Source organism: Lissotriton vulgaris, chromosome 2_1, assembly GCF_964263255.1.
Source record: "Lissotriton vulgaris chromosome 2_1, aLisVul1.2, whole genome shotgun sequence".
NCBI lineage: Eukaryota > Metazoa > Chordata > Amphibia > Caudata > Salamandridae > Lissotriton > Lissotriton vulgaris.
Genome location: NC_141687.1, coordinates 1,278,264,260 through 1,279,296,923, shown reverse-complemented (window position 1 = coordinate 1,279,296,923; position 1,032,664 = coordinate 1,278,264,260). Strand labels below are relative to the sequence as shown.

The following is a 1,032,664-nucleotide window of genomic DNA, read 5'->3' as shown; positions in this document are numbered from 1 at the left end:
GGGTTGCGTCGCCAATTTACAACTGGGTGACTGCACTCCTTCCTTGGTATCGGAGTCCTACATGATGAGGCTCCGCCATCTGGTGGGCTGATAGGACTTAATCAGCCATTGTTGCTAGTCGTTCTCTTGATTCACTTTTTATACAACATCACCAGTGTTAACCATCATACCTCAGCACAATTGACTTACAGGCTTTGTTGTTATATGAGTGGCAGGTGTGACCATGATCTCAACAACTTTTTACTCTCTCTGTGGATTCTATCCAAGTTGGTTTGGCCAATATTGCACACATCCTGGGTGACTCGTGTTCCAAGGTACAGCATGGAGGATGAAATGTTTATTCCCAAATGTTGTTCTGGGATATTCCATGTCATTATTTCAGTTTTGCTCGAGTTGATGTCGTACCCCGAAATAAGCCCACATTATTTTGCTTGCTGTATGACTACAGGAAGTGTTGTTGTTGGATCAGATGTGAAAATCAAAATGTCATCGGCGTATAGTGCTACCCGCCTCTCCCACTCCCTGAAACTAAATGACGGAATGTTGGCCTCTACCCGCAGAAACTGGGCGAATGGCTCGATATATAAGTTGAAGTGGAGTGGGGAGAGCGGACAGCCCTGTCTTGTACCTCTGGTGATATGAAATGCCTCCGTCAAGACACCGTTAACCAGTAGCCTAGCCGAAGGGGCACTATATAGTTGGAATATCGCTCTACAGAATCTACTTCCAAAATTAAATTTTTTAAGGACATCCTCGAGGTAGGGCCAATTGACCCTGTCAAACGCCTTGGTTGCATCTAGAGTGAGTGTGGCCAGAGGTAGGGAAAAGGCTGATGCGATGTCTATGGCTCCTATCAGATCATGTGTTAGTTCTGATAATTGTCGGCCTTTGATGAAGCCTTTCTGATCTTGATGTATTATATTGCCTATTACGCCACTCAGTCTTGTTGACATTATAGTTGTAAAGATTTTTATAATCGTTATTGAGCAGCGATTTGGGTCGATATGACCCGCATTCCCGGGGAGATTTGCCTGGTTTCGGAATAAGCACAATTGTAGCCTCCCCCCATGTTTTTGGTGGTGGATTTTCTTCTATCAAAATGTTGTTAAATAAAGCCATCAACACGGGGGTGATAACATCTTCCAGGGCTCTATATATCTCTCCTGGGAGACCATCTGGGCCAGCCGCTTTCCCTTTTTTGGATTGACGTATTGCTTTCCTCACCTCTTCCTCTGTTATCTCACTCTCCAGGGCTTTATTCTGTGCCGTTGAAAGGGCAGGGAGCAGGATTTCTTTGAGCCATCTATCCCTAGCCTGTTGATCGTTGTGAAGGTCTTCTTTATATATTACCTCAAAGAAATCATGGAAGGCTTTACCTATATCTAAATTAGAAGATCTTACTGTTACCTCCCCCTCTATCTGGATTTCTTTGATATATTTGAGAGCTTGATCAGATTTTATTTTCCAGGCCAAAACTTTCCCGGCGGCTTCTCCAAATTCAAATTGAGAGATCTTACTTGCTTCCCACCTTTTGTTAATCCTTTCTTGTAGAATATTTTCCAGTTGTACCTTCTTTTCTGCTAGTGTTATCGGCTCTTGTGAGGTTGCCTGGGGTGTATCAATTTTTTGTTCTAATAATCTCATTTCCTGCTCCAGGTTGGCTACTCTATCTCTATATGTTTTACGCCTATAAGAGGCCCTGTTAGTAATCTGACCTCTCAGAAAGGCTTTAAATGTTTCCCAGACTACCGCCAAAATTGAGGAGCCTAAATTTAGATCAAAAAATATTGAGGACTCTACTGCCAAAAACTTGACCTCTTCGTCCTCAAGCAAGAGTGTCCGATCAAATGATCAAATGACCAAGTTGTTGATTTAGTCTTGCTGTCTGGTCTCATTGTGAATGTTAATGCGGAGTGATCCGAAAGATGTGAAGGGAGGTAATCTATTGTTATCAGAGTGTCTTTCAAAGAATAGCTAAAGAAGGCATAGTCAATTCTAGTCAATTCTAGACTTGTGCTTAAACCGGCCATTTCGAAAGGACACCCCCATTTTGTTGCCAGCTTTCTCTCTCCACAAGTCTGCCAGGCCAAGATGTTTCATTATTGTAATAAGGGTTTGCCTTGATTTTGTGGAACTGCAGGTTTTAGAGCTTGTGGATTTATCTAGCTTGGGGTTGAGTACGATGTTAAAATCTCCCATCCAGATCACTGGATCCTGAACTGAGGTCAGATGATTCCTGACTGCATCTAAATGTGATGGATCGTCCGCGTTGGGGCCATAATAGCCCACCAGGGTACGAATGTGGCCTTCCAGCGATACTCTCACTATTAACCATCTCCCTGTATAGTCCTCTTTGTAATCTAGGATTTGAGCATTTACCGATTTCTTAAAGATAAAAATTATCCCCCTAATGTTTGCATTGTGATCTGTAGAGCAAAATTTATTTATCCATTTATATTTCTTCAGTATCAATTCGGCCTCTGATTTAAGTAGGTGTGACTCTTGGAGGACAATGATCTGTGCCTGAGAGTCTCTCAGGTATTGTAGAATGCGCTCTCTTCTACCCCTCACCCGCAGACCATTGAAGTTCCAAGATATGTATTGGACAGATGTCATTTTATTATATCTACCTCTACCTCCTTCATGTTAATTTTCTTCCACTGGTAACATCTGTATTTTGCTTTATTGTTGGTCAAATTTAGAAAAATAGGGCACGCTAGGATACAGTTATGGTTAGGCCTACTTGAAAATGTATCCCACTCATTTCCCAGAGCTCCGCCTATTCCTCCCAATCAACATAATTAGCATAATTTAACGCCACCTACTTATCATAGTGCAGATTATTGGGCCTACTCTATAAAGAGAGAATTGCAGGGAATTGAGACAGGAATTTCAAACTTAAGGCCAAAGTAGCTGAGTTGGAAAAATTCTCCCATTCAGCTGCATTGGAGAATTTTTCGAACTCGGCTACTTTGGCCTAAAGTTTGAAATTCCCATTGAAGTTCCATGCAATTCTCTCTTTATTGAGAAGGCCCGTGACTTGGCAGGGCTGGAAGTGCAATTGCTGGGACTGTCCCGGGATAGTGAATTACCCTGGACACTCTCCAATTTGCTGGGACTGTCCTGGCAAAAACGGGACGATTGGCAGCTATCGTTTCTCCTTCAATGCACCTCAGTTCTGACCCGAAATACTTGCTGGTATTCAATTATAGGTCCGTACTGCCAATTCCCCTTGATTCTTACTAGCAGACATCCTTTACCCTAGTTATTCCAGTATTGAGGCACAAGCACAGCTCTGCCGAAGTACCTCAGTCCTGCCATGCAGACCCTCTACTGTTCCATTGTTGGGACCCTGCACACAGCTCTGCCAAGGCAACTTGTTTCTCCCATGCAGCACCCCCTGCTGTTCCAGTACTAATTCCTACACACAGCCCTGGTGATGTGCCTCAATCCTGTCATATAGCATTTCTATTTCGTGGTATTTGTGCTCACACGTATCGCTCTGCCAATGCACCTTAATCCTGACACATTGAGACCCTTGATATTCCATCAGTGGGCCGCACATACAGCTCTGCCAAAGCAACGCGGCCCTTCCATGCAAGCCCCCTCTGCCGTTCCAGTATTGGGACCTTCACACAGCTCTGCTGATGCACCTCAATGCAGCCCTGGGTAGCACCTCTGATATCAGTTGACGTTGGCCTCCCCCACTCTCACACACACAAACTGCTCTACCAATGGACTGTATTCCTGAGATGCAACCATCCCTGCTTGTCATTGGCCGAGAACAACGCATAGCTCCCCAAATGAGCCTGATTCTCACTTGCCAATCAGCTTGCTTATCCACACACCTACCTCTCTCTCCCACTCCCCCAACTAATTATCTTGTACTGGATTCCCGGATGGACTCCATAGCAGAAATAGAAAAAACATTGACAGGTTTGGATTACAACAGTTTAGGGCAATGACCTAACAAGATCACTTTGCCAGTTCCTTGTACTTCGAAGCTGTGGGCTAGTTTTATGATAATTTTTGTAGGCACAAGTTGAGTGGCAATCTGCGTGTTTCTGTGATAGTCGAGCTAACCACTGCATGGCAGAGACAGAACTTAACAGCGGTGTTCTCGAAAATTCTTGCGTCACATCTATTCGGTTGGAACTACCGAGGAAATAACCAAGCGGAAGTTAAGCGCCACAAATGGCGACTTCCCCTTTTTGCGTCTACAAAATGTATGTGTTTAAAAAACACAAGAATAACGTCTTTGTAATTATTACATTTGTTCAGCAGTCTATAAAATAAGATCCTCATTTTGAGAGGAACGTGACGCAGGGGATCAGGTAAGGGGAATCTGAAACTTGAACTGGGGCTCACTTTGGACAATTTTGGTAACGGAAACAGCTGGATAAAAGAAGTGCTTTATCAGTTAAAGCAAGAAAAAAATAGTGGCATATTTATGCGTCACCTTGCAGCACTGCATGAGACAGAAAGGGCAGGAATGCACCGTATTTAAAAGAATATGTTGCATTCCTGCCTTTTTCCCTTGCGCAGGAGCCTTTTTGGCTGCCTAGCGCCAACGCAGGCACCCTTGCACCATGGTGCAAAGGTGCCTTTGTTACATGCAGGATTGTTTTTTGAGCCGGAAGGGGCACCTTCCTGCAGAGATGTTTTAAGGCATGGGCAAAAGGGGGGACTCTGGCCCGGGGCCTCAGCTTTTCAGGGGGCCCACTGATAGAGCCAGCTCTGTTCTGCAATGAGTATTCCCCTGATGAGCCTGAATAATTCTTCAACAGATTCTTGAAAACACCATTTTGATTTAACTTATTTTTAATGTAGATGATGTGTGAGAGTCTATTACAGACATTTTGCAGATAAATGTTCTGTTTGTTTCATGCAACATCCACAAAAAGTTTCTTTTAGAACAAAATAGGACCTCGCATATGAGAAATGGGTGTCACAGTGATTATTTGAGTTAATAGTAGCGAGCTGCTACTGTGTTACAAAATTGAAAACACATGCTATCCCTGAATATTCGATGTAAACACATTTAGAATCTGGAAGAGTATGCCTGTGCACTGACAATTACCTGGCCAAAGAGGGCATGAAAGAGTTGAAACTGGATCATAAATTCAAAGCTGCTAGGAACCAAGGCCCCCAAAATATGTTTGTCCCAAAATCGGTGAGATGTCCCTGCCTTCCTGCATGAAAACAATCCTGAGAGGCATGTTCCTCCTTCTATGTGTACTGCAGAAGGCAGCACACATAGAATGAAAAAGTAACTAGGAGAAAAACATTATTTCTCCTCATTACATCTCTCCTTTGAAAGCTTATCTTTTTGGCTCATTCCCAGGTTTACCAGTCTTGGTAAATCTAGTAATGCATACAAAATCATGGGAGTTGTTTGAGAACACCCACGCAATGCCCATGGAATGCCTTCCTAGTGCAGAGTAAGGCAATACAGTGATATGCAAGGCACAGCTTTATTAGAGATGTATGAAGGCATTCAGGGCCGCGCAAGGTGGCCGTGCATGGCTTCATAAATCTCATATCTAAGTTGCACTGTGCATGTACTATGTTGCGTGGTATAAGCACGACGCAACTGGGATCATAAATATGGCCCTACAAGTTTGTGCTTGCACTCACATGATGTAAAGTGATGCAAACTGCAATGACGAACAACTTTCATGCACATAAGATATTTTACACCAAAATGTGACCCTCACTGAGTGCCAGAGTTGCTTTAAGCCAATCCCATTAACTTATGCAAAAGGTGTATGTTTGGTACAGAACAACACAAAAACTGTAGGTTTTGTTGCAAAGCCAGGTCTAATAAAGTATCACGTTGTGACATTGCACCAAATCCTTCTTCCAGGTGAGACCAGGCGCAATCAAGAGGTGAAGTGATCACTTGAAATACATAGGTGTAACGTGCTTTACACTAAAACACTCATCTTGCATGTTTAATACTTCCATGGTGCCCACATGAAGGGATTCATCCCTTGCTAGACTCTGCTGCTCCCTTTTCGCTATAAAGCAAGACGGAGTCAGGTAGCACCACCCCTTTTTAGCATGAACACCAACATTTACATCATCAGTCGGGTTGTGCTCTATTTTTGTCCTTTGTGCAACACCTCACGTTTCACACAGCACTTCACTACAAGAAGGATGGCGCTTCTGGGCTTTTGTTACACACGTTTGTGGCGATTCTTCTCCTCATATAGGGTGGGGGACCACATCCACTTTAGATTCCTCAGAGGACCTTGATTCATCTGGCTGCTTTACATCCAGTTATAACTTCTCTTTGGCAGAAGGCATTACAAACTAACGGGCAGATTTACAAGCCCCCTGCGTCACTGTTGCGCCTTCGTTGCGTCACTTTTGTGATGCAGCAGCAGCGTAAAAGTTTTGGCTCATTTACAACGTGACGCATCTAGGGAGATTCTCAACGTAGCAATTGCGGGGGTGGTCAAGTCTCCCTTAGAGGTGATGTGGGTAGTAAATTCAGGACTCACTTACCCTTCTTAAGAACGCTCAATTAACTAATGCCCACTCAACGCTTTTACTTTTAAAAAAGAAAAGTATGTTAAGGTACACAAAGCTTCATATAGCACAGTCATCTACAAATATGTATACACAATTAACCTCTGGCAAGAATACATCAAATAATGCACCTGTTTTTGGCAGGGAATGCCCTTCTCAACTGGGGCCTCTCAGAATAGCCTGGCATGATCCACCTGCACTAAAGATTTATCACAGAAGGATTGTTCGAAATTGGGTTTCTAGTTGGCTAGGGCATGCACCTAAGCCAGGCAGAACCTACCACTGTAGTCCGGCGAAGGGAGTTAGTTACACACCCAAGATAACCCCTGCTCACCCCTTGTAGCTTGGCAGAGCAATCAGGCTTATCCAGAGTCAAGGGGGCATATGGACATGCCCCTATTGCCACCACAACATCACCTATATTGGCATTGTGGTGGCGATAGGGGCTGCGCCTTATGTACAAGGAAGCATTAAACGCTGCCTTGTACATAAGACCCCTTTTCACGCTATGGTTAGCGTGAAAGGGGTGGGCAGTGGGTGATGCGGTGGGAGTTCCACCACAACACCCATTAATTTTGTTGCTGCCCCCTATGTACAAGGATGGCATACATAGGAGGCAGGGCCAAGATTAAGACCAGGTCAATTCTGGTCTTAAGATGGTGAATCGAGGGGAAATGCATCATTTTATCCTCGCTTTTGCTTTTCCATGTGTGCTGCCTTGTGCCTTTATCACTACTATTCTAACCATACCAAACATGGCCAGGTTACCACTCTCAGATCAGAAATTACCACTGAAGCACATATCAGGGAATTCTCAATGCAACCCTATGAGAGGGCAGCCTCACAGCAGTGAGAAACCAAATAGGCTGTTTGTCACTACCAGAATATACCACGCAGTTAAGGCTCATGTCCTAACTTTTACCTACACCGCACCCTGGTCATAGGGTTAGCTAGGGCCTACCTTAAGGGTGACGTATATGTAGTAAAATGGGAGTTTCAGATGTGGCAAGCACTTTACATGCCACGTTGCTGCAGCAGTAAACTGCGCACACATGCCCTGCATCGGCAAAGGCCTGAGACTGGTTTGGGAGGCTACTTTAGTGGGTGGCGCAAGCTGCGCTGCAAGCCCAAAAGTAGCATTTAATTTGTAGGCCCTGGGTATATAGGATACTACTGTCTAAGGGACTTACATATAAATAAAATCTGCCAAACAGATGAAGTCCAATCTTACCACGTTTACAAGAGAGAGTACATGCAGTTTAGCACTGATCAGCAGTGGTAAAGTGACCAGAGACCAAAACCAACAAAAATAGGTAAAAAAAAAAATACAGGAGGAAGGCAAAAAGTTCTGGGATGACCCTGCAAAAGAGCCAAGTCCAACAAGGATCTCAACTCATAAATCCAGACACATGGCATGTCATATGGCACACATAATTGGTGCGCAGTCTCGCACCAAACTCAAGGCGTACAGCCATGCAGGTGGTAGGCAAACAATCAGAAACAAGAACTCAATGCAATCCATGAAATCCATACTAATCAACTTTATTTCAATTTCTTCAGTAATTTCGGATTTTGAACACAGGCAACATGGCTCCAATCTTTCGAAGCCGAAGAGATCCTCATCCAGGCTTATTTCTAAAACATGACGGAATTAATTTTGCATCCAAGTAAATCATATTATTGTTACCCAATGCATTTCCTTAGGAAGTGTTTTACGTATTTCTTTTCCTTTCTTTTCTTTTCTTGGATGCTATCAGGCAGTTCACAGTCATGTAGTTTGCTTTGAATTACACAGCATGTTTGGAATGAAGGGATCTCGCCTGTGGTACTTTACAGAGCATGTTGATGTTTGCACTCCCAAATTACTGAGGAGATTGGAATAAGGTTGATTATAATGGATTACATGGTTTAGATTGGATTCTTGTTTCTGATTGGCTGGCTACCACCTGCATCGCTGTGTGCCGTGGGTTTGGTGCGCAACGGCGGACAAATAGGTTTGGAATTATTCAATGTGCTGTTGGGAGAGAGCACAGGCCAATCTGCACACCAAGACTTTGTTTTTGAGCTTTCAAAAAACCTTGTTTATTTGGATTAAAATTGGTGTACAATCTATCATAGCCAGATGTTATTTGTCATGTTGCATGTCACATGACATGTGTCTGATGTAGTGGGGGTTGTAAGAGTTCATTCGAAGGCGATTAGGAGATCACCTGGGCTGAAGCCAGAGCGAGATAGAATCATGTCTTCTTGGGGTTATAGGGCGGGCATTATCTGCCTGATGTTTTACGTACACATGGATTTGCGAATAAATTGAATAATTGTAACTTTGAGCCCCCTACTTTCTTTCAAGTGTGTGACCGCTCTTTTTACCTCCATGGAACTGTGATTGGAATTGCAATTATATACCTGTCTCTGTTGTAGGTGCATCAACCGACTAAGTGACCTTACGAATATCAGAATTTGGAATTTGAAATTCCACGTTGATTTGTGCTCTAGGTGCATTAACCCACTGAGGTATTTTCCCAGATGCATCAAAGTACTGTTTTGCGATTCCTAATTTGCGAAAATTACCGAATCGCAAATTAGGAATCTCAAAATGGTATGCATCATTTTTTTCGCATTTTTTTTGTGATTCGGTAAAAATCGCAATTTTTACCGAATCGCATAAAAAATTTGATTTTCAAATTGCGAATTCGCAATTCCCATTCATTCCTATGGGCTGAAATGCCCATAGGAATGAATGGGAATTGCGAATTCGCAATTTGAAATCGGAATTCAACAAAGCATTTCAAGGGTGGAGAGGGGGGTCCAAAGGACCCCCCCCTGCACCCATGAAATGCACTTTTACATGTAAGTTACATACACACATGTCCTAAGGACATGTGTGTCTGTAACTTAACAGTTTAAAAAATGCATTTTTGTGCATTTTTAAACAATTTTGTAAATTACCACGAGGTTCAACTTCGTGGTAATTTGCACTTGCAATTTGTAAAATCGCAAATGTTTTGACAATGATGCATTGCATTTAAGGAATCGCAAATTTGCGATTCCTTAAAGCAATCGCATTTTTGGAATTCGCTAAAAATAGCGATTTTCCAAAAATGCTTGATGCATCCCAAAAACCAATTTAGGAAGTGCAAACGGCCGATTTCTGCAATTCGCACCGTTTGCACTTCCTAAAAAGGTTGATGCATCTAGGCAATAGTGTTGATTGGTATCGGAGACTGTGACTTATGTTTACTTCTCCGCAGCAGGTGCATAAGTGATCGCACTGGTTGGTATCAGACCCTGGAACATGCAGCCAGCATTGTACTCTCCTGAGATGTCTTATAAGTAAGGGGATCATTTGCACTCTTGTTTCGCAATGATAATAAACCAAGTAAGCGGGTTTCACTGGTTCCTCTTTCTTGTTACTTTAGTTTTCCCATCTTTCTCGCTCTAATTTTAGTCTCTCTTTCGGTGTTTTCACTTTTCTTGTCTTATTTGTCTTCCTTCCCCTTTCCATCTCTTCTAACTAGCCAGTACGTGAATTCCTGTCCTTGTGGTTTTGTGGCTGTGGGCGATCCGAGTGTCAATTTCCTTATGACATGACATGGCAGTGCTGCGTCATGATACGAGATCCCTCCCATGATGCACTCAACGAGAAGTGAGTCACAGGCTTTTCCAGTTACTCTATTTGTCAGGAAAAAAAATCCAACATGAACCAAAAAAGCCCACAGTTCCCTCGAAGGAGGAAGTTTCTACTGGGGACAGGCGTGAAACTAACTCTTTTCTGAAGCGTTCAGAAATGTTCAGCTGGTGTGGAATCCCCGCGGTTTCTGTGTTCTAGAGTCGGGACCCGGCAGAGGCAGGGAGCCCCCCGCCGCCGTGTGGCAGTGTCTTCACTGCGGCGCGGCCACACTAGTTGGACGCTGCTTCTTGAGCACTGTTGAATATGATTCACGGGAGTTTCTCTGTTTCATCCATTTTATCGTTTGAATGTCAAAAGTGTACACTGACTGACCTTCGCGGAACCCAGCTGATTGTCACTGGCACGTTCTTGCCATGGAGACCCTTGTCGGCCCCTCCCCGGAAGCTCCAGCTCTCTCGTGTCAGGGTGAGTGGCTCCCCCCGTCCGGCCCTGCCCCCAGTCCAGTGAACCCTTGGCGTTCCATGTCAATTTAGAAGCCCTGTTAGCAGTTTATCCATCTGGAGCTGCACCCACCCGATGTGAATAGCTCACCCAGCCCAGTGAGCTCCAACTGGCCGGCATCCAGTGCTGGCAGTTCACCTAGTACAGGAAGCTCAAGTTTCCATAGTGCCAATATAGCCAACCTCCCCCCCACTCCCCGCAAGAAGACTATAGCATGCACAGCAATACAAAAAACACACGACATGTTTGTTGAATAGCATTTTGCTGCAAATTTATTTCATACAAGAAATGTATGCCGTTGTGGTGGGTTAACTTACGGGCGATGCAAGGGCAGGCAGCGGTGACTAACCTAAGCTTCCATGCCCGACTGATGAGCAAACTGCACCGTTGCCAACTCAATCGGTGCCACCATTTTGTAGGGATTATCTCCCTTAAATACTGTGAACCACCAGTCTATTTTACTCACGCTTTTTTAGGGGTGGAGCATGTCAAGGTAAGTCCCCGGTGCTCAGGCTTACAACTGCCTGAAGGACTAGCAGGGCGCCGTTCTTTTCCTCCAAGGTCCTGCTGTAAAGACTCCTGGGGTTGTTTGGCATATGCACCCCTATTGTGCTTCTGAAGAGGGTACCGCTATGTACCATTAAGCTTAAGGATCGCCCTGTAGCTCCGCCACAGCTCTGGATTTGGCAGCCGTCACATCCAGGTCCCCCCAATTAAGGCAGGTGACTTTCTTCACTTACAACCCGTTGTTACCTGAGCTTCACCGAGGTCTAACAAGAATAAGTCCATGCCCACCTTTGGCAGGTGACCCTGTCCTCCTCCAAGTGCCCTAGGGCGTTGGCATGTATTAGTCCATGTCTGATGCCAACATGGGCCTTCAGATAAGGGGTTGGCTAAGCCCTGTATTTACCCCTGACCCCCGAGGCCTCGATTTATAGGATTAGCTGTTAAGCATAGTGGAGTTCACCACCAAGGCCATCAATATATGTGTTAACTTGTTATATCAGTATATTTGTTAACTCGTTATTGTTTGTGGCCCACATAGTACCCACAGCTCTACCCGCTGACCTCCAATTGTATGAGAGTACAGGGCTGGCAAGAAATAATACCCCATTGCGAATTTAAAACTGCTGCTCTCTTCGTAACCACATTTCTGGATGATAAAATCCATGTGCACTGTGTGCAATTATGTGCAGTTACATTTGGGGGTTGACTAAGCCCTTGTTTACTCCCCCTACTTAGCGAGTCCTAAATTCAAGGGTTCAAACTGATGTCCACGCTGAACCAGCAAGTGAAATATGGACCCCCTGGGGCGGGTCATTGGGTGGGGGCTGGGTGGAGACTGATGACCGATGGCACCCCTCCTACCAGAGCTAGCACCTTAGGCATGGTCCTCTCCTCCACAGGACTCCTATGACATGTATCGAGTTTAGGCTGTTTCATGTCCTTATGAGGACACCAGGTGAGCCTCCTCACCTACACCTAGGCCAAGGTCGGTCTAACCACAGAGGGTGAGGCCTAAGGGCCTCTAAGGGTACTCCTAATCTTCTGCTACATACAAGACCTTATTGCCTGCCAAACCCATCAGTCTGACTGTGCTCTTCTGGTTCTGTGTCACCGTGGTGTTGCCCCCACCCCAGCATATAAAACCCATAGACATCTTTTGCTAAGTGTATACCAGAGCTGTAAAAGGTTTGCACATGTGTTTGGATTTGAGGACATGAAGTTGAGCTTTTACCACAAAACGGCCGTTCTCCTGATGGCACAATATTAAGTCCGCCTTTACGCATGTGGCGTTTCTAATACAATAACGGGACCATAATAGCATGCCAGTGTACTCATGTGCCAGAGACAAAACATCAGTTCAAAGGATAAACTACAAAGAATTCAGCCCCTTGTCCCACCTAACTGAAACAAGCTGGGCATGACCGAGTATCAAACTCAAAAGGGGTACTAAAAGGGGGCGTATCAGATACTAGGCAACTTGTCTCTTCTATCTGAAATAATACCCCATTGCGAATTTAAAACTACTGCTCTCTTCGTAACCACATTTCTGGATGATATAATCCATGTGTACTGTGTGCAATTATGTGCAGTTACATTTGGGGTTGACTAAGCCCTTGTTTACTCCCCCTACTTGGCGAGTCCCAAATTCAAGGGTTCAAACTGATGTCTACTCATTAACAGAACACCAAGCCAAGGGACTTAAAAGAGCGGTATCAACTATTAGCACTATTGTCCCTTCTCACTGAGGCAAGATACAAATTCAAGAATGGTAACACGCACCATTCCCATAGTCCTCCTGCCCATTTACCGTAATGCCGCAATGCGGTGCAAAGGCACTTGTTTAAAGGAGCAACATCAAATAAGGCACTTTCTTTACATGGCCTTGCATAATCTGCAGCCATGACACCCTCGCAGAAAGATGAGCTGACTGCCACTGCCAAGACTTGAAGCCTCGCTATATTAACTGCCCAAGTTGTTTGTAGTACCCCTGAAGCTCCTTGTTACCACAAAGCCACTTAACCACTTGGCTGCTAGGCGTTTTCCCGTCCTGCGCTGAGTTTTATTGTTTTCCTTTATTTCATGACGAGCTGGCCTTGTCATCCGCGCACGGCAGGTAAGCGCCATGACGAGGCCAGCTCGTCATTAGCCTCGAAGGGGTTAAAGACACAAGGGCCCCAGGTACTGAATCGAAAAATGGGGCTACAATATCCCAGGACCCCCTTGGGCATGCAGCCACCTGCACCCCCTGCAAGTCTCACCCACATTGGTTCCATAATAAACTTCATGCACTTGTACCCACTAACCTGCACCTGGTTTGAATCCACTACCAATTAAAAACATTGACAAAATGAGCTACGGGAAGATGGTTGAGAGCTATACATGAGCACCAGTTAAATTGCATATTCAACGCAATGAGATTAAGTACTTGCCCAGAAACACGGTCCTGAGTGATAAACAATTAAAAGTTCCTGCAATCTGCCACTCCCTGCCCTTCTGCGGCCGTGGCTCAAGGATGGGAAACAAAGGAAATGATGAACATAAACGGAAAACAAAACCCATAAAACTGTAGCAATGAAGGCTATTGAAGTGAAAGACCACTGAACTGAGGCAACTCCTCAATAAAGTTTATCGCTCTTAAAGACTGCAGTCATGGAGACAATCTACGCCTTTTAGGGGTACCAGAGTATGTTGGAAAAAGGACCACATGCTAGCCTTCCTGAATGCCTTTATGCCTATGATGCATAAGGTTGCTTTGACCACCCTTGCAATTGCACACATTGTGAATGGTCCCATCTTGCCTACTGTACTGCCCGGCCCAGACACATTCTGGTTGTTTGTGTTAGTCACCAGCAGGCTAGACAAATCATTACAAAATTCAAGAGGCTACTCAAAGACCTCTTCCTCCACCGTACTCGAAAGATCTGACAGACCCTGGACTGCCCACAATATCACTTCAGCTTTACCTAAATTCCGAGTCTGACAACAGGGTCGCAGCTCAAGATATCTTCTGGATACATACATTCTGTTGACAGTCTCTGTTTGATTGATTTTCAGTCTGCTCACGATTTTATTTGTTGTATATGTTGTGAAGCGCTCTGATGACCCTTGGTCAAGCTAGCGCTATACAAAACTACTAAAATAAATAAATAAATTGTGTTTGCAAAGAAACACAGCCGAATATCAGTTTGGCGACAGCCAAGTACAAGTTTCTTTTTATTCTTTTCTACCTGTAAAGTAAAACTAACAGCAATACATGGCATCCTACAGTTAGCCTATAACATGCAAGTAAATACAGTGATAGTGTGTGAATCAGGGTCTAACCCGGCACTGAGCGAGTCCATTCCCTAGCTAGGCTCAACGAGGGCAACTAAGTATTCTTATAGTGTACTTTCCAGGAGGCCCTAACACCAAAAGGAAAGGTTCCTTGGCACATTACAATGCCGGGTACATCAGGGGTCCTACCTAAGCCCCACACTTTTCAATGTGTACATGTCCCCTTTGGAGGATATTGTAGCCCCATTTGGCATCAACCTGGTTACGTACACACATGACACCCAACTAGTGGTCGCTCTAAACCAGACGGACCTTTGCCAGGAAAACCTATGCTCCTGCCTCACAGAAATCTCCAGTTGGATGAGCAAATCTCTCCTCAAACTAAACGAAGATAAATCAGAGATCCTAGTGCTAGGCAATCAATCCAAACTCACCGCCAAGCTCTTATGGCCACCATGCATGGGACCAGTCCCTGCCCTAAAAAAAGAAATAAAAAGCCTGGGTGTCTGGCTCGATCAGGACCTCAATTTTCAAACACAAGCTAGGAAAACCGCGGGAACATGCTTTGGCCTCCTACGCACCACACACAACATCCTCCCACTTTTACCTCCCCATTCCAGAAAACTACTCATGCAAGGCCTCATCCTGTCCAGACTGGATTACGGAAATACCCTATTCCCTGGCGCCGCGAAATCGGTCATAAACAATCTTCAACTGGTCCAGAATTCAGCAGCCAGGCTGCTCACAGGCACAAAAAAACGATCTTCCGCTAAGCCTGCCCTAAGCTCCCTACGTTGGCTCCCAATACAGGAGAGAATCAACTTCAAAACCCTCTGTATCACACATAAAATTCTACAAGGCAAGGGCCCCCCAATTCTGCAATCTCTGATCAAACCATACAAACCAACAGGAATCTCAGATCTGACCACCTCTTACTAGCAAACGTCCCCAAAATCAAGAAGGCGCGGTCAGGAGGACGCTCATTCTCATACAACGCCTCCAAACTCTGTAATTCCCTTCCCCTTAACATTCGAAGGAAACCGACCTACTAAAATTCCATAAGCTCCTGAAAACATGGATGTTCCCTTAGGTCCCCTCTGCTCCCAAGCCAATTCCATGAGTCCAGCGCTGGGACGCCCCCGGGTAGCTATGCGCTCTACAAATCCACTTCCAATTCCAATTCCACTCGACCCAAAGTTTGGACTGACAGATCAGGCGACAATGAATCTTACAGTCAACAGCTACATGCTAGAATACAATGAGCCAGAGGAATTGGGTTTTTTGTGGGGATGATCTTTATGGTATTCAGATGAATGCTGTGCCACCCTGTTGACCGCAATAGACCCTGGTGCAAAACCTCTCAAAGCAGGGCCCACGTAGGGAGCGAAACAGACATCAGTGAGCCCTCCACACGCACACACAGAACCGATATGCGCCACGCCCGTTCTCTGCCCAGTGCACGCCCCAGACTCTGGAACGGCGCGGTGCATGCAAGCAACCAGACAACCAACATTGTATGCGACGCTGAAACACACCCAAGCAGGAGGCGCCCGACACCCAAACTCCAACCAACCTGCTGCTAGCTCCGAAGAACGAACCAATGCTCTTGCTGCACTGGGCTCAATCACTCAGCAATGCCTGTTCCCGCATCTGAAATCATTGCTGCTTCACAGAGCCACTAGAGCACAGCTCTACTGTTCCACCCAAAACAAACTAGACCATCGGCCTACCGGACCTGAAGCTCCTCTTGAGCCGGGCCAGCAGTGCAGCACAAAGCACCTCTCTCCCAGCCGTGAATGAGCTCAGGATGCCATGGCTACTGCCAGAATTTTGCCACCCACCAAACACCACCGAGGGGCTGTGTCCCTGGCCGTGCACCAAAACACGGCCCGAAAATAAACAAGAGCCCGACAATTTATTGTGCACGTCCGGAAGTGTGTCCTGGGCTAGATGCTGAAACCCTGCCCTCAGCAGCATTCGCACTGTTCTGCCCAAACGCCTGGGACATGACAAGACACAAGGCGGCTCACAAACTGCCCTCAAAACACGCAGCACACCACCAAGCCTCAGCAAGACCCGCAATTGGTGGGGGGGTCGCCCACATGCACAACCGGGTCGCAGGCCTCATCAAACTGTTGCTCATAAGCCTCCCCCGCCCTCAGCCCAAAGAACAGACACTAACCCGGCAGCCGCAGCTTCCACCTCAGCCTCATCTCGATGTGATGTCCAGCCAGCACTAGACAAATACCGCATACACACCCCATTCAGAACACAAGTCGGGACCCAGGACGGCCGAGCCCCCGGATCTGGCCACAACCAGGAGGGACCGACGATGGCCCAACACTCACCGCAGCACTGTGACCAGGAGAAACTAAAAGGACGGACAGATGGGCGGGGCAGGTATAAGTACCTTGCCCTAATCCTCTGATGCGCCGGAACTTACGCGGAATTGGCGCCGTACTTTGGGGACTCCCCAGGGGTACCCATAACTAGAGATGGGGATGTGCCTTATGTGACACTAAGGTGGCCTCCCTTTTGAGTGGGCCCACTGCGTATGCTACGGGCAACCTCAGATGTGCTGTTTCAGTACTACACTCAGTCCTAAGAACTTAAGTTTCCCAGCGTGAACAGTTTAGGCTGTCCTGAGATCTCCTGCACCAGGTGTGAGTAGCTCTCCCGGCCTGAAGACCTTCAGCTGCCCTGGGTCAAGTTTTAGCTGTTCACCTCAGCCACGGCCAGTGTAGGTAAGAGCAGTGGGGCGGTGGGGCCGGGTGGGGGGATTTCGCAGACGTCGATGAGGTAAAAATAATTATGTATTTAATTTTCCCTCGCGGTCGTCTGTCGAACCCCCGCACCCCCCCCCCCCTACCCGGCTCCACCGCTCTTACCTGCAGAGGACATTTCTGGCCAGAAGCCAGCGGCTCACCCAATCGATGGTGATTGAACTGCAAAGGGGCACACCACTTGATGTGAACTCTAAGAAATATCAAACCTTTCCTTCCCCCAAATGATTTCAAGCAAGTGGTTCAAACGCTTGTCTTGCCGAGGTTAGACTACGGCAGTGCTACCCTCTGTGGCCTTCCCAAATACGTTCTGGCTCCACTAAGGGCTGCACTCAACTCAGCTGCTAGACTGGTTACGGATTCCAAGCAAAAAGATCATATATCACCGGTCTTAAAATCCCTCAACTGGCTGCCCTTCAAAGCAGGAATTCAATTAAAGATTGGTGTTCTTACACACAAAGCCCTTCACCTAAATACTCCTACGTACCTTGCGAAAAAACGTACCTTATCCTGTGGAGTAAGAGCCTCAAGAAGTGCCTCTTCCCTCCTCCTGAAACCACGAATCCTTAAGAAAAAGAGAAGTTGCCACCGAGCTTTCTCCTAAGCCGCCCCTAAGATTTGGAATCTCTCCCACCGGAAGTTCGCAGAATCTCCTCTTTGAAAGCGTTCAGAGTTGAAGCCAAAAGATTCCTAATGAACAAATTCATACCCTAATAGGGTTAGTTGCACAGGCGCGTTGACATTGCACCTGATGACTTTGTTCTTATTTTGTTACAGCTCCCCCTTGAACATTGTGTTTCACTCTTGTTACCCGCCTACACTTGTTTTATTGTATTACCCTCCTAGTTGTATTCTGTAATGTATTCTCTTTCTCTCCCTTACTCTTTTAGATATTGCCTACAGATATTGTTTTTGTCTTCCTCCCATCATGTTGTAAAGCGCTCTGTTATCCCTCGGGACCTTGTTCGCGCTATAAAAAACCTTATAAATAAAATAAAATAAATAAATAAGTTTGAGCATCTAACCTAGTTCTGAGATCTTAAGCTCTCAGGCTTTATTAGCTTGTCAAGTCTTAAGATTTCAGAGCGCTGCACACTAGGTGTGTGCACCTCATCCAGCTCAGAGAGCCCCAGCGGCCCCACATCCTGAGTTCTCACCTTGTTGATTTTCCTTTCACTGTTTCTGGTCCTTGCCAGAATGTAAATAAGGAAGGAGGGGTTGTTTAAGCTAATCCACACCTAGCTTTGGGCAGTTTCCAATCTCTTTTAGGCTGCAGCCAGGGGAAACGGCCCTGGTGGGAAGCAGAGGGTACAGTCTAGTGGCATTCTGTGGGACAGCTGAGTGCAGTGCTTGGGACTCCATTTTAGTGAGTTTAAAGGGGCTATCCATGGTAGAGTAAACAACTGTTTTCTCGGAGTCCTGCTTCTCAAACATTCACCAACAATAGATATTCTAAAAGTTTGCTTTATTTGATGACATCTTCAAGGGTTCTGAGATGTACTGTGACATCATTCACTGGGTGGCCCCTTTCACAGTCAGGCTATGTTCAATAGTGAGACACAAGAAACGTGGTATCGAAAGCTTGGTGAGGAAACTGTTTTGGGAGATCACAGATGGAGCATCTACGATAAAAGTGGGAAAACCATTAAAGGCTCCACCAGATAACTGACTCTGGTTCAGCTTTGGGACTCTTGGACCCTCAAGCCCAAAAGAGCTGAGTGTACTGGTTGCTTCGGTCTGCAACCCATGCTGTAAAGTTGGTTAGGTGACGGAACCAGGTATGCGATTACCACGCATGCCATTTGCACGCCGTGTTAACCATACAAGTCTTAACCACACATATGTCTTTACCACACATGCCTTTTCAACGAAATATGTGTTATTAAAACATGTATGGCAAAGATATATGCATGGTTAAGACGTATCAGGTAAGTGTAACCCCCAACCTCTGCCCCCGCCCTAAGCCCTAAGCCCTAAAAAGTACCTCGATCCCTGCCCCCCGGGTCGAGCCCTAAAATGTCTCTCCAAGCCCCTGCCCTGAGACCTAAAACTACACCCTCCCTCCTGAAAACCAACCCCTGCCCACAGCACTACAATGTTTTCTGCCACCCATAAGCCTTAAAAACGAACCTACCCTCCTCTACTCCCTAAAAACTACCCCAACCCCCCTGAGCCCTAAAAACTTCCCAACACCCCATATGAGCTCTAAAAACGTCTCTGACCACGCTAAGCCCTAAAATCTACGATGACCCCAAAAAACTTTCCTGACCCCAGCCCTGAAAACAACCCCAACATCACCAGCCCTGAAAACTACCCTCCAACCAATAAAAACCCAGCCCCACTTACCTCGCCCCGTTCCACCCGATCCTTCCTCTTCCTTCTTCAGGCCACTCATTCGAGCATCTAGACACTGCCTTAACCAGAATATGCGTGGTGGGCAAGCATGGTTGCGCTTGCATGGTTCGGACACACGTGGCTCTGCTCACGTTGTTCAGACTTTTTCCCCGTAATCTCAGGCACCAGAGGTTTAGGTCAGACCATTAACCTTTTATGTAAATAATCAGAGAGGAAATATATCCACCTAGTGGTGAATTGTACAAAGTGAAATCAGAAAATCTGGGATCCTTCCAGGTTTGCCTGCTTGACCAAATTGGACAGTACAATGTGAATATCTCTATAGGGCCCGATTCACAAAAGTAATCTGAGACAAAATCCTAACTTTACGAGTTTCGGTATTCACAGAAGGTATTTAGGAATACTAAAGTTAGGATTTTGTCTCAGTTAATCTTAGGTTTTGGTTTTAAATTTAATTTAAGACCAAAATTTAAGATTAACTGAGATAAAATCCTAACTTTAGTACTCCTAAATGCCTTCTGTGAATAAAGAAAGTCGTAAAGTTAGGATTTTGTCTCAGATTACTTTTGTGAATCGGGCCCATTGTGTTTAATAGAGTATTATGTTGCTACATATATAATAAGAACCTGGGCCATATGTAGGGTCGCATGACAACTGGTTTGAATCAGTTTTGGAATGGCATTGCCATCAGGAGGGGTATGAATATTTCTAAATTCAAAGGATCATTTATAATAAACGTCTCTCAATGCAATAATGTAATCTGATGTACTCAGGTACAATGTTTCTGCATGTTAAAGAAATTCATTTTTTAGTTGAAGAGACTTTAGCATATATTTAAATTATGTCTGTTGCCTGATTTACATAAAGATTTTTATGGTTCAACTCACACATGGGCTCGTAGATCCAAGCTAGACACTTCGGCCGGCTCTTACTCGACTCTCCCTGTTAATTCGCCCACTTCTTATACACAAGATCCATAAATACCATTGTATTGCAGGGCAGTGACCCCACAGGAGCTTCCTCTTAAAGCTCAGTTTCAAGCCCCTTCAAAGTCCCGCCCCTGTCTGACCTCCTCCCACAGGCATAAAATATGTCAGTGGTCTCTGTAATCATCCACCAAAATATATATTTTTCCCTCCCCTAATCTGCCATTTTATCCCTGGAAATGCCCGAGGGATTCCTTGAAAACACCATGAAGTAATCAATACCATCCACCGTGCCACAGGTATACCAGAAAGACTCAATTTCCACGCTTTTTAAAACCTAAAGGGGGAGGTTTACAAGGAAGGTACTCAGTGGGTGCCACAAGCCATTTGAATGCTCAGCACTGAGTCACGTTCAAAGCACAGGGATGCAACATATCTACAACAATATTTAGCATCTCTGTGCTTCCCCCTGTGCTGGCGTACAAACTGCTGCCATGCGCTGGCACAGGCACGCTTTCACCATGGTGCAAGGATGCCTGCGTTGTCGGGAGATTGTTTATGTTCAGGAAGGGTTCCCTTCCTACACATAAACAATCAGAAATGGCGGTTTTCAACTTCTTTGTGTGCTGCATCAGCACACATAGAACTTGTGAAACGTCATTGTTTTATTGATTGTTTACATGCAGGAAGGGACATCTTTCTGTACATAAGCAATCACCAGAGATGAATTCCTCTTTCTATGCGTGCTGCAAAATGCAGCAAGCATAGAAAGAGGGAAAAAACAAGGAGAAATTAATACATTTCTCCTCGTTGTGCCTACCTACGCTTCCTGTGGGGATGCGCAGCATTCAGACGCTTTGCCAGACTTACGATTTCTCATAAATCTGGAAATGTGTCTGGTTCCATGGGTGTTGCGTGGGAACACCCACAGCAACACTCATGGAACACAAAGTGCTGCGTGCAAAAGGGCCCTATTTACAAGAACAAGAAAAGTCACACAGGGTGGCTTTTCCTGTCCTTGTAAATATGGGGCACTAAAATGCGTGTCCAGTGCATCACAAAAAGTGACGCACCTATGGCTTTTAAATCTTCCCCAGAACTTTCCTTTTACAAGTGGCTGTTTTCAGGTGTGTTGGTCAGATAATTCAAATGAAGTGTACTCCCAGAGTCTATTAATGTGTTAATGTATACCCCAAAACTGACAATGAGACGTCCTGTTGACTTGAAGTCTTGTGTTACCCCTACATTAGAGAGTATATCTTTTCATGGCAGACAGATGGGAAAGAGCTTTGGATTAGGGGCCCACATTCCACAGAGAGGAGCCCATTTTATCCGTGCACGCAATTTCGACTCATCAGACTGTAGGTATTCTGCACTCCCTCACACGTGGTTAGGCCAGCTGGTTTTGTTTCCACAGCCGGGTCTACCGGAAGGATGTGTGGGTTGGCTGCAGACTTGGATGCCAGCTGCAGTATGACGGCAGGAAGCAGCTCTGCGGCCTATCTCCAAAACTCGCGCAGTTTCATCCACTGCACTGTGAATCAGCCGCTTGTTTACATGACAGTGACAGCACAATAGTTGTAGTGCACAACTCGGTTTTCAAATTTATTTATCACCATTTAAAAAATGAGATTATGCTTTGGAGTTGTGCCAAAAAAGTGACACAATCTCCGATGCAAAATCTGGGCCTCAGTTTATACATGTATGTGTTTTTAGGTCTCAGACCTAAAGGCTGCGCTTGCGCAGTCTGGGGTCGGAGATTTAATGACCCTTAGTAGCGCTTTGGAACCCACCTTCCTGCCCTGTCTCTCCTCCATTGGCTGGCTTCCTAAACGGAGGCCAGCCATTGGAGGAGAGAGCCGTCACTACGATTTAGCCCCATCTCTTTCGGATTCGGGGGCGTAAGTTTTGCTGTTCTTTAGCTCGTGACGTAGTCCGTCACTCAGGACAGCAAAACACACCCCCGAATCCAAAAAATTTCTGAAGCTTGAGGCCGCCATATTTTCTGATGGTAAGGTTGAGGTAGGCTGCTCTCGCTCTCGTTCCCGTTGTCTTTTTTCCCGCCCCCTCCAGCTGTCCGTGTCTTTGTTCCCCTCCCGCTGATGACATCGTTCCGAGAACCTCTTGGGATCTGGATTGAGGAAGAGGGGCACAAAACCAACTAAGGGGGGCTTTCAGAGCACAGGTACAATACTGGTGACCCCTCGGGCGCTGGAAAGGACGACGAATATAGTGCTGTGCCAGGAGTGTTGAGGGCAGAGTGTAGGCAGAGGGCAGAGGATTGAGGGCAGAGTGCAGAGTGTTGAGGGCAGAGTGTTGAGTGCAGAGTGTTGAGGGCAGAGTGTTGAGGGCAGAGGGCAGAGGGCAGAGTGTTGAGGGCAGAGGGCAGAGTGTTGAGGGCAGAGTGTTGTGAGCAGAGTGTTGTGGGCAGAGTGTTGAGGGCAGAGTGTTGAGGGCAGAGTGTTGAGGGCAGAGTGTTGAGGGTAGAGTGTTGAGGGCAGAGTGTTGAGGGCTGAGTGTTGAGGGCAGAGTGCTGAGGGCAGAGTGTTGAGGGCAGAGTGTTGAGGGCAGAGTGTTGAGGGCAGAGTGCAGAGTGTTGAGGGCAGGGGGAGAGGGCAGCGTGTTGAGGGCAGAGTGTTGAGGGCAGAGGGCAGAGTGTTGAGGGCAGAGTGTTGAGGGCAGAGTGTTGAGGGCAGAGTGTTGAGGGCAGAGTGTTGAGGGCAGAGTGCAGAGTGTTGAGGGCAGACTGCAGAGTGTTGAGGGCAGAGTGTTGAGGGCCCAGTGTTGAGGGCAGAGTGTTGAGGGCAGAGTGTTGAGGGCAGAGTGTTGAGGGCAGAGGAGACAGAGTGCAGAGTATTGAGGGCAGAGTGCAGAGGGCAGAGTGTTGAGGGCAGAGTGTTGAGGGCAGAGTATTGAGGGCAGAGTGTTGAGGGCAGAGTGTTGAGGGCAGAGTGTTTGGCAGAGTGTTGAGGGCAGAGAGCAGAGTGTTGAGGGCAGAGAGCAGAGTGTTGAGGGCCCAGTGTTGAGGGCAGAGTGTTGAGGGCAGAGTGTTGAGGGCAGAGGACAGAGGGCAGAGTGTTGAGGGCAGAGTGTTGAGGGCAGAGTGCAGAGTATTGAGGGCAGAGGGCAGAGGGCAGAGGGCAGAGTGTTGAGGGCAGAGTGTTGAGGGTAGAGTGTTGAGGGCAGAGTGTTGAGGGAGAGTGTTGAGGGCAGAGTGTTGAGGGCCGAGTGTTGAGGGCAGAGGACCGAATGTTGAGGGCAGAGTGTTGAGGGCAGAGGGCAGAGTGTTGAGGGCAGAGGGCAGAGTGTTGAGGGCCCAGTGTTGAGGGCAGAGTTTTGAGGGCAGAGTGTTGAGGGCCGAGTGTTGAGAGCCGAGTGTTGAGGGCCGAGTGTTGAGGGCTGAGTGTTGAGGGCAGAGTGTTGAGGGCAGAGAGCAGAGTGTTGAGGGCAGAGTGCAGGGTGTTGAGGGCGGAGTGCAGAGTGTTGAGGGCAGAGTGCAGAGTGTTGAGGGCAGAGAGCAGAGTGTTGAGGGCAGAGTGCAGAGTGTTTGAGGCAGAGTGCAGAGTGTTGAGGGCAGAGTGCAGAGTGTTGAGGGCAGAGTGCAGAGTGCTGAGGGCAGAGTGCAGAGTGTTGAGGGCAGAGTGCAGAGTGATGAGGGCAGATTGTTGAGGGCAGAGTGTTGAGGGCAGAGGGCAGAGTGTTGAGGGCAGAGTGTTGAGGGCAGAGGGCAGAGTGTTGAGGGCAGAGTTTTGAGGGCAGAGTGTTGAGGGCAGAGTGTTGAGGGCAGAGTGTTGAGGGCAGAGGGTTGAGGGCAAAGGGCAGAGTGTTGAGGGCAGAGTGTTGAGGGCAGAGGAGACAGAGTGCAGAGTATTGAGGGCAGAGTGCAGAGGGCAGAGTGTTGAGGGCAGAGTGTTGAGGGCAGAGTGTTGAGGGCAGAGTGTTGAGGGCAGAGTGTTGAGGGCAGAGTGTTTGGCAGAGTGTTGAGGGCAGAGAGCAGAGTGTTGAGGGCAGAGAGCAGAGTGTTGAGGGCCCAGTGTTGAGGGCAGAGTGTTGAGGGCAGAGTATTGAGGGCAGAGTGCAGAGGGCAGAGTGTTGAGGGCAGAGTGTTGAGGGCAGAGTATTGAGGGCAGAGTGTTGAGGGCAGAGTGTTGAGGGCAGAGTGTTTGGCAGAGTGTTGAGGGCAGAGAGCAGAGTGTTGAGGGCAGAGAGCAGAGTGATGAGGGCCCAGTGTTGAGGGCAGAGTGTTGAGGGCAGAGTGTTGAGGGCAGAGGACAGAGGGCAGAGTGTTGAGGGCAGAGTGTTGAGGGCAGAGTGCAGAGTATTGAGGGCAGAGGGCAGAGGGCAGAGTGTTGAGGGCAGAGTGTTGAGGGCAGAGGGCAGAGTGTTGAGGGCAGAGGGCAGAGTGTTGAGGGCAGAGTGCAGAGTGTTGAGGGTAGAGTGTTGAGGGCAGAGTGTTGAGGGAGAGTGTTGAGGGCAGAGTGTTGAGGGCCGAGTGTTGAGGGCAGAGGACCGAATGTTGAGGGCAGAGTGTTGAGGGCAGAGGGCAGAGTGTTGAGGGCAGAGGGCAGAGTGTTGAGGGCCCAGTGTTGAGGGCAGAGTTTTGAGGGCAGAGTGTTGAGGGCCGAGTGTTGAGAGCCGAGTGTTGAGGGCCGAGTGTTGAGGGCTGAGTGTTGAGGGCAGAGTGTTGAGGGCAGAGAGCAGAGTGTTGAGGGCAGAGTGCAGGGTGTTGAGGGCGGAGTGCAGAGTGTTGAGGGCAGAGTGCAGAGTGTTGAGGGCAGAGAGCAGAGTGTTGAGGGCAGAGTGCAGAGTGTTTGAGGCAGAGTGCAGAGTGTTGAGGGCAGAGTGCAGAGTGTTGAGGGCAGAGTGCAGAGTGCTGAGGGCAGAGTGCAGAGTGTTGAGGGCAGAGTGCAGAGTGATGAGGGCAGATTGTTGAGGGCAGAGTGTTGAGGGCAGAGGGCAGAGTGTTGAGGGCAGAGTGTTGAGGGCAGAGGGCAGAGTGTTGAGGGCAGAGTTTTGAGGGCAGAGTGTTGAGGGCAGAGTGTTGAGGGCAGAGTGTTGAGGGCAGAGGGTTGAGGGCAAAGGGCAGAGTGTTGAGGGCAGAGTGTTGAGGGCAGAGGAGACAGAGTGCAGAGTATTGAGGGCAGAGTGCAGAGGGCAGAGTGTTGAGGGCAGAGTGTTGAGGGCAGAGTGTTGAGGGCAGAGTGTTGAGGGCAGAGTGTTGAGGGCAGAGTGTTTGGCAGAGTGTTGAGGGCAGAGAGCAGAGTGTTGAGGGCAGAGAGCAGAGTGTTGAGGGCCCAGTGTTGAGGGCAGAGTGTTGAGGGCAGAGTGTTGAGGGCAGAGGACAGAGGGCAGAGTGTTGAGGGCAGAGTGTTGAGGGCAGAGTGCAGAGTATTGAGGGCAGAGGGCAGAGGGCAGAGTGTTGAGGGCAGAGTGTTGAGGGCAGAGGGCAGAGTGTTGAGGGCAGAGGGCAGAGTGTTGAGGGCAGAGTGCAGAGTGTTGAGGGTAGAGTGTTGAGGGCAGAGTGTTGAGGGGAGAGTGTTGAGGGCAGAGTGTTGAGGGCCGAGTGTTGAGGGCAGAGTGTTGAGGGCAGAGTGTTGAGGGCAGAGGACCGAATGTTGAGGGCAGAGTTTTGAGGGCAGAGTTTTGAGGGCAGAGTGTTGAGGGCCGAGTGTTGAGAGCCGAGTGTTGAGGGCCGAGTGTTGAGGGCCGAGTGTTGAGGGCAGAGTGTTGAGGGCAGAGAGCAGAGTGTTGAGGGCAGAGTGCAGGGTGTTGAGGGCAGAGTGCAGAGTGTTGAGGGCAGAGTGCAGAGTGTTGAGGGCAGAGAGCAGAGTGTTGAGGGCAGAGTGCAGAGGGTTTGAGGCAGAGTACAGAGTGTTGAGGGCAGAGTGCAGAGTGTTGAGGGCAGAGTGCAGAGTGCTGAGGGCAGAGTGCAGAGTGTTGAGGGCAGAGTGCAGAGTGTTGAGGGCAGATTGTTGAGGGCAGAGTGTTGAGGGCAGAGGGCAGAGTGTTGAGGGCAGAGTGTTGAGGGCAGAGGGCAGAGTGTTGAGGGCAGAGTTTTGAGGGCAGAGTGTTGAGGGCAGAGTGTTGAGGGCAGAGTGTTGAGGGCAGAGGGTTGAGGGCAAAGGGCAGAGTGTTGAGGGCAGAGTGTTGAGGGCAGAGTGTTGAGGGCAGAGTGTTGAGGGCAGAGTGTAAAGGGCAGAGTGTTGAGGGCAGAGTTTTTGGCAGAGTGTTGAGGGCAGAGAGCATAGTGTTGAGGGCAGAGAGCAGAGTGTTGAGGGCAGAGTGTTGAGGGCAGAGAGCAGAGTGTTGAGGGTAGAGTTTTGAGGGCAGAGGGCAGAGTGTTGAGGGCAGAGGGCAGAGTGTTGAGGGCAAAGGGCAGAAAGTTGAGGGCAGAGGGCAGAGTGTTGAGGGCAGAGGGCAGAGTGTTGAGGGCAGATTGTTGAGGGCAGAGGGCAGAGTGTTGAGGGCAGAGTGTTGAGGGCAGAGGGCAGAGTGTTGAGGGCAGAGTGTTTAGGGCAGAGGGCAGAGTGTTGAGGGCCGAGGGTGAGTGTTGAGGGCAGAGTGATGAGGGCAGAGTGTTGAGGGCAGAGGGCAGAGTGTTGAGGGCAGAGGGCAGAGTGGTGAGGGCAGAGTGTTGAGGGGAGAGTTTTGAGGGCAGAGTGTTGAGGGCAGAGGGCAGAGTGTTGAGGGTAGAGGGCAGAGTGTTGAGGGCAGAGTGTTGAGGGCAGAGTGGTGAGGGCAGAGGGCAGAGTGTTGAGGGCAGAGGGCAGAGTGTTGAGGGCAGAGTGTTGAGGGCAGAGAGCAGAGTGTTGAGGGAAGAAGGCAGAGTGTTGAGGGCAGAGGGCAGAGTGTTGAGGGCAGAGGGCAGCGTGTTGAGGGCAGAGTGTTGAGGACAGAGGGCAGAGTGTTGAGGGCAGAGGGCAGCATGTTGAGGGCAGAGTGTTGAGGGCAGAGTGTTGAGGGCAGGGGGCAGAGGGCAGAAGGCAGAGGGCAGAGTGATGAGGGCAGAGGGCAGGGTGTTGAGGGCAGAGTGGTGAGGGCAGAGTGTTGAGGGCAGTAAGCTCGTCAGTTTGTGAACATATATATTTTGAATATTTTACAGTATCCGGTTTCCACCAAATTTGTCAGGGCCAAAGTGCAGGAATAAACAAATCTGTACATTTCCATTCAGGTGATGTTTGCTAATGCCTGGCACTCATTTTAGGTTTCACCTGTACAGCACTTGCACTGTGCTTGAGAAAAGAATTGTGTTTAATATAAACCTACAAGGGACTTATATCCTGCCTCACTCTCTCACTATATAATACTCACTCTTTCACTTTTTACTATTCGCTCTCTATTACTCTCTTTACTAATAACTCTCTCCTACTCACTATCAACTACTCACTCTACTACTTACTCTGTGTGTGCTAATGCAATAGGTCTTGCATATGCAAATGAGTAAGCTATTGGCAATGTAAATGACAATGCCATTTATTTATGATTTTTAAAAAAAATCAGGAGCAATGCCAATAGCTCTACCTTTAATAATGCCGAGACCATTGCATTGTAAATGCTTGTTTAACTATGCCACAAAGAAATTGGCAACAAGGACAAACGTGACAGTAGATCTGTTCTGCTTAGTTGGTTGCAACCTCTGCATTTTAAAATGTCTTATGGGGTTAAGGCACCTGTTGCATAGATGTTTATGTGCACAGTAAATCTTAGGGAATAATAATAATGGTGAGATAACTCTAGAGATTAATGCACTTGCTGGAGAGATCTGTGTTTTGTCTAGTCCCAGTGTTGAATCAAAGTAGCATAGAGGGTTAATTTGTCTACCGCAAAGCACATCATGTGACACGCAGATGACATAAATGTATTTATGTAGCTGCATAAGTGGGTTGCTGCTTTTAACACAGAGATTCTTTTGTTACTTGAAGTTCATACATTGTAAATATTCTAATATAGTACAGTGACCTATGAAGAACAAGTGACTCCTATACCTTGTAACCCTCACTGTCTAATGTAACACATCCTTGTTGGAAATGGCACTTTCTGGTTGGCTGAGGCAATACCCCAGCAAGGCAAAACCTACCACTCCTGTCAGGGGCCGGTGATTACACACACACTGTATAACCTGCGCTCACCCTTGGGTAGCTTGGCACTGAGCAGTCACACTTAATACAGTGGCAATGTGTAAAGCATTACACAGTTCCCACTCATGATAAATACCTTGAGCATCACAAAAGAGACTTTACACGTGATGTATGTAACTAACGTTAGTATTCAACACATGTAATAATCCGTACAACATGACCATCATATATTTCCGGGCATAAATCACATTTGGAATTATTACTAGCAGTACTGGGCCCAACAGTGTTCAAATGACATCAGTAATATGTACCTTTGGGAAAGATCTTAATCTACATCTCCCAGCACCGTTATGTGGAGCAACATGTTCTCTAGGGTTGTGAATAACGGGCGGTTCCCTACTGAGACAGACAGACAGACAGACAGACAGACTGACAGCCTGACAGACAGACACACACACGCTGTGCAGTGCAACAGATATCAGACAATTCTGTTATAATATGCACTCAGCACCTTAATGCAGTGCCCTGATAACCAGCAGGTTAATTTGTTACACACTGCAGACCCCATGGCCCCAAGTCTCCTTCCACCCTCAAAGTCACCTCGACTGTCCTACATTCACGGCCTGGAGACACATCTTCTCCCCCGGGAACGGGGCTGCACGCGGCTGAAGTCAGTCTTAGGGCCCAATTCTGATCTCGTTCGGAAAACATACGAACAACTCTGGTCCGGAATGCTTTCCGTACGACTTGGATTGGGGGAGTCTGACTGAACGAGTGTGATGCATTTGAATGCATCTAGATACGATTCAGTCAGACTCCCATTGACTTCATTGAGAGCCTATGTACCAAACACGTACACAGGCTCGCATTGACAAAAGGGGTGGTTGGGGATAATAGTGCACCCTGTGGTGGGCACCCTTTGGTGTCTGTCACACTGTGCATGGTTGGAAAGAGGGGACCCATGGGTACCCCCACAGGCCCGATTCAGATGTCCCTGAGTGAAGGGGGGCCAGTTACGGGCCCCCAAAGATCGATTTCAACAGCCTTTTCGCTACAGGGCAAACCGAATAGGAAAGGCTGTTCAAATCCTTCATTGTACTTGCTCGCTCGAAAAACATAGTTCGTAGAGCTGTACAAATCAGTTCTGGAAGGCTCTATCTCTCCGAATGCCTTCTGGAACCAATTCAGTCAGCGCTAAGGGTTTCCAAGCATCTTACTTGGTTGTTCGGAACTGTGAACGATTCGGTCGGAAACAATGGCTCCGGATCAGTATAGGCAATTCTGATTCAGAGCCCTTCCGAACGAGATCAGAATCAGGCTCTTAAACCGGGTCCCCGGAAAGCAGGGGGGTAGGCAGCAAGGTCAATTAGGAGGCAGTGGCAAAAGGGGTTTGGCAGCCACTCGAAAAGTTCACACACAGAATGCAGATCCGTCACGGGGTGAGGGCAATACACAGTCAGACAACAGGCAACATCCCAGTTCTGCAAAGCACAGGGGGTACCACAGTCTCTTGAACTGCTTCCGATCATTCGCACAAGGGTTCCTCCAGCACAGTCAGTCACTTTCAAAACCCAGGCCCAAGCCTGGCAATACTACCTGGCAGCACAGTGTTGTCGTGGAAGGCCGGGTGAGGAGAGGGCAGTTGGTCCATCGCACTGAGGGCAAAGTAAGGGAACAGTTGAAGAATGGAGAATGAAGCGGGGGCGTCTTGGAAGTAGGAGGCATGCCATCAGGTACAGGTTGATCAGAGTCGCACTTAGGCAATTCGTGCACAACATCTGGTACGCAAAGATGAGGATCGCACCACACACTTCCTGTCACACACATGAAGATTTTTCAAAATCTGTACCTCCTTGGAAATGAGGCACAACTTCTGGTGCACACCAATCTTGGCCACACCAGACAGCTCCGGTAACACACACAATGAAGAGTTGCAAATTCTGTGCCTTCTTGGAAATGAGGCACAACGTCTGGTGCACGTCGATATTCCTCGCACTGCACAGTTCTGGTCATTCACACAGGTGAAAGTTCAGCAATGTCTCACGTAGTAGAATGGAGCAACACACCGGTTACACCCTCCATTTCCAAGGATCTCAACCTGTGAATTGGACATTGCACCCAATGAGCATGCTGTCTGTGTTGCACAAGAGAAAGGGGGCACAATTAATGAAGCAGGCCACACTGGGTCCCACAACTGATGAATCTGCTCACCACCAACGAGATGCTTATGCGTGTCAACGACCCCATGATGCAGAGGCCATACACCCTAGATATGGGTCAGAGTTTGGGGTGCCGCACAGGCCAATACGGTCTCCAAGCACAATTCTTAGTTCTACACTGCTCTACTATTGGAATCTAGCAGACAGACACTTGAGAGGGCACCGCGCTTCAGGTGTTACCCGATAGAAGGCGGGGGCCCTCTTATGAGATCTTTGATGTTCCTGCGACCTCCGAAAGTGTGGGGGGCAAGTTCAACAAGCCTTTGGAGAGCACAATTCAGGGTGCCACACAGCAGCCCAGGCCAGCCACTATTCAGGAAGATTCAGAAAAGGGGGTGGTGATGGACAGAGTATCTGAATTAAGCAGAACACTCGTACCCAGTCAACAGATCAGGGCTTGATCCATCACCGTTTTTTAACTCACTGCACCATCCCAGCTCAGAACCTGGCTACATGCAAATTAGTCTGTCGCTGGCCCAGTGCATCATGGGAACAGGGCAGACCAAACTACCAAGCCAATTCTTTTACTGGAAAGGAAACAAGCTTCCGGGGACCGGTTTCTGGCACTACAGCCGTCTTCGGCCCGGCTTGCTTGAATCCTGATGGTGCAGTGAGCAAGGGACTCATGTCTGAGCATACCCTTCCACACTTATGGTGGACACTCAGATGTGAGTCCCTTGCTCCCTGCACCATCAGGATTCAAGCATGTCGGGCCGAAGACGGCTGTAATGCCAGAAACCGGTCCCCGGAAGCTTGTTTCCTTTCCAGTATAAGAATTGGCTTGGTAGTTTGGTCTGCCCTGTTCCCATGATGCACTGGGCCAGGGACAGACTAATTTGCATGTAGCCAGGTTCTGAGCTGGGATGGTGCAGTGAGCTAAAAAACGGTGATGTATCAAGCCCTGATCTGTTGACTGGGTATGAATGTTCTGTTTAATTCAGATGCTCTGCCCATCACCACCCCCTTTTCTGAATCGTTTTGTCCACCATAAGCGTGGAAGGGTATACTCAGATGTGAGTCCCTTGCTCACTGCACCATCAGGATTCAAGCAAGCCGGGCCGAAGACAGCTGTAATGCCAGAAACCGGTCCCCGGAAGCTTGTTTCCTTTCCAGTATAAGAATTGGCTTGGTAGTTTGGTCTGCCCTATTCCCATGATGCACTGGGCCAGGGACAGACTAATTTGCATGTAGCCAGGTTCTGAGCTGGGATGGTGCAATGAGCTAAAAAACGGTGATGGATCAAGCCCTGATCTGTTGACTGGGTACGAATGTTCTGTTTAATTCAGATACTCTGTCCATCAACACCCCCTTTTCTGAATCGTTTTGTCCACCATAAGCGTTGAAGGGTATACTCAGATGTGAGTCCCTTGCTCACTGCACCATCATGATTCAAGCAAGCCGGGCCGAAGACGGCTGTAATGCCAGAAACCGGTCCCCGGAAGCTTGTTTCCTTTCCAGTATAAGAATTGGCTTGGTAGTTTGGTCTGCCCTGTTCCCATGATGCACTGGGCCAGGGACAGACTAATTTGCATGTAGCCAGGTTCTGAGCTGGGATGGTGCAGTGAGATAAAAAATGGTGATGGATCAAGCCCTGATCTGTTGACTGGGTACGAGTGTTCTGTTTAATTCAGATACTCTGTCCATCACCACCCCAATTTCTGAATCATTTTGTCCACCATAAGCGTGGAAGGGTATACTCAGATGTGAGTCCCTTGCTCACTGCACCATCAGGATTCAAGCAAGCCGAGCCGAAGACGGCTGTAATGCCAGAAACAGGTCCCCGGAAGCTTGTTTCCTTTCCAGTATAAGAATTGGCTTGGTAGTTTGGTCTGCCCTGTTCCCATGATGCACTGGGCCAGGGACAGACTAATTTGCATGTAGCCAGGTTCTGAGCTGGGATGGTGCAGTGAGCTAAAAAACGGTGATGGATCAAGCCCTGATCTGTTGACTGGGTACGAGTGTTCTGTTTAATTCAGATACTCTGTCCATCACCACCCCCTTTTCTGAACCGTTTTGTCCACAATAAGCGTGGAAGGGTATACTCGGATGAGAGTCCCTTGCTCACTGCACCATCAGGATTCAAGCAAGCCGGGCCGAAGACGGCTGTAATGCCAGAAACCATTCCCCGGAAGCTTGTTTCCTTTCCAGTATAAGAATTGGCTTGGTAGTTTGGTCTGCCCTGTTCCCATGATGCACTAGGCCAGGGACAGACTAATTTGCATGTAGCCAGGTTCTGAGCTGGGATGGTGCAGTGAGCTAAAAAACGGTGATGGATCAAGCCCTGATCTGTTGACTGGGTACGAGTGTTCTGTTTAATTCAGATACTCTGTCCATCACCACCCCCTTTTCTGAATCGTTTTGTCCACCATAAGCGTGGAAGGGTATACTCAGATGTGAGTCCCTTGCTCACTGCACCATCAGGATTCAAGCAAGCCGGGCCGAAGACGGCTGTAATGCCAGAAACCGGTCCCCGGAAGCTCGTTTCCTTTCCAGTATAAGAATTGGCTTGGTAGTTTGGTCTGCACTGTTCCCATGATGCACTGGGCCAGGGACAGACTAATTTGCATGTAGGCAGGTTCTGAGCTGGGATGGTGCAGTGAGTTAAAAAAACGGTGATGGATCAAGCCCTGATCTGTTGACTGGGTACGAGTGTTCTGTTTAATTCAGATACTCTGTCCATCACCACCCCGTTTTCTGAATCGTTTTGTCCACCATAAGCGTGGAAGGGTATACTCAGATGTGAGTCCCTTGCTCACTGCACCATCAGGATTCAAGCAAGCCGGGCCGAAGACGGCTGTAATGCCAGAAACCGGTCCCCGGAAGCTTGTTTCCTTTCCAGTATAAGAATTGGCTTGGTAGTTTGGTCTGCCCTGTTCCCATGATGCACCGGGCCAGGGACAGACTAATTTGCATGTAGCCAGGTTCTGAGCTGGGATGGTGCAGTGAGCTAAAAAACGGTGATGGATCAAGCTGTGATCTGTTGACTGGGTACGAGTGTTCTGTTTAATTCAGATACTCTGTCCATCACCACCCCCTTTTCTGAATCGTTTTGTCCACCATAAGCGTGGAAGGGTATACTCAGATGTGAGTCCCTTGCTCACTGCACCATCAGGATTCAAGCAAGCCGGGCCGAAGACGGCTGTAATGCCAGAAACCGGTCCCCGGAAGCTCGTTTCCTTTCCAGTATAAGAATTGGCTTGGTAGTTTGGTCTGCCCTGTTCCCATGATGCACTGGGCCAGGGACAGACTAATTTGCATGTAGCCAGGTTCTGAGCTGGGATGGTGCAGTGAGATAAAAAACGGTGATGGATCACGCCCTGATCTGTTGACTGGGTACGAGTGTTCTGTTTAATTCAGATACTCTGTCCATCACCACCCCGTTTTCTGAATCATTTTGTCCACCATAAGCGTGGAAGGGTATACTCAGATGTGAGTCCCTTGCTCACTGCACCATCAGGATTCAAGCAAGCCGGGCCGAAGACGGCTGTAATGCCAGAAACAGGTCCCTGGATGCTTGTTTCCTTTCCAGTATAAGAATTGGCTTGGTAGTTTGGTCTGCCCTGTTCCCATGATGCACTGGGCCAGGGACAGACTAATTTGCATGTAGCCATGTTCTGAGCTGGGATGGTGCAGTGAGCTAAAAAACGGTGATGGATCAAGCCCTGATCTGTTGACTGGGTACGAGTGTTCTGTTTAATTCAGATACTCTGTCCATCACCACCCCCTTTTCTGAATCGTTTTGTCCACCATAAGCGTGGAAGGGTATACTCAGATGTGAGTCCCTTGCTCACTGCACCATCAGGATTCAAGCAAGCCGGGCCGAAGACGGCTGTAATGCCAGAAACCGGTCCCCGGAAGCTCGTTTCCTTTCCAGTATAAGAATTGGCTTGGTAGTTTGGTCTGCCCTGTTCCCATGATGCACTGGGCCAGGGACAGACTAATTTGCATGTAGGCAGGTTCTGAGCTGGGATGGTGCAGTGAGTTAAAAAAACGGTGATGGATCAAGCCCTGCTCTGTTGACTGGGTACGAGTGTTCTGTTTAATTCAGATACTCTGTCCATCACCACCCCGTTTTCTGAATCGTTTTGTCCACCATAAGCGTGGAAGGGTATACTCAGATGTGAGTCCCTTGCTCACTGCACCATCAGGATTCAAGCAAGCCGGGCCGAAGACGGCTGTAATGCCAGAAACCGGTCCCCGGAAGCTTGTTTCCTTTCCAGTATAAGAATTGGCTTGGTAGTTTGGTCTGCCCTGTTCCCATGATGCACTGGGCCAGGGACAGACTAATTTGCATGTATCCAGGTTCTGAGCTGGGATGGTGCAGTGAGCTAAAAAACTGTGATGGATCAAGCCGTGATCTGTTGACTGGGTACGAGTGTTCTGTTTAATTCAGATACTCTGTCCATCACCACCCCCTTTTCTGAATCGTTTTGTCCACCATAAGCGTGGAAGGGTATACTCAGATGTGAGTCCCTTGCTCACTGCACCATCAGGATTCAAGCAAGCCGGGTCGAAGACGGCTGTAATGCCAGAAACCGGTCCCCAAAAGCTTGTTTCCTTTCCAGTATAAGAATTGGCTTGGTAGTTTGGTCTGCCCTGTTCCCATGATGCACTGGGCCAGGGACAGACTAATTTGCATATAGCCAGGTTCTGAGCTGGGATGGTGCAGTGAGCTAAAAAACGGTGATGGATCAAGCCCTGATCTGTTGACTGGGTACGAGTGTTCTGTTTAATTCAGATACTCTGTCCATCACCACCCCCTTTTCTGAATCGTTTTGTCCACCACAAGCGTGGAAGGGTATACTCAGATGTGAGTCCCTTGCTCACTGCACCATCAGGATTCAAGCAAGCCGGGCCGAAGACGGCTGTAATGCCAGAAACCGGTCCCCGGAAGCTTGTTTCCTTTCCAGTATAAGAATTGGCTTGGTAATTTGGTCTGCCCTGTTCCCATGATGCACTGGGCCAGGGACAGACTAATTTGCATGTAGCCAGGTTCTGAGCTGGGATGGTGCAGTGAGCTAAAAAACGGTGATGGATCAAGCCCTGATCTGTTGACTGGGTACGAGTGTTCTGTTTAATTCAGATACTCTGTCCATCACCACCCCCTTTTCTGAATCGTTTTGTCCACCATAAGCGTGGAAGGGTATACTCAGATGTGAGTCCCTTGCTCACTGCACCATCAGGATTCAAGCAAGCCGGGCCGAAGACGGCTGTAATGCCAGAAAACGGTCCCCGGAAGCTTGTTACCTTTCCAGTATAAGATTTGCCTTGGTAGTTTGGTCTGCCCTGTTCCCATGATGCACTGGGCCAGGGACAGACTAATTTGCATGTAGCCAGGTTCTGAGCTGGGATGGTGCAGTGAGCTAAAAAACGGTGATGGATCAAGCCCTGATCTGTTGACTGGGTACGAGTGTTCTGTTTAATTCAGATACTCTGTCCATCACCACCCGTTTTCTGAATCGCTTTGTCCACCATAAGCGTGGAAGGGTATACTCAGATGTGAGTCCCTTGCTCACTGCACCATCAGGATTCAAGCAAGCCGGGCCGAAGACGGCTGTAATGCCAGAAACCGGTCCCCGGAAGCTTGTTTCCTTTCCAGTATAAGAATTGGCTTGGTAGTTTGGTCTGCCCTGTTCCCATGATGCACTGGGCCAGGGACAGACTAATTTGCATGTAGCCAGGTTCTGAGCTGGGATGGTGCAGTGAGCTAAAAAACGGTGATGGATTAAGCCCTGATCTGTTGACTGGGTACGAGTGTTCTGTTTAATTCAGATACTCTGTCCATCACCACCCCCTTTTCTGAATCGTTTTGTCCACCATAAGCGTGGAAGGGTATACTCAGATGTGAGTCCCTTGCTCACTGCACCATCAGGATTCAAGCAAGCCGGGCCGAAGACAGCTGTAATGCCAGAAACCGGTCCCCGGAAGCTTGTTTCCTTTCCAGTATAAGAATTGGCTTGGTAGTTTGGTCTGCCCTGTTCCCATGATGCACTGGGCCAGGGACAGACTAATTTGCATGTAGCCAGGTTCTGAGCTGGGATGGTGCAGTGAGCTAAAAAACGGTGACGGATCAAGCCCTGATCTGTTGACTGGGTACGAGTGTTCTGTTTAATTCAGATACTCTGTCCATCACCACCCCCTTTTCTGAATCGTTATGTCCACCATAAGCGTGGAAGGGTATACTCAGATGTGAGTCCCTTGCTCACTGCACCATCAGGATTCAAGCAAGCCGGGCCGAAGACGGCTGTAATGCTAGAAACCGGTCCCCGGAAGCTTGTTTCCTTTCCAGCATAAGAATTGGCTTGGTAGTTTGGTCTGCCCTGTTCCCATGATGCACTGGGCCAGGGACAGACTAATTTTCATGTAGCCAGGTTCTGAGCTGGGATGGTGCAGTGAGCTAAAAAACGGTGATGGATCAAGCCCTGATCTGTTGACTGGGTACGAGTGTTCTGTTTAATTCAGATACTCTGTCCATCACCACCCCCTTTTCTGAATCGTTTTGTCCACCATAAACGTGGGAGGGTATACTCAGATGTGAGTCCCTTGCTCACTGCACCATCAGGATTCAAGCAAGCCGGGCCGAAGACGGCTGTAATGCCAGAAACCGGTCCCCGGAAGCTTGTTTCCTTTCCAGTATAATAATTGGCTTGGTAGTTTGGTCTGCCCTGTTCCCATGATGCACTGGGCCAGGGACAGACTAATTTGCATGTAGCCAGGTTCTGAGCTGGGATGGTGCAGTGAGCTAAAAAACGGTGATGGATCAAGCCCTGATCTGTTGACTGGGTACAAGTGTTCTGTTTAATTCAGATACTCTGTCCATCACCACCCCCTTTTCTGAACTATTCAGGAAGGGCATGCATCCCTTTCAATGGCAGTAATCCTCCTTGTGCACAACAGATTCCTCTGGCAATGTGCACCATGTAGTTCCAGGTTCTCCGGTCACATGTACCCACACGCGTAAATCATTCTGTGCTGAAGCCGTTCCACTGGAGTGAGCCTTTGAGATTGGATGTGGTTCAAAGGATCTCCCTTTGAGCCACAGATGTCTCTCCTAAGTTTCAGTCCTGTCTGCCATATGGCTGTGGAATGCATATGTTTATTTTTAGTGGACCCATGATCTGGCTCCAGAGGCCAAGTGTCAAAACCTCTTCCTCCAATCTCTTCAGCCAGCCCGCAAATTACAGATACCTTTCATTCCAATTGCATGCCAAGTGCTTTATAACTGTCACTGGAAAATGCTCAGACGTGCTTCCCTAACCTCAAGTGTAGACTGGAGCCCAGTAACAAGGCATAGAAATGCCCACTTTCTAGTAGCAGCATTTCTACACAAATTACGACGAAGCCACCATTACCAGTGACAAGGGGTTGTTGCTGTGAATGTAATGATAGGAAACATCATGAGGCGTCTCAACTGCAATCCACTATTGCAGCCTGAAAGGATTTAAACCATTTCCCCATGTTAGGCTATGGGAAGAACAAACCTCATTCGTAGTGAAAACACGCATGGGTATTCCTCACTACCTGGGCAGGGGACACACATGTGTACTTGCCATGCCCTTCAGCTGCCACTTGCTTCACACCTCAAGACACACCCTCTGGGTTCTCGGTGGAAGTCAAAGGTCTTCTCAAGCTGGCTAGTGACTCATACAGGCCAGTCTGAGTAAACACTCAATCGCGCGTATAAGCTTCCACTGGCAGGCTGGACAAGTTTTTTAGAGCACCATTGGTGCAAAGCACACAATCCAGCCTGTAATGGCAGGTTGGAAACATATTTAAGAGCACCATCCGTGCGAAGTGCACACCAGCCTGCAATGGCGTGATGGACACTTATTTAGGAGCACCATTGGTGTGAATGCACCCACCAACCTGCAATGGCAGGCTGGATACGTATTTGGGAGCACCATTGGTGTGAATACACCCACCAACCTGCAATGGCAGGCTGGATACATATTTGGGAGCACCATTGGTGCAAGTGCGCCCACCACCCTGCAATGGCAGGCTGGACACATGCTTAGCACACCCTCTTTGCTGTGCGCACACCAGCTGCAATGTCAGGCTGGACCAGTTCTTAAAACATAATAGCTGCAAGTGCGCACCCACCTGCTGGCCATGGCAGACCTGACTGTTGCTTTAGAAACCTAAAGTGAGCACCCCTTTCTAACGTCTGTAGGAAGCGAGTGTGCACTTTCACATTGCACTTACAGTGGGAAAGTGTCCCAGCCCTTATGCACCCTAAAAAGAGAGTCAGCCACACCCAGGAAGTGTCCCATGTGGAGACCCCATAGGTAGGAAAAACCCACATGGGTGTTCATACCTACCCAGGCAGTGCCCATGCAGATGTACCTAATTGGCCGCTCACCTGCCCCAGTTTGGTGGTAGTGAACGGCCCTCTCAGTGTTGGCTATGGAGTGAGACTGAGCAACCTTAGTTTGAGACATTTTCATTAGGCTATATTGGTGGGTGGCACCATTGGTGCAGCGTCCCCCTATCACCCAATGTTGCACTCGCCCTGGGTATGTGGTGTTCCTTTTTACATGGCACTCAAAGGTACGGCGCCTACACCAATCAAGTAAGCACCCTATCCTGACATGTGGAGGAAGTGCATGTGCACTTTCTGCTGCAATACAGTGGGAAAGTGCGCAGAGCCCTAAGGTCAGTAAAAAAGAGTGGCAATACTATGGCAAAGCTTTGGGGAAATTCCCCTACGAAGGGCCATGTCCAACATGACCCCCCTCCCAGCCTAAAGCCAGGGTAGTTTATTCATCCTTTTGATAGTGGTATTTAAATTGTTATTTGTGTACTACAGGGACAGACCAACACATCTGACATTCTTATAGAGCATGCATATGTCTTATATACAGGGAGTGAACAAAGTCAAAAGCCTTTCTCTCTTAAGTACCTGTGAAGTAATAACAAGCTGTGAGCCTGTGTTTCCGTCAATTGCATTTGCAGCTAGGTGTGAGGTTCCAGATAGCTTCCAGCCAGGATTCTCATTCAAAAGGAGGCCTGATGGCCCCTTGACTCTGGCTTTTGTTTATGGCTCATCTGGAATAAAAAAAAAAAGAAACACCCCTCCCGCCTGCACATTGCTCTGAATGAAGAATGAAAGCAGACAACGTGCAGGTGCTGCTGAATGTGTCCCATGGCCTGCAAATTACACTGGATGTATTCAGGGGGGATGGTGCCGTTTACCCGTGTTTACTCTCGACTTGTGCCCGGGTCCCTTTTTCAAAGTCATTATGTCCCCTTGTAAGAATCACACCGGGTAGACAGGGGACAAGACGAAAATGGCAAAGCACTTTAAATGTGATGTCCATAGTGACATGTGAATTAGAGAAGAATAACTCTCCAAATGATAAGACGGGTGGACGAGCTTCTTCATTTCTTGCTCCAAAATATTGGAACCAGCTCCCCTCAAACCCTACGAGAAATCCCCAGTTATGGTATTTTTAGGAAACAACTGAAAGCCTTTTTGTTTTAAATCACTTTCATCCCCTGTGCTCCTCTCTTAGAATCCTATTTATCTAGTTAGCGCCGAGATGTCCCAGGGCGAGTTGAGCGCTTTACAAACCACTTAACATAACATAACATAACATAACATAACATAACATAACATAACATAACATAACATAACATAGCATAACATAACATAACATAACATAACATAACATAACATAACATAACATAACATGAATGGACTAAAAATTCGATAGCACTGCAGCTTCCAGTGAAGAGATGTCCCAGCGCATTAGCAAGATACAGACATCTGACTGGAATGAATTGCTGAAAAGGTAGGTTTTCAGCGCTTTGTTTTAAAATACTCCCATCCAGTAAATGATATCAGAGTAGGTTTTACAATCCAACCACCCGTCAGTCAGTGGTCCCTTTATTAAACCTTACTTAAGAGTCACCATCAAGACCCCCTGTAAGGAAGGTAGAGGATTAATGTAAACACCCAAAGCAGTTGAAAGAATAAAGGCTGGTAAGGGCGAACCAAGATAATAAGAAGTATTCTTTTCGAACATATTCGCTATACACTACAAAAGGTTGGGGAAATCAAGGGTATGTTTAGTGTTATTCTCGGTGACTGAATTTCCTGATTACCTCAACCAGCATTTGCAAGTTCCACCATTTTTTGTTTGGTGGCTTGATGTTTGTTATTGCAGACATTGCAAATTTCACTTTGTCCGGCGCACCTGGGATTGCTTGGGAAAGAATCAGATGTTTCTGTCATAGTCACTTTGAGGTATTTGCTCTTACCGGTTTCGCCAGTATTTTAGTTCCTTTCTTCTGTTTTAGAGCTGGTGACAGAAGTTCTCTACAGCTTTGAGCAGTTTTTTTCACGTGATTTTGGCTTGTTATTGACTTGTTTTTATACATAAGAGTCCCTTTCTGATTTAAACGAACAGGACTGACTCGACCTACAAGCCAAGGAATCACTCACCATTTCTTTGACAGGTGAGGGCGAAATTCTAACTTAAAATTCTGATTTCTTTCAAAGGAAGACTGTTGTGCACCTAGGGGTGAAGGACTATACAGATATGTGCCAGGGGGTGCCTGAAACAACTAAACACAGGATAGGGCTATAGCTAAGGTGCAGTATGTGTGGGAGGGGGATTCCCTCTCCAAGCATTAGCTATCGTTTTGCTGCGAATGCCCCAAGGAAAAAATCTGGCAGAGGTGTTGACCGGCTCTGGCGGTCAAGACCTGCTGGAAACCTGTAGTTCCGTCACGGACCTCCGAAGGTCAACACCTCTGCTGGATTTCTCCCTTGGGGCATTTGCAGCAAAACGCTAGCAAATGCTTGGAGAGGGAATCCCCCTCCCACATATATAGCACCTTAGCGAGTGCTTCACATAGTTACAATCAAATACTCACCTAAGTGTAGATTGCGCCATCACTTATTTAATGGTTCTGAGGAAAGCCAGTTTTACTACAAAGGCCTGGCTGAAACATGTAGACCCCACCTGGATGTAGGAGGTCCTAATATATACTTCACTCACATCCACTTGCCTTTTTTAATGCTAACAGATGCCCAGATATTAAAGATTAATTATCCCCTCGGGTACGGGGACCACTGTATAGCCTTTTAAATTTCACTTTCACATCACCCACACTGCACACTCAGCAACCTACCAGCTCCGCTGTATTCAGGCGTAGTAGCACACCCGGGACACACTCGGTGTCACCGGGTGGGCCCGATGATGAAGCATGCCACCAACCAGGTTGGTGGGTGAGGGCTTCATGAAGAAACCTAATGGTTTCCCCTTTGTCATACAGTCCTGAGTCCAGTATTGTTCACAAATAGGCTAGTCCTTTCTGATTAACAGATATTGATACATGCCAGTATCCTAAAGGATAGTAAACTATTCTGGGGGTAATTAACAATAGCTATTTTAAGGCCCAGAACGAGCCATCTGTTGAGGGCTACCCCGAGAAGAGGCTTGGGTAAACTATTTTTTGGGTATATATGAAGCCCAATTGCCAAATGGAGAAGACTCGGGGTACCTGATAGCATCCTAATATAGAATCGCAAAATAGTTTGATTCCATACCATCCTCTTTAACCTGTGACCCTGTACGAGGTGGAAAGAGCCGTGGTGGAGAGTAATGAAGGGAAGGCTCTCGGACCTGACAATACCTCCCTGGACTCATATAAAGAGTAGCTTGATCTATGGGCCCCCCTCCTTACAAATGGTTATAACACCACCATAGCTCTAGGACCACTTAGTTCTTGGAAAACTTCAATTGCAGTCCCGATTTACAAGAAGGGCGACAAATCCTTTCCACAAAATTATCACACAATATCGTTATTGGACACTACTGCCAAAGTCATGGGACACATCTTCCACAAAAGATTGGAAGAATGGGCAGAAGAACATAATTCCCTGGTAGATATACAATGGGATTGAGTACTGTCCACCAATGTTTACATTTAACACCATCATCGGTAAATACACTGTGGCGAAGAAGGGGACACTGTACTTCTCTTTCATGGATCTTTCTGCAGCTTTCGACTGTGTTTATCACTCAAAGCTGTGGAAAACCATGGAGGAGATGGGGATTGAGTTAGGGATCATTCATTTTATAAGGCAACTTTATGTAGACACAAAGGCCAAGGTCCGTTTTGACAGGAGGGGTGAGTGCTCAGGTAGTTTGAACATCACTAGGGGGGTCAGGCAGGGTTGTGTCCTAGCGCCGTTTTTATTTTCTCTCTATGTAAACCGGGTAGAATCCTGCCTAAGTCTATCCACTAAAGATACAGCAATGATGGGCTCTCATCCCCTCCCGGTTCTTTTATATGCAGACGACGCTGTACTAATTGCTGGAACCGGGTGGGGTTTGCAAGCTCTTATACATGATTATATAATTTTCATGGCGATTTGGACTTGAGAGCGAATGGCTCCAAAACTTATATTATGCTAACTGGGACTAAATCTAAGACAAAAAAAACCACTTTTTATACAGAAGGGCAAAAGTTGACAGAAACTCCTATGGTTTGCTACTAGAGGATACATTTGATAACAAGACATTGTGGGCCACAATGACAGTCAACAGATACGCACAAATGGAGAAAGGCTATCAATTGGTTTACGCTTATTTACTAAGAAATTAGGTTTTAATGCAATGAGGGAGCTTCTTAATAAATACAGGTGTAAGGTAGTGGTGGTGGCCTCATACGGTGCAGGGGTATGGGGAATGACCTGTACACAAAGCATGCAAAGAGTTGAGGACTCATTTTTTAAGTCTATTCTCCCTCTTTCCCCCAACATGTCAAACTACGTAGCCCATGCGGAACTGAGCATGCCGTTTATTTCCGACAGATTTTAGATAGCCCCCATAATGGTCTGGCACTCAATCTGGTCACAAGAGGACATGGGCCTCAACAAATTGATATTTAGTGACGCCATGAATCTACATTACACACTGAAAATTCCATGGCTGGGATGTATTAAATCTGCATGTGAGCTGATCAGTCTACCAAAACTCTTTCTCAACCCAGATTCCAGCAAATTGATCGGGACAGATCAGCTGAAACAATGTTTACAGCATAAGTTATTAGAAAAGAGAGAACTGGTAGAGGGAATAAAACCATCTGTATCAATTTATAAAACCCTGATTCCCCAAGAGGGCTTGAAATCATATTTAACAGTAGTTTGTAATAATCAGCAGAGATTCCTTTTAACACGATTTAGGGTAAATAAGCTCCCGTTGATGATGGGCTTCCCGGACAATTGTCACTCTATGTCTGAGCTATCAATATGCCTGTGCGATAATACGGCCTCAATAACCAATTTGCACTTTTTTGTAAATTTTATGTAATACCAACGAAGACATATATTTTATCGATATTTTAAACTTTACATTTTAGACAATGTAGGTCAGCTCTCTTATTCTTATTACAATTACACACCCCGTTTGTATGCTGTACATTATCTTCCTATTTGTGGAAAGTTTTGAATATCAGGAAAAGTATGCAGGTGTCGGAAAATTCATTGTAAAGATTAATTCTGGCCGATATAATTTATTTTACATATTTATGTATATGCATTGTGTTTTAATCTGTTTGATAATCTGCTTTTTATTGCGTACTGTACTTTTATGTTACCGGAAAGTAACGAATAAAGCTAATTGACTGACTTACTGACTGACTTGTTTACCGAAGCTTTACAGAGGAAAATCAGCGAGGCTGAAATAAGTCTTCCAAGCCACCCTCACATTTAAAATTATTCAAATGTTATTCTTTTGTGACAAACCAGTTCCTCTTTTTGTCCTGCCTGGGTAATCATGCTTTGAGATTGTTTTATGCTTTGAAAAGAGATCATGTCCTTCTAATACAAATCGAATTACTTATTTTTCCCCAATTTTAGAAGAGGCTTTCTCCTCACTGGTCACAACTGTTTGGCTTATTTTGGGCATATTTAAATCCATCCATTTAAGCTGTTTAGCACCAATTGTAAGAAATGAACGCAGGGAAGGTCTTTAGTTTCTTTCTTAATTGCCCAAAAACGCCAGCTCCTCCTCCCACTACTCACAGTGCTACCATGTACAGTAAAATACACAGAAAAGATGTTATGTGTCTCTATTATAGGGTAGCAGGTCGGAAGAAAAAGCAACAGCGTTGGAAATTCGAGATTGACAATGACAGAAGATTTAAAAGATGATCAGCAAGGCAGCAAAACTACCTTGAACCATGGTTGAGAAAGACTACAGCAGGCTTCCAGAAACTAGGACATCCAGAAGGGGTCCTGCTGAAAAAAACGTATAGCAAAAATCAGGGCCAACATTTTTTTTTTGTATGGGAAATGACAACAATAAAAAATAAAGGAACAAATGCAATATGACGATTCCGCCTCAAGCCAGTGTCTTCTTTTATATACTCTAAGCAAGAAATTATATCACGGGAAACATGTTAATTACATGTTGCTTTGGAAACGCCAAGCAATATTTCAATAAGGTATTTCTAGAAGGGTTAGAAATCCCAAAAATATGTTTTTTAGAAGATGGCATTAAGGGAAAATGCCAACCCAATGTGTATAAAGTTTGCAAATATATGTCACTCTAAAGCTGATGTTAAAGAAAGTGTTAAATCGATGGTGCGGATTGGGTAAAACCGGGTTGACTGAAGCAACAAAATGTCTGGTGTCTTTGGTCCATGTGCACAAACCTAATGGTAAGTGTTGCATGCATGGGCTGTGTGCAACCTAAACGGGTGTAATTAGGGGATCTTCATTGATTGCCCAACATAATGTGTATACATTTAGGAGCTCATAGACTATTTAGCACAATTCATAGACTCTTTGCGTAAAACTAAACTATCTTTCATGGGGCCATGGCATTTACCATCATTCAAAATGTTAAAACAGGACCACTCAATTCTTGGAGAAGGTGTTTGGCTAGGACTTTCCATCTTTTGTGTTTCAACAAGTGACTGTTATGCTTGCAAGACGCCATATTGGAGCTGGTCTTTGCTATCAAGAACCACAATAACATATAATAGAAGGCATTTTGAGAGATGCTGGATTGACACTACTGAATTAAAATGTCAATTTGTCGTAGATGATGTAGAGCATTTAGGATGCACACCTTCGCACAGCTTCGCCAGAGATAGTAACGTTTATACTTAAGCTGGTATGGGCAATAAGGTCTGCCCTCAGCCCCAAGAATAAGGAACGACTTAGTTCACTCTTTGGACCGGAAATATATTATCCAAAATTGGATCCCCATTTTTACCAGCAAAACCAGAAAGTTGGAGCAATTAATATAGAAGGGTCAGAACCTATAGGAAAGTGTTTGCAAGGATCACTTAGGGGATTTTAACCACAGCAGGGTTGAAGTGTGTTTGACACCAAGGATAAATGAAGGATTGTAGCAGTCATGGCCCGTGTAGGTAAGGGTGGTGGGGTGGGGAGAGGGAAGTGACAAATGACGTAATAAGGAAAATAAATAAACAAATATAACCACTTACCTTGCGCATGCTGCATCGTCGAGCACATGGTAAGTGGTTTTATTTATTTTATTTTCCCTATTCTGTCGTTTATCACTTCCACCACCCCCACCCCTCCCCACCGCCCCACTGCGCTTATTTGCACGGGCGGCAACTTGATCGTAGTAGATTGAGGTCATTCTAATTAGGGTGAAAGGTAAAGACAAATGGATGGTTATTTCCACACCAGTCATGTTCAGGAATGAGAATGTGATTACCACCGAAAAGATAGTTTGATGGTGGGAGAGTGCAGCATTTCCCTATGTATGTGAAGTGCACACTTGCCATAAATCCCACCTCATCTTAAGCCTGCAATTGTCATTTCACCAGCAAGGATCCTGATAGTGCCACATTTCCATTGGTAATACCAAACATTTGATGTGGATACAACATTTTGCAGTGGATGGTTGTTAATTCAGCTTGACTGTAGTGAGTCGGAAAATTGAAGAATTTGGTAATGAATTTATGATGATGAATGTTTTCCAAATTTTAAATGGAGCAAAAATGGAGGTGAAGTTGTTCCATGAAGTGCATATGATGAGAAGCACTGGAAAGTGACGGTGTATGTGGTTAATAGATGACCAAGAATGGTAAATTTGAGAGAAGGAATGTATCTTGTAAAGGTGGTGGCCAGTCATTGTGGTCGTTGCAGTTTAGTTTATTCAGCACTAGGTTGGTGAAAACTGTTCATGAAGGCCGGTGTGCGTGTATAAGTTAAGAAGGGATTTATAGTGGCCAGGGCCGGCCCTAGGCATGTGCAAACTGTGCACCTGCACAGGGCCACCACGATGAGGATCCGTTCGTGGCACTGGCGGCCCCCTGGCAGGATTTGGCAGCCTCCCGGCTTCTATTATTTTTTAGGATATCTCGCGCTTCCCCTGTCTCTCTCTCCATCTCTCAGCACGTGTTGTTGTTTTCGGAGGGGGGGGGGGAGGGGGGGAGGCCCAGTCTCTAGTAGATGAAGGGGGGCCCTCAGCTGAGCCCTCTGGTAGAGAGCTGTGTCTCTCTCTCTAAAGCACCTGCTGCTGTCTGCAGCCTGCTCCTCGCCTCGCGCTGCTGACCTTTGACTGAAGAGAAACAAAGTATCAACTTCCATTGTTTCTCTTCAGTCAAAGCCACGAGCCAGGCCCGTAAAGAGGAGGGGTGGGGGCCCTGAGATAGTGCATTCTCCTCAGGACACTATTCCTTTGAGAAGGGAGGGGGCCAGGGCTGTGAGGGTTGGGGGAGTGGGGGTTGTCAGGGTTTGGGGGCCTACATGGGCTGGGGACCTTTTAATGTGATTGTGGCACCCTTAAAAAAACTGCTTCCCTGCCTCCCCTACAAGTTATTTAAAGACACAATTACATTGTTGAAGCTGGCTCTGTGTTTCCACATCAGCATTTTAAAAGCATGTTTACCTTTTCCGGATGATTTTAGCCGCTCGACTACGCATGTCTAACATGCGAAAGTGAAAGCGATTTGCACACCCCTCTTGAGTGGGCCTCGGTAAATGTGGAGAGATGGCATGCTGGCATGTGGCGAAGACGCAGTGTTCTGCTATGTGCTTGTGGACAGGTTGGCCAATGGTGAATTATAATTATTAGAAAGAACGCTCCAGATGCAGAAGCACTTCCTCAGCCACCAAGTTTGGGACAAGGAACGAGACAGTAAGTACGTTTATTTTTATTGTTGAAAGGTGAAACAGAGGTCTCGGTTGAATGGGATAACGGGCCTGCAAGTAAGGGAAGATTATCTGATCTCTGTTCAGACAGCCTGTAGGTCCTTTCTCCAACATACGTGCCTGTGTAATATAGTTTGTAATCACTGTGACAGTTTTAGGAACTTGTATACATAATAGAAATTGTGTTTTCCGACAAGTCATGGTTCATTTAAACAAAATACAATTTGAATTGCTTGCTTTATCGTAGTCCGTTTCACGCTCACCCTGACATCTGTTTAAGTCCTCCGAGTAATTTGTTATTCTCTCGGTGTACCAAGTAAACGTTTCCTCTGAGTTCGCTAAGCTGAGTTACAGTGACAATCGTTATGTACAGCACATAGAGGTGTCAAAATGGCATTTGTACAAACATTAATTTTATTGTGAGAGAAAAGCATCCTCATTAAAACATGAATGCATGTGAGGGTGATGTGCTCCACCCTTGTTTGGGCGATATATTGTTGGTAGTTCTTAGTATTTAGTGTGTATCCTTGGCTTGGGATGGTGGCACTTTCCTTGTATAGCCAGAGTACATATGTTATGTTATGTTATGTTATGTTATGTTATTTATTACTTGTTAAGCGCGCATACGCCCTGGGGCTTCTTGGCGCTGGTGAGAGAATCAAACATAACAGTGCATAAAAGAAAAACAATTATTTTTTACAGTAGGCCTGGGAAAAAAGAAGAGTTTTAAATGCCTTCCTAAAAGCAAGGATACATATGGATACTGGATGAAAACTGCAAACTGATAGTAGAGCACCTGCCATGCATTTACTAAAAATAAAAAGCTTGTCCATTAGGTCAAAATGATTTTGTTTGAAGAAAGTGATCAGCTTACGTTTTGGAGTCCAGGCGGAGGGGGAGAAGGGTGCAAGGCAGAGGGGAGAAGGGTGCAATGCAGAGGGGAGAAGGGCGGAAGGCAGAGAGGAGAAGGGCGCAAGGCAGAGAAGAGAAGGGCGCAAGGCAGAGAGGAGAAGGGTGCACGGCAGAGAGGAGAAGGGTGCAAGGCAGAGGGCAGAAAGGTGGAAGGCAGAGAGGAGAAGGGTGCAAGGTAGGCGTGGGCGGAAAATCCGTTCCGCTCGCGGATTTTGCGGATTTTCGGGAAATCCGCAATCCGCGAGATTTGCGAATCTCCCGCAAAATCCGCAAATCCGCGAGCAGCGGATTTTGCTCGCACTGCTCGCGCTGTTCGCGTGAGTTTGCGTGAGTTCGCGCCCCGCGAATAAGTGCAAAATTGCAGAAATACGATTTTAGCAAAACTGAAAGTAACTACTTACCAGGTTCAAAAGTTCAGGCTCATCATTAGTAGCCATTTCCTGTAGTGCTTCCTGAGGGGCCCCTCCAGAGTTCAGTTGCCAGTTGAAACTATTATGTGACCCTGCTCTGAACCTCAGAATAGTTACACATATGCCACAAAGGTCCTGAATTACAGCTAAGGGAGACAAGCAGGAGCCAGGCTGGAAGTTAAAATCCATTAATCAGCCCCTAATTCATTATTGTCAGTTGGGGCAGGGCAGGTGTTGTAACTAATTTTGCAACAATGAAAGCACTTAGCAAGTGCAAAAGATCACTAATCAGGGCGCACTAAGGAAGCAGGTGCCAGCTAAAAAAATATTCTGTGACACATTAATCAGCCCCAAATTAATTCAGGTCACTTGAGGCAGGGAAGGTGTGCTTTGCTTTGCCGAAAATAATGTACACTGGACAACCAGAGGGTGTGGTGATGAAACAGAGGGTGGCATGGGTGGGCCAGAGGGTGGCATGAGTAGTCAGAGAGTGGCAGTGGTGACAGAGAGTGGCAGTGATGAAGAAGAGTGTCCCAAACAGGCTGGACACGTAAAAACAAGAAGTTCGCGAAACTTGCGACCCGACAGGTAAGTTCGCAATTTGCAAAAGTGTACAAAACCCTCGCGAACTGGCAGAAACACGGGCGAACACAAAAAAAAAAATCCGCAAATTCGCGGGAATTCGCGGATTTTGCGGATTGCGAATCCGCAAATCCGCAAAATTCGCGAACGCGAGATCCGCAAAATTCGCTCATGCTTAGTGCAAGGTAGAGAAGGGTGCAAAATAGAGAAGGGAGCAAGGCGGAGGGGAGAAGGGTGCAAGGCAGAGGGGAGAAGGGTGCAAGGCAGAGAGTTGAAAGGGTGCACGGTAGAGAAGGGTGCAAGGCAGAGGGGAGAAGGTTGCAAGGCAGAGGGTAGAAGGTTGCAAGGCAGAGAGGAGAAGGGTGCAAGGCAGAGAGGAGAAGGGTGCCAGGCAGAGGGGAGTAGGATGCAAGGCAGAGAGGAGAAGGTTGCAAGGCGGAGGGGAGAAGGGTGCAAGGCAGAGGGGAGAATGGTGCAAGGCAGAGAGGAGAAGGGTGCAAGGCAGAGGGGAGAAGGTGCAAGGCAGAGGGGAGAAGGGTGCAAGGCAGAGAGGAGAAGGGTGCAAGGCAGAGGGGAGAAGGGTGCAAGGAAGAGGGGAGAATGGTGCAACGGGGAGGGGGAGAAGGGTGCAAGGCGGAGGGGAGAAGTGTGCAAGGTGGAGGGGAGAAGGGTGCAAGGTGGAGGGGAGAAGGGTGGAAGGCAGAGGGGAGAAGGGTGCAAGGCAGAGAGGAGAAGGGTGCAAGGCAGAGGGGAGAAGGGTGCAAGGCAGAGGGGAGAAGGGTGCAAGGCAGAGGGGAGAAGGGTGCAAGGCAGAGAGGAGAAGGGTGCAAGGCAGAGGGGAGAAGGGTGCAAGGCAGAGGGGAGCAGGGTGCAAGGCAGAGAGGAGAAGGGTGCAAGGAAGAGGGGAGAATGGTGGGAGGGGGAGAAGGGTGCAAGGCGGAGGGGAGAAGGGTGCAAGGTGGAGAGGAGAAGGGTGCCACAGGGAGGGGAGAAGGGTGCAAGGCAGAGAGGAGAAGGGTGCAAGGCAGAGAGGAGAAGGGTGCACGGTAGAGCAGGCTGCAAGGCAGAGAGGAGAAGGGTGCAAGGCAGAGGGGAGAAGGGTGCAAGGCAGAGGGGAGAAGGGTGCAAGGCAGAGTGGAGAAGGGTGCAAGGCAGAGGGGAGAAGGGTGCAAGGCAGAGGGGAGAAGGGTGCAAGGCAGATGGGAGAAGGGTGCAAGGCAGAGGGGAGAAGGGTGCAAGGCAGAGAGAAGAAGGGTGCAAGGCAGAGGGGAGAAGGGTGCAAGGCAGAGGGGAGAATGGTGCAAGGTAGAAAAGGGTGCAAGGTGGAGGTGGAGAAGGGTGCAAGGGGGAGGGGGAGAAGGGTGCAAGGGGAGGGCGAGAAGGGTGCTGCAAGGCAGAGGGGAGAAGGGTGCAAGGCAGAGGGGAGAAGGGTGCAAGGCAGAGAGGAGAAGGGTGCAAGGCAGAGGGGAGAAGGGTGCAAGGCAGAGGGGAGAATGGTGCAAGGTAGAAAAGGGTGCAAGGCGGAGGTGGAGAAGGGTGCAAGGGGGAGGGGGAGAAGAGTGCAAGGGGGAGGGCGAGAAGGGTGCTGCAAGGCAGAGGGGAGAAGGGTGCAAGGGGGATAGAGATGAAGTTAAAAATGTGCCCCCCCCCCCCCGGAAACATTTCTGCGGATGCCCATGGAACGCACACTACTTTGTGAGAGAGAGTGGGAGAGAGTGGAGTGAGAGAGAGTGGGAGAGAGTGGAGAGAGAGAGAATGGAGAGAGAGTGTGGAGAGAGAGAGTAGAGAGCGAGAGTAGAGAGCGAGAGTTGAGAGAGAGTGAGGGTGGAGAGAGAGGGTGGAGAGAGAGAGTGGAGAGAGAGTGGAGAAAGAGTGGAGTGAGGCAGTGGAGAGAGAGTATAGAGAGAGTGGAGAGAGAGAGTAGCGAGAGAGTAGAGAGAGAGAGTCAGTGGAGAGAGAGTGGAGAGAGGTAGAGAGAGTGGAAGAGAAAGACTGTAGAGAGAGAGTAGAGAGAGAGTGGAGAGAGAGAGTGGAGAGAGAGAGTGGAGAGAGAGTAGAGAGAGAGAGTGGAGGGAGAGAGGGTGGAGAGAGAGAGTGGAGAGAGAGCGTGGAGAGAGAGTAGAGAGAGAGAGTGGAGAGAGAGTAGAGAGAGAGAGAGAGTGGAGAGAGAGTGGAGCTAGACAGTGGAGAGAGAGTGGAGAGAGCATGGAGACAGTGGATAGAGTGAGCAAGAGAGTGGAGAGAGAGAGAGTGGAGGGAGACAGTGGAGAGAGTGGAGAGAAAGACAGTGGAGAGAGAGTAGAGAGAGAGTGGAGAGAGAGTAGGAGAGAGAGAGAGTGGAGGGAGAGAGAGTGGAGGGAGAGAGAGTGGAGGGAGAGAGAGTGGAGAGAGAGAGTGGAGAGAGAGTAGAGAGAGAGTGAGAAAGAGTAGAGAGAGAGAGTGGAGGAGAAAGTGGAGCTAGACAGTGGATAGAGAGTGGAGAGAGAGAGAGAGAAAGTGGTGAGAGAGACAGTGAAGAGAGAGAGAGTGGAGAGAGAGAGAGAGAGAGAGAGAGAGAGAGAGAGAGGAGAGAGAGAGAGAGAGAGAGAGAGAGAGAGAGAGAGAGAGAGAGAGAGAGAGATGAGAGAGAGAGAGAGAGAGAGAGAGAGAGAGAGAGAGTGGAGGGAGTGGAGCTAGACAGTGGAGAGAGAGAGAGAAAGTGGAGAGAGAGACAGTGGAGAGAGAGAGTGGAGAGAGAGAGTGGAGAGAGAGAGTGGAGAGAGAGAGTGGAGAGAGAGAGAGAGTGGAGAGAGAGAGAGAGAGAGAGAGAGAGAGTGAAGAGAGAGAGAGGAGAGAGAGAGAGGAGATAGAGAGTGGAGAGAGAGTGGAGAGACAGTGGAGCGAGAGTGGAGGGAGACAGTGGAGGAGACAGTGGAGAGAGAGATAGAAGAGAGAGAGAGTGGAGAGAGAGAGTGGAGAGTGGAGAGAGAGAGAAGAGAGAGAGGAGAGAGAGTGCATAGAGAGTGGAGAGAGATTGGAGGGAGAGTGGAGGGAGAGAGTGGAGGGAGACAGTGGAGGAGACAGTGCAGAGAGAGAGTGTGGAGAGAGTGGAGAGAGAGTGGAGAGGGAGTGGAGAGAGAGTAGAAAGAGGGTGGAGAGAGTAGATAGAGGGTGGAAAGAGAGTGAGACAGAGAGTGAGAGAGAGAGTGAGAGAGAGAGCGAGAGAGTGGAGTGAGAGAGTGGAGAGAGAGAGGGAGAGAGAGCGGAGATAAAGAGAGAGTGGAGAGAAAGTAGAGAGAGAGTGTGAAGGGAGAGAGGGTGGAGAGAGTGGAGAGAGAGAGTGGGGAGAGAGTGGGGGGAGAGTGGAGAGAGAGTAGAGAGAGTGGAGGGAGACAGTGGAGGGAGATAGTGGAGAGAGAGTGGAGAGAGAGTAGAGAGAGAGAAAGTGGAGAGAAAGACATTGGAGAGAGAGTGGAGAGACAGTGGAGATGGAGTGGACAGAGTTGAGAGAGAGAATGGAGAGAGAGAGAGAGTTGAGAGAGAGAGAGACTGACTGACTGACTCAGAGACTGAATACTGACTGACTGAGAGACTGACTGGCTAGGAAACTGACAGAGAGAGGGAGCAAGATTGGCTGACTAAGAGAGTGACTGACTGACTAACAGAGAGAGAGAGAGACTGATTGAGAGTGAGACTGACTGGCAGAGAGAGAGACTGACTGAGGTAGAGAGATACTGGCTGACTGAGGTAGAGAGATACTGACTGACAGAGAGAGAGACAGAGAGAGAGGCAGAGACTGACTGACAGAGAGAGATAGACTGATTGACTGCGAGAGAGACTGACTGACTGAGAGAGACTGACTGACTGAGAGAGACTGACAGAGAGAGAGAGAGACTGACTGAGAGGGGGACTGACAGGGAGAGAGAGAGAGACTGACTGAGGTAGAGAGAGAATGACTGACTGAGAGAGACTGACTGACTGGGAGAGAGAGAGACTGACTGGGAGAGAGCGAGACTGGCTGACAGAGAGAGAGACTAAGAGAGAGAGAGAGAGAGACTGGGAGACTTACTGGCTGAGAGAGAGATTGTCAGAGAGAGATAGACTGACAGAGAGAGAGACTGACAGAGAGAGAGACTGACTGAGAGAGAGATTGACTGACAGAGACTGACAGAGAGAGAGACTGACTGACAGAGAGAACAGAAACTAAAGAGAGCCCATGGAGCTTTGTTTACTTTTCTGTTGTCTCCATTTCTTGCTCTTTCCATAACACCTCAAGCAGTAAATAAGAGGCCGTCGAAAGTCCAAGGTTAGACACGCCTGTGATGTCACTGGGTGTGAAAGGGAGTGACATGTCGCTTTTGTCACCCATAACATTTTGGCAAATCGATGTCCATGAGGGTCCGGACCCCCTCTTCCGGGGCCCCCACCTACGCTCCCTGCACAGGGCCACCATGAGCCTAGAGCCGGCCCTGTAGTGGCCACAGATGATAAAAAGGCTAACACAACTGTAACATGAATGATAAGATCCAGACAGGTGGATAGATGCTTTGAAGCCAGTGGAATATCTGTAGCGACTCCGGATGAAGATTTCATTGCATGCAATATGGCCCTACATCATGTTAGTCTATACTCCCAAATACACACTGGTGATGATGCACTTTTATTAAAGGGACCAGAGTTTTGATTCGTGAATATTATCAGGACCAGGGTTTTAAGATATTTTTTAATGGATGTGTTCCGCAGGAAAGATTCTCTAAAGAGGTGTTAATTGATAATGAGATACAACTTATCTCACACAAAATGTATACTTTTTTAAGAGGGATGATATGAAAATGAATGGACTGTGTTATACCACCCAAAGACCAATGGTTTAGTAAAGTGATTTAAAAGAGCGCTTAAGGAGCATACGTAGTTGACCAAAGATCACTGGGACTGGAGGATACACAAAAGGTCTATGTTGAGACCTTATATAATAACTACACTTTCACGTACAGATGTTTCGCCCTTTGTGATGGTTGAAACAGTTTTCCTTTCTATCCTTTCTATCCACAATAGATGGGCATGAAAGGAGCAGAGATGATACCCAGAAAGATGTAGCAGAACGAGTGAAGAAAGTCCAAGGAGTGCAAAACAAGAGGCATGATTGTAGATAATATGTGGGACCCAGATTGTGATTGTGAGGTGTACCTACACATTAAGCATGCAGATACAGCTGAAGAGGATTGGTCGCCATTTTATGAAGTCATGAAACTGATCAGAGTGGTACCCAGTTTGGTCGAAGTGAAAGAAAAACTGTAACGAATCTAAATTATCCAAACTTGGAAAAGCAAACTGGCATTAGGATATGGGAAGAATACAAAATGGCTGCTCTGTGAAGGTGGTAAGGTGTGTGGAAGATTGATCAGTTGGTGAGTGAACATGTCAATGAACTGCCCTTCAAAGTGTAAAGGTTACCCATAGGAGTAAGGCACTGATTTTAAGTTATTTAGATATGTATTTTCTTGGCACTTACGGGTTTTGGCTTGTTTCAATTTTCTTTTGTTTCTTTAGTGGTGAAGATGTCTAATATTGGTGTAATGTAGTGATGTATGCCATGTAACGACTTTAGCAGTTTCTCCGGTGTTTCTCTTATGGTACACATAATACAGAGGGGAATATTATCAAGAAAAGGCGAAAATTATCGCTAACCGCAGTTAGCACACCTGTTCTTATCACGTTTACCAAGGAAAACTATCTCAGTGTTAGCGCCGTATTACCAACACGCCGCTAACAGGTGATAGCTTCCCTCACCAGCTAAAATGTCCAGCGATAAAATTAACGGGACAGCGATAAGAAAAGGTGCGCTAAATGCGGTTCGAGATAATTATCGCAGTTTCCTGATAATATCCCCTGGAGTTTGAAGCTTGCAGTGCCCATGCTTACTGACTGTGCCCACCATGTGGTGGTAAAGAAGACAGCTGTGGAGTGTGCAACGGGTGTGGGAGAGGGTGGTTGATCTTCTATTCTCACCCAATGCCTGCTCGGGTTGTGATAATATTACCCCTCCCACATTGGGGCAATGGATGGGCTGTTTACAAGTTTTCCAATGCCATCTCTAACCGCAGACCCCGTCCGGCAGATGTGGTAATGTCCACTTTATCTGGGTTTAGGTCTTGGCAGAGAGTGTGGCTTGCCTCTGCCCAGTTGTCTCAAAAAAACGTTCCCCCCATGTTTTGAGTTTGGTAAAGGGCAGTGCGTGGGCTCACTCGTGCCATCCTTGGTTGTTGTTCAGCGCACACGAGGCTTACCTTTCCCCTCTCCATTAAAGCCTGGTTTATCTGTGGTTGGTGGGCAGTGGTTTGGCTTTTCCGGGTATAGAGACTTTGGAGAGAGTTTTTGCCTGGGGTGGCATGGGGCGCTTTAGATGGTCGACTTTGTAAGAGAGGCAGGTTTCATATTCAGGTATCTCCCCGCAATCCCCCACCCTCTCGCTTCGACCCTGGTTTCTTATGCTGGTGGAATGTAACTGTTCCCTCTTTGGCTATTTTGGGTGCGGGCGCATACGTGCCACCATCTCCATAATGGAGCCTCATTCTCAGCAATGGCTGGTTGCGGTTGGCACTTCTTTTTACAGGTTATTAATGCCGCCGTAATGTCTGCCACCTGGCTGAAATATATTTGCTCACACTGGGCACTGTGTATGCAGATTCCCTGCGCCTCCAAATGAAAAAATACCTTTTCTGAGTGCCCTAGAGACGTGAGTGGTCACCAACACGTGACTGTTGCAGTTTCGTTTCTGGTCTAGAAGTTATTTTATGTCACAGGCATGGGTAAAGCGTCTTTAAGTAGTCGTATACCGTCATAGCGCTTTCCAGCGCTTGATCTAACTATAGACATACCCACATTTACTTAAACCTCTCAAGTACACAGAATTCCATTACACCTCCCTAGATCACCCTACACTCAGGTCACCAACACGCATGATCTCCCAACCCCACCCTACAACTTCACACCACAGAAGTTCAAACAACAAGGATTAAAGTCAAACTAACACCAACACTCACCCCTACCCTGCAACTTACCTCAGTTCATGAACTAGATTCATCCCACCACCAAACTCCACCCAATCATTCAACTTCACCAAACTACACACCACTGAAGATAACCTACTGCAACCACCAACCCCTACCCTACCATCCAACTCCAACCTACCACCAAACTCCATCCTACCACCCGACTCCAGCCTGTCACCCAGCTTCACCCCATCACTTAGCTTCACCGCACCCCTTAAGGTCACCCCGACCGAACTCCACCCAACGTAACCTAACTTCACCTACCTCCACCCACCACACAACTCAGGCAAATTTATCACCATTACTCAGCTGTTCCAAAGTCCATTGATCCTAAATCACCTCCACCCAGCTTCAGGACACCACCAAACTTGTGCAGCCACTTGTTTCTCCACTTCATCAGCACCCCCAGATAGTCTCCAAGATCAGGATATGGGGGTCGAGTTGATGTCACACTTGAACAGCAGACGAACCCCAAGGCTCATGTTTTTAAAATGAAAGGATTTAAAGTCCCATGGCCAGTTCTGAGTATGTCCTCGGCAAATGTGAAAGTGGGGGCACCATCCAAGAACAAAAAACATGTGGATCATTCAAAATATAATGCCCCCCACCAGCCCCCACCCCACAGTTTCCCAGGTATGTGGCTGGTGTTTATGTACCACGCGACTGTAAATATTGAAAGACATTTGGCTAATGAGAATCTCTACCTCAAAATACGCTTTTCTTAGTAGACAGACAGTGTATTTTTGGTTTTTTCCATTTGTTTTGTTCTGTATAAACTAATCTAACAGGCAAAAACATATCTAGGCAGTGTTCTTGATTCCTGTCTTTGTTTTTTTTGTATAATAATACCTAAGCATGTGCAAATAACTCAGTGGAGTCAGTTGATATCTGGACATGTCAAGACGGAAAAGGGACCCTCCCCAAGTATCAGCTAATTGAGCAACTGGCCCTCATCACTTTGAAGACCCCACACACGCACACTCCATTTTTCATATTTTACCCAAAAGCACACCCTATTTTTCATATTTTACCCCAAAGCACACCCATTTATTATATTTTACCCCACAGAACACCCCATTTGCTATATTTTAACACACCCCAATTTTTATTTTTTACATCCGAAACCCATACCCACCCGAAAAACCTTAAATTACCCCATTCCTGACCTCACAATGCGTTGTATTCAAATGCGATGTTAAGGCTCCTGTGTTGTCAGAGTTGCGTTTTTTCCAGTGTACTGCCTGCATTGTAATGGTCATCTCAATGGCAATGCCAAAGGCAACCATAGGCTACGCCGTTTGCGTCCATCTGCCCCTGGACCACGCTCGTCACCAAGGAGCATTCCTCTTGGACACTCCACCGATACGACGCCAGCAGCCTCCTCGCCATCAATCCTGTACACCACTTCGCCTGCCAGGACCAGACTCTGCTCCGGACCGGACATCGCCATCGCCATCACTGATGGCTGCAGTATCACCCGCAAGAAGCACCCCAACACTCAGGGAGGAGGCATTGCCATCACCTACAGAAGCACACTCCGTCCGACCACGCACTCTAATGACCCAAGAGTGATCATGGACTACGTCTACTCTAAGATCCAGACCAGGCCCAAGAACATCCTCTGCGGCACCCTCATGTGCAGACCACCGGGCCATGGCCCCCCCATTCTCCAATACCATTGTAGACCTCATTGCATCCCAGGGTCTTACATCCACCGAGGACCTCCTACTCAGTGAACTCAAGTTCCACCTGGCCAACCGAGGTGACCAGAACGCCACCCATAGGATTAGGCTGGCCCCATGCATTGCTGGAGTTGCATCATGGTTGTGAAAACGACTGCAGCACAGACAGATAAGTCAGGATTCCTGACGTATCTGTCATTACTTGCATCATGGAGCACTGTTCAGTGAGTACAGAGCATCCATGCTGTTGCAAGGAGGGCATAATGAGAAGTGTTGCAACGCTGTCTTGTCGCAGCGCAGCAGCACTTTTCATGACTGGGACCCAGGAATGTGCACTATATTATTGATGGTGCGCATTCCTGAACTGTATTTTTGTCGCAGGACAGCGCTGCAACATTGCTTGCCGCGCTGTCCAGCACCAAAATCATGCATAGATGTGGGCCCAAGACTTATACCCATTTTTGAGACCAGCTATTTTCTGGTCTTAAGTTGCTGCAGCTAACGGGCCTTAGCGCAACTTTTTTTAATGGCTTCGCGGGTCCAGGACGTCCTTGCTAATTGGGCGAAGTGCGATTAGCCGGAGTTTTTGAGAGATTTAGAGAAGGAACGCCTACCTTGCATATCATTAGCGATAAATATTGCTGGCATGCAAGGTGATAGAAAACCCGTCTGCTATCGCTGGAAAGCTGTCGCTAACGCCGGTTAGCGACAGCTTGATAATAGGGCGATAACAAAAAAACGTGTTAGTGGCAGGAAAGTGCTGCTAACGCGGCGATAAAAGGCTTGATAATATGCCCTAAAGTGTTCTGAAGGTGGAGATGAGGCCTGTTTCCAATGTGATGAAATCCACTGGTTCATGCTTGTGAATAATTTTTGTACTTGAAGATCTGCTGTGGTGACGGACTCTTTCTCCGCCTCACGTACCTCGCATGAGAGCGCAATACAAAAGAAGCCAACAATATATTATGCATGGGGCAATTCATAAAGCCATGTGTTGTTTGGCTCCAGAGACAGACTAAAATAGAACCCAAAAGCAATGATAGAAAGTTAAAATCAAACAAGAAGCAAAAATGCCTATCATATTATGAAACGACCCAAGGACACTGAGCAGCAGCTCCAATCTCTCCACTCTCGTGCACAGCTCCAGTCCTCGTTCCTGGATGCTTCTGGGGAAAGCATGGGGTTGCAGAATTGATCTTTCGGTTTCAGTCCAGTCTTTCTGCCTGACAACTTCTCCGTCAATGAAAACAGGGGGGCAGATTTACAAGAAAGTGACGCATTTATAGAGATGCATCACTTTCTTTGCGGCACCCTAAAAAATGCTTGCGCCACCATGGATGCGCCGTATTTGTAATACGGCGCACCATGGCGGAAGGATTAACAGATCTGTTGGGGCAAAAGTCATGCATTGCTGGAGTTGTGTCGCAAGCACAACGCAACTCCTGCAATGCATTTTGTGTCCTATTCCCACCACAATGCGTCACTCCTTGCGCCTGCTTCAAGCAGGCGTAAGGTTTTGACGCAGTGGCATCCTAAAAGTGATGCAGTGAAATCTTGTAGACTTTCACTGTGCCACTTTTAGGAGGCTTTCCTGCATAGGAATGCCACCCTGCATACATTATACCTGACGCAGGTATAAAGTGACGCAGGGCTTTACAACTTGACGCATCTCCCTAGATGTGTCACGTTGTAAATAGGGTGCACTGTTTGCGCCGCCTTTGCGCCACAAAAAGTAATGCAATGGCAGCGCAAAGAGGCGCAAGGGGCTTGTAAATCTGCCCCATGGTCTTTAAAGGGGAATCGTTCCTATATTTTCGGGTGCTAAGGCTTTTTCATTGGTTCTAAACACTAGAGCAGAGCATGAACAGATCATAACAGCTAGGCATGCTTGTAGCCCGGCTCCTCTTTCAATCAATGTTTTACCCAATGAACTCTGCTTTCTAAGTTCTTCTTTCTGTCACCTCGTCCATGACGTAAATGTGTGAGGCCACTCTGTCAATTTGGATGAACGGCAGCTACAAAATGGCGATTTTCTGGACAACATTAAAGAAAGTCTAGACTTTATTAAAGACACAGGTGTAAGTACTGGGCTCTCTCCAGACTTTACCACTCACTACTCATCAGCAGCAAAGAAATAACAACTGTAATATTTCTTTAGCAAAACTACAAGTCCCAGGAGTCTTATTATAATAAAGGCTGGAGACAGAATAATAGGGGTCTTCCTCTCTTGCCACAGAATCTTCATGGAATAATCCACCTGGAGAGGCATTAGATGATGCCTTTGTGCTGTATTCTGCATAGCGGGGCAGCATCATGGACAACTATAAACAATAACTCAGTCTATAAATAGTATATACCTGGAAAACCACATTACCCAATATTAGCCTGGCACTATTACTTTCCTGGCCAAGTTGAAAGGCCAGAGGCCTGCTCATGAATAAAAACAAGTCCTGTTACACTACAAAGAATCGGGACATGCAAGGCTGAGGTGTGACTCCCAGTCAGTTACAAATGCTTATTGCAAGGGCCAGCCATGATCAGTGTACCAACCAGGGCTGGACTGGGAAACCAAAACAGCCCTGGGAATATTGTCCGAACGGATCTGAAGCGGGGAGTGGGAGGGGGGGGGGGGGGGCTGTGCAAGTGTGAAGCATTGCAGCTTTTGTTACTGGGGGTCGATATTGCAACACTGCAGCAAAACAGGCCCCCAGTAACAAAACCGGCCCGCACTGTTGGAAAACGGGCTCCCACCCTTCCAGCAGTTCTTAATTTGAGCTAGTGCTTTCTGGTGCTCAGCACCGGCACTTAATTGTTAGCACCTGTGCTTGCGACAGCCTGCCACAAAGTGGCGCTGTCTAGCTCATTTCGAGATGACCACAACAACAGTTAATTATGAATGCTATATTCATTAAAAATTATTATTTCCTGCCGTCCAAGCCATTCATATAGCTTAGGGGGCTTGAAATAGTCAGAATTGTCACACTTATAGGAGTGTGATTGTTAGTAGTTGTGTTGTTACTATCACTGGCTGTATAGCACGGGCAAAGTGTGGTTGAAGGTGCAGTGGCCTCTTGACCTGAGCCCTGGCACTGATTTTGCTACAAATTAAGCTCTGCCTTCCAGCCTGCCGGGGAAACGCCTGATGCCCACTATGGGCATTCCGGCTCTGGTCCAAACCTCCCTCTGTTTGTATGTTTCAGAGACTGCAGTTAGGGCAAGAGACAAGAGTGCTCTGACAGCGCTTTTATTTGCTGTTATTCACAACAGCGGCAAGTAACAGTGACGTTGAGCCCAGAATGAACGTTGGAAAAACATCAGAATTTTTAAAAAACGAAATCAAAATTATCCAAAAATCTACACCACTCAAAAGGAAACCACTACATGGCTTCAAGACATGACTAGTGAAAAAACGGAAGCAGTTGCCAGAGTTGGGTTTATTTCTCAAATCATTAAGCATCCTCAAAAGCTTTGGAGGGAGTTACTTTGTACTCTAAGGATCCATTAGCTGACTTTGTCCACTTTCGTGCTCAGAACACCGGACAGACTCACACGGCAAAGTATCACACAAACACATTTTTCAAGGTTTTGCTAATGCCCAACTAGTTCAGCAATTATGAACTGTATAGGACATGTTTTTGCCTTAAAGTAATTCGACTTTTTGTCACTATGGACCTGATTACAAGTTGTGGCATTATTTATTGCCCCTGATAAACTACAATACCATGGGATACATTTATCAGGTGCAATAAATTATACCTATTATGAGTTTATGGGGAATAACTTGCAGATTTTGGTGTTTGACGCACCAAAAACCACATGACATGATAAATACCGTATGTATTACCCCTGTTAAATTTCAGCAAGCTTTGGCCTGCCAAAGTTTAACTAATGTTTGGTTATTTAACACATCCCATATTTGTGGGCTGGGTTAAATAAAACAAAATTCGTAATTCCGTCACATGTGCAAATGGGTGGGGGGGTATCCCAATCAATTGTAATAAGGCCTTCGTTTCGTATGATTTACACATCTGCATTACTGGACCAACCTTATCTGTAACATCAGAATTATTGCAAGCAGATTGGTAGAAATTGAAGAATAACTGTAGGGAAACTAACCCTGGGCGTAGTTTGAGTAGTAGCGCTATGCGTAGCTACGTGAAGTGCACTTCGCACTACGCAGGCTATGCGTAGATACGCGAACTGCGTAGTGCGGTAGGGAAATGCTGTTCGCACTGATTGCACAATGCCGGATGCTTGTCTGCACTGTGCAATCATTGCAAATGGCATCTTGCACAGTGCAAGCGGCCGTTTTCTGCCGCTCGAGTAGATTTGTACTCGAGCAGCAGCTTTCTCAACGTGGACTGGTAGTTTCTCATCTCGAGCATACGCGACCACTCGCAATGAGAAACCTTACCTTCCCGCATTGAGAATCTCGCTGGGAGGTTTATTTTCAACGCTCGCGATTGGCAACTTGATGTTACTGATCGCGAACAAGGAAAAAGTCTCACCGGGATGTTGATTTTGCTTGCTCGTGGTCGCAAACTTGACGTTGAGGACCGTGAGCAAAGAAAAAATGCTCGCTATGCATTTTGGCACTGTGCTGCGTGCAATTCACATAGTGCGTAGTACCGCAAACTACGCACGCTTCACAAGCGTAGCGTAGTACTGAGCCCAGGGTTAAGGAAAACATAAAGACAAAACTGTCATTAGGAAAATGGTCACTGATACGCATCATTAACATCTCAGGTGTGAGATCCCATCTTGTTAAACACACTGCAGAATCAGTTCATTTTACATTTCCATCAGTTCTTGCTCAGTTACTTTGCATGGTGAGTGTGGTTCTCTTTTTTTCGGAGTTACCAAGGCTGCTTTCCATTCCTGTTTGCTCAGCACCATATTACTTCTACTTGTTATCTCCTGTGTCTTCCTTTATCCAGTTGTCTCTTATTGGTTGTAATATCTGGTCCATAATTTTTTGTGTGCCCTTTTTGGTTCCGGGGACGGCAGATAGCACCTGGGTTGCGTGTTCAGCTGCGTCACAGTTTGTTATTTCTGGGAGGTCTTGCTGCAGAATGCAGAGAAGCCATTGTCAAGAAAACTAAGTAGTTCAAGGGCAAGGGATCAACCTCCCTAGAGGAAAGTCTGGGTCTCCTACACCATGGCAATGGAGACTCTACTACAGAGGGAACAAGTGTCTTGTGTCGGAAAAGGCAGTTAGTAGCAGTATGTAGAGTGGACTCTTTTATAAGTGAGACAGGTCCACAGATTAGCTTCAGTATAATTTCTTTTCGATTTGATACACTGAAGAGATGTTGAGTGCCTCCTCCTGGATTGAGTAGCATAGTTCCTCCACGTCCACGGAGATCAACTTATTTCGACATGCGCTGGAGGACACCATTAGAAAAAAGCAGAAGGTGCTCTTCTTTACTGTGCTTCACATGAGGTTTCTGTCAGAGCCAAGATCAGACACAAAGATTACTGGGTGGCTTAGAAGGGCAATAGTACAGACAGTGAAAACAATCAGCATAGTCAAGAGATGTTTCATTGACAAGGTTTTTCTCATGTCCGCTGTGCTCAACGCACATATATGAAGTTGACAAATTCAGGAATGGAAGATCCCATCCCCAACCACCTTCTAGTTGCTGAAAAGCTGTGGCTGTCTGACCCAAATACAGTGAGTACTGAAGAATGTAAGAAGGGTGGGATAATCCAAAATCCAAATAGTGTTGGTAACCTTTTTAACCGCATCGCTGCTGCGGCGATTTTTGCGCTGTGCGGCAATTTTAAAATTACTGCGATACATGACGAGCTCAGCTCGTCATCAGCACACGCCACCCGTGGGTGATGACGAGCTCAGCTCGTCATCAGCATCGAAGGGGTTAAAAATAGCATTTGCTATCACAGTTTGAAAGCTTTGCAATTTAACCCTGTCACCAGCAGCAAATTCTTGAACCTAATGATATGTTATGCCAACTTTGTGGGTCAATTTTCTGAAAATATGGATTTTTCATCCTTATAATGAACACCTGTATTAATTGCTGAGTGGGGGAACACCTAACACTCATATACCTTGATCTCATACAGACTATGCTGTGTTCAGGATTTCCTGGGTTGTTGACTTGGTAATGGGTCAAGTTGACATTAGTTTATACCCCCACCTTCAATATGCCCCCATCTTCCAATATAATACAAAGTACAGATAAGGTGGAAAGAGCTCCCCTGATAGACCCTAACTCTCTGGGGAACGCAGTAGCCCCTGAAAGCTTCCTTTTTCCAATGGAAGATGGGAAGGAGTGGCTGCGGTACTGATGGTAAACGTGCAGGCCTGGGCAACAAGACCCTGTAGACCTAAATTTCAAAGGCTAAGCCAGAGGTTTTCAAACTTTTTTGTGCCAAGTCCCCCTTAAATAAAATACATTTTCAAGTATCTATTACCTCCCAAACCTTAGGATGGAGAAGGGGGACAGAAGTCACAGGGCAGGAGGACCCGGGGCTTACTAAATCAATTCAGAAATATGCAATGTTCCATCCAGAAGCAGATCTTAGAGCTGCTTTAGAAAGTTAAGGGATAGTTGTCAAGCAATCCCAACATAAATATCGTTCCATAAATCGTGGACCATAGGAAACACTCAGGTTCTCAAAGTCAACGAGGGTGGAAAGTGATGGAGGAATGATTGTCAGCGTGACAGCCAGAGGTGTAGCAGGTGCTGGAGGGAGTGGATATCCTACAGGCGGATATGAAGCAGTCTCAAAGGTGCTGGAGGAAGACCCGTCATCACCATTGAAGACGATGACGCCGGTGATGGTGCAGGAGCTCGAACATTCAGTCCAGTATTTGGAATATCCGATGCTCACAGGTCCTGCATCTTGTGTAAAAAGAAAAGCCATAGTAAGCAAGTACATTTTTACTATTCAATTATATCAATGGCTAAAACATTTACAGATCTTTCCCTTTTTGGAGAAAAACTTGAGACGTAGACCCACCAAACTGACATCCGTTAGAAACTGGTGCCACATCAGTTTGTCTGAACTGGGTACGTACCTGATGAATAAGCCTGTCATATCTTGTATCGAAGGATCCCTAATCCTTCTGAAGTCTGGGCTCAATCCGAGATTTAATGCTGTTGGGTGCAGTTCCCTCACTATTTTTAGACAGCGGACAGCTTAACCAAAGTGAGCAGTAGCCATGTTTGAATTCACCACTAAAATTGAGCATAGGCAGTCACAGAAACATGCATTTCCATACATTTTCATTGATGCTTAATGATGGTATTTAATCCCTTCTGTCAATGTTCAATGCGCTGTTTATCTTTAAGAAGGGCACAGGAGATTTTGTTGTAGACAGCTCTTAATTGCATAGGCAACTACGCTCCTGTCTGAACTGGTTCCAGGCTCCTGGGGCACACAGGGGCTACTAGGTCTAAATTGACAACGTCCTGCCATGTTCCTTCTGGGACACTGATAACTGAGCACCAATTACATCCCTTTAGCAATAGACCTTCATGGTAGTAAGGTGATGAGTTAAACTTTTAATCAGGGAGGTTAAGAGGGGGTTAAGAGTCATATGATGAAGTCCCATGATCAGGGCTTTAAGCCAGGCAACGTTTGTGCCTGCCCCTATCAGGATTTTTTTTCATGTCTTAACATTACTGGCAAAAACACAGATGGATTTCACATTAATGACTGTAAAACATTGTAAGGTAATTAGGGGCTTTTATGACCGCCTTGCAACACAATTGCACTGCCGTTGCATCACATTTCGTGATGCAGTGGCAGCATGAACAATGTGCCACGTTGCTGCATATTTACAAGGTGACGCATCTAGGCAGATGCGTCACCTTGTAAAGCCATTCGTCACGTTATGCCTGCACCAGGTATAATGTATGCAGGGTGAGCGTTCCGAGGCAACAAATCCTAGTAGGAGTGTCGCAGTGAAATCTATGAGATTTCTCTGCGACACTTCTAGGACGCCATTGCGTCAAAAACGTACGCCTGGCAGGCGTAAGAGTGACGCAGTGCATTAAAGATGGGCTTCCACCACGCATTGCTGGAGTTACGTCACGCTTCTGACCCAACTCCAGCAATGTGTCGGTTTTGTACAGATAGATAGGTCAGAAATACGACGTATCCGTCATTCCCTGCAACATGATGAGCCGTACAATAAATACCCCACATCCATCATGTCACAAGGAGGGTGCAGTGAAAACTGTTGCATTGCTGTTTTCACGCAGCGATGCAACAGTTTCTATAAATAACTAAAACTATGTGAAAACAGTGATGCAACAGTTTTCACTTCGCCCTCCTTGCGACATGATGTATGTGTTGTACTTAATGTATGGCGCATCATGTCGCAAGGAATGACACATATGTCATATTTCTGACATATCTGCCGGCGCAAAACTGACGCATTGCTGGAGTTGTGTCAGAAACGTGACACAACTCCAGCAATGCATAGTGGAGGCCTATCTTTAATGCACTGCGTCACTCTTACACCTGCCATGAGGCAGGCGTAAGATTTTGAAGCAATGGCGTATTAGAAGTGTTGCAGTGAAATCTTGTCCTACAGGACTTTGTTTCATGGGAACACCCAGCCGGCATACATTATACCTGACGCAGGGATAATGTGACGCAGGACTTTACAAGGTGACGCATCTGCCTAGACACATTGCCTTGTAAATATGCCACAATGTGGTGCATTGTTTACGCCACCCCTGCATCACTGAAAGAGACACAACAATGGTGCAAAATTGTCGCAAGTGGCTCATAAATAAGCCTCTAAGGGCCACATGTAGGAGCCTTAATACCGTTCGGAAACGGCCGATTTCGTCCGTATCTGACCGGTATTTGGCTTTTGAGATGTAGGGGGCATTTTATTTACAGAATCGGTATATTTACCGATTCAGTAAATATACAGAATCGGTAAAATACCGAATCGGTAAATTTACCAATTCTGTAAATCAAGATGTAGGTGGCACTGTAATCAGTGCCACGGGCCCTTACCGAATCGTTATTTACCATGGAATACTATTCCATGGTAAATAACGAATTCCAGTGTACATGCACATCTGTGCATGTACACCTGTGCCATGTGGCACACAGACATGCCCTAAGGGCATGTCTGTGTGTCAAATGGCACACAAGCCAGAAACAGGGGTGCAACAGGGTGTCAAAGTGACACCCTGTCACCCTTGCAAAATCGGTAATTTTACCGATTCTGTAATTACAGAATCGGTATTTGCTATTGATTCCTATGGGCTTCAAGGCCCATATGAATCAATGGCAAATACCGATTCTGTAATTACAGAATCGGTAATTACCGAATCATACAGATTCAGTATTTTTACCGATTATTTTACCTACATAGCAATTACCGAATAGTGAATACCGAATCTGTAAAATTCGGTATTTACCATTCGGTAAATTGCTATTACCTACATCTAGGCCTAAATGTTTTACTACAACTTGCATTCCTTAATCCACATTTTACTACATCTTGCACTTCCTTAGAACATTTCCTTTTTTCATGATGTGTTTCTATAGTTTTTCTTCATGTAACATACTCTTGTGTAGTGAGTGCACATGGTGTCTCTGTGAGGAGTTTGAGTGAGCTCAGGTTGCAGGGGGGTGTTTATGATGGTTGTGAGAAGTTGGCCTGATATGTGATGTTTCCAATTCTGGCACCACCTTGTATCAGTCCAAACAATCCCTTATTGAAAGATTGCTTCTCACTCGGACAAAGAGGGTCAGAGCGGGTGCTCCTTTTCAGAGGAGCAGGTGCAAGTCTGGAGCAACCAGAATCACAAGTCGTATTTCAAGTTTCGTCGGCACAGGGGCCACAAGCCAGCTGGCAAGTGACCAGGCCAACGCGTTGAGCAAAAGAAAGCAGAAGGGCCCCACGCAGCACTCGTCGAGTGTAGAGGGGTGAGCTTCGGTGCAAAAGTGACTCAGGGCTGGGGCTTCTCAAACTCCGGTGTACAGCTTCGAGGGTCACTCGTGGGCTGCACGGTCAGCGTCTCGTGGTCTTTTCAAGATGGCGTGTGTGAGAAGTTGGCCTGATATATGATGTTTCCAATTCTGGAACCACCTTGTATCAGTCCAAACAATCCCTTATGGTGTCTGGTTGTAAGTCAACCTTATTAGACAAGCTATCCTAGTGGTAGCATGGACTAAGCAGCCTTAAAGGCTAAACTCAAGAGGTCGTGTTAAGCGAGCTGTTTTACCAATCACAATACTGTAATATCAAATGAAAGGACACCACACAAGTATATATTATAAAAATATATGTATTTATTACTAGAATAATCCCCAGTACTCTTTATGAGCAAAGGGGCACAAGCGTTAAATCAAAAGCACAGTATAACATATGAAAGTTGCACAATTATGGATGAGGGCGGGTGGCAACTCAAACCATATATTAAGAAAGTTGTATAAGAGATACCAATCGAACAGTGGTTAGGCCTAGGGCCTAGGGAATCGCGAGGAGCAGTCGGGACAAGCAATGCTGAAGTCGGGAAAAGCCCGCGGGATTCGGTTGCAGCGCTTAAAGCACACGCATGCACCAATGCAAAGTCAATGGTGCGTAAAAGTTACACAAATAGAGTTTAAGGATACTTCCGCTGAACCTAGAAGGACAAAACTTTAGACACAGACCCTAGAGGTGTGTACCAGTGTGAGAACACCGGCGTTGCTGAGTTACCTCACCCACAGGAAGTGGGTGCATAGGGTCGAAGTGGCGTCGGGTTTTGTCACGCAGGTTGATGGTGCTTGAAGCTGAAGATGCTGCAGGCGATGTGAAGGAGAAGTGTCCGGTGTGATCCAAGGGTGGATCAGAGTAGTAAAGTACCTGAAAGCAGAGAGGACAGAGTCTGGGTCACTCAGCAGTGACCAGGGTGGAACCAGGACGGAACCAGGCAATGTCGGGCGCAATCAGGTGGTTTTTGAGAAGCTTCTCTCCACTGCCACGTGGGCTCTGGGGCATCTGCAATGTCCAGGAGTGGGTCACGAGCTGTCCCACGCAGGTTCTCCCCGCCGGCGCTGTCGGCTTCAAGATCGGAGTAAACAACACTTGGCAAGAGCAATCCACGCGGGATTGGAAGATTGCTTCTCACTCGGACCAGGAGGGTCAGAGCGGGTGCTCCTTTTCAGAGGAGCAGGTGCAAGTCTGGAGCAACCAGAATCACAAGTCGTATTTTGGTTTTCGTCGGCACAGGGGCCACAAGCCAGCTGGCAAGTGACCAGGCCAACGTGTTGAGCCAAAGGAAGCAGAAGGGCCCCAAGCAGCACTCGTCGAGTGTAAAGGGTTGAGCTTCGGTGCAAAAGTGGCTTAGGGCTGGGGCTTCTCAAACCCCGGTGTACAGCTTCGACGGTCAGGGCCGGTCCTAGGCATGGGCGGTATGGGCAGCTGCCCAGGGCCTCGCGCTCAGGGGGGCCCCCGCAGACCGCAGTGAAAAGTCACAGGGCCGCCGGCCGCCCACATGAACAGGGGCGTAACAAAGGCCCCCGCAGCCCCCTCAGTGCGGGGGGCCTAGCTCTCCTGGGGGCCCCTCACGCTCCCCTGGCAAGCCTCTTCACGAATTAAATGGCCGACTGGCGGCCTCTTAACATAATGGTGCGCACGCACTCCTCGAGGGGCGGGGGGGCGCCAGGGGCCCCTTCACACTCGGCAAGCCTCATGAATTAAATGGCCTCTTAATATAATGGTGCGCATGCACTCCTCGGGGGCCCCGCACCAGGTCTCCCTCGCTCAAGGGGCCCCCCTCACACTACTCTGCAAGCCACAGAGGGCTACAGCTCTTAATTAATTAAATGGTCGCAGTTGCACACGCAAGCAGTGGGAGGGGAGGGGAGGGGGGGGGTCGGTGCGGCCGGGCCTCTGAATCTTTAGGGCCATAATGACTTATCCAGTGACTACGGGTGGCAACAAGACAACCTGCAATATATCTGTGTCTTTGTTTTAATAATATTATTTATATTGAAAAACGTGTTTGTGTTACACGCCAACTCTTCACGCGTTATCCTGCGTGATGTGTAAATAGTGTACTGGTGGGGGCGGGCGGGCAATGAAGTGATTTGCTCAAGCAAGGTCCACACATACACGAAATGGTGCACGGGCCCCGGCCAGGCCGCTGACTGAGGCTCTTTATTAATTAATTTTACACTGTGGTGGGTGGGGGCGCCCATTTGTCTGCTCAGTCTTCAGGGTGGGGCAGGGGCTGATGACCGATGTCATTTGAATTTGTCAGACATGCGCATTGCAATTAAAAGTGCGCTTCGACTTATGAGCCTGAGGTGAGGGAGGCATCCAGGACCCAGCCACGCCTACCACCAGAGACTAAAAAGGACCATCACCGGCCCGGGAATTAATTTAAATTCTTACTAGCCCCTGCTGCCCTGCTAGCTTCTTTGCCCTGCCTCTTGTGCTGCCTCTCAGTCTGAAGCTGCTGGCCAGCCCTCAGGTCAGGTGAGTGAGACTGTCCGAGGCAGGAGAGGGGCCCCCGCGCTCCAGGGCCCCCTCACTTAGCAAGCCTCTTTTACTGTTCATTATGAATTCAATTGTGTGCACGCCCGCCACTCTGCCCCTTACAATAAATTAAATGGTGCGCATGCACGCCTGGGCCCCGGCTGGGCCTCAGAGGCACTTCATAAATTAAATGGTGCGCACGCATGGAAGAGGCTGTTCGAGGACGACCCAGGTTGTAAGCACCTCTCAGCACTGCAACTGTGCCCCTGTGTATGTCGTGCGGTCTAACGCGTTGGTAAATATATAGAAATACATATTCCTGAAAAGCAATCGCCATATGTTTGTTTGCAGATCTGTTTAAAACGTCGTTTGTTGGAATTAATTGGGACATAAATGTGAAAACAAATGCAGTTGTTTTCAATGACTTAAGAAAGGAGGCAGTTTATTTTACACATTTCTCACCACCTGCATGCAGGTGGTAAACAACTATTGCATTAAATCAGTCACTAGTGTGGAGAGACTACTGTGCATGTAACTCCTTGCCTGCTGAAGCGTCGCCTGTTTGCATTTCTGCTATTTTTTCAAGTGACAGAGACCGAGTCAGTGGAGTGAAATCACGTGTTGTGAAGACCCTATGTAACACTTCGGCCTTGTGTTGTGCCTCTAAAAGACCAATACTAAAAGACTGGGAGGGACAGTCATCTGTTCAGCCTGGCAATTAGATTCTCTGCGCCCAACCCCACATCTGGCTATAGAAAACAAACTAAGACAGCTTGTCTGCAGTCACAGTGCAGAGAATAATTCTGACAAATGGGTGCTAACATTTGACTTTGAAAAATAGGGTTTGCAGAGCCACTACACTTTGTTATTAAGATAATGCTGAAGCGTAGTCCATTTGCATTTCTGCCATTTTTTTCATGGCTCGAGCACATTATGTGTTAATTTACTCTCCATATGGCAGGCCCGTGATCGGCAGCTGCCTGCAGCCAGTGGGGTGCCAGTCCGATCATGACTCAGAAGTTCTGCATTGGCATGGCTGCAGGCGTGGCTCCTGGTAGAGGCCCAGGCTGTGACAAGCGTGTGTGTTTACATTCTGGCCACCTTAAGTTTCTGTCTCAAAACTACATGAGGGTAATTTTAACAGGTTCTGACAATTTTGGCTATGTTGTATGGGTGATTATTGAGCCGGCATCAGCCTGTGAGGATAATGGAAAATGGTGCTCAGCCTGTCTGCCTGCGAGTCAGCTGACTGACACTGTGTGACAGGCAGCTGAGATACCTGGATCCCTGTGTAACTTGTCTTCTTCATGTTGAAGCCTCACACATCCTTCCTGTTAGGCCGGGGGTCCCACGTTACATGGATAGAGAGAGGCCCTGGAGTCCTGATGTTCTCCTGATTGATTGCTGGCAGATAGGGGGCCATAGGCTGGCAATGATTTCTGGTGCTTTGCTGTAGTTTTACCATTTTGTTGGAGTTTCTTGTTGCTCAAATCTGTATAATTTCAGATATTTTTGTTTCTCTGTCTTCATTGCTTCATTCTGCTCGCGAGAAACTGTCACTCATAGTCATTGAAATGTCACTCATAATTATACTGAAATTATGAAAATGTCACACATAGCAATTTTAAATCTTGGCAACTATGCGTAAGACATCACTTTGCGTGCATGTCACAGAAGAGGTACGCAGTAGGCAGTTGTGTGTCCGATGGGTGCTATTGTTCTTTGAGTTGAAAGGCACAAGTTTCGCTATGGGGGCTCCGATAGATAGGGAGCTGAAAAAGGTAACATGCAATTATATAACTCTATATTTTAGTTTCAGGTTCAAATGGCCGAAAGTACATTCAATCCTAAGTACCAAGACTGTAGCTTGATCCAGGCACAATATCACTTGTATGTACCTTTATACCCGAACCAAGAAGATATGCCTGCATATTATAACCAAAACTCCAGTGTGCCATACGTAAAACCCAGTGACAAAGGACACAGGCCATATTATTTGCTAAGCCCTCCCCATCATTCAATCAAAAAGCATCTCCTTGTGCCCCACATGTCTGTATGTATATCCACCCCATGCCCCTCTATTCCCTGTTGTGCCTGAATGAAAGGCACATGACCTAACACTGATGAAGCCATTCATCAGTGACAGCTCTCAGCTACTCACACTCACGCATGTTGGACAGTGTGTAACTGCGAAGGTTACGGCAGCTATGCCCCTCTGCCTTATAATTGTGCTGTAATGCTTAAAGGATAGACATGCCTATGTTCCTTGCATCTTGTTGTAAATAGAATTAAGTAAGCAGGCAGGACACGTCTTCTTGCAGTTAGGTTGTATTTATTAAGTTACTAAGAATAAGTTAAGAAGTTAAGACACAGAGCAGTAGTTCCCCACAGCTGACCAGACCAACTGCCAGGGCTAGAATACGAACACTCCAGATGGAACACAGCTAGGTAAGAAGATAGGAACACAGAGAAAGGACTAAGGAAGAAGAAGCCATAGAAAGCTAAGTATGAATTTACAACACATCTTCCCCCCGACAAATAACACATATGAAAACCTCAAACACGTAAGAAGATAAAGCATGGAAAACAGAGAAGAAAACGCATAACACTAAGGAGGTCAAAGACCTCAAGAACTTCCAGAACAGGGAGAGAAGAATCAGGATCAAAAAGTGAAATAAGATGAAGATCACTATAACCACCTTCCCCCCTTCAACAGACAAAAATGAAGAGTCAGATCACACTCTACTTTCTATCAATGTGGCCACCAAAGACAGAAAAAGAAAGTTCACTTTCCCAAACAAAAATTGTCCATCGCAGATATTCGCTGCAAAGAAGATACAACAGTTCTGGAAGGATACCCCCGAAGAAAATATGGATCTTGACTTCTTTCAGACCAAAAAGTTGGTTCAGAACCAGGTGTGCAGGTTCTGGGTCTATCCTTCGGGTTAAGAGCCTCAGATTGTTTTTAGGCTTCCAAAATCCTTAAATTTCATTACACAGACTCTAGACTTTCATTTACCACGGTCATGAACCCTGCCGGAGTTGAACCTCACTTCATTCTCTCCTGGTACAGGTTGTGGGAGTCTTGTCCACCACCGGTCCTCGGACGACGTCTGTCCACTCCCGGTACTCCTACCCCGGTCCTGGGACATCCTATGTCCTCTCCCGGTACTTTCCAGTACAGAGACTCTCCTGTCCCCACCCATCTCTTGGTTTAACGGGTCCTGGAATTTTATTTGTCCTCTACCAGTCTAGGGACATCTTCTTGTCCCCACCCAACTCTTGGTTTGGCGGGTCCTGGAATTTGCTTCACTCTCGTCTAGGGACATCTTCTTGTCCCCACCCAACTCTTGGTTTGGCGGGTCCTGGAATTTGCTTCACTCTCTACCAGTACAGGGACATTTCTCTGTCCCCACCCATTCCTAAGTTAAATGGGTCCTGGAAATCACTTTTTTCGTCTCTCCTTTGCTCTTTTTAGAACCTTCTCATGGTTCAGCGGGTACTGAAAATCACTTTTCCTCTTTCAGTCCACTGTGTTTTAAAGAACAATTGCCTCCTTAGACAACACCTTGAATCCACAGTTTTTAACTGTTGGACAGAAACATCCCTTCTTATCGAATCAGGACTGATTCTCTTTTTTCCCTTGTACAAGAAACTCTTCCAGGTCTGTCTTTGAGCTCCTCTCTGTGAAACGCTGGAATCAAAATAGATACTGTTGTGATACTGAGCTAAACGCACAAATCATGAAGGCTTTCCTACAGTATTGTACTTCTTTGTTACACTTCACTTGTACTGCATAAGATTCTTGAACCTTCCCACATTTCAACATTTCAAGTCGAATTGTTCATTACTGAAGACAAGCCATCCAAATTACCTAAAAAGTCCACAAGGTGGCAGTGTTAACAAAGGATTAAGAAGCTTACTTTTCTCTCGTTCGTGCTTCCCTGTGACACTTCAAGATTTGACAGGTCTCTTTGTTCAAAATGAATTACTGTGCTCAGTGCGGCAGAAACTGCAGATACTTGAGATATCTTTGCCTGTCAACGGGCGTGTGAAATTTCCTTTCACACGTTCAGTTCAAACTGTCACATGCGTGTAAATGAGGAAAACAAAGCGAAATGACCAAAAAAACAAACGTGCAGCTGATTAGAAGCGCTTGCGATTCTCTCACCAGATAATGTCCGGTAACACAAATGCGCTCGTTCTCTTCGTAGACCTGGCGCTGGCAGAGCAGGCTTGTAATGGCGCTTATAATGGCAAAGGGAAAGTTATACGCCATGCGCTTGGCGTCATGCGTGAAGACGCGCTGAAACGTAAACACGGGCCAAAAGCTAGTGACAAGGCAGACTCCGGCAGCTAGGCAACGAGAAGAACAGAGGAAAGCGTGTGACGTAGGACACGCAGCTTGTCCACCATGAGCTCGGGGAATTCTGATGCGTCATCAGACCAGAGGCAATTTCCCAGTGGAAAGATCTCTCCGAGTAGAAGAACACAGCAGTTGACAGTTGAAGTAAAGTAAGATCGCCCACCAAAGTCTAAGTATGCGCTGTTGCAAAACGACTGTATTTCACTTCAAATTCACTCGTTTTTAATTTTTGTTCCTCACACCATATTTTCTTTGAGAGTCACTCGTATTTAACTTCGTTCCCCACACAGTATTTTCCTTGTAAATCACAGGTCCTTTTAAACTTCCACCCAAGCGTTTTCAATGAGAATCCTCCTTTTTCCAACAAGAATAATAAATGTCTTTTACAAACTTGGTTTCATTTCAACACGTTTCTGATATCAAATACTTGAAGGCTAATGCAAAGCTTGTAGCAAATGGGGAATACTTCTGGATTGTCACAATTTCCTAGTCTTAAGGATGTCTTCTAGAATAGTTAAAATTACTTTTAAATAATTGCTGCAGGGGCACAGTCTCTTATCACATTTTCACGTTACTCACAGTTGCTAATAGTAATTTTCACGCGTTACTCAAGATTGACTTGCAGCTTGACTTGATGATTTTCTTGTAACTTGTGCTTGCTTTTTCCACGCGTTTTACAGTACTAACATGCGACTTCTTAGTTGATTTTCCTTGAAATTTGCGTTTAGACCTCTCCTCTTGTTTCTTGTCGCAGTTAGATGGGTTCTTTTTGGTGAGGTACTGCTCTGGTCTTCCTGGTCTTTTCCTTCGGTCTGCCTCTGGTCTGGTCAGCTTCAAGCGTCGCCAAATGTTGTAAATAGAATTAAGTAAGCAGGCAGGACACGTCTTCTTGTAGTTAGGTTGTATTTATTAAGTTACTAAGAATAAGTTAAGAAGTTAAGACACAGAGCAGTAGTTCCCCACAGCTGACCAGACCAACTGCCAGGGCTAGAATACGAACACTCCAGATGGAACACAGCTAGGTAAGAAGATAGGAACACAGAGAAAGGACTAAGGAAGAAGAAGCCATAGAAAGCTAAGTATGAATTTACAACACATCTCTGTTCCGAAGCAGAGAGTCGGTTGCAATCTGGCGTGCAGGTATCCCAGACAAACTTTACTTTATCTTTGCCCGAAGAGCAGCCCTCTGGGCCAAACGTGTTTCTGTTCCTATTCTTGAACAGGACCCCTATTTGGTAGAGTAATTTAACTGAGAAGGAGACCATGTTCCTTGGCTTACAAACAGAACATAATGGGGACTTATATGCAGGGCTTTCAGTGGACCAGGTCTTGCCAGTGCATAGCAATGGCAGTTCTTATATGCAGGTGCCAAGTCGGGTCTCCCTTTTTGCACTCACCATGAAAAAAATACATCTTACCTCTGCAGCAGTACCACCCATTATTGCCTTTGATGTAACTTCACAGAGACTCATTATAGTTCTTTCCCAGCCCTACTATTTCATAACTGAAACATTTTTTAGTAACTTTTGATCCGTTTGAGCTATAAACAATTTATTAGTAAAAATAATCAGATTATGCAGCAGATGATGTATTATGTGGCAAATATGCATACTGGGAGTTGTAGTTTCACACTGTCCAATAAAGGTTGGGCTTTGCAAGAGCTAAAAGGAGGGGGAAAAAAGCCACTGTTCAACTCTGGTCCATTTGTGTTAGCAAGCGGCTAATTTCTTGAACAAGTTTATAAATGGTGGACGTATGATCATATGGGCAACTGCTGTTTTCCACGATCAGCCCCTTACCATAACTAACTTTCCATTCCATCTAACTAACAACACTGCCATGAGCAAGCTAAGTATGTCTGTTTGTAATGCACACTTGTATATGGCTAGAAATACAATTGTTAAGTGTGGAACCTTATGATATTTTGGACTATTAAACCATATATACTTGGTGGGAGTGATGCCATTTAATAGTACCGCACTCGAGAGGCCAGTGGGGTGGGAATGGTGACAGGTGAACCAGGCCCTAAAGGCTAGCCCGACAGTGCATTGGTTGTTTTTTTTTTGGCTGTTTGTAGGCCGATTTTATTTGCTGGTGGGCTGTGCCAATACTTGTCTGTGGTTTTTTGGCTATTTGCGGACTGATTTTATTGGCTGGTGAGCTGGTTTTTATTGTTAATTTATCTGATATTACTACAAACATTGCTGCAAGTCCAACTAATCATTAAAGCAGCAGGCAAGTGTTACACTCATGGATATTTGCTCACCTGTTTTCCATCCCCTCTACTTTTTGTCCAGGTTACTGATATCCACATTAGTTTGCTTCAGTGATGCCAAATAAGATCAATAGTGCTGCGAAGTCACTTTCTGTCATGTCACTTCTTGTGACGCAATATGCAATTAGAGGGGCCTCACATCTTCCCTTTCGCCCAGGGCCTCAGAAGGCCTAGGACCGGCACTGTCGACGGTCATTCGTGGGCTGCACGGTCAGCGTCTCGTGGTCTTTTCAAGATGGCGTGTCCCACGCTTCCGGTCGCCTCCACGGTTCTCAACTCTGCAGGGACTGTGGATTGGGCTGTAAGAAGGCAGGCAAGCTTGGTCTTGTTGATCTCTGTTGCTCGAGTTCCAGCGGAACGGCAACAAAGCAGACGTTGAGGTGCTGGATGGTACCTGTTTGCACAGGGTGGTCACTCCTTAACCACAAGGGAGATTCTTCAGTCTTCTACGTCGAGTAGGATGTCGAAGGGTCCAGAGTTTCATTTCAAATGTTTCATCAGGATAATCTGAGTGCGTTGGCACTGCTCTCCTTCTTATACCAATCTAGGGGGCTGGATTACCTGCTAGGTCCCCTCCTATGGGTGGGACTCAGGAAGGGGGTAAATACACCCCTTTCCCTTTGATCCAGGCCGCGCTGGGACTGGGGCTGGTGTGCCCCAGAACCGGTTTGGCCGGATTATGCAAGGGGCAGCCTTGTGCTCCCCAGGCAGTGTCTGGTTTCTTTCAAACCTCCCTGCTACAATCCACTATCTCCTGTCTGGGGTGGTGTGACACCTCCCCGCGACAGGAAAGCCTTTGTCCAGGCCTCCTCGGCTGAGTTTCGGTCAGCAGCAGGAGGCCAGACTTGTGTCTGTGGCAGAAGCATCCATTTTGCGGATCTGAGGCTCTTTTAAAAATCAACCGCGTTTCAGTAAAGTAACATGTCGTCTCCCTCTAGAGGGGTGGAATGCTACCCCCGTCGCCAGGACTGGCGAGGGGGTAGTATTCCAAATCGTATGACATCTTACACGACATGTTTTGATAAAGCCAAACCAAAGTTAACATATAACCGCGAGGATTATAATGCACTTAATAGTATATGGTATGGCATTATCCCGGAACCGCTTAGGGAGTTGGTCCCGACAGCTGCAGACAGGCTCAGCTCATGCTAGAGCACCATCTCACATAAAACCAAGCACTCTGCCTCAAGGATTGTTAAGGCCTGCCATAGGAGTCACTGATAAGTATATATGTGTCCAGATAGGTTTAGATATAGGCATACTATATCTAAGCAAGGGTAATTACACCACCTTGCCACAGCTGAGTGATCAGCCAGTTGTGTCAATTTTGGATAGCCAGCCAGGGGTGGCAAAAGATATGCTGCAGCCCCTGGTAGGCCTTGGATGCACCTATGCCCTGGGCACATATAGTGCTCTGTACAGGGGCTGATAAGGTGACCCAAGCCAATTTAGTTATGCACCTGGGGTACATGGAATCCATTTTACAGAGAGAGCAGATAGAATGGGGCCCTGAATAGCAAGGAACCAGGCCAACTAAGTCGAAAACCAGCTAAACACAAGGCAAACAAATCTGGGGTAACCATAGTCAGGTAGCTACCTTCCTACAGCGTGCCCCACACTGCTGGTCACCTCCAGGGGTCTCAGCTCTGCAGGGACTGTAGATAGGGCTGTAGGAAGGCAGGAAAGCTTGATCTCGTCGATCTCTGTCACTCGAGTTCCGACGGAACTGCAACAAAGCAGACGTCGAGGTGCTGGATGGTGTCTGTTTGCACAGGGTGGTCACTCCTTGACCACAAGGGAGATTCTTCAGTCTTCTACGTCGAGTAGGATGTCGAAGGGTCCAGAGTTTCGTTTCAAATGTTTCATCAGGATAATCTGAGTGCGTTGACACTGCTCCCATTCTTATACCAATCTAGGGGGCTGGATTACCTGCTAGGTCCCCTCCTATGGGTGGGACCTAGGAAGGGGGTGGATACACCCCTTTCCCTTTGATCCAGGCTGCGCTGGGACTGGGGCTGGTGTGCCCCAGAACCGGTTTGGCCGGATTATGCAAGGGGAAGCCTTGTGCTCCCCAGGCAGTGTCTGGTTTCTTTCAAACCTCCCTGCTACAATCCACTATCTCCAGTCTGGGGTGGTGTAACACCTCCCTGCGACAGGAAAGCCTTTGTCCAGGCCTCCTCGGCTGACTTTCGGTCAGCAGCAGGAGGTCAGACTTGTGTCTGTGGCAGAAGCATCCATTTTGTGGATCTGAGGCTCTTTTAAAAATCAACCACGTTTCAGTAAAGTAACATGTCTTCTCCCTCTAGAAGGGTGGAATGCTATCCCCGTCGACAGGACTGTCGAGGGGATAGTATTCCAAATCGTATGACACCTTACACAACATGTTTTGATAAAGCCAAACCAAAGTTGCTATATAACCGCGAGAATTATAATGCACTTAATAGTATATGGTATGGCATTATCCTGGATCAGCTTAGGGAGTTGTTCCTGACAGCTGCAGACAGGCTCAGCTCATGCCAGAGCACCGTCTCACATTAAACCACGCACTCTGCCTCCAGGATTGATAAGGCCTTCCATAGGAGTGGCTCACAGGTTTATATCTGTCCAGATATAGGTTTAGATTTAGGTATACTATATCTAAGCAAGGGGTGATTACACCCACTTGCCCCAGCTGAGTGATCAGCCAGTTGTGTCAATTTAAGAACCAGCCAGGGGTGGCAAAAGCTATGCTTCAGCCCCTGGTAGGCCTTGGTGGCACCTATGCCCTGAGCACCTATAGTTCATGGTACAGGGGCGGACAAGGAGTCCACTTCCAATTGGGTTATGTACCTATAGTACATGTATGTGAATTTAGAGAGAGAACAGCAGGCTGGGGGTCTGATTAGCAGGCCCACAGCCTCAGTAGGTCGAAAACCAGTGAAGCATAAAGCAAAAATTGGGGTGACCATAGGATAGCAGATCCTACTCTCCTACACAACCCCCCCCAAACACAGGGACATTAAACTTAACCTTGACCAGATAAGTCTTCATGTTCTAAGTGGAAGTACCTGGAGAGACCATCTGCATTACCATGGTCAGTCCCTGGGCGGTGCTCCACTGTAAAGTTCATCCCCTGTAGGGAAATGGACCACCTGAGTAGTTTGGGGTTTTCACCCTTCATCTGATTTAGCCACAAGAGGGGCTTATGGTCTGTCTGAATTAGGAAGTGAGTACCAAACAAGTATGGCCTCAACTTCTTCAGGGCCCAAACCATAGCAAAGGCCTCCCTCTCATTAGCTGACCAACGTTTCTCCCTGGGGGCTAGCCTTCTGCTAATAAAAGCAATGGGCTGGTCTTGACCATCTGTATTCAGTTGTGAAAGACAGCTCCCACCCCCAGCTCAGAAGCATCTGTCTGTACAATGAACTGTTTGGAGTAGTCAGGACTCTTCAGGATAGGTGCAGAGCACATGGCCTTCTTCAGGTCATCAAATGCCTTTTGACAGCTAACTGTCCACTGAACCTTTTTGGGCATCTTCTTGGATGTCAAGTCATTCAATGGTGTCACAATGGACCCAAAGTTCTTTACAAATTTTCTGTAATACCTAGTCAGGCCCAAGAAGGCCCTGGCTTGTGTCTGGGTAGTTGGAGGAGCCCAGTCCTGTATGGTCTGGATTTTGCTCTCCAATGGTTGAACCTGACCCCCACCTACTTGGTGGCCCAGGTACACAACCTTTTTCTGCCCTGTCTGGCACTTAGTAGCCTTGATAGTCAGGCCTGCCTTTTGCAGGGCCTCCAGAACCTTCTTCAGGTGGATCAGGTGATCCTCCCAGGTGGAGCCATCTAGATATGCTGCACAAAAGTCATCCAACCCAGCAAGGACTTGATTCACCAACCTTTGGAAGGTGGCAGGTGCATTCTTCAAACCAAAGGGCATTACCACAAACTGATAATGTCCACTAGGGGTAGAGAATGCTGTCTTGGCTTTTGACTCTTCAGCTAACCTGATCTGCCAGTAGCCAGCTGTCAAATCAAATGTGCTCAGAAACTTGGCAGAAGCCAATTTATCAATGAGCTCATCTGCTCTTGGAATTGGATGTGCATCTGTCCTAGTGACAGCATTGAGACCTCTGTAGTCCACACAAAACCTAATTTCTCTCTTTCTATCTTTGGTATGAGGTTTTGGCACCAGGACCACTGGGCTAGCCCATGGGCTCTCTGATGGCTCAATCACTCCAAGCTCCAACATCTTTTGCACCTCAGCCTTTATACAATCCCTGACATGGTCAGGTTGCCTGTAGATTTTATTCTTCACAGGCAGACTGTCACCAGTGTCCACCTCATGGGTGTACCAGTTAGTTTGACTGGGTGTGAGTGAAAACATATGTCTGTGGGCCTGCAACGCCTGTCTGCAGTCCACCTGTTGCTGCTCAGTGAGGCTGCCTGCCAAGGCTTCTCCATCAACTGAACCATCATCAGGGTTCTGGGAAAGCAGGTCTGGGAGAGGGTCACTCTCTTCCTCCTGATCCCCATCTGTGGCCATGAGGAGACTCATGTCCTCCCTGTCAACAAATGCTTTCAAACGATTTACATGGAGCACCCTGTGGGGGCTCCTAGGGGTTCCAAAGTCAACCACATAGGTGACTTCTCCCTTCTTTTCAACAATTGGGTAGGGTCCAGTCCATTTGTCCTGGAGTGCTGCTGGGGCCACTGGCTCCAACACCCACACAATCTGCCCTGGTTTGTACTCCACCAGAACAGCCTTTTGGTCATGCCAAGCTTTCTGTAATTATTGACTGGCCTCCAGGTTTTTGGATGCTCTCTCCATATACTCAGCCATCCTGGAGCGGAGACCAAGTACATAGTCCACAACATCTAGCTTAGGCTTTTTGAGAGGTAACTCCCATCCTTCCTTCACCAAACATAGTGGACCCCTCACAGGGTGGCCAAACAAAAGTTCAAAAGGGCTGTAGCCAACCCCCTTCTGTGGGACCTCTCTGTAAGCAAAGAGCAAGCAGGGTAAAAGGGTGTCCAATTTCCGCCTAAACTTCTCTGGTAATCCTTTTATCATTCCCTTGAGGGTCTTGTTGAATCTCTCCACAAGCCCATTGCACTGTGGGTGATAGGGTATGGTAAACTTGTAGTTTACTCCACACTCCTTCCACATTGCCTTTAAGTATCCAGACATGAAGTTGCTACCTCTGTCTGAAAGAACCTCCTTTGGAAAACCCACTCTTGAGAAAACTGCAAGAAGGGCCTTTGCCACAACAGGTGCTGTTGTGGTCCTCAGGGGAATTGCCTCTGGATACCTGGTGGCATAATCCACTTCCACCAGTATAAATCTGTGCCCAGATGCTGTTTAAGGATCCACGGGACCACCAATGTACATTTCAACTCTTTCAAAGGGTACCCCCACTACATGTAGTGGTATCAGGGGGGCCTTTGTTGTGCCACCTGACTTACCACTGGCTTGGCAAGTGACACAGGAGCGACAAAACTCCTTGACATTTTCTGACATATGAGGCCAGTAAAAGTGAGGGACAAGCCTGTCCCAAGTCTTGTTCTGGCCTAAGTGTCCTGCAAGGGGAAAATCATGGGCCAAGGTAAGAAGGAAGTCCCTAAACCTCAAAGGTATAACCAACCTCCTGGTGGAACCAGGCCTGGGGTCTCTAGCCTCTGAGTAAAGGAGCCCATCATCCCAATAAACTTTATGGGTACCTTGAGCATTCCCTGCAGCCTCAGCAGCAGCTTGCTATCTGAGGGGTTCAAGTGAAGGGCAATCTAATTGGGCCTGCCCCAGGTCTGCCCTTGAGCGTCCCCCTGTCCCCAGAAACTCAACCTGATCAGGCTCAAGTTCCTCAGAGACAGTCTCCTCTTGGACTGCAGAATCAGCTTCCTGTGAAGTCTGATCATCAACCTGGGGCAAGTGGGAAGGCACAGCCTTAACCCTCTTGCTCCTCCTCTTGGGTTGTGGTTGGTCTATTGTTCCAAGATCCACCACTGGTTCAGGAAGGCACTTCTTAGCCTGAGTCCTTGTCACTGCAAGGACATGTGCTGAAATCCCTAGCATTTCTGCATGAGTCCTGTACTCCACTTCTGACCAAACTGAGCTTTCAAGATCATTGCCTAACAGACAGTCTAAAGGGAGGTCTGCACTTACCGCAACTTTCTTTAGGCCATTTACCCCTCCCCAGGAGAAGTTCACAACAGCCACGCTATGTGTAGTAGTGGTGTTGCTTGCATTGGCCACTAGGTAATTCTCACCTAGTACAATCTGACCAGGGTCCACAAAGTCAGGTGTCACCATAGTGACACTGGCACAAGTGTCCCTGTAGGCCTGAGCCAGTTTCTCATTTATCAAAGGTGTCTGCCTATACTTGCCCAGGTTACTGGGACTCACAGTAGTGGTCAAAGATAAGTCCACATCATAAAGCAGAACTGCCTGAGTAGGGACTCTGACTAGGCCAGATTCCATCTCAGTACCCAGGGTTAACCCTACTATCCCCTTAGGTTGTGCACTACCACTGCTGACTGTACTAGGGGGTGCAGGTGCTTTAGGAGCTGCAGTGGTAGGAACTGGAATTTTCTTGGTGCATTTACTGCCCCAGTGTGAAACTGATTTGCAGGTATTACACCAAGGTTTCTTTGGGCCATCATTCTTCTTCTTTTTGTTACCATTTTGGGAACCACCCTCCTTATTAGAATTTTGTGGGCCTGAAGAAGACTTCTGGTCTTTTTCTTTATCTTTCTTATCCCCACCCTTCTGGTCTGTTTTCTTCTGGTCACCACCATGGTTCTGGGGTTTCTGCTTAATCCTTGTTCTGACCCACTTGTTCGCCTTCTTTCCCAATTCTTGGGGAGAGGCCAGATCAGAGTCAATAAGGTATTGATGCAACAGCTGGTTCTGACAGTTATTAAGGATCTGCTCTCTCATAATAAGATTGTACAATCCAGTATAGTCTGAGACTTTACTTCCCTGCAGCCAACCCTCCAGAGCCTTAGTGGCACAATCAACAAAATCAGTCCAGTCCTGAGTCTGTGCTTTTTGGGTGTCTCTGAACAACAACCTGTATTGCTCAGTGGTTAGGCCAACCCCTTCAATAAGAGCACTCTTCAGGACAGAGTAGTTTTTGGCATCCTCAGGTCTAACTTTGAGGAGTCTATCCCTCCCTTTCTCAGAAAAGGAGTACCATAAAATTGCAGCCCACTGATCCTGAGGAACCTGCTGTACCATGCAGGCTCTCTCAGAGCAGTCATCCATTTGTGGATGTCATCCCCTTCCTTGTAGGGGGGCACAATTTTTGTCAGGTTTCTATTGTCATAGCCCAGTCTTTCTCTCTAGGAATATTGCTGCCACCAGTGGCATCTAAGCCACACAACTTCTGTTCTCTTGCTAAAGCAAGTTTAGCTTGAGCTAAGGCTATCTCTTCCCTCTCTATCTGGAGTTGGACATCCCTCATCCTGGCCCTATGCTCTGTCCTCTGGGGGGAAGTCATTCCCCTTTGAGATTCTCTTGAGACACTAGAAATATGAGAGTCCCCTGATGGAGATCTCACCCTTCTGTTGCCTGTGGGAATTATGTTATAGGATCTGGGGAGGTGCTGGCCCTCTCCATTCCCATGTAGGTCTAAGTTGGTCTGGTTAAGCCTGCCAACTATATCCTGGTCAACCCTCTGATCCTGATCAGGCTCATCTACTTCTGAGCCATCCTCCTCCTCTTCCTCCTCTTCTTCTTCCTCATCTGGAGTTTTCTCATTCTCAGGGGTGTTCACTCCATCTCCTGCATCTAAGGGAGCTGCACTTGCCTTATCTAAGTCATCTTTTTCCAGGATAGCTATTAGGGAAGCAATGGTGGGGTTGCGACCCCTTTTTAGCCCTCTTACAATGCATAAGGCACCCAAGTCATCATTTTTTAAAGCTTTATTCGACATTTGTCATAAAAGCATTCACCTAACCCTAATACAATAAATACTACATGTAAAAATACTTCTAAAAATACATATTAAACATTAAATGTCGAATAATACATGATAAAAAATACATCAATATTACAACAAATTATCACACTATAAAAAATAGAATTTCTGTAGGATAAAAAACAATAATCCATATGGCAAAGTGCAAAATTGTGGATATACATAATTTCATTATGATGCAATTGCCATTAATGATCGGGTACGAATTAGCCATGACCAAGCCAGAAATTTTGCTACCCCAACCACAAGCAGTGTGGAACAATCTGTTTCAAGTATCCTAAGGGCTTCAGATTGGCTTCGGGTTCCCAACTTTGAGCATGCAGGTTTTAACCATTTACGTCTGGGGGACAAATACAGTGGACAACAGAACAAGAAATGGGAAATGTGTTCAATTTCTTCATTACAATGGTGACAATGTTCATCCCATGCCGGGGACCAATGCTTCTTAAACGCATTCAACGGAAGTGTACCTATGCGAAATTGAAAATAAAGTTTTCTATCGTAAGATTTTTCAATAAGATCCCAAAAAGATTCGCAAGAAGGGTACATTTTTATATTTAAGAAGCGAGAAGTTAAATTTGAGCTAGTACTATCGCTAAACATTGTGAGATATACCATTTCCCAATATAGATCTTTTAACTTTGCCTTCGTAGGGAAGCAGGTCACATCTTTGTTATCCCATAAATAGTCCAATTTCAATTTTATGAGGAGTCCCCGCAACTCCCTTAACCATGGAATACTATGGAAGCGGTCGAATTTAATGACGTCCATCAATGCCGCTGCATAGTGGCTTAATTCTGGGGTCACCATAATTCGTCTCCAATATAGAAGGGGCCGTAGCCTCGCTATGTCCTCTACACATTTTCTTCCCAGATCCAATTTTAACGGGATTGTCGGTGTACTTTGGGGGACCATCACAATCCCTCGTAAAAACCTGTTTTCAGCTCGGCCCAATTCTCTCAAATTTGAGAACCCCCATAGTTCAGAGCCATATAAACAAGCCCCCAGGACTTTCATAGAATAAATTTCCAACACGCAGTTTACAGGCTTTGTCAGTGAGGTGCAGTGTTTTAGGGAAATAGCGCCTGCTAGCTGTCTAAACTTTAATAGGGTTGTGGTTATGTGTTGTTTCCAGCTCATGTTTTCTTGTAGGGTGATGCCTAGGTATGAAAAGGAGTCCACTCTTTCTAGGGGTGTACCTTTGTATTTTATTACACCTTTGAAAGTGGACTGCTGGTTGAGGCACATGAATTTTGTTTTGGTGGTGTTCAATTCCAGGCCCCTCCCATCACAATATACACCAAAGGCATCAACCAAGTCTTTATGGCTAAGTTTGTCATAACTGGAAGTTGCCTTGATAAGGTCAACTGTCACAGGGGCAGAGCCTGAAGCTCCTCCTGTGCCAGACATGACTGCTAGTGAGGTGCAAGTGGTGCACTTACCTACACTAAGTGTTTTCCTACTGTACCTTGCTAGTGAGTTGTAGTCAGGGTGTGCTAATCCCTTTAATCTACAACTACTAAGTTCAGTAGAACTCAAATATGCTAAGCTTTTGATTTATATGTACCTAAGGTACTTGATGTGATCTTTCAATTTGCTAAATAGATTACAATGGTAAAACAACAGCAAGCTCAAATCCGCACCGCTGCACACCAATGTGAGAAGTTGGCCTGATATATGATGTTTCCAATTCTGGAACCACCTTGTATCAGTCCAAACAATCCCTTATGGTGTCTGGTTGTAAGTCAACCTTATTAGACAAGCTATCCTAGTGGTAGCATGGACTAAGCAGCCTTAAAGGCAAAACTCAAGAGGTCGTGTTAAGCGAGCTGTTTTACCAATCACAATACTTCAATATCAAATGAAAGGACACCACACAAGTATATATTATAAAAATATATGTATTTATTCACTAAAATAATCCCCAGTACTCTTTATGAGCAAAGGGGCACAAGCGTTAAACAAAAGCACAGTTAAACACATAAAAGTTGCACAATTATGGAGGAGGGCGGGTGGCAACTCAAACCATATATTAAGAAAGTGGTATAAGAGATACCAAACGAACAGTTGTTAGGCCTAGGGCCTAGGTAATCGCTGGGAGCAGTCGGGACAAGCAATGCTGAAGTCGGGAAAAGCCTGCGGGATTCGGGTGCCGCGCTTAAAGCACACGCATGCACCAATGCAAAGTCAATGGTGCGTAACAGTTACACAAATAGAGTTTAAGGATACTTCCGCTGAACCTAGAAGGACAAAACTTTAGACACAGACCCTAGAGGTGTGTAGCAGTGTGGGAACACCGGCGTTGCTGAGTTACCTCACCCACAGGAAGCAGGTGCATAGGGTCGAAGTGGCGTCAGGTTTCGTCATGCAGGTTGTTGGTGCTTGAAGCTGAAGATGCTGCAGGCGATGTGAAGGAGAAGTGTCCGGTGTGATCCAAGGGTGGATCAGAGTCGTAAATTACCTGAAAGCAGAGGGGACAGAGTCTGGGTCACTCAGCAGTGACCAGGGTGGAACCAGGACGGAACCAGGCAATGTCAGGCGCAATCAGGTGGTTGTCGAGGAGCTTCTCTCCGCTGCCACGTGGCTTCTGGGGCATCTGCGATGTCCAGGAGCCGGTGACGAGCTGTCCTATGCAGGCTCTCACCGTCGGTGCTGTCAGCTTCAAGATCGGAGCAAACAACACTTGGCAAGAGCAATCCACGCAGGACTGGAAGATTGCTTCTCACTCGGACAAGGAGGGGCAGAGCGGCTGCTCCTTTTCAGAGGAGCGGGTGCAAGTCTGGAGCAACCAGAATCATAAGTTGTATCTCAAGTTTCACTGGCACAGGGGCCTCAAGCCAGCTGGCAAGTGACCGGGCCAACGCGTTAAGCAAAAGAAAGCAGAAGGGCCCCACGCAGCACTCGTCAAGTGTAGAGGTGTGAGCTTCGGTGCAAAAGTGGCTCAGGGCTGGGGCTTCTCAAACCTCGGTGTACAGCTTCAAGGGTCACTTGTGGGCTGCACGGTCAGCGTCTCATGGTCTTTTCAAGATGGCATGCCCCACGCTTCCGGTCGCCTCCACGGGTCTCAGCTCTGCAGGGACTGTGGATCGGCCTGTAAAAAGGCAGGCAAGTTTGATCTTGTCGATCTCTGTCACTCGAGTTCTAGCGGGAACTGCAACAAAGCAGACGTTGAGGTGCTGGATGGTGCCTGTTTGCACAGGGTGGTCACTCCTTGACCACAAGGGAGATTCTTCAGTCTTCTACGTCGAGTAGGATGTCGAAGGGTCCAGAGTTTCGTTTCAAATGTTTCATCAGGATAATCTGAGTGCGTTGGCACTGCTCCCATTCTTATACCAATCTAGGGGGCTGGACTACCTGCTAGGTCCCCTCCTATGGGTGGGACCTAGGAAGGGGGTGGATACACCCCTTTCCCTTTGATCCAGGGCGCACTGGGACTGGGGTTGGTGTGCCCCAGAACCGGTTTGGCCGGATTATGCAAGGGGAAGCCTTGTGCTCCCCAGGCAGTGTCTGGTTTCTTTCAAACCTCCCTGCTACAATCCACTATCTCCTGTCTGGGGTGGTGTAACACCTCCCTGCGACAGGAAAGCCTTTGTCCAGGCCTCCTCGGCTGAGTTTCGGTCAGCAGCAGGAGGTCAGACTTGTGTCTGTGGCAGAAGCATCCATTTTGTGGATCTGAGGCTCTTTTAAAAATCAACCGCGTTTCAGTAAAGTAACATGTCTTCTCCCTCTAGAAGGGTGGAATGCTATCCCTGCCGACAGGACTGTCGAGGGGATAGTATTCCAAATCGTATGACACCTTACACAACATGTTTTGATAAAGCCAAACCAAAGTTGCTATATAACCGCGAGGATTACAATGCACTTAATAGTATATGGTATGGCATTATCCTGGATCAGCTTAGGGAGTTGTTCCCGACAGCTGCAGACAGGCTCAGCTCATGCCAGAGCACCATCTCACATTAAACCACGCACACTGCCTCCAGGATTGATAAGGCCTTCCATAGGAGTGGCTCACAGGTTTATATGTGTCCAGATATAGGTTTAGATATAGGTATACTATATCTAAGCAAGGGGTGATTACACCCACTTGCCCCAGCTGAGTGATCAGCCAGTTGTGTCAATTTAAGAACCAGCCAGGGGTGGCAAAAGTTATGCTTCAGCCACTGGTAGGCCTTGGTGGCACCTATGCCCTGAGCACCTATAGTGCATGGTACAGGGGCTGACAAGGAGTCCAGTTCAATTGGGATATGTACCTATAGTACATGTATGTGAATTTAGAGAGAGAACAGCAGGCTGGGGGTCTGATTAGCAGGCCCACAGCCTCAGTAAGTCGAAAACCAGTGAAGCAAAAAGCAAAAATTGGGGTGACCATAGGATAGCAGACCCTACTCTCCTACAATGCTGCACAATGGAGAGCTCTCAGTACCTGTGAATGGGTCATAAAGGTGTGCAGACCACATATACTACACGCCCTTTGCATCTCTACAGAGTGCACAGAGCGATGATCACAAATGTTGAATTCAGAAGCTCATATTTTCATAATTGAAACAGTTTCAATTCCATTTACTCTAAACAAAATCATTGTTGTTATTCATTTAGCTGATACAATATTTATTTATATATTTTATTTTGATAGTTTTATATAGCGCGAACATGACCGGTGCGAGTATCAGTGCGCTTTGCAAGTGTACAAAGAGCAGAGCAATAATAACAATATCATAGTCGAGAAAAATACAGGATAAAGTAGTACCTGGAAAGGAAGGGTATGCTTTACAAAGTTCGAAGAGCAGAGGAGATAAACCAATAAAAGCAAAAGTATCATAGTCAAGAAAACTGAAGGATCATGCAGTGTCGAGAAAAGTAGTCGGTATGCCGTAGTCATGAAGGAAATTGAGTAATCGGGATGGGTATCTTAGGATCTAGGGAAGACATTTGTTCATAAAGAGTACTGTGATTTCTTTCATTGGTAAAGTCAATAGGCCTAGCTTGTTTTAGGTATATGAGTTGACTACTGTGTGGCATGTTTAGATGCATAACAGAAAAGTCATGCGGATGCACCCAAATACTTATCAGGGGTCATGATGGAGGAAGCACAGAATTTTAGTTGACATTTTCAGCAACACCTTCAATTACATGAGACTCACCTCTTGGACAGACTTCCTTTTTACACTTCTTTGAACACGCCCCTTTTAACTCACCGCTTTTTAACTCTACTTACTGAAATGAACATGATACCATTCTAAAAATATTGTTCAACCAGTGCTTTTATTTTACAAGAAGAAAGTACTTTATTCTACCTGTAGGCAATACGACACAAATGTAGCCTGCAGAATTCAAGAGTTCAACTGCCACAGTAATTATAATAACTACTGAAATAATCGCAGGGATACAGGAACTCTAGATAGGTGCTGACTCACTGCGGCTTAGTGAACGGCTTCAAATCCGGTCAGTGACTCTGACACCTGACTCCAAATGTTTAAGCAGGGGCTGCACCTCCGTTTGAGCGGAGCAGCGTCGCCCCACTGAAATGCCACTAAGGCGAAATATAAAATGGTAATGAACGGAGCATCAGGATGGGGGGGGTGGAGGGGGGGGCTGCTGCTGATGGGCAGCAGCAGAGCACTTTCACTTTGAGTGCTCATGTCTTTTTGGTCAGCTGTCTTGCGACAGCCAGCCACACTTACACACTTTAAACCTCTCTAACCCAGCTGTTAGAGGATATAAAAGCCTCCAGTGCTCTTGTGAGCACTGATGGAGGCTGCTCCAGCAATTACTGGTGCTGCTTTCATGCTGGTGAAACCAGCACCACGATTGGCTTGGGAGTTTGGAGCCTGCCTGCTCGAGGATTGAAGACTTTCGAGGAGGTAATCAAGCTTGAAGGTAAGTACTCTTAATTTCCTTTCTTTTTTTAGGTCGAGGTAATATCCGGTCTTTCGGCAGACCGGAAGTCCGAGAATTAATGTCTCTTAGTGGGACTATTAGTCCCGCCTCCGTTTTTGGCTCTCTCCCATTGGCTGGCTTCCTAAACAGAGGCCAGCCATTGGAGGAGAGAGCCGTCCCTCCGAATAGGCTCCGTCTTTTTCGGATTTGGGGGCGTCATTTTTGCTGTTCTTTAGCTCATGACGTAGTCCTTCACTCAGGACAGCAAAACCACGCCCCCAAATCTGAAAAATATCGGAAGCTGTTGGGTGCCATTTTTTCTCGTCTGCGGACCCTGCCGCCGCCTCTTCTACCCAGTCCCTCACCCTCTGGGCGCCCGGGGATCACTGCTGCAGCCGTTTGAAGGTCGCTGACGCCGCTGACGTCACTGGGATTGGCCCCGCTGTCCTCCCCGCCGTGTCTTTTTCCCGCCCCCCTCCCGGCACTCAATAGAGCTCTTGTTCCCCATCTGTCCCGCAAGCTCTGCTGTCTCTGTGCTTCGGAGCCTCCTGAAGTCCTACTTCTGTCGACAATGGGGATGGGGATGGGATGGGGGGGGCTGCATCACCGAGGCCGGCGGCTCAGGGTAACCAGAAGCCCCGCTCTACCGACCAGGAAGCCCCCGTGTTGTAAACCCTTGCTGGAGAACTGCGAACATCAATTCCGCAAAAAAGAACACTCCCCAGAGACCGCCGGCTGCTTCCACTCACGGCTCAGTTGGATGGCACCTCACTTGTGGCGCTACAAGACAGCTTCTCAGAGAACTGGAAGAGATAACACCGGAGCCCGAATGGCCCTTAACCTGAAACTGGATTGCAGCCCAGTCTGTCCCGTTTCCTCTGAAGCCCGAAACAGAGAGATAACTTCGGCCCGATTGGCTGTGTGGGCCGTTGGAGCTGGGGGGGGGGGGGGGGGGGGGCTAATTGCGGTCCGGTCGCGAGTTAGATCGGGAGCCTGTCCCCCTCGTGCCAATGCCGTGCCTGGCATGGCTCGCCGGGAGGAGCAGGCCGGGTTGCCTTGTGGCCTAAGGGTATCGAGATCGGGGTCAGGTCTCCTGCTGATGGTTGCGGCAGGGCCCGCGGATGTCCCTTTTATTCCGCTTGCTAAACGTACATGCACACATAACTTTGTGAATAAGGTCTTTGGTTTTATGTAGGTAAAATATTTACCCTCAAGCCTCCCTGTAAAACGTCTGTCCTGCAGTGCTTGATTCCTAGCCCCCCGCTTATGCGGAGCATTGCTTGCCTGGTGGCCTTTGCAGAAGAGCAGTGTCTTTTGTCGGGGTTTGCGCTCTTAAGGCAGCTGGTGCGCCAGCAGCACAAAGCCTCTGCCCGCGGCGGCGTTCAGTGCCCAAAGCAAATGTGAAAGCACTTCCCGCCCGACCTGTCCACACAGGGCGGCACGAGGCAGCGGCCTGACCTGATAGCAGGGGCAGCATACAGATGGAAACAGGGCCGGCATGCAGTGATTCAGAGAGCGTGAGGCTCGCTGCTGATAGGGAAAGGCCGGGCGCAGTCCTAGAAACCGAGGAACTCTGCAGATCTGGTGACTAAGTTGGCCGCTGTCTCTGAAATCGGAGGTCTCTGGTACTACCTGAGCACACGTGTCTGCCAATATTTTCGGAGAGCAAAGTAAAAGATTAAATAAAATAAAAAAAATCGGAAGAATGTATTTTCCAAGTTGACTTCTATTGAAACCGAGGTAGTTCCAGGCAGGGAGGCGGACAAAATAAAGTCATTGTTGGCTTTAAAAATCGGGAGTACCAGGCCTCAATCTGGTCTCTTGGCGGGTATGCCTGAGTTTTAACAATCCAGCACACACGTGAGCCTCATTCTTTCAGCTGTGACGAGTGACCGTCCAAAACCATGATCAAGTATTTCAATAGAAATCAACCAGAGTCCTAGGAATTCCCGAGGGCATTGATCTGTCAATAATCCTCCCTGCATCGGAGTCGGCCTGCCCACCTCTTGCCGTTAGGATCTTTTGTGTGTTAAGAAATTACACTCCTTAAAATGTTGCTGATGCATGCCGAGAAGTCTGTGGCATTTGAGGGTGAGTAATCGGGTGATACAGGCATACCTAGGATATGAAACAAGTGCTGGAATGAGCCCGAGCCATCGCCGGGAGGAGCAGGCCGGGTTGCCTTGTGGCGTGAGGGTGTCGAGATCGGGGTCAGGTCTGCTGATGATTGCGGCAGGGCCCGCGGATGTCCCCTTTATCCCCATAGCTCGGAGGCAGCCTGCATAGAATGCTTAATTTTAACACGCATTCTCTCATTCAATGCCTTTGTGGCTTTGACATCGGTATCTCAAAGCTCAACATCCGGTCTGCATTTTTTATGAGCGTGTTCGCTGGTGATGGCATTTATCAGCAATTAAGGTGTTCACCATATGGGAATTACTTTATCTTCTGTGACGGGGAGGCCTTGCACCTGCATTCTTTGTCCAAACATTACCGGACGATTTACCAAGGCCCCCTCCAGCAGATGCAGCAACGTAATTATGAACTATTCTTGGCGCGCAGAACGCGGAGCCACGTTCTTAAGGGGCATTTGGCGCAATGATTTTAGGGGCTTATTTAGCCGGGTTGTTAAAATAGGAAAATAAAAAGTACGGTAGTTCGCTAGCGGAACGTGCCATCCGAGCAATTATGCTTTTTTCTCACACCATAATCCATTCCAGCCTGCCCTCCCTCGCGTCTGATTGGTGGATTTGTATCTTAAATATGTTGTACATTAGCTGAAAAAGACAGTCTTCAAAACGTTTTTTTCTTTTTTCTCCTTCAGTTCCAGCATCGCCCCCCATTGAATACGCCCAGTTTCCCTTCTACCTCAACGGACTGCGCGAAACGTCAGACTTCGTGGAAGCGATTGAGAAAGTGCGGGTAATCTGCAACAACTTCTCCAGCCTGGGGGTGGCCAGTTACCCTAACGGCTACCCTAACGGCTACCCCTTCCTCTTCTGGGAGCAGTACATCGGCCTCCGGCACTGGCTCCTGCTGTCCATCAGCGTGGTGTTGGCATGCACGTTCCTGAAGTGTACCCTGTTCCTGCTGAACCCCTGGACAGCTGGAATCATTGTAAGTTTATAATGGCCTCTGTGGCAGTCGAATTCCTTTCAGCATGGCTCTTGCTATAGTCGGCGAGAGTCTGTTTATGTCTGGGCCTCTGCTGCAGTGTGGCTCTTACCAGGCGCACAACACTCATCCCCCACCCCCCCCCCCCTCGCAGCCGCACCCGAGTATTTAACAGGTCTTTTAAAGACCATCCATTGTAAATGAGGTTTTTGTTGCGTGTTCACCCCTTCTTAGAGCCACTCTGTCTGTGGTTGGAAGAATTAGCCCCCCCCCCCCCCGAAATATTTTTCGCCCCCCCCCCCCGAAATTTGGCTCTAGTTGCCCGCCTGGCTGTTAAATCATTCATGAAATGTTTATTCGACCTTGGACGAGGCAGGGAGGGGCCAGTAAAAGAGATGGGGTGAACTTCAGCGCTGAAGCAACTGGGCCCTGAGCGGGGTACTCCTGCCGTGGGCGCCATATGAGCAGCACTTTTCTAAAAGGAGCCTTTTAGCAACTTTATTTTATGTTGCCTTGCATAGTTAACTTCACATTGATTTGAAGATCAGTTTTTTAACACTAGGTGTACTTGTCTAAATGGGGAAGAGTTTAATTGTTGTGTTCTCGGTAATGCACGTAGGATAGTGAAAGAACAAACGCTTATTTGTTGGTTAGTTGTACCCTGTCAATCATAAAATGCCTAACCTGATGCGGGGATTGATCGCAAGTGCCATTAGAAATTGGACTTAAATCCCACATGTACTTAATATATGTGTAGTCATAAAATGTCAGAATGGCGGAAGGAAATTGACTTTTCACATTGTCTTTACCACTAATAGTTCTATATGCTTATAAAAGAGAATGGTAAATGTAAAACTATCAAATGAATGAATCTGTGCTTGGTGCCAGGGTTGTCCAGCTGCTTATTTCCCAGAATCTCTCTAGCAATAAGATTTTTCTTCCTTGCTTTACAGATGTGTTTTCATACCAACTCATTCACCATAAGTCTAGCGTTAATGTTCACTTTGGGCCTTGACTGGATAGCTAAGCTGCTCCAGGGGAAATCAGCTTGTGAGACTGAGCAGTCAGATCAGCAGAAACCCCAGCACCCTTTTTGGACTGGTTTGGTCAAGGGGTGACCTGTGTGTGTTGTGGATTTTACGTCTTTTGCAGTAGGCATAAATTGAGCATAAAATGTTTGTTCGGCATGCAGAGTGTTTCAATGAGCAGAATCTGCCTGCCCTGCATTCTGTCACGCTCTCACCTGTTCCTGATAGTAACTTGTGTTAGGATGTCGCTTTTTCAGAGCAACTTTGTTCTTTTTAACTGTGATATACCACGTCCATGTTAAACTGTACTTCATTGTTTGGGGAGGCAATGAAAAGCACCGCTGTATGATCTGTTCCACGCAATAAAAGGTGCGGTCCCCATTCCTGTGTGCGAATTTAGCGTTTTTATTCAAAGCACTGGTCACATTAGAAAGTGTTTAAATTCATGCTTGCACTTGTTAGCTGGCTATTCTGGTAGCATGCACAGGCTAACTTGAGCAGAACATCGGATCACTGTTATCTACTTAAAATAAAACATTGGTGCTCTCTTGCGCCTCATTATATTGCACTTAAAGTACTGATGGCAAATCTTGACGTAATTCCTAGACGGAGCTGGCACAGTAAGCACGGGCTATCAATGTCTGCCACAAGCAAAATGTTGTGCGCTCATCTGAGATTACTTATTTCGTTATTTTAACTTGTTGGACCATTCATTGGTTCTTGGTGGTCTGACCAAAGAGTTTACAGTGTTTTTTGCATCCTTTCAGGTGATAGTGCTTGCTCTGATGACAGTGGAGCTCTTTGGAATGATGGGGCTGATCGGGATAAAGCTGAGTGCTGTGCCTGTCGTCATCCTTATTGCATCCATCGGTATTGGAGTGGAGTTCACTGTCCACGTTGCTTTGGTAGGTACTTTCCAATACTTTTGCACGTGAATGTGAATTTGCCAACACAGGGTGCAAAATCTTTTTAAGACCTTGGGAGGAGTGCTGTAGGAACATTGGAGCCCGAGTCTTTTTTTTTTTTTGGGGGGGGGGGCAGTGCAGTTTGCAAATATTATTACTCATTTTTGGGAGCTAGGTTCAATCCTCTGTCACCTAAACTTGGATGTTAACTGCAGCTGTACTCTTTTGTAACACTGTCTGAATACTATACATAATGTGTATATTTTGTTTACTGGTGGTCAGTTCAAGAGTAAAATATTCTGTAAAACGCTTGGCTTCGTGCTTAGCATAGTGTGCCACCCAACTTGTATTTTGCTGTTTCTGTCACTGCATCCATATATATGATACACCAAGTAACTTAATACCTACACCAAGTCAGGACTATTGGCTTTGTCAATGGTTGTTAGTTGCATAAGATAAATAGGCAGCAACTATGGCTTGTATATTATTGAAAACGCTTCCACTTAGAGCCATGGTGTGTGTGGGTGACTCTGTGTGAATAACTCTGTGTGGGTGGCTCTGTATGTGTGTGGGGGTGGATTTGTGTGTGTGGCTCTGTGTGGGTGTAAATGCAATAGGTCATACATTTGCGAGCGATTAAGCTATTGGCATTGTAAATGACAATGCCATTTATTTAACGATTACGCTATTGGCAATGTAAATGACAATGCCATTTATTTATGATTTAAAAAAAAAAACACCAACAAAAAAGTCATGAGCAATGCCAATAGCTCTACCTTTAATAATGCCGAGACCATTGCATTGTAAATGCTTGATTACTGTCTTACCCACCCCACTACCCTTGGGACATGCCAGATGCCACTGTGTTTATGTGCTTTTACTAGCCTTTCGAAGTAGACTAGTTCAACAGCTGCACTGTACGGTGCTCTCACTCAGCGAAACAGGTTTACCGGGGCCGGGTGCAGTGGATATAACGTTCTGGAGCCACCAACCTTGAGTGATGTTGCAGTCCCTCAGTCCTCAGCTCCGACCTTCTCCTGGCAGATTCTAATGGGTGCTAATAGGACCTCAATTGGGCTTGTGGTTGTTGCAGTTATTGCAGTTATTGTCTTCCATACAAACAAACCCTCTGCCCAAATAAGGTGTAGGCCATCCCCAGGCTCATGGAGAAAGTTGAAGCTGGAGAATTTAGGGACAGTAGAGATATCCCTAGTGTCTGTTGTCTAGGATCCCAGGGGACACATTGATGATTTTGAAAGGTCCTGGGGCACACTTGTTAGTGCTGGGGGCATAGTCCATGCCACAGTGGCAACTGTGGATTTGCAGTTCAGTTTTAAGTGCAGCACACCTTGAGGGCACTCAGAGATCCAGTCAGATCAGAAGTGAGTCCATGAGATCGGGGACTTGCTTCAGTGCATGCTGGCTGCCCTGCCAAACCCTACCAGGCTAGAGAGAAGGGAATGAGTTAGGGACGACCGAGGATATAGGATAGGATAGGATAGGATAGGATGTTGATTTGTAAAGCGCGAATTGTTGCCCGAGGGCGTCCAAGCGCTGAAAACACCAAAACCGACCAGAGAAAAAAGCACAACAGAGGGAGGAGGAAATTAGACTGGATGAAATAGGAAGGTTTTTAGTTGTTTGCACCAAGAAACAGGGGCTCACCAGAGTCTACTTTCAGGGCCTCTATACATCCTCACTCATTATGCTGTTCTCGCTCTAGTGGCTAAGGTCACTCCACTTCTCGGGGAAACTCCTTTACAAGGCCGGCATAGTTGGACTTCTCCTTAGAGCAGACTCCTCCTGCATGCATGCCTCTAGCACCGCTCTCTCAGCAGTAAAGGAAGACTCCTTTTTAGTGGCGGCTGCTTTCATTGCTTGGTTGGGGGGCGTGGGTGGAGGGAAGACAAAAAAAAATGCACTTACCTGCCGCTCTGATGGTCGCCGCCTTGCTCCTCTCTCCTGATCCTCGACTCCAGCTGTACACTGCGCAGGCTCCCAGATGCTCTCAGATACCAATCCAGGTGCTTCTCTAATGCTAGGAATACTATTCCCAGCATGAGAGAAGTGCTGGGATTGGTCTGAGCAGCTTGCTTTGCCGCTCCGACTGTGCCTGGGAGCCTGTGGCGTTTCTCCAACCCAGATGTGTAACACAGCTGGGTTGGAGAAACCTAAGTGCGCATGAACGTTTGGCCAGCCTAATGCAGCAGGTCAAACGGACATGCGCACTTAAATGTGCCCACCACCTCCTCCTCCTCCTGCCATGCATGTCACGAGAGGATTGCCTGGCCCCGCCTCGCTGAACACATGTGTTGACAGCTGACGACGCTAGGGAAAAATAAAATGATAATAAAATGCCTTCATTTTCATTTTATTTTTCATCTTTTAACAGGGGGGTGGTGCTCCTCTGTCATTACGGAAGTGCCACCCCTGCTCCTTTGCAAGATACACTCACAAGAGATGGTTGAAGACTTCTTCAGCTGATGTTGCTTCCTTGACTGAGGATCTAGCTGTCAAAAACACCAGCTTGTGAACTCCGAAGATTTCCAACACCCTGTGTAGTGTCAACTACACTTGTCACTGAGGAGTCCTGGAACGATAATATTGGAGTGTCAGTCCGTCACTTACACTAGCCTTGCGCATAGGTGTAACCCTGGAACTGGGTGAAGGCAGCTCTGCAATTTGTGTTTCCATTCTCAGAAAGATCAGTTTTGCTCATTGTCCTCAGGTGGTGGTGGTCAGGGTGGGACTTTTTCTGGGAGACTTTACTGAAAGAAACCCAAAATACATGTGCAATAGAAGAGGAAGCCCGAGATCTCATTCCTATCAACCTCTAAGGATCAGCAATTCCAAATGCTATGTTACGGGTATTTGCAGAGCACACAACTCACCCGAAAGGGTATCCTGGCACTGAAAAATCAAGATAAACAAAAGAGGAGGCCCTGACAAATGGCTAACATTTCACTTCTAAGAAAAACCCCTGCCTAAGGACTCCCCACACTTTCCACCAATCTAATGGGGTCAACACTAGCAAGGAAAAAAGAGTATTCAACAAAAGGGCTGTCGCTGTACGTCTAGGGAGATCGCGGTCTCCATTGCTGCCACAACTCAGAGTCTGATTCTTCACAAAGGCTTCAGGAATGCTGGCAATAGACAATGCAAGTCTGACAGGCTACATTCAATCGCCATTTTGCGTAGCATGTTTTTGGTGGAAATCCACTGAGTGCTTAGTCAATTGGAGCCAAGACCCTCCTTCCTAGTTCTTCTACGATAAACACCATTTCTGCCTGCATGCTCCCCATCCCTACAACGGAATGTATCAAAGGGCTCGGTTACAAAAAACTTAGCTGAACTTTTGTAGTAGCGAGCGAAGGGATGTATGTCGTTAATATGCATGCTTTTACAACGCATGCCTTTACCACACAGGTTTTACAACGCAAGTCATTACAACGACTTGCGTTAGCGGGCGCTGGATAGTGAATAGTTTAATTTACTATTCCAGCTCCAGTCCCCGTGGATAGTAGGGAAGGTTTTGGATAGTAAATTAAACTATTCCCTATCCTACAGCGCCCCCAGCGCAAGTCGTTGTAACGACTTGCGTTGCAAAAGATGCGTGGTAAAGGTACTGCGTGGTAAAAGTTGCGTTGTACACGCTGTTCCCCGAGTGAAGTAGGCCCGTTGCCCTAACAAAGTCAACAGCTAAAGAAGGCATGGACTGTCAGTATCAATAAACAAGCTGCTGTCACTGTCTGTGTTGTGTAGTCCAACAAGCTGAAGGTAGTCAGTTTCTCTAGAACAGGTATGCATGGTGCACCAGTCCAGATCAGAGAGCGCATTGCGTCGAAAGGTTATAACTTAGGTGGTCTTCAGCATACACCCCCCAAAGTCTAGTGCGTTGAGTCCAAAAAAAGGTAAAAAACTGCCAAATACTCAATGTTGGATGAATCAGGGCAGGGGCATTTGCTCGCAAGATCGTAGAGCTTTCCATTCCAACCCCACCATTTACTTACATAAGTGTGTGTGTTATGGGTGATACAATGCACACAACAAACGTAATAACTGAGACCATGAGTCATGTCACATGAGTGCTGATAGTGAGACTCTGTGATGTCTCTTGAGTGCTGAGTCTAAGTTCAGTCACACTCCTGGAATACAGGATGTTCTTCTGTAGACTTGACTCTCACAGGACACACCTCGCTCTCCTTCTAAAAGTTGAAGTAAGCCACCCACTGACAGTCTGCCCATAAATGTGTGACCATAGTCCACACCAACTCACCTGTTGCTGCCGTCCTCCTTCAAGACCTCACACGCCGGGCTCCTGAAAGCGTGTGTAGGCAACACCCCCTCCGCCACTCAGGAAACCGCTCACTGTGAATGGAGGCGCAAACTCCAGCTCTGTGGACTTCAACTTCCTGTGTGGAGACAGACAGGTGATCAACCACAGGGTTGTACTCTGATACAGCCCGAAAAAACACATAGACAAACACTGGAAAAACGGGTACAGATAGGAAAGCACAGACAGACAGACCTTGATAAATAGAGACAATAACAAGGGCCTAAGACATAAACTCAAGGAATGACTCAAGCAAGCAAATAAATACATGGCAAACCACAAGCAAACAGAAGAAAATACGCACATTCACTGAAAAAACACACAGGCATAGGCAGAAAAGCACAAATATATGTAAATAAATAGAGAAAAACAAAAGGAAGTACAGGCACAAAAACACAAGTCCACTCAATGTTTTTTTGTTCAAATCTGATTTTATTGATTTTAATCTTTTTGCATAGGTATAATAGGCAACATATACTTAGATGTACAGAACACAGGTCCACTCAATGAGGCAAAGGAATCCTTAGAACAACGCAGGTAGACATGTAAAAGCATGGACATTCATAGACAGCCATGATAACACAAGGAAGCATACGCGTACATATAGGAAAAACAGACATAGGTATAAACATGAAAAGGTATTCCATCTGACTATTGTTACTTCTAACAGCTCTACTCCCTGGAACCTGAGCTCAAGTGTATTTTGCGACACAAGTGCACACTTTGAATGAGTTGAGGTAGAGATGCGTCCTTGCTTCCTCCCCTGGTTTTTAGGTCTCGCTGACCCAGCGCATGCGCTGATCTGCGAGACATTCAGTTAGTGGTGGCTTTTTAAAGTGCTACCACAATCTTTTCCTGGCCTCAAGCTTGCGGTCACGCGTGCAGCCGCCATGTGGCTTTCATGGCTCATTAAGCCTTGCTCTCCCAAGCGCCTTGCTCTGCCCCTCCCCCACCACAGAGAGCAACCCTGCCATCACTTTGCTTTCACAGCCCCGCGGCCGCGCGGCCAATGGTTGTCTCTCACTGACAGCGAACGCGCGGGCTGCTGAAGGAATACAGATCACATCTGGAATCGGCGCATGCAAAACCTCAAGAATTACGTTAGTAAATACTAACTGCTGCCATCACTTTTGCTTTCATGGCCGCGTTACTTTCACGGCCGCGCGGCCAATGCTTGTCTCTCACTGACAGCTAGTGCGCGGGCTGCTGAAGGAATACAGATTAAATCTGGAATCGGCGCATGCAAAATCTCAAGAATCACGTTAGTAAATACTAACTGCGAAAAAGTACTATAACCCAATAACGAAGATAGTTTAAAAAATATTTTCTACAAATACCTCAGATATTTTGCCCTAAATAATTAAATACTGTAGTGTCCTCGTGCTGCACCTATGGTATCTGTTAACTTTCAAACAATAAAGGTGCATGACTTCTAGATCGACACGTATGTTGTTATGTTATGTTACATTTTCTTGTATAGCGCGGCGGCTGCCCCAGCGAAGGGGCGTCCCGGCGCTGGACTAGAAAGGAGAAGGCACAACATACAGATAGACTAACAAGTCAACTTAGCAGAACAGGTGGGTTTTCAGTGCCTTTCTAAAGGCCAGAAGATCATTTATATTTCGGATCCACAGAGGTAGTGCGTTCCATAGTTTGGCAGCCATGTATTGAAAGGAACGTCCTCCAATGCGGGCGAGTCTGACACGAGGAATCGTGACTCGATTTTTTCCTTCTGATCTAAGGGCTCTATTGGGAGTATACCGTGTTATCAAATGGCATTGCATGGGGGGAGAAGATTTTTTCAGAATCTTAAAGGCCAGACACAGGGCCTTGAAGCTAATTCTCTTTTCCACTGGTAACCAGTGCAGTTTCACCAGGGTCTTGGTTACAGACTCGAACCAGGGAAGTCCTGTAATGGCCCGTGCTGCTGCATTTTGAACATGCTGTAGACGTTTTTTTTCTGCTTGATTGGCTCCCAAAAGTAGGGAGTTAGCATAGTCTAAGCGGGAGAGGATTGTGGCTTGGATAATTACCCGACGTGTGGAGGGGTCAAAGAATTTTAATATTGGTCATAAGTTACGTAGGATACCAAAGCTTGTGGCAGCTACTTTTTTTGTGTGGTCAACAAAACTCAAGGTTGAGTCGAACCACACCCCCAGGTTTTTTACCTCTGCTTTGGGGTTGGGGGGGGGGGGCCAAGAATATCGGGCCACCAATCTTTCCCCCACGCTTCGGCCTTTTTTCCTACAATTAACACCTCCGTTTTGTCAGCGTTAAGTTGTAAATAATTGGCCGTCAGCCACTCAGTTACTGCAGTAAGGCCATGCTTGAAATTCAGAGCTCCTACTTCGTTGTCATCACTCAATGTTACCACCAACTGAGTATCGTCGGCGTATGAGACGATTGACAGGTCCCACTCCTTGGCGACCACAGTTAGTGGTTGAACATATAAATTAAAGAGTGTCGGGCTAAGGGCTGAGCCCTGAGGTACTCCGTGCATTATGTTGCATTTTTTTTAGACAAATGGAGGGGTAGCTACCTGAAAGGATCTGTCCGACAGAAAAGCTTTAAACCAGGCCAGAGCTGCATTCTTCACCCCTGCTGCCTCCAGTCTATACAGAAGCACCTCATGGGAGACCGTATCGAAAGCAGCGCTGAGGTCGAGCAGAATCAGCGCTGCTGTTTGACCGGAGTCTCTGATGGATCTGAGATGTTCTGCAACACTAAGACGTGCGGTCTCCGTGCTGTGATCTGCACGGAAACCATGCTGGGAGGTGTCCAAGATGTTATTGGTATAGAGGTGTGCCGTAAGAATAGTATTTACGTAGGACTCAGTGATCTTAGCAGGCCATGGTAGCAACGATATAGGTCTGTAATTTTCCGGCTTCGTTGGATCTAATTTGGGTTTTTTGATTATGGGATTTACCCATGCCTGCTTCCATTTCCTGGGAATTTCTGATGTGGTTAATGATGTATTGATTATGCCTCTTAGTGGTTCCAGTACTATGGCATCTACTTTCCTGAATTGCTCAGGTTTTAAAGGGTCGAGAGGACCCTTTAAATTTAATTGTATTAAATGGATACATGGAAACTTCACAGCGTAGCCAATTCTTTTTCGTGCAATTCCCTCGGTTACTTTCGGAAAACAGCTTTGTTTAAAGAAAGCACATGCTATGTTGTCCTATTTCCACCTTCATATCTATGAATAAGAACAGGGGCATGACGTAGCATTCCAACACAGAAAGTGACGCAGCCTCCCGTTACAGACAGTGACACAGCAATAGATCACAGAAAGTGACGCTGCATTCCATTACAGGAAGTGACCCAGCATTCCATTGAATATACTCTATACAAAAACACATATCCGAAACCCGCCCATGCTCAAACACACAGATATAGTAATGGTGAACCTCTTCTATGCTGAACATTTCTAGTACTGAGAGTTATTGCATGGTGGCAGGAGAAACTGTCTCTACCTGAAAATAGAGGTTGGCAGAACTTCTTCACATGTAGTTGTGCTAAAAAAACTATTCAAATGAGGAAGTTGGCTATAACTGTCACCACGCTAAACTCACAGGGACTGTAAATAATCCAGGTGCTGCTTGAATAAAGCACACCCATTCAGAAGAGGGATTGGAAGGAACCATCTGGGAGGGGGCTTAATTAGTATATTTTTACATGTTCGAGGGTATTGCCACCTATATAGAGCTAAATCACCACAGAAATCAACCATTTGCGCAAATAAATCAAAAGGAAAAAACACTAAACAGAAGTTTTATTTGAGACAACAAAGGTCTTAATGGATTTCCACAACATGCAATGGTCTGATTTAAAGGCCATCTTGAGACTCTGGTTTCTCAATAAGGATTGTAACGGTGTGAGCCTCCTATAATGCTCTATCCCGTAAGAGAAATTATATTTGTCAAAACTTTCAGGAAGGAACTGATAACTCTTCGATCCAGACTCCAATTCTCAAATGCCTCCTGACAACACCCCCCCTACATGTTGTTGCTCCTGTATAAAACGTAGGGCCATATTACCAAGATGTGCATTAAAAAACGCACATCGCACATTTCCCTATCGCCGGATTTTATCACCATGTTAGCGCGTCATTATCAACGCGCAACACATAGGCGATATTAAATCCGGCGATAGCCGGCGATAGGGAACATTAGCGCATGAAAACAAGCGTTGTTGTCACACGCCAATGTGTGCCTTGATAATGTGGGGGGTGGATTCAGCTTTATGATCCACACCCCCATGTTATCAATGCCTAAAACACCCTCCTTTTTTGTAAATCGTTTTTGGCCACTATAGGTGTGGCAGGGTATACTCAGACATGAGTCCCTTTCTCACTGCTCCATCAGGATTAAAGCAAGCCGGGCCGAAGAAGGCTGAAATGCCAGAAACCGGTCCCCGGTAGCTTGTCTCCTTTCTGGTGAAGAATTGGCTTGGTAGTTTAGTCTGCCCTGTTCCCATGATGCACTGGGCCAGGGACAGACTGATTTGCATATAGCCAGGTTCTGAGCTGGGATGGGGCAGTGAGATAAATAACGGTGATGGATCAAGCCCTGATCTTTGGACTGGGTAAGAGTGGTCTGTTTAAATCAGACACTCTGTTCATCACCACCCCCCTTTTTTGTAAATCGTAAAACCTGATCAGAGCAGGCATTGGGAGACCTGCGATAAACGAGTTTATCGCAGGTCTCCTTCTCCCAACGCCTGCCTTGGTAAAGTAGTGTAAAGTAAAGTAACTGAGCTTATAAAGCACCTGGTTACACTTAGCAGTGTGTCCCCGCGCTGTACTGCTGAGGAACCCATCCTGGCCTGTTCCTGTGAGGCGCCCACTCCTGCGCACCCCGAGGTGAAGCCAGGCATCCTTAGCGATTAGGGCCGGTGTGGAGATTAAGCAAGCTATTGCCCAGAGTTGCAGAGTGGGACCCATGATTAGAGTAGGCACCGTGGCGAGAATTTTCGGGTCCGCGGACATTGAGCCCAAGACCCTGCCACAACGGGAATTGAACCCTGGTCCCAGGTCAGACCTCTGCATCAGGGTCTGCCACTCTAACCAGTGAGCCACACTTCTCCACAATAGGTAATAGGGTGTTACCACCTCCAACCACATTTTACATGTGGTTGGATGTGGGAACGCCCACTTTGCATGTCATTCGCGATGTTTCTCGCTGACATGCAAAGTGGGCTTGCGGCAGGCGTTAGCATGCCCTTGTTAATAGGGCGCTAGAATATCGCTGCTTTCTCTGCACAATTCGCCGAAAAAGCGGCGATACTTCACCTTGGTAATATGGCCCCTAGACTTTCATATACATACGCCCTCTGTCCAGCATATATGAAATGTTCCTTTCCTCTGACTACAAGGTATAGCAGAAGTAGCAGAAATGAGAGGCGGGGGTGGGGGGGAGGGGTCACTTGGTATTGTTCCAATGATTGTGGAGAAACATTTGAACAATCCTTTGAGGGAGGTGTAATAGTTCCAAGTTCTAAAATGAGAACACTTGTGTGACTTTACTACTTGTTCATTTGCAATTTTTTCTGTTGGTATCTTTTATGTAACGCCTGTAATCCTAAGTCATTATGTATCGCAACTGGTTCTTATGTAAAGCGCCCTGACACCTTCGGCTAAAGTTTGCGCTATAGAAAATGGCATTAAATGAAAATAAAAATAAACAAAAATATAAAGAAATCAGTTAATGCTGCACATTTTCCAACAGTAACTAAGGTAATTTTACATTCTCTGCAGCTCCGAAACTTTTGAGTTCTAATGAAAAACTGTTTGTATCCACTTTGTATAATTTCAGAAGTTATTTCATTATGAAACAATCAGAAAGAGCAGAAATAATGTTTACCCCAACAATGATGCCAAGAAAAGCAGTTGCCATGAAGAATAGTCTCTGAACGATAAAAGTACAAGCCGTATTTCCCACATACATGCTACCATCATACATATTATGGATCTAAAAGTAATTACACACAGGGCTGCTCTAAAATGAAAGCATACCAGTCAATAATGTACCTTGAAGCTGTGCCTCTCAGAATATTGGTCCAAGGAAGAACATCAAACTATTATGCCAGAGGCCAGTTTCAAGGCAGCAGAGTTTAATGACCTAACGTCACGCATGCTCTCTAGTGAGAGGGCTTTAACACTTCATGATGACATGACGGGAGAGGGACTGCCAAATATAATGTCATCTTGTGAAAAAAATATTGAGTGGAGGTTGCCACCTGCTTAATGTCCTACATTGCGATTTAAAGTTTTCCATTTCAAAGCGAAAACATTACAACTATAGATCACATTGATAAACATGGGCTCAAGTTTTCAGTTCTTGACTTTTGCAAACAATTTGTACAATTGTTTTTATTCGTGAAGAAAACTGAATGCAGTTATTTTTAGATGAACGCCAAGGACTCAACATATAGTTGTCTGTCTATATTCGCAACCCTAACATTTCCAATTATGTGCAAAGCAGTAGCTGCTCAGAGGCTCTGAAGTACATTGCCTATGCTAAGCAGTACAACTGCTTAATTGCACCGACTGCCATTTAATCATAGTTGGTACCTGAATATGTCAGGGTGAGTGTATTGTCTGTGCATGGCACTTAATCTACGTGTAAAAGCAAATAGGTTTGGGGCATCAGATTGGTTGGCAATCGTCTACATATGTGGAATACCTGCAAACCGGACCCAGTGCATACAAAAAACGATATAGGCCATGAGTGCTACTCAAACAATATATGATGAAAGACTGTATAAATCCATGTACTAGCTAAACATTTTCTGTATATCTGAATGTGATGAATCATGTAATAGTTGAATTTTTGTGAACGTGTTAGAGGTAGACACTATTTTATAACAAAAATAAAATGCAAACAAAAACCAGATCTGCAGCTATCTTGAGTAGTTTTTAACATAACATTTTGAAATCACATGCAAAGTTTTTTTTAGATTCCAACAGTAATTAAGAAACTGTTGTTGATTACTCAGGACTTATAATCTATCACTTGTGGGCCACTGCTCTTTTTGTGTATATTAGTTTACCCAGTGCTTAAATGGCTACTTCGACCCCCCTTGTTGCATATAGTATGAGATTTAACTTTTGTAAAGGCAGTCATTAGCTAATCACGTAAGGCCTTTTCATCGCTATGTACCATGGCACATCCATGAAATACTGTGAACATTCGTGAAAGTACTGCCACAACAGATATCACTAAGTTAAAAAGCCTCTTAACTTAAAAAGTACCTGTAGTACCTTAAAGGATCATCTTCACACCATATTGCATAATTGTGACAAATTTGATGAAAATCTGCCTAGGCATTTGGCCACTACACATGAGTACACAAAGTCCATGTAAACTTTCATTGGTGACCAAATGCATTTTAGGACCTCCCTTTTAATCTGTGCTCCACCTTGGCCAATCACAGCAAAACTTTTGTTCTCCCGCCAATGTTGATCAAGCATTGGCATAGCCAATAGGTTTCGCCTTTGGTAACTTATAAGAATTTAGCCATGCAACAGTTGATGTTGTTGCACCAAGGATATTGTGCTGTATAACTAAACACTTATAGGGTCCCAGAGGCGAGACCTATTGGCTATGCCAATGCTTGTTTTCTCTTGTTGAATGTGACCTTCCTGAAGCCATAAGTGCAGTGAAAGGGTGCCTACAAAAAGAAAATAAAGGTATATTTACATACATCTTTCGGGCTTTAGAGGCAGCTAGATACCTTAAGTGTGTAATCGTCTGTAAACAGAATAATTGGATCATTAATGTTGATAAAAACCCATGTGCTATGCATGGAACATGATGAATGAAACTTTTAGTGCAGATATAGAATGCCAAGTTTAAAAGACTTTCCTTCTATAAACACTTAGGGACTTATTTATGAGCCCTTGTGACACTTTTGCGCTGCTGTTGCGTCACTAGACAGGTGTGAACCCTTACATCACATTTTACCAGCATCAGGTATAATGTATGCAGGGTGGGCATTCACCAGCAAGAAAGCCTTGTAGAAGTGGCACATTGAAATCTATAAGATTTCAGTGTGCCACTTCTAGGACGCCTTTGCGTCAAAACCTTACGCCTGCCTCATGGCAGGTGAAAGGGTGATGCAGTGCGTTAAGGATAACCCTCCTCTATGCATTGCTGGAGTTGCGTCATGCTTGTGACACAACTCCAGCAATGCGTGACTTTTGCGCCAACAGATACATCAGGATTCTTGATATATCTGCCTTTTCATTGCGACATGGAAAGGCGTACATTAAATACGGCACATCTATCGTGTCAAAAGGAGGGCGCCGTGAATACTGTTGCATCGCTGTTTTGTCGAAGCAAAGCAACAGTTTTCATAAATGAGGCCCTTAAGGTTGATTTCTAATGAAAGCTTTTAAAGAACATGAAAAACTGGTATTTTCAAAGTGTATAGGAATAATGAAGCTATTAGGTCCTTTAAACTAGAAGCATGGAGGATGTTTGGTGGTCCAAGTGCTGAAAGCCTATTTGGCTAAAGTCGACCTGATAATTTCTAACCCTGGACACTAAACTCTGCTCCGCTGGTGGAGTTTGCAGAATTTTACATACTCCGCGTTCCGCGGAGAACGTAAAGTTTCTGGAAAACTTCTGACTCCGCAGCGGAGAGGAGTTCAGCCCCGGACCCTCCCACCTCCCACCCCCCACCATAAATATTTTCTAAATTCAATCTTCAAACAATGTTAAATAAAACTGCACTTACCTTATCGCGGCGTCCCGGGCTGCCCTCCTCCTCCTTGCCGTAATCTCCTACGTTGGTCATACGTAGGACTGCGCATGCGCGTGCATTTGCAGTCCTACCATGGATTATGGGGAGGAGGAGGAGGGCTGCCTTGGACGCCGCGATAAGTTAAGTGCGGTTTTATTTTACATTATTTGAAGATTGAATTTAGAAAATATTTATTGCGGGGGTGGGAGGCACGTAGCGGAGCTCCACTGAGTTTTCAGCCAACTCCGTGGTGCTCCACGTAGAGCAACTCTGCCTACTATGCCCAGGCTTAATAATTTCAGATGGTTAACAATAGTTGAGTCTGGCCCTCCCTCCTCTTTGCGCTTACCATTGAGGCACTGGCTGCTCGGATTCAGCACAACACGGCCATCAGAGGCTTTAGAATGAGGGAGACGGACTCTGCACAGGAGAAAATTTCCCTGTACGCGGATGATATCTTGTTGTATATTACACACCCGGAGGCAACCATACCGGCGCTGTTCCAAGAACTTGAACAATACTGTAGGCATGCGGGTTACCGAATTAATTGGCACAAATCGCTCCTTTATGACCCCGGGGGACGGGGAGTCTGGGTGGCACTTCCGGAACAATTATCGACTACGACGGTGGGCTTCCAATATCTCGGAGTCTATGAAACTCTGGACAGGTCCCTGTCATTCCAACGAAACTTGGAGCGCATTATCTTGAATTCCGTTGCGGATATGGACCGATGGAGGCAGCTCCCCCTCACACTTTTAGGCTGAGCGGCACTGTATCAGATGATTATCCTATCCAAGTACCTCTATGCCCTGCAGAACGAATACTACCCACTCCCAGCCAATGTACTCTCCAGGATACACGCGGATTTGAGGGCCTTCCTTTGGTTGGGTAAACAACCTAGAGTGGCACTAACTACCCTCCAGAGACACCAATACAGCCGGGGGATCTCGCTTCCGAACTTGGAAGCCTATTATTGGGCAGAACATCTTGCCCCGATCAATGACTGGCTGCACGCCCCGGCAGATCACCCTACCTATGCCCTTGAAAGGTACAAAATGTCAACCCGAAACTTACTGTACTATCTCTATGGGGGCAACCGACGGGAGCCGCTTCTTCCGGCTACGGTCATTACCCTACATTCATGGAATAAAGCTACAAAGCGCACGGGATGGGAGAAGACTCCCACACGGCAGACGCCGCTGTGGCATTGCAGGTGGTTAACGGAACTGAGCAAACTGAAAGGCTTTCAAAGATGGGACGACATAGGTATCTCCACCATAGGCGATGTGATCGCCAAAGGGGCACTGAAATCCTTTATGGGATTGAAAACGGAATTTGGTTTACACCACTCACAGTTCTTCAAATATGCGCAGCTGCAGCACGCCTGGTGGGCCCAAAAAATCCAAATAACCGAGCTCCCAGAATATGCGCCACTGGAGGGACGACTGTTGCAAGAACAAATTCAAGGGAAAACAGTCTCACTCACATATAAAACCCTAACAAATAACATGCTGGGCGACCTGGCGAAGCTTAGGCAGACGTGGGAATCGGAGGTGGGAGAAATGGACGACCTTGACTGGGACGTAGTGTTAATGCACCCAAGGGATGTAGCGATTAAATCCAGGCTGCGCCTTATCCAATTTAATATGCTCCATAGAACATACTATGACAGGGTGCAGCTCTATAAGATGGGGAAAGCGACGGACAAGAGCTGCCTCAGATGTCAACTAGAGGACGGGGACTTCTACCACCTTGTGTGGACGTGCAATTCGATACAACGCTACTGGACCGACATCTTTAGGGAATTGAGTGAGGTTCTGGGGACATCCCTTCACCCGGAACCCAGGTTGGCCCTACTGGGGATGACGAATGACGTGGACCTGTCTAGACCCCTACTGATCTTCCTAGTGCTGGCCCTAGTTGTAGCAAAGAGAGACATAGCAAAACACTGGGGGTCACCGGCCACCCCAGAACTAGAGGAATGGAGGAGAGGACTGGACATGTACATGGCGGCGGAGAGAGTGACTTACAAGGCTAGGGGGTGCCCGAAGAAGTTCCGGAGGGTCTGGTCCAGTTGGCGCTCTTATCATGGATTGGATGGGGGGCTGTGAGGGTGGAGACCTCAGTACTGGCCTGCGTACTTACAAGTGCACAAACGGGACGAGTTTGAATAGGATCTCATTAGATCACAATACAATGCTGAAATTGATCTCGGGAATGATTGGGGTTAATTTTGTTAGAAATATGTGAATCGGGGGCGGGTGGAGGGGGCCGTGGGTGTGTGCATCCTTGATTACATGATTGTGTTGTTATGTACTTATAAAATGCAAATAAAAATATTTCTAAAAAAAAAAAAACAATAGTTGAGTCTCTGTTTAATTTCAATTTGAAATGGTTTGAAGGCAAAGCAATTTGAAAAGCATTTGGAATACAAGAAGCTGGAATTAAGGCTGCACACCTTGCAATCGGGCTAAGTTCTATGAGAATTGCAACAGAAATGTTAACACATTTTTCCAAGCCTTAATAATCAAACAGTTTCATCTGTATCTGAGGAATAGCTCGATGGTCTATAGTGTGGTGAATCCCAATTTGAGTAAATACTAAGCATATATCAGCACTTTGGAGGTCATTATGATGTTGGTTGGACCGACCGTCTGACCGCCATCCTCGTGAGCCCTTTCCAACTGCTGAGGCCGGAAAGATTCCCCCCACCGTGTTAGGATGCTACCGCTGCTACCACGGTGGTTGCAGCTACTGCGGAGCACGTATCCCACAAATAGGTCACTGCAAATGCATACAAAACTCATATTAAACATGTGAATTGTACGTACATGCTTGACATACATGGGGATATGCCTTGTGCATCGTGTACCCCATTGCCAGAGTGTAGCGGAATGTGCACTGTCCAGTCAATGGGGATACATACAGCAGACTTCCCTGGATTGCGTTGCCCGCAGGATCGGAGTCATCGGAGTTCAGCTGCCCAGGTATACGGGGGGACTTGGAGGAAGGGAATCACAGCAAAGACTGCTGGAGAGTAGTGAATTTGGGAGACTATTCACCCCAAACCCTTTGTTTCCGATGACTCAAGGCAGCCTGTCTGACCGCCAAGGTCAGGTTGTCGGAAACCCACATCCTAATCCGGATGGGGGTCGGAGATCCCTGTACTGCCCTATGGAATCTGTTTTGCTCAGAACACCATCTCGGCCGTTGGAGGAAGGCTGTCAGCGGTAGTGGTCTTTCTGCAGTCGCTCGAAGTACATCGCAATCCGGAGGTCGGATTAACCGCTTCCTAAAACACCGCGGGCGTCCAACCGCCTTATGATCTTGGGTTTGCAATCACTAATGGCGAGCAATATTTCTTTTAAAAAAATCTGTTTGAAAGACATTTTACGGGCATTTATGTAAAGCCTTTCAAAGATTTATTAGAAAGAATTCATCATTGCAGCCCATTAATAAAATAAGAGAATGCTATGGTATTGCACATTAATATTTGACTATACAACGGACTTATTTGCATAGGAATTTTTTGCTCTTTTGCTTTTCTGCTGGGATTTTAAGCAAGAGTTGAGAATTTTGGGTTTGACACAAAGTTGCTGATTTGTACGTTTTTATATAGAATAAATTATACTGTAATAAAAAATATTCTATTTCTATGTTTGCCAGCACTAATAGAGAAAAAAAGATACTTAAAGTCTTTTACTCTGAGGCTGGTTTACTAATGATAAAAAATGCTTTTGATTATTTGTTTGCTTAAGGTACCAAAAAGGTCGCATTTATTGTTGCTTTAGTCTTCAGGGATGTAATGTATTAAAAGAGTTGGATTATGGGGGTTTCTGTAAAAAGAGAGTGTATTGTTTGGTGTTAATTGATTCAAGTATTTTATTTCTTGTTATTTAATGCTGTTGGAATTATTCAATTGCACCAATAAATACCATCATGTTTATTCTATATGGATATTAATGTGTAACTGAACGTATTTAAAAAAAATACATAGAAATACTTTAATACACAAGGAAGCACAGAAAATCACAGGCATACACAAGGCGGCACAAAAGCAAACACTGACTTACAGGGCACAAGTCCTAAAAAAAGACGTGCGGGGAGTAACCAAGTTAGGCAGCTTGCAAGTGACAGCACAGCACGTGACATCATATAATGTGACATCACATGAAATGACATGACAACCCATGACTTCACAAAAAGTAACATCGCAAGAAGTGGCATCAGATCTTAAGACCTCACACATATGTTTAGCAGGTCTGTCATAAGTACATTTAAACGTATTACAATACTTAACAAATGAGATTTTTCATCAGAGTTATGCCACAAAAGTGACGCGACCCAGATGCAAAATCTAGGCGTCCCCATATACATTTATGTTTTTTAATCTCTGCCCAAAAAAAACTGGCAACAAGGAGAAACATGGCAGGAAATCTGTTCTGCCTAATAGATTGCAAAGTCTGCATTTTAAAATATCTTATGGGGTTAAGGCGCCTGCTGCATTGATCTTTGTGCCCCCAGTAAATCTCAGGGAATAATAATAATAATGCTGAGATAAATGTGGTGGTTACTGCACTTGTTGGAGAGATTTGTGTTTTGTCTAGTCCCAGGTTTGAATTAAGGTAGCAGAGAGGTTTAATAGGTCTCCTGCGGAGCACATCATGTGACATGCCGTTGACAGGTTTTTATTTTCTGGAGCTAGGTAAGTGGGTTACTGCTTTTAACACAGAGATCCTTTTGTTACTTGCAGTTCATAAATTGTAATTCGTCTAATATAGCACAGTGAGCTATGAAGCACATATGACTCCTTCACCTTGTAACCTTCACTGTCTATGTAACACATCCTTTACATTGATTAACACACATATGATTTATTGTCAATGTATAATGTGTACATGTAATGTAAAGCCCTCCAATACTCTGGACTGGGATGAGTAGTGCTCTAAAAGAAAAAAAGAAAATAGTGGTATTTAAGTTGTCATTTGAGTAAAAACTGGGACAGGGCAACACATCTGACATTCTTAGTGTGCGTGCATATGTCTTATATAAAGGGAATATCCAAAGTTGAAAGCATAACTCTCTTAAGGACCTGTAAAGTAATAACAAGCTGTGAGCCTTTGTTTCCCCTCCACCGCATTTGCAGATAGGCCAGAGGTTCCAGGTTGCTCCCAGCCAGGATGCTCAATCAAAAGGAGACCTGATGACCCATTAGCTTTTGCTTTTATTTTTAGGATCAGATGGAATTTATGGATGTATGATCATACATCGCGCACCATGACATCGCAGGCTTTACCCCGTGGTGAATACATCGCAATGTCCAACACTTCGCCATCTTTTACATCGCACGTATTTACAACGGCAATGCATTGACTCCTATTGGCAAGCATGAAACATCGCAGGCGCTTAAATTGCACGTCATGACAACGCATGCTTTGCTTCTGGCAGAGGTGAGGGGTCAGAGTTCAGGCGCCAGGACCTGGCCTAATGGCAGGCAGGTCGGCAAGGACGCTCAACATCCAGTGATTGTGAGCAAATCACTCGATTTCCCCGTGCCTAAAAAAAAACACTGCTGTAAGAAAATAACCACATTCCTGCCCCGTGAAAGTCTGGATAGCAAGAGGGACTTCCACAGGAAACATCCCCCAGAACTCCCCACATGACAGCACTTCTTTAACACTGTCAATAGACTTCTCACCTGTGGAATTAGTGGGTTATGGAAGATTGCTGTTGTATATCGGCCACTGTTACATCTGAGTAGTTGCACGTTCGGCAGATGATGGAACTGGAGAACTGTGTGATGGCGTCCTTTGCCCAAGATCACACATTTTGGACACATTTAACCCTAAGCTCCTGGTCACTGATTCTGCAGTTGCCACCTCTGAGGGCCGCTTCTCCCGATGTTATAACATAGTTATCAAGGTCCAGTCGTTTGCATAGTGCCCACACCGCCATTCGCTCCCGCCTGCTTGTACCATCCACAATTACAACTCCCACCCAAAGGAAACTCAGGAGACATTTGAGGGAAAGAACTGCTGCAGGTTTATTTCATACAACACAGGTATGACGTTATGATGGGTCATCTTACGGGCGATCCAAAGCAGGCAGCCCCTCGCTGTCCCGCATGCCTAAGGAGCCATCTTGCACGGTGCAGCACATTACCATCTTCGTTATACTCTCGCCCCCCCCTGTCAGGGCGGAGAGGTGTGGCACACCCCGATCGGTTCAGGCCCCCCGACCGCCCGAAGGACTAACGGGGCGCCGTCCCGATTTCCCGGAACCTCCTTCGGCTCCTGGTCCTTGGCTCAGGCACCCTTACTGTGCCAGGCAGAGGTACCCTTACTGTACCCTTCTGCGGCAGAGGTACCCTTACTGTACCCGTCTGCTTCCAGATCGCCCTGTAAGTCTGCCTGCAACACAAAGAAGACCATTACAACATTCTAAAACTTAGCTCCGCCGCTCTAGCCGCTGGGTCAGGGTTCAGGGTGGGAACAGCGCAGAGCCGCGGGTGAAACAGGAAGGAGAGAGGCCGAGCTACGGCCGCCGAGGTATAAGTAGCGGGGTCGCCCCTCCCACAGGTAAGCCCTCCCCATGGCCGGTGCGAGGTGGATGCGGGGAGGGGCGCCCCATAGGTTGACTCGAGCTAGCCGGGTGGGACTAAAGCGCTGCCCCGCCCATGTTCCCCTGCGGGTCACGCGGTCAGCGGCATAGTGCCCACACCGCCATTCGCTCCCGCCTGCTTGTACCATACACAATTACAACTCCCACCCAAAGGAAACTCAGGAGACATTTGTGGGAAAGAACTGCTGCAGGTTTATTTCATACAACACAGGTATGACGTTATGGTGGGTCATCTTACGGGCGATCCAAAGCAGGCAACCCCTCGCTGTCCCGCATGCCTAAGGAGCCATCTTGCACGGCGAGTTGATGCTCTGACGGTGCAGCACATTACCATCTTTGTTATACTCCCGCCCCCCCTGTCAGGGCGGAGCGGTGTGGCACACCCCCGCTCGGTTCAGGCCCCCCGACCGCCCGAAGGACTAACGGGGCGCCGTCGCGATTTCCCGGAACCTCCTTCGGCTCCTGGTCCTTGGCGCAGGCATCCTTACTGTGCCAGGCAGAGGTACCCTTACTGTACCCTTCTGCGGCAGAGGTACCCTTACTGTTCCCGTCTGCTTCCAGATCGCCCTGTACTCCGCCACAGCTCTGGAGGAGGCCCCCGTCGATGACAGAGCCCCCCACCTACTTAGCTACTTACATCCTGCCGCTGTTAGTGCCACTTGTACGTCCAGGAGGAACATATCCATTCCCAATCTAGACAAGTGTACCCCGTCTTTATCGTAGTACCCTTCGGTTTTTTCCTGTATGAGTGCATGCCTAATGAACCCCAGGCCTCTCCTTTGACACCTTACCCTGACTTTGTGAAGGGGTTTGGGGCCCAGCTCCCACCAGTCTATGTTTCTATCCTTTATCTCCCTTACTGGCTCCCGCTGCTGTGGGCGGCGGACTCTACCCTGGCTCCAGCTGATGTGGGCGGCTGTCTCTACCCTGGCGAGGCACAACAATGGCCATATCCCACCTTGGGGACTATCCTACCATGGGGTAAGTGACTTAGGAACGGAGTGTCCTTGTGTCCTTGTCATATAAAAAGGGGGGAAGCACCTGAACGTAAAACTTCGTCCCCCATTGGGCAGTCGGAACACCAAACAACCTTCTTCAATCCGTAGCCAAGTTATGTTGACCCCACGTTCTCCACAGGTTATCGCACAAAAACCCAAAATTAACTGGCCTCTACCACCACTGCCTAGCTCCTGGCTCTATGACACTTTATTGCTTGGCGCTAAACAATGGGGATGAGGGAGACCCATTCCAGTAATTACTCCCATTTGACCATCAATGACTCTAAGGAGACCATGGTTTGGGGCAGCCCTTGTGAAATTATCCCGATCATGGAGTGTGTATGCGTGGCGCAGAAATATATCCAACATTTTGGGAAACAACCTACCCTTGTGGTTACTCCCCTGTCACCTATGAGCAGATGTCAGCAGCTGCCTACAGTACTTGGGCACACTTGGGGCAAATGTCATGGCCATGTGCCCAACCGCGGTTGTGACCCACCCCCTGGAGCCCCTAACCAGGAACAGTATTCGGGCCCCCAGCCTGGAGAACGCCCTGGCTATTCCTGCTTACGTTACCACCTGACCCTCTCAGATTGGTGCATGTGTATTTGATCCACTTGTCCTGCAATTTAGAAAAGGTTAAAATCCAATCCTGGACGTTCTGACTCAGCCCCAACGCACAGGTCCCAGTGTGTCCTTCCTGTGTACCAGCTCCCGACCATGGCATGCCAGCCAACTGTGAAAGTTGAAGAAATTGATGTACATAGACAGCATTCATTCCCCTTCTTCTCCCACTCCTCTCTCTCTGTGCGCACCATGAATACCGTAGACCATTGACCATATCACTCTGCCAGTAAGAGCCCATACCCCTATACATATGTACAGCCATTCTAGGCACCATGGCCTATTTACCCATTGGAACCCCCGGCTTCCCTCCTGCGCATATCCTAAACCCCCTCCCTTATGCGTAAGCCATGAAACCCTCTCCCCCTGTGCGACCCCGCTGCGAAAGGCGACTCTCCTGCTTGACCCGCACAAAACCCCCCATTCCCCCTTGAAGAAGCATCCTTCGCCTTGGCTGACGTAGCCCTCCCCAGCTGCACCTGGCTGCCCCCGCTCTCTCATGTACTGGTCATCAGATCTCTCTCTCTCTCTCTCTCTCTGTGTGACTCTGTCCCTGTGTCCACCCTGGCTACCCCTCCCTTCTCCTCACATGGGCAAGTCATAAACCCTTTTCTTCTGCAAGGCCCTGTCCTTGAGAGTCACGGCCGCGCCTGACCAACACCTCCTTCCCTTCCATGAATGCCCCTCTGTTGACAAGCCTTCCCTCCGCGCTCGATTGTCCACGCGGCATGAATACCACTCCTTTGATGACCCCTTCCCCCGAGTCCGGCTGACCACACATGTCCGAGGCCATCGCCTGAGCCAGGAGATACCATTTACTGCCCTTATTGTATGAAGTCACTCCTCTTCAAAGGATCCTCTATTGGTCTTAGCCACCCCACCCCCTGGGCTATGATCAGGCGTACACATCCTACGAAACACTCAGCTGCGTGATTGCCCTCCCCTCTTATCATCAGGTCAAGGGTCCCCATTGTGAATGTATGTGGGGTAGGATCACCACGAGGATTATAGGGATGTCTTTCTTTTGCGTCATACTGACCTGATTGTACTATCAAGTGTTTTGTAAGATATAAAAGCAAGAGTCTCAGCTCACTTGTTAGAGCACCTCCCGAAAGACACTGTGTTTCGTGTCCGAAATGACTGGCTCTCCTCATGAGAATTAAACTCTGTTCTTGATTCCTGCTTCCAGCGCCCGTCTCTTTATTTGGTAATTATTCAACATGGGAACTAAGAGGCGGTTTGCGCCAGCGGCCTGGGCATCGATAGGATTATGGGCTCATGTTCCACAATTGGCGTCCCAACGCGGGGTCCATCAGTGACATAGGGTCCGATAGGAGAGATCCAGACGAAGAAGTGAACATCTAAATGATCGGGGTATGCCTGCCTTGAGAGGGCCCTCGCCCGGCTGCCGATCGACAGAACTTCACCAATTCTGAACTGACCTCTCTTGAGTGACCTATTGTCCTGACTGGAATCCCATAGGAATGCTACATGGAGTAAGAGAACGATCGGGCGCTGGAGGAGGGAGTCGAAGAACTATCCGTATGGTCCGGTCCGGGTAAGATTAAGTAGGGTGTTTTTACGCCTGATTGGTAGGGTGGCTCTATCCACCTGATTGATTGATTGTTTGTATTGGAATCGGTATTTGTATACTGATATTGTTGGTATTGGTTCATTTAGCTTTGAAGGCTACTTGACATATTGGTTCTCTTCTGAGAACGAGACATTCTCTGTTTGCAAACAGCGGCGAATAGGAACGTCGTCCCTCTTTGCAGATAGAGAAGGGTAGGTAATGCAGACTTTTTGTCCCCGTTGTAATTCGTCATGCCTACTTTTCTCCCCACTGGATTGTTTGAAGTCGATTAATAATCGATTGTTGTTCTTTGAGATCTTCCCTGTCTACAAACTGAGACGAGTAGAAATATTCTGTCTTCCTTTTTGGATAGCGAAGGGCAGGTAATGCAGACATTTGTCCCCGTTGTAATCCGTCATGCCTGTTTTTCTCCCCACTGATTGGTTGGTTGCCTGGACATTGTTGTTCCAGGAATTGTTTCGTTTGAGGTATTTTCTGCCTGCAAACAACGTGGAGTAGAAATATTCTATCTAGTCTTTGCAAGTAGTAAAGGGTAGGTTATGCCCCTTTGTGAATTCGTCAGTCCTACCCACTCCCCACTGTTTGGTTATTTGGGGGGTAGCTCGCATGGTCCGCCCAGGAGACTACCCTTATGGAGGACATATGCTCCCCGCTCATGGGCCATTTAGTGGAAGTAGACCATCTGGTCCGTCCAGGAGGCTACCCTAGTAAATGGAAGTACATCGCTCGGTCTGTCCAGGATGATACCCTAATGAAGGAATATATGTTCCCCTTTTGATCGATAATCTCGTTCCACCCCGGACCATTTATTGGAGGGAACTCGTCTGGTCCGTCCAGAAGTACCCCCTAGTGAAAAGGACACATAAAAAATATGAAGTGATCACCGTTCCCTACTAACAGAAAGCTTTAGCTCGAAACACGCTAAGGAAGAGAAAGAAAAATAGAAATCAGGCTAAGTCAGTAACCCCCTGATGAGCTTTTGACTTCACTAAAAATAAGAAACATTAGAAATAGTTCATAATAAGAAATATAAAATGGCGAAAAGTTTGGCAGCAAAAATAGCCACGAGGTAGCTAGGCTTCACTGCCTGTCCCTGCTCCCAACATGCCTGCCTCATTGCCCGCCACGCCCAAATAACGGTCACATGAAATAGAAACAATCCAATAGGCACCTACCCCCATTCCGGAAGCTCCCGAAGTGCAACAGGCTTGCGGTTACGCCCATCCGGAAGGCGAGGCCTCGAGGCACGAGGGGCTCGCCTGGCCACGGTCAGGAGGAGATGATGTTGGGCAGGCGGTCCAAAGAATGACAGAGACCTCTCCTTCTCTCCTCTTCTGCTGCCCTGCAGGCCACGGGGGGGGGCTGTCTTGCCTCAGCCACCGACCACCCCCCCCCTTCTGTCTCTCGCCTGGTCCGACCCACGAAGAAGGCCGAAGCCAAAAGCGAGAATGGCGGCGCTTCCAAGTAGTCCCGCCACATGTCAAATTCCTGGATAGTTACAGGTAGTGCCGCCACATGTCGACGCCTGGACAGTTCCAGGTAGTCCCGCCACATGTCAAGAGAAAAGGGGGGGCTGTCTTGCCTCAGCCGCCGACCACCCCCCCCCATCTTCAATAGCCAGCACGGCCAATATCGAAGCGACGGAGCCGAGGAACGGCGCGGGGTCGCTGGAAGGGGGAGGTGACGCGAACGAGCCTCCCCCACCTCCCTCCAGGTGGAGGCTTCCAGCGACACCCCAATGCTCTTACTTAAAGAGGGTCAACATCAAAAAGCGGTCTTCTGCCCAGGACGGGCACACGCTCCATGCCTTCTCTCCTCGACCTTGAAGATTCTATGAGAGCCGGGGGGGGGCCCCCGCCCCCATCACTGGGAACCACGACATCGGTGCAACTCCTGCCGGCACCAGCCTTGGATTGGAAATGGCTAAAATGCAGCCACGGCACAGACTTGTTCAGTTCCGGAGGAACACCAGGATGACCCGGTAGGAAAATTGTTGCCGCCCTTCCCACTCTTTGACTCATGGTCCATATTGTTAGACTGTTAACCACATAGCACAAAACTTTTTGAACTGCCAACGGAAGGTTCTGGGCCAACCATGCGAGACTAGAGACATTCTGACTATGCTGGAACTCGCCTGACCCCTCCCAAAATGGCGCCGACACAAAATGAGACGTTTTGAATAAACTTTGTTGCACCCTGATTGCGCAGCTTGTTGTCCCGAGATCTATATGCAGTTTTTGGATAATGAAAGTAGATATGAAGGATGTTGAGTATGTGCTTGGATAATGAACTGACTTAGGGTGGGTACTGATTATGATTTGGAAAATGAATTGGTGTAATTTAGATAAAGAATGAGTATTGGATAATGAATTTATGAATTAATTAAAACTGAATTCTTGACATGCATCATGCTTGCTCTGTAAGAAAATTTTAATACGATTTTATTGCACTGCTGCACTTTATGCAATGAACTGCCACCAATTTCGTTTATTAAAAGTATTTTGAAAAAGAAAGCATGGTTGTAGCAGTTGCCTTAATGAGTTTTGGATGTCTTACTACTGTGAGCGAAGAATAAGTATGATGAAGGATGTAGATCAAAAGGGATCAGATATTTAGCAGCTACATTATGTATCGCAGGCAGCCAGGAAAAGTGTTTTAGACACCCTTAAAACGACACCACAGAAATGCCACCTGGCCGTCACCCTTGCACCCGACAGAGAGGGTTACGACCGAGTAACTCATGTAGATATGTAGATCGTCAATGATCATCTATCTGACATTACTGGTCCCTCTAGGCTTAAACGCCGAGATGGTAAAGAAATGCAGTACGCGGAGATAGGTCGAGTAGGTGGTAGGTAAAAACATTTTTGGACTACTACATGCTGATGTACTTTGAATGCTGCCCCCCCCACCCCTTCTTTTCCCTCCCTTCTGCAGGTCACGTCAGAACGTCGGCTGAAGTGTGGAAGAGCGACGGTCGGACCACCGACGAAAAAGGGAAAGAGGGAATATGTGTGTAGTCGTTATAACGATAAATTTTTAAAAAGACGTAGGCTTAACATGACTGTTCCTCCTTAGGACATAGCGACTGAGAGGATGGACTGACATAGAAACTGGACAGGTACTGAATGACGAAAAATTGACTAGAAATGACGTGTTAAATAATGTAACTGGACGTTTGACTAGGTAGGGAAAGGACAAAGAAAAATTATACGGGTAAGGGTTGCCACGGCACCACCCGTCTAGGAAGTTAGAAATGTTGCTGATGTTCAAAATGCACTACCCCTTTTCTCACACTCTTATAGATATAGCCAAGCTGTCGGACTGTTCTCCCGATCAATACTTGCCGTCGCCTCAGCCTGGAGAACTTCCCACCAAAGGAGGGAACTGAAAATGGTTTAAGATCCAACCATGGGTAACTAGCACGACCAGGTTAATTTCTGATCGACCAACCGAGGTGTGAGTATTGGTAATTGGGAACGCTCGCAGACGTAACAAGCGAGAAGGAAAAGAAGGGAAGGGTAGAAAGAACTAAGCGCGTAGATAAATAGGATAGTAAAGATACGTAGGATATATATAAAAACAGATCTTGTAGGCTAACAATTGTTTCCTGTCTTGTCGTGAATGTCTTGTATATGTGTAATACATGTGCCGTCTTCCCTGTCTGAGTTTGTGTGTGTGTAATGTACGAATTTATGTCTTCCCTCTGTCTGTATCTGCGTGTTACCTGACCTTTGCTGTTCCGTGTTGTGAGCGCACTAAATGACCTATTTTCGTACACGTCTCTCTCTCTGTCTCTCTCTCTCTCCACCCCCTTATCTCTCTCTCTACATGTCATACGTGTACCGAATGGCTCGTTTAGATTGCGGACGACTCTCACTCTCTATGAGAGTCTCCCTATTTTCTCTCCCTCTTTTTGGTAAAACTGTACCCCACCGGTACCAGTCTGATTTGATACATATTGAACGCGAAGGTGTTCAGCGAAATTGACCGAAAACTAAAATGATTGTATCTCGCCATATTACTGCCTCTCCTTTCTGCAAAATGAATGAACTTGAATTGGCTGAGAAGGAAAGGACAGGTAAGACGACTAAAGTCCCCCAAATCTGGCCATTTATAGGGGAACTGTATGTCAATGGCACCTTATGTCTGTTCTTCAGAGACGAACGCCAACGTCTAGATTGACCCCCAATGCCCAGATTGCCCCACCCCCCTTTTGCACCGAAGCGTAAGCGCCCGAAGCATCCCCGCCCCATTTTGATAGAACCCAGTTGCTGTCCCGGATATAAACATGATGACCATGAGTAGCTGTTGACCCTCGAGAAAATCTTGTTTTACCTGACTGTCGATGATGGCACCCCCGCCCTGTCTGAAAATGTTAGCCAGTCCTGAAGGGAAATGCTCCGTAATGTTGAATATGATGTAACGCACAGTTGATGGGAATCTCATTTATCCTCACTTGAGTTATAAACAGGACAATGAATAAACCTGCCATAAACTCAGTAGGAATGCTGACACATGCACTGCTTGGTAATAGGACCTCTGACTGTGACCAATGAGCGTATCTCCCAAATGCGTAGAATTGAGGGAGGAATTCACATGCGTAGACATCTTCTTCTGCCATTTCTCTAAAACCTTGTCTTGTACCTATTCAAAGATTCACGATCACCGAAGGAGATGGGTCAGATGTGACGTACAGCCTGACTGCGGATCTTGGGACTCGTGTGACCTCGACCAAAGGTGGAGCCGCAGAGCAACAGGATACGGGACGAGACCGCAATTTCAACGTGGAAAATGAAAAACGATGGGCCGCCTCGAAGCCCCCCGCCTGCTAACCCACGTGTGCCTGGAGTCTCCGTCCCCCTTCTTTGGGCCCGATGGATGGGCCTGCCTGCTTGTTATCCTTTGCTCCCTTGGTCCCTTTTGCGTGTCCCAGGAACTCTGACCCAACTCCGCCCTCTCACCTATCGACTATTTGAACCACACTCACCCTCTTTTCCACGTGACTTTTTGCCAAGGGAAAGAACCGCATTCCACTGGGAATAGGGTGCTGCCATAGAACTATGGGTGCCGAGCATAAGGCGCCACCAACCGGATTGTTTAGGGAACAGGACTGTGGTCTAACAGCAGAGGACTGACCGCACCCTGCAACGCGAAAGGATAGGACTGAGCTGGACCTATAGCTCCACCGCCGGTGCTCAACAGCGCCAACGAAAGTACACGGACTAGAGCCTACCAGTGATGGCTCAATAATAAAAAGACACTGTGACGAAGAGATCTTGTGTATTGAACTGAATTCCGCTCTCAACTACCTGGTCGAAACTGTTCATTGGTCACATTTTTAAGCTAGAAAGATTTATGCTATGTAGTGCGTTTATTGTCAGGAACACAACGAAAATGCAATTTCCTATGTGCTGCATTCTGCCCATCACCTCGACTGTCTATGATTGTACGCCGAATGCTAGTATCGACAAAATGCTAATTCATCAACGATGCCTGTCTACCTGTAAACTCATCAATTGCAAAAATGACTGCTGTTATGTAAAAAGGGGCGACTGTGAAAGTTGAAGAAATTGATGTACATAGACAGCATTCATTCCCCTTCTTCTCCCACTCCTCTCTCTCTGTGCGCACCATGAATACCGTAGACCATTGACCATATCACTCTGCCAGTAAGAGCCCATACCCCTATACATATGTACAGCCATTCTAGGCACCATGGCCTATTTACCCATTGGAACCCCCGGCTTCCCTCCTGCGCATATCCTAAACCCCCTCCCTTATGCGTAAGCCATGAAACCCTCTCCCCCTGTGCGACCCCGCTGCGAAAGGCGACTCTCCTGCTTGACCCGCACAAAACCCCCCATTCCCCCTTGAAGAAGCATCCTTCGCCTTGGCTGACGTAGCCCTCCCCAGCTGCACCTGGCTGCCCCCGCTCTCTCATGTACTGGTCATCAGATCTCTCTCTCTCTCTCTCTCTCTCTCTCTGTGTGACTCTGTCCCTGTGTCCACCCTGGCTACCCCTCCCTTCTCCTCACATGGGCAAGTCATAAACCCTTTTCTTCTGCAAGGCCCTGTCCTTGAGAGTCACGGCCGCGCCTGACCAACACCTCCTTCCCTTCCATGAATGCCCCTCTGTTGACAAGCCTTCCCTCCGCGCTCGATTGTCCACGCGGCATGAATACCACTCCTTTGATGACCCCTTCCCCCGAGTCCGGCTGACCACACATGTCCGAGGCCATCGCCTGAGCCAGGAGATACCATTTACTGCCCTTATTGTATGAAGTCACTCCTCTTCAAAGGATCCTCTATTGGTCTTAGCCACCCCACCCCCTGGGCTATGATCAGGCGTACACATCCTACGAAACACTCAGCTGCGTGATTGCCCTCCCCTCTTATCAGCAGGTCAAGGGTCCCCATTGTGAATGTATGTGGGGTAGGATCACCACGAGGATTATAGGGATGTCTTTCTTTTGCGTCATACTGACTTGATTGTACTATCAAGTGTTTTGTAAGATATAAAAGCAAGAGTCTCAGCTCACTTGTTAGAGCACCTCCCGAAAGACACTGTGTTTCGTGTCCGAAATGACTGGCTCTCCTCATGAGAATTAAACTCTGTTCTTGATTCCTGCTTCCAGCGCCCGTCTCTTTATTTGGTAATTATTCAACATGGGAACTAAGAGGCGGTTTGCGCCAGCGGCCTGGGCATCGATAGGATTATGGGCTCATTTTCCACACAACAAGGCGTGATTTGCCTATTCTAGAGTGAACCCATGCGTTTCTGGAAGAAAGAACAAATCCATGAAAACATCCCCCAACTTGTGATGAGAGGTAGGCCTATCACTCACTCGATCGCCAGGATCAGAGCCCCTTATTTGCGCCCCAGTTGCTGGCCCACACAACGCATTCTACACTGCACATGGGATGCATAATATGCCCAGATCCACCATTTATATACAAGTAAGCGCATTTCCAATTATTATGAAGGGTATGCATATCCGTTATTGTTCAGCGATGATACAAATCTGATTTTAATTACTGTAATTCTTTTTCTGTTTCTATAGTATGTACCGTGCTCTAAAACCCAAACTATTTAAAACTGTTTAAATAAATAAACTTGTACACCAGGCACTGTATTAGGTGTTGAAGGTATAGAAGGCACACTTATTTATACATGACGTGTCAGTGACCAGGAGTATTTGTCATGCCTTCTGTACCAGCCGGAATGTACTCGCTAATCAACATCTGGAATGGACAGCTGAGCATTGACTGCTAGGCCTGTTCTCTAGAATGAGGACTTTTGGAAATTCACACAAAACACACTTCGATTAGGAAAAAGATGGATAGATTTACTGTGATTGGCTGCTTGCAAGATATTCCACACTTCATATACAGGGAAAGAATCGAGATGGAATGTGCAGCTCTATGGGAATGCATGCAGAGAAATTAACTGGAGATTATGTTTGGCAAATGGATATCTGTCTGCGGACTCATGCCTCTAATGATACTACTGTAGGATCAACGATGTTCACGAGTAACCAAGTTAGGTTGTATGACAGAAGACCAGGGCTTCTCGTGATACATTTTGCTGATTGTATGGCGTTTTGAAGTGAAGTAAAGTTTCTTATGTTAATTTGTTTAGTGGAGTAGTCTATTTGATATTTCTCATTAGGAAAGAAACTTTTCAATGAATAAAATTACCTGGCATCCATAATAGGGTTTACAATTGTCTACTAAAGACGTTCAGTTGCACTTTCCCGCCCTTGGTCTAAATAGAGAATCAGTGAGCCAAATGTACGAAAACAAATTGTAGTCGCAAACGTACAATGTTTGCATCCACTAAATCGTATTTTAAAAGCATTACATCCCATTTTGGATTCTTACAATTATTTCCAATTCACAAAAGGGGTTGTGAAACTCGTTCCACTTCGCAATTAGGATGGGTCATGTAAGGGACTTGCTCTCCTAATTGTGATTTGCAAGGAGATGTATTTGTGACTTCGAATAGTTGCCAACACCTCAAACAGGCTTGTAACTCATTCACAAAGGGAAAGCTGTACCCATTAGACAAGTGCCGACGGCATGTTGCAAAATTTCAAACGGGTCTCAAAATGTTGGTGGCATAATGCAACTACTGTATTCGATCTTTCTTCCAGTGGATATGCCACCAGGTTCCGATTGATGCCTCACCCAAACCAACATATAGAATAGTTGGAAACACACATTAAATGTGTATCTGCTGCTTTACAGTTACTCAATTCCTTTGGACAGCGAGGGAAGAATGTCGCTGTTGAGGTGTACTGGTGGGAACTTGTAACCTTTATGGACATCAGTAGCATGGGCATCCGAGAACGATTACTTGGCTGCAAGTGAGTACGTCCTCGCAGATTAACAAAGGAATCCTTCCAGTAGCATTGTTCACTTTAGAAGGCATTTCATTTTCAAAAGCAAAACCTGAACGCAGTGTGAACTTTGTTACAGAAACGAGGTCACCCTGACACTCTCTTCTGCCTTGCAAGGGTGTCTGATTAGTGCAAAACTCTATATTTATGGCTCTTACTGAAGTTGTAGACAAAGTAAAATTCTTCAAAAATGCATAGGTTTCCTTGGTTTCTTTCGATCACAGTTAACTAGAGCCAGAGAAAACATGTTGCATACCTTTTCTGGACAATGGTAAAACAAAACCGGATTTGGAACCTAGATCAGACAGCAAAGTCTGATCCAGGTGGTGCCAGAAACGGTGCACACTTAAATTAGCTGAATTTAGGAAGGACTGACACGTTGTTTGTTTTCAGGTGTTCATGCAAGATTGATTGCGAATTTGTCACATTTGGCTAATGATAAGCGAGTGATGGCACCCTGAAATATCATCAGATGTCTTACTCATAGCTAGCACGGTGTGGCACTCCCAGTGCAATATTGATCAGAACTGTTTTTTGTTTGTCGTGGCAGGGCCCTCTGACCTAATTTGCAGTCACCACTGTCCGTCCATAAAGTGTGGTGGGACTGGGACTGCAAATCACAGGCAGTGGAGGAGGGAGGAAATACCTCTTCCCCAGTCGATTTTAACAGTAGTGCTAAGGGGATAAAAGGGAAATGCTGCTGAGGGAAGGGTGGCACTGGCAGTCTTTCGCTTGCAAATCTTAGAAGAGGAACACAAGCGAACCTTCAGGAACTGTAATGGTCCCCTGCTAATACACTGAGATTGGTGTGAATAGAATCATCCATTTCTGTACCCTGCCCCAATGCTAGGGAAGATTTGAGCGCGACATCGAGTGATTACTTTTTAACTTGTATCTGCGTAGTGATGGTTCGGACAACGCTTCCATTTAAAAGTTTTTTTTTTTTTTTCATGGACGGATTTGTGGTAAATTTATAATTTACACGGGACCCCTGGTCGAGCAGAGATTCCAAGCTGTCTTAATACTTCTATCTGTGTTCGTTCCAACACCCCCTACCCCACGCCGTCCCCCTCCTTCCTCAAGCACTTGTGTGCCGTATTTATTGTGCTTGCGACGACGGGTAATCGGATGACACTGGCTTCGGATTCAAGCATGCAGGGTCGCAAGGCGGGTAAAGGGGGCATAGGGCTGCTATGGGAAATCCTGGAAACACAAACAAGCAAGCATGATTCGGAGAAAAAACCTGCATAATGCACAGGGATGGATGGCCGGACGTCACCGACATCATGCCATTCCCCATCACGATCATGGTTACGGGTGTTATGCGATGAATAAAGGAAACCTCTTGGGACTGCAAGGGGCGACCTTGTGGGGCTGGCGGGGGTCGGCCGGGCGGCAGCTACTACACGCGGGGGATGGGCAAGGGCGAGGCAACCGTAGCCACTAATCCGCCCTCGCCGTGCCACTAACACCCAAAGCGCGGTGGGGGGGGCGAGCACGAGGTGAGACCCAACATCGCGCACCTCTCGATAGCCCAAAACAGCACTCCCTGCCAGGCCGCAAGTTAAGGTATCCGGGTGTGTACCGGGTGGCAGTGTGAGGGTAGCTGGCACTGGTAACCAGTGTGAGGAGTTGAAACTGTGGGGCGCTTTCTCTGGTGGGCAGAATACGTACATTCTAGTTGGCATTGTGAGGCCCTGGCACAAAGGGGTAGTGTGGATATGTGTTCCCAGCTTGGAATCACTCCTTGCGTCTAATCAGCGTCGAGGTCGACCACTCCAAATGTGAGGCCACATCAAATTGCTCGGCCTTCCGCCACGCGGTCGCTGGGGACAGGCACAAAGGGGGGGGGGGGTACATTTGCGGGCTCGCGACCGGGCTGTATGCAACCCCCAAGCATAACCCAGCTTTCACCCGCCCGGCCCGACGACGACTCCCGGCAGGGGAGAGCGGGCACTAGGGGTATTCAGCTGTGAGCTCTGCGAGCATCGAGCCTGTCTGTCCCCATCTACGGCGCCTGGACACTGGTAGCCGCTGAGTGCGGGGAGATGGTGACGACTGGGGAGGACCTAACACTTATGGATAATGTAGCCGTCGGAGAAATCAACGTGGCACTCGGAAATTTACATTCATGGGGGCACACCTACCGTCCGCAGTACATAACGACAAATGAATGAAATGTGGCCGCCGGCATTTAAACGTTATTGTAGCACACACGCCTAACGACTGCCTTGAAATTCGATAATGTGGCCACGGAGCTTAATTGAACTGGGGCACACATACATACAACTATAAGGCACCTCAACCACTCGCGGCTGCCAACCCTAGGACCGCCGCACTCTTGGGCACAAACACCTGTCAGCCGGGCAGCACACTATGCTAACAACAAATGTTGTGTTGTTTTAAGCCACGGCCTTGCGCGTGTAGGGTCCTTTTATGCTTTGCACCCTTAGTGCGGGCCACGTTCAAGGACGCCAGCTCCTGGTCTCCAGGGAGTGAGTCTTCTTCGGGGTCCCCCATGGCCGACCAGTGTGAGGGTCTCACTGTTCACAAGCTCCGCGGCCGCTCTCGGTTATGCATGCGTATGCAGCTGCGCTGTCAGGCAACGCGATGCAATCTTTTCCCTGGGTGAAATGCGGAGTCAGATCTGTGCCGGACCCTCTGGGGTAAAAACTCTCGTGGGGGGCAGAGTGCTGCAACCATGGAACATTTTTAAGTGTGCACAAATCTGCATCCAAATTAAAATGGGCTGTTCCTTCCACCCACACTGCTGCTGCAAGCCTGCGAGTACGAAATACGCGGAGGAGTCCGCAGTCCCTCCCCCTCCCGAGTGCACCGCGTCCAGTGCAGGCTGCAATTGCAAACCTAAACTCGGCTGCGATGCCTTATAAACTGTCCTGCAGTCCACGCCCTCACTCCACGTCCTCCAATGCACTTGAACACGGGGCAGGGGAGTAGTACCTATCACATCACTCTCTGGTGATATCGCTCGTTCGCACGGACTGAAACTAAAGACAAATGCTCGCTTATTTTTATTTTAACTGAGAACGATGGCAACGCCAGGATAAAACGAATGCATTCCCCAGCAGAGCCCTCCCAGCCCTGCACGGTCCCTGACCACGTGAGGATTCAGGCTATAGAGCCCCGCACATGCATGAACGCGTGGCGCTTCCACAATCGCCAAACATGTACCCACTCGTCGTCTCGGGACGCTCAAAAGGCCCGCTGGAGGGCATCGCGCGATAACCACTCCACGCATCAGTTTGCGTAAAAGGCCATTTATTAGGACAGGCATGACAGCTTACAAAACATAACATTATCAACTTTAACAATCCCCCCAACATCCTGCCTTTCAACCGTCATCCACTCACGTGCTCCACCATCCATTCTCAAATCACACCACAACCTCTTTGCATCCCATTCACTTCCCCTTTCCACTTTCCGACTCCTCGGTCATTTCCATCCATCGCACTCCCGTCTACCACTCTCTCCCATCCTGCGCCTGCAAACCCCTCCCTGTAAGGGTGATTCTGCCCGTCATGGACTCCCCACCCCTCCCAGTTCCCGGAACGTATCCCCCCTTGCCATCCTGTCCTAAACTGGCATGTTGCCCAACATGGCAACCACAACAACACCGCACCAAAACCCCTTTTCATGTAGGGTGGGCGGGTGGCAAAACCTAACTCTTCCCTGAGGCACCAGGGACAGGAAAAGGAAGTTGTTCCTCTCCTGTTCCCCCATAAGTAGCCTCCTACCTAACCCCTCCCACCCCTGACCTAACTTCCGCCTGCCGTGTCCTCGCGCGAACACCCCGGGGGAAGACTAGTCTGCCGACCTGCATTCCCCCGGGGGCCGCATCGCGCAATAACCACTCCACGCATCAGTTTGCGTAAAAGGCCATTTATTAGGACAGGCATGACAGCTTACAAAACATAACATTATCAACTTTAACAATCCCCCCAACATCCTGCCTTTCAACCGTCATCCACTCACGTGCTCCACCATCCATTCCCAAATCACACCACAACCTCTTTGCATCCCATTCACTTCCCCTTTCCACTTTCCGACTCCTCGGTCATTTCCATCCATCGCACTCCCGTCTACCACTCTCTCCCATCCTGCGCCTGTAACCCCCTCCCTGTAAGGGTGATTCTGCCCGTCATGGACTCCCCACCCCTCCCAGTTCCCGCCACCCAGGGAACCCCCGGAGGGCGGTTACCTGCCCCACCAAGCGTGCACCTTTCGAACTCAGACTCGCCTACACCAAATTGACTCGTTCCACAGACAACTAATCAAGTCCCGCAGCTCCATGAGGTAAAATGCATTTCCCATGTGAGAAAGGTGCACGCCGTCGTCCCTGAAAAGAAGAGGTTGTTCCAGCTGGAGCCCGACGTGAGCCAGCACTTTAATCCCCCGATCCGCGCAAAAGAGTCTCATAGCCCTATTCAGTTTCCTGTGGGCCCTTTCCACGGCCGCAGGCTTAAGTGCACCCCTCCAAATCCTCCTCGGTACAAACTCAGTCCACACAATGCAGGCGCCAGCCAGATTGTTCTTCATGACCTCCAAGTCCCTCTGCATCAAGTGCAATAGTGACACCCCCGATTGCTTCACTAAGTCATTTTCCCCCAGGTGGATGATGATCATATCCGGGCAGCCCAGCTGCGACACTTTCTTTGTCAGCCATGGTAACAGTTCACCCCATCTCATTCCGCTCTTACCCCACCATTGCACTTCATGATGGCTGCTCCTCAGGCCCAGGCTACGACCGTACACCTGCCTGTCAGCATACTTCGAAGCCCAATGCACAAAAGAGTGCCCCACGACCCAAGTGACCGTCTTGGCCCCCGGTCCACGAACACAACCTACGAAGAAAAAGATATTAGTACCAAGGCATGACAAGAAAATACGCCAAGCAGTGCCGCCGTCCAAGCGTTGCGCCCCCACCCTCACTTGCGCACATAGCGCTCACAGCACCGCGACCTCCAGCGACCAATCTTTCTGATCTCCTCCCATGACCAACCCAAACCCGCCGCCGCCATAGCCGCCCCAATCCGGAAGGAATGCGTGCCAAACCGAGCCGGGTCCCTACCCAGCCTCTTCAAAGCCAACCGTAGCACTGCCAACAACTGACCCGACGTCAAACGTTTCCGTGACGCATGCACAAAGATCTCCCCTTCCGTCCGCCGCACATTCTGCCCAAAGCTCAGCCACTCTCGCACCGGACACACACCTGCACACCCACTCACCGACAACCACATCCATTTACCCCGACCCACCTGGTCAGTCTTAGACCGCCCCAACCAAATGCCCAAACGGAGCCCGTCCACCCGCACATCCGCAAACAGCCTACCCAGCGCCCCTCGCGCCCCAAGCAGCTCCGACACCCGAAACGCTCCAAAAAACATCCAGATCATGCATTAGCGAAAAAGCGCCACCTCCCCCGTCATAGCAATAAAAAAACAATTCCTGCAAAACCAACTTCAATAAGTCAAACGTGACCGCCTCTCTGGGCAACTCCCCGCCCCCCAACTCAGCCCGCACCCTCCCCCACCCCTTCAACATTCGGCTCAGCAGATCCGAACTAGCCGGATCAAAACCCAAATACACCCTGCAGTAGAAAGGCACACCTGCCAACTTGCCAGCAATCGTTGTCTGCGACAGCCCCTTATCCATGCAATCCAACACAAACTGCACAACACGCCTTTCGCACTCGTCCTTCGGCAAACACAGCACCCCAGTCCTCAGGCCCACAAACGTCCCAAACTCATTCCAAGCCAATCTGTACGCCCGCCTTGTAGACTCCGCCAGCGACCTTTCCACCAGACCCACCACTGGCCCCTGTGCCAACGAACCTTGAAACCTAACTTGTGATTCTGGTTTCTCCAGACTTGCACTCGCTCCTCTGAAAAGGAGCATCCGCTCTGACTCTCCTGGTCTGAGTGTAACACCTTCTTCCAATCCTGCATGGGTTGCCCTTGCCAAGGGTTGTTTGCTCCAATCCGGAAGCCGACACCGCCGACAGCGAGAACCTGCGAGGTACAGCTCGTGATGTACTCCTGAACATCCTCGGTGCCCCAGAGTCCACGTGGCAGCGGAGAGAAGCAACCCATCAGCGACCTGAAAGCGCCCGACATTGCCTGGTTCCTTCTGGTTCCACCCTGGTCACTGCTCAGTGACCCAGACTCTGTCCCCTCTGCTTTCAGATCATCTTTAACTTCGATCCACCCTTGGATCACACCGGACACTTCTCGTCTCGACGCCTGCAGCATCTTCAGCTCCAAGCACCAGCAACCTGCGTGACAAAACCCGACACTACTTCGCACCTGTGCACCCGCTTCCTGTGGGTGAGGTAACTCAGCAACGCCAGTGTTCCCACACTGGTACCCACCTCTAGTGTATGTGTCTTGAGTTTCGTCCTTCTAGGTTGAGCGGAAGTATTCTTAAACTGTAACTTTATAACTTTTACGCACCATTGACTTTACATTGGTGCATGCCTGTGCTTTAAGCGCTGCACCCGAATCCCGCGGGCTTTTCCCGACTTCAGCATTGCTAGTCCCGACTGCTCCCAGCGATTCCCTAGGCCCTAGGCCTAACCACTGTTTGATTGGTATCTCTTATACCACTTTCTTAATATATGGTTTGAGTGGCCACCCGCCCTCATCCATAATTGTGCAACTTTTATATGTTTAACTGTGCTTTTGTTTAAACGCTTGTGCCTCTGCACTCATAAAGAGTACAGAGGATTTTTCTAGTAATAAATACATATATTTTTATAATATATACTTGTGTGGTATCCTTTCACTTGATATTACAGGATTGTGATTGGTAAAACATCTTGCTTAACACAACCTCTAGAGTTAAGCCTTTAAGGCTGCTTAGTCCATGCTACCATTAGGATAGCTTGTCTATAAGGTTGACTTACAACCAGACACCATAAGGGATTGTTTGGACTTATACAAGGTGGTTCCAAAATTGGAAACATCATATATCAGGCCAGCTTCTCACAGTAACTCTCAAAAGTAATTGTGAGTTACTGTTACACGCTGTAAGCTCTTCCATTACACCTGCATGTCTGTTACTGTATGATGTCCAGCAAGATCTCTAGACCAAGCCTGAAACACAAATAAAACAACTGCACAAGTGTTTGAACCTTGAGCTTTTCAAGGAATTTCAGGGGTCAAATAGCTAAACAAATATATTATAGTTTGTAACAACTACATACATATGGAACTCTAACATACACTGTATGTGACTGACAGCATGACAATGACAGTCTGTTATACTAAACTAAAGAGGGTCACTTAGACCCTGGTGGAATGTCTGTCTGACTGGACAAAATCTCTGAGCTGTACTAGTAACTTGAGGCGCCTCCCTTCACAGCACTGAAGGCGTTCCCACTAGGTGCCATGTTTGAAGCGCCCACTCACTAAGGGCCCGATTCACAGGACTAACTTAAGACAAAATCCTAAACTTACTACCATTTTGGTATTTACAAAAGGCACTTATTCATTCCGGTATTCACAGAAGTTAGGAGTCCCAACTTTAGGACTCCTAAATGCCTTCTGTGAATACAGAAAGTCTTACATTTAGGATTTTTCTCAGTTTAGGAGTAGTAAAGTTGGGAGTCCTAACTTTACTACTCCTAAATTGAGAGAAATCCTAACTTTAAGTCTTTTGGTATTCACAGAAGGCATTTAGGAGTCCTAAAGTTAGGACTCCTAACTTTACTACTCCTAAACTGAGAAAAAGCCTAACTTTAAGACTTTTGGTATTCACAGACGGCATTTAGGAGTCCTAAAGTTAGGACTCCTAACTTATGTGAATACCGAAATGAGTAAGTGCCTTCCGTGAATACCAAAATGAGTAAGTGCCTTCTGTGAATACCAAAATGAGTAGTGCCTTCTGTGAATACCAAAATGGTAGTAAGTTTAGGAATTTGTTTTAAATTAGTTCTGTGAATCGGCCCCTAAACGTTTTGCCTTAGAGCAAACAAACTCTTGGAAAAAGGTGCGTTTGTTTTCTCCCAAAAACAAAAAAACAAATGGCCCAGCAGGCAGGATGGTTTCTCCCTATGCATCGGGGCGGCCTGCATTTTCCCTGCATGTATCCTCTATGCCTTGCATGGCGGACAGAGGCACGGAAAGTGACTGATAGTTTACCCAACCACAACAGGGCGTGGTGACCGTTGCTACGACCTAGCAGCACTATGATAAAGGGGTCACCGGGTCAGAGGTTACCACTGCTAGAGCCAGTGGAGGCTGCACTGGTATGGGGCAACACTGCTTCTCCGAGGCCGGAAGACTGGCGGGGCAGAAGCAATGCCAATCTATAGTGGAGCTCCTGCTCTGTCGAACTCTAAATGAGACCCTAAGTATCAATAGTGTCGGGCATCCCATATAATCCATAATAGCATGGCAATTTGTCTGATGACTGGCACAATGTGCATTACAACTGCATGAAAGAGCATAACTAACTGTTAACAAAAGGCATGAGTAAGGCATTAGTGCTGTTGGCTCGCATGGAGTAGTGTGCTACCCATCCGCAAAAAGCTTCACTCACTCAGCAACTGTAGTGAGCCCTAAACAATACTCCTACCATATCCTACCCTAATCTAAGGTGTGTAAAAGTAAAAGCTTGAAAGGAAACCTGCTACTAGATGCCAATGGTTTGCAGAAGTTATCCTGGGAGCCAAAGAGAAGGAAGTAGCCAGAAAAATAAAATTGTCACCTTAAAAAAACGACATCCACAATGGCACTGACTGGGGTAAGTGAGAAAAACGAGCCTTGCACTAGTACTTTTTTTTGGTGGATTCCACATGAAAATTCTGAAAATAATGCGGACAAATGGTCCATTTAAAACCTTAATTCTTAATGAATTCCACCATCCTTCCTTCGTTCTTTTCTTCCATCCTTCCTTTTTCATCCTCTCACCCATCCATTCATTCTTCAAACCCAACTCTGAATCCATCCTTCCATTCACCACCCAACCTACTCTCATCCACCTTTCTCCATCTGTCTGGCCATCCTTCTGCCTGTCCATCCTTCTCTCCTTCCATCCTTCTTTCATCCATTCTTCCATCTATCGTTTCCCCATCCATCGCGCCACCCTGTTCTGCCTGCCTTTTCTCATCTCTCCATCCATCTCTCAATTCACACAACCATCTATCTGTTCATGCATCCATCTCCCCATTCTTCCCTCCACCCCTTCTCTTTTGTGTTGTGTGCTCTTGCTACATTTGTGGCCCCACTTCAAAGCTATATCATGCTATTCTTTTGCAGTGTTTTTACAGGTTTTTGTTTAGAGGTCATTGTCGATGATCGAATTCAAAAGCGCAGTAAGTGTCTTTTTTCATGGTTTTATGCTATATACCCTGCACAGTGGCACCAATATCCCTCCCCCATCCAAGCTGCTAAAGTGGGGGTTGCTGGCTCACCTGCCTAAAGATGAATGTATGGCATTACTACAACATACATTACCATGCAGTAGGTAAAAACGCAGATGTTACATCGTCCGCATTACCACGCATGGCTTTACATCGCAAGTCGTTTCTACGACTTGCACTAGATGGCGCGCTGGACTTAGGAATAGTATAAATGACTATTTCCACTCCAGTTAGCACAACAGTAGGGAATGTGTTGGTTTTAAAATCCAACACATTCCTTGGTGTTGCGCGTCATCTAGTGCAAGTCGTAGAAACGACTTGCGATGTAATGCCATGCGTGGTAACAACGCGGACGATGTAACGTCTGCGTTGTTACCTACCCGCGTGGTATTGACAGCATTATAAATGCCATTTCTCCCCCAAAGACATGCTGCCCAATGGCCATGCAAGTAAAGACAATCAAAACGCCTGGGAAAATCTCAGTGTGGGCAGGAAATATTATGGGCAAAACCTTTGCTTGCCATTTAATATCAAAGAACAATTTGGATGTCATTCAACATACTAAACAGAAGAACTGAAAACGATACTTTTTTATTGAAACTGTTAACATTGTACAATGCCATGAACTTCTCAGTCACCTCTGCGAGATATTCATTTCAATAAAGCCTGATTAATTTATTGTTAAGAAACAGATGTTTTTTTAAGAAGGGATTTCGGTGTGCTCCCACTAAAAACACCAAAAGTGGGGTGCACCCTTGCAAGCTCTGTAGTTTTTCACTCAGTTTTGTTGAATGCTATTATGATGTGCATTCTCACACAGGTTTGGATATTTAAAACTAAGGTCCAGATTTATCATTGTATTGCGTTAGTTTGCTACAACTATTTGACAAATACTTCATCACATTGAAAACCCACACCACCACCTCACATAATGCTTCTCAGGACCCTACTACACCGATTTCCCGCTCCGTGCCTGAAAATCAACGACCACATCCCCCACCCAGATCCGATGAAAGAAGCATCATCAACACCCCTTCTATATCACACATTGCACCAACACCTTCACGTAACCTATACAGCGCCTTACAGCGACCCCCTCCCTCAGACAGATCTGGAGATAGAACCATCACCAACTCTCCTCCCCTGCGACGCACTACATGGACACCCTCTGCCACCCCACACAAGACCCCTCAGGACCTTACTGCCCCCACCTTTCTCCCATCTTTTGATGAACACCAACCCACTCCATCACCCAAAATCGATGATAGAAGCAACACTAACTCTCCCCAAGTAACACACACCACTCTAACACCCTCACCTAGAAATGACACGAGAACAAATATCATCATGACTCCCGCAACAACCAACAGCCGGTCTCCACATCCACAGCAGCACACGAGACAAAAATCACCCAAAACCCAGTCCTTCCTCACCTCCAGGAACCTACAAAACGTTATCATAGAAATCAGAACCTGTCTACAAATCGCGGAAAAAATCTCTTGCTAAACTAAAGCATCTTCAAAACTCGCTAGCAGCAGACAACGTGACAATAACTGTCCCACTGCCGCTAACCAATCGACTCTTGCGCACACGCAAACTCCCCAACTACTTATCAGATCATGAAATTCAATCACTTCTATTGCTATATGAAGCTCCTTCCTGCCCGACCACAGAGAAGGAGGAATACCCGATTTTCCCTATCCCCATCAACCCATGCAGAACATCCCATCCTATCCATAGAGGAATAAACAGGAATAATCTCTGTTCTATAACCCCAAACCATGATAGTCAGGATCCTACTTCAAATGATTCCTCAAATCAGATCTCTTGCCTTCTACTAAACTGACAATCAGCCACTAAACACGCATCTGACATCGCTGACCTCATCCTTAACATGAAAATGGACATTATCATCCTCACAGAAACTTGGCTCAAGGTTTCTTCCTCAACTTGCCTAGACCTACTTGTACCTCCAGACTACCTCAACATTAGACTAGACAGACCACAAAAAATAGGTGGAGGCCTAGCCTGCATACATCGGTCTAACATCTCCATCTCTAAGTTTCATTCAGAACATGTGGAATCCTGTGAATACCTTGGAATTTCTGTGAAATCTTCAAGCAACCACTGTCACAAACTTCATATACTCTACCATCCGCCAGGCTTGAGCACAATTTTCACAGACCAACTCATGGAAGTCATCACTGCAAACTCTTCCACTAATTCCAATGACATATTCCTCGGAGATTTCAATCTCCACTGGGAGAACCCTCTGGACAAACAGGTTAGCGCCCTCAAAACCTTTCTTGCAGACCACTCCCTGATCCAAGCTATTTCAGATCATACTTATATAAAGGGTGCCACTCTCGACAGGCTCATCTCTAAACAAAGTACAATAGAATCGATCTTGACCATCCCCTGTGACTGGTCAGAACACCACATTATCACCTTCCAAATTCCCTCCAACAACACGAAAATTTGTTCGCAGCAAATCAAGCCGGAAAAAAAATGGATAAGAGACACAAAGAACATCAACTAGAATAACCTTGCCACCCACTGTGAGGAGGCTCTGACGCCCCCAATAACATATCAGACGTTAATGCCCTCACTGCTCACTATAACTCCACGATGACCAAAGTATTCGACCAAGCCGCTCCGCCAAAACTCAAAAGAATTCTGGCCAAAGATAAAAATCCATGGTTCAGCGGAGATCAAAACGAAGAGAGACGCAAACTCAGAGCAATGGAACGAAAATGGAAGCAACATCCTCCCCCCTCCATCTTGAACTACTCAGGAAAGCCAGAAACTCATACAATAAAAGTATTCTACACTCAAAAAACGACTTCTTCAAATCAGAGCTAAAGAATGCCAAAAATAGACCAAAAAAACTCTTCAAAATTCTGAAACAACAATCAAACAAACTCACTAAATCCGCACTCGTAACTTCAACCGCACAGCCGAGTAGTGAAGAATTCTCCTCATCCTTCACAGCGAAAACAAATTCCCCCCTACTCGAACTAAGTATGGGGGCAAGCAACCCAGCCGCCCCAAAGATCACCCTAGACGTCAATCCGGTACAACATGAGCTAACCCTACCCAAGAATAACTCTCACTGGTCTACTTTCAAACTTTACGATTCCCATGACATCAGCAAAATTATTACGACTACTAAACTCAACAACCACTTCAATAACCCTGTCCTGTCAAATTGCCTACCCCACATCCACCATATCATCACCCCTCAATGGACCAAAATCATCAATGCCTCGTTAACACAAGGTCACATCCCGGACTGCCTTAAAACCGGACAAGTCACCCCTATCAACAAAAAACCGACAGCTAATACCTCAGACCCCAACTACTTCCGACCAATAACCAAAATTCCCATGCTAGCTAAGGTCTTGGAAAAATGTGTGAAGCATCAACTAAACCAATACATCACAAATTTCAATCTACTGAACATCCACCAGTCAGGGTTCAGATCTGGTCATAGCACTGAAACAGCCATCCTGCATGTAGTAGACGACGCCCTCTTAGCCCTTGACAGCAATAAAACCTGCCTATTAGTCCTGCTCAACCTCTTCTCAGCCTTCGACACAGTCAATTGTGACAAACTCCTAAGAAGACTATAAAACAGGATGGGTCTATCTGGCACAGTCCTTATATGGTTCAAATCTTTTCTGGAAAACTGAGCGCAATTGTTCATGTCCAACAAGATTCTTTCACTCTCCTCACCTAACTTACTAGGAGTACCACAAGGCTCCACCCTATCCCCCACTCTATTCACCTTATACGTCGAACCACTTACTGATCTACTACAGCAGGCGAACATCTCTTACCACATGTATGCGGATGATACCCAACTTTGCATCAAGATTACCTCCATCAAAGAGATGAAGACAATGAATCTAGCACTCAAAAAACAGTAAAGTGGTTAGCAACCAACTTCCTCAAGCTAAACTCTCAAAAAACTGAAATCCTTCTAATTTCACCCCCAATGACTCCCAGAAAACAAAGGAATGGACCAAAATTATTACTGCTCTGAACTGTACACCAACATTGGTGGACTCTACAATATCGCTTGGAATCACACTGGATAAGAACCTTAACATGCAAACTCACATCAACCTAATGGCTAAAAATGCTCGCTTTCACCTCAGCTATCTCAGAAAAATGAAACCATTCATCGAAAACTCGGACTTCAAAAGTGCAGTCCAGTCCTTAGTTATTTCAAGGCTTGAATACGGATGTTCTACCCTCTCAGGGCTGCCAAAAATCTCAACCGCCGCTCTAAAAGCATGTCTCAACGCCGCAGCTAGACTCATAACAGGATCTAAGAAATTTGACCACATATCACCACACCTAAAGGCACTCAATTGGCTACCTTACAAAGCTCGTATTCACTTGAAGATGGCTTGCATCAGATGGCTTGCATCACACACAAGGCATTACTCCACAACACCCCACAATACCTAGCTCAGAAACTTACCTTATCTGGAGGAAACAGACACTCTAGGAGTGCAGACAATCTACTTCTGAAACCATCGCGGTTCAACAAGATTAAAACCTCCAACAGAGCATTTTCGGGAGCGGCACCAAGAATCTGGAACTCACTTCCGCCATCAATCAGAAAAATCGTCCCAATACCTCTCTTCAAAAAGGAAGCAAAACTATTCCTGATGAACACATTCCTCACTTAAACCTGGACAATCACCACCCTAACTCACAATCTCAAAACTTAACTACACTCGCCATGCACAGATAGTTAGATGCTAAGACTTGCACAGTCTCAAAGTGACTTTTATTGCTCAGAATTACTTCCTTCTCTGCTTTTACTTTGAACTAAGTTATGCTGTATTGATCACTGTTATCGCATGTTTTTGTAGAGAAGTTGGCCTGATATATGATGTTTTCAATTCTGGATTCTGGAACCACCTTGTATCAGTCCAAACAATCCCTTATGGTGTCTGGTTGTAAGTCAACCTTATTAGACAAGCTATCCTAGTGGTAGCATGGACTAAGCAGCCCTAAAGGCTAAACTCAAGAGGCCGTGTTAAGCGAGCTGTTTTACCAATCACAATCCTGTAATAGCAAATGAAAGGAAACCACACAAGTATATATTATAAAGATATATGTATTTATTACTCAAGATAATCCCCAGTACTCTTTATGAGTAAAGGGCACAAGCGTTAAATCAAAAGCACAGTATAACATATGAAAGTTGCACAATTATGGATGAGGGCGAGTGGCCACTCAAACCATTATATTAAGAAAGTGGTATAAGAGATACCAATCGAACAGTGGTTAGGTCTAGGGCCTAGGGCAGTGGTTCCCAAACTTTTTTGACCTGTGGCTCCCCTGACCTAATCGGCAGTTGGCCGTGGCTCCCCACCATTTTTTTACCGGTCGGTGGGTGGGTGGTGTGTACCTCCTGTTATCTTCCTTAAAGTATTTGGGACGCAATGAAGGTATTATATTGGTTGGAATGCTTGAATTATTAATCTCATCCACTGGCTGCATCCCAATCCATCGTTTTTTTCCCCAACAGAGTACCTGGTCCCAAACCCTTATTTATGCCAGCTGCTGCTTTCAGTACCTTTTGGTACTGAGACCCGCTCTGAGAAAATGGAACATTGAGTTTGGTCTGTCGTAATCAGTATCCCCAGCCTTATTTTTACACTAAAAAGGTCTGTCCTTTCATCTGTGTGCCCATTTATATCCAAACATATTCAACCATTTGCACACCTATCCACCATATATCCTTACGTCCATCATTTCACTCATCCATCCCTCCATCCACCCTTTCTCTCATCCATCCATTATTCATCTACCCACCCTTTCACCCCATCCATCTGTACAATCATCCATGCATCCACTCTTCCACCCAGCCATCCATTCACTTACTCATCCATCCACCCATGCACTTACTCATCCATTCACCCAGTCATTTATCCTTCCACCCATTCACCCTTTCAGTCATTCATCCTCCCTTTCTCTCTCCATCCCCCTTTCACTTGTCCATCCATCTACCCACCCATTTACTCATCCATTCATGAATCCATCCATTGATCCTATTACTCATCCATTCTTTCACTCATCCAACCATCCGTTCACTCATCCAGCCATCCGTTCTCTCATCCATCCACCCTTTCACTTCACTCATCTATCCATCCTTTTGTCCATCTACCCCCTTTCACTAACTCATCAATCCTTACATCCACCCTTTCACTCATCCATCCACCCATTCACTTGCCCATCATCTACCCTTTCATTCATCCACCCATCCATCCTTTCACACACCCATCCACCAATTCACTCGCCCATCAGCTGCCCTTTCACTCATCCATCATTCCTTTCACACACCCATCCACACTTTTACCCATCCATCTACCCTTCCACCCATAGATCTACCCTTCCACCCATACATCCATCTATTTACATTTTCTCTCATCCATACTACCATTCATTCACTCATCCGTCCATCCTTTCTTTCATTATCTATCCATTCCCCCTTTCATTCGTGCATTCATCCTTTCAGTAATCCATCCAGCCATTCAGACATTCCTTCACTTATTTACTCACCCACCTTTTCACATTATGAGCTGAGCCTTTGTTTGCAGAGCGGCAGGCAGAAGAGTCCCATCAAGAATGAACTAAAGCAAGGGGTGGGCTGGTGGAGAGTTCCCCATGCCCCTGCACATAGGCAGACTGAAAACGTAGAAGTCATGCATGATGCACAGTGCCAGGATGTGAGGTTACTGTAACATGGTGTTGTTTCCAGGGCTTAAAGCGGTGTAAAAAAACTGGGGGGGTCTCTTCAAAGGGGGTTTTTGACGTAATTAAGAGCGCAGCTTAAAACACCTAGGCTAAAAATATGCGCTTAGCATAGTGTTCTGCCTCACTGGTATTATGTTGTCTCTGTCATTGCATCCAGATATATAATACAGCAAGTATCATTACACCCCAACAAGCCAGGACTATTGGCTTTGTCAATGGTTGCTAGTTCCTTAAAAAAAAAGGAGCAACCATGGCTTTGTTGAATACAATATTGAAAATACTTCAGTTCTAAAATGACAGGACGGTGTTCTTTTAAACTTATTTTACAGGCTTCTTTGAATAAAGTGTTTTCTAACGTTGCAGCGTGGGCATTTTACTTTTTATCGTACAGAATGCCCTTCTGTACTCTGAGGCAGGAGGAGGCCGCCACATGGTGTCACACCCCCAGACTGCCCCATTGTCATTCAGTAAGTGGCAATCACCGGCATACTGAATGACAATGGGCGGGAGGGGCTGCTCGTGCTCCTGGAGGAGTGCGAGGCGCCTCCAGCAGCAGGGGTGAGGCCTCTCACAGGGGAGCAGCGCTGCTCCCTGTGATGGCTAAAATTACAGATAGTGTGCATGGCGCCCCTGGCATCTCATTACGGCGTACTGGGGCGCCGCGGCGCACAGTTTGGGAACCACAGGCCTAGGGAATCGCTGGGAGCAGTTGGGACAAGCAATGCTGAAGTCGGGAAGAGCCCGTGGGATTCGGGTGCAGCGCTTAAAGCACACGCATGCACCAATGCAAAGTCAATGGTGCATAAAAGTTATACAAATAGAGTTTAAGGATACTTCCGCTGAACCTAGAAGGACAAAACTTTAGACACAGACCCTAGAGGTGTGTACCAGTGTTGGAACACCGGCGTTGCTGAGTTACCTCACCCACAGGAAGCGGGTGCATAGGGTCGAAGTGGCGTCGGGTTTCGTCACGCAGGTTGATGGTGCTTGAAGCTGAAGATGCTGCAGGCGATGTGAAGGAGAAGTGTCCGGTGTGATCCAAGGGTGGATCAGAGTAGTAAAGTACCTGAAAGCAGAGGGGACAGAGTCTGGGTCACTCAGCAGTGACCAGGGTGGAACCAGGACGGAACCAGGCAATGTTGGGCGCAATCAGGTGGTTGTCAAGGAGCTTCTCTCCACTGCCACGTGGGCTCTGGGGCATCTGTGATGTCCAGAAGTGGGTCATAAGCTGTCCCATGCAGGCTCTCACGGTCGGCGCTGTCGGCTTCAAGATCGGAGCAAACAACACTTGGCAAGAACAATCCACGTGGAATTGGAAGATTGCTTCTCACTCGGACCAGGAGGGTTAGAGCGGGTGCTCCTTTTCAGAGGAGCGGGTGCAAGTCTGGAGCAACCAGAATCACAAGTTGTATTTCGGTTTTCGTCGGCACAGGGGCCACAAGCCAGCTCGCAAGTGACCGGGCCAATGCGTTGAGCCAAAGGAAGCAGAAGGGCCCCACGCAGCACTCGTCAAGTGTAGAGGGGTGAGCTTCGGTGCAAAAGTGGCTCAGGGTTGGGGCTTCTCAAACCCTGGTGTACAGCTTCGAGGGTCACTCATGGGCTTCACGGTCAGCGTCTCGTGGTCTTTTCAAGATGGCGTGCCCCGCGCTTCCGGTCGCCTCCACGGGTCTCAGCTCTGCAGGGACTGTGGATCGGGCTGTAAGAAGGCAGGCAAGCTTGATCTCGTTGATCTCTGTGGCTTGAGTTTTTGTGGGAACTGCAACAAAGCAGACGTCGAGGTGCTGGATGGTACCTGTTTGCACAGGGTGGTCACTCCTTGACCACAAGGGAGATTCTTCAGTCTTCTACATGGAGTAGGATGTTGAAGGGTCCAGAGTTTTGTTTCAAATTTTTCATCAGGATAATCTGAGTGCGTTGGCACTGCTCCCATTCTTATACCAATCTAGGGGGCTGGATTACCTGCTAGGTCCCCTTCTATGGGTGGGACCCAGGAAGGGGGTGGATACACCCCTTTCCCTTTGATCCAGGCCGCGCTGGGACTGGGGCTGGTGTACCCCAGAACCGGTTTGGCCGGATTATGCAAGGGGCAGCCTTGTGCTCCCCAGGCAGTGTCTGGTTTCTTTCAAACCTCCCTGCTACAATCCACTATCTCCTGTCTGGGGTGGTGTGACACCTCCCTGTGACAGGAAATCCTTTGTCCAGGCCTCCTTGGCTGAGTTTCGGTCAGCTGCAGGAGGTCAGACTTGTGTCTGCATCCATTTTGTGGATCTGAGGCCCTTTTAAAAATCAACCGCGTTTTAGCAAAGTAACATGTCGTCTCCCTCTAGAGGGGTGGAATGCTACCCCCGTCGCTAGGACTGGCGAGGGGGTAGTATTCCAAATCGTATGACACCTTACACGACATGTTCTGATAAAGCCAAACCAAAGTTAACATATAACCGCGAGGATTATAATGCACTTAATAGTATATGGTATGCCATTATCCCGGAACAGCTTAGGGAATTGGTCCCGACAGCTGCAGACAGGCTCAGCTCATGCTAGAGTACCATCTCACATAAAACCAAGCACTCTGCCTCCAGGATTGTTAAGGCCTGCCATAGGAGTGACTGATAGGTATATATGGGTCCAGTTAGATTTAGATATAGGCATACTATATCTAAGCAAGGGGTGATTACACCACCTTGCCCCAGATGAGTGATCAGCCAGTTGTGTCAATTTTGGATAGCCAGCCAGGGGTGGCAAAAGATATGCTGCAGCCCCTGGTAGGCCTTGGATGCACCAATGCCCTGGGCACCTATAGTGCTCTGTACAGGGGCTGATAAGGTGACCCAAGCCAATTTAGTTATGCACCTAGGGTACATGGAATCCATTTTACAGAGAGAGCAGATAGCCTGGGGCCCTGATTAGCAGGGAACCAGGCCAACTAAGTCGAAAACCAGCTAAACACCAGGCAAAAAATCTGAGGTAACCATAGTCAGGTAGCCACCTTCCTACATATGTGATATCTAATATATTGTTCATTATGTAAAGCGCTCTGATACCCTACCTTAAGTCTGGCTAGCGCTATAGAAAACTCTAAAAACAAAATAAAATGCAATGGTATCGGAAGGGCAACACAATACTTAAGTCAGATTTGTCAAGTAATGCAAGGCCATCTTGCGAGGCCCTGCGTTTCTTGGTAAATCTGGAGTATTACAGGCAGCACAAGTCTCTGCCTTGGTTTACTCTGCCCTGGGAAGGTTTTCCATGGGTGGAGAGTGGGGGTTCTCAGGCATCCACCCATATATGTTGGTGCATTCCCAGATTTACCAAAACTGATAAACTTGGCAATGTTTCAAAATGCTACACCTTCCCACGGGAGGCACAGCAAGGAAAAATATTTTATTTCTCCTAGGTTTTTTTTCAATTTTTAAGCGTGCTGCAGAATGAAACATACCTTCAAAGAGGAAAAAGCCTCTATGGTTGTTTTTATGCTCAAAAACAACCTGCCTGTAAAGCAGGCACCCTTGCACCATGTCGCAAGAGTGCCTGCGTTTGCGCTAGGCAGCAGATTGTGCACCAGCACAGGCAGAGAGTAGGAACAAGCCCAGGGCCGGACTGAGAACCAAAACTGGCCCTGGCACAGTGCTCGGCCGGCCCCCTGAGGGTGCGACTGATCTCTTTGGCGGGGGGGGGTTCGGCCGATTTTGTGCTATGCTGTAAAAACGGCCCTGTAACAAAAACGGCCCCCAGGGCCCAAAACCGGCCCCCACCCTTGCGACACACCGGGGGATTGCCCGGTGCCCGCAACGGCCAGTCCGGGCCTGAACGAGCCATATATTAGTAAATATGGCACATTCCTTACTTTTCCCTTTCAGGCAGCGCAGCAAGTTGTCATGCTGCATTGTGTCGCATGAAATATTGCTACATCTGGCCCTAAATGCTACAAGCATAGCCCTCACCGTTCTATTTACAACATTTGCATTTGAGTGAGTGCTTGTCATACTTGGGTTCTTGATGCACAGGAATGCCCTTTCGGTGCCATTCTGAGCTCCTGGAGCGAGACAGAGGTGCCAGTCAGATGTGGCAGAAAGTTACAGGGAGGAGGATCTAGCAGGCTTGGAAATGAGAGGTGGCACTCAGTGGATTAGGAGTTATCAAACGTGAAGCAAGCTAGGGTGTCTGAAAAATAGATAATGATCTGATGGTTAATTGATTTAAATAGTATTGCTTTTAATTTAAATATAGATCCAGCAGTCAAAGTGCAATGAAAAACAAGCATTAGGAATGCATTAGGGCTCGGGTTTGTTTGAGTTAGAGATAATGGCATTGTAAATGGCAATGTATTTTAGGCACGTGTTTTGGAGTGGAAGCATGTGGTGTGTGTTGGAGAAATGTGTGTTGGATTGGAATGTTATCAATGGTGGCATGCTGCACTTTAACGCATTATCTTAAAAAGGTAAAGTGCAGCATTGTGCGATAGGTACAATATTAATTGGTGGATGCGTTATCAATTGGTGTGTGCATTGATGGGTGGTGGATGTGTATGCCTGTAGGAATTGTGCAGTGATGGCTGTTGGTGTGTGTGTTTGGTGGAAGCGTGTAGTGGTGGCTTGAGGTGTGTATGACTGGTGGTAGCGTGCAGTAAGAGCTGTTACTGAGTGTGGCTGTCAAGCGTACAGAGCTGGATGGTAATGCGTGTGGTTGATGAAAGGGTGCACTGACAGCTGTTGATGATTGTACCAATTGAAAGAGTGGCTGGTGCACTGTCAGCTGTTGGTGTGTGTGTGTGTTTGATGAAAGTTGCACTGACATTGTTTGTTGTGTGCGTGGGTGTTTAGCGGCACTGATGCATGGTCGTGTTTGTTTTTGGTGAAAGCATACATTGATGGTTGTTGGTGTTTGTGCCTGGTGAAAGCATTCATTGACGGCTGGGGGTGTGTTGTTGTGTGTGCTGTTTTGTATGTAGTGGTGAGTGTGTGGTGGTGAGTGTGTGGTGGTGAGTCTGTGGAGGTGAGTGTGTGGTGGTGAGTGTGTTGTGGTGAGTGGTGACGAGTGTGTGGTGTTGAGAGAGTGAGGTGTGTGTGGTTTGTGTGTGTGTTATGTGTGTGTGGTGTATGTGTGTGTGGTGTGTGTATGGTGTGTGTGTGTGGTATGTGTGTGTGGTGTTTTCTGCACACTCACACACTGCCCCTACACATTCACACACTGCTCACCCGCACACTCCCAATGTCACCCTGCATAGTCACACACTGTTTATCCTGCACACTCATTCTGCACACTTACACAATGTGCACCCTGCACCCTTACGCACTGTCTCTGCAGTCACTCTGCACTCACTCTCACTTTACACTCACTCTGCACTCACTGTCACTCTACACCAGAGGTCTTCAATCTGTGGGGCGCGACCCACAGGGGGGTCGTGGAGTCCTTGAAAGGGGGTCGCAGATTCTGCAGAGTGCAGTTCCTGGTTGGGCTGATCGAGGGTGCTCACGGCGGAAGGCCTAATTCACACTGAGGTGTGAAAAACATCCAAGCCTCATTAACAAGTAAAAGGTCTTTTAAAGACCTGTCAAGTACTCGGGTGTGGCTGTGTGTGTGTCCCTGAAGCTGTTTCAGCCGGGCACACATACACGAGCTGGGCAGGAGGGGGTGGGGGGGGGGGTTGGGGGCTGGGAGCAGGCTGTAGTGTGCATCATGCAAAGTATTATCCTGATATTAAAGGTAAGCTTTAACAGTTTGGGATAATCCTTATTCTTCTGTGCTGAGTTACTGAATTGTTCAATTAGTCACTCTTCCTCCACATAACCAGGGTTGGTGCCTCAATATAGCAGGGTAAGGCAGCAGACTACAGGCGCCATCTAGTGGTGGTGCCAAATAACAGCAAAAGTCCCCCAAAAAATACGAACACATTTTCCATGTATTAAAAGGTTTTCAGTGGCAAAACAGAATTTTTCCTCGATTGCTGATAATTCTTGTATTGTAGCATATTTAAAGTTATAGTAATGTCAAAGGGTAACTAAAAAAAAATCAATGAATGTTGGATCTGAAAAGGAACACGGATATTCTAAGTAAGTCTATTTTGCAGCACGTCTGGTAGATAATAGCAATAGTACGTAATTTCATAGAAAAAATGAATGGACTACAAATTGAGAGGGGGGGGGGCTGGGGGAGCAGGCTGTAGTGTAGCCCTTTGAGTTCAATGGATGTTGCGCGCCTGGAGCTGCGGGTCCCGTGACACGTGACACCCACCCAGCAGGGAGGCACAGAGATGCCCTCCCATGAGCGGGAAAGAAGAAGGAAGAAGACGCAGAGAGATACTGATCCCCCCTCCCCCCCCCCCATGAGAGAGGCACAGAAAAGGTAGGTGGATGAATGATGGGTGGATTGATGGATGTAAGGATGAAGGATGGATGGATGTGTGAAAAGGTGGGTGGATGAAAGGGTGGATGGATGGATGAAAGGGTGGATGGATGGATGAAAGAGTGGATGGATGGATGAAAGGGTGGATGGATGGATGAAAGGGTGGATGGATGAAAGGGTGGATGGATGAAGGGTGTATGGATGGATAAAAGGTTGCATGGATGAATAATGGATGGATGTGTGAAAAGATGGGTGGATGAATGATGGGTGAATGGATGGATGAAAGGGTGGATGGATGAAGGATGGATGTATGGATGGAAGGATGAAAGGGTGGATGGGAGATGGATAGATGAAGGATAGATGTAAGGATGTAAGGATGAAAGGGTGGAAAAATGAAGGATGGATGAAAGTGTGGATGGATGGATGAAAGGGAGGATGGATGGATGAAAGGGTGGATGGATGGAAGGATGAAAGGGTAGATGGCTGAAGGATGTATGGATGGATAAAATGTTGCATGGATGAATGATGGCTGGATGGATGTGTAAAAAGATGGGTGGGTGAATGATGGATGAATGGATGGATGAAAGGGTGGATGGATGAATGATGGATGTATGGATGGAAGGATGAAAAGGTGGATGGATGAAGGATAGATGGATGACGGATAGATGTATGGATGGAAGGATGAAAGGGTGGACGGATGAAGGATGGATGGATGGATGGATAGATGGATGAAAGGGTGGATGGATGGATGGATAAAAGGTTGCATGGATGAATGATGCATGGATTGATGTGTGAAAAGGTGGGGGGATGAATGATGGGTGGATGGATGGATGAAAGGGTGGGTGGATGGATGTATGGATGGAAGGATGAAAGGGTGGATGGGAGATGGATAGATGAAGGATAGATGTAAGGATGTAAGGATGAAAGGGTGGAAAAATGAAGGATGGATGAAAGTGTGGATGGATGGATGAAAGGGAGGATGGATGGATGAAAGGGTGGATGGATGGAAGGATGAAAGGGTAGATGGCTGAAGGATGTATGGATGGATAAAATGTTGCATGGATGAATGATGGCTGGATGGATGTGTAAAAAGATGGGTGGGTGAATGATGGATGAATGGATGGATGAAAGGGTGGATGGATGAATGATGGATGTATGGATGGAAGGATGAAAAGGTGGATGGATGAAGGATAGATGGATGAAGGATAGATGTATGGATGGAAGGATGAAAGGGTGGACGGATGAAGGATGGATGGATGGATGGATAGATGGATGAAAGGGTGGATGGATGGATGGATGGATAAAAGGTTGCATGGATTGATGTGTGAAAAGGTGGGGGGAAGAATGATGGGTGGATGGATGGATGAAAGGGTGGGTGGATGGATGTATGGATGAAAGGGTGGATGGATGAAGGATGGATGTATGGGTGGGAGGATGAAAGGGTGGATGGATGTATGGATGGATAAAAGGTTGCATGGATGAATGATGGATGGATGTGTGAAAAGGTGGCTGGATGAATGATCGGTGGATGGATGGAAGTGTGGATAGGTAAAGGATGGATGTATGGATGGAAGGATGAAAGGGTGGATGGATGAAGGATAGATGTATGGATGGAAGGATGAAAGGGTGGATGGATGGATGTGTGAAAGTGTGGGTGGATGAATGATGGACGGATGTGATGAGGTTTAACAGGCGCATTTATGGTTGTCAAAAGTTGATGATGAGGAGTACCAGTTTCAAGAAACTTTTGTTGGAAGGGGGTCCTTACGCCTAAAAAGGTTTTACAAGGGGGTCTCGGCATCACAAAGTTTGAAGACCTCTGCTCTACACTCACTCTGCACTCACTGTCACTCTCGCACTCACTCTGCACTCACTTTCACTCTGTACTCACTCTGCACTCACTGTCACTGTGCACTCACTCTGCACTCACTGTCACTGCACTCACTTTGCACTCACTGTCATTCTACACTCACTTTGCACTCACTGTCACTCTCGCACTCACTCTGCACTCACTGTCACTCTGCACTCACTGTCTCTGCACTCACTCTGCACTCACTGTCACTCTGCACTCACTCTGCACTCACTTTCACTCTGCACTCAGTCTGCACTCACTTTCACTCTGCACTCACTCTGCACTCACTGTCACTCTGCACTCACTCTGCATTCACTGTCACTTGCACTCACTCTGCACTCACTGTCACTCTGCACTCACTGTCATTCTGCGCTCACTGTCATTCTGCACTCACTTTGCACTCACTGTCACTCTCGCACTCACTCTGCACTCACTGTTGCTCTCACACTCACTCTGCACACACTCACTCTGCACACACTCACTCTGCACTCACTGTAACCCTGCACTCATTCTGCACTCACTGTCACTCTGCACTCAGTCTGCACTCTCTGTCACTCTGCACTCACTCTGCACTCACTGTCACTCTGCACTCACTCTGCACTCACTGTACTCTACACGCACTCTGCACTCTCTGTCACTCTCGCACTCACTCTGCACTCACTGTCACTCTGCACTCACTTTGCACTCACTGTCTCTGCACTCATTTTGCACTCACTGTCACTCTGCACTCACTCTACAGTCACTGTCACTCTGCACTCACTCTGCAGTCACTGTCACTCTGCACTCACTCTGCACTCACTGTCACTCTGCACTCACTCTGCACTCACTGTCACTCTGCACTCACTCTGCCCTCACTGTCACTCTCGCACTCACTCTGCACTCACTGTCACTCCCGCACTCACTCTGCACTCACTGTCACTCTTGCACTCACTCTGCACTCACTGTCACTCTTGCACTCACTCTGCACTCACTGTCACTCTCGCACTCATTCTGCACTCACTGTCACTCTCGCACTCACTCTGCACTAACTGTCACTCTTGCACTCACTCTGCACTCACTGTCACTCTGCACTCTCACTGTCATTCTTGCACTCACTCTGCACTCACTGTCACTCTCGCACTCACACTGCACTCACTGTCAGTCTCATACTCACTCTGCACTCACTATCATCTCGCACTCACTCTGCACTCACTGTCACTCTCGCACTCACTTTGCACTCACTGTCAGTCTCGCACTCACTCTGCACTCACAGTAACTCTCGCACTCACTCTGCACTCACTACACACTGTTTACCCTGCACACTCACACACTGCAGTCACAGTGACCAGTGCCTATGTGTGCGCGCAATGCCGGTGTGTGTGAGCAGCCTGTGTGTGTATGTAGTGTCTGTGTGTGTGAACACTGTCTGTGTGTGTGAGCAGTGTCTGTGTGTGAGCAGTGTCTGTGTGTGTGAGCAGTGCTGGTGTGTGTGCGCAGTGCAGGTGTGTGTATGTATGCCTGTGTGTGTGAACAGTGCCTATGTGTGCGCGCAGTGCCGGTATCTGTGAGCCGCCTGTGTGTGTATGTAGTGCCTATGTGTGTGAACAGTGTCTGTGTGTGAACAGTGCCTGTGTGTGAACAGTGCCTGTGTGAACAGTGACTGTGTGTGAGAAGTGCCTGTGTGTGTGAGAAGTGTCTGTGTGTGTGAAAAGTGCCTGTGTGTGTGAGCAGTGTATGTGTTTATGAGAAGTGTCTGTGTGCGTGAACAGTGCCTGTGTGTGAACAGTGCCTGTGTGTGGACAGTGCCTGTGTGTGAACAGTGCCTGTGTGTGATCAGTGCGCCTGTGTCTGTGCGCAGTGCTGGTGTGTGTATGTAGTGCCTGTCTGTGTGAACAGTGCCTATATGTGCGCGGTGTCTGTGAGCTGCCTGTGTGTGTATGTAGTGCCTGTGTGTGTGAACAGTGCCTGTGTGTGAACAGTGCCTGTGTGTGAACAGTGCCTGTGGGTGGATGGATGTATGGATGGATAAAAGGTTGCATGGATGAATGATGGATAGATGTGTGAAAAGGTGGCTGGATGAATGATGGGTGGATGGATGGAAGTGTGGATAGGTAAAGGATGGATGTATGGATGGAAGGATGAAAGGGTGGATGGATGAAGGATAGATGTGTGGATGGAAGGATGAAAGGGTGGATGGATGGATGTGTGAAAGTGTGGGTGGATGAATGATGGACGGATGTGATGAGGTCTAACAGGCGCATTTATGGTTGTCAAAGGTTGATGATGAGGAGTACCAGTTTCAAGAAACTTTTGTTGGAAGGGGGTCCTTACGCCTAAAAAGGTTTTACAAGGGGGTCTCGGCATCACAAAGTTTGAAGACCTCTGCTCTACACTCACTCTGCACTCACTGTCACTCTCGCACTCACTCTGCACTCACTTTCACTCTGTACTCACTCTGCACTCACTGTCACTGTGCACTCACTCTGCACTCACTGTCACTCTGCACTCACTTTGCACTCACTGTCATTCTACACTCACTTTGCACTCACTGTCACTCTCGCACTCACTCTGCACTCACTGTCACTCTACACTCACTGTCTCTGCACTCACTCTGCACTCACAGTCACTCTGCACTCACTCTGCACTCACTCTGCACTCACTTTCACTCTGCACTCAGTCTGCACTCACTTTCACTCTGCACTCACTCTGCACTCACTGTCACTCTGCACTCACTCTGCATTCACTGTCACTCTGCACTCACTCTGCACTCACTGTCACTTGCACTCACTCTGCACTCACTGTCACTCTGCACTCACTGTCATTCTGCGCTCACTGTCATTCTGCACTCACTTTGCACTCACTGTCACTCTCGCACTCACTCTGCACTCACTGTTGCTCTCACACTCACTCTGCACACACTCACTCTGCACACACTCACTCTGCACTCACTGTAACCCTGCACTCATTCTGCACTCACTGTCACTCTGCACTCAGTCTGCACTCTCTGTCACTCTGCACTCACTCTGCACTCACTGTCACTCTGCACTCACTCTGCACTCACTGTACTCTACACGCACTCTGCACTCTCTGTCACTCTCGCACTCACTCTGCACTCACTGTCACTCTGCACTCACTTTGCACTCACTGTCTCTGCACTCATTCTGCACTCACTGTCACTCTGCACTCACTCTACAGTCACTGTCACTCTGCACTCACTCTGCAGTCACTGTAACTCTGCACTCACTCTGCACTCACTGTCACTCTGCACTCACTCTGCACTCACTGTCACTCTGCACTCACTCTGCACTCACTGCCACTCTCGCACTCACTCTGCACTCACTGTCACTCCCGCACTCACTCTGCACTCACTGTCACTCTTGCACTCACTCTGCACTCACTGTCACTCTTGCACTCACTCTGCACTCACTGTCACTCTCGCACTCATTCTGCACTCACTGTCACTCTCGCACTCACTCTGCACTCACTGTCACTCTTGCACTCACTCTGCACTCACTATCACTCTGCACTCTCACTGTCATTCTTGCACTCACTCTGCACTCACTGTCACTCTCGCACTCACACTGCACTCACTGTCAGTCTCGTACTCACTCTGCACTCACTATCATCTCGCACTCACTCTGCACTCACTGTCACTCTCGCACTCACTTTGCACTCACTGTCAGTCTCGCACTCACTCTGCACTCACAGTAACTCTCGTACTCACTCTGCACTCACGACACACTGTTCACCCTGCACACTCACACTGTTTACCCTGCACACTCACACACTGCAGTCACTGTGACCAGTGCCTATGTGTGTGCGCAATGCCGGTGTGTGTGAGCAGCCTGTGTGTGTATGTAGTGTCTGTGTGTGTGAACACTGTCTGTGTGTGTGAGCAGTGTCTGTGTGTGAGCAGTGTCTGTGTGTGTGAGCAGTGCTGGTGTGTGTGCGCAGTGCAGGTGTGTGTATGTATGCCTGTGTGTGTGAACAGTACCTATGTGTGCGCACCGTGCCGGTGTCTGTGAGCCGCCTGTGTGTGTATGTAGTGCCTATGTGTGTGAACAGTGTCTGTGTGTGAACAGTGCCTGTGTGTGAACAGTGCCTGTGTGAACAGTGACTGTGTGTGAGAAGTGCCTGTGTGTGTGAGAAGTGTCTGTGTGTGTGAAAAGTGCCTGTGTGTGTGAGCAGTGTATGTGTTTATGAGCAGTGTCTGTGTGCGTGAACAGTGCCTGTGTGTGAACAGTGCCTGTGTGTGGACAGTGCCTGTGTGTGAACAGTGCCTGTGTGTGATCAGTGCGCCTGTGTCTGTGCGCAGTGCCGGTGTGTGTATGTAGTGCCTGTCTGTGTGAACAGTGCCTATATGTGCGCGGTGTCTGTGAGCCGCCTGTGTGTGTATGTAGTGCCTGTGTGTGTGAACAGTGCCTGTGTGTGAACAGTGCCTGTGTGTGAACAGTGCCTGTGTGTGAACAGTGCCTGTGTGGTGGAAGTGCCTGTGTGTGTGAGAAGTGCCTGTGTGTGTCGAAAGTGCCTGTGTGTGTGAGCAGTGTATGTGTTTGTGAGCAGTGTCTGTGTGCGTGAACAGTGCCTGTGTGTGAACAGTGCCTGTGTGTGAACTTTGCCTGTGTGTGGATAGTGCCTGTGTGTGAATAGTGCCTGTGTGTGATCAGTGCGCCTGTGTGTGTGTGAACAGTGCCTATGTGTGCGCGCAGTGCCGGTGTGTGTGAGCAGCCTGTATGTGTATGTACTGCCTGTGTGTGTGAACAGTGCCTATGTGTGGGCGCAGTGCCGGTGTCTGTGTGTGTGAACAGTGTCTGTGTGTGTGAGCAGTGTCTGTGTGCGAGCAGTGTCTGTGTGTGAACAGTGCCTGTGTGTGAGAAGTGCCTGTGTGTGTGAAAAGTGCCTGTGTGTGTGAGAAGTACCTGTGTGTGTGAGCAGTGTCCGTGTGTGAGCAGTGCCTGTGTATCCCTGCACCTACAATCAACCTTGTTGGACAGGCCACATGAAGGGCCGCTCTCCCCCGGCCCAACCAGGCCTGAGCCCAGTCCCGCAAGTACCACACACCACCATTGCACGTCCTCCGTCCCCTCAGGGACCCCTGCCCTCGAGCCTGCCGACCTCGAGGGTCCGATCCACTGCCGGCCCACGCGCCCAGCCTGGGGCGCCATCTTGGACACTCCACCACGAGGCCGCCTGGCCCCCGATCGACCTCAACCCTGGGCCTGGCCCGGCCTCAGACATTCCGGCACCACCCTCCACCCAGGAAGGTGAGCGGGCTACTTGGCAAGTCAATGGGAGAAAGAGGTGCCGATGGCTCTCCCCCACCAAGTGCCGCTCGCCCATCGCCTCCCCGGGCGCTGGCTCCACCCCCCTGCTGGGTGTCTGGACTCCCCCATCCCGGACCTCCCGACCTCCAAGTGCGAGGGTCCGGACATCAAAGCACGCCAGCCCTATAACTGGGGCAGCTCCAGAGCAGGAAGGCAGTTGTATCTTGGAGTCGAGAGACGTAAAGAGGAACTCATCCTGGACGGACTACTGGCGCTGCCATAGCTCTGTCCTGTGCACCATCGTCCTGCCTGTTGGCGCTGCCACAGCCGTCGTAACCTTCATCCTTCATCGTCGTCGGGATCTGCTGGCGTGGCCGCGGACCGTTGTAACCGTCATCTTCCACCGGGACCTGCAGGCTCCGCCGCGGACCGTCGTCCTTCCTTCATCCATCTCGGGACCTGCTTGGCTCCTCCACGGCCCGATCATCTAGAACGCCGAGCTCGAGGATTGAGAGCTATTTTGTACTCATTGGTAACTAAGACTGTCCCGCTACCCCTTTCCTAAACCAGAGACTAGAACCGAGGGGACCCCTGAGTCCAGACCTCCTTGTATCCATCCTCGTAACCTAAGAATTGCATATAAAGTCTCGTTAACCTTCAACCTTGTGTGGTGTCCGTCTGTGGGGGGGAAGTTACTTATCTGTACAGTCGTTGGAGACGGCTCTCCCTGGAGACCTCTCCCCGTAACCTCGGCCGACCCTCCCGGTCCGTCTAACATTGGTGGCCAGCGGCGCGATCCGAATCACCGCATAAACGTACAGAGAGTAGCTCACCCCACGACGAAGTCACAATGACCACGAAAGAGAGCGGATCAACCGAGAAATTCCAAATGGAGAAATTGGAGGAGTACAACCATCGTGAACTTAAACAATTCTGCATCGAACTGGGTATCGCTACCACCGGACTGAGTACCAAGGACGATTTTAAGCATGCCCTAGAATCTTGGGCAGAAACCGGGGCTGCCGGAACCCCTGATCAAAGCACCGTAGAAAAAACGACCACGGCCCCGGAAGGGCAAAGAACGGGTCTCTCGCAAGGCGAGATCCAGGAAAGAGAAAGGACCCGACTACACGAACTAGAAATGGCCCGACTTAAAATGGACGTTGAACTTAAGTTGGCCGAACAAAAAATCAACTTAGAGCACCTGCGTCTCCGAGAAGAAAGAGAGGAGAAACAGAGACAAAGGGAGCTCGAGGAAAAAAAACTAGCGTACGAACACGAACGAAACCTAGCCGAGATCAACCTACGCAAGCAGAATAAAGAAGCAGGGGTACCGGAGCGACCCCCCACCTCAGGGGCCACAGACAAAAAGGTACACATCCCCAAGGATGTTGTCCGAGAATACTTCAGAGAGGACGACATCCAGCAATGGTTTAAAGCCTATGAAATCGCTATGACTGCACACCGGATCGATAGAAGCGACTGGGGAGCCGGTCTCTGGGGAAGATTCCTCAATGAGGGCCGCGACACCCTACTACAGCTCCCGGACCACCAGATGACCTCCTACGACCATATGAAAGCGGCCCTCCTCACCCGCTATGGTCTCACACCCGAGATGTACCGTCAGAGGTTCCGAGACTGCACCCGCATCCCGGGTACAACTTGGGTGGACTATGTAACATACTTTAGCCGAGCCTTCGAGGGCTGGATCCGAGGAAGCAACGTCACGACCTACGAGCAACTATTTAACCTGATGGTATGGGAGCATCTGTCGAACAATTGCTTCATTGAACTCCGCCAACACCTCCTCGACAGCAAGTTAACGGATCCCCGGCAGCTCGCAGCCGAAGCTGACCGGTGGGAGATCACCAGAGTGGGCCGGAATGGGTCCTACGAACAGAACCGGAACAACAATGGTCAGCACCGACCCAGAGGAGGAGGAGGGGGCCAAGGGCGAGGAAGAGACAACGCCCCGGTCGCCCCCGCTACCAACACCACCCCCCCGGCCAACCGGGGCAGCACCCCAGCGCGACCGGGGTACAGAGCCAATGTCACGTGTCACCGATGTCAACGAGTCGGCCACTATGCGAACGACCCAAACTGCCCGCAGTACCAGAGCCCAAGACCCCGCCAAGTGGCCGCTGCAGCCCTAGGGGAAGAACAGATCTCCGAGGAACAGGAAGAGTACGAACAAGAGCATCAAGAGTGGGAGCCAGCCGCCATGACTCTAGCCTGCTTAGGGGGGAAAGACATGGTCCCGCGGGTCCCCCTACCCGCTAACACCCAGAAGTACAGCCAATGGGTGAGCATCAATGGACACCAGGCCGAAGCCCTTCGTGACACCGGGGCCAGTGTAACAGCCGTCCGCTGTCACCTGGTGGCCCCAGAACAGTATCTACCGAACATTCTCTGCCCTGTACGATCAGCCGATAACTCGGAGAGCCTGTGTCGGATGGCCTGCGTCCCCTTCGAATGGGGGGGGGTCTCCGGCATGTTGAAAGTGACGGTCCGAGACGATGCCCCCGTAGACTGCCTCCTGGGCAATGACCTGGAAAGCTCTCCGTGGGCCGCCGTGGAGAGAAAGGAACACCTGGGGATGTTGGGCGTCCCCGACTGGGCGTGCGTCACCACCCGTTCCATGGCCGCCCGTGCCAACCACCAGCCAGAAGAACCCGAATGGCCGGCGCCACCGCCTCCGGTTGCTCCGGCCGAAAACACCGACCGTAACATTCCCGCCGAACCAGCTCAACCCACCGACCTCGCTAACCTCGACCAGTGGCCTCAAGAAGGGGGGCCCACGCAAGAACAATTTCGCAAAGAACAGAAGACCTGTCCCTCCCTCGAGGGACTCCGCCAGCAAGCGCTCGCCCAAAGCGCAGGGGATACCCCCGGAACTCATTGGGTCTACTGGGACAATGATCTGCTGTACAGCGAGCAAAGAATCGCCGAGCTGGGGAGCAACCGAGTACTAGTGGTACCCCTCCGTTTCAGAGACTTCCTGTTAAACCTGGCCCACGATGTCCCCCTGGCAGGACATCTGGGACAAGATAAAACCTACAGTCGCCTAGTGACCCACTTCTTCTGGCCCAAAATGAGAAACGATGTGCACCAGCATTGCCGATCTTGCCCCACGTGCCAAGCCAGTGGGAAGAGCGGCCGCAAACTAAAGGCTCCCCTGCAACCTTTTCCCGTGGTCACTACCCCGTTTGAGAGAGTCGGAATAGACATTGTGGGGCCCTTGGACCCACGCACAAAACAAGGCCATCGATTCATCCTGGTGCTAGTGGACCACGCCACCCGCTACCCTGAGGCTGTTCCTCTGCGAACTGTGACAGCCCCGGTGGTCGGCCGGGCCCTGATGGGGATCTTCTCCCGTGTGGGCTTCCCCCGAGAAGTCGTCAGCGACAGAGGCACGAACTTTATTTCCAAATACATGAAGTCCCTCTGGCAACAGTGCGGGGTCACCTACAGATTCACAACCCCCTATCACCCTCAAGGGAACGGACTCGTTGAGCGGTTCAACCGCACGCTAAAGGGAATGATCGGGGGGTTGGAAGAGCCCCTCCGTCGCCAGTGGGATGTGCTGCTGCCGTGCCTCCTCTTCGCATATCGAGAAGTCCCCCAGAAATCCCTGGGCTTCAGCCCATTTGAACTGCTATATGGACACCCAGTGCGAGGGCCGCTCAGTCTCGTCAAAGAAGGCTGGGAGATGCCTCCGCTAAAGAACCCTCCAGATGTCTTCCGGTACCTCCTCACCCTCCGCAACCAGACCCGGCGGTTCAGAGAACTAGCGAAGGCCAACCTAGAGGCCAGTCAAGAGGACATGAAAAAATGGTATGACCAGAATGCCTCATCCATTGAATTCGAACCTGGCCAACAGGTATGGGTGATGTCCCCCACTGAGCCATGCGCCCTGCAAGACAAATGGACGGGGCCCTTCAAAGTAATAGAGCGCAAGGGGCCTGCCACTTATCTCATCGACATGGAATCCTCCCGGAACCCTCTCCGGGTCCTCCACGCTAACAGACTAAAGCCCCACTTTGTGCGAACAGAGCTCAGCCTCCTGATGGCCACAGACACTGGGGTTGAAGAAGACTCCGAGCCTCTCCCTGACCTCCTACGGACTCAAGAGCAAGACGGCTCCGTGGATGGGGTCCGGCTCTCAGAGGCCCTCACCAGAGAACAACGCCAGGAGTGTCAAGCCCTCCTATCACAGTTCGCCAGCCTGTTCTCCCTCACCCCGGGTGTCACTTCCTGGTGTGTGCACGATGTGGATACCGGGGACAGCCCCCCTATCCGCCACCGGGCCTACCGCGTGCCAGACCGGGTACGGGCCTGCATCCAGGAAGAAATAGCCAAGATGCTCACGATCGGGGTCATCGAGCCCTCAGACAGTCCCTGGGCCAGCCCTGTCGTACTGGTCCCCAAAGCAGCTGCCCCCGGCACCACACCCGAACTCCGGTTCTGCGTCGACTACCGGGGCTTGAATGCGGTCACCAGAACAGACGCGCACCCCATCCCCCGGGCAGATGAACTAGTCGACCGAATGGGAGCTGCCCGCTACCTCAGCATCTTCGACTTGACAGCAGGCTATTGGCAGATCGGCCTCACACCCCGGGCGCAAGAACGTTCTGCCTTCTCCACCCCCGATGGCCATTACCATTTCACGGTCATGCCCTTCGGCATGAAGAATGCCCCAGCAACATTCCAACGGCTCGTCAATCAGGTCCTGGCGGGGCTCGAAGGATTCAGCGCCGCCTACCTAGACGACATCGCTGTATACAGCCACCATTGGACCGAGCACCTCCACCACCTCCGAGCAGTGCTGCAAGCCCTTCAGCGAGCTGGCCTCACGATCAAGGCCAGCAAGTGTCAAATTGGGCAAGGGTCTGTAACCTACCTCGGACACCAGGTGGGAAGCGGCCTAGTGGCCCCGCTACAGCTGAAAATTGCCGCCATCCAGGCCTGGCAGCCCCCCATCACCCAAACCGAGGTACGAGCCTTCCTGGGCCTCACGGGCTACTACCGAAGTTTCGTAAAAGACTATGGTACCATAGTGGGGCCCCTCACAGAACTCACGTCAAAGAACCAGCCCAAGAAAGTCACCTGGACCCCAGAGTGTCAAACTGCATTTGAACAATTAAAGGCCGCCATGTGTTCCGCCCCTGTGCTCCAGGCCCCAGACTACAGCCGGGAGTTCGTCGTCCAGACGGACGCCTCCGACCAGGGCATTGGGGCAGTCCTGTCTCAAGTGAACACCGAAGGCCTTGATCAACCGGTGGCCTTCATCAGCCGGAGACTCCTACCACGGGAGCAACGCTGGAGCACCATAGAGAGGGAAGCCTTCGCTGTGGTATGGGCCCTCAAGAAGCTCCGGCCCTACCTTTTCGGCACCCACTTTCGGGTGCAGACCGACCACCGACCCCTGCAATGGCTGATGCATATGCGGGGGGAGAACCCAAAGTTGCTACGCTGGTCCATCTCCTTGCAAGGTATGGACTTCACAGTCGAACACCGGCCTGGGCCAGATCACGCCAACGCGGATGGCCTGTCCCGGTTTTTCCGCCTCGACGAGGAGAGTCCCCAAGAGGATGGGTAACTCTCCCCGCCTTCAGCTGGGGGGGACGCATGTTGGACAGGCCACATGAAGGGCCGCTCTCCCCCGGCCCAACCAGGCCTGAGCCCAGTCCCGCAAGTACCACACACCACCATTGCACGTCCTCCGTCCCCTCAGGGACCCCTGCCCTCGAGCCTGCCGACCTCGAGGGTCCGATCCACTGCCGGCCCACGCGCCCAGCCTGGGGCGCCATCTTGGACACTCCACCACGAGGCCGCCTGGCCCCCGATCGACCTCAACCCTGGGCCTGGCCCGGCCTCAGACATTCCGGCACCACCCTCCACCCAGGAAGGTGAGCGGGCTACTTGGCAAGTCAATGGGAGAAAGAGGTGCCGATGGCTCTCCCCCACCAAGTGCCGCTCGCCCATCGCCTCCCCGGGCGCTGGCTCCACCCCCCTGCTGGGTGTCTGGACTCCCCCATCCCGGACCTCCCGACCTCCAAGTGCGAGGGTCCGGACATCAAAGCACGCCAGCCCTATAACTGGGGCAGCTCCAGAGCAGGAAGGCAGTTGTATCTTGGAGTCGAGAGACGTAAAGAGGAACTCATCCTGGACGGACTACTGGCGCTACCATAGCTCTGTCCTGTGCACCATCGTCCTGCCTGTTGGCGCTGCCACAGCCGTCGTAACCTTCATCCTTCATCGTCGTCGGGATCTGCTGGCGTGGCCGCGGACCGTTGTAACCGTCATCTTCCACCGGGACCTGCAGGCTCCGCCGCGGACCGTCGTCCTTCCTTCATCCATCTCGGGACCTGCTTGGCTCCTCCACGGCCCGATCATCTAGAACGCCGAGCTCGAGGATTGAGAGCTATTTTGTACTCATTGGTAACTAAGACTGTCCCGCTACCCCTTTCCTAAACCAGAGACTAGAACCGAGGGGACCCCTGAGTCCAGACCTCCTTGTATCCATCCTCGTAACCTAAGAATTGCATATAAAGTCTCGTTAACCTTCAACCTTGTGTGGTGTCCGTCTGTGGGGGGGAAGTTACTTATCTGTACAGTCGTTGGAGACGGCTCTCCCTGGAGACCTCTCCCCGTAACCTCGGCCGACCCTCCCGGTCCGTCTAACAAACCTACTTGTCATGAGGCCCAAGGTTAGACACACAAGCACAACTGTTGCAACTCGGCTGCTCGGACGCTCCATGCAGAAACACATTCCTGCTCTCGGAGGTTTGGTTTTGTTGCTGAACAAGACATGAGCCCCTTTGATGAGATGAGGAGAATGCGGCAAAATGTGGGACTGTTCGTAAGCCAGTGAAAAGAATTCCGTTTCGTACCTGGACGTTACTGTCTCTAATACAAACGCATACTTTGTGGGGTAATAAAGACTGTGTGTCTCGTTGTCGGCGCACGACCAAGCCAGCTCTTCAAAGGCCAACACTTACACATGAAAGGATGCAGACGAACGCGCGCCCACCAAACTCACTGCAGACTGGTGAAAGCGTCCCGAACATCTGGGTTCAATTACCGCGGCACCCTGACAGCTCGTAATTGACAATTTATTTCACTCCCCTGCGCGTAACCGCACAGAATATGCAGGAAGTGCACAAACTGAAATCCATATGGCCTATTGCGTGAAGGCTACTAGAAACACAGCACTGCGAGGACCAATTACCATGCAGATGCCAAAATAAACTACGGAAAAATCTCGCACAGTGAGGAATTTTTACTTCACTATTACGAGCCCCGTAACATGACGGCTCGGAGCTCCGCCCCACTTCTGACGAAGTGGTGACGTAGGCCGAGCCCGAAAAAGCCTGGGAGCTGTCATCCTGAGTTCAATGGGGAATGGAGTGCCGGGAGGGCGGGGGGGAGGGGCAGGTGAGGAGGGGGATGAGATCAGTGATTGTGGCTTGAAGACATAGCTAAAAAGAGGAACATTTTCTGTAACTATTTGGTTGGTCTTAAACTTTCAATTAACTGCATATAAAGGAGTGCACACGTCTTAAATGAAAAATACAAGTTATACCACACAGTGGAAAATGCACGGTTTCATATTATGAAACCTCTATTGGTTAATTCCATCACTATAGATGTCTGTATTTGTAGCCAGACAGTCTCAGAATTGAATGCTAGTTGATGCAATAATGATGTGTATTGCTAGTGCTACAAGGGCCCAGCCTCTGACAGAAAGCACTGCGATTATACAAGTTAATATTTTAAAACTGGATTACGCACAGTTTAATATAGACTGCCGCAAAGTATTCAAAAAGATTTTGGTGTAATATAAAACATACTTTTGAAATCTAGAATTTAGTAATACGAAATCAGACTCTACCTAGTGCAAACATTTTTTATGCGTCCATTCCATTAAAAGCCAGCACTCTAGAACTCAGTTGGTAATGCACATTACAAATCAAAAAGAAAAAATATTTGTCACCGCGAAGCCTCAAATTACTCCATCAACTGAAGCCCAAACATTATTTACATTTGCTTTTTAACCAATTAACACATTTACATGTCTTTCGTGTAGCTGGACCATTCCAAGGCTCCGCACTCTGGAACAACTCCTGCTGCACAACTATTTCTACCCTGCCACACAGAAGTTTCAACGAACGCAGACATTGTCTTCCATTCTCTTGGCTACAGCGCCCTCGTGTGTTCAGAATACATTAGTGTCCCTTTCATAAACCTTTCTAGTTCGTCTAAAGAAATCGATTCTGCGTGACTCCCCATCAACATGGTTGGGATTTTTTCCTATGTATTTCAAGAATCATTCAGCTCCTTGCCTTACCATTTAACCCTTTGGCTGCAGCGGTAATTCCGCTGCTACGCTGGGAGGGTAGGGGGGTCGCGCGGCGCCGCCATGCTCGTGACGGAACCACTCCATCGCTAGCCACAGGCGCGCTGTGCTAATGACAGAGTGGTTCTGTCACGGCCCCGCCCGCTCATCAATTCAGCCGCGCAGGCGCAAAATTGATGCAGCGTGGGCGGAGCGGCCACGGCGTGACAGAACCACTCCGTAATTAGCACAGTGCGCCCGTGACTCGTGACGGAGTGGTTCCATCCCTAGCAAGGAATGGGTTAAAAAACAGGAAAATACAAAATATAACAAGCATTGGCACCGTCAATCAGTCTCGCGTTTGGGACCTTATGTGTTTAGCCAGAACTTTTGGCTATGTTGTAGAGCATTGTGGCTGCTGTGTATTATGTTGAAAAGTTATAATAAAAAGTGTTAAGCATTTTTGTTACCTTAATACAAACCAAGACAACATTATATACAACTGAACAACTGGATTAATAAAAGATTTTAACATAAAAAATGTCTTCTACTTTTTTTGTACTTGCACTGCTGGCAATTTCTTCCTGCCTGTTCTCATGATTGTTTGTTATAATTTTTTTTTTTTATGGGGGAGCGGGACATAAATAATGGGGGAGTGGAGGTTGGAAAACAGTAATTTGATTAGAACACGAGCAGCGGACGGACACTAGGGGAGAATCAACAGATTACAGATACCGAGGGCAGACTGACTTGATGCTTATGTGATGTTTAGGTGGTGCGCTGATGCAAAATAGTGGTGGTGAGTGATGTTTGGTGCTCAGGGGGTGCCAGTATACGGTGTGGATTGGGGGTATGTTGTGAATTGTGGAGTTGTGAAGTTGAAATATGTTGTTTAGTGTGTAATTATGTGGTGTGTATTGGAAATGTGTGGAGTTGAATTGTGTGGCCTGGAACTGTGGAGTTGAGTGAAATGATGCTTAGTGAAATTGTGTCATGGTGTGGAGTGCGTTTATGTTAATTGGTGGTATGTGGCATAGAGTGCATTTATGTGGAGTGTATTTATGTTGCATTGAGTAGAGTGTAATAATGTGGTGTGTAATTATGTGGTACTGAGCGGTATTTTGTGGAGTGTATTTATGTTGCATTGAGTAGAGTGTAATTATGTGGTATGTTATTACATGGCACGGAGTGGTATTATGTGGAGTGTATTTATGTTGCATTGAGTAGAGTGTAATTATGTGGTGTGTAATTATGTGGTACTGTTGGACAGGCCACATGAAGGGCCGCACTCCCCCGGCCCAACCAGGCCTGAGTCTAGTCACGCACGTACCACACACCACCATTGCACGTCCTCCGTCCCCTCAGGGACCCCTGCCCTCGAGCATAGTGACCTCGTGGGTCCGATCCACTGCCGGCCCACGCGCCCAGCCTGGGGCGCCATCTTGGACACTCCACCACGAGGCCGCCTGGCCCCCGATCGACCTCAACCCTGGGCCTGGCCGGCCTCAGACATTCCGGCACCACCCTCCACCCAGGAGGTGAGCGGGCTACTTGGCAAGTCAATGGGAGGAAGAGGTGCCGATGGCTCTCCCCCGCCAAGTGCCGCTCGCCCATCGCCTCCCCGGGCGCTGGCTCCACCCCCCTGCTGGGTGTCTGGACTCCCTCATCCCGGACCTCCCGACCTCCAAGTGCGAGGGTCCGGACATCAAAGCACGCCAGCCCTATAACTGGGGCAGCTCCAGAGCAGGAAGGCAGTTGTATCTTGGAGTCGAGAGACGTAAAGAGGAACTCATCCTTGACGGACTACTGGCGCTGCCGTAGCTCTGTCTTGTGCACCATCGTCCTGCCTGTTGGCGCTGCCACAGTCTTCACAAACCTTCATATCCTTCATCGTCGTCGGGACCTGCTGGCGTGGCCGCGGACCGTTGTAACCGTCATCTTCACCGGGACCTGCAGGCTCCGCCGCGGACCGTCGTCTTCCTTCGTCCATCTCGGGACCTGCCTGGCTCCGCCGCGGCCCGATCATCTAGAACGCCGAGCTCGAGGATTGAGAGCTATTTTTCACTCATTGGTAACAAAGACTGTCCCGCTACCCCTTTCCTAAGCCAGAGACTAGAACCGAGGGGACCCCTGAGTCCAGACCTCCTTGTATCATATCATCGTAACCTAAGAATTGCCTATAAAGCCTCGTTAACCTTCAATCTTGTGTGGTGTCCGTCTGTGGGGGGGAAGTTACTTGTCTGTACAGTCGTTGGAGACGGCTCTCCCCGGAGGCCTCTCCCCGTAGTCTCGGCCGACCCTCCCGGTCCGTCTAACATTGGTGGCCAGCGGCGCGATTCGAATCACCGCATAACGTACAGAGAGTAGCTCACCCCACGACGAAATCACAATGACAACTAAAGAAAGCGGATCAACCGAGAAATTCCAAATGGAGAAACTGGAAGAGTACAGCCATCGTGAACTAAAACAATTCTGCATCGAACTGGGTATCGCTACCACCGGACTAAGCACCAAAGACGATTTCAAGCACGCCCTAGAATCTTGGGCAGAGACCGGGGCTGCCGGAACCCCCGATCAAAGCACCGCAGAAAGAACCACCACGGCCCCTGAAGGGCAAAGAACGGGTCTCTCGCAAGACGAGATCCAGGAAAGAGAAAGAACCCGACTACACGAGCTGGAAATGGCCCGACTCAAGATGGACATTGAACTCAAGCTGGCCGAACAAAAAATCAACTTAGAGCACCTGCGTCTCCGAGAAGAAAGAGAGGAGAAACAGAGACAAAGGGAGCTCGAGGAAAAGAAACTGACGTACGAACACGAACGGAACCTAGCCGAGATCAACCTGCGCAAGCAGAATAAAGAAGCAGGGGTGCCCGAGCGACCCCACACCTCAGGGGCCACAGAGAGAAAGGTACACATCCCCAAGGATGTTGTCCGAGAATATTTCCGAGAGGACGACATCCAGCAATGGTTTAAGGCCTATGAAATCGCGATGACTGCACACCGGATCGATAGAAGCGATTGGGGAGCCGGTCTATGGGGGAGATTCCTCAATGAGGGCCGCGATACCCTGCTACAGCTCCCGGACCACCAGATGACCTCCTATGACCATATGAAAGCGGCACTCCTCACCCGCTATGGCCTCACACCCGAGATGTACCGTCAGAGGTTCCGAGACTGCACCCGCATCCCGGGTACAACTTGGGTGGACTATGTAACCTACTTCAGCCGAGCCTTCGAGGGCTGGATCAGAGGAAGCAACGTCACGACCTACGAACAACTGTTCAATCTGATGGTATGGGAGCATCTGTCGAACAATTGCTTCATTGAACTCCGCCAGCACCTCCTCGACAGCAAGTTAACAGATCCCCGGCAGCTCGCAGCAGAAGCTGACCGGTGGGAGATCACCAGAGTAGGCCGGAATGGGTTCTACGAACAGAACCGGAACAACAATGGTCAGCACCGACCCAGAGGAGGAGGAGGGGGCCAAGGACGAGGAAAAGACAACGCTCCGACCGCCCCCGCAACCAGCACCACCCCCCCGGCCAACCGGGGCAGCACCCCGGCGCGTCCGGGGTACAGAGCCAATGTCACGTGTCACCGATGCCAACGAGTCGGCCACTACGCAAACGACCCAAACTGCCCGCAGTACCAGAGCCCAAGACCCCGCCAAGTGGCCGCCGTGGCCCTAGGAGAAGAACAGATCTCCGAGGAGCGGGAAGAATACGAACAAGAGCATCAGGAGTGGGAGCCAGCCGCCATGGCTCTAGCATGCTTAGGGGGAAAAGACATGGTCCCGCGGGTCCCCCTACCCGCTAACAAAGCCAAGCTCTCGCAACTACATTTAAGTACATATAAGCAAGGTACAATGACCCAAAGTTCAAAGGAAACGCGGAAGCAGGTTCTTTGATGTTATTCTTCTTGTCTCTGCAAGATGTTTAATTTTCTCCAGACTTGAAACAATACAAACGCCGACACGTGTTTCGTCGTGTACGGTTGAGTCACACGACTCTTCAGGGCTGGTGATACAAAATAGTGTATACACTTAATTGACTAAACATGTTCAATTGTGTACTGCATATGGTGACATTTGTGCAGCCAACATGCAGTTTGTGACGTGCGTGGATGTCGCACACGGTTGGTGAGAAAAGTGGTAATGACACTTGCATGGTCGTGCAAGTCTTTGGACTATTGTGCTAGTGTGTACGTCGTGAGTGAAGGAATTTAAGAAGACCCATGTGTGGTCATGTGTCACTCGTACACAGTGGTCCTAAAATTTCTGAGGGCATCTATAGTGATGGTGAGTTTAAAAGTGAGATGTCAGAAAGATTCAGTTTTAAATAAACACAACGTGAAGAGGTATGTGTGTTGCCTCATAACATGCTTGTGATAAGTGTGCCTATATGCGATAAAGATCCAGAGAGCATACATCATGCAATAGCTTTTGTAAAATGGATAATAGCTATTACCTTCCACTTTAATTTCAAAAAATGGAGGGAGTAAGTCTGGACCTCTAAAAACTCAGTATCAAGCTAGAGTAAAGTAAGAATTAAAAGGGGAAAAACAAAAAGGGAATTTAAGGAAGGCTTCTAGAAGACGGAATTGTAGGTACAAAAGAAACTGACAAGTTCAGGGCAACGGAGACAGCACAGCAGACTATCTCTTACCAATGGGTTTTCTGTAAGTCTAAACAACAGCCGGTGCTGTGTGCTGTAATGTTCTGTTGAAGTTAAGGTTAGTAATTGTCTTTGTCCACTGGTAATTTCCAAAAAACGGAATAGCACTATGTATGCACAAAAAGGAGGAAATAAGGGACTCATGAGTCATCTTAACAAAGTGCTATTAGATTACAATAAGCAGGTTCCCTATTTTCAATAGGTTAAGGTTATACGTTAGCCCAAAACTATGCGAGAGTAAAAACTATTCACAGGAATGTGAGAGGTTACCTGTTAATCGCTATGGTTTGAACTTCAAAGCCGGGAGGGGATTTCTGTATGGCGCCAGGTGAAGAAACGGGTGCGTTTCTTTCGCGGTGGTATTCTAGCAAAAAACGGGAATTCCATAATGAGAGACGTTGGCCAACTGAGTGACCTTTCTTGCTATGAGTCACTCAACTACAACCCTACTGGTCCACTCACCAAGCTAATTAATGATCAATTGTTACTTTGGAAACAATCAGGTCTTTTAGATGAAAATGAATACCTATATCTTAAGGTACATAAACCAACACATCCTTGGCTGTATACCCTACCCAAGATTCATAAGGACCAACCGTTCCCACCTGGCAGACCTATAGTGTCAGGGATTGGTGGTCCCACTGAAAGGGTCGCAGAATACGTAGATCTCTTCTTGGGACCTTTAGTGAAAAACCTTCCTTCATACATACAGGATTCTAAACATATACTCAATATCATGGCTGACGTAGACTGGCAGAAAGACACCATACTGGTCACTATGGACGTGGTGTCTCTTTACACCAGTATAAACTTAGATCTAGGAATTGAAGCAATTACTAAAGTCCTCTCCAATCGACCGGCTTCACTATGGGCACACACAAACATGCTAATACAATTGATGAAGATCATATTGGAGAACAACTTCTTCATGTTTGATCGAAAATGGTACAGACAGAAGAAAGGAGTAGCGATGGGCTCTAAGTTTTCACCCTCCTTTGCAAATCTCTTTATGGGAGCATTGGAAGCTGATCTCTTATGGGGCACCAAAGGAACACAATACACTGACTCCATAGTGTATTGGGGTCGATACATAGACGACTGCTTTCTCCTGTGGTCTGGGTCTGAGGAACTCCTCAAATCCTTTTCTGATTATCTGAACACCAACACTTGGGAGATCAGCTTTACCATGAAACACAGTTTGACTCACATAGAATTTTTAGACTTGGAATTTTATGTTAAAAATGAGCAACTACACTCGAGACTTTACAGAAAACCCACTGCATGTAATGCTATTTTGCATGCTTCAAGTTTTCATCCTGTACACCAGATACGATCAATTCCCTATGGAGAATTTCTCAGGGCCAAACGTAATTGTAGTGAAGCCTGTGAACTAGATAACTGCATTACAAATATGAAGAAAAGATTTCAGACCAGAGGCTATACCAAAACTTGCCTTAAAAAAGCAGAGTCGAAAACAAGAGTCACTACCAGACCTGATTGTCTGAAGACACGTACTGAGATGAAATCCACTGACAAACATGTCAGATTCATCACCGAGTACAACGCACTAAACCAACTTACGAGAAAGAGTCTCAACAAGCATTGGAAATTGTTACTAGATGACCCCACATTAAAAGACTTTATCCCAGAAAGACCGTCTATCACCTACAAAAAAGGTTTTACCTTGAGGAATAAACTCAGTCCTACTGTTCCCTCCAATGCCTCAGCTCAGAACTGGCTCTCTACACGTGGCATTGGTTTCTACAGATGTGGATTCTGTTCTATGTGCATGTGGGGTAAACACGGTACAAAAAACTTTACAGGGCATGATGGTATGGTCCATCAGATCAAATACAATATTACTTGCCTTAGCAAATTTGTAGTATATGTCATCGAATGCCAATGCGGCAAGAAATATGTGGGGAGCACCATAAGAGCTCTCAAAGAGAGAATAGCTGAACACATGAGAGCTATACAAAAGAGGGACCAAAGATACCCAGTGGCCCTTCACGTGGCAGAATGCCAACCCAATGAGGATGACATCAAGATACGTGTCTTTGGGATTGACCTAATTCCCCTCAATATCAGGGGGGGCAACCGCGAATTGATGCTCAGGCGTAGGGAGGCCACTTGGATCATGCGCTTACGCAGCGTAGAACATGGGCTGAACTATGATTCTGAGCTGCAATATTTTCTTGGAGATTAATATAGTTACCGGGGGGATCCTTGGTGTACACAAGAAGATATACTGTACAAACACTTTGAGCCCTTAGGTGAGGTTGGCTAATGACAACATCAAAGATTTCCCTCTCCTTAAGGGCCAAAGGTATTCTACTTCAATGTATGTACTTATTAAGTAATTTTAGAAAATGTAACGCCCAATAATGGCAAATGTTCCTATGTATTATGCTAGGTATTCACTGAACATCAAGAGTGTCAGTTCAGACATTGTCTACTATGCCATTAATCTACTGTTCGCATACATGTACATAGTCCAGGATACGTATTTTTTTAAAAAATCATTTTTAAGTGAAAGAGTGTATTTATGTCTGAATATACATGGATAGGATGTATTTCAACTTCACGTTCACCTCTATGCACAATCAACTAGTCTATGCACCCTTTTACTCACATGCACTATACACCTAACTAATCTGGCCACACTTAGGCCTTGCCCCGCATGCCCTAACGTCACCTTTTGCCCGTAGCCCTATATTTTAGGATTATTTCTACTTTGAAACATTAACTAGATTAGGGTGTTCTAATCGCCTTAAAACAATAAAATATATTTTTGTATAATCCAAAACTAATCATTTTTAAAGAAGCAGCGAATAGGATTATACTGGATATCTTTAGTACTTGCATTCCAGTAGGATACCATACCCCTTCGAACTGGTTCCTATTTTAGCAATCAAAAATACACCATGACGTCTATTCCTAACAAATAAACTCCAAAAATCGCCTTCTTCGCAAAGAACCTTCCCCTTTCTAAAATGGCGCGGAGATTTACTTAGGTTTAGAGGTACGTCTTCTATTTCCACTCTCTATTTTCTTTTATAATCCCTCCTCTCCCGGGGTCACGTGTCCGTACACGAGAGACGACCGCCGGGAACTGACAGAGGAGGGATTGCCGTGAGCGGGTAGGTTTGACTTTCCTTACCGCTTCTCAACATACCGCGCACCCGCGTCTAAACACTTTGGAATTGGGCGCGCGTTGCTTTACACGCATATTTAAAAGAACGTCTCTCATTATGGAATTCCCGTTTTTTGCTAGAATACCACCGCGAAAGAAACGCACCCGTTTCTTCACCTGGCGCCATACAGAAATCCCCTCCCGGCTTTGAAGTTCAAACCATAGCGATTAACAGGTAACCTCTCACATTCCTGTGAATAGTTTTTACTCTCGCATAGTTTTGGGCTAACGTATAACCTTAACCTATTGAAAATAGGGAACCTGCTTATTGTAATCTAATAGCACTTTGTTAAGATGACTCATGAGTCCCTTATTTCCTCCTTTTTGTGCATACATAGTGCTATTCCGTTTTTTGGAAATTACCAGTGGACAAAGACAATTACTAACCTTAACTTCAACAGAACATTACAGCACACAGCACCGGCTGTTGTTTAGACTTACAGAAAACCCATTGGTAAGAGATAGTCTGCTGTGCTGTCTCCGTTGCCCTGAACTTGTCAGTTTCTTTTGTACCTACAATTCCGTCTTCTAGAAGCCTTCCTTAAATTCCCTTTTTGTTTTTCCCCTTTTAATTCTTACTTTACTCTAGCTTGATACTGAGTTTTTAGAGGTCCAGACTTACTCCCTCCATTTTTTGAAATTAAAGTGGAAGGTAATAGCTATTATCCATTTTACAAAAGCTATTGCATGATGTATGCTCTCTGGATCTTTATCGCATATAGGCACACTTATCACAAGCATGTTATGAGGCAACACACATACCTCTTCACGTTGTGTTTATTTAAAACTGAATCTTTCTGACATCTCACTTTTAAACTCACCATCACTATAGATGCCCTCAGAAATTTTAGGACCACTGTGTACGAGTGACACATGACCACACATGGGTCTTCTTAAATTCCTTCACTCACGACGTACACACTAGCACAATAGTCCAAAGACTTGCACGACCATGCAAGTGTCATTACCACTTTTCTCACCAACCGTGTGCGACATCCACGCACGTCACAAACTGCATGTTGGCTGCACAAATGTCACCATATGCAGTACACAATTGAACATGTTTAGTCAATTAAGTGTATACACTATTTTGTATCACCAGCCCTGAAGAGTCGTGTGACTCAACCGTACACGACGAAACACGTGTCGGCGTTTGTATTGTTTCAAGTCTGGAGAAAATTAAACATCTTGCAGAGACAAGAAGAATAACATCAAAGAACCTGCTTCCGCGTTTCCTTTGAACTTTGGGTCATTGTACCTTGCTTATATGTACTTAAATGTAGTTGCGAGAGCTTGGCTTTGTATCACTGTTTGGTCTTGTTGACTTACCTAGACGGTTAAGGGTGTTTTTCCGTCTGCTCTTCACGCACTACATACAAATACCATCTTGCCTCTCAAACACTTTGTAACGTCTCAACCCAGGCAGTGCGCCCCTCTAGTCCTAGTTTCTAAAAAACCCCACATCTTACAAAATTCTGATCTGGTTTAGGACTGGGTGCCTCCACGTTACTATATCTACCACGATAACCAATAACAAGCAAGCTATTGTCCACTACAGAATGGACAGAGACAAAGCGGCAGCAGACCTTTTTGAGAACCTTGCCAAAGGCATGCCCACACACCAGGCATCGGCCGCAGCTGGTCCTGCTCGAATAGAGGGTCTTAGAGACAAATTCATGAAACTTGAAAAGCTGAAGAAACAAGAAAATTCCAGATGGTGGGATGGGGCCACCCTCAAACACTATTTAAGACTCAAAATAGTTCCTAGGGGTTTACGGTCCCACATCTTCCCCACCTATGATGACCTCGACCGAGATCTCATGGTCAAATGGGAGGATTCACTCAACCTTAATTCTACCACACTTATGGACATTCTTATTGAGAGTGCGGACCGAAAGACCGTGAAACTACAGTCTGAAATCTCTAATATTGAACAAGAGATCAAAGATCTCAACAAACCTGAGGCTACTGTAAAGAATTACACCCTACTGGATGAAATTCTGCTTAAACACCAGACTGAAATTAAAAATAGAAAGGCACGTCAAATAAAGAGGGACGAGGCAGATTACAAGAATGGGAGGGTTTATACCTTTGATCGGAAATACGACTCACTGATCCCCAAACCTAAGAACAGCTCACAACTTGCGAGACCCACCACTTCTAATTCCGCCCACTCAAGCACCACTTCCCTGAGTTCTACTGGACTCAGTGATATTGAGAACGAAATCCTTGCCAACGCACAATCCACCAATTCCAACTTTTTTTTAGAAGTGGAGCGGGTACGGAAGGGCAACAGGACTCAACCTCAACAGGCCGCAGCAGACCAAAACCCCACAGGGGCAAACGGGGGAACAAGCGAGGAATATCGCAGAAAACTGAGGTCAGGTACACAGAGGAACTAACAACATCACTTGATACTGTCCAAGTTATCAATCTGTCTTCATTACCATTGACACCAGACATGATTTCCCTACTAAGCAAAGGCCTTAACTTTAACCCTTATGCCACAGGTGATTTGTGTCAGACTAAAATTGATCTGTTTAAGTTCACTCGTAACCTTAAACTTAAAAAACATTTTGCGGGATCACAACATTCACAAAGACAACCTAACCTTGTTCCAACTGTATTTGACGATGTACCTATAACGATTAAAGATATACAAGCAACACATCTGCTTCTTTCTTTGACGGACAGGGAAGACAGTCCTTTGGAAATGGAGCAGTTATTAGAGGAACTAGACATAGAAACAGATTACAATATAACCAGTGGTCTGAAATGTAAATCTAAATGGATACCAACACTATCAGGTTGCAATTCTATAGACAGTTTTTACAAACGTGTTTTAGAAGATCTAGATAGAACTAATACCAAAAACTTAGACAACAAATTCAAGTATAAAGACAATCTGAATCGAGGAGAACGATCGGCCCTCTCTACTCTCAGTAAGAATACCGACATTGTCATCAGGGAGGCTGATAAAGGGGGGAATGTAGTGGTCATGGATTTAGTTGACTACAACAACGAGATCCATGGCCAACTGAGTGACCTTTCTTGCTATGAGTCACTCAACTACAACCCTACTGGTCCACTCACCAAGCTAATTAATGATCAATTGTTACTTTGGAAACAATCAGGTCTTTTAGATGAAAATGAATACCTATATCTTAAGGTACATAAACCAACACATCCTTGGCTGTATACCCTACCCAAGATTCATAAGGACCAACCGTTCCCACCTGGCAGACCTATAGTGTCAGGGATTGGTGGTCCCACTGAAAGGGTCGCAGAATACGTAGATCTCTTCTTGGGACCTTTAGTGAAAAACCTTCCTTCATACATACAGGATTCTAAACATATACTCAATATCATGGCTGACGTAGACTGGCAGAAAGACACCATACTGGTCACTATGGACGTGGTGTCTCTTTACACCAGTATAAACTTAGATCTAGGAATTGAAGCAATTACTAAAGTCCTCTCCAATCGACCGGCTTCACTATGGGCACACACAAACATGCTAATACAATTGATGAAGATCATATTGGAGAACAACTTCTTCATGTTTGATCGAAAATGGTACAGACAGAAGAAAGGAGTAGCGATGGGCTCTAAGTTTTCACCCTCCTTTGCAAATCTCTTTATGGGAGCATTGGAAGCTGATCTCTTATGGGGCACCAAAGGAACACAATACACTGACTCCATAGTGTATTGGGGTCGATACATAGACGACTGCTTTCTCCTGTGGTCTGGGTCTGAGGAACTCCTCAAATCCTTTTCTGATTATCTGAACACCAACACTTGGGAGATCAGCTTTACCATGAAACACAGTTTGACTCACATAGAATTTTTAGACTTGGAATTTTATGTTAAAAATGAGCAACTACACTCGAGACTTTACAGAAAACCCACTGCATGTAATGCTATTTTGCATGCTTCAAGTTTTCATCCTGTACACCAGATACGATCAATTCCCTATGGAGAATTTCTCAGGGCCAAACGTAATTGTAGTGAAGCCTGTGAACTAGATAACTGCATTACAAATATGAAGAAAAGATTTCAGACCAGAGGCTATACCAAAACTTGCCTTAAAAAAGCAGAGTCGAAAACAAGAGTCACTACCAGACCTGATTGTCTGAAGACACGTACTGAGATGAAATCCACTGACAAACATGTCAGATTCATCACCGAGTACAACGCACTAAACCAACTTACGAGAAAGAGTCTCAACAAGCATTGGAAATTGTTACTAGATGACCCCACATTAAAAGACTTTATCCCAGAAAGACCGTCTATCACCTACAAAAAAGGTTTTACCTTGAGGAATAAACTCAGTCCTACTGTTCCCTCCAATGCCTCAGCTCAGAACTGGCTCTCTACACGTGGCATTGGTTTCTACAGATGTGGATTCTGTTCTATGTGCATGTGGGGTAAACACGGTACAAAAAACTTTACAGGGCATGATGGTATGGTCCATCAGATCAAATACAATATTACTTGCCTTAGCAAATTTGTAGTATATGTCATCGAATGCCAATGCGGCAAGAAATATGTGGGGAGCACCATAAGAGCTCTCAAAGAGAGAATAGCTGAACACATGAGAGCTATACAAAAGAGGGACCAAAGATACCCAGTGGCCCTTCACGTGGCAGAATGCCAACCCAATGAGGATGACATCAAGATACGTGTCTTTGGGATTGACCTAATTCCCCTCAATATCAGGGGGGGCAACCGCGAATTGATGCTCAGGCGTAGGGAGGCCACTTGGATCATGCGCTTACGCAGCGTAGAACATGGGCTGAACTATGATTCTGAGCTGCAATATTTTCTTGGAGATTAATATAGTTACCGGGGGGATCCTTGGTGTACACAAGAAGATATACTGTACAAACACTTTGAGCCCTTAGGTGAGGTTGGCTAATGACAACATCAAAGATTTCCCTCTCCTTAAGGGCCAAAGGTATTCTACTTCAATGTATGTACTTATTAAGTAATTTTAGAAAATGTAACGCCCAATAATGGCAAATGTTCCTATGTATTATGCTAGGTATTCACTGAACATCAAGAGTGTCAGTTCAGACATTGTCTACTATGCCATTAATCTACTGTTCGCATACATGTACATAGTCCAGGATACGTATTTTTTTAAAAAATCATTTTTAAGTGAAAGAGTGTATTTATGTCTGAATATACATGGATAGGATGTATTTCAACTTCACGTTCACCTCTATGCACAATCAACTAGTCTATGCACCCTTTTACTCACATGCACTATACACCTAACTAATCTGGCCACACTTAGGCCTTGCCCCGCATGCCCTAACGTCACCTTTTGCCCGTAGCCCTATATTTTAGGATTATTTCTACTTTGAAACATTAACTAGATTAGGGTGTTCTAATCGCCTTAAAACAATAAAATATATTTTTGTATAATCCAAAACTAATCATTTTTAAAGAAGCAGCGAATAGGATTATACTGGATATCTTTAGTACTTGCATTCCAGTAGGATACCATACCCCTTCGAACTGGTTCCTATTTTAGCAATCAAAAATACACCATGACGTCTATTCCTAACAAATAAACTCCAAAAATCGCCTTCTTCGCAAAGAACCTTCCCCTTTCTAAAATGGCGCGGAGATTTACTTAGGTTTAGAGGTACGTCTTCTATTTCCACTCTCTATTTTCTTTTATAATCCCTCCTCTCCCGGGGTCACGTGTCCGTACACGAGAGACGACCGCCGGGAACTGACAGAGGAGGGATTGCCGTGAGCGGGTAGGTTTGACTTTCCTTACCGCTTCTCAACATACCGCGCACCCGCGTCTAAACACTTTGGAATTGGGCGCGCGTTGCTTTACACGCATATTTAAAAGAACGTCTCTCATTATGGAATTCCCGTTTTTTGCTAGAATACCACCGCGAAAGAAACGCACCCGTTTCTTCACCTGGCGCCATACAGAAATCCCCTCCCGGCTTTGAAGTTCAAACCATAGCGATTAACAGGTAACCTCTCACATTCCTGTGAATAGTTTTTACTCTCGCATAGTTTTGGGCTAACGTATAACCTTAACCTATTGAAAATAGGGAACCTGCTTATTGTAATCTAATAGCACTTTGTTAAGATGACTCATGAGTCCCTTATTTCCTCCTTTTTGTGCATACATAGTGCTATTCCGTTTTTTGGAAATTACCAGTGGACAAAGACAATTACTAACCTTAACTTCAACAGAACATTACAGCACACAGCACCGGCTGTTGTTTAGACTTACAGAAAACCCATTGGTAAGAGATAGTCTGCTGTGCTGTCTCCGTTGCCCTGAACTTGTCAGTTTCTTTTGTACCTACAATTCCGTCTTCTAGAAGCCTTCCTTAAATTCCCTTTTTGTTTTTCCCCTTTTAATTCTTACTTTACTCTAGCTTGATACTGAGTTTTTAGAGGTCCAGACTTACTCCCTCCATTTTTTGAAATTAAAGTGGAAGGTAATAGCTATTATCCATTTTACAAAAGCTATTGCATGATGTATGCTCTCTGGATCTTTATCGCATATAGGCACACTTATCACAAGCATGTTATGAGGCAACACACATACCTCTTCACGTTGTGTTTATTTAAAACTGAATCTTTCTGACATCTCACTTTTAAACTCACCATCACTATAGATGCCCTCAGAAATTTTAGGACCACTGTGTACGAGTGACACATGACCACACATGGGTCTTCTTAAATTCCTTCACTCACGACGTACACACTAGCACAATAGTCCAAAGACTTGCACGACCATGCAAGTGTCATTACCACTTTTCTCACCAACCGTGTGCGACATCCACGCACGTCACAAACTGCATGTTGGCTGCACAAATGTCACCATATGCAGTACACAATTGAACATGTTTAGTCAATTAAGTGTATACACTATTTTGTATCACCAGCCCTGAAGAGTCGTGTGACTCAACCGTACACGACGAAACACGTGTCGGCGTTTGTATTGTTTCAAGTCTGGAGAAAATTAAACATCTTGCAGAGACAAGAAGAATAACATCAAAGAACCTGCTTCCGCGTTTCCTTTGAACTTTGGGTCATTGTACCTTGCTTATATGTACTTAAATGTAGTTGCGAGAGCTTGGCTTTGTATCACTGTTTGGTCTTGTTGACTTACCTAGACGGTTAAGGGTGTTTTTCCGTCTGCTCTTCACGCACTACATACAAATACCATCTTGCCTCTCAAACACTTTGTAACGTCTCAACCCAGGCAGTGCGCCCCTCTAGTCCTAGTTTCTAAAAAACCCCACATCTTACAAAAAACCCCTACCCGCTAACACCCAGAAGTACAGCCAATGGGTGAACATCAATGGACGCCGGGCCGAAGCCCTTCGTGACACCGGGGCCAGTGTAACAGCCGTCCGCTGTCACCTGGTGACCCCAGAACAGTATCTACCGAACATTCTCTGCCCTGTACGATCAGCCGATAACTCGGAAAGTTTGTGTCGGATGGCCTGCGTCCCTTTCGAATGGGGAGGGGTCTCCGGCATGTTGAAAGTGACAGTCCGAGACGACGCCCCCGTAGACTGCCTCCTTGGAAATGACCTCGAAAGCTCTCCGTGGGCAGCCGTGGAGCGAAGAGAACACCTGGGGATGTTAGGCGTCCCAGACTGGGCGTGCGTCACCACCCGGTCCATGGCCGCCCGTGCCAACCACCGCCCAGAAGAACCCGAATGGCCAGCGCCACCGCCTCCGGTCGCCCCAGCCGAAACAACCGACCATGACATCCCCCTCGAACCAGCTCAACCCTCCGACCTCGCTAACCTCGACCAGTGGCCTCAAGAGGGAGGGCCCACGCAAGAACAATTTCGCCAAGAACAGAAGACCTGTCCCTCCCTCGAGGGACTCCGCCAGCAAGCGCTCGCCCAAAGCGCAGGGGTTACCCCCGGAACTCATTGGGTCTACTGGGACAATGATCTGCTGTACAGCGAGCAAAGAATCGCCGAGCTGGGGGCCAACAGAGTATTAGTGGTGCCCCTCCGTTTTAGAGACTTTCTGCTAAACCTGGCCCACGATGTCCCCCTGGCAGGGCACCTGGGACAGGATAAAACCTACAGTCGCCTAGTGACCCACTTCTTCTGGCCCAAAATGAGGAACGATGTGCACCAGCATTGCCGATCTTGCCCCACGTGCCAAGCCAGTGGAAAGAGCGGCCGCAAACTAAAGGCCCCCCTGCAACCTTTCCCTGTGGTCACTACCCCATTTGAGAGGGTCGGAATAGACATTGTGGGGCCCCTGGACCCGCGCACAAAACAAGGCCATCGATTCATCTTGGTGCTAGTGGACCACGCCACCCGCTACCCTGAGGCTGTTCCTCTGCGAACTGTGACAGCCCCGGTAGTCGGCCGGGCTCTGATGGGGATCTTCTCCCGTGTGGGCTTCCCCCGAGAAGTCGTCAGCGACAGAGGCACGAACTTTATCTCTAAATACATGAAATCCCTCTGGCAACAGTGCGGGGTCACCTACCGATTCACGACCCCCTATCACCCCCAAGGGAACGGACTTGTTGAACGGTTCAACCGCACGCTTAAGGGGATGATCGGGGGGTTGGAAGAGCCCCTCCGCCGCCAGTGGGATGTGCTGCTGCCGTGCCTCCTCTTCGCCTACCGAGAGGTCCCTCAGAAATCCCTAGGCTTCAGCCCCTTTGAACTGCTATATGGACACCCAGTGCGGGGGCCGCTCAGCCTAGTCAAAGAGGGCTGGGAGATGCCTCCGTTAAAGAACCCTCCAGATGTCTTCCGGTACCTCCTCACCCTCCGCAACCAGACCCGGCGGTTCAGAGAACTAGCGAAAGCCAACCTAGAGGCCAGTCAAGAGGACATGAAAAAATGGTATGACCAGAATGCCTCATCCATTGAATTCGAACCTGGCCAACAGGTATGGGTGATGTCCCCCACTGAGCCATGCGCCCTACAAGACAAATGGACGGGGCCCTTCAAAGTAATCGAGCGCAAGGGTCCTGCCACCTATCTCATCGACATGGAATCCTCCCGGAACCCTCTCCGGGTCCTCCACGCTAACAGACTAAAGCCCCACTTTGTGCGAACGGAGCTTAGCCTCCTGATGGCCACAGACAATGGGGTTGAAGAAGACTCCGAGCCTCTCCCTGACCTCCTACGGACTCAGGAGCAAGACGGCTCCGTGGATGGGGTCCGGCTCTCGGAGGCCCTCACCAGAGAACAACGCCAAGAGTGTCAAGCCCTCCTGTCACAGTTCGCCAGCCTGTTCTCCCTCACCCCAGGGGTCACTTCCTGGTGTGTGCACGATGTGGACACCGGGGACAGCCCCCCTATCCGCCACCGGGCCTACCGCGTGCCAGATCGGGTACGGGCCTGCATCCAGGAGGAAGTAGCCAAGATGCTCACGCTCGGGGTCATCGAGCCCTCAGACAGTCCCTGGGCCAGCCCTGTCGTACTGGTCCCCAAAGCAGCTGCCCCCGGCACCACGCCAGAACTCCGGTTCTGCGTCGACTACCGGGGCTTGAATGCGGTCACCCGAACAGACGCACATCCCATCCCCCGGGCAGATGAACTAGTCGACCGAATGGGAGCTGCCCGCTACCTCAGCATCTTCGACCTGACAGCAGGCTATTGGCAGATCGGCCTCACACCCCGAGCGCAAGAACGTTCTGCCTTCTCCACCCCCGATGGCCATTACCATTTCACGGTCATGCCCTTCGGCATGAAGAATGCCCCAGCAACATTCCAACGACTCGTCAATCAGGTCCTGGCGGGGCTCGAAGGATTCAGCGCCGCCTACCTAGACGACATCGCTGTATACAGCCACCATTGGACCGAGCACCTCCACCACCTCCGGGCAGTGCTGCAAGCCCTTCAGCGAGCTGGACTCACGATCAAGGCCAGCAAGTGCCAAATTGGGCAAGGGTCTGTATCCTACCTCGGACACCAGGTGGGAAGCGGCCTAGTGGCCCCTCTGCAGCTGAAGATTGCCGCCATCCAGGCCTGGCAGCCCCCCATCACCCAAACCGAGGTACGAGCCTTCCTGGGCCTCACGGGCTATTACCGAAGGTTCGTGAAAGACTATGGCACCATAGTGGGGCCCCTCACAGAGCTCACGTCAAAGAATCAGCCCAAGAAAATCAACTGGACCCCAGAGTGCCAAACTGCATTTGAACAATTGAAGGCCGCCATGTGTTCCGCCCCTGTGCTCCAGGCCCCAGACTACAGCCGGGAGTTCGTCGTCCAGACGGACGCCTCCGACCAGGGCATTGGGGCAGTTCTGTCTCAAATAAACACCGAAGGCCTTGATCAACCGGTGGCCTTCATCAGCCGGAGACTCCTGCCACGGGAGCAACGCTGGAGCACCATAGAGAGGGAAGCCTTCGCTGTGGTATGGGCCCTCAAGAAGCTCCGGCCCTACCTTTTTGGCACCCACTTTCGGGTGCAGACCGACCACCGACCCCTGCAGTGGCTGATGCATATGCGGGGGGAAAACCCAAAGTTGCTACGCTGGTCCATCTCCTTGCAAGGTATGGACTTCACAGTCGAACACCGGCCTGGGCCAGATCACGCCAACGCGGATGGCCTGTCCCGGTTTTTCCGCCTCGACGAGGAGAGTCCCCAAGAGGATGGGTAACTCTCCCCGCCTTCAGCTGGGGGGGACGCATGTTGGACAGGCCACATGAAGGGCCGCACTCCCCCGGCCCAACCAGGCCTGAGTCTAGTCACGCACGTACCACACACCACCATTGCACGTCCTCCGTCCCCTCAGGGACCCCTGCCCTCGAGCATAGTGACCTCGTGGGTCCGATCCACTGCCGGCCCACGCGCCCAGCCTGGGGCGCCATCTTGGACACTCCACCACGAGGCCGCCTGGCCCCCGATCGACCTCAACCCTGGGCCTGGCCGGCCTCAGACATTCCGGCACCACCCTCCACCCAGGAGGTGAGCGGGCTACTTGGCAAGTCAATGGGAGGAAGAGGTGCCGATGGCTCTCCCCCGCCAAGTGCCGCTCGCCCATCGCCTCCCCGGGCGCTGGCTCCACCCCCCTGCTGGGTGTCTGGACTCCCTCATCCCGGACCTCCCGACCTCCAAGTGCGAGGGTCCGGACATCAAAGCACGCCAGCCCTATAACTGGGGCAGCTCCAGAGCAGGAAGGCAGTTGTATCTTGGAGTCGAGAGACGTAAAGAGGAACTCATCCTTGACGGACTACTGGCGCTGCCGTAGCTCTGTCTTGTGCACCATCGTCCTGCCTGTTGGCGCTGCCACAGTCTTCGCAAACCTTCATATCCTTCATCGTCGTCGGGACCTGCTGGCGTGGCCGCGGACCGTTGTAACCGTCATCTTCACCGGGACCTGCAGGCTCCGCCGCGGACCGTCGTCTTCCTTCGTCCATCTCGGGACCTGCCTGGCTCCGCCGCGGCCCGATCATCTAGAACGCCGAGCTCGAGGATTGAGAGCTATTTTTCACTCATTGGTAACAAAGACTGTCCCGCTACCCCTTTCCTAAGCCAGAGACTAGAACCGAGGGGACCCCTGAGTCCAGACCTCCTTGTATCATATCATCGTAACCTAAGAATTGCCTATAAAGCCTCGTTAACCTTCAATCTTGTGTGGTGTCCGTCTGTGGGGGGGAAGTTACTTGTCTGTACAGTCGTTGGAGACGGCTCTCCCCGGAGGCCTCTCCCCGTAGTCTCGGCCGACCCTCCCGGTCCGTCTAACAGGTACTAAGTGGTATTATGTGGAGTGCGTTTATATTGCATTGAGTAGAGTGTATTTATGTGGCGTATTATTACTTGGCACTGAGTGGTATAGTGTGGAGTGTTTTATGTTGCATTGAGTAGTGCAATTATGTGGCCTGTAATTATTTATGTTGCATTGAGTAGAGTATAATTATGTGGTGTGCACTTATATAGCACTGAGTGGTATGTGGAGGGTATGTTGCATTCAGAGGAGTGTAATTATATGGCATGCAATTATGTAGCACTGAGTGGTATTATTTGGAGTGTTTGTTGCATTGAGTGCAGTGTAATTATGTAGCATATAATTATGTGGCACTGAGTGGTATTATGTGGGGTTTATTTATGTTGCATTGAATAGAGTGAGAGTGTGACGTGATTATGTGGCATTGAGTGGTATTATGTGGAGTGTATTTAAGTTGCATTGAGTAAAGAATAATTATGTGGCGTGAAATTATGTGGCACTGAGTGGTATTATGTTGAATGTATTTATGATGCATTGAGTAGAGTAATTATGTGGTGTGTAATTATGCGGTACTGAGTGGTATGTGGAGTGTATTTATGTTGCATTGAGTAGAGTGTAATTATGTGTCTTGTAATTATGTGGTACTAATTGGTATGTAGGGTACAGTATACTGGGTGAGGTGACCTGAGCTGTGGTATTTCCCAGAGCTCCCCGTGACTGCGATCTCTCCCTGCTCGAGAGGAGAGCCCTGTGGGCAGGACACGAGTGGCATTTGCGTGGCATTTTGCATGCGTCTTAGAAAGACGCATGCAAAGGCCAATAGTGGGAGATTAAAAAAAGCACACGCACAAGCGTGTGTTTTTGAGTTTAAAAGCCTTTACTAAAAGCTTCGCAGAACAGCGACCTAAAAATGTAACTCTTGATTGTTTTATAGCAACCCGTCTCTGGGCCCACTTCTCCTTAAATTTACGTCCATGTAAAACCGCTGCTTCATCACGGGCTCAAAGAATGTGTCCTAGTTCCGCTGTCCATCATTCAGGAGAAAGGTGTAACTCCTTGAAGCCACAAGTTATTATTGAAGCCTGGCTGGTGGAAGACATGTGGCGCGCATTTTGTTATTTACGTCACTCCACCAGCATTGCCAAAACCTCCCTTCTCTACTGCCTCCAGCGGTAGGACATTGTCTCTGATGAGTCAAGGCCTTTACTCGCATCCTTCAAAACCCATGTACAGTCCTTCCAAAAAGAAATCATAAAACCTTTCTGTCTTATCTTCTTATGCTTAGCATTCAACAACTTTCCTGTGTACCATGCAGTGTAGATGAGATCTTGAGTATAGAGTTATTACAGTGCTTAATTTGTAAAAAAAATATATATATAAGTGTCAGGGCCCTATTCACGAGGCCACTGCAGTTCGCACAACCCATTGCACCTGCCAGCGCTGCCAGTGACGGTCCCAAACAAGTACTAGCCATCACACTCCTACAAGAGTGACAATTCAGACTCTTTCAGGCCCCCAAAGCTATAAGATCGAATGGGTGGCAGGTAATAGTCATTTTCGATGAATATCAAATTCATGAACTACTGTTGTTTAGCTCATCTCTAAATTAAAAAAACATCTCCACCATGTAGCAGATTCTCATAAGTGCTGGTGTAGTCAATTTTGTTTCCGGACTGAGTGGCGGAAGCCACCAGCTCAAATTAAGCCCTGTAAAATATTTAGCAGGATCTGATATCTTGGTTGCGATTCTTATATATACTTGGTCCAGGTCCAGTGTGCGAACACTGCAACACATGCTGTGTGCCCACAGGACATCGGAGTGAACTCTACACATTTTCTTTCTAACTGGGACTGGAGCACTCAAGAGGCAATCAGCATCTCCCTGGGTCCGGCAAGGCTGGTAGCAGGTGTATGTCCAAGACTCACAGCAGAAGCCCAACACCCTGGTGTCAGATTAAGCCACACGACCATCCGAGCAAACCAAGAAACAGCCTGTGCCTTCAAAAACGGTGGTTTGGAAACGTTTTTCCAAACACTCGAAGTCTGTTTGTACAGTGCTGAATTTGGGAAATAATAAGTGGTAGGCCCAAACTCTTTCTCAGAAGCTGCCAGGGGCACCACAGAAGGTCCAGGTAGTGAATATGAGGGCTGCGTTGTCTTGATTCCACCCCATGCATCTTTATTCTACCACCAGACACTCCCTGACCCTCTATATGAATCCTGCACATGCTTTTTCATCCCTGCTTTTTAGGTCTCGCCTAGCGATGCAGCGCATGCACTATCGCCTTGGTGAGACTATTGTTGTCGGTTTGGTGCGCGAAGGGGGACAAAACATGTGCATGCCCTGACAGGCGATATGCACGTGCATGGCGTCTCCTCTCTGGCTCACACGCTCCCACTGCACACTTGATTTAGCTTTTAGATTCACATGTTCTATATCCTCTGCCCATACTCGCCGTGTTGGTTTGGTGCGCGAAGGGGGACAAAACATGTGAGCGCCCGAACATGCAATGTGCACGTGCATGGCGTCTCCTCTCTGGCTCCCACTGCGCGCTTGATTTAGCTTTTAGTTTCCCATGTTCTACATCCTCTGCCCACGCTCGCCGTGCCTGTCTCTCTGCCCCGCACTGAGTCCTGGCACCTAATTTATGTTTTTGCCTCGCCGTGCCTTTCATTGGCCCAGCACTCTATGCTAACAGTTATTCTCATATTTGTGACTACTCGTGCCCGTCCCTCTGCCCCGGACTCTGTGCTAACAAATATTCTCATGTTCAAAACTTGCCCCACAATCTATCTTGCCACCGAAACATATGCACGTGCTCTACCTTTGCTTCCACCTCGTTGCTCGCTCCTTTTTTGACTTTATTAAGTCCCTTGTGCTTTATTTTGTACCACATGGTATTTTCTTTGTTTTTCTTTGCTTTTCTTGCTTCAACACACAACAGTGCTGTATTCTGTTCCCTCTGCCCCGCACTCTGCCCTGCCACTTATCCTCATGCTATTAACTTGCTGTACCTGTCCCTATGCCTGGCACTCTCTCCTGCCACCTATCCTCATGTTATTCTCTTGCCATGCCCACTTCCTCTGCTACGCACTCTGTTTTGACACCTAATTTTGTTTTTGCCTCGCCGTGCCTATCATCTGCCCCGCACTCTGTGCTAATGCGTGCTGCAACTATACAAGGCAGACACATACATTTAAGAGCTCAAGCATATCAAAATCTTTTTTCTGTAGATTGGCACGCTTGATTTAGCTTTTAGTTTACTTGCGCGCTGCAACTATACAAGGTGGTATTTAGTTTGTTTTTGTTGTCTTAACACACAACAGTGCCAAGTTGTGTATCCTCTGCCCACGCTCGCCATGTCTGTCTCTCTGCCCTGCACTGAGTCCTGCCACGTATTTTATGTTTTTGCCTCGCCGTGCCTTTCATCTGGCCCGCACTCTGTGCTAACAGTTATTCTCATATTTTTGACTACTCGTGCCTGTCGCTCTGCCCCGCACTCTGTCCTAACACTTACCCTCATGTTCAAAACGTGCCCTGCGTATACATCTGCCCCACACTCTATCTTGCCCCCTAAACATATGCACTCTCTCTACCTCTGCTTCCACCTCGTTGCTCGCTCCTTTTTTGTAAGGATCAGGAGGATCGGGACAAAACGGACCATGATCATTTGGACTAGTACTAGTAAAACTGCCATCAAGCATACTGGGATTAAGAGCACCAGGACTATGAGAGACACAAAAAGACCAGGGGCCCTATTATGTAAAGGGCGAACTTTCACTGTTTGCACCTGGCGCACCTTAAAACAGGTGCACCAGACGCAAACAAGGAAAGTGCGCCCTATTACATAGAAAGCACTTGAGAAACCAGGAGAAGTAGGAGGATCAGGAAGATGATCATTTCCAGGAGAGTAGGAAAAGGGCCAGAACCATGGAAACCAGCAAGAGGAAAACTGGCATCAGAAGAATTAGTTGTGCCTTGGAGGGGCAAGAAAGGAGCCAGGGAGTCGGGAGGACTAAAATATGACTAGGACTTGAATGGCCATGACCTAAAAGCTCAAGTCCAGGAGGCCCAAGGGGAACAGAAGAATCAAGAAAAGGTATAACAGGGGAACCAGGACCACAGTGGCTAAGAAATCAGGACTAGGAGGACCAGGATTAGGATTCAGAGGGCTAGGAAGAGCAAGAGATACATTAACAGGACCAAGCACAGGTGGGGCAGAAAAGTACCATGATGTGGGTACCTCAAACAGGTAAGTGGAAGACCAAAACCAAGAAGTAAAAGGAGGACCTGGAGAACCAGGAACAGGTGGATCAAGAGAACTAAGATCAGGGATACCAGGGATACTTGGAGATCCATTACTAAAAGGGCCAAGAACAACTGGACCAGGAAAAGGATCTAGACGCGGACAAAGACCAGTAGCACTAGGACCAGGAACTCGGGTAGGAGCAGAACCCAAGAACAGGGCCAGAAGGAATGGGATCTAGAGGCTCGGGGAATTGAAGAGTTGGAACAATAGGACTAGTTGATGGCCATAACAAGGAGAGTCAGGAGGCTGAGAATTATAACCAGAAGGAGTACCAGAAGAAGTACCAGGAAGAGCACCAGGGGCCCTATTATGGAAGGGCCCCAGGGGCGCAATGGCTATTTGTCCTTGTTTTGCTGCCCCCGGGGCACTTTGGTATTACAGAAGGGGCCATAAATGCTTGCGCATCCCCTTTTGAAATATCGATAGCGCTGGCGCACATAAAGCCTCAGAGACATCTTCAGAGTTCATTCCCTCATTTGTATGGGAGTGTGCCCCATGCAAATGAGGGAATCTCTTTGCTGCTGCACCCGCACTGTATTATAGACGTGGGCGGAGCGGCAAAGAAGCTGACAGGAAGCGCACTGACAGTATGCCGCCTAAAAGGTGTCACACTGTCAGTATGCACCCTGATGGCAGCCCTTTGGAGGGGGTCCCATGAACTCCCCCAGACATACCCTTGCAGGTGGGTGCAGTCACTCACTGCGCTTTAAAGGGGGATTAGAGATCCCCTTGCAGGTAGGTTGCCGTCCGTACAGTGAAGCGCGGAGCGACTTCAAAGCAGCCTCTCAGTTTTTCTTATGAATGCGCTGCCCTCAGGGCAGCATGAGTTCGCAGCAGCCCTGGGGATTGCGCATTCCATGTAATAGGACACAATTTTCCTGTTTGTGCCCGACACACCTGTTTTAAGGTGCGCCTGGTGCAAATAGGGAAAGTACGTCCTTTACATAATAGGACCCCAGAAGGAGGAGAAGGAGGACCCAGGTGCAAACTCAGAGTGGGGGTTAAGGTAGATAACTAGGGGGAACCAAAACCAGAAGGATTGGTACCAATAATATAACATAACAAGGAAAAGAATCAGACCTAATAGCAACAACACCAGGGCCCAGAGAAGCAGTCAGGATTAATTTAGAGGTAATGTGTAAAGTATTTTTGTAATGCAATGCAGTAACAAAGTGAAAATACAACATAAGGGAAATCCCAAACCAATTGCGAAAAATAAGGGATATTTTAAGAAATAAAATGACAGCAAAACGACAAAAATCCAGTCAGTAGAACCAAAGATATAAATTTTTTAATTTTAACATTATTAATAGCACAACATTTGCAAAATGTCAATTGCAGATATCTGGGTACGCCAGACCGGACAAAGGGACAAGTTCCAGCCAACCTTTGTGGAGTGCAGTCCGGGTACAGGGTCCAGGTTCAGCTTGCTGGGTGTTGCACCTTCTGTCCTTGCTGCAGGGGCTGTGCTGTGCTGCGAGGTGCTGCGAAGCAAGGCTCTGCATGACATCTGGTGAAGCCTCCAATCAGTTCTGCGGGGTGCTGTGATGAGAGGCACTGCAACTCTCTGCACCAGCTCTGCATCAGATCTAGTGAAACGTTCAGTTAAGCAGGGAGAAGTACGCTCTGACCCCAGCCAAGGGTCCAGGACCTAGAGGACAGCACTTGAGGGTTATGACTCACTTTCACAGGGTTAACAGAGGGGACCAGGGCAGATCGAGTTGAGCCTGGCCAGCTGAAAAGCAGGAAATGCCTCTGAAAGCCTGTTGTATTCCTGTAGCTCAAACAGGAGGTTATCCAACTGACCCTTCGACTCACTTCTGAGGCCCTTGGTTCTAGGCAAGCAGGTCCAATCTTTTTTCAGACAACAGGGCAGTACTTCTGCTGCTTCTTCACAGGTCCAAGAAAAATCTGATTTCAGGTTATGAAGATGCCACTTTATACCCAGTTCCAGCTTGTGGGTGGGGAACAATCTCTTGTTTATCCCCAAAACTAGTTCTGGTCAGTTCTCCATTCTTCCCTGGGCTTGGCTAGTGAAAGAAAGGCATGGTGTCTGGTCTCTTTGTCTGTGTTTTGGCATGTCCCTTTGAAGTGTAATCATGGCAGGTACTACTCCTTCTCAGCCATCCCTGTAACTCATACAGGAGGTCAGCCAACTGATCCTTGGGTCCTAAGTTCAAGGCAAGCAGGCCAAATACGCCTTCTTCAGACAGCAGGGAAGTCCTTCTTCAGAATCTTCTCAAGTCCAATGGCGGTATTAGTTCAGGTTCTGAGAGAGCAACATTTATGCGCAGTTCCAGCCTATTGGTGGGGAACCATCATTTGCATACACCCAAGGCTGATTCTAGTCAGTTCTCTTCTCTTCCCTAGGCTTGGCTGGTGAACCAAAAGGCAGGATAAGGCCTGGCATTCGGTCTCTTTGTATGTGCTTTGGCAGGTCCCTTTGAAGTCTACTCAAGGCAAGGAAACAGCTCCTACCAAATCATCTTGTATGACAGACCCTCTCCCCTCTACAGTGGTGCTTTGTTCACTGGCTCCCATACATATCTCCATGTGGGGAAGCCATCAGCCAGCTCAAGGCACATGGCCCATCACAGGAAGGTCTCAGAAACATTAGGCAGGAAAATGCCAACTTTCTAAAAGTGACATTTCCAAAAGAATAATTTAAAATGTGAGTTTGCCAATAAAGAGGATTTTAAATTACAATTAAACTAAGTGTAAGAAGCATTTTTCTAACTTTGCCCAAACTACGTTTATTATATGTAATATGTTAAACCAGTCTTCGTCTATGTTAGAGCTAGCCTTGGCACAGTGAAAAACTTTGGAGGTTTTTCCCTGCCAGGACATGTAAAACTTTAAATATACATGGCCAACTTTTTAAATACCATGCATACTGCCCTATGGGCATTAAGTACCTTCCTAGGGGTGATGTACAATTGCTAAAACTGAAGGTTTAGGCCTGGCAAAAAGGTTTAATTTACCATATCCGAATGGTAGTTGTAAAATGGACTACTGGTTACAATGGCAGGCCTGAGACATGTTTTATAGTGATACTTTGATGAGTGGCACAACGAGTGTGACAGTCCACTAGTAGCATTTCATTTACAGGCCCTGGGTACATTTAGTACCAGATACTAGCGACTTATAAGTAAATTAAATGAGCCAATCATGTATTTGCCAAGGTTTTCCTGTTTAAACAGAACAGCACTGTTGTTTTGGTCTGCTGAGAGGCTTAAGACCAGTACTTAAGTTCTTTGACGCCCCAACCAGACAGCTTGTAGTCCAGGCAACTATCATCTCTCGCCTGGACTACGCTAGCTCTCTGCTGGCTGGGGCCAACCAGGCTGAGTTAACGCGCCTGCAGCGGGTTCAAAATGCTGCGGCCAGAGCTATTGTTGGCCTGCCCAGATTTTGCCCGGTGGCGAATGTCCTCCGCTCCCTGCACTGGCTTCCTGTAAGGAAGCGCATTCTTTTTAAGGTCCTTTGTCTGACCTTCAAGATCTTAAGAGGTATAGGTCCTGAAATTCTGACCAGCTGTATCTCTTTCTATGTCCCCACCCGCAACCTCCTATCCCAAGGCCAGGCCCTTGCTGTGGTCCCCAGATTCAGACTCAGCCGTATGGGGGGTCGTTCTTTCAGCGTGAAAGCTGCATTAATTTGGAACACCCTCCCGGTTGAAATCCGTCTGCTAGAGGACCTGATGTCCTTTCGGAGAGCAATAAAAACATTCTTGTTTTAGCTGTCCCTCTTAGGTTTTATCTTTTCCTGTTGTGTTATGTTTCTCCTTGTCTTTGCGCCGGGACGCTCCTTGGCTGGAGTAGCTGTGCGCACAATAAATTAATATAACATAACATAACATAAATTGCCACTGGCTAGTAGGGGTAAAATGCACTGACTCCCAACACCAGCACAAATGGGCTCATATACGGAATGCTTAATTCTGGGTTGACCCAGCAGAAAGGGCACATTTCCATTAAAGACCATGGATAAGTAGGAGAGGAGAGGAGATGCTGTACTAGAAAAGCAGAAGGAGGAGGACCAGGAAGATGATGATGAGCAGAAGAAAAAACAGGAGGAAAAACATGAGGGTGATGACCAGGAGCTGAAGGACCAGGAGAAGGGCCAGAAGCAGAAGAAGGATCAGGAGGAAGAGGAAGCCAATATTTTAGACTGCATATATAAGGAAATGCCCTCAGTTACAGAGTCCACACCTCTTGTAAATGATTCCTTTTTTTGTAATAAACTTTATTGCCTTTGAATCAAAATGGGGGTCCATCAGTTGTGTTACCATTTTAGCTCAATTCTCTGTAAGAGTCTCATTCCAGTAAATCCTTCCTCCAAGTGTTGTGTTTAGGCACTCTAGGGGACTTCCAATGAATAGCTATTCGATGTTTGGCCAACACCGTACCCAATGTCGCCATTTGAATTTCCATCTTTTAATGTTGCTTGATAGGAGATATATTTAGCAAGCATTGATTCACATATTTTTCGTGATCGCCACCTCTCAATTCCACTGCTTTAGAGTATCCCCATGCCATATATAGGACGTCCACCCCCAAGCATTACATCTGGAACATACAGATTTGTTGCATGCGTAGATTGCAGTTCATTTTTTAAGATTGAGGTAGGTTATCTGAAGGTAATTGAACTGAACTGTTATGTTATGGAAACTTAGGGGCATATTATCAAGGGGGTTTATCTCTGCTTTTTTGGCTTTAAAAGCCAAGAAAGCGGAGATAAAATTATCTCCCTATTACCTAGCTGTCGCTAACACCAGTTAGCGACAGCTAGTAGGAGATAGCGACCATCTTGGGTCCCACTTTGCATGTCAGTGATATTTATCACTAATGGCATGCAAAGTGGGCGTGCCAAGATGTTAGCGACTTGAAACAGTCGCTAACATCGCTAACTCCTATTACCAACTTTTGGAGATATTCGCGCTAAGCGCGAATATCTCCAAAAGCTAACACCTGCCCTGAGCAGTTCTTAGCCATGTTATCCAATGGGAAGTGGATAACATGGCTAAGAGCATTAGCTCGGCAATGCATGAATATCGCTGACTTTTCAGCGATATTCATGCATTGCGCCGATTTTTATCGCATTTGCGATAAACCTTGGTAATACCAAGGTTTATCTGCGATAAAAATCGCCGCAGCTCAGCGGTAAATTTTTATCTCTAACCAAGCAATAGCGATAATTATCACTATTGCTTGGTAATATGCCCCTTACAGCCCACGATTTCCTGGAGGTGTCCTGGCGCTAGGTACGTCTCCCTAATGCAGAGCTAGAAAAAAGGTTTATTTATCAAAAAGCCAGGTCTTTAGCCCTTTCCTGAAAGCTAGAAGATTGATGGCATTTCTCAGATGGAATGGCAAGCCGTTCCAGGCTTTTGCTGCGCATGAAGAGAAGCTTCTGCCACCCCACTGTGCTTTTTTTGTGGGTAGGTCTGCTACCAGTTTGGCTCCCAGTGATCTGAGAGTTCTAGTCGGTCTATACCTTGAAACTGGAGTCCGAAATGATCTGGTCCCAAGCCTTGAAGTGCTTTGAAGACCATACACAGTGATTTAAAATACACCCGGTTCCTCACCAGGAGCCAGTGCAATTTTTTTTATCTCTTTGGAAATTGGGGAGAACTTGGACGCGCCCATAAGTAAACTGGCTGCGGCATTTGTAGCAACTGAAGTTTATACAGGAGTTTTTGTTGTATGTTTAGATAGAGGCTGTTGCCGTAGTCCAGCCTCGACAAACCAATGCTCTAACCACTGTTTGCCGGCTCCCCAAAGGAAGAAGACGCTATACCTTCTTAACAGTTCTCAGAACATGCGCTGTTGTTAAAGGTACTGCATTTACTTGGGCCCCAAAGGAGAGTTTCTCATCTAATAATATTCCCAAATTTTTCACCCTTTTAGAGGGTGTAGGGAGTGACCCAGGGAGGCAGGCCACCAGTTAGGAGTCCAGAAGTTTAAATCATTCCCGAACAACATCACTTCGGTTTTACCAGAATTCAGTTTTAGGCAATTATTTGCCATCCATCTCTCAACCGATTCCATGCAGGCCTGAAACGATTATCTATTCCAAGCTCTTGGCTGGGTAATAGAGACACCACAATTTGTGTGTCATCAGCATAGCTCGTGATCCCAAACGGGTTTGAATCTTGTGTTTGTGGAGACAGTTCTCACTCAGTCACACACTTTTATTCACTCAGCATCTACAAGGGTTCCATGAATGCTCGTGAGCACCTCTCCCTTGCATTCATTGCGCTTCCCTCCTGTCATATACCAGGCCTGCATAGAAGTTAGTGCTAGCCTTCCAATTATGGACAGAAACAAAGTATTCAAAAATGACATTGGCCTACAAGTCTCAGGATCGCCCTTTCCATATTCAGGTCAGATTGGTTGTTATAATCTTTTGACACATGAACACCTAAATATACCCAATGTCCCGACTCCCATATAATGCCGGGCTCCAGAAGCTGTGCAGAAGCACCAAATGGTAAAATAGTGTTTTTTTTACTGTTGGCCCTCAGCCATGATGCATCACTAAAGCAAGTCAACTTGAGGCACCGATAGTTGCAGGGCTCTCAGATATACCACTGTGTCACTTGCATAACACAATATCAGATGAGTTTTATCCCCAACGCTTACACCTCACTCCAACATGGATGCGTGAAGTCTGCAGGCCAAAGGCTTCAGGGCAATCTTGAATGCCATCGCCATGGCTGATAACCAGACTTGAGACCTTAATCCCCGAAAAAAAGCTTAAATCAGGGGAACGTAGAGCGTCGGCCCCATGGTTCTCTCCCCAGTTAAAGTTGCAACGGCAGGGATGTAAAAGGGCCGAGAGAGTTTGGAGACGGGCCTATGATCCGACTGAAAAATTGAAATTTCGAGCAATAACTAAAGCCTACCATCAATCGATCTGGAATGAAAAAAAGGCTTACTTCGAGCGCCGAATTGATGAGGCTGAAAATGGTTGCAAAGAAATTTTTAAAGTTGTTCGGGATTTTACTTCTCCAGCCATCTGCACTCCATCTCATACTCATTCAGAAGTATGGATAAAACAGCTTGCAATTTTCTTCGTCAGTAAAATCACAGACTTTCAAGCCTCTCTTTCCCACTCCAGCTCACAGTTGGTTTCGAGTCCTTCATCCCCCCCTTCATTTATGGAGGGTCAAGGCCCTTTTCTCTCAGAATTTCCCCATCTGTGTCTTGATACTTCTTTCGAGCTTCTGTCAAGTTTGAAATCAGGCTCTCCACTTGATCCGTGCCCAGCTAAACATCTGGGGAAGGTGGCACCTGCTTTAAATGCCCTGCTGAACCCCCTTTTGAATTCCTCCCTGTCAACTGGTGTGGTTCCGCAGGCATGGAAGCATGCTTTGATACTGCCATTGATCAAGAAGCCTACCTTGGACCCCCTTATCCATGCCAACTATAGGCCTATTTCCCTTCTCCCTGCTCTGGCGAAAGTGGCCGAGAGATTTGCACATCGGACGATTTCCAATTTCATCGAAGGAAACGATCTGTTGCATGCCACGCAATCTGGGTTTCGTGCAAATTATAGAACGGAGTCGGCTCTTCTCGAGGTCACAGATGCCATCAGGGAAGTACTCGACTCTGGGGGAAGTGCCATGTTGGTAATGCTTGATTTGTCGGCGGCTTTCGACACCGTTCCTCACGATCGCCTCCTTGCAAGACTCTGGGAGAGCGGCCTTCGGGGAACGGTGTGGAATTGGCTTAAATCTTTTCTGGCCGACCGCCGGCAAACGATCTGGGTGCCCCCTTTCTCCGCTGATATGGCTCCGCTACAGGTGGGGGTTCCGCAAGGTTCCATTCTCAGCCCCATGCTGTTTAACATCTTTATGGCCCCTCCGGCAGTAGTCGCGAAGTCCTTTGGCGCCCAGATCGTATCCTACGCCGATGACACCCAGCTCCTATTCACTTGTGATAGGGGCGGGTCATTCGACGGCACACAGATCAGGGATTGCCTTGGTGCGGTCTTTGAGTGGTTCAGGTGTAATGGCTTAAAGTGCAATTCCGATAAGTCCGAACTGCTCTTTTTTGGATGCGCCTGTGAACCAGATTGGAAAGCTTGGTGGCCACAAGATATGTTTACCCCTGACAATGTGTCTCTCAAGGCTAGAAACTTGGGAGTGATTGTGGACAGTGAACTGTCTTTTAGGCCACATATTTTGTGCCTTTCAGGTAAATGCTTCGGCATTTTACGGATGCTGAGGAAGTTTCTTTCTTTAGTGTCTTTTCAGCATAGGAAGATAATTGTTCAGGCCTTGATTGGATCTCGACTGGACTATGCAAACGTTCTCTTTCTGGGTCTACCAAAATATCTTTTGACCCGTTTGCAAGTAGTCCAGAACTCGGCAGCCCGTGCTATCTACGGGCTCCCGAGAAGAGCAGGCGCCACTGTCTTACTGAACACCTTACACTGGTTACCGATCGCAAAGAGAATTTTTTTCAAAAGCCTGACTTTTGTCTTCAAAGCTCTACAAGGCACTGGCCCTAAGTACATTAGGAAACGTCTCTCCCGATATGTACCTAGCAGGTCTTTGAGATCATCTTATCTATCCAAGATGACAGTCCCGGCTATCAGGCGTGCAAGGTTGGAAGGTCGATCATTCCGCTACCTAGCCCCGAAGGCTTGGAATGAACTACCACTTTCCCTTAGACAGGCTCCCAGTCTCCTTGCTTTTAGAAAAGATCTCAAAACGTGGCTTTTTACCAAATAATTCCTTCCCCTCTCTTCTGTCTGCTTTTTAGTTGTTATGTTGCTGTCTTACTTGCTGATATTCTTCGTCAAAGCGCCGGGATGCTCCCTGGAGTAGCCGAGCGCTATAGAAGAAATAAATTAACATAACATAACATAACATCGTGGACAGCAGGCATCCCTGCCATGTTCCTCTTTCGAGAGTCCAATCTTCCAATATGCAAATTCAAGTTCTCATTCTCAATGTTGCCTGTTCATATAGCAGATGGACCCACAACCTATAGTTTGGCCCAAACGCCATACACTTCATTACTTTATAAGCGATACTTAGTTACACTTCTCTGACCATAAACCCTATAAAGTCCACCATTTTTTCAGCCTACATAAAGCACTACTTAGCCCCATCAGCTATCTTAAAGTACAGCCTGTTGTGATCAATTCGGTAATTTAGAACATCTTCACTACTTCATTTTTCCATTTTTACAATTTTTGACAAATTCTTTGGAGCATATTAACAAGAACCTCGTTAAAATTATCGCCGTGTCCTGCACATCTAGCCTGGACTTCTATTGGAATTCTATTACGCATATTAGCAAGCCCATTATCGCCGTTTTAGCGGCAGTTTCCTGCTGCTAAAACGGTGATAATTTTAACGAGGTTCTTGATTATATGCCCCTTGTTCTTTTACTTCCAACCTGTAATTGAGGCGCATGCTGTACCGTCTTAATGCATGGGTACACTGGACAGTGCCCCGGGGCTCCACGAGCACAGGGGTCCCATGCAGACCAGAATTTAACAATAGTTTTCCGTTAAACATTTTTATTCCTGTGAGTGGTTTTGTAGGCAAGGCCCAGTGCACTGCTTTCCCTGGGGCCTATAATGCTGTTAAGATGACCCTGGGAACATGCATGTTCAAAGATCACCAAAGTGTGCAGCTCTCTGCTCATCACAATGCAAATACTATGCACAATGAATGGTGTTCTGACAGCACGTGTTCACAGACCCCCACAGTGATTACAAATACAACTGCACTCTTTTTACTCACAAATGACAGCACTGTCTTCACACTGCACGTGCTCACGGATAACCAAACTCAATTTACAGACTGTACACTCCCACATATTTCTATTCTGCTCACACTCACGGATCACCACACTGCTCACAGATATGCAAACGTATACATCTCCATAGAGGAGACACACCACACATGACCCATCGCCTCGCATTAATAGTACTCACCGTAGTTTTTCCAGGTTTGAAGCAAAGCTGGGTCCTGAGAGAAAAAGAGAGAGGGGTGTTACATTCATCGCCTCACCACAAGAGCCGTGTAGAGTATGAGAGAGCTCAAAGAACAGCCACTACCAACCATCTTTCCCTCTTTTAGATGCCTATTTTTTTTATTTTGCAGTTTTATATAGCGAGAACTCGACCAAAAGGTATCTGAGCGCTTCACACGAGCACCAGTTGCATTACAGATGGATACATTCATTTTTTTTTTAGGCACGTGGAGATTAAGGGCCAGATGTAGGTAGCCCTTTACCGATCGGAATCGGCCGAAAATACCGATTTTCGGCCGTTTCCGATCGGTAAAGGGCTAGGGAAATGTAGGTGCACATATTCGGTAATTTTACCGAATCGTTATTATTACCGAATCGGTAATAAGTACCGATTCGGTAATAATGACCGAATCGGTAATATTTACCGATTCGGTAATATTTACCGATTCGGTAAAATTACCGAAAATGCTATGTGGGTAGCCAATTTTCCATTGGCACACGGCTTACAGAATCGGTATTTTACCATGGAATACAAATCCACGGTAAAATACCGATTCCTGTGTACATGCACATCTGTACATGTACACATGTGCCATGTGACAGACAGACGTGCCCTTAGGGCATGTCTGTGTGCCACATTGCACACATGCCCGTTTTGGGGGTGCTAGAGGGTGTCAAAGTGACACCCCCTGCACCCTTGTGAATTCATTAATTACCGATTCGGTAAATACCGAATCGGTAATGCCTAGTCATTCCTATGGGCTTCAAAGCCCATAGGAATGAATGGGCATTACCGATTCGGTATTTACAGAATCAGTAATTAATGAATTGTTAAGGATTCGGTAACGAATCCAGATGTTGGGACCTACATCCCATTTACCGATTTTGAAATACCGAATCGGTCAAATTCGGTATTTCAAAATCGGTAAATGGGATTTACCTACATCGGGCCCTAAGTGATTTGCCCAGAATCACAGGATGCTTGAGCCTCTTGCCAGACTCTAACCTGGTTCCCCAGCTTCAAAGTTGGCTACTCTAGCTGTTAAGCCACATAATACTCCTTACTCTTATTCTCATGGCACCTCTGATTTACCTCATACTTGCTGCTTCCTTCCCCTCCCTTTCCTTATCTCTTCTCCACTTATATACTCGAATTCTCAGATTCTTCACTATATCTCTCTGTAGAAAATAAGCTCTGGGATCAGAAGGTGGTGGTTGGTGATTGAAAGTGTGTGCGTGTGTCTACATGAGAAGGCACGCATGACCGGCTGCTCCTCTGCCTGACCCATCTTAAAACCCGTATCAGGAATGCCTGCCATATTTTACTACAGTGTTCCTGCCTCCAATTTGCCCATGACTGATGAAAACTAAATGATTGGGTAAATCCATGATTTCTCCACCACATCCAGAGAGGGACCATTGTTCACTCCCCTTTCTTCCTATTGAGCACAGAGTTACATGTTAGGTAAAAGAAATTGTAGAAACAGAGCTGCTGTTGGTGGCTCCACTGTTAAATGTGCAAAATGCATGCTTTGTTTGTAAACAAACCACAACCTTTTCATATCACAGAAATATTGGGGTCGACAATGTTTGTGCCAATCAGGGAAAGATTTTGACTTGACAATCCAGCTGTCTTCAAGATGTATTGTTACCATTTCGTTGCACTGCACAGAAAGTGGGCTTTTTCTCCACCCAGAGGAGTACAATTGTCCCAGCTCACGCCACTGGTTATTTACTGTATCATTCCTCTCGCTAAGAATTTTTTTACTGAAATGCATTAGGGACTAAATTTCATCAAAAAAGTGTACTTAATGACTATACTGGTTGTCAAACTCAGTTCTTTCACTCCTATAAGCATGCTATGAAGAAAGCAATCCTTTTTTTGCTACATTTTTCGTACCACTAGCAAAGCCAACAGGAGAGGATTTAATGTCATAAGCAGCAGTTGTGCAAGCAACACATGTTAATATAATTTGTGAAGGCTTGTGTTTACCTGTGTGCCACATTAAAGCCAGACCTATTGGTTCTGTCAATGCTTGGAATGACAAGCAAACAACCAGTCGGGAGAACAAGTATTCCACTGTACCAGGGTAGACAGGACAATGACAGTTGTTAAGTTTCTAATGAGCATATCCTATGTAGCAAGCCAAGCTTTATGGGGTGTGTTAGACGGACCGGGAGGGTCGGCCGAGGTTACGGGGAGAGGTCTCCAGGGAGAGCCGTCTCCAACGACTGTACAGATAAGTAACTTCCCCCCCACAGACGGACACCACACAAGGTTGAAGGTTAACGAGACTTTATATGCAATTCTTAGGTTACGATGATGGATACAAGGAGGTCTGGACTCAGGGGTCCCCTCGGTTCTAGTCTCTGGTTTAGGAAAGGGGTAGCGGGACAGTCTTTGTTACCAGCGAGTGGAAAATAGCTCTCAATCCTCGAGCTCGGCGTTCTAGATGATCGGGCCGCGGCGGAGCCAGGCAGGTCCCGAGATGGACGAAGGAAAACGACGGTCCGCGGCGGAGCCTGCAGGTCCCGGTGAAGATGACGGTTACAACGGTCCGCGGCCACGCCAGCAGGTCCCGACGACGATGAAGGTGATGAGGATTACGACGGCTGTGGCAGCGCCAACAGGCAGGACGATGGTGCACAAGACAGAGCTACGGCAGCGCCAGTAGTCCGTCCAGGATGAGTTCCTCTTTACGTCTCTCGACTCCAAGATACAACTGCCTTCCTGCTCTGGAGCTGCCCCAGTTATAGGGCTGGCGTGCTTTGATGTCCGGACCCTCGCACTTGGAGGTCGGGAGGTCCGGGATGAGGGAGTCCAGACACCCAGCAGGGGGGTGGAGCCAGCGCCCGGGGAGGCGATGGGCGAGCGGCACTTGGTGGGGGAGAGCCATCGGCACCTCTTTCTCCCATTGACTTGCCAAGTAGCCCGCTCACCTCCTGGGTGGAGGGTGGTGCCGGAATGTCTGAGGCCGGGCCAGGCCCAGGGTTGAGGTCGATCGGGGGCCAGGCGGCCTCGTGGTGGAGTGTCCAAGATGGCGCCCCAGGCTGGGCGCGTGGGCCGGCAGTGGATCGGGCCCACGAGGTCGACATGCTCGAGGGCAGGGGTCCCTGAGGGGACGGAGGACGTGCAATGGTGGTGTGTGGTACTTGCGGGACTGGACTCAGGCCTGGTTGGGCCGGGGGAGAGCGGCCCTTCATGTGGCCTGTCCAACATGCGTCCCCCCCAGCTGAAGGCGGGGAGAGTTACCCATCCTCTTGGGGACTCTCCTCGTCGAGGCGGAAAAACCGGGACAGGCCATCCGCGTTGGCGTGATCTGGCCCAGGCCGGTGTTCGACTGTGAAGTCCATACCTTGCAAGGAGATGGACCAGCGTAGCAACTTTGGGTTCTCCCCCCGCATATGCATCAGCCATTGCAGGGGTCGGTGGTCGGTCTGCACCCGAAAGTGGGTGCCAAAAAGGTAGGGCCGGAGCTTCTTGAGGGCCCATACCACAGCGAAGGCTTCCCTCTCTATGGTGCTCCAGCGTTGCTCCCGTGGTAGGAGTCTCCGGCTGATGAAGGCCACCGGTTGATCAAGGCCTTCGGTGTTCACTTGAGACAGGACTGCCCCAATGCCCTGGTCGGAGGCGTCCGTCTGGACTACGAACTCCCGGCTGTAGTCTGGGGCCTGGAGCACAGGGGCGGAACACATGGCGGCCTTCAATTGTTCAAATGCAGTTTGACACTCTGGGGTCCAGGTGACTTTCTTGGGCTGGTTCTTTGACGTGAGTTCTGTGAGGGGCCCCACTATGGTACCATAGTCTTTCACGAACCTTCGGTAGTAGCCCGTGAGGCCCAGGAAGGCTCGTACCTCGGTTTGGGTGATGGGGGGCTGCCAGGCCTGGATGGCAGCAATTTTCAGCTGTAGAGGGGCCACTAGGCCGCTTCCCACCTGGTGTCCGAGGTAGGTTACAGACCCTTGCCCAATTTGACACTTGCTGGCCTTGATCGTGAGGCCAGCTCGCTGAAGGGCTTGCAGCACTGCTCGGAGGTGGTGGAGGTGCTCGGTCCAATGGTGGCTGTATACAGCGATGTCGTCTAGGTAGGCGGCGCTGAATCCTTCGAGCCCCGCCAGGACCTGATTGACGAGCCGTTGGAATGTTGCTGGGGCATTCTTCATGCCGAAGGGCATGACCGTGAAATGGTAATGGCCATCGGGGGTGGAGAAGGCAGAACGTTCTTGCGCCCGGGGTGTGAGGCCGATCTGCCAATAGCCTGCTGTCAGGTCGAAGATGCTGAGGTAGCGGGCAGCTCCCATTCGGTCGACTAGTTCATCTGCCCGGGGGATGGGATGCGCGTCTGTTCTGGTGACCGCATTCAAGCCCCGGTAGTCCACGCAGAACCGGAGTTCTGGTGTGGTGCCGGGGGCAGCTGCTTTGGGGACCAGTACGACAGGGCTGGCCCAGGGACTGTCTGAGGGCTCGATGACCCCGAGCGTGAGCATCTTGGCTATTTCTTCCTGGATGCAGGCCCGTACCCGGTCTGGCACGCGGTAGGCCCGGTGGCGGATAGGGGGGCTGTCCCCGGTGTCCACATCGTGCACACACCAGGAAGTGACACCTGGGGTGAGGGAGAACAGGCTGGCGAACTGTGATAGGAGGGCTTGACACTCTTGGCGTTGTTCTCTGGTGAGGGCCTCTGAGAGCCGGACCCCATCCACGGAGCCGTCTTGCTCTTGAGTCCGTAGGAGGTCAGGGAGAGGCTCGGAGTCTTCTTCAACCCCAGTGTCTGTGGCCATCAGGAGGCTGAGCTCTGTTCGCACAAAGTGGGGCTTTAGTCTGTTAGCGTGGAGGACCCGGAGGGGGTTCCGGGAGGATTCCATGTCGATGAGATAGGTGGCAGGACCCTTGCGCTCTATTACTTTGAAGGGCCCCGTCCATTTGTCTTGTAGGGCGCATGGCTCAGTGGGGGACATCACCCATACCTGTTGGCCAGGTTCGAATTCAATGGATGAGGCATTCTGGTCATACCATTTTTTCATGTCCTCTTGACTGGCCTCTAGGTTGGCTTTGGCCAGTTCCCTGAACCGCCGGGTCTGGTTGCGGAGGGTTAGGAGGTACCGGAAGACATCTGGAGGGTTCTTTAACGGAGGCATCTCCCAGCCTTCTTTGACGAGACTGAGCGGCCCTCGCACTGGGTGTCCATATAGCAGTTCAAATGGGCTGAAGCCCAGGGATTTCTGGGGGACCTCTCGATACGCGAAGAGGAGGCACGGCAGCAGCACATCCCACTGGCGACGGAGGGGCTCTTCCAACCCCCCGATCATTCCCTTTAGCGTGCGGTTGAACCGCTCAACGAGTCCGTTCCCTTGAGGGTGATAGGGGGTTGTGAATCGGTAGGTGACCCCGCACTGTTGCCAGAGGGACTTCATGTATTTGGAAATAAAGTTCGTGCCTCTGTCGCTGACGACTTCTCGGGGGAAGCCCACACGGGAGAAGATCCCCATCAGGGCCCGGCCGACTACCGGGGCTGTCACAGTTCGCAGAGGAACAGCCTCAGGGTAGCGGGTGGCATGGTCCACTAGCACCAAGATGAATCGATGGCCTTGTTTTGTGCGTGGGTCCAAGGGCCCCACAATGTCTATTCCGACTCTCTCAAACGGGGTAGTGACCACGGGAAAAGGTTGCAGGGGGGCCTTTAGTTTGCGGCCGCTCTTTCCACTGGCTTGGCACGTGGGGCAAGATCGGCAATGCTGGTGCACATCGTTCCTCATTTTGGGCCAGAAGAAGTGGGTCACTAGGCGACTGTAGGTTTTATCTTGTCCCAGATGTCCTGCCAGGGGGACATCGTGGGCCAGGTTTAACAGGAAGTCTCTGAAACGGAGGGGTACCACTAGTACTCGGTTGCTCCCCAGCTCGGCGATTCTCTGCTCGCTGTACAGCAGGTCATTGTCCCAGTAGACCCAATGAGTTCCGGAGGTGTCCCCTGCGCTTTGGGCGAGCGCTTGCTGGCGGAGTCCCTCGAGGGAGGGACAGGTCTTCTGTTCTTGGCGAAATTGCTCTTGCGTGGGCCCCCCTTCTTGAGGCCACTGGTCGAGGTTAGCGAGGTCGGTAGGTTGGGCTGGTTCGGAGGGAATGTTGCGGTCGGTGTCTTCGGCTGGGGCGACCGGAGGCGGTGGCGCCGGCCATTCGGGTTCTTCTGGCCGGTGGTTGGCACGGGCGGCCATGGAACGGGTGGTGACGCACGCCCAGTCTGGGACGCCCAACAACCCCAGGTGTTCCTTTCTCTCCACGGCGGCCCACGGAGAGCTTTCCAGGTCATTGCCCAGGAGGCAGTCTACGGGGGCATCGTCTCGGACCGTTACTTTCAACATGCCGGAGACCCCCCCCCATTCGAAGGGGACGCAGGCCATCCGACACAGGCTTTCCGAGTTATCGGCTGATCGTACAGGGCAGAGAATGTTCGGTAGATACTGTTCTGGGGCCACCAGGTGACAGCGGACGGCTGTTACACTGGCCCCGGTGTCACGAAGGGCTTCGGCCTGGTGTCCATTGATGCTCACCCATTGGCTGTACTTCTGGGTGTTAGCGGGTAGGGGGACCCGCGGGACCATGTCTTTCCCCCCTAAGCAGGCTAGAGCCATGGCGGCTGGCTCCCACTCTTGATGCTCTTGTTCGTACTCTTCCTGCTCCTCGGAGATCTGTTCTTCCCCTAGGGCTGCAGCGGCCACTTGGCGGGGTCTTGGGCTCTGGTACTGCGGGCAGTTTGGGTCGTTCGCATAGTGGCCGACTCGTTGACATCGGTGACACGTGACATTGGCTCTGTACCCCGGTCGCGCTGGGGTGCTGCCCCGGTTGGCCGGGGGGGTGGTGTTGGTAGTGGGGGCGACCGGGGCGTTGTCTCTTCCTCGCCCTTGGCCCCCTCCTCCTCCTCTGGGTCGGTGCTGACCATTGTTGTTCCGGTTCTGTTCGTAGGACCCATTCCGGCCCACTCTGGTGATCTCCCACCGGTCAGCTTCGGCTGCGAGCTGCCGGGGATCCGTTAACTTGCTGTCGAGGAGGTGCTGGCGGAGTTCAATGAAGCAATTGTTCGACAGATGCTCCCATACCATCAGATTAAATAGTTGCTCGTAGGTCGTGACGTTGCTTCCTCGGATCCAGCCCTCGAAGGCTCGGCTAAAGTATGTTACATAGTCCACCCAAGTTGTACCCGGGATGCGGGTGCAGTCTCGGAACCTCTGACGGTACATCTCGGGTGTGAGACCATAGCGGGTGAGGAGTGCCGCTTTCATATGGTCGTAGGAGGTCATCTGGTGGTCCGGGAGCTGTAGCAGGGTGTCGCGGCCCTCATTGAGGAATCTTCCCCAGAGACCGGCTCCCCAGTCGCTTCTATCGATCCGGTGTGCAGTCATAGCGATTTCATAGGCTTTAAACCATTGCTGGATGTCGTCCTCTCTGAAATATTCTCGGACAACATCTTTGGGGATGTGTACCTTTTTGTCTGTGGTCCCTGAGGTGGGGGGTCGCTCGGGCACCCCTGCTTCTTTATTCTGCTTGCGTAGGTTGATCTCGGCTAGGTTCCGTTCGTGTTCGTACGCTAGTTTCTTTTCCTCGAGCTCCCTTTGTCTCTGTTTCTCCTCTCTTTCTTCTCGGAGACGCAGGTGCTCTAAATTGATTTTTTGTTCGGCCAACTTAAGTTCAACGTCCATTTTGAGTCGGGCCATTTCTAGTTCGTGTAGTCGGGTTCTTTCTCTTTCCTGGATCTCGTCTTGCGAGAGACCCGTTCTTTGCCCTTCAGGGGCCGTGGTCGTTTTTTCTACGGTGCTTTGATCAGGGGTTCCGGCAGCCCCGGTCTCTGCCCAAGATTCTAGGGCATGCTTAAAATCGTCCTTGGTACTCAGTCCGGTGGTAGCGATACCCAGTTCGATGCAGAATTGTTTTAGTTCACGATGGTTGTACTCCTCCAATTTCTCCATTTGGAATTTCTCGGTTGATCCGCTCTCTTTCGTGGTCATTGTGACTTCGTCGTGGGGTGAGCTACTCTCTGTACGTTTATGCGGTGATTCGGATCGCGCCGCTGGCCACCAATGTTAGACGGACCGGGAGGGTCGGCCGAGGTTACGGGGAGAGGTCTCCAGGGAGAGCCGTCTCCAACGACTGTACAGATAAGTAACTTCCCCCCCACAGACGGACACCACACAAGGTTGAAGGTTAACGAGACTTTATATGCAATTCTTAGGTTACGATGATGGATACAAGGAGGTCTGGACTCAGGGGTCCCCTCGGTTCTAGTCTCTGGTTTAGGAAAGGGGTAGCGGGACAGTCTTTGTTACCAGCGAGTGGAAAATAGCTCTCAATCCTCGAGCTCGGCGTTCTAGATGATCGGGCCGCGGCGGAGCCAGGCAGGTCCCGAGATGGACGAAGGAAAACGACGGTCCGCGGCGGAGCCTGCAGGTCCCGGTGAAGATGACGGTTACAACGGTCCGCGGCCACGCCAGCAGGTCCCGACGACGATGAAGGTGATGAGGATTACGACGGCTGTGGCAGCGCCAACAGGCAGGACGATGGTGCACAAGACAGAGCTACGGCAGCGCCAGTAGTCCGTCCAGGATGAGTTCCTCTTTACGTCTCTCGACTCCAAGATACAACTGCCTTCCTGCTCTGGAGCTGCCCCAGTTATAGGGCTGGCGTGCTTTGATGTCCGGACCCTCGCACTTGGAGGTCGGGAGGTCCGGGATGAGGGAGTCCAGACACCCAGCAGGGGGGTGGAGCCAGCGCCCGGGGAGGCGATGGGCGAGCGGCACTTGGTGGGGGAGAGCCATCGGCACCTCTTTCTCCCATTGACTTGCCAAGTAGCCCGCTCACCTCCTGGGTGGAGGGTGGTGCCGGAATGTCTGAGGCCGGGCCAGGCCCAGGGTTGAGGTCGATCGGGGGCCAGGCGGCCTCGTGGTGGAGTGTCCAAGATGGCGCCCCAGGCTGGGCGCGTGGGCCGGCAGTGGATCGGGCCCACGAGGTCGACATGCTCGAGGGCAGGGGTCCCTGAGGGGACGGAGGACGTGCAATGGTGGTGTGTGGTACTTGCGGGACTGGACTCAGGCCTGGTTGGGCCGGGGGAGAGCGGCCCTTCATGTGGCCTGTCCAACAGGGTGGAGTGTCCTTCTTTTATCTTTTATTCATTTTGTGGCTGGGGCAAAAAAAATAATAACTGGTCCTCTATCCACCGAAACGTCAGCTAGGGTAGGAGATGAGGGAGGGGAGGTGAATATAACCTAAGCTTTATGTCTCTAATCGTCCTATGACCCCTGTGCCCTCGCAGGCGGTCGCTCCCTTCATGCTGCTCTGCAGCTCGCCTGCCTGCTGCCCTAGCTGTTGCCTGGCCGCTACCTGCTCGCTGCTGACCTCCGCTCACCTCCTCCGCTGCCCTCCGCATTAGGCTCACCTTCTGCCCGCAGCCTGCCGCCTCTGCCCCCGCTCCTCTCCGGACCCGCTGCCCCGGTCACCTCCGTGATTCCCGCCGCCGCTGACCAGTAGCTCCGCCTCCCCTCCACTCCCATTGGTCCTCCCGCCTCCCCGCTGACCCTCCCTCCCGGCTCCTACTTAAGGGGTCCCTGCCGGGTCTCTCACTGTGACCCCTGTGCCCTCGCAGGCGGTCGCTCCCTTCACGCTGCTCTGCCACTCGCCTGACTGCTGCCCTAGCTGCTGCCTGGCCGCTACCTGCTCGCTGCTGACCTCCGCTCACCTCCTCCACTGCCCTCCGCATCAGGCTCACCTTCTGCCCGCAGCCTGCTGCCTCTGCCCCCGCTCCTCTCCGGACCCGCTGCCCCGGTCACCTCCGTGATTGCCGCCGCCGCTGACCAGTAGCTCCGCCTCCCCTCCACTCCCATTGGTCCTCCCACCTCCCGCCTCCCCGCCGACCCTCCCTCCCAGCTCCTACTTATGACGCCCCCTCAGCGACCGCGCAGTGGGAGCGCCGATTGAGCGCCGAAGGTGCTCCAAAGGTAAGCCCGTCTGCGCCCGTCCGCGCCTGGACTGCGCCAAATGCCAGGACCCCCGGCCCCCGCCGTCACCAGCCCACCCGCCGGACCTACGACGACACCGAACTCAACGCCCTCAACGCCGGCCGACTCCCGGGCTGTTACCGAGCCAACCCGAGACGCACCCACGGACCCTTCTGCTGCAACGCCTGCAAGTTCACCTGCATCCGGACCTGCACCACTCCAGCAGTGCTCAAGACCTCGACGAGCAACAGCAGCAACCACCTGAAGTGCATCCTGCTCAACACCCGCTCCGTCCACAGACACGCCGTCGAGCTCTGGAACCTGCTCGACACCACAGATCCAGACGTCGCCTTCCTCACGGAAACCTGGATGAACGCCTCTTCAGCGCCCGACATAGCCATCGCCATCCCAGACGGCTACAAGATCATCAGGAGGGACCGCATCAACCACACCGAAGGAGGCATCGCCATCGTCCACAGGAACACCATCCGCATCACGACCAACACCGACGACACCCTCGCAACCGCCGAGCACCTGCACTTTAAGGTCCACATCAACCCCAAGACCACCCTTAGAGGCACCCTCATCTACAGACCCCCGGGACAACGCACACAATTCAGCGAAGACATCGCCGACTTCATCAGCCCGCACGCCCTCTGCTCCACTGACTACATCCTCCTCGGGGACCTCAACTTCCACATGGAGAACAACAACGACCGCAACACCACCACCCTGCTGGACAACCTCGCCAACCTGGGACTCAAGCAACTGGTGACCACCCTCACCCACTACGCCGGACACACACTCGACCCCGTTTTCTCATCCAGCAAGGACATCGCCTTCAGCCACGCCACCGGACTCCACTGGACGGACCACAGCTGCGTCCACTTCAGCTTTGCAAGGACCACGATCCACCACCACCAGCAACAGGCTGCACGCAGGAGCTGGAACAAGATCACAGCCGACCAGCTCACGTCCTCCCTGAGCATGAACCCTCCCACCAGCACAACGAACCCTAGCCAGGCGGTCACCAACCTCACGAAGTGGATCAGCGACTGCGCAGACGAGCTCGCCCCCCTGAGGACCCCGTCCAGCAGACCCGGTAGCAAGAAAGCCCCATGGTTCACCGACGAACTCAAGAGCTCCAAGAAGAACTGCCGAGCGCTCGAGAGAACCTGGCGCAGAGACCCAACACCGGACAACATGACTGCCCTCAAGCTCGCCACCCGAAAACACCACCAACTCATCCGCGCCACCAAGAAAACTGCATTCAAGGAACGACTGGACAACAACGCACACAACAGCAAAGAACTCTTCAACATCGTCAAAGAGCTCTCCAACCCCAACGCCGGAAACAACGACATCACCCCTTCGCAAGACCTCTGCAACTCCCTCGCCTTCTACTTCCACAACAAGATCGCGGACATACACAACAGCTTCAGCACTCAACAGACGAACACCACGACCGAACCACCGCCCCCCACCACCACCCTCCGTGCCTGGACTCAGATCAGCACCGAAGACACCGTCCGCACGATGAACTCCATCCACTCCGGACAGGCCCGGACTCGCCGTTGCGGGCACCGGTCAATCCCCCGGTCGGCCGCATGGGGTGGGGGCTGGTTTTGGACCCCAGTGGGCCGTTTTTGCTACAGGGCAGTTTTTTGCAGCATAGCTGCAAAAACGGCCCTGTAACAAAAACGACCGAAAACCGGCCCTGGCAAAGAGCACGGTCGCACCCCAATCCCCCCCTGGGGGGGGGGGGAGGGGGAGGCTGGCCGAGCACTTTGCCAGGGCCGGTTTCGGTTCCCAGTCCGGCCCTGACTCCGGATCTCCGACCAACCCCTGCCCTCATCACGTCTTCAACAAGCTGTCATCGCACCCCACCTGCGGGACATCATCAACACATCCTTCGACACCGCTTCCTTCCCGGAGAGCTGAAAGCACGCCGAACTCAGCGCTCTTCTCAAGAAGCCATCGGTTGACCCCACCGACCTCAAAAACTACCGCCCCATCTCGCTGCTCCCGTTTCCTGCAAAAGTCATCGAGAAGACCGTCAACAAGCAGCTGGCCGCCTTACTCGAGACGAACGGATCCCTCGACCCCTCGCAGTCTGGCTTCCGGGCCAACCACAGCACCGAGACCGCCCTGATCGCAGTCACCGATGACATCCGAGCGCTGCTCGACAACGGAGAAACAGCGGCCCTCATCCTCCTCGACCTCTCCGCGGCCTTCGACACTGTCTGCCATCGTACCCTAGTACAACGCCTCAGCAACGTCGGAGTCCAGGAGAAGGCACTGGAGTGGATCATCTCCTTCCTCGCCGGAAGGACACAGAGAGTCCGCCTCCCTCCGTTCAGATCTGAAGCCACCGAAGTCATCTGCGGCGTCCCTCAAGGCTCCTCGCTCAGTCCAACCCTCTTCAACATCTACATGAGCCCCCTCGCAGACATCGCACGCAAGCACAACCTCAACATCATCTCCTACGCCGACGACACCCAGCTGATCCTCTCCCTTACCAACGACCCCGCCACCGCCAGAGCCAACCTTCACGAAGGGATAAAAGAGGTAGCCGAATGGATGAAGAACAGCGGCCTGAAACTGAACTCAGATAAGACGGAAGTCCTCATCCTGGGATCCTCACCCGCCACTTGGGACGACTCCTGGTGGCCCCCCGCCCTAGGCAGCGCACCCAAACCAACAGACCACGCACGCAACCTGGGCTTCATCCTGGACTCCTCCCTCTCCATGACCAAACAAGTCAACGCCGTCTCCTCGTCGTGCTTCAACATCCTGCGCATGCTACGTAAGATCTTCCGGTGGATCCCCACCGAGACCAAGAAGACGGTCACCCAGGCCCTCGTCACCAGCCGTCTGGACTACAGCAACACCCTCTACGCCGGAACCACCGCCAAACTCCAGAAGAGACTCCAGCGAATCCAGAACGCCTCAGCACGGCTCATCCTGGACATCCCCCGCCGCAGCCACATCTCCGGACACCTGAGAGACCTGCACTGGCTCCCGGTCAACAAGAGAATCACCTTCCGTCTCCTCACCCACGCACACAAAGCCCTACACAGCCAAGGCCCAGGATACCTCAACAGCCGCCTCAACTTCTACGCTCCCAAACGCCAGCTTCGATCGACCAGCCACGCCCTCGCCGCCGTCCCCCACATCCGTAGAGCCACCACAGGGGGACGGTCCTTCTCCTACCTCGCCGCCAAGACATGGAACTCCCTCCCCACCCACCTCCGCCTGACCCAGGACCACCTCGCCTTCAGGAAGCAACTCAAGACCTGGTTGTTCGAGCAGTAGCAGATCCCCCTCCCCCAGCGCCTTGAGACCCACTGGGTAAGTAGTGCGCTAAATAAATGCGATGATTGATTGATTGATTGTGTGCATTAAGAATCTTCTCTGGAACTACACAGTCCATGTCAAGTGAACCTAGCTCTGATCTCATGATGGCTGGTCATTTGGAAGTCGAGACTCTTCCAAATAACCCCTTGTCTAATGTGGATTTGATTGGAGGACGGGTAAAGGCGCAACTTACTTTCAAAGCACTTGCCTCGTTGGTACCACTTGATGAGGACATAGGAGAGGATGGTGATCAACATCACCGACAGCGTGATCCCTAGGATGAGTCCGAGAGGGCTGACCATGGTGCCGTCTGAAAAGAACGGATAAGGGTAGAGTTATTCACTATCTATATTAATGTATTCATTTCAATATATCAGACTCCTTTTACCCCAACCTCTGCACAAACCTAAATATACATCAAAGAAGTACAGAAATGAAATAAAGGGTCTTGCACAAGGGAGTATTCAGAAAATTAAAAGACTCCCACTGTTATCCATACCTTGAATACCATCGGTGAGCGAAGCAAGTAAGCCCTACCCAGCTTAGATGAGGTCCTTATACCCACCTTCCATCCAGCTTTCTCACCATCCTTTAAGCCTTTCATGTATCCATCCATCTATTCATGCTTTCATACATCCTTTTACCATTCTATCTATCCACTCTTTCATCATTATACTCTTTTATCCATCCTTCTATCCTTCCACTCCCATTTCCAGCTATTCACCCATCCTTTTCGCATCCATAAGTCCATTTTCATCCATATATTATTTCACCCTTCTTTGATCAATTCCTTATTCATCCAGACATTATTTCACTCATCAACCCATTCATCCAGCTTTTCATTATTCTTTCTATTCTTTCTTTCAACCACACATCCAAATGTTGGGTTACAGTTCTTTTAATGCTTTCGGCCCTCCTCCCTTGACAAATGTTTTGTATTCTTTTCAAATGTCCTTCATTTCACTCTTCCTTCCAGACCTCTCTCTCACACACTATTTTGGTGAGCCTTCACAGCAAGATGAATACTACGTACTAGAGTATGCATGAATTTGGCGAAGTAATTTCAAAGCTGAAAGAAAAAAAAGGGTTCAATCGTTCATATATTGTCATGGATGAAGGCGATAGATTACATTAGCAGAGACTTGATCTAAGCAGTTGTAAGAAAGTGGATTTTTATTTGGGGTGGATGACAGTTAAATTCTAACTTAGTCCCTTAGATGGAAATCAAGCACCTCAGGAAAAAGCATCAGCGGCTCAGCATGGTCGAGACGGGATCCATGATGGCAGATAACCATCAGACAAGGTCCCAGTGAAGCAGCTGACTTTTGGAGGAAAAGCTCTGAGTAATATGATTTCAATGTTCATACTCAAGGAAGGCCCATCACTGGATGGATGATTTTGATGCCTTCACCCAGTAAACAATTCTACATTCGAAATTAGTCATGATTTTAGAGCTCGTATTTCTCTAGCAGGGTATGGCTGAAGGCTGTAGCTGAACAGGCCTCCACAAGGCCAGATACCTTCTCAGCAACATCCCAGTAAAAATGATTTGCTGCTGCAGAAAAGCAGCACGTGGGAACAACCTGAATCTTTAGCTCAGCGGTAATTTACCTTCATCGGATAGACTCTGCAGGTTTCACCCAGTTCTCAAGAGGTCTTCTGAGCCAAAAGTTCCAGGTTTTCCAAGATGTTAGAAGGAGTATATTGTAGCAGAGCCAGGGTTCCCAGACCTCAGGAGCAGCGCTGGGAGGCAAGCCTTCCTCCAGCAGAAGCCACCAGTATGGTCCAGGGCAGATCCAGTTGGAACTGGTTAGTTGTGGTCTTCAGGAGAAGAGCTTCAAACCGTTTGTAGTGTCCTTCCAGCTTAATAGAAGGTCAGCCAACTCAACCTAGGAGTCCCCTTATCTGTCCCTTTCAGGTTTCCTCCTAAGTCTCAAGAGCAGGTGCAGTCATTCTTCTGCCTCTCACAGGTCCAGAAGTTTTTTTAAGACGTTTCCGAAGGGTGCCAAATTTATATCATGCACTAGCCTGTGGGTGGAGGGGACTCCTCCCTAACCAATAGGAAAAAACTTCACAGGGATAACCTTACCAAATGTTGCAGCAGTTCCTGTGTGCCCAACTGAAAATAACCCCACTGTGCCCCTCTCTACTTAGATCCAAAATGCACAGTCTTTCTTCCCATGTGCAGAGCTCCTGTGCCCACTCTAGCGGTGTGTCCATAAAAATCAGCAACTCCTCATTTGTCTTTAGTTCATAACTGGTTCTGGGGACAGTTCCTCTCCCACTGGGATTGTTGCCTGACTGGCTGGAAGGACAAAGGAGGAGACAGGCCCAGGTGTTAGCTACATCTGCCTGTGACAGGATAGGTCCCCTTGAAGTTTATTAAGTTCCTGAGCACTGCCGGATGGTCATCCTGTCAGAAGAACAGAACACCTCCCCATACCCAAAACCTTTCTCCCAGCTCTGGGAGCAAGTTTAAACCTCATTAAAGGGGCTATTCAGCACTTGGGTGACAGTTGGAGACTCATGCAAATCGACTTCTAGAGACTTTAAGCAGGTAAAAGGGGATTTTTTTAAAGTGCCTTTTGTACAATATTGATTATAAATATTATTTTACCAATGAATTGGGCATGCAATAAATATTTTAAAGAGTCCAAAAAAGAACTTTGCAGCTTTTTCAGAGGCAGAGATAACATCATTTAATTTTAATATCGTCTTTCAATTCTTTCCTATGTAAAAATAGGTTTTGGGGCACTGTTACTGTTAGGACATCTGTTACATTAAACTTTCGGATGTATGATAGTACAACGCGATCATTTTGATTGCGGTACTTTACATCGCAGATTTTACAACGCAAGTAGTTACAACGACTTGCGTTGGAGGGCGCAGATTGACGATTATTATAATTTTATATTCCAACTCCAGCCCCCGTAACAGTAGGGAAGGTGTTGGAATAGAAAATCACAATGTTCCTTAACCAACAGCGCCATCCAGCGCCAGTCGTAGTAATGACTTGCGTTGTAATGGCAGCATGGTAAAGGTCGTGCGGTGTAAACACCGCGTTGTAAACAACGTTTAGCTAAACTTTCTCATGTGCTACTTTTAAATGCCATGGGCCCTATTTTATGGTCATTAAAGACTACTTAGGGATGCCTTCAATTATTTAAAATGATGGTTTTGGCTTGTCAAAATTGGTTCTTATTAATTTTAGTTTTAAGACTGCACAGACAGGCCTCAATGGTGGGCCTGCAGTCAGGTTTGCACTGTCAATGTAATGGGTGGCCCAAGGAGTGCTGCAGTCCACTAGCGTTATTTAGCTTACAGGCCCTGGGTGCACTTTGTACTGTATAGTAGGAACTTATGGGTAAGATAAATAGGCCAATTAGGGGGATAGCCATATGTGATATGTTTGAGGTGTCATGGCACATGCAGTGGTCCTGGTTAGAAAAGTCCCACTGCACATAATCAAATAAACATCAGCGTCAGCCCACATAAATGGGGATGATCATGTGAAAAGAGGCATTTTCCAACAGCAGGCCAAGAAATAATTAAAACAAAATCCTAAGCTTACAGCCCTAAGGTCAAAGCTAAAATAGTAGGGAGAAAAAAATGTAGGTGATGAAGCAGCGCGATAAACAGTGTCAGGGACAAGAGAAGAAATTCAGGCTTCTTATGAATGAGCTTCAGAAAGTCAGAAGACATCTCTGATGATGAAGCAAATCAGACACAAAAAAAGTCAAGGAATATTTATGGAGCTTCAGCATGGTAGAATGAAATATCAGTGATGATATAATAAAAAGGAATGGTGTAAAGAGAACAGATTAGTGGGCTGAGGACATAACCTTAAGGAACCCTATACCGGAACATATGAGAAGGAGATTGAAAGTCCTGGCAAGAGGCGCAGTAGGTGCACTGTGAAAAATTGGAGTAAAACCTTTGCCACAACAAGATCCCCAAGGAAAAGAGCGGAGTCTGATACGAATAGTGATACAACTGTGGCCTAACCATGGCAAATAAGGAAACTGTTTTAGGATGTGAATATTTGTCGACATGTTTATTCTCTCTCTCTCTCTTTAAAAGGTGCTATAATTATCATCCATTCCAAGTCCAGCCTTGCAAAATGGGTATATCTTGCAAGATTTGGTGCTTAGGGCTCCCAAATCTGCACGTCCCAGTATTTTCCAGACATTTTTCACACTTTAACTTTTGGCAGGTTTGACTTGCCTCGGTGTATTTCTGTGGTCAGATTTGATCACACATGGTAGGTACTGGGTGCGGTAAACTCCAAGAAACCTATAACTGCATGGGTGGAGTAACCATATGCTGAGAATATCCAGGTCACGTGAAGGGGTGGGTCACACAGTGTTGGAAGTAAGAGTTACTTTGCTGCAGGAGTAAGATGTACACAAGAGAGGAGGAATACGTCATTTTATGAGAGGTATTAAAACCTTCAGTCTCCCAGGCCTTACTGAAGGGTGATGCGGAGGTCGATGGCATCCGAGGAATGTAAATGGGTTACCTCTAGTAGATGTGACCATTATAAGTGGCAGCTGCAGTAGTGGAAGCAGGAGTAGCAGTTGGTCTAGTAGGAGTAATACTAGTAGTAGATGTATTATTGGTAACAGTAGTAGTGGTAGTAGAATTAGTAGTAGCACTAGTAGTGGTAATAGCAGTAGCATTACTACTGGTAGTAGCAGCAATAGGAGTACTAGTAGCAGCATGATATGTAGTAATAGTAGCAGTAGTACTAGTACTAGTAGAAGAAGTAGTTGCAGTAGTGGTGCTAGTAATAATGATAATAGCAGTAGTAATAGTAGCAGCAGCAATAGTACTAATAGCGGGATGAGCAATAGCAGTAGTAGTAGTAGTAGTAATAGCAGTAGCAACAGTAGTTGTCACGGTAGTAGCAGCAATAGTAGTACTAACAGTGCGAAGAGCAGTGGCAGACATAGCGCTAGTAAAAGTAGTAGTGGTAGTAGCAGCTGGAGTAATACTAGTAGTAGCAGCATTAGTAGTAGTACCAGTAATAATGGAAATAGAAGAAGTAGTCGCATTTTAATGGTAATAGCAGTAGAGGCATCAGTACTAATGGTAGTAGCAGCAATAGTAGTGCTAATAGCAGGATGAGGCATTAGTAATAGTAGCAGTGGTACTAGAAGTAGTAATGTTAGTCAGTAGTTGCAGTTGTAATAATAGCAGTAGCAACAGTAGTAATGGTAGTAGCAGCAACAGTAGTCCTAAGAGTGGAAGGAGCAGTAGTAGTAGTAACAGTAGTAAAGGTAGTAGCAGTAAGGGTAGTAGCAGCAGAGCTAGTAGCAGCAGTCTTACATAGATCTTAATATGTGGGGCGCCTAGCCTGTGAGAGAGCTCTGCTCTGCCCCGGTGAGCGGCTGTCAGGCGCTACCATGGGAGGGAGAGGGTGTGAGTGAGTCAGTTGCAATGCACCTGTGGACTCCCACCTGCCACTCGACTATGATAGTAGGTTCACAATCTACAAGTCAAAAGTAACGAACCCTCGGGCAGGGTTGATGATAGCATCTCGGATCGTTAATCTTTCACTGCTCCCCGTGGATGGGGGCGACCCAGGGTGAGGGGTGAAGAGTGAAATATGAGTACCGAGAGACACCGACGGTTCCTGTAAAATGCTCCGACATGACTCTGCCTCCCAGGGCCGCCGGGGGAGTGACGCATCGGATTGGGGTTAGTTAGCCATTGGTGGCTGGAGGCTGTGTGCTGAGCAGACGTGGCAGTAATGCCTGGGCCGTCGGTCGCTTACCTGTCACGTGGCCGCAGGCCTGCGAGGCTGGCGGGAGAGGGCCTCAGGTGACCACGGCTGGGCCAGGAGTCTGGGCAGATATGGCGGGGAGGGAAGGCAGAGAGAGGCTGGCGAGGAGGGAGCTGCTGGCTTCAAGAGTCAGACGAACTTTCATCCACCTGCCCCGGTTGAACAGGTTTGTGATGGGACCGGCTAGTCCACGCCGAGCCACTTGTGATGTTTATCAGCACTGACGTCCCTGCACCCCGCCCACGCCCTGCGGTACACACCTGCTCTGACATTTAGGCATGATGGATTCCACAGCGAGCAGATCCAGTGTGAGCAGAGCCACAGGGGGCGGAGGCACCTAGAGGCCTGTATGACTGCGGCGGGGAGCAGGAGGCTAGTAGGGTTGGACAACGCTAGTCCTTGAGGAGCCCATCCATGCCACGTGTTCAGGATAACCACTATGCAAATTGTTCCCTAGGTCTTTAACTATATGTAAATATATTTCAAATGGATATGCTGATATTTTTCGAACGAGCTGACGCGAGTTTATGAGAAAAGGCACGCGGAAAAAGGTCTGGTTCTGCCGCCATAAGAAATACAGAATCATGTAATTAAATCCTGGAAACATCACCTGGCTGCATTATACAGGGGAAGGAAGGACAAAGCACGAGGCCAAGAAGAGACCCTGTGTTTCAGAAGGTTGGAAATGGACAGACTTGTTGAAAGACAGACATTTTCTTGGGAGTCAATTTATTGAGGAAATGGCTATAAAGGCGGAGGTCCTCTTCTGTGTGTGTGTCGAAAGTAGAAGGTAAACTGGCAGGGAAGGTAGGGTTGGCAGTTCTAGTCTGTTGCATTGTTACGTGTTCTCCGACATCTCCACTAATTTAAGAATAAATGCCCGGCACTCTTCGATTTGTCAACCAAAGTTGAAAATGAGAAATGACACAGGATTATATGCGAAATAAGCAGAGGCATATTCTCCAAACTCAGAGTTTACAACTCAGTTTCTGTACGACTGTTGAGTCAATATTAGAAAACAAACAAACATTCTCGCGCCCTGTTGCACATTCCATGTTTACCGTCGATTGACGTTTTCACCTTGAATCTAGCAGTATGACTATATAGCCAGCAGAGAGCGCTGTCTACTTACGTTAAGTATTTAGGTAAAGCAACTCAGTTGTGATGATGATGATAATAGACAGTGGCGTAATAGAAAATAATGGCATCCCCTGCAAATGTGGTGGGCCAAGCCTTCATTTTCAGTAGGCCCCCAAAATGTAAATTAAGGTTGTCTTTTTTACAGATGTATACATAAGGGAGTAGATAATTAAAATACTCCCTTCAATTGAAACATGCCTCTAATCCCCCTGCACAAGAACTAAGCAAACCCCGCCCCCTAGAAGAGTTCCTTTTATCCTTCCACCCTCTTACCGTTCATTCATTTATCCTTCCATTACTCATCCATCCAGCTGTCCATCCCTTCCCCGTTCTATCCACCTATTGATCCACTACCATTTTTTGCCATCCACCATCCATCCTCTCAAATATACATCCATCCTTTAACTCATCCATTCATTCTTCTTTTCCATTTTTCCATTCTCCCATCCGTTCACCTGTTGATCCTTTCACTCTTACATTTATGCATCCTTTCACCCATCCATCCAGTGCCTGCATGTTGGAAGATGAATTCCACACGAAATCCAGGTAGGTTTTCCACTGTATGTTAATTGCAGCAACAAGTAGTAATATAAATGGAGCCCAGAGTCAGTGCACCCACCGCATCGGCTGCTCAGTAGTAACTGCTAGCCAACAGCCGTGCCAGCAGGGGCCATAAGATCCACATTCAAACATAAGCAATATATTCGTTTCGTTTCGAAAACCTTTATTTCGGTCACTAGGACCATAAAAGTATGCACAAATCAACAAAATAACGGACATACATGAACAATTCATACCATTCTAAACAACACTCCATGAATTAATACAGTTTCTAATTACAACTCACAGTGATGGATTTTACCGGATAAATGGGGTGGGAGAAGGGGAGGCAAGAAAAGTGGGCATAGGTCAGAAGCCATTATATCAGTTAATAGTGGACTTGGCTGTCAGAAAAAGATAGCAAAAATATTTCAATAAATAATTTAAAAATAAACTATTTACAATATATTCATATATAACACATTGAGCACGTGAGGAGACTCACGCCGTGGCAAAAGATACACAACACATTCAGGGAATAACACTCCATGAAAGAACACAGAGCGTCAAGAGCTCTCTGAGCAGAATGCTAAGCCCGAGGGATAGCTCGCTTTGCACAGAGACATATCTACAACACCTTCCCCTTTTTGAAAAATGAAGATAATTATTATAGCGAAATCTATAAAAATCCTAAACCAAATTTACACCCATTAATCAATAAAAAGAATTCATGTAACAAAGTCATTCTTGACATCTGCGGGCATGCTCACATTGCATGAAACTCTAAGAGTGGACACAAACCTGTTAGACTGAGACCCGGAGGGTCGGCCGAGTACAGGGGGGAGAGGCCTCCGGTGAGGGCCGTCTCCGGTGATCGTACAGACAAGTAACTTCCCCCCCACAGATGGACACCACACAAGGATGAGTTCCACACACTTTATATACGAATCTTGAGGCAACGTGATAACGATACAGCGGAACCAGGATACGAGGATCCTGCCAATTCTAGTCTCTGTAGGGAAAAGGGGTAGCGGGACAGTCTTAGTACCGGGCCGGTACTGGAACGGCAAGAAATGGAGCTCACAATCCTCGAGCTGGAGGGTTCGCAAAAGATGGGCCGCGGCAGCGCCAGCAGGCTACGAAGATGGTTCGAGGTGGTAAAGGCCGCGGCAGAGCCAGCAGGCTCGGAAGGTGGTTCACGACGAAGAGGGCCGCGGCAGCGCCAGCAGGCCTAGACAATGGTACACAATGGTTATGGCCGCGGCAGCGCCAGCAGGCTTCGACGATGGTTCCCGATGGGTAGGGCCGCGGCAGCGCCAGCAGGCTTCGAAGGTGGTTCACAAGAAAGGGGCCGCGGCAGCGCCAGCAGGCCTTCAAGGATGAGTTCATCTCGGGTCTCTCGACTCCAGGATACAACTGCCTTCCTGCTCTGGAGCTGCCCCAGTTATAGGTCTGGCCTTCTTTGATGTCCGGACCCTCGCACTTGGAGGTCGGGAGGTCCGGGATGAGGGAGTCCAGACACCCAGCAGGGGGGTGGAGCCAGCGCCCGGGGATGCCGGGGGCGATCGACACCTGGCGGAGGGGAGCCATTGACACTCCTTCTCCCATTGACCTGCCAAGTGGTCTTTTCACCTCCTGGGTGGATGGTGGGGCCTCGATGTCGGGGCCTGGCCTGGCCCAGGTTTGAGGTCGATCTGAGGCCACGTGGCCTTGTCGGGCAGTGTCTCAAAATGGCGGCTGGGCCGGGCAGTGGTACTGACGTGGGCCCGGGCCAGCCGATATCGGGGTGTTCAGGAGTTGGGGTCCTGTTGTGGATGGGTCGGGGGTTGCCCCGGTGGGTTGCCGGGATGGTTCTTGTCTTGGATGCAGGGGAGCAAGGGTCCGGGCCCCGCCATGCGGGGAGGGAGCGGGCCGTCCATGAGGCCTGTCCAACATGTGTCCCCCCCAGCTGAAGGCAGGGGGAGTCACCCATCCTCCTGGGTACTCTCCTCGCCAAGGCGGAAGAAGCGTGACAGGCCGTCTGCGTTGGCGTGGTCTTGGCCTGGACGATGCTCCACGGTGAAGTCCATCCCCTGCAGGGAGATGGACCAGCGCAACAGTTTTGGGTTTTCTCCCCGCATCTGCATCAGCCATTGCAGGGGTCGGTGATCTGTTTGCACCCGGAAGTGGGTACCGAAGAGATAGGGCCGGAGCTTCTTGAGGGCCCATACTACGGCGAAGGCTTCCTGCTCGATGGTGCTCCAGCGCTGTTCTCGGGCCAGCAGGCGTCGGCTGATGAAGGCCACTGGCTGATCGACTCCCTCGGAGTTGAGCTGGGAGAGGACGGCCCCCACGCCATGATCTGAGGCGTCCGTCTGTACTATGAACTCCCGGCCGTAGTCGGGGGCTTGGAGCACGGGGGTGGTGCACATGGCGGACTTCAATTTCTCGAAGGCCGCCTGACATTCCGGAGTCCAGTTGACTGTTTTGGGGTTTTTCTTGGATGTGAGTTCTGTGAGGGGCCCCATAATGCTGTCATAGTCTTTTACAAACCGCCGGTAGTACCCGGTGAGCCCCAAGAAGGCTCAGACCTCTGTTTGGGTGACCGGAGGTTCCCAGGCCTGGATGGCAGCGATCTTGAGCTGGAGGGGGGCCACCAGACCGCTCCCCACTTGGTGTCCCAGGTAGGTCACGGACCCTTGGCCGATCTGACATTTGCTGGCTTTGATGGTGAGCCCGGCCTGCCGGAGGGCGTTCAGGGCCTCCTGGAGGTGTTGGAGGTGTTCTGCCCAGTGGCGACTGTACACAGCGATATCGTCCAGATAGGCGGCGCTGAATTCCTCGAGGCCCGCCAGTACCTGGTTCACGAGTCTCTGGAAGGTAGCTGGGGCATTTTTCATGCCGAATGGCATCACCTTGAAGTGGTAGTGGCCATCCGGGGTAGAGAAGGCGGATCGCTCTTGGGCCCCGGGGGTGAGGCCGATCTGCCAGTAGCCGCCGTTAGATCGAAGATGCTCAGGTAGCGGGCGGCCCCCATGCGGTCAACCAGCTCATCCGCCCGGGGGATGGGGTGAGCGTCGGTTCTGGTAACGGCGTTCAGACCCCGGTAGTCCACACAGAACCTGAACTCGGGGGCGAAGCCCGGGGCGGCAGCCTTGGGGACCAGCACGACTGGGCTGGCCCATGGGCTGTCAGATGGCTCGATCACTCCCAGAGTCAGCATTTTGGAGACCTCTGTCTGAATGCAGGCGCGTACTCGATACGGCACTCGGTACGCCCTGTGTCGAATAGGGGGGCTATCCCCGGTATCCACGTCGTGAAGGCACCAGAGGGTGACCCCGGGGATGAGGGAGAACAGGTCGGCGAATTGGAGTAGTAGGTTTCAACAGTCTTGGCGTTGTTCTGAGGATAAGGCATCGGAGAGTCTGACCCCTTCCACAGAACCGTCCTTTTCGAGCGTTCTCAGCAGGTCGGGAAGGGGCTCGGAGTCTTCTTCCGTCCCACTATCGGTAGCCATCAGGAGGCTGAGTTCCGAGCGCACGAAGTGGGGTTTGAGTCTGTTGGCATGGAGGACCCGAAGGGGGTTCCGGGGTGACTCCATGTCGATCAGGTAGGTGACTGGACCCTTGCGCTCTACCACCTTGAAGGGCCCCGTCCATTTGTCCTGTAGTGCGCAGGGTTCAACCGGGGACATCACCCAGACCTGTTGTCCCGGCTCGAATTCGATGGAGGAGGCATGCTGGTCATACCATCGCTTCATGTCTTCTTGACTGGCTTCTAGGTTGGCCTTGGCGAGTTCCCTGAATCGCCGGGTCTGGTTACGGAGGGTCAGGAGATACTTGTATACATCCGGAGGAGTCTTCTGAGGGGCCACCTCCCATCCCTCTTTGACTAGGCTGAGGGGGCCCCGGACGGGGTGTCCATACAGTAACTCAAATGGGCTGAAGCCCAGGGATTTTTTGGGGACTTCCCGGTAGGCGAACAGGAGGCACGGAAGCAGCACATCCCATTGGCGACGTAGGGGTTCTTCCAAGCCCATGATCATCCCCTTGAGGGTGCGGTTAAACCGCTCGACCAGTCCATTTCCTTGTGGGTGATAGGGGGTCGTGAATTTGTAGGTGACCCCGCACTGTTGCCAGAGGGACTTCATGTATTTAGAGATAAAGTTCGTGCCCCTGTCGCTGACGACTTCCCGGGGGAAGCCCACTCGTGAGAAGATCCCCATCAGGGCTCGGCCCACCACGGGCGCCGTCACAGTTCGAAGAGGAATGGCCTCAGGATAGCGGGTGGCGTGGTCCACCAGGACCAGGATGAACCAGTGTCCTTGTGCTGTTCTGGGCTCCAGGGGCCCCACAATGTCTATTTCCACCCGTTCGAACGGGGTGGTGACGATGGGGAAAGGCTGCAAGGGTGCTTTGAGTTTTCGGCCACTCTTCCCGCTGGCCTGGCAGGTTGGGCAGGCCCGGCAGTGGTTTGTTACATCATTCCGCATCTTGGGCCAGTAGAAGTGGGTCACCAGGCGGCTGTACGTTTTGTCTTGCCCCAGGTGCCCGGCAAGAGGCACATCGTGTGCTAGGTTCAAGAGGAAGTCTCTGAAGCGGAGGGGGACCACCAACACCCGACTGGCCCCTAGCTCGGCAATCTTTTGCTCACTGTAGAGCAGTTCATTGTCCCAATAAATCCAGTGGGCCCCCGAGGTGTCTCCTGCGCTCTGGGCGAGGGCTTGCTGTCGGAGTCCCTCGAGGGAGGGACATGTTCTCTGTTCCTGTCGAAATTGTTCCTGAGTGGGGCCACCCTCTTGACGCCACTGGGCCAGTTCGGGAAGGTCCCGGAGCCGATCCAGTCCTTCTTCGCTGGACTCCGGGGAACTGGTTTCCAGGGTTGCTCCTTCTTGGACGATCGGTGGAGGGGGTTCCAGCCATTCTGGTTCTTCGGGACTGGGGATGGCGCGGGCGGCCATGGACCGGGTCGTCACGCAGATCCATTCCGGGAGGCCCAGCATCCCCAGGTGTTCTCTTCGCTCAACGGCTGCCCAGGGAGAACATTCCAGGTCGTTTCCCAGGAGGCAGTCCACGGGGGCATCGTCGCGGACAGTCACTTTTAGCATGCCGGATACCCCTCCCCACTCGAAGGGGACGCAGGCCATCCGACACAGGCTCTTGGAGTTATCGGCTGACCGTACTGGACAGAGGATGTTCGGTAAGATCTGGTCCGGGGACACCAGGTGGCAGCGGACTGCGGTCACACTGGCCCCGGTGTCGCGGAGGGCTTTGGCCCGGTGCCCATTAATGTTGACCCACTGGCTGTACTTCTGCATGTTGGCGGAAAGGGGTGCCTGCGGGATAAGGTCTCTTTCCCCTAGGCAGACCAGGGACATGGTGGCTGGTTCCCATTCGGGCTGGTCTGGCTCGTACTCTTCGGTGTCTTCGTGGGTTTGTTCTTCTCCCAGGGCGGCGGCAGCGAATTGGCGGGGCATGGGGCTCTGTTTTTTTGGGCAGTTGGGATCATTGGCGTAGTGGCCGGGTCGTTGGCATCGGTGGCGCGGAACCCTGGTCGCGTCGGAGGGCTTCCTCTTCCAGCCGGGGCCGGGGTGTTGCTGGTGGGAGCCACCGGGACGGCGTCTCTGCCCCGGCCCTGGCCTCCTCCTCCTCCTTGAGGGCGATGGTGCCCTTGGGAGGCTCGGTTCTGTTCGCTGGGCCAGTTTCGGGAAACTCGGGTGCTCTCCCATCGGTCTGCCTCGATGGCGAGTTGCCGAGGTTCCGTTAGTTTACTGTCAAGGAGGTGCTGCCTGAGCTCGACGAAGCAGTTATTAGAGAGGTGCTCCCATACAATGAGGTCAAAGAGCTGCTCGTAAGTGGTCACCTTGCTGCCCTTGATCCACCCCTCGAAGGCTCGGCTAAAGAAGTTCACGTACTCCACCCAAGTCGTACCCGGGATCCGTTTGCAGTCGCGGAACCTCTGGCGGTACATCTCGGGCGTGAGTCCGTATCGAGTGAGGAGGGCGGCTTTCATGTGGTCGTAGGACGTCATCTGATGGTCCGGGAGTTGCAGCAGGGCGTCTCGCCCTTCGTTGACAAACCTCCCCCATAACCCGGCTCCCCAGTCGCTCCGTGGGATCCGGTGGGAGGTCATGGCTACTTCGTAGGCTTTGAACAATTGCTGGATATCATCTTTCCGGTAGTATTCTCTGACGACATCCTTGGGGATGTGGACCTTGGGGTCCGTAGTGACAGGGGGGCTCGGGTGCCCGGGGACCCCGAGATCTTTGTTCTGCCTCCGAATCTCTAGTTCCTTCAAGTTGCGCTCATGCTCGTAGGCTAGTTTTTTCTCTTCCAGCTCTCTCTGCCTCTGTTTCTCTTCTCGCTCCTCTCGGAGCCGTAAGTGTTCTAAAGTTATTTTTTGTTCCGCCAATTTGAGTTCTCCATCTAAGCGAAGCCGAGCCAGTTCCAATTCGTGGAGCCGGCTCTTCTCCCGTTCTCGGGCCTCCTCCGGTGAGAGACCCGGTCTTCTTTCTTCTGTAGGAGCGGTGCTTGTTTCGGTGGTCTCGAGGCTTTGGTCTTGGGGTACGGCCGTACCCGTCTCCGCCCATGATTCCAAGGCGTGTTTGAAGTCATCTTTCGTGCTCAGTCCTGTGGTAGCAATGCCCAGTTCTATGCAGAATTGTTTTAGTTCTCTGTGGCTGTATTCTTCTAGTTTTTCCATCAGGAATTTTTCCGTTGTTCCACTCTCTTTTGTCGTCATGGTGATTGTGTGTCGTGGGGTGAGTTACTCTCCGTACGATTATGCGTCGGCTCGGATCCCACCGCTGCCACCAATGTTAGATGGAGACCCGGAGGGTCGGCCGAGTACAGGGGGGAGAGGCCTCCGGTGAGGGCCTTCTCCGGTGATCGTACGGACAAGTAACTTCCCCCCCACAGATGGACACCACACAAGGATGAGTTCCACACACTTTATATATGAATCTTGAGGCAAGGTGATAACGATACAGCGGAACCAGGATACGAGGATCCTGCCAATTCTAGTCTCTGTAGGGAAAAGGGGTAGCAGGACGGTCTTAGTACCGGGCCGGTACTGGAACGGCAAGAGATGGAGCTCACAATCCTCGAGCTGGAGGGTTCGCAAAAGATGGGCCGTGGCAGCACCAGCAGGCTACGAAGATGGTTCGAGGTGGTGAGGGCCGCGGCAGCGCCAGCAGGCTCGGAAGGTGGTTCACGACGAAGAGGGCCGCGGCAGCGCCAGCAGGCCTGGACAATGGTACACGATGGTTAGGGCCGCGGCAGCGCCAGCAGGCTTCGACGATGGTTCCCGATGGGTAGGGCCGCGGCAGCGCCAGCAGGCTTCGAAGGTGGTTCACAAGAAAGGGGCCGCGGCAGCGCCAGCAGGCCTTCAAGGATGAGTTCATCTCGGGTCTCTCGACTCCAGGATACAACTGCCTTCCTGCTCTGGAGCTGCCCCAGTTATAGGTCTGGCCTTCTTTGATGTCCGGACCCTCGCACTTGGAGGTCGGGAGGTCCAGGATGAGGGAGTCCAGACACCCAGCAGGGGGGTGGAGCCAGTGCCCGGGGAGGCCGGGGGCGATCGACACATGGCGGAGGGGAGCCATTGACACTCCTTCTCCCATTGACCTGCCAAGTGGTCTTTTCACCTCCTGGGTGGATGGTGGGGCCTTGATGTCGGGGCCTGGCCTGGCCCAGGTTTGGGGTCGATCTGAGGCCACGCGGCCTTGTCGGGCAGTGTCTCAAAATGGCGGCTGGGCCGGGCAGTGGTACTGACATGGGCTCGGGCCAGCCGATATCGGGGTGTTCAGGAGTTGGGGTCCCGTTGTGGACGGGTCGGGGGTTGCCCCGGTAGGTTGCCGGGATGGTTCTTGTCTTGGATGCAGGGGAGCAAGGGTCCAGGCCCCGCCATGCGGGGAGGGAGCGGGCCGTCCACGAGGCCTGTCCAACAAAACCCTTGGACCCACCTGTGAATCTACACTGGACTCAGAAGCATTGACCCGGTTACAAGGCATAGAGACAAAATCAGGATCTCAGGGTACAGAGACCGTGGTATCGTATCCACTGCCAGAATGCACTTCAGAATTCACCCCCAAAAAATCATTAAAGAATGCTTCATCACAACCCCTGACACATTGGATTTCCTGAGCTTGATGAGATGTCATTTTGGCTACATCTCTCCTGCGTTTTGTACTTTGCGGTTTGAGTCGTGAAAAGAGGAGCACGCAAGATTCTAGGCTACCGGGAGTGGGAGACCTTCGGAGTATCTATTATTAGAGATACGTGACCCTTGGCTTTTGAATAACCCACCCCGAGAAAGTTTTACCCCTGCAGAACCACGAAATTGAGATCGGGAAAATAGTTGTATTTTGGGTAAACTAAAAAGGATGAACAACAGACAGTCCATATATACCAAACTTTAAGGAAGAACCGCCAGGGGCAGTGTCTGTTACAATAATAAGCAATAAGGTGAAAACTCACAGTCAAAGAAAGAGAGGTTCCTAGGAGAAGTACTTTTAATATTAAGAGAAACGTATTAAGACTCAAAAGATGACGCAAGAGAAATCGTAGAGACACGACTAAGGGTGATGGAATCAGGACATTTCTTGTAAGTGGCAACCAACCAGTGCCTAGAAGCAGGAGAGACTGATCATTTAGTCTTGAAAAAGATGGCAGAGTATCAATAAAAGCCATCGAAACGCGTCAACACCACTGCTGCACAATCAAGAAACCAAATCTATCCTGTAGACAAGATAAAAAACGGGTCCAGGTTTAGATTTTGTGAATACCAGGTTTCCAGATGTGCTAAATATAAGGACCAATAAGAAGTGTCTGTTTGTCTCTCCTCCAATGTGATTTTTGTCTCCTTTTTATCAACTTATATTGAGGAAAATTAACTGTGATTTAATGTGATTTAATGTTTTTTTAGGTGTATAAAATGATGTTAATGAAATTGTAAACTGTTTTTATGGAGGCGCGCAATGGCTTTTTTTAAGTAGTGTAATATATAGAAACATTTTTTACTAAATAAATAACAAAACTATACTGTTTTTGTGTGGGTGCATTATAGTATGCAGAACTTATCTTATGTGTTTAGTTGACCTAGACAATTATTATGTTTGTGTAATTTTAGTTGTCCGCCAAGGGAAGAAACCCCTTTTCTTTACATCTCTCCTGCTTCACCAACATTTGTAATGCAACAGAACAGAACCTTTTGAAACATTCTCTACTTTTACAAGCGTTGAACATTTAGATTCACCTTTCTTCGCCTTTGTGGCGGCCCTGACCAAAGCCTAAACACCATGTTCAACTCTATGTTCTTGACGTTATGTATCTTATGTAAAAGTTCTTTGTGTGAATTTGACTCTATGAGGTACAGCACCCAAATTGACAGTTTTTTATTTAATTAACTCTCTGATCCAATCAGGGCACATTGAGCACTTGGAAAACCACTTGCATAATAAAACAAAAGGGCACAAACCTGTAGTGCTATGAGGTGTCACTAAATAGGACCAAAGCTTTTCTTTTAGAAAATACTCCACCCCATGTCCCATTGTCAAAGCTGTCTGCACACCTTCTTTCATAAATGTGTTCATGCGCTCCACAAGGCCATTTGAGGAAGGAGAGTAAAGGGCCACTTTAATGTGAGAAATTTGAAGGTCAGCAACAAAGTTTTTCATACGAGTGGACGTAAAATGAGTCCCATTATTGGTCAATATCTCCCTGGGTGCCCCTTCAATGCCAAAACCTCTTTGCAAAAAGTTAATGATGGAATCGGTGCTGGGAATGGGTGTGAAGTCAAAATACACCTACTTTGATAAATAATCTACAAGGACCATCATGCATCTTTGGGATTTTGGTAGTAACTCAAAGGGCCCTGCAAAATCTAATGCAACCTTGTGCCGTGCTTTTCAGGAAATAGTACTGTGTGAAGTGGAGATTCATGTACCTTCCAATACCTGTCTGAAACCAAACATGCAGTACATTCACCAACAAACTTTGAAACCTTAGACTCCATAGCTGGCCACCAATTAATGTGTTTAAGTGCTTTACAGGTGCTACTAACACCTAAATGACCTTTATGGGCCTCCTTGATGAGAGTGTTTTTTGAGTGACATTGATGGAACACAAACATTAGCTCCCAATAACACACCATCTACCACCTGTACATACAGTCTCAGAGAGGCTTCAACATGGCTCTCTCTAGGCCACCTGTTCTTCATATAGGTGCAAACAGTTTGCAGGATAGAATCCTAACTGGCAGCCTCTAACCAAACCTGGTGTGTGATTGGGCCTGAATTACCCAGAATGTCCTGAACCACTGCAACTAGGACAACAAACTGGTTAACATGGACTGCTTGTCCAGGTTGTCCATGAAACCATTGTCCATAGACAACCTGGACAAGCAGTGTACCCATACATTCTTTCTACTTGGTATGTACTTTAAAGTGACAGCAACCTGACAAGACATACAGACACCTCCCCAGATCTATTTCCATTGAGTAAATGCATCAATGGTTTGTGATCCATATACATATCAAAATGTGTACCCAAATAAAAGATTTAAATCTCTCAACTACCCAGGAACATGCCAACGTCTCCCACTCAATGGTACTGTAATGAGACTCAGCAGTACTGAGAGCGCATGAGGCAAAATTATGGTGTACTCCGTGTCCTAAACACATCCCCAAACCAACCATACTGAAGTCAACTGCAATAACACATTTTCTACCAGCCATAAATAAAGATAACACAGGGGCAGAGATCACAAGTTATTTTACCATTTGGAAAGCTTCTTGAATCTCATTCGACCAAATATAATTGACACCCCTTTTTAAGTAGATTTCTCAAAGGCTAAACAATATATGCATATCTCTTGAGAAAATGTGAGTAGTACTCAATTACCACCAAGAAGGAACAGAGAGTGTCTTTGTCCCTTGGCGGCTGGGCTTACTCAATGGCTTTTATGAGGGAAAACTTTGGAGAAATCTGAGCGGGACCAATGGAATGCCCCAAATAATCAAACTGTTGTGTAAGAAATCTGCACTTGTAAGTGCAGAGTGATGCCGTGGTCCTTAAACCTCACAAATACTGTAGACAAAATATGGTTATGCTAAACTATTGTCTTTACAAAAATGAGAACATCAACTTGGAAGGCCTATGATCCATGCACACCCTCCAAGATGGTGTCCATCAACCATTGAAATACGCTGGCCACAGACGGCAAGCCGAAGGTTATCCTGGAAAATGTATACTCCCCAAATGGGGTGACAAAGGTGGTCAGTTCTTGCTAGCTATCATCCCAAGGATTCTTATGATAAGCCAACTTGAGGTCCAAAAAAGAAAAGAACTTTGAATCTCCAATGTTTGCCAGTAAGTCTTGTACTTTGGGAAGCGGGTGACTGTCCACCACAATGTTTTTGTTCAAACTGCACAAATCAGCACATAGTCTGATGCCACCAGGTTTTTTGCAGACAATAACTATTGACTGAACCATTCAGAGGAATCAGCATTCTTAATAATACTATCTTTAACCATTTCTCACTGAATGAATGAAAATGGATTTTTATAGCGCAATTGCTGCCCTGGGGCGTCCAAGCGCTAGAGGAACCAGATGGAGGTGTGATGAGGATAGCAGACTGGGAGGAGGGGGGAGGGATTGAGTTGTTACGGGGATTTGAACAGATGTGTTTTTAGTTGTTTGCGGAAGGAGGCGAGGTTGGGATTAGATCTCAGATGAAAAGGAAGGGAGTTCCATATCTTTGAGGCGTTGAGGGTGAACATTCTTCCGCCTGATCTAGTCCTTTTAATTCTGGGGACTGTTGCCATAAAAGCCTGACTAGAGCGTAGGTCTCTGCCTGGATGATATTGGCTAACTAGGCTACGCGTGATTTGGGGCCCCGAGTCCCAGAAGGCCTGGTGGGCAATACACATTGCTTTGAAAGTGACTCTCTTGCGTACTGGTAGCCAATGAAGGCTGGTCAGTGCCTCCCTGACTGGGGTTCTGCGGGGGATTTGCAGTAAGGTACGGGCAGCTCAGTTTTGTACCAATTGTAGTCTATTCAATGTGTACTCTGGGGCTCCCAGATAGAGGGCGTTGTTCGAGTCCAGACGTGACTGTATTATGCCCTGTATGGCTGTTTGCTTTGCCTCCATTGGAAGCAGGGGAAGAACCTTCTTCAAAGTCCTAAGCAGTCCAAAGCAGGTGGCGGAAAGCTTTGTGGCCTGAGTGTTAAGAGAGAGATTCCTGTCCAGCCATACCCCTAGGCTTTTGATGTTTTCTTTCGGAGCCGGGGGGGGGCCTAGACAGGTGGGCCATAATGACTTGAAGAAGGTCGGGTCAGCCGGGCCCAGGAGCATAAGCTCAGTTTTGTCACCGTTGAGCTTTAGTGATGACAGGGTCATCCAGAACTTCACCTCCTCCAAGCATTTTGTTAGTCCCCCTGAAAAAGGATGTTGGGCTTCCTGCGCTAGGGAGACCACCAGCTGTGTGTCGTCCGCATAGGATATGATCTTAACTCCATACGGACAAACTACCTCAGCCAGTGGCCTCATGTAGATATTAAAAAGCGCAGGGCTTAGAGAGGAGCCCTGGGGGACTCCACACTTCAGGGGTATGCTGGAGGAGACTGTCTGTCCGTCAAACACCTGGAACGACCTGTTGCTTAGGAAAGATTTTAGCCAGAGCCAGGCCTTATCTACGATGCCGACGTTTGATATGCGGTTCAGTAAGGTGTTATGACTGACCGTGTCAAACGCCGCACTGAGATTAAGGAGGACCACTGCCACTGATCCTCCTTGATCAAGGATTTTCCTGGACTCCTCGATGACCATAAGGAGGGAGGACTATGTTCCGTGCTTAGGCCTGAACCCTGTCTGGGTAGGGTCCAACAGCTGGTTGTTTTCCAGAAAGCTAACCAGTTGGAGATTGATATACTTCTCCGCAATTTTGCTCACCCAGGGGAGTAGTGAGATCGGACGATAGTTGGCGAAGTCCGATGGATCTAGGTGTGGCTTTTTTATCAGTGCTCGGACCATTGCCCGTTTCCAGGCAGGAGGGACAATGCTAGAGTCAATGGAGGCATTCACGAGATTCTTGATGATGGGTAGGACCATTTTAGATGCAAGTAACATGGTCTCTGGAGGAGCCGGGTCGGTTGGAGAGCCGGATTTCACTTTCCGAGCCATAGATTCTACCAGTTCCAGGTCCATGCAGGGAAAATGGTCAAGTGTGGGTGAGGAGGCTAGCCCAAGGTCTGACCCCCTGTTGTTATCCTGAACTGTCGGAGAGGTAGTGACGAGAGGGAAGGAAGTGTATATTTTATTTACTTTGGCCGAGAAGACTTCTGCCAAGTCGTTGCATTGGGAGACTGATTTCTCCTCGTATACACTAGGGGGGGGTGGTTTAGTCAGTTTCTGCAAGGTTTGGAAGATTTCCCTGGATTTAGATTTTGAGGCTAGGATCTTGTTGGAGAAGTATGCTGTTTGGGCAGTTTTTATCTCCTCTTTATATGCTTTTATTTCTTCCCGATATCGGGTTTTTTCCTCCGTAGAATAGTTTGAGCGCCATTTTCTTTCTGCTTTCCGGCATTGGTGCTTTTTGTTCCTGAGGGCTTCCGAATACCATGGTGCTGTTTTGTGGGAGCGTTTTACCGTAGATTTCTTAAGGGGGAGGATGGTTTCGAGGGAGTGACTCTTCATCTTAGGTATCACACTCAACAGCACAGGTCGGACCTTGTGAGTGACAAGCACTGCATTCTTTTTTAACTTGATGGAATCTACGTAGTTTTTAATGCATCCAATTGTGTCATTAAAAATTTGGAGAAAGCTTTGACATCTCATCAATCATGTTGTTATCCCTCAATTGGACTCGCAAAATAGGCACGTTGGAAATTCTTACTGGTGGGTCTGCACCTGGAACCAGCACAAGGCCTAGTTTGGCCATGTCTTGCCAACCTTCAATGTTCCTACCTTTGACTTCTACATAAACCCTAGTGTAGGTTTTTCTACTTAAACTTGTGACATGTTCTTCAAAGAAACTCACCATGCAAATATCACGTTCACCATACGCCTTGGGGTGAACATCTTTAATGTCCCCAAAGTCACAAATCATATCAAGGGTGAGGGCACTACCTAAAGTTACTGGACATACAGATTCTTAACTTTAACAACCACCACAGAATCCACTTCCAGATTTAGCACAGGATTTGAGAAATCCAACACACTGTCATTATCACTATCAGACACATCAATGCTGTGCACCTTCTTCGAATTCTTACCCATTTTACACATACTGTGAAAGTGCTAAAGTTTCTTGCACTTAGTACAACGCTTACCAACAGAAGGATACTGGGCAACATTACTTAAATGTGACCTGGACCCACATCTGAAATAAAAAGGGTTAGAATTACAAGAAATAGGCTTATAACTCTTGTCCTTCAAGAGAATTGCATCCAAATGTTCCTGAGCTCCCACACCTTTCACAAAGGTCGAAGAAGGCATGGCACTCTTCTAAGTCATCATGCGAGTCGACACAATGGAGAGTTAAATAATCTTTGCCAAATGCAGGACTTCACTTAATGAAGGATCTCTGCAGCTAAGGAGTCTCTCCTGTTTCTTTTTAGAAAAGCAGATGCCAACAAACTGAGCCCATAGATACGTGTCAAGGACTGCACCAAAATTGCGCTTAGATCAATTCTTCTACAGATTCTTCAGGCAACTTTTTCTTTTTAAAGATATTGAACCTTTCAAGTAATACACTAGATTCTTCCGCAAATTTCTTCTTGAGGCTGTTAACTGCTTCAGAGAATTCATCCCAATCACCAGACTCACCAGAAGGTGCCACCGCTTTGGGTAAATTATCAAAAATCTGTTAACCCACATGGCCCAAGTGGCTATAAAGAATAGCAGCTGTGCATTTTGGATTACATTTATCAGCCCCAACAGCAATCAGATAATTTTCAAAAGATCTTATCTACTTGCTCCATTTGACAGCTAGATTCCCAAGGTTCTGACGAAATGGGGCAATTTGAGCAAAATGTGTTGCTGACACTGTAGTTATAGTTCTAATTAAACATCACTAAAACTTGCAATTCAATATCAGTAAACCACTTAAAGCTGTGTTGCAATAATCTGTGCAAATATGAATCCAAGTGATGATGCAAATTTGTATCCAGGTGACTTGTAACAAAGCCTTAACATTCAAATGCACATAATTTCCACAGAACTCGACGTCAAAAAGTAGTTTTACAATTGAAGACGGCATAATGACTGCCCAAGCCAAGATGGCAGCATAGTTTCTAACATCAACCAATTGAAGATGGCAGCCAGGGAATAATGCGTGTAATCGTGCAGCCTTAATTGATGGAAATGGTGTTTTAGATGAAATACCAAATAATGATGGCCGCCATCAAGCGTAAAGACGTGAGGAGCCATCTAGAAATCAATGAATGAGCACGTATCCATGCCCATCAAGTTAATCAAGCATAAAGTACAGCACGCGTAAGCACCAGCATAGGCCGCAAATAAAAAAATAGCAGAGTACCGTGGGCAGGGGTCAACACATGCAGCACTCCAAACAAAGTGCGTAACACCTCCTGATAACAAGTCTATGATGAAGGTGTTGGAAAGAAGACAAATAAGAGACGCTGCTGCACGCTCCAAAATGCGAAAACTCCTGATTGTCAGCAAAACAGCTCATCATCAAATGTTGCAAGAGGAATTCCATACGAAATCCAGGTAGGTTTTCCACTGTATGCTTATTGCAGCAACAAGTAGTTATATAAACGGAGCCCAGAGTCAGTGCACCCACCGCATCGGTTGCTCAGTAGTAACTGTGCTAACCAACACCCAGGGCCGCACGGGCCGGTACATCCATATTCAAACATAAGCAATATATATGTAACTCAACGCCATTACAAAAGTGCGCAACACATTCAAGGAATAAATCTCCATGAAAGACCACGGGCTGTAGAGAGCTCTCTGAGTAGAATACTAAGCCAGAGGAGGGAGAGTTTGCTCTTCACAGAGATACATTTTGTCTACAACAATACAGTGGATTTCTTTTTTTTTCCTCAAACCTAGCCCTTTTTCCAGGGTTTAGGAAATGTGCTTTGGCCTTATCGGCTCCCTCGTCCCCCTCTTCTATTTTGAATATTTTTCTGCTTTTTTTCATTCTTAGATCCTTAGGTGAACATTGTGCCCAAATAATAATAACGTAATGATAATAACAAGAAACAAAACAGCATATTAATACTAATAATACTAATAATAGCAATAATAATAATATTTGCACAATATTTTCTCCAATATAACAGAGAATGAAGCAAACAGTGTTTTTCACAGGAAACCTTTTTGCAATGGTCTAAACCTATTTAGTGATTCAGAAATGTTTTTCCATATCGCTACTTGGGTTTAGAAATGAATACTGATTTGCAATTGAAACCCACATGTTTGGGGTGTCCCTTCCAAGCTGTGAATCAGTAACTTGTGTATCAATGGCTTTTGACTGTAATTCTAGTCACAACCATTCAAGGGGTCCACTTCCAACCACTGCCTGCTCCCACTGAAGTTTTTTTAATGTAAAAAAAAATCTGCATTTAATTAAAAAAACTCAGAGTGCTTTAAACAAATTATAATTTTGAAATATTTTCCAAGGCATGGGGGTCTCTTGTCCCCCGCAAGCCATGACCCCAGCGAAGTTAGGCAATCAGAGGTAGTCACAATTTTCATCTGCCTAATGAATATTAAGTAGGCAGGTCATTCTGTGACCAATTAGTACATAGGCAAGTTTCAAAAATTATTTACTGATTGCAAAAAGTCAGGGAACAATTTGCAATTACTTTTTGCCAATAGTACAGCATTACATCTTGCCTGTTCTTCTTTTCATTATGATGAAAACCTCTGTTGGAAAACACAGTGTATCCCGTGAGGAGGGCTAAAATTGGAGTATGACTCACCGGCGACAGGAAGCAAAGTTGCCCGGGTACCACAAAGCACAATCTGTGAGGATGCCAAAGAGACACCCAAGATCAATCACTTTTGAGAAACTAGCTCTTTCTGTGTGAGATGCATGTCAAAATATCGAAAACAAAAATATAATGCCCTGAAATCATGAAGGTACGTCCATTGTCAGGGTACATTAATGAGGAAAACTACACTTACCTGTATATACTTACCTTTTACCTTTACAAAATGTTAATACTCCATATGAAGTTTAAAATAATTTTTCACATGAAGCCTTTCTGTCTTTATATTCCAACAGTATACCATCTGTCGGACTCCCTGTTAACCCCAAACAACAACAGGGAGCCAAGAAGACCCTGGGACTCCAGATGATATTGTAAACCATTGAATCAAGAAGCCTAAAAAATCTAAATCTATTTGTGACCTTTGCTGGATTATTGGGTCAAAACTCGTCAACAGGAACCAATCCTGCTGAATTGCCTTGAACCCCACCTACACTGCCAGAGACCGCTCTGTGAAACTTGCTTGCCCCAAACATTGACCTTTGTTAGCAAAAATACTATTGAGCCAGAAGACACATGTACCTCTGAGTGCTCATGAATGTAGCCCAATAACATAGCATCGCCAAACGATACATGTTTAATTTTATTTTATTTATCTATTTATTTTAAAAGTTTTATATAGCGCTGGCTAGACCCGGAGGTATCAGAGAGCTTTACATGAGCATCAGATCATAGTTACAGGCCACATTGTTACAAAGGTTACACAGTTCTTAGAGCATGGCAACATAGTTACTTGTAAGGTCGAGATAAACAATAGGCCAAATACGTAACAGGAAAAGCAGGCAAGGTGAGAGATTCAGGCGAGGGGGGGTTGGAGCAGGGGAAGTAGACAGATAATGAGGGTGGGAAAGAGGAGGGGAGGGTGAGAGACTTAGCATGGGGAGAGGAGGGGAAGGGTGACGGGGACACAAACAGGTAGACTAGTCAAGGCAATGTCCAAAGTCCAGTAAGCTCTGATCCCAGGGGAAGTGATATCCCTTCCCTATCTCTGTTGCGAGAGGCTCCCTTTACGCAGTGGACTCTCTCAGAGGGGTCTCTGAGACTCCAAGGCCTACAAACTGGATCCTTCCCCAACAAGGGGAGAGGGAGTGCTTTGGCAAGGGGTGCCATACCATACCTCAAGTGTGAGTGGCTCCCTTGGGGCAGTGGACTCACTCAGCGGGTTCGCTGAGACTCCAGAGTATAAAGATTGGATATTTCCCAAACAAGGGGAGAAGGAGTGCTTAGTCAAAGGGCACAAAGGACAGGGGGGTAGACAGAGTAGCAGGCAAGGGGAGAGATTCAGGGGAGAGAGGATAGGAGCTAAGGAAGAGACAATAAGGAGAGACAAAAAGAAGTCTGCCTAAAGACTGACTGGGTAGGTGACGACCAAGGAGGGAATCCACGGCCCATCTCCCCTATAGCTAAACCAAGTAGCTCCATCGGGCATCAGACAAAATAGTTCAGTCTCAATACATTGAGAGAGGAGGGAGGGAGGGACATAAATAGAGGGAGGATGCAGTAGGAGACGACAGGAGAGACGAAAGGAAGTGCAACAATGTGGTTCAACAGTATACCAGAAAAAGATCAATAAGTAAACATTATATCAAACTATCAGCAATACAATTAGGGGAGGAGAGAAAGGAGAGAGAAAGTAGTGGGGCGTACAGGAGGAGGGAAAGTGAGGATAAGGGAAGAGACAACCGTAGAGACGAAAGGAAGTCTGTCTAAAGACCGACTGGGTAGGTGACGACCAAGGTGGGGATCCACGGCTCATATCCCCTATAGCTAAACCAGGTAGCTCCTTCGGGCATCAGACAAAATAGTTTGGTCTCAATACATTGAGAGAGGAGGAAAGGAGAGACATAAATAGAGGGAGGATGCGGGAGGAGACGACAGGAGAGACGAAAGGAAGTGCAACAATGTGGTTCAACAATATACCAGAAAAAGAACAACAAGTAAACATTAAATCAAACAGTCAGCAATACACTAGGGGAGGAGAGAAAGGAGAGAGAAAGTAGTGGGGGGTAGGGGAGGAGAGAGAGTGAGGATAAGGGAAGAGACAACCGTAAAGATGAAAGGAAGTCTGTCTAACGACCGACTGGGTAGGTGATGACCAAGGAGGAAATCCACAGCTCATCTCCCCTATAGCTAAACCAGGTAGCTCCATCGGGCAGCAGACAAAATAGATCAGTCTCAAGTGGCGATGGAAGAGGTTCACAGAAAAACAGGGTAGGGACGAAGGGCAAGGGCATGTGAGGGCAGAGGACAGAAGCTAGAAAGAGTAGGAGTGGAGAGTGGGTGGGTTGGGGGAAGGGGGAGGGAGAGGGGGAAGGTAAGGTCAGGAGAGATGCGGGCGCGTTAGCCCGAAGTCCGGCTGGGTAGGTGATAGTCATAGGAGGGAGCCCAAAGTCAATCTCCCCCATAGCTAGAGAGGTAGCTCCACCGGGCATCATACAAAAAGTATGCAGGTGGCCCCTCAATTCATATGCCCCAAGTCCAGCAGTAGAGCTCCAGTCTGCACTCATACACCCCTCGCGGTCAGCACAATACCAGAGCATCAATATTGCATAGGGGGAAGGGCGCAAGTCACGCAGTACAGCGCCCCCTGCAGTCTGCACATCACCCCACCTCTGTGCTCTTACAATAATGCCAGTGTCCCATCAAGAACTACTCTTCCAGTTGGCAGCTTCCAGGTGCAATCCCCACAGTCTCGCAGCACCTCAGCCTCCCGTTTTTTTGCACCGACCGCGTGTCTCTTTGAGCCTTCCGCTAGTTGCTGGTGGGTCCGAGCAGTCGGCCTCTCAGTTTGTGCACCCTAGCACCAGCGGCATATCCCAGACTGCACGCCTACACTGTTCATGGACTCCACACTTCCAGGGCCCCAGCATTGCATGGGGGAGGGGCACAAAGCCAGTTGGTGCAAGGAGCCCCCCAGCCGTTAGTGCCCTCTTTCATTCTGCTGTGGACTCAAGTGTGGGGCGCCTTCTTAGGGTCAGGCGCGGGGCCTTTTCAAGCTGAGAGTCCCTTGAAGGCCACAAGAATCACTGCCCCTGTGTACGTGCGCGTAGTGGATGCCCTGATGATCATCAGTTGAGGTGTACAACTCCTAGTAATTAGTGGTGCTGCCCCAGCAGATTCCCCCACGCTGCTCGCAGGACTCACTGAGCATCGGCTGTAGTCATTAGCAGCAATTGTACTCTCGCTGTCCCCTCGGCGGGGGAGATTGGACACCCGCTGCACCACAGACAGGTTCGCGGGGATGGGGACAGTCCCCCCGCGATGCTGCACCTTCCGTCGGTCACCGCAGCTAGTATCTGCTTGCGGCCACCATTTTGTCTCTCTATGCTCGGCTGTCTGGCAGCCGCCCCGCTGCCCTCTACATTTACAGACGGCACCCCCACATCTTTTGTTATTTTATGTTATTGTACGTGAAGCTGGTTTGTGGCATATCTAAGCATCTGCAGGTAGTGTGCATGTCTGGTTTTCAGTATTTTTTGTTTCATTAAAACTGCTCAACTCTTCTCAAAATAAATTCAGCTCAGTGAACACTGCCCTTCAAGAAGTGTGATAACAAGGTTTTATCGTAGCCGAAACCAGCTCTCACATCACCTCCGAGTGGTGGATGGAGGAAGAACCAGAAAACTGACTTTTTTAGGGGACAGATCCATCAAGTAAGGGGATGTTGCTAACATGAATTTTAAGTTTTTGGGCTATTTAACAACACAGTGCACATGCACTTTATTAGAGAGCTGGGTCTATGGTCAAAACACGTGCTGCTAAAGGGTGAGGGCCTCAGAGTCTGAGAACTAATGGGATAGAAAACAGGGGACCGATTCAGTAAGGGGATGCTGCTAACATGAATTCTACATTTTAGGTCACTTAATCGCACAGAGCACATGCACTTTACTGGAGAATTGGGACCATGGGCAAAACATATGCTGTTAAAGGGTGAGGATCACAAAGTCGGGGCATCTAATGGGATAGAAAACTGGGGATACTGTCTCCATGGCTCGGTCTGATGAGCAGTGCGCACCTTTTTACACTTAACCTGAAGTCATCATGCCTTTCTCGAACTTTGATGCAAGGGCCAGCCGCAATGCTTCAGGTAAAAACTTTTTAATTGGACGTGAAAGCAATTGAAGTTCTTTTGATTTATTTGAAGATTTTAGCTAACGCACATTTGTGACTCATTATCACAGCTGCTTTCATTAGGCATTTTATTGTTATGCAATGGATTTTATGAACTTTTATTGTAATGCAATGGCTTTTATTAACTTATGCAATAAAAAATTCTATTTCAGGGGCGGCTGGTGAATTTAGAAAGTTGTGAGGCGTAAAAAAGATTTTAACTGAGGAAGACGGCAAAGAGCATGAGCTAAATTTCTGGGCAGAAACTAGGTTGTGCATTACAACAGACTTCCCTTTTAGTTCTCTAAACGCATTGTCATCAGATGGGGGGTATATTTCTAAGTTACCGACAGGGTAACTAGTACCGTTGTGCGGAGGGCGGACAGGTGAGAGCCATACACTTCAGGCACTTCCTGTATTCACTGGAGCGGGTAGCGCTCTAATGGTTAATTTCAGGGGCTATTTAGCCCTCGCCCCCTCAGGAGCACGCAGCAATCGCACGCAGCCGAATACCCGTCGAAGAGCTGCCCGTCTGCGCCCATCCGCGCCTGGACGGTGCCAGGAGCCAGGGGCCATGCTCTGCGCGATTACCCCACAGAGAACACTCAGGTATTCCGCTCAAGAACTGTTGTCCCTGAAACCAGCCCCCTTGCCTGACTGTATCAATGAGAAATGGCCGTATCCAGAGGGTCCATTCTCTTGTAATACCTGTCACTTTCAAGCAACCCACTTAAATCCTTCTGAACCATCGGCCACAGATGCAGGTAGACTAAAAGAAGGACTAAAATGCATACTATTGAATGTACGCTCTATGCCCAAACATCAACAACAAATATGGGATCTACTCCACACATTACAGCCTGATCTATGTTTTCTCACAGAAACGTGGCTTAAGCCCCATACAACCCCCGCTATCACATTAGGGGTTCCTACAGGATATAAGTTCCTAAATATGGATCGACCCATTAAAATAGGAGGCGGTCTGGCCATCGTTTACAAAGAACACCTGAAAGTTACCATACTGGAGAAAAAATGCAGCCCCACACTAGAAATTATAACTTTCAGTATTAACCTATCCACCAAAATATCCAAGAAAGGAGCACTCATTTATCGCCCACCTGGACCATGTTCAGGGTTTTCTCTCTCCCTCATGGAACTGCTAGCCCCCTACCTTAGAGCCAAAGAAGACTTTGTTCTCTTGGGCGACTTTAATATACATGCAGATATTCCAGAACTTGCTGAAACAAAATCTCTGCTTGCAGATTTGTCCACCTTAGGTCTAGAATTACAGAACAGTGGACCCACTCATGAAGGGGGACACTCTCTAGATTTGCTCTTCTCGAACTGCATTACAATTCCTTGCAACACTTCTATCCAGCTGGATTGGACAGACCATTATCTGGTAGAATTCTACCTACCTATAATTAACAAACGTCCCCACAAAAAAACCCTCCCTCCAATATGGTGCCGTCAGTGGCACAGAGTTACAGTAGAAGAGCTGCAGAGGGTTGGGAAAAGCCCAAATTTCTGGAAACAGATAAAGTGGAAGACACACTAAGTAAATTCAATAATTCCCTTATCGAGGCAATAGACAAGCTGGCTCCACTGAAACTGCATAAACAATTCCCCGTAAATAAACAGGAGAAATGGTACACAGAGGCATTGAGAACTGAGAAGCAAGGATGTAGAAGGCTAGACACATTTAGAAGAGGATAGGAAAGCATACCTTGAAGCACAATCAAAATACTATAAAAACATCAGAAAGGCCCGCAAGAATAGTCTGGACCAGCAACTGGTAGAGGCAGGAAACTCCTCGAAGGAATTATACAAAATACTGGAAGCATTTGTCAAACCCACAGCCTGTGTTAGCTCAGATGACTTCTCATTGCCATTATGCAATGAGATATCACTGTTTTTTGAGAGCAAAATAAATACAATCTACGAGAAAATTTTGAAAGCTACTAGCTCTAACCGTGGTACTCCTATCCCCATCACACCTAAACAAAAGAAAGCGTCCTTATTAACCTTTCCACCAGTCACTGACATAGATCTTCCCCTCCTTACTAGCCACATAAAATCAGGCTCCCCTAATGATCTCGTACCAGCCAAAATGATGGCCTCCCTAAGCTCCCTTTTAGGACCCCAAATCCAAACAATAATAAATCACTCCCTCAGAGAAGGACATGTACCAGTAGAATGGAAAAAAGCAGTGGTCAATCCCATTCGAAAAAACACTACACTTCCTTGGACGGACCTTTCCAACCTTAGACCCATTTCCCTTCTACCCTATCTCAGTAAACTCACCGAGAAGCATGTGAACACTCATCTGTCGAAACACATCGAGGCAGCGGAGGGCCTTGACCTCTCTCAATCTGGTTTCAGGCCCAATCACAGCACTGAATCAGCCCTCCTCTCAGTGACCGATAACATCAGGATGTCACTGGATAGAGGGGGCTCAGTGATTCTGGTGCTGTTAGATCTGCCCGCTGCCTTCGACACGGTGTCACATGAACTTCTTCTCGGCAGACTGAGCGATGTGGGTGTAGGAGGAGCGGCTTTGTCATGGTTGCAAAGCTTTCTCTCGGGCCGTACACAAGGTGTTAGACTGGGCTCCCATTCTTCAATCTCAAGGGAGCTCACTAAGGGAGTGCCACAGGGCTCATGCCTAAGCCCCACGCTCTTTAACGTGTATGTGGCCCCCCTAGCAAACATTATAAGATCTTATGGATTCACCCCGGTGTCATACGCCGATGACACCCAGCTTTTGTTTCCTTTTCCAAACCCTCACACCTGCAATTCAACCAACTTTTGCGGATGGAATGAGAGCAGTGGCACATTGGATGGCACAGAACTACCTCCAATGCAACGTGACTAAAACTGAGGTCATGTTATTTGGGGGGGCAACTCTTTTGTGGTCCCCAGACTGGTGGCCCTTGGAGCTGGGTCCTGTCCCAAGCCCTAAACTAACAGTAAAAAACCTTGGCATTAAACTAGATCAGGCACTCCTACTTAAGGAACACACCACCCAAGTGACAGGTGCCTGCTTCCATGTGGTGGGGCTGCTTCGACGCGTCTTCCCTTTCTTGCCGGACAACCACAGGAAAACACTCATTCAGACCCTAATAATAAGCAGAATGGACTATTGTAATGGCCTATACGTATCGGCAAATGAGGAACAACTGGATAAATTACAAGTAGTCCAAAACACGGCAGCAAGACTGGCTCTCAATGCCCCCCCCAGAACTCCCTCCCGTCCCCTTCTACACCAACTTCATTGGCTGCCAGTAAAGCAGCGTATCAAATTCAAAATATGCTGTATGATACATAGATGCCTGTTCGGTACAAGCCCCAAATACCTAAAGGAAAAATTTGTTCCATATACCCCCGGACGCACACTGCGCTCCAGCAACCATCAACTGTTACAGGTCCCAAAAATCAGAAGAGCCAGACAAGGTGGTCGAGCTCTATCATACAAAAGACCTATCCTTTGGAATTCCCTACCTCCTGTACTGAAACAGCTCACCAGCCTTGAATCTTTCAGAAAAAAACTCAAAACGTATTTCTTCAACCTGCCCTAAACTAACCTTCCTTACCTACAGCTGAAAGTTAATAGTGACTATACAGTGGAAGCAAAAGCGCAGAGATATCCCTTCGGGAATTGAATCAGGCGCTTTACAAGCATATAAATAAATACATAAATAAGTTGGAGGGGTTGTGGCCTTGTTGCAACAGCTTCCAACCATGCAACATGAGGAAGCAGTTTTGTATCATGGAAAATAGCCTTGTGCTGAAAAATGTCACAAAGCCTATGTCTCCTGTGAAGTGCCTTTATGTCCTTGAGCAAAGTTCACCCTGTGTAAAACTGCCAAAAATTAAAAGTGAATTCTTCCTTTCACCAATGCTCTAATTGTATCAGCCAAGCACTAAGGACAAAGCAGTAATACTGGATGTCAGAAAGGGACGTGTCACAGAGAATTTCCAAATCGGTAAGGTTGCAGGATACATAGTTCAAAGGATTGTAACAAAGCAGCAAACCAAATGCCATTAAGAATGAAACACCCTTTTTGAAAAAAGACCGTTTTAGTTCAAGTTCTACTAAACATTGCACATTTCCAAGCACATCCCTCATACATGTGCTTAACTGTTTTTCAAATGAAGGTTTAGGAAAAAAAACATGAAATGTTAAAATATGTACACTTTTTATGCAGCATGTGTTATTTAGCAATGACAGTCACATTTATGAGAAGTATTTTAGGAAAGGCTCATTCTAGAAAAAAAACTGCGTTTCATCCAGCTTTTTTGCTTTTGCACTGATGGCAGGCACGTCCTGGCAGTTCTATTGACTGCTTGAGCCACGGTTGCTGAACCAGTGTTTAATCTTTTGGGGGCAGATTTACAATAACTTGCGCATCCCTGCATATCAGCAGGGATGCGCCAGTTATTGTGCGCCGCAGCTCCGTCATCCTGGTTGCGCCGCATTTACAATGCGGCACACCATGAGGCAAAAACGGCACAGATGCGTCACGCATCTGTGCTGTAAAAGCGGCGTATTGCTGGAGTTGCATCGCAAGCACGATGCAGCTCCAGCAGTGCTCTGGGGGGCCCTATCTCCACAATGCTGCGTCAATCCATATGCCTGCTTCAAGCAGGTGCAGGGTTTTGACGCAGCATGGGCCCAAAAGTGATTGAGTGAAATCTTGTAGATTTCACTCAGCCACTTTTGGGAGGCGTTCCTGCGCCGGAAGGCCCCCCCTGCGATGGAACGCCTCCTTCTGGCGCAGGGCTTTACAACGTGACACATCTCCTAGATGCGTCACGTTGTAAATACCCTGCACCATGGCGCATCATTTGCGCCGCCGCTGCATCACAAAAGTGACACAATGGCGGTGTAAAAGAGGCGCAGGGGGCTTGTAAATCTGCCCCTTGGTTTTTAAATCAGTAAAGCCATAAAGGGGGAAATGGCCACTGAAAGAATAATGAGTCATATCTCTCCCCACTCTTGCTTGTTCTCAGAGCTGCTCCATGCCCAACTCACTGATTTAAATGTGTACTGTTTTTCTCAGAAAGTTTCTGTTTGGTTGTTTTTTAACATAATCTTCTTTGGTGATAAAATAATGTACGATCGTACACATCCAAACACTCATACACACTCACATACACACATACACTGGCGCACGCATTCAAACACATACATAAACAACATGAACATGCTGTCACTTAAACACACGAGCTGGAACCCTACCTTGAACAGGCCTTGACCCCACTTTATGATTTCCATCTTCCCAAATCCATTGGACAACGCCACAATGAGGCTCACAACCTTATGCCCAATCAGAAGTATAGATAGGATGGGAAACTGTCCCTTTTCCTTTATTGTACGGGTGCATGACTGACAGGCCCCAAAACACCATTATCTGACATGCTGCACTGCATGATGCTAGTGCAGAATGCCAGATATGTGTTGGGTTTTTGAATAGACCAGTAGATTGTTTGTTTTCAAGCAAAACCAGAAATGTGTAGTCAGTAAAATGCAGAGTGATGCATGATGTTTGGAAGGTCGCCACTCTTGTGCCCCCTAAGGAGAAACTGCCACTGTCACATCCTAGAGTAAGCCCTGACTGCTCAACCATAGCTGTGACCAGAGATTGTTGTGACAGAAATGTTCCAGACATGCCTCTGAGGAACTCACTGTGTCCAAGACCTATGTTGATCTGTAGGCCATCTAATTGAATATTTACCTAAAAAAATGCCAGTCACTTGGATTCACTCAACAAGAGGATATGCTTCAAGCTCCTCACCCACGCACACAAGGCACTCCACAAGACTGGCCCAGCCTACCTCAACAGACGACTGTCCTTCTACATCCCGAACCGCCTGCTACGCTCCACCGACCTCTCACTTGCCACCGTCCCGCGCATCCGAAGAACAACCACCGGTGGGAGATCATTCTCCCACCTCCCCGCCAAGACATGGAACACCCTCCCACTGAGCCTACGACAGACCCAAGACCTGCTGACCTTCAGGAGGATACTCAAGACCTGTCTGTTCGATCAGTTGCGTCCCCCCTCCCCAGTGACTTGAGACCCTCGCCGGTATGTAGTGCGCTTTACAAATGATTGATTGATTGATTTACTGAGGGTCAACCTATTTACACTGACTGGGACCTCAGAGCTGAACTCTGAGGTCAGAAGGGGCACACAAATTCACCCTCACAGGGGGAGGGACTCTTGTCCAGTCACTGGGCGTAGTGGTACTGTGTGAATAGGGCTCTGTACATCCCCGAAAGGAGAATTTATTTCCTTGTAAACCTCTATCTGTATAATGTAGAAATAGGTCAGACTTAAAGACGATGGAAAACTGGAAAGTGGTGACTTTAAAGGGACATACCATAGACTAGAGCGCTAACTGACCATTGTAGAACTTCAGGGTTGTGGGCTGGACTTCCAGGGCACTTTAGGCAACCTTGACATAAGTATTTGTAAAGTGAACGTTCTCCCGGAAGGGTGTCTTGGTGCTGAATAACAGATGTTTATTGCTACACAACAGTACCTATTTTAACAACCTCAGAAGGATGAAGGTCTGAGTGGACCCACTGGGATTCGAACCTGTGACTATGAAGTCAAACACAGCCCCCTACAGTGACGCTTTGGTCCACTCAGTCACCAGACCTGGCTAATAGCCATAGCACAAATGGAAAACTCGTCTGCAGTTCCGATGCCTGCCAACAGTTTGCATGTTTGGAGTGATTTCCTGCTGCTGCTGTCAGTTTGCACCAACCCTTTCCCTCCTGCAGTTTTGTTTCGTTCTGCCTCCCAGTCCCTCATGATATTACTTTGGTTTCCAAGTTCCTTCTCTTCAGGCCTTCTGAAGTTAGGCTCTTTCCGCCCTTCCTCTCTCTGTGCTTCCTCCTCTGGTTTTCCAATGGTTGCTTGAATGTTTCCTCATCTTTTCTTTGTTTGTCAGGTTATTGAGTCAACAGGAAACCGGTAAGGCACTGTGAAAAATGTTATATGTCTGATTCCATCCTCTCAAAGGACACAGTGTAGCCCTATAGCGTGAAGGCCCAGTAATGACTGCTTTGAGAAGCACCCAGTTAAGACACTACTAGCACTGTCTAAGGGCCTGATTATGAGTCTGGCAGCCCACAGAGTGCCAGAGTCATGGAGGCACTGCTGTGGGGGTCTTCCAACTGCCCTATCACAACTAGGGTGGTCAGACAGACATTGCACTGCCCAACTTCCAGGGACTGGAGATAGATGGCAATGGCACAGCTATCTAGAGGCCACAGCATGCTTGTTGGGACCGCTGTGATTCTGCCAAGCATATTACGAATTTGCTCTCCACCACGGTTTTCAGAGTGGTTTCTCCTCCATGAAAACCTTGGCGGAGACGAAACAAAGGGGGCCCTACAGGGCCTCCTGGTACCTCTGGGCCATAGGGTGCATGCAGGGGGGCACATGTGGCCCCCTATGTGCATTCAACCCAGTACCTGCATGGCATGGACTTCACCAGTCCATGCTGTGCAGGTACTGCCTTTCATGTTCTCATTGCGGTGCCTATTTTATAGGAACCGCGGTGGGAACACCAAAACAATGGCAGCCAGTGACTATAACAGTCATAATCTGGCGGGCAGTGCATGCACGGGTTTGGCAGTGAGGGGGCGGGCTGACAGTGTGGTGGTCCCGCTTCCGCACTGCCAAACTCGTAATCAGGCCCTTAGTCTTTCTGGACCTGGGTTTTGTCTCATCCCTTCTCCAATTTTTCCCAAACTAATACTTTTGGTACTATTATGATAGGCTGCCAGAGTAAGGCAACACGGAACGTATGGGCTCTTGTCAAGTCCGGCTTCAGTGTACACTGTGACATGACGGACTGGCGGTGTGGGGTGCATGGACAGGCGTTTAAACTTGCTTTCTTCAGGGGTAGATGCCTTCAAGCCTCCCCTGTATATGGTTCCTCCAGTCTTCCCTATTTGGGTCCTTCGATCTGTTGTGCAGGACATGGCATGGGGATTGTGTACATTTTGGATGTGTACGGCAGTGTGCAGCCTATTCATGTGCTCGGCTGGCTGCAACAAAGAGGTCCTTTTCACACTCCATTGTGTGAATGGCTACTCAAAAAAGAGGGTTTTGGGGAGAGCCTGCCGAGACTCTGGAAGTTTACTTACCTCTCCTTCCAGTTGCACTGGTGCTTATTTCAGCATCTGCTGGGTGGGCATGCCACGTCTTCTCCTTCGTGTTTGTCTCGTGCTTTCCCTGCCAGAGGGTTCCTTAGCTCTGTACCCTCTTCCTGCCTATCTCTGTATGAAAGTGGACGCGGCCGACCTGTAAGGGTGCAATATACAAAATCACAGAAATGCATCAGCTCTAGCAAGAGCACCTGCTGACCAACACTGGTACATGAGGTGATCATGGAGCGTGCACACTGATTGGAGGAGCCCAAAACATTTTGAACATGGCACAGAAGATGATTGGTCAGCCTGTGAGTAACTAATCTGCAGTTGGCCCGACAAGTAGGCTAGCAGTTCTTGTGAGCCGGAGATGAGCCTTGTCCAAGTGTTGTTAAAACCACATCGCTGCTGTGGTTATTTTTACCCTGTGCTGGAAACTGCAATTTGGCTTTATTCATGACGAGCTCAGCTCGTCATCAGCACAGCTCAACTGTGCCTCATGACGAGCTGAGCTCGTCATGAGCATGGAAGGGGTTAAGATGGCCTCTAAGCTCCAGGGGTAGAATCTCTTAATGTTAGTCTCCCTTAGATTGGAAACACACCTGGACGATGACCCCTGAAAGGGAGCTGTGGACCACATGGAGAAAGGGTTGCTGAACTGCATCCCCACTAAGGACATCATGCCTTTCTGAGTTCCTCAGCCTGCTGCCTCAAGAGATTGGGTGCTGCACAAACGAGTCAAGAGTCCTATATCCTGCTGGAAGTGCTGCCTGGCCTGCCTTGAGAGAAGAAGCCTGCTAACCACGTAGGAGGAACTTACTCTGCTCTTGCAAAACCAAGCTGTATAGAAAGGGACACCAACACCGCAGCTGCTGGAGGAAGGAACTCTGCAGGAGGGACAGGACATCATCTGCACCGACTGTGTCGAAGGATCATGGCTTGAAGGACTTTTTGCTGACCCCCTTTTCCACTCACCATCAGTGTGTCCCTTGCAGCCCCCAACTGGACCTCAACATCACTCGGTCTTTCTGGCCTAAAAGTGCATCAGTGGGGTTACTCCTTGAGGCCTTAGTAATCACAACCCCTCAAACTGCTCACGAATCTTGCAGCGTTTGCGAAGATTTTAAACTCAGAAGTCGTGACTTGTAAGAGTCTTCTGCCTTCCTGTTCGTGTCCCCTAGCTGGAAGGGCCCCTCGGACACTGGAACATGCTAAAGTGAACAGCAGTTTCATTGTTGTGTGCCTTTGCACTCAAGCGGTGCTGTAAATTGGTCATCAATTTAATGATTTTGCCCACTCCCAGGTCCACCACCAGAGGCTTGCCCTCCGGGGCGCAGACACTGGGGCCCATCTTTGTTTCTCCATTGAGCTCCATACAGGGTCTTGTATTGAGCTTTAATGACCCTCGTTTGCGTGGAGACTCCGCCCTTGGGAGGGCTCTTCAGTTTGAGTGCAGACCAGGCCTGAGCCTGGAGAAGCAGTAGGCAACCCTCCTGGTGCGGCATGGAGCTCGCTAGGGAAGAAGTTGGTGTTATGTGCAACCCTCCACCACCATCCACAGCGCAGTACCACGAGGGCGTTTCCCTGCTCTCGACGTTCCTTGATAACCACATGCCCGGCTCTTCCCTGGTCCTGTGCGCGCAGGCACAGTGCAGCGGAGCTTCAGCTGCTTGAGGGCAATGAACATTTACTCTTTCTTTCCCCTACTTCTGTAGGACCCATTAGTAGGAGATGCCTGGAGACCTGTTGTCCAACACAAGTCAAATCAAGTAAGAAAGGGTTTTCACACTGTGTAATCTCCCTAAATGCATGCCCCTACAGATCACTAGTTCAGGAGGGGCTAGATGCATTTGATACTGTCCCACCATGTGCTTTTGAATTGTGTGAGTGGAATTCAACTGTGTGCGGCAAAATATTTTTCCTTTGTGAAACAGTTCATATGCATTCTTTCTATATTAGTGTAACTGTAACCTTTTTTGAGTCAAGTGTTTTGTTCAAGCTGATATTGCCCATATGAAGGTCCCAGCTCTCTTGCTGAAGTGCTTTGCGTTTTTGGCTGGTAATGGGAAACATTGCCGAAATCGATGTATATTGTTGCTACTAGTGAAGGCCATTCTCTTGTTTTCACTCAGCTGGGCCCTTGCTCGTATTGTTTGTGTGAAGCCTCACCATGTGACCATCACTAGAAACTCCTGTGCAACAGAGTATAATTTGAGTCTTGCCGGTGCTTGTTGAGCTTGTCTTCATCGATCATTTCAATGATTCACTCTGTGATTCCCAGGCTATTTCTCTTTTGTCAATAACCCCTTGTAGACTCTTTCCGGTTTATGAGATTATTTCTTTGGCACCCTTTTCAAGTAAAGGATCCTGCTGGACATTGATTTATTAATGGTTGCAGCGTGCTTTACTGAGTTTGGAGTCTCTAGCCTTCACCACCATAAAATGCTGTACATGCAACCCAGTGGGTACAGTGTTTTAAAAATTTTTTTTTTTGCAGTTCTATATGGTGCGAACTAGACCTGAAGATATCAGAGTGCTTTACATGAGCACTAGTTACATTACACAAGGACACATTCATTTTTTAGGAACAGGGAGATTAAGTGATTTGCCTGGAATCACAGGATGTTTGAGCCTCCTGCCAGAGCCGAACCTGGTTCCTCACCTTCATAGTTATTTGCCCCAGCCGTTAAGCCACATCCTCTTGGTGCTAGTGCCAATAGAATGATGCAAAAAGAACAATTGATGGACAGAATGCAGAACAATGTCATACATTCACCCCAGTACAGAGATCTAGGCCTAAATCCATCGTTTTTTTGTTCACCATGCCTCTCCAGTTTGGACCCAGCCATATGCAAATCAGTCTAGACCCTGCACCCAATGGAACAGTCCAGCCCAAACTGCTAGGCCAGGTCCTCCCTGGACTGGAAACAAGCATCCTAGGACCAGTTTCGGACTTTCAGCCCTCATCAGCCAAGACAGATTGACTCCAGTGGCATGGAGAGCATGGGACCCACTTCTGGGCATACCCGTCCCACTCGGGGTGACAAATGCAAAAAGAACAATTGATTGACAGAATGCAGAACAATGTCATACATTCACCCCAGTACAGAGATCTGGGCCTAAATCCATCGTTTTTTTGCTCACCATGCCATTCCAGTTTGGACTAAGCCATATGCAAATCAGTCTTGACCCTGCCCAATGGGAGCAGTCCAGCCCGAACTGCCAGGCCAGGTCCTCCCTGGACTGGAAACAAGCATCCTAGGACCGGTTTTGGGCTTTCAGGCCTCATCAGCAAAGATAGCTTGACTCCAGTGGCATGGTGAGCACAGGACCCACGTCTAGGCATACCTTTCCCAGTCGGAGTTACAAATGCAAAAAGAACAATTGATGGACAGCATGCAGAGCAATGTCATACATTCACCCCAGTAAAGAGATCGGGGCCTAAATCCATAGTTTCTTTGCTCACCATGCCATTCCAGTTTGGACCAAGCCATATGCAAATCAGTCTTGACCCTGCGCCCAATGGTAGCAGTCCAGCCCGAACTGCCAGGCCAAGTCCTCCCTGGGCGCAGGGTCAAGATTGATTTGCATATTGCTGGGCCCAAACTGGAATGGCATGGTAAGCAAAAAAAAACGATGGATTTAGGCTCAGATCTCTGTACTGGGGTGAATGTATCACATTGTTCTGCGTCTGTCCATCAATTGGTCTTTTTGCATTTGCCAATAGATTGATGGCCCAAAGACATATGAAGTTAAAAATAAATAAAAGCTAAATAGAGTGGTCACAGTTGCCGCTCCGTCACCCCGAAGTCCACTAGATCTCCTCCCCCCTTCTACCAACACGTGTTCCCACAGGGAGTCAAGGAAATGGAGGGAGTCTTGACTCATCTTACAGTATCCAGTGTCCTTACACCAAGGTGAGAAGGACTGTAGCTGTGCATATGCTCCCCAGTGCCCCTATGTGACGTAGTATCTGAAGAAATTGTTCCAGATACGAGGCGAAAAGTGCCATCCATGATAGGACGCAGTGTGCGTGCAGGGCCCCCTGATGAAAGGTGATGGCTTTGGTGATAGAATCCATATTTTGTGGTGCTGTGGATGGTGCACTTAACATTGAATCACTGTTGCTATCTGTTGTGGGATGTGATTGATGGGTAGGGAGTGAGTTCAGAAGAGGTAGTATGTGGGATCTAAGGGGAAAACACTAATTATTTCACAAGAATACAGTTATCGGAGTTATATGGCACACAATAATGCTGACGTACGTTACCAGTAACACAAATATGGAGCACACCTAGTACTTTATATACACAATATTTATTCTAGCACAATGACTTCATCCCAAATTTACTTCTGTGTGTAAAAGCAAACAGTTGTGAAAGAGAATGGATTGTAGGTCAGAGATGTGGAAGGGACTGGTTCTAGCTCCAACACAGGATTGAGAGATCTGAACTGGGGGTGCCTTGAAATAAAATGTTTGCAATGCATATCACAAACAGCATATGGAGTTACACTAGCCAGTTATAGAACTCACACAGAAATGTTTTGTGGAGCATCAGCTTGAAATGGAAATAATAGGGGGTACATCAGCTCAAGAAGGTTTTTAGAAATATTCATTTGGCATACATGAGTATACTGCAACGTACAGTCCAAAGTTTGTGAAGACAAAATTGTTGATTCAGTGAGTCATGAATGAGGGAAGGAGATACAGTTTACATTTGAGCTGAAGGCATTCGGGCTCTTGCTGGATCTCATGTGTGAGGAGAAGGCGCATCAGAAGTAGGGATCCAAGCAGTGGAAGGTGCACGATTGGGGCATGATGCATGGGTTTTGAGAAGGTGAGATTTCTGGAGCTTTAAGAGCCAAATAAATGGATTTAAAACTAATGTCAGGAACTTATCCAATGATCACAGGAAGGCCATGCCGACTGATGACTATACAGTATTGGGGAGAGGCAAAGGTGTAGCATTAGAAACTGAGCAAGGTATGTGTTATGACATCAGGGATTTCATCAATGAGCAATCCCTAAGGTTGCTGAGTGCTACAATATGTATGAAGGTTGTGGCTGTGTGGATGGTGAATTGAGGGTGGATCGTATGGATGTTTTGTACTTGATCTCTGGGACCAATACTTATTTAAGTGACAAAGATTGAGAGACGCAGCTCCCTAAATTGTCAGTTCAGAGTGTGGGAGGTGGAATCATGTGATGGGTTGGAAATGGGAATGTGAAGGTACTGTAGGCAAAGATGGTCAGCAATCTCATGTTGTGCCATATCAAACATGATTGAGCACCCACCTATGGCCTTATTGTGGTAAGTATCTTGGGGCACGACAGTCATTTGTGCCTTTTTTTTAGCTCTCTGGGACACATGTGCAGTCCCTTCTTCAATATGGATCACAACGGCATTTTCTAATTTTCAGGGGTGAGAGCCACACATGGGTCTGTCCTGGCTCTACAGATCCCTTCTTAGGAAAGGTTATGAAAAGCTGTGTACCTTCCGAAAATTCTTTCCACAGCCAGACAAACAACCTTCTCAACACTTTCCATTTAGAATTGAGGCAGGGCTACAGTACAGATTCTGTCCTACAAATTGTTGATGACACATTCCACATCCTTAAATATGGCACCTCCCTACTTGTGCTCGAAGATCGATTGGCTGCCTTTGATACAATCAACCGCCTCGCTTTGATTAAATATCCAGAGAGAACGAATGGGTATTGAGAAGGAGCAGGGCCCTGAAATGGTTCAACTAGTTATCAAAAGTAGTTTCAATTGGCAGTTCTTAATCCAGCAAAGTCAGCCTACTATTAGGGGTTCAGGAGGGCTTGATCCAAGCGCTCTTTAGTCTAAACTTAGCACCACTTGGAAAGTTTCTTAATAACCCGGTAACTCAACACCCTGTCCAGAATCCAAAATGGATGTCAATCCACCATCTAAACATACACTATAACATATATAATATCAAATCATATAAAAATATAATTACTATATAATTAACCCCTTCGATACAATTGCCCAGATGCATCAACCTTTTTAGGAAGTGCAAACGGTGCGATTCGCATAAATCGGCCTTTTGCACTTCCTAAATTGGTTACTGGGATGCATGAAGCATTTTTTGGAAATCGCTTTTTTTGCGAGTTCCAAAAAATGCGATTGCTGTTAAGGAATCGCACATTTGCGATTCCTTAACAGCAATGCATCATCCCCAAAACATTTGCGATTTCCAAAATTGCAAATGCAAATTACCACGAAGTTGAACTTCGTGGTAATTTGCAAAAATGTTTAAAAACGCATGAAAATGCATTTTTTAAACGTGTACGTTACAGGCACACATGTCCTTAGGACATGTGTGTATGTAACTCACATGTAAATGTCCATTTCATGAGTGCAGGGGGGGGTCCTTTGGACCCCCCTCTCCACCCTTGAAAGGCTTTGATGCATTCCGAATTGAAATTGCGAATTCGCAATTCCCATTCATTCCTATGGGCATTTCAGCCCGTAGGAATGAATGGGAATATAGGATTCGCTATTTGGAACTCGCAATTTTATTGGAATTCGGTAAAAATTGCGATTTTTACCGAATTCCAATAAAATTGCGAATTTAATGATGCATTGCCATTTGCGAATCCTTAATTGCGATTCCTTATTTTTCGCAATTAAGGAATCGCAAATGACAACGTTGATGCATCTAGGGGTAGGCCTCTTCCCCCCGTGCTAAGCCTTTTTTTTGGCTATTGGCTATTTGGGTAGTTTGCGCTTAGGCGCCTGTAACTTTTTGACCAGATAAGGTATCCACACCAAATTTACGTCCTTTTCTTCCAACATCATGGGGATTCTAAAGGTTCCCAGGGTTTGTGAATTCCCCTGGAGGGGGCCCAGAAATGAGCCAATATACAGCAAAATAAAATTTGGGTTGGGGAAAATGGGAACAAACTGCTGCACATGAAAGCGTCTGGTTTTTGCCCTGCAAATAGTATCAACAAAGGGTTTGTGGGTCTGAAATCACAATTTTCTCAGCTTTTAGGGACTGACAGAGTTTTGTCAGAAAACCAACAATTTTAACAGCGTTTTGGCATTTTTGTAGACATAGCCTATTTATGCTATTTTTTGTGCTTTCAACCTTCTTCCATTTAATGGTAAAAACGGTTATAAAAGCAATAATGGATCCTGAAAAGCTATAAATTTTAGAAAAGTAGACAAAATTTTGAATTAAGCAAGGGGTCATTTGTGTAGATCCTTCAAGGTTTCTTTAAATAAACTAACAGTTGAATATCGGAAACATTGAATATTGTTTGAAAAAAACAGCCATTTGTGCCAATGTTTTCACCTGTAACGTCTTCTAATTATGACAGCTGTTTGAAAGCAATATACAGGTACATCCACTGGACCTTTCTGGTTGTTGGGATACATAGGACTTGTAGGTTCACCGACAACACGACGACCCCAGAGCCAATAACTGAGCAGCGTCCTGCAATGTTCTTTTAATATGTACTGGGTATATAGCAATTAATTTGGGATAATATATATATGGAAAATCGGTATGAAAGACACCTATGCATTTCTGAATTTGAAACAAAATAAAGAGTTTAGAAACAGTAAAGATTTGCACATTTCTGAAATTGTGAGTACCCATACTAGCATGAGAATTATAGGACATTTTTCCAGTGACAGGAAACGGCCCATATTGTTCTGTGGAGACTTCAAAATTACCTGTAGCAAAACTACCTGGTTTTGGGTGTGGAATGTGGTGTTTTGGCGCCGGGCTCGCCACTATCTAGGGAAACCAACTCAAACCACACATTTCTGCAAACTAAACACCCTGGGGAGTTCAATGGGATATGGCTTGCGTGGATCCCCCAACGTTTCCCAACGCAGAATCCCCTGCAAACCTTGGCCAGTATAGGGTTATCAGGTGCTGTGTGGGGATGGATCCACTCTTTCTTGAGGGGGCGGTCAGAACAGGTATGGATTCCTCCTTGTTCCTCTGCTCCACGGTCAGTTTCAACTGGTGTCCCGCATGGCTCCTGCCTTAGTCCCCTTTTATTTAATATCTACATGACTCCCCTGCTATGTCTAGCAGAGGCGTTGGGGGCTAAGGTGCTGGCCTATGCAGACGACACCCAGCTGCTTTTCACCTGGGCAAAGGGGGAAGATTCTGTGCTCCCGACCCAACTTTGCCTGTCATCTATTTTTAAATGAATGGCAGAGGCACAGCTCAAATGTAATGAGGGGTCTTACTCTTCGGCACATTTCCTCAAAATTTCAGAGAACAGCTCTGGCCCCCTGAGTTTTTATGTCCCACCTCTACTGGGCAGCCAGCTAAGAATCTCGGGGTCTGGTTTGATGAAGATCTTTCTTTCACGGACCACATCAAGAAGTTGGCCGGTGGCTGCTTCACCTTACTGAAATCCTTTCGAAGTTTTTTCCCCTCCTCCCCTCGGCGGGAAGGCAAACCATTACCTGCGCATTGATTCTGTTGCAGCTGGATTACGCAAACGCCCTCTTCGCCAGTATTCCTGGCTATCGGCTGAGGAGGCTTCAGGTGGTGCAGAATACTGCTGTCAGACTTCTATAGGGCCTGTCATCTAGAGGTAGTGTCCATCTTCAGCTGCGACTGTATCACTGGCTGCCCCTGGGTGAAATGGCCCTATCTATCTTCAGAAGCGTGTCTCTTTCTACACGCCCACGCACTCTGTGCGCTCTGCATCTTTATTTCTGGCCCAGGTCCTGCGTTTTAAGCATCAGAGGATAGGGGGTTGTTCCTTCTCAGTTAAAGCGGCAGTTGCTTGGAAGGCCCTCCTGCTGGGTCTGCGTACCATTCAGGACCTTGGCGTTTTTAAGAAAAAATTGAAGACACAGTTGTTCAGGTAAACCCTCTGTTTATCCCTTTTTTGGTTCCGCGCCGGGACACTCATGAGTAGCTGAGCGCATTATAAATTCTCCTAACATAACATAACATAACATAACATAACATAACATAACATAACATAACATAACATAACATAACATAACATAACATAACACAAAATCATTTTTTTCTCAAATTTCTGTGTAGAAAAGTTCTGGAATCTGATTAGATCCACAAATTTCCTTCTGCACAGCATTCCCCCAGGTATCCCAATAAAAATTATACCTCACTTGTGTGGGTGGGTCAAGTACCCACGACAGGCAAGAGCCCAAAATGTATTGAGGAGACATCAAAATGACCTACCACAAAACAACCTGGTTTTGAAAACTCATGTGCCCCCCCCCCAAACCAGGTAGTTTTGTTGTAAGTAATTTTGAAGTCTACCCACACAACTGAGGTACCGTTTTTATCAGGAGACCTGGGGGAAAGCTGGGTGGTAGGAAATTTGTGAATCCATGCAGATTCCAGAACTTTCCCACACAGACATTTGAGGAAAAAGTGATATTTTCAGCTATATTTGAGGTTTGCAGGGGATTCTAGGGTAGGAGAATGTTGGGGGGTCCACGCAAGCCATAACTCGCTGGACTCCCCTGGGTGTCTAGTTTTCAGAAATATGTGGGTGGGTTTGGTAGTTTCCCAAAATGTCCACCGAGCCCGGGGCCAAAAACCCAGGGGACCCCCCTTGCAAAACCAGGTTGTTTTGTGATAGGTCCTTTTGATGTCGCCTCAGTAGGCTTTTGCCCTTGCTTGTCGCGGGTACTTGACCCACCCAAGCAAGTGAGGTACCATTTTTATAGAGAGACCTGCGGGAAACCTGGATGGGAGGACAGTTGTGGATCCACGTAGATTCCAGAACTTTCCACCACAGAAATGTGAGGAAAAGAAGTTTTTTTGTTTTACAAAGTTTGAGGTTTGCAAGGGATTCTAGGTAACAGAACCTGGTGAGAGCCAGACAAGTCACCCCATCCTGGATTTCCCTGGGTGTCTTGTTTTAAAAAATGTATAGGTTTGATAGGTTTCCCTCTGTGCCGGCAGAGCAAGGGTTCAAAATCTACAGCCAGGCACTTTGCAAAACAAGCATTTGCAATGCAATAGGTCTCGTAGTATAAAACTTAGAGCTTTTGGTATTGCATGGCATTTTATTTTCATACTATATTTTGTCAAGGATTCCTTTTGTAGAGGAGAGTGTTCATCCACAGTAGTAAAGATGTAGGTCCCACACACTTCTAGACAACAATGACTCAAGCGAGAAGAGATAACTTGCTAAAAGTCAGCTGCTATCAAAAAGTGTGGGGGAAATTTTCCCAGGGAGTATACCACTCTCCCCCAGCAAGAATGATGTAGCTTTAGTTTGATGGCAGGTGGTGGGTGGTAATAAATGTACAATAACAAACTTTAGTAGTAATTTACAGGACTGATACATAAGTGTTCAACATAGCATTGCACTTACCTCATTAAGTGTTAGTCAGGGCTTTAAGCTAGCAGTCAAGTTCAGAACTATTATGTAGAGAAGGGAACTTGGGTGATTATTAGCAAGAATACTTCCTATGCACCAGGTACACAATTTTAGTCCTGCTTTTAAACTGTTGACAGAGTAAGACTGAGTTACAAGAACAGCTGATGACTAGTGATATCAGTTATAGAGTTAAATACAAAGTGACATGGAAACTCCTACTTTCAGCTCATAAACCTAAGACAGAGTGTAATGATAAAAAGAATAAGACACAACATAAACAATACATTCAATACATATACTTTGTCCAACTTGTATACTTAGGACGGAGTGGAGCAGGTGTACATATAACAGTACAATTCAAGAGAGATATGTAGTAGTATTTTACTTGTAAACTTATAATGGAGGTAGTACATAAACAAATACATATAGAATCTGTACGATCTGGAGATATACAAAGTTGATACACTAACAGCAATGGGGAGTGAAGGATTGCTATGGATAGGAGGTGGTGGGCACATAGAGGCACTACGGAAGGAGGTGCTGGAATGGAGCAAAATGACAGAAGAGAGCTGGAGGTACAACAATAGGCATGACATGGGCTAGGAAAAGAAATACTTGGACTCAAATTGCAAATACTACAGGATCAGGAAAGGAGCAAAATGGGAATGCAAAGGCAAAACAGAATGTTTGAATGCTAGCGAATGTTATGAAGCAGGATGTGTAGTAGAGGGGGCATGGTCAGTAACTGAATAGTAAACTAAGCTAGGCTTTGTGGGTGAAACTCCCTTTTCTGCTAGTTAGAAAGTGTCTAAAAATAATGTGGTATACTGCAGTAAGAGATTTAGGGTATGTCACAAAAGTATTGTGGGGTACAATAACAAATGCCAAAAGTAGTATTGTATGCAGCATCAAGTAATGTAAGTTGAACATTCATGGAAGTGGTTAGATCCGACCACTTTTAAAATATTTACTCTTTGAATTGAATGTACTATGTAGCTTGTTAGTAATACGCTATATAGTAGTTTAAGTAGGCAATTTGTAGTGTGAATTAGTACTTGTTTAGTAATTTGTCTACTTGTTATTGACAATACAATATAGATGTATAATTGTAAATATTGATATGAAGATTTTTGATTTGTGGTATAAACTTTATTTTTTGCTAAGCTCATTATTTATTGTAAATGGATAACATCTAAATTTACCAAAAACATGCAAGTTCCTTGAAACGTATTAGTAAACTGTACAGTTGTATATGTCAAACTTAGTAATTGGAAGCAAATTATTAAACTATGAAGTGTATAGAGAGTTTAGTTAAGTATTGTACAGTAATTTCACACACTAATTTTAATAAAAGCATCTTAAACAGTGATTAGCAATTGAAAGCAATTTTGTAATACAATATTTGTCATCAAACAGTACCAAAGAATATATATATGTTATCTTATTCAAACTTGTGCAATGTAACATATTGTAAACATTAATTGTATTTTCAGTATGTAAAATTGTTGTCAATGTTTGTATCATTGTATGTCATTATATATTGTTAATGATGCTTGTTATATATCCATTACAAAACGTTATTTTTACAGATAATGGTAGATATTCCATCAATGCATCAGCTAAATCTTCTACATCGTCTCTTATATGTAAAAAGTCCATCAATGTGATATTACGAATTTCCATGGATTGGAAATGTTCTGTCCCGTTAACTTGTACTGTTACAATGCTTGTTTCTTGTAGTACGTTGTCTAATCCATAAATAGTTATGTCAAGGTTTTCTTGTGGTGGTTTTACTACCTGCAAAGATACTGTTTTAGTATTTATTCAGTTTGTAATATTATCTAACTATTAATATTGATATAAAATTTTACTTACTTGTATTTTAGTATGCCGAGTCGTGTTCAAGATCTTTTCTTTATTAAATTCATGCACTGTTAGGTGCGATAAATGTACATATTGTCCAATTTGTATTGGGAAGTCGGCTGCCTCTCTCCATAGAGTAATTTTTACAGAGTCAGTTGTATCTTTAAAGGTGATACTTTTCAATTTTGTTTCCTGTCCTCCTACGAATATATTTTTGGATTGTTCTTCCTGTAAAATAACATGTGTTTGTTATATTTGTTATATATAGTAGTATAATATGCAGTTTGTAGTTTGAATATACAAAATCAATATTTTGCAGAAAAAGGTGTTTGCAAAATCTGTCACTTTAAGTAGCATTTGTACGTTATGTTGTCATGTTAGCTGTATTTTTTGAGCGTACAGCTGTTTTATGAAAGGGCTATTGTAGTGCTGTAATTGACAACACTGGACACAAACATAATCAGGACACTATTACAACAACATTAGGAATGTTATTGTAAGAAGAATGCTTTTACAGCTTTTGTAAAAGGTAGCAGTTTAGTAATAGTATTAATATGAACAGGAAGAGAGTTCAAAAGTTTAGCAGCAAGCTGTCATGAAGAGCGGACGTGATCCCTATACTTCTCAAAGCATGGAATAGTGACCAAATGGAGTCCTGGAGATTTTAAATGTTTATTTGTTTTTTACATTATCGTAGTGACCGTTTAGGTATATACAGCAAGATAAAATACTCCAATATTTGAGTAGACGGATATTTCTAAATTTTAAATCAAAGACAAAGGTACTTACACTTAATCCTTTGAGTAACAGAGAGCAAATGAAGTTTATAGCTGGTTTCTTTAGCTAAATAGTAGCGTGGAAAGTCTATCATATCCTTGGCGGTGGCATTTTGAATGCGTCCCTATTTGGTAAGTTTGGTCTCTGTACAATAAGTTGTTTGGTAGGAGCATTAAAAAAAATTGAAGATGGGACTAAGACTGTGAAGAGTTCTAACATACATGGGAGCCGTTTTCTTACTGTGAGAGACAAAACTAAGTTTAAAACTAAAAGAGACTCTTATATTTTTGATTTTAGTAATAGGGATAGCGTTGGGCTGAGCTTAAATAGTTTATAATGCTTATACTAAAGATGACACTGCCTGCAAACAATTACCACCTTGTTTTTTGGGGCATTGAATTGTTGGTAATTATTTGTTCTTTAGCTGGCTACTGAGTTGGTTCCTTTATGTAACTTGAGTTGTTATAGTTAGAAGCTACACTTATTGCATTTGCTAGCTGCAAATTGTCAGCATAGAATACCATGGTCATGAAGGAAAAATTGTGTTAATAATGTAATTTTAAGTTTACTTACCTTGTAAAGTTATTTGCTTATATATATATATATTATTGATAGTATGATTTTGTTCCTTGTATTTATGATTAGGGCTCCCGGTTTTCCGTTTAAACGGATTTTTACATATAAATACAGACGGAAAACAAGTTTTTCTTTATCTGTATTTATATATAAAAACGGGAAAATACTAGTATATTTGTTATTGACTTCAATAAATCACACCCCGGCCATATGGTGTCTCCCCCTCCTTAGAGGGTTAAGAGGTGTCAGCACAGCTGAGACAGCTTCCCGGCGTGCACACGGCGCACCGAGTACTTCACAGGTCTTTGAAAGACCATTTACATCTTAATGAGGCTTTGTTGTTCACCCCTCGGCCCCCTGCTTCTTGAATCTGCCGATTGCTCCAGCACCCGTCTTTTCCTCTCAGACTGGTTCTCGGGGACGAGGCGGGGCTCGCTTCCGAGGTGGGTGGCGAGGGGTGAGAGCAGCCCCTACAGAATGCAGTGCCCAGGCCCTTGATTAGAAGATCACAGGGGGTCGGAAAGTACACCGAGGAGCCCATAACGGTGCAGCTCGGAAGACTCCTACCACTGGTCGGAGTCTTCCGAGCTGCATCGTAATAAGCCTTTTACGTGTTGAGACACCTATCCACAGGCTTCACCACGGTGCAAGAACACGGTGCAAGAACAATACACCCTTTAAGGCCTGCTTAAGATGTGATTTTCAATAAATAAAACAAGAGCACTGCCTTTGCCTTTACTTTTCATGATTTACCGATTATACCTATGGTGGCATCTGACATAAGGCATCATTGGCTTGTCACCATAACTAATTCAGGACAAGAGTACTGAGCATAACCTTTCCAACATGGCAGATAGAAGCACACATCTTCCGCCGAATCCAATGCTGCAGGTAATGTACTCAACAGGTAGTTTGAGTCAAAGGCCTTCTCTTACTAGTGATTCATTAAGTTATTTTCCTGTACATTCTATAAAAGTGGCCTGTTGGAAACAACTACAAGAATTTTCAGACATGTCAAATTGACCCACACGAGGTGTGTGTAGCTCGTCGAGCACTAAATGTATTTACTTTGCATTCTGATGCTTGAAGTCCTGGCATTATGTTGGTAAAAAAGACAAGAACGAGAATACAAACTACAGAACCCAGAACTAGATGAAAGATTTACACTTGATGTGATAAATCTGCAGGTTTGTAAAGCAACCCTAAAAAGGTCTGGAACTGGCTCATCTTCAATTTAACTGCTTGTGGGTCATTTCGTCAACAAAAAACGCAGAGCAGGTAAGGCATTTATCACCCAAAACACCATCATAGAACAGCACAGTGCACATAGTTTTTACACTCCAGCTGTGTGCAATACTTGCATTTGGAGTCTTGCTGATGCTTTCATAAAATCAGGACTACAACTCCCAGAATGCTAATCATAAAAGTGGACTGAAGGAGCTATTCATAAATGGGCTTGGGCAGCTTAAAACTCTGGAACAATCTATGACGTTTGAATAAAATGCCCTCAAACACTTGTCTTCTCGAAATTGGGACATCGTTATGTGCATGTTTTTTATTTTCCTTTCAGCTTGTTAATTTCACTTTGGCATAGATGCAATTAAAGCAAAACTCCGTGATGAAGGACATTCTTCCACAATGCATAGGGGATTAGGGACTGAGTGAAAATAATTATATGAACACTGTTCACAGAGTTTTCATTAAGAATGAGGGTACTGTTTTGCAACAGCTAGCATTAACAGTCATAAATGCTCACTCTTTCGAATAGTGTGCTGCCAGATAGCACGGCAGGTGGTTTAATGCTTGCATTTATGATTTTGAAACTGCAAGGCTCTGAGACAAATGGCTTGTGATAGCACTTTTAAGCATATTTGGGACATTCTGCAAATGGCAACGTTTTCAGACGAATGTATAGTATTGACCAATAACAACCGAGTGCATGTGTGCATCCACAATTTAAATAAATGTGGAAAAATACTAGCTGTAGCGTCGTCTTTTGCTTGTGACAAAAATAAATGTGGATAAATACAGAAAAAATGCCCCAAAAATAAATATGGATAAATACAGACGGAAATGGCAAAAAAATAAATACCATAAAACCGGGAGCCCTATTTATGATGCCTTAGTGCATATACTTTTGTAGTAAGTGTAGTATAGTTTTACATTACTTACCTGTTATCAAAGGTTGCATACATTTGTTATTAGACTGTTTCTATTTGATAATGGTTGTACTTTTTGCACTTGCTAGCTGCATGTTTTCAGCATAGAACACCATGGTTATATGTTTAATTATTAAACTTGACAAAATTAATACTGGTATTTTTTGAAGAAACAACCATACTAATAATGTAATTTTTAGTTTACTTACCTTGTATAGTTGTATGCTTATATTCATATTTTATTGATAGTATCATTTTGTTGTTTGTATTTATGATGCTTTTATGCATATACTTTAAAAGTAAGTGTAGTATAGTATTTACATTACTTACCTGTTATTGAATGGTGCATACATTTGTTGTATGATACTGTTTGTATTGGATAATGGTTTCACCTTTCTTTTCTTTCGTACGTATAGTATTAAATTAAATTTATATATATTTGCACATGTTCTGCAGTTCGTGTATAATGAAAAGTTGTATATTACTTACCTTCATTATATTTTGGAAGGTAGCAATATCAATGTAATATAATTGTATTTTGCATAAAAATCTTCTGTTATCTTACCTTGTACTTATCTTTCATTAGTGTTATAACATTGTTTGCAGTAATGTGTAATACATCTAAATTTGTATTACAATTAATAATTAGCCTTATTATATTTTACTTTTTGTAGTAAGTATGTAAGTTTACTTACCTGTACTAGTTTGTATGAATATTTGTTCCATTGTAGTATAGAAGTAGCATTTTTTTTGTATTTGTTAATGCTACTTAATTTGACAATGCTGCATTTAGAATATGGTAACATAGACAATAATCATAAGAAACAGCATATGTTGAATTCTTTTGAAAGACAATAACTGATTTTTTGTGCTGTAAGTAAAACATTGTAGTATTGTGATACATTTATTTAGTTGCAGATAGATGCATTTTTAGTAACATGCAATTATTAACATTTTTTAACTTTTTTACAATTTTAGGACTTCAGATAATGCAGTAGTAGAAATGCAAAGTATAAAAAAGTAGCTTACCTCAGTTATTGTTCCGGAGATGCTTAGGAGTGTTTTTACACTCACTTCTCTCACTGTCTTTATCGGAGACACTGGTGGAGGTGGTGGTTGCAAAATATTAATAGCTTCTTGAATTATTTCTGCAGGTATTTCAATTGTTGGCATTCTTGAAATTTTAGTTTGTTTTGTCATAATCATAGTATCATTTTTCATAAGGTAATTGCGAATTAGCGAGCCATATCCTTCTTTAGTTTGAGCATGGTAGTCTTCATTATAGCAAGTAGCTTTTAAAGATGAGGTTTGATCTGCTAATGCCATATGGTACATTACTTTATTCTCTTGTTTAGCATTGCGATGGTACGTTTTTCCTGTACAGTGAATGATATTTACACGAATTGCCTTTTGGTATGGCTTACTTTCATCTTTTTTCGTCCTTTAAATCTTGAATAGAAATCATCTGCAAAAAACAATGCAAATATTTTAATTTGTAATCAACATTTCGAAGTTGCTACATAGTATAACTGTACATTATAATGCATATAAATTAAATAGCTGTCCATATTGGTTTATGATCACTGTAATATGACTCTAATGTTCCATAATGTTCTAAGTTTGCATTTGTAAAAATATGATCTAATATAGAATTGTAGTCTGTTGTAAGTGTGTTTATTTTTTGAACGCAGTTAAAGTTTGTTAACATGTAATTTAATAATACAGTTTTATTGTGTGTTGTTGTTTGCAAATCAATATTGAAATCACTCATTATAATATATTTATGATTTTGATAATTGTTTAATATTGTTGTTATTAATTGTAATAGTATTTGAATGTTTACTTTTGGAGGCTTGCATATTATTACAAATAGGTAGTCATTGTTATTTATTTGTTTAGTAAATTGCAAGATGTCAATTTGCTGTTGTGTCGTGAATACTGGTTGTAATATGTGGTTTGTTTTATAATATATTATAATACCATGGTTTGTTTGTTTGTTATGGTATTTATCAAATATTAGCATACTGTAATTTGGAATTATAAATGCAATAGTATTTGCTTTATGTGTTGTGTTTATTTCTGTAAAACATAGAATATCAGCATTTAATATGTTACTGTCAGCCAATATGAACTTAAATTTTTTTGTAGTGAACGTATATTTTGTACAATAACAGTAAAGTAGTTTGTAAATTGTGATATTTGAGTTATAGATATTTGTAGTGACATATATGTTTTTAAGCGGAACATTTCTTCATGGGCCTTTGGGTGTATCACAATTTTTGTTTCATCAAAGTTTTTTTTATATATATTTTTTAATGATTTTGCTCTACCAATACCGACATAGTGTAGGTGATGTGTTTTGGTATTATTAAAGTGTATATAAAGTGGTTCAATTGTTTCGCCTTGTGTTCTATGAATTGTGCGTGCTGATGATTGCCGTAATGGAAATTGCTTTTGAATTATAGTTAAACATTTTTTAGTGTATTGAAAGTGTCTTGCTATAGGCAATATTGGTGTCCATTCATGTGATATATTAGCATGGTATAAATGTTTGTTTTGTTGTGTAGTACTTTTACCAATATTGCAATGATCAAAATGTATCCATATTATAATAGGTACGTTATTTGTACAATCAACATATTCTACTATACCTGTTGCTCCATTTGTTAATCCATCATTGACATTAAGATTAGCAGTTAGTTCATAGCGAAGTTTAATTGCAATATGTAGTATGCTGGCTAATCCCATTGTTTTTGTAGAGTCTGCTGGTAATTGCTTTAATATTTTTTCTTTTACGTCTTGAGTTAGGTCTGCAGCAACTGTGTCTATTGCTAATGTGGTATAAACTGCATGTTGTTGTATATGCTTTAATAATACTTTGTTATTTATTTCATTTACTTCTTTGTTAGTACCCATTATATATGGTATACTTTCTTTTATACTTTGTGGAGGTTCTATTTGTCGTAATTTGATGTTTGTGATATCGTTTTTTGTGTGTTTGCCTATTCTTAACCTGTTGAGCATTTCTGCAAATGGCATGTCATTTAGTTGCCTCATTATTTTTGTTAATTCATACAATTTAAAATGTGTTTGCCACAGGTTAGTGCTTAATGGCCCATACAAATGTATCCAATTGTCAAATATGTATGTGTCAAATACAGGTTTTAATTGATAGAAATCTCCAATTGCTAATATTGATATACCTCCAAATGGTTGGTTAGAAGCTTTTATTTCTTGTACTCTATTGTGTATGAAATTAAACATATTTGCACCTACCATTGAAATTTCATCTATTATTAATACTTTTAAATGCATAAGCTTATTTTGAAGTATGCTCCTGTTTTCATGAGTTAGTTGTTTATATGTTAAAGTTTGTGATACTGGTATTTTGAAAGTACTGTGTAGTGTTTGTCCATCTATTTTATGTGCTGCTTTACCTGTTGGTGCTGTTAGTAATATATGAACATTTTCTGGATTTTCTCCGGCTTTAGTGTTGTAGTAGCGTAATAATGTTTGATGGAGTGCTGTTATTAGGAAGCTTTTTCCAACGCCTGCACCTCCAGTACAAAAAGTATAAAAAGGTAGTTTTTGTGTTTTAATTGCATTTAAATGGTGATAAATAAAGTTTATTTGTTCTAATGTTAAATTTTGCATTAGGTCATTGTATTTGTCTTGTGGTAACATATTATTTATTAAGGCTTCTTCTTCTGTAGTACTTCTAATTCCTAAATCTAAGGATATGTCATATTGTAATTCTTGATGATATAGTTCATTGTCAATATTTAAATCATCGGGTATTATTGTTACAGGTGATAATGTTGGTGTAAGTATTGCATCATTTTCTGTTGATATATTACTTTTGTGAAGTATTTCATGTTGTTTATTATATATATAATGGTTTGCATCAATTATTGTTTGTACTTCTAGATATCTTTCATAGTATGTGTCTTTTGTACCAATTATATTATTTTCTATTCGCCAGGGATAAAATAGCAATAATAACTCTCTGTAATAATTTTCTGAATCATTCAATTTGCTGAATCTGCAGTATCGTATCATTTTTTGTTTTGTGCGTTCAGTAGATATAGTATGCTCCTGTTTATTAACTATGTTATTAATTTCTATTTCTTCATCATCTGAGATATAAAGTTGAGTTCTAAAAGCAAGTTATCATGTGTGTTTGTAATCTTTTTTTTGGCTGTTTGTTTTTTAGTATTGTAGTTAGATGCATAGTCGGCCAGTGTTTTTTTTTCCAATGTTATTGGACGTGCGCTGTATTTTACAAGTATATTGTCAAATTGTATATCAGTGGATGTGTCTGGTAATGAATTAATTGTATTTATATCTTTCATTAAATATGTGCGTTTATTTGGTGTATTTGTATTTATAAATACAAATTATCATGAAGCTTTTCGTAAAAGTATTTGTAATATTAGATAAGCTGCTTCTTGTGCACTAATTTCAGTACAGTTTAAGAATTTATTTCCTATGTGTTTTAATTGTTCTTTAATATTTGGATTGTGTTGTACTTCTTTTGTAGCTTGTGCAATTATTTTACTTAATCCTCTTTGAGATTTACTAATATAGGAAACAATATATACAGCACATGCATATGCATCTAAAATGTATTGTAAATCTATGTTATCTTGCCATGCTTGTAATATGATGTTGTTATAGTTATTTATAAAACACTCAGCTGGAGTTCTTTTTAGAGCTATAGTTGTTTTTTGTATCAGACATTGTATGCATGTTATATATTGTTCTTCAGTTAATTCCATTTGTTGCAAAAAATCATCAAATGTATAAGTAGCAAATTCTTGTGTATGCATTGTTGCATGAATTAATTGTATGTGCTGTTTTATGAGATCATTGTTTGTTTCTAATTGCAATGGTTCTAATATAATCGTATTTCGCAAAGGGTATCTAGGATATTGGTATTTACATGTTTTTTTATGTTTTATGCGACAGTTTTTAGTATGTCCATGTTTTTGTAGGGGTATTAAATGTTGTATATTTGAGTTTTCATTTTTACTACATGTTATATGTTGGTCAATAAACTGTGTTACTTCTTCATTTTTAGATTCATTATACTTTGGTGCATTATGTATCCAAAGTAAGACATGTATATGTGTTGACCCTCGTTGTTGGAATTCTACTCTGTAAAAGTAATCTACAATTTTACCAATAGGATTACTTTTATGTAATAATATGCTATTAAATAATTTCCTTACTTGGTAGTCGAAATGGCGAGCACATATAATGGGGTTTTGTTGTATTAGTGTACATTTGCTTTCCCAGGACATATTTTCAAATTCTTCACAAGTGCATTCTTTGTTACCATTTATTCGTAATAATATGTAAATTAAATGAAACCATTTTGTTTCTGCTGCTGATAATGTTAGGAAAAACGTTGGTACTCCTAATTGTCTTAGCATTGCAAATATTTCTTTTTTACAATTTTCCCAATATGGAGGTGAACTGTGTATTGTTTTTAAAATTTTGTAGCCTGCATTATATTGTAGTATTCCTTCTAAATTGTCTTTTATATGTTTTACTGTTATAACTTGGCCATTGTTAAAATGTTTTTTTAGTGATATAAAAATGTTGTCTTGTATTTGTTTAATTTGCAATTTTTTAAGTTAAAAAAACATATTTGTTACTGATTGAGCTACTCTTTTGTCGACATTTCTTAGTTCACATTTACAAATTGTACTATAATGTACTGGTACATGTCTATCTTCATTTGCTGGTCTACGTTGTCCAGCAAATATTGTTGGGAATGCTAGGTATTCTGAATCTTTATCTTCATATAAACCTCGTGGTACGTTATGTTCTGCAGGAGCTAAACTTAAAATATTAATGCTATCTGTTGTTATTGTTTCATTAGTTAACATAGTATCTAAGTTACCTGCTGGTATGTTATCTGTACTGCTTGATGTATTACTTGTTTCTGAAGTGTTTATATTGTCATTTGTTTGTTGTGGTATATATTCCCAATTTTTGTTTATTGTTATTCCATATTCTCTAAATAATGCACTATTTTGTGCTAGATATGCAGCTGCTTTTTTTACAATGTTAGGTCTGATATTTTCTAAATGTGTATATGATTTATAACTTAATTTCCGTTTTAACTTAATTGGTATTGTCATGCTATCATGTGTTTGTCTAGGTAATATTGTAACAGTAGTCATGACATCAGCTGGTACATTAACAACAAGACCTGATAAAGACTTTTGAAAACCACGAGGTAATGTTCTTATTTGTAAAAACGGTATCCTTGGCGAAACTAATCTTTCTTCTAAGTTATGTAGGTACAGTTCAGGTGGTATATTTGGAAATTTCATTCCATTAAATACTGAACTTGGAGGTATTTTCTTTTGACTAATATATTTGTAGCATGTGTGACATATATGATCTGTTTTTTGTGAACTTATATCACATAGTATAAATGTTTCGTGGTGTTTGATGCTATGTGTTTGTCTTACTGTTTCTTTATGCCACATTTGATTACAAATAGTACAAATATATTCTGGCCCATTTAGTATTTCTTGATGACATTTTGCAATGATATTTGATTGCAATGTGATGTTTTCTATTATATCACTATGTTGCATATTATTTGTTGGTGTGTGTTCATGTACAGTGATGTATTGTTCTGTTAAAGATGCAGTAGATAACGTTGTGTTAGTTGTTTGTGATATTAATGATACTTCTGTTGTTTGTTCATTAGTATTGCTTTCAATGTTTTTGGCAGCATTATTAGTGTTTGTATTTGTAGATGAAGATATAATAGTTTTATTTGTAATGTGGGATGCTTTTGCAGTATGTACAGTCATATGTTTATGTGTATTTGGTGTAGCTTTTTTTTCTTTGGATTGTTGTTTTTAAAGATGTTTTTGTTATTGTACTTATATTGATTGGAACTAATTGTATTATAATATTACTATTGTTATGAGACAGTTTTGTAAGGATAAGGTGTAATAGATACTTTATTACTTTAATTGCTGTATCTATTTTTATGGCTGTACTTGTTAATTTAACATATATATGCTCTATTAGATCTGTTGTATTGCAATAATATATGAAGAAAGATTTGCTTGTTTTACTTATTGTAAATATTTTGTTATGTAGGAATAATATTATAGCATTATATGTTGTTAACATAGCATGTAATACTTGTTCAATCTCTTTTTGTAAAGTATTTTGCATTGATATGTTATAATAGCAATATTTGTAAAATTTATTTGAAGATATTATATTATTGTATTCTATATAAGTAGGTATGTCTGGTATTTCAAATTTCTTTTTGCCATAAAAATTTTCTATTTCTGTTTGTAAGTTGTAACTTAATTGCATTATATTATTAAGGTCTTGTTCCGTCCATTTAGATGCATTGTGAGTGCAGTTATATATAATTGCAAATATACTATTACTAATGTATATGTTATGTTCTGTATTAATTTTGTTCTCATCCTCAGTAACTTTATTTGATGGTATTATAATGTTAATATTACATGTGATTGCATTAGATGTAAAATTTTCTTTTGTATCTAAGTTTTGTAGTTCTTGGACATCAATAGGTACTTTTAATTCTTGTGTTATTAATGAAGTTGTTAATATACTGGCTTTTATTGAGTTTGATGTTTTTGTTTTTGTTGTGTTTGTGTATGTATTGTGTTGTATATATTGTTTTGTATTTTTTGTTTTTGTGCAAGTTGTATTTTGTTTTGGGATGGTGCTTTTTAAAGTGCTTTAATTTTGTACTTGTATATTTAAATGTGGTTCTATAGTCGTTTTATTGTTGTCTATAGTATTATGAGGTGTTGGTGGATTAGTATCATTTTGTATACTATTATATGCTGTTTCTTGTTCTTTTTTCATTTTATTATTTTTGGAGATTAGAGTGTTTGTATGTTGTCTCTTGTTAGGTGAAGATTGACTGTTGCTAATATGTGTAATTGTTTTTTCTGTAGTTGATGGTTGTTCTTTTGTCAGTGTTGGAGTATTTACTGTTATTAATTGCGATGATACAGATTCTTGGTGAGATGTTGTTGTACTACGATGAAATAGTGTACAATTATTTGTGGTAAGCATAAAGTATTTCTGTTTTGCAGATGCAGTTTCTTTAATGTATTGTTCTGCCTTTTTAAATGATTTTTTTAATGCTTTTTATTTTTATTCCAGTTGATTCGAATGGTGCATTATCTTCATTATTTTTTTTAATTTGGTGAGCTAAGTTGTAAATGTAGTTCATTACATCAGGTAAAGTTTCTTTTTGCAAAACTATACTTGTTCCATGTGGATGTGGCATTCCATTGCTGTCTCTACTATGTGAATCAAAAATAAAATAATGATCTTCACTTTTTATAATAGATATAACGTATATATCCATGCAGATTAAAACTCCTGAATTAACTAATGATATTGTTAATGCTGTTTGTATGTCTGGGTATAAATTATCAAATTGTTCTAATATATTTCCATAGAATGGTTGACATGTTGTAATTGAATATATGTTGTTTATATGTGTAATATATTTAGGTAAATCATCAGGATGCATAAGATCTTTGTGGTATCTTCCACTTTGTTTGTCCCCCGGCAGCTCTGCGTGTAATGGAGCTGCTCGCGGTGACATCACTTCGAATGTCACCGCGACCAGCGTTCCAAGGCGAGCGCCGGGGAGAGTGAGTGAAGGAAGCCCCGAGCACAGCTGTGGCTGAGGTCGTGCAGTACATTCTTAATTTAATAAACCTATCTGCAGTTAACCCACGTGTTGTCTTCGCATGTAATTGTCCGGACTCCACAATCTTGTTTATTAAAAAAGTGCATATCTTTATATAAAGCATCTCCAAGATCCATAATGTAATGTAAGTCTTCTTTGTCCCATGTCTGTGCTGGTTTTTCATAGTTATGAATAATAGCAAATGTACTATTTGGTAAACATTGTTTGCCTTTTGATAAAACTGAAAATTTGTTATGTCCTTGATGGTAATTAGCTTGTATTATTTTCTGCATGTTTTTAAAAAAAATGTATGTATTATTTGGTGTTACAATTTATAAGTAACAGTTATGTTGTTATATTAAAAAATTGTATTTGTATGATATGTTTTTGCTAACTTAAGCTTTTGTTAATCTAACTACGTCAATTAAAGCTATCTAAGTTATTGATAGTTAACATGGAAATATAAATTGCTCAAATAAATGTCTTACCTTTGTTGTTTTCTTTTCTTGCAATATCCTGCAGAAGTAAGCAAATCGTAAAATTAGTATCTAAATAATATATTCAATACCTATGTAAATAATGACATTTATAGCATATTAGTCAAATTATTCTAAACAGGGTAATATAATATTACTATATTGTATATCATGAGTCAAAGTAGGAGTGCTATGCAGTAGTGTGCAACAAAGGAATCAATATATATAATAGATCTTTGTAGGCTGTAGCATAGTGCATTTTGCTTGTTAACAATATTACAGTTAAAGTAGTGGCAATTATGGTTCTAAGAAACTTAGATTAATATGTTATGTTAGCTGTAAAGATCATACAATTGATAGGTATATGTTAGCTAACTGTACATCACATCTATACACTGACTTGTTTGAGAAATAGGCAGTATTCAGTGCAATGGGAGTGACTTATAAAGAATATGTACTGTACTAATGCTGTTTTAGTTATATCTATAGATAATGCACATTACTAATGCTCTAGAAATAATACTCATAGAGAATAGGCATTGCATCCTTACAATGGGAGTGATACTGATACAGAATATGTTTATATTAAAGCAGAGAGTGATATTGATAAACAATATGCACTTAATGCTATAATAGTGGCATTTATAGAGATTATGCATTGTATCAATGCTATAGATATGATACTTATATGTAAACTTTGCACTGTATTAGTACAATGGGAATTATATTTATATATAGTAGGCAATGTATTAAGTTATAATGTGATACTACTGAATAGGCAGTGTATAAGTACAATCTAAATCACACACATACAGAACAAGCACTTCACTAATGCTATTATAGTGACACTAATAGAAAATAGGCAATGTATTAATACAACATTAATAACACTTATAAAGAGTAGGCGTCATCATTACAATGGGAAGGATACCTATAAAATATAGGCATTAACTAATGCTTTGATATTTCTACTTATATGGAGATAGCAATGCAGTAATGCAATGCAAATGACAAACATAAAGAATAAATAATGCATTAATGGTATGATAATGACACTTACAAAGAAGGTGCAGTGTATTAATTTTATAAGACTGACATTTATAAAGATTAGGCTTTTAGAAATGCTGTTAGAGTGACACCTATCTAGTATACCCAATAATAAATGCTATGATAGTGGGAAGGAATAGTGTACCAATGTTATGATAATGACACTTATAGGGAGGCAATATGCCAATGCTAATATAATAATAACAATAGTATATAGAAATTACATTAATGTTATATTAATGAGATGTATAGAGAAGAGGCACTGTATGAATGGTATCACATTGCCACTTACATATATTAGGTAATGCACTAACGCTATAAGAATGACATCCATAAATAACAGGCATTGCACAAGTGCAATGTGAACGTTATTTACAGAGGCATATAATGTACAAATGCATTGATAATGACGCTGAAATATAATAGCCATTATAGTAATGATATGATCAATAGCTATAGTTTATTAGATAATAATATAATAATAATAATAATAATCTACATTTGTAAAGCATACAAACACCTGTTTGGGTCTTTAGACGCTGGTGGCTGTCAGAAATATCAAGCATGTCATTGTTTAGAGTTACATGGTGCTGAGCTAATTTGTTGTTGGAGCCAGGGATTGAATTGTTATTTTAAGCTTTTGAAGTTAGTTGCCCAGGTTGCAGTGCTACACTTCTTTTAATAGCAGTGTATTAATGCAATAGAAATGACAAATATAGAGAGTAATTGTTGGATAAATGCTATGATAGTCATATCTATACAGAATACCTATTTAACTGCTGGTATAGAACTTACACTTATAAACAATAGGCACTTTATTAGTAAATATGTAATACTTATATATATTAGGTATTATACCAATGCTTGCATTAATGCTATATTTATTACACCTATATAGAATAGGCAGTGCATTAGTACAATGAGAGTGATACTCCTACAAAATAAGCTATTCACTAATGTTATAATAGTGATACTATTAGAGAATAGGTAGTATAGTGATGTAATAGGAACGAGATACATATACAATAATTAGTGTACCAATGGTATAGTAGTGACATTTATAAGGGTTAGGCAGTATATTGATACTGTAAGAATGATACCTATACAAATAGATATTTTATAGTATGATGGTAGGCATACATATAGTAAATAGGCAATGTAATAATGCTATTATATTAACATTTATAGAGATATAGCAGTGCCGGTGCAATGGGAATGACATTTTTAGAAAAGTAGCATTGGATTAATGCTAGATAGTAACAATTACAAAGAGTATACATTATCAATGCTATAGAAATGACAAATATAAAGAACAGATATTATTAGTATAAGTGGCATAATATTGATAGTGAAGAAGTGTTAAATCCTACTATTGCAACTATTGGACAGATACATCTTACATTTTAACAATGCATGCAGATTTCTTGCATACAATTTTAGGATGGCTAAAAAGCTAACACTGCCCTTTGTTGTGTCTTGTGCCTATAATGAACTCTGCTTACTGCTCCATTTGGTGAGTACCTGCACTTTTTTTTTCTATTTAAGCACTGAGTTTGGGTAATAGGATGCGCTTATTTTTTAGAGTCCCATTCTTTTAACTTCTATGTTAACACAATCATTAAAACTTAGAGGTATGGCGTTGTGATCTGGGTGAGGAGCGCAGCTCCTGGGGGGCAGCGGCTAAAGCAAAATCAAGGTGCTAGTTATTGTTAGCACTGCTACATTATTGCATGTCCCACTGTATATTTACACCACATTTTATATTTACACTGCCTGGAGTACGCAAAGATAGTGGAGCAATTGCTTGACTATTTTAAAGAGCATAACGCTTCAAATACGTGTTGTAGTTTTAGCATGGGCATATGCTGGTTGCGAGGAGAATCATGTAAGGACGCCATATCATTAAGGGTAATCTTGCTGGGCACCCTCAAAGGCTCAGGGATGTCAAAAGGTTTCTCTTTTTAGAAACTCGGTATACTACTAAGCAGAGGATGTAGCATAACAGCCTGAGTTGCTGACTTCATTCTGGGAGTATGGATAGCTTTGAACTCCAGTGTATGTTCAATTGAATAAACCTTGACTAATTTAGTAGAGTAATAACTGCTAATGTACGTAAAAATTAATAACTAGTGTAAAGCATTATCACAAAGAAGGCATTGCAATTATTACTGAACTTTAGCTCGAATGGAATTGTGACAACCGTTACATTGCATTGTTAAAAGGTCAAAAGAAGGAGGTAGGTAATAGCTCAGATAAGGTGTTATTGAATCTTAAAACATTGCCACGTTATGTTATTACTCCAGCTGGGAATAGTGCTTGGAGAAGTGCTTTTATAAAAATTATCACAATTCAGTATGGTCCATTACAAAGACACACTGATAGCTGCTTTAGCACAGTTTATGCTGGGTGCTACTGGCTTCACTAGGGTGGCAGGAATGTAAACACCTTTTTCTAGGGAGTTGGGGGATGATTAGCGTATGGATAGATCATGTCCCAGGGTGTGCTAATGAATACTAGTGCAGAAGAATACCCTGGAGACGTAGAAAGGATATTGCAAGCTATAGCTATACGTTGTGTTGTGTGGCTTAGTTTAAGAGCATTATTACCAAGAAAGGGGCCCTGGCGTTGCTATAAGGAGCTTGCCTTCTTATGAAAATCTAGCAAGAATGTTGCAATCTATAGCTATATGTTATGTTGTGTGGCGTAGTTTAAGCACATTATCAACTAGGAAAGTGTATTGGTGTTGCTAGATGGTGCTGGTCTTCTTACAAACATTCAGCTGTAGTAAAAGTCTTCTCAAATACATAGGCCTTATAGAATGGTGTAGCATACATGTGGGGTCAATAAGGGTACACACTATTTTACATGTATGTTTTAGAGAACTACATGTAGATTTGTTTGTAATTAGCATAAAAACTCCAGCTGTTGTGATGAGTGGGTTTTCTACACCAGTACAACTTTTTTCTGTTAGCTGGCTCTACTGGTTTGACCACAAGCTTAGCTTAGCCTAGTAAGTAAGGCAATGCATGTTTTGGCTTGTCTTAATAATAAGTATACATTAATTTGTGCCATCATTCACAGGCAATGTAAGGAATTGCAAAGTAACCTTGCAATATTAGGGTCATTGTACTTCATTTGCCAAACATGTATATACATAGTTTGTTTTCACTTACAAAGGATCAGCAGTTCTTATTGGGGACGGAGAATGTACAATGCAATCAACATTGAGGGGCCCCTTCGGGAAGTAAAAGCAATTTAAGAGGTCATCCCTATAACAAGTAGTGATGTAGGTGTGACATAATTAGCATGCAATGTAACTAAAAAATGAATAAACATTTAGGTAGCGTTACGTATTTTCAAAATAATTCATTCAGAGTGTCTCTTTTGTGGTTAAGAGTCAGCAGTCACAAATGAGTAATGATGGAAGGCAATACAAAAATAGGCAGAGAGGCCACAGATACTCCACCAGTCCTTATACTTAATTGTAAAAGCCAATAATTTGATAAAAAAAACTTTTAAGCTTATGCTGCACAATAAATTGCTTGTATATTTATGATGTAAACATATGCTGGCATACATCTGTTAACATCACTAGATAATTGCACCAATATAGTAAGCAATATGTTGCTTTATGTTGTAAATATAAAGAAACATAAATGTGTAGTATTTGACAATCTATGCTTTTAAATGTATTGTATATAATACTAAATGAAATAAGCACTGAATGTCAACATATAAGTATTCATGATGTACCATCTTAAAGATTATTTGACTAATTGCAAAATATTTTTAATATGAGGCCTTATGTATCGAAACAAATAAGCATGCTTTTAATTTTTTGGGTATAATACATACTAAATATTCTTCAATAGAAATAGAGGTTGTTTTTTTGTGGCACAAGTTCATTTAAAAACTGATATTATAGTGTAACATTTAGTAATGCAATACAAAGGCTTATTTGTATAATTTATAAGTATACATTAGCCCGAGGTAAACTTAGTCTGTGGCGAATGTGTAAAAAAAAATGGCGGCTACTGTGTCCTGTAACTGCGTTTTGGAGCAATACAGTCTAGCCTTTTTTTTCTACGTGCGTTGTTTCAATGGACGTATGCAACAGCCAATGAAATGAAATGTTTTGTTGCGTAGCGTAAAAGCGCATGCGCATTAACTAATCAGATCGTAACTGCGTCGTGTGAAGAAGCATCGACTGCACTGCGTTTATCGGTAATTTTTATTTTTATGAGATTAGTTTTAAATTATTACTATGTATGTAATTGTGTATTGTTTGTGCAATAATCGTCATGTTTTTGTTTACGTGGATGGATTTTATCGAAGTTACTGCGTACATTAGAGTGTTGATTTAGCTGTGCGTGTAATTGGTATTTTTTTTTTTAATATTGGCATTAACTAGGTAATTTATTTATATTTATGTATTGTTTATAGAATAATTGCTATATTTATGTTGAGGCGGGTGAATTTTATTAAACAATGCATGCGCATTAATTAATCAGTTCGTAACTGCGTAGTGTGAAGAAGTGTCAACTTAGCTGTGCGTGTAATCGGTAAGTTTGTCTAATGTATTAATGTATGTAATTGTGTTGTGTTTATGTAATAATCGGTATGTATTTGTTGATGACGATGGATTTATGGAAGTTGTGTAATACGGTAGAAAATGTTTGATTCTTACGGAGCGCATAATGCTTGCACATTAAACATTTAGGGGTCCATTAGGATGACGGGCAGACTTTGCCCGCCCGTCATCCTATCGTAAATCGGGACCGCCCGCCATAAGGGCGGGGGTCCCGGGGGTGCCATTAGGATGTGCCCGCCACAGTGGCGGGCACATCCTGTATTTTCAGCATTGTGGCGGGCGGTGCTCTCTGCACCACCCGCCACAATGCTGAAAATGCACTTTCACATTTTCATTTGCAAAGCGGAAGGCACCGCGCGGTGCCTGCCGCTTTGCAAATGAAAATGAAGGGGGGTACCACAGGTACCCCCCATGTGCACCCCCCCCACCTGTACTTCACTCTGGGGGCCCGCAGGGGGCCCCAGAGTGAAGACCGCATGCCTTTCCGTGGCGGCAGCGCCGCCGCGGAAAGGCATCTAACAATGCCCATGGTAATATTGCGGGCGGTGTCTAACAGACACCGCCTCCATGTTACTCGGCGGAAAACAGGCGGGCGGTATTTTGCACCGCCACCTTCCCCTCCGCCATCCTAATATGGCGGGGGGATTTGGGCTTGCAATGTCGGGCGGTTTGCCTCCGCCAGGGCGGCGGTGGCCACCGTCAGCCTGGCGGAGGCAAACCGCCCGACATCGTAATGGACCCCTTAGATTGTGCTTGTAACTGTATGCACGCTTAATGTCGAATATGTGTGTCCATTAGGAATAAATACTCGCTACTTTGTACTACATTTTGTTTGAGAAATTATATATAAAGTTGTGTCAGTTATGTACAAGATGTGTTAATGAGAACTTACAATTTGGCGGATGTCATCATGTGGCATGTGTAAGTAACTTGTGTATTCTAAGTTGTATAGTGGCTATATATAAGTCCTATTAAATAATACTCTGTATGTAGGTACATATGTCATTATGTGGCATGTATGTAGGACTTTCTTTAATAAATTGTGTGGTAATTATGTATATAAGTAATTAATTAATGTCTGCACCTACGCAACACGCACTTTAATATCTGCAACATTTAAATGTGAAAGTGCTTAAACAGTGCGCTTTTCTAACAGGTGGCGTCATGGTAATTTTGTCTATATGATAGTTTAATTTTACTCTTTTTAAAAGTTATACTTATTAGCTCATGTTTTAATATTTAAAACTTATGGCGTGACAATTACAAATTTAATGTTTGATGTTAAGTTTTAAAATGTAGGTAGCGTATTTCACGCTCACAGACTCAGATTTTGTTTAATAATTAACCGTTTCTTGCTAAGCTAATACTTTGCGAATATAGGGTGCACCAAAATCATGCATTTTTATACACTTCCAGTTGAATAACGTTGAGGAAGTGCATGTCTCTGATAGTAACTTTCCGTGTATAAATATTTAAAGCCTTTCTGTTTAAGTTCATACTGTGCAAACATACAGTGCACAAAAGTTGTGCATTCGATGCAGTTGTTGTTGAATTAGCTGGAGGCAGTGAACGTATAGACTAAAAACTTTCTGGGCATTTACCTAAAGAGAGTAAACATTTATACTGTTATTTGCGTAAACTATTGATGTCTTATTTATGGAGGCGTTGCGCCACAGGTACGTGTCTTTTAATATGTGGTAAAGTGAACCACAAGCAAGGAATGGCTTTCATAAATAAGTCTCCTTGTATACTTTTATTTGCGTAAACTACTGGTGTTTTATTTATGGAGGCGTTGCGCCATTGGGCCGTGTCTTTTAAAATGTGGAAAGTGAAGCACGAGCAACGCAAGGCCTTCAAAAGTGAAGCACGAGCAACGCAAGGCCTTCATAAATAAGGCTCCTTGTATTTTTTAATTGTCTAACATAATGACCCAACCACAATAACATGTACATATAGGCCGGTATGCCCAAAAAAAGTTTCACTTTTTACATAGGCTACTCAAGACTTTACAGCTTTTTTATATTTGGTATGATTGACATATTAGCGTTCTTTACTTGTGCTTGTGGCTGCCTGGTATTTACATTAGACATCCCAAAAATGCATAAGCGTTGTATACTTTTTTCTTGGTCACCTAACATGTACATTAGCCATTTGACAAAGCAAATGTAGGATGCACCAAAATCGCGCTTTTTGACAAACTTCCAGGCAATTTACCTTAAGGAAGTGCACGTCTATGCTACTAACGTTTGCGCTTAAATAATTAAAGGCTTTTTGGCGAAATGTATATGTGCAAATATAAGGTGCACAAAAGTAGTGCTATTTGCCACACTTTCTGTTGATTTAACTGGAGGAAGTTCACGTCTGTACTTAGCTAAAGAGGGTAAACATGTATACTTTCACTTGTGTACATTACTAGGGCTTTATTTATGAAGGCCTTGCTTGGTATACTGCGTCACCGAGGGAGAAAAGTGTAGCACTGGTACGGCAAACCTCTATAAATAAGGCCTATTTTATTTTGCTACTTGTGCTTTTGGCTGCCTCACACTCACACTAGCCATGTAAAAAAACGTAAGCGTCTTTTACTTGTTTATTGGCTGCATAACATGAACATTAGCCCTTAATAAAAGCAAATATATGTTATATAAATGTCTTGCTTTTGATACACCACTAGGCGAATTACCTCAAAGGATAATGGCTTTCTGCCGAAGCTAATACTTTGCAAATATAAAGTGCACAAAAGTCAGGCATTTTAACACACCTTCCGTTAAATTAGCTGGACGTAGTGAATGTTTGTATTACAAACTTTCCATGCATTTCTACATAGTAAAGGCATTAAATAAAGCATAATATGTTTGCCGCTTGGCCTGTAATAGACAGTACAATAATTATGGAGTACGTATACTCATTCATAGGCGTATAGCTTTTGGCCTGCTATGTCTATTTTAATAAAAGCAACATTGTATGTGCAATTTAGAAATGTATGCATACTGTAAATAATGTAGCTATGTATGTAAAACGTTTGAAATTGCTTAATATGAACATCAGTCATTAAAAGAACGTATAAAAATGCCCAACAACAATGGCCCAAAAAGAAAGTTCCTTGAAGCAGAAACCAATCTGTCTTCCAAGCTGCGATGTTCTACATGGGAAAACTACAACAGAAGCCAAAGTCACCACAGAATAAGGGTGGGATGTAGTATCCATTTCTAAACACTAACAAGAACGAAAAACTGTTGACTTAGGGCGCCATGCAAACACAAATCTTGCCTTTTTTCATTATCTAGTCAATAGTTGACAGCTCCCTTATATTTGGACTTAATTTACATCTATTAGTGTCTTCTACTTGTGCCTATGGCTGCCTGGCATTCACACTAGCTGTCTGAAAAAACGTGAACGTTCTTTACTTCTTTCTTGGGTACGTAACATAAACATTAGCCATTAAGAAAAGCAAATATATGTTGCATAAATATCACGCTTTTTGACACACCTCTAGGCGAATTATCTCGAGGGAGTACACGTGTTTGGCTTTCTGTCAAAGTTAATACTCTACAAATATGCAGTGCACAAAAGTCGCGCATTTTGACACACTTTCCATTAAATTAGCTGGACGTAGTAAACGTTTGTACTAGAAACTTTGCGTGCATTTCTACATAGTAAAGGCATTAAATAAAGCATAATACGTTTGCCGCTTGGCCCGTAATAGACAGTACAATAATTATAGAGCGCGTATACACATTCATAGACGTATAGCTTTTGGCCTGCTATGTCGAATTTAATAAAAGCGACATTGTATCGGCAATTTAGAAATGTATGCATATTGCAAATAATGTAGTTCTGTGTTTAAAATGTTTGAAATTGCCTAACATGAATTTAGTCATTAAAAGAACGGATAAAAAAGCGGTGACATGGAAAAACAAATCTTCATTGATAGTGTGCATTGCAAGAGCAGGTAACGTTCTACATAGTAGAGGCACTTAATAAAGCGTACTAAGTAATTTTGCCGCTTGCTCTTCAATAAACAGTACAATAATAATGGGGCACGTTTACACATTTATGCGTATACAGCTTTTTGGCTGCTATGGCGAAATAAATGAAAGCAACATCTTATGTGCAATTGACAAATATATGCATAGTGTAAAAAAAGTTGCTATTCATTGAAAGCGTTTGAATATAATGGTAATAGGTACTTACGTTTTTTTTAGCAAAGCAAATCTTGAGATACCAATAACACCGAAAGTTGTCAAAAGTATCCAATCCTGTAAACAAAATACACATTAATTATATGCTTAATATTCTAACAGTTATATTTGCGGTATGCTAACATTTAAACTCGTTTTAAAAGCTATCTTTATTGAAAAGCAGAATGTGTATTTAAAAGAGAGCATTAGCAAACGTAGCATAAATAAAGCAAAAACATACGGATGTATAACTTTGTATTTTATTTAATAAATAATGTAACTAGTATGCAGGTAAACTAATTTTTTGCCTGTTACAGTTTAAAAAACATTATTAAGTAATATTTTTTTTTAGAAGCCGAACTTACCAAATGCAAAAGGCAGTAGAAAATCGAATCCTATGTTCACGAGTAGTTCACCTGCAATGTTTTATGAATGGGTAAAGCATTGGGCTTAAGTAGAAGGTTTTCAGCAGATAGCTATCTCTAACAGCAATAAAATGCAAACAACAGATGTTAAAGGAAATGCATGCCCAGCCTGTGAAAATCCTAAAGTGTTACAAACGGGTGGATGTTACTTGTCAATGCCAACGAAGAGGGCAAAGTTGAATCTTTGTTGGGGAACAGTTTAGTTTCTCCTAAAAGTTTAAGGTAATCTAGAGTTTCGTTTCTTAAAAGTAGCATGTACGCTTTCACTAAAGAACGATAAAGTACGTTTAAATCACAAATCAATACAAAAAAAATAAATTATTACTAATATATAGTAGAAGATGCTTTAAATCCAGCTATCCACAGAAGATGCTTTAAATCTTGCTATCCTTTACGTATATGTTTATGCAAAAACATGAGTGTGTTGTTAATTAGGAAACAGTTTGTTTCTTAAAAGTACTATGTATGGTTTTACTATAAAGGAACGCAAACAGTACGTGCACATCGCCAATAAAGTCAATTAAATAAATTATTAGTACTCTGAATGGTAAAACATGCTTAAAATTAGCTATCTTTTAACCATGTGCTTATACAGAAAACTGAGTGTGTTAATAATACCGCACGTTTTTTAATGCCTTCGTTTCTGTATTTTTTATTAGATTTTTTGGTATGTGCTTTTTTGGTGTATTTTTTATTTGCCTGTGCTTGTGCAGCAAATGATTACATAACTAAGTGGTATATAACATAGTTAAGATGCATGAATGGTGGGAGCCAGTTACCCAATATGCAAGTAGCTTTGGCTTATGCTAATATAATTGAACAGTATAGTTGGCGTTTCAATTACTGATTTGTAGATGGGACTAACAGAGTTGCTGAAAGGTGAAAATAAATCATGTATTGATACATAAGTGGCTGGTATGTAATATAGTTAAGGTGAATGACAAGTGTCAGCCAGTTAGGAATATGCAAGTGTTAGCATCATGTTAATATGAATGAAGGGTGCAGTTAATGTTTGTGTTGCAGATTTGTGGTTGGGCTGACAAAAGTTAATGATATGCTAGCAATATGCCAGTGAGAGCAACAATGACACTAAGTGGCTAATACAAGGTGTATTATAAAAGTGTATTTGTGATTTATGAAGGGATACAAAGGCTAGAGTAATGTGGCAAAGGGCAAAAGTAGTAACTGAGATGTGAAATAGTTGTGCAATTGTGTTATGTACTATTTATGCAATAGTCAGTAGTTTGTAATGATCCACGTTGATCTTATATTTGTGCAATACTGTAAGTGGTTGATGCTGAAAGTTTGTTTTGTTGCAACAGCCAAATGACAGGTGAATGAAGTCAGTAGTAAATGCAGTAAGTGGCAATGTGAAAATGCATAATTGTGTTGTTATAATGGATGACTTGTGTTACATGCAATTGATGGTGTGCAGCAAGGTGTAAGTAATGTAGGTGCTCAATGATACTGAGTGGCAGTAAATGGCAATGTGAGTATATATTATTGTGTCGTTGTAAGGAATGACTGGTGTTACATGTAACTGATGGTGTGCAGCGAGGTGTAAGTAATGTAGGTGCTCAGCAACAATGACACTGAGTGGCAGTAAGTGGCAATGTGAGTATGTTTAATTGTGTTGCTGTAAAGGATGACTGGTGTTACATGCAACTGATGGTGTGTAGTGAGGTGTAAGTAATGTAGGTGCTCAGCAACAATACACTGAGTGGCTAATATAGGGGTGTATTATAAAAGTGATTTTGTGACTTGTAAAAGGATACAAAGGCTAGAGTAATGCGGCAAAGGGCAAAACTAGTAACTGAGATGTGAAATAGTTGTATGCTTCTGTTATTTAGTATTTATGCAATAGAGTAAGTGGTTTGTAATGAAACTACGTTTACCTTATATTTGTGCAATACTGTAAGTGGTTCATGCTGAAAGTAAGTTTTTTTGCAACAGCCAGGAGACAGGTGAATGGAGTGAGTGGTAAATGCAGTAAGTAGCAATATATGTATGTATAATTGTGTTGTTGTAAATGGATGACTGGTGTTACATGCAACTGATGGTGTGCAGGTAGGTGTCCATGAGAGGGTAATGAAAGCTGTTTTTATGTATTTTATGTTGTGGGACACGGTATCCCAAAAAAAGCTCCAGTAAAGAGCTAAGCCGCAAATATCACAAGTTTTTGCTCCCATAAAAGCAAGGCAAAGAAAATAAAAACGATGCAAAAAAAAAGGGAGGGCAAAAACTTACAAGGTTATTATGTAAGAACGTAAAGAACGTAAACATACAGCATTTAAATGCTGATTCATGATTCAATTGACTATTTTACTTATTTGTACGTTTTGCCACGATGCTCACTACTACTGGCACGGTGCCAACAACTACTTTTGTCTGTGTATTTTCAAGTTGTCGGACACGGTATCCCCAAAAAAGCAACAGTATAGAGCTAAGCCGCAAATGTTACAAGTTTTGTTCTCCCCAAAAAGTAGAGTATTCATTTTGGAAGAGTTTCCTTTTTACAAATAATATGTGCGCTTTCACTATAAAGAAACGAAATCAACAAATTAAAGCTCGAGTTATAAAAACAAAAGCATGTACATGCCATTAACAATTATTATTTATCCACGCTGCTCACTCCTACTTCAAATTTGCCTTTACTTGCAATCGCCTAACACGCTGGCTCAACCACAAGCAAAAATGTAGACACGCGGCGCCATGCTAACAAAAGCTTCACTTCTCACAGTGGGCAGTTAATTGCTGACCTCTACTTTTGGCCGTTGGCTGACTGACATGATAAAGACCAGCCACCCCAACGAGCAAAAAAAAAACTTTATTACTTACTAAACGAACAAAAGGCAAAAAAGCAAGGCAGAAAATAAAAACTATATTATTTTCAGCACGTAAACCTACAGCATTTAAAGGCTGCTTCAATCTGCAATCGCCTGACAAGATGAACAAAAAAAAATCATCATGAAAGTAACTGAAACTAAACAAAAATAACACACTGTTAGACGCTCACAGTTTAATGTCTTTCGTTCTATGATAATTAATGAAGCGCACGTGAAAGCCTCGTAAAAAAAACACTCTTCGCTGCACACAGTTGAATGTATCAAATCTACAATGCTTGAAGAACCGCGCGTTCTTGTGCTCTCAGTTTAATGTCTTTCGTTCTATGATGATTAATGAAGCGCATGTGAAAGCCTCGACAAAAAAAAAAAAACCACCCTTTGCCGCACACAGTTGAATGTATCAAATCTACAATGCTGGAGGAAGCGCGCGTTCTTGTGCGCGTGGCCCGCGGAAATCGCATCCTTCAACAGGCAATGCGCGCGGCCAGGTGCTGTCTCCTGGGAAGCAGAGTCAGTAACAAAAGATCTCCTGGCGGACACAGCGCTGATGCGCTGTTCGCCACGAGACCTAAAAAGGGTCAGTTTTCATTGTGAATATGTGGTGTGCCCACGAAGCGTTTTGGGCCGTTTCCTGTTGCGGATTCTAGGCCTACCCACACAAGTGAGGTACCATTTTTTTCAGAAGACTTTGGGAAATGTGGGGTGGGTGGAATTTTGTGAATTTATGCAGATTCCAGCACTTTCCACCACATAAATGTGAGGATAATGTGCTGTTTTAACTAAGTTTGAGGTTTGCAAGGGATTCTGGGCAACAGAACCTGGTGAGAGGCACACAAATCACCCCATCCTGGACTCCCCTTGGTGTCTAGTTTTCAAACATTTATAGGTTTGCTAGGTTTCCCTATGTGCCGGCTGAGCTAGGGCCCAAAATCCACAGGTAGGCTCATTGCTAAAAACAAGTCTGTGCCTAGTGGGCATTCTGCCGCCCTGTAGGGGAATTGGGGGGGGGGGGGAGGGGAGTTCCCTGATATGCCTCAAACGGCGGCAGAAAGACTGTGGATATTTTTTGGGTGGGTGTTGGCATTGGTATGCCCATTCTGGGCAGCCTCCACCCCATGCATAAAAAAAGCCAGCGTAATTCTTGGCATCTAGTGGGCTTTCGGCCCCACCGGGGGGCAGATCAGGGGCCACTGCCCCCACTCGCCCCCGGTGGGGGGGAGAGGCAGAAAGACTGTGGCATTTTTTTGGGAGGTGTGGGCATTGGCAGGCCCATCTGGGCTGACCTCACCCCTGAATTAAAAATATGTATATTTCACAAGGCCTACTGGGCTTTCTGCCCCTCCGCAGGGCAGATAAGGGGCTATTGTCCCAATATGCCTCCGGGAGGGCCAGAAAGACGGTGGTATTTGTCTTTGGGGTGGGGGCATTATCAAGCTCATTCCTGGGCAGCCCCACCCCTACATCATAAAAACAATCCCTGGTGCCTAGGGGGCTTTCTGCCCCCGGGGAAGATCAGGGGCTACTGCCACCATCTGCCCCTGGGGAGAGCAGAAAGACTGTTGCATTTTTTAGAGAGGGTGGGGGCATTGGCCTGCCCATCTTGGGAAGCCACCATCCCTACATCAATAAACAAAGTCCCTGGTTCCTAATGGGCTTTCTGACCCTCCGGTGGGCAGATTGGCGGCTACTGCCCCCCAAGGTTTTCTGCCCCCAGTGAGGGCAGAAAACCTGGAATTGCACTGGGGGTGGGGGCACTGTCATGCCCATTTTTGGGCAGCCCCACCCCAACATCAATTAAAAACAATCCCTGGTTTCTAGTGGGCTTTTTGCACCCGGGGGCAGATTGGTGGCTACTGCCCCCATCAGCCCCCTGGGGGGCAGAAAGACTGACATTTCTCTGAGGGGATGGAGGCATTGCCATGCCTTTTTTTGGCAGCCCCCACCCCAACATTAAAAAAAATCCCTGGTTTCTAGTAAGCTTTCTCCCCCCCCCCAACCCCAGGGCAGATTGGGGGCTACTGCCCCCATCTGTCCGGGGGGTACAAAAACTTGAATTTCACTGGGAGTGGGGGCATTTTCATGTCCATTTTGGGCAGCCCCCACCCCAACATGAATAAAAAAATCCCTGGTTTCTAGTGGGCTTTAGGGGGCAGATTGTGGGCTACTGCCCCATCTGCCCCCGGGGGGGGGCAGAAAGACTGACATTTCTCTGGGGGGGCGGGGGCATTGCCATGTCTTTTTTGGGTAGTCCCCACCCCAACATCAATAAAAAGAAACCTTAGTTTCTAGTGCATATTTGGGGCTACTGCCCCCATCTGCCACCCAGGGGGGGGGGGGCAGAAAGACTGCTAAACCCAAAACAATATGGGGGGGAGCAAAGGACCTGGTCCAATGGGCCACTCCCCCCTCCCTGGTGCTAGTGGGTAGATCCCTGCTTGGTGATCCCCCTCCTGGGGTGATCCCCAAGCAGGGAAGGGTACCATTGGAAAGGGGAGATTCTCCCCTTACTAACAATACCGCTCCCATCTGTTTCGGTGCTCGCCATGCACGCGATCGTCTTGGGAGGCTGGGGAAGCTCTTCCTCACTTCCCTAGGCAAAAAAAATGGGAAATCCCTCTGCTGTCTGCAGCAAAGGGATTTTCTGAGCATGTTCTCATGACGGAATGGTTCTGTCATGAGCACAGGAGCACTGGTGCTCATGACGGAACCATTCCGTCATGAGCACCCAAAGGGTTAAAGAAAAAATAAAATAAAACTGTACATTAATAAAAATGAAACTAACTTCACTACCGACAAAACAAATTGCACGAAATGTATTAAACACAACAATATTTAATTTCAAAATGTAATTAAACACACAACAAATATAGTTACAAAATAATAATTTACCGAGGTTATTATTACAAATATTAAGCAATAAATATTAAATAATTCAAATAAAACATATAATTGACATAATAATTGAACCATATAAAAAATTTGCATAGTTAGTTATCAATTGCTCAATTAGATATTATAAACAATTAAGTTAAAAAAAGTATAACTTCAATAACGTTCTACTCTATTTTAACCTCTAATATATAGATGATTACCAAAAATATACAAGTAAAATATAATTTAAAATTAATAAATCACATCTAAACCGTTCAAATGACAATTAAACAAAACATGATTACACAATTATTATTCAGATAAACAATTATTTTATATTAAAATATTATTCAACAATAAATTTAAATTAATTATAATTAACTTCCTACCCTATTCCCCTAAAAACCAACCCGCTACTTCATTATAAATTACTTATTAAAAATAAAAATAAATGAAAATGAAACACTTAAAATTCTACTCTATATTTAAAAAAAATATTAACAAGTATACTAATACCTAAAATGAATATATTAACTAAAAAGAAATTAAATGAATAGAAAAACTAAATATTTATTATGACGCTTTTAGGGCAAACAACATTAAAAACGATAATCATAACAAGAATAATACATAACAAAACAAAACATATTCTTTCCTTCGATATTCTGTTACATAGTATTTTCGTAGCCAGATTATTTTTTAAATAATATGCTCATGTCATACAATATTTTTCATTCAATTTTTATGTAATTCACCTCTTAAATGTCTCCTCATTGAAGGCAGCGTTCTATTTAAGATTGCTTGCACCACTCTCAAAGTCCTCTCCCTGCTGCCTAAGTGAAAAGATGAATATCTTCGCCACTACAGGGACAGAGGAAGACAGAATATCTTCTCCTGGAGCCTTCCACATTTAAACACAAAAGTCAGGCAAAACAGACCTTCTCAGAAGAACAATAAATATGTTAATGTCTCACCTACCAACCCTGTGCATGACCCTAAGGCTGTGTTTGGTTCATCTCACTCCCATACATAAGATCCATTGGCGATTTTTTTTTTGCTGATCTTCCCTGATTAGCCGTCTTTGTTGCTATTTGTTCATGAAGATTGTTTTCCTCTATCAAATTCCTTTGCCATGCAAGGCAGTGTCATTCCCGGAGTCAGTGCCGTCTTAATGCATGGCCACCCTGGGCAGTTATCTGAGGGCCCCCCGAGCATAGGGGCCCCATGCAGACCAGAATTTGACACTCATTTTCCCTTAATCATTTTTATTCCTGTAAGTGGTTGCGTAGGCATGGCCTAGTGCACTGCTTTGCCCGGTGGACTATAATGCTGTTAAAATGACCCTGGTCTGAGTCATGTTTGCACTATATAAAACTTCAAACAGAGTAAATAAATAAGTAAAATAAGACAGATGATGCTGTCTTTTACCATAGGTTTTTATTATTCATCATTTTGGGAAGATATTTTGGATTTTTTCTTGTTTGCTGACTTGAGAACACCTTGTTTGAACAAACTGATTACTGTATATTTGAGTCTTTAGGTGTTGTAAGGCCTGTATAATCTTCAGGAAATTACCACTGCAGTGCCAAATGATGAGTTTTTAATAAGGTGCCAATACATGATTTGTTTTTATTATGTTAGGTGCGAGTCTGGTCGGAGTAAGGAGAGAGTGCCGTTGCCGTTTGTAAACAGGTCTGGGAGAGCATCGGGTAGAAGAAAATAAAGGAAAGAGATTCGCCCCGGAGGAATGGTCGTGGGCGGTGATTTTTCTCCCCCTAGACGAGATTTGGACCCATGAATTGCTTTTTTGGATTGGCTAGCCTGATTAAGAGTTGGACATCAGACACTTTGATTTCACCCTCGTCCTGAGGAGGCCAAGATATCGGAAGGCCGAAACGCGTCCGTGTCGACATGCTTCAAATTCATAAGAGGAGTCGATTGAGGATATTACTTTAATTATGAGATTTTGAGTCATCACAATCTCTGATTTGTTGTTCTTGATTGATTAGAACTGATTGTGTTGAGACAGGATTACCTCTTAGTGTACTCCCTGAATAAGTAGGGGGGGGCACAGTTCTTTTTGAGTACGATTCTTTGGGTGAAAAGAGTTCACTTATTTAAATGTAACAAATTCTTGTTTTGATGTTTGTTGTCAGCTGTACAGATTGGATGTAGATATTTGTGTACATATGTGTAAATGAGATGTTACTGATGGAATCATATAAAAGCATGGATTTGTATGATGGATTATTATAAATAAAATTGATAATCCTGCTTCTGTATTAGGTATGCATACTTGATGTGGAGACTAATGCTCTGAATATAAGGGAATTTGGAATCCCTTATGTTTTAAGTATTTGATGATCTATCCCACCTGACTCACTTTTGCTTATTGCAGTGCTTTATTATGTTCTCAGCATATAGCAAAGCTTGAATTGGTGATTGCCAGGACCTTTTTTTACCTTCCTTTACGTTATTAGACTTGTACAAGCACTCACATTATGCAGGGTAATCCCACTGAGAGTAAATCGTATAAGGTGATGTGTCACCATATACTACTGCATGGGCAGCTTAGGGAGACAATTAAAAGAACATCACAGGTAGCCCACACATGACACCCCTTAGGAATTTGATCTTGTCTGTACCTCTACCTTCTTATGCATTACACCAATGATGAGAGGTCAAGAAAGCTCTAGTGGTTTATGGACCTTGCTCTGGTGTTCCTGTGTGGAGTTCCTACATTTTAAGTGGGTTTTGTTATTTGATGCTGGAGTTGAGTGGAATGCAGTGTAGGTTTGTAGGAGGCCAGTGAATTCAATGATAAAGAAGATATGCGTCTCAGTCATCGATGGTTGCCTCTCCAATTCATTCAGACGATGCATGCTGAGAGAGACTCTAAGTCTAGAAAAGGTACTAATGCTTGTGAGAGCTGAGGAACATGCAGATTGACAGGCTACTGATATGGAAGCTGGAACACCCCAAAATGAATCAGTTTTGATCATGAAAAGTTAGCAGAAATACAAAGTGGAGGCCCAGAAAACAATGTATCTGAAGAAAAAGAAATTGCATCTCTGATGCGAATTCTCTTTTCCACATGAAGGTACATGTCCTGCCATTAGAAAGATATGCTAATGTTGTAGAAAATAAAACCATTTCATAATTGTCTGAAAAGTGAAAGAGAAAATAAGTGTGTCACGATGAGAAGAGAAAATGGGTGCCAGAAAGTTCTAGAAGCAATCTAGCCAACCCCGCAAGGGTCAAAAGCAATGGTGATGTCGACTGCAGAATGATATGCACATGTAGTATTGACTGCTTGTAAAAAAGAACACAAGTCAAAGAGAGATCACCACGTGAAGAAACCAAACTCATTTGGTAATTACTACAAGAGCACGCTAAAAGTAATTGGCTGCCCTATAACTATTAATATGGGCAGTGGTGCTTTTATCAATATTATACCAGTAGAAAAATACAACAAACTGTCTAGAGTACCATGTCGAACACCATCAAAAACAAAGGCATTTCCCCAGGGGATGCTTCTATGACATTGAAAAGTCAAGGGCCATTCATAGCGACCATGAGACATAAGAAAATGGCACTCCAAGTGCCACTTCATGTCCTCCAAGGTGCTCATAGAGTACATTTCTACTCAGTTTCAGTACTGCTGCTGACATGGGACTAATAACCCTCAACTACAATCTCAATGCACATTCTGAAATAGTGAGTCAATTCCCATTGTTGTTTCATGGACTAGGGAAATTTAATACAATGACGGTGAAACTTCACATTAATGAGGACATTCATCCTGTTGCTCAGCGACACCATTGGATTGCTTTTCATTTACAAGAGGCGGTTGAGAAAGGAACATTGTTAAAGCATGACATCATCAAGAGCTCAACTGGTCTGATGCCATGGGTTTCACTCATTGTGGTAATGCCAAAAAAAGGACAGTGGAGGTGCAGTGTGCATTTGTGTGGATATGTGCCAGACCAATAAAGCAATCGAGAGAGGAAGACATTCGAGTCCACACATAGCGGACATGATTACGCAGCTGAATGGTGCCAAAGTCTTTTTCTGTCCTAATTTGAACAAAGGATATCATCAACTTGAGCTGGAAGAGGACTGTAGATACATTACTACTTTTTCAACTCTTGTTGGGTTGTTTAGAAAAAAAATACTTATCTTTAGTGTAGCGTCGGCTGCAGAAATCTTTGAGGATGTCATTCACCGAATAATTCAACCTGTCACACATGTTATTAACTACAGTGATGATATTTTAGTATGCCGCCTGCTCACTGATGTAGGTCTCACTTTAAATGCAGAAAATTGTGAGTTTCACTAAACCAAATTCTATTTCTTTGGGCATATTTACTCTGAAGGGGGGATGACTAATGACCCTGAAAAAGTATAAGCATTGTCATCCACTTGTCTAACCGCAAGATATAACTATTCTGTGATCCTTCTTAGGCATGGGCAGCAATTGCTCCAGATACATTTGTGAATTTGCCATGGTGGGTGCCCCATTAAGAGAGCTGAAAAAGAAGAATTTTCCCTTCCAGTGGTCCCCTGAATGTGACCAAAGTTCCAAAAAATTAAACACGCAATTGAAAATGCAACTGAATTGGCCTATTTTGATCCAAAGTTACATGCTGAGATCATAGTAGACGCAAGCCCAATGGGGTTGGGTATGGTCCTTGCTCAACACAATGGACATCCAAATGCTCAGAGACACATTGTAGCCTATGCTAGCAGACCTATGTCTCAGACTGAATGTGCCTATTCCAGCCTGAAAAAGAGAGCTCAGCAGTAGGGTGGGCTTGTGAACTTTTTCATGTGTTTCTGTATGAAAACATTTCACCATTTTCTCTGACCACCAGGTATTCATTGCTCAGCATTTTCAGAAATCCAAAAGCTAAGATGCCCCCTTGCATCAAGAGGTGGGGGCGAGATTGCAAGAGTATGATTACAATATTGGGCATAAACTGGTTAAGGATCAAAACCCGTAGATTACTTCTCACGGGTGCTGTTACTGCATCACAGTGCAATTTCTAAAGTGGCTGAAGCATATATCAATTTCATAGTACAGTCCAGCACCCCTGCAGCTCTATCCATTCACTAAATCATTGCTGTTACCAACACAGAGCCATGCTCACACTCAAGGATATCATTGCAATGCTATCATGGAGAAAATGTTCTTGTCCTCTCACAGATGATGTTGAATATCAAAAATCCAAAGATTTACAGGAAGAACTTTCTGTAACTCAAGAAGGTATTCTACTAAGAAGTTCGAGAACTGTCATACCTGAGAGCTTGTGGCAACAAGTAATTGAAATGGCACACGAAGGACATTGTGGTATTGTAGCCACCAAGAGAGTCCTCCGGGCAGTGTGGTTTCCTCGCCTTGATGAATGATTTGAAAAGGAACTAAAAGCATGTACCCTGTATAACTGCTAATCTCCCAGGACAACACAGCATTTTTAAATATGTCTGACCTTCCTAAACAAGTGTGGGAGAAAAAATGCAGTTGATTTCTTTGGACCTTTAAACAATGGCAATCATCACATGGTAGTTATTGATGAGTACTCACATTTTCCCTTGGTGCAAGATTTATCATTGACCACCCATTGCAAAGTCATAACAGGCTGGATATTTTCACGGCATGTGGCGTTCCCTCCATTTTCAAATCTGAAAACAGTCCACCCTTCAATAGCAGAGAGTTTAAGAACTTTCTTAGTCGCTTGAATGCCTAGCATCAGAAAAGCAAACCTCTCTGGCCAAAAGGAAATGGCGTTGTTGAACTATATTTTGACACCCTGAAGAAAGTGGATCAGCGCGATCTCAAGTCAGCCTTATGTCCAGCCCTTTGTACCTATCGGTCACCCATCCATTCCACATCCGGTGAAAATCTTGCCACCTTGCTATTTGGGAGAGCCATTGGGACAAAGCTACCATGATGGAATACAAGCCGAGTAATAGACACTGATGAAATTCGTGTCACGGACACTTCTCGCAAAAGCAAGATGAAGTCCTATGCAGATAAGCCCTAATGCGCTCGGGACATAGTTTTGGAAGAAGGAGCCCCGGTCCCAGAGAAATTAAAACAGAAACGTATGCCTGGCACTCTGTTCGATGTTGGTCCATTGAGAGTCGTGACAAGTAAAGGACATATGGTGACTGCTCAGTGTCCCAGAAAGTTCACTATGAGAGACTCATCACATTTCAAACATCTGCCTCGATGTTTATCGGCTCCAGACAGCATGAGTGAGACAAGTCCTCCTGAGAGCCTAAGTCAAACATCTGAGGCTACATCTACGATTCCAGATGACAGTGCATCTCCTTCAACTTGTGCAAATCAATCTGTAAGATTGGTGCAAGCACCTGGACAACTCATTGAGGAACTCTAATATATAAATGTTTTCAGCACTTTTTATTTAACAAAGAGGGAGCTGTGGTATTTTGTGATCATGTGTAGTAGGACCCTTGTGGTCCTCGGTTGACGTCTTACAAAGTTAAGTAATAAGTTGGGAGGTATTTGGGTGTGTCTGGGTGTTGTCAATAAAGTTCATAAAAGTGCATTCAGTTAACAGTTGCATACCTAAGAATAAAGACGTTTTACAGAGCTCTGTGTGTGGCGTAGTCATTTGCATGCTCCAGAACTGGGATGGACGTAATACACCCTACCTGGTAATAAGCCCTAAACAAGAAATATTTTAATACTCAATGGGAAGGACACTGTTACATTGAAGAGCACGACAAAGATGCAGCTTTTCAATTGAAGTAGGTTTATTCAGCAGAGATGAAACCCACAACACAACTTTGCCAGACACAGCTGGACCAACTGCCAAACCATCCCCCAAGCATTGTGACATCACGATGAAACCATAGTACATCATAAAGATATGCAGTCCCAGCCTAGCTGAGACAGCCTAAGTACTTCACAAGACATCTCCCCATCTTACACAAACCATAAACCCTACACAGAAAACCCTTGTCGCCAAAATTGATATGTTGATGAGCACTACACAGATGCAGCTTTTCAACTGAAGTAGGTTTATTCAGCAGCGATGAAACCCACACCACAGCATCGCCAGAGACAGCTGGATCAACTGCTAAACTATCCCACAAGCATCATGATATCACGATGAAAGCAAATTACATCATAAAAATATGCAGGCCCAGCCTGGCTGAGACAGCCTAAGTACATCACAACACATCTCACCATCTTACACAAAACACTAATAGGGTGACCAACTGGCATGGGTACAAACTCAGAATGGTGTGTGTAAGAATTCAGGACAAAGGGTCAAAATAAATTCAGGACAAAGATTCCAGACAGGAGGTCAAAATTCAGGACATAAGTTATGCTATACAGACACATCAGAAGAGGTTGCGCAATAGTATAGAAGTATGTATTCTTTTTAAAAAACGCTATTTACCTCTTGGCTCCACATGTGATTCCCTCCCCGCGCAGCCGAGTCAGGCGCTGCAGCGGGTCGCAGGAGAATCGCCGGGACACCCGGGCTACGCCCACTGACACAGGCCACACCCCCCCTCTTCTGATATATAAGAATGTGTTGGTTTCGGAGGCGCAGCGGACGGGCGCAGCGGGCGCGCCGGCGGTGCGCCGAAGGCGCGCCAAAGGCAAGCCCGCCTGCGCCCGTCCGCGACCATACGGGACCAGGGGCCACAATCCCTGGTTCCCACATAACCCAGGGCAGGACGTACAGCTCGACAGCCATCCGCATCATAGGAAGTACAACTGCTGCTCACTGTACTCACATCTATGCACCATCGGAGCTCCCCCCTCGCTGCCCTGGCTGCAAACACTCCTTTCGCAGCACTACTCCGCCGGCCGTTTCACAGAAATACTGTATGTATGTACTAAACTGTCGATCCTTGCCGAAGCACAGCACACAAATTGCCCTGCTGCTTGAGGAGCATAAGCCAGATGCTATCTTTTTGACAGAGACATGGCTTACATCCCAATCCGAGCCAGACATAGTTGCAGCCTTACCCGCTGGTTTTCAAATCTTTAGATTAGACCGGCCAGAGGGGAGAGGAGGAGGTCTAGCTATAATACTAAAAGACCAGTATCGCTGTCGGACTACAGCTGAAACCATTCCTGAGTGTGAGAGTCTAGAATTTAGCATAGATTTTAATGCGAACAGTACCTTCTCCGGCACTCTGATATACCGCCCCCCGGAGCCCGCCAAACTGTTCCATAGGTCTCTTCCAGAAATCATAGCCAAACGACTTATGACCTCCGCTAACTACACAGTCTTAGGGGACCTTAATTTCCATTTCAATTCCCCTTTAGATCACATCGCTACGGAACTAATTGATGACCTAGGAGCCCTTCAATTATCCCAGCTGGTCACAGCCCCTACTCATGAGAAGGGCAATCTACTTGATCCAATCTTTAGCAATTGCACTGATCTGATAGTGGACCAACCCACCCCCCTCCCCTGGTCGGACCACTTTTTAATCCCGCTCACCTGGCTCACCCACAAAAAACCCCTGCCGATTCCCCAAGTCACAACGAGGAGGAATTGGGCTAAACTCCCCATGGAATCCTGGACAAGCAACCTAGACTCCACCCGCCCACTTCCCTGCACAGACCCCAATGTGGCATACAAAAATTATGAAGGTTGGATCACGAACTCCCTGGACACGATTCTCCCTTTTCGTAGATCCACCTCAAAGAGACTGCATAAATCAGCACCCTGGTTCTCAGATTCTCTAAGAGATAAAAAACGTCTCTGTAGGCAGCGAGAGAGAGCGTGGCGTCTAGACTTCCTACCGGAAAAAAAGGTACAACACAAAGAGGCAATCAAGGCCTACAGAGAAGGGGTCAGGGCGGCCCAGGCTACCTATTTCTCGGACAAAATCATGGAAGCCAAATCCAAGCCCAAGGAAATCTTTCACATAGTAAAACAATGTACTAAAGTGAACACAGCTCCCCCCTTGACTAAGACCCAGGAACAATGTAATGAGCTTGCGGAATTCTTCCACAATAAAGTCTCTAAAATCTACTCCACCTTCCCAATAGCAGCCACAATCCCAGATGTAACCGACTTACCTTCCTCGAGACACCCTCCTTCCCCAGACCACCCAAGTCTTGAGCACTTTCCCCCACTAGACCTTGACACCCTTGGCAAAGTAGCACGCCAAGTTAAATCGGGCTCCCCTCGCGATCCAGCTCCACCGGAAATTCTGATACAGGCAAGCCAAGCCATCTTGCCTGTAATCTTGGAGCTACTAAATTCTTCCATCGCCTCCTGTACAGTGCCCACCGCTTGGAAGCAAGCCATGGTGCGGGTGTTACTAAAAAAAACCCAACCTGGATCCAGATGATCACTCCAGTTACCGCCCCATCTCACTGCTCCCCTGGGCAAGCAAGGTCCTGGAGAAGTACATAAACGCCCAGCTAGTCCAGTTCCTTGAGAATAACTTACTACTGGATACGTCCCAGACAGGCTTCAGACCGAAGCACGGTACTGAAACCGCCTTGCTAGCGGTTACCGAGGAGTCACGAAGGGAACTCGATCAGGGAGGATCAGTGGCAGTGATCCTCCTTGATTTAAGTGCCGCCTTCGATACGGTCAGCTATGCCACCTTGCTGAACCGTCTATATAACATCGGAGTATCAGGCGACGCACTTAGGTGGTTCGACTCCTTCCTGACTAATAGATCTTTTCAGATCTTTGACGGGGAAACAGTGTCATCCAGCAAACCACTAAGCTGTGGAGTGCCGCAGGGCTCCTCCTTGAGCCCTGCGTTGTTCAACGTATACATGAAACCACTGGCTGGGGTCGTCGAACCGCACGGTATCAAAATCATATTGTATGCCGACGATACCCAGCTAGTGGTTTCGCTGGCACAAGAGAGCAACAGGCAAACTCCGGAAGGCCTGCTGAAATGTTTAGAGGACGTCAAGGAGTGGATGACTACCTCCTCTCTCAAACTAAACGGAGATAAAACAGAGCTCATGCTCCTGGGACCAGCCTCACCAGTGCCTTTCACTTCCTTATGGCCCCCCTGTCTGGGTTCTCCTCCCGCCCCTAAGGAAAGTGTAAAGAGCCTAGGAGTATGGCTGGACAAAAGTCTCTCTTTCTCCACCCAGGCCACCAAGCTGTCCGCCACATGTTTTGGCTTACTCAGAACCCTGAGGAAGGTTCTCCCGCTTCTACCATTGGAAGCCAAACAGGTGGCAGTACAAGGCCTGATCCAGTCCCGTCTAGATTCAAACAATGCCCTATATGTGGGGGCCCCTGAGATGACGCTTCAGAAATTGCAGGTGGTACAGAACTGTGCAGCCCGTACCCTGCTACAGATCCCGCGCACCCAGTCAGCTAGACCCGGAATAAAAAGTCTACATTGGTTACCAGTAAGGCAGAGGGTGTCATTTAAGGCACTATGTATTGCCCATCGGGCCTTCTGGAAGACAGGCCCAGCAATTAATGACAATCTAGTCATCCCTTACCACCCAAATAGAAACCTTCGCTCCACGGAGGCCTTCCTGGTGGTGGTACCCAGAGTAAGGAGAGCTAGGGCCGGAGGCAGGATGTTCTCCTTGAACACCTCGAAGCTGTGGAATGCACTTCCTCTACAACTCCGGTCCAACTCGAACCTGCTCTCATTCCCCAAACAGCTGAAACCCCTACTGTTTGCCAAATCCACCGAGTTCTAATCTCTTCTGCACCGCCCATCTCTCTCTACTTACTCAGCGCTTGGACGCCCTTGGGCAGCAATCGCGCTTAACAGATCCTTATACAATACAATACAATACAAGTAAGTAAATAGACAACCACTTAAGTACTAGTGAAAAGAAGTTTATATTAGGTTGAGATAATTGCTGGACAAAAGTCTCTCTTTCTCCACCCAGGCCACCAAGCTGTCCGCCACATGTTTAGGCTTACTCAGAACCCTGAGGAAGGTTCTCCCGCTTCTACCATTGGAAGCCAAACAGGTGGCAGTACAAGGCCTGATCCAGTCCCGTCTAGATTCAAACAATGCCCTATATGTGGGGGCCCCTGAGATGACGCTTCGGAAATTGCAGGTGGTACAGAACTGTGCAGCCCGTACCCTGCTACAGATCCCGCGCACCCAGTCAGCTAGACCCGGAATAAAAAGTCTACATTGGTTACCAGTAAGGCAGAGAGTGTCATTTAAGGCACTATGTATTGCCCATCGGGCCTTCTGGAAGACAGGCCCAGCAATCAATGACAATCTAGTCATTCCTTACCACCCAAATAGAAACCTTCGCTCCACGGAGGCCTTCCTGGTGGTGGTACCCTGAGTAAGGAGAGCTAGGGCCGGAGGCAGGATGTTCTCCTTGAACACCTCGAAGCTGTGGAATGCACTTCCTCTACAACTCCGGTCCAACTCGAACCTGCTCTCATTCCGCAAACAGCTGAAACCCCTACTGTTTGCCAAATCCACCGAGTTCTAATCTCTTCTGCACCGCCCATCTCTCTCTACTTACTCAGCGCTTGGACGCCCTTGGGCAGCAATCGCGCTTAACAGATCCTTATACAATACAATACAATACAAGTAAGTAAATAGACAACCACTTAAGTACTAGTGAAAAGAAGTTTATATTAGGTTGAGATAATTGTGCACTTCTTGGTTTTTCAGTATGCACATAGCTTTGAGCAAATGCGCAGGTCTTTTTGTGGTAACAAAACCGCCTCCTCCCCCCTTTCCAACCTCCCAGGAAAACCCCCTGATGACAGGTCCGGCCAGTCCGACCTTGCTACCACTCTCCAATGGTGACCCTTCTCTTTACATAAACCCTCTCACATGTGTACTTAATTTCTTTTATAGTGCTACTCATCCCAAGTAAGAAGGACAGGGTGTCGGAGTGAGTTACATCACACACATATTATATAGAGACATGACTCATATAAATGTGAAAGTCAATCTATAGGAAATGTACTTAGGATAATGGGGGTTACAAAGTGTAACCAAAGGGGATGATGGACGGAGTGTTGAACATTGCAAGCACTCACCCCCAGTCAACTGATCTGGGTTTAAACCATAATCATTCTTTAGCTCACTCCGCCACCCCAGTTCAGACATGGACATATGCAAATCAGTCTGACCCTGTGCTTCATGGGAACAGTCCAGCCCGAACTGCGAGTGCTTGCAATATTCAACACTCTGTCCATCATCCCCTTTGGTTTTGCTTTGTGCGCCCTAAGTTGGCAGGGTATACCCAGATGTGGGTACCTTGCCCACTTTGCCACTGGACTCAAGCTAGCCTGGCTAATGACGGCTGATTAGCCAGAAACCGGTCCTAGGAAGCTTGTTTACGGTCCAGGGAAAACATGGCTTGGCAGTTCGGGCTGGACTGTTCCCATGAGGCACAGGGTCAGACTGATTTGCATATGGCCATGTCTGAACTGGGGTGGTGGAGTGAGCTTAAGAATGATGATGGATTAAAGCCAGATCAGTTGACTGGGGTGAGTGCTTGCAATGTTCAACAATCCATCCATCGTCCCCTTTGGTTTTTCTTTGTTCGCCCTAAGTTGGCAGGGTATGCCCTGACGTGGGTCCCTTGCTCACTTTGCCACTGGATTCAAGCTAACCTGGCTGATGACGGCTGATTAGCCAGGAACCGGTCCTAGGATGCTTATTTCCGGTCCAGGGAAGACATGGCTTGGCAGTTAGGGCTTGACTTTTCCCATGAGGCACAGGGTCAGACTGATTTGCATATGGCCATGTCTGACCTGGGGTGGCGGAGTGGGCTAAAGAATGATGATGGATTAAACCCAGATCAGTTCACATCCATTCACTCATCCCTCCAGCCATCTACCCTTTCAACCATCCGGCCAGCCTATCACTTACTCATTCATCCACCCAGTCACTCATCCTTCCACCCATTCAGCCTTCACTCATCCATCCCTCCATTCATCCTTTCACCTTATCCATGTGTACACTCATCCATCCATCCAGCAATCTACCCTTTCACCCATCCAGCCATCCTTTCACTTACTCATTCATCCACCCAGTCACTCATCCTTCTACCCATTCACCCTTCCAGTCATCCATCCATCCTCCCTATCTCTCTCCATCCCTCTTTCATTTAGCCATCCATCCTTCCATCGGCATGGGGCCCTGAAAAACCACAAGCCTGGGGCAGACAGCCTCCTCTGCCCTCCCATTGTGATGGCCTTTCACATTGTAACATGGAAAAGGCTTTAATCTGCCACAAGGGAGATCCCACTCACAGCTTCTCTTTCTTATCCATTGACAGGGAAACAGCCCTTCAGAAGCTTTCACCCTCCCTACACCTATCCATTGCTCCCATACGCTATCAGCAGGAGCTCCTGCGAGAGGCAGGGGTCTTTGCATAACCAGGTTCATCTATGGGAAGGCACGAGGAGGGAGTGTGCGGTTTAAAAGCCAGGAGGGCGTATAGCAAGCTGTCTCGGTCTACTCTGTTTATGCCCCTCCCTTGTCTGCACATAGTGGCAATTTTCCATACTAGGGAATGTCAAAGGTGCATTCAGAAAAGACTAAAATATCAAATATGACGGACAAACATATGGCATCTTTGGGCAATTTAAAACTCCTGAAAAGGACTCTGAGGTGGGTTTCGGGCTGGGCTGAAATGAAGGGTGGCTTACTGATAGCCTTTCTGTTTTAGCTCTGCTCCCGGGTTGGTCACATCATGGTGTCATTTGCTGGAAGGTTTGTCATCAAGCTCGATCCGGTTTGGTCTACCTGGTATCAGGCATCAGTATGTCAATTCCCGCACATGACCTTTATGAGTTGTACAAGGATGTTGCAATGTAAAGAATGTAATCACACTGTATGTGACGTTACCCGTAGCTCTGAACTGTAGTGGAGTTGCCTCCGTGGGTACCACTGCTGCCAGGAAGGCCCATTCAAGTGTGACTCATTTATCTTTTTTTGTTTCCAGGCAACAACACACTCCATGCTGGGATTTTGATGCCCATATTTACAATTTGCTTTTGGCTAAAAGGCCAGAACTGGTTTAGTGTTTCATAAATGGCACAGGACCTTTCGACAGCTTTGGCTGGGTCACATCATAAGTTCTACTTTAAAAGCCCCGCCATCCGTACGCTGTCACTTTGCAGCCATACACTCACCACTGACAGAGCCCTATACTTTGCAATTCTGCGGTTCTAGAGCCACATTCCATGGGCCTGTCTCCCCAACACACAGAGGCATGCCCCTTAGAGTCCTGTGCTGTCCTGGCCCTTTACACCCCAACAAGGTCATCCATATGCTTCGGATCATAGTCCCTGGGAGCACTGTTCTTCAAAGCCATGGCCCTGCAGGCCTGATCTTCCCAGCACTGCCATTCGCAGGCCTTTTCGTGTCAGTAATGCTCAGTCACTCTTCTCACACCACCAGCAGAGGACAAATCCAAATACAGCCTTGACAGTTAAACAGCCAAGCCTTATCTGTCACAATCAGAGACACAACTAGAGCCAAATATCAAGGGGGTGGGGGGGGGGGACTCTAATTCTTCCAGCAATAGGCAGTGTGGAGCTGAAGGGGCGGAAAAAAACAACAAAGCCTCATTAGCACGCAAATGGTCTTTTAAAGACCTGTGAAGTACTCGGTTGGGGCTGCTCTTGTGCTCAGAGGAGTGGGAAGCGGCCCCATCAGAGAGCTGAGGCTTCTGGCAGGGGAACAGTGATGTTCCCCAAGCCAATGCCCAAAATTACAGACAATAGTAAAAGGTATTGCCACGGACAACGGACGTGAGATCCAAATTACGTTCAGTCCTTGAAATTTACGAACGGTTGGTCACCCTAAACACAAACCCTACCCAGAAAACCCCTGTTGCCAAGATTATGTTGATGAGCACGACACAGATGCAGCTTTTCAATTGAAGTAGGTTTATTCAGCAGAGATAAAACCCACACCACAGCTTCGCCAGACACAGCTGGACCAACTGCCAAACAATCCCCCAAGGATCATGATATCACGATGGAACCAAAGTACATCATGAAGATATGCAGTCACAGCCTCAGCTGAGTACATCACTAAAAGACACGTGCATGGCGCAACTTGCATGGAAATTCTCACTTGGAGGAGCAGTTTCTAATTCCTCCGTTCTCGCCGCAGGCGATTTCGCTCACTCACTGGTTCACTCAGTGCATTTCATCATTGAGACTCCGGCTGATGCCTGAGGTGTTCGTCACCTCAGTATGATGAACTAACTGAGAAGAGCTGGAAAGTTCGCAGGCGCTAATCCGCAGCCTGGCCTTAAAGGCACACGTGCCCTGGGCTAATGGACACGTGCTCGCAGAGGGCGGGAGAAGTCATTGACCTACTGAACTATTTCGTTAAAAGTGACGCAGCCGAACACTCACATGATTTCCAGCCCCATGACAGACACCATACCCTTGGCACACAGCGGTGTCTGCACAGTCTACATTCCTGCTACGTGTCTCATGCACTTGCCACCCGGGGAGTTGGAGAGAGTCCAGCCCTGGCACCTCATCCACACCTCACGGTGTAGAAAAGGAAGAGAGAAAGGAGCGAGAACAGGAGCCGCTTCGGGCGAAGCAGAATTTGAGAAGTTCACTCACACAACTTGGCCGATGTTCTTATGACAGAGCATGCGTCCAATCAAGGAGCTGACAGTTTAAGACCGAGGTACTTAGGTAAAGTTATGGTACACTTAAGGAAACAGCAGGGGGCTGCAGCCGTCCAGGATTGAAGTGCATTGCCAGCCTTGCATGTCAGGTCCAGTACTTGAATAGAAGGAGTACTGAAGGGCACCATTGACTGTACTGTGAGATTTGTGTGTGTGTTGCATTGCGGGTGTTGCCGGAAGGAGTGAGGTTAAAATGCAGGAAGGAGGTACATTGGCAGATCAGTGTGTATTTGTGCCAGTGTTATATTTGATTAGCCTGGGCACTGCGGAATATGATGGGGTGCGTTGACGGAGCTGTGTGTGACATTAAGTGCGAAAATGGAGGGATGTTGCAGGAGGCTTATTAGGAGTATGTGTTCGTATCAGTGATGTGTTATCAGGGGTGCTCCAGCCAGGACTGAGGTGCATTGACTGAGCTGTATGTGACATGAAGTGCGGGAAAAAAGGGATGCAGCAGGACTGAGGAGAGCTATGTGCGTGTACTGCGTTATCAGGGGTGCTCCAGGCCAAGGACTGAGGTGCATTGACGGAGCTGTATGTAGCTCCCAATGCTAGATTAGCATTTAGCATAGGGTGTACCTGTTCAGGAAAGAGGTTTACTGACAGAGCTTTTCGTGCGTTCCTGTGCTGAAAAGCAGGGTGTGCTGACAGAAGTGTGTGTGTTTTTGACACTGGCTCCTACCTGGCGCCACTGGAGTTCCTGCAGGGGTCACACCTGCAAATGGTCGCTTCTGCCCTTGAGTTCTCTTCCTGTGGAGGTTCCAGCGGGACTTTCTTCCTCGCCCAGTGGTCCTTCGCGCTCTCCTTACCTCATGGCTGCTGCTGTATTGTTCTCTTTAGTTTATCTTTCCCGCTGCAGTGCCCCCTGCTATCCCCCTCATGTGTAACTTCCTGCAGCAGTGTTCTCTTCACCTGGAGACACCCGGCGCAGCACGTGCGCCTTTAACTTGAATTTCCTGCATAAGAGCCGCCTTCCTGCAGGGCTCACGCAGGAGGTCTTCACTTCCCACGCGTATTACCTCCACAGTCCTTTTATTCCCGGGGAGTGCGCAGCAGTAGGCTCTCTCCCCCGAAGTTCCTGCCGCGGTGCCCCCTTCCTGCGACCTGCAGCATTCCCTCCTGTTCATATAGGGCGGTTCCTGTCCGTTCCACAGCGATACTGGGGGTCTGCCGTCCCTGCAGCAGCGGGAATGGCGGCCTCGCTTCCACACCTCTGTGTTTCCCACGCTCCCAACATCCTGCATGGTCTCTCCAAGCCACAGGTATTGGCACAGCGCTTTCTATTTGTTTACCCTGGCTGGCGACACAGCAAACACTGTCCCCTGCCGCCGATCCGGGCCAAGGCCGAGGGACTTTCTCCCGTGGCCTAGTCCTCGTACAGCCCAAGCACCATGACATCTGACCTGTTTTTGGGAAACATTATAGGGATCCCTAATGTGAATAACCACATTTATTAGTCATTTTCAATGCATTCAAGTGGTTGTGATGGCACGCAATATTGAATTATATGTCAAACTTTCAGAAACGAGTATGCAAAAACAGTGGAGCGCTGAAGTGGGCCATCCAAACAGCACCAGTAGAAAGCAGGAGCAAGCATGGCTTTAAGTGGGCCGGGTCTCACTGGTGCTGGGCACCGGGCAGTTTTTTAAAGGGTGCCTCGAAACGGGTCTCTATCGGGCTCTGTTTTGTGCCCTGGCACAGGCATTTCTTGTTTCGGACTGCAGTGACAACAGGTACATCATGTGCGCTTCTCACACTGCTCACTTCTCACTAGTGGAGAAGTTACAGCATGATGCAATGGCAGGTGGTGTTGTAGGGGAAGGGAAATCCTTTAAAGAGAGTCATTTTCTGACTGGATTTCCCTTCTCTTTTTGAAACTCAGGAGCAGCAACATTGTTGTGGTGTCACCAGGGCTTTAAGTTGAAGCTTTTTCAATATTATATACAAGCCATAGTGGCTGCTTATTTATCTTATGCAACTAACAACCATTGACAAAGCCAATAGTCATGACTTGTTGTAGGTATGATGTTACTTGTTGTATCATATATCTAAATGCAATGACAGAAACAGTGAAATACAAGTCGGCGGCACACTATGCTGAAGAGATTTTTAGCTTATGTGTTTTTAAGCCACACACTTAATCCCATTGGCCATGCCCCTATGAGAGACCCTCCAGGTTTTTCATTCCACTTAAAGCCCTGGGAGCAAGCATCGCGATAGCCATTTCTTTTTTGAACTTTGACCTGGATTTTATTTGTTTTGCAATAGTTTATGTGAAATTTAGTGTCTAACGAATGAGTTCCTACTATTTTATGAAAAAATAAGCAAAAGTAAGTTGGTCCACTTTTAGTGGACTAGTGAATTACATTAAAATAAGTCATATGCTCATAGCATTTGATATTGTAACTTCAATCACCAAAAAGGCTTAATCATAAAAAGCACACCCCATAAACAACAAGCATTTACAATGCAATAGGTCTCGCATTTGCAAGAGTTTGAGCAATTGGCATTGTAAATACCAATGCCTTTTACTTATGTATTTTAAAGACCTGCAAGCAGTGCGTAAATAAGCACTTTGTACTTACAGTTATTGCTTACAAGAAGCAACACTGGCAGTAACTATGCCTCTTTTACTGCCAGCCTTCCTTTTCGTAAGCAAGGACTAAAAGTACAAAGGGCATGTTTATACACCGCTTGCAGGTTTTCCAACCACATAAATAAAAGGCATTGTCATCTACGATGAAAATAGCTCAAACTCTCTCAAATGCGAGACATAGTGCACTGCAAATACATGTTTTTAACAGGATTACATATAAAGAGCAGTTCAATCAATGTATAAAACTTAAGAAAGAGCTAAGCAAATGGCAGAAATTGTGCTTGGGATGGTGTGAGAAAATAAAGCTTTCGCTGTAAGTAGTGAATTGAACAGGAAGCCACCTAATGGAGAGCGCTACAGAGGCCTGCAAGTCCAGAAATACCAGACACTAAAGAAGCCATGCTTGGGCGGACTGTGGCATAAAATGGAGGATAGCCATTAAGATAATTGCGCCCACCGGTCCATGGAGTCATTGAAAGACGAGCAGGGCTGTGACTAGCAAAGGTAACAAGCGCTTTGGTCAGCAGTTCTGTGCTCTCTCCCTCTCTAGCACAAGGCTCCCTTACACTGGCTTCTTCCTAACCAGTAGGCAACATAAAAAGAAACTACGCGCAGCAGATTAATCCGTTTTTGCCGATGTCTGAAACAATTTCTTTCAGGATGCAACTTAAGCTAAGAATGTGGTTAGCATATTGTTTGGCGTTAGTTCAGACAAGAAGAATTTGCTGTTAAAGCATGAACAAGCTGATTGGGTGCTACACAAAACTGCCACTTTTACTTTCCGCAATTTAAGGGACACCCAACAGGTGTTCCTCGTGTATTTGCTAAGCCAGTCTGCAGTGACTTTTTCAAGCCCCTTGTCTGGTTTTGGTCAGAAACTCTCGGCAGACGTCAGCGTAATCGCTTTGTCGAAGCAGAGAAGGCGGCTAAGGGGGCTTGTAGCTTATTCAGTTCTGAACTTGTTCAGCTCCAAAAACTCCCCGGAATGAGTAAGAGCAAACCGGCACAACTATCTTGGCAGTTTCAGTCGGGATCAAGTTAATCAGCCCCCTCGGCGCCCAGAGTTCAGCCTGACGGCTTTAGTCTGTGACCAAGGCAATTAAATGAAGCCTGTGATGAAGTCCGTGCCACCTGCCTCTCTTTTCTGCTTTCTTCAGCTTCTACTCTCCAGCTGGAAACAGGCCAGAGTGAGTAAAACTCAGTGTAAGCAAGATCCCCACGGCAGCACACGTGACCAAGCTAGGCGTAGGTGCGCCTTGTGGACACAGGTGAGTCCTCGGGTGCCCCTCTGTCATTTTAACTTTGATTTCCAGTGGGCATTTGGCAGCTAGCAAAAACAACTGCTCAAACAACATTGATCGGTTTCACGGCTTGCTTGATGCCAGCTAATGAAAAAGGCCAGCCTATTCTACACAACTGAGGGGATGCCATCAGCAGCCCATGGTGTGGCAGCCTCAGGTGTACAGGTAGATCAGGTCGGAGGGGAGGGGGGGCATTGTCCCGTGCTTGGAAATTGAGGCTGAGCAGAGGGACCTCGAATCGAGGATACACGACCTAAGCAGGACAATCGCAGATGTTGTCTTGAGCAGGGACTGTCACCGGCTTACACACAGTCTAGTCACACTTACCTATCCAGCAGCACTAGACAAAATGAGAACACAGAGTTCACTCATCAGCACGGCCCACGGCAAGGTTCAAAATGTAATAAAAATGCATACGGCCTCTTGGAATAACAAGAAATGGATCCCCCAAATTTTTTTAAAAAAAAATCAAAACAGAAAGCAACTTCACATCCGGCCCGGGGAGGAGACATGGGAGGGCGAGGGCTGGGAGGGCGAGGGCTGCCCGCGCATGCGCAGTACCTGCAACTTTCGTGTGCCCTGCGGCTCGTGCCCAGTGGCGTCCTGTGCAGCCGGTGCAGGCAGCGCCTGTCCTCTTCCGGGGCTCTCGTGCTGAAGAGAGAGCCCCGGCACCAAAAAGGAAGAGTGGCACACAGTAGTGCGGGCTCCCATGCCTAGGGAGAGAGCCCTGGTCGTGCAGCCAGATGTGTAGAGGAGCTGGAGTGCTCCGGCCGCAGCCAGCCACCGTTGAGGAGGATCCTCCCCCCCCCAGACCGGGTGAGCGGGGGTTTCTCAATTTGTGCCGATGAAGGCAGAGTATCAAGTTTAATTCCTGAGCGGACTCTCCATTGCGAGCCGCTTCAACAATGGGGCGAAAGTGAAACTGCATGCTGGTTAGGTCTCGGGAAGCGGGACAGGAGATGTGCACATGCCTGTACGTATGCGTCCACAGACCCCAATCGTTTGCGCGTGCCCCGGTCTGTACCACTTGAGAGGCAAGTCGCTGACAATAAGTCTCGCTGGCGACAGCGCTTCGCGCTGAGTCGCCAGGTGCGAGACCTAAAAAGTGTTCTCTCTGGAGAAGTGAACGTTAAGACTCTGCTCCAAGGATCCCCACTATTCCACCAAGTGGATACAAGGGCCGATTCACAAAGGTTACTTACACTTTTTGAGTAATTTACACTTTTGAGTAACTTTACTACTTTTGGCTGTTCTTTGGTACATTTATTAAAAAAGTGTAAGTAACCTTTGTGAATCGGACCACAAATATTTTCGCCTTAATTTTTTGGGGGTTCCTTACATCTCTTCTCTTTCTATGTCTACACTCCTCTAGCTAGGCAGTGACCTTCAGCTCGGTGGAATAGAGGAACTGGGACTGACGGAATATGGACAAAAGAGTAAAGAGAACCGTATAGTGAGACTGGGTATGTGCAGGGAGAAACAATTTTGAGCTACAGAGATTGGAAATGTTGGAAAAGACATAAGATAAAGAGGAAAGGGTCAGGCAGGTTGAACGAATAATATAAAGAGGTTGGAAGAGGAAGTGGTAAGAAGCAGAAAGAAGGACAAAGAGATGTGAGAAGTTAGAGTGATGGAAAGAGAGAAGGAGAAAAAAATGTAGAGAGAGGGAAAGGGGTTGTTGGTACACCAAGTTTAGGTAAATAAAAATTTCGAATGAATTTATTTGTTTGGTTATATATATAAACATTATTTACTAAAAAAAACAGCTTAATGTGTATATTATCTAGCCATAAATTACAAAACCAATTATCCAAAAATATTCCACACTATTAAAAACATGTATTATCTGTCATATAAAAAGTAGTTTTCACAAGCCATAATAGTATAATACAAATCAAATTTTCACCTTATCTGTAAAATTCTAAATATGGGAGCAATATTGCCTAACAAGCTACACTAAAACGTACAAAATGCAATTTTAGGTGCGTTAAGATAAAAACAGTTCATTTGCAAAATGTGCACACTAAAACTACATCGCCATCATTAATATTCATATTTATTCCCAATGTTCACCTAATTCATTGTGGGAGTGGACTAGCTTAGTTTTAGCATCCACCTCCTCACTGTCCTTGATTGAACGTTCTTTAGATATGGTTGCAGTTAGCCAGGCTGCTTTGTATTAATTATATGTTATGTTATGGTAAACACATTTATATAGCGCATGGCTAACCCAGCAACGGGGTGTCCAAGCGCTGACAGACCAAGTGACCAGATAGAGGAAGCTAGATGGTAGATAAGAGCCATGTTTTGATAAATTCCCTGAAGGCCCAGTGGTCCTGTGTGCTCAGGGCCATGAGTGGGATGGAATTCCATAGGGCAGGAGCCCTCGCCTTAAAAGAGCGCCCCCCCCTGCTCTACGTCTGCGTGTAGTAGGAGTGCAGCCCAGATGCAGGTCGGCAGAGCGCAGGGCGCGGGATGGGATATATGGTGTGCAGAGCCCCTCCAGGATTTGGGCCATAAAAGCTCTTATGGGTGGTGTAGAGGGTCTTAAACTGAACTTTCTGTTCAATGGGCAGCCAGGGGAGATGACTGAGAAGATTGGAAGTGCAACAGTGTTTTGGCAGGCCAAAGAGGATGCGTGCCGCCCCATTCCGTGCCCGTTGGAGTCTTTTAGTGTCAGTTTTATTTACGCCCAGAAAAAGTCCATTGCAATAGTTTAGGAAAGATTTCACCACTGATTGCACAATTAATTGGTGCATCGATGCATGAAAGAACCCCAAGATGGGTTTCAAACTGCTTAAGAGGCCAAAACAGGTCCCTGCCACTTTTTTTTGCATGAAACTCAAAGGAAAGGGTGTTGTCCGTAAGAACCCCTAAGTTCTTAACTGCATCTTTCGGTTGGGGGGAGAATAGAGAGCAGTGGGCCACCAATGGTAGTCCCACTTGCGGGTGTCACAGCCCACCAGCAGCAGCTAGGTCTTAGAAGAGTTGCGTTGTAGGTAATTGTCTGCCATCCAGGCAGAAATGTTCAGGATGTCTTCACGGATTTTCAGTTGATCCTGATCCGGGTTTTTGGAAAAGGTAAATACCAACGGAGTATCATCAGCATAGGATAATATACTGATGTTCCGAGCTTTCGCTAAAAGGGCCAGTGGGTGGACATACACATTGAAACGTGGTGCTCAGAGCTGAACCTTGGGGAACACCATAGCTTAGAGGGTATGTGCTAGAAAGATAGGGGGGACATAGACCTGAAAAGAGCGATTAGATAGGAACAACGTAAACCAGGCCAAGGCCTTGCCTCCGCCCCGATCTCTCCTAGCCGTTGAAGCAGGATCTTATGAGAGACTGAGTTGAAGGCCACACTGAGGTCAAGTAAATCAGTGCTGATGTGTTGCCCTCGTCTAGCGTGGCCCACAACTGCTCTGCAACCGCCAGTAGAGCATATTCTGTGATATGTCTCGACCGAAAGCCATTTTGAGATCTATCCCAAATCTCATTTACTTGAAGATAGTTGGTCAGGGTGGCGTTGACGAGGGAATCCATAATCTTGGCCAGATAAGGGAGGAGAGAATTAGGTCAAACATTTTCTATTAGAGATCCATCTAATGTGGGCTTTTTTAACAATGGAACGACCTTGGTTGGCTTCCACGAATTGGGGATCTCTGCCGTCAACAGTGATCTGTTGATCAATTCTCTGCTCGCTGTCATAGGACATTCATGGAATTTCCTGAAAATATCAAGTTTTACAGGGTCGTCAGGGGAGCCTGATTTGACCTTGGATGCCAAAGCTTCCATGTCTTTAGGAGACATGGATGGCAGGTCATACAAACAGCGGGAGAGGCCTGTTGGCATGGAGGTCACTAAAGGTTCAGGGACACCCCGTCCCCTATCAAGTGCACTATAAATGCAACCAACCTTGCTAATGAAGTGTTTCGCCAATGATTCACATTGTGAATTAGTACCAATCATATTTTTACTACCCACCAAGAGTTTTTCATCTCTTTTACTAGGGAAAAAAAATGTTTTAGAGGGATTAGGACTCGACAAGATCACATTTTCATAGTAAGAGGCCTTGGTCTTTTGAACTAGTTTATAATAGGATTTAGTGACGTTCCTATAGGTGATTTTTGCCTTGGCGTCATATGTACTCCTCCAGGCTCGTTCCCAAATTTTACAATTTTTTTCTTTTCCAAGATCAAGGTCTCGTTGTACCAGGAGTGGGATTGTTTGCATTTGGCACCCATCAGTTTCTTTGGAATGCAATGGTCTAGTGTGATATTAATCCAATCCCTGAAGGCTTTATCAGCTGCCTCCAAGTTGATGGGCCAGTCAGGGCGCGATCGGTTTAAAGTAGATACAAAGGTGGATGCATCTAATTTATGCCATGGGCGTTTCAAGGAGGGCTGGCTAGGGGGTTGTGTGGGAGGACCAGCAAACCCAGACACATAGAGATGAGAAAATGGTCCGTCCAAATCAGGGGAGAGGTGCATTTACTTCCAGAGGCTGGAGGTTCGAAAATATCAGGTCAAGTAAGTGACCTGCAACATGTGATGAACCCTCCACTAACTGAATTAATTGGCATGCATCCATATCGCCCAAAAAGTTAGAAATCTCCTGAGAGTTAAGGCGCTCCAAGCGCAGATTAGGGTAACCTATGATGTTCAAGTTAGCTGTTTCAAGGACAAGAGTGGATGCGATTTGAATCAAGGCTTCTTGAAAGGCTTTGGCTGAGCCAGGTGGATGGTAAATAAGAAGCCCTGTTAACGTAAAGTTATGTGACATCGACATTTTGAACAGAGCACTTTCACTGTCAGGGATAGCTTGAGGAGAGAGAGTACAAGATAGTGAAGATTTAAGTATAACCGCTAGGCCTCCCCCCCTCTCTGAAGTCCTATTCTGTGTATGCATTATATACCCTACCGGGAGGGCCAACTCAGGAATGGCCATTGAGTCACTGATTAGCGAGGTTTCCGTCAAAAAGAGTATATCTGGTGAGGAATCCTAGAGAAGGTCAAATATTTCAGCATGATGCTTTACCAGTGATCTGCAGTTCAAATTATAGATTTTATTGTAGGATAAGCCAGAAGCCAGATGAACTGAACTAGGGCTAATGTTTATTTTAAAACCACAGTCACTACATTGCTTATGGGGAGAATCAAATTGCCAATTGTAGAGCGCACATAGTGATTGCTGTTGGAGGGCCAGCAGGCAGTTCCGCGTGTATATTAGCCTGAGGGGAGTCTCGGAGCCAGGAGTCCTGGCGTCTGGCGATGGCCCGGCCCGGACGGGCACAGAAGGGCTTGCCTTTGGCACGCCAACGGCGCACCCGCTTAACCGTCTGCTGCGTGTCTGCGATGGCATTCGATTTAAATGGTGTGCAGCCAAGATAGCCTGCCTCCTCTATCTCAGTGGAAATGATCCACTTGCAAGAAGACAGGCGAGTAGACTGATAAACACCCTACACCCTGCTGAACATATCTAGGACTTCTTAGGCATAATTGCCACTCCTGTATTTAGCTGGGTTTTGATTACTGTCTTTCAATGTGCTATAGATTGCAAGCTAGTACTTTCGAAATCGCGGGGTTGAAGTTACAAAAAGAAATGTTTCAAATTCTCGTACCACTGGCATTTATTAGCATTGTGTTAATGCTACTTAATTTGGTGGCGAACGGTATCAATTTTTGCTCTGAGTATACAGAGCCAGAAATTAAGCAATTTTGGGAAATGTTTATGCAAAATACTTCTCACACCCAAACTGAGTCTCAGGGGGTGTCCTGTCTGCCCTCTAGGGAGGTCAATCCACCTTTTGCAGATACTCACATCTGTGGATTGTCATTTTACTAAATCCCTTTGCACAAGAAATTCCCTTTCGTAAAGCATCAGCAATACATTTTTTAAAGATCTTTTTCCATGGTGTTTGTCCAGCTCCTGCTAAAGTTTTATTATGCTCCACCACTATTTCGACAGGATGCTGAGAATTGAGGTTGCTAGTAAAAATAAAAATCACTCCTAGATATGGCTATTCTTGAACTGTTTCCAGTTTTTGTCCATTCAGAGACCATCTAATCCCCTTCTTACCTTTCTTCATCCCGAACACAGTACTTTTTGTCTTCGTCATATTTATTTTCCAATAATTAATTTTACAATACTCAACACATGCATCCAATCCTTTTGACTGCCTTGCTCTGTTGTGTGTTTCCTGCATGGCCCATTGTAGTTTTCCCTGGGGTAGCCTAACTGTACATATTGTAGGCTTCATTTTTCTTTGCACTCATTACTATATAAACCTGCTTGCTTTTGTGCCACATTGTACTTTCACACGGAACTTGCATATGTTTACACGTTCTGTTCTTTTCCTGGGATTTAGTCTGAATACTACTGACAAGGTCTAACAACAATGTCCCTTGTTTTTCATTCCGCCCAGGCACCAGCACCTAGACATAACAAAACAATACAGCTGTTGTTTATGTGCACACGTCCTGTTATATAGATTAGCACATGAGCCAAAAACACAAACATGGATCGAGAGTTCTGACACAAGAGCACTGTGTCTGCTGAGATGTAGAACATCCATCTGTGTATACTAAGGTACAGGGCCTGCCAGTAATCACAGAGATCTTTCATATTTAATCATTTATCTTTAGTTGCAAGGGAAGGGGGTTTAGGGCACTCTGTCTTATAAAATGGCAGGACTTTTTTATTGTATATGGATTATCAACCATGCTAACAGTATTTTTATTATGCATTTGTTTTCTAATTGTGGCACGTATACTGCATTTCAGAGCACGATAGTTTAAATAAATATTCCAAACCTCCTTTGTGTCTCCTGGTTATCCTATTGTGTACAAGTACGAGTGAGAGAGCGTAAGGGGGTGTCCTGTTAACGCGATCCCTTAGAGGGTCGAGAGTGTTGAGTTATGGGCTGCCAATTCAATTGTTTCTCTGGAAAGGTTAGGAAGGCATGTGAGACACTCTAGCTAGTCGGACGCTGACTCCTAAACACTGAGGTGGTATGGTGACTCAGTCCCTACATACTGAGGTTCTATGGTTCCAAGCACAGTTCTGTTCCAGTGCAGAATACTTTCAACAATGGGTGTCGTCTAATTGGTACTAGTCTGCACAGACTAAGAAGGGCAATTGGGAACAGATGGCCCTGGCAGAACCATCAAGCAATGTTGAGAACTGCATTGGAAGGAGGGTCGGGGAGGATAGTAGGTTTCAAAGTGTCCATGTGTATGATGCCTAAGCTCTTAACAGTGTTCTAGTTTGTTTTTACCTTTTTACAGAAAATGTCAATAAAACATATTTTGAGAAAAAAATTAAAAGGGCAATTGGTCCGGATACAATATGGTGGAAAACTACGGGAGTTATTGAAGGCTTCTGGTGCATCAGCAAAATATAATGAGAATAACTTTGGAGCAAGAATAAAACCATAGCAAGTTCAATTTGGTGTTTCTGTTTTCTAGGATAATGCCCCATTTCTCATTAGTTGTATTCTTGTCCAAGCTCCTGCATATAGTTTTATTATTAGCTGCAGAAGAGGAGGTATACCCTATAGTACAAGTTTTAGCCATATCCTTTTTCTGTCTATTGTATCGAAAGCTGCAAGTACAGAGTCACATGTTTTACGTATTTTCAGATTTTTTTTAACAGAAGTCATCATCTATCCTAGTGTTCGTTTCTTAATCCCTTTAGAGAGAATTTGCTCAACTTTCACCCAGTGTTTCACACAGGATTTTCCAGACATATCCAACGTTGCTATCCTTCAATAATTTACATTTTGGAATGTGTCTCCTGACTCTTATACTCCTCTCTAGAAGTCTAGAGTTTTTTTGGAGACAATTACTTCATGAAATAATGGAGATAGTAACTGACCCCACAATTTAGAGTTAGCTTTCAGTATGGTTGCTGGCAGCCCATCTGGTCCTAGTACCCAATATAAGTAAATACAGTTGCGAGACAGAGAGGAAAGTAAAGAGAGAGCTGTGATTCACTAAAGAAAGAGACATTAGATATAGAGACCGAAGAAGAAAGTGACAGGTGAGATAAAGAAAGAGAAGTGAGGTTGATACTGAAGTAGAGAGTGGTGCTGGAGAAATGAGGTAGCAACAAAATGGTGATGTAAGTTGGAGGTTAGGTAATGGGAAACACAGAGGCTGGTAGAGAGATGAGAAGGTCAGAGAGATGAGAGGAAGAGAATGTGGATGTAGATGGAGGAGAGGCAGGGAGAGGTATGAGAGCAAGCCAGAGTGGCCCGAGGAAAAGAAAGACCGCAAGAGAGGGTTAAGGGAAAGAGCAAGATGAATTTGAGAGAGAGCTGAAGTAGACAGAACAGAAATACAGAGATTCAAGGTGGAAGCAGAGTAGTGAGGCGCAGAGAGAGCCGTGAGGCCAAGAGAGTGGTTTGAGAGGTAAAGATTCAAAAGGATGCACAAAGGGTGGGTACATAGAGAATGGTGAGGGTTGGGGGAGAGGTAAGGAAAGTTGGGATAAAGCTAAGTATAATGAGAGAAATGAGGTAGACAACGGCGAGGTAAAGAGAGTTCAGATAGACAGGAAGGAGGTGCATTGAAATGTACCGATAAGTAGACAGGGAGGTAAAGAGAAAATAAATATATGTGCTGCAGTTTCAAACATTTGCAGGCTGTGTCTGCTGCAGCTCAATAACTCCCATACATGTGTTCTTCAGCTTCCAATATCAAAAGACACACATATGATGGACGAAATGCAGAGCAAATCCAACATTCTCCCCCTGTCAATAGATCTCAGTTAAATACAATGTTCTTTTGCTGTACTGGGGTGATTGTATGGCAGTGTTCTGCATTCTGTCCATCAATTTTTCTTTTTGCATTTGCCACCCCGAGTGGGACGGGTATGCCCAGACTTGAGTCCCGTGCTCTCCATGCCACTGGAGTCAAGCTATCCTGGCTGATGAGGGGTGAAACCCTGCAACTGGTCCTAGAATGTATGATTTATTCAGCATTCCGTCCATCATTTGTTTGTGTAGCACTTTTCACTCTAAGTGGCTTGGGTATACCCAGACGTGGATCCCTTGCTCATTGTGCCACTGGAATCAAGCTAGCCTGGCTGATGAAGGGTAATACCCAGAAACCGGTCCCAGGATGCTTGTTTCCGGTCCGGGGAGGACCTGCCTTGGCAGTTCTGTCTGGACTGTTCCCATGAGGCACAGGGTCAAGCCTGATTTGCATATGGCTGGGTCTAAACTGGGGGTGGCATGGTGAGCAAAAGAACAATGGATTTAACCCAGATCTCTTGACTGGGGGTGAATGTATGATTTATTCAGCATTCCGTCCATCATTTGTTTGCGTAGCAGTTTCCAATATCGGCAGGCTATATCTGCTGCAGCTCAGTCTCTCCCATACACATGTGCTGCAACATCCAATATCTGCAGGCTGTATCTGCTGCAGCTCTGTCACATGTATGCTACAGCTTCTAATATCTGCTGCAGCTCCGTCCCTCCCATGTATGTATGTGCTGCAGCTTCTAATATCTGCAAGCTTGCTCTGCTGCAGCAGCTTCCAATACCTGCAGGTTGTATCTCCTGCAGCTCAGACACGTGTGCAGCAGCTTCCAATATCTGCAGGCTGTATTTGCTACAGATTAGTATCTCTCATAGACGTGTGATGCAGCTTCCAATATCTAGAGGCTGCATCTGCTGCAGCATACCATCTTCTCCAGATCCATGTCCTCTGCAGCTCCTGATCTCTCTGAAGCCAAATGTGCTGCAGCTCACTGTCTCTCCCAAACTGTACATGCTACAGCTTACAAGTGAGTTACAGCCCCCACTTTCTCCCAGGTCATATCTGCTGCGTCTCCCAGTCACTCCCAAGTCATCTGTGCTGCATCTCCCTCTTTTTTCCTGACCATACGTACCATAGCTTCCTATGGCTTTCCATCAATATGTGCGCTGCACACACACGCTTAACGCTCACGTGTTCCCATAAGACTGTATTAACATGCCTACCAACCTTTGATGGATGTGCCTGAAAGAACTGAATAACCAGCCTGTGCTCTGTCAGATCATTGTACATTTATTCACTTTTTTATGTAATCTCTTTATTGGTGATACTATACCACTGCTTATTTTTACTATTAGGATATTCAATCTTTGTAAATCAACATCTAAGAATGGAAGTAAGAAAAGAAAAGATTGCAAGGGCTATGCAAAAACAGTAGAGTGGCAAACCGGGCCGCATCCAATCGAATTAGTATATCAAGAGCGATTGTACTACTGGTACCTTAATATCCTGGGCACTATATCTAGGACTTAAATGACTAAATGTAAGTGCATATAGAGGAAGTATAGATTTACTGTGTTTAACGCCACATCTACGTACCTTGACAATATATATATCATCAAGGTACATAGATGTGGAGTTGGGTATATAAGACATTCTTACCTTTTGATATTGTGTCCCTTTATATTTTATCCACGATAATAAGATCCCACAATGTTTCTTACTGGATACTCAGGGTGAACAACTTCAAGAGTTTCTGTACAACTCAATAACTCAGAGTCAAACACCATCCCGCCATCTAGGTTATTTTCTATTCTGTAAAGTGACTTCTTCAATCCAGCCAATGAAACAAACTTCTTAATCCACTTATGGTGACGGGTTTGCTGTTTTTACATCCAATTTTCGAAGACCTCTTTGTTAGTACAAGCATAACTGTCTTGTCCCAGAGTCCAGTAAATTTACTAGTGAGTCCTATAATATAGCCTTAGAGCCCGATGTAGCAGGCTTTACCTGCCACTAAAGGCTCGCTTCATGTGTTAAATGCCCCAACTCTGGGGCGGGACTTTAATGTCCTAGAGAGCCTGCTACAGAGGGCTCTAAGGCTATTAAGGCTATGTATAAGATCCCTGTTGCCGGGGGTGGGGGGGGGGTCTGGTTTCACTGACTTGTTAACACAAAATGGTGGCTGGGGGTGCACTGCTTAACATAAAGGTCTTAGCGCAGAGCAGAGGAGAAATTTGGAGGGAAAAACTGGTAGGCCATGGGAATGAGAGGGAAAAACTGCAGAGTTTGGACTGCCTCAAATTGTAAAGCGCTCTGATATCCTTCGGGATCAAGTTCGCGCTATATAAAACTTTATAAATAAAATAAATAAACAAATAAATTAAAACATTCCATCTTAGAGGGCAGACTGTTCTAATTAGTCAAAATAAAGACCTCTCGGACCCTGAGGGGGGGTGGTAAAGCCCCTTTGGCTGTGAGAGGCTTTTGTTTATAGCAACAGCTGTGAAATAAAAAAAACATTGGAATGTTGCTCTCCGGGCTTCTACCAGCCATTAGAAGTCCGGAGCACTCCATAGTCTTCTATGGAGCGCCCAACATTCCAATTTTCTAATAGCTAATTATAAGTTACCTCTTGCCCTACCCATCCTAATGTGCTCTGGACACTCAATTAAGCACAATCCTTTCAACTATTGATTCTCAGGGTAGCCAGAGTGAGCAGTCAGAGGTTTCTCATGGAGGTAGTGGGGGCTGGTGGGGGGGGGGGGGATGAGAAGAAATCAAGAGACACAATAATTAAATTGTCCATCCTAGTGCCTCGTAAAAATGAAAGTACTTCATCACCACAGCAAAATGAAATTCGGTACAATTCAGTGGGGTTCAAATAAAAAATTGCAACTATGATACTATGATGCCTACTAAAGAGACCTCCCCTATGGTGGCCATTCCTTGTTCTAGGAGTTGGTATAGGGACTATAGCTTCTCGATTTTAGTCAGAGGCACAAGTCAGGCACAGATCCCTTTCACAAGGTCTACAGTTATTCCGAGAAGTTTGACGTTCAGTTCAAGAGAGCATATCCAAATTAAAGCAAACGTTTAGGAAGCAATCTGCGTTCCCATTGCTGAACATGACCTGTATTTTTGCTTTAGTCTCTTGTGTGGGGCTCTGTTACCTGCTGATGTTGTTGCAATCAGCAGGTGCTGGCCAACTGGTACTATCAGTCATGTCTCCACTGATAAGGGGTCATGTTGGCTATTTTACTTGGGGCTGGAGCCTCTGTGAAGTAGCAACAAGCAGGACTACAAATAGGCTGCCATCCAGGCAGATACGGCATCCAGACCGGCATCCAAGGGGTGCTCATTGTGCAGTTTGGGCTTTCAAGCCAGGTTCGCAGAGGGGTTGTGCTTCTTCACGCAATTGCAGCGTCCAGGCTGGGATCGGCTCCTGTTTCTGTGGTGACTGTAGTTCCTCCTTGGGGTTCGCTGGGGTCGGTTAGCACCAACCTTGCAGGTACCCCAGGGGTGCCAAGTAGCACAGGTGACATTGTGGCTTGATTTCAGTAAGCAATTTACTTTGTGGGCCACAGTGGTCGACCATTCCTTACAAAGGTCAGCTCCCGCTTCACTTCCAAGAACAGCCAGCAACATATGGGTGCTCCTCATGTCACGAACTTAGCAGACAGCTCTTTCTGGATAGGGCCTCCTCCTGCAATGCCAAGCACGCTCCTTCCATGTCTGAACAGGAAATCAGGCTTCTAGAAGCTAGACAGACAATGTCACCTCACTTCGGGGAGACTGGTCATCATGCAAACACCAGCACTGATCAGTTAGCAGTCCTTCAAGTCCTCTACGAAGCACTCACTTACTTGGTCATGAAGAATTTGAAACGCGACCAAAGTGGGATGGTCTGGGTCTGACTTTTATACACAACTTCCTAACACAGGATATGGATCGATGGAATGGAAATGTCCTCTACATGGTAAGTAACGTGTACCCCTGCCCTGAGTGTCCAACTATACTGTTGTCCGGATATCTAATGCTGATTGTTTTGTCATAGGCAAACACAGAGTATGCATGTGTGCCATGACATAGGCCTGTCTCATGGACTGCAGTCTTGTTGGACCATGAAGAGCTGCCCAATGTGCTGCCCTAATAGTAGTGGAAGGCTACTGCCTTCACCAGGAGTTAAGCAGCACGAGCGATGTGGCGACAGTAGTGATCAGTAGTAGTAAACAGGACCTTTTTACCCTGTGGCCCACAGGCTAACTCACCTTTTTAAAAGTTCAGCTGCTGTGTGCTTAACCCACACTTTGCCTACATCAGTTAGAAGTGGAGTACTTCACAGCTCTGGAGTAGTGACTCTGTATTGGTTGTATGGAAGCGTCTGTCTCCATTCCCGGTCCTCTTACCTGGACAGATCACTTTCCGGTTTTTACTACTATCCAGATTCCAGCTAGATGCAGGGAAAAGCCACCACCTTTGTTACAGAGACGCCCCTGGAACAAGCTTGATAATGCAGCGTTCGAAGCTAGACTCCATTCCTCCTGCCCCACTTGGCCGAGCAACCTGGACGAGGCCGATACAGCCTATAGGGAGTGGATAAATAAATCACTTGACCATTTCATCCCTATGAAATGCTCTAGGCCCAAGCGGGGCCAAACTCATCCGTGGTACTCTGAGGCCCTTACATTACAGAAAAAACAATGTAAGCAGTTGGAGCGCCTCTGGAGGAGGTCGTACGATCATTTGGCTAAAATCAACTTTAGAGTAGCTACTAAAGCCTACCATAAACTTATAAAACTATCTAAAGCCAAATACTACACAGATCTGATCAACTCCAGCACCAATCGCTCCAAAACCATTTTTACCTTAGTAAAAGATCTGACCAAGATACCAGAAGGTCCAGGTAAATTAATTGTGTCCGATGCCCAATGTGAAGAGCTGGCCTGTTTCTTTGTAGACAAAGTCAAAGGGATTTATAACTCTCTAACCTCAGATAGACCCAGTGCTAATTCCAACCCTATGGGGTCCATCGACTTGCCATTCTCACTACAATATTTACCATCTATTGAGCAAACTGAGATGGACTCTCTGATCAAAAGAGTCAAATCAGGTTCCCCGGAAGACCCTGTTAAGCCAGAATTATTCAGATTATTCCAAGATTCCATTTTACGGGAAGGGCGGATGTTAATTAACAACTCACTTCAGTCTGCGACCATTCCCCCATCCTGGAAACATGCTAAAGTTGTCCCCCTTTTAAAAAAGCCATCATTAGATCCCACCAGATCAGACAGCTTTAGACCCATCTCCTTGCTCCCCTATCTTGCCAAGGTGATGGAGGCCCATGTAAATTCCATTCTAACTACCTATTTGGAGTCGAATGGAATATTGGACGAATCTCAGAACGGCTTCCGTGCTAAACATAGCACGGAATCTGCTCTGCTAGCCGTTACGGAACATCTGAGGGAGGGGTTGGACCAGGGTGAGACATCTGCCCTGGTTCTGCTGGACTTGAGCGCGGCCTTCGACACGGTCTCCCACAGGATCCTGCTTGCGAGACTGTGGGATATCGGAGTCAGGGAGAGTGCCTTGGGATGGTTCACGTCGTTTTTATCTGACCGCTCCTTCCAAGTGCACGCCCCGCCGTACTCATCCAGCATACACCCCCTGGACTGTGGAGTCCCGCAGGGCTCTGCGCTCAGCCCCACATTGTTCAATGTGTACGTCCGCCCCCTGGCCATGCTGGCCAGGGACCGTAACATCAAATTAACATCATACGCGGACGATACACAACTCATCTTCTCCTTTTCTAAGAACAGTGGGGCTGACCAAATTAAGTTCCAGGAAGATATCCTGGCTATATCGAATTGGCTGTCACAGAACTATCTCCAGCTAAATTCTTCCAAGACGGAGATACTCCTTGTAGGTAGGGATACCGAGAAATGGGATGCACATTGGTGGCCTCCCACTCTGGGACCCTCTCCCGTCCCCAAAGAGGCTGTTAAAAACCTGGGTGTGATGTTGGACAACTCACTCTCCATGGAGAGTCATGCCAAGAGAGTGGCAGGCACCTGCTATGGTCGCCTGCGCTCTCTCAAACCTATCCTCGGATTCTTTGAGCCCTGCATCCGCCAGACTATAATTCAGGCCTTAGTCTTATCCCATCTAGACTACTGCAATGTCCTGATGCTAGGTTCTAACTTGACGGTGATAAACAGACTTCAGAGAGCTCAGAATGCCGCGGCGCGCATTTTATTCGCTCTGCCAAAAAAATGCCACACCTCCCCTATCCTTCATCTGTTACACTGGCTTCCCGTTAAACAACGTATCCAGTTCAAAAGTCTTTGTCTAATTCACAAAATCCTGTATAATACCGCCCCTCAAACCTTGCTGGGACTCTGCTCCTTCTATGTCCCCTCGCGTGCCCTTCGTTCAGCCGACCTGTCACTGGCACGCACGACTAAGATCCGTAGGTGCCGAGCTGGTGGTCGCTCTTTTAGGCATCTGGCGCCGAAGCTGTGGAATTCGATCCCCCTTGGGGCCCGGGCCACTTCTAACCATCTGCTGTTCCGTAAACAGATTAAAACTTGGCTGTTCTCTTCCATCTAACTCCACCTTCTCTGTTGTGTTGCACTGCTTCTAGGTATGTCCGCAGCGCTGGGACGCCCCATTGCTGGGGTAGCCATGCGCTATATAAGCAGACTTAACATAACATGTGTGTCTGGGAAGGATTCAGTACAAGATTGGTGCAGTACTGTGCAGTACATGTGTGGCTAGTACAGGAACTGTGTGTGATGAAAGTGTGTGTTCATGTGAAGGTTCAATGCATAGAGGTAGTAGTGCTGAACAGAAGAAAGTGTGCTATGAATGGACACTGAGTAAATGTGACTGCAATGTTACACTTTATGGAGGTCCCTGGGTTCCATTTTGGAAGCCCAGACCTGCCTGGTAGCGACATGGGGAGGAGAGGAATCCCCCAGACAGATTTGAGTATTGCTGCACTACAGTGAGCTGAGTGTGGGCACAGTGGAGGGAAAAGGGATAAATCACAAGAAAGGGGCCTGGACACTTCTCGGGATGGGGGATGGGGTGGATAAGAGAATCATAAAGATTAGGACTGGAGGTCTGGGATTAACCTTTTGATGCACATATCATCCAGGTGTGAACTTGGGTCACTCCCATGAATTGTGTTGTGGACAATCAGCTTCAGAGTCGTTCCTGCTGTGACATACATTCTTTCATGAAGGAAGATGAAAAGAAGAAGTGCCTGCTTCAAAAGAAGCAGACCCCAATGTAAAATTTCTAAGACTGAAATCCTACATCACAGTTGGTGTCTGGAAAAGGACAATTAGAAGAGGAGGTTGAGTCCTCAAAAATGTGTCATTAGCCAAGCAGCCAAATGGACTGTGTGAGAAGGGGAAGCTATGCAAGACTTCTACCTGGGACATGGACTGGGGAAATGGCCTGCTAGTCTCCCTGTTGGGTGAGGGGACATCACCCAGGGAAACTAAGACCACCTGCCATGGGGCCTGGAGAACCAGTGCTTCCCTACCTGCAAAGATCAATGTGCCCCATGAGGAAGAAGAGAGCTTTGGAGGAAGCAAGGTCCAGTGCCTGTTTTCAGTGACCCCCGTGTGCCAGGAGAGGGCTGCGTCCTCCAAGGCCAAGAATCTTGGAGTACAGATTGACGATGGCCTTACTCTGAAGCCCCAGATTCTTGGACTCGCAGGGAAGTGTTTCGGCATCCTGAAAATGCTGAGAAAATTCCTGACGATCCTCTCCATTGAGCATAGGAAAACTACTGTGCAGGCCCTGATAGGTTCCTGTTTGGACTATGCAAACGTACTCTACCTGGGCCTGCCAGAGTATCTTCTTTCGCGCCTTCAGATAGTGCAGAACTCTGCTGCGAGAGCTATCTACGGTCTCCATCGGAGAACCAGTGCATCGGAGCTACTTAAAAGACTGCACTGGTTACCTATTAGAAATCGGATTGCTTTTAAGGCGCTCACGCTCGCTTTCAAAGCGTTCCATCTCTCAGGTGCGAAATACATAAGGAAACGTCTGGCTTTCTATTTGCCTACTAGGACACTGAGATCGACCTCCCTGGCAATGGCATCTGTTCCATCCATTAGACGGGCGAAAATTGGAGGTCGCTCCTTTCGTCACCTGGCACCTCTACTCTGGAATTCCCTGCCTGTCTCTTTGAGGTAAAACGGCACACTACTAGCCTTCAGGAAGGAGCTGAAGTCTTGGCTGTTTGCTCAATAACTCTTTTGTCCTTTCATCTGCCCCTGACCTCTGCATCGGGTTTGTTACTCCTCGGAGTAGCTGAGCACTATATAAATCCGATTTTAACATTAACGTTAACATAACTGTGGCAAGTATCGAGCCCACACAGCCTTGTTGCTGGGACCTTGTATGCCAGAGGTGGCCACCGGGGAAGAGGTTGTGTGATAAGCATGCCAGGAATCCTGAATAACTGAGTGGATCCCTGTATGCAGGAGGGGCCACCATGGTGTGGGCGGTTGCCCCTGAGAAGTCTATGTTGTGTCCATAAGGTACAGCAGTGACCCAATATGCCAAGGGGGGCTGCCAAAACCAAATCATCAAAGACTTTGGGCCATCGCCCAGGACTGAAGTGAAGCTGTGACCAGCAGGTCTAGCTGCATCGAAGGATCAGCCTTGCCTGACCCCCATGGAAGCTGAGGAGGACAACGCGCCCTCATGAGACTCTAGTCAAGAGCCGAAGTGTAGAATTCCCACCTTGCCTGTAAAGAACATGACTTACTGCATTGCTGGGAATTGGAAGCTGCTTCGATCTCTATGGTGGTGAGCGGCCTCGCCACTCCGGAGAGTGAGCCAAAGCCCGCTCCAATTTTGCTTTGTGTACCGCAAGCAGCCTGGCTTTTCTTTTCACAGCAGGATCAGATCTCATGAGTGCATGTGCTGAGAGCACCCTCTGTAAAGCTGGCTGGTTTCATGCTGCAGGAGCAGGTATGACCTGAATTTGGGCCTTTAGGACCCTGGGGGATTCGCTGCTGAAGGTGCTGCGGCACCATAGACACTTTTGACTGAAATCCAGAAGAGTCAAAAGGGAACTCTTCAGTACAGCCTAATGGTTTGCATTCCCTGGATGTGGCTACCAGTGAATGGAGAATAACCGTGAATAAGTTACATGAAGGAGGGTGGGACAGGGATTTGCCTGACAACTACTATAGCCTTGACCTCAAGGGGGATTGTGGTGTTGCTTCTGAATGTCGTATTCCTTTGCATGCGTAAAGTTAGAAATATAATATGACTTTTTCTTATAAAGCAAGTATTTGCCTGGGCAATGATTTATTGTTCGTACTGTCTGCACTTTGAGTTATGAGTGATGTTCACTGACCTGTAACTACATAAGTGCACAAGTGGTACTTGGCCCAGTTAAGCAGGGTCTGTAGTGGATTAGGTCTCAGGACATTAGAAGTAAATGCTTCAAACACAACGGTTGGACCCAGTAGCCCTTTTGTGCCCCGTGGCCCCCTGAAAGGGATTCTGACAAGAATTCACTGTTTAAAGTTTCAGAACTGTTTTGGAGGGTAGGAGGTTCTCTTGCAAATATAATTTTCTGGCTAATCCTCAGACACAAGCATTTGTGCAAATTGACGGATCTCAGTGCAGGTAAGAATGAGGCTGGCTCCAAGCAGGAGTATTCAAAACGGGTAATATGAAGTGAGAGGCCATTACCAGCCTGCCTGCAGTAGTATTCAGATACAGAAAAAAGGCCAGGCCTTGCTTAGAATCTCCCTTACCTTGAACAACAAAAATTGCCATCCCCACCCATCCCATCCAACAAATAGCAGTGCTCAAAAAGTACTAATCTGCAGCCCTTTGCTTACAATGTCCTCATAGAATTTCTACGGGATTGCCTGTCTCCATCCTCCCTCATTTCACTGCCTGAGTCTGTACCCTATAAGGGAGGTGGGGAAGTGGGTGCGCACGTGTTTCGGGGGCGGCGGCCTGCACACTACCCTGCTCCACAATACGTCAGAATCTCGCCAGCACACCACGCTCTTCAATGCGGGCAGCAAACGCGGGGACCACCACGGGCAGCCAAAGATTAGGGTGACCAGGCGTCCCAGATTTGGCAGGGCGGTTCCCGTTTTTCACCAGCTGCCCGGGCAGATTTCGAGAAATTTAGCTCATGTCCCGGTTTTTGTAGAGGGTCGACTAAAAACGGGGGAGGTGTTTTTTATGTTTCACAAAGCTGGGATTGTTAGCAGGTGTTCCAAGAAAGCAATTTAATTCACAGGCAAGATACTGAGTTTAAAAGTAGCATCTTATGAATGTTCTTACTGCCTGTTTTGTAATTCTCTGCTGAGGAGCGCTGTCATTCTGCGCGCACTCTTGACGTAAAATGATAGTCCTTCTTCTATTTTTGTGATTTGTCCCGTTTTTTTCCTTTAATATTCTGGTCACCCTACCAAAGAGGCTAGCTACGCCACTGCCCTCTGGGCACAGGAAAGCATGCAATGCACATCAACAGTCTGGGAGAAGCTGTCCTCTTTCTTCATGTTGGGCCATGCTAAATCAAGGATACATTAAATAGATGTCACTGGCTGCAGTAGACAGAAGCACACAACATACACACTCCTGCTACCGGATTTGTGCTACACACTCACTGCGGAAGCAAGCACTCAACACTGATACGGAAAGTCAGCGCAATGTTCTGTGTTTCACATAACAGCAGAACTTTTCACGAGAGGAGCCAGTAGGTGTGTCTGTTCTTAACAAGAAGAAGGACTCATCACACTTAAGATTTATACAACATTGTACACTGCCACCTCCTCTGTATGTGATACACCCAGGGAATCCTTGGTTTTCCTCTACAGATCCCAGATTAGGTAGTGGACCCTGCATTACTAGGGCCAGACTTAAGCCTGTGTGTGCACGCTAGACTAGACTAGACAAACAGGGTCATAAATAGGGTATGTAGCTGTTTGCCATGTAGGGAGCATTCCTGGCCAACCATTCGGTCATATTGATTCTGGGTGAATATTCACAAAGGGGAAAGAGGAGGAGCCTGTGTTCAGGTTGATGAGGAGAGGAATGATGTATTGTAGTCTACTACTTTCTGACCTGAAAAAAGGAGAACATGATATTTTCTGTTAACCCACGGATACTGTCGCGTCCAGCTCTAGATTGTCAGCACTCAAAGGGGCACACTCAAAGGGGCATATTATCAAGAACTGCGATAAAAGTACTGCCGCTTTAGCGGCAGGAAACTGCCGCTAAAACGGCGGTAATGGGCTTGATAATATGTCCTCATTAATTCCCATAGCAGCCCAGGCTCTGGTGTTAACCTGCGCTGCTATGGGAATTCACAAGGGCATATTATCAAGCCAATTATCGTCGTTTTAGCTGCAGTTTCCTAACGCTAAAGCGGTGATCATTTTATCGCAGTTCTTGATAATATGCCCCAAAGGCTCCTTTCTCATTCTCATTCTCTCCAAAAACCAGTCTCAGCAGGAAGTAACAAAAGCCCAGTTCAAGAGCGCTCCAGGGTCACACGTGCTAAAGTGGTGTAACAAACCACTCCTCTTCCCTGAAGCACACATGCTGTTGTTTCCCGGAAGTTAAGGCCACCTTTCTCTTGGTTGTTCCACGTATGCTGCAGGTTTCTGATTTTCCGGGTTCTATGAATGCGGCAGCAGTCCTCGCCTTCAAGGGCCTATCTTTGCCACAGCTCACACTCCCAGGACCTCTACACTGCCCTACACTCACACAGCCCATTGGTGCTGCAACCACCCACTGCTTCTCACCATCTGGGTCCTTCTACAGTGGGTGCATTTCTCCTACTCTCCTCTGAGCACTAAGTGCTGGAAGGCCCCCCCTTTCTAGCCCAAGTCTGCTGCAGCTTCCTTTTCTTTCCAGAGGTGGCTAAGCTGTAGCCTTCTTTCTTTTCCCTGGACAAGTGCCAGTCTGGGCCCTGAGGCAAACCTTCTCGACAGGCCTTTTGCCCAGGCCCTCACCTTTGCACTCCCAGTGGTTAATTTGTAAACAACATAATAAATGCCGGGGCTCCCCTCAGGAGGCCGCTTGCATCAGCCCATTTCTCCTGATAGCGCCGCCTAAAACAGAACCAACTACTGAACTGGCCTGCATGTCCCGGAAGCTTGCCGTTCCACCCCATGTACTGTACAAGTTCTCCATATGTTAGAAATCTGCCTTGCTGCTTGATGTGCTGCTTGTGGTTAATATGTAAAGGAAGCTTTCCTTGCTTCTACAGGTGCTTTAATTGCTCTGTTCTGTGGGTACTTAACGTGCTGTGCTTCTTCTGTGGCTGTGCTTTTTATTTGTATTTTATTTACGTATTATTTTCGCAAGCCACTTGTCAAGCAGAGGGTGCTTCAAATTTCTGGAGGAACGCGGGATGGTTGTAAACAGCAGACTAGTAGAAGCCACTGGCAAAATGAAAATACTTATGAGAGGCCAAAGGCTCGTTGGAAGGGCTGAGTCTTCAGCGATTTCTGACACTTTCTCGGATCTACCTCAAGTTGAAGAGGCAAAGAAAGAGGTAGGAGATTTCAAAGAGCAGAGGCAATTCCCCTCACCATTTGAACCCCAGCAGCCGCAGAGGGAGACACGCTGGGAAGCTGACCCTAAGCACCTGGATGAGAAGTGTGGAGTAAACAATTTGAAGAAGTACTCCATAGCAGATGCGCCCAAGGCCATGTGGACCAGGAACGAGTTTTGAATTCATCATTATGCTTGAATGACAGACAGTAGAGGGACTCCAAGGCAGGTCTAATGGGGTAGATCTGAGACAAAGCAGGAGACAGATGAAACATTTTTACACCATTGTATTTTTGCAGGTGGATCCACATACATTGTATTGCCTTAACCAATGCTTGATAGAGACATAGCAAAGATGAAAGCAAGAGATCCTTGAGTTTCCAATAAATGGAGGATGCCCCAAGGTGTGGAAAAACACGATCTTGATTCTGTGGTTCACCTCAGCTGTGAATGATGGTTTAGAGCCCAAGATGACCCCTAGAATGTTGATGAAACTGTAAGGGGGAGTGGGCCCAAAGTATGTGGCCATAGGAAGGAGAGCACCCTAGGACCTCCAGGGCCGAGAAGTTCACGGAGAGGTAATTGTGATCCGTCCTTCGCTGTACATTCGTTACGGTCTTGGATAAGCCACAGAATTCCAGATTTGTTCGTGTTCTGAAGCTGACATGGGTATTTTAAGAGTACATTTCATAGCCAACATAACATCTATTGAGGATAGTTGAAGACGCTTTATATGTCTATTGCACCACCTATGGGACAATACACTGATATAGTGCCCTTACCAGACCTTGGCCTTGTTCTAGGTGTTTACTGAGCTTCCATACCTGACCATAATTAGGCCAACTTCAAAGTTTATTTTTAATTTTTGGATTGCAAGCATAACATCCCTTTAATCGTAGCTTTTTTGGTAGACATGTGCTTGACTATTGTTGCTCATACTGTTGGGGTTTCTAAACCCACATTTTATAGCAATGATGGTGTATCAGTGACAAGTTTCCATATTTGTGGAAATTGAGCTATCCATGAATTACATATTTCCCCAATTCATCCAATGTTTAGCCTATATATTAGTACCGCATAAAGCAATATACATCTGTCCTCGTCAGCATTGCTTTTAATATCCAGTTTCCTACATCAAAAGGGGAGAAATATAAAAAATGACTGACAGTTAACACATTACAAGGTTGTGGTGACATTTACAAAGTCCTTGAAATATTATCATGCCACAAAAATGTCGCTTTTTTCCGCCACTGGTTTGGGGCGAATTTTGATGCAAGAATAATTCTGCAAATTGCATCCTAGTCATGTGTCGTGCAGTGTAATCAATAAACCGTAGGGTGACCAGGCGTTTCGGATTTCCCCGGACAGTTTAGGTTTTCAGTATTGTCCTGACGTCCCAACGCTTTCTCGAATTTTCAATACATGTCCCGGTTTCTGCGACAAAGGTCAAGCCATTCTGAAAAGCAGAAATGAAGTGCTGATTCTCCTTTCAAGAGATGACTCGTAAAGTGATTTAATGTAATATCTGTTTCTTTCAGGCAGCTCAGCAGGAGGACGCCTGCGGCTGCGTGCTCTCAGCAGAGGGAAGACAGAATAGGGGTATAACGTGGCCTTTTGAAAAAAACACACACACACACATGCACACACTCTCTCTCTCTCTCGTTCTCTCCCCTCCCTCACTGCCTCCCCCTCCTTTAGTCCTACTTTTATGTCTAACCTGTCCCGTTTTTTGCTTCTCAAATTCTGGTCACCATGGAAAACTGACATTTTAAATCAGATTTCTTCATGGACGATGAAGGTCCAAATAATCGGGGGTAGCATAAGTGACATCACATGCCCTTTGACCTGAGATGACATTGTAGAAAGTGACATCACATATCATCACCCCTGGCAGCATTACTGGAAGTGATGGCATGTGACTTTTGATCCTGTTGCTATCATAGGTAGCGCTCATTACCAAAGTTAAAAAAAAAGTACAGTAAGAGCAAAATTAAAACCAGGGTTGATAACATAACAAAAGTGTGATAGATTTAGTACACATCTGTTTTAGTATTACACATATTTCAACAGGGCTGAAAGTGTGTGAGCCCTTCCTACACATGCCAGGAAGGGGTGCTTACTTGATTGGTTCAGGTGTCGTACCTGTGAGTGCCCTGTAAAAAGGTACACCACATACCACTGGAATAGCCTGTCAAACATGTATTATGCTTATGTATTATGATGAGGTTGGCCTTTCTCACTCATCAGCCAACCCTGAGGAGGCCTTTTCACTACCACCAGAGCAGCCCTAGGTTAAGGTCTGAGGGGTGAGCCTTGGGGAGGGTGAGCGGCCGGGTAGGTACACATGCGTGTTCTCTGCCTTGCTAGTGAAGAACCCCATGTGGGTTTTCCATACCTTGGGGTTTGGCTCTTCCCGTAGGACAGCTCCCGGGTACGGCTGATTCTCTTGTTGTAGCTTTAGGGCCTGGAGCACGTTCCCACTGTAAATTCAGTGTGAAGGTGCGCACATCCTTTCTACCCATGGTAGGAAGTGGTGCTAACCTGATGTTTGTAAAACAGGTCACCAGCTTGCCATTGCTGGCAGGCGTGTGCACTTGCATCTATGGTGTTTTAAACAGGTGTCCAGCCTGCCATTGTAGGTCTATGTGTGCGCAATTGCGCTGATGCTCAGGCTGGCCTTTCTAAATCACTAGCCAATCCTGAGAGGATCTTTCAGTGCTAATAGAGCACCCCTAGGGGTAAGTCTTAAGGGGTGAAGCGAGTGACAGGTGGAATGCCGAGATGGTACACATGCGTGTTGCCTGCCCAGGTAGTGAGGGCAACCCATGTGTGTTTTCACTACCTTTAAGGGTTGCTCTTTCCATAGGCTAACATGGGGTAGTGGTTGAAATTATCTCAGGCTGCAATAGTGGATTGCAGTGGAGCAGCCTCACAATGTTTCCTATCATTGGATTCACAATGACAAAACGTTTCCTGTGGTAAAGGTAATTTTGCCATTACTAGCTTAGAAATGCCACTTCTAAAAAAGAGGGCATTTATCTGCTCTAAAACTCTTTAAATGCCTTTTAGTTTGACTCCAGTCCACACTGGAGGTTGGGGGAGCTCAGCTGGGCATTCCCCAGCAACAGCTATGAAACACCGGGCATGCAACTGAAACAACAGACCTCTGCCATTTGAGGGTCTGGCTGGATAGATTGGAGGAAAAGGTTTTGATACTTCCAATCAGGGCCCCACAAGTTTAAGATCTGCATTCTGTGGCCTTATGGCAGACTGGACTGAAATGTAGGGGAGACATCTGTGGTTCAAAGGGAGACCCTCTAAACCAACCCCACTTCAAATGCACATTCCAGTATAACTACTATTGCCATACTTCAGCAGGACAGAGACACACTTGTGGGGACGTGAGACTAGAGAACCTGGAATTGCATGGTGCACACTGCCAGAGGAATCATTTGTGCACAAGGAGGATTCCTGCCTCTAAAAGGGACTGTGCCCCCTTGCTGAATAGTGCCTGGTCTGGGCTGACTACCGGCTGCTGTGTGGCACACTGAAGTGTGCTCTCCAAGGGCTTGTTGGATTACCCCCTGTTCTTTTGGAGGTCTCAGAGAGATCAAAGATTTCCTATGAGGGACCCACACTATCTACTTCGGACATCTGGAGACCGGTGCCCTCTTAAGTGCCCACAATTTCTGCTGTATCCCAACTGGCAGCACGGCTTAAGCGTGGAATTAAGAATTGTGCCTGGACAACAAATGCCTTGTGCAGAGCCACAAAAGTCTTGCCTGCATCTAAGGCATGTGGCCCCTGCATCGCGGTGACCTCACACACATTAGTGTCTTGTTGGTGGTGAGTGGATTCACCAGGTGCGGGATCCAGCAAAGGCCCGCTTCGTCGACTGTGCCATTTCTCTCTCGATTGACATGCCAACTACATGCTCATTGCATGCAGTGTCTGATTCACAGGTTGCGACCCTCGGAGTTGGGGGCATAACCGTAGTAGTGCGTCATTCTACCTCATGTGGCATTCCTAAACTTACACGTGTGTGTCGGACCAGAATTGCCTGGTGCAATCAGTATCAATGTGCACCAGGTGTTTTGTCTCATTTCCAGGGAAGCACGGACTTTGTGACTCTTCATTGTGTGTGACTGGGATTGTCTGGCACGACCCATACCAATACGCACCAGATGTTGTGCCTTATTTCCAGGGAGGTATGGAATTTGCAGATTTTCATTGTGTGTGACTGGAACGGTCTTGTGCGAACCCTATCAACGTGCACCAGACGATGTGCCCCAGATTGCCTTGATGCAAGTCTAAACGATGTGTACCTTCGACCTTCAAAGAGGCTCCCCACCTTCATTCCCCATTCATCGATTGTTCCCTTTTTGGAACTCAGTGCGGCAGTCCAACTGCCCTCTCCTCACCTGGCCCCCGACAACATTATGTTGCCAGGTAGTATTGCCCGGCTCAGGCCTGGGTGGGGAAAGTGATTGACTGGGCTGAAGGAACGCTTCAGAGAGGGATGGGAATCGGGTCAATAGACTGGGTGACCCGCCACCCCCTGTGCTTTGCAGAACTGGGCCGGTGCCAGAATGCCTTTGTGGCACCACTTTTTGAATGACCAACTATTGCCCTCAGCCCGCTTCTGCTCCACATCCTGTGAGTGAATTTCCCATGTGGATGCCAAATCCCCATTTGATGGCTGCCTCCTAATTAGTCCTGCTACCTACAACCACCTACTTCATTGGGACCCTGACTAAGTGTGACTTAGGCCACGTGTGGCCTAGTATCCAGGGGAGGCCTAGTTATCTCTAATCTGTGGGCATAGGGTAGTCGGGGTGAGTTGAGGAGTGGAGGGAGGCGTGGGCCACAGGGTCTGCAGTGTGTTATCAATTGACCGGCAAGGTATCAGCTGCACAGTATTACGGTGGTATGTACGTTTGTGTGTGAGAACTTTCCGTATGGACCTGACTGATGCCTGATATCCGTTGCATGTGTATCGGTACTGAGTGTGTGTGAGACATTCTGTGGACCGCCTGTATTTAAAGACACTGGCCGGCGGTGATGCCTTATGGTGATTTCTTGCCAGTAGAACACTACATTTGACTTTGGTTTTACCTTTGCAGCCTCTCCCTTGCTAAAAAGTGTTATAATTCATTGTTTGTACATATATATGATATCGTTGTGACCTGGGGTACACCCTGTAACTGTGTGGTATTGAATTATAAGACTTGATAGGGAGGGCCTAGGGTTGACAACGTGTTGCACCGCATAAGAGTGCTGGGGGGTTCGAATAGGATATGTCCCAAGTGTGCAGACCACTGGCGTCATTTCAACATGGTTGGGCGTAGTACTGCTAGTGATATTTCCAAATGTGATTTATGCCCAGAACTACATGACGTTTATGTTGTGTTGATTACTGAGTGTGTTGAATACAAATGTTATTTACATACATCACGCGTGAAGTCTCTTTTGTGACGCTCAGTGTATTTATTGTGAGTGAGTGCTGTGCCAATTCTTTACACATTGCCTCTGTGATAAGCCTGACTGCTCCGTGGCAAGCAGCCCAAGGATGAGCGCAAGTTATACAGTTAGTGAAATCACTCACCCCTGACGGGAGTGGTAGGTTCTGCCTGGCGAGGGCCTCACCTCAGCCAACCAGAAAGTGTCAGTTCCAACACCTCCTGTATGTAGATAGCTAAACCCTATATGAAATGGGTATACTCCCTTATGTTAAGATTAACATACAGTATGCTAGTCCCAGACGGTTGCCACATGCAATATGACATTGACAGAATTGTCACTTTCACTCACACACTTGCTCTTTTTTACACACGGACACACACATTCTCTCTCTCTCTCTCTCTCTCTCTCTCTCTCTCTCTCTCTCTCTCTCTCTCTCACACACACAAAACAGTTGACTGTTAAAGAAAAGCACAGACCAGAAAAGGTTATAACAACATTTTGGAATGTTCACCTACAAAGACTCCCTAATTCAGCATTACCTGTTCCACTAAGCTGTTTCGTTCCTAGTTGATTTCAGTTAATTTGACACAGAGGGCCTCATTTACGAGAAAATTATGCAGGGCGATGGTGCAAGCCAATCATCTGTGCTGTGCTGTGTCATTTTCAAAGCACAGGGATGCATGGTCTTAACAACAAGACGACGCATACCTGTGCTATCACCTGCGCTGGTGCACAGTTGCCTGCCATGTGCCAGCGCCAGCACCCATGCGTCATTTTGCAAGGGTGCCTGCGCTGCAGGATGATTGATTTTGTGCAGTAACGTACACCTTCCTGCACAAAAACAATAATTTATGGCATTTTTCTCTTTCTATGCATGCTGCAGAATGCAGCAGGCAGAGAAAGAGGAAAAACTAGGAGTTACAAGTATTTCTCCTCGTTGAGCCTTTCCTGCGCCTATCTTGGAAGGCGTAGGATTCTGATGCAGTCCCAATTTTACAAAATGAAAATCTAGGAATGTGTCAGTTTCCATTGATGTTGTGTGGGAACATCCACAGCAACACCCATGGAACGCCCCCTTCACGCAGAGTAATGCGTGAAAGGGCCCATGTTTACAAGGCCATAAAGAGTCACGCATGGTGACTTTACGTGGCTATCTATGTAAATATAGGCAAGCCCATTGGTCCGTCGTGCGTCAGTAAAAGTGACGCACCATCTGCGCAATGGGCTTTTAAATAAGCCCCATTGTGTCCAGTTTCATACCAAATGTCTACAGTGTAGTGAAGTTTCCATGCACCCTGGGTATGGATGTGGGTTGTCCATTACGTGACAAATTGTAACAGTATCTGTGCAACTGTTGACAATCTCTGTGATCCAAGCCACAGTCTGCGCTTCTTTTAAAGGAGAAGTGCACTCTGGAAATAGATTTCTCTTTTCCCGGTGCATCTTGGTCGCTACAGTGACCAGGGGGGTCACAAGAACAATGCCAAGGGTTGCAAGGGAGAGCCCAGGGGTCGCAACTGCGACCGCTGGCGACCCCTAAATGACGCCCATGGATTTCTTTACTGTGTGGAGGAAGCAAGCACACTTGGTAGCCATGCAAATGCATCCTTGGTGACAAACACAGGTGTATTTGCGTAGTTAAATAAAGTTGCACTGGTATTTATTAGCCGAGCCCTGACAAAAGCAAACAGCAAGGGGTGTAACATGAGCAAACACAGTTTCATGTGGAAAGTAAATGACAACATCAGTTTAGAGGATTTCTAAACTTACAATGACCACAGGAATGCTTTTGCATGTTTATTGGCTGTCAACAAGATCCTTTGAGGCATGCTTTATTGCTAAATTAATGTGTTCCTCTAAGCAGGAATGTTTTCCTATGTACGACCTCCATTGTTTTGAATTGTAATACGTTATTTGGGCTTAACAGCAATAAAGAACCCTTTGGTGTTTACCGACCAGCAAACATTTTTGCAGCATCAACTTGAAACTGTGGTGGTCTTTTTGCTGTGGCGTGCTATAGATTCTCAGGGAATCTTGACCTGTGTACCCAGAGAGATGCTTAGTTCTGAGGTGGCAGCAGCTGTCCAAGTTCAACTATTGTAATAGCCTGGACCCAGGCCTGCAGGCATATCAAACACTTCAAGCTGCAAATGATGCAGCACTTTCCTGCTGGAACTGTCCACCTACAAAAATCATTTGTGTCTCAGAGACTCGGAGAGCTTTAGACCAGCTTCCAATCAAAGAGTGAATTCCAGGGATTTTGTATTGCTCATAGAACACTTTATCAGCTAAAAAAACTCTAAAATCTCTAAGGCGGTGATCCCTGAATCCAGCAGTCCTGTTCTATGAGCTCTCAAAATCTGGTCCTACTCAAGAGGATGTGCGCAGAAAGGAGCTCCTTCCAGTTTCAAGACCCCAGGCTGTGGAACCCTCCTCTGTTGGATCTGGGAGCACAGGAAGACAGCCTGCAAATTTGCAATGAGCTAAAGCAGTGGTTCTTAACCTGTGTTCCGGCGGCCCATCGGGGTCCGCAAAGCCTACTCAGGAGGACCATGACTGTTTAGGAAATTAAATAATTTTAACAGATTAATAAAGTGAATATAAATAGAGAAACAAAATGTGAAATTGAAAATTGTAAAACTTTCTGTAAGTGTGAAAGAATTTGAAATTGGAGACTAAAAACGAAGGGCCTTGTTAGGATGGCAGTTGGACAAGCATTCGACCGCCATGGCAGCGGGAGTGGGACCGCCTGACAAGTAGTCAGAGCTCCAACCCAGCAGATTAGGATTAAACCGCCATTTAGGTGGTTGGAAACATCAGTTTTTCTATTGCAGCTTGTACTGCAGCCTGGAAAAATGTCACAGCACAAACCGCAATAGAAAAAGGGATCTTTTTAAACATCCATGCACTGTCAGCAGTCCCTTTCCGACAGCCTTTCCATGGCGATGGGACCGCTATAGGAAGGCTGTGGGAAATGAACATCATAATCCATATCTCAGAGCCTGCACATTGTAGGGATCATAGTCCGACCGATGCCGAGCCTGTCAAAGGCGTTGGCCTGTCCGTTCGATGGCTGCAGTTTTACCGGCTGCATGGTAATGCGGTGGTCGTACCGCTATCCTGGGTGTCAGTTGGACTCCCACCAATGACCTTAAATTAGTATCTTCAGATTGATTTGTGGGAGCAGTGCAAATGCATCAAACAAGATATAGTATGAATGATAAGTGGTCTCAACTGAATTTAGAAAAGCTCCAACCTTGCCATTAAATTTACAAATTGAATTTCTTATATTTGTGTGTTATATAAAATATTTAATCATTTGTGTATTAGTTTGATGAATGCTTGTTTCTGTATTTTGTGTGTATTGCTCTGCAGTTCAAATCATAGGCAAAGCTTAGTCTGGGTTACCCAGCTTCTAATAATGACTGAATGGAGTTTCACGGGATCAAATTATATTATATTATTCACTATCAGTGTAATAAATAAAGACCATAATTAGCTGGCACATGATTCTCCTTTTCAGCGTGGTAAGCACAAAAGGATTTTAAATGTATGTTGTGTGCATGCTTGTGGCTGAGAATATATTTATATGAGAGGCAGAGTGTATGTGTGAATGTGTTTATGAATGCTTAAGCTTGTGTGAGTGAAAGTAAAGGTCAAACGGTATGTGATGTCACCTCTACTACCACTGGCATTTTGGTGAAATGACGTCCATGCATTTCCTACTTTGTTTTTATAGGAGCTGTGCGTGCTTTCTTCTTATTTTGTTTATTTACAGAAACAATAAGCCTATAGGATTTCAGCGCTTTATGACTAAGTCTCCCTGTTTTCTGTTTTTACTGATTTTTACAGATAAATACAGACAGAAAACCATGTGTTTTCTTGTCTGTATTTATTTTTAAATGTGGAAAAAATGGAAATCGGGTGCTTTTTGAGTGATTCTAATTTCGCTTTGCCATGATGGACAGGCCAATAACAGTGAGGATTGACAAAGAACGTTTTAGTAAAGAGGTTTAAATAACAGTAGATATGCACAAGGCTGATACTGAAATGTGCATATTTTCATAAAAGAGCATTGATTTATCTTCTGCGAGTGTTCATATCAGTGATACCTGGGAGTCACTGAAGCATGACTGCATATTTATTGGTTAAATAAATGTGGAAATATACAAGTTTCAGCTTTATTTTTTTCACAAACCCATAATAAATATGGATAAATACAGATAAAGTTGACAAAAAATAAATATGGATAAATGCGGACGGAAATGTAAAAAAAAATAATACCATAAAAACGGGAGTCCTATTTATGACTAAATCAACCAATGAATCTATTAATCTGCAAGCAGTCACACCACATGCACATGTACTCTCACACATGCCTCAGACCATGAACTCACTCGTAAAATAACAGAATTGCCAAAACCAGTACTTAATTTGAGCTAGTGGTTGCCCGTGGGCCACCTGCATTCATTTTTGGGGACCTCAATTTATTTATAATTATTGGAGATTTACTGGGATCTAGAGAGGAAAGAACACACAAAGGGAAAAGAAGAATGAACAGAAAGTGGAAAAACTGTTGTAATGGGCGTAAGCATAACCACAAAAGTGAGATGAAGAGGCAGGGCGTTTCTGGTGGTGGATTAAAGTGGCATGAGGTGAAATGAAGACTATGCCGCCCTGGAATTCGGCACACTGACATTTAACTGCACCAGCTACACGCTCCTGAGCAGAACTTTGGGCACTGGCACTCATTCTTTGTAAAGTATAGGACTGCAACCAAACAATGTTCGGTCGCATCCTATTCAGTCGGTCGGGACCGCCGACTGGGTGTCGGTGGGTCCCAGAGTCAGGCGGAGAAAATTCCACCCGGCATTGCAATGAGGCCCTTAGTCTTTCTCATCCAGTTCATACAAAGCTTACAACAAAAATGAAAAGTACAGTAAGATTGCACTCTAACATGATGAAAAAAAGTGTCTTGAATAATAATCAATACACAACAACACATAACATGGCACCATTAGTCATTCTGTGATTCTATAAATAATGAGTTCCTGTTAGTCAACTCATTGAAACTCATTTTAGATATCTCAGAAAGAGGAAAAGCTGAGATGTCCCTGCTCTGATTCAAACCTGTACACTGCATGTTAGATATAGATCCTCTCAGAATGTACAATACAGGCCTATATAATCTGATTTACACACTTGTACACTTTGTGAAATGAGTAAAATGACCATGAGAACATGCTTAATGAATCAAAGGTGAGCATGTAAAATGTATTTGGTTTACAGTTTATTCATTTCTGCTGTAATTATGCCTGTTAAGGGTGCAAACAGGCACTAAGGGGCACATGCATCAAGCATTTGTTGCCTTTACAAACGGGCAGATTTGCAGAACTGGCCCAGTTGTGAATGCAAAAATGATTTTAAGATGCAGCAAACCATATTTTGTGATTCAGTAACCTGTTACCGAATTGCAAAATGGGTTTGCGATTCGCTATTAGGAAGGGACATGTTAAGGGCATCCCTTCCTAATACCGAATCGCATCGGTATGTAGGAATGTTTTGTGACCAAAATGCGGTCGCAAAACATTCGCATTTTAGCATCTACTTTAAGTAGGTGGTAACCCATTCGCAAATGGGAAGGGGTCCCCAAAGGACCACATCCCTTTTGTGAATGTTTGTTACAGCATTTTGTAGGAGCAGGCAGTGGTCACACGGACCACTGCCTACTCTTAAAAATTAAAAGAAAACTTTTCATTTTACTTTTTGTAAAGTAGCTTATTTTCCTTTAAGGAAAATGGGCTGCTTTACAAAAAAAAAATGATTGCTTTATTTAAAAGCAATCACTGACATGGTGGTCCGCTGGCCTCAGCATGCTACGATCCCCATGATTTTTGCAATTCTTAGGGGGTCGCAAACTGCAATCTACCTCATAAATTAATGAGGTAGAGCGATTTCCGAACCCCTAGGAATCACTATCTGAAACTCTTTGAGTTTCAAACATTGTAAATTGCGATTACCTAATTGCGATTGTCAGGAATTCGCAATTAGGTACTCACAATTTACAATTTTGATACATGTATCCCAAAGAACCTAAGGGGCTAGTTCCAACTTTAGCAAGTTGCACCAGCTCGCCACAACACAATTGCGCCAAAGCTGCGCAAGGACCTCCTGCCGTATTACGAGTTGAATTTGTGTATGAGGGATGATGCTTCGCATTTTCCCATGGCAGTGCCTGGAAAACAGGCACTGCAATGGGAACGGCTAAAAAGTTCCACCACGCCATGGATGGTGACATCCACACCGTGCCGGAACTTTGGGGGACTATAGACAGGGGGGCACACGTTGTGCCCTCCTAAATGTTTCCCCATGACGGGGGACAGGGGGCCCTGTAGGACCTCCTTTGTTCCTCTACCGCTAGTCTTTTCATGGCAGGGCTACCGCCATGAAATGGCTGGCGGTGGCGGCACTCATCATATGCTGAGCGAGGCTGTGCCAGTCGAGCTCAGCATGTTACATTGTGGCGCTGCTCTGCCAGGGAATGATTACTCCCTGGCACAGCCGGTGGTCTTCCGCCGCAATGACTTTTGAAGTTGAAATGCGGTAAACAGACCACAGCCATCGCGAGTCTGGCAGTCTAACGTCAGGCCCTAAGAAAAGAACAAAAACCACCATTAACATATGTTTATATCTCGCACACATGTTTATTAGGTCTTTCCTACCAGATAGAGTTTATCAGTCTGTAGGTAAAAGCCTCCATTGGACAATACCTAAAAATTACAGTAGGCTTATGTCCTGCCTATTTCTTACCATTGATTGGTTTATTAGACCTCTCATTTGCTTGCTTCTTATTTGAAGCCTTTCATTCCTCGTCTTGCGTTTGTCACTCCCCTAACACATTTCCATCCTTTATTTAAATGGCCAGAAGTATCCTTCCACTCCTAACATTTAGGGAACTACTGTCTTAATTTTTAGTAAGCATTTCATGAGAATGTGTTTGTTTTCTTGCTTCTTTCTTTACGCTGCATTCCCCTTCTCAAAAACCCGCTCTCCATTGTTTTGCCTTCACCTGCCCCAACTCCTCCGTCGCTTTCTACTCTACCTCTTGTGGTCCTTAAAAAAATGCTTTCATTTGAATTTTTGGAGGGCCAGCACGTGCTATTCACTGCCGGGCAACTGAATAACAAAAAGCGCTTTTGCACACCTCATTGCTCCCTCACCTGCAGTGGCCACATCTATTTGCATTTTTAAAATCTTTTTTGTTAGAAGGTGCCTCAGCAAAAAGCATTGGCAAAGCCAATAGGTCTAAAGGGCTAAAAGTGTATTCCTTCTAAGTACAGGTCAGTTAGTCTTCTTGATAGATCCCAGAAGCTCTTCAGCCGAATTGTATTGAATAGATTGCTCAACTAGATAGAAGGGGTGGGTATGTTGACGCCGCTGCAAGCTGGGTTTAGGACAGGAACTAGTACCATCAACCAAGTAATTTGCTTGCAATTAATTCCCTGAAAATATGTCACCCTAGAGGGTGGACGTCTTTATGTAGTCTTTGTTGACCTTAGGCCAGCTTGTGACCTCATTCTAAGGGAGGCCTTGTGGAGTGTCTTGACTGACCTGGGGGCCCCCAAATATAACTTTGTAAATGTTATCACCAGGCTTCATTTAAACAATAATTCTCAGGTCAATTGTGGCTACCTTGGTGAATTTCCAGCACCCATTTCAGTCAAACGGGGTGTAAGATGAGGATGTGTATTAGCCCCGACCATGTTCGTATTGTATATGAATGACTTTATGCCCAACTAGAGACGTGCAATAAAGATGACCCAAGCCTGGCCAATAGGAAGGTCCCAGTGTTATTGTTTGCAGACTACACCTTGCTGGTATCCAAATCCCCAATAGGAATCCAATACCTACTTGACCAATTTGGAATTTTCTGCAGGTACAGAGGCCTAGAGATCAACCTCTCTAAACCGAAGTACATGGTTTTTAACCCCTGTCCCACGGCCCGACCACTCCCAGTACTTAATGGGGTCCCCTTGAAGAAAGTCCGCAACTTTGAATATTTAGGGTGCACACTCACTGAGCAGTTTGGCTAGCTGTCCCATATTCAGAGGTGCAGACTGGAACATCACTCAGGGACTATTGTGAGGGCTTTGCACAATTCCACATTCCGTCCATTATCCCAAGCCTTCCAAATCCACAACGTACAAGCACTAGGATCATCACTGTACGTGGGGAACTCTGGGGGCACGAGAACGTTAGCAGTATGGCGTGTTTGAGAATCTTTTCCTTCTCCTTACCAACGTTCCCATAAGCAACCCGCTCATTCCCCTTCAGCTAGAACTAGGTCATATACCCTTGCTCACAAAGTAGTCCTTAGACCAATGCTTTATTGGTGGACGGTCTGAGCTTCTACAGACCTAGTGCAATATCGCAGGGGTCTAGATGAGGTTTTAAAGCTATCTGGGCTAGCTAGGATCGCATGGTTCAGGCTCATTAAAAGCCTCTTAATTAGGGTTGAGTGCGATAACTTGAGGATGAATCCTAAGACTGCATGCAGGATTTTGAAGATTGCACCGAAGGGGCTTTATTGGAGGCACATGGGTGATGAGATCAATCCAACGGAGAGGGTGGGCGCCCTCACTTCAGCCTTTCTTGAGTGCAAAGATGTTTATTCTTTGGAAATGTATATGGACGAGATCGAGACCCCACTGGCAAGAGCACTGTATATTACATTTGGACTTGGGATCCTGCCCCTCTGCATATTTACCACTAAATGGCAGCACACTTGTACAGAGCAGAATTTGTTTTGCCCCGTCTGTCCTGAGGCAAAAGAATGTATTGAGCATGTCATTTACTTCTGCTGCCAATATCACATAAACAAAAGGTGGATCTTGCCATTTTGCCGCCATATGGGGACCAGGGACTACAAACAGCGGTCAGGATATTGAGATCTAACACAAATCAAACTATTGTATTTGCTGTCTCTCACTTTTTGTGCAACATGTGGAGATGTAGACAGAAAATGTGAGTCCCTTGAGTGTAATGACGGATGGCCATTGAGTCACAAATTTGAGTTGTGCTTTCGACTACATGATATTATGACCCGCTCTAAATTTTATGCACTGATTTGTAAGGTTTTTTGACTCTCACTAGTCTTTTGTGCCTTTGTCTGTATTGCACATTATAATCTCTGCTATTAAACCATGCTGCTATAGTTAGAATATTACTTGCTCTGCCCATGATGATCCTAAGACTTTTAATCGAACTTATGCACAAAGGTTTGTTTATACTAAATAGAATGATTTCCACAGCGATTTATGCTGCTAGTGCTTTTAAGTTTCGTATTAGATTTTATGCATTGGATTTTATCATATTTATGACCCACATGAGTGTTTATGCACTTACGTCTGTATTGCATACCCCTTATTTACCACCAAACCCTGCTGCTACTGTTAGAATTTTCTGTGCATTGTCCTTCGCTATCCCAAAACTCTTAATAGATTTTATATGCAAAGGATTGTACCAGGGATTATGATCACATACTAGGAATTTTGCTGCATGTGTATTGATTTTTAGTGTTATTTTAAATGCCTGTATTGCATTTATATTATGTACTTTACGGGTTCTTGCCGGATAAAGAAGATTTGAAGATACCTTCCAAAAGGCGAGGCCTATTTGCTTTGCAATGCTTGCTGTTTATTTCTGTTTGGAAAGGTAAAACCCTTTTCGGAAATATCATTTTTCATAGCACCATCTTTATCTCCACTTACCTTTATCTTTAGTTTAGCTTGTGATAAGAAATTGCTTTCTGTCGTTTGTTTTCAACCAGCGCATTGCATGATACCCAGAGACTTTGTGTGGATGGAGGAGGGATGAGATAACTGCATCTTCTTTAATCCCCACTGACTTTATTTATTTATTTACACCTGACTAGAAGCTGCCTATCACGCTATACTCTAGAGCCTGGGCACTCACAAGCATTTCCTCAGGGGCCGAAAAGTTTGGCCTGTGGCACGATTGAATGCCACGTGGATGTCTGCAGACTGTGGGTCGGGTGCCTTAAGGAGGGTATTGGGGGACGTGAACATCTACATGGTGTGGAGAACACACAAATCCTTAAAGTGGCTTCAGTCTGCCAGCCATACTCTAACCTCGTGCGCCAAGAATTCAAGACAAAGAATTAACTTTTGATGTAAAACATGAGAGGATAAGAGATATTCATCTAGTGACTGGATTGCACAGCATGATACCGGAAAACCGGGTCAATCCAGCTTCCCCATTTGACCAAACTGTGTGATCCTAGACAATTGTTTTATTTCACTTTGTCGACTTTTTCTTCATTACCACATATGAGAGCACCTATAAATAAATGAGTTCTGGGTGTACACTGCAACCCATGCCCCACAGAGGGCGCACCAGCAAATAACTTGCCTCTTGGTTCACCTGCAGGATTTTTTTGTCAGGAGGGAAAGGCATGAATGTTTCTAAGTTCATGTTTGAAAATGATCACTTCTGGCAAATGCCGCTCGGTGCAGTGATTTAATCGGATGTACTGAAATGAAATGCTTCTGCAGGGTAATGAAATACATTTTTTTTTTAAGCGTTCTTCATATTTTTACAGGATTACTGCATAATGGCTTTACAAATTAAAGTGTTCCTAAAGTTAAATTGTGCGAGACATTTTCTTTGCTACTTTTGATTTCCCATTTAATAGCTTTCTGGATGTTGGTGCTCTATCAAGTGAAAAGCAGCCCTGTGTTGCTGTTCACCAGAGGGCCTCGTCTAAAGGTCAGGAGGGCCACATGCGGCCACAGGGAGGTACTTTATATCTCTAGTCTAGAGGAATGTTTCGGAAAAAAGGTGGTGACTCTTGGCAAACAGTGAAAAAGACAGCCAAAGGTATCTCTAAGTGTCATTGGCCAGGCCTAGGGGCTTCTTGAGAGGGCCTGGCTTACCTACCATGCCCCCTGGCACAGGTCTAAGGTAACAGCCTGTATCTAAATCAACCCATTGCCTTCACCCGTAACAGCATTGCGAGAGCCTAAGGTAGGCTCGCACATATGCCCTGGAGAAAGGCCCAATATTGTTATTAGGAAAACTAGACTTTTAATTCCATGACGGAAAGCAGTGTAAAAAGGCCTTCTTCGATGTATATCTGTTTTTTTTTCCTTGCGCTTGCTTTTAACTGGAAATATTAACAAAATACATTTTTAGAATGCACCCATCAATAACGCCTGACACCGCGATGCTTACCGAAAGCGCACAAATACAGCTGCAGGCGGTACTATTTTTATTGAATCTGGTAAGGCTGGTTATTACAGCCTAAGAAATACCCGAAGAAGGTGCAGGCGTTGGGACGGAAGGGGTTACATTCTTGCGGTCTGGTGCTTTGTTGATGCTGCGGCACCAGCTGGGATTTGAGAACCCAGAGACACCCTGAGAAAACAGACGCGCCCCGGGGCAGGCGAGGTGGCGGGGTGTAAGAAAAGCACCTTGGCTGGGGCAGTAATCCCTGTTATGTAGGTACAGGGAGGGCGAAGGGGAAAATCTTGCACAGTGAAGGGGCGGCGGGGGGCAAGGGGAGGGGGGATAGTTCGCAACACCTGCAGTCCATATTTACGAAAACGGGGTGCCATGCTGGCGCACAATGAAAGTGGTATTCTGGCGCGGGTATGCATCTAGGTGCTCGGTACAGGGTGCCCACCTGGCATAGCTGAAGACTAAGGACGGCGTGGAGGTGTGCCAAGCTGGCACGTTCGATACTGAATCACACGATGAGAAGGTTTCACCTGGCACAAGGATCGACTGAGCCTGTCACAGCCTAGCTTCGTTCACAGTAAGAGGCGCTAGACTGGCACATGCATGGCATCTGCTTCCCTACAAGGAGTGCCAGGCGCACACAGCTACACAGGGAGGGGTACCCGACTGGCAACCATACAGATTACATTCCACGGTGACTGCTGCCTGGCGCTGATAGCTAGTAAGTGAACGCCAAGGTGAGGGGTACCTAGCTGGCACAGGTACGGAGTAACTTCCACAGTGACGGGTGCCAGCCAGACTGATAGATCAGTTCCCTTATTAGCCGCAGTGAGTGCTGCACATCGGCTCACTTTACCCAGTCCCAGATGGGGCCCCAGTCACTACCCGTTCTGTGTTGCCTCCGTGCACTCCAGTGCTCCCTAGTACATCACTGTGCCAGGTGGCGCTTGTGTGCCCATCTCCCTGGCTCTAGACCAGTGGCATAGGAAGCGGGGTTCTAGTTTTGTGGGTGGCTCTTACTTGCAGCCGTCATGTAGAGGCAAACTTAGGGATCGCCACCAGTACCCCTCCTCTCTTACCTGCGGCCGTCTCGGGGCAGCAAACACGGGAGCCGCTGCCAGCACCACTCACTCTTACCTGCAGCCGTCGCGGGGTGGCAAACACAGGGGTTGCCGCCAACACCCCTCGCTCTTACCTGCGGCCGTCGCAGGCGGCAAACACATGGATAGCCACCAGTACCCCTCCTCTCTTACCTGCGGCCGTCGCGGGGCGGCAAACACAGAGGTCGCCGCCAGCACCACTCACTCTTACCTGTGGCTGTTGCAGGGTGGCAAACACAGGGGTCGCCTCCAGCACCACTCACTCTTGCCTACAGCCGTCGCGGGGTGGCAAACTTAGGGATCGCCACCAGTACCCCTCCTCTCTTACCTGTGGCCGTCGCGGGGCGGCAAACACAGGGGTCGCCACCAGCACCACTCACTCTTACCTGCGGCCGTCGCAGGGTGGCAAACACAGCGGTTGCCGCCAACACCCCTCGCTCTTACCTGCGGCCGTCGCGGGCGGCAAACACATGGATAGCCACCAGTACCCCTCCTCTCTTACCTGCGGCCGTCGCGGGGCGGCAAACACAGAGGTCGCCGCCAGCACCACTCACTCTTACCTGTGGCTGTCGCAGGGTGGCAAACACTGGGGTCGCCTCCAGCACCACTCACTCTTGCCTGCAGCCGTCGCGGGGTGGCAAACTTAGGGATCGCCACCAGTACCCCTCCTCTCTTACCTGCGGCCGTCACGGGGTGGCAAACACAGGGGTCGCCACCAGCACCACTCACTCTTACCTGCGGCCGTCGCACGGTGGCAAACACAGGGGTCGCCGCCAGCACCACTCAATCTTACCTGTGGCTGTCGCAGGGTGGCAAACACAGGGGTCGCCTCCCGCACCACTCACTCTTACCTGCGGCCGTCGCGGGGTGGCAAACACAGGGGTTGCCGCCAACACCCCTCGCTCTTACCTGCGGCCATCGCGGGCGGCAAACACAGGGGTCGCCGCCAGCACCACTCACTTTTACCTGCGGCTGTCGCAGGGGGGCAAACACAGGGGTCGCCGCCAGCACCACTCACTCTTACCTGTGGCTGTCGCAGGGCCGCAAACACAGGGGTCGCCGCAAGCACCCTTCCCTCTTACCTGCAGCTGTTGCAGGGTGGCAAGCACAGGGGTCGCCGCCAACACCCCTCGCTCTTACCTGCGGCTGTCGCAGGGGGGCAAACAGGGGTCGCCGCCAGCACCACTCACTCTTACCTGCGGCTGTCGCAGGGCGGCAAACACAGGGGTCGCCGCCAGCACCACTCACTCTTACCTGTGGCTGTCGCAGGGTGGCAAACACAGGGGTCGCCTCCAGCACCACTCACTCTTGCCTGTAGCCGTCGCGGGGTGGCAAACTTAGGGATCGCCACCAGTACCCCTCCTCTCTTACCTGTGGCCGTCGGGGGGCGGCAAACACAGGGGTCGCCACCAGCACCACTCACTCTTACCTGCGGCCGTCGCAGGGTGGCAAACACAGGGGTTGCCGCCAACACCCCTCGCTCTTACCTGCGGCCGTCGCGGGCGGCAAACACATGGATAGCCACCAGTACCCCTCCTCTCTTACCTGCGGCCGTCGCGGGGCGGCAAACACAGAGGTCGCCGCCAGCACCACTCAATCTTACCTGTGGCTGTCGCAGGGTGGCAAACTCAGGGGTCGCCTCCCGCACCACTCACTCTTACCTGCGGCCGTCGCGGGGTGGCAAACACAGGGGTTGCCGCCAACACCCCTCGCTCTTACCTGCGGCCATCGCGGGCGGCAAACACAGGGGTCGCCGCCAGCACCACTCACTTTTACCTGCGGCTGTCGCAGGGGGGCAAACACAGGGGTCGCCGCCAGCACCACTCACTCTTACCTGTGGCTGTCGCAGGGCCGCAAACACAGGGGTCGCCGCAAGCACCCTTCCCTCTTACCTGCAGCTGTTGCAGGGTGGCAAGCACAGGGGTCGCCGCCAACACCCCTCGCTCTTACCTGCGGCTGTCGCAGGGGGGCAAACAGGGGTCGCCGCCAGCACCACTCACTCTTACCTGCGGCTGTCGCAGGGCGGCAAACACAGGGGTCGCCGCCAGCACCCTTCCCTCTTACCTGCAGCCGTTGCAGGGTGGCAAGCACAGGGGTTGCCGCCAACACCCCTCGCCCTTACCTGCAGCCGTCACAGGGTGGCAAACACAGGGACTGCCAAGGGCGGCAAAAGTTGTAGCTACGCCACGGCACTACACTGCCAGTCCTGACAGCTAAGAGTTATTCACTCCCCATAAAACATAATGCATAGTTTTACACAGTCCAAGGTGCAAAGTCTTCCTGTAGCCATGTGTGTAAAGTACAAAGCATATATTGACAAAGGTCCCTCCTTCCTCGCTTGTACACAATCGATGAATCTAGAATCTCTGCGGGTATCAATGGTTGTTTGCATCTCCACCATCTTCAGAACAGTTTTGTCCCCATGAAACTGACCTCACCTCTAAGCTATCCCCGCTACGCCAACAGCCGCTCAGGATTCACAGTGGTCTGTTGGCCACTGACAGCAGGTTCCACAGACATCCAAGGCAGCAAGATCTATGCTTGGTACATGAGTACCTAGCATAGGCACCCCAGAGCTATGCACATGTTTGTGTTAGCTAAGGCTTGTATGGTCCACTCCAGACTCCTCTAATCTTCATGGTGAGCCACAGCATTCTATCTGACCTCACCTACTCCGGCAAACTCAATTACGCCAATGATGCTCATGACACTCCAATCACACTAATGCGTGCAAATCCGTCAGATCTCAATTTACGCGCTGGAGGCCTAAGCCTATCAGCAACTGATTACTGGATGCTAACTGATCAAATCAAGCTAAGTGCATCCAAAGCTGAGGTTCTCACTTGCAGGACATTGTCCAACTATCAGACCAGCAGCAACTGACCACCACAAGAATTAGGGCCACTAAGAAACTCCTCAAGTGAAGTGAGCAAAGAAACTGCTGGTGATCATGGACAAGAAAATCGAGTTGCATTCACAATGACAGAGTGAGAGGTAGGGTCTATGCGGTGGGTGGGGGTGGAGGAGTATGAAAACTGTTCTGTGTGACCTGCCTGAATTGTGGGTATTCAAATAAAACTGGATAGGTCACCTCACCCACAGATTATCGTGGTATGCTTCATTATTGGTGATGTCTCGATGCCAAAGTAGGTGAATACCGCCATGGCGGACTCAACCGCTAATAGGTCGTTCTTAATAATTAATCCTAAAGAACAGCAGGGATCCAGATGTCTTTCTAAAAATTTCTTAGGGTATATCCCAAAGGATTTCCTTTTATTAATAAGATTAAAAGCGTGTTACATGTGGGTGTGGGGTGAAACGCAATGAATCATTCATTCGTTCTATATAGTCAGAAAGTCCATGCATAGTTATGAGGCATAAGGCTTTCCTACCTGGTAAGCTCATTTAGGGATAAGACCCTTTCTTTGGGTTGCCTTAGTGCCCTGGACGTAACGAGGGATTTAAGAGGGACAGATAGGTTGTTGGCGGTGCCTACCTTAAACAAGAGTGTGACTACAGGGAGATGCCCCATCTCTATGCTTCACGACCACCTCACCTTCGCACCGGATACTCAACACCTTCGACAAAGCACCACAGTTCCAGGTACTACAGGCCATCAATTTCATCTCCCATTAAGATGCTGTCACAGGAACGCAACCCTACCTAACAAACACAAGTAATACAAATCCTCCTCGGTCTGGCTGAGTTAACAACACTATGACGTCATCTCACTATGAGTGCTGAAGAAGGCAGAGGGGATAACTCTTCATGTAGGTGCCGGGTTGGACGTTGTTCTGCAGGAGGCAGGCTGCTTGTCACCTACCATTGGGATAATCCTAACATTTTCCACAAGGACTCAGTCACCGACCTGGTACTCTGCCCACTTACAATATGTGGGGGAACAGGCCCTATCGAGGAGACATACCCCCAACCTTCAATACCTAAGGAGGCGATTAAGGGCACATCACACTTCCCACATAAACTCTCACCCGAAAGACCCGCCTTATTCAGTCCACTTCCAGTAACTTGAAGGTGAGCCTACATCTTCCAGTACAGGCCCTAGGATTTAGTGTGGCGTTGGAGCAGGGGGCGGGGAAAGCAGTGGTTAATTTGTAAACAATATAAGTGCCAGGGCTCTCGTCAGGAGGCAGCTTGCACCAGCCTATTTCTCCTCTTAGCGCCACCTAAAACAGAACCAACTACTCAACATGAAAGTGGGGAGAGGATGTGGCGTAATGGCCAGACCTGCCAACTTTGGAGAACCTGGGAAACCAGGTTTGCATCTCTGTGTCGGCTCAACATCCTGTGATTTTGTGCAGGTCACTTAATCTCCCTGTGCCTACCAAAAATGAATGTGTCCTTAACTGGTGCCCATGAAAAGCAGTGGTGTTGTTGATTAAGTGCAGGTGCTGAGCACCAGAAACCACCAGCTCAAACTCAAGCACTGGGGGAAAGAGAGGTTTAGCGCAACCCAGCCTTTCCTTTCAGTGTTCTGAGTGCTAGTCATTATTTCGTCCCCAAGTCTTAAACGTCTGAGCACCAGAGGTACCACATATTATCCGATGAGTTTCTTCTCCAGAAGCAGTCTCAACTCTCTCAAGATGGAGTCCCCACAGACTCTCTTGGAATTATAAGGAGCACTTAGGAACAGGTTCTTCTGGGTTTCTACAGAACAAAGGACACGGCATAAACGGATTAATAAATCCTGGAATAAGGAAGGCAGACGTGCAGTATGAACTGTAACCCGATAGACAGTCTCGAATGTACACACACACACCTCTGTTTCGCTTTCAAGGCGTGGCTCGCGCTATAAAAAGATTGACAAGGTAAATTATTTCGAAACCTTTCAGCCCGTGTCAAATCCGATAACTGCTGTGGTGGAAGGAGACAGTGCAGCGGGGGGGGGGGGGGGGGGGGGCGGGGGCGAGCTGGTAGAGCAGCTTTCACTAGGGTGACCAACTGGCATGGGTGCAAATTCAGGACAGTAGGTGTAAAAATTCAGGACAAAGGGTCAAAATTCTGGACAAAAATTCAGGACAGAAGGTCAGAATTCAGGACAAAAATTTGGGACAAAAGGTACATTTTACAGACACATCAAAGGAGGTCGCACAATATTACATAAGTAAACAGACAACAAACACAAGCACAAGTCAAAATAAGTTTATATTAGGTTGAGAAAACCTTACACTGCATCTGTTGTGTGCCGGAGTGAAACTTAAATACCTGCGTTTGCATATTGGAGGCACCTGGGTAACATTATCCAAAATGGATCCTCCACCCCCCCAGAGCTTGGCCCCTGGGGAGGTGACAGGAGCTCGTAAACTAAAACAGTTTGCCATGCCCTGGGCTCCGAAGGAGCAGTGGCCGCTGGTGATATTTGAAAGAAGTGGGCGTAAAAGTTTGTGATGAGTGCCCAGTGGCGAGCGCAGCGAGTGAGCCTGAACCTCATTAGGAGGTGTGTGTGTGTGTGGGGGGTGGGGGGGGGGGGGGGGGGTTCTTCCCTGAGAAAAGTTTGAAAACAAGAGTGGGCAAATAGTGCCTTTCCAAGAATATTTGAGAAAGCAAGAAGGTTAATAAAGCAATTGTGAAAGTGTATAGTTATTACATCTATAAAGAGATTTCATATGATAATGACGTAGGAAACTGCTTATTCAGTATAACCACATAGCTGTTAGTCTGTCTGACATGGCTGCACATCTCTCTCTGCCCTGGCTCCTCTCGAGCCCCAGCCTCTATCTTCAGACCTGCCAGGCCCTACTGTTTTTGTGCTCTCCCTTATCTCCACCTAGTTCCCGAGCAGTCAACGCCTTGTGCTGCCTGTGTTCTCTCGGTTCCAGAAAATTATTTGTGTGCTAGACGTTCCCTGTGCTATCGTTCGACACCTTTGCATTGCTCGTATGCTCCCTCGCCTCCTGATGCTCTCTGTCTCTGGACCATCAATCTCCTGTGGTATCCTTCGACTCCAATGCTTTAGTCCTGCAATCCCTCCTCCCTGTGCTCTCTCCTTCACTGCACCCCCAGCCTCCTAAAATCTCAAATCTCAGGTCCAGAACATTACGGTTAAGTGAATTCTCCAGTTCATTCTAAAATACTCTGTTCAAAACAAACGCACACTATCTCTTGTATATGCAAAGAACTATCCAGAGAACTGTCAATCCGAGAAACCTAGAGAACCATTCCTACAGTGACATAATTGATCCACATTATCCTTAAAATTCTCTGTTCACATCTCCCTTACTCCACACATGCATTCAATTTTGTGATTGGCACGGTTTTCCATCGCAAAAATGCCGCCTACGTGAGGCCTTTACACACCTTTTGCAAGTGGGATATGCTAGATGCATCGTGGGATAGAGTACCGTACATCATTCCTTATGTTAGTCTGTCTTTTTTATATAGCCACACAAAAGAAGGCAACAGAATGATAGGCAGAACAATCTCAAGGGGTGGAGGGGGAGTGGGATAGGTAAGGCAGCCCCCCACTCACACAGTATTCAAACAATTGGAGCCTCACCTAAATGCAACTGCATCCATATAAAAGACCAACAAGATAGGGACTACTTATCATTAATACTCCCCGGAAAATGTCCAATAACATAAGTCCATAGGTCAAGATGCGTACTTCTTCAATATAAAATCACACAGGACCACATACAGTTCACCCAGAAAAAGGTGTGAGAGATAGAGAGAGTACCTCACGGTAGAACAACCCGAGGGGGTTCCCGGTTAGCAATTGCCGGTATACCCACTTCTCATCATTGGCCACTCTCTCTATGTGAAAAGACAAACGTGCACTAGAAATAATAATAGTGCGGACGTGAGAATAGTGGTGAAAAACACAAATAGTAACAGACGTATCAACACTGACACCCACTTGTAGTGTACAGAAACATATAAATAGACCCCAAACCACCCACAAAAAGATAATTGTGTAGCAGGGCTTTGCTTGCTTTACTGGGTGTCAGTGTTGATACGTCTGCCACTATTTGTGTTTTTCACCACTATTCTCACACCGCACTATTATTCTTTCTAGTGCACGTTTGTCTTTTAACATAGAGAGAGTGGCCAATGATGAGAAGTGGGTATACCGGCAATTGCTGACCGGGAACCCCCTCGGGTTGTTCTACCGTGAGGTACTCTCTCTATCTCTCACACCTTTTTTTCTGGGTGAACTGTATGTGGTCCTGTGTGATTTTATATTGCAGAAGTACGCATCTTGACCTAAGGACTTATGTTATTGGACATATTCCGGGGAGTATTAATGATAAGTAGTCCCTATCTTGTTGGTCTTTTATATGGATGCAGTTGCATTTAGGTGAGGCTCCAATTGTTTGAGAACAGAATGATAGGCAACAACAACATCAAAATATAACGAAGAGTAAAATAAGTAAAAGCAACATAACTAAGGAAACCGGGCAGTGAGTACTCAGGCTTCTCATTACGCATGCCAACGTAAGCATTCTACAGTGTTATCTATTCGGTAAGATAGCTGAGTACATGCTGCAGTGATTTACATAATAACCTGCAAGTAATATTTCAGACACTTTGCTGGTGCCTTTCAGTGTTTCACCCTTTCATGGATCATAAAATGATGATCAGTGGGGTAATATAAGCTATATTGCGCAAAGCTCATGACACAGTTCAATATGTGGTGCAAGCTATAGAACACCAGGGTGCATGTTGGGGGTACATGGCTTCCACCTACTATTTTAACAAGGTGGACTCCAACTCCCCTGCCGGTGTGTTGGTCTGTTTCAGTGCTATTGAAATTGTTTGTGTAAACACTATTTTATTTATTTTATAGCGCTATGCAACACAATGCAGGGTGTCAGAGCTCTTTACTTAACATACACATTATACATGGACAATAAATCATGTGCATGTGTAAATCAATGTACAAGCTGAGTTACATGAGACAGGGTTACAAGGTGTAGGAGTCACATGTCCTTCATAGCTCACTGTGCTATATTACAAGGATAACAATGTATGAACTGCAGGTAACAAAAGGATCTCTGTGTTAAAAGTTGTAACCCAATTTACTATCTACATAAAATAAAAATCAGTCTCCTGCTAGAAAATATGTGTTTGGACCTTGGAGATTGAGAGGGTAAGGTTGCAGTGGAAGGAGCCTCTTCCAGAATAGCATCAGATTGCTCTTTCCATATCTCCTTGCTCCTCAGATATTCTACTTTACCTCCGCGGCAGATGTCATCTCTGTCGTTAACAGTTTCCTTTAATATTTTCAGGCAAAATTATTCTCAGTCCTCATGGTGCTTGAGTGGCAGACAGATGGCAATACAAATGTAATTTGCAGATTTTCCACAGTAGACATGGCATGGCACTTCAAAAATATTGAAGGAATTATGAAGTTACTGTCATGTAATAAGTAGCCAAAAGTGGGACAAAAATAATGCGTTGAAATGTTCTAACACAGGATACATTTAGAATACAGGCAAAAAGCATGTCAAAATAGGGTGGCAAAAACCCTACAGCATTCTGGGAAGCCTTCTCACGCAAGCCGCAACAAAGAACTGAGGTTGTGCAGCAATAACCAATACAGGAGATAATGGCATATGGAAGCTGCTGATCGTTCATTAAAAAGCTAGTCTATGCTGTTCAGCTTGAAATGATCACTGCATATCTGGCTTCAATTTATTTCATTTTCTTCATGTTCCCCCCCCCCCCCCCCCCCCCCGCCCCCCCACAGTAAAGTTAAAAGTAAAAGTTAACGTTTGTGCTGCAAGGTTGGTTAAGTATTGCTCTTTTTACTTGGGAAAAAACAACATTTTTAAAAAGAGAATCAGTAATTGTAGCCTTCTGGTAGACTAGCCTGTGTAGATTTCCATTTACAAATGCCAAATTGTTACGATCGACTTGGCGCAATAGCAATTACCATGAACAAAAAGATAATTTAAATCATTGGGTAAAATAGTTTATCACTCACGTTTGAGAACTGAGCATTTAAGTACCTCCGCACATAAAAAGCCTCCGATCCAAAAGATGATGGGGAAATCTCGGTTTCCAACGTGAGTTTCCAAAGTGAGTGCAAGAGGAGGCCCAGCAAATGCTGTCACTGACCCATTATCATTCTATATGTGATAATTAGGCCGACATACAGAATGATAATGGGCCTGATAGCAGTCTGCGCCAGGGAGGGAAGGGGCTGCTGCAGGCCACAGATCACAGCAGGAGCGTGAGCTGCCCCTGCAGTGAGAGTTACAGGACTCTCAAACTGCTTGCAGGGGGCAGCTGAAATTGCGGATAAAAGGCGTCCGTGAAAGAAGTCTTCACGGACAACGGACAAGAGGCCCAAATTACGGGCAGTCCGTGAAATTTATGGACGGTTGGTCCCCCTAGCTTTCACACAACAGAAAAAATGATTTGGGGCCTTTGTCAGGGCATGGAACCGTCATAGATGATTAAAAAAGATTTGTTGGTGGTAAAGGGCAAAAGGGAAGAAATGAAGGTAATGCGGACGCAGTTGCTGCCGCGCAGAGTATGGAGGGGTGCTAAGAAGCCAGAGGCTATTGAAGAGCGGCCCGTGCCATGTAAGAGCGGTGGGCCGGGTTCGGGCCAGGCGTGGGCAGGGAGGATTCGACGGATGAGCACAAGGGGAAATTAAATAAACAAATAATTTTCCCTCGTCCTCGCCTGTCGAAATCCCCTCCACCTGGCTCCACTGCTCTGACCTGCACGGGGCCGCGGCTGGTTGGAAAGGAGGTAAGGTAAGGAGGGCAATGGAAGGGGTCTGTAGGGTCAGAAGTACAGGCAGTGCTTACTTTGCAAAAAACATAAGTGCCAGGGCTCTCGTCGGGAGGCCACTGCAGCTTGCACCATACATTGCCCCTGCTAGCATTGCCAGTGATAGTAACAACACAACTACTAACCCTCACACTCCTACAAGTGTGAGAATTCAGACTATTCCAGGCCCCCAAAGCTTCAAGAGTGGCTTGGGCTTGGGTTTATTGAATTAATAATTGACTGTTTTTGTGGTCATCTCAGACAGCGCCATCTAGTGGCAGACTGCTACAAGCGCATGGTGTTGACAATTAAGTGCCAGTGCCCAGCACCAGAAACCACTGGCTCAAATTAAGCACCGGTACAGGAGTGGCCAGCCACATGAACATAGCCTATAACTTGCTATTGTTATTTCAGCAAGATGAGGGTCATCTCTTTGCGTGTCTCTCAACAACGCCCCCTCTAGATCCCAGGGCTCTGGGTGCATCTTTCATTAATAATCGAAATCTGTGGCTGACTGACCCCCCAGAGACCCCATGCCCTGCCCCACAGAGTGGCTCAACAGAATTCCTGCAAATTTCTTTTCACCTATTGTCTTTAAACAATAATGCAACCTGAAACCATTTCATGACATTGTATATTCACCTCAAATCCTTTAGGAAATTCAATATTACTTGTACTTAAGGTTCATTGTTTCTTTAATTCATGTTAATGACATTTTTCTTCTTCACAAAATATTAAAAGGTAAACAAATGTAATATTGAAAGTTCGTCTTTTCCAAACAATGCATTAAATTAGTACCAATGCTTTTCACACCTTTGCAAATCGCACTATCCGTATCCCCATGATGCATTCGTGGGATTGTCCTAGGTGACCGCACAATTCCTATATGATCAGGACCTCAATTATTTTCTTGGTGTTAAGATTCATTTCAAAACGTTTCTTAACCAATTATTCTCCTCACAGGTGAATGCTTTGATGAAGTAATTTAGCAACAAGGGGTGGTGATGGACAGAGTTTCTGAATTAAGCAGAATACTCTCACCCAGTCAAGAGATCAGGGCTAGATCCAACACCGTTTTTTAGCTCACTGCACCATCCCAGTTCAGAACCTGGCTATATGCAAATTAGTCTGTTCCTGTCCCAGTGCATGATGGGAACAGGGCAAACCAAACTACCAAGCCAATTCTTACACTGGGAAGGAAACAAGCTTCCCGGGACCGGTTTCTGGCATTTCAGCCGTTGTCGGCCCGGCTTGCTTGAATCCTGATGGTGCAATGAGCAAGGGACTCACATATGAGTATACCCTTCCACGCTTAGGGTGGACAAAATATTTAGCAACAAGGGGTGGTGATGGACAGAGTTTCTGAATTAAGCAGAATACTCTCACCCAGTCAAGAGATCAGGGCTAGATCCAACACCGTTTTTTAGCTCACTGCACCATCCCAGTTCAGAACCTGGCTATATGCAAATTAGTCTGTTCCTGTCCCAGTGCATGATGGGAACAGGGCAAACCAAACTACCAAGCCAATTCTTACACTGGAAAGGAAACAAGCTTCCGGGGACCGGTTTCTGGCATTTCAGCCGTCGTCGGCCCGGCTTGCTTGAATCCTGATGGTGCAATGAGCAAGGGACTCACATCTGAGTATACCCTTCCACGCTTAGGGTGGACAAAATATTTAGCAACAAGGGGTGGTGATGGACAGAGTTTCTGAATTAAGCAGAATACTCTCACCCAGTCAAGAGATCAGGGCTAGATCCAACACCGTTTTTTAGCTCACTGCACCATCCCAGTTCAGAACCTGGCTATATGCAAATTAGTCTGTTCCTGTCCCAGTGCATGATGGGAACAGGGCAAACCAAACTACCAAGCCAATTCTTACACTGAGAAGGAAACAAGCTTCCGGGGACCGGTTTCTGGCATTTCAGCCGTCGTCGGCCCGGCTTGCTTGAATCCTGATGGTGCAATGAGCAAGGGACTCACATCTGAGTATATCCTTCCACGCTTAGGGTGGACAAAATATTTGGCAACAAGGGGTGGTTATGGACAGAGTTTCTGAATTAAGCAGAATACTCTCACCCAGTCAAGAGATCAGGGCTAGATCCAACACCGTTTTTTAGCTCACTGCACCATCCCAGTTCAAAACTTGGCTATATGCAAATTAGTCTATTCCTGTCCCAGTGCATGATGGGAACAGGGCAAACCAAACTACCAAGCCAATTCTTACACTGGGAAGGAAACAAGCTTCCGGGGACCGGTTTCTGGCATTTCAGCCGTCGTCGGCCCGGCTTGCTTGAATCCTGATGGTGCAATGAGCAAGGGACTCACATCTGAGTATACCCTTCCACGCTTAGGGTGGACAAAATATTTAGCAACAAGGGGTGGTGATGGACAGAGTTTCTGAATTAAGCAGAATACTCCCACCCAGTCAAGAGATCAGGGCTAGATCCAACACCGTTTTTTAGCTCACTGCACCATCCCAGTTCAGAACCTGGCTATATGCAAATTAGTCTGTTCCTGTCCCAGTGCATGATGGGAACAGGGCAAACCAAACTACCAAGCCAATTCTTACACTGGGAAGGAAACAAGCTTCCGGGGACGGTTTCTGGCATTTCAGCCGTGGTTGGCCCAGCTTGCTTGAATCCTGATGGTGCAATGAGCAAGGGACTCACATCTGAGTATACCCTTCCACGCTTAGGGTGGACAAAATATTTAGCAACAAGGGGTTGTGATGGACAGAGTTTCTGAATTAAGCAGAATACTCTCACCCAGTCAAGAGATCAGGGCTAGATCCAACACCGTTTTTTAGCTCACTGCACCATCCCAGTTCAGAACCTGGTTATATGCAAATTAGTCTGTTCCTGTCCCAGTGCATTATGGGAACAGGGCAAACCAAACTACCAAGCCAATTCTTACACTGGGAAGGAAACAAGCTTCCGGGGACCGGTTTCTGGCATTTCAGCCGTCGTCGGCCCGGCTTGCTTGAATCCTGATGGTGCAATGAGCAAGGGACTCACATCTGAGTATACCCTTCCACGCTTAGGGTGGACAAAATATTTAGCAACAAGGGGTGGTGATGGACAGAGTTTCTGAATTAAGCAGAATACTCTCACCCAGTCAAGAGATCAGGGAAAGAGTAGTCTGCTTAATTCAGACACTCTGTTCATCACCAACCCCTTTTCTGAATCGTTTTTGGCCACTATAGGTGTGGCAGGGTATACTCAGACATGAGTCCCTTTCTCACTGCACCATCAGGATTCAAGCAAGCCGGACCGAAGAAGGCTGAAATGCCAGAAACCGGTCCCCGGTAGCTTGTCTCCTTTCTGGTGAAGAATTGGCTTGGTAGTTTAGTCTGCCCTGTTCCCATGATGCACTGGGCCAGGGACAGACTGATTGGCATATAGCCAGGTTCTGAGCTGGGATGGTGCAGTGAGATAAATAACGGTGATGGATCAAGCCCTGATCTTTGGACTGGGTAAGAGTGGTCTGCTTAATTCAGACACTCTGTTCATCACCACCCCCTTTTCTGAATCGTTTTTGGCCACTATAGGTGTGGCAGGGTATACTCAGACATGAGTCCCTTTCTCACTGCACCATCAGGATTCAAGCAAGCCGGGACGAAGAAGGCTGAAATGCCAGAAACCGGTCCCCGGTAGTTTGTCTCCTTTCTGGTGAAGAATTGGCTTGGTAGTTTAGTCTGCCCTGTTCCCATGATGCACTGGGCCAGGGACAGACTGATTTGCATATAGCCAGGTTCTGAGCTGGGATGGTGCAGTGAGATAAATAACGGTGATGGATCAAGCCCTGATCTTTGGACTGGGTAAGAGTGGTCTGATTAATTCAGACACTCTGTTCATCACCACCCCCTTTTCTGAATCGTTTTTGGCCACTATAGGTTTGGCAGAGTATACTCAGACATGAGTCCCTTTCTCACTGCACCATCAGGATTCAAGCAAGCCGGGACGAAGAAGGCTGAAATGCCAGAAACCGGTCCCCGGTAGCTTGTCTCCTTTCTGGTGAAGAATTGGCTTGGTAGTTTAGTCTGCCCTGTTCCCATGATGCACTGGGCCAGGGGCAGACTGATTTGCATATAGCCAGGTTCTGAGCTGGGATGGTGCAGTGAGATAAATAACGGTGATGGATCAAGCCCTGATCTTTGGACTAGGTAAGAGTGGTCTGCTTAATTCAGACACTCTGTTCATCACCACCCCCTTTTCTATATCGTTTTTGGCCACTATATGTGTGGCAGGGTATACTCAGACATGAGTCCCTTTCTCACTGCACCATCAGGATTCAAGCAAGCCGGGCCGAAGAAGGCTGAAATGCCAGAAACCGGTCCCCGGTAGCTTGTCTCCTTTCTGGTGAAGAATTGGCTTGGTAGTTTAGTCTGCCCTGTTCCCATGATGCACTGGGCCAGGGACAGACTGATTTGCATATAGCCAGGTTCTGAGCTGGGATGGTGCAGTGAGATAAATAACGGTGATGGACCAAGCCCTGATCTTTGGACTAAGTAAGAGTGGTCTGCTTAATTCAGACACTCTGTTCATCACCACCCCCTTTTCTGAATCGTTTTTGGCCACTATAGGTGTGGCAGGGTATACTCAGACATGGGTCCCTTTCTCACTGCACCATCAGGATTCAAGCAAGCCGGGCCGAAGAAGGCTGAAATGCCAGAAACCGGTCCCCGGTAGCTTGTCTCCTTTCTGGTGAAGAATTGGCTTGGTAGTTTAGTCTGCCCTGTTCCCATGATGCACTGGGCCAGGGACAGACTGATTTGCATATAGCCAGGTTCTGAGCTGGGATGGTGCAGTGAGATAAATAACGGTGATGGATCAAGCCCTGATCTTTGGACTGGGTAAGAGTGGTCTGCTTAATTCAGACACTCTGTTCATCACCACCCCCTTTTCTGAATCGTTTATGGCCACTATAGGTGTGGCAGGGTATACTCAGACATGAGTCCCTTTCTCACTGCACCATCAGGATTCAAGCAAGCCGGGCCGAAGAAGGCTGAAATGCCAGAAACCGGTCCCCGGTAGCTTGTCTCCTTTCTGGTGAAGAATTGGCTTGGTAGTTTAGTCTGCCCTGTTCCCATGATGCACTGGGCCAGGGACAGACTGATTTGCATATAGCCAGGTTCTGAGCTGGGATGGTGCAGTGAGATAAATAACGGTGATGGATCAAGCCCTGATCTTTGGACTGGTTAAGAGTGGTCTGCTTAATTCAGACACTCTGTTCATCACCACCCCCTTTTCTGAATCGTTTTTGGCCACTATAGGTGTGGCAGGGTATACTCAGACATGAGTCCCTTTCTCACTGCACCATCAGGATTCAAGCAAGCCGGGCCGAAGAAGGCTGAAATGCCAGAAACCGGTCCCCGGTAGCTTGTCTCCTTTCTGGTGAAGAATTGGCTTGGTAGTTTAGTCTGCCCTGTTCCCATGATGCACTGGGCCAGGGACAGACTGATTGGCATATAGCCAGGTTCTGAGCTGGGATGGTGCAGTGAGATAAATAACGGTGATGGATCAAGCCCTGATCTTTGGACTGGGTAAGAGTGGTCTGCTTAATTCAGACACTCTGTTAATCACCACCCCCTTTTCTGAATCGTTTTTGGCCACTATAGGTGTGGCAGGGTATACTCAGACATGAGTCCCTTTCTCACTGCACCATCAGGATTCAAGCAAGCCGGGCCGAAGAAGGCTGAAATGCCAGAAACCGGTCCCCGGTAGCTTGTCTCCTTTCTGGTGAAGAATTGGCTTGGTAGTTTAGTCTGCCCTGTTCCCATGATGCACTGGGCCAGGGACAGACTGATTGGCATATAGCCAGGTTCTGAGCTGGGATGGTGCAGTGAGATAAATAACGGTGATGGATCAAGCCCTGATCTTTGGACTGGGTAAGAGTGGTCTGCTTAATTCAGACACTCTGTTCATCACCACCCCCTTTTCTGAATCGTTTTTGGCCACTATAGGTGTGGCAGGGTATACTCAGACATGAGTCCCTTTCTCACTGCACCATCAGGATTCAAGCAAGCCGGGACGAAGAAGGCTGAAATGCCAGAAACCGGTCCCCGGTAGTTTGTCTCCTTTCTGGTGAAGAATTGGCTTGGTAGTTTAGTCTGCCCTGTTCCCATGATGCACTGGGCCAGGGACAGACTGATTTGCATATAGCCAGGTTCTGAGCTGGGATGGTGCAGTGAGATAAATAACGGTGATGGATCAAGCCCTGATCTTTGGACTGGGTAAGAGTGGTCTGATTAATTCAGACACTCTGTTCATCACCACCCCCTTTTCTGAATCGTTTTTGGCCACTATAGGTTTGGCAGAGTATACTCAGACATGAGTCCCTTTCTCACTGCACCATCAGGATTCAAGCAATCTGGGCCGAAGAAGGCTGAAATGCCAGAAACCGGTCCCCGGTAGCTTGTCTCCTTTCTGGTGAAGAATTGGCTTGGTAGTTTAGTCTGCCCTGTTCCCATGATGCACTGGGCCAGGGACAGACTGATTTGCATATAGCCAGGTTCTGAGCTGGGATGGTGCAGTGAGATAAATAACGGTGATGGATCAAGCCCTGATCTTTGGACTGGGTAAGAGTGGTCTGCTTAATTCAGACACTCTGTTCATCACCACCCCCTTTTCTGAATCGTTTTTGGCCACTATAGGTGTGGCAGGGTATACTCAGACATGATTCCCTTTCTCACTGCACCATCAGGATTCAAGCAAGCCGGGCCGAAGAAGGCTGAAATGCCAGAAACCGGTCCCCGGTAGCTTGTCTCCTTTCTGGTGAAGAATTGGCTTGGTAGTTTAGTCTGCCCTGTTCCCATGATGCACTGGGCCAGGGACAGACTGATTGGCATATAGCCAGGTTCTGAGCTGGGATGGTGCAGTGAGATAAATAACGGTGATGGATCAAGCCCTGATCTTTGGACTGGGTAAGAGTGGTCTGCTTAATTCAGACACTCTGTTAATCACCACCCCCTTTTCTGAATCGTTTTTGGCCACTATAGGTGTGGCAGGGTATACTCAGACATGAGTCCCTTTCTCACTGCACCATCAGGATTCAAGCAAGCCGGGCCGAAGAAGGCTGAAATGCCAGAAACCGGTCCCCGGTAGCTTGTCTCCTTTCTGGTGAAGAATTGGCTTGGTAGTTTAGTCTGCCCTGTTCCCATGATGCACTGGGCCAGGGACAGACTGATTGGCATATAGCCAGGTTCTGAGCTGGGATGGTGCAGTGAGATAAATAACGGTGATGGATCAAGCCCTGATCTTTGGACTGGGTAAGAGTGGTCTGCTTAATTCAGACACTCTGTTCATCACCACCCCCTTTTCTGAATCGTTTTTGGCCACTATAGGTGTGGCAGGGTATACTCAGACATGAGTCCCTTTCTCACTGCACCATCAGGATTCAAGCAAGCCGGGACGAAGAAGGCTGAAATGCCAGAAACCGGTCCCCGGTAGTTTGTCTCCTTTCTGGTGAAGAATTGGCTTGGTAGTTTAGTCTGCCCTGTTCCCATGATGCACTGGGCCAGGGACAGACTGATTTGCATATAGCCAGGTTCTGAGCTGGGATGGTGCAGTGAGATAAATAACGGTGATGGATCAAGCCCTGATCTTTGGACTGGGTAAGAGTGGTCTGATTAATTCAGACACTCTGTTCATCACCACCCCCTTTTCTGAATCGTTTTTGGCCACTATAGGTTTGGCAGAGTATACTCAGACATGAGTCCCTTTCTCACTGCACCATCAGGATTCAAGCAAGCCGGGACGAAGAAGGCTGAAATGCCAGAAACCGGTCCCCGGTAGCTTGTCTCCTTTCTGGTGAAGAATTGGCTTGGTAGTTTAGTCTGCCCTGTTCCCATGATGCACTGGGCCAGGGGCAGACTGATTTGCATATAGCCAGGTTCTGAGCTGGGATGGTGCAGTGAGATAAATAACGGTGATGGATCAAGCCCTGATCTTTGGACTAGGTAAGAGTGGTCTGCTTAATTCAGACACTCTGTTCATCACCACCCCCTTTTCTATATCGTTTTTGGCCACTATATGTGTGGCAGGGTATACTCAGACATGAGTCCCTTTCTCACTGCACCATCAGGATTCAAGCAAGCCGGGCCGAAGAAGGCTGAAATGCCAGAAACCGGTCCCCGGTAGCTTGTCTCCTTTCTGGTGAAGAATTGGCTTGGTAGTTTAGTCTGCCCTGTTCCCATGATGCACTGGGCCAGGGGCAGACTGATTTGCATATAGCCAGGTTCTGAGCTGGGATGGTGCAGTGAGATAAATAACGGTGATGGATCAAGCCCTGATCTTTGGACTGGGTAAGAGTGGTCTGCTTAATTCAGACACTCTGTTCATCACCACCCCCTTTTCTATATCGTTTTTGGCCACTATATGTGTGGCAGGGTATACTCAGACATGAGTCCCTTTCTCACTGCACCATCAGGATTCAAGCAAGCCGGGCCGAAGAAGGCTGAAATGCCAGAAACCGGTCCCCGGTAGCTTGTCTCCTTTCTGGTGAAGAATTGGCTTGGTAGTTTAGTCTGCCCTGTTCCCATGATGCACTGGGCCAGGGACAGACTGATTTGCATATAGCCAGGTTCTGAGCTGGGATGGTGCAGTGAGATAAATAACGGTGATGGATCAAGCCCTGATCTTTGGACTGGGTAAGAGTGGTCTGCTTAATTCAGACACTCTGTTCATCACCACCCCCTTTTCTGAATCGTTTTTGGCCACTATAGGTGTGGCAGGGTATACTCAGACATGAGTCCCTTTCTCACTGCACCATCAGGATTCAAGCAAGCCGGGCCGAAGAAGGCTGAAATGCCAGAAACCGGTCCCCGGTAGCTTGTCTCCTTTCTGGTGAAGAATTGGCTTGGTAGTTTAGTCTGCCCTGTTCCCATGATGCACTGGGCCAGTGACAGACTGATTGGCATATAGCCAGGTTCTGAGCTGGGATGGTGCAGTGAGATAAATAACGGTGATGGATCAAGCCCTGATCTTTGGACTGGGTAAGAGTGGTCTGCTTAATTCAGACACTCTGTTCATCACCACCCCCTTTTCTGAATCGTTAATGAAGCAATGACGCATCTCATGATGATTATCGTGTATCAAAGATTATCAACAAGCTGAGCACAAATTCCCCATCCTATTCACACCAAGATCCTGTCACCCTGCATTACCAAAGGATTAGCCAGAGGATTCCCGTTAGTTACTCGCTTCTGACACTCAGTTTCCCTTCCACTTAATCATAAGGTATTTATGAGATATCTTGAGGTGCCCTCCCCAAAGCGTTTACCACCTTACCGCTAAAGATCCCGTTCTCAGACAAGAGGTAAACTCAACACCCTGGCAATGATGCCTTGGCCCTAGTGCCATTGAGGAATATGACCCCATTGTCTGCCGTTGGGCTAGTAAAATCTAGCAACTATAAGGGATCAGTGGGCAGTGCTTAATTTGTGCCGGAGCTTTCAGGTGCTTAGCACCAGCACTTTTTTAACAAGTCCCGGGCTATTGAATTTTTCTCCACAGTGTGATGAGCCCAATAATTATTAAAAAGAAATGTATCTACCTGTTCTGTGTCCTCCTCCTCCCGTTCGGATTTCTGACTTTTTAAAGGATGGCCCCACCCAGGTCCAGGCATGATGACTGCATCAAGTTAGTAATGTCAGTAGTGCACGCCTGCCTTTCAAGGAGCATTTTCTTTCGCATTGGTTAATTATTACGGTTGGGGGCGGGCTGATGGTTGAGCTGCGGGCAAGGCAGGCTGGGTCCTGGAAAGTTTTTGGCCTCGGCAATAAACTCAATGCAACATCGTAAAAGTAATTAAAAAATGTGTAGCTGCTTTCTGTTAACAACTTCCAGGAACTGAAATGAAAACCCAGCAGAAGCAGGCCATAAATTATACCTTTTGACTTGACATTTGCATTGCATGCTGATACTCTTGGCCTGGGCCGGGGGCCCACCAAAACATTTGATTTGCCAGCGATCTAATGGAGCCAGTGCCACTGAGACTGCATGTCACAGGTAAGAGAGTAGTAGATAGTATTCCAACAAATTGCTATTAAGTAATCTGGAACAGATTTACTACTGTATTTCCTCTTCACCAATTTAATGCAGCAAATAAATGTATATGTTAACTGACAACTCTGCTTTTTCAAGCTCAGCGCCTCGTGACTCCACGGCTCCTTTCCTCTGCCACACCTGACCTCCCAATGTATGGGTTCCCAGAGTAAATTGCCAGTGCCAGTGCTTTTCCGCATATGTAAACCAGCATGTTTTTCTTTTTGCAGAATTTTCAAATGAAAAAGGGCAGGTTACAGCACTTGTCGGCAGCTGCAGTACAAGTTTAAGGCAAAACCCAGTGACACATGTATGGACACAAGTTCCTGCAAGATATTTATGTTCGTTTTTCTAGCGCAAATTGGTCCGCTGTAGGACCCCTGGAGCTAGCCTCTCCATTCTTGTAGTAACCTTAGATGTAAATTGCGCAGTTGAATGATTATCAGACAGGCCTTGTGTGTGAACACTCAGATATTTTAAGTTTGCGCATTCATCTCAAACGCCCGGACTGTGTCACCATTCACGTGGCAGTTTCCATTTGCTCTGCTTCCCTGCCAATACAAGGCAACATCAAATGAATACTTCTCTCTTCAGGCAAGCTGCTTGGAGAACCTCCGGGCTCCATGGCTCATGGTGACTGATGGAGTTAAAATGAGAATGACTTTTTCCGAAAACCAGGAGTAGTTTTACATTTGAAAAATTGTTCTTTTGAGCTTGAAACTAATTTAAACAGCAGAATGTAAACAATGCACGCTGTATTGTTCGTGTTTTGTCCCAATACAAAAATACCACTATCACTCTTGCACGCACATTTTTCACACTCATTTTGTGCCCCTTTTACGTAATTCACATTAGCGCACCCACAGCTATCTTCTGGCTGCCCGGCCACTTCATTGTTCGGCAAAGGGATGAATTAGCGCTGTTTCTATGTGAAGTAAATTGTAGCAGCTCAACTTGGGAATTTCTCAGGAGGCTGGAAGGGAGAGGGTTGGTTTGCTGTTGCCTTGAACATTCATCACCACTTTTTCTCACAGTTTACCCGAGTCGAAGCTTGGGATGGTTAGAGGAGACTGGAATGTTTTGTTTATGTCCATGTGGAGTACTGCTAAACAAAACCGGACATTGTGTGGGGATGAACAACTTAGAGGACCTTATTAAGCAGGAAATTAAACATGAGCAGCAATGCAAATAGAGCTCAACTAAAACCTTTGTCTATAAAGTATTTGTGTGGCGCACCTAAAAATCATAGATTGTAAAAATATTATATATAATATCACAAAGAATCACGTCTTGTTCTCTGTGGTGAGGCAGAGGCTGCTGCTGTATTTAGGAAGCAGGAATAGCAAGACATTACGTTATGATCAGATATCGCGACTGCAAGTCTGAGTTCCTGCAAGTGCATTGCATTGATTGATGCTTCTTTTTTGGAGGGTCCGGTCCGGTTGCAGCAAGAGAAAATGTGTTGGACAGTCAGGTGTGAATAAGTGACATTCCAGAATAAGCATCATCAGAAAGGAACAGCAGGGCTTTAATTTCAGGGTCTACCTGGGTCTGCTTCCTGCCAGCACTGGACTCCAGGCAGGAGCTCTGTTGTTCGCATGGCTCTCTACCCACTGCCGGGCACCTGCAGGGGTTATGCAAGTCAGATCCTGACATCCTGTGTATACAGGAGCTAATAGGGCCTTGCTAGTCTTCATGTGGGATAGGGATGTGGAGGTGAGATGTCATTGGTGTGTGGTACCCAGTCTTCCACCTCTCTGGGTGGATGTGTGGTGTTTTTTGAATTACACCTCTGTGGGTGACAGGCACCTCCTCAGGATCTTGCTGTGACACAGCTTAGTCCATCCGTGCTTCAATAACACACAGCTAGTCACTGACCCTCAGCCACAGGTGCACAGTACAGGGTATTTTCTGTCCTGTCGTGCATCTTTATGACCATGCACATGCCTCGTTTCCTGATCTTTCAACCTGGAGATTTTGGTTGTAACCCTTGTTATGGCACGTTCAGCAGTACTAGTTCTGGATGTGGGTCGGTGGAGCCAATAGAGGAAGTGGGTGGAGCTAGTTTTAGAGAGTGGGTGAAGCCAGTGGGTGTGGGCACATTGAAAAATTTGAGCACCTGCACCTAATATTTTACAAATTAAGCAGTGTCAGTGGGTCCCGGTGCAACTGCACCTGTTGCTTCAATGGTATGTACGCCCCTAGGTGAAATCTCCAGCCTGAGTGCGGAGACTCCCCCACAACTGCAGGCCTCGGCCACGAGTGAGGAGGCCCTTTGTGAATCAGGCCCTGAGTTCCCTTGGGTGACTGGCCGCAGCGACTGTATTGGGCTCCCATGCACAATGGCTCAACAGTGTTCCCAGGGACATATGTGCCAATGTGAATCAGGCCCTCAGTGTATACCTCTCATACTAGATCCAGGATTCTTTGTTGCATCTCATTAAAACCTTTCTGGATACCAGAACTCTGTGAGCGCTTCTCATTGGCTCCCTGAATCGTGGTACTCATACACTGTTGTCTCATCTTTCATGAGTTCCTCAAATGCACAGCCTGGTATCCCATGCACCCCCTCTTTTTAGTTCCGCCCTGTGTTCATGCTGAAGGACAAACCATGTCCATGGTGTTCACATGGTCATCTATTGAAGCCCAAGTGATTTGTTCCCAATTCTGAATATATTCGACTGAATTAAGCAATGCCCAGCCTCGTGAAGGCCACTCCTAAGAGCAACTCTTGCCCACCATCCCAGGCTTGGATTAAAGGGAGCGAGGAGCTTAAGAGCACATGATGATGACACGTCAGTCAAAGGTCACATTATAATCAGAGGACACATAAAATGTCATAGCCATCAAAGGTCAGGAGAAAAACACACCTGCATCACTTCAGTGGGCAGAGTAAGTCAGTGCCAGTTTAGGAGGGGCATAACTTTGGCACAGGGCCAGTTTACATGGGAGCTTGTCACAGGCTTTGGCACTGCAATATAGAAATCATCATCCTGTTGAAGACTCCAGAGATGCCATATGGCCATTTTTCACCGGGTTGACTGCCATTTGAATGTCCTGCCAGCAACAAAAACTAGGAAAGAAAATCACCTAACACTGGCATTTTTTCTAGACCAGGTTGCAATTTCAATTATGCTGGAGTAATCGGAGTAATTTTGTTAATTCTTCATTAATCTTTGATGTGTATTGACGATAATTATGCAATTACTTCTGCTTGAGTAATTATGAGTAATTTGGAGAGGGCAGAAATCCTACTGCGAGAGCACATTTACCAATAGCAAGTGGCCGTTTGTGGTCGCTATTCGTGCTTCTCTGCTTTCTTAGCACAAAATACATCCTTGTGTTTATTTTGGATGCAAGGGTGCATTTTGCACTGAACAAATAGTGCTAAATAGTAAGATTAAGTTTGGGGAAAAATCCTACCGTAAAAGTACATTTAGCGCTATTCCATAACGAAAAATGCATTCTTGCGCAAATTTTGGACGTGAAAGGGCATTTTGCGCTAAGAAAATAGAGCTAAACGGTGGGAGCAAGTTAGAGGAAAAATCCTACCTCAAGAGCACATTTAACGAGTGCAAGTGGCTCTTTTTCACCAGCTCTTCGTGTTATGTTGCATTTAGCGATGTTTCTGGGTGCAAAATAATTTCTCTCGCCCATGTTGGATGCAAGGAGGCATTTTTGCGCTAAGAAAAAGCACTAAACATAGAATTATTCTACTTGAGTAGTTAAGACTAATCTCACAGAATTCTCTGACACGCTGATTATGCAAGTTAAGCTCACCCTTCATTTTTCCCCCTTTATCAGCACCTACTTAAAACAGTATATAACAGAAGAAGGCACTTTAAACGCATTCTAAAGCTGCCTTACCGATCCCTGACTGATAATTAAACATAAACAGAAATGCCACGTAAAAATGAAAATGGCCGATTTTGTATAAAGTTCTACGTATGTATAAGGTTTTTGCCTTCACCGAATCTTAAAACGTGAACAAAAGCGCAGTATTTTTCTATGGGAAAGGCAGCAGCCCTAATTCCAGGCAGTGACTCCATGGTTTTGATGGAGCAGGGTTTCGCAAAAATGATCCCTACTCGAATGAATACCCCATAATACGTACTAACAGTAAGTAGATGTGGTGAAGCTAACATACACAAACATAAGCACAAGGGAATTGCTTTGTGCATGCCTGAATTAACAAGTAATCACACAGTATTGTAATAGTTTTGGTGCTTTTGAAGAAACGAAGAAGTTGCAGGAATAGGCCACATGTGCAGTATCATTTTTGCATGTTGCTTCCTGCTTTAACGTAATAATTAATGCTACTTTTGCACTAAGTTTATGCTAGGTAACATTAATGGGAAGTAGTGAATGGTGGGTTGTAAACAGTGATGGTTTCATTATCATATAATTAATAAATGTTCCTTTTTCATCTACTTTAGTGTGTTGGGCGGAGCCTCCCTTTTCATAAGTTGTCCAAGGTGGGAGGGTGGAAGCTCCGAAGAGTGATTTTGCTTTGTGACAAGGCAAACAAGATGTGCTGTGCACCACAGATGACACAAAAGGAGTGAAGGCCAGTGTGTCAGTCACCTACCAACTACTGTACCCGAGCGTGGGACCTGAGATGTTCTCTGCGAATAACTTTAATTCCTAAAAGAAGAATGTACATTTTGTAACTTATGTGGGTAACGTGCGAATAAGCTGGGATTCAGACCATGGGAACTGTCTTCCACAATAAAGTTGTTGAATAAAGGTGAAGCCCACTAATCCCTGTGCAAGTTCGATTGTAGAATGCAACATTTGTGGATTGGACATGTCAATTTAGACTATAACTAAGGTGCCTTTAGGGGTGAGGAAAAGAAGCTTAGGCTGTCAGGAGAGAAGAGAGAGAGAGAGAGGCCTAGCAGTTCCTGTCATGTCCTGTTCCTGTCCTTATATCTCTTGTCTCCTGATTCCCTTTTGGGAAACTCCATCATCTCCTGGCTGAAGGGGTGGTTTTACCTACAGACAGACAGGGTTGTATCTAGCCTATATCATCTTCAGAATCTAAGAATTAATGTATGATGTTTTTGAATCTTTTGTCTCTTCACCTATCAACTCCTTCAACAATATATTGAAATGCATTATTTTAGATGAACCTATTGTCTCTTCATCTATCCCCCCGTTAGGAAAATTATTATCTGGATTAATTATTTGAGGAACTTTTGTCTCTTACCCTATCCACTCCTTCATTGCATAATGTCATTGCATAATGAGTCTGTATAAAATGTATAATTTCTCCTTTCATGAGATTCGATGTTTGTAATTGTGACCTAATGCAACTGAGCATTTACCTTTAAAATTGAGATACAATTTCATTATTAACCTTAGCGAGAGTCTGTAATTATTTGGCTAAATGGTTGGTAAGTTAGTAATTATCATTGCCATCAACTATTCAACTAATTGGTCCATCGACCAAGTGGAAGGAAAGTTGTTATCAAGGTTAGTTATTTAACGGATGTCCCAAAAGGGATCTATAAAAAAAAATATTTGATGGAACGAACAAATTGACCCCGTGAATGGGCCATTGTTGTGATGTTGTTGAGTATCGATCCCTGATCAATTACTGGTATTGGCGCTGGATCAGTTTCAAAGACACGACCACATGTGCATGAGTGACTAAGTCACAGGAGAAACAGAGAGGCCTCCAGAGGAGGAGGCAATGCTTCATCAGACGGGTAACACACTGCACAACATTCCCAATCACAACCACACATAGAGCAGCTACTGAGAAAGAAAGCTCTGGAGAGGAAGAAACAACAGTTCATCAGTGATAACACAAAGCATACACACAATGCAACCACAACAACACATGTAGGAGTCACTGAAACACTAGGGGCATTAGAGGAGAAACCAACAATTCACCAGGGAGGTAACACACCACGCAATTGACACAACTGCAACAACAAGGAGGGGCTTCTGAAACAGAAAACCCTGGAAAGGAAATAGGGCCAACTCATCAGAGAGGTAACACACATCAAACATACACAAACCACAGCAACACATGTAGGAACTACTGAAACAGAGAGGAAAAATCAACAATTGGACAGTGAGATAACACACCACACTATATACACAACCACAACAACACAAGTAAGAGCTACTGAAATAGAAACAGTCAGAGAGGAGAAAGCAACAATTCACCAGAGAGGTAACATACCCCACAACATACACAACACAGTCACAGCAGCATGCACAGTAGCTACTGAGCCATATGAAAAATAGGGAGGCTCCGAGCCGAGCACACAACAATGTATTAGAAAGATAACACACAACACACTATACGAAAAAAAACAACATCAGCAGGACTGCCAAAGTAACATGGGAAACAGAGAGGCCTATATAGTAGGAAGCAACACTTCCTCAGAGAGGTAACAGATAACTAATACCACAATACACACCAACAGTATTATATGCCAACACACCCTAATGAACACACATCAGACTACCATGCACAGAGAGCACAATCTGCACAACTTAACAGATACACACAGCATGACATGCACACAGCACCCCACAATATACAGGAAACATAACACGTAATGAGCCACCACAGCACAACATACATACACATCATTCAACAATGTACACAGGCAACAAATATTGCACAACAGAACAGATAAACACACCATAACTGGCACATACAACACACCACAGTGCACAACAACACAGTCTTTACAACAGAAACATTAGAAATACAATACACATACACTATTTAACAGAATGCACAACACAATATAAATAGCACACACACACCATACCACAAATGCACAACAAAACAGACGCTCACATGGCACAGCAACACACACAAAAAAGCAATATGTGCTCAATATACAACCCCATAACATAACACAAGTCAGAGGAGATTAGGTGAGAGGTTGATCACAGGCTCCAGTCCTATCAAAGCTGACTTAGACCTTTATCCTCCTGAGGTGGATGACATGAATACCATGGTGTTTGGAAATAATAGAACCTATCATTATGGTCCAAGACAGAATTCTGTTTGTCTATTTGGAACAATGAATAATAAAAAAAGTTAGTATTTTACATAGGGTTGGTTACACCATGTGTCTTATTTCTCTAACCTTTCCAATTTTGAAGTTGAGCCTACTTTTAAAATTGTTGGGTCGACGACTTTCTTGTGCCTTTTTCTTTTAACATCACAATGAGTGAAAGACTTAATGAAAACAATTTCAAGAGCCTGGCACAAAATCTTTGAACCTCTTCTTACTACATCCCTTCAGTCCATTTTGCTGAAACTAATAGACTCTCTTAATACCAATGTAAAAACTTTTATTAATCTGAGGCTTTAGCTCATATTGCCCGACTAAAAAAACATGTCTCAAGAAGGTCTAAACCTTCTGTTCCTTGGTTCTCAGCTTCCCTGAAAGAGGAAACAAGTATCTGTTAAACATTAGAGAAAAAATTGAGAGAAAAAAGAAAACTATCTGTAAAACTGCCTTAAAGAAGTTCCGTAAATCAATGCATAAGGCGTAAAGTGAACACATTTCCGTTCGAATTTCATCAGCATCAATCATGCCCCGTGAACTCTCAAAAATGATGTGTTGCGCTTTATCTCTTGTGGAATTGAAAATAAAAAATCACTCCTTTACCTTCAATATGTGATGATCTCTCTGATTTCGTCTATGAGAAAATTGAAACAATATATGGTCAATCACAGGTGAAGGTCCATTTATTACCTCTAATGTGTTAAGTTCTGCCCAAGGACCATCTTTATCAGTTTTTGAACCCATATCTCTAAAGGACCTAGTCAAGAGTAATCTGGATCCCCTCTTAATACATGTGCCTATTATATTCTAAGTCTTGTATCCACTTCCAAATATCCAGTGCTGAACAATAAAATGATCAATTCTCTAGAGTCTGCTGCAGTCCCTAGGAATTGGGAACATACCTTCCTGCTTCCCTTACTAACGAAGCCAAAAGCTGACCCAACTACTTTAGACATTTTAAACCAGTCTCACACCTGCAAGCTGCTTCTAAGATTCTGGGGAAAAATAGTTAACAAGCAACTAACTCACTTCCTAGAATCTAATAATCTTCTGCATAATTCCTGAACTGGATTTCATCCAGGCTTTAGCACCAAATGTGCCCTGTTAGAGGTTATAGAATTAATTAAAGACAATTTAAATCAGGGCCTCTTGGCTACTGTGGTTTTTCTTGATTTACCATCTACATGTGATATGGTAACACATCCAATTTCACTATATAAGCAAAAAAAGTGGGATCAAAAGACAAGCTCTGGCCTGGCTAAAATCATGCCTTGTGACTAGGCCGCAGGGGGCTTATCTTCCTCCGTTTATATCTACCACAAAACCTCTTTAGCGTCCCACAGGGTTCCGCATTAATCCCTATCCTATTGAACATATACTTGGAGCCATTAGCTATCCTTATTGAATTTTGAGGCATACAAGTCATTTTATAAGCAGATGACACCCAACTCCTCCTGTTTTTCAGAAAAAATTGAGGTTGTTTTCTTTGAGACACAGTGCTCTCCAGATCCCATTTTAAAAAAACCGGGCCTTGACCCCTCCACGTTAGCCAACTACCGCCCCATCTCCCTCCTCCCTTACTTAGGAAAGGTCTTAGAGACCTATGTCACCCGCTGCCTCAGTGCCTTTATCGAGGAAACTCATTTCCTCGACGACCGACAGGCTGGGTTTAGACCCGCCCACTCCACTGAGGCAGTTGTGGTGGCAGTCATGGACACACTGAAACAGGGAGCTGACAGGAATCTGTCCCAGGCCCTTGTACTCTTAGACCTCTCAGCCGCTTTCGACACGGTCGACCATGGTATCTTGGTCGACCGTGTCAGAAACGCTGGCATTTCTGGCTTGGCCCTGTCATGGGTGGTATCTTTTCTTCATTCTCGTTTTCAATCTGTCCGGCTTTCCTCCTTTTCTGCCCCTCTATCCTCTCTTTCCTGTGGTGTCCCCCAGGGCTCTGCTTTATCCCCGCTTCTGTTCAATCTTTATATGCAGCCCCTTCTTGTCTCCCTTCGTCAGTTTTCACTTATTGCTTTTAACTATGCAGATGATCTGCAGCTTATTTTCCCTCTCAATTCTTCTCCCTCCTCTTGTTCTAATTTTCAAAATGCCATGCTCTTCATCTATGAGTGGATGAACCTTAGTCAACTTAAGCTCAACCCCAGTAAAACGGAGCTGGTGGTGACCGGCGGCCCTCTTACTCCCTGGTCTCCCAACTTCTGGCCTGTAGCTTTGGGTTCCCCTCCTTGTCCAGTGAACACAGTGAAGAGCTTGGGGGTCACTATTTCTAGTGACCTCTCAATGCGGCCTCACATTAACACCGTCACTTCGGCTTGTTTTTTCCACCTCCGCCGAATCGGGAAGATTCGCAGGTTTCTATCTCAAGAGGCCCTTATTCTTGTTATCCTGGCCCTCATCACCTCACGTCTAGATTATGCCAACTGTCTATACGTGGGGGTCCCTGCCTGCCATCTTTCCCGACTTCAACTGGTCCAGAATCAGGCAGCCAGACTAATTTTTCGGCAGCCTAAACATCAACATGTCACCCCTTTGCTGAAAACTTTACACTGGCTCCCTGTTGCACAGCGGTGTGTTTTTAAAATGGCCTGCATCATTTTCAAATCCCTCTTTTCATGCGCTCCTGCCTTTATTTCTTCCTGTTTACTTGCCTATGTCCCTTCCCGTCACCTCAGATCCTTGGCTCACAACCTCCTGATCACCCCTAGGTTTAACCGCAAGAAACATGGAGGAGCTTGCTTCTCCTTCCTTGCTCCGGCTACCTGGAATTCCCTCCCTCTTGTCATTCGTCTGTCTACCGACTATCGTTGCTTTCGTAACTCTCTAAAAACTTACCTGTTCCGTTTGGCGCATGGCTAGCTGCCCGACCCCTGAATGTTCTCCTCCCACCCGGTCTTGAGCGCCAAGAAACCAATTGGTGTATGTGCGCGGTACCAAATCTTTTTTAATAATAATGGTGGCCAGGTGAGCTAGGCGCTTTCCCTACACTTGCTGCGTTTAGTAAGAAACCTGGGCATCACATTTGATACCAATTAAATCACTTACTCCTTATTTGAAACATTTGCACTGGTTGTCAGTGATTATACATATTCATTTTAAGGTGCTAACCCTGGCCTATAGATCCTTCAACCTGAAAGGTTCTCTGTGTTTAAGAAACTGACTCAAACCATACTATCAATCTAGGGCCCTTAGATCTAACAATCTTAGGGGCATATTATCAAGGGATTTATCTCTGCTTTTTTGGCTTTAAAAGCCAAGAAAGCCGAGATATAATTATCTCCCTGTCAGCAACAGGGTGCTAACACGCAAATTTGCATGCTAGCACTCTTTTTCTCTACGCTTCCCCTTGCATCTCTAATGAGATGCAAAGGGGGCGTTCCAGAGAAAAATAATAGGAGAAATGTTGTTAAGCGACATTTCTCCTATTATCAAGGATATCGCTAACCCTGTTAGTGATAAAAAAGCAGCGCTAACCGCGGTTAGCGCTGCTTTTTTTACACCTGGTATTTTCCTGACTTAGCCATGATATCCTATAGAAGGTGGATATCATGGCTAAGTTTGTGAGCCAAACTTCGAGAGATTTTCGTTGGTTTTCCAGAGATAATCTCTCATTTGGCAGTCAGCGTGAGGATTTTTATCACTTCTGAGATAAACGTTGCTAATAGCAAGTTATTACACAAAACTGGGAGTGGAGGGTCCAAGGGAAGAAAAGATTAGAGACCCACTACAAGTTCATTTCCCCAACACTATATTATGAAAAACACACAAGAACTTGTGCGGTCTGTCAGCCAAATATATTGGCACAACTGGCATGTGATACACTATGTCAGTAGGTGCTACAGTCACCTTAAGGAAAATTCCTGAGCCAGAAAGAAGAGAGCATGAGTCATGTGTAAGGAATAAACATTCAATAATCTGTAATCATAAACTGGCCAGCAAGATCCAGAACAGCTTATCATGGATAACCATCAAACAAACCAAGTGATCCGTCATATCATCTGGCCGTCCATACTGTGACCAGGCCGGTCCTTAGATCATCAAGACCCAATGCCTTACAGTAGATGCTGGATAGGGTCCACAGTACGCTATGAACCACCAATTGTTGGCCAGTAAATGATGGTTAGAAATGGTGAAAACACAGTGCGACATAACAAAAAGGTGTGGTGAGCCTAAAATAGGGTGATATGTCTAAACAACTATTTAATGAAAATAAGGCACATCCCCTAATATAGCAAGTTATGTCAGCGATAATTTCCGGCGATGCTTAGCGATAAAAAAATCGTTGCAAAGCCTAGTTAGCGATAAATATCGCTGCTCGTTGGTAATATGCCCCTTAGACTGTTGCAGGTCCCTAAAGTTCGTAAGCCAGAAGAGGGGGCAGTGCCTTTTCATATCTTACATACAAACTGTCGAACACTCTCCCCCTTAGTTTACCTATGGCCCCCTCCGAATCCATCTTTAAAAGAAACTAAAGAACTTTGAGGCATATTACCAACAACTAGCGAAATTTATCGCTAAATGCGCTTAGCGACTTTTTTTTAACGCTGCCTATCGCTGGATATTTTAGCGGAGAAAACATGCTATTAGCAACGTTTTTCTCCATAGCGCTAAAATATCCAGCGATAGCGGCGTAATGCGAGAATATCGCTGAGAATACAGCGATATTCTCGCATTAGCAACGAAATGTTCTTAGCCATGTTATCCACCTCCCATTGGATAACATTGCTAAGAACTGGTCAGAGCAGGCGTTAGTTTTTGGCAATAGCGGGAATATTTCCATCGCTACGCCAGCCTTGTGAATAGGCGATAGCGACGTTATCGACTGCTTTCAGTCGCTAACGGGTTGGGTACGTCCACTTTGCATGTCATTAGCGATAAATATCGCTGACATGAAAAGCGGACCCCAAACCGCTCGCTATCGCCTTCAAGCTGTCGCTAACTGCTGTTAGCGATAGCTTGATAATAGGGCGATAGAATTTTCGCCGCTTAGCGGCCGCTAAACCGGCGAAAAGAGCCTATCGCCCCCCTTGATAATATGCCCCTTTCTTTTTAATTATATGCTTTCAGTAGCAGTTGTGCACTGTAGAAATGTATTATTAATATTTTTGTTGTCGTTATTGTTATTATTATTAATAATGATATCATTTTTGGCCTTGTCTTTGTATTTCTACTTTTCTCGAGCGGCTGCATGCTTGAACAATTCCAGGAAGACCAGGTGTCAGTGGTGGCTAATTATAGTAATTTCCAAGTGCCAGGGCACACCATCAAATGATCAAGAGAACTTGGAAGATGTGGCCCAGGTCCAGGGAGGCTGCACCTACCAGAAGTGTTATTCTGGTGTAGGCCCATCTCCGCCCTGACATCACCTCTTGCCAAACAGGTCGGATGCTTCCGAAATGTAGGTCAGTAATGCGTGACTCGGGATTCAGGATTCGTGACTTCATTCCAATGTAAATAAAAAGGTCATCATCTTGATGATAGAGCCAACTCGAGGAATGAGTGACACATTCCCCAAACAGAGGCAGAGCTGTTACTCTACTCCCAGGAGCATGAGTCAAATACAAGCATGGACTGACTGTCAATTTAGAGATAACTGGTTTGAAATTCAGAGATGGAATCAAAAACAGACTCCCCACTACCAGTTTAGAGAATACTGTTCGCCCAGAAAAGGTCTCTATGATTAAAAATTCAGAGACAAAATGAATCACAGATCACTGTTTGTCAATTTAGAAGAAAATGTATGGGCTTAACAAATCATGACTTACCGATTTTAGGGAAAGCAAACTATTATAAATTAATGGTTGCTAATGTAGAAAACGAATTGTTTACAGTTACTGGTTCTCATTTTTTGATAAGGAATCGATTACATATCAATGTTTGTCAATTTAGAGACGGAATTGTTCAAATACTATCGATCTAGGGACAAAGTTAATAAATTAGAGTAGTAATTGATTTAAGATCACTGGTTTCAAAATGATAGAAGGAGTTCATTGCAGGACTGGTTGTTTAGAGACTGGCGCCGCTCCTATTGCAGAGGGAGTGGTTTTGTCAAAGATACATTCCGATACCAAGATGTGTCGGGAAATTACTATTTAAAACAGCTCGTGGATTGTATGACTCATTGAGTCAAACTCATACTAATGAGATCTGTCTGTAGCCCACAGGTCACAGTTTCAGATCCCGGCATCATCCTTCCAAGATCAATCAATTGAAGAGATGTTGAGATGGAAGCGACCAATGCTTGTTATTTACTGTACTACAGCATGACAATTATGTGTCGATATCCTGTGTAAAAACAAGTTAAAATTACACTCTTTACAAATTGGCTGTTAAATGTTGATATGTGCATCACATCTGTTACCCCACAAATTGGAATCATGGGAATTTGTGATGCATATTGCATCCCCGGATACATTTCGGCAGCTCAAACCTGCTGATATTTAGCAGAGAAAAAACTCCTGGTAAATTCCAGTATTTGCAGATTTTGGGTACAATTAGCACCTAAATCCGCAAATTATTCTTCATTGAGCAATATTTATTGCATCTGATGGACCGGGTGCACATCATATTGTCTGTAAATGACCAGTCATTAAAAACCACTAACTGTGTTGCCCAATAGTAGAGACAGAGGTCTGTGATGGGGGTTCCTCCCTCCCTCAGTCACAGTCTCGTTGTAGTCGCCACTTGTTTAAAGAAACTGTCTGGGACCTCAAACACGGAGTTCGGAAGGGGGTGTAAAAATTTGAGCGGGTAGATCATTTCATAGAGTGATGCATGCCCTAGCAGTGACAGCAGTGATTTACGTCATCGGCCCTATGTTTCTCCCGTATTGCCCCAGTAGCCTTCCTAGGTCGTAACCGGAAAATTGCTGATGATTTCAAGTGATGTAAATGGCAAGAAACCGAAATCCCTGCCCCTCAGCTGGGATTAGCCAGGTCCAGCCGTCCCTGGGTCACAATCCAGTGAATAGGTATAGACAAGATTTATCCCAATTAATGCGGAACCCTGAGTAGGAGCCAAAAACATCAAAGATCTACAGTATTCTTTCCATGGATCCCTCCGGCTCGGGCAGGTATAGCAAGACCATGTCCTCCCAGTCACATTCACATCGGAGACTGCGCACCGGGGCGCATCTTTGAATCTAACTTGCCACCGGTTCCATGGCAATTGCAAAGAGGAGTGGGGACAACAGCAACCATGCCTTGTCCTCCTCTCCAACGTGAACATAGCCAAGTGTGTATTATATACCCTGACACGGACTGTGGGGCAAGTTTACTGTTGTCGAATCCCGGCTTGGAAGGACGGTCCAAAGCCAGTTCTCTCCAGTAGCGCCATGAGGTATGGTCATTCCAATGAGCCAAACGCCTTGGCAGTGTCTAGTGTGGCAACAATGCTGGTTCCCGTGAACAGCCCTCGCTGGCTAGGCATTCAAAGAGGCTTCTGAGGTTATGTCTGGTAGACCTGTGCAGCATGAAGCCCGATTGGTTTGAGGCTATGATGATGTGGATCCCCAGCAACAGGTGATTGGTCAAGGCTTTACCCAGAACCTTTGTCTCAATGTTGAGGAGAGAGATCAGCCAGTAAGAGGAGCAGAATTCTGGGTGGTTTACCTTGCTTATGGATCAAAACTATATCTGCTTGTCTAAGATCAGTGGGCAGTATCCCTTGGGACCGGGCCTCATATACATTGTGTGGAGAGCTTTCACCACATGCCGCTTCACACACCAAAATAATGCATTGGGGTCTGGTGCTTCTCCCCCGTCAACTGTACCAGAGTTTCCGCAATATCCCCTCATGCAAGTCACCCTCTAGGGATTTCTCCTTCCCCTTTTCACGTCTATCAATCAGGACATCCCGAAGGAACTCACTCATCTTACCGGAGCTGTATTCATCCCGTCTCTGGATGTAGAGTTCTGTCAGGTGTTCCGCAAAAACCTGCACTATTTCTGGGGGTGTTGCCCCCTCCACGTCCATATTCTCGGCACCCATCGCTGGCCCTCTTCCTTCCATGCCAACCACATCAACAACTTATTCACCTTTTTCCCAACTTCATACACTCTGTGCTGTTTATCTCAGGACAGGGACCTGGCCTCCTGTTAAGCCATGGTCCGATATTTGTCCCGCAAGTCCTCAATACGGGCTGATAACTCCTCCGAAATAAAGACTTTTGATGATGATAAAACAACTGTTTACCCATCCAACTGTTCTTTTTCGTGTGTTCCTTATGATTAAATTGGTTTTGGTGTTACATGTGAGGGTTACATATAAGAAATAAGATCATTGATTTATGTGAATCACTGACAGATTATCGATTTCTAAAAAATCGACCTACTATAACATCGAGTCTCTAATATCGATAGCACTAATATCGACACCCTATACTTAACATGAAAACTACAATAATATCGAGCAAACTATATCGATGCACAAAAATATCGTCTACAGAAATATCGTTAGCATTATTTTCGAATACCATAATATCGACACTCAATACTACATATACCACACTACAATAATATCGAATACAAAAATTTCGATAGCACTATTTTCGTCAATATCAAAATATCGATAGCTAAATTATACTCCATTTTTTATATATAACACCAATAAATCTATTCTCTAAGTAATACACACATTTCTAATGACTTCACTAATGTATTTTCAAATTATTAAGTAACATTTAGTGTACAATATTGTGTTTTCGCAAACTGACGAAATTTGTATATAAACTCTTTGTAAACATACTTCTTTAATACTTAGTACTCATTTTACATAATCTTTATTTATTACAAGACTTTTTTTTTACATAAATATATCATTTCAATTCCTCAACATAAACTATATAAGAAGATATATCTTAAATGTTTTACTTAAAAAAAATTCAAACGAACCAATAGTAACTCGTCTTTACATATCTGACCAATCAGATGGCAAACTTAATTACACATAGACTATATAAACCAATCACAAACACCCATACAAGTTGCAGGAAATATTCTTCGTGACCACATACTGCCAATTTTGGGAGCACCATCTATATTCTTCTCTTCAAGAAAATTCGTCCTGAAACTACAAGTAAGTAATCATATAGCTCTATTAATAAATTCTAATTTTTTTGTCTATTAATTATAGACCAAGATTTGTAACCTAATTTGTTATTTCTTTATGTACTTTACCTTTAAACAGACTCTACAAACAAATCAAGTTATACTTCAACTTCAAGATACAGGACACTTTAAATTTAAAAAAGGTATCTACATATGTTTAACATTTACTTAACGTTCTTTGCCAATTATTGGCCTAATTTAAAACTCTATACTTTGTTTCTTAGCCTGTAAATCTTAATACATAGTGTGAAGCCAGAATTTTTTGAGGAAAAAACGTTACAATGCTGTGTAAAAAATATTTTCTTCCTGTTCTTAAATATGTTTTTATGTGCTTTTACTCATAATACATGTGTCATCCTCGGTTCTTTTTAGCAATTAAGTAACAATGCTTTATAACAAATGTGTATTATTTATATAACATATAAACGCATTAGTAATTTTCATCAACTTTCTCTCTAAACAGAACTCAAAGGTACAGAAAAGAGATAATTCACATCAAAGAACAAACATTCTGCTACTACTATAATTCTCTTGGTAAGATCATAAATAAAACATAACTAGTCTTTATAAACTCTATGGAATGTACTAGAAATAAAATGCCTCTTGTTATGCATCTGTTAGTATAATCTTCCTGTTCTTAAATATGTTTTTTTGTGCTTTTACTCATAATACATGTATCATCCCCGGTTCTTTTTAGCAATTAAGTAACAATGCTTTATAACAAATGTGTATTATTTATATTACATATAAACGCATTAGTAATTTTCATCAACTTTCTCTCTAAACAGAACTCAAAGGTACAGAAAACAGATAATTCACATCAAAGAACAAACATTCTGCTACTACTATAATTCTCTTGGTAAGTTCATAAATAAAACATAACTAGTCTTTATAAACTCTATAGAATGTACTAGAAATAAAAATGACTCTTTTTATGCATCTGTTAGTATAATCTTGGAAATTTCTCTTTTTAAATTCAAATAAACAAAACTATTTTTAGAGACGTTATAACGTAAAACAAAAGTTACCAAGAAACAAATTGTAACTTTTCCTATAACATACTTAATTATTTCTCAACAGACCGTGGCAATAGAAGAACAACATCTAACTGAACAAGCATCTACTTTCGATAAATAGAACATTACTGGTGGTAAGTAAATTACTAGAAGAATACTAGCTTTATTTAAAATCTTTTATACATTTCAGATTGTATTAATATTTGTATATTAACTTTTCTAGATACCAGAAGTCAAGAATGACTGATGATGCAAGATTTATTACATCTCAGAAAGGGAAATTTTTGTTATGCTATATGGGCTACATTTATACTCAGGAGAAACAAAAAGACCTTAAAGTGAATTGGAAGTGTACAAAATATTACTCCAATAAATGCTATGGCCGTGCTACAACAAGGGAAACTAGTGTTATAAATACCACTGAACATAATCACCCACCAAACATCTCGGAAATAGAAGTGAGATCCACTCTTGAAAATATCAAGGAATTAAGTACCAGATCAGAACTACCTACCAACGTAATTCTGAAAGAATTACTACCTAAAGTTCCCAAAGAAGCAAGAGGTCAGCTACCATCTATTGCTACCATTAAAAGAACAATAGCAAGAACAAAAAAAGCAAGTAGACCCAATATACCAACTCCTAAAACTTTTGAAGAAGTCATAATTCCGCCAGAGCTTGTAATTACTCATAATGACGAGCCATTTATATTTTATGATAATCATAGCAAGGACAAAAGAATAATCATGTTTGCAACTAATAACAATATAAAAAAATTAACTGAAAGTACTACTTGGATGATGGATGGTACTTTTTCTATATGCCCAAAACCTTTCTACCAGTTATACACAATTCATGGGCAATATCATAATACCTGTATCCCCTTCATATATTGTTTATTACCAAACAAACAAGCCACAACTTACTCAGAAATCTTACAAAAAATAAAGGAACAAAGTTCTGACTACTTCCCTATGAAAATCATCATAGACTTCGAGCAAGCTATGATTAATTCTATTTTGAAAACTTACCCACACACATCCATTCAAGGATGTTATTTTCATTTCAATCAATGTCTCTGGAGACATTTACAAAAATCTGCCCTTAGTGTTGAGTATGCAACAAATATAAGTTTTGCATACCAAATCAAACATCTCATTGCTCTGGCATATGTACCAGTAACTGATGTGGCCGAACATTACAATTTATTAATTGAAAGTCCTTTCTACACCCAAAATGAGCAAAGACTCGCCCCACTTTTAGATTACTTTGAGGACAACCTGGTAGGAAGACTACATAGGTCAGGCCACAGACGCCAGCCAAAATTTGCAATTCCCTGGTGGAATGTCTATCTACCAACACTCAACCAAGAGGCAAAAACGAACAATGCTGTTGAAGGTTGGCACAATGCCTTCCTCTCTTCTACTGGACGTACAACACCCACATTACACAAGCTAGTCACAGCTATACAAAAAGAGCAAAGCTTTCAGGAACTACGTATGCAGCAATCAGTCATACAACTGAAACCAAAACTCTCTAGACAAACTGCTCAAATGTATTTATATCTTCAACAGCAAGTCCAACTATATCCTACAACAAGAGGACTGGAATATTTAAAAATGATAGCCAAAACATTGAACTAATTGCTATAACTAAATTAATTGATAGAGATCAAACAATATCGTTAATGTAAAAAAACACATATTTTAATATAATAAAAAAATATTTATTTAGTCTAATTTATTTTTTAACACTATTCTAAAAAGACTAAATAAATATATTATTATATCACAATATTTGTTTTTAAAAACTGCTTCCATCCAAATAAAATAACATACATTTCTAACTTACCTTTAAATAGAACATCATAAAGATAATCCTTTACCGACAATACAATGTGTAAATATCAAAGACTTAATCCAACAAATCATTAATTATGTTTTCTTTAACTCTGCAAAAACTATCCATCATCCAAATTAAACGACTATTTAAATGCCATTTAAAATAACGACTGTTTTCTTAAAGTGTGAAAAATATTTCACAGAACTCAAAATATAAAGGAAGAATGTAAATCATCTCCGTTCTAACAACTGAAACACACTTCCTTTCCCTTAAAAAAAAATTATCGGAAACGGAAATAGCTGTTTCAAAATACGAGAAAAAAAACAGCTAAACAATCCCACCGACATAACACTAACGAGTATCCCAGAATATATAAACATAACATTCCTATTTATTTTTAATTTAATTAAATTATACCACATACTCATTAACTCCAACTATTTTAAATGGCTCAAAAATTCGTGAACGAAAATACGTATTGATTCCACTCCATTATATGTAAATAGTCATACTTTAATTACCAACCCCAAAATAACAAAATATAACCTTTAATTTTAATTTACAATACTTTAACAATATAAAAGTAGATTCGTACCTACTCAAAAGTGAACCTGCTTCCAACCGCGACTTTCCCTTTACCAAAATAACGCAAAAAGACAAAGAGTGGTTACAAAATAAACGATCCAAATTATATGTAACTGTGAAAAGAACTACTATAAATGTCCATTATTGTTATATATATGGCTCGAAATTATGTGTAATGTTAAAAAAATTGTATAGTATATTGTGAATAGAAAATGTTTTTGCCTGTATATTAATTATATATTACATACTTTTAATATTTATTACATTAAGTATGAAAATATAAAAATATTTAATGTAATATTTATTAAAATTATTATATAACTAAATGTGTAATATTGTATTTGTTTATCAGATTTGATTGTTTACAATATGACTAATATGTGAAAATTGTTATGATTAAAACGTATTTATTAATAATAATAATCATACATAAGAATATTGTAATGTTAAAAGAATCATTGATGATGATGTACATGTTCTAATTAGGATATTTATATTATATTATAAATTTAAAAGTGTTCATATGTTAATATCATCATCAGTATATCACTATATGTATTAAAAATTTGTAACTTATGTTTTTCATTACACATGTTGATGTTTTATTAAGAAACAATAATAGTATTATGTATGTATAATATCATACATTGCATTATGTGAACTAACCATTTTTTCTCTACAAATTAAAAGTACTTGTCAAGAAAATTACTGTAAAATGTGATTATTAAAAGAACATTGTCCTCCATTTTTGTTTATATGTATACCAAAGATAGCTTAATAAAATGTATATATGTTCGTATATTTCAAGTGTTGAATAAAAAAATTTACAGGAAAGAAAACTGGTGTCATTATTTTGTATTACCTATGACAAAATCATTTTTATGTATTTTTGCAAATGTATTATAACTGTAATGTTCTATCTATTTCTATATACCACATGTAAATAAATAACATACTATACACTGAAGTTATAACAATTATTATTCATACACCCATATACATATAATATCAATATTTGAAAGACACATAATTAAATTTTTAAATATTCCGACTCCAATAACCATTTACTTTAGGTAATTGCTTCTCAAAAACCGTGATTAATTTACAATTCGAAATGCAATCACCATTTAATTAGAGTAAGTGCAGGACACAGAACATATTAAATTTACTCTTCCAACTCCAATTAACAATTAATTTAAGTAACTGCAGAACATTAAATAATAATTAATTACTATAAAAAATCAAATGTAAAAAAATGAATAATGTAATATCATTAAATTTAATTTAATATAATAAATTTAATGTAAATAGAATCTTAATTTATGTTTTCCCTGTACCCCTATAATAAAAAACTGACCCTGAAACCTAAAAATACCCCTTCACCCACAAACTAAAAACTGACCCTGAAACCTGACAAAACCCCTTCACCAACAAACTAAAAACTGACCCAGAAACCTAAAAATACCCCTTTACCCACAAACTGAAAACTGACTCTGAAACCTCACAAAACTCCTTTACCCACAAACTAAAAACTGACCCAGAAACCTAAAAATACCCCTTTACCCACAAACTGAAAACTGACTCTGAAACCTCACAAAACCCCTTTACCCACAAACTAAAAACTGACCCTGAAACCTTACAAAACACCTTTACCCACAAACTAAAAACTGACCCTGAAACCTAAAAATACCCCTTTACCCACAAACTAAAAACTGACCCTGAAACCTGACAAAACCCCTTCACCAACAAACTAAAAACTGACCCTGAAACCTAAAAATACCCCTTTACCCACAAACTAAAAACTGACCCTGAAACCAGACAAAACCCCTTCACCAACAAACTAAAAACTGACCCAGAAACCAAAAAATACCCCTTTAACCACAAACTGAAAACTGACTCTGAAACCTCACAAAACTCCTTTACCCACAAACTAAAAACTGACCCAGAAACCTAAAAATACCCCTTTACCCACAAACTGAAAACTGACTCTGAAACCTCACAAAACCCCTTTACCCACAAACTAAAAACTGACCCTGAAACCTTACAAAACACCTTTACCCACAAACTAAAAACTGACCCTGAAACCTAAAAATACCCCTTTACCCACAAACTAAAAACTGACCCTGAAACCTGACAAAACCCCTTCACCAACAAACTAAAAACTGACCCTGAAACCTAAAAATACCCCTTTACCCACAAACTAAAAACTGACCCTGAAACCTGACAAAACCCCTTCACCAACAAACTAAAAACTGACCCAGAAACCTAAAAATACCCCTTTACCCACAAACTGAAAACTGACTCTGAAACCTCACAAAACTCCTTTACCCACAAACTAAAAACTGACCCAGAAACCTAAAAATACCCCTTTACCCACAAACTGAAAACTGACTCTGAAACCTCACAAAACCCCTTTACCCACAAACTAAAAACTGACCCTGAAACCTGACAAAACACCTTTACCCACAAACTAAAAACTGAGCCTGAAACATAAAAATACCCCTTTACACACAAACCAAAAACTGACCCTGAAACCTAAAAATACCCCTTTACCCACAAACTAAAAACTGACCCAGAAACCTAAAAATACCCCTTTACCCACAAACCAAAAACTGACCCTGAACACTTAAAATACCCCTTCGCACATACACAAAAAACAGACCCTAAATGCACAAAATGTACCTTTGATAAAACTACCCACCCTGATCTACTATAAACTCTACATCCCACTCCTAAAAATATGATACATTTATTTATTTAATATCTACTACATTATATATTTTTGATTCTTTTTACTACATACACAAAATACCTCAATTTAGAACAACAACATAATAGTGTTCATAATTTCGTATTTAAATAATATTTATATAAAATTTCGAATCGAAACTAAAATGAAATACAAGGCGAAATTTTTACTTCTATGATTAGAGTATACTTTGTTTATACACTACCCACCCTTATCCCCTTGAAATTATACATCCCACTCATAACATAATTAGACAAATATTTTTAGAAAATATATAAAAATAGTATAATTACAAATATATTTTAGTACATACACAACAGCAAACTTAAAAAATAAGTACTATTTTCGAATAAAATCGATATCATTTCGCAAAAATCGAAATATTAATTTCAATTTTAGAAATTTCGCAAATTTATATGAAATTGCGAAATTTTAATTTATATAATTACCCTATAAATTTTTAAAACACTACCCACCCTTATCCCCTATAAACTCTACATCCCGCTCCTAAATTTATTGTACAAACAGTATAAAAATTTAATGTAATATTTTAATATTTATAATTCTTTTTTGTACATACACAAAAATTAATCATAATGTTTAATGTACTCCCTAAATTTCGATCAAATTTCGACTACTCCCCCAAAAAAATTTTAAATATCGAAATTTTGAACTCTAAAGGAAATGCGAAATTTAAAATTTTACAATTTCACTATACTTTTTTAAAACACTACCCACCCTTATCCCCTATAAACTCTACATCCCGCTCCTAACATTAATATACAATTATTTAGTAAAAAAAGAAATATTTAGATATATTTACACAATTTAATAATATATATCCAAAAGCAAAGAACAAATAATTTAACAATACTCAATAATTTTATATAAAATTTCGCTTTTTTAAATATTTTGATTAAAATTTCGCAAATTTATAAATTTACTTCAAATGCGAAATTTATTATTCCATATTTACACTATACTTTTTTAATACACTACCCACCCTTATCCCCTATAAACTCTACATCCCGCTCCTAGACTTCTAACTAAAAATAATAAAATTAAATGTAAAAATTATCTTATATATAAACAACATTTAAGTAGATCATTACTTAACATACTTTAAAACATCACTTTTACATAACGATATTTTTGACAATCGATATTTTCAGCATCGATATTACTGATTTCGAAATTCATGTCTTCGATATTTTTGACACACACATAAATCGATATTTTCTACGACGATATTTTTGTTTTCGAAATTTCTTACCATCGATATTTTGGACTCGATAATATGGTACATTGACATTAACAACTCGATATTTTGACTGTCTACCGATTTATGTACACACGAAATGAGCAACGCATATCCAACAGAACCTCTGTTTTTTCTTGACTATGCAAGTAAGACTCATGGGCCAGGGGTGGAGGCTAGAATCTGGATCTTGACTCTGAGAGGGTAGCGTTGCAGAGCAGCCTAAGCCTTACTCAAGAGAGGTGGTGTGGCTAGTAATTGCCATTTACCAGTACGCAGAAATAACACTCAATAATTGATTGTCCAGTCTATACTTTTCTTTATAAAAAGGAAGAGTATATTTATTACACACACACTCTACTCAATAATATGCAACAATTTACAAATATACCTACGCTGTGTTAATTACTTTGTTACTTTGCATATCATTCCCATCGCTCCCGAAAGGGTGTAAGTCTAGTACCACCACTCCCAGGTATGCACATCATCTTACCCCCAAATGCAGTGGGTTGACCATAACCTGGAGTGAGGACCCCTCCCCTGGCACCATCCCAGTGGCAGCCCACCCCATTATCTCACCAAGAATTTATAATGGGGACACCTGCCATAGTGACACATAACCCTGACTGAGCATCTCATACTGACCACATAGTATACACCCTTGAATCAGAGTGGCGGACAGTATGGGTTGTTGTTCAACTAATGCAGTAGCAAGAATACATGTCTAAGCATCCCTTAGAATGACAGGCACTTATCATCCCTGCTAACAGTAAAAATGCAATGCTAATACAGCCCTAAAAGGCATCACAGTTCTAATAACATGATTAAGCATTTACAACCAGGGACCCGAGCAGGTATGCCTAGCAGCATAATCCCACTTGGTTTATGATTTCACAATTCACATGTGACTTCCAGCCCCCAAAAGGAACACCATTAGTAAATGCACCACCTTTGCAATTACACCTTTCCACCTTGGTGACAATCCATGTTAAAACTTGCACACTCCAGTGCAGTCCTAGGCTTCCGCTCCCAATGGCAGAACAAAAGTTCCAGCATTAGACAAGCTATACACACCAGGAATAACCCTTGAGGGGTTCATTCCTTTAAGTCCCCTAGAGACTGTGGGTGGGGAATTCCCATTTTTGTGCTGGGGGAGTCTGTGTGCTCCTGCAGCTCCCCCTGCACCTTTTCCAACAAAGGGGGGTGACCCCTTCCTCCGGGAGCCACCTCGTCCCCAAAACACACAGCAATCCCCATGCCTTGCAAGGCATTAAGGGAACCCTTGTATGCTGAGCGCATGTATCAGAGAAGCGTCTCTCCCTCTGCTCCAGGGAGAGCTGCGCTGTCCTGACCGACAGCCTCACACCACATCCGACCTTCGTTGGGGGCCCAGTACTGCCAGGACCCCTTTTCCTATAGGTAAGTTGGAGAGCAGCTTGGGGATCCCACCCCGGCTGCTCTCTCAGGCTCCCCTACTGGCCTGCACTCTCGCCTGGTGCCGCAAGAGCTGGCTCTGCCATCCTGTCTGCCTGCTCCTCGCTGGCAGACTCAGAGACTGCTGCTGGTCCCGTGGGACCTCGGGGGAGTACGACGGCACTGCACCCTCCTTCCTGCTGCTGCGGGGGAGTGATGCGGGACTCCCAGCATCCCCTCTTCTCCCAGCACACCGGGGCCCGGAGTTGGCAATCCCAGGCCCATACCAGGCCAATCTTCATGGGGAGCACAAAGGTTCTCTTCGGCTTCCGCCTTTTCTTCGTGGCCCGGAGTTAGGGCCCTAGGGCATTTTTTGCGAGGGCACGCCAACGCTCCTCGGCTTGTCTTATTCCACCAGGGGGGAAGTGCGATGGCAGCCCCCTCTTTCTCAATGGGGCCCGGAGTTGGGAATCCCAGGCCCCAGAGATCCTCACAGAGAGTGCCACGGCTCCCCCGGCTTTATCTTTGGTGCGGTGCGGAGTTGGGGTGTCCAGGGCCCCAGAGCTCTCTTCGCGTGGGGGGGCGGGTGACATGCTCTCCGACCTCCGGTGTCGTCGGGGGCCAGAGTGGGCTCCCAGCACCCCCTTTGGGAGCAATTTCATGGGGAGCTCGTAGGTGCTCCCCGAGTTTACTAACTGCTGGGGCAGCCCCTGGGACTTGACCCACCCCGGGGGCGCATCCAAGAACAGCGGGGGAGCCTCATGCGCTCTGTCATCGGTCGGGGTAGAGGTCAAATGTTGCCTACCTTCTAGGGGGCATATCTCAGCCCACAGGGGACGGGTTCTTACAATGCTGGCCTCTTCCCTCTCCTGGTGGCCAGCCCTAGCCACCTGGAGCACACATACACAACATCACCCTCCTGCAACCACTGGCTCAAATTAAACACTGAAGTCCTTCACAAACTGTGACAAACACTGTCACTATGCAGGAGCGTAGCTTCAGGGGGGTGTTTAGGGTAATACACTCCCCTAATAAATGTCTTTTTGTATAGTTGAGTACAGGTGCTTTCATTTGGGTATGGTGAGGTGTCTGTCGAACTTCACCAGGATCTTTTATATACACACAGACAAAAACACACACATACTCTCTCTATCTTTTGAAATGTAGAGTGGAGTGGAGTGGAGTGGCGTGTTGTAGAGTGGAGTGGCGTGGAGTGTCGTAGCGAGGCCGCGGCTGCCCTGGAGGCAGCGCATACACCGTAATGGGGCGCATTATCATTATTTACCGGGCACAAACAATGATATTGTGTAATGCCGCCTCAAGTCTGTTTAACATACCTACCCAGGTCTGCAGACTTCATAATTAGCTATATATTTACACACAGCCAATAAGCCTAGTGCTCCTTATGTCTTAGCAGGCAACAGGGAGGCTGTTATAATTTGCAGGGATGATCAAGCCAGTACATATGGATATAAGTCTCACTGGTGCATGTACAGACCAAGGCAGCAGAGCGACCTTTAAGGTATCTACTGGCCTTCAGCACAGTGCTCATCGTGAAGGCCTCTGTTGCATGCACAGACCATCAGACCTGTGAATATCGAAACGCATGCACAGACCATAAGGCCTGTACATATCGTAAAGGCCTCCTTGCTGCATGCACAGACCATCTGACCTGTGCATACCAAAAGCCTCTCTGCTGCATACACAGACCGTCGGGCCTGTGCATATCATAAAGGACTCTGCTGCATACACAGACCACCAGACTTGTGTGGACCAAAAAGGCTTCTCTGAGCAAGTGCAGAACTTAGGGCCTGTACTCCTTATGTCCTCAGTGAATAGGCCCAACTAAGGGGCCGCATCCCCATGACGTCTACAACGCACATTGCTGACAACATCGTTGTACCTAGGTGCAGTACACACTAAATAAACACAGGCATGTGTTATGAGCCATGTACTGCACTCAATCGCTCAGTCTCTACCTGACTATACAAGAGCCCCGCACCTTTGGCCTACCCTGCTGATTAAAAGAACACGTCGTATTCCTTGCCATACTGTCCCGATCGGAAAACAGCCATTACAACGAATTTAGTACAACACACTCCTTTACAACAAATGTTGTTGTAAATGCATGAATGGTAAAGGCATATGCGTTTTACATGTATCAGGTAAGTATAGGGTTTAGGGTTGAATGGGTATTGGGTATTGTGATGTGGGGGTAATTTTAGGGTTCAGGGTGGGTATGGGTATTGGGGTGCCATGGGTAATTTTAGGGTTCAGGGTGGATATTGGTTTTGGGGTGCCAAGGGAAATTTTAGGGTTCAGGGTGGGTATGGGTTTTGTGGTGTTAAGGGTAATTTTAGGGTTCTTGGTGGGCATGGGTTTTGGGGTGCCAGGGGTAATTTTAGGGTTCAGGGTGGGTATGGGTTTTGGGGTACCATGGGTAATTTTCGGTTCAGGGTGGGTATGGGTTTTGGTGTGCTAAGGGTAATTTTAGGGTTTAGGATGGGTATGGGTTTTGGGGTGCCAATGGTAATTTTAGGGTTCAGGGTGAGTAAGGGTTTTGGGGTGCCAAGGCTAATTTTAGGGTTGAGGGTGGGTATCGGTTTTGGGGTGCAAAGGGTTATTTTAGGGTTCAGGGTGGGTATCGGTTTTGGGGTGCCTAGGGTAATTTTAGGGTTCAGGGTAGGTATGAATTTTGGGGTGCCAAGGGTAATTTTAGGGTTTAAGGTGGGTATGAATTTAGGGGTGCTAAGGGTAATTTGTGGGTTCAGGGAGGTATGGGTTTTGGGGTTCTAACAGTAATTATAGGGATCAGGGTGGGTATGGGATTTGGGGCGAAAGGGTAATTTTAGGGTTCAGTGTGGGTATGGGTTTTTGGGTGCCAAGGGTAAGTCTAAGTTTTAGGGGGTAAGAGTATTGGGGTGGTAAGGGTCATTTTAGGAATTTAAGGGGGAATGGGTATTGGGACAGTAAGGTTAATTTTAAGGTTTTAGGGGATTAAAAATTATATACATATATATATTTTTATATATACCAAATAAACATTATGTATATATATATATATATATTCACTGAAAAAACCATAGGTTTCACACCAGTTATAGTTAGCTGGAAATTTTACTGATATAAAACCATTGAAATTCCCACGTTATAGTTAGTCGGACTCACTATAACTTGCGCGTACAATGCACTGCTGATGACATCACTCATGACATCACTGATGAGACCATCCAGTGAATGTGTGTCTTTCTGAAAAATAAATTTGTTTTATATATGTATTTGTAAAGGTCAATGGAAGAATAAATGTTTAAATAAGTGTGTAAATGGATGTTTTTTTAAAAAAAATTGGTTGGGTAACTGGCATATTATGTGTATCTTAGTGAATACATATATTAGCGAGTATTGTTTAAATATTTAAATGTTTGTATCAGTGTTTCTCTTTGTGTATAAGTGGCTGCATGGGGTTGGTGACTGACTCACTGTTTGTATGTGTTTTGAAGACAGCATATGTGCAGGACTGTATGGGTGGATGAGTGTATATATGTGTGTGTTAGTGAGTGAATGACTGTCTCACTAGTGTCTTCATTAGTAACGACATATGTTTTAATCTAGTATATGTGAGTATTGATGTATATAAGTGAGTATAGTATATATAGTGAGAGATTGTAGGAGTTCCTGTGTAAATAAGTATGTGTTTCTATAAGTGATTGTTTAAGAGAGTAAGTATGGGTAAGTTTCCTTAGAAGTAAGGTGGCAGTGTGTGTATAAATGTATATGCAAAGAAATGGATGTTTAATAGTTTATTTGCATGTGTGAGTATGTGTGTGAGTAACTTTTGGATGATTGCTGATGTGTAACAGGATGTGTAGGTGTATCACTACATATGATGAGTGAGTATATGTATGAGTGACTATATAGAACTGTTGGTGAATGAGTGGATGTGTATATAGATGGTGGAATTACTGAATTGGTTGTTGTTACTGGTTTGGGTATCTCCATTTTTTAGAAAATGTTTGTTTCTATTTTTGAATATGTGTTTCAAGCGTTACATTACACTGAAATTAGGTCTGTCACTCTGTCACAAGGATGGTGTCATCAGTGATGTCATGAGTGATGTCATCAGCAGTGCATTGTACGCGCAAGTTATAGTGAGTCCGACTAACTATAACGTGGGAATTTCAATGGTTTTATATCAGTAAAATTTCCAGCTAACTATAACTGGTGTGAAACCTATGGTTTTTTCAGTGAATTTCATAGGTTTTTTAAATGCTAATTCCTAACTATAACTGGTGTGAAACCTATGGTTTTTTCAGTGAATTTCATAGGTTTTTTTAATGCTAATTCCTTTGTATATCGAGTTTCTAACCTTTTTTTTTTTACAATTTGCTGTTTTTTTTAAGTATTCATTTTTTTTATAATTTTTTTCTTTTGCGCTCTGGGTGCGCGCTCCTGGAAGCTTTCAGCTAAGCTCTCCTGTAAGCTTCTCCGAGAGCTCATCTGAAAGCGCACCCAGAGCGCAACTGTCGTTCGTGAAAAAAAAATATGAATGAAAAGTTAATAATAATGCAAAACATTTCGTACCATACAAATAAAATTTGTTTTTTTTAATATTGAAAATGATTATGCATTTCTATTAAAGATTGATGACGTCACTTCAGCGCACAACGTACGTGCCCTCGGAAGCGCCTACGTGCGCGGCTCCTAAACGCACGCAAAAGCGCCTACGATCGCGCAACGTGTGCGCCCCGGAAGCGCCTACGATCGCGCCACGTGTGCGCCCCGGAAGCGCCTACGATCGCGCAGCGTAAACGCACCCGGAAGTGCACCCGAGCGCGCAGCGTAAGCGCGTCGGGTCATGTGACCCTAAAATAACACTTTTCATTGGTTGCTAACAGTTTTTTTTTACAATGAATGAAATCCCCACCCATTTCCTTCACTTCTTCTTTCACTTTTGTGACTGAAAGACCTGCTTTTTTGCTGCTCCTTTTTTCTTGGTTCATCATGGCTGCCAGATCATCCAGCAGTGAAGATGACTTCATTGATGAAGAGCCACCTACCCCAAAGGTGAAGGGACATTTCATTTGGAAATTTTTTAAGTTTCCAGAAGGCCAGAAGAAGGTGAATGCACCAAAAGTAGAGTGCAGGATCTGCAAAAAGGTCCTGTCACGGGGTAACCCCCTAAAAAAATACTCTTTTGGCAACTTCACGATGATTCGCCATGTGGAGACCAGGCACCCCCAGAATTTTGCCCGAGAAAGTGTCAGGGCTCTGGCACAGGAGGTTCCCTCTACATCAACAGGAGGAGCAACTTCTTCTGGAAGAGACCAATCTCAGGGGCAGGTAGCAAACATCCAACCTGCATTCAACCATGGGGTCGTCAGATGCAGATACTGCAATCAACTCCTCACCTATGGGGAGCAAAGTGTCCTGCTCATGGTTCGGGCATTAGAGAACCATCACTGCCCTTCCCACCCCTAATTTTTTTCTTTTCTTTTTGCTCCTGTTGAGCAGTTTCTATTCCCTGTTTTTGTTCCTCTTCAGTTAAAAGAAGAAAACCAAAAGTTCTTTTCAGAACTACCTCCAATTCTCATCAAAGAGCTATAATCTTAAAAAATGAAGAGTAAGTGAAATATAGTGCATTGATAATTGAAAGGAGAATGAGTAAGAAAGAACAGAAAGGTATGAGAGGTGAAAGGAAGTGAAGTAGGAGGACTGAAAGAAGGTGAGTGTTAGAAAAGAAATTTATGACACAGTGAATAAACTGGAGGCCTCATTTCTGAAAAGTGACGCATCGCTACGTGAAAATAGCGATGCGTCACTTATCTGGACGCACTCCTTATGACATTCCACATATGTCATATTTAATATATGACTAATCAATTCGCAAGGAGTTACAGATATGTCAGTATTTCTGACATATCTCTAAACACAAAAGTAACGCATTGCAGGAGTGCGTCACAAAAGTGACGCAACTCCAGTAATGTGTCCTTTCACATGGAAAAAGCACCATGTGAAAGGTTTGCTGAGAAGCAGGCGCAAGATTTTGGCGCAACTGCATCCTAAAAGTGACGCACTGCGTCATTATTACCAAGCTTTTTGCAAGGAACACCCCCTCTGCATGCATTATACCTGACACTATTTTTTAAAAAGTGACGCATCTAGGTACATGGGTCACTTTTTAAAACTCTGCGCCATATTGTATCTGCATCAGGTATAATGTATGCAGAGGGGGCAATCCCTCGCAAAAAGCTTGGTAATAACAACGTACTGAAATCTATGAGATTTCCCTGCGTCATTTTTTGGATGCTATTGCGTCAAAATTTTGCGCCGGCCTCGCATCACTTTTATGTTTACACATATGTCAGAAATACTGACGTATCTGTAACTCCTTGCAACATGATTCGTCATACATTAAATATGACACATCTGGAATGTCATAAGGACTGTGTACAGAAAAGTGACGCATCACACCAACAGTGTAATAAAATGTGCCTCGTTGCACTATATTTAAAGGATGCAACAGCATCCTAAAAGTGACGCAGTGAAATCTCAAACATTTCACTGCGTCGCTATTACAAAGCTTTTTGTGGGGGAACACCCCCTCTGCATACATTATACCTGACGCTATTTTTAAAAAGTGACGCATCTAGGTACATGGGTCACTTTTTAAAACTCTGCGCCATATTGTATCTGCAACATGATTCGTCATACATTAAATATGACACATCTGGAACGTCATAAGGAGTGCGCACAGAAAAGTGACGCATAACACCAGCAGTGTAATAAAATGTACCTCGTTGCACTATATTTAAAAAGTGACGCATCTAGATAGATGCGTCACTTTTTGAATATTGCATAACAATGCGCATTTTTTTACACCGCTGGTGCGTCACAAAAATTGACGCACAGGAAGCGCAAAACTAACAGCGCAAGGCCTTCATAAATATAGTCCTGGATTTAGGGGGTCAGAGGGGGTCTACTCTTCCCCCTTATGATCCAATCAGCTTCCTGCGCGCAAGTCGCTCGTCGCGCCTGGAGCGCTCTCCCGTGCGCGCACGGGAGAGCGCATATTCCCGCGCAAAACGAAAAAAAAATTTTAATGCCCTGCAGGACCCTATTTTAGTCCCTACATCAAACCTAGGGGGTCAGAGGGGGTCTACTCTTCCCCCTTATGGTCATTTGCCCCTTTTTTTTTCAAACCCCTTCTGTCTCGATTTTACCGAGACACAAGATGGCGGCCGCTCCGCACTGTTTAGAATGTTTACAGACAACTGAGATCCAATCAGCTTCCTGCGCGCAAGTCGCGTGTCGCGCCTGGAGCGCACTCCCGTGCGCGCACGGGAGCGCGGCTATAGATATATATATTTTTTTGAACCTTAATTACTTAAAATCCACTGGAGCACATATCTTGAGACATAGCAAAGGCACATCGGGCTACCAGTCCCTACAATTTTGCCAAGTTTGGTGGAAATCCATTCAGCCGTTCGGGCTAAAAGTGAAATCGACCGCCCTATGGAAATTAACATGGGGAAAACGCGTTTTGGGACCCCCCTTTTATCTCGGCCCCCGCTTGACGAATCCCCCCCAAACTTTCAGGGAAGGACCGGACCGCCATGAGACCATTTTCCTGAAAATTTCAGGCAGATTCGTCAACCGGCGCCAAAGTTATTCAAAATAGAATGTTGAGATTTAACATTGAAAATTATCCTAACTATAACTACCTACTGGCGACCGCCAGTAGGTAATATATATATATATATATATATATATATATATATATATATATATATATATATATATATATATATATATATATATATATATTACCTACTGGCTATCGCCAGTAGGTATATATAGTTAGGATTTTTTCCCTATGGGATTTTTGAAAATTCTATGTCTAATAACTTTGGCGTTTGTGGACGGAATCGGCTGAAATTTTCAGGAAAATGGCACATTTTGTTTCTGAGCAGCCCTTGAAAATTTGGGGGGGTTTTGTCTTGGGGGGGCCGAGAAAAAAGGGTGGTCCCAAAACGCGTTTTTCCCATGTTAATTTCCATAGGGCGGTTGGACTCACTTTTAGCTCGAACGGCTGAATGGATTTGCACGAAACTTGGCAAAATTGTAGGGACTGTTAGCCCGATGTGCCTTTGCTAGGTCTCAATATATGTGCTCCAGTAGTTTTTGAGAAATTAACGTTCAAAACAAGATATATATCTGTAACAGCGCTCCGGGCAGCGATCCGGTCCGCTTACTTTTCGCGAAACGGAACTTTGCGCGCAGAAAGCTGATTGGCTCTCCGGTGTCTGTCAACATTCTAAACAGTCCGGAGCGGCCGCCATCTTATCTCTCGGTAGGATCGAGAGAGAAGAAGAGGTGAAAAACAAAGGGGGAATTTATTGAAAGGGGGCAAGGTATACCCCTCTTGACCCCCTAGGAATGTTGTTGGGGTTATTAAAGGGTCCCGTGGGGAAAATAAAAAAAAATGATTTTTCACGGTAGAAGCGCTTCACGGGCCGCGAACTGGGCCGCAAACTGGTAGCGAAACGGGAATTCGCCATTTTGTGCTTCGTTTTAATTGTTTAGAGACAAAAATTATCGCCGCACATCGGCCACAATGCATGAATATCGTTGAAAAGTCAGCGATATTCATGCATTATCCAGCAAATGCTCTTAGCCATGTTATCCACCTTCCATTGGATAACATGGCTAAAAACTGTTCTGTGCGTGAGCTTTTTTTTTTTTTTTTTGCTGCGTGACGTTTGTTAACGTTCGATTCGATGGAAATCAGGAAGTGTTGACCACCATTTTGTCACTGCGAGTAAATATTTTGTTATAAATGAATCCTTATTGATAAACATTGTCTGCGCCATCTTGCGTTTTTGTCCAATGCCACAATTTTGTCGTGCACGGCAGCCATTTTAGATGCCTTGACCAGGGCCACTCTCTGCACGCCGCCGATCCTCAGCATGGCTCCCCACCCTCGCAAGCATCTCCCCCACGCACTGGTCACCCCCGCTCTTTCTCTCATGCATGGGCCATATACTTCCCCCCATCTGCGCTGCTCTTCTCTGAATATCACACCCTGTGCCCGCCCGACACCTCCCTTTCACCCTATTCACTACCGCACCCTCTGACACTCCTCTTCCTCTGTGTCCGATTGTCCAGGCCGGATCTAGGCTATCACCTAGCCCTGCGGATGTAGTTTATGGCCCCAGCTGTAGAGTATCCAGACATGCCAACCCTCCCGATTCAGGCGTGAGACTACTGATTTCAGTGCTAGTCTCCCGCCTCCCGATTCCTGCAAGCAAAAACCCGGGGGCATATTACCAACAACTAGCGATAATTTTTGTCTCTAACTTGTTTAGAGACAAAAATTATCGCCGCACATCGGCGAATTTTATCGCACATAAACCTTGCTATTAGCAAGGTTTATCGCAAATGCGATAAAAAACGGCCGCAATGCATGAATATCGTTGAAAAGTCAGCGATATTCATGCATTATCCAGCAAATGCTCGTAGCCATGTTATCCACTTCCCATTGGATAACATGGCTAAAACTGCTCAGGGCAGGTGTTAGGTTTTGGAGATATTCGCGCTTAGCGCGAATATCTCCAAAAGTTGGTAATAGGAGATAGTGATGGTTGGGGACTGTTTCCAGTCGCTAAAATCTTGGCACGCCCACTTTGCATGTCATTAGTGATAAATATCACTGACATGCAAAGCGGGGCCCAAGATGGTCGCTATCTCCTTTTAGCTGTCACTAACTGGTGTTAGCGACAGCTTGGTAATAGGGAGATAATTTTATCTCTTTTTTTTTTGGCTTTTAAAGCCAAAAAAGCGGAAATAAACCCCCTTGATAATATGCCCCATGATTTCTCAGGGGTTTCAGCTGACAGGGCTTGGTATTGTGTTACGTGCTAATTCTTCCAGGAAACGTCAGAGGGTCGATGCTGGGGTTCTAGAAGGGGTGATAAACCATTTAAGCCTCATGAACAAGCGCATGGTCTTTTAAAGATTTGTGAAGTACTCGGGGCGGCGGTGTGTGTGTGCCCTCTTTCAGGAGCGGGCGGGGGGGGCACTGCCAGCAACTTGCCAGGCCAGGCAGTGTTCAACACGTGCATCACCCTTTCTCTGCCTGCTATTGCGCTCCATGCTTCGGAAAGGTAAGAAAAAGAACGTGCATTTGAGTTTGAAATGTTCGATCCTGTAGCAGTACACTTGCAAAGCCCACACATGACAATAACCCGATTCAAGGCCCCATTCTCCCGATTTTTAAAAACATATATAGCACTCCAACAAAGTTAGATTTTAAAACTTTATTAACTTTTAACTATAATGAACGGAACAAAAACTGTAAAAACATTTAAACATTTTTCACCCAAAAAAGCAACAATGGTCAGAAGCTGTTTTTTGTGCGAATAGTCCCAAGGCAGCACAACGTGCAGAGTTCTGGACGGCACCCAGGTGATGTCGCCTGGGTGCCGCACTGGTTTTGGGATCCTACAATGCTGCTCCGAAAATTGGCGTGGGGCGTCCCGGGTGGGGCGGGGGGAGGCCTCGTCAGTAGCGGTCTGTTGTGCGAATAGTCCCAAGGCAGCAGAACGCGCTGAGATGTTGATGGCACCCAGGTGATGTCCAGTAAACTGCCGCACTGGTTTTGGTATCCTACAATGCTGCTCCGAAAATTGGCGTGGGGCGGCCCGGGGGGGGGGGGGCGTGGGGGAGGCGGTGTAAACGGGCCTCCCCAGGTGGCGGCCATCCAGCTGAGTTGCGCCCGCTCTTGCGGCTACAGCGTCTCGCTCACCATGTTGTTGAGTTGCTCCCACTCTTGCAGTGCAGCGATAGGCGGCTGCCACATGACTCTTAAAATGGCGGACGGCTCTTCGGTTTTGGGCCTGGTCCACTGAAATGGCCCTGGGACACCTTGGAACTCGGACGCTTGCCTGCTAGGGCTTGGGCTCCATTCTCGAAAAGCGTCCCCTCAGCCGTGAAGATTCTACAAAAGTCTTGGGGGCCCCCGACTCCCGCAGGCTTCCGGTGGGGAGCGGCTGCCATGATTGCTCGCGGAATGACCACGACGGAGCCACGAGATGGTGGTGCTCTCATGCTGACGCCAGCTTCAGTCTGAATGATCCAGAAACAAGGTGGGGCTTTCATCGTTTGGGAAAAAAAAATGTTCTAAACCAATGAAAAGTGTTATTTTTAGGTCATATGACCAAGCCTTCCATCTTTAGGAAACCAAAAGTAAAATGATCCAATGAAAAGTTTTATAAACAAGTCACATGACCTGTTATGCGGCATAGGGCTACAAAAAGCGTAGAAAATCCGTTGGCACGTGAGGCGGCGTCAGTAGCGGACCGATGTGCGAATAGGCCGAAGGCAGCACAACGCGTCGAGATCCGGATGGCACCGAGGTGGTGTCCAGCAAATTGCCGCACTGGTGTGGCCATCCTACAATGCTGCGCCGAAAGACGGTGTGTCCAGCTGAGTTGCGGTCACTCTTGCGGTACAGTGACTCGAACGCGCCGAGATCCGGATGGCACCGAGGTGGTGTCCAGCAAATTGCCGCACTGGTGTGGCCATCCTACAATGCTGCGCCGAAAGACGGCGTGTCCAGCTGAGTTCCGGTCACTCTTGCGGTACAGTGAGTCGAACGCGCCGAGATCCGGATGGCACCGAGGTTGTGTCCAGCAAGTTGCCGCACTGGTGTGGCCATCCTACAATGCTGTGCCGAAAGTCGGCGTGGGGTGCCCCGTTGGCTTATGAGGTGATGTCAGTAGTGGACCGATGTGTGAATAGGTCGGAACCAGCACAAGGCGCCAAGATCCGAATGGCAAGTCCTGGATGTTGAGTGCCATAGTTGAGAGTTCTGAGCAGTGCTTGTAAGACTATCTGAAGCTTATTTGCACCTGCTGCAGCTTCACTGTTGCCCAAGGTGGTGTCCAGCAAATTGCTGCACTGGTGTGGCCATCCTACAATGCTGCGCCGAAAGACGGCGTGTTCAGCTGAGTTCCGGTCACTCTTGCGGTACAGTGACTCGAACGCGCCGAGATCCGGATGGCACTGAGGTGGTGTCCAGCAAGTTGGCGCACTGGTATGGCCATCCTACAATGCTGCGCCGAAAGACGGCGTGACCAGCTGAGTTCCGGTCACTCTTGCGGTACAGTGACTCGAACGCTCCGAGATCCGGATGGCACCGAGGTGGTGTCCAGCAAGTTGCCGCACTGGTGTGGCCATCCTACAATGCTGCGCCGAAAGTCAGTGTGGGGTGCCCCGTTGGCTTATGAGGTGATGTCAGTAGTGGACCGATGTGTGAATAGGTCGGAACCAGCACAAGGCGCCCTGCACTGTTGAGCTTTTTTCAATGCCTGTTTTTTGTTGTTTCCCCTCCATCAAAAACAAAAAAAATATATAAAACTGTGCAAAAATACAAAAAAATGTTTAGAAAAGCAGTGCTTGTAAGACTGTCTGAAGCTCTTTTGCACCTGCTGCAGCTTCACTATTGCCCTGGTGTGGACAAAGATCGCTCATGACTTAGGCTGATTGAGAGTTTGTAGAAAAATGGCTTCAGATTTTCCACATATTACTCTTCAACATTCTTCCTAAATGTAACAATGTGAGACTCACTAGGAGAACGGCTGTTTATCTTTCCTTTCAAAATGCTGCCAACAATATTTTCTGAATGGAAGACACCATCTTGTAGCATAAAGGGCCGAAAGGGGTTCTGGTCTGGCCGATTGTTGGTGGAGACATTTTGACTATATCTTGGACCTGCCCGGCCTCGCCCAAAATGGCGCCGGTATAAATGGGACTCGTAACTCCTTGCCCGCAAATGTATATCTAGAAAATTTTATTGTAAGTGGCCCTGTCTTATTTTAATTACAAAATGTACGTCCACCGATTCCGCAACTGTTAGACACCTTAATTCTTGCAACCTAATGGCCCGCTCGTTACGTTCCTCTACAGTGTAAATGCCTCCTCATCATATACGATTTCAGTTTGCTCCGTGGCCGGCCCAGGTGGTTATAGGCCCGTATTTGTATACTGACATTTTCACAATAAAGGTTTTTAAAACAAAACACGGTAGTAGTATTTACATTGGTAAAGTTTTTACTTTTAGTCACTGTTTTCGAATCAGTAAAAGGCAAGTGAAATAAAGCAGTCCAATTACATGACGGATAAAAGGTATAATATGTAGGAACGTAGTAAAGATAAATTGTCAAGGGCAGTTGTGTTTTCCACTCCTGCAACATAAAGTGATCGATAAGAATCTGATAATCAGGCGTATCGGCGACTAAGACAGCAGGCCGAGTCTCTTTTACTCAACGGCTCCGTCGTGGAACGAAGAAACGCCCTTTTTCTCGAAAAAGGAATATATTTTACTTGCAGGACAGTTGTAAATTTTCCGGGAAAGTACATTAGCCTGGAATATTATAACATATATGTTTTTTAAAAAATAATGTTCGAAAACAATAAAAAGCGTAATTTTTAGGTCATATGACCAAGCTTTTCATCATTAAAATAACAAAAGTAAAATGAACCAATGAAAAGTTTTATTAACAAGTCACATGACCTGTTATGCTTACGTTACGCGCTGCGCGCCGCGCCCCGGATCACTTCCGGGTGCGCTAACGAGGCGTGTCATATAACGCATTACGCGACAACGTAGGTCAAGAATATAGTCAAAATGTCTCCACCAACCAGCGTTCGGAACACAACCCCTTTCAGCAGTCCAAAAAGTTCTGTTAAATGACAACAGAGGGGACAGGCAACAAGAACCATCAGTCAAAGAGGGGAGGGCAAGTTCTTCTCTTCCGGGTCATGTTGGGGCGCTACCGGAACTGATCGAATTGGTAGTCTACAGTGTTTCTGGATGTTTCAGACTAAAGCTGGCGTCAGCATGAGAGCACTACCATCTCGTAGCTCCGTCGTGGCCATTCCACAAGCAGACATGGCAGCCGCTCCCCACCAGAAGCCTGCGGGAGTCGGGGGCCCCCAAGACTTTTGTAGAATCTTCACGGCTGAGGGGACGCTTTCGAGAATGGGACCCAAGCCCTATCAGGGAAGCGTCCGAGTTCCAAGGTGTCCCAGGGCCATTTTAGTGGACCAGGTCCAAAACCGAAGAGCCGGCCGCCATTTTGAGAGTCCTGTGGCAGCCGCCTATCGCTGCACCGCAAGAGCGGGAGCAACTTAACTACATGGTGAGCGAGACGCTGTAGTCGCAAGAGCGGGCGGTAAACAGCTGAATGGCGGAAGAGGCACAGTGTAGCAAAAGCGGGCGGAATGGCAACTAAAACGGTAAAGGGGCGCCCCACTACAGCGTGTCTTCAGGTCAAATGGATTGTGGGACAAAGTCCAGAATAGAAGAGTCATCAAAAGGCAAAAAGTTCCGCCGGACCCCGGGAGCCGGCCGCCTATGTCGGGGGCGATCTCAGGCTACACCAGTGCTATAAGACTTGGGGAGGGGGTCGGAGCCAAGCGTCTTCTCCGAGTCCGTGCCATCACACCGCCCCTCGGGGGCCTCCGTCAAGCGGTTTAGGGAGGTACCATATAACATTGTTTTCAAATGCAGTCAGGTCCACAAACGACCCTCACTTACTTTGAGAATAGTGAAGCTGCAGTAGGTGGAAATAAGCTTCAGACAGTCTTACAAGCACTGCTTTTGTAAACATTTTTTGATTTTTTTGTATTTTTGCACAGTTTTATATTTTTTTTTTGTTTTTGATGGAGGGGAAACAACAAAGCACAGGCATTGAAAAAGGCTCAAACTCAGAACTCTGAACTATGGCACCCAACATCCAGGACTTTCCATCCGGATCTTGGCGCCTTGTGCTGCTTCCGACCTATTCACACATCGGTCCACTACTGACATCATCTTATAAACCAACGTTATGTAAATAGTTATTTAATAAAATGTTTTACCCTGTTTCTTTGCTGGTGTGTTGTCTATATTTTTAATATTTGCATAGGGTTTGTCGTTATTTTGGGCGGGGTGGGTGACGGAGTCGAGCTGTCTTGCAGCCCTCATGGTGTGGAGCTCAGTTCATCTCACTATTTTCGTATTTCTCATGAAGGGTTGTTCCTAATATTTCTATTTTAGTGAGGTCAAAAAGAGATCCAATTAGTGGCCTACTGATTTTGCTCGATTACTTTTATTTTTTTACACGATTTTTCACGATCTGCAAAGACTAAACAGAGTATTGCGACTTTGTGCTTGTTTGTAAATAGAGAATGAACCAAAGAGAATCAATTGTAAAACAGTAAATGCTTGGATAATAATCAATCAAATGGAGAGACAAGCAGGCAGGACGGATTACAACGGGGGTAAAGGCCTGCGTTAACTACTCTTCACTATCTGCAAAGAGAGAGTACTACTAAGAGAAAAGAGGGGAGGGGGGCAGCGTTCAAAGCACATCAGCGTGCATAAATACGAAAATGTTTTTATCTATCACGTACTTGACATTTTAAAGCTTTTCATATTTGCTATTAAAAAACCAATGAAATTCACAGAAAAAACCATAGGTTATAGTGGATATATAGTTAGGAATTTGCATTTACAAAACCTTGAAAATTCAATGAAAAAACCATTGGTTTTAGGCCATATATAGTTAGGGATTTGCATTTACAAAACCTTATTTTACTCGCATAAAACCATTGAAATTCCATATATAGTTATAAGCGCTAACTATATATCGCATTCTGTGAATATATATATATATATATTCACTGAAAAAACCATAGGTTATAGACCATATGTAGTTAGGAATTTGCATTTAGAAAACCTTGAAAATTCACTGAAAAAACCATAGGTTAGAGACCATATATAGTTAGCTGGACATTTTATTGATATAAAACCAATGAAATTCCATATATAGTTAGTTGCACTAACTATATATTTCGCGCATCCGCAATCCAATGCTGATGATGTCACATATTACATCATTCATGACATGGTCAGTGACATCACTGATGACATCACTGATGACATCAATGATGACATCACTGATGACATCTCAAATGACATCACTGATGACATCACTGGTGACAACATCCAGTGACTGTATGTTTCTGTAAAGTTAAAATATGTCTTACATATTGAAGAATGAGTGGATGTATAAGTGTCTGGATGAAGGATTTAGTAGGTGCATGACTGACTGTATGAGTGAGTGATTAAATGTGTCTCACTGAGTGCATGGGTTAGTGACTAAACTGTCTTAATTTGTGCATCATTATGTCTGTTGTTCTGTAAACTGCTGCATGTGTTGATCAGTAGATATATGAGTAACTATATGGGTTATTGATTGGTTGCCCAAGTATTTGTATGGGAGACTGAGTGTGTGTGTGGGTGGCTGGGAGGTGTATGACTCAGTGCATAGATGTGTGAGCAGTTGATTCACTAGATGTATGGGTTCAAAAGTGCATGTGGAAACAGCTGTATGGGCGGTTGACTGTGTGCATGAGTGTATTGGTGAGTGAATGGATATCTCATTGCTACATGTCAAAGTAAGTACATATGTAAAACACAGTACATGTGAGAGTTGACATATATAAATAACTGTGCATAAGAGCCAGTGAATGTGTGAGTGGCTGTATGGATCATTGTGAACTTGTATCAGGGATTGTATAAGAGAGTAAATATGTGTTAGTATATGTTTGAATAAGTAAGGTGTGTATAACTGTATAGTTGAGGAAATGGAGGTGTGATTGATTCTTTGCATGACTGACTAGATGTGTGAGTAACTCCATGGATGAGTGACAGTCTATGAGTGTCTGTTACACTGAGTGTATCTAAGGTTATATTAGAGTCTGAAGAGGTTCATTGTATAATCACATGAATGATGTCATCAGTGATGTGATCAGTAATGTCAAATGAGATGTAATCAGTGATGTCATCAGTGATGTCATTTGAGATGTCATCAGTGATATCATCAGTGATGTCATTTGAGATGTCATCAGTGATGTCATCAGTGATGTCATTTGAGATGTCATCAGTGATGTCATCAGTGATGTCATTTGAGATGTCATCAGTGATGTCACTGACCATGTCATGAATGATGTAATATGTGACATCATCAGCATTGGATTGCGGATGCGCGAAATATATAGTTAGTGCAACTAACTATATATGGAATTTCATTGGTTTTATATCAATAAAATGTCCAGCTAACTATATATGGTCTCTAACCTATGGTTTTTTCAGTGAATATATATATATATATATATATATCCAATGAAGAGTTGCCTGCTATGAGAGGCCCGCACAGTTAGGAAGATTCATGCCTTTATTGGTTGGAAGGAACACAGTCATCTCACCAGAGCTGTAGTCTCGCTGCTATACATGCCTTGCCCAATGCGTTTCGTAAAGTTACTTCATCAGGGGCATCCAAAAAAGCACGAAGTCACAGCAATGTTCGTTGCACATATTAAATACTAAGTCCCCGCCTCAATGGGCGTAGCTCTCTCGTATAACCTTCTGGATCTCGTAGTTGCAGCGCGTGTTCTTACAGTGAGGAGCCGTGTACATCGTCTTTTATTTCATAAAATTGTAGACCCCAGTGGGTTGAGATGATCCGCAGCAATGTGGGCACTGTCTTGGCATCCTCCCAACGGCATACCTGTTTGTATGCCACAGCGTAGATTGACGCCACAGCCAAACTGCACAGAAGCACAGTGGGGCCCTCTCGTGGCTCAGGCTGGGTCGCTTTATTATCCAACGAAGAGTTGCCTGCTATGAGAGGCCCGCACAGGTAGGAAGATTCATGCCTTTATTGGTTGGAAGGAACACAGTCATCTCATCAGAGCTGTAGTCTCACTGCAATACATGCCTTGCCCAACGTGTTTCGTAAAGGTACTTCATCAAGGGCATCCAAAAAAGCACGAAGTCACAGCAATGTTCGTTGCACACATTAAATACTAAGTCTCCGCCTCAATGGGCGTAGCTACTCGCATATCTTTCTGGATCTCGTAGTTGCAGCGCGTGTTCCTGCAGGGAGGAGCCGTGTACATCGCCTTTTATTTCATAAAATTGTAGTCCCCAGTGGGTTGCGATGACCCGCAGCAATGTGGGCACTGTCTTGTCATCCTCCCAACGGCATACCTGTTTGTATGCCACAGTGTAGATTGACGCCGCAGCCAAACTGCACAGAAGCACAGCGGGGCCCTCTCGCGGCTCAGGCTGGGCCGCTTTATTATCCAACAAAGGGTTGCCTGCTATGATAGGCCCGCACAGGTAGGAAGATTCATGCCTTTATTGGTTGGAAGGAACACAGTCATCTTACCAGAGCTGTAGTCTTGCTGCAATACATGCCTTGCCCAACGCGTTTTGTAAAGTTACTTGATCAGGAGCATCCAAAAAAGCACGAAGTCACAGCAATGTTCGTTGCATACATGAAATACTAAGTCCCCGCCTCAATGGGCGTAGCTACTCGCATAACCTTCTGGATCTCGTAGTTGCAGCGCGTGTTCCTACAGTGAGGAGCCGTGTACATCGTCATTTATTTCATAAAAGTGTAGTCCCCAGTGGGTTGCGATGATCCGCAGCAATGTGGGCACTGTCTTGGCATCCTCCAACGGCACACCTGTTTGTATGCCACAGCCTTGATTGACGCCGCAGTCAAACTGCACAGAAGCACAGCGTGGCCCTCTCGCGGCTCAGGCTGGGCCACTTTATTATCCAACGAAGAGTTGCCTGCTATGAGAGGCCCGCACAGGTTATGTTATGTTATGTTATGTTAAGTGCAGCTTGTATGGCGCGCTGACACCAAAGGTTTCCTGGCGCTTGAAGACAGAGTGAGCAAGGGTAAGGCATGCGTGGCGGAATTTAACAGAGGGGAGGGAAGAGGTGAGTTTTTAGCGATTTTCTGAAATTCAGGAGGGAAGGGCTGGATTTGATGGAAAGAGGGAGGCGATTCCAAAAACCAGGTGCCAGGTGGGAGAAGCGACGACCACCGAATTTCTTGGTTTTAGCTTTGGGGGTGACTAGCAAATGAAGATGAGCTGATCGGAGGTTGAGCGTTGGTCAATGTGGGATGATTACAGATTTGAGAAACGCAGGACCGGTGCAGTGGAGGGCTTTGAATGTAAGACAACCCACCTTGAAGGCTGCCATTTGACCTATCGGTAGCCAGCGCAGTCTGTGAAGCAGAGGTTTTGCCGATTGCCATTTGGGAGTTTTATGGATGAGGCGGGCCGCCTGGTTCTGAACAACCTGAAGGCGGTGCAACAGTGATTGAGGGAGACCGTAGTAGAGGGAGTTGGAGAAATCCAGACGGGACAATACCAGAGAAATGACAACCTGGGTAAGTGCAGCAGGTGGCAGTAAGTGACTGACTTTGCGAATCTTCCGGATCTGGTACATACAGGCCGAGATGACAGCGCCCACTTGAGCCTTGAGGGATAGTTCAGTGTCGAAAATCACACCTAGACTTTTTACCGACTTTTGCCCGGGACTGGGGGGAGGACCTAGCTCGGAGGGCCAGACCTGTGGGCCCCAGTGTGCAGGGCTGGATCCAGGGAGGAGGAGCTCGGTTTTCCCAGGATTTAGCTTCAATTGATTCAAGTTCATCCAGTGTTGGATGTGGATCATGACGGTGTGAAACGTGGTAATGGCCTGAGGTGAATTGAGTGGGAAGACAATCTGTAAGTCATCGGCGTAGTTGTATACAATAATGTCCCAGTTCTGAAGTGAGTGAATCAAGGGCTGGAGGTATAGGTTGAACAGTAGTGGCGAAAGGGAGGAGCCTTGGGGGACTCCACAAGTCGTGGGAGTTTTTGCTGCAGTATAGGGTCCTAGGCGAACGGCCTGTGTTCTTCCAGTCAAGAAGGACTCGACCCACTTAAGAGCGGTACCCTGGATGCCTGCCTGTCTGACACGGTGGAGAAGGATGTCATGGTCCACCGTGTCAAACGCGGCAGACAAGTCCAGGAGTACGAGGGCTTGGGGGTCCCCGTATCCGCGTTACTGCTCAGGTTGTCCAGGACTGCCAGGATGACAGCCTCAGTAGAGTGGGCAGGTCTGAAGCCGGCTTGGTTGAGCTCAAGGTGGCAAGAGGTTTCAATAAAATTTGAAAGGCATCGAGTGACATGGGCCTCCATTAACTTGGAGAAGTAAGGGTGGAGGGAGATGGGACGATAATTGGATGGTTCCGCGGGGTCCGCGCCAGGTTTCTTGAGGAGGGGCACTAGGATGCCCTCCTTGAAAGATCTAGGAACGGTACCGCTGCTGAGTGAGCCATTCAGCAGGGGTAAAATGCAATCAGGTAAATTGAGGCAGACATTCCGCAAGACCGAAGGCGGACAGCAGTCATTTGGGGAGCCTGATTTGACCCGGGTAGCGAGTTCCGCTAATGAAGTAGGGTTCAGGGCAGGGAATGTAGTAAGGATCAGGGGGTTATTGGGGGAGGTGTCCGAGGGGAGTGACTGGGGTGGAAGGGGGATAGAGTTCTTGATTTTTATGATCTTTTCCACAAAAAAAAGGTTGAGCGCATCACATGTCTCTTGGGTGGGGGTCTGGGCTGGGAGGGTTCTGTCGTCTGTGGTAAGTTCGTTCATGACTTTGAACACCTCCTTTGATTTGTTAACCACGGACGAGAGCCTATTGGAGAAGTGTTCTGATTTGGCTAGGGTGATGGCAGTTTTGTATTCTCTGCGCGCAGCCGTATACGACAGTCTGGCTGAGGTGGAATAATCGCGTCTCCAGAGCCGTTCCAGCTGGCGCACTTTCAGTTTATGTTGCTTGAGGTCATCAGAGAACCACCTATGGGAGTTGTGATGCCTAGTGCGGGGAAATTTAGTTAGGGGAGCGAACTGGTCACTGGCCGTCTTCAGCCAGGAGCCGATATCACTTTCTACTACGTCGATGTTGTCTATGGGGTTGGTGACTGGGCGAGTATCGGCCAGAGTCGTGAGAAAGCCTTGGGAGTCATATGTGCTCCATTTTCGTGAGGAGCCACCAGCCATCAGAGGGGCAAGAGTCCTGCCGGCGACAGTGATAATGGTGTCAACTAGGTAATGGTCTGACCAGACGCAAGGGGATATAGCTGGCTGGGACAGAGCCAGATTATGGGTCCAGATCTGGTCGAGAATATGGCCCTTGATGTGAGTGGATAGTGTGACCTGTTGGGTCAGATTCAAGCTATTGAGAGTTTCAAAGAACTCAATAGCATGGGGCCAACGTTGGTGTCATTGAACTAGTAGTTCAGGTCGCCGAAAAGGGCGAAGCTGGAGTGCTGCGTTAATAGGTTGGACAACTGTTCACTCATGATGGTAGAAAAGGATGGCATAGGGTGTGGGGGCCGGTATAGGAGGAGGAGCGTAAGAGCCCCGGCGTCCGTTTCTAAATTGATGAGCAAGTTGTCCACCTCAGGGAGGGGGAGAGAGTGGGAAGAGATAGAGTTCAGGCGCTTAGATATGATGGGTGCCACCCCGCCCCCGGGCCGGCCACCGGGGCGGTCGGCGTCGAGAATATAGTAATCAGGGGGGAGGGCCGCCAAGATATCTGGGAGAGACTCTGACATCAGCCAAGTTTCCGTGAGCAGAAGTATATCAGTATTGTTATTAGACAGCAGGATGTAGATACCATCGTAGTGTTTTACTAGAGAGCGGGTATTCAGATATGTCACCCTGATGGAAGTATCGTTCCTGATCGGTTTAACTGAAGGTTTGTGTCTGCACAGGGAATGAGGAGCAGGGCGCATTAGGCCGGCTGTGTGTATGCACCTGTTGGTATTAGGAGACAGCGGGGCGTAAAGGTGCTGCAACTCTCTGAGAGAATGAGACGAGTATGTAATAGGATGGCCAGCATGGTTTGCCCAAGGGCCCGGCCTGGCGCGGACGGGCGCAGACGGGCTTACCTTAGGCGCTCCTTCGGCGCGCATCCGGCGCGCCCGCTGCGCTCGTCCGCTGCGCTTCCGGGGAAGGGGAGACATTTTATAGTGGTGGTCAGGGTGGGAGGGCCGAGCAAGTAGTCTGCTCGCCCTCTGAATCACCCAAGATGGCGGACGGAGTTTGCAGGAGCAGCGCCTAGTCGGCTGCTAGAGGGATATCGATGAGAGCGCGAGCATGGGCTGTCAGGTAGGGAGTGCCCAGGGAGCTGATTGTGTTAAAATCACAATTATTTCAATTTTAAAAAATAAGCGTCACACACGCAAATACAGTTTTAAAATACAAAGCGTCCCCGGCTTCCGCCTCATGGACCTTACTCTTGATCAGTTACTCTGGAATGGGGCCGCAGGGCGCACACGCTTTTATAGTGGTGGTCAGGGTGCGAGGGCCGAGCAAGTAGTCTGCTTGCCCTCTGACTCACCCAAGATGGCGGACGGAGTTTGCAGGAGCAGAGCCTAGTCGGCTGCTAGAGGGATATCGATGAGAGCGCGAGCGTGGGCTGTCAGGTAGGGAGTGCCCAGGGAGCTGATTGTGTTAAAATCACAATTATTTCACAGGTAGGAAGACTGATGCCTTTATTGGTTGGAAGGAACACAGTCATCTCACCAGAGCTGTAGTCTCGCTGCAGTACATGCCTTGCCAAACGCGTTTCGTAAAGTTACTTCATCAGGGGCATCCAAAAAAGCACGAAGTCACAGCAATGTTCGTTGCACACATTAAATACTAAGTACGCGCCTCAATGGGCGTAGCTACTCGCATAACCTTCTGGATCTCGTAGTTGCAGCGTGTGTTCCTGCAGGGAGGAGCCGTGTACATCGTCTTTTATTTCATAAAATTGTAGTCCCCAGTGGGTTGTGATGATCAGTAACAATGTGGGCACTGTCTTGGCATCCTCCCAACGGCATACCTCATAGCAGGCAACTCTTCGTTGGATATATATATTTATATATACATACAATGACTGACCTTAACCACTTTTACCAAGTGTATGCCTTTACCAGGCATGTCTTTGCGTTGTAATGGAATGCGTGGTAAAGGCATATGCATGGTAAAAGTTTGCCATGTGACGGTAACGCGTTGGAACAGCACTCGCGTTGTTGCAACCGAATTGTAATTGCATGCGTTGTATCATCATATGTTCAGCCCTATTGGGCACCTGGCATTTCCCTGAGAGGCTGGAATGGTGGGGCAGGGTTTGTCCTGGGACCGGGTTTGTAGCTGCGCTGCAATATCGGCCCCCAAAACAAAGAAGCAAGCAAGCGTTCCTATCCTCCCGGGGCCAGGCAGTGCTGCAATATCAGCCCCATGTCAAAGAAGCAGCAAGCAAGCGTTCCTTGCCTCCCGGGCCAGGTAGTGCTTCCCCAGGGTCTGGTCTGAGAAAATTGTCAGGGCTGCTTTGGGTTCCCAGTCTGGCCCTGGTCGTATTATAAGCAGGTTTCTTGTATGGAATGAAATGCTGTCAGCAGAGTAAGTCACAAGTCACTGTGAGTCAATGTCAGAACAGTGGAATCAGTAACAAGTCAAATTATGCCTCTGAAAAGTCGGTTTGACTGTGGCAAAGCCAGTTACATGTCAAGCGGTTCTCCAATCGGACAGCTAGACTGCGCAAGAGAAGTCTGTCAAACTCCAGTGCTGTTTCTTTCAGGCCTCTTAGTCCAGGGCAGCCAATCACATGCCTGCCTGGGGCTCCTCGAGGACTCCCAGGAGACAAGAGGCATCGTTAAGAGCTTCAGTGTCACCTGACCTGAAGCTTTCAAACGACGAGACCCTCCTGGGTGCCAAGAGGATCAGCGTGGATCAATTTCACAATTAGCAGCTCTGTGAGTCTTGAGTCTAGCCCTGGGCGTAGTGGGCATAGTGGGGCTTCGCGGAGCTACGTGAAGTGGGCGAGAAACTACGCCCACCTCCGCACTCCGCGTAGCCCCACTACGCATCGCAGGCCTCCCTCCCTCCCGCCCTCCCTAAATCCTTTAATTTAAACGTTAGTAATAATTAAAAGGTACTTACCTTGCGCGCCGCTGCCCGCCGCGTCTCCGGGGCTCCCTCTCTTCATCTGCGCCGTCTTGGGTACTAATGCGCATGCGCGGGCGGCCACGCATGCGCATTTCTCCTGAGAAATGCGCATGCGCGGCCGCCCGTGCATGCGCATTAGTACCCAAGACGGCGCAGATGAAGAAAGGGAGACCCGGAGACGCGGCGGGCAGCGGCGCGCAAGGTAAGTGCCTTTTAATTATTACTAACGTTTAAATTTAAGTTTTTAGGGAGGGCGGGAGGGAGGCGGGTGGCGGCCAGCTACGCTCCGTCTGCGGAGCGTGCGTAGTGCCGAATTCTACGCCTGCTACGCAAAATGCGTAGAAGCCGGCACTACGCACACTCCGTGCACGGAGCGTAGCTGCCCGCCCACCCTTAGTCTTGACCACCTCTCCTGCCTCGAGTGTAGTTTATCTCCGAGCAGGTCAGCCTGTTCGCGATGGTCGGATCGTGTTTCCATGACTCTGGCTGTAAACTTGAGTCAATTTAAAGATACCTGATGGGCGTGTTCCAGGCGAGCTATTGTGTGACATATGATGCGGTGCTCACCCTGACCAGATGCAGGGATCTTGACAGCAGTCTGATGCCATAAACCCAGGGCCTCAAATGCCCACAATAAACGCAAGACCCTAGATCACAGCTTTCCAAACTTTTCATGTTGGGGACACACTTTATGGAGATACCTCATTTTGGGACACAGTAAAAGCGAGCTAGAGTAGCGAGCCCCAACCACCTAAGGGGGGGTTGTGGGGGGTTCTCACTCACTCTATCTCCCTCTCCTTCCCTCTGTAGCCCCCTGACTGTCCCCCTCTGCCTCCCTCCCTCTGTCTCCCTCTGTCTCCCTCTCCTTCTGTCTCCCTCTCCCTCTGTCTCCCTCTCCATCTCCCTCCCTCTCTGCCTCTGTCTGTCTCAGTCTCTGCCTCTATCTGTCTCCCTCTCCCTCTCCATCTCCCTCTCTGCCTGTCTCAGTCTCTGCCTCTATCTGTCTCCCTCTGCCTCTGTCTGTCTCAGTCTATGCCTCTATCTGTCTCCCTCTCCCTCTCTGCCTCTGTCTGTCTCAGTCTCTGCCTCTATCTGTCTCCCTCTCCCTCTCTGCCCTTGTCTGTCTGTCTCTGCCTCTATCTGTCTGCCCCTGTCCCTCTTGTCTGTCTCTGTCTCCCTGTCGCCCTCTTGTCAGTCGCCCTCTTGTCAGTCGCCCTCTTGTCTGTCGCCCTCTTGTCTGTCGCCCTCCTCCCTCTGTCGCCCTTCTCCCTCTGTCGCCCTCCTCCCTCTGTCGCCTCCCTCCCTCTGTCTGTCTCCCTCTGTCTCCCTCTGTCTCCTCCCTCTGTATCCTCCCTCTGTCACCCTCCTCCCTCTGTCTGTCTCCCTCCCACTATCTGTCTCCCTCTGTCTGTCTCCCTCTGTCTCCTTACCTCTGTCTCTGTCCCTCTGTATCTGTCCCTCTGTATCTGTCCCTCTGTATCCCTCCCTCTCTGTCTCCCTCTCTCTCTCCCTCTGTCTCACTCCCTCTGCCTGTTACCCTCTGCCTGTCACCCTCTGTCACCTCACCCCAGCTTCCCGGGCACACACACAGCCTGCACCCCAGTACTTCGCAGGTCTTTAAAAGACCTTTTACTTTGTTGTGAATCGCCCGGCCCCCATAGAGCAGTGTCTGAGTCTGGGCTGCTGCTGGGGTGTTTGCTGACTCTTTCAAAGGAATGCCTCTTAATTAGTAGCAGTTATGTGCTAAGTGCCCTTAATGCTGGTGTCATCCCGTGACACACCCACCATTTGCAGGCGACACAGTACTGTGTCGGGACACACAGTTTGGAAAGCTCTGCCCTAGATAACCAGCCTGACACTGGAAACGATATACCCACGGGTACCCATATGTGGTCCCTCCAGTCCCTTATTAAGCACAAGCCCCTGTCCTGACATCCAATCACCGGTCAAAATGTACTAACTGTGCAAATGGTTTTTTTTTACTCAAATATTTTGTCAAAGAATTTTGAAAGCGCATCAGAGTTTCTCTCCAGAACCATGTTTATTAATCAAACACAGACTTGCCAAACAAGCAGTGACGGGTTATACACATAGATACATTCTCTCCCTGGAGGAATGGAAATACGTATTTTCAGACTGTAGAAAGGAGAGAGGCAGCTTTAATAACACCAGACGCAGGACAGTAACCGAAGTTGCTGTGCTCTGTTGCAGCAGATGGAAAGAGCAGGGTGGAGCTCTGTCTACTGAGAGCTGACCCTGTTTCTCTCTCCACCTAAGCAGGAATTGTTGCAGCTGCCTAGCGCCATGCACACACCCTTACACCTTAGTGCAAGGAATTGTTTATGATGTCTTGTACAGGTTTTGTACAGGAAGGGTAGTCTTCTAGTCCAGAATACTATATTTAAGCAAAGTTTAGAACTTTTCCAAGTTTATAAGTGTGCTATGCACAGAGCCCCAGGAATTAACCACCAGGGGAGGACTAAATCATGTATCTGTGTTAAGGAAACTATGCAGAAAGAAAAAGCTAATTATGCAGCATAATGTGGCACGTTTTGTGATTGTATTACTTCATTATTTTGTCATTATAACACTTGTTAACATTATGTGGCAAAGGTTTAACTCCATTTACTCTGACACCCAAATGCAGCAATAAACAACAAAAAGATGACCATTCAACCTTTGTGAATAGTCTTTCATTGCGAATCAACCAGTATGGCCACATTTTGAGTCCTTTTTTAGCTGTTAGAGCTAGAAGCCATTTTATTTATTGAAATTTGCAGGTTATGTGGCAGCTGCAACAAATCATTAATTATTCAGATATCACAGTGGCCATAAAATCACATAATTCCAGTGGCTCTGCCTATGCATTACAGCACATATGCATAGGTGGAAAAGTTTAGAGAAAGAAAACTTCAGTCAATCACATTTGATCCCATAATTTTATTTACCTGGTAAGTTTATGATCATTCCTAATCAGACATGTGTTTTTAATATCACACATGTTCAAAGACTTTGAGAAATGGATGCAATTCTCATACAAACATACTATTTAATGCACTCCAATAAGGGTTGCAGACTAAAAGCAATTTGATATCTCAACAGATAAGAAAAATGACAATTAAACCTTTTTACCACATTCCCCCACAACATTTTCTATAATCACAAACTGGTTTAAGGTTTTTTTCCTTGTAATGGCTTGGAATTCAGGCAAACTTATACTAGAATTTAATTAATATAGTCATCATGATGGCATTACCTTCCCCCCATAAAGACATACTTAAAATAGACAAGCACAATACATTTTAACCTTGCTTAAAGTCTGCCCTTGACTGAAGACATTTTTGAGTCAGCTTGGAGAATATAAATACCTAAGTATTTAAACCCCTGGAGAGACCATTTAATGCCAACATTGCATGACCATTGCATTGTTTTTTGGGTTGGAAGGAGCTTTTGTCTAAATTAGACTCTATTTATAACCTGACATCTGATAATTAACTCTTTATAATATGTGGTGCATGGGCAGCAACACATTTTGGGTTGAAAATAAATGCAGTGTATCATCTGCAAACATACCAACTTTATATCATTCTCTTTGCATAGTTTGTAATAAAGTCCTGACACTGGAAAAAGTTATAAAATGAGCGAGTCTTTATTGTACAGCCCCATCCAAAGTAGACCTGAGCCAACTGATTCAAATGGAACCCCACATGCCCCACACTCCAAGCTGGAACATAGAATCTAACTACATCACACGTCTTCCTCTTTACAATTAGAAATAACATATAAGTATCTAAGAACATAAAATGTAAATGTCTTAGAACATGTGAAGTACAATTTTAAACTTCCCAAACCTTTTCCTCCCAAATGATACAACAAATCAACTTCTTACAAAATCTTCGAGATAAACAGGAATCTTGCAAGATCTGGTGCTTTTGCGTATAGTTTCCAAACATTCTTTCTCCGAAGAAGAACCCCTTGAACTATCTCCTCCACCTGCATCACCACCTTTGACTTAACTAGAACAACACGGCTATGATTTCAGATGCGACCATCATTTGTTTTCACAGCACATTTGAACAACTTCACCACAGTCTTTACATCCGTGAACTTTGACCAGTTTAAACAGCCTACAGGCGCTTTCATTTCAACACTGTCTCCCACTTTAAATTCAACTCTCTTAGCGGATTTATGAGAATCAACATAAATCTTCCTTTTCCTTTGCAACGACAATTCTTTATTTCTCCAGACTAGCAAACTTCTTAGATGGCTAGTTTTATCCGCAAATTTTCTTATAAACTGTCTGTAAAATTCAGCCATACCCAGAAAAGATGCCAGTTCTTCGTTTGAACAAGAATCCTTCAGATTTGCAATGGTATCTACCAACTCTTTTTTCAGTTAGACACCACTCCCTGAAATATGTTGACCAAGATAATTTAATTCTGTAACTCCAAACCTATGTTTGTCAAAACGTAGACCTTTTGAAATCAAAACCATCACTCTCAACATTTCATTGTCCTTCTTTATCACATAGGTGCTTACCACTAATGGTGACATCCTGAAATAAATAAGCAGATGTGTTAATACCAAATCAAAAAGTATTGATAATAAGGGGTGTTAGTGATTTCTGCCTCTTTTTTTAAAGGATCATCTGTAAAATAAATACCTAAATAAAAAAAATAATCATCAGGTCCCAAATCTTTAGTTGAGAGGCCAACGCCTACTTTTACTAGTGGCTCTGCACACTTGCCCTGCTAGCTTGCCCATTTCCACCACTGGCATCACCCGCTGCCTGCATGCATGGGCACAGCCCGAAGCCTAAGGGCCTGATTTAGAAATCGGCAGATGGAATACTCTGTCACAAATATAACAGATATCCCGTCCACTGTATTAGGATCACCATAGGATAGAATGCGATCGTAATATGGGGGACGGGATATTGGTCACATTTGTGACAGAGTTTTCCCCTCCGCTGACTTCTAAATTAGGCCCTAATTGCTCTTACTATCCGACCGGCAAGTTGTTCAGTTGGGATTTGTAGGATCCAACTTCAGTATAAAGGAGTGCTTTCATTTTTAGCTTCGAGTCTTGAATGTTGTGCTGCTAAGAACTCCTTAGGTATCCAGCAAAAATGAATCAAAAGGGTTCAAACATGCACTGGCCAAGTGAACTGTGCACAGTTTACCATATTATTGATGGTTGGTGATGTTTGAACGTGGTAGTTTGCAGCAGCGGCTTCTCCGCTATGGCAGAGGAGCGTCACCCACTCTGCCAGCCTCAAAATTTAAAAAACAAAACGTGTTTATTTTCATTCTATTTTTCTTCCATTGAATGATTCTTGGGGGCAGGACCATCGCAGGGGCAGTTATGAGGGGTGTGGTGAGCATAGCTGTCAGTGCTCACAACGGTTTGGCCGGCCGTCTCAGGCCGGCCAAGCCTTCATGCGCACTGCAGCTGTCTCCAACCCAAGCTGGTTTGGAGACAGCAGGCACAGACTCACAGTCTCTTTGAGATCACAAATCGTGGTCGTTCATTCTGCTCCCATGCATGAAAGCAGAGTCAGGATTGGCCACAGGGGAATCTAAGAGCTTGTGCTACAGAGAGGACGTAGAGCAGAGATGCAGCGTTTCGGTGGCAAGCGATGCAGAAGGTAAGTTCTGTTTTTTTCACTTTTTATTTTAGTACTTTCTTCATCCAGCTCCCCCTCCCCATGCCCCGCCACTCTGCCAGCATACCAGCCGCTACTGGTAGTTTGTAATATATGACCGGAATGACAGCAAGGAAAATGAGAGAGCCCACCTTCCACACCTGTGGATGCACAAGGTCAGATAGCATGTTTTTACAGCTCAAATTTCACTTAAATTTGCTATAAAGCCATAGGCTCTAAAGGGGACTCAGAAAAGGCTCTCATGAAAAATCCCCAGCACTTCCACGGTCCGATTTTTGGCGTTGGTGACTGGCTGGTGTATGGTAAGAACTCATTTTTGCTTTTTTATCTCTAATCATGTGACTGATTTCAAGCACAATTTTCAAAGATATCACACAATCAGAATGTGAGTATCTTTCCCAGTCTTTTTCATTTGTTTGTGTTGTAGGGTGTACAGATTTTAGGATGAGAAGTTGTGCTGTGGGATGTACAACTTTAATAATAGGCAAAATTACAAATATTAAAATGCAAAGAATATAAACAGGCTTAATTAAGCCAGCATCTCTTAACATGAAACAACTTGGCAGTGGGGATGGTTCTATGTTAGCTTTCTAAATATATATTTTTTTTAAATGCTTGCTGCCAAGGCTCAAGAATGTAAAATCTGCACTCTCAAGGTCAAGTATGTTAACAGTAAAATTCACCTGCGATCCCACAATGTGTTTTTCTCAACGGTGAATCTAATTACTTGCTTGTAACTGGTTTGCAAATGCAGATTTTAAAAAACCCACTCTAATTCAATGGACCTCAAAGTTACTAAAATGTGTGGTGGATTGATCCGCCAAACACACTAGGAAAACCAAGTGCTTAGAAGTGCCATTTTTTTTTAAATGCCCTTCTATTTCGTTTGTACCCCCAAAGAAATCTTGAAGAAACATTTTCATGTTTTTAAGACAGGATAAAGAAAATTCTAATGGTACAGATCTGAATAAAAAAAGACATTTTGGAAGAACCAGCATTTTTAGCACATTTGCTCTTCCGTACAGGGATACATGCAAATGATTAAGGCGCTCTAAGGTAGAGCTAACTCCGTCTAAGACTGGTTTAAAATTAATCTCAGGGATCCTATTAATGGGTGATGTAATTTTAATCCCTAAGTATGTAGCCTCTGTGACCACGGTTATATTCCTTAGAACATCATCCCTGACATACAATGTCTGAGTTCCGCCGTTAGAAGGAATGGGATAAAGGGCTTCCCATTGGGTTCTTGTATTCTAATTTAATTTGGCTACTTTCAGACGATATGGAGCAGTGCCAGGAGAAATGGAGAACTAAATTAATATCGCAACTATTGATCTTTATTCCTCCATCTGTCTTGCCAAAGAGGTCTTGATTTCGGGAAAAGTGCTGGCCCAACATTACATGGTTTTACAGGACTTTTGCGGCTGACACGCAACATATGTTTTTCTCATGTTCTAAACTTGGAACCTTACTCAGCTCCATTCAACATTTCCTGATTGAAATACTATGCCCCCCCATAAGTATTAATGTTGAGCTGGTCCTGTTCGGGACGGATTCCACAGTTTTGACTACATCTAAGGACCGGGCCTCTTTCCTTTTTATTTGTATGTCTGTATTACGGGGTTGTATCTCTAAAGAGTGGATTTCTCCTGACTCTCCTTCATTTTCTGTGTGGAGAGCTCAGTTATTATCTGTGTATAACTTGGAGGTCGCAATATATAAAACAAAGGGTATTCGGAAGAGAAGTATAGGGCAAAAAATTTGGAACCCTATTACCGAATGGATAAAATGAATATATTGTTTTCGTTCTGATATTTCCCTGGCTCTTCTTTATCAACTGAATGTTGGACGAATCTGCTTTTACTCTGTTTTCTTTTCTCCCCTTTTCTCAATGTACTTTTATGATTTGTTTGTGTCACTACTACGCAATGTAGCTTGTTTGTTCCTTGCATAAAAATAAAAACTTATAAAAAAAAAATTATAAAAAAAAAAAAGGAAAACCAAGCGCTTTATTGTCTGGAGCAAACTGTATACCGGCCACAGCAGAACAACCTCTTCGGCAGTGGTGTAGTGTGGGCAGGGGCCATAGGCCCTGAGGGCAAACTTCTTAGGGGCATTTTTAGGGGCGTAAAATTTGAATAGGGACCCAAAATTTAAAAAGAAAAGTGGAAGGCTTGCCTTGTCTCGGGCGCTGGCAACCCACGCTACACCGCTGCTCTTAGGTCCTTCCAACTCCTCCGTCAACTGCCTTCTCATGAACAAATGTTTAGTAGGCAACAACAAGGGTTTGGCTTATGCGCAGTAAGGCTACGCCAATTATATAGTCAACAAGATAAATGCCAGTACTGCCCAATAATTAAAAAACTTTATAGAAGAATGAGTAACTAATCATTTCTAAAGACCACTCTTTCAGTCAAGGAATAAGTCTCATGAAATCTTTTTATTTTGATTGCACCATTGATTAGTTTTTTCTTATTTAGTGTATTACAAAAGGGGTTAGAGATATATGGCTTATTCACTCAGTCCAAAATATCTTACATTAATACATAGGAGGGGGAGAAGGGCTCCTAATACTAAAATTTAGAAGTTAATTTTTAAGGTGTGAGGGAATTGTTGGGAGAAAGAGAAAAGTAACGTGATATTATTCAAAAATCAATCAACTACTGCATACAAATAACATTCAAACAGACAAAAGTAAAAAAAATCAAAAGAAGGAAATAAAGACAAAGGGGTGTGTTGAAATGCGGCAGCCCTGCACTAGTCCTAGTTTTAAGTAGCAGGTGAAACCGGGCAACTAGATTGAAGGGTGTCTTTGAATACAATGAGCAGATAGGCCATCAGAAAATATCAAAATTCAACAATAATACAAATGATTGGCCTAAACATTAAAGGTCAAAAAAGGTCGACGCGTTTCGAATCCCCAAGGATAGTGGGATTCTCCTCAGGACCATGTGACAATGAATCTGGACTGCTACTGATGTATTGTCTGACAAGGAATAAATCGCTTCTTGACTGGCCTCAACGAGCGTAGCTGTATTGTAATCTCGCAGTACAATTTCTGGTGTTTGTTATCACTTTTTAATCGTTTCTTTTGTCTTGGAAATTAAGTCTCCCTGTGGCGCTGCTTCTGTTGAACAAACGCCGGGCGGCAGGGAGACTTAAGCGATTTATTCCTTGTCGAAACGCGTCGACCTTTTTTTTTTTTTTTTTAAACCTTTATTGAAAAAGACATGAAAATACAAGAGCAAGTATACGGCAGCCGTGAGTCAGCTGGCATCTGTCACAATACAGTACTGGATGAAAGGTACACAGCCCTTCAGCAGACAACCCACAGGGCCCAGCGGCGAGTTGAAACCCATGTCTAGCCATATGTACATGTAAAGGAGAAGGGAAGGTTTTGATTTTATGTTTTTTGGAAAACAACCCCCCAACCAACAAACAAAAGAAAAATACTGCAAGGGCACAAAATAAAAGAAACCAATCTTGGTGAATCCTTCTGGAGAGGGGCACCACGTCTGCACTGGGGCATTATCATCAAACTGGATGTCCGGAATGGAATAGAAGAGGGAGCAGGTAATATGCAACAATACATAAATGGAACCTGGAGAGGAGGGAATGTCATGCTTAAGGGGACTGGAGACGTTCCGGTGGCGGCTCAAAGGTAGGGGTGCAGATCTCACCATGGTAAGGATTCCACTGACCCCATATCCTACCCCACTTTTTGGGCCTACCCCTGGCAACATAAACTGTTTTTTTCATGGAACATGCACCAATCCATGTTCCTAGACCAAGCAGACAGACTCGGAGGCTGCGCCGACCCCCACAATTGCGCAATATCACGCTTCGCAATCATGTTGCCCAAGGTGGCCCACTGCGTTTGGGCAACATTATAATCGTTGGGCTCCCATACATTAAGCAGACATCTCCGAGCCTCAGGCAGAAGCGAAACACCCGTCACATCAGACATAACACCATGCACACGGGTCCAGAATGAGGCAACTGCAGGACATTCCCATATGATATGGAGGAATGTACCCACCATACCACAGCCACGCTTACACAAAGCATCTGAAACAAACCCCATCCGCAACAATCAAGGACCCGTCACATACACTCGGCGTAGAATTTTTAATTGTACCAGTCTCAGACGAGCCGAGACAGCCACCTCCTTTGGAGAGGATATCGCCGCCTGCCAGTCCCCATCGTCAAGCTCCACTCCATCGCCGGTCCAAGAAGTGCGGAGCTGCACAAGAAGGTCCGCCCGATGGTTTATTAACTTCTTATATATTAACGAAATTGTACTGTCCGGGATATGCCCGTCCAGTACTCTATCCTCAAGGGGCGAGGAGTCCAGGACAGACGTCCCAGGCAACATCACAGAAGAAAGGGCGTGCCGAACTTGCAGGTAACAAAAATGTTCGCGAGGGCCGAGTTGAAACTCCCGTCGCAGCTCCTCAAAAGATTTGATCTCGTCCTTCTGCAATAGATCACCAACCACACTAATTCCGATAAGGTCCCACTTATCGAACCCCTTGGTCGTCCATAATTTACCCAACTTTTCTGACGCATAAAGTGGAGTAGCCCGAGTGAGGGTGTCCGACTAACCCGTGGCAGCGGTGGCGTTGTGCCAAACCTTCACCGCGACTTTTGTAGGCCCGGTAAGGGCCACATCAAACCGTTTTGAGTAAAGCGCCCTATTGTAGTCCCCGCCAGGAAGCAACCATTTATCCATGGCTAAGGCCAGATTAGATGCCGGACCGTACATAGCATGGTTAATCGGGCTCAATTGTGAGGCCCAGTAATACCGACGGATATCCGGCAGCGCAATTCCGCCATCATACCATGGAAGCGTAAGCTTAGCCAAGGCAATCCGGGGACGGCCAGCCCAGATCAGTGTCCTTTGTAAGCTTTCTACCTCATGGAAGTAGCTGGAGGGCACTAGGTCTAACGTGTTCTGGAGAGCATATAGAAACCTGGGAAGGGACATCATTTGAATAAGGCTGCCCTACCCACCAGGGACAGAGGCAGCCTATTCCACGCCTTCACATCTGCTCGCAGCTGAGCGAGCGGGGGAAGCAGGTTGAGTCGGTATCTTGTCGTCGGGGCACGTGAGATGTGAATGCCTAAATACTTAAATCCGGTGGGCGAGATCTGTATCGGACAAGTACGCGGTATTAGTGGGACATCCTCCGTAAGCTAGTATACACAGGACTTCGACCAATTAATGACTAATCCCGAGTTCCTGCCAAAGGAGCTAAGGACATCAAATAGCACTCCCAAGGATTTCCGCAGGGAAGTTAGGTAAAGAAGAATATCATCCGCATAAAGCGAGATGCGATCTTCAAAACCGGGGGCCCACCTGATGCCTTTGAGAGAAGGCTCCCATCTCAACCAGGCAGCCAAAGGCTCCAGCGCCAAAGCAAAAAGCAATGGGGAAAGGGGACATCCCTGCCGTGTACTTCGACCCAAAGCGAAGGGAGCCGACACTCTTCTGTTAACGACCACCTGGGCCAAGGGTTCCTCATACAGCAAACGGACCCAACCAATAAACACCGGCCCAAAGCCGAACTTAGCCAAAGCCGCCCATAAGTACGGCCATTCCACAGTGTCAAACGCCATAGTGGCATCCAACGAGACCAAAATGGCCGGTTCACGCAGAGTATCCGCTCCCGCCAGCACGCCACGAGGGCGACGTAGATTGAGCGCAGTGTTACGGGCAGGAATAAAACCGGATTGGTCCGGATGCACCAGATCACTTATGACGGTTATCAATCGGTTGGCCAACACCTTCTCCAAAACCTTGGGTTCGACGTTTAGGAGAGAAATAGGCCTGTACGATGAACAAAACTCATGTGGTTTGCCCTCTTTGGGAAGCACCACAATGGAGGCAAGTCGTTGATCTCGGGGAAGTCGGCCTCTCTCTCTCGACTCCAAGAACATCGCGCGAAGATATAACGCCATTTTGTCTGGGCACAACTTGTACAGTTCGATGGGCAGGCCGTTCGTCCCCGTGGCTTTACCAGAGCGAATAGAGCGAATAGCAAGCGCTACCTCGTCCGTGGAAAAAGCCGCCTCCATTCGCTCCCTATCGGATTCGGACAGGCAAGGCAGGGCGATATCTCGAAGCAAAAGACGGGAATCTTCCTCAGGCCGATCCGAGACCGGAGCATACACCTTGCGAAAGTGCAAGGCAAACTCTTCTACTATCTCCAGCGGGTCCGTCACACATACCCCATCCTCACGCTCGATCACAGGCACCACACGACTCAATCCGTCCCTTTTGTCCAACCACGCTATCAACTTCCCAGCTTTATCACCCACATCATACAAACGGCCCATTTGCTCCTGACTCATGGCTTTCGCGGCATTCGTGACCAAGGCCTTATAGTCAGACTGTTTCAATTGCAGGATATGCAACTTCTCCTGCGTGACTCCAGTATCAAGTTCTCTCTCTAGAGTGACCACCTCAGCCTCCAGCCGTTCAACCTCCTCATTGTGCTGCCTCTTCGCGCCAGCGATAAGCGAGAGCGCCTGGCCCTGCACCACAGGTTTAAAAGCCTCCCAGAGGGACACTGAGGACGAAACAGAACCTACATTCTCTGCAAAATAAAGGTCTATAGCTTTAACTAACCCCGCTCTAGTCTCGGGATCCAGAGATGCCAGGGATTAATTGGGGCGATCCGGCCCCCAGCGTTCAGATGGAGATCAACATGAACCCACAGCAGGGAGTGGTCCGAAATGCCTCTGGGCAAATGTCGGGCCTCTCGCACCGTCGAGGCCTGGGCAGCGATACAAGAAGATAATCAAGCCTAGCCAAACTCCCATGCGCCCCAGAGTGAAAGGTATATTGGGCCTGACCCGGGTGCAGCATCCGCCAACAGTCTACCATACCAAATGTATCTAGCAACCCACTAAGACCAGATTGGGATGGTGTGAGCATCCTGGGAGGGTGTCGATCTAGCGAACCATGCATGACAGAGTTAAAATCACCTCCCATCACCAGGAGCCCTTCGGGGAGCACAAGCAACAATTTACCCAAGTCAACAAAGGTGGTAGTCTGCAGGCCAGGGGGAACATAGACCGAAAGGACAATAACAGTTCTTCCCTCCCACCTCCCAACAATTGCAGCATATCGACCCCTGTCATCCACAATCGTATCGTCTACCTCAATGGGAAGGGAATTACGAAGCATAATACCAGCACCTCTGGAGCCCGAAGTAAACCCCGAGTGCGCCACCAGCTTGTAGCCCCTCCGATTCATTGCATAAAACGTACTCCCAACCAGGTGTGTTTCCTGCAGGAGTATGATGTCGGGAGAGTGACGTTTCACATATTGGAGTACAATTCCCCGCTTTATCTTGTCCCCCAAGCCATTGACATTCCAGCTCAAAATCCGCAGCCCTCTACCCCCCATCCCGGAAGTAAGAAATCAGGTCCACCCAACCCCACGAAGGAAACACAGAAATAGCAACAATACGTAGCCTCAAATGCAGTATGAACAAAATAGAAAAAAAAAAAAAAACCCTTCCCCCAAGTCCCAGAAACACAACCCCCCACCCTGCACCCCTGCGAGGAACCAAAAAACCACCCCATTCAGCAATGTGCCTGTCGCCCTACCCCAAGAACTAGAACTACAGATGAAAGGAAAAACACCCCCGGAGGAGGAGAAGTCCCGAACCCCCCCGCCGCCCCAGGGTCCCAATTTTAAAAGTCATCGACCTAAAAAAGAAAAGAACAAAATATCATAACACAGTACAATGGTGCCTCTACTCCTCCTGATCCCGTTGGCCTCCCTCAGCACCACCAGTGTTGTCAGCATTGTCTCTAGGCGTGGATAAAGTATCCAACTAGTCACTAGCCACCTCAGGCATATCAAAGAAGAGCACCCGCTCATTGTGTTCAATACGCAGACGAGCAGGGAAAAACATGGCATACTTCATGCCCAAATCCCGTAGTCTACCTTTCACCCCGGAGAACGCCAGTCTCTGCTTTTGCACCAGGGGAGTGAAGTCAGGGTAAAAGTTAACAGAGGCATTCTCAAACCTGGTGGGGCCATTGGTCCTCGATGCCTGCAAAATGGCGTCTCTGTCTCTACAATTGAAGAGCCGCGCAATGATGGGCTACAGGGCCGTCCCCTGTGTTCTTCTGCCGCCCGGAATCCTATGGGCGCGCTCCACAGCAAAAAGCTTGCTCAGGCCTTTAGGGGCTAGATGATTAACAATCAAATCTTCCAAAAGAAGGTCCGTCGATTGATCTTTCGATGTCTCCGGAACTCCTATAATGCAAATGTTATTTCGCCTAGCACGACCTTCAAAATCCTCGAGGCGGCGGGCAAACCGTTCGCTGGAGGATCGAAGGGTGCGGACCTCGGTCTGGAGCTCGGACACATCCGAAGTGAGACTGGCAGTCTTAATGTCCAACGACTTCACCCTCTCGTTGGTTTTCCCCAGATCTGCCCTGATCAGGCCCACGTCCACTGCCACTGTGTCGATCTTGGCCGCCAAGGTCTCATATTGTTGACCCATCGACGACTGTATGCTGGTGTTGGCTCCCATAATATCTCGAAGAGTCGGTTCTTCCGATTCCTGGGCGCCACTACTCATGCCCTCCGAGGTTTTCCCAGTCCCACTCGGCGAACCCTTGTTCCGAGCAAATCTGTCCATAATGGAAGCCTGGGTCCCACCACCACGAGTTGTAGTCTTGACAGGCCGCTTGTCGCTTTCAGACCAAGCCGCCATGGTGGATAATCTGCCCCGCTGGGGCTTCCGAGACCTGGTATAAATGGCTCCCTCGAGGGAAAACTCCACAAGGTGTTGAAACACAGGGCACAGTGGGGATTAGCCGGGAGCTGTGGTAGCCAGCAGGCTCGAGATCAACTATCTCCAGTCCTCGCGACCACGGAGGAACGAAACCGAAAGTAGGTCCCGGGCATCCGTCTCTCACCGCAGGCCGTTGTTGTTCAACTACTTTCGGGGTGCTCCCAATGCCCAAGGTCCGGGATAAGCCACGATGTAGACCTCTGGGCTCCAGAAGGAGCAAGTCGGGCATCCGGCGTCCAAATCAAATTCTGAAAAGGGTCTTCCAGATCAGGAGAGTCGCGGCAAGAAGAACCCGTCGTCTAAACCAGGATTAGTGCCAGGATAGTCGGTGGAGGCAGCGAGGGTCTCGGGAGCTCACAGCTCACGCGACCATCTTGGATGCGCGCTAAGCTCCCCCGCGTCGACCTTTTTTTACCTTTAATGTTTAGGCCAATCATTTGTATTATTGTTGAATTTTGATATTTTCTGATGGCCTATCTGCTGATTGTATCCAAAGACACCCTTCAATCTAGTTGCCCGGTTTCACCTGCTACTTAAAACTAGGACTAGTGCAGGGCCGCCGCATTTCAACACACCCCTTTGTCTTTATTTCCTTCTTTTGATTTTTTTCACTTTTGTCTGTTTGAATGTTGTTTGTATGCAGTAGTTGATTGATTTTTGAATAATATCACGTTACTTTTCTCTTTCTCCCAACAATTCCCTCACACCTTAAAAATGCACTTCTAAATTTTAGTATTAGGAGCCCTTCTCCCCCTCCTATGTATTAATGTAAGATATTTTGGACTGAGTGAATAAGCCATATATCTCTAACCCCTTTTGTAATACACTAAATAAGAAAAAACTAATCAATGGTGCAATCAAAATAAAAAGATTTCATGAGACTTATTCCTTGACTGAAAGAGTGTTCTTTAGAAATGAGCTATTAGTTACTCATTCTTCTATTACGTTTTTGAATTATTGGGCAGTACTGGCATTTATCTTGTTGACTATATTCTCATGAACAAAGGCAATCTTCTGAAAATTCTGAAATGGAATTATCCACCCCCAGGTTCTCTAAGTACACAGTCAATGCCTGAGCCTCAGACAGATCTCAGATCCACCCTAACATCAGATAGCATGATCCTTTATGACAACCCCATACAAGTCATCACAGACATTGTTTCCAGTCCAGGACCTTTGACTTATAACCTAAAGCATTTTGGCCATTGTAGACTTCTTAATTTTGCTTGCATTGAACTAATTAGAGTAACACATCTGATAGTAATGACTTGCCAGTGATAAGTTCAGTACTGTAGACGTTGTCCGTAATTACCGGGAGTGAGGTGAGGTCTAGTTCTGTGGTGAAAGTCTGCACTCTTACAATCACGGACCTCACCCCATGCCCTGCGCACTCCAGGAAGTGGCTGCTTAGATAAGGCAACAGATGAAAAAGAGCTCTCCACAGAGGAGGAGGGAAAGAAAAAGTGATTTGTGGGACACATGAATGAATTTCAGCCACTGATAATTACCCTGGGCCTCATTCCAATCCATCTTTTTTTCCCCTTCACTGTGCCACTCCAGGCAGGGTCAACGATGTGCCTATTTGGCTTCATCCTCCGCCATTAATAGCAGTTCTGCCCAATTCCTGCCAAACCGCTGTGCCCCTTCTGAATGGAACCAAGGCAACCCCATGTTGGTTTCAGACAGTCTGGGCCTCATCAGTGAGGTTAAGGCAAGGGCGTAATGGAGGCCTCGCAGCTCCCATGGTGCGGGGGCCACCACACCATTCACCTCAAAGGGGGCCCCCTTGGGCTGGCCAGCTGCAAACAAATAAAACACTCAGAAGCAGAAAGGCAGTTAGGGAATGGGCAATGGGGACCCCCCACCTTACCTTGCTGGGGGGTCCTGAGGTTTTGTTGCATCACTATGCTAAGTAAGGCACCGCAAGCTGGTAGCTTTGTCTGGGCAGACCTGCTTTGCTAAGGAAGGAGGCGGCGTCAGACTGGTTGGGTAAAGGAATCCTTTCATCCCTTACACATCACTGGCATGGAGAACAGCTTATTCACAAGGCCCCTCAGTGAATCACATCCCATAGTTTGATTTCAAATACCACTATTGTATTCTAGAGAGTGTAGCAACACTGTAGATTTTTGCAAACTAACAATCGCTAAAAGACTAGACTGAGGCTGCCGGCGGAGGTGTCACTTTCACAGTGGAGGAACAAAGCATCTCTGAAACTTTATAATTCTTCTTTTATGGAGGCTGTAATTGCACCTAGCAATTCAATTAATGCTCTTGTAAACGATATTATGAAAGTGAATCCAGATATAAAGTTTGGCATCAATCTGTTGTCGGGCTAGGCAGTTACAGACTCCGTTAAGTCCCTCAGTCAAACTACATTTGCTGCCCATTTTCAGAGTCCTAGCTACATCAATTCAGATATATTTCAGAAGCCACTAGCACTGAATGTGCCTTACTTTGTAGACTGCTGCATGTTGCAAGCGATACAACACAGACGGAGTGCAACAAAACGAAACCAGAGCCTGTATATCTGGTGATACACTGAATCTCCTTTTCATATTAGTTTTATCAACTGAGTGATAATCTTCCAAAAGGGATTTATTAATTTCAACACCCATCTTCCATATTTCTGTTGTGTAGATTCCACTAATCAGTAGGAACTGCGTGTTTGCCGATTACATAACTTACCATACTGATTCCGTACACCCCAGCAGGATATGCTGTCTCTTGGACCAGCTAGCTGACAGTGCCACCGTTAGTCCCCCTAAACCTAGATAGGGGGCGACCAGTTCTGGCAACTACTGAACATGACAACCCTATTCCCTCAGGAACAATGGTGACAGATCTAGAACTTTTTGTTTAGTCACTCATGCTCTCTTTCGCTCAGGGAAATATACATAGAATACACAAAGGGACGTTTTCCAATATTTATTGAAACAGAATGATTCTTGTATAAAAAATGTGTGCTGCAATGATTATTAGATAGACGCACACATATGTTCTAATGAGTGTCTAAACAGTGAATAAAAGGAAGAGCTCTACCATATTGTTGAGACACCTGAAAAAGGCATACATATACAGTATTATAGCAACCTACCTTACTCCTACGATGCAAACCCTAACCTACCTGTCTAGAGTGAGAATGTATCTTTTGCCAAGAAACCTCCTTCTGGATGATCTAACCCCTTTACCTGAAGGGTAAGCATGTAAGACCCCGTCTTGGTCACGAAATGGCCACCCCTCAAGGAGATGTCAGTCAGCTGCTAGGGAAAAGCATCGGCATGCACAGACCAATAAAAGTCAGCAGAAGCAATTCCTCTTAATGTATTTGGAAACAAAAGGATATGTATAGAAAACGGCATCCTTGTCTGGGGATGTTATTGTGATCAGGCTGCCGATTGTTTGTATTCCACAGATAGCTGCTTCACCATATGGACTTAATAACAAACACGTTTGCATCACGCACGTGAAGGCCTTGCACATAATGCTAAGGCAGCGTGATAGTGTTCTCACGAAGTTCTCTTGTAGCAGCAAGGTCGTGTTTCTTAGAAATGAACCCAAGTGTCACAAATGCAAATGTGTGTCAAAAGTAGAAGTGGCAAAGGGAAGGCAACTTTAGGAACAAACAGTGTATATACAAATTGACACAATTTGCTATCAGACCTAACTCGGGCACTTGGCATTTCTACATTGAATCAAATGTGTGAAGGGGTCATAAAAATTAGGTTACTTAATGGAAAAAAAACTTTTTGGGAGACTTAAATTTACAAATTAACACATTCACAAGAGTTGAATTGTAAGAGGGGTTTAAAAAAAACAATGGCACAATGCATGGCAGCTTGGTTAGCGACCTTTTAACCCTATTTGCTGTGGCATTTGATCATCAGCGTTCCGAATGGGCTGGTGAAGGGCTCCCAAGAAGGCACATTTGGGCCCGACAGCTCCAATAAAGGGCTCAACTGCTTTGAGACAGAGGCAATTCACATAGTGTAATGGCAAAGAAGGGAAGCACAAGCAGTGGCACAGCCAATAGGTCTCGCTGTTGTAATGTGAGTGCTAAGCTAAAGGCCTTGCCAATGCTTTGTTGGTAACGCAAAAAAAAACAATTAAAGTACTTGAGGAAAGGCAAACATGTATCTTATGGTATCTCAAAACTGAACACTCAACTCAACTCCATGGTTCACCGACGAACTCAAGAGCTCCAAGAAGAACTGCCGAGCCCTCGAGAAAGTCTGGAGAAAGGAACCGACACCGGACAACAGGACCTCCTTCAAACTTGCCACCCGGAAACACCACCAGCTGATCCGCGCCGCCAAGAAAACAGCATTCAAGGACCGGTTGGACAACAACGCACACAACTGCAAGGAACTCTTCAACATCGTGAAAGAGCTCTCCAACCCCAGCGCAGGAAACAACGACATCACCCCATCGCAAGACCTCTGCAACTCCCTCGCCTCTTACTTCCACAACAAGATCGCGGACATACACAGCAGCTTCAACAACCAACCAACGCACACCATGACCGAACAACCACACCCCACCACCACCCTCCACGCCTGGACCCCGATCAGCACCGAAGACACCATCCGCACGATGAACTCCATCCACTCCGGATCACCGACCGACCCCTGCCCTCACCACGTCTTCAACAAGGCCGACGCTGTCATCGCACCCCACCTGCGAGACATCATCAACACATCCTTCGACACCACCATCTTCCCTGAGAGCTGGAAACACGCCGAACTCAGCGCTCTACTCAAGAAACCAACAGCGGACCCCACCGACCTCAAGAACTACCGCCCCATCTCGCTCCTCCCGTTTCCAGCCAAAGTCATCGAGAAGACCGAAAACAAGCAGATGGCCGCCTTCCTCGAGACGAACGGATCCCTCGACCCCTCACAGTCCGGCTTCCGAGCCAATCACAGCACCGAGACCGCCCTCATCGCCGCCACCGATGACATCCGAGCCCTGATGGACAATGGAGAAACAGCGGCCCTCATCCTCCTAGACCTCTCCGCGGCATTCGACACGGTCTGCCACCGCACCCTAGTACGGCGCCTCAGCAACATCGGAATCCAGGACAAGGCGCTGGAATGGATCATCTCCTTCCTCGACGGAAGAACTCAGAGAGTCCGCCTACCACCGTACAAGTCAGAGGCCTCCGAAGTCATCTGCGGCGTCCCTCAAGGATCATCTCTGAGCCCCACCCTCTTCAACGTCTACATGAGCCCCCTCGCGGCCATCGTACGCAAACACAACCTCAGCATAATCTCCTACGCCGACGACACCCAGCTGATCCTCTCCCTGACCAACGACCCCACCGCCGCCAGAGCCAACCTGCACGAAGGGATGAAAGAGGTAGCCGAGTGGATGACGACCAGCCGCCTGAAACTGAACTCGGACAAGACGGAGGTCCTCATCCTGGGCCCCTCACCCTCCGCCTGGGACGACTCCTGGTGGCCTCCCACCCTGGGCACCGCACCCAAACCGACAGACCATGCACGCAACCTGGGCTTCATCCTGGACTCCTCCCTCTCCATGACCAGGCAAGTCAACAACGTCTCCTCGGCGTGCTTCAACACCCTACGCATGCTACGGAAGATCTTCTGGTGGATCCCCACCGAGACCAGGAAGACCGTCACCCAGGCCCTCGTCACCAGCCGACTGGACTACGGCAACGCCCTCTACGCCGGTACCACCGCCAAGCTCCAGAAGAGACTCCAGCGGATCCAGAACGCCTCAGCCAGACTCATCCTCGACATCCCATGAACCAGCCACATCTCCGAACATCTGAGAGACCTTCACTGGCTCCCCGTCAACAAAAGAATCACCTTCCGCCTCCTCACCCACGCACACAAAGCCCTACACGACCAAGGCCCGAGCTACCTCAACAGCCGAGTCAACTTCTACGCTCCCAAACGCCACCTCCGATCAGCCAACCACGCCCTCGCCGCCGTCCCCCGCATCCGAAGAGCGACGACAGGAGGAAGGTCCTTCTCCTACCTGGCCGCCAAGACCTGGAACTCCCTTCCGACCGACCTGCGCCTGACCCAAGACCACCTCTCCTTCAGGAAGAAGCTGAAGACCTGGCTGTTCGAGCAGTAGCGGCACCCCCCCCTCTCCCCCTCCCCCAGCGCCTTGAGACCCTACGGGTATGTAGCGCGCTCTACAAGTGTCATTGATTGATTGATTGAATTCAATATTTTCAATCTTTTTTTAAATGGTATATTTTTCAAATTTCACACAGGAAATTTTGAACACAATTTAAAAAGCTTATTGCACGTGGTCTAACTTAAAAATAATAAAGATGGTTAGTGGAAGGTTCCTAAAAGAATTTAAAAGTTGTCTAAGGAAGTGTCAGAATTTAAAGGAAAATGCTTGCCATTTACTTTCCATGACGCTAGGTAGTGGAACAAATGTTGCAGCCATGTTGTGCTGTGCAATAGGCCAGGTAACCGATTTATAGGCTTCTAGAACACAAGTTATTTTTATTGTTGTCACTCTTCTTGTTCAAACACAGACTAAGTGAGTGCTACAGCCTGCACCTTCCACTGCCTCCTAGTGCCATAAACGCTTTTTTTGGGTACCAAGGCTTGGGCTTTGTGTGAACACTTGGAAGGAATGAGATAAAAGTAATCCAACATTACAAACTCTTCTATTTATTCAAGCCTAGCAAAAATATATCAGTTGCTGTGCTTTTAGGGCTAGCTGCAATTGGTGGGGAGCAATACGGAGAGTGCGGTATGGAGCAGACATAGAGAAGAGAGCAAGAAAACACATGCACTCAATCCCATCTAATACTCAAAGAAAAAGACAAGGATGTGAGGAAGCTATGTTCCTAAGGAAGAACAAACACAAGAAGTGTAAGGAAAGCCCCCAAATAAGAAGCAGGAGATTAACACGAAAGCCAGCAAATGATAAACAACAGCCTGATGCAAAGTCAACTCTATGGGGTCGATTCTGATGTCATTCGGAAGGGCTCCGAATCGGATTTGGGTTTGCTGAATCCAATCTGGAATCCTTGTTGCCGATCAAATTGTACACACTTCCCACCGACTGAGTACAATGCCTGGAATCAATTCCCAAAGGCATTCGGACAGGTCGCGTCTTTCGAAGCCGAATCGGACAGCTCTAGGGACTCGGTTTCCGAGCGAGCGAGTACAATAACAGATTCAGACATCTGTTCCGAATCGGTTTCTCAGGAACTAATCAGCTGCCACAATGTGTCTTTGGGGGTCCCATAGCAGGCCCCCCTTCACCGGAGGCCTTCTGAATTGGGCCCTTGGGGGTACCCAAGAAACCCCCTTTCCACCCATGCACATTGTGGCAGGCATCATGGAGTGCCTGCCACAGGGTGCAAGGTTTTCCCCAGACACCCCTTTTTTCAATGGGAGACTGTTTTCTTGTTCAGAACACAGGCGCCCATTGAAGTCAATGGGAGTCTGACCAAATCGTATCTGGAACCATCCAGGTTCATCCAAATCACTTGGTCGTACTCCCCCGTTTCAAGTCGTCCGGAATGCATTCCGGTACCAATTCGGAAGGAATGCTTTCCGAACGAGATCGTAATCGGGCCCTAAGTATTGGTATTGCATTCAATATGTCATCAACAACGCACGGCTAAAATGTGTCTGTGGGTGAGCCCAAAATCCACTTCTTCCAGAAGCATGGATATGGTGGCAAATTTCTAAAATGGAAATAATATGTTAGAATAGTATCTAAATCAATGAGTGAACAGACAGTTAATTTGTTGCGTGACCATAGTAGAAAATGTAAAGGCAATTTAGAAATAATTATTTATGTACTTTCCTAGCCTAAGTTAGTGCCAGAACAACCAGCAATTGGTGCAATAGACAACGTTTTGCAATTGAACTAAGCATGAAGCATACAATGACTGTGACATCATGTGACAGTAGCGGACCTGACAAATATTTGGGTGGCCATGGCCTGTGCTATACATAGGCAGCCATTTGTAAGTCTGACCTGTTATGGCACCATTATTGATGAACATATTATATCCTGCACATGCCCTATGCTGTTTTGCTTAATCCTACTTACCCACTTGGCTTCTTTAGCTCAAGAACAATCAGCTATTGGTTTTTCAATTGCGTCTTGGATCAGCCCACAGAATTATTTTAGCCTCACTTTCCTCTATTAGGTGTATGAGTGTAGTATCCCACCTCCAAAGGACTACTTTACATCCATGCATTGTATATATCACACATTCCTTTTTTTGTTTTGAACTGCAGTAGGTATGTTTTATTGCTTTAGGTAGTTCACAAGTGCACAGGTCAAACCTATTAGCTGTGCCAGTGTTTGTTTATAAATGGTCATGGAAGTGCATAACTAAGCAAAATAAGTAAACGTTGTGTACGTAATTACAATAAAAAATGGGAACTTTTGCCTGTACAAAATGTGTGGCAAGACAGATGAGCGCAAATGTGAGTGCTAAGGCTCTCTAAATCAGCAACACACTCAAAAAGTGTTTTGGTTGGCCAGCAATATAAAAGGAAGAAAGGTGGAAAATCGTATGAGAAAAGGAGGACTCCATGTAGAATATATACATAGTCGAACTGCAAATTTAATTGCATGTAGTTTCATAAATAGAGGCGGTGTGGAGTATGTGAAGTAAAAGGTAGATATTGGGCTTGTGATAGACAGGTACTACCTCAAGTCAGACATGTAATTCGTCAAAGAATGCAACAAAATGTCAGCTGTTACGGTATTGTAATGTGCATCAGAAGTTTTTATTTTACAGTTTTTATATCTGGACTTCTTTAAAATCGTTTGCCATTGCATTGGGAGTACCTTTACATCACAAGCCTTCACATCGGTAGTCCTTTCTTTACAGGTAAGTAGATAAGTATTGATTTTAACCACATTTTATTAAATATACCATATAATATAATATTAATGTTAATTTATAATGTACATAAAACTTAATTTATATTTCTATATGTATTCCATCTGTTTCCATAGGAAAAGCATTTTTAGGGCTCGCCTGCTGTGCGCATGCGCACAGCTGGCGAAGCTCTATAGGGGCTTAAACAGCGTTTAACCAAGCACGATTCCACTGGCGATTTCTTGCAGTGCATGTGCTGTTTAGGTCATTGCGCATGCGCAAGCCCTAAAAAGCGCGTGCACAATGCCACCAGCTGCCTGCCTGCCTGCCTCGCATTACCACATCAAAGGCAGCCCAGCCCCCCTCCCACAAGCTTCTCAGCGTGTGCTCTACTTCAGGCCGGCATTTCTCCTCCCCATATTGTGCTGCTGTTGTCGTGTGCGTTGTGCTCAGGTGCTACATTTACCTAATCTGCGGGTGTACACTCCATTGTTTGTGTTCGTACTGCAAACTATGTTCAGCCACAATTTATGCTCACTAGTGTTCAAATTTAACACCCATATGTTAGCCCCCTTAAAGTGCGCCGAGTTACGATCTACCCTAACTCTAAATGATTGACACATGTGACCTGCTGCAGGGTCACGAAATACATGCTGGCCACTGCGTGGTAGACTGATATTGTTGATAGAAAGAGCCCTTCTAATCTTAAAAAAAGTTTCAACAGTTTTCAAATACAGCGCCCAGCCTCACGGCAAACTGTTATTATGCCATTCTATCTCCTTCGAGCTTACCGGGATTAAAGAATCTCCTGGGTCATCCACCAACCGACGTATGCAAACGTCACGGACTCCTGGGCCCTTAAATACGATTGTTAATCGGCAGAAACACACTCCATCGTCAGCGGGTTTTATACAACGTGAACGACGGACATTGCTAATTTTGTTATAAAACTCCCGCCGCCATTTTAGAGTGGTGTTGTTTATCCCGTCTTCTCGTGTTACCCGATTTACAATTACGAAATGAAAGTATTGTGAAGACGATTATAAATGCATTTAAAATATTTCTTGTTTATTTTCCTTAGATGAGGATAGTATTAGCGGTGATATCAGCAACAATATTGATGCATTAACCTAAACTTATGGTTACCAATTAGCCACCATTTTGGATTGGTATTTCAATCTCGAAAGCATTTGTTGGTAAAATGCCTAAGTACATTAATTTAAATATTGTTATCACTATCGGGGATGCATTACGCTAAAATTGGTAAATATTATCTTTATTTTAAAAAAACTTTAATTAATCATTATTAATAACGTTCGAGCCGATGATCTCAACAATCTCATGAATGGACTAACCTAAACTATTTTAGTGAATGCACCTCCATTATAGATTGGTAATTAAGTCTCAAGAATTTATTATGCTGAAACACAGTGCATTAATCAAAGTATTATTATCACTATCAGACAGAACCACTGCGCCCTACGTTTATTGGTTGATAAGAATACTAAGATATTAATTCATTCTCTCCAGAGCACCTGCGTGGATGCATCACGCAAAATATATCAAATCGCTAAGATTACGCCAACATGATTTATGTTATCTATTCAATCACAAAGATATTTTTTATTTGTTATATGGTTGCTATTGGTCCCATGATGTCTATTCCATTTATCAATATTATTGCTACAAGTATAGCTTATATGTTTCTGCATTTTAGTCTATTCCATAAGTCACAAAACCGCATTTATTAGAATCCATTTATCCTAATCTATATTTCATAAATTATATGCGTATAAACTACTCAGGCTATATCACCAATTGACCATGGTTATCTGTATCTGTACATTATCTTCTTACATAAGTGACCGATGCTATACTATTGTGACGATTGCTATTAATTTTTGTGTATTTTGTGACTTGGTGTTTACAGATGTTTTTAATGTGTATATTGTGCTATTTTTAGCAAGATTTTTTTAATATATAATTTTATATGAACAAGTGTAATAATAATAAAAATATGTTTTTTCCTCATGGAAAATCATTTCTGTTTAATTATTGATTTTCTGGTGTTGTTGGTACTGACCCAATGAGTGTGTTGTAGAGTTGTTGAATACTGAGGTATGATTGGACATATTGTATGACTAGAGAATACCCCAAAGGGAATCTTTCTCAGACTTAAGCGTCTTCTTGGTGTCCTGTCCCTTTGGGTTGGTGGACCCCTCTCGTTTTATTGAGTCACTCCTATCAATTTCAACAAATCTCCTTCTCAATAATATTTCACTTCTGTTCTTGGATTTTCTTCACGATAAAAAACACTGAACATAATCTTCACAAAAGTTATTTACAAAAGTTTAAGCTATTGCCATTACAAATTAAATAAATTATTTAAGTATTAATTATTTAAAAAAATTAAAAGCCATTGTTATTTGTAATATCAATACATCTAAGTCACGTAAATACAAAACATGTTGCATTACAAATGCTATAGGTGTCACATTTGCGAAAGTTATAACTATTGGCATTGTAAATGACAAAGCTATTAATTTAGCTATTTTAAAAAATAACACATAAATAAAAAAAAAATCATTTATAAGACCAATAGCTCAAACTTTCCTAATGCGAGCCTTATTGCATTTCCAATGCTTGTGATTTTGCCAATAACTTTGGCGCAGTTTGACAAATCATTACAAAATTTTCAAAACTTGTTTGGCGCTCACTTCAGGTGCTGTCTGGAAAGTTTGGGTGTGATTTGTCAAGAGGGGAGATGAGAAAAAGGGAGGGGGTCCCAAAACACGTTTTCCCTTGCAATTTCCCATATGCATTTTAGACACGACTACAGGTCAGACCAGTGAATGGAATTACACCAATTTTGACAGAAAGCTTGATCTTATTCAGGAAAGATCTCTTTTTATAATTTGGTGTGAATCTGATCAGTAGTTTGGAGTTATTAAAGAAAAAAGCACAGAAGATCCACTGTGGTGGATCCGCGAATTCATGTGCCAACTGTAATGCCGTGATTGGTTGGCCGCACCCTGAACGGAATGTTACAGCTGCCATTTTGTGTATCAGGACTCGGTTTCAGGGGCAAAACAAAAGTTAAAATTGATAGAAGGGGTCAAGGTAGAGGTATCCTGATCCAATGGGACTGATGGAGGGGTTTATGAGGGACCCCTCATAAGGAATAAATTGTCTAAATAATTTTGGCACACGAGGATCCTCAGATCCACCATGGCACTTAACGTACCCCCATGTGAATACGTGGGCGATACGGACCTCAATTATAAAAAACACATGCACTTACTCACAGACCCACTAACACACTCTCTCATACAACCACACAATCACTCACACATTCAGTCACACATCCATACAGCCACTACCACACCCCCTCACACACTCACTCAGACACAGAGAACCACTCACACACCCACACAGGCACTCGCACACCCACTTACATACCCACACAAAAATGTACACACCCACTCATACAACCATACAGGCACTCACACAGTCATTCACAGGTTGACAAAACCATTCACACACCCACACAGCCACTCGCACACCTACTTACAGACCCACAAAACCACTCACATGCCCTCTCACAAACCCACACAGCCACTCTCATACCCACTCACACAGCCACTTACACACCACTCACACACCCACTCACACACCTATACAGCTACTCACATACCCACTCACAAACCCACAGTCAGTCACACACCGACTCACACACTGACACACTCACTTACACAACCACTCACACACCTACCCTACACACCCACACAATCACTCACACACCCATACAGCCACTCACACACCAACACCAATCACTCACACACCCACACAGCAGCTCACACACCTACTCACAAAGCCACTCCCTATTACACACCCACAAAGCCACTCACCACCCATATAACCACCCACAGACCCACACAGTCACTCACACAGCCACTCACACAAAACAGTCTACTCAATAGATTTTCTCTAAATAATGGCTATGCATGTTGGTTTTGGATAACTACTCTTACAACTCACCTGCACTCTTTCGGCTATCACTGTGGCATTGTCTGGCATTGCCTGGAAGCTGCACCACAGAAATGCAGCTGATAGCTATATTTGCATGCAAGCAGAGCCGGGCTAGGGAAGGACGCAGGTGGCAAGCGGAGGCTGGGGTGCGAGGTGCATGAGGACAACTGCTATGAGGTGCTCGAGGCCCAAGGATTGCAAGATGGGCCTCAGAGAGCGGAGTAGCGGCTCCAGCGCTTCCGGCTCCTCGCTGACACCTGCCACTGTTCCCTGCGCTGCTGCCCTCTCACACTGGCTCCTGCTGCAGAGAGGTGGGCCCGCCCCTGGGCTTTCAGTTAGCGGTGGGTGGGGAGAACTGCAGAAATACACTTACCCTGCCAGGAGAAACTGCGGTGGGCTGGCGCAGAGCTCACTCGAGCGGCAGAGCCCTGGAGATGCCAAATTCAAGAGGAGGGCAGCAACAAAAGATGATGATGGTGACAACAGGAAGGGGTCTGTCTTCAAACACGTAGTGCAGGCAAAATAGGTGTGTGAGCCCCCCAAATAAAGAGCAAAAGTTATAAGGGCAGCCTGGAGGTGTTAGCACACTCATACAGTGATGCTTGGATACAACCAGGATTGGCTCAGGATCACAGCAGTCACTAAAAGACCTTGAGCCAATAGGTCAACAGTAGGTCTCTAAAAGACCCTAATTGGGAGGAACTGAAAGGAATTTCAAGCATCATGAACATGTAAGTGGTGCGGCAACTCTGAAGCACGTCAGCGCAGCAAAATTCACTAGTATTTTGCCGTTTCTAAATATAAACACAGAAACAGAAAAATAATTTCCCCGTCTGTATTTTTTTTTTTTAAACCTTTATTTAAAGTTTCACATGAATGCGAATGACAAAAATGAGAAAATATGCAGGGACTTAATAGCATAAACATAATAAAAACAATAAAAGCATAATCAAACAATAATATTACAATGTGATATCAAATAATGACAATAACAGTAAGGCTGCAAAACATATCCATGAAATATGAACACAAATGAGTAGGACCAAAGTGAAATCTGAAAAGAGAGCACCACGATATCTCAACATTGACTGTAGCAAAGACATCATACCGAACGAACATCACTCCAATGGCACAATTACGTACATTGAATAATGCCAACAGGAAGATAACAGCTAAATAGTAGTGCAAACTCCGGCACCGTACTGCCCCAATGCAGAAATGGAAGGGGTTCAACCCACCCCGGTCGGGGTGATGCTGGATTGTGTCAGGGGCTCCTGGGCTTCTCGTTGCCAGGAGATGTAGTCTCGATAGGGGTCCCAGATATCTGTGGGCCTGGAAGTGGGGGGGAGTAAAGTGCTGAACTCCTCGCAGTTTGTATTGCAGAATGCTAAACTGCTTAACCATGAGCGGAGAGTGGGGACACGCCTACTGCCCCAGAGCAATGCTATTTCCAACAGGAAGCCAATCGCTGTCAACTTACGAATGTTCCTAGGGAAATTTACGACATATCCCAGCAATGCAATCTCAGGGGTAGGCAGGAGTGGCATAGAGAGTATATCCCCCAATGTAGAGTGAACGTCTAACCAGTATTGATGTATCTTGGGGCAAGTCCATGTCAAGTGCGCGAAATCTGCAAAAGGGGAAAGACATTTCCGGCAGTGGTGGAGCCGGGAGCCGTCTATTTTATGTGCACGAGCCGGGGTGAAATACATCCAATGGAGAAATTTAAACTGAAGCAACTTGTGCCGGCTATTCAGAGAGACATCCGTCATGGCCTTACAGCAATATGTCCATTGCTCATCAGAAATAGGCCCGCCCAAGTCTCTCTCCCATTCGGCCCTGAGTTTGGAGTCATCACAAGGTTTAAGTGTTCCGCATTGCTTATATAATTTGGAGATCAGGTGCGCATTGGTTGGGCTCTGTATCACTGAAGTAAGAGGGGGACCTCCTCGGGGGCTAAAGGAAAGGAGGGGAAACACGCCCTCAATGCTGAGCCAAGCCAGGTGAGGATAAACGTGTCCATAAAGGAGCGGTCAGTGAATCGGGCTTCCTCCGTCACAGAGAATACATGACCATCGGGGAAAAGGTCCCCGAGGGTGCCGATAGTAAATTTCTGCAAGGCGCGCTTCACCAATGTCTCTTCCGTAATGGGAAGAATAGAGGCATTAGGAAGGGGCAATACCAGAGAATAAAGCACGTCCAGCCCTAAAAGCTTGCACAGTTTAATCCAGGCCCAGCAAGTGGTGGATACAGTTTGAATATCATGCGGGTCCCGAGGGAAGACAGTGGGAAGAATTGTTATAAGCTATCTAGGGAGAACCAAGTCTGCCTCTGGACGTAAGTATGGAATACGTGCGTCCGGGTGGAACCAAGAGTAAGTATAGGCACATTGAGCGATTAAATAATACAAGTAGAAGTCCGGTACACCCAGCCCGCCCTTGTCTGGCGACATGGTCAAGACTCTCCAGATGACACGTGGCGTGCAGTCACCAAAGACCAATCGAAGCAGAAGTGAGCGAAGTTGCTTGAAAAAGGCTTTGGTTAGGGGAACCGGGATGTTATTAAAATAATATAGAAAACGTGGAAGCACCACCATTTTAATAATTGCAACTCTCCCGGCCATGGAGAGGGGTAGACTAATCCCGCGGTTGATCTGTGATTCCAACGCGGAGACTGCAGAGCCATAGTTGAGACATATCATCGATGCAGTGTCTAGATGGATATGAATTCCTAAGTATTTAACGGAATCATCGCACCATTCCATCGGAAAGTCAAAAGACCAGAGTGTAGTGCTGGTCGTGAGTGGAAAAATGACAGATTTGTGCCAGTTAGTATTCAGCCCTGAGAATGCACTGAAATGTATAATTTCCCGTATTAGTGGAGACAGATTACAGTGGGGGTGCCTAACATATAGTACCATGTCGTCTGCGTACATGGACATCAATAAAGGGCCAGTTCGAAACTGCAGCCCGCACTGGAGGTGGTTCTCCTGGAACTGCCGGGCCAAGGGATCGAGAGCTAACATAAACAATAGTTGGGAAAGGGGGCAACCCTGTCTTGTGCCCCGCGATAGAGGGAAGGGATCTGACAAGACACCATTAAGGCGCAGCCGAGCGGAGGGCCTGGTATACAAAAGGGCGACAGTTGCAATAAAGCACTCCGGCATACCCATACGCGCATGATAGAAAGGAAGAAGGGCCATTCAAGAGAATTGAATGCTTTCACCGCATCCATTAAAATTGCTGCGGCCGGAGTAACGGGGTCAATACGGTGTAAGACAGTGAATAAGGTGCAGATTTTAAGGGACGTAGACCTATGTGGAATAAAACCCGATTGCACAGGAGAAATGATAAATTCCATCAGGAGCGACAGTCTGATTGCTATCACTTTGGCTTGGATTTTGTAATCCTTATTCAGCAATGACAGCGGTCTATATGAACCACAGAGCATGGGGTCTTTCCCTGATTTGGGCAATAGAATGATCATCGCTTCACGAAACGTCGGGGAGAGGACGCCCACATCCACAGCCTCCGCATAGACCTCAACCAGACGAGGCACCAGCCGAAAAGACGTCCAGTCCGGGGCCCGAAGAACCGCGCAAGGCATCAATGGCTTCTATGATGCTGTCTGCGGTGATGGGGGGGTCAGAAGGAACTCTTGCATATAACGCTCCAGATACACCAGGGCTACCTCCGATAGATACTCTTCTTGGTCGGCCAGATTCCTGGAGAGGCGTGAAGCATAGAGGGTCTTATAGTACGTGAGGAAGAGTTCACATGCCGCCGGGGTAGACTGTACTGGAGAGCTGTCTAAACCAGTCATGGAAATGATGCAAGTTGGGGCTCTAGGAGGGCGCAGAGTGTTTGCTAATAGGCAACCTGGGCGCTCGCCTTCTCCATAACGCCGTGCCACGCAGTGCTTGTTAAGAAATGAAAGTTCCCTATCCGCCACGTCATGAAATTTAACACAAAGAGCTAAACGAGTGGCGGAAAGGGCGTCTGAGGGGGCCGTAAGTAGTTCGTGGTCAGCAGCGGCAATATCTTCTTCGATCTTGTTTAAGGTGGAGCGCAGGTCTCGGAGGACCCCTGCATGTTTTGAAATGCAAACCTCTCTGATATATGCCTTAAAGCCCTCCCACAGGACCGCCCAGGTGTCAACAGAGTCAGAATTCAAATCAAAGTAATCTTCGATAGCTTGTCGCACCTCCTCGGTGAAGACGGGGTCTAGCAGTGCCCGTCCAGGGAAGCGCCAACACCTCTCGTAACTCCCCTCTCTTGGGATAAGCAGTTGGAGAAGAACCGGGCAGTGATCAGAAAGAGTGCGGGGGAGAGTGCGGACTGATCCCAACCAGCTAGCAATCACGGGGGAGACCAACCAGTAATCTAGTCTGGTCCATGTGTTGTGGAACCCAGAGTAGTGAGTGAAAACAGGGCGGATAGTGTGTAAATGTGCCTCAACGTCTACAAGGGAATAATGTGTGCAGATCTCCCGAAGGGTCTGGCGGGAATGGGGTTTGGAATCGGGGTGGAAGAGGTGCTGTCTCTATCATGATCCATGAGAAGGTTAAAGTCCCCGCCAACAATCAAGAGCCCAGTGTCAATAGCAAGGAGGTGGGTAGAAAGGGATTGATAAAATGAGGGAGTGTCAGTGTTCGGGCCGTAGACACAGACCAGTGATATCCTATGACCCAGTAGCTGACCAGTGACAATCAAGAAACGTCCTTCAGGGTCGCATTTTGTGGCAAAGTGTGCAAACTGGATGCGCTTATGTACAAGGATGGCCACACCTCTTGAATACCAACTATAACAGGAGAAATACCTATGCGGACCCCACCCCGATGCTAGGCCATCAGCCGTGGCGTCTGCCAAATGAGTTTCCTGCATGAAAAGGATGTCTACTTTATGACATGCCACATAGTTCAGGACTTGTCTCCGTTTCCTATTATCATTCAGGCCCCGCACATTCCAAGTTAACAATGAAAGTCCGGAGGGACAGGGCACATTTCCTAGCACAACCTTATCAGCAATATCCTATAAATGGAGTCAATTTATCAGCAAATCATAGCACTCAAAAACATCCTCATATTTTGCAAACTGCAATAATCAGCAAAAGAAAAAAGAAAAAACACAAAAAAAACCTCCCGCCCACCACCCACCTTCTCCCTACCCAGAAAGAGGAGTACCCAAATACCGTTCCCACAAAAACAAACCATGGAGGTATTCACCATGGGGCATGGCAACACCACCCCAGTCCGGCAAGCCAGCATTCAAAGAACTAAAATAGTTGAATGGTAAATATGCATTCGAACGAGCAAAAACCACCAGTCATATTGTGAACCAAGGAATAGAACAAAACAGTCATTCAGCCACTCCCGGACTGGGAAAAGACTGGTCCACGCTGGATTGCGAGGTCTGCTGTGGAGGGGAGTGTGGCCGTGAGCCACTGGGGGAACCACTTGTGTTGTTCCTGAAGTTGCGAAAAAATTCCTGTGCGGCATGTGGGGTATCAAAAATTCTCGATTTGCCATCAATGTCCACTCTGAGTCGGGCCGGGTAGAGCATACCATAGCGTAGTCCCAAATTTCTCATTTTCCCGTCTGTATTTATATGTAAAAATCAGTATGAACGGAATGCTGGGAGCCCTAGTTATGAAGGGCCCGCAAGTGCTCTGTACCAAAGGGAGTCTGGTATTTATTTTTTATCAGGCTGCTCGGGAAGAGCTTCCCAATCAGCCTGATTGTTTTGTGTTTTTTTTTTTTATTACTGTAATAACGATAGGCAAGCAGGGCGTGCTAACGTCATTGCAGTAAAAGTGAAAGTAAAATGAGCCAATGGGCTTGTTTTACTTTCACTGAATAAGTGTTCGGGGGCAGATCTCAACCCCCAAGCATTGTTTCACATTGGGGATGTATTGTTGAACCGGGGAGAATCTCCCCTTTTCCAGTGGTACCGCTTCACAGTGGACCCCTGTATGGGGATTGCCACGGAGAGTGATCCCCAAGCAGGGATCCACCTGCCACCAGGGATAGGGAGGGTGGCCCCTTGGGCAAGGGTTTGTGTCCCCTTGACTATTTTTGTATTTCAGTCTACTTAACCCCCCGCCTCTGGGGGATGGGGAGGGGGGGGGGGGTTGCACGAAGCCACCAGACACCAGGGGAATTTTTAGTAGTATAAAAATATAGGGGTGGGGGCTGCCTAGCATGGGCATTGCCATACTCCCATCCCAAGTAAATGAGGAAACAGTCTTTCTGCCCGCCCCCGGGGAGAAGAAGGGTATGATTACCCCTGATCTGCTCCCTCAGGTTTACAGAAAGCCCACTAGACACCAGAAACATTGTTTGTTTTTGAATTAAGGGTGAAGGCTGCTCACTATAGGCATTGCCATACCCCACCCCAACTAAATAGGACAACAGTATTTTGGGGCAGATTGGGGTAATTCCCACAATCCACCCCAGTGGGAGCAGAAAGCCCACTAGACATCAGGGATGGGTGAGTGGCCCTTTGGAAAAGGGCTTGTGCCCCTCTTGGCAATTTTTATATTTCATTCTTTCTGCTCCCCAGGGGGCCAACGGAGGCAATTACCCCAATCTGCCCCCCTCCCCGAGGGTGGAAGAATGCCGACTAGACTCCAGGGAATTTTTAGTTGTATAAAAATATAGGGGTGGGGGCTGTCCAGCATGGGCATTGCCATGTCCCCACCCCAAGTAAATGGAGAAAAACTATTTCTGCCCACCTGGGAAGCAGATGGGGGTAATTAGTCCAGATCCCTCCCTGAGGGGGGGAGAAAGCCCATTAGATGCCAGTAACTTTTTCTTTAATATGATTGGCGGCACAGTATTTTGGGGCAGATTGGTGTAATTACCCCCAAATCTGCCCCCGGGAGCAAACAGCCCACTGGACGCCAGAAGCAATGTTTTTAAAAAAATAATAATATAAGGCTGGGGGCTGCTCACTATGAACATGGCTATAGCTGCAACACAACTAAATCGGACTCCATATCTGTTCCCAGAAGGGAAAGAAAGTCCACTAGACAGCAGGGAATGTTTTTATTAAATATAGGGGTGGCGGCTGCCCTGCATGTCAATGCCAATTCCCCCACCCCACATAAGTTATACGGGCAATAGTCTTTCTGCCTCCCTGGAGGACTGATGTTTTAATTACCCTGATCTGCCCCACCCCCGGCACAATGAGCCTGTATAGCAGGAATATATATTTTTTAATAAAATAATGGGTTGAGTCTCGTTCATTCTAACATCAGGCCCACCCTCATCCCTAAAACCTCAACAGTATTTCTGCTCTCCTGCGGACGAAAGCATCCCATCCCAATGGCAAGCAAGAGGACATTTGATTCTTTTGGGTGTTGTTTTAATACATGGGCCAGGAGAGTCTGGCTAGCTCCCAATTTTCATCACAATTGCACTGCTGAATGGTTGCACTTTTTGGTCTTCCGTAGGCAGCCACCTGGAAAAACCTACCAGACCCAGACTGTTCTGAAAACTAGATATCCAGGGCGATGTCCTTCACATACATCTCACACCATTTCCTTACCCACAGTGCCCTGCAAACCTCAAACTTTGACTAAAAACACAGGTTTTCCTCACCTTTCTGTGAGAAAATCTTCTGGAATCTGCAGAGAGCGCCACATATTTCCTACCACACAGCATTCCCCCAAGTCTACTGATAAAAATGGTACCTCACATTTGTGGGTGAGCCGTGAGACCTTGACACAAAAGGCCTTAAAGTGTTACCTGGGGAGATCAGCAATAGTAGAGGCAGGATTTGGGTCTGTGGGCCACCATCCATGGAGAACTACTAACCACAGACATGTTTTAAGTGTAGACAACCAGAAGATTCCAGGGTAGTGTGCCTTGCATGAATCCTAGGAGGTTTTATTACCCATAATGCCTTGCAAACCTCAAACTTTACCTCAAATAACGCATTTTCCTTACATTCCTGTGATGGAATCTGCAGGAATCCACAAAATTCCTACCAGCCAGTATTGCCTCACTTGTGTCGATAACAACGCTTCACTTCTTGTGTGGTTGAGACTAGTGCCTGTGACAGGAAGGGCTCAAACCGAGGTCAATGGGAGTCATAAATCAGTGCAGTTAACATACTAAATATTTATGATTTAGAGGCAGTGGCATTGAGGTCACATAAAATCCTTTCAGTAGGCATGTTAACCCACTGATCCACTGCTGGTGAGGAGATCACACATATATTTTTAAGATTGGAACTGGTGAAATTCAAATTAGTCCTACAATTTTGCTTTAACCCACTATGGTGCTTCACTCATATTTTAACCTGTTACACGGGAGATGATTTGTTTTTCTCATGTTTTTCCTCAATTTATTTTAGTCCATATCACTTTTTAAGTTTGCCCCCTCTTTAGGTCTGACTTTTTACAGAACAGCTGTAAAGCCAACCCATTGCTTGCAACATACATAGAGTGTACTTTAGGTCCGCCCTTCCAACCATTGGCTTCATTCAACAAGCCTGTTTCACTCATTGGAACTTGAGGGTTTTTCAATCACGTCTTGGCTCAGCATAGTGGAGTATTGGCTGTTTGAGTATATTCTTCCACTTGAGTGCTTGCACTGAAGTAGCAAGAGGGAATACTTTACAATTATAGCCCTCTCTGCTTGCTTCTGCTGGCTCCCTCCCCTGTGCCTAACTCTAAATGCTAATGCTAGATGCATTAGTACAATAAAGCCAGACCTATTGGATTTGCCAATGCTTGATATATCTGTGGACATTCCTTTCAACTTCTTGTCCTTCTTTCCACATATTTATCCATTTACTTATCATGTTATTTTTGCACTTCTTTCTTTGTCCTTTTTTTGGTCTTTCCTCTGTGACAGATTTTTTTCTAACTCTGTACCCTCTGGTCTCACACAGATGTTTGTCTAATTAGTTAAATGGAAGCACAACACAACTACCACACCCAGAATGCATCAGGATACCAGACAAAACGCCAGGTCTGGAAACTGCGATTATAATGACTTGGAGGAAGGTGGACACTCTGCCTTGACCAGTAGTTGAAGTAGATTTAAAAAGTATGGGAAAGTAATTATTAGTGCAATAGGGGGGAGGTCAGTGAGTGTGGAAGCATGGGAGCATGGACAAAGAAATGACTAAAAGATCAAATTATTCTGTATTTATTTTTGAATGCACATAAAATATAATACACACCGTAAATAAAAAATAAAATCCTGGTTGGAGCAGTGGGGCATTGGAGCATGTGCATCTATAGTGCTAGAAGGCCCCATCCTGCGACTAAATGCATTGTTAATATTTAGCCTAATATTGTATAATTGTATAATACACAGTATAAGGTAGGGTGCAATAAAATGTGCAAAGAAGTTTAGGGCCAAATGTACAAACAGTTGGTCACAAAATACTGGTTGCAAATGATGACTACTATGTTTGCAACCACTAAAGATTTTTAAGGCCCGACCTGTATAATAAGAGGTTGGTTCTTAAAAATCTGAATCGTAGTGGATTGCAATATAACCATGCATATTCATGAGGAAGGACACAAATTGCAACTCACCTGGATTGGAGGCCATCACAATGATGGTGGCCTGGTGAGATCAGCAGACCACCATGTCTGTGATTGCTTTTAAGTACAGCTTTTATTTAAATGCCCGTTTTCCTTAAAGGGAACTGGGCTGTGTTAACCAACGGAAAAGTTTATTTGCTTTTTTTTAAAGTTTACATAGGAGTTTTCAGTGGTCGCCTGGACTTAATCTTCAGTAAACATTTTTTTTAAATTCATAAAGGGGAAGAGGTCTCTAGGGGACTACCGCCTACTTTGAGATCTCAGTAACTTTTATTTTTTTTTGCAACTAGATTTTGGGTACAAAACACTGATATATAGCATACATATTCTCCATTTGGTAAAGACACCAACAGAACTCCCCATCGACATTCCTAATCAAAACCCATTCACAAACCCATTTTAAGAGTCAGAAAAAACGTTTGCAACTCATAAAATGGAATAAGCATATCTGCAAAAGCATGTTAACGGTTGCAAATGCAGAATTGTTACATTTGCAACTGTATGAATGCCCCTTAGAGTTCAAGATAAAACAAATGCTTTCAAAATATTTATATTTAGTAATATGCAATTAGACTGTACCCAGAGCAACCTTTTTCATAAGTTTCCATTAGCAAGACACATTCCAGAACTCAGCTGGTAACACCCATACATTACCTCTCAGAAAGAATACATCTTTATTTCCAGGAAGCCTCAAATGGGTCAGTCAATAAAGGTAATATACAAGCTCCAAAGCAGGCTTTAGGCTTGAGGATTAACTAATTGCACACATTTACATTTCTTACAGGGAGTAGGCACCCTGGAGAAAAAGTTGTGTTACCTCTCTTGCTCTCCGCCCCTCCTTCGGCTTAACAGCTCAAGAGACTTCAAACTTCCCTTTTCAGCAAGGGCACATCAAGCTTAGCATTAGCAATTCAGGATGATTTTTTTGTCTTACAAAAACTATGGAAACAGTTTTTGTAAAATGTTAAAAAAGATTATAAATGTCATTCCCAATATACCCCATTCGACACCATCCATTGACTGAGTACAAATAAACTCAAGTGTTGTGTTCTAGATGGTTAGTGGAACATTTAATGTCCCAAGCTGAGCTGTTGGTCACGTCTTAATGCTTTAGTCCAATAGCAATTGTGATTTTTCAGGCCAAGATTGGTGTACAATGAGACTTTTTCCAATTTGTTTTACTGTGGAAAAGATATATTCAGTTTGAGTAATTTTTTTAACTAACCATCACCTTGGCTTTACTTTAATGTATGATGAGACAAGGCAACAAAGTGAGTCCCTCTCCGAGTGGCTGATTTATCAGAAGTCCATTTAAGAGGCAGAGTTAACCCCCGTCTTGTATGCACAAACAACTTCGGGGAAACCCCCAAACTTCCAAGACTAAAACATTAAACTAACTTTTCAATTGATATGCTACTAAACTCTGGAACACCCTACCTGAAAACGTTTGGCACAGATCAGCATTGTGTTAAGATGGGTGTCTGTGCACATTACTGAAATTAATATGAGCGGTGCCACATCATTTCTGTATTTCTGCTCTCAGATTCATGGTGTATATGTCTAGCGTTTCGTGATTATGGCTTGGTAATAGTCAATAGAGCAATGACTAGAACAAGGAAATGGACAAAGGTTATTTTATTACTTATTGGTAACTACATTATTCTTTCATTTCACAGCGCAATGGCTCATTCAGAGGTACCTTTTGGAAGATATTCTGCAGAAAATCCTACCCACCTTGTTGCAACTAAGTACCCACCATTAAAATACCTGACCTGCTATGTATTTATGGTCTTTTTTAAGCTTTTGTATTTGTAAGTCTCTTTAGTACAACAGTTTTTCCTTGCGTGCTTTTATGGCTTTTATTGGCTGATTAAAGAATCTTTGACTGACTGACTACTTAATAATAAATGTATCTCTGATTTCTGTTTTTAACTGATTTTGACATGTGAATAGAAAGAAAATCATTTGCTTCCCTACATCTGTATATTTACAAAAACAAAAAAAACAGACACAACAAAAATGTTGTCTCCTTTGGCCTGAATGTCCTAGATGCTATCCTAGTGAATGCGCTTTCCAAGTGAAGCTTAGAAATGACGTATGTGCATATGCGCTAGTATTAAATCTCTTTTACTCCATGTGAGTGTATTCTTTTATTACATATGGCTACTCACGCACTAAACTGCTACAAATGTCGAAGTGTGACTGTTCATTTCTGAAATAAATAAATATTACCAACATTGTTTTCAATTGTATTTTTTTCACCAACAGGAAAAGAAATATGGATAAATACAATTAAGTAGAGAAAACGGTGGCTATATAGATATGGAAATGTTAAAAAAAAAGCATACATAAACCCTAGGATCCCTAAAAATATTGCAAAAATGAATCAAATGAAAGCACCTGTGGTAGGCCATTGATGCTTTAGTGTCACAACTTTCAAATCGCTGCTTTTACAAGCTCTAGACCAGGGATACTCAAAGTATGGCCCGGGGGCTGTTTGTGGCCCTCCTGGCCTTTACATGCGCACCCCTGGGCTGCTCTTTACTTGGCCTGGCACTGATGTTTAGAAAAATATTAAATGGGCAAGTATTTATTTCTATATTAACTGCAGTAAAAGGAAAATAAGCAAAGATGATGTCCAGCGCCAGTTACCTTTAGGAACACTTTCTTTTTTAAAGATATTGTGCAAAAAACAATACAAATATGATAAAGACTGTTCAAAAAAAGTGTATTTCATTAACATGCGGAGGCGTCTGGCTTTAGTGCATCAGATTATATCACTGCATTGAAAGGCATCTATTTAAAGTGATAGTTCTCAAGCATGAACTTAGAAACATTCAGGCTTTCCCTGTTGTGCTAACAGTATCATTAATTAAAAAAAGAGGCACAGCAGTTGTCATGTGCTTCCTCTTTGTTTTCTATGTTATTAGTGTACATGGAACGTCATTATTGTTTGTTAGTTCAAACACCCTACACTCCTACATTTCAAGGTGCTCTCATATGTGACAATGAGGAAAAAGGAGGAGATCTTAAATTATACAATTGCCCTGGCTCACACAACTTTCTCTAGTGGGAAAGCAGGGATTCATCCCAGACTTTCTGGGTTCACATTATGCAATTCAGCCACTAGATGGGTATTTCTTACCCTCTTTTGTTGTACAACAAAAGTTAACGCGTTGTCTTTAATTATTGCCGTATGAGATTAGAGCATGGGTGGCTTGCAAAAGGCTCTCCTCGTTTTAGGTATGAGGATCAAAAAGAACTTCCAGCTGAGCCAGACCCAGGGATCTCAATGCCATGGCAAGATTCATTGTGCCAGAGTGATTGCAAAGAAGTAGATCTCAGCAAGGTGAGCCGTGTTATGCAATAAGTTGGCCTAAACTTATTAATGTAGAATCCCATACTATGTTGGTGTGAAGGAACCAGTTAAGTTTCCCCAAAACAGTCTGCCAATAATGAGCAATAGAAGGACAGGCAACAAAAATGTGCATGGCTTCCACCTGATCTGCCTAGCATCAAAAGCATCAGGCGCCCTATCTGAGATTCATAATATGTAGACCTAAGGAGTATAATAAAAATCATTGATACATTTGAACTGATGGGCTTTAACTCTTGAGACATTTAAAACACTGTGTGCCAGCATATTTGTGCAACTCATGTCATTGAGCGTTACCTCCACACCAAGATGACCGCTCCACTTATCTGCCCCAAGTTGAAAAAGGTCAACACGCTGTCCCACCTCAATCATTTTATAGGCCAAGCGAATGCCCTTCCTAAGTGGACCTCACATCAAAAATTCCAAAAAGCTTTTATGAGAGTAATGTATATCTTCGGTCTTTAAGCTCCTAGGAATATGCAAAAGCTGTAGATAGAGAAATAACCTAGGACATGGAAGGGAGAACCTTGGGCAAAGAAATTCCTATGAAAGAAGGGTGTCACCCTCATGAAAATGACCCAGCGTAAGAAGCCTAGAGCCCTCCCAGCACTCCCAAAAACTCCCATGAGCCTGTCAAGGAAAATTGGGATTGTAACCCAGATAAGTATATGCATTGTAGAGAGTAATGCCCGGCCGGCGCTTTTGCAGATATGTCAAGACAGAATGAAAAACCCTCAGCATCTTAAAGCGGGCCCTTTTAAAGTAAAGTATTGATAGTACCACCGTGAGGAATTATGGCCACACCCCATGTTAAACATTATGGAAAAATATGTCCCAAATCCCACGGTTCACTGCTCCAAGACCCTGGTTAAATGCACCATAAATGTGGCTTGATAATGCACCTGTAAGTCTAGTAGGGGGAGATCTCCTTTCTCCCAAGGAATCTGGAGGAGCTGTATATTGGATCTGGGCTTTTTATACATTTTTGCCAAGAAGCCTCAATCTGACAAAAAAGGTTTTAGAAAGGTAGCTAGGTAAACTTCAAAATCGATATAGATATCATGGGATTTTGATGAGGTTATACCTTCCAGTTAAACCTATAGGTAATCTATTCCACTTGTCAAAGATCTCTTCCGTCCTCGTGAAGACTTAATTGAAGTTACACTAGATTATGTCTTCCATCTTTGATGATAGTTCTACTCCTAAATATGTTACCGAGCTTACCCAGCACCTGTCTGGTGGCAGAGGGAAAGTATTAGCCAAGATATGTGTTTTGTCAAGATTAAGTTTGTACCCTGAGACAGCCCCAATTTCACTTGCCATTGTTTCTTTTGCCTACGGAGAGGCTGCCAGAGCAGTGGTAAAGATAGCAAGATCATCCCCGTAAGCTAGAACTTTAAGCTCAAGTTGACGATTTTGTAGCGGAAGAATATCCCTGGACCTCTTTAAGGCTTGAATATAGGACTCTTTATAGAGTGCAAAAACTGGGGTGAGAGAGGGCACCCCTAGAGGGTGCCCCAGGTAATCGATATAGGATCCTAGGGTTTACCCAAGCAAATAAATCTGGCTTTGAGAGCCTGGAATAATTGCTGAAACCGGGTAATGAACAAATCGCAAAATCCTGATGCTCTCATGATTGCCCCGAGAAAAAATCAGGAACCCCAGTCAAATGCCTTTTCTGCATCAAGCATTATTATGCCGACCGGGTACCCATCAGCTGACCCAACCTCCAAAGCAGTAATAGCCCTATTGACATGTGTGGTGGTATTGCGCCCCAGTATGAACCTGTGCTGGTTCTCGTCTACCAGATCAGATATGATCAATGAGAGTCTATTGGTCACCGACCGGGTATAGATCTTAGAGTCAAGGTTTATCAGTGATATAGGACAATATGAGCCACACAGCAGAGGATCTTTCCCTTTCTTAGGGAAGATAACAATATTAGCCTCTGTCCTAGACCCAGGAACATGTCTCTGTGACCCAAAGGAATTAAAGAGATCACAGAGGACTGGCACTAATACATGCAGGAAGGTAGCATAAAATTCAAGAGGAATTTGGTCTGGGCCGGAGGCATTCCCCACTTGATATTTGAATAACCATGGCCTCAACTTCGGGCAAGGAAATCAGGTCTTCCAACCTGGATAATTGTAGTTCAGTCAATTTCCGATAATGATGTGTCTGAATAAACTTATCAATAGCATCTGTGGAAGGGCAACTGAAAATGAGGTTCTTAGATAGGTGGAAAGTAAGCAAGCTGCAACATTTCTCATATTGGGAGAGGTGTAGTTCACTTCTGGCCTGGAAAGTAAAAACAGATATCGCCAGAAATGTAATTAGAAACTTAAGTGAAGTCGAGACGGATGCCTTATTAAACACCAATTCAGAGCTCTGTAGTGAGGCTCCGAAATATATGAGTAGGCTATATAGTGAGGATATATCTCCTGGGAAAGAGAGTAGAGAGGCCTGGCTAGATAAGATCGAGCTCCCACAATTAACAAATAAGCAAAAAGGACTTCTAGAGGAGGAAATTAGGGAGGATGAGGTCAGGTCCCAAATTAGGAAGATGGCAAGGGGGAAGGCAGCTGGGCCAGATGGCCTCTCAATTGGGATTTATTCTCAACTTCTTGATATCATTGCTCTAACGTTGAAAGTTTTATTTAATGCAATATATTTGGAAGGTAAAACAGTCCCGCAATCCTGGGCTGAGACCACTATAATATTATCAACAAAAAGAAATACAGAGTTCCCCGGTAGCAGTCAGCTAAAGGACTGTCATAGGTCTCTCTCTTGTCGGGTCAAACAGTAAAAAAGTGAGTGTAGTGAACCCTCTCTTGGAATTTTTGGGGTATCTCACACAAGTCGCCGGTTGGACTACACTTGTAATCCCACCCGGTGATTGTTCAGTGTCATCATCGATACCCTGCCCCTGCGCCAGGCTGGCAGTGCAATGCCTGTCGGGCAACAATAATTGTTGCTCTTTGGCGGGGATCTTCTATTCCTTCGCCAAAGGGTGTGTGGATGTAAGGGGACCATGCAAGGAGGTAACAAGTGAATGTGCAAAAGTGAGCGTGGGTGAAATAAAAAGAGTCAGTAGAGTCCAAAAATTAGGATTTTAATGATATGGCTCACTGCTCTATTAAAAAAAACAAGGGGTATCGAGGCAGAACTATCAAGGTAGTAAGCCTCATTCAACCCTTTGGTGAGTGGATGGTCAACATGTTTCTTGCTTATAGAGCAATTCGTCAGGACCAAGGGGTGCTCATATGATTTGCAAGGGCTCCCCCGTGGTCAGGGGGCCCAGTATACGACCTGGTAGGTGTCGTATGGCAGTCCTTTCCTCAGGACCCTTCCCAGGACCGTATGTTATACTACGGAGGCTTCCTCGAGCTGACCGGGTGGGGCCAGGACTTGGTGGAGACCACCTCGGAGTTCCTGGCGTAGGGCGTCTAGTCACCTACCCTTCCCACTGCGGAAAGTGCCGCAGATCAGCCGGTTGAGTAGATGCTATATAGTGAGGATATATCTCCTGGGAAAGAGAGTAGAGAGGCCTGGCTAGATAAGATCGAGCTCCCACAATTAACAAATAAGCAAAAAGGACTTCTAGAGGAGGAAATTAGGGAGGATGAGGTCAGGTCCCAAATTAGGAAGATGGCAAGGGGGAAGGCAGCTGGGCCAGATGGCCTCTCAATTGGGATTTATTCTCAACTTCTTGATATCATTGCTCTAACGTTGAAAGTTTTATTTAATGCAATATATTTGGAAGGTAAAACAGTCCCGCAATCCTGGGCTGAGACCACTATAACCCTAATTTTGAAACCAAAACAAAGACACCTTGGTAGTGGAGTCCTATAGACCAATATCACTTTTAAATTCTGATTATAAGATCTTCTCTGGGATAGTAGCCTCTAGGGTCGCCCAGGTAATCAAGGGAGTTATCCATCAGGACCAAAGAGGTTTTATCCCTGGGAGACAGCTTAATGAGCTTACCCTTTTGATGCTTGGGGTTATAGATTTAGCAGAAGTCCAGAACCTCCCTCTGTCTGTAGTAGCGGTAGACGCCGCAAAGGCGTTCGACCAAGTACATTGGCCTGACCTATGGGAGGCTCTTAAGATTTTTGGGTTTCAACAGAATATCTTTGAGGTTGCGTAAAATTTATATTATTTGCCCAGATCAAGGGTGCTGGTGAATGGTGAGCTGTCTGACAGGTTCGACATTACAAGATGTACTAGACAGGGGTATCCTCTCTCCCCGTTTTTGTTCAATCTTTATATAGAGCTGTTTGCATACCTGATTCGAATTGATCCCCTCATCGTTCCCTTCAAATCGGCTGGGTTAGAGGCGAAGATGGCCTTATTCTTTACACCATTAATCCAGAGGTGGCAACCCCTAACTTAATGGCCTTGGCACAAACTTTCGGTATGGTTTCAGGCTATAAGATTAATAGTGGAAAAACCGTAATTATGGAATGGAATCAGGCAACGCAAAGTGTTGGGGCTAAGGCCCAAATGCGATACCTGGGCATTAAAATAACACAAAAGCTGGAAGACATTTGTAAGGTTATTGGAAAAAAGTTAGTCAGGAGATTGGGAGTCTTTTGGTCAGGTGGGCAGATCTACCTTTAAACATTTATGGATGGGTCAAGCTTATCAAAATGATTGTCCTTCCAAAAAATACTTTTTTAACACATACCATTTGCCTTCCATAAAGATGATATAGGAAAGCTTCAGGGAAAAATTGGTAGTTTTATTTGGTCCTCCAAGGGGACTAGGAAATCAAGGAAGAAGTTGAGAATGAAGTTGGAACAGGGGGGGTTGGCCCTTCCGGACTTGGTGGCTTATTATCATACATTTCAATTCAAGAATGTTCATATGCTGGCTAGCAGGGTGGACAGGTCTCCCCTGGGTCTACTGGGTCTACTCTTCGGGGCAATGCTAAGTGTGAAGCGGCAAAGGCAGAGAAATTTCTTTTTAAGTATGGAGACCCAAAGATTTTCAAGAAAGTCAGATTGAAGACCCTGCAGGGAGCTTTAAGAACCTGGATGTACTTTCAGAAAAAGCTTGGAGTTTTTTATCATTCGTCCCGGGCACCGATTTGGGATTCACCAGGAACTCATAAATGTCTGAGAGATCAACTTAGTTTGCCACTAAAATTCGCGGGGTTACTCCACTGGGGAGATCTTAAAATGTCATCAAGCCTAGTGAGCTGGGAAGCCTTGAATAACTGCACCAGGGGTCAATTAACTAGGTTGAAATATTATCAGCTCTATTCCTGGTAGTAAATACAGACCTGGGCAGATGAGGATGAGGATGCATGGCTGAATCAGGCAATGAGAGTAGGTCCGCTAAAAAAGGAAGTCTCTCTGTGGTACTGGGTCCTGGTGGAGCCCGTAGATAACTCTGTTTCAGACATTTCCAAGTTGTGGGCAGATGACCTTGTGGGTGAAGATCTAAACGAGGTTTGGAATGACTCTTTTGCTATTTTTTGGGCAGTGGTGAAACTTGCCTTGTGCAAGCGTAACCATCTTTTTACTACTTATAGAGTCTACTGGTCTCCATCTAAGCTGTCAAGAGTTACAGGAAACCAGTATATATGCCCAAGATGCTTGTCTCCATCGGCGGACGATATGCACATTTTTATGGTATGTCCAAAGATCTTCTGTTACTGGACTAAGATTTGGAAGTTCCTTGCGGAGGTAACTGGGCAATAAGTCAAGGTAAGCCCTAAACATATATTTTTGGGGCTTTATCAAGATGGCCCAGCACAAATTAAGACAGTGACTTCCAAGTTTATTTTCTATGCAATACTTTTGGCAAGGTGGGAAATTTGCAAGTTATAGAAATCTGGGAGTCCACCTTGCATCTATGACTATTTGCAAAATGTAATCTCTACAAGTCAGTTAGATATCGCCTGTTATCCTAGAAGCCAGGAGAAAGTATGGATGTGGAGTCAGCGATCAAGCAGGTCCAATGATTAAGCCAAATTGCTGGAAGTCTTGGCTCCCTCTGTTTCGGGGTTTCCCATGAAGAGGTTGGAAATGGAAACAGCTGTTTTTCTTGCATGGAATGGCTCCTCACTAGGCACTGGCAATCATTATAAGAATGAGGACAAAAAAAAATTGCATCTGTGGAAACTACCCCATCCTCACTATACAGCTTCTGATAAAACCAATGAAACTCCACCCGAATGAGCTTGTGATCACTCACTTGCTCTTCCTTCTTGTTAATAATTTCCTGAATAATATGAGCCTGTACCTAATCCTAAAAGAAAGTATTCGCCCCATTTCTTTATTATTTTCGAAGGTGGTTAGTAATCTTCCCTGAGGGTGGCATGAGCAATTGCTAACTGATCATACAGTAATATGAACATCCCTCTGTCTTGGCTATTATACTCTGTGCCAAGTGATGTTCCATAGGGAGAAGGGAAGACGGTATGCGAGCCTCAACCTGATCTTGCACCTTTTGCCGATACGAGGAATATTTAAAAGTGTGACCTACAGAAGGCTTTAAGCACATCCCATACCGATAGAATAGAAGTCAAGCCATTATTCTGCTCCCAAAAGAACCTTACCTCCCTGTTCACAGAATGAATAAAATCAAGATGAAGTTTCCTATCAAAGGTCCAGGGGCGAGGGCAGGAGGATTGAGAGAAGCCCTCTAGATGAAGGTAGAGAAACAGTGAATTATGGTCAGAGATCACCCTCAAAATCAGAATAATGCTGATAAGTGGCAACAAAGAGTAACTGATAAGAAACATATTGATCCAAGAAAGTGAATTATGGGGGACCAAATAAAATGTAAACCCAGACTCCCTGTGAGGGCAATGTCGCCAAACATCTACAAGAGCATAAGAAGCTATAACTTTCTCCAAGCCCTCTCTTGAGCACTTTTATCCACCAGGAGTAGTACAGCTAAGAGCAGTAGACCATATCCCTAGACAGGAAAAATCAAGCCAGGGGTAAAGAATAACATTAAAGTCACCACACAGTATCAGAGGTTCAGGCCACTGATGCAACGCAAACAGGAGACCATTAAAAACAAGAGGGTCATCTGCATTAGGCCCACATACTATTCATAATCTAAACTGGATGGTCTCCCTGTTGTTCGCCACAATTAGCCATTGATTCAGACTGTCTTGGGTCAAACTCCAGCTCTTACCTCGCATCAATAGGGCTACTCCCCTCTGGGCAGTGGTGAAGGAAGCAGCACTGAGGGCATGATAACCCAGACCATCTAATAAAGGAATCTGGGTATTAGAAAGGTGAATCTCCGCAAGCAAACAATATGTGGGTGCAGATAACTTCTCTTATTAATTTGCATTTATGGGGCGCTGTAATGCCATTTACCTTCTATGAGAGAATATGTATTTGCTGGTCAGGACTATTAACATGATTACCCATTATCATGATCAATCCAACATCCGATACACCCTGCAAAAAGACATAAAGACACATTCCTTCTATGTGAACTGCTCTCATTATTATGCATACAACTAATTCTTGCCTATGTTTTTGCTTTTTCTCCCCTTCAACACGTACCCAACTTTTGTTCCTCATTCTGATGAAGAGACCTAGACCTGTTTCATGATCCCACCCCTCATTCAAGACCCTGCACCCCCCAACCTGCTATGAGCCCTATCCCCAACGAGTGCCCGAAACCTAGGCCATCTCCCACCCCCAGCTAAAAAATAAATTTGACCCTGCATATAGTCATGGAAATGTAACCCTCCATGAGGGGCCCATTGCCCACAAAATGGAGATAATGAAAGGACAAGTATCCCTTAAATAAATACATTAAGAAAGTCTCGGAGTGTAAAGGCATTTATAGGCGGATTTGTTAGACTTCCAAAGGCGACTTTGCGGGTTGCTGTAAGCTAATTTCCAAGTTTACTGGATGGAGTAAGCCTGGCCAATGCAGAGGATTCTGGGAAACCCTCAGATAAACAATGAGCCTGAGCAACAGAGGCGTGAGTCAAGATGTACAAGGGCGATACGAGTGGGAGGTTCTCGGGTCAATGGGGTAATTGCAAGCACCAGACCAGGAAATGTGGCTCTCCTGCGAAAAACAAGCTTTAGCAGAAATCTTTATGCAACTTCTTGGATGGAATGCAATTTCCAGGCATTGAATGATTTTCTCCTCGCACAAATACACGGTGAGTCACAGGTGTAGTACAGGTTTGCAGACAGGCTCTGACGTGGCGGGTTGTTGTGGTCTGGCTGCATGTTGGTATGTTTCCAATGAGACTCTGCCGCAGGCCAGGCTCAGGGAAGCATATCCTATTGTTACGAGGCTGTACAGCCAGCAGTACGTGTTGTTATCATAAAGTAGCAAACACAGAGAGACGAACGCACCAGGCCCTGAGAAGTGATCCTGACGGGCCTCGCCTGGTCCACCACCAGGACCTGCGAGGCTCTGACAGGCCTCGCACCTGACCATCAGGGTATCCTCTTTGGAGCCACCTCCCACGTGGCCATCATGAACAAAGTCATGGACGCCCCTTAGGCTTAGCCTGGGGAAGTCACAGCTATCCGTGGCTTGCTGCGTGATTCCGGTGCGACCACCCGTGCTATTGCTGATGTGATCTCAGGGGTCAGGACCGGAGGCATCGGGTAGAGAAAGCTGGCAGGGCCCCAAGAAACATGTTTATTAGGTCTCGCCTGTCGATGCGCATGCGCATCGAGCTTGCGAGACTATGGGGGCTTAAACACTCTTCAACCAACTTGCAAGGAATCGTGGCGATTCCTTGCAGTGCCCGTGAAATTTAAGCTCAATGTGCATGCGCATCGAGCTTAAAAGCGCTTGCACATGCCCCCAGCCGCCTGCCTTGCCCACTCTCTCTCTCACAGCCTCCCCCAGCTCCGCCCCCTCACTTCTTGGTTGCACGGCCGCTAGGCCGTGCCTCCCCTACTCTCCTCCCCCCTCCTCCTCCTACTCTCCTCCCCCCTCCTCCTCCTACTCTCCTCCCCTGCCTGCCGTGTCGCACCTCTCCCCGCTCCGCCCCCTCCCCTGCCCGCCGTGTCGCAGAACACAGAAGCTTGTTTAACATTGCTACCCCTAAGCGTATGTCTTCGCAGAGGGACTCACTTTTAATTAGTCAGTCGACTGCTACAAGCATGGGATATCATTATAGCAAACGACAAATGCACAACAGGAAATAATCTTCTAATAATATTAGATCACTAGCTTACATTCCACATCCTGGACAACCAGAGCCGTTCTCAACACTAACCGAGATCCCATCCCTGCCATGCATCCTTACTAGGTGTGCTAGCATACTTCTTAAATATCACTCTAAGATGGCGCCCCCTTCTACAAGCTTCCTCCTCCTTCATCATGGCTGCCACTCACACTCTTAATGAAGCCAGTTGGCTAGCACTTCAGCTCTCGTGTCGCAACGCTGACACTCTTCGCTGCGCATCATTTCCAGGAATAACAGCAGCCGGAACCGGCAATACAGGTTAGGTCCTCCGCCGAGTGGGCGCGAGTTACTGTGAGTACTGACCACTTCATTGCAGCTACCGAGGTAAGACCCACCAATGCTTCAGATATTTAGCAGCGGACATCGCGCTGACTACGGTAATGTTCCCTAAGTTTTAGAGAACTAGCAACATACCTCTTGAGGGCGAGGGCTCCGGCCGTCCTACTTTCTGAAAGACATGGCGCCGGGTTGTTGGGCTTTAGCAGAATGCTAGATCCCCTTTTTGGATCCTGTACCGCCGGAATGCCGACCTACAAGCATATAGACCGGGGTGCGCTGCCTTGGGACGGTATACAGTACGCTCCACCGTTCACAGGTGTATTGCACTGCTAATACTATTACTTAAAGCTGGGTCCACCGCATCTCAGTCTGTTATTTGAATGCATTCATTAACTTGTGGTCCTTTTGCAATACCCTCCCAACGGAAAACCACCCCCCCCCCCCCCTCACCCCTCTCCTCTTTTTAGGACACATGCTGGATGAACGTGTCTACTTGATGACGCCACCAGATGGGGCTAGTCTTGTATAAAACATAGGTGAGTGGCTGCATCTTATACTTATTGTGACAAGCGTCCACCTGCCTGTTTTTCTGATGCTCTTCTGCCACATTACTGTTTTGGTTTTTAATGTGACACATGCTCTGTAATTATATGCCATCACTGCACTGCATTGCTTCAACTATTCCATATCAAATTAGCATTACATTGTTTGGCAAAATTTATGGATACTGCTGACATACTTGGCGATGAGACAATCCTATTAGGATTAGTCATGTTTTAAGTGACTGTTTTGTTTTTATTTTTGTGCTCTTCTATTCTTAGATTGACTACCGCCCCTACGGACACCACACACCACTGGTGCCACCACACTGGTAATATTTAGGTTATTACACCTCATTATCAGCCACGCAGTGTAGATTTCAACTTTTATTTGTACGTCCTGAAGAATTGCCGCCTGATCCTCTAGGGGACAACCTAGGCAAGAACATTCTGGGACTACAAGTCCCAGAATGCAAAGTGACTTTGAGGACTGTGCGCACTGCTGACATTGCACCAGATATCTCAGATATGCTCTCCTTGGTCTAAGGTACACTAATACTGTCTTGCACTCAAGCTGCCTTTGGAGGTAACCGAGCTTCTTATGTGTGCCAGTAATGGACACACTAGGCACATTTCTTTCCTTTGTAACCTTTGTAACCTGGTGCTTTCAAATGTTATTTCTCCAAATGGAAACAACTCGAAACTACAGTATCCAGCATGCACAGACAAGCGGAATGGGTGGTTTATTCGTATATGAAAATCGTTTACTGTAAAGTGAACATATTTTAAACATGTTTTGTAAAGAAGAGCCATGCTACACGTACTTCCAGTCATAATGACGCATTGCATTTATGCAAAACAGACCCATACAACGCACACTTGAAAACCGGCCTACTGTGACTTGCACCATATTAAGTATTAGTAGCTCATCAAGGTGTGTATTTTCTAGCAGCCTGGTTTTAATGGGGGCAATTCAATCCTAAAAGCCCCTGAGGAAAAGGCCTACAGCACCAGATGAGCTGCTTAGACCTGGCAGGAGACACTTTGGGGGCTGTCCTCTTTGCTAACGTGTTTCATTGACCTTCCTGTGTGTTGCTGGTTGGCTGCACCGATCAGGCACCCCACTTTTACCCAGAGTTTAGGGTAGTGTGTTGGCTCTGCAGTAATGTCCTGCATGTTGGACATGTGCACTTATTTATTTCATCATTACCCCTGCAGTCTACTTATTGGCATACATCACCCTGAATGCACGACTTCACGTAAATACACGTGCTGCAGGTCTCGCCTCAGCTCAATTAGACACACTTGGAGCGCTAAAAAGTCTGCCACAGATGCAACCACCCGAAAGAGCAAACCGTTGCTTTCTTTTAACAAGCTACAGAGTTAAAAGAAAATGCACGATCTTCCATGGAGCAGTCATGTATTAAAAGCAACCTTAATTGAAATTAACCGGACAATATTTATTCTAAAATACTATCCCAGTCACAATTGCTGGTCGTGGAGTGTTTGAACGCATGGTTTTATTTCTACCTGTAAGGGTGTAGCTGGGATGTGTGTACATTTCATTGTGTGGCCTTTCTGTGTGGTGCTACAAATCAAGGAGAGTGAGACTGCGCTTCATGGGTGTCACACTGTTGTTTTTAGGTCTCCCACTCACCGCTCTCCCCACTCTCACCGCTCCCCTCTCACCCCTCTCCTCCCTCTCCTCCCTCTCCTCCCTCTCACCCCTCTGCCCACTCTCCCCTTTCACCACTCTCCCCTCTCCCCACTCTCCCCTTTCACCACTCTCACCCCTCTCACCACTCTCCCCTCTACACTCTCACCACTCTCTCTCCCCTCTCACCACTCTCTCTCCCCTCTCACCACTCTCTCCCCTCTCACCACTCTCTCCCCTCTCACCACTCTCTCCCCTCTCACCACTCTCTCTCCCCTCTCACCACTCTTTTTCCCCTCTCACCACTCTCTTCTCTCCTTCCTCTCTCTCCTTACTCTCCCCTCTCCACCCTCTCCCCCCTCTCTCCTCACTCTACCGCACTCACTCTAACGCCCTCACGCCTTCACGCCACCGTCCTCACTCTACCACTCTACCGCCCTCACTCTACCACTATGCCGCCCTCACTCTACCACTATGCCGCCCTCACTCTACCACTCTGCCGCCCTCACTCTACCACCCTCACTCTACCACCCTCACTCTACCACCCTCACTCTACCACCCTCACTCACTCTACCGCCCTCACTCACTCTACCGCCCTCACTCACTCTACCGCCCTCACTCACTCTACCGCCCTCACTCACTCTACCGCCCTCAATCACTCTATCGCCCTCAATCACTCTATCGCCCTCCCTCTATCTATCACCCTCCCTCTATCTATCTATCGCACTCACTCTATCTATTGCATAACCATAGCATCACTCAGCACCACCACAGCATCACTGAACGCCACAGCATCACTTGTCGCCAAAACATCACTCAGCGCCACCACAGCATCAATCTGTGCAACCATTCAACACCTGGTTCAAATACTTTATGTCAATGTTTCAAGCTTTATTACAAATGTCATAAAAAGATGTTACATGTTTTCACTTCTGTTCTTGTTAAAACATTGTGATTTGTCAGATCAATACATGTAAGACAGGGTAAAACAGAACATGTACCTTTACTAATGCTATAGATGTAACATTTGCTAACTTTATAACTATTGGCATTTCTAATAACAAAATTAATACTTTTATATTGTGAAAAACATAAACAAAAATTAAAAAATATTTACATTTTCCACACCAAAAGCTCAAACTTTTCTATTGCGAGACCTATTGCATTTCCAATGCTTGTTTCCTGTGGTATCTGTAGTGTCCGGAGACACGGGGGCAAGGGATGCCTAGGCCGCAAAGTGGGGCCTAACTATAACTGTAAATGAACCACGCAACACTGACTGATAGTTAGGGCCAAAGACCACGAGCGGTCTTCCGGCCGTTTATTTATACCCAGGGGCTACCCCGCCCCTGAGGCGTATGCGTGCGTGTGTGCGTACGTGTGCGGGCCGGGTGGCTCCGTTACTACATCCCTCCAAACTCACAGATCAATAGTCCCGGCCATGAGATGTCTCTGATCAGTTCATAGTCCATGCATAGTCCTTTAGCCTTTGGTTGGGGGTTGGATTGGGTCGCAGGTGATATCTTTGGCTTCGACGACTTTCCAGACCTCCCGTCTCCGCTGAACGCTTAGGATGATGTTGACCATCACTCGAGGTGCTTTCGGGGCTGATGGTGTGGCCCGGCTCGAGTCTCGGTGGAATCAGTCCTTCCTCTTCTCGTGGGGCCGTGGGTGACTCCTCGTGTACTGGCTCCTGGTCTCCGTGCCCTCAGATGCAGAGTCGGCGTTTCCACTTTCACGAGAGACACGCTTGAACCATGACACGTTCCGGGTCACGGCTCGTGTGCCCCTGGATGCGGATACCATGGTGCCGTGTACATTCACGATCTCCCATACTTCCGGTTCAAAGGCTGGGTCGTATTTTGAATGTCGGTGTCTGTTCTTGAGGACCACTTTGTCACCAACTACTAATGACCTGGCTTGGGCCCTTCTGGCCCGGCTGGCTTTGTCGTTTGTGCGCTTCCGTCGTTCTTGGGTGGCTTCGTGGTTTATCTCTGGAGGACACCAGGCAGGTGTAGCTGGCACGCAGTCTCTTGGTACCTTCTTGAATACCAGGTGCGCCGGAGCGCAGCGAGTGGTCGAGTGGGGTGTTTGTCGATATGCGCTGAGGAACTGTGACAGGCACTCTTCTGCGTCCTCCTTTCTCTCCACCCCAATTTGCAGCGCGCGGTTTAGGGTCCGCATAAATCTCTCGACTTCCCCGTTTGCCTGGGGCCATTGCGGAGTGATTTTTCTGTGGTGGATGCCCCGGGCGGCTAGGTATGCTTGGAAGTCTTTCCCCTGAAAGGGAGGGCCATTGTCTGATCTCACTTCTTCTGGCAGGCCTACCATGGCGAATACTTTCTCCAGGGCTTTCTTTACATGATGGAACGCTGTGGAGGGTACGATTTCCACGATGGGAAAACGAGAGTAAGAGTCAATTAGGACGAGGGTATGCCGTCCATCCGGGAAGGATCCGAAGTCTACACTCACTTTCGACCATGGCTCTTGACAGGGGTCCTCGGTGATCACAGGGTGGGGAGCTGGTTCACGGCCTGTGATGGTGCACGAGTGGCAGTTGCCAACTTCTTTCTCTACCGCTGCGTCCATGCCGGGGAACCATACTTTGCTGCGCAGGCGTCCTTTGGTCTTTGACACCCCCTGGTGACCCTGGTGTGCGAGGCGCACGACTTCCCCCTGTAGCCTTGCAGGTACCACGATCGCCGTCCCTCGGAGGATCACACCATGGGGTCCGACACTCAGTTCACTCTGAGCCCTCCAAAGTTGTTGTCTTGCCAGCTGTTCTTGAGGCGTGAGGGCACTGACTCCATCCAGGAAGTGCTTCCAGCTCCTATTTGCCAATGTGGCTTTCACTTTGAGGAGACACTCGTCCTCATCTGTGGCCTTCCCGATGTCTTCCAGCGTCAGGGCCACTGGGCAGGCTTCTTGAGAGATCATTTGGACGTATTCCTCGACGTCTTCTACATCGCTTGTTGTTTGGGCCGCATCGGAGGTGCCGGGGTGCCTTGATAGGAAATCCGCGGGATTGTCGGCTCCAGGCCGGTAGATGACTTCGAAGCGGTATGTTTGGAGTTGGACGGCCCATCTCTCAATCCTGGGTGGGGCGAGCCTGGCTGGTCCCGCAAACAGAGGCAAAAGGGGTTTATGGTCGGATACTACTTTAAACTCGTGTCCAAACAGGTAGAGGTGAAAATGCTGGCACGCCCATTTGATGGCCAGTGCTTCGCGTTCAATTTGGGCATACCGCATCTCCGTCGCGGTCAGTGCTCTTCTAGCGTAGGCTGTCGGCACCCATTCGTGCGCCTCTGTCTCCTGCATGAGGACGGCTCCCAGACCAACGGGACTTGCGTCCACAATGACTTCCGTGCGCCGGTGTGGTCTGAAGTAGGCCATGACCTTGTCGTCGATTAGCGCAGCTTTGATTGCCAAGAAGGCTTCGTCTTCCTTGGCGGTCCACGCCCACGGTTGGCCCGATTTGGTGAGGGTGCGTAGTGGCTCGGAGAGGGATGCCAATCCAGGGATGAAACGGCCACAGTACGTGGCCATTCCCAGGAAGCTTCTGACCTCAGTGGCTGACGTGGGCTTGGGAGCAGTTCGGATGGCTTCCGCTTTCTTCGGATCGACCTGAAGTCCCTCCCTGGAAAAGATATAGCCGAAGAAGTCCACTGGTTCTTTGTAGAAGGAACACTTTTCCCTATGGAGGGTGAGGCCGTGATCGGCGAGGCGTTGCAACGTGGCTCGGAGGTGGACGTGGTGTTCTTCCAAGGTTTTGGAGAAGACAAGGATGTCATCGCTTAGGTTTATGACTCCTGTTAAGCCTGAGAGTGTCTCCCTGATGGCGTTTTGGAAAACTTCAGCCGCCGATGACACCCCAAAGCTCAGCCGCTTGTACCTCCGGAGTCCGACATGGGTGGAGAATGTCGTGATGTTGCGACTGTCCGGGTGAAGCTCAAGCTGGTGATATCCGGCGTTGAGGTCCAGCTTGGAGAACCAGCGAGCGCCGTTGAGATCTGCCACGATGTCGTCCATAGTTGGCGTCAGATGCCTCTCTCTTTTCACTGCTTTGTTCGGAAGACGCATGTCCACACACAGGCGTATAGCGCCTGGCTGCTTCGGCTTTGGGGCGATCACGAGAGGCGATACCCATGGTGTCGGGCCCGACACCTTTTCGATTACCCCCAGCTCTTCGAGTTTGCGCAGTTCTTCCTCCACTTGCGGCCGCAAGTGAAATGGCACTCGTCTGTGTCTGAGGGCAGTGGGTCTAATCGTTGGGTCTACGTGTAGTTTGAACTTCTTTCCTTTTAGGCAGCCGAGTCCTTTGAATAGGGTCGGGAAATCCCGCAGAATGGCTTCCGCGTGCAGTTCATGCACTTGTCGCGCGAAGAATACTAGTTGCAAATCCTCCGCCGTGTGGCAGCTCAGAAGCGTGCCGCGCCTGCCTCCGGTAACATGGAACTTGGTCCTGACTTGTTGATCATTGCAAGCGGCTGTCACCTCGATTACTCCCCTCAGGGGAAGCGGGTCGTCGCTGTCGTAGGTGTATATTTTGGCGTTTGAAGGTGACAGTGGTGGGCGCGGTGACAGTAGCTCGTATTGTGTGCTGTCCATCACATTCACTGACGCCCCGGTATTAATGAGTGCTTGCACGGGAGAGCCAGCGATGGAGATTTTGCACATCGGGGGTGGTCGTCTTCTGGAGCCTTCTCTCCCCACGAAGGAGACGAAGAAAACGTCATCGTCATCGTCATCGACGCGGAATGCCGATCTGGAGGCATCGCTGCATGGGCCCGGATCGTCCAAGGAGAGTTGCCGCACCGCCTGTGCAGGGCCTTTCCCGCTCGAGCTAAGGCGGCGGTTCCCGCCACTGCGACACACTTTCGCGAAGTGGTTCATTTTTCCGCAGTTGGAGCATACTTTCCCTCTCGCGAAACACTTTCCTCCAGCGGGGTGTTCCATACCGCATTTTCCACAGGAGTTCCGGGAAGAGGCTTGTGAGGCCCCCCTCTGGGTTTGTGGCCGGCGCCTAATGGCATCTACATGTTCTTCTTTGATGTGAGGGATCTTCACGGGTGCGCCGGGTCGATCGAGAGCAGCCTGCATTTCATCAGCTCTGGCGTTAGAGAGCTCATGCGAGCGCGCAAGGACGAGGATCTCATCGAGGGAGATACATGGTTGCCTAAGGATGAGGCGTCTGAGTTGCACCGACCGGCACCCTTGGATCAGTTGCGCGTGAATTTCTAGGCGCTGGTCCGGGAGTTCGCAGGCAATAGCTAGTTTCCGTAGTCGGGCATAGAAAGAGTCAATGGGCTCCGTCTCTCCCTGCCTGGCTTGGCGTAGCTTAAACCATTCGTAGTCAGGGTTCACCCTGGGGTCGAAGTAGAGGTTCAACGCACGTACCGCGGCGTCGTAGTCCTGTTCGCCACCCCGATCTGGCAGCGTCTCAAAGAGTTCATATAGCTCATCACCGCCATAACACATGAGCAAAGAGCGCTTGACTTTGCTGTCGGTCTCACGGACGCCGATAAAGTAGTGCTCCAACCTTCCGATCCACAGACGCCATCTTGCTGCAGCCGTGGGAGGATCCGCAAGTTCGCTGAACGGGGGAAGCGGCGCTGCGAGGCCATGCCCGGGGGGGGCCGCGCCAGGAGCGGGACCAGGAGCACCGAGGGGCGGCACCGTGGCTGGAGGGCCAGTAGGAGCAGGTGGCTGGTTCTGAGCAGGGGTCGCGGCAGTGGCACCACCATCGGCCTGCTGCAGGCTCATGGTCGTAGCAGCAGGAGCACGTGGAAGAGCACGAAGAGCGAGGCCAGGACAGGCCTGGATGGTCAGGCACGGTGGGGAGCAGGTCCCACATGGCAGAAGCGGCAGCGCCGGGTATCTGGGTATCCGGTCCGGGTGAAGCGTGCAGAAATAGGCCCCAAGGGATCAGGATGGCCAGGGGCGTGGTGTTGGTGGTCGAGGCAGCAGACGTGGCCTGAAGTGAGCCGGGATTGCAGCCGGAACGAGGGCCGAACACACCCTCCGAGTGAATGGCAGCGTCCGCCCGATGCGTGAGAATACGCAGGGCTCTTCGCACCGGTCGGCAGCCTGATGCGTGAGCTGAATCAGGGCTTACGCGAACCGGTGCGGTGTGCGCATGCGCGAGCCCGAGGCTCCAAGCGCGGCCGCTGAAGACTGGGCGCGAGGGCCGAGGAACACCCCCGAAGCGCCGGCGGCAGACGGAGGAGCGCACACCAAAGCAGCAGGGGGCTGCACGCCGTGCAGGAGGGTGAGCGCGGGCGTGAGCGCTGGGGGGCCGCCGAAGAGCGGGTAGGGTGGCGGGCTGTCGGCTGCGGCCTCGAAGAGGCGCGAGCTCACCAGATGCACCACAGCCTGGTGCAGGTCACACGTGGCGGCACCACCGCCGGGGCTCGGCCGAGCAGGGCCCGGGTGGACACGCGGGCACAGGATGACCGGCACAGCTGCGTGGCGAGGCGCGGGTAACTGAGACCGCCTCGTCGCCAGTGTAGTGTCCGGAGACACGGGGGCAAGGGATGCCTATGCCGCAAAGTGGGGCCTAACTATAACTGTAAATGAACCACGCAACACTGACTGATAGTTAGGGCCAAAGACCACGAGCGGTCTTCCGGCCGTTTATTTATACCCAGGGGCTACCCCGCCCCTGAGGCGTATGCGTGCGTGTGTGCGTACGTGTGCGGGCCCGTTACTACAGTATCCACTGCTCCTCAACTGCTAGCACCTGAGCCGTGACTAGGAGGCTGCTTCGGGATGATGTCAACGGTCAACTCTGTAGTGACATCGTAAAGTCCCGTTGCATGACCCCTCGCTTGTTACATCTTGGATTTTCCCGAATCAACGTCTTTATGAAAGGGAAGAGAGGGCTTTAATGCACGGAAGGATAATCCACCAAGCACTACTTCTGGTGGCGATTATTGAAGGTGAGCTCACAACCAAACCAAAGAGCTAGAATTTGACCTTCGTGTTTGTGCAAACTGCAAACCACTACTTCTCCGAGCTCAAAAAAGATAAGAATTAAACAACCCAACAGCATTTGATTAATGACCATTTGAAGGGTGAAAGGCTGAGACGCATCGGGATTAATAACTGTGACGTGCAGACTGAGATATAGTCAGTGTGTATCCAAATCACTGCGATATTCTATTGCCCTCGTCTGGGTATCTGAAGGTGGAACACACACCACGTCTTAAAGATACTCTCTCAATGACATGTAGAAAAACAAAAAGTGATGGGTGGAATTCTTCAGTTAACCTCAACCACTGGTAATTACTGATTTTGTGTGCCGACTATACCACTTTGGCTCCTTTCTGGTAAAGAATTGGCTTGGTAGTTTAGTCTGCCCTGTTCCCATGATGCACTGGGCCAGGGACAGACTGATTTGCATATAGCCAGGTTCTGAGCTGGGATGGGGCAGTGAGATAAATAACGGTGATGGATCAAGCCCTGATCTTTGGACTGGGTAAGAGTGGTCTGCTCAATTCAGACACTCTGTTCATCACCACCCCCTTTTGTAAATCGATTTTGGCCACTATAGGTGTGGCAGGGTATACTCAGACATGAGTCCCTTTCTCACTGCTCCATCAGGATTCAAGCAAGCCGGGCCGAAGAGGCTGAAATGCCAGAAACCGGTCCCCGGTAGCTTGGCTCCTTTCTGGTAAAGAATTGGCTTGGTAGTTTAGTCTGCCCTGTTCCCATGATGCACTGGGCCAGGGACAGACTGATTTGCATATAGCCAGGTTCTGAGCTGGGATGGGGCAGTGAGATAAATAACGGTGATGGATCAAGCCCTGATCTTTGGACTGGGTAAGAGTGGTCTGCTCAATTCAGACACTCTGTTCATCACCACCCCCTTTTGTAAATCGATTTTGGCCACTATAGGTGTGGCAGGGTATACTCAGACATGAGTCCCTTTCTCACTGCTCCATCAGGATTCAAGCAAGCCGGGCCGAAGAGGCTGAAATGCCAGAAACCGGTCCCCGGTAGCTTGGCTCCTTTCTGGTAAAGAATTGGCTTGGTAGTTTAGTCTGCCCTGTTCCCATGATGCACTGGGCCAGGGACAGACTGATTTGCATATAGCCAGGTTCTGAGCTGGGATGGGGCAGTGAGATAAATAACGGTGATGGATCAAGCCCTGATCTTTGGACTGGGTAAGAGTGGTCTGCTCAATTCAGACACTCTGTTCATCACCACCCCCTTTTGTAAATCGACTATACCACTCCAGCCATAGACCATCGCATGCAAGCAGCCTTGGTCATGATCCAGTAGAAACAAAAGACACTGAACTGCCACCCTTAATCTCCACCAGATGGGACATTTGTATCCCCCCATTGGTGTCAGACGATTTAGGCCTCATCAGTGAGATGCAACTTGGGCCAAAGGCACAGTGAGCACAGCCCACTGATGGGGAAGTCTATTGCACTTGGGGTGTCTCACCTAGACAAACAGAAAGGTGATTGGTGGAATTCTTAAATTATTTGCATCTGCTGGTAATTAATTAAAGTTGCATTACAGGCCACTTTTTTTTAAGACTGCGCCACTGCATATGCCATATACAAATCATATGCAAATCGTTGTAGAACTACTCCAATGGGAACTGCCAGATCCGGTCCATTATAGACAGGCACAGGCAAGACAATGGACTGACACGTCAATGGTTAAGACTGCAAACATTCTGTCAACCACCTTTGCTGAATTAAATCTCATTAATGAAAGGCGTTTGAGCATAGTACCTTCACCTTCAGAAGAAGAGGAGATACCCCCTCATTTACATAATGTATGCGTTTGCACACTGCAGTGGTGAAATACCAGTTCATATAATTCCTACCAGCATAGATTATGCTTCACCTTGAGATACATTAGAATTACAAAAAAGCAGCAGAAATCGATTCAATGAAACTACACATATAAAATGACATGACACTCTGGGCCCTGTTTTGGTTCGCACACTACAACATGTCAAGAGTTCATCTCTAGGGGTTTTGGGACATACATGACATTCAGTGACTGGCCAGATTATTAATAATCTCGTCTAGCCATTTTACTCCAGCGTAAAGAAGCGACAAGAGGTGGTATGATCTGACCAACCGCCATCAGCTTTCTGATCCAAACTCTGGTGGAGAGAGTGAGACCCATCAGGGAGCTCAGACTGAGATCTGCCTCCAAAGCAGAACTCAATCAGCTCATTACTTCCCAGTTATGGATTAAAAAATCATGATGAGGGAATTAAGAAAGACAAGGAAAGGAGGCAGGCAGAGGCACAGAGAAGAGAACATGAAAGAAAGAGTGCTGAAGAATACAAGAAATTAAAGGACAGGGGGCAGGCAATGACATGAAGAGGAGGGAGTGGAAGAGTACAGTGAGTGGAGAGCAGGGCCGGACTGGCTACCGGGCAGTTTGGAATGCTGCCGAGCTGGGAACTGAATTTACTGCAGTGGGGGCTGATTTCGTTCATGGAGACCTGCGTGTGCTTCAAAATACTGAAAGCAAAATGAACTTCGTTTAGCTCACGCAGGTCCCCATTAACGAAATCAACCCCCAGCTCAGCAGCATTCCAAACTGCCTGGTAGCCAGTCCGGCCCTGGTGGAGAGGCAGGAGGTCCCAGGCATGCTGTAGCGACTGTTCGTCTGTTAGGATGGGAGATGGCACGGTTCAGACTGGGGACTTGGACTGGCTCCCTCCACCCCTCACTGGGGGAGGGAGGGGTGGAGGGAACCGGTCTTGGAAACCAAGACCATAAGACCAAGAGTGGGGAAACCAGACTAAGAACTGAGGGGGTTGGGAGAAGAAGGCCAGCAACCCAGGACTACAAGACCATGAAACCGAGGGGCTGAGCAAACAAGACAAGGCTTCAAGACTCTATGACTGCTAAACTGTGGGACTAAGGAAACATAACGTGGAACCTAGAGCTATGAGGCCACAAAACTTAGGGCAGGAAGAAGCCATGCTTAAACTGAAAAGGTGAGGGAACAAGACTTGCAACCCAGAATTATTAAACCATTAAACTGACAAATTGAGTGAAACAGACTTGGAACTCAGGATTGTGAGATCATGAAATTGAGGGGTTGAGGGGACATCACCTGGGACCCATGGCAATTTGATTATTATTAAACTGATAGATTGGTGAACATGAAACTGAGAGGGTTAGAAAAAAAAGACTTCGATTTCAAGACAATGAGACCATAAAACTGTGGGCTTGTGGGGACAAGACTTAGAACCCAAAGTAGTAGACCAGGAAAGGGAGTGGCTGTTATGATAAAGTTTGGAACTCAGCATTTATGAAAACGAAAGTGAGGGATTGAAGTAAGAGTACTTGGTACCTAGATATGGAAGTCCATCAAAATAAGAGACTGAAGGAACAAGAATGAGGAAACCATGGATTATGAAACGATGAAACAGAGAAATTGTGGGAACAAGAACTTGAATCCAGGCCTAGGAGTCCATAAAACTGAGGGGAGCGGGATCAGGACAAGGATAGAACAAAGAACTATGAGACCATAAAAATTAAAGATTGAGGTAACAAGAGTGAGAGAACCCAGAACTATGATATAATGAAAAGAAAGGATTGAGAAAACATTTCTTGGAACCCAGGAACCCCAGAACACAGGAAACAAAAATTGAAACCAAGACTCCAAGATGGAGATAGCAACTCTAAAGCTGGTAATAGTGAAAAAGGCTGGCCTAGTGTGAAAGAAACCAGAGCTGAATTACTGCGTTTTCATAGTAAGGAGGATTCCCAAACCTCACTGCTCCAGACCATGATGTCAACAAGTGCTCGGCTTGGTGTCAAACATGGCGCAACACTTATCCTTAACAGTTTCGTACATATCCGCAAAGTAAGTGTCTCATCTCCTGACAGGGAAATTTTGCAGTGCCAGTGTCCCCGCCATCGGCATGGTGGAGAATACAATGCGCGGAACATGTATATACCTGCATTATTTGATTCTCAGAAAAGAGGAGCGTTCCAATAATGCAAAAAAATGGAACAAAGTGTCACAAATCTGGCACAAATGGAGCGCATTGATCTGTTGCGCGGCCATACATTCTGCTGGTGGTTCATGTTTGCTGACTTACCCTGACACCCTGGAGGGTGGTGTTTATTACATTCATTTCACAACCTCTGTGGCGTCTGCAGGGCCAGATCAGATATCTACGCGACATCACAGTGCTGGCACTGCCCTTCATGAAGGCAGGGAGTGCCAGGTTCATACTGTAGCGAGGCAAATTGGCGCTACTCAATTGCTACTTAACAATGGTAACAGTACAGTTAGTTATCTGTCCTTAGTGGTTCTCAAGGGGCATTGTTCTCGGTCCCACTTTACTAGGTGGGCTTGCATTCATTTCCGAAAGAGATGGACTAACGTTTGCGCATGAGCTCCCACGTCACAACACAATTTGGCACTGCAATCATATCTCTCTGTAATAGGTTGTCCCAATGGTTCAAATCCCCCAGTCACCATATTTTTGCTCCTTTAGTTGCATGTCACAAACCACTTTGTTACAGTACTTTTAGCTCAGTATATTCAGTTGAAGTTATTAGAGACTACAAATCCCAGAAAGCCAGCAGTGTCCCAGTGGCATTCAGCAATATGTCACCATGATATTCCACTGGTCAATGATTGTTCTCCATTTTTTTTTGATTTCAGTAATTTTTTATTGAAAATAAAGAGCATATTTACATCTTCACTTGCCATATTTTGAGGTCCCTTAGTACCGCCCTTTCTACATAGGCCTCCTATTACTGTGACGTTGAGTTCAAATCGAGCTGGCTCTGTTATGACGCATTTTGTCTTCCTCCAAAACCTATTTCCGCGTTTGTCAGCCTTATTCAGGGCTTTAAGCTCCTGCGCCGGGACGCCCCTTGGCTGGGGTATCTGTGCGCATAATAAATCAATATAACATAACATAACATAACATAACATAACATAAGTGGGCCGAGTCTCACCGGGTCTGAGGACCGGCAGTGTTTTTTTAATGAGGCCTCGAAACGGGTCTCTATCGGGCTCTGTTTTGTGCCCTGGGACAGGTGGTCCGTTTTTTTCGATCGTTATAGGGGAAGGGAAATCCTTTAAAGAGTCATTTTCTCTCTGGATTTCTCTTCTTTTCGGAACTCAGGAGCAGCAACATTGTTGTGGTGTCACCAGTTCTTTATGTGGAAGCTTTTTCAATATAATATACAAGCCACAGTAACTGCTTATTTATCTTATGCAGCTAACAACCATTGCCAAAGCCAATAGTCCTGGCTTGTTATGTATAATGTTACTGGCTGTATCATATATCTGGATGCAATAACAGAAACAGCAAAATACCAACCGGGCGGCACACTGTGCTAAGCACAGATTTTTAGCTTGCGAGTTTTTAAGCCACGTCCTTAATTACATTGGTCACACCCCCTTGAGGGCCCCCCCCCCGTTTTTTCATCCCACTTAAAGCCCTGGCCTTATCCCACCAACAACCTCTCTGTGGTGTTATTAGTTAAATCCATTTTAACAGGTTACCTTGTTTCCAGCCACTGCCTTAATTTAAGAAACCTAGGCATTCAGGATATTGCAGGCGTCAGTCACTTCAATTGAACCAAGTGGACTATAAATACAGACCAACCAAAGTTGATATTAGTTTTACCGCGTGCGGATGGGGCGGGGCTTTGAAAGGTGTCTGGAGCGGCCGGGCTATGAGCCCATTGACACCCATCCAAACATGGATGCCCGAACAGACCCTTACAATATCTACTAAAAACAAATTACAAAGTCTTGTGAGGCTGCCATGACATCCTGGGGAGGTTGTAAAACACTTGATGGACGTTGGCTGCACACAGCGTGCACACAGTGAGATGGAAGCCTGTTCTGTGCAAAGGTTTCCGTCTCACTGTGAGCACTGTCTATGATATAGGCCTTTCACCAGGAGACATTGTGAAGAGAGCCCATATTCACACAGTGGCACCATGTACGTTGGCAGGTCGGTGAGTACCAGATTACATATGTTTTTCGGCTTGCAGGAACGGAATTGTAATATTTTGGTAGCACAGAGTCACCCGGTGACTGGCTGTGAACCCCACCCAAATCCCTATTACGAGGTCTTAGCAGCAGGGACTCTCCATGCTGGACCTTGTGAAATCTCCCATCAGAGGCAAACAGTAGATCGCCCACCCCAACAAAGGGCTACATTTATCAACATTTGGTGCAAAGCAATGCAGAAAGACAACCTGCTGCGCAGTGGCACGTGGAGAGAGCAGGAAAGGGCATTAATTACTAATATATGGCTCGTTCCTGATCTCTTTGCACTGGCATACTTGTGGCTGCCAAGCGGATATATGACGTTACCACGCGCGCGTTACAACGACGTACCATTACAACGCGGTTGTAACAACGCAAGTCGTTACAACGACTTGCGTTGGGGGGGCGCAAATTTAAAAAATTTAATTTACTATTCCAACACCAGTCCCCGTGGATAGTAGGGAAGGTGTTGGGATAGTAAATTAAATGATTTACTATTCTCGAGCGTCCCCCAGCGCAATTTGTTGTAACAACTTTCGTTGTTACAACTGCGTGGTAATGGTACGTCGTGGTAACGCGCGCGTTGTAAACGTTGCATACCCTGCCAAGCACCAATGCAGGCACCCTTGTGCCATGTTGCAAGCGTGTCTGCCTTACAGGCAGGATTGTTTTGGGCAGGAAAGGACACCTTCCTGTACAAAAACAATCCTCAGAGTCATTTGACTCTTTTGACGTGTGCTGCAGAATGCAACACATGTAGAAAGAGGAAACGATGAGGAGAAATAAAGACATTTCTCCATCTTACACTGCCCTGGGAATGCGTTGCACTTTGACGCATTCCCAGGTTTTCTAGTCTTAGTTATTCTAGGAATGCGCAACAAAACATTGGTGGATGCATTAGAACACCCGCACTCTACCCATGGAACACCTGCCTAACGCGGAGTAATGCAAGGCCTTGCATTACTCCATATTTACTATGCCACACAGAGCCACGCAAAGTGGCATAGTAAATCTGACTTGCGGGGTCTTGTAGCCTTGTGTAACACAGGGGCAATGCAAGCCCTTAACAAATCTGGCCCAAAGGAACTTCTCTGTCCCGGGTAGGGTGACCATAGGCCCCGGATTTCCCCTGACAGTACCAGTTTTCAGAGGACTGTTTCGGTGTCCCAACGATTTTGTTTATTTTAAATCCATGTCCCGGTTTTTGGGACAAAGGTTAGATCATCCTTGGATTAGAATTGAAAGGTATGCTCACCTTTCACAGGCGCCTCTAAAGTCTTACATAATTCAAGTAATTTATTTGTATGTGCCCGCTGCCTGCTCTCAGGAGAGACAGAGTGGGGGGAAAAGGCAGGGGAGAGAATGGCAGGGGCGGCGCAGGGTGGAGGTGCCATAGATAGAGGGGGGTGGGGTGTGTGTGTGTGTATATATATATATATATGTGTGTATACATAGATATATATATATGTTTATCTCTCTCTCTCTCTCTCTCTCTCTCTCTCTCTCTATATATATATATATATATATATATATATATATATATATATATATATATATATGTACATATACACATAGCATTATCTATGGCACCTCTACCATGCGCCCTACTCAGCCCCACTGTACTCTATGCCATACATCTGTGTGTGTATATATACACACACACAGATGTACACACATTTAGAAGGCTCGGGGAAAAAACGGGTAAGGCCAAATATAAAATTGAGACTGTAGGATTTAGTCCTCCTTTTATGTCTGACCTGTCCCGGTGTTTGCTTCTCAAAATCTGGTCACCCTAGCCCAGGGCCCTGATGTGCCTAGGTCCTGCTGGCCGCAATGTTTTTGGAAGGTTCTAGAACGTGGCAAGAGGCGCAGCGCAGGTTTCCCCTTGATGTCCCACCGCCCTCAGTGAGCATTCGTGTGGTCAAGCACCGCGTCCAGGGTGGACTCGGTGCGGGGGCCAGGGCCCTTAGGCCGCACTCCTGCCCGCCCCGGCCTGGGCTCCACAATGCCTCGGGTGAACCCGTGAGTCACCTCCGAGCTTGAGGGGGGGCGGGGCGGGCGGCCCAGGTGTCTGAAGAGGGCGTGAGGTGCAGGCCGGGTTGCCAGGTGAAGATGTGGATTCCGGTTTGGCAGCCTCCCGTCTCCTCTTTTATAAAACGAATCTGAAGCGTCGTGTCCGGGCGAGAAGGCGCTAGAAACAGAGCAGCACGGAGCACTGCGCACGGGGGCGGAGGCAGAGCAGCACGGAGGCAGAGCAGCCATAAAACAAGGGGGACCCGCGCTCTGTGGGGCGGAGAAGAGAGTGGTCCGCTCCCCCTGACCTCTCGGACGTCCAGAGGCGCAGCTTCGACGGGAGCGCGGGACAGGACTTGCTGTCACTTTGGTCTGGTGAGTACTGGTCTACCAGTGTTTGGGAACACTGCGGGGTTTGTTATGTGGCAGGTCAGAGGGTGGGCTGCCTCCTCCTGGCATGTAAGAGCCTCCTAGGGTCACGTCTTCATGTCCCAGTCCCATGGATTTCACTTTATCTCCAAATCCATCACGCCCTTGTGTCATTCCTTCCATATCAATCCACTACTTTCTAAGCTTACGCCACCACCTAGAGAGCCCTAAAATGACCACCATGGAAACTTCCAGACTCCGCTCGAACCACTGGAATGACCATGGCAACCGGAAAACCCACAGCACCACACTAATGAATGTCTGCAGCCGGATGAATGCCAGGAGAGACACTGTGGCAGTGACAACATTGTGAAAATTGTGTGTTTTCCTTGGCGAGTACCAGGCTGAGAGAAGTCAGTGATAGTTCATGTCATGTTGTGTTGTGTTGCCTTATGCAGTGAGCATGAACTTGACCCGAAGGTACTGGAGCGCTTTACATGAGCACTAGTTACATTACAGAAGGACGCTTTCATTTTTATGTGTATAGGCACGGGGAGATTAAGTGATTTGCCCAGAATCGAACTTGTTCCCCAGTTCCAAAGTCTGTAGCTCTGGTCCCTACGCCACATCCTTTCCAATTATCCCTTATGTTTGCTGCACTCACAGAGCACAGGCTGCCAGTGGAGTGCCCTGATAGCACATGCAGCGGTTGGCTGACTATTCTGTGTGTTCCAGAGGTTACCTTCGCAGCCTGGAGCTGATTTGACTTACGTGTCAGGTGTATTATGTGCTTTTGTGTTTCTCGATTAGAAGGCTGTGTCTTATTTGTTTGCTCTATGGGTGTTCGATTTTCGGGTCTCAGGGTTGAGGCTCCAGGTCCTTACCAGCTTCTTATACATCCTCTAGTTCGGTGGACGCGCTCACTGCCTGACAGGTGGAGACGTGTGACTGGCATATTGGGTATAATGATAGTCAACTGTACACGGCTTAGGAAGAGATCTGAGGCGGGAGGGATGGACTTTGACCTGGGTGAACTCACTTTACTACAGGAGGAGCAAACAGTGGACTGGAAAAATGGCCGCCCTTAGAAAGGGTCCCCTCAACTTGGCAAGTGATAGCCGATGATGAGGAGGCCATGTTGCCTTGGGCGTGAGGGGTAACCAGTTTCTTGCCTGTGCATTTTGTTTAAATATGAAGCGAACTGCTACAGAGTGAATGCCATTTGCAACTTGGTTCTGGTTACTCTGTTATTTTGTCGTGACCAGTAAAATTGTACACATATGCATAGGTGGGTAGGATAGAATGCATTTATGACTGACTAGCTTGGGGAGAACAATAAGTGGAATAATGTATATCTCCACCAAATCAAAGCTGGAAGTATGAAAAGCAAGGGGTTTAGAGGGTGCAGGAACCCACTAAAGCGTCCCTTGGGTTGCGGGTGTGAGGCACCCATATTGAGCTCACTGGTTAAATTATTTAGTTTGGGGTGTCCATGCATTTCTTTTAATTTGTGGAGTGGCAGGGTATGAAGTTTTTTTTAACAAAGTTTTATTAGAGTTGCATTACATGAGAACACATTATTTCTTAGGCACGGGAGATTAAGTGATTTGCCCAGAATAACAGGATGTTCAGAGTCATTACTCTCCCCAACAGTTGCCACAGCGAGAATCTGACACACTTCGGAGAAAAGCCAGGCAGGCTTGTTTTGATCCGGTTTAACTCCTGTTTCCTGGTGAGGGGTTCTCAGTCCTGTCGCTTCCTCATTCTGGATGTATTGGGTTCGAGAAATTATCCCCTAACACGCCTTTTATTTTTACCAACCAACACTTTTAATAAACCAATTTTATTATACAAAACGAAACATTAACAATTAGTAATGTTATTGAAAAATAATAATTGGAAACAATTTAAGAACGCTTGATTGCAATTTTATTTCAAAATCAAATCGATATTATTTTGATCCGTTGTGGGGGGTGGGGGGGTGGTCAAAAGGAGTGGGCCCATAGGCAGGTGCCTACTTTGCATATTTGGTAATCCAGAACTGCTAAAAAGTCAGTGGAAGTAAGGCTGACTGGATGCATGCTAAGCTTGCTGCTGCTGAACGGCCAGCAGTCTGGGGCAGAGTGGGTCACATGCCAGATTTGCTCTGACAGGGGAGGAGGCAGCGCTGGGTCTCAGTCCAGGCTGATCTTTGAAAGGCACATGAGACCGAGGCAGAGGTAGAGTTTGCCATGTACCTCTGAAAGTACAGCAGGGGTGGGGCTGGGGCAGTGGCAGTCACATGATAAACCAATTGCTCTGAAAGAATAATTGGAGTTAGGACCACCTCAATGTATTAAGACACCCTATGCCAGGTGCATGTTGTGTCCTTTCTTCCTTTTTATAGGGTGTCATCTTTTTCATTCATGTTCAATGCAGTTGGGTCTGCCACTTGCATCCGACGGTGAGGCAGGCCAGCCCCTGTGTGGCCCTGGAAAGGGACGGGACAGAGTCAGTCAGTCACATCCCATGAGTGCCAAATCCCGTATCTTATAAGTCTGTATTTCAGCGGGCTCTTTGCTTTTGCAAACCCAGCAAGAATGTATTGTGTGTGAATTTCTCTGGCAGCCAGCACTTTAAAGCGAGATACATTAGGCTCAAGCTACACGTTATAGCAATGGCCAGGGCCTGCGCTAGGCATGGGCAGCTGCCCAGGGCCTCGCACTCAGTCCACCAGCATGGGGCCCCGAACGGATCGTGTGCCCTGTTGTTTCCCTGTCTCCGTGCAATTAGGGTCTATGGGAGGGGTCCCCTCCCTGGGCCTCTCAGGGATGGTGTCTGGAGGCCTAGGGGAGGGAGACACTTTCCCTTGTCCCAATTGCAAGGAGACTCATTCAGAAACACTGCGGGGAGGCCCTTTGTACAGGATTTTAGGGCCCCCACAGTGTTAACTCTCAGCCCACAAGCAATTTTACACCTATCAGGCTGGAGGTGTGAGAATTTCCTGTGGGCTGAAAGTTAAAACTGTGGGGCGCTAAAATCCTGTACAATGGGCCTCCCGCGGTGTCTCTGAATGGTTTCCTTGCAAGGGGTCACTTAAGTAAATTAGGGGGGCCTCGCACATTCTCTTAAGTGAATTAGAGGGGCCTTGCGCATTCCCTTTTGGCCCAGGGCCTCGCAAATCATAGAACCGGCCCTGGTAATGGCAATACAGGAGGATATGGTTTTAATAGATAAAAAAAACTGCTGTTCAAGTGGTGTCGTCTGTGCATAGGCACGAGGTCACTCCCTGACTCCCTGCATCGAGTCCAGTTATGAGCTCTGTCTGTGCATATAGTCAGTAATGGACTCCCTAACATATTGTCCGTTGATGACACTAGCTGTGTTGCCCTATGCGCCCAGTATCACTCCGTGTGCCCCGTGCCGCCCTCGTGGGGTTCCCTGGCATTCCTGCTGTGTGGCATGGCCCGGGCTCAGCGGAAACCTTTTAGTGTGCGGGCGGGGAAAGGGAACACTTGTACCCCTCCCTCCTGGACACATGGCACGCCTGCCGTGCCTCGTATCAGACGTATTTTCATCACTGACCCTAGAGTGGGCCTCTTAGGATCATCCACACATCTCAGCGCCATTTATCCTCTCATTAGGGTCACGCCACAGTATATTATGTCCCCATGGATTGTAGAGTGTATGCTGCCAGACAGTACTTAACTTAATTTCGTCACGGTGGCACGGCAGTGTTGAAAGATGGCATTATGCAGCTGTTGGAGTGGGTGCCCAGGCTCGGGTTTCTCGTGCCACCTGTGCCAGGTATGTCATTACTCATGTGTTTTAACTCTGATCAGCTTCTGTTCCGCTTTCACTAATCTTTCCCCGAGGGCAGTTCACAGTTTCTTGGGCCCAAGGTCTCGGATGCGCCGGGAGACAGACCAGGAAGAGAAGCACCGCCGCACCAATTCCGAATTAGTGAGAGTGAGTGAGGTGGTGGTGGTGGAAGGAAGCTGGGGGTGAGGGGGTGAAGAGGCTCGAGAGCGGAAGGTAAAAAGAGAATGTGTAAAAAGAGAAAGAGACAGGGGGCGAATTTAACGTTCAAATATTTTTGGAGCACATTAAAACCTGTGATGTTTTAGTTCATAACCATTTACAAACCAGAACCCCCAAAGCGATGTTCTTTATTTTGATAAATAGCAACATCTCTGATGTGCTATGAGTTTACCCAGTGCTTTAGGGATATTTTTGCATTTTGCCCGCCAGGTACTGAAGAGATGTACACGGCCGAACTGGGTAGGCCTGATCCCCGCACCCCCACCTCAACCACTAATTCCCCACTGACACTTCCCACGGAATGCAGAAAAATGCACAGTAAAAGGAGCTGGTATTTCCAGGTGTGTGCGGTTATTCCCCATTACCAGGAGGAAAGTCCGAATAGCCAAACTCTTTGTGCTGGGGGTCCTGGACTGAACCAGCGATTCTGGGCCCTTGGTATCCTGCATCAAGTTACCATCACATGCTCATTAGGACCATAGGGCCTTTTTTACAAGCCCCTTACGTCGCCGTGTCGTCACTTTTAATATGGAAAAAAGAGGCGGCGCAAAGGGCTTGTAAATAAGCCCCCCCAGTCCCCAGAGCTGTCATAGATCTCACGTAGTTGTGTTGTGCGCGCACCTTCCATGCTTTATTGATGCTTTAAGGGTGCATCTTGCATTTGGTATTTTTTGGGATCAATTTCAAAACTCATTGCGTCTACTCACCGCAGGGCAACGCGCTTACCTGAGTCGGGCACAGTCGAACGTTATGTCGCCGTGGCAGGGAGCCTGGCGCAGACCCTTGGCATGACTGCCCCCGAGCAGGGGCACTGTCTGGTGCGGTCTGATCCCGGTCAACAGGTGTAGAAGAGCCAGGCAGACGTGGGGCCAAGGGGCCTTTGCTGAACCGACCACCCTAAAGGTTTATCCGCAGAGCAGCCATCGGGCCTTGGAAGCAGCTGCTGTGGTGATGCCGAGCCATTCCCAAGTAGCAGGCAGGTGGCCTCGTTTCACTCCCCGGGTACCTGCTCGGCGTCGATGCCCTCCTCAGATATTCGGGGCGAGGAGGGGCAGTTCCGCTCCGGCATCTCCTAGTTACACCCAGCAGGCGACATGGAGAGGACCTTGTTTACCTTGTTGCCAGGTAACGACCTCTCTTCGCTCACCATCCTCCTTCAAGTCTCTGCAGGTAACGGGTTAACACAACCACCTGCCACTAGGTGCGCCTCCTGGGAAGTTATTCCTTTCCTGCTACCTTCCCAGGTCTATAGGCCTGTGTTTAGAAGCTCCAAAATTAAAAGCTCTTTAACTCCATCGCCAGCGTCTGATGCAGCGTGTCATCATCTATAAGTGCGAGGGAGCTTCACTGCGTCTGCACCCATCAGAGCCAGGGAGCTTCAGTGTGAGGAACCCATCAGAGCCAGGGAGCTTCAGTGTGAGGGAGCTTTACTGCGTCTGCTCTGCACCCATTAGAGCCAGGGAGCTTCAGTGTGTCTGCATCCATAAGTGCGAGGGAGATTCAGTGTGTCTGCACCATCAGTGTGAGGGAGATTTAGTGTGTCTGCACCATCAGTGCGAGGGTGCTTCAGTGTGTCTGTACACTTCAGTGCGAGGGTGCTTCAGTGTGTCTGTACACATTAGTGTGAGGGAGCTACAGTGTGTCTGTACCCATCAGTGCGAGGGTGCTTCAGTGTGTCTGTACCCATCAGTGCGAGGGAGCTACAGTGTTTCTGCACCATCAGTGCGAGGGTGTTTCAGTGTGTCTGTACACATCAGTGCGAGGGAGCTCCAGTGTGTCTGCAACAATCCGTGTGAGGGAACTTCAGTGTGTCTGCACCCATCAAATCCAGGGAGCTTCAGTGTGTCTGCACCCAACAAGGAAGGGAGCTTCAGTGTATCTGCACCCATCAGTGCGAGGGAGCTTCAGTGTGTCTGCACCATCAGTGCGAAGGAGATTCAGTGTGTCTGCACCGATCAGTGCGAGGGAGCTTCAGTGTGTCTGTACCCAACAAGGAATGGGGCTTCAGTGTGTCTGCACCCATCAGTGTGAGGGAGCTTCAGTGTGTCTGCACCCATCAGTGCGAAGGAGATTCAGTGTGTCTGCACCCATCAGTGCGAGGGAGCTTCAGTGTGTCTGTACACTTCAGTGTGAGGGAGCTTCAGTGTGAAGGAGCTTCAGTATGTCTGGACCCATCAGTGCGAGGGAGCTTCAGTGTTTCTGCACTCATCAGTACCAGGGAGCTTCAGTGTGACTGCACCACTGTGACCACTCAGTGCGAGGGAGCTTCAATGTGTCTGTACGCATCAGTGTGAGGGAGCTCCAGTGTGTCTGCAACAATCCGTGTGAGGGAACTTCAGTGTGTCTGCACCCATCAAATCCAGGGAGCTTCAGTGTGTCTGCACCCTACAAGTAAGGGAGCTTCAGTGTATCTGCACCCATCAGTGCGAGGGAGCTTCAGTGTGTCTGCACCATCAGTGCGAAGGAGATTCAGTGTGTCTGCACCGATCAGTGCGAGGGAGCTTCAGTGTGTCTGTACCCAACAAGGAATGGGGCTTCAGTGTGTCTGCACCCATCAGTGTGAGGGAGCTTCAGTGTGTCTGCACATGTATGCTATAATGATAGGACTTATTTTTTTGGGGTGCTGGGCCTGGAGATTTAAAACGTATGCCAGTGGTTGGGGTTGGCTTTACTATTGAGAATTTATTCTACCTATGCAGACCCTTTTTAGCAACAATAGGATAATAAAAGACTGGAAGAAGACATAACGGTCTAACTTTTACAATAAAGTTAGCATGCAGCTCTTTGTTGACAGTTCATAGTTCACTGTGGTATACTAGGATTGTAATTTATGAACTGCAAGTAATAAAAGGATCTCTGTGAGAAAAACACTAATCCACTGAGCTATCCACATAAAATACAATAATGTGATCTGTATGGTGCACAAATTCTTTGCGAAAGGCGTATTAACGATCTCTGCAACTTTATGATGAGCCAAATTGCCACTAAACAAACTCCTGTTATATTGACATTTTTATTGTTGCCGAACAACTGATGGGCATAGAAGGAACTCTGCAGAGGGTGCTTTTCAACCCATAAGAGTAGGGGGACCAGGCATCCCGGTTTTGTCGGGAGGGTTTCTGTTTTTCACCAGGTGTCCCAGCAGATTTCAGGACATTTAGCTCATGTCCCGGCTTTTAGAGAGGGTCGACTAAAAATGGTGGGATGTGCCTTTTTATGTTTTACAAAGCAGGGATAGTTAACAACTGTTATAAGAAATCAATGTAATCAACAGGCATGATACTGGCTTTAAAAAATGCATTTTATATATGTTATTATTGCCTCTTTTGTAATTCTCTGCTGAGGAGGGCTGACATTCTGTGTGATCTGTTGTAGCAAAATGGTAGTCCTTCTTCTATTTTTGTACAATGTCACGGTTTCCGGCTTTAAAATTCTGGTCACCCTACATAAGATATTCCTAAACACAGCACCCCTGAGCATTGCGCCGCGTGTGACAGCAACGGTCACACTGCCCTAAATCTGTCCCTGATAATAACATCAGTTAATTACTTTTTTAGGGTACCATGTACTTGGGTCGGGAATTAAAGTTCTAGTGTGCAGAGAGAGCCTGTCGTAAAAGCATTTGAAGAGTGCCATACACTGTATGTTCTTTTCAAATTTGTACTTAAATGTTTGGAAATCTAAATTAATCTTAGAGTAATCTGCCAAACAACTTTATTCAGCAACTCACTGACAAAACTGACCTGTATTATTGTGAAACGTATGCCCTCTATCTTGGTGTTAAGCCATATTTCATATTTGTAAAGCCTGCTGACACCTTAGTAAGGTCATGATGATGCCATATAAAAACAAGCACACACAAATAAATACATAGCCACCCCCGCGACGCGTCAGAGCCTAATGCAAGGTGTCCTCACACCCTCGGGGCAGGGTTCATCTCGGTGAATAAACCATCCGAAACACAGCAGCCTCGTGCAGAGTATCCCCTGGTGGGTTGGTTATTGACCTCGCAGGGTGAATGACTGGTCATCAGGCTGTATTAAAGGCTTTAGGGCCAGTCCCTAACTGGTTTGGGGCCACGTCACATCAGGATTTTACATTCTTTCTCAGTACCATCATTGTTGATAAGTATGTGTATAAAGCTGTGCTGTGCATCACTCCATGTGTACCGCAGCTCCGCCCAGTCTTTCGCGCCAACAAACCCTGCCCAATCATAGGTACTTCTTGACAGCACATGCGCATTGAGTTTGGAAGCCTGCACGAGGGGCTGCAGCCAGGGCCTTGCAGGCCTCCAATCAGTGGCGTAACTTTAGCCCCTGCAGCCCCCGCTGTAGAGGGCGACCTCCAGGGGGCCTCCTCCAACATTTTGAACGGGCGGCGGGCACGTGCACTGAGAGCTCTTCACTGGATCCAGAGCGTTGTGGAATCCCTCCATGTACTTAGCAAGGGGGTGGTGGTGGTGGGGGGGGGGGGGTCCGTTTCGTTACGCAAATGTCTCATATGCACACCTCAAAAGCAGTGTCTCTATTTAATGCATTTTTATAATGCGCGGATTTTACCCAAAGGTGTCAGAGCGCTGTACAATACAACCAGTTACATTACATGAGAGAAATGTTACAGAATAGAACGTTACAAAAATAGCAGAACACAATATCAAACACAGCCAGCAAGGAATGTACAGGAAAATATTACAAATTTACAATGACTAACGAACTTCCTAGAGGGGTCTGAGAATGAAGGTATTTGTTCTGAAAGTGTCTTTGGAAAAGAAGAGATTTGAGGTCAGCTTTGAAGATCCGGATAGAGGTGGTGGCATGGAGCAATGGAAGAAACGAGTTCCAGATTGTCACCGCATTACCTGAGAACGATTGAGCCATCGATTTTTCCCTTTTGAAGGAGGGGAGATCAAGCAGAAACTTTACCGTATTCCGAGAAGGTCTCAAGCCTCCAGACAATTTCAGTTTATTCACCAGATAGCGAGGGGAGGAAGTATGCAAGGCTGTGTGGGTGATGCAGGCCATTTTGTAAATAGATCTTGCCTCGATGGGAAGCCATCGAAGAGAAGACAGGATAGGAGTGATGTGGTCACTTCATTTGGACCCTGAAATGAAGTGAGCTGCTGAATGGAGGATGGATTTGAGGGGGAGAGGTGAGATTTGGGTAGGCCAGCCAGAAGAGAATTGTAATAATCCAGTCTAGAGAGAACTAGCGATTGAACCAACATTTTTAGGTCTATCAACGAACCATTCCTGCTCCAGTGGCTGTACTTACCAATACACATCCCAGGGACATGTGTGTCATTGTCAGCCGTCTCATTTAGCCCTGGGAACTCACACATACCTCCCTGTGTGCGACAGTCCCGCAGGCACATGGTGAACGCACTGCTTCACACGGAGGGGACCTGGTGAGGTGTCATCTCTTCCATGAAGCATGTTCCCAGTTTTGTGCTTGCAACTTCTCATCTGACTTGACCCATTCTGGATTTTACAGGCTCCACGGACCAATGGAAGGACAGACTCTTAAATACATATGTACTTTCTGGGGAGGGCCGGCAGGTCCGAGGTAGTGGGAGGAAGCCCGTTGTCCAGGCTGGCAAAGGTCAGCATTCAATAATGGAACGCAATCGTCATTGTCTCACTTTCCTCCACACCTCGCAGTGCATGAAGGGAAACAGAAAGGGGGCCAAAATTAACTCTGTGGTCAAAGTAATACAGCAAACATTTGAAGGGTTAGAAGACGGTGCTTGAGGTGATACCAGCACTTTCCAACAGATGAACTGCATAAAGTTAATCCAGACAGTGTTACTTGTAGATGCGCAGGCTTGTTTCCATTTGACACACATGATGCGCTGATCTTGAGAAATAAGACTCCTGGGGACCCCCACAGAGCACTAACTATTGGAGTAATTCACAAGGTTCTAATCAGAATCTCACAAAAAATAAAGAGGATTTGAAAGGCAATGTACCATGCATATTGTGTTGCCCAACAGAATGAGACCGGGTCACATAATTCGTTGGTTAGAGAAACACTCCACAGGCTGTATTTATTTATTTAAGAAGTCAATGCAAAAGGAAACAGAAACATTTAGTACAAATTCCATCAAACATTTTACAAATAAGAACAGCATGTTGAGGTCACTTGCAGAGTACCTAGACAGAAATCATTTCTACCAATCCCATCCAAACCGTAGCACATCTTTAGGGAGCTTGTTGTCTGCTCACTTCACAAAATTCGGGAGCAAAGGCTGCATAGAGGTGAATCCGGAATAACCATACAAGAAGCATTAATGGAGGACCACCTAGCACCCAATAAGCAGATGTGCTGGACAACCACACCTTAACTTCAACCCCTGGTGAAGACCCAAAATGGTTGACCTAACATTCGTCCTTCTCCCAAATGACGCTAAGAAATGAGATGCAAAAGACAACAGAGAATGGACAAATAACTCATTGTACTTCTGGGACAAGTCTACCCCATCAGGGTGAAAAAACCTTTATCCCCTCAGACCACTGTTATAAAATAAATGATGTCCAGTAGCCGAGGTGTAATTCCATAAGATGATTTATACATCTTAGTTGCAGGTAAGGGATACGCTCCAATAATATGGTTTTAGCTTCGATCTCAGGTTAGCTTCTATGATAAGCACCAACAGTAAGCCCCACCAGGAGCAGCCTCCCTGGTGCTCAGCCCATACTCCAACTGACATTCCTGCACCTCACAGGCACCCAAACATTCCAACGAATCACCATGCACCAACATTCCACACAGCACACTCATATACTGGCTGAACAGCAGGTATAACAACCACCATGGAGTATTAACCACAAGCTAAACATATCAAGCAGTTTTAACATTCCTCTAGTAGCCTAATAGACTCATTAATTGACTCAAAACAGATCCTCCTCTCCAAATCCTCCTGTGTACTACATGGAATCATGGAACAACAGTACCAGGAAATATCTGAGTCGACCAAGATAATCCGGCAATCAGGAAGTCAGTCAAATCTCTATGGCCATGCGGGACAAATCTTTACCACCAATGGGCAATATTACCAAAGCAGGTAGATGACGCCTCCATGCCGGATTCCTTTCCACATAGTAGCCCAACACTGGACTTTGTAGCCTGCTTCCTGGACTCATACATCAGGACCACCTGCAAAGAAAGCCTTTCACTGCACAAATGAATGACCGGTCACTAGCACTTTGGAACAAGCATTTACAATGCAATGGCCTCGGCATTATTAAAGGTAGAACTATTGGCATTGCTCATGACATTTTTTTCCATTTTTAAAAAAAAACAAATAAATGGTATTGTCATTTACAATGGCAATAGGTGAGCATTAGAGAGTAGTAGAGAGTATTCGCGGACACAGAGCCACACACACACACACACACACACACAGAGCCACACACACACACACACAGACAGAGCCACGCACACACACACACAGACAGAGCCACGGACACACACACACACACTGACAGAGCCACGTACGCACACACACAGCACACACAGACAGAGCCACGCACACACACTAAAGTTGAGGTGGTGCTTAGTGATGTTGAGGTGGTGTTGAGTGATGCTATTGTAGTGCATAGTGAGGCTATGGTGGTAGTGAGGCATGGTGAGGTGGTGGTGTTGTGGTTGGCGCTGAGTTCTGTTTAACTGGTGTTTTGAGGAGATGCTTGCTTGATTCTGGAGGTGATGTTGCGCTGAGCTTCACTGTTTTTCAGACAGGGGATGACATCCGTCATAATTCAGATGACATGAGTTTAACATTCATTTGTACTTATAATTATATGCTAAACCATATGTACTCCAATAACTAGCATGACCTGTTGGGGCCTACCCTTTGCCTAATACAGTCTATTTGATTTTCCCTCTTACAAGATATTTACCTATATAAATGTCATGAGCCACGAGTACATGGCACAGATTGCTTTCAGTGACTTGCACCTCTCAACTCACTGGAGGGTGCTACATGGGCAGAAATATGTTAATTTACACGTATCATACAGGCCAGTGCTGGGAGGGGCCCCGTGATGAAGCATGCCACCTGACAAATGGGTGAGGGACTTCCATCCACAGTATAGGAGTACCTATGGCTCCTAACTCATACAAAATATTACTCTTGACAAACAGCAATTTTCAGTGCATATTATATGCGTTGGGAGGACGTATACCCATTGCCTTTCCCTCCCCACTCTCTTTTGTGATCATACTGTCAATATTACCATCAACTACTTTTTAGGTTTGACTTATAACGGTGCTAACGCCATTCATGGCAAAACTACTGAGATATATATACACTCACACATCTAAACAGAATGGGAGGAAAAGGTGAACCCCCTTTCTGTCAGTGGTTACTAATTCTAGAATATCGAACAGCATATAAAAGAGCAGACAGATGGATCAGCTCCCTCGTCCGTCACGGTCTATTGCAAAACGTTCAGGGCCAGCCAGCAGGATTTGATATCTGACTTGTGAACCACAGTCAGTGACTCCATTGTGCCTGTTAACTTGGGACTCCAAGAGACACAGCAACACTGTACATGTTTCTCTGCTGCTCGCACTTTGTTTTAAATACCTAAGTTTGCTGCAGTTGAAATCCAGTCAAGTAAGAAGGAGTACTAGAAGGATCACTAGATATTTTATTATTTCTCCCATTGGAGCTCTCCAGTCATCATTATACTATCTGTGCGTGCTCTATTGCGCGGTGTTTCCTGGTGCAGGCTCCTTCAACTATCTCCTAAAGCATACTCTATTGAGCAACCATTCCTATCCATATAACCTCTTGGGCTGGAAAAAGCGAGTAGTTATTAGGCCAGAAGGTGTCGCACAAGCACAAAAAGCTTCAAAATGTTAGAGAATTTTAGCAGGGTGTAATGCTTACGGAGGCATTACTAGTTGTTCAAATCATCAAACAAGAACCCAAAACGTGATTTAATAGACGTATTTAGCTCTGGTTGACAGTGCAGGTCCATTTGGTCTAAAGAATATGATCACAACACTTGTACAATCACAACGGCACTAACCACCATACAAACATCGCATTGCTTTCCCAAAAATCTTACTATGATACATTTCTTAATACCTACAAACAGCAACCTATGCTTCAACATCCAAATCTGTAAATGGCTGCAAAACACGCCCTCACAAGGAAGTGCCAAGTAAACCACGTCCTCCGTTTCACAAAACACACTGTGCAATGAACTACACAGCCGCTCAACTAAGGGAGTTAAAATCATGCCGACGTGATTCTCACCAATAGCAACATCGACAAAGAAAACACCTCTTCAACCAAATCTACATAATCCGAGGGCGTTATCCCACTGAGCTATTCAGATAGCTGTTCTTTCTGCCTACGAGTGACGGGCTGGGCTACCAACAGAGCCCGCGCCCCCGCCTGACCCCCGATCACTGCATGTGCGAACCCGCCACATCTCTGCCTCCTGATAACACACGACCAGATGAGCCGGGGTCCTGCGCGCGCCACAGCCTCGGATTTACCTCCGGGGACGATATTACCTCGACCTAAAAAGGGGGAAAAAGGCTTTGCATGGGGAGGGAAGCCTAGCAGGGAAGCGATTAAGAGGCTCGGGTGTTTGTCCCCAGCATTTACAGACAGGCACTACAGTGCTCAAGCGCTATAAAAGAAATAGAAGAAAAGAGAGGGGCTTACATTATTGGAGTATGTGCGAGGTAAAGCGCTCCGACACCCTGCATTGGGGGTGACTCGTGGCACTACTCAGCCCAATGCAGGGCGTCAGCGCTTTACATCGCACCTACACATTCAACATTGACGATAAATCCTGTGTGTACATCAAAATAAAAGAGGTGTTCGATAAGACCCTGGGGGTTAGAAGGTGTAGGAGCGCCTCCTGGTGATGTCACGCGCCTGCTGCCCCCTTGGTGAGACCCCACCTTTATTAGGACATGTGCTCTGGGGTTAAGAGGACAAGTTGCACCTTCCCCCCCCCCCCCCCCCCCACTCCTAGTTCAGTTAAACCAGTGCGTTCTGGGACTTTTAGTCTTCTCACTGTTCCGGACACGTTAAAGCCAGGGTTGTAAGCGGAAGGCTCCCTCTGGCGGGGACTATGGAGGGCGGGAATCCTGTCGAGCGGACCGACTCACCTGTGATCCTGGCCAAGCCCGAGGAACTGTGCGGTTCAGAGTCTGCAGCCTCCCGGGTCGGTCTCATCTGAGACGGCTGCAGTCAGACCAGAGCGTGAGCACCCCAGCCCCCCCTCCGCCCCCCCCCCCCCCCATATCACTGCTGTTGCCGCTCCTGGCTTATGAGCGCGAAGGATGCTGGAACCTATAGTTTTAAACCTCCACCCCCTTTAAAGTGCGTGTGGGCGGGGCCCAGACAGCAAGGGTCTCATGCGTGTCGGGGGGGGGGGGGCTCGAAAGAAAGAGGCGCCTCGAAGGGGGCCGGCATGAATGAAGTGCACTTGTGCCGTGCCGCACGCTGGTAATGGGGGGGGGGAAGGGCGCTGTTCCCGTGTTTACGGATTGTAGCGCCTGGGGATGGTAGTGCTGGGAATACCCCTCGAGGAGCGATGCAGGGAAGGATGGCGCTGACGCACGGGGCTTCAGTGCGGGGGGGGGGGTTCGGCCGGGGTGAGGGTCGGGCTTCAGACCAGCGCCCAGAGCGTGCTGAGAGGCCTCAAGGAGCTGGGTCCTTGGAACCCCCCCCCACTCCCCAGCGCTGCCCACCCACTCGAGGCGCTCACTCACCTTCACTCACTCAGAATGTAGGAGAGTCTGCACCACCCATGCCTAGAAGACCCGTCCGCCCCCAGGAGGCGCTTTTATACCCCCGGGCCGAGCCGAGCCAGAGGGCTTGAGGGGGCGGGAGCTCAGGGTTGCAACGCCTGGTGGGGCTGGGGCAGGGGCAGGACTGCCTGCCCCCACATGACCCGACGGGAGGGATGCAATATTTGTTTTCTTTACCACTCCACGAGCAGGCAGAGGGATGGGTGAAGCAAGGAGCAGTAAAAAACAAGAATAAAACGGCAAAAACAAAACGGCGGCCGCAACGATTTTCGTATTCGGGGCGGGAGCAGCGAACAGCGGGAGGGGGCGGGAACGAGGACAGCGGGAGCATGCGACCTACCTCATCTTCAACAAACAGCAAAATGGCGGCCAGCGCTTCTGAAAATTTTCGGATTCGGGGGCGTGGTTTTGCGCCCTGAGTGACGGACGACGTCACAGGGCTAAAGAACGCAAAAAATCACGCCCCCGAATCCGAAAAAGACGAAGCTTCTTTGGAGGGACGGCTCTCTCCTCCAATGGCTGGCCTCCGTTTAGGAAGCCAGCCAATGGTGGAGAGACAGGGCAGGGAGGCGGGTTCTGAAGCCCTACTAAACAACATTAAATCTCGGACTTCCGGTCTGCCGACCGGATATTACCTCGACCTAAAAATGAATGGTGCTTGATCCAACACATAGGGAGCAAAGAAAAGCACAGTAGACAAGACAACAAAAAGGGCACAGGAAAAAAAAAATTCGACCATCTTCAGGCGCATAGAATTACTATAAGAGTGTGACCACCATCAGCCTATTCTCTCTGAACCAGTCCTGGCTCAAGGCCATACTTTGATGCTGTGGTAGCCGCCCCAGCCCCGAAAGAATGCGAGCTAGAGCCTTGTTGAGCACTGTAGAGAACTTGTATGTAAGATGGAACACCACCGTAATCAACAATGCCCCTTCCCGCACACTTGGTGGAATCGTAACATTCCTACGAGGCGGCCACCTAGCAACAAGAGTGATCTAGAGTGCTATTCAGAATTATGCAGTCACCGATCCCAGCCTGATGCGTTTTTGAGAAAATTGAGATATAGGATAGTGCAGTGTTCTCCACCAGTAGCCTGCATTTAAAATCAGCCTTTGATCATGGAAGCCACTCCCCTACCCTAAATTCCCCACTAAATACTAGTTAGAATACCACTTTGAACAGTGTTACTTGGAATTCTGATTTAGAAACTGATGATAGGCACACTACCAATCAGGGCCGGACTGGGAACCCAAAGCAGCGCTGGCAATTTGGTTGGACCAGTTCCAGGAGGGGAGGTGGAGCGGGTGCAAGTGTGAATCATTGCTGCTTTTGTTACTGGGGGCTGATATTGCAGCACCACTGGAAAACCAGCCCCACCCCTCCGGCCTCCTAGGGAAACACCCGGTGCCCGGCATAGCCCTGCTATCAAACCACCCTATTTGTTCATGCCGATCGGACTCCTATAGTCCCTCCTCGTTCTTTTCATCCTCTCCCAAACCCTAGGAGCTTTGCTAATGTAGAAAGGTTTTGAATAATTGTGTACCCCAGCCTCTCTAGGAGAGGCCAACTATCTTTATGTGTAAGCTTCCGACTTACCCTCCCGCCTCAGGGAATCGATATGAACAGCCATGACTCCCGGGACAACATTTCAAGCACTCCGACTCCCATAATAAGAGACAAGTAACACTGAAATGCCACTCATAGGCTTTTTCTTGCCTTTGGAGCTTGGCTGGATGCCATGAGGTCTGGTACAATAGTGACCAAAGACTCCAAAGATGAATGGGAAATGTGGCAGGAGCCTCTTCTGTCCCCAGGTGGAAACGTCTGAATTCCTAAAAATCTTGAAACAAGACACTACATTGGCCACATTATTCAAGACGCCCAGGACATGTTCAACTTTAGAGGCACAGCAGCACCCCTCTCTTCGACAGCCTCAAAGCCGGCCAGTAATTAACAAGCTGCTGATTGATTGATTCAATTGTCAAACCAAAACACCTTAGATCAATCATGGAAGCGCCAGGTCTAGATGGGCAGGGCCACCAAAACGGGAAACAGTTCCACAAAGGATACATTTTTCACAAGTCCAGACTGAAACCATTCTTTGGGCCACTCTGAGCACACCATTCATTCCCCAGAATCGCCCCAAAAAACCCAACCCCCCTTCTACATCTGTAAACAGGTCCAGTTTCTGACTTGACATGGGAGGGGCCGGTCAAACCATACAGCCATTAAAGTTGATCCTGTCTGGCCTGGACTGACAAACTAGTACTCTGATGCCTTGCTTTTAATCCACACATAACCTGGGTAAGAGATCTTGAAAATTGGCGGCCTATGGGGTAATGCACAATGTGACATTCAGCTGACAAGCAAGAGTCAGTAGTGATGCAGTGTAACCTTTCATGCTCCAGTACATGTTCCGATAACATTTCAGAATGCCAAACATTCACTTGTGGAATCCTGCACAATCTTTTTTTTTGTGTCCACTCCTATGCCCAAAAATTCCAAGGTCATTACAGAGGCACAGGTCTTCTCTTTCGCTAAGGGTATCTCTAGCCTTGCAAGTAAATCCCTGAATGCAGTAAGGGACTCATCATGACAATGCATATTACCAGGCAGGCCCAGGAAGAAGAAATCATCAAGGTGGTGCAGGATTAATGTAAAACTAGACTCCCTCTTAAAAACACCTTCTAAAAAGGCACTGAGCTTCTCAAAATAGACACAAGATGCATGGTCATATGCATTGTCATGAGAACTGTCTGGTGTGACCCGTATTATCATGCATCTCACATGCCGGGATTGCTTGGGTGTGACGTCCGAGAGGCCCTTCCTTCTTTATTCTTTGTTCATTAACTGTTCCCTTACGTGGCCCTCAGTGTGATGGACCAACTGCCATCACCTTACCTGGCCTTCCCTGAAAACACTGTGTTGCCAGCCAGTATTGCCCGGCTCGGGCCTGGGCAGTGAGGGTGACTGACTGGGCTGGAGGAACTCTTACGAGAACGATCAGATGCGGGTCAAGACTGCATGACCCCCATGTGCTTCGCAGAACTGGGCTGGTGCCGGAAGGCCCTTGTGCACCCCTTTGCTGTGACCAACTATTGCCCTCAAACCATTTCTGATCTGCATCCTGTTAGTGAACTTCTCAAGCGGCCTCCAAACTCCTTTTGCCAAATGATTTCTAATTGACCAGGCTGCCTACCCTCACCTGCTTTCCTGGGACCCTGACTGGGAGTGACTCTGGCCGTGTGCGGCCTAGTGCCTGGGGGAGGACAGGGTGTCTGCAAACAGTGGGTGTAGGATAGTCAGGTGAGCTGGAGGGTGGAGAGAGACATGAGTCTGCAGTATGTAACCAGTTGACATGCTGGGTATCAGTTGCACCGCATCAGAGTACTGAGTGCGTATGTGTGCAATCTCGTTCTGTACAGAATTGCCGGTATCTGTTGCCCCACTTACAGATGCAGAGTGAGTGTGTGTGGGCGGAGCAATCTGTGAACCACCAATGATTCACTACACTGGACGGCGGTTCACCCGATACGTTGATTTCTTGCCAAAAGAGCAATACATTTGACATTGAATTTTCCCAGTGCGACCTCAGCCTACAGTGCTCCTAAAAAGTAGTATCATTCTGTATTGTTATTGTTATATACATTTATAAGGTACACAGCTACCCAGAGGTTTGCTGGTGCCGCCTGACACAAACAGAGAAGAAGGGAACTATTGATTAAATAACCACGTTTTTAAACACTTACGAAAAGTCACATAGATGGTTTCCTTACAAAGTGGCAAAGGGAGAGAATTCCACAAAGATGGACCCAGGCAGGAAAAGGACCGGCCACCCATTCCCAAAAGTCTGGTCCTAGGGACCGAAAATTTAGCTTGTGTATATCTATGTATTGCTGATATCGTTGTGACTAACCCTGGGCGGAGCTGGCAGAGCAGCACTACACGGAGATCCATGGAGTTAGGGACCAACTCCACTCCGCCGCCTGCTTCCACCCCCCGGTAAGAATGAAATAAATATACATTATAAGTAAAATAATAAACACTTACCTTGCCTGCTGTGTCCCTGGGCTGCTGTCCTCCTCTTCCTCAGCGTTTCATGGTGATCAGCACTTGCGCGCGCGCATGCGCAGATCACTGTGAAATGCAGAGGAAAAGGAGGATGGTAGCCCGGGGACCACAAAGGCAAGGTAAGTTCTTAATATTTTCCTTGTAATGTATATTTCTTTAATTCTTACTTGGGGGGTTGGAGGCGGGGCCTGGTCAACTCTGCTCTGCCGTGGAGTATGTGGAGATTTGCCTACTCTGCGTTCTCCGTGGAAGGCGGAGTAGGCAAATCTCTGCATACTCTGCGGGCGTGAACGGAGTTCTCCGCCCACGGTTAGTTGTGACCCAGGATGTATCCTCTAATTGTGTAGTATTGAATTATAAGAACTGCTAGGGTGGGCCTGTGGTTGACAACGTGTTGCACCACATAAAGGTGCTGGGAGGGGGGGGGGTAGAATAGGATCTTTCCCAAGTGTGCATATTGCTGATATCATTCCAACACAGTTGGGCCTAGTACTGCTAGTTATATTTTCAAGTTTGATTTATGCCCAGAAATACATGATGTTCATGTTGTGTGTGTTGAATACAAATGTTATTTACATACATCACGTGTGAAGTCTCTTTTGTGACGCTCAGTTTATTTATTGAGAGTGAGTGCTGTGCCAATGCTCTACACATTGAATCTGCAGTAAGCCTGACTGCTCAGTGCCAAGCTACCCAAGGGTGAGCTCAGGTTATACAGTGTGTGTAATCACCATCCCCTGACAGAAGTGGTAGGTTCTGCCTCACTGGGGTACTGCCTCAGCCAACCAGAAAGTGCCAGTTCTAACAGTGGCACTGTTTGTATAATTTAGAGATGAGCAGAACAGCAATTGTTTATTAATTCAGTATACATTAAAAACAACTAACACCTGCAGTCCAACCCATTTTTATAGCTTTGGGGGCCTGGAATTGTCTGAATTGTCTCACTTGTAGCAGTGTACTGGTTAGTAGTTATGTAGGTACTGTCATTGGCAACACCGGAAGTGGCAATGGGTGGTGCAAGCTGCAGAGGCCTCCTGACAAGGGCCCTGAAACTTATTTTTTTACACAATAACCACTGGAAAAAGGGGCTGGTTAGAAACCCCATTCGTGGCCACCCTAGACTGGGACGCTGCTGCAGGAGGGCTCTGATCACCACCCTTGAGCAAGGATACCAATTGCCTGGCTATTGCCCGGTGTCCTCCTCAGTGCCTTTCGAAGCCAAACCACTACTGGGTCACAGCAGACCTTAGACATCCAAAAGCAAGACATTGGCTAAACTCGCCACAAGATTTGGATGCCCCCTTGAGAGCCACTCCTGTTGCCATATCCAGCCGCAGCTTGTGCAAGTAAGAGCGGTGGGGCCGGTTGGGGGAGGCGAGGGGGTGATTTCAACCGATGATTACAAGGGAAGATGAATTATTTATTTTATTTTCCTTTGTCGTCATCCGTCAAACCACCCACCACCCCCCACCCACCCAGCCGACCCCACCACTCCTACCTGCACGGGCCGCAGCTGGTCATAGCCAGAAGCGTGCGACGTGCAGAAGTCCAATCTATAGATTATGCACCAGGTCCTAGCTGAGGGGTGAAATTAGTAATTGATGCGCTCTGTCTCACAAAGGCCTGTATTAGAGAGGTAGCAAAAGGGGGGCAAACAAGCCGACACCACTGGCTGCGGACTAACTGGAGTGCTGGGAGCCCCCATCCAAATCTTGAATTTGGGATGATTATTGCCCAAGGCCGACCACCATTTTGTTGGACGCACCTTCCTTGTCTTCTTCCGTAAATATGGGAAAGCGGCCTGGGATGGAAACACAGATATCCTAGGGCTCTGATCCACCAAAGCTGGGACCACCTCCTGTGTGTTGGACTCCTTCCTGTCCCCAGCTAAGGACAGGCGGAGGAGAGACAACAACTGTCCAATGGAGTCTAACTTTCCATCACTCTTAGATTGCTTTGCAGCCATCTTTGCAGCCTTTGGATGCATGCCCCTTAGAGATGGGTCACAAACAAATGAGCACAATTCCACGATGCAGAAATACGAATCGTTTCACTACCTTCACTGCACCCTAGCTGGAGGGGTGAATAAAGGCAGCTGTCACACGAGGCAGAGAACTGTGACAACCTAAAACAGATTTTAATATATGCTATCTAGAGCATGATCACCAAAGACAATAAAATTCGCAGTGCCAAAATGCCTGTGCACCTGCAAATTCAATCAACAGCCCCATTTAAGCGCCAGAAAAAGGTCGGAAATGTCAGAAAAGGCACAAAACTCTGTAAAAGCTAACACAAAATTACTTATTTTTTCACCTCTGTTTGCATAGACTGACTTAAAAGCATTGAGCAGCATGTGCAATGCGCCTGGGAAATACACAGCAGACTGCAATAAACAACCACCTTTCACCAGACTGTACAAGTGCAATCAAAGTTAATTTTTAACTCACCTTTAGTGCATCTTATCATGTGCATTTGTTTAATTGAAGGCAGACAGGCACAAAATGGAAAAATGTGAAGCCCCGCCTTCTCGCCGATTCAGCTCCCTATCCTCAGACTTATGTCACTATAAGCGGCTCTTGTCACGCAATGATCTCCACCCCAAAAATCTGCTTATAAGGACCCGGCACAGGAAGCTGGCGCATGATGCTGCTGAACTCCTAAGAAGGGGCCCGACACTACACTCTGCAGAGTGATATAGCCAAATGAGGGTGTGGCCTAACGTCCAGAGCTGCAGACGTTGGAGCTGGGGAACCCGTTTCGAGTCTGATGTCGGATCAACAATCTGTGATTCAGGGCAAATCACTTAATCTCCTCGTACCTACCAAAAAGAAGCGCTCCAATATCTTCAGGTCGAGTTTGCGCAATAAAAAACTGCAAAAAAACCCAAGCATTTGCGATGCAATTGGTCTCGCCTTTGGGACATTATAAGCATTTAGCTATGCAGCACATTGGCCTGGGTGCTGAAACATCCACTGTTCTTTAACATGGAGGGAAAATAATCACCAAACTGTGTGACACGCCAGGTATGGTAGCACATGGAGAGAAAAATTGCCTTTCAGCGGGAAATGGTATAGTCCAAAGCTCTGTTTTTAATATAAAATCAGGGCCTTCGGTGGTCATATCACTGAAAATACAAGATTTGAAAAAAATATTATTGTCTACTGGTGCTCGTGGAAAACAATTTCTATAGACTGGAATCTAGAGAATGCTAAAGCGATTCTGGTATTTTACTGACCTCTGCTGGTCGTTTTCTATCAAGAAAGTTAAATAGAGGCAGTTACAGAAAGCAATTCTGGTATTTTACTGACCTCTACTGGTCGTTTTCTATCAAGACAGTTGAATAGAGGCAGTTGAACGGGAAAAAAGTCCATAAGCAAAAGCAGACAAGTCCTAGGGCTGATCTCAAGAGCCCACAAAGTACATACACATATAAGTATATACAAAAGTATATATATACAAGAGGTCTTGAAAGCTCGACCTAAAAACGACTGGCTGCATAAATTAACCACTGCCAACACCGAGTCAGATCCAAATATTCCGAATCAGCAGCACCGGAGAAGGGCAAGCGGAGTCCTGGAGCAATGTAGAGAGGACAACTGAAGAAAGAGAAAAAGCTCGAGGCCCTTTCTTTTTTTGTTGCAGATTTATATCGCGTGAACTCGACCCGAAGGTATTGGATCGCTTTACATGAGCACTAGTTACGTTACACAAGGACACATTAATTTTTCTTTTTTTTTGGTAGTCTGGTAGGCACGGGGAGATTAAGTGATTTGCCCAGAATCACAGTATGTGGAGTCGACCCAGAGGCTCGAACCTTGGCTTCCCAGCTCCAAAGTTGGCAGTCTAGCCTTGGGACCACATTGTTCAAATGGCGGCTGTGAGTGAGCAGCAAAAGAGACTGCAAGATCCTTACCCTCCGCCTCAAAAGGTGGCCAGGCCATACCAACAGCTGCCCGGGCCCGCGCAACTCCCACAGCCCGGCAGTGTCTGCCAGAAGTCAACTTTTGATGGGTCGACCCCCAGCAACAAAGGGGGCACCACCGAGAGGCCGCCATTGCCCTTGAGCACCTGATGTGCTCCTCGCCTCTTATGTGCCCATGGTTGCCTCCCCCCTCCGCCCGGTGGCACTGTGACACTCTGCGTTGCCAGGTTTCTGTAGTGCTTTGTTTCTTTGCATGTTGTTCTTCTGCTGGCACGGTCTGTGTGTCTCGCATCAGTGTCTGCAGAGTTTGACACGTCCCAACAAGACTTGTCTGCAGGAAAAGTACGATTGAAGAGCCCTTGTTGACCAACATCCAAAAGCGCCTAGAAGAACCTTTTGCCCGCACATCTCTAGGCCCAAATGCCCGCATCTGGAAACTGGCGATGGCCCTGGACTGAAAGACAATGTTTCCAAAGGCAAAGGATGGTTTGAAGATGGTTGGAACGTTTCCACTCAGACTGGCCAAAAGAATCATAAATATTTCATGCGCACATCCTTGACTAAGCAGCCATAAAAACATCACTTCTTACTCTATTCTATGTAGCTGCGCTTAATCACTGTCACTCACCTAATTGATCAGGATTTAAGGGCATTATGGGTACAGACTGCAATGGCTAAAAATAGTATCAAAGGCACTGACATTAAACACATAATAGCGCTATACAAAGTCATTAACTCTGCCTTTAATTCTTCCAAAGTGGGTAAAGTGCCACAAAATGGCATTTTGACAAAATGGTATAGCACTTAAAAATGCCAGAAGTGTAGTATTTACAGCTACATATAAAAAAAAACAGTTATTTGCATTTAACTTATTTTTAGGACTATGCTGCAAGTTAGAAAAACTGCCTCAAAGCAGGATGAAAATAAACCAAACCACTTCTAAGTTCATATGTTCTAATTGTATGTACATTTTAATTGCATGTTCTTGGGAAGGTAAAATCCGTTCCAGATTGTTTCTGCTGTGTTTCTGGTTTTGTCATTTAAGTTGCTTGTGAGAGTATCATGTCTTCTTTACAGCTAGAGTGGGGGTTCAGAAGGCTATCCCTACTGTTCATTTGTGCATGACGTCAGTAGATTCTATCCCTACTGGTTTCCCAGTCTTTGCTTATTATCTCTGAAATAATTGACAGCTAAAGGCCATGGCAGGCCTCAAAGGGTGGTTGGCCACTTGTGAATTACCTTGGGTGGGCCGGGGGGGGGGGGGGGGGAGTCCTCTGGAACAGCCTGACCCATTCTCTAGAACCCCTGCTCCCAAGTCACGAACAGGGCGCAATCTGTGCTCTAGTGAGTGTGTGAGACTGAGTGCAGAGGCGAGTTTGGCATTCGACAATCGGCACTGTGGTGTTGAGCGTGAGATTGGCATACAAGGAGAGAGACTCTGTTGACCAATGAGAGAGCCTCTGGCAGCCCTGCAGAGTTGCTACTGTACCCGCTGTCCACCGCCGAGAGGCAATTCTGTTTCCAGACACCACCATTTCTTTCACCCAGGATCCATATGTCATGTGATGTCCTGGTTATGTGTGAGAAAAGTTATACAATTGATATCACAACTAGGGAAAAAAACAGTATGTAAAGCACAACAAATAATTGAAAATTAAAAAGTACAACAAATAATTAAAAAGTACAAAGTTGAGTTTATTTCTGAATGTACATATTCATATTAAAAAGACTCAGTGCAAAATCATATGCACTAATTAATTCTAAAAAATCAACAGTCATACATATATAACTTATATTAAACAAATTTACACCAATTTATATATAGTAAAACAGTGGCGAAAAATGCATAACATCGACGCGCGTTTCGGCGTTAACAGAACGCCTTCATCAGGAGCCACAATCAATCTGTAAGACATATGCAGAATAAATTAAAAACATGAAAGGGACATCAAAGAACTCCCAATATACAATTCATTGTACATATTCAAACTGTGCTTACATAACAAAAACTCCCTATAGAATGCAGCTGAACCATATAGCTACACAATATATACATAAAAGATTTTACATTTAAGCAGTGGCTATGTATTTGGACAACGAGAATCAAGGATAGAAGATTCAGGGAAGTTGGAATCCTATAAAATATCAAATGTTGTGACTATACCCATCAGAATATTAATAGTTTTGTTGTGTTTTTATGCTTCACGTGCAAACAGATGATCATGTAGCTCAGAGGACTTCAGTTTCTAAATATCCTCCTTAATTGCAAAGCTCAACGTTAGACCAACATAAATGTATGTTCACTTACCCCAAAAGGATAAGGGACCGACAACTACATCAACCTATGGGAGCTTCAATCACGATATGTACAGGCTCCTCATAGCCGTTGGAAAAGATATCCACACTGTTAGGAAAGATTCCGTAGAGAAATATATAATTATTTATCGTATTGTAGATGATAGGATAAAATAAACAGTACCTATTACTGAAGGTTCGTTATTTTGTAGTGTTAACGTGAACATATGTTCGCCTACCCTAAAAAGATAAAGAGCGAGCATTAGTATCAACCTGTGGGAGCTTCAATTCTGATATCTGTCGGCTCCTCACAGCCGTTGGAAAATACAGCCGCGCTGTTGGAAAAACCGGTAAAATATTGCCCAGTATTAGAAATTCCATAAAGACGTTACATACAGACATATGCCGTTGGAAAATACAGCCACGCTGTTGGAAAAACCGGTAAAATATTGCCCAGTATTAGAAATTGCATAAAGGCGTTACATCAAGACGTAATGGCGACAGATATCAGAATTGAAGCTCCCACGGGTTGATACTAATGCTCGCTCTTTATCTTTTCCAACGGCTATGAGGAGCCTGTACATATCGTGATTGAAGCTCCCATAGGTTGATGTAGTTGTCGGCCCCTTATCCTTTTGGGGTAAGTGAACATACATTTATGTTGGTCTAACGTTGAGCTTTGCAATTAAGGAGGATATTTAGAAACTGAAGTCCTCTGAGCTACATGATCATCTGTTTGCACGTGAAGCATAAAAACACAACAAAACTATTAATATTCTGATGGGTATAGTCACAACATTTGATATTTTATAGGATTCCAACTTCCCTGAATCTTCTATCCTTGATTCTCGTTGTCCAAATACATAGCCACTGCTTAAATGTAAAATCTTTTATGTATATATTGTGTAGCTATATGGTTCAGCTGCATTCTATAGGGAGTTTTTGTTATGTAAGCACAGTTTGAATATGTACAATGAATTGTATATTGGGAGTTCTTTGATGTCCCTTTCATGTTTTTAATTTATTCTGCATATGTCTTACAGATTGATTGTGGCTCCTGATGAAGGCGTTCTGTTAACGCCGAAACGCGCGTCGATGTTATGCATTTTTCGCCACTGTTTTACTATATATAAATTGGTGTAAATTTGTTTAATATAAGTTATATATGTATGACTGTTGATTTTTTAGAATTAATTAGTGCATATGATTTTGCACTGAGTCTTTTTAATATGAATATGTACATTCAGAAATAAACTCAACTTTGTACTTTTTAATTATTTGTTGTACTTTTTAATTTTCAATTATTTGTTGTGCTTTACATACTGTTTTTTTCCCTAGTTGTGATATCAATTGTATAACTTTTCTCACACTGTTTATTTCCCTGCATTACGAATTCAGTATTTGAACAGGGGGTCCTTGTTATTCACATAAAATGTCCTGGTTATGTGCAACGGTGCAGTTGTGCTCGTCATACGGGTCCTTCTCAGAGGTGAACATGTCATTCACTAAACATTCCAAATGTCCGAACATGTCATTCACTAAACATTCCAAGTGTCCGAGCGGGACAACCCGTCCCGAAAGAGTCCTTCCTCCTGCTTGGCACCTCCAGTGACCTCGCCTGGACGGCACGTGAGATTCCTAATATCTGCGTCATTGACCACGCCCCTTCTAAGTACAAACCTGCTTGGTAAGGTCTCCTTCAGTGACCTCAGAGGGAAAGCACCTACTTCCTTGTATCAGTGGCAATGACCCGGCCATGAGTTCACCGCCACTGTGCCCGTGCAGTGCCAACCCATTCTGCCACTCTGGGCCCAGCAAAGGCCGCAGGCAGGAGACAGAAAGTGCGGGAGCTTTGGGGAGAGTGAAGCTGTCTGTGCGGAGGTAAAACTCAGCCTTGACGTAAGTCGGCACCAAGGCCTGCACCCTCTTGCCCTTTATCGTGCTGTGCAGAAACAAGCTCGGCAACCTGCGAGGTCGAGTTTGAGGTGCTTTCCGGGCTGCAGGCCTGTCTGAGACAGGCCTGCAGCCTGAGGTCATTAACACCACGAGGGACACCGTGGTGTTAATGACCTGGTGGTATTAATGTGTTGTATGGGGCACTCCCTTCAAATAAAACCAAGATTGTGTCCCTGGAGGCATGTTGGGCCATATTGAGCACATGGCTCCACCTACCGGCGGCTCACGCGCGCCACCTGCGTCACTCTAAATCAATCAAAAAATTAGCAGGCAGGCTGCTTTTGTGATATATAAATAGATATAACCGCGGCAGGGCCCTGAAAAGAGGGGGACCCGGGGTAATCAGCCCTGGCTTTCTCCCACTGTGGGTGCCACACTGAACTGTTTCTCTTGCTCTGTGTCTTGTTTGAGGAGCGCCTGCATAGTGAGAGTGGCAGAGCGAGGCCGGCCTGTGGGCCGATTTATTTTAGTCTGTGGATCAAGCAACTCCACACACCTGCATACATGCCCACAACAGTGATTTACAATAAAAAATCGGGAGAATGAAAATTCCCCATTGACTTTTATTGTAGAAAATGCAATTTCAGGCGGGAGACAGCTAAAATGAAGCCATTTTTGGCTTGAAAAATCGGTAGTCTCCCGCCTCAATCGGGTCTATTGGCATGTATGCACCTTTCCAAGATTTTTCCAGCGTCAGGTACGAGGTAGTCTGAGCAGGCACATATTAGGCCCATTCATTGTTATTTGCAGAATGGCATTAGGGGTCAGGAGGACACCATCATGTGGTGCACTCCTTCCATCCTGGGCCCCAGAAGGTGTCAGTGAGCCTGTGAGAGAGGTGTGTCTTTTGAGCAGTGCAATTAACTAGTTGTCCCAAGGAGGAAGCTTATGTCCCCCACAGCAGGTCACAACGACCAGACAGACAAGCCTTAGGTGCGCCTGCCAGTTTTCTCGGATTGAGGTTGGGAGTTCCATTCAAATACTGTGCAATGAAATGAGATAAACAAAAAATGAAACACAAAAGTTTTAAATAACTTGGCAATTTAAAAACAAATCTGACTCGAAACGGATGGCTTTTTCGGCATGAATGGTTGCGAACTGCAATTGTGAGCCTCTTTTCTTTTGGGTGGCCGGGACAATTTTTCATCCCAATCCAACCCTGACAATATCTATGCAACTACCAACCATGACACTCCTACTCCTACACGTGTGATTATTCAGACTATTCCAGGCCCCAGAAGCTATAAGAATGGCGCGGGTGTCAGGAATTAATCGTTTTAATGTATATTAAATTGATAAACAGCAATTGTTCTGCTCATCGCTAAATAACACACACAGCACCACCATGTGGCAGACTGTCATACTACCGGTATGTCCAAATTAATTAGGTGCAGAGCACTGGAAATCACTGGCTCAAATTAAACAATGAAGAGGTGCCATGTATTGTTTTGGGACTTTTCAAGTTCGGCTTTGCTAGAATAACCTTCCTTAGAAGTCCCAAAATGGAAAGCAATAGTGGCTAAAAAGCCAGTGTGGCCTGAAGCTGACAATCACGCTTGTCATGGCGCCACTGAGTAGCTGTGATTAGCACAATCCAGTCTATTTGCAGACCTTTACGCGTCAGATAGGTCATCAGCCCAGCGTGCCATGGGGGGATCTCCACAGTTCTCTACGCCGGCAGGGCCTGTGGATACAGCTCAAACTGCCCCACACACTGACCTATCCAACCAGCCAACTGTGCACTGCCTGATTGCCCTATAGGGTAGCCCAACCCTGCGTACTGGCACTTCTCCGGAGCAAACAGGTACTCTAAAGTGTGAGTCTACCATTTCTACTGATCAATTTAAAGCACTGACTCCATGTCTTCAGAAACTCAAGTTGCAGCCCAGTGCCACCCTACCCCTGTTCACCTACTCCCCACTGGCCCATTGTTTTTCTCCCAGTGAATCGACATCTGGGAGCACCTCGGAAGTGCTCCATGTGTGTTTGGTTTGCTCTGCTGAACTGAGAGTGCATCCAAAATGTGATCCCCACGTAGTAAATGGTCTTCACTGGTCCCTAACCAGGCCAATAGGAGACTGACTGTTTATGGAAGATGAAAATCGATTGAGGGGATACAGTGCCTCCGGGGGCGAATCCATTAAGCTCTCTCCATGTAACCCCTTCTTTCCCATTTAGGACCCGAATCCTTACCTGGTATCAGTGTGCTTTGGAAAGACCCTTCACTCAAACAACCGTGGGGCTTCTCTTCCCTTTGAGTATGTGTAGTGTGAATGTGCTTGTGGTTTGCATTACACCCATGTGTGGAATGAGTGATGTCCCCTCCAAAGGCATGTTTCACCCAGCACAAGTTGAGGATTCCTTGCCCAGGGTAAGACTAGGGCTTTCAGTCGGATGAAAAAACTGGGGGTGGGGGAAGGGGGGGGGGGGGGTCTCTCAAAGGGGCGTGGTCGGTGTAATTACAGGCAAATTAGGTGGCATTATGCAGCACATTTTGAGATAGTTTTACTTCATTATTTAGTCATTTTTAAACTTATTAACACTGTCTAGGCATTACGTGTACCTCATTAGTATCAGTTTCACACCCAAATATAGCAATAATCTACAGAAAGGTGACCAGTTAACACTTGCAAAGGTCCTTCCACTGCACGGCAACAGGTGTCACTGCGTTTTTACTAACTTTTGAACCATTTGAGCTAGAAACAACATTTTATGTTAAAATCTGCAAATTATGCGGCAGATGATGGATTGTGTGGCAAATGCTGAAAACATGCAATTATGCGAAAATCACACCGGCTGCACAATCGTATGATTCCAGTGGCCCTGCCTATAACCCGGCCCGCGAGAAAGCACAACAGAGGGCATCTGTATATTAGCAAAATTAATATACTTTAACATTCTGTCTGGTACCTTTGATGCCATTACAAGGAGACTGTAAACTAAGTCGTAGTATGAGATCTGAGTACTTCTCTTTCTGAAGACACCTGAAATCCACTGACCCTTCCCCATAGGATGACATGTCAATAGGTCTCAATGTTAACGTGTGTGTTTTGTTACCGAAAGGTCAAAGTGCATAACACAAGCATGAAAACTGGGACCCTGAGTACAGTGTTGTGGGGTCATTGAGCCTGTGATCAGGGTCTGAACCGTGACTAAAAATGAAAAAAATATTCTGTAACTATTTTATTGGCCTTTCACCTATATAGTGGGGAATGCTCAATCGGACTGCACCTAGTGCAAACCATATTTATAGGTTTCCATTTCAGAACTAGTAACAGCCAGACAGTACCTATCAAAAGGATTACCACTTTGTCACCAAGAAGTGTCAAATCATTATGTTAAATAAAGCCTATAATGGTTCCCAAGCTGCCTTTAGATTAGCTGATTAACCAAATTTACACATATTAGGGAACGCCGTACTCAACAGATCCTACCTACTTCGACCACTCGTCTTACAGTGACAACTAAATCAAAAAAATGGGGGAAGTCAGAGGTTTTTCTGGGTTTTGGCCTCCTCTACATATACATTATTTAAAAAAAAATTAAAACCTAGTTCAATTTTGTACAAACTACTCTCCATGAAAGAAAAACAAAGGTTTTTCCTATAAAATACTCACCCACCAGAGATTACCCCTTGGTGGCATGCTTCATCATCAGTTCCATCCTGTTCCTCTGTGGAGCGGGGCATGCTACGACCTACAACTTATGCGGGAGCACTTACTGTTGTAAATACAATGACAAAGTGGTTGTTCTGGTAGGGGAGTGGGGGGTTGATGGTGCGTCACTTAAAAATACCTGGCTAGTAGGTGTTCCTTAATTTATTTCAACCTCTAGTCGATAAGGTTAAACAAGCTTTTAAGCCATTGAAGACAAATGCCAGACAAATGCCAACAGGTCGGGCACCTCATGCACTGTCGGAATTACAAAAGCTCTCACGTTTGACATGGCCAGCGAGTGGGAGGGAGGAAAGGAGCATATGATGATGGGGTTTGAGTGAGGGGGAGCAGAAGCCTTTGATGGTGGTGTGCGAGGCCAAGCGCGCGCCTGGGAAAGCTTCATGCTCGAGTGCCCAACATGCATTGTAGCAAATTTGCTGGTTCAAGAGACTTTGGTTCAGATGTAATAGGTTCGAGTATAAATACTCGACCTAAAAAGGTAGGGGGAATTTTTAAGAAACAAGATTGATAATGAATCTACTCTCCTAAATGGTCAACATGTTTTGAGCCATGCCCCTAATTGTCTCTTTTTCAGGACCATGAGGAAAAATGGTTCCCTGGTACCACTCCTGTCCATTCAAACTGGGCGCATACCATTTGCATGCAGAGAAATACCAACAAAATATATACAGTTACCATCATTGTTTCATAATATAGATGATGCTACAGTATTGCATCATGGAGCCTCTGGGGGAGAGGATGGCCTGTAGTCACACTAGCATCAGGGTAAACCCTCTACTGTTTAACCTATTCATGACAAAACTCCAAGGACCACATATTCGTCACCTACTACCCAGGTATTTTTAGTGAGGCACCATCAACCCCCACTCCCCTTTTTCCTTCCAGAACAACCATTTTTGTCATCGTGTTTACAACAGTAAGTGCTCCTGCGTAAGTCGTAGCACACCCCGTTCCACAGTGGAACGGGATGGACCCGATGATGAAGCATGCCACCAAGGGGAAATCTCTGGTGGGTGAGGGTTTTATAAGAAAACCTTAGTTTTTCTGTCATGGAGAGTAGTTTGTACAAATATTTTTGGGATCCTAGACCAGCCCCATCTGTTATGTTTTATCACCCATGATTTTAACTTTCCTAACTTTCTTACATGAGAATAGAGAACTATAGTGTGCCTGAATCTCAAACTGATTACGATCTACTGAAGTAAGCTTTAACTTCAGCCCCCGCTTGGAGAGTCAAGTTTACAAATTGCTTAGCTTACCCACATGGAGTACATTAGTACCCCAGCAGATCATCAGTGGCAGGGTGACCACAGTTTCAAAATGAAAAACTTGCAGGACAGTAGACATAGAAATAGGACTATATTTTGGTCGGGCCGAATCCAGATTACAAAAGGACACAACAAATATTTAAGGTCACTTTCCTATCTCTCTCTCTCTCTCTCTCTCTCTCTCTCTCTCTCTCTCTATATATATATATATATATATATATATATATATATATATATATATACATTGTTGCTCGAACTCCACCACCAGTGAAGCACTCTAGGGTGGGTGCGATATGCGGTTGTGGAAGCCGCACTTTATTGTCGCTCTAGTCCTTCCAATTTGAAAGAAACTTCGCGCTCGCGGGGGCATTTGAACGTTATTTATTTCATAGCCAGCAACAAACGTGTTTCGGCGATCTGCCTTCTTCCGTGTTAGTGAACACAACGGAAGAGGCCATTTTTAAGAGGTATCATAGAAACAGTGATAAAATGATGTCAAGGGTGAACTTTGAAAATGAGGGGTATCAGTGGAAATTTCCCGCATCCTAGTGCCGGATCCTGATCAACCTGCAGAGAGGTTGTGAGACCTGAGGGAAAGGGTAGCATTGCAGACCTGATGAATGTGTAATCTGCTCTGTCTTCATTGCAGGTGGAGGAGATCCCATTTGACCCATCTGATTTACAACGGCCGCCCAAGCAACAGGTGCTACCATGGTCACAGAAGCCTCAAGATCTGGGCGCGTCAATGCCAACCCGGATACCCGGAAGCGGAGCAAGACCGCAATTTTCAAAAAGTATGGTGTCCCAATCATCGCCGCCATCCTGGTGGCAGCAGCGATCGTGGTGATCGGAATTCTAAGTAAGTTCTCCTGTCTTTTAAGTCAGTCACTGAGCAGCGTGAATACAGCGCGCATCCTGTGTGGTTGAACAATTGTGCCGTCAAGTAGCACCGACCACCAGTGCCATCAAGTAGCCCAATGGTTGTAACCATTCATAGGTGCTTGTTATATTGCTGGGGAGGCAAGGTCCTCCATTGTTTGTTGGTGTCACTGTGATTGCTAGCTCACAGCCTCCTACAAGGTGTTTCATGCCTTCTGACTCTCCTTGCCATGGTTATTGTTATCTAAGGATCAAGTTAAACCATTGTTTGTTGATGTCTCAGCAATGGGTTGCCCATAACCTCCTCCTACTTGCAGCCTAACATCAGTTTCATGCCATCTCTCTCACTGTCCTTGTCCTGGTTAAGGCTCCCTTAGAAGTGGGATTGATGTGGGTGTCAATGTCATCGTAGGCCCAGTACATCGTCCTCGGAGTCTGAACCCTCTTGCTCCTGTTGTCTCAACTAAGGTCTTGGATGTGGGTCTTACCACTGTTTGTTGGTGTCTCAATGACTGCTAGCTCAAACCCTCCTACAAGCTCTCTCACTCCACTGTTTATGCTCTCCTTGTCTCAGTTAAGGTCATCTTGGATAACTACTACTTCTTTTGCACGAAGTCCTTCAAGTTCATCCCGCTGAGCAAATGGTGTGATGGGAAGGAAGACTGCTCTGACGGGCAGGACGAAGCGAACTGCGTGGTGAAGATTGACATCACCACCCCGGCACCATGTGAGTTTTTAGGGGTCATGGCATAGACATGGGAGTTCTGAAATCCCTCAAATCATCCGCCTGAGGTGGTGATTGACTGGAAGATCTCCTGACAGGCTGGTTCTTGCAAAGAGTCGGAATCACTCCCATGTTAGGGGCACCTAACAAGTGACTGGTTTTGACCCTACACAAGGACCGAGCCGCAGGCGCCGCTCCTTGATTCGGAGTAAACTTGTTGAGTTCTCCTGTCCTGTCCCTGATAAGCCTCAGAAAGGTTTTTGTGATTGCTCGCCGCATTCTGCAGACCCTATTGTACTCCATCAACTGACTGAACCCACAGAACTAACATCTTTTCTCTCTCTTTCTCTTCAGTCAGGATCTCAGAAACACGCTCCATCCTGCAGGCCAACATTCAGTTGAGCGGGACCTGGGGCCTGGTCTGCTATGACACTTTCAACCAGCAAAAGGCGATAGCAGTTTGCAAAGCCCTGGGATTCAACAGGTACTGTCCTGCGTATGGCAATGGGATCGCAGGCGTGGGGTGCCACGATTGCACTTTATATGTACACATTCACCTTCGCCCACACATACATTCACCGACACGCACATCTATTGCACACTGCCATGCACACGTACATACGCACTGCCAGGCCAACCATTACCCAAAATCACACATACTAATGTGCAAAAATATGCGCAATCCAGATAGGCTAAAACTATAGATGCTCGCATGCACAAACAGAAGCCATACATATGCACACAGCCATACCTACACACTGAATCACACACACACTCACGCACACGCTCTTGACCACGCTTCAAAATCACATACCCATAAACTCACAAATAGAATTAGATACACATACTCAAGCACCCATATGCACACACATGTTCGTTCTCAGACACACACAGGTGTACATCTGTGCACTCACATGTACGCACACACAATAACACATGTGCACGCCCATGCCAGTGCACAGACATGCAGATGCACATGTTTCCAGAAACCAAATGTGTTTGGCGCTGATTCCTAATCTGGTGTCACTTAAAAAGTCGCTAAAAGTTTAGAAAGTATCTTTTTGTTCAATTTCAGTAGTGGTGTAGTGGGGCAGGCCTTCAGATTAAAATGTAAACAGGTAGCCTCCCCAGTCCTCTTTCCCCATTGTCCAAGAGCTGTAAAAAATGAGAAAAGCCTCCATAACCATCTGAAGCTCAGAACCCAACATGGGGGAGTATACTTCCACTTGGGCCAAGACTTTTCAGCTCCAAATATTCTATGCTAAACCATGATTTGGGTTTCGTGGGGGGTTATGGACGGCAATAGTTATGAGATGGTTTAGTACATTTCAGAGGTCTGTGGAGGGGGGCCCCAGTGACCAGCCTTTTCCTGAATTGTCTGTTTACCCCAGGTGGTCGAGGAAACCCCAAAGACTAGACTGGACTGTGTACCTCAGAAGTTCATGTAAATCCTCAGTTCCTGTTTAATACCGGGGTGCAGGTGATTTGTAGACGCTTCCAATCTCGGCAGACATGGGGGAGGAGGCAGGGCGAAATAGCAAGGGTTTAAGGAGAAAGGATAACACGACTACATCGGGGGGGGGGGCATTCGGGGAGTGCAGGATAGGTGCTCAGGTCTCCAGGGTACATCAGTTAGACAAGACTGCACCCCACTGGTAACGTGTGCTCTTCTCTTTCAGTGAGCCGACTTTCTCTGGGGTGGCGGCGACGGATATCACAGTGAACCTTCCTTTCAGCACAGTGGATGTCACCAGCAACGGGAGTACCCAGGCGTCAAGGAAAGAGTGAGTGCACCCCTTCTGCCTCAGCCTCACTTGGGAAGCAGCTCATCATTCTCCATAGGGCCCCATGGATTAGCTACCCCCACCCTCTTCCATGCAGGCCGACAACAGATGAAGTGCAGCTCAACAGCTGGAAAATGACGCCTATGTACTAATGTTCGACGCAACACAGGACATAAAGCAAAGTTGCTGCGTTGAAACGGAGAGAGCAGAAATCTGCCATATCTACTCAAATATAGCACATTTCTATTCCCTCCTAGAGCTGACCCACTGTGTGCTGCCTAGCGCCAACACTGGCACCCTTGTGCCACTCTGCAAGTGTGCCTTCATTATAGGCAGGATTGTTTTTGTGCTGGGAGGGGTGACTTCCTCCACAAAACAATCAAAAGAGGAAATATTGAGGAGAAAAAAATTACTTTTTTCCATGTAATGCTATCCTCCGTGTGCCGTGCCAATATGACACAATCCCAGGTTTACACACCTTTGCAAATCTGGAATTGCATCACATCCATGGGTAGATGCACAGAAATGCCCATACTCCACCTCTGGAACGCCTAATAGCTTCAAATGTTATGTATTGCAGTGCAACCTGCTGCTTTGCATTACATTACTTTACAACATCATGCAAGGCGGCTCAAATCACCCCTTACATGGTTTTGTTAATCTTACTGAAGATTTTGCATTGTCCATGCTTTCCCTTGCATGACACAAGGATAACATAAGGGCTCAGTAAATCTAGGCCTACATCTGTACATGGCTTGTGGTGGTTTTGTGTGGTTTTTATCTGCAAAATTAAATATCAAAGAAGAGGAGTGGAAGGCTGGTGTTTGAGGTGTGTATACATAAAGGGTGCAAAAAGGGGTCTGCTTGCCCCCGGGAGGGGAGGGGAGGGGGGGCCATAAACAGGGTAAATGTTAAACTAGGCCAGTGTGCGGTTCGGGGTGGGATAGAATGGGTATTAGTCATTCTGTGTCACATGTCTGCTGGGATGGCTTGTGTGATTCAACAGAGGGACGTTAACTTGTGGCCCATCTGTTTGGAGTGGATTCTCTCCTTTGTGACTGATTTGCACATGGTTAGTCCTTCTCTTTAATGGCACAGATGAGCGAAAAACAATGAAGTGGATTGAGCCCAGAGAAATTACCAGTGTTTCGAAGGGAATCATGCATTCCTGTCTGTCACCTAGGAGCTGGCATAGCTACCTGCAACAGTCATGTTTGAAATGCTTCGTTTGTTAAAGCTTGGACCTGCCTCAATGTTTTTATCAAAGCCTCTCTAACATACATAAAATGGGCCCTTGTTAAGTCTTGAATAGAAGTAGCCCAGTAAATCACAATCCGCACAGCGATCTCAGTTATAAGTTCTTGAACTTGTGGATTTTGTAGAGGAAAGTGCCAAAAATCTGGATCTTATGTCTTATTTTCTTGACAGAGTTCGGAATATGTTGTTGGATTTTATTGAATGTGATAACTATCCCATCTGACTATGTGTCATTAATAATATGACCCTTCGAGGCACTCCCTGACTAGTTGGCCCTGGCCTCACTGGCCCTAAAGATGCATGGAATTCATGGCGTGAGGTCATTCATGCATCTCACATCTGTAGAAAAACACTGCTTAACCTGCCTCTCTCTATATTTCTTCCTCAGGAGCTGTCAGTCGGTTGTCTCCATCAGCTGTCAAAGTAAGTACCTCTATTTACCTCTCTGTGCTCTCCCACCATGGCATGATGGGTTAAATGTATCAAGATAATGGTCTCAAAGCATATTTTCGATCAGTAACTAAGAGCCACATGTACAGCCATTTTTGACTGTCACAAATGGGAAATCGGGTCATTTGCGACTGATAAATAGGTCTGTGACATGTACAAACCCCTATTTTGAGAGTTGGTAACCTATTACCGACTCGCAAAATAGGATTTGCGATACGCTATTAGGAACGGGCGTGTCAAGGGTGTCCCTTCTTAATAGCGACTCGCAGTGCCATGTACGAATGTTTTGCGACTGAAATGCAGTTTCAAAACATTCACATTTTATCGCCACTGGAAAGTTGGTGGTAAAACCAGTCGCAAAGGGGAAGGGGCCCTTGCAAATGTGGGTACAAATATTTTTTTAGAGTAGAACCACTGCCTGCTCTTAATAAATGAAATGGAAACATTTCATTTTTCTTTTTGAAACACATCCCATTTTCCTTTAAGGAAAACGGGCTGCATTGAGAAAAAAATAACTCCTTTATTGAAAAAGCAGTCATAGACATGGTGGTCTGCTGACCCCAGTGGCCTTCATTCTCAATGGGTCTCAAATTGTGACCTGCCTCATGAATATTAACGAGGCAGGTCCCTTGCGGCCCATTTGGGAATCACAAACAGTGTCTCAGACCCTGTTGTGCATTCCATTTTACCAGTCGCAAAAAATTGCACTTTGCGACTCGCAAAATGGAATGGTCGTATTGTGTGAACTGACTAATGTACTAATAGGTCAGTTCACAAAATTCCATTTTAGAGTGAGTGTCCGTCCAACCTACTTAATAAATATTAATTAAACAGGTTGCAAATTGCGACTCACTCTGATTGGCTACAATCACTGGGATGGTGGCCCGCAAAGATCAACAGACCACCATCCCCGTGATTGCTTTTGAAACTTGAAAGTGTTTCTTTTTTAAAGCAGTCCGATTTCCGTAAAGGAAACTGGCCTGATTTTTTAAAATAACGTTTTCGTTTCTCAAAAGTTTCAGTGAGAGTTCGCGGAGGTTCCCTGCTCCCCAATCAGCAAAGTGGAAGCTACGTTACCACCCTAACTTACAAATCCGTACCTTTTCTATGGTTTGCAAATAAAATTCCATTTGCAAACCATTGATATATCTGGGACTGAGTCACAATTTGGAAGAGACGTCCACAACACGTCTCTTCCAAATTGCCATCCAGTGTCCACTCTCAATTCCATTTTAGGAGCCAGTGAAACTTTACCAACTCCTAAAATGGGTTTTGTGCATGCAAAATAATGTCACAAACTCCGAAATGGAGTGTTTACAACCGCAATTCTAGGTTAATATATCTGGCCCCGCCTTCATAAGTGTATCTGTCTGTGGAATTCCTAATATGTCAGTGAGAATGACTGTGCACTGCCATCTTTGGCCCTAAAAACTCCAATCTCTGTGCAAACACAGTGATCAAATTAATAGTTGTGTGATAATTATTACACCCTCACACTTCGCTCATGATAGATTCTATTAGGTCAAACCTACTGAAATGTATCAATGGAAATGACATTAAAGGGCTGTACCCAGTTCTGATTTTCAGCATAACAACTCTCTATGTAAATATGTAGCACTTGGATTCACTTTATATACATTTATCCTATGTGTCTGTCCTTAAATGCTGCCATGGATGCAGTCCTGCCAGAAAAAAAAATCCTAATTGGAATGTACATGTGTGTAGCTATGTATTCTTTTCTATATCGGTGTGTACATGTCTGTATTTGTATATGTATATTCTGTGTTTGTAGCTGTGTGATTGTGGCTTGTGAGTAGGGCAGAAATACATCATTAGCAGCTAACCTGAAAATTGACTGATTCCGACCAGCACCCTTCCTCCAGAGAAGCCTTTCATTAGCTGCTCCCTATCACCTCTGTAAACATCTGCTATACATCATATACGTACACCTCTAATTTATATCCTACACACACAGATCTGCTCTATATTCTCTGCTACACATCTGTTACATATCATCTATGTATGCCTCTGTACTATATCCCAATACACATCTATGCATCATATCTACTACGCACACCGACCTCTTCTCTACAGACTCCAGACGCACCACTGCTCTATACTGTTTACCAGGCCTCCCCTATATATTGGCTATGTACAGCTTTGCTCAATGTTCTTCACAAACTTCTTTGCTACTAAATGACATATATATGGTGAGTTCATGCTATATTATCAAAGGGGCCAACCGTTGTTTCATCTGTGGTGCACACTTTTATTAAATGTGTTTGACAATTACATATTTACTGTTGTAGGAATATAATTTTCCCCAAAAGAGAAGGATCCAGTCTTAGCCACTTGTGACTTGGGGTTCCTCAAGTCAATCTCTAGCCTGGGTCATTATCTGAGATTAGATGTTGCACTGTTCCTGCCTCATGTTCAAGGTCTGCTCTCGTCTGCTGCTATGTCCTGGCTGTGTACACTGTGCTTACTCCTGTGTGTTTTTGTACAGACTGCGGCTCAGGTGCGAACCGAGCAGCGCGTATAATTGGCGGAGTCAGCACCTCCATCAACAGCTGGCCCTGGCAGGTCAGCCTGCAGTGCCAAGGATCTCACATCTGCGGGGGCAGCATCATCAGCCAGCAGTGGATCGTCACTGCAGCCCATTGTTTCCTTGAGTAAGTAAAGATGGGTTCCTCTCTGCACCCCACATCAGGAAGATAACTATTGAGGAACCAATGAGCAACACTAATGCAAAGCTTAGAAAGGCGTGTCAGCTTCAGAGAGTAGCCCATGCGCTGATGCCAGAGTAACACCTCGTAAAAGCTGCACTATATTGAGCTGATTCCACAGAGTATCCAGTGTCAGCACTGCGCTAACTCCAGATCAGGGTAGTGTGAGCACTGCACTATAGTGACCCAACTAATCATAGCAGTTTATCTAAGTCCAGAGCAGGGCCTCGTGAACATTGCACTTCAGCATGCTTATTCCAGGGAGTAGCCCATGTGAGTAGTGCACTAAATCTAGATAAGGACATTGTGAACACTGCACTATATCGAGATAACCCATGAGAGTAGCCCATGTGAGTAGTTCAGTAGTTCCGCATTAGGGTCTCATTCACACTGCACTATGTTGAGCTGACTCCAGATAGTAGCCTATGTGATCACTGTACTAACACCAGATTAGGGCATGGTGAGCAATGCATTAAATTAAGTTAACTCCAGAGAGAAAGCCCTCTGAGCACTGCACTAGTACACACTGAGGCCTTGTGAACACTGCACCCCATTGAGCGTATTCCAGAGAGTACAACATGTAAGTATGAACTGACACCAGAGTGGGGTCTTGTGAACACTGCACTATACAGATAACTCATGAGAGGAGCACGAATGGCCACTGCATTATATTGAGTCCCATATAGGGCATTACTGTAGAAATGTACTATATCTTTCCAAATACACAACATCACTATAGGAATACGACACCATGTTGCGCCAGTACCATGGCTGGCTTTAGTGCTGATGGCGCCCGGTGCAACAATCATTTTTGGCGCCCCACACCCCATGAGTTCCTCCTCAGATTCTCTCACTACCACCACGCAAAAGGGCCCCACATCTCTCCAACCATAAGTTATTGCTAAACATAGTGCCCCCCCCCCCCCCCCCAGGTCAGCGCCCAATGAGGCCCCACCGGTCACACTGCACTAAAGCCGGCCCTGGCCAGTACACACAATTGCTATGAAAATACTGCACCGGTAAACACCGCATTACCAAAGAAGTATTGCTTTGCATTGTACCTTCCTCCATAATTATCTCATGATGGTTTTGCTTCATTGCAGGGGGCAGGGACAGACTGAGCGCTGGCGCGTCCAATATGGCAGGTCCACCCTGAACTACATGTTCGCCAGTGAGGTGATAATGATCATTCTCCACTCCGGGTACAGCACGAGAGACAATGATATTGCCCTCCTCAAGTTGAAGTCACCCCTCACATTTTCAGGTAAGCTACCCCTTTGGCTTGGCATCATGGTGCATGCGGGGATGCAGCTGGCAGGGGAGAGTGGCAAACGTGCGCGTTCGAGGTCAAGATCTGAGTTATCAAGTTTACACCCAGGTGAGAACTAGGGTGGAAACCAGATAACTCTTCAATAGTTTAGGAATTATTGTGGAACCCTAGAACCCCAAATCCACGGGGTTTGGTAGAGAGAAAAACAATCCAAAGACTCTTATTGTTATTTAAAAGTATGAATGAGGGTGCTTCTGATATTTATGTTTCCCTCATCTTCATTGCTTGATTTTGCTTGCGAGAAAGTGTCACGCATAGTCGTTGAAATGTCACTCATAATTACACTGAAAATATGAAAATGTCACTCATAGGAATCGGAAACCTTGGCCGCATGACCAGACAAGCATTGGCATAGCCAATAGGTATCGCCTTTGGGATCTTATACGTGTTTAGCCATACAACAGTTGATGTTGTTGCACCAAGGATATTGTGCTGCCTAACTAAATTCTTATAAGGTCCCAATAGCGAGACCTATTGGCTATGCCAATGCTTGTTTTTAATATTGGTAAGTGCCTGGCAGCTTCCGTGTAATAAAGCTTTGCATAAACCATGACAAAACAAAGCAAGCATCGACAACGCCAAAAGGCTAGCAACCAATGCCAGACCTAATGGCTTTGCAAGGGGTTGTTAATTCTTTCCTCTTTGGCTTCACAATGACACTGCTATGTTGTTTTATTCTTTAGTTATTTACATATACACACAGCCACTCTGTAGCGAGTCTCATTAAAACTCCCACTAAATACTCCAGCATTGTATGGCACTATGGCAAAAGGGCTTTTTAAATTCAATGAAAACGAAATTAAGACAGGTGAGAAGAACAATTGTAAAATAGAAATATCCTGTCTCACCCTTAAATTGTTGTTTGCTAAATATCTGTCTATTTGATGCCTACTAACGAAGTTCTAGTGACCGGCACTCGTATTGTTAAGGAGTAGGCAGTGTTGTAATAGGGCTGGAGGCCTTCTGGTAAATGTCATCTCGAGAACCAGCATGCAATTATCAAGGAGAGAGAGAGGACTAGATAGCCAGTCCGTATCCCCAGGTCTATTTATATGTAATCAAAAAGGACTAGGCTGATTATATATGGTACAGGACTCAGGACTGGAGCTCTGTGAGGCGGCTGATGTTCTTTTTGCATCTAATCGTGCTCTGTTGCTCCACAATTCTAGTTCTGACCTTACGTGTTGTCATGCCTATGTATCAGAGGCCGCATGGGCATGTGGTTAGGTAAACGACATTGGTCGAATTGCAATTCGTGTGGTGTTGTTGTGTCCAGATCTTTCCAGGTTCCAAGTTCAGTGATTTGGAGTGGTCGGTTAGGTGGCACACACTGCAGTCGTTGCAGGGATAATGTCCTGTACCTTAGCGTGTGCAACACATTTTAGATCACACACTCACTTTAAGTGTAGATCTCACCTTCACATACTTTACGGTGCTGAGGAAAGCCAGAATTACAGAAGGGCCTGGCTGAAACATGTAGACCAATCCACCGGATGCAGGAGTTCATAACCAATACTCCACCTACATTCATAGCCTTGCTTTTATTACTTTCAGCGGCCCAGATTTTAAAGACAACCCTTTGGGTAATGGGAGCAGTGAATAGTTTTTAACCTATCACGTTCACATCACCTTTCACTGCACACTCAGTAACATACCTGCTCCACTGTAATACAGGCATTGAAGCACACCCGGGACATGCTCGGTGTCACTGGGTGGGCCCGATGATGAAGCATGCCACCAACTAGGTGGGTGAGGGCTTCATAAGGAAACAAAATGGTTCCTGCACTTCCTCATACAGTCCTGAGTCCTGTACCATATATAATCAGCCTAGTCCTTTTTGATTACATATATCTCGAGAACCAGCCCTTTAAGTGACGCCCATTTCTCTGAAGAGCCGGGTCTGTGTTGCAGTCACACGTGCAGATCTACATTATCAGGAAGGCGCTAATTAGATCGCCGCCATGTCATGTATCAAGGCCGCACTACACTAAAAGCAGATGCACAAATGTCGCACAAAGACCTGAGGTAAACAAGCGCTATGACATAGCAGTTGCGTCATTTTGTCGGTTCGCACTAATCACATGCTCATGCCAACAAAATTAAGTAAGCTATTTTTTTTTTTATTGAAGCACTGATGGGAAGTGAGCAACACGGAATGATGGGGTTCGGGGGGGGTAATACGGCGGGTGCAGAGGGATAACGGATACAACATAGAGGCAGGGGTTGGGAAGGAGATGCAACCAACAGGAGAAGGAGGTGGGGGAAGCAACACAAAGGGTAGGACGGAGGAAGCAGCAGCGAGGCGGGGTGGGGAAGAGAGGGGTCTGATGAGAGAGTAATGTAAAGCTGGTGGGGGAGAAGCACTCAGACAGGTAGGCAACCATGAAATTATGTGGTGGGGCACAGAAGCAAGGGGCGAAAGAAGAGGAGGGAGATGTAAACAGGCAGAAGAGCAACACGGAGCACTGAAGGGGGAAGAGAAGCACACTAGGGAGACAGTTGGAAAGCACATGTGCTCTTGCTGAGTGCTTACGACAAAAGAAAAAAGTATGGCCCTAAAAGTGAGCAGAGGAAGTCACAGTAAATTGTCTGATCCAGGGGAGGGACAGACACAAGTTGGGCAAGACAAAAAAGAAGCACAAAATTGAAAGTGGCAGGAAAACTAAACTATGGTAAGCAACAGGTAGGCTCCAAGTCCACAATATGTCTCGCAACAGACAGCGAGTAACCCTACTATCAGGTGTGACCTAACAACAGACATATCAGATGCTTCTAGTAGGCTCAACTTAAAAACAAATGCTACAAGACTAGCCTGTAATGTAATTGTATGAAGTTCTAATTGTAGCTGGCCCAGGCTCCACTAGATCATGTTCCGCTGAGATTGGCTGCAGACCACAATTGGCAGATGGTTTACAATCTGTTGTATGTTAATAAAATAAGGTTGGATCACAGCGGGATTACATATTTGCCACAAGAGCTCTGTTCCCAAGTAAATGCTTAGTGGCGGGACATTTATACAGTCTATTGCCTCCCTGTTAATGACAGGGTATTTCTGACCGGGCCTTGCCTGAGAGCCGCCCTCAGTTTGAATGACAGCATGCCTCTGATCCATGTTTGTAGCTCCCTGGTTTTATGTTAGTGCCATTCCGGCTTGCTCACAATGTTTTGAGCCTTCATTGTAACAAAACCTATGTCCCCCCTGTTCCTAGTCGGAGAGCCTTTGTCTAGTATCTGTGTGATTGGAGTCCTGTTGGGTTATTACTAGGTAAGGATCCCGGTATGACCTCTTCGAAGCACTGGTTGTGAGAATTATTAGGTGTGAGGAGGAGATATTAGGACAAGTTCTTTCGAACAGGTAATGGGGATTAAATAATTCAAATAGAAAATGAGTTTAAACGAGGAGGAGGGATAAAAACTGTTGAAAGGGAAAGAGGAACATAAGGGGTAACGCCGGAAAAGGGAACAAAAATGGTGTGGGAGGAGGTTGGTGCTTTTACAAAATACAATGCAAAAGAAACGCTGGTGGAACAAGAGAGACAGCCGGCTCCACGTGACCATGCCACTTACGAGCGCTCTTCCGAAAAAAGGTCACCTTGGTGGCTCGGCAGAGCGCGAGACAGACGGGGTAGGAGCACAGGTTTCAGACGAAAGAGGGGAGGAGGGAAAGGGATGCTAAAATAAGTGCCAGGCGGATATCGTACGACGAAAAAAACAAGCAACAAAAAGACGCGTGGCCGCGAGACGCGCTCTGTGGTGGGGAAGGGTGCGGAGCATTAAAGCTCGAGCAGGCAAGACGGAGAGGCAAAAGTGAGTGGTGTGCAATGTGCGCTCACCATGACGAGAGAGGAAAGCCAGATGGTGCCTCTGCTCGTCATTGTGCACGTGCATGCAAGCTTGAGGCCAGCCAGCTTTTGGTAGGACTTACTAAAGGTCTCACCGACAGCGCATGCGCTGGCTCAGCGAGACCTAATCACACTTAGAACAGCAGCGTCAACATTCTCGTTTCTAGAGGAGTCACTCCTGTAGTACATAAAGATGGCAGTAGAGATCCCCCAGCCTCATCCTTACTTCTTGACAGAATGTTTGACCATGCGGTTTAAATCTAAAAAATGTGTTATATGATTGTGTCTGTTGTCCACCTCCGCTCTGAAAAAAACAGACTCTGTCTTTCTACAGAAAAAGGCCAGAACTGGACTAGCGGCCATAACCACTGCTAGTGTAAAGGGAAACTAAGCTGGGTTGGGTACACATTACAACAAAGTGTACAGCGATTTCGAAGGTCCATTCCAGCATGGCAGAAGGGTGGGAGAAGTTGTCTGCCCGCCACTATGGCGAAAAATAACAACAAATATACAGAAAGCTTTGCACTTCAATCATATCTTGGCCAAAATCCTTAATTTCACTGTTTTCTTCTGTTCTAGATTCCGTTCAGCCTGTTTGTCTGCCAGGCTTCGACAGTCTGTTGCCAAATGATGCGAGGCTGTGGGTGACGGGCTGGGGGCACACCATCGAAGGCAGTGGTAAGTACCCCCAAAATAATGTACACACACAGACACCTGAATATCCATGCTGAAAATGCCTGTGTTTCATCGCTTCTGATTCACAGCTGAGCGACAGTGTCAGACAAGGTACTTTGCCCACAATGACACATTTTGTTAAGTTGTCTCCTTCAACCTCACTTTCTAAATCTCTTGGTGCACTCCTACTTGAGTGACACCCCCTAAATCGTTATCTTGAACTTCCATTTCCCTCCTTTTCCCCCACGTCATTTACTTAATACGCTAATCTTTCTCTGCTCCCTTATGCCACATCACATTCACACTCTATCACCCTCCTGCCTCTTCTCCACCATTCAGTATTTAGTATCCTTCGGCTCATCCCTACTCCAACTGTCTCTTAATATTGTTTCTCTTGGAATGAAAGCCGTAAACCTCCACCGCCCGCTTCCAAACCCCCTCTCCATTTGCTCCATCATTCCCTCTCCCCCTTCCTTGTCCACTGTGAAATGAAATGAAATGAAAATGGGATTTATAAAGCGCTACAGTTGCCCTGAGGCGTCCAGGCGCTGTCAATCCGTTGTCCCCTGTATAAACTTTTCTCCTTCTGCTTACCATCAGAATCGCTTCCAGTCCTCCTCTAACACCACCCCCATGATTTAACACCAGATTTACTCTTCCATGTATCCTCTAACCTACTGTCACTGCCTCTCTTTCCCATCATGTTCCTTCTACCCTCTCGTCAGCTCTCACCTAGCAACAATTGCCACTTTCTGGCTCCTGGGTTGCTGTTTTACCCACTTCATGATCTTCTAAGACACTGGCCATTGACACGGAGTGTAAAAGGAAAAGACTGTGCCACTACGTCTCCCCCTCCACCCTCTCGCCAAAAACAATTCTCTTCCCAACTTTCTCTTTCTCATTTCTAATCCTTTTACCCCCTGACCTACCACAGCCTATGCTTACTACACCAGCTAACACATCTCGTTCCACCTCACACCCCCACTTAGCCTGACCCCAATAACCTGGTTATGTCTCTACTTGACCTCTTCGCTCAGGAAGAAGAACACCCTCTAAACTCCTCTTCTTCTTCAACATCCACATCTTCCACTTTTCCTTTCTATCTCCCCCTCATCATGCCCATCCCCTCATTTCCCACACACTTGAGCTGTTTGCTGATCAAAACACATTCAGCGAACAAGAACCAGAACATCTTCAGACAGAACTCACACTTGAAAGCCGGACCTACGCTCCATAGCTCTTCACCATTAAAACATGTCTCAGAAATTATGTTTCACTTGTATTCCATAATGCAGTTACACCAGGATATCAGATTAACACATATAATTGTCGTGGGAAGGCCAGAGGAGGCTTAGCATTTATCTTCAAAGGATCAGTAAAAGCACATACACTAAACTGGTTGTGAATCATTGATAGCCCATGGAACACCCATCCCTACTTTCTTATGCACATTCCCATCAATCTACACACCTACTGTTAAACATTGAGCAAGCTCTAACATCTCCCTAAACTAGACCCATCTCTGCATGCTGGGTGACCCGAACATTTGATTTGACCAAGTTTCCCTTCCACAGCCAACAATCGTTACAAACAACCCTGAAGCTCTTAATGTCTCCACATCAGTAACTGGTGCGACCCACACACCTGGCCACACACGTGACACAATTTTCATCATATTAGGTGCCATCATGATCATAAAAAGAAATTGATCTTCTTAAAGCAAACACCAGTTTATCTCTATCACTCCCAAGCTCCCTCCAAGACCAAGTACTATCACAGCATTGATCTCAACGACACACTGGAAAAAACTCGTTCTCTGAAACTTGATTGTTTCGACTCATCGCTCTCACCACCGGACCAAATAAAAGAAGTCAGCCTGCTATATGACTCACTCTCCAAAAGCTTCAACAAACCCATTCCTCGCAAAACATCCACACCTCGTAAACACAGTTTAAGATGTAATGAAGGAATAAAGCAGATCAAATTGCAAATAGTTGCATGAACGTCAATGGAAGAAATCTAGAAATGTTCAGCAAAATCTGTCGTTCTGGACTTAACAAGAGTTACAAATCCTCCATCAAGATAGCAGAATGGCTACACTGCGCCAATTGGATCTTCAATGCCAAGTGTCCAACAAGGAAACTCCACAGGATCCTTACAGAATTCTGCACCCTCATTGCAACTGTGCAAAGACTCGTCTGTCTCAAGACTTTTGTAACTCTATTACAGACCATCTTGTGACCAAAACCAATATACTAGAATTTAATCTCATTAACAAGAGAGGTGCACAGCCAACTGAGACCAAGAAAGAGAAGACTGCATTGACTAGCAAACATCTGACACTGCTTCCTTAAAGAAATGCTCAGCATCAGAATTCAATGATCTGGTCGAGTTTAATGGACCCGCAGGTTAACCATCATACCCTTGTCCACCACAAATCTTCTAGACAGTGTTTGCTACTCATACTACTCATCAAGAAGAGTAAACATGACCCAGCCGAATCAGTAAGCAGCAAGCTATTTTGTGAATTTTAATATCTTGTAAAATTTATTGAAAGAGTAGCATTTACTCAAATCTCTGACTACCTTGCAGAAAACAAACTGCTCTAAGGTCACTAATCACCCAGGTAAAGGCACAGAGTCTGTTCTGATCTCCATTTGGAACAGAATAACTACAAGTGTGGACAGTTTTGGCATTGCTACTATTTGACTGGGCTTGTCTACTGTATTTTTATGCTTCATTACCACTCCCTTTTAGCAAACTACAGGAACTTGGCATATAAGTGGAAAATGTATTTATTGGCTCTCCACCTACTGCTCCAACGGAGCAAGCTTCTTCTTGCTTTTCTCATTCACATTATCGTCTTTTACTGTCTATGCAGGCTTACCTAAAGGATTGATCATCATCCCATTCCATTTTATTTTCTGCCTCAGCGAAGTACCATATCTCAAGAAGTCATCAGCTTGAAAATCTTAGAATGGATCCAATTGCACTCATATCATCCTGAAAGTGGAAATCATCTTGGATCTAGACAGTTCTTAATTTGAGCTGGTTCTTTACAGTACTCAGCACCGGCACTTAATTGTCAACACCGGCGCTTGTGACAGTTTGCCACAAAGTGGTGCTGTCTCACTAATTTAGAGAAGACCACAACAACAGCAAATTATTAACTAAATATACATTAAGAATTACTATTACCTGCCCCCCCCAAGTCATTCTTATAGCTTTTGGGCCTGAAATATTCCAAACTGTCACACTTGTAGGATTGTGATGGTTTGTAGTTTTGCTGGCGCTATCACTGGCAGCATGGCAGGGGAAATGTGTGGTGCAAGCTGCAGTGGTATCCTGGCGAGAGCCCTGGCATGTATTGTTTTTACAAATTAAGCACTGTCTCCAAGCCATTGTCCAATGGTTGTTGACCAATCAGCCTAAACTCAATTCATCCAAAACAGAAATCTTGCCTTGCCATTGGAAGAACTAGCATCCCTCGTCAGTCTGGCCAAAGGAACTTGGAGCACCACCTACAAAATTGACAGAAGGGACAAACTTGGGGGTCATCCCTGATTCCTGCCAGTCCACAGTTCCCCAGGTAAACCAAATCACCTAAAGTGTTTCTACTCCGTGCGTATCCTAAGATGACTTATGCCACTCCCCCTGTTTCCTAAGAAGCTCCAGACAACCACACCCCTCATTTGTTACACATTGACTATGCAAGCAGACTTCTCCATGAAGACTGTCTCTCTGGCATTACTGCAACAATTATTAAGAATTCCGACAACTTCTTCATGTTCATCTATGTGACCACATCTCACCAGCCCTGGTGATAATTAACTGGCTTCCCATTGCCAATCATTCATCTTTAAAGACCCTGTGGTTCAACCCATGGGGCCATCATTGGCAGATCCAAGTAAGCACCCATGTTATTCTCAGAAGTGAGCCCACCGGTCTGATGATGTCACAGATGACCGTCTCCTTGTGTATAAAGAAATGTATTGGTTGGACCTCCTTCTCTATACAAGTGACTAACGGCCACATGCATCAAAGTCCCGTTTTGCGATTCCTAATTTGCGATTTTTAGGGAATCGCAAATAAGGAATCGCAAAACGGGATGCATGAATAAAATTGCATTAAATTTGCGATTCGGTAAAAATTGCAATTTTTACCGATTCGCAAATATTATGCGAATTCCAATTTGCGATTTCGCAATTCCCATTGATTCCTATGGGCCAAACGGCCCATAGGAATCAATGGGAATTGCGAATTCGCAAATTGGAATTCGCAAAATGTTAATGGGGGATCCAAAGGACCCCCCCCTGCACCCCTGAAATGTATTTTTAAATGGATGTTTCACACACACATGTCCTAAGGACATGTGTGTCTGTAACATGATAGTGCTTAAAATGCTAATTTGATCATTTTAAACCTTTTTCGCAAATTACCACGAGGTTCACCCTCGTGGTAATTTGCCCCCCCTAATTGCGAATTCGCAATTTTAAAATTAATCATGCATTGCTTTTAAGGAATCGCAAATTTGCGATTCCTTAAGAGCAATCGCATTTTTGGAATTCGCTAAAAATAGCGATTTTTCCCAAAATGCTTGATGCATACCAAAAAGGTATTTAGGAATCGCAAACGGCCGATTTTACCGAATCGCACCGCTTGCGATTCCTAAATACCTTGATGCATGTGGCCGTAAGTTCTGGAACTCTCTTCCCATCAAAAATAGAACCATTGAAAACCATTGAAGTCCAAAAAGGATCTAAAAAACCCATCTCTCCCCAAGATGATGTCATGGAAAATAAACCCGACAAGAAGAGATAAATAGTCATTTCCTCTGTTATTTATTGGTGTACTCTGAAGGACATATTCTATGCATGCACTATAACACCTTAAGCCAATGGCAGTCTTGAGATGGCAACTAGTCGTTTTAGGTCACCATACAAGAAATAGACTGCCAGCGTGATTTCCTTCTACCATAGTCCAGCCTCTAACATTTGCCTAAAAAATATGGCTGTGTTCTAAAAAGCTCTTGGTCCTAATGACTACACTATTTCATCTGTTCAAGGCTCCATTAACTTGAATGGTATTCTGCAACTGGATTTGTTTCTGTCTACAGGAGCATCAGCTGAATGTGTGATTCCTGTGCTACTATAATTACATTATTAACTCTGTTATGGACCACCTTAACTGAAATGTATTTTTGATTGACTGGATTTTTGTTTAAACTGTGCCACTGGAGTAAAGTGTAGTTTACCACACCACTACCTTATTCTGCCTGTTTAAGGTTCGCCTGAATCAAAATGTATACTTGATGAACTGCCCATGGGTTATGTGATGATTGTTCCCTTGACTTTTCTTTACCACCCCTGGGTGGAACCAACGCTTATACTAAATTCTCCAAACTGCTCCTCCTTCAGCCTACTTATCCAGAGTTAACAACCTACTCCTCCAGGCAGTTCCCTGGGTGCCTTTGTAATCGGGCATTTACTGTGTATTTCAAATGTCAGTTATCACGCTTTCTCCTACACACACATGTAGGCCAGCGGTGGATGCTCTGCTGTGGCGGAGGAGCATCGCCGTCCCCACCCCCCACCCGGCGCGCCGCCAGCACCCTCAAAAACGTGAAAAATAAAGCAATAATAAAACGGGGTTTAAACCCGTTTTCTTATCGTTTTATTTTTCTTCTAACTAAATGTGCAGAGTTTTGGGGGTGGGGCCAGAGGGATGACAGTCACTGAGGGGGAGTGGTATGCACTACCTTCAGTGTACATGTGGGTTTGGCCGGTCGTCTTAGGGCAGCAAAACCGACACGCACACTGAAGCTGTCTCCAACCCGGGTTAGAGACAGCAGGCACAAGCTCCCAGTCTTACTGGGAGCCCAAATCAAGAGCACTCAAGCCAGTTCTGATGCTGCTCTCATGCTGCATGAAAGCAGCATCAGGATTGGTCACAGGGGATTCTGGGAGCCTGTCTGCAGAGTAGCAGAAAAGCGCAATGCGGCTGGCTGAAGGTATTTTCATTTTTTCGTCGTAGTCCATCGTCTCCCTCCCCTTGCCACACCATTCTGCTGTGACACCATCCGCCACTGATGTAGGTGCAGCTATATATTTGTCAATCAATCAATCAATCAATCATAACATTTGTATAGCGCGCTACTCACCCGGACGGGTCTCAAGGCGCTTGGGGGAGGGGTCCGCTACTGCTCGAACAGCCAGGTCTTGAGTTGTTTCCTGAAGGCGAGATGGTCCTGTGTCAGCCGGAGGTGGATGGGGACGGAGTTCCATGTCTTGGCTGCCAGGAAGGAGAAGGATCCTCCTCCGGCGGTGGCTCTTCGGATGCGTGGTACGGTGGCGAGGGCGAGGCTTGTAGAACGTAGCTGATGGGTGGGCGTGTGGAAGGTCAGGCGGTCATTGAGGTACTTGGGGCCCAGGTCGTGGAGAGACTTGTGTGCGTGGGTAAGGAGCCTGAACGTGATCCTTTTGCTGATGGGGAGCCAGTACAGGTCCCTCAGGTGGCCAGAGATGTGGCTGCGTCGGGGGATGTCCAGGATGAGTCGGGCGGAGGCGTTCTGTATGCGCTGGAGTCTTTTCTGTAGTTTGGCTGTGGTTCCCGCGTAGAGGGTGTTCCCGTAGTCCAGTCGGCTGGTGACGAGTGCTTGGGTGACCATCTTCCTGGTTTCGGTCGGGATCCATCGGAAGATCTTTCGGAGCATACGCAGGGTGTTGAAGCACGATGAGGAGACGGCGATGAATTGTCTGGTCATCGAGAGGGAAGAGTCCAGGATGAAGCCCAGGTTGCGTGCGTGGTCTGTTGGCTTGGGAGCGGTGCCCAGGGCGGGAGGCCACCAGGAGTCGTCCCAGGCGGAGGGCGATGGTCCCAGGATGAGGACTTCCGTCTTGTCTGAGTTCAGTTTCAGGCGGCTGTTCTTCATCCACTCGGCGACGTCTTTCATCCCTTCGTGTAGGCTCGTTCTGGCGGTGGCGGGGTCTCTGGTGAGGGAGAGGATCAGTTGGGTGTCGTCGGCGTAGGAGATGATGTTGAGGTTGTGCTGGCGTGCGATGGCTGCAAGAGGTCTCATGTAGACGTTGAAGAGGGTGGGGCTGAGTGATGATCCTTGAGATACGCCGCAGATGACTTCGGTGGCCTCAGATCGGAACGGGGGAGGCGGACTCTTTGTGTTCTTCCGGCGAGGAACGAGATGATCCACTCCAGTGCCTTCTCTTGGATACCGTTGTTGCTGAGGCGTTGAACTAGGGTGCAGTGGCAGACGGTGTCGAACGCTGCAGAGAGGTCCAGGAGGATGAGGGCCGCTGTTTCCCCATTGTCGAGCAGGGTTCTGATGTCGTCGGTGGCTGCGATGAGGGCGGTCTCGGTGCTGTGGTTGGCTCGGAAACCGGACTGCGAGGGGTCGAGGGATCCGTTCGTCTCGAGGAAGGCTGCAAGCTGTCTGTTGACGGTCTTCTCGATGACTTTGGCAGGAAAAGGGAGGAGCGAGATGGGGCGGGAGTTCTTGAGGTCGGTGGGGTCTGCTGTTGGTTTTCTTCAGTAGGGCGTTGAGCTCGGCATGCTTCCAGCTCTCCGGGAAGGTGGCGGTGTCGAAGGAGGTGTTGATGACGTTCCGGAGTTGGGGTGCGATGATGAAGTCGGCCTTGTTGAAGATGTGGTGGGGGCAGGGGTCGGTTGGAGATCCAGAGTGGATGGTGTTCATCGTGCGGGCTGTGTCTTCGGTGGTCACCGTGGTCCAGGTGCGGAGGGTGGCGGTGGGGAGCGTTGGTTCGACGGTTGGGTGCGTGGATGGTGCACCGAAGCTGTTGTGGATGTCGGCGATCTTGCGGTGGAAGAACGAGGCGAGAGAGTCACAGAGATCTTGTGAAGGAGTGATGTTGATGTTGCCGGTGCTGGGGTTGGAGAACTCCTTGACGATGCTGAAGAGTTCCTTGCTGTCGTGGGCGTTGTTGTCCAGTCGTTCCTTCAGTGATTTCTTCTTGGTGGTGCGGATAAGCTGGTGGTGCTTGCGGGTGGCGTCTTTGAGGGCGGTCATGTTGTCTGTGGTATGGTCGAGGAGCCAGGCTTTCTCGAGGGTGCGGCAGTTCTTCTGGAGTCCTTGAGTTCGTCGGTGAACCAGGAGGCTTTCTTGCTTCTTGGTCTGCTGGGAGTGTTCTTTAGTGGGGCGAGGTCATCGGCGCAAGCGGTCAGCCACTGTGTGAGGTTGCGGGCTGCTTCGTTGGGGTTCGTTGTGCTGGCGGGTGGGTTCTGGCTGAGGGAGGTGGTGAGCTGCTCGGCGGTGATCTTGCTCCAGCTCCTATGAGGAACCTGTTGCGGGTGGCGGTGGGTCGTGGTTCTTCTGAAGCTGAAGTGGACGCAGCTGTGGTCGGTCCAGTGAAGTCCGGTGGAGTGGCTGAAGGTGATGTGCTTGCTGGATGAGAAGACGGGGTCAAGCGTGTGGCCGGCGTAATGGGTGGGGGTGTTGACCAGTTGCTTGAGTCCGAGGTTGGCGAGGTTGTCCAGCAGGGCGGCGGTGTTGCGGTCCTTGTTGTTCTCCAGGTGGAAGTTGAGGTCCCCTAGGAGGATGTAGTCAGCGGAGCGGAGGGCGTGCGGGCTGATGAAGTCCGTGATGTCTTCGCTGAATTGTGTATGTGGTCCCGGTGGTCTGTAGACGAGTGTGCCTCTGAGGGTCGTCTTTGGGTCGGTGTGTATCTGGAAGTGGAGATACTCGGCGGCGGCGAAGGTGTCGTTGGAGTCGGTCGTGATGCGGATGGTGTTCTTGAGTACGATGGCGATGCCTCCTCCAGTCTGGTTGACGCGGTCTCTCCGGATGATCTTGTATCCGTCTGGGATGGCGATGGCGATGTCGGGTGCTGAGGAGGCATTCATCCAGGTTTCTGTGAGGAAGGCGACGTCTGATGAGGTTGTGTCGAGCAGGTTCCAAAGTTCGATGGCGTGTCTGTGGATGGAGCGGGTGTTGAGCAGGATGCACTTGAGGTGGCTGTTGTTGGTGCTCGGCTTGGTGGCTGTGGTGCAGGTCCAGAGGCAGGTGAACTTGCAGGCTTGACAGGTGAAGGGTCCGTGGGTGCGTCTCTGGGTGGCTCGGTGGCAGGCTCTTATTCGGTCAGGTTTGAGTGCGATGAGGGTGGCGGCGTCGTAGGTCCATCGGGGGCCAGGGGTCCTGGTGCTGGGCGCGGTCCAGGCACGTACAGGCGCAGACGGGCTTGCCTTTGGCGCGCCTTCGGCGCACAATCGGCGCGCCCGCTGCGCGTCAATGCAGCACGTGGGAGTGGGCGTCATAAGAAGGGAGCCGGGAGGGAGGGTCCGCTGGGTGGCGGGAGCGGGGGTCCAATAGGCTGGCAGGGGGTGGGGCCACAGGGAGGCAGCGGCGGGAAAGTCGGGTCCAATCGGGCGGGCGGCTCAGCCGCGGCTGGGTCGCCTGCAGCGAAGCAAGTCAACTCCCAGGGAACAGGTAGCAGGGGGAGCGTGGGGGCGACCAGGCCTAGGCAAGGCTCAGTGGTCGCTCCCGAGGTGGAGGCAGTGGTCCCCTTAAGAAGGGAGCCGGGAGGGAGGGTCCGCTGGGTGGCGGGAGCGGGGGGTCCAATCGGCTAGCGGGGGGCGGGGCCGCAGGGAGGCAGCGGCGGGAAAGTCGGGTCCAATCGGGCGGGCGGCTCAACGGCGGCTGGGTCGCCTGCAGCGAAGCAAGTCAACTCCCAGGGAACAGGTAGCAGGGGGAGCGTGGGAGCGACCAGGCCTATGCAAGGCTCAACACTGTCCCTATTCTGCACTCATTTCCACATCAAATTATTACGAAGATCACACCACCCATTCAGACCGCATGCCAGACACACACTCTTCCATCCATGGCACTCCAATGTAGTAGCATGCTATGGGTCTGCAAATATGATTAGGTGTCTCGTCGAAGGTATGAAACACTCTATACAAGCAATGGAAATACAAGCGGGAATTGGGATTCAAACAGAGCACTCCTATCTCTAGGAAGAGGAATAAAGCCCTAACCCCAAAGATGGACTTCATTACAATATTGGTCAGAGTTTAAATCTTTTCCATTGTCGATTACATTTTGAAAGTTGATACATCTTGGCGGTAGTGCACATTCCATACATCAAAAGGATCTAGCTGATTCACGTTTCTGTGTTGAGTATCCTCCTATGACCATCTTTATGCAATTATGCTTTTCAACTCCTTTTTAGTTTTTCTTTGTATGCTTTGCTTTTACTTCTTATGACATGCCCCGTGATGTTCAGTTTGCAACTTTTTCAAGACTCACAACACTTTTAAGATGATAATTAACATTTTAATTTACAAGAAGCAAGTAGTGAAAAAGAGTAGGTTGAATTTTCTGTTTGTTTTATCCCACAACACTCAAGTGGATGAAGTTAAAACAATATTTTTGATCAGCAATAAAGAATGGTGCCATTGTGCACACTTACTAGTGAGAAGCAAGGTGGCAAATGTCTTAAAAATAGACTAACATTGCAGTTGTGAAAAAAAATAGACTAACATTATACATTCTGATGTTTACACTACAGTGCTCTTTGTTACCACTAATATTAAATTCCATGCCACATTTTACACAACATTATTATTCATATATATGTTTTCACTGCAGTGCTCTTTGTGCCCTTTAATATTAAATGTCATGACACTTTTACACTGCATTATTATTCATGCATATGTTTACACTGCAGTGCTCTTTGTTGCCTCTAATATTACATTTCATGGGACTATCTACACAGCATTATTATTCATGCAGATGTTTACACTGCAGTGCTCTGTGTTACCCCATATATTATATTCCAGGACGCTTTCTTGCAGCATTGTTATTCATGCATATGCTTACACTGCGGTGCTCTTTGTTACCTCTAATAATAAATTCCATGCCACTTTTACACAGCATTATTATTCATGAATATGTTTACACTGCAGTGCTCTTTGTTATCTTTAATGATAAATGTCATAACACTTTTTATACAGCATTATTATTCATTCATATGTTTACACTTCAGTGCTCTTTGTTGCCTCTAATATTACATTTCATGACACTTTTTACACAGCATTATGATTCATGCATATGCTTACACTGCAGTGCTCTTTGTTACCCCTAATATTACATTCCAGGACGCGTTCTTGCAGCATTTTTATCCATGCATGTTTGTACAGTGCAGAGTTCTTTGTTACTTCTCGTAAGAGAGTCCATGATTCATGCAACATTATTATTCATGCATGTTTATATTGTTATGTATTTTGTTACTTTTAATAACAAATTCCACGACTCCTGCAGCACTTTTTTTCATGCACATTTGTTGAACTTGGAAAAGAGATGTAAAGTTAGATTTATCATACCAGCACAATTTGTATGCTGTATTCTATTTTTCTTCTGATAGCTATCTCTACTTGTTCGCTTTGTTTAGCTTTCAGGGATCAAGGGAAGCTGAGGTGGTGGTCCTTGTACTCTGTAGAGTATATTTTGAAGGTGGCTAAAATATTGGCAACAAAAGGTCTCAGTTTAACGCGGGTGTACTAGCACTGCATGCTGTTGGGGATCTCCAAGGGTCTCCCACCACATTCATGATCTCTGCTGTACTAGTCCTCGTACTGTTTTTTGACCCGAATGACAGGTATTTCCATGCTTTACCATCTACAGGTGTCCTGGCCTCCACACTCCAAGAAGTGTCAGTGTTGCTCATCCCAGAAAACATCTGCAGCCAGGAATACCCTGGACAGATCAAGAGGAGCATGTTGTGTGCCGGGCGCTTAGAAGGGGGCGCTGATACCTGCCAGGTATGTTATTCAGAGCTGTGCTGGTCATGCCATGATCCACTCTGTGTATATTGTTGGATAGGTCCTATCAGGACATGGGTATAATCCAACCTGTACCAAGGCAGAACTGTTTTATACCCTAGGGGGTGGAGCCAAAAGTGTACTAGGATGGGGTTTATTTATCCAACCAAGGAATGGGGTTAGACAAGTACCAAGGTAGCACCTTGCAATAATTCTCTCATCAGGCGTGATAACATAAGCATCGAGACATGACCATGAAATATTTAATTACAGAGGATGGAGTGGGAAGTGTAATAGAACAGGGCTGAGGTATCCAATCAGGAGAAGGGATCAGATGTGTACCAGGAAGGGTGCAATCCTGTCATTGTTTGCCAACAATTCTGTGAGAGGAAGTGATCAGACACTTATAGGGATGGGGAGGCCAGAATGTATATAATTACATATCCCTTCTGTCCAATAATTCATTCAGTAGATTGGCTGGGCAGGAATCAGAGAATGTTGTAAAATAATTAAATTCAGGGGACACATTTGGACGTGATCCAGGGTAGGGCCACACACTAATTATTTCAGGAGGTAGGTGTGGAGTCTTAACAGGACACAGCAATGACCTGATCCACTCAGATAACATGGGTGTCAGGTCAACACATGGCCGTGCCAAGCTTCATACAGATGGATGGAGCCCCAGAGCAGTGTAAGGCCTCGCTAACATCCACAAGGACATGAAAAGACCTGGGCAGTACAGGGAGCGGAAACGGCCGAGGCAATGCCCACGCAGACAGAAGGAGCCCACAAACAAAAACTGGGTCTGCCTTCCTCCTCACATAACTGCACATATGGGCAGAGTCTCAATTAGAGCAGAAGGATCCCTGGAGCAGCAGTACTGTGTGCGATATTTTACACTGTTGTAGCCTTTATGCTGCACATACTGAACATTTATTTGGGAAGTGGTACACCACAGTAATGCAAATAGCCAACTACTCACCTAGGACCCTCCCTACTTTATGTAAACTATTTAACCGAAAAGGGGCCTACTTTAACACAATTTTAAGGAAGTTGATCCACAATTTTAAGGAAGTTGAGGGAGGTTACACACCAGAAGTTCCACTCACCTTTCAGGATTTTAATTTCAGAAAGCAGAATTTTAAAGGAAGTCCAAACACAAGTTTCTTGTTCTTGTTCTCTTTATTCTCTGCACATCCCCAGCTCTTAACAACCGTCCTATCTTCTTTCCTTCATCTCACTCCTTCCCCTACATTCCAAATGATGTAACCCTTACATAGCTGATATTCCACCCTTTATAACGCTACATCATCACCCCCTTATAATGAATAACTAAATAACAAAGTATTGTTAAAACTTAGATTCTACATTAGATCACTATGACTGGAAAAATTGTCAACCACATAACATTTCAACTGGAAAGGTAAATATGTGTAATGAAAAATTATAAAAGCATGCAACATACTACTTATTACTAATTGAACTGGTTGCACATCAGCCCTTTGTGGTCCTTCGCTGAGGTATGTTGATTTTACACACAGTTTCAAAGCTCCACATAGTTCCATCACTTAAAACCACCACCTTACTCTTCACTTCTTTGACCTAACGTGGATCAGAGTATTTACGCTCACCGATCCAAACAATTCCTCCCTTCTTTACAACCACCCAACCTCCTTCCTTCATCCACAGACTCTTCACATTCCAGTACACTTGCTCTAAGATTTCCACAACAAACCACTTGGTGTGATAATCAACTATTATCAAAATATACTTACTTCTCAGGCCGAGACTATTAAAGTTGATAACTCATCTTTTCAATTGTCTTATGGGAAAATCTATGTGCTCCAGAGGAGGTTATCTTACAAATTTAGTTTAGTCACTATTTGAATACTTATGTCACAATGTCACCACTTCCTCGATATCTCCATCCATTCCAGGCCACCAGTAAGACTGTAGTATCCTTCTCTTAGTCATTTTTCTTCCCTGATGCCCCTCATTTGCAATGGCAATTATATGGTTCCAAACGTCAGTAGGAGGAACAATTTAAATCCTTCCCATTATTCTTCCCTCATTCAGACTCAACTCATTTCTCACCTTGTAAAATTCATTCAACTCCCTGTTCATCGTGTCCTCCTCACTCCATCCCCGTACAACTTTATTCTCAACCTCCTTCATGAAAGAATCCTATTTCCTTGCCTCGTCCCATTCAACACCACCTAATGCCATCTCTCCTTTTCCATTGCCACCAAACTCCTCACACTTCTCCTCTACTTCTTCACTCACAGGCAGAGTAGACAAACAGTCTGCTATAACATTCCTACAACCCCTTACATAATCAACTTCAACATTGTAACCAAGCACAGATAACACCCACCTCGAAATACATGACGTAACATCACCTTCTAATGCTGTTCCACCTATAAAAAAGTAATTTAAGGTTTAGGGTCTGTTTTGACACTAGAAGGCATTCATCACACCTAAAATCGGAAGTGCTTGATTCCCTTACAACAGGCCAGGGCATCTCTCTCAATTATAGAATATGAGGATTCTGCACCTCTCAATCTTCTAGATGCAAAGCCAATCATGCGCTCTTCACCATTCATGACTTGCTTCAATACTGCACCCAATCCTACACTGCTAGTGCCGGTATCAATGCACGTTATCCCAGATACGTCAAAATGCCCCAACATTGGCACATGTGCTATGTTTTTTTTATCTCACTAAACACATCATTTCAAACAAACACCATTTTGTTTTCATATTTGATCTGCACGATTCTACTATTTCTGCAAAGTAAGTGAAAATATTCTACAACAATATTTATAAAAGGTTCACACAGATGAATACGTTGCTTAAAAGAAGGTACCAATAAAAACATCACTTTCTTTGGGTGGCCCTACCCTTTAAAAATTATTATCGCTTATAATCAACCTTTTCTCTTTAGACAAGCTATAAATTTCATTTATTTAGGGAATTTCTAAAATTTGTACTCATATATTGTTAGGAATCTTTGTACTACCTTTAAATAATTCCCTAGAGCGATTACAATTTCGATAGAAGGCATTTCCGTAAGGAGGTTGACCGCCTATGTCAGCGTTCTTATGTCATATTTTAAAAATATTGGACGCAGGCAAAGTTTACGCTGTTCTAGAATAGTTATACAATCTAACAGGATGTGAACTAAGTCACTTTTGGTGCCCAGCCTATAATTGCAACACCCTTTGTTGTCCAACATTTTTGATTTTAAATCTTTGTTTACCAACCACGGGTTAATCCCAATTTGCATTCTTAATATCTCCTGTCTATACCAATGATTCTGTAAAATATCCAGATAAGGGAACCAGTTTTCCTTAGACCAAGCGCTCATCATATACTCAACGGATTTTCTCTTAGCCAGGTATTCCATGTCAGTTCTTCTAGACACTTCTTGCCCGTTAAACTTCAAGTCACTTTTAATACATTCTACTCGTAGGGATTCTCGGCACATGACCACCTTTATACACTCACAGGTCTGCACCATTGTCTTCCTACACGTTTTTGCCCATTTTAGATTACTAGATTGAATCTCTTTTCTACACCATTGTGCTACTTTCTGGCCATTTTCATTTTCCAGACGTTTCCAGAATTGAATCACTGCTATTTGTGATTGGACCACCCAAGCTGTTATTCCCAATTCAGTTGTTATTGCTTGAACCATTGATGATGGGGGCAGGGACAAAAGGGTTTTCAGGCATTTTCCTTCCTCCAGGTCCCAGCCTCCTTTACCGCTCAAATAAAGGATTTCTGCACCATAGAGTACTTGTGGAGGTATCATTGCACTGAATGCCTTTAGCAACGGTCGGTGAGACATATCCCCGTAATCATGGTGAAAAATTTTTAGTCCAGAGATTGATGTCTGCGCTTTCGCTTTCTGAGCGTTTGCCACTTTAGGGACTTATCAAACCACATCCCTAGGTAGCGATATTCGTTAACAGATTCCAGTTTGAGATCACCTAAAAACCAATTAAACTTAATTACCTTTTCCCCAAAGCATAAAATGTTTGTCTTGTCGAAGTTTACTGTTAAAAATGTCCTTGCACAATATTCGCTAAAAGATTTCAACTTTCTTTGGAGACCCAATTCAATATGGTCTAATATTACCAGGCTGTCCGCGTATAGAAGACAGGGCACCTTTTTACCATGCATTCTTGGGCTTGCACTACCCTCAACTTTAAGACAGGCAGGTAAATCAGATAAAAATATAGAGAATAGCTGTGGGGCCAGGACGCAGCCCTGTCTCAGGCCATTTCAATGGGTATTTTTGGCGTCAATGACCCCTCTGTATCCTTAATTACTTGTGCCCAATTATCTCGGTGTAGTTCTTTTATTATAACCATCAGGTCTTTTGGTAAGTTTTTATTTTTAAGAGTTTCCCAAAGACAGTTCCGATCTACTGAATCAAACGCTGCCAACAGTCAACGAAACAACAGCAAAGCTTACCATTTTGTTCCGTCGACTTTCGCGCCTTTGCCCATAGTGCAAAGCAATGATCTATCTTGGAGTGCACTTCTCTGAAGCCTCCCTGTTCGGTAGGTACGACTGAGAACTCATCAACCCAAATATTTAACCTACTTAACACTATTTTTGAGAACATATTTTCTCCTATATCTAGAAGATTGATCAATATATAGTTTTGCGGCGCGTCCATGCTACCTTTTTACGGATTGGCCTGATTACAGTGCCCTTCCAATTCATTGGCATTATCCCTTCTGCTAATAATATTTGGAACAATTGAGAAAGGAATCTTGCCCACCATTTTATCTGTGACTTTAATATTATTGCTGGGAGATTGTCTGGCCCTGCCGCTCGGGTTAATTTCAGGTTCCTTATTATGCTTTCTACCTTCTGTTCGGTGAAGTCTAATTTGAATTCTTCCGTTATTTGCTGCCAATGTTGGGGCTCTATGACTCTTGGGTGTTCTCGAGGTTCATACAGTTCCTTTAAGTACTTCTCCCAGGCTGCCTCGCTAACAACACATTTAATTTCTCCTGCCGTGGGAACGGATGCTGCTTTTACCAGCTTCCAAAATTGTCTTAGATTTTTTGCTTCAATTGATTCTAGCAGATTTACCCAGCATTTCTCTTTATACGACCTTTTTGCATCAGTAACCATCTTTTTAAACTCCTTTTTCAGCTTAATAAGATAATTTTGCCTCTCTTGGTTGAACTTTTTCCCTAGGCTTCTTGATACTGTCCTTATCTCCCTTTTTTTAGTTTCACAGTCGACGGAGAACCATTTCACTCGGCTGACCGGGAATATTGTACCCTTTCTTTTATCTTTTTTTTAGTTCTACCCGGAGACACTGTACTACTTAGGCTATCTTCTCTTCATACCATTCCAGATTTTTACTCCCAAAATCCTCCAGTTTAACCTTATGCTGAAAGGACTTTAATTTTTCCTGTTACTCATCTGTCAGTCTTGTTGTCGCTGGCTTGCGGTAATCAACTTCCTGTGGGATCACTTTATCTCTATGTTCCCTCCTTCCTCCATATACCTTCAATTGCAATGGATTGTGGTCGCTGCCTTCACTTTGGGGTATCTTAAATTCCCAAACTAGTGGGAAATTCCAGGCTGGCATAAAAACATAATCAATTGGGCAATTTTGTTAACCTATTTTAAAGGTCTTATTTGCCGGGCAATCTGTTTTAAATCTGCCATTCAGGCAAAAGAGACCCTTCGTCCCTAGATAGTTTATCAATTCTATGTCCTGTTTCGAGGGTTCACACACTGGAAATCTGGCATACTTTATTCCATAGGCATCCAACAATTCATTGTGCCAGAGGTCAACCTTCTTTGGGTTCAGTTTATGGTTAAAATCCCCCAGAATGAGAAACACATCTAAAGCATGTTTTTCTAATAGAGAGTCTATATCCTCTTTAAAATTCCCCATTTCAATTCTCTACTCTGTCACATTGTCCCAATGCTTACATACATTTATAATAATTACATTTTCATTTTTCTTGTCCTGGGTCTTGTCCATGCCAATAACCAATTACATTTCACTTTTAGCAAGGTTGCATTTCTTATTACTTTTGTCGATATGAGAGTCATAATTCCCCCCGATGGACGTCCAAATCTTTTTTTCTTGGCCGGTCGGTTTAATTGTAGGTAACCCTTGAAGGTAGGGGTTTCGTCTCATAACCAGGTCTCTTGCAGACAGGCAATTTCAGCTTTATTTACTAATTTCTTTATATGCTTTTGTTTTATATCGTTGCCTAAGCCATTTATGTTCCAAGATAAGAGACTTAGGCTATGCAACACCCCCTCATCCTATTCCACCTCACTTAGACCACCATCTTCAGCCATTTCCTCCATATACCTCTCAGATGGTTCTCCCAGGTTGCTTCTTTGACTCCAGTTACCCCAGGAGTCATCCTTTACTGAGTTGTTTACCACTATGTTCAAGAGGCTACCCTCTTCTACGTTAACCCTCAGTAACCTCACCTGTCTCCTACCAAGGCCTGCATGGCACTTTAGGAAACTACTTCCTGATTGGACATTTCTCTTTAGTTCCCTCTCTGGGATTAACCTTATTCCCACTTCGAGTATCTCACTCACCGCTTTCTCAATGGCCATTTTAACCAGGTCAGAGTAAAGTAGTACTTTTGTTATTTCCTTACAATACGTATTTTCTATGAATTCCACTTGTCTCAGATCTTTTGAGCCACACCCGCTCAGACGTGGGTATTTGGAGAAGGAAATCAGGATTTGCGCCCTATTTAATGGGTTCATTTCCCCCAGTTTCTTCCCCCTTTGTCCTGGTTGCACCGGTTCCAGGTACATTTGTTGCTATCCACCTCTAGTCCTTTCTTGGGAGTTTCTAAATTTTGCTGTCTACCATTTACCCAACCAGTGAGCCCTATTTTATTTTCCACTTCTGCTTTACCTTGAGGCTGTGGTACTTCTTCTGGGTTAAAATACCTCTGATGGTTTCTGGTTTGTCCTCCAAGGGATGGATTTACTCTCTGATTTGCAAATTTAATTTTTGATAACTTCTCGTTTAGGCCCTTACTACTCTGATTCTTTGTTTGTACACTTGGGGCAATTCTTTTGTTCTCAACTATCAGAGACCTAAGGGGCACAAAAGTCAGGGCGGAGGCATTTAAACTTAACTCTTCCTCTACCTCCCTTTCTTTCCTTTTTCCCTTTGTTACTGTTTTAGGTCCCCGCTTCTTGCTTGTCCTACCTTTAGTATAGACCCTTACATATTCACATCTTCTTTTTATCAGCATGGGCATTTAGATATGTATACGTTATCTGATGCTTCTGCAGTCTCTCTAACTACGCTTTCTTGTGAGGGCTGGGGGGCAGCTACTGGTCTTAACATAAGCAGCATTTGCCCCTTAATTCCTACCAGCTCCTCTTCAATCTTTTTTAAGAACAACTTTTGTGATTTCAAGACACCATTATTCAGCATTGTTACTTCTAGGATCCCCTGAAAGATTTTCTGTAACATCAATAATATGTCCATCATGGAGCTTGAGGGTGTCGCTGAAATGTCCGAGTTTTGGAGACTGGTTCTCTCGGCAGCAGCTTGGCTTTCTGTTCTTGAGATATCCTGCTGGATTAAGTTTTTTAGCCCGTTTAGATGTTGCGATAGTCGGTTGGGTGAGGTACCCCAAACAAAACTTGAGCCGTGAGTTTCATTTCCCAATAGCCCTGCATTCTCCAACTCGGAAGCTTGTAATGAGAAACGTTTTGGGGATGATGAAAGACGTGGCGCTGCTATTTTTATGTTTTGGCTCAGGACGGAATGGATTGTTAGCAAGGGATCCTCCATTTCCTCTTCTGGTAAGACTCCTGTGCCGTTCTCAGTCTGGTGCTCTTCCTCAATTTCCAAGTTTATTACAGGTTGCTCTGTAGTTTTATAATGTTTCCCTACAAAGTCCTTTATGGATTTAGTAACTGAGGAGCTACCTTTTGAATTAGATATTGAGATACAACCATTTTTGGCTTGTAGGGTTTTTTTTATGGCTCTTTTATTTTTCCTCTTCTTTCGTATCCCCTTACTATTCTCCTCAGGGGATGCCTGACTTTCCTGGCTCTCTTCCAAAGTCCTAGACCCCTCTAGTAACTCACTCCTCCCTGGGCTTTCCTCCAAAGCTTCCTTGCGTGGTTTTTGCTTCTTTTTTGGGGCCATCGTCTTTTAATTCAGAGCTACTCCCCTTCATTTAGACACTTTTAGCTCAGGTATTGCCGCGGGCGTAGGTCTAACTTTACCCCCTGCAATTATTCCCTAGACGACGCCTATTCACAGTTTGTAGATGCTTTGCCGGGTGGTGGGTTACTGCAGTTATACTTTTCACTCACACACTCACCTACCTCTATTGTGCCATTTGCCCACCAAGCCTGCCAAGCTGTTTTTTTTTTGGGAGAACTCTTTGTCTGCTCTCTGGTCTAATGGTCTCCCCCTTTCCGTTTTTCAACTGATTGGATGAGCCTGGGGGAGCTGCCACTCAGAGATCTGCTCTGCTTCACCTGCTCCTCCCCCTTCAGGGGGTTCTTGGGGTTCGTTTTCCTTCTATGCCTTGGGGCTCCTCACCCCTCTTGGTGCTAACTCGGCCCCTCCCCTTTTCTCCGGAGCGAAAGACAGATGGCCTATGTAATTACACCAGGCGCTCGACGGCGCCTCAGCTGCAGCGCGAACTCCTGATCGCCGTGTCTTTCTCGGTACAATCTGGCGGAGAGAAGACTCCAGGAAACTCCGGGAAACCTCTGGTTGGGCTCAGGATCAGTTCCCAACGCATTCCCCTTTCGACCCGCGGTCCGATGCTTGATCCGCGATCTGCGACCTGGACTGCGCACGTCTCGACAAACGTCACACGTCAATTCACATCTGATGGGCGGCTGGCTGGCTTACGATAAGGTAGGCGGCAACAACAGAGATCTGTTTTCACTCCACTCACTTTACATTCAGTTCATCTTTGTTTGACGGTTCCGCTGTTTTTTCGATTATCTTCACTATGCTTTCATTAGACCTAATTTCTATGGCACTTATTTCATGTCCTAAGCACGTTACCTCCTTCCTTTTCAAAGCAGTGTCTTCCCAACCTTTCCATCATCACACCCAAAAAATTGTCATGTTCTTGCTCATACTTCCTTGCTATGAGTGTGTTATCTTGAAAACACAAGACTTGCTCCATATCACCAAAGATATTCTTCAGTGCCCTTTCGAGACAGCGAAAGCTGATGCGAGTCCAAATGGCATTCTCCTATATTGAATAGCTCCCCAGTGGTGTTATAAAAGATGTCAAATGCCTAGATTCTTCTTGTAGATTCACTTGGTGGTACACAGCGGACATAGGCAAGACTCTAAACATAGATCTACCCCCTATAACTGCAATCATTTCTGAAATATTGGCCTGTCTACCCATATGTTCTTGATTAAGTTTTGTAAATCAATTCAAAGCTGAATCTTTCTCCCTTCCTTCGGTGCTACCACCACGTGAGTGTTCCATTCAGGTGCCTCAATTGGTTAAATTATTTCTTGCTCTAATAACTTTTCCAGCTCCTTCCGTAGAGGCTTCCTCATCACATTAGGGACATTCCTCACCTTATGTACAACTGAATTGGCCCCTTTCTTCAGTATTATTTTGTGAGGAAATCCCTTCACTAGCGCTAACTCCTCAGTGAACACCTTAGGATACATTGACATTATGTCATTCTCATAGTTACTAATAGCTTCACTAGTCGCCATTGGTTCAATTACCATCACTGGTTCCTTAGCATTAGGATTTATGATGATATTCAGATCTCTTTGATGACGTCAGCCTAATAAGTCAGACTGGAAATTAGTCACAGAAACTCACCTATGAACACCCTCTGACTTTAATTTGGTAGTCATCCTTCTCATTTCCAAAATTTCCATTCTTTTACCTGAAATCCAACCACTTTGAAGTTAGACGTTTCCAGCAACGTATTTCCATCGTATCATATTTCTTCATAGGTTCTCTTGGATAGAAGGGTATAAAGGCTTCCTGAGTCCACAAGCACTTTCAACTGCTTATTGTCGATGGTGACCAGTTGCAATTGTTTTTGTAGTCTGTCAACACTTTCCATTTTTACCCTCTGTTCCACTTGCCCTTATCCCTTTCCATAATTCACACTACCTGCTACATTACCATATTCTTCATTTATAGTTAAAACTATATCTTGAAAACTTTCATATATATTACGATGTCCTGGCCGATTTCTTGTACTTTCCTCCCTCATACATTTGTTCTACACAACTTAGCAAGGTTTCCTCTTTTTCCACAATTTCTGCAAATCATGTTTCTAGCAGGACACCTTGTGATAGAAGCTATATGTCCCAGTGCCCCACAACGGAAATACTTTATTTCTCGGGTAGCATTATCGTTTCATTTTACACCCTCAGTAAAAGTGTCAGAGTTCTGTTTTCGGACACCGCTATTCTTGTCTACTGCTTCTTCATGCATTTTCACTTTCCGTTTACTATCCTTTACTACTTCACTAACCACATTCTTTTGGCTGAGATCACCATCCTCCAGCTCTTTTATCCACAGCGCTGTGTGTTCTGTACTCTTGGCTATCTGTATAGTTTCGTCTTTGGGGTTTTCTTCCATTGAAAGCTTTTCCTTTCACACTTTTACTGTTAGTGCACCTCACTATTTGGTCTCTGATCGATGAGTCTGTCAATTGCTCAGAACAACAGGATATTGCTAATCCCCTCAAAGCAGCCACATACGATGCAATATCGTTATCGCTTCTCTGCAGTGTGGAGAAAAACTTGTGTTGTTAAAGAACTACATTAGTCTTAGGCGTGAACTTTAAGTCCAACATCTGTAGTGACATCTCATGAACATTGCATGGTTGCCGATCAACCAATCCCAGGGATAATTCAGGAAGGTCTTCATATAGTCTCTGAACTTCAACACTCAAGTAATGCAATATTATCTCCTGTCTCCTCACTGATCCATACTTATCTCCACCACTTGCTAAAATATATTAATAACAGTTTTTTCAACTGCTTCCAGGGTACCTCCGGTTCACCAGGAGTGGATTAGAATGGTGGAGGTGATGCCATACCCTGATCCGCCATGACTTGCAAGAAAAGTTTTAAAAAAATATCCAACATAACAATCTAACATAAAAATACTGTATACTGTTCATCTTAATGCTCACTGTTCCTTTAAATTATTCCTGCTTAGGCCCACTCCTCAAATTGCCTAAGAGGACGTTGTCTGCAGTCAATATCGGACAATGGGCATTCCTCAGATCCCCAAAGAAGTTGCTCATGAAGAACATGTGTATAATTATGTCCCAGGTAACCTTTGCTTTCATGTTATTTTAAATTGCCCAAAAGCACTACGCAGAATGGAGGCTGGGCTCTGAAGACAGCCCCAGTCTTTACTTAGTCACACCACAGTTTAATACATTAATGGGCCAGTTGAAGTCAGCTGCATGCAGTCGCGGATCCCTATATCACGACACCCCAGCTGTGTAAAAGCTTGCACGGCCTCAACGAGACACGCTGGGAAAGGCTCGAGCCTTGAGAGAGGCCTAAGAAGACATGTGCTAGGGAGGCTCGAGCCGTGAGAGCGGCCTAAACAGACACATGATTGCGCTTCAGCAGCCGCAGCGTTCTGTTGTTGCGTTGCAAACCAGTTTCATGACGCGGCTCATGCCAATCAGCTGTTGTACGTTCATAGATAACACCGCTTATTTTGTTAAATTAATGCATGGTTCCCACCTTCAGCTTTAACATTGCCTTAAAGTACATTGAATAGCTATTCACAGAGTGTTGAACACGTATTCCTATGGGGCGGTTTACTGTTTTTATTATTTTTTTCTACTCCTTCTGTTGACTCCAGGGGTAAGGATGCATCGATGTTTGTCCCTTGAACAGAGAGACACTTGTAAAGAAAGTCCAAAGACAAGTTTCTTCTATTTCTTTTCTCTTTATTCACTTTGCATCCCCAGGTCTTATCAACTGTCCTATCTTCTTTACTTCATCTCACTCCTTCTCCTACATTCAAAATGATGCCACCCTTACATAGCTGTGCTACTCCATGCCACTGGAGTCAAGCTATCCTGGCTGATGAGGGCTGAAAGCCCGAAACTGGTCCTAGGATGCTTGTTTCCAGTCCTGGGAGGACCTGGCCTGGCAGTTCGGGCTGGACTTTTCCCATTGGGCGCAGAGTCAAGACTGATTAGCATATGGCTGGGTTCAAACTGGAATGGCATGGTGAGCAAAAAAACGATGGATTTAGGCCCAGATCTCTGTACTGGGGTGAATGTATGACATTGTTCTGCATTCTGTCCATCAGTTGTTCTTTTTGCATTTGTCACCCTTATATGGCTGCCATTCCACCCTTCATAACTCTACAAGAATTTTCCTCGGTCCCAAAAAGGACGTTCCACAATCACAGTTCAGGTTTAGGAAGTAGCTCCTTCCTTTTTTACATCAACAGGAAGTTTCATTCACCTGAGTTCAGTTTCAAGAAGTTGCACCTTCCCGTCTGTCACCTGAGTTGTGCTTCTGTAAATGGCTCTTTTTTCTGTCATTAACAAGGAGCCTGCGCCGACTCGAAGACAGCTTATGAAAGCCTTCCTTGGTGTCATTCACCGGAAGTCTTGTCCAGCTGAAAACAGTTTACGAAAGAAGCTCCTTACTTCCTTTCACTCACAGTAAGCCCCTTAGACCGGAAGACAGTTCACAAAACTAGATCCTTCTTTGAGTGACTCAGCTGAGCACCTGCCAACATGAAGACATTTAAAGAAAGTAGGTCCTTCCTCGATGACCCTCACAGGGGGCCGTAATCAGCTGAGGACAGTTTATGAAGGTGCATCATTCTTTGTTACTGACAGGAAGGCTTTTAAACAAGTGATAGTATCCATAAGTGGCACGTTTTTTATGATGTCAATAGGAGAGAAGCAGCATGTTCTCTGATCCTATTAGGGCTGATACAGTGTCATTCCTGATGTCATGATGAGTAAGGCAGTATTTTTTGTGATGTTAGTCAAGTCAAAAATAGCTTTATTCGATTGTTAGAAAGCAATCATAAAAGCATACACGTTAAAAATTAATCACATTTCATTTCATTTTACAATATCACCATATTATAAGAAAACACATATAAAAACATATACAACAGTTCATTAGTGGGAGATTTCTACTCAAGTCATCATCACTATACATAGAATGCACTACATGATCATAGTTTTTCTCCAATATATCACTTTTTTCAGGAGGACTGTGATTATTGCAACGCCTCTTTCATTATCCAAATATTGTAGACATAGCAGGGCCGGACGACATTGGCGCAGACCCATCTGTCTCAAAAGAGGCAATAAAATCCTACGCCTAATAGTAACGTGTATGGTGCTTTGGGGAGACACATCGTCACAGGAGCAAGGCTGTAGATCTCGTGACCAGTCATTAACGGCTGGAAAACTAACCAGTCTTTGAAAGATCCCCAGCCTAAAGCGAAATAATAAAAATCTGTCATAATTGCCAGGGACACAAACCAAGTAGGGTTGAATATTAAAAGTAGTTAATAACAGTTGGTGTTGCAGGATAGTTGGTTTTAAGACCTCTGTTGATGTTCTTAAATTATCCAAGAGAGTCAGGCCCTCTTTCCTCAGGTCCTTTCTAGAAACGGCTGAGATAGTAAGAGGATTTAAAAAGTATTCAGGTTTGCCAAGATCCTTGAAAAACTTAAACACATAACTCAGCCAGGGAATCCTCTTTACTCCCTCCAATTTCAAGATATCTGACAAAATTTCCCTATTCAGCTTGGTTTCCTCTTTTGTCACACAGCCTGTGCCATAATAGCACAGGCTCAAGCTTAATCAAATCAGATATAAATGGGAGGCCTAATTCTGCATGGCATATATAACTTGAGGTACTATTTGTACAGCTAAAATATATATTAAGAAAGAGTTTTCAACTACCTGAATGGGTGTCGGGTCTACAGAGCCCCATACCCCACTCCCATAAATAGCAGCAGATACACATTTTGCCTTATAGATTTTGATTAGCTCAACGGGGGGTCTTGTACCCAATTTTTTGGCAAACGTCTTGAGGGAAACAGTAGAACGTACCATCGCCAGTTTCTTCGCTACAGCTTGGGCCCAAGACTCATTCTGTGCAAATAATATACCTAAGTAAGAAAATTGCTTGGTTGCCTCAAGCTTCTGTCCTGTATTAAACTGGCCCTTTTGGTCTTAAAATCCTTGCCACAGCGCATGATGAATGTTTTAGATGAATTTACCCTTAGTCCAAGATCTTTCATGAAGAGGGTAAAACTATCCACCACGCGCTGAATACCCACTTGGGTACGCGACATTAACACTGCATCGTCTGCGTACAAAAGGGCCGGGATTGGACGGCCTGCTACGTATGGGAATCTAAGCTAACTCTGCACAAGGCGCCCTCCAAACCATTTATATACAAATTAAAAAGAAATGGGGCCAGGACACATCCCTGCCTGACTCCACTCCTAATTGGGATTTTAGCCGTGCGTTCACCCTTCAGGCCATATCGGACGTGAGCTGATGCGTCACTGTAAAAACGTTTAAGAAAATAAATATTATTTTCATCAACCCCTAAGTGTCCTAGCAGACTCCATAGTTTAGTGTGAACCACGCAGTCAAATGCGGCCGAGAGGTCCACAAAGGCCAGGAACAAATTTCCTTTCTTGGCCCTTGTGTACTTTCCCACCAACATTAAAAGATTTAAACCTTGCTCCACTGTTCCTAGGCCGGTCCGAAATCCGTATTGTAAATCAGATAGAATAGAATTATCATCAGCCCAGTCCAAAAGACGGTCCAAAATTATCCGCCCAGCTATCTTCGTGAAAGGGTCCAACAGGGAGATAAATCTATAACATCCCGGGTCGTGCCTATCCCCTTTTTTGAAGATAGGCACGATTATGGACTCCACCCAGGTAGACAAGAATCCCGTAATACAACTTGCATTAAGCACCTGGACCAGAAGGGGGGCCCACAGAGGAATCGTTGGCTTAAAAATGTCTATGGGGACACCGTCCGGTCCAGGAGCCTTGCTACCCTGGCTAGCGTGGAGTGCTTTTTCAACCTCATCCAAGGTAAACGCCAAATTCCTTGATTTGGGATAGGCAATAGGTGGGCAAGGGGACAAAGATAATTCCTCTCCCTCATATACCTGAGCGAAGTGCCCAATCCAGTCTGCGGGGGTTCTGATAATCTTCCAGAAGCCTGCACTATCATTATTTACAGATGCTACGTGCAAGGCTTCCCAAGCCTCCATTTTTAACATGTTCTTCCTGTCTCTGACAGCTAACTTATATTCTTTCCTAAGTCTCCTCACCTCAGTAATACTTCTTGGGTTTGTAAGCAGTTCTTTCTTTAAGAGTGCCTAGGCTTGGGTACATTTAGAGTTAAACCATCCTCCCTGATCTCTATTATTTTTATTTTTACTCTGCCTCATAAGGGAGTTCCTTATTACATTTGTAATAGTTAAAAAAGAGGCAAGGAGAGTTTCTGGGGGGGAATCTTCGCCCAAGCATATTGCAAACACTGACATACATTTACTGATTACTATATTAAGTATTTCTGTTTGGTCAACCATGGCTCATCGTAAAGAGTACCCATTTATACTACCAATAGATACATTTTCTCGTACTCGATCTTTTTTATTATTCCTTAAGGTGCTCTTCATTGGCAGTAGAATGGCCATACAGAGCGGGAAGTGGTCGCTTAGTGCGTTGTCAGAGACTTTAAAAGAATGAATTCTGTGAGCATAATTACTAGTGGCAAGAGCATAATCAATAGTAGAAAAACAGCCCCTACCATTAAATGTCGGAGGTAAGGAGGATGGTAATACACATAGTTCGTTAGCGAAACCAAGATCAAAGTTGTTAAATACTTCATTTAGCTGTTCACCCAGAGGAGTATCATTAAAATGAAATTGACACATGCCCTCTTCCCATAACACTCCACATCTGTTATCTTCAGCATTCTACATAACGTACAATTACAGTCGCCTACCAGAAGAATCATCACATCTTTCCTGTTACTTGTAACCTGGGAGGACAATACTTTAGACATATTATTAATAACATTTGATACTTCACCCAGGGGAATATTGTTATAGAAATTAACCAGGGCAATCGAAGTAACAGAATCCAGATCAAGTACCAGAAATTGTAAATAAGTATCTTTGATAGGCTCTATAACCCTTTATAAATTCAGTTTGATGGAAAGATAAACACTCAGCCCTCCCTTAGCTCTCCCATGCACAGCTTCAACAGCCGGGGTATGATAGGTCTTATACCCATTAAGATGGACCACTTCCTTGCTCCAAGTTTCCTGAAAACAAAGCAGGTCTTGGGACTGAATAAAGTCCTGCCAAAATGGATTATTAATTTTTGACTTAATTCCAGCAATGTTCCAGGAGATGATGTAACATAATGGGATTACTACAGGGGTAGGAGCGGGTAGAGGGGGGCTGACACCTTCCAACAAAGACCCGTTAGGGTGCACTATCTCAGAACCAACTTCAGAGACCACCATCCCATTGATGGTACCCTCAATCCCCGGAATACTGCCCTTCTCCACTCTCTCACTCATAGTGACCCCCTGATTGGGCATAAAATTAAAGTGAACAACTTCGCTAGATAGATTTGCAAGGTTCTCCATTTGCAGTCAATCATTAGTTTCTAAACCACTCAAAACCATAAAGTGATTTGATGTCGGAACACAGTATCTTGCTTGGTTAGGACCCAAGTAATTTTCTACTAGTTGGTGGGGTCCTGGACACCTTACAAGATCCCTGGGACGATAAAAGAAACCCAAGGGTAAGATGTTAATAACCTCAGTGTTAACCGCCCCATTAAAGCCCCCCTCAATGATGTTTCGTACCAAATGTGGGGTTCTAAACGTTAAGATGACACAATCTCCATTCAGGGATTTAGTGGATGAGCCTACCCAGCTAACCCTTCTAGCCATTTTGAATTCAGAAAACAGAGAGTTTTTAGATCCAATCCTTGAGGATAAAAAATGAATGGATTTGTTTCTCAGTGTCGACCATTGTTCAAAAACATTAGGGGGTAAAACTGGGACGTTGGCTAACACAACTGTATATGGCGTAGCTTCTGGTGGTAAGTTTAAAGTTGGTAAGGGTTTGTTTGAAATATCTCTTTGGCCAGACTGGGGTCTGCCCGCATCACAGTTGATATTGCTATTATTCTTACCTCCCATGTTTGGGTCGCTTGAATTTGCCTCACTGGCTCTGATGTTACCCACTGCGTTAATAATTTCTAGTCTGTTGTTAACCTCCCTGGTTTTATGTAGTACTGGGTTGGCCGTAACCGAAGACGAACCCTCAGGGTTTTCTCTTGTGTTGGCCGGGGATGGATGGACTAATGTCTTAGTATGAGCTGACTGGACGGATTGGTCGATGTTGATCATCTTTTCCTCTATATTAGCTACCCGAGTTTCAATAGTGTTGATTTTTAAACATATAGGCTCTAAGAGTGTTGATATCAAAGTCTCCATTCTTCCCCAAAAATTCTCATCCTCTTCTGGCTTACCTAAACTATTTTGGCCAGGGACACTATCTGCCTGGCCCTTGCCCTTTTTCCCTTTGATTTTGTTTACATTTCACTTTTTGCCCTCTAGTTATTACATGCGGGCTTACATTATTAGACCTAGGTAATAGTACAGGATTAGGACTTAAGAGGGTTCGCCTCCCACCTGACCTGGTGAATCATCAATTAAAAAAGGATCTCATCAATTACATTCAATGGCAACATTGTAGGTGTCAGGGAGAGTCTACTGGGGGGGGGGGGTTCAAGGGACAGTCTGTGCTGTGTGAGTGCAGTCTCATGATTTAGAGGAATGAGCTGGGAACATGGGAGCTCAGCAAAAGAGGACACTAACAGCGAATCAGGAGAATTTACCGTAGCCAAAGATACATTCACAGGTGGCAAAGGGGGGGAGCATACCAGGTGGAAGTGAAAGGCGCCTTTCCGTATTCTCTATAGCAGACGCAACCACCCCTATTGTTTTTGCAACATTTTGTCGATCGCTGTTAAACTTGGAAGTGGAGTGGTTGAGGCTGCTTTTTGCCTAGTGAGAGGGCGAGAGAGTGGGGTATTAATGTTGCCCATGTTCTTCAGCATGGAAATCTTGGGGGTCTATGTTTACAGAGGCTCAATATGACAATCCGAGCTAAGTTAAAAGGATAACTAGTCACTAAAAGATAATATGGCCCCGGAGCGTGAGTTCAAAAGTCAATATAAAATGTTACTTCAGAACCAAGCTTTGACTGAGAATTTAATAATTACCACCAAATGGTAGACCAGTCCAATCGCTGCCCTCCCAGCCAAAGGGGGTGGACCTGCCCGGCCTCCTTCGGCTCCTGACGGCCACAGATAGTCCCGCCCTTGTCCCGGGCTTCTCCCGGCACCGCCCGCGCGCGTCCCGCATTGCGTGGGGGAAGGCAGCGCTTTATAGCGCGATGACAGCGCCTCCCCTTCAGCAGCTGTGAGCACTCTGGCAGGGCAGGGCAGAACCAACAGAGCGGTGCACCCTGGGATCGAGAGCCCACCAGGGTGAAGCTGCGCCTCCAGCAATCGTCCCTGAATGCGTAGGAGTCAGGAAAAACTGCAAAGCGGCAAGTAAGTATTTCAAAGGGCCCCATGCTGCGTGGGGAAAGGCGGCGCTTTATAGCGCGATGACAGCGCCTCCCCCTTCAGCAGCTGTGAGCACTCTGGTAGGGCAGGGCAGAACCAACAGAGCGGTGCACCCTAATCTACCTTATTAGATAAGCAGGAAGGCTCAGATAAAGACTGTTGACATAGTCTAATTGTGAAGTGATATGGGCATGTACCACTGTCTTTCTGCTGTCCATCGGGAGAAAATGAAGAAATCTACGGAGCGTTTTTAATTTCCAGAAACATTTAGAGGAGACATAATTAACATGTGCTTTTCAGGAGAGAGCAGAATCAAATTTAAAGCCCAGGTTTTTTGCAACTTGCGCAGGTTCAGGTGGAGGGTTCAGCTCCCTCGGCCACCACATCTCTGCTCTTGGTGGTTGTGCCTGATTGAAGAATAGCACCTCAGTTTTATCCGTGTTTAACTTCAGGTAGTTGTCTGTCATCCAAGATGCGATATTGAGCAGACACTGCCTGAAGTTGGAAAAAGCTGCCTCCGTGTGCTCTTTGAAGGAGAATACCAACTGGGTGTCATCCGCGTAGGAGACAGCCTTAATATCCCATTCCTCCACCAGATAAGCCAGTGGGGCAATGTAGGCATTAAAGAGTGTGGGACTTAATGCCGACCCTTGGGGCACCCCACATGTAAGAGCTTTTGCTGATGAGATGTGGGGATGGAGGGAGATTAACTGGTGCCTATCTTCCAGGAATGATTTGAACCAAGCAAGCACAGTGCCCCCTATACCCATCTTTTCCAGCCTTTTGATCAATATCCGGTGGGAGACCGTATCGAAGGCCGCAGAGAGGTCTAATAGCACCAGCATGGCGGAATTTCCCTGATCACTTGTAGCACGCACAGTCTCTGCCACCTCCAGTAGAGCTGTCTCTGTACTGTAGCCAGCTCTATAGCCTGACTGTGAATGATGAAGAAGGACATTAGATTCGAGGTGGGCTGTTAACTGTCTCTGGACCTCTTTCTCCAGGTTTTTTGCCGATATAGGCAGAAGGGAGATCGGCCTATAGTTTTTAAGAACAGCGGGATCAGCATCTTCTTTTTTTAGTATGGGTCTCACATATGCTGTCTTCCAGGGTGCAGGGAGGGAACCTGATCTTAAAGAGGAGTTCCAGATAGCATTGAGGACAGGATTAAGGACCGTGGCTAGTGATTTAAAAAATCTGGCCGGACAAGGATCCATAGGTGAACCTGAACTTATGCTATTTAGATCAGCAAGTGAGGTATCCAGGCTGAATGGGCTAAATTCTGACCATTGACTCCTGGTTGAAAGACACAGGGTGAATTGTCTATCTTCTCTACCTGCGAGAAAGAGCTATAAATTGCCTGTATTTTCTCCTGAAAATAGATGGCTAGATCTTCACACAGAGCAGGTGATGGAGTTACTGAACTCTTCAAAGCCTGTGGTTTAACAAATCCTTGTACTAGGTTAAAAATCTCTTTAGTTGGGTTTTTGGAGATTTTGATCTGCTCCCCAATATAATCCCTGATAGTGTGTTGTTTAAGTTTCTTAAATTTCTTCAGCTCGATTTTATATGTAATTTTTGCTGCAGTATCATAGTGTTTTCTCCATATGCGCTCAAGTTTTTTACAGGCGCTTTTACATGTCCTAAGTTCTATGGAGAACCAGGGCGCAGATGGTTTCTTTCTAGCACATTTTATTGATTTTTTTGGAATAGTATTATCGAGTGCTGATGATACCCAGTGAAGAAAGGCAGAGTTATCCTGGCTAAGGTCGCCTGTTACCTCTGGGGAGGTGTTTAATAGATCTTTTTCTAATGATTTTAGATCTAGTTTCTTCCAGTCTCTTCTAGTCTCATAGGTGAGAGCCATCTGTTTATCGCAGGAGGTGCAAGTCAAATTGAAAGGTATAAGACAGTGGTCTGACCAAGTAAGCTGTAGAGGTGTTTTGACTTCTAAGAGTCGATCATTCGTAAAGATAAGGTCTAATGTGTGTCCCGATTTATGTGTAGGTGAAGTTACTTTTTGCATAAAGTTTTAGCCCTTGGAGGGTGTCATTCAATTTAGAGGCAAGGGGGCACTTTTTATTGTCCATGTGGACATTGAAGTCTCCAAGTACTGTGAGATTGGAGTATTTCAAAGATAGGTCTACAATGATGTCATATAGGTCAGAAAGGTACACCGCCGATGAATCCGGAGGTCTATACATTAGTATTCCGGTGAACGATGAGTTGGGTGAAAATTTAATACAATACAGCAGGGCCTCAATCGACCCGACTCGTTCTATTTTTTTTATACGTAATATTCCAGTCCTCCCTCAATATTATAGCAATTCCACCTCCTAGTCTATTATTTTCTCTATTCAGTGTGGCTATCTTATACCCCGATGGAATTGCCAGGGATATATCTGGGTTGCTATTGTCCCTCAACCAAGTCTAAGTAAGGAACATTATATCCCAGTGTTCATTCAACAGGGTAAGCCAAATATCTTCAGTGTGTTTGGGGACGGATCTACAATTGACTAGGCAGGCTTTATAGATGCATTCTGAGTCCCTTACCAATCCTATATTACCTTTGGTGTTGAACATGAAGGGGCAATATTTACAGTCCTCCAGGAGGTCAAAATCGAGTTCAAGGTGATATTTGATATTTGATATTTTGATATTTGTGGGGTATTTATAGAGCGCAGCGTTCGCTCCGACGGGAGCACCTTGGCGCTTAAGATCCTGTGAAAACCAGTCCAAGAGGATTAGATAGCTGCTTTGGAGTAGTCGTCAGGGAGAGTGAAAATCCAGGTTTTAAGAAGCTTTCTAAAAGGTTTTTCCTGGGTTAGTTGTCTGAGGGTTTTAGGCAGTTTATTCCAGGCTTTGGTGGCAAGGAAACTGAGGGTTTTCCCACCTTTAGTTTTCAAATTGTATTTAGAGGAAAGGATGAGATTGTCATGGGTAGAGCGAAGGTGGCGACTAGGGGTGTAGTGGGGAAAACGCCTGGTAAGGTATTTAGGGCCTGTTTTGTTGTAGGCCCGGAAGGCTATGATCAGAATTTTAAAGAGAATTCTTTTGTGAAGGGGTAGCCAGTGGAGGGATCGAAGCGCTGCAGTGATGGAAGATCTGCGGGGCAGTCCAAGGACTAAACGGGCGGCTGTATGTAGTACGCTCTGTAGTTTCAGAATCGTGCTCTTTTTAGCCCCTGCGAGCAGGCCATTACAATAATCCAGGCGTGAGATTATGAGTGCCACTGTCACCGTTTTTCTGGCGTCGATAGGGAGAAAGTCGAAGAACTTTCGGAGGGATTTGATCATTCCGATGCATTTGCCTGCGACGGTTCTGGCATGCTGATCGAAAGAGAGATCGGAGTCAAAGATTACGCCGAGATTCCTGGCCGATGACACTGTCTGAGGGGGAGCAACTGAATTGTCTGGCCACCAGAGTGCTGGGCAGAAGGAGGTGTTTTTTCCGATCGGGAGGATCTCCGTTTTACTCCAATTGCATTTTAAGTGATTGTTTTCCATCCATCGGAAGACTTCGGTCAAGCAGTGTTTAAGATTGAGTTCTGCTTCAGTGGAGTTATCCTCTAGTGGCACAATGAGTTGTGTATCATTGGCATACGAGGTGACAGGTATGCCGAATGATTCAATCAGGGTCAGAAGGGGGATAAGGTAAATGTTAAAAAGGAGAGGGCTCAGGATGGACCCCTGCGGGACACCAGAGAGGACCAGCTTATCTTTGGAGTGGTAGGGGCCCAGAGCGACAGTTTGAGATCGGTCAGAGAGGAAGGACTTTATCCAGGATAGGGCAGAATCGGAGATGCCAATGTCCATAAGTCTACTGATAAGGATGGAGTGGGAGATGGTGTCAAATGCCGCCGTTAGGTCGAGAAGGATGAGAATGGAGTTTTTCCTCTCATCTTGTAGGGTTTTTATGGTGTCAGACAGTTCAATTAGTGCGGTTTCGGTCGAATGTTTAGGCCGGAAACCCGATTGTTGGGGATGGAGAAAGTTGCTGTCATCCAGGTAGCGTTTTAGCTCACTATGAACTAGTTGTTCCGTTATTTTTCCCAAGGCCGGGAGCAGCGATATCGGGCGAAGGTTGGTAAGGTCTGTCGGGGGTTTATTTGCCTTTTTCATAAGGGGTTTGACTATTCCCTTTTTCCAACGGCTGGATACTATGCCAGTGCTGAGCGATGAGTTAATTAGATTGTTAATGGTCGGGTTAACCACGTCGATTAGTTGGTGAAGTATTTTGGGGGGACAAGGATCAGACGGGGAGCCCGATTTGCAAGCCAGAATGGCTTCTCTAGTTTGCTCTAATGTGACCAGGGAGAAGCTACTGAAAGGGGTACCTTGAGGGTCCGGTGGAAGGGGCACAGGAGGAGTAGCTGGGGGGGGAAAGTTGATTTGAATAGAGGCAATTTTGTCCTCAAAGTAGTCAGAGATTTGGTCGCAGAACTTCTGAGAAGGGGGAATTTCAGGCAGAAGTGCCTTGGGCTGCGTAAATGATTTTACTATCGCGAACAGCGCCTTTTGTTTTTGGCAGGAGTTTTTGATGGCGTTTACGTAGTAGTTTTTTTGGGCCGTTTTGATTTCAGAGAGATAGTTTTTCCTTGTGGCGATATAGGAAAGACGATTTACCACCTCGTATGTCTTTCCCCATTTACGTTCTGCCTTTTTGCATAACAAATGAGCATTGGCTAGTTCAGGTGTGAACCAAGGGGCATTGGTTTTGGTTTTACACCGGGAGGTGCGGGAGCGTAAGGGGGGCATTCTGGAAGTCATTTCCTGTGTGATCCAGTTGTGGAAGAGGTCGGTGTCGGTGTCGACGTTGCCAGATAGGATGGGGGTTTGAGTTTGCATTAGGGGTTTAAGGATGATGTTATCTTGGACCTTTTTCCAGTTGATGTGGTTGTTGGGGTAAGAATTGGCTTTATTGCAGACAGACGGATTAGTGCTCATAACGTGGAATGGGATTAAGGAGTGGTCAGACCAGATCTGGGGCAAAGGGGGCAGTGTGATTAGTGAGGAAGAGTTTGTACAAACTCCATCAAGGGTGTGACCCAGGGAGTGAGTGGGTGAAGTGACAAGTTGCTTAAAATTGAACATGTCAAGGGTTTGTGCGAAGTTAATAGTTTGTACATCTGATTTTGATTCAAGATGTAGATTAAAATCCCCTAGGAGGGTGAAGGATGGGTATCTAAGTGAAAGTTGTCCTAAAGAATCGCACAAGGAGTCGAGGAACTCGGTGGCATTACCAGGTGGGCGGTAGATAAGTCCACCTGAGAAAGAGGTGTGTTCGTTCAGTTTAATAGAGAAGCCTAGACCTTCTGTCTTTTTTAAGGGCTCCAAACTGAAGGTATGACAAGGGAGGGTGTCTTTGAGTATAATTGCGACACCTCCGCCTCGGCCTTTAACTCTATCTTGCCTGAAGAGCGAGTAGCCCTGGGGTAGGGCGACAGCAATGTCAGGGTTACTGTCTACCGTTAGCCATGTTTCCTTTATCATAAGGCAGTCAAAATCGGACTCCAAGATGAGGTCATGTATGTCTTGATTGTGCTTGCACATGGAACGTGCGTTGATCAGACCACCTTTGAAGGAGGGCTGGGAGGCCTGAGGGGGTGGTACATTGGCCGGTGAAAGGGCTGAGTGTTGGCCAGTGGTCCAGTGGCAGAACTTGCAGCTAACTGGGCCTGCCAGTGGGATGGATTCTCACAGTGTTTTGGCCTCAGGGCGTTTAGTTGTTCAGCAGACCAGGACAGGCTAGGCAAACTTACGAGATCCAGATGCACAGCGTGGTTGGCGCTGGTCGCGTTCGTTCGCCGACGGGCGCAGACGGGCTTGCCTTTGGCGCACACGCTGCGCACGTCCGCTGCGCGCATCCGCTGCGAGTTCGCCCTGTCATAGATTTATATAGGCTGGTGTCACAAAGAACTAGCAGGCTCACCTGCCGGAAGCGGGAATCACCGTAAGTGAGTGTGCTTGGAAAGCCCCGTCTTCACCCTCCGTGCAATCGGCACTTGCCGTGACGGACCGGGGTGAGGGCAGTGAGGTGAGTAACAGCAGTCTTTAACACAAAGTGAAGTTCACAACAGAGTTTCCTTATTAAAAATGGCGCATTTAAAAAAAAGGAAAAAAACATCACGGCGCTAGGTAGCAGGAATTCGTTGTTTGGATATTTGGATATTTTGGATATTTGGAGGGGTATTTATAAAGCGCAGCGTTCGCTCCGGAGGGAGCATCATGGCGCTGAAAATCCTGAAAGCCCGGTCAGGCGGAAGGCGCGGGGGGGTCTATATGGCGGCTCTGGTCCAGTCGTCGGGGAGGTTGAAAATCCAAGTTTTAAGAAGTTTTCTGAAAGGCTTCTCTAAGGTCTGCTGTCTCAGGTGTTTAGGCATGTTGTTCCAAGCCTTGATGGCCAGAGAACTTAAAGTTTTTCCGCCTTTTGACTTTAAGTTGTACCTGGCGGAGGACATGAGATTGTCTTTGGCAGAACGAAGGGAGCGACTCGGGCAGTAGTGTGGGAAGCGTCTGGTTATGTATTTAGGACCAGTGTTGTTAAAAGCCCGAAAGGCCACAGTAAGTATTTTGAAAAGTATTCTTTTATGAAGGGGTAGCCAATGCAGGGTTTTTAGGGCAGTAGAGATTGAGGATTTGCGGGGTAATTTTAGGACCAGGCGGGCGGCAGTATGGAGGACGCTTTGTAGTTTGGTCAGAGTGGATTGTTTGGTCCCAGCCAGGAGGGCGTTACAGTAGTCAACGCGCTAGATAATAAGAGCTGCTGTTACAGTTTTCCTGGCCTCAAGAGGGAGAAAGTCGAAGAACTTTCTAAGAGATTTAATTATGCCGAAGCATCTGCCGGCAACAGTCCTGGCATGCTGGTCGAATGATAGATCAGAGTCAAAAAGTACACCGAGGTTTCTAGCGGTAGTGACGGTCTGGGGCGGGGCAACAGAGTTATCCGGCCACCAGAGGGCTGGACAGAAGAAGGTGTTCTTTCCGATGGGGAGGATCTCAGTTTTGTTGGAATTGCAGCGGAGATGGTTAGAGTCCATCCACTGGAAGACCGCAGTTAAGCAGTTTTTAAGATTGAGCTCAGCTTTGTTTGAGTTGTCCTCTAGTGGTACTATCAACTGAGTATCATCGGCATACGATGTGACTGGTATGCCGAATGATTCAATCAAGGCGAGCAGTGGAATGAGGTAGACATTAAAAAGCAGGGGACTCAGGATGGATCCTTGGGGGACTCCAGAGGAGACTTTTTTCTCCTTAGATAAAAAGGGCCAAGGGCGACAGTTTGCGACCTGTCGCTGAGGAATGATCTTATCCATGATAGGGCTGTGTCTGAGATCCCTATATCCACCAGTCTATTGATCAAGATAGAGTGGGATATGGTGTCAAATGCTGCAGTGAGGTCGAGGAGTATCAGAATGGCTTTTTTCCTCTGGTCTTGCAGCGTTTTGATTGTGTCAGTCAGTTCAATAAGAGCCGTTTCAGTTGAGTGTTTGGGGCGGAAGCCAGATTGTTGAGTGTGAAGTATGTTATGGGTTTCGAGGTAGGTTTTGAGCTCTTTGTAAACTAGCTGTTCAGTTATTTTTCCCAGAGCAGGGAGAAGGGTGATTGGGCGCAGATTGGTCAAGTCCACTGGGGATTTGTTAATCTTCTTCATGAGTGGTTTGACAACACCCTTTTTCCATATGCGAGGGACAGATCCGGAGCTGAGAGACAAGTTGACTATGTCATTAATGGTAGGGTTTATCACATCTATCATTTGATGGAGAATCTTGGGGGGGCAGGGGTCGGAAGGGGAACCGGATTTGCACGATAGAATGGCTTCTCTGGTTTGAGCCAGGGAGAAGGGGGGGGAACTTTTTGAGACTACCAACACAGTACAGTTATTGGTGGGAGTAACTGTGTTTTATGAAGTCATTAGAGGGGAGACCGATCGTTCTCTGATGAACTCATTGGTGACATTGAGGTTTGTGATGTGACTATGAGTGTGGCACAGTGTCCTCTGATGTCTTCTGTGGCGAGCCAGATTGTGTGTGTGCATGTGAGTTTGCGAGTTTGTCTGTAGAGAAAGTTTGCAAGTTGTGCGCATGGTTGAGCTTCTATGTGCAGTTGTGTATTGGTGGATATGGGCTATGTGTGAGTGTGAAGGTCAGTAAATTGGTTCCTGGTGGAGAAATATTATTATCTTTCAACGGAATCTGTGATTTTCTCAGCACTTGAGAGAGTTTTCCTTAAGTATCATCAGTGCTTTGGTGAAGTAGCAGAGTGGACTGGTGATGTGGTTAACACTCATTTTGTGGGAGGCTCAAGGGGAGAAGTGTTGTTGTTCACCTTAATGTAATCACTTTTTTCAATTTTTTCAATGCAGGGAGATAGTGGTGGCCCTTTGGTGTACTACGGCAGCAGACAAAAATGGGAGCAGGTGGGCATTGTGTCCTTTGGAGAAGGATGTGGCCGGAAAGGGAAAGTTGGTGTTTACATGGACGTGGAATACTACTTGTATTGGATATACGGAGTAATGCGGGTGAGTACTCCCCACTTAGGTTTTCTCACACTGTGACTGTCCAGCTTTCCTTCCTGGTGCAAACAAACACTACTAATGCGTAGGGCAAAACAAAATCAGGCCAGAGCTTTGCCACTAGATTAAAGCAGTGCCCCCAAACACAGAGTTTGGCACTAGATTAAACACTGGCCCTAAACATTCAACTTGCGCATAAACCAAAGCATTATCTCTAGCCTGATATTTTTGCCCTAAAGTGGTGCCTTACCCAGACATAGACATTGCTTTAGCAGTAGTAAAGGTCGGGCAATGCTGTCTGCTTTTGAAACCTCACCTAGCAATTGGAAATGAGCATTTCAGTCTCATAGTTCTACTCACGTAGGACAGAAGGCTCCTTAGGAAGACTTACTGTGTATTTCTAAGAATTGTTGATAATTTATTACTAAAACTTTTAGAGACATCTCCCAGGTACCAGAGGAGGCCCACTTGGTTTGCTCAGCTTTATGATCCAGCCATGAATCACTTAACCATCTCCGGTTCGCCTGTGTAGTCTTTCTTGAGGAATTAGCCCTTGTTTACATTCACTGACCTGTCACGAAGAATCACTGCTATAGGTGCATGAGTGGGTCATGCATTCCTCTGTTTGCTTCTTCATTGCTTGGGCCCACCTGAAAAGTTAAATTGATGGTTATAGAGACCATAAGTGATCTGTAAAGCCCTCCTTCGGCGCGAAACATCTAGGCCTGTGGTGTGTGCCGTGATGCTACTCTAGTTTAGTTGCTCCTTCAGCGCTAAACATCTAGGTCTGTGGTGTGTGCCGTGATGCTACTCTAGGTTAGTCGCTCCTTCATCTCTAAAAATCTAGGCCTGTGGTGTGTGCCCTGATGCTACTCTAGGTTAGTCACTCCTCCAGCGCTAAACATCTAGGCCTGTGGTGTGTGCTGTGATGCTACTCTAGGTTAGTCGCTCCTTCAGCGCTAAACATCTAGGCCTGTGGTGTGTGCCGTGATGCTACTCTAGGTTAGTCACTTCTTCAGAGCTAAACATCTAGGCTTGTGGTGTGTGCCGTGATGCTACACTAGATTAGTCGATCCTTCTGCGATAAACATCTAGGCCTGTGGTGTGTGCCGTGGTGCTACTCTAGGTTAGTCGCTCCTTCATCGCAAAACATCTAGGCCTGTGGTGTGTGCTGTGATGCTACTCTAGTTTAGTTTCTCCTTCAGCGCTAAACATCTAGGCCTGTTTGTGTGTGCCGTGACGCTAATCTAGGTTAGTCGCTCCTTCATCACTAAACATCTAGGCCTGTGGTGTGTGCCGTGACGCTACTCTAGGTTAGTCACTCCTTCATCTCTAAACATCTAGGCCTGTGGTGTGTGCCGTGACGCTACTCTAGGTTAGGCGCTCCTTCATCGCTAACCATCTAGGCCTGTGGTGTGTGCCGTGACGCTACTCTAGGTTAGGCGCTCCTTCAGCGCTAAACATCTAGGCCTGTGGTTTGTGCCGTGACACTACTCTAGGTTAGTGTCCACCTGATAAATATTCAGCCGTACACATTTCCACAATGCTGACCGATTGCTATGTTCATTTCTATTTTCAGTTGTATTCATAAGAGCCCAGTGGGCAGGACATCACTACACTCTCCCTGTGGCCCGCCATCTCTCTACGGCAGCTGCACAGCATGGATTTAGTTCGATCTGAACTGTATCGAAGAAGCTGCCAGGAATGGATTGATGGAGCACTCAGTGGGAGCAGAAACTCCTGCAGGGAATATATGCTGTCATTGGACTGTGAATGGTCATCAGTTTCTTCAAAGCTTGCATACGGTGCACTTGCATATGGACCCGCACCACTCCCATCTAGCTATCCGATTTAAACAGAAACTATTATCTATATAACGTGCCACAGCAAGCAGTGGAGTGGGAGGGATTCGGACAACGAAAAAAGCCATCTGCACTCCAAGTGTTTACCTCAAGCAGCATTGCACATCATATTGTGTTCTGGAACAGGGACCTTGTAAGGACGATGACAGAGAAGGGTGAATTAAACCCAAGCTTTCTCTGATGTTTTCTACCCATCGTTAAATTCAACAGAAAACCAGTCCACCCACTCAAGAATGGAGCCCAAGAAAATGAATTCCAAAATCCAAATTAAATGTACCATTGTGCCAAAATACCCAGTTTTAATGACTTCATCTGGCAAGGGTTATATTGTTAGGACCAGCCATAGGTTTGTGGCACCACCCTGTGTCTCTATGCTTTGAGGAGAGGTATACAATTTATATGAACTAAAAGATGGAGCCAGCTTGAGCCAAACAGTCTGCTGTTCTGCCGCCATCTTGGTCACAGATCTCACACATCAGAGACTCCTCTTAGGTCTGGCTCCGTATAGTTTTATTTTTATGAAGAATGTAGTGTCTGCAGCACCTGTCTAATTCAAGACTGCGAATACGGTGAAACCAGGTGTTACCACCTGGCCTGAATCTCATTGATTGCCCCTGTGGGTGCCATTTGTGATAAATGTCAAAAAAATTGTTCCTTTTTGTATGTAAGGTATTCTATAATTATGTAAATGTAATATTACATGTGTATATATAATTATGTGTCTATAAAGATTTATATATATATATGTATATATATTAAAAGAAAAAACTGTGCAAACTGTTGCATCGCCTCTAAATGTATTTTTTATTTGAACTGTGTAACACAATTCCACACTTGGATGTGTAAAACCTCACTGAATACCAATCTCAGTATTTCCAATTACAGCTCACCCGTATGGCAATAGTGGCATTTTATTGTGCCTTAAGTTTACAACGAGTTGTGTTTTGTGTTTACCATGTGCTTCTCTGTGCTATTGAACAGTGTAAGACGTGGGACGCGGGACGGTGGGTGTTTCCATCTCCTCATGTCTTATATGGAGGGAGTGATATTTCAATGAGCAGTGTGCTATGACATGTAGAGAACATAGACAGTCTTTGTGTCTGATCTTAATGACAGCACTGGATAACAAGCATTGGAAAAGTTTGGAGATCCGGCCTTAGCTGGCTGGTGCAATGCTCATTATTTTATTTTTATTATAAGTGTATTTATGTTTGGAATTGGATCTCTAGTTAGCAGAGGAATGCACCCTGTCTAAGTAGGAACCACAATCCTAGTTATGGTAAGCTAGATACACACTAAAAGGTAGCCTGTGCTCACCCTCTGGCAGCTTGGCACAGAGCAGCCAGGCACATGTAAATAGACAATGTGTAAAGTATTTGCGCATCAGTAACACAATGAAAACACCACAAAAATTCTCCACACAGGTTTAGAAAAATAAAGAATGATTTTATGAATAAAACAAGACTACAACAACAAAAATCCAATAAGTATAACCAGTGTTAAGATTTGTATAAGTAATAAACCAAACATTGTGCTTAGAAGTCAATACCTTTAAGAGGTTATTTGAGATTGCGCTACACCATGGCAAATCCAAAATTGAGGACGACCTCTATGGATGGGCAGGCCAGCTACATGACTCAAGCAGGTCCCATTGACAAAGTACCTTGAATGGAGCAAGCGTCAACGTTAAAGACTTGATCCCATGGATGGAGGCAAAGCGACTGCACCGATTCGTGCAGTCGAGGACCTCTTTATGATGCAGGTGCTGCGTCAAAGTCGAGCTACGCTGTTCGTCGAGGCGCTGTCGTCGATCAGCTCCTGGGTCGGCATTAAAGTTCAATGCGTCAGTTCTGAGCGGCTCAAAGTTGTCACTGCATTGGTTTTGATGGTTCTGGACAGCAGAAATCACCTCTCAAAAGCCCAGGACAGGGTTTCCCCACTTGGCAGGGTAGGACCCACAGACGGCAGAGTCCAGGGGCTGTTGCAGAGTTGAAGAAAGTATTTAATGGCCCCAAGACTTCAGAGCAGGGGGCAAACCAGCAAGCCCTATGAGTCACTATGGCTTCAATTGAAATGGGTCCAGGCCTTATCCTCATCAGAGAATTGATAGTGGGTGACCAAGTATACCCTTGAGGGTTTGGACAAAGAGTATGATGGGGTAAAGATACCTTCAAGGGATTGTAATAAACACAGACATTTTGAAATCACTTACAGGATGAAATCATGTGGGCTTTAGTGATTTGAACCCACTATTGCTGGTTATGCAACAACAAAAATTACATATATTCAAAGCTGTTACTTGTGAGTAATCAGTCAAGAGAGAGAGCAAAAAGAGATTGAAAAACGGGTGTATATAAACAAAGAGTATTTAAATTTTTCTTTTTTTCAAATCAAGTTAAAAAGTTGGGTACAAGATAAACAGCAAAGATGTAAAGGGGTAACTCCATTAATCCACACAGCCCTTGTTACATCAATTGCTCAAGCTTTTCTACCTAACATAAAATTAATTAAATATTCAATGGTAGATAAAGCCACAGTCGACGTTTCGGTCTCTATTCTTTCGTGTAGGAGACCATCCTCAGGACATGGATTTCATATCTTGAGTACCCTAAAAATGATAACAGATTAAAAAAAAAAAAAAAAAATACTGTCTCAACCCAATGAAAGTATAATCTACTTGATATATAAAACACCCAAAGAGCTCTCAACTCCTAAGAATAAAGGCAGATATTTAGGAATACCTTTTAGTTCAACCACAATCAAAAAATAGTGGTAAAGTAACAAATACAAGATTATGAGTTGCAGCTATTATTTACATCATAAATGACATTCAGGAGAAACAGTTTGTGAATCAAATTAGATAAAGAGTAAATTCTTCATTTACGTAATGGAAAACAATTAAAAGATACAATTTAAACATCAAGTTATGTAAATGATATCATAATTAAGGAGTGCAGTTCCTAAATAATATCAATTCTGTGTCATCATCAAAATTATCCACAGGGTATCCATTGTAGGCCAAGGGAAACCTTAGGTTAACATTCAATGTATTAGTTCTATAATTATTAGGATAGTGATCTAGCAAGAATTAGGTCAGGAATCAAATTTGCACGTTGTTTATGCATAATCGACAAGTTAATTCGAATGTTGGCATAGAAACCACCCTCATTTTTAACATATTTTTGTATTTTTGTACCTCAATCATGTAGGCGCATGTGTCAATCATGCAAGCGTCCGGATCATAAAGTTAATTTCCTAGCGCTGATACCGATTCAAGAATTATCGTACTGCGCTGAAGTACCCTGTGATTGGATAGTGAAGCAGAACAAGAATTGGATTACATTACATATCCCTATATTAGATCAAATTTCCGTGTAACAAATCCTTGGTTTTTACCTTATGGGAGCCAAAAGGTGTCCCAGGTAGATGGAATAGTTTGCACCATAGAGATTAAGAATGCCGTGGCAGTATCTGTATTTATAGATAATATAGATGTATTGGTAAGCTGATAATATCCAATATGTGTCTATGCATTTCCCCATTCTATACATAAGTTATTATTTCTTACTTATACATTTGCCTATATCTTTTGTTTTAAGGCAAAGTCACAAGAGTTTCCCAAAGCATTCTGCATTATTAGCCTTGTTGACCAAAACACTCACTAATCAGTGTTGGTGGACAGTTTTAATGTTAAATCATACTGTATACGCTCTATGATAGAGTTTTGGCTAACTGATGTTATCAGGTTTTTGCAACATTATAGAAGTCAAAAAGGGGATAATATCCGAATAATCACTAAATTGCCTGTGTAAAGCCATGGATTTAGAAACAGGTGGGGGGGTCACTCATTATTTTTTAAGGGATGTATTATTTGTGGTACAAAAAAGGGGGGTGAGGCACCTGATCCAGTTCCTACATGATCTACCCTGGCTGATCTCAGGCTCAAACACATTGATACACAAATCGAATCACAGTGATCACTATACATTATGAATGCAGCCGACATTCTAATGTCCCATGCAGCTGTATATTCTATACACCGAAGCTCTAGCTAAACAGGACTGTCAGATTTTATTAAGACACAGTAGCCGAGTTAATCACAGAATACCTGTTAAGTCGGTCGTTTCCAAAACCACGGGTTTAGGGACGGGGTCCTTGTTAATTTTAAAGGATTCCCTGATTGCAATTTAAGGAAAAACAGAGGTTACATTAAACCTTTAGAAGAGTTCAAGTGCTTTAATGCATAATTTTACTCTAAGAGTCCATACATACCTTACACATTCGAAGGTATAGCAACGCCTTCTTGTAAATCATTTTCAGTGAGGTACTCAGTTCTAAAAGTTTAAAAGACCACAATCACATTTAGGATAGAAAAGGGCGATAAATCGAAGCAATTTATTTAGGCAAGGGAATTTGCGAGGTGACCCAATTCCAAATACCTGAGTTCAATGTGTCAGAGTTCGTCCTCACGCAGCGAATGATACAGCAGTGGATGCAAAGAAAGTGGCCGCAGATTCACATGAGTTTATACTCTGTCGTTTGGAGATCGACAGAGGACTAGAATGCCTAAAGCTCATAGAGTCTATTGCACAAAGGGGCGGCCATTTTGTAATGGTGCTTTCTTAAGCAGGTAACTCATCGACACGCCAGTATAGTGTCTAATTACCAAATGCCATGGTTATTTTATACACTCATCCTTTGTCACCAATTTGTGGTGTAAGGCAAAAATGTATACCCATTGGGCACCGAAGAGCTCCACTGTCGTTTGGAGATCGACAGAGGACTAGAATGCTTAAAGCTCATAGAGTCTATTGGACAAAGGGGCGGCCATTTTGTAATGGTGCTTTCTTAAGCAGGTAACTCATCGACACGCCAGTATAGTGTCTAATTACTGAATGTCACGGTAATTTTATACAGTCATTCTTTGTCACCAAATTTGTGGTGTGAGGCAAAAATGTATACCCATTGGGCACCGAAGAATTCTTCGGTGCCCAATGGGTATACATTTTTGCCTCACACCACAAATTTGGTGACAAAGAATGACTGTATAAAATAACCGTGACATTTGGTAATTAGACACTATACTGGTGTGTCGATGAGTTACCTGCTTAAGAAAGCACCATTACAAAATGGCCGCCCCTTTGTGCAATAGACTCTATGAGCTTTAAGCATTCTAGTCCTCTGTCGATCTCCAAACGACAGTGGAGCTCTTCGGTGCCCAATGGGTATACATTTCTGCCTTACACCACAAATTTGGTGACAAAGGATGACTGTATAAAATAACCATGACATTTGGTAATTAGACACTATACTGGCGTGTCGATGAGTCACCTGCTTAAGAAAGCACCATTACAAAATGGCCGCCCCTTTGTGCAATAGACTCTATGAGCTTTAGGCATTCTAGTCCTCTGTCGATCTCCAAACGACAGAGTATAAACTCATGTGAATCTGCGGCCACTTTCTTTGCATCCACTGCTGTATCATTCACTGCGTGAGGCCGGGCTCTGACACATTGAACCCAGGTATTTGGAATTGGGTCACCTCACAAATTTCCTTGCCTAAATGAATTGCTTTGATTAATCGCCCTTTTCTATCCTAAATCTGATGGTGGTCTTTTAAACTTTTAGAACTGAGTACCTCGCTGAAAAAGATTTACAAGAAGGCGTTGCTATACCTTCGAATGTGTAAGGTATGTATGGACTCTCAGAGTAAAATTATGCATTAACGCACTTGAACCCTTAAACCTCTGTATTTCCTTAAATTGCAATCAGGGCATCCTTTAAAATTAACAAGGACCCCGTCCCTAAACCTGTGGTTTTGGAAACGACCGACTTAACAGGTATTCTGTGATTAACTCGGCTACTGTGTCTTAATAAAATCTGACAGTACTGTTTAGCTAGAGCTTCGGTGTATAGAATATACAGCTGCATGGGACATTAGAATGTCGGCCGCATTCATAATGTATAGTGATTACTGTGATTCGATTTGTGTATCAATGTGTTTGAGCCTGAGATCAGCCAGGGTAGATCATGTAGGAACTGGATCAGGTGCCTCACCCCCTTTTTTTGTACCACAAATAATACATCCCTTAAAAAATAATGAGTGACCCCCCCCCACCTGTTTCTAAATCCGTGGCTTTACACAGGCAATTTGGTGATTATTCGGATATTATCCCCTTTTTGACTTCTATAATGTCGCAAAAACCTGATAACATCAGTTAGCCAAAACTCTATCATAGAGCGTATACAGTATGATTTAACATTAAAACTGTCCACCAACACTGACTAGTGAGTGTTTTGGTCAACAAGGCTAATAATGCAGAATGCTTTGGGAAACTCTTGTGACTTTGCCTTAAAACAAAAGATATAGGCAAATGTATAAGTAAGAAATAATAACTTATGTATAGAATGGGGAAATGCATAGACACATATTGGATATTATCAGCTTACCAATACATCTATATTATCTATAAATACAGATACCGCCACAGCATTCTTAATCTCTATGGTGCAAACTATTCCATCTACCTGGGACACCTCTTGGCTCCCATAAGGTAAAAAACAAGGATTTAGTTACACGGAAATTTGATCTAATATAGGGATATGTAATGTAATCCAATTCTTGTCCTGCTTCACTATCCAATCACAGGGTACTTCAGTGCAATACGATAATTCTTGAATCGGTATCAGCGCTAGGAAATTGACTTTATGATCCGGACGCTTGCATGATTGACACATGCGCCTACATGATTGAGGTACAAAAATACAAAAATATGTTAAAAATAAGGGTGGTTTCTAGGCCAACATTCAAATTAACTTGTCGATTATGTATAAACAATGTGCAAATTTGATTCCTGACCTAATTCTTGCTAGATCACTGTCCTAACCATTATAGAACTAATACATTGAATGTTAACCTAAGGTTTCCCTTGGCCTATAATGGATACCCTGTGGATAATTTTGATGATGACACAGAATTGATATTATTTAGGAACTGCACTCCTTAATTATGATATCATTTACATAACTTGATGTTTAAATTGTATCTTTTAAATATTTTCCATTACGTAAATGAAGAATTTACTCTTTATCTAATTTGATTCACAAACTGTTTCTCCTGAATGTCATTTATGATGTAAATAATAGCTGCAACTCATAATCTTGTATTTGTTACTTTACCACTATTTTTTGATTGTGGTTCAACTAAAAGGTATTCCTAAATATCTGCCTTTATTCTTAGTAGTTGAGAGCTCTTTGGGTGTTATATATATCAAGTAGGTTATACTTTCATTGGGTTGAGACAGTATTTTTAAAAAAAATTTTAATCTGTTATCATTTTTAGGGTACTCAAGATATGAAATCCATGTCCTGAGGATGGTCTCCTACACGAAAGAATAGAGACCGAAACGTCGGCTGTGGCTTTATCTACCATTGAATATTTAATTAATGTTATGTTAGGTAGAAAAGCTTGAGCAATTGATGTAACAAGGGCTGTGTGGATTAATGGTGTTACCCCTTTACATCTTTGCTGTTTATCTTGTACCCAACTTTTTAACTTGATTTGAAAAAAATAAAATAAAAAAATACTCTTTGTTTATATACACCCGTTTTTCAATCTCTTTTTGCTCTCTCTCCTGACTGATTACTCACAAGTAACAGCTTTGAATATATGTCATTTTTGTTGTTGCATAACCAGCATTAGTGGGTTCTAATCACTAAAGCCCACATGATTTCATCCTGTTAGTGATTTCAAACTTTCTGTGTTTATTAAAATCCCTTGAAGGTATCTTTTCCCCATCATTATCCTCAGCAGGGCAGAGAACAGCAGGCAGCAAGGCAGGTCAGCAAAGCAAGCAGAAAACAGTTGCTTCAGGGCAGCAGTCAGGCAAAGTACAAATCCTTGTGGCAGACCAGTCTTTACTCCTGGGAGAGTTCTTCATGTGTCCAGTAGCGTACTCTTAGTAGGGTCAGAGCCCTAGAAGTAAGACCTAAATGTGCGTTTGGAGTTGAAGTGCACATGTTCTCTTTCATCCCAGCCCTGTTTGCCAGGCTATCTGTGGGGGGTTATCAGCCCTTTGTGTGGACACATGACACTGCCTAATCAGGTGTAAGTGTCAGCTCCATCCCCCTCTTCCTGCCCAGGAAGAGATATCATAATGTAGATGAAAGCAGACAAGTTCTCTGTCACATCCACCCTTTCTGTGTTTGTGGTTGTCTAGAGGGAAAGTGAAAAAAGTGTAGATGTCACCTGTGGAAATGAAAATTATGGACCCTGCTATAATATGGTGCCGAAGCCCAACACTCATGTCAGAAAATATCATCGTACTATGACGAATTTGGTATCGGCAGACCGGTAATGATTGGGACATTGTGCCTGTGCATTTGCGTCATAATCGAGTGATGCAATCATCCTTAAATCATAGTTTCTTTCTTGAACCCTCAGGTTCCATTTTGTGAGCGGCATCCATCTTGTGATTGCCCTTACATAGTCAATTGACCATAGCCGAATTCGAGCTGAAAGGACACGTACACCTTTGCTGACTCCTTTGTGACCTGGGCGAGCTGCCTCCACTGCCTCCAGCCAAACCTGTTCGGGCAGTTCCCAACCCAATGGCCGAGCGAGATTAGCATCAAGGCACAACATGTCATAAACCATTCACTGCATACAAACCACGCTTTATCATACACACACCTGTCCCTGTTTCTTCTTTATGGCTAGTTTTACAAGGAGAAGGTGCCCGATTTTATTGGGGTTTCATCGATATCTGATGGAAGTTCTGGGCCTTGCTGGGTAATCCATCACAAACTGGACAAACGAAAATATGGGCTGGCCGTCATGACTTTGCTTTTTCTTTGTTGTAAAAATATGTATATAATCTTGTATCGTAAAACAAAGAATTCTTGCCTGAAGTGTAATATTGTGTATAAAAAGAGAAGGCTGGCTCTGTAAAAACGAACAGTCTCCTGAGAATATACAAACTGTGCTGTTGTACTTCTAGGACGCTTGTTACTTGGTTGCAGCCAATAAAACTCGATCTTTGACATCACCTAGAAGACTCCGTGTTTCTGTGATCCAAAACAGAAAGAAGCAAGACGTCTCTGGGTGTTGTTCCCCTGGCACCGCCGGGTCCCTAAAAACCCAGTACCTCAGTTTGGCGCCCAACTCGGGGCGGTATCAAGCGGTGTCGGTCCAAGCCAGATGTTCGTGAGGAGCTTCGTGTGAAAATTCCAGAGGACGGCCAGCCACTTCAGCAACCCCTGTATGTCGACGTGGTTCCGAAGGTCTTTGCTGCGAGGTTCCCCGCGTCCCGACGGCTACGAAGGACTGCTGCCCTGACTATCGCCCTGTTTTGGACCCATTGATGCTTGGTAGAGCGAAACGATAGACGAGTCTTCGATCATCAGTACTTCAGTTAAGTATAAGTGGAGCGTCTCCCAGTCCTTAGTTTGATCCTTAGTTTTGGTATCCTTGAGATACGCTTTGATTTGGAACTTGCAAGCGCCAAAGCCGAAGGACTCGTGTATTCACGAGAAATATCGTAATCAATAATCCTTTGAAGTTTGAAGCTAGACTAGAGAGCGAAGATGCCTGGTTTTAGCAGACTTGGAAACTTGTTTTGTCTTGGTTGTAATAATAGGGACTCCCGATTGGAGGACTCGTGTCCGGTTCCTCCGATTGGAACTCCAACATATGAGCTCTACGTGAAGCACGGCGTAGGCCCTATCACGTATAATGAAGTGTGGATAAAATACACCAGGAAAGATGGTGTTTTAAAATGGCCCCAATATGGTAGCTTTGACACAGAAATATTAGATAATCTAGAGGTGAAACTGTTCAAGAAAAAAGCCCGGCCGACGATGTTTGACTCCTTTCGCCTATGGCGTAAAGAAGCCAAACAGAAAGAAATGAAATTAGCAAAGAAGAATAAAAGAGATATGTCAATGGTACAAGCTGCCATTGCATTCAGGGATAATGAGGAAGAGCAAGAGAGTGAACAAATGTTTAGAAGTAGGAAGTTAGCGGTAGACAAATGCTATCCAGTTCTGCCACGTAGAGGACAAGGATCAACAGAGAAACTTGATAGCGATCCTCTAATGCCCCACTTATTGAGTTCGCCACCCCCCTATGCACAAGATGCTACTGCATCCCGCAACGTTTTGTTATTCCACGCCCCTCTGCACGAACTCCAGTTCTTCCACAAGCACCAGCTCCTCTTCAGCTGGTTTCTACTCCTCCGGCGCAGCCCTCTCAAGGGCCGCCGCCTTTGCTACATACTCCATCTACCTTTTCTACGACTTCGCCTACTGCTCCAATTGCTTATCCTAATACTCTTTCTGCTACTGCCTCGACTCCTGCTTTACATCAGCCTGTCTTTTCTGGAATTTCTGCCGTTCCGCAAGCTTCTCCTTCTGTTCGACAGAGAGTAGCAGACACTGTCACTGGTCTTTTCTCACCTTTCTTTGGGTCGCCTAATACGACCCCTAAAACAGAACGTAGACAGTTGCGGAGTCGACTGCCTGATTATCAAGAGAGAGAAGTACTGAATGAGTTAGCACGTAATTGGGATACCAATACTGTAAAGTATGACGTTCAGTCCGTTATAGAAGTTTTCAGTCAGTGGGAAGCATCTACACAGCGATATGTATTTGAACAGATGTGTGTATATCTCTGTGAAGATTTGAAGGGAAATGATCCAGAATACAATATGCAAAAATTATTCCGTATGCGATTCAAGTTTGGAGAAGGCATGATTGTGGGTGCCGATGTTGAACCAGCAATTGAAATGTTATTGTCTTATAGGAGTAAGGGAAGCAGTTCCAGATTACTGTCTGAATATGACATGCCAGACAGGAAAAAGGCGCGACAGTATCCCATGAGAGAGGTTCCTCCAGTTTGGAGGGAAGGTGATCCTAACGCGAATCCAGCAATTCCGCCGCATTTTCAGCGTGTATGGGTACATGTCCCTTGGAAAAGATCTGAGGTCTTAGCTCTAAAGCAGACATTGCCTGATCCCGGTAAAAATCCTGCAGGGTACTACAAGGAGTTATCACAGACTGCCAGCTCCTGTATAATGAATCTAGCCGATGTAGACATGTTGTTTGGAAATGTTGTTCCACAGCCTTTATGGGGAAAGATTCGTCATGCAGATCATGACCAAGAGTTAGGTGATACATGGGTTAATATTGCTGCTGCTAATGCTAGACAAGTTGGTGGCTCTAAGCCCGAGCCTTTGGTAGCAGAACTTCCTGGTAGAATTATCACGTACATGAAGACTTTGATGCCCGAATTGCGTGTAAATTGGAACAAGTTGTCTGCATGCAAGCAGAAGAAAGATGAGAATGTGTCTGACTTTTTCACGAGGTTTGAAGAGACTTTCGTCGATCATAGTGGTCAGGATATGGCTACCGAGGGTGGCCAAAGACTGTTTGTAGATAAATTTGTACATAATTTACTTCCTGAACTGTGTAATAAATTGAAGGATTCAGAGAGTGCTTGGGCTGTTTCCACGTCAGCGCAGATTCTAGCTACAGCCCAGTACTACGAGAATAGACGCAAAGACGAGCTAGAGAAGGCAGATAAAAAGACTAAAGAATTGAAAACTAAAGTCCTTCTACAGCAAGCTTATCCACCTCGTACTGCTACTCAGCACGATTATCAGCAACCTCAGCAGTATTCGAGGAACTCGCAAAGAAACGAGTCTTCTCAACAGCGTTTACCTTATGGTCCGAATCAGTGTGCGTATTGCAAGGAAGAGGGTCATTTCAAGAATAGTTGTCCGGCTTTACTGCGACGTTTGAATGGTGTTTCTGGTGCAAGAGGTAGAGGTATTCCACAGGCTCCTAGAGGTAGGGGTCGTGGAAATTTCCCCCAGAACGCTCGTCCTTTTCCGCCTCAGAATTCTATGAACAGCTTTGACCAACAGAATAATGCGTCTTCTAGGACAGGCCTGTACAATGCTGATGACTACTATGCAGAGAACGAAAATGAGGGTAATGATTGCTAGGACAGCCATGGACAAAGAGAGGGAGTTGTTTCGGTTCCAGTAGATCAGAATGGACCTTATGTTGAGGTGATTACATCAGGTGTGTCAGAGCCTTTTCTGCTGGATACTGGTGCTACAAAGAGTTCTATTATGCACTCAAAACTTCCTGGCGCACCTTTGTCTGGCGAAATGAATGTTTCAGTAGGTTTTTCTGGCGCCCCGGTTAGGAACCAGATCTCTAGTCCTATGTCCCTTTCTGTTGGGCCATGTGAATTAGAAGCACCTCTCATTCTTACGACAGGTTGTGGTGAAAACTTGTTGGGATTGGATCTCTTAAAGAGACTATATGCGACTTTGTACTGTTCTCCTTCGGGAGTACAGCTTACCCTAGGTAAGGAAGTAATTGCTCCAATGTATTTGTCAAGGGGAAATATTCCAACCGAATTGTCTTCTCTTCCAGATATACTTTGGGCTAATGGATTAAATGATGTGGGTCTTTTCGAAATAGCGCCATATGTTATAACGTTGAAAGCCAATGTTAGATTGCCACGTATTCCCCAATACAAGATCTCTAGCGAAGGTGAAAAAGCGTTGTTAGCAATCATTTACGATCTGATTGAGAAAGATGTCATTGAAGAGACAGCAGGTAACATCTGTAATAGTCCTGTTCTGCCAGTTTTGAAGCGTACTGATCCTTCTCAGCCACCTGTGTATAGATTTGTGATTGACCTCAGAGAAGTGAATAAGATTGTTGTGCCACAGTTTCCAGTTGTCCCTGATATCACTGCCTTATTGACTATGGTTCCAGCGTCAGCCACTTGGTTCTCGGTGATTGTCTTGAAGAATGCTTTCTTCAGCATCCCGATTGCCGAGGAGAGCAGAGACATTTTTGGCTTCAATTTGGGAGGACGAAGCTTCCGCTTCAAACGCGCTCCTCAGGGCTACTGTGAAAGTCCATCAATATTCAGTCAAGCTCTGAAATCACAGCTTGACACGATTGTTCTACCTGATGGTGCGACGCTTATTCAGTATGTCGATGATTTGCTGGTCGCTGCAGATACTGAGGAGATTTGCAAGCAAACCACTTTGTCATTGTTGCGTCATCTATGTGATATGAAGCACAAAGTCTCTCTTTCGAAATTACAATATTGCCGACAAGAAGTGACCTACTTAGGTCACATCTTATCGAAGGAGGGAAGGAAGTTGACCCCAGAGAGAATACAGGCAATTGCAAAATTGAGTGTCCCGAGGACACAGAGAGAAGTGCGTGCTTTCTTGGGTATCACATCGTACTGCAGACAGTGGATTCCAAATTTCTCTTTACTAGCCAAACCTTTGGTGGCATTAACATGCAAGGATATGCCAAAACCCATTCCGTGGTCTGAAGAGAGCCAGAAAAGTTTTCACGAATTGCGTGATGCATTGTGTTCGGCTCCTGTGTTGGGTGCCCCCGACTACAGTAAGCCTTTTACGTTGTATGTCCACGAGAAGGAAGGTTGCGCATTATCAGTCCTGACACAGTCCTTTGGGGACAAACAGCGTCCATAGGCGTACTTTTCAGTGACTCTAGACCCGGTAGCTAAGGCATTGCCAAGTTGCTTGAGGGCCACTGCGGCAGCAGCGGTCTGTATTCGACAGTCTGCTGGGATAGTAATGAATAATACACTAGTCGTTATGGTCCCACATGCAGTAGACATTTTGCTAAACAGAACAAGGACACAGCACTTAACTAGTGCTCGATTGTCAAGTTATGAGCTGACACTGCTAGCGAGTCACATACACATAAAGAGGTGTGATACACTCAACCCAGCCACGTTATTGCCCATTCCAGTAGAGACAGATGAGATCGAACAACATGACTGCTGTTTTAGGACAGAGGAAGAGACAAAAGGGAGAGTAGACTTGCAGGACACTCCTCTTCCTGAATGTAATGATGCTTTATGGGTTGATGGTTCATGTTTCAAGTTGCCGAATGGTGATACGACTGCAGCATATGCTGTGACAACATTGCAAACGATTGTAGAAACTGCACGTATCCCACACAATTCTGCGCAAGCAGCAGAGTTGATTGCACTTACAAGAGTGTGTGTGTTGGCAAAAGGAAAGCAAGTGAATGTGTACACGGACAGCCAATACGCCTTTGGCGTGGCTCACAGTTTTGGACGATTGTGGCGTGAACGTGGGTTCCTGACTTCGCATGGCACGAAAATCAAACATGGTCAGTTAGTAAATGAGCTCCTCGAGTCACTGACCTTGCCACTACAAGTTGCGATTGTGAAATGCAGTGCACACAGAAAGTTGACGGATGATGTTTGGTTGTGGAAATGCATTTGCAGATGAAGTTGCAAAAGAAACTGCAAGGAACGTGATGAGTCGAATGTATGTTGCAGGCCCTGCGAGATGGATTGGCGATGTTGGCATGTGTGAAGACACCATTGAGAGTGTGAAATCGATACAGTCTGAAGCCACAGAGAAAGAGGTGAATGAATGGAGAGAAAGCAAGGGTAAATTGGATGCGAATGGTTGTTGGGTCGAATTGTCAGAACATCAGAGATGGTTGTTACCCGACGCATATGTGCTTGCAGTGGTGACAATGGCTCATGGAATGGCTCACATTAGTGTGAAAGGGATCTGTAAGTTGTTGGCTCCAGTATGGCAGAATAGTGGAATCCCTAAATGTTCAGAGAATGTGGTCAAGAACTGTATGGTGTGTTTGAAGTACAATCCTGGCAAGGGAACTCCAACTCCAGCTGGTCATTTTGCGCCTCCAATGTATCCGTTCGAGGTTTTGCAGCTAGATTTCATCCACATGGCGAGGTGCAACAATCTGAAATACGTACTTGTTGTTGTTTGTGCCTTTTCCAGGTGGGTGGAAGCCTATCCCCTTAAGGATAATACTGCCTTGTCCACAGCCAAAGCCCTTGTCAAAGAATTCTTCCCTAGGTTCGGAATGCCGAGAATGGTTGGGAGTGAATTCGTGGGACGAGTGATGAAGAGAGTGTGTGAGAGTCTAGGCATACACCAGAAGTTCCACGCTGCAAATCACCCCCAATCAGCTGGACTAGTAGAGTGTTACAACGGCACGTTGAAGTTGAAGCTAGCTAAGATTCAGGCAAGCACAGGTCTTAAATGGCCTGACGCTCTGCCTTTGGCACTCCTATCCACGAGAACGACTGTCCACTCTAGAGTGGGACTTAGTCCACACGAGATCGTGTTCGGTCGCCCAGCTAACATATGGGGAGTACCAAGGCCTAGAAAGCTCAGTGAGATAGAGCATCCTGTACTGCTTGACTATTTGCACGAATTGACGGCTAAATTGCGTGTTTTACACCAACAGGTCCATGACTCTCTGCCTTCGGTCTCTGAAGCTCCAGGACATCAAATCGATCCTGGATCCTGGGTATTGGTGAAAAACTTCCAGCGAACAAAGAACGAACAGCCCAGGTGGACCGGCCCACACCTCGTCCTTCTTTCCACAAGATCAGCCGTTCGTGTGGAGGGAAAGAAGAACTGGATCCACGGGACCCACTGCAAACGGGTCCCTCTGCCTCTGCCTTATGACCGGTGGGTCCAGGAGGGTGTCGCCGACTCAGAGACTGAATTTGTGCCACGATTTGTAACCTTCAGTGATGCACGTTTGAAAGGAACTACTACAGAAAAGGAGAGCGATAACCTTCTGCAAGGATCTGTGCCACCGTCTATGCAATTGGACACTACTGAGCCTGAACTCCTATTTCAAGACAACACAGCCCCTGGCCAAAACCGCTATAACTTGAGGCCAAGACTTATAACTAAGGACAAATAAAAAAAAAAGTTTTTTCCTTTTTTTTGATTGTGCAGCTCTCTCATCCAGGAAACTTGCTCATTTTTGATTTTCGAACCGCCATCCGGTTCTGCTGCTAGGGTCGCGGTTGCCGCAGTCTTTGGAGTGCAGCTGGAGATGGTTATGTCGACAGTTCTGTTGGTTCAAGGGAGTTACCCTGGATTGACAGAAGCACTACTTAGCAGAATCAATCTCCCGCCGCGGGCAGCAACTTAGAGGATGGAGTTTCCCAAGATGGAGAGACCTGCCAGATCAGCGAACTTTGAAAAGAGAGTATACACTGTAATGGCAAAGACACCATTTTTAATAATATGCATTTTCATGTTGTGTAGCATAATGATGTTTTTGATTGGTTATGCTTTATTCACTTTTCGAGTTTCATTTGCATACACTACACAGCCCACACCTCCTCCTACTGTTTCCCCGCACTCTTTTCACCCTCTACCTTAACACGAGTCTGCCAGAAAATTAGAATTTGTAAACAACTCGTTCGTCCAACTCCTACACCAGCACCAGTCTGTAATGAACACAACGAACTGTTGGGTATGTGGACTCATGCCACACACAACAAATAAGGGTATCCCGTATTTTGTCCTGCCATTTGGCTACCATGGTTCTCTATGGGCATTTCGAGCAATGTTCCTGTTTGCCCTCGAACCATATGTCCCAGGAAGAAACTCAAGCAACAAGGCGCTAGTGGTGGGAATTAGAAATATGAGTAGGGATATCGACACATATAAAACGATTCCCAGAGATGAATTGATGCCTTACAGCAGATGGAATATCACTCAATATGGAATTTCCTTGACTCAGAGTCAGAAATTAAAGAAATCCTCCCCAATCTGGATAGTACCCCACCAAGGTCACCTATGTCTGCAGGGAAATGGCAAAAACCCCAGAGCTCAGTTAGGGAAGAGTGTCTGTACTGAAACTTATGTCTTTTCGTCTCAGACATCTCCTTCATTCTTAGCAGCTAAGGGTACCTACTTCGTCTGCCATGATAGAGCATACACATGGTTGCCCCCTGACTTTTCGGGCACATGTTTTATCTCGTTTCTGCTGCCACCCACCTACACAGCCGAGGCAGATTACCATCGGACAAGGACAGTTAGAGGTGTCGTGAGTAAAGACGACACCACGGAACAGGAGTTTGGAGATTTCGCAAAAGGTTTTCTGCCGTTTTGGGGGCCTATGGTGAACAGCAGGAACATACGCCAATTGATGAGGGTAGTTGAGTCCGCCGTGATCGAAACGGCTGGTGCCCTTAGTAATGTGACTGCGGAGCTCCAGTCGGACCGCCTTACGACTCTTCAGAACAGGGTTGCCCTAGATGTCAAACTTGCAGACCTTGGTGGGGTATGTAAAGTGATCCAATCCAGTTGCTGCATTTTCATCCCAGATAACGCTCCGACAGTATACCAGGCCATCTCCAAATTGCATAAGATCTCTGAGTCCCTTCATGTGGAAAAAGGGGACTGGTCCTTGCTGGGGTGGTTCTGGGAACTGATATCTGCCTGGGGATGGAAAGTTCTGATAGTCATTGGAATGGTCTTAGCCATTCTGTTCATGTTCTGCCTGTGTGTACAGCGCGCTCCTGCAATATGTGGCCTCTGTGCCACATCATGTGTAAGGAAGCCTTTGTCCAGGGACGAACTAAGCAACAGGATGATGCTACAGCAGCATCTCCATGACTTCATGAATACAGATTTGGACTCAGATTAGCATGAGTTATTGCCTATATAATGGCAAAAGGAGGGTCTGTGGAAATGAAAATTATGGACCCTGCTATAATATGGTGCCGAAGCCCAACACTCGTGTCAGAAAATATCATCGTACTATGACGAATTTGGTATCGGCAGACCGGTAATGATTGGGACATTGTGCCTGTGCATTTGTGTCATAATCGAGTGATGCAATCATCCTTAAATCATAGTTTCTTTCTTGAACCCTCGGGTTCCATTTTGTGAGCGGCATCCATCTTGTGATTGCCCTTACATAGTCAATTGACCAAGGCTGAATTCGAGCTGAAAGGACACGTACACCTTTGCTGACTCCTTTGTGACCTGGGCGAGCTGCCTCCACTGCCTCCAGCCAAACCTGTTCGGGCAGTTCCCAACCCAATGGCCGAGTGAGATTAGCATCAAGGCACAACATGTCATAAACCATTCACTGCATACAAACCACGCTTTATCATACACACACCTGTCCCTGTTTCTTCTTTATGGCTAGTTTTACAAGGAGAAGGTGCCCGATTTTATTGGGGTTTCATCGATATCTGATGGAAGTTCTGGGCCTTGCTGGGTAATCCATCACAAACTGGACAAACGAAAATATGGGCTGGCCGTCATGACTTTGCTTTTTCTTTGTTGTAAAAATATGTATATGGTTGTATCGTAAAACAAAGAATTCTTGCCTGAAGTGTAATATTGTGTATAAAAAGAGAAGGCTGGCTCTGTAAAAACGAACAGTCTCCTGAGAATATACGAACCGTGCTGTTGTACTTCTAGGACGCTTGTTACTTGGTTGCAGCCAATAAAACTCGATCTTTGACATCACCTAGAAGACTCCGTGTTTCTGTGGTCCAAAACAGGAAGAACCAAGAGGTCTCTGGGTGTTGTTCCCCTGGCACCGCCGGGTCCCTAAAAACCCGGTACCTCACACCCACCCTAGACGTGTATTGGAGACAGGCTGCAGGCACGCAGAGCTAAGTTAAAAGCAGAGGAATGTTCACATTTTAAAATTGGCATTTCTTAGATAGTAATGTAAAAGCCATTTGTACCATGAAAGAGGATTTCTCATGACTATTCAAAAGATATAAAACATGATCCAGCCACTCCTTTCTAATCAGTAATTACAGCTTTAAAGTTTTTTAGGAAATTCCCAGTTCTAGTCTATGAGAGGAGTAGCCCTTAGGGCTACCCAAGGCATACCTTAGGGGTGATTTATGCGTACTTAAAGGGGAGTTCAAGGCTTGGCATATGTTTTTCTAGGCCAAGCCAAAGTGGCAATAAAACGCACCCACAGGTCTGCTTTGGCAGTCCTGAGACAGGTTTGAAAGGCTACTTGTACAGTAAATAGTAATTCTTTATTGCTCAGTTAATTAAAGCCATTGCAATCAGCTACATGTAATACATGTAAACGAACTTAAAATACAAATGTATCTGGTACAATCCTTTTTATAAATAAATCTGTTAAAATTTCCTTAAAATATCGAACAAAATTTCATGAGGCTAAAAAGCGCATTCTAAAAATGTAGGCATTGTTAGCACTTTCCGTGAAATAAGATAAAAGTAAATCGTTATGTGGCCCAAAGTGTCTATATTAAAATCCTTGCGACTGCAGGATCTTGGGGCGATTTAGAGCAGCACCCTCAGGTGGGAGCGACTCCTTCGAGGGAGTCTTATTGCTGGTTGCAAACAGCTTCTGCAGTTTTGGAACGGTGTAACCGGTCCATAGTGACGGAAATATACAGACTTGTTCAAAAAAAGGAAGAATTTGATATTTTTGTGAATTAAAATGGGTACTGCCAGGTTGTCTGGGCGCGCAGCTCATATTATTTAATGACAAATATCATTTCTTACAAGGTTTTAAAGTTGAGGTAGTTGATCCTTGTCGTTACCGAGTGGGGCAATAGAAATGCCGAATGGGTTTTCTTCGTCCAATCTCTCCCTTCTGGCGTTCTGCTTTTTTCCGCTTTTTCCAGAAATTTAACAAGATGACTTGCTAATTGGATCTTTTTCCCCTCAGAGCATGCTTTGACCATCTGCGGGCATGTTCTTCTTCCGAGTTTCTTTAGGGTTGGTTTTAAATGATATCTGCCCTCCTTTTCCAGTCCTTTGCAAATACATATCAAGTGAAGGATATCCTCTTTTAGGTCCCCGCATAACCGGCAATTTGTTATCGTTTGGAGCCTTTTCCACTGTGAAAGGTGGTATTGTGATGGAAGAATGCCCAGCCGTAGTCGTATAAACTTCTCCTTTGTGATCCGTGTGTAACCGACTCCGAGGTAGCTTTGACAAGAGCTGCTCTTATAATTTTGGATGACGTCCAGCCTTGTTGCTTTGTCCTTTACCAGCGAAATTATCCTTACAGATTTATTTACTAGTTGTTTGAAGATATTATGAGATCCAATTTTCTTCCAGGCGTCTTGTAGTTCCAAGGAGTCTATTGAGTGCTTTAAATAGTTTGCAGCTGCACACTTATTTTTTCTTTCTAACTCCTTCCAGAGATGGTGATTCAAGCTTGAGACTTCGGCTCCCTGTATTTAATGCCAACTTTAGCGTAGGCACCCATTCTTTCTACTCTTTGATTCCTCAGGCCAAATTCAAGCCTTATTTGTGCCTGCGAGGTATAATTAGGCAGGTTGAATATAATTTGCATTGCCCTGGCTGTTGTGTTGTCCAATATCTGCCCGTCCCTCCCTCGGAGGCATTCGCTTCCGTAAGTAATAGCTGATGTTAGTTTTGCTTGGATCACTTGTAGTAGTGGGGTAAAGCTACGGCCAGCAGCTTTCATTTTAAGGTTTCTCAGTGCTACAGCTATTGTGATTCCTCTCCTTTTTCTTGCTTCTTTCTGTGGTTGAAATATTGCTTCTTTCTGTGGTTGAAACTTGTATAGGTGACACAACCAGTGCTGCAGGCCCACTAGTAGCATTTAGATTCCAGGCCCTTGGTATATGCTATACACACAAAGGACTTATCAGTGAACAAAATATGACAGTCATGTATGCACCAACATCACCATGTTTAGGGGAGAAGCATATCCACATTAACACTAGTTAGTAGTGCTAAAGTTATAAGCCTAAGGCCAACAAATAGATAAAGAAGATAGAGGAGCTAAGCAGGTAAAAGTATTTGGGGAAGAACACCTTACAGATGACAGGTCTAACAATGCCACAAAAATCAAATGAAAACATCGGATGTATGACGTTACAACGCATACTTTTACCACGCATACCATTACAACGCGGTATTTACAACGAATACCGTTACAACGCATAGCGCTTAGAGGTGCTGGATAGTGGTAAGTATAATTTTATATTCCAACTCCAGGCCCCGTGGACACTAGGGAAGGTGTTGGATATAAAATTATACTTATTCCCTATCCTAGAGCGCCCCCCAGCGCAATGCGTTGTAATGGTATGCGTGGTAATGCCTGCGTTGTAATGGTAGTGCGTTGTAAAAACTTCGTTGTAACAGTTGTATACCGAAAACATCGCACCACCTAAATGTGGCCACCACATGCTTGCAATAAACGTGTTACAATGAAAAACATTCACTGATATGTCTACTTTACTTCTAATGTTTTATAAATAACAACCATTTCAGTTGTGCCATGCATTTTATTGTCAATATTTAAGAAGGAGACATACACAACAGCTTCGGTGCGCAGACCACGGACCCAACCACCGAACCAACGCCCCCCACCACCACCCTCTGCACCTGGACCCCGGTCAGCACTGAAGACACCACCCGCCTGATGAACACCATCCACTCCGGCTCCCCTACCGACCCTTGCCCACACCACATCTTCAACAAAGCCGACTCCACCATCGCACCCCAACTCCAGAACATCATTAACAGCTCCTTCGCATCTGCCACCTTCCCGGAGAGTTGGAAACATGCCGAGCTGAGTGCCCTCCTGAAGAAACCCACTGCGGACCCCATGGACCTCAAGAACTTCCGCCCCATCTCGCTCCTCCCCTTTCCAGCCAAAGTCATCGAGAAGGCCGTCAACAGACAACTCTCTGCCTTCCTCGAGACCAACGGATCCCTCGACCCCTCACAGTCCAGCTTCTGAGCAAACCACAGCACCGAGACCGCCCTCATCGCAGCCACCGACGACATCAGGTCACTGCTCGACAACGGAGAAACTGCCGTCCTCATCCTCCTGGACCTCTCAGCAGCCTTCGATACCGTATGCCACCGCACCCTGATACAGCGCCTCAGCAACATCGGAATCCAAGGAGCGGCCCTGGAGTGGATCATCTCATTCCTCGACGGAAGAACCCAGAGAGGCCGCCTCCCCCGTTACGCTCCTCGGCCACCAAAGTCGCCTGCGGCGTTCCGCAAGGATCCTCACTCAGCCCCACCCTCTTCAACGTCTACATGAGCCCTCTCGCAGCCATCGCACGCCAACACAACCTCAACTTCATCTCCTACGCTGATCCTCTCCCTCACCAACGACCCCGCCTCCGCCAAAGCCAACCTCCAGGAAGGAATGAAAGACGTTGCGGAATGGATGAAGATCAGCCGGCTGAAACTGAACTCAGACAAGACGGAAGTCCTCATCCTCGGACCATCTCCCTCCACCTGGGACGACTCCTGGTGGCCCCCCGCCCTGGGAATCGCACCCAACCCAACGGACCATGCACACAACCTAGGCTTCATCCTGGACTCCTCCCTCACGATGACCAAGCAAGTCAACGCCGTCTCCTCATCCTGCTTCAACACCCTGCGCATGCTCCGAAAGATCTTCCGATGGATCACCACCGAGACCAGGAAGACGGTCACCCAGGCCCTCATCACCAGCCGTCTGGACTACGGGAACACCCTCTATGCTGGAACCACAGCCAAACTACAGAAAAGACTCCAGCGCATTCAGAACGCCTCAGCACGACTCATCCTGGACATCCCTCGCCACAGCCACATCTCTGCCCACCTGAAAGACCTGCACTGGCTCCCCGTCAGCAAGAGGATCACGTTCAGACTCCTCACCCACGCACACAAGGCTCTCCACAACACGGGCCCAAAGTACCTCAACAGCCGACTCACATTCTACACACCCACCCGCCAACTCCGTTCCGCCAGCCTCGCCCTCGCCTCCGTCCAACGAATCCGCAAATCCACCGTCGGAGGAAGATCCTTCCCCTACCTGGCAGCCAAGACATGGAACTCCCTCCCCACTCACCTACAGCTGACCCTGGACCATCTCTCCTTCAGGAAACAACTCAAGACCTGGCTGCCACGGGTAGCTGAAGTGACCTTAATTTCATCACAGGAACTGACATCCTATGACCCTTGACCCAGATTTTTTCCAGGAAGGCATGTCACATGATCCTAACATAACACTCACTCTCTTCCACTCCCTTACAGTCATTTATTATTACTCACTCGCTTTCATTCGCTTCTAATCTCACTCATACTCATCAATGCTTACTGACACTCAGGCCCAGGTTCATTAATGCCATGCAAACCCGACACAAAGTGTTAGGGTGGGATTTACTATCCAACACACATCCCTATTCATGTTGTATAGCAGCCCAAAGCAATGTAAAGTTGCACTACGCACAGCTATGCAGTATTTTGCACCAAGTGGGCGTTCCATGGATGGTGCATGGGTGTTCCAGTGCTACTAACCATTGGTTTTAACCCAACTGCCTATCTACAAACATTGGTAGAGAGGAATTTGAGCCCAACATCTTAAGACCCATCGAGGCAGGCATAGGAGGAGACATTTTTTCATTTCTCCCCCTTTTTCCAACGTTGTATGCGTCCTGCATTGTACAGCACTCGTACAAGGTGGGGAAAGCCATAAAGTGTCGTTTTTGGATTGGAAGGTACCCCTTCCACTACAAAACCAATGTTACAAAGAAAAGTATGCCGAGGAGCCTGTGTGTGGCACTGATTTTGCAACCTCTGAGGTCAGGGGATGCAACGTATTTCTTGTGCTGAACCATATATCAAGGCTGCAACCAGTATGAGGTTGCTTATTTTTAATTTCAGACTGGACCTTGCCTGTAAATGTGGGCTAGAGTGTTCCTATTGGAGCAGGACCAAATCTGATTTACATATTTCAGGGTTCTGTCTGCAGTGCCAAGGTGGGCAAAAAGCAGTGGACTCGAAGGCACCCAGGTGTGGTTGAACTCAAGCATTTTGCGCATTCCTTTCTTTGTTTCTGAACCAGATATCAGGGGTGTGCTGTCCTTCAGCGCATGTAGCATCTGTCACAGTGGCGTAGCTAGCCGTTCTGCCGCCTATGGCGGTCTCTGCGTTTGTCCCCCGGCGGCCGCATGTAAGAGCGGGGGGAGGGTGCGGGCGATTCCCACGACGACCGCCCCACACAGCCGCAGGTAAGAGCGGGGGGAGGCCGCTGCCCCTTGCTATGCCACTGATCTGTGAAGTAACCTAATATTGATAACATGGCGTACTCAACTATCACCAACAACAACTAGGAAATGGTGCAAGGATTATCATGGCTCTAAACCTGCAAAGGTGAAACAAATATATGTGGAGGGCAACCAGAGATGTGCTTTTGCACAGACACCTGGGTTGCTGTTTGTGGAGGACACATAACCTATGCATTTGAACAGACACACACTATGCAATCTTGTTCTCCCATCCGGCCAATTCTCTGAGTCAATATTGAACGCTACAAAAGACTTAAAATAAAAATCTTTATTTCATTCATTGTCTAAGCAAAGAAAAACTGGTCAGTGCAAGTGGGTCCAGCACGCGGCCGCACCATAAATTCATGTACATCCCATGTGCATAGTAATCTATCAGGCAAGGCCTGTACACCAAATCTTGTGTACCACAGGATACACAGGTATACACTGCTGTACACTGAAGTTACTCCATGTTGGATATGGTACACCTTGGTGGGGAGATGAGACGGGCCTTCGGGCATAATTTGCAATATTTTGTATTGCATGAACGCCCAAGGTCAATTTAAAAACCTATCTTTTTCGAAAGTGTGGCCAGAGGCAGGAGGTTGTAGAGCAGGAATTTGTGTATGTTCATTCTTTGGCTATCTTGAAACTTGATTTTAAAAAACACCTCAAAAGTGAGCATTTTAAAATTGATATTACTCAAATCTGGAGCTTGGAGGCTTGCAGAAACTTTTTTTGGACTCGCACCCATAAACCCAGCAGGGTCATGTAACATATCCAACATATATACATATATAACTCTGAGTAATATTCAATAAATAAGCAAATATTTAGGGCAGGAGTAATAGAAAGCTCCAGAGGAAGAATGTCACCTGTTCTTTCTATGGAGTCAACCTCTCCAATCTTTGTCCACGTTTTCCACCTAAGTGTGTGGGCAAACCAAATCAGCAGAGGGTGCTTGCTTTAGAAGGGGTCAAAGCCGGACCCTTGATCGGATGATGGAATCCCAGCACAAGGCTAGTTTTGAAGCCTCTCAGCCTGGAAGTTGTAGGGCAGAGGTTCTTAAACTGTGATCCGGGGACCCCTGGGAGCCCAAAACGCCTACCTAGGTGGTCCGCAAATGCTTAGAAAATTAAATAGTATTGACAGATTAATAATGTGTAAATGAATACAAAAATTAAATTTAAAATGACAAAATTGAAAATATTGTGTTAATGTGAAGAAATTTAAAACTGGAGAGCAAAAAAAGTTGGTATCCTCAGATTGATTTGTGAGAGCAGTGAAAGTGCATCAAACAAATTGTAAGTATGGATGAAGCGGAACCTCCAACCTTCCCATTAAAATAAAAGTATGTTATGTTTATATTTATGTTTATATTTTTAGGTATTAAATAAAAAATGTCTTCATTCGTGTATTTGCTTGATGAATGCCACATTCCATTTTTTGTGTAGTGTTTTGAGGTTCAAATCATCGAAATTGCTTAGGCTGGGGTAACAGTATTCCCATTATAACTCAGTGGGGGTCTCCAGATTACAATAATGATTATGTGGGTTCACAGAAGTCAAAAGGTGGAAACCCACTGTTGTAGGAGGTTATGTGAGGTTCTCTAGATGTTTCTGTGGTCTAGGCACTTCTTGTGCAGTGTTGGAGGAGGCCAACGGCAAGTCAGGCTTGTTGGAGCTCAGTGTAGGTGTGTACAGACTCAGAGAACAACCACAAATGGATGCTAGTGTTGGTTTGCACAGGTAGGAGACCTGTTATGAGATCATGGTGGCCTCTGGTGGATCATCACCTGAGAGGCGCTCGCGTTCACTCATCCCAGTGACCTTATTTCTTTGGAGCTTGCTTATATTCCTTCCAACCGGCCAACGTCCACATTCTGACCGGAAGAGCTCCCTCATGCATAGGAACATTGAAAAAGGCAGCCGAAAAATATCTGTAATTAACAGTCAAACACCTAACTCTCATAAATGAGGTAATTAGTCTGTGAAGCTGAAAATTAGTGCAAATTAGGACATATACACGCAACCTTCTTAGGACGCTCCCAATCCACTTCAACTGAGGAGTCAGTGAACAGCTCCCCCGTGCACACCAACCACAATTACCTACCCAGGTCTTTCCAATGCATCTTTCTCAAATGTTGTGTCTCCCACATCTACTAGAGTTTTCCCCTTCCGTGTTTGCCAAGTGGCACCTTACACTATATCCAGATGTCTGTCTTACATGTGTTGATAATGTTGCTCTCCCACATTTCCACATTTTTCGTCGAATTTTTCAAATCAATGTTTCCACAAACTTTTTTTCCCATATTTTGCCACCCACGCCCTCCCCACACATCCACCTCATACTTTTTCGAGATATCGCTCCCGCATCTTCCGATGACCCACCTCCTACTTTCGAGATGTTCTGCCTCATACCTTTACCAGATGTTCCACTATAGCCAGTTCAGGTGTCTATCCTTTTAGACCTTTTCTTTTTACTTAGACCTCCTGACAATAATGACCCATGTCCCAGTAGTCGCAACTTACCAGAGTCCAAGCAGTCCATGCTGCATTCTGAGCATCATACAACGCATACTTGCAACACGTAGTGCTCCGTGAGCCACTAATTCTTAGCTGGACCAGGCTTTTTTCAATTCCTGAGTTTTCATGCACATGAAACTTTTGTAGAAGGCATGTAATTTTTCTAATTAGTATGTTACCATCTTGAGGCTCAAAAAACAACAGAGAAGCGCATTCCTTGAGTTTATGGCATTTGATGAAGTAGGGCATATGGTTCAGATGAGATCTGGCCTCTGTCAGGAAGACACACTGCAAGATGGAGCTGGTCGACTTTATAGGACTCAGCCAAGCAGCTTGATGCACTCGCAAGCTCCTGGAGTGCTAGCTCCAGCAGCCAACAACCTCACAAGTTGCCCAAACCCTCACTCCAGTCCCTGAGGATGCTACAGTCTCTGAGTGGAAGCTGTCCTCGCTATATCTTCCATCTTATCATGAGAGCACCAAGTTTCTCCATCTCCATCTGAAACATCATCTTGGATGATGCAAACAAAATTGAACTTTATGCCAAGTTAAAATAAAGTAATCATTACGCGTGAACCTGAAATGTAATATAATGTATTACGTGCACTGCAAGGAGAAGAGAGTGATTCACAGTGATTTACAGGTTGCAATAGGAAGATGGTCCCTAAAGATCGCTTGGTGTTCCCATCAGTTGTGTAAGGAATAAGCAGGGCGCCCCTTTGCATGGCTGTATCTATGCACCTGCTAGCCGCCTGCCCTTATGCGAGTTCCTCAGGCATGAGCCGTGCTCGTGTAACAAAGATGCATGATTTCCCTAGGCAAGAGGAAAGAATATAAAGTGGAGCATGCACACAGATGTGAAGCAAGGTTCATTCATGAATACAAATGTCCTGATCAATGCAACACACGCAGGCGTCAAAGGTTCTCCAAAACCTAAAGGGCCACGAGGAAACCCTAGCTAGCATAGGGGCAACAAAGGCGACTAATCAGAGGCCAGAGAAGAGATTAGTCATTAAAACATCCAACTGTTGACAATCAGAGGTGGGAGCAGTCCTTTGTGAAATTATCAATGTCTTTAGGACAAACCTAAGCCAATCGTGTCTCTCCATTCTCAAAAGTCCCTCTACTAGAGACCTTGCGCAGAATGAAATCTCTCTCTTGCCAGGCCAGTCCGAACTGGTGTTCCTCCCCTCTGGTTTTCACTCCGAGCACCAAATAGTGGATCTCAGTCCCACCAAGCGCCTGTGAAAATCACTCCCACCTCTGGGATTGTAGAACTTGATTCCAGCACAAGCATTCTCACCCCCTAAGTTGCTGCAACGTATTTACCCGGTACGTTCACCCCCACTGCCAACTTTGTGACAGTTGCTCTCACATCCCAGATCGAGGAATTTGCTGTCACCACTGCAGACTATTTAGCTCACTCCCATTCACAAATTTCCATGGCATCAATTTACTGACGGAGGTCATCGGGGCATATTACCAACAACTAGCGATAATTATCGCTATGTTGGTTTAGCGGCGATATTTTTATCGCCGAGCTGCGGCGATTTTTATCGCTTAGGAACCTTGCTATTATCAAGGTATATCTCCTAAGCGATAAAAATCGGCCGAAATGCATGAATATCGCTGAAAAGTCAGCGATATTCATGCATTACCGAGCTAATGCTCTTAGCCATGTTATCCACCTACCATTGGATAACATGACTAAGAACTGCTCAGGGGCAGGTGTTAGATTTTGGAGATATTCGCGCTTAGCGCGAATATCTCCAAACGTTGGTAATAGGAGATAGCGATGTTAGCGACTGTTTCCAGTCGCTAACATCTTGGCACGCCCACTTTGCATGTCATTAGTGATAAATATCACTGACATGCAAAGCGGGGCCCAAGATGGTCGCTATCTCCTACTAGCTGTTGCTAACTGGTGTTAGCGACAGCTAGGTAATAGGGAGATAATTTTATCTCCGCTTTCTTGGCTTTTAAAGCCAAAAAAGCGGAGATAAACCCCCTTATAGTTTCAACGAAACTCTGAGCCGATGAATGGAGAACAAAATGCAAATCCCAAACAGGATTTGATACCCAAGGGCATGAATCTGGACAGCTAGTCCTGAAGCTATTGCTTGGGTGAACTGCCTGGCTCCTGGGAAGGTAGGTATTCTTATATATTTCTATCTCCTTCAGCTTCTGGAAACAGACTCTAGAAAATATGGACTAAGCTTTAGCCTGTTTCAAGGTCATGACTGATCCCTAATAACACTTTTTCCTAGAATAGCAGCAAATGTATGTGGTGGATTTAACCAGCATCTTTCACCCTACCCAGGACTGCCAATGCCATTCAAGATTTCCGAGAATGGACCAAAACACTAACACTGTCACCATGAGGCAAGAATTGGGTTTCTCCCAGTCACCTCAAGCAATTGATATAATCCAGGATGTGACTTGATGGATGAGGTTCGTCTGTGTGAAGAACCCACATGTGATATACCCATCTCTTTTGTTTTGTGTTGGTCTGACTGTGGTAGCTAAAACCTGAAATCTAGGTATGAAATGGCTGCGGTCACGGAGAAAAGTGAACTGCAAGTGGCCAATGAATTCCCTAGGAAGGCAATATTCTTTTTTCTCCATACTTAGATAAAGGAGAATGCGAATTACTGGACCTCGTGGCCCCATTTCTGATGTTAGAGGGCACAGGTATCTTCTGCCAAAGCAAATGAAGTTGGAGGAGGTCTGCAACCCTTCAAAATACCCCCATTTTTTATGTACCTGGATATGTGGCACACAGGAGACTCTTTGGGACATGCCAGCATTTGATCTCCACCAAACTGGGTGTCTGGGGACACTGAATCTTTGTTTTAGTTGTCCTAGCAGATTCCAATTTCTCCTTTGGAAACTGGTGCTAAGACCTTTCTCAACAGTGCCACAAAGGAAAGCATGCCCATTGGGGAAGGAAGCCGCAGAGGCAGTTTCATGCTATCCTGATGGGTGCTACAGACACAGCTGATGCATAAGCTATGCTGCCAAGGTTCGAAAGAAACAGTGTAGTGTTTAGCTTTGATGGACTGAGAAACATCTCCTGATCTGGTCTTGAATAAGACACATAGATCACATAAGAGCATGTCCGAATGTAAGCTCTAGTCAGACCTCAGGGCCTAGTCTACAAATGTGACCAGAAACACTGGGACCACAACGAGTAGATACAGAGAGAAGTAGATGTCCAAGACAGGCGCTTTGGGTTACCTGTCTCTTCCAAATATGCAAAGTCTAATAATTTGCAGAAGATCTGTTCCCAAAAAGGTCACTGCACCTGAATCGCCCGGATCCATATCCTGAGCCAGTAGAGGATATATAAGCTGCCTGAACAGAGGAGGCATTAGACACTGGAAGCATTTGAGGCATGTAGCTGGATAGTGCAAACCTGACTGCCCTGAATGCCTATCCTAACTGAGCGCCTGGCCTAACATGGAGGCTGAAGTAAAAAAAGGGTGACTCCAAAAGGCAAAGATCTTGGGAACGGTATCCCTCAGAATAGAGCAGCGCACAAAAACCATGATAGGTGGTGACATTAGGTTCTCTGCACCCAAGAATGTGTATGTATAAGTGTTTGTGGCTGTAGGAACTAGATCTTAGAATGAGCCCTGGGATTGAATGTGGATTGCTCCACTCTTGCTAATTCTTTGTTTTCTTAAAATGATGGTACCTCTGGTATGGAACCAAACAATGCTATTGTAACATAAGCTTTCAGCTCACAGTTCTAAGGGTCACTGCATGAATTGTCATTGGAGGCTACTGTAGAGTACCTTGGTACATCCACGAGCCTCCAGCTGAGCGTACAACACTATGGGCCTAATTTATATATTGGTGAAGAGGGTTCTCCGTCACAACGGCGACGGAGATCCCTCCCAACCAATATATTGGTCTGTCCGCCATATTTAATTGTGGGCAGAGCCTAAGTTTGGCCACGACGGAGACCACTCTGTCTCCTCCGTGGCCAATTGTTCCGATGGCCCTAGGAAGTAAGGGCCGTTGGAGACATGGCTACATGCCTGCCCTGCCCAATTTAGGTGGGTGGACATGCAGCCATTTTTACCACTCCAGGGAACAGTAAAAAAAATTATAAAAGACTCCCATGGCGAGGAGAGAATTCTTATTTTTATCTTCTGAAAGTTTTGGGATTTCCTTTTTGAAAAGAAAAAAAATAATCTGTTTTCTACAGAACTGTCTCCTCCTGACACAGCCCTGCAGCAAACAGTAAAATGCATTGGCAGGAACCGCCGGGATACTGGTTCCTGCCAATGCCTTTATAAATAATCACCTTTTTAGTGGTCATGTATAAATTGGGTGGGCGGCCTATCCACATGGGGATGGAGTTGTCCCGATGAGGGACCCACTTGCCATTAGTGTAAACATTAAATCGAGCACTTTAGTTTTATAATGGACTCACGGTGCAATTTCTGCACTTTAACCTCATGACCTATAGGCCCCACCCTCAAAATTGACATTAACCTCTAGCAGAACCACACTCCATACTCCTTTCTGCATGGGACACCATCTGAGCAAATAATACCCCAACATAATGTGCTACACGGTCCTCCCTATGAGGATGCAAAGGTCACCTAAGTGACTACTGGCTGTGCCTGCAGAACATGCACTTACAAAGGCGCTGAATGTTGTAGCTCTTATTGCAACTAGTAAAGTGTATACTGTGTTTCTTGTTGTGTTTATAATTTTCATGCATTACAGCACAGTGTCACCACTAGTTGGTAACAGGGCTATGTAAATATATATTAAAACAGGAAAATATACTCCACTGGAAAGAGCTCTCGGAGTGATGCCATGTACTAGTAGTGATGTCACACTCTAATGTCATTTTCCTGGAGCAATGTAGTCTGAGGTCAACTTCCGGAAGTGTTGTCACAGTCTGACTTCCACTTCCTAGAGTGATGTCAGAGTTTGACCTCAAGTCCTGAAGTGATAATACTGTCTTCCCTCTATCTGCCAAGGAACCTGACAGCACTGGACAATGAAACCAAGAAGATAGGAAGGAAGGGCCCTCATAGTGCGCTATGGCACCAAATACATATTACAAACAGCAAAAGTCATTTTTCCTTACTTCACATTTTCCTGCTCATGGATCATTTTTCTTCCCTCAGAAGTTTATTTAGCCTTTGCTGTTTGCCTACTACACAATTTGCACCTTCCCCGGATTTTGGTGTGAGACTTTTTTCAAAATCAGTTTCACATTCAAATTTCTCTACCATTGAGCAGTAATGAGCATGTTTTACAACCTGACATCCACCCTGGTTTTCAAACAATTCATGTAGGATTTTTTGGTAAAATGTCACCCTTTTGCGCAATGTCCCCAAATGTCTTTTAACAAATCACTTATATTCGCAAGCCATTTCAGTTTTATTTTCAAAAATACCCACAGTGTTAGAATGGCCCTTCTTAACATTTTACAAGGTGGCTGTCCAGCATAGCTCCAACCTGTAGTTCCTACTGCCTATCCGTGGATGTCCACCCGCAGTACGGTCAGTCTATCACTGGTTCATGCATTTGCTGTCGGAGCAGAAACTGGGTGTCCAGGCACCTGTGTTTAGGGTCTATACATAAATATCTGCTGATATGTATGTATACCTGTGCAGCGTGCTCATGGGAAGGATCCATTTATTTGTTTTCAGAAGGGGTAGCGGCACAAGAGTTCGTCAGACCTTGTGCGGAGTTTTGGAGGCGATTTCTGTGTTGTCATTTCCTGAGGAGTTCACGAGGCAGTCCTTCCTAGGAGAAAGCAAAACACATTAAGAAAAAAGGTAAGATGGTTGAGTGGTCAATATATGTATGTATATACACAGACAGAAAAAAATGTCCTGTTTCTGCCGGCCCCACAATTGGAACATTCTGGCTTGCCTATAACCTGTGGGAATTTGGCTGAGCCAACCAATGCGGTCAGGTGGGGACCCCCAGACTTGCATAGTGTGAGCAGCAAAGTAGAAATCAGGACTTGGAATATTGCAGGTATTAAAAACAAATTAGGAAAGGAGGATTGGGTAGACCTAATTAAGTCATCCTAATTGCTCTGTTTACAGGAAACCTGGCATACAGGGGACTTCCATCTAGATGGGTAAAAGACCTCTAGTATCCCAGCCATCCTCTCAAGCCGTTGATGAGCCAAAAAGGTGAAACGGTGAAAAAGTGTCTCTCCAGATCTCCCTTTTTTGAGATATTTTATTTACAGACCATTGAGAAAGCCAATTATATTCTGATTATTTTTTATAAAAAATGTTTTTTGCTCAAAGTCTGTTTATTTAGTCTTACAGAACAAATAAGGTGCCATTACATAAAATAGGTAACATCATTCAGTCTTCAGACCCGTTGACGTAACCGCGCATGCATGCAAAATTGACGATCCCACTGGAATGGTGGACAGAGGTGGGAGAAACTTAGGAGGGGCAAGTCAGGCCCTCCAGAGAGCTGTGTCAGGGCTCGGGGGTCTTTCAGGCGCAATAGACACCAAATCAAAGGGCGAGTGAACAAGGAGAAGGGGGTGAACCTGGGAGAGGGGAGGGGGGCTAGGGGGAAGAGGGAGGGAGAGGAACCAGTGGTCCACGGCGAGGTCTTTGGGAATGAAGTTGTGCACGGTGCGGTGGGTGGTTGCTGTTTGTGAGGCATAGGATTGCTGGGACTGCTTCATCAGAGTCATGAAGTGTGAAGGGGACGCTTCACGTCTAATCATCAAAGAGGTTGAGGGCTCGCAACCTAGGGGGTTGGAAGCAGGAGTAATCCAAGCGCGATAGGTAGTGGAGAAGGGGCGACTAGTCGCTGAAATTTCTTGTCAGTGTGTACAAGCTTGTGCATCATCTGCTCCAGTGCAATGGTGTGCCAGAGCTGGGTGAACTAGGATGCTGTGGGAGGGGCCAGCAGAGAATGCAAGGAACGCGCTATGCACTATTTGGCTGCACCCATCATCTGCCGCTCTAGGTACCAATCTGTGTGGGTCATTGCGATCAATGATACAGGGCTGGCGCCTAGTATGATTGTGTGGTAGTCGTCTGGTGTTGGATATCCCGAAGTGCCCTTGATGTGTCTTAGGATCTCCTTCCAGAAGGTTTTCAGGGTAGGACATGCCCACCATTTTTGGAGGAAGTCACCTCATCGGGCCCTGCAGCACCAGCAGGAGGTGGGAACTGAGGGACGCATGGCATGTAAATGGGTGGGGGTATAATACCATCGAAACATGACTTTGTAGGCCACCTTCTGCTGAGGAATGCTTCTGAGAATGCACAGAATGTCATGCCAAAGTTGCTCCCACTGTTTCTGGGTGATGTCGATCCGGGGACCAGTTCCACTGGTATGGGTGGCAGGGGGGGAAGGCGCGATTGTTGAAGAACTGCATATGTTTTAGATACCAATATCCGGGGGCCCACATAGTTGCGGACAGGGTGTTCAAAGAGTTTGAGGGAGCGAGTGGCAGCCTCGGCTTGGGGGTGAAGAGCCCAGTGGCAAAGCTAGAAATATTGGTGACAAGCAGTTTCTCACAGGTGGAAGTCCTGTTTGCATTGTTCAAAGAACTTAACAGTCAGGCCTTGGAAGAAGTCGTGTAGTATCATATTATCGCCCGACACCCTCTCCGGGAAAGCCTCCCGGGGGAGAGTGGGAGAAAAGTTGGGGTTGTGTGCTATGGGGGTATGTGGCGATGGAAATGTGGTCAATATGCGTCTTACATCGAGTTTGTCCCAGATCTCCAAAACAGTGCATGTCGGGGTGGCGACGTAGGAGCTGCACGGACGGGAGGATTTGGGCAGCCAGGGGAGGTCCAATAGTGTCCTGCAGGCCACTGCTCTGTCCATATGCAGCCAATATGTTTTACTTTCCCACACCACCCATTCAGAAATTAAGCATACTTGCACTGACCAGAAATAGTCCAGGAGGTTGGGGCAGCCAGCCCCCCTTGATTGCGAGGGAGCATTAGGAGTGCTGCGGATATGTGAGGGTGTTTTCCCCTCCAGATGAAGGAGAGGAGGTCACCTGCAGTTTGGTGATGTCATCGGCAGGGATGAGTGTGGGGAGTGATTGGCATAAATAGAGAAGTCTGGGGAGAAAATTAATCTTCACCACGTTGAGGCGACCCAGCCAGGAGATGTGGAGTGGCCTCCACCGGCGGAGGTCTTCTCGAATCTTCCTCCAAAGGAGCGGCTATTTTGCCCATGCCCAAGAAGAAAGGGAGTCTGTGATGGTGATAGCAAGATACTGTATGGAGTGCAAGGCCCATTGTAAAGGAGAAAACGCCCCAAGGCACAGGAGATGCTGGAGCAGGAGACTGAGGTTGAGCACCTGTGACTTTGCTAGGTTAATTTTGTATTTGGAGATGTGCTCATAAGTTTGCAGGGTCCAAACTACCTCCGGGAGAGACGTGTCCAGCTCTGTGAGTGTCAGGAAAAGGTCATTAGCATAGAGAAGGACCTTGTGTTCTTGGTCAGTAAAAGGGATGCCTCTGATGTTGACCGAGCGTCAGAGTCGGATAGCCAGGGGCTCAACCACCCAGGCGAAGAGGAGAGGGGACATCGGCAACCCTGATGGGTGCCTTGGAACAATGAGAAGGAGTTGGTGGTCGTGCCGTTAACGCGGAGGGAGGAGGTGGATGCTGTGTATGAGGCCATGATCTTACTGATCATGACGAGGCCTAGCCCTATTTTCTGAAAACGAAAATTAGCTGGCTCTAATCAGTTAGGCTGAGCACCAAACAATATATAACAATAGATATGCCAAAACTGATAATTAAATTCCGAGGTAACAGTTGACAACCAGAGGGGGCGTGGCTTGGGCGCCGATGGCGATGGTCGCCTGAGAGCTCGGCTCCGGGACTAAGCCCGAAATTATCCTGAACATCGGAGGCTGAGGGGCGCCCCAGACCCCGCATTCGGTTGAGCGAGGCGACGACACCCTGCCGGGGGCCTTGGTGGAGTTTGGACGGGGGTGGCTTCGAAGAAATGCCGAAGTTTGCGGAGTTGCGGAGTGCGACCCAACATGGCGCCCGGACCCCTTTGTCCCCTTGATCGAAAACACGGAGTTGAGGAGGTCGCGTGGGTATCGCTTGGCACCCGGCTTCACCATCCTCAGTTGTTTTAGACATTGGACATTGGCAGGTTCGGACCTTCTACAACGGGTTCATACTCGATTAGACGACCGGGCGGGTGCCCACGCACTAGAGGACACCGGATGCGGGTGCCCTTTGTTCCAGGCGGTGGTCTGCACCGCGACTCCGCAACTAGCTACGATTTCCTGGCCAGCCCAACTACATGGATGGCGCGACACTCTGGCGCCACAGGTCAACCGAGGGAGTTGGTGGCCCTCGCCCCGGAGCTATAGTGGGTGAACGGGCCTGCCCGACTCGGCGACGGTTGTCTCCGCCCCCTTATCGGTGCCCTCGGACGCCGTGGCGGTGGCGTGAGCCGAAGCGGCGGAGTCTCCACAGGCTCTGGAGAAGGAGATCGCCCGTACCAGACTTGAGAACGAAATCCCGGGAAGGTCGCGCTGGACACTTGTACACGGAGGCGCCCACTCCGGGATCCTCGCGGAGAGCCCCTGACAGCATGGGGAAACCTAAAGGAGCCAAGGGATCCAGCCAGACCACCTCTGATTCTGAAGCCCAGGACAAGGAAGAGCATGGAGACCCTAAACGACCTGGTGGCGCACCACTCCAGCAACAATTCGACCGTGTACTGGAAGCGATAGAGGCAACTCGGTCGGCCCTCCAACAGGACATTGCCCAGGTGGCGACCGGCCTGGGACTCCTTAGGGCAGACCATGGTAAACTCTCAGACCGGGTCAAGGAGGTGGAGGGCACGGTGAAGACTTTAGAGCCGGCGCAGAGAACCCTAGCTGCGACGATAAAGGACGCCATGTCCCGAATCGAGACCCTCGAACGGAGGGCGGAGGATGCGGAAGGCCGCAACAGGAGGAATAACATTCGGGTGGTGGGCCTGCCGGAAAAAATCGAGGATGGCGATATGGTGCGGTACTTGGAGACTTGGCTCCGGGACACGGTGGTCCCGGAGGGCCTGTCCTCCTTTTACACTCTAGAACGGGCCCACAGAGTCCCAGCACGGCCCCCACAGCAGGGACGAGCCCCGAGGCCAGTGGTGGCGCGGTTGCTACATTTCCGGGACAGAGACCTGATCCTAAATGCCGCCAGGCACAATGGCCCGTTCCAGGTTGCAAACAGTCAGGTGAATATCTTCCCTGACTACACCTACGAGACGCAGCGCAAGCGGTTCTCCTTCCTGGCGGTTAAGCGTGAACTCAGGAGTGAGGGCATCCAATATTCACTCCTATTTCCTGCAAGGCTCCGAGTCATTGTCGACGACAAAACCCAGTTCTTCGACACCCCGGAGGAGGTCTGTGACTGGTTCGAACTGTACCGGACAGGGAAAGATGGTTATAGCGCCTCGACCCATCAGGCGGAGGAGCCGGATCAAAGGAGGCGATCTAAGAGGGTCAGGAACCGCCGAGGCCGCACGGGAGGGCCCTCGACTGCGGAGACATCATCGGAGCGGAGGGGAGTGTTGGAAGTTCTGTCGGAACTGTCGGGAGCAAGAGGCGAAGTCATCGAGGAGGAGGAAGAAAACCCGGGTGCTCAGGGGGCACCGTCGGACTCGGAAGACTCAGTGGCGGACAGTACCCATACACCGGTGATTACACCGAAATCGGTGGAGGACCTTTTGGACGGACAAGGGTAACGGGATGTGCTGCCTTGTTTTGGGTGGGGGCCCGGCAGGGGGGAGGCGGTTGCCGTTCTTTATTGCTGACAATGAAGGAGGGAGGGTTGGGGGGCTGCTGCTCTTGCCCCGGAAGGTTTTGGCACAGGGGGGGGCTTACAATAGTCCTGGTAGCCTGGGCGACGAGGGCCCACTGCCTCCGCTCAGCCCGCACCTGGCCCATAAGGCCTTCCTACGGTGGCGACCGTAGGACTAGTGGGGATTTTGGGGTTGATCTCCGTAGAGGTTTGGATGGGATCTAGATGGTGTAGTTTGGGTCCTGTTCTGGGGTGGTTGGGGGGGGGCTTTGTTGGTTTTTGGGTGGTTTGGTTCTGGTTGGGGAAAATGGCCGCCGTCAGCGCTGGGAGGATTGATGCTTTTTCTTTGTGGGGACCCGAACGGGGAGACTGTGCGAGAACACTCTGGGACAATGGCTGATGTTGCTAATTTGAAATGTATTACTTGGAACGTGAGGGGGCTTCACACTATGTCCAGGCGTCACAAGGTCCATGCTTATTTAGTGCGTAGGGGAGTGCAAATGGCGCTGCTGCAGGAAACGCATCTGAACAAGGCGGAAGGGGCGGCGCTTCAGCGTAGGTGGCGAGGGCAGGTCTTTTCCACGGCGTACTCTGCTTATGCCAGGGGGGCGCTAATATGGATTAGGGCAGGAGTCCCCTTCCAGGTCACGAGGACAGTGTTGGACCCAGAGGGGCGTTTCGTGGCCATATCAGGCACGCTAGGAGGGAGGGACCTGAATGTTTGCTGTGTGTATGCTCCTAACGTGGACCAGACTGCCTTCCTTTCCAGGTTATCGGGCTCGCTGGCCCACTTTTTCGCCGGGCCCCTCCTGCTGGGGGGTGACTTTAACTCCGTAGTGGATGTAGACATAGACCGCTCGCATCCCCCACTCCCCGATTCCCCGGTCCGGCGGGCGGCTAAGGGCCGTCAAGATTGGCAGACCCGCTGGGGTTTGACGGACATTTGGAGGGCGCATCACCCCGCGTCTAGAGATTATTCATACTTTTCAAGCCTTCATGAGCTGCATGTCAGACTAGATAGCTTTCTTGGTTCGTCCGAATTAGTTTCGGCAGCGGTCCGATCGGAGTACTTATCGCGGACCATCTCGGACCATAACCCCCTCCTACTGGACATTCGCTGGTTCCCTGGGACACCGGCAGTACCCACCTGGAAGATGCGTCCCGAGATCCTCGAGGACAGTGTCTTCAAGGCGGACCTAGGGAAGACAATCACGGATTATTTTGCGTCCAACGGCGGCTCCGCGAGTACTAGGGCGTTCGAATGGGACGCTTTCAAGGTGGTGGTGAGGGGCTACTGTATCTCTAAGAAGGTGGGCATGCGGCGTGTTATCCTGGCTGACTTAGACACAGCGGACCGAGCGCTCCGCGAGCTCGAAATTAGCCGCCCCGGACACCCGGAATTGCAAACACAAACGGTAGAGGCGAGGGAGAAGGTAGCGGTGGAGGTCGAACGGCTCCGCTGTTTCGATTATAAGGCCTATACGGTCCGGTCTATTGCGGAGGGCGACAGGTCGAGCGCGTTACTGGCATGGTTGGCCAACCCTACGCGCCAGTCCCAAACGACGACAAATATGCGTAGGGCGGATGGGACCGAGGTGTGCACCCAACCGGAGATTCTTAGTTGCTTCCGACATTACTACGAAAGTTTATACCGCAGTCGCTCCGCACGTGACCCAGACCGGCTCGACGACTATCTTAGCCCACTGGAACTCCGCACAGTAGGACAGGAAGTGGCGGACACCCTGGGTTCTGACATCGACTTAGGGGAGATCCGCGGGGCCATCAAACGGATGGCGAGGAACAAGACCCCGGGCCTAGATGGCCTTCCGGTGGAGTTCTATGCCGCTTACGCTGACCTCTTGGCCCCTCGATTACTGGTGGTCTACAGGGAGGCGAAGAGATTGGGTCGTCTCCCTGGCTCGATGTGTGAGGCGTTGGTGGTTCCTCTCCTCAAACCAGGCCGAGACTCGTCTGACCCGGGGTCCTACCGTCCCCTTTCAATGCTGACGGTGGACTACAAAATATTGAGCAGCATCTTAGCCTCGAGGCTGCTGGGACATATGAGTTCCCTAGTGCATGAAGACCAAGCCGGTTTCATCCCACGACGAAATACGACTATGAACATCCGAAGGTTGTTCCGCTTGCTTGGGGAACCATTCGTGGATGCCCCGTCCCCGGTAGTCTTATCGGTGGACCTGGAGAAGGCTTTTGATAGCCTGGAGTGGGACTACCTATGCACGGTATTACGGAAATTCGGCCTCGGGGAGGGATTTGTCAAATGGACAGCAGTCCTCTACGCTTCCGCTTCGGCCAGGGTTAGATCGGGCCCTTTGATTTCATCGCGATATCCGGTGGAGCGTGGCACGCGGCAAGGGTGCTCCTTATCCCCGCTTCTTTTTGCACTAGCGGTGGAGCCACTAGCAATACATCTGCGCTCGGGAGCCCACTATACGGGCTTATGGACGGCAGCGGGCCCACATTACGTCTCGCTATATGCGGACGACCTGTTGCTCTTCCTGGAGGACCCGGTCGACGCATTACGGGGAGCGGAATTAGCGCTAACGGAGTTCGGAGCGGTCTCAGGCCTCCACGTGAATTGGTCTAAGACCTGCCTCTTCCCGATGCGTAGGGGTACCCCCACTCCTGCGCTAAGTAAGGAGATCAGATGGGAGCCCGACTGCTTTAAATACCTTGGGGTATTTGTGTACCACGACCAACCCGACCTGCTGGATGGAAACATTGCCCGTTGCATACGAGCACTCCGAGGTAGCATGGACTTTTGGGCCACGCTGCCGCTCTCCGTGGCGGGACGCATCGCCCTGCTCAAAATGGTGGCGCTCCCCCGACTATTGTATTACTTTCGGACTTTGCCGATCTGGGTCCCACCGGCTGCGTTTCGTCGCTTGCGTTCCATGGTGGTCGGGTTCCTTTGGGGAACGGGCCGACGACGGGTGGCCCTCAATACCCTGATGAGGCCGAAAGACGAGGGGGGGCTCGCTGTGCCGGACTTCGAGAAGTATTACCTAGCGGCGCAGCTCCAGACCTACACCCAGGAGATAGCCAGGGAATTCAGAGGCCCGGAGGACGGTAGAGGGACGGGGATGGCCAGGCACGTCCTCTCCTTTATCGCGCTGCGACAGCGCTTAGTCCTACGGGACCTGTCGATGGAGGAGCGGACTGTCCGACTCTGTTGGAATCGGGCTCATAACAGAGGTCGCCTACGGACGCCATATGCGCCTGAAATACCATTGGGGATGCTGACGGCCCTCCCACACGGAGGAGATTGGTCACGACTGGCGGACTGGGAGGATTCCGGTTTACAGCTTGTCGGGGACCTGTACGAGGACGGAGCGCTCCTGTCCTTTCAGGATCTCATTGACCGCTTTGGGATCCCCCGGGGCGACTTTCTGCTGCACTCGGCCATTGTGCGAGCGATCCAGGCGCACTGGCAGAACGGGCTAGAAGAACCTCAATTGTCTCAGGTGTGCCAGTACGTCATGATGTCGGCGGGCACGGTGAAGGCGGTCACCTGCCTCTACGGCAGGTTGATTGCCGAAGGGTTGGTCCCTCTCGCCACACTGAAGTCCCGCTGGGAAGAAGACATTGGTAGGGAGATCCCGGAGACGACCTGGTCCCAGCTGGTGAGACGTGCCTGGAAGGGCACACGTGGCGCCCGTTTCCAACTGGTCCACTATTATGTTCTCCATAGGGCGTACCTGACCCCGGTGAAGATCAGGCGTTATTTTGCCACGGCTTCGGTGGAATGCCCTAGGTGCCCGGCTCAGGAGGCGGACCTCCTACACATGCTATGGGCCTGTCCAGGACTGACGTCCTACTGGCAGGAGGTGGCGGCGACTCTGGAGGAGGTGACGGGGAGGCACTTATCATTCGATGTGGCGGTAGGGCTATTGCACTGGTTCCCCCATACCCCCCGGAATAAAATCACCAGTAAATTTATCGACCTGGGGCTCCTACTTGCTAAGCGAGAGGTGACCAGGAACTGGAAGGCACGAGCTGGTCCTACAGGCAGCAGATGGCACAGTGAGCTTTTGAAATGGGCGGCGGGTGAGAGCGCGCTGCGATATCAGTTAGCTTGGAGGCAGGGCAATGAGAAGGCGCAGGAGGCCGCGTTAGAATGGGAAACGCTGGTGCAGGCCCTCAGAGATTATTGTACCCCCAGCGACTCCGAAAGTGAAGAAGCAACTCGACCCGAGTCCCGTTAAACATTAGCATTGACAGCACTATTACCTTCCCCGTGGGTCAAGCAGTGGATCCTATGTTGATGAGCTCCCTGGCGCTGATGGTGGGGGGGGGGGAGGGGGGGGTTTCACAGTACCTGGGGATTTTGAGGGGGGGGTTTCTTTTTGGGGTTTGGGGTTTGTTTAGAAAAGCAGATGACGGACAGTGTGTTATCCGGACCAGCTCCAGCATCCTACTGACCCCAGCTGCATTTGCTGCCCAACCCCAGGGATATGGGCTGATTGGCTATATAGCAACGTTATGGAAGAAGGTCGGTGGGCTATATCTTGTATAAGTTGTTTATAATACGATGCTGGTCGTTACTGTATTGTTTTACTGATTCCTGCAATAAAAATATATTTAAAAAAAAAAAAAAAACAGTTGACAACCAGAGCAGAAAGATTATTCCAAACTGGGATAGGCTACTAACTAGCTGTTTATTCAAAGCACTTTTAGGAAATATGAATAGATCAAATTCAAACACAATACTATACAGTTATAAAAAGACACTTGGACACAGCACAATAGGAATATACACAATATGATAGAAATATCAGGGCATCAACACTCAGTCAATCATGTCACATTCATTCAGCTTGCATACGTACATTCATACCAACCACTCCACCTGACTGGATTAACAAATGTACCAGTTTCGGAAGAAGGGAGGAAAAGGGAAACAACACAGGGGAGGAAGAAGACTGCTCTTACAGTTTATATGACACGTTTTCCAAAACAGATTATGAAAAACTGTACACTACAAAGGTTCAATATCACTGCAACTTGTCAAAAAAACAAAATGTCAACAAAACCTTTCATAAGACTTGTGTACTAGAGATTCACTCGTACAATGCACTATAAGTCGACATTTGAGTGATAAGAGCAGACAAGGGCCTACGCGTTTTGAATCCCTGATTCAAAGGGGATTCTCCTCGGGGCCAAGACAATTCTGCAAAACACAAAAATATAAAATATCCATGTGAAACTGCATGAGAGAGTGACCAAACTTATGAGCACTATACCACCAACACAAAACGCAGCTTACCCTCTGTAATTTCAAATGGGAGCCAATTGCGGGCTGGGAAACTTCCTACAAGATTAGACAGAAATGAGAAAGAAACCGTGTTATAATATATACCAAAAACCGTGTGTGGGTGAGCGGGGGACAAGGGGTGAGGGCGTTTGTCAAGGGTGCATAATTTACCTATTGGGGGTGGCGATGTGTCGGTTATCCGCGGTTATCTAATTTTATACGCGGCAGTCAGGGACCACGAGGAACCTGGAAGGCGGTAGGGTAATATTATTATTATAAACGGTGTCTAACGACAATCTAGCAGTCAGATACATCTTTTTACTCCAAGGCAAATAGCACACTCGGATCTCTTACACAGGGGCTCGAAGAAGCCCGGTCAGCGTCGTATGTAGCACTGATCCCTCGGGCATGCGCTGTGGACAAGCAGAGGCGAGGATTGAAGCCTCCGTAGTAAACGAGCTTAGCGGATTGCAATCTAGACTAGCAGCATTCCTAGTCTCACGAAGCTGTGAACCAAGAACGATGGGAATTATTACAGGGCCAACGGGTCTTCGCATGTATGCAGGCACCCGTAAAAACAAATATAATGCTTACCCGGCAAGGTCTGGCTTTTCCACGTAATTGCTGGACGGGCGAGTGACACTAATCTCCCGTGCATGCGCAACGGAGGAACGCTGACACTCTGCGAGTTCTATTGCTTTTAACCCTATCCTGGCGTCTCAAAGACCCGCCACAAGGCGGAGATCTCTGGAAATAGGGACGTAGTGTGAAGCGATTGAAAGCTACTGACAAATGGTAGCGAAGGCCCAAATATCCGCCCACGAAGTAAGGGGTATATTCATAAAAACACGCAACGGGCTCAGAGAATGCCATAAACAACATATTTGGATTTGCAGTTGCTAAATGTGTCGTGTTTCCACGAAATGCCTTTATGCTGGGACAACGAAACCAGACACCTCTCTTTGCATTTAAAAAGGAGAACAGCATTGCTAACTATGTGGTGAGGGCCACGACTGTGAAAGAAGCTCCCTCGTCATTACGCCAGATGCTGGGGCTAACGCCCGTGATTGGACATCATAAATGTGGGACCTGTATGTGTTGTGACACTACGATAGAGGGTTCGTTGTTCCAGCATAAAGGCATTTCGTGGAAACACGACACCTTTAGCAACTGCAAATCCAAATATGTTGTTTATGGCATTCTCTGCCCATGTGGACTCCTATATATTGGGAAAACCAATCAAGAGATCCGGCAGAGAATTTCCCAACACAAGTCAAGGCTCAAAAATAAAGTTGAAACAGCTCCACTGGTGAACCATTGGTCGAGATTGAACCACCATATCAATGATTTGAAATGGACCATTATTTCTAAAGTTGAACGTGACCCACGGGGAGGCGATTGGGACTCCAAGTTATGCAAAAGGGAGGCACTCCTTATTGTGAAGTTTGATACGGCCGCCACTGGTCTAAATGAATTGTCTGAAATTTATAAGCTGTAAGTTTCTACCACTTACAATTCACTTTTGAATGATGAGCCCCTTGCGTGTTTTTTTATGAATATACCCCTTACTTCGTGGGAGGATATTTGGGGCTTCGCTACCATTTGTCAGTAGCTTTCAATCGCTTCACACTACGTCCCTATTTCCAGAGATCTCCGCCTTGTGGCGGGTCTTTGAGACGCCAGGATAGGGTTAAAAGCAATAGAACCCGCAGAGTGTCAGCGTTCCTCCGTTGCGCATGCACGGGAGATTAGTGCCACTCGCCCGTCCAGCAATTACGTGGAAAAGCCAGACCTTGCCGGGTAAGCATTATATTTGCACTGTGCTATACGCTTTTTTACGGGTGCCTGCATACATAAGAAGACCCGTTGGCCCTGTAATAATTTCCATCGTTCTTGGTTCACAGCTTCTTGAGACTAGGAATGCTGCTAGTCTATATTGCAATCCGCTAAACTCGTTTACTACGGAGGCTTCAATCCTCGCCTCTGCTTGTCCACAGCACATGCCCGAGGGATCAGTGCTACATACGACGCTGACCAGGCTTCTTCGAGCCCCTGTGCTGCTCCCCGGTAAGAGATCCGAGTGTGCTATTTGCCTTGGAGTAAAAAGATGTATCTGACTGCTAGATTGTCGTTAGACACAGTTTATAAAAATTATTTTACCCTACCGCCTTCCAGGTTCCTCGTGGTCCCTGACTGCTGCGTATAAAATTAGATGACCGTGGATAACCGACACATCGCCACCCCCAATAGGTAAATTATGCCCCCTTGACAAACGCCCTCACCCCTTGTCCCCCGCTCACCCACACACGGTTTTTGGTATATATTATAACACGGTTTCTTTCTCATTTCTGTCTAATCTTGTAGGAAGCTTCCCAGCCCGCAATTGGCTCCCATTTGAAATTACAGAGGATAAGCTGCGTGTTGTGTTGGTGGTGTAGTGCTCATAAGTTTGGTTACTCTCTCATGCAGTTTCACATGGATATTTTATATTTTTCTGTTTTGCAGAATTGACTTGGCCCTGGGGAGAATCCCCTCTGAATCAGCGATTCGAAACGCGTAGGCCCTTGTCTGCTCTTATCACTCAAATGTCGACTTATAGTGCATTGTACGAGTGAATCTCTAGTACACAAGTCTTATGATAGGTTTTGTTGACATTTTGTTTTTTTGACAAGTTGCAGTGATATTGAACCTTTGTAGTGTACAGTTTTTCATTATCTGTTTTGGAAAACGTGTCATATAAACTGTAAAAGCAGTCTTCTTCCTCCCCTGTGTTGTTTCCCTTCCCCCCCCCTCTTCCGAAACTGGTACATTTGTTAATCCAGTCAGGTGGAGTGGTTGGTATGAATGTACGTATGCAAGCTGAATGAATGTGACATGATTGACTGAGTGTTGATGCCCTGATATTTCTATCATATTGTGTATATTCCTATTGTACTGTGTCCAAGTGTCTTTTTATAACTGTATAGTATTGTGTTTGAATTTGATCTATTCATATTTCCTAAAAGTGCTTTGAATAAACAGCTAGTTAGTAGCCTATCCCAGTTTGGAATAATCTTTCTGCTCTGGTTGTCAACTGTTACCTCGGAATTTAATTATCAGTTTTGGCATATCTTTTGTTATATATAGCCCTATTTTCAGCAGCACTGCCCTCAAGAAGGCCCAGCTCATCCTGTCAAAGGTCTTTTTCGCATCTAAGGAGAGGAGGAGAGCGGGGATGGAATGCAGGGCTGGACTGGGAACCACAACCGGCCCTGGCAAAGTGCTCGGCCACCCCCGCCCCTCCCCACTCAGGGGTGGGAGGTGCCGCCGAGCTCTTTGCCGGGGCACGTTTTCGGACGATTTTGGTACAGGGCCGATTTTGCAGTTATGCTGCAAAAACGGCCCTGTAACAAAAACGGCCCACAGGGGCCCAAAACCGGTCCCCACCTGTGCGGCGCACCGGGGGATTGCCCGGTGCCCGCTATGGCTAGTCCGGCCCTGATGGAATGGCGCTGAACCTTTTAGACCAGGTGGGCCAAGCAACGGAGGTTGTCAGGGCCTTGTATAATAATGGATTTGACAACACAAGGAATAGGGTCATCCACGACCTGGGGAGAGAACTGGAATCTTTTGAGACGTATTTCAGATAGCTGCACTTACATATGGTTTGGGTTTTTGAAAATCGAAATTTGCAATAAGCGTAATCGCTCTGGTTCCACTATTGACCACATTCTTCTCTCTGAAGCCGGAATGGGAATGGTGGACTCCTTTAAAATTGTTCCAAGCCATTTTAGCAATCATCACCCATTGTTTATGCCACTCAATAATAAAACACAATGGACTAAGAGGCTACAATTGGTGGAACATATAGGAACCCATGACACAAATGGTATTAGCTTCAAATGGACAAATGCCAATGGAGTTGCCCCACTAGTTAAAGTGATTAAGGAGTACCCCATTGAATTTGTCACTTGCACTGACCAGAATTATTTGCCCTGCCAAATTATAAATGCTTTCAGCAAAATTTTAAAAGCTAATGCGGGTAACCTGAGATCGACCAGAAAGAGGCCTGATAATAAACCTATTAGGTGGCCTAACCGGCACTGCTCGTAGGCAGAACCGGGACCTAAAGAAAGCCCTCCAGATCCACCCCAGAAATAAGGAAGAGGCTTTAACCTTGAAACTCGCTTATATATAAGCGCTAAGGAAAAGAAGAGTAGATCTAAAGGACTAAGTGCAGGCAAATTTGCAACAGGCAGCTGAAACAAAGGATGTTACCCTTTTCTGGAAAACAATAAACCAGACCTTTTTAAAAGATTCATCACCCCCTTCCCCCCCCCTGGTTTAAGCGCTAGTACAATAGGCCAACTGGCCAGGGCCGGCCCTAGGCATGTGCAAAGTGTGCACCTGCACAGGGCCGCCAAACCCCAGGGGCCGCCAAGACGAGGATCTGATCGGAAGGATCACTGGCGGCCCCCTGGCAGGATTTGGCGGACTCCAGGCAATGGCAGTGTGAGCGTTGTTGTTTTCAGTTTGGTTTCACTTGCCCAGCCAGCCAGCCAGCAGTTTGGGTCCCAGGGCCGTCAATCTTAGCCCTACTATACCAATGACGTGACGGCCCTGGGACAGCCCCCGCGCGCTGTGCGCAGTGCGCAACTGTGCACCTGCTGCTCTTAGCCGCTCAGTGACGCGTCACGGTGGTCACGCTCCCGCCAGAGGAGATGGGGTCCTTTACATATGGCTTAGAATGGAGAGCAGGAGTAGGTTAATATGATCTATATGTGCTTCACATGGTGTGAGAGTGCACCCTTGGTCACGCTACTCTGTACAGTTATGCAGGGAGACGTAGTCTTAACACTAGTCTGGAACTAAATAAGTGTCAAGATTATCCATGGTAGTACCGCCTTCGCCTCCAAGCATCAGAAATGTACCCTATGTGCAAAGCATTGGTTAGTTCATGTGTAGCTAGGTTTGCTCCACTCTTCGGAGAAAGGGATCCCATATTTGGTCAATTTCTGTAATCTTATCATTAAATTCTTATATGGCCTGCTTATGAGTGATCAACAGTCTTTTGTGGGCATAGTTGCGTGCCTCCAAGAATGGGACTCTCACATTTTAGCAAAGGCCTGTGCCAGCACCAGCTATCCATGCAAATGTATATCTAGGGTTGGAAATCCTGCCACATCATGAAACAGAACCAGTTGTGCATTATGGTCTTACCTGAACCTAAGTCCAGGCAGATAGGTCTGGACATATATCCGGCCAATAGTGGGCTAAAGCATTGCAAGAGCACAACATATGGACTAGATCGCTTTAGCGTTGGGCACATGCCAAGTGGGTATCATGAGGGAGAAACACACCTTTATGCCATTTCAGTGAATTCCAATACCATAGTTGCAGAATTTAGAAGAGCAAACATGTTGGTGTTGCCTCCTTAAAGACTCTGTTTCTCCAGCAATTCCGCCCAGTCTGGGTAATTTTTCTTCAGATTGGTCTGCCACCGCTGTCTGCACACAGTCTCTGTTGGGTTAGAGTATTGTAGATTTACTAACATCCCATAGAGGAGAGAAGCAACCCTCCATTCTTCCAAAAGTAGTCAAATAGGGAGTAGAGAATTGAGGAGAATATACAATGGACTTCCCAACTGGCCTCCAAGAAGTGCTGCGCTACCCCCTTCTCTCACTTCAATCCCGGAAGTCCCCAAACTCTCCATTTGTCACCAGTTGGCCAACTGTCTGGACCCTTCAGTCAAAGATATTTACTATCTCTTCATATCCTATAGTTTCTGGCTATTTGGGCTGAGGCATGTATGTATGGGTCTAGTTTCCATAGTTGATGGCGCTGTTCTAATAGTGGCATCATACAGCCTACAACGGGATGGGTGACTGTAGGGTGCAGTAGACCGACAGCACTGATTCAGAGAACTCAAGGGTGCATCGCTCTAGTCTGGTCCATGTGGGGCAGTCATGTGTCTATAGAAGTCGTATGTGTCTATAAAGCCTGCGGTTTTAGACTAGGTATTTCACCCTGTTTCCACATGAATCACTATGTTTCTGAATCTATTCGACATAGTGTATCTTCCAGAGAGACTTTATTTATTTCTAACCAAGAACATTTCAATTTTTTTTTTAAACTGCATTTTTATAGGAAATTCGTTCTCATTCTTTCAACGACCCTGCCCCTGGGACTAGTCTTACCTGCTAATGCCATATTCTGAGCCTAGCCTTACCGGCCGGCACAGCCTTTGAATATAGGCTCACCAGCAAGCTGAAAATCCTTGTCCTAGCCTAACTGGTCCAAGCCAGATTGTGGGTATTGCCTGCCCTGCAACCTTGGACCTTGACTGACAGGCCAGGACCAGACTCTGAGCCTAGTCCAATTTGTTGGGTCTAAACGTTGGGTCTAGTGTGATGGCCAGCTGCATACTCCGAGCCAAGCCTGGCCTCCCAAGATTTGTCAAAAGTATTAAAAACACTTACACAATGTATATCAAAATGCACCACATCAGCCGCCATGTCGCCAGTGCTTGAAAGGTACTTGAGTGACATCACGAGATCTCCAAAACCCTGACATCACAGGAAGTGATGTCTTTGGAAGAGGAAGCACATTCAGTGACCAATGACTGACAAAATATCAGTACCCCGTTTGCTGATATTGAGCAAGTCTGTTTTAAGTTTAAATGGAGAGTGCCAGCCCTTGGCTGTATTCCTGCTGTATATTTAATTGGATTGTACCAGCTTTTGACAACAATTCTACTATATGTGTATTGGGATAGCGCCTGTGTGCGTGCATGCACATTTGTGCGTTCGTGAGCACGCAAATGTGTGGTTGTTTGCGTGAGTGTTTGTTTCTGGCTGCCTTTTATATGCACTAGCCGTGCTTGTTGAGTTGAAGGGTGACATACGAGCAGCGAGATACGCCTTGGTTAATGGCAAAGTTCCCTCGAGCATACAATATGAACATAAATCTGATTTATATTAACAATGTTGGTTATCCGGACCGGAAGATTAAAGTGTCTTAGATTTTACGTGTCATTTTATTGCACATATTGCTCGCACGTGCCCCTTTTCTATTCGTTGTTTTTGAAAAGCCCGCTGGGGTATTGGTACAGTGCCCTCTCACCAGTCTAAGGGAGACAGGCAGCTCGCTGGTGGCAGCTATTACTAGTGAGTGGAACAGGGGGGGTTATTTACAAGCCCCTTGCACGACCAGTGCGTCACTTTTAATATGGGAAAAAGTGGTGCACTGGCGGTGCAAGGGGCTTGTAAATAAAATAAGCCCCAGGGTTTTTACTGGTATCCTTGGTCCATGCGGTAAGTCATGAGGGGGTGACACCATGAGTTACCCGCACCGGGCGACACCAACCCTAGTGACGCCACTGTAAATAGGCATAGAAATCATAACCATATTTAGACTTGGCCCATGCAGTCCAAATACGGCATGGCTACTTCCACTCGTTCCGAAAATCCGTAACGATTTCTTGGAAAAACTAGTCTTCAGCAGTCAGGGACTTCCCCTTGCTTGAATATTGATTTATCCAAGAACTCATGGAGTTTTCAAAGAACTGCGAGTCTATAATGACGTTATTATGTCCAACGTTACGTCAAACTCGGCACCTTCAAGGTATAAATATGCCCACACTTGCCCTAGCAAACACACAGTGCTTTGGAGCAGTTCGACTATCTACTTGCTCGACGCAGCTCCGAGCTCGCTACAGTAAGTGCAGAAGGAAGCCGACCCTGCTAGCTGGCACACACAATTAAGTCTAGTATATCCGATAGACACCTAGTCGACTTAAGTCCTATGTCAATTCTATAGTATATGCTATTCCAATGCGCAGAGCCTATTGGGAATATAGGAACTACACAACAACGTGACCTATCAGAGTCCTAATTTTTTTAGGAAATATCCTTTGATTTGGTAATTTGTGGTTTAAATGAAAATGACACATCAAAATCTTTCACCAGCCGCCACTGCTGATTGCTTTCTTTTTTTCCCTACCCACTGTCAGCCCGGCCCGTTGTATTGCAAGCAAAATGAAGAGAATTCGAGTACATGAATCTGGTTCTTCGAAACGAAAGAGAAAGGTGGCTCAGCAGGCTTTCGTAGCGTTACAGGAAGGAGCAATCCTGAACTTTCTCACCCAAAGGAAACCTAAAGGTGGAGAATCCTCTGGCCAGAGTACTGCTGATGCACTAGGTAAAACAGGCGGCGCTGACGACCATAAACAAGAACAAAAAAAAGATGATAATATCCATGAGCAGAATGATACTCACAAGCAGACCAATGAAAATGAACAAGGTGACTCTGACATTGATACAAACATGCAGCAATTACCAACTCAGGATGAGGATCCTGACAATAGACCCTCAGACAGAGAAACTGAAGCATCATTCATCGGTCCATCAACATCTGGCATTCTGGAGGAGGTTCAGAGTTTACGGACGGATGATGCTGGTAGTGAAAAGGAAGCCAAAGAGCAAGACCATGTTACAGACCTGTGTTCTGAATATGATTTTTGTGATTGGAGTGATACTGCTTCGTGGCCGAACTCTCTTACTGACGCGCAACGTGTTCTTCTTGTTGAAAGGGGTCCCTCCAGAGCCCCAGATTCTAAAACAAAGTATCCAAGTGATGAGCACTCAAAAAGTAAACGTCGTTTTTCTGTTACCATGTTCTCACGGAAATTAAGGAATGGTGAAATTATAGATAGGCGCTGGCTTGTCTATTAAAAAAAAAATAATGCAGTATTCTGTTTTTGCTAGAAATTGTTTTCTGACACAGGGATCAAATTTACTAATAATGGAAATGACGACTGGGCACACATGCACAGTTGTCTGTCTGATCATGAATCCTCTTCAAAACAAATACGCGCCGGCCCGTAGGTGTGGGCGGAAAATCCATTACGCTCGCGGATTTTGCGGATTTTTGGGAAATTCGCAATCCGCGAGATTTGCGAATTTCCCGCAAAATCCGCAAATTCGCACGCAGCGGATTTTTTGGGCGGCGCGCGGCGTTGGTGATACAATTTTTGCCGCGCGCGGCGTTTATCATCGTTTGCCGAGTTGTTTTTTTCGATAGTTTGCGAGTGCTGCGCCATTTTGGATCTTGCTGTGTGATCCCGCGGGAATTGGCGAGCGCGATTACGTCATCGCGGCTTGCCAGCGATAGTTTGTCAACGCGAGTACGGCGAGATCACGTCTCGCGGTACTTCGCAATTGCGAGATTTGAGATGCGGCGAGCGAAAATATAAATTTGCAATTCTGCACAAGAAATCCACCAGCAAGCAGCATAAACCTTCTAGAAATGATGATTTTTATGTGAATAACTCCTTAGTTTGACATTTGCCTGCACTTTTTTAGCGAGGAGTCCATTTTGGGGAGGGGGGCAGGGGGGTGGGAGGAAGGAAGTGCCCCACAGTCTTCAACTTCCTGTTCCTGTTCAGCAGGCTCCTCCCAGTGCTTTGTCCATCTCCTGGTCACTTTTCATTTGGATCTGGAGCTGGAAGGATTACTTTTTGTGGATGCTGCTGGATCTTTGGATTTGAGGCCTTTTTGACTTTCTTTGGATCACTGTTGGATTAGAAATTTTACAAGTAAGTTTGTTTGGGGCATTACAGTTGCTGCAACTAAAATTTTGGAATTTTCGATTTTTGGGCTGTTTTGGGGCCTTTTGCCCAGGGGTACTCAGTGGTGGGTGGACTGAGTCTTTCTGTGGGTTGTCTTGAACTTAAACATCATGGAGGCCATAGATGAATTGGGATTGTGCTGATTTTTCTGTGTTTTTCGATTTTTGACCTGTTGTTGGGGCCTTGACCAGGGGTAGTGAGTGGTGCATGGGCCTAGTCTTTCTGTGGGCTGTCTTGAACTTAAACATCATGGAGGGCATAGATGGAATGGGATTGTGCTGATTTTTCTGTGTTTTTCGATTTTTGACCTGTTGTTGGGGCCTTGACCAGGGGTAGTGAGTGGTGCATGGGCCTAGTCTTTCTGTGGGGTGTCTTGAATTTAAACATCATGGAGGGCATGGATGGAATGGGATTGTGCTGATTTTGCAGTGTTTTTCGATTTTTGGGGGTGTTCATGGGGAGGGACATGCCATGTGGCTGGTGGCCATTTTGAGTGCAGCTACAGGCACTGGCCATGTGCTGGCAGGCAAGTGGCCATTTTGAATGCAGGCTTTGTTGTTAGGCCTCCAACCATTTTGCCTACTTTTCAACCTTTATTTATGCCCAGGGGTAGTGAGTCTTGCATGGGCCTAGTCTTTCTGTGGGTTGTCTTGAATTTAAACATCATGGAGGCCATGGATGGAATGGGATTGTGCAGATTTTTCAGTGATTTTCGTTTTTTGGGCCTGTACTTGTGGCCTTTTCACCAGGGGTATTTGAGTCTAGCATGGGCCTAGTCTTTCTGTGGGCTGTCTTGAATTTAAACATCATGGAGGCCATGGATGGAATGGGATTGTGCTGATTTTGCAGTGTTTTTCGATTTTTGGGGGTGTTCATGTGGCTGGTGGCCATTTTGAGTGCAGCTACAGGCACTGGCCATGTGCTGGCAGGCAAGTGGCCATTTTGAATGCAGGCTTTGTTGTTAGGCCTCCAACCATTTTGCCTACTTTTCAACCTTTATTTATGCCCAGGGGTAGTGAGTCTTGCATGGGCCTAGTCTTTCTGTGGGTTGTCTTGAATTTAAACATCATGGAGGCCATGGATGGAATGGGATTGTGCTGATTTTGCAGTGTTTTTCGATTTTTGGGGGTGTTCATGGGGAGGGACATGCCATGTGGCTGGTGGCCATTTTGAGTGCAGCTACAGGCACTGGCCATGTGCTGGCAGGCAAGTGGCCATTTTGAATGCAGGCTTTGTTGTTAGGCCTCCAACCATTTTGCCTACTTTTCAACCTTTATTTATGCCCAGGGGTAGTGAGTCTTGCATGGGCCTAGTCTTTCTGTGGGTTGTCTTGAATTTAAACATCATGGAGGCCATGGATGGAATGGGATTGTGCAGATTTTCAGTGATTTTCGTTTTTTGGGCCTGTACTTGTGGCCTTTTCACCAGGGGTATTTGAGTCTAGCATGGGCCTAGTCTTTCTGTGGGCTGTCTTGAATTTAAACATCATGGAGGCCATGGATGGAATGGGATTGTGCTGATTTTGCAGTGTTTTTCGATTTTTGGGGGTGTTCATGGGGAGGGACATGCCATGTGGCTGGTGGCCATTTTGAGTGCAGCTACAGGCACTGGCCATGTGCTGGCAGGCAAGTGGCCATTTTGAATGCAGGCTTTGTTGTTAGGCCTCCAACCATTTTGCCTACTTTTCAACCTTTATTTATGCCCAGGGGTAGTGAGTCTTGCATGGGCCTAGTCTTTCTGTGGGTTGTCTTGAATTTAAACATCATGGAGGCCATGGATGGAATGGGATTGTGCTGATTTTGCAGTGTTTTTCGATTTTTGGGGGTGTTCATGGGGAGGGACATGCCATGTGGCTGGTGGCCATTTTGAGTGCAGCTACAGGCACTGGCCATGTGCTGGCAGGCAAGTGGCCATTTTGAATGCAGGCTTTGTTGTTAGGCCTCCAACCATTTTGCCTACTTTTCAACCTTTATTTATGCCCAGGGGTAGTGAGTCTTGCATGGGCCTAGTCTTTCTGTGGGTTGTCTTGAATTTAAACATCATGGAGGCCATGGATGGAATGGGATTGTGCAGATTTTTCAGTGATTTTCGTTTTTTGGGCCTGTACTTGTGGCCTTTTCACCAGGGGTATTTGAGTCTAGCATGGGCCTAGTCTTTCTGTGGGCTGTCTTGAATTTAAACATCATGGAGGCCATGGATGGAATGGGATTGTGCTGATTTTGCAGTGTTTTTCGATTTTTGGGGGTGTTCATGGGGAGGGACATGCCATGTGGCTGGTGGCCATTTTGAGTGCAGCTACAGGCACTGGCCATGTGCTGGCAGGCAAGTGGCCATTTTGAATGCAGGCTTTGTTGTTAGGCCTCCAACCATTTTGCCTACTTTTCAACCTTTATTTATGCCCAGGGGTAGTGAGTCTTGCATGGGCCTAGTCTTTCTGTGGGTTGTCTTGAATTTAAACATCATGGAGGCCATGGATGGAATGGGATTGTGCTGATTTTGCAGTGTTTTTCGATTTTTGGGGGTGTTCATGGGGAGGGACATGCCATGTGGCTGGTGGCCATTTTGAGTGCAGCTACAGGCACTGGCCATGTGCTGGCAGGCAAGTGGCCATTTTGAATGCAGGCTTTGTTGTTAGGCCTCCAACCATTTTGCCTACTTTTCAACCTTTATTTATGCCCAGGGGTAGTGAGTCTTGCATGGGCCTAGTCTTTCTGTGGGTTGTCTTGAATTTAAACATTATGGAGGGCATGGATGGATTGGGATTGTGCTGATTTTGCAGTGTTTTTCGATTTTTTTGTGCTCTATAACTGAACTGATGTTCCTCTGTCTTCCATTTTTTTTAGGTGCACAAGACTCAAGAGAACCACCAGTGCCAGGAAGAAGTCCTGCAGCGGTGTGTGTGTGCAGCATAACGTCACGCGACGTCACGTCTGGCCTCAGACAACTCTACAATTCGTGCAACTGCGGCCTGCTGTCTGACCTGCTCTGAAGAAGATGGCCCCACCCCCAAAGAAAGTTCTCCGTAGCTCCTCTAGCAAGAAAGTTGCTAGTAAGGAGCAGAAGAAGCAAGTTACCAAGGAGGCTGGTGTGCCACCCGCCACTTTTTTTGGGAGCAAAAAAAAAAGTACGCCTGCAGCAGCAGGATCTGCTGGGGACCAAGCTGGGAGCAGCACCCCTGCTCCATTGGGTTCAGTGCCTCCACCACCACGCCAACTTAAGTCAAAGCCCTTGAGTGCTTCAGAGGCAGTCAGTGTACTTCTCCAATCACCATCGACCAGTGATGTTGGCTCATCGCAAGAAAGTAGCAGCAATGTCCCTGAATCAACACAGGTTGTTGTAACTCATCTGACAAGTGTTGAACAACCACAGCCGCAACAACAACACCATGTGCAAGTACACGCCCAAGTACATGTGGAAGGAGAGGCAGCAAAAGGAGATGCGCAAGCAAAGGTGCATGGAGGTTCACAAGTGCCCACAATAGTTGTTCCTCCCGAAGTAGGGGCACATTTGGAAATCGACAATGAAGCCGAGGTATCATTGGAAGCCACTCCTCCTGATGATCATTCATTGTCTTCCACATCCCTAGCAAGGAAAAGATCAAGGGGGGTGTCTACATCTTCTTCAAGCCCACCTCGTTCTGATGCAAGTGATCTGTCTTGGGAACCACAACTGCGGTCTGACAGTGAGGCACACCATGATCTGACACCGGTACCTAAGCGTAAAAGGAAGGTCGTCCAAAAACTCAAACCTATGGAGTGTGATGAGGCTCAACAAGAAGTGACAGATACTGCTGGTGATGAAGCCTCTCACGATGACGACGAGTCAGTCATCACAAAGGTCACTGCAGCCCCACCGGGCATGCAGCAAAGAGACATTTTGACCCTATCCCGAGAAGCTGCTGAGCGTGATGATGATGTCGGCGAGGAGGCAATGGAAATGGAATCATTAGATTTGGAGTTAAGTAGTACACCAAAACCTACCGCTTCCATATTTCTTCCTCGCAAGAAGGTACCCACCTCGTCCTCGACCTCAATTCGTGGTGGTGAAAGTGCAAAACGTACTGAAGTTCGGCAATCCACATCCTCCACTTCATCTGGCATTAGCAGCAGGACCACCACCACCAGTATCGCCCCCTCCTCCGGCCCCCGAAGACATTTCAAGTCTCCAGTTTGGGACTTCTTTAGTGTTTGCCCAAAAAATGAAAACGTAGCCATTTGTAGCATTTGTAAGCTTCGAGTTAGTCGTGGTAAGTTGGGTTCCAACTATGGTACCGGAGGCCAGAGAGGTCATCTTAGGAGAACGCACGATGTCCAATGGTTTGCGCACCTACACACGATCAAGGAAGCCGCAATTGCACGCAATGAAAACGTTGTTTTTTCATCTGGTGATGACGAGGAGGTAGAAGACGATTCAAACACTTCACTTACACCCAGTTCCCCTGTCAGCAGCACACCCCATGGGAGCCACACTAAGAGTGTGGGAGAGAGTGAGACATCAATGCGGAAAAGTTCATCAGCGAGCGTAACTGGGTCAAAGAGATCATCATCATCCCGTAAATCCTTGGTCCAGGGCAACATTAAAAAGATGTTGTTTACAGAAGCGCAATATGAACGCAACCACCCAATGACCCGTCTGTATAACACTAAGCTGGCTAAAATGCTAGCTCTAGACCTTCTCCCTTTTTCTTTTGTAGAAGGGGTTGGTTTTCTAGAATTAGTGACAGCGCTCTGCCCTAAATGGAAGGTTCCTAGCCGGTTCTATTTTGCCCGAGTTGCGGTTCCAGCACTACATGAAGATGTTCTGAAGGTGATTGGGGCAGCTTTGCAGAAGAGTGCTGTTCACACTATACATCTGACAACAGACATGTGGACCAGTGGCGCAGGCGCTGATTACATGTGCATCACTGCACACTGGGTCTCTTTTTCAGGGGCTAAAGCAAAGCTAAACTCAGGTGTTGACACTAACATTGTTTTTAAAGGTGCTCGGAAACATGCAACACTAGCCATGTTTGGTTTGGAGAAACGTCACACAGCAGAAAACATTTTGGATGTCTTTAACACAAAGGTCCTTAACTGTCTGTCCCCACTAAAACGCAAGGTTGGTTATGTTTCCACGGACAATGGCGCCAATATAGTTAAGGCCATGAGGGACGGTTACTATTTCAGAGTGCCGTGTTTGGCGCACTGTATAAACCTGGTTGTCCAAAAATTCTTGGGTAATAAAGGCAGTGCAGCGTACAGTGTATTGGAGACCTGCCGAAAAATGTGCAAGCATTTCAGGCATTCTTTTAAGGCCCGGAAGCAGCTGAGGAGCCTGCTATATCAACGTCAAATGCCAGTGAAAGCACTCATCCAGGAGGTGGTAACACGTTGGAACTCAACCTTCTACATGCTTGAGCGTCTGTATGAGCAGTATACGGAACTCGATCAATATTTCTTGAAAGAGGGTATAGAGGAGCTGAGGATGGGTGGGCCGCAATGGAACATAGTTGAAAGCCTGACACGCATGCTTCGTCCTTTTGAGTTCTTCACGCGTGCAGTCAGCAAGGAGGACTCTAATTTGGGAAAAGCTATCCCATTGTTGTACATGCTGGAGGACCAACTGAAGGAGGTGTGTTCTGTGTTTGGAAAAGATGACAAAAACCAAGACTCTTTGCTTCTGGCTGAGCAATTATTAGAGCTCCTACAAGGTGATGAACGTCTTAAAAAGATCCACTCAGAACAGCATTACATTTGTGCTACTATTCTGGATCCACGCTACAAAAAGGCGCTGGCAGGCCAAGCATTCTTTCCTTTTGATGATGAACATGTTCCAAAGTACAAACGTTGGCTAGCCTTGTCAGCCAAGAAGTTTGAAACAGAACGGCTGGAAATTGAAGGAAATGGCAGTACATCAGCAGGCCATCCCCAGTCAAAACAATCCACTTCTGCACCTGTGGCACAAGTGACCTCTCAGCCGTTAAAGACACCGGCAACCGGATCATCTGCACGAAAGACAACAGAAACATTGGAGGCTGAAGAGGATTGGCTAGCTCTGCGTGGGTTTGGTTCTCAAAAGGTCAGAGGCACAGCAAGAGCTAAGCAAAGTGGAGGAACCTTGGATGAGGACCTTGAGTCGATGGTGAAGGACTATCTGAATGACTCAACAGAGGTCTATGTTAATTCTGACCCATTGGCGTATTGGCATGGGAAAAAAGAATTGTGGCCACAGCTCACCAACCTGGCTTTAAACTACTTGTCTTGCCCACTCGCAAGCGTGTCTTCTGAACGGGTTTTCAGTGCGGCTGGTGGGATTGTAACTCCCAAACGGAGCCGCCTCTCGCCCAAAAATGTGGAGAGGTTAACAATGATCAAGATGAATCAGCACCTCATACCACCAGATTTCAGAGTACGAGAGAGCGTGCCGGATGAAGAGGAGGTGGCCAGCAACATAGATGAGGGAATTTCTACTCTGTCAGGTGACACTGAGCTCTCCCTGCCTGAATTCGCAGAGTATGATGACGAAGCCTTATTCTTATTCCTGGACCGTGATACCGACTTCGAGCCCTGAAAATGAGACAACGAATCAATAACTTTCTTTTTCATCCTTATTCACTTTTATTCCTGTGTGTCTGTCTTTCTTTGTTGTGCACAGTTAATATAATTCAAACTTTAATCAGATAATCACAAAAACAAGCCCATCAGCAGAACTGTCTTCACTTGTTTGCTAATTTATTTGAAGGTGCCGCAGTCTGCATTCCTCAGGTTCACAAGTTCAGAAGAACATGCTCCTCTATCCTCTCCTCCAGACTCCTATTTCCATCAAAGCAGAGGGCTGGTTTACGCCCAATGAAGAAAGACTCAGCACTTGTGGGGGTGTTGTTCTACCTCTTTGCAGGTGAGTTGACGGGTCTGGGGCCATTGCTGGGAAGCACTAAAAGTGGTTTGGACCAAATCCGAGGCGGAAATTTTTTTGTGTTTTTGATGACTTGCTTGCCTTTGAGGTGCTCTAAGGGGGGGTTCCGTCTGTTTGTGGGTGAGTTTCGTGGTCTGGGAGCATTGCTGGGACACTCTAATCTTGATTGCATTTGCTTTTCAGGAAATCCGTCGTGCCAACCCCGACTTATGGCCTAGCTACGCAGCGCGTTTGGACCGAAGGCCCAGAAATATTGCAAGTATGAGATTTTGCTTTTGGCCTGTTTAGGGGTGTTATGCTTCTTGGCGGGTGGGTTGCCGGGTCTTGGGGCATTCCTGGGAAGGTCTAATACCGGGTAGAAGTGGTTGGGACAAAATCCAGGCCGATTTTCTTTTTGGCTATTTCTGACATTTTGCTCTATGTAGCGTTTTCGGGGGTCCTGTTTGGGGGGCTTCCTGGTGTTTGTGGGTGAGTTTCGTGGTCTGGGAGCACTGCTGGGACACTCTAATCTTGATTGCATTTGCTTTTCAGGAAATCCGTCGTGCCAACCCCGACTTATGGCCTAGCTACGCAGCGCGTTTGGACCGAAGGCCCAGAAATATTGCAAGTATGAGATTTTGCTTTTGGCCTGTTTGGGGGTGTTATGCTTCTTGGCGGGTGGGTTGCCGGGTCTTGGGGCATTCCTGGGAAGGTCTAATACCGGGTAGAAGTGGTTGGGACAAAATCCAGGCCGATTTTTTTTGTGGCTATTTCTGACATTTTGCTCTATGTAGCGTTTTCGGGGGTCCTGTTTAGGGGGCTTCCTGGTGTTTGTGGGTGAGTTTCGTGGTCTGGGAGCACTGCTGGGACACTCTAATCTTGATTGCATTTGCTTTTCAGGAAATCCGTCGTGGCAACCCCGACTTATGGCCTAGCTACGCAGTGCGTTTGGACCGAAGGCCCAGAAATATTGCAAGTATGAGATTTTGCTTTTGGCCTGTTTGGGGGTGTTATGCTTCTTGGCGGGTGGGTTGACGGGTCTTGGGGCATTCCTGGGAAGGTCTAATACCGGGTAGAAGTGGTTGGGACAAAATCCAGGCCGATATTTTTTTTGGCTATTTCTGACATTTTGCTCTATGTAGCGTTTTCGGGGGCCTGTTTGGGGGGCTTCCTGGTGTTTGTGGGTGAGTTTCGTGGTCTGGGAGCACTGCTGGGACACTCTAATCTTGATTGCATTTGCTTTTCAGGAAATCCGTTGTGCCAACCCCGACTTATGGCCTAGCTACGCAGTGCGTTTGGACCGAAGGCCCAGAAATATTGCAAGTATGAGATTTTGCTTTTGGCCTGTTTGGGGGTGTTATGCTTCTTGGCGGGTGGGTTGACGGGTCTTGGGGCATTCCTGGGAAGGTCTAATACCGGGTAGAAGTGGTTGGGACAAAATCCAGGCCGATTTTTTTTTTGGCTATTTCTGACATTTTGCTCTATGTAGCGTTTTCGGGGGCCTGTTTGGGGGGCTTCCTGGTGTTTGTGGGTGAGTTTCGTGGTCTGGGAGCACTGCTGGGACACTCTAATCTTGATTGCATTTGCTTTTCAGGAAATCCGTCGTGCCAACCCCGACTTATGGCCTAGCTACGCAGCGCGTTTGGACCGAAGGCCCAGAAATATTGCAAGTATGAGATTTTGCTTTTGGCCTGTTTGGGGGTGTTATGCTTCTTGGCGGGTGGGTTGCCGGGTCTTGGGGCATTACTGGGAAGGTCTAATACCGGGTAGAAGTGGTTGGGACAAAATCCAGGCCGATTTTATTTTTGGCTATTTCTGACATTTTGCTCTATGTAGCGTTTTCGGGGGCCTGTTTGGGGGGCTTCCTGGTGTTTGTGGGTGAGTTTCGTGGTCTGGGAGCACTGCTGGCTATATATACTTTACTTTGCAAGAGGTTTGAAGCAAATCCATGGTGGCAGAGGGGACTTAGGGCCTAGCTGCAGAGCGCGCGCGGAGTGATTTGGGAAATTTGTGAAAAATTGACTAAGTCCCCATTTTTGTACTTTTGCTCTTTGGCTGTTTGGGGGTCTTCTACTCGTTTTCTCCTGGGTTGACGGCTCTGGGGCCATTGCTGGGAAGCTCTAATACCGGATAAAAGTGTTTTGGACCAAATCCCAGGCGGAATTTTTTTTGTGTTTTTGATGACTTGCTTGCCTTTGAGCTGCTCTTAGGGGGGGTTCCGTCTGTTTGTGGGTGAGTTTCGTGGTCTGGGAGCATTGCTGGGACACTCTAATCTTGATTGCATTTGCTTTTCAGGAAATCCGTCGTGCCAACCCCGACTTATGGCCTAGCTACGCAGCGCGTTTGGACCGAAGGCCCAGAAATATTGCAAGTATGAGATTTTGCTTTTGGCCTGTTTGGGGGTGTTATGCTTCTTGGCGGGTGGGTTGACGGGTCTTGGGGCATTCCTGGGAAGGTCTAATACCGGGTAGAAGTGGTTGGGACAAAATCCAGGCCGATTTTTTTTTTGGCTATTTCTGACATTTTGCTCTATGTAGCGTTTTCGGGGGCCTGTTTGGGGGGCTTCCTGGTGTTTGTGGGTGAGTTTCGTGGTCTGGGAGCACTGCTGGCTATATATACTTTACTTTGCAAGAGGTTTGAAGCAAATCTATGGTGGCAGAGGAGACTTAGGGCCTAGCTGCAGAGCGCGCGCGGAGTGATTTGGGAAATTTGTGAAAAATTGACTAAGTCCCCATTTTTGTACTTTTGCTCTTTGGCTGTTTGGGGGTCTTCTACTCGTTTTCTCCTGGGTTGACGGCTCTGAGGCCATTGCTGGGAAGCTCTAATACCGGATAAAAGTGTTTTGGACCAAATCCCAGGCGGAATTTTTTTTGTGTTTTTGATGACTTGCTTGCCTTTGAGGTGCTCTTAGGGGGGGTTCCGTCTGTTTGTGGGTGAGTTTCGTGGTCTGGGAGCATTGCTGGGACACTCTAATCTTGATTGCATTTGCTTTTCAGGAAATCCGTCGTGCCAACCCCGACTTATGGCCTAGCTACGCAGCGCGTTTGGACCGAAGGCCCAGAAATATTGCAAGTATGAGATTTTGCTTTTGGCCTGTTTGGGGGTGTTATGCTTCTTGGCGGGTGGGTTGCCGGGTCTTGGGGCATTCCTGGGAAGGTCTAATACCGGGTAGAAGTGGTTGGGACAAAATCCAGGCCGATTTTTTTTGTGGCTATTTCTGACATTTTGCTCTATGTAGCGTTTTCGGGGGCCTGTTTGGGAGGCTTCCTGGTGTTTGTGGGTGAGTTTCGTGGTCTGGGAGCACTGCTGGCTATATATACTTTACTTTGCAAGAGGTTTGAAGCAAATCCATGGTGGCAGAGGGGACTTAGGGCCTAGCTGCAGAGCGCGCGCGGAGTGATTTGGGAAATTTGTGAAAAATTGACTAAGTCCCCATTTTTGTACTTTTGCTCTTTGGCTGTTTGGGGGTCTTCTACTCGTTTTCTCCTGGGTTGACGGCTCTGGGGCCATTGCTGGGAAGCTCTAATACCGGATAAAAGTGTTTTGGACCAAATCCCAGGCGGAATTTTTTTTGTGTTTTTGATGACTTGCTTGCCTTTGAGGTGCTCTTAGGGGGGGTTCCGTCTGTTTGTGGGTGAGTTTCGTGGTCTGGGAGCATTGCTGGGACACTCTAATCTTGATTGCATTTGCTTTTCAGGAAATCCGTCGTGCCAACCCCGACTTATGGCCTAGCTACGCAGCGCGTTTGGACCGAAGGCCCAGAAATATTGCAAGTATGAGATTTTGCTTTTGGCCTGTTTGGGGGTGTTATGCTTCTTGGCGGGTGGGTTGCCGGGTCTTGGGGCATTCCTGGGAAGGTCTAATACCGGGTAGAAGTGGTTGGGACAAAATCCGCGCGGAAAAGCCTTTAGTTTTGGCACTTTTTGTAACTTAGGGTTCGTTAGGGTTAGCCCTAGCAGCAGGATTGCATGTGTTTCGGGGTGTTCTAGATTTTTCCAACTGAGTTCTGGGGTCTTAGAGCACTCGTGAGAATGTGTAATTTTGGTTGCAAGTCATTTGAAGAAAATCCATGGTGGGAAAGGGGGGATTTGGCATAGTTAAAGAAAGCCTTTGCCACTATTCTTAACTTAGGGTTCGTTAGGGTTAGCAGTATTTCTATTGCATGTGTTTGAGTGGGGGGGATTTCGAGTCTTGGAGCGATGCTGGCTATGGCTACTTTTGCTTGGTTGCTTGCAAGTGGTTTGAATGCAATCCACGGTGGGTAATGGGTAATAGGAAGGGGTACTTCGGCCTACTTTTACGTTCAAAGTAAGTTTTGTCACCAGTTTTCTGCTAGGCCTCGTTTTTTGAGATTTGATTGGGGGTCTTCTACATTTTTGCGACTGGCTTTAGTAAGGGTCTGGGTGGGAGCACTGCTAGGAAGATCTAATTTTGTTCTAAAACACAGTTTACAGTACACCTAGCTTGAGGGGCAAGATCCGCTACATTAATTTGCCCATACTTATTTATCCTTCAAAAGGTGACTCAGAGTACGCACTTTCAAAAATATTGTACTGTCTACTAGGAAAATCAAATTGTGACTTTTTGCACTCCACAGCCAACATACCTTATATTTATTTATCAGTGGTGTTGTAATATTATATCACTTCCTGTTTTTCGTTGAATAATTACAGGCCGGGTTTCAGTCTCTGCAATGGGGAAAAAAGGATGGAGTCAGGCTTCACAGTAGCGAGCCACAATTCAGCATCAGGCAGGCAGTGGACAGGGTGTCTTCTGGTGACCAACATCGATGGACGAAGCGTCGGCTGCAATGGAGGAGTGCCGCTAATAGGAGGATTTTTTTTCTGCAGGCAACTTACTTACCACTTCCAACAGGACCACTACAACCACATAGATACAGTATCCCTTGCCTTTTTCTCTGACTGTGACTGCATTTCTTGGCTCTCTCTCTGCTTCTACATTGATCCCTTAACACATCACTTAGTCCACTCCACTATCACATCTGCACCACACATAGTCATTTGTAAGTGCTCCTACGTAATTCGCAAGTCGCAGCACGCCCCAGCCCGTAGAGGACTGGGATGGCCCCAATGATGAAGCATGTCACCAAGGGGCAACCCTGGTGAGTGAGGGGACACCTAGAAAAAAAGCAATTTCTCCTTTTCTATCTACTATACCTTCCAGACCAACCCCACTGAGTGTTGTTGTGAATGGATTTATAGTGACCAGCAAGGCTCTCGGGTATCTGGCTACAGAGACCTTATGTTGAATATCGTTATCAATAATTTACACATAGGCCCTTTACTGTTGCATTCTTTCTTCCACAGTTGTCGAATGTACTACTTACTTTTCACTGACATGCATGCAGTAGTGCATGCACTTTCAAAGATTGATGGATAGGTTTGTACCCAAAGAATTGTTTATGTTCAATTGTTTGTCTATGCTGTGCTTTTTTTTACAGGGTGTCTTCTGGTGACCAACATCGATGGACGAAGCGTCGGCTGCAATGGAGGAGTGCCGCTAATAGGAGGATTTTTTTTCTGCAGGCAACTTACTTACCACTTCCAACAGGACCACTACAACCACATAGATACAGTATCCCTTGCCTTTTTCTCTGACTGTGACTGCATTTCTTGGCTCTCTCTAGGCTTCTAAATTGATCCCTTAACACATCACTTAGTCCACTCCACTATCACATCTGCACCACACATAGTCATTTGTAAGTGCTCCTACGTAATTCGCAAGTCGCAGCACGCCCCAGGCCGTAGAGGACTGGGATGGCCCCAATGATGAAGCATGTCACCAAGGGGCAACCCTGGTGAGTGAGGGGACACCTAGAAAAAAAGCAATTTCTCCTTTTCTATCTACTATACCTTCTGTCAGGTTACGCAGCCCCTAAGCGCCTACCGTACTATGAAACTACATTTCCCATGAGTAGGCGGGAGACTTGCAGGAAGTTTATCTGGGGAACAGACGCGCTTCCTGTTGCGCGTTATTCTGGTTTCTGTTCTGCACCGGCATGAGAGCGGACGCTCTGCATGCTTTTCTATTGTGTCTCCTGTGGACTATCACCTTCCCCCCCCCCCACCCCCCCCCCCCCTGAGGCTCAGTGGGGAGCGCTTCCGTGTTCTGTCCTTGGCGGTAGACGGACTTCACGCGTCTTCAGGTAAAGCCGCTCTAAACTCTTCGGCCGCCCGTGCGGTCAGCTGATTACTGCCTGAACGGATTGTTAAGGGAGGTTCTGTGACTGTTTTCTAACAGAATTCTACCTTTGCTGAATTCCTGTTTGGTTGAATTGTGTGTGGCGGAGCACAGTGGCGGTCTATACCACGTGTTAGCGTTCACATCGGGGATCGTTTTTGTACTATTAAAACGGAGCACGGTAGTAAGGACAACTACGCGTCTCCGTTGTATAACTGTGTATTTCAAAGGACCTCCATAACTGGGCATGTAGTGAGGTAACTACAGGCTACCCCAGTTCTCTTTGTGTAGTGCACCGTGGGGTGTGTTGTTGGCAGAATTCAGTGGTGGTCGCAACTACGTTTTTCTGTTTGACCTTCACCAAAGATTCTCTACTGGGTCATTACTTAGAGAGCGCAGTGTTGTAGTTCTTGCTTCCTACACACTACCGTTTCCCTCTTCCTTTTTGTTGGACCATACATCTTTGCTTTGACTATTTGGAACCCCCTTTGTACATTGAGTCCTCTACCATGTTTGTGGTATGTTGTGAGTAGTGGGTTTGATGTCTTAGTATAACGCGAGTGTGTTTGGTGCGACAGGAGTGTGTTCGTTAACTATATGTTTATGTGTTTCTTAGGCCTTCCTCACAGATTGTGGCAGAAGGGCTATAGTATTTCCTATCCAAGGTCATGTTTTCTTGGTGCTCAGGTACTTGTCTACTTCCTTGGTTATTTAGTGAGACTATATGAGAGTAGCCTTGTATGTTAGGACAGCACTTCACTGATGCCTGTCTTGTCTTCTGTTACAGGTATCCTTTCCCTGCTGACCCTACCTTTACCCATCCCACATTTTTTATTTTAGTTTGTTATTTTTCTCCCCCGCCTAATGGCTCGAACACCCTGTGTTTACACTTCTGGGTGTTGGTGACATTTGGAGGTGGAACCATATTTGCATCGACTGGATCACGGGGAGTAAACCTGACACCTTCCAGACCAACCCCATTGAGTGTTGTTGTGAATGGATTTATAGTGACCAGCAAGGCTCTCGGGTATCTGGCTACAGAGACCTTATGTTGAATATCGTTATCAATAATTCCACACAGGCCCTGTACTGTCGCATTCTTTCTTTCCACAGTTGTCGAATGTACTACTTACTTTTCACTGACATGCATGCAGTAGTGCATGCACTTTCAAAGATTGATGGATAGGTTTGTACCCAAAGATTTGTTTATGTTCACAATTGTTTGTCTATGCTGTGCTATTTTTTCTTGTCTCCCAAAACCTTTCCCAAAAACCCCCGTACCCATCCATTTTTCAAACCCTAACCCTCTTCCCCCGGGCTGTGTGGTTTTGATTGATGTGTGACTAAATTATTATTACAGCAATAAATCCACACACTTGCTGGGGAGGATAAGGTGATAGCAACAGGCTGGTGAAGAAATCCGAGGATATATTCTTACTCTGCTTGACAAAGAACCATTGCTAATGTGAAAGAACTTCAACCGAATTAGTAGTTATACTTTACCATTTGTTAGGCTACAATGTGGCACTGCTCTACTGTACTTCTGTCACCTGCTATATTCTCAGTTGTACCGTTGAATTGCTCAGGAGGACAAACCAGATTTCATTTTCTTTTTTTTCATAGGCATGCAACTGCCACTGTGTCACACCACTAGTACCACCGCTATGAGGAAATTTTATCCGACCAAGATTGCCAACCTTATTCGGTGTTTCCCGTGGAGCCAGCCCTGGGTCTAGCCCTACTTTCAAACACAAATTACAGGTAAGATAAGCGTTTGGTGGTTTGGGGGTATAATGGAGTATTAGTACGAGAGACGAGAGACTGAAGGTAGTACTACTAAAGTCCTAGGACTCTTGGATTCACTTCACTTAGTCTGTGAGAGGCACTTAGTGTTGAAAACATTTGGGCATTTACACTTAAAGGAAGAAAATGGAACTAAACTGTAAGGAAAACAGTCAACGTTAAACCCCCACCCACCAGGCAAGCAGTAAAAAACAGGTATGCTCAGATAAAGTTTGAAAAAGTATATTTATATCCCTAACAAAATAATCTCCCGCAAGACCCTCCCTAACCCCAACGATTGTCCTTCAAAAGTCCCCAAAAACCCAACTCCCAATTCCCACCCCCCAAAAGTCTCTAAAAAAGGGGCAAGGGACACTATGGGTGGATGCTGTTAACTTTTTGGGCCAGGGCATCATGCTCCTCGCGGAGCAAGGCGAGCTCCTGCTGAAGGCGGGACACCATCAGGGTAGTGCGGCGCAGGCGTGCCTTCACTGCCTTGCAGGTGCAATGCCTGTGAGAGGCAGCTGTTGGCCTTGCTGCTCGGCGGTGGCGTTTGCCTTTGGCAGCCCGGCTCAGTCTGGGTGGACCACTGTGCTGGGTGGCAGCCCGTGGGGCCACGGAGGCCGATGCAGACGACGTTGTTGTTGTTGTCGACTGCACACTTTCCTCGTCCTCCAGGGCCACCAGCCGCCGATATTCCGCAACAGTGGCCTCGATCCTCCGTTGCCGGGCCGCTCTAGCCAGCTCCTTCCTCCTTGTTCGTTTGGAAGGAGCATCTATATGAAGAAAGAAAGACATAGTCTGTAACCAATGCTCTTTAAGATTAACTCAATCATTCAGCAGAAATTTGTGTTGCAGTACAACTAGCAACTTGCAAGCGCATTACATAACTATTGAGGCCAGTATCTATCTAACCTCACACTTCTTCATCCTTGCTCTAACATTAGTGGGAGTTTAAGGAACAAATTCTACGAGCACTGTGGACTTCCATTGGAGTCGACTATGAAAGTACACCAGTCTTATTCTTCTTCTTATCTCTTGTTTTGGAAAATTGGTACGTTATTTTCTGCAAGCCGGCATAATGCCAGCGCAGTAAACTTGCACCCGAGAAAAAGAGACGCACGCCATGAGGAGTGACCTAGACTTGCGTTGCGTTACTGTACCCGTCCAGTACATGCAGGTGGTGAAGCTCTTACTTTTCTATTACGGGTGGCACTGAGAATACTCTGTTACAACTCAAGGGCTACTGCTTAATTAATTTAACTTTCACCCTACAGTGGAAATGAGTACTAGAAATGGAAAATTGAAGAAGATAAATAATCTGATTATCTATCACTTCACATGGGATGTTTTTGCTTATATATGGGATGACTTTAGGTGCTTTGCTTTTTATTGAGTGACCAGTGATACATCCACACATGAATGACTGAGTACTACTAAACTTATTAAGAGAGGTAGGGAGTGGCCACCGTAATAACCGGATCTATGCAGTGCTTGCAATACAAACTACTGCTACTATTTATGGTAGTATTTGGACAAAATTAAAAGTTCTTTTCCTTGCCTTTCCTACACTGAAACGGACGTGCGGGTGCAGTGTTACATGCTCTTCAAAGTTACACTTAGTTCATCCACTGACCGTCTACTCTCTCTAGATCATGGGTACTCACAAACTTTCTCTCAGGGGCTACATTTACAGTGTAGTTTGGGGCCGAGGGCCGCACTGGTGGGGGCGGAGTCAGAGGGGGCGGGGCTAAAGCAAAACGATAACTTGTGACCATGAGGTTGCACACAGGTCCCTGCAGCAGATGCCCTCATCCACTGAGCCACCAGACCCAGCATTTACATACATCTCTCTCCCTCCTGCTCTCCCTCCTGCCCTCCCTCCATCTCTCTCTCCCTCCTGCCCTCCCTCTCCCTCCCCCTCTGTCATCTCACTGTGTGTGTGTCTATCTGTGTCAGCCTTCAGCCCGGGTTGAGACCGCTTCCTCAACGCGCACACACAGACAACAACACCAAAGTACTTAACAGGTCTTTAAAAGACCATTAACATATTATTGAGGCTTTGTTTGTTGTAGCGCCCCTGCTTCTCCACCCTGACAATCACTGCTTGCCCGGCCCCACAGAGCAGAGGCTTTGTTCTATTTCACCTCTTTGTGGCCTTGCATCTCCACTCTGCTCTGTGGGGGCCGGGGGAGCAGTGATTGTCAGAGTGGAGATGCAGGGGCGCTAACAGGTGAAATACAAAAAAGCCTCTGCTCTGTGGGGGCCGGGGGAGCAGTGATTGTCTGCAAGGTCTGCGCACCGCCAAGGAAGGCTTGCCGGGCCACCACCGGCCCGCGGGCCGTACTATGAGTACCCCTGCTCTAGATACACATATGCTATCTAAGAGTCAGATAGTAGCATGATCCAGGTATATGGACACATACAGTTTCTGTGTCACCCACCCAGGCTGTTGTCCTTCCACCCATCATTGCTTCATCATTCACCAAGCCATGCATCTCATATTCTTGCCTTCCCAGCTAGTCTTCAATCTCAATAAGTAAGGAATATATAAGAGCTTACCTCTGGCCGCCACCACCACCGTCTCAACTCTCACAGCCGTCGCCTCCTCCCCTGAAGAATCGCCCTCCGCCTCCGTGTCGAGCACCACCACCTCCACACTGGCCCCGCCACCAGATGTTCCACCTACAAAGTACATTTAAGAATGTTAGAATAAAGCACTCACTAGTCTTTGGTCTAGGAATGAAGACATGTGAAAACAATGTAATTTGTGACTGTCTACGTTAAAGTTAAAAAAAAATGTCCCTTTTTCCAGGGAAGGTTGTCTTGCTGCACTTTTTGGCACAACTGATGAAGGCTGTTTTTTTAACACGCACCATTTTTCTCCACACAGACAGAAGATGGACTTCTAACAACAAGATCAAGTTGAAACCAGGTGAGAGCTCGGCTCGACCACAAGAAATGTCTTCAATTAATCGTCAGCACTAACCACTTTTCCATTATCAGTTAAACGTTTAGTTTTATTATGACTTCATTTTAATAAATGTGTTTACTTTTAATAAAGCTTTTAAACTTAAATACAATCTGTGTTTTTTGGTCCAGACTAGAGTGACTGAGCGAAAGGTTTTGCAATTTTTGCAAGCATGAGTCCAGATAGAACACTTCAAAAGACATTATGGACAATCCCAGAGGACTGCACTAAGTTGATAGAGCTATTACTGACTAGAATCATGGGAGTTTCGCCAACCGTGCAATCTTAGTTAGCTACACAGACAGACTAATAAGAATAATCTAGTAATACCACAGGGAGTCATAGTAGAGGCAGGATAAGAATTTAGATACAGTCTACAAGAAGAGCAAAGACAATTTTGAAAAAAGTCAAATGAGGAACGCTAGGAAAAATAGGTACTAGTCTAAAATGAAAACTTACTGGGGCCAGCAGAGGAGCCCTCGCCTGCCCGATCCTGGCCCTGTTGAACAGCATCCGCCGCCTGCTGCTCCTGTGTCCTCCTCTCGCCCCTGGGGGGAGCTGACGTACAACATGAAAGAAAGAACAGAAAACATGGATGATTGTTGCTTGTCAATGTCAACCAAATCAAACATTTCAAAAGAACAATAACAAAATATTTCCGCGAAATTATATTGATTATGGTTACTTTTCATTTATTTGCGGACCTGTGACTTCGAAAGTCACGTAACTCACTAAACAAAGTACTGAAACGTTCACCTAGGACTGGCAGGCAGCAGTCCGCAGGCAAGACGCAAAGTGACAGACAAACTCCATTGTGATTTCAGTCAGATCAGTGACAACACTAACAGTTGCCTGCTACATTACCAGTCATTTAAATAGTCAAACTATCAATCCACCGCCACTATTTTTCTTATTGTCAGGGGTACAAAGGAAGGGGCAGATTTAAGCCCTTGCGGCTCTTTTGCGCCGTTCTTGCGTGACTTTTGTGACGCAGCAGCTAAACAAAAAAGGGCGCCATGGTGCGGCGTATAATATTATAAAAACGTGACGCATTTGGGAGCTGCATCCCGTTATAAAGCCCTGCGCGATCAGGGGGCGTTCCGGCGCAAGGGAGGGCATTCCTGCGCTGGAACACATCCTAATAGTGGCTGAGGGAAATCTACAAAATATCAATCAGTCACCTTTAGGACAATGATGCGTCACACAAACCCTGCACCTGCTTGAAGCAGACGTACGGCTTGACCCAGCATTGGGGAGATAGGGTACCCCAGAGCATTGATGGAGCTGCGCCATCGTTGCGACGCAACTCCAGCAGTAAAGCTTCGGTGACGTTTTGGGCCCATGGTGCGCCGCATTGCAAATACGCCGCACCATGTTTGGTGGTGGTAGCGGGCCGCACAATTAATGGCGCATCCCTGCTACTTTGCAGGGATGCGACGGTAATTGCAATTCTGCCCCTTAGGGGCATACTTACTTACGCGTTCTGGCGCATCTCCAGAGATGCGCCAGATCAAATGCGTCACGCAAAACTACCCTTGCGACACGGCAGATGTGCCTCATTTACAATGCAAACACAACAGGTGATGGACCGAATGTGGATCAATGTCACACACTCACCCCAGTCCAAAGATCTGGGCCCAAATCCATCGTTTAGGACCCAGATCTTTTGACTGGGTTGAATGTGTGACATTGATCCTCATTCGGTCCATCACCTGTTGTTTTTGCAATCTCATTTACAATGCGGCGCGCCCTGGCGCAAGGGTAGGCACTTGCGTGACGCATCTCGTCACGTAAGAGCGGCGCATCGCTGGAGTCACGTCGCCAACGCAATGCAACTCCAGTAATGCTCAGGGCCACCCAATACTTAACATGCTGTGTCAGTCCTTTCGCCTGCTTCGAGCAGACATAAGGAATTGAATTGACGTAGCAGCGTCGCAGAAGTGCCTGCGTTAAATCTTGTAGATTTCACGCAGGCAATTTTGCGAGGCGCACAGCCACTGGACCGCCCACCCTGCGTACTAGGAACGCACCCATTGTGGTGCAGGCCCATGGCTTTATAACGTGACGCATCTCCCTAGATGCGTCATGCTGTAAATGACTCGCAGGGATGCGGCACGTTTACGCCGCTGTTGCGTCACGCAAGGCAACGTAAACGTGGCGCAAGGGGCTTGTAAATGTAATCTGCCCCCTAGTGTCTAGCATTACGCAGTTCTGTAAAGTACACTCATACATAATAGTTACTCAGGCCAATGAGACCACGAAATAGAAAACAAATAAGCATAGTAGCAACGCCACTGAGAAGGAGAGCAGTGCACCTGAAATGCACAGAAGATTTTGAAATATAATTTAACTACAATGTAATCGTCATCAGCGGCATTATTGGCTTGCTCCATGTAAAAAACAAATATTTGCAATACAACAACACAGAGCAGGAGAAAACATCATAGTAGTGAGTGATTAAATGGCTACTACTACTCACCAAGCCCGGGGATCTCCAAGCCGAGCTGGTCCAGCAGGTCGCGCTCGCGGTCCAGGAGGTCCGTCCAGCGATGGGTGACCTGGCTGTAGGTGCGCTGGACCCCGTAGAGGTGGGTTATGGCCCAGCACACCTTCTCCCACCGCTTCCGGCGCTCCCGCATGTTGTAGCCGCCGGCCGCGATCCTGCCGCCTCCCGCGATGGTCCTGGGCAGGCGGCGCTGGACGAAGTAGACCAGCGCGCCCACTTCCTCCGGGCTGAATATCTCCCGTCGCGTCACCTGCTCCCCCCTCAATCTCCCGCATGCTGTCCTGCCACTGGGTCCAGCACTACTCCCCGCCGCCGCTGCGGCCCTCAAGTGCCTGGGCAGCTTCACGGCGCCTGGCTTGACCATGGTCTGGGCAGGTAAGGTAGGAAGAAGTAGAAAATTAAGAAAGAATAGGATAGGGAAGAAGAAAAGAAAAGAGTTTAAAAAAGTAGTTTAAAAGTAAAGAAAAATAGCAGAAAAGACAAAAATATACAGCTAGGAAAAGAGAGGGATAGATAAGAAGCAAAATCGTAAAAAAAAAACTGAAAACAAGCAAAGGATGGCAAAGATACCAAGAGGATTAAACACCATGCCCAGACACAGGAAATGAATGAAAAACAAGATGGCCGGCGCCCGTTCACGAGCGCGAAAGTAAGTTCGCGCGAGATTTTCCTCGCGATCTCGTGCGAACCTCTAGATTTCCCGCGCGATCTCGTGCGAACCTCTACTCGCAATGCGCTTACTGCGCGAGATTATACATAGCGGGCGGAAACGGAAATACGTCACGCAAACAAAATGGCCGCGCCCGTACTCGACCTTGGGGTAAATTCGCGTGTTGCGCTGCAAGCGGCTCGCGAATACTGCAAAAAAACTCGCGAAACAACAAGCCGCAAAAAAATAAAATGCTCATTCGCACGAATTGGCAGCTTCCGCGGTCGGTTTCGCACGACGCCGCGCCCCGCGAATAGCGCGAAAAAAACCGAAAAACGATTTCAGCAAAAGCAAAAGCAATGAGCAGGTGCAAAAGGTCAACCTCATGATTTGTAACGATTCTTTGTAGTGCTTCCTGAGGGGGCCCTCCAGAATTCGGTTGCCTGCTTGCAACTATTATGTGACCCTGCTCTGACCTTAACTGTATGCCACAAAGGTCCTGATTTACAGCTAAAGGAGCAGACAAGCAGGTGCCAGGCTGGAACTTTAAATTCTTTCAGTGACACATTAATTAGCCCCTAATTCATTATTGTCAGTTGGGGCAGGGCAGGTGTTGTTAATAAACTAACCCCAAATTAATTCATGTCAGTTCAAGCAGGGCAGGTGGGCTTGCTTTTCCCCCCCATCTTCTACAGTGATGATGAACCAGAGGGTGGCATTGATGTAACAGAGGGTGGCATGGGTCAAAGAGAGGGTGCCAGTGGTAAAACAGAGGGTGCTGGGAGGCTGTGATGATGAACCAGACGTAGAAACAACATAGTCGCGACCGTTGCGAGCCGACAAGTAAGTTCGCAATTGCGAACTAGTACCAAATCCTCGCGAACTGGCAGAAACAATTGCGAACACACAAAAAAAAAAAATCCGCAAATTCGCGGGAATTCGCGGATTTTGCGGATTGCGAGTTCGCAAATCCGCAAAATTCGCGAACGCGAGATCCGCAAAATTTGCCCATGCTTAGCGCCGGGGTTGAATTAGAAAGAAGGTTAAAACAAGGACAGACAATAGATAAAGAACAGCAGAAGTTAATGCAAGTGGAAAGTGATAGTTGGGGCAAGGTCTTGGAAAGGATCATATCCATTGTTCATTTTATAGCAGAACGAAGTTTGGCTTTTCGTGGTACAACTGATACTTTGTTCAAACAGAACAATGGCAATTTTCTAGGTCTTGTTGAGCTACTAGCCAAGTATGACCCATATATGCAAGAGCATGTGCATAGAATTAAATGCGCTGAAATCCATGCCGATTACTTGGGCAAGAATATTCAAAATGAAATCATTAATCTTATGGGAGCTTCAGTTTTGGACAACATTATTGCAAAAATACACAACAGTAAATATTTTTCTGCCATTTTGGATTGCACACCTGATGCAAGTCATCAGGAGCAAATGACGATGGTCCTTCGAATTGTGAACGTGGAAACAATGCCAGTCGAAATAAGTGAATTGTTCGTTGGATACTTGCCTGTTGAAAGCAGCACAGGTGCTGGTCTCACAGAAGCATGTTTGCAAAAACTGCAGGAAGTGCAATTGCCGTTTCAAAATTGCAGATGTCAAGGGTATGATAATGGGGTAAATATGAAAGGCTGCAAGAGCGGTGTTCAGAAACGTTTACTTGACATGAATCCAAGAGCGTTCTATGTTCCATGCGGTTGCCGTAGCTTGAATTTAGTACTTAGTGATATGGCGAAATCATCCACTCACGCTGTGACTCTTTTTGGAATCTTGCATCAAATTTAGAGACTGTTTTCTGCCTCAACACAGAGATGGCAAATACTAATTAAGCACGTTAAAGATCTGACAGTAAAGCCCATATCCAAAACTCGATGGGAATGCCGTATTGATAGCGTCAAGGCTGTCCATTTCCAAGTGGCCGCCGTTTATGATGCTGTGGTTGAAGTATCAGAGGAAGCGAATGACCCAAAGGCCAGAACTGAGGCAGCCGGGTTGGCTAATCAATTAAGGAGTTATGCATTTCTATAATCTTGTTAGCAAAATCATGCAAAGTAAGGATATGCAACTTGACATTGCATTGAAATGCCTTGAAAAGACTGTCCAGTTTCTGGAAACTTATTAGGAGAGTGGTTTGACATCTGCACAAGTTTCAGCTAAGGAGTTGGCGGAAGAACTGGAGATGAGCTCAGATGAGATAAGTTTTCCTGCATCTACAAGTTTGCAAAGAAGAACGATTAGGAGACAATTTCAATACGAGATTCGTGATGAGGGAATCTTAGAACCAAAAGAGAAATATCGCATTGAGTTCTTCAACGTCTTGATGGATCAGGCAATTATGTCCATGACTGAAAGGTTCACTCAGATGAAACATCACTATGATTTCTTTGGATTCCTTCACGACTGGGGGAAAATTGCTAGCATGAACGATAATGAATTGATGAAAAGATGTGCAGATTCAAGCATCGTGTTAACCGACAGTTCTGACTCAGATGTTGATCCCGGAGATTTACATACCGAGCTTCGAATGTTCTCCTCCTTGGTGGCAAATAATGCAACAGCTTTGAAAACATTACAATTCATTTATGAAAACAAACTGCACACTGCAGTTCCAAATCTTGCAGTGGCTTTACGCATTGCGTTGACAATCCCAGTTACAGTGGCTTCAGGGGAAAGAACTTTTTCAAAACTGAAATTGATAAAAAATTGTTTGAGGACATCAATGACTCAAGAGAGACTGAATCATTTGGCCCTGTTATCAATTGAACATGACATTACTAGATTTCTGGATTACGGACAGCTATCAGGGAATTTGCAGCACAGAAGGCTCGTAAAGTTGACTTCCTTTCATAAAGAAGTACGCAAGATGTTTTCCATGGTTTTAATCAGACTCGCTATGTTGCTTTTCAGCAAGTATGCAGAAATGAAAAAAACAGGTGGTAAGATAACAAAAGAAGGAAAATGGAAAAGTGGAAACAATATAGAAGAGATAGCAAACAGTAAAACACAAAAAGTTAAAAAGTAAAAGAAAAAGTTAAAAAACATAACATAAGAAATATAAAAAAGCTGGGTATTGCTGCTACCTCCATGTGGTGCCTGGTGGAAACAGCGAAAGCTGGCAAAACGCAGTAGCAAATTTCGACAAAAGTTAAACGCTTGTTGTGTCAGGAGGTGGCTATGCAGTGTCTGCAACGGACGTGGCCATCCGCTAAGCGTAAGACACCATATTCGATATGGCATCGATATTACTGTTTCCGGGCAAAGAGCCACCGATTATTTCTCTGGGGGGTTGTGGGGGTCCGGTGCCCCTGTCATGGCCCTGGCACTGCAGCTGTCTGTGCGCCCAGTCCCTCATGTCGTGTGTCACAATGCCCTCCTCCTCCTAAATTGTATCGTTCTGAGACAAATTCAGAAGGGTAGGAGCAGCCGCAGGTACTGGTCAATCATCTAACGACTTTTCTGGGCGTATTATTAAAACACCTTCCTGAGCTCCGCCCCGTCCGGACCCCCTCTTCCGGGGCCCCCACCTACGCTCCCTGCACAGGGCCACCATGAGTCTAGAGCCGGCCCTGAACTGGCTGAGCTACTATGGAGGCATTGTTAATCCTGAAAATCATGGCCTGGGTGTTATCTCTGGAGCAATATGCTATATTGGATATTCACATCTAAAACCCATTAGTTTGGAGGAGGTTTCTACCGCCTAGGAAAAGTTTGCTGCTGTGAAGGCACTCGGCACTGATGGGGTCCCATTTGACACATTTAAATCATGTATTAATTTATGGACCCCTATATTGACACAGGTTTGCAACGCAGCAGCTAGAGGGTATCTGCCGTTATCTTGGACAGAAAGTATTATAGTCCTGATTTTTAATAAGGGAGACTGGGGGGATGCAAGGTGTTATCACCCAATATCCCTTCTGCATTCCTCTGCTAAACTAATGGGCAGAGCCCTACTAGAAAGGTTGGAAAATTGGGTTAATAGACATCAGATCCTTACTGACACCCAATATGGTTTTAGCAGGAATGTGGGCACGATGGAACAATGTATCAGTCTTCATCTGCTCATCAGCAATTACACCCTGGCGAAAGAGGGCCACATCCATTTATGCTTTGTTGATTTGAGCAGTGCGTTTGATCTGCTTAATCACACTAAGTTGTGGCAGTCACTGGTTGAGATGGGAGCCCTATTTGGATTGTGAACTTTTTGTCACAGCTATGTACACAGTTAACATCAAGGGTACACTATGGGCCAAGGGGAGAAGCCACACCATGTTTTAAAATCACTCGAGGAATCCAGCAAGGCTGTGTCCTTGCCCCCCTTTTATTTTCATTATTGTATTAATTCGGTGGATGAGTTTTTAAAAAAGATCAATGCAGACGCCCCAAAAGTTGGCAAACGTCCAACACCGGTACACCTGTACGCAGATGATGTCTTCTTGATCTCTAGTACTGGTAATGGCCTCCAGCTCTTGATTGGCGGTTGCACCGCGTACATGAAGGGCAAGCATATGACAATTAATTAAAAAAACCTTTACCATGGCGTGCGGGAAAGAGAGACCCAAGAAGGTCTCGAATATTCAGCGTGCATGCACTGCATAGGAAAGAGACCTGTAGTATTCGGCACAGCTTTCCTGTCAAAAACGTGCACGTGTTGCATTGCTTCCAATGGCAACGCGTGCACGTGTGGCGATTCACTTGGTGGAGCGAGCAGTTGGGGCCATATGTCATCAATTATCGCACCTTGCTACTCGTTCCCGCAAGGGAATCGTGCAGGCCCCCTCCCCCTGCTGCCCCGCGAGGCGCACACGCGCTTGTGCTTGTTTAGATAATCCTTAGAAATGCGCATATTTGTTTAAGGCACTGGCCATGTTCAATTCTAGAATCGAGAATTTCACTTTATATCCGTTGCCTGAATGACTATTGAATCCGTTATCGCAAACTTTGGAAGGAGACAACAGTCCCTATATAGTCCCATTCGAATACATTAAGCTCTAGGCACGGTATAAGAAATCATCGACCTTACATTCTGGGCAGCACTCGTCCAATTAGTGCATGTGCTGTCACTAACTAACCGGAAGTCCATTGCTTATTTGTAGACCACAGCTCTGCAATTATAATCTATGCTTCGGCTTTCCCATTGGCTGAGCTACTGATGACCTCGATCGTTATGTTTATACTTCAACCCATTTAAAAGAGCACTTGCGAGTGAAAACAAGCTTTTAAACTGTCAAATGTTTCTATGATACGTTGTTATCTTTAGCTAATCTCGGCCCCGGAGGCGCACAGCTCACATAGTGCGGTGAGCGGTGTGATTACCATATGGTAACCCTACCCTCCTGCCATACCCCACTGCCTGAATAACTTTCTAACAAAACGCGCTGGTCTCCATGTCTGAGCAGCGCTGGTCTCTATGGAGCATATTACCAACAACTAGAGATAATTATCGCTATGTTGGCTTAGCAGCAATATTATTATCGCCGAGCTCCGCCGATTTTTATCGCAAATAAACCTTGCTATTATCAAGGTTTATCTCAAAAGCGATAAAAATCGGCTGAAATGCATGAATATCGCTGAAAAGTCAGCGATATTCATGCATTACCGAGCTAATGCCCTTAGTCATGTTATCCACCTACCATTGGATATCATGACTAAGAACTGCTCTGGGCAGGCGTTAGCTTTTGGAGATATTCACGCTTAGCGCGAATATTTCCAAAAGTAGGTAATAGGAGATAGTGATGTTAGCGACTGTTTCCAGTCGCTAACATCTTGGTACGCCCACTTTGCATGTCATTAGCGATAAATATCGCTGACATGCAAAGCGGGCCCCAAGATGATCGCTATCTCCTACTAGCTGTCGCTAACTGGTGTTAGCGACAGCTAGGTAATAGGGCGATAAAATTATCGCCCCTTTAGTGGGAAAAATTTCCGCTAAAGCGGCGATAAGGCCCTTGGTAATATGCCCCTATGTCTGAGCATTTCACTGGCACCGAAAAACTTATTGGAAGCAGATGTGGGTCTAATTCTCTCCTTAAATTCTTGTATAACCTACTGCGCCCAGGTTCTGTAACTGTACGTCTAATTGTGCTGGAAAATCAACCCCTTTCCCCATGAAAAGTTAGGGCAGCTATTTTCTGGCCTAGAATGAACATCAATTATAAGGCTTTGACGCAGCTGCCCGTGAATCGAGGTAAAATACATTATTGTTTTCATTCTATGAATAAGAATGCCATGCTCCTCTGGAAAAATTTATATAACAGAAAATCACAAAAGTCTCGAGACAGAGGGATTTTTTGGGTCGAAGAGGTATTGTGTGTGGTGACTCGTCGCAGCTGTCATGACCTTCGGTGGATAACGCCTCCTCTGAGATAGTACTATCTGCATTGGAAAGGTCCTTAATTGTCCGCCGTGTCATTCCCCTTATTTGCTGTTATCCACGGGGGATGAATGATTGACAAGGAGGCGATGTTCGACTCCCCTGAAGGTGCAATGGCTGGCACGCGCGTCGGAGAGATATTACAGACAGGCCTGTGATAATGCCGTGAATAATGCTCTCGAATGTTATCTAGTAAATGTTTACGACACCAAAAGCGCCATTTCTAGAAGCATTTTAATCCATTACAAATTGCAGTCAGAACCTGGAGAGCAGGCGAGGAATGAAAACCAAATAGGAGCGCCTGGCTTGTCAAGTTGAATCATTTTATTTTAGAAGTACTCAGGAGTTTAGCTATTTGTTCTGTGTGCTAGATGTAGAACACAAAATGACGGGACATATATCCTTTTCTGTATTTTATACCTTTGCATCACCAAACAACAGACTCCTTTTGCTCTCTGTAAAGGTGTCTGAGTGCCAGATTTAAACGAGCTCTCCATGCTCCAAGGAGGCCCTCTATTTTATGTGCATTTGATGTTACTTCCTAGTGCTGAGGAAGTGGAGGGCACGCTTTAGGCATTATCCTTCTTTCTCTGCCATCCTATCCTAAAGGGCAAAACACATTACCATGCTCTTGGCGAGAGCCAATTCACACGGAGATAACCAAACGGGGTGACAGCCCACTAGCTTGAAACAGATAATTAACTAATTATTTGGGACACTGGGACTTTAGCTCTGGCCTCCACCCCCAGGCTTCCAGCCTGCCCAAGACTTCCCCTCTCCTAAGGAAAGCCAATTAAATACTTTGGATATGTTATGGGTGAGTGGCTCCCATACAAAGCCAATAGGTCTCGCCTTTGGGACCTTATAAGTGTTTAGTTATCCATCACAATATCCTTGGTGCAACAACATCAAGTATTGCATGCATTGTTAGAAGTGGGCGGGATCGGAAGGCACAGCGTTCCCTTACTTTTAAAAATTATGTCAGTCCGTTCCCCTACTTCTTTGTTTTAAAAAAGCGTCCCGGGACTGTAGGAATAGCCCTACTTTTAAAAGTGCAACTTCATCTTTCAGCCTGTGTGGTGCACATCGAGGAATGCCTCTGCAGTGCGCCCGCCCTCCTCCCCCTTCCCCTCTGTGTCTAGGGGCCTGCAAAACAACACCGAAAGGGCCATCAGTCTTAGGTTAGCACGAAAACTGCTACCTCTGATGGCACTGCTGCTGCCGTGATTCACACCTTGTTTAGTGGGGCCACTACTGGCCTGCACCCACTGTAACCAATACAATGGTCACATCATGATACTTTGGTGTCCCCGCCCTTGACTTCCTCTGCCCTTTTTTCGGGCTCACGCAGACTGAAGGTCACCACCAGGAAAAAACAAGCATTTGCAATGCAACAGGGCTCGCATTAACGCAAGTTTTAGCTGTTGGCTTTGTAAATGACAATGCCTTTTATTTTATGTTTTTGAAACATAAATAAAAAGCATTGCCATTTGCAATGCCAATAGCTTAAACTCGCGTAAATGCGAGACCTATTGCATTGCAAATTCTTGTTTAAGCTTGGTGTGAGTAATTTACTTGTAGGTTTTCGATTTTGGTACATATGTTTATATGGTGGTGAAGCCATTAGTATTCCAAGCCATACATTTTCAGTTGTGTGTTTAACCAGGAGGATAGGCCAACAACAACCATTCCATTCTCTGACAGGACTGTCCAACGCAAATGATGTGTAATTTATGTAAGATTTCATGGAGCAGTTATGAGGCACCAGTCTATTTTTTTGCAGCCTGGAGCCAAGGGAAATCTATTGGGGTCCCTGAAATTTCTTCTTGCAGCAAAGCCTTTTAGCACGCTGTGCTAGGGATGTCTAATATAAGAGGCCATGGACGGAATGGGCAATGATATTTCACTCATTCTCGGCAAATGGGCCCAGGCGAGTATTAAATGTACCAGCGCCCCAGTGCAGGAATGAAAATCTGCATTACCCCAAGTCTTCTTTGTCCCAATCTTTGGATTCCATCCCTCTTGCTCAAGGACCAGTTTCAGACTTTCCCAGATTACATATTGCTTGGTAGTGAGTCGGGCAACATTTAACGGATGACACGGGCAACATTTAAAAAAACAACTGAGTTATTTTCTTTTTCTAAAGTTCACATTACTCAGTAATCCTTTAGACACTCCGATTCGCCACACCTAACAAAGTAATCTTAAACGGAAGTTCAGATTTGCCAGTAAGCATGTGGGAAGCCCTCAAAAAATCTGAAAGTATCCAGTAAGAATCAAACAGGACCAGGTGATAGAAACACAAACTACAAGATAGCCCAAGGTTAGCACCTGCTGTTCATGGTGACAGTTTTTTCCCCCAGTTCTAAAAAAAATTCCTCCACTTTATGGCCTTTGACTACTAGATGTGAAAGGACATACCAAGGAGAGGCCAATGACTGTATGGGCGCCAGCATTCTGCTCTGCTCTCTACTTCGAATTCTATTTCCGGTGCATAAAGTGTACATGAAACCTACATCTATTCACCCATACAGCCTTCTGTCCATCTTAAAATCATCTCTCAAATACCCCTTAAGCTTTATCTGCTACTGTACGTATACGTGAATTCTCTTCATATGAGACAGTCCAGGTTGGGCTGTATGCGCCTACGCCTCCGTTCAGCTGTGTACATAGGTGACAAATGCTGTTGTTCTACACGCAGTGGTGCATGTAGGTTTCTGTGCAGAAATACATTAGGGTTTCGTGTTACTCTGTGTCAGTCTTAAGGGGGGTGTTGCTAAACGTGAAGGGACACCTAAACTACAACATACGAGTCATCTAAAGCAACGTCGATGTCATGCATCACTGTGGGAATGCACGTACTGTAAATTGACAACCTGCTTCGTGGTTTCTCTAATATTCAACAGTTTTGTTCCACACCTTTCTGTGTTCAAAGAGGCAGCAACACATGTATTTTACCTTTTAATTTCGCTACTGTAATCCATTGTCTCTATGAAGTGTTTGCACTTGTCTCTGTTGTGCTGGGAAGTATCAAAACTATAACCGGTTTCGATGGAACCTATCTCCCCCTCACCCAGTGGGACCCTGAAATTTCAGCTTGCAGCAAAGCCTTCTATCACGTTGTGGAAGGGATTGCTACTATAAGAGGCCAAAAACAGAATGGGCATTGATATTCTACTCATTCTCCGCTTTGAATGCAAGTTCCTCAGCAAATGTCCTTAGTTGAGTATTAAATGTACCATCGGCCAAATGCAGGAATGAAAATCCAAGTCTTCCTTGTCCCAATCTTTGGATGGTGACTGTTTTTTCCCCCCAGTTCTAAAAACATTTCCCTCCACTTTATGGCCTTTGACTACTAGTTGTGAAAGGGTGTACCAAGGAGAGGCCAATGACTGTATGGGTGCCAGCATTTTGCTCTGTTCTCTACTTTGAATTCTATTTCATGTGCATAAAGTGTACATGAAACCTACATCTATTCATCCATACAGCCTTCTGCCCATCTTAAAATCATCTCTTGAATACCCCTTGAGCTTTATCTGGTACTGGACATATACTTGAATTCTCTTCATATGAGACACTCCAGGTTGAACTGTACGTGCCTGCGCCTCCGTTCAGCTGTGTACATGGTTGACAAATGCTGGTGTTCTGCACTTAAAGTGCATGTAAGTTTCTGTGCAGAAATACATTAGGGTTTCGTGTTAGTCTGCGTAGGTCATAAGGGGGTGTTGCTAAACACGAGGGGACACCTAAACTACAAAATTCGAGTCATCTAAAGCAACGTCGGCATCATGCATCACTGTGGGAATGCACGCACTGTAAAACAACAACCTGCTTTGTGGTTTCTTTAATATTCAACAGTTTTGCTCCACACCTTTCTGTGTTCAATAGGCGGCAACACATGTATTTTACCTTTTAATTTCGCTACTGAAATCCATTGTCTCTATGAAGTGTTTGCACGTGTCTCTGTTGTGCTGGGAAGCATCAAAAGTATAACTGGTTTTGATGAAACCCACCTCGCCCTCACCCAGCGGGTCCCTGAAATTTCTGCTTGCAGCAAAGCCTTCTATCACGCTGTGCAAGGGATTTCTACTATAAGAGGCCCAGGACGGAATGGGCATTGATATTCTACTCATTCTCCACTTTGAATGCAAGTTCCTCAGCAAATGGCCTCAGTTGAGTAATAAATGTACCAGTGCCCCAGTGCAGGAATGAACATCTGCATTGCTCCAAGTCTCCCTTGTCTCAATATTTGGATGGTGACAGTTTTTTCCCCAGTTTTAAAAACAGTGTCCTCCACTTTATAGCCTTTGACTACTAGATGTGAAAGGATGTAACAAGGAGAGGCCAATGACTGTATGGGTGCCAGCATTTTGCTCTGTTCTCTACTTCAAATTCTATTTTCTGTGCCTAAAGTGTCCATGAAACCTACATCTATTCATCCAAACAGCCATCTGACCATCTTAAAATCATCTTTCGAATACCCCTTGAGCTTTGTCTGGTACTGTACGTATACTTGAATTCTCTTCATATGAGACACTCCGGGTTGGGCTGTATGCGCCTGTGCCTCCGTCAGCTGTGTACATGGGTGACAAATGCTGGCGTTCTGCACACAAAGTGCATGTATGTTTCTGTGCAGAAATACATTAGGGTTTCGCGTTAGTCTGCGTAGGTCATAAGGGAGATGTTGCTAAACGTGAGAGGACACCTAAACTACAACATACGAGTCATCTAAAGCAACGTCGGCGTCATGCTTCACTGTGCGAATGCATGCGCAGTAAAACGACAACCTGCTTTGTGGTTTCTCTAATAGTCAACAGTGTTGTTCAGTGTTACAAGTTAGTTACAACGCACGGCCTCTTATCTTCCCAAGTAACGACCTATCATCACCTTCCAGCTGATTATTCCAGACCACCATGGTTAAGAAAACAAGCATTGATCTCTTCTCTATATGGGGCCATATGTTTCTATTTCGAAACACATGGCCCCATAAAGATAAGAAAGTGCTTTGTGACAACAGCAAAGCAGGCGACCCAGTCCGGATCGAAGGCCAAAGGTCGTCAACAAATCTCCTCATTTCCAATGGCAGGCCACCGATGCCAGCCAATAAAAATGAGGGGCGGGCCTTCAAGTCCCCTTCTCAAATCTACTCTCCTACAAAATCTAACGCCCAGCGACAGAGCTTTGCGCTGCAACGCCACACGAGATCTAAAGAAAAGAGCTTCACTGAGGCCTGCGTGGCTTGCTGTAAATCAGCTCTCCACCCAGTCAGAACTGAAAAATAGGAGGAGGGAGGCTGCTGTAAGAGAGGCCCTCAGCTGACCCAGCCCCATCAGCCTCTCCTGGAAGTTGTTCTCCATGTCTGACCAGAGGTCCCCAGCCCCTCCTTAACAGCTCTGCTCACGAGGCCTGGTCCATAGTGTTTCGCACCTGAGCCTCTGCGCTCAAGACAGCCAGTAAAGTGACTGCGCTGTCCCTTCTCAGTTCATGATGAAGCCTGAAGCCAGTGCTTAATTTAAGCAGGTGGTTGCAAATGCGGATATTCAGAAGGTTGGTTCCATGAGTTAAACACTCACAGTGGAGATCTGCGGGCCATTAGTCGTGGAACATAATGACTCACTTTTAAAAACACACAAATCACTGCAGAGTTCCTTATAAACTGAGTCATTTTTCTGCAACAATAAAAGTCTTCAGATTGTTTATCTTCCTGCTGGAGAGAGATTGGAGTTTTGTTTGTTGGCAGTTTTTAGTTTTGACTTATCTAATGTGGCGCACAGGGTTAATACGCCTGCTGCGAAGAACGTGTACCATGCATATCAAAGAGCAATATGTTATGTTCATAGCTCAGTGGGTTACTGCTTTTTTTTTCACTTCCCGAATGAAAATATAATTTTGCCTTTTACTGTCAATATCGCTCTCGTTTTTTGTGAGTAGAAGAGTTGGCCAAGCAGGGCAATTCAAAAGGTATCCTTTGCAGGACACTTGAATACATATGTACTATACTATGTTTGGGCAGCTATTTGGCTGACATGAATATGAAGGAGCCCTTGTGGGTTTCTGTGAGTCAGATCAAATTCTCTTGAAGGGGCTGTTTCTTTTCTGAGCCCTGCTTTACACATGTGTACAGGAGGGGCCCTGTATTCATGTCCTCAATGTTTGAGACAAAAAAATACTCATTGATTTCTGACCAATGAGAGTAAAAGTGTTAAGATAACATGTCATTCCTGCTTATATTTCTCATGCTTACATAATCCTGAATTTCCTATGAGTGTTTGCCTTTTCCAGAATGTTGTTACTTTTTATAGGCAGTGCATAATTTGAATTGAGTCACATCCAGGTGTTTATAATGGGGCAGAATTGGGTTGTAGCTGCAGACACTGCGAGTTTCACTCAGTGGAGCAGAAGGGTGTTCGGGGAGAGGATGTGACACTATGGCCAGAGCTACAGAATTTGGAACTGGGAAACCTGATTCAACCTTCATGACTAGTCCATCAGACCACTCTCCTGAGGGAGCACATACCCCTGCTACACATTAGAAGACCCACTAGACCTTAGAAGCCCTGGTCTCTTAGTACCAGCAGGTGGACCTTACCGGTGGCCAGTGTTGGTTAAGCTTGAAGCCTTGTCCACAACAATCCATACTGAAGGTCACCTCCAGTCTTGGGGCAGGCCTACAAAGCAGCACACCCTAGAGCAGCAGCGACTTTGCCACTGAGGTCACAGGACCCTTGAGGCCAGTCCGCCTCACCCATTGGTGCCTCCATTTGCTTTGTTCCAGCAGCACTAATGCAACTCACCAGGGATTGGCAATGGAGGATTTGCATGCCCACCTGAGTAAGGGGAATGTTTACAAGGGCCTTGCATCATGCTTGCACCTTGCAATGTGGTACATGCACAATGCAAAGTTCCAGCTGGGTGACCCATCCAGAAGGCTGCTGCAGCATGATATGACCATATACGAGGCGGATCGTTCAATACAGATGCAGGTTTTAGTGCTTGAATCAATGGCTGATTCACCTGGGCCCTTTGCTACAACTGCATTATATGCTGCTGAACGGATGTAGTTTACTGGTGTAGGACTGCAACAGAACAAAGGCTGTGTTAGCATCAATAGGGCACAGTTCTTCAGGAGCTTAGCAACTAACCTGCGAAAAAGGATGACAATGACTAATGCATCAAATGTTTCTACATGCACAACCACAAACATTGACGAAATGGAAAACAAAGAGTTGGTACATAGAATGAAACTCCTACAACCACTTTATTAGCCAGATCCAGTAGACAACATATATGGTGAGGGAGAATTACAAAACCTTTGTAGCAGGTTGCATGTATTTGATACTAGCAGTACATCCTTGGTTTCAGAGAGTACAAACAAAATAAAAATTGCATCCCTGGAAGCCTGAAACCATTAGTGCACATTATAGACACCTTTAGTACCTCCACTGCTGAATGTTAACCGGGCTTCAGTGTAATGAATGAGGTGCTCACACCACTACAGAATGGAATATCACTAAATTATTTGTCTTTTATAATGTTCAGAAAAATTGTGGGGCTTCCTGTCATGGAATTTAAACCTGAATTTTATGTTCAGAAATTGTTAGAAAAAGGGAGGAGAAGTGCCGATGAAAAAAACTGCATGGCTGGGACACAAATGGCTTATGATTCCACTTATAAGCGTATTTGGAACATTCTGTGATTGGAAACATGTCCCAGATTGTACATGTATTAAATGTAAATAACTTATATATTAAAACTCAAATAAACATGTTTAGCAATGTTTGAATTAAATAACATTATAAGCTTTAACTGGTCAGTGAAATGCCAAACATATTAAAAATTGATATGTTTTGCTATTTTTAGCCACACCTCTGACTCCGCCCACTGATCCAATCTTCAGTTTATTCCCGCCCTCTGATTCTCCCACCACAGTTCCCCTACTTTTTTTTCTCCACTTCGAACACTTATTGCATGGCTAAACACTTATAAGGTCCCAAAGGCGAGATCTATTGGCTATGCCAATGCTTGTTAGGTTTGCATCAAAAATTGGGAATAAGCCCATTAGAGAGCTGTTGACCATATACAGAAGTGAATGTATTTCTAGTGTCAGTTACGGAGCTCCCCTGTGGGGCTTGACAAACTGTAAATCGTTGCAGACACAGGAAAATTATTTTTTATGCGGATTATTAGAAAATGCCCAGCTCAACATTTTCTTATACAGTTCACAAGGAATAAGCAGTCCCCTATTTAGAGGACTTCTTGCAGAAAAGCCCCATCACACTGTGGTATACTATATGGAGTAAAGATGGCACTAAACTCACCAAAGAGATGCTAACAGGTTTTCTTACTTTGGAATATAAAGCAAGAATACCATGGCTGGCCTATGTAAACAGTTTGTTAAAGGAGGTGGATGGGAAATTGAACATTGAAGGTACAGAGAGAGAGTTACAATATAGCAAAAAAGATTTTAAAACTGTTCTGATTGGGAAAAGTATGGCTGATAGGGAAAATACAGAGTGTTTTAAACCAACTGTGACAATGTACCTCTCAGATCCCATACATCCAAGTGCCCACAGCTACTTCACCCTAGAATCAAACAGTCAACACAGATTTTATTTAACAAGATTGTGAATAGACACACTGCACTTTTTGGTTGCTTTCCCTGAGATGAGCTTTAGTTCCCAAAAGTTACCCAAATGCTGGTGCGATGGCAAGTCCAACCAGTGCACAAGGCATTTTATACTATTTTGTAACTTTTATAGGGATCTGAGGTAACAAACATTGTGGCCATTGTTTATAAAAGAAAAAAATATTGATCATAAAGATGCTTTTAATTGTATTCATAATCTTGATAATGTGAACCTATGATATTGAGTCCGGGTCTATGTTTCTTATGCCAGATGAAGAAGTAAACATGTTTTAGATCTGGAAGTTTAAAGATATGAAAATGAATAGCTAAGGATACGATACTTTTAACAGCGCTGATATATGTTAATTACTTACCCCCTATCCGATGCTTCTGACAATGTTTAGGTCTCGCCTGTCGATGCGCATGCGCATCGAGCAAGGCGAGAGTATTGGCACTTATCCACTCTTTATCCACACTGCAAGGAATCGTGGCGATTCCTTGCAGTGCACGAGAAATTTAAGCTCAATGCGCATGCGCATTGAGCTTAAATGCGCGTGCACATGCCCCCAGCCGCCTGCCTTGCCTACTCTCTCTCACAGCCTCCCCCAGCTCCGCCCCCTCACTACTTGATTGCACGGCCGCTAGGCCGTGCCTCCCCTACTCTCCTCCCCCCTCCTCCTCTCCTCCCCTGCCTGCCTGCCGCTAGGCCGTGCCTCCCCTACTCTCCTCCCCCCTCCTCCTCCTACTCTCCTCCCCTGCCTGCCTGCCGTGTCGCACCTCTCCCCTCTCCGCCCCCTCCCCTGCCCGCCCCCTCCCCTGCCCGCCGTGTTACGGTGAAAGGCTTGTTTTTTGTTTGTATAATTTAACCCGCTCCGCCCCCTCCCCTTCCCTCCGTGTCGCATTTCTCCTCCCCCCTCCCCTCTCTTCCGTCCGTCCATCTTGTTTTCCTCTATTTGCTTTGCCGCAATCTTCTGGCGATTTGTATCGTTTGCTTGTATTTGTGCCTTTTCGTGTTATATTCCAAAAACAGCATCTAGATTTAGAAAGGGAGCGGTTCTTTCGGTCCGATTGTGTCTTGAGCTGCATGATAAACGCGTGGGCATTTTTCTGACAATGCAGCTTACCGCTTTATAATCATCTTGTGCTACGAAGCAGAATTTTAACCAAGCATAGAACCAGATTGCACTGCGAGCCGCTGAATTAAAGCCGAAAGGTAACTGGATGATTTGCTCATGTAAGGCACGGTGCAGACCGAGCGTGCTATTTTTAGCTATGTCAGATGCCAGGGCATGCTCGCTTTCCAAATGGAGGCAGCTGCATTTTCATGTGCTACTTCGAAACGAATATCCCATCGTGCCGAAAGCAGGCGCGTCGGACCTAAAATGTTTTCAGTGACAATCGGCTTTAATGCATCTAGAAACCCACGAGGTGGGCATTTTCTTCATTTAGCCTTCGTGTTTCTTTTTCTCACGAGAGAACTGACTACGACATTAGATAGCACAAAGCTTACATTTTACCTTGTGGTTCAAGGGGCTGTGTCGGCGATTTGTGCGTTTGCGTTGTGATTTTGGACCCGATTGTGGGGAGATGGTGGTTAAGATACGTTCCTATTTCTGGGCAGTGGCGGTTTCCCTGCCTGCTATGCATGGCGTGCTGCGAAGGCGGCGTGCGGCTTTCGTGCTGCCTTCCTGCACGGTCTTTTCTTTTGTGTGAGATTAGCGGTCCTTTCATTCCACGGCCTCTCTTATTCCGAGACGCTGCTAGAATTCGTGACAAAGTGTGCGAGTGGGTGGTGGCGGCGGGGGTGTACTGCTGAACTGGAATAGCGTCAGCGGGAGCCGTTCTTAGCGAAAACTCCGGGCTCCTGTGAAGAAAGCACGCATATGTTTAACCATCTCGGTAACTCCTAAGAAACACTGTTATGCGGTACATGATTTGGTAATGCAGTGTGTTACACAAACACAGTAATGCGATAAAGTACATCGCGTGGAGTCCCTAAACAGCTTTGCCGGCGCGCGCCGCCTCTGCTGCCAGGCTTCAGTACACCAGGCTGCACACCCCTCACCCCCCAGTCACTTCATCCGCGCCCACTTCACACGCGCTCTGCAGGTCATAAACAGGACCATCTGCTCCACTCCCAGCACTGCATGACCATCTTCAAAGCAAGCTTGTAACACGAGCTGCCCTCAGACGTTCCAAGACACACACTTTTAATGCTTCTGAGGTCGATAACATGAGCCCCGTTGCATTGACACACACTGCCCTCACACACACAAGTTACTGTCACACACACACAATGCTCTCAGACACACAGGCTGCTCACACACACAGGCACTGTTCACACACAAGCACTCACCCTCAACCCCTCACTCACCCTCACTCACCCTCAACCCCTCAACATCAACCCCTCACCCTCACTCACCCTCACCCTCACTCACCCTCACCCTCACTCACCCTCACCCTCACTCACCCTCACCCTCACTCACCCTCACCCTCACTCACTCACCCTCACCCTCACTCACCCTCACCCTCACTCACCCTCACTCACCCTCACCCTCACTCACCCTCACCCACTCTCACCCTCACTCACCCTCACCCTCACTCACCCTCACTCACCCTCACTCTCACTCACCCTCAACCCCTCACTCACCCTCACTCACCCTCACCCACCCTCACCCACCCTCACCCTCACTCACCCTCAACCCCTCACCCTCACACAGTGCAATAGGTCTCGGAGCATTTGAGTTAGAGCTTTTAGAAATGTTTATGGCTTTTTTTTTTAAATTCTTTAGCATTGGCTACAGGAAACAAAAATGCTAAAGATTTACAAAAAAACCCATAAACAATTCTAAAAGCACTAACTCTAATGCTGCGAGACCTATTGCATTTCCAATGCTTGTTTATACTTGTTTGCTATTGAGCTGATGCCTATCCTGGTATCGATTGCTCTGTGTTTTATATATTTAATTTGTTCATGTCATGACACTGCCAAGCGTGGAAAATCGAGACACGCGCACTTAGGACCCGGCCCCCCGGGCCCCGCCTCCGGCCTCTTGTGGTTGGGCGGCCGGGTAGTCCAATGGGCAGCCGGCCGCCTTTCACTTCCGGGTCGTCGGGTGACGCACTTCCAGAGTGGTAGGAGGCGGAGACCTTTGGCCTATTTAGGGTCCAAGCCCCGGGGCCTCGGTCTCTGCTACAACTCCAGTCACCCAAACCCCACGTCGGCGCTGAAACCGCCCTCCCCTCCCCTTTGTGGAACCCCGGCCTTCGTGAACTTCTTGGTTTGAGGCTGGGATGAGCGCGGTCGCGGCGGCGAGAGGTGTCCATCATGTCGCAAGGTGAGGTGGGGGGTGCGCTTCGGGGACCCGTGGGCAGCCATGATGGGCGGTAAGGGGCAAGGGTCTTGGGTTAATGGTTTGACCTGGTTGTAGGGTGACCAACCGTCCGTAAATTTCACGGACCGTCCGTCATTTTAGTATGATGTCTGTAAGGCGTCCGTAATTTGGGGATCTCAAATTACGGACGCCTTACAGACATCATACTAAAATCGAAATGGGAAATCTGAGTAAGGAATGCAGTTTCCCATGCGAGAGGCCCCGTGAGTTTAAAAGTTTTCACTCGGGCCTCTCGCTCTCATCTTTTAATCTGTACTGTAGAGGCTGCCTGCAGTGGCCCCTCCTGGACCTCCCTCGAGCAGACTGTGGAGTGACCCATTGTCATTCTGAGAGTGCAGCTAATTAGCTCTTTAGAATGACAATGGGCCCAATTGTAGTGACAGCATGCCTTCTCCTGCATGGGACTGTCTATGGCAAAGCATTCTGCTTTTGTCTTGGCGCCATGCTGGAGAAAATAAAAATAAAATAACTAACATCGTGTTCACTACATTTAAAAGACAGATTTCAACATACAAATAAAAAAATACTATTTATTAATCTGTATTGTTACTAGCACAAATCTTGATTGCAGAAAGGGCCCGATGTCGCTTTGCAAAGTTGTGCATACTGAAAAATGTGAAGTGCATGATTGGTTCAACCTTATATAAACTTATTTTGATGGATGTATGATGTTAGAACGCGCGCGTTACTACGACCTACTATTACAACGCGGTCGTAACAACAAAAGTTGTTACCACACATTGCGCTGGGGGGGGGCGCAAAATTAAATAATTTAATTTACTATTCCAACACCAGTCCCCGTGGATAGTAGGGAAGGTGTTGGGATAGTAAATTAAATCATTTCCTATCCTTGAGCGCCCCCCAGCGCAATGCGTGGTAACAACTTTCGTTGTTACGACCGTGTTGTAATGGTAGGTCGTGGTAACGCGCGCGTTGTAAGCGTTGCATACCTATTTTGACTTGTATTTATTTTGGTTGTCTATTTACTTACTTACATATTATTGTGCCACCTCCTCCGAGATGTCTGTAAAACTTATGTTTTGTCCCAAATTTTTGTCCTGAATTTTGACCTTCTGTCCTGAATTTTTGTCCTGAATTTTGACCCTTTGTCCTGAATTTTTACACTGACCGTCCTGAATTTGCACCATGCCAGTTGGTAACCCTACCTGGTTGCCCTGTTTTTAAGCGGGTGCGGCTGCCGACGGGATTCCTCTGGGCGTGCTACTCACCTCCCCATGGAAACGGGTCGGGTAAAAAAGGGGGACCGGCTCAGGGGGGAAAATCAGGGGCTCGGGCAGCATCGCGGGCGGCTCAACCAGGCCCGGACCAGGGCCGGCTCTAGGCTCATGGTGGCCCTGGGCAGGGAGCGTAGGTAGGAGGCCCGGAAGAGGGGGTCCGGGCGGGACGGAGCGCGCAGGCCAATAAAGAGGGGAGGGGGTCAGGGAGTTAAGAAGTGGAACAGAGCCAGAGGCCGCCAAATCCCTGCCAGGGGCCACCACGCAAATATGTATCCATCCTCAGAGGATTAATATATTAAGGATATATATTGGCGTGGTGGCCCCTGGGGTTTGGTGGCCCTGTGCAGGTGCACAGCTTGCACATGCCTAGAGCCGGCCCTGCCCGGACTGGCCGTTGACGGCACCGGGCAATTCCCCGGTGGGCCGCATGGTTGGGGGCCGGTTTTGGGCCCCTGGGGCCGTTTTTGTTACAGGGCCGTTATGCTGCAAAAACGGCCCTGTAACAAAAACGGCCGAAAACCGGCCCTGTCATAGAGCGCGGTCGCACCTCTCCCCCCTCTCATCTCCTCCCGGAGGAGGGAGGGGGGCCGCCGAGCACTTTGCCAGGGCCGCTTCGGGTTCCCAGTCCGGCCCTGGGCTCAACGCGTGTTTATTCGCGGTACTTTTGTTGATTAAAATGAGTTAAAAGATTGCGTGCATTAACTTTCAGGGTCACACAGATGTTATTGTTACCAGTATTTGTGTAGCGCGCATTTTGCCTCGCGCATGGGCCTCATGGCGCTTTTGAGGGTTTCGTGAATTTCTCCATTGTTCTGGGGTTACCATCACAGAGCAGGCTACTTTAGTTTGTGGTGATGTGTTACAGGGATTGTGTGCTGGGCATGTTCAGGGGGCTACGTTTGATTCATGGAGCCGGCGCCTGCCATTTTTGTGAAAGCAAAACCCAGAGAATGTTGCTAATTGTTTACACATTACCTGGAAAGTAGATGCATATGAGAGCCTCATTACCCGTGTTATTTTACAACCTCCAGAAATTACAAGTTCCACGGAAACTCTTGGGTTAAGCACCAGAAAGAAACGAGGCACCATGACCAGAATGACTGGTTCCCCCGGTCATTTCTCATTTGCAAGGAACCCTTGGGGTCTCACTTGTGATTGGCTGATAACTCCACCCCTGACGTCACCAGTACCCTCAGTATGGACGCCCTCGTGGAGGCGGTGTTACTGGTTGTTCTTTCGTGTCATTCATAAACAGGCCTCGTGCTGCATGCCTGGGATATGTGCAAAGCGTTTTGTCTAAGTTTGTACGTTTGTGTTCTGGGTGCTTGGAAGCCACATGACAGCTCGCTGTGTGGCGTACATGGGCTGTGATTGATGTATGGAAGGTGCGCCTAATGTGTTCCACTGCGCCTTTGCCATTTGTGCGGTCCCCCGAAATGCTTTTAAGTCGTAGTGTTTTGTTTTACCACTTGGTACATATTCTACATAGTGCGGCCTATTACGAGTTGTTGTAGGGAACGCAGAAGGAAGAAAAGCTGAGTGACCCCTTAGATTATAATCAATGGTACTCGTAACTATTAAACCCGGCTGTCGCCCACCTAATACTGCGTAGCACCATCGCTCAGTAACGTCTATGTTGATCACGGGATACGAGTTTCATTGGGAAATAGTCTGGAAAGATTGCATTGACAGAAGTGCTGCTAAATTCAAGGCGAATATAATACTAGTAATGTTACTTATAGTAATGTATTATGCAGGGTAATCTGAGGGGCAGTGAAGAGGGAGAAACGTGCAATTAGTGTAGCTAGGCCAACCAAGTAGGCAGCTTCATAACTCTAGTTTAGCAGGATGCGGCCTGCGGGGGAGCGCTAAAAGAGGGATTTTCCCAGATGACCCGGTATTACATGGCGCGGTGCGAAGATTCTGGGGAATGAGTAAATCGAGGGGCATGATTCGGTGAAATAAACTTTATCCATGCATCCTATGAAGTAGTTGGGGTGTAACACGGCTAAAGCAGGTGAGCGCTCAAGACTGGTAACCTGAACAACATCTAGAAAAACTTCAAAAGGGGCCAGAGCCTTAATCCTCTTCCTATGAGTCGGTTTGAAGACAATCACCACCACTATGCAGTTAGAAGTCGACTGTAATTAGGTCATAATGAAGGGAATACCAGGGGAGGAATCAGCTAACATCCTGTCCTCCCAACGATGTTACCTCGAGCTACGCAATAGACAAATCAGTGCTAGAGAAAAGTTAAAGCTACCGCTTAGTGGTATGATTCATATATGGATTACAATGGGCTTAGGGGGAACTACGTAGCTCCAGACACCTTACTGGGAGATGCTGAGATGACAAATAGTCAAGGGAGTAATTTCATCTATCAATCAGGGGGCTATATTGTTTTATCATCAAAACTGTAAGGCTGGGCAACAGTTAATGGCCACGTTACTGAGGATACATTGCCGCCTGTATGTCGGTATTTGCCATGTATGTATTGTGTGTTTATCAGGAAGGGATCCTCCCTTCTGAAGCTAGGTGGGCTCGGACATCCGTTGTGTTTAAAAGATTGAGCTCGGGTTCTGAAAGACAAGCAATGGTGCATTTGCGCACATTGCTGGTCACATAACCAATTGGTTACAACATAGTACAAGAGAAGTCTAAAAACTTAACATAGAATGGAGGCTAAAATACTTATAACGCGTATCTGGTTCCCAGCCTTATTCATGGCATGTGGTACAGCAGGGCCATGTTAAGTGCTATTTAATGCACTTCACGGAAGGGAAGCCTAGTTTACACTGATGATCAAACCTGTGCATTTGTCTGTCACAATAGCATTGAGCTGCTGCCTTAATTGAGCAAAATTGACTGTTGACCTGCAGTGGCTCAGGGTATCTAGGGCAGTACATATGGTGCAAGTGGAACTAACCACATTTGGGGGTGCAATGGGAGGTATCACGAAATTCCTGCGGGCAGGGTGTGACTTTTTCTCCCCTATCTCTCTACGTGTGCTGCAGTAGTGGGGTGCACCGGAGCGGGTTGTCCCCCTGCGAGGCCAACTGCTCTACTATGGAGCCTCCATAGAGCAAAAATGGCAGCTGCTGTTTTTAAGATTACGAACCCAAATTGATAAAGGGAGCTCGTCAAGGCAACAACCGTCATCATCAGGATGCCGAACTGAAAGTAAACATAGAAAGGGGTTCTGCTAGACCCTTGGGTCGTCATGTGGTAGTCTATGCCACAAGGATTACATTGTTGACTGGGATATTGACATAACGAAAGGCAGGACAGGGAGCACCAGACAGGGGAGTGCGGGGTTAACATTTCAATTACTAAGTGGTCGCGTATCCAGCCAATACTTCGTATTCAGCCTGGGTGGCTGTTGAATGATGCTGGCAATTGGTCATTATTGTGCCTAATTTTTTCATTTCTCTCCTGCGCATTAGGATGCTGTACCGAGAGGGTAGGGGTACCGGGGCACTGCCCCCTGGCCGTTAAAGTGGCGCCACTGACAGAGGTGGCCTAGCGGGGAAGGGTCTTACCCTGGAGAAATCGCATGGTCGGACAGGATACAACGCGGGGCGAAGGGCTCCGGAGCATGGCCATGAGCTTGGAAGGTCTCGGTGAGGCGGCGCAAGAGGAAGCAGGCCGGGTTGTGCTCAATGGAGGGCCACTCGCGTCACATTCGGTATCGATGGATGTCTGGTGAGGCAAGGTATTGCAAACGATGGCCCGGGTTGCGCTCAGCGAAGGGACGCTCGGGTCACATTCTACACCGAATAGTTTCCGGTGAGGTAAGGTATTGCATGGATGGAATACATTTATAAAGCATGGGTACGAATACTTGACCTACAGGGTTGGGGTTTTTCATCCACAGCACAGTGGGGGACGGCGACGGGCCGGAGGGCCCGGGTAACCTTGGAAAAAATGGAAAGACCTTGGAGCAAGAAAGTGACCGACGGAGTGGGCGGGAGTCCGCCTTGCGTACTCCCTAGGCCAACATTGAGGGGGGAGATAGTAAGTTCTCCGCGGCAATAGAAGGCCCCGGCTGGGGAGGCTGGGCGACAGGTTACGAGCCTCCTGGGTCCCTGGGCAGCCTGGTGGTCTGAGGGCGGGCCCCTGGGATTGCGGACAAGGATCAGAGGTTTTGGGGCCCAATCCTCATGGGCGCGGGGGCGTTGCACCTCACGCGGATGCTCGGCAGGGACGATGCAAGCTAGTAGGCCCCTCATGCTGGCGATTTGAATCTTACTGAAGAAGATTCTGAAAGTCAATGATAAGTCTAAGGAGAATTGGCAAGGTGGTGCTCAGTGAAGGGCCGCTTGCATGATAGCCGAGACCGGATGATCTCAGGTGACGCATGATATCACCATGAGGGTGCGCATCTATCTGACTTGGATACAAACAGTTTCATCGCAGGACTCTGGTCGATTATTCTGAGCGCAGGTGGGGAGGGTGTCAGACCTGAGGGCCTTGGCCACCCTTGTGGCGGTAAAGAGACCTGCGATCAGTAACAGTGACTAACACAATGGACGGGAGTCCGCCTTGCGTACTCCATAGGCCAGCACTGAGGGGGGATATGGTAAGCTCTCCGCTGGGAGGAAGTTACCACCGGCTGGGGAGGCTAGGGCGACAGATTTCGAGCCTCCTGGGTCCCTGGGCAGCCTGGTGGACGAGGGGTGGGCCCTGGGAATGGCGGACAAGGATCAGAGGTTGGGGCCCACCACTCTAAGGGGCAGGTGCGCGGCACCTGGCGTAGGATACTCAGTTGCGAGATGCGAACCAGATGGGGCTCCTCCCTTAGTGCTGGAGGATATGAGAAGAGCCATCATAAAAGTCGTTATTAAAAGTGTGATTTTCTAAATATCATTTATGCATGTAATTTGCTTGTCATGTTTATGCATTGTTTGTGATTAAACATGGCCGTTTTTGACCCACTCAAATCTCATGGTGATTTCATTGTGGGCTTGCATGTTAATGTCAGATAGGGGGAGGTGGGGACAATGCTGGCAAGTCCGGGTCCTATGCCAAGCGCGGAAAATCGAGACGCGCGCACTTAGGACCCGGCCCCCCGGGCCCCGCCTCCGGCCTCTTGTGGTTGGGCGGCCGGGTAGTCCAATGGGCAGCCGGCCGCCTTTCACTTACGGGTCGTCGGGTGACGCACTTCCGGAGTGGTAGGGGGCGGAGACCTTTGGCCTATTTAGGGTCCAAGCCCCGGGGCCTCGGTCTCTGTCCCTGCTACCACTCCAGTCACCCAGACCCCACGTCGGCGCTGAAACCGCCCTCCCCTCCCCTTTGCGGAACCCCGGCCTTCGTGAACTCCCACCCACCCGTCCCTTAAAATAGTGGTTAGAGGGGCGTGTTGCGGTAAAGAGACCTGTGATCAGTAACAGTGACTAACACAATGGACGGGAGTCCGCCTTGCGTACTCCATAGGCCAGCACTGAGGGGGGATATGGTAAGCTCTCCACTGGGAGGAAGTTACCACCGGCTGGGGAGGCTAGGGCGACAGATTTCGAGCCTCCTGGGTCCCTGGGCAACCTGGTGGACGAGGGGTGGGCCCTGGGAATGGCGGACAAGGATCAGAGGTTGGGGCCCACCACTCTAAGGGGCAGGTGCGCGGCACCTGGCGTAGGGTACTCAGTTGCGAGATGCGAACCAGATGGGGCTCCTCCCTTGGTGCTGGAGGACATGAGAAGAGCCATCATAAAAGTCGTTATTAAAAGTGTGATTTTCTAAATATCATTTATGCATGTAATTTGCTTGTCATGTTTATGCATTGTTTGTGATTAAACATGGCCGTTTTTGACCCACTCAAATCTCATGGGGATTTCATTGTGGGCTTGCATGTTAATGTCAGATAGGGGGAGGTGGGGACAATGCTGGGGGGTCCGGGTCATCTAGTGTTTATGAATTTAAATATGAATGATTTTAAAGAAGAGTTTTGTAAATTGTATCTGTTTGGCGCTTTTATTGATATTTTTTATCTGAATAAAGATTTATTGATCGATTGAGTTGTGTTCTAAATTTCGAGGCAGCAATGCCAGTTATCTATGTACAAGGCCTATCAATTTGGCAGCTTATCATGATGTGGCAGGCACAAAAGAGAATTAAACCAGTATTTTAATAAAGGAATGGAACTAGGAGAAAGGGAGACTGGAGGACCAAAAGTGACCATGTAGTTATTATTATGAAGGACAAAATAAGCTATGTTTTAGGGGCAAGCTCCTCCCTACAGCTCCCCCTCTACTATTAAAAGATCGCCTCTAAATTGGCTTTTCAAGTAGCATGGCTTGTTTATTCTCTTGAAGATCCAGGCCGAGAGACTTACGTTACCATGTGACAACATATTTTTACCTAAGTATGAGAGATTGATTAAACCGAGATGGATAGACCTGCACCAAGGCAAGTAATTATTTACTAGCGAGTGTAGCTCTCATATGTAGAGTCAGTTATTATTATATTATTATATTTATAATTGTTAAGTGCACAAATCCTCCCCGAAAGGGTCTCTCGTTGATTGTGCACCTACACAGGTCAAAATTAAAATTAAAGATTAAAAGGACATTGGTTATTTTTTTAATGAAGCTAGGTCTGGGCAGGCAGGAGCATAGCTGATTTGAATGCTGAGGGGCCAGAAAGGAAAAGGAATGGCCCCCATGCCTGGCAATGCAAATACGCCTAGGACGCAGTTGCTCACTAGATCTGAGATTTCGGGTTGGAATGTAGGGCTGCAATATATTTTGCAGATAGCATTGGCCACTTCCATGTAAGGACTTGTAGACCAGGCAGAGAAGCTTGAAGAGGGTACACTTTTTTTTATAGAGAGCCAGTGCAGGGATCTTAGCATGGGTTCAGAGGGAGAAAGAGCTGGAAGGTTGCAGACCAGACAAGCAGCCATGTTCAGTACAACTTGTAGCTTGGCAAAAAAGACCCTCATTTATTGCAACTATTAGGACGTTTCCAAAGCCCAGGCAACTCACAATACGTGCCTGGTTGAATTATTTTCTGGTCTGACACTCTAGGATAGTTGGTGACCGGACTATGTTAATCTCCTTTTCTGTTTTACTTTTCTCTCCCCCTCAGATGCACTGTTTATTTCATTTCCCCCTGCTGTATTTTTGTATCTCTGGTTTGCTTCCCTACTGCCGGCCTACTATGTAATATAATGTCCTTCTGTTTTTTACAGTGTGTATGTAAAGCGCTCTGATACCTACAGGTCAATCTAGCGCATTATCAAACTTTTAAAATAAATAAAATAAATAAAGCCATTAGAGGGCTTACCCATGCGTATGCATCAGAACAAAGCATATTCCAAACATTGAATTCACATGTTCTTTTATAGACAAGTTCATATTGATTAGGGCACCAAGAGTTTTGATTACTCTGTTTGGGATAGGAATCAGCTCCAGTTCCATAGGCCACCAGTCGTTGGACCAAAAGACATGTGCTTTGCCAAAAAGCAGAATATCTGTCTTACTGGAGTTCAGCTGGAGAAAATTATCAGACACCCAGGAGGCGATCTTAGTTATACAATCCCTGAATCTGTGTTTGGTGGACTCCAAGTTAGGCCCCATAGTGATAAAAAGCTGTGTGTCTTTCGCATGCGAGATGACGTCAAATCCACATGATCCTATAACTTTGGCCAAGGGGGCCACACGTATATAAAAAAGGGTGGGACTCAAAGGTGATCCCTGTCGTATACCCTTGGCTAAAGCCATAGTTCTAGAGTTAAAAAGGTCAAGCTGTACCGAGTGTGTTCAATCAGTCAGAGTTTGTCATCCATTTTAGTGCTTTGCCCCTGGCACTAATCTCCCTTAATCTCTGGATTAGGGTTGCATGAGAGATGGTGTTGAATGCTGTGGACAGATCTAGGAGAACCAGCATAGCTGAGTTCCTCCCTTCCAGGCAATTCTGATCGAATCTAGGGCCTCCATTAATGCTGTTCCCATGCTCTAGGATGCATGGAAGCCTGACTGGGAAGGATCCAACAGAAACTGGGTTTCTAGGAAAGATATGAGTTGTTGATTGACTAAGGTTTCCATAACTTTTCCAAGAAAAGGGAGCAGTGATATAGGTATGCAAATGACCAACTCTTGTGGATCAGCCATAGACTTTTTAAGAATCTGTCTGACCCGAGCTGCTTTCCATTTTGCTGGGTGGGATTGCAAACTCAAGGAAAGATTATACAGGTCCATAATCAGAGCAAGGAGGGCTGAAGCCAATATTGACCATGAAATAAGGCAGGGCAGGATCATCTGGTGACCCGGATTTAACTCCCCAAACTAGTTCACTTCTGGGATTAGATTCTGACTGATATTGATACACATTTTCATACTCAAATACCTTGTTTACCAGCTGTTGGACCTAGATTACCCAAGCCTACATATGGTAGCTTGGCACAGTTGTGGTCTACAGCTAACTCCAGGCGTTGGCTAAGTACTTACAAGTCTTACCCACAGTAACACAGTGATGAACCACTAAAATAAAGACACAACACCTCTGTTTGGAAAAATACCGTTACCTTTTATAAAAATAATATGGCTCTTTGGATTTGAAATCATACAGGTTATAACATCAATTACTTTTAGGAATAAACATTACACTTTTACTAGGGCAATTAGTTTTCACTCCTCCAGCTGTGGAAAAAGGGCAGTAAAATACATTCACTTGATAAGAGTTCAGTAATGAGGAAGTGACACTCTTTTGAAATTAGAAGAAACCTGTTAGATTTGTACTATGTAGGGTTACACACTTGTATCACTTAACTGGCATGTACATTTTCTAACAGTTTCAAAGTGCTATTCAGGGTTATTGGCCTGCTTCAGTAGTAATTTTCAAGCCCCTAATATCACTACCCTGTAATCAATTCTTTAATTACTCTGGGGTATCAAGCTAACTCCCAGTTCAGATCAGCCCTTGGCTCCACAATGAATTACTAATTCTTCTATTCACAGTTTAGGATTTACACTAGCAGTTCCCAGTTATTAGATTCTTTAAGGGCCCCTCTTCCCTGCTCCTTACTTTAGCGTGGGGACGATGATGTCCCAGTCCCCACGCGTCACTGTTGCCTCTGGGCGCCTATCGGCGTCTTTGCCTCTGTTCCGCCGAACCGGTGCTTTGTTGGGGCTTCTGGCGGTAAATCGATGGGGGGCCCCGCTCACCCTTCCCTGCTCGTGTCTACTTCACACACAAGCGGAAAGGCAAACCGGAGCAACACGCCTGAGCCTTCGTTTCCCCTCGCTCGCGCTGGCTCCTTCAGCCGGCGCTCGAGCGTGGGGGGAATTGGTGTTACTGACACGGCGCTCCAGGAAGCCTTCCGGCGCCTCCTCAGTCACGCCGACAGTCGCGCTGCTCCTCCGGTCATGCGCGGAAGCGCTCTCGTACCTCTCCCGCCTCCGCACTCGCTCTCAGGAAGGACGCTGCTCCTCACGTCGTCGCTGTTCTCCTGGGCCTGCCCGACCCTAGGCCCCTCCTGCTTTCGATAGCGGGCGCGCTCAGGGCATGCGCGGAAGCACTACCTGCTCTGCTTGACGCGGCTGGTGCCCCCGGGGTCCCGTAATCCGCTAACACAGCGCCGCTATTCTTCCTCAGACACCTTCAGTTCCAGCCTCTCAGGAAGGATGTGCATACACGGCGCCCTCGCTCTTTAGGGCGCTAGGGTGCCACAGACGCCCACTTCTACCACAGCTGATCCACAACACCGGTGAGCACAGCGCTGGGTATGGTCAATCAGGAATGCCTTCAATTAAGGGTAATCTGAGTGGTTTTACTGGTCTCTGTGATAAAAGGATCTTCTTCCTCCAGTAACTCGATTTTCCTTGTCAGTAGTGGTTGTCCTGGTAGAGGGATCGGTCAAAGGCTGAAGGGGGAACAATCCTCTGAAGTAACTGTCAGCCTCAGTGACAAACTAGCTGCTCTCAGTGTGTCCACCTCCTCTCACCACTGCCTCACTCCTCTACTCTGGGGTCAGCACAAAATGGCTGCTGGTCACTGGCCTTATATAGGGTGGCCTGAGACCTGCAGAAGTCTCTAGTTGATTCCAGAAAGTTCCCTAATGTTACCCTATGGACCTGTCCTCCAGTAGTGTCCGTTATGGCAGTTGGTGGACACCATTTTAGGTCTCTGGAGATCCCTAAGGTTTCAAGGGGGTGACTAGGCCTCACAAGTGATGAGGGAAAAATGGCGTCATCGCCAAGGAACACCTAGCCTCCTGACAGCATTAAAAAACTCCTGATGGACACATGTAAAAATAAAAATAGAAACTCTGGGAGGCTAAGGGGGACAAAAATAAATCATGGTGGTTAGAGTCTTCCCAGAAACAGACAGGTCTAACACGCGTCCCCCCCAGCTGAAAGTGGGGAGAACTACCCAACCCCTTGGGAGTCCTCATCACTAAGGCGGAAGTACCTAGATAGACCGTCTGCGTTGGCATGGTCTGCCCCAGGTCTGTGTTCCACCCTAAAGTCCATTCCCTGTAGGGAGATGGACCACCTTAGCAACTTGGGATTCTCCCCCTTCATTTGCATCAGCCAACGAAGGGGGCGATGGTCAGTCTGAACTAGGAAGTGCGAACCAAACAGGTATGGTCGTAACTTCTTCAGAGCCCAAACCACCGCAAAGGCTTCTCTCTCAATTGTACTCCACCTCCTTTCCCTGGGGAGTAGTCTCCTGGACAGGAAGACCACGGGTTGATCCAAGCCCTCATCATTTAGCTGCGATAACACTGCCCCAATGCCATGTTCTGACGCATCTGTTTGGACAATGAATTCTCTAGCAAAATCAGGGGCCTTGAGAATGGGAGCGGAACACAATGCTTGTTTCAAGGTCAGGAAGGCTCGCTGGCAAGCCTCCGTCCAGACTACCCGTCGGGGTTGCTTCTTGGAAGTAAGCTCAGTGAGAGGGGCCACGATAGTGCCATACCCCTTCACGAAGCGACGGTAATATCCAGTGAGGCCCAGGAAGGCTCGGACCTCTGTTTGAGTCTTGGGGGGCTCCCAGGCGATGATAACCTCAATCTTTGCCTGGAGGGGCTGCACCGTCCCTCTGCCCACCAAGTGACCTAGGTACACCACCGACCCCTGGCCGATCTGACACTTGCTGGCCTTGATTGTCAATCCAGCCTGTTGCAGGGCATGCAGAACAGCTTGCAGATGCTGCAAATGGTCCTCCCAGCTGCTACTGAAGACAGCAATGTCGTCCAGGTATGCAGCAGAAAAAGCTTCCATTCCAAAAAGGACCCTGTTCACCAGCCGCTGAAAAGTGGCAGGGGCATTCTTGAGCCCAAAGGGCATCACGCGAAATTGGTAGTGTCCCTCAGGTGTAGAGAAGGCTGACCTTTCCTTCGCCTCCTCTGTAAGGGAAATCTGCCAGTACCCTGAAGTTAGGTCAAAGGTACTTAAGTATTGAGCAGCTCCCAGCCGGTCAATCAGCTCATCCGCCCGTGGGATAGGATGGGCATCAGTTTTGGTTACTGAGTTCAAGCCTCGGTAGTCCACACAGAATCTCAATTCCGGTGTGGTGCCTGGTGGGGCAGCCTTTGGTACCAATACCACCGGGCTAGACCAAGGGCTTCCAGAAGGTTCAATCACTCCCAGCTCCAGCATCTTGGCGACTTCACTCTTGATGCTAGCCTTCACCTTGTCCGACAGCCGGTAGATCTTAGACTTCACAGGTGGGCTGTCTCCTGTGTCCACGTCATGGGTACACAGGTGGGTCCTACCCGGGACAAGGGAGAACAGAGAAGAAAATTGCTCCAGGATCTGGCGGCAATCACTCTGCTGTTCAGGAGTTAGGGATGGTGAGAGAATTACTCCCTCCACCGACCCATCCTTTTCTTGGGACGAGAGAAGATCAGGGAGAGGTTCGCTTTCTTCTTCCTCTGCTCCATCGGTTACCAACATCAAGACAACCGCGGGCCTCTCATGATGTGGCTTGAGGCGATTGGCATGCAGCACCCTGTGGGGCTGCCTCGGGGCCTTAAGATCCACCAAGTAGGTGGACTTCCCCTTCTTTTCCAACACCTCAAAGGGGCCTGTCCAACGGTCCTGGAGGGCATTTAGCTCTCCAGGTTCCATCACCCACACCTTCTGTCCAGGCTCCAGTTCCACTGGGTGAGCGTTGTGGTCATACCACTCTTTCATCACTGCTTGGCTGGCCTCCAAGTTGTCTGAAGCTTGCTTCCACAACTTAGCCATTTGGCTCCGGAAGGCCAGCATGTAGCTCACCACGTCCTGGGGAAGTTTTCTGGGAGTCCGTTCCCATCCATCCTTCACCAGGCTGAGAGGTCCCCGTACAGGGTGCCCGTACAAAAGTTCGAAGGGGCTGAAGCCCACTCCCTTTTGTGGCACTTCCCTGTAAGAAAACAAGAGACAGGGTAGGAGGATGTCCCATTTCCTCCGCAGGCTCTCAGGTAGACTCCTGATCATACCTTTCAAGGTTTTGTTAAACCTTTCCACAAGACCATTGGTTTGTGGGTGATAAGGAGTGGTAAACCGATAGGTAACCCCACACTCCTTCCACATAGCCCGCATGTACGCTGAAAGGAAGTTAGTCCCCCTGTCGGACACAACCTCCTTGGGGAAACCCACTCGGGTAAAGATCCCCATCAGGGCCCTTGCCACCACAGGTGCAGTGATGGTCCTCAGAGGTATGGCCTCTGGGTACCGTGTGGCATGATCCACCAAAACCAGTATGAACCGGTGGCCAGCTGAAGTTGGTGGATCCAATGGCCCAACAATGTCGATGCCCACCCTCTCAAAGGGGGTGCTAACGACAGGTAGTGGTTCCAGGGGAGCTTTAAGCTTCACTCCTGTTTTCCCACTAGCTTGGCAGGACACACACGTCCGACAGTATGTGTCAGACGCCACTTTCATTCGAGGCCAATAGAAGTGGGGGACAAGCCGGGCAAAGGTCTTGTCCTGTCCTAGATGTCCTGCCAATGGTATCTCATGAGCCAATTCCAGTAGAAAGGCTCTAAAGCATTGAGGGACCACCAAGGCTCTGGCTGAACCGTGGCCAGGTGCCTTGGGCTCACTGTAGAGGAGTCCATCCTCCCAGTAAATCCGGTAGCTCCCTTCAATGTTTCCTGCTGCCTGGTCGTTGGCCTGTTGCCGCAGCCCCTCGAGAGTAGGACACTCTTTCTGAGCTGCACAGAATTCTTCCCTGGAAGGACCTCCCTCCACATGCCATTCTGTAGGGATGGGTAGGTTCTCCAAGGAAGCAACATTCTCCCCTGTGGACTCCAGATCCACCTCCGCAGGTGGTCCAGCTGTCTCACGAGGCGGAGATGTCGAGGCAGGGTCCTCCGGCCTCTTGTCCTTCTCCTCTCTGGCAGCCGGCTGGGCCATTGTTCCAGGCTCCAGCGTAAGCAACTTTTCCCTTCGGGCAGTTGCTGACCTTGTGCTGACACAAGTCCAGTCAGGGGGTCCCAGCATCTCAGAGTGAGTCTGGTACTCCACCCTCCTCCAAGCATTGTGCTCCATATCATTCCCTAACAGGCAGTCAACAGGCACGGCAGGGCTTACGGCAACTCGAAGTGGACCTGCAACCCCTCCCCACTCAAAGGGAACCTCAGCCACAGGGTAGTGGCCCAATCTGCCGTCAGCCATTACGGCGGGATGGAGTACATCTGGGATGACCTGCTCTGGAGACACCAGCTGACTCCTTACCATAGTCATGCTGGCTCCTGTGTCTCTCAGAGCCTCCCCTCTACGGCCATTGATGGTGACCCACTGCTCATACTTAATAGTATTGGAAGGCAGCTGGGTCTTGGGAACCATCTCCTTATCTCCCAGGGACACTAAAGTGACACCCGCCCGCTCCCCTCCATTAACCAAAGGCATCTCCTCCCCGAGCACTACACTAGTGATTCCCGGGGCTTTTCCTCCAGTGGGAGGGGGTGGTCTTTTTGGGCATCTCACATCTCCTTTATAGTGTCCCACACCACCACACTCAAAACAATGAACAACCCTTGGCTGCTGGCTTTGGCCAGGGGTAGGGTTGCGAGGGGGGTTACTCCTAGGGATGAATCCTCTGCCCCTTCCTTGCGAAGTATTTTGTGGCCCTTTTGAGAACTCCCTCTTAATTTCCCCTCCCTCTTTCTTCTGGGGGGCGCCCTGTCCTTGCTTCTGGGAATTCCCTCCAGTCCCCTTAGTCGACACCCGGGTACTAACCCAGATGTCCGCCTCCTCAGCAAGCTTCCTGGGGCTGGTCAGCTTGCTGTCCACCAGATGCTGTCTTAGCTCGGGAAGACACTTCTCGAGTAGGTGTTCCTTGAGTATGAGGTCATATAGTCCCTCATAGTCCCCTACTTCGCTGCCTCTTACCCAACCCTCCAGGGCCTTCCTGGAGTAGTCCAAGAAATCTACCCAGTTTTGTGTGCCCAGCTTGTAGCTGCCCCGGAACTTTTGTCTATATTTCTCAGGGGTCAACCCAAACTTCTTGAGCAGCGCTAATTTCATAGCCGGATAATAGGTCTGTTCACTCGAGTCAAGGGCCAACAAAGTATCCCTGCCAGTGGGGGGCATGTATTTGTATAACCCACCTCCCCAGTGGACTTCCAGAATCCCATGGGCCCTCAGCGAGACCTCGTAGGCGGCTAACCATTTAGCAATGTCGTCGCTGGGTACATAACAAGCCATAATGTCTTTTGGTAGGTACGGTCTAGGTTCTCGGGTGTTGGTTTGGTTATCGCTGCCACCATTCTCTGGTTTGGGGGTACGTAAGTTTAGGGCTTGCAAGTCCATCTCCTTGATGGTCCGCTCATGCTCCAACCTCTTTTCCTCCCTCACCATGTCCATCCTGGCTAGTTCTATTTTCATCCTCCTCTCCTCCCTCCTGTCTTCCAACTCGGCGTCGGTCAGGCCCCTCTCTGACACACTACTGCCCACTCTAGAAGGTGTTCTAGGACCTGTTACTAGGTTCTCCCCTCCCGCCTGGTACAGTGTTGTGGTCTCCAGGACAGTGTCCTTGTCACTCTCTTCAGGATCTACCTCCTCCCCGGAATGAGCCTCTACCCATGCCCGAATACTGGTCAGCAGCTCAACTTTCCTGGCGCCTTTCTTGAAAAACACCCCCTGCTGCTGACACCATTCTTTCAATTGAGGCACAGTATAATTGTCTAGCTCTTCCACATTTATCTCCATTCTTGTTTGAAGTATAAAATGCTATACAGGAGAAATCCACAGAGTGACCTGAGGTCAACCTCCACCCACCGCCAGAAGTCAATTTAGAAAAACCAAAAATGTAAATTAGGAGGGCCGCAGGGAGAAAACTCCAGGTGGGGTCTCGTGGTTGGCACTGCGTTACTAATAAGTAAGTGTAAGTACAAATCCGCTATCCCACCGCTGAAACACCAATTATGTTGGACCTAGATTACCCAAGCCTACATATGGTAGCTTGGCACAGTTGTGGTCTACAGCTAACTCCAGGCGTTGGCTAAGTACTTACAAGTCTTACCCACAGTAACACAGCGATGAACCACTAAAATAAAGACACAACACCTCTGTTTGGAAAAATACCGTTACCTTTTATAAAAATAATATGGCTCTTTGGATTTGAAATCATACAGGTTATAACATCAATTACTTTTAGGAATAAACATTACACTTTTACTAGGGCAATTAGTTTTCACTCCTCCAGCTGTGGAAAAAGGGCAGTAAAATACATTCACTTGATAAGAGTTCAGTAATGAGGAAGTGACACTCTTTTGAAATTAGAAGAAACCTGTTAGATTTGTACTATGTAGGGTTACACACTTGTATCACTTAACTGGCATGTACATTTTCTAACAGTTTCAAAGTGCTATTCAGGGTTATTGGCCTGCTTCAGTAGTAATTTTCAAGCCCCTAATATCACTACCCTGTAATCAATTCTTTAATTACTCTGGGGTATCAAGCTAACTCCCAGTTCAGATCAGCCCTTGGCTCCACAATGAATTACTAATTCTTCTATTCACAGTTTAGGATTTACACTAGCAGTTCCCAGTTATTAGATTCTTTAAGGGCCCCTCTTCCCTGCTCCTTACTTTAGCGTGGGGATGATGATGTCCCAGTCCCCAAGCGTCACTGTTGCCTCTGGGCGCCTATCGGCGTCTTTGCCTCTGTTCCGCCGAACCGGTGCTTTGTTGGGGCTTCTGGCGGTAAATCGATGGGGGGCCCCGCTCACCCTTCCCTGCTCGTGTCTACTTCACACACAAGCGGAAAGGCAAACCGGAGCAACACGCCTGAGCCTTCGTTTCCCCTCGCTCGCGCTGGCTCCTTCAGCCGGCGCTCGAGCGTGGGGGGAATTGGTGTTACTGACACGGCGCTCCAGGAAGCCTTCCGGCGCCTCCTCAGTCACGCCGACAGTCGCGCTGCTCCTCCGGTCATGCGCGGAAGCGCTCTCGTACCTCTCCCGCCTCCGCACTCGCTCTCAGGAAGGACGCTGCTCCTCACGTCGTCGCTGTTCTCCTGGGCCTGCCCGACCCTAGGCCCCTCCTGCTTTCGATAGCGGGCGCGCTCAGGGCATGCGCGGAAGCACTACCTGCTCTGCTTGACGCGGCTGGTGCCCCCGGGGTCCCGTAATCCGCTAACACAGCGCCGCTATTCTTCCTCAGACACCTTCAGTTCCAGCCTCTCAGGAAGGATGTGCATACACGGCGCCCTCGCTCTTTAGGGCGCTAGGGTGCCACAGACGCCCACTTCTACCACAGCTGATCCACAACACCGGTGAGCACAGCGCTGGGTATGGTCAATCAGGAATGCCTTCAATTAAGGGTAATCTGAGTGGTTTTACTGGTCTCTGTGATAAAAGGATCTTCTTCCTCCAGTAACTCGATTTTCCTTGTCAGTAGTGGTTGTCCTGGTAGAGGGATCGGTCAAAGGCTGAAGGGGGAACAATCCTCTGAAGTAACTGTCAGCCTCAGTGACAAACTAGCTGCTCTCAGTGTGTCCACCTCCTCTCACCACTGCCTCACTCCTCTACTCTGGGGTCAGCACAAAATGGCTGCTGGTCACTGGCCTTATATAGGGTGGCCTGAGACCTGCAGAAGTCTCTAGTTGATTCCAGAAAGTTCCCTAATGTTACCCTATGGACCTGTCCTCCAGTAGTGTCCGTTATGGCAGTTGGTGGACACCATTTTAGGTCTCTGGAGATCCCTAAGGTTTCAAGGGGGTGACTAGGCCTCACAAGTGATGAGGGAAAAATGGCGTCATCGCCAAGGAACACCTAGCCTCCTGACAGCATTAAAAAACTCCTGATGGACACATGTAAAAATAAAAATAGAAACTCTGGGAGGCTAAGGGGGACAAAAATAAATCATGGTGGTTAGAGTCTTCCCAGAAACAGACAGGTCTAACACCAGCCTACACCATTTTGGGGCTTCCCAACACACTCACATACCCACTCAACTTTTGTAGGGGCCGTCACATTAGCCTGGCACTTGGGGCAGCACATCAGACAATTCTAGCACTCTGGGGGACGGAGAGATTGCTGACACATTTAGGATGGCTTCATCGTATTTGGCATATTTTAGGAATGGAGAAATTGATGTTGACATTTACAATGCAAGGGGATTCTTATCGCGAGTTGTAGCTAACATATGTTACACTCCTCTTCCAAGAAGTCAGGGAACTGACATGTTCCCACTATCTGTTATTGCTCCGTTTGACCGAGCCATGACACATACCGGAAAGGAAGGATTCACCCATGTAACTCTTTTCTCCTCTGTTATAATACGTGTTTGACCAGCGGGGAGTGCCCAGGGGAGGCAAGGATGGGAGCAATGGGAGTAGGGTTAGTTGGAATAGTGAAACAGTTCTATCTCTAAGCATGAATGGTTGTTATTAATACACTGTTGTTGTTTGGCTTTATACTTTTCTATTTTGCAACAATAAAAACAAATTTGAACCTAAAATCCTGGGGTGGCACGTGGCTGAGAGGTTAGATAGGATTATCCCTATACATTCTGAATTGTTGAGATGGATTGAGAAATCTTAGAGATTTTTTAGTCAAAGTGGTCTGCGAGATCATTGCAAAGAGCCGGAGAAACTGGAATTGACGAGGTACGGAGTGTGGGATTGGTGAATTCCTTCCAGATCATCAAAAGTTCTTGTGTTGAGTTGCCAGCATTATTGATCCTGTCAATTATATGAGTCTTTCTTACAGCTTTAGTATTTTTGTGGAACTTTACTAGCACCATTTTATAAATTATTTTGTCCCCAGGAGATTTTGATGTTGTCCATTTGCGATCAAGCTTTCTACAAGTCGCTTTCTCCCTTTTTAGGGACTCTGAGTACCAGGGTGATGCGAGGTTCTTAGTTTTATATTTGCCGAGTGTAGGGGGTCAATGATATCTAGGGTCAAAGTAAGAGCTCCCTCAGAATGATTTAGGGCTGTCTTAATGTCGCCATAAACTTTCATGAGGGGGGCGAGCCCGGAGTGAATACAATGGTCAATGGTCTGATGAGTTATCGGACTCTTACATTATTATCTCTGGGCTTCTCCTTATCAAAGTGAAAGCTGATTTTTTTTTTATGCTGATTTTTATAGCACAAACTCGACCCGAAGGTATTGGAGCGCTTTACATAAGCATAGGTTGCGTAACACAAGGACACATTCAGGCACAGGGAGATTAAGTGATTTGCCCAGGATCACAGGATGTGAACGCGACCCTGAGGCTCGCACCCTGGTTTCCAGCACCAAAGTCGGCAGTCTAGGCGTCAGAACACATCCTCTCCCCTCTGATGGTAGAATGATTTGCCAAGACCTGTGCAATGGAGAGCTCTACTTTATAAATTGTGTGTGTTGGTAAATACAAGGTCCAGCATGTGAGTAGGGTCTGATAATTTTTGATGGAGCCCTACAGACTCCGGATTCGAGAGCAGGCGTATTGTGTCTGGATTAGAATTCATTTTTGCATGATGGTTAAATCGCAAATCAGCAGGAAGTTCTCGGCAGCTAAAATTTGAGGTGCAGGCTATTCCATCAGCTTAGTGCTGAACTCTTTTTTTTATACCTGGCGGTCGATGAACCAGTGCCTCCCTCCAGGTTGACTTTGATGATGTTTCTAATTTAAAGCTAGCCATCCCTACACAATTGGTAGTACATGATTCTAAAAGGGGGATTTTTATTGTGTTCCCGAAGGCGATCGACCCACCCCCTCCCCGTTTTAGACTGTCCGTTGAGTCTAATTAGACTGTAATAAGAGGGAAATGCTATACAAATGCAGGGGACAGCTGCCCGATGCTGCCATGTTTCTGTGACAAAGCATGTGTCTGGTCTTTCTGAGTCCAGGAGGTCCCAGAGTTCCAAAGCATGTTTAGGAATGGAACAAGTATTCAGGTAAAGACCATGGAGCTGTAGGGTAGAAGTCATAGGGATTTCTGGCAGAGCTCTACTTCCTTTTGGTCCTGGTTATGTCTGCATATTCCTTATCCACAGAAATAAACACATTTTATAAAAAGAGTTGACCAACTTAATTAGATATAGAGTCTGTCTACATGTATTACGAATAGTAGAGAATGAGAGTGATATTTTGGAAGCCCAGGGTGGCGGTTAGAGCCAATCAAGACTCCGGCTTGAGGGACAGGACCTTTGGAATAAAGTGGCATTTGGATAACTGGTGACTGCACAAAACAGAACACAATATCATGGAAGCTTATGGCAGAAGTTTCTTTGAGGAAACAGATTCTTTTCCAGACTGTTAGCTGACATGTAAGAAGAGATGTGATGTGTTTGTTTTTATAAACATGGGTACATTGCTCCAGCCAGTTTTTCAGGGCCTGCTGATGATATTTATGACCTAACAATTAAAAGAAACATGTGATGTAAGATTTATTGATGGGCGAGTATGTTTATCTATGATACAGAAATGGAAAGCACTTCCATAGAGAGGCTATGAGTGTGTCATGCCTGCCGTTTTTTTGAAGAGGTGCTGAGGTGATTTGTGACAGTGCTTAATTTGAGCTGGTGGTTTACGGGGCTCAGCAACCACTCAACACCACCATCAACACCACTGCTTTTCATGAGCACCCAATAAGGACATGTTCAGTTTGGGTAGGCACAGAGAAATTAAGTGATTTGCACAAAATCACAGGATGTTGAGCCGACACGGAGATGAAAACCTGGTTCCCCAGCTCCAAAGTCGGCAGCTCATTTGCTAAGTAATGATGTTTATCCATATATCTGCTTTACCTTCCAGTTGCTGAGAATTCCAGCCTGCGAAAACCTCTTCCAACATATCAGACTCAGAGAGATCTTTCCTTGAAGAGGCTGAGAAGTCTTTTGCTCTCTGACTCCCATTCCCCCTTCCATTCAGTATTTTGTTCTGCTCTGAGTATCCTTCAACACACTTGCAGAACCTCATTCTGGTTAGCTGGACGGACTGTCATCAGACTCTACCAGACACCAGTTACAAATTGGGACATTAGATTTGGTGGCCAGTAGTGGATGACAATGTGGAAGGATGCATCCGAGAATGTGATTCTTGCATGCAATCTTCTTGCAATCAGTCGCGGCTGGTGACATTTGAAATAGGCGGGGCGTAAAATTGGCGGTGGCTGGACAATAATAACAGAGCGCCTCATAATAATAAAATAATAAAATAAATGTAAAAGAAAACTTACCTTGGCTTGGCTTCCCGCTCTGGCCCTCGACTCGAGTCCTGTCCCAAGGGCCGAGACTGCAGACTCCCGCGCGCCATCCTGGATTTTTTTGAATGCCTCGTCGTCACTGAAGGCTGCAGGCAGCCTCCCTCTCCTCCATGGCAGCCGGCGCTGATTGGTTCGGCCGGCTGCCCTAAACACTTCATTCCTCTTGGTCTGCATGCTGCAGAACGGAGAGTGGGAGGAGGCTTGGGGGAGCGGCTTGCCCACTGTTGCTAATACTGTCTGTTTGGACAGCCTCTCAGGCTGTCCAAACAGTCGGTATTCACAACAGTGGGCAAGCCACTCCCCCAAGCCACTCCCCCCTGCCCTGAGGCTCGAGCTCGAGGAAGTTTGCAGTTTGCTGACTGATTTCTCGCCGTGCGAGAAGGGCAGGCAGAAACAAATGGTAGTTATAAATAAATAACTACCATTTGTTTCTGCCTGCCCTTCTCGCACGGCGAGAAAACAGGGGGGGGCGGCGCCCAAACGCCCCCACGGTAAAACCGCCACTGCTCGCAATATGTGGACTTAATTGAGTTTTGACATATTCGGGCCATTTGTGGTGGTACCAAGAGGAGAAGCATAAGGAATTGATTTCGCGGATTACTGCTCGACATAGCCTGAGATTAGAGCGGCTGAGAGTGCCACAACTGTGGTAATCATTGAATTTACCAATTATATTTTTGCATGAGAGGGGTCACCTGAAATCGTTGTCTCTGAAAATGGTCCTCGGTGTTATAGCGACAAAATGGTCATCTTTATGACTCACGTGGGTATTGCGCATAAGCGAATTGCAGTTTTCAATCCAAAAGCAAAAGGCCAGGTGGAAAATGTCAATAAAGTCATTAAGTATACCATCCAATTGTCACACGAAAAGAGAATGGGATAGAACAGAGCTGTTCAAGCTATGTCGCTTTGGTACAGACTACCATAAATCCTGTAACTGGTTATGCCCCTTTCTTTGACTTGATAGCCCGAGAGCTGGTAAACAATAATAATGATAATAAAGGAGTTTTATAGAGCGCGCGGTTACGCTAACTAGCGTGTCCCTGCGCTAAGACAGATAGAAACTCATACCAACGGGCCGCAGAGTGAGCTAGATTTATCGTGCGTAAAGGTGTGTTTTCAGCCTCTTCCTGAAGTCGGCTTCAGACACTTCAAGACGAAGGTCCAAGGGTAAAGCATACCCGCCCTTCGCCACCAAGTAGCGAAAGGATCTGCCTCCCATGCGAGCCTTTCTCGTCCTAGGTACCTTTAATAGGCCACCATGGGAGGAGCGCAGCGCTCGCGTAGGTTCATACCAATAGACCAAACTCTGGAGTGGTGCTGGTGCCCTCCCATTAAGGATACGGTGACAGGTACAGAGGGCCTTAAACTCCACCCTGCTCTTCACTGGAAGCCAGTGAAGAGTCTGGAGGGCTGCTTTGGAGGCCGATCTTTTAGGAAGCTTCAGAATGAGGCGAGCTGCTGCATTCTGCAGTACCTGGAGACGATTTAACACCTTACTGGTAGCTCCGAGGTACAGTAGGTTTCCGTAATCCAGGCGCGATGTGACGAGGGCATGCACCAGCGTCCTACGGGCCGACATGGGAAGTAGATCTAATACCTTCCGCAGACCTCTTAGGACGCTGAAACACACACCCACCACACGGCCTATCTGAGGTCCAAAGGGCAGATCAGCATCAAGCCAGACTCCAAGATTCTTGGCTTCCCGGCAGGGGGTTGGAACCTCGCCTAGACAAGAGGTCCACCATGCCGACGACCACACAGATGGGCCACCCCCCACCACGTGCACCTCGGTCTTATTGACATTCAATTTAAGGCAATTGGCGGACATCCAGGTTGCCAACTCCTGCATACATGTTCTAAATTGGTCCGCCGCAAGACCGGGTGCACGCGAAAGGGAGATCGCCAGCTGCGTATTGTCGGCGTAGGATACTATGTTCATGCCATGGCCCTCTACAATCGAGGCCACTGGGGAGTCATATAAATTAAACAGGGTCGGACTCAGGGACGAGCCCTGGGGCACGCCCTGTCCCAAACAGATCTCCCCGGAATAGCATTCACCCTGGCGGACCTGGAAGCCTCTCCCCGTCAGGAAGGACTGGAACCATCTAAGTGCAGTGCCCGATATTCCTCCATTATTCAGACACTGTAGCAGGGTGGTATGTGCTACAGTGTCGAATGCCGCACTTAGATCCAGTAGGATGAGGGCCATGGTCTGTCCCTCATCCACCCCCTGGCGAAGAGTCTCCACTGCCATCAGAAGCGCTGATTCCGTGGAGTGGCGGGGCCGAAAGCCAAACTGGGTGTCATGCAGGAGGGCAGCCTCCTCCACGAAATCCATCAGTTGTACATTGATCACTTTCTCTGCAATCTTGGCCAGGTATGGTAGCAGGGAGATAGGTCGGAGGTTCTCTAATTTTTCAAAACTGATGTTGGATTTCTTCCTCCGGGGTAGAACCACCGCCTGCTTCCAGTCTCTAGGCACTGTCCCAGTCTTAAATGACAGGTCTAACAGGTGCCTGATGTAAGGTTCCAGCACTGGCAAGCTATCAACTAGCCTTTTAGGCATAGTGGGGTCCCGAGGGGATCCGGACTTGATAGATTTACATATCTTTAGGAGGTCCTCCGCCAGCGGGGTAACGAAGTTGGTCAATCTCTGCCTTTTCCCCCAATGCCTCGGAATTTCCACAAACTCAGTCCCTGCCGTAAGGTGACTAGAGAAAGACGAGTAGATTTTAATTACCTTCTCGGCGAAAAAGTTTGCGATCTTATCACAGGATTCCGCCGAGCACTCATCTGGGGCAGTGGCTGGTGTCCCACCCGAGAGAGATTTATAAAGCAGAAAAAGCTCCCTCGTGGAGTTGCCAGCCTCACTGATTCTGGTGGCATAGTGTGCAGCTTTGGACTTCCTAATTAGTCCATGATAGAGTCGCCTCTCAGTTAGATAAATCTCCCTGCTTTCTATTGAAAAAGCTACTCGCCATTGCCTTTCCACTCGCTTTAGTGCTGCCTTTGCAGCCCGCAGCTCATCACTGTACCACGGTGCAGTTTTCTGAGTGCGACCACCTACTTTGGCACTCAAGAGTGGAGCTGTGCAATCAAGCGCCTCGGTTATACGATTGCAAATCATTGGTAGCTGATCACAAAATGTGTCAATTTACTGGATGCTGACCATTGCACTGTGCAACAAAGAGTTAGTACTTACAAGGAGAAAATGGAGGAGAGAATGAGTTTGAAAAAACGCACAGTACATCTATATGGATATTTAAATTAGCATAGTTAGTCTGAGTCGAATTGATACATGATTCAGGCAAAGGCACAGCCTTATGGGCTGATTCCTTGATGGTCATACAAGTTTTCAGAAGAGCGTAAGGGTGGAAGGTGTCAAGATGTGGAACTGGTGTCCTGTACCAGTTTTCATGGGTCATTTGAATGGTACAAGTCATGCTACTGTTGACTGTGTCAATGTATTTAGGGTGACACAAAGGCTGATGTCGGCTCAATTGTATGGCCAGTGATGAAAGAAGTTATAATGTAGATCTGAATCGTAATATGCAGTGTATTTAAAAAGTAGGACATACACTTTTAAGTTTTATATGTCCTAGTAGTGAAATCTCTGAAATTAATTTTTTGCTACTGCAAGTCAAGACCTGGTAGGTGCCAAGGCTAAACTGCAATTTAGTGCACTCTTCGATGTTAATGGGTTATGTCTTGTTTTCCTTTGAGAGGAAAATACTGATTATGAATATTTCACAATTGAGGAAACAGGCATGCACATTGTTCATTCCTATCACTTTGTTGGCCTTACAGCTGATATTGCCTCCCTAATCTCCAGGAAAGAGGAGAATAACCTGTATGCTGACCCTCTCACAATACCTGTACTAGTGTGTCATGATTGAGAGTAATGTTACACGGATTTTGCGCAACAATACAGCATGTTACATGCGAAACGGGGCTGATTGCATAAAACATGACTACTTTAAGGGAATGTGTACAATAGGCATAGGGCTTACGAAAAAAGATTATTAATTTGAATGGCAATGCTAATAGTGTGTCCTTAAATGTCATATTTTCTATTTAGAAACTCCGGTCCTCGTATACATGTCCTCATGTTAGGGCAGTGCGACTGGTGCAGCCGCACTGGGTGCTGACTTGTGGAGGGGGGCACTGTGACATCAGGGGGGCACTCTGTTTAGCAATATCTTATGATAGGAGAGATGGGGGGCACTTTTGCAGGTGGTAGGGAGAGAATCAGAGGAGGTGGTCATGGAATGTGGGGGCCAAAAGTGATTGTCGCAACGGACGCCACCAGCACTAAAGCCGGCCCTGCTCATGCACCATGCCTTTTTACAGTTGTTATGGCTGCGATTCATAAAATCAGAGCATTTCCGACTGCAAATGGCATTTTCAAATTTACCAAACCCAATTATTGATTCAGTAATATGTTAAGGAATATTAACAAATTGCTAATTAGGTTGGGGAATCGATACCAAATGGGTATTTGGAACAGGTGTGTTAAGGGCGTTCCTTCCAAATACCAATTCTTTTAGGGATGTTTTAATGTTTTGAGACCGAAACCGGATATAAACCATTAATATTTTACCATCTTCTCAAAGGAGGTGGTGAGTCATTCCCAAATTGTAAGGGGTCCTCAAGGGACCCCTTCCCCTTTGTGATCGTTCACAAAAACATTATTTTACGAGCAGGCAGAAGTCCATGAGACCACTGTCCGCTCATAAATAGTTTTGTGTAATATTTTTTAAATGCATCCTGTTCCTGTTTTCCTGTAAGAAAAATGGCTGCACTAAAACAAAAAGATTGCTTTATATAAAAGCAATCACAGACATAGTGATCTGCTGTTCCCAGCAGGCCACCATGGCTGTCATTGGGCTACAGTGTACGACCTACCTCATGCATACTAATGAGGTAGGTCGAATTGCAACCCACTATGAATCAGTATTTTGACAACCAACATTTTAGTACATAGGTCGGTACTCAAAGTACCTATGGACTCAAAAGAAGTCAGTGTGCAAATTGCGACTACTTTTAACAACTCCATTTTGTTTATTCCATTTAAGGAATTGAAAATGGTGAATCGTTATTTGTCGCAATTTACGATTCCTCAAATGAAATCTTTGTGCTTGAGGGCCTCCCATGTTTTATGACACCATTAAAACGTACACGCCAAAACTTCTGAATCCTTCTGTAAAGAGGCATTGTTTGCACATTTTTCTAGCAAAACACAGACCAACTGCATGTGACCCCTTCTCACTCATTAGACACCATTAGGCAATAAAGTTATATAAGGTACCAGCGCAAGGATGCGATTAGACACATGGATTAGTTGCTGAGGAGAGATGCTAAGGGACTGAATTCTAACAATGCTTGATTCCTGTCCAGGAAAGACATGGCTTGGCAGTTTGGGCTGGACTGTTCCCATGAGGCACAGGGTCAAGACTGATTTGCATATGTCCATGTCTGAACTGGGGTGGCTTGGTGAGCAAAATAACGATGGATTAAACCCAGATCTGTGACTGGGGGTGAATGTTTTGCCATTGTGCAACATTTCGTCCATCATCTTGTGTGTTTTGCTGTTCATCCTATGTGGGAAGGGTATGCCCAGACGTGGGTCCCTTGCTCACTAAGCCACTGGAGTCAAGCTATCCTGACTGAAGACGGCTGATAGCCAGAAACCGGTCTAGGATGCTTGATTCCAGTCCAGGAAAGACATGGCTTGGCAGTTCGGGCTGGACTGTTCCCATGAGGCACAGGGTCAAGACTGGTTTGCATATGACCATGTCTGAACTGGGGTGGCTTGGTGAGCAAAATAACGATGGATTAAACCAAGGTCTGTGACTGGGGGTGAATGTTTTGCCATTGTGCAACATTCCGTCCATCATCTTGTGTGTTTTGAGGTTCATCCTATGTGGGAAGGGTATTCCCAGACGTGGGTCCCTTGCTCACTAAGCCACTGGAGTTAAGCTATCCTGACTGAAGACGGCTGATAGCCAGAAACCGGTCCTAGGATGCTTGATTCCAGTCCAGGAAAGACATGGCTTGGCAGTTCGGGCTGGACTGTTCCCATGAGGCACAGGGTCAATACTGATTTGCATATGTTCATGTCTGAACTGTGGTGGCTTGGTGAGCAAAATAACGATGGATTAAACCCAGATCTGTGACTGGGGGTGAATGTTTTGCCATTGTGCAACATTCTGTCCATCATTTTGTGTGTTTTGCTGTTCATCCTATGTGGGAAAGGTATGCCCAGACGTGGGTCCTTTGCTCACTAAGCCACTCGGGTCAAGCTATCCTGGCTGAAGACGGCTAATAGCCAGAAACCGGTCCTAGTATTTTTGATTCCAGTCCAGGAAAGACGTAGCTTGGCAGTTCGGGCTGGACTGTTCCCATGAGGCACAGGGTCAAGACTGATTTGCATTTGGCCACGTCTGAACTGGGGTGGCTTGGTGAGCAAAATAACGATGGATTAAACCCAGATCCGTGACTGGGGGTGAATGTTTTGCCATTGTGCAACATTCCGTCCATCATCTTGTGTGTTTTGCTGTTAATCCTATGTGGGAAGGGTATGCCCAGACGTGGGTCCCTTGCTCACTAAGCCATTGGAGTCAAGCTATCCTGGCTGAAGCTGGCTGATAGCCAGAAACCGGTCCTAGGATGCTTGATTCCAGTCCAGGAAAGACATGGCTTGGCAGTTCGGGCTGGACTGTTCCCATGAGGCACAGGGTCAAGACTGATTTGCATATGACTATGTCTGAACTGTGGTGGCTTGGTGAGCAAAATAACAATGGATTAAACCCAGATCTGTGACTGGGGGGTGAATGATTTGCCATTGTGCAACATTCCGTCCGTCATCTTGTGTGTTTTGCTGTTCATCCTATGTGGGAAGGGTATGCCCAGACGTGGGTCACTTGCTCACTAAGCCACTGGAGTTAAGCTATCCTGGCTGAAGACGGCTGATAGCCAGAAACCAGTCCTAGGATGCTTGCTTCCAGTCCAGGAAAAACATAGCTTGGCAGTTCGGGCTGGACTGTTCCCATGAGGCACAGGGTCAAGACTGAGTTGCATATGGCCATGTCTGAACTATGGTGGCTTGGTGAGCAAAATAACGATGGATTAAACCCAGATCTGTGACTGGGGGGAATGTTTTGCCAATGTGCAACATTCCATTCATCATCTTGTGTGTTTTGAATTCTAACAACTGACCAAATGACAGTCATGTTATGCAGGGAAATTATACATGGCATGGCATAATTAAGGCTTAGTAAACTAATTTAGCCAAATTATTTAGATACTTTACATCATTTATACAATTTACGTAGGGAATTGACTAATAGTTTAGGGATGTATGGTGAATTATAATAGGGCCATAGCTAACATTTGCCTTATATACATCTTATATGCTGAGTTGTTTATAACAATCACAATCATTCTGATACGCATGATTTCTAGACACATACTGCTGAATAAATAATTATATGTTAGTAACATGCTAATCATTATGTGTGTTTACTGATTTTGGAGTGTACAGGTGGAGCTCTTATAATCACCTCCAAATAAGAGACTGTCTGACAGGTTTGTCTAAATCATAACACTTACAGTGTAACAGAGCGTAACTCACTAGAGAGGATGTGAGAGACACCTGTCAGATTTAGTTGGGAATAGCTGCAGTCTCTAAAGAAACATTGTGTAGACAACTTAACCATTATAGGCCATGGCTGATAGACATATGTAGCAGGGGGTTGACTGCATATCATGTTTTTATGCCACGCCCCTGTATCTTAACTATACCAAGGATTGTGTGTCCACAAGCTGTTCTCCAACTTGCACCAACAGCTAATCTGTACTGTATACTTCCACTGCACCCAGTAGGGGTTGACCACAGGGCTCCGCAGGCCAGGCCCTGAGCACCAACCTCAACAGGTGACCTTGTTGTATACACAGTGAAGCATGAGGTGCAGGGTGTAACCTTTTCATTCTTTATGGATGTATATGCCCACGGTGGACCCACTTTGATTGTGGGCATTGGAAGTGAGGCCTGTGGTTTCAAAACTGTACATAGCATGACTGGAGTGCAGGGCCTGGACTCTGGCCAGTCACTGCCTCTCAGGCTCCATGGCTGGTCGACAACCATTGCAGACCGCCTTTGAATTAATGAATGAATGAATACGCATTTATATAGCGCATGGCTACCCATAGGGCATCCCAGCGCATCCTGTCAACACACTCATTCAACATTGATCAAGCAAAAAGAAAGGTCTTCAGCTGTTTCCTAAACCTGAGATGGTCAACTTCAAGGCGGATTGAATCAGGAAGTTGGTTCCAATGCCTGGCTGCGTTATAGGAGAACAATCGTCTTCCAGTCCGAGACCGTTTGACCTTTGGAACTGACTGCAGTTGTTTATTGCTAGATCTCAGAGTCCTCTCTGTGATATATAACTGCACCAAGGGCTGCAACAAGGCTGGCCCTTTACCCGAGATGCACTTATGGACAATGCACAATGCTTTAAACATGACCCTATCCACAACGGGCAGCCAATGAAGTCGTCTGGAGCTAGTTTAGCTGACTTATGCCTAGGGATACCCGTCAAAATTCGAGCAGCACAATTCTGTGCTGTCTGCAATTTCCCGATAGTTCCCAGTGGTGCCCCCAGGTCAACCACATTTGCGTAGTCCAACAATGAAAGAACAAAGGATTGGACCACCATGCGCCTGGCTTCAGATGGCAAAAGGGGGAGAATCTTCCGCATTGTCCTGATCAGGCCATAACAATTAGCGGCAACCTTACTTGCCTGAACTTTGAGGTTCAATTTACATTCCAACTAGACCACAAGACTCTTAATTTGTGTCTTAGGGACAGGAGGCGCACCAAGGCAGACAGGCCATAAGGAGACTGATTGTGGGGTGCAGCACGCCCAAGAATCATTATCTCTGTCTTTGTGCCATTTAATTTAAGAAAGGACAGATCCATCCACTCAGAGACCTTCACAAGACAGCCCTCCAAACCTGAGTTTGAGATATCTTGCCGGTTAAGGCCCACTACTAATTGAGTGTCATCTGCGTATGTGACAGTGTGAATCCCCCAGGGAAGTACCACCTCGGCCAATGGCCTCATATAGATATTAAATAAGGTGGGACTCAACGAAGAACCCTGCGGGAATCCACACTGCAACGGCCTCCGCTCAGAAAGAGCGCCTTCTTCAAAGACCACAAAGGACCTGTCCGAAAGAAATTACTGTAACCATTTCAAGACAGTTCCTCCCACACCCACCTCCCTGAGTCTTTGAATTATTATATTATGATTCACAGTATCAAAAGCTGCGCTGAGATAATTGCAGCGCAGCCTCCGGTATCCAAGATCTTCCTAGACTCTTCAAGGACCGCAAGAAGGGTGTTCTCCGTGCCGTGGCATCGCCTAAAGCCAGTCTGGGTCAGATGTAGGTGATTTCTTTCCTCCAGGTGACTTGCCAAGACTGCATTGACGTGTCTTTTTGCCAGTTTACTCAAACCAGGCAACAGAGAGATGGGCCGATAATTAGACCAATCATCGGGGTCTAGATTAGTCTTCTTAAGCAGGGCTTTAACTCTGGCTTGTTTCCACAAACTCGGGACCTGTCCCATTGAAAGGGATGCATTTATCACGTCCAATATCACTGGACAGACTATCTCTGATACTATATTAAGAGTGGCCGGAGGGGCTGGATCAGCCGGTGATCCCGATTTTAGCTGGTGCAAGGAAGAGACAACAAGGTAAGAGGGGGAAAAATTTCTAACATAGTTTGTCGTGCCGGTAATTTGACAGAGCTATCCATAGCCCTGTGCTGGAAGCTAGCATAAATGGTATGATTTTTAGTGAAAAAGAAACTAGCTAGCTCCTCACAGCGACCTTGGGCATTATCATCAACAATAGTACACGCAGGGAGAGTAAGGAAGGACTTAACAATTTTAAAAATTTCAGTAGGAGAAATTGAGGCTGATGTGATTTTTTCCTGATGATACCTAGTTTGGGCAGTTTTTATTTCATTTTTATAGAGCTTCATAACTTTCCTATAAATGCTTTTACTAGATTCTGAGAAATCCTTCCTCCATTTCCTCTCAGCTTTCTTACATGACTGTTTTAACTGTCTTAGATTATGTGTGTACCATGGTTTCTTATTAGAGCCTATTCGATGACAGACCTCTTTTTTCGGGAGAACAATATCCAAGGAATCCTCCAGCCAATTATTGAAGTTCTCATTTGCTACTCCAGAATCCTGATGAGACACTGGGATCGTATTTCTAAGATTAGACGCCCACTCCTTAACCGGAGGTTTCGACCAGGTACGACCACATTTTTTAGTTTTGACAGAGGGTGGAGGGGTTTCTAATGAAGTCCAGCTAAAAGATAGTAAAAAATGATCAGACCATGGAACCAACGTAGATTCCCCAAAGATAACATCTGGAAGATTGGTAAACAAAGGGTCAAGCAAATGTCCCAACCTATGGGTGGGACCCATCACTATTTGCTTAATATGGAAAGTTTCCAGATAGTCTAAGAGGTCCTGCGTTACAGCAAGGTCAGGGTCATCAAAATGCAGATTCAAGTCACCCAAGATGGAAAAATTCGAGGAGAGACTGGCCTCGTAGGTAACTACCTCTGGTACATCCTTATAAAAATTGCCTACTGATCCAGGAGGGCGGTAAATTAGCATACCTGAAAAAGTACAGGTAGAGGAGAAACTTATTCCAAATACTAAGTTCTCACAATCAGCTAATTGACCCAGATTAGCTCTACATTTATACCCATCTTTATAAATGTTGGCAATTCCCCCACCCCTTCCGCCAGCTCGATCTTATCTGAATATGGAGTAATTAGAAGGGAGGGCCTGGACAATCTCAGGATCAGAGTGCTTATTAGTCCAGATTTCCGTGAGGAGGAGCACATCTGGGTTCCTTTCCTCCAAGAGTAGGTAGATTTCCCTAGCATGTTTTACAAGGGAAAAGCAATTGAGTAAAAGCAGGGAGATAGATTTTTCTTCCCCCTTGCCAGAGACCCTCAGAGGGGCATCTAATAAAAGCTTACTGTTAAAAGTGCACTGAGGGCACGCAAAATTCTTCTCTTCTAACATTAGGAAGTGCCTGCAGTCCAGTCTACTCTCACCTCTGATTTTGTAAAGTTGCACCCTGCTAAATGAGCGCATCTCGGAGGGAAGATGTGCAGGGATTCCTGCCCCTAGCCCCGTCCTGGCGCGGACGGGCGCAGACGGGCTTGCCTTTTTGCGCGCCTTTGGCGTGCCGCCAGCGCGACCGCTGCGCGCGTCCGCTGCACGGCCACGGCATCAGCCCTTTGGCCATGTGTAGCATGGGTGGGGTTCAGGATCTGGTATCTTGTCAGTCCCTTGGCCCACAGCTCACAGGCATCTAGCCTCTGATATTTATGGCATCCAATCATACACAGTGGGTGTCAAGGGCAGAGCCATGTGCAGCCAATCCCTTTAAGTCAGTGAAGCTTGTCCCAGTGTTGGTATTTCGGATGGGCAGTAGATTGGTAGGTACACATTATTGAGCACCTCTGCACTATGCGCAAACATGACACTAGCGCCCAATGGTGGCGTAGCCAGCAGTCGGGCTCCATCTGTTTGTGAAACTTGCACCCAATAGTGGTTTGCTAGGTGGGCTGTACAAGTGCCTGAGCATCCAGGCCCTTTAAGTCTGAGAGGCTTGTCCCAGGTGGTAGTGTATCAGGAAGGCAGTACTAGCGACTTGACAGCTGGGCTTCTTGAGCCCTTGAAGCTTGCCCAAAGGGGCTGGTGCACCAGGTGGGCAGTACTAGCCCCTCAGCTGCCAAGCCCCTTGAGTACATGAAGCATGCACCAAGCGATGTGGCACTGGCCGGGGCCACTTGGCAGGCCCATCGGCAGTGGAACCTCTTGAGCCCACGAAGTTTGCGGTGGTGTACTGGCTTGGTGGGACTGGCCCCTTAGTAGATGGATCCATTGAGTCCATAAAGCTTGAACCTGCTGGTAGGGTGCTAACTGGGCAGCAAGGCCCCTTGCGTCCTTAAAGCTTACTCCTGGTGGTAGTGTACTGGCCAGGTGTAACTAGACCCTCAGCAGTGAGGCCCCTTATGTCTGTGAAGCTTGCACTCAGTGGTGTACCAGCTGACCAGTATGAGCCCCTTGGGAACTGGACCACTAAGTCTTTGAAGCTTGCAACCAGCAGTAATGTACCAGCCTGGGGGGACTAGCCCCTCAGCAGCCGGGCCTCTTAAGACTGTGAAGCTTTCACCTGCCGGTTGTGTACTGGGGAGCATGCTTGCCCCTCTGCAGTTGGTCTTTTTGAGATTGTGAAGCCTGCACCTGGTGCTGGTGTACTGGTGGGCGGTACTAGCCCCTTGGTAGCCGCACCAGCAGGGTTCCTGAAGCTTACAGCCATGGGTAGTGTATGAGACAGGCGTTGCTAGCCCCTCAGCAGCCAGCCCCTTTCCACGGCCAGACTGGGAACTCAAACCAGCCCTTGAAATTTTGCTGGACAGCACGGGGAGGGATGCTATTGAGAAACAGCACTGCTGCTGCTTTAGTTATTGAGGGCCGAGATTGCAGCACTGCTGGAAAATCAGCCCCCAGTAACATTACTGGCCCCCGTTGCTTAAACACCAGCTCCCACCATTCCTGTCCACCGGAAAAAAGCCTGGTGTCCGCTACGGCCAACCCGGCCCTGCCCTTTTCCATCCTTGAAGCTTGCACCTGATTTGGGGATATCAATTGTTCCTCAACTGTCAATATAAATTATTTTTTCTGAGGGTGTACCCCTTCATGCCCAATTAAAGCCTCTCTTTAAGCTCCTGAAAGTTCTAACTTTGTGCCAAGCTTGGTGTAATTCCATTCAGCCATTTCCTCTGCATCACAGAGCAAAACTTGGTATAGGAATTAAAATGGAAAATCGCTATTTAGGGACCGCCTTTTTGTCTTTGCCCCCACTTGACAGATCAGCACAAACCTTTCCATGATGGAGCCATAGGGGTTGAACTTATTTTTGGAAAGTTTCATGCAAATGTGCCGAATGCAACCAAACCTATTAAGAAAAACAACAAATGTCTTTCCTGTGGAAACTCTGTCCCAACCTTAGCTACAGTGGTGCTGGCTGTATATATATATATATATTCACTGAAAAAACCATAGGTTTTAGACCATATATAGTTAGGGATTAGCATTTACAAAACCTTAATTTACTCGCACAAAACCATTGAAATTCGCATATATAGTTAGTTGCACTAACTAAATATCGCGCACCCGCAATCCACTGCTGATGATGTCACATATTACATCATTCATGACATGGTCAGTGACATCACTGATGACATCACTTATGACATCTCAAATGACATCACTGATGACATTTCATTTGACATTACTGATCACATCACTGATGATATCATTTATGTGATAATACAATGAACCTCTTCAGACTCTAATATAACCTTAGATACAATCAGTGTAAACAGACACTTACAGATTGTCACTCATCCATGAAGTTACTCACACACCTAGTCAGTCATGCCAAGAATCAATCACATCTCCATTTCCTCAACTATACAGTTATACACACCTTACTTATTCAAACATATACTAACACATATTTACTCTTTTATAGAATCCTTGATTGAAGTTCACAATGATCCATACAGCCACTCACACATTCACTGGCTCTTATGCACAGTTATTTATATATGTCAACTCTCACATGTATTGTGTTTTACATATGTACTTACTTTGACATGTAGCACTGAGATATCCATTCACTCACCAATACACTCATACACACAGTCAACCACCCATACAGCTGTTTCCACCTGCACTTTTGAACCCATACATCTAGTGAATCAACTGCTCACACATCTATGCACAGAGTCATACACCTCCCAGCCACCCACACACACACTCAGTCTCCCATACAAATACTTGGGCAACCAATCAATAACCCATATAGTTACTCATATAGCTACTGATCACCACATGCAGCAGCTTACAGAACAACAGACATACTGATGCACAAATTAAGACAGTTTAGTCACTAACCCATGCACTCAGTGAGACACATTTAATCACTCACTCATACAGTCAGTCATGCACCTACTAAATCCTTCATCCAGACACTTATACATCCACTCATTCTTCAATATGTAAGACATATTTTAACTTTACAGAAACATACAGTCACTGGGTGTTGTCATCAGTGATGTCATCAGTGATGTCATTTGAGATGTCATCAGTGATGTCACTGACCATGTCATGAATGATGTAATATGTGACATCATCAGCAGTGGATTGCGGGTGCGCGATATATAGTTAGTGCAACTAACTATATATGCGAATTTCAATGGTTTTGTGCGAGTAAATTAAGGTTTTGTAAATGCTAATCCCTAACTATATATGGTCTAAAACCTATGGTTTTTTCAGTGAATTTTCAAGGTTTTATAAATGCTAATTCCTAACTATATATGGTCTATAACCTATGGTTTTTTTCAGTGAATTTCAATGGTTTTTTAATAGCAAATATCAAAAGCTGTAAAATGTCAAGTACGTGGTAGGTAAAAACATTTTCGTATTTATGCACGCTGATGTGCTTTGAACGCTGCCCCCCCCCATCCTCTTTTCTTTTAGGAGTATTCTCTCTTTGCAGATAGTGAAGGGTAGGTAACACAGGCCTTTGCCCCCGTTGTAATCCGTCGTGCCTGCTTCCCTCTCCATTTGATTGATTGTTATCCTAGCATTTATTGTTTTGGAATTGGTTCTCTTTGGTTCATTCTCTATTTAAAAACAAGCACAGAGTCGCAATACTCTGTTTAGTCTTTGCAGATAGTGAAAAATCGTTAAAAAAACAAAAGGAATCAAGCAGAATCAGTAGGCCACTAATGGGATCTCTTTTTGACCTCGCTAAAATAGAAACATTATGAACAACCCCTCATGACAAATACGAAACTAGTGAGAGGAACTGGGCTCGACACCATGATAGCAGCAAGACAGCTCGGCTCCGCCGCCCACCCCACCCAAAATAACGACAAACACTATGCAAATATTATAAATATATACAACACACCAGCAAAGTAACAGGGTAAAACGTTTTATTAACCCCTTCGAGGCTAATGACGAGCTGGGCTCGTCATGGCGCTTACCTGCCGTGCGCGGATGACAAGGCCAGCTCGTCATGGTGTATAGGATTTATGTTTTTTTAGCGCAGGACGGGAAAACGCCTAGCAGCCAAGTGGTTAAATAACATGGCAGCCTGCTGCAACATCGATCCAAACAAGCCTTTGTATTTTGGGCTCAAAATAAACCATCAATAGTAAGATTTTCATGGGTGAGTGTAGGTTCATGGTTTTCCATCCACAGACTAAAAGCCTGGAGTGAGAGTGAAAGAACAATAACTAGGTAAGAAGGAAGGCAGAGGTTGTTGGAAGGACTCTGGATATGGTATGTTGCTTGGTCCCTGAGATGCTTCGATGTCACTGCATTGCACAAATGGCATAAGCCCTGGATGTTGGGTGCCATAGTTGAGGGTTCCGAGCAGCGCTTGTAACACTGTCTGAAACTTATTTGCACCTGCTGCAGCTTCACTATTCTCAAAGTAAGTGGGGGCTGTTTGTGGACCTGACTGCATTGGAAAACAATGTGATGCGGTGCCTCCTTGAACCACTTGACGGAGGCCCCCGAGATAATTGCGCCTGCTCCACACCTTGTCCCACAATCCGTTTGACCTGAAGACACGTCCTGCGGTGCCCTGGTCCGACCATCACATATACCTGCTCCAGGAGACGGCGTGAGGTGCAGTAGAAGGGAGAGGCGGCGTGAACGAGCCTCCCACACCTCGCCAGGTGGAGGTTTCTCAGCTACACCCCAGTGCTTCACTCGACCAGCTGACTTGCACCCACTCTTGCGACACAGTGCCTCGCTCGGTCAGCTGAATTGCGCCTGCTCTTGCTATTACAACGTCTCACCCGCCATCCAACAGAATTGCACCCAATCTTGCTGTACAGTGACATGCGGCTGCTACAGAGCTCACAAAATGGCGGTCGGCTCCACAGACTTGGGCCTGGCCTGCAAAGATGGCTCTGGGCAACCGTGGAACTCGGACGCTTGACTGCTAGGGCATGGGCCCCATTCCCAAAAGAGTCCCCTCAGCCTTGAAGATTCTACAACAGTCACCGGGACCCCCGACTCCCGTAGACTTCCGGTGGGGAGCGACTGCCATGATTGCTCGCGGAATGGCCACGACGTAGCCACGAGATGGTGGTGATCTCATGCTGACGCCAGCTTCAGTCTAAAACATCCAGAAACACTGTAGACTACCAATTCGATCAGTTCCGGTGGAGCCCCACCGTGACCCGGTAGAGAAGAACTTGCCCTCCCCTCTTTGACTGATGGTTCTTGTTGCCTGTCCCTTCTCTTGTCATTTAACAGAACTTTTTGGACTGCTGAAAGGGGTTGTGTTCCGACCGCTGGTTGGTGGAGACATTTTGACTATATTCTGGACCTGCGTTGTCGCGTAATGCGTCATATTACGCGCCGCGTTAGCGCACCCGGAAGTGCTCCGGTGCGCGAGGCGCAGCTTCCCAGAAACGATCAAGAGCGCGGCGCGCAGCGCGTAACGTAAGCATAACAGGTCATGTCACTTGTTAATAAAACTTTTCATTGGTTCATTTTACTTTTCTTATTGTAATGATGAAAGGCTTGGTCATATGACCTAAAAATAACACTTTTCATTGGTTTCGAACATTTTTTTTCCCCAAATGATGAAAGCCCCACCTTTTTTTTTCTCACTCTGACTTGTAAAGCAAAGGACCCAGATGCATTTACAGTTTATCACTAACAATGTTCCAGGCTAATGTATTTTCCCGGGAAATTTACAACTGTCCTGCAAGTAAAATATTCCTATTTCGAGAAAAAGGGCGTTTCTTCGTCCCATGAGGGAGCCGTTGAACAAAAGAGGCTCGGCCTTCTGTCTTAGTCGCTGATAGGCATGAATATCGGATTCTTATCTATCACTTTATGTTGCAGGAGTGGAAACCACAACAGCCCTTGACCATTTATCTTTACTGCGTTCCTGCGTATTATACCTTTTAACCTTCATGTAATCGGGCTGCTTTATTTCACTTGCCTTTTACTGATTCAAAAACAGTGGCTATTATTCAAAACTTTACCAATCTAGGTACTACTACCATGTTTTGTTTTAAAAACCTTTATTGTGAAAATGTCAGTATACAAATACGGGCCTAAAACCACGTGGGCCGGCCACGAAGCAAAGTGGAATCGTATATGATGAGGGGACATTTACACTGTAGAAGAACGTAACGGGCGACCCATTAGGTTGCAAGAACTAAGGTGTCTAACAGTTGCGGAATCGGTGGACGTACATTTTATAATTAAAGTACGACAGGGCCAGTTACAATAAAATTATCTAGATATACATTTGCGGGCAAGTACCATGGGTGACATTAATTCGAACTTTCAATAGTACAGTAATCAATAACACATCAGAACTTAATATCAATAGGGATGTCCAAATGTTCAATCAGTACTCGTCACCGCCCGCCATGTGCTTCAAAACTGCATACGTATCTCGTGATATCAAGGTTGGGCAACCAGTACACAACAAGGAGTTACGAGTCCCATTTATACCGGCGCCATTTTGGGCGAGGCCGGGCAGGTCCAGGATATAGTCAAAATGTCTCCACCAAACAGCGGTCGGACCAGAACCCCTTTTGGCAGTCCAAAAAGGTTCCGTTAAATGACAACAGAAGAGATAGGCAACAAGAACAATCAGTCAAAAGAGGGGACGCTTTCGGGAATGGGGCCCATGCCCTAGCAGGCAAGCGTCCGAGTTCCAAGGTGTCCCAGGGCCATTTTGGTGGACCAGGCCCAAATCCAAAGAGCCGGCCGCCATTTTGAGAGTCTTGTTGCAGCCGCCTTTCGCTGCACCGCAAGAGTAGCCGCAATTCAGCTGGAAGGCGGGTGAGTCACTGTACCGCAAGAGTAGCCGCAATTCAGCTGGATGGAGGGTGAGGCACTGTGTCGCAAGAGCGGGCGGAACCCAGCTGGAAGGCGAGTGAAACGCTAAGAGGTGCCCCACTGCAGATGAGGTGCCTCTACCTGGGGAGGCGGGAGAGGCCCGTTTGCGCCACCCCCCCGGGTACCCCACGCCGTCTTTCGGCGCAGCATTGTAGGATGGCCACACCAGTGAAACTTGCTGGACACCACCTCGGTGCCATCCGGATCTCGGCGCGTTCGAGTCACTGTACCGCAAGAGCGGGAGAAACTCAGCTGGATGGCGGGCGAGACGCTGTACCGCAAGAGGGGGCGGAACTCAGCTGGATGGAGAATGAGGCACTGTGCCGCAAGAGCGGGCGGAACTCAGCTGGAAGGCGAGTGAAACGGTAAGGGGCGCCGCACTGCACATGAGGTGCCTCCACCTGGGGAGGCGAGAGAGGCCAGTTCGCGCCGCCTCCCCCCCCCCCCCCGGGCACCCCACGCCGTCTTTCGGCGCAGCATTGCAGGATGGCCACACCAGTGCGGCAACTTGCTGGACACCACCTCGGTGCCATCCGGATCTCGGCGCGTTGTGCTGCCTTCGGCCTATTCGCACATCGGTCCGCTACTGACGCCGCCTCACAGGCCAACGGATTTTGTAGGCTCTTTATAGCCCAAAGCCGCATAACAGGTCATGTGACTTGTTTATAAAACTTTTCATTGGTTCATTTTACTTTTGGTTTCCTAATGATGAAATGCTTGATCATATGACCTAAAAATAACACTTTTCATTGGATTAAAACATTTTTTTTTCCCAAACGATGAAAGCCCCACCTTTTTTTTTCTCACTCGGCAATCCAAAAAGGTTCCGTTAGATGACAACAGAGGGGACAGGCAACAAGAACCATCAGTCAAAAGAGGGGAGGGCAAGTTCTTCCCTACCGGGTCATGTTGAGGCGAATTGATAGTCTACAGTGTTTCTGGAAGTTTCAGGCTGAAGCTGGCGTCAGCATGAGAGCACCACCATCTCGTAGCTCCGTCGTGGCCATTCCGCAAGCAATCATGGCAGCCGCTCCCCACCGGAAGCCTACGGGAGTCGGGGGCCCCCATGACTTTTGTAGAATCTTCAAGGCAGACGCTTTCGAGAATGGGGCCCAAGCCCTAGCAGGCAAGCGTCCGAGTTCCAAGGTGTCCCAGGGCCATTTTAGTGGACCAGGCCCAAATCCGAAGAGCCGGCCGCCATTTTAAGAGTCCTGTAGCAGCCGCCTATTGCTGCACCGCAAGAGTGGGCGCAATTCAACTGGATGGTGGGCGAGACGCTGTAGCCGCAAGAGCGGGCGGTAAACAGCTGAATGGCGGATGAGGCACAGTGCAGCAAAAGCGGGCGGAAAACCGCTGAATGGCAACTGAAACGCTACAGGGGCGCCCCATTGCAGCAGAGGAGCCTCCACCTGGGGAGGCCCGTTCACGCTGCCCCCCCCCGGGGCGCCCCATGTCGTTTTTCGGCGCAGCATTGTAGGATGCCAAGACCAGTGCGGCAAGTAAAGGACAACACCTGGGTGCCGTCCAGATCTCAGCGCGTTGTGCTGCCTTCGGACTATTCGCACAACAGACCGCTACTGATGCCACCTCACAGCAGACCATTGTTGCTTTGTTTTAAAAAAACATTTTTAACGTGTTTACTTTGTTGGAGCGTTGTATATATTTATAAGTTATTAAAGTGTTATAATCCTACTACTTTGTTGGAGTGCTATATATTTTTATATGATACATAATTGTGAAGACTTTGATGTACAAAAAGGCATCCCTGGAATCTTCCGCTTCAGGCTCGGTCCCACACACCCTCACAGTGAGAATCCCCTCCCCAATCACAATACAGGATCGTTATCAGATAGTAGGAACGCGTGTGGTGTGACGGATCTCATGGGGTGGGGGCCTTGATCTACTGTAACTCCTTTGAAGAGGGGTGATTCTTTACAGTTGGGGCCATAAACTACTTCCGCAGGGCTAGGTGATAGCCTGGGACCGGCCTGGACAATCGGACACAGAGGAAGGGGAGTGTCAGAGGGTGCGGTAATGAATAGGGTGAAAGGGAGGTGTCGGGCGGGCACGGGGTGTGATTCTCAGGGAAGAGCAGCGCAGATGGGGGGAGGTTTATGACCCATGCATGAGAGAGAGAGCGGGGGTGACCAGTGCGTGGGGGAGATGCTTGCGAGGGTGGGGAGCCATGCTGAGGATCAGCGGCGTGCAGAGAGTGGGTCTGGTCAAGGCATCTAAAATGGCTGCCGTGCACGACAAAAGTGTGGCATTGGAAATAAAGCAAGATGGAGCAGACAATGTTTATCAATACGGATTAATTTATAACAATCATTTTTAACAATATATTTACTCGCAGTGTCAAAATGGCGGTCAACACTTCCTGATTTCCTTCGAATCGAACGTTAACAGACGTCACGCAGCAAAAAAAAAAAAAAACGCTCACGCGCAGCCGCTGGAAGACAAGTATCAACATATATGAGCATCCTCAGCCCCCCTCAGAAAACATACGGGGTCAGGATACGTCTCCCGTACCCCCTTATACCCACTTCACACATTGTTTTTCCTCCATCTTGTAATTTAATTAAAACGAAACACAAAATGGCGAATTCCCGTTTCGCGACCCGGTTCGCTACCCGGTTCGCGAACCGGGAAGCGCTTCTACCGCAAAAAACTAATTTTTTTTATTTGCCCCACGGGACCCTTTAATAACCCCAACATCATTCCTAGGGGTCAAGAAGGGTCTACCTTGCCCCCTTTCATTAAATTCCCCCTTCGTTTTTCTCCTCCTCTTGTCTCTCGATCCTACCGAGAGACAAGATGGCGGCCGTTCTGGACTGTTTAGAATGTTGACAGACACCGGAGAGCCAATCAGCTTCGCTTCGCAAAGTTCCGTTACGCGAAAAGTTTGCGAACCGGAGAGCTACCCGGGACGCTGTCACAGATATATCTGTTTTTTAAAACGTTAATTTCTCAAAATCCACTGGAGCACATATCTTGAGACCTAGCAAAGGCACATTGGGCTAACAGTTCCTACAATTTTGCCAAGTTTCGTGCAAATCCATTCAGCCGTTCGAGCTAAAAGTGAGGCCAAACGCCCTATGGAAAAATGAATGGGAAAAACGCGTTTTGGGACCCCCCTTTTTTCTCGGCCCCCCCTTTAACGAAACCCCCCCAAATTTTTAGGGGCTGCTCAGAAACAAAATGTGCCATTTTCCTGAAAATTTCAGCCGATTCCGTCCACAAACGCCAAAGTTATTAGACATAGAATTTTCAAAAGTCCCATAGAGAAAAAACTCCTAACTATATATACCTACTGGCGACCGCCAGTAGGTAATATATATATATATATATATATATATATATATATATATATATATATATATATATATATATATATATATATATATATATATATATATATATATATATTGCGTTCAGTCCGATGCAGCACAGCAGAGCGCAGCCACGCCACGCCACACAGCAAAACCGGAAAATTGAGTAAAGCCACAGACTCCGTGCAACCAACTTACTTATGAAGTACAGTACTCCTGATGTCATAAACAATGCTGTAAAGGGAATCCCGATGTAATGACAACAATGTAACGGCTCTCGGATATGTAAAACTAATGATGTAACAACTGACATGCGCATATATCATGTTGTACGCACTCTACATGACCTGTTGCTGAGCACAATGTGTAACTCATACATGCATTTATGCATACACAAGGTTCACAGCCATAGCCAGGTGCTGCAATATATGGTTGGAGGTCATATATATGTGTATGTAAAATAGAGTCCATTAGCGCAGTCACTCATCTTGTGTATACATGAATGAGACCATCAGACGTATCTCATGTAGATGAGAGGTCATCCTCACCACCATTAGGCTCATCATATGTGTGCATACATAAGAATCCATTGTCACCATATGACTCATCTTATGTATATGTATTCGTAGAAGAGACTCCACCTTCACCATCAGTACTTTCTTCACCATCAGACTCATCACACTTACGTAAAACAGAGCCCATCGACTCTCTCATCTTCCGTACAAGAGAATGAGGTTCCATCTTCACAATCAGACACATCTCATGAATACTGAGTTTTATATTGCGCAAACTAGACCCTGACCCGGTATCAGATATCAGAGAGCTTTACATAACACCAGTTGTGTTACATGAGGACACATTCATTTTAGATAGGCACGGGGAGATTAAGTGATTTGCCCAGAATCACAGGATGTTGAGTGTCATTGACGAGACTCGAACCCGGTTCCCCAGATGCGAGGTCGACCACCCTAGCCGTTAGGCCAACTCTCCACCCCAACTTCTCTCCTCTCCTACTTAAATGAGAGTTCATCTTCACCACCAGTGCCATCAGACTCATCCCATGTGTATGTAGATCAGAATCTATCTTCATCATTGAACTCATCCCATGCGTATGTAAATAGAACTCCATCTTCACCATCAGACTCATCCCAAGTACACATAGACGAAACTCCATCTCATGTACTTTACCATCGCCATCTAAGACATTGCATGAATTTTGAAAATAAGACTCCATTTTCACCATCAGCACTGCCAGACTCATCTTGTTTACAGAGTAGATGAGACCGCGGGGCAGATTTATAAGAACTGGTGCATCTCTACATATTTGCGGAGATGCGCCAGTTCAATTGAGCGATGGAAAAATAGCTTTGTGCCACCATGGATGCGCCGCATTTACAATGCGGCACACCGTGGAAAAATAGCTTTGTGCCACCATGGATGCGCCGCATTTACAATGCGGCACACCGTGGGGCAAGGCAGACAGATGCGTGACGCATCCTCTGTCGGAAAGGTAACGCACTGCTGGAGTTGTGTCGTAAGTACGACTCAACTCCAGCAATGGTCAGGAATGCCTATTCAGACCAAGCTGCCTCACTCCTTATGCCTGCTTCAAGCAGGCTCAAGGTTTTGACACAGTGGTGTCGTAAAAGTCACTCAGTGAAATCTTGTCGATTTCACTGTGTCACTTTTACGAGGCTTCCTTGCAACGGATAGCCCACCCTTCATACTTTATATCTGATGCAGGTATAATTTAGCGCAGGGCTTTACAACGAGATGCATCTCCGTAGATGTGTCACGTTGTAAATAAGTCCCATCATGGTGCATTGTTTACGATGTCGCTGCGTCACAGAAGTGATGCAACGGCAGCGTAAAGTTGGCACAAGGGGCTTGTAAATCTGCCCCTGGGTCTTTACAATTATACATATCTTGGTTGAATATGTTGAGACAGCTGTTTCATTCAGAAAAGGCTCCCTGTGCAATGCTCTCTTTCTTGTGGCTGCCAGAAACCAGTTTGAATCTCTGTGATTTTTTAACATCGCATTTGTAAAGTCACAACAAATCCCATTTAGATTTGTGTGTGTACTTTTATTCATTGATCCTCAGTTATAAAAAAAAAAGGCACGGATTAAAAACTAGAAGTGAGTCTGCAAATGTATCCAAACGCAGGAGATTGATATATTAAGTCCGTGCACGTGTTACAAGCAGTCAAGGTGACATGATTTTTGTGGTGAGTGCTGCAAAGGAACAGTTGTTTTTTTAACATCATGAAGTGTTGTAATTTTACCGGCAGTATATGAGAATTTAGAGTGTAAATTAATTTTGCTTTAGTGTTCATCCTGATCACACCTCCCCCTGACACCTGCAGAACCCACTGACTGGGCACAATCAAACAAACCTGCATTTTTTAGATAAATACTTGGAATGAAGAATGAATGTCGTTCACACCTGAGGCTCTGTGGTACAATCAGGAAGTGCACAAAAAGTGCCTTAGCTGCTCTGCCTTCTTTACAGAATAGTCCCCTTTTCTATCGCCAACCATGCAGCGTTAGCACTCTCGCTTGTTGCAGAGCACTGTGCACAAGGTCACACGTGGGAAACCCAGCAGCACAAGGTTAGGTCTCGGAAAGGGGTTTTGTTAGACATCCTAAATCATTACTGAGGCCGGTTTGTGAAACTGCAAGCTGGTTGCCACTTTTAGCAGTTGGCTGAAGTGAAAACCTAGAATCTGGAATCTCTGCCAAGCTGATGCTTAGCTGCGAAGTCAGCGTTGAATGGCACAGAGTGCAATCCTAAAAGGGGCATACAAATAACAATATGAATTCGTTGCTACCCCGAGTCTAACCTGCAGCATCTCTTGGCCACACCAGGGGGCGTATTTACAAGCCCCTTGCGAACCCGAACAACCGGCAGGGCAAGGGGCTTGAAAATAAGCCCCTAGGTGTCTTTGTATCCTCTGCTGAGCGTGGTCCAATCATGTAGGGGCTCTCAATGGGCCAATGGTCTTTGATGATCTGTAAAGTGACACACGTACCCACGCATCCTGATACCCGGTGTCAAAGGTTGATCTGCTTCTGCTCCACAAATGTACATATTATCTATGGTTATATTATCCTATGTTTAACATGTATATAGGTCCCTGCATAATTAAGCAAATCTTTGTCATAACTAATCATCCACAATTGCTTCACTGTTGAATTACAATTTATTGTTTAAATAAAAACAAATAAATGAACTTAAAGTACAACAACACTTGAAAGTCTGAGTTAATTAAATACGACTTAAATCTACATATTTTGCCTTCCTTATACATATATACCTTCCATGCACTTATGTGTCCTCATATTTATTACTTTGCTTCTAATTCAGCATCTCCAATGCACTATCCTATATTTGACCCTATACCTCTCGCAATATATCCTCTACCTCCACTCTCTGGCTCATCCCAAACCTAATTCTACTACTATGCTCCCCAAAATAAACCTTTCTATTCTCTTCCCTCCTCTTCCCCTCCTTGCATCATCATATACCTATTTTACTATTTAGATCTCGAAAACAAGCCTTTCTAAACCCTTCCCTCTGATTCTTTCCCCTTCACCTCCCCTTTACTCACTCCAAACCTCCTCCTGCTTCTATGATCTCCTAATAAACACTTTCTAGACTCCTCACTCTTCTATCCCTCTATAATCCTTTTCAATCCAACTAACAGACTAACATGCACACCGCTCACATTAATTTAATATTTTCCTAATCAAATTCCATACTAATCCTGTTTGGGATTCCGTAGTAGCCTGCTACCCACCGAAAAGCACTTTGACACCTCATTGGGGGTAATAAGCGCTATATAAATGCAAATCCTTCCCTCTTCTATCCCTCCAATATCCTTTTTCAATCCAAATACCAAACTCACATATCCACTGCTCAAATTAATTTAATTTCTCCTAATACTAATTCACCACTAATCTTCTATGGGTTCCGGAGTACCGTGCTACTCGCCGAAAAAGTTATTTGATACCTCATCAGGGGTAGTAAGCGCTAATATATTAATGCAATTACAATTAAACAATCCCTAGGGTGCTTTGGGGTCTGTTGGTTGTTGCCCCTTCAGTATGTGCCATGATCTACATACACCACATTTGATGATGAGGAGGCCCAAACCTGCACATTCCATGCAACACTGCTGCAGAGTCTACCGCGCCCTGATATCCCGCTTATCCACACAGGCGGATGCCCTGCTGTGATAGCTCCATGTATCTTGCAGCTGGCGACCGCCAAGGCGTCTCCCTCAGCCATAGTCCTGAGAAGTTTTTCACAACAACATACCGGTGAAGACGACCAATGTAAGTAAAGAAGAAAAAGGCAAAAACTAGAAATAGCAGGAAAGATACTACTTATTCTCACTATTGAGCTGCTCACTTGCACCAGCCCGTGCTCTCCTGACAACGCATGCCTGCTTACCATGTCTGCAGTGCTCGAAGATAAGCCCAGGGTACATGCCAACACACCTGATTGATAAAGGGGGCTGCCTGGCAAGAAGGCAAATTCTGGACAGTGACAGTAAAAATTCAGGACAGAGGGTCAAAATTCAGGACAAAAGGTCATTTTCAGGGACACATCTGAGGACGTTGCACAGTTATAAAATAGACATCTGACTGAAGTACAAGCCAAAATAGATTTATGTTTGCTAAATTGTAATACACATTGGCTTTCTGAGCAAACATTCACAAATAGCTGGACAGATTTAAAGAGGAAAAAACCTAGTAAACATATACACTCCAAGCAGAATTTGACAGCCGACATAAGAGGCAGATTTCTCAATTCTACCCCCTACCATGAATAATAGTGCCAGAAGCATTGCTCTGTTGCTGAACATAGACTGAGAGTTCACAGGCATTTGCACAACTAGAGAGTGTGAACAGGAGAGGGAAATGATGGTGAGAAAGGAGACAGGGCTATTTGCTGAGAGGGAGAGATAAAAGGTTGGAACAGTGAGAGTGAACAATGAGAGTAGAGAAAAGCAAGCAAAGGCCTGCCAGCTGGGATGAAAGAAAATATGGTGAAAAGAGAAAAGAAGACAACAGAAGAAGATGGAGTAGAGAAAAGAGCAAAAACAGATACAGAAAGATGGTGAGGGTGACAGAGAGAAGGTTGAAAGGAGACAAAGGTAGACAGGGCATATAAACAGGCAAGGTAGGGACAACTGAGAGAAAGCATGTAGGGGAGAGGCAGAGACGAATGGCGAGGGAGAGGAGAGGAGGGGACAGATAGAGAAAAGGGAGCAGAGGGATTAAGAAGATGAATAGGGAGTGAAAAGAGAGATTATGTGGGGGTTCACTTTGCAATTTGCATGGCAGACCTTTCAATCCCAATTCAAATGCACCATATCTTTGAAAATAGGTTGCTACTCTACTCTTTCCCCTTTCATGCAACACAGCACAGCAACTTCATTTGCTGTGCTGTATGAAATGTTATCAACTATACCCCTAAAAAATTTGGCTCTGGTGTCCAGACTTAAATGTTGCTTGTGATAGGTTTAATTTTCCGATGCCCCGCCCACTTAAATTTACATTTATGAGTTAGCATAATGTGTCTAACTAATGATGTATTCATTTATGCATTTGCGTTTGTATTCTCCATCTCATTATTCATTTATGCGTGTGATGTTATTCCGTTCTCTTAGCTTAGCTTGTGTGCCACCATTTTGGGTGCTTCTCTCTGCGTGCGAGTCGCACTCGCTCATTCCCCCCTCCCGTAGGAATAGGAAAAACCCTGAACGCAGCAGTTTTCGTTTCTTAGCTAACTGTGGCCGAAACTAATAAAAAAAAACTAATCAGTAATGTTCTCATGCACTGGAGATGCTGGGGCCCGGTTCTGCGGCCTTGGGCAGAGATAACCAAATGTTGCTATTGCAGGTGCAGATGCCTCTTGTGTGAGGTCATTGTTCACCCTCTCTGGGGTCCAGTACTTTTCCAGTATGGGCGTGTTCTACTTTGCTGTACCATGTTATAATGTATTGCTGTGATGAGATGAGTCAGTCCTCTCGGCGCACTCTTAAGGGTGAGGTCGGACAGGTCCCTCTCATATGGGAGTTTGTGGCCTAATAAAATACTTTGTTTATTCTTCTCCACTGTCCAGCTGACTTCTTACTTGGTAATTATAGGTGAGTGCGGTAAGTCACTCGGGTGGATTTGAGCCATGCTTATCAGATGGCGCCCGAACAGGAAGCCCGCGATAAGGATCTTTCTCACCCGTAACAGGGTAGCAGAAGGCCGGGGACCCTCTGGTCGGCACGGTGGGTCCGGGTACCCATTTGATGCCGAGCTTGGTTCTCGCAGCGCTGCCCCACCCTGCTGATCGGGAGAGGTCCTGGTTCATGATCCTGCGCCGGGGTCCGGAAGGCGGAACTTTGGAGCTGACCGTGTTGGTCCTAGCAGCCGGCGGTGGAGAACGGTAGAGGTTGGTACCGCGTATAGAAGGTGAGTGGTCCGACTGTTGATTGAGGGAGCTGGGACACTCCAAGAGACTGGTGTGTCTCCGAGACCGGCGTGTCTCTAGTGGTTGGAGGAGCCGGTGTGCTCCTGGGGCTAGCGTGCTCCGGGGAACTCAGAGTGCGAGTGGTGCTCCGACAGACTTGGCGGAGGTTGGGTGGACGTTTGTTTGTGGTCATCCGACCGGGTGGTACTGCGGTGGAGGCGTGGCTCATTGCGGGCGGATTCTGGGACTCACCCGGGACACCTAGTGTGTGTGGTTCGTTGGGAGCGGGTCCAGGGTCTCCCGTGGTAAAGTGTGCAGCGATCTGTAGTGCCGCCTGGGTGGCGGATGTGTTCCCCAATCTCGGAACAGTGAGTGTACTGTTTGGTCTGCGGTAGGGTCCAGGTTCCCCAGGACTTGGTCGACGGGCCTTGTCCCATTTTGGTAACACGTGTTAGGCAGGGATTTGACGCATAGGAAGCATGAATATATGTGTGTGTGTTTAGTAGTGATTGTGCGTTCTGGGTGTTGGTGAGAGGGTGAGTGTGAATTTTGTGTTGGTGTGTGATTGAGTGGGTGAAGATGCCGCGTTTCAGTAAGCTACGGTGCCTCGGGTGCTGCTGCGGCGCCTCGGACACTAGATTGACTGAGAGCCAACCCGCCCCAGTGGAGGGCTCACCTAATTTCGAGATGCATGTTAAGCATGGATTGACTCCAATTTTGTTCAATACTTTGTGGCATAAGTACACTAATGGTAACGTAGATTTGCAATGGCCGTTGACTGGTTCTTTCGATGTGGCAAAACTAGATTATTTGCAGGACAGATTATTTGCTAAGCGTAGCCGTAAGGGAACGACAGATGAGAGAGGAGAAGGTGGCTCAGAAGACAGCAGCGCAGACAATGGCACAAAAGGCGAGAGAACATACTAAGAAAGAGAATGAGACGCAGATTGAGCGCGCAGACAGACTCCATAGGTTGCAGACGGATAAAAGCTATGTAGTAAGAGAGGAAGAGCAAGATGTGATGGAGGACATTTTGAATGTTCGGCCCCCTCCCCTGTATTCTCCGCAATCATTGTACCCCGTGTTGACAGGTTCTGCTTCCCCTGCGGTGGTTTCAGTTCCACAAACTGTTGCTCCTCCCTTGTTCGGCACCCCCACTTCCTCTGTTTCGGCCCCTACTTTGTTGAGAGATGTTGAACAAGCATTGTCTTCTGTCACCTCTTCCGTGACCGCGCCCTTGGTTTCTTTCTTTGCGGCGAGCCCACCTGCCCCCTCTGTGATCTCTTCTGCACTTCCCACTGTTTCTGCTAGCGCTACTGTGATGTTGTTCTTTATATTTCTTGCTTGTACCTTTAAGTTATGGAACTCCCTGCTCCTGTATTCTGATCTCATGTGAGATTCTAGAATACATGTAGGGATTCCGCATTGCAGTTGAAGCTTGTTCCTGTGGCTGAGGCTTTAATTAAAGCTCCATCTCAACCTAACTGATTTGAGACTATTTATTACTTCATCGAGGACACTACATAAATTGGCGACGATCGGGTGAACCCTGCACCGTGCCTCAACACTCGACAAGCAGAAAGAAGGATTCACCAACTCCTCCAGCGGCTGCATTAGAAAATAATCAAAAAGGAAGCGAAGTCTTCCCAGCGGGGGTAAATCTAAAAGAAAATAGACGGTGAGGAGTTGGTGGGCGGTGAAGTTTATCTCCGTTTCGAGGAAATAGAGGGAAATATATATTAAAGTAAAAGTAACGGGCGCATTTTGTCTCGAGCGCACTCCGTCACGAGCGTGTTGAAAGATACATTCTTACAAAAGAACGCTTGCACTGATTAAACGCGTGCACTCAGCGCGAGAAGGGAAGCGCGTGTGTGATGCATCTTTTGAAGAGCTCATGAAATGACACGCATTCTTTGCGCGCGTCTAAAAGATTCTAAAAAAAAAAGAACACTTGATTAAGGAAACGTGTCTGCTGTGTCTGGAACCTGCCTTTGTAAAAGGAATTCTAGATTTCTTGAAGAAAGATGTTAGAATATTCTACGTTGAAGAATCCATCAAACAATTCCAACAAAAAAAAAAACAGAACGTTAGACAATCTTCCTTGGACTATCCGGATTCTAAATTACATCATAAAGCATTCAGCACAGACTTATTTTTACATCATAATACAAAAAAAAAAAAAAGACCCTCAACAAAGGAAATAACACTCAGAGAATTCTCTTTTATTCATGAAATAAGTAAATAATAACCTTCTTTAACATAAAGACATTTATAATTTACAAGAAAATATATAATTTAAAGTGACAAATTTATTGAAAGGGAAAAGATGCAAAACGTAACACAACCTGCTTTCTTCTTGAATACTCCAGGGGAACCAAACATAAAGTGGAAAAAGTGGAAGAAAATTTTTGCAAATTATGCCAGAGTGTGTGGCACTAATCTCAGTGCAGAAAGAAAACTTGCTCTTCTTCTTCATTGCTTGGGAGGAGAGGGACAAGATGTCTTAGAACATTTACCTGATTTATCTGCAGGAGAACAACGTAATTTAAATGAATACGAGATTGCAATTGCGCAACTTGATAAACATTATCTACCAAGGATTAGTACCATTATGGAACGTTATCATTTTGGTCTGAGAGAGCAAAAGAGGGATGAAACTGTAGAGGAATATATTTCCTCATTGAGGAAGTTGGCTTCTTCATGTAATTTTGGCATGACACTCGATGAAAGGATCAGAGATCAGTTCGTACTTAGATGTGCACATGATGACATCAGAAAAGAACTATGGTTGAAAGATGAACCACCTCTTGAGGAAGTATTAGCTATAGCAAAACAGGTAGAACATATGACCAAGTGTGTTGGTGAGTTAAAGAAAGAAAAGGAAAAAGGACTCTCAAGTGAGAAGAAAGATGAAACAAAAATTGAAGAAATTGTTTGTCAAATTAAGAAGAGTGGAAAAGAAGAAACACAAAATACTTCAGAAAAAGAAAATTTGGGAAATTATTCAGCAAGTCAAAATTTTTCACCAGGACAGAGTAACAAATTAGCCTGTTTTAGATGTGGACAAAAAGTCACTTAGCAAATTCTCAAATGTGTCCAGCTTTAAGAATTTTATGTAATGTGTGTGGGAAAAAAGGCCATTATGGGAAATTTTGTAGAACAAAAGTATTTAGACCTGATTTAACAAGGAAAAGATGGAATCAGTCACAACCACAAGTTAGAACTGTCACTTTTGAGATAAAATGTGAAGTGACCGATCATCCATCTCACCTGGTAAAAGTAGGAAATGTGATGATTAATTTTAAATTTGATTCTTGTTCACGTATAACCCTAATTGATGAAGAATTATTTGACAAGCATTTTGCTGGAAAAGTAAGGATAATGAAATGTGATGTGAGACCACTTGGGTATTCTGATAAACCTATTAAAATGGTGGGATGTTTCATGGCAGAAATAGAACTTGGTAGAAGAACAATAGTAGGAAAAGTTTATGTTGCAAAGAAGGGAGACATATTACTAGGCTGGGTACATCAAGGTCAACTTGGCGTTACTCTGGATCCGAATGCCAATCCTCAGGTACAAATTCATCAAGTTGATACTGTTTGTTTAAATAATGGGGAAAAAGATTTGGGAGAGGATCTGGCCAATAAATTTCCTAATGTTTTCAAGGAAAGTTTAGGATGTCTGAAAGGATACAAACATCACATTAGATTGAGAGAGTGTGCTACTCCCATTGTAGCGAAGGTAAGAAGAATACCTTTGATGGAACAGGAAAAAGTAAAGGAAGAAATAGATAAGTTATTGAAGAATGGAGTGATTGAGCAAGTTGAGGCTACTGAGTGGTTGGCTCCTGTAGTTATTGTGAAGAAACCAACTGGAGAAATTAGACTCTGTGTGGATCTTAGAGCGTTAAATAAGGAAGTGGTGGTTGACAGATTTCCACTTCCAAATATTGACGAAATGGTGAGTACATTAGAAGGGGCTAAGTTCTTTACCACTCTGGATCTTGCCTCAGCATATCACCAGATTGTATTGGACGACTCTTCACAAGACTTAACTGCATTTATTACACCCATGGGAACTTATAGATATAAGAGAATGCCGTTTGGTCTTGTGTCTGCAGCTTCAGTGTTCCAGAGGATTATGTCTAGAATTCTAAATGGTTTGCCTGGTGTGAGATGCTATCAGGATGATTTATTAATTTATGGTGATAGTATGAAAGAACATTATCTACGTGTGTGTGCTGTTCTTAAACGTTTGGAAGATGCAGGAATGACTCTCAAGAAAAGTAAGTGTAAATTTGGCGTGAGAGAGGTGAACTATTTAGGTCACAGGATAACTGATCAAGGGATCTTTCCAAAAAAAGAGTTGGTGGATACCATCAATAAAGTAAAAGAACCAGAAAACAAGGAAGAACTAATTTCCTTCCTTGGCATGGTGGAGTTTTATGGAAAATTTATTTGCAATTTTGCAGATAAAACTCAGAACTTGAGGAAGTTGACAGCAAGAAATGTTGAATATGTATGGTCTGAAGTATGTAAAAATGAATTTGAGGGAATTAAGTCTGAACTGAATAAGGCTCCCTCTCTTCAAGCATTTGTACCTGGTCTGCCTACCATTCTTTACACTGATGCAAGTGAAAAAGGTCTAGGTGCTGTCTTGGTTCAGAAAAGAGAGGGAAAGGATTATTTGATCTGTTGTTCTTCACGTTGCTTAAGAGGGTCGGAATTAAATTATTCTGTTATAGAAAGAGAGGCTCTTGCCATTTTTTGGGCACTGAGGAAACTGAAGAATTTAATTTGGGGAACGAAGTTACTCATTTTTTCGGATCATAAACCCCTAAAAGAGATCTTTGACAAAAAGGGTTTAGATGCTATTTCATCAAGAATCAGAAGGTGGATAGTTTCTTTACAGGAATTTAATTTCTCTGTTGAATATGTTCCTGGTGTGTCAAATAAATCTGCTGACTGTCTTTCAAGAATGGTTGGAAAAGAGAATTTTGATGAAGAGGATGTCTTTAGTTTTAGTGATGATTCCATAAATGTTTGTGAGATTACAGAAGGAGCTATTGAAGAAAAAGAATGGAGAGATGAGCTTGAAAAGGATGTGGAAGTCAAAAAAGTTATGCTTTCTTTGAGTACTAATTCTCGCCTAGAGAAACCTTGGACTCTCGTTTCTGATGAGCTTTCTATAAACTCTGGTTTCTTAACTCGAGGAACAAAAATGGTACCACCTCTTGGAATCAGAAAGAAACTGTTATCTCATGCACATTCTGGGCATCTTGGAATTGTGAAGACAAAAGAGATTTTGCGTATACAGTTTTGGTGGCCCGGAATGGATCTAGAGATTGAGAGGTTGGTCAGAGACTGTCCAGAGTGCTGTGCTAGTGATAAGATATTAAAAACTAAGCAAATGCCAATGGTTAAGAGGTTGTTACCTAAACATCCTTGGGATGAGGTAGCTGTAGATATAGTTGGTCCTCTGTCAGGTGTAAGTGACACACCTTATCTATTTGTTCTAATTGATCTTTATTCAAGGTGGATTGAGGTGTGTGCCATGAGAGAGATTACCTCAGAAGAGGTGATAAAGTTCCTGGATTCTCTCTTTAAAAAAGAAAGTTTTCCAAATAGTCTTCTTTCTGATAACGGCCCACAATTCTGCTCAAGACTCTTTGAGGATTATTTGAGGAAATCTGGTATAATACATAAGAAGTGTTCTTTATACCACCCAGAGACAAATGGTGCGGTTGAGAGAGTCAATAAAACTTTAAAAGAGGCCATACAACTAGCTAGGTCATCTGGTTTGAATTGGAAGTCTGTTCTTCAAGAAAGAATAAGTGCGTATCGTTTTGCACCTCATTCCACAACTGGTAGGTCTCCATTCGAACTGTTTAAAGGGAGGGTCCCCAACACTTGGATGTGTCCTGGATGGATGGATCTGAATAAAGGTTTGGTTGATAATGGGATTGGTGACTGGTGTAAGAAGGAAGAAAGAAAACTTGATGAAAGGAAATCTTATTATGATAAAAATAATCGTGTGAATGTACAGAAAGTTTTGGTAGGTGATTTAGTTCGGATAAAAGCTCCTGTTGGTTGCAGATCCTGGTCAAAATATACTGATGTAAGAGCTGTGGTGAAAGTCTTTAGAAACGCCATTAAAACAGAAGATGGAAGAATTTGGAACAAGAGCAGAGTAGTTGTAGTTAAGTCAAGGATTCCTGTTCAACTTGATGGGAAACAAAATTCTCATCTTTCTACTTTTAATGTGATTAAAGGTTCCAATTCTTTTGCTTCTTCTTCTTCTAGGAGTCAGAGAGTTCGTAGACTTCCTGTGTATTTAAGAGATTATTCGTTATAACCTTCTCTCCTTATCTTCTGTTCAATTGAGAATTTACTTTTTCTAATATGTTGTCCCATGCCTTTTATTAGAAGGGAGATGTGTGATGTTGTTCTTTATATTTCTTGCTTGTACCTTTAAGTTATGGAACTCCCTGCTCCTGTATTCTGATCTCATGTGAGATTCTAGAATACATGTAGGGATTCCGCATTGCAGTTGAAGCTTGTTCCTGTGGCTGAGGCTTTAATTAAAGCTCCATCTCAACCTAACTGATTTGAGACTATTTATTACTTCATCGAGGACACTACAGCTACCCCCCAAGGTGAGTTGACGACCCCGACTCGAGGTGCCGGAAGTGGGCTACTTACCCAAGTACGTAAATTGCTTACACGCTCTACTGTTGGGTTGGATGAAAAAACGATAGTGGCTAATCAGGCTTGTCAGTGGGCTAGGAATCCTATTTATGTACTGGAAGACATCTGGTTCACAGTGAAGGATTATCAATCAATCAATCAGTGACACTTATATAGCGCGCTACCTACCCGTAGGGTCTCAAGGCGCTGAGCCTTATGAGCCTCTGATGCAGCAGCATGCTTTATGGCATATGTCAGCGACACTGATAGCGTTGTGGGAGCAGGGTTATGGTGGGACGGCACCCCGCGTTCTTTATGACATTAAGGACAGAGCCTATAGGGCTAACACTAGTATGAAGGATGTGTTACAGAATCTGCGGACTTTGCTGGAATATAGGAATGAGTTGCCGTCAGCAGGAGGGGCCTATTTTTCTGGAGCGCACCCAATGCGCGAAGTTCACCCTATTTTCCATCCTGAAGTACCTGAAGTGGTAGACCCCGTAACTAATAATGTGACCAGAGCTCGTGTAGAGGCTCGCTTCCAGGAACAGTGGGTATACACGCCTTGGAAACGGAGCGAGGTGTTGGCGCTGAAGGCGAGGTTGCCCGACTCTAGAAAAAACCTGACTGCTTATTACAAAGAATTGACGGAAGCAGCTACCTCGACGGTCATGACTTTAGCTGACATAGAATTGTTCTTTGGATTACTGGTTCCGGTGGATGTGTGGAGGCAGGTGAAAGGTACAGATCATGCGGAGGAATTGGGAGGTACTTGGGAGGAATTTAAGGACTGGGATAAGGAACGGAGGCCAGGAGACAAACCGAAACCTGAGATCTTAGCATTACCAGGGCGAATAATAAAATGTATGCACTCTCTTATTCCTCCAAAGAAGGTGGATTGGGATAAGTTAACTGCATGTAGACAAAAGAAGGATGAAGCGGTTTCAGATTTCTTCACTCGTTTCGAAGAAGCCTTTTTGGATTTTAGTGGTCAGGATCTCTCTCAGGATGGGGGCTTGCGACTTTTTGTGAACAGGTTTGTAACCAACTTGTTACCAGAAATAGCGGCTAGATTGCGGGCATCGGAGAGTACGTGGATGACGTCCACCCCCTCTGGTATTCTGAGTATGGCTCAGTATTATGAACATAGAGAGAACGAGAACAAAGACAGACAGGAAAAGAAAGCCAAAGACTTGAAGACAAGGGTGCTGCTGCAGCAAGTGTCGAAGGGTCGGGGACGTGGAGCCCCACCTATGGTATCGGGTCGAGGTGGAAGTAGCTATGGAAGGGGAGAGAGGGAGAGAGGGCCGAATCAGTGTGTGAACTGCAAAAAGGAGGGGCACTGGTGGAGAGATTGTCCGGAGCTTCTGTCCAATGCTGGACCAGGCAGAGGTAGAGGTCGTGGTGAATTTCTCAGGGATGACAGACAGTTTGATGAAGAAAGGCGACCAAGAAGAAATTGCTTTGACGGAGAGAGGGATCTACAACATTTTCAAAAGGAGGATGACCATGACAGAGACAGACAGTACTACAACCAGTACTACAACGACGCATACGCAATGGATGACATGACTGGATTCTCCCATAACTAGGACAGCGTAGGACAGGGCATGGGACCAGTTTCTGTGGATGTTGATCAACGAGGACCCTATGTGACTGCGGATTTGTTGGGGTCTACTCAGAAATTTTTGGTGGACACGGGTGCTATGAAAAGTTCTGTAGCACGTTCTCAGGTCCCAGGGGTGGCTCTGTCTGGCAGGAATAATGTTTCCGTTGGGTTCTCAGGTACTCTGGTAATTAACCCCATTTCACCATTGACTCTCCTTTCCTTTTGACTTCGAATTGTGGCGAGAATTTGCTGGGTTTGGATTTGTTAAAGAGATTGCATTCCACCATTTACTGTTCTCCGGACGGTGTGTACGTCACTTTGGGTCCTACTGTCGCGCGTGCGCAAAAGTGTTTCTCAAAAGACGAGCCTCTTCCAGCTGAGTTTGTGGGGATCCCGGAGACCTTGTGGGCCAGTAGTGATACTGATGTGGGAAAGGTGGATATTGCCCCCGTGTCCATCAAGGTTAAGGTGGGAGCTCGATTGCCCCGAATACCGCAGTATAAAATATCTAGGGATGGTGAAATGGCTTTGCTACAAATAATACAGGATTTGATACAGTCGGGTGTTGTGGAGGAGACGGCCTCTAACATTTGTAATAGCCCCATTCTCCCGATTCTTAAAAGACCCTCTGCTGATGCAGGTGATGGTGCACCTGATGTTTATCGTTTTGTGATTGATTTACGCCATATTAATAAGGTGGCTGAACCCCAATATCCGGTAGTCTCTGATATTACAACGATTTTGACCATGATCCCTCCCACCGCCAGATATTTCTCTGTTTTGGATTTGAAAAATGCTTTCTTTAGTATCCCGGTACACCCTGACAGCCGTTATCTTTTCGGATTCTCATTGGCTGGCCGCAGATTCAGATTTTGCAGAATTCCTCAAGGCTATACCGAGAGCCCCAGCATTTATAGTCAGGCTTTGAAGGCTCAATTGGATGATTTGGAACTCCCCGAGGGCAATGTTTTATTGCAATATGTAGACGATCTTTTAATAGCGTCTGACACCGAAGATGGGTGTCGAGATGCTACGGTTAAATTGTTGCACCATCTGGCTCGTAATGGACACAAAGTGTCCCTTCCTAAAATTCAATACTGTCGACAGGAGGTTACCTACTTAGGTCATCTCCTATCGAAGGAGGGAAGGAGGTTGACACCGGAGCGCATCAAGGCGATAACTAACATGGCTGTACCTAACACGCAGCGAGAGGTGCGCGTTTTTTTGGGCATAACCTTGTATTGTCGCCAGTGGATACCCAATTATGCCTTACTAACCAAACCCCTTCTGTATCTGACTACTAAAGAGATGCGCAAACCCCTACCCTGTACTCCAGCATGTCAAGAAGCTTTTGAGCCACTAAAAACTGCTTTGTGTTCTGCACCTGATTTGGGAACTCCTGATTACCAGAAGCCTTTTGTGCTTTATGTACATGAGGCGGAAGGTTGCGCATTGTCTGTCCTAACTCAATGTTTCGACGGGAAACAGAGACCTTGCGCTTATTTTTCTGCTATGCTTGACAATGTGGCGAGAGCGTTGCTGAGCTGTCTAGGGGCTACAGAGGCTGCTGCGGTCTCAATTAGACAATCGGCGGCGCTCGTGCTGGGTTCTGATCTCACAGTAATGGTACCGCATGCTGTGGACACTTTATTGAACAAAACGCAGACGCAGCATTTAACTTGTGCTCGTCTTACTGGTTATGATCTCACATTATTCGCACCCCATGTTACGATTAAAAGATGTGCCACTTTGAACCCAGCCACGTTGCTACCCATCCCTTCAGATGAAAAGGACGATGAAGTCAATGATTGTTTATTTCGGACATAGGAGCAGACGAAGGGAAGGATAGATTTAACGGACACCCCACTAGATGATCCCGACGGGGAGCTGTATGTTGATGGTTCCTGTTTTAAACTTGCGGATGGTACCTCAACTGCAGCATACGCAGTCACAACATTGAAAACAGTGGTGGAGACTTCTAGGGTCCCGTACCACTCAGCCCAAGCTGCAGAAATAATAGCATTGATGCAAGCATGTGAATTGAGTGAAGGACTGGGCGTGAATATTTACACTGACAGCCAATACGCCTTCGGCGTGGCTCATAGTTATGGGCGACTGTGGGCAGAGAGAGGGTTTTTGACATCACACGGACAAAGGATCCAGAATGGTCCGTTGATATTACGACTATTGCCAGCATTGACGCTTCCCAGACGACTGGCTGTGATCAAATGTAGTGCACACAAAGCGGTGGTAGATGATGTAGGAGAGGGCAATGCATTTGCAGATCAGACAGCTAAGGAGACAGCTAGGACAAAACTCCCACAAATGTTTGTGGCAGGACCAGCTAGGTGGGTACCGGACATTGACATGTTTATGAATACTGTACAAAGTGTGCGGAACATACAAGAAAAAGCGACTGAGGATGAGTTGAGGACATGAAGGATGGTGGGGGTCGGTTGGACGGGGATGAGTGTTGGACGGATGTGTCAGACAAAAGGCGATGGTTACTCCTGGATGCATATGTCCTCCCAGTGGTGACAATGGCTCATGGGCCAGCTCATATTAGTGCGAAAGGAATATCTAAATTACTAGACCCAGTGTGGGGTAATAAGAACATTTCCAAGATGGCAACCCATTTAGTGCAGCAGTGCATGGTTTGTTTAAGACATAATCCTGGAAAGGGAACACCTGTCCCGGTTGGCAATTTTGCTCCTCCTTCTTTTCCTTTTGAAATGATCCAAATGGATTATATTGAGATGGAGAGAGTCAATAACCTTAAGTACGTCCTGGTGGTGGTATGCTCCTTTACTAGTTGGGTGGAGGCTTTCCCAACTAAGGATTGTACAGCTAGCTCAACAGCTAAGATGTTGATAAACGAATATTTCTCTCGCTACGGATTGCCCCGGGTGATCTGGAGTGACAATGGCACATCCTTTAATGCCAAATTGATGGAACAGATATGTAAGGGAATACAGATACCACAGAAATTTCATGCAGCACGACACCCCCAGGCTGCGGGTTTGGTAGAGAGGTTTAACGGGACTTTGAAGCTAAAAATGGCCAAAATACAAGAAAGTGCAGGGTTACGTTGGCCAGACGCACTTCCCTTGGCTTTACTTTCCACTAGAGTGACAATCAATTCCACGACAGGTGTCTCACCTCACAAGGTCATTTTCGGCCGTCCGGCCAACGTGTGGGGTGTAGACCTAAATGTTTCTCGGAAATAGAATACCCTTTGTTGATAGATTATCTGTATGCTTTGACTAAAGATCTCCGTTCTGTTCATCAGCAGGTAGCAGACACCCTGAAGCCACGGCCGTAGGGTGAAGGACACAATATACAACCCGGGGACTGGGTTGTCGTCAAGAAGTACCAGCGGAATTCCTGCTTGTATCCAATGTGGTCGGAGCCGAGGCAAGTTCTCCTCACCACCCGCACCGCACTCCGGATCCAGGGCCGCAAGGCATGGACACATGCGTCCCACGTGAAGCGCGTCCCACTGCCACTGCCATATGATGAATGGGTGAGAAAAGGCGTCGCTGATGAGGAATGTGAAGTAGTTCCTTGGTACATACCCTTCTCGGATGCTTTGTTGAGGGGTGAGGAGCCGGATCGAAAGGAGAAGAGGCCGGCTCTGATTGCAAGTGGTGCGGCCTCTCCTGATCACAGTGAGCAAACATCAGCGGATAAGTCCCCTGCCATTGAGCCCCCCATTCTGTTCACAGATCCAGAGGTGCAAGGGAGCACTCGTTATAATCTGCGGTCCAGGAAGGGAAGGAAAGAGAACTGAGCGCTGGAAGAAGGGCTGAGATAGGGACTTAGAAGAGAACTGTGCTGAAGAATAGTTAAGTGGTAGGGACGGACTGCTGGAAGAGCCCTGGTGCACTGTTGAGACATTGTCAGATGGAACACTAGGATTGCGCCTGGGCCCGGATTAAGTGCTCCTGAGTTGCAAAGCTGTGCGACTCCATCGTGGGATTAGGGAATGAACAATAGAAGCCTGCCTGTGAGGCTTTAACGGACACAGGGAGAAGATCCCTTCTGAGGGTGAAGAACCCTCTGGCCGGCTTCGGTGTGATTGTGATTGTTTGATTACTTTTTAGTTTAGTTTTGGACTTTTGGTTAGGGAACATGTACCCCTTTGGCCGTCCCATTCCTGAGGAGCAGCAGCCTTTTGCAGCTCCTCGTAGACCAGAACCCGACTCTCCATGGCTCGCTCTGCCCCGAAAAGGAAAAATTGTGGCCATTGTGATATTCATCATTGTATTTCTGATAATTCTTGGAATACTGTTTTTCTTAGATAAAGCCTATCCTGTTCATATGTTTACCCCTACCCCTTCTGCCCTTCCCGAGCACAATATGGTTACTGTTGAATATGGTGAACAATGTTTGCGAAAAGGTTACAGTGATAATGTTTTTATCAAGACTCTACATCATGCCCATGCCGTGTATAATGTGACAGATTGTTGGGTTTTTGGGTTGCTACCTTCTGCTGCCTATAAAAAGGATAGATTGCTGGCACTCCCTTTAACTCCTGTGAATAGTTGTGTGGGATGGTACACTTTAATTGGCATGGTGAAATTCTTTCAACAACCTGATTTTCTAGATCCTCGATTACCTAGTAGAGGATCTACTTTGACAATGCGAGTACGCCCTATGCCTACCCCTTCTCTTGGACAGTTGTTTACTGACTGACGTTTCGATTAGACATTTCTGGAAACATGCTCGAAGAAATTGGGACGATTTGTGACTCCTAACGACACTGACAAAGTTAGGGAGAGATTTCTACAGTTGAACTATGGCTTATAGACACCCTCCTGCGACAAATGGTAGTAGTCATTCTTTGGTGCCCCTGGCCGTTGTTGGGCCCTCACCATTCTTCTGTATCCTGGGGAGGGGCCCTATAAAGGTTGGGAACAGTTCTTGCAATGTGACTGCTTCGATCCGCTTGCTCCTTAGTCCTCCTTTGGTCACTCCCCCGAATATTTACTTTGTTTGTGGAGATAATGGATACCTGTGGTTGCCTGAGGGTTGGGGTGGGGTCTGCTATCTGGCTTACCTGCTTCCTCCTGTCTATGTAGCTCCCTAAGACTATCATAAGACTCATCGTCGGTTTGCTATAATGCCTGGACAGGGTACAAGGAGGGCACTCCAAATGGAGGATGTGGATCAGACTGATACTTCTTTACAACAATGGACAGATTTTTCTAAGGGTCTACTGCCGTTCTGGGGTCCCATATTTAACAGTAGGGCTATTCGGAGACTGTCAAGGGTGATGGAGAAAGTAGTGAATACTGAGGCAGACATTGCAGCTAATATGTCTGTCGAGATGCAGGCTATGAGATTATTTACGATTCAGAATAGGATGGTGTTTGACGTCATTCTTGCTGATAGGGGTGGAGCCTGTCGCATCATCGGGACGTCTTGCTGTGTGTATTTTCCTGACTCGGCCCCCACTGTTAACTTAGCGGTACGAAACTTCATAGATTAGCGACTGAACTCCATCAGAACACTGGTACTTGGTCACTACAGAAATGGCTGTGGGGTGTTTTCTCCTCTTGGGGCTGGAAGATTCTGATGGGTGTTGTAGGAATAGTGGGTATATTGCTGACTTGTTGCCTATGTGTTTATTGCCTTCCCCCTTGTTGCTCCATGTGTGCCAGTAATTTGCAATCTCCTAAAACACCGACCCACCAGTATCCTGTTTCTAATGACATGGAGCTCCATGATATTCACTGGTTGATGCTTATTGATGATGATGTTTTTGATTGATATGTTTCCCCCGTCACTAGCATGATGTGTAAAGACCTTATCTTTTGGCTAATAAAGGCGACGCTCATGTTAGCCACATAATGCTAAAAGGAGGGTCTGATAGGTTTAATTTTCCGATGCTCCGCCCACTTACATTTACATTTATGAGTTAGCATAATGTGTCTAACTAATGATGTATTCATTTATGCATTTACGTTTGTATTCTCCATCTCATTATTCATTTATGTGTGTGATGTTATTCCGTTTTCTTAGCTTAGCTTGTGTGCCACCATTTTGGGTGCTTCTCTCTGCGTGCGAGTCGCACTCGCTCATTCCCCCCTCCCGTAGGAATAGGAAAAACCCTGAACGCAGCAGTTTTCGTTTCTTAGCTAACTGTGGCCGAAACTAATAACAAAAACCTAATCAGTAATGTTCTCATGTGCTGGAGATTCTGAGGCCCGGCTCCGCGGCCTTGGGCAGAGATAACGAAATGTTGCTATTGCAGGTGCAGATGCCTCTTGTGTGAGGCCATTGTTCACCCTATCTGGGGTCCAGTACTTTTCCAGTATGGGCGTGTTCTACTTTGCTGTACCATGTTATAATGTATTGCTGTGATGAGATGAGTCAGTCCTCTCTGCGCACTCTTAGGGGTGATGTCGGACAGGGCCCTCTCATATGGGAGTTTGTGGCCTAATAAAATACTTTGTTTATTCTTCTCCACTGTACGGCTGACTTCTTACTTGGTAATTATAGGTGAGTGCCTCACTGACCCTCCCTACCCCAACGAATGCCAGCATGACCGCTGCCTTTAACAGCTTAGCCTTCAGTTCCATGGAGCCTACCTTATCTATCACCCATATTATTTACCATAGTACTGTAAAAACAATGGGCCGCCCTAGTGCACTTGCTCACAGTTGTGGGAGATTATAGCACTTGCTCCCAGTAGCGGAAAATTGGTGGGACTTGACCCTGCGAATGCCAAGTACTGATTCAACTATTACTTCCCAGCCCCAAGTAGGATGCCAATAGGGGGCAGTCTTACAACAGACAACATGGCTTCACCAGTATTACTATCCAATGCAGCGATTTCCCCTCCATTTCCCTTTTTAAAATTATTTGTGGTCTCCCTGTCTACCAACCTTGAGGGCACTGGAGCCTGATTTGACATGCCCAACGGTTATGCTTGTTTAACTCATGAAGCTATACTTCAGTCCGTTTCCTAAACAGTTACACAGTTGGGAAGACAGCCCCAACCTTACACCGATAGCATCAATCCTCTGTGCTCAAAGCAGTGCCAGGGCAATGACGACACATATCCGGCACAGAGAAAAACAAACTCAGAACTAACCCGTTGGACCATGGTTTCTGCCCAAATCAACCCATATTGCAGTGTGGGGATAATGAAAGACTGGTGAAGTCGAACCATTCTGTTCTGCGTCTTGAAGTTGGATGCAGCTCCCTGCTAACCAGTAATGGCTCCCTGTTCTGATTAACCTTTTATTCCATACTGCGCGTAACACCAGGATAGTGACATGTGTTTTCAATATTGTGACAACTCACTAGTAATACTAATAATACGACAAATAATCCCTATGACTACGAGATTTCCTGCTTTGCTCTAAAAGTAATTTTGTATGGATGTTTGCATGAAACAACGCCATATTTCTCTGCAAAATATCTATAAGACTCATACATCTCCCACATTGAAATGCATTAAAGGAAAATGGCCTATCTGGCCAGGTCGCTGCCGCTGCATAGGACATTGGTACGAGTTCTAACTGTGTTTACATCTAATATTGGGGGCTAGTGACATGCAATATTGCAACATTCCTCTAGTACTACTACAATTATTCCCTGTGTCCTCTGACTCAGAGAGTTCCCGTTTTGATCCAAAAGTGATTTTTGTTTGGATACTTGCAAGACACACCACCACATATTTCTGCAATATATCTATCAGACTCACATCTCTCTCCACTTCGACATGGCACTTGTACCATCTGTCTAAGCACCATTTTGAGGTCATCCAACCACCCAATCTGTGCATCTTTATGTGGAAAACCATAGGCAGTATCTAAGTGTCTCTTTTTTTTAAAGAATAAATGCAGGAATCACGTTTGTGTATCCTGAATCTCAAGTGAAATGGTAGACCATGTAATTTTTTTTCATGTTTATCATTTAATTATGCCAATACTGCCAGTTGGTTCAAAAATCCAATTCAATGCATATGACTTGAAAACTATGCACAAGAGATCCTAATGATGGAGTCAATCACTTCACTTTTGCATTTTATTTTGCACTTTTGTTTTTTCAATTATTTTTTCATTGTTTCATCACAACTTTTTGGTGAAGCACATATACAAAATCAAACATAGAAATACTGTTCTCCTTACATATCTTTCATACTCATTCACACTGGGAAACATTACACACCAACATTACATACAAATTTACAAAACACTCATAGACACTAACAGTCTAAAACGATATACACTTTCTACAGTTTATGTACATTGTTTAGATAAGAAACCATAGAACCTCATTAGTACATATAGCTCCCTATAGTCAAAGGTTTATTCAATTTTCTTATGGTTTCGACGTGACACACGTTATGGGAAGGTCTACGCGTTTCGAACTCATCAAGTGTAGAGTTCTCGTCAGGACCATAGACTGTAAATGACAAAAACAAGGGGACCTCTATTAGTAAGGTGTGATCAATTTCTTTAAGCTGCTTTTGGTTCAACACCCACTTCTCCACATCTTACCTCTCTAAATGTCAATGCGATGTGCCTCAAAAATTCATCATCATTCACGGAGCGGGACCACCTAGGTAACAAATATGCATGCTAGTTAAGTATATCTACTTCACAGAACTCTCGATCAGGCATACTTGTGGGCTGACTTACTTACAGATGTTTGCCTTTCTCTTGTGAATCTGGGGAAAGAATGACGGGAAGTGTATTAGGGACCTGTTAAAATTGGGTAGGTTCAGCACGTTGTGTGGTTGGAGCGGTTGCCGATTCTTACCGATGGAGTCTGTTTCGAGCGTTGTATTGTGGTTTCTATTCAGGTTGCTGTTCAGTTAGCAGCTCGAGTGGCAGCGCGTCTGGGAATGCCGAGAGGAAATATATCAAGTTATTTTACCAAGTTGGCACAAACGTTCGTTACAGTGAATGCCACCACCACGGTAATTCGTATCTATCAATAACGGCGTGTTCAGGCTCGTCCCGTCTCGCTGTCAAGGACGCCTTGCTCCGTGGAGTTTGTTGATTCCTAGTTGTGAAGTCACCTGACTTTGTCATGGATCGCGGGCGCCATCTTTGACTAGTTCTTGTGATATAATGTTCTATGCGGCGTGTATGCATAGTTAGTTGTGTTTATCATTACTGTGTATCACTATATGGTAAACTTGAGTCCAGGGTGGTCACGCTGATGGTTTCGAGTGAATTGGCACATGATTGGTCATTTATTATGTATATTCATATTCGGGGGCCATCTTGGATAGGGGACCTGTTTATGAGTCTTGCATTCATTGCTGACAGCACTTCTGGGTTTATAGCTTGAACATTTCGGAATGTTCGTTTAAACCATTTGTGGCTGTGTTAAACCGTACAATCATTTTGGCTTCTTTTTTCGACAGTTTTGAGTCTAAATCCCCTCCTCTTGGGTCTTGTTCCACTTTAGTAATCATTGTCCATCGAAAATCCTTGTCTCCATGATTTTGCAGTTGCCAATGGTTGACCAGCGGGGCATTCTGTACCTTCCGCTTTATTCTTGATTTGTGTTGCTGAATCCTCAAACGGATCTCTTGATTGGTTTTTCCAATATATAAGAGATTGCATGGACACCGGATTCCATAGATCACATATCGTGTTTTACAATTTGTAAACATATCGTGTCTCCATATTATTCCATTGTACTCAAATGTTGATCCTTCTTCTGTAGACTCGCAACAATTACATCCTCCGCATTTATGGTGTCCCATAACTGGGGGTAAACCCATCATACTCCTTAAATTTGCATGTGGTTTTGTTGGTAATGCGGCTCTCACCAATTTGTTGTCCAAACTCGATTCCTTTTTTAAGGCAAAAAGTGGGGGTTTATTTAGTTCTTCGCTCAAATTTTTCACTAAATGCCAGTTATTATTCACCTTTTTTTAGCATATTGGAATTGGGACAATATGTGGTGACCAGGACTATACGATTCAATTTCTTTTTCACTTTTTTCTCCAACAGATGTTCTCGTGGAGTCCACCATGCCCGTTTTTTTGAACGGAGTAACAGTTTTTTGGGGTATCCGCGGTCAATGAGGTTGTTAGTGAGTTTTTCTGCATGTTTTTCATATTCTTGCTTATCTTGGCAATTTCTCCGGATCCTCAGATATTGCCCATATGGCAAGTTCTCTTTTAAACTTCGAGGATGGTTACTTGTGAAGTGTAATAGTCTATTTCGGTCAGTTTCTTTTTTGTATAGGGTTGTCATCAAATCACCTTCGTCCGAAGGGTATACCTCTACATCCAAGAATGGGATTTTGTTTTTTGAATACGTAAGACTGAATTTGATCTCTTGTGTTCTGTCATTGAGCCACTGGTTAAAACGTTTTAATTCATCTTCTGTTGGAGAAAAAAGTGAAAAAGAAATTGCACCGTCTAGTCCTGGTCACCACATATTGTCCCAATTCCAATATGCTAAAAAAAGCGGTGAATAATAACTGGCATTTAGTGAAAAATTTGAGCGAAGAACTAAATAAACCCCCACTTTTTGCCTTCAAAAAGGAATCGAGTTTGGCCAACAAATTGGTGAGAGCCGCATTACCAACAAAACCACATGCAAATTTAAGGAGTATGGTGGGTTTACCCCCAGTTATGGGACACCATAAATGCGGAGGATGTAATTGTTGCGAGTCTACAGAAGAAGGATCAACATTTGAGTACAATGGAATAATATGGAGACATGATATGTTTACAAATTGTAAAACACGATATGTGATCTATGGAATCCGGTGTCCATGCAATCTCTTATATATTGGAAAAACCAATCAAGAGATCCGTTTGAGGATTCAGCAACACAAATCAAGAATAAAGCGGAAGGTACAGAATGCCCCGCTGGTCAACCATTGGCAACTGCAAAATCACGGAGACAATGATTTTCGATGGACAGTGATTACTAAAGTGGAACAAGACCCAAGAGGAGGGGATTTAGACTCAAAACTGTCGAAAAAAGAAGCCACAATGATTGTACGGTTTAACACAGCCACAAATGGTTTAAACGAACTTTCCGAAATGTTGAAGCTATAAACCCAGAAGTGCTGTCAGCAATGAATGCAAGACCCATAAACAGGTCCCCTATCCAAGATGGCCCCCGAATATGAATAAACATAATAAATGACCAATCATGTGCCAATTCACTCGAAACCATCAGCGTGACCACCCTGGACTCAAGTTTACCATATAGTGATACACAGTAATGATAAACACAACTAACTATGCATACACGCCGCATAGAACATTATATCACAAGAACTAGTCAAAGATGGCGCCCGCGATCCATGACGAAGTCAGGTGACTTCACAACTAGGAATCCACAAACTCCACGGAGCAAAGCGTCCTTGACAGCGAGACGGGACCGAGCCTGAACACGCCGTTATTGATAGATACGAATTACCGTGGTGGTGGCATTCACTGTAACGAACGTTTGTGCCAACTTGGTAAAATAACTTGATATATTTCCTCTCGGCATTCCCAGACGCGCTGCCACTCGAGCTGCTAACTGAACAGCAAGCTGAATAGAAACCACGATACAACGCTCGAAACAGACTCCATCGGTAAGAATCGGCAACCGCTCCAACCACACAACGTGCTGAACCTACCCAATTTTAACAGGTCCCTAATACACTTCCCGTCATTCTTTCCCCAGATTCACAAGAGAAAGGCAAACATCTGTAAGTAAGTCAGCCCACAAGTATGCCTGATTGAGAGTTCTGTGAAGTAGATATACTTAACTAGCATGCATATTTGTTACCTAGGTGGTCCCGCTCCGTGAACGATGATGAATTTTTGAGGCACATCGCATTGACATTTAGAGAGGTAAGATGTGGAGAAGTGGGTGTTGAACCAAAAGCAGCTTAAAGAAATTGATCACACCTTACTAATAGAGGTCCCCTTGTTTTTGTCATTTACAGTCTATGGTCCTGACGAGAACTCTACACTTGATGAGTTTGAAACGCGTAGACCTTCCCATAACGGGTGTCATGTCGAAACCATACGAAAATTGAATAAACCTTTGACTATAGGGAGCTATATGTACTAATGAGGTTCTATGGTTTCTTATCTAAACAACGTACATAAACTGTAGAAAGTGTATATCGTTTTAGACTGTTAGTGTCTATGAGTGTTTTGTAAATTTGTATGTAATGTTGGTGTGTAATGTTTCCCAGTGTGAATGAGTATGAAAGATATGTAAGGAGAACAGTATTTCTATGTTTGATTTTGTATATGTGCTTCACCAAAAAGTTGTGATGAAACAATGAAAAAATAATTGAAAAAACAAAAGTGCAAAATAAAATGCAAAAGTGAAGTGATTGACTCCATGATTAGAATCTCTTGTGCATAGTGTTCAAGTCATATGCATTGAATTGGATTTTTGAACCAACTGGCAGTATTGGCATTTGTTTTTGTGATACAATTTAAGGCAGGGTTTGGCCTTACTGTCTGGGAGCCCATACCCAGTGCTCATTAGTAGTTATCATTTAAATATGGCAAAACTTAAAGCCTCATTTAGGAGGCCGCTTGCGCCATCGGAACGTCACTTTTTGTGACGTTCCGTGGTGCAGAAGCCTGCGTGATATTTATCAGGCAGCACTAAGCCACTTTTTTTGGCCTAATAAATATCAGTCTCTTTAACGCAGTGTTCTGCGTTAAAGGGGCGGGCAATGGGTGTTGCTGGAGGCGTTCCCTGCAACGGGGAGAAATATCTTTATTTCTCCTCGTTTTTCCTTTTTTATGTGTGCTGCATTCTGCAGCACACATAGAAAGAGGAAAAGCCTCTTGTGATTATTTTTGCACAGAACGGTTTCCCTTCCTGTACAAAAATAATCATCCCCACAATGCAGGCACCCTTGCACCATGGTGCAAAGGTGCCTGCGTTGGCGCAGACAGCTCATTGTGCGCCGGCGCAGGGAAAAAGGACAGGAATGCGCCATATCTTATAGATACGGCGCATTCCTGTCCTTTTCTTTTGCTGTAGGGAAGCGCGGCGCTTCCCTACGGCAAAACCTCATAAATGAGGCCCCTAGTCTTTAGGGTTAAAAAAATGTTTTGTTCTCACTTTCTAAGATAGGCCTAGCTTTAAGGTTGCATTGTGGAGGGAGTGATCGGCTCATCCTTATCCTGATACTCGTGGTTTAGGTCTATTACCATTACTGACCTATAAAGAACTAGGCCTCGAAGCAAAGAAACAGGACTGGATCAATATGCCAGCTTAGCAGCTCAAGAGATTCTAGTGGAAGGGAAGAGAGGATGTGTCACTGTTTCTTTTAGATCATAGGATGTCATGAATGTGGCTTGGAAAGTTTACCCAGCACTGTCCTCCTTCAGTGTGCTATATTAGTCCGATTCATACTCACATACAGTCACCAAGAGTACGGGGGCAGCTGCACTGATGGCAGCCTTGTGAACTTGCGAGGTTACCCTCTTTCGTTGCCATTAGTCAGGCTGGCAGTCTCTGCTGTTCTGAGCTGCCTCTGCCATCTCCATCAGTATAACTCTTGCAGTCAGACTGGCATGAGCAGTTAAGACCACAGAGGTAGCTGCAGTAATTATGACAGCCCTGTAGTTCACACTTGCCTGTGTGCCCATCACCTGCATCTAGCTGTGACAGGCTACACAGATTGGCTGTCCAGAATTAAGAGATATTCTGCTCCATCCTAACACTGTCAATTGTGTTCTTTAGCTAAGCGTTGCTGAATGTCTTTAGTAGACCAACTGGGAGAGATATTAATCACAGATATATTTTTCTTCCTCATGACCACGTGTAAAGGAAAATCCAGTATTTGTAAAGCGCGAACAATTGCCCGAGGGCGTCAAGGCACTGGGGGCTGTCGGGAAGCTTAAGCGAGCTATTGCCCAGAGTCACATGGTGCTGAGCTGAACCGTGAGCCACTGTACTCTGGAGTCAGATGCCCTGGCCGCTGCACCACACCTCTTCCACGTGTCAATCAAAGTCTCAGAAATAAGGGATGTAAATGTTACACATAGCCAACCTTAAAGCTTAGAAATGTCAAACATAAGCAGCCTCAAACCTTGACTGCCATACAACATATTTTCAAAGATCTGCCATTTTGGTTATGGAACTGGCACACTCTGCTATGGCAGTCTGAGGTCAATGCAGATCTCTACAAATTCACTCCAAATCTGGCCTGGAACACTGCACTAATCCATTACTAAGACACAAACACGCACACATGCCAATGTGCATTTAAATGACCTGAGAAAAACAGCACTAACCTACTCCTGAAACACACTCTTAGTTTTTCTAATACACCTCACTGCTGACCTGCAGCACACTCTCCTGTCCCAATATCAGAAAACAGACTCTGCTTTACTAATGCACATCAGTGCTGACCTGCATCACCCTCTAAAAGGCTAGACCTGGTGGACACAGACAGATCTATTAAAGCCCCTGTAACCTGCCCTGAGAGACCCTGCACTAACCCTGTCCTGGAAAACACATAGAGCTAAACATATGCACTTCAGGGCTGACCTGCAGCACCCTCTCCTACGCAAGCCCTGGGGCCAATACATAGCTCCATTAATTCACCGCAAACCTGACCTGCTGCACTGTTAAGAGTTCTTGGGTCCATAAAGAGATTTGCCAAGGAACCTTCATCCTGTCTTGAAGTACGTTCTGCTTTTTAGGTTGCAGCCTATCAGGCAGCGCAGCTGTCAGGTTTGCTAAAGAAATCTTGGGGACGTTCAGAAAGTTGACCTAGGAATGCACTCTGCCTGTTGCTTACCATTAGCTTTGGGGTTTGTAACTCACATTTTCTGGCTTTCTATTTGTTGACTTTATTTGCTTTAAGCTGTCTAGCTCCCGTTGCCCAAACCTTGTTTACTGTATTCTTCCACAAACTTGCTTTCTGTAAACAGGCCTTTAAATTTTGTTCCTATCTTGTCATATTTGCTTTGCATGCAAAGACAGTGACCAAATGTCAGGCTGTGTCCTCTAGGCAGCTTGGCGTTTTTTTTTCTTTGTCGTACTTTAAAGTGAGAGTATTTATGTGACAATTAAGCTGGTTAGTGGGGGTCTTCTCAAGGAAGGCTATGTAGATGCTATTTTTTTAACACACAATAACATTTAAATGTTGTTAAATGAACTGTGGTGACGATCAAATAAATTCATTGGGTGATGACATTTCCACACATTGTTTGTGCGCTGTATACTTTTATCAGCAAAACTGTATGTCTGTGCAAATGTAATGGTCATTTCAATTGAAGATGTGTTGTCTGTAATGGCACTATGCTACCATACCATGCATACTCCACTTTACCCCACTCCACTCTACTCTGCACCACTTCACACCACTGCACTCTACTCTGCACCACTCCACACTATGCTACTCCACTCCATTCTACACTGTGTCACTGCACTCATCTCTGCACCACTCCATTCTATGCATCTCTACTCTACACCACTCCACTCTACTCTATGCAGTTCACTCTATCCCACACTACTCTATCTAGCTCCACTGCACTCTTCAAAACTGCACTCGACACCACTCCACTCTATGCCACCCAACTCTGCAACACCACACTCTATGCCACTGCACTCTACGCCAATGCACTTTACATCACTTTACTCAAAACCAATGCACTCTACGCCAATCTACTCTGCACCAAATCACTCTACACACTCTACTCCAATATACTTTTCTCCACTATACTCTACACCAGCGTTTCCCAAACTGTGGTCGGCGGACCCCCAGGGGTTCGTGAGACATTCCCAGGGGGTCCGCAGGACTCTAGTGCCTGTTGTCGTAGTGAAAAATGAAACGCCCATGCGTCCTCACAACACACAAGAGCTGTGAATGTTGGCGCCGGGGTGGCGATACCACAACAATACAATCGGGAGGCGGGGGTAGTGAATGGGCAGTGGGCAGTCAGGGGTGCAGGGCCGGCGAGGGGGCACAACGGCTGGGGAAACGAGTGGAACAGAAGGCAAAAGGGGCACAAAAACAAGGAAAAAACTAGTGGCACTGAAGGCAGAAGGGCACAAAAAGACGAGCGGAACAGAGAGTAGAATGGCACAAAAAATGAGGGAAAAACGAGTGGAACAGAGGGCAGAAAGGCACAAAAAATGAGTGGAACAGAGGGCAGAAGGGCACAAAAAACGAGTAGAACAGAGGGTAGAAGGGCACAAAAAAACAGGGAAAAACGAGTGGAAGATAGGGCAGAAAGGAACAAAAACGAGTGGAACAGAGGGCAGAAAGGCACAAAAAACGAGTGGAACAGAGGGCAGAAGGGCATAAAAAATGAGGGAAGAATTTGTGGAACAGAGGGCAGCAAGGCACAAAAAACGAGTGGAACAGAGGGCAGAAGGGCACAAAAACGAGGGAAAAACGAGTGGAACAGAGGGCAGAAAGGCACAAAAAACGAGTGGAACAGAGGGCAGAAAGGCACAAAAAACGAGTGGAACAAAGGGCAGAAAGGCACAAAAAATGAGTGGAACAGAGGGCAGAAGGGCACAAAAAAATGAGTGGAGCAGAGGGCAGAAGGATGCAAAAAACGAGGGGAAAATGAGTGGAACAGAGGGCAGAAAGGCACAAAAAAACAAGTGGAACAGAGGGCTGAAAGGCACAAAAAACGAGTGGAACAGAGGGCAGAAAGGCACAAAAAACGAGGGAAAAACAAGTGGAACAGAAGGCAAAGGGCGCACAAAAACGAGGGGAAAACGAGTGGCACAGAGGGCAAACGGGTACAAAAAACGAGAGGCACAGAGGCAAAATACAGAATACAGAAATATAGGGGCAGCTAAGAACAGAAGGCAGAACGGGGAGAGAGGCACGGGGGCAGCGAGGGCAACAGAAGGCAAAACCGGGCAGAGACACGGGGCAGCGAGGGGTACAGAATGAAAGACCAGGCAGAGAGAGCACGGGGACAGCGAGGGGAACAGAGGGAAGAAAAAGGGGCACGGACCACGTACAGGCAGCAGGGGAAGACAGACAACAGCAGTCACAGACACAAAAATGAAAATACAGGCAATACAATAAAAGCAATAAAGCGTTTAAAGGCACATGTGTATAGATTACCGTTACTTGGCAGCTAGGTAAAAATAGATGCAGCCAGGATCAGCAGTAGGATTTTTGTGCTGCTGTCTGATTGCTCACTTTCCACAAGCCCTTGGGTGAATTATGTGTACTGTCAAGCTTTCATATTCAGACATATCAAGCTCCTATTCTGTGTAGCCTTTGCAGTTTGTTTTTGGCAAGGGACAGGACAGTGGGCCTCCTAACAGGAGAGGGTCATGTCTGGTGCCACGCGAGGCCTCTCTGAAATATGCCTTAACTGCACTGCTCAACCCTTGGTGGTAAAATGTTGTTCTGCTGTCTGTAACTAAAGATTATGTCTTACAGGGTTTATGGTAATTGGCATAGCATTGTTCCATGATCTTGATGAAACAATATGCCTCCTGTGCAGATACCTTCCTGCCATCTTTTGCACTTCCATGATGAACTCCTAATATAGACCTTGAATTTTCTCTGTACACTGGACTCATCGCTTTGTGCACTATCTTGTTAGAATTTACAATATTCGTTGCTCCTTGGGGCATGTCTTTATTATAAAATGCTTCATAAGTGTATAATATTTTAGACCTTCTTAAACTGTGAATAGGTAAAAATGCTAATAATTCACAACCATTCAACCTGTTGCTGTAAGGAAGGGTCACCACTCCAAGGCTTTGGGATAAGAATGTAGAGGTGCTGCTATGGCTGAGAGCAGGAGACTTGTACCACTAAATAATACACTGCTGTATGCATACATGTCCATGCTAATAGACCCAATTCAGGCTGTCTCCCTCTTGAAATTGCCTCTGCTTCAAAAGGCGTTTTTAAAAAGAAATTTTAATTGTACAAATTGCTTGGGGGTCCCCGGCTTCCAGTAGTGATTCAGTTGGGGTCCTCAGGAGTCAAAAGTTTGGGAATCATTGTTCTACACCACTGCACTCTACACCGCTCTATTCTACTCTGCACCATTGTACCTGCACCACTGCTCTCTACACCACTCCACTCTGCGTCACTGTACTATACACCACTCCACTCTACTCTGCACCACTGCACCCAAAGCCAATGCACTCCAGGCCACTCTACTGTACACCACTGCACTCTACGACAGTATACTCTGCATCACTGCACTCTCTTCCACTCTACTTTATGCTACTCTATGCCACTGAACTCTACACCTCCGAACTCTAAGCGACTGTACTCTACGCCACTGCATTCTATGCCAATCCACTTTAAGCAAATCTTGTCTACTCTATACCACTGCACTCCACAGCACTCGATTCCAATGCACTCGAAGCCACTTCACTCTAATTCGAAACAATCAACTCTGCCCCTGCAGTCTACTCAACACCATTGCACTCTGCACCACTCCACACTACACCACGCCACGCCATACCATGCCAGTGCACTCTACACCGCTGCGCTCTACACCAATACACTTTACTGCACTGTACTGCACTCTAATTCACTGCACTCTATGCCACTCTATGCCACTGCACTCCATGCCACTATGCCAATCTACTCTATGCCAATGTGCTCTACAGCACTCTACTCTATTTCACTCCACTTGTATGCCACTGCACTTTACCCTGTACCACTCCACTCTACTTTGCACAACTCCACTATATGCCACTTCACTCTACTTCACTCTACTCTGCAACACTGATCTCTCCACCACAGAACTCTTCGCCACTCTACTCTGCATTGATCCACTCTACGCCACTTTACTCTATGCCAATACACTCTAAGTCACTAATCTACTCTGCACCACTGCCCTCCACAGCATTGTACTTTATACCACTCAACTCTATGCCACTTCACTCTACTCTGAAGCATTCTACTCTATGCCACTGTAATCTACGGCACTTTATGCCACTCCACACTACGCTACTTAATTTGATGCCGCTCCACTCTATGCCACTGCACTCTACACCAATGCTCCCTTCACCACTTTACTAAAAATGAATACACTGTATGCCACTGCACTCTATATCAATCTGCTCTGCACCACTGCACTGCACACCACTATACTCTGCACTACAACACTACATGCTACGCTACCCTACACAATTGCAATCTGTCACTTTACTCTGCACCACTCCATGCCACAGCTTCAGGGCGGCTAGTCTATATGATGGGTGGGGCTCCTCCATTCACTGGATGAGAGGAGAGTTGGGAACAAACACTCTGCTTAAAAAATGCACGAGGGTGTGGTCCTCTTGCCCTTGATATACAATCTAGGGCAGTTACGTCAGGTGCAGGTATGTGGTCTAATTTTCAGGTCTATTCATTTTGCCGGTCCTTGGGTGATTATCCCATGGTCTCTGGACATATTTACACAGAGTACTTGAAAGAATAGAGAGTTAGGAGCAGTGCGGCTCCTCGAGGGAGTGCTGCAGGGCGTTGGGGCGGGTGAGGGGCAAGGTGGGGGGTATTAGACCCCAGCATACGGCCGAACTGAGTTAAGTACATGAATAAATAAATAAAACACATTACATTGCGCGCGCTGCACCGCCGATTGGGTTGCAGCGCACGCAATGTAATTGTATTTATTTATGTACTTAACTCGGTTTGGCCGCATGCCAGAGTTTACTACCCCTACCCTGCCCCTTCCCCTCCCCCACCCAGCCCCAGTACCCGCAGGACCCTCGAGGAGCCGCCACTGGTTAGGAGAAGGGCAGGCTAGCAAAGACAAAATAGGAAGAGATAGCACTGGTTGCAGCCTTCCATTATTTTGCATTTGAAACTGATTGGAGCTGCCAGGGGCTTGGGAGGAGTCACCTCCACTCTGTAGGTACGGATTACGTGCTGCACGTGCGGTGTTGTATATTGTTCCTTGGACCGGTGGATGCTCGTGCTTTGCTGCTGAATGTTTTGTGTCTTTTAAAGTATCTGCTTTTTTTCTATCCTTTTCTATCATGGAGCAATTTCTACAAGATGGCTGGATCATTATCAAACTGGCCGTTTGATGGTGCACCAGTAAGCCCAAGGTTATTCTACTGCAAGACAGGCCCTCTTCCCTCCAACTGCCGGCTGCACAGCGTGCGATGCCATGAGTGACCCTGCTCTGTGATTTAAAGTGGTTAACAAAGCAGCGTCACTCGTGGCTGTTCGATTTGTTAATGGCACTGGTCTTCATGGCTGTGTCTGAGTGCATGTGTGAGCGAGAGTGTGCACCTGCTCCTTATGTTTATGGGTGCATGTGGTTGAGTTCAACAGGTGGAGAGGAGCACTAGAGAAGTGACCCAAATAAAAGCCAGCTTGGTGAAACAAAAGATTTGCCTAGGATAACATACTATGGTCAAGGGAGAAGCCAGGATTGGCTTTCAGATTGCACAATTCAGACCTTGGGTCTTGGGTCTGTGTGACTATTGTCTTACATACTTCTTTCAATCGAGTGTGAAAGTTGGAAAGATCTTTTGTGACCTGCCACTTTCAAAAGTCACCAGCCGCCACTGCACTCTACACCAATGCACTCTTTGCCACTCTACTCTACACTGTTGCACTCTATGACACTATAAGCTGCAGCACTGCACTTTTTGAGCTCTATGCCACTCTACTCTGCACACGTTACTCTATGCCACTGCACTCTACTCTGCACCACTCTACACCTCTCTACTGCACTCTACACCAATGTACTCTGTGCCTCTCTAATCTACTGTGCACCACTGTACTCTGACACTTCACTCTACACCCCTCCAATCTAGGCCACTTCACTCTGCACCACTCAATACCAATCCACTCTACAACACTGCACTCAACGCCAATGCACTCTATGCCACTTCTCTATACCACTCCACGTTGCCCTGCACCACTGCACTGTACCTTATACCACTTCACTCTACTCGGAAATAATCTACTTTACGCCACTGCACTCTATGTCAAAGCACTCTACGCCACTCTGCGCAACTCCACTCTACGCCACTGCAATCAATGTTGTGCCACCCTACTCTACATCACTCTACTCTATGCCACTGTGCTCTACCCTGCACCACCATACTATAACCTGCACCATTCCACTGCAGTCTATACTCTGCCACTATACGATAAACCAATTCACTCAATGCTAATGCACTCTATACCACTTCACAAAACCAATGCACCCTATGCCACTGGACGTATGCCAACTATGTTGCACCACTGCAATTTATGCCACTATACTCTACAACATTCTATTCTATGCCACTGCACTCTATGCCACTCCTCGCTACATTACTCTACATCACTTCACTCTACATCTCTCCCCTCTACGCCACTCTATTCTACTCTTTACCACTGTATGCTATGTCACTGATCTCTGCACCATTCTACCCTGCACCACTCTACGCTGCATCACTTTACTCTGCACCGCTCTATTCTGCAACACTCTGTGATGCTGCACTCTATGACCTTGCAAACTACGACCCTGCACTCTGACACTCTACTCTGCATGACTGAACTTTTTGCCACTGCACTCTATGCTACTGCACTCTAGTCTGCACCATTCAGCTCTATACCACTCTACTGCACTCTAACCCACTACACTCTACGCCAGAGGTCTTCAAACTTTTGGATGCAGAGACCCCCTGTCAACATTTTGAGGCGTAAGGACCCCCTCCTGACAAAAACTTCTAAACCTGTAGGCAGGGCTATTAGAATTATGAGGCAGGTGAGGACCAGATTACGCAACAGGCTTGACTAAATTGTGTCGGACGAAAATGTAAGTAATGTTATTTGATGCCGCGTATTTTGGGATAGCATTGCTTCTTTATTTTGACTTTTTTTACACACAGTAACACTGAGAAAAGATTTCACCCCATCAGTGCCGGTTTATAACCAAAATACAGCAATTAACATCAGAAAGATTTCTAGTCAACCTTTGAGAAGGGCCTTCCACTCCGCAGGAATACGTGCTGCCACATTAGACGCTCACCTGGCCCTGGCCAGGAGAAGCAGAGGTCCCTTGAAAACCTGGCGATTTTGTGCAGAGTTAAGCAGTTTACCCATGCAGCTTTCCTCTCACCCTCTCTCTTCCACCCCTCTCTCCTCTCCTAACCCCTGATCCCTCTCTCACTTTGCAGGCCATTTTCTTTCACCCCTTTTTACAACTTCTGAACTCTCCCCATTCAACCTCTCACTTCACCTTTAATCACCTCTTGCCATTCTCTATTTTCACTGCCCTCATCTCTAACAGTCGCTCGCATTTATCTCATGGCCTCTCTGGCCCGTCACCACCTGTGCCCCTCAGCACTTCTCATTCACCTCGTCTCTCCATTCAAATTTTGTCTATTTGTATCTTACACCTTTCCAGTCCCCCCCATTCAACTTTCACATCTCCCCTTTGTTCTAACAGAAACCCTCACCTTTGGCTCACACTTACTTCTTGCGTGTCCACACTTCTCTTCGGCAATTCACATTTCTCCTCATCCCTGACCTCTTCAATCGAATTCTCTCACTCCCTTGCTGTCCTCTCTCATCCTCATCTCTCCTCACCAAGCATACGGGCCGGACACGTATGCTCCACTCGGCCTGTGCCATTATGCTTATTGTTCCCTATTTCAAGAAGGCATGAGTTGTCTGTCTCGCTGTTTTGGTGCAGGCCGCGCAGTTGTGGAACTTGCATCCTCCTTTGCTTCGCTCCACCAAAAATCTATTATCCTTTAGGAAGATATAAAAAACTTTCTCTATGCTCTGTAGGTTACCCCATTGGCTGGTTCTCCTTCTCCTTCTGTGTTTCTCATTTCCCTACAGGCAGCAGATGGTTATTAGCCCCAGGACATCTTTTGGTAACAGTAGCGCACTACAAATGTAAATAATAATAATAGCCAGAAGCAGGGGAGTCACTAAATCAGAAATTCGGAGGGGACTAACTCTCCCAGCCAGGGCTGGTCCTAACACTGGTCGCACACGGTGCAACATTCTTTATTAGTGCCCCACCCCCGTTTCCTCCTTCTCCATGAATTCCTTCATTGCCACTCACCAACAATTCACCTCATCTCTCTATAGCACCTTTCTGACAAACATTTCATTTTTTTATAGCGCTACTCATAGTTTACTCACACTCAGTTATGTGAGCTGCATGGTATACGTTCTTTGTAGCAGGCACATTAACCCTCTGCACACTGTGTGGGTGACAACAGTGCCCAGGTGAGTGCACGGTGAGCGATACAACAGTGCGAGATTAGGGTAAGAGGAGTGACTGCAGGGTGAGTGAGGTGGCGTATGAATTTATGAATTTAGGTGCGAATGCTTGCTTACTGATGGGCTTGTTTGAGTGAGTTGCATATTGAGCAGTGAGGGGGACAGGTGAGTGAAGTGTCACAGGAGTGCAGGATGAGTAGGGTACTCGTGTGACTGCAGGGTGAGGTATAGGGTGAACAGCGCAAGTGCATTGCGAGTGCAGAGTGATCACTGTGAGTGCAGGGTGAGTGGGTGAATGGTGTGAGTGCATGGTGATCAGTGTGAGTGCAGGGTGAGCGTGAAAGTGAAGGGCGAGTATAAGGAGCGAGTTGTCTAAATGCAGGGTGCATTCCCAGACACTTGAAGTAACTCATCATGTTATTGACGGTGGCATAGGGTTTAAGATCTAAGTTAAACCATTGCAGAATTAATCAAAGGTGGAGGAAATAAATAATGTGCTGATCCTGCAATAAACTTACAATCCTATGGTTAGGGTTGCCAGCAGATTATTTTGATGGCCCAGTCAGTACAAACTTAAGCAGTCACCTAAAGCTGCATTTTCAGCACTCATCTGTGCATACTTTGAACAGCAAATATAAATAGAAAGCACTTTTAATTGTGTTCTAGGGCTACCTCAATGATCCATGACTGACAAAGAGAAAAAAAGACAGAAAAGTCACATACGGAATGCATACATACTTTTGTATTTAAAAGTCTATTAAGTGTCAAGAGGAGGTCTTTCCAGGCTCTTTAAACAAAAAAGGCAGGCATTATTCTTTTGGCAACCCTACTTTATATTCCTTTTCATTAAATGCATTCTCACAGTACAACAGTAATTGTAAAATACAAATGTAAGGAACAGTGGGAGCCCAGGGGGTATTGGAACCAGGCAAAAAAAACTAAGCCTCTGTAACCAGTTTACAAAGACATGCAAATATGCAAATGGTCTTTAAAGACCTGTGAAAATCTTGGATGGGTGGAGATGACACCAGACACTGCCCAGCCGACCACCCAGCAGCCCGAGTTTCACTGCAGCCCGGCTGAGACACACTATGAGGGAGGAGGGGGGCTGAAGATCTTGGGCCTGGGCAGAAGTGTAACTGTGAAGGTGGGACCCCCTTTGCATCGATCCACGGCCCCCCTGGGGGTCGCGCCCCACAGTTTGAAGACCCCTGCGTCTACGCCATTGCATTCTACACCAATGCACTCTATGTCACTGCACTCTAATCCACTCTACTCTACACCTCTGCACTCTACCCTGCACCACTACACTCTATGCCACTTCACTATATGCCACTCTACTCCACTCTGCGCCACTCCTCTCCACTCTACGCCATTGCACTCAATGCCACTGCAATCTACTCTGTACCACTATACTCTATGCCACTGCACTCTACACTGCTCTATGTCACTGCACTCTACGCCAAAGCACTCTACACCACTTTGCTCAAAACCAATGCACTCTACGCCATTGCACTCTACCCCAATCTACTCTGCACCACTTTACGCCACTTCATTTTAGGTCACTCTACTCCACTGTACTACACTCCACTCTACGACACTCTATGACACTCCACTCCACGATACTCCACTCTATGATACTCCACTCCATGAAACTCTGCTCCACTGACACTCTACCCCATTCTATGCCACTCCACTCTGCAGCACACTATTTCACTCTATGTCATTCTGCATCACTGCTCCACTCCACACCACTCTAGGCAACTACCTCTACGCCACTTCATGCCACTTTACTCAACTCTATTCTATGACATACTACTCCACTCTACTCCACTCCACTCTATGCCACTGCACTTTATGACAATCTACTCCACTGTACACCACACTACTCTACAACACTCTACTCCACTCCTTGCAACACCCTCTATTCTACTCAACTCTGCTTTACAGCACTACACAACACTCTATGCCACTCCACTCTATGAAACTCTACTAAACTCTGACACTGTGCTCCACTCAACGCCAATCAACTTGTCACTGTGCTTAACTCTACGCCAATCAACTCTATGCCCTTCCACTCTACAACACTCTACTCCCTCCACAACACTCCACAACACTGGATGCTACTCCAAATGACTCCTCCACACGCCGGTCAACTCTCCTGTACACCACTCCCCGCTCCTCTATGCCACTCCATAACACTCCACTCTACTCCACTTTACAGCACTCCACGCCACTCTCCTTTACCCTACTAACTTTTAGCCATGCTGAACAGCATCCACTCTTGTGTACAACATAGCTAAAACATATTGTCAAAGACAATATCTCTTGCAAAGGCGAGACCTATCTGCTTTGCCAGTGCTTGTTTAGCACTTCCACTTATGCCCATCAGTGCAAATGCACCAATAGACTGCTTCGTAAAACTCTTTTGCTTTCGCATTAGGGCCCATACACCTTGGTTCCATGTTTGTAATGAGTTTGAAGCTTTCAAAAGAGATAGACAAATTCTTGTAACCCCTTTCTTAGGTGAATGTGACGTGGGGGACCCGGACATGGGGCCCCCTGGTATGCCTATTAATGTATCTCCTCTTTTTGTGCAGCACACCGAGGCCTGGAATACCCCGGATGTCATTGGATGCCGGCCCGGCGTGGAGTCCTTGTATCCCTGCACCTTTAAGGGGGCAGAACCAGACTGGAGACACTCCTTCCCTGCAGAGGTAAAACCCATCCCCGAATCCACGCAGGTGTGCGAGACACCCGGAGGCGGAGAAGGAGACTGGTGGCGAGAGTGGAGGGAGAGCGGAGCGGATTGGGCGGAGTGCGAGGACGAGGATCGGAGGACGGAGGCGGAGTGCGAGGAAGAAGATCGGAGGACGGAGGCGGAGTTCGAGGACGAAGAGCGGAGGACGGAGACGGAGTACGTGGAAGAAGATCGGAGGAAGGAGGCGGGGTACGAACAGCGAGGTCGGAGGAGGACGGAGGAAGAACATCAGGTGAAGAGGAATTCAGAGGAGGCTACGGGAGAGACGCCGGCCCCACCAAAGGAGGACGACCGTTACGGCGACTACAGCTGCAAGCCAGGAGGCCAACGGGACCGCGCATCGCCCAGCCACACTTCCTCTGAAGTGTGGCTCAACCAGGTACGGTCAAGATTCAGCGGGTGGGCGGGCATTAGACGGGGCAAGCCACCCGGAGGACACGATATTCCCACTGCACAGACCCCCCCCCTTGCACTGGGTCAGGTCACTTGTTCTGGGTACGGGTGTGCACGTGTGTTGTCCTCACCCCTTTTCCCTGTGTGAACTCTACGCAAAGGTCAGAGTGTCTCAGACCATTTCATTTCTCTTCCTTGCCGGTATCGTGAGGCCCTCGAGACGGCGGAGAGACGGCCTACGACTCCCAGGAGGCAGTGGGAAAGACGGCCCGGAGCGGGAAGAACCACCACGGAGGAAACAGATCCACCCCTGCCTTTCTACAGAGTGCCTGTACAAAAACGTAGACACTATAAAATAATAAAACCTTCACTACCCGGAAAACCTGTGTCAGTCAACCTCTTTGACAACCCTCCCGAAACCCCACAAGTGGTGGAGAATGCGGGCATAACGGAGGACACCATCAGGGACACAACGATGGATGCGATCCTACAGGCACTCGTGAAGGGACAAGAGCAGCTAGCATGGGCGATGGAACAGCAACTCGCCGCTGCACAATTGGATAGGGACACATTTCGCAGTACCGTGGTGAAACAGCTGGAGGGTATGCGGGGCACGGGCGATGCAGCCAGCGTTCCAGCCCGTGAGAGTCGACCCCCCCCTACCCCCGCAGGCATTTCACTTCAGAAATATGTTAGCGGCGAGGATCCTGACGCCTTCCTAACCAATTTCGAAAGGGTGGCTCTGGCATGTGGTTGGCCTCTGGAGAAATGGCCATTTTTTTTAGCTCCATTGTTGAACGGCGAGGCACAAGCAGCCTATCAGGTTGCTAATGGAAACGGCCAAACGCCATATGCACAGATCAAAACCATCATCCTTGATCACCTGGGTCTGGACTCAGAAGCGTATCGTGTACGCTTCCGGAAGGAAAGAGGGCAAGCCGGGGACAATCCAAAAACATTGTTTTTCCGCCTGAAGACTGCAGCAGACAAATGGCTTACCCCGACAACAAGCACAAAAGAGCAGATAATGGACAAAATATATCTGGAGCAATACCGCGAAGCCCTCCCCTATGGGACACAGAGGTGGCTCCGCCAGCATTCTAACCTATCCACAGCCCAGGCAATGGAAATGGCCTCCACCTATGCCAGAGCCCAGCCACGGCTACACAACACCGAACCAGAAAGATCTGCGAAGCCCCCGCCAAGACCCGAACGCCGGACTAGGGCTCCCCCTGGGCTGCTTCCTCCCCCCCTCGACCAACGGCCGCAGAACAACCACCTTTCCGGGGTCCGCAGTGCTTTGACTGTGGACAGTTGTGGAATTTTAGTTTGCGATCTAAACATCATCTGCGCCAGCTTGTCACCCACGTACGACGTGCACGGCAGCCATTTTAGGTATCATGGTCTCCCTGTCCACGATCGATCGCCAGCGCGCCCCTCTGACCCAGCAAGCATCCTCCGCGCACCCTGGCTCCCCCTCCCTCCCCCTCATGAGCATAACCCTTCTGCATGACCCTGTCCTTGGGAGTCACGCCAGCGCCTGACCAGCACCTCCTCTCCTCCCATGAATGCCCCTCTGTTGATAAACCTTCCCTCCGCGCTCAATTGTCCACGCGGCATGAATACCACTCCTTTGATGACCTCTTACCCCGTGTCCGACTGTCCACACAGGTCCGAGGCCATTGCCTAAGCCGGGAGATACCATTTACTGCCCCTCATTGTATGCAATCGCCCCTCTTCAAAGGACACACTGTTGATCAGGGCCTCCCCACCCCCTGGGATATGATCAGGCGCACACACCCTAAGACTTGGCGAAACACTCAGCTGCGTGATGACCCCCTCCTCTTATCAGCAGGTTGAGGACCTCTATTGTGAAGGTATACGGGGGTGGGATTGACACGAGGATTATGGGGATGTCTTTTTTTCTTACTTCACAATGTTATGATTGTAATAAAGAAAGGTCACATGCCATAAACCGGTGTATAAGAGGCCAGGCCTCAGAGAGGCTGTTAGAGCACCTCGAGACGATACCTTGTTGTCTGATCTGATGTGTTCTGCTCCGTCGGAATAAAACTTCTGTTTCCTGCCTTCTGGTCTCCGGCGCCTGCCTCATTGCTTGGTAATTTGAATGGTACAAAGGCGGTTAGCGCCGGGCAAATCTTGAAAAAGGTCGTAGCCCTACCCTTTTTCCACAATTGGCGTCCCAAAGCGTGGGGCCCATCAGCGACACGTGGATCCAGTGGGAGAGGTCCCGACGACAGAGTGAACGACTGCAACGATCGGGAGAGCTCGTGTCCGATAGACCCTCGTCTGACAGCCGATCATCCGACCTTCACTAGTTCCGAACAGACCTCTCTCGAGTGATCTACGGTCCTGACTGGGAACCATCAAGAGTGCCACGAACATCACGAAGAAGAGAGGACGATCGGGCGCTGGATTCAGAAGACAGGAAACCGTCCATGCGGTCCGGGTAAGGTCGTGTAGACACGACGAACTGAGAAAAGATTGTTTGGTTTGGATAATACTAGTATTACGCTTTGTTGAACCCTCTGGAGATTCACCGTCTGCAAACGGAGAAAATAACAGGCTCTCTCTTTGCAAGCAGTGAAGGATAGGTAACGCAGACTTTTGTCCCCGTTGTAATCCGTCGTGCCTATCTTCCTCCCCCACTGTTTTCCCGAACTATCGTTCGGGGATTATTGTCTGGAGATTCTTTGTCTGCAAACAGGGAAGAACAAGGTCTCTCTTTGCAGGTAGAGAAAGGGTGGGTAACGCAAACTTTTCGTACCCACTTATTCTCCCCACTGATTGTTTGATTGACCGAACACTGATTGTTCGGTATTGGTTCTTTTGAGGTATTCACCGCCGGCAAACAACGGAGAATAGAAATATTCTGTCTAGTCTTTGCCCGCCGTGATAAGATAGGTAGTGCAGACCTTTGTCCCCGTTGTAACCCGTCATGCCTATCTTCTCCCCACTGATTGGTAGCCTGTACAGCCCGGACCGCTTATTAGAGATGAACCATCCGGCTCCACTGGAAGGCACCCCTAATAAGGACATGTTCACTAAGCATGGACTAGTCGCTATAGCTTATACTAAGCTATGGCATAAATATACAAAAAAGAACCCTGAAAGTCAGTGGCCACTGATAGGTTCCTTCGATGAAAACAAAATAAAAACATTGGAAATAGCGCTCCAGAAGAATAAGACCACGCCCACTATGCTCGATAGTATAGGCATGTGGCGCAAAGAAACGGAACAACGAAAGAAAAGAGAAGAAGCAAAAATAGGGAAAGAATTACGAAAGGCAGCCCACCTAGCCGCTAAGCAACTTGAAGAAGAAATAAAAGAAAGAAAGGAAGCTACACAAAACCAAGAATCAGGGTCGACAGGTCAATGTCCTGTTAGGACCCCCTCTGCGCTCTACCCTGAAGTGCCCTCCAAACAACGGGCGAACGATGAGTTACTGCTAGGTCCCCCAATCACCTACATGCCCCCTCCATATGCCCCCTGCCAACAAAGCTTGCAAGCCCCGAGTGCGAGCGAAAGTGACCTTAGTGCTAGTGCACCTGTCAGGATCCAGCCTCTGCTGCTTGTTGCCAATATGTACCTGTTGTACCTGTTCAACCTTACTGTGTGTGCTTATAAGCTCCGTTTGCCAGTGCTTGTTTTAATACCGTTTGCCAGTGCTTGTTTTACTAGTGAGTGGTAGCGCTTTGTCAATCTTGTCTTTGCCAATGCTTATTGCGCTCCATGTGGGTCTCGAAGGTTTGCTTTGCTTTGTAGTCCTTTTTCTCCCTCTGCAGCCTCCGTACCCGCTTCTGGGTGTATTTAAGCGGCCACGCCCTGGAGACCGCGCGGATTATTCTTGCCGGTTCCTGGGACACGTCATCTTCTGCTTCGCTCGTCGGAGGGATCCTGCAGCTGTTTCCTGTCTTCGGAGGAGCCCCGCAGTTTCTCCAGTGAAAGCCTGCAGTTCCTGAAATGGTAGTAAACTACCACGAATCTCCGCTTGCCTGAGAGCAGGTAGGATGTAACCTTTTTCTTCTTTGGGGGACGAACGCCGGAAGCCACGCCTAATCTTCTCGTCGTGCCGATTCACTTGGTTTATTTGGCGATGTCCGAATTCTAGAGTCCTGAACGTTTTGAGTTCTTCTTAGTGTGGCATTTAAAGCCCGATTTCGTGTTTTAGCCTGCAGCATTCTCGAGTGGTATTTTAACTCGTTTTCGAGTCTTGTTGATAGCGCATTGGAAGGATATTATTTTTGCGCATTTGAGTGACATTGTGAACTAGCGCTTTTGAGTGACATTGTGAACTAGCGCTTTTGGTGGCATTGTGAACTAGAAGTGAATACTGTATTAACCCTTGTTGTCTGATGAACGCTACCTTGCTGATGTTATTTAACACTACAAACCTTGTAACTAAATTCAGACTCAATCAAACCTTGGGAAATCTTTGCATGAAACCAATGCAAAGGTGATTACTTGAGAAGTTCAGTTATCTCGTGTTATATTTTAGTTAAACTGGAATGAGACTATAAATCTGAGTACAAGATAGGAAACAGATGTTATGTTGTCTTATCTAAAGCAATGCTAAGGAATGCCTCTAGTGATTGTTAACCAGATGTTTTTCCTAGGTGCTGAATACAAGTACATTTAGCTGGTGTACACAGGAGTTCGAGTGTTCCAGTGTGTTTTCTCGTTCCAGATCTCCCTCCCCGCAGTACCCTCCCTTACCTCCCCTCGTCTAGCCACTTTGATCATCTGCGTACTTTCTTAAAGTGCAGAGTCAGAGCTGCTGGAAGGTGGGCTTTTGGGTACTGCTCCCGGGGAACACTAAATTGACCTTTAGAGAAAAGGTCCCTGACAGAATAATCCGCCCACGAATTTTGTTCCTCCCGAGCAGTACTCAAAATGGCCACTATGAATGACTTATGTGCCTTGATAGGGAATTTGCAGAATGAACTAACTGCTAGTAGGCGCGAAACTGCTGCATTGTCTAATAAGGTTACTCATTTGCAGTCACGCTTAGACTCAGTACCGTCCTCAGTCCCTCTCCAAACTAATGTGTCCACTTCATCTCCTGCTGTCTCAGTTACTGTCCCCACTACAGTTCCTTTGGCACAGCCAGAGAGGTTTGCTGGAGAACCGAGTAAATTTCAAACCTTCATGACCCAGGTTCAATTACATTTCATGGTTAAGCCAACTTCATTTCCAGATGCCCAATCCAGAATAGCCTTTCTGATTTCCTTTCTAAGCGGAGATGCAGCAATGTGGGCGGTTCCCCTAGTGCAATCTGATGACCCCTTGTTGTATAATTGGGCTCAGTTTAAGCGAGAGTTCGAAAGAGTTTTTGATAGGCGCACGATCACTGGATCTGCTGATCGCGAACTTTTAGAACTAAAGCAAGGAAGTAAAGATCTGGTGCATTATCTTACACAGTTTAATCGTCTAGTGGCCGAGACCGAATGGCCAGAGGCTAAGAGGGCTGCCCTATATTATCAAGGACTGAGGGATGAGTTAAAGGACCTTATAGCTCCCATTGATCCACAACCCCGAACATGTGCTGATTTAATTGCGCTCAGTCTTCGCTTAGATCATCGAGTGGCTGACCGCAAAGGTGATAAAAAAAGAACTGATTCTAGAATTTTTTCTAGGGCGAAGGATAGATCCTTTTCCAATCCTCAAGAATCTGTAGAACCTATGGAAATTGGAAGTTTGAGAAAACCTCTTTCGTCTGAGGAAAAGGAAGCCCGACGAAAGAATGGTCTTTGCCTTTACTGCGGTAAGAAAGGCCATTTCGTCAGAGAGTGTTCTTTGAAACCCAAGAGTTCTTGGCCACGAGACAAGAAAGAAACCAAATCGGAAAACTAGAGAACTCGAATCTGGATCAGGAGACTTTTTCGAGTTGGCAACTTCCTCCTGAACAATCTATAGCTAACACCCTACAGTTAACTGTCCCTCATCTAACCTTGAATGTTCTTCTGATTTTACCTGACCAGAAACAAATCATGGTAGCTGTAATGATTGACTCTGGAGCTACCGGAAATTTCATTGACTCTAAATTCATCTCAAAAACAAACATACCTACGCTTGCAAAGAATAAGCCTGAAATCGTTTACGCAGTTGATGGCACTCAGTTGACTTCAGGAATGATCACTCATTGTACCCGTCCTTTGTCGATGGTTTGTGATTCTGGAGTCGGAAAACACCAAGAAACTATTTCCTTTGACGTCATCGACGCACCTCAATTCGGGGTTATCCTAGGTATTCCATGGTTAACTCAACATAATCCTACCATCGACTGGATAAAACGCTCAATTGCATTCTCCTCCTCGTGGTGCAAGGCTGAATGTTTTAATCCTGAGCAAACCCGACTAAAGTCTCCAAGTGCCATCTTACAGTCTGTCTCCGCACTGTATGCTTCCACGGCTGCCGAACAAGATATCGTCTTACCCAAGGTTTACGAAAGTTTTGCGGATGTTTTTTGCGAACAAAAAGCCGAAACCCTCCCACCACACAGGGACTATGATTGTGCTATCGACCTGGTGCCTGGGGCTAAAATACCTTGTAGTAGGATCTACGCTTTGACAGAATTGGAAAACAAACATCTTCGTGATTATCTGGACAAGTTTCTGAAAAATGGTTTTATACGACCCTCCAAATCTCCTGCAGCCTCCCCTCTTTTCTTTGTGCCTAAGAGTAATGGGGAATTACGCACTTGCATTGACTATAGAGCACTCAACGACATCACCATCAAAAATCGATACCCATTACCATTGATTCCTGTACTCCTTGACCAAGTACGGTCTGCTTCAATTTTTACGAAACTTGACCTACGAGGTGCCTACCACTTAGTCCGTATCCGACCTGGAGATGAGTGGAAGACGGCCTTCAGGACTCGCTTTGGGCTGTTTGAGTATAATGTAATGCCTTTCGGCCTATGTAATGCTCCAGCCGCATTTCAATTTTTTATTAACGACGTCCTTCGGGATTTCCTGGATAGGTTTGTCATTGCATACATTGATGATCTTCTAATTTTTTCTTCCTCAATGGAGGAACACATTTTGCATGTCAAAACTATCTTAACCACTCTGAGAGCCCATGGCCTTTTTTGCAAACTGTCCAAATGCGAGTTTCATACTACAAAAGTCGAGTTTCTGGGTTTCATTCTTTCTCCTTCTGGAATCACTATGGCTCCAAGAAAGATCCAAGCAATTCTTGACTGGCCCACCCCAACCACTGTGAAAGACATTCAACGTTTTCTTGGATTTGCCAATTTTTATCGTCGTTTCATCAAGAACTTTTCTACCCTAGCAACCCCTTTGACTCAACTACTAAGAAAGAATGTAAAATTCACTTGGACCACAGACACTGAATCTTCCTTTCAGTCTCTTAAGAAGACCTTCACCCAAGCACCTGTTCTACGACATCCGGACACTGAGCTACCCTTTATAGTGGAAGCGGATGCTTCTGACTCCGCTATAGGGGCTATCTTGTCACAAACTGATTCAAAGACTAATGAACTCCATCCGATTGCCTTTCTTTCCAGAAAATTTCTCCCAGCAGAAATCAACTACACCATAGCTGAGAAAGAACTCCTAGCCATACGCTACGCCTTCAAGGAATGGCGTCATTACTTATTAGGGGCTAAACATACGGTGACTGTGTACACAGATCATCGTAATCTTCAATTTTTGAGATGTGCCAGAGCTTTGACCCCTAGGCAGCTTCGTTGGACACTATTCTTTGCTGAATTTGATTTTGTCATAACTTTTAGACCTGGTACAAAAAACAACAAAGCAGATTCGTTATCACGATATGACTGCCAACCTGAAAATTCTTCCCAGGCTATTAAACCTACGAACATGCTTTCTAGAAGCCAGATCCTAGGTGCTACAATGTCGGATAACTTTTTCCTGCAGATAAGACAAGCAATGCCGATTCCTAAGCTGCTAACCTGGGTACAAGAAGGGCCTCACAGGACTATCCATCAAAACCTGCCCTTTTTCTCTAGCCTCTTGTTTGTTCCAACCAAGAAATTACAGACGCAGGTTTTGCATTGGTGTCATAACAGTCATCTGGCTGGTCATCCAGGTATCACAAAGACTAAGGATTTGGTTCAGAGAAATTTTTGGTGGCCAACCTGGAAAAAAGACGTAATCTCTTTTGTGCAGGCCTGCGATGTTTGTGCTCAAGCCAAGGGGGAACATGGGCGCAAAAAGGGCCTATTACTTCCTCTTCCAACTCCTACTCAAGTCTGGGAAGACATCGCAATGGATTTCATCACTGATCTACCAGAGGATCAGGGAATGACCACCATTCTGGTAGTAGTGGACCGTTTATCCAAAATGGCTCACTTCATCGCTTGCAACAAACTCCCCTCCTCCTCTCAACTAGTGCAACTGATTCTACAACACATAGTACGTTTGCACGGACTTCCTAGATCCATCACATCTGATCGTGGTCCGCAATTCATCTCTCAATTCTGGAAAAGTTGGTGTAAGGCTCTTGACATTAAAAGTAACACTTCCACTAGCTTCCACCCGGAATCTGATGGACAAACTGAAAGGGTGAATCAGATTCTCAAACAATACTTACGGTGCTTTCTGTTCAAAACACAGGGTTCTTGGCTGACTCTCTTGTGGGAAGCTGAGTTTGCATACAACAACCTACAGAATGCTTCCACAGGTCTGTCTCCTTTCTTCGCTGTACATGGTTATCATCCCCATTTCACTCCATTACTGTTAGCTAGTGAAAAAACCAATATACCATCTTTGAATGCACATTTCCGCGAAATGAAAAGAATCACTCGAGTCCTGCGAGGAAATGTGTTGAGAGCTAAAGCCTCGTACAAAAAATTTGCAGACAGAAAGAGACAAAAGGGACCTGACCTCCAGGTTGGGGATTTTGTGTGGCTTTCTACAAAAAATTTCCAGTTTAGAAAGCGGTATAAGTTTCATCCGAAATTTATTGGTCCCTACAAGGTTGTTCAATGTGTGAACCCTGTGTCTTACAAGCTGCTTCTTCCTAGAGACATGAAGATTTACCCTGTTTTCCATGTCTCTCTGCTAAAGAAAGCAACCCCTAAAAGAAGATGTCGCCCTCCTGCTGTACTCGTTAAGGATCAGGAGGAATATGTGGTGCGTTGTGTGAAAGGTTGTAAACGCATCAGGGGGAAACTTTGGTATTTGCTGTCATGGAAGGGTTATGGTCCTGAGGAGGATTCTTGGGTGTCAGTTGACAATGTTCATGCTCCTCGATTGGTGCGTGCTTTCCATGATAGGCATCCAAATGTCCGTTTCTGATCCTCGGTGAATGGGTGTCCCCATTTTTGTTGGGGGGCACTGTCAGGATCCAGCCTCTGCTGCTTGTTGCCAATATGTACCTGTTGTACCTGTTCAACCTTACTGTGTGTGCTTATAAGCTCCGTTTGCCAGTGCTTGTTTTAATACCGTTTGCCAGTGCTTGTTTTACTAGTGAGTGGTAGCGCTTTGTCAATCTTGTCTTTGCCAATGCTTATTGCGCTCCATGTGGGTCTCGAAGGTTTGCTTTGCTTTGTAGTCCTTTTTCTCCCTCTGCAGCCTCCGTACCCGCTTCTGGGTGTATTTAAGCGGCCACGCCCTGGAGACCGCGCGGATTATTCTTGCCGGTTCCTGGGACACGTCATCTTCTGCTTCGCTCGTCGGAGGGATCCTGCAGCTGTTTCCTGTCTTCGGAGGAGCCCCGCAGTTTCTCCAGTGAAAGCCTGCAGTTCCTGAAATGGTAGTAAACTACCACGAATCTCCGCTTGCCTGAGAGCAGGTAGGATGTAACCTTTTTCTTCTTTGGGGGACGAACGCCGGAAGCCACGCCTAATCTTCTCGTCGTGCCGATTCACTTGGTTTATTTGGCGATGTCCGAATTCTAGAGTCCTGAACGTTTTGAGTTCTTCTTAGTGTGGCATTTAAAGCCCGATTTCGTGTTTTAGCCTGCAGCATTCTCGAGTGGTATTTTAACTCGTTTTCGAGTCTTGTTGATAGCGCATTGGAAGGATATTATTTTTGCGCATTTGAGTGACATTGTGAACTAGCGCTTTTGAGTGACATTGTGAACTAGCGCTTTTGGTGGCATTGTGAACTAGAAGTGAATACTGTATTAACCCTTGTTGTCTGATGAACGCTACCTTGCTGATGTTATTTAACACTACAAACCTTGTAACTAAATTCAGACTCAATCAAACCTTGGGAAATCTTTGCATGAAACCAATGCAAAGGTGATTACTTGAGAAGTTCAGTTATCTCGTGTTATATTTTAGTTAAACTGGAATGAGACTATAAATCTGAGTACAAGATAGGAAACAGATGTTATGTTGTCTTATCTAAAGCAATGCTAAGGAATGCCTCTAGTGATTGTTAACCAGATGTTTTTCCTAGGTGCTGAATACAAGTACATTTAGCTGGTGTACACAGGAGTTCGAGTGTTCCAGTGTGTTTTCTCGTTCCAGATCTCCCTCCCCGCAGTACCCTCCCTTACCTCCCCTCGTCTAGCCACTTTGATCATCTGCGTACTTTCTTAAAGTGCAGAGTCAGAGCTGCTGGAAGGTGGGCTTTTGGGTACTGCTCCCGGGGAACACTAAATTGACCTTTAGAGAAAAGGTCCCTGACAGCACCAGCCGTCACGGCCTCTGCACCAGCCACATTAACAACATCGTCAGACAACCCTGAGGCTAGCAAACGACCACCAGCAAGACCAAATAGGTTGAGCAAAGATGAGCGGGATGGGATCGACAAAATAGCAAAGACATTAGTAGAACGAAGGGAAAGCGAAGAGTACACAATGAGCATATATAATTCACATGCCGACAGCCACAGACGGCATTTCGTTTTGCGATTCAGCTACCACATCCTGAACGCATATGAAGATAGGTATCAAAGTAAGGGCCCCGCTAAACTAACAACGCTGTATAGGAAGATTGACGTTGGAGATGGGACTGAATGTGAGGCGACGGAGCTCTTCATGCAAATGCTTGAGGTCCTCCGCCACCTCACGGAACAAAAACAAGAAACCAAGGTTACAGTCCCTGAAACGACCTCAGTAGAAGTAGCCAATACTATGATGCCCATCAGAGAGGCGGCCCCTTATTGGATCCCGCCACGTGGCCTGGGAACAAGCGATGATATTAATCATGCAGATGCAAAAGGGAGAGTTGTGTATAATTGGGTTTACCAACCATGGGACCGACAAGATATCCTAACCTTTAAACAAACTCTGCCCGATTTGAAAAAGAACCCGACAGCATTCTATACCGAATTAGGCACAGCTTTGGGTTCGACGATAATGACTTTAGCGGACATTGACTTGTTCTTCGGGTTATGCCTGCCAGCTGACGTGTGGAAGCAAATCCGGAAGGCTGACTACACGGATCTGTTTGGACATACCTGGGACCAACTCGGTAAACTAGATAGACAGCGAGAGCCAGGAAGGAAACCAGTGAAGGACATACTGGAGCTCCCAGACAAACTAGTTCAGAAGTTAAAGACACTGATCCCAGAAAGAAAGGTAGACTGGTCGATAGTCACGGCCTGTCGACAGAAACCCCAGGAAGACGTGTCAGAATACTTCTCCCGATTCGAGACAGTGTTCTCCGACTACAGTGGCCAAGATATGACCACTGCAACCGGACAGCACCTGTTTGTACAAAATTATGTAAAGGGCCTAACACAAGAGGTCTCCCAAAAATTGCAGACAAGTGAGAGTAGTTGGGGGGCCTCCAAACCCGCAGCTATCCTTCAGATGGCTCAGTATTACGAGCACCAAAAGAATGAGAATGATAGGGCGTCCGAGAACAAAAAGAAGGATTTAAAGGAAAGGGTAATGATAGCCCAGATACAAGGTATAGCGGTAGGACGGGAACACCAAAGAGGGAACTACCAATCGACCACCCCCAGAAATCTACCTCCTAAAGATCACTCCCCAACACCACACACTGGACGTAGAGACATTAGCAATGACCAATGCGCCTTCTGCAAAGGATTCGGCCACTGGAAACCCGAGTGTCCGGTTCTGCTAGAGATGAATAGAAATAGGGACCCCAGGGATGTGGCGGGTGGACAAAGAAACAGAGGACAAGGGCGAGGGCACACAAACGACACCAACAATGACAGATCAGGGAGATTGAACACATTTGACCGCCCCCGACAGAACCAATATCAACTATCTGATGGTGAGAATGCCCCTGATTTTGCATAGGACTGCCAGGGGCAAGGGAGGGATCCAGTCGAGCTCTGTGTTGACCAGCAAGGTCCTTACGTCACCGCTAAGGTCCTGGGTACAGAGTCTCCATTTTTGGTAGACACTGGGGCGACACGTAGTGTGTTATCGAAACGACTGATTCCAAGGGCACCCTTGTCTGGCTCACACATTACATCGATAGGTTTCGATGGGACGCCCTCCACTAACCCCCTGTCCGTACCTATCACCTTTGACCTAGAAAGCAACACCACTGACACGACATTTCTGCTCTCCTCCAACTCCCCAGACGCCATTATGGGCATTGACTTACTGAAACATTTTCGAGCTACCATTAGATGTTCCCCGGATGGAATCCGAGTCATCCTGTACGACAACCCAGGCATGCCCAGACCCTGCCCCTTACGACACATGTGCTCCATAACTGACGCTGACCTGTCCTTGCTTGACACCCTGCCTCCGTACCTGTGGGCCAAAAATGACTCTGATGTGGGACGGATGATGATTGACCCTATTCATATAACTGTAAGACAGGACGCTATGCTCCCGAAACTCCCGCAATATCGGATATCCCCAGAGGGCGAGAAGGCACTGGTAGCGATCATTCAGTCTCTGGTAGATGCAGGAGTGGTTGAAGAGGTGGTTAGCAACGTCTGCAACAGCCCAATCCTACCTATTGTTAAGAAGCAAGGCGAAGGAGATGAGAAAGCATACCGCTTCATCATCGACTTGCGAGAAATTAACAAAGTGGTTGTACCCCAATACCCTGTAGTCTCCGATATCACCACCATTCTGACCCTCATCCCGTCCACTGCCACCACCTTCACTGTTATCGACCTTAAGAATGCGTTTTTCTCTATCCCCATCCATCCAGACAGCCGTTATCTCTTCGGCTTCACTTTAAAATCCCGCTCGTACCGATTCTGTAGAGCTCCCCAGGGGTACACTGAAAGCCCCAGCATTTACAGCCAGGCCCTCAAAAGACAGCTGGATGCCTTCCAGCCACCAGATGGAGTGGTGTTGATCCAATATGTCGATGATATCCTTTTGGCGGCCGACACCACCCCACTTGCAATCACAGCCACTATCCAACTCCTACACTTTCTTGCAGAGAATGGCCATAAAGTTTCCAAAAAGAAGTTGCAGTTCTGCCAGCCACAAGTGACTTACCTAGGCCATCTCCTGTCCAAAGAAGGAAGGAAACTTACGCCCGACCGAATCCAAACCATCCTAGACACCCCCGTCCCAAAAACACAAAAGCAAGTCCGCTCTTTGGTTGGCCTAACCTCTTTTTGCAGACAGTGGATACCTAATTTCAGCCTCATTGTAAAACCCCTACTGGCCCTGCTGGCCAAAGATGTCCCCTCTCCGCTCCCTTGGACCCCCGGGTGTCAAACGTCCTTTTGTGAATTACGAAATGCACTCTGTTCAGCACCCGTCCTAGGAACCCCGGATTACTCCAAACCCTTCTCCCTCTTCACCCACGAAAGGGAGGGGTGTGCATTGTCTGTCCTGACTCAATCAATTGGTCCTAAGCAGCGCCCTTGTGCCTACTTCTCCGCCACTCTTGACCCTGTAGCCAGAGCTTTGCCTGCCTGCCTTCGAGCAGTAGCTGCCGCTGCTGTCTCTATCCGTCAGAGTGAGGGAATCGTACTTTCAAACTCCCTCACCGTGTTAGTACCCCATGCAGTCGACACCCTTCTGAACCAAACCAAGACTCAACATTTGACTAGCGCACGACTGACAGGGTATGAACTGACGCTACTTGCACCCCACATCACACTAAAGAGATGCATGACTTTGAATCCTGCCACATTACTGCCCCTGCCTGTAAATGACCCCAACGTTCCTTCCATACACGACTGTGTGACCCTCACGGACGAAAAAACCAGGAGTAGGGTTGACCTCCGAGACACCGCTTTCACTGACCCCGATGGAGAGCTATGGGTAGACGGCACATGCATCAAACTCCCAGATGGCACCACTTCAGCTGCCTATGCAGTTACAACAGCCCGAACAGTAGTTGAGACAGCCTGCATCACACAACGATCTGCCCAGGCAGCAGAACTGATAGCCCTCACACGAGCATGCATCATAGCCACAGGGACCACTGCGAACGTATATACCGACAGCCAGTATGCCTTCGGGGTGGTCCACCATTTTGGGCTTCTGTGGAGGGAGAGGGGATTCCTGACGTCCCACGGCACCCCTATCCTCCACGGAGATCTAGTCTCCGCCCTGATTGATGCAGTTCTCCTCCCCAAACGATTAGCGGTGATCAAATGTCAGGCACACAAGAGGGTGACAGACATAGTCGGACAAGGGAATGCACTAGCCGACATCACTGCACGAACAACAGCTGAGAATAGGACGGTGACACGCATGTATGTGACCAGGTCACAAGCAGAGAAATGGACTGACGCAAGGGAAATGATCAGAGACATTCAGTCGGCCAGCACCCCTCACGAACTGACTAAGTGGGCAGGGGTGGGTTTGAAGGACGATGAGGGCTGCTGGCGAACAAAGGATGCAAACAAATGGTTGCTGCCTGACTCATACCTGATCCCCATACTGACGATGGCTCATTCCCCCGCACACATAGGATCTGCACCCATGATCGAACTCATTTCCAAAGTCTGGCACAACGACAAAATCCCCGACTCAGCCAGACGCCTAGTCCAACAGTGCCTTATCTGTCTGCAACACAACCCCGGGAAAGGAACTGTGGTGCCCCGGGGAGGGTTTGGGATCCCCAATCACCCCTTTGAGGTCCTTCAGATGGACTACATCCAACTAGAAAGATGCCAAAGCTTGAAGTATGTACTAGTCATCGTATGTGCCTTCAGCAAATGGGTAGAGGCCTATCCAACCCGTGACAACACTGCCATGACTACTGCCAAAGTACTACTGAAAGAATTCTTCCCTCGCTATGGCCTTTGCCGAATTTTATGGAGCGACAATGGCCCCCACTTCATAGCTGAGGTTATCCAATTAATCTTAAAAGGGTTGGGGGTGAAGCAAAGGTTTCATGCGGTCTTCCACCCCCAATCCGCCGGCCTGGTGGAACGCCATAATGCCACACTGAAGCTGAAATTGTCGAAAATAGTGGCCACCACTGGACTTAAATGGCCGGATGCCCTCCCACTGGCATTGTTATCGATGCGCTCCACTCCCACCAAGCATCATTTGACCCCCTACGAGGTTGTATTCGGGCGACCGATGAACCTCTGGACTGCTCCCAAACCAACCTCCATCCATGACGTCCCGGACGTCCTACTGTCTGATTATTTGTGCAAATTAACTAAAACGTTGTCTGTCATTCATCAACAGGTGCAGCAGGCCATCCCCGATGCTTCCAGGGGCCCCGGCCACGACATCCAGCCGGGAGATTTCGTGCTAATACGAAATTTCCAACGGACCAAGAGTCTGGAACCCCGGTGGACGGGCCCCTGGCAAGTGCTGATCACCACACGAACGGCGCTTCGAGTGGAGGGGAAGAAGCACTGGCTGCACGCACATCATTGCCGGAAGGTCTCTGCGAACTTGGCCACAACAGAAAACGTCAACACCCAAGAAGAGCTCCTGAACAAGGACCGACCGACATTGAACTGTTATCCCGATACTGGGGCACTTGAACTTGCAAAATTCTCTGATCCACTGTGCCATCCAGAGAAGGGTATTTCCTGCGTCGAAAGGAGGGAGCTTCGGCTAAGTAGACCTCGGACTAAGTTGAATCTCAGAACGGTGACCTAAGCACAACCAAGGGTTGCCGGGAGAGAAGCTAAACGAAGTCTGTGGTTCTGCCCGCTACCGAGCCCCTTGAAGGTGATGGAAGCGCCAGATAAGAAGATGATGGAAGCGCCAGATAAGAAGATGATGGAAGCAACAGGAAATACCCACTATAGAAACCCAAAGACTGACAATTTGCACAAATCAAAGACAATCGCCCTTTTTATTGCCTTCCTCTTCTGCCTCCTCCTCATGACCTCCTTCTGGATTCTGGAGGAAAGCGCACCGGCTCATGAGGCATTGCTACCTACTGCACAACCAACACCCCTGAAAGAGCATCACCTAATCCCTCTGTCGCCTCAGCTGCGAGAAAGGCGCAGGGAATTCTGGAACAATTCCTTCGTGCAACTGTTGCACCAACACAACCTTGCTGCAAATGCCACGAACTGCTGGATCTGCGGGTTGCTCCCGCATGCCACTGGACACTCCATCCCCTTCATCCCTTCTCCTTTCTCAGTTCACGGCTCTTGCCTCGCCTGGTTGATCCTCATGCAAGAGAGCCACAAGGACAACGCCACCTCCAGCCAGACAGTGTCGCACTTCTACTCTGGTTTCTGGCTGAACAAAACCGAAAAGACCTCTGCTGCCTTGTGTCCTGCGCTCACAGGCGCCACCTTCCTTAAAGACATTCCAGCCAAAGAACGTGTTGAAGTACAGGTACTCCACAATCCAGCTAGATCCACCTTCTCTCATCTGCAGAAACAAACCACCGCCACTCTGACTGTGGCTCTGTCTGTTATTAATGTCACAGGTCTCGTGTGTCTCGAAGGCCAGGGATCACAGCCGGTGGGTCGCAGTTCCTGCCGAATCATTAGAACATTGGACTCAGCTGACCCCCCTTCCTTTGTTGCTTCTCCAAACATGTACTTTGTGTGTGGCACCAAAGCTTACACCTGGCTCCCGAAAGGTTGGAAGGGTATCTGCTACATTGCCTTCATTCTTCCCCCCACGTATGTAGCCCCTGCCAACCATCACCGGCAGAGGCGTGCAGATGACGTTGGACGAGCCGACTCCACTGGAGCACAGTTCCTAGATGCAGCAAAGGGACTTGTTCCTCTGTGGGGCCCAATGGCAAATAGCCGCGCTATCCGACACCTGACCCAGGCAGTAGAAACAACGATCAACATCACGGCTGGCATCCTCGCCAACAACACGGCGGAACTTCAGGCGGTCCGCCTTGTGACCCTTCAAAACCGCCTTGTCCTAGACGTGGTCCTAGCCGACCGAGGAGGAGCATGCCGCATCATCGGATCTAGCTGCTGCACCTACGTGCCTGACAACTAGCCTTCCGTCTACAAGGCAATTGAACACCTCCACAGACTTTCCTCAGAGGTTCACCAAGAACAAGAAGGATGGTCGCTTGGAAGCTGGTTTTGGGACACTTTGAAGAACTGGGGTTGGAGGTTGTTTTCCTTCATACTGATACCTGTTGTAATATTATGTGGGTGTTGCTTAGGTATCCAATGTCTGCCATCTTTGTGCGGCCTTGTTTCTAACTGTATGCGCCCAAAGACTTTGGACTTCCGAAACGAGCACATGGGTCCCCTCTATGAAGTAGAGATACGTGGCCTTATGGGGATAAATCCAAACTGACAAGTTGGCGAGACATGTTAAAAGGGAGGACTGTGGAATTTTAGTTTGCGATCTAAACATCATCTGCGCCAGCTTGTCACCCACGTACGACGTGCACGGCAGCCATTTTAGGTATCATGGTCTCCCTGTCCACGATCGATCGCCAGCGCGCCCCTCTGACCCAGCAAGCATCCTCCGCGCACCCTGGCTCCCCCTCCCTCCCCCTCATGAGCATAACCCTTCTGCATGACCCTGTCCTTGGGAGTCACGCCAGCGCCTGACCAGCACCTCCTCTCCTCCCATGAATGCCCCTCTGTTGATAAACCTTCCCTCCGCGCTCAATTGTCCACGCGGCATGAATACCACTCCTTTGATGACCTCTTACCCCGTGTCCGACTGTCCACACAGGTCCGAGGCCATTGCCTAAGCCGGGAGATACCATTTACTGCCCCTCATTGTATGCAATCGCCCCTCTTCAAAGGACACACTGTTGATCAGGGCCTCCCCACCCCCTGGGATATGATCAGGCGCACACACCCTAAGACTTGGCGAAACACTCAGCTGCGTGATGACCCCCTCCTCTTATCAGCAGGTTGAGGACCTCTATTGTGAAGGTATACGGGGGTGGGATTGACACGAGGATTATGGGGATGTCTTTTTTTCTTACTTCACAATGTTATGATTGTAATAAAGAAAGGTCACATGCCATAAACCGGTGTATAAGAGGCCAGGCCTCAGAGAGGCTGTTAGAGCACCTCGAGACGATACCTTGTTGTCTGATCTGATGTGTTCTGCTCCGTCAGAATAAAACTTCTGTTTCCTGCCTTCTGGTCTCCGGCGCCTGCCTCATTGCTTGGTAATTTGAATGGTACAAAGGCGGTTAGCGCCGGGCAAATCTTGAAAAAGGTCGTAGCCCTACCCTTTTTCCACACAGTGGGGCCACATCGCTCGCCTCTGCCCCCAGAAACGGGCCCCGGAAGAACCTATGGACATCAATTATCTACCCAAGGCGGTCCTTTATTCAGCGGAGCTAGGAGGCTCCTACCACGTGAGTGTTACGGTCAATGGGATGGTGGTTAGGGCACTCCTAGACTCCGGGTGTAACCAGTCAGTGATCCAAGGGTGCTACGTGAAGCCCCTTCAGGTAATGCCTGACGCAAGTGTATTCATTAAATGTGTCCACGGAGATGTGAAGGAATACCCGGTAGCACACCTCCCCATTGGGGTGGAGGGAATGGAAACACTAGTTGTGAAAGTGGGGGTGCTGGACTCCCTGCCCGAACATCTGATCCTGGGTACAGACAATCCCCATTTCCTTGACCTGTTTAAAGGACGTCTGCACCAGGACAGCAAGGATGAGGTAGCGGTTCCTACTCTCCTGTCCACTGGTCCGTGGGAGGGTGACAGGAGTTTCTGCTTTGCACAGGCCAACAATGACACCTTATTTAATGCTTGGGAGCAAGCACACAGCGAAGTGAATAACCCTCCTCACAGATACCCCCGCTTTTTGATCAAGGAAGATCTCCTATATCGACAGGCCTCCCAGGACGATCCGATGCAGTTACTGGTGTCAACCTGTTTTCGCAAACAGATCATGTTCTATGCACATACCCATCTGTTAGCCGGCCATATCGGAAGCGAAAAAACCACGCAGAACGTGCTCAGGAACTTCTACTGGCCGGGTATATACAACGATATAAAAAAACACTGTCAAACATGTGATCTGTGTCAGAGGAAAAACACCCAGAGACCTCCAGCGGTGCCCTTGCAATCTCTCCCTGTCGTCGGAACCCCCTTTGAGAGAGTAGGCATGGACCTGATCGGTCCGTTAACCCCAACCAAAAGGGGGTACAAATACGCCCTTGTTGTTGTGGACTACGCCACCCGATTCCCGGAGGCGTTTCCCCTGAAGGCCCCTACCTCCCGAAACATAGCGGACAAATTCTTGGAGTTGTTCTCGCGAGTGGGGTTTCCCAAGGAAATCCTCACGGACCAGGGGACCCCATTCATGTCTAGGGTCATGCAGGAAGTATGCCAGCTGTTAGGACTACACCAGATCAAAACCTCGGTGTATCATCCTCAAACCGATGGGCTGGTAGAGCGCTAAAATAGAACATTGAAGACTGTACTAAAGAAAATGATAACAGTGAATCACACAGACTGGGACGCCCTTTTGCCTCTGGCCCTATACGTTATCCGTGGGCAAAGGCAAAGCAGTCTGGGGTGCTCTTCTTTTGAGATGCTCTATGGAAGACAACCCAGGAGCTTGCTTGACATGACGAAAGAAGTCTTGGAAACGGAACAGACAGGAGAGACCAGAAACCTGCTGGAGTACAGTACAAACTTAAAGAACAAACTGGGAAAAATCATAGAGCTCGCTTTTACTCATCTGGAAGAAAGTCAAAAACAACAGCAAGTGCAATACAACAAAGGAAAAAATGGAGGTCTCTCAGTGTTGGCGACTGGGCCCTGGTACTTCTGCCCTCGACGTCCAAGAAGTTCCAGAACGAATGGCAGGGCCCCTACGAAGTCACCGAAACCATTGGTAGAACCACCTACCGGTTGCGTCTCTCAGCGAAGAAGACCCAGATATTCCATATCAATTTATTAAAGAAATGGCTGGGACCGAAGCCGGTGGCAGCACATCTGGTAACCCCAAGCAACACCTCCCCGACGACCACCCTGGAGGATCTAGTTGTCAATGATGAGCTGTACAGGAATGAGCAGGAGGATCTACGAAACGTGCTACAGTCGTTTGCGCCTATCTTCTCTGATCTCCCCGGCAGGACCACTCTTGCCGAGCACAGGATAGAGACTCCCGTAGGTACCACGGTCAAACAGCGACCATACAGAATACCCGCTGCCAAGAGGGACGCAATAGGGAGAGAAGTGGATGAGATGCTCAGATTAGGGGTGATCCGGCCGTCCAGGAGCGAGTGGTCCTCGCCCATAGTTATGGTGCCGAAACCTGACGGCAGTAGCCGCTTCTGTATGGACTTTCGTGCTTTGAACGCGGTGTCCACTTTCGACTCCTATCCCATTCCCCGAATCGATGAGCTCATCGAGAAGCTCGGGGACGCGAAATACATAAGCACATTAGACCTGACCAAAGGGTATTGGCAGGTGCCTTTACGGGAGGAAGACAGAAAGAAGACAGCATTCGCAACGCCCGATGGACTGTACGAGTTCACTGTCCTGCCCTTCGGTCTTCATGGCGCCCCCGCCACCTTCCAGAGACTGATGAATACGGTCTTGCGGGGGCATCACCGGTATTGCTCTGCATACCTGGATGACATAATCATTTTCAGTCCATCATGGGAGGAACACCTTAACCACCTAGGGATTGTACTACAACAACTGAAAAAGGCCGGACTTCATGTGAACTCAAAGAAATCCAGGATTGGATTCCAGAAGGTCAAGTACTTGGGATATCTTCTGGGACACGGTGCCATAGAGCCGCAAATTGAAAAAGTGAGGGCCATCGCGGACACCCCTTTTCCCAAAAACATGAAAGACATGCGGGCCTTTCTAGGTTTGGTAGGCTACTACCGGAGATTCATACCGCCTTTTTCGGATGTAGCGGCGCCACTGACAGACACTCTCAAGAAAACGAAAGCCAGCGTAGACTACCACAACCCCTCTCCTGCCATGTGGAAGGCGTTCTAGACACTTAAAAAGGCAATCAAGACGACCCCGGTTCTGACATCCCCAGATTTCGCTAAACCTTTCATTTTGCATACCGACGCCTCAGACTTTGGCATCGGGGCTGTTTTGTCTCAGGACACGGGGGAGGGGGGTGTGAAGCCCATCCTGTACATAAGCAGGAAATTGTTCCCCAGGGAGGTCAGGTATCCGACCATCGAAAAGGAGTGCCTTGCCATCCGTTGGGCAGTCGACAAGCTAAGGTATTATCTGGAGGGGCGTACATTCGTGTTGTACACCGACCACGCCCCCCTGTTATGGATGAGCAGGAACATCTCGAACAACCCGAGAGTCATGCGATGGTTCCTGGCCTTACAACCCTTTCGGTTCCAGGTCCGGCACTGGAAGGGGTCTGACAATATCAACGCGGACTTCCTGTCCCGGTTTCCTCTCCCCGATCGGGAGAATCCAAGGGGGGAGGTGTGTGACGTGGGGGACCCGGACACGGGGCCCCCTGGTATGCCTATTAATGTATCTCCTCTTTTTGTGCAGCACACCGAGGCCTGGAATACCCCGGATGTCATCGGATGCCGGCCCGGCGTTGAGTCCTTGTATCCCTGCACCTTTAAGGGGGCGGAACCAGACTGGAGACACTCCTTCCCTGCAGAGGTAAAACCCATCCCCGAATCCACGCAGGCGTGCGAGACACCCGGAGGCGGAGAAGGAGACTGGTGGCGAGAGTGGAGGGAGAGCGGAGCGGATTGGGCGGAGTGCGAGGACGAGGATCGGAGGACGGAGGCGGAGTGCGAGGAAGAAGATCGGAGGACGGAGGCGGAGTACGAGGACGAAGAGCGGAGGACGGAGACGGAGTACGTGGAAGAAGATCGGAGGAAGGAGGCGGGGTACGAACAGCGAGGTCGGAGGAGGACGGAGGAAGAACATCAGGTGAAGAGGAATTCAGAGGAGGCTACGGGAGAGACGCCGGCCCCACCAAAGGAGGACGACCGTGACAGCGACTACAGCTGCAAGCCAGGAGGCCAACGGGACCGCGCATCGCCCAGCCACACTTCCTCTGAAGTGTGGCTCGACCAGGTACGGTCAAGATTCAACGGGTGGGCGGGCATTAGACGGGGCAAGCCACCCTGAGGACACGAGATTCCCACTGCACAGACCCCCCCCCCCCTTGCACTGGGTCAGGTCACTTGTTCTGGGTACGGGTGTGCACGTGTGTTGTCCTCACCCCTTTTCCCTGTGTGAACTCTACGGAAAGGTCAGAGTGTCTCAGACCATTTCATTTCTCTTTCTTGCCGGTATCGTGAGGCCCTCGAGACGGCGGAGAGACGGCCTACGACTCCCAGGAGGCAGTGGGAAAGACGGCCCGGAGCGGGAAGAACCACCACGGAGGAAACAGATCCACCCCTGCCTTTCTACAGAGTGCCTGTACAAAAACGTAGACACTATAAAATAATAAAACCTTCACTACCCGGAAAACCTGTGTCAGTCAACCTCTTTGACAACCCTCCCGAAACCCCACAGTGAAGAACATTTCAAGCGAATTACCTCATTCCACCAGTAAGATTCCATTTCACCCACTCAAATGCCAGTATTGGTGTGAAGTCTCAAGCCTTGCTTTACATAAAATCCATCCACGCAGTGCTTAATTTGTGCCGGTGTTTGCCAGTGCTCAGCATTTGTGCTTATTTCTCAACTTTGGCTCTTAATTCTGATAGTCTACCACATTTTTGAGAAAAGGCCATTTGAAGAACTTTTAGAAAATCCATTGTACGTTGAAATTAAAGTAACTATACCTGTGCAAACCATTCTATAGTTTTAGAGACATGGATTAATACAGATTTGCTGTAGTGTGATAGTAGATAATGGTGGCGTGGAATTTGGCAGCACTGGCAAGGTGTCAACTCTTCAGGGGATCTCGGTGAAATACCTACGGTCTTGGAACTTTTTTTTTTTTTAAATAATCACTGGGCCCTTGCTAAGTCAGCCAATGACACAATATTATAAAATCCAAGGCAAAGTATTATAAAGTTTAAATGTTTCAAATTGAACCCAATCCCGACTGGCGTAGAGTAAAGTTCTGGATTGCGTGTATCATTTTTTGGGCTAGGCATAGAAGGCATTTCCTTAACCCACTGCTCATTTTTTCTGGTGAAACACAGATATTCCAGATAAGTCTCAGGTGAATCAATCTGTTTGACTTGGAATTCACTTCGCCTAAAATATAATAGGAACTACCCAGAATTCCGCTTTCTGTTTGCATAATGTATGCATCACTCTAAGCTTCCAAGCTGTTTGGTTTCATTTGCCCAGGACACTTGCTCAAATCTGGAATAAGGAATACTCCTCTGATGAGCTCCAGTCTGAAATGCGTTACCATTTACTCATAAATTGTTACCATTTACTCATCAATGATATTTTACCAATCCAAAAGCTGTAACACTTTGCCGGGAATAATAAATGCTTATGTTTTTCATTTGTAATGTTCTACAATAAAAACAAGAAATTTCCAGAAATTCAGTTTTTCGCAATTTTTACAACTTCCTAACCTCAGTGGCAGCTCCTCTATTATGGCGGAGGAGCATTGCCCCACCCGCTGCGAGTGCAGTAGGCACACACATTATTGAAATGGTAATAAATACCATTTTATTTAGATCGCAGGCTCGTGCTGTTACCGCATGAGCGCAGGAGGCGGGGTTGATTGGTGTAATTGCACTGTTACTGCAGCCCCTGCCAGTGCACATGTCAGATTGTTCAGCTGCCTACATGCGCACTTCAGCCTGCACAATCCCAGGACTGATAAACAACAAAGGGATTGCACACACAGTCCGCCAGATGCAAAATGAGCGCTGGGTTAGCCTACTCCAACCAATCCTGGAGCTGCAAATTGGTTGGAATTTTTAAGTTGCACAAGGGAGGAAGTCCTATCCCGCTGTCTGCTGGAGTCACCGCCGAGGAGAGAGACACCGGACGTGGCTCTGTGCAACATATATAGGAAATTGTGTGGGTATCGTGCCTCACCATATTTTAATGTTGCCCGCCGCCACTGCTCAGCATTAGTTTGTGTGAAGCACTTATATTTTGGAATTTTAAGACTGGATTCACTTTAAGATGTCTGATAGCAACTCAACTCAGTGTATTGTTGATTGCATGGCTGAACCTTCTGAATAAACAATACGTTATAATAAACCAAACAACCGTTGAAGAAACATGGACAATGAATGTTAAATGAGCAAACACAAAAACATTGTACTACAAACATGGAAATGTAAACTTCCCAATGGCAATGAAGTGTATGCAGATCTTTTCCCAAATATTCACGGAGATCATATTTACATTTATTCACTTGCAGACAGATATTAACCTTTGTAGGTACATATTTTTAAATAATGTTATTTCCATGCACATTCTCATTTGTCGTATTTTCTTTCCTGTCCCATCAAGTTGTCCCTTTGAGTTCAAGATCATCTTTCAAAATAGTTCGGAATACTATATAATGTGGCCCTGGGGCATCTTTCTTCCTAAGTTCTCTTTTTCAATATCTGTCATGCCACCTTGTGTCAATGCACTTCTTTGGGCAATTGAAAAGGTGTTTTTAATGTAGACCCATGCGAAATTCTCATTACACGGGCGAAATACAGGAATTTCATGGTACCCTAAAATGTGCACAGTTCGTTTGTGTATAAAATGTCCGGCAGGAGCATAAAATGTCTTGTGTGAGACATTTTCGCATCATTTTTTTTTTTTTGAGTTGGAAGGGTGCACAGCTGATGTGTTTATTCGTTGTTTGTTTGTTTTGTAGGTTCACCGCAGGTGGCGTTATTACCCCTCAAGCGCCTCACTCAATAGTTATGTATGTGATTCCAGTGGGTCACTGGAACCATCCCTGAGGGAACACCTAGTTCTCCTCTCTGTTAACAAGAGGATTCCCACACAGTTTTGTTGATAGATTTTCAGTATTTATTCTTTGTAATATTTTTCAAAAAACTTTCATTTGGTTCGTTATATAATCCACAAATAAGGCATTATTATTTTCAATTCATATCCAATGCATTTCGGGCACTTACATTGCCCTTCATCAGGGAATAATACTGTTAAGAAAAACAAAAGTGTAACATGTTTGTAATCATTGTATCACATTATTATTTTGTTACATAGCGGTTTTAGTGCATTTAAGTGCATTCACCAACTGGTATCCCTTGTGAAAAACGTGAGTAGAGTGAAAAGCGTAAAAAATGAAAGACTGTTTTGTTTGATTTGAAACTCACATGCCTGTCCTTGACCGTGGCTGTTATGTGCTAAAAACAAATATGAAAGACAAATAATGAATAACTATCTCGTGTTCGTATTCGGTCCATGAAAAGTCATGGTTTATGCTCTGATGTCATGGTTTACTAACCTGTCGCGCATTGATGAATAGCCTTGTTGCAGCCTTTAACCTTGGGTTTCTCCTACATGAAGACGCCACTCGAGAGAGTGTTCGCCATTATATTTTCCGGTTCGGGGTTAGTTGCGGTCACGTGGTATATTGCAACTAAAAAAAGACTATCTATGGTGTGCTTTTCGCGCTCGAGAAGAAAGTAATAGGTGAGTCCATAAGGGTCTGATAGAGATTGTTATTGGTAAGGTGAGGAAACAGTAAAAGACGCCTAATAACTAATAGGATACTGTGAGAAATTGGTTAAATGAACGATTAGAAAAAGAAAAGGGGTGGAATCGAACCCTATAGTAGGTGAATGCTACCTACATGTGCTTTAGTGTGGTGAGCTATGCAGTGGTATGTGCATCACAATGAAGAATTCATATATGTTAATGAAAACAGTAACATGTTCATAACAATCACAGTTGTACCAATTGGTACCAATGAAGCATTCTTATAGATAACAAGAAAATTCGATCCTATCGTTGAGTCCATTAGGTTTTTGGGTACATAGTTTGTATATCCAAAAGTTTTCTCTCTGTAGAAGGTATTCTGTGTTGTCCCTTCCTTCTATTTTCTTGACACTTTCTAAAATCAAAAATTTGAGTTGTGAAATATTGTGCTTTTCTTCAATGAAGTGCACTGCTACTGAAGATTTGATATTGTTGAGTTGAATGTTGGACTTATGTTCTGTTATTCTGATTTTTATGCGGCGTTCTGTCTTTCCAATGTACATTTTGCCACATGGGCATTTTAGCGCATATATGACATTTGGCGTGTCACATGTTGCATTTACTTTAAGTTTAATTTCATAACCCTTCATGGGATGGTTGATTTTATTTCCCTTTATGATATTGTTACAATGACCGCAGTTTAGGCACGCTCTTGCGCCCTTGAAGGTTTCTGATATTTGAACTTGTGGTTGAATCATTTCACCCAAAGTTTTTGCTCTAGTAAAAGCAAATAAAGGAGGATGTTCAAAGCTGTTGTTGAAATCTGGTTCTAAGGTTAACATTCGCCAATGTTTGAGTATGGTTTTCTTAAATTTGTTGCTTGATGTGGAAAATTTAGATATTGCCACTATTCTGGTTTGCTCTTTTTTGTTACTGGGTTGCAACAGTGTTCTCCTATTTATTTGTCTTAATGCCAGAAATGCATTGGATATGAATTGAAAATAATAATGCCTTATTTGTGGATTATATAACAAACCAAATGAACGTTTTTTGAAAAATATTACAAAGAATAAATACTGAAAATCTATCAACAAAACTGTGTGGGAATCCTCTTGTTAACAGAGAGGAGAACTAGGTGTTCCCTCAGGGATGGTTCCAGTGACCCACTGGAATCACGTACAAAACATTTTCGCCTCAAAAATTCCACTTGCCGGTATTTGGAGAGACTTTTTTATATGAGGTTTGTCTATGTATTGAGTTTTCACATGAGGTACCGCAAAAATATTCTAAGAGAAATGTCACAAGATTTCGCTAAATTACATTTTTCACTTTCACACAGGCCTAGCTTCATGTAAGTGCATTTTGTAATTGCCTACTGCCAGGCTCTTTTCACAGTAATGTGAATTTGGCTGTGGCAGTCGAGCTGAATGCAGACTTCTCTTGCTTGAGCAATGCTTGAGCAATAGTGAGTTTGCATATTTCAGAGGCATCCCTAGTTTTAATTCAGAAAATTGCAAGTAAAGGCTAAGTAGCCGTTGCACAGTTCATCTATGACGTCTAGTGAACTGCTCTTGGTGTCTTTATAAAGATTGAATTTGGGGCAGCAACAAACATTATTACATTCAGCACAAAATATATGGATGACTATGGAGCTAGGGGATACAAATTCTGCCTCTGTATTTCCCACTTTGCCACATGCTATGATCCTGGAAAAATCACAATATATCACTGTATCTCAGTTCACATATTTACAAAAAGAAAAAGCATTAAACACTAAGTAAAAGCCTGGTTATTCTACAGATTTCTTGAATACCTCAAAGAGATAGGCCATCGCGCCATTTTGGTTGCCATCCAATAGGCCGGGATAGCCTATGTTGGGAGGTTGGCCTTACCGCTCCAGCAGTATTGGCCCCTGCTCTACATGCTCCACAGGGCATGTAACATCACACACCAGTCATCAGCACCACATGCAAGAAAGACTCTGGCCCAGGGCCGGACTGAGGACCAAAATCGGCCTTGGCAAGGGGGTTGGGGGTGCGACCACGCTCGTTGCCAGGGCCGGTTTTTGGACGTTTTTTTGTTACAGGGCCCTTTTTGCAGCAACGACATGATGTGGTATCCCAGGAGCAGAGTGGTGGTGATGCGGTGTGAGGTGACAGCGGCAGTGCTTTAAATAGGCCAGTACTCTCCTGTACTGAGTACTGACACTTTTTTATTTTGAGAGAGATAGAGAGAGAACCTGCACTTCTCAAGAGAAATGTAATACTTTTATTTGGAGTACCTGCACTTCTATTTTTCCATTTCAAGCACTGGACAGCAGTGATGGTAAGGATGGGGTAACCTTTCGGGTAAGTCAGACACATGTGCAGACTTCAGGCCTCACACTTTTACACCACCGTACGTCTATGAGGGATAGTTGGGTAATTGACTGCGCGCTGACTGCAGTGACCACCCGGTATCTCTGGAGCACTTCGCTGCTGGACCATATGGTATTGTAGCATTTATATAGCTCGTCACACCTCGTTGTGGGACACAGACGTGCACTTTCAGATGGGTTGCCCAGTATATCGCATGGGAGCACATGGTTGTTACAGTATTGTATTTGCTGTGATCCAATGTAGGTAGCATTTTGGTGTCGGGCATGGGTGACCAAAGAGGTGCTCCTAGGTTGTCTAGGAAAAACAGTGGTTCCTGTGGAATTATATATTATGAGGTTATGATACATAACCACAAACGTAATATAGAGGGTGAGATAATGGCAGAGCAAGAAAGGAACTACTAACACACCGATTCCAGTGTAGTATATTTTATGGATTTTAGTCAGCTTGATCACTGTACCCCATCAAGCTGACTGACGCGGCTTTTTCTGAATCTACACGTGGAGCGCTGTCCCGCTTTTCTAATCTTCAACCGAGAGAAACTCCCAGTGCATTGTCACTATTAATCCGCAAAGGGATTCTACAATGCTACGGCTGTGGCGTAAAATTAATTGAGCTCCTCTGGCCTACCTACATACCCCATTGGATGACAGCCTGTAAGCCCTTTTCCTCTATTCTTCACGGGTGGCACATCATTTTCACAAGGCTCGCATTCATAAATTCAGATGTCCCTTCATCAATAGACCTGAAGAGACCCCACATTGTTTTGAGGGTCGAAACGCCATCGACAAACAGAAGTAGCGAACCATTTTCCCAGTACATATAATTGTGTATAGCTGCTGTTTACATGGAATTATTTTGATAATGGTCGACTTGTACAAACTGTAGAAACCTTGTATATAATATTCACATTGTCACTTAGGTTTAGGTTCCTTTTGTCACTTGAGACACTATGCACAAATGTTGTTTTGATGTATAATGTTTACTCCTAACTTTATTGTTTAAAAAATCCATAAAATATACTACACTGGAATCGGTGTGTTAGTAGTTCCTTCTCTCTCTGCCATTATCTAACCCTCTATATTACGATTGTGCTTATGTATCATAACCTCATAATATATCATTCCACAGGAACCACTATTTTTCCTATATTACTATTACCCTGGTTCCTTAGTGTGTAGGGTTCCCCTGTTTCTCTCAAACCTATGTTGTCTAGGGGCACAGCACCTATTGGTGTAAAGGAGCAGGAGGTGTGAGAGGTATACTATATATATATGTATAAATGGGATTAGCTAGCGTTTATAATTTACTCTGCAGATCCCAAGTTAGATTCATGTTTTCTATACTGCTAGAGGCAGGGATTTACCTGGATGCAGTGGCGTAGTGTGGGCAGGGCCACAGGGGCAATTGCCCCAGGCGTAAAAATTCTTAGGGGGTGCAACATTTTAAAAGAAATAAATCATACTCCAATTTTTTTTTTCTTTTAAAAATTTGCACCAGGAATTGCTAACGGTCCACGGGGTGCAATACTTGTCTTGCCCCGAGTGCTGGTAACCCACGTTACGCCACATCCTGGATGGTCTGTCTCCCAGCCAGTCCAGTTGGGTGATGGGGGCAGGTGGGTCACACATATATGCAACTGCATAACACCAACCTAGCCAATGCAGCAGCAGGGTGCCAGGTGCGTGTGAAACAAAAGAATGGGGTAATCAGAGAAGGTCCAGTAATCCACACAACAACATGCTCGGGGCTTAGTTGCTGTCAAATTAGTAAAATGATACTAAACGGACAGAAATGGAACTTGGTGATATGACAGCAGCAATGCACCTTTTTTAAAGGCAGGGATACTGCTGACTCTTGTACAAAATGCTCTTCGTGAACAAGGAAGAGCAATCAAGGTTCCCAACCTGAGCAGAAACTTCATGGCTTTAAATGACCCAGATTCCACCTACTTCTGCTAGGCTGAATGAGGCCCACATTTTGAGGAGCAGTTCTCACCCTAAGCTCTTCCCTGCTTCTAAGGCAGACAGGCGCCAGTGGTGCGAGTACAATACTCTGTTTGGATGCCATGAAAGCGCCCCACAGCAGCAGTGCTTAATTTGAGTCAGTGGTTTCCGGTGATTGCCACGGCACGTAACTCTCATAACCAGCACTTACGACTGTCGACCACATGGCGGCAGTGTTCACCTAATTTTGAGATGCGCACAACAATAGAGAGTTTCATAATTCAATATACATTAAGAATTAATAATACCGCCCCAACTCCATTCTTATAGTGTTGGGAGGCCTAGAATAGTCTGAATTGTCAAACTTCTAGGTGTGATGGTTAGTAGTTGTGTTGGTATTGTCACTTGCAGCATTGGCAGGGTCAGTGGGTGGCGCAAGCTGCAATGGCCTGCTTAGAAGGACTCTGCACTTACTTTTTTACAAATTAAGCACTGCCATCATACCGCCACGAAGGCGTCCCACTGCAGGGCAGTGCTTTGTTCTAATGATGATATTGGAGTCATGCTAGGCAATGTGCCTTATTCTCATGGCGGTAATGGTTTCACGCTGCAGTACTGTGATTTATTCAGATGGTGTTAATGACGTCGCACTACGCCACTGTGCTAAATGAGTCTGTGTGTCACGTTGCAGTACTGTATTCTAATGGTGACGACAGCAGGGGTGGCCTTAGGCATGTGCATGCTGTGCACCTGCACAGGGCCACCAAACCCCAGGGGCCCCCACGCCAATATATATCCTTAATATAATAATCCTTAATATAATAATCCTCTGAGGATGGATACATATTTGCGTGGAGGCCCTTGGCAGGGATTTGGCGGCCTCCGGCTCTGTTCCACTTCCTACCCACGCTCCCTGCCCAGGGCCGCCATGAGCCTAGAACCGCCCCCGACGACAGTGTCAGACTGCTATGGAGTGCAGTGCCCAGTGTGATGTGTCACGCTGTACTAGTGTCACTCTGCAGTATGGTCAGGATGAAGGGATCGCATTACAGTACTGGGCGTTTTAAGGAAGACATGAAGTTGTCACGCTGCAGGTTTGTGACTTATCGCTACTTAGTAGTTCTCACACTGTGCTACGGTGTTTTAAGTTGATTGTAATGACCATGACACACTGCGGCAGTGTGGTGTAATGGTGCGGTGAAAATGCCACACACTGGACTGTGCTTTATGAGGGCTCCGGGAAGACTGCACACTGCAACACGGTGATTTATGATAAGCTCATGAAGATCGCATGCATATTGCAGTATAGCGCTCTGTGATGAGGCCATGAGTTTGACGTACGGAAGTATAGTGCTGTATGATGAGGCCATGAAGTTGACATACTACAGTATAGCGTTTGTGATGAGGCCATGAAGTTGACATACTACAGTATAGCGCTTTATGATGAGGCGATGACTTGTCAGGTGGCAGTACAGTGCTTTCTAACAGTGTCATGATTTGTCACACTGCAGTATAGTGCTTTATGATGATGAGGCCATGAAGTTGTCATACTGCAGTATAGCGCTTTATGATGAAGCAATGAAGTTGTCCAACTGCAGTTCAGTGCTTTATGATGAGGCCATCACGTTGCTAGGGGGCAGCACAGTGCTTTACGAGAGCGCCGTGAAGTTGTCACACTGGATATCATGCTTTATGATGAGGCCATGAGGTGTCAGGTGGCTGTACAATGCCATGATTTGTCACACTGTATAATGCTTCGTGATGAGGCAATTAAGTTAACACACTACATTATAGTGCTTTATGGTGATGCCATGAGGTTGACGTACTGCAGTACAGTGCTTTATGATGATGCCTTGAAGTGGTCAGGGGCAGTGCAGTGCTTTATAACAGTGCCTTGATGTACCACACTGCAGTATAGTGCTTTATAAAAGTGCTGTGAAGTTGTCACACTGCAGTACAGTGCTTTATGATGAGGCATGATGTTGTCACACTGCAGTACAGTGCTTTATGATGACGCATGATGTTGTCACACTGCAGAATGGTGCTTTATGATGAGGCCACGAAGCTGTTGCAAGCACAACGACGTTGTACAATGATAGCCAGAGTTCGACAGACTGCAGCGCCGTGGTTTATGGCGCCAGGCACAGGGCACGCTGCAGCACTGTGCTTTAGAAATGATGCTATTGAAATGACACGGTGCCATGCGGTATGATGCCATGATGTAGACAGGCAGCAGTGCTGTGCTTTATTTATGATGAAGCACCGTGCCAGCGGTGCTGTGGCGATGAAACAGCTGTGCTTGATGATGTCATGGAGGTGACACGCGGCTGCGCCCTGCTATCTAATGATGTCATGAAGCTGTCCCACTGCAGTACAGTCCTTTCTGAGGAGGCATGGTTTTGTCAGAGGGCAGTGCAGTGCTGTACAATAGCGCCACGAAGCTGACACACTGCAGCACCGTGCTACATCCCGATGTAGGTGTAGGCGTGACACTGCAGTGTGACGTGGTCCGATGGTGACACGATGCCGAGTGAATAAATGGCTGCCCGTTTTCAGACAAAAACATGTATGGGAGCGCTCTAACTGCTAAAGAAGGCCGGGGGCACCGCTGCCAGGCCAGGCATGACGCCACCAGGACCCGCGGGGCTAAGGGACGCACTCCCCAACTCACTTCTTCTCGCGGCTCTTCTTGATGGCGAAAGTGATGATCTTCTTCAGGATGAAGATGAGGATGAGGAGGCCGATGAGCCCGCCAATGGCTCCCGCGATGATCACGGTCAGCGTGTTATCCACCACCACAACTGCAGGGGCGAGAGAGGGCACAGGTTAGCTTTGCGCGTTCATTTCGAGGCGATTTTTTATGACGTCACGTCATCAAGGCGAGACAAGTCTGAGGAGATTTTGGAGAGTGCAAAGTGGGTGACGGCCAAACAAGGTGCCTTTTTCTGATCACCTTGAGTTCGCCAATGGCGTTTTCATAGAGAGACCGTCACACACAGTGGGCCTGCCTGTGGGGCAGAGGCCCAAACACAAGAAGAGAGAAAAGGGGACAGAGATATAAGGCGGGCAGTTGGAGTGACATACAAATATAAAGAGTTAGATGTGATAGAGGCAGCTAGAAGCAGAGAGAGGCAGATCAACAGTGGCAGAAAACAACAGGTAGAAGGAGAAATACGAATTGAATACAGGAGATAGATGCAGAAAGAGGCAGAGATAGATAGATGGATGGATGGATGGATGGATGGATGGATGGATGGAGTGAGGGCGATAGATAGATAGATAGATAGATAGATAGATAGATAGATAGATAGATAGATAGATAGATAGATAGATAGATAGATAGATAGATAGATAGATAGATAGATAGATATTGCTAGGTTGGAAATGAAACAGATTACTAGATATAGTCAGAAATGGAACCTAGAGATTAGTAGAGATAATTAGAGATAGATCTAACGAAAGATTCCACTTGTGTGGTCCAACAGGTACAATAGTATGAAAATGGGGGCCCCCTCTTAATTTACTTAGAGCCAGGGAAGAGAGGGGAAAATATAAACACATCAAAAAAAGATTTCCCTTATGGCTCACATATTTTGTACATTATGACCTGGTTCACATCAATGTTACATGTCTTTCAAGATATGCCAGTAACACGTTTTATGGATTTATATTTATCAGATTTTATTTCTTTTTTTATAAAAATATGGATATCAAAAACTTTTTGGGATACTTTTTTATATAGCATTTCTTTCTTACAAATTCATTATATTCTTCTTAAACAATTTAGACAAATATAAAAACATAGTTCATCATCTAAACACTTTTTTTCAGATTTTTATACACAAGAATTATAAAAGTACCCTGATACCCACACCTAAATCACATTCACCAGTCATTCATACATATACTTTCATACAATTCATTTGTCAACTAAACACTCTTTCTGTATATAAGGTTTAAAAGAGAAAAACTCTGACTGAGTAACAACCACAGAATGTTATGTGGGATTCCACGCCAGGTCGACGCGCGTTTCGGTGGGTTTGTACCACCTTCCTCAGGACCTCAACAGAATCACTTTCTGCTTATCAGGTGGATACAGGGTATCTGTAATTACAAACACAATTTGTTGCGGTTGTTTAGGTGTGGGTATCAGGGTAGTTTTATAATTCTTGTGTATAAAAATCTGAAAAAAGTGTTTAGATGATGAACTATGTTTTTATATTTGTCTAAATTGTTTAAGAAGAACATAATGAATTTGTATGAAAGAAATGCTATATAAAAAAAGTATCCCAAAAAGTTTTTGATATCCATATATTTATAAAAAAAGAAATAAAATCTGATAAATATAAATCCAAAAAACATGTTACTGGCATATCTTGAAGGACATGTAATATTTATGTGAACCAGGTCATAATGTACAAAATATGTGAGCCATAAGGGGAATCTTTTTTTGATGTGGTCCAACAGGTACCACATGGCGCAGTTCACATGCCCTGTAACTATGGCCTACCTTTCTTGCAGTTAGCTTACGGAGCTATTTTTACCACCACCATCCTGCTCACAATGGGACTTATTTATGAGAGCCCTGCATCACTTTTGCACCACATAAAGTGGCACATGCGTGACGCAGTGCTCTAATTTCAATTTATGAAGCCTCAGATGACACTTCGCAAATGGCTGCATCGCAGGGTCGGATTGGTAACGTGGGCACTCGGGCAATGCCCGAGGGGCTGGTGTTCAGTTCTAGCTGTGGGCTGCTTTTTTGAGCAGCCTGGGCGCCGTTTTAGGTGGTTTCTGCGTTGTTCGGATACCGCCAGCGGCCCAGTGGGGGCCTGAGTGGCCTTTCAGGAGGCAGATGGGCGTCAATTACCTCCCTTTTATGAACGGCAGAGGTGTCACTCCCTTTCTCTTGCATGGCCAGCCCATTAATATATGCATATTGAGCGGGGCAGGGGGCCCGAGTAAAACTGGCCTCACCTGTTTCCTGGTGCGTTTCACCAATGTAAACTAATATGTGCATTTTTTTAACCCCCCAGTCCTCTCTGTTTTTATAAAATTTCCCCAAAGCAGTGTTTTGCGGAAAACCAATATGCAAATGTGGGCCACTTTTTTGTAACGTGCCTGGGCCGATTTCTAATCCCAATCCACCCCTGCTGCATTGCCTTACTCTGCACCCAGCAGGCGATGGGTATTGTGGTGGGTTTTCCAACGCAACACCCATGGAATTTGACTCTTCCCCAGATTTACAAATTGATGTATACCTGGGGAAGCCCCAATACGTTTGCCTCACAAGGTAAAACGTAATGAGGAGAAATATGTCTATATCCCCTCATTTTTTCCTCTTTCTAAGTGTGCGGCCTTCTGTGGCACACATAGAAAGAGGAAAACATCTCTTTGGGTTGTTTCTGTGCAGGAAGGCGCCCCTTTCTGCACAACAACAATCCTGCATGCAATAGAGGCACCCTTGCACCATAGTGCAAGGGTGCCTACGTTGGCGCTAGGCTGCCAAACCAGCACCAGCGCAGAGAGAAAGGACAGGAATGCAGTGTATTGCTTAAATATGGTGCTTTACTGCACTTTCTCTTTGGCACAGGGCAGCGCGGCAAGGTGCCTTGCTGCGCTGCCCTACACTAAAATCCTAACAATAAGCCCCAATGTTTGAGCAGAGTGCGTGCCCACCAACGAGCATATCTAGGCAGAAGAATGCTACCCAGCCACATGATCTGAGACTCTTACCCACCCCGTCAATCATTTTTGCACCATCCAAGGTGCTAAAAGTCAAACCTAGAACCCAAAAATGCTACCAACATGCCGTTAGCTACAAGCGATGGCCTATAGTGATCTAGATTTAGATGAAGATCTGTATCTAGACAGAGACAGATAACTATAGGGATTAAAAGAAATGCATCGAGATAGATAAGTAGATAGATTACCCTATCAGGTCCCACTGTGTACTTTGCATCAGGTCACATGAGATCTGCTGTTGCACACCACCATAACTCCAGCAAGCTTGCAGAGTCATTTCCCCTTGCATGAGCCAACCGAAAAGGTCCAACACGAGGTGCCAACAATGACCAGTGTGTATCAACAACTACTGTGTGCAGTGGGCTGACGAGCCTGGGATCCCGCACCTACGCGCTTGAGTGGTACTATACCTGGCAGATATTGGCAGCCATCGGCAACCCCAGTACACGGCCTATCCCTGCTGACGAGGGGTGATCCCCCGAAACATGTGTCCAGGGATGGCGAAGACAGCGAAGATAGCAGAAGATCGAAAGATGATGCATCGCGAACACTTTACTACATTGACCAGAGTCCTTAGGGGCAACACCGCCGGTGTGTGAGTAGTGTGCGACCCCACCCCCATTTGTAACTTTAAACCTCCCGTGAGCTTTGGGCTGACGAGCCTGGGATACCGCACCTACGCGCTTGAGTGGTACTATACCTGGCAGATATTGGCAGCCATCAGCAACCCCAGTACACGGCCTATCCCGGCTGACGAGGGGTGATACCCCGAAACACGTGTCCAGGGATGGCGAAGACAGCAAAGATAGCAGAAGATCGAAAGATGATGCATCACAAACACTTTACTACATTGACCAGAGTCCTTAGGGGCGACACCGCCGTGTGTGAGTAGTGTGCGACCCCACTCCCATTTGTAACTTTAAAGCTCCCGTGAGCAGTGGGCTGAGGAGCCTGGGATCCCGCACCTACGCGCTTGAGTGGTACTATACCTGGCAGATATTGGCAGCCATCGGCAACCCCAGTACACGGCCTATCCCTGCTGACGAGGGGTGATGCCCCGAAACACGTCTCCAGGGATGGCAAAGACAGCGAAGATAGCAGAAGATCGAAAGATGATGCATCGCGAACACTTTACTACATTGACCAGAGTCCTTAGGGGCGACACCGCCGGTGTGTGAGTAGTGTGCGACCCCACCCCATTTGTAACTTTAAAGCTCCTGTGAGCAGTGGGCTGACGAGCCTGGGATCCCGCACCTACGCACTTGAGTGGTACTATACCTGGCAGATATTGGCAGCCATCGGCAACCCCAGTACACAGCCTATCCCTGCTGACGAGGGGTGATACCCCGAAACACGTGTCCAGGGATGGCGAAGACAGCGAAGATAGCAGAAAATCGAAAGATGATGCATCACAAACACTTTACTACATTGACCAGAGTCCTTAGGGGCGACACCGCCGGTGTGTGAGTAGTGTGCGACCCCACCCCCATTTGTAACTTTAAAGCTCCCGTGAGCAGTGGGCTGACAAGCCTGGGATCCCGCACCTACGTGCTTGAGTGGTACTATACCTGGCAGATATTGGCAGCCATCGGCAACCCCAGTACACTGCCTATCCCTGCTGACGAGGGGTGATACCCCGAACGCGTGTCCAGGGATGGCGAAGACAGCGAAGATAGCAGAAGATCGAAAGATGATGCATCGCGAACACTTTACTACATTGACCAGAGTCCTTAGGGGCGACACCGCCGGTGTGTGAGTAGTGTGCGACCCCACCCCCATTTGTATCTTTAAAGCTCCCGTGAGCAGTGGGCTGACGAGCCTGGGATCCCGCACCTACGCGCTTGAGTGGTACTATACCTGGCAGATTTTGGCAGCCATCGGCAACCCCAGTACACGGCCTATCCCTGCTGACGAGGGGTGATACCCCGAAACACGTGTCCAGGGATGGCGAAGACAGCGAAGATAGCAGAAGATCGAAAGATGATGCATCGCAAACACTTTACTACATTGACCAGAGTCCTTAGGGGCGACACCGCCGGTGTGTGAGTAGTGTGCGACCCCACCCCCATTTGTAACTTTAAAGCTCCCGTGAGCAGTGGGCTGACGAGCCTGGGATCCCGCACCTACACGCTTGAGTGGTACTATACCTGGCAGATATTGGCAGCCATCGGCAACCCCAGTACACGGCCTATCCCTGCTGACGAGGGGGTGATACCCCGAAACACGTGTCCAGGGATGGCGAAGACAGCGAAGATAGCAGAAGATCGAAAGATGATGCATCGCAAACACTTTACTACATTGACCAGAGTCCTTGGGGGCGACACCGCCGGTGTGTGAGTAGTGTGCGACCCCACCCCCATTTGTAACTACTGTGAGCTATTTGGTCTTGAAAAGTGGACAGGCCTACTCACAACCTTGAAAAAAACTGCAGTTATTGGGTAATTCCAGCGTGGACATAATTTGCCCCCAAAAACGTCAATTATAGAGGCAAGGGTCATAGTAGGCAATTCTTGTGTGATTTCCAATCCCGCCTCATCTAATACCAAATGGGCATACAGGTGGTGGCCTTTCAATCTTGCTTTCAGAAAAATATATATGGAACTATCAAACTATTTCACTTTGTGACAAAAATATTCAGGGTTTGAAACTAGCATTTACAAATCCCAGGGTAGCTAAACCAATCCTGTGTTTAATTTTAAGTATTTATTCTTTCCCCAGATGCAGAAATGACAGGAAGTTTTTACTCAAAGACCTCCCACACTGGATAATACTAATGGGAGATTTTAATGCTAACATTTCAAATTTCCTTATTGTTTTTTTCAGGAAATAGAGGAATCCTGGACAATACCAATGAACGTATCAATGAATGGCCAATGCAAGATAATAGATGATCTATCTTTCTGTCCAAACTGAGAGGATTAGATTATATACTTATTAATGATCATTATGATTAAGATTCTACAACTATATATGATCCAACTTGTTCCTTGCATAATTGATAATATGTCCTGCTCAATTTACTCTTGTATAGGAAGATAATCCAGAATACATTAAGCGACCATGCTATACGTAAGAGTGAAGTTACATTGGCCTTGATTAAAGACGAACATCTCCAATCCTTATGGGAGTTTGCCGGAAATGGCGAAAACGGTTAGGTTATTTTTCGTATGTTAATGCTATCTCTCCTGTTGCAGATTGGCTCCCCTGCTTTCGTAGAAGATTGCTCAATCAACGGACAATACCATGATTGAAACCTTTGAACGTTGGATGAAAACAATAACCACGGCTGCCTCGAGCTAAAGAAAATCATCACATTAAGCTGGCAGTCCAAAAAGAGTCCAGCATACTCCGGAGTGTAGCATCTCATGGGTGTTAAACCCTTTGATATGTAAACAATGTTTATTCCCCTGCCCTATATGGACAATCAAGACTAAACTTCTAAAAAATAAATGAAGAAAAGTAAGACTAACACAGGATCAAGCTTAGGCAGATCTGCCACGCCTTGATTTATTCAAGGCAACACAGGATATCAATTCAGGGAAATGTTGGCAACATATAGCAAGTCAATACCAAACAAGATCATTACCTTCGGCTATTGCCATTTGTTGGACATGAACCCTTCAGGTAGCGTTTCCCCAAACTTTTTGCTTTCTCCTCCTAGGGTTTACTGATTCTCTTGTGATGGCCTTAGGGCAGAGTGAAACTTTCCCCCTGTTAATCCAGTGCGAAAACGCGTGCACCCTTCCTTTACAGGTTAGGAAGTGGTGCTTACCTGGTGGCTTTGAATACGTGTCCACCCTGCCATCGCAGGCTGGTATGGGCACTGGCACCAATGGCGTCGCTAAGAATTTGTCATGCCTGCCATTGCAGGCTGGTATGCGCGCCTGCACCAATGGTGTTCCTAAGTATCAGTCCAGCCTGCCATTGCAGATGGGTTTGCCCAATTCCTTGTTTACTCAACCTGGCCTGTGTAAATCATGAGCCATCCAGAGAAGATCTTTCACCCGAGTACCCCGAGGGTACATCTTCTGTGGGTGAAGGGAGTGGTAGGTGAAAGGCAGGGTAGGGACGCATGTGTGTCAAACTATGTGGTGTACATTGCCAGCGGACTCTGTTCAAAGGCACACTTCAGGATAACTACTGGTGCTATATTTCAGCAAAGGGTGAGATGCGCTTGTGGGGATGTGGGACCGGAGAACATGGAACTATGTGGTGCACATTGCCAGAGGACTCTGTTGTGCACAAGGAAGATTACTGCCATTGAAAGGGACCGCATGCCTTTCCTGAATACTGACTGGCTGGCGTGGGCCGACTACCTGCGGCTGTGTGGCACACTGTAGTGTGGTCTCCAAGGGCTTGTTAAGCTTGTCCCCTGTTCCTTCGGAGGTCTAAGGGAAATCAAAGATCTCCTACGAGGGACCCACGCCTCTACTTGTGACACCTGGAGAGAGGTGCCTTCTCAAGTACCCACATCGTCTGCTGGATTCCAACTGGTAGCACGGTGTGAGCGAGGAACTTAGAACTGTGCCTGGAGACCAGATTGCCTTGTGTGGAGCTCCAAAGTCTTGCCTGCATCTAAGGCCTGGGGCCCCCTTATCGTGGAGACCTTGTCATGCATAAGTGCTTTGTTAGTGGTGAACGTATTTACCCATTGTGGGATGTAACCATAATAGTGCTTCATTCTACCTCATGATGCATTGCTGAGCTTGCACCTTAGTGTGTGACGGGAAGTGTATGGTATAACCAATATCAACGTGCACAGGACTTGTGCTCATTTCGGGGGAGGTACGGAATTTGCAACTCTTGTGTGTGACCAGGACTGATTTGTGTATCCAATATCAACGTGCAGCTGATTAGTGCCACATTTCCAGGGAGATACGGAAATTGCAACTCTTTGTCTTTTATGTATGATTGGAATTGTCTGGTGCAGCAAATATCTACGTCAACTGGACATTGTGCCTTATTTCCAGGAAGGTACGGCATTGCAACTATTCATCGAGCGTGACCGCAACAGTCTGATGTGACCCGTGTCATCACACACCAGACGTTCTGCCCGGATTGCCTGGGTGAAACTCTGATTGTCGTGTACCTGAAGGGGTGCCTTATCTTTCCGAGAGACCCACCCTGCTTCATTCTTCATTCATCGCCTGTTCCCTTACTTGGCCCTCAGGGCAGCAGACAAACTGCGCTCTCTTCACCCAGTCCTTACCGACGACACAGTGTTGCAAGGTAGTATTACCCGACTCCGGCCTAGGTGGTGAGAGTTATTTACTGGGCCTGGAGGAACGCTTCTGACAATAATGATCGGAAGAGGGTCAAGAGACTGTCTGACTCTCTGCTGTGCTGTTCAGAACTGGGCTGGTGCCAGAAGGCCCTTGTGGACCCCTTTGAGGTGACTGACTCAGCGTGCCTGCTTCACATTCTGTGGGTACACTTCTCAAGTGGGTGCCAAACCCCTTTTGCCGACTGCCTCCTTATTGACTTTTCTGCCTACCCCTCAAATTTTTCCCTGGGACCCTAAGAGTGACTTTGGTCCTGTGCGGCCGTTTGCCCGGAAGGAGTCCGGGGTGTCTCCAATGTGGGGTGTGTAGAATAGTCACGGTGAAGGGGAGGTTGGAGGGAGGCTTGGGGCCTCAGGTTCTGCAGTGTTTTATCAATCAACTTGTTGGGTATCAGTGCACCAAATTAGGGTGCTGAGTGCATATGTGTACGAGTGCGTTCCGTATGGACTTGCGTGACATTGATTGCACCACATATTTGTGCAGAGTGAATGTGCATGTGTGGGAGTGACAGTGAATGAACCACCTGTGAATCACAACACTGGCCTGCAGTTTGAAAGGGGTGGGAGCACACTGCTTCACCTCCTAGAATAGTTCACCCCTTAGCATTATGGTAAATGCAGTTCATGGCACATGCTTACTTTAATATTTACTTAAGTATTCCACCAAAGTTGGTGCAGGTTAGTGCTGTAACTCTCTAGACACGTGTTTCTGGGTCTCATCTGTCATCAGTAGAGATAAAAACTAATTTAATCTGGGGTTGCTGAGCAGGCTGCCACAATGCTTTCAGGTCTCAGTACCTCTCACAGGCGCACAGGTGCATCTCCACAGGCTCGTCAGCTCAATGGCTCAAGGGAGCCTTTCCAAACAGAAAGAGTTGGGTGCACCCTGCTTCACCTCCCAGCACAGTTCGTCCCTTAGTATTATGGTAAATGCAGTTCATGGCACATGCTTACTTGAATATTTACTTGAGTATTCCACCAAAGTTGCTGCAGGTTAGTGCTGTAAATTTCTAGACACTTCTTTCTGGATATCATCTGTCATCAGTAGAGATAAATAGTTTGCCTTATACGTTGATTTCTTGCCAAAAGAACATTACGTTTGGCATTGGGTTTCCCGTGCGGCCACAGCCAATGGTAATGCTAAAAAGTGTTCTTATACTGTGTATGTACATATTTCTGATATTGATGTGACCAGGGGTGTATCTTCTAATTGTATGGTATTGCATTATAAGCATTTTGAGGGTGTGCCTGGGGTAGACAATGTGTTGCACTGCATAAGGGTGCTGGAGGGATGTAGAACAGAGGGAAGGTGTTTGTTCACAGAGAGTCACGATGCGAAGAGTAAAACTTGAGACTTATGGTGCACAGAGACGTGTTTAAAGTACACAAAGAGAAATTTAAGGAGGACAGTGTAGGAAATAAGGGCACGGAAGCAGGTTTAGCGTGTACAGGGGTATAGCTTTGGGTGCGGTTTACGGGTGTTACACCCTCCTAATAAATGTATTTTCTGGTAGAAAGTTAAGTACAAGTGCTTTTAGTTGAGTATGGTGAGGTGTCTGCCAGACTTCACCAGAAATCTTTACATAATCACAGACAAAAACACACACAGACTCTCTCCCTCTCTGATTTTAAAGTCTTAAAAAATGTTGTTTATTTTACTGAGTATAGTGTTTTCTCTCACTCCACATTGGTCTCCCTTTCCACTGCCCCCTAAGCCACTCTCATGTGCCCTGCTTGTCTTATTATGCATTTAACATTATATGACAGTGTGATTGTTGGGAAATCTGAAGGTCACACTCCCCAATCTTACTAACCAAGCTGTGCCCCAGTGTACAGAAATAGGGCAATGGCATACAAAGAGATGTTTAATGGCACAGAGAGAAATGTAAGGGGCCTCTACATAGGCTTAGGTCCACAGATGGTTAAAGTGTGAAGAAAATGGGGTACAGTGAGATGTTTATGGTGCGCAGAGAGTGAGAGAGATGTTTATTGTGCACAGCAAAGTTGAAGCGGCATGGAGAGAGGTTTGTGGTGCACAGAGCAGTGAGGGTTAAGATGCACTGAGGGAAGGGTACAGCACACAGACAGAGGATTGATTATAAGGCACACACTTTGCATAGATCGAGGATTACAATGCATAGAGGGTTAGGCGCACAAAGAGATGTTAGAAGTGCACAGAGAAAGGTTCAAGGGAGACTTGGAAAGATTTAAGGGGCACAGAGAGAGGTTTACTTGAGATGCACAGAGAGGTGGAAAAAGAGAGAGGGAAGGAGAGAGAGAATTAAGGTGGATCAAGGGGGGTGAAATTGCATTGATCGTTGAGATGCACATATTTAAAATGCACAGAGGGATATTTAAGTTGCAGCCAGAGAAGGTAAAGATGAACAGAATGGTTAAGGCGCACAGGAGAGAACGCAAAGGTACCCAAGCTCACATTTGTCCACCACCTTCAGGTTGACGGTCGCATTATGGCGGGCGTACTTCTCCTTGGGGTTGATGACGAAGCAGGTGTATTTGCCCTCGTTCTCAAACTCCACGTTCTTCACGATGATGGAGATGTTGTAGTCCTTTACGGTGTTGCTGGCGGCCAGTTCGATCTGAGAGTCCGGGTGCTCCTTCATCTGTGGGTTCGACTGCTTGTTCTTGATGGTCCCACGGTAGAGCTGAGGTGTGAGAAGGGCACAACATGAGGAAGCTGTGACAATGACGAGACAACTCAAGAGAGAAGAAAACCATCTACGCACAAAGGTTAGAACAGTGTCAACAGACCCAGATAATGGACAATGCTACATCATCCAAAAATATGGGACATGGCATAAGAATCAAGTTGGAATGAAAACAGGAACATTTAAAATTCACACAGGCAAGAAGGAGGAGTGGGAGACGTGGCAGAAACGTTAGTGGATGATTAGGGTACAGACTTTATTCTACTCGATCTGAAAAGAACCTGGTTGCGGGCCAGGAAGGCAAAGATGAACCACATAAAGGCCCACGATGAACGCCTACTGAAGGCGGGCGTCAGCAGGAGCGGGAGGAAAGGCCAGTGAAAAAGCATGCCAGTGATTGGGTGGCGTGCAATGAATCGCCCAGTGCAGTAGCAGGGGCATGGAGAAGGGAGAGGTCATAAGCAAGGGCACGGGGACCCCTGCACCATTGACCTCTTCACGTGAAAGCCCACTCACCTCCACCGGAATGCAGGCGTTGCAGCCGCAATGGTATTGGGAGACGGGGCAGCGGAGACGGCACGCCAAGACAATCACAAAAGATCAGTAGACCAGTAGAAAGAGTGGCTCAAACAGTGTCCTTCTGGATGCCTCGCCTCAGGGGCACTGGTAACAGGTGATGGTCAGTGTGCTTGGGATCCCTCATGGCAGGGTCACTGGGAGCAGGTGATTGGTCAGCAAGCGTCAGGTTCTGGCGGACACAGCACTTGCAATTCAGGCTGGACCTGACGGCCACCCACACATATCGTGGTAGCAAGGAAAGCCTAGAAACCGCAAACACTAGACACCGATTAAGGGGCCATTGCGCAGAGCTGGGACAAGTCGTGCTGGCAAAGTAACAGCGGAGACAATAACTATGTAAATGCTGTCCAATTATTCTCCATGGTTTACAATGACCAAGTAATGTGTTTATGATAAACTATGGGTTGTTTAAGATATAATAAATAGCGGCCGATTTGAGCCATAAGTGGTATCAGTGTATTCAATAAAGTATGGGAGGAGCAGGTCAGCCGGGAGGGACAAGGACCACCCGCTCGTCTGGGAGGGGTTAGGATTCTTCTGTCACCTTCACCGCGTATAGATAAAGTCATGTGAGCCTTCTTTAGTCTAGTGAATATTCTCTGTTTACATGCTTCCTTACATCCCTTCATCAGCTCACTGTTCGATTATCGAAGCATTGGTGGGTTCTAGGTGAGACTAGGGCGGTGCTTTGTATACAGGCCTGCCTGATAATCCACTTCAACAACTTCAGTTGGTGCAGAACTGTGCGGCTCGACTATTACTCAACCTTCCTCATTCCGCTCACATTTCTAATTATTTATGTTCGCTGCAATGAATCCAGTATTTCTTTGGAGTTCCCTATATAATCTTTGCCTTGCATTCATCTCTCGGTTATTTTCATGGCATTCTCCTTCATGAATTCTGCGGCCATCTTCAGTTTTTCAGCTTCAAAATATCCAACTTCTAGAATACCAGTCCGGGTGGGAAATTTGTGCTAGTCAAGTAGCTGCTAGGTCTAATTCCATTCCCCAGCATTTACGTAGCCAGATTAAAATGTCAGTCTCCAGAAAACACCTGAAAATTGCTTGTTAACTCAGTGAATCTCTGTTATAATGCTGCTCTGTTGGTTCCTTTCAGAGCCAGGACACGCGTGGGTATTTGAGCGCTACAAAACTTAAAATAAAGAGGAGAGCAGAATGCAGCACCCAATAAATATATTTCTGCTGATTATGCCTCACCTGGGGAGGAGTATCTTTTTGGTTCATTCCTAGGTTTACAAGGTCTTGTAAATCTGGGAACGTGTGAAAAACCCATGGGAGTTGCGTGGGAATAGCCACGCAATGTCCATGGACCCAGGGCAGAGCAATGCAATGCAGCGATTTGCGCTACATTACTCCAGATTTTTGGAGCCACTCAAAGCCAAGCAAAGTTACTTTGCATAGCTTAAAAAAATCTGATTTAAGGTTTGCATCGCTCTTGCACCATGTTGCGTGGTGTAAGAGCAATACAGATTGGATCATAAATATGGCCCATAGTTTGCCCCCTCTACAAAGCTTTCTAGACACATGCCTTTCTAGCCATTGAACACAGCCTTTCTACTCACTGAGTGCACTCACTCCATACACTGAATACAGTCTCTGGGTGTATTTTTGGGGGGCGGTGGTTGAGGGGGAATGCACATGCTCAGAACTATAGCATAGAGTTGCTGGTAAACCTTTGCCTCTATCATTTTAAAAGCGTTTTTCATGGACAGGCTTCCCAGCAGTGAAGAAGAGTTGCTACCCGGCTAATTGGTTCACTGACACAACTTTGATGTAAAAAATGTTGATGTAAAAAATATTGAGTAAAAAATATAGACAACCAACATATCAACATATCGATACTTAAACAGGTAAGTACCAAAATATCGACCAAAAAAGTATCAATGTAAATAATAAAGGTGTGTATAATATTGGCTTTTATATAAATATAAAATTATATATATATATATATACATATTAACTACACTCAATATTAGATATAATTTTAACAAAATAAAATACATTTAATATACATTTTTAATAAAATATAACAAATATACATAATAAAAAAAGACACACATAAAATTAATAATTTATACATATATATTTACTTTACAACAATTAATAAACTATTATTTTTAATTTTTGTTAAAAAGTTAAAACAATATAAAAAATAACAATATACATCATTGATTTAAAATATAAAAAAACTAAAATGTATAATAAATTAAAACATGAAAGCATTAAAAAATATTTAAACTTACATTTCACAATACAATCAGTCCAACAGAAGGGAAAGTGTTGGATAGCAAAGGGGTAAAAATAACTATTCCCATTCCAGTGAATGCAAAAGTAGGGTAAGTGTTGGATTCCAAATCCAGTGTGTACAACAGTAGGGAAAGTGTTGGATAGCGGAGGGGAAAAAAATACTGTTCCCACTCCAGTGAGAGCAACAGTAGGGAAAGTGTTGGATAGCAGAGGGGAAAATATTACTAGTCCCACTCCAAAGAGTGCAACAGTAAAGAAAGTGTCGGATAGTGGAGAGGTAAATGTTACTAATCCCACTCCAAAGACTGTTCCAGTAGGGAAAGTGCTGAATAGCAGAGGGGTAAAAATTACGATTCCCACTCCAGTGAGTGCAACAGTAGGGAAAGTGCTGGAAGGCGGAGGGGTAAACATTGCTATTTCCACTCCAGTGAGTGCAACAGTAGGGAAAGTGTTGGATAGCGGAGGAGTAAAAATCACTATTCCAACTCCAGTGAGTGCAACAATAGTGATAGTGTTGGATAGCAAAGGGGTACCATTTAAAATTCCCACTCCAGTGAGAGCAAAATTAGAGAAAGTGTTGGATAGCAGAGGGGTACAATTACTATTCCCACTCCACTGAATGCAACAATAGGATAAGTGTTGGATAGGGAAGGGGTAAAAAGTTTTATTCTCACTTAGGTGAATGCAACAGTAAGGAAAGTGTTGGATAGCGGAGTGGTAAAAATTACTATTCCCACTCCACTGAATGCAACAGTAGGATAAGTATTGGAAAGCGGGGGGTAAACATTTGTGTTCCCACTCCTGTGAATGCAACAGTAGGGAAAGTGTTGTATAGCGGAGCGGTAAAACTACTATTCCCACGCCAGTTAACACAACAGTAGGAAAGTTTTGAGTAGCAGAGGGGTAAAAATGACTATTCCAACTCCAGTGAGTGTGACAACAGGGAAAAAGCTGGATAGCGGAGGGGTAAAAATTACTATTCCCACTCCGGTGAGTGCAACATTAGGGAACGTGTTGGATAGCGGAGGGACTAAAATTACTATTCACACTCAAACAGTTAAAACAAAAAAAATATTTAAAAAAGAAATATCAAATATATCAAATATATAAAAAGAAAACATATTATAATATTAATTACATATAACAAAAACCTACAAATAATATATCAAATAAAATAATAACAAAATGTATAAAAAATAATTATTTTAAACTAGAAAATATTTAGAACAAAATTAAATTAATATATTAATATATTCATTTTATTTCCTACCCTTTAACACCACACCAATAACAAAACACTTCAATGTTTATAATTCAATTTACTTCCATAATTAACATAATTAATATCAATAAAAATATTATGAATTAAAAATACTAATAAACATTAATTGACTACACACACTTTAACACTATAACATCCAAAACACACACCTAAATTAAACTATAAAATAATAAAACACAATTAAACCGTATTTTCAAATTAGAAACTATTACTATTAACAACTAATAATAAAGTAATTAAAATGTATTTAATACCCACAATTTACCCCTTTAAAAGTAAAAACAACACACAAAAAAATAAACATTTAACCAAAATAAATATCAAATAATTATCCTTAATTATCAACTGTGGGCCCAATTACGATCTCGCCAGGAAAGCTCTTCATACGGCTCGGATCCGGAGGGTTTTCTGAGTGAAACGTGCTCTGGGAGTCCGAACGAGCTAGTACAATGCATCCGTATGCCCACAGACAAGGTTCGCTCAGACTCTCATTGAACTCTATGTGAGCCTCTGTACAGATGCGTACACAGTCCCATAGCAAAAAGGGGTGGGTGGGGAAAAGCGCACACCCTGTGGCGGGTACCATGGGGGAACCATGGGCACCCCCTCGTGATAGATTCGGAGGGCCCAGGGTGAAGCGCAGCCCACTACGGCCCCCCGAAGTATAATTCCGACAGCCGTTTCGTCTCACTGAGAGTGAGTCGATTTGGCTGTCCGAAATGTTCCTCGTACTCGCTCAGTCGGAAATCGGCTACACTGTGCTGCACGATTCAGCGGCAAACGAGTCGTATGGACAGGATCCGGCTCGGAAATGATTCGGTTGATGCATACACAATCTTAGCTTCAAACTTGGTTGTACGGACCTGTGTATGATTCGGTCAGAAACAAAGGCTATGACTGGGATCCGGTAAAGCTAAATCCGATTGGGAGGCCTTCCTAGTGAGATCAGAATTGGGCCCTATATATTAACTAAATGAATACAAATTACTTCCCACCCTTTACTCCTATGTCATGTCAAGTCAGATATTCTTATAAAGCGCACTTTTCGCTGGAAGGTCTCAAGGCGCTTGTAGCAAAAAAACAGCAACAACAGACAGCACACCCAAAACCTGACAGAATGATTACTTAGGGAAAAGCCAGGTTTTAAGCTTTTTACGAAAGCATTTGTGGTCCACTATGGATAAGAGGTGTGATGGCAATTTATTCCATAGAATGGAGGCAAGGTAGGAAAACGAACGGCTACCATTACGGAACATACGAACGCGAGGCTAAACAAGGTATGATTTAGTACCAGACCTTAGCGATCTTCTTAATATGTACCATTGACGTTTTTTTGCTAGGTAATTAGGGCCGGTGTCGTACATTATCTTGTGTGTGAGACTTAAGATTTTAAAATGGCTTCTTTGTCGCACTGGAAGCCAGTGAAGAGTTTTGAGATTTGGAACAGAAGGGGATCTAGGAGGAAGATTAAGAACAAGTCTGGCCACAGTATTCTGAAGGGTCTGAAGCTTGGAAAGCAGATCTTCATTAAGAGCTGGTAACAGGGCATTACCGTAATCAAGACGACTGATGACTAGACCCTGCACCAAAGGTTTCCTTGCTTCAATGGGTAGCCATTAAAAGATTTTTCAGAGGTTGCGCATAATCCCATAGCAGACACCTAAAACCTGGTTAACATGAGTTTTCATGGACAGAGAACTGTTAATGGTAATTCCAAGGTTGCGTACTGCAGACTTAGGAGAAGGACATAGACCTAATTCCGAAGGCCACCAGACTTGTGCCCAAAATTCCTCTGCTTTACCAAATAAAATAATATCAGTTTTGCTGCCATTAAGTTGTAACTTATTTCTTCTCATCCAGTTGTTAATATGGACCATACAACTCTTGAAACGAGAACGTGTGCCGACGTAATCAGAACCACAAGTGACAAGCAGTTGGGTATCGTCGGCATAAGACACGGTTTCAAAACCGTACGATCTGATGATACCGGCTAGAGGTGTTAGATACAAATTAAACAGCTTGGGGCTGACAATAGAGGCCTGTGGGACCCCAACAGTGACTGAACGACTAAATTAGACTAACGAGTCTACAAGAACGGTGGTAAAACGGTCCGTCAGATAAATCTCAAACCAGTCCCAGGCCTTCCCTCTAACACCCACCTCCCACAGTCGATGTATCAAAATACTGTGGGAGATGGTATCGAAGGCTGCAGACAAGTCAATGAGAACCAAAATTGCTGATCCCCCCTGTCCAATGTGAGCCTGATGTTGTCAATAATCTCAATGACTGCAGTCTCAGTACCATGGGCAGCCCAGAAGCCAGATTGCGAGGAGTCCAGGAGAACGTGGTTCTCTAGGTAGGCAGTGAGCCGTTTGTTGGCTAGATGCTCCAGTACCTTCCCAAAATAGGGTAGCAAGGAGATGTGACGATAGTGGACTGGTAAGGTGGGGTCGGCTGAAGGTTTTTTAAGAATCGGCTCAACTTGAGCCTGTTTCCACCTAATCGGAACTTTGGCTTGATCTAGTGACATGTTAAAATTTTCAGTTAAAATATTAGCAAATAAAGGCATACTCTTAGTGCAGGAGTGGGGTGAAAAAGGGTCTGCTGGGGAACCTGATTTGATCTTACTAAAGCCTTCTAGTACTTCAGTGATAGTTATGGGTTCAAATTCCATTAACTGTGGGGCATCATTTATTTCCGCCAATGGGGGTGTCATAGGCATGTTCCTACTTTACTGAAATTGACCAAAATCATGATGAGGAAAAGATGAGTAAATAGTTTTCATTTTATTATCAAAAAAGGAAGATATAGAATCTACTGACTCTTGAGTGGGGGCAAATAGAGATTGCTCGACCAAAGGGGATGTGAACTCTTTCAATATTTTATAGAGTTCCTTACTAGAGTGTGCAGCGTTGTTTATTTGCTGAGTAAAATAGGTCTTTTTGGCCAATTTAATGTTTTTCATATAATTAAGATAGGACTGTCTGTAGTTCCTGCGATCTTCGTCAGTTTTGGATTTCCTCCATTGACGTTCAGCTGTTCTACTAATTTGTTTCTCGATTTTTAAAGCGGTTGTAAACCATGGTGAAGCTTTGTTTTTTACATTGACATTGGTCATAGGGGCAACTTTGTCCAATGCACATACAGTAGATGTTTCTAAAATAGCTATGGCCTGTTCCTCCGTATCAGACTGACATATCTTCCACGGTTTAAAATGAGCTAAGAAGGAGTCTAGTTTACGCCAAGGCCGAATCAGAACTCTTCTGTTCTGCCCAGAATTCCTCTGAGAGTATGTGAGCATACTAACTTTTAAAAGATAGTGGTCTGTCCATTATATAGGAAGAGGTGGTTCAGTGACCAATTTGGGAGAATTAGTGAATATTAAATCTATCGTATGACCAGCTCGATGCGTAGGGCCCATTACCCTCTGCGTCAGACTTAGTGTGTCCATCGCCCCGACTAAATGGCATGAATCAGAATACACACCGCAACACATGCATAAAATTAATTACTCAATTACCATAACTAATGACCAATTAATTAATTTACAAAAATTAACAACCAATTAATAATTAAATAATAGTAAATTACTTTTAACACTATAACATCTCTTAATAATAATAATCTTTATTTAGATATAAAACATATCTTTAAAAGAATTTACAGATTCACAGCCTGACCGAATATTAGAATAAAAACTTCTAGGAGTAACAACACAAGTGTAGATATAAAGGCACGATCCATTAACAAACATTATTAAAACAGGGATTTTATCTCATAGTGTATATTAAAATCACAAAAATTGAAACAAGGCGCCAGATTGCATTGGATATAACCAAATTATGTCTAACGTTGCTGAGAATGATGCCAGTTAATACTGTTTTCGGTGAGAAAAGAAAGTTTGAGCACTTTAGCATGGTCTCCTTAAGTTGAAGATGTGATATGCTCGCTGGATACATTTTATAAATTTTATGTTTAGCACTGTGTTTTCCGGGTTCAGAGCTGCCATGATGGCTTGCCTGCAGGACCGAACCCCCAGCCTATTCCATTCTAATTTTAATCCGGACCTGCGTTCTGTGTTAAGGGCTGGGCAATGGCAACTTACATGCAACATGGTTTCCGCCGTTTCCCCACACCCTCTACAAGAGAGATCTTCCGATGTACGTCGCCATGATGGTAAGTCCTGCAAGAAACGCCAGTCACCCAGTCTGATGGCAATAAAGCCGCGTTTCAGGTATAATGGATATGTGCTGGCCAGATAGCAGGCTGGGACTGGGTGTCTGTAGGAATTTATAGTGACCCAGGCATGGCTACGTTTCAGAAAAAGTGCTTTGTCGGTGAGACAAGAAATCATTCTCACACATTTTTTTATAGCTTTTTTAAATGCTATCTGGCCTGGGTTTAGGGCCCACAAATCGCTTGCTGACATTTGGTTAATGGCATCTGTAAAAAGTCGTCCGTACAAACCCCCCGGATTTATCTGGCTGATTTCTTGCCAGACTAAGGATTCTAAAGTACCTGGCTCAGCTTGTCTTAACTTGTGACACAGGTTAAGGTAAGCCCCAGTGGCTGAGGCCTCATAGTTTATTAGCCCCATCTCCAACCTGATCTGCGCTGCAGAGGCGGTCTTTGGCAACCGGAGCACCCCTTTGTAAACTTTAGTGGTCTGTTGGTTCAGGGTTGTGTTCATTTTACCACTGAAAATCTCAACACCGTAGGATAAAGTGGGGCCAACCTTTGCTCTCATTACCTCCAAAAGGGGAGCTAAGGTTGGACCGGAAAGATCTTTTGCAAGTTTGCCTAGTGACACCATTAGGGTCACTGCTTTAACTCCGATCTCTCTACGCTGTTTTTTGTAGCTACATTTTGAGTCCAGGTGGACGCCTAGGTATTTATAGGACTGGCCAATTTCTAAACTAACATTATTGAATGACCAGCCGCCCCCTGTGTGTCGTTTCTTACCGAATGTAAGTACTTGCGTTTTCTTTAGGTTAACCTCGAGTTGGTTGCTGATCGTATAATCAAACAGTTTATCGAGGAGTCTTTGTAACCCTACCCTGGTTAAACTAAAGAGAGCCAGGTCGTCGGCATATAAAAGATTGCTTAGAGTCATGCCACCCACCTTCGGAGAGTGACTATTAGTGTCGTCTAGGACCGCTGACAGATCTGCTACAAATAAGTTAAAAAGGAGAGGGGCCAGCACACATCCCTGCTTCACTCCTCTAGTTGTCATTATTTTACGTGAGAGATGTGTGCCGGTCCCCAGCTTCACCCGCACCCACGTCCTAGTGTGGAGCTGGATTATTCCCTCTAGTAGTTTCTCTGGAATCCCCCACATCTTTAGTTTGGCCCATAGGGCCTCCCTGGGGACTCTATCGAATGCTGCTTTGAAGTCGACAAAGCAGCAATGAACTAATCTTGAGGTTGCAACTGCCCTGTCGACTACAGTTGTTATTGCTAGCAAGTTAGTACGGGTTCCTGAGTGTGCCACAAACCCTGTCTGGTTCATTGGCAAAAGCTTGTTGTCCTTTACCCATAACCTTAGGTCCTCTAATAGGAGACCTGCATAATGTTTTGCTTCAATGTCCAGGAGGGCAATGAGTCTATAATTGCTCGGGTGTGCATGAGATCCAGATTTATAAATTGGGTGTATTATGGCTCCCCGCCATGACTCTGGGATTGTGGCTGTTCTTAATGCGTAATTGAAGAGATTGGCCAATGTTCCTGACCAGAGGGTAATATCTGATTTAAAAAAGTTTGTGGCAGGCCGTTTGGGCCTGGCGCCCCGTCAGATCTTGCTTTTGACAATAGATTCGAGACCTTTTCATGTGTTATACTCCACGAAGGACCATGCCCTTGGCTGGTCTCAATTACGGTGGTGTTTCCAATAGGGCTTGGATAATCAGGAGACTTAAAGTGATCGAGCAGGAAATTTGCCCAGTCTGATTCCGGGATATTAGCCGACCCCGTACACACTGTTCCTAAGCTGGTGCGGTTAATAAGCGCCCAGAATTTCCTCGAATTTTTTTGCTTACTTTCCCACACCAGTTTACTCCAGAATTGGTTTTCGTGTGCCCATTTGTCCTTTTTAATCGCTCGCATGAGTGATTTTTGTGAGGTTTGATAATTGGATATGCAATCACTGTTTCCTGGGAATTTGGCCAGTGCCCGCAGGGCCTTATTTCTCGCTTTCTTTAGTGACTTCGTTGTCTGAGATAATGTAAATTGATGTGTCGAGGTTGCCCTTTGGGCTTGATGCCTTGCAGGGAACAGATGAATCAGATGGGAGCATAACATGGACCATTGTTCAGTTGGACTGGCCTCATGCTCCTGGCCCAGTCTTATTATGTCCGAGCTTGCCTGAAGAATATTCGAGCTGATTTCTTCAGTCCACTTTAGGCGCTTTAAGTTTTCTGTGTAAGTTCCCTGAAGTGTCGATGGTGCCTTTTTGTAATACTCTGGGTTTATGTTGAAGACTGTGACCTGGGGCCTGTGATCACTTTCAATTCTTGGGTGTATTCTAAAGTCAATGATACAATTTAACAGGGGTGCGGTGCAGATTGTGTAATCCAGATGCGATTGCTTTGAGCCGTTTGTCCATGTCCACTTTGGTGGAGTGTCCCCGGGTGTTCTGCCGTTGATAACAAGATAACCTGCACTATAAAATTGGCTCACGCATAGGTCGCCTAGATTAGTTTGGGTTTGTATGAGCGGTTTAGTTTGCTTTGTGGCCTCGATGATTTGTATTAGAGGGGGGCCATCATTATCTGCTACGTTCCCCTGAAATAGGTAGGTGTTAAAGTCCCCAGTAACTATGCAGTCTGAATTGGGTTGGTCCGTGGCTAAATCGTTCATAATCTCAGTTAGACGAGCCAGATGGACCTTTTTTGTGCGTGTACTGGGGTTAATGTACACATTTAAGAGAAAGAGGGGACGGTGTTTCCGCCAGGGATCGATCTTGACCGCTAGGATCCAGTCTTCCTTAAGGGGCCATCGTGTTATTCGGGCTTTTATAGAGTTTGATACATAAGTTGCCAGCCCGCCTTTCGAGTGGCCAAAGCGACTGTCCCTGGTTGCTGGATTCCATGTCTCAGTGAACCCGAGCACTGGACACCCCTGTAAGGCCCAGGTTTCCTGTAGTGCTATTACTGAGTGGTTCCCCAAGAAAGATTGCGTGTCTGGGTCCCCAATTTTTTGGTGTAAGCCGCTTATGTTCCAGGAGCATAGTAGGGTAATTTGTTCTGATGGTGAGTTGGATGCTGCTCCTGACTGTGGTGGCTGAGCTGGAATTTTTGTGCCGATTGGCATGATCATAGGATTAGCTGGTCATTCGTGGCTTTTATTTGATAAAATTGCTGGGAGCCAGTCCCATCTTTGGCCAATGTCTTTGGTGGCTACATCTCTGGGTTGGATGTTGCAGTCTTCTTCTGGCCCTAAGGCATTTTTTAGAATTGAGTAGGTTTTTTCTTGACCGTTCTGCCTTGTTGTCCTAGTTTTTTTCGGTGATGGTAGTTGGTTGAGGAGTGTGATTGGGTAGCCCGGCAAAGAGTATGGGTAGACTCGAATACCCCATTCCCTTAAGGTTGGTTTGTTGTTCAAAAACGTGGAGGCCCACTTTGCCTCCTTGAATGTCACCAGAGTTACCTCCAATGGTTGTGTTCCTCTTGGTGGGAGGAACTCGATAGCCTCGATTTCATCCGATACTAAGCCCATGAATCCAGGGATCCCCTCTATCAGTTTGAGTATGTTTGCTCTGTTGAGGATGTCATGGCGGCCCTTTGATTTATATTCTGGGGCTAGTATGATGCAAGAGTATGATGTAGCATTGGCAGTCTCAGTTTGATGGTGGCACATTATGTTTTTATTAGGTCTCGATCCTTCATTTTGCTTGATCTCCTGTGCTATCGAGTTGGTCTTGGTCTTTGGCGACCAGCGATGATTTGTGGGATGATCTGGTCTCTGAGTGTGAAACGTTTTAGTCAGATTCTGACCCGTCATTGCAACGTCACCCTGAACAGGGGGTGTGACGTACCCTGTTTTTGGAGACACTTGGGTTTCTTTGATTCTGGATATCCCTTTTTCGTCTTTTGTCGAGTCCTTGTTTATTGAAGCCGGGCCAGACTCTTTTTTGGCTACTCGTGTTGAGGGATAACTTATTTCCTGGGGACTCCCCATTATGGGATGGATGTTAGTAACAGGTAGGTCCTCTTTTGTCTTGGGCGCTGCAAGGTTTCCTGGCAAAGGTGGAGCGTCTGTCGCACTCGGTGCTTGTTTGCTTGATGCCGTTGAAAAAAGCGGGTAGTATCCCGGGTTGGCAGCAGTTCTTGGTGCCTTGGCCTTATTTCTTTGTTTACGTTGGCGCTTGCGTTCTCTTTTGCTTAGCTGGGGTTCAAACCCTGACTGATCGTCCTGGGTGGTGAGTGTCAAACACTGGGGACTGGCCAGTGGGCCCTTCGGAGAGTTAACCGAACTGGTGGTACCTCTATTTGGCGACCCCGTCTTTCCCTGCTCAGCTTCTGTCTGGCCAGGTTGTGTGAGACCTGGGGTTGGTTGGCCCCTTGCCTGGTTTAGGTGAGAGTCTATGACCTCGGTTGGCTTAGTGCCTTCTTTGGCAACTGGCTGGGGAGTGGCATAATCCTGGGTCCAATATGATGACTTTTGAGTTGGAGCTCCCGGTGTGGTGCCTGTGCTGCTGCCCCTCAACTTCCTTACCTCCTGTAGAACACTGGCCAGGAAGTCAGGGAGCGATGATAGAGAATCGATTATTGGGGAGCAGCAGCATACCGACTGAATTAGTTTTGTCGAGGCTTGGGCACCCATAATTAGATTGTTCAGTTGGTCTAATTTATTATCTATCCCTGCCGTGAATACGGCTAGCGTGTTTAGGAGATCAACCTGTACGTCCAGTTTGTCCGAATGGTAGTGTAGGGCGTTGACTGTTTGTTGAAATGTCTGCAAAAGTTGGGGCCAAATGCTGGAAATTGTTTGAACATCATGATTGGAGTTTAAGACGGTAGGAGAGTCATTTGCAGGGTTTTGGGTATCTTTAAAAAGATAGGACAGATCTGCTAGGGGCTGGTCACTTGGATCGATTTTAGTAGGGGTCTTTTGAGACGGGGGCATAGTTAGTTCGTATGGAGCAAATGAATGCAGAACTGTGGGCGATGGGCATTGGCTTGGCTCCGTCAATTGAGCGGTAGGGATACTAATTAGGTGAGGGATTTGAGCAGAACTATTGCTCAGTGCGGTGCTTTGGGCGTGGATTTGAGCACAGATTATCTTCCGGTGTGGGTCCGGCAAATCTTCTGTTGCGAAGGGAGAGTCTTCTTCTCCTTGGGAGGTTGCCAAAGTACATTGTTTCTGGGTTTTTGTTGTGGAACCAGTCTGTGTTTTCAATGGGCTCGTCGGAGAGGTTTGCGACAGGAGACCACCCTGGGTGTCTGACGGCAGATGGGCCGGTTGCTGGCCCAAAGCCCCACCCGAGAATATATTCTGTTGGCTGTTGAAGTTACATGGTTCTGGGTTGGCACCACCCCAGCTTCCATGACTTCCAAGACTGGGCAGTGGTTTAATTGGAGTGGCGCCAAAGGTGAATACCTCCCTGACTTGAGCTGACTTGATGTGTTCGCCTTCCCAAGGGTGGGCGTTCGGGTTTTGTTGAAGAGGGGAAGTTAATTTCCACTCCCAGAGTGGATTCCTGCTCCTGGTTGCCTCCTGGGGCTGAGACTGTTGAGGAATTTTGGGTGTAGTTAAAAAATAATTTAAAAGATCAGACTGCTTTCCTTCGTGTGGTTTGATCTTGGTCGTGGCCTTTTGGGAAGAGCTGCGGCACCCTTCAGGTGGAATTCCGTCTGCTGGTTGGGTTTCACTGGCTGGATGGGGGGCCATCGCCGATATCGGTTGCCTGGGCCTTTTTCGTTTTGGGACCGATACCGCCTTCCTTACTTTCCCAGACCTCATCTTTGTTGTGGCTTTTTGTTGCAGCACTGGTCTTCACGCCGGGGCAACAGTAAGGCTGCAGGTAAATTCCTCAAACTGTAGACCGAGTGATAAGAAGGACTCTAACTGCTCACCCCCAGCTCCCAGCTCTCTCCACTCAGGGAAACAAGACGTGACTCCCTGCCGTACTGGGGGGCTCTTGTGACTCTGGCTGGTCTGGCGGTACTTGCTGCTCGCTTGCTGCGCAGTCTCATGCAGGTCACGGGAGGAAAATTTCTTCTCCCTCCCTGGGCTCACTGATAACATCTCAATTTAACAAATATTAATAAATAAAAAATAATAAATACATTTAATATAAATAAATTACTTCTGACCCTATTCTCCTATAAACCCACAACCCACTACGAAACTAAAAAACGCAAAATGAAAAAAAAAAACTACTAAAAATGTAACACATATTTAAAATAAAAACAATTCTTATACAAAAAAATACATCACATACATATAAAATGTATATACTAAAATACATAACATTAATAAAAAATGACATTTTTAACGACTATATTTTTGCAAATGATATTAAACACTTGGATAGTAATAAAATCGATATTACTTATCTTAAGTTGATATTCTTGACCACGATATACTTGCTGTCGATTTTCCTGAACCACAATTTTAATGACTCGATATTTGTGCAACTCGATATTTTTTACTCGATATTCTGTCTCTGCGCCCGGCTAATTGTTACTTTTAGGTCTGGTGTCAGCTAAGGCCTTCTGATTGTAATGAGATTATACACAAAATATATTTACTTCTTGGGGCTTTCAGCCTGCTCTCTTCTTTCATTACACTGGTAGTGCGTCATTCACATGTTTCCTCCCACCACAGAATATAGCACAGGGTACGAGGTCTAAGGGCTTACTTATCTGAGAGAGACGGCATTGTAATCTTGCACAATGGGCACTTACACACAAAAAGTAGTACCCCTTGGCCAATTGTATTACGGTAACTGCACAGAAAGTGCACAATAATTTATCCAAGTAAATGTAAACAATTCACACAAAGTTAAAACTCTACCAGGGGGGAGTGGTATGCCCCCATAGAGAGTATGTTTAGTGTTTTCATGCTGGGATATTTTCTCACCACATTGTAGGTGTCGGTGCTGTTGTACGTCCACCAGAATTCGACATTTTCAAACCCAATGCAGGTAGCAAAGATACAGGGCAGGAGTACATCTGTGCCATTCTTGGCTGTCACTATGTTGGTCTTCCCCACCGACACCTCGAGTCCAGGAGCGCCGGGGATGAAGAAGAGACCTGGGTCAAAGGCAAGCAGGCGTTGGTAAGGGCATGTGAGCATCTCACTACTGATATAACAGCACAAGAACATTATACAGCTCAAAACTCAGCTCAAAAGGAATATTACAACTGAGTGCTGGTATACAAAGAGTCCAAACAATTAATGGATGGAAATCTACGAGCAAGCTCTTCTTACCCACTAGGTGTGTGCCTAGGATGCAAAGTATTCCATTGTGTTGAAGTGTTGCCATTACAAAATCGATAAACTGTCAACAGATCAATTTGAAAATCATTCCAAAGGCACAAGTGCTACCCAAACCAGTGCTTAATTTGAGCTGGTGGATTTCTGTGCTCGACGCTGGCACATAATTGTCAGCACTGTTGCCTGTGATAGTCTGTCACAAGGTGCCACTGTCTGGCTAATTTAGAGAGGACCACTACAACAGTTAATTATTAACTCAATATACATTAAAAATATTACCTGCCACCCAAGCTATACTTAAAGCTTTGGGGGCCTGAAATAGTCCGAATTGTCACACTTGTAAGAGTGTGAATGTTAGTACTTGTGTTATTATTATCGTTGGCACCATGGCAAAAGCAATGTGTGGTGCAAGCTGCAATGGCCGCCTGAAGAGAGTTCTGGCACTTATTTTTTTGCAAATTAAGCAAGTCCCAAACTGCTCAGAAACACACCAGCTAAAATCTTGTGTATTCGCTTACACGAGGATTAAAAGTAAATGCTGGCATTTGTCAAATGCTGATTCAGGTAAACATTATTTTCAGGTAAGAACCTACAGGGTGCATTTGGTAATGCTTGCACTGGTGCATCAAAACACAATTTTGCACTTGTGAGCATTTATAATGTAAATTGGTGCAACTGTTTGCGTTGATATCTGTCCTATGAGCTCCCACACAAATCTTTAAGTCTAAACCAATGTTTTTACAGAAGGGAATTAAAATGATACTACTAGTGTTATGGAGCTCAGCTTGCAGTCCTTGAGGGGCTGTCTGCGGACAAACGCCCCAACACACCTTATGGTGTGTTACATTCGCCAACAGCCTCTTAGCTGAGTGACACCTTCAGGCAAACTACAGGGATAAACCCTAATTCTAATGTCACTTTCGCTCTACTGTGCAACTAAACTGGAATTAGATATTTGCTCTGTAGTAATAAATGTGTGAATGTGAGTTTTTTTATAACAGTTACCACTGACCCAATATCACGTTTTAAATAACATGTGATATTGGGCTAAGATTATTTTCACTGCCAAGATAGTTCCATGGTGTGTGCATGCATACACACACAGCTATAGTCATCAAGAAAACAAAGGTTCGAGTTATGATGGGGGTATTGCGCTGCCCGACGTGCGGCGATATTACTGGGCGTCCCAACTTGCGGCAATCAATCATGGCCTCTACGGCCCGGCGGTTAACCCAGGCTATGCTATGGATCGATGGCTCGTGGGAGACGGGAATTACTACAGAGCGTTATACTCCAGGTCTCTGGATCGGAAGCTTACGGGTCCCACTAAAACTATGGTTCATATCTGGCGTGCAGTCACTAAAACTTTGGGATGGCACAATAGGGTTACCATGGCCACCCCGCTGTTTGAATCGGACATATTGGGGAAGTTGTGGCACACGAAGGGCTTTGACAGGTGGGACACCATCGGGATATCCAAGGTTGGGGACATGGTGGCCAGGGGAAGGGTCAAGTCGTTCGAGGTGTTGCAATCAGAGTACCAATTGGCGGCAACGGAATATTTCCGACACGCTCAGCTTAGCCATGCCCTTTCCCCCTATGTATCGGGGGCGGAAGCGATCCCCGAATCATCCCCCCTGGAAGATCGGGTGTTGGACGGCCATATGCCGGACAGCGCTATCTCCCTGACCTATAAAAAACGTATTAATGTGCGAGTTGACTTGCTGGTGCGATTGAGAGAGCTCTGGGTGCATGACGGTATAGAGGTGGATGATGAAGAGTGGCAATCGGCGATTTCCTCTCCCAGAGAGGTGGCAATGTCGGCGCGTCTCCGCCTGGTGCAGCTGAAGATACTGCACAGGGTGTATGTCACCGGCCCCAGACTAATACACATGGGGCTGTCAACGGATGGCATGTGCCGGCGGGGATGTGGAATGCTTGGGACCTTCCTACATATCATATGGGAAGGCCCTTGTGTGGCCCGATATTGGACGCGTATACACGCCGTGATGGAAGAAGTGACTGGTGTGACCCTGCCGGCTGAGGCCCGGAGATGCCTCCTTAACATCTGTGGCCCGACCGATTATAGTGTTGCGCAGACCCGATGGGTCACCTTGGGTAACATGGTGGCCAAAAGAGATATAGCCCAGAGATGGGGTGCGCCTGCTCCCCCCTCGCTCAGCCTATGGGAATCAAATATGGACTGGTGCATGCTGCGTGAGAAGACGGTGTATGGGGCCAGGGGTAAGCCTAGAATGTGGATGTCTGTGTGGGGTGCCTGGAACTCCTATAGGGGTGACATCTGCGACCCCCCCGTGGAACTCGATTCCGAGACCCTGCCTTCCCCGTAGTACCCCCTACCCGGGACTCCACCTTATGCCTCCTGATGTGCTACCCCCCGCGTAATTCACAGTTGTCATTCTTATTGTGAACAACCTTGGGTGTTGAGCCTCCGACCCCCTCCCGCTACAAAAGCCCGCTGTATCTGTACTGTCCTCAGCCTCCTTCTCTTTCTTTTCCGCTGTCTATCGTGCTTCCTGCACACCTCCTTCTTTTGGCCCTTATTGGGCCTTTTCTACCTCATGGTTTATTTATTTTTGAGTTCAATCTTATTTAAAAATTAAACCTGATTGCTTCTGCTTATGGTATTGTGCACGACCTTTCCTGTTGACTTAATGCTGCCTGGCCTCCGGGATGTATGGCTGAATAGCGGTGTACTTTTTCTATAAATAAAGGTTTTCCAAAAAAAAAAAAAAAAAAAAAAAAGAAAACAAAGGTTAAAGTAACCTTATAATTAGGTGAAAATTTGAATGAAAAGGTAAAGATTTAAACCAAAAAAACACTGAAATTCACCAGATATAGTTATCTCTAGTAACTATAACTCGTGCCTTAAAGTAACTAATAACATGCGTCCCCTCCGTGCATAGTGTTGTTATGAATGATGTCCTTTCAGATGTTGCAGTGAGGTTATCAGTGATGCTAGGTCATAAGATCGATCTATCCCCAACACTAATGTTATTTGGCTCAGATTCTAAATTGGTTTTAACAGATGACGAGGCTGCTTTGGTTTTTATGTCGGTCGCCGTGCTCAGAATCATTATCTCGGCCGGATGGAAGGATGTTACAGCCCCGTCTTTTCAGATGTGAATCTCCAGATTCTTGACCATTTACAATATTGAGTCTGGCCTCTATGAATTTAAAGGTGTTAAAAAACGAGAAATGGGAAGACGATTATGGGCCCCGGTTAAGAAATGGCTGGACGATAGAATAAGAATTTGAAATGTACTGTATTGCTATTTTTATTGACAGATCTTCTATATAATTTTGTATCCCCACATAAAATATTGTGTTCTTTAACTGTTCATATATGTATCAGATGTTCTTATACCTTGCTTATGGCTATTTATTTATGTATTTCCTTATTGCACCATGAACTCCAATAAAAAAAATATATATTAAAAAAAAGCGGTTATCAGTGATGTCATGAAACATGTTATGAGTAATGTAGTGTAGGAGGTAATTGGCAGTGCATGAAAAAGGCGCCAGTAGGAGTTATTTTAGGGCACAAGTTATAGTTATTAGCAATAACTAGATTACATTGTCTTTGAAAATTTCACCTAACTCTAACATTATTTTAACCTTTGTGCTTTTCACTGAAATCCCATAGTTTTATTTAATGGAAGGAAAGATGTAATTACAATTCCTAACTACAACATCACTTTACCCATGGGTTTATATTAGTGAATATCTAGGTTTTCTTTAGCATAAAGTAATATTTTATTACCATATTGAAAAGAAGAGCCTTCACGGGTTTCTTTCTAAGTAGATGTATTCCTTATAGCATCTCCAGCATGGAGCATCATGCACAACCACTGGTGCTCTCCTTCAACTATCCCACCTAGAATTCTCAAAGGGAGATTTCCACATACTAGCTATACAACAGTCTCCATGACCAAACTAGACATCTCTACACCCCCCCCTTATACAGCACAAAACAAAATAGAATAACATATATACAATGGGAAACAATAATGGTGCAATAAATCCCAGTAAAAGACATTGGAATTTTGTGAATGAAAATTGTGGATTAATGTTAGAAATTCTATATAAATAGAATAAAAGAACTTCAAGGTTGACACACCTTGCAAATATTTCCCAAACTCCAAGTAGACCCATCATCTAACTCCACAACATTACATTTCACATCCTTAACTTGAATTGGACCCATATCTTCTTCACACCCTTCCTCAAATTGTAAGCACCTACCATTCTCTCTTGTACTCTCTTCACTTTTTCTTTCACCTCAATCCGATCAACCCAAACCTTGTCCTTTTTGCACATCCATGTGGGACATTCATTCTTTCCTGGTTCTCTTCCTTTAAGGGACACAAACAGAGGCACACCTGTGGCAGAATGAGGAGTGACCCTACGTGTCCACATCATCTTCCTCAATTCTTGTCTCCAGGACAGCCCATTGGCGATTGACAACTGAATGTCCTCCATTTTAATGTGGTTGACCCTTTCTACCAAGCCATTCACCTGAGGTCTAAAAAGAGCAACCCTTTCATAAGAAATGCCAATCCTTTTCAGATAATCTTCCATCTCCTTAGAAACAAATTGTACTCCATTATCAGACACTAAGGATGCAAGAATACAGTCATCTAGAAACACTCTCTCCAAGACTCTTATTACACTTGCAGTGTTTATCTCAGCCATAGTCTCCACCATAAACCACTTGGAATGGTAATCCACTAATACAAGGAAAAATCTATCCTTATATCTCAGCTATCCTGACGTAAATAATTTATTTACTCTCTTAATTTCTATGCAGGTAAGTACTTAATCAATGATAACTCAATCAGAATGAAAGAAAACAGAGTCCGTGGTGTTAGAGTTTCTAAGGGTTTTATTCCTCATAAAGGAATCAGGATATCATGTTCTGACCACCACAGGGGTGTCAGAAGGGATAGATGAGCGCGCTCAACTTTATTGATAATACATAGCTTATATACTTGATTTACACCATAGGAATCAATGTAAGAGGCGTAACAGCTGAGAGAAGACAAGATAACAGTATACACGTGGTACTAGTACATCATCAAGAGGCGTAAACTAGGCGTGAACCAGAGGTGTGTGCTAGAAACGTCACTGATAGGTGACGCAAGTGGGTGGCACCAAGGGGTGGTGTTAACAGAATGTTGCAATGTCAGCAGAAAATCGGAAGCTTGGATGCGCGCGCAGCTGCATGACGTGTGATTGACGGGGTGCAGGGGACTTGACATTTACACTGACGGAAAGAGACAGAAGTCTGGCATGTCAGATCAACTTGTACTTCTATCATATCTGATATCTGGTGTTTAGGAACTATACTATCTGGGCGGAAAAGGTCTCTAGGGCAGAAGCTACTCTATGCTAACTGTAGATGCGTGTATGAGCGCCTAAGTGTCTACATGTGAAGCGTGGGGCACGGGGCCTTCCATGGAAGCATGGCAACAGAGGCTATGAATTACTTGCATTAAGACAGGTCGGCCTTTTGGCTCTGCAGCTGGAGAGGATGTTTACAGGATCTAGTAGGCAGGAATGTATTCTCGGGGAGCGGAACAGATAACTCGAAGGTTATAGTCAGTCTTGGCAGAAAGCAGGCTGAGCTGAGCGCAAGGGGCCGCGCTGAAAGTAGGACAGAGTTCACGAGTACAGAGGTAGCCTGGGCAGAGTCAGGAGCCACAAAAGAGGTTCAGATGGCAGGAATTCAGGGCCTACTCTTGCTAGAGCAGGAATACATGAAAAGTGTACTACAAAAAGACGGTGGCATAGCATACTTAGGAACGGACTACATAATCCATTCAAGGTGGATCTGAAAGAGGACAAGTTAACGGTGGACGCAAATGTATTTGCGTCTTCATAGCTGGCACAGGAGGGAAGTTACATGCACTTTAAGCTGGTACATGGAGTCGGTGGGGTACGCGCTAGGGAACACAACATGGCCAAAATTTAATTTTCCTCATTCCCTCCTTGTTCCCTACGGACCCTTCATGAAATATCGATCCTCATGAATCGATCAGTCTGTTCTTGTAACATCATTTGTTCTTCTTTCTTTTGGTTACGTTTTGAGTGAAAACTGGAATGTTCAATACAAGAGGTGGCACACAGTCCACAAATCGCTGGCCCGCACTGCAGGCACAGGCAGCAACTGAATACTAGGACTAGGCCAATGCCTAGGAAGGATAGGATCTTCCATCCCCAAGCTGTTAACGTTGTCCAGAACCAACCGGACCAAGTCCAGGTGCCTGGATTCTGATGTATCTGATTTGCAATATTATGAAGACGGGTGATAGCTTGATATACAGATGGTGCATTTTGTGGAATGAAAACACAGCAGCTTGACCCGATGACCTTACAGGCTCCACCTCTATCTGCCAAGATGACGTCAATTACAAGACGATTCTGAAGGACAACAACCCGCATAGCGGACTGCTCTTCTGTTAAGTTACCTAAGGCGGAGGTAGTTTCATTTACTACTGCTTCAAGTGTTCTAGTTAATCTACGTATTAATTTACTATTCTGGACAGGTCCTAAAAAGAAAAAGAATCCTTTATTAAAATCGGTGTACTGTTCCCATGCCGTTTCTGTGTAGTCGACAAGTGGGACATCTCTTCTGGGTCTATTCTTTACTAGATTGCTATTTCTGTGGTAATCAGGAGGAGCTAGAAAAACAGGTGGCAGAAGGAATGCAATGTAACAGGTACCATCCCAATCTGCAGGTAGACGTATGTATGCGGTATGACCACAAACAAAGTAAGAATGACTGACAGCTTTGAAAGACGATCTTCCATGATCACTGAATTCGACCACAGTAGTGCATTTACTATGACCTAAGTGTACTGAACCTTTCTTCTTGATACATAATTCACCAGTGACTGGCAGTACTGACATAATAGGTAGAACTGGCGTGTCTTCGGATTCGACAGTAAGAATCATAAGGCTAATTGTATAATTACCTAATCCATACACTTCATTTTCTAGATCAGTTCCTATTCTAGTGGGGAGTCCCTCCTTATCCGGGTAACAGACGTCTAGTAGGACCAAGTTCAGGTTTCCCCAAACCCAACCCCCATCGAAAACAGCAATGTCGGGATCTAAAGAATTAATTATTTTGAACCATGCTCCGCAGGAGCCATTGTGAGAGAACGGGTAAGGAAAGAGAGGCAGGGCTCCCTTATAATTCTGGTAGGGAGGGAGTCGGCCACATATCCAACAATTTGTAGCATTGTTAGTTTGATGAGAATGGTGTAACATACTAATGAATGTATTGTTGCGCAGCGCGAGTCTGTAGGAAAGCTCATGAGGAGGTAACTCACTAAAAGTGTGTTCAGCAGAGACATTGTAAGCAGATTGTTCACGCTTGAAAATAGGATAGTAGATAGGTAACAAGATGCTAGCAATAATAATTAAAACACTGAGAATAAACATTATTATTAATGTCACTATGCAGTGACTACGAAGTGATTTGCAATATGTTCTTTTCTTTTCTTCTCTCTCTCTAACTCGATCTAGGGGATACATGTCAGAAACTATTTAACCGATTCACCTAGGGGAGGACTTAAACAATTAAACTGTCTGACTTGCTAGATCGTAATTTCGTGCGGTATTGTTCTTGAGGAGTTTTTTCTCGTTTCGATTCGGTAAAGTCTTTGTTATCACAGTCTTTGGTGGGGGTGGGTGTGTCTTGTTCCGGTTTCAGTCCTGGGAATGTTTTGATATGACTTAGGTGGACCCACCCCTTTCTGCCTTCCAACTTGACTGCGGTCTTTGTAGTAAGAAGAACGGTCTTTGGAGACTTCCAGCGGGGCTCCAATGGACTTTTCCTGTCGAAGTTACGGACGAGGACAACGTCCCCGGGGCGGACGTCATGCGGCTTCACATCGGTGTTGTCAGGGAAGGCTGCGGCAACCTGTGAACGACATGATTGGAGTGCAGACATCAAGGAGGCAAGGTAATCTGTCAACATATTAGAATCAACATCAGTAATCTTTTTAGGAATGGGCGTCCCCCACATATTCGGTGGTCTTCCAAAGACCACCTCGTACGGGGATAGCCCTGATCTCGAATGGGCGACCATTCTCATATAGAATAGTGCCACTGGCAGGGCGACTATCCAGTCGACTCCTTTTTCCTGACATATTTTGGCAAGGCGGATCTTTAATGTCTGGTTATGCCTCTCAACAAGGCCTGCGGCTTCTGGGTGTCGGACACAATGGAACTTCCACTGGTATCCCAGTAACAAGGAAACTTGTTTCATTAATTCGGATGAGAATGGCTGACCGTTATCTGAGTACACGACACGAGGCATGCCGTATCGTGGGAAAAATTCACGAACCAACTGTTTGGCAGTGGTCGGAGCAGTGTAATCTGGGACTGGGTATGCTTCGGTCCAGCGGGACAGAGCACAGACAACTACGAGAACATATTTAAATCCTCGACAACGGTCCATCTGGATATAATCCATCTGGAGGACTTCAAAAGGGTGATCGGGAGGATGAAATCCACCTTGCTCTACAGGGACGCTTTTACCTGGATTGAACTGACAACAGATCATGCAAGTACGCACTTTCTGTTTTGCGGCTGCTCGTAAGTGTTTATTGTTCCAGAGATTTTGTAAACTGTCTAACATTGCTTTCTCTCCTAGATGGGCAGGACTATGTGCTGTATTTATCATGACTTGAACCATAGAGTCAGGGAGAAACCATGTAGATTTTCCCTTCGTCATCCAACCTTGATCTGTCTGGATCCCTCCTAGTTCGATCCATTTCTTTATTTCGTCTGCAGTAGCATGTGTCTGAATGTCAATAACATCTAGTGTGGGATCTCTGACTGTCATACAGTTTGTCGGTTCTGTTGTTTTTGTGGTGTCAGTTGTCTGAGTGTCGGTCAGTGCTGTATGTTTTGCTGTCTGATCTGCCAGGTCGTTACCCTGGGAAACAGAATCTGTGGCTTTAGTGTGTGCTTTACACTTCATGACTGATATGGCTGAAGGCAGATGTATTGCTTCTAACAGTGCTTGAATGAGAGGACCATGCTGTATCTTTGTACCATGAGAGGTCAGAAAACCTCTTTCTTGCCAGAGCATGCCGAAGTCGTGTACGACTCCGAACGCATAACGGGAATCAGTGTATATGTTGACATTTCTGTTCTTGGCTAGAATACAGGCTCGGGTCAGAGCGATGAGCTCTGCCGCTTGAGCAGACAGTGTATCAATACGATGTGTTTCTTTAACTTCGGTTTCAGTGGTCACGGCATATGCGGCCACTAACTCTCCTGTACTTGTTCTCATGCACGAACCATCCACATAAAGTGTCAGGTCTGGATTTGTCAATGGAACATCTGTTAAATCTCGTCTGGGCTTTGTTACTGCATTAATGATCTCTATGCAATCATGTGGAGCTGGATCTATCATAACTGTAGGTAACAGTGTTGCTGGGTTCAGGATACTGCAGCGTCTGATTTCTATGTGTGGCTGGAATAATGTCAATTCGTAACCTGTCAGTCGTGCTATAGTCAAGTGCTGAGTCTGGGTTCTGTTTAACAGAACCTCTACAGAATGTGGAACTTGTACTGTTAACTGATGACCTAAAACAATTGAGTCGCTTTGTCTTATTGCTAATGCTGTTGCTGCTACTGACTTTAAACATGCAGGGAGTGCCTGTGCTACTGAATCCAATGTACTTGAAAAATAAGCGCAAGGCTTATGTGAACCTGCTTGATCTTGAGTGAGGACAGACAACGCTGTACCGTCACGTTCTGTAACAAAAAGTGTAAACGGTTTGCTGTAACATGGTGTTGCTAAAACTGGCGCTTGGCATAAAGCTTTCTTTAATTCCTCAAAGGCTTGTGTATGTTCCTGAGTCCAAGGGAGGACAGTCGAAGTTGCTGCCTCCTGTGTCGTTAACTGGATGAGTGGTTTAGCTAGAAATGCATATTGAGGAATCCATTGTCTGCAGTACGAGGTGAGGCCTATGAAGGCCCGCACTTCCTTTTGTGTCTGGGGTCGTGGCATATTTACAATTAACTGAATGCGATCGGGAGTGAGCTGTCTCCCCACTTTGGACAGCAAGTGACCCAAGTACACAACTTGCTGAACACAGAATTGTAGCTTCGAAGGAGACACCTTGTGTCCCTTGTCGGCCAGGAAATGCAAAACTGTCAGAGATGCTTGTTCACATTCGGGCTCACTTCGTGCGGTGATCAGTAGATCATCGACGTATTGCAGTAAAGCGGTGTTAACTGGCATTTGGATACAATCTAGTTGTCTTTTCAGTGCTTGACTATAGATGCTGGGGCTTTCTGTAAATCCTTGAGGTGCGCGGGAAAATTTGAAACTTCGTCCATTTAAACTGAATCCGAAGAGATATTGGCTCTCCGGGTCAATAGGTACACTGAAGAAAGCGTTCTTGAGATCTATTACAGTAAAGAACGTTGCTTCTGAATCAATAGCAGTCAATAGGGAGGAGATATCGGGGACCACAGGATACTGTGGTACAATACATTTGTTCAGTTCTCGAAGGTCAATCACCAGCCGATATACTGGCGGTGCATTGCGGTCTGTACGTTTAAGAATTGGAATGATGGGTGAATTACAGATATTGGAGTCGGTCTCTACGACCACTCCCTGGGCAATAAGCTCTTCAATAATTTTCAGTAAAGCCACTACAGCATCGGGTGGTAACTTGTATTGTCTGATTCTGGGTAGAACAACTCCTGTCTTGAGTGTAACACGATATGGAGTGATATGCATACAACCTACATCAGCTGGGCCTTTTGCCCATAAGTGATCTGGTACATTTTTCAATCTGACATCAAAGTCACGTAGAACATAATGACCCTTGAAATCCCGTAGAAAGAGTCTAACTCCCTCCGGGGAACAGCATATTATAGCTCCTAGAGCCTTCAGTGTTTTAATTCCTAACAGATTTTCTGGACATGATTTCGTAAGCAACAAATCTGTAACTCGAGATAATGGACCCACAGCTAGTGGTACTGGTTCCGATACTTCATTTACAATAGGCTGTCCTGAAAAACCAAGGGAAACATTCTGTGAGCCTGAGAGGGGTGCCCCTGGGACTTCATTGTGACTTATGGTAGTGCGACTTGCCCCTGTGTCAATTAAAAACTTTCTGTCTTTTCCTAATACGTGACTGTGTACATAAGGACCTTCTTGATCTACAGGAATTTCAATAAGAGGCAAATCACTTTCCCTCCCTAGGCTGTTTCATGTATAACGCTGATAATCTGGATATGCCGACTGGGCATACTGGTACATCTGTTGTGATACTTGCCGAGTTGCGGCAGCGGGCTGTGTCTGAGCATGCTGTGGCTGCGGTACTGCTACTGTCTGTGCTGTATGGGACTGGTCATGCATAGGCTGTGTATTCTGCATTGGCTGTTCGTTCTGTGAGGTCTGTTGATGACCCTGTTCATGTCTAGGTGGACGCGGTCTTTCTTTAGTTTTACCTGTCTCGATGTTATGTTTCAGGACTGGACATTCATGTACGTAGTGACCTGGCTGCTTGTAATAATTACATGTCCCTTTAACGGGAGCGGCAGAATGATTGGTCTGGGCCCCACCTTTTCTATGACCGTCAGCTGGAATAGTCTGAGCTACTAACATTTTCATTTTCGTGTCTTTCATACGTTTCTGTTCCTGATCTTGTTCTTCCCTAATTCTGTTCTGGTGATATTGTAACATTTGTAACATCTGAGATGGCGTATTTGCCTGCCAAGTACTTTCAACTTTGTACACTCTATTTTTGACTAATGGTAGGGCATTCTCTACTAATTTTGTTACAAAAAGGTGCGGATATGACTCACTACTGGTTTTTAGACCACTATTTATGATGAAACATTTCTCGAATCTTGAATAAAAGTCACTCGTATCTTCATCTTGTTTCTGTTTACAGGACGAGATTGCGTCCCAATCTTCCTTTCTTGTTGTCAATAATCTTGGCAAAACCTGTACTATTAAACCTGGTAATGCTTTAGTCTTATCCCCAAGGCCTAACCCTGGGACCCGTTTGCTTTCTTCGTCTTCTATTTCTGCCCATGCTATCTTTGACTCTCCTACCTCCCAATCCTTCTCCTTTAATTTTTCGTAAATGCCCGTGGGCAACAGTACTTTTAACATTTTCATAATATCATCATACGTGTAATCTCCCATCAGTAACATATCTTTAAGCTCTCTATGAAAACCTGCAGGATCTTTATCATGGCACGGAACTAATTTCTTCATTTCTAACAGTTCTAACTTAGTCAGTGGTGTGTGAACATACACACGCTTCAAGCGTTGGTCCTCACCCATAACTGGATGTACTTCTCGTAAGGGGTTCTGACTTTCAATGCCGCCACCGCATTGCATGTGGTACGTTTTCCTTTCTGGAGGCGGGGCGGGAACATATTCGGGACTTATGAAGGTGTTATATTTATGTCGTTGTTCTAGAATTATTTGTATTAATTTGGTACTAAAACCTCTCCATCTATCCATGAGTAGTGCTTCTAATGTCTCGTGTAAGGGGCCTGGATCAGAATGATGGTTTCTGAACTTGATGAGGAGGTGCTGAATCATGTATACACCTGCTATTTTCTGCTCTTCCGGGGAAAGGTTCCTTTAGTAGTTTTATGCATTACTTTAGTTGGAACTAATGGTGTCGGTAAGTTTTTCGGTATCTCTGATTTAGTTTCAGATGTGCCATCTGCTGCAAGGTACATACCGTTTACAAGATTATTTCGGGCTTGGTCTATTTGTTCTGTTTTTGCTCGGATCCCTTCAGTAACTAATTCGTTTTCCTGTTCTTTATCTGATTCTTTAAGTCTATCCTCTCTACGGAGCGCTTTGTCAGCACGCTTACGTGATTCCTTACGCCAAAATTCTATGGCGTCCTTCTGAGATTGTCTAGCTTTCTTTTTCCATAATGCTTCTTCTACCCTCATGATGCACTCGGCATCCCACGTTCCGGTAACAGGCCATCTGTGTCTTTCGTCTAGGTGTTTGGTGTAATCGGCCCATAAATCTAGATATAATATAGCATCTATGCCGTGTTTCTGGTACATAAAATTGCCTGGAGTGTCCCTAGGGGGGATAGGAATTTCTTCCTCCAGTAACCCTTTCCTAGTTCCTATCTGTTTTAACTTGTTGAAGAACGGCATCTTGTTTACTTATTACTGAACGCTAGATCTTTATTCCTTAATACTCCTGACAGCTAGATTATACGAGAAACACAATAATACATGTTTTAAACAGTCACATTCATACCACAACATTAATCACAAAAAAAAACATTGAAGACATAGATGACTACCCCCTATACTGTATGTACTGCTCAACAGTACGGATACACTGGTGTAACAGTGCAAAAATTCGGAATACTTGATATACTGCTAAACAGTACAGATACACTGCCTAAAAACAGTGCAGACCGGACTTGCGTACCCAAACCCGTCTAGATACGACCCAGCAATGGTACTCACCGGGAAGCACGGAAACAGAAGGCCTCGGAAAACTCGACTGGACTCGGCTCGGAACTTCGGAAAATTTCGGAAAACTTCGGAAAACTTCGGAAAACTGGTGGGCCTCTTCACACCTCGGACCTTGCTTCTTTCGGCTAGGCTCTGGTCGGGATCCTCCGCACTCCTCACCGCCTCGTCTGGGCACTGATCGCAGTCTTCGTCACCTCCGTGGGTCAGAGGGAGATGCAGGAAATCCTGCCAGTACACGTGTGTTCCATCTAACTGATGGCAGGGGACACAGCTTGCAACGCGCCAACCGGCGCGTGAGGTGGGGGAGGGGTCCCTGTTCGGGCGCCAAAATGACGTAAATAATTTATTTACTCTCTTAATTTCTATGCAGGTAAGTACTTAATCAATGATAACTCAATCAGAATGAAAGAAAACAGAGTCCGTGGTGTTAGAGTTTCTAAGGGTTTTATTCCTCATAAAGGAATCAGGATATCATGTTCTGACCACCACAGGGGTGTCAGAAGGGATAGATGAGCGCGCTCAACTTTATTGATAATACATAGCTTATATACTTGATTTACACCATAGGAATCAATGTAAGAGGCGTAACAGCTGAGAGAAGACAAGATAACAGTATACACGTGGTACTAGTACATCATCAAGAGGCGTAAACTAGGCGTGAACCAGAGGTGTGTGCTAGAAACGTCACTGATAGGTGACGCAAGTGGGTGGCACCAAGGGGTGGTGTTAACAGAATGTTGCAATGTCAGCAGAAAATCGGAAGCTTGGATGCGCGCGCAGCTGCATGACGTGTGATTGACGGGGTGCAGGGGACTTGACATTTACACTGACGGAAAGAGACAGAAGTCTGGCATGTCAGATCAACTTGTACTTCTATCATATCTGATATCTGGTGTTTAGGAACTATACTATCTGGGCGGAAAAGGTCTCTAGGGCAGAAGCTACTCTATGCTAACTGTAGATGCGTGTATGAGCGCCTAAGTGTCTACATGTGAAGCGTGGGGCACGGGGCCTTCCATGGAAGCATGGCAACAGAGGCTATGAATTACTTGCATTAAGACAGGTCGGCCTTTTGGCTCTGCAGCTGGAGAGGATGTTTACAGGATCTAGTAGGCAGGAATGTATTCTCGGGGAGCGGAACAGATAACTCGAAGGTTATAGTCAGTCTTGGCAGAAAGCAGGCTGAGCTGAGCGCAAGGGGCCGCGCTGAAAGTAGGACAGAGTTCACGAGTACAGAGGTAGCCTGGGCAGAGTCAGGAGCCACAAAAGAGGTTCAGATGGCAGGAATTCAGGGCCTACTCTTGCTAGAGCAGGAATACATGAAAAGTGTACTACAAAAAGACGGTGGCATAGCATACTTAGGAACGGACTACATAATCCATTCAAGGTGGATCTGAAAGAGGACAAGTTAACGGTGGACGCAAATGTATTTGCGTCTTCATAGCTGGCACAGGAGGGAAGTTACATGCACTTTAAGCTGGTACATGGAGTCGGTGGGGTACGCGCTAGGGAACACAACATGGCCAAAATTTAATTTTCCTCAATCCCACAGGAACATTGAAATCAATACGTAATCTCTTGCAAGGGCTTGACAGAAATTTCGTGCAAACCAAAGGAGGTTGCCGCACAACTTGTGATTTGTCGCCATTTGCATAAATGTGACAATTTCTCCCAATATTTTCCACATTATTGTCCACTCCAGGCCACCAAAATTACTCTCTGACCTACCACGCCCAGGATGTCCTTCATGAAGAATATCTAGAACATGCTTGCACACTCCCTCGGGAGGTACCAACTGCTCTCTCCACTTGACCTTCCCTTCACTTATGCTTAACTCATCTCTAACTTTAAAAAATTCCCCTAGCTCCTCATCTTTGCTGTCGTCAAGATCCCAACCATGGACAATCTTCAATTCTACTTTCAATAGCACAGGATAACACTCCCTTGATCTTTCCCATTCCTCTGAGGACAAAGCCATCTCACCCTTATTGATATCATTCTTTTCAACAGTATCACTCCAGACCTCATTACAACTTTCTTCTAAGGGCATTCTCAACAGATAGTCAGCAATCACATTTTTCTCACCTTTAACATACTCGACTACAAAATGGAATTCCATGACGGATAGTAACCACCTTGAAATTCGGGATGTAACATTTCCTTCCAACCTCCTTCCACCATTAAATATGAATATTAGAGGTTTATGATACATACTGACCTTGAAGGGTAGTACCGACAAATAGAATCTAAAATGATTTATGCCCCTTGAACAGGCCAAAGCCTCTCTCTCAATGACCGAGTATGATCTCTCAGCACCTTGCAATCTTCTAGATGCAAAACCTAAAATTTGTTCCTCGCCTTTCAACACTTGTGAGAACACTTCACCAATTCCTATCCCACTTGTGTGAGTAGCCAAATATGTCCTCCCAGTAACCTCAAAACGTCCCAAAGCAGGTGCTACAAAGAGATAGCCCTCTTGATCAAATCAAATGTTCTCTTACAGTCATCATTCCATAAGAACATTACATATTTCTTCATCGCCATTCTCAAGGGTTCAACAAGTTCAGAAGAACTTTCCACATTTAGCACAGTATTCCGCTAACCCTAAAAAGGACCTGAGTTCATCTTTGTTAGATGGCTCAAGTGCCATAGTTACCGCTTTTATGATGCTTTTCTTGAGTCTTATACTGTCAGAACCCACTTCATGTCCCAAGTAATCCACTCGTTCTTTTTTTTAGCTGACATTTCTATTTTTTTAATGGTTAAATAATAATTTTCCAATCTACTCATAACTTCCTCATACAGCCTATCATGGTCATAAACATCCTTCCCAGCAATCAAGATATCATCTTGATAACACCATACTTGCTTCATGTCGTAAAAAATGTTTTCCATAGCTCTGTGAAAAATGGCCGAACCTGATGCCAACCCAAAAGGCATCTGCTTGTATCTGAATGCACCTAAAGCGGAAGCAAATTAGTAAAATTTTTGGATGTTTCATGTAACTTGATCTGATGATATCCAGCCGACGTATATATGGCACCAAAAATACGTGCCTCTCCCATGGCAGATAACATTTCTGATATATTTGGAAGTTGTATTCTATCTACCCAAATGTTCTTATTCAGGTCATGCAAGTCTTTGCAAAGACACATTTTCCCAACCTCCTTCGGGGCTATTACAATTGGAGCCAACCATTCTGATGCCTTAATAGGCTCTATAATCTTGTTTCAATAAGCTCTCAAACTCTTGACGTAAAGGTTCTAACATTAAATTCAGAACGTTCCTTATCTTAGGTACTACTGGTTTCGCATCATCTTTCAAGATTTTCTTATGCGAAAATCCTCTCAATAAACCTAACCTGGAGTCTAAGACCTTTGGGTATTTTTGAAACAGTTCAGTGTTATCATTCAATTCTTGAACAGGTATCTCTTCCATTACCATTACAGGTACTTTGGCGTTAGGATCAATTATGATATTCAAATCCCTGATGTAGACTCTTCCCATAACCACCTCCCCTTTGAATAATATCGTCATCCAACACATCCCTTTTATCTCTAATCTTTTCCCTGCATAAACAACAGCTCGAATGTCAGGATCACACAGAAGCGATCTATCCCCATTAGACCAACTTCTCACATAAGAACCATTTGAGATGAGAGTATTCCAACTTATTAGGTTGTCCATCACCCATTCCAAAGAAATCTCAGGTAACTCCTCATAGATCTTTCTCCCTTCAACCTCTAGATGATGAAGGAGTATTGCTTGACTTCTAACTGGCCCGTACGTGTCTCCCCCAAGAGCTAATAAATAGGTTAAAAAAAATCTTTTTACATTATTTCCAGGGTGTAGTTGGCCCCCCGGGTCTTATCAGAAAAGAGGGTGGGGAAGACATAGGGGCCCATTAGGATATCCGTCGGATCGCCACCGCCATGCGGGCCGTGGCGATCTGCCCGACATCCTTTGCCACCCACCACCCATTCCCCCCCCCGCCACATTAGTATGGCGGGGGGGACCGCGGCGGATGGAAAGCCAGTCCGCCGCTTTTCCGCCCCGGTCGCCTTGCGGCCGAGGCGGAAAATGTTTAATATGGTGGCAGTGTCTATTAGACACCGCCAGACATATTATGATGGGATTTGGGGAATGCCTTTCCATGGCGGCAATGCCGCCACGGAAAGGCATGCGGAGACTCCCTGCGGGGGCCCGTTGCGGGCCCCCTGGGACTCCAGGGGCGTTGGGGGTGCACATGGGGGGTACCTATGGTACCCCCCCACATTTCAAAGTGAAACATGGCAGGCACCACATGGTGCCTGTCATGTTGTGCTTTGAAATACACAACGTGCATTTTTACCATTGCGGCGGGCGGCGCTTTCAGCACCGCCCGCCGCAATGGTAAAAATACAGGATGCGCCCGCCAGTGTGGCGGGTGCATCCTAATGGCCAAGGCGGGACCGCCGCTGTAGAAAACGGGTCCACAAGTAGATTAGTTCCAAGTAGGCTTTATTCAGGATAAAGAACAGCTTTACATCCACAGCAGGGAACAGCAAGAATAACGAACCGATCCCATCCTCGTCGCCAAGAAATATGTAGAAAACGGGTCCACAAGTAGATTAGTTCCAAGTAGGCTTTATTCAGGATAAAGAACAGCTTTACATCCACAGCAGGGAACAGCAAGAATAACGAACCGCTCCCTTCAGAAACCGCTAACTTCCACCCCCGCATTCTACCATGAGATCACAGGTTCTAAGAACCACAAACATGACATAGGCATAGAATACCACAGCCGCTCCGATGGCGGGCGGTCCCGATTTGCACGGGGATGGCGGGCGGCCAAAGTCAGCCCTCCATCCTAATGAACCCACAGTTTGGTCAGACGTGGTACCTGTAAAATAATGTAAAATAAAAATGCAAAATAACAATTCTAAACAAGAGATTGCAAGAAGAAACTAAAACAATAAACTAATGTCAATGTTCAGTTTAAAGTTGTAGTCTCTCTCTCTTCAAATGTTGTACACTGAAGTATTATTGTGGTCCCATTTTTATCTTTATGGTTTTCAATTTCCAATGTCACAGTCCTATTTCTGTGTTTGATAATCCTTGGAGCCAAACATAGTAGTCCTATCTTTGTTTCTCTTGATAGAGAATATATATAGAAGTTTTCGAGATGAAGACAGACGTAAAACTTTCCTTTTGTTCTTTGAGTTTCGAGGCTTTTAAAAAATATGCAGCACTGGTGGCAGGCTTAAGCAGAGACATAGGCTTAATAGAAGACAGGCGTGGTTTAATTGAAGATAGGCCCTTGCATGAGAGAAGACGGACGCGTTCCAAGACTTTCTGTATAACCACAAAGCTGAGTTAACACCACTAGGTTACGGATACAGCACACGAAGACCAGTGCACTTGACAAACAATGGTAAGTGGTGTATGGTTGCTAGGTTGCAGTAACGGCACGCGATTCTAGCGCATACAATCGAATTGGGCTGGCGCGTGTGGTTGCTAAGTTACAGGTACTGCACATGAAGCCCAGCGCATGAAATAGACAGCGTTCAGTCATGCATGGAGGGGGTCGATCACGATCCAAACGGCACAAAGTCTCAAAATGATAAATGGTACACAAAAATCCAAATTTAAGGAAAGCAGCAACTTGATGACCGCAAATGATTGTTCAGAGTTTGATGGTAAAAGAGCAAGTCGCCTTAGTGATTGTACTCACAAGTTGAGTGTCATCATTGCCGTGGGCTTGAATTATTTTCTTTTTTTTCTTCAATGTTCTAGGGGTGGGGATGCTGGCACCAGCGCCCTGCGCCCTGCGCCCTGCGCCCTGCGCCCTGCGCCCTGCGCAGGAACTCTTCGCTATGAAAAGAAGAGCCTTCACAGGTTTCTTTCTACATAGATTTATTCCTTATAGCATCTTCAGCATGGAGCAGCATACACAACCACCGGTGCTCTCCTTCAATTGTCCCCACCTAGAATTCCCAAAGGGATAATTCCACATACTAGCTAGGCAACAGTCTCCATGACCACACTAGACATCTCTACACATATGTACAACCAGACCCTCGCAGGCAGCAAATCCCCGCAATGCACAGCAGAAGGGCCAGGCCTGTGGCCAGACCCAGCGCATAATTTCTCGAAGGCAATCAACCCCACATTCTGTGTCCAACGCCTTGGTAGCTGCCAACTCGGTGTGTGGATTCAATGGCCCAGGAGAACTACTGTGTTTTTTAATGTTGCTGAGGGGCTGCTGCACTCCCTGCAGCCCTCCTGCACATTAATAAATGCTTGGTGGTGACCTATGTCTCCTAGGAGCACCACAAAGCCAAAAAGTCATGTTTATAAAGCCCTTGCAGGGCATTATGGTGTGCTCCTTGCAATCAGCACTGAATAATAAATGAGCTGCTTCGGCCGCTCATTTATTTTTCTTTATTATTTTTGGGTGTCCTGGTGTACAATCAGGGCACCTTTTTTTATTACTGGGGAGGGGTACATGGGGCCCCCTCACGGAGCCTTTCCATGACCCAGGGGACCCCATCCTCCAGGGTCATGTTCTTTTTTATGGGGAGGGGGGTAGCACCCACCCCTCTTCCTGAGCCATTACAGATCCCTGGGACCCCCTTCCCAGTGTATTATTTTTAAATGGAAAGGGGCACATGGCCCCCGTCTTCAAGCCTCTATGGGTCCCAGATACCTTATCCCCTGGAGCCTTTTATATGAAGGGATGGGTGTACACAGCACCCCTCCACAAGCTTTTATAGCCTCAAAGACCTATGGGCCTTTTATTATTAAGGGGATGGGGCGCATGCCCCCCCTCCCAAACCTTTACAGACCCGGGGCACTCTATCCCCTGGGGCCTAAAGTGGGTGCACCTGGGGCACCTACAACAAACAAAATTGAGGTCATGGAGGGAGCTCTAGAGATCCTCCAGCCTAGTCAGCCCCCTGCATGCACCCATCCTGGGTGCTGTTGGAGCCGGCATTGCTTCAACCCTGCGGGAGCAGGTATTTATCACTGTTCCCACAGGGAACAGTGTCCCGAGGGTGGGATCACTGGCACACCACAGTAGTGCTGTCCCCAGGGGATGAGGTCTCTAGGCCCTTAAGAGGCTTATGGAGGGGGAGCACGCCACTGGCCCTTTATTTTTTTAATAAAGGCCCCAGGGTATTGGGTCCCCGGGGCTGTGACTAGCTCAGGGAAGGTGGCCACAAGACCCCCTGCCCTTTGAATATTTATGCCTGGCACCGGGTGATGGGGTCCCTAGGGCCATGATCATTTCAGTGAAAGGGGCCAAGTGCCCCCTTCCATGTGATTATTTATGCTGGACCCCGGGGATGGGGTCCATGGAGATTGATCGGCTCGTGGATCGAGGGAGCACGCCCACCGCCCCTTTGAAGAGGATGTCGGACTGTGGGGGTTGGGCTCTCTGGAGCCATATTCAACTTGGGGATGTGGGGCCGCACACACGACCCACCATCAATGTGTGTTTTAATAGGCCCGGCTCACCCCCGGGGGTCATTTTATTTTCTTCTAAAATATGGCAGGGGCCATTTAGGTTTTATATTTTTACACAATCCCGCAGGAGTTGTGGGGTCACAGCAAAAAGTTATTTGTTTTAAATTTCATCCCATGAGGGAATCATTCTGGGAATCCCCGACAAGGGTTATGGTAGTAGGGTATTCCCTACCCTGCCCCCTTATTTTGTTTTTTTAAACTATTTTTAAAACAGGGGACAGGAGTGAGGTGTCCCAATGAATAAAAAGCTCAGTCAGTCAATCAGAATGCTCAATTTTCCTCACAGAGTCCCTCAAACCCAACCATCCAGATATACAAATAATTTTGTATTTTAACTTCACAAAAAACTACTGAATGGATTTACATCCAGTAACAAAAAGCACACTTTCTGGAACAAGATCAAGTATGCTGCCAAATTTGGTGTATTTTCATTCAGCCATTTTTCCGGTAGCCCTTTTCTAATGTCTCCATGAATATTGCATCGGGATTTTGCGTTTTGGACCCACATTTTTTCTTGGACCCTGCTTGTTGGATCACCCTGAAACTTTCAGTGAAGAAACCTGGCAAAAAGAGCACTTTTTGGAATGTTGTGTGAAGATTCAGCCAAAGTTACAAGTAAACCAAAAAAGGTATTTTCTATTGAAATGCAGACCTCCACAAGGTAATTAAAAAAAATAAAAATACTCTGTACTACACTAATTTCACAAATATGTGTATTTAAAATATCCCTCCAGTGTATGCGACTTCACTCTGCACCTCTCCACTCTATGCCATTTCACTATAAACTATTCCACGGCATGCCACTCCACTCTATATGCCACTCCACTCTATGTCACGCCACTCTGTGCCAATCCACTGTAAGCTACTCCACTCCACACTTTGCCACTCTGCTCTATGTCACTCTTCTCTCTATGCCACTCCACTTAACAGTATTCAATCCTATGTTTTCCACTGTATGCCACTCTACTATTCGCCGCTCCACTCTACACTATTCCACCTGATGCTACAGAACTCTATGCCAATGTATGCCACTACACTCTACGCTATTTCATTCTGCACCACTCCACTCTACAGTACTCCATTCTATGCCACACCGCTCTATACCACTTAACTCTACGCCACTCTATTCTGTGCTATTCCACTCAATGCCACTCCACTCTACGTCACAACACTGTATGCTACTCTGCTCTATGCCAATCCACTCTACGGCACTCCACGCCAGTCTGTGCCACTCAACTCTATGCCAATTCACACTACACCACTCCACTCTACTCCACTCCACTCTGTGCCACTCAACTATACGTTATTCCATACTGGACAAGATGGCTGCCAAGTGAGCAGGTCCAGTCAGGAGCTCCCTGGCCAGGGATTTCCTTTTTGGCCCTGTTCCCCTGGAATCTACCCTCCTTGGACCTTCTTTTTGATCACCTGAGGTCCTTATGGACTGCGGCCATTCGGCTCTCCAGTTCCAGCGACTCAGTTTGAGATCTTCCGATGAACCTTGAGTAGTGTGCTGACTGCGGAGCCTCGATCAACATGGCCGATGCCTGGTGGAGCTGTTTAGGCAGCTATAGTGGAGATTGGCTCTGGCTCTCCCCCTCAGCCGTCACCTACCCAGCCGGACATTAGACATGGTTTGTCTTCGTCTCTCAGCTGTTTTTTCCTCTCCTCCCCCGTCTTCCGGCGAGTTGCAGAGGATCTGCTGGCGGCGGAGCCATTTCAACGGCTAATGACTGGTGGAGTAGGTCTGGGTGCCTGAGAAGGTGATCGGCTGGGGATCTCCCCTCCCAGTAGTCCCCTACCCTCTGGGTTTTGCTGAGGTTGCCTGTCCTCTTGCACCCCCTCCCTAGCGACGACGGAGATGCATGAGTCTTGCTTCTGCTAGCGGGGGTTCAGTGGCGGTGAGTACTGTGGCGCTGCTGACCAGTGCCCCCGGGCTTCTTTTGCTTCTTGAGTTTTGGGGAGGCGTGCCCTCCTGGTCCCCACTGCTGTCTCCACCTCTCCAGGGCTGTTGCCTGGTGCCCAAATCTGACTTTCCCCTGTCTTTGCGGCATTCTGAATGGGATGCTGCTGCCCCTGGAGCCCCAGGTGTGTGTACATCGACAACCTGCTTTGTAATTGGTGGTGCCCTGCCCTCCTCCTCCGTGGTCATGTGGCTGCCTGCCCCACCTGACCCTACGTGAGGCCTTCGAGTCTGCTTCCTGGTGGTTTTCCTCTTGGATTTTTGTGTGTTTCGCAATTTTGGGTTGATGTTGTCGGTTCACATTGCCTGGGTCTTCTATCTTTGCGGTTTCGACCTACTCTCATTGTTGCTAGACTGCTCCTTGTTTGCCTGTCTGTTCCATCCCTTTGGTCTCCTACTCCCCCCCCATCTTATACTATCATTGATTCACAGGATGTTTATGATTGTTCGCCTCCAGCCCTTTTGTATGTCTTTTACTGTGACTGTTTTGTAAGTACTTTCCCTCTTGCCGGTCTGCCTGACCCAATTATGCATTCCTTACCCCATTTTACCATTCCCCACTACCTTCAATATCCCATTTTACGTGATTCTTGGCTATGCTATGCGCTAATAACCCATGTTATTGTGCATTCACTGTTTTTCTCCTATGTTATACTTTGCTCCTGTAACTGATGTAATTTTGTAACTTGTAACACGCTGACCCTCATATAAAGCGCTCTGATATCTCCGGGTCTAGCTAGCGCTATATAAAACTCTACACATAAAATAAATACTCTACACCACTCCACTTTGGGTTACTCCACTGTACATCACAACACAATACGCTAATCCACTCTACACAACTCCACTCTATGTCAATCCACTCTACGCCACTCCTCTCAATGCTACTACACTCTACTCTATCCAACTCTATGCCACTGCACTCTACCCCACTCTACTGTATGCCACTCCACTCTATGCTATTACACTCTATGCCACTCCACTATATGCCACTCCACTCTACGCTATTCTGTTCTACGCCACTGCACTCTATGCCACTTCACAGTACATCACTCCACTCTACGCCACTCCACTCTATGCTATTCCACTCTATACCACTCCACTCTATGGCACTTCATTCTATGCCACTCCACTCTATACCACTCAACTCAACACCACTCTACTATACAACACTTTGCTTTAGGCCACTCCACTCCACGCCATGACACTGCATGCTATTCCACTCTACGTCAATCCACTCTATTGCACTCCACTCCACACCACTCCACTCTACATCACTCCACTCTATGCCACTCCATTGTACGCTATTCCACTCTACACCACTCTACTCTAGGCCACTCCTCTCCTTACTACTACACGCTACGGTATTCCACTTTATCGCACTCCACTCTACGCCACAACACAGTATGCTATTTAATTCTACGCCACTTCAAGTTACGCCACTGCACTCTACACTATTCCACGCTACACCACTCCATTCGATGCCAATCCACACTATGCCACTCCTCTCAATGCTACTCCACTCGACGCTATTACACTCTATGCCACTCCACTCTACACCACTCTACTGTATGCCACTCCATTCCATGCAATTCCACTCTACGCCACTCCACTATATGCCACTCCACTCTACGCCGTTCCACTCTATGAAACAACACTCTATGCCACTCCACTGTACATCACTCTACTCTGTGCCACTCCACTCAACGCTGTTCAACTCTATACTACCTAACTCTACGCCACTATGTCATATGCCTCTCAACTGTGCGCCAATCCACTATATGTCACTCAACGCCACTCAACTCTACGCTATACCACTCTATAACACGCCACTCTATGCCACTCCGCTCTACGCCACAGCACTGTACGCAATTCCCATCTAATATTATTTAATAGGGCTTGTTCTATAATGTGAATGATTCTGTAATAATACGATGTACTGTCATGCATTGAAAAATGGTGGTTGTGTGGGTGCATGATGGTTGGCACTTTGCTGTATAATTGTGATGTGGGAGTATATGTCAATAGAGGTGTGTGTGTGTATGATTTGTTTGTTTAGATGTATAATACCTTCTTTTGCGTACAGTTGTGGCTTGAAGGTAAATGATGGTGCCTATGTTATCGGTTATTACTTGTCTAAGCATGCAATGTGATGTGTCTGAGCCAATCCTTTATTATGTTTGTAAATATGTAAAAGGATGCATGGTTGTGTGATTAAGTGCTTGCATTCTCACTGTATACCAGTGATACGCAAAGTCCGCCGAGGGCCGCAAGCTGCCCTCCTGACCTTTACATGTGGCCCCATGGGGAACAGCAGTACTGGGCTGCTGTTTACTAGAGGGAGCACAAATATTAAGATGTTAATTTAAAGGGGCAAGCATTTATTTCCAACCACACTAACTTATTAACTAAAGTAAAAGAAAAGAAGTAAAGGTGTACTGCACCACTTAACTTTAGGAACACGTTCTTTTTAAAAGACATTTTGCAACAAACATGAAAAAAAATGCAAAAGCCTCTACAAAAATTCCAAAAAGTGCATTTCTTTAACATGCAAAAGTGTTTCACCTTAGTATATCAGTGAATTGAGAAGTCATTTCTTTTTTGATAGCTTGTAAACATTAATTGAGAAACATTAATGCTTCCCCCAACCCTGGCAACAATGCAAATTGTGAACTAAGAGATAAGTCGGTTCTTATATCCACCGTCTGAGTGGCCTGGGCTGATGTTATACATGGATAGCACCTGCCACCCTGCAGCCATCAATGCGGCTCTTGGTCACAAGCCATGCCAAACTTTTTGAGCCCCTGGAAAATGTTTGCGAGTACCTAGACTGTATACCATTAGCGAATGGCTGTGAGGATGTATGTCAGACACATCTTTGCATACAATAGTGTGTATTGGATGTTGTGTGTATTACTATGTATGTTTGGCTGTAAGAAGACACTTGTTGGCACCTAATGGCATGTGTTTTGTTTGTGTGGGTATGTTTTCTGGTTTTGTGACCATTTGATGATGTTTATGTACCATTGTGTGATGTAGCGCGTAGTCATACATGGTTATTTGTGTGCTCATATAATGATGCTTTTGCAGTCAGATATAAGGTTGGATTGTATGGTTGTGATTGTGTCGTAATATGATGGTAGGTCTATGCTGGTATGAAGGAGGTTTGGTGGATTGTGTAAAGCAATATATGATCGTGGGGTGTTGGTGTATGATGTAATTAATGATTTTTTATATTGCTTAATCTGTTATGTTTTTTGTTTGAACAGATATGTGAGTTACTAAATATTTTGTTTTATTGTTATCTCTTTTATTCTTTGTATCCCTCCCCCTTTAAATGTCGTAGTATACATTTGACATCTGCACCTGCCTGCTGTTACTGGTGATTACAGTTAGATCTGGAATCTCAAATTCATTCTGCTCCTGGACTTTGCCTAAGGAGTACTGTGCCCTAGCATTAAACAGTTATCAACTTTTTATTGGATTCCTGCATCTATTTATTTTGAAACTTTACATTGGCAACGAGCTACAGTGTACCAGCTACTTTTTGGGGCACAGGAGCGGTACAATTTGTCTGGAATTTTGAACTCTTATTCTACTGGACTATTTCACTGTCTAAGATACTTTTGGATTACTCTATTGGATGCTCTCGATTTGATTAATTCCACTGTTTTAGTCTGATTTTACACAAAGTCTTTTCTTGGAAGATATGATATTTAAACAATTTTGCCATATTTAATGCCTTTGCGTGTCTGAAGAACTGGCCGTTACACCACGCGAACGTGCTGCCAAAGCTGTGACAATTCTTTGTGTGCTTTGCGTTTACCTGGGATTTGAAGATGCAATCACACGGAGCCGCATCATTGCTGCCTACCTCGCGAAATCATCTAGGAGACACAGCCACGTCAATACTCTGTGCGAGAAGCTGTATACCAAGCTGCGTGCATCATCACGCTACGTGGAAGTGATGTTTCCACGTACTAGCGTAACGTGACGCCATCTTGGATATCCAAAGTTGTAAGCATCATCACACTACTTGGTTGTGAAACTCCCACGTATTAACATAACGTGAATTCTTCAACGTCAATGCGCAAAACAGGGCATCAAGATTTGGTGCAACATTTTAAAAGATAAAGGATGTTTAAATTAATTAACTTCTCATTTTAAAGACACTATACCAAGGTACTGTCCAGTTATATTTATTTTTGATTGCACACCTCAGTGATGTGCACAGCTTTTCATAATTTATTGACTGTTGTAAACCTTTTGTTCTTGCCTCTGTTGGTTAAGTATCTCTTTCAGGTTGTTGATATTATTATTACAACATATCTTTCTTTAATCAATACCGACATTTAACATGCGGTTTGAAGCACCTGCCAAATTTCTTCAATGTAAAGGGGACTCTCCTATTACTTGGGCCAGATGGAAGAAGGAGTTTTTAACATACATGAAAGCTATTAATGGTGACAGAATGGGGAATGAAAGAAATAAAAATATTTTTCTTCATTGTTTAGGGTCGGAAGGTCAAGCCATTTTCAGAACTCTTCCTGTATACAATGCGAACTCAGCACCTTTGATGAAGCATTATTACGTATGGAAACACGATTTAATCCCACCACCAGCATAGCTTTAAATAGATATACATTTTTATACTAGATCACAGAGAGACTCTGAATCATTTGATGATTTCTTAACAGCCCTTCGGACATTAGTAATTTTGTGTAATTTTGGTATTATTTCAGATGAAATGATTAGAGATCAAATAATTGTGAATGTCAGAAACAAAAACGCAAGAGCAGTTATGGAATCTATGTAATCCTAACTTACATGGCACCACAGCAACTGCTAAAGCGTTTGAACAGTCCAAAAAGTGGATGAAGACTATTGAAGAGGTTAATACCAAAGGTGATAAAAACAACAAAATTGCTGATGAAGTTTGCGCCATGAACAGTTCTAGCAATAACCCAGTTAAACATCCTTTGGGAGCTAAAAGTGATGACAAGAGTGTAATATGTTTTAGGTGTGGTAGCGCCAACCATGTAGCTTCGTTTAAGTTTTGTCCCGCCATCAGTAAAGAATGTATCGAATGTGGTAGAGTAGGACATTTTACCAGAGCTTGTAGGGATGACAAGAAGAGAATTTTTAACAAAAATAGGAATTTACCCACTAAAAGTAGTGAAGTTTCTTGTATAACATGTACTCCATCTGTCAATGAAGACAAGTAGTAGAGAGAGGTATTGTTGTTTCTGTACTCAATATATGTGCCCTTGAAGGGGAGAGTTGGATTTCACCCAAATGTGTTGCTACATTTTTAAATGAAAATATGGAGCTCATGGCAGACTCAGGATCTCCTTAGTCGATAATCACAGAAAATTATTTCAATGATAAATTAGGTTGTGCTATATCTGTTAATAGCCTATGCCAACCTGACACAGAAGCTCAAGGTTTTGATGGGTCCAACATTGATTTTGTGGGGTATGTTGCTTCAGACATTCATTTTAAAGAATGGTCTGCTTTCATTAAATTATATGTGGCCAAGAATGTGTAGTTCCTGAAAATTTCTGGAACCCGTGAAATAAACTATGTTGTATTTTGACGATTTTTATGCCAAAATACCGATAATGATTAGTACATTGTGCACAAGCATTTGATCACAATCAGGTAACGATTTCACCACGAAATCGCCATTTTCGTTTCTGAACCCTTGACCGCCATTTTGCGTTTTGGCATCCATCTTACATGTTGCCCTTCACATAGGCTTGCAACTGCAGCTGAATTTGATATCAAGGACACGTACACCTTAATCGACTTCCCTGTGACCTGGTCAAGCTGAAGCCATCGCCCCAAGCCAAACCTGTTTGGTCAGTTCCTCTCCCAGTGGCCGAACGAGATAGCATCAACACACAACAGGCCATAAATCGCGTACATCGCACACACACCCTGCCCAAATCTTGCTCACACCTGGCTCTGCTCTTTTCTTCTCTTTTTCTTTATGATGAGGAGGAGCCCAGTTTTATTGAGGGTACACCGATATCTGATGGAAATGTTGGGCCTGGCCGGGTAATTGATCACGAACTGGACACACTAAATGTATACATGTCACCATGACTCTGCTTTTTCTCTTGTAATGAAAATATGTGAATAGCTCACTGTAAATTCTAGAATGTTTGCACCGTAAACTTAAGAATGTTGCCTGACGCCTAAAAAGATGTATAAAAGAAGAGACCAGGCTTTGTACATTTGAGCAGTCTCCTGAGAACATACATGCTGTTGTACTTCTAGGACGCTTGTTACCTGGTTGCAGCCAATAAATTTGATCCTTGATTTCACCTAGAAGACTCGTGTTTCTGTGGTCTGAATCAGGAAAGTATTCGAGGTCTACGGGTGTTTTCCCTGACACCGCTGGGTTACCGGATCAGTACCGGTTCTGAAAAACCCAGTACCTCAGTTGGCGCCCAACGTAGGGCGGTATCAGCGGTACCGGTCCAAGCCAGAGGTTCGTGAGGAGCTTCGTGTGGAAATTCCGGAGGAAGGCCAGCCACTTCAGCGACCCCTGCATGTCGACGTGGTTCCGAAGGTCTTTGCTGCGAGGTTCTCCGCGTCCCGACGGATACGAAGGACTGCTGCCCTGACTGGCGCCCTGATTTGGACCCTTGATGTTTGGTAGAGCGAAACGATAGACGAGTCTTCTGGTGACGTCATCGATATTTCAGTTAAGTATAAGTGGAGCGCCTCCCAGTCCTTAGTTTGTTTGGTGTCCCTTTTGGACCGTTTTGTATTGGTACTTGCAAGCACCAAAACCGAAGGACTCGTGTATTCATGAGAAATATCGTAATCGATAATCCTTTGAAGTTTGGAGCTAGACTAGTGAGCAAAGATGCCTGGTCTTAGCAGACTTGGAAATTTGTTTTGCCTTGGTTGTAATAATAGGGATTCCCGATTGGAGGACTCGTGTCCGGTTCCTCCGATTGGAACTCCAACATATGAACTTTATGTGAAACATGGGGTAGGCCCCATCATATACAATGAAGTGTGGATCAAATACACCAGAAAGGATGGTGTTTTAAAATGGCCCCAATATGGTAGTTTTGATACGGAAATCCTAGATAATCTCGAAGTTAAACTTTTCAAGAGGAAAGCCCGGCCGGCAATGTTTGAGTCTTTCCGCCTATGGCGTAAGGAGGCCAAACAAAAAGAATTTAAATTAGAGAAGAGAATTAAGAGAGAAAGGGGTATTTCGATAATGCAAGCTGCCAGGCAGCATAAAGACAATGAAGAAGAACTGATGAGCGAGCAGTTGCACAGGCAACGTAAAATGGTAATAGATAAATGTTATCCAGTTTTGCCGCCTCTTCAGCAAGAAGCAGCAAAAGAGCTCGAAAAAGATCCCCTAATGTCGCATTTGTTAAGTTCACCACCCCCATATGCGCAAAATGCTACCACACCTCCACAACCTCTAGTTATACAACCCATGGTTGTTGTGCCTCCTGTTCCTTCACAGCACCCACCAGCTACTCTTCAGCTGGCTCCTGTTCCTCCCGTGCAGCCTTCTCAAGGGCCACCAACTTTGCTACCTGCTCCGTCTCTACCTCCTGCGACTTATTCACCTGTTCTTGCCACCTCCTCTGCTACCGCTTCTGCTTTAGCTTCTTCTCAATCTGCTTTATCTCCTGTCCTGTCGACTTCTCCTTCGGTTCGACAGAGAATGACAAACACTGTTGCTAGTCTTTTCTCTCCTTTCTTTGGGTCACATAGTACGACCCCTGATTTGGAACGCACGCAGTTACGTAGTCAACTGCCTGATTCTAGAGAGAAAGAAATATTAGATCGTCTTGCGGGTAAATGGATTAACGACCCCGCAAGATATGACTTAGAGTCTGTTATGGATGTTTTCCGCCAATGGGAAGCACCGAAGCAGAGGTACGTCTTTGATACAATGTGTACTTTTCTTTATGAGGATTTGGAGGAAAATGATTTGAAGCCCATTCCGTCTGAGTTGTGTCACGTCCGGTTTGAGTTTGCAAAAGGTACGATTGTGGGTTCCGATGTAGACAAAGCAGTTGCAACATTACTGTCATTTAGGAATGAGGGTGTTTCTCAGTCATTGTTTGAACAAGATTCATCCGTTAAGAGAAAAGGACAGTACCCAATGAGAGAGGTTCCTCCTGTATGGAAGGAAGCAGTGGCCGCTGGTCCGGCCAATAATCCACCAGCTGTACCGGCTCATTTCCAACGTGTTTAGGTGCATGTCCCCTGGAAATGTGCAGAAGTGTTAGCAATTAAGCAGTCTTTGCCTGATCCACGCAAAAACCCAGCAGGGTACTATAAAGAGTTGACTCAGACTGTGGGTTCGTATATTATGAATTTGGCAGACATCGACATGTTGTTTGGCAATGTTGTTCCACAACCTATTTGGAGTAAGATTCATCATACAGATCATGTGGTTGAATTAGGTTATACATGGGTTAACCTTAGAGATGCTGACAATAGGCAAGTAGGCGGCGCCAAGCCCGAAGATTTGATTAGTGAGCTCCCTAGTAAAATCATCGATTACATGAAGACGATGATGCCTGCGTTGCGTGTAAATTGGGATAAGTTGACTGCGTGTAAGCAGAAGAAAGATGAAACGGTGTCTGATTTCTTCACCAGGTTTGAAGAAACGTTTGTTGACCACAGTGGTCAAGATATGAGCACAGAAGGTGGTCAGCGACTGTTCGTCGATAAATTTGTGCACAATCTGCTTCCAGAGTTGTGTAAGAAGTTGAAGGATTCAGAGAGTTCATGGGCAGTTTCCTCTTCAGCACAGATATTGGCTACTGCGCAATATTACGAAAATAGAGACAAAGATGAGAAAGATAGAGCAGAAAAGAAAACTAAGGAGTTGAAAACGAAGGTCTTATTACAGCAAGCATATCCGCCACGTGGCGGTAATGGTCAGAATAATGGTAGTCAAAATAACTATCAGAATAATTACCAGCAGCCTCAACAGTATTCGGGGAACTCGCAAAGAAAAGAGTTTCCCCAACAACGTTTACCATATGGGCCCAATCAATGTGCGTATTGCAAAGAAGAGGGTCATTATAAGAATAACTGTCCCGTTTTATAACAACGCATGAATGGTGTTCCTGGTACAAGAGGTAGGGGTGTTCAGCAAACACCTAGAGGTAGAGGACGTGGAAACGTCCCTCAGAATGCACGCTCCTTTCCGCCTCAGGATTCTATGAATAAGTTTGACCAGCAGAATAACACATCTGGTAGGACAGCTCAGTATTATGCTGATGATTATTATGCAGAAGATGAGTGGACCGGAGGCAATGATTGCTAGGACAGCCATGGACAAAGAGAGGGAGTTGTTTCAGTTCCAGTAGATCAGAGTGGGCCATATGTTGAGGTGATTACATCAGGTGTGTCTGAACCTTTTCTGTTGGATACTGGTGCTACAAAGAGTTCTATGATGCACTCAAAACTCCCTGGCGCACCTTTGTCTGGCGAAATGAATGTTTCTGTAGGTTTTTCTGGCGCCCCGGTTAGGAACCCGATTTCATGTCCTATGTCCCTGTCTGTTGGTCCTTGTGAATTGGAAGCACCTCTTATTTTGACAACAGGTTGTGGTGAAAATTTGTTGGGATTAGACCTCCTAAAAAGATTGTATGCGACTCTGTACTGCTCTCCCTCGGGAGTACAACTTACACTAGGTAAGAAAGTGGTTTCTCCGATGTATTTGTCGAAAGATAAAATCCCGGCAGAATTGCTGTCTCTACCTAATATTCTTTGGGCTACTGGTCCTAACTATGTGGGTCTCTTGGAAATACCACCATATGATGTAACATTGAGAGCCAATGTTAGAATGCCTCGCATTCCCCAATACAAGATCTCCAGTGAAGGTGAGAAAGCGTTATTAGCGATCATTCACGATTTGATTGAAAAAGATGTGATTGAAGAGACAAGAGGCAACGTTTGCAATAGTCCTGTTCTGCCTGTTTTGAAATGAACTAACCCATCTCAGCCACCTGTGTACAGATTTGTGATTGACCTTAGAGAGGTGAATAAAATAGTAGTGCCACAATTTCCAGTTGTTCCTGACATTACTGCCCTGTTGACTATGATTCCAGCCTCTGCAACGTGGTTCTCGGTGATTGATTTGAAGAATGCTTTCTTCAGCATCCCAATTGCTGAAGAAAGTAGGGATATTTTTGGCTTCAGTTTAGGAGGACGAAGTTTCCGCTTTAAGCGCGCTCCCCAGGGCTACTGTTAAAGTCCATCAATATATAGTCAAGCTCTAAAAACACAGCTTGATACGATTGTTTTACCTGAAGGTGCTACCCTCATTCAGTATGTCGACGACTTGCTTATCGCTGCAGACTCTAAGGAAATATGTAAAAAAGCCACGTTGTCATTGTTGCGTCATTTGTGTGATCTGCATCACAAGGTGTCCCTGTCTAAATTACAATATTGTCGACAAGAAGTGACCTACTTAGGTCATCTCTTATCGAAGGAGGGAAGGAAACTGACCCCAGAAAGAATCCAGGCAATAGCAAAATTAAGTGTGCCAAAAACACAGAGAGAAGTGCGTGCTTTCTTGGGTATTACATCGTACTGTAGACAGTGGATTCCAAATTTTTCTTTACTGGCCAAACCATTGGTGGCATTAACATGTAAAGATACACCCAATCCCGTGCCTTGGTCCGAAGAGTGTCAGAAAAGTTTCTCTGAATTGCGCACAGTATTATGTTCGGCTCCTGTGTTGGGTACCCCCAACTACAGTAAGCCCTTTACATTATATGTCCATGAGCAAGAGGGTTGTGCATTATCAGTGTTGACACAGTTGTTTGGAGATAAGCAGCGTCCATGTGCATATTTTTCGTCGACTTTGGATCCGGTAGCTAGGGCATTGCCGAGTTGTCTGAGAGCCACAGCCGCAGCAGCTGTTTCTATTCGACAGTCTGCTGGTTTGGTGATGAATAACACCTTAGTGGTTATGGTTCCACACGCAGTGGACACGCTATTGAACAAAACCAAGACACAGCACTTAACTAGTGCTCGATTGTCTGGTTACGAACTAACTTTGTTAGCGAGCCATGTTCACATCAAAAGATGCGGTACACTAAACCCCGCCACATTACTGCCAATCCCAGTTGAGACCGAGAATGCTGAGGAACAGCATGACTGTTTTCTTAGAACAGAAGAAGAAACAAAAGGGAGAATAGACCTCCAAGATACTCCTCTTGCTGAATGTGATGGTACCTTATGGGTGGATGGTTCATGCTTCAAGCTTCCGAATGGTGACACGACTGCAGCAGATGCTGTCACGACCTTGCATACAGTCGTTGAAAGTGCACGTATTCCATTTAACTCAGCTCAGGCTGCGGAATTGGTTGCACTTACAAGAGCGTGTGTGTTGTCGAAAGGAATGAAAGTGAATGTGTACACGGACAGTCAGTATGCGTTTGGTGTGGCCCATAGTTTTGGACGATTGTGGCGTGAACGTGGGTTCCTGACGTCGCATGGCACAAAGATCCAGCATGGTCAGTTGGTGAATGAGCTTCTTGAATCACTGACTTTGCCTCTGCAAGTGGCGATTGTAAAATGTAGCGCTCACAAGAGGGTGACTGACGATGTTGGTCGTGGAAATGCGTTTGCTGACGAAGTCGCGAAAGAAACAGCAGGAAATGTAACGAGCCGAATGCATGTTGCAGGCCCTGCCAGATGGATAGGTGATGTTGGAATGTGTGAGGACACAATAGAGAGTGTGAAATCGATTCAATCTGAGGCTACAGAGGAAGAGTTGAACATGTGGAAAGAAAGTACGGGCAGAATGGATGCAAATGGTTGTTGGGTCGAATTGTCAGAGCATCAGAGATGGTTGCTACCAGATGCGTACATGCCTGCAGTTGTTACAATGGCCCATGGAATGGCCCATATCAGTGTGAAAGGAATGTGCAAGTTGTTGGCCCCGGTATGGCAGAATGCTGGAATACCTAAGTGTGCGGAGAATGTAGTTAAACATTGCATGATATGTCTGAAACACAATCCTGGCAAGGGAACCCCAACTCCAGCTGGTCATTTTGAACCTCCTACGTATCCGTTCGAGGTTTTGCAGCTAGATTTCATACACATGGAGAGGTGCAACAACTTAAAATACGTACTCGTTGTTGTTTGCTCCTTCTCCTAAAGGACAACACTGCCTTGTCCACAGCGAAAGCCCTTGTAAAAGAATTCTTCCCTAGGTTTGGAATGCCTAGAATGGTCTGGAGTGACAACGGGAGTGAATTTGTGGGACGAGTGATGAAAGTAGTGTGTGAAGGGCTAGGCATCCGACAAAAGTTTCACGCTGCAAACCACCCCCAATCAGCTGGATTAGTAGAATGCTACAAAGGCACCCTAAAACTAAAACTAGCCAAGATCCAAGAGAGCACTGGTCTTAAATGGCCTGATGCTCTGCCCTTAGCGCTCCTATCCACCAGAATGACAGTGCATTCCAGAGTAAAACTTAGCCCTTATGAAATTGTTTTTGGCCGTCCGGCCAACATATGGGGAGTACCCAGACCCACCAAATTTAGCGAAATAGAGTATCCTGTTTTGCTTGACTACTTGTATGATTTGACGGCTAAATTGCGTGTTTTACACCAACAGGTTCACAACTCACTGCCTCAAGCCTCTGAAACTCCAGGACACCCTATTGATCCTGGAACATATGTCCTCGTGAAAAATTTCCAAAGGACAAGAAACGACCAGCCCCTGTGGACCGGTCCTCATTTGGTCCTTCTCTCGACGAGATCTGCCGTCCGAGTGGAGGGAAAAAAACATTGGATACACGGGACCCACACTAAACGGGTCCCGCTGCCTTTGCCTTATGACCGGTGGGTCCAGGAGGGTATCGCTGACTCAGAGACAGAATCCGTACCAAGATTCATTCCTTTCAGTGATGCTCGTGTAAAAGGAACAATTACAGAGACAGAAAGTGACAATTTGCTACAAGCAGCCGTGCCATCATCAGCTCGATTGGATACTTCAGAACCTGAAGCTCTGTTTCAAGATCATACAATACCGGGAAAGCAACGGTATAATCTGAGGCCGAGAAATACGAACTAATAAAAAATAAACTAATAAGCATTTTTTCCCTTTAAGAACTATTTTTGAAAACGCAGCTCTCTCCACCCGAGAAACTTGCTCATTTTTGTTTTTTCGAACCGCCATCCGGGTTCTGCTGCTAGGGCCGCGGTTGACGCAGTCTTTGGAGCGCAGCTGGAGACGATTAGGTCTACAGTTCTGGTTGGTCTAAGGGAATTACCCTGGACTGAACAGAGGCCCTCCTTGACAGAAACAACCTCCCACCGCGGGCAGCAACATAGAGGATGGAGTTTTTCAACATGGAGAGACCTGCCAAAACTGTAAATTTTAAAACGAAAATATGTGGATTGGTGACAAGAAAAAGTTTTCTATTATTATGCATTTTCCTATTACTAAGTACAATGATGTTTTTAATAGGTTACACACTGTTTTCTTTACAAGTGTCCTTTGCCCCGACTACATCGCCCATATCTCCTCCTACTGTTTCTGCACATTCTTTTCAACCCCTTCCTGAACATGAGTCAGCTAGGAGATTGGAGTTTATTAATAACTCATTCATTTAACTTCTTCACCAGCACCAGGTTGTAATAAACACAACAAATTGCTGGGTATGTGGACTCATTCCACACACGACTGATAAGGGTATCCCGTATTTTGTCCTACCTTTTAGTTACTACGGATCTTTGTGGGCATTTCAAACGTTGTTTTTATTCTCCCTCGAACCATATTCCCCACGTTCCACAGGGAGCACTTCAGTCAACGGGGCATTACTAGTGGGGATCAGAAATATGAGCCAAAATATTGACACATATAGAATTCTCCCCGAGACGAACTAGAAGCCTACCGTAGATGGAATGTAACAAAGTATGGAATTTTTTTAAGTGAGAGCCAGCAAGCAAAGAAATCCACCCCAATCTAGATAGTGCCCCACCAAGGTCACCTATGTCTGCAAGGAAACGGCAAAAATCCCAGAGCTCAGCTAGGGAATAGTGTCTGTACCGAAACATATGTCTACCCGTCTCAGACCTCCCCCTCATTTTCAGCAGCTAAGGGCACGTATTTCATCTCTCAAGATAGAGCATACACATGGCTGCCCCCTGACTTCTCGGGCACATGTTTCATCTCGTTCCTGCTGCCACCCACCTACACGGCCGCGGCAGATTACCATAAACAAGGATAGTTAGGGGTGTTGTGAGTAAAGACGACACCGCGGAACAAGAGTTTGGCGATTTCGCGAAAGGTTTTCTGCCATTTTGGGGGCCCATGGTGAAAAGTAGGAACATTCGCCAGTTGACAAGAGTAGTTGAATCCACCGTGACCCAAACGGCTGGTGCCCTTAGTAATCTGACTGCTGAGCTTCAGTCGGACCGACTCATGACCCTTCAGAACAGGGTCGCATTAGATGTCATTCTTGCAGATCGAGGTGGGGTATGTAAGCTAATCCAATCGAGTTGCTGTATATTTATTCCAGATAACGCTCCAACAGTGTACCAGGCCATCTCCAAACTGCATAAGATTTCCGAATCGATTCATGTAGATAAAGGAGATTGGTCTCTCATGGGATGGTTCTGGGAACTGATATCTGGCTGGGGATGGAAAATTCTGATGGTCGTTGGGATTGTTCTAGCCATTCTCTTCCTGTTCTGTCTATGTGTGCAGTGCGCTCCTCCAATGTGTGGCCTCTGTGCTACATCATGTGTAAGGAAGCCTGTGTCACAAAACGAACTAAGCACCAGAATGATGCTGCAGCAACATCTCAATGACTTTAGGAATATCGACCTGGACTCAGACTAGCATGAGATTAGGTTTAATTGCCTATGTTAGGGCAAAAGTAGGGTTTGTAGTTCCTGAAAATTTCTGGAACCCGTGAAATAAACTTTGTCGTATTTTGACGATTTTTATGCCAAAATACCGATAATGACTAGTACATTGTGCACAAGCATTTGCGTCACAATCAGGTAACGATTTCACCACGAAATCGCCATTTTCGTTTCTGAACCCTTGACCGCCATTTTGCGTTTTGGCATCCATCTTACATGTTGCCCTTCACATAGGCTTGCAACTGCAGCTGAATTTGATATCAAGGACACGTACACCTTAATCGACTTCCCTGTGACCTGGTCAAGCTGAAGCCATCGCCCCAAGCCAAACCTGTTTGGTCAGTTCCTCTCCCAGTGGCCGAACGAGATAGCATCAACACACAACAGGCCATAAATTGCGTACATCGCACACACACCCTGCCCAAATCTTGCTCACACCTGGCTCTGCTCTTTTCTTCTCTTTTTCTTTATGATGTGGAGGAGCCCAGTTTTATTGAGGGTACACCAATATCTGATGGAAATGTTGGGCCTGGCCGGGTAATTGATCACGAACTGGACACACTAAATGTATACATGTCACCAAGACTCTGCTTTTTCTCTTGTAATGAAAATATGTGAATAGCTCACTGTAAATTCTAGAATGTTTGCACCGTAAACTTAAGAATGTTGCCTGAAGCCTAAAAAGATGTATAAAAGAAGAGACCAGGCTTTGTACATTTGAGCAGTCTCCTGAGAACATACATGCTGTTGTACTTCTAGGACGCTTGTTACCTGGTTGCAGCCAATAAATTTGATCCTTGATTTCACCTAGAAGACTCGTGTTTCTGTGGTCTGAATCAGGAAAGTACTCGAGGTCTACGGGTGTTATCCCTGACACCGCTGGGTTACCGGATCAGTACCGGTTCTGAAAAACCCAGTACCTCAAATAGAGCTAATGTATTAGGGTGGAGGGACCAGTACAAACTTGGGATCATTCCTAATCCCCGTAACAAAGAACCCGTCATGGTGGAAGAAGATAGCGTTGATCCTTGTGTCATAGAAAAATAATTACCTGAAGTGTTTTCTGTAAGTTTAGGAAAGTTAAAAAGGATTTATGCATTTAATTAAACTTAAACAAGGAGTGTTCCCTGTTAAACAGAAGCTCCGTAATGTTCCCATTAATGTGAGGGAAGAGCTGGGTAAAGCACTAAAGGACATTTTGGATGAAGGAGGTATTGAAGAAATTGATTCTTCACAGTGGGTTTCCCCGATAGTTTTAGCATGAAAGCCTGATAAATCTTTGAGGATATGCATTGACCTTAGAGCATTAAATGCAAATATTCTGGTTGATTGTCACCTGTTGCTTAACATAAATGAAGTGATAAGCATGCTTGGTGGTGCCACTATATTCTCTACTCTGGACCTCAGGTCTGCATACCACCAGATTGAACTTGCCGAGGAGTCACACCACATGACTGCCTTCATCACACCCCAAGGTCTATTCCAATTTAAAAGGATGCCATTTGGATTGGCGTCCGCATCCTCTGTATTTCAGAGGTCCACGTGGCACCTTTTTAAGAACATGCAATCTTTTGTGAAATGTTTCCAGGTTGAGATCCTTATTTATTCCACGAATGTCGATACACACATGGAACATCTTAAAGAAGTATGCAGTATCCTCAAAGAACAAGAAGAGTAAGTGCAAACTGTACAGAGAAACTGTTGAATATCTTTGACACACACTATCTAAAGAGGGAGTCGTTCCCAAGAAATCTCTTGTTGATGTGATTTTAAAGGCACCTGCCCCAGATTCCAAGGACAAACTTCTCTCCTCTTCAGGACTCTGTGAGTACTATAGCAAATTAATTATTAATTTTGCATCCAAAATGGAATCACTAAGAGAATTCACAAGGAAAATTGCTTAAATTCTTTGAGGTGTAAGGCAACAAGAAGCATTTGATAGAATCAAGAAGGGAATTATAGCTGCTCCTACTCTGAAACCTTTTTGTATTGGAAAAACTTGTATTATCACTGTTGACGCCAGCCTATATGGCCTGGGGTGTGTATTATCTCCGCGTGCAGGAAGAGATGAGTAGAAGGTCGCTTTTGCCTCTTGCACACTAAGGGGCCCATTAGGATGTCGGGCGGATTGCCTCCGCCAGGGTAGCGCTGGCCACCGCCACCCTGGCGGAGGCAATCCGCCCGACATCCTTCCCTGCATTCCCCCCCGCCATATTACGATGGCGGAGGGGACCGCAGCGGTGACAAAGACCGCCCGCCTGTTTTCCGCCCCGGTCGCATAGCGGCCGGGGCGGAAAAGGGAGAACATGGTGGCGGTGTCTATCAGACACCGCCAGCCATATTAGAATAGGCATTTGTCAATGCCTTTCCGTGGCGGCAATGCCGCCACGGAAAGGCATGCAGTGTTCACTCGGGGGGGGGGCCCTGTGGGCCCCCAGAGTGACGGGCAAAGGGGGGTGGCACACGGGGGGTCATTTGCATAATCGCAGCGGCAGGCACCGCGCGGTGCCTGCCGCCTCGGTTATGCAGATGCGTGCAGTTTTTTTTTAACATTGTGGTGGGCGGTGCAGTGAGCACCGCCCGCCACAATATTAACTTGAGGAATGCGCCCGCCACTGTGGCTGGCGCGTCCTAATGCCATTGTCGGGACCCCCGCCCTTTAGGCGGGCGGTCCCGATCTCCGTTAGGGTGGCAGGCGGACTGTTTCCGCCCGCCATCCTAATGGACCCCTTAATGTTACTGAGAGGCGTTACGCTGCGATTGTAAGAGAGCTTTTGGGGTGTGGAACATTTTCAGAATTACATTTGGGGAGCTTGATTTGTTTTAAGAACAGATCACAAGCCTTTAGTCTCCATTTTGACACCTGGGGGAGGTGTTAATGCCACTGCTCGTATAGCCAGATTGATGTCCAGATTACAAGAATACAGTTTTGCGGTTGAGTATGTTCCTGGGAAGGTTAATGTTACTGTGGACTGTTTATCTAGATAGACTTCCCTATGATAATGATGAAGTGTGTAGCGATGAAGAAGTTGTTGCAGACATTTCCGAGGTCATACCCTGCAGATTAAATTCCATTTCTGAAGAAATGCGAAAAAAAGCTATGAGTGAAGATATGCTTTTATGTGAAGTCTTTAAGTATACTAGAATTGGATGGCCCTGAAAAAATTAAGTTTCAGAAGATTAATTTCCTTTTTGGAAAGTCTCTGATGATCTCATCATAGAGGGTGACCTTATTTCTAGACAGGGTAAATGCATTCCACCTTTGTCTCTTTGCAGTCATATTTTGGCTGTAAGCCAAGAAAGCCACTTAGGGATGTCTTCGATGAAAAGGCTTATTAGGTCCATTTTCTGTTGGCCAGGTGTGGATAGATATGTTGACAGGATGGTGAGAGAGTGTCCTGAGTCTGTAAACAGCGAGAAAATGCTCAGATGTGCCCCAGATCCCCTCATTTCCATTATATGGCCAGATTATCCATGTCAAAAAGTGGGGTTGGACACTGCAGGTCCTTTTAATTTCTTACCTCAAGACTGTAGGTTTGCCTTAGTAATGGTGGATTACCACTCCAAGTGGCCTTAGGTGGAACTTGTTACTCATGCTACCTCTGAAAGTATCATTCTGTTTTTAAAAGTAGTTTTTGCCAGAGAAGGTTACCCAGAAGTTCTCATTTCTGATAATGGGGTTCAACTTAATTTGCGTGATATGACAGATTTTCTTTCTTTTTGCAATATTCGTTATGTTACGACAACCTTATATGAGCCTCAAGGGAACGGCCAAGTGGAAAGGTACAAAAGGGGATGATGGACGGAGCGTTTGAGCAAATCAAACACTCACCCCCAGTCAACTGATCTGGGTTTAATCCATCACCATTCTTTAGCTCACTCCGCCACCCCAGTTCAGACATGTCCATATGTAAATCAGTCGGACCCTGTGCCTCATGGGAACAGTCCAGCCCCCCGAACTGCCAAAGCCATGTCTTCCCTGGACCAGAAACAAGCATCCTGGGACCGGTTTCTGGCATTTCAGCCGTCATCAGCCAGGCTAGCTTGAATCTAGTGGCAAAGTGAGCAAGGGACTCACGTCTGAGCATACCCTGCCAACTTAGGGCAAACAAAGGGATAAAAAAGGGGATGATGGACGGAGCGTTTGAGCAAATCAAACACTCACCCCCAGTCAACTGATCTGGGTTTACTCCATCACCATTCTTTAGCTCACTCCGCCACCCCAGTTCAGACATGGCCATATACAAATCAGTCTGACCCTGTGCCTCATGGGAACAGTCCAGCCCGAACTGCCAAACCCATGTCTTCCCTGGACCGGAAACAAGCATCCTGGGACCGGTTTCTGGCATTTCAGCCGTCATCAGCCAGGCTAGCTTGAATCCAGTGGCAAAGTGAGCAAGGGACTCACGTCTGAGCATACCCTGCCAACTTAGGGCGAACAAAGCGATACAAAAGGGGATGATGGACGGAGCGTTTGAGCAAATCAAACACTCACCTCCAGTCAACTGATCTGGGTTTAATCCATCACCATTCTTTAGCTCACTCCACCACCCCAGTTCAGACATGGCCATATGCAAATCAGTCGGACCCTGTGCCTCATGGGAACAGTCCAGCCCGAACTGCCAAAGCCATGTCTTCCCTGGACCGGAAACAAACCTCCTGGGACAGGTTTCTGGCATTTCAGCAGCCATCAGCCAAGCTAGCTTGAATATAGTGGCAAAGTGAGCAAGGGACTCACGTCTGAGCATACCCTGCCAACTTAGGGCGAACAAAGCGATACAAAAGGGGATGATGGACGGAGCGTTTGAGCAAATCAAACACTCACCTCCAGTCAACTGATCTGGGTTTAATCCATCACCATTCTTTAGCTCACTCCACCACCCCAGTTCAGACATGGCCATATGCAAATCAGTCGGACCCTGTGCCTCATGGGAACAGTCCAGCCCGAACTGCCAAAGCCATGTCTTCCCTGGACCGGAAACAAGCATCCAGGGACCGGGTTCAGGCATTTCAGCCGTCATCAGCCAGGCTAGCTTGAATCCAGTGGCAAAGTGAACAAGGGACTCACGTCTGAGCATACCCTGCCAACGTAGGGCCAACAAAGCAATACAATAAGGGATGAGGGACGGAGCACTTGAGAAAATCAAACACTCACCCCCAGTCAACTGATCTGGGGTTAATCCAACACCATTCTTTAGCTCCCTCCGCCACCCCAGTTCAGACATGGCCATATGCAAATCAGTCGGACCCTGTGCCTCATGGGAACAGTCCAGCCCGAACTGCCAAAGTCATGTCTTCCCTGGACCGGAAACAAGCCTCCTGGGACAGGTTTCTGGCATTTCAGCCGCCATCAGCCAAGCTAGCTTGAATATAGTGGCAAAGTGAGCAAGGGACTCAAGTCTGAGAATAACCTGCCAACGTAGGGCGGACAAAGCGATACAAAAGGGGATGATGGACGGAGCGTTTGAGCAAATCAAACACTCACCCCCAGTCAACTGATCTGGGTTTAATCCATCACCATTCTTTAGCTCGCGTCGCCACCCCAGTTCAGACATGGCCATATGCAAATCAGTCTGACCCTGTGCCTCATGGGAACAGTTCAGCCCGAACTGCAAAAAGCCATGTCTTCCCTGGACCGGAAACAAGCATCCGGGGACCGGTTTCTGGCATTTAAGCCTTCATCAGCCAGGCTAGCTTGAATCCAGTGGCAAAGTGTGCAAGGGACTCACGTCTGAGCATACCCTGCCAACTTAGGGTGAACAAAGCGATACAAAAGGGGATGATGGACGGAGCGTTTGAGCAAATCAAACACTCACCCCCAGTCAACTGATCTGGGTTTAATCCATCACCATTCTTTAGCTCACTCCGCCACCCCAGTTCAGACATGCCCATATGCAAATCAGTCTGACCCTGTGCCTCATGGGAACAGTTCAGCCCGAACTGCCAAAGCCATGTCTTCCCTGGACCGGAAACAAGCCTCCTTGGACCGGTTTCTGGCATTTCAGTCATCATCAGCCATGCTAGCTTGAATCCAGTGGCAAAGTAAGCAAGGGACTCACGTCTGAGCATACCCTGCCAACTTAGGGCGAACAAAGCGATACAAAAGGGGATGATGGATGGAGCGTTCTGAGCAAATCAAACACTCACCTCTAGTCAACTGATCTGGGTTTAATCCATCACCATTCTTTAGCTCACTCCGCCACCCCAGTTCAGACATGGCCATATGCAAATCAGTCTGACCCTGTGCCTCATGGGAACAGTCCAGCCCGAACTGCCAAAGCCAAGTCTTCCCTGGACCGGAAACAAGCATCCTGGGACCGGTTTCTGGCTTTTCAGCCGTCATCAGCCAGGCTAGCTTGAATCCAGTGGCAAAGTGAGCAAGGGACTCAAGTCTGAGCATAACCTGACAACTTAGGGCGAACCAAGCGATACAAAAGGGGATGCTGGACGGAGCGTTTGAGCAAATCAAACACTCACCCCAGTCAACTGATCTGGGTTTAATCCATCACCATTCTTTAGCTCACTCCGCCACCCCAGTTCAGACATGGCCATATGCAAATCAGTCTGACTCTGTCCCTCATGGGAACAGTCCAGCCTGAACTGCCAAAGCCATGTCTTCCCTGAACTGGAAACAAGCATCATGGGACCGGTTTCTGGCATTTCAGCCGTTATCAGCTAGGCTAGCTTGAATCCAGGGGCAAAGGGCCCAATTCACAGAATGAAGTTAAGACTCAATCCTAAACTTACTACTATTGTGGCATTCACAGAATGAGCTTACTAATTTTGGCATTCACAGAATGAACTTACTACTTTTGGTATTCACAGAAGTTAGGATTTTGTCTTAAGTTTGTCTTAAGACAAACTTAACACAGACTTAAGTTAGGATTTTGTCTTACGTCTGTCTTAAATCTGTCTTATGTCTGTCTTAAGTTTGTCTTAAGTCTGTCTTAAGTCTGTCTTAAGTTTGTCTTAAGACAAAATCCTAACTTCTGTGAATACCAAAAGTAGTAAATTCATTCTGTGAGTACCAAAATAGTAGTAAGTTTAGGATTGAGTCTTAAATTCAATCTGTGAATCGGGCCCAAAGTGAGCAAGGGACTCACGTCTGAGCATACCCTGCCAACTTAGGGCGAACAAAGAGATACAAAAGGGGATGATGGACGGTGCGTTTGAGCAAATCAAACACTCACCCCCAGTCAACTGATCTGGGTTTAATCCATCACCATTCTTTAGCTCACTCCACCACCCCAGTTCAGACATGGCCATATGCAAATCAGTCTGACCCTGTGCCTCATGGGAACAGTCCAGCCTGAACTGCCAAAGCCATGTCTTCCCGAGACTGGAAACAAGCATCCTGGGACCGGTTTCTGGCATTTCAGCCGTCATCAGCCAGGCTAGCTAGAATCCAGTGGCAAAGTGAGCAAGGGACTCACGTCTGAGCATAACCTGCCAACTTAGGGCGAACAAAGCGATACAAAAGGGGATGATGGAGGGAGTGGAAAGGTACAACAGAGTGCTTAAACAAGATATTTTATGGGCACATAATTTTGGGTCTCAGTGGAAGGATAAATTGAGGGAGAAGTTGTGGTTGTACCGGATAACTCCTCATTCAACTACTGAGGTTTCCCCTTTCCACTTACTTAAAGGAAAGGAACTGGTTTCAAAATTGTGTCCTTGGTGGTTTAAAAAGGGCTCAGTGAATTATAGCTCAATGATCAATCATTAGAATGTTGCCCGCAAAGTGGAGGAGAAGCAGCAGAAAGGTACTCGTTATTATGACACCCGCATGAAAGTTAGAGTGCCCCATTTTGAAGTTGGGGAATGGGTCAGAATACGAAAACCTGGTGTTTTACTCAAGGGTGAAAAGAAATTTAGTAAACCCATTAAAGTGGTCAAAGTAAATCATAACAGTACTGTCACTCAAGATGGAAAAGTGTGGAATGTCAAACGTGTTTCTATATGCACGGATTTATCCTCATAAATTCCCTTAGGGGAGAATGTGTTACATTCCTTATTTTATTGTTATCTCTTTTATTCTTTGTATCCCTGCCCCTTTATATGTCCTTGTATACATTTGACATCTGCACCTGCCTGCTGTTACTGGTGATTACAGTTAGAGCTGGAATCTCCAATTCATTCTGCTCCTTGACTTTGACTAAGGAGTACTGAGCATTTTAAACAGTTATCAACTTTTTATTGGACACCTGCATCTATTTATTTTGTAACTTTACATGTATGCTGAGGTTAGGGCTTAATATTGACTTAGTTTACTGTGGTTGGTATTCAAGACAGTTACAGCTGTATCTTGTGCTGGCCTATATGAGTACCCAAGATCGAGGGGCCTTCTGAAGATCAAAGATGGGCTTACTGGGTGATTCCACTACTAGAATCAGGGCCCTAAAAGTGTGAGCTACTCATCAACTTGCAACTGCCGTCAGTACTTGCTCCAGGATTGAACTATGCCATGAAGAAGGGCAACTTTTGTTGATGGATAAGGACATTGGTCATTGCCTGACTTACCTTTGCAACCACGGTGTGCTCCTAGACTTGCTTAGGAGGGGCGCCTGTCTAGGCCAAATGTAGTACCCATGGATCAGGACGCGCCTGACCTGTCCACTAGGGCCGGACTGGCCGTAGCGGGCATTGGGCTTTTGCCTGGGAGGCAGGAAGGGTGGGGGCTGGTTTTGGAGCGGTGGGTGCTGGCTTTGTTACTGGTGGCCAATTTTGCAGCAAAGCAGCAATGCTGGTGGCTGGTTTTGTTAAACATTGCATGCTTGCATCCAACCTCCCCTCCCCAGCCCCGGGTGAGGGCCAGTCTGAAAGAATTGCCAGGGCCGCTTTGGGTTCCCAGTCGGGCCATGCTGTCCACAAGCAGAGCAACCACAGCTCAGCCGCTGCACCACCAATACTAGCATTATCTACACTCCCCTAGCCGTGCCAACAATGGCACACTTACCATGGACCACAATCTTTGGCAGCTGGGCCAGGAATAAGAGCAGGTGAGTCCTGTTCGGGGGCATGCACTGGGCACACCACCTAGAACAGTGAGGGCCCTGATCAGTGATGGACTGCAAGCCCGTCTGCGCCACTGACTCCGAAAAACAGAAAGGTGCAGTGTCACTGTAACCCCAGAAGAGGGAGGGATCGCTCACATTGGCTCTGAGGGCCCAAAGCCAATGACCATAACCACGAGTAAGACCAGTCAATAGGAAACAGATTAGACTGTCCTGTAATTTGCCATAGTTACTCGTTAAAATTGGTGTATCACCTGAAATGTCCTCTGACGATTATGAACAGTTATTACATAGCGTGGCAGTAATAAAGCACGTCTATTACAAACATTAGTACTGACTGGACAGTGACGTTTTGCGTGTCATCAGATGTTTTAAAGAGTTCTGAATGTCTAGCCCTGCACCACCCCCCTGTGTCTCGACTGTCTTCCTTGAGGGTCAAGTATTAAAGGAGTGCATTTGTTGCTCAGCTTTTGGGCTAAGCTGTGAGGTAAAGCTCCAGTACACAAGTTGTAAAAGGCTCTGATTGACACAATTTGATTTAAGAAACCCCTGATTGCAGTGCGGTAGCTAGCCCTTTGGCCATTCTTGGCAGTCGCTACCTTGGCCGTAGAGCAATGAAGAGCAGGGGTGGTTTCTGGCGAGAGGTCTCAGTTTGACCCACAGCTGCCACATTGAAGGGCGGGGGTGCTGTTGAATGCCGTCCCAAAACAGCAGGTAAGAGTAGGGGGAGGCCGCTACTCCCAATATTCGTGCCATCTGAAGCGACCGCCCTCACCAGCCGCCTTGCTACGCCACTGCCTGACCCAAACTGGGGAATACAACACCAACCGCTGCAAAGCTTGGGAGTCAGGTGCACACTTGGGATGAGCCAGCCCCTGCACGACCGAGGGAAACTTGTAGAATTTGAGAACACATCAGCAGCCCCAACACCTCCAGGGGTAACCTTTCCATGACTAGGTAGTGAAGTTCTTCATACTGCCTGAAATTTTTTCCTTAAATCGACCCTGATTCTTCTCCTTTCTGTATTCAGGGTGAACCTCTCTTCACCTTCCATCCTCTGCGGGCCTCCTATTTCTGAGTATTGCTGCCTCTCAGTCAATCCTGCTGACTTAACTTCTTTACAAATGGCTCACGCCTCATTTTATGATCACAACTGCACATTTCTTTAAATTCCATCCATGCAACCTAACAATATCTAATCCTCGCCAGCCTTTATATTTATCTCACTATTTGCATGAACCCATATAGCCACCACTAATTATCACATATAACTCCTATTAACATTATTCTGCCACAAAGAAACTGGAGTGAATGCCTGAAATGTGTTTCTCCTGAGAGCACATTTTCATCTATCAATAATCACCACTTCACTAACCACTGACCTTGAGCGTTGATGTGGATTGCTACTCGCCATAGAATACTTCCATGCTCCATCAAGGGTAGTAAGCTCTTTATAAATGCTAATACTACCTGGTAACCAGGCAAGAAACCAAAGGGGCGGGAGCTCAACTAAAGTATTGGGCAGTGTGGAGATACAAGGATAGGCAGAGGTTGGTGCTCAAGGAAGAGAGGGGTTGGTTACCAATTCAACCTCATAAATCCCCACAGGAGAAGGGATATAGCAAGAAAAAAGGGTCTATCCCGAGCACACAAAAGGTCAAGGTTTTTAGTCTAATATAGTTAAGAAAGTCTTTATGTATTGTTCCAAGTTCCAATTCTTTATTCGGGTATCCAGTACTCACATTTCAATCAGGTAGTAATTCCAAGACACAGCTTGATGCAGTGGTACAATCACAAAAAACAGCCAACCTGTGTTTCGTCATGTGTTGTAACACACAAAAGACTTCTTCAGGGCTGCGGACCCAAAGAGAAAGCAAACAATTAAAAAACTAGTCTATAACATAGACGATAAATCCACCATCCGTGTGTAAACCTCGAAGCGTGTCCATCACTAATGTTTGCAGAGAGTAAGACCTAAAATGGGAGCAGAACCATCACCACACCAAATTCGAAATAAAACTAAATAAACTCAGGAAAAAGCAATCAGAGGAAGGAGTCAAAAGATTGTAAAGCACCCAAATCACCGAACTCGTTAACAATCAATAAACCATCACCTGATAAATTCGGCAGTTTAGTACACTAGTCAATCTGGATAGACCTCCGTGAAAAAAGTAGTTTGAAATCCTGCACATATAAATATAACTCAGCATTTGGGTTGTCTCTGAAGATATTTATAAATAATATACAAACCGAAAAAGTCACCTTCTAACTTGCTGAAATAATCCGTGCAAGCGAGGAAAGTAAACGACATACGTGAGACTTCATTCAATTTTTCAAATCTTCCACTCACTATAATCACAACAAAAAGGAAAATATATATATATCAAAGCCACCAGGACTTAACATTTAGTACGGGAGCCAAGGTTCAATATCATGACTAATTCTGGTCAATAAACTATGAGCTATTGAGAGCCTGCATGCTCACCTTAGGACGTGTACGGCCCAGCACTAATTATATACCAAATAGCACGCAACACACTCATATAAGTAAAAGTGTAGGTAGATCACGAGTTCATGACCTAAAACAGAAAACGATACCATTGTCAAAATAACAAATCAGAGCGTGTTCTAGTACTTTCTACTTAAATTACCAATTACTTGTTGTTGTGGTCATGTCTAAGCATTAAGACAGCGCCACCTTGTGACAGACAATTAGGCGCTCTGCTGACTACCGGAAACCACTGGCTCAAATTAAGCCCTGACCACCAGTGAAAACAGGCACATCACAGGACAGTGCCCTCTGGCTAGTTTGCTCAGGTGCTCATATGCTGCTGGGTGACAACAGCATCACAACTCCACCTCTTTCATAGCTAACACCTCACGGCCACCAGATGGCAGCATCGCCGCGGAAACGCAAAGGAGCTGGCGTCAGCCTCTTTCAGGCTCCTTGGGAGAGGTCACTTGAAATAGAAAAAACTGCAGCTCAGGCTTCAGGGGAAGTCTTCGCTGATCTCCAAGACTGCTGAGTCATCGCGCGCTCGTCTCTATTTCATAATATCCGTCCAGGAAAAACACTCTAATGAAAGAAGTACCCTCGACCCCCACCTATTTCCTAGGAAAGCCATTAACTAGAAGCGCTGGGAAAACTGGTTACATCTTTACAGTGATAGAAGATCTCGCCATTCAAACACCCTGTAGTCACATGAGCGCAGATCCAGCAGAGAAGTACGGCGGTGCATTCTGCAAGAGGCGGGGCTGCACCGGAAGGTGCATCCTGCAAGGGGCGGGGCTGCAGAGGACTGGGCCCATGCTGCAGTCTGAGGGTGAATTCCCACCTGCTAAGGAGATCCTGGCCAGATTTATTTTTAGAGGAAGACAGAGTAGCCATAAAAGGTGCAAGACAGGAAGCAACAAAGAGCCAAGTTCGGTGGCGGCAGGCATGGCTTCCTGGTTCGACGCTCAGCCGGGGAACGGGGGTCTCCACGCAGGCGGTAATGCAGCCTGCATGGAGAACGGGGAAAGTGCACATGACTGCTTTGGTCAGCCCGAGAGGGCCGACTAAACAGTCATGTGCACTTAGATGTGGTCAAACCACTCCTCCCCTGCCCTTCCCTGTTCAAAATCTCATTGGTAAAGCCAATAGGTCTCGCCTTTGTACAGTGGTTAATTTGTAAAAAAAAAATAAGTACTGGGGTACTTGTCAGGAGGCAAATTGAACCATCCCATTTCTCCTGTTACCACTGCCTAAAACAGAACCAACTACTAATGGCAGTGGGGAGAGGATGTGGTGTAATGGCCTGAAATGCTGACTTCGGAGTTGGGGAACCAGGTTTGAGTCTCGCGTTGGCTCAACATCCTTTAATTCAGGGCAAATCACTTAATCTCCCCAAGCCTAAATGAATGTGTACTTAGCCGGTGCGCATGAAAAGCGCCTGTGTTGATGATTAAGTGCTGGTGCTGAGCACCGGAAACTACCGGCTTAAATTAAGCACTGCCATTGTAATGCCTTTTTTATCCTGCTGCTGCTGTCCTACAGTGTCCTGGTGCTCTTTAAACGCTGATTTGCTGCAGCGGGGTATGTTTGCTATGTAGCTTATGATTTGTACTAGAGGCATACCCTTCAGGACAAAATCCTATGCCTAGACACATTCTGAAACATACCACACACAATGTAAGTATGCTGTGCAGTGTTACATCAATGTAAGGTGTGGAATGTTTGGAGCAGTGAAGACACTTTTCATTGTTAGCACCTGCTTCAAGGAGGCATTAGATTCAATTTCTGACACAAATTCCAGTCTGGCTATCTTAGTAAATAAGTAATAGTAGTAGTAGTAGTAGTAGTAGTAGTAGTAGTAGATAAGCTTTATTCAATAACATTTTTTATCATAAAAGCATGACGAAAAAGCATCCATTATGTATCCATAATAACATTGTCATTTAAAAACCAACATATGTACAGTCATTTCTCAACTATTAGAAACTACAGTGTATACAAATAAAAAAAAAGAATTATGTACACTCAAAAAGGGCACTGTGCAAACAAGCAATCGGAATGGGATAGCAGCTATAGATCAATAATCATGGATGACATTCAATTTTCAATTTACAGGTCTTTCACCCACTAGTCCATCAAATGTTGGGGCCTGCTGCATTCTTGCCTGATACTTTATTCGCAGCAGCCAGGCGCAGCCCAGAAATGTTGACACTCCACATACTAACGTCAAGGATGAAGTGTAAGTTTTCAGGATGCGTAATGCAGCACGATAATCTGTGAGACCCAACATTTTACATACTGGTTTAAGCCACTTAGCTCTGGCCCTCTTGTAAACCCGGCATGCCAGAAAAAAGTGGGCCATTTACTCAGTATGATGTGCACAACATGGGCAAGGTGCAGGCACTGAATTAGAACCCTTCCATGATGCTATCACGTCATTAAGTGGGAGGGTCCCTAATCTCATCTTCATGTATAGGGCCCTGTCCCTGGGGACCTGTATGAAATCAGGGTAGGGTTCCAATCTAGGATTATTTTTATGTTCAAAGAACCCTTCAGTAAGTTTCCCAATTTTTGGGTTGGAGAGATCACGCATCTGTACCCAATTGTAATAGGCACGCTTTAGTGCCTGCTTGGGGGGTGGTGTCTGACGTGCCCATGTCTCTCCAAGACCAATTTCGACCAAGAGCTGTCTAATACCCACTATCCAGTTTACTCTATTCCCTACATCAATGGATATCAACTCGTCACGTGCGGCAGCATAATTGGACAGCTCGGTAGATCTTCTTAAGCGTGCCCAAAAAAGCAAGGGGCGTAGGCGTGCAATATCTTGGATAGAACGTCTCCCCAGATCATAGAATAAGGGCTTCAGGGAGTAGAGATGGGAAGCGAGGTAAGATCTTTTAAAAATTTATTCTCAGACTTAGCCAAATCGCTGGTTTTTTTCCATCCCCCAGATTTCTGCCCCATATAGGGCAGAAGGTAGTGCTTTACCATCATAAATGGCTCGCCCCGGGGCGACAGGTCTGCTAACAGACCAACAATGTTCTCTCACAATCGCCCCGGAAACCCGCTTATGATTTAAAAGCATCTTGGTCAGATGGAGAGACCATTTCATTGTTTTCGAAACCTTGATTCCCAGGTAGTCAAATGAATCCACCACATCCAGGGGGGCACTATTCATAATGATGTTATTTCTGAAGCGTTTCAAAGGGTTGAGAGTCATTAATTTGGTTTTACTAGTATTGACTATCAGCCCTTGCTCATTACATAATGTGCTAAATCTATTTAGTCGTTTCTGGAGGCCACCAGGTGACTTGGAGATCAAGAGAGTATCATCGACAAACAGGAGGGTAGGTGTTTTCTCCCCCGCCAAGGTAGGTGCGTCTGTCGGCTCCCCGTTGAGGTAGTCCACCACTTTGCATCACAAACTATAGGTGCATGCACAGATTCACCCAGGTAACACCAAAGTGATGCCCCATTGGTGCAAATTGGTGAAAATCAATGGCAAGTACCATTTGCACTGAGAAAAGGGAACATTGTCAGTGCAAAATACCTTTTGCATTGCAAAATAAATTCCCTTCCCGAACTTTGCCTCACTTTATGCAGGCGCAACAGCTTTGTGAGTAGGTGCTATTCTTTTATACAGCAACCAATAACAGCAGAGGCACTCCCACACTTAGTACATGAGGAAGCAATAGCGGACGGTGTGTTGAAAGAGTGGCTGGCCGAGAGGTGGGGGGAGAACAGACGAGACAAAAAAAAATTAGGACGCCACTTACCTGCCGCATCACTGCATCGCTCCCTCGCTTCTGCAGGCACAGGGTCCCAGAGTGCTCTGCGACCAACACTGATGCTGCTTTTATGCGGCTGAAAGCATCAGGATTGGCCTGAGCGCTTATGATTTACGCTACCAGTTACAGTGGGAGCCTGTGTCTGATCTCTCCAACCCGGGAATGCGGCTGGGGTTGGAGAGAGCTTCAGTGCACATGACGGTTATAGCAGTGCCCAACACTTCCCCTCTAGCCAGTCATCACCCTGGCCCCACCCCCAAGCCTCGGCATCAAGAGAAAAAAATAAAATAATAATAAACAAGGGTTTATTGTCATTTTATTTTTCATTTTTTTGTCTGCTGTCAGGTGGGACAACGCTCCTTTGCCATAGCTAAGGAGCCGCCGCTGTGGAGAAGAATACCAAAACTCAAGAACTGAAAGTAAAAACAACCATTTACAGTGCAATGGTCTCGTCTTTGTTAAAGTTAGAGCTATTGGCATTGCTCATGACATTTTTGTTTTTAATACATATAAATAAATGGCATTGTCATTTACAATGCCAATAGCTTAATCTCTTGCAAATGTGATACCTATTGCATTTGCACCCACACACACACACACAGAGCCACACACAGAGCCACACGCACCCAAGCATTTGCAATGCAATAGGTCTTGCATTAGGAAAGTTTGAGCTATTGGTCTTGTAAATAACACATTTTTTTATTTATGTGTTGGTTTTGAAAATAGCTAAATTAATAGCTTTGTCAATTACAATACTTTTAACTTTTGCAAATGTGACACCTATAGCATTTGTAATGCAACATGTTTTTTATTTACGTGACTTAGATGTATTGATATTACAAATAACAATGGCTTTTAATTTTTTAAAATAATTAATACTTAAATAAAAGTTATTGTAATTTATAATGGCAATAGCTAAAACTTTTGTAAATAACTTTTGGGAAGATTATATTCAGTGTATTTTATTGTGGCGAAAATCCAAGAACAGAAGTGAAATATTAACATCTTTTTGTGACATTTGTAATAAAGCTTGAAACATTGAGAGAACATATTTGAACCAGTTGTTGTTGAATGGTTGCACAGATTGATGCTGTGGTGGCACGGAGTGATGTGGTGGCGATGAGTCATGCTGTGGCGTTCAGTGATGCTGTGGTAGCGCATAGTGATGTTGTGGTGTCCCTGAGTGATGCTGTGGTGCCCCTGAGTGATGCTGTGGTGGTGCAATAGGTAGATAGAGTGAGGGCGATAGATAGATAAATAGAGTGAGGGAGATAGATAGATAAATAGAGTGAGGGCGATAGATAGATAAATAGAGTGAGGGCGATCAATAGATAGAGTGAGGGGGCTAGATAGATAGATAGAGTGAGGGCGATAGATAGAGGGAGGGCAATAGATAGACAGATAGAGTGAGGGCGATACATAGACAGATGGAGTGAGGGCGATAGATAGACAGATAGAGTGAGGGCGATAGCTAGACAGATAGATAGAGTGAGGGCGATAGATAGATAGAGTGAGGTAGATAGATAGATAGATAGATAGATAGATAGATAGAGTGAGGGCGATAGATAGATAGAGTGAGGTAGATAGATAGATAGATAGATAGATAGATAGATAGATAGATAGATAGATAGATAGATAGATAGATAGATAGATAGATAGATAGATAGATAGATAGATAGATAGATAGATAGATAGATAGATAGATAGATAGATAGATAGATAGATAGATAGATAGATAGATAGGGCAATAGATAGATAGAGTGAGGGCAATAGATAGATAGAGTGAGGGCAATAGATAGATAGAGTGAGGGCAATGGATAGAGTGAGGGCGATAGATAGATAGAGTGAGGGTGACAGATAGATAGAGTGAGGGTGATAGATAGATGTGTTTGGTTGTGTGTGTGTGGTTGTGTGTGTGTGGTTGTGTGCATGTGGTTGTGTGTGTGTGGTTGTGTGTGTGTGTGTGTGGTTGTATGTGTGTTGTATGTGTGTGTGGTTGTGTGTGTGGCTGGGTGTGGTGTGTGTGTGTGGTTGTGTGTGTGCGGTTGTATGTGTGGCTGTGTGTTGTGGTTGTGTGTGTGGTTGTGTGTGGTTGTGTGTGGGTGTGGTTGTGTGTGTGTGGTTGTGGGTGGGTGTGGTTGTGGGTGTGTGGTTGGGTTTGGGGTTGGGTGTGGTTGTGTGTGTGTGGTTGTGCGTGTGTGTGGTTGTGTGTGTGTAGTTGTGTGTGTGTAGTTGTGTGTGTGTGGTTGTATATGAGATTGTGTGTGTGGTGGTTGTGTTTGGTTGTGTGTGTGTGTGTGGTTGTATGTGTGTGTGTGTGCGGTTAGAGAAGGATGTATGTGGAAGAGAGCAGCAGATCAGCACAGCAGAAGAGAACAGGGAGTTAAAGAAGGAGGCGTGTGGAAGAGAGCAGCAGATCAGCACAGGAGAAGAGAACAGGGAGTTAGAGAAAGAGGTGGGTGGAAGAGAGCAGCAGATCAGCACTGGAGAAAAGAACAGGGAGTTAAAGAAGGAGGCAGGTGGAAGAGAGCAGCAGATCAGCACAGGAGAAGAGAACAGGGAGTTCAAGAAGGAGGCGGGTGGAAGAGAACAGCAGATCGGCACAGGAGAAGAGAACAAGGAGTTAGAGAAAGAGGCGGGTGGAAGAGAACAGCATATTAGCACAGGAGAAGAGAACAGGGAGTAAAAGAAGGAGGCGGGTGGAAGAGAGCAGCAGATCAGCACAGGAGAAGAGAACAGGGAGTTAAAGAAGGAGGTGGGTGGAAGAGAACAGCAGATCGGCACAGGAGAAGAGAAGAGAACAGGGAGCTAAAGAAGGAGGCGGTGAAAGAGAGCAGCAGATCAGTACGGGAGAAGAGAAGAGAACAGGGAATTAGAGAAGGAGGTGGGTTGAAGAGAGCAGCAGATCAGCAAAGGAGAAGAGAACAGGGAGTTAGAGAAAGAGACGGGTGGAAGAGAACAGCAGATTAGCACAGGAGAATAGAACAGGGAGTTAAAGAAGGAGGTGGGGTGGAAGAGAGCAGCAGATCAGCACAGGAGAAGAGAACAGGGAGTTAGAGAAGGAGGTGAGGTGGAAGAGAGCTGCAGATCAGCAGAAGTTAACTGGGAGTTAAAGAAGGAGGCGGGGTGGAAGAGGACAACAGATCAGCACAGGAGAAGAGAAGAGAACAGGGAGTTAGAGAAGGAGGTGAGGTGGAAGAGAGCAGCAGATTAGCACAGCAGAAGAGAACAGGAAGTTAAAGAAGGAGGTGGGGTGGAAGAGAGCAGCAGATCAGCACAGGAGAAGCGAACAGGGAGGTAGAGAAGGAGGTGGGGTGGAAGAGAACAGCAGATCAGCACGAGAGAAGAGAACAAGGAGTTAAAGAAGGAGGTGGGTGGATGAGAGCAATTATTTGAGGTGCTAAATTAGTGCACAATGTTAAACAACTTTCAGGAATATCATGTTTCATAAGGATCGGCGTGTTTGGTGGTTGTTGAAGTTGCAATGAATAAGCTAATTTCAATACCTGAGCACTCGCCATTTACGAGTGCTCTGAGATCATGTTCTCCACTCAGCTGGAAGTCGTCATTCATTTTCAACCAAAGTTAAATTCATTCAACCACCCCCTCCTCATCCTTCCAACTATTCTTTCATTGAGCCACGCAACCAAGTCTGACATCTCCGTCCATTAATGAATGGACACAAGTTTTGCTTGCGAAGACAGACAGTTGTTTATTCGACACTTACCCGCTCCTTGGCCGGCTTATTGCGCGTCATGTTTAAGAACTTGAGCATGCCACCATCCTCCTGTGTCCTCTCTGTCTCCAGGATGGCTGCTCCTTTGTCCGTCGGAAGACTTGATGCCCGCCGGAGGTGAGAGCCAACACAGTCTGACAGCCCAGCCCAGCACAAGCCGTCCCCCTGCCGCAAATCACACGTGCATCAGAGCAATATTGTGATTCTCAGATACTGCGTTAGCAGTCAGGGCGGGGCATTTATTATCAAAGATGACTCTCTCTTCTGTTCTCCTGCCCCGGGCTGCAGGGCTCGTTGTGTAACTGTAAGCGCGCACAGCAGCAGCATTATCCTGCTCTCACCACCCTTCTACAGCTCCGGGCAACAATTCCAACAAGATCGCTGGGGCTAACTACCCCTCCTGTTACCTCCAGTAAGTCCCACACAGTGGGATTTCTAAGAGGTGTTCTGAGGCCAAGCTCACCTTTCTCCACCACTCTGCAAACATGACTGCTATGTTATAGTTAGAAATTACCATTTAAAAAATATTAGAAACTCACTGAAAAAACTGAGGTTTCAGGGACGTTATAGTTAGAAATTAGCATTTAAAAAACCTTAGAAATTCACTGAAAAAACCATAGGTTTCAGGGACGTTATAGTTAGAAATTAGCATTTAAAAAACCTTTGAAATTCACTATAAAAAACAGAGGTTTCAGGGATGGTGTAGTTAGTTGGACATTTCACTTGTGCAAAACTAGAGAAATTCGGCGGTCATAGTTAGTAGAGCTAACTATAACTCGCGCCCCCGCAATGCACTGCTGATGACGTCACATATTACATCACTCATGAGATGCTCAGTGACATCACTGATGACATCACTGATGACATCTCAAATGCCTTTGAAAATGTCATGAGTAATGTAATATGTGGGGTAATTAGCAGTACATGGCGGGAGCAATGTGAGTTTGGCTGCACGTAAGAGTGCGGGCAGGGAAACAAAAGTCTGCTCCACCCAGTGGGAGCATTTTTAACACCTTGGCTGCTAAGGGGTTTTCCCGCTGTGCGCTGGAAAGTGATATATACCATTGTTCATGACAAGGTCAACTCATCATAAGCACAGCTCCACTGTGTCTCATGACGAGCTGACCTTGTCATGAGCATGGAAGAGGTTAAAGCTCCACAGAGTGATATATGCCTGTCAGGCCCTGCTCTTGCAGGCAGGGAAGGCATGTCTCCTCCCCCTCGGCAGGAGCTTTAAAAATTCTCCCGCCTAGTTGGAGCAGACATGTTTTCCTCAGGAGACAGCGTTTACAACGCAGTCATTAAATCGCAGTTCCTTTACAACGTGGTCATTACAACGACCGCGTTGTTGTAACGTGATGCCTTTACAACGCAAGTCATTAGATCGACTTGCTGTAGGGGGCACTCTAACATAAAGAATAGTATGATTTACTATTCCAACACCTTCCCTACTGTTGCGCAGGCTGGAGTTGGAATAGTAAATTATACTATTCCTAAGTCCAGCGCGCCCCCTACAGCAAGTCGATTTAATGACTTGCGTTGTAAAGATATCGCGTTCGAACATCGGGGTCGTTGTAAACCACGTTGTAAAGGAACTCAATGTAATAGCATGTGATGTAAGATGCTATATTCGTTTTCCTCTCCAAGCTAATGCGGGCAGGGAAACTACTGTGTCCCGGGGCAGGCTCCCTAGGACACAGTAATTGAGCCATCCACAGGAGATGGGGACCCCAGTGCCTCTTGAGGCTGGGGGATGGGTACTGCTCGCCCCTCCTCTTTTTTACAATGTCAGCCCTGGGAATGGATCCCAAGAGGCCTATGGAGGCTTGGGGAGTGGGTGTCGGCCTGCCACTTTATTATGATGTCAGCCAATAGAAGTTGCTATGGGGCAGTAGTAGTGAGGGGGGTTAAAAAGAAGAATTTGCCCTTACCTGCTGGCTGCCACTTCTCCTCCAACCCCTTCTGTCGATACAAAAAGCACACAGGCTCCCACACTCCCCTAAGCCAATCACAACGATGCTGTCATCAGCATGACAGTAGTGTCATGATTGGTCTGAGCGGCCTGGTTCAGCGCTCAGACAGGTAGTGGTAGCCTATGCATGTTCTCCACCCGGCTGTGCAATACAGCCAGGTAGAGAACATGCTAAGTGCACATGTCCGTTTGGCAGGCCAAAGGCGGCAGGCCAAACCATCATGTACACTTAGATGGTGCCCACCACTACTCCCCTTTTTCTGTGGGCAGTCCAGCCCCTCCCGCCCTACCCCACACCTAAAAGAAACACAACAGAGCCAGTACTGAAAAATAAAATGCTAATAACATGGTGCTATTATCATTTAATTTTTCCTGAGGGGCGATGCTCCTCTGCCTTAGCGAGAAAATGCTGCTGATGTTAGCCCTGGAGGTGGGATCCCCAGGGGCCTATTGAGGCTTGGGGAGAGGGGCTGCACATCCCCCTCTCTTTTTATGATGTTCGCCCCAGGAGATGGGGTCCCTGGGGTCTGGTGAGGGTCGGTCGGGAAAGGGGATCCGCACTCCTTCCATTTATTTTGATGATGACCCTGGAGGATTGGGTCCTCTGGCCTAGGCCTGGGTGGTAAATTTCCGCTAGCAGAATTTGTGGAATTTGGGTAATTTCGCGTTCCGCGGAGAACGTGGAATTGCCAAAAATTCCATGATCCGCGACTTCTCAGAAAATTTTGCTTGTTCGGGCTTTCAAAATGTGGGTTCGCAAGATATTTCCTCCCGAGCAAGCAAACAGTGTTTGCGAACAGGAAAAAAGCATCGCGAATGAGCGGAACAAGAAATTCCACGTGTTCACAGAACTCTGCGTTCTCGCAGAGATTTGTTACCATTTCGCAGAGCTTTGCGTAGCGCGACAACACAAATTCCGCCCACCCCTATTCTGGCTTCCCAGTTGCTTAGGGAGGGGGGCCATGTGCCCCCTCCCCTAAATTAGGTTTTCTGCAACCCCCAAGCCCTGGCCCATCCCTGGGGTATTTTTTTGCAGTAGCATGGGAGCATGAACTTTTTTTATTATTATTTTGTAGCTGATTTGCAGAACCTATGTAAATTTGTAGCAACATTAAAAAAAGAAAAATGTTTGGCCCCAGTCGCGGTTGCTCTTGGACTCCTCCTCCCACACCACCACAATGCCAGGGGGGCACGGTATCCCTACCCTGCCCATTTATCTCTTTTTTCTAGAACTCAGGACTGAGCCCCGAGTCCTAAAATGGCTGCTACCAAATCCTTGATGATGTGGTGGCAGCCAATCAGGTCTCAGCATGATGAGGGTCTTGTCTGTGGATCCTCCAAGGAATCAGAAGACACACAATTGATGGCTGGAAACAAGCCTCCTAGCACCATATTTGGGGTTTCACCCCTATACAGCCAGGATAGCTTGAATGCAGGGGCACAGTGAGCCCCTGGCCCATGTCTAGGCATACCCGGTACCCTTAGAGTGAGGAAGCAAAAGACACACAATTGATGGACGGAATGCAGAACAAATCAAAACATTCACCCCCATTCAAGAGATCTGGGTTAAATCCATTATTATTTTGCTCAACATGCCACCCCAGTTTAGACCTGGCCATATGCTAATCAGCCTTGACTCTGTGCCTCATGGGAACTGTCCAGCTCGAACTGTCAAGCCAGGTCCTCCCTGGACAGGAAACAAGCATCCTAGGACCGGTTTCGGGGACTAAGGAGTGAATGCTCATAGCTTAGAATAACAGTAGAACACCAGTGTTGCCGGTTCTCTGCCTGGCCACACTCAGCTCCCAGACTCTTATCAATTTATAATACCTAGGATTCTGTAATCCCTGTATAAATGTCTGTCTCTAATTGCTTTATAATCTGCAATTTGAGACGCATCCAGTGGGATTTCAAAGAAAAGATGTTCGAACTCAACTGCTTTAACTTATTACAGTCTAGTTCTGACGTCACAATGACTACTGTCAGAGCCAGCAGCCAAGGTGAAAGGCAGGTCAGATATTTTGCTTTTCTTTTTTCTACTATATTTTTTTAGCTTACAAGGACAAGCAGCGTGAACATGTTTATTTTTTGCACTCATTAGATAGTTAGGGAAAAGCAATCATTTTTCTGTACGTTTCTACACATTCCGAACTACAGCAGCTTTTAATTATTTTTTTTAAAACTGATACGTTTTTGATCTGGTTTAATTTTGCACTAGATGTTTTATTTTTATTTTTCATGTTTGTAAATATGCTCACTCTTTTGTAGATTTTAAGTGGTTTATGGGAAAGGAGATGGTCTGACCATGTTTTATATGGGATAAAGTTTGCCCTGGCGTACATGATAAGGATATTGCAAGATATCTCGAAGTTCAATAACATAATAAAGGAACTCGGCCTTCGGACTCGTTCCTCTGCATGGTTATGGAACTCCTCAGTGACTTGCAATATCCTTATAATGTGTGGCAGGGGGCACTTTATCCCATATATGACACAATGCTGGACTACACCATCTGGTCCAGCAAACGCAGGGTGAAAGGCGTTGTCCGTGGAGTCACAATGGTTTCACCCTTGGACATTTCATGTACTCTGAAGTCCTTCTGTAATGTAACTGGTTCTGTTGTTAAGCACTCTGACACCTTTTGGTTAAGTTCGCGCTATATAAAAATGCATAAATACATTTTAAAAAGTACAGGGCCCCAGAAAGGGTAAGGGTGGTGAGGATACGGGAAAGGGCTCGTGCTTTATTTAAACTGGATAGGGTGAGTTATCCTAATCAGAAAGGTGCATTTGGGGCATCACGAGAGAAGGGAACTTACAATTTACCGTGGTATATCCAAGATCTGTGAAGCAGAAATCAGACAAGATTTGGCGCAAGGCCCGAGAGTGGGGGCTGACGCCCTGTCGGGGGTGGGGTGGTGCTTGAGTCTGAGCCCTTGGAGGAGGAGGCAGCTAGCACTGCGGTATTTTGTTCCTGTGTGGGGGGGAGGCTTCTCCCCAGTCATTGATCGCCTGCTGCACATCAGCTGTGTTTTATCTGCTGCTGCTGCAAGGACCGCTGACTCGGCAGAGGGAGCCCTGCACTCAGGGATAGCCAATGAGAGTGACAGGAGGAGAGGGGAGGGAGAGGGGAGAGAGGCCCAGTGGAGGCCGAGCACGTGAGAGGGCTGCGCAAAGGTAGGCCAAGCGACGGACAGCTATTTATGTATTTATTTATTTTTACGTTTTTATATAGCGCGGACTTTACCTGAAGGTGTCAGCGCTTCACAATAAGAACAGTAATGATACATGAGGAGAAAATTACAAGTGAACAAATTACAAAAGCAAACGTTAAGTTACATGAGACCAAAGTGACAAATGTGAGCAAACAAAATAACAAGAGGTAACAAACGGTACATTACAGGAGGAAAAAGTGACATGCTAAACAGAAAGAGGGGTGGGGACAGGGGACATTGAGGCAAAGAAAGGATTCCCGCACACAAGAAGGTCAGGAGGAGGGGCGAGAGAGCAATGGAGAACGAAAGAGTATAGAGAGAAGCACACAGGGTAAGACAGACATGAGCACAAAGTGGGAGAGACAGAGAGCGAGGGAGCCGTGAGAAAAAGCGAAAAAGAGGGCGATGGAAGATAATAGTACACATTTCAGAACCTGCAAAATCCCCAACCTCGTGATTCAGAAGTCTGGTGAAAAACGGGTGAAGCAACTGCTCACTAGTGATTTGCACTACTGCTGGATTCAGTAACTTGCTTCACAAACTAAAGATATGGACGTTTGATATTCTCCTTCAGGTGGAGTGTAGCAAACAAATCGCATTTTTTAAAAGTTGCAGAATCCCGAGAGAGCTCAATTGCCACCTCTGAGCTGGGTAAAACTGCAAAATGTTTACACAACATATTCTCGGGCTGTAATCTCCATGAAAATTACACGTGAATCACCGAGAATGTCTGTTCAGTGTATTTCCCAGCTAATTTCGAAAGCTACACAGTGTACTTTGAGATCATAGTGCCACAACCCCTTTCTCTGCTCCCAAAACTATTGTCTGCCTAGACCTGTCTCCTGCAAGCGAACATTTGGGAAATAATCATATGCTGAAGAAAAAGCAAAATTACACAAAATATACAAAGCCTTATAATTCATAGAGAGCTGCTGTGTCCAGGAATTTAACTATCCACATATGTGTCCCCACTTCAGAACAGACCTCTCAGTGCTGCTTTTACTTTGTATTCTGGGTCGTTTAGCCTTTGTTTCCAATGGAAAACAGCAAAACAGCATTACACATGGCAGAAGGCTACATAGTAGAAAACACAAAGCCACAAACTCTGTGCCTCAGATTCACCACCTATTGTACCGGAATTCAACAGGTGCACAACACAATTCTCTTAAGAAACCAACATAGCAAATGATGCTAAAGAAATGGTAATCGGTTGCTTTCCAACACCATCAAACATAAACATAGCCCCCAACATCGCCAAACCCATCCCTCTAGGTCACAAAATTATCAGGACAGATAACAAAAACCCACCAGTGGAATTGCATTAGTCTTAAAGGACTTGATGAGGTGCACCACCTCATCAGATACAACCCCCAGCAACATGAAGCACCCGACTTTCAAGCCCCACATCACAGCCAATTTTGCCCTGAGCGGCCCCCTTATCTACCTCCTCCAGGACCACACACCAACTTCACAAGCAACATTATAGTCTTAAATGGATCCCTCATACTTGACTCAACCACCTTCACCCTTCTCAAAGTTCTAATTTTACACCTGGAAGACCACACTGACCTAAACACAACAGCCCTGCTTTAAGATCTAGAAAACTTCGGCCTCTACTAGAATGTGGAAGGACCCGCTCACACCACCAGACACCTTCTGGACCCTATTTTTGCCACTTTCAGCAGCATCTTGTTCAACAACCCCACTCTGATCACCTGGACCAACCACACCCTCACTAAATTCACCATCCCTTTCCTGCATCAACACAGAAGCATCATCACCAGATGTGAGCCACTAAACACTCTGTGCTTGCGGACTGCATTGATGCCAGCATCAACAGAGGCAAAGTGATTTTCCCCAACGTGAAAGATTTAATCTCCCCATCAACTGCCTTCACTAGTATCACCCCCTCACATGACCTCTGCACCAAGCGTTCCCAGTTTTCGACAGCACGATACCCGGTATATACCACAACTTCAACCCTCCACCAGCCTTGACCACCCTCTGGATGCACCTCCCATTTCAACCAAAGAAACCACTTTGACTGTCTGGCCTGCCATCTACACAGACAAATCCACCTCTGCTGTGCACTCCATCCACAATGGGGCCCCATCAGACCCTTGTCTCCACCACATTTATGCCAAGGAACAACAAGCCACCAGTTCAGCGCTTATCCTATAATGCCTCTATCATTACAGCCACCTTCCCGGAGGCCTGGAAACACGCAACAGCACTTAAGTTACTCAAGAAGCCGTCTGCGGGCCTTGCAACACTTGCCAGTTACAGATCCATCTCCCTGTTACCTTACCTGGATAATGTACTGGAGAAGTTGAGCAACAATCGCCTAACCAAACATCTCAACAAATACAAACTTCTCAAAGTCACTGAGTCTGGATTCCAACCAAACCACAGCATGGAAACATCCCTCTTCACTCCAAAAGACAAACTATGTCTCACCCTAGACAGAGAAGGCACAGCAGTCCTTATCCTCTTGAACCTCTCCACGGCCTCTAATAAGTATTCCACCCTATCCTGATCCAACAACTGCATGAAACTGGCATCTAAGACCCCACACTCCACTGGATTTTCTCTTTCCTGAGAGGTAGAGCTGAGTCAGTTAGCTTGGCCCCTTACTGCTCAAATGCCAAGCATGAGGCTCATCTGTGGAGTATTGCAAGGATTGTCACTCAGCTTGACACTCTTCAATGCATACATTACCCCATTCACCAATATCATCCGTGTTCTGGAAATCAAAGTCCTGTCCGATGCTGATGACACTCAGCTGATACCTCTCACACAAAACACCCGACAGCCAGACCAAGTTTGCCCTTGCATGACAAAAAGTCAGAAATTGAATGAAGAGAACCTGCCTCAAACTGAACACCTGCAAGACAGAAGTCATGATTTTTGGAAAGACTTCCTCTTGTGGGGCTCCACGTTAGCTGGCTGATGTCGACCTAGACCCACACCCACCACCCACAGCAAGAAAGTTGGTATTGTCATCAAAAGCAAGTTCAAAATAACCACCCACGTCAATGCCATCACAGACTTTTGCTTCCATACCCTGAATATGCTAAGGAAGTTCTTCAAATGGCTCCCCACCAGCTTCCACAAAATCATCATACCTGGCCTCAGCACTATCCAACTAGACTACAGAAATATCTGACGACTTGAAACCATACAGGCTTCAGCAGCTTTGATTACACTCAACCTTCCATGTAACACACACATCACACCGCACCTCATAGAGCTCCACTGACTCCTGATACAGAAACAAGTTTAGTTCAAACTCCTCACACACACCTTCAAAGTTTACCATAACACAAGCCCAGCTTACCTCAACAACAGAATCTCTTTCTACAAACCCACCAGACACCTCTCCCCAGCCACACTCGTTCTCGTGTACACTCCATGCATACGCAAAACCAGAGCCGACGGTCGGACCTTCTCATACATTGCTTTAAAATCCTAGAACCACCAACCATTACACATCAGAGTCACCTTCTCACTTCATTAATTCTGCAAGAAGCTGAAGATGTGGATTTTTGAATAGCTCCACTTTTCAGCCCTCGTCTGGGCCAGGCAAGCCTCCCAGGTGATAGCGCGTGATACAAATATACATAGGGTGACTACTCGACTGAAATTTACACGGACTGTCTGTAAATTAGCCCTAATGTCCGTCGTCCATGGTGGATCTTCAATGGAGGGCATTTGTCTGTCATTTTCACCTTACAGCTGAAAGGCAAATGTAAATTCCGACAGTTGAGTTTCCCCAGCTGAAGGGAAGGGATGGAGTCTCCCGTGCTTTGTTCTCGAGAGAGGGGCAGAGAGAAAACAAAAACACCAGCCAGGGTGCCTGCTGCCTAGAAAGAAATGGAGATGGATGCAATTGGTCAATCCGTAAATGTAAAGGCTGCTTGGTACTACTCTACTCTACTACACTCTACTCTAGACCACTCTACTCTATGCCACTGCACTCTGCTACCGTCCACCATACTCTATAGTGCAAGGTGCTGCATCCTTCTCAATCTGGTTTTCGTTCATGTCATAGCACAGAAACTGTGCTGTTGGAAGTTGCATACCTGATAAAATTGATTCTTGACCAGGGCCATAACTCCGCCTTAATTTTACTGGATATTTTTTGATACCGTCTCATTATACCATCCTTTTAAAGCATTTATCTGATTTAGGGAAAGGAGGCATGGCTTGAAAGTGAACCAGTTCTTTTCTGGATCAAGGTGAACAGGTTGTTTGGATGTACCCATTTGTTTTGGACTCTAAAGTACTTAAACTGTGTACATCAAAGGTCTTCACTGAATCCAACATTGTTTAATGTTTAAATGTCCCCCTTGGCATCTGTAGTGAAATCTTTCGGCATGAAGATTGTGTCCTATGCAGAGGATTCTCATCTCCTCTTATCTTATGACAATGATTCTCTAATAGTGAAGGAATCCTTTTCAGATTGTATGAGAGCAGTTATGAATTGAATGTGAGTCAGTTACCTGCAATACAATCCAGATAAAACTGAAGTATGATTATTTGGCCCTACTTGTGTCCCTGGATGAGAGGGTGTGGTATCTTCCACATCTCAACTCCCCCCGGTGCCTCGCATGTAATGGAGCTGCTCGCAGTGACATCACTTAGAATGTCACCGCGACCAGCATTCCAAGGCGAGCGCCGGGGACTGTGTAGAGCGGCTCACTGAAGCGAGGCTGTGGCTGAGGTCGCAGTGATCTAATCTTATCATTAAAGACTTTCCTACCCTCACCACCTGGAGTCCGTGCTTCCTTTGGTGGTTTCTACACTGGCGACGAGGGAAAAACCTTCCTGCGACCTCAACACGCCCGGGGAACGAGGTGGAGTCACAGCTGACTGAACATCGAGGAAGCGGGGCGCCAGCTGACAGCTTCCGATTAACCCGCGTGAAGAAGTGCTGGAAGTCCTGAGGTAAATCGGGCGAGACGAACGGAAACTGCCCTGCTCCTGACCTGAAGTAAGGTGACCTCTGCCTGCGCGTATTGTAGTTGTAATCATACGGAGTAAACAAACCAGGCATTAGACATTAATAGAACGCTGGCATCAAGGACTTGGGAATGCGCCTCAGCCTGGCAAGCAGGGGGAACTTAGAAAAGAAAAAAGTGTAACGTAGGCGCGAGCTCCGCCCGAGCTCAATTACTGCCACTAATTAAGACTGTACGACTTCCAACGCATGTCTCCTCAACGCGTAACGGGGCAGCTATTTGAATGGAAATCAGCGTGTGAAATCTCACGTCACCGCCCCCCTCACAGACTCTTTACTTCCTCGGTGGTAGTGCGTGTCAGTTTTCACGCCCAGCATCAAGGTAGTGCGCTCAAGGCAGCGAGGGAGATGCATTAAGTGGAATGTGAAGGGACGAACTCCAGCTGTGTTGGATGTCAGAGTTAGGCTGACCAGGCTGCGAGGGGTGACTGAACCTGAGTGCTGCGGGGGAAGCGAGGCGCATTCGCTGTGCTTGGAACGAATGTGAGAGACACATCGCAAGGCATCCTATGAGCGCGACGTGGGAGGCCAAGTGATCACAGAAGCGCGGCTGTACAGAATTTCCGTGTAGTGAGCCTGAGCATTGTACTTTTAGTCCTTTTGGTCGAGTTACAACGCGGCGTGGGAGGAGTACATGAACTTGAGGAAGAACATCCGGTTGGGGAGCACACGTGTGCAGCAAGATCGTAGTGATTACTTTCCTGCATTAACGCGCTGCCTGTATTTGAACTCCACAATGATCTTGTGTTCTGGGGAGTAGTGTGGGACATCAGGAGGACGTGGCAGTATTTCTCCACACTATTCTACGCTCAAGGTTTCCGCTCTGCATTCCCTGTACTCTAGGACTGTGCAAACATTTTTTTTTCTCTGTCTGTTCCTGCTTATATTCACTTGGGGACTAGTATCAAAGGAATGTGTGCTCTGCATGACTTATGCTAACATCCTTTTCCTTTTCAGTGTCACTGTGTCTAGTGGGAGTGTTCCCTTCTCTAGGTATAAGCAGAGTAGTATTTAGCACCCAGCATGCAGAGTGTGACCCCTCCACCTTTTTTCTTGACCACCCCAGGGGATCCCAATATCCTGTGGAAGAAATGGAAAAAAGTGTTTTTAAACTACGCCACTGTTTGTGGGCCAAACCTGGGCTTAGAGAGAAAGGTAGCGTTACTGGCATATTATTTAGGCGCAGAAGGTGAAGAGGTCCTGGATCATCTCCCAGACTTAGGAGCGCAGGAGGCAAGGGGTCTGAATGAGTTTGAAGTGAGCCTTAAGAAATTAGACTTGCACTACCTTCCTAAGACTAGCACGATTATGGAGAGGTATCATTTTGGGAAGAGAGCACAAAAAGAGGGAGAATCAATAGAAGATTTTGTATCCGATCTAAGGAAGTTAGCCGCCACTTGCAAATTTGGTGGGGCAAGTGAGGAAAGAATCAGGGATCAATTTGTTTTGGCATGTAGGATGGAACGAGTGCGTGAAGAGCTATGGCTCAAGGACGACCCACCACTGCGGGAGGTGCTCATTATAGCCAAACAGGTGGAGCACATGCTCCAGTGCGTCAAAGAAATAAAACAAGACGCAGGGGATAAGAAGCTTGACGAGAAGGCCAATGTCAGTGAGGTGGTGACTGAATGCGAAGCAGTGTCTGTAGTAAAAGGCCAGAAAATAGTGAGTAAAGAACACAAAGAAGGCAGGCTAGGGGGAACATTTAAAGGCACTTGCTATAGGTGTGGCAAGCAGGGGCACCTAGCTAACGACAGAGAATGCCCTGCTCTCAGATTCACGTGCAACAAGTGTGGGAAGAAAGGACATTTCAAGCAGTACTGCAAGAGTGGGCAGGGAGTCAGCAGACAGAGTAGAGACAGGACGAATGTGGTATGCGACGAGATTGTTGTGCAGGTACAAGAGTTGTTAGCCCCCAGTCCCAGCAACCTTGAGTGTGCGGAAATAGTGGTGCAGGTCGAGGGAGGACAAGTCAGCAGTCCCAAGGACACCATAAAGGTTGGAGGAGTTGAAGTAGAAGCATTATTTGACTCTTGTTCTAGAATTACCATCATCAATGCTAAAGAGTTCTCACGAGTGTCTAAGGGAACGATAACCTTGAAAAGAATGGATCTGAGGCCAGGGGGGTATGCCGGTCGCCCCATATCCATGACGGGGTATTTCCTGGGGAAAGTAGAGTACAGCGACAGAACAACGGTCTCAAAGGTATATGTGTCCACGGTAGGAGACAACATCTTGGGGTGGCAGGCACAGAAAGAGCTAGGGGTCTATTTGAATCCTAACTGTGATCCCCAGATCCTGGTACAAGAAATTATTGAACACAAAGCAGACATTGTAACAGAGTTCCAAGAGGTGTTCAGGGAAGAACTAGGGTGTTTGAAAAACTACTGCCACAAAATAAAACTGAAAGAGAACGCCAGGCCAGTCGTGGCCAAAGTCAGGAAGCTTCCCATCGCCATCCAGGAGGAGGTGAAGGCAGAACTGGAGAAACTGTGCAAGGCCGGAGTAATCGAACCTGTGGAAGCAACAGAATGGTTGGCCCCCATTGTGGCAGCCAAGAAGAAGGACGGGTCGGTCCGGCTCTGCATTGATTTGAGGGCACTAAACAAGGAGGTCGTGGTCGACCGTTACCCTTTACCCAACATCACCCAGATGATGAGCATGCTAAAAGGTGCCAAAGTCTTTTCTACCCTCGACCTCACCTCAGCCTATTTCCAAATAAAATTACACGAGGAGTCTCAGGAGCTCACGGCATTTGTGACACCCATGGGCGCATACAAATTCAAAAGGATGCCATTCGGGCTAGCCTCGGCGGCCGCCGTGTTTCAGAGAATCATGGGCAACATGTTGAAGGACATCCCAGGTGTCATGTGCTACCAGGATGACGTGCTAATATTTGCTAAGAATCATGAGGAGCACGATGGTAGATTGAGAAGCGTCCTGCGGAGGTTTCAGTCACAAGGCCTCACAGTGAAAAGAGACAAGTGTGTTTTTGGCTGTGCTGAATTGGACTTCCTGGGACACAAGGTGACCACTGAGGGCATATGTCCGAAAGCTGAATTACAAAACACCATCGTGAATCTGACACCCCCCAAGGGCAAGGACGAGATCAAGTCATTTATGGGGATGTTAGAGTTTTACGGAAAGTTCATAAGGAACCTGGCGGGAAGGACATATGCCATCAAGCTACTATTGAAGAAGGAGAATGAATTCCGGTGGAGTCAGGAGTGCCAGAGGGAGTTCGAGGACGTAAAGAAGGCACTCGCAGAGGCCCCCAGCTTGAAGTCGTATATACCCTACCGGGCAACCATAGTCACCACCGACGCAAGTGCGAAAGGTTTGGGAGCTGTCCTCACCCAAATTGGAGAAGAAGGAGAAGAGACCATAGCCTTTGCCTCGAGGTCACTCCAGAAGTCCGAGAACAACTACTCGGTGATCGAGAAAGAGGCTTTGGCTGCATTTTGGGCGCTAGGAAAATTCAGAGACTTCCTCTGGGGAACTCAGTTCACCCTCCGAACTGACCACAAGCCGTTGGTGGAGGTATTCAGTAAGAAAGGTCTAGATGCCATCTCCAGCAGGATAAGGCGGTGGGTAGTCGGCCTTCAAGAATACACCTTTGACGTTGAATACGTCCACGGGACACAGAACCTCGCAGCTGGTGTCTATCTAGGCTCGTTGGTGATGAAGGAGCGAGAGAGAAGTTGGGGAAGGCTGATGAAGAAGAAGAGGACCTTCAGATGGAGGATGTCTGCACCATCCAGAGGGCGCTGGGGGAAGAAACATGGAGAAAGGCGTTAGAAGAAGACAAAATCTTGGAGGAGATTTACAAAAGAGTAAGAGGCGGTTGGAAGCACGGTGACAAACAGGATGAAGACCTGCGGCCATACCTGGCCATTAAAGACGAGTTGTCCATTATAGACGGATGTCTATTCAGGGGTACGAGACTTGTACCTCCTGCAACCGTGAGAAACAACCTGGTCGAACTAGCCCACGAGGGACATTTGGGCATCACCAAAACCAAGCAAAGACTCAGGGAGAGCTATTGGTGGCCGAGCATGGATCTGATCACTGAAAGGAGAATCAGGGAGTGCATTCCGTGCAGCAACAGCGACAAAGTTCTGAAGCAACAGACGCCCCCTATGGTGTGCAGGCCGTCCCCTTCAGGACCGTGGGTCGAGTTGGCATTGGACATCGTGGGCCCCATGTCAGGAGAACAGCGGACACCCTACATTTTGGTGCTTGTGGATCTGTATTCAAGGTGGCCAGAGATAAAGTTTGTCAGGGAAGTCACTACCAAAACTGTCATCAGCTTTCTAGGGGAGGTGTTCATCCGGGAAGGACTACCTAGCAACATTTTGACCGACAACGGTGTACAACTGTGTTCGAAGGAGATGGAAGACTTCCTGGAGGAAAAAGGCATCAGACACAAGCGTTGCGCCCTTTACCACCCCGAAACTAATGGCATGGTCGAACGCTTTAATAAAACCCTCAAAGAAGGCATCCAATTGGCCAAAGCCAGTGGAATAAGTTGGAAGGAGGAGGTGTGGAGACGGCTAGAAGCATACAGGTTCACGCCACATCAGACGACGGGGGTCACCCCGTTTGAATTGCTCCGCGCCAGGATACCCAACACGAAGCTGACCCCAGGATGGATGGAGTGGCATAAGGGGCGGTCAGACCGATCTAAAGAAGCAGAAAGCTTGAAGAAACAAAAGGAAGCCATGGAAAAGAGAAAAGAAGGATATGACCGGCACAAAGCCACAAAAGAAGTAGAATTCAAGGTGGGAGACAGTATCAAAATCAGAGCTCCAACAGGGAAGGCAAGTTGGTCGGAGTACACCAACCCCACCAAGATCACCAAACTATTCAAAAATGCAGTCAAGACACAAGAGGGGAAAATATGGAACCTGGGGAGGGTTGTCAAGTACCATCCGCCAGTGAATGGCCCTGTGAATTCAAGGGGAAGGGAGGGAGACCCCAGGCAGGACCTTAGTTCCACCACTAAGAGACAAACCGTGGTCCCCCACCCAAGCATCAGGTCCAGCAGGAGGGTGACCAGACCTCCTAGGCATTTTGATCAGTATGTAATGATGTAACCGGTGCTACCCTGTCTGTCTTGGTCTAGCCCCACACCAGGTCTAGAAAAGATGATGTTACACACCCCTGTTGGGTGTTTCAGTGTCACCTGGTGCGTTCTTCAGTTCTTGTGATGTTTATGTTTTCCTTTCCGCAGGGAAGGGGGATGTGTGGTATCTTCCACATCTCAACTCCCCCCGGTGCCTCGCATGTAATGGAGCTGCTCGCGGTGACATCACTTAGAATGTCACCGCGACCAGCATTCCAAGGCGAGCGCCGGGGACTGTGTAGAGCGGCTCACTGAAGCGAGGCTGTGGCTGAGGTCGCAGTGATCTAATCTTATCATTAAAGACTTTCCTACCCTCACCACCTGGAGTCCGTGCTTCCTTTGGTGGTTTCTACAGAGGGCTTTTGGCCTAGACAGTTTCCTTCACCCTCAGATTGTATTGTTCAGTAATCTGCACAAACAATTTGATTGCCATCTTTCCTTTAATGGGCAGATATCCTTAGGGGTCGGATCCTGTTTTGGAATTATGATAGCTTTGAAAATATGTATATATCATCTCCCTGAAGAGTCCCAGAGAGCAATTTTAAATCCCTTGATCACTTCACGGTTGGATTATTCCAATGCACGTAACCTTGGCTTTCTGACTATCTTGTCAGGCACCTTCAAGTTGTGTAGAAAAGGGTGGCTTCCTTTTATTCAAAATACATATTCCCATTTCCTCTTGCCCGGTGGGCTTACATTTGTTACCTGTGAGAAAGATAATCTTGTTTAAGACCCTGGTATTAGCCCACTGGGCTTTCCAATAAACAGGATATAAGCATCTTTCAGAGAGATTGCATCCCTTATTGCCCGACAAGAACCCAATGCTTTACTGAGGCCCGTTTGATGGTTGTCCCACATTTCAAATAGGTGAGGAGGGTCTTTATTCATACTCTTAGCAGCTCAGGCATGGAATCCACTCCATTTTAGGCTCTATGATACTGGTAATGAAATAAATCTGTTTTCATAAAATATTAAAAATTCTCTTGTTTAGGATTCATTGATTCTTGACATTAAGGACTTCTACCTGTCTGTTCAGCGTTAAGACACTCTGCGGGTAGCTGTGCTCTTTAAAAGTTTGTTCATTCATTCATGCATATTCTATACCACTCCACACCACTTATTGCCACTCCACTCTACACCACTCTACTCTATGCCATGCCTCTCCACACAGTGCCACTCTACACCACTTGACTCAGTGTCACTCTACTGTATGCCACTCTACTCTATACCACTCCCTGCCACTTCAAGCCACTCTACTCCACTACACTCTTTGTCCATCTACTCTACTCTACTCAACTCTGCACCACCCACACCACTCTGCGCCAGCCGCGGCCTGTGCACGTAAGAGTTGTGGGGTGGTGGGGCCGGGTTGGGGGGGGGGGGGATTTTGACAGACGACCAAGAGGAAAAATTAATTACTCATTTCATTTTCCCTTGTGGTCGTCTGTTGAATCCCCCCCAACCCGGCCCACCGCTCTTATCTATACAGGCCGCAGCTGCTCTACGCCATGCCATGCCTCTCTAGCCTACTCCATTCCACTCAATGCCACTCTGCTCACCTCTACTTTGTGCCAATCCACTCTACGCCACTGAATTCTACACCATTTTATTCTGTGCCAGTCAATTCCTCTCCACTGTATGGCACTCCACTCTATGCCACTCCACTCTATACCACTTAGCTCTATTGTACACCACTCCAAGCCCATGTACGCCGGTCTTAGCCACTACACTCAACTCTACACCACTACACACCACTCTAAGCCATGCCACTCCATTCCACTCTACTCCACAGTGCTGTGCAGCATGACTAAAAGACATTAGCAAAGCCAATACCTATTGTAGGGGCAAAACCTTATGGCTTTGCCAATGCTGGTTTTTAAGCTATTGTGTCAGATTAACTTGCGATCTGTAGTTTTGTAAACAGTGTACTATTCATCTTACAGCATTGCACAAAAACACAGTCTCCTGGGTTTAAATGGGATGGAGAAAAAAATTGAATATAGTCCATAGCTTAAGTGCACTATGTGTGACAGTGAAGCCTGGATTCAAATACCGGATTCCCTTCATGGCTATACTATGTGATTTAATTAAAATCATTTCACTTAATGTGCCTAATTTACTTGACAATTACCTTTGAAAGCACTTTCAAGTAATTAATTTTAAGGTGGATTGTGAAGAACAGCCGCCTGAAACTGAACTCGGACAAGACGGAAGTCCTCATCCTGGGGCCATCGCCCTCCGCCTGGGACGACTCCTGGTGGCCTCCCGCCCTGGGCACCGCTCCCAAACCAACAGACCACGCGCGCAACCTGGGCTTCATCCTGGACTCTTCCCTCTCGATGACCAGACAAGTCAACACCGTCTCCTCATCGTGCTTCAACACCCTACGCATGCTTCGTTAGATCTTCCGATGGATCCCGACCGAAACCAGGAAGACGGTCACCCAGGCACTCATCACCAACCGACTGGACTACGGAAACTCCCTCTACGCCGGAACCACAGCCAAGCTACAGAGGAGACTCCAACGCATCCAGAACGCCTCCGCCCGACACATCCTGAACATCCCCCGCCGCAGCCACATCTCCGGTCACCTGAGGGACCTGCACTGGCTCCCCATCAACAAGAGGATCATGTTCAGGCTCCTCACCCACGCACACAAGGCTCTGCATGACCTGGGCCCCAAGTACCTCAACGACCGACTGACCTGCTACACGCCCACCCGCCAGCTACGATCTACCAGCCTCGCCCTCGCCGCCGTACCACTCATCCGAAGAGCCACCGCCGGAGGCAGATCGTTCTCCTACCTGGTGGCCAAGACATGGAACTCCCTCCCCACCCACCTTCGACTGACCCAGGACCATCTCGCCTTCAGGAGACAACTCAAGACCTGGCTGTTCGAGCAGTAGCGGACCCCCTCCCCCAAGCGCCTTGAGACCCTCCCGGGTGAGTAGCGCGCTATACAAGTGTTATGATTGATTGATTGATTGATTGAAAAAGGTGCATATATGTTTTATTAGCCTGTAATATTCCACCATCCATAGCAATAATATTGGCCATGGTGTAAGGTACCCCAGATAATTGGTTCATTTTTTTCACTCCTGGTGTTGTCAAGAGGCATGGTTAATGAATGTTTTAAGGTACATGTCCACCTCAAATGAATGTCAATGCAATGTTGTGATCTAATGTACTAAATTGAAACACTACCATATGTTTTTTTAAAGATGGTATTGTTGGATGCCTAAAGAGGTTACATTTCATGATAGTAGCCAGGTATGTAGCAATATATTCTATTGTACAATCACAAAGGAACACTGCTGGGCAACATACATTTATGAAGAGTTAGAACACCATTTAAAAAAACGTATGTGCAACAAACTAACCCATAATAAGCTTTCCCTCCCTATCCTCTTGTCCAGTAGCTTTTGAAATAATTATTAGTGTACAAGAGTAGGGCAATGAACCATGGAGTGCTTAAAAGGAAGTGTTTGAGTGGGAGAGTCAGTGTGTTTGAGAGAGACACTCTTAGACCACTGCCTTGTGTAGTTGCCTAGATGTGGGAAGAACAAGTACATAGAGTGTGTGTGTCGGGTGGATTATGGGTAGGGTGACCAAGTGTCCCGGATTTGCCCGGACAGTCCACGTTTTTCACCTGCTGTCCCAGCAGATTTCAGAAAATGTAGCTTCTGTCCCGGTTTTTAGAGAGGGGCGACTGAAAACTATGGGAGGTGCTTTTGTATACTTTATCAAGCAGGGATAGTTAACAGTTGTTTCAAGAAAGCAATTTAATTAACACGCAAGCTACTGGGTTTAAAAATTGCAATTTATGTATGTTCTAACTGCCTGTTCTGTAATTCTCTGCTGAGGAGTGCTGTCATTCTATGTGCTCCCTTGAAGTAAAACTGTAGTCCTTCTTCTATTTTCGTTAAATATCCCAGTTTTTGGCTTTAAAATTCTGGTCACCCTAGTTAGGGGAGAGTATAATTCTTGGTGCAGTCTTTAAAGCCCTCCACCAATATATTGGTCCAACTTACGATAGTTTGAGGAAGTGAATCCTTCCGGTGCAGTGTAATATTGCATGTTGCTAGAGGAAGTTCCCAGGTAGAAAAACTTGTTGGACGGTTTCTCAAACTTAGGGCAGGGGATCACACCCAATAGGAGCACTTCTTGGGAATTTGTCAGTAAACGGCCCTTCATGTTTGAGAGCACCACAAGATATCTCTGCCAGTATGGAAGGAGTGTTGGGCAATACCAAAACACTCAAGCAAATCAGCATCTCACAAATAAACAAGGAAGAACCGGGGGCAAAAAAGGTACAGCACATGAGCCCCAAGATATATACTGTGAAAATAAAAAGATGTGCTGTTCCAGGCAGAGAAATCGACATCTACTTACATACAGCGAGGACATGCAGCTGCAGCTCCCGAGTATCTTTTGTTAATTCGAGTAGTTGTAACTTAGGTCTGGTTCCGATTATTAAATTGAATATACGTAAAACGGAAGTATTGAAATTCTTTCTGAGGCTATTCCAATATTTTTGCCCAGTCTGCATCCTATAGAGGTTTTGCCATGTCAGTCTCCCAGGGAGTACGGAGAGAAGCCTTGGAGTGGACCCCAACTTACAGGAAAGTCCTGTAAACCCGTCTTGTCAGTTTTCTGCCTGTCCCTATGGTGTACAGCAGCTGGTACACCTTGTGTGGGATTTTGCTACATGGCGACATGAAAAGGGTATCTAATGATTACTTGAGGTGTTCATAAGTAAGGAATTGACCTGGGTAAAAATTGTAGTCCGCCATAAGGTTTTGGAAATCAAGTAGCCCGTCGCCAACAAAAAAATCCCCCAATTTTGAAAGGCCTGCAGCATGCCACTGACGGAGCTGGCTTGAGCGAAGCCATCCTGTGCAGGGTTTCTTCATGTTAGTGAGTTTACGGGTTCTAGTGAAGCAAGAGAGAGCTGTGCGGAATAACACCAGGCGGAGTTCAGTAGATTGGTTAGTAGGAAACAATAAGTAATGCAGTAAGTCCTCCTTAAATTCTTTACAGGTAAAACCTGTCACATGCAGGAAGCGGCCAGACAGCCAGCAAGTCACCCATTGCTTAGAAAGCCAGGAAGGGCTAATCCACCTGCAGTACCGGGTAGCTTTAGAGTGGAAAGAGCTACCTGGTGGTGCCCCAGCCCCCAAATCAGAGATATAAGGAATGTGTAATGATGTTTGAAGAAGGAACTAGGGGTGAGCAGGGGAAGGTTTTGCGAAAATAATAATGACCGGGGTGACACCATCATCTTAACGAGGGCCATGTGGCCCATTACTAAAATCTATAGAATCATAATCCACATTTTGCTGTTGCTTTTTCTCCAAGAAATATTTGATACATTTGAGTAGGAGTGTTGCCCTCAACACTGTGCTCTAGGGGTATCATTTTCCATTGAACGAGAACATAATGTGGCACCTGAATGAATGAAGGAACATTTGTAGAGCGCATGGTTACCCAGGGGCATACCAGAGCTAAGACACCAGGTAAGCTACGAGGAAATTACTGGAAGAGAAAGGTTTTCACAAGTTTTCTGAACTTAAGGTGGTCAGGTTCATAACGTATGTACAATGAAATACTGTTCCAGAGTCTACGGCCATTATATGAAAACAATCGGCCTCCGCTTCGTGCAAATTTGATCTTAGGCACACAGATTAAACCTTTTTTCCCTGACCTGAGGGTCCTGCTGGTTACGTACAGTTGACTCAAAGTACGGATCAGTGGTGGGCCCTTTCCTGCCAGGGATTTATGGATGATACAAAGAGCTTTGAAATGTACTCTTTGCTGGACAGGGAGCCAGTGAAGAATGGCCAGGGCCGGCCTAGCAGAAGTACGCTTGGGAGCCTTCATTAACATGCATCCTGCACAATTTTGTACCATTTGTAATCTTTTGATAGTGACCAGGGGGGCTCCCAGATATAACGCAATCAAGCCAAAACAATACAATGCCCTGTACCAGTAATCGTCTTGCTGCAAACTGAAGCATAGGAAGTATCTTTCTAAACCTTCTGAGCAGTCTATAGCAGTTTGCTGCCACAGTACGAGATTGATCTCCAAAATCTAGGTTGGAGTCAATCCATACTCCTAAGCTCTTGACTCGATTTTTCAGGACCGGGGGGGGGGGGGGGGGGGGGGCAAACAATTAGGCAACAGATGATCAATATTTAAGGGAGCGGATTTCCCAAAGACCATGAGCTCAGTCTTGGCTCCATTAAGCTTCAAGAAGGAGCTGCTCACCAATCCCAAGACTTTTTGAAGGCAGGTGGCCAAATCAGGGTCTAATCGGTTAGATTGTTTTAGGGAGATAATCAATTAAGAATCGTCGGCATAAGAAACAACATGTACCCCAAATGAGAGCACTATTTCTGCCAACGAACTCATGTAAACATTGAACATCGTGGGGCTCAGGGAGGATCCCTGAGACACCCCACAAGTCAGTAAAATAGATTTTGAAGAACATTCTCCTTAAAAAACTGAGTATACCCTATAATGGAGGAAAGACTGTAAACCACTAAGTGCCAGCTCTGTCACTCCAGCATCCCTCAGTCTTTATATCATGAGGTGATGGTTGACAGCATCGAAGGCTGCGCTGAGATCTAACAGGATAAGGACAGCGCAGCCTCAACCGTCAAGGGTCTTCCTGATTTCTTCTACTGCAGTCAACATGACTGTTTCTGTTCCTTGTTGGGGTCTAAAGCCAGTCTGTGTAACATGTAAACGGTTATTACTTTCCAGGAATGCCGATAAAATTGAGTTAGTGTATTTTTCCACTAATTTACTAACACCTCGAAGCAAGGAGATTAGGCGGTAATTTCCCGTTATCAGGGTCAAGGTTTTTTTTTTTTTAGAAGAGCTTTAACTCTGCCATGTCTCCATTGCGGTGGCACAATCCCAGTTTTAAATGATGAATTTATACAATCATGTATAACAGGTGCCACTACTTCAGAGACTTTTTGAAGAACACTGGGGGGAGCGACATCTGAAGGAGAACCCGTTTTGAGTTCTTTAAGCAACCTTTGCAGGGTCTTGAGATCCAAAAGGGGAAATGTTTCCAGCCGTGGACTGGGGGAAGGGGAGTTAACTCCACCACTTGTTACCAACATTTGTGAGGCAGTGACAGGGGGGAAAGAGTTATAGATGTTTTGTATTTTTTCAGTGAACAAAATCTGCAATTTGGTCACATCGCAATTGCACATTCTCAGTGCCAGTAAGAGAAGTAGCAGGAATGAGAAGATTATTAGCAATTCTGAATATCTCACGCGAAGAGTTCGCAGCAAGGATCCTTCCCTGATAGTAAAGAGCTTGTGCATTTTTAATTTCCTTTCTTTAAATTTCAATGGCTTCTCGATATTTGATTCTACTCAGTACAGCGAAATCTTTCCTCCAATATCTCTCACATTTTTAGGTCGAAGGCCTAAAAGGCTGCGCTTGCGCAGACTTAGGTCTGAGATTTAATGACTCTCAGTAGCGCAGAAGGTCCAGCCTCCCTGCCCTGTCTCTCCTTCATTGGCTGGCTTCCTAAACGGAGGCCAGCCATTGGAGGAGAGATGCGTCACTCCAAACAAGCCCCGTCCTTTTCGGATTTCGGGGCGTGATTTTTTGCGTTCTTTAGACAGTGACGTAGTCCGTCACTCAGAACCACAAAACCACGCCCCCAATTCCGAAAAATTCTGAGCTGAGCGGCCGCCATTTTTTTTGTGTGTTGTTGTGGTGAGGATCAGCGCAGCTGCCACTCCAGGTAAGTTTTCATTTGTTTCTTGCTCACTTTGTGTCATAGTGTTACTTCCGAGTACGGCATTTTGCGTGTGTGTGTCTTAGATAACTACATCACGTGGACGCAGTATCTGCGGCGAACATGGCGGCTCTTCTGGCGCCTCGGAAGATGCGTTCCTAACTTAGGCCAAGGAGGTCTTGTTGAAGCCATGCTTTTACAAATAGCTTCTGATGGGATAAATCTATGTATTATTCACCCCCTCCACCTCCCCTGCCCCCTCCGACTGCCTTTACACAGACACAACTTCACGCCTGCATGGCATGCAAATGTCCTATTTTGGGCCACCAGCCGACCGACGCCGAGCGTCGTGGAAGCATTCCCGGACTACACAACCTCCTCCTCCCGCCCGCTCCGCTCGTTTCTGGGGACAAAAGCCTCGTCTTTCATCTCAGCATCGCGTTCCCGCAATCAATTGAACCCTCAAAAATGTCGGCTTTTGTACTCCGGGCGCCTCATCAATATTGATGCGCGCGCAGCGGCCTGTTGATGGTGGCGCAGCGGAGAGAATGGCGCGTGTTTGATCAGGACTGCAAGAGAAGCCGGTGACAGGCTCCGGAGAGCCGGCGGCGGCCTCCCACGCAGTAAGATGGGGGCGAGCACGCCATGCACGTCTGTGCACATCTGGCCCTGTATCTGACCACCTCCACCCTCGCCTTCACTCCCTCTGATCTAGCTGCGCCGACAGGTGGAGCTTCCAGGCGCTACACCGCACGTGCTATGGACAGTGAGCATGAAGGTTAACATCTGGCCCTGTATCTGAGCACTTCCGCCCTCGCATGAATGTGCACATCTGGCCCTGTATCTGAGCACCTCCACCCTCGCCTTCACTCCCTCTGATCTAGCTGCGCCGACATGTGGCGCCTCCTGACAGGCGGAGCTTCCAGGCGCTACACCGCACGTGCTCTGGACAGTGAGCGTGAATGTGCACATCTGGCCCAGTGGCCCTGTATTTGAGCACCTCCACCCTAGCATTCACTCCCTCTGATCTAGCTGCGCCGAGAGGCGGGGCTTCCAGGCGCTACACCGCACGTTCTCTGGACAGTGAGCATGAAGGTGCACATCTGGCCCTGTATCTGAGCACCCCCACACTCGCCTGCACTCCCTCTGATCTAGCTGCGCCGACAGGTGGAGCTTCTAGGCGCTAAACCGCACGTGCTCTGGACAGTGAGCATGTATGTTCACATCTGTCCCTGTATCAGAGCATCCGCACCCTCGCCTTCACTCTCTCTGATCTAGTTTGCCGTCTTTGTTTACTGTTTATTCGGAGGGCATTAATGGGAGCATATGTGTGTGTGTAACTCTCCAGTCGGTACTTCTATAGGGGTGGAGTAGTGTAAGAACACCTCGTCAGGGGACGTCACTTCCCCTACTGTACAGCGCGCTTCTGTACTCCGTGAAGCTCCAGTCGGGCCGAGAGGGACGTGCTGCAGTCATGGTGAGTAGGGATACAAGGGTTCTGGGTGGGAGGGCGTGAAGGTGTAGTGAGCACGTGTAAGTGCGTGAGACTGTTTTCATTAGTATGGCTGTGTTCGTGTGTGGGATAGCGTGTGAGTGTTGGAGTGCATGTGACCGGTGTTGTAGAAATAACCCCCCTCCTGGAGCTGGGCAACAGGGGCGCCGACCTCCAGGGTCCCCCCTATCGGCACTGTATACGGGCGGTGCTGAGATGGAAGCCCTTACCCCCCCCCATGTATCTTGTAGGCAGGACCCCTCAAGATTCCTTTCCTCAGCTTATGACTGAATGAAAATGATAGGGGGTGAGCGAACCTGTGAGAGCATGCTTGTTTTTAGACAGTGTCTGCGAGTTATGTGCAAACATGGAGGAGCGTAAGTGTGCGTGTGGTGGCGTGTTTAACTTTAGTAACTATGCCTGTATCCACGTGAGTGCGCATTTGAGTAAAACTGGACGGTGTGCTTATGAAACTTTGTGCATGCGTGTATGTGCCTTTGTTTATACAACATGAACACATGAATACGCTTTGTGCTGAGGCTGTCTGTTCCTTTCTGTTTGTGTATGTGTGCTGTTTGTTTATGCTTGTGCGTGTCCGAGAGGCAGGAAGGGTGTGTGCGCGCGCACGCATGGGCTTGCGTTTGTGTTTAAAAATGTCAGTGTTTGGATGAGTGTTTGTGTGCATATGTGCCTGTTATTTGTAATCGAGAGTTCATTTATCGGGAAATCAACCATTAAATGTCACATAAGCATTTTGATTGAACCTATTTTTTCATTTTTGCAATAATGTCTACAGCACATTTATGAAATGTCTAACTCAACTTGGCTACCCTTTATCAGAAATATGCTATTGGTAAATGGTTGTTATTGTGTGCGCATTGATGTGCAACAGGCATGTTTTCTTCTCTACAGTCAGAGGCTTCATAACATTAAAACGGATGTATGTCATGTGGTAAGTGCACGTCGGCGTGTTTGTGCGATTGTGCACTGAGCGCGACCCTGTGTGGGTTAAGGTCTGTCATGCCTGCAAAATTCACTGGAGTCAAAAAGGGGTATAGGAAAGTGTCACATTTTTGTCTTTATTTTACAGCGCTTCCAGCTTCGCACGTGTAACTGAGGACTCGCCAGGAGTAGCGTGGGCGTGACGTCACTTCCCCTACTGTTCAGCGCGCTTCTGTACTCCGCGAAGCTCCAGTCGGGCCGAGAGGGACGTGTTGCAGTCATGGTGAGTAGGGATACAAGGGTTCTGGGTGGGAGGGCGTGAAGGTGTAGTGGGCCTTTGAATGCCCGACCGTGTGAGCACGTGTAAGTGCGTGAGACTGTTTTCATTAGTATGGCTGTGTTCGTGTGTGGGATAGCGTGTGAGTGTTGGAGTGCATGTGACCGGTGTTGTAGAAATAACCCCCCTCCTGGAGCTGGGCAACAGGGGCGCCGACCTCCAGGGTCCCCCCTATCGGCACTGTATACGGGCGGTGCTGAGATGGAAGCCCTTACCCCCCCTCCAACCCCCCCCCATGTATCTTGTAGGCAGGACCCCTCAAGATTCCTTTCCTCAGCTTATGACTGAATGAAAATGATAGGGGGTGAGCGAACCTGTGAGAGCATGCTTGTTTTTAGACAGTGTCTGCGAGTTATGTGCAAACATGGAGGAGCGTAAGTGTGCGTGTGGTGGCGTGTTTAACTTAAGTAACTATGCCTGTATCCACGTGAGTGCGCATTTGAGTAAAACTGGACTGTGTCGCCAAGACTTGATTCCACCACAGGCCTCTTTCTTCCACCACCCTACATTTTCTTCTGGCAGTTCTTTTTCATCCACGCTTTCTCTGTTTGACACTTAATTCACATCTTCCTCTTGCCTGCTTCTTCGCTCTCTCATTTCTGTTGTCTTTGGTGCTCTGGATCAAAATCAGAGGATGAAAAACAAGTGAGAGCTGGTCAGGATCACCTGCAAACACCGGCAGAAGTTAAGCTCTAGGAGTGAAGGCGGAAGGCTGAAAAGAGCGTCAATCACAGTCTAAGGTAGGTAGGAGGTCGCACTCAGGTGTTTACTTAGCAGTGAGGCGAGGAAGGGGGTAAGTCAGGGGCCTATTAAATGTGTCGTTGTTTGTGAAGAAATTCACACAAGACCGCCGTTAAATGGGAGAAAGGCGAAGGGGGTCTTTTGCGGGAGGAGGTGTTTCCGTGCTGCCGTTCTGTTAACAAAGGTTAATTAACTAATGGCTTTCTTAAACGAAGACGTCCTTGCGTATTCTGTGAGTTTGCCTAACATGGGCCCAGCAATCATTAAACTCATTCTCCTACTTAACAATCGCCCATCACTGTATTCTACTAACATTCCACCCGCTAGTTATTGTGCGTGTCACACTGGTGTTGTTTTGTACTGTGCCCTGGTACATTAAAGTAAAAAAAACAAGCTAATAGTATTGCTTTACTACAGTAGTTAAAGACCAAGGCTATCAAAGGAAACCTAGTCCATTCTCTAATCAAATTTAGAGTGCGGTCATTCCCAAATTTACAGTGCGGTCATTCCCAAATTTACAGTGCGGTCATTCCCAAATTTAGAGTGCTGTCATTGCCAAATTTACAGTGCGGTCATTCCCAAATTTAGAGTGCTGTCATTGCCAGTAACTGTTACTGATGTATCTCTCTCTCCTTTTGTTTTAAGACTGAACCTGAAGTGAACCCCAAGGCCTATCCTTTAGGAGATGCCCATCTCACCAAGACGCTTCTGGACCTGGTACAACAGGCTGCCAACTACAAGCAGTTGCGCAAGGGCGCCAACGAAGGTACTTTTAATGGGTTTTGTTTGTTAGTATTTATCAACATCTTGCAGAGCTATTGTACTTGAATTGAGTTTTACTTGGGAAGCCATTTCAATGATGCTTAGTACTACAGCTTCTAGTCTTGAGTTTGGGGGGGTCATGACTCTTGCCACACCTGCACGGGGCCACTGGAGCGCAGATGTGGAAATATCGTTTTTGTGCTCTTTAATTCTGTCACTTTACCCAGGTTGTTTTTGGCAATCACCGGAAGTCAAGTTTTGAACATGAGTTTGACTCCCAATTCTGATTCTGCGGATTGCAAGCTGGTGGGATGTTTGGGTGAAGCTCGTACTGTCCAGGGTTTGCAATGTCAGTGTTCATCATCACACAGTATGACGTGTTAACTGTTTATAAAAATAAACTGTACTTTGCAGTGCAATTGTTTTGGTAGCACTTGCACTGTGAAGAGAACCACTGCTAGATATTTTGGAAATTAAGTGTGGGTTTAGGAAGGGATCTGAATTTTGAGTATTAAGACCTCAAGAAGGGAGTGATTCTGATGCGAGGTGGATGTTTGGGAAGACCTCTGAAGATCTGTCCATGCCTTAGTTTCCAATTAATAATAAGATGCTTTAACGATGGCATGCTCTGTCCAGTTTTTTTGGGCGAAGGCAGAACCGCACTCTCTTCCCCCACACCACTCTCTTCCCCCACACCACTCTCTTCCCCCACACCTCTCACTACGTCACTCTCTCTCTCTCTCCCTAACACTATCACTAACACTCTCACTACATCTCTATCTCTCACTACCTCACTATCTCTCACTACCTCACTATCACTCACTATACTACACTCTCTCACTAACTCTCTAACTCACTACTCAACTCTTTCTCACAGCAACACAATATCACTACAACAGTAACTATCTCTCACTCTAACACACTACTCAAAATTCACTCTCTCTATCTCACTACCTCTCTATCACTACATCACTCTATTTCTATCTCACTCTCACTCTCACTACCTCACTATATCACCACACACTCTCAAAAAATAACTACATCACTCTCTCACTACCTCACAACTTCACTCTCTCTTTCTAAATTACTAATTCACTCTCACTACCTCACTCTCAAATACACTAAGTCACTTACACTCTCTCTTTCACTACCTCACTACGTCACTCTGTTTCTATACCTCACAACATCACTAACACTCACTACTTCACTCTCTTTCAATACATCAATCTATCACTATCCCACTACCTCACAACATCACTCTCCATCACTACCTCACTCGCTACCTACCTCACTCTCTCACTACATCACTCACTCTCTATTTCAATACTATCTCGCTACCTCACTCTCTCTTTGCTAATGCAATATGTCTAATGCAATATGTAACACATATGCAAACACTTAAACTATTGACAATAGAAATGACAATAACATTTACTTAGGGATTAAAAAAAATAATAATAATAATAAGCAATGCCAATAGCTCTACCTATAATATTGCCGAGACCATTGCATTGTAAATGCTTGTTTACATGTCTGTGTGAGCTGACGTGAATGTTGGAAATACCATGGGATTTTTTTCTCCCACTTTTTCTGAAATTTCTGTTTTGGGAAGAACAGAGTTAAGAGCCTGATTGATCCAATTATTAAGATTGTCATTAGCCACAATAGGATTAGGGTGGGATATGGGAACAGTATTGGTCAGGGTGCTGATAAAGATGTCTGATGGGAGTCTAGACCATCGTCGAGCAATTTTTGTGGCTCTGACCGTACATATATTTGCCTCCGGTACCGTCAAAGTAAAAGGGAGTATGAAGTGGTCTGACCATATGATGGGGCAGCATCTCCTACCGAGAGATGGCTAATGTTGGAGAATATGGAATCCATCAGGTGACCTTTAGAATGAGTAGCGCTATTCATTTTCAATAAGAATTGGAACATAGCCAATTCGTCCACCAGTCCTTGTGTGGAGACTGACGAATCATGCTCAAAATGCAAATTGAAATCGCTCAGGATTGTGAAGTTAGGGGAGGAGCTAGCTAAATTAGCTACCACCTCCGGAAGGTCTTTCTTAAAAAGACCAAGGGAGCCTGGTGGCCGATATATCAAGATACCTGAGAAGGGGAATGTTGGTGTTAAATCAATCAAAAGAAAGCCTTTTGCAATCAGGAACTGGGTTCTCATTTATTCTGCAAACAAGATTGAACTTATGAATTATGGCCAGACTTCCTCCACGACCTAATTTGCGATCAAGCCTTTGAATAGCATAGTTAGATGGAATGTTACATACCTAGAGGTTATCACATACAGAGCATAGTGAATAAATAGTGATATGTAGAAAAGAGTAAGTAAATACACTGTTGAAGTAGTGGGATATGGCCTCTCCTTAGATGTCACTGTGAAACTGACCTTTTGTCCTGAATTTTTGCTCTGAATTTTTAAAGTTTGTCCTGTATTTTTTACAGGCCTGTCCAGAATTTGCCTTCATGCCAGTAATCCCTTGAAGGAAAAAAAAATCTTATACTAAGCCCTAAGTAGTTTGTTTGTTTGAGGGAAATCAGTATAAAATATATCTGCTGTCCTTATTACCATATGTAATAAATAACAGTGTGACATTATCTTATATTAGCTATGCAGCGTACTTCTCAATTTACATATATATATATATATATATATATATATATATATATATATATATATATATATATATATATATATATATATATATATATATATATATATATATATATATATATATATATATTACCTACTGGCTATCGCCAGTAGGTATATATAGTTAGGATTTTTTCCCTATGGGATTTTTGAAAATTCTATGTCTAATAACTTTGGCGTTTGTGGACGGAATCGGCTGAAATTTTCAGGAAAATGGCACATTTTGTTTCTGAGCAGCCCCTGAATATTTGGTGGGGTTTCGTCAAGGGGGGGCCGAGAAAAAAGGGGGGTCCCAAAACGCGTTTTTCCCATTCATTTTTCCATAGGGCGGTTGGACTCACTTTTAGCTCGAACGGCTGAATGGATTTGCACGAAACTTGGCAAAATTGTAGGGACTGTTAGCCCGATGTGCCTTTGCTAGGTCTCAATATATGTGCTCCAGTAGTTTTTGAGAAATTAACGTTCAAAACAAGATATATATCTGTAACAGCGCTCCGGGCAGCGATCCGGTCCGCTTACTTTTCGCGAAACGGAACTTTGCGCGCAGAAAGCTGATTGGCTCTCCGGTGTCTGTCAACATTCTAAACAGTCCGGAGCGGCCGCCATCTTATCTCTCGGTAGGATCGAGAGAGAAGAAGAGGTGAAAAACGAAGGGGGAATTTATTGAAAGGGGGCAAGGTATACCCCTCTTGACCCCCTAGGAATGTTGTTGGGGTTATTAAAGGGTCCCGTAGGGAAAATAAAAAAAAATGATTTTTCACGGTAGAAGCGCTTCACGGGCCGCGAACTGGGCCGCAAACTGGTAGCGAAACGGGAATTCGCCATTTTGTGCTTCGTTTTAATTGTTTAGAGACAAAAATTATCGCCGCACATCGGCCACAATGCATGAATATCGCTGAAAAGTCAGCGTTATTAATGCATTATCCAGCAAATGCTCTTAGCCATGTTATCCACCTTCCATTGGATAACATGGCTAAAAACTGCTCTGTGCGTGAGCTTTTTTTTTTTTTTTTTTGCTGCGTGACGTTTGTTAATGTTCGATTCGATGGAAATCAGGAAGTGTTGACCACCATTTTGTCACTGCGAGTAAATATTTTGTTATAAATGAATCCTTATTGATAAACATTGTCTGCGCCATCTTGCGTTTTTGTCCAATGCCACAATTTTGTCGTGCACGGCAGCCATTTTAGATGCCTTGACCAGGGCCACTCTCTGCACGCCGCCGATCCTCAGCATGGCTCCCCACCCTCGCAAGCATCTCCCCCACGCACTGGTCACCCCGCTCTTTCTCTCATGCATGGGCCATATACTTCCCCCCATCTGCGCTGCTCTTCTCTGAGAATCACACCCTGTGCCCGCCCGACACCTCCCTTTCACCCTATTCACTACCGCACCCTCTGACACTCCTCTTCCTCTGTGTCCGATTGTCCAGGCCGGACCTAGGCTATCACCTAGCCCTGCGGATGTAGTTTATGGCTCCAGCTGTAGAGTATCCAGACATGCCAACCCTCCCGATTCAGGCGTGAGACTACTGATTTCAGTGCTAGTCTCCCGCCTCCCGATTCCTGCAAGCAAAAACCCGGGGGCATATTACCAACAACTAGCGATAATTTTTGTCTCTAACTTGTTTAGAGACAAAAATTATCGCCGCACATCGGCGAATTTTATCGCACATAAACCTTGCTATTAGCAAGGTTTATCGCAAATGCGATAAAAAACGGCCGCAATGCATGAATATCGTTGAAAAGTCAGCAATATTCATGCATTATCCAGCAAATGCTCTTAGCCATGTTATCCACTTCCCATTGGATAACATGGCTAAAACTGATTAGGGTAGGTGTTAGGTTTTGGAGATATTCGCGCTTAGCGCGAATATCTCCAAAAGTTGATAATAGGAGATAGCGATGGTTAGGGACTGTTTCCAGTCGCTAAAATCTTGGCACGCCCACTTTGCATGTCATTAGTGATAAATATCACTGATATGCAAAGCGGGGCCCAAGATGGTCGCTATCTCCTTTTAGCTGTCACTAACTGGTGTTAGCGACAGCTTGGTAATAGGGAGATAATTTTCTCTCTTTTTTTTTGGCTTTTAAAGCCCAAAAAGCGGAAATAAACCCCCTTGATAATATGCCCCATGATTTCTCGGGGGTTTCAGCTGACGGGGCTTGGTATTGTGTTACGTGCTAATTCTTCCAGGAAACGTCAGAGGGTCGATGCAGGGGTTCTAGAAGGGGTGATAAACCATTTAAGCCTCATGAACAAGCGCATGGTCTTTTAAAGATTTGTGAAGTACTCGGGGCGGCGGTGTGTGTGTGCCCTCTTTCAGGAGCGGGCGGGGGGGGGCACTGCCAGCAACTTGCCAGGCCAGGCAGTGTTCAACACGTGCATCACCCTTTCTCTGCCTGCTATTGCGCTCCATGCTTCGGAAAGGTAAGAAAAAGAACGTGCATTTGAGTTTGAAATGTCTGATCTTGAAGCAGTACACTTGCAAAGCCCACACATGACAATAACCCGATTCAAGGCCCCATTCACCCGATTTTTTAAACATATATAGCACTCCAACAAAGTTAGATTTTAAAACTTTATTAACATTTAACTATAATGAACGGAACAAAAACTGTAAAAACATTTAAACATTTTTCACCCAAAAAAGCAACAATGGTCAGAAGCTGTCTTTTGTGCGAATAGTCCCAAGGCAGCACAACGTGCAGAGTTCTGGACGGCACCCAGGTGATGTCGCCTGGGTGCCGCACTGGTTTTGGGATCCTACAATGCTGCTCCGAAAATTGGCGTGGGGCGTCCCGGGTGGGGCGGGGGGAGGCCTCGTCAGTAGCAGTCTGTTGTGCGAATAGTCCCAAGGCAGCAGAACGTGCTGAGATGTTGATGGCACCCAGGTGATGTCCAGTAAACTGCCGCACTGGTTTTGGTATCCTACAATGCTGCTCCGAAAATTTGCGTGCGGCGGCCCGGGGGGGGGGGGGGGGCGTGGGGGAGGCGGCGTGAACGGGCCTCCCCAGGTGGCGGCCATCCAGCTGAGTTGCGCCCGCTCTTGCGGCTACAGCGTCTCGCTCACCATGTTGTTGAGTTGCTCCCACTCTTGCAGTGCAGCGATAGGCGCCTGCCACATGACTCTTAAAATGGCGGACGGCTCTTCGGTTTTGGGCCTGGTCCACTGAAATGGCCCTGGGACACCTTGGAACTCGGACGCTTGCCTGCTAGGGCTTGGGCTCCATTCTCGAAAAGCGTCCCCTCAGCCGTGAAGATTCTACAAAAGTCTTGGGGGCCCCCGACTCCCGCAGGCTTCCGGTGGGGAGCGGCTGCCATGATTGCTCGCGGAATGACCACGACGGAGCCACGAGATGGTGGTGCTCTCATGCTGACGCCAGCTTCAGTCTGAATGATCCAGAAACAAGGTGGGGCTTTCATCGTTTGGGAAATAAAATGTTCTAAACCAATGAAAAGTGTTATTTTTAGGTCATATGACCAAGCCTTCCATCTTTAGGAAACCAAAAGTAAAATGATCCAATGAAAAGTTTTATAAACAAGTCACATGACCTGTTATGCGGCATAGGGCTACAAAAAGCGTAGAAAATCCGTTGGCACGTGAGGCGGCGTCAGTAGCGGACCGATGTGCGAATAGGCCGAAGGCAGCACAACGCGCCGAGATCCGGATGGCACAGAGTTAGTGTCCAGCAAGTTGCTGCACTGGTGTGGCTATCCTACAATGCTGCGCCGAAAGACGGCGTGTCCAGCTGAGTTGCGGTCACTCTTGCGGTACAGTGACTCGAACGCGCCGAGATCCGGATGGCACCGAGGTGGTGTACAGCAAATTGCCGCACTGGTGTGGCCATCCTACAATGCTGCGCCGAAAGACGGCGTGTCCAGCTGAGTTGCGGTCACTCTTGCGGTACAGTGACTCGAACGCGCCGAGATCCGGATGGCACCGAGGTGGTGTCCAGCAAATTGCCGCACTGGTGTGGCCATCCTACAATGCTGCGCCGAAAGACGGCGTGTCCAGCTGAGTTGCGGTCACTCTTGCGGTACAGTGAGTCGAACGCGCCGAGATCCGGATGGCACCGAGGTTGTGTCCAGCAAGTTGCCGCACTGGTGTGGCCATCCTACAATGCTGCGCCGAAAGTCGGCGTGGGGTGCCCCGTTGGCTTATGAGGTGATGTCAGTAGTGGACCGATGTGTGAATAGGTCGGAACCAGCACAAGGCGCCAAGATCCGAATGGCAAGTCCTGGATGTTGAGTGCCTCAGTTGAGATTTCTGAGCAGTGCTTGTAAGACTGTCTGAAGCTTATTTGCACCTGCTGCAGCTTCACTATTGCCCTGGTGTGGCCAAAGGTCGCACATGACATAGGCGGCCGGCTCCCGAGGTCCGGCGGAACTTTTTTCCTTTTCCTTTCTGCTTCTTTTCCTACAATCCGTTTCATCTGAAGACACGACCAGGTCCCTGAATGTGTGCAGGGGGACGCTATTGATTGAATGAAAATGGCGGCTTGAAACAAAGGTGACTCAAGCGTTGCTGTTGATGCTATACAGACAAACATTGGTTTTCAGTTTGTACATTCTTCAGGATTTTTTTTTCTATCCAAGTCTGATTGAGAGTTTGTAGAAAAATGGCTTCAGATTTTCCACATACTACTCTTCAACATTCTTCCTAAATGTAACAATGTGAAACTCACTAGGAGAACGGCTGTTTCTGTTTCCTTTCAAAATGCTGCCAACAATATTTTCTGAATGGAAGACACCATCTTGTAGCATAAAGGGCCGAAAGGGGTTCTGGTCTGGCCGATGGTTGGTGGAGACATTTTGACTATATCTTGGACCTGCCCGGCCTCGCACAAAATGGCGCCGGTATAAATGGGACTCGTAACTCCTTGCCCACAAATGTATATCTAGAAAATGTTATTGTAAGTGGCCCTGTCGTATTTTAATTACAAAATGTACGTCCACCGATTCCGCAACTGTTAGACACCTTTGTTCTTGCAACCTAATGGCCCGCTCGTTACGTTCCTCTACAGTGTAAATGTCTCCTCATCATATACGATTTCAGTTTGCTCCGTGGCCGGCCCACGTGGTTATAGGCCCGTATTTGTATACTGACATTTTCACAATAAAGGTTTTTAAAACAAAACACGGTAGTAGTATTTACATTGGTAAAGTTTTTACTTTTAGTCACTGTTTTCGAATCAGTAAAAGGCAAGTGAAATAAAGCAGTCCAATTACATGATGGATAAAAGGTATAATATGTAGGAACGCAGTAAAGATAAATGGTCAAGGGCAGTTGTGTTTTTCATTTCTGCAACATAAAGTGATCGATAAGAATCTGATAATCAGGCGTATCGGCGACTAAGACAGCAGGCCGAATCTCTTTTACTCAACGGCTCCGTCATGGAAGGAAGAAACGCCCTTTTTCTCGAAAAAGGAATATATTTTACTTGCAGGACAGTTGTAAATTTTCCGGGAAAGTACATTAGCCTGGAATATTATAACATATATGTTTTAAAAAAAATAATGTTCGAAAACAATAAAAAGCGTAATTTTTAGGTCATATGACCAAGCTTTTCATCATTAAAATAACAAAAGCAAAATGAACCAATGAAAAGTTTTATTAACAAGTCACATGACCTGTTATGCTTACGTTACGCGCTGCGCGCCGCGCCTCGGATCACTTCCGGGTGCGCTAACGCGGCGTGTCATATAACGCATTACGCGACAACGTAGGTCAAGAATATAGTCAAAATGTCTCCACCAACCAGCGTTCGGAACACAACCCCTTTCAGCAGTCCAAAAAGTTCTGTTAAATGACAACAGAGGGGACAGGCAACAAGAACCATCAGTCAAAGAGGGGAGGGCAAGTTCTTCTCTTCCGGGTCATGTTGGGGCGCTACCGGAACTGATCGAATTGGTAGTCTACAGTGTTTCTGGATGTTTCAGACTAAAGCTGGCGTCAGCATGAGAGCACTACCATCTCGTAGCTCCGTCGTGGCCATTCCACGAGCAATCATGGCAGCCGCTCCCCACCAGAAGCCTGCGGGAGTCGGAGGCCCCCAAGACTTTTGTAGAATCTTCACGGCTGAGGGGACGCTTTCGAGAATGGGACCCAAGCCCTATCAGGGAAGCGTCCGAGTTCAAAGGTGTCCCAGGGCCATTTTAGTGGACCAGGCCCAAAACCGAAGAGCCGGCCGCCATTTTGAGAGTCCTGTGGCAGCCGCCTATCGCTGCACCGCAAGAGCGGGCGCAACTCAACTACATGATGAGCGAGACGCTGTAGTCGCAAGAGCGGGCGGTAAACAGCTGAATGGCGGAAGAGGCACAGTGTAGCAAAAGCGGGCGGAATGGCAACTGAAACGGTAAAGGGGCGCCCCACTACAGCGTGTCTTCAGGTCAAACGGATTGTGGGACAAGGTCCAGAATTGAAGAGTCATCAAAAGGCAAAAAGTTCCGCCGGACCCCGGGAGCCGGCCGCCTATGTCGGGGGCGATCTCAGGCTACACCAGTGCTATAAGACTTGGGGAGGGTGTCGGAGCCAAGCGTCTTCTCCGAGTCCATGGCCATCACACCGCCCCTCAGGGGCCTCCGTCAAGCTGTTTAGGAAGGTAACATATCACATTGTTTTCTAATGCAGTCAGGTCCACAAACGACACTCACTTACTTTGAGAATAGTGAAGCTGCAGTAGGTGGAAATAAGCTTCAGACAGTGTTACAAGCACTGCTCAGAACTCTTAACTATGGCACCCAACATCCAGAACTTATGCCATTTGAGAATGGCAGTGACATTGAAGCAACTCAGGGGCCAAAACCATTAACGTACTTTCACGTATGAAAATCTTACTTGGGGAGGGGGCAGGAGCGAAGCGCCCCCTCCCAGTCCGCGCCACCACACCGTATGTTGAAAATCTGAAGCCATCGTTCTACAAAGTTAACCAACCTTGGATTGAAAAATCTAGAAAAATGTACAAACTGAAAACCAGTTTTGGTCTGCATAGCATCAGTAGCAACGCTTGCTATCAGAGTGCATGAGTTTCATGCTCGATCGATTGAGCTAGCCGGATCGGGCAATAAAAAGTATAAAATAGTTATGTAAATAGTTATTTAATAAAATGTTTTACCCTGTTTCTTTGCTGGTGTGTTGTCTATATTTTTAATATTTGCATAGGGTTTGTCGTTATTTTGGGCGGGGTGGGTGACGGAGTCGAGCTGTCTTGCAGCCCTTATGGTGTGGAGCTCAGTTCATCTCACTATCTTCGTATTTCTCATGAAGGGTTGTTCCTAATATTTCTATTTTAGCGAGGTCAAAAAGAGATCCAATTAGTGGCCTACTGATTTTGCTCGATTACTTTTATTTTTTTACACGATTTTTCACTATCTGCAAAGACTAAACAGAGTATTGCGACTTTGTGCTTGTTTGTAAATAGAGAATGATCCAAAGAGAACCAATTCTAAAACAGTAAATGCTTGGATAACAATCAATCAAATGGAGAGACAAGCAGGCACGACAGATTACAACGGGGGCAAAGGCCTGCGTTAACTACCGTTCACTATCTGCAAAGAGAGAGTACTACTAAGAGAAAAGAGGGGAGGGGGGGCAGCGTTCAAAGCACATCAGCGTGCATAAATACGAAAATGTTTTTATCTATCACGTACTTGACATTTTAAAGCTTTTCATATTTGCTATTAAAAAACCAATGAAATTCACAGAAAAAAACATAGGTTATAGTGGATATATAGTTAGGAATTTGCATTTACAAAACCTTGAAAATTCAATGAAAAAACCATTGGTTTTAGGCCATATATAGTTAGGGATTTGCATTTACAAAACCTTATTTTACTCGCATAAAACCATTGAAATTCCATATATAGTTATAAGCGCTAACTATATATCGCGCACCCGCAATCCACTGCTGATGATGTCACATATTACATCATTCATGACATGGTTAGTGACATCACTGATGACATCACTGATGACATCTCAAATGACATCACTGATGACATCACTGAAAACATCTCATTTGACATGACTGATAACATCACTGATGATATCATTCATGTGATAATACCATTAACCTCTTCAGACTCTAATATAACCTTAGATACAATCAGTGTAAACAGACAGTCACAGACTGTCACTCATCCATGGAATTACTCACACACCTAGTCAGTTATGCCAAAAATCAATCACACCTCCATTTTCTCAACTATACAGTTATACACACCTTACTTATTCAAACATATACTAACACATATTTACTTTACTCTCTTATACAATCTCTGATACATGTTCACAATGATCCATACAGCCACTCACACATTCACTGGCTCTTATGCACAGTTATTTATAGATGTCAACTCTCACATGTACTGTGTTTTACATATGTACTTAATTTGACATGTAGCACTGAGATATCCATTCACTCACTAATACACTCATGCACAGTCAACCGCCCATACAGCTGTTTCCACATACACTTTTGAATCCATACATATAGTGAATCAACTACTCACACATCTATGTACAGAGTCACACACCTCCCAGCCACCCATACACACACACTCAGTTTCCCATACAAATACTTGGACAACCAATGAATAACCCATACAGTTACTCATATAGCTACTGATCAACATATGCAGCAGTTTGTAGAACAACAGATATAATGATGCACAAATTAAAACAGTTTAGTCACTAACCCATGCACTCAGTGAGACACATTTAATCACTCACTCATACAGTCAGTGATGCACCTACTAAATCCTTCATCCAGACACTTATACATCCACTCATTCTTCAATATGTAAGACATATTTTAACTTTACAGAAACATACAGTCACTGAATGTTGTCATCAGTGATGTCATCAGTGATGTCATTTGAGATGTCATCAGTGATGTCACTGACATCATCAGCAGTGGATTGCGGGTGCGCGATATATAGTTAGCGCTTATAACTATATATGGAATTTCAATGGTTTTATGCGAGTAAAATAAGGTTTTGTAAATGCAAATCCCTAACTATATATGGCCTAAAACCAATGGTTTTTTCATTGAATTTTCAAGGTTTTGCAAATGCAAATTCCTAACTATATATCCACTATAACCTATGGTTTTTTCTGTGAATATATATATATATACCAACACTCTGTGTCCCAGGCAGTAATACATTCACTGCTACAATCGCCAGAGCAGTACCTATGCACTCCAGCATTCCCCCTGTCACTCCGTGAGTACTCTTCCAATCACCTTGTCAGCACCATGTTCTTATCCAATCACTGCTCCAATACCGTAGAACTTATTAATTCACCATGTACCCTCTATGCAGTACTCTAATCATCCAGTCACTAACCATGTACTTATGGAATGCCCCAGGCACTAACAGATAGAGTGCTATAATCCCCTGAGGACTACCTATGCACTCCAGCAATCCCCCTGTCAGTCTTTGACCAATATAGGTGTTATAGTTGTTTGGATTAGTACATGGCAGTGGCTGGGTGACTGGAGAAACTGGGAGTGACAGTGTGTTTGCAGGACTGCATGGGTACTACCTGGGGAATTGAAGGAGCAAATAAGAAGTGTGTACGTGATTAGAGGACTGTATGGGTAGTGCATAGGGGATTGTAGCAGTGATCAGTTAGTGCCTGGATCATTGCATGAGTACATGGCTACTGATTGAAATATTAGAATACTGCAAGGAGAATGCCTGAGTGAATCTATAAGTGCTTGGGTATTGGCAGAGTGTTTGAATTAGTACATAATAGTGGCTGAGTAACTGGAGGAGTGCACGGGAAGTGACAGTGTGATTGCTGGACTGCATGGGTACTACCAGGGGAATTGAAGGAGCGAAAGAGAAGTGTGTAGGTCGTTAGAGGACTGCATGCGTAGTACACAGGGATGGTAGCAGTGCATGTGTTAGTGCCTGGATCATTGCATGACTACATGGGTAGTGACTGGATTATTAGAGTATTGCGAGGAGAGTGCATGGTGAATTTATAAGTGCTTGGGTTTTGGCACAGTGATTGGTTAAAGACATAGGACTGGCTGGGTGATTGGAGGACTGCATAGGTAGTACCAGGGAGATTACTGGACTGCATAGGGATTGCAGCAGTGCATGTGTTAGTGAATGCGTCATTGCATGAGTACATGAGTAGTGACTGGATGATTAGAGTGCTGCAAGGACAGTGAATGGTGATTTTATAACTGCTTGGGTTTTGGTGAAGTGATTGGATAAGTAGATAGTGCTGGCTGGGTGATTGGAGGAGTGTATGGGTAGTGACAGATGGATTTCTGGAGTGCATGGGTACTACCTGGGTAATTGGAGGAGTGAATCAGTAGTGTGTAGGTGTTTAGAGGTCTGTATGGGAAGTGCTCAGGGGATTGTAGCAATGCATGTGTCATGCAATGTAATGGTATGTGTTGTAATGGTATGAGTTGTAAAGGTAGTATGCGTTGCAGTGGAATGCGTTGTAAAGGTAGTTTTTAAAAATTCGTTGCAATAGCATGCGTTGTAATGGAATGCGTTGTAATGGATATTGCGTTGTAAAAAATGTGTTGTAAAGGTATGCGTTGTAAAAGTATGCGTTGTAACGTCATACATTCATAATAAACATCTGTTATTCAGCTCCGAGATGCCGGCGGGTGAACGTGCGCTTTACAAATACTTATGCTGTGTGCTTACAAATGATCATTTAAGTAATGACACGAAGTTAGACGTAACTGACATTCTTACAAACCACACATTCTTCCTAATGCAGAATGCTTGAGTTGAGAAATATTATTTTTTTTTTTTTGTAAAATTTTTATTTTGCAAGTTGTATCATAGAAGAGGAAAAGAGAGGAAAAACAGAGGAAGAGTGAGCAAGAGAGAGAGAAGAAGGAACAGGCGACAACCCGCCATGTATCCCCACACAGGGGGTGCTTTTAGAACACGTTCTCAAGAACTGCGAACGACGACTTAAACAGCGCCCAAGACTCAAGTCGCAACCTCCAGCGGTGGCGAGGTACGCCCACTGCTCCGCAGTGAATCCCAAATGTCAAGGGGAGGAGCGACTCAGGCTCGGTCACAGACCAAAGATAGGCCAAATCGTGTGTCCATGTATGCAAATCTGTCGCAACAGAGAGATAAACATTCTCAACGTAACAACCCACCCCCCCCACCCCCCACCCTCAACCCCAGTGGTGGCGACCAACATTCATTCAAATCCTCACAACATAATCAGGTGGCTAAAATTGGAAGAGGTGGAGCGCACGGAGCGCCGAGGGACACACTGCTGATGGCAAACCTCGGGACAGAAACCGGACCAAAGGCCCCCAGGTGAACATGAAGTTTTTAAATTTCCCCTGAAAGATATCAGAGAGCCTCTCCATACTCAAGAGGCGCCACAGACGAGCATGCCATAAGGAGATAGCCGGAGTCGTCGGACTCTTCCAGGCAGCCGCCAGGGTTAGTTTGGCCGCGCCAAGGCACAGCCATAGAATGCGTTTATCCGCCCTCGTCTGGTATTGGAGCAATGGGTCTCTCAGCCCCAGCAGGACAATGTCCAATGAGTCCGGGACCGGATAGCCCACCACTTCCCTGATGTGCGAGAGAATCTCAGACCAGAACGGTCGGATAGATGGGCAGTCCCACCAAATGTGGCGAAAGTCCCCCAGTTCCCCACAGCCCCGCCAACATCTATCAGAGGAAGCTGGGAAAATCCTGTGCAGTTTAGAGGGATATAAATACCAGTCGAAGATGAGCTTCATGTGTGCCTCCCTAAGATCAGTGGAATGGTTATGTGTTGTCACATCCCTCCATAGAGTCCTCCACTCAGTGTCAGTTATGTCCCGCCCCAGTGTAGTCTCCCAATGCTCCATATACCGAGGTCGGGGGGACACCGTGGTATCCAGGAGCAACTTGTATAAAAAAGAGATCGTCCCCTTCATGGTGGAAGTGTGGAGAATAAAGTCTTCAAACTTCGTCAGCGGCCTCGTGGCTGCATCCACCACCCCAGGCGATGTCGCCCAGTGAAGAAGTTGAAGATGTCGAAAGCGTTCAGTGGGTAAGACACCGTAATCCCTCATACAGTTATGGAACGTAAGAGGTGTCATGCCATGGAATAAGTGGGTGAGGGACCTGCACCCACCCTCTCTCCAAGGCCCAAAGGGACCATCCGTCAGTGCTGGTGGAAAGGCTGGATTGAAGTGGATAGGAGTAAATGGGGACGGGAACGTTGTCCAACGGTCATCGCCACTAAGAGCGTCCCAAACTTTCAGTACCGTGCTAGTGGGAGTGCAAATGTACGCGTTCCTGGGTCGGTCCGCCTTGGGCTTCCAAGCCAGGTCCCAAATGGACCGTCCCACTACACTTCGTTCCATGTGGAGCCAATGCTTTTCGGATAGCTGCTGGGACCACTCTACCAGGACTCTCAATTGGGCTGCCTTATAATATAGGTGCATATCTGGAAACCCCACTCCCCCCTCCGCCCGTGAACGTCGCAGTACCGCATAGGAAAGCCGTGCCCGACCGCCTTGCCAGACGAATTTCAGCATGAGAGTCTTGAGTCGACGGAAGTAATCCACCCCTATCGGGATGGGCAGTGCCTGAAAGAGATATAAGAGTTTGGGAAGAAGGACCAACTTGATGGCATGAACCCTACCCAGCCACGAGATAAATTTGGGCTTCCACCTCTCCAGCTCCGCCCGAATCACAGCCAGCATTGGTGGGAAGTTCGCCTGGAACAGCGCGCCCAAGGTAGAGGTCAGTCGCACCCCCAGATACAACAGGGAGGAGGTCGCCCACGGGAGCGGGGTAAGCAAGCTAACCCGTTGCACCTCCGGAGACGGAAGGGTCAGGTTCAGAATGCACGATTTGTTGAGGTTCACTCTGAAGCCAGCCACAGCCTCGAAGACCGCGAGTTCCTTGTGGACGTGTGGGAGCGATAGCACCGGGTCTCGGATAGAGAGCAACACATCGTCCGCGAAGAGCGAGATCTTGTGCTGTTCCCCCGTAAAGGGAAGTCCCAAGATCCGTTCATTCTCCCGGATCGCCAAGGCTAGCGGCTCTATGCTAAGGGCGAAAAGAAGCGGCGACAGCGGGCATCCCTGGCGCGTGCCGCGGGAGTGCGGGAACGGCCCCGACCTACAGCCATTGACCAGCACCCGCGAGGTAGGGCTATGGTAATTGGCTTCAAGCATTCTAATAAAGGGAGGTGTAAACCCGAAGGCCGCCAATGTACGGTGTAGGAAGCCCCAATCCACGCGGTCAAACGCCTTTTCCGCGTCGAGTCCTATCAGCACAGCAGGAATGCGAAAACGCTCCGCCTTTTCAATCAGGTGAATCACGCGGCGTAGATTGTCATGGGTCTGACGACCCTTGATAAACCCAGACTGGTCCGGGTGGATCAGGGCCGGCATCAAATCCTTCAGTCGCCCGGCAAGGATAGAGGAATATAACTTGGCATCTAGGTTAAGGAGCGCTATCGGGCGATAGGAAGCACATTCGGAAAGGTCCTTCCCCGGTTTGGGGAGAATGGTGATCAGGGCCTCCGCCATAGACTCAGAGGTTCGCCCTTCGGAAGCCATCGCGTTAAAGAGTGAAACCAAGAAATCGCATATTTCCGAGGCAAAAGTTTTATAGAACTGAGCTGTGTAACCGTCGGGCCCGGGCGCCTTGTGATGCTTCAGGCCCTCGATGGCTCCCAATACCTCCTCCCTGGAAATGGGGGAAGAGAGCAAGTCGTTCCATTCCTTGGATACCTGTGGAATAGGAAGGCCCTCCAGGTACGCCTCCTGGGCTGCGGAGTCCAAGGCATCCGCTGAGTAAAGGTTCGCGTAGAAGCGGCCAAAAACGGCCGCCTTGTCCGCGTCTCTATGCCGGACAGCTCCCGTGTTGTCGCGTACGCCCCCAATGTAATCCTTCTCACGCTTATCCCGGAGTTGCCGGGCAAGGTGACGCCCCACTTTGTTCCCCTGGGAGTAAGAAACCCGTCTGAGACGCAAGAGGGTATATTCAGCCCGGTTGTTATAGTGCGCCCTCAGCTTCCCCCGCACCGCTGTGAGGGGTCGAAGGGTCAACCTAGAGGGGTTCGACTTATGCGCCTGCTCCAATGTAGCTAACTCCGCCTCCAGGGCCTCCCTTTCAGTGCGTCTGAGTTTATTAAGATTCGCGTTGAGAGCGAGACACGTACCTCGAATAGAGGCCTTGCACGCATCCCACGTGGTGTATATCGACGTATCGGAGGGTGGGTTAAGAGTAAAGAAGTCTGCAAGCGCCCGCCGCAACGCAGTGCAAGAGACTTCATCCCGCACCAACGCCGCAGGGAAGTACCACTTCCGCCAGCCGTCCCCCCCCACCGCCCAGTGTAGCCCAAGCACCACTAGACTATGGTCAGATAGCGACAGTGGGAAAATACCAGCCAGAGTGATGTCCCCCCTGAGAGCCTGATTGACAAATATGTAATCTATGCGGGAGTATGTATGATGCACATGAGAGAAGAACGTGTAATCCCGTGTGTGTGGGTGCATGAAGCGCCAGCTATCCACTAAGCCCAGGTCGCTCACTTGCTGCTGTGTAGTCCCTGAAAAGACCCCAGTGTCTGCCCTGCGTGCACCCGAGCCATCCAAATCCCTGTCCCACAGCATGTTGAAGTCCCCCAACAGTATCAAATGCCCTTCCACAAAGTCTCCCATTTTGTCCAGCAGCCCTTGCAAAAACCCATTCTGACCAGTATTCGGAGCATACACAGCCACAAACGTACACAGGCGATCATACAACAAGCCCTTCACCATGAGCCACCGGCCCTCCCTATCGCTGCTCACACCCAGTGGCTGGAATTGGAGAGAGGCCCTAAACATAAGGGCCACCCCCCTATGCTTAGAGGATGCCGAGGCCCTGTAGAGAAGAGGAAACTGTCTATGCCGAAGCCTCATTTCATCCTTCCTGGCCAGATGAGTCTCCTGTAGAGCAACTATATCTAGATGGTGGTCCAGCAAGTACTTCCAGAGTTTCTGGCGCTTCTGCGGGGAATTAAGACCCTTCACATTCCAGCTACCTATGCTAACAGGCATAAGGACAGTAGAGGAAGTCGCTCAATACCTGCATGAGGGACAAGCCGGAGCGACACCCCACACCAATCCGCCACACCCCCAAGCAGAGCTACAGCCAAACAACCCCCCTCATTACCCAGGCCATTCCGTCGGACCCGCCAGACCCATCCTCCAGGCGTCCAGGAGCTCCGTGGACAAGCAGACATAGGAAGAACAGCAATCTCGGGACATAAAGGCAAAGGGCTCGGACTCGGCATCCCGGACCCCTCCCTCCCGCGGGAGATCCCACCCCCCTCCCCCCGAGAGATCAACCAGCATGACCTGACAAGGTAAGCAGAGAACGAACAGGTCCCAGCCCAGCTCCAGACATAGGAAGCGGCAAAGACTATCACAAGCATCAACCACACCCAGTAGTAACCTACCATGGTCGCCACCACACACCCCCCCCATCCCAACCCCAGCCCCAACCATCCCCCCTCAACCAAAACCCCCATAACTCCCCAGACCCAAAGCCCCCCCCCGCCCCCCCCCCCAGCAAAAAAAGACAACAGCAATAGACTTAAGACATAGAACCTGAGTCGAACAGTCATCAGGTCCAGTAGGTCACGATCCGAGGAACTCCTTCCGGATCGATCTGGGGAAGAGGACACCAGCTCGGTAGCCCCCTGGACCACGGCCCGGTGTGTCTTCTCCAAAGTACAATAGTACTCCCGGGCCACAGGGTCAGAGCCCCTCCGACGCCATCAGTGGGAGAAGGGGTCACGCAGCTCCAGAGCTCGTTTGAGAATCAGCCAAGGTGGCGGAGGCCACCGATGCAACCGCAGCATCCCTTTCCTGCACACTAGTCGTGCGATCCGGCCGTCTCCGCTCTGGAGAGGGGCCGACTCTATGCCAGGAAGAAGAGCGACGTCGCCTCCTGGACGGTGAAGAACGGCTCCCCTGGGACGGCGCCACATCCTCTAGGCCCAGCAAATCAACCGCCGCCTGCAAAGTGTTTATCTGCGCCAGCCGGTTCTGCCAGCGGAAGATGATCCGGAAGGGATGTCCCCACGAGTAAGAGATGTTGTTCTCCCTCAGGAAGGTGGTCACGGGACGGAACTCCCTCCGCTTCCGAAGGGTCGTGGCAGCCAGATCTTGGTACAGCTGTGGACGGTGGTCTCGAAACTGCAGAGATGAGATGGTCCTAGCCTGGCGCAGGATACGCTCCTTCAGTTGAAAATCGTGTACACAGACGAGGATATCAGGAGGAGGACCCCCTCCCCGTCTGGGCAGACCCACTCTGTGCACCCTGTCCATCTGTATTGTCTGCACACTCTCGTCGTCCAGGATTTGCAAGAATAGGGCCTGAACATATTCACGGAGGTCCCCGGCTTCTCCTTGCCATGGCACAGCCTTGATGCGAATGTTATTCCGCCTGGAGCGGTTCTCCAAATCCTCCGTGTGGGTTTGCAGATCTAAATTTTGTTCCGTGAGGCGGATAATGTCCTGCTGCAGCTGATGCACATCGTTCGCCAAGCTGAGGTCGTGATCCTCCAGTGTCGCCACCCGTTCGCCGATCCCATCCACATCTCTCCTCACCTCCCGCAGGTCCGACGCCAGCTGTGACCTGAGTTCCGAGATGTCCTCCCTGATGGAGGAAAAGAGCTCTGTCATGAAGGCTTTAGTGGCAGGTGCCTCATCATCAGATTGCCGCGACGAGCCACTAGCTCCCGGCGAGGCCGGCTGCTGAGAGTTCTTGGGGGCTCCCTCCTTCCCCGCCCTTCCCTTGCGCAGTGAGGTGGTCATCCTGAGGGTCCGCCCCAGGCCGCAGCGTGGTGGGCCTCCACGCGCCCGGAAGTCTCTGCAACGGTGATAGGCTGGGACCGCAAGCGGTGAAGATCACCTCCTCAAGCACTCCGTGCTAGGGTACAGCCCGTTTCTGTCGGCACCCAGTGCCACCGCGGGAGTGCAACAGTCATTAAGCACGGTCCAAAGAGCAGGGTGGTCCTCCGTGCCGGGGACTGACACCGATTGCAGAGGTAGCGTCACCACTCGAGCCCCTCAGCACTATAAACCAGTAGCAGGGCTAGGCAGGTCCCGGTCAGATAGAGGGGCCCCAGATAGAAGATGGCGTTGTGGCTGCCCTCGATGAATTCAGCAAACCAGAGACCCACCGTGGGAGCTCAGGTCTCCGCCCCCAAGGGCCGACGGTCCGGTACTGGGGCCCTACAGGCCAGGCAGCAGGGAGTCCCAAGGGCCGATGCCCACCAAAGAGATGTGCCCAAGCACGCCACGTGTCCCCCCGTAATCCGGAGACCGCTCCGCCTGCACCAAAGGAGGGCTGCCTCAAGCCTGTCACAGGGTGTGTGTGACTTAGCAGGCACCCCGTGCCGGGTCCGCAGCAACGCCAGCCGTGTCTCCAGCCGCCTCGCTCCAGCAGGTCTCCATGAGCCGGGGCCGCCCCCCACGTGTGCACACCGCCCCAGAGCCCTCCGTCGCTGGGCTCCCCCTCCGGACTCGGTGCGCCGGTTCCCAGTCTCCTACCGTGGCTCCAGGCGCGTCTCGGCAGCTCCTCGCCCGCTCGGACCCCGGCCCACGCACAAGGCCGGTCAGTAAGCCTCGGGGGCGGGTCCCGGCAGCAAGCGCCGCACGTCCCTCGGCACGCCGGCTGCGGCGTCAGGTGCGGCCGGCCCCTCGGGCACCAGAGGCCGGTGCTTCGCAGGCCTCAGCACGTCCCCGCTACAATCTCCGCCACTGGTCTCCGGGCAGCACTCCGACGGCACCGGACGGCTCCTCAAGCTGCCAGTGACCTCCGCCGCTCTCGCAACGACGGAAGGAGCGTCCTGGACCCCGCTGTTCGCAGCTTTGCAAAGTCGGCGTCGGAGAGGCTCTCAAGAGCGACCTATTCCGACGCCATCTTCGAGAAATATTATTAAATCTCACATTATGTCTTTCAAACTTGTGAAGCGACACCTGAGTGCGCTATTTTGTGTTGTTGCATCTGGAGACAAGGTTCCAGCTGTGTTGACCATCTGACCTTCAGTCCTTCCCAGCAGTACACTTAACTTAGACGAAATGCATTATTGCTTGCCTTCTGAAGTGAGTAATGTGCATCTGGACTGCACTCTGCCCTCCACTCTGCAGGCCGCAGATTGGCATGGTGTAACAAACAAAGTGTGTTATTGAACCCGTTGAATGTGCTGACTGCACACTGCACAAGGACACATTCGGAGGGATTCGAGGGGGGCGGTAGATCCGAGCTCCGGCTCAAAAATAGCTGCTAGAGCTGCGGTCCAGCTGGCTCCCACTCTACACCAGCACTGTTTACTCGCCATCATACTGCAAAAATAAAAACTTGCATGAGGGTTGGTACTTAGGTGTTGAAATTGAAATGTTCAGTATTATGATTAGAAACTGGCCGGTGCTAAAGAAAACATTCACTATATGAAATATATATCACCCCTTACCAGGACTTAAGGTATTCACCCTGCTAGAAAATTCCAAAATTCAGGACTGGAGGGTGGATTGGTCACTGTTTACGTTCACTAACAATCGAGGGTGAGTGAGGCCAGCCGTCTCTGACATTCTACTTCCGTGATTCTTGAGGGAAGCTGAGAAGGGCAACCAGTCTCTGTGCCCTTTCACTTCATGGCCCCGGGCTTGTCGGGAGTTTTTGCAGAGCCTGGGGAAAACTGTAATCCGGGACACATATATGGCCTTCTTGTTCTTGACGATTCGTACATTTTTGCCAGGTGTAATAAACACCTATGCCCAATTATTAGAATCGATGTAGTTCTTGAAAAGGGAAAACTTGACATCAGGCGCCATCTAGTGGTGCTGCCACGTAAGCAGTAAAGATATCCCGGCGTAAGCAAAGGTGGCTCAGATGTGAAGCGTGTGTGAACAGGAGGAGCTAAGACAAACCTTAAATGTTCTTTTTAGTTTTTTTTTTCTTTTTCTTCTTCTGTTTTGTATTTGTATAGCGCGTACATGACCTTGCACATGTTTCAGAGAACTATTCACCTAACAGAAGAATATACGGACTTATTCACATGGTTCCCCGGGAACTTAGCCAAATGTTAATGTATAAATTATACATTTGGGTGCAGTCTCAGCAGTGCAAAGGCAGGCCTAGCAAGGTCTTGCTCCTGAGGGGGGAGACAGGGCATCCCTAACCGCCACATGCCCCCGCGCTGATTTGAAGGTATGTGGCATACGCCCGCCTGAGGGCCTTTTCACTCCTTGGCGGGGCAGCTGCCACAGTTAGCCTGTAGGCGGTTGCCTTATATCTCCGCCACAAGATGATAACCTTATTGCTAGTGGAATGAGGAGCACCCAAGTGGCAAAGCGTATTTTTGCGTGTGACTTCGCAAGTCCTTACCTCAAGGGCTCTCTCTGGAAGGGGAGAGGAGAGTAAAGCCGCCCAAAGAGGAGGAGAGAGATAATTTGACGACAGAAATATGGTGGTACAGAGAAAGATTGTAAGAATGGAGGATGGAGTGCAAAACGAGCGGGAGAGACTCCCCCCGCCCTGTGCACATTGCAGCACTGAGGTCATCACAGCGCCACACTGCAGCAGAGCCCGGGGCTGCATCAACTCCACCCGCCTGCAAAGCTGCATCATCTGATGCAGTGCTCGGGAGGGGATGGAGAGAAAGAAGCGCTGCCCCCAGCGCCCCCCCCCCCCCTCTTTTAGCCCAAGTGGAGAGGAGGCAGGGAAGTATCAGTGGCGGGCTCTCGTGCTGGGATGCGGAAGCGACGGAGGCCCGGGCGGGATGGGTGGGGCGGGGCTGTAGGAAAGGGGGCTGCGGCAGGATTAGTGGTGGTGCATTACAGGTGCGTGGAGAGCAGCGCCGGTGGAAGTTGCAGCATGAGGGTGGTGCCTTGCCTCTGTGGGGACGCTGCATAGGTGGGGTGGTTGGGGGGCTCCATTAGTAGAAATACAGCGTTGGAGGGTGCAGGTAGCATCAGTGAGGACACTGTCACATTATTGATGTTTGGGGACAGCACAGCAGGGGTGCAACGTGTGTGTGTGGGTCAAGAGCGAGCAACAGTGGGAGGCAGAGTAGCTTGTGTGGAGCAGCATGCGGTGGGTGGGTTCCCATTTGATGTTTAGGGGACAGCCAGGGTCGGATTGGGACCAGGCCCACATTCCTGAATCACGCCCATTCATGAAACAGCATTTGGCTCGTCTCATTGGGCTCATTTTTAGAGAAATGTTTGATCAATTATGTATTTTAAGGCTACTAGAGCCAGAAACATTTATAAAAACTAAAAGCACTACATTTTGGATGGGCGGGCGAGGTGAAATAAAGTAGCCTAATGGCCACAACTCCTGATGTGGCTGTTTGCCACCTGGTCGTTTTTTAACCGGCATTACCAGTATTTTAATGTCCTGGCTGGTAGAAAATGAAGAAAATCACCTAAAGATGGTATTTTTTCCTTTGACAATATGTACTTTCGACAGTAAGCATAAGAGGAAAGCAGTTGACAATCTGGTTTAAAGCTTCTATAATGATCCGTTGATAGTTAAAACTAAACAAAGGCAGAATAGCCATGTTAAAAAGGAATACAGGTGCTTTTGTTATTGTATAAATAATCTTGTTCCATTACTATGTCCCAGCCTTTGCAGACCCTTAAAACATACCAAACAAAAGGTTATTTTTAATGTCGTTTTATATAGCGTAGGGCACCGATTACATGAGCACCAGTCACATTACAGAAGATCACATTCATTTTTATTTTAGGCCTAGGGCAATTAAGTCAAATGCCCAGAATCACAGGATGTTGAGCTGAGGCTAGGATTGGAACCTATTTCCATAGTTCCAAATTCGGCAGCTCTGACCCTAACATTACAGCCTCTCAATTTTCCTCCTTGGGAAAGATGCCTCCCAGTGAGGCCTATGTAAACATACACCCCCTCTACAAAGCCCTAATAGACTCTAGAGCTGAGGTCCTCAGAATGGCCGCGTCACCTACTCTTCCCCTCCCCAGCCAACTATAGCCTCAGAGTGATGGCCTGGCAAGGGAATGGGTGAAGAAAAGCACAGAGCTGCTCCAGGGGAGCTGGGGTGATGATGGCCCATTGGTCACATAACCTGCCCCCAGCCAGGCTCCTCAATTTAGCAGCACGGCAGGGAGGTGAGGCACTGCTTCTGGATGTTTGTGCCGGCCCCGCGGGGGCCAATCTAAAGTCCACAGTGGCCAGAACAATACTGGCCTAGCGATGTTGCTGGAAGCTACCCCTTCTGAACCTGCCTGTCCATGATGCTGGCCCCACATTAGAGTGCTCTCACAAAAACAGGAGCCTAGGGGGAAACAGAGACAGGCCGCCCCCCACTCAAAAGTCTCTCTTACAACGATGGCCTGCTCCTGGACAGCTCGACGGCTAAACAGAGTGAAAAAAAGGTTTTTATTCATGAGGTAGAGAGAATATCTAACTTCTACCCTCAGTGTTACACTGCGTTGTAATTTTTAATATGGCAGTGATGCCAAGGTATGTGTATGTGTATCAGTGTCAACCACCACTACATATATATTCTCCCTTCCATGCGTGAAAAAAGGGGAGGGGAGGTTGACAGTGCCTCACGGAAGCAACACCAAGGGGAGGACTGTATCAGACTGGTACTCGCCTGATTCCTCACTTCTCATCATCGGCTACTGTCAACCTTAAAATAAATGGGAGAAAACAAACATAAAGACAGTGCATACAAGACCAACAACCGTGAGGTGTTGTGAGTGCTGAGAACCCAGTGTGATATTTCTGTGCCCAAATGAGTGAAAAAACAAAATATCACTATAAAAAGAGAGCAACTAACTGGCAACTCATATCTTTTATTCTGTGCTGTTAGCTCACTCTGATTAAAAGTCAACCGACATGTTTCATCACATGTTTCATCACTTTATTTTCAGTGATTTCTTCAGGGTTTTGTTGGTGGGTCAGCGTTTAGCATGCACCTTTCAGAATCTTCCCTTATTGTACCAGGTGGCCTGCTGTGATGAGCCTACCCGGCCCCCGTGGAAGACTACGTCACGAGTATCGGTCCCTGTCTGTGTCCTGGGACGCTTTGAACCGCCAAACGGTCGGTATCGCGTAGGTGTGCTGGTGTGGTCTCGGCTCACCCCTCGGGACCCAGGGACTCCGTAGCGGCGGTCGGGAGATACAACAATCCGCTCGCTTTAGTCGGGATGACAGTGCGTCTGTTCCTCGCTAGCGTTGTAGCTTCCAGAACCTAGAACCTGGGTGAGAACGCCAAGCAAGGCGCTCATTCAACTGTACTCAGCCATCTGATGCTGGTAAGGGACACCGTTTCCCCATTCAAGACTGTTCCCCCAATTATCTCCTCTTACGAGGCACCCCGTATTGGGCAGCCGCTCCAGGTCGCTATATATATTGCCTCTTGAACATCAATGTACCGCAACCTCGAGGCACAACATTAACTGAAAGCGCTTCTTCAAATCCACCTCTGGTCTTGATTGTTCTATGTTATTCCAGGCATATATTAAGTCCTGATGATGATCCTTTTATCTTAGAGCATAGGATCGAAACGCCGTCGACACTGTTATGTAGACATACATTGTTATTTACTGTGATTTTCTGTTGTATGTTCTACTAAAGTGAATACTGCCAATTTAAATCCTAAAGCAGTACCACTCTTTTGCTCAACTCTTCCTTTGCCTGATGTAAAATATTCTTTCCTCTGCACCCCTTTTCACAAACTTTTCTCTATTCTGTTGAGTACGGCACAGGCTTGTGCCTTACTTCAAACACTATTATGTTTGTTATGATATTGAAAGATTCGAATTGACTTCCTGTCAAACATTCCTAAAATAAACTCTTTGCCCGGCTGGGTATAAGAAGAACTGTACATGGTGTCCGATTGTGGTCCATATGTTATCTAACTCTCTAGAAATTGTTCTAAGCTTAGGACCTTTGTTCTTTTGAATTAGCATTGTAAATGGCAATTGTTTTTTGCTTTGTGCTATAGTTATTTTTTTACATAAAAAGCTACATATAAAATATGTTTTATTAAAGTTATTTATGCAGTATCTAAATTTTGTTTGCATAAAAGAGTACAATAATATCTTAGTAAAAAAGTCAAATATTTTAATGGTAATTCACCAAATGTTCATTTATGTGTTGGTTTTGAAAATAGCTAAATTAATAGCTTTGTCATTTACAATGGCAATAGTTATAACTTTCGCAAATGTGACACCTATAGCATTTGTAATGCAACATTTGTATTTACGTGACTTAGATGTATTGATATTACAAATAACAATGGCTTTTAATTTTTTTTAATACTTAATAAAAGTGATTGTAATTTATAATGGCAATAGCTTAAACTTTTGTAAATAACTTTTGTGAAGATTATGTTCAGTGTATTTTATTGTAACGAAATCCAAGAACAGAAGTGAAATATTAACATCTTTTTGTGACATTTGTAATAAAGCTTGAAACATTGAGAGAACATATTTGTGCTGTGGTGGTGCTGAGTGATGCTGTGGTGGTGCTGAATGGGGCTGTGGTGGTGCTGAGTGGTGCTATGGTGGTGCTGTGGTGGTGCTGTGGTGGTGCTGTGGTGGTGCTGTGGTGGTGCTGTGGTGGTGCTGAGTGATGCTGAGTGATGCTGTGGTGCTGCTGAGTGGTGCTGTGGTGGTTCTGAGTGATGCTGTGGTGGTTCTGAGTGATAATGGGGTGGTGCTGAGTGACTGTACTCACTGTCACTCTGCACTCACTGTCACTCTGCACTCACTGTCACTCTGCACTCACTGTCACTCTGCACTCACTGTCACTCTGCAGTCACTCTGCACTCACTGTCACTCTGCACTCACTCTGCACTCACTGTCACTCTGCACTCACTCTGCACTCACTGTCACTCCGCACTCACTGTCACTCTGCACTCACTGTCACTCCGCACGCACTCTGCACTCACTGTCACTTTGCCCTCACTGTCACTCTGCACTCACTGTCACTCTGCACTCACTGTCACTCTGCACTCACTGTCACTCTGCACTCACTGTCACTCTGCACTCACTGTCACTCCGCACTCACTGTCACTCTGCACTCACTCTGCACTCACTCTGCACTCACTGTCACTCTGCACTCACTGTCACTGCACTCACTGTCACTCTGCACTCACTCTGCACTCTGCACGCACCCTGCACTCACTGTCACTCTGCACGCACTCTGCACTCACTGTCACTCTGCACGCACTCTGCACTCACTGTTTCTGCACGCACTCTGCACTCACTGTCACTCTGCACTCACTGTCACTCTGCACTCACTGTCACTCTGCACTCACTGTCACTCTGCACTCACTGTCACTCCGCACTCACTGTCACTCTGCACTCACTCTGCACTCACTCTGCACTCACTGTCACTCTGCACGCACTCTGCACTCACTGTCACTCTGCACGCACTCACTGTCACTCTGCACTCACTCTGCACTCACTGTCACTCTGCACTCACTGTCACTCTGCACTCACTCTGCACTCACTGTCACTCTGCACGCACTCTGCACTCACTGTCACTCTGCACTCACTCTGCACTCACTGTCACTCTGCACGCACTCTGCACTCACTGTCACTCTGCACGCACTCTGCACTCACTGTCACTCTGCACGCACTCTGCACTTACTGTCACTCTACACTTACTGTCACTCTGCACGCACTGTCACTCTGCACGCACTCTGCACTCACTGTCATTCTGCACTCACTGTCACTCTGCACTCACTGTCACTCTGCACTCACTGTCACTGCACTCACTGTCACTCTGCACTCACTCTGCACTCTGCACTCACCCTGCACTCACTGTCACTCTGCACTCACTGTCACTCTGCACGCACTCTGCACTCACTGTTTCTGCACGCACTCTGCACTCACTGTCACTCTGCACTCACTGTCACTCTGCACTCACTCTGCACTCACTGTCACTCTGCACTCACTGTCACTCTGCACTCACTGTCACTCTGCACTCACTGTCACTCTGCACTCACTGTCACTCCGCACTCACTGTCACTCTGCACTCACTCTGCACTCACTCTGCACTCACTGTCACTCTGCACTCACTGTCACTCTGCACGCACTCTGCACTCACTGTTTCTGCACGCACTCTGCACTCACTGTCACTCTGCACTCACTGTCACTCTGCACTCACTCTGCACTCACTGTCACTCTGCACTCACTGTCACTCTGCACTCACTTGTATCTGTCTGTCTTTGCTTTATTTTTTTTATATCTGTACATGTCTGAATTAGCTCATATGTGCGTGAGTGCTTGTGCGGTCATATATGTAACAGTAATGAATGTAACTGCATGAACGTGTGGGTTTGTGCTTGTGTGTGTGTGCGCGTATTGGGGTAACTGTGCATGGTGTGGATTGCATGTTAGCATGTAACCAACTGATTTTGGCCTCAGAAGTTCACATGCCCACAATTACAGATTTCACTCACTGGATCAGGCTGAAATCCTGAGCCAACTGAAACGCCCACACAGTAAGCTGTAACACAAAGACAAAAGACCCACGGGCATTTGAAGTTCCACATGTTTTCAGGAGTCAGCAGCCAATTTAAAACACATTTATGCAAATACGCAAAGAAAACTTCCAATCCTGCATCTGAACTTCAGTAGCACGAACAGGAAGGAGAAGCCAGACAGGACCTGCAGTGTTTAAGAAAGAAAAGTCTGAAAGTAACGGGGGGAGTGGGTGGGGTGCAAATGAATGCTGAAATAAACAATAGAGGAAAATCAGGAAATGTACTTGCTGCTCCAGAATTGAATGCAGTCATCTGTAAATGAAAAGCAATATTAAACACTATTGCATACTGGATCATCGGCAATGCATTGTGATTGGCTAGAATGTCAATTTATACGTATCTGAGGCTTTCGACACACAACAAATCAAGTGTAACACCTGCCTCGATTTTGAGGAAAGTTACTGTGTATGAAAAACTGACACTTGCAAAAAAGCTAATCCTGAAATGATACCACTGACTGACTGCACTGGACTCTACGGAAGAACTGACAGTGGTAACATAACGTTTTATAAAACTTAAGAATTCATACATATTTGTGTGCATTCATCAGAAGTTATTTCATATAGGTCCCGACTGCCACAGCTTGTGTGCAGTAAAAATTCAACAGTCTAGAAAACAAAACCCATAAAAGGTAAAACTGCATTATATTGTATTTGTTTTTTGTAAAGGTGTATATAATATATATATATATATATATATATATATATATATATATATATATATATATATATATATATATATATATATATATATATATATATATTATTTTTTATTTTTTTTTTAAAGAGCCTTGTATGCTATAATGTATATGGGACAAACCATGTTGGGTTTTTATCAGGTGGAAGGGTTTATTTTCCATGGGGCAGGGATGGCAAGCACTTTGGTCGAGTACATTAGATCCTGGATACCTGACCCTTATGATCCAGGCTAGACTATAAATCAGTACACTCACCATCTCTAGAGGCAATAACAATGTTGTGTGTAGACTGCAACTTAACGAATAATAAACATACAAAATATGTAAACCTCAGTACAACAGCAGCTGTCATTTAAAATCAGTGCTCATTCACACTTGTGGTAATCAGCTCAGAAATGAAGAGTTGCAATTTATCATGGCATTAAATTAATGCCAAATGCCGTACTGTACCATGAATACAGATTACTACCGGCTATCCGCGGTGCCAAACAAGGGAACCACTTTTTTTTACTGCAGACATGCAGCAGTGCCTCAACCCACTGAGCAATTTCACGGGTGGGTTGTGTCTGATGATCTGTGGTTACGGCAGGGTTAATATTACACGGCACAGCAGCTCGGAATGAATCAACCTGGGGAGGATGAAAGCTTCCTCTGGCGAGGCAAACCTTGTGCGGCAGGCACACGAACCCACCGAACTATCCTGCTGGCAGTGTCAGTAAATGGCTGCCACGTGCGCTACGCACTTGTGACTTGGACAGACTTTCTGCTTTTACACAAGTCTGGCGGCCTGGGGGCTGCGTCCCGGAGAGTGGGGGCAGAAGAGGAGTGTGGGGGCGGGGGCGCGAACACAGGCACCCCCCACAGGATTAACGCACCCCGCCTGAATGTAGCAGCTCACACAGATGGCATTCATTATCCGTCTATCAACCCATTCACGAGACCGAGAACTTGTGCTCCGTGAATTTCTTGGACCCGGGATCGAGAAGGATCGACAAGGCCATTCGCTGCTGTTAGTCTGCTATCCCACATGACCGCCCTTTACCACCAGGTTCTTAAATGGAAGTTAGACCGATTGCCTTCTCTGCAGCGTTTCGCAAAGGGAATAGATCAGTCAGCAAGCGAGTTGTAACAAGCTGCATGTGAATACAACAAGCACTGCCATGGTGATAAACATCAAAAAGCACCAAATACTCACAATCGAGGAACTTACATTTCAGGATGGCACAGTGTTTAATTTCCTGCTTACAAGAACAAGTAAATGAGATATCTGATGTTCTCACATTCAATAATGTGACATTATTACAGGGGGTTAGGCACACCGTAACAGACTGCTATTGCAACACATAAACCCACTGAAAACCCTCACCCACCCTCCGTATCCCCGCCGAAAAACCTACATCCAGGCACTAAAGTGAGCGTGGGTGTCCTCAACTTGGGAGGGGGGAGGCTATGCGCGCTTAATGTGCGAGTGTAGAGGTGGCATGTGAGTGCAAGGGGCGCCAGTACGTGGTAAGTGTGGGGTGTCTGTTATGTGGCATTTGTCTGCTGCAAGGAGTCACCATACTTCTTTTCAAAGATTAGCGTGCGATACAATCAGCAACAAAAAAAACCTCGAGCAGGCGGACATCTGCTGTCTGGCTGGCGCTAGAAAAGAGAAAGCGAGTGAGACGGGGCACTGATAAAAGAGGGACGAAAGATGAGCCAAATACACCAACGGGAATTTCTAGTTTTGTTCTATATAAAGGGCGCTGGAGGTTCCCCTAAAGACCATCCTGCCTGCTGAATGGATGGATGCGTTCTGTAACTAATACCTTCAACGAGGTGAAAGGAAAAGTAAAACGTGCCCCTGGTGTTTTCAGGAACTAAGGCGGAGAACGTTCAAGTTCATCATCCAATGAATCGTAACAGCGCTGGAGGTCCGCACTGGAAAGTCTTAAAAAGGCTGACAAATACACAGAACACTAATTAAATATAATGAAATGAGAACAAACTCCAAGTTGTCGTCCTCCTGCTGGGCTCTCACCTCCCTATACCAAACACCAAACTGTCCATCCCCCTGCTCAAGCCGCCGGCCTCTCCTTGGAACAAGCATGGCGCGTGCTGCAGTCCGCCGCCGGCCTGCGACCAGGAAGTCAGGCAGGCCGGGCGGGACAACCGGAAACAGGAAGTAGGAGGGCGGGAGCCTACCCCGCCTCCCACGGAAGAGCGCGATTGTTTTGAGCACCGGAGCAGGCAGGAGCCTACCCTGCGCCCCGTTGCCGAAGAAGGAAGGAAGAGTCCTGCTGCCGGTGAGAGCCGAGGAAGCCGGTGAGTGGGGCTTCGCCTTGTTGGAGGGGGGGGGGGGGTGGGGGTGGGGGGGCATGTGTGTGTGCGCGCGCGCGCGTGCGGCGGTGGGCTGTGTATGTGTGTGAGCGTGCGTGCGTGTGTGTGTGTATGTGTCTTGGAGTCTGTGTGTATGCGTGTGTGTGTGTGACAGTGGGGAGTTGCCTGTCTGGGTGCCTGCGTGTAAGTGTAAATGCGTGTGCATGCATGCGCGTTAGCCTGACTTGCTGGGAGTATGGGAGGGAAGTGCACGGCGCGGCGCAGGACGGAACGTGCGCGTTCGCGCAGCCAAATCCGCCTGCTAAAGCTCGTGACAGTTTTTTGTCCCTCATTCCCCGGCATCCGACAGCTATAAGTCTCCGCCCTGGACGCATCCTTCGGATGCGAATTCCAGGGCGAGACCTAAAAAACGGGAGGGGGAATCAAGTGCCCCCCTCCTCTTCCCATATTAGGTCTTGGGACCGCAACCCCTAGGGCTGTTTTTATTTTTTAGTAGGAGGGGCCTCCTCCTGAGCCATGGAAAGATCCTGGGGACCCCATCCATCAGGGCCGTGATTTGTTTAAGGAGAGGGGGCCTGCATGGTACCCATTCCCGACCCTCATTAGGATCTGGCACCCCCATCCCCCAGGGCCTTGTTAAGTCCTGGGGACCCCATCCTCCAGGGCCACTCTTTAAAATGAAGGGGAGGGTTGGTCATGCAACATCGCCTCCTGAACTGTTATAAGTAACTCCGGGTGGAGTTCGCGGAGTTGCACTACGCAAAGCTACGTGAAGTGCAAAAAAACTCAGTCGCACTACATGGAGCTCCGCAAGTGGCAGAGTACAGTAGAAAAATGCAGTTCGCAGTGATTGCACCGTGCCGGATGCTTGTCCGCACTGTGCAATCATTGCGAACAACACAATGCACAGCGACAGCTTACCTTTTCTTCCGCTCGAGTAGATTTTTTACTCGAGCAGCAGCTTTCTCAACGCTAACGGGCAGTTTCTCAAAGCGAGCGATCGCGAGCATACCCAACCACTCGCAATGAGAAACTTGACCCCCCATTGCACTGAGAAATCTCGCAGGGAGGTTTATTTTCCACGCTCGCGCTCGCCAACTTGATGTCAGCGATCTCGAACGAGGAAAAAACTCACCTGGAGGTGGATTTTCCTCGCTTGCCAACATGACGTTGGTGAACACGAGTGAGGAAAAAAACTCCGCTCTGCTGCGTGAAGCAGAGTTTTTCAACTCCACGAGCTCCGCGTAATGCGGAGTGCAGGGAACTCTGCAAACTCTGCGAGGGGAGCGGAGTTCACCACCCAGGGTTAGTTATAATCCCTGAGGACCACACTCCCATTCGCTGGGAGCAGACTTTGTGTGTGCTCCCTCTTGGAGTGAGATGAAAAAATGCTCCCGCCTAGCAGGATCAAACACAGGCTTCTCTGCCCACACCGGTATGGGTAGGGAAACCACTTTGTCCTGGGAGGGCTTCCCTGGGCATAGCTACTGAGCCTGCCTAGGGCAACGGTGTCCCGGGGCCAGAGAAGGCTCTGCAAGGGAGTTGCCCGACCCTCTTCCTTTTACTTTGTAAATAGCAACCCCTTTTTTGAGCTTTTTGTCCCAGGGTCAGACTCCCCGGGACCCATAATGGCTCAAGAAAGGGCCGCAGGCCCCCGGCCCCTCCTCCCCTTTATTAAAAAAATCGGCCATGGAGGATGGGGTACACTGGGCGGTGGGCCATGCAGCCTTCGTCTCGTTCTATGCAAATTTCAGTAATGGGGTGGGCTACCTGGGGCTTTGATACCTCGGGTACGCGGTGGCACACAGCCCTCTTCCCTTTTTTCATAATTTCGTCTCCAGGGATGTGCTCCCCAGGACCATAAGTGAGCAATGCAGCCCTGGCCGCCATTTAATTATTAGTTTTTTCTGAAGCTGTGGGATCACAGCAATTTTTGTCAATTTTCTTTTTCTTTTTGGCCCTGGGTGGGCATCTGGGTCAACACCATGTTTCTTAGGGGGTCAGGGTATCCCTACCATGCCCCCTTATATTAGTTTTTTTTAACATATTCAGGGCAGGGGACTAAGTCCCCAAGTCATGTAATGGATGTCAGCAACATTTTTCTCATGTTGCTGGCAGCCAATAAGAGTCTGACTCCCATGGGAGCAAGTTGGCCCAAGGGAAAAAAAGCTCCCTGGGCTAATTAGGGCACTCATATTTGAAATTGGCGCTCCCGCAACACACTCTCGGCTCTCAGGGACCCAACCGTCAAGATATACAGTTATTTCTGACCGTTACTTTCTCACAAACTACTAAATGGATTTACACCAAATCACAAAAAAGCACAATCTGCGGCCCAAGATCCAGCTTCCTGCCAAATTTTGTGTAATTCCGTTCAGCAGTTTTTGTTGTAGCCCTTCTTAAAGAAGGCTATGGAAAGTGCATGGGGATTTTGAGTTTTAGAACCCCCTTTTCCCTCGCCCCCACTTGACAGATCACCTTGAAACTTTCAATACACAAACTAGTCAAAAAGTAGCACTGTTTCAAAATGTTTTGTAGAGATTCGTCAAATGGTACCAAAGTTATTAGCAAAACAAAAAGTGCTTTTCCTGTGGAAGAGCTGACATAACCATAACTGTTCCTTGCGTTATGCTCTACTTCACCGCACCACTGGACCAATGAGGTTGTCGTGTGAAGCTGGTGGAGCAAGCCAGAACTACATCTCTTTTTCCTCCTCACAGAATCAGATGCGCATTCAGGAAAGGAGTCACCATCAGATTAATTTGGTAGATCAGCAAAGACACAAGACACGTTTCGGCTTTTCAGTAATGCCATACATTCATCCAAAAGTAAAAGCGCCTAAGCCAACAGAAGCCTTATGACAATAAGTACTTCCGCCCCAAAAAAACTATATCCCATAAAAGTAGAACTGTAACCCAACAAAAATCTTACCTAACAAGCCTTATTCTTTGCCCTATAAAAGCCTTATCCTGGTGAGAGCCTTTCCTTATTCTGAGAAACTTACATCAACACGAGTCTTCATCTAACGCAAGCCTGATATCCCTCATCGCCTCAGCACAAAGACAGTTTCAACCCAACCTGAGAAGTACTCCAACAACAGCCTAATGGTATAAGTTCATTAGAGCTCTAACCTAGGAGATCTATTCCCAAGAAAGCCTTATTCCAAAAAGAGCCTACATCTAGTGAGAAACTTGCCCCAACACAAGCCTTATCACAGTGAGATCATTATCTGAGCAAAAGCCTTATCTTTACAAGAGTCTAATCCAAGCAAAAGTCTTATCGACACAAGAGTTGCATCCCAATGAAAGCCTTATCATGACGAAAGAGATATCCCAACAAGATCCTTATCTCATCAAGGGCCTTATTACAATGTTAACCATATTCCATTAGTATCCTAATCCCACTGAAACCCACATCCAAACAGCCTTATCTTAACATGTGCATATGCCAGTGAGAACCTTGCAATGAAAGCCTTGTCTTAATCAAAGACTTTTTTCCGTGAAAGTCTCATCCAAAAAAACATTATCACACTGAGAACCTTATCTCAAAACAGACCTTATCCCGGTGACGCCCATGACCCAATAAGGCTGCATGATAACTATGGGCCATATATATATATATATATATATATATATATGTATGTATGTATGTATATATATATATATATATATATGTATATATTACCTACTGGCGGTAGCCAGTAGGTATATATAGTTAGGACCTAGTTTCCATAGGAAATCCCCAACATTCTATTGGGAATAACTTTGGCGCTGGTTGATGAATCTTCGCAAATTTCTCAAAGAAGATGGCTCGCTCCGCTCCGCTCCTTCCCTGAAAGTTTGGGGGGGATTCGTCAAGTGGGGGCTGAGAAAAAAGGGGGGTCCCAAAACGTGTTTTCCCCATGTTAATTTCCATAGGACCTTTCGACTCAGCTACAGCTTGAACCGCTGAAGGGAATTACACCAAACTTGTCAAAATGGTAGTGTCTGGTACGCAGATCACGCTTTTTGTTAAATAGTGTAAATCCCTCCAGTAGTTCCTGAGAAAATTAGAAGAGAAATCAATTATATATCTATAAGCGCGCACGGGTGCGCGCACCCCGCGATTTTTCGCGATTTTTTTTTGGGGGGGGCTTGGGGGGCTTCTCTCTTTCATTTTAATGTTTTTATTTTAATTTCGAGGGTGCCCACCCCTCGTTTTGGCTCCCGAGATCACCGCCGCCGCCCGAGCTGCCTTAAGATGGCCGCCGCCTGGTTGTGGGCGGGGCCGGGAGGACGTGGTTTCCGCTTCCCCCTGTCTGGGGGAAGCCTTTGCTGTGCCCGTCCGGTCTCCCGTGCCGAGGGGAGACCGGGTGATGTTGCCGACCAAACTTAGAACCCCGGGGTGAGGCAGCCGAGGCGCGGCTGACTGGCGAGGCTCTCGAGAGGAGGAGCCCTGCCCGCGGTATCCCGTGTGCATGGTTAGAGCCCCGGGGTGAGGCAGCCGAGGCGCGGCTGACCGGCGAGGCTCCGGAGAGGAGGAGCCCCGCCCGCCGGGTGATGTTGCCGACCAAACCTAGAGCCCCGGGGTGAGGCAGCCGAGGCGCGGCTGACTGGCGAGGCTCTGGAGAGGAGGAGCCCCGCCCGCGGTATCCCGTGTGCATGGTTAGAGCCCCGGGGTGAGGTAGCCGAGGCGCGGCTGACCGGCGAGGCTCCGGAGAGGAGGAGCCCCACTCGCGGTACCCTGTGTCCATGGCTAGAGCCCCGGGGTGAGGCAGCCGAGGCGCGGCTGACCGGCGAGAAAGACAGACAAGATAGGAGAAAAGGAAGGAGAAAGGTTTGAAGGCTTGGAGAGAGGGAAGATGAGATGAGGCAGAATAACAGGAAGAAGGGGTGGGGGAAAAGGAAGGTTATGTGGGTATGCCTTGACTCATTCAAGCTGCAGCAGCGATGTGTCATCCCATGGATGCAGTGTTTCTATGGGTAATAGGAATGATTTTCATGCCTGTAATGAGAAAGTTATGTTAGCCTCTTGCATGCATGAGAAAGGTAAAAGGTCTCACTGGGATTCATGCTGGAACAGCTCATCTCTGAAGATACAAGTGAAGCTCCACTTTAGAACTGAACGCAGTAGCATGGGAAGGGTCCCTGTTTAGGTCACTGAAATGGGTCAGACAGAGGATGTATGCGAGTCTGGATAGAGGTGTACAATGCTCCTCTTATTCATAACGGAATCATGTAGTCTATGTTGTTTAAGCTAACCCTGTGGAACAGTTTGAGATATTGGTGAGCTTGGCAGTGAACTGACCATTTAGGTAAAGATGATTTTGTCATATTCTCTTCAAGTAGCTTTGTATCACTTGGGTTAGATGCGGTTGTTTACATCTTCTGGCTGATTCAGACTTTTAACATTTTAGCTCAACTGATCTTAAGGGATAGATAAAGCAGCTGCATTTTGTTTGCTGAAGAGTGCTTTGCAAGTAAGGGTGATCAAATTTATAGATTAAAGAATGACGCTGTATTAGAAGTGTAGTGTGTCTCATGTGTTGTATGGCAATGTTGATACTTCATCAGGAATAGCAGCTTGGAAAAGGAATAGATTTCTTTAGTGATCCGGTCCAACATGTGGTGTTTGCAGGCATTTTAGAAAGGGGCGGAAAGGGCAATTATATAGCAGATGAATCTATGGCCATGATTTCGATACAGTCCCAGGGTCCGACATAAAACTGTGGCTGTATTATGATGAATTTAAGAAATGATGGGGAATATTATTAAGAAGAATGGCAAACATACTACCCTGTCAACCCATCCATCCATTCATTCATCCATCCATTGACCCATCCTTCATCCATCCGCACCCTACCATCCATCCACACAACCGTTCACCTATCGATCCACCTATTTTTATTCAATGTATTCTGCTACAAATTACTTGCATACCTTTCACCTATCCTCAAACACTGCTCACCCTGCACACTCACCCACCATTTACTACGCACAGTCACCCTGATATTGTGCAGGCAGTCTGATACTGCTCACCCACCACTCACACAGTCCACCATCCAGCCACCATCCATCCAGCCACCCATCCAGCCATCATACATCCATCCATTATTCATTCATTCATGCATGCATGCATCCACCCATCCATCCAGCTATCCACCCAACATGCATCCACCCATGCATCCATCCATCCACCCTGCATCCAACCATCATGCATCCACCCAGCATTCATTCATCCACCCACCCATCATGCATTCACCCATCATGCATCCACCCAACAATCATTCATCCATCATGCATCCACCAGCCATCCATCCATCTTCCAGCCAACAATCATGCATCCATCCAACACCCAACCACCCTCCCACCCACCATTCATGCACCCCATTCATCCACCCACCCATCCATCCATCCTGCATCCATCCATCATTCATGCATCCATTCACCCATCTATCATGCATGCATCCATCCATGCATCCACCCAACAATCATTCATCCATCATGCACCCAACCATCGTTCATGCATCAAAAATCGGATCCCTAGGGCTGCTCAGGTGGTCCCACAAGGATATTAACATATTTAAACGTTATCCGCTAATAGAATTCGCATTTTCAAAACCTTGCAAATTCACTGAAAAAACCAGAGGTTTCTGGCCTTATATATATATATATATATTAGCTTTTAAAAAACCAATGAAATTCACTGAAAAAACCATAGGTTATACACTATATATAGTTAGGAATTAGCCTTTAAAAAACCAATGAAATTCACTAAAAAAACATAGGTTTTAGGCCTTATATAGTTAGGAATTAACATATAAAAAACCATTGAAATTCCTCCTATATAGTTAGCTGGACATTTTATTGATATAAAACCAATGAAATTCGACATATAGTTAGTTGCACTAACTATATATTTCGCGCATCCGCAATCCAATGCTGATGATGTCACATATTACATCATTCATGACATGGTCAGTGACATCACTGATGACATCACTGATGACAGCTCATTTAACATCAATAATCACACCACTGATGATATACTTCATGTGATAATACAATGCACCTCCTTAAACTCTAATACACCTATTGTAAAATACAGAGTATCATTTTTGAAACTATTGACACACCAATACCATTTACTACATACCCACTCACTGATTCCTACGTCTACATGCACATTCATTCATTCACCCATAAGGTCATTCGTACATACTGTCACTCATCATTGCAACACTATCATATGCACTCATACACCTATGCAGACACTCACACACTGCCACTCGTCCATGGAGTTACTCACACACCTACTCAGTCCTGTAAAGAATCAATCACACTTTGATTTCTTCATCTATACAGTTAAACACAGAACAGCTTACATTTTCACAGATATACTAACACATACTTACTCACTTATACAATCAAATCCTTCATCCATACTCTTATACATCCTCTCATTCTTCAATATGTAAAACATATTTAAACTTTACAAAAACACACAGACACTGGATGATGTCATCAGTGATGTCATCAGTGATGTCACTGACCATGTCATGAATGATGTAATATGTGACATCATCAGCATTGGATTGCGGATGCGCGAAATATATAGTTAGTGCAACTAACTATATGTCGAATTTCATTGGTTTTATATCAATAAAATGTCCAGCTAACTATATAGGAGGAATTTCAATGGTTTTTTATATGTTAATTCCTAACTATATAAGGCCTAAAACCTATGTTTTTTAGTGAATATATATATATATATATATATATATATATATATTCACTGAAAAAACCATAGGTTTTAGGCCATATATAGTTAGGGATTAGCATTTACAAAACCTTAATTTACTCGCACAAAACCATAGAAATTCGCATATATAGTTAGATGCAATAACTATATATCGCGCACCCGCAACCCACTGCTGATGATGTCACATATTACATCATTCATGACATGGTCAGTGACATCACTGATGACATCACTGATGACCTCACTGATGACATCTCAAATGACATCACTGATGACATCACTGATGACATCTCAAATGACATCACTGATAAAATCACTGATAACATCTCATTTGTCATTACTGATCACATCACTGATGATATCATTCATGTGATAATACGATCAACCTCTTAAGACTCTAATATAACCTTAGAAACAATCAGTGTAAACAGACTCTCACAGACTGTCACTCATCCATGGAGTTACTCACACACCTAGTCAGTCATGCAAAGAATCAATCACACCTCCATTTCCTCAACTATACAGTTATACACACCTTACTTAATCAAACATATACTAACACATATTTACTCTCTTATACAAGCACTGATACAAGTTCACAATGATCCATACAGCCACTCACACATTCACTGGCTCTTATGCACAGTTATTTATATATGTCAACTCTTACATGTACTGTGTTTTACATATGTACTTACTTTGACATGTAGCACTGAGAAATCCAATCACTCACCAATACAGTCATGCAGACAGTCAACCGCCCATACAGCTGTTTCAACATGCACTTTTGAACCCATACATCTAGTGAATCAACTGCTCACACATCTATGCACAGAGTCACACACCTCCCAGCCACCCCCCCACACACACTCACTCTCCCATACAAATATTTGGGCAACCAATCAATAACCCATATAGTTACTCATATAGCTACTGATCAACACATGCAGCAGTTTACAGAACTTCAGAAATAATGATGCACAAATTAAGACAGTTTAGTCACTAACCCATGCACTCAGTGAGACACATTTAATCATTCCCTCATACAGTCAGTCATGCACCTACTAAATCCTTCATCCGAACACTTATACATCCACTCATTCTTCAATATGTAAGACATATTTTAACTTTACAGAAACATACAGTCACTGGATGTTGTCATTTGAGATGTCATCAGTGATGTCATTTGAGATGTCATCAGTGATGTCATTTGAGATGTCATCAGTGATGTCATCAGTGATGTCATCAGTGATGTCACTGACCATGTCATGAATGATGTAATATGTGACATCATCAGCAGTGGGTTGCGGGTGCGCGATATATAGTTATTGCATCTAACTATATATGCGAATTTCTATGGTTTTGTGCGAGTAAATTAAGGTTTTGTAAATGCTAATCCCTAACTATACATGGCCTAAAACCTATGGTTTTTTCAGTGAATTTCAATGGTTTTTTTAATAGCAAATATCTATAGCTGTAACATATATTCTTATTCTAATTCACAAATATATTTTATATATTTTTTTTTTAAGCAAAGGACCCAGATATGTTTACAGTTTATCACTAACAATGTTCCAGGCTAATGTATTTTCACGAGAAATTAACAACTGTCCTGCAAGTAAAATATTCCTATTTCGTGAAAAAGGGCGTTTTTTCGTCCCATGAGGGAGCCATTGAGCAAAAGAGACTCAACCTGCTGTCTTAGTCGCTGATAGGCCTGATTATCGGATTTTTATTGATCACTTTATGTTGCAACAGTGGAAAACAAAACAGCCCTTGCCCATTTATTTTTACAGCATTCCTGCGTATTATACCCTACCCCCAAACAGTATTTTGCCTGTTACCATAGTAGTAGTTTATGGAACACTTACGTCAGCACATAGGTTAAAAATTTCACCACAATGTGTTGCTAATGAGTGACATTCAGCATTATACTTCAAATTATAAATATAATTTCTATTGATGACTGCTACCCCCACAAAAAAACAGACGTATGTACTTTTTTAATTAACATTTATTAAAACAATAACTGGAACTATAACTAAAATATAACACTACAATAAATAACTTGAACTATAAGTAACAAAACAATATAATAAACAACATATGATATGGAGTCCAAAATAAGTATTGTAGTTAATCTGCAAAACAAAAAGAAAATTCGTGTTTAAATTTAGATTGAAGTGACTAAATGAGATCAAACATCACAAGTCAAAGTAAAACTTGACAATATTTATATTTTTTTAAATCTTCGCAGTGTGCCTGAAACGCTTCCACTGGCATTGTACATGCAGACTTTGGTCCACCCTCTTTATCAATTTTTGCAGTTTAAAATATAACGTCCTACATGTGTGTTTCATCTCCTACTTTCTCCTTTCAAATTCTCTTGTAAAGACCATAACAACAAATAAAGGGAACATTTTCTGCATATTTTTAATAAAGCATATGACACAATGCATAGTAACACCGTATTTATTGAATGTTTTGAAAATAATTTTCACAAGTCTTAAAAAAGGTGAATGCAAGAAAAGTTACTTGCCGCATATGCAAGACTGCTTTCAAGAGGAGACCCCAATAAAAAGGACTTGTGTGGAACTGCAAGTATGCTGAAGCAGTTGCAGACTAAGAATCCGATCAACTTTGCAAGGGAAGAGTTAAGGAGATTGAGAGCGGCTCCTTCTGCTTCATGAGAAGGCCCGAGTACCAGTGGAGCAACACCGTCAACCTCTAGAGCACAGCCTAATATTTGTCCCCAATTTGAAACCCTTTAAGAGAAAAAGTAAGAAGGTTGGGAGCTTTGTATGCCATCCTAATATCTAATTATCCATAGTTATACAGAGATCCGCCCTGTATCAGACTCATATGTACAAGTGTATGTACCTGTTTTTCTCCCCACTGATTGATTGATTGGCTGGACATTTATTCTTCAAGGAATACTTCTCTAGAGGTATTCTTTGTTTGTAAATAACGTGGAATAGAAATATTCTGTCTAGTCTTTGCAAGTAGTGAAGGGTGGGTAATGCGGACCTTTGTCCCCCGTTGTAATCTGTCATACCCATCTACTCCCCACTGATTGAGAAACTAGTTCCACCCGGACCATTTATTAGAGGTACATCATCTGGCTCAACCGGAGAGTACCCCTAATAAAGAAGACATATGTAAAAAACGAAGTAATCACTGAATCCTGTTAAACAGAAACTTTAGCATGAAATACACTTGAAAAGAAAGGGAAAGAAATCAAACAAAATCAGTAGGCCACTGATGAGTTTTTGACTTCGCTAGAAATAAGAAACATGAAAGTAGTGAAAAAAGCCAAGCTTGACGTTACGGCAGCCACGAGGTAGCTAGGCTCCGCCACCCCCCCCCCCCCCCCACTGCTCCAAGCATGTCTGTCCCACCGCCCGCCACGCCCATTAACGGTAACATGAAATAGATACAAATCAGCAGATACCTACCCCCATTCCGGAAACTCCCGAAGTGCAACAGGGCCACGGTTACGCCCATCTGGAAGATGAGGCCTCGACACGTGCAGGGCAGCCGTGGGGTGGATGGCCCGAAATGTACTGGTCTCCCGATTCCCTTCTTCTGCCGCCTTGCAGGCCACGGGGGGGGCATGTCTTGCCTCTGCCTCCGACCCCCCCCCTCTTATCGCCTGCTCCGGACATCACGGATATCAACGCCAGGTGTCGGCGTGGGGTGCGCTGGGAGGGAGAGGCGGCGCGAACGAGCCTCTCCCACCCCCACAGGTGGGGGCCCCTCAGCTGCACCCCTAACGCTCCACTCACCCAACAAAAGGGTTCCTCCACTCTTGCGATGCAGCGGCGCTGCACTCACCCGACAAAAGGTCTTGTCCACTATTGCGAGGCAATGATGCTCCGCTCACCCAGCGGGGGTCTCGTCCACTGTTGCGGTGCAACGACGCTTCTAGTTTCCTGCGTCCAGAAACATTCTCCTCAACTTTGAAGATTCTATAAGAGCCACGGGGGCCCCCGTCCCCCAATGGGGAATGACTGCCATGATCACCCACGGAACGACCACGACGTAGCCGCGGAACGTCGGCGCGCTCATGCCGGCGCCGGCCTCAGTCTTGAAATCACCAAAATCCTGCAAGACTACCAACTTGATCAGTTCCGGTGGGACACCAGTATGACCCGGTAGGAGAGATTGTTTCCTCCCACCCCACTTTGACTGATGGTTCATGTCGCCAGTCCCCTCTGCTACCCTTCAACGAAAACTTTTGGAATGCCGAAAGAGGTCCCGGTCCAACCACGAGTTGGTGGAGACATTTTGACTATACTTAGACCTTCCTGACCTCACCCAAAATGGCGCCGGTACAAATGAAACTCTCAACTCCTTGTTGTGCCCCGATTGCTCAGCCTTGATATCATGAGATATGTATGCAGTTTTTAGCTCATGAATTGATATGGGATAAGACTGATTATATGTTCGGACAATGAATTGATCCAGGATGGGTATTGATTATACGTTCGAACAATGAATTGACATGGGACGGGTACTGATTACACTTTCGAACAATGAATTGATATTAACTTCTAATGCATCATTGATTACTGTATTTATTATTGAAGGTTCGAATTGTCGACACTTTTGGTACTTGCTCACAATGAATTATCGATATGATTTTGTTGCACTTGTCGCACTTTTTACTATGAAATCAACGACCACTTACTCTGTTATGTTTTCCACAAATAAATATCCCCCCCCCCATTTTCAGTTCCAGCCTGCTCCGTGGCCGGCCCACGGGGTTGTAAGCCCGTATTTGGGCACCAACATTTTTATTAAAGGTTTTTGAAAAAGCAAACGTAGTTGTAACGCGTAGATTGGTAAGTTTCAAAGAAATGGCCACTGTTTCCGATTTAAAAAAAAAACAAAAAAGCAGGTGAAATGAAGCAGCTCAATTAGTTAAGGGTTAAAAAGTATAGTATGCAGAAACATTGAAAATATGAATGGTCCAGGTTTGTTGTGTGTTTTTCATTTTTCTACAGCATAAAGCAATCGATAAAGATCCTGGTATTTAGCCTCTACTTTATATGCTACCTGTATCAGGGAAGTTCTTTTAAATGCCCCTAAGCCACCCCGAACGAATGTAACCTGGCCCTCCTAGTACGAACGAAAACGACCCCGTACCACTGTAGGTTATCTCTCTTCCTCAAAAATGACAAAAATTACTTTCTAGAACGTTTTGGACATTGATGATTTTCATATGATCTATTTATTAAAGTAATACTCATCTCTCCGCATGAAATTAATTTTCCACATGCTACACAAGTCAATCTCATCTGCCTAAAGTTCTTTTACAGATTTGGGACCGTTTCCCTTGCCTCTGACTCACTTATTGCTAAGTCATTGGTGGATGTTTTTGCCGGTCGGGGATTATCCACCAAATCTTGAAGTTGTGCTTTAGAATAATTAAGAGAGTGCCACCTCTCCATGTGCCGATGCATGGTATGATTACCATAGCTATATTTTTTTTCGGTCCCTCTCGAGAGTTTTTTTTTGCAGATGAGGCAGGTAACGAACCTGGCATTAACTTTCTTTTCATGAAAAGGAAAAGAAAAAAATTGCCAGATAAAATTCACTTTCACATGGGACGTTCTTGGCATTTCTTTCAGAAACTTTTACATCACTGTGTCATTTCTTTGTCTATCCTGGTTAAAGCAATGTCATGTAAATAGTTGTTTAAAAAGTTTTTTTTAACGTGTTTACTTTGTTGGAGGGTTGTATATATTTATAAGTTATTAAAGTGTTATAATCCTACAACTTTGTTGGAGTGCTATATATTTTTAATGTGACACATAATTGTGAAGACTTTGATGTACAAAAAGGCATCCCTGGAATCTTCCGCTTCAGGCTCGGACCCACACACCCTCACAGTGAGAATCCCCTCCCCAAGCACAATACAGGATGGTTATCAGATAGTAGGAACGCGTGTGGTGTGGCGCATCTCATCGGTGGGGGCCTTGATCTACTGTAACTCCTTTTAAAAGAGGTTTGATTCTCTACAGCTGGGGCCATAAACTACATCTGCAGGGCTAGGTGATAGCCTGGGACCGGCCTAGACAATCGGACACAGAGGAAGAGGAGTGTCAGAGGGTGCAGTAGTGAATAGGGTGAAAGGGAGGTGTCGGGCGGGCACAGGGTGTGATTCTCAGGGAAGAGCAGCGCAAATGGGGGGAGGTTTATGGCCCATGCATGAGAGAGAGAGCGGGGGTGACCAGTGCGTGGGGGAGATGCTTGCGAGGGTGGGGAGCCATGCTGAGGATCGGCGGCGTTCAGAGAGTGGGTCTGGTCAAGGCATCTAAAATGGCTGCCGTGCTCAACAAAAGTGTGGCATTGCAAAAAAGGCAAGATGGCGCAGACAATATTTATCAATAAGGATTAATTTATAACAATTATTTTTAACAAAATATTTACTCGCAGTGACAAAATGGCGGTCAACAGCTCCTGATTTCCATCGAATCGAACGTTAACAGAAGTCAAGCGGCAAAAAAAAAAAAACGCTCACGCACAGCCGCTGGAAGACATGTATCAACATATATGAGCCTCCTCACCCACCCTCAGAAAACATAAGGGGTCAGGATACGTCTCCCGTACCCCCTTATACCTAGTAATTTAATTAAATCGAAACACAAAATGGCGAATTCACGTTTCGCTACCAGTTCGCGACCCGGTTCGCGAACCGAGAAGCGCTTCTACCGCGAAAAACCAAATTTTTATTATTTGCCCCACGGGACCCTTTAATAACCCCAACATCATTCCTAGGGGGTCAAGAAGGATCTACCTTGCCCCCTTTCATTAAATTCCCCCTTCGTTTTTCTCCTCCTCTTGTCTCTCGATCCTACCGAGAGACAAGATGGCGGCCGTACCGGACTGTTTAGAATGTTGACAGACACCGGAGAGCCAATCAGCTTCGCTACGCAAAGCTCCGTTATGCGAAAAGTACGCGATCTGGAGCGCTATCTGGGACGCTGTCACAGATATATGTTTTTTCAAATGTTAATTTCTCAAAATCCACTGGAACACATATATTGAGACCCAGCAAAGGCACATCGGGCTAACAGTCCCTATAATTTTGCCAAGTTTCGTGTAAATCCATTCAGCCGTTCGAGCTAAAAGTGAGGCCAAAGGCCCTATGGAAAAATGAATGGGAAAAATGCGTTTTGGGACCCCCCTTTTTTCTCGGCCCCCCCTTGACGGAACCCCCCCAAATTTTTAGGGGCTGCTCAGAAACAAAATGTGCCATTTTCCTGAAAATTTCAGCCGATTCCGTCCACAAACGCCAAAGTTATTAGACATAGAATTTTCAAAAGTTCCATAGAGAAAAAATCCTAACTATATATACCTACTGGCGACCGCCAGTAGGTTATATTTATATATATATATATATATATATATATATATATATATATATATATATATATATATATATATATATATATTTTTTTTTTTTATATATATATTTATATATATATACACATATATATATATATATACACATATATATATATTACCTACTGGCGGTCGCCAGTAGGTAGTTATAGTTAGGACCTTGTTTCTATTCAAAAAGCGTTTTTTCTTTTGCCAATATCTTTGGCGCAGTTTGATGAATCTTCGCAAGATTTTCCAAACGAATGGTTCACTCAGGTCAGCTCCTGTCTTGTATTTTTCGGGGTAATTCGTCAAGCGGAGGCCGAGTAAAAAGGGAGATCTCAAAACGTGTTTTCTCTATGTTCATTTCCCTAGGAATATTGGAACAGGCTACAGCCCGAACTGCTGAACGGAATTACAACAAAGTTGGCAAAAAGATAGCCCTTGTTTCAGAAATCACCCTATTTTTTAAATGGTGTAAATCCGTTCAGTAGTTCCTGAGCAATTAAAAAAATTAAAATATCAATATCTGAGCACCGAGGAGAAGCCGCAAACCCTCCAGAGCACAAGCTTCATTTTGATTGGCTGCCAATACTCCAAGCCAGGAAGTGTTGGCAGCCATCTTTTGACTCGGTGAAACCGAGTCACAAGAAAAAGTAAAAAAATAGTAGAAAATGAAGAAAAGTGGGCAGGGTAGAAACACCCTGACCCCCTAGGCCTCTCAGGGGGTCCCACAGGGACAGCCGGGTCCCCAAAAAGCATTTTTTTAAAAAGAATTCAACCGGAGTTGCGCTGGTTGCACGAATCCGGAAGACTTTTTTTTTTTTTAAATTAAGTGCGATCTCCCGTACTTCGTTCTCTTCAAGCCCCCAGGTGGCCCAGGTCCCAGAGGCAATATGTAATAATGGTGCAGGGGCCCGCAGCCCCGGCGACCGCCACCTCCCAGTGGCGATTCTTATTCAAATGGGGGGGGGCTCACAGCCCCCCACAGCTGCGGGGACGGCCACCTCCCGGGGGCTTTATTTAAAAAAATTAAATAGAGAGTGGGGGGGCTCTTGCCCCCCCGCCCCCACGCAGCCCCGGGGACCACCACCTCCCCAGAGCTTTTTTTACATTAAAGGTGTGGTGGGGCTCCCGCGCCCCCATGCTGCCCCGGGACCACCACCTCCCCTGAGAAAGGAACGGCTGTTCCGAAACACGTTGGGTACTGTTTGCCATATGAACTGGATTGAATAAACCACGTTGAAAACGAATTTTGGGCTCGGCACAATCTTCTACCTACTTGTGAGAAGGATTGGAGTTTGTTTATTTGGAGGTTCGTAACCTCGCCGGCAGCCCGCCACCATTCAAGGGCAGAGGTATACACGAACTCTGTTGGATATATATATATATATATATATATATATCTTCAACAAAGTTCCCTTTACCAAAGTAGAGGATGACGACACTGTATCTTGCTTAAATAGAGAATTTATTTGTCAGCTGCTGGACGCATTTTGCCTGTCCTGTCCTGCAGGCTTGTTCATATATGTAAAGGCTCCGGTGTCACCCTATCTGCCGAACTCTGGACTGGTGCCTCTGTTTCCGTGTAAACGCGAAGGGTGAAATCACGGTGCCTGAGCCTTTATATATATATATATATATATATATGTATATACAAACACACACTTACCTTATATATACCTATCTTGCCATGTAAACGCATGTGTTGTAAAGGCATATTTGTGGTACAGGCATTGGATGGTAATGGATGCATGGTACCTGTGCTGTAAAAGTGATTTCCCCCATACATTCCAATTTTTGCCCAGCAACCCATTACAGTATACAGATAAAGTTCTCAAATACAGCAATGCCAACTCTTTAGTTGTTCACCAGCCCATAATGTGTCCACATCGCAACCAGATTTTCAAATGTTTCTGGGACATCCCCAGGCCTTTCTAAATTCATTACTCCAGCTTTGCTCACCATCTACTCCCGCCCACCATTCTGATAGTGTAGATGGGGGAATTGCCCTCCATTTGCATGCTATATATTGCTTTGCTACTGCTGTGGCCACTCCTATCAATGTACATTCACCTTGGTGACCGCCAACATCTTCTAGAGTGACTAAGAGGGCCACCAAGGATGTGAGTTCTACTGGTCTCCCCAGGATTCGTGTGAGTGTACTCCTTATTCCTTTACAGAACAGATCTATGTAAGGACATACCTAAACCACATTGAAAATGTCTGCGTGTGTACAGCGGGGGCACTTGGTTTGGGGTGTAAGGTCAACTCGCCATAGTCAGTGAGGGGTAAGGTATCTGGTTGTATTAAGTGAAGGCATGCAGAAATGGCCTGTTCCCAGGATGCCAACGGGGCATCGTGCTGATCGGTCTCATCTGGAGACCCCAACTATTCTTCCCATTTGTACCTGAAGTAGGAAAGGGTGTCATGAGAGTTAGTGACAAGTGTTTAGTACATCTGGTCTATAGCTCCTTTATGCAGTCGGCCCATCAGGAGTTTTGCCTCCAGAGGCAGTATTCCAGCAGTGCTGTCCCACCCATTATGTGATGTGCAAGAGCGTGGAGGAGTTGTAGGAATGTGTGGAATTGGGTTTGTAAGAGGGAGAGTTGTCTCTGAAGATCTTAGAATGAGCACATCTGGCCATTATGCCAAACATCCCCCAGAGTGGAAATTGAATTTTAGTCCCACCACCTAAAGCAGTCCTGTAGGGACATATGTTGGAGAAGTCTCCTTTGCCATACAGGTGTGAGTCGAGTCAGTGAGTCCTCCGAGCCCAAGAAGTGAAGGGCTGTATGTCAGTTCATAAGGACCACTTTGGTAACCTCTGGGAGGCCCGATGGGACCAGGTAGGCTAAGCCCATGGCAGAAATTAGCTTTAGGAGTGTGAGTTCTATTTGTTATGCCGGGTTATCCCACCCCAGTTATGCCAGTCATTTATCCCTAATAGTTGGGGGACCTAGTAGTACAGGTGGATGCCTGCCATGCCTACTCCTACATAATATGCCATCTGCAGGCATTTGTTCCAGGCTCTATGGGGTGGACGTCCCGTCCAGACAAAGGAGCGGATAATGGAGTTCAGGTTCTAGATTCAGGCATGGGGGATCATCTGTGGGAACGTTTGTAGGGCGTATAAGAAGCGTGAGAGTGCCATCATTTTAATAAGGCAAACACAAGGAGATGATGGCCGGAGCGCTGAAACTTTTCAGACACTCACCCCCAGTCACAGATCTAGGTTGAATCCATCATCGTTCTTTAGCTCACTTCGCCATCTCAGGTCAGACCCAGCTATATGCAAATCAGACTTGACCCTGTGCCTCTTGGGAACAGGCCAACCCGAACTGCAAAGCAAGGTCTTCCCTGAACCGCACACAAGCATCCTGCGACCGGTTTTGGGGTAACACCCCTCATCAGCCAGGCTAGCTTGAATCCAGTGGCAAAGTGAGCAAGGGACCCACGTCTGGGCATACCGTGCCAACTCAGGGCGAACAAAACAAACACAAGGAGATGATGGACACAGCGCAGAAACTTTTCAGAGACTCACCCCCAGTCACAGATCTGGGTTGAATCCATCATCGTTCTTTAGCTCACTTCGCCACCTCTGGTCAGACCCATCTATATGCAAATCAATCTTTACCCTGTGCCTCATGGGAACAGGCCAGCCCTTACTGCCAAACAAGGTCTTCCCTGAACCAGACACAAGCATCCTGGGACCGGTTTCGGGGTAACACCCTTCATCAGCAAGGCTAGCTTGAATACAGTGGCAAAGTGAGCACGGGACCCACGTCTGGCATACCCTGCCAACTCAGGGTGAATAAAAGCGTGAGATTGTCATCATTTTAATAAGGCAAACACAAGGAGATGACGTGTCAGAACTATGGTTAGAGCGTGCCGCTGTCCGCATTATGCGTGGCATTTGGCAATCCTCCATGATAGAACTACGTTTCCCAGCAAGCCAAGCGGCTACGCAACGTAGCGACGCAAGCCACGCAATACCAGGAACTAAAGCTCTGTGGAGTCTGCTGTCGGTGCCGATAATTCTTGCCGAGCTGGTGTATTGGTTGGTAAGAGAGTGTAAGTGGTACAATTGTGAGTAAAAAACGTTCTTTTGGAACTTGGTTTGGAGGCGCCCGGCTTGGTGTCGGGTTTGGTTCGAGTGGTGCCGTCCGGAGATAAACGCGGCTGTGTGTATCATACTTTCTCTCATTTGCCTTCCTATTCTGTGGAACCAACATTTGTTCTCCCTGTTGGAGGAGAAGAGTAGCTGCCTTCTCATGCAGGGAAAATCTAGTTACCAGTCCGATGTTATGTTGGAGTTGAAAAATTAACAGTATTGGGTTCTGGGTAATTCAACTCTTTCTCACGGGCAAGGCGGTTTGGGTTCAAACTGCTAGACAATTTACTTGCATCTTTCTAAAGACTACGAAGAAGTTGCAAAGACCCATTTTGCACATAGACTTTTAGAGCACTTCATTACTGGGAAGGAAAGATATGATGGTGAAGTTCTTATTTGACAGTGTTCCTATTTGTTTTTCTGTCGACAACATTTCTTCATTATTTTCTTCAGTGCAGGAGAGAAACTGCACGGGGGTATCTAATCAGAGAGAAAAGTGCAGCCCAAAACAGAACACAGAACTAATGTGGTATGTAAGGTATTGGTGTTAATGTATATACACAACCCTTAAGGAATATCGGATCACCTTATGCTATTCATTGTTCTTTTCTAGTTGGTTGCAGTCTCTGGTACTACCCTAAGCCTATCTCTCCTGTAGACAAAGACTTCATTATTTTCCTTTTCAGGTAGGGGTTCAGAGACACATGTTTTCTGGTATAAAACCGGTTGTTAGAACGAATCAAGTGAAATAAAAGGGGGGGGTGTTGTTCTAAACAAATTGTCTTTGTCATTTCAGATCTCCCTCCCCGCTGTCCCCTTCCTTTCCCGCGCTCACGGAACTGTTCTGTGAGTCTGTGTTAATCACTTCAGGCTCCAGGATTGTTGTGTGTGTGTTGGTATAGGCCTTTCAACACAGCCCGAGGAGCATTAAGACGGTGCCTGACATGATGGACACAGCGCAGAAACTTTTCAGACACTCACCCCCAGTCACAGATTTGGGTTGAATCCATCATCGTTCTTTAGCTCACTTCGCCACTTCAGGTCAGACCCATCTATATGCAAATCAGTCTTTACCCTGTGCCTCATGGGAACAGGCCAGCCCTTACTGCCAAGCAAGGTCTTCCCTGAACCAGACACAAGCATCCTGGGACCAGTTTCGGGGTAACACCCCTCATCAGCAAGGCTAGCTTGAATACAGTGGCAAAGTGAGCAAGGGACCCACGTCTGGGCATACCCTGCCAACTCAGGGTGAACAAAAGCGTGAGATTGTCATCATTTTAATAAGGCAAACACAAGGAGATGATGGACACAGCGCAGAAACTTTTCAGACACTCACCCCCATTCACAGATCTGGGTTGAATCCATCATCGTTTTTTAGCTCACTTCGCCACTTCAGGTCAGACCCAGCTATATGCAAATCAGTCTTTACCCTGTGCCTCCTGGGAACAGGCCAGCCCGAACTTCCAAGCAAGGTCTTCCCTTAACCGGACCTAAGCATCCTGGGCCTGGTTTCGGGGGAACACCCCTCATCAGCCAGGCTAGCTTGAATCCTGTAGCAAAGTGAGCAAGGGACCCACGTCTGGGCATTCCCTGCCAACTCAACTTGTATGACATTGTTCTGCATTCTGTCCATCAATTGTTCCTTCAGCATTTGTCACCCCGAGTGGGATGGGTATGCCCAGATGTGAGTCCCGTGCTCTCCATGCCACTGGAGTCAAGCTATCCTGGCTGATGAGGGCTAAAAGCCCAAAACTGGTCCTAGGATGCTTGTTTCCAGTCCAGGGAGGACCTGGCCTGGCAGTTTGGGCTGGACTGTTCCCATTGAGCGCAGGGTCAAGACTGACTTCCATATGACTGGGTCCAAACTGGAATGGCATGGTGAGCCAAAAAACGATGGATTTAGGCTCAGATCTCTGTACTGGGGTGAATGTATGACATTGCTCTGCATTCTGTCCATCAATTGTTCTTTTTGCATTTGTTACCCCGAGTGGGACGGGTATGCCCAGATGTGGGTACCATGCTCTCCATGTAACTGGAGTCAAATTCTCCTGGCTGATGAGTGCTGAAAGCCCAAAACCGGTCCTAGGATGCTTGCTTCCAGTCCAGGTAGGACCTGGCATGGCAGTTCGGGCTGGACTGTTCCCATTGGGTGCAGGGTCAAAACTGATTTGCATATGGATGGGTCTAAACTGGAATGGCATTGAGAGCAAAAAACGATGGATTTAGGCCCATTTCTCTGTACTGGTGTGAATGTATGACATTGTTCTGCATTCTGTCCATCAATTGTTCTTTTTGCATTTGTCACCCTGACCGGGACAGGTATGCCCAGACATGGGTCCCGTGCTCTCCATGCCACTGGAGTCAAGCTATCCTCGCTGATGAGGGTTGAAAGCCCAATACCAGTCCTAGGATGCTTGTTTACAGTCCAGGGATGACCTGGCCTGGCAGTTCGGGCTGGACTGTTCCCATTGGGCGAGGGACAAGACTGATTTGCATATGGCTGAGTCCAAACTGGAATGGCATGGTGAGCAAAAAAATTATGCATTTAGGCCCAGATCTCTGTACTGGGGTGAATGTATGACATTATTCTGCATTCTGTCCATCAATTGTTCTTTTTGCATTTGTTAAACCGAGTAGGACGGGTATGCCCAGATGTGGGTCCCGTGCTCTCCATGCCACTGGAGTCAAGCTATCCCGGCCGAAACGGGTACTAGGATGCTTGTTTCCCGTCCAGGGAGGACCTAGCCTGGCAGTTCGGGCTGGACTGATTTGCATATGGCTGGGTCCAAACTGGAATGGCATGGTGAGCAAAGAAACAATGGTTTTAGGCCCAGATCTCTGTACTGGGGTTTATGTATGACATTGTTCTGAATTCTGTCCATCAATTGTTCTTTTTGTATCATTTTAATAAGGGCCACTCTGCCTAGGAAATGTAATTGGAGTTTTCCCTAGTTGTGAAAGTTGTTCTTCATTCTAGCGATGAGGTGGGTAACTTAAGACTCTATGTAAGGTTGGGATCCCGTAAAATATGTATCCCAAGATATTAAAAGCTCAGTCATTAAACAGGTCTGTTGGTTTGCCAGGCAACAGCCTACTGATCTCCCTGGAGAGGCAACACGAATTTGCCCCAGTTAACGCGTAGCCCTGATGCTTCTTCATACAGCATGAAAATCTCAAGACATTGAGGCCCAGAAAGATGGAAGTGTGCCAAAAATAGCAGCACATCATCAGAATAGTGAGGTTTTGCCATCTGACCGTCCATCTTACTCTACTCATGTAGTCAGGCATCGCATCTAATAAGGCTTGCCAGGGGTTCTACAGCTATTGCAAAGAAGATCAGTGATAAGGTACATCATTACCTGGTGCCTCTGCTGATAGAAAATGGCTCTGAGACTACTCCATTTGTCCTAACCTGCTCCAAGGGAGGCAAGTACAGTACACTTCTCTAGCTCTGACATTTAGGTCCAAATCCCATCTACCAAGGACCTCATTCAGGAAGAACCAAGCCACAGAGTCATAGGCCTCCTCAAAATATACTAGTAAGAGGGTACGTGGGTCTCGCAAGGAGTGCAGATGCGCCAGTGCCACCTGTATGCTGCAGATGCAGTGGTGGGTGCTGTGGCCGTGCATAAATGAGATAAATGTAAGCGAAGCCTACATGCAGGATGCACTGTTCCTAGAGAATATAAATTATCAACAAATTAAATATAATATACCTACTCTAAGAAATGAATAATCTGTCAACTTCACTTACGTTTAGTAAATTTATTGTTCAACATAGATTTTCAAGAAATTAATACTATGCTCCTGCATAATATTTATCATGATACAACACAAACACAACATATGTATATCTTATTTTTGATAATGAGTCTTGTGGAGATCATACATATATTCATATATTTCTATACATAGCTATCTTTAAGAAATAATTCTTTACATAGCACAATGACACCAAAGATTATGAAGCAGTGTCGCCCGATGCATTTCGGGAAGCCCTGTTCCCTTCTTCAGGGGCCAATACCTAAAAGAATGTAATATAAAAATATATAAATACATCATCTGACTTTTATAGCGATTAAACTTAAGAAGTTATGCACACGGGGGAAAAAAATCATCAGTAACAAGGCTATCAAATAGTAAACTCGAAGATATCTGTTGTACACAAAATACATGAGCGAAGAAACATTACAGCATAGTACATGTTGAATTCTCGGTCAGTTGATAATGGTGAGACCCTCACAACAATGATGTACATAATATGGGCTTGAAAAAATTATTATTTGGATTGTCCAAACACATAAAGTAACGTAATCATGAAAAATGCTGATATACTGTTTATTATATTGAAGCTACCGTCTGCTACAATGATAAATGCTTACTAGTCATGTGATACTCAGTAAAAAAGGGAATCCTAAATCTTTGAGATCTAATATTACCCGCATTACACGTGGCTATAAACCTATAAAAATAAGTATTCAAGTTTACACAGACCTGTGTCTTGCTATCCTCACAGACGATCGATCGGATGCGTCCTCACAACTATTGGGTAGAACGACTCTATTTAAAAAGAAATGCAATAGTCGTGCTCAGAAAAAATACCAGATTCTTATTACAGTTTATGAAATAATATTTAATAACTCTTCATACCGATTTGTTCACTGCTGTAACTAAACGAGCACGCAGGTCGTCACTGTCAGTTTTAACGTCTGTGTTGAAACTGTGAGAATAAGTACAAAAAGTAGCGATTAATTCTCTGCCTAAGGGATACTTAACCGGAATATGCGTGACTATGAGAGCAATTAACTTTACTAGCACAGTCTCAGTTAAAAAAGGCATGTGTCACTTAGTATTAAAAAAATTGTATGGGTGAGTAACGTACTTCATTGCGCTAAAAGATCAGTGTAAACAGACAGTTACTACGTAACACTTTAAAAATAACATATTATGAGATTTCTAAACCTAGATCTAGTTGCAGTTATGTCCGTCGAAACACGATGGTATCCTACTGCTCAAAGATGTAGTGGCTTATGGCAGGGTTGAAGAGAGATTTCTATGTCGAATTAACACGATGGAAGACTTAACTTGCTGTAGGTATCTATAAGCAAGTGATAAAGAAAGCACTAAGCCTGCAGTCAGATAAAATATTGCAGAACATCCACGGGTTTACGGCTGTATCTTACCGTTTTAGTGTCAATAATTCTCGTCTCTATCTCCTGCACGTTCCTTCTGATAAGACTCGCGGAAGGATAGAATACAAACCTAAAATAGTCCCTGTGCTAATAACAAGCACCTGGTTCCCGACCTGGAGTTGTGGGAGATGTAGTCCACACACTGGTAAAAGGCTAGTAACAACGAACAAATACACTAATATGAGCATACAACGATTCGACATTGTGATGAGGATACGTCACTTTTGTTCCAAGATACCGCCACGGAAATACAAAAAAGAAAATTTCAAATAATAGTGATGCGCTCATAACCTATCTCAAATGCGGTAATAATCTACGCCATAATAGACTTTGCGACTATATCTACGTAAAAGATCGTATGGTATTTGTTGCGTGTAGCGCGTTTATGTTGCGAAAGATAATTGTTAGAGAACTAACTCCTATTGGATATTGAAAAATAATAATAATGAATAATGTTTAACTGAAATGAAATTCTATCATGATTACTATCTAGAGTACTAGCAACAACTTATTAACACAGTATTACCTCATTATAATCTGACATTCGTCATTCAATGCAAAGGCGCCCTCTACATAAAGTAGTTACATTCTATACCAACAGCATAGAATAACAATAATGGCAGCGGACCAGTATCTTATTGCAGTGCATCTAATTGTAACGGCATATCAAGTCACAAAGGTATACTAATCATTGATCATGCGACTTCAAAGGAATACATATTGGTGTCTATATTATAATGATTAACATCATACATGAACACTCTTGATTAAAATAAATACACATGTGCCATCAGCTTGTAAACATAAATTGAATACTCAAAGCAAATACGAATATATCATAAACCTGAAAATATACTGATGTGAGCACATACCCTATACATTCTGTGATAGGTCCCCATCTATACTGTAATATACACTAAGGTGATAAATAAACATGTAGCATGCCATGTTGTTGTTATGTACAACTGATCAGGAGTATAGTATTACTATCTATACTTTATTACTACAGAAAACAACTGTAATCAATCCTGTCGTTAAGACCTGTTGGTATCAGAGTGGCGAGGTGTTCAATCCAGAACACCTCCCTTTGAAGTAGTTTAGCGTTATTATCCTGGCCTTCTTGTTTAGCTACAACTTCAATTATTTGAGCTCTCAATTGGGCAATGTTGTGCTTTTACTCAAGCCAATGATTAGCTACAGATGTGTTTCTATGTTTACATCTGAAGTTGCTTTTATGCTCAGTGAGACTGGTCTTGAATTTGCGTTCGGTTTTGCCTATATAAAGCTTGCCACATGGGCATTTCAGAGAGTAAATGATGTTAGTAGTGTTACAGTCTCCAGAGTGACGTAACTGAATCTTTTTACCAGATGTCGGATGTGTAATAGTGTTACCAGTTATGATATTGTTACAATGAACACAATGAAGACACCGCATGGTGCCTTTATGCAGTTCTATGGTAACCGTTTTGTTGGGAGTTCTCATCATATCCATCAAGTTCTTACCTCTAGTGTAAGCAAAAATTGGTTTATCAGAAAAGATACCTTTGAAATCACTTTCATTTTGTAACAATTCCCATCTGTTCAGAATAACCCTTTTGATTTTGCTAGAAGATGTAGAATATTTCGACACAAATGTAATGCCTTTCTTTTGTTGTTTAGGTAATGGGTTAAGCAATGTTTGACTATCTACGATCGCCAGTCTGTCAATAGTTTGATCCAAAATTTCTGGGTGATACCCTCTATGTTCCAACCTGGCACGATGTGTTTGAATTTGAGTGTTCAATAATTCTTCATTGGCACATATCCTTTTAATTCTTAGAAAGTGGGAGTAAGGCAAATTGGTGATGAGACTTTTGGGATGGAAGCTGGTGAATAGTAAAGTACTGTTGCGATCTGTCGGTTTGGTGTAAATGTCTGTGTGAAGCCTGTGTTTCTGATCATCTTTCTTAATCATCACATCCAAATAGTTGACCTGTGTATTACTCATAGTGTGCGTGAATTGTATTCTAGGATTCCTGTTATTGAGTTGTGTTATTAATCTTTGTAATACAGTTGATTCCTTGCTCCAAATCAGAAATATATCATCGATATAGCAACAATATTGCACAAGACCTGTTTGCCATAATTCATTGGTAAGAATATGCTCTTCCTCAAATTTGGACATAAATATATTGGCATGAGATGGTGCCCCAGAAAATCCCATACTGGTACCAGTCATTTGTCCATAACAGTTGTCCTTCCATCTGAAATAACTGTTGTTGAGACAAAAGTGAAGTAGTTTCAAGATGAATATGCTCTTTTCTTCTGGGAGATCAAATTTTAGTAGTGCCCATTCTGCTGCTTCCATTCCTTCCTCATGATTTATAGAAGTATATAACACTGTGACATCAATAGTACATAATGTCCACTCTTTACTTTGCATATTTTGGATTGTCTCAGTTTTATTAAGAAAATGTGTGGTATCCTTGGTGTACGTGCACCATGTTTGAACAAATGTTTGGAGATAGTAATCCAAGTATTTCCCAATAGGATCAAATATTCATCCACACCCTGCCACAATAGGGCGGAAAGGTGGGTCAGTCGGATGTTTGTGTATTTTTGGCGTCATATATAAATGAGGTCTCTTAGGGTTTAAAGTTGTTAGATAAGACTTCTGTTCATCTCTAATTATACCATCTTCTTTGGCTTTCTTTAAATATTCTTGCAAAATGCCCTGTAGAGTGTTCGTAGGGTCACAATCCAGGATAATGTATCTATTGATATCATTTACATGGTCATCAACTTTGCGTTCATAATATTCCGTATCCATAGCAACAAGGGCTCCTCCCTTATCGTCAGGTTTCAAGGTGAGCTTATCGTCCTGTGTGATGCCTTGGATAATCCTGTGTTCATGTTTACTGAAGTTAGCCCTCCTAGTTGACTTATACTGAATTTTCATTAGATCACGTTTAACTGTTTCTTCAAAGAAGTCAATGATCTTGTGAGACACCGGAGCTTGATATGTGCTTTTAGGACGAAAAATGCTTTCATGTGCGTCCATGTTTACATCTGCATAAAGCCACATTGGCTAAGGTGAACCACGAGATCAATGACTCTGTGGAGACTAGTTGCCAGGATCTAAGTGAATATTTTGATATTATTTTTGATTAGGAAGATTGGTCTGTGTGGAGACCAGTATTCTGGTAGCCGGCCTCTCTTAGGTAAGACTACAACCATGACCATTTCAAGTTCAGCCAGTTGGGAGCCTTCAGATATAGCCCCAGAGAAGAGGTCAAGGAGTAGGTGATTTAGAATATTGCTTTACTTGTGCTAGTCCTCCAGGTTAAAGCCACCAGGGCCCGGTGTCTTTCCAGTTTTCATGCCCACCTCTGTCTCATTTATTTCTTCCACAGTGAGTGGCTCATTTTGTTCGGGCTGGTGTTGGGGTAGAAGGACATTCAGGGGCATATTGCCCAGGATCTAATTATCCCATTCTCTTGTAGGGCACAGGCTCTCAGCAGATAAGGAGTGGTAGTAACTCACACATTTTGTTGCAATTTGTACGATAACGCTCTTCGGGACATGGCTGTCATCTGCGATCTTGGAGATCACCCTAGATTCCAAGTACCTGCTGACCAGCCAGTGGAGAAGTTTCGCTGTCTTGTCTCTGTGTTCGTATACCCATCTCATTGATGCCACCCAGTAGAGGTGGGCCTTGTCTAGGGAACTTTGTCACAGGGATTGTCTTTTCAGCTGAAGCTGGTGAGTGAGGTCCTCTGTAGCCTCCATTTGATGTTGGCGTTTCAGTTCCAGGATCTGAGACTCCAGGTCAGTCACCTGTTGCCACCTTTCCCACTCTTTCCGATATGCATGTTTGGCCAATCCCTGTATGGTAACCTTACCAGCAGCCCAGAGTGTGCCCGCAAAGGCTACTGCGCCTTAGTTCATGTCTATGTGCCCCTGAAGTTCAGTCCTCAGTGTAAGAAAGTGGCTCTATTTATACTGGACAAAAGTAAGGTACAGTGTGTATAGAGTCCCCAATCCCCAGAGGTATACCAGAGGTTAAAGTCAGATATGACCTTACTCTCCAAAGTGGTAGCTTGGTCAAGCAGTAACGCAGTATCAGAGGACAGTGTAAAGCATTTGTTGTACACACTCAGCCAAAAAAAAGGTTTCACACACTCAAGAACTGAACTCTAGGACAATTGTTTTTATATCAAAAGATATAGTTGTTTTATTTTAGAACCAACAGGTATCAAATATACTTTTCTCAATATGAGTGACTTCAGGTAGTTACTTTGCAGAAAGGCAATAGACTTTGTAAGTACAATAGCTACAGTGGTTGCAATAGGCAACATAATTCTTAACACAATTTAACATTGAGTTCAATGGGGTTTTCTACATAAATGCAGTTGATTACTTTAAGGATTACTTTTCTAACGACAGGACTCGATCCTGGATTCAGTCCCGGGACCTAAGCTGTAAACAGTTAAGTAAAAGCGTTTTGGTTACAGTTGTGATTTTTAAAGAATATAAATGTATTTTCAAAGTTGGCACCTAAAAACTTTTCAGTGACAAACTAGCAATGTTATCCTATTGAAGGAAATTCAAGCACAGGTAAAGCAAGTTCTCGTACTTTTGTAATCCAGTACTGAACTCCTAGGTTCAGCACTGGGACCTCTACCTAAGACAGGTAAGTAATTACATTTCAGTATTTGGTACGATTTTTAAAGAATAGTTGTAGTTTGCAAAAATCGACACTGAAGAAATTTCACAGAAAAACAGTTAATGGTTTCCTATGGAAGAAAATTCAAGTTACTGGTAAGTATAGTTAGGATTACTTTTGCAGTTCAGTACTGGGCTAAAAGGTACAGTACTAGCTTCTCTCCTAATCACAAGTGAGTATTTCGGAATTCGTTATTCGTCTGATTTTAGATGAATATTTTAAAGTTTCAAAACTCCACACAAAAGACATTTTTGTAAAAATCAGTCAATGTTAGCCAATGGAAGGAAAGTGAGTCATCAGCTTTTAGGTGAGTACTCGACTGGTGGAGTTAAGGTTCTGAGCATAGGCTCAGGGGCCTCCCAGGGTCGGAAAGGTACAGTAGTTACACCCTCAGCGGCACAGGGGCAGCCGGGTGCAGAGAGAGTAGGCCCAATGCAATCCAAAGAAGGGTAGGGGGCCTTCGGTTGGTGGCTGCAAGCAAGCAGGCCATGCGGCTGTGGGAGCTGGGCTCTTGGTCACTTACTCAGGGCAAGTGGGGAAGTAGAGTAGGGTAGTTGTTGCACTTCCAGCGGCACTCGGGCAACTGGGTGCAAGGTGCTTTTGAGCCGTCGGGCGCTCAATGTTATCCAATGGAAAAATTAAAAAGTGAACAAAGGCTGCAGGCTCGGGACGGAGATTCTTCAGGTGCGACCACCACTTTGAGAGGTAAGTTGGGATCTTGGAGAAGAGATAGGTATGCCAAAGGAGGGCACAGGGGGCCGCAGGGCGCCGGGTGTAGGGGTGTCTTTTGGTGTCGGAAAATCTTACCCTCAGCTGGTCGCGGTCTGGAAGGGTCCCTGGTTCTGAGGCTGCAGGCGTCGTCTGGTTCATCGCGGAGAGTCTATGGGCACTGGACTTCGGGTCCCAGTCACCGGGGGGACATCCTCGTGGTCTTGGGTCACTCAGGCACAGGCCGGGCTAGGTGAGTGCAGAGTGGGCTGGATTTGCGGTTCCTGGCTGGCACCAGGGGTATTGCTGTTGGAGCAGAACCACTGCTCATGGGAGTGCCAGTCTTTTTCAAGGTTCAAGGCCGGAAAATCCTCCAGGGTTGTCGAGGTTGCTGTCCGCAGGAGACGCCGGAGTTTCACAGGAGCAGGTTCAAGGATCAACAGGCCTGTAGGGTTCTGGGGCCAAGTCAGTGGGCGTCGTCCTTTTGTTAGCAGCTGCGTGACAGGTCTTCTTGTTTCTTGGTCTTCTTGTTGTTTCAATCGGGATCTGAGGAAGGAACGTTCAGGGTGCCCTTAAATACTAAATTTAGGGGTGTTACAGGTAGGGCAAAGGTAGGGACCAATGGGGCTCTCCCCTATCCCCCCTAGTCTGTTCCTCTCCTGTGGGAGGGGGGCAGGAGCCTAGCTGTGATTGAGCAGGGCTCCCCATCTTCAAAATGGCCGGAGCCCGGGGTCGTGCTTCACCTTGCCTCTCCCACCTGAGGGGTGGGGTTAGCACAGGCTGGCACACCCCACTTCCTGACATAGGGTTTCCCGCTAGTCTTCCCACCAGAGTGGGTGTCAGAACTGGTGGGGGCTAGTTGCTGAGTACAGCAAATGGTCTGGAGTAGCTCACAAAGGCGGAATGCCTTTGAAGCTTCCCCTGCCCATCCTAAGGGAGGAGACTTATTATAGATTATTATTATTATAGAGGCTTTTGTAGCGCGCTCTGTTACTAAAAAGATAGTATCCTGGCGTGAGAGAGAAGGGTACGAGATCACAGTATATCCAGTCTAGAGGGACATCCGTTAGGCAGTGATGTTAAAGAAATGGGTTTTTAGGCCTTTCCTGAACGCCATGATGGATGGGGATGCTCTCAAATGAAGAGGAAGGGTATTCCAAACTCTCGCCGCTCTGACAGAGATGGATTGGCCGCCGAGCCTGCTATATTTAAACTTTGGCACATTCATTTGATGGAGATTGCTTGACCTAAGAGGGCGGTTGGGGACATAAAGGGAAAATCTCTTCCTCAAATAGGCTGGACCCGTTTGATGGAGTGCTCGGTATGCCAGCACAAGGATCTTGAATAGAATCCTTTGAGCAACTGGGAGCCAGTGAAGAGATCTAAGAGGTTGACGGACACTAGATCTTCTGGCACCTCGTCCCAGGATGGGCATTGTGGCAGGCCCAGGAGAGCGAGGGCTCTCCACCCAGGGGTCCAGCAACATGTCTGCTGTGTGGCAGCCTGGGAAGCCTCTCAGACAAGACGTGGATTGTAGGTTAGGTTTCAGAGGGCATCTCTAAGATGCCCTCTGTAGTGCATTTTACATTAAATCTCACACTGGCATCAGTGTGAGGTTAATGTGCTGAGAAGTTTGATATCAAACTTGTTAGTCTTCAGTGTAGCCATTATGGTGCTGTGGATTTCGTAATGACAACCTCCCAGCACTATATACTCTTAAAGGCATCACTGCACTTACGGTGCCCAGGAATGGCTGTGGGTACTGTAGGGGGCAGGGCTCATGCCCCAGTGCTCACACCACTGGCATAGGGCACCCAGATGGGGGAGAGGGTGGCTGAGGTATACCAGGGCAATGGGTTGGTGGGCATGGCACACAGGGATGTGTGCCATGTCGACTCTGTTTGGTTCTATTCCTAGACACTCAGCCTGCCAAGGCAGTGTGTGCGTGTCAGGGTGCAGGGCCCCTAAGGGTGGCACAAAGGGTGCTGCAGCCCTTATGGGCCTCCTCTGGTCACCAGGCCCTGGGTACCTAGGGTACCATTTACTAGGGGCTGACAGGTGGCCAGAGGTGCCAATTGGGTTTTAGTTTCAACACAGTTTTAGGAAAGGAATACAGGCCCTGGGCACCTGGTTGGCAGGACCCCAGGGCACACTCAGTCAAAGCACATCAGCAATTCAGCTAAAAGTGGGGGCATTCCAATGCAAGAACAATTGTACTTTCTCACAGTCAGGAATTCAGGGCACTGGTCATCCAGTAGGTACCATGCATTCAGGCACCAAAGAGGATGCTGCATCTTGTCAGGGTTTCAGAAGCAGGCTGTTATCTGCGAATGGTCGCATATTCAGCTAGGAAGAATTGTCATGTCTATTATGTGAAGGGCATCTGCTGCTGGGAGTAAGAGGAGATATATGCACAAGAGTATCTTATGTGCTGATAAGTTGTGCGTGTACTGTTAATCCCGGCGGTGCCACACCCATCATGCCTATTAGACAGACCCTCCAGCTTATCGCGATTTGCAAAACAATCGCAAAATTTGCATCTTTGTGCAAATGCCGCGATTTTTGGCAAACCGGCCGCGAAATCCGCCGTTTTGATTGGACGCCCACAGGAGCCAATCTCAATCTTGTGTTTCTCTTGTTATTTTGTTATTGCCGCCTGCGCTCTGCTCTGCTCTTCCATTCCACCCCTCCTCACTTCCCAGGTGCTTCCAGCCTGCCCAGGATATCCAGGATCCAGGATTTCCCGCCCCGACCGACCGAGAGAGAGAGAGACGAGAGACACCACACCACGACGGACCACGCCACGGACGACGACGGGAGACCCAAGCCAGCAGAGCCAGGAGAGTCAGGTAAGCTAGGTACCCTTCGGATCTGTTGTGGGGGCCCGCCGCACAAGGGGCACGCGGCGGGCCCCCGGCCGGCGGGGTAATTTTTGGATCTTGGATCTGTTGTGGGGGCCCGCCGCACAAGGGGCACGCGGCGGGCCCCCGGGTGCCATAATTCTTTTCTTGCCTTTGTTGTGGGGGCCCGCCGCACAAGGGGCATGTGGCGGGCCCCCGGGGGCCATAATTCTTTTCTTGGCCTTTGTTGTGGGGGCCCGCCGCACAAGGGGCACGCGGCGGGCCCCCGGGGGCCATAATTCTTTTCTTGGCCTTTGTTGTGGGGGCCTGCCGCACATGGGGGCACGCGGCGGGCCCCCGACCGGGCTAAAAGTTTTTGTTTGGATCTGTTGTGGGGGCCCGCCGCACAAGGGGCACGCGGCGGGCCCCCGGGGGCCATAATTCTTTTCTTGGCCTTTGTTGTGGGGGCCCGCCGCACATGGGGCACGCGGCAAGCCCCCGGGGGCCATAATTCTTTTCTTGGCCTTTGTTGTGGGGGCCCGCCGCACATGGGGCACGCGGCGGGATCCCGGCCAGGTTAAATTAATTTTTTGGATCTGTTGTGGGGGCCCGCCGCACACGGGGCACGTGGCGGGCCCCCAGCCGGGCTAAATGTATTTAATTTGATCTGTTGTGGGGGCCCGCCGCACAAGGGGCACGCGGCGGGCCCTCGGGGGCCATAATTCTTTTTGTGGCCTTTGTTGTGGGGGCCCGCCGCACACGGGGCACGAGGCGGGCCCCCAGCCGGGCTAAATGTATTTAATTTGATCTGTTGTGGGGGCCCGCCGCACAAGGGGCACGCGGCGGGCCCCCGGGGGCCATAATTCTTTTCTTGGCCTTTGTTGTGGGGCCCCGCCGCACAAGGGGCACGCGGCGGGCCCCCGGGGGCCATAATTCTTTTCTTGGCCTTTGTTGTGGGGGCCCGCCGCACATGGGGGCACGCGGCGGGCCCCCGACCAAGCTAAAAGTTTTTGTTTGGATCTGTTGTGGGGGCCCGCCGCACAAGGGGCACGCGGCGGGCCCCCGGGGGCCATAATTCTTTTCTTGGCCTTTGTTGTGGGGGCCCGCCGCACATGGGGGCACGCGGCGGGCCCCCAGCCGGGCTAAAAGTTTTTGTTTGGATCTGTTGTGGGGGCCCGCCGCACAAGGGGCACGCGGCGGGCCCCTGGGGGCCATAATTCTTTTCTTGGCCTTTGTTGTGGGGGCCCGCCGCACATGGGGCACGCGGCAAGCCCCCGGGGGCCATAATTCTTTTCTTGGCCTTTGTTGTGGGGGCCCGCCGCACATGGGGCACGCGGCGGGATCCCAGCCAGGTTAAATTAATTTTTTGGATCTGTTGTGGGGGCCCGCCGCACACGGGGCACGTGGCGGGCCCCCAGCCGGGCTAAATGTATTTAATTTGATCTGTTGATCTGTTGTTTTGGTTCTGGGGAATTGTTGTGTTCTCTGCACTGTACTGAATTTATGTCCTGAATCTTGACCCTTTGGCCTGATTTTTTTTTACTGTCACTGTACTGAAGTTTTGTCTTGAATCTTGACCCTTTGGCATTAATTTTTACTTGCCATTGGGCCAGGTGCCACTGCGCACTGGTAAGTTTGGGGTTGTGGGCACCTGGTGAGTTTCCTAACTCTTTACTTGGTTTCTTTTGCAGAGCATCACTGGGAAGGATGTGCTGTTGAAAGGGCCAGAATTGGGTCAGCTGCCGCAGCGCACTGGTAAGTTTGGGGTTGTGGGCACCTCAGGGGAATTTCTTATTTGTTTATTTTGGTTTGGGGCAATTGCTGTTTTCTCTGTGGGGAAAGGGACTGCGTTTTCGAGACTCATTGGCCCAGCTGCCGCAGCGCACTGGTAAGTTTGGGGTTGTGGGCACCTGATGAGTTTCCTAACTCTTTATTTGGTTTCTTTTGCAGAGCATCACTGGGAAGGATCTGCTGTTGAAAGAGCCAGAATTGGGTCAGCTGCCGCAGCGCACTGGTAAGTTTGGGGTTGTGGGCTCCTCAGGGGAATTTCTTATTTGTTTATTTTGGTTTGGGGCAATTGCTGTTTTCTCTGTGGGGAAAGGGACTGCGTTTTCGAGACTCATTGGCCCAGCTGCCGCAGCGCACTGGTAAGTTTGGGGTTGTGGGTACCTGATGAGTTTCCTAACTCTTTATTTGGTTTCTTTTGCAGAGCATCACTGGGAAGGATCTGCTGTTGAAAGGGCCAGAATTGGGTCAGCTGCCGCAGCGCACTGGTAAGTTTGGGGTTGTGGGAACCTCAGGGGAATTTCTTATTTGTTTATTTTGGTTTGGGGCAATTGCTGTTTTCTCTGTGGGGAAAGGCACTGCGTTTTCGAGACTCATTGGCCCAGCTGCCGCAGCGCACTGGTAAGTTTGGGGTTGTGGGCACCTGATGAGTTTCCTAACTCTTTATTTAGTTTCTTTTGCAGAGCATCACTGGGAAGGATCTGCTGTTGAAAGAGCCAGAATTGGGTCAGCTGCCGCAGCGCACTGGTAAGTTTGGGGTTGTGGGCTCCTCAGGGGAATTTCTTATTTGTTTATTTTGGTTTGGGGCAATTGCTGTTTTCTCTGTGGGGAAAGGGACTGCGTTTTCGAGACTCATTGGCCCAGCTGCCGCAGCGCACTGGTAAGTTTGGGGTTGTGGGTACCTGATGAGTTTCCTAACTCTTTATTTGGTTTCTTTTGCAGAGCATCACTGGGAAGGATCTGCTGTTGAAAGAGCCAGAATTGGGTCAGCTGCCGCAGCGCACTGGTAAGTTTGGGGTTGTGGGCTCCTCAGGGGAATTTCTTATTTGTTTATTTTGGTTTGGGGCAATTGCTGTTTTCTCTGTGGGAAAAGGGACTGCGTTTTCGAGACTCATTGGCCCAGCTGCCGCAGCGCACTGGTAAGTTTGGGGCTGTGGGCACCTGATGAGTTTCCTAACTCTTTATTTGGTTTCTTTTGCAGAGCATCACTGGGAAGGATCTGCTGTTGAAAGAGCCAGAATTGGGTCAGCTGCCGCAGCGCACTGGTAAGTTTGGGGTTGTGGGCTCCTCAGGGGAATTTCTTATTTGTTTATTTTGGTTTGGGGCAATTGCTGTTTTCTCTGTGGGGAAAGGGACTGCGTTTTCGAGACTCATTGGCCCAGCTGCCGCAGCGCACTGGTAAGTTTGGGGTTGTGGGCACCTGGTGAGTTTCCTAACTCTTTACTTGGTTTCTTTTGCAGAGCATCACTGGGAAGGATCTGCTGTTGAAAGGGCCAGAATTGGGTCAGCTGCCGCAGCACACTGGTAAGTTTGGGTTTGTGGGCTCCTCAGGGGAATTTCTTATTTGTTTATTTTGGTTTGGGGCAATTGCTGTTTTCTCTGTGGGGAAAGGGACTGCGTTTTCGAGACTCATTGGCCCAGCTGCCGCAGCGCACTGGTAAGTTTGGGGTTGTGGGCACCTGATGAGTTTCCTAACTCTTTATTTGGTTTCTTTTGCAGAGCATCACTGGGAAGGATCTGCTGTTGAAAGAGCCAGAATTGGGTCAGCTGCCGCAGCGCACTGGTAAGTTTGGGGCTGTGGGCTCCTCAGGGGAATTTCTTATTTGTTTATTTTGGTTTGGGGCAATTGCTGTTTTCTCTGTGTGGAAAGGGACTGCGTTTTCGAGACTCATTGGCCCAGCTGCCGCAGCGCACTGGTAAGTTTGGGGTTGTGGGCACCTGATGAGTTTCCTAACTCTTTATTTGGTTTCTTTTGCAGAGCATCACTGGGAAGGATCTGCTGTTGAAAGAGACAGAATTGGGTCAGCTGCCGCAGCGCACTGGTAAGTTTGGGGTTGTGGGCACCTCAGGAGAATTTCTTATTTGTTTATTTTGGTTTGGGGCAATTGCTGTTTTCTCTGTCTGTTTGCTCAACACCGTTCGGGGACTGGCATTTACCATTGCAGTTATGGCCCATCACGTTTGTCACTTTACTTGTGCTCCAGGGTTGCATGCATTTCTTATCGTTGAGCACCGGCGCTTTCTGAACTTTCCTTTCAACAATTGCCTTTCCCCCCTTTGAGGTGCCTTTAGTAATACCAACTATCTTTGTAGGTGACTTAACTGACTGCGCCACAACCGGGAGATCTTCTGTTTTACAAGGGAGCCACAAGCCACCACAAGAAAAGCAGAATGGATAAGTTTGTGCAGCTTGCAAAGGGTGTGAAGCACAGATCACATCTGCCCACCCTGATAACCGCAGCAGACCGGGCCAGAGACTACAGCAATGTAATGCACGCTGATGGTGGGGTGCTGTTTTGCAGTGTGTGCAATGTGGCGGTGGACCACATCCGGAAACACACTGTGGATATGCATGTGCGGTCCCAAAAACATTTGAAGTGCTGTTCAGATGATCCTGACCTTCAATCTTTGCCGAAACGTGCACGGCAGATGACAGTGAACTCGCTATTCACCAAGAGTACAGCTGCCGGTGTCGCAAACCACGAAATGATAACTGAGTGGGTTAACGTCTGCACCGCGTTGAACATTCCGCTCAGCAAAACCGACCACCCTGTGTTGCGCAAGTTCCTGCACGAGCGAGTACGGAATGGTGGAGCGATACCTGGGAGTCATCAGCTGCAAGAACGGTATCTCCCAGAGAGATATACAAGTGCCAAGAACGAGCTGAAAGAGCTCTTGAAAGATCAGAAGATCAGCGTTATCTTTGACGAAACACCAGATGTCGAAGGGCGGTGTGTTTTGAATGTGCTAGTTGCAGCAGTCTCTCCGCAGGGTGCTCGTCAGATCCATACCTACCTGGTGGACACAGTCTTCCTATCCCAGTGCAACCATGGGACTGTAGCGCAAGCTGTTGTAAAGGTGCTCACAGAGTACAGCATAGACTTCCAGAACGTTGTTTCCTTCAACACTGACAACGCGGCATACATGCTCAAGGCATTCAACACAGTGTTGAGGAATCTGTACCCAAATTCCATCCACATCACCTGCTTGGCACACATAATGAATCTTGTTGGAGAGTCATTTAGGAAGCCTTTTGTGGAGCTAAATGCTTTCCTGCTGTACTTCTCCCGCATCTTTTACATGGCCGGCAGCAGAAAGAGAAGGTACTTGCACCATCTTGCAGAGAACCATGGGATGAAGGCACGGGTGGCACCTGATCCTTGCAGTACCCGCTGGAATTCCTGGTTTGCCGCTGTCCAGTACCACTGCAAGCACTTTGAGGCCTATGCTGGGTTTGTGGAGTCAGAGATGCAACTCAGCAAGTCTCCCCCAGACTCCCTTGAAAACCTACAGAAGATTTTTAACACCGACCAAAGGGAGTGCATAAAAGTCCAATTGGACATTGTGGCAGAAAAATGCCAAAGCATTTTAAACCTGATGGAGTTATTCCAGAGCCAGACACCAGTGACCATGAAGGTATACGATTATTTGGAGGACCTCCACATGAACCTAACCAACAATTCAGTCCTCACTGTGGAGTCACTAGAGCCATTTCTACGGACCACTGCAGGGGCAAAATTAAGTCTGGCACAGAAAAAAAAAATAACAGCCCAGCTTAATGAAGCTTTTGAACATTCATTAGAAAAGGTGGCCAAATACATGGGGGAGGCCCAGCCAGGCATACAATTCTTAAAACAAGTGCGCATTTTTAACCCTGCGCGGCTCTGCATCCTGCCTAATGACAAGACTGCCTATTCAGCCATCCCTGGTTTCAGCGAAGTTCCCGATCAGGAGCTTCGCCTGTACTTTGAAAATGTAGGGCCAGAAGCAGTGCAGGCGTCTGTTTCTGGACTTATTGACACCGACCTCTTTTGGCGTGGGCTGGCTGACCGCATTCCAGCTCTTTCCCAACTTGCAGCTGTGTACAAAGACTGTGTAACAAGCTCTGCAGATGCTGAAAGGAGCAACAGCATATACAAAATTATTCTCTCTTCCAGACGACGGTCCCTTTCAGAACAATCGATCCGGGCATTATTGTTTTTACATTATAACCAGCAACACAATACTGGTCTAGACTTGGAGTGCTCTAAAGAACTGAACGTACATGGCCAAGATTAACATGCCTTTTACCTAAAACAAATGGGTTGAATTGTAAATAAACAAAATGTACATAGCTCCATGTTGTCAAATAACTCAAACAGTAAGATATCTGTGTTTGGTGTTGCAAAAAACCCAAAATAAAATGCCGCTAAATGCCGCTAAATTTCCATTTTTGTGCCGCTAAATTTTCATTTTTGTGCCGCTAAATTTGCCAATCCATGCCGCTATATCCTGGGGGGTCTGATTAGAGGCCCATGGAGTCCATCCAGATGGACAGTTGTTTGGACCTTTTCAGGTGCTGGCAAGGGTAAATCTGGTGCCTAGGACTGAGTCGAGTGGAGTGTTAAAGTCCCTCCCAAGTACAGTTACACATTGAAAGAACCCTAATAAAACTTTCTTAAACCCCTCCAGGAATTGAGAGAGTGTATGGGGTAAGACATAGATGCCTAGTAAATTAAAGTATTTCCTTTTGCACTGGCCTTCCACCCCCACATACTGGCTTACAGGGTCCGCCTTGGCAGAAGTATCACAAAGGGAAAAAACTAGTGAAATAGGATTGCCGCCCCTCTGGACCCTCTTACATATCTGGTGTGAAATACTCTGCAATAGCCAAACCTTTGGAGGCAGAGGCAATGAGAACCCAGGAGGTGAGTCTCCTATATAATAAGAATATCAGGCTGAAATCTCTTTGTGCTTTGGCGAATGGTGGACCATTTAATACAGGTTAACAGTTCATTGATGTTTCATGACATGAGTTTAAGATTTAGCATGGGTGGTGAGTGGGTTGTGGTGAATGACCAGTGTAAGCGATGGGGGTGCCGGTGAACTGCTTGTGGGGTCCAAGAGAGTGTTGTGGTGGAGTGCCTATTGTGACTGTCTATCCTCTAGAGGACACCTCTGTGTATTGAAAAACAACAAAAACTACCACTCCTCTCAGTTCCTCCTTCCCCACACTTCTACCCCTGAAGTATATGTTGTCCCATAACAGGTAAGGAGACAAACCATATCTGAACTAAGTGTGGGACAGTAGCAAGGTGACCTCCTTCTTACAGGATTGCCTGCAGAAAGGAGAGAAATGCCTTTGTAGGTATAGATACCCAATGAGGCAGTAAGGTTCAGAGCCCACTTAAGCTGTATCATTGTACCAAGCTCCCTCACTTGCCAGGTAAACAAGGGTAGCCCAATGCTGCTGTCGTCAGGGTGAGCCACCCATCAAGGAAGCAGCCTGCGGCATGGGGAAGATTCCCACTGTGAAGGTTTGGGGCTCTGCCAGGGCATTTACATGCTGCAAGAACATACTCCCCCCAGTTTCAAGGTACTCAATGGCCAATGATCTCATCTCTTACCTCAACTTGAACTTGCACGTTTTTGGGGTAGGTTGTGTGAGGTCCTTCTCTCTTCTGCCCATTGTGTCTACTCACTCAGCGACTCACGGAGTATGAGGTTCAGTTTCTCAGTTGCCCTTCGTAGGCCTCTTTCGGAGTTTCAAAGAAATGGGTTTGCGTGTCTCGGTTAACTTTCAGTTTGAGCAGGAAGATAAGCATGTACTTTAGCTTTTTAGGTCAGAGCTTCTGTATGACTTCACCAAAGGATTTGTGATGCTGTTGAACAGTTTTAGTATATTCTGTGAATATCATCATGCAAGTCAAGTTAAATATAAAATTGTCAGATAGCCGTGTTTCATGAAGAATCACATCCTGGTCTCAGTAGTTCAAGATTTGTGTGATTCTTAAATGAGGAGGTGCTCCTAGGGTTTGGCAATGGGCCAGGGATCAGTATTGCTCAACCACAAACCAGGGCGATAGTTTTCCTTCACTTATTTAGGATGCCGACAAGGTTTCCAGGCACTTTTCTGGATAAGTCCCTTCCGCGCCTTCCAGAATCCCTACAAATCTGAGGTTGTTGTGCCTTGATTTTTCTCTGCATCCTCTGAAATATGTTCCACTGTCCCTTTTGTACGAAGACGTTGACATCTATTTCTTGAGCGTACTCATTTCATCTTCCAGAGTGGACATCCTGCTCTCAGAGAGTGTAAAATGGTGCTTAGGTCCATGGCTGAGGCAGTTATAGGGGATTAAGGATTGTCCCCTGAGGATCCAGCATTTCCACCTGTGTGGACAGTGACCTTCCCAGTTTTAGTCTTTGTGTGATCCTGGAAACCTTTGCCTTTCCCGATTTTGCAAGTGAGTGTTGTGAAGCAGGGTCACAGGAGGGCCAGTCACCTCTTATTTCACAGGGGGGGGGGGGGGACTTTCTGAGCTGCTTTGGAAGGGGCAGACCCTCAACCAGTTCTGCACTACAGCTCCCACTGACCAGCAAGGTCCCTGTTTCCCTCTTGCATCGCATTGTGTGTGGTCATGTAAGGGAGTACCCACATGTTGGAAAGTAGATGTATAGGGGGAATCCTGGACTGTGGCCGGTTGTCTAGGATGAGGGGTATAGCAGGCCCCATTTAAGTGGTCGGCATCGGTAGGGTGATCTGGCCCCCTAACCTGGCCTGGAGGGATGGGACAAGGGCAACATGGCAGCCAGCAGGGGAGTGCACCGATGGTACAGCTCCTCCTGGGTAGTCAGTTGAGGCAGACTCACTCCTTCAGTGGTCGCGGCCTGCTCCTCACCCAATCTTTACCGCACAGCCACCAGTCTGGTGCCACGTCCAAGGCCGACTGTGATGGATGTCTTTGCCCCTGAGTCCAACTAGCTCCCAATATCAACTGGCCAGCAGCCCGAACCTGGTCCGCTGTGGCAGATGACCTTGGTCGCAGTAGCCTGGTGGGGCCTATGCCCTTAGACGAGGCCCAAGAGCCAGCAGGTAGGGCCACAAATCAAGCAGACCAATCAGCACACCCAGCCCGCAAGGTCGCTCACCCTATTGCCCCAAAGGGTCATCACCCGACTCCCAGAGTAGCAATCTGCATCCAAGAGGGAGTCCGCCCTTAAGTAGCAATCTGATGTCTCACGGCTGGTGTGGCGCAGAAACACGGGGCCTGCAGCCACAGGGCCCTAATATCGCAGTCGTACACATTTCTCTCACTAGGGCTCGGCTCAGTAACAGCAATATGGCAGGTGTGCAGGCCATTAAACTAGTGGGATGGCTCCAGATGGCAGAAGAGGTCAGGCAGCCGATGCAAAACGCTATTTTCATCTTGGTCGACTAAACCACGCCCCACCCTTTTTCAGTTTTCTTAGTGACTAGTCTATCCCGCAAGTGTCTTGCCGCAACAGGAGCCTTATTGTTAGACGGAGACCCGGAGGGTCGGCCGAGTAGAGGGGGAGAGGCCTCCGGTGAGGGCCGTCTCCGGTGATCGTACAGACAAGTAACTTCCCCCCCACAGATGGACACCACACAAGGATGAGTTCTGCACACTTTATATAAGAATCTTGAGGCAAGGTGATAAACGATACAGTGGGACCAGGATACGAGGATCCTGCCAATTCTAGTCTCTGTAGGGAAAAGGGGTAGCGGGACAGTCTTAGTACCGGTCCGGTACGGGAGCAGCAAGAGGTGAAGCTCACAATCCTCGAGCTTGGGGGTCTGCAAAGATGGGCCGCGGCAGCGCCAGCAGGCTAGGACGATGGTTCACGACGAGGAAGACCGCGGCAGCGCCAGCAGGCTAGGACAATGGTTCACGTGGAAGAGGGCCGCGGCAGCGCCAGCAGGCTTCGAAGATGGTTCACGACGAGGAAGGCCGCGGCAGCACCAGCAGGCTAGGACGATGGTTCACGTGGAAGAGGGCCGCGGCAGCGCCAGCAGGCTTCGAAGATGGTTCACGACGAGGAAGGCCGCGGCAGCGCCAGCAGGCTAGGACGATGGTTCACGTGGAAGAGGGCCGCGGCAGCGCCAGCAGGCTTTGAAGATGGTTCACAAGAAAGGGCCGCGGCAGCGCCAGCAGGCCTTCAAGGATGAGTTTGTCTCGGTGTCTCTCGACTCCAGGATACAACTAACTTCCTGCTCTGGAGCTGCCCCAGTTATAGGTCTGGCCCCCTTTGATGTCCGGACCCTCGCACTTGGAGGTCGGGAGGTCCGGGATGAGGGAGTCCAGACACCCAGCAGGGGGGTGGAGCCAGCGCCCGGGGAGGCCGGGGGCGATCGACACCTGGCGGAGGGGAGCCATTGACACTCCCTCTCCCATTGACCTGCCAAGTGGTCTCTTCACCTCCTGGGTGGAGGGTGGTGCCTCGATGTCGGGGCCTGGCCAGGCCCAGGGTTGGGGTCGAGCCGAGGCCACGCGGCCTTGTCGTGTAGTGTCCAAAGATGGCGGCTGGGCCGGGGCAGTGGTACTGACGGGGGCCCGGGCCAGCCGATACTGGGGTGTTTCAGGAGCTGGAGTTCCGTTATGGACGGGCCGTGGGTTGCCCCGGTGGGTTGCCGGGATGGTTCTTGTCTTGGATACAGGGAGAGCAGGGGTCCGGGCCCCGCCATGCGGGGAGGGAGCGGGCCTTCCACGAGGCCTGTCCAACATGCGTCCCCCACAGCTGAAGGCAGGGAGAGTCACCCATCCTCTTGGGTACTCTCCTCGCCGAGGCGGAAGAAGCGTGACAGGCCGTCTGCGTTGGCGTGGTCATGGCCTGGACGATGCTCCACAGTGAAGTCCATCCCCTGCAGGGAGATGGACCAGCGCAACAGTTTTGGGTTCTCTCCCCGCATCTGCATCAGCCATTGCAGGGGTCGGTGATCCGTTTGCACCCAGAAGTGGGTACCGAAGAGATAGGGCCGGAGCTTCTTAAGGGCCCATACTACGACAAAGGCTTCCCGCTCGATGGTGCTCCAGCGCTGTTCTCGGGCCAGCAGGCGTCGGCTGATGAAGGCCACTGGCTGATCGACTCCCTCGGTGTTGAGTTGAGAGAGGACGGCCCCAATGCCATGATCTGAGGCGTCCGTCTGTACTATGAATTCCCGGCTGTAGTTGGGGGCCTGGAGCACGGGGCGGTGCACATGGCGGACTTCAATTTCTCAAAGGCCGCCTGACAGTCCGGAGTCCAGTTGACTGTTTTGGGGTTTTTCTTGGATGTGAGTTCTGTGAGGGGCCCCACAATGCTGCCATAGTCTTTTACAAACCGCCGGTAGTACCCGGTGAGCCCCAAGAAGGCTCGGACCTCGGTTTGGGTGACTGGGGGTTTCCAGGCCTGGATGGCAGCGATCTTGAGCTGGAGGGGGGCCACCAGACCGCTCCCCACTTGGTGTCCTAGGTAGGTCACGGACCCTTGGCCAATCTGGCATTTGCTGGCCTTGATGGTGAGCCCGGCCTGCCGGAGGGCATGCAGGACCTCCCGGAGGTGGAGGAGGTGGTCTGCCCAGTGGCGACTGTACACAGCAATATCGTCCAGATAGGCAGCGCTGAATTCCTCGAGGCCCGCCAGTACCTGGTTCACGAGTCTCTGGAAGGTAGCTGGGGCGTTTTTCATGCCGAAGGGCATCACCTTGAAGTGGTAGTGGCCATCCGGGGTAGAGAAGGCGGATCGCTCTTGGGCCCCTGGGGTGAGGCCGATCTGCCAGTAGCCCGCTGTTAGATCGAAGATGCTCAGGTAGCGGGCGGCCCCCATGCGGTCAATCAGCTCATCCGCCCAGGGGGTGGGGTGAGCGTCGGTTCTGGTAACGGCGTTCAGGCCCCGATAGTCCACACAGAACCTGAGCTCGGGGGCAACGCCCGGGGCGGCCGCCTTGGGGACCAGCACGACTGGGCTGGCCCAGGGGCTGTCAGAGGGCTCGATCACTCCCAGAGCCAGCATTTTGGAGACCTCTGTCCGGATGCAGGCGCGCACTCGATCTGGCACTCGGTACGCCCTGTGTCGGATAGGGGGGCTATCCCCGGTATCTACGTCGTGAAGGCACCAGGGGGTGACCCCGGGATGAGGGAAAACAGGTCAGCAAATTGGAGCAGAAGGTCTCGACAGTCTTGGCGTTGCTCTGAGGATAAGGCATCGGAGAGTCTGACCCCTTCCACGGAGCCGTCCTTCTCGAGCGTACTCAGTAGGTCAGGAAGGGGCTCGGAGTCTTCTTCAGTCCCACTATCGGTAGCCATCAGGAGGCTGAGTTCCGAGCGTACGAAGTGGGGTTTGAGTCTATTGGCGTGGAGGACCCGTAGGGGGTTCCGGGGGTGACTCCATGTCGATCAGGTAGGTGACTGGGCCCTTGCGCTCTACCACCTTGAAGGGCCCCGTCCATTTGTCCTTTAGGGCGCAGGGTTCAACCGGGGACATCACCCAGACCTGTTGTCCTGGCTCGAACTCGATGGAGGAGGCATGCTGATCATACCATCGCTTCATGTCCTCCTGACTGGCTTCAAGGTTGGTCTTGGCGAGTTCCCTGAATCGCCGGGTCTGGTTGCGGAGGGTCAGGAGATACTTGTATACATCCGGAGGAGTCTTCTGAGGGGCCACCTCCCACCCTTCTTTGATGAGGCTGAGGGGACCCCGGACGGGGTGTCCATACAGGAGTTCGAATGGGCTGAAGCCCCGGGATTTCTGGGGGACTTCTCGGTATGCGAACAGGAGGCACGGGAGCAGCACATCCCATTGGCGACGTAGGGGTTCTTCCAGGCCCATGATCATCCCCTTGAGGGTGCGGTTAAACCGCTCGACCAGTCCATTTCCTTGCGGGTGATAGGGGGTTGTGAATTTGTAGGTGACCCCGCACTGTTGCCAGAGGGACTTCATGTATTTAGAGATAAAGTTTGTGCCCCTGTCGCTGACGACTTCCCGGGGGAAGCCCACCCGAGAGAAGATCCCCATCAGGGCTCGGCCTACCACGGGCGCCGTCACGGTCTGAAGAGGAATGGCCTCGGGATAGCGGGTGGCGTGGTCCACCAGGACCAGGATGAACCGGTGTCCTTGTGCTGTTCGGGGCTCCAGGGGCCCCACAATGTCTATTCCCACCCGTTCAAACGGGGTGGTGACGGCTGCAAGGGTGCTTTGATCTTTCGGCCGCTCTTCCCGCTGGCCTGGCAGGTTGGGCAGGCCCGGCAGTGGTTTGTTACATCATTCCGCATTTTGGGCCAGTAGAAGTGGGTCACCAGGCGGCTGTACGTTTTGTCTTGCCCCAGGTGTCCGGCAAGAGGCACATCGTAGGCTAGGTTCAAGAGGAAGTCTCTGAAGCGGAGGGGGACCACCAGCACCCGGCTGGCCCCCAGCTCAGCAATCTTTTGCTCACTGTAGAGCAGGTCATAGTCCCAATAAATCCAGTGGGCCCCTGAGGCGTCTCCTGTGCTCTGGGCAAGGGCTTGCTGTCGGAGTCCCTCGAGGGAGGGACATGTTCTCTGCTCCTGTCGGAATTGTTCCTGAGTGGGGCCACCCTCTTGACGCCACTGGGCCAGTTCTGGAAGGTCCCGGAGCTGATCAAGTCCTTCTTCGCTGGACTCCGGGGAACTGGATTCCAGGGTTGCTCCTTCTTGGACGATCGGTGGAGGGTGTTCCGGCCATTCTGGTTCTTCGGGACTGGAGATGGCGCGGGCGGCCATGGACCGGGTCGTTACGCAGACCCATTCCGGGAGGCCCAGCATCCCCAGGTGCTCTCTCCGCTCAACGGCTGACCAGGGAGAACTTTCGAGGTCGTTCCCCAGGAGGCAGTCCACTGGGGCATCGTCGCGGACAGTCACTTTTAGCATTCCGGATACCCCTCCCCACTCGAAGGGGACGCAGGCCATCCGACACAGGCTCTCGGAGTTATCGGCCGACCGTACTGGGCAAAGGATATTTGGTAAGATCTGGTCCGGGGTCACCAGATGGCAGCAGACTGCGTTCACACTGGCCCCCGTGTCGCGGAGGGCTTCAGCCCGGTGCCCATTAATGTTGACCCACTGGCTGTACTTCTGCGTGTTGGCGGGAAGGGGTGCCCGCGGGATCAGGTCTCTTTCCCCTAGGCAGACAAGGGACATGGCGGCTGGTTCCCACTCGGGCTGGTCTGGCTCGTACTCTTCGGTGTCTTGCTGGGTTTGTTCTTCTCCCAGGGCGGCGGCAGCGACCTGGCGGGGCATGGGTCTCTGGTTTTTCGGGCAGTTGGGATCATTGGCGTAGTGGCCGGGTCGTTGGCACCGGTGGCAGGTAACGTTGGCGCGGAACCCTGGTTGCATCGGAGGGCTTCCTCTTCCGGCCGGGGACGGGGTGTTGCTGGTGGGAGCCACCGGGACGGTGTCTCTGCCCCGACCCTGGCTTCCTCCTCCCACTCGGGGGCGATGGGGCCCTTGGGAGGCTCGGTTCTGTTCGCTGGGCCAATTTCGGAAAACTCGGGTGCTCTCCCATCGGTCTGCCTCGATGGCGAGTTGCCGAGGTTCAGTCAGTTTACTGTCAAGTAGGTGCTGTCTGAGCTCGACGAAGCAGTTATTAGAGAGGTGCTCCCATACAATAAGGTCAAAGAGCTGCTTGTAAGTGGTCACCTTGCTGCCCTTGATCCACCCCTCGAAGGCTCGGCTAAAGAAGTTCACGTACTCCACTCAAGTCGTACCCGGGATCCGTTTGCAGTCACGGAACCTCTGGCGGTACATCTCGGGCGTGAGTCCGTATTGAGTGAGGAGGGCGGCTTTCATGTGGTCGTAGGACGTCATCTGATGGTCCGGGAGTTGCAGTAGGGCGTCTCACTCTTCGTTGACAAACCTCCCCCATAACCCGGCTCCCCAGTCGCTCCGTGGGATCCGGTGGGAGGTCATGGCTACTTCGTAGGCTTTGAACCATTGCTGGATATCATCGTTCCGGTAATATTCTCTGACGACATCCTTGGGGATGTGGACCTTGGGGTCCGTAGTGACAGGGGGGCTTGGGTGCCCGGGGACCCCGAGATCTTTGTTCTGCCTCCGAATCTCTAGTTCCTTCAAGTTGCGCTCATGCTCGTAGGCTAGTTTTTTCTCTTCCAGCTCTCTCTGCCTCTGTTTCTCTTCTCGCTCCTCTCGGAGCCGTAAGTGTTCTAAAGTTATTTTTTGTTCCGCCAATTTGAGCTCTCCATCTAAGCGAAGTCGAGCCAGTTCCAATTCGTGGAGTCGGCTCTTCTCCCGTTCCCGGGCCTCCTCCGGCGAGAGACCCGGTCTTCTTTCTTCTGTAGGAGCAGTGCTTGTTTCGGTGGTCTCGAGGCTTTGGTCTTGGGGTACGGCCGTACCCGTCTCCGCCCAAGATTCCAAGGCGTGTTTGAAGTCATCTTTCGTGCTCAGTCCTGTGGTAGCAATGCCCAGTTCTATGCAGAATTGTTTTAGTTCTCTGTGGCTGTATTCTTCCAGTTTTTCCATCAGGAATTTTTCCGTTGTTCCACTCTCTTTTGTCGTCATGGTGGCTGTGTGTCGTGGGGTGAGTTACTCTCTGTACGATTATGCGTCGGCTCGGAACGCGCCGCTGGCCACCAATGTTAGACGGAGACCCAGGGGGTCGGCCGAGTACAGGGGGAGAGGCCTCCGGTGAGGGCCGTCTCCGGTGATCGTACAGACAAGTAACTTCCCCCCCACAGATGGACACCACACAAGGATGAGTTCTGCACACTTTATATAAGAATCTTGAGGCAAGGTGATAAACGATACAGTGGGACCAGGATACGAGGATCCTGCCAATTCTAGTCTCTGTAGGGAAAAGGGGTAGCGGGACAGTCTTAGTACCGGTCCGGTACGGGAGCAGCAAGAGGTGAAGCTCACAATCCTCGAGCTTGGGGGTCTGCAAAGATGGGCCGCGGCAGCGCCAGCAGGCTAGGACGATGGTTCGCGACGAGGAAGGCCGCGGCAGCGCCAGCAGGCTAGGACGATGGTTCACGTGGAAGAGGGCCGCGGCAGCGCCAGCAGGCTTCGAAGATGGTTCACGACGAGGAAGGCCGCAGCAGCGCCAGCAGGCTAGGACGATGGTTCACGTGGAAGAGGGCCGCGGCAGCGCCAGCAGGCTTCGAAGATGGTTCACGACGAGGAAGGCCGCGGCAGCGCCAGCAGGCTAGGACGATGGTTCACGTGGAAGAGGGCCGCGGCAGCGCCAGCAGGCTTCGAAGATGGTTCACAAGAAAGGGCCGCGGCAGCGCCAGCAGGCCTTCAAGGATGAGTTTGTCTCGGTGTCTCTCGACTCCAGGATACAACTAACTTCCTGCTCTGGAGCTGCCCCAGTTATAGGTCTGGCCCCCTTTGATGTCCGGACCCTCGCACTTGGAGGTCAGGAGGTCAGGGATGAGGGAGTCCAGACACCCAGCAGGGGGGTGGAGCCAGCGCCCGGGGAGGCCGGGGGCGATCGACACCTGGCGGAGGGGAGCCATTGACACTCCCTCTCCCACTGACCTGCCAAGTGGTCTCTTCACCTCCTGGGTGGAGGGTGGTGCCTCGATGTCGGGGCCTGGCCAGGCCCAGGGTTGTGGTCGAGCCGAGGCCACGCGGCCTTGTCGTGTAGTGTCCAAAGATGGCGGCTGGGCCGGGGCAGTGGTACTGATGGGGGCCCGAAGCCAGCCGATACTGGGGTGTTTCAGGAGCTGGAGTTCCGTTATGGACGGGCCGTGGGTTGCCCCGGTGGGTTGCCGGGATGGTTCTTGTCTTGGATACAGGGAGAGCAGGGGTCCGGGCCCCGCCATGCGGGGAGGGAGCGGGCCTTCCACGAGGCCTGTCCAACACTTATCATAACAACCGTCTTAGCCCAACACAAACTTGATCACAAATGACAGCCATTTCACAACCAGAGGTTGAAACATACAAGAGCCTTATCCTCTGATAGCCTTGTCTCAAAGATGTCCTTTTCCCAGTGCGACCCATGCGTTATCTCATAGGAGCCTCATCCTGGAAAAATCAGTGTTTCAGTGTGAACGTTATTGCAAAAAGTGCCTTGCCATACCAAGAGCCTATCCCAAACGTATGATCCAACACAAGCCTGAATCTAATGCCAACCCTCTAACAATGAGAGCTTAATTTGTACAGGGGCCTTTTCTCAATGAGAGTTTAATCTCAATGAGAAACGTATCTAACATGAGCTTTACACAAAATGTTACATTAATGGTGTTATCTCTTTAATTCAAAACGTTTACTAAGAATAGCATCAGTTCATGTTTAGGTCTGGCATGAGACCTTTGGATTTTACTGCAAATATATGTATATTGCTTACTTGCATGTAGGGGCTTTCAGACTGCCCTCTTCATTCATTTGTTTGGTATTGTTTCATTAACATTTTTCTTCCACCATCTACATCAAACAGCATGCGGCAGTGGGTAAGCCATTGGTTAACTTCGCTGTTAGAGATGGCATTCTGCTCTCACACAGGGCACATCATCACACAGAGTAGTTCCCTACTGTACCAAGTACTGCTATGGCAATGTGTGCTTTTGAGGCAAACATTTTTTTGCTTTAGCTACTTTTATTTTCATTATTATTAATATTTTTTTCTTTTGCACATGCCTATCGGCAACACCAAGAATAAAGAAAAAATAAAAATGACTTAACAAAACAGGCCTTAGCAAAACTAAAATGCTGGCACCCAACACCAGACCTATTGATTTTGGCAGTGTTTGTTAATACTTCTAATTCCATCATTCACAAACGAAGTGTGTGCCATTGAAAATAATTAATTTCTGTTTTCCAGTACAAAGAAAGACTTCACTTTTTTTCCATACAGATTAGCTAAAAAATAACTGTAAAACGAATCCACTCATTTTAAATTAAGCACATCACAGCTGTGACACTAACTAAATCTAATCATATGGATTAGTCATATAACCACATACCCACGCCACTTAATGCAGTACCAGAAACACACAAAAGGTGATGGGAGGAATGCTTGCAAAGTGACATGCGTTTGCCCAGACGTGGGTACAGTGCTCACGTTGTCACTGGCATCAAGCTGTACCCAACGGATGAGCCTTTAACTAGGGCGAAACTGGCCCTGAGTTGCTTGTGTTCCGGTTCAGGGAGGATCTCACTTGGCAGTTTGGACTTGACTGTTCCCATGAGGAGCAGGGTCAAAACTGATTTGCATATTGCTGGTTCCAAACGGAGGAGGCATGGTGAGTAAAAAAACAATAGGTTGGGGTGCTACTCCAAGCAATTTCCAGTGGATAGACAAATTGCAAGCATGAGCCAATCACCTTTTGTTTGTTTCATGTATCACACTAAGTGGCATGGGTTTACCCAGAAGTGGGTCCCATGCTCACTGTGTCATTGAAACCAAGCTGTACCCGGCTGATGAGCCCATAACTAGGGTGAAAAAGGTCCAGGGTTGCTTGTGTACTGGTTCATGGAGGACCTGGCCTGGCAGTTAGGGCTGTACTTTTCCCATGAGGGAGCAGAGTCAAGACTGATTGGCATATGGCTGGGTCCAAACTGAGGTGGTATGGTTGCAAAAGAACGAAGGGCTGGAATGCAATATCGCCTTTGGCTTACTCAGGGGGTCCTCAACTGTTTTACAAAATTAAATAATATTAAAATTAATCAAATATATACTTATAAAGAAGCAGAACAGAAAATTTGGAATATTTTCTATATTTCATTGTGAATTTCAAACATATTTTAATATTTGAGCCTGTGCTTGATGCATACTTGTTTTTGTATTTTTGTGTATTGTTTTGAGGTTCAAATCATAGAAATTGCTTAGGCTGGGGTCCCCTGCTTCCAATTGTGACTCAGTGGGGGTCCGTGGATTCCAGTAATGATTCATAGTGGGGTCCACAGAAGTCAAAAGGTTAAGAAATGCAGATTTAGAAGAATTATTTTTAAAAGTGTTGCTTTTGAAGTTTTGAGGCAATACCACATTACTGACATGACAGCCTTATCCCATTGAGAGTCTTACACCAACAACATCCTTATCCCAACTAGATTATCACAGTGCAACCATTACCCCAGCAAAATTGTTATCCTAAAGATAGCATTCTACTGAATCCCAATGACAGCTTTATTCCAAAGGGAAACTTATCCCAGTGAGAGCTGTATCCCAACCAATGCCTTTACCCAAGAACCATTCCTGAATCAAAGTCTTATACCAACAACAATCTTATCCAAACAAGATCTTTATCCCAAAGAAACATTATCCAAAACAGAGCTGCATCCCAGGGAGAATCTCACCACAATGGGAGTAGTACTCCACAACAGCCTTATGCCCCAAAGAGTCTTATGACATTCAGAACCTTATCTCAAAGAAAATCATTTAACAATGGGAGGGGTATCATGGGAGCCTTATCTCAACAGTCTTACCTTAAAAAGACCTTTATTTCAGAGTGAGCCGTATCCACCTGAGAACTGCATCAGAACAAGTGCTTTATCCAAACAAGAGACTTATCCCGATGAGAAACCTATCTCAAGAGCATTGCCTCGTAAAAGAGATTTATTTTAATAACATACTTCACAAGAACTTTATCCTAACAACAGCAGTATCATAGGAAAACCCTTAAATCACCAAGAGCTTTATCTTAATAAGAACATTATCTCAGTTAGATATTTGTCCTCATTTCAACCTCATTCTGAGGAGAATAGTATCTGAATGAGAGTGGTATCCCAACCAACCCGAACTTTATTCCTGTAAGGGAGTCTGTTCACAAGAAGACTCATATCGCAAAGAGTGGTTTAGCTTGAGAATATTAACAGAGCAAATGCCTCGTCCTAACAAGACCTTTATTCTTACAGGATCTTTAATAGAATATTAATCTTATCTCAGTCATATCATTATCCAAGCAAGAAACCTAACCTGAATAGAGCCTTACCTTAACTAAAGCCTTGTCCTAACAAGAGTCTTCTACCAACAGAGAGTTATCCAATTAAGATAACCTTGTCAGAAAGAGAGTGTTATCCTAAATAGAATCTTATCAGAGCGAGAGTTTTATTAAAGCAATGGCCGGCCTTATCCCACAGAGCAAGTTAACCCATCATGAATCTTATCAGACTATAAGCCTTATACCAACAAAAGCCCAACTCAAATAAAACCTGAAAGACAAAAAACATATTCCCGCAGAGCTAGGTGAGCGAATGGCGAACACCTAGCATGCCTAATTAATTCACTGCAAGTACACATCTGTCAGGGTTTTGGAAGAGTGTTACGCAAACAAATGATGAGTTAATCATACATTCACCCCCAGTCAAGAGTTCGGAGTTAAATTCATTGTTCCTTTGCTCATTCTGCCCCCCTCCCCAATTTAGACCCAGCCATATGCAAATCACTCTTGACCATGGGGAACAGTCCGGCCCAAACTGCCAAGTCAGGTCCTCCCTGGACAGGAAACAAATATCCTGGGACAGGTGTCAGGGTATTACCCCTCATCAGCCAGGCTAGCTTGAATGCAGAGGCACAGTGAGCAAAGGACCCACATCTGGGCATACCCATTCCACTTAGGGCAAAAAGAGTTACACAAACAAATGATGGACGGAATGCTGAATGAATCATACATTCACCCCCAGTCAAGAGATCTGGCTTAAATCCATTGTTCGTTTGTTCACCATGACACCCCAGTTTAGATCCAGCCATATGCAAATCAGTCTTTATCCTGTTCCTCATGGGAACAGTCTAGCCTGAACTGCCAAGCCAGGTTCCCCCCGGACTGGAAACAGCCATTCTGGGACCGGTTTCGGGCATCACCCCTCATCAGCTTAAGTCCAGTGGCACAGTGAGAACTGAACCACTTTTGGGCATACCCTTCACACTTAGGGCAACAAATGCAAAAGGAGCAACTGATAGACGGAATGCTGAACAATGCAAACATTCACCCCCAGTGTTAAGAACAGTAAATCTATACTTAGCTATATGCACTTGCCTTCTCGATATTTTGGCCACAATATTTTGGTAGCACAATTTTTTTGTAATGGATATTTTAAAATGCAACCTTTATTTCTTTAATTCTGCTCTAAAGAGCCATAAAAGTACACCATTACAGAGTATATTTTAAAAAGCATATACATAGAAATAGTCGAAATGCAGCCAACCAAGACACCCCCAGAAAGTGGCAGATTTGTTGAGGCTCTAAGTTTCTCTCCAATAGCACAGCGCAAACAAACGCAATTGACTGCAGCAGTTCAGTCATATGCAGCAACCGCAGATACCATTATTAGAATAAAGGTGTAGCTACAACATTCTTCAAAAAGTGATTGCACAACAAGAAGATGAGTATGACTGTAGAAAACGTTTTCTTTTTTGAAGAACCCATCACAAGCTGTTGGTTCAATGATATTCGAGCAATGAAGAAAAAGTGTCCAGGGACTCCGTGAAATCTTGTAGATTTCAGTGCGTCATTTTTACGGGGCTTCCTTGCAACGGAACGCTCACCCTGCATACATTATACCTGACACAGGTATAATGTAGCGCAGGGCTTTACAACGTGACACATCTAACTAAATGTGTCACGTTGTAAATATATTGCATAGTGGCACATTGTTTAAGCCACCGCTGCATCACAAAAGTCACGCAACGGCTGCATAAAAGTTTCGCAAGGGGCTTGTAAATCTGCCCCAAAATATTCAAAATTGTACTTCTAGTAATACATTTTACCTAATGTGTGCATCAGCAGCTTTTGAATTTGTAGTGCTTTGAATATCAGGTCACACTCTGGAAGCAGCTGGTATTACAGAATACAGACAGGACTCGAAGTGGGATTTTTTGCCATGTGTCACATATGTATTATTGTAAGCAGAACCTGCTGGTTTTGCTGCCTGTGTGTGCATGGCTATATGTGGCAGGGGTCTTCTGTTCATGAAGTACCGTCATTTTTAGATCTAGTGTAAGCCGTGAACTTTTAATTTTACTAAAATTATATGTACTTATAGTGGTTTACAGCCATCCCTCTTCACCCATTGGTCTGTTGTTTTGTTATTTACATTGCTCAAGGCAATGGGTCAGCCCACTTCAGCTATTGGCTGACCACTGTGAGAGGCAGCATTCTATCCTTTCACAAAGAGCACAGCCACACACAAAGTAATTTACTTCAGTGCAATGGACTATTATTGCAATGCAAGATTTTTGAGAAAAACATATTTTTGCTTTTAGATAATGGTTTAGATTGACATGGGCCCAGCAGCTTCCCCCCTCAATTTTTTTTTGCAAAAACCATGACAAAACAAAAACAAAAAGCATAGCAAAGGTAAAAGACTGGCGGACAACATCAGACCTATTGGCTTTGCCAGAGCTTGTTTCATTATGCTATCTTCCACTTGGTTGCTTACTTGCAGGGCCGGACTGGCTACCGGGCAGTTTGGAATGCTGCCGAGCTGGGGACTGAATTTACTGCAGTGGGGGCTGATTTCGTTCATGGAGACCTGCGTGTGCTTCGAAACACTGAAAGCAAAATGAATTTCGTTTAGCTCACGCAGGTCCCCATTAACGAAATCAACCCCCAGCTCAGCAGCATTCCAAACTGCCCGGTAGCCAGTCCGGCCCTGCTTACTTGCAGGAGTTCCGTAGTGCCACCTTGGAACAGTTGCAAGCTATTATGTCTTAGAAAGAAAGGAGATATTCCGGCCATCCCGGAATTAACCTGAAAGCTTGAGCACCAAGTTATTTGGCCCCTGGTGGGTGGCAGCAGGACTCCACCTGTTGGGAATTAACCCCTCGGCCGGCTTGTTTATTGATCGGTTTTCCCTTGGTGAAACATACCTTTTTTTCCTCCTCTTTCTTTTCTGTCCATAAAAAAAGTCCTGCGTGCTTGGGGTTAAAGGGCGCTGATTTTTGTTTGACAGCGCTTGGTTTCTACTTCGGTCCTGTGACCTGGAAGGTCATGTTCCTGACGTATTCCGGATGGTCTTGGATTTCCGGAGTCTCCCTTGCCTGACTTCCGGTTTCTAGAGCTTTGTTCTTGGATCCCCGAGCTGACCGTGTTTGTTTGGAGGAAGAACTGAGCCGGTTTGTTCATTTGGAGGATTTTGGACTCTTGCTTTATAGACCAATACAGGTACATTACCTGTCTCGGTCCTGCAATACTTATTATCCCCTTTCTTGTCCCCGTATCGCAAAAGAGGACGTTTGATTTCTGGAGTGGTGGGGGCTCCTACCACTATTGCTATAATTGCCTGGGTAAAACGCGGCTGAGTGTCAGGCACATAACCTTGTTTGGGGTTATTTATGTTTGTCGGGGTTTTTCTTGGCCAAGATAGTCCTGATTTCTTTAAGAAAGATAAGGGCTCTTATCTTTTTGTCTAGTAGGGTTTTTTTTTACCCTTGTATACAGGGTTTTTTAGGTCTCGCGACCTATCAATGCGCATGTGCATTGAGCGGAGCGAGAATTCAAGTGCTCAAAATACTCGTCAAACCAAGGGCTTTTTGGTGCGGTTTTCTTTGAGTTCACGTGAATCACGTGACCAAACAAGCACGCGCATCAGCCTCCCTCCCTCCTAATTGCATTTTTTAACGGCTGCCACCACATCAAAGGGCTTCGCCCAGCGTGCGCTCTGCGGCTTCTCCTCCCCTAATTATTCATGGCTGGCCAGCCGTACTTTCAGTTTCCCGGCCGCTCTTGTTTTATCTTGACATCAGCGAAGTGAGGTACAGGCCGTTGCGCGCGCACCACTCGCGTCTTTTTTTTTATTCTTTTCGCGTGCTTGTTGCTCATACAGCATTCACACTTATTCTATGACCCTCTCCCGGGGCCTATCCTCTACCACACCCTTTGTCCACTTGTTACATTTCTTATGTTTACAGGGAGTCGTCCCAGTCTTGTGCCACTGTGACACTTTGGTCCAGACGTGCATTTTATCTAAGAATATGTTTTTTTCTGGGGGTTGCAATTTCACCTTTAACACTGCAAGTTTGGGCTAAACGTCCCAGCATACGACGTAGGAATGGCTCTGGTCAACAGGACACTTTGCAATACTTGCTTACACGGCAGGAAGCATGTTAGCGTCATTGTGGTTTCCTGTTTACGTCCTCTGAGACGTGAACAGCCAACATCCAATCCCCAACCCACACAGTATCCACGTGGATTGACCATATCAACGCACATCAACATGCACCTTAGAGTTCATGGACGATTAAGGTTTAAGTACAGTACCCTGCTAGACCCCTGTAGCACAAACATGCAACCTTTAGCGTTTTAAGGAACAGGCGGCTTTCACGAGACACCCGGGCAGGGTTGTTAGGCGGATTCACACACTTTACTGGTAATGAGTTCCTACCGTGAATTTCATTCAAGACCTGGTTTAAAAGAATTAGCACCGCAAAATAATGCCGAGACAGGACATTGTGCTATATGGCACTTGTTTATGAAACGCATCAGTTTAAGTTGTTATATGATTCATTTTTTCTATTGCTGGTTGATGAGGTCAAACTTGTGAAAAAAATATTGTGATGAATTTCCTTTGTTTTTTACTTTTGTGACACGACTAGTCAGATATTGCATGCTTAATTAGCCTAGTAACATTTGCTTCCTTGTAAGGTGGATCATTTTAGTTTGGTATTATTTGTGACCCCTGATGAAGGGTTGACCCCACGAAATGCAGGGGTATCATATTATGGACGTACCCGGCCATGACTGGAGTTTTAACAGACCGAAAAATTTTAAATAGTGATTTACTTTGTCAAGAAACTAAACTGAAGGCAGTTGAGCGTTCTTAAAAATCCTTTTGGAAAGAATGAGAATGTGCAGTTGAGTACAGTCCTTAAGTTATGGGGAGGGAGACAGATCTCAAATGACCTTGTGCTCCTTGAGAATGATATCAAAGCCACATATACTGCTCTCAGTGCTCTGAGTGTAAAACCTGTGGCACAAGCCAATCTCTGTGCCGGCGCCAACCCCCATTGCATCCCAACTCACCTCCCAGCGGAGCTCGCAGCACTCCAGCACACCCTGGTGCACTCCAGCATACCGCAGGACACCCTGGTGCACTCAGGACACCCATGTGCACTCCAGCATACTGCAGTGCACCCAGCACACCCTAGTGTACTCCAGCATACCGCAGTGCACCCAGTACACCCTAGTGTACTCCAGCATACCGCAGTGCACCCAGCACACCCTGGTGCACTCCACATATCGCAGGGCACCCAGCACACCACAGTGTACCCAGTGCACCGCAGTGCATCCAGCACACCCATGTGCACTCCAGCATACCACAGTGCAATAGCTCACTCACACTGCACACAGGCCTCACTCAGTGCACACAGCCCTCAATCACACTGCACACAGTCCGCAATCAGTGCAAACTGCACACACTCAGTGCACACAGCCCTAACTCACAGTGCACACAGCCCTCACTTAGTGCACACAGCTCTCACTCGCACTGCACACAGGCCTCACTCACACTGCACACAGGCGTTACTCAGTGCAAACAGCCCTAACTCAGTGCACACAGCCCTCACTCACACTGCACACAGGCCTCACTCACACTGCACACAGGCCTCACTCAGTGCACACAGCCTTCAATCACACTGCATACAGTCCGCACTCAGTGCACACAGCTTCACTCGCACTGCACACAGGTCTCACTCACACTGAACACAGGCCTCACTCACACTGCACACAGGCCTCACTCAGTGCACACAGCCTTCAATCACACTGCATACAGTCCGCACTCAGTGCACACAGCTTCACTCACACTGCACACAGGTCTCACTCACACTGAACACAGGCCTCACTCACAGTGCACACAGCCCTCACTCACAGTGCACACAGCGCACTGCGCACACACAGGCACTGCATACACACACCGGCACTGCGCACACACAGGCAACAACAACAGCCCTCACTCAGTGCACACAGCCCTCACTCAGTGCACACAGCCCTCACTCAGTGCACACAGCTCTCACTCGCACTGCACACAGGCCTCACTCACACTGCACACAGGCGTTACTCAGTGCAAACAGCCCTCACTCAGTGCACACAGCCCTCACTCACACTGCACACAGGCCTCACTCACACTGCACACAGGCCTCACTCAGTGCACACAGCTCTCACTCGCACTGCACACAGGCCTCACTCACACAGCACACAGGCGTTACTCAGTGCAAACAGCCCTCACTCAGTGCACACAGCCCTCACTCAGTGCACACAGCCCTCACTCAGTGCACACAGCCCTCACTCAGTGCACACAGCTCTCACTCGCACTGCACACAGGCCTCACTCACACTGCACACAGGCGTTACTCAGTGCAAACAGCCCTCACTCAGTGCACACAGCCCTCACTCACACTGCACACAGGCCTCACTCACACTGCACACAGGCCTCACTCAGTGCACACAGCCCTAACTCACAGTGCACACAGCCCTCACTCAGTGCACACAGCTTCACTCGCACTGCACACAGGTCTCACTCACACTGAACACAGGCCTCACTCACAGTGCACACAGCCCTCACTCACAGTGCACACAGCGCACTGCGCACACACAGGCACTGCATACACACACCGGCACTGCGCACACACAGGCAACAACAACATCTATCCGCAGCACCACAGCATCAATCCATGCAAAAATTCAACAACAACTATTTATAAAATCTTCGCTCAATGTTTCAAACTTTATTACAAATGCCACAACATTTTTTTAAGATTTCACTTCTAATCTTAGATATTCTTCACCAAAAAAAACACTTAACATAATATTCACAAAAGGTATTTAGGAAAGTTTACAATATTGCCATTATTCATTATAAATAGCTTTTATTTCAATAATAATTAATTAACAAAAAAAACATTTATATTACTAAGATATATACATCTAAGTCACGTAAATACAAAACATGTGACATTACAAATACTATAAGTGTCACATTTGCTAAAGTTAAAATTATTGGCATTGTAAATCACTAAACATAAATATAAAATGTCATTTACAAAAACCAATAGCTCCAACTTTCCTACTGCGAGACCTATTGGCAACGCCAGTGCTTGTTTTTGTCCCCCTCTATCTTGATTTGTTCCTTTCGGAGAAACATAGTTACAAACTTCCCTATAAGAAAACTATGGATACCTGAATCTCTCTTTGGAACAATTGCTTCAAGTCTGTGGAATATCTGGAGTGTTTGGACCCTAGGAAAGGGTAAGGACATTTATGACCTATAGTTTGTTAACTTGAAACCACTCAAGCACGTATGGATTTGAATGGATGATTTCATGTTCTTTCTTTGTTTTCTTTCTCTGACGTAGATTCCAGGGGGTCTGCAGTGAGGTTCAGTGGGTTCTATGCCCTTCTTCATGTTTCTCCACCCTCTTCTCTAACATTCGCCTGCTGCCACTGTGTTTCATATATAGTGCTAGCGGCGGGTTTTGCGAGAGAGGAGTGGAAATATCATCGCTCCTGCAGTATCGGTGGGTTAATTGCTAGGAACAGGACACCACCAGTGCCACATGTCGGCATGGCCGCCTTGGAAGTGCCCTCATTTTCTGAGGAATTGTGCCTTTCCACTGTGAGGCCACATAGAGTGTTTGGACTACTGAGGCAAGGCAGATGACAACAGAGGTGTGGGCCTAGGGCCTATTTTAACAAGTAAAGTGCCATGTTTGTATATTGAGATTATTTCATCCCTGCAAGGTTTAACCCCTAGTTCTGGTAGTAAATTTTCATTTAGAAATACAGTATTTGGCATATTTGTACTAAATTATGTCCCTTTGAAGTTTCAGATCCTTGGCATCCACTCTTGTGTTTAGAATGGAGAGACTAGATAGACTCCACATCCAGATGACCATTGAGTCCAGACAAGATTGCCTCACTCTTTTATCATTTAACTTTTTTACGCCAGAAAAAGATAGCCTGAAGCCTAGAAGGTCAGTTTAAGGCTGGAAATATGGACCTAATTTGCAAAGTTTTATTTACTAAGCATTTGCCTTGGCTCAAAACAGTTTTAGGCCATGAAAGTCAGCCTTAAGTCACAAAAAGCAGACTTAAACACAATCTACGTCAAGTCCTACCCATGTGTATATCTGAGAAGTCGTATGGTGCTTAAGACTGTCTTAGCACAGGGCTACACTTTAATAAATCAGACCCTCACAGAGGAGTCATTTATATCACTGCACATCAAACAGTTACAAGCAGTTTGTGCCCAGTTGTCCTTTGGACAGTGGTCAACACTGATTTGCACATGACTGGTCCTCTTTATAATGGCAACAAGGAGCTAAAAATTAGGGCACGGAAGACGCCTAGAGAAGCTAGCAATGGTTCTCAGTAATTCACACATTGCCAACCATGATGATTTTGTTGTCTCGGTTGCTGAATAAATATTGCCAACATAACTGCATAAGTATTTGGGTATAGGGAGTACTTTGGAGGACAATGACTTCTTCAAAGCACTATACAGTTGAGACAGACTACTTCATTGTATGGATCCGGCAAGGACAAAAAGCATTGGCAAAGCCAAAAAGTCTGAGTAAGAAATTGGGTAAATAGTAGAGGGAGATAAGTACCTGCCTCAAGCAATAATCACAATCCTTTTAGAGGTGAGCCCTTAAAGTCACTAAATTAACCCGAACTCAACCACATGGTAGCTGTGGTACAGAGCAGCAAGGCTTAGCTTAGAGGCAATATGTAAAGTTTGAATTCAGTAATAAAGTGGAAATGCAAAACCATTAAAATCCCCCAACGAAGAGTAAATTTAAATAATTAAAATGACAACAAAAAGATAAAAAAAATCAAATCTTAGGGAACCGGAGACATGCGTTTTTAAAGTTTTAAGCAGCAATAGCACCAAGAAGCACAAAATGCCAAAGATAGGAAAGGGTCACAGTTGAACAGGATCTAGGCACAATATTATGCTGACCATGACGGATCACGGGTCCTTGACACCAACCAGGTTTGCCCTTGGCAAAAGATTTTACCTTCTGATTTAGTCCCTTTAAGTCCCAATCTGCCACAGGAGTAAACTTCTACGCCGCCCAGGACCTTAGGGAGAGGCACTTCGAGACGCATAGGGTGTCAGTGTTAGGAATCGGGTCCAGTCTTCTTTCAGTGACCATGAACTGTTATCACATGACCTGCCAGTTACAGGATATAAGCCAGTCCTACCTTACTGTCATCGCTTGTTATTGCCAATGTGTGGGTTCCTGGAAGCTGGTTCCTGTGTGACTTGGATTTACTTTGTTTGTTCTCACAGGCTCGTGAGAACCGTTCCATCCCCCTTTTTTTTCTTCTGAGTGCGAGACTTTTTGCCCTCCCATTCCCTTTGCTTTCCCTGTTTAGTGAGTTAGTGTGATAGGGTCCTTTTCTCCCCGTTTTTTGGCTAGATCCCTGTGCCTTTTTCTATTTCCTATTTTTTTTGTTGGGCTGGGGGGTTCCAGTGGCTTCTGTTTTTCCCTCCCTTGTAATTTTTTGTGAGTATCATTGAGTGGAGGAGACACGGTGGTTGTAACAACGCTTACCTGTGGGTTGTGCGTCTCCGGTATATACCGCTCCACATCGTTACTCACGGACATGACGATTTTGGTCATTCCGCTATTAGGATTTCTAAGGCCCTATCCTAAGTGCAGGGGTTTTTCACGCATCTTGTTTGTTGCGTGAAGGGGTTTTTTGTTCATGTCAAGAAACTGACATGTTTTTCCCCTGATATTAAAACATTAAGAGGGACACCCTTTTTAACTCAGTCAGCTACTCAATGTTCCAAGACATTCTATTTTTGGGGTGTCTCTTTATGCTGCTTGAAGTCTCCACGATACCAAGCCTGTGCTTTCAACTGATAAGCAACGTGATTGTTTTAGCAGGACATGGTCACTGTTGTTGAGATCTCTAGGAGTTTCTCTCGTTTGTTCAGGTGCGGAAGCGTGGAGCCAGGAGCAGTGCACTCATCTATCTACAGGGGTGGAAGACTTGGTGTCTCCTCATATTCCACCCCCTTTCCTGGGTCATTGGTTCACTCATCGTTTCCATCTCGTGAGTGGCTAGTGAGTCGGGGAAGTGGATTGGAACATACCGCGTTCCTGCCGTGTGTGGGCTGGGCGGAACCCAACAGTCAGGCAAAGGCCAAACAGAAAGCTCAAGTCCAGGTACAGTTGCCACTGGTCAACCAGGCAGGTCAAGTAAAAGGCCTCTTGTAACTTGTTGTGTCCCTGGAGCTTTAACAGCCTTATGACACTGGGAGTCCACTTTTTTCTCCTGGATACAAGAGGGAGGGCAAGTATAGGGTTATAGGCTCTTCTCCAGTCTCAGACAACAGGTTAAATCCTCTTCTCATCTTCCACAGGGGTGTTCTGAAGTAGGTGCCTGGAGATGCCACATTTATGCCTGGCATGAGCTGGTGGGTGGAAATGACCACTGGGGACGTCCCAACCAATGGGGTAAAGGTTTCTAGGGCTAACCTTACCCACTATGGGCATTTTCAAGATCTGAAAAGTATGCAGACACACTAAACTTGGTCTCTGAGGGCTGTGTGTGTGTGTGTGTGGAGAGTGTACTTTCCTAATTATAGCATCCTCATACATCTAACACTAAAATCTGGTTTGAAGCAGGTCCTGTACCCACAATAAACACAAAAACAGAAGTCTGGTAGAATAAAGCTGGGTTTTACGGCAACCAGACAATGATACACAGGAATTATTTTGGCATCCTGTCCTCGCCGTTTGACGTGTGCACCACATGTTATATGTAAAACCCCAGTAGACCTCTCAAGCAGGTTTTGCTACTCCAGCAGGATTTGACACTGTCAGAAAGTGACCCACTGTGAATGGACCTGCCTGGCTGGGGGCAAAAGAGGGGCAGGCCTGCTAGTGAGAGGGTAGACACCTTTGAAGTTAATCAAGTTTCCAGGCCCAGCTCATAGGCCACCAGGCCATCCCATCAAGGAGTGCAGCACCTCTACATACCCCAATGCCTTGTGTACCTATCCTAGGAGCCAGTTCACACCCCATCAAAGGGGTTATTCAGCTACTAGATATCAGTTGGAGTGCATGCAAATGGGACTCCAGAGGCTTTAGGAAGGTAGAGGTTAACTTTCAAAAAGTCCCCTTTCGGTAACATTTGGGCTAATGCTGGCCAAGAGAAATATTGCCCAGCGATGGGGGGTATTGGTTCCGCCCACGGCACAGGAATGGGAAAAAGACATGGACTGGGCAATGTTTAGAGAAAAGGCTGTATATGTGTTGCGTGGATGTCCCAAAAAATGGTCTCGGGTGTGGGGCTTGTGGAACTCTTATCGTGGAGAAATATGTCAGCTCCCTCTGGCCCCTGCATGGAATGGAGTGGTGTGGCTCACTGGTTAGAGGCGGCAGACCCGAGAGCAGAGAACGTCCCGGAACCAGGGTTCAATTCCCGACACGGCAGGGTCGTGGACCAGGGTCAGCGGACTCGATAATTCTCATCTTGCTGCCTACTCTAACCAGGGATCCCACTCTGCAACTCTGGGCATTAGCTTGCCTCATCTCCACAACGGCCCCCCACATACGCCGGGGATGCCTGGTTTCACCTTGGAGATACCCAGTAGGGACCATCTCACAGGGAAAGCCAGGAAGGGTTCCCCAGCAGTCTACTGCGCAGAGATACTCCTTTGGGAGTCGATTCTAGCGCATTACAAACCCACAATTAATTAATTAATGATCCCCCATCACCCTAGACATTCCACCCTAAATTACTGTCTTTTGGAATTTTAGCTACTGTACCACTGATGCCTATCGTACTGCTTTTACTATTTTACTATATACTATTGATGATGTTTGTTTTTTCTTAATAAAAAATGTTAAAAAAAATAAAAAGTCCCCTTTCCTTAATATTTATATAAAATGTGTGTTTACCATTAAATTGGATTTCGAATACCTATTAAAAAGAGTTTTAAAAATCTGTTTCTAGCTGCTTCCAAACCAAAATGAGTATTATTAAATATAATAAAGTAACCCAGTGCTTTCCTATGGAACAGCCAGCCTTGCTACCTAGACTTTTGGGACATTTCCACTATAGGGACATGTTTAACATTACATTTCTGCATGTCCTACTGTACATACTGTGCACCCTGTCTTATTGACAATAATGTCTATATAGAGTTGAATTATAAATATTCAAAAGTTAACTTTGTCATGGGAAATTATTTTACCAGATATAATTTGCAGATTTAAAACTGCAACAGGTCTGCATCATACAGCAAGGCTGGCAGGTTTTGTGCAGTGGTACAGAATAGGCATCGCACACCTTGGTGACGTTTGAGCAGGTACACACGTACAGACGTTCCAGGAGCTGCATCAGCATTATCAGCTCTCCTGCACCAAGTTCTATAAATACCTTCAGCTGCAGCATGCCCAGTCAGTCAATATTCCCCCTGCCACGCAGTTCTCGGAGTACAGCCCCCCAAGGCCAAATTGTTGATAGGGACGTTATACAAGAGGGTATTTTTCTAGTCATTAATGCTCCAGACCACTTCCCTAGGTTGAGATGGAAGTGGGAGGCCTGTGAGGGTGAACTGGAGGATGCTGAATGGCGTGAAGCACTAATATCCCCTTGACAGTTGGCTGTTTCCACGTGCCTCCAGCTGGTCCAACTTAATTATTTACACATCACGGACAAGACTCCCCTGCGGCTCCATCGAGTGGATAGGGACTCCCTGGACAATTGTTCCAGGCGCCCTGCCAGAGGCAGATTTTCTCTAAGTCGTCTGGCCCTGCCCAGAACTGGTTTCCTATTGGAAGGGTTACAGAGGGAGCTTTCATCAGTATTAGATTGGAAGCTGGCCCTTACCACAAGAGTTGTTCTGTTGGGATATTTGGAGGATGTGGATGGAATGTGTCTTCATTGGGGTGGCAACGCTGGTTGCCCCCTCAGTGGCAGAGTGGCTTGGGGGGGCGACATGGGTACTCAACTGTAACAGCCTATCTACGAGGCTCGGGATGCCCCCGCAAACATGAGAAGATCTGGGTTAGGTGGTGGACCAGGGCCGGACTGGCTACCGGGCAGTTTGGAATGCTGCTGAGCTGGGGGTTGATTTCGTTAATGGGGCCCTGCGTGAGCTAAACGAAATTCATTTTGCTTTCAGGTTTTCGAAGCACACGCAGGTCTCCATGAACGAAATCAGCCCCCACTGCAGTAAATTCAGTCCCCAGCTCAGCAGCATTCCAAACTGCCCGGTAGCCAGTCCGGCCCTGTGGTGGACCTACCAGGGAATGGATCGGGTACTGGCTGAGTAAGTTATGTTATGTTTAAGAGATTTGTACAGCACATGGCTGCCCCAGCGATGGGGCGTCCCATCGCTAACCAGGTAACCCGTTGCAGGATAGAAAAACAAGAAGGAGTAAATTAGGTCAGGAATAACCAAGTTTTTATAGCCTTTCTAATAGGTAGGTGGTTCTGAATACTTCTGATAGACACCAGTAAAGAGTTCCAGATCAAGACGCCAACGCCTTAAAAGAGCGGCGCCTGGATCTTGCTCTTAAATCTCGAGGGGTACAATCTAAATACTGTTCGGCTGAGCGCAACGTACATTGCACTCGATACAGCACCAGCTGATCAGATAAGACAGCAGGCGCTTGTTAGGTCAGAATTTTGTGAGCAAAGTGCAATGTCTTAAACTGGATTATTTTCTGAACAGGCAACCAATGCAGCCTCGGCATAAGCTTAGACGCTGAGCAGAATTTTGGGAGAGCAAAAAGAGTGTGTGCTGCCACATTTTGTACCCTCTGTAGGCGCTGAATCCTAGATTTATTAGCGCCTAAGTAGAGGGAGTAGCAATAATCCAGCCTAGATAAAATTGTAGCTTGGATAATGGTCTGGCAGGTTTGTGAGTCAAAAAACCCTACGATAGGCTTGAGTCTGCACAGAAGCCCAAAAAAACCAGCGACCGCTTTTGTTTGGGCTTTGAAGAACAGCCCACTGTGCACCCATACTCTCCGATTTTTCACTGCCTCCTTAGGCAGGGGTGCAGGCTTCAACGCTTCAATCAATCAATCAGTGACACTTATAAAGCGCGCTACATACCCGTGGGGTCTCAAGGCGCTGGGGGGGGGGGAGCCGCTACTGCTCGAACAGCCAGGTCTTCAGCTTCTTCCTGAAGGAGAGGTGGTCTTGGGTCAGGCGCAGGTCGGTCGGGAGGGAGTTCCAGGTCTTGGCGGCCAGGTGGGAGAAGGACCTTCCTCCTGTAGTCGCTCTTCGGATGCGGGGGACGGCGGCGAGGGCGTGGTTGGCTGATCGGAGGTGGCGTTTGGGAGCGTAGAAGTTGACTCGGCTGTTGAGGTAGCTCGGGCCTTGGTCGTGTAGGGCTTTGTGTGCGTGGGTGAGGAGGCGGAAGGTGATTCTTTTGTTGACGGGGAGCCAGTGAAGGTCTCGCAGATGTCCGGAGATGTGGCTGGTTCGTGGGATGTCGAGGATGAGTCTGGCTGAGGCGTTCTGGATCCGCTGGAGTCTCTTCTGGAGCTTGGCGGTGGTCCCGGCGTAGAGGGCGTTGCCGTAGTCCAGTCGGCTGGTGACGAGGGCCTGGGTGACGGTCTTCCTGGTCTCGGTGGGGATCCACCAGAAGATCTTCCGTAGCATGCGTAGGATGTTGAAGCATGCCGAGGAGACGTTGTTGACTTGCCTGGTCATGGAGAGGGAGGAGTCCAGGATGAAGCCCAGGTTGCGTGCATGGTCTGTCGGTTTGGGTGCGGTGCCCAGGGCGGGAGGCCACCAGGAGTCGTCCCAGGCGGAGGGAGAGGAGCCCAGGATGAGGACCTCCGTCTTGTCCGAGTTCAGTTTCAGGCGGCTGGTCGTCATCCACTCGGCTACCTCTTTCATCCCTTCGTGCAGGTTGGCTCTGGCGGCGGCGGGGTCGTTGGTCAGGGAGAGGATCAGCTGGGTGTCGTCGGCGTAGGAGATTATGCTGAGGTTGTGTTTGCGTACGATGGCCGCGAGGGGGCTCATGTAGACGTTGAAGAGGGTGGGGCTCAGAGATGATCCTTGGGGGACGCCGCAGATGACTTCGGTGGCCTCTGACTTGTACGGTGGTAGGCGGACTCTCTGTGTTCTCCCGTCGAGGAAGGAGGTGATCCACTCCAGCGCCTTGTCCTGGATTCCGACGTTGCTGAGGCGCCGTACTAGGGTGCGGTGGCAGACCGTGTCGAATGCCGCGGAGAGGTCTAGGAGGATGAGGGCCGCTGTTTCTCCATTGTCCATCAGGGCTCGGATGTCGTCGGTGGCGGCGATGAGGGCGGTCTCGGTGCTGTGGTTGGCTCGGAAGCCGGACTGTGAGGGGTCGAGGGGATCCGTTCGTCTCGAGGAAAGCGGCCATCTGCTTGTTGACGGTCTTCTCGATGACTTTGGCTGGAAACGGGAGGAGCGAGATGGGGCGGTAATTCTTGAGGTCGGTGGGGTCCGCTGTTGGTTTCTTGAGTAGGGCGCTGAGTTCGGCGTGTTTCCAGCTCTCGGGGAAGATGGTGGTGTCGAGGGATGTGTTGATGATGTCTCGCAGGTGGGGTGCGATGACAGCGTCGGCTTTGTTGAAGACGTGGTGAGGGCAGGGGTCGGTCGGTGATCCGGAGTGGATGTAGTTCATCGTGCGGATGGTGTCTTCGGTGCTGATCGGGGTCCAGGCGCGGAGGGTGGTGGTGGGGGGTGGTTGTTCGGTCATGGTGTGCGTTGGTTGGTTGTTGAAGCTGTTGTGTATGTCCGCGATCTTGTTGTGGAAGTATGAAGCCAGGGAGTTGCAGAGGTCTTGCGATGGGGTGATGTCGTTGTTTCCTGCGCTGGGGTTGGAAAGCTCTTTGACGATGTTGAAGAGTTCCTTGCAGTTGTGTGCGTTGTTGTCCAACCGGTCCTTGAATGCTGTTTTCTTGGCGGCGCGGATCAGCTGGTGGTGTTTCCGGGTGGCAAGTTTGAAGGAGGTCCTGTTGTCCGGTGTCGGTTCCCTTCTCCAGACTTTCTCGAGGGCTCGGCAGTTCTTCTTGGAGCTCTTGAGTTCGTCGGTGAACCATGGGGCTTTCTTGCTGCCGGGTCTGCTGGGCGGGGTCCTCAGTGGGGCGAGTTCGTCCGCGCAGTTGCTGATCCACTTCGTGAGGTTGTCGGCGGCCTGGCTGGGGTTCGCTGAGCTGGCAGGAGGGTGCTGGCTCAGGGAGGTGGCGAGCTGGTCTGCTGTGATCTTGTTCCAGCTTCTGCGGGCGGTCTGTTGCTGGTGGTGGTGGGTCGTTGTTTTCTTGAAGGTGAAGTGGACGCAGCTGTGGTCCGTCCATTGAAGCTCTGTGGTGTGGCTGAAGTTGATGTCCTTGCTGGATGAGAAGACAGCGTCGAGTGTGTGTCCGGCGAGGTGGGTGGGGGTGGACACCAGTTGCTTGAGTCCCAGGTTGGTGAGGTTGTCGAGCAGGGTGCTGGTGTTGCGGTCGTTGTTGTTCTCCAGATGGAACGCTTCTGGCCACCACTGCTCTGACCACAAATTACTGTCTCTCCCTAGCAGCAGAATTTCGGATTTACTGGCATTTAGCTGCAGACAGTTTGCTGTCATTCAGTCTGCAATATCCAGCATGTTTTCCTGAAATTTAAAGAGGTTATTTTTGCATTTTTTGGAGAAGGAAATAACCAATTGGGTGTCATCAGCGTAGGACACTAATGACTCTTGTAGTGTGTTTACCCGTGTTTTTGAGGACGCATGACCGTTGGTATAGTCTAGCTCTGGCCCTGGGTTGACGCTATAGTGCGCTTTGTGCACTAGTCCTTCCTTTTAGCTGTTGTGGAGGTTCCTAGTACCTGTCCTCTCTCTATGTTGCCTTTTTCGATGCGCGCCGCACATCAGCACGTCAGCACACACATTTTTTAATGGCGCCGCACTCGATAGGGATTGCCCTTGGACACACGGACGGTTGTGCTGCCCGGCGTTCAGTGACTATGATCCTTTTTGGCTTGGCGATTTATGGTTTAGAAGCATATTAGGTATGTTCAGGATTTCTCCGCTTTTACGGCGGGTTTACTTTGGAGTCTCGACTGTTGTTTGCACGGATATGGGAGTATTGATATGGATTTTTGTTTGTTTGTGTCTCCCTTGCCTCTGACATCAGGAACTCCCTTGATTTGGCTCAGGGAGATTTATTTTTCCCCGGCTTGTGGAAGAATACATACACTCGGACCGTGTTTTTTGAGACCCAGATATCTTAATCTAGAGGTATCAATGTTCTTAATATGTAGCATGGTTTTTCTGTAGTGATAGTATAAGTGGGCATTTACTTTGAGAATAAATCCTCTTTTATCTTTATTTTTTTTTTCTATTGCTTGCCCCTTTTTATTAAGGAGGGCCCGACTTGTGCACACCTGACAAGGAGGCTTGCTTTGTCCCCAGGTCTGCGTCCTATGGGGGGACCACAGTAGTCTTGAAAGGTACCAAGATATTGCACTGACGTGCTCAGCTCGGTGGGTTTATTTAGAGGCACTAGTTAGTTCAATGATCTGCTTGAGGTCTCACGCACCTTAGATATTTATATTTAGGCACAGTGTGGATAGTTGATATTTACGTTGGTGAGTGGGACTATTTATTTGTATTCTGTCCACGTCTTTGATTATTTACTTTTTTCCTCCCCGTTTATTTTATCTTTTCGGTTACATGTGGTCACTCTATAATAATTGAAACAAATAGTGATGCTTGGTTCTTTTGGGTATTTCCTTGACCCCTTGAGTTTTCTCTTTTTTCATTCTTTGACTGGCACTGCATTATCACAGACGGGTGAGAGGTGATTTATGGCTTAGTTTATGTATATAGGAATTGTTTATTTGTGTTATATGTTTTTTCAGTACCCCTGTCCTGTTGAAGCCAAAATAAACTACTGGCGGAACCGCGACCGCGACTGCGTTGACACCTTTTTAAGGAGTCCAATTATACCGTAAATTGTTTGAATGACGTTAGGCGCCTTGATTAATCATTATTTTTGCTTGTGGTTATAAGGAGTAACAACTTAGGCGCTATAAGGACTTCCTTGATTGTGATACTCCACTCAAATTGAGGAGTGGGTATTGACAGAAAATTGATTTCCTTTTCTTTTTTCTCTTTGTTTGGGTACATTGTTGTATATATAATGTATATATTGCATTTGTAGGTCTTTGTCTATTGTGTATATTTTGATCAAAAAAATATTTTTGTTTTTTTGGCCACCTTGTCTTGTGATCCGTATATATGTCCTTCTTAAATTGTACCATTTAATGACGATACAAATCTATACTACTATAATAAAGGAAGAACTTTCAGCCTTTGAGGCGGGTAAACTCGGGAACCACAGCGCCAATCCACACACCCGATACACTGTTGGAATCGTCAGGGTGTGTATATGGTTATAGGCTACATAAATGTAAAAAAAACGTTATTTAAAAAATTTACAGTAAAAAAAAATAGTAGTCCCTCCGAAGTAGCGCCGGCCGCGACGTGCTCACGTCAGGAGCGCGGGGAGGAGCGGCGTCCCGGAGCGCGACGAGGAGCGGCGGACATGGCGCGGTGGAGGAGCGGTGACGTGAGGAGCAGCGGACAGGCCAGCGGCGGTGCGAGCAGCGGACAGGCTGGAGGACGGCGGCTGAGGTAAGGGAGCGGCGGACATGGCGCGGGGAGGAGCGGTGACGGGAGGAGCAGCGGACAGGCCAGCGGCAGTGCGAGCAGCGGACAGGCGGGAGGAGCGGCGGCTGGGGTAAGGGGACCCATGTCGGGGCAGGCAGGGGTCGGGGCAGGCGGGTGTCGGGGCAGGTGGGGGCCCGGTCTGCTGGACAATGTCGGGGCGGGTGGGGGTCGGGGAAGCCTGTTGCTCCCGGACAAGGTCGGGACGGGCTGCTAGTAACTGTATAAAACAGGATAATTAAAAGTATCTTGTTTTGAAGAAACCCATGTTTTATTGATTCCTCGTACCATTTTTTCTACTTTTTCATCCTTGTGATGCTCCTTGCCCAGGTATGGGAGGGTAATTTGGGCAGAACCCCTGTATATTGTTGTAGTAAGTAGAGGGAGTAGCAATAATCCAGCCTAGATAAAATCGTAGCTTGGATAATGGTCTGGCAGGTTTGTGAGTCAAAAAATCCTACGATAGGCTTGAGTCTGCACAGAAGCCCAAAAAAACAGCGACCGCTTTTGTTTGGGCTTTGAAGAACAGCCCACTATCCACCCATACTCCCCGATTTTTCACTGCCTCCTTAGGAAGGGGTGCAGGCTTCAACGCTTCTGGCCACCACTGCTCTGACCACAAATTACTGTCTCTCCCTAGCAGCAGAATTTCGGATTTACTGGCGTTTAGCTGCAGACAGTTTGCTGTCATTCAGTCTGCAATATCCAGCATGTTTTCCTGAAAATTAAAGAGGTTATTTTAGCATTTTTTGGAGAAGGAAATAACCAATTGGGTGTCATCGGCGTAGGACACTAAAACACAGTCCTTTGTTTTTTGCTACCACTGCATGGGGTTTCAGATAGATATTAAAGAGCGTAGGCCTCAATATTGATCCCTGCGGGACTCCGTGGTGCAAGGCATACTTCTGTGAACAGTAGGGTGGTACAGTGACCTGGAAAGTGCTACCATCCAGAAAGGATCTGAACCAGGCCAAGGCTGCACCCCCGATACCTATCTCCTTCAAGTGGCGTAGTAGGATCTTATGAGATACCGTATCAAAAGCGGAGCTGAGATCAAGGAGAATTAGAGCCGCAGAGTTACTTTAATCCAAAGTACTTTGAAGGTGCTCCATCACTGCCAACAGGGCAGATTCCGTGCTGTGGCGAGATCTGAAACCATTTTGTGAGGAGTCCAGTATCTCATTGGACTCTACAAACTTTGTGAGGATGGAGTTCACATGGGATTCAGTGGCTTTGGCCCAGAATGGGAGTCAGGATATGGGGCGATAGTTTTAAGGCTTAGATGAGTCCAAAGAAGGTTTTTTTAATAGCGGTGTTACTATGGCATGCTTCCATGCAAGTGGTACTGATGCCGAGGTCAGGGAAAGGTTATTCAGCTCACTGCAGACTGGTAGTAGATATTTTTGAAAGTTATAGAGTTGGTGCGGTTTCATGGGGCCTGCTGGGGAGCCTGATTTGATTTTAATGCAGAGGGAGTCAACCTCTGGAAGGGATAGTGAAGGGAAGGAGAGCAATGTTTTCCATCTTTGTTCGCATTATCCCTTATCCCTCCCATTCATGTTGTCATTCACAATTGGAAAGTTACTATAGATCTTCTCCACCTTGTTCCTGAAGAAGCTAGCCAACGGATCACACTGATTAGCAGAGGTGATGGGGGATTCGGTTACTGAGTTCGAATTCTTCATAACTGTAGGAAGGTGGCTACCTGACTATGGTTACCCCAGATTGTTTGCCTTGTGTTTAGCTGGTTTTCGACTTAGTTGGCCTGGTTCCCTGCTAATCAGGGCCCCAGGCTATCTGCTCTCTCTGTAAAATGGATTCCATGTACCCTAGGTGCATAACTAAATTGGCTTGGGTCACCTTATCAGCCACTGTACAGAGCAGTATAGGTGCCCAGGGCATACGTGCATCCAAGGCCTACCAGGGGCTGCAGCATATCTTTTGCCACCCCTGGCTGGCTATCCAAAATTGACACAACTGGCTGATCACTCAGCTGGGGCAAGGTGGTGTAATCACCCCTTGCTTAGATATAGTATGCCTATATCTAAACCTATCTGGACACATATAAACCTATAAGTCACTCCTATGGCAGGCCTTAACAATCCTGGAGGCAGAGTGCGTGGTTTTATGTGAGATGGTGCTCTAGCATGAGCTGAGCCTGTCTGCAGCTGTCGGGACCAATTCCCCAAGCTGTTCCGGGATAATGCCATACCATATACTCTTAAGTGCATTATAATCCTTGCGGTTATATGTTAACTTTGGTTTGGCTTTATCAAAACATGTCGTGTAAGGTGTCGTACGATTTGGAATACTACCCCCTCGCAAGTCCTGGCGACGGGGGTAGCATTCCACCCCTCTAGAGCGAGACAACATGTTACTTTGCTAAAACGCGGTTGATTTTAAAAGAGCCTCAGATCCACAAAATGGATGCTCCTGCCACAGACACAAGTCTGACCTCCTGCAGCTGACCGAAACTCAGCCAAGGAGGCCTGGACAAAGGATTTCCTGTCACAGGGAGGTGTTACACCACCCCAGACAGGAGATAGTGGATTGTAGCAGGGAGCTTTGAAAGAAACCAGACACTGCCTGGGGAGCACAAGGCTGCCCCTTGCATAATCCGGCCAAACCGGTTCTGGGGCATACCAGCCCCTGTCCCAGCGTGGCCTGGATCAAAGGAAAGGGGTGTATCCACCCCCTTCCTGGGTCCCACCCATAGGAGGGGACCTAGCACGTAATCCAGCCCCCTAGATTGGTATAAGAATGGGAGCAGTGCCAACGCACTCAGATTATCCTGATGAAACATTTGAAATGAAACTCTGGACCCTTCGACATCCTACTCAACGGAGAAGACTGTAGAATCTCCCTTGTGGTCAAGGAGTGACCACCCTGTGCAAACAGGCACCATCCAGCACCTCGACGTCTGCTTTGATGCAGTTCCCGCCGGAACTCGAGCAACAGAGATCGACGAGATCAAGCTTGCCTGCCTTCTTACAGCCCGATCCACAGTCCCTGCAGAGCTGAGACCCGTGGAGGCGACCGGAAGCGTGGGGCACGCCTTCTTTAAAATACCACGAGACGCTGACCGTGCAGCCCACGAGTGACCCTCGAAGCTGTACACCGGGGTTTGAGAAGCCCCAGCCCTGAACCACTTTTGCACTGAAGCTCACCCCTCTACAGCGCCGAGACGCCTGCGGGCAATTGTTCGCGCTTAATAAATGCCAAAAATAAATAAATAAAAAAAATACACTCGATGAGTGCTTAGTGGGGCCATTCTGCTTTTTTTGGCTCAACACGTTGGCCCGGTCACTTGCCAGCTGGCTTGTGGCCCCTGTGCCAACGAAAACCGAAATACGACTTGTGATTCTGGTTGTTCCAGACTTGCACCCGCTCCTCGGAAAAGGAGCACCCGCTCTGACCCTCCTGGTCCGAGTGAGAAGCAATCTTCCAATCCCGCGTGGATTGCTCTTGCCAAGTGTTGTTTGCTCCGATCTTGAAGCCGACAGCGCCGATACTGAGAGCCTGCATAGGACAGCTCGAGACCCGCTCCTGGACATCGCAGATGCCCCAGAGCTCACGTGGCAGCGGAGAGAAGCTCCTCAACAACCACCTGATTGCGCCCGACATTGCCTGGTTCCGTCCTCGTTCCACCCTGGTCACTGCTGAGTGACCCAGACTCTGTCCCCTCTGCTTTCAGGTACTCTACGTTATAAGGAACAAAAGGACACTTAGCGTATTTAAAATTCGAACTGATGCAGTATAGGTACACAATGGAAGCTATACGAGTATCAAATTTCCAAACCCAGCCGGGAAAGGAGTTTATTTTCTGGAAGCAATATCCAATCTTACAATATAAACAGTATAACTTGACACAAGCCTGTGCCGTACAAACCAGAGGAAAAAAACAAGGATAGCGTAAAGGTGAAAGGGGTGTCTTTCAGGCAAAGGAAAAGGAGCAAGGACAGGGTACTGTAAAGAGTTAGAAATTAATCTCAGTATCGCCTGGAAGTTGGGTGTACACAATCACAATTGAAAATAATACACGTGTCACCCCACTCATGGGTGTCGACGTTTCGATCCCTTAGCTCAAACAAATACACGGGATCATCATCAGGACTTTGTAATAGACAAAAACATGCCTGAATGTGGTCAATAACGCCTGTTAGGAGAAAAGGAAAAGAGCAGAAGTTTTTCAGAGACTTAAGAGAGTTTTTTGCATAGATGCCAACTTAAGTAACACTTTCTCAGTAAGTGACCACGTGCACAGTGTTAGTGCCCTACTTAAAATCAACAATATTTACATATTCCTCGGATTCGCAGTGTCATGCGTGAGAAAATACGTCAAGGCGCTGTGTAGTGAGGGTGCTTGAACACGGGGAGGGAGGAATAGTATCGTGGGGTGAAAAATAACAGTCAGAAGTGACTAGGGGTTGTGCCAATGGGAAGTACCCTACTGGTTCAATGATAAGAACAGGGAAGGTCATACCTCAATGAGGCGGAGAATATAATCTCTAGTAGTTAACGGTCCTTCTCTTCAAAATATGGCAATGGTGCTGGAATAGGAGCAAAGCATATAAGTGAATTAAGGTCAGAGGATCAGGAGGGTCATGGACATGGTGAGGAGTAGGCTAGAAATGAACCTACCACGTAGATAGGCGTGATGAAGAGCATTAAGGGGGGTCCAGGGGGAGTTTCTGCGTTAAAAGGTATCTCGCGGTCCGTTTTCGACTGCAGAGGGTAGCAGCTCTGAAAACAAAGTTACACTTAGCTCGATCGTGTGGAAATGGGGGACGCTTCGCACCCAAGGGTTAGGAAATAAGTCAACATACCTTAGTTCACTCTATTTGTGAACGCGGAGTAGTTTTAACAATGCAGGCAACAATGGCCATGCATGTCGGGAGCCAACAATGTGGCGTTAGGGACGCTGTAAGAAAACAAGCGGAAATAAATCAGCGCCTCAGTATGATGTCAAGCAGGTAAACCGGTCGACAGCGAGGGCAGCGATAAACACTCACCGCGTCTGGATGTGGGTGGGCGCGTCTCTCGAGTGCTGCTCGGTCGATGCCTGATGCGTAGCAACAGAACCAGTGCGACGGCAGACTGGATAAAGCCTCGCCGGTCACGTGACTAGGGTTGCGAGCGTCATGAATGCAGGAAAAGGCGGGGGCCATCTTGGAGTGGATGGTGGTGCTTGCGCCGTGGGGGAGTGCTCGGAATTAACTAAAGTGCCAGGAGTGAAACAATGAAAGTTTGTGACAAAATGTGAATTCAAGATTTTTAAATATCAGAACGGTATAGTTGCAATACTTCTTATTTTTCATACTAGATTTTTCAGAACAGGAACCAGGTGTCAATATAGTTACCATACTCCTTATTTTTCAAAATTCATGTATGAATCCAACGAGGTATTTTTAGTGGTAACAATTTTTTCATGAGTCCCAGAATGCTTACTGTATACAGATGTACCAGTTTGTCAGCAATGTAATTTAGTTCAATCAAAGCAAAGTAGTCCAATCCTCGCTACGGTTGAGTCCTTTTTGGATGGTGTTGAACTGGATGATTGATTTCAGTTCCTCTCGATTCAGTATCTGTTGTAGGTTGCCACCTCTCTGGGGTAATTTGATGGCCTTCAGGACTGTCCAACGGAGATCGTCTGCCGTGTGGTTCAAGTGGCCAAAATGTTCAACCAGGGGTGCGTTGGGGGTTCCACACCTTATGCGGCTACGATGCTGACTTATTCTTGTTTTTACTTTTTGTGTAGTCTGGCCTACATACATCATGGGACAAGAACATAAAATCGCATAGATGACATTGTGACTGTTACAGTTTGTGAAGTCCCTCAAGTCAACCGTGGTGTTGTTGTGACTAAATGTGCGCCCCTCTAGTGCCAGATTGCATACAATACATTGTCCACATTTTACGTGACCCCTCAGTGGGGGTAGGCCCCAGTTTGACTCAATTGTATTCATAGAGGGTGGTGCCGGTAGGGCTGCTCGAACAAGGTGGTCTTTTATATTCCTACTTTTTTTGAAAGCAAATAAAGGTCTGTCAAGAGTTAGCTGGCCCGCGTTTAAGGTTGGCCAGTGTCTTAAAATTGTTTTGCGGATTTTATTCGAGATAGGAGAGAAAGTCGTGACACACGCTATTCTTTCTGTACTTGGCCTGGTCTTGGGTTGGAGCAAGACATCCCTGGGGCAATACCAGGCTCGTTTGGACGCGTTCCTTACTATCCTGCTTGGGTAGCCTCGTGCCTTTAGTTTGGAGCATAAGACCCCTGCCTCCCTAAAGTAATCAATTTTTGAGGAGCAATTGCGTCTGATGCGCAGGAACTGTGAATAAGGGAGTGAGTCCTTGAGGGCCTTAGGGTGGTTGCTATCGTACCTCAGAAGCGTATTACGCTCAGTGGGTTTCCTGTAGAGGCGAGTGAGGAGCTCACCCGACTCATGGTAGATCGAAAGATCTAGGAATGGTATTTCCGTCTTGTGGTGTGTAAGAGTGAACTTCAAGTTGTCGCAATTATTATTCAACCAGTGTAGGAATGAATTAAGGATTTCGCTCTCTGAGTTCCATATTAAGAAGATATCGTCTATGTACCTTCGCCAGACACCTATGCTGGTTATGAACGGGTTAGTGTCGGCCAGGATAGTGCCTGTCTCTAGGGCGTCCATATAAAGCACCGCCAGATGAGGAGCAAAAATAGCCCCCATTGCTGTACCTTTGATCTGCTGGTAGAAGGTCCCTTCAAAAACGAAGTAGTTTTTCGTGAGGCAAAGTTCAAGTAACTGCAAAATGAACAGCGTTGGTACTCTATGGGGTCTTGGTCTAGAATCAAGTACCCCCTCTACTACTCGTAGAGCCGCTCCCTGGGGAATATTGGTGTAGAGCGACTCTACGTCTAACGTACACAATGTCTGGGTGTTGGGGTCATAGGGTTGATGTTCAACCAGATTAATCATTTGCATGCTGTCACGAACGTAACAGCATGTGGCAGGCACAAAGTCCTTAATGAAAAAGTCCAAGTAAGAACCTAGTGGCTCCAAAATGGAACCGCAGGACGAAACAATTGGACGTCCTGGCGGGTTCTCAATGCTTTTGTGAACTTTTGGGAGGGTATAGATGACAGGGAGACGGGGGCTTTTGATAAGGGCTTGGATTTCACCAGGAGATTACTATAGTTGCCAGAGACGAGGGTTTTCTCAGCAAAAAAGAATTTGCTTTCCTAAATATCAAAAGCCCCCGTCTCCCTGTCATCTATACCCTCCCAAAAGTTCACAAAAGCATTGAGAACCCGCCAGGACGTCCAATTGTTTCGTCCTGCGGTTCCATTTTGGAGCCACTAGGTTCTTACGTGGACTTTTTCATTAAGGACTTTGTGCCTGCCACATGCTGTTACGTTCGTGACAGCATGCAAATGATTAATCTGGTTGAACATCAACCCTATGACCCCAACACCCAGACATTGTGTACGTTAGACGTAGAGTCGCTCTACACCAATATTCCCCAGGGAGCGGCTCTACGAGTAGTAGAGGGGGTACTTGATTCTAGACCAAGACCCCATAGAGTACCGACGCTGTTCATTTTGCAGTTACTTGAACTTTGCCTCACGAAAAACTACTTCGTTTTTGAAGGGACCTTCTACCAGCAGATCAAAGGCACAGCAATGGGGGCTATTTTTGCTCCTCATCTGGCGGTGCTTTATATGGACGCCCTAGAGACAGGCACTATCCTGGCCGACACTAACCCGTTCATAACCAGCATAGGTGTCTGGCGAAGGTACATAGACGATATCTTCTTAATATGGAACTCAGAGAGCGAAATCCTTAATTCATTCCTACACTGGTTGAATAATAATTGCGACAACTTGAAGTTCACGCTTACACACCACAAGACGGAAATACCATTCCTAGATCTTTCGATCTACCATGAGTCGGGTGAGCTCCTCACTCGCCTCTACAGGAAACCCACTGAGCGTAATACGCTTCTGAGGTACGATAGCAACCACCCTAAGGCCCTCAAGGACTCACTCCCTTATTCACAGTTCCTGCGCATCAGACGCAATTGCTCCTCAAAAATTGATTACTTTAGGGAGGCAGGGGTCTTATGCTCCAAACTAAAGGCACGAGGCTACCCAAGCAGGATAGTAAGGAACGCGTCCAAACGAGCCTGGTATTGCCCCAGGGATGTCTTGCTCCAACCCAAGACCAGGCCAAGTACAGAAAGAATAGCGTGTGTCACGACTTTCTCTCCTATCTCGAATAAAATCCGCAAAACAATTTTAAGATACTGGCCAACCTTAAACGCGGGCCAGCTAACTCTTGACAGACCTTTATTTGCTTTCAAAAAAAGTAGGAATATAAAAGACCACCTTGTTCGAGCAGCCCTACCGGCACCACCCTCTATGAATACAATTGAGTCAAACTGGGGCCTACCCCCACTGAGGGGTCACGTAAAATGTGGACAATGTATTGTATGCAATCTGGCACTAGAGGGGCGCACATTTAGTCACAACAACACCACGGTTGACTTGAGGGACTTCACAAACTGTAACAGTCACAATGTCATCTATGCGATTTTATGTTCTTGTCCCATGATGTATGTAGGCCAGACTACACAAAAAGTAAAAACAAGAATAAGTCAGCATCGTAGCCGCATAAGGTGTGGAACCCCCAACGCACCCCTGGTTGAACATTTTGGCCACTTGAACCACACGGCAGACGATCTCCGTTGGACAGTCCTGAAGGCCATCAAATTACCCCAGAGAGGTGGCAACCTACAACAGATACTGAATCGAGAGGAACTGAAATCAATCATCCAGTTCAACACCATCCAAAAAGGACTCAACCGTAGCGAGGATTGGACTACTTTGCTTTGATTGAACTAAATTACATTGCTGACAAACTGGTACATCTGTATACAGTAAGCATTCTGGGACTCATGAAAAAATTGTTACCACTAAAAATACCTCGTTGGATTCATACATGAATTTTGAAAAATAAGGAGTATGGTAACTATATTGACACCTGGTTCCTGTTCTGAAAAATCTAGTATGAAAAATAAGAAGTATTGCAACTATACCGTTCTGATATTTAAAAATCTTGAATTCACATTTTGTCACAAACTTTCATTGTTTCACTCCTGGCACTTTAGTTAATTCCGAGCACTCCCCCACGGCGCAAGCACCACCATCCACTCCAAGATGGCCCCCGCCTTTTCCTGCATTCATGACGCTCGCAACCCTAGTCACGTGACCGGCGAGGCTTTATCCAGTCTGCCGTCGCACTGGTTCTGTTGCTACGCATCAGGCATCGACCGAGCAGCACTCGAGAGACGCGCCCACCCACATCCAGACGCGGTGAGTGTTTATCGCTGCCCTCGCTGTCGACCGGTTTACCTGCTTGACATCATACTGAGGCGCTGATTTATTTCCGCTTGTTTTCTTACAGCGTCCCTAACGCCACATTGTTGGCTCCCGACATGCATGGCCATTGTTGCCTGCATTGTTAAAACTACTCCGCGTTCACAAATAGAGTGAACTAAGGTATGTTGACTTATTTCCTAATCCTTGGGTGCGAAGCGTCCCCCATTTCCACACGATCGAGCTAAGGGTAACTTTGTTTTAAGAGCTGCTACCCTCTGCAGTCGAAAACGGACCGCGAGATACCTTTTAACGCAGAAACTCCCCCTGGACCCCCCTTAATGCTCTTCATCACGCCTATCTACGTGGTAGGTTCATTTCTAGCCTACTCCTCACCATGTCCATGACCCTCCTGATCCTCTGACCTTAATTCACTTATATGCTTTGCTCCTATTCCAGCACCATTGCCATATTTTGAAGAGAAGGACCGTTAACTACTAGAGATTATATTCTCCGCCTCATTGAGGTATGACCTTCCCTGTTCTTATCATTGAACCAGTAGGGTACTTCCCATTGGCACAACCCCTAGTCACTTCTGACTGTTATTTTTCACCCCACGATACTATTCCTCCCTCCCCGTGTTCAAGCACCCTCACTACACAGCGCCTTGACGTATTTTCTCACGCATGACACTGCGAATCCGAGGAATATGTAAATATTGTTGATTTTAAGTAGGGCACTAACACTGTGCACGTGGTCACTTACTGAGAAAGTGTTACTTAAGTTGGCATCTATGCAAAAAACTCTCTTAAGTCTCTGAAAAACTTCTGCTCTTTTCCTTTTCTCCTAACAGGCGTTATTGACCACATTCAGGCATGTTTTTGTCTATTACAAAGTCCTGATGATGATCCCGTGTATTTGTTTGAGCTAAGGGATCGAAACGTCGACACCCATGAGTGGGGTGACACGTGTATTATTTTCAATTGTGATTGTGTACACCCAACTTCCAGGCGATACTGAGATTAATTTCTAACTCTTTACAGTACCCTGTCCTTGCTCCTTTTCCTTTGCCTGAAAGACACCCCTTTCACCTTTACGCTATCCTTGTTTTTTTCCTCTGGTTTGTACGGCACAGGCTTGTGTCAAGTTATACTGTTTATATTGTAAGATTGGATATTGCTTCCAGAAAATAAACTCCTTTCCCGGCTGGGTTTGGAAATTTGATACTCGTATAGCTTCCATTGTGTACCTATACTGCATCAGTTCGAATTTTAAATACGCTAAGTGTCCTTTTGTTCCTTATAACGTAGTTATACCCATGGTACTTAGCTATCCGTTGGGTCCCCTTGTCCTTTAAAAAGCTTCAGGTACTCTACAACTCTGATCCACCCTTGGATCACACCGGACACTTCTCCTTCACATCGCCTGCAGCATCTTCAGCTTCAAGCACCAACAACCTGCGTGACGAAACCCGACGCCACTTCGACCCTATGCACCCGCTTCCTGTGGGTGAGGTAACTCAGCAACGCCGGTGTTCCCACACTGGTACACACCTCTAGGGTCTGTGTCTTTAGTTTTGTCCTTCTAGGTTCAGCGGAAGTATCCTTAAACTCTATTTGTGTAACATTTACGCACCATTGACTTTGTATTGGTGCATGCGTGTGCTTTAAGCACTGCACCCGAATCCCGCAGGCTTTTCCCGACTTCAGCATTGCTTGTCCCGACTGCTCCCAGCGATTCCCTAGGCCCTAGGCCTAACCACTGTTTGATTGGTATCTCTTATACCACTTTCTTAATATATGGTTTGAGTGGCCACCCGCCCTCATCCATAATTGTGCAACTTTCATATGTTATACTGTGCTTTTGATTTAACGCTTGTGCCCCTTTGCTCATAAAGAGTACTGGGGATTATTTTAGTAATAAACACATATATTTTTATAATATATACTTGTGTGGTGTCCTTTCATTTGATATTACAGGATTGTGATTGGTAAAACAGCTCGCTTAACACGACCTCTTGAGTTTAGCCTTTCAGGCTGCTTAGTCCATGCTACCCCTAGGATAGCTTGTCTATAAGGTTGACTTACAACTAAACACCATAAGGGATTGTTTGGACTGATACAAGGTGGTTCCAGAATTGGAAACATCATATATCAGGCCAACTTCTCACAATAACCTTAAGCAGGGAGAAGATCGTTTTTGAGAGATTATTGCTCTCTTTAAATTTAAAGGCAATGTACTCAGCCCTGGCCTTCCGAATCAGCTTGTGGTAAGCCTTGATAGATGCGCGATACTGAGTTTTGGCTTCTATGTCATATGAGCGTCTCCAAGCACGCTCAAGTAGCTTGTAGCTTTTCTCGCGAGAATCAAAGACTCATTAAGCCAAGGATTAGACTGAACCCAGTTTGGCCAGAATACAGCTGTTAAGGGCATGAAAAAGCCAGTCCTGAAAAAGGACATTTGCTGCATCTATGTTGGGGGGCAACTGGGGTTTTTGAATTTGCAGTAGATCACAGAAAAGATTGTCATCTAATTTGTGCCAAGGTCGCTTCAATGCAAGCTGAGGACAAATCTGTAGCAGGAGTCCTTCCATCACAGGGTTATAGAGACAAGGAAATGGTCTGCCCAAGCCATGGGAAGAGGAGGGAGAACCTTTATGGAGGGCAGATTAGAGAATACAGGATTCAGCAGGTGCCCTCTTAAGTGCATGAAGCTGGGAACGCATTGCAGCAGCTGGCAAGCCTCTCGATCCACTAAAGAACTAACAATCTCCTTCTTGTGGTCATCTTCCAGATGGAGATTGAGGTCCCCAAGTATATTACAATTTGCTGATTTACTGGCCAATATGGCGACCTTGTTAACCAACTCTTCCCTGAAAGCTTTAGATGGCCCTGGCTGTCGATAGATAAGCAGGCCGAAAAAGGAAAGATTGTGGTTGAGGGTACTTTTAAACAGGGCACTTTCACAATTGGATATATCTTCACCAATGAAACTGTAGAGATAGGACTCTTTAATAATTATTGCAATACCCCCCACCCCTCTGTTACTGACTATTTAATAGATTCATAGTGTAACCCTGAGGTAGTGCTAACCAAGGTTCAGCAACAGAGTCCTGTGTCAGCCAGGTTTAGTTAAGAACAATGCGTCTGGGAATTCCCCTAGTAATAGGTCAAACACCTCTGCATGATGTTTGACCACATATACTTTCCACTGTACTGTGCTGGGTTTGATGGGCTGCAGTCACGCTTCATTTTGTTTTTGTTGTTTGGCACAAAACTCAATACAAATGTTTGCGTTGTCACTGAAATGGATGGCACAATGGGGGCTGCAGTCCACAAGTGGCATTTAACTTACAGGCCCTAGGTAAACTTTGCACCATATGCTGGGGACTTAAAGCATCAGCCTTGACCTCTGGTCCAGGGCAGCACTCCCCAGCAGCTCCGGCTTACAGCTCGCTACGCTCCGGTCCAGAGCCCACTCCTCGAGCAGGGTTCACGCCGGCAGAGAGCCTCAGGTCGTATTCTCCTCCTCCCCTTTCCCTGTCTCCGCCTGCATCCTAAACCCCCTCACTCATTTATTACTTATTTTGTGTGTTCCTACTGCTCCATTGTTTAACTGTATTCCGTATTGTATTGTTTTGTTTTCACCGCAGTTCTTCTGTGCATTATTCCCCCCCCCCCTACCCCCTGCGGCCCCGACACAACCCCGCTCTCGCCACCCTTCCTCTGTCCCGCCCTCTCCCCTACTTAATGTCGACTGCTGCAAGGTCGCGCATCGGGCGCGCCAAAGGCGCGTCTAAGGCAAGCCCGTCTGCGCCCGTCCGCGCCTCGACCACGCCCAGCGCCGGATCCCCTGGCCCCCGCGAGCACCACAAAGCTAGATGCCGCTACGATGCCAAAACTCTCCACGTACTCAACGCTGGCCGTTCCTCCACCTGCTTCCTGGCCACCCCGAAGCACATCCACGGACCCTTCACCTGCTGAAACTGCAGCTACACATGCCAGCGCACACCGGCACATCCTGCCCACACGACCAAAGCGGACCACAACCACCTCAGATGCATACTGCTCAACACCCGCTCCGTCCACAGGCACGCCATCTAACTCTGGGACCTACTTGACTCATCCTCCCCTGACATCACCTTCCTGATGGAGACCTGGATGAACTCCTCATCAGCACCCGACATTGCCATAGCCATCTCGAACGGCTACAAGATCACCCGTAGGGACCGCACCAACAAACCGAGAGGAGGAATCGCCATCGCCCACAGAAGTACGCTCAGAATCTCGACCAACACCAAAGACACCCTCAGAACCGCCGAACACCTGCACTTCGAGATCCACATCAATCCCAACACCACCCTCAGAGGAACCCACGTGTACAGAACCCCCAGACCCCGGCCCCAGTTCACTGACTCCATCACAGACGCCATCAGTGCGCACGCCCTGGCCTCCACAGACAACATCCTCCTCGGAAACCTGAACTTCCACCTCGAGAACAACAAATACAGCAACTCCAACACACTACTGGACAACCTCGCCAACCTCAGCCTCAAACAGCTCATCACGACACCCACCCACTCCGCCAGACACACGCTTTATCCCATTTTCTACGCCAGCAGCCACGTCTCCATCAGCTACACCACCGAACTCCACTGGACCGACCACCGCTGCATCCATTTCTCCTTCAAGAAAACCACCGAACACAACCATCAGCAACGAATGCCCCACCACAGTTAGAACAAGGTCACCGAAGACCAACTTACCACCACCCTCACCCGAGACCCACCAACCAACCACACCGACACAGCCGCCCGCAACCTCAATCGATGGATCGAGGACTGCGCCAACACTCTTGCCTCGATCAAGAAACCCACAAACAGACGCACCAACAGAAGAGCCATCTGGTTCACCGTCGACCTCCAGAAATCCAAGCAGACCTGCTGGAGACTAGAGAAGAAATGGCGCCACAAGCAAACTCAGGACAATCATGCAGCCCTCAAGAACGCCAGCCGCAGTCACCACAAACTCATCCGAACGGCCAAAAGGACCTCCTTGAAGGACCACATCGACAAAAGCGCACACAATAGCAAAGAGCTTCAACATCGTGAATGAAGTCGCCAACCTCAGCTCCAGCTCCAACGACATCCCGCCATCACAGGACCGCTGCGACTCTCTAGCTACCTTCTTCCACCGCAAGATCGCAGACATCCACAACAGCTTTAACACCCAGACTCACCACCCCCTAGTCACACCGATCGCCTGATCTCCTGGAAACACGTCAACATCGAAGACACCATCAAAACCATGAACACCATCCACTCCGGCTCACCATCAGACCCCTGCCCCCACCACATCTTCAACAAAGTATGTATGTATGTATGTATGTATAGGCATTTATATAGCGCACTACTTACCCGGAGGGTCCCAAGGCGCTTCGACCGCTGCGAAACCCTTCCTGGCTTCCCTGAGAGATGGTCCCTTAATGGGTATCTCCAGGGTGAGACCAGGCATCTCCGGCGGTCTGGAGGGGCCGTTAGTGAAGATGAGGCAAGCTAATGCCCAGAGTTGCCGAGTGTGATCGCTGATCAGAGTGGGCACCGAGGCGAGAGAATTATCGAGTCCGCTGACCCTGGTCCAGAAACCTGCCGCGCCGGGAATCGAACCCTGGTCCCGGGCCGTCCTCTGCTCTCGGGTCTGCCGCCTCTAACCAGTGAGCCCCATCATCGCACCCCAACTCCGTAAGATCTTCAACAGCTCATTCGAGACCGCCACCTTCTGGAAAAATGCAGAGATCAACGCCCTACTCAAGAAACCGAAGGCAGACCCTAAGGACCTCACGAACTTCCGGCCCATCTCCCTGCTCCAGTTCCCGGCAAAAGTCATTGAGAAGATCGTCAACAGACAACTGACCCAATTCCTCGAAGAGAACCACACCTTGGACTTGTCTTAATCCGGATTCTGCAGCATCCACAGCACCGAAATCGCCATCATCACCGCCACTGACGACATCGGGGCCCTGCTGGACAATGGCGAAACCGCGGCCCTCATCCTCCTGGACCTCTCGGCCACCTTCGACATCGTCTTGCACCACATCCTGTGCACACGACTCTACAACGCGGGTATCCGCGACAAAGCCCTGGACTGGATCACCTCCTTACTCACCGACAGAACCCAGAGAGTCCGCCTCGCTCCATACCCTTCCAAAGCCTTCAAGATCACCTGCGGCGTACCCCAAGGATCATCCCTCAGCGCTACCCTCTTCAGCGTCTACATGACATCACTCGCCAACATCGTTCGTTCACACAACCTCAACATAGTCTCATACGCCGACGACACCCAGCTGATCCTCTCCCTCACCAAAGACCTCGCCACCGCCAAAAACAACTTCCACGCAGGGATGAAGGCCGTCGCCGAATGAATGAAGAGCAGTCGCCTGAAACTGAACTCGGACAAGATGGAGGTCCTCATCCTTGGCTCCGCCCCCTCTGCCTGGGACGACTTCTGGTGGCTAGTCTCGCTGGGAACTGCGCCGATACCCACCGACCACGCACACAACCTGGGGTTCATCCTGGACTCAATGCTCTTGATGACCCAACAAGTCAATGCCGTCTCCTCCTCCTGCTTCAAGGCCCTCTGTATGCTCTGCAAGATCTGTAGATGGATCCTCACTGAAACCAGAAGGACGGTCGCCCAGGTCCTTGTCACCAGCAGGCTGGACTACGGCAACGCCCTCTATGCGGGAACCACGGCCAAACTCAAGAAGAGACTCCAACGCATACAAAAAACCTCAGCATGCCTCATCACCGCCCACTTGAAGGACCTGCACTGGCTTTCCGTCAACAAGAGGATCACCTTCAAGCTCCTCACCCACGCTCACAAAGCACTCTGCAATGCAGGTCCAGCATACCTCAACAAGCGACTCACCTTCTACACCCCCAACCGCCAGCTCCTCTCCGCTGACCTCGCCCTCACCAACGTTCCACGCATCCACCGAACAACCAATGACGGCAGATCCTTCTCCCATTTCGCCACCAAGACATTGAACACCCTCCCCATCCACCTACCATAGACGCAGGACCTGCTGACCTTCAGGAGACTCCTCAATACCTGGCTGTTTGATCAGTAGCTGCTCCCCCTCCTGCCCCCAGTGCCTTGAGACCCTCACGGTTGAGTAGCGGGCTCTACAAATGTTTGAATAATTGATTGATTTATAGCAGCCATTTGACTTTGTCAATGCTTGTTTGTTTTGTCAGGATCATTGCAAACTTTTATGTTGTGGAAACTGCTGGGCTCACATCAATCTAGAAAAATGTCCTAAAGAAAAAATTGATTTTGGTCTTCAAAAGTACCCATGCACCTATTCCCTTGGTGGTCCTCGACAATTAAAGGAACTACTTTGTGTGCACATGCGCTCCTTGCAAAATAGCAGAATGTTCTTAGCCACTCATGGTGGAGTGAGCCACTGGCTGAAGTGGGCTGCCACATTACCCCATGCTGCACACTGTAGTGAGCAGAAGAAAAATGTGAGTGACACAAAAACACCTATAGATGACGCCTGCTGGCTGAAAACCCCCATAGACCCCTATAAGTAAGTAGAATATATATAATATAACCAAGGTTAACCATAGACCTAAACATCTGCGGACAGTGAAAGTGGCGAGCCTAGCCCAGCCAGTTCCCTCAAAGCACAAACAGGAGGGCTGGACGGAGGCGCGGGGTCAAAGGGGACATGTTGGAGGTCTTGGAGAGCCTGGGGCATTTTGCCAGGATTCAGAGTGGAATTTTTTGGACGGGTCAGATTGAACGCTTGTCATCCAAGAGAGGGAGGGTGGTAGTGGAGTGAGGGCGAAGGGAGGGGTGGAAGCGGAGACAGAGCGCCTGACAAGAAGTCCTCTCTCCGAGACAAGACATCGATTGCTGTAGCCGCAGTCTGTTCCAGTTACTCGCTCCTTCCTCTGTCCATCACCGTCGCCTTCAGTCGAAACCCCGTGCCATTAATAGCTCAGTGGGTTGATGCACTGCCTGCAGCTTGCGTAGTCGGATCAAACCAAGGCCTTGTAAAGTTGCCCTTCAGTGTTCAAAGGTCACCGGGAGAACTGTTGATGACGGCAGGTAAAAAGAACGTTTGTCATTTACAGTGCCACGAAGCCTCAAGCTTAGCAAAATTGCTACGTACAAATCTTAACTGATACTTGTCTTCCCTCGCTCCAGTTCGTCCTTCCCTACATTTCCCTGCTGCTTGCACCCCCTCCCTCACAGACCCGCATATCTCACTCCTTTTTGTATCCCCATATCTGCACTCCCTGCTGAGTTCTTGGTATGAACACACAGATCGGTCACTTTTGACACCACGGAAATCGGTTTTGCATTAAAATTCAAAGAAAATGTAATTCCTCAGAGCCTGCCTCAGAAGGTTTATTGTTATATCACTCTTCCTGGTAAAGGGACACTCATATAAGGCATCCAAGGGCGACTTCCGAGCAGAGGAAACTAGAGAAATCTGCTTATCGGAGCAGGGTGCCCACAACGTTGGTGGTGCCCACGCCACGAGAAGAGCACCACCAACACAGCTGCCAAAGGATGCCCGCACCCACTTGCCCGAAGCCCTCAGAAAAAAAGACCCCCAGATATACAGCATACTCGGGGGGCCCTGGGTTCCATCCGAAGAAAAAAAAATAGACTACAAAAATATAAATTGAAAACATCTACTGCCCACATGCCTGCCCTGCCTGTATTTCTATACAAGCTCTCTTCCCACCTATTGTTTGGTTGGGTTAATTCGCCATTCTAACCCAGTCCAGGCACTGAGGCCAGTGTTTGATTGTGGGATTAGGTGCAGGAACTCTCTATCCCAGAGCACCTGTATTTTCAGAGAAGTGCAGGTATTCCCACATTAAAAATACTGCACTTCTGCAGAGAAGTCCAGGTACACTCCCTTTGAGATGAAAAAAAGTGCAGGCTTTTACTACCTGCGAGTGCCTCATTTAAAGCACTCGTTTCCACTTTCCAGGGCACGAGTCGGGGGTACACGCGGGTGGAACGGCGTCCACCCACTATTTTCACAGGGTGTACGCAATCCACCCTGCCAAGAATTTGTGCCCCACTGAATAATGTGCTGAACTCGTCCCAGGGACACTTTCGGCAGCACCTGCAGTTGACTGCTTTCCATCTTTAACAAGCAACAACGTGCAGGCGGGGGAAGGGCCCATAACAAAGGCCCAATTTGAGTCTCCTGGCTGGGAGCAGTCAGGAGCCTCACACCCAGAAGCGAATGCAGCAAAGGGGAAACAAAGGTTAGCACTTCACACATACTTAAGAGAGGCAGCTTTTCACTTTGTTCAGGCTCTGTTTACTAGATATGCATGCACTGTAAGAATGTTAGATGTGTTGGTCTCTCCCAGTATTTACATAATACTAAATGTATTGTATATAGCGCTTACTACCCCTGAGGAGGCATTGAAATAATTTAAGTACCACTTTTTTCTTGTTTAGCGCTACTCATCCCAATGCAGGGTGTCTGAGCGCTTTACATCAACACAAGCATATTAAATGTACAATAGATTATATACGTGTGTAAATTAATGTACAGGATGTGTTACATAAAACTGGGGGTTTGCTAGGTGTAGAAGTCATATATCTTCTTCCATAGCTCACTGTGCTATTAGCCTCGCAATGCGCTGAAACGTACACAATAGACCTGCTAAACATATATGTGAGGGCTTTAGATCTGATGTCATTTCTTGTGATTGCAAAAAGAACAATTGATGGACAGAATGCAGAATAATGTCATGCATTCACCCCAGTACAGAGATGTGGGCCTAAATCCATTGTTTCTTTGCTGACCGTGCCATTCCAGTTTGGACACAGCCATATTCAAATCAGTCTTGACCCTGCGCCCAATTGGAACTGTCCAGCCCGAACTACCAGGCCAGGTCCTCCCTGGACTGGAAACAAGCATTCTAGGACCGCTATCCGGCTTTCACCCCTCATCAGCCAGGCTTGCTTGACTCCAGTGGCACGGAGAGCACGGGACTCACGTCTGAGCATACCCGTCCCACCAGGGGTGACAAATGCAAAAAGAACAATTGATGGACAGAATGCAGAAAAATGCCATACATTCACCCAGTACATATATCTGGGCCTGAATCCATTGTTTTTTTGCTCACCATGCCCTTCCAGTTTCGACCCAGTCACTTCTTGTGAAGCCACTTCCTGTAAAGTGGTGGCTTGTGATGCCACTTTCTATCATGTCAATTCCTGCGATGGCATGTGTGATGTAATTTGCCATGATGCTGTGCGCTGTTATGTCACGCGCCATGATGTTGCGAACCGTGAGGTTGCGCGCCATGATGTCACTTGCATACTGCCTAACTAGGTTAGTCCCCCCACTTCTTTTTTAGGACTTGGGCCCTGCTCGTTTCATCGTTTGTTCAAAGTCCTTGTTGCAGTCCTTGAATAAATCACTCATTATTATCACCTTCCAGTGCTCGAGACTTCCCTTGGCCTCTCTAGAACAGAGTGAAGGGAACAAGGCGAACACAAATATAACGGGTTTTCTAATTAGAGCAGAAATGTGTAATGAGGTTACAGTGTGTCTGAAGCTGTTGACAGCCCTGGGCGCGAGGTCACACCCCATCACTTGAATGTGAATAGCTGTGTTTTCCAGTCACAAAGCTGAACTATAAACTTTGATGTGGAACTTGCATTTAAATGTATATAAAATGCGTGAGTGCATATGTAAACCATGCATTCATGCTATCTACTTCCTTGTCAGACACTGCCAAGAACATATATTTTCAGACGTTACCCCTTCCTCATTGAAAAGTTGTCGCGCACATTTATAAACGTTCAATAATACGTGCTGAGCAAAAAACACACAAACACAGGAATACGACTCGCTTTCAACGCAACGTACACTTGTGCTCTTTTATATTTGGAACTCATCCAGTTAATATCCTTGATGACCTATTACATTAAAGCGGTACTGTGGAATATCAGCAGACCAAGACGTGTTGCATTAAACATGTGCACAAGGTGACGTTACACATGTTATGCTCGTCACTGTCCTGGCACGGAAAACTTGGCCCACAGCTGTTTTTTTTCCTCAGGCACTGCCTAATCCCAAATCCAGCACTGTGAGGCACCTCTGACGCAGCGCCTTGAAGCAAGACCCGCCCCAAGATATCCCAGCATCTTCCCTTTCCAGTGGCGGCTTGCACAGGTAAGAGTGGTAGGGTGGTGGAATGGTGGGGTGGTGGAGTGGTTGAAGCCGACAGGCGACGGGATAAGAAATATGAAATAAATAAATATAACCATTTACTTTGCACTTGCCGCATCGCAAACAAGCCAGTGAGCGCAAAGTAAGTGATTTTATTTAGTTAATATTACTTATCCCGGCGTCTGTCGACTTCCACCACACCCTGCCTCACCGCTCTTACCTGTGCAAGCCGCCACTGTCCTTTTCCCTATTGCACATCACCCTTTGCACGGTATGAAGTAGGTAGGGCTGGCTTTAGTGCAGTGCGACTGGTGGCCGCACTGGGCGCTGATCTCAGGGGGAGTGGGGGTGGAGGGGAGGGGGTCACTGTGTATAGCAATAACTTATGATTTAAAAACACTGGCAGCAGAGCTCTTCTGTGTTCAGTTTTCAGGCAGCATTAAAACTGTCAAGATAGCTCTTGTGATTAATGTTCCTGTCAGAGAGAGAGAGAGTTCAGAGTTTTGTCTAGTGGCAGTTTTCACCTGCCATAAAGTAGCACAGAATGGTTAATATACCTGCTGCGAAAAACGCGTACAGTACAGATCACGGATCTGAATTTTATGTGGATAGCTGAGTGGATTACTGCTTTTGTCAGAGAGATCCTTTTGTTACCCCAGTTCATAAGATACAACCCCAAAATGTAACAGTGACTGTTATGAACTGGCGTGAAACAGCTGCATGCAAACTGCATAAAATAGGTTAGGGCGATATTTTACGCCCCAGTTTTTCATGGTATCTATTCCTAATGTTGCTGAAAGGGGTTTGTGTGGGTACATATACATTCGTATTAGTAAAGCCAGCCTTTACCAGTGTTTTAAAACAAATAGAATGTATGTGAGAAGAGGGGCTATGGAGAGATGATGGTCACTTTTGCCTGGTGGTCATGAGGGAATCTGAGGAGGTGGTCATGGGGGGAGGCGGAGGGGGTGTAAAAAATGATTGTCGCACCGGATGTCACCGGCGCTAAAGCCGGCCCTGAAAGTAGTGCGTAGTGCCTACCACCTGAAACCAGTCTGCGCTATCCCCTCAGAGCTGTAGGGCGATGGGAGGCGTTGTGCGACGCTATTAAACGAATAACAACGCACAGTGTTTTAAACACACGCTCCCATGTCACACAATTCTCGAATAAACAGAAGCACGCGCACATTGATAAATGCCTAAACGGGTACACACACACTAACTAGCATGTACATACACTTCTTCCAGCAAACATGCAATGCTCTCTACAAACATGGCTTTTCTCTAACGCTCATGCACAATCCCCTAAGTATGGATAAACACATCCCCGTGGAGTTGCAGTACCCTGGCTCCCCCTACTCGACGTGCCCACCCGCGGCTGGCAGAGTGTGTCCTTTTAGGGCGCGTGTGCTGTGACTGACACCTCTGACCAGTGACAGCCTCTGGGCTGTGGAGGGGCCGCCGTCACTCTCAGCGAGTGTGGCTGACACTAACCGGCCGGCACTTCGCTCACCTCCTGCAAGCGCCTTACCGGGGGAGGGGGTGGCAGCAGCCCACTCACCCCCAAGGAACAACACCAAACTTCTCGAACTGCCAGCTAAAAAGCAATCTTCCATGAAGTGCCATAGCTCGGCGGGTATCTGCGCCTGCACACACAGCGCCAGTAGACCGCAGGTTCGAATCCCACCTGACCCGGTAATATAGTGTGATGGAACATTGACACACGCACACACGCTGACCTGCAACAGCCCACACACTGCAAGACAGTGTTGTAAAAGCGCTGCGAACCTCGTCAGAGTGCCTCCTTTTGCCCCGTACGGCTGGCACGGGGTCAGTCTGTATCAGAAGGGGCCAGAGGAGCCGTTAGAGCTGGAGGAAAGTCAGTCACATGTCTGTGCGTCTGCCTGAGAAGCCAAGCCGGTGGGGATGAGGCAGTCGATAGCATGTTAGACTTGTTCCTTTCTAGGCCACCGGGACTTAGGAGGAGGCCGTCCAGACAGCCAAGTGTTTAATTTGAGCAGGTGCTCAGCACCGGCACCCAGTCATCAATGCCAGCGCTTACAGCACAAATTAAGGACATACTTATTTGGAAGGCACATTATTTTCACTTTATATTGAGGCACGCCGAGACTCGAACCCGGTTCCCCAATTCTGAAATCGTCAGCAGTAGACTATGGCCAAATCCTCTTCAGAATAACAAGTGCTGGGGCTCTAGTCAGGAGGCAGATTATACCTGTACATTTCTACTGTTAGCGCTGTCTCCTGATGAGAGCCCCGGCACTTTTTATTTTACAAACTAACCACTGAGTTTCTAGACAGCTGAGGTAGTCAGTCACATTCTGGCAGCGTTTCTCAAAGACAGTCCCACAGGCCGGAGTGACTGACTTGGCGCGGGCCTGCCCCGTCCCCGGCACACGTGCAGCCGTGAGGTGTGGGGTCGCTCACCTAGTAGCAGCAGCAGTAGGGCCCCCCTGCCGGCGGTTCCAGGGTCCGAGGTGCTGCCCCCTGCAGGCGACGCCATCTTCATGCAGTCCAGCGCTCAGAAGAGGTGAGTCAAGAGCCTGGTCGCCGAGTCTGAATGCAGGAGACGGTCAAAGGCGAAGGATAAAAATAGTGCAAGAGTAGGTAGAGGCCGGAGCCCGAGCAGTCCGCAAGGCGAGTCTGTCTAAAGTTTTAACAGAGAAATCAAGTCCACGGGCCATCTCCCTTCCCCCAACTCCTCATTCCTGTCTGGTGCTCGCTGCTAAGCCACCTCTCTCCCCAACTCTCCCTTCTGTCCCTCCTCCTCTCTCACTTTCTGTCTCTCCCTCACTCCCCTCTGGCCCCTCCCCACTGCTACTTTGCTGCCCCTCTTTCTGTCTCTTGCCTCTCTCTTTATGACTCTGTTTTTTTTCTCTTATCCTTCCCTCTTCCTTATTCGTGCTTCTCCCCTCGCCCGTCTCTTCTCTTTTATCTCTACTGTCGCAGTCTCTCTATGTTCGTTCCTACATCAACATTCTCCTTTAACTCTGTATTGCCATGCCCCTCTTTCTCCTCTCCCGACCTCTCCTCGCTCTTTCTCTACTTTCTATTCTCTCTCCACTTGTCACCCCCCTCTTGCTACCCTCTAGCTGCCTCGTTAACCTGACTGTTCTCCCTCCCTTTCGTTTTTTTTCTCTCTGTCTTCTTACCCCTCCCTCCCGCTGTCTCCTTCGTCCCTGTCTCTCTCACCCTCTCTCTTGCGCTCTCTCTCGCCAGCGCTCTGTCTCCATCCGCGCTCTCTCTCTGTACCTTCTCCCTTCCTCTCCCTCTGTCTCCCCTTGCTTTTCCTTTTTCGCTGCTGAACCCCCCCTCTCCTCGGTCTCTCGACGAGACGCCGTCTCCCTGCCTCTCTTTCCCCCTGCCTGCCTGTCTCCCTGCAGCCCGGCTGTCTTTGGCACGTTACAGGTAAGGCACTGAGAGCGCCGGCCGCCCAGATGCACACTGCAGCCCGTGCAGTGCAGCCAGTGCCAGTCCCAGTCCCTGAAGTGCGCGTGCGCGCGCTCCGCATCTCCCGGCGTCGGAGGAGGAGCGGCCGGACAGGCTCTGCCTCCCCCTGCCAGGGCCCGCGCCTCACGGCCCAGGAGATGCTGGGAAGAAAGAGACATCTATAGGTGAAAGTTGAAGTGGGTTATGCCTGCGCTGTGTTCGTGAAGGATGAACCTATATGAGTCTGGCGTGTACCGGGGCCTCTGGAAGGGTTGGGTGCCCTGAGCAAGTGTACAGATCTGCTTGTTCATCCTGGGGCCTCTTCTATAGGTGTAGCCTATAGAAGTCTAGAGTCTCCGGAAGTGATGGACAGGCATCTCAATGCCCAGCTTCGCACCCAAAGAAGTGAAGTCGACACTGGGGCTAAGTTTACATTCATATGTACAATTGGAGCCTATAGGGTGTTACATACAATTGGGATATAAATGGGTTTCTATATATAGCCCAGAGTGTATACAAGGTCTTGGTATACAGGGGTATTTATGGCCTGAACCTCACATGCATCTGCCACTGGGATCATTTTAGAGGAGGCTTCTTGAAAATGACACTTGCCTGGAGTTTTCTAGACAGATGGAATACCATTTAAATAGGTCTTGTCCAACTAGGTCCCAGCCTGATTATGTTTCCTTAAAGAACAACCCTTAACTGGTATAAACAAATATATACATTTATAACAAAAACTCACAAACTCATATTGAAGAGGCTTTGAACACAAATGTAAAATTGCTATATGTATATGCCATGACTAGGGACACTTTAAACTATACTCTAATTACTATTTGTTATACTATTACCCCAATCCATGTTTAGAAGTTAAATGTCTGTCTCACTGGTTTGTAGTCCCTGTGTGGATCGTTTGGTGGCGCGTCCAGCAGTACGGGTGGAAAGCCACATACAGGTAAGTCAACATTTGTCTTCGGGTCAACTTTAGAAGTGTCACCAAGCTTCACAATCACTAGGACCTCTTTGCCCTCATAATTTAAAAAAAGTCTATTCACATAGGAGCCAGCCTCTTTGAGATGTGATAGGCCACACTCAATATGACCATTGTAGTTGTCAGTCCTGCCAAGTACCAGGCATCAGGCATTAGACTAATGCATTTCAGTGTGAGAGGAGTTGGTCTAACAGCTAGGGTGGTCGACCTCGAATCTGGGGAACTGGGTTCAAGTCTCGGCAATGACGCTGAACATCCTGTGATTCTGGGCAAATCACTTAATCTCCCTGTGCCTAACAAAAATGAAGGTGTCCTTATGTAACAAAACTGGTGCTATGTAAAGAACTCTGATACCTGATACGGTTCAAGTTCGCACTATATAAAACTCTATATAAAGTGCGGTACTCTGCAGTTCCGCACTGAAAGGCATTGTCATGCATATAGTCTGTTACTGAAGCGCTTCCTAAAACTTAAGTGGGGGCAGCTGGCAGCATGTGTGCTGCTCTCCCAGACCAGGGGCTTGCAGCTAGGCTGCTCAGGCTCTCACTCCCTGCTAAGGCTACAATGTTTCATTATCATGATTCCCCACGGCGCGGCTCTCACTGTCAGCCTGACATCTCCGGGCCCAGTCAGGTTGTGTTGCCGTCTCCGCGGGGGACGTTGCATACTGGTGTGGCAGGCGGTTGGTTACTGAATTTGCTGCACTGCCCGCTAACCAACCATGGCCCTCGCAGCGTCCTACTGCTTGCTGCAGCTCACACTGCTCCGAGCCGCAGCGTGCTGGCAGCTGTGCTGCACCCTGCATAAATACAGTTCTTGACGCAGCCGAGGGAGACGGAGAGGAAGGAGTCAGTGACCCGGGTTGCAGCGGCCGCCAGACAGTCTAACACTGGATGGTCTCACCCAGGATTCACTAGACAGCCTGGACTAGGACTCGCATCTCAATCAGGAAACATGAGTGATAAAATATATTCACAAAATTCAAACTTTAACATTTACTTTCATGCCCTTTCATTTTGCCAGGTAATAACATTCGATTTCTGGGTGCTAAATGTCAAATTAGAATAAAGACTTTCTGCCAGCTTCATGCAATCAGAGAATTATGCTGGTTAGTTTGAGTCGGAGTAGTTCAAGCAAGGAAAGAGTAGTCTACTCTGGACAATCCCTACTCCTTCTATCTGATTATGAACTGCTGAAAATCAGATGGCTTCGCATTTTATTGGCAGACGATACGCACAGTGGTCCAGGGGCTATGTTTGAATGAGAGTGTATTTTACAATTACAAACAGGGAAGTGGGATGAGGCCGCCATGTTGGTAGTGCCATATATGTGGCCCACAGAGATACAAATACATGGAGTTTCCTGGAAAGCTTCGACGTTTGCGATAACCCTGTTGTCTTGTAAGGGTGATGTGGCTTCTGCATCATTGACCCTGTGTAATACCGTTGTGGGTGGCGTGGTTTCTTCATTAGTGATCCGATAAAATAGTAACATGACCGCAAAAGCTTCTCTTTAAAACTAAGAAAAGAATGTTAGTGCTACTTGTATTCGTTTGCACTACCACGTGTTTAGAGTGAAACAACGCTTGGTTTTGCACTGGTGCTTCCCATCATTCTTTTTTACCGTATTGCATTAGCAACCGATTATGTCTGTGACTGAGTGACGGTATAATTGCCTAGTTGCACTTGCTATGCAAAAAAATTAGCTTTTTACGCTACCGCAGGTCATGAAGGATCACATCAATGAGATCATCAGCAGTGCCTGCCTGCCCTCTGTTACTCAGAATGGCAGACACACAGCCTGTCTCCAGTTAGTGCCCTTCCTTCCATTTCTGGTGCTTTGCAGATATGTTTTAAGATCTTCCTAGAGTTTCTCGTTGCTCAAATGGGTGTAATTTCTGATATTTATATGTTTCCCTCGTCTTCATTGCTTGTTTTGCTCGCGAGAAAGTGTCACTCATAGTCGTTGAAATGTCACTCATAATTACTCTGAAATTATGAAAATGTCACACATAGAGATCTGAAACTTTGGCAGCTATGAGTTGTACCTAGGCCTGATGCTGGCTGGTTCCACATACATTTATTAAATCTGAGGTAAACACACAGTTCCCCTCTCCAACAAATGTTCTAAATATGGGTGCAGAAAGGTAAAGATGTCAGGGAAGTACACTTTTCTGTGGAGTTATGTATCGGTAACATAATAGATTGGTGCAGAGGTGGCTGCTGTAAGTCTATGGGCCTGATTACAAGTTTGGCGGTGCAGGAGCGGGGCGGCATGCCACCGCCCTGCTCCCGCACCGCCATACTCAGCCACCGCCTGCCTGCCAGATTACGAGTATTCTCATTGGCTGGCAAATCGGTCTGTTGGCGATCCCTTTCAAAAAGGCATCGCAATGGGATCGCCAAAGCAAGTTGCTGCATGGAATAGACTGTGAAGTCCATGCTGTGCAGGAACATAGGCGTTTATGCAGACAGGGGAACACCATGTCCCCCCCATGCATGCATCTTCTGGGCCCCCTGAGTTTCCTCACCACCAGCAGTTTCATGGCGTGAACACTGTCATGAGACCGCCAGCAGTGAGGAAACTCGTAATGTGCTTGGCAGGGCCCCAGCGGCCTGGCAAGCTTATTGCAATCTCACACCACCAGGGATCATGGATCCCTGACAGTTGTGTCGATCCCATAAAGGTCCGACAACCATACTTGAAATACTGCAGTCGGACCAGTGGAGCGGCGATCCCTGGCCGCAAGGGCACCACTACCACGGGTTCGCTGGTCCTGTTGTAATCAGGCCCTTAGTCATAATTGTCAGTATAGAGTAAATTTTGGCTTTGATTAATGTGGCTTCTCTTTTGCTTTCGATGCTTAGCTTCAGGGGGCATCTGGGGAGTAGTGAGATTTGATGTTATTCTTGCAGTCTCTGTGGTTGGTGTTTAAAGCTTCATGGGCAGAAGGCTTGGAGTTGATGGGTTTCAGTGTAGTACTGGTGTTTGTATGTTGATGGTTTGTAGGTGTTCATTATGAGTTTGACATCTGGTTGGAGCAGCGTTAGAAGTGGGCGGGGACGGAAGGGCACGGCGTGCCCTTACTTCTTAAAATTATGTTAGTCCGTTCCCCTACTTCTTAGTTTTGAAAGAGCGTACCGGGGACTGTAAAATTGCCATACTTTAAAGTACACCTTTTTTTCTTTTTCACGCATGAGTGGTGCAACGTGAAAATTTAGAAGGCCTCTGCACTGCGCCCGGCCTCCTCCCCTTCCCCGCTGGGTCTAATGGGCCTGCAAAGTGAGACTGAAAGGGCCATCAGTGTAGCATAGTGCGAAAACGGCTACTCTGATGGCCCTGCGGCTGCTGTGAGCCCGTGATCACACCTCATTTGTGAGGACGCTGCCAGCAAGTTTACATGCCAATTTAAAGCTGCTATTAGTTGGGTTTTGTGGCAGTGATATTCACAGTGTTTACCTGCTGAAGCAACGTTCATCAATGCCTACCAGACTGTTTCCCGGCAATCTCGGCCCGGAGGTGCACCGGGGCCGTTTTCACGCCACTTCTAGTTCTGTTGACAGTTGTCCTCCCCATACAGGCCCCGGTGTAACACACACCATTCCAAAGATGTTTGAGAAACCCAAGGGCAAGAGTGGTTTTGCACCCATAACCAAACGAGTAAGCTCATATTTGGAAGCAGTATTTACACCACCTCTTGACCCATGTGCACATGATTTGGCAGATTTAATAATTGCATGTACTAACAGATTCGCCCCCCTGCAAAGCCCCATTGATAATGACGCCATCTGTGCAGACAAATCTTTTCCAACTCAAGCAATGACAGCCCCGGCGTTTGACCCCAGTATTTAGGAGTCTGTTAGTGATTTAAGAAAATATTCCAATGTTCTGAAGTCTATGATTGGTGACCTTATGGGGATGATGAAGGGCAGGAGCAGTGATGGGGCAGGAGCAGTGATGGGGCAGGAGAGGTGACAGGGCAGGAGAGGAGACGTGGAAGGAGAGGCAATAGGGCAGGAGAGGTGACCAGGCACAAGAAGTGACGGGCAGGTGACATGACAGGCAGGTGATGTGACGGGCAGGTGAGGTGATGGGCAGGAGAGGTGACGGGGCAGGAGAGGTGATGGGGCAGGAGAGGTGACTGGGCAGGAGAGGTGACGGGGCTTGAGCTAGAGCAGTAACCGGGTGTGAGCGGTGAAAGGACAGCAGCGGTGAAAGGACAGGAGAAGTGAACGGGGCAGGAGCAGTGAACGGGGCAGGAGCAGTGAACGGGGCAGCAGAAATGAACGGGGCAGCAGAAATGAACGGGGCAGGAGCAGTGAACGGGGCAGGAGCAGTAAACGGGGCAGGAGCAGTGAACAGGGCAGGAGCAGTGATAGGGCAGGAGCAGCGACAGGGCAGCAGAAGCAACAGGGCAGGAGAGGAGACGTGGAAGGAGAGGCAACAGGGCAGGAGAGGTGACCGGGCACAAGAAGTGACGGGCAGGTGACCTGACAGGCAGGTGATGGGACGGGCAGGTGATGTGACGGGCAGGTGAGGTGATGGGCAGGAGAGGTGACGGGGCAGGAGAGGTGACGAGGCAGGAGAGGTGATGGGGCAGGAGAGGTGATGGGCAGGAGCAGTGAACAGGACAGGAGCAGTGAACAGGACAGGAGCAGTGAACGGGGCAGGAGCAGTGAACGGGGCAGGAGCGGGGCAGGAGCGGTGAACAGGGCAGGAGCGGTGAGCGGGGCAGGAGCGGTGAACAGGGCAGGAGCGGTGAACAGGGCAGGAGAGGTGACAGGGCATGAGCTAGAGCAGTAACCGGGTGTAAGCGCTGAAAGGACAGCAGCGGTGAAAGGACAGGAGAAGTGAACGGGGCAGGAGCAGTGAACGGGGCAGGAGCAGTGAACGGGGCAGGAGCAGTGAACGGGGCAGGAGAAATGAACGGGGCAGCAGAAATGAACGGGGCAGGAGCAGTGAACGGGGCAGGAGCAGTGAACGGGGCAGGAGCAGTAAACGGGGCAGGAGCAGTGAACGGGGCAGGAGCAGTGATAGGGCTGGAGCAGCGACAGGGCAGGAGAAGTGACAGGGCAGGAGAGGAGACGTGGAAGGAGAGGCAACAGGGCAGGAGAGGTGACCGGGCACAAGAAGTGACGGGCAGGTGACATGACAGGCAGGTGATGGGATGGGCAGGTGAGGTGATGGGCAGGAGAGGTGATGGGGCAGGAGAGGTGACGGGGCAGAAGAGGTACGGGGCAGGAGAGGTGACGGGCAGGAGAGGTGACGGGGCAGGGGAGGTGACGGGGCAGGAGAGGTGATGGGGCAGGAGAGGTGACGGGGCAGGAGAGGTGACGGGGCAGAAGAGGTGACGGGGCATGAGCTAGAGCAGTAACCGGGTGTGAGCGGTGAAAAGACAGGAGCGGAGAAAGGACAGGAGCAATGAAAGGACAGGAGCAGTGAACGAGGCAGGAGCAGTGAACGAGGCAGGAGGTGCGAACGGGGCAGGAACAGCAAACGGGGCAGGAGCAGTGAAGGGGGCAGGAGCAGTGTCGGAGCAGGAGCAGTGATGGGGCAGGAGAGGCGACAGGGCAGGAGAGGAGACGTGGAAGGAGAGGCAACAGGGCAGGAGAGGTGACTGGGCAGGTGACATGACAGGCAGGTGACATGACAGGCAGGTGACATGACAGGCAGGTGACATGATGGGCAGGAGAGGTGATGGGCAGGTGAGGTGACGGGCAGGTGAGGTGACGGGGCAGGAGAGGTGACGGGGCAGGAGAGGTGACGGGGCAGGAGAGGTGACGGGGCAGGAGGGGTGACGAGGCAGGAGAGGTGACGGGGCATGAGCTAGAGCAGTAACCGGATGTGAGCGGTGAAAGGACAGGAGCGGTGAAAGGACAGGAGCGGTGAAAGGACAGGAGCGGTGAACTGGGCAGGAGCAGTGAACGGGGCAGGAGCAGTGAACGGGGCAGGAGCAGTGAACGGGGCAGGAGCAGTGAACAGGGCAGGAGCAGTGATGGGGCAGGAGCAGTGATGGGGCAGGAGAGGCGACAGGAGAGGAGACGTGGAAGGAGAGGCAACAGGGCAGGAGAGGTGACCGGGCACAAGAAGTGACAGGCAGGTGACATGACAGGCAGGGGATGTGACGGGCAGGTGAGGTGATGGGCAGGTGAGGTGATGGGCAGGAGAGGTGACGGGGCAGGAGAGGTGACGGGGCAGGAGAGGTGACGGGGCAGGAGAGGTGACGGGGCAGGAGCGGTGAGCGGGGCAGGAGCGGTGAACAGGGCAGGAGCGGTGAACGGGGCAGGAGCGGTGAGCGGGGCAGGAGCGGTTAACAGGGCAGGAGCGGTGAACAGGGCAGGAGCGGTGAACAGGGCAGGAGCAGTGACGGGAAGGAGAAGTGACGGGCCAGGAGAAGGGAGGGGTCGGGGGAATTGACGAAGCAGGAGTGTTGAACGAGCATGAGCAGGAGTACTGACTGGACAGGAGCAGTGAAAGGGCAGGAGTAGGCGTTTCCCAGGGCGACTGGAAGGGTAGGGGGCCAGTTTAGTTTGGGGGGGACCGGTTTTGTACAAGTGTAGGAGTTTTAAAAACACTGCAAAGTTATTTGTATATTCAGCAGGTTTCGGTCAACAATACAAGTGCCAAGATAACTTTGGTGATCAATGTACCTGCTGGAGGGAGATGGGAGCATGTTTTGTCTAGTGGCTATTTTACTCATCTAAGGTAGTGCAGAGGGGTAATATGTCTGCTGCAAAGAACATGTACCATGCATATCAAAGAGCAATATGTTATGTGTATAGTTCAGTGGGTACTGCTTTGTGTTCACTTCCCGAATGAAAGGACACTTGAATACATATGGCCTGGCAGTTCGGGCTGGACTGTTCACATTGGGCGCAGGATCAAGACTGATTTGCATATGGCTGGGTCCAAACTGGAATGGCATGGTGAGCAAAAAACGATGGATTTAAGCCCCGATCTCTGAACTGGGGTGAATGTATGACCTTGTTCTGCATTCTGTCCATCAATTGTTCTTTTTGCATTTGTCACCCCGAGTGGGACAGGTATGCTCAGACATGAGTCCTGTGCTCTCCATGCCAATGGAGTCAAGCTATCCTGGCTGATGAGGGCTGAAAGCCCGAAACCGGTACTAGGATGCTTGTTTCCAGTCCAGGGAGGACCTGGCCTGGCAGTTCGGGCTACACTGTTCTCATTGGGCACAGGATCAAGACTGATTTGCATATGGCTGGGTCCAAACTGAAATCGCATTTGAGCAAATAAACAATGGATTTAGGCCCATCTCTGCACTGGGGTGAATGTATGATATTGCTCTGCATTCTGTCCACCAGTTGTTCTTTTTACTATATTATGATTGAGCAGCCAGCTGGCTGACATGAATATGAAGGAGCCTTTGTGGGTTTCCGTGAGTCTAGATTCTCCTGAAGAGTCCCTTTCTCTTCTGAGCCCTGCTTAACACATGTGTATAGGAGGAGTCCTGCATTCATGACCTCAATGTTTGAGACAAAAAATAATCATGGATTTCTGAACAATGAGAGTAAAAACATTAAGGTAACATGTTGTTCCTGCTTATGTTTCACATGCTTTACATAAACCTGTATTCCCTATGAGTGTTTGCTTTTTCCTGAATTAAACCTCAAATAAACATATCCATTCTTTTAATTAAATAACGTTATAAGCTGTAACTGGTCAGTGAAATGCTAAACGTACTAAAAATTGGTATGTTTTGCTATTTCTAGCCACACCCCTGACTCCGCCCACTGATTCAATCTTCGGTTGTTCTCGCCCCCTGATTCTCCACCCACAGTTCCCCTACTTTTTTTTCCCCACTTCGACCACTGGGTTGGAGGTAGATCTCTCTGAAGGCCGGGATGTTTTCTTGGAGGAGATCTTTAGGGTGGTCACTGAATTTTGTAGGCCGTCTCCTGAAATACGACAAAATAAGGTATTTTGATTTGCCTATTTCTTTCTAAAATGTTGACATGAACTGGGAGGACACGTCAAACCTCAAATGAAAGAACATCTGTATTACATGGTTGTTTGGCAATCTTACCAATTTTGAACCCTCAAAGGATCCCGTGCTAAAGATGGGGAAGTTACTTATCTATAACAGTGGTTCGCCAGCATAGGTTACTTAGTATAATCAGAAGTGACTAATCCGACCTTCCAAATGTACATGGTTAGTAGTTGAAAATTATGTTTAAAATGTAAATCGAATTCCTGTGTGCATCTTCCATCTCAGCCGACAGAGGAACTTCCACGGGCGTAATGCATACCCCTGCAGCCCTGTGTTGTGGAGAGGCTTCCCACCTTTCAGGCAGGGCCGGACTTACCCTGTCGGGCATCAGGAGTTTCCCTGGGTGGCTGAAAGGGTAGAGACAGTTTTGTTACTGGGGGGCAGTTTTGCAGCACTGCTGCTATATCGGCCCCCTGTGACAAATGCAGCCGGCAATCGCTTCCAGCCTATGGGGCCAGGCAGTGCTTAGCTAGGGGCTGGTCTGAGAAAATTGCCTGGGCTGCTGTGGGTTCCCAGTTCGGCCCTAATTTCAGGTGGCCCCCATTCAGCCCAAATCCAATGAATACCTGTGAGACATGGGATATCAAGAGCGCTTCTTCTCAGTTTGCGGGGGGGGGGGGGGGGGGCATCACTTTGTGATCCACCACTGGGAACTCCTAAAGGCAAAAAGGTCTCCTAAGCTCTAAAGAGTTCATGATGCCAAAAAGGTGCTCTACTGTTTTTTTTGGACATGGGCCTACAGAGGGCTGTACAATTATTGGAGAGAATGCATCTGAGGACCTGTGAAGGTGATTGCTACAGGCAAGTAACTTTCTCTCACATATGCAAAATCACTTTAAAGAATATATCTACAGATATGTTTTAACACAAACATACGTACATACTCTGGCTTATACATGCCAATAACATTTCCAAACATACTGCAAATCAAAATAGACAATCCTAGCATATGTTCGTATAGCAATATTCCGAAATAACACGGACGCAGGACCACACTGTTACTGATGGCTTATGTACTGTAGCCATACTCACACACAAATGGCTTCACGGGCACACGCAGAAATATTGCAACATGCAATCCAATAAATATAACAAAAACAGAAACACAGTAAGATGCATAGACAGTCATACGTTTATTTGTGTCAATTAATTATAATTGATACAAGTGCAGATAATAAATCATGAAACCGAAATAGATAAAACGCCAGTCTTCAAACCAAACATTAAAACATCACTTTGTAAAACGATTAATTAGCTTTAAAACAGTTAATGTTGCAGCACTGGGAGTGGTCAGCGCTATCACGTCATTCGTTCTCGGATTGCAGGAAACATCTAATTAACAAGTTTCCAAAGACTAGAGAGTCAAGTGCATCGGAAGAGAGGTGGTCATTCTAAATTCCGCACATAGGCACAGATATTCGAACCTATATGCACAGACATAACTGATTATATGCATACTCTGAATAGCTTTATCTGCGTAAACGTATTTATTGTGCCCTATTCTCAAATTAGCACTGTCACAAACACCCCAAACGAAATGCAGGTAGATTCAGGAAGTCGATGTGACAATTTATTGAAATGGGAGGTTGGCCGCCGAGTTTGCGCGTGTTGTCTCTGGGGTGTATTATAAGACCCCGTTACAATTGTACTGTTATTAAAACGCGTGGGATAGGGGTCGCCCGACTGTGTTTATGCAAACCCCCTATAAAACATGAGTAACATCACGTGCCATAGGGCGTCTTAGGCAGCAGGGAGTCTCTGGGGGCAGGAGGACGGCAGGTGCTTTCACAAGTCTTTTTCAGAGGGTCCTTGCCAGATCCGGTCACTCGACCCCCAAGGTCCGGAGAAGAGATCCTATGTCTGCCGAGGGACAAGGCGTCCCCTGCCCCACCTCCGCGGACTCTCTCCGCCGAGAGGCGTGGAGAAGAAACACCCCCCCCCCCCCCAGCACCGGCAGATGATTGGGACTGCAGGGCTCATGTTCCCGTGACCTCTGCTACGAAAAGTCCCCTGTCAGCTCCGCGAGCTCCTGGCAAGGAAGGATGGAAGAAACCAAGGAGGGGGGGGGGGGGGGGGGGGGTGAGAAGAGGGAAGGAGGGGGCAGATCAAATGGAAGGGAGAGGGAGGACAAAAAGACGGTGCGGAAAGAAGAGGGACAGGGGGAGGTGAGATGTAGCACAGTGAAATACGTGAGGGGTGATTGGAAGACCGAAGGGAGCTGCTTGATGTTAGCCTCAGGACCCAGCTCAGAGGGCCACGGGGTGGGGAGAGCGCCTGAAGCCAGAAACAGGGGAGAGAAAAGGGTGCAGAGCAGACAGAGATGCTGTAGGGAGAAGCAAAGGTAACGGATAGGTGGGGAAGGGGCATAATGCCTAAAACAAGTAAGAAAAGAGAAGAATTAAAAAAGAAAAGACACAGAAAACAGAAAACATTGGCGCATTTACAACAATAAGAAAGTGAAACGATCGGACAAGAAGCAAAGGAGTGGAAAGATAACGGAAAAGAAAAGAAGGGAACATAGGGTGCAGAAAGGGCGAGTAGCAGAAGCAAGCAGGGAAGGAGCAGTGAAAACGAGCGCGCAATGAAGACATTATGAACAGAAAGGGTGAGAAAAAGACTCCCTCGAAAATATTCTTGCTTCTTCCCCCCAAACAGCAGTAGGATTTGTGGTAAGTTCTTTTCTCCTAATTTTGCAACCAGTCCCCACCTTTCGCCGACCCCTGCTTCCCCTGTGGTGTGTACCCGTGGCCTCTTCGGTGCGGGTGCAGTGTAGTATGATGCCGGGTATACAGTGGCTTCACTCAATATGGCGCCCTCCTCTGCAGAGTTGATGAGGGGCCCTGAGTCTACTCACAAACATTGACCTTGCGCTGAAGGGGGCCCCTAGAAGGGTTGGGGTCCTCCCAAAACGGCAGAGGCTGCATGGGGTCTGCGTTTCGACCCTGCATTAATCGTGACAACATTGGGGTTGTTTTGTACACCCGACATCCTTTTGGCGCACTTCCTCGACCCTGGTCCCTCAGTTCAAGTCTTTTACGAACTCCGCATTGTCCAAGGGTCCCGTGGACTCCCCTCGGACAACAGAATCAAATGCACAGGGCGTAAAACACATTTAAACAAATCGGTGCAGCCAAGGACACAACAAACATTGGCAAAGCCAATAGTTTGAGCCCATGGGAGACATATTGGCTTTGCCAATGTCTTTTAGCCATGTTGTAACGCAGTGCTGCTGATGTGCAGCATGGCTGAAACTTTAAATTAAAAAAAAAAGCATGCTGACATGGCCAGCACTGACTGCGAGAGGCCCCATACCCTGCACACCTTCAGGAAAAGCCTCAAGACCTGGCTCTTCGGCTGACTCGGAGCTGCACCACTCCCCCCCCCCCCCCCTCCCCCACACACACACACAACCAGCGCCTTGAGACCCTCACTGCAAATTCTCTGATTGATTGATTTGGTTTCTTAGTGTTATTCTCTACCTTCAGAAAAAAAGTTGAATTAGCTGAGGTCAGTGCTGAAGTGTGCTTTGTGGCCCGGCAGTGCCAAAAAGGCCCCACTTAGCCAGGCCTGCAGTACTGTTTGCATCTTTGTTGCATCTTGAAACCCGTTGGTGTGATTTTTGCAATTTTTTCAGGTGGGATAGGAGGGGCAAGTAGTAAAAGAGGAGGGGGAAGAGGGTGGGCGGTGTAAGCAACAATGAGGAGGGTGGGGGTAGACCACAAAATCAGCAATGCAGTAATAGGACGCGCAACAAAGCGGGAGAGGGGAGGTTGGAAGTAAGAGCAAATAAAAGGAAAGAAGTACCTCTGAAAACGGCAAGCAGTGGAAAGGCACTGAGCAAGGGTAGCAGTAATGAGGCCATGCTCCCAGGTCGGGACGGACACACGGCGATAATGAAGCCAGCACTCGCTGACCAAAGAGTAACAAGAAATTGACAGTGACTATGAAGCCATTGCTAAATTTGAGCTGGTGGTTTACAGTGGGGGCCACCAGCATTCATTGTTTGGAGACTGGCCCTTACTTTTCCATATCAGTCAATCACCATGAGCAAGAAAGAGGAAAAACATACAAAGCTGAAAAATTGAAGACGAGAAAGACAGTCTCAAAGGGAGAAAGCAGGAATCTTCAAAAGCGACATAAAGAGGAAGGGAGTGTCTGGTAGCGGATTAAAGAGGCATGAGTGGATTTAGGGCTACGCAGCCTTAGTATTTGGCACGCTGACAGTTAAATGCACTGGCCACGGGCTTCTGAGTAGAGTTCTGGGCACTCATTCTTATACAAGTTAGAGCACTGGATGAAGTCCACCAGTGTAAGCAATGTCAGGCTCTAAGTAACCTGCAAGTGAACAAAATGTCTCGCAAGAGATAGAGCATGCACTGTGTCTCGGGCGAGACCTAAAGTATAGGGTCTGACAGGGGAGGTGGCAGGGGAGGGAGAAAAATGACAAAGAGGCAAGGTGCCCACCAACCATACTGAAGGTAATAAAACAACCAAAAGTTCCCCTAAAACATTAGGACTCTGGGGTAAAATGCAGGAGATTGTTCAAGGAAGGCACAGGGATTGGTCCTCCCTGGGGGGGGAGCAGTCTTTGCCACGCAGGACCTGTACCACACAGGCGCTATCATGCAAGTAAGTACCACACAGGTAAGTATTTGTACCTTTGCAATGCAGTACTTTACAATGCAGGTGAGTGCGTTTTTTTTAAACAACATACTTTTATGTTATTTAAAAAAACTGATTTGAGGGTTTAGAGCAGAGGTAAGGGGAGTGAGGGTGACATGATGGTTCAAGGAAGGGTAGTGGTAAAGGGAGGTGGGGTGATTTGATGGTTCAGGAGTGGTTAGAGGTAAATGGAGGTGAGAGTGACTTGAGGGATCAAGGGTGGGTGGGGATAAAGAGAAGTAAAAGTGATATTAGGGGTTAGGGGTGGGTAGAGGTAAATTGAAGTAAAAGTGATTTTAGGATTCAGGGGTGGGAAGAGATAAAGAGAGTTAGAGTGATCTTAGGGGTTGGGGGTGGGTGGAGGTGAAATAGAACTAAAGGCAATTTTAGGATTCAGGGGTGGGAAGAGAAAAAGAGAGTCAAGAGTGATCTTTGGGGTTAGGGTGGGTGGAGGTAAATAGAAGTAAAAGTAATTTTAGGATTCAGGGATGGGAAGAGATAAAGAGAGTTAAGAAAGATCTGGAGGGTTAGGGTGGGTGGAGGTAAATAGAAGTAAAAGTCATTTTAGGATTCAGGGATGGGAAGAGATAAAGAGAGTTAAGAGTGATCTTCGGGGCGAGGAGTGGATGGAGGTAAATAGAAGTAAAAGTAATTTTAGGATTCAAGGGTGGGAAGAGATGAAGAGAGTCAAGAGTGATCTTAGGGGTTGGTTGGGTGGGTGGAGGTAAATAGAAGTAAAAGTAATTTTAGGATTCAGGGGTGGGAAGAGATAAAGAGAGTTAAGAGTGATCTTAGGGGTTAGAGGTGGGTGGAAGTAAATAGAAGTAAAAGTAATTTTAGGATTCAAGGGTGGGAAGAGATGAAGAGAGTCAAGAGTGATCTTAGGGGTTAGGGTGGGTGGAGGTAAATAGAAGTAAAAGTAATTTTATGATTCAGGGGTGGGAAGAGATAAAGAGAGTTAAGAGTGATCTGAGGGGTTAGAGGTGGGTGGAGGTAAATAGAAGTAAAAGTAATTTTAGGATTCAGGGGTGGGTAAAGATAAAGAGAGTTAAGAGTGATCTTAGGGGTTAGAGGTGGGTAAAGGTAAAGGGTGGCGAGGGTGACTTGAGGACTTAGGGGTGGGTAGATGTAAAGGGATGTAAGGGTGACTTGATGGCTCATGGGTGGGTGGCGGTAAAGGGAGGTGAGGTTGATAAGGTTTATTGGGTGCATATAGGTAAAGGGAGGTGAGGGTGACTTGATGGCTCATGGGTGAGTGGCGGTAAAGGGAGGTGAGGTTGATAAGGTTTATTGGGTGCATATA

At 46.4% G+C, this 1,032,664-nt stretch overlaps 4 protein-coding genes across 11 annotated transcripts; 1 reads left to right on the top strand and 3 right to left on the bottom strand.

The window, feature by feature from the left end:
* Nucleotides 1–61,797: 61,797 nt before the first annotated feature.
* SMIM35 (small integral membrane protein 35) lies at nt 61,798–490,292 on the bottom strand. Of its 7 annotated transcripts, XM_086957016.1 has the most exons (9): nt 306,981–307,524; nt 284,533–284,597; nt 274,716–274,743; nt 266,535–266,970; nt 262,006–262,221; nt 213,212–213,328; nt 199,643–199,676; nt 100,829–100,964; nt 61,798–65,436 (listed from the first exon to the last, which is right to left on the bottom strand). In XM_086957016.1, the coding sequence occupies exons 6-8, from the start codon at nt 213,318–213,320 to the stop codon at nt 100,856–100,858; spliced, it is 252 nt and encodes an 83-aa protein (XP_086813142.1). In that variant the 5' UTR covers nt 213,321–213,328; nt 262,006–262,221; nt 266,535–266,970; nt 274,716–274,743; nt 284,533–284,597; nt 306,981–307,524; the 3' UTR covers nt 61,798–65,436; nt 100,829–100,855. The 7 variants fall into 7 exon arrangements, with proteins under 7 accessions (XP_086813142.1, XP_086813144.1, XP_086813143.1 ...); XM_086957018.1 differs by lacking the exons at nt 262,006–262,221; nt 266,535–266,970; nt 274,716–274,743; nt 284,533–284,597; nt 306,981–307,524 and adding an exon at nt 490,135–490,292; XM_086957017.1 differs by lacking the exons at nt 262,006–262,221; nt 266,535–266,970; nt 274,716–274,743; nt 284,533–284,597; nt 306,981–307,524 and adding an exon at nt 368,628–368,709.
* LOC147732497 (uncharacterized) lies at nt 132,121–136,969 on the bottom strand. Its single transcript, XM_086958977.1, has 2 exons — nt 136,864–136,969; nt 132,121–132,734 (listed from the first exon to the last, which is right to left on the bottom strand). The coding sequence occupies exons 1-2, from the start codon at nt 136,967–136,969 to the stop codon at nt 132,121–132,123; spliced, it is 720 nt and encodes a 239-aa protein (XP_086815103.1).
* TMPRSS4 (transmembrane serine protease 4) lies at nt 485,109–572,668 on the top strand. The gene is made up of 12 exons (XM_086957012.1): nt 485,109–485,394; nt 518,026–518,235; nt 518,830–518,982; nt 519,334–519,463; nt 520,659–520,763; nt 522,409–522,443; nt 524,977–525,142; nt 526,300–526,460; nt 530,948–531,046; nt 542,697–542,833; nt 569,875–570,030; nt 571,604–572,668. The coding sequence occupies exons 2-12, from the start codon at nt 518,088–518,090 to the stop codon at nt 571,613–571,615; spliced, it is 1,302 nt and encodes a 433-aa protein (XP_086813138.1). The 5' UTR covers nt 485,109–485,394; nt 518,026–518,087; the 3' UTR covers nt 571,616–572,668.
* A 31,038-nt stretch (nt 572,669–603,706) lies between these two features.
* On the bottom strand, nt 603,707–1,017,026 carry SCN4B (sodium voltage-gated channel beta subunit 4). Of its 2 annotated transcripts, none has more exons than XM_086957010.1 (5): nt 1,016,690–1,017,026; nt 806,769–806,941; nt 791,327–791,555; nt 780,538–780,667; nt 603,707–604,099 (listed from the first exon to the last, which is right to left on the bottom strand). In XM_086957010.1, the coding sequence occupies exons 1-5, from the start codon at nt 1,016,769–1,016,771 to the stop codon at nt 604,027–604,029; spliced, it is 687 nt and encodes a 228-aa protein (XP_086813136.1). In that variant the 5' UTR covers nt 1,016,772–1,017,026; the 3' UTR covers nt 603,707–604,026. The 2 variants fall into 2 exon arrangements, with proteins under 2 accessions (XP_086813136.1, XP_086813137.1); XM_086957011.1 differs by having other exon boundaries at nt 603,933–604,095; nt 1,016,690–1,016,913.
* Between the last annotated feature and the right edge of the window lie 15,638 nt (nt 1,017,027–1,032,664).

Bases quoted from the DNA above. Each gene is read 5' to 3' on its own strand.
- SCN4B (XM_086957010.1), bottom strand. From the start codon at position 1,016,771: ATGAAGATGGCGTCGCCTGCAGGGGGCAGCACCTCGGACCCTGGAACC. The intron at 791,556-806,768 runs GTGAGAAAATAT...CTCACACCTCAG, and splicing joins GCACCGACACCTACAATGTG to CTCTACCGTGGGACCATCAA. The intron at 780,668-791,326 runs GTGAGCTTGGGT...TCGCCCCTGCAG, and splicing joins CCTGAAGGTGGTGGACAAAT to TTGTGGTGGTGGATAACACG.
- LOC147732497 (XM_086958977.1), bottom strand. From the start codon at position 136,969: ATGGATGGGGAAACGATAGATGGAAGAATGGATGAAAGAAGGATGGAA. The intron at 132,735-136,863 runs GTAGGTTGGGTG...TTTTCTTCGTAG, and splicing joins ATGGAGAAAGGTGGATGAGA to GTTGTGTTCGTGGACCGGGG.
- TMPRSS4 (XM_086957012.1), top strand. From the start codon at position 518,088: ATGGTCACAGAAGCCTCAAGATCTGGGCGCGTCAATGCCAACCCGGAT. The intron at 526,461-530,947 runs GTAAGCTACCCC...CTTCTGTTCTAG, and splicing joins GTCACCCCTCACATTTTCAG to ATTCCGTTCAGCCTGTTTGT. The intron at 531,047-542,696 runs GTAAGTACCCCC...TACCATCTACAG, and splicing joins GCACACCATCGAAGGCAGTG to GTGTCCTGGCCTCCACACTC.
- SMIM35 (XM_086957018.1), bottom strand. From the start codon at position 213,320: ATGGTCAGCCCTCTCGGACTCATCCTAGGGATCACGCTGTCGGTGATG. The intron at 199,677-213,211 runs GTAAGTTGCGCC...TTTTTCTCTCAG, and splicing joins ACGAGGCAAGTGCTTTGAAA to GACCCAGCTTTGCTTCAAAC. The intron at 100,965-199,642 runs GTGAGTACTATT...GTCTCCACACAG, and splicing joins TCAAACCTGGAAAAACTACG to GAAGTTGAAGTCCACAGAGC.